Below are 1153433 nucleotides of genomic sequence, written 5' to 3' on the forward strand. Positions count from 1 at the left end.
TCTCCCCCTTCAGTTGCCTTTGTTGGCTTTTCCGCACCTCTACACCTTTTACATGTTAGCACCTTAGTCCTGGGATCTCTTTTCTGTCCATCCTACCTCCCTTGGTGTTTTCATCATTGTAAATTCCTAGATATTCACAACTCCTCAATATGTATCTCCAGCCATCTGCCTTCCGCTGCAGTCTATATTCGGCTGCCTACGTGACACCTCTACTTAGATGTCTAATGGGCATCTCAAACTTAACATATTCAAAACTGAATTTCTGATCTTCTCCAAACCCTGTTCCTGCTATCTTCCTCCATCTCACTTCACAGAATTTCATCTTTTCAGTAGCTCAGGCCAGAAACCGTAAGGTCATCCTTGATGCCTTTTTCACTCCACATCCAAGCTGACCAGCAAATCTTATAGGATCTGCCTTCAAAATATATCCAGAACCAAAATAGTTCTCACTACTTCCACTACTGCCACCCTGATCCAAACCACCGTCATCTTTCACCTCGATCATTTGGTTCTCAGAATGTGATCAGCAGACCCCTGGTCACTCCAAAAAAAATCTTGCAGGAAGTCCAGGAGATCAAAACTACTTTGCCGTAGTACTAAGACATAGTTTGCTTTTTTCACTGTATTGACATTTACACTGATGGTGCAAAAGCAATTGTGGGTAAAATTGCTGGTCCCTTAGCACAAATCAAGGCACCAAACCATACTAGTAGTCGCTGTATTCTTCACTACCACATACTCTTTAAAATGTCCTGGATGAAGCTGTTAAAAAAACAGTAATTTCATTAAATCTGGACCCTTTATAGTGCATGTCCTTTTAATATTCTGTATGATACTAATAAGGCACTTTTACTGCATGCTGAAATATAACATTTGTCTCCAGCAAGAGCACTTATACGATTGAGTTGTGAGCTGAACTAGCCGCTTTTTTCATGGAACATCATTTTTACATGAAAGAATGGCTGACAAACTATGGCAGACATTGTCCTGCAGAAGAAAAAAGTGAGCTTATCACTTAAAACAACTGATAGAATTTGTTGCTAATGATAAAATTCACGTTTTCAAGCTGAAATTAGCATTTTGGAAAACGTGTCTACCACCATGAGCTCAGGGGCTTCCCAGTTCTCAAAGATTTTGAGATAGTGGTGTAGGGGAGGAAAAACAGCTTTTTCCTCTCTCCTTTTATGTTCTCGACTGGGACCCCTGTAATGAAAGACAGATTAACAAGAGAAAAGCATACAAATTTATTTACTATAAGTTTTAAGTGACACAGAAGCCTGCATAAGGAAATAAATGACGACTTGAAGAAGCAGTTAAACCTGAGCGTTTTTATGCTAGGTGTGATGAAGAGTGGACAGTCGTGGGAAGATGCGACAGGACAGGGGTGAGCTAAGTGTGTAAACTAGGGGAGCTTAGCAAGGCCTCTTGGGTCAGATTCCTGTCTGTGTGCCTTCATCTCCCGAGATGCTCCTCCCCTCCCGGTACGGGGAGGGCACCTCTCATGTGAGGGTGTTAGGACCTGCTTCAGGGGAAGGTCAGCAAGTCCTTCCTGAAGGGGGAAGAAGTCAGAAGACAAGATCAAATATAAGTTTGTTCTCATGGTCAGTGTTGAACACTGCGGGTTCACCTGTTTACTAAGGAGCAACAGGTCACCAGCAGAGCTAACAAAATAGGAAAAAAGAAGAAGAAAGTCCTTCCTTCACATGCCATTTCTCAAATTCCTTGAGCGTGAAATATTCAGTGTGCCAAGGTGCTGTATTTTGGGGTAACGTGTCCTGAACCTGGTCAGTGGTGATAATAACAACTGATTTTTGATACTGTGTGATGAAACGTGCCAGCATCTGGAAGACCTGCATAACTCAGTGAACTAATGTTCCCCCCCGCCCCCACTGCATCGTGTTACACGTATCCATTCAAAGGGCAAGATAAACCACTGGACTTGAATGAAACAATATAAAAGTTTATTGATCGAGTTTTGAGTTTTAGATTCCACGTTGCAACTAACCTTTAAGAAACTACTGCTTGTCAAGTTTGTGTTTAGTGTTGAAGAAGATTATATGAGGCCATGTTTTCTTCATATACCTCAACCAAAACAAGATATCGGAACAGACTGAATGCAGAGCAGCCGTGAGAATCCAGCTGTGTTCTATTAAACCAGATAATAAAGTGATTTGTAAAAACGCTAAACACCACCACTCTTCTCACTAAATAATTTTTGTTTTGAAAAATATAGTTATTTTCATTAAAAAATATGTTATTTCTATTAACATGTGGATTTATTATTATTTAGTGAATAAATAAATATTATAAAAGTTTCTCAGTTTGAATTTCTAATATGGTAAATATCAATGGATGTAACCCATGTAAACAATAGCTCTCTGGGATCCTTAATAATTTTTAATAATGTAAAGAGGTCTTGAAACCAAAAGAGATTGAGAACCACTGACCTAGATTATTATAAGACCCTCCTAACTGGTCTTTCTGCTTCGACCCACCCCACCTTCCTCCATCCATTCTCAGTACATCATCCAAAGTAATCCTCTTAAGATATAAATCAGATTGTTATCCCTTACTTAAACAATCCCAGAGCTTCTCGACTCACTCAGAATAAAAGCTGAAGTCCTTACATTCACCTACAAGCACCACATGATCTCACGCCCCCTTACTCACTTCTCTGAGACCATTTCCCCCTGCTCTCCACGGACGCATCTGCAGCCAGGCTGGCCTTCCTCTCTTCTGTCTGAGGCTGTTCCTTCTGCCTCTAAAGCTCTTCCCCCAAGTGGTCACCTAACTCATTCCCTCCTCTCCTTCAGGTCTGGGCTCAAAAGTCAGTTTCTCAACACGATTTCTCTGATGGGCCAACTTAAAGATGGAAAACCCACACTCGCACCCCCAATGCTCTTCCCTCCTTTATTGTCCTCGTAGCACATTGCCCTCTGATACGCTGCGTATTTTACCAACTCATCTCTTATTCTCTCTCTCCCCCCACTATATGTGAGCTCCGGGAGGACAGGGACTGTTGTCCCTTTTATTGACTGCTGTATTGTGCGCTGGCACATAGTAGGCACTCAATAATTACCTGTTGGATGAAATAATGAATGCAGCGTGTATTCTAGACTGGGGCTTTGCTATAACTAACCAATGATAAATACTAGGGCAGTTTCTCCTGTTTAATAACATTTTATTATCCATTAATTACTTTATTTTGCCTTTCTTAAGTAGGAAACCTCTTGCTACCATTAGTCCATGTTTAAATGTTTCTTTTTTTCCTCAACCACTGTGATGTTTTCAAATTTCAGAGCCTAGGACCATCAGATGGTCCTGAGCCCACAGAAAAATCCTGGGTTTGCATATGGATGGGGCATTTAATCAACATATACACATTTAAATAGTTTTTAATTGACTTGCATATTGATCCTTTTCAAAAAGTAGATAATCTAGTATGTTTTAGAATTGGCGAAGGCTAATTCTGCTGTTTTGGTAGGTGTGTGAAAACGGCTTGCACAGATATAGTTTAAACTTCCTTAAAAAGATCAAATAAATTATTTCTCAAACATTTTAATAGTTTTTTTAATTTATGAATTAATAGGAAAGGAAACAAGGACAAGATTATGAGTGACTCCAAAAGTCTCTTCAACACACAGATACATAAACTAATATTAATAATTAGAATGTTTTAGCTAATGAGAAATTTTGATCAGATAACTTTAAAATTTTATAAATATAGTTTTGTAATACTAGTGGCAGCACAGATTTTTTTTTTTTTTTTGTATTTTTGTGTGTCTGTGAGGAAGCTTAGCCCTGAGCTGACACCTGTTGCCAATCCTCCTCTTTTCTGCTGAGGAAGACTGGCCCTGGGCTAACACCGTGCCCATCTTCCTCCACTTTATGTGGGACGCCGCCACAGCACGGCTTGACAAGCAGTGTGTGGGTCCGCGCCCGGGATCCGAACCGGCGGACCCCGGGCCGCCAGAAGCAGAGCGCACGAACTTACCCGCTATGGCATGGGGCCGGCCCCAGCAGATTTTTTTTTTTAAGTGGTGTTTTTATCCCCATCTCTATCCTAAAGGGTTTTGAAAGAACAAACCTTTTGTGTGGTTTAAGGAGTGCCTTTGAAACGTTCTCTGAAAGCAAACGGCGCGTTTTCCCCTCTTGGGAACTGGAGCTGAGACCATGTGAACACGCCTGGAGCCCCGGTGAGCCCTGCATTAATGTGCGTGTCTCCAATGACCCCTGCTGGCAACCCCAAGAGATCTCTTCCCCGCACACCTCCGTCTGCCCTGCCGCCTCCTGCTGTTTCACGGTGTTTAGTTTAATGACAACAGCTGTGACCCAGGAGGAACAGAAAGAAGAGCCTATCTTTTCCTTCAATAGACAAAAGGGCAGCTGAGGGAATTCAAAATTATGCTCTCTGTTTCCTGCCACCTTACGTGACCAAGATTTGATGCCAATCCTGAGTATGCTGAGCCAGGAAGATCACAGTGGCCACTTAATCTCAGAATCGCAGCCGTGGCAGGGCAGACTGCGTCTCCTGGAAGTCCATTTAGTCTTAATGTGGAGAGCAGGAGGCGCTAGCTGGGAGGGGACAGGGATGGGTGCAGAAAAGCGGAGCAGAGTTGGAGCTTTAAAATTTTCCTATGAAGTGAGCACTTGAAACGCAATCTAGTGCCGATGGAATAAGCAATAAAAGTATACATATAAGATGCTTAAAGTAACCGGTTAAGGAAATAAAAAGAGTTCCAGACACTGGGAAGGTCAGGGTGGTAGAAGTAAGCAACACTCTCTTCTATCATAGAGAAACGTAAGAATAGATAGTGTCTACAATGGACGCATCAAGAAATAGAGATGTGAACATATGATTTAGGGATGTGAAAGTGACCACAAGGAACACTTAAAACAGAAATTGTTTAGCAAATTAAAAGAGGTTGGTTCTCTAGAGGAGGAGGGAGGTTGAAGAGGACGAGGGCAGGAAATCCTGTTTTATGATGATGATGATCTCTCCTCTTGTACCCTCTGATTTTATAGCCAAGTACATATATATTGCCTAGGTAATAAAAATAAAACATTTTAAAGTGAGCCAAAACTAGTGCCCGTTTGACTGTTCTGATAGTCGAGTTGGGGCTGGTTAGAGAGTTGGAGCGGCGTCTGGGGTGTCCAGCCCGGAGGTCTGATTGGCTTTTTCAGCTTTTGCTGTTGGTCTTGTCCAGGTACGAATGATGAGCAAGAGGATAAGAGTGGCCTGCAGTGGGCCTGGTGTCTTGGCCTAGCTGTCAAGATTTGGATGAAGACAGGGAAAAGCCGTGATAGTCAAGAGCGTTACGGAGTGCGATTTCATAACTGAGTGATTTGCACATCTTTCGGAAGGCCTAGAGAAATGGTCCTCACCTGGTCGAGGTACCTGTAGAGATTTACAGACATAAAATAGCTCTGGAGACAGGGGGCCTCTTTCTCTGCGTCAGCTCTGTATCAAGTCACACTTCAGAAAGAGAAATCTTGGTTTTGTGCTTGCTGCTTATGCTGCAGTTGGAAGAGAAATATATCTCTTCATAGTTTGTTAGTCCAGAAGTTTCCTTATTGTCTTCTGCTGGTGGCTTTAACCACTTGTTCCCAAATGCAGGTTTGCATGTCCTGAGGAGCTTTGTTCATAAAGTGCAGATCCCTGGGCGCCATCCCAAGACGTGCTGTACGTCTTGAGTAGCATTCAGGAATCTGTAGTGATTCTGATGTGCAGCCAGGTGTGGGAACCTCTGCTTTAATCTTGTTTGGTTTATGTAACCCTCACAACAATCTGAAGAAATAGAAAAGCAAAGTCTTAAGAAATAGAAGACCAAAACATTGAGTCATTTTCCCAAAATCACCCTTACAGTGAAGTCAGTATTTTAAGCATATGTGTCTGCAGTGGAGCGCTGGTAAGTGTTTAACATCTGGTTCTCTAAAAACAGACCTCCTCCCCTCCAGTGGGCCCTGATTTCGATCCTCTGCCAATTGTGGTAGTGTGAATATTCTTACCATGACTGATTTCCAGCTATCAACATGACATCACTGGACATGGAGTTGGGAAGAGGTGCCAATGCCCAGGAGCACACAAATATTTCCACCCTATGGACACAGTGACGTAAACAGACATAAATTAACCTGAAGAGCATAGATTACAGTAAAGTGTAATAACATAATTAGGAAGTGGTAAGTTTTGAGTATCCATTACCTTTGTAATATAATTTATTTAATTGTAAGTTTATATAATTTAATGTTTAATAATGACTGAGTTTAACAACTGGCTTTCAAAATCTCTGAAAATGTGACAGTTGGCTCTCACGAGCTGATGCAAGCCAGCCCCAGTGGGCCCAGGAGTCTGACTCAAAGCCTGCTATACTAGTGTTTAACAACATGTGGTCTGTGGAATACAAGTTCTTTAAGATGTTTTCTGCAACAAGATTTTAAAGGGTCAAATATGTCTGGGAAGTGCTGTATCGTTAATTTGCTTCTTTAAAATCTACCACGTAGATTGGTGTATTGTAGGCCCTAAGAAGTACTGAGCTAGAGGCCTGTTCACCTCAACCCAAAGTTTCCTTTCCTTAGAATCCACTTTGGGACATGCCATGCAGGAGAAAATCCCAGCAAAGTGATCAGATACCGACTCTGGAGCCAGACCACCTGAGTTTGAATCCTGGCTCCGCCATTTACTAGTTGGGTTTCCTGGAGCAAATGTAACCTTCCTCTCGCTGTTTCCTCAGCTATGAAATAGGAGTAATAATAATGCCTATTTCATATGGTTGTTGCAAGGATTAAATGTGTTGACATATTTAAAGTGCACCTAAGCGCACTCTGTGAGTGTAAGCTATTATCATCATTATTGTTATTCTCACACCACTCGGCCTCCAGCCCAATCAGTCCAGCCTCCCTGACTCACAGGTTTCCTATCAAGCAATATGGAAGAAGACAAAGGGATGGGAAGGAAGGGGCTGGACAGTCTTTCCTCAGTGTAAAGCATTTCTAGCTACACTAGAAGATTTAGGATTTGCCATTTCCTTCCCAAAACCTGCCAACTGGGACTGTGATTTTAGATGTGCATACATTTAAGTAAAAATACTCTTAACTAGAAACCATTTCGATATCCCATGGTGTTGATCATAGAGGCATTTTCTCTTGCCGTCAAAAAAATAGTGGTGGTTTTGCAGTAGGCCTCTTCCTTCTGAGTCAGCATCGTCAGGAGCGGGAATCCTCACCCTTTGCAGAAGACTGCCTCCAGGTTCTGACCTTCCCCGGCTCTCTCAGACGCCTGGCTCTTCCCCAGTCAGGTGAAGGGCATGAATCCCTCCAATGCTTTGCCTTCTTGCCAGCTTAGCTAATTGCATTCTGCATCAGTGAAGGGGGTGAGGGTGAGGTGACAGCACACGGAATTCCAGAAGAGTTGAGTTAAGAGAAGCTGGCTGTGACTTCATCCTAGTTTTGTGAAAACCTGATTTTATTTGAGAAAGAATGAGTTTAGGCAAAGGGCAGGAAGAGGTCGTTCAAAATAACATATAAAAGGCCAACAAACATAAAAATATATATATATTTTTGTGTGTGAGGAAGACCAGCCCTGAGCTAACATCTATTGCCAATCCTCCTCCTTTCTTTTTTTTCCGCCTTTTTCTCCCCAAAGCCCCAGTAGATAGTTGTATGTCATAGCTGCACATCCTTCTAGTTGCTGTATGTGGGACGCGGCCTCAGCATGGCCGGAGAAGCAGTGCGTTTGTGCGCGCCCGGGATCCGAACCCGGGCCTCCAGTAGCAGAGCGCGCGTGCTTAACCACTAAGCCACGGGGCCGGCCCCCAAAAATATTTCTAACTTGACTAATAACCAAAGAAATGTAATAAAATTAAGATATGTTTCTTTTATCAGGGCAAAAAAAATTTTTTTTAATTGACCAAACCTAGTAGTGGCAAAAGTGTGAGGAAAGCAGCACTCTCTTGCACTACTATTAGAAGTAAACAATCTTTTTGGAATACTATTAGGCAATATGCATCAATATTTGAAATGCATGTGCCCTTTGACACAGCAAGTAAACACAAGTATATGTTCAATGAGGTTCAAAATGGCCGGTAATAATAAAAAACTGGAAAAAATACTATCTATGTGGTAGATTGAATTGTTGGTCTCAATTCTTCACCCCACTTCACATGCACTCACATGTCTTCACCATAAGTGAAGTCTGTTTTCCCATGCCTTGACTTTGGACTTGGCCATCTGGTATGCTTTGGTCAACGGTATGTGGGCAGAAGTGACATTAAGCCTAAGCTTTAAGGGACCTCAAATGTTTCTGCTTTCCATCTTGTGTCTCTGTATTTTCCGTAGTATATCGCAGTTGGCCCCATGGCCCCCAAAAAGGATGAAAGACACATGGAAGAGAGCCACCTTTGCCAGCCTATAGACAGAGCAGCTATAAACGGAAGCAGAACTGCCCAGCTGAGGCCAGCCTAGGTCAGCCCAACTCCAGCCAACCTGCAGATACGTGATATATATAATATGCACAATTTATACAGAATGTATATATTATGTATACAGTCACGTGCTGCATAACGATGTTTTGGGCAATGATGGACTTGCGTATGTGACAGTGGTCCATAAGATTATAATGGTGTGTAGTAGGCTGCATCATCTAGGTTTGTGTGAGTACCTGCTATGCTGTTTGCACAATGATGAAATCACCTAATGATACAATTCTCAGAACTTATCCTCGTCATTAAGCGATGCATAACTGTATGATATTTCTAAAAATTGTTTTAAGCCACTGAGTTTTGGGGTTATTTGTTATGCAGCAGTAGATAACCAATACAGTCCATCAATAGAACATATTATATGTAATACATACTACACAGCTGTTATAAATGATGATATGATCTCTATTTACTGACATGGAAAGGTGTCTATCCAATATTGTTACGTAACAGGAATCAGACTTCAGAACACAACCTAGCTAGGTCCAATTACATGCAAACATACACACAGATATAAGAAAGAATGTTTTGCAGTGATTATTTCTGGGGGGTGAGAAACAGGAAAAATTTTTTTTCTTTTCTCTGTAGTTTTGGGTATTGTTTGATTTTATTTTTCAAAGAGCATCCATCTTTTTTATAATTGAAAATATGGCAATAACTATGATATGTACTGAGAGAACAAAAAGACGAGTCTTTTTAGAATAAAGAGAAATGCAGTTAAAGAGGAAAAGAGTAGTCCAGATTACATGCAGCCTTGAAAGGTGGACAGAGTTCAGATTTGATGTATAAACAACTAGAAGTAAACATAATAATAGTTAACATTGATTAATCCTTACTCGCAGTACGCTGGCAAGTGAACCATCTCACTTAGTCCTCATAGCAACAGTATGAGGTCATCATTTTAACTTCCCTTATTTTACAGAAAAAGAAACTGAGGTTCAGAGAGGATAAGTAATTTGCTGTGGATCACACAGCTTGGATTTGAATGCAGGTCTGTCTCCAGAGCCCGCCTTCTTTCCAGTGTCCATGCTCATCCTCATTGCGTGGCTTTGAGCAGGAGTGACACGGAGGAGCAACAAGGAGGCCCCAGGTGTGGAATCCAAATGCCTGCTCTTACAGCTTGAGGAACTGTGGGTAAAGGATAGGTGGAGTGCATTGTAGCACAGAGGACAGTCACAGAATCAGCCAGAGTCAGAGGTCAAATCCTGCCTCTGCACTCAGGAGCTGAGTAATCGTGCATCGGTTACTTAGGCCCCTCTAATTCTGGCTTTATCCTTCCATGAAAACATAGAACAGATAATAAATATCTTCTTCACAGTCATGGGAATCACTTCATTGCCTGGCACAAAAGCCACTAATAAATGGTTGCTAATATTTTAATAGCCACCCCTGGTGGTTGTCTAGTGGTTAAGATTCGGCACTCTCACTGCCGCAGCCCATGTACATGTCCTGGTCAGGGAACCACACCACCCATACCACCCGTGTGTCGGTTGTCACACTGTGGAGGCTGCGTGTGGCTGCGATGCTGAAAGCTATGCCACCGATATTTCAAGTACTAGCAGGGTCACCTATGATGGACAGGTTTCAGTGGAACTTCCAGACTAAGACAGACTAGAAGAAGGACATAGTCGCTCAATTCCGAAAAAATTGGCCATGAAAACCCTATGGCTAGCAGTGGAGCATTGTCTGAGATGGTGCCAGAAGGTGAGAGGATGGCACAAAAGGCGGGTCAGGGTTCCGCTGTACACACTTTGCTAGGAGTCAGAATCCACCCGTCAACATCAACAACAAAATATTTTAATATAAATAAAAGCACTTGGCAACTGAAAAACGCTAATCAGATACTAGTAGTTGCAATCTACAATTTTAGTGAACAGAACATTTAAATGAAATTGATCGAGTGGGCTGAGGAGAGAAGAGTGGAGTGAGAGCCTGCTCGCCTTACCTGAGCACTGAGCACGCCCTGATGGGAGCCTGCGGGGGCTGCAGTGGGAATGCCCGGATGCCCGGTCCAGGGGCAGACATTCTAATGGAAGAATCCACAGGACTTGGCAACTGGCTGGTACCTGCAGATGAATGAATGTGACAAGTTCAAAAGGTCACCAAGGTTTCAAATCTGGACAAATAGTGACGATCTTGATGAAAAAAGCTTCATTATCGATTTGTGGGAAATGTGTTGAAAAGTCAGGAAAAGCTCTCTATGAAGGATTTGTTCATTCATTCATTCACTCATTCATTCATTCACAAAAATTTATTGACTGCTGCTCTGTGCCTGGCACTGCAGGATACTCCTGCAGATTACAGTGTGTGGTAGGGGGGATAAATCTTAATCAAACGATCACCCAGATAAATGTGAAATACACCCGTCATAAATGCAAATAGAAGAGGAACATGGGGTTCTGGAAGCATAGAACCGGAAAATGTTTCCTGAGAAAGTGATGATCAGCTGAGGTCTGAAAGAGGAATAGGAATGTAAAAACTTGAGTTCAGGTTGTTACCTTCTAGATGGATGTGTAGATCAGCTTTCTGGGAGGCAATTTATATTTAGCCACGTAAATCAGAGCTTCTTAAACTTGAGCATGCACCCGAATCACGTGGAAGGCTTGTTCAAACACCCACTGTGGGCCTTACTCGAAAGTTTCTGATTCAGCAGGTCTGGGGTGGGGCCCGAGAATCTGCATTTCTATCAACTTCCCAGGCGGTGCCGATGCTGCTGCCCTGGGGGCCGCACTTTGAGAACCACTAAGTTAACACCCATGCCACCTCTTCCCAACGAATAGAACTAAACGTGAGCAACTTCGAACAAATGTTTTCCCAGTTGCTCACCACAAAAATCAATTTCCAAAGTCTTTTGGTTGAAATGTTTTTACACCAGGTTGAATGTTAACATGTTCAACCTTTCTCTTTATTGAAAAGTAATAAAAAAACAACAAACACCAGCGTAATCGCAGAATCGCCCTGCAGTTAGCGCTGGGCGAACAAATGTCAAGGTCTATAAACAACTCTAATGGAGTCTTGGAAGGGAGAAGATAAGAGCCCGGCCTCCGAGGACTGTTTCAGTGCAGAACCAGAGGAGGGACGCGCTTGGGCGGGAGAGGGTTGGTTTGGGATGATCCTGTAATTCATGGCATAGGAATTCTCTTCCTTCGAGGCTGGGAAAAGGGGAACCTGCCAACCAGCAACTGCTAATATGTTTTAATACTTACCATCTTTAAGATTACACAAGTAACGCATAAATATATTGTCCTTCTAAACAAACCAAACAGTATAGATAAGGCCTCCCCAACACTGATTCTTCTCTTCCTTCCCCAGAACTAATTCATGTTGTCAACGTGGCGTTAATGCTTCCAAACCCTCTTCTATGCAGTTTCTATGGGAATAATTATTGTTTCCTGTGATGGTATCATACTCGGTGCTGTTCCACGACTTACTGTTGTCCCACATGGATATGTCCTATGGATTTTTCCAGCTCAGTACATAACTCCACCACACAATTCTTAATTTTTTGCATATTATTGCATAACATAGAATTAATGAGATGTGTTTATAGATAGACATTTAAGCTGCTTCCTCTCCTCCTGGCTTTGTTGTTGTTTTGTTTTGGTTTGTTGTTTAGTGATGACAAACCATGCTGGAGTAAACATTCTTGTGTGAGCTTCCCGTAGGCAGGCGTGGGTGCTTCTCTCAGGGACATATTGAGACAGAAAACCGCTGAATGTTCTACATTCTGACAGATACTGCTCAATTGTCTCCTACTCCCACTAACAGGGTCACTGTTCCTTGTACATGTGCCAATAATGGATTATACGTGTTAGCGTTCCAGTGGGTGGAACAACAGTGTCTCACTCATGTTTGAATCTTCATCTCCTTCATTACTAGTAAATCTGAGCATGTGTTCATATTTCTATCATCCACTTAATTTTCTTTGCTGTAAATTGTCTAGTCGTGAGCTGCTCACCTTTCCTTTGGGTTGACTTTGTCTTACCGATTTGAGGAGTTCTTTGTGTAGTCCAAACAGGAATCTTTTGTCTCCATGTGTTTTGCAAATACTTCCCCTCTGGTGTTTGTATTTTAACTTTGTTCGTGGTGTCGTTTAGGACGGAGAAGTTTTTAATTTGGAAACAATTCATCCACTTTTTCCTTCTAAGGGTTTTGCTTTCTGTATCTTGTTTAAGAGGGCCTCTATCTCCATATTCAACTATCTGGGACCCACTTATGTATTGGACCCACTTATTATATATTTTTTTTATAATTTTATTTATTTATTTATTCCCCCAAAGCCCCAGTAGATAGTTGTATGTCATAGCTGCACATCCTTCTAGTTGCTGTATGTGGGACGCGGCCTCAGCATGGCCAGAGAAGCGGTGTGTCGGTGCACGCCCGGGATCTGAACCCAGGCAGCCAGTAGCAGAGCGCGTGCACTTAACCGCTAAGACACGGCGCCGGCCCTCACTTATTATATTTAATGTCAGTAAGTTGCAGAGCCAGAAGCGATCTTACAGATGCTGGAGTCTAATCATTTCACTTTACAGGTGAGGAAACTGAGGCACAAATAGGGAATGTGATGTGTAATGTGATGTGTAATATAACACAACGTCCCCACCCTGTTGCTGAGTGACAGAGCCGGGCCCGGAGCCCAGGTTTTCAGATTCCAAGGAAGACGACTCTAAATCTTTCCCTACTGTGTCCACCATGACTATTAACAAGCTAATACAGAGAGGCCTCTGACTGGGAGAAAGGTCAGTTACAGTTGGCAGTGGGGGCCAGAGGGTCAAAGGGCTTAGGGGAGATGCACGCCCCTCCCCAGAGCCCGCTGCCTGTGTACTCCCTTATGAGGAGGCAGCGTGACTCCACAAGGTACTGGCTGTACGACCTTGAGGATGTGGGAAGGAAGCATGTCCCCCCCACCCTCTCTTGTCACCTGGTCCCTTCAGCAGGTGGCTCGTGTCCCTGGTCTCAAACAGTCCTTCATGAAAACAGCTCCTCCAGCCTCTGTCTGTCCTCGATAGGACCAGGCTGGGGACCAAGAGCCGAGCAGACACCCCACTCTCCTCCCCAAGCCTGTCTTTCCCTCTCAACTCCAGCCACTTCTCAGGATTAGGAAGCCTAACTCACCTGTTTATCACACAGAGCTCTGAATCCCATTGTAGGCTTCAGCTCAGACCTCTGGTGCACTTGGAAGATAAAGGGCCCCCGTGAATTTTGCTGCTGCTGATGTCTGCACTTCAGAAAGAATCGTTTCCACTGAGCCTGAGACATAACCCAGCAATTTTCATTTGCCCTTCAGGTGACTTAGCTCAGCTGTTATGGCCCCAAAGCCTTCCCTGCACCCCTCCTCCAGGCAAGGCTGGGAGCTCCTTGAGATGTGCAGACAGGACCCTGTGTGGGATCTGACTCCTGTCTGACTATGTCACAACCATTTATAGTGCTGGCACTCCCATCAGACTGTCCAAATCAAGACTGTCTTGCTTGCCTTTAAATCCCAGTCTACAGCCTGGCACTTCTAGGCACTCAGAAAATGTTTGTCAAGTGAACGAATGAGGCCGTGAGACCTTGAGACCTTCTGGGAAGTGGAACCATCGCTAACAGATGGGTTCAGCAAGGCAGGGTCTCACGGAGGCCTCTACACGCACGCTTGGTGATTGTTTGTCCTTCCTGCAGGCTGGACGCTTCACGACAACAAAGACTCCTTCCTGTTTCCTGCTGTATCCCCATACCTAGAAGAGGACTTGTAACATATGGGTGCTCCTTCAATATTTACTGAATAAATGAATGAACTACAGGTATATTGCCATCTGTCTTCTCTCTGGAGACACTAACTGGCTTGATTTTCTGGTTTTTTCCCCTCCTGGGGAGGAGGATGGCACAGAGCTAATCTTCCTTCCCCCTCTCCACACAACAGTGTACTGCCAATGTATTTTTGCAGATGTAAGCTTGAGCCTCAAGGTCAGGCAAGCCAGAAGCTCACCCCAGAGAGCAGTCATCCAGAGTCACATGCTGTGGATGGGCTGAGGGCAGGTGAGAATTTGGCCACTGAAACAAAACCATAGAGCAAAAGGTAGAGGGTGTTATGATATATTTTTCTTTTGATTTATTGCTTTTGTAAGAAGCGGCACATACACCCAGAGAATTATGAAGATAACGTAAAAATCACTACAAATCCTGCAGTCCTGAGGCAACCACTGTTAACATTATGATGACCGTCTTTGCAGGAATTTCTCTGTGCGTGTGCTCACCCACATGTGTGCAGGTGTAAGGTTACGTTCAGTTACAAGTGACAGACAACCAAAATAGCAATGACGCAAGCATGACAGCAGCTCATTTCTCACGTGGATGTCTGGGTAGGTGGTTCAGGACTGGCAGGGTTCTCCGTGCTGTCAGTCACCAAGGCTCATTCCGCCTTGTCTCTCTATTGTATATGGCTTCTGCATCATGATCCAAGGACGGCATCTGTATTCTAAAAGCAGAGAGAGGAAGGAACAGGAAAGAGAGAGAGTCTGAGAGAGAGAGGCCAAAGGAACACATAATATTTCTGCTTATATTCCATTGGCCTTAACTAAGTTACATGGCCATACTCAGCTGCAAGGGACATTGGGAAATGTAGTCCTGGTTCTGGCAGCCATGTGCCCAGCTGAAAATCCTGTCACCATGAAAGAAGGGAGCAATGGATATCCAGTCTCTGTCATAGTGCTCATGCAATATTATGTGACAGGATGACAGAGACAGTATGATATAGATGACAAGCTCTGGAGATCACTATGGACTGAAATATGACTTAGCCACTTACTCTTCAGTTTACTTGTCTGTAAATTGGGGTTATAACAGAACAAGCCTATTCCACAAGACTGTTGTGAGGACTGAATGAGCTAGTGTATGTAAAAGGGCTTAGCGTGGTCCTGACAGTAAGCTCTCAGGAAAGTGAGCTATTATTATCCTTTTTAATAGCTGCGTAGGATTCCATTATGTGGAGAGAACATAGTTTATTTAACTAGTCCTCCATTGGTCACTATCTTAGTTTGTTCTTAATTTTTTGCCATTATAAACAAGCCTCGCATCAACATCATTTTGTGCTTACATGACTATCTCCTTAGGGTAAATTCCTAGGTCAAACTTATGCATATTTTACATGTAACAATACATTGCCAAGCGTGGGTATTATTAACAACTAGCTTCTGGGGACACTGGAACCTTCCATTATAACCAAGTTTTTGAGCACTTACCGTATGCTGAACCTTGCGCTAGTTGCTGCACAGGGTCCAGAGATAAATAAGACGTGCTCCACAATCGGGGAGGAAATAAGCAATCAGGATACAAACTTCAGGATGCTGTGAGTGTTGATGACCCAGGGCTTGAGCTATGGTGGCGGTCTGAGAAGGTCTCCCTGAGGAAGTGCTATTTCACCTGGAACCTGAGCCCCCAAACGTCTGTGGGTGTGGTGGCAGGGGAGGATTGGAGACGGACAGTGTATCCTAGGGGAGAAGGAATGTGTGTTGAAAAGTATAAGAGAGAGGCTATGAGCATGCATTCTGGAGCCAGGTCATGGCTCTGCACTTTTTACCTGAGAATGACTTCTTTGTGCCTCAGTTTCCTTGTCTTTACAATGGGGATGATGGTAGCAACAGAGTTATTATGCAGATTGACTAAATTAACGCACAGAAGAGCTCAGAAGAGCTCCTGGCAGGTAGAAAGCCCACAGGGTCAATTCATATTAATACTTCCATTTTCCTACCTTTGCTTAAGTTTTAACCCCAGAGTGTGAGAATTCAGTGGTTTCCTCTGTCATTCATTCAGCAAGTGTTAGTGAACACCTCCTAGGAAGATAGTGTGACCCAGGCTTCAAGAAAATAACTGTCCAGTGGTGGGAGATATTTTAAATTAAAAATCCCACACAAACAAAGCCCATTTAGCCACAAACCAGTCTGTGCCGTGTGGAGCAGCGCAGGGTGGTCTGGAGAGCCTATCAGGGCATGTCCAGCGAGGACTTGATGAAGAAGCCAAGACCTGGGGGTTAGGAGGCTTCGGCCAGTGAAGGGGGTAGGAGAGGGCAGACCGGGCAGAGGGGGCAGCCTGTGAAAGCCCCGGAGGGGGGAGTGTCTAGCACATCAGATGAAATGAAGGAAGACAGTGAGAGCGACGGGAGAGGCACAGGTGAAGTGCAGAGGTGGGCAGGGTGGGATCACACGGTCTCTAGCTCTCAAATGAACATGTTCCCAAAGTCTCAGGTGAGCGTGGAGACCGTCCCATCAGAACACCTCTGTAGCCCCCCCAAGGTCTTCATTCTTGCCAACCAAAAGACACCTCCCTTCCGGTCAGTAGTTCCTCAAAACTTTCCTTGCACTAAGCTCCCAAATAATCCTGAGACTCAGCAGAAAAGTCCTCCCCACCAGCACTTTTTCAGGAAAGAAAGAGCACTTATTGAACACCTATTATGAGCCAAGGAATGCCCGGAGCCTTTTACCCATCTTATCTCATTTACTGCCCAACAATCTATGAAACCCATAGTATTACCTTCTTTTGAATAAATAAGACAATAGAGACTGAGAGAGGGTAAGTAACTTGCCTAACGTCACACAGCTATCAAATAGAAGAGTCAGGTCTCTGGATGCAAAGTCTTGATCATTTGCTCCGTATTGCTGAGACCATGGGCCAGGCATAATCTGTTTCACGTGGGCTTGCTAGAATCTTGGGAAGCCATTTCTCTGCGCAGTGTGATACAGTTTCAGGCAGCAGCAAGCTGAAAATTACAGAAACCTCTCTGCAACCGAGTGTAGAGTGCACTAAGCTGCAGGGAGCTCTTAATATCTTCAGCATCTCAAAGCAGCTCTATGCTCCATGAATAAAGGAAAGAACTAATACGCGTCCCTAAAAAGGTGAATGAAAGCCTTTGCTAGCTAAATCCTGCAGATAAGCGTCCTCCCCATTTGGCTGCAATTACCTTGGTCCCAAGTTACATCATTGCGAGTGAAATGATTAACAAAATAATGGTAATGATACCGAGGGTAAATTAAATGGAAATAAAGGGAGTTCAGTGTACTGTTCAATTTCCCACTTGGGGACCACTCCTAAGTTGTGTTCTTCAGCCTCCCACCGGGAATTTCCACATGTGAATAAACATGCCTGATTGGCACTGCAAACCTAGACCTCTGTGTGCGGCTAACACTGAAATCGAAGCTTGGGATTGCTTCTCTCCCATCCCAGGGAGCTCCCAAGGCTAATGTCAGCGAAGATGGATTCCCCCCTACGAAATGTTCCAATAAATTATGTAGATAGAGACAAACACCTTATGGGACTGACCTCCGCCACAGAATCTGACATCCTCCTGCCCTAGCCAAACCAAGTGGAAAATTGGATTTAAAGAAAAAGAATCAGGACTTCATTGCAACCCAGATACTTCGTGGTGTCTGGGTCCTCACCACCACAAATCAACACAACCCCAGCAGGGGAAATTACCGACAGATGTGACAAGGAGTGGGCATGACGGCTGGGGTCCAGTTCATGTCATCAGCAGGTTCCTATCTTGTCAGAAGCCCTTTATTAGAGTTTCAGCCATAATCATTAGTTTTTCTAATAGAATACCCTACAGGAAGAGTGAGAGCCTTGGGTTTAAAATCCAGCTCTGCCTCTCATCAACTGTGTGATTTTGGACATGTTACTTGGAAAGATTTCTGAGCACCAATTTTCTCATCTTTAAAATAAGGATAATAATGGTACCTGTTTATGATGTGGCTTTGAGAATTAGAAAGAGAATGCACATTACACAGTGCCTGACTCAGACTAATTGCTCAGGAAATGGGATCTGTTCTTAGCATTACTAGCCTCAAAGGTTCTTTCCATTTCAGGATGGATAGAAACTGGGTTTTAGACTCTGATTTTTTAACACAACTTGAGACCCTCTTTGGTCTTGAAGTTATATTGATTTCAGGTTGTACAAAATTAAGGTGTTATTTAAAAAAATTACTTATCTGACACTTACCAGCAATGTTATTGGGAGCAAATCCTACATTCACTGGGTCTTAGTCTCCTTGTTGATTTAAGCTAAATAGTGGGAGCTAAAGCTGTAAGACTCTTAGAAGAAAACATAGGAGTAAATTTTCATGACCTTGGATTAGGCAATGATTTCTTAGATTTGACAGAACATGTACAAGTGATAAAAGAGAAGATTTAGGGGCCGGCCCTGTGGCTTAGCAGTTCAGTGCTCACGCTCCACTACTGGTGGCCCGGATTCGGATCCTGGGCACGCACCGACGCACCGCTTGTCTGGCCATGCTGAGGCGGCGTCCCACATACAGCAACTAGAAGGTTGTGCAACTATGACATACAACTATCTACTGGGGCTTTGGAGAGAAAAAGGGAAAAAAAAAGGAGGAGGATTGGCACTAGACGTTAGCTCAGGGCCAGTCTTCCTCAGCAAAAAGAGGAGGATTGGCATGGATGTTAGCTCAGGGCTGATCTTCCTCACAAAAAAAAAAAAAAAGAGAGAGAGAGAAGATTTACAATTTGGGCTATATCAGAATTTAAAACTTTGTGTTTGAAAGGACATCATCAAGAAAGTGAAAAGACAACCCACAGAATGGTAGACAATATTTGCAAATCATATATATCAGATAAGAGACTTGAATCCAGAATACATAAAGAGCACTTACAACTCAACAACAAAAAGACAAACAACCCAATTTAAAAAATGGGTAAAAGATTTGAGTAGACATTTCTCCAAAGAGGTAAATATGACCAATAAGCACAGGAAAAGATGCTTAACATCATCAGCCATCAGGGAAATGTGAATCAAAACCATAATGAGATAGCACTTTATACTCACCGGAATGTCTGTAATAAAAAAGACAGACAATAACAAGTGTTGGTGAAGATGTAGAGAAATTGGAAACCTCATACATTGCTAGTGTAAATGTAAAATGGTGCAGCCACTTTTGAAAACGGTCCGGCAGTTCCTCAAAGGATAAACGTAGAGTTACCATATGACCCAGCAGTTCCACTCCTGGTACCCAAGAGAAATGAAAACATATGTCCATGCAAAAACTTATACGTGAATATTCACAGCAGTGTTATTCATAATAGCCAAAAACTGGAAACAGCCCAAATGTCCACTGACTGATGATGAACCTTGAAAACATTAGGCTAAGTGAAAGAAACCAGTCACAAGAGACCACATATTGTATGATTCCATTTTTATAAAATGTTCAGAATAGGCAAATCCATAGAGACAGAAGGTAGATTAGTAGTTGCCTAAGGCTGGGAGGGGGAGGGTTGGGGAGAAATGGGAAATGACTGCTCTTGGGTAGAGATTTTTTGGGAGGGTGTGATGAAAATGAGTTAAGATTAGATTACCGTGATGGTTGGTCAACTCTGCAAGTATACTAAAAACCATTGAATTGTATCCTTAAAAGATTAAATGGTCTGGACAAGATGATTTATTTGGATCCTGCCCAATTTAACATTTCTTGTTGTGGAATAGAAGCACATCTCGAAATGGAGCCGGGACCCCCGGGAAAGAATGGCCCTCTTCATGTGAGTGCACAATGAAGGGCAGGAGGTGGCAACAGCCGGTGTAGGGTGACAAATCCTGCCACTCTGCTATACAAATCAGCTAATTCACAAGCTAGCTGCCGCATATGCAAATTGGTGGTCAAGCCCTTAATAACTGCTCATGTTTGATGGGATATGTATCACGCTTGGTCCTGTTCTAAGCACTTTCCATGGATCTCATTTAATCCTCACATCTTCGTAATCCTGTGAGGCTTTGGATGAGAGACTGAGGCTCTCGGAGAGTTACAGAGATAGGAAGCTGTGGGGTCAGACACAAGTGCAGACAGCTTGACCCCAAGGCCTGTGGTCGTCACCTCTCTCCGTCCTGCCTTAGCTTTCTCTAGGGCTCCATTACCTTCTCTAGACGTCTACCTGGGTGCAAGGAAGGTGTGCTGAATCAGCAGTGAGCAAATAACCGAGTTAAAAACAGCCTTATCATTTCTCGCTCTCGTTCTTAAAAGCAGGGGGTATGATCATTTCATTTTTTCAAAGCCCTGAATTCAGCTTTTCCGGATGCTCAGGCAGTTCTGCAATTTGCTTGCAAGGCACACACCGCTGGCTTCCCAGGGCCGACGTGCCTCTTATCTAAGCCAGGCTGGCTGTTCTTTTTCCTTTTCCTTTGTAACTGCCTGTAACCCAGCAGCTTCCCAGCGGGCGCCTGGAGCTCCAGCTCGCTCTACACCTGGGAAGTTTGCTACAGAAGCCCTAAAGAAGCCAGATTTCAAAGTGCCTGCCCTTCATTTTCCTCTCACCTCCAGCCATAATGTGTCGTTTGTTCCACAGCCAGTGACTCCGCCATCCCCAACACGGGGAAGCGACTCGGGGAGTGTAGCGAGCAGGAGGAGAGGACAGATTGTGCAGCCGGCCTTGACCGCAGGCTGTGCTGACGTCAGGGCCGGGCTGCACTGGCGCTTGGCCCTCCACAGCCCTCCTCTTCTGCCCACCCGGAGGCCCAGCCCTCATGTTACTACCAAGAGGGGGCCCACGCTGAAGCCCCAACCCAACGGAGGCTGCACAGAAGACCCCAGTGTCTGCAGAGGTGTGCTTATAATTGAGAATCCCCAGTCCAGCTGTGCAGCTCGCTGTGGATCTAAGAAACGTTGGTGCCCAGCCCTGAGCAAGAACTGCCGGGCTCCAAACGGGCACCTGGGCCTCCACCATGTGCTCTGCCTGACAGGTGAGACGGGGCCACATCCTGCCTGTGTCCCTGCACAGGGCACATGGTGCTACGGCCCTGGGGAGGCCACGCAGCCCATGTCCTAGGAGCGCTTCCCTGTCGCCGTGGCTCAGTGGCCCACCACGGGCACCAGAGGCTCCTTTGGAAGGATGCTTCCTTTGCAAATAACTAGCACTTGCACAAATGAATTGCCAAGGTCTGTGTTTAAAAAAAAAAATCCAAAACCTAAAAACCAGAGTAGTATGATGACCTCACCTGGAGTGAGGTTAGCCCCAAACACCAGATCCCGCTCCTTCCGTATGTTGGCGGTGCTGAGCTCAACCTCGGGATCCCCTGTCTACTACGGATTTACAGGGGTCGAGAGAGGGTCCCGGGGCCACACTTGCCCCACCTTCCTGCATGGCCTGAGCTCCCAGAGTCAGATTTACTGATCTGATGAATGTCCTCTCTTCTTTAACTGGCGAGGCGCCCGGAGAGTGGGAAGAGCCTGACGGGTGCAGAGCCAGATCAAGGGGCAAGTAACTGTCTCCAGGCCCTGCAAGGAGGGGCAAGAAAGCTCCGATAAGGTAACCAGGTGGAGACCATTTTATTTTCCAAGACCGCATGGAGGTAAAGTCACACGGGCACACTTTCATAAACCACTGGAAGTGCGTGGAGGTGGTGAGACCTCCCAAACACGTCTGTCTAAGAACAGGGAAGTGCTGCCTTCTTCCCTGGGAAGGCCGATCAGGTTAAGCCGCATGGGCCAGGAAGGGGAGAGGCTGAGCCCTGCTCTCTGTGTTCTCCATCTCAGCCTTTCCCCGCGCAGGCTCCGGCTCTTCTCCGAGTGACTCAAGAATGTCCAACTGAAGAGACATCTAGTTATCAGGCTCCCGGGGCCCCCCAGCCCTGGTCTGCCCACGTGGCTCGTCAGGCCCTCCCTCTCACTCTCCGTTGTCCAGGCCTCCCTCTCTGCACTGGGAGAACGTGGGGCTGGACTCCGCCGGTATCTCAGGGCCGGGCCTGCCGGGGCAGCCCGCGAGTCTGTGCTGTGATTCACTCTGAATCCCGGGCTGAGTAATAGAATCGGAAGCTCTTCCTGTACGTTTTCAGGATGGTTCTCTTGGGTTTGTGTATCCCTCTCAGTCTCTCTAATTCTGGCCTGAAAGAACTGGGCCGCAGTCTGATGATCAAAGCAACTGGGTCAAGACAATTGCTCTGACTTGCTGTTTGCTTCAGATCTGGATTTCCAGCTGCTTTCCTAATGACGCCTCTCTGAGGGTTTAAAAACTCACAGGGCTGAGGGCCCTTAAAGTCACCAGTCCTTCCCAACCTGTCCCAAGACCACCTTTCTCTAAAAAATATTTTATAATAGCCTCTTTACTATCCTGAAATGAAAATCATAAATAATATTAGCCACCTGTATACATGATTTTTAAAAATAATTTTAATAACCTTATTATATTATATAGGAGAAGGTAAAAGAAAGTAATTTATTAGAAATAATATATGCTTCAATACGGAAATGTTTGGGTACAACCCAACTAGAGACACAATGAAGAAGTTGGAAGCCTACACCTACACACAAAATCATGGGTGTGATTCGATGTGTGTGACTATGAAAGCTCCAAATGCACATGGATGCGGGAGTGTTGTGCTGGTGACTCAGATACCATGAGCAGCGTTGATTTCCCACTATGAGTTCCAAAATAATTTGAACAACGCTTGATTAAAAAATAATAATAATAAAGTAACTGAGCAAATTTCACTCCTAAATGTATGCCCAAGAGAAACAGAAACATATGTCCACATAAAGACTTGTACAGAATGTTCACAGCAGCATTATTTGTAATAGCCAAAATATGAAAACAATCCAAATGTCCATCAACTGGTGAATGATTAAAAAAAAAATGTGATACACTGTGATGGAATCCTAGTCAGCAACAAAAAGAAACAAACTAACGATCCATGGCACAATGTGGATGAACCTCAAAAAACATTATGCTAAGTAAAAGAAGAGAAACACCAAAGATTATATATTTTACGATTCTATTTATATGAAATTTCTAGAAAAGACAACTCTATAGAAACAGTGAGCAGATCCGCGGTTGCCTGGGGCTGGGGGTGGGATGGGAGTTGACTGCACACAGACACGAGGGAACGTCTGAGCATGGTGGAAATGTTCTGAAACTGCTTTGTGGTGATGGTCGCCCAACTTATCAAATTTACCAAAATCATTGAATTGATTAAACTCTTAACTGAATTGATAACGCTTAAAAAATAAGTGAATTTCATAGTATGTAAATCCCAAGTCGATACAACTATTTTTAAAAGATGTACTTTACTCCTGATTTACCTGGTAATTCCATTTTCTAGAAATCCAGTGTACACTGGTTGTGGCAAAGCGAATGTGTTCATATTTAAAGCAGAGCTAGAGTCCAGAGTCAGATAATTATGAACAAGCTTTTTGTCTACGTGAGGGTCCAGTGGGACATGTGGCAGTTGTGCAGTGTGTGGGATAATTCTCACTGTGAGGGTCTGTCTTGTATATTGTAGGATCTCTAACCTTCCTGTCCCCTGCCCGCTAAATCCCAGAAGAAGCTCTAATCACTGTGACACTGAAAAATGCCCCTAGGGAAGTCCAAATCCCCCCTAGGAAGTGGTTTCACCCCCACGGAGCGTCCCCCATGTAGTCCAACATCACGTGGGGAAACCAAGGCTAAGCGAGGGGCAGAGGATTGCCCAGGGTCACAGAGTGAGCTAGGGGTTAGCTGAATTCATCCCAGACATCCTGGCTCACACTTCAGAGCTCTTTAGCCCAAACCAGGCCTTTCACTCTTGCTGTGCTTTCTCTCCAGACTTCTCCATCCTTCTGGTTCCTAACATGTAAACAGCCCAATCTCATCCAGAGCTATGGAAAAGGCAGGCAGGGGGCCAGAGCTTGTCGGTATTATGCTAGCACACGAAATTCACCCTCAGGCAATCCAAGCAATGGGGGCAGCTGGTTCTATGAATCCCAAACTCGAAACTTCGGTGAGTGTATGGGCCCAGGAATGTCAAATGTCCACCGTACAGGCTGCAGCTCCCACCTCTCCTCCCACGGCAGACATTGCTAATCGATCATGGCGCACTTGCCCCCTGAGATGGGGTGCAGACTCTGCCTCTTTCTCAAGGCAGCCACTGTCAATTAACTGAAATTTGCAGAAGAGACAAAGTTACTATCCTAGGAGAGCTGGGTCCAAAGAAAGGAAACAGGCTGGGTGCAGATCTGAGACAAAGAGCCAACAGTCCAGGAAGTTCCACATGGGGAGGAGGAGAAGGCTTCCGGGCATGATGAACAAAGGAACAGACCAAAATGAAAGACCAGACAGGATGCTGGAGACAGCATTTGGGGCTTTGGTTGAGACAGACGTGTCCTCAGAGAGCAGATGCTCAGTAGCTGCTTGATGAAGGACCGCTGGGAAGAACAGGACTGTCTGTCCTGGTTTTAGAGCACCCTCTTGGGCAGCGCCCCGTGGGTGTCTGCTGCTCCCCAAAGTGAGGCTGGAATCTGAAGGCCTCTGAAGCTGACCTCACAGCCTGGGCTCCTGCAGAGTCCTCACCCCTTATTAGAGGAGGTTCATCCTGGGCCCCAGGAGCTCCCCAGCACAGCTGATCACAAGAACAGGTTCCTCTTAGAGGCAACCAGAGAGACTCACGCAGTGTCTACAATTTGGGGAGTAGAGTCTAGTGGCCGAGAGCGTGGGCTCTGGAGTCAGACAGACCTGGGTTTGGATCCCAAGGTTGCCAATTACTAGCCTTGTGACCTTGAGCAAGTTGCTCAACTTCTCGGAGGTCGTTTTTCTCATCTGTCTGTGGGATCTCATTCACAGGGTGTCGTGAGGATTAAATGAATCGACTTCTATCTGGCTCTTCCATATCCATTCATCTCTCTCCCCGTTTGAAAGTAGCCATGCAATTGAGTGAGGATGGCCTGCATCCCAAGCTCCAGGGATAGATCATGACTGATCTGATCACTCAGGTTAATCACTGTTGCTACACTGATTGGTTCAGGCATGAGTTACCTAGGCTATGCCAATCAACATATGATTTTCTCCTGGTTAGTTCAGGTCAGTTCCATCAGAGTAAAGTTCAGAAATATTGTCTGATGGTAGGAGGAGGACTCTCTCTTTCTCTCTGTCTCTCTCTCTTTCTATTTCTCTGTTTCTCTTTCTCCTCCTGGATATGAAGGAGGGATTGTGTGGGCTTAGCTTCTGCCAGAACCCATTTTGCACCCATGAGTAAAATCCAACCTGAGGAAAGCCAACACATGGAATACGGCCGAGCCAAATTACAGGGAAACCTAGCCAGACCCTTGATCAAACCTTACCTGACTCAGTCTAATCTGTCCCTGGACTTTTTAAGCAAAATTTGGGTTGGGCTTCCTGTTACTTAAAACATAAAGTGTTAGCACATTTAAGTGCTCAATAAATGCTAGCAATCAAAACTATTAGTATTACAATCAAGAGGATTACTAATTGCAGCCCAAAAAAGGGTTTGACATTTTTGGCAGATGATATGGCAACAGCTTTCCCAATAGTATTCATTTACTTCTCAAACTCATCAAACAAATTAATTCAACAAATAATGATTGAGTTCCTACTATGTGGCCAACCTGGCGCTAGGTGCAGGGTGATGGTGGTAAGTGAGACAGATGTGGTGCTGCCAAGGGCACAGACCACTCCCTCCCCAGCCCCAAGAAGGCTCCTCTGGCTAAGCCGAAAGGGAGGCCTGCGTGCTCACACACGTGTGTGTGTAAAAGGAAAACCCTGTAAATGCTAACACATGTGGAAGCCCTACAGCAAAGTCCCCATTTGGTTTTCAGCGTGGAGATGGCAGGGTTTACTCTCGTTTCTTTCTGCCTCTACACACTCCACTCCAGCCAAGCATAGCTCCTCGCCTTCGTCTGCCTTCCAGGCCCCACCAGAAGCTGCAGGAGGCTCCCTGGCTGACGTGGATGCTACTTTCCTCCTCCTGGACCTCCTGTCCGTTTTCCTTTACACCTCACTCCACTCTGTTAGTCACTCCGGGTCTGCCGCCCACTCTTCGAGCCAACTGTCACCTTGCTTCACCCCGCAGCCTCTGAGCTCTTGGAAGTGCACTTATCTCTATGGTTTCCAACCCGCTGCTGTCTCCCAGGGGCTCACTTAAACCTGCCTGTAGTCCCACTTGCCCACAGGTGGCTTATAGCGGTTCTGAAGATGACTCAATTCCTCTGTCCTTGTGACTAGACTCCCGACTTCCGTCCTGGTTCCTGGCCCCTGGCCTGGGCTGCCTGATGCCTAAATAAATTCCTGCCGTTAACATAATGTGGATGGTGCCTTGTCCCGACTCAAAAGCCACACTGCAAAAAAGAAAAGACGTGCTACATTGCTCTCTCAATGAAAAACTCAAACAGAATAGCATTTGGTAAAGCAGAAAGTGAAAGCCTTCCATCGCACCTCGGGTCCCTCTCCCCGGGGCAGCCATGCAGCCACGTGGCTGTGTAGCCCCCACCCGAGGCAGTCATGGGCTCTACAGGCAGGTCACCCGGATTCAAACCCTGGCACTACCACTTATTAGTCGAAGACGTTGAACAAGCCAGCTAACCTCCCTGTGCCTTGGTATACTTATAATAATAACAACTTACTCTTGAGGTTACTGGCAGGAAAAAAACAAAAAATGTCAGTAAAGCACTTAGAATAGTGGTTAGCACATGGTTCAATGCTTAATAAAAGTAAACTATTATCTACCTTGCTTTTAGTAACAGCCATATAGGGTTCCATAGTGCAGATGTCTTTTATCGTAAACCCATGTGGTATATAGGTTCACTGACCAGTTACTCCAAACGCATGATCCAGTGCCAGGAAGGAGCATTTGAAGTTGGGGCCACTTGGAAAATGCAGAACTCGTGGTTTGGGTTGTCTTGTTTGGAACCCAGTGACCTTGTTCGTGAAAGCCTCCAGCTGGCTAGAAGGACCTGTAAGAGGTCATTTTTTAGCAAGGGTCACTTCTTCATTCTTCTAGACATAATATTTTCAAACCAGACACCCTTTCTTCCCTCCCAAGTTCTGTGTTTGGGAGTCATCGCCAAGTTCTGTGATGAGCTCTGCTCTGAGCTGAGATTACTGCCAATTAGAATGAGGGCGGTTTTTCTCTCCGCTCATCAGCCAGCTTGGCTGGCAACACCCCCGCATCCTAGCAGGTTAAATAAGTGATCACAAAGTATCTCTGAATAGTTCTCTTTCCTGGAGAAAAAGAAGGGAAAGAAGCAACACAGACCAGATGGATCTAAATTGAACACACTTTTCTCGGCACTTAATTTCCCTGCATGGTGCGCAAAAGGCATTTGACGGCCTCCTGGGAATCCTTCCCGAGCAATGCCTGGAATTTCAACCATTCGACAGCCCTTAACCCTGTTGAGCCTCACAGGGCTTCGCTCCCCACCCACCACCGAGGAACACGATCAGAAACCGCCATTTACCCTGGGAAAATGTCCTGTAAATAGCACCAACCAATCTTCCCCAATAAAAGCGGACCCCAAACAATGCTGACAACCGTGCTTGGTAGTCTCCATCTGAAGATGTGGAGGAGAAAGAGAAAGATCCAAGATAGCCCCTCGGAAGCTAATTTTCCATCTCCCCCAGCTAAGATGTCCATGCCTCTGTTGTCCCTTTTGGTCAGGGGTGTATCCAATAGCGATCATGGGGTCAGAGGCAGATCAATGGGAGGTAGAATTCTCAGACATTGTTTCTTTTTCATCTCATATCCAATCAGCTGTGTGGTCAAGTCTACTCAGTGATGGGTTTTACAACCATCCCAACTTTTTTTTTTTTTTCGTGAGGAAGATCAGCCCTGATCTAACATCCGATGCCAATCCTCCTCTTTTTTGCTGGGGAAGATCGGCCCTGAGCTAACATCTGTGCCCATCGTCCTCTACTTTATATGGGACGCTGCCACAGCATGGCTTGACAAGTGGTGCATCAATGTGTGCCCGGGATCCGAACCCGAGAACCCTGGGCCGAGCTGCCGAAGCGGAGCACGCGCACCTAACCACTGCACCACTGGGCCGGTCCCCATCCATCCCAACTTTTGCATCTCTATTTTCCAGTTCAACAAAGTGTATTGGAACTACTGGGGGCTTTTTTGACACTCAGCTGAGGGCACAAACCCTAACAATGCTCATTACCAATTGTGTGACCTCCAGCGAGTCGCTGAACCTCGCCGAGTCTTGGTTGTCTCATCTGTTAAACCAATGCCCAATGTCTACTGCAGTGTCATTGCAAAGATGACATTGAGAGCCGCATCACAAGTGCCCGGTGCTGCTGTAATCTGCTAGGTGCTCAACGACTGTCTGCTGGACTGATGAAGAAGTGAATGGAGACTTCCAGTTAAACGTGATGGAACTGACACGCATGTTTACTTTTACTCCCTCCCAAAACCATACTAAAATGGTAATAAAGGGATAAAATACATGCAAACTTACAAGGACTCATAGAACAGAAACAGCATAGCCTTGATCTGTGTGACCTGTAAATGCAAAGGAAACAAAAGGGAAAGCTTCAGTGTAACACCTCTGTATCAGGTATCACTTGCATTACAAACACCCCAAAGCTTAATGGCTTAAAACAAAAATCATTCTATTTACTCACAGTTGTGTGAGTCAGTGAATTGGGCTGGGCTCAGGAGGGTGGATCTCCTGCTGGTATTAACTGAGCTCACTCATTTGCAGTCAGCTGGTAGCTGGTGTGACTGAGCTGCTTCCTCCCTGTTGTCTCTCATCCAGGAGGCTAACCTTTGCTTCTTCGCCTGGTGGTCTCGGGGTTTCTAGCAGCCAGAGAATAAAACCCAATGCACGAGCCTCTTCTTGCCTCCCACTTGCCAGTATCCCATTGGCAAGTCACAGATTGATAGGCCAGGCCCAGATTCAATGTGGGAGGGAACTGCACACGGTCACAGATCCCTTGAGTCATTGGGGAACATTGCTGCAACAATCCGCCACAACCTCTGAAGCACACTGACCATCTTTCCCAATTAAGATGGTCATGTGTCTGTTGCCTCTTATGGATAGAGATGCTATCCAGTGTTGCTGCAGGGTCAAAGGTAGATCAAAAGAGACAAAAGCGGATGGGAAGTGAGACCGACTTAGCAGACCAGAGAAAAGGGAAACCAAAGCCTGAAGGAGGGGCACCAAGAAGGAGACTGGTCCATGTCATAGATCCCTAGAGATTCTGAAACGGGGGCACCAAGTCCATCTGAAGTTCAGAGAGCAGGTGGGGTGGAAAACAGAAGCCAAGGCTGACAGTTGTGTCAGAGGCACCACCTTGACCCTCTGCAGCTTTGCTCCTGCCCCGCACAATCAAGTGAACACTCTTCCACATCCAAAGTTGAGGTGTCGCCTGCGGAGAGGCAAAACGGGAAGGATTCTTCTCCTGGGATACCAGGCATTGCTGAAGGTGGGGCACCGTACCCCAAAACAGGGGCAGTACCCAACCGACAGTAAAAGAACAATAATGAGAAAACCAGATGATTCCACAATCGACCAATAGGGATTCCAAAGAGAGAGAGAGGACTGAGAAAAAAAGTGAAGAAGTTATCAAAGACGTCAATAAAATTTCTCAGAACTGAAGGAAACAAGTCTCCCAATTGAAAAGACCCACTGAGTACTTTACAGAATAAATTTAAAGAGAAAAAACACAACTAAGGCAAATCATTGTGAAAGTTCAGGATACCACGGATAAAGGGAAAATCCTAAAAGATCAAACAATAAACCACAAAAACAAAAACAGGTGACACACAGAGGTGCAGAAATCCACATGGCATCAGACTTAGTGGCCACAGTAAATGCTAGAAGATAATGGAGCAATGCCTTCAAAATAATGAGTCAGCCAAACTACGATGGTGATGGTAGGCTAAGGATATTTTAGACACTAAAGATCCGAAGAAATTTACCTTACATGCATCTTTCCTTAGGAAGTTACAGGAAATAAGGGAGACATAGAAACCAGAAAACACACTGTGCTAGTTATTAGCTTATTGTCTCACAGCTACAAACCTACACTTCTATACTGTGCTGTGTGCTGCTGGGGCTGAGACTCTGAAAATCCCTTTCACCTTGGCCAGCTGGCTCCCTGTTAAGCTCTGCTAATGGGGAGGGGGTTTCCTAGAGGGAGACTGGGGGGCTGGAGAAGGAAGAAGGGACTTGCTCCTTCCTGTCTGCTTCCTGAGAGCATCACATTGCCTCTTCGCCACGGCAGAAACAGTGCCTTCCCGGAGCAACAGCTGAAGGCAGTTTGCATTTTCCCGACACTTGCAGAATCAACTTTGCTGTGCCCCTCAGAGATACCAGCGCCAGCTAAGCCACGGCCTTCACCTTCCCACACACACAGTTAGAATAGCTGGTTTGGTTTCTGAAACCTGACTGATATGCAGGGGATCCAGCAAAGGATAAAAAACAGCAATTCCAAGGATGATAGTGAAAGGAGATCCCAGGACACTGGCTATGTATCAGATGACGGTGGGGTGGGGGTGGGGTGGGGGTGGAGTGGGGTGTGGGTGTGGGTGTGGGTGGGGGTGGGGGTGTGGGTGGGGTGCTTGAATTGACAGCCCCAGTTGGGGACCTTCTTGAATCCACGTTCTTTGTGGAGTGACTCTTCAGACTCTTTCATCAAAACATGGAATCTATTTCTGTACCCCTTGATTCTGGGCTGGGTTTGTGACTTGTTTGGCCAATAAAATGTGATGGAAGTTACGTGAGCCAGTTCCAATCCTAGGATCCAATCCTTGACTCTTCAAGACGTCTTGGGGATTTCCTTTCTCTCTCCTGGATCCTTGTCTCCACCGTGCAGTCTGGGCTAACCTGCTGGAAGATAAGCGACGTCATCCGATAGCCAGCTACCCACCCCCACAAGCAGAGCTGCGGTTAACTGCAGATGCCTGAGGGAGTCCAGCTGAGACCGGGAGGACCATCAGCAGAACACTGGCCCATATTGCCAGCCTGCAGAATTGTGAGCTAAATAAATGATTGTTGTTTTTAACCACTAAATTTTAGAGCCATTTGTTATGCAGAAATAGCTACCTGATACACAGGCTGAGGGAGCAACCAGTCCACATTGGAGCAGAAGGACTGAGTATAATCACTGATGATTATATTCAAGAAAAAAGTGATATCATTAGATAAGCTAATGTGTTTGAATATATGGAAAGAATATTTACATTTCTAGTGGAGAGTTAAGTAATGATTTACTTTTACAGCCACAGAAAGCTAGGCAATCTATTATCAAAAAGTTGTACGAGAAAGAAAATGTAATCATAATGTTCTGCGTCTCATTATGAATAATATTCACATGGCCATAATAAAGCAAACACTGAATATTGTTTTCACCCAAAATTATGATATAATGATATGGGGAGGCTCGGAGGAGGGAACTCGTGTGCACTAGTGTGATGGAAGGTGAAGAGATGAAACGGGGGAGAAATCAAAGTCCCATCTTCCATAGGCAGAAGTCAAGAAATAGCAGAGTAATCATGTTAGTTAGAAGCATGGAGATAAATATCAGAAGAAACAACTAAAAGGTTAAGTGGAGGCCTCTATGCAGTAGCAATGTAGTGAGGTGAGTTGGGGCAAAGGATTTTGGTTTCTTGTTTGAGGAATTATTTGATGTGACATACATATAACAGATGGAAATAAAATTCAAATTTACAAAAATGAATGGACTTTATGGATTTTCTTCTGTAGTAGTTGCCAACTCACTGTTGTAAACTTGAATCCCAAGGCTTAGTTTCAGCAGTCCTGTCTTTTCATGATGCTGTTTTAACTAGTGGAAGCATAGAAAATATTCATCAGTAGTTCTTATCGTCTTTGATTCTACCTCCTAAATATGAGGCCTACCTCTCCATCTTGACGCCTCTGCAAGAGTTCAGGACACCACCTCTCACCTGGACCACTGCAGCATCTTCCCAGCTAGTTTCCCAGCCTCTCATCTGTCTTGTTCACCTCAAATATTCTTCACTGAGTGCCAGAATGGTCTTTCTAAACGAGTCGTCTCAGGTCATGGCCCCGTCTAAAATCCTTTCTTGATTCTCCTTTGTCTATCGGACCAAGTATAAACTCCTTAGAGGGCATATGTGACCCTTCATGCTCTGGCCATCACCTTTCCAGCCTCACCTCTGGCCATCTGTCAAGCTTGTTTCCAGCCATACTGAATCTCTTCCCATCCTTCATTTTTGTCCTGTTCTGGTTTTCTGCTAAGTTTTTGCACATGGAATTCCCTCTGGCAGACCCTGTTGATTGCCTACTCAAAACTCAGTCTTTCTTTTGCTTTTGCCTACAGAATCCTGACGATCCCTTGGTCTCAGGGAAGGTGGGCCCTGGTTTAGAGGTGGGCATATAACCCAGTTCTGTCTAATTATTTGTAGGAGGACGTCACTGTGGAACATCTGGAAAGATTTCCCCTCCTGATAAGAGGATGGTATGCAAGCCAAAACTCTCTACCCCATGCTCCCCTAGCTTTCTTTTCCAGAAACTGGCTGTGAGACCTGGACCTGCTATAGACCAGAGGGAGAAAGGAAAGGGATGCTGATGGGAACCCAGACTTCCTAGAGCCTCTGCACCAGTGCTAGAAACCACTTACCACCAGACATTCTGTTCTGTGGGAAAATAAGCCCCTCTTTGTTTATGCCATTGCTGACTGGGCACACCTTGAAGCTGAAAGCATTTATGCCAGATATACCCACCCTTCCCAGGCTAAATCCTACTAGTCCTTAAGGACTCAGCAAGGTCACTACCTATACCACCTGGGCCAGGTTAAAGAACTCTGTCCCCCAGCCCTATGCACCTAGAGCTTCTTTAATTTTAGCATAATGGCTAAAAGCACAGCTCTGAAGCCAGACTGCCTAGGTTCATAGCCCAGCTCTACTATCTACTAGTTGGTAACCTTGGGCAAGTTATTTATGCTCCTTGTGTCTCAGTTTCCTCATCTATTAAATGGGGATAAGAATATTAGTAACCTTATCTAACTCTCATAGGGATTAAATGTGTTCATGTATGTCATGTGCTTTGTACCTGGCCCTGATAATCATTCAATTAATGCCTGCTGTTATTAACACATGCTTCATCCTACTCTATCACAAGAGCCTCATAGTCCTCCTCCCTGATAGAGTGTAAAGTGAATGGAGGCAGAGGTGCATCTATCCAGTTTACAGCGTTCTCAGGGATTCCCGGCCTGGAGATACTGCCAGTAAATGTTCACTGAATAAATAAACACATGTCACACAATGTGAACAGTATACAAAAAGTAAACCAAGTCAAACGTTAACCCAACCGGACAGGCTTTTTCATGTGAAGTCAGCGAAGGGCGTTACCGATCAGCATTTAGTGAGTTCTAGAAGGTACTGCAGGAAAAATCCCCATCGTTGGCTCAGGGGACAAAATACTCATGTGCTCATAAGGCCCCCGGCTCATGAGCGTCTCTCAGTCAAGAAAAAATTACAAGATTAGCGAAAAGATATTCAACAGTCAGTGTTGGGCCAATTGTCCTTAAGCATTTTGCCTTGGCCTTGTCCAAATCCGGCCTCCTGAAGATGGAGTCTGTAATCAAAGACAGGAGGGGGAAGTAACAACGAATCACGGTGTGCCAACTCCAGATAACCAGCGCTCCAGTCTCTTCCTTCTTTCTTCTTGATTTACTATGCTTTTTCTTGCTAGCAGGGCAACTCCCACTCTCTGAGCTTTCAACTCATTCTTATCCCTCACTTGGGCTGGAACCTCGTGACAAAGTTATTCTTCATAATGTATGAATGTGTGTGTGTAAAAGCAGGGAAGGAAAATCCAGCACAAGAATGACTGCACACAAGTATCTTCCAGTGAGTGTGCAGTTTTATTTCCTCACGTCTGCTGACAGGTAAGACGGGGAAAATACTGCCTGGGTCTTCAGAAAGCTTCTACATTGATCCTCTCAATGATTTACTTTCTTATCTCTTTCTTTTCCATTCCCCTTGAGCAATTATGACATCTTTCTTTGCAGAAGCTCAGTAATTGGAAAACTGGTTTACGAATCTGGTAACTTTTTCTTCCCTAAAGGACTTTTCTCATCACAAATAAAGCCAAGGGAAAGAGAAGAGAAAGGGGGGAAAGTGTGCATTTTAGGGAGATCTAGGGGATGAAAATTGAATTTATTTAATATTCCCACTTATTACTTTTCAGGAGGAACTGGAAGAAGGCACAGGAATTTGATACTTTGGGTAACACAAGGCTGAAGCCACATGAGGGATTTTCCTTTAAAAATGTATTTTAAAAAGATTTGTAGCCTCTAGATCAATCTGACTCTAAACCACCCTTGTGGGAGGACGTCAGCTCCAGAGATCACTCCATAAAAGAGAAATGACAACAACAACAATAATAGTATTAGCAGCGGCTCTCATCTATCAGGGCTCGTGCTAAGTACTTTATATTACTTCATTCACTCCCAACAAATCCAACAGAACCAGGTAGGTTTTATTATTATCTCATTTTCAAAAAAGGGAACTAAAGCTTAGAGAGGATAGAAATAACTTGCCTGAGGTTATGGAGTAGAACTAGTAAGTAGACCAGCTAAGACCCCACACTAGGTCTGACTGCAAAGCCCACGCTCTCAACCAACGTGGGAGCTCCCACAACAGTAGGGGAAGGTTATCTGGACCCATCACAAAACTGCCTCCAGTGTTCTCCAGGCTTCTCCCATCCCCGTGCTCCCCGTGTAAGTAGCCTGGTTTTGACCCAAGAGGTAATCACACACAAAGAGTGGAAGCACGGCTGCAAAGGACAGCTGGCACGTGTGCTTTGCTTGCTCCAGACGTATTTGTCAAGACCAGGCAATTAGGCAGGTATTTTTAATTTACAACAGCAACTAAAGTCCCCCTGCCCTTCCGGGCCCCTCCGTGAAGCTAGAGAGCCTGTGAGGAGGTGAGCCCTGCAGTCAGGCTGCGGTCCCATCGCCCTCACGCGCCTCTCAAGAGCTGTAAGGCCTTGTGCAGGCTGCTTCCCGTCTGTGCGCCTCCTCCTTCTCATCCGTGAAGTGAGCATAATCATAACACCTGCCTCGCGTCATGGGCCCAGAGGGCAGAGCCCGGAGCCTGAGAAAATTATCTCCAAGCCTTGAAACCTAATGGAATTTTGCCCTGCTGGGTTTTGAAATTTTTCAAGGGTGACCTCTTTCTTCTTTCTATTTCCCCCTTTTGGAATGGGACTGTCTGGAGTTGCCTGTCCCACCATTGTATTTTGGAAGCAGATAACTTGTCTTCTAATTGCACAGGTTCCCAGATGGAGAGGAATTTTGCCCTAGGATGGCTCATACGTAGTCTCACCCATACTTCATTTAGATGATTCAAATGATGAAATCTGGGACTTTAGAAGTGAAAATATGTAGATGAGATTTTGGACTTGAGTTGGCACTTTAATGGGTTGAAATTCTGGATAATGTTGGGATGGGGTGAATGTATTTTGCCTGTGGGACAGACATGAGTTTTTGGGGGCCAGAGGGCAGATAATAGGAGGCTGAAAAGTGCTCCCCTCCCCCCAAAATGTTACCCATGTCCAAATCCCTGGTACCTATGAATGTTATATGGCAAAAAAGTGTTTGCAGATGTGATTAAGTTAAGAATTTTGAGATGGTGAGATTATCCTGGATTATGCAGGGGGACCCTAAACGCAATCGCGTGTATTCTTACAAGAGAGTGAAAGCGTGAGATTTTTCACTCACAGAGAAGGCGATGTGAAGATGGAAGCAGATTGGAGTGATGTGGCCCCAAGCCAAGGAATGCTGGCAGCCGCCAGAAGCTGGAAGAGGCAGGAGTCGATTCTTCCCGAGAGCCTCTGGAGGGAGCACAGTCCTATGAACACCCTGATTTTAGCACACTGATACTGATTTTGGTGTCCTAGCATCCAGAACTATGACAGAATTCATCTTTGTTGTTTTAAACCACCAAGTTTATTGGTAGTTGGTTACAGCAGCACCCCCCTTCTAGGTACCAAACTCTGTACTGGTTTCTTGTGGCTGCTGGGGCTATTGGGAGAATTAACTGAGTCAATACATGTAAAGCCCCTAGAACAATGCTTTAAAACAGTGGTTGTTTTTGTTTTTGTTAGTATTATTACTGTGGGCACTGGAATGTTTTCGGGAAATAGAACTTTGCGGGTCCTTCAGCAGGAGTCCATGGATCTTCTGGGGTGAACTATGAATTCCCAGAATTTGTGTATAAAATTTGGTGTGTATGTGCATATATGTAGTTGTGTATTAGTTTGCCAGAATGGTATAACAAAGTTCCACAAACTGGGTGGCTTAAACAACAGAAATTATTATCTCATGGTTCTGGAGGCTGGAAGTTTGAGACCAAGGTACTGGCAGGGTTGGTTTCTTCTGAGGGCAGGGAGGGAAGAGTCTGTTCTAAGCCTCCCTCTTTGGCTCATAGGTGGCTGTCTTCTCTACGACTGCTCACAGTTTTCCCTCTGTGTGTGTCTGTTTCTGTGTCCAGATTTCCCCTTTTTATAAGGACACCAGGCATATTAGATTAGGGCCCATCCTAATGACCTCCTTTTAACTTGATTACCTCTGCAAAGACCTATCTCCCAATAAGGGCACATTCTGAGTTACCGGGGCTTAAGACGTCAACAGATTTTTTCTTTTGAGGAGTGGACACAATTCAACCCATAACAATGTGGATGTTTCCATAGCTTTCATCAGATCTCAAAAGTATCCACTACACGTGCTCGTGCCTGCATAGGCATGCTCGCTCACAAAGATTAAAAGTCTTCTTAAAGCATGAAAGCCTAGAATGTGGGCAGCAGTTGGTGAGTAGCTCTAGGGAGAGGCTTTCAGGCCCTTGGATTCTCATCTCAATAGGCAGATGCCAGCTTGGCTTAAACCAGGTTTTGAAGTAGGCAGCTTACTTGAAGGCAGTGCATGTAGTGGAAGACGCACAGGCTGTGGGATGACACCTTGACATCACCTAGGCTCTGTGTTGCCTCAGGTAACTCATTCAACCTCTCTGAGACTGTTTCTTGGTCTGAAAAATACCACCTACCTTAAGGCTGTGGATATAAAGTACAGACTCGGGGTCCGGGTCCTAACAGGCACGTGAAGACTATTCTCATTACGGGTGGGGTACGACTAATGAAGGCACACTCTGCTCTGCCTCTGGGCCTAGCTCAGCAGCAGCACAGAATAATGGAGAAGTGATGGTGACTCACACTCTGCCCTCAATCTGAGACAGATGCTGCTCGCCTCAGGTAAGTGACCTTGGCAGAGCAGGTTGACAGAAAAGGGCTTTCAAGAAAAATGGCTCATTGGTCTTCCAGTCAATCGGGGGGCACGGGATCCTTTAGTTGGTTGCGTGGGCACTGCCTAGATTTGACAGAAGACTTCTAGCTCCCCCCAGGGCAGGCTCAGGCTGGTGTTGTATGGAGTGTCCCGTGTGTTAGTTAGGGTAAAGTCTACGGCTGTGACAGAGACCCCAAAGGACAGAAGCTTAAACTAGATAAGAATTGATTTCTATTTTATATCATATCTGTTATATTATGTCATAACATCATACGAGATGAGAGGTGCCGGGCCGGTAGGCAGCCCTGCCATTCTTGACATGTGGCTCTTCCTGGTAGGTCCAAGTGGTGGCTTCTGCCCTCATCGTCTCTCAGCCGCAGGAAGGGAGAGCACAGGCTCAAGCTTTTTAGGGCAGGACCCTAATGGCACACAGCACTTGCTCATATCCCATTGGCCAGAACTGAGTGACAAGGGCTCACCGAGCTGTAAGGAAGGCTTGGATATGTCATCTTGAACTGGATTGCCATGTGCCCAGCTCAGCTCAATTACTGTAGAAGAAGAAGAGAACAAATAGTGGGGAATACAGCCAGCAGATTGCCACCCCCAGCTCATGGGCTCTTTTTCTCATTCTGGGCCTCTCAGTGGCCCTACCCTTGGATAAGTGACCTTCTTGATTATGCTCCTCTTCAAGAATCACCCTTCTCTACCACCCACACACATACATGGACTCCTGCATGATTCAGAATAGATCTGTAGGCCTCAGGTCCGTGAACAGTGGAATGGTAGAGATCAAGTTCTCTGCATGGTACTTTACCATTTACCTAGCTCTCTCCACTCCATTATCTTATCTGATCTTCACCTCCGCTTTGAAAGCTAGGCATAGCAACATTTATTATCTCCACTTTACAGCTGCTGAAACTGAGTCTCAGGGAAGCTTGTAATTTGTCCAAGGTCACACACCCCTGTAGGTGTTAGACCCAGGGCATCTGGGCTATTTCCATCTCGAGCCAGGGAAAAAGACTGGAAATTGAAACTCAATTCCATTGGAACAAATTCATTCATTCTTATTAACAATTCTAGGGAAATGGTGATTGAAAGTAGTTGAAAAACAGGAGAGAAAGATTACCTTTCTCAGGCTTCTTCCCACCTCCTGGTACCTCTCTTCCGACCGCTCCAAGGTCCAGAAACATCTTGTTCTCTTGTGGCAGTGCAAGTCTCTCTACTGATGGGGACTTCCACCAAAATAGCCTATGGCACAAAACTGTCTTCATGTCTCTCTTCACTAACTAGGGTTTTCATTCATGGATGCTGCGAGGGTCAGCTAGGCATAAGGAGGAAAGCGATATAATAAAGCTTACACCAGGATGTAAATGTGTAATTAGTTATTCTAGGAGTATGTTAAATTAAAAAAAAAAAACTTGGTCATGATACTAAATGAATTTTGAATTGCTGTGGAATTTCAGAGGGGTGGGCGGCCAAATAAAACTCTCTGTGTTTGAGAGGTTCTTTTGGCATAAGGCATACCTTTGATCACTGTGGAGCCCAACATCTTTGACTGGCAGGAAAGTCTGCCTTAAAATAAAGTTAGGGGATTGTAGTAGCTAACTATCCTTAATTGAGCACCTACTATGTCTCCGGCTCTCACTTGGGCATATCACCTGCATGCCCTAATTCAAATCCCATAACCATGCTGTCGGTAAGGGGTAACGGTCCTCATTTTACCGAGGATAATAATAAGAGCTGCCATTTTGTTTAGCATTTACTACGCGTAAGTTAAGATATGAGGTTTTGTAGATTAAACGAAGTGACCAAGGTCACATAGCTACTAATAAGAATTGGAATTCAAACTCTGAGCCCTATCACTCCAAAGCTGACGTTCTTTTTAACGTTGCCTCCTCTGAGGCCTGGAATTCTACCGCTAAAACTCTCTTTCTGGGAGAGGCACTACTGGGGATTTCATATATTCATCCTCCCAGTACACTTTTCCTCAAGAGTCATTTTGTACAAATAAAAAATATATAGACTGATATATTTTATATATTTCTATTATATACTCATATGTAGAAAAGCATTCACTAGATATTGAGGTGTTTATTAAATATTGTTAAGAAAAAAATGAAGGAATAAAATATATAGATAGCATGATCCCAGTTTGGAAGGAAAAATGCATAAATAGATATAATCTGGAAGGATATTTATCAAAATACTTTTTATATTTATCATCCCTCCCGCACTTACTCTGGTCACTGTAATTTACTACCCACCCTTTCTTTGGGAAATTTCTTCCCTGCTCCATGTGGTTTTGATGGGCTTCCATGCACAGCATGCTGCCCCATCATCCCTCAGAGATGGTCATGTGACCAAGTCTGGGCTAATCAATGTACTGTGTGATTGGCCTGGGTGGGGAACAAACTAAAGCAGAGCATAGCAGCAGCTGCTGATGCCCCACCCCACACTGCTCTGTCCCCTCTCTGAGTTTACCTGCAGTAGTCTTGGACAATTTCTGACACGCTGACAGCTTCCCACCTCAGGCATCCACGTCTCTCTGTTTCTTGACCTGAGACTTTTTCCAGTGCTGTAGAAACTTGCTCAGCCCAAATGCAGAGCGCCCACAAGAGCTGGGCATTAACACCCTCAGGGACAATCCTCAGCCAATAAGGGATGGGAGTCTGTGGACACATCGCCTCCTGGCTTCCCTATTACCTGGTGGGAGAATTCTGACACGTGTTCCATGCGGTGCCTCAGAGTGACCCAGTGGGCCTGAACTCCAATGCCCATGGTGGTAACTCACTCACTAACACTCTCTTTATTGACTCTTCTCCCGTCTGTCACAGGTACTTTCCTTCCTTCCTCACCTGCGCTTCCTGGGACCCCCTCCCAAATAATCTACCTGCATCAAAGGCTTTGTCTCAGGGTCTGGCCTATTAGAGTCCTTTCCCAAAACTTCCCAAACTGAAGTAGAGAGTGGCTGTCTCCTTCCCCTTGGATGATAGTCTATGAGCACGGGAGCCCAGAACTCTGGGTGGCATGACTTCTACAACATGAGAGTCTGAAAACACATGACAGATGGACCAACAGAGTCCAAGACCCAGAGAGAGGATCCTCATACTGTGGGAAGCCTGCGACCCAGCCCACCTTGAGGTCAGCTCCATTTTGACCTTGACCTAGCCATAGCCTGGCGCCTTGAGCTTCAGTTAGTTTTGACTTAGGTTTCTGTCCCTTGCAATCGAAAGAGTCCTGGAGGGATGATGTTTATTTTCTTCTTTTTGTTTATATTATTCTATAATATAATACAAAAAAAATTTAATATCAAAAATGACAGAATAAAGTTCTAAAGGAGAAAAAACACCCATTGGAAATGTCTTTGACAGTGTCACCTGGAACAGCTCATGTGGGGGCACAGTCCACCTTTTTCTCTTAGTATCAGTGAAACCAGACCTTCATGAAACAATGGGACCATTGAACCGTGAACCGTCACAGGCAATCACACTCCCCAAATGCTCCCACAGTGGAGAATGGCAGAGGGTCTCTCCTTTGTCAGCGCCACCAATCACCCCGACTCTTAGAACGGTTTGGATGTAGCTTCTCATTTGGCCCGAAAGCTGCGCCCAAGTTAATGACTTGGAAAAACATGTCATCATGCATGTAATCTGCAGAAACCAGAGAGAGCCCTGCATCAGACACTTCCACTGCAGAGGAAGCGTTCACAAATCCTGCACATTTTGACAATGTTTGCATTATTTCTCACAACTGTTTAATTAAGCCCCGTGTAAACAGATGGGCTTATTTGTTTGGTCCTAATAGTTGTAAAATTTGGATATTGTGCATATTGACAATTACAAATATTTGTATTTACTAAGTAATATTCTTTCCATTGAAAAATTCCTTTATGCAAAAGAGAAAGCTGGTTTAGTCTTTCTGGAAGCATACTATGGCTTTTTGTTCCCCTGGCTTTTTTATAGCCGGAGGTATTCACAGATTGCTGGGCGTCATTGGGAACAAACCACAGAGCACTACCACCTTCTGCTCAGAGCTGGGGTACCTCTTCATATACAGCTCCATGTCTGTGTGTCTTAAAAAACTGATCCAGATAAGATGGCTCCAATTCTCAAAAATGTGAGATTCCTTTAAACAGTAATTCCATGTTTAGGAACCTACACTAAGAATCCAAATTAGAGATGTGAGCAAAGATACGTATAGAAAGATACAGATATATAACGCAGTACTATTTATAGTAAATGTTGGAAACAATCCAAATGTATAATAATTGTTTATTAGTTACATTGTGGTGTATTCATACCTGTGAAAATCTGTGCAGCAATTAAAAATGATAATGTAGTTTTCATGGCAATGGGACAAAGCTATATCAACAATAAGTGAAAAAAGGCAGATTACAAAAGACTGTAAACAGCATGATCTCAATTCTGTAAAAACAAAAACTATATCTCTATACACAAGGAAGTCGAGAAAGCCTTACACCAAAATACTAATAAGGATATATTTTGGGTGGTGGAAATAGGGCATACATATTGTTATGTTTTTCCTTTGGCTTTTCCAAATTTTCTGTAATTAACATGTATTATCTTTATAATCAGAAAAACAAAACAAAAAATGAAAACTAATAAAAATACAAAATAGGATGGTTTAGACAAGGCAGTAAGATGACATAAGAAATCAAGAGGCTATTCTACAATTCTAAAGTCACTCATTCAAAAATACTAAGTGCCTTCTGTATGCCAGTGCAAGGAAATACAGAGGCTTTAGAATAGTCAAGCTCTTCTGCCTTTGAAGGGCCTACAATTTAGAACAGTGCAGCCCAATAGAATTTTCTGCAATGATGGAAATGTTCTCTGGACTGTTCAAGGCAAGCAGCTATTGGGCACTAAGAATGTAGTTAGTATGACTGAAGAATGGAATTTTACAGTTAATTTTAATTAATTTAAATGTAAGTAGCCACATGTGGCTAGTGGCTTCGGTAGAAGAAAAGACACACTTAGAAATAATTATGCAATGCACTAGGTACTAGAGAAGCCCAGAGAATGGAGATATTAGCTCTGTTCATAAAAAGCCTCTGAGAGGAGATACATTTTGGGCAATTAGTCTAAAGGTGTAGTTAGAAATTCACTCTGGAGGGAACAGCATCTCAGGCGAAGGATACTAGATACAAAGGCATAGTCATGACCTTCCTGGAATTTTTAAGAAAGACAAAAAAATAAAACAAAACAGGACACCAGGCTAAGCTCATGCCCTATCAAGAAGGATGAGGAGAATAAAACTTGGCCAACAAATTTAGTAATGTTAAGACCTAGAGAAAGGAGTCACTGTGTTCCGGAAGAGTGTCGCCCTCAGGTAGCAACTCTCAAACCCACAGAAACCACTATTTCCAGGGGGAGGAGCTCCTACTGGGTGCCAAGCACTGTGCTAGAAGCTTTCAGACACATTATCTCATTTAATCCCCACAGAACGTCATTTTACTGTAAAGGAAAGCCAGGGGAGGACAAGTAACTGCCCAAGAGCATGCAGCTAGTAAGTGGCTGAACTTGGATTCGAACTCTTGACTCATGTCTAATCCTAAAGCCCTATTTTCACTATATCATTACTCCTGCACAGGAAGATGTTTAGATTGAGCATAGAAACACTCTGAAATATAATGCAAACCCTAAGAGATGGTTTTAAAAGATTTCATGGATTATTTCTAAGCTCTAATGATGACATCCCAGGGGACAACTACCATCATGATTAACTAACTCTGGGTTGTGTGTCAAAGACAGTAGACTGAGATGGCCATTGTTTGATATGATCTCATCCCATACTGAATGTTGCAGATACTAGAACCAACAGTACCAAATTTGGTGCCCATGTCCATGGCCTCCTAGGCCCAATTTTACAAGGGTGCCACCAAGTGACAAAATCATAAGGTCCTGAAACTTATCTATGCTGCCTGGCAGCTCCTACTGGTGTAAAAGGTCTTGAATTTACAAAGTCCCACTTCCTGAACCACTGTCCTCACCATTGTGTCTTTCTGAACCTTGTTCTGATTTGACTCAATAGCCTTGGTTAACTGCATCAACTGCCTATACCGTGAAGCTTTCCAGCATCTGTTCTGCTCTACTTGTGGGAATTCCTGCTAGGTTTGCATGATGTTGAACTCAATTTTTTGGTCTCCCACTAACTAGGACAGCAACAGAAGGCCAGGGAAAAGGGGACATAGAAGAAAAAAAAAGAGAGAATCTTCTTTACTAACACTGTGGACATAAGATATCAATTCTCTTGTACTTCATGTATTAGAAATCTCCTATTTCCAGTAATGAATATATTTGAGACCTGACCTCTCTTACAAGGCTGGTTTCCCCCAATTTTGGATTTGGGAACTTTGAGCAGATGGGTAAACACAGAGGACTTAAACTTGGAAAGAGATTGCTAAGTAGTTACACCAAACATATGCAACCAGTAAAGCAGGGCTACCAAAAAAATGATATGAAAAAGGAGCAGAGGAAAAAAGTGAATATGTTGTTTACTAGAAAAGCATCAACGTTGTCATCATGGAAAAATTAGAAATCAGAAAATTTTAGTTTACTCTCATTTTAGTTTAAATTATTTTATGGTTTAATGTACATTACAAGGATGGGGATGGGGAACAGAGCATCATCATATTTTCCAAAACTGTGTCCTCTAATAAAGTCTTGATTAGGCGCAGTTCCACCCCAGCAGAGGTAGGAGACAGAAACACCACGACTTTTGGAAGGAAGATTAGCCAAATATTGGTAATCAGATTCTTAATTAACTGAATTCACTTTTCTGAGCTCTACGCCTCAGAGAAAAACAGTAAAAATAGATGTAGGCTTAATACTTCCTAATGAAAGTAGCCTGTTTGGCTCATTAATTAAAGTAGTAGGTTCTAGTACTGAATTTTTTTCTTTTAAAAATTGTTTACACACATTTTTTACATAAATTTATAAATGACAATTACAATCATTTTTTAAAAAGTACAGTCTTTTCCATTTTTTGCCTACCCCTTCCCTTCTCTCTCCTCTCCTCTCTACTCTTATCAACGTCCACCCTGCCCACCAGTAATCCTAAATGCTACCTAATGTGTGTACTTCCACATTTTACTGGAACACACACACACACACACACATACACACACACACACAATGGGATCATATCATACACACTTTCATGCATCTGGCTTTTCTCACTCACTACCTCATGAAAATCTGTTCAAGCTCTAAATCATTCTTTCTAACACCTACAAATCATTCCATACTTTAGATATAATATTGATCTAACGTGATTTTTTCCCCTAGGCTTTCATTTATCAACTATGCTGTAATAAACATCCTTGCACTGTGCCACATTGTTTCTTTGGGATAGATTCCTAAGAGTGGGATTGCTGGATCAAAGGATATCGTAGTTCTTCTTTTTTCCCCTCTCCTTTTTAAAGAAGAGATGTTTCTCCACTTTGTTTCTAATTTGCAAGTGACCTCGAGCACTCACTTTTCCTCCCTGGACCTCTGTTTCCTCACTGGTAAAGCAGGCATGTGAGACTACAGGTGACCTTGCACGTCCTTTGCAGCTTGCGCTAAACTTCTCTGCTTCTGCGCCTGCGCCCACTGCCCTGTGTTCTGCTGCAGTGAAGTGAGACTCATCACTCTTGCTGAGTCAGGAGCCAGCGTCCTGCGCGTCTGAGTCTCGGGATTTGGGACTCACGTTTTGCACATGGACTAGCTACCTAGCTGAACCACTGGTTTCCCGGTGCCGACTCTTCTGAACTGCTACGCCGAGGGAAGCTTGTCTTGATTATTTCTCGTCTCCCTGACACCGGGGTCCAGATGAGAACTGGACTGGGCAGCTGATTACTAAGCTCTAAGCTTCTGTCATTTATGTTGAGATTTACCTTGATCTTAACAAAAGCTGCCTCCTGACAGACTTATAGCAGCCTCTGTGTTTGAGCACTCTTTCAGGATTCTCCCAATTTCTTTTAATGAAGATAAATACTTGATTATTGCGTGACGAAACCACTGAATGAGGAGGGAAAATGTTGCACAATGATTATCTACTTTGCAAGGGTTTCTATTCTGTGCGTGTCTACCCATATTAAACCTTCTGGACCAGGCAGAAAGAACTGGTTTATTTGCTAAATCTGAGGGGCTTCCAGACTGAATAATAACAATCGCTTACTGAAAGCCCACTAGGCAGCTGGCCTTAGTCTAGGCACTGCACATGCACACTCATTTAATGCTCAAACAACACCTGAGGTAGGTTAATGTTCTTACCATCCTCATTGTACAGATGGAGAACTTCCCCCCAAGGTCACAGAGCTAGGCAGTGGTGTAGTCTGTCTGCAGAGCCCAGATTCTTAGCACAGAACAACACCGCAGTGGAGCTGGGCAGGAGTGGGCAAGTGGAAGAAACACACTGCATGGCATCTTGACCATCTTGGCAATATCACCTGAAATCCACACCGAGCCCTCGCGCCCACCATCTATAGAAGTTTTAGGTGTTTACGGCTTCCATATCAAAATCCCCTCAACACCGACACAGGTGCTCACGTTATACCCGGTGCAGTGGAGTGGACCCCAGTCAACAGAGACCTGGGCCCAAAGCCCGGCTCTACCCGCTGACCTTGGGCAAGTTTCTTCGCCTTTCTGTCAGACTGGCCGGGCAGCTGTTTCTCGCCTGCTGCCTTGAGGACAAGAGGCGGCTGGCACCGCAAGCGCCCGGCTAACCCCAGAGCAGGCGCTTGTAAAACGTCCCCTCTCCCTCCTGTCTCCTCGCCTAGTGCCCTAGTGCGCAGGAGGGCAGCATCTTGAACGCGCGAGGCCGCCCTCCTGGCCCTCTCCTGCCTGCGTTCCAGTTTGCCCCCGGTGTCTTGGCACAAACACTGGCGTCAGGGCTGCCACCGAATGGCCTCTCTTTCAGCAGACTACACCCCCCTCCATACGGCCGGGTGGACACGGGTTTTCAAAAATAGCTACTTATTTGCTTATCTGCGGGGGGCGGGAGGGGCAAAGCGATCGAGGGCAAAATCAATTACTATTTTTCATCTTTGACAAAGTAATTAAGGCCATAGTGACTGGCTAATTCCGACCGAATGGCTACGCGGTGATGGACGCGGATTTACGGCCTCCTCGGCGGCGGCGCGGGGCCGATTATCACTCCAAACAGGCGGCCGCGGAGGGCGGGGGCGGAGGCCCGCGTCCGGAGGACTTGCGCCTTTTCTTCTTTTTAATACTGCGGCTGCATCCTGGGGTACCCGAGCGCAGACATACACCCGATCGGCACGACGAGCTGCCCCAGGCCTCCTGCCCCCGCACGCTCTCTCCCGCCCACGCCCCCCTACCATGCCGCCCGGCTGGTTCCCGCCTCTCCGCCCCGCGTCGGCTTCACAGCGACCCCTCTAGGCCTCCCCGCTTCGCGCCCTCCCTCTACTCTCCGCGCGGCCCCTCCTTTCTAGAATCTTGCGGCTGAAAGTGGGGGGAGCTGGGGAGCCAAAGCAGCGCCTCCGCCAGCCCTCCCCCCACCGCCCGCAGCCTTCTCCGCGCGTCACCAGCCTCCGAAGGGCTTGACGCGCGTCCGGCCCCACGCGGGACCCCAGGTGCGCACTCTGCCGGGAGGGCCTGCAGGCTGAACGTCAGGCCTGGGGGCCGAGGGGGGCGCGGGGCGTCACTCGTGCCCAGGACCGCAGCTCCGGGCGGCGGGCACAACGGCGGTGGTCCCCGACCCCGCGCAGTCGTCCGGGCTCCCGCCCCGGCCGGACGTCAGTGCGCTCCGGCACGTCGGCTGGCTGGGTGCGCGCTCCACTCGCACCTCTGCGGGGGTGGCTCCAATGCAGGTTCCGGAAACTGCCCAGAGACTATCGGAGTCGTGACTGTCTCTTGTGGAAGTGGCCCAGGGCCCGCAGAGCGAGGCCTACCTTACCGGGGGCGCGCCTCGTGGCGCGGACGTCGGGGGCTGCCGGGCCTGCCCGTTACAGTTCTCGCCTCCTGGTTTGGCTTCTTGGAAATTGGGGTCTGTTTCGGAAGAAGCGCCCGGCAGGCCCCTCGGCTTTCCCCTTGGCTCCCAGAGCGCCCACCAGGCCGAGCACGCTCCCCTGCTGGACTCCCGGCCCTGCCTGCTCTCCCGACCCTCCTGCAGCCGGAGCCCACCACAGTCTCCTTTCCTGCCCCCTGCCCGACCTCGTCCGATTTCCCTCCGAGCGGGCATCCCGGGAGGGCGCTGCCGGCCCCCTCGCGACCGCCCTGTGGGAAGGGTTGAGAGTCTCCAGGGTTCCAAAGCGACTTTCTGAGCCTCAGTTTCCCCAGCTTCAAAATCGGGACTTTCTCAAGGTTGTCGTCAAGGCTAAGTGGGATAATTCATGGAAAGCCCTTGCACCGTGGTTCAATATTGAGAGCTTAATAAATGTTAACTCAAAAGTACAATAAAAAGCGGCCTGAAACCCGCAGGGCGGCTCGTAAGGAAAGTCTCTTCGGGGAACCTATCCTCCTTCGACAACAGTGCAGACCGTGGGTCCCCAGCCGGTTGCCTTCGGAGGGCCAGGCGGGCGAGCAGCGAGCAGAGGCGGCAGAGCGCGCTCGGGCAGCTCGGGGGGCGGCGGGAGGGGCCTGCACGGTGCCCCAGGCGCCCACCGCAATCTGCCGCCGCAGCCTCGGCCGCGGCATTGTCCTCCCGCCGCGTGGGCACGGCCCAGCCGAGGGCGACGGCGCCGACCCCGAAGCGGTGGGCCGGGCTGCGGGCAGCAGGGAAGGGACGAAGTGCTTTGTGAAGCTCCTCGTACCCGGGGCCAGGGATTCCCCGAAACAGCCAGCCAGGAAAGGGAGAGGGGAAGCGTTCTGCTACTTCTAGTCACCAAACTACGCCTTCTTTGTAAAGATGTTTTCTTATGATTACAGCCATTGCTTTGTAACCACAGGAAAGTCCATCTTTTTATCCCCACGGCCATCCCCCACGCCGCTGCAGTGTGGTAGAACGACCCTCTGTGGCTTCCCGGGTGGCCTGCCCTGCCGCATGGCTGCGGGGATGGTGATTTGGAGGCTCTGTAAGACCTCGCGCTTCCAAATCAGGCCTGGCAGTGGTGGATTTTTATTGAGACGGCTGTGAGGGAAAAAATGGGTTTCCTTTGACTTTGAAAGTGACCTAAGAACTAAGTCAGTGTTGGAAATAATTTCTTTTAATTTCTCTAAAATATTTTCAGAGGAGCTTTAAAAATACAAGGAGAACAGTCAATTTTACTCAGGAACTTCTCTTAATTGTATTAATCGAGATAAAATAGGAATGCAAATGCTAGACCTTAATTTTTAAGCGAGAACCCAGGAGCCCTCTAACAGTGGTTGTCTGCAGGGTAGGGCTGTGAGAATCTGAAGTCCGCCTACACGCAGGTGGGTACACCCTTTAAATGCAGGACCCGTGTGCATCAGCCATTGCAGAGCTGTGGCGCTCCGTGCAGACCCTCAATTGTTTTTGGGGTAGTATTGCAGAATCTGCTGCCTGCAGATTTGGAGAGGCAGCTACGGGATCTAGTGAAGAGAAAGACGGAAACATGACAGTAATTTAACTCCTTCCCCTGAGCCCACCTCGGCAGCCCAATCCGCTCTGTTGGCGGCTGCGCCTTGCCTTGGGTGCAGTGGGACGTGTCCCTCCCATGTTTCCGTTAATTAGGAGGAGGCAAACTTCTGTCATCCCCTCCCTCCGGCTTCGGTTTAGTAATCAGATCCACATGAGTCACGCCAAACACGCAGCCCCCTCCTGCCCGAGTGACAACTGGCCAGCGTACTCTCGGCTGTTGTCCCTTTAAAACTCGAATCCAAGGGGGTGATGATTTATCAAACTTGTATTATCAAGAAAATGTCAAACGAAGGGCACCTTGCTTTGCACTGACGCAAACCGGCCTTTCCCAAGGAGATATAGAAAGCGCCTCTCTTGCTGGAGGAAACCCAGTCTTGTCAATAGCTGGTGTCACTCTCTACCTGTTCAATCTGTTGCCGGTGTCAGACATGGTGAGTCTTTGCTTTTGTTCTTTTGAGAGGAGAGGGGATTAAGTGGGTAGGAAGGGCAGATTCGTTTTGGATATCTCTTTTTGAAATGTTCTTTGCATTTTGGAAGGGGAGGAAATTTTTCGCAGCCATAGGTATTTGTACCCGTGAGCATCACCTGAGGTCGGACAGAGGTTTCCGAGGCTGTCCAGCTGAGAGGGTGCCATGCGATTCCGGGCACTGTCCTCGGTGCTGAAAAGCCAGATGCCGGTACTGAGGCGAGTCGCGGCGGATCCTAGAGGCTTTTGAGAGAGAAAGGCTGGCTGGAGCCTAAGTACTTAGATTTGGTGCAAATTAAGGAGTTCTGATCTGTGCATTTGTGAAACAGGGTTAGATGAGAGGTATGCGGTTGAGGTGAAAGTAATATGATTATTCTTAGAGTATAATAGTAATTATTGATGCTAATATAATAGGAAGCTTTCCTGTAGGAAGCCCTGACAGGAAAACCACCGAGGACAGTCCTTCTTGTTTGAACCTCCATTGGGAGAAAGCAAATGAAAATTAGTCTTGGGTTTTGGTCCCCAAGCAAGAGTAGGGGCATGAAGGATATCAGATTCCTGTGACTAGTTGGGGCGGGGGGCAGCAAAAAACTTTGCACGTCTTTTGCATATCTGAGAATCTGGAAGTGAATGTAGGTTGTGTATGATAACAAACTTGGTTTCTATCTTGTGTTTTAAGTCTGATGTATTACTGTTGTTTGGAGTTGTTGTCGTTATTTTGGTCGTTGTCTTTGTCCCTGCCTTTGCTACCTGGCCGGCAGGGCTAAGTTTTGAAGCTCTGGGATTCGCACAACCGATTTGGCCTCAAATGCTCGCTGGTGCCAGGGCATCAGCTCTGTGGCCACAGCTTGTCTATGGCTTATTTAAAAAAAAAAAAAAAAAAGGCAATGTGCATTGTTGAATGACAAAGGAAATGGGGCGGAAAATTAAAGAATCTTTCTACAATGGTGATGGGGACGTGAGCACCCTACAGCCGTGATGTGAAATCTAAAGAGAGCGGAGAGCTCATGGCTGTAGGGCTAGTTCCATCCTCCCCTTGCCCCCGCCAAAAAACATTCCTGCCTCTTCTTAGTTTACCCTCCATCAGGGAGGAGAATATTAGCTTCTTTAAGTCATCTGGTTATTGAAGAGACGGACAAATTGAGAAATACTGATTGCAGTTTTTCTTGGAGAAGGAAAAAAACTTCGCATTCCAATTTGTTCCGTAGGTATTGTGTCTGGACTTGAGTTGTGAACGTCTTTATGTATAGATACAGGTATTTTTTAAAGCTGCTGTGATTTTTTTTTTTTTGCACGAACTTCACGTTGTGTTTGCAGGATTGCGGGGCTCCCAAGGAAATGAATAAACAACCAGACAACACCCTGGAGGCGGCGGTGGCGCCCGGCCACCACGACGGCCGGTGCGCGCCCAGGACGAGCCCGGAGCAGGAGCTCCCGGCGGCCGCCGCCGCGCCGCCCCCGCGTGTGCCCAGGTCGGCTTCCACCGGCGCCCAAACTTTCCAGTCCCCCGACGCGCGAGCCTGCGAGGCTGAGAAGCTGGGAGTGGGGGCTTGCAAACTCAGTGGCCCGAGGGCGCCCGCGGCTTCCGCGGTTCTGCGGGACTTGACCGAGGCGCTTGGCGCGCAGGTCGCCCCTCCCGGGGGCTCCGGGCCTGGCAACGCGCTGCATTGTAAGATTCCGGCCCTGCGCGGCCCGGAGGGGGATGCGATCGTGAGTGCGGGCAAGGGCACCCTGGAGCGGAACAATGCCCCGGCCGTGGGCTGGGTGAATATGAGCCAGAGCACCGTGGTGCTGGGCACAGATGGAATCACGTCCGTGCTCCCGGGCAGCGTAGCCGCCGCTGCCGCCCAGGTAAGCAGGTCGCGCTCGGCCCGCGCCGCCTCCTGCTCCCCAGCCGTGCTAGAGGCGAGCCGGGCCGTGCCGGGTGCACGTGTGCTAATGGGGAGACCGGTTGGCAGTGCCAGGCGACCGATGCGGGAGGCAGCTTTGGGGCTTCGGAAGCTCGCACTGCGCTGGGGTCGCCAGTTCAGGGCGCGAGGGCTGCAGTGACCCTGCCAGAGGGACCGTGACCTCAGGAGCTGCGGCTACCTGCCCCTTCCCAGCCTCACTGGTGGCAGAAATCCGGGTGCAACTCATTACACAGTTGAGGCAGGTAGATTCCTACGCCTTTATGCAGATACGACTCCCTTGCCAATGGATGGGTCTTTTCTTTTATTTCCAAAAAAATTTTTTTAATTAAAAAAAGAAAATACAGAAAAAAACCTGGGGGAAATAATTTTAAGTCCTGTAGCCTTTGCACTGCGAGTTACCACTTATCACTTGCGAACTCATTTGATGAGAGGTGGTTTACATGAGGCCGCTACTGAAGCTTAAGCTTCTGGGCAATCTTTTTTTGCCCCGCCGGTACCTAATTCTGTCATCATAATTTTGTACTTTTCTTTTTTTCCTTAAAGAGCACCTCTCTCAATTGTGTAAGCTTCAGGCCTCACAAACCTGGATCCACCCCTGCATTTGATCCTTTACCCTCACCCAAAGGCATGAAAAACCCACAGAGCAGACCCAGGTCGTGAGTTAGGGATAAGGTGGCTATTACTGGCGGCTCTCTCCCACGTAGGCTTTTGTCTTCTTCCATTTCCCTCCTGTCTCCCTCCCTCCATCGCTCTCTTCTTTCCTCTGTCCTATCCACCGACTTCAGCTCTTTCTTTCCCACTGCCTGCCTTTCTGCTCTGTCCTCTCCTCCCCTGGGCTCAAGGCCAGGCAATATCCAGTAGTGGGCGCTTGAACCAGAACATCAACCCATGTGAGATCTGGGGTTTATATGGCGCTTCTGTTCTTACTCACTCTAGTGCTTCTCACACACACTCACACACACACTTATCCACAGGCACACACGGCAGGAGCTCGGCTTTTAAAATAACTAGAAATGAACATAAATTTAGGCTTTCCCACTCGCCCCTGCTTTTGGGGTCCATTTCTGGAGCATCTGGCTGTGTGTATTAACTGCCTGTGACAGCGTGTGCCCCATTGTGACTCCAGGTGGAGGAAGAAAATGTGTTTCAGTGCCTCGCTTAACCTCCGCACTGCGGCAGAAGGAGCAGGAACTCCCACCCTCTCTAGCCCTGGAAGAATTGGATGGTGGGGGTGGGGCTGGAGGTGGTATGTGTAGGGGAGGTGCAGGGGAATGTCAAAGATGCTCAGTGTAGATCAAACCCTGCATTTGCCTATTTTCGGCTCTGCCCATCTATCTTATTGTTGCCTTTCTGACACCTACCTCGGCCCTCCTCTCCCCCACGAGACTTCCTCCCCATCCTGAGAGCAGCTTCTTTATCTTCCACGGCCTGTGGGACAGTGTGGGCCATGGAAGGTTGCTGAAATAGGGGGTGGAGGGTGACTGAGGAGGTGGAAGCTGTGCGGTGGCTTGGGTCCCTGGAAGCTTTGTGTGGTGTCCAGGTGTCCTGAACATTTTCCAGATTTATTTGAGGTGGCTTCATCCTCACCTTCTTCTTCAGTAAGGCATTCCAGAACCAGGTACTGCCCCAAGAAAGCATCTTAGTGTGAGCTTGAAGAGGTGAGCCCCAAAGATCCATAGACTGCTGGAGCTGGAGGGTGCCTCAGGGGACAGTTATTCTAAGCCCCTCATTTTGCAGATGGGGATACAGAGGCTCAGAGAGAGCAAGTGGCTTGCCTGGGGATATCCAGCTGGTTAGTAGTCAAGTTTAGAGCGGAACTCAAGGTTTTAGAAGTCCTGTCTCTTACTACATCTACTTTCTCCCTTCTCCCTCTTGTTTCACCCCCCCATCTCCCCCCTGCCCATATCCCTTGCCCCAGTGCTGAAAGGTGCCCCCGTTAAATTAGCCACCAGGCGGGTCCTACCTGAAGGCTTTGGCAGAGAAAGTGAGGGAGGGGCTCTGGCTGGCTTCAGGCATTGCAGCTCTCTTTCTGGCCTTAGCACAGACTCCAGAGGGAGGAGAGGCTGAGGAAGGAGGCATCGAGGGTTTGGGGGAGGGAGAGTCGGTTAGGAACCTGCTTGCTGGGGACTCTAGGCATGATATTGGGGGCCTGCTTGCCAAATGAACTCTTGGTCGGGGGTTGGGGATGGAGGGACCTGCTTGCAATCAACCGACAGGTTCAAGGTTTGCGGAAAGCTGCTTGCTGGTGTGCCCTGACTGCAGGATTTGGGAAAGAGGGGTTCAGGGGTCTGTTTAAGATGGATCTTCGGATCAGAATTGGGAGCCCGCTTGCTGAACGACTCTCAGGGCAGGGTTGAGGGGGTGAGGGCCCTGCTTGTAGATGCATCTTCTCTTCAGAATTGGGGTCCTGCTTGCCGATGCATCCTCAGTTGAAAAGTGGGGTCCTGCTTGCTGGGAAGGACCCTCAGCTGGGGGGAGAGGTGGAATGGGGCCTGCTTGCGACAGACTGGGGCTGTTATCCAACAATGTGCTTTTCCGCCCCCAGGAGGACAAGCAAGGGGATGAGAATAAGGCCCGAGGGAACTGGTCCAGCAAACTGGACTTCATCCTGTCCATGGTGGGGTACGCAGTGGGGCTGGGCAATGTCTGGAGGTTTCCCTACCTGGCCTTCCAGAACGGGGGAGGTATGGCTTTTCCGCTCTTTCAGCCTGCGGCTCGGTGGGGCGGGCACTGGCGGTTTGGGGGGGACTCAGAGCCCCAGGACCGGGCCAGCAGGAGAGGCTCAGGGCAGGTTGCTCACACTCCAGCCCCATCCTCTGTGGGCATCAGTGCGGAGCCAGAGGGCAGGAGCGACTGGGACCTTTTGACACTAGATCCAGGGGACTTTTATAGTGAGATGGAGCTCAGGGGAGGGGCGAGCCCTCATGATTCCCACTCCCTCCACCCTGGCCCAGCTTGGGGGCTGGGTTCTGAGCCAAGTGAGCATTGACCTAGGAAAGGTCAGACTCTAATTTAGCCAACAAGTATTCAGGTACTGGCTGCACTCTGCGCACCTAAACGACTTGAGAGCCAGTAGCTGTGTGGTCGTGGACACCGAATTAAGGACGTTTTAAGATTATAACCTGGAAACCTGAATCCGCACAGGAGACCTTGGGAATGGGCTCTGGGTGGTGCAGAATGCAAAATGCAGGGGAACCAGGGGCCTCGAGTGGAGAGGGGCTGGGGGTTGTGCTCTGAAAACCTCTCAGATGTACCCACACACATACATCCTCTTGGGCACAAGCAGGGCATATTGTGACGTTAGCAAAATCGTTTAGCAAAAACAGTTTTCATTTCATTTGTCCTAACTGGGTAGAAGAAGCTGCTCTTTGAAGGAACCCCGTTTTTGAAATGGGGAGGACGCCAGTTAGGCGTGCACCAGCTGCCAGGCCTCTCGGATGCAATGTGCCTCTTCTGTACCCACCATGGGGGGACATGACGCATTTAAGGTCCCCTTTGCTTGCCCTCCTGACGTTCAGGCGCAGAGGGACCAGCCGCTGGCCCCACCGTGGCTAACTGAGAGGCGTCCTCTGGAATGGGAATTTCACTTAGGGCTCCCTCTCACAGTTTCTCAACTGGACCAAAGAGACCAAATGCACCCCTTCTTCCGTCAGGTTAGACAGCTTAAGGTTGTGTGTGTGTGTGTGTGTGTGTGTGTGTGTGTGTGTGTCTTGGGTCCGCTCCTCGCGGAGTTTGGTGCACAGGGACTGACAGGTGCTGCACCACAGGACAATTAAAACGGAAAAAATGTGACACCCCTCCGCTCAATTCAAACTTAGGACACGTTGACAAGTACTTATGAGGATCGCAGAGCGTTTGCAATCAGGGTGCCCTGGAAACAGAAGAACGTGTGCTGGCTACACAAATATAGGCACCCCAGCTGAGTTTCCGCTCGGTTTCCCGCCGGGAGTCTCTAGAGCAGGGTGCGGGAAGCGGGCAGAGGTGCTATAATAAGGTTTCCAGTGACAGGAAGGGGGTGGGTACACAAGATCGGAGCGGGGAGGGAGTTCCAGCCAAGGGAGTCTGGCGGGAGAAAGCGCCAGGCCTTTGCACGCCCAGGATCTGCGAGGCGCGGGGCCGCGTGCGCGCGCGGCGGTTCCCGGCGGCGCGGAGCCGGGCGCGGGGAGGGGGAGGCAGCCTTTTCCGCACTGCGGCTCCGGCCCCGCAGCCTTCAGCCCTCAGCCCTCAGCGCGGGGCGGGGAGCTCTCCGCCTCCTTCCCCGGAGCGGGAGCGGAAGAGAAGGATCGCACGAACTGCGTCTTTCTCGAAAACGGTGTCAGGAGGCGACAAAGCAGGACCCCCACTATTCTCGTCAGCAGCCCAGGGCTGCTGCTGGCCTTCCTCGCCTGGAGAGCGCCCCCTCCTCCCCTCTGGGGCAGGAAAGGCTCTTCCTCCCGACAGGAAGTTGGAAGAAGGGCCAGCGGAAAGAGTAGGCTAGAGAAAGGTCAGCATTCCTTCTGGTGAGCAGTGTTCTGGGCTCTGGCATCTCTACTAGGCTACCTGAATTGGCTCTGACCCATGCAACAGGGCTTCCTGGTCCAAACCTTGTCAAAAACCATGGCTATTCTCCAAGGCCCTCCCAAACGACCTCCAAGAATCCTTGAAGGGAAAGCACCCCAGAGAACCCTCGGCAAGTCTGTAGAGACCTACCAGCTACTATTGCCCTAGGCCGGGCATCCTGGGGAATAAAGAGGTGAAGGGTCAACAGACTCAGGGCCTCACAGTCTGGATAAGACATCCATGTAAATGTTGTCAAGTGCTCAGTGCCTGGGAAAGGTACTGTGGGAGGACAGAGACGGGAGGCTTCTCAGAGGAGGAAGCATTTGAGTTGAGAAGGATGGAAGGGGCTTCACACTTGAGAAGTGTGTGATGGCCAAGGTGGTGGGGAGAGGGATGTCCTGGCCACCTGTTGGGCAGAGCAGGGTTGGCAGGTGTGCAGGTGATTCGGTTATTGCAAGGGAGGGCTCCTGTCGAGCTGAACCTCTGTCCTTGGAGGGTGGAGGTGCCGATGAGATTTCACCAAATCTGCCTGCTGTAGGGAGTCAAAGGAGAGGATTTGTCGAACACTGGGAGGGCTTACTTTTGGGACATTAATGTACCATAGTGAGAAAAAGAAAAGAATAAAACCCAACCAGCACACAGCCCCTACCAACCCACCTAGTGGGGAATGGAAAAAAGGAGGGTATTTGCAGGGTGTCCCTGCACTGTTTAGAGGAGGCCTCTGAAATGTCCCGGGTGCCTGTGGTTGAGCTGGAATGTCAAAAGCTTCCTGGAAAGGAGAGGGAGCCAGCTCCCACCCAGAGGGTGAAGGTGGGCCTGAGCCGGCCTTGGCCCCCCCGGGCTCTCACTTCCCACTCTCTCTTTCCAAGGCGCCTTCCTCATCCCCTACCTGATGATGCTGGCTCTGGCTGGGCTGCCCATCTTCTTCCTAGAGGTGTCACTGGGCCAGTTTGCCAGCCAAGGGCCGGTGTCTGTGTGGAAGGCCATCCCAGCCCTACAAGGTGAGTCCACCCTGCCTCCCAGCCCTCCCAGCCCTCCCTGCCCTCTCACCACGCGGCCCCAGGAGGGAGACCTGCTCTTGTGATCAGGAGAATTCACTCCTTCCTTCTTTATTTGATCAATTTCACCTCTGGGGCCCCAGATCACCTCTGGCATTGTTCCTGTCCTGGCAGAATGCCTCAATGCCCCTGGAAGACAGAGTCCACTCCACTCTTAGTGTATCCATGTGTAAAAGAGAGCCAAGACCCAGGTCCCTGCCCTGTGCCCAACTGTGAGAATTCCATAGGACTTGGGAGGGACCGAATCCCTGGACATTTGCTTCCACAGGCTGTGGCATCGCGATGCTGATCATCTCCGTCCTAATAGCCATATACTACAACGTAATTATTTGCTACACCCTGTTCTACCTGTTTGCCTCCTTTGTGTCTGTACTGCCCTGGGGCTCCTGCAACAACCCTTGGAACACGCCAGAATGCAAAGATAAAACCAAACTCTTATTAGGTAAGTTTGGATATACCTACACTAGGTGTACTATCCATTCATTCATTCATTCATTCATTCAATAAAGATTAATGAAGCACAGATTGTGTTTGCCAGGCCCTGTGCTAAGTGCTGGGGTCACAGAGATGAAAACAAACACCAAATGTACTTAATTCTAACATTTAAGGAGCTCATGGCCCAGAGGAGGGGTAATCAAATTTTTGTTTGCTCATGAATAGCTGTAGTGTTTGTTAAAATGCAGGTTTATAGGCCCACCAGATACTCTGATTTATTAGATTTGGGTGGGGTTTAGAAATTTGCATTTTAGCAAGGTCCCCAGGTGGCTTGTGTGCACAGTACAATTTGAAAAGCAGTGAGGTCCTAGAGTCTAAGAGAGGGATACCTGTGATCCTGGGTCCACGCTTCACAAAATACTGCTCGGTGCACGAGGTAAATATGAGCAGAGACCCTTTAACCGAAGCCCTCTGATGGAAACGTGCATTGTGTTGTACCTAGAGGAGGGGACATCGGCCTGGGAGTCAGGCAGTGTTCCTGGAGGAAGACCCGTTTCAGACCTGAAGTCCATGGGGACTTGAGGACTTGGAGGAAGCTGTCAGCTTGTTGTGCAGGAGAGTGAATGTGAGGAGGAGCAGGGCAGATTTGTGAGCAAGGCTTTCTGGTCTGTAAGACATCTCTGCCCTGAAGGTATGTGTGTCTGCGGCAGGCAACTTCTCTCTGGATCTCAGGTTTCCTCACTTGAAAATTAGGAATAATGACAATATTCTTCATCCTTCCTACTGTAAGGATTGCTGTAGGAAGGACAGAAATGAGGATGTGACAGCAGTTGGGAGAGCATAAAACTCTCCCAATAGAAGGTGCTGGTATCAGTCACCCTTGAAGGTGCTGGTCATTTTAATGGGCACCAATAAGCAGGTAGTTCCTTTTTCCCCTGGCCGATCTGTTATTCCCCTTAGGCTGGATCTGTGCTGAGGTCAGAATCCTGTGATCTCTGGATGACTGGCTCTTGTGTAGGTCCCCCACATCAGCTCTTTTGCCCTCACAGCCTGCACATTGCAGAACTGGGACCCTTTGAGTGTGTTAAGAGAGAAAGATGAATTCTTCGCTCCCACACCCCCAGAGAGATGCATGTGCCTAAAGGCAGTAATTCACACTGGAGAATTTTTTACAAACACGTGTGTTACACACCATGACAAACCTCCACCTAGAGAGGCTTTGAATAATACTGAAGAAGAGCTAAAACCAGAGACACGTGCCCATCAAATTCAAGCCCTGTGCACCTGGAGGTGCTGAGGAATGGAGGTGGGGGTTTGTGGAGGTTCCCGGGGGTGTGGCTCACTAATGGTATGACCAAGAACAGGTGTCCCTTAGCCTCTCTGGGCCCCAGTGTCCTCATCTTCACAATCTCCATGTTGATGGATTCTTGGGTTAGAGCAGTGGTTCTCAGCCTGAGCTGCTCCTCGTTAGAATCAGCCAGGGAACTAACAAATCAAAACATCACTTAGGGTTAACCCTGGACCAATTAAATTGGATGATCTGGGGATGGAGCCTAGGAATCTGTATTTTTAGAGATCCCCAGGTGCCCTCAAGGGTAGGAACCCCTAGGTTGGAGTTGGCCCACATCCCTTTGTTAGGCTGCCCTTAACCATTTTTGGAATGGATTGCCCACCTTCTTTGCCCTGCAGTGCCTACCAGCCCTGTGCTCCCCTCTGCAGAGCTGCTGTCTGAGGGACGCCCAAGTGGGAGGTTCACAGACTCGCAGCCAACAGTCAGCTGGCAGGATGGCTTCCCAGTGGTCGCCCTGTTAGGCCAAGTGCATCTTCCAGGATGTGGGGTCTGGAATGGAGGTACTTCAAGGTCATCCCAGAGCCTTGCTTGTTCTTTCCAGATGGGGCCTGGGAGGGGAGTCACTTTTCAAGGGCGTGCCTGCTGCAGGAGGGTTGGTGCCTTGATTCCGGCTCCGTGGGAAGCTTCCCTGGGGACCTCCCTCAGGGACCACCGGGTCACTGTGATCAGTGTCCTGCAGCTGTCCTCCAGGAGGGGTAGTCGTCAGAAGCACCATTCTCCTCTTGAGCAATATCCACTAGTATTCGTGCAGCACCTCAACACTTAATAATAACGGCGAGCATCACTTACTCCACACCGAGCACCGGGTTAAACCCTGTTACTCAAATTACCGGTGTTAGGATGGACAAGCCGACAGATGGCTCCTGTTATGATTTCCGTTTTACAGATGAAGAACCTGGAGCTCAAGGTCGTAGAGCTAGCTCTGTGGTGGACCCAGGATCTGAACCCGATTTTGCCTGACTCCCCAGGCCACGGTCCTGACCATCATGCTAAATGCTCCCCGATCTACAAAGCAGCTTCATAAATGCTGTTTATGTTCCTAATAAGAGCCTGTGAGTTCCAAGGGGCCGGAGACATGATCAGTATTTTGCAGGTGAGAAAGTGGACTCCGAGAGAGGAAGTGTCAGACTGTAAGTCACAGGGCAGAACCAGCGCTGGGATTTGGGTCTTGTGATCCCTAATTCTCTGCTCATCCAGGGTTCCTGAAGAATCCTTGGTCCAGCAGGTTCTACTCCATCAGTCTGGGCAGAGTGACATTGTCAAGGTGGTCCCTAACTGTTGGTAGCTGAGATCCGGTGCAGTAAAAAGAAAGCTTGTCTGACCCGTAGTTTGACTTGGTAATTCCAGTTCTGGGGATGGATATTAAGGGGGAAATCAGAGCTGCAGGTGAGGACTCAACATGATTGTTTATAGCAGCCACAATTACAGTCTTGGAAAACACTAGACACACTTAAACGTGTCACAGAAATTCAAGTAATTGTTGAATAATTCCATGGTTCAAATAAATTATAGTGCATCCATAGGATGAAGTATTCTATAGTCATTAAAAATGAATATTCATAAAACATGGGGAAATCCTCACCATATCATGTTAAATGTAAAAGCAGGATATGGATTTATAGTATACTTTTATTTTTACTAACCATATGTGCATGGATAGAAAACATATAGAAAGGTGATACACAAAATGTTAACTGGCAGATTTGGGGCCATTCTTTCTTTCCTACACTTTTTATCATGGACATGTGTTTATTTTATAGTCGAGTATATACATATGAATATGTATACACATATATATGTGTGTATGTGTATTTTTTTTTTTTTGAAGCAAGCTGAGCCTGTTGATCAGGCCAGGCATGTGGGTGGGGTGCCCCTGGCTTTGTGGAGTTTCCAGTGTGGCTCACAGTAACTCGGGAAACACTAAAGGCAGAGCAAAGACGTTACACTGCTAAGCTCCGAGTCGCCTGGTACAAGCCATAAAAACTATGCAAGCTCTGAGCAGAGAGAGACAATGGACGTTTTTCACTCTGATTACTCCCTGGGAGCATATAGATGGGCTGGGAAGATCTTATCTGACTCTCAGCGAGTGCTTTACATTTGTTCGTTTGTTAACAAGCGAGGTGTCGGTCCCCACTCTGTCTTTGTGCAGCCCTTCCGTCTGTTCTTCTCTGTGTTATCTGCATGTGAGCGGTTCCTTTTCTGGGGCCAGCCTAGCCCTGGTGGAAGTATTGGTCCTTTGGGGTCCTGGGGTGACTTAGAAAAGGTGATGGTGGTCTGAGTTGCAGAGACATAGGAGACTTTATAGCCCCACTGCTCTGATGGACAAGTCTGGAGACCAGACAGTGGATGTCCCAGGCTCTCTCCCTGTTGGCCATGCAGAGAGAGGCTTATTTAGGAAACAGAAAAAGTCCTCCTAGTGCAGTGTTCCACAAGTAACCTTCCAGGCTCACCCTCTCCCTCACAACCCCATAACCACCTGCCTCTGTGATAGCAGGCAACTGGACCCGAGAGAGAGGGGAGAGATGGCCCGCCATTCTGACCTACTGTCACAGCAGGGAGGTGTTCAGCCCCCGGCCCTCTCCGCATTGCTGGGGACATACTGCCTGGGACCTCTACCTCATCACGCAGGTGCCAGGGCCGGGTACCTGCCCCAGCCCGCCACCAGCGCTGGCTCTGTCCACGGTGGAGGCTGTTTGCAGCAGGTTTTTAAGGCGTAGGTTGTAAGGGAGACTGCCTTCTTAGGGGGACTCCACCCTCCCGGTGTCTGTAATGGAGAACGGCTAATCCATGCCCCGCCAAGTGAGACCAGCGACTGTTCTGTGAGATTGGGAGCTAGCTGGGTCATTTAAATTGGGAACAACGTAAATACCATTTCTATTTCTGGAACGGCTTAATTTTCATTAGAACTTTAATTAAATGATCCCGCTTCTCCCTAGTCTTTCGTGTGCTTTCATTTATTAATAATTGCCCGAGTAAAGAGAATCCCGTTAGAACAGCTTCCAGTCGAGCGCGATGGCTGTGGCTGTTCGTTGTTCGGGGTGGCGGCGCCCCCTCTGCGCGCGGCGCATCACCCCTCCGCGGGCCCCTGACGGCGCTGACCGCTGCGAAGCACGCCTCTGCCGCCCAGTGGTGGGACGGGATATTGCAGGAGGCCGGAGGCCGCGGGGCCGCGGGAACGGGTGACCTGGTACCGCCGCGGCGAGCAGTGATGCAGAGACCGCCGGAGACGCCCCCTAGGGACGCGGCCCGCCTGCTTCCCAGGGGCAGTTCCGGAAGCGAGCGATGTGGCATTTGCCCGCGTGTTAGCGATCTCTTGTCTGAGAGGATGGACGGACGTTTTGGCAGGGGCGCCAGAAATCGCTTCTGTGCTTGCTTACAGAAAAGGGACGTGGATGGTGCTTTAACTGTCTTCATTCAGGCCTCTGCTGGGGGAAGCAAGTGCTCCCTCGGTAAATATTTGATAGTTATCAGGTCGGAATCCCCCTGAAACTCTCTGATATTTGATTAGACTGAAGAAGGTAACATTGAATAAGAAGGTCTTTTGAGGACTCTAAAAGCAGTGGTTCTCAGCCCCAGAAGATTTTGCGAGAGACCCCTGGCCACGTTTATGGACATTTTTGATGGTTACAACTAGAGGATGGATGCTCCTGGCATCTGGTAGGCAGAGGCCAGGGATGCTGCTAAACACCTGCAATGCACAGGACAGCCCCCCAACAGAGAATTATCTGGTCCAAAATGCCAGTAGTACCGCTGTTGGAAAACCCTGATCTAAAGAACTAATCAGAGGGGAGAGATTCTTATAACTTTGTTTTAATTTTTCTCTAATATTATGAGGTGTTCTAGGGGATGTGTGGGAGGCAGTGGGAAATTTATGGCTGGCTGATGGGTTGTGGGAGATGATGCTGAGGACTAGAGATGCTCACCCCATAAAAAGGTATAACAATAACGACTGAGTTATGGCTAAAATTTACTGAGTCCAGTGTGCTAGGTGTTGTAGGATATTTTTTCATTCGTGATCTCAATTTGGTTCTCGCAATAACCTTGTGAACTAGACACAACTATTATCAGAAAACGGAGGCTTGAATGGATAAAGGAACTCATCTAAACTCCCAGGGCTAGGGGACCTCCTGAACCCCTAGTCTTACCCACTTTGCTGTTCCGCAGAGGGCATAAATCAGGAGTCCTTGCACCAGATCTAGGCTGTGTATGCTTTTTTTGGTCCACAATATTTAAAAACAATTCGACCTTATTTCCAACATTTTAAAATGGAGAGATTTTGTGTAAATATCCAGATTTTCTTCCTCTATTGCCAGAACACCTGGAAAAGCATGGCACTGATTGGCTGGAGCACTTCTGGTTTGTCACAGTCTCCACCACTCTTTATTACCCTCCATTTTGTGCCCTTCTCATTTGTTTCACCAGCCTGGCTTCTGAAGGTGTTGGAGTTTATGACCCCTGCTCTCTACTTCACAGTAGAGTGGTGCAGAGCATGGCCTCCAGAGAGAAAGTGCCTGTTTGCCCCCTGGTTCTGCTGTGTGACCTTGGCAAGCAACTGTGCCTCTCTGTGCCCGTTTCTTTATCTGTAACATGGAGATAATAGCAATATCTACCTCACAGGGGTGATGTGAGGTTTAAATCAGTTAATGCATATAAAGCACTTAAAGTGCTTTAAAGTACATATAAAGTACATGGTAAGTGCCATATCAGTGTTAGTTGTTGTTACTACCTTTCACTCCTTTATAAAATAGTATTGTTTGGTATTAGTCCTGGTGGACTCTAAAATCACTGTCAGGTGGTCAGTATCAGAGAGGCGTTGTAATATATGGTTCGTATTCAAGAAAGCCTTCAGCTTCTAATTTAAAGTGAGGATAATAACATGCACCTCCCAGGTTTTGTGAGGACTTCACAAGATCATAAAGTGTCCAGCACAGTGCCTGACCTACTAAGACTCACACTGCTGCTTCCCTTGCCCCGTCCCAGCCTGGGTCAGGCTTTCTCAGCTCAGCACTACTGACATTTATTATCTGTTGGGGGCTGTCCTGTGTGTTGTAGGATGTTTAGCAGCATCCTGGCCTCTGCCCCCCAGATGCCAGGAGCACCCTGTTCCCCAGATATGACAGTAAAATATCTCCAGACGTTGCCCAGTGTCCCCAGGGGCAACGTTCACCCCCCCCCCCACCTTGGGAACCTCTGTGTGAGGTCCGGCTGCAGGCTCTCCAGCACATGGCGTGCCCGCTGCCTCCACTGACCCACCTGAGTGTGCGGACAGCACAGGTGCACGTATCTTAGAGTACTTAGGGTATGTCGCTGTGGTGTGGGCAGTGGGTTCACAGTGAGCTTACTAGGGACCCTTCAGGAGGTCTGCTTATGTCTGATTAAACTCATTTCTACAAGCCATTTATTTTCTGTGGAGTCACAAGGATCTGGGTTTGAATCCTAATTCTCTTCCTCATTAGCTGTGTGATTTGGAGAGAGTTACGTAACCTCTTTGAGCCTTTTCCCTCATTTTAAATATGGAGGTTACAGTAGCCACTGCATAGGCTGTAGTGAGCATTAACTGAGAGGGTGCGTTGCAGGTGGTTGTAGCTCCCGGCGCACAGGAAGTGCACCATAACGAGCCACTGACAGCAGCGCCACTGATGTCACTGCTGTGGGCCCATGGCTCCGGGGTGGGGACCCGCCATTCTGTGGGTCACCTCCCCCCAGCTTTGCTCAGTGAACACTTTCCCAAAGTTCCTCTCCAAGATCTGGCAAATATTTTTGGCTTTTGTTTTTAAATTGCTAGAGAGGAGATGTGTGTATATTTTCTGTACAGATTTCACAGTGTTTCCATTCCGTCCTCTCTGAAACAGATTCCTGTGTCATCAGTGACCATCCCAAAATACAGATCAAGAACTCGACCTTCTGCATGGCCGCCTACCCCAACCTGACGCTGGTGAACTTCACCAGCCCAATCAACAGGACTTTCGTCAGCGGGAGCGAGGAGTATTTCAAGTGAGATATTTGTAATTTCTAAGAGAAACCCAGGGAGTTAATGAACATTCAACTTGCAGACTGGGGGTGTGGGTGGCCCGAGGGGTGGGTTGCCTCTCTCTGAGTGATCAGGGAGGAAGACTTGTCCCGTAGTTTGGTTTCTGAGAGCAGATTAGTGTGCCTCGTGGGTCTGGAGAGGAGAGTCGCCTGAATGCGGGTAGGAATAGAAGTGGTGCTGCTGTCGGTGACAAAAACATTGCAAACCTTCATCCCATGTGATCTAAGCAGACCTTCGGTTAACTGGTTTTTGTTTTGATTTTATTTTATTTTTCCCTTCTGCACTTGAGAAGGAGAGAGAGGCAAAATTAAGAAAACAAGTCATGGTCAATGACTTAGTTTAAAGAAAAACTAATTTTTCTTCTTCTTCTTCTTCTTTTTTTTTTTTTTTAACAGTTTTGCCTTGCTTTTGTACTTTCTACATCCATTTTGCCACACATTCAGGATTGAGGTTTAGGGATATAAGAAATCCTCAGCCATCGTAGGAAGATTTAATAAAGTTTATGGAAGTATTTCTTAAGGGAGGTAAATGTAGATGGAGTTCAACAGAGGATAAATAATGTTCTCTAATTAAGCCTTAGCTGGGGGTTGTGAACTCAAATGTGCTCAGGGGCTTGGCAGGGAGGTTTGCCTGCCTGCCAGCAAATGAGTGAAATACGAACGAGTGAGACGATAGAGAATGGTGGTGACTGTGGCAAACTGAGAGGCTGTGTGCTGTGTGTAAGGGAGGCTGCTGCTGCTCAGCTGCAACTGATCCCTGCCTTGTGGGGGTGGAGCCCGTACTGCCAGAGCTTCCATCTTACAAGAGAAGTGGGATATAAAATCCGAATTTTTATGTGTCTCTCCTATTTTAAATGTTAGCAAACTAATTCAAATAAAACACTGGGGCCAAATAAAATGCATATGTCAGTGGGCCTCTGGTTTGGGGCTTTCACTTAGATAACAAGAAGCGCTTGCTAAGACCCCCACTGGTTCTCCCCGTTACTATTAGTTCCTATTGCAGGCTTTCTCTCCTGTACAGACTCAGAGGGCGCATGGTTGTCCCTGCAGAACAGAAGGAGAATCAGGCTGAATGATGAAATAACCCCTCTTGAAGAGAACGTAGGAGCAGTGGCAGGGGGCTTGATTTCCCCTGAGCACTGGGGAGCTGAGTCTGGCCTGTGCACAGAGGAAATCTGGTCACATAATCCTGTAGTTAGGTACACGGTGAAATGATTTGTGAACCTGCTTTTGAGAGTCTTTGCTCGTCCTCTGGGACAGTCTTAATTTCCAAGAGGAAGTGTTATTAGGAGCTTCTTGGGACCTGTCCAAGATCCCTTTTAAAGCCTGGAGTCGTGGAGATGGCCAGTGTGGTGGTATTGTGGACTCAGTGCTCTATCCATTTACGGGGGTGGGGATACAGAGAAAGTCCTTTCCATCGTTGGGGAATACGGTCCCTAAGGATTGGGAGCCCAGGTCAGTCCCATCCTTGGTCACTTTGACTCTGCTCTTGGGCCCAGGTGGGCCCAGGGGTTGGGACTGAAGGAGGCTCTGTCACACAGAGCGTGGCCAGCCCTGTTTGACAAGCTTGACCGCGCCGCAAACGGCCTCTCACGCGGTCACCCGCTAGCTGGGGAGGGGGCAGCGTTGCCGGCTGGCCCAGGAGTGGGCATGCCACCTTCACTTTCCTCAGCAGGTCAGAACGTCTGGGCTGTCACTTCTCCCGTCCTGTAGAGTCTGCATTCTGGTTGGCCCTTTGTTCAGGTCACAGAAAACCACCAACCTACACACACAGCACTCTCCTCCGGGACGTGTGACTGGACTGTTGCAGAGTTGAAGGGACTGTCTGAGTCTCTGGAGACTTGCTGTCCCTGTCCCTGCCTCCTGTCCCAGGGTGAGGCTGCCCCTGGGATGCGGGTCGCCGGGCCGGCCGTGACTTCTTGAGCGCATGCACGGGTTGTCGGCAGCCGCTGCAGATGCCCAGCGGCCCCCTCTGCTTCCGCCTGGGTGTCTGTCCTGAAGGCAGCTCTGCTGTACATTTCAGCCGGCCTCAGCTCGGGACATGCCCCACGCAACTTGAGCTAAAATGCAGAGCAGCGTTTTTGCTCATTCAGTATAATGACTCTGTACTGATTTTTTAAATTTGAAATTATAGAAACGTACTGGAATACATTCTCATAGAGGAGTGGAACAAGACAGAAACGCACAAAAACCATCCTTGACAGTTTAGAGTTTCTGTTGGTGATGTGAGCTTGTGTAAAGACATCAACCTCGTGGTGCCGGGTGGCGGCTGTGCCGGGGCCTCCAAGGCTGCTGGATTTGTAGCACTTCTCCTGGGGCTGCCCCGGACGACGGCGGAGCTGGCGGGGTCTTGTACAAAGCCTGCCCAGGGCCGAGAGTGGTCTCCCGGCACACAACTAAGAACAAAGGAAATCCGGTTGGCCTCTCCGCGGACAGCTGTGGGCGGGAGCCCAGATCAGCGAATGAATCCCTCACGACCTGCTCTGATCACATCTCTCACGGGGAGGGTGGGGGTGCCAGGGTTGTTCAAGGCTCCTGGCTCTGCAGACAGTCACTCTGTCCCCCTCCTTTTCCTCCCTCCTCTCTCTTTTCAACTCTTAGGTACTTCGTGCTGAAGATTTCTGCTGGGATTGAACATCCTGGGGAGATCCGGTGGCCACTAGCCTTCTGCCTCTTCCTGGCTTGGGTGATTGTGTATGCGTCCCTGGCGAAAGGCATCAAGACTTCAGGAAAAGTAAGAACTTGTGTTTATCGAAGAGAAGGCTCTGGGACACCCAGGGATGGGTGTGTCGTGGCTCTGGGACGAGGGTCAGGAGCCATGGGCGTAATTCTGATCTGGCCTGAGTGGCTGGAGGGCCTCGGGCGAGCGACTTCGCTCCTGTCTGTAAGGGGGTCCTGGCATCCTTCTCTCAGGGCCGTGTTAGGACTGGATGAGAGAAACGTACCCCGGGCTCGTGAGCGTGGTGGGGCTACTGTGACTTGCTTCCTTCCTTCACTATCGGGCCGCCCCTCCGTTCAGCAGCTGGGACCTCCCTGATGCCCTTCGGTCACTCTCCCGACACTCTAGACTCAGTGCTGCTGGTGCTCTGCTTCTTGGCCTGGCTGCCAGGTCACTATTGCTCCCGTCAGGAAGCTGGGAAAAGATCATAATTGTGAAGAGGGTTCCTTCCCCTCACTCCCAACCACCACGTTCTTGGCGTTTGATGCCCGTCTTGCAAGCCCTAGCCTCACACTCTCCATCCCACGTGCCTCGGCACTAAAGGGCGACAGTCCTGACGGGGGTCTTGCTGAGCAATCGCTTGGCTGGCCCTTCGGAGATGATGGAGCTCCCACCCCACGTTCAGTCCCGAGCCATGGAAGGCAAGGAGTCCAGGAAACCCCAGGCCACACTGGACCTTGCTGTGAGGGTCACAGTGTTTTCCCTCGTCTTTCTGCTGCTTTAGAAAAACCCCCTTACATGGCTAACCAATCACTTTGATGACAACCAATAATATTTAATCATCCTAAGAGTTTAAGGAGGAAAACCAAAATATCTTTAAGGCCCAAGGGCTGAGATGTGATGGTGGACTCTGAGACCACAGGTTGTGGAGTTGGATTTGGTCCAGTTGTCCAGGCCAGGGCTTACTGTGATTACACACACACAACCGGCTCCGGAAGGATCAGGCCTCAAGGCTGTGCAGGTCTGTGCCACCTCTACCTCCCAGGCATGCTTCACACCCCCCACCAGGCACCCAGTCCCGGCACCATTAGCCACAGAGACAATCTGTCTTCTCCCTGGGCACGTGGACATGCTCACGGTGCCTTCTGATAACAGCTCTTTCTGGTGCCCTCCACGCCATCTGGAACCCCAGGGACTTGAGCGGTGACTCCAGCAGGTGTGTCAGGGTTATCTGAGGCTGCTGGTCTCCTTAAATCACACAAGGTGGGGAGAGAACCAGACTTGGGGCCAGGAGACCTGGGTTCTAGTCTCCAGGCCTTCTCATGGCGTTTGCTGTAGAGGGACATCTCCGCTTGGGCCATGAAGCCTGACTGCGCTTCTGATTTGCTCTTAGTTTTTGTTTTTCTGCCAACAAGTGAAAATTAAATTTTCTTTATCGTAGCTCTTTCAGAAGTCCTCAGTTTCCTCGTTTCTAAAGTGAAGGCAGTTGAACTGGGTGATGTCCAAGACCCTGTGGCTCTAACATTATTCTGTCTGAACGCTTGCAGGGTGCGGGGTGGGGGGTATTTTCATCTCTCACCTCAGTTTTCCCGTCTATAAAATGAAGGCTGGGATCAGGTGACCCTGGGGAGCCTGCTAGCTCTGAATGAGCATTATAAACCTGGATTGATTGTTTTCCCAAGGCCACAGGAGGGTGGGGAAATGTGGACATGACCCTTACAGCAATGCCCTGTGGGTCCCAAGGTCCCCTGGACTCCTTGCCTTCTGTGGCTTGGAACCCAGCCAAGTGGTCGCTTAGCAGGAGTGGCCAAATATTTGCTCAAACAAACAAAATCATGCTGGCAGGACCGTCACTTATAGCTAGAGATGGAGACAGGGAAGCCTCAGCCATGATCCAGATGGGCAGACAGGTCTCCAGCAGGATGGGCCAGAAGGTGTGACTGCAGGAGAGGAGATGACAGGTGAGGAGGGTGAGAAAGGGCCTCGTTGGTGACATGAGGAAGGATGGCCTGGTGGCTCTAGAGTCAGACCAATCTGAGTTCAAATCTGCCTTCATCTCTTTCTTGTTGTGTAACTCTGGACAAGCTACTTAACCTTTGGAGCCTCAGTTTCCTCCTCTGTAAATTGAGGATAATAGTACCTTCCACTTGGGTTGATATCAGGATTAAGTGAGATGATGCACAGTCAGCTCTTAATTAGCGTGAGCTCTTTTCACTTTGTGATCATGAATGCCTGATGTATGGAGCGGCCGTTGTGCCACTCCCACATCTCGAGAAAGCAGTGGCTCTGGTGGGAAATGGGAGGAGAAAGGGAGCTTTGTTGAGCCCTCTGTGTCCAGCGTGCTGACTGCTTCACATGCATCAGCTCACTCAGTCTACACAGCACTCTGCTAGGTGAGGGTGTTCACTCCCATTTTAGAGACAGAGAAATGAGGCTCATCAAGGCCAAGTAAATTGCCTGAGGTCATGCACCTTTCGAGTGGCAGTGGTGGGATCTGAACCCGGGTCTGTCTCCCTTTAAAGCCTAGACTCTTTCCACTACCGGACATCCTTTCCCCCGGAGAGGCTGTTACGGATGGACGGAAATGCAGAATTGTGGAGTCCTCATTTGCGCTAGTGGGGATAAAAGACCCCAAGGTGGATCAGGACCCTGGCTCGCCTACCAGTCTCTGCTGTCATTAGCTGTCATTGCCAGCTGGGCAAGTCACAGGACGCATCTGGGCCTCATTTCCCACACCTGCAAATTCAAGGCTTAAAATAAACATTCTTTAAGATCTTTTCTAGCTTTCTTAGTCTGGGATTGTTTAGGATGGTGTTACCGCCAGTTCTGTGCATTGATTTAGAAGTTAATCCTTGGTGCTAGACTATATGGGCTTTCTGGAATGGAGATTTTTGAGCAGCCTTGCGCAAGCAAGCTTCTCTTTTAGATCCGCTAACTTATCTTTCTGCTTCACTGAGAAAGGTTTCCAACTAGGGATCAATGATCAATTTTTTAAAAATGAGGAGCACCACCAGAAATAATGAATCACGATTTATTCTCTTGCCCTGGAGTGTGCAGATGTGAATTGCGGAGCATTGTTTGGGAGCCAAGGTGAATGCCCGGCTGAAGCTCTTCGTTATGACAGGCTCCTTTGTGACTGACATTCCGTGAACACTGTCATTTCTAAGCCACAGAGACATCCTTCTCCTCCTCCTGCAGCACGATGAGCACAGTCCCTCTTGTTCAGAGCCCTAGGAGACAAGAATGGCCCATTGCTTCCTATGAACCTGTCTCCCTTCGAGCAGCTAGAATTCCAGAGGAAGGGGCGATCGGCAGGCAGCCTGAAGGTCAAATGCAGCCCATCCGACCTCAGGGGCCGCTCTGCCGGAGGGTTACGGCAACAACACACAGTGAACCTAATTAGCTGGCACAGGCTGGTGGGGCCTTACCTTCCCACCTGCTCGGGGCTCCTGCTGTGGGGAGGATGCTACCAGGTGTCAGGCCAGCAGGCTCAGATCAGCTAGTCATTGTCACTCCTGCCAAGTGTAATTCATTACTGTTCAGGTTTAATTCCTCTGACAGTATGTCCCGACACAGGTGCATCCTGAAGCCCCCTCACACAAGGAAGCTGGCTGTGCGTAAAGCCGCCATGGACACCTAGTCACATCTGAGGCACCCCCATTATTTATACACCAAACTGTGGGCCCTTTCAGTTCAGCACAATCCCCATCTACACAGCGAGTGCGTCATCCCACACACCAGGGCCAGACCTGGGGGACGCAAGCATGTGCCTGGGGTGTGAAATTTAGGGTGGCACCCACCCTCAGGTTCCTGCAACACAGGTCGGCCCCCGAGAGTGAAGCCTCCTTAACTCGGGCACTCTGGGTGCTCACTTGCCCCCCTAGTCCCGGGCCCGCCTCCCACATTTCTGATCTTGTGGCCCATAAAGGGGTGTGGAAGGAAAGAATGGAAGCTTTGGAGTTAGAGAGCTTCACGTTTGGATCTTGACTGCAGCTGGGAGACCTCAAGTGAGATATTTAACTCTTTCAGAGATGCTTAACCCGAGCCTCACTTTCCTCCTCTACAAAGTGGGACTACGAATAGCTGATCCACGGAGGGGGCTCCAGAAACGGTCGTGTCCGAACAGCCTCCAGCAGTGGAATGGGAGCAGTGGACCCAGCCTGCTAGACTGGTGCCAGTGTAGGGGCTTCCTCCTGCTGGCTCTGCTTCTAGGTCATCTCCTCTCCCTTGCCTCCCTCCGTCCTCCCTTCCCACCAGCCCCAGGTGAAAAGGATATTCCTTAGTTGTCATCCTGCCTCTCCTGTCTTGGAGGCAGGGGGAGGTCAGACTGGTCTGGGCCCTGCACTGGTAGCATCTCCTCTCCCCAGCCCCGTCACACAGCTGGGAGGACAGCCCGGGCCATCCTGGACTGGGCGATTTTCTCCTGAGATGTCAAACGCCTTTGGGTTTCATAATGTCTGTGTGTGGAAGGGGAGGCTTCCCCACGCTTGGGGGAAGGAGAGAAGCAGGCTTGGCAGGGGTCCCTCCCCCACAGTCCCTGGCAATCCAGGTTCTTCAGGGCAGGGAGGGACGGGAGACTGCTGTCCAGGGGGCAGGGAGGGAGGGGAGACTGCTGTCCAGGGGGCAGGGAAGAGGCCCCGGTCAGGGGAGGCGGCGGTGCAGAGAAAAGGAGGCCCGCCCGCCCCTGGGCTGTCACCAGGGTTTGACCTTGAGGAGTAACTGGGTTTAGAGGAAGAAATAACGCTGAGGGCAACCCCACCCTTCTTCCAGTTGTCGAGGCCAGAAACCTAGGGGTCCCCGTTGACTCCTCTCTCTCTCACACACTCCACGTTAAATCGGCCAGGAGATTCTGTTGGCTCTTTATATGCAGTATATCCCATATCTGACCGTTTCTCCAGCTCCACGGGAACACCCGGGTTGGAGCCACCCCTTGCGTGGGTTGCAGCCGTGGCCTCCTACCTGCTGCCCTGCTTCTGCCCTCGCGCCCCTGCGGGACACTCTCGACACACAATGGGGTGAGCCTGTTACAGTGTTGGATCGTCGCGCCCCTCTGCCCAAGTCCCTGCAGTCGCGCCCCGTTTCCCACAGAGTAAAGGCCCCCAAGGCTCCACGTGATCTGCCCCCACCACCCCCCGACACCCTCTCGTACCTGTGCCCCACTCCCGCCACCCCCCAGCCACAGTGACCCCCTGGCTGTTTCTAGAAGTCGGCACACTCCCTTATTAGAGCCTTTACTGCGGTTGTTCCCTCTGTGGGGCATGTCCCCCAGATGTCCAGTTGGCTCTCTCCCTTCCTCCAAGTCCCGGCCAACTTCCCCACGAGGCCTCCCCGCCCACCCATCTGAACGCAGCATCTTCCCAGCCTTTCTTCCCAGCCTTTCTCCCCAGCGCGCATGGTCCCCCACCCTGCTCTACTTTTGATCTTCTCTGGTGCACTTGTCACCTTCTGAGGTGCTGCAAAGCGTATCGTTATGATTACTGCTGGTCGTCCGTCTCCCTGGCCTGAATGTCAGCTATTCGAGGGCAGGGTCTTTGTCTTATTTACTGACAAACCCCAAATGCTTCCAACTGTGCCTGGCACACATTCAGTGCTCTAAAAATATGTACACATATGTGTGTATATGTGTGTATTTATTTGAATAGATGAAGTGACCCCAAGAGTTATATCTTAATCTTGACCCTAACCTTCCCCCAACCCATCCCCACAAGTCCCCAAATGGGTCCTCATCCCCTGAAATCCCAGTCCTGCCAGTCGCTGCCAGGCTGGACCCCCTGCCAGGCCCTGGAGTCTGTGCAGCCCGTGTGTGGCGGGGTCTCTGTCTCCCTCCTGGGGGCAGGTGTTCCAGGTGCCCAGGAGGGGAGACTGCAGGTGGGAATGGAAGGGATCCTGGCCGTACATCCCTCCCCAGATCAGAGAGGGTTTGGCAGGCTGGAATGGGAGCTTAACCTCATCCTTCCAAGTGCCTTCTAAGGCACTTTTGGGATGCAACCAGCTTGTGAGCTGCAGGTTGTCAGTATTATTAAATTTGGGACTGGTGAGTCCTAGGAAGACTGAAGTGGTGCCCGCAGGCCTGTGCCCCTTTGAGTGGGTGTCCCGCTGTAGTCTGCCGACAGCCCTGTGAGGAATATGTTGTTGCTATGGCCACTTTGCAGGTGTGGACACTGAGACTCAGAGAGGTCAATTCACTTCCCCAGGTGGCCCCCAGCGTGTCAATGATGGAGCTGGGATTTGAACTTGGGCTTGTGGGACTGTAGAGCCTGAGCTCTCGTGGTCTGCTCTTTTCCCCATCTACCACATCCTGATCCCAAGCCATTCCTTCTCCCTCCACCCCGAGGTTTGATTGGCAGATAAGGAAGGAAAGTGCCTCCCACCCGTCCCCATCCAACCACAGTCCTGGCGTTCTGCTGATGTTACTTCCCAAATGTTTCTCGACTCTAGTCCCTCCCTCTCGTCCAGAATCCGGGAGCATCCTCCGGCTGGCATTCCAGACCCCCCATGATGTGCTCTTCTCCTATGTCTCTAGCACCCCGCCCCCATCACTCTTAGCCTCAACTTCACGCTCCCCTAATAGTGAGTGATTAGAGCTTTGCCCTCACACCCCAGCCTGGCCCGCTTCCCTCCTTCACCTTCCCACTCGCCTCACCTCCTGTAAGTTGCACTTGGCTTCTAAGACCCAGCTCGTGTGTCATCTCCATGAGTCTTTCAGTAAACTCCCAGGTTGGGCACAGTTCCCTCCCCTGGACTTCATGGTGTCCTGTATGTAATTGCTTAGCCCATTATTCCGACATTGTCACTGGGTCTGCAAGGTCGTGGGTCCCTTCATCCTTATGCATCTAATGCCTGGCACAGTGCCCAGCTCATAGTAGGTCCTCAGTAAGTGTTTGTTGAACTTAACTGCACTTCGTGACCATCTGTTATAAATCAGGCACCATGCTAGGGGCTATACGTGCATGGCTCATTTAATCCTCAGGATTATTTTTTCAGAAAGGTGCTATTATCCTCAGTTTACAGACGCGGAAACTGGGATTCAGAGAGCTGGAGAGCTTGTGCAAGGTCTCATAGCTTCTCAGTGCCAGAGGTGCAACTTCGTTTCAACCTAAATGTGTCTAATTCTAGGATCATGGTCTTTCTACCTCACCGGACACTAGGGTGTCTGTATAGACAAGGATGGAAGCATTAATCTCTAATAGTGGAATTGGGGGCCTCCAGCAGAGGGTGGGCAGGAGTTAGGGAGGAGGGAGGCAGCAGCCATCCTCCCTCCGTGGTTCCTCAGGGAGTTGTCCCCTCAGCAGCTGGCCGGGTGGGATCTCCCAGCCTTCCACATGGCAGGCTGACTTGCCCCCAGCCTTGGGTGTCCCCTCACAGACCTTATGTCTGGCTCTCCCTGACTCACCTCTGGTCCCTGCAACCGCCCCGTGTCCCCAGCCCTCACTACCCCGGGGTCCTCACCGTGAGGCGCTGTGTCCTGGCGGCAGGCCACGCTGCCCCTGCCAGTACCCCTTCAGCACGGCACATCCGGCAGGGCTGCTCACCCCAGGCTTCTGGGGGGTTTCCAGGTGGTGTACTTCACGGCCACGTTCCCGTACGTCGTGCTAGTCATCCTCCTCATCCGAGGGGTCACCCTGCCCGGAGCCGGCGCCGGGATCTGGTACTTCATCACGCCGAAGTGGGAGAAGCTCACGGACGCCACGGTGAGCTGGGGATCCAGTTCTGACTCGCCCTCGGGCGACGGCACGTGAGGATGGGGCCCGTTTGGCAGGTGGGGTCAGACCTCGTCCCTGAGGGAGCTCACTGTTTCCTTTACAAGGTCACAATGCTCGTGGACCCTCGCGCACCCGGAAAATCTTGAATGAGAAGCGGGCAGCTGGGGGTTTTCAGGGTCCTGGAATAGTCATCCCACATCTGTGCTGCAGTGGAGGCAGAGGTGAAGAACGAGGTCCCCTTCGTGGCTCTGGGCCACCTCTCACCACTTATCTGCTACTAACTGTAGTGTGTTGGAAATGGAATGCTGCTGGCTGGAAAATAACAGCACTCAGGCAAACCACAAGCAATTGCAATTTGAAGGGCTCAGACACATTTGAATCCCGCTGGCGCACCGACACCGGGCCAGCGCACTTGCACTTTTTCTTGCGTATTCTCTACAGGCACATTGTACTCTGAAGTTCCCAACCCCAAAACCTCCAAATGAGGGGGTGCTTCTTTAATAAGTTTTCTCATCTTAGAGAAATGTCTGCTTTTCCAGAGTGTGTTAAGAACACGTAGCTAGGCTTGAGTTTGACTGCACATAGTGGAAAACCTTCAGATAATGGCAGCTTAAACAAGGTCAAGTTTACTTCACTCGCATGCTCTAAAGCAGCCCAATGCTAGAGAGTCAAACACTGGTTGGTGGTTCCATAATGTCCCAGGCTCCTGTCTTTCTGCCCTATCATCCTCAGTGAATAGCTTCCAATAGCTGCCAGAGCTCCAGCCATCATATCAGCATTCCAGGTAGCACAAAGGGGTGATGGAAGGGGTAGAGAAAGGTACTCTGCTTCTCTTTAAAAGAGGAGAAACCCCAGAAGTTCCACATAATATTTGATTTTCACATTATTGGCCAGAAACTAAGTCATCTGATTATCCTCTCCTGGCTGTACCTCTCCTTAATGCTAGGAAGTGTCATTTGGCTGGACAAATGGCTGCCTTTACATAAAACCACAGCTTTGTTACAAAGGAGTGTGGGAGAGTGGATGCTGAGGGAGACACAGACTTTGCCAGCACACACTTGAACTTTCTCTTTGCATATTTTAAGTACAATTTACAAACTGGATTTAATTTATAAAAATAATGGGAGGTCCATCATACAAATCATATAAATCTCTAGTTCAAACTCTTGAGTGACCTTCTGGAGATTTATGAGGACAATTAAGAGAAATCACCAAGAGAACCGGGAGGGGTTGTCAGCCGAGTTCTGGACGGATGTGGCACTGTAATCCACCATGCTGTGGCTCAGAGGTCCCTTCACGAAGACGAGGGCTCGGAATTTCAGATTTTTAATAGGGTTGCTGTAATCTGTAGGAATGTCAGTTTAAAAAGGTTTTTATTTTGTATCACTGAATATTTTCGCTGTTGAAAATTGTTTTTTGAGAGCATATTCCCCTAATCAAAGGGCCCCTCCCCCTTCTGCTTCGTTCTTCGTGGTGGGACTTGTGAACGTGAAATGTGTATGTGGTGTACTGGGTTCCTCTCCTTGATTAGAATGGGGTTCAAGTCTCCCAGGTAATTTACTGCCTTTTTGGCTTCCAATGCAAATGACATATGTTTCTCGTTTATGTTGGTGGCAAAGTCACCTTGTCCTGCCTGCTTGTCCCCTGGGGACATGATGTGGCACCGGGCCTGGGAGACCCACCTCCCCCCGTCTAGCCTCCCTCAATGACCTTGAGTCTTCTCTCTTGCCTCCCAGGTGTGGAAAGACGCTGCCACTCAGATTTTCTTCTCTTTATCTGCCGCATGGGGAGGCCTGATCACTCTCTCTTCCTACAACAAATTCCACAACAACTGCTACAGGTATGTGGAGGCACTTCCAGCCCCAGAGGTGGCTGGTGAGCGGGAAGAGGACCTGGGGACAGAACAAGGGACTGAGTTACCAAACGCCTGAGGCCTCATTCTTGAACTCCGCCTGGCTTAGGTGAAGTCCTCTGCTAGGGCCTAGCTGCTGGCTGCTGGGGCCTCCACCCCAACTTGCACTGCTGCCCCTGACACACAGGATGGGACAGCCTCCTGGGAGGTGCTGTGCAGCAGCTGTGTCCTGGGATAGTCATTTGTGAGCCGCCTAGTCTGTGGATACAGCCGTACAGGAGTCATTGATGGAGGAGGTCATTCAGTCACTCGAAAAATATTTTTCTAGAGACCCCCATAAGAAAGGCAGCAGGGTGCAGTGGAAGGAGGGCCTTGGTGATGGAGGTGTGAATTAACTCGGTGGTAGGGATCCTGTCACAATGTGTACATAGAGCAAATCAGCACGTTGTACACTTCAAATATCTTACGATTTTGTCAGTTATACCTCAAAAAAGCTGGAAAAAAATGAAAACTTTGAGTCCCTTCCCAGATCTATGAATCAGAATGTCTGGAGGTGGGACAGGCCCAGGAATCTACACATCTAGATGGGATCCTCAGGGGATATTTGGATAGTGTGATGTTTGGGGGGCTCTGGAGCCCCAAAGACCTGAGAGAGCCTGGACAGCTCCCAGAGGAGGTGACATCTGAAAGTTAAATACGTCTATGATGAGCAATAAGAAAATAGGGCCCCTCTCTTTGGGGGCTGATTACAAAAAGAAAGAAATAACCTTGGAGTCAGAGTTACATTTGAATTATGACTTCACCATCTACCTAAACTCTAAGACTTGGGCAAGATCCTTCACTTCTCTGAGCCTCTATTTTCTCATCTGTAAAATGCAGGTTATAATATTTTGTTGAGTGGTAAGAGATGATATATGCAAATTTCTCAGAGCCATATTTTGCACAGAGTAAGTGTTCAGTAAACAGCAGTTGCCATTATTATTATTAATATTATTATTTTTAACAATGTTGAGATATTTTGTGAACCGAGAGGAAGAGCTTACAGTTAGGCTGTGGCCCTGGATGGCTGGGGTGGCCTCACAGAGGTGACATCTATACTGGTGCAGCGGGGAAGGGAGCGTTGACAGGGTTGGTTTCTCCTGAGGCCTCTCTCCTCGGCTTGTAGACGGCCATCTTCTCCCTCTGTCCTCAACAGGTCTTCCCTCTATGTGTGTCTGTGTCCTGATCTCCTCTTTGTGTAAGGCACCAGTTACGTTGGATCAGGGCCCACCCTAACACCTTCCTTTTAACTTAAATACCTGGTTAAAGACCCTATCTCCCAATACAGCCCCGTTCAGAGGAACTAGGGGTTAGGACTTCAGCATGCAATTTTGGGGGCACGCAACTCAGCCCGTAACGGCTAGAATGCAGATGAAGGTGTTTGAACATCTTTGGTCACAGCTGCTCGTTAACTGTGACCCGAGGACTGGGCTGAACACCGTCAAAGGGGGAGGATTGATTGCTCTGTGCTCATTAGAAATGAGGCTGTGTGGTGCGGCAGAGAGAACACAGGGCTGAGAGGGGAAGTCTGGATTAAAATCCTGACCTACCGTTAATTAGCCCCGTACCTTCCTGTGGGCCCCGGTTTCCCCATCAGTAAACTGAGGGGTAGGACAAGGCGGGTGCCAGGCCCTGCCCTGTGTGGGCATCATCTGCTTCTGTCCTCGCAACAGCCTGTGAGGGAGGTGGGGTCATTGCCACCATTTAAAATCAGAGTAGAAAGAAAGTGACTCGCTCAAGGTCATGCCGCCAACAGGTAGGAGAATCAGGACGTGGATTGGCCTTGAGGCTCCATCTGGCTGTGACCTCTCTTGAGTCTAGGATGGTGGACAGGCGGGCTGGAGAACCGCAGCCACGTTGCCAGCAGAGGGCGCTGGGATGAAGGTGCTGGCTGCTCTCTCCCCTCCTCTCGCCCTTCCCCCTTCTGGCCTGGGTGCCCCAACCCCAGGGGGCCCTCACACCTGGTGGCATTCCTGGTCCCACCGCCTTCTCTTCTCTCATACGTGCTTCCTGTCCTGGAGTCCCGCAAGGCCCCGTCCCTCAACTCCTGCTCTCATGGACAGACTTGCTTCTTTCGCTGAGAAGGGGGGACACCCGGTTCTACAGCCTGTGAGCCAGCACTTTGACCAGAGGCCCTGGAACGGGCAGTAGGGGAGATCTTTTTGAGCCGTTGGGGCTTATAAAATCGGCCCGAGGGAGTCTGTGGTCAGGACTGGTTCTTCTTTTCCTTGTGAATAAGAGGAAGCAAGGCCCGCCTGCAGTGAACACACGTTCAGGAATGGGCATGCACACACGTCCACATGCGCACACAAACACACGGGCACACATTTGTGTGTCCTTCCCCCGGCCCTCCTCCTCACAGAGCACATCTGATGGCAAGTCTTGTCTCTCCCTGCCAGGGACACTCTGATCGTAACCTGCACCAACAGCGCCACGAGCATCTTTGCCGGCTTCGTCATCTTCTCGGTTATCGGCTTCATGGCCAATGAGCGCAAGGTCAACATTGAGAACGTGGCGGACCAAGGTACAATGCAGCTATCCCTCCGCTTTTGCAGGGTGGGTTCCAGGCTTGCCTCATGAGCTCCTAGTTTATGCTGTGCTGGGAGGTTGGCCTTCTGGGACAGGATGGAGGGTGGCAGCCAGGCCCCCTTTGTGGAGGGACCGAGACAAGCTTGAGTGGGAAGCTCCTGCAGTGCTAGAGCCGGTGGGTCCCTAGCCAGAGGGGTTGCTATAAAAGCCCGTGTCCTGCTCACCTCTCCTGTCCTTCCCTTTCCTCCCTTAATTCAGCTCCAGCCTGGGTAAGTAAGGCCTATCCCTGTTCGGTATGGGCGGAGGATTCTTTAGACAAACCAGGGCCCCTGCAGCTGATGCGGGCACAGCCTGTGCAGGACAGCTCTCCTTGCCGAGACTCTGTAGAACCCGAATGCTGATGCTTCATGAGAGCACTGACTTCAGAGCAGCACTTTCCTGATTGTCATGTCCCATGTGCCCTCTGCTTAGTTGTTGAGGCGGACCTGCAGGTTTTCTCGCAGTGGGTGGAAAGGTTGGATGGTGGTGATGGGAGGGAGCTAGAATAAATGTTTACTCTCTACCCAGTGATCCCTGTATCAATGGCTGACATTTGTGTGGTACTTCCTAGTTTACAGAGAGCTTTCATTGTTATCTCATTTAATCAGTATTTCTAGCACAGCGTTTTGTAGAGAGTAATATTTTTATTTAACTCTGTATTTCCACCCGGCTTTATTCTACAAAGGATTTGGTGATTACTAGGCTTCGGGGATTGAGGGATTTCGGTGTGGCTGTTGCATTACAATCATTCTCTAATCTGACGTTTATGGGATGCCTTGGTGTCTGGGCCGTGCTAGGGGCTGTGGGGACGTGACGGTGGGCCCTGGACAGTCCACAGTGTGTACGTGTGAGCAGCCTCTCTGGGCAGCATCTTTCTTCAAGGAGCTCGCTGCCATTCTCAGATAATGTCTCAGATGCCAGCACGTGAGGGAACTGGGCCCTAGATATGTCACCTGCCCGGTGGGCTGCCGGCTCTCTTCTGGCCCCCTGAGGATGATTAATCGCTGCTTCAGAGGCGCTCATGGTGCACTGCGGGCCTCAAAGAGTTAAAGAGCCAGCCTGTTCCAGGGGGGTAGTTATCTCTCCTTGGAGAGAGTGTTAACCCCCAGGGATGTTTGGGTCTGCAGCCAAGCACTAAGTTAGAGGATCCTGGGAGCTGAGCGGATGCCCCTCCCTGGTTGGGAATTCTCAGCTCCCTGAGGAGCAGGGAGGGAAGGGAGAGGGGAGAGAAGCCTTTGTCTTCGGGGTGCCTGGGCCAGCCCGAGCTGCCCTCATTCCCGCCCAGCAGAGGAGCTGGAGCAGGTGGGTCCTGCCGCACTTTCTGGCAGATCTGAGGTGTTCTGTTACTTTTGTGACATTACCGAGCTCCTCGTGAACCAGTGGCCGAGTTGCCAGAGACAGTGATTCCTGAGATGAGGGCCACGTTAGTTACCTCCTCGGAGCTCTATCCTGCCCCAGGAAAGGGATTTGGGGGCACATGTCTTTAAAACCCAAAGAGATTTTTGGGTTTACCCAAAATTTGTTTTACCTTTACATAAAAAGCATCAGACAATTGCCCACATTTCCCTCTGGAACTTCCCCTTTCCAGACTTTTTTCACTTCCTTTGATTTTAACAGGGAGGAGCACTTCTGACAGGTTCTAACATGTTAATACTTGGTAATTTCCCATTGTCATTGGCCTGGGGACAGTGGGCCTCTTTCGCCACAGGGAGGGGGCAGCGGCCAGTGAGGCCTGCTCCCGGACCCCGTGGGCAGCTCTCCCTGCTCACCTCAATTTGCGAACGTTCTTACATGTGATTTGCCGGCTGGTCTGACTTCCCCTGGTATAGGGGAGGCTCTGCAGAATACAGAATGGAGATTTGGCATTTGCTGGTCCCAGCGCTGCCTAACGCCAGCCCCACTCCCTCCTAACTGGGTAACACGGGCAGACACACACTCAGTACTTTTTTGCTGACCCAACGTTAGTAACTGCATTTTGGTCTCTAGTCCAAAACAAGTTCTCTTTAATGACCTAACACTATTCTATTTCTTTTACCACTCCCTTGTAAGGGAGGCTTTTTCGTCAGTCATTATCCCAAATCTCGGCCATATCAGAGTTTTGGGGGCTGAGGGTGGGATTGGTGGTGAGACCAAGCTGTCTCTGCTTTTACGATGGGCATAGGCGAGGGGCCTTGTTCTTCTCAGACGTCTACTCCAGAAACACAGCTGCCCAGGAAGTTGACCTTTCTGAGTCATCTTCACTGCTGCCTGTGGAGCAGTGATTCGTGGTCAGAATCCAGCCTGAAGCCCTGCCAACATGCTCATCCCTCAGCAGAAAGCCTGGGTTAGACCAGAATAGACGAACACAAATGTGCGTGTTGTATTTGGAGTTCCCAAGTCTAGTGGGGACTCGCAGGTAACCAGACCACTAGGAAGGGCTGCCCTCATTCCCTCGCCCCCAGTAGTGCAGAGACCCTGCTGATCGAAATGAACACTGTCATGCAGGACTGACCATCCAACCATCTGTCACCTGGATGCCAACACTTCTGCCCAAAGGACAGGTGTTCAGCGGTGTCTCCTCTGAGAGCTCATCCACCTGTCAGAGGTTTCACAGCAGAGTGGCCACTCCAGGAGTGCTGTGGGTCTGGACGTGTTGCACTGACCCTGGCTGTGTCTTCACTGGCTCTCTAGGAAAAGGAGGCTGTCACTGTCAGTCTCGGGGGCCCTGTGCAAGTTGCTGGCGTGCAGAACCCCTTGGATCCCCTCTCCTGGGAAGAGTAATAATGGTCTCTGCTTCCTGCGTTCTCACTGTGCCCAGGCGTTGTTCTGAGCCCTTTGTTTGTATCAACACATGTACCTCTCACGGAAACTCTCTGAAGGCAGGTGCTATCATCCCCACTGTGAGGTTTGTCCAGAGAGCACGTTTCACCTCTGGTCCCACAGCTAGCGAGGGACAGAGCCGGTTTTCTGTCCGTGGTGAGTGGAGCCTGCACTACAGCCTCGGGCTGTGTGCCTCCTGGTGGGAGAGGAGAGAGACAGGACTAGGGCTCATCTGGGGAAATCTCCGCTGTGGCTCAGATAATCTATCTTTCCAGGAAAAAACTGAACTGTACAAAATGATGTAAAAATGTATCTTTGAAATCCACTCCCCAGCCATCTGGGATAAACTGAGTTTGCTGGAAATGATGCCTTCAGCTGCGTACTTTAGGGAGGCAGCTGAAATTGAAGCAGGCCGAATATTTTGAAGTCATTTCCCCCCTGAGAAAGCAGTAAGGCCAAGGGGTGGAATCTTGGTGAAGCAATCAGTGAGGCGTCTGGTGGTGCCACTTCAAGACCTTCCTGTCCGCTTTATGCGCCTACTGTCAACGGAACGCTGAACTGGCTTCCTCGGGGTTCTGCAGTGGAGACCTATTTTGAACTGTAGTTTAATACAAACTACTCGTTTATGGTTCATGTAGGGAGCCTTCCGAGGCTGGCTCCACCGTCTGTTCAATAAATGCATAAAGTGGGGGTATCTTAGGCATTCGACGCTTTATATTTTAAATACTCCAAGGCCCTCAGCAACATTAGGAACTAAGAACCTGATAAATTCCAGTTTAAAAAAGTGCTGTTATGCTTGGGTTATAAAAACTCCAGGTGCTGCCGTATCTGGTTTCTGGACGTGCGCAGGCTGTGGATTACCCCAGCATTCGCCCTCTCAGCTGTTATGGTTCAGTTTTCTACTTACAAGGAAATTCACAACTGCAGGGCTTCAGCCGTCGTGGGGTACGGCAGTCTCCCCAGCGAGGCCGTGAGGCAGATAGACAGCAGAGAAACTGCTGCTCAGACCTGCTCACCAAGACCACAGGCGGTGTTCTTGGGAAAACCTGAGTCAGAAGCGCTCATTTCCAAGTTCATTGCTACTCGTAATAAAAGCTAAGTTTCTGTGAGTGCTGATGATCTGCGAGGCACTGGTCTCAGTGCTGTACTCTGCGTTTTCCTCGTTCGTTCCTCCTAACCACCCTGAGAGGGACTAGTGTTAGCCCCCTTTTACAGGTGAGCAAAGTTGAGGCTTCTGAAATTAAATACCTTGTCCCAGGTTGCACAGCTGGTAAGTCATGGCGTCTGAATTTGGACCCAGATCTGTCTGATCATCGGAGCCCAGACTCTCTTCACCCTTACACTATGCTTCACCACCCCTCTCCCCCAACTAATTACCGTGGACAGAGGTGGCCCCATCTTTACCAAGCCTTTGTAGGGCAAGATCCTAAAAGCATTCCATTGATTCATGCTCCTGGAGGAGTGACCAGGAGGAAGGGTAGTGAAAGGGAGGCAGGATGTCATTCTGGGCGTGTTCAACCTTTAGAGCAGGTTTCTTGACCTCAACACTATTGACATTTGGGTTGGATAATTCCTTGTTATGGGCACTGATCCGTGCATTCAGGGATATTTAGCAGAATCCCTGGCCTCTAGCTATCAGTAATCATCCCCTACCCTAGTTGTGAGAACCAGAAATGTCTCTAGACATTGCCAAATGTCCCCTGGGGGCCAAAGTCACCCCTGGTTGAGAACCATTGACCTAGAGGGTAATTATGATCTTCTCCCCAGCTCATCAATGCAAAGATGGGGGTTTGTGTGTTATCGGCATAGACACAGCCTGGCTGTGGAGTCTGAGTGCCTGCTCTGGCACTGTTTTTGAGCCTCTCCTCAGAGTTCCCCTAGGTGTGGACCTAATTAATTCCCTGGTCTTTCCCTTCAGGGAGCTTGAGGTCTAATTGGGGGAATGGACGGAGATGAGTGAAAAAATAACAAGCAGAGGAGGCAGCATATAATAAGTAACAGCTCAGGATCTCCGTGGAGAGAGGGTCTCCTGTGGGCTTCCAGGAAGAGGGGGCCTGGAGCTGGGCCTGTCTGCAATCCGTCTTGTTCCTTCCAGGCCCAGGCATTGCATTTGTGGTTTACCCAGAAGCCTTGACCAGGCTGCCCCTCTCTCCGTTCTGGGCCATCATCTTTTTCCTGATGCTCCTCACCCTTGGACTCGACACTATGGTGAGCCCCTTTCCCCCATCCCTGCCCCCGGGGTTCTTTTGATGACCTCTTCTCCCTGGTCCTGCATCCAGCCTGGGGCAGGGGGGTGGGCTTAGCGGTACTTGACCGTTTCCCTGAGTGATGTAGGGATGGTGAGGCACCTGTGCAGGGTCAGGATCCCCTTGTATTTGCGGGAGACTCATGTGGTGGTGCAGAGGAGCCATCCTCTCTCCCTGTATCCCTCTCTCGGTTCTCCGTCAAGTTGTAGCCTGTGTACTTCCTGTGTTGGTGTCCTTTTGCCAAAGCAAATTCTGTGGGGCCAGGTAAGGGAGAATAATGTGAAGTCAATTTTAGGGAAATTGCTGCAGGCTGAGACTACTACAGATCATGCTGACAGGCACTCGGAGTTTAGTAGTCGGGTGCAAAGAGGGCTTTTTCTCAAGTAAAAGATCAGGTGCTGGTAAACCGGAGGAGAGGAATTTACATCTCATGAATGCAAAGTGCAGCTTCCACTGTCTGATGGATGAGCAGGAGTGCGGTCTCTGGGGGCTGGAACACAGTTTCCAGGGCTCACATCCTCCCTGGAGACCCCTGGTTGGCCTCGTGGGTTGGACCCCAGCAAGGCCTGTTAGATCCATTAAGGGAATGCAATCCTAAACCAGTCCTCATGCAAATAGCACTTTCCTGGGTGGGTGGGCAGCACAAAGGGCTTTTTGGAGCCTTCTGGGCTGGGCAGTTTGTCTCAGACGTCCCTTTCCTGGCACCATCCAGTTTGCCACCATTGAGACCATAGTGACCTCCATCTCGGATGAGTTCCCCAAGTACCTGCGTACACACAAGCCGGTCTTTACCCTGGGCTGCTGCGTTTGCTTCTTCATCATGGGCTTCCCAATGATCACTCAGGTAAGCTGCCTGATGGGCACAGGCTTGGGTGTGGGCAGGTGGGAGGCCTGGTGGCTGTCTATCCTTTCACCCTTAGCTCACAGACCTCATGACAGCAGCCAAATGGCTACCATTTCCACGTGGATGGCACCAGTTCATTAGAGATTCCAACCACAGAGGGAAATATGTCACCTTGGCTCTGAGTGATACTTCTAGCATCTTCGTAATTGAGATGTAACCTCCTTGAGCCAATGAGGCAGGTGTGTCCTACTTTAAGAAAATGGAATACATGAAAATCCAAATTTAATGACCAGAGAAATTCCCAGTTGACTACACGTCACACATGAGAGTCTACAGCCACTCGAGTTCCTCCTGGTCCTGAGTGTCTTGGTAAATTGCGTGTCAGCTCACTCAGTATATACATTGCTTTTGCTCTCTCTGTGACCTGAGCAAGGCACCACTTTGGGCCTTAGTTTCTTCATCTGTAAAATGATGGATTGGAATAAGAAGGTCTCTAAGCCTCATCTATTGTGGAGAGACCTAAAGAGCGAGGTGAAGATGCAGGGGGAGGCATGAGGGATGCCCAGCAACACCTAAAGGTCATAAGAAGGCCAGTCAAATGCAGATCTGTGGGTAGAAATGATTATCTGTTGCTTAAAGCAAAAAGGAAGCAATCTGGCTGCGTTCACGTGCCATCTTCAGTTGCAGATCTTTCCCTTTTAAGAGTAAGACGTTAGATTACTTTTCTGTGTGTGTTCTATTGATTGGCTCAGAGTCTCTGGAGGGACTGCTTTGCTAAGACGGCAAGGCCTCCAGCTCACACGCTGGACCAGGTTGAGGTTACTGCTGTGGAGGGGAGGGGAGGTCCTTTGACTCTTGTTTGCCCCAACTGTCCCCGGGATGGAAGGATTGGCTCTTAGGAGTGGGGGGGATCCTAGGTCCAGGCCCACTCATGTTGGTTGTTTCTGTTTCCTCCCAGGGTGGAATTTACATGTTTCAGCTTGTGGACACGTACGCCGCCTCCTACGCCCTCGTCATCATCGCCATATTTGAGCTCGTGGGGATCTCCTATGTGTACGGTAAGGGAACCACCGTGCTGAGGGAGGACTTAGGGTCAGGAAGGCATCCACAACAAGCAGGTTTCCCATATATCATAAGACAAGGAGAGGGTTTAATTGAGCTGTTCAGGAAACATAAGACAGCTGCACCTTTATTTCCAAACTTGCCTCAGGACCACTGTGGTCCAGATTTAATAGAGAAACAAAAGGTGACTGATGGTGAAACTCAGAACTCTCTGTACCAGAAACTCCTAAGACCCTGCCTTTGGGTATGGTCTGTGTGAGAGCAGTTAATGTCTGGGGACAGTGGCCAGGTTAAGGAGGAGGAAGGCCACTCTGCAGGTGTGAAATTACTCCCTGGTCTTGGTAGCTACAGTCCCCATGTAGCTTGAGGGGAGGTGTTGCTCCACAGCTGGTCCCCGAAACTATAGGGAGAAAAGAGACCACCAGGCTCGCAGACCCTTAGGAAACTTTATTGGCATCATGGGAGCCTGTGATGCAAGATCTCAATCCCAGCTTTTCCCAGGAATAAATTTTCATTTCCTCACAGTTTAGTCCTTGCTACCATCACCATAGCAACCTGCATCCCATAATCAGTGGGGCCATTATCAAGAGCAATGGGAATGGTAAGTCAGCAGATGCCGTCTTTGCCCTTGGCGTGGAGGTGTTTGTGCCTGGGGGTCTCACCGGCTGGTCTCCTGGCCCCTTGTCCGCACCGCCAGGCAGCACAGGTGAGCCCTGTCGGATTCAAGGCACTACTGACTTCTTTGTGCCTGGAAGTCTGCTCAGAGCCATCCCTAGACTAAAGCCCCCCTAATATAGATAAGGCCTCCATGGCAAGTACCAGGAAGGTGAAAAATACCAGTTGGGACTGTCTAACTGTTTCAAAACCAAAAAGAGAGAGCAGCCTGCTCTAAGTCAGAAGGAAAGGCAGGACGTCACTGGCAATGCAGGTGTGAGTGAAGGACAAAGGGGAAGAGGGGCAGGTCAGAAGGCTCTGCAGAGCACTGCCTTCCAAGCCGGGGGCCCAGCAGCCTCGCCCTGCCCGCCAGGTATCCTTTGACATGACTTCTTGCTTTTAATGTAATTGTTAAACTCATTAAAATGGAGGGGGTAGGGTGGGAATCAAGATGTAAAAAGGAAACCTCTTGTGCAAAACGTGGGTGCCCCAGATACAGGAAGACACCGCAGTCATCGTTGGGTGTTGGTGGAGGGGAATTTGTCTCAGACTGGAGATCACACCCGCCCTGCAGGGAGAGTTTAGTATCTGGCCAGAGAAGTGGGCAGGCTTGCCATTGTCCTGATGGGATCAGAGGCCAAACTGCCAGCTTCGGGCTGACAAGACAGCCGGCTGCCTGCAGGGATGCTGCGACTGAGACCTGCTGCCCAGGTAGGGTGAGGCTTCAGAGAGCTTTCTCCCTGAGCAGAGGGTGGCAGGAGCCCAGTCAATCTGGTGCTGTGAATCCTCACTTTCGGCGCAGATACCAAGGGCTTTGCCATGGAGAGGCCAGGCGAGGCCTCCGAGGCCCTCCTTCGGAAACTCAGCCCTCGTGGGTCCAGATGTAAGCTGACGTTGCCAGATGGTGTGCGGGTAAAGTCAGGAGAGCACTTCACATGCAGCCCTGCTCAGGTGCAGGGAGTATCTCATGGACTCCTCCGCTATCTGTGTCCTCGCTGCTGACTGTCACAAATGGCACAGTCGCACAGTTCTTGCCTATAAGATAAGGCTGTTCATTGTGGCATCACTAAAAAATAAGCCTTTTACAGTTTCTGTTTCTAAAAGTTAAATAGCTCCCTCCCATATAAATCTGGTGGTAGATTTCTTGGTTCTGAAGGAAAAGATAAATCCTGAGTGCTTCAGCCCCTGGGCTCTGCTAGTTTTCCTGGGGACCACCCAGGAGATCGCCTGGCCTCTGAGAGGGCTGCTGCTGGGCCGGCCTCCAGAACGCGGTGGACTGCGCTCAGCTCAGGCTGAACTTGATTTCCGCAGCGTCAGATGTGGGTGTGAACCTCTGATTTGGACCTGGATGGAATTTTAAGAAGTGAGTCTTAGAAGAAGTATTTGAAGTAAGCTAACGTAACTGTTAGAGAAGAAAGGAGAAGCCTGCACAAATATGTAATTTACACTCCAGAGGACAGCGCCTTCTTTATTGAGATGATGAGGCCCAAAATTAACGCAAGGTTGGTTTTAGGCAGTAGAACAGGAACCCGTGAAGAATGAAAATGAACCTGCCTGATTGAATGTGCTCCTGTTCTGGCCGCAGAATTTAAAAAATAAGGAAGTGAACCGCAGAGGTTTGTTTTCTCCTTGGTTCCAACAATCTCTAGACTCTAGATTCTAGAGTTGTCATTCAAACATTTAAAATACGGTAGGGATAGTTTTCAAGTTTTATCTTTAGACTGAAATAGCTGATTCAAGTTCTCAAGTCAACGTTCCTCAGAGGCCAGTATCTGAGGGATCCGGGTTGAAAATGGGACTCCCTGAGCTTGGTGTAGGAGCAATCCCGCCAGCAGACTTTTACCTACACCGTCCCTTTGCAAAAGGGGTTTGCGTTTTCCTGGGAGCCCACACGGGTGTCTTCCGGCTGGGGGGACCAAGTCGTGGAACTGCCGCCATAAAGACCTCCTGCCTGCTGGCTGCTGGGCTCCACGCTGTGTGTTTCCCCCAATCGCAGTATATTCCATTGTCCTGCTCTCTTTCCCACTTTAATCAGTTACTTGTTTCGCATCCCACCCCTACACTGTCTTGCTCCACGTCCTTGTGAGAGATGTTACAGTCACACCAGGCAGTGGTTTTTACATGATGGAATATGTCATTCTTCCATTCTTGTTGCCCATCCTGCGGGCTGAACTTGTCAAAGTTTAGGACGAAAGAAAACAAACAAAAAACAAAAAAATCTTCCCAGAACTCTATAAATTCAAGCTTAATTTTGTTCATGATCACCCTCCCTGACCTCCATTCCCATGTTCTTGGCTGAACTGTCGCTGTCCCCCTCTCCTTCGGGGTGCGAGGTCCCCCAGCTCCTTTTGCTGGGGCTCAGTAGACGTTAGGAATGAGAGGCGTGCGCCCGTCACTTAACTCACACAGGTAAATGTGAGTAATGAACAGATATTTAGTAAATGCTTACTGTATACCTGTGTGCTGCTAGGAAAGTGGGGAGGGTATGGGTGATTTCCTACATTCATACAACTTGCCACCTAGCTACCAGGAAGAGCGAACGCACTTAACACATGGAGAAGGTCGGTACTAAGCCTTGCTTCCCTGGCCGGGGCACTTGTGCTGCCCAGAGATCAAGGAAGGTCAGAGTAGCCAGGAAAAGCTCAAGAAGGTGACATCTCAGAGATAAAAGACTTAGTCGGTGGTAAGCTGAGTTAATTGCTAACCAAGGTGGGGAAAATCTCAGCCAGCACATAAGGTTTTGGCTCTGAGGGATGGGGCCTTTACATGAAATGTAAGAGAATAATCTGAGGTAGACACAGGACTGGAGACATAATTTGTAGGACCTAGTACAGAATGAAAACGTGGAGCCCCTTGTTAAAAAATTGCTGCGAATTCCAAGATGGTGACAGGAGAACATTAATGCAGGTGCTGTGCCCTTCTGAGTGTGGGGCCCTGCGAGTGCACAGCTTGAGTGCCGGGAGGCCAGCCCTGGCCACACGGGAGAGAGAGCAGCCCCTGGAAGACCATATCGAGACCGAGGGCAGGGGTGTGGTTTACAAGGACAAGAGCCACAAAGCAGTGTAGATGAAAGGGCTTGGTTGATTGAAGCAAGTCCTTGACTTTTGGTTCAGGATTGGTTGGTTATACGGAGCTTGTTGCAGGCAGATTTCTGAGCCCCAGATCTGTTTGTTGAGTCTAGAAAAATAGCCACGAGTTCACCCGTTTTTTTTTCCCTACTGTTTTTCTGCTAATTCGGTGAGAAGCAGTTGCTCAGATTCCTTTTGGAGCCTGACTCTCTTACCCTCCAGGCTCAAGGCCCTGTGGCAGGCAGGTCTCCGTGCACATGCTCCAGGCTCCGTGAACAATTCCCTCATCAAGAGTTAGGCCTTGAAGACGGGAGGGATTTGGGTCAGTGAAAAGGACAGGGTAGGCAGAGGAAGCCATGTAAACGGAGGCCTGAGAGGAAGGAGGCCATTGACTCAGGAAGGGGTGTGGGTGGAGGCTAGGGGGTGAGTCAGGGCGTGGGAGGGCTGTGGCTGGACAGGAGTTGGAGTGGGCAGAGGATGGAGGGACTGGAGAGCCTGGCTCAGGAATGAGCAGGAGGCAGAGGGGTGTCCAGCTGGTGCCCCTGGGCTGCGTCTGCAGGGCCAGCCTGCGAGTTGGCAGAACTGGCAGAGCAATCACAGGATCTGGAGCCTTGTCGGAGGCAGAGGCCAGGTGTCCAGAGAGGCCGAGGAAAGGAGATGACTTTCCAGGGGCCGAGCTGGCTCTCGAACCCAAGTCTTCTCCCTCTCAGTCCTGGGACTGCTCCTCTGCCTCAGACTGCCTCTCACTGAAACCCAGCACCCATCATCTGCCCCTTCCTCCAGCTCTGGGTCCAGCTCTTTGTCCCCTCTGGGGAAGCTTGAACACTTCCACCACCATCCCCCTCCTCCCCTAGGAGGCCATCTGTATGCCTTCCTCGAGTCTAACCTTGAACCCTGGTCAGTTTCACCAGTCAAGCTGCACAGCATCATTTCTTGGGGCTCGTTTAGTGGAGAGGAATAATCTGGCAAGAGGATTGATGCTGATAACAGAAGCTTCTAGAATCTTTTTCTAAGAACTGAGGACAGCTTTCAGTGTCATGTGTGTGTTTGAGGGCCTCCCTGCCTTGACTTCTATTCCTCTAGTTCTCTCCCCTCACTTATGCCAGGAGTGTCTAGTGTCCAGGGGCCGCTCATTTGAAGCTGTTTGATGACACTAAAGGATACACACAAACAAATCCAGAGATGGTCGGGTCACCTGCTTGAGACATGCGGTTCTTGCCTGTGGGCACAGGGAAGCAACCTGGAGCCTCCTTGCATCATGGATTGACCTCTCTGGAAAGACCCTAAGAGCTCATTTGGCCCAGTCCCTCCAGTGAACCAGCAAAGGCTCAGAAAGAGGAATGTCCTCCCTAAGGTCGCGCAGTGAGTTAGAGACAGAATAAGGTTCAACTCCTGAGTCCTAACTCCTGGTCCAGCCCTCTCTCCACTGCACCACATTTGTGGTCGACTCTGAGCAGGGTTACCTTAGAGTAGAGCAGGAGGCTCAGCTGCAACCTGAGCAATTGAGAGTGAGTTGAGAGAAGCTGCCTTTGGCAAATCCCTGACACTGTTCCCAGCATAGGATGCTCTATAGCAAACCCGAGGCTTGGCTGTCCTCCGAGATGGCTGTTGTCAGCGGGGCCCTCCTGAGGGCTGGCTGACGTTCTGGGGCTGGGCTTGGCCTGGAGTGGAAGCAAATGCCGAGAGCTGAGGGCCACAAAAGGTCTCGGGATCCACTGTTTTGGCGGTGGTGGCTAGAGTGGACTTTTTGGGGGTAAACTTTAAAATTGCAGTATAACATCCATACCAGAAAGAGCCCATGTCTTGAGTGTACAGCTCAGATTTTCACCCCGTGTAACCAGCACCCAGGTCAAGACACAGCATTATCGGGGCCATTTTTTTAAGGGGCTGAGATGAGCTCTTCTGTGCCCTGAAGGAGTGCCATGGTCTCTGCTTTCTACCCCAGCAGGAGATCGTCTTCTTGTGTCACATCATCCTCCCCACTCCCACGTAGGGGAGAGCAGGCGTTGAGGAAACAGGACCAGGAAGGAGAGGTCTGGGCCAAGGCGGGGGCAGGGGAGGGGGCGCTGGTCAGGTGAAGGCAGCTGGGACAGGCGATGGCAAAGGGTCAGAGATGGAAGTGAAGGCTGGAAGGGGAGCCCCGAGAGACTCAATTCCCCTGCTTCCCATGCGGCTAGGGGCAGAGGACCCGGAAGTCCAACGGGGCCGTGAGAGCCTGGACGGGAGGAGCAAGAGGCCGCGGTCTCAGGGAAGAAGCCTGAGGACACACGGTCGACTCTTCTCCATGGGAGGAGGCGGAGGGGAAGTGAGAGCTTTCCCTGAAGAGCGCCTCTGCCCGCTTGGCCTGCAGGGGACCGCTTTTCCCATCGATGACCCAGAGGGTGGAGCCATGAGGAGAGTTAAACCGAGACTGCTGGGCCACCCGTCAGAACAGCTGACTGTGAAGGAGCTGGACTGTGGGGACCTCAGGGCCCTTCGGCAGAGCGATCCCCCAGTTCTGAGAAAGCCGTGCCTCTGATGAGCTCAGGGAACAATGCAAGAAACTGCCCATTCTAACACACTCCCCAGTGGCTTTTCCCTTCTGGGAGTGGTTTAAAAACCTCCCCAAACCAAGAGTGTAGGGGATGCTGGTTAAGTGGGCCAGGAGAATAACTGTCTCCTCTGCTTCTCACTCCAGTTAAGTTGACCACAGACCAAGAAGACAGCAATCCTTTGAATTCCAGCAACGTGGGCGAAGGCCACTGGGAATTTACATTGGTTTTCGCCTCCGTTATCATCTCACACAGAGCAAAGATAATTGACTCATGAAAGAGCGTCCTTGGGAGGGCAAGGGACAGAAAACCAACGTAGAGTGACTCTTGCCCTAAATCCCAAGGCTTTCATAATACACTGTGCTCATTGACCGCAGTCTTAATTGGTTTTGCCAGACTTGTTGCTAAGCACATAAGGCCACCTCTGAAAACCGCCACACAGGTGACGAGGCCAGGCTGTCGAGTGCTGAGACCCCGGGCTGGGCTGGATGTCACTGTGGGATGACATTTTTGAACCTCACTGCAGAGAGCATTTAGTATCTATTTAAATGTTCAACTTGCCCTAACCTTCCCGGCAGTGAGTCATTTGTCTGCTGGTTTCCTGCACGATAAGGTCGAGTTGATCCCAGGCTGGCCCATCCCTAGCCTGTGGCGCTTGAGGGAGGGGCTGTAGCCCTGTCCCCTGCCCCCACCCCACCCCTGTCACTGCCCCTCACGCTCCATCTCCCTTTGTGTGTTTGCAGGCTTGCAAAGATTCTGTGAAGATATAGAGATGATGATTGGATTCCAGCCAAACATTTTCTGGAAAGTCTGCTGGGCGTTCGTAACCCCCACCATTTTAACTGTAAGGACTGCATGCTTTATCGTGCGGATGGCACCTTGTGCATATGTGTGGTGCTTTTCGTTTGAACAGGGTGTGTGCCTATATATAAGCCTGGGAAGCTGGTGGGATGGGTGTTAATCTTGTCTTTCAGAAGAGGAAACTGAGGTTCAGAGAGGTGACGTGCCTTGCCTAAAGGTGCTTGGCTGGGACTCAGGCACAGGTGCTTGAATCACCCACATGGAACATTTCCCTGATGTCAGTCCCCTCGTGTACCCGAGAGCAGATAACGGTCACATTTCCCACGTACTAAACACGGTGCAGGCTCTGTTTGAAGTGCTTTCTATGCATCACCTCATCCCTGCCTTGCAGCAGCTCTGTGGGGTGGCAGTAGAATCCTCTCCATTGATGGATGAGGAGACTGCTGCCCAGAGGTCGTGGGACTCCGGCATTTCACACCTAATAATGAGCAGGAGCTGGGGTCCAATAGGCGGTGTGGCTCCAGATCTCCTCTCTTAACTGCTGCTCAATGCGACCTCTCCACAGCCGATGGAGCAGAAGTTAGATGTTCATCGCTTGTTTTTATTGCTTTTGAGGACTATCTTGTCATCCTCTAGTGTGGTGATGACATTTTGAGATCATCGGACATTAACTTCCTTAAAGATCAGGGCCCTTCGTGTGTCAGTAGATCTGCATAGGGGCTTACAGGCACACCCTGTCGCCTTTATTGTGCCTTAGGGTGTGTCTTTGCCTCGATCCGCTCTCTGGGCACAGTGCTTGATGGAGACCTTGCCCTCCCGGCTCCTCCTCCCTGCCTGGGTGGCATCTCCCAAGGCTGCAGGTGGCAGCTGTAGTTCCTGCTCCGCCCAGCAGGTGGCACTAGAAACCAGATTACGACCCTTGTTTCACTACACTCGACCAGCTTCTTCAAAGGAAAACAAGCAGGATGGGAGTTACATTGCACAAATATATACATTTTCCTTTTTTTAAATAATACTGTCACATAGTGAGTTTTAATTAAAACATCGCATTTCTTTCTGAAAGGACAGAAGTTTAGACAGAAAAACCAGACAGAGTTTATCTCCCTCTGCGTTGACACGACATTGTCCTGAGGCCCACGTCTGACTCACATTTTAGACGCTGTAATGTGTTTGCAAAGTCCCACCAGATTTGGGGCACGAGAATTGAAAAGGATTAAGACATATTTTTCAGTCTCTTGGATTCAGGACTGAAATGTGTATGAAGAACTCAGTTTTACCTAATTGGTGGGAAGAAAACGAAACTCTCCTGCCTCTGCTGTTCCCCATCTCTGCTGTTCCGCATCTCTGCTGTTCCCTGCCTCTGCTGTTCCCCGCTGTTCCCCGCCTCTGCTGTTCTCCGTCTCTGCTCTTCCCCGTCTCTTTGTTCCCCGTCTCTGCTGTTCCCCGCCTCTGCTGTTCCCCGCCTCTGCTGTTCCCCACTGTTCCCCGCCTCTGCTGTTCCCCGTCTCTGCTGTTCCCTGTCTCTGCTGTTCCCTGCCTCTGCTGTTCCCCGCCTCTGATCTTCCCCACCTCTGCTGTTCCCCGTCTCTGTTGTTCCCCATCTCTTTGTTCCCCGCCTCTGCTGTTCCCCATCTCTGTTGCTCCCCGTCTCTTTGTTCCCCATCTCTGCTGTTCCCCGCCTCTGCTGTTTCCTGTCTCTGCTGAGCTTCGCCAGGTCCCCGGTTACTACCACTAGGGTGAAATCAAAGTTGGTATCCTTTCAGATTCTACCTGCCTTTCCCTCCTGTCTTGGAAGAGATTAAGCTTCAGGGAATTTTCTTATATTCTGCAGGAATGTCACCTAATAGCAACCAGCACTTCTATTTGTGGAGGTCTGTCACTAGGCAGGCACTACATGAGCTTGTCTCCAAAGCTTCCGGCCACTCTGCTTGGTGGGGATTCTTTCCCCGTTTCACAGTCGCGTGCACTGAGGCCTGGGACGCCACGGAGCTTGCCCGAGGCCGCGGAGCTTGCAGGTGGCAGAGCTAAGAACTGAATGCAGGGCTGTCTAGGCTTTAAGCTCACATTCTAATAAATTTCTAAAAACCCAGTGCTTTCATCTCCAAGTGGAGCTTGGCCAATTTTGGGTTAAAATAATCCTAATCTTTTGTATGAGCAAAATGTCAGGGAAAAGGAATTCTAGGGACTTGCTGTGTTTTTTGAGAAAGTTCCTCAACTGTGCTGTGCTTTACTTGATTTCCATTATAAAACTTAGATCAGAAACTTGCAGAATGGTCCCCCAAAATATCCTCAACCCAATTCCCCTTCTGTGTTTGGGAGCTAGGCCAAGTAGAGGCGGTCCGTTGCATCATCATCGTCACCTGTGAGTCTCTCTGCAGGGCCTTCCTCAGCTGCCATCAGCAAATAGTCAGGGTGGGCCTGACTCAGTGGCTCGATTATCATGTCTCAGGGCCAGGCTCATCTGAGGGCAGAGTTTCATCAAAGCTGACTCGGCAGAAGGAAATTTATGGGAAGAGCAAGTTTGCACAGATAAGTCTGGTATGATGTTTGTGCAGCTTTGTAAAATGGGTAACCAAGGACCGAGCCTAACACTGCCTTTCTGCCGTTTGCCCTTCTGTAAAATGGCTATCTGTAGTATGCGGGAATGAGCTAAGATTATGGGTTTAAATTACTTTGAAATTCCTGAAATAAAATTGATCATTTTTATATGTGCCTTCATGGATTTATAGAGCTATAAATATTCTCCGTGCAATTATTGTGTACGTAGTCAGATCACGTTACTGAATTATGCGCACACATAAGCAGATGTATTGCTATTTATATAGTAAATGAAATGGAGCAACTTACCATAATTACATTAGGCCATACTTCCAATAGACTGGTTCATAAAGCTTATAACTCTAGGGGCAAATGTTTAAAAAGGGGCCTCGAGTAGGTGACTCTTTCCATAGGAGCCTTTTTTCAACAGTTGTCTTCAGGCTCATGTTGCTTCGAATCCATATATTGAATTATTGTTGCAGTGAAATAATCACTTGTCCCCGCAGCCTGGGCTCTGCAGCGATAATGTAGATGCCTTACATTTGTACAGTGCTTCACACTTCTCCAGAACACTTTCATATGTTATCTTTCCTGGCAAAACTCCCTCTAGTCGTTTTGGGGCACTTATTTTAGTGCTTCATATAGAACGAGAGAGGTGGGGAGAGGGGAATGAGTTAACGCGGGTGCATTATTCTAGGCTGATGCTGCCGTAGGCAGAATGAATACCGGCAATAAACCGATTTTCTCAGGGCTGTGACCCCAAAGCCTTGGCTCGGGAAGTTAGACCCCCTGCTCTGTCTTTTTCGGGGCCTCTCTTTTTGGCACCCATGTTCCCTTCCTCCTCTTCACCTGCATTAACCACGTCTTCAAAGTGTTCTCCCGCTGTTGCCAGCCAAAGTGTGCAGCGATAGGAGATAACGGGCAGAAAATAAATCATGAGCTCTCTTAAAATTGGGGGGGATCTCTTGAGTAAACACCAGACTATTGTTCCCGGAAAACTCGTGTTGTATACATGGTGTGAAATAGATCCGTTTTATAGCAGAGAAGCCTGAGCCAGAAAGGTCCCTCGGCTTATTAGCAGCAGAGCGGAGATGAGCCTGCTAGTCTCGGGGTCCCGGCCCGCTGTGGGGTGACGAGGCCCGTTCACCTTGAGTCCGCTGAGCAGGGTCCGTGCCTCCGTTCTCTTGTCCCACAGCTCATTACAGGACCAAGCTTCCGGCTCAGGCCCTGCGTGGGAACCACTCGGGTCTCACTCAGTCAGCTTTAGAGGCAGCTCTTGGATGGGGGCCATTCCCCGTTCAAGGAGAAAGCAAAGTAAATCCAACTCATTTTTTAAAAATTAAAATGAATAAACTTAATGGATTTTTTTCCTTATAACAAAAGCTTGATTATCCATCATACAAAGTACAGATGACACCTTAAAAACACCCACCGTCCCCCTGACCCCCCGTCAGTCACCTTGGTGTGCATCCTTTCGACTTGTCGTCCGAGCCTGTCTGTGTGCGTACGCACGCGTACGCATCGCTCAGTTCCTGTGGGGTGGCAGATGCAGGGTCAGCAGCTAAGTGTGTGTCATCCTCACCTCTTTGAAATTCAGTTTCTTCATTTGGAAAATGGATTAATAATACTTTCTTTTCAGGGTCGTCATGGGTGTCAAATGAGATAATAGATGTGAAAGCATCAAACTCATGGCAGAGGTTCAATACGTGGCTGCAGAATGAATGAATGCTTCCCGTCACCACCCTAACTCGTGTGTTTCTCTTTTCTTCCCAGTTCATCCTCTGCTTCAGCTTTTACCAGTGGGAACCCATGACCTACGGCTCTTACCGCTACCCGAACTGGTCCATGGTGCTTGGATGGCTGATGCTGGCCTGTTCCGTTATCTGGATCCCGATTATGTTTGTGATAAAAATGCATCTAGCCCCTGGCAGATTTATTGAGGTAATTCTATCAGCTCCTTTCATCTGCCATCCTCTCCCAAGAGAGAAGCTCTGAGAGCTGTGTGCACTAAAAAACAAAAGATTTGGTAAAGTTATTCTAGAGGGAGACTCAGAGATTAAGTGATTACAGTTCCTACCGTTTCTACTAACCCCATTTTTATTATGTCTCATTCCTCTAATGGAGGAGCTCAGCCAATCTGCAGGCTGAGCTATTATTATGCTATAGCTCAGTGCAGTGACAGCTCCAGGGAATAAATGATCCGAGTGTCCCCTCTTTCCTGGAGTTTCTTCCCCCTCTCCCCTCAGCCACAGTTTAAATCCCCATGTTTGGTTTTTAAGCACACATCAGATTCCCCCTTTCCTGATGTTCTTTTCTGCCCAAGCCTTCTCCCTCCAAACATCTATTACCATTAAGTTTAAAATCACCACCCCTTCCTGTTTTGCCTGTTAGGGATGGCTTAAGGGTCCAAGCTGATTAAAATATCGCCATCCCTGTAGAACGTAGTGAAAGGTTCAGAGCATGGCCAGCGTGAGGTGATACTTGTCTTTCCTTGTCAGTTAATTCCTTGTTGGACCCATTTCCCATTTCTAATGCAAAAAAATCCCCACCCTCACTCCAGAGTGGATGGGAAGGGGACTGCCACTTGTTGAGCCACCAGTGATGTTAGTCAGACTCAGATGTGCTGGGAATAGATCAGCACTGCCTGTCTTCAAGATCCAGAAGGCTGGCATTTTGGCCCAGACTGGTGCTCCTCAGGGTTTGGCCCAGGGACCAGCAGCACCAGCACCGCCTGGGAGCGCGTTGGAAATGCAAATGATCAGGCTCCAGCTTGACTCTGCTGAACCAGAATCTTGGGGAAGGGGGACCCTGGCGTCTGTAGTTGAGGAAGCTCCCAGGTGGTTCTGATGCGCACTCAAGTCTGAGAGTCATTCGAATAGACGGAGGTGAAGGAACACCTGACAATGGAGGGTGGGGAAGAACAGCTGTGTGGGCTTTCTGGGCCAGTCAGATTGGGAAAAGGAGGAGAGGCCTCCGCGGAGGCTCTGGAGTGGAGAAGCAGGATGGGAACAAAGCAGGTGAGTAAATGTCTACACAAGGGTCCACGGATACTTGTCTTCACCGGACTAGAGATGGAGACAGAGTTGGCAAAGGGAGATGTAGGAGTCTTCTTCCTGAAGCTATACTCTGGTTTCCATCCTCAGGAAATTCCGTCTGTTACCCCCGTGAGGTCAGTTACTGTGCCTCTTGACCCCAGGGACCACTCACTCGTGCCCCAGAGGAACCTCCCACCGACTGACCCTGAGACCTCTTTCCCCCTGCATAGAAGCTGGTGTAGCCTCTGCTGCTTTTGTCTTAGGCCGGAATTCTCTAAACTGATGAGTCGGCTATATAAATATATTATGGTTGATTTGGGACACAAAGGTTGCAAGCTGATGATTAAGGGGAGATTAAACTAACAGCTGTAAGAAACGGCTTCACTTTACTAGGTAATAAACACATAATTGTTCCCCCTTATGTAGTCAGAAATATGTGTTCTTTCCTTTTTCTAGAAAATGTTCCAGTCCAATTATGTTTCCTGTAAAAAGTTCAGTGGAAGGATTAGAGACACTCCCATTATTTTTAGCTTGCCTGCAAGAACCCACTCTTCTGAACCAAGTCAGAAGCATATATTTTTGTTGACAGATAATTAAAATCTTTGCTCACTCTTGGCATTGTATCTTTGGGGTTGGGTTTTTTCCCCCATCCATTTATATACTTTTGGGAAATATGCTAAACAAAATCCAATTATTTTGATGTAACAAACCACTGTTGAGTTTACAGAACAAAAGTAATCGAGCACGTGTCCTTTGCAGACTACGTTTGCCAGTGGAGAGAAGCTTCAGATTCTCTTCATTTGGAGGGGAAAAAAATGTATAATTAAAATCTGGGCCTTTATCCTCTATTAATCTTGTGCAAGGCAAACTCCGAGCAATTGGAATATTGCTCACAGGGTGACATAAATAATTTCAAGTGAACCAAACTAAGTCTCCTCTTTACTGCATCCCTGGCCTAGTCAATTAATGGGGCTGATCTTCCTTAAATGCTTCTCCTGCTGGGGCACCTCTTGGCTCCAGGGGGAGTTGTGGCAAATGTGGTTGCGCACAGTTTGGGTACGGGTGGGTGGCGCCCAGGGGAGGAAGGTGCATGAATTCTGTGACCCTGTGTGTCTTTGGCTTCTTTGCAGAGGCTGAAGTTGGTGTGCTCGCCGCAGCCAGACTGGGGCCCGTTCTTAGCTCAGCACCGTGGGGAGCGTTACAAGAACATGATCGACCCCTTGGGAACCTCTTCCCTGGGACTCAAACTGCCAGTGAAGGATCTGGAGCTGGGCACCCAGTGTTAGTCCGACGGCGTGGGATGGCCCAGACTTGACCCTGTTTTTCCTCTCTGTCTCCCCCTGCTGTTCTCCCCAGTTTCTTCTTTCTCTCCACGTCTCGGTTCACATCCGTGCATGAGGGTGGTTACATAGAAAAGTAGGACTAGTGTCGCATGCTGTAGTGAAGAGCTAGGCAGACCACTTGAAGCACTGTTTGCCTCTGTCCATGGCGTCACTTTCCATAGGGTTGGTCCCCTGAGCACCCACTTGACCCCGAGGAGCGGATTGGCGGGGCGAGTGTTTTCTAGTGAAGTCACCAGGAGGTATGTGTGATTTGGTCAACAGAGGATTGTCCACTGTGTGTTGTCATTGGTGGTGCCAGTGGGGCAGATACAGAATGGCAGAGTTAAAAGACTGGTCGTTTGGATTTATCAGTGTCATAGAGCTGAGCTGAGCGGTGTAGAGACTTCATTCAGGCACAGAAAGTCCAGGACAGGGTACGTTTGGAGGGTCAGCCGTGGTCAGAAATGTTTTAGAGTAAGACGAGGCCGGTGGATTTGGACAGCACCGAGGTGGTTAAGTTCACATTTCCATTCACAACTGGGGGTCTGTTTCCTTCATCTGGACCAACTGTCTCACGTGCACTGGGGACTCGGACACTTTACTCTGCACACTGCGAATCTCAGTGAAGAGGCGGTTCTCTTCCCTGGGTCATCTGTTTTTTTTAATAACCATATTTTTGAGTTCTTTCGGTCGTTCATCCACCTCTGCATGAGAAGCCATCATATAATTTGTGCCTGATTTCCTACGTTTGTAGTAGAGCTCCATTCTCCTTTCTCCGTGACATTTTGCACCATGCTTCAATGTCATGATCCGAGTTTCTTCTCTTCTAAGTGTCTTTCTAGAAGCTGGAGATACCTTGTCTTTCAACCTCTGGGAAAACAAGACTTACCCTGGTTCTGTCTATATATTATATATATAAGACACATGATCTTCAAAGACAGATAACTTCTCAGTTTTTACTCTTAACTTTTCCATTCACAGTAAATGCCAATTGTGGTCACAGAGAAATCAAGGAAATAGAGAATTTAATAGAAAGCAACCATAATAGTCACTGTGCTGGTAGTACATTTTAGGTCACCGTATTTACAGAAATTTCTGGTGAATACAGCTTAGGTAAGTAGCAAGTGAGCCAATTAAGACTATAGCTCATAAGACTACATTTAGCCAATTCAATTTCAAGAGTCCCCAGTTCGCAACACTCATAACCACACTCTAATGAGAGCGACTCGTATGTCTGCAGAGATTGGGGAAGCTGTAACCTTTATTATCTTCTTGTATCCCGAACACGCATATACGAAATTTTTAAAATGTACTCTGTGTTCATGTCATGTAGTGTGTAGTCGTAGTGGTGTTTTCTGTCCTTATAAATATCTTATGAATTGCTGTAGAGATGGTGAGTTTAGACTAGTGTAGTATGGTTTTTTTTCCTTACAGTAATAATATCTAAACCTAAAATTGTTTCCTTTAGGGGAGACCATTTCAATCATTTTCTTATTTGTTTGTCTTCATATTACAGGGTCTCAGGCAAAGTTTTCAGTTCAAATCTTGTATATTGATGTGACATTTTCATCCTGTTCATCAGCAATGAAACTCAACAACAGACCTTGATGTAAAATTTTTTTAAAAAATGACTTCATTTGTTAAAAGAAAAAAAAAATTTCAATTCATTTTACTGAGCTCTCCCTTTTCTAGGGCGATTATCATGATCATTTGCCAACACTGACGTGAACTTCCAGTTTTCCAGACTAGCCTGTGGGAACTTCTAGAAAAGGAAACAAAGATGGGTTTGAACTTTAGGTTTTCATCTCTTGTCTGCCATGCCTGTTTATTCTTCTTCCTCCTTTTCTGCCTATCTCCCAAAGCTAGAACTTACTAGAATCCTGAGCTTCCCCTAGACTTAGCTTTAGGAAGCTGAGCTGTGGCCTCACATGTCCCCGTGTTTCCCATAGTGACCTGTCTGCCATTAACACTGGTTTCCCCAAGAAAGCCATATTGATGAGAAGCCCCCGTTCCTGTAGCAGATTTCATGTACCGGGACCAAAAATTAGCCTCTCTAGTCGATAACTGGTGGAGTGGGAGAGGCAGGGAGAAATAACTTAGGATCGGAAATTATCTGTAGCCTTTCCAACTTGAAGGCTGAAGAAAAGAGCTTAAATCACTTAGCATTCTCTCGTGAGACCGGTATGTTTGTGTCAGGGCCAATGGTTTTGGCGTTCCTTTCTCATCTCTTGGCTAAAACTCGAGTCTGACGCTGGATGCCAACCCAGTTTCTGCTAATTATTGCTGTTGTGATTAAAAGAAGAGGGAAGAAAACCCACGATGCTGCCTGGCTTGTTTTGTACAAACTGAAAGTTAACTTAATTGTGAGAATGGGGACCTCCTCACTAGCTAGTGTGTTTTGCAGTTGGGGGCAGCTACATTTGTATTAATTAGGGTTTGTCCAAGTTAAGACCCAGTAGCTGTCCCCTGAGCAGCTGAGGTGTTTTTCCTTTTCCCTACAATTTCCAAGTTTTATGTAAAATTTGCTTAAAGGTGAAAGGTTCTGAGCTTACCTGGAAACGGTGACCTTGTGAATTTAGTTTTCCCCATTTCTATAGCCACGTTCAACTCTGAGGCTTCCCCGGCAGAGATGTTTAGTGTCTGAGATGGTTTGCACCTTCCCTGCACCTCCCGTAGACTTGGTGGGGATGCGAAGAGCTGAGATGCATGTGACCAAATGGATGTTTCCATGCTATTAAAATGCACAGTCAGTTGGAAGAAAAAAAATGAATGAATAAAAATAAAATGCACAGCATTGTCATAAACTGCTGCTTGAGTGTTCCCCTTCAAACTGAGGAAAAACCGAGCTGCAGAGAAAAGGCTTCCATTGGTTCTCCGTGCAGAAGGTTGGGGTATTTTCTAGTCATGAGATTATTTCCTAACACCAACAAATGCCAGAAACCATTCAGAGAAAAAAAAAGCCATATGTTAAAAATAGTAACCCTTGTAATATCCTTAAAAGAGAAAAAAAAAGTATATTTCTTAACTATTGGTGTTGTGGCTTCTTATGCAAATGTTTGTCTTGCGTATTAGTGACTTTTAGTCTCTTTAGGGCTGTGTGTATGTCATGTACAAATGTGTCCAATGTGGTCTTTTTTTCTTTATATTTATTTATTGCATGAAATCTGTGGTCGATGCAAAATCTCGATGACCTCAACGTCTTTGAAACTTCCAATATGTTTTTAATATGTGAGAAATGTAATCAACTTGTATTTCAGTGAGCGGCACTTTAAAAAGACGTTTAACACGATGACCTTTAAATGGATAAGACTTGGGTTGTCTTTGTGCTGGTGTTGCTTTGGAGTTGAGTTTTCCTTTAATTAAATTCTTATTGTGTTATCTACATGTGCCTCAGTGCTTCCTGACAACCCTCACCTGGCAGCGTAGTTTTCCCATGCCTAAAATTAAGATTTTTCTTTCCTTTTCGTTCCCTTGGCTGTCGGTCATCGTCCTCTTCCCAGAGACTTGCACAGTAACTATTGCTTAGCGTACGCCTGATGGCAAGGTCATGCCCCTGCTGTCGCACCTTGACTTGAGTTTGTGACACGCTTCTTTGAGGCAGATGACTCCAGTGAGGGCATGCTCTGGGGCAGGCTGGCTGGCAGGGAAAAGAGGCCAAGGCCAACGGATGAGCACTTCCTCTGTTTCACACTGCGTGTCATGGAGAAAAGACTGCCAGGCTGGGAGCAAAGGTGTGGCTGATTTAGTCTTGATACTAATTTCTCCACAAAGTGACTCTAAGGTTTGTAAAAGTGAAGCTTCCTATCTTTCCCAGGTTTAGCTTCAACTGTACAGAAAGAAAGTAATATGAACTGTAGTCTCTGCTTGGGTCACCTCCGAGCAGCCTGCAGCCAAAGAGAAAGTGTTTTGCGAGTGGGCATGCATCACCTCTGAGCAGCAAGCAGTGGTTTGATTTGCCTGCCATGCATTAAATACATCTTCAGGTAACCATTTGCCTTATAGGTGTATTTTATTGGTAGGATGATACTTAGTAATTGACTAGAAACTGTTTTGTTTCTCATTTTTTGGCATTTTATTGCACTTTATTATGGACCTATCACGGAATAGGTTTATTCTTAAATTGCGTACTTGGCTAATGTCCTCCATGCAGGCATCTTATGTGGTACTGTTGCCTATGAATAAAGATATGTTCCCTAATCAGGTCCTTATATTTTTTCATTAACTGTACATGACGAAAATATATTGTGTTACAAATGATACATCATATATATCTTATAGAGTGCATATTATATACTGTGCATTATTCATTTAAGAAGTCATTATTCTTGAGGCCCTACCTCAAATTTTGTATTTATGTGTACAAATGCAATTTATTGTATTATATATTTGCCTATTATATACTGATATAAATTAGAATTTATCCTAATAATGTATGAATTCACAAAACCCTAAATAAATGTCAGTGTTTAACACATGATGAGTACAGTACTATGTCTATTACAAACTCATTACCCACGTTCTTTCTTTCTTAACAAATGACCTTCAGTTATTCCTAGGATTGATCTGTTTTACTGGGAGAAACCTGGAACAGCAATGGATAACTGCCCTCCTGGGAAAATGAGAGATTGCGTGGCTGCAGAAATAAATATCAATTAAATTGTTATATTCTTAACCATCAGAATACACTATTGTTTGCTGAATTATTAATTACCCCTTGCAGGGAAGGAGAGGGAGAATCTCAGTGAATCTGAACAGAGGGACTGGGCAAGTTAAATCCTTGGGTATGTTTTAAAGATCTTTTTGTCAGTCTTCAATTGAACTTTATTTCAATCCAGCAACCATTTACACAGCTCCTGTACTGAGTTAGACCCCAGGCAAAACTGAATAAAAAATAAAACAGTCCCAGATTGTAAGGAACTCAGAGCCTAGTAGTAAGACTACCCATATTAAACAAATGTACAAGCAAATCAGTAAGTGCCATTCCTCCCCTTTTAAGTGGGTGGACCCCCGAGGTCTCCTGCCCAGAGATGGGCCTGAGCTCTGGTGTCACGTGTAGAGACTGGCAGCTGGGCTGTCCTGTGTGATCACGTCAATCCAAAAGTTTGACTCTGGCCTCCTCAAATGAACGTAGCACACTCACGCTCAGCCTTCCTCTTCAGCTCGCGTGTTGGCAGGCCACGGGGATGAGCCAGATTAGCTTTAGTGGGAAAAGAGATGCCTTCACAAGCTGATGCTGAAAACCACAGGCCAAGAGCATACTGTCCGTGCTGTGGTAATGAGATTTACACACGCACTTGGGGTTGGCATAACACCGCGTGGCGGCGGGCAGACCGAGCCGCAGACACCAACCTCAGTGCGAGACTTTATCCGGAAAGAGGAGGAGGAGCGTGCCGCGGGATCAGGGCTGGGTGCCGGCTCGTCATCCTTGACCTCCTTCTTGATGTCCCTTGGCTCGGTCGTGTTTGCTTTTAACTTTTTAGTTTGAAAATTCTCAAGCATCCATAAAAGGAAAGAGAATAGAATAATGAACTCCCATGTCCACATCACTCCGGTTCAACGATTAACTCATGTCCAAGTTTATTTCGTTTATCCCTCCCCCCACCCTGAACTGAAACTTTGTTTCTTTGGAGTATTTCAAAGCAGATCCCAGTTCCCACGGAATTTCACTTGAAAACGCTCCCTTGTGTTTTTGTAACCATTTTAAATAGCCTTTCCCTAAATGGGGCGATGACAAGATGTAGGAAGCTTAGAGCTTGCACATCCATAGCAGGACCACTCTTCTCTGGGCTGTCAGAGGAGGGGTACGGGGGTCATCTGGAAGGAGCTTATGTGCTCTCCGCTTTGATAATTCTCCTGGCTTCCTCTGTCCAATCTCTCAGCTCGTTTTAGTCAGCGTGGCGACTGTTCCTCCCCCTGGACTTTGGGCTATTTTCTTAGCAAGCTTCCTACTGCTGATGCGATTATCCTCTGCTCTTGTTCGTGCTTCCTTCTTTCTTCTCCCCAGATGTCTCTCCCAGAGCCAGAGATTCAGAATCTCACAGTTGCCCAGAAGTCCAAGGTCATCTATTCCAGCATCTCTGAGACACAAATTCTTCTACAACAGTCTGTTTTGTGGGAACTGGATTTACAAAGAGATGCATGTGGGCTGAGTAGTTGCTATCTGAACGATTCACCCTAGGAGCCCTTTACAAAAGGAAACTCCTCCAGTGCCTTTAAAATAGCTCAGCTTTACAAAAATTGGATTTACTTCTCTGATTTACACATTCCACTGTGTAAAACAGAGACCACGTGTGGTTTGGGCCACCCCTTCCTTGCCCTGTAGTATAATCTAATTTTATGAGAATTTTGATATTGCAAGTCGTTTAACCCAGAACCATTCCTTTTTCCAGGAAACTGCTCCAGACACTTGTAGGATTAGAAGAAAATAATGACTGGAATATAGTGTGGATCCACATGGAAAGAGAATCGCATTTTCACCATTCATTGATCCATTCACTCATTTATTTATTTTTATGCTATGCTGAGAGTCTTAATTATTTATGTGCATCCAGTACCTAATAGTTTGTGACATAGTAGATCCTCAAATAAATGCATTTTTTAATTGAATGAGCAAATATTGAGTGTTGGCTGTGTACCAGCAACAGAGGTCAGTGTTATAATATGCAAGAAAAACATGAGCAAGACTAGGTCTCTCTCTCCAGGTTACACAGAGTGAGTGGAGCTTCAAGACAGGTGCACACATTGCCATAACGCACAGTGGAAAGTACCAAGTGCCACAAAACGATTTAGGACAAGAACATTTTGACGGGATGCAGAGGAAGAGATTCCTTCTGGCTGAGAGCATTAAGCAGGACTTCAAGAGATAGGGACATGGGGAGGATTTTGACCATGAAGAGGGTATTGGGATGAGCTTTCCAGGTGGATGAATACAAGTAAGTGATGGCATGGGGGTAAGACAGACAGACCATTTCAAGAAAGAGTATGGAAGAAATTGGACAGTATATTATATGCTTGTGGGAAGTGAGAACTAAGGCTGAAAATGTAGTTTAGGACTTGACAGTCAAGTGCCTTCAATGACAAGATAAAGAGTTCAGATGTGATCTGATGGTACAAGGGGAACCAGGGAAGGTTATTGAATAGTGGAGAGAGACTTCCTGGCAGAGGCAGCTATGATGCTGGAGACAAAGCACTGTCTTGGGTTTGAGTGCTAGTTCTTTTCCTTATTAATGCAGTCTCCGTTTTGTCATTTGTAAAACTGGAACAATTATACCTATCTCACATGGTTGCTATGAGGATTCAATTAAAATTCACACATGAAAATTTAATACTGCAGATAGATGTTGGGTATTTACTGTTAGAGTCAGATCTGTGCATTTGGAATATTGACCTGGTCGCAGCACCAAGGATGCATTGGAGAGGGGAGAGACTTGAGGCAAAAACACTGGCTTGATTGTGCAATAAACCAGCCTTTTCAAAACGTTAGATGTGAACTCCAAGACACCAGGTCAGAAATCTAGAAATATAGGTCCTGTAGCAGGTAATCTCTTTCCTGACACATGTGACTGGGGCCACCAGGGGTCATATATAAAAATTTGAGCAGTCAGCATGGAGATGACACCAGCTAATAGGAGCAGACCCAGCAGTGAGGCTGGAACATGGTCCTGGAGACTCTGGCCCTGCCAGGGGCTGCTGTGTTAGTTTCTGGCTCTTGGTATGGTGTCGGAGTCCAGGGGAAGTGCTAGGGCAGGTGGGGCCTTGGGGTGGGGCTCAGGGGTCTCAGGACAGCCTGGATATTTTTATCCCATTACTTGGTTTCTCCTGCCTTCTCCTCTCACTCTGGAAGCTGAGGCTGAGGGATTCTGTGGTTATTTGTGAGGGATGCTCATTTGTAGGATTTGCCTCCAGACTGTTTGCCATCTCCATCCTGTGCTGGTGTTGGGGAGAGATGCACAGAGAGAGCTTTGGGCTCCACCTTCTAAGGTTTCATGAATCTGATGTTTCTTGGCTAAGGGCTTTGATATAGACCATATTAAAAAAAAATCACTCTGCCCCACCTGCTCAAAAGTGGAGAGCATTGCCTAGCGCAGGCCCATGACAATCTAGACGTGCAGTCCCTCTCTTTTCTTGCCTTCTTGCAAGTGCTTCATAAGTCTACACCAATAACATCCTTCGAATGTGTCTTAAAGTGACAGTAAGAATTATGATGAACTTGCATTAGGCCAGTAATGATATTTTGCAACATTGGTACAATGTGAGGGGGTGTGGTAGATATTGAATTTCTCTTCTTCTCTTCCTTAGTAACATCTCTGACTTTAGCTAGGCTTGTTGTCACCCAGTCCAAAGGTGACATTTCCAGTTCCCTTGCAGCCAGGTATGCTAGATTGACTCCTGGCTCCACTACTTTACCCCACCCCAAATCACACCCCGGCTATGTCCTCATCCTGGGCGGATTGTACTTGTTGTCCCTCGACTGTAACAGCGTGTGAGCAGAAGAGACAGTGTGCCAGTTTTGAGTCCAGACCTTAGGACACCTGGCCTGTTTCCACTTGCTCGTTTGTGCCTCTTTGTGCCATGAAAAAAACATGTCCTGTCTAGCCCACTGGTCCAGAGAAGATGAGAGACATGTGGGACAGAGTGACTGAGCTGACACACAGACCTGCTGTGAGAAGTGGAATCAGCCCAGCCACTGCAGCCTGAAGCAGAAGTGCCTAGCTGAGGCCAGCCTGGATGAGCTGAATCCCAGCCAACCTGCAGAAATGTGAGAATAAACGCTTAGAATTGTATGCCACTGAAATCTGGTGGTGGTTTGTTATGCAACAATAGCTAACAAATACATAGGGAGTAGCCAAGTGGAAGCGATATGTGGGACTCCTAGTCATGCTCTTCTCCTTCTCTTCAGTCTCTTCCACATTTGCTGTCTGGAATGTGGATATAATAGCTGGAGTACCAGCAGCCATATTGAACCATGAGGACAAGAACTACATTCTAGGGAGGGTGGAGCAGAGATCTGGAAGGAGCCTGGCTCCCTGAGGACTAGATAAAGCCACCAAATTAAACCTGGACCACCCAACTTTAGAATTCTTTTACTTGGAGGAGTATTAAATATGTCTTATTTAAGTTATTATTTAGGAGTTTTCCTGTTATATGAAGCCAGATAGAATCCTTACTGATACAGGTAATAAAATGAACTGAGATGAAGAGAAGGAGACCCAGGAAAGCACTGGGAAATGTGGGAGAGTTTAGTCTTACTTTGTTGGTGAGGAGAATTTCTGTGGCCTCTGACTCTGGAAAATATTCTAAAAGCGTTGGAAATGACCATTCCTGTTTTATGTAGATGGGCAGAGCCAATCTCAGGAATTGATGTGATATGTTGTTGCCTAAAGTAACTGGATCAGGTTCTCCCTGTTCAAAACCTCTCTCCCACCATACCATCCCATGGCCTGAAATTGCCCCAGTAGATATTCATTGCTTTGGGTCAACTGGCCTGCTCATGCAAGCTGTACTTTAATGAGGAATGCTTCATCTTTCCTGCCTCGGGGTGAGTGAGGGTGAAAGGATGCCTTCCTCCCGATTTTCCTGCAGAGTGATGGTGACAGTGTTGAGCACATGGGACTTCTACTAGGAATAAAGGATTGTTTTAAGGCCTGGGAAAGAAGACCGAGTGAGTGTTTTGTGAATAGCCCAGGGATGCTGGACAATAGAAGGAGCCTTTATGGAGGAAAGTTTGAAAGTTGATCAAGGGGATCATCTCTTCCCATACTTTTGGTTTCCTTGGTGAGGGACTTTCCTTAAGCACCCTGGCCTTTTACCCCAGTCCCTACTCTCTCCACTCCTTCTAGAGGAGAGGACAGCCATTGGTGTTTGTTTCTCAATGAGTTTTTTTTCACTTTCTTGCTTCTTTCAGATCAGTGGGAGCAGATGGCTATGCCAAGGTCCAGCCTGGAGGGACGGCAGATGGCCAGTCCATTTTGGCTTTCACATTAGGCTAGGCTCTTCCGACGTTGTCTCTACATTCATAAAGGCGATGTTTGGCCTCCTGCTAACTCTTTTATTTCTCGACTAGTAAGAACTCATTCAGGGAGAAGGGCTGCTCTTTATTGGCCTCCCACAAGACCTCAGCAAGGAGACTGAGTTCACAGGCTTCACCCTAGGAGAAGCAGTGTACTTAACAGTTAAGTGCACAGATTCTGCAGTCATAGTGCCTGGGTTTGAAGCTTGCCTCAGCCACTCATTTGGCAAATGGCTCAGTTTCCATATCTGTAAATTAGGTATAATAATCCCACCTACCTAATTGAGTTGTTTTGAGGAATAAACCCATGGAAAGCACTTAGAGCAGTAACCACTTAGAGCAGTAACCCACATGTAGTTACACGTGATAAGTGGAGCCATTATCATTCTGGTCAGGGTTGGGGCGAGGCTGCTTCGAGGGCCTGTTTAAGGGTAGTGTGTCTGCTCTTCCCTGGTCTATAGGAATGGACAACACGTGCTTACCTAACACAACATAACCCGGATATGTGCACACCTTGGTTCTCATCATCAGAAACTTGAAACTCATCCAAGATTATTGATGTTATGGATCAGGAGGGCTTCATCCAAAGAATTATGAGATGCCCTTATCTGTACATCTACCTATAGATTTTTCTGTCTGTCTTCCTACAGATTTACACCTAGCTATGTTCTAAAATGTATTTGAAGCTGCAAGACAGAAGGACGATAGTTAATTTATCAAAATATGGGTTCGTCTCATTTGGATGTCATTGAAGTTGATTGTAGTAATTGGATCAGAGAACACATTTTTCATACAGAATTCATATATTCATATAGAAAGAGAGATACATGCATGAATATATTCATTCAATCCCTCTTTATGGTTGCATGTGCATTTCAGGAAATGAAAACAACCAACCGCATCAGGCTTGCATAGTTCCAGACGACATTGGGGCTGCCAGGTTTGTGAAGGGAACCTGGGAGTTTTTGCACTCTCCTAGGCTCTGCAGCAAATTGGCACTGGTATTACTGTCCTAGGGCTGCCATAACACAGCACTGCAACCTGGAAGGCGTCAAACAACAGAAATGCAGCATCTCACAGTTCTGGAGGTTAGAATTCTGAAATCCAGGTGTTGGGAGGGCCACACTCCCTCCAAAGCCTCGGGGAGGATCCTCCCTTGAGTCTTCCAGCTTCTGGTGGCCTCGGCATTCCTTGGCTGGCAGCTGCAGCACTCCAATGTCTGCCTTCACTGTCACATGGCGTTCTCCCTGTTCTGTCTCTGTCTTCACATGGCATTCTCCTCTTCTCATAAGGACACCAGTCATTTTGAATTAGGGCTCACTAATGTCCTCATCTTAATTTGATTACATCTGCAAAAACTCAGTTTCCAAATAAGGTCACATTCATGGGTACTGGGGTTAGGCCTTCAACACACCTTTTTGGGGGACACAATCCAATCCATAACAGCACAATCCTCTCATTTTTGTGCAGTTTTACAAGGAAACTTGTTACATGTCCATAAATGTGAAGACAGTTGAAAGGCTGTTTGGACAAAGGAGAGTGGCTTAGTGGGGGGTCTGGAAGGCGGTAAGTGAGGTGGAGAGTTTCTCAGCCTTGGATCTGCCTCTAGCTTGTGGATTTAGTTTGGATACTCAAAAGAAGTCCTTCTTGCTCTTCTATGGGATCCGTGGCCCCACAGAGTCAGCAATGGAGCAGCTCTGGGGACCAGTGCGACAAGGCAGTCTGACTGTTGCCTTGGTGACTGCCAATGAGAAGTGCCAGTTCTCCCTGCTGCTTCCTAGGAGGGCATCCATCAGTTCATCCAGCAAAGATTTTCTGAGCTCCTAAAATGTGCACTGTTCTAGGTGGAGAGAGAGAGTGGTGAACAAGAAAGACAAAAATCCTACTCTTACGGGGCTTGCATTATGTTGAGGGAGACAGAATGAATGTCAACAACTAAATCATTATTTCAGATAGTAGTAAGCACTATAAAAAGTAAAGCGGAGTAAGGAGACAGCGACGGGGTGAAGCGAAGAGCTTCTGTAGGCGGGGTCTTCCTGAGGAGCTGCCAGCTGAGTGGAGATTGGAGTCATGTAAAAAGTGAACCATACAGAAATTTATGGAAAGAGGGTTCCAGGTAGAGGGAGCAGCAAGTGCAAACACCACGAGGAGAGCACGAACTTGGAGTGTTTGAGGAACAGCAGGAAGGTCAATCTGGAGGGAGTGGCGGGGAGAGCGGGGGGAGAGGAAGCTGGGGAGGCTGGCAGAGGCCTGTAAGATGTTTGGATTTTTTCAAAATATGATAGAAAAGTGCAAGGGGACTTTTGAGCAAGGGAACGTGATCTGATACATGTTTTAAACAGCAGACTATGATTGCTGGGGGTGGTGGTGACTAAACCGTGAGGAGCAAGGGTGGAGGCAGAGAGAACGACTGGTCCAGGGTAGCACCCAGGGAAGAGACGGTGATGGACTGGAGGAGGGTGCAAGTAGTGAGGGTGGTGAGAGGGGTTGATCTGGGATTTTTCTTTAAGGTGTACTGACAGGGCTTGGTGGCATAGACATGGGGGTACAGAGAAAGCAAGTCAAGGATGACCCTGGGTTATGTGGCTGGAGCACCTGGTGAAGGCTGGGGACGCCTCTTTAAAAGGAAGCAGGAAGTGAGTTTGGGGGGGGGGGAAAGCAAAAGTCCTCATCTGGCCATGTTACATTTTTTTTTCATCATCATTAAAGAAGTTTTTAAAAACCAGCTTCGTTAAGATAATTCATATACTGTACAAGTCGCCCATTCAAAGCGTGCAGTTCAATGGCTTTTAGTATGTTGTGAATATCTGTGCGAGTTTTGCATTCATCACCACAGTCAATCTTAGAACATTTTCATTTCCCCCAAAATAAACCCTGCCCTCATTAATGGTCATCTGCTAATCCTTTCTTCCCCTTCTCCCCAGCCCTAGGCAACCACTAATCTACTTTCTGTCTCTACAGATTTGCCTATATTCTGGACATTTCATCTAAATGAATCATACGATATGTGGTCCTTTGTGTCTGGCTTCTTTCACTCAGCATAATGTTTTCAAGGTTCATCCACGTTGTAGCACGTATCAGTACTTCATATCTCTTTATTGCTGAAAAACATTCCACTGTATAAATACACCACGTTTTATTTATCCATTCATCAGTTGATGGACATTTGGGCTGTTTCTGCTTTTTGGCTATTATGAACAATGCTGCTATGAATGTTTGTGTACAACTTAGTGTGTGGACATATGTCTTCATTTCTCTTGTGTATGTACCTAGGAGTAGAATTGCTGGATCATATGGTAACTTTATGTTTAACTCTTTGAAGAACCATTCTACATTCCCACTAGCAGTATAAGAGGGTTCTAATTTCTCCACTTCTTTGTCAACATTTATTATCTGTCTTTTTGATTTTAGCCATCCTAGTGGCTGTGAAGTGATATCTCATAGTTTTGATCTGCATTTCCCAGGTGGCTAATGATGTCGAGCATATTTTCATGTGTTGATTGGCTGTTTGTATATCTTCTTGGGGAAATGTCTATTGAGATCCTTTGCCCATTTTTAAATTGGCTTGTCTTTTACTATTGAGTGATAATAGTTTTAATAGATACAAGTCTCAATCAGATATACGACTTGCAAATTGTTTTCCTGTTCTGTGGGTTGTCTTTTCACTTCCTATGGTATCCTTTGAAGCACAAATGTTTTTATTTTGATGATGTGACCGTATTACATTTAAGACACCTAATAGGTAGTTGGGTATGTAAGCCTGGGGTTCAAAGGAGAGGCTGGAGCTGTACATGCATATTTGAGAATCATCCATGTATAGACAGTAGTTACAGCCATGAGGCTGGATGGAAACACATAGGAGCGAGTGTGGCTGGAAGAGAAGAGGGCTGCGAGCTGAGCTCTGAGGCTCTCCGGCATTTATGAGTCAGGAAGAAGAGGCAGAGGGATGACCGAAGGAAGCTCCTGGCTTCTGGAGAACATGGAAGGAGGCTGTTTAGAAGAGCAAGGTGGATTTGGGATATGGCATCGGGTAAACCAGTGTCATTGCTGCTTCCTCTGAGCTCAGGTCACATTGCGTATCCCAGCATCACACAGCCATGTGGTCCCTTCGGTGCCGCTACAGAAATCTGCTTGACCGATTCCACGAAGGTTACCTTAGCCTAACAGGTTGACACACTCAAAATCCCCACTTAGGAAATGCACCTACAGGAGGAGATGGAAGTACTTCGTTATCTAGGAAGATTTATGACCTTCTTGAGATTAACTCTTGTTACCGTTAATGGATGTGACGCTGCGAAGCTTTGACAGAACATGTGTCTTGCTTTATTTTTTAATGGAACACACTAAAAGCCCCATCCCACAGGACCAACTAATTACACAGAGACTTTAAGATAGAGACGTCAGAGGGTCTTACCCAGACCACCTTTCCTCTTGTTGGGGTCACTGCAGCTGCTAGGGATTCCGGGATTTCTGAGATCAATAAAAGGGCCTTTGAAACAATCATTCAAAGCCACTGAAGGCTGCTCCTGCCGAGGTGTATTTAAAAACTGCAGAGGAGAGATGGGGCGTGGCTCTCACAACACAACATGGTTTATGAGTGTCCTCGTTCACATGGCCCAACTAAACTTGGGGAATCCTATTTTCTGCAAGATGTGTGATTTTATGTTAGCTTTAAATGTAACATGTTCCAGTGGAAGGGAAAAGTCCTGCCTCTGTAATGAAAACACTGAGTCAAGGCAGACAGACCCCCTCTGGGCTCAAGCTGAATCCTAGGAGAGTTGGAGAGTCAGGTGAGCCTTGACATCAGTTTACCTCTTCATCTTTCAGCTCAACCTCTGGAGCACACAATGCGCTTCTTTGTTGGCTTCCTTTCTTCTGCCTCAGCTGTCAGGAGCTGGAATTTACCTGCTTGTTCACTTTCTTTTTCAGATGCCAAGGGCCCACACATATGTAGAGGGCAAGCGGGACAGTGGCTTGCATACAGAAATATCCAGAAAAATAGGGCAGAGACCAGAAGAGCATGCAGATAAAACCGTCTCTCCCAATAAGCTGCACTGCTAGTTTGGTGACCTTCAATGGGGGCTCCTGGGGTCAGAGTCATGTAGGGGTTAGGAATATGGGACTTGAGAGGGGGTGCAAGCAGTGAGAAGGGCAGATCCTTATTCCGGAAAAGGATTCTGGAACGTTGGAGTTGGTTCCCAGGAAATGAGGGAGGGCTGTTGGGAGAAGTTTCGCTTTCCTCCTCCGCCATCACTGTTGAGGGTATGGAAGGGGTGCGGTGGGCTCTGAGAGAGGGGCCCCCAGTGAGCGAGCTGGAGAGCTTTAAATCATGGGGGGCTCATTTGATATAAATCACAGGTTCTGTCATCTCTGATTTCAAGACTGCATCCTACATAGATGGAAGTGCGACAAACCTGGGAGATCTTTATAGGGAATGCCCGGGGTCCCCAAGGGGGTCACACAGAGGGCGGAGGAGTTCTCTTTTTGTCCACAGCCCAAAACATAGCCCAGCTTTTCTCTTCAGGGAATGGTGTTGGGGTGGAGAGAGGGTCCCAGAGGAACTGCGGGAGAGGCCAATATATGACTGTGAAAAGGGAGTAGGGCTTTTGACAAAACCATCAAGAAAGTCACCTAAGAAAAAAAAATAGTTAGGAATTTCCCCTATGTGGCAGCATTTGCCCTGCAGAACCGGAAGGTTTGCAAATAGACTACCCCAACCCCCGCCCGTATCTCGCTCTGGCTCGGGGGACTCTTCTTCCGCATCCCCTGCCTCAGTGCCCTCTCCCTGCACCCCCAAAGCGTGTACCCAGTCAGAGGGGTCCCCCAGAGAGAGGAGACAGAAGGTACAGGTGGCGAACCGGCACTCAGCCCTCATCCCCCTCACGTCCCCACTCACCCCTCCCCACCCAGTTGCCTGAGCAAATCTCGAGTAATTGTTTTCCGGGGAGGGGCTGGGCGCGCTCCGTGGCGCCGCCTCGGTCAGGGTTCCCCCAGGAGAAAAACCCATCCGCGAGGGCTCGGCGGTTCTTCGTCTCTGCCGGGATGAACTGTGGCAACTTCGGCAGCCCCCACCGCGGCGCCGAGGCAGAGACGGCGACGGTGGCGAGGCCAGCTCGGCTGGGCTGGAGCGCGTGAAGCCGAGGGGTGGCCTTGCGCCTCCCGCTCCTCCCTTTTCGCCGCGGGTCCCAGGACTCCAGCTCCGGTGCTCCGGGTAGGAGCGGCTGCTGCACCTGCCGCCCGGATCCTAGCAGCTCCGCGGGCGAAGAAGGAGAAGCGGATCCCAGCGCCGAGCGCAACCTGCCGGAGTGGCCGAGCCCCGCGCTCCGGCCCCAGCTCCGAGGCGAGCGCAGCCGCAGCGGGGGCCCGGGCCGGAGCCGGGCGCCGCCGCCCGCGGTGGGGGGCGGGCTGGGGGCGGGGCGGCCGGGGCCGCCTTCCCGGGCGCGATCCCCGAGCGCAGCACCCGGCGCTGCCGAGCCATCTCCCCCGCCGCCCTCTAGCAAGTTTGGCCGCTGCGAGCCCGGCGCGTCTCGAGATCCAGGCGCATTGGTTTCCCCCTGGCTTCCGCGCGCCCCGTTTGGAGGGGCTCCTCGGGAGCGATGCCGATGGATGTGATTTTAGTTGTGTGGTTCTGTGTGTGCACCGCCAGGACAGGTAAGCACGTCTGGGGCGGTCGGAGGGATCCAGGAGAAGGGGGAGCCCCGCGGCTGTGCCCAGCGCCTACATAGGCGTCGGGAGACCTGGAGCCGAGCTCCGCGCTGGTCCGGGGAAGGGCGGTGCAGCGCGGATGGGTCCCTCGGATCTCTCAGCCCTGCTCCAGGTGAAAGGGTGAGAAGTGGGACCCGCAGGCTGGAAGATGCCCCCGATGAGTGTGCCCCCTTCCCGGCGGACACGGCCTGCCAGATGCAGGAGTGAGGGGCGCGGCCGAGCGGGCGCACCCTCCTGCTGCTGGTAACCGGCTTCCGGGTCGAAACGCGCAGCAGGGCTGGCCCGCGAGCCCCACACCCCCGAACTTGAACGGTGCGGTGGAAACCGCTCTCCCGGCGCCCGGCCGGGCCGGGAAGGGGCAGCCGCAAGAGTGGCACCCGCAGAGAGAGCGCTTCCGGCCGGGGGGCGCTGCCGGGGCCCGGGAGGGCGCGGCGCAGGGCGTGGGCTGCGGGCGAACCCCGGGATTCCGCGATCTCTTCTCGTCCCCTCCTGACTATCCCCAGGGGAACTCCAGGAGTATTCTCTACCCCACTCCCCGCCCCCAAGGGCTAGACGAACAGTTATTCGGGGGGATTGGAGCCGTGGAGACAATCTGGGAAGATTTTCTCAAGGTCCAAACCAGTTTCCCCTGGCTGTAATTGCAGGTAGGGCGTGTGGAGGAGAGCAAGGATCACTGGCGTCATTTTCTGAAGTCCTCACTTGGTTCTCCCTCCAGAGACGCAGTTGTGGGGACTCTAAGCGTACCACCTTCCTTCAGCTTCCACTCGCCCCCAGCACCCATGTCTCAGCCTCCCTCTCCAAGGGGCTATTAGTAGACGTGGGAGGGTGAGGGTGGGTGGGGTGGAATAGGAAACTGGCTCTCTGAGACTCAGTGAGGGAGCGTCGCGAGTTTTTATTCGTACGCTAGCTAGCCAGCCTCAGTACGCACTCCCGACTCTGCCCCCCAGAATCGGTGTGTAGTCATTTCCTCTCCTCTTCCTTTATCTTTTCCTCGTTTACTGGTCTCATTTCCCTTCTCTAGAGGCATAGCCGCCTTCGCAGGCTAGGCAGCAAGTTTATCCGGAGAGGCTGGGAGCGTGCGGGGCCTGGGTTGGCTCAAAAGTTCCCGCTTGCGCCCCAGGCGCCCGGCTTTGCAGGTTAGCCCGCCCCAGGATACAAGACTTGGCGTCCAGGAGCTTCCTGCTGGCCCTCCCCGTTTCCCAAGACTGAGCAGGCAGCAGCTTTCCTTTTGCTTAATGGAAGAGCTTGGGTGTGGACCTCTCCAGGGACAAAAGGAATCCCCATCCCTTTCTTATCTCCATCCGAGCTTCCCAAGCTGGGGAGACACCAAAGCTCAGTCTAGCCTAGAATAGTTGCCTCTTGAGTTCAGGCCCATCGGGATGGGTTGGTCTTTTAAAATCAAGAACACGTTGGGAGAAACGCGCCCCGGAAGACAGGACAGGCGAGGCTAGAGCAAAAAGTGGACTACCAGCCCCGCGCACGGAGAATCTGCTCCTGGTGAGCATCTTGCAGAGGAACCAAAGAGAGAGAAACCGGATGCGGGAGAGGGCAGCCTATCGGTCATTTCATGTCCTGAAGTGCACATCATGCCTGAATATGCCTAAATCCTTTGTTCTCATTACCCCTTTGAAAAGTCGGCAGAAAGTGCCTTCATCCAGGAGTGGGCTGTGTCTCCAGGGTGCCTTGCTTCTGGAGATCTTTAAGAACAGGATCTTTTCCCCTTCCCCACACCAAGCGCCTTTAAATCTTGTAAAAATTCTGTTGTAGGGAAGATTCATTCATGTATTTATTCATTCATTCAACAAACAGTTGAGTGTCTTGCTGGGTGCCAGGATTGCTTATGCAAAGAGGAAGGGCCTTGGTCCTTGACTTCCAGAATTTACAACTTAGCTGAGGATCTAGAGAGAAACTGGGAAGCATTTTTAGTCTACAGCTTGATGGGGAGTGCCAGGGGGGTGGGGTGGGGGGGAGAGGAGGGAGTATAAGAAGTTTGTGTTAAGGAAACACAGAGGAGGCACAGTAGGGGTGGATTCTGGGGGTGGGGGAGTGTTGGTGGTCAGGGAAGGCTTTAATCAGGAGGTGACCTCTTGAGAGTTGTGACCTGAAGGCTTTGTAGGGAGTTTTCCAGGTGGACAAGGTGGAGAAAGCGTTCCCGGCAGAGGGCGCAGCTTGTGCAAAGGCAGGGAAGCAGGGAAGGATCTGCCCCATTGGCTGTGGCAGCTGCTCAGGGAGCTTGGGTTTTCCATCACCTGGCACCACTTGAACGCCAGAGGCCAAATATTTCTTCTACAGAAATTATCAGAAGAATCAGAGAGACGGAGGAGTTATATCTCAGTTCTCTCACTTACGGTTTCTTGAAGCTTGAAGGGGTATGATCAGCAGCTTTCTGGGGACAGCCTCTTTGATTTCACCCAGGAACCGTCATCCCTACCTCACACGTCCCTCCTCTTAGGTAGCAGAGGCGGCTCGTGATTAGTTTATCAGGATCCAAACAGCCGCTTGGAAAGTGTATTTGTCAGGTGGGACAATTGTTGTCTGGGCTGTTAACAGTCCAAGATGAAAAAAACATGTGGTTCACTTAGTGAGCTGCTCAGATATCACCGCCTTGTAATGGAAATGAATAGATGATATCAGGCACATTTTAATTAAAGCAGCACTGCACTGCAGTAGCAGTTACATAGGAAGAGATCTAATGATAGGTGTCACAGGAAGCTGCTTAAATCGCTCATTGTTCAGAGAACTTGTTTTAGAGAGTAAAGTGGAGACAAGATAGGAGGTGCTATTCTCTGGTTCTTGTTATTTCTGGGTGAAAAATAGTATCTGGGATTTCCAGGTGTATTACTAGTAAGGAAAATTTAGAAGGCTACAATAACACATTATGCCCGTGAGTTTTCTCCAATGACTTGGAAACGTGAATAATATAAAACTCACTGATTTCTCCTCTATCGCTTTCCAGTTTGTTTTGGTCACCAGGGCAGGGGCGGAGGGAGCCCCTGGGACCAAGTGAGTGCCTTTTGCTGCCGCCTGCTGGGGTGGAGAGCTTTTCTTTTTGAAGCACCTCCCAGGCTCTTCATTAACTGTGGATTGAATAATAGAGCTGTGAACACAGCCCCTAGCCTCCAGTGATCATGTGAAATATTGGCTGACTTGGAACAGGCATAGAGCATATTCTTCAAGGATATTGCTTTTGGGGTATTAAGAACCTGTGTAGGAGTCTAGGGGCCCAAATCTGATCAAGCGGTTGTGAAATCCTGCTTTTACATGAGGTCTTAGAGCATCTCTCCAGTGTCATATTCCCCTGTGTGGACCAGGGGACACCAGCCGCCATCATGGACAATGAGCTGGATTCGATTTGAAGTGAGCCAGACCCAGGGGGATGTTCCTGGGAGCTTAGGCCTGGGACCCTGAAGGTAACTGAGTGGGCTTTGGGCTTGAGCACTCCCTGGGCAGGGCTGAGGAGGGGACAGCAGCAGGCGTCCTGGGAGATGAGGGTGGAGGTTCTGAATCCCAGAGCCAGGCCTCAAGTGCCTTGACACGCTGCCTTCCAGGGTTTAAAAAATGTTTCTTCCCCAGAAGCTTTTTATCCTGTTTCATTCCAATTCCCAGCTGCAGCCATTTGTAGAGCAGTTATGGCCCAAGTAGAAAACTTGAATAGAGTTTCCTTGGAAAGGGCAGGAGCTCCACGCTTGGACAAGAAGCAGAAACATTAAAATAAAAAAAACTATTTTTATGGAACCAAGACTCTCATACTGCATAAGGTTCAGGAGAGGCCATGTAAATGCTATCTTATTAATAGATTTTATGATTCCTTAGGCAGTGTGCAAAGTGCTGTCTTTTACACATCTTGCTGTTGGCACAAGGCATTTTCATCCCGAAGGGGACCAGTTAAAGGGAGATGAGAAAACTGTATCTGGAAGCCTAATTGACTTCTCTTGTTCTGTTTTTATGGGATGTTTTCATAACAAGAGCAGTACAGTTATCTTAAAGCCAGGGGAGCCCCTTCACCTGTGAGTTGTAGGGGGAAGAGAGAATAGTGATTTAATATATTGATTTCACAAAGCACAGTCAGAGTGAGGTGCCTTTCTAGGTCAGTTGGACGTGTGGAGGGGTTGGGAGCAGTGGGGCCATCTGTACCTTTTGTACGATTCTAGTGGAGTTGAAGACCAGAGGGCTGGAATGGTGTGGAGAGCTGGTCTGAAGAAAGACAGATACAGCAAACCCCAGCTGGGAACCAGTTAGATGCTAGGAGCTTTCACGTAGTTATCACTGAAACCTCATGAGGCTGGGAGGCAGCTATTATCATCCCCATTTTATGGATGGGAGAACTGAGGCTTGGAGAAGTGAAGTGATTTTTCCAAGGGCACAGAGTTAGTAGGCGGAAGAGACAGGACTGAAACTGGCTCTTCGTTTAGTGTTGTTTCCACAACACTCTCTGGATTGGGGGTGCTGTGTTCTCATTTGAGGATGAGGATCCAAGGGCACCACTGGGTGTTCTGCTGGTTCTACAGAATCTGTTTGGGTGCCTCTTAGGCTTGTCCGGTTGCAGAGCTCCTAGTCGGGGAGATTCGGGCATTTTAAGGATGACCATCATAGTGGGTCTTTAGTCCCTGCATTGGCAGCTACTGCCACAGTAGTATTGCATAACAAACCACCTAAAACTCAGTGGCTTAAAACAACATTAATTTTGGTTCACGTGTCTGTAGATTGGCTTGGTGTTGGCTCATCTTGGCCAGGTTTGGCTGGGCGTGGTCCCAAACTCAGGTACGGTGTCAGCTCCATGTGTCTCAGTCTCCCTGGACCCATGGACCAGCAACCAGCAGGCCGTGTTCTTCTCATCGTGATGCAGAGGTACAGGAGACCAAGCCCCCCACACAAGCACATTCAAGCCTCTGCTTGTGTAACGTTGCTAACATCTCAATGACTGAAAAAGTTACCTGGCCAGGCTCAAAGTCCAGGGCTGGGGATGTTTACTCCCACTCTAGTGGAAGGAACTGCAAAGCTACACAACAAAGGGTGTGGATATGGGAGAGGTAACGATTTGAAGCCAATAATTCAGTCAACCACAGTCCTTTTAGAAAATTTCCTTTGCCCAAATGCTATCCTGTCCTCTTGGGTATCCTTGGAAATGCATATTGCTCTGAGGTCACTGCACATCATGATCGGGCAATGATCAAACCAATGATCGGGCATCCACTCATCAGTTAATTAATTGGCTCCCAAGTTCAGGGCCTGCCATATGTCAGGCCCTGTGCAAGGCACTGGGGCTGTAACGATGCCTCCTGCCTCTTGCGTCCAGCTAAGGGCACTTTCCCCACACCACTTTCCAAATTCCTGGCCAGAGGAAGACCAGCGTGGAGGTCCTCTGGGATCACTCTTGATTTAATTTCTGCCATACAGGTGTAGAACACTATAGATCAAACTGAAATATTAGTTCCTTTCCTGCCTTTTCAAGGTGATCACAGAACTGCTGGTTTCTGAGCTCACTTGGAGAAAAACATCACCAGTCTCATCAAGAGGCTCGTGGTGCTATGACTTGGGCTGACAGGTGCCCATTAGCTCAGTACTGCTTTGCACAGACTTCGATCAGTCTTTGTGAGTTGAGTCTGTGTGAGGGATGAGCAGTGTCAGGCAGGTAGGATGGAAACTTACGTGAGATCACGCTGTAAATCAGAGCATGTCCCACTCCTCCTCTCCTTAAACACGCACAGTAAAGCCCTCCGATGATATCCTCTTGCAGTTAGAGTAGTGTCCAGCTCCTTGCTGCGGCTCGCAAGGCAGGGCCTACTCTTTGCCTCATTTTCTACCCCCCCGGGCCCCGCCCACTCTGCTCCAGCCACGCAAGCCTTTTCTCCGTTCCTCGAACACAACAATTTTGTTCCTGCTCTGCATTTTCTGTTCTCTAAACCTGGAAAGCTTTCCCTCCAGGTCTTCCCACCACCGGCTCCTTCCAGTCATTCAGGTTTCAGCTCAGAAGAACCTTTCCAGACCATCCTTTCTAAAGCCTCCACCCAGATTGCTTTCTATCCTATTACTCTGTTTTATTTTCTTCACAGCATTCATTGCCATCTCGAATTACCTTATTTATCTGTTTATTGTTGGCCTTCCTCTAACGTGCTCGTTCCTCATCTGAGTGCGTGCTCAGGGAGGACGTCTCCAGTGCCCAGCACTGTGTGTGCTGCGTAGTAAGCACCCAGCAATACCTGCTGAAAAAGTACTGAACGAATGAATGAATGAATGGAAGGAAAGACGGGCTGTCTTTGGGTAAACTGGCCTCATAACTGGCTGCATTTGCAAGGCGAAAACTTAAACCTTCAGTTTAGAGAACGAGGGGAAGCCTGATAAACACTGAGAAGGCAGATATGTGCACTGTGTCTTTAATTTTACCTCCTGTTGGTCTTGGCGATGACAGGCTTCAGCTCCTAAGAGCCTTCCCTGAGCAACCTTCTGTCCTCAGAAGCCCAGATTGCTAGAGCAGTCCCTGTTCTGTAACAGGAAAAGAGTAAGAAGAGGGTAGATTTCCTTCCCCAAATCTGTGGGGTCGGGGTGCAGGTGGGAGGACGGATGAGGTTGTAATAGCTCATGATGCTCTGATGAATGTTGGCTCAGTCTCCCTGGGACAAATGGGGTGCAAGCTCTCCAGATCTTGCCTCAGCGCCTGCGTTACCATCAGACCCAAGTTGACAGCTGTTGCTGATTAAAGCATTTCCAACTGTGCAGTCAGAATTGCACTATTGAGATGCTAAGTGTAGAGAGACACAGCCTTTATGAGAGGCTTAAACGCAGTCCCTTAGAGTGATCATCAGCCTTATTAATACATATGTAATTGGAAGTCACTTTGCCATCATGAGTGAATCGTGCTGCAGAACGCCCCCTGGGCGAGAGGCAGCCTCAGGGGTTGCCTTTCTCAGACAAGGCAACGGAGGGCCCAGGGCCATGTTGCTCTGCATGGAGGTTCTCCAACAGAATTGTCAGGGTATCTTGCTTTCCATTCAGGAATCCCCTGGGGTGGAAACATACATCTGTTGTTCCAGGGATTCTCTTTTTTGGCTGACCCCTCCGCCACCCTTCTCCACCAGGAACAGTCCCTCTCCATCGCTTCCTCTTTATCACAGGCGGTTGTGCCGGATTGATAGAGAGCGCTCTGCAGAGGTGTTCACTGCTGATGGTGGTGTCAGATTTTGCTACTGCATCCATCTCTGGAGCAGGTAGATCAGGGCCACAATCCTGTATCCACGGTCCTCAGGTAGCAAAAAGCTGGGAAACCCAAAGTTTCTTCATAACTCACCTGACAGCAAAACCTACCCTGAGTTGAACTCATTTGGTGGCAAAACTTGACCTCAACAGATATGAGGCTATTTATAGTCTTTGTTTAGCCAATTAGAGGAAAATACCACACTTTTTGCTCCAGAAATATTGTCTTTGATTATGGGGTGCTGATTCAGACTTTGCTGAGGGTGTTACATAAAAAGTAGTGTATAGGCCACCTTATCTTTATAATGTGTGATACATTCTGAAGCTGAAATACGTTTGGCCCTGAGGGTTTTGGATAAGAGATTGTCAATCTGCAATGAATGGGGAGTGGGGGTGGAGGAAGGGACAAAGAAACCACAGTCTCCGTGGGGTGATGGAGCCAAGACTTACTTCCTTTTCCTACCAGGGGGAGAGCATCTCTGAGCTCTCTACCACTCCTGGCTTCTGCAAATTCTGTTCCTGTGGCTGCCAGCAGTCTGCCTTTTAAGCCAAGACAGCTCTTTGTTCCTTTTCAGTGATGGGCTTTGGGATGGACCCCGACCTTCAGATGGACATTATCACCGAGCTCGACCTCGTGAACACCACCCTTGGAGTCACTCAGGTGTCCGGACTGCACAATGCCAGCAAAGCGTTTTTGTTTCAAGGTAAAGGCGCTTCCTCCTTTGTGTGGGGGCAGAGCTTGAGGAGGAGGGTCTGTCTGGAGAGTGTTCATCTGGCCTGTGTTTGTCAGGGGATCATCTCTGCTACTTCTCTTCTCTTATTGTCATGAGGAATGTTCAGAAATGCTGAAGGTGTCCAGAAATTTGGGGGATGTTCTGAGGGTGTGAAGGGGGCACTAAAAGGCATGGTGGTGAAATATTTGGTTTTTCAGTGACATATTTCCCTGGGAATTTTGGAGGAAATCTAAAGTGGAATGAATTTTTAAAGTCATTGAAAGCCATTGGCCAGCCATATTATTTTGACAGGATAATTTTTCAACTACTATCTATATCTTTACCTATACCTGCACCTATTCACACCTATTCCTGTTCCTATATCTATATCTCTCATTTAATGTGTAGACCATGAGCACAGAGGATATTTTATGGCTGCATTCTCTTAGGGGTGCAGCTTAGTTGGTTCTGCCCACTATAAACTTGACTACAGTCCCTTAAATCATTCAACAAGCATTCATAAAGGCAGTATAGTGTGCTTCTTAAAAGCATGGGCTCTGGAGCCCTACTGCCTGGGATCAAATTCCAACCCTGCCACTTATTGGCTTTGAGACTTTGGGCAATTATTTAGCCTGGCTCTGCCTGTGTTCTCATATGAAATAATAGTACCTACCTCATGGGGCTGTTATAGGATTAGAGGAGCTAATCCATTAAAGTGGTTAAAACAGTGCCTGATACGTAGTAAATCCTCAGTAAGTACTAGCTGTTATTGGAGAACTCCTACTATGTACAAGGCAACATGCTAATAGTAGGGTTACCAGTAAGAGTAAATAAAATATAGTAAGGGAAACAGTAATTACACAGGAATTATTGATTACAATTGCTATACTCACAATTAAGGGGAGGGAGGGTGCCAAATAAGAATATACAGGGAGATCTGATTTAATGGGGGTGGGGAGATATGGTGGTCAGGGAAAGGCTACCCTGAAAAAGTGATGTGTCAGTAGAGACTTGAAAAATAGTGTAAAGCCTTATGTAGGAAGGGAAGGGTGCTCCGAGCTTTCTGGGCAGAGGAAATAGCATGTATGAAGGTCTTAAGGCAGAAACAAACAGGAAGACGACTAGCCTGGCTGAAAGTAGTGAGTGGCTGGAGAGGTAGGCAGGGGTGAGGTCACATTGGACCCTGTAGGCAGAACTGATATTTAGCTGGTATCCATGGGTTTGGGTGTACTGATGATTTATGGCCAGTGTCCGTTCTGGTAGGCAGGTGGCCCTGCACCCGTTGTTAACTATTGTAAATATTACCCTGCCTGTAGGCCACATAAGTAGCTTTGTACTTTACTCTCAGAGCAGTGGGGGCCTTGTGGAGGCTGAAGCAGGGGAGTGGCCTGATCAGATGTGGTGGTCTGGCAACCTGGATATTCCTCTATGAAAATGCCTGGCAGGGTTCTTTTAGCTCAGTCTTTTATGGAGATAACAAAAGGATTATTTTAGAATGACTGAACCAACATTCTGGGATGAGATTTACATATTTACTGTGCAGATAACTTAAGCCTTGTAAATTATATATAGTAAATCTGCAGATATTATATGATGATATATAACAAGACTATGGGTATGTTAATTTCCACTTACTCTTACTAACGAATTGGTGAAGTATGTAAGCTGGGAATGGTAAGAGAATACAGATTGGATTACTTTTCTCTTTGCATTGTGCAAGGTGTGCTCAGTTACTGGTGAGAGGCCATGCCATTCTTGATCTGAGCAACGCTGACACTTTGTCAACAGAGTTGCTATGGAAGCCTGGCTCATCTACAGATGAAAGAAAACCATGAATCATGCCTATCTAGATACCCCTACATTTCTAGGGCCAAGTATTGTGCATGGCCCATAATAGGTGATAAATAAACATTTTGAATTGAATTAAAATTTCCTCTGTCCAATGTGCGCTATAAAAGGCTTGTTGCCTGCTTTGCACACTATTCATTCACTCATTTATTTATTCCAAAGTGTGGGCGTCCTGGGCTAGAACTCTGCTGTCTGATTTGTGTGTTCTCTGCTTTGGCAACTGCCTCTGGGATGTCTCCTAGGCTCCAACAACAGGGAGGGATTTCAGCTTCTTTGGTGGGAAGAGTAACTTCATTATGGGAGTTTAACTGAGGAGGGCTTTCCCATATAAGGACCCTTGTGATTACATTGGGCCCACCCAGATAATCCAGGATAATCTCTCCATCTCAGGATCTATAATTTTGTCACATCTGCAAAGTCCTTTTTGCCATGTAAGGTAACATATTCACAAATTCTGGCAAGTAGAGCATGGATGTCTTTGGAGTGCTATTATTCTGCTTACCACAAAGTCTGCCCTCTGGCCCCAAAGACTCATGTCTGTCCCACATACAGTATACATTCACCCCATCCCAATATCTCCAAAAGTCTCAACCCATTATAGCATCAGCTGAAAGTCCAAAATCTTGTCTAATCTCATCTGCTGAAAAATTCCAAATCTCATTACCTGAAGAGTGTAAATCAGATATGAGTGGGACTCTGGATATTATCCATTTTGGGGCAAAATTCCTCTCCATCTGTGGATCTGTGAAACTAGAAAACAAGCAATCTGCTTCCAAAATGCAATAGTGGGACAGGTATAGAATGCCAGTTACAGAGATTCCTGTACAAAAGGAAGGGAATGGAAAGAAGAAAGGGGTCACCAGTCCCAAGAAATTTTGAAATCCAGCAAGGTAAACTCCATTGGGTTTTAGGGCCTGGGAATAACCCTCTGTGTTCCTTGGCTCTGCTCTCTGGGCTTGTGACTTATTCCTCTGAGTATTCTTTTTCATGAAGAGTAGCATGTGTTTGTGGTTGAGTAGTTTTATCAGCCTGTTTCCTGCCTATAGAATTTTGGGAGTCTGTCAGCCTTCTTTCATTTCATCCTCTCTCTGTCCCCTTCAGTCCAAGTTGGCAGTGTTTCTGCTGGTATAACATTCTCGAGAACCTGGAAGCCCGGAGGATCTCATGTCCATTAGACAAGAGGCTCCTCCACAGATCTTTCCTAGCTAATCCTATCTCTCTTCCTGACTCCTGCTGAGATGGCTGAGGGAATCCATGAATCTCAATCAAAGAGCCCTCTGTGTTATTGAATATTCCGACCCTTTGATCCTTCAGATGCAGTAGCAAAAGGTGGTTCAACCACATCTTTGGCTTTCTCTCCAGAGTAGAGTTTCCTGACAGTGAATCTCCTAATCTTATTGTTTTTTGCAATCTGGATAGGCTGAGAATTCTCCAAATCATCAAGTTCTGGTTCCTTTTTGCCTAACAGCTCTTCCCTCAATCTCTCTCTTTCCTCTCACATTTTACTGTAAGCAGCAAGGAGAAACCAGGCTGCACCTTCAACATTTTTCTTGGAAATCTCCTCAGCTAAATGTCCAAGTTCATCTTTTACAAATTTTGCTTTCCCCATAACTACAGGACACAATTCAGCAAAGCTTTATGCCACTGTGTAACAAGGATCTTCTGTCTTCTGGTTTCTAATAATATGTTTCTCATTTCCTTCTTAGCCCTCACTGGCAGTATTTTTAATGTCCATATTTCTACTATCAGTCTGTTCACAATGACTTAAGTATTCTCCAAGACAATATAGGTTTTCTCTACCATGCTCTTTACTTCATTCTGAGTCCTCACTAACAGAGTCCTTAACATCTATATTTCTACTAACAGTCCGTTTAAGGCAGTCCAGGCTTTTTCTACCATACTTCTCAAAATTTTTCCAGCCTCTGCTCATTACTCAATATTAAAGTCACTTCCACATTTTTAGCTATTTGTTACAGCAGTACTCTACTTCCAGGTACCAAAATCTGTATTAGTTTCCTATTGCTGCTGTAACAAATTACCATAAATTTAGTGGCTTAAAACAAAACAAATTTATTTATTATCTTACAGTTCTGGCAATCAGAAGTCCAAAATGAGCTTTATGAGGCTAAAATCGTTGGCAGAGCTATGTTCCTTTGGAGCATCTATAGGATAATCAATCTGTTGCCTTTTCTAGCTTCCAGAGGCTGCTACATTCCTTGGCTCGTGGCTGCATCACTTCAAGCTCTGCTTCTGTTGTCGAATTTCCCTTTCTCTCTCTGCTTCTGTAGTCATATTGTCTTCTCTGACATTGACTCTCCTGCCCTCTTTTCTCACTTAAAAGGACCCTCGTGGTTACACTGGGCCCATCTGGATAATCCAGGATAATCTCATCTCAAGATCCATAACTTAGTCTCATCTGCAAATCTCTTTTGCCACATAAGGTAACATATTTATAGGTTTTGGGATTAAGATGCAGACATCTTTTGCGGGGAGGGGATATAACATTGTCTACCATAGAGTGGTCACCCACTCTTGGGTAGAAATATGAACAATGTGGTGTTTTCAGTGTACTCCAAATAAGTTCTCCTTCCTAGTGCAGCACTGTCGAATAGAAATATAAGTGAGCCATATCTGTAATTTCAATTTTCATAGTAGCCATATTAAACAAGTAAAAAGAAACATGAAATTAATTTTAATTATGTATTTTATTTAACCCAATATATAAAAAGTATATTTCAACATTTGGTCAATACAAGAAATTATTAATATTTTACATTTTTTTTACAAAGTCTTCAAAATCTAGTTTATATTTTATACTTACAGCACATCTTAATTTGGACACTAAATTTTCATCTGAAATAATTGATCTGTATTTAGATTTCATAAAATTTAAAGTTGAGAAAGTAGATTCACCAAGATATTCCATACATAGTTAATTATCAGATTAAAAAAATTAAATAGCTTTATTGAGGTATAATTGACTTATAATAAACTGTGCATATTCAAAGTGTACAGTTTGATAATTTTGACATATAAATACACTAGCAAAACCATCACCACAATCAAGATAATGAATATACCTATCATCCCAAAAGTTTTCTTGTTTTTCTTTTTATAATCCTTCTTTCCTGTACTTCCTAGCCCCCGTCCCCAGGCAACTACTGATCTGCTTTCTGTAACTATATAATAGTTTGCATTTTTTAGAACTTTATATATACAGAATTATACAGTATCTACTCTGTTTTTTGGATCTAGATTCTTTCACCCATCATAGTTATTTTGAGATTTATCATGTTATAGCATGTAAAGTGCTTTTCTTATATGCAATATGTAGTTGGGTCTTACTTTTTTTTTTTTTTAAACCAGTATGACAATCTCTGTACTTTTTTTAAGGAATTTGGACGATTTACATTTAATGTGATTATTGGCATGGTCATATTTAAATCTATAGTTTTGCTATTTGTTTTCTACCTGTTCATCTATTCTTTCCTTTTTTCCTCTTGCTAGCTTCTTTTAGATTAATTGAAAATTTTTTATGATTCTATTTTATCTCCTTTGTTGGCTTATTAGCTATAACTCTTAGTTTCATTTTTTTAGTGGTTGCTTTAGGGTTCATAGTATACATCTTTAAATTATGACAATTTACCTTCAGGTGATGTTATACAACTTTATGTATATTATAAGAATATTTCAATAGCATACTTCTCTGCTCCTGACATTGTATTATTGTTGTCATACATTTTACTTTTACTTATGTTGTAAACACCATACTACATTGTTGTTATTTTTATTTAATCAGCCAATTATCTTTTGAACAGATTTAGATAATAAGAAAATCAATCACATATTACTCATGTGTTCTTCAGTCCCTTGTGTGGATTCATATTTTCATCTGGTATCATTTTCATCCTGCCTAGAGGACTTGCTTTAACATTTCTTATAGTGCAGGTCTGCTGTTGACGAATTCTTTCACATTTTGAATGTCTGAAAAAGTCTTCATTTTTGAAAGATATTTTTGCTTGGTATAGAATTCTTGATTGACGGTTTTATTTCTTTCAGTACTTTAAAAGATAGTGATCCAATGTCTTTTCACTTGCATTGTTTCTGACAAGAAATCTGTTGTCGTCCTACCTTTGTTCCTCTGTAGGTAATGTAACATTTTCCCCTGCCTTTAAGACTTTCTCTTTATCACTGGCTTTAAGCAATTTGATTATGATGTACTTTGATCTGGTTTTCTTCATGTTTCTTATATGTGGGATCTATTGAAATTCATCAAATTTGGAAAAAATTTGGCCATTGTATCTTCAAATATTTTTTCTGTCCCTTTTTCTTTCTCTTCTTTAGGGACTCCAATTATGTGTATATTAGGCTGCTTAAAGTTCTCCCACAGCTCACTGATACTCTGTTTATTTCAAAAATTATTCTTCTCTTTCCTTTCTGTGTGTCATTTTTGATAGTTTCTATTGCTACCTTCAAGGTCACTAAACTCTTCTTCTGTATTGTCTCCTATTAGTATCATTAAGTGATTTTTTATCTCATATATTGTAGTTTCATCTCTGTAAGTTCAATTTGACTCTTAAAAATCTTTTGTGTTATAACTGTTTTAATGTCCTTGACAGGTAATTCTAGTATTTGTATCAGAGCTGGGTTGATTCTAATTAATTTTTCTCCTCATTACTACTTCCTTGCATGCCTGGTAATTTTTGATTGAATTCCAGACATTGTGAATTTTACCTTGTTCAGTACTGGATATTTTATATTCTTATAAATATTCTTGAGTTTTGTTCTGGGACACAGTTAAGTTACTTGGAAACAATTTGATCTTTTTGGATCCTACTTTTAAGATTTGTCAGATGGCTCAGAGCAGGGCTAGTGCTAACATCTAGAGTAGAGTTAACTATTTCCCATCACTGAGGCAAGACCTTCTGTGTTCTCTACCCAATGCCCCATGAATCATGAGATTTTCCAGTTTTCCTGGGGGGAATAGGTACTATTCTTGACCCTGTGTGTATGCTGGGCACTGTTGCCTTTTGGGTAGCTCTTCTCTGTCCTTGGGTAGTTTTCTCATGTGCATGCACTGATCAGTACTCAGCTGAGAGAGAACCATATTTTTCTCTCTGTGCTGTTGTTTCGTCTCTTGTATCCTGTGAAATCTAGGTGCCTTGGTCTCCCCAGCCTCTCAGCCTTCTTCATCTCAACTCAGGGAGACTGCTGGGCTCTGCCTTCATTTCTCCTCCCTATGCCACAGCCTGGAAACTCTCTTAGAGCAGTAAGCTTGGGTAATTGTAGGGCTCATCTCTTTTGTTTTCCATCTCTCAAGGATCATTGCCCTCTATTGACTGATGTCCAATGTCTTGAAAACTTCTGTTTCATTGAATATTCATTTGGAATTTAAATTCAAATTAAAAAATTTAAAAATTCATTTCCTCTGCCAGACAGCCATATTTCAAGTGCTCAATTGCCCTGTGTGGCTTGGGGTTATCATAGTGGACAGTGCAGGTCTAGAGAGGCTCAGAGATTTTACTGTTTCACACAGTTCAGTTAATATGGGCAAGCTACAAAATCCTATCTTTAAAAGTTAATACATGATAGTACCTAGCAAACTACTTACGCTCTCTACCTCAAAGTACCCCCACTTACTCATTGATTAAAGGGAGTAATAATACTAAATATGATTGTAGTAAGGATGAAATAAATTAATACACATAAAATGTTAGAACTGTACTTGGTACATGGTGAGCTCTCATTAAATGTGTGTCCATATATTTTTAAGTAATAGGGTATAACTTTGGCTTCTTCTCCTATGTGTATTATCTGTCTTGTGTGTTATTAATGTCAGATTTTAACCTGCAGAGGTAGGTTGGGTTAGTGGGAAAAGCAGAGGATTGGGGAGGGGACAGAAGATTAGGACTTGGCACTTTATATGTATTAATTTATTTCCTCCTCACTACAACCATATAGGGTAAGTACTATTATTGCTCCATTTTATCAATAAGTAAATGGAAGTACCTCAAGGCAGTACTTAGGGGTGCCAGTGGATATGTCTCACTGTTTTCAAGCCTCAGTTTTCTCATCTGGAAATGGGTCTGATTATAAGCCTTAAATGACAGTGTATGAGAAAGCACTTTGAAAAGTGTAAAGTATAAAAAAACAAATTTGTTATTCTTTCCTTCCTTTATTTTTATTTCTTCTCATATGTCACCATCCTGAGTCCAGCTCTAAGTTGATGCGTATTAAGGGAGTGAAAACCTTCGTTTCAATGCTAGCTTATTAACAATATTGATAATTTAAGTAGAAAGTTCATTTAACTGGAAACACTCCTATAATACCAACTTCGAAGGCTGAGAGGATTTATCTTGTGGCTACTCAGCTTTTTAAGGTTATCTTTGCCACTGCTGTCCTTGAATAGTGCAAAGATTTGAAGAAGTAAGGTTTTTATTTTCTTCTTGCCTGAAACAAATTGTATTTTATCAGAGATTGGAGATGGGGGTAAGGAGATTGAATGGCTATGTGTAGGACTGGCATAGATCTTCTCAAAGATGAAAAATATCCTAAATGCCAGCATGAGAGTTTCAACAATCATTTTGGAATACCTCTGTTTTGCTTTGAGTGGGACTCAGAGAAGATCTGAGCGTTTGGAACTGTACTTCTCCCTGACTGACGGTGGCTTAGTGTTAAGTAGTTGGGAGGGTGTGTCTGTCCACTGGTGTTTCATTTATGGAAGTGAATTAGAATATGCATGAGTGCAAATTCTCTAATATGTTGCTTTTTTTTTTTTTCTGCCAGGAAAGTGCTACCTTTCGGGAGTTCTATTTTAGAAGAGTTTCTAAAGAAAAAAATAGATGGTATCTTTCAAGTAGCTTGTTTTACGTGACAAGATAGAACAAAGGTGAATGTGGGATACTTTGAGAAGACTGAGGCTTTTAGTACCTGTTTTCATTCTAGGCTTTGAGCTAGATGTTGTGGAAGACACAGATGAATAAGGCAAATATGCTGGCCTCAAGGGGGTTACGGTCTAGAAGGGCAAACACAGCGTGCCCTCAGACACTCTAACGTAGAGGAGAAGAGAACTGGCTTGCAGTGGGGTGTGGGTAAAGTCCCCACTGTGTTGAAGGGAGAAATTTCTTCTCACTGGATCACCTGGGGAAGGCTCCTTGGGGGAGGTGGCACCTGAACCAGACCTTGAAAGATGGACAGGAATTAAATATGTGGTTTCTATTTTATAGGAGCACTGCCCATGTGTAATGATTTTCACAAAACGGTGCTTGATGCTTGAGCTATAGCTCTTAATGCTTGGAAAATATGAGTAAGATGGAGTTACCCAAAGGGTTTGTTTAATGCTGATCTTCCAGATTTCCTGCCACCCACTATTGCCCAAGTCTGAATTGTTTTTTCTGTTGATTGGATGCGCCTAGTTGCTAATTACCTCTGGGAGCATTTACAAGTCAACCTCACTTTGAGTGGAGTGATTTAGTATAACTTTGCATTTAATCAATTAGCGGAGTGATTCAATTCACATCCAGCATCTCAAATATATGTATTTTTGCTCTTGCCAAAATAAAACTTAAGCAAACTGCGGGAGTAGATTAGGTTTTCAAGTCCCTCTCTGGGGCAAATTAACACCTGCACTAGCATATTCTGGAAAATCATTAAACACCTATGTGACTAAATGGATATCATAGAGCAAATAAACTCTATTTATTTCCCAAATGTGCACACTTCTAACATCTGCATTAATATCTATTTTTTCAGTCATGCTCCTTCTCCCATCAAAAAGTACATTAAGGAAAGTAGATGTGGAGAGAGACAGAGGAGAATGTGAAAAGATAAGAATTCTTTTAGAAACTCTTAGGTAAATGAGCCAATTTCATACTAACACATTGTCCTTGAGCAAATCACTTTACCTCCTGGAATTTGTTTCCTCTTTGGACGTTGGGTATTAACGGCAATGTCTGTGATACAAGATGTTTTTAAGGGTTAATTTAGATAATATAAATTCATTGGAGGCAGTTAAAAGAAATTTAAATGTTAATATTATTATTATTTATTCAGAAAATACACATTTTTCATTAAATAAATATTTAGTGGATACCTACTATGTGCTAGGCGCTCTTTAAAGCACAAGGAGCATAGCAGAGAGCAAATCAGACAAAGTTCAGCTCTTAACGGGAAACAGACAATAAGCAAGTAACTAACTAAGTATAAAGTAAGTTTACTCAACTTTAAAAAATTCATGTATTTAAATTTAGGAAAATATTTCTGTTTCGTTTTCTCTCGAGGAGTATGTACTGTATTTGTAATTACCTACTGTGCTCAATTCCTAATGAGGATGGATAACTGTTGTCTGCATTATTTTTAAAGAATGATTATCTCAACTCCTAAAATTTATTTGCCTTTTAATCCTTCCACACTCTCCTAGATATGTACTATTTTCATATCTATTATACAAATCAGGAAACTGAGACACAGAGAGTTCCAGTAACTCACATTAGCTGTAGTTAGTGATAGACATAGGATATGTTTTGTTTTTTTTTTTTTTGGTGAGGAAGATTGGCCATGAGCTAGCATCTGTTGCCAACCTTCCTCTTTTTACTGAGGAATATTGGCCCTGAGCTGACATGTGTGCCCATCTTCTTCTATTTTGTACGTGGGATGCCGCCACAGCACGGCTTGATGAGTGGTATGTATGTCTGTGCCCAGGATCCGAACCTGCGAACCCTGGGCCACCAAAGTGGAGCACACAAACTTAACCACTACGCCACGGGGCTGGCCCCCAAGACATGGATTTGTACTCAGGAGTCTATACCTGCAGAGTCTGTGTCTTGGCGCCAATCCACCTTCTGGTTGTTTTTCCCTACTTCATGAGGGTGGGAAAGAATAAATAAGTGCAATATGATAGAGATACAGCTTCTCTTAAGAGAAACCAAAGGACATCCACCAAAATATCTTTTGGCAGGTATTTTAAATCAACCAGGACATATGGTTGTCTTGTCAGTTGGTGAATTCTATTTAATAGAATTTTATGATTCCTTCACTTGGAGGGGCCTGCTGAATACCTGGAGATGAATACCTGGGAATCTGTTTGACTGCTTAAAGAGGCCATGCAAGAAAATCAGAATTAACCGTGGGGCTACTCTTTGATATGTACCCATTTAAAATGTGGTCTCTGTGGCCATTTGACCAGAGTTTTCTTGAGAGAGCATTGTGAGAGAATTAGGTCTGCGTTGACTGCAATGCTCTTTGATGAATGCTGTGATTTTTAATTGGGATTTATTTTATCATATTGGGACTAAATTCTTTTCTGTGGGAACACATCTCCAAAATTAGAATGTAAATCAGTGGAAAAACTATGATTTGATATGCAAATATTTTATTTAAATACAACTTTTCATGGATGTAGCCAGTGCATGAAGTGGAGCCAAGTTGTACAAGCGAGGCTGGCTCAGTCCTCCTGCTTAGAGGCTGTTACAAAATAAGGCACACAAACCGCCTGACGGCACGGGGTTGCAGAGTAGGCATGTGCCCATGGCCCGGGGGCCAGATGCTCGCTTGGCTCTTTCACTGTCGACTCCTGGGTACACCACTTAACTTCTCCAGGCCTCAGGTCTTTAAAGTCATAGAATTTTTGGCTTGATAAGGAATTATTTTGCAAAAGAAAAGAAAAACAGGGACAAGCATAAAGGATGATACAAGCAACAATGCTGTAGCCGTCCCCTAGAATCAACAAATGTTAACGTTTTATCATATTTGCTTAGAGCCTTAAAGAAAATCACAGAATAAGTTGAAGTCCGTGTGTTCCCCTGCCAGTTCCTTTTCTCTCGCAACTTCCCTGAAGGCCATCACTAACACGGCTGATGAGTATTCAGTCCATGTGCTTGTATACAGGTACGTGTGTGTGCGCGCACGTGCTCATGTATCACCACATTTATGTATTTATACGTGTCCATATACAAGTTCCATATCAGAGAGGGCATATGGTATATGCCCATATAGGGTGGAGTGGCTAAACCTACAGCCTTTGGAGCCACGCTGCCTAGATTCACATCCCACCTCTGACTCTTCCTAGCTGTGTGGACTTGGGGAAGTTCTTCAGCCTCTCTTTGCTTCATTTTCCCCATGTTTAGTATGGGGATAATAAGGCATCTATCTTGTCCGATTTTCTGTGGATTGAGTGAGTTGGTTCACATAATGTGTTAGAACATTATTGGGCTTATAGTAAACATTAACTGTTTACTATAGTAACTTTTTACTATAGTAAAACTGTTTACTATGGTAAACATTAGCTGTTAGCTGTTGCTTTATGTGGTTTATTTACTTATTTTTTTTCCCCCCAAAGCCCCAGTAGATAGTTGTATGTTATAGCTGCACATCCTTCTAGTTGCTGTACGTGGGACGCGGCCTCAGCGTGGCCGGAGAAGCGGTGCGTCGGTGCTCGCCCGGGATCCGAACCCGGGCCGCCAGCAGCGGAGCGCACACACTTAACCGCTAAGCCACAGGGCCAGCCCATGCTTTATATGGTTTAAAAAATTATATAAATGGCATAATACAGTATGGATCTTTCTGAAACTTACCATTTCACTCACCACTATTCTTTTGAGGACATATAGATCTAGTTCATTAGTTTGAACCGCTGCATAACACCACAGTGAATACATCCTTTTGCCTGTTGGTGGAAACTTGGCATGGTTCAGATTTCTGACAAACAAGACTTCAAAGTACATCTTTGTGCATATCTCCTTGCCCATGGTTCTTCAATTCTTAAAATACGTACCTCACCGAAGAGGGCATTCTTAAGCGCATGCTTAATTGTCCAGCGATCCATTAGTCCAGTCCAGTGCTTGGTCACCCCCAGTGATGGAGATAACACTGCATCTGAGTCAGCTCGTATTATTTTTGGACTACTCTGTCAGAAATAATTTAAAGGAAGACAAACTGGTTTAATGCAGTGCCCTTCCACTGGTCCCATTTGAATCACTCCAGGCGCGTAGGCCACCTTTCGGCTCCTTGAATACCCCAGCATTTCCCCTGACCCACGCCATCATTCCTGCTTGCCTTTGCCTAGAAGACCTCCTGGTCCCTGCACTTTCTATATCTGGTTCTTACTTAACTGTCACTTCCTCAAGGAAGCCTTCTCTGGTCATCTTTCCTTTGAGGGTTCCCCGGTTTGTTGTCAATCACCACTTCCTGGTGTTTACTCCTTCTTGTTCTTGTCACCAATCGAAATTATGTATTTCTTTTTGTTTCCTTTAATCTTTTTGTCTCTTAGTAGATCACAGATAACTCCATGACTCCACTTGTTTTTTTTTCCATCATAAATCAGTACCCAGCACAATGCCTGGCACTTATAGTTGGCACTCAAGAAAGATTCGTTCAGGTAATGCATAAAGAAATCATTTAATGAGGCACTTGTGACCACAGAAGAAAAGTGTAAATCTCTTTCCCATATGATATCCTCTCAGATATTTGAAGACAGCTTTCAAGGTCTTCCTCCCTCCTTTCTCCAAGTAAACATTTCTGGTTACTTCAGCCGTTCCTGATGAGATATCATTTTCAATTCCCCCATCATTTTCTCTCATTTGGATACATGGGCATTTGTCTATGTTCCTAATGATGTTTGATTCATGAACTGAACATGCGGCTTCCAGTCTGGTCTGACCAGGACACAGCAGAGCATCCCCTCCTTGTTCAAGTTCATATGTTCCCATTACTGTAGCCCTGTTACAGGATTAATTCATAACAAACTTATTGTGGACTAAGACCCCGCAGAGGCTGGTTTGTTTGTTGTTTCACTTACTGCTGCTAAGTTCTGACTTCTCCCTTCTTGATCTTATACAGTTGGTTTTTTGGACCCATGTTTATGTCCTTATGTTCATTACCATTAAATTTCATTACTATCTATAAAGGGAGAGGGTTGGATAAAATCACCAAGGTCACTTGCAGCTCTGAGAAATGGAAGTGGTTATTCCAGAGCAGCGCTGTTGAACAGTACTTTCTTTGATGATGGAAATGCTCTATATCGACACTGTCCAATACTGTAGCCACAAGCCACATGTGGCTATTGAGCACTTGAATTGTGGCTAGTGTAACTGAGAAACTGAATTTTAAATTTTATTTAATTTTAAGCATTTTAAATTTAAATTTAAGCAGCCACATGGAGCAGTGGCTACTCTACTGGACAGCGCAGGTCTAGAGAAAAAGTTTCAGAATTTTAAAAGATGAAATGGTATGTATAACATATAGGGAGAAACCAACAACGGGATAGAGTGGCTACTTCAGGGTTTGGATTTGTTTACTCCGTATTCTTTTATTTATTTAATAGATTTTTTCTTTTTTCACTGAGCATCAGCAATGTGCTAAGCACAATACTAGGTGCTGGAGATACAGCTTTGGAGAAGACAGTCATGACCCCTGCTCTCAAGGGATTTCCTGTCTGGTGCATTGGTCCCGGCCCTAGTTTCATATTAGAATCATTTGGGGAACTTTAAAAAATTCTGATGCTGAGGACCTACCTTTAAGAGATTGTTGTTTATTTCATCTGATGTGGGGCTCTCATTAGACTTTGACAGTCTTGTAAAAACTTTACTGGTAACTCTAATGGGCAGTCAGGGTTAAGAATCTCTGGTATAGGGGTAAGTATGTGCCCTTCTTGATAAATAGATGGAGAGAGTGCTGCCTAAATTTCCACTTTGGTGGAAAGGTTTCCTGCGTATTCTAACGTCTTCCACTTGATACCCTGATGTGACCCAATCCTCCCTCCCCGAGTAGGAAAGACTGCCTGAAAAACGGTGGTCCATGAAATCAATTACATGCTCTTCTTTGTTGTATAATGGTGTCAAACCTGCAAACGTATCCTCAAGATGTGCCTCTATCTCCTGGCAAAATGTGTTATTAGTCTTCAAACTGGGTTACTCTGTCCAGTGCTTTTTTCATCTGTAGTCTTGGACAGTTCTCCAGATTCTAGATACTCCAAAACTCAGCCCAGGGGCCAACCTGGTGGCGCAAGTTGTTAAGTGCACGTGCTCCACTGCGGCGGCCCGGGTTCACAGGTTCGGATCCCAGGCCTGCACCGATGCACTGCTTGGCAAGCCATGCTGTGGCAGCATCCCGTATAAAGAGGAGGAAGATGGACACAGATGTTAGCCCAGGGCCAGTCTTCCTCAGCAAAAAAAGAGGAGGATTGGCAGATGTTAGCACAGGGCTGATCTCCTCACCAAAAATAAATAAATAAATAAATAAAACTCAGCCCAGGTGGAATGAGAAGTATAAGGAGCCAAATATCTATGAGGCGGAAGGAATATTGGTTTGGACCGTTCAAGGAGGAGGAAATTTATGATTGTATCACTCAATATAGGCTGGGTTTACTGTGGCTAGAAGGGCTGATTTCTCTCTACATGTTCATCATTGGACATCTGGGGCTTCTGGAACAAGCTGACAGAGCATCCTTTATGTAGAACATTATTGGTTGTTGTGACAGAGAGAAAAGAGGGCATGGAAAAGCATGGGCTGGCCTTTAAAGCTTCTGCCTGGAAGTATACCACTTTTGTTCAAAGCAAGTTCCATGACCAAGCAAAGAAGTGGCCTTCCCCCGAGAAAGGCAGCCAATATTTGTGAATGGTGACACAGTTTATTATAGTCTTCCCTTCTTATCACGCATATTTGGTTCAATCTCCCTTTGACTCACAAAACACACTCTCCCCCTGCCTCTCCCTAGGGAGACCATACAGAAGTCTTATCCAGTCGTGGCAATGGACGCAAAGCCCAGGATCCTGTGATGGGTCTTTACACCAGATTTTCATTTGTCTCCTCTTGCTTCATGAACTAAAAAGGCAAATTATCTGCTCCCCATATATCCAACATACAATGTTAGAACAGGGCTAGAATAACTTAAATAAACACTTTGGTTTTTTGGAAAGGGGAAGAATGGAAGATATAAAATTGCAGCAATTTTGGGATTTAATGGGAGAGCTGTTACAGGGCCCCTCACCTTAGGGATTGGGCATGTTCTTTTGCTCCCAGGAACTAGATCTCCAGTCCGTTGCTTTCCATGCCTCTTGGTTGCACTTTCTTGGGAGTCCCTCCTCTTCCATTATTCTCTTTGGCAGTTGAAAAACTCTGTCAATCCACTTCCTCCCCATAGAAGGTTGGGGGCCCAAGTGTTGTTTAGTTTCCTAAACAGTCTCAGTCTCTTAGTCTGAGGTAGTGTGGGTCTTTGGCTGTAAGACAAGAATAAAACTTAGTCATTTTTCTCATTGATTTAATTTCAGTCAGTTTTATGTACTAAGAAGTCACACTCACAATTAATTTTGATTTCCTTGAATCTATCAGGTTTTCATGGAAGGGCCAGATCCTTAGCCACTTTGTCCCACTGAAAGGCTTCACTGGCACTACCTTAGTTGTTCAGATGTTCTAACAATGAGAGGCGTGTCCAAACCCTTGATTTGATCCTTGCCCCCAAGCTGAGTTTTGATTGGCCTACTCAAAGTATTTCTCACCTTTATCTTTTTTATAGTTTGGAGATGAGAAAGAGTTGTCTCTTTCAACCCTACATGTTCTGGAATTTCTAGACTCTCTTTTCCCTTTCATTTCCATCTATAAGGTGGTGAATTCTTTTCTCTCTCATTGTATTTTAGTTTGCTAGGGTTGTGGTAACAAAGTACAGCAGACGAGTGGCTTAAACAGCAGAAATGTACTGTCTCATAGTTATGGGGCGAGAAGTCCAAAATCAAGGTGTTGGCAGGGTGATTTCCTTCTGAGGGCTGCAAGGGAAGGATCTGTTCCAGGCCCACTCCTTGGCTTGTAAATGGTTGTTTTCTCTCTATGCCTCTTCACATTGTTTTCCCTCTGTGTGCATCTCTGTGTCCAAATTTCCCCTTTTTACAAGGACAGCAGTCATATTGGATTAGTGCCCCTGCTGAATACCTCATATTAACTTATTACCTCTGTAAAGACCCTATCTCCAAGGCCGACCCAGTGGCGCAAGCGGTTAAATGCGTGTGCTCCGCTGCAGCGGCCGGGGGTTTGCTGGTTCGGATCCCAGGTGTGCACTGACACACCGCTTGTCAAGCCGTGCTGTGGCGGCATCCCATAGAAAGTAGAGAAAGATTGGCGTGGATGTTAGCCCAGGGCCAATCTTCCTCAGCAAAATAAAAAAAAAATAAAAGAGGAGGATTGGCAGATTTTAGCTCAGGGCCGATCTTCCTCACCAAAAAACAAAAAAAGACCCTATCTCCAAATATGGTCACATTTTGAGGTACTGGGAGTTAGAACTTCAACATATGAATTTTAAGGGGAACACAATTCAATGCATAATGCATCTCTATCCTCTAGTCCTTGTCAAATGCAGCCAAGAGTAATCAAACACATACTAACTTTCCGTTTTTCAAGCTCATCAGGTACATTTTTCTCTTCCAATTTATTTCAGATGACAGTTTTACCAAATGTTTCATCACTGTATAATATGAATAAACGTCTTTCCAGCCTCCAATAATACATTCTGCCCACTGCCAGAAGCTAGTGCCGCATATTTTTAGTTTCTTTGTTATTGTTGTATTGTTGTAGTAGCACCCTAATTCTTGTACCAATTTGTGTATTGACAGGAAGGCTAGGTGGTGTTTCAATAAGCAACCTTCAAATCGTAATGATTTGCAATATCAAGAGTTTATTTCTTGTTCATGCCACATGTCCATCATGAATTGGCTACTTCTCTCCTTCACATTTCCCTCTCTCTGAGACCCAGTGCAACTTCTGTCAGTAGCCTGGCCGTTGCTATGGCAAAGGGAAAACAAGAAATGTGAAGCATCCACTGGCTCTTCAACCTGCTGGTCGGAAGTGATGTGTGTCACTTCTGCTCCAATTTCATTGGCCAAAGCAAGTCATATGGCCAAGCTTTAAGTTAAGGAGATGGAGAGTACAATTCTCCTCCAGGGAGGGAAGCAAATATTTCTGAGTGTGGTTATAGTCTAGCACAATAGGCTGTTTTGATATTTTTAGAAAAGTTCAGAGAGATAGTGGGCAGAGTTTGACACCTTAGGACTAGGCAGGTGGGAAGACTAGAGCAGGGGGTGAGAAGAGCTTTGGCCTTGGTGCTGAGATCTAACTGGAGTTGGCACCAGAAGAATCTATCTTTCATCAGAGACCTAACAGATTAACATGTCAGGGTTGAAAGAATCCTTGGAGGGGGCATCATAGGCTTTGTATTCCAGAACTTCAAGTTGCAGTTCTACCACTCATAACTGCGTAACTTTTGTCAAGTTACTTGACCTCTCTGAGTCTCTATTTTTCATCTGTCAAAGGGGATAGCAGTATCATCCACCCCACAGAAGTGTTTTGAGTATTTCATCTCCCCCATATGGTAAATATATAACCTTGGACAAGATACTTATATGTCCTTCAGTTTCCTCATCTGAATAATAGTATGTGTTCATAGCATTCTTAAAAGGATTTAATGATGTAAAACATTTAAGCCAATGCCTGGCTGTAGTAAATGGTCAGTCAGTGCTAATTGTTGTTGATGCCATTGTAGTTAGCTGAGGGGAGACACAGGGCCAGACACACAGTGAGCAGACAAGAAAGATGAGTGAATCCTTTTCTGCACTAACATTTATTGAGAAGTGCAAGACTAAGAAGCCAGAATCAAGGAAATGGGGACTGAAGCAGAGACGGAGGGAGAACAAAGATGAGAGAGTTCATTGCTGATCAGGCCGTGGCTTCCTGACAAGTTGACTGCTCAGATTCTCAGGATGAGTTCACAGAGGTCATATGTAGTCACTGCATCTCCAAACAGTCCATGCAGTAGGCGGAGAGGGAGGAGAATTCATCTCTTGACTCCCAGTCCCATGGGTCCAGGTTCCCTCCATGAGGCATCTACGTCCCAGACTTCTGGGTGGCATGTGCACAGATGCCATGGGAGTCCTGAGATATCTCCTGCCTCCATGGCACCTGGGAGGCTCCAGAGCATGAGATGAATGTAGGTGGCATGACAGGAGGTGAGGAACTGTTGGAGTATGCGTGTGAGCAACCAGAGTAACCAGGCGAGGTCTCCAAGGCAGCTATGAGGCTGCAGCGGTGCTGGTGGCGCAGCTGCACTCTGGCTGCATCGCCATGGGTGTAGTGGAAGTGGCTGCTGGGCCTCTCTGGCCTGAAAATGAAGCACGTGCACAAATCTGGGGGGTCCTATAAACACCATCACCTTTTTAGCCCAGTTTTCTCACTTTACATGTGAGGAAACTGATTTCCAGACTCGGGTGATTCGGCTTGTTAGTTGCACAATAAACATTAGAATCCTGGTCTTATGAAGAGTTAGTTCTGAGATTTCCTGATGTCTAGATCCCTGGTTCAGTTCTAGCTCATCTTCATCCATCCATCTATCCTTCCATCCATCTATCCTTCCATCCATCCATCCATCTATCCATCCTTCCATCCATCCTTCTAGCCATCCATCTGTCTATCCATCCATCCATCATCTCTGTGTTTGGCATTTACTGAAGACCTGCCTTATATCTGGTGCTGTGTTGGGCTGGGCACTTCTCACAAAAAGTGGGGTACCAGGAGAGGTGAAGAACTGCGAGTCACCTCTTTCTCTGACTTTATGCCCTATTCTGCTGTGGTGGTTGGGAAGGCAAGCTGTCTGTGGAGCCGAGCCAACAGAGAGGAAATTGGATGTACTGGGACTCTTGATAGATGGAATAACTGAGGTTGTCCGGGCCAAGGGAAAAGGAAAGCAGCTGTTCCATCTCTGGCCTGAGCTCCTGTGTATTGGCAGCAGCTCTGAAACGTAGGGAGAAGATGGATTTCCAAGGAGGGTACCCAGCTTTTCTGAATCCCCTAGGACCTTAGTTAGACATAGTCTCCCTAGGGAACAAAATCATTCCAGGGGCCTGGTGGCTCACTGACTGCAGGGCACCATGTAGGAATTGTGACTTACAGGCGGGTCCACATTATGATTCCTATCCTTTAGCAAATGAAAGTGTAGTTGGAAGATAAGCAAATATGTAAAAGATTAATAATGCTATACTATTAATGTTAATAGCTGATGGTGCTTGGCTAGGACGGCCCTGTGGTATTTCAGCGATCTCAACTTGGAGTCCATGGACAAGCTTCAGTGAGTCTGTGGACCCCTTGAAACTGCAGGTATATCTTGTGTGTATTTGCATTTTTCTGGGGAAAGGGTCTATTGCTTGCATTGTATGTCCAAAAACATGTGCAGTCCCTCCCAAATTTAAGCATCTGTTGCACTTCATCCTCCTAGCAGCCTTGTTTTTCAGATGAGAAAACCAAGACCCAAAGAGGTTAAGGGGCAGAATTAGTGCTTGAACCCAGACCTCTTTGGCCTCAGACCCTGTGGTTGACCCATTTTGCCGTGGTGCCCTCCTGCAACCTTAGGAAGGGGAAACCAGGCCCGCAGTGGTTGGTCCTTTCCCTTAGCTCTGATTTGTGCCCAGGAATGGCTTGTGACTTCCGCTTTTCACAGAAAGTCAGTGCTTCGGGGGGAAAAACCTGAGCCTTGGGATCATTCAGGCTGGAGAACAGCAGGCTGAGGGCAGCATGGCTCCTGCTGGGTATCCGGACGTGCAGATGAGGACGGGCGTGGACAGCTGTCCGTGTCTCCACAGAGGCAAGGCCCAGTGCGTGGCCACACGCGGAGCGCAGTTTATACCTAAGGGGGAGCTTCCTGATTTCAAAGTGGGCAACTGAAGGCAAGCTGAAATCTCCTGAGCTGTCAGAGTTGGGTCTGTCTTGAATAGTTTTGTCTAAAATCAGAGGAAGGATACATAAATGTCTGAAGGTCCTTTGGCTACAGTGTTTCTCTCTGGTTCTAAACGCACTTTGTTCTCCTGATGGCCGAAGGCTGGGGGTGAGTTAATTGGTGTGTCCAGGTCTGGGGTCTCTGGTATCCTCAGCTGCAGCCCAGCAGGGGCATTTGACACCCACACTACTGAACTTTGCTGTTCCCCATGAGAACTGTGGTTCTGCAGACGCCCGAGGAGGTCCACACCTCCGTGAGGCACTCGGGGCTTCAGATACCTCGTGAGTCCCATTACACCTCAGCAAGCTGCAAGGCTTTAATGGGCTTAAGGCACTTCGGAGGTGATCTGGCGAGGTTCTGTTGCATGAATGGAGACCACGGGGAAGTCATTCTGTTGGGTTACTGGGCTTATGGTTGTGGCTGAATGAAAGAGGAACTCACGGCCAACACCAGCTTCCAGCACTAGAGAGCTGCAGTTCAGCTCCATGAGCAGGGGGCTTGCTGTGAGGGTGTGCATAAGAGGCGCGGAGTGGTTGTGTGAAGCACATGTGTGAGTGCATGCCTGTGGCTTTGGGAGTGTGAATGTGGGCATGGTGGTGAGTGTGGTATGTGTCCGGGTACAGGGCTGTGTGTGTGTGGCAATTAAGACCCGGGTTTGAATTCCAGACCCACCCTTTGCAGGCTGGGCGGGTTAGTTAATTTATCTCTCAGTTTTCTTGTCTGTCAAATAAGAAGAATAATAACCTCCTCACAGGGTTACTGTAAGGATCGAAGTAAAAACCATGTAGGAAAAATGCTAAGTGCTTGCATGGCACGAGTGAGTGTTGAGTCAATGGCAGCGGTGAGTGTTGTTTGCAATGGGAGTGGGTGTGTGCATACAGATGTGGTAAGGGTGTGTATGTGTCGTGCACACATGCTGGTTTTGTCTTCAGCTGTGCCAGCAGACTTCCTCTGACGAAGGGGCTTCCCTCATGCAAATCACTGGTGTGACCTCCAAACCTTTTCCAGAGCACTCCTCAGTGAGTCCCATTGGGACCCATCCTATCTAGGACTTGCCTGATTTCCTGCTGGGATTGTTCACAGTTTCTGTACTGCTTTTTTGAATCTTTTTCTCGCCAGACATCATTTTCCAAGTTCTTTGCCTGTGTTGTTGGTGGAGGGAGGGGGTGACCGGGAGAGATGGGTGATGGAATTTACATGGGGCCCACCTGCTACCACCTGAGACCCAGGTACAAGTACCTGCCTGTTCCCTCTGGGTCCTTGTGCTTTGTGGATCTGAGTGAGTGGAGAGTTCCTCCTGTGTGAAGTTCCACCTTTAATCCTCAGCAGTTTTCATGGTAGGTCTTACCACATTTTCTCTATTTGAGACTCACCTCTTAGCTTTTAATGTGATGTATCTTATAGTCAATGTATTACTATGGCTTTTGTCTGCATTAAAAGTTTGGGGTCTTATTATAGTTTTGCTCCCCAGGTCACTACCAGAAGAGCCTAGCTGAGGAGGCAGTACAGGGATGTGTGGAAAGATCGTGGGCCCTAGGGGGCATTACTGGTGCTCCTGAACGACTCCCAGGTGGGGAGTGCTGCCAGAGCTCTGAGGATTCAAAGATGATTTGGCGCTGGCGGGATCTGGGGGGGGACTTGTAGCAGCAAGAGTTGAAGAATGAGTAGGTTGGGTTAGGCTGAGCAGTGAGGAAGGTAATGATGCAGGAGACACAGCATGAGCAGAGGTGCAGAGAGGGGCATAACCAGGGGACGGTGTGGAGGACGATTTGGCTTGAGTTAGAGTTCATGTGAGAGGACGTGGGAGAGAGGGCTGAAAAAGGCAGGTTAGGGCTTGGCTGTGAAAAACTTTGAATGCCAGGCTTAGGAGCTTATGGTGGGAAAGGGTGGGTGTTGGTATCATTAAGACCTGAGTTCATTCATTCATTCTTCAAGAAGACATTGGTTGAAATGCCAGGAGCTGTTCTGAGTGCTGGGAGCACAGTGGGAACATGAAGACCGGCCCCTACCCCTGCAGAACTTACATTCTAGACGATTCAAGGCCTAGTTTTGTTATTTACTACTTGGGTAAACATAAACAAGTTATTTAAACTTTCTAGGTCTCAGTTCTTCCTCTGTAAAGTAGGGATAGCCTTCACTCAATGAAAAAATGTAGATCAAATTGCCTGATGCACAGTTGGTGTCCAAGTAGTGGTAGCTCCCCCTTCCTCTTCCTCCTTGCCATCGCCCTTCTCTCACCTTCTTTCCCTAGGTTGTGGGAGGCCATTGGCTCTGCTCTGTGCCTGTTACTCAGAGAGAAGAGCACTGCACCTCATTAACTGCCCCTGGGACTACCAGGTATGGTTTAGCAAGCTCCACAGGCACGTGGCCTCATGCATTTGCCTCCTGGAGGTGACTGTAAATTGGCATAGATCCAGGTGGTTCATCAGCAGTAGAAATTAACCTACAAGTGTCTTGGGAGTTTCTCCAGGATGACTGCAAATTCGGAGCATGGTCTGAGCTCAAGCTAGACTGTGCCTAGAGAGAACCAGATTAGAAGCGCAGGCCGGGAGGGGCAGGAACAGATGGAGATGGGAAGCAGAGACAGAGGAGGGGAGAATGGGAGGTGAGAAGAGATAAAGGGCCCCAGGGATAGAGGAAACTCTGATGGGTGTAGGACCCCAGGCAGAGGTTTATTTTTAACTCCTGTAGGTATTTGTTGAGTGCCAATCACATTCTTGCTGCTGTCCAGCTGCTGAGGCTACAGCAGTGAACAAGAGAGCAAATTCCCTGCCCTCATGGAGCTTGTATAGAATCAGAAGAGACAGATAAGAAACATGTGAACAAAGAAAGTACAGGATAATTTTGAATAGAGATGAGGATCGTTCATTCATTCATTTATTCATTCAGCACAATTTCGAGTGTCTACTGTGGGCTGGTTATTATTCTAGGTGCCAGGAATACAGCAAGGACTTCTGGACTTGGCACTCTAGTGGAGACACAGCCAATTAACCAGTAGACAAATAAATATGTAATAAGGCTCAGTTAGTGATAAGGCTATGAAAAAACGTAAAGGAAGATAGAGTACGGGTGACAAGGGCGTGGTTTTGGGATCAAGTGGAACAGGCCTTAAGAAGGAGGTGATATTAGAGCAGAGGCCTCCCTGAAGTGATGGAAGAAGCCGAGTCATAACCTGAGGGAAGAGCATTCTGGGTGGATGGAACTGCAAGGCAAAGGCTCCAAGCTTGGTGAGTTGGAGGAAAATCTAGAAGGTCAGGGTGACTAAAGTAGGGAGGGTGAGCATGAGAGTGTTGGGAGTTAAGGCCAGAGAGGTGAGCAAAAGCCAGATCATATTGGGCCTTGGAGGGTATGAACAGGAGTTGGGATTTTATTTTCCTTGGATGGGAAGCAGTTGGAGGACTTTGAGCAGGTCAGTGATATATGATTTGCATTTTAGAAATATGACTGGCTGCTCTGTGGACATAGAATGCAGAGGGCCAAGAGTGTACTAGAGAGACCAGACGAGAGGCTGTCTGCAGGGATCCAGGGGAGGTGATGGCTTCAACTAGGATCATGGCGGAGGAGGTGGTCAGAAGTATTCAGGTTTGGGATATATTTTGCAGGTGGAGACAATGTGATTTGTGAGTTTGTGATGGAATGAATACGGGGTGTGAGGGATCTAGGGGAATCAAGGCTGCCTCCCTAGGGTTGCTGTTGGGAAGACTAGTGGGGGCACTGCTGTCGTTCAGTCCTGGTAGGTCCCATTATGTTTGAGGAGCCCATTTGATGTCTACAGGGAGATGTGAGGAATGCAAGTCTGAAGTTAAGGGGAGAGGCAGGGCTGGAGTTGTATTTCTGGGTGTCATCAGCATGAATGTGGGATTTGCAGCCAAGGGAGTGATGAGATCATTTGGGCAGCGGCTCTCAGTGTGGTCCCTGGACCAGCAGCAGCATAGCAGTAGCAGCTGGGGACTTGTTAGAAATCCTACTTTTCAAGCTCTTCCCTAGACTGATTGAATCAGAAACTCTGGGTGTGGGTCCAGTGATGTGTGTTTTACCAAGCCCTGCAGATAATTCTGGTGCAAACTCAAATTGAGTGTTGGGGAGTGAGCATAGACAGAACAGGTCCAAAGATGGTTCCTTGGGTCCCTCCGCAATTAAAATCAGGGGGAAAAGAAGGAGCCAGCAAAGGGAACTGAGAAGAACCAACCTGGAATTTAAGAGGAAAACTCAGAGTGTTTTGCAATGGGCACCAAATGTTTAAGGAAGAAGGTGGTGGATGGTGGGGTCCAATGCTGCTGAGGATTGAAGGAGATGAGGATCAACAGTTGCCCAGTGTGTTCGGCAAGATAAGCATGTTTTCTTAGTCTTGACTAGAGCAGCTTCAATGGGATGAAAGCTTATTTGGAGTTAACCTTAAGAGAGAGAGGAAGATAAAGAAGCAGAGACAGCAAGTATAGGCAAGTGTTTTGCAGGGTTTTGTTATAAAGAGGAGCAGTGAAAACCAGCAGAAGCTGGGAGGTGACTTGGGGTCCAGGGAGGGTTTTTTGTTTTTGTTTTAAGGTAGCAGATATTATAACATATTTGAAAAGGGGTAGGAATAATGTAGTAGACACAATTAAGAATGATGCAGGAGAATGGGGGCTAGTAGCAGGAGGGGGGTCCTAGAGTAGGTGAGAGGGGCTGGAATCCCACATGTGAGTGGAGGGACTGATGTTAGGAGGGGGCGAGCTGCTGCTTGGCAGCAGGAGGGAAGGCAGAGGGGAATAGAGACAGAGCACAGTGAATACAGAGGACAATGAATACAGGGCCATCAGGTTGGTAGACTTTAACGGTGCAAAGATGGGGTAGTTTTCTCTATTTTCTCAGTGAAATAAGAAGTGACGTCATCAACTGAGGGCAAGGGGAGGTAGTGGAGATTTGAGGCGAGAGAAGGTGTGAAACAGAAGAAAATAAGATGGGGTGATGTGATGTGATAGAGCATGCTCCTCATGTGCTCTCTGTGCCCTCACGGTGGGCAGATGAGAGGCAGGGAGGGGTCAGAGCTCCTCTCACAGGAGGCACTGGTGTTGTCCAGGAACCCCAGGAACCGACTGGCTGAGGAGGGCCATCTGTCAGTACACATTTGTGGCACAAACATAGATCCCAAGCTGCCCCCAGTCAGGAAGAAAGTTGGCACTTAGCCCAAGGTTAAAGCTGAGCCCCCTCACTGTGGTTTGGGACCGTCTTTAAGTTCTAGAACCATCTTGGCTTTTCTTCTTATCCAGAGAGGATCCGTGGGGTTTCTCAGGCCTACACTCCATCGACCATTGCTCAAAATGTGGCATTAGTTTATTTACTTTATAGAACATTCTGTATTTATTTTTAAAATTGCGTAGTACTTTATTTTCACCATACCAAAGGAAACAATCCTAAAATGTATAAAGCAAAAGTTAATAATTTCTGGACCTTTTCTCCCTCCCCCACACCTGCATCCCCCAGCTGTGCCTAGCTTTCTCTCCTACTATTAGTTTTTATTTTCTTACTCTTATTTTGATTATTTCTCTCTGTTCCAGAGCTCACGCAGGCTCTGGAGTCTGATAGCCTGGTGTGAGTCCCGGGCCTCCAGGGTGCTTTTTACCTTTAGTGTTCTTTTCCATTGCAAGGAACCAGGGCTCCCTGCATGTAGCTAATTCCACACTTTGGGGCAGGGAACCCTCAAGACGGCCTTGGGGTATCTGCTTTTGGATATATCTGGGTTAGTGGGAAAAATGGCCAAGAGGAAAACGGAGAGGGCTTGCACTGGCCAAGGGAGGCAATTTATTTTTATAAAAAAGCAACGGTTATTGCCATCAATTGAAATAAGTTGTGACTAGAAATCTATGAATACATGCTAATGCTCAAAAGGAATATGACCCTGAGCAAGTTTTTTAACTTCTTTGTGCCTCAATTTTCCCATCTGTAAAACAGGGAGACAATAGTATCTACCTCTTTGTTGTAAAGATTAAGGAATACAATTCCTGCAGGGAGATTAGCAAGTAATTGGCACATAATGTTCAATAAGTGTCAGCCATAATTCACATTATTATCCATATTATTTCCATGGAATACTCTACAAGATTCTAGGATATATATTTCAAGTGCAAAAATTCAGAGTGGGGAAAAAATCAAACATTTACTGAGAGCTACTATTACCTAGGCACTGTACAGGGCTCTGAGTTGGAACCATCAGGAATTATAGCTTATATTTTCATGTGAATTTGTTTGATGTTCTTTGGCACTAGACATAAGCTCCTTGAGTTTAGGTTCTTTGTGGTGGTCCATGCTGTATTCTAGCATTTAGAATAGTTTTTGTTTAATAAATGAAGTAATGTAAAGCACTCAGTTGAGTATCAGAGTATAATTCGTATTTATACAAACTATAAGCAGTGTGAGAAAATGTAATGTAGAGGATTGTGAGACTATAGCAAATATATCTGCTGCTGATTGGAGGTGTGTGCGTGTGAGGGCACACACACGTGCACGTGTATGTTTTCTAGGAAAGCCTTCCAGAAGAGGATGCTCTGAGCCTTGGCAGGTGGGGGGCCTTTCATCTGATTGAGAAGCAGGCAAGAGACATTCTGGGCAGAGATGCTGGTGCCTGGCAGAGAGCTGGCACACAGATGTGCTCAGTGCTGACAGACCGAATGAATGAATGGGGAAGGCGCTGAAGTGCTGTCAGGTCGCTGGCTTTGCTGGGCTGAGAGGAATCACGGATGGTTTTAAGCAGGAGCGCTGCAGCTTAGACACAAGGTCCCGGGAGAGAATGGTCTGAGCTGCTGTGGAACCAAAATGTGGGTCACTTTGCTGCTTGCATTCTTCTAAGAAAATTTGATGTTTTCAAAGAGGCTGATTCTTTGTTTCTTTCCTTCTTCTCTGCTGAAATTGAATAATAGCCTGGGCTCTGGACTTAGACCTGGACTCGGGTCCCAGCCTGGCCATGAGTAGCCTCATGACCTTGGACCATGCGCCCTACTTGTAAAGCAGGGGAAGTAATACCTATTTCTTGGGGTATTATGAATTGCCACCGAGGTAATGTCCGGGGAAGAACTTTGTAAATTAGTTAAGAGCTGTGGAGACGCCAGGGGTGGGGCTTGCTTATTTATTCCTTGGAGGTGGCGGTACACTTGGTCTCTAACCCCAGGAAGTGCAGCCAGACTTGGCTTAGATTACTGTATTCCTTGAAAGTGTGGTTTCCAGTGGAGGAGCGACTCATCGAGGTGTCAGAACTGGGGTGGAGGTGCGACAAGGGCTCTTTATCACTTAGAACTGTGCTGTCCAGGAGAGTAGCCACAAGCCATATGCGACTATCTAAATTTAAAGTAATGAATATTAAATAAAATAAGAAATTCAGCTGCTCAGTTGCACTAGCCACATTTCAAGTGCTCAGGAGTCACACTGTAGTGGCCACTGCATTGGACAGCACAGCTGTCATTGTAGAAAGCTCTGTGGATGCACTGCCTGTGAAGGGGCAGGGAGGGAGGCCACAGGGATCAGCAGAGGGCACAGAGATCACGGTGGTTTGGCAGTGCCTTCCAGGGCCTGCCGATGTTGCCCAGTGAGGCCTGCAGAGGAGCGAGCCCATGGGTAAGAGTGAACTCATGCAGTGTCAATGTCACTCTGTTCTCCATGCTGTATTTGGGGATGGGCAGGACACACACCATGTTGTCAGGTTGCTTCTTGGGAGCCAAATGTTCGCCATAAACGAATGCCGTCTCTTAGCTTCCTGCCGTGCTTTGCAGCTCTGTGAACGGTACCAGCAGACCATACCCCAGCCGCCTGTCTGCCTGTATTTACATTTCTGCTGAGGTTGAGGAGTAGGACAGCACTTTCCCATTTCTGTCATTCTCTTGACGTGCCTTCTCGGAAACCTTGGAAAGTGGAAGTGACAGGGGGCCCCTTGCTCAACTGATGTGCAAGTTGATTTGGGTGGGATTCAGCTGGGTAATTGCCAGTCATCTTAATGGATGTTCCCCCAACCATTCCCTGGGCACAGAGAGAGGAAGTGATCTTCCCTCACCATCGTCAGGGCTCCCAGGATGGAGTGCCTGATGTATAGTGGGCGATGGAACGAGAAAGGAAGGTGTGGTATGGTCCAGAAGACTCAAGTGGTCTGGAGGGGCAGTTTTTAAAGGACTCACCCAGAGACTGACAACGAGACAAAGAAATGGTCCCCTTGATACTCTTCACCCTGAACACCCCCCTTACAATAGGAGGCAGATTCAGACAGTGAATGAACTGTTGATTCACCCAAAAATATTTATTGAGCTGCAACCATTTGCCATGCCCCAGTCCAGGTGCCTCAGCTACAGCAGCCACAGACAGTAATCCCTGTCCTCAGGGAATCTACGTTGCAGTGAGGGAGGAAGAGCCAACACTTACTGAGTGCTAACTCCGTGCCGGACGTTTTTCTAGTCCACTCACTGCTCGTAGCAACCCTACAAAATGCACACTATACTACCTCCATGTTTCAGAAGTTAGGTCACTTGTCCGAGGTCACTCAAAGTGTGAGTGACAGGGCTGGTCCTGGCAGTCTGGCCTCCCAGTGCATACTGCCCATCTCACCCTGAGCTTTCCTGCCGCTCCACAAACTGAGGAGGCAGAAGGTGTTTCTGGAGGAAGAAAGACTGAGTGGTCCCTGCCATCCTGGGGGCAGGAACCCCATGTTGATGACAGGTCACTGTCTATAGCCCTGAATTTCCCCGGTCCCGGGCTCTTTCTCCTCTTCTTTGTGTCATTTTCCAAACCTGAAGAATCCTGAAGCTTTCTTAGCCTTGTGATGGCATTTTGGGCCCAGCAGCTTCCCTGGCTGCCCCTGGCCCTGGAATTCCTTAGATTTAGGGCTCCTGCTTTCCTTGGGCCCCAGTGGAGAAGCCCCTTAACTGCCCCGCTGCTCCCTGCCCCAGGTGGCAGCATAGACCAGTTCTGTCTTCCTTGGCATTTGACTTCTGCAGGCTTAAGTAACTTTTCTGTTTCAGAGATGTCAGGAATAGTCTTTTCCTGGCACCTCTCTGCCTGCAGAAAAGGAACCCGAATCTACCTTTTCTAATATTTTCTTTCCAGTTCCCTGTGGTGCTCCCTCCCCCTTTTCTCCAGGTTTAACTTTTTTAAACAGCCTCAACCTGCTGCTTCATTTCCTTCTCTGCCACTTTCAGGCCTAATACTGTTCACTGGTTCTGAGTTTTCCCCTCTCTTTTTCTTCTATCTCTTTCCCACTCTTCCTGTTTGACTTCAAGACCAAAACCAATATTTAAGCCATTCCAGTTCTTCCTGGGTCTCTGATGTTCTCGTTTCAAAGTCCAAATAGTAGCCTTCTGTGCACACAGAAGTCCCTGAAGCCTTCACGCCCCCTGAGGGTGCTTTTCCCTCTGCCTGGACACAAGTCCCGTTCTCAGAGTCAGCATTCCAGATACAGACCTTTTCCTCCTGGAACCCGGCCTTGTGCTCCCACCAGTAGGCTTTTCTTCTATCTCAACTCGAGAACATGTCCCATTGTGTCACCTGGCAGAGGGGCTTCCATTCATCTTTGTTCACAGATGATGCCACCTTCCCCTTGTGATTGAATTCACCCCCCAGGTCTCTGAAGTCTCTGAGCATAATCAGGACTTATTTGATACCCTTGGTTAGCAAAGAAATGGCAGTGGCATCTTAGAATCCTCCCTGTCAAGCCACCAAGATCATCAGGCTCTTTTTTTCTTTTCATCTCTGTTAATATCCCTAAGAACTTTCCAGAGTTTGGGGCTTCCTTAGAGAGTGATGGGGGTGGTGGGTGCTTCAGGGAAAATACAGACAAGCCACCAAAACCCACCAAGGTTAATTCTGCCATGGGACACTCCACGTCTTGTAGAAACCTGTCTCCACTGCTGGGATTCTGGTATCTTGTGCTTATGGAGATTGGATGGGTATTTGGCCAGGGAACTGATGAATGCATATTTCTTTGCTCAACACACCATCCCTTCCTACAAAGTCCCAAGGGACATATATACTGGAGTCAAGCTTTCTAAACTTTAATGTGCATGTGATATTTCTGGGGATCTTGGTAACATGAGGATTCTAATTCAGTAGATCGGGGTGGGGCTTGAGACTGCGTTTCTAACAAGTTCTCAGGAGGTGTTGATGCCGCTAGTCTGTAGACCACACTTTGAGGAGCAAAAGGCTAGAGGAAAAAGAGCAAGCACGGGAGTATTTTTATTATTAGCTGGGGCTTTGGTCCCAAACTCCAGTGAATTCCTCTAAGGAAGTGGACTTTGCAGTAGGAAGGACTTCTTTTCTCAAGAGGAGACTGTTGTTTCCACCGAGGCATCAGCCTGATTCTTTTTTGGCTCTCTTGGGGGTGAAGAGCTGTGAAGGACATGTCTCCCCAAGCTGGGGAAGTTCTGGATCATATCTTAGTGGCTACAGTCAAGGAAAGGAGTTCAAAGAGGTAGTGAAGGGAAACCAGGAGGGCAATGACTGGAAACCCTTCCAAGCAGGAGCAAACTCAATGCCTTTCCTCTGGACTCGAGGATCCTGGCCTCTGTAGGCCTAGCCTTTCCCTCTCCTCATGGCACATTGAAAACCCCACTCTCTGCCCCTTGACATCACCAGCCCCTAGCAATGCTTCTTTTTGGAGGTGAAAGAGGAGTGGGGGGGAAAGAACTCACCCTTACTTTGTATTCTGTTCTTTCCACCTAGAATAGCGCTGTGTTCACCTCTCCAATAGATGTACACATCAGGTCATCTACACTGAGCTAATGTAGTTTCCTAACCAGTCTCTAGTCAAAGACTCTACAGAGCTCGAACGGCTTGTAGAAATCATTAAGTCCAGTAACTCTGAAACTTTCTGACTGTCTACACAGTCACAAGACCCATGGCTTATCTGCCAAACCTACCTCTACTTTCTAGAAGTGAGGTGTCATAACAATGATATATTGCTGTTCAAAGTTTTTCCTGGCCTTTCTTTTCTTTTGTAAATAGATGTGCATTTTCTTTAACAACCACCCAGAGCCATGTATGAGTCAGATTTGAGCCATGATTCTTCTCTAGGTTTCCCATTACCGTCCTTGCCTGCTCTCCCTCTTGCCCGTATTTCCCTGTGTCCTTTGCTGACTTGTCCTTGGCTCCTGCACCTCCAAATGTTAGACTGAGCTCTGTTTTCGTGTGTCTTGTCTTCTCTACCTCTTTAGGTGATCTCCTCTGGTCTCAGGGCTACAAATACCATCTATACACTGATGACACTCAAATTAATATTTCTAGCCTGTACCACTTTCCTGAAAGGCAGAGTTGAATATCTAACCACCTAGTTAGCATCTCAAACATAAGATGCCAAAATCACCCACATCCCACCACCAACTCTGGATATCTTACCCCAAGCCTTCTCTATCTCAGTGAACAGCTCCATCATCTACTCTGTTGTTCAGGCCCGAGACTTAGGGACCATCCTTGAGCACTCTTATCTTTATGTCACTAAGCTAGTCCATTTATTAGTACCATTTCCTCTACCTCCAACAGATATCTTGACTCAGATCACTTCTCATCATTTTCATAGTCACATCTCTACTCCAAGCTACTATAGTTTCTTACTCAGTGTATCATGATAGACACCTAACTTTATCCCATCTTCCACTTTTGCACCTCTGCAGTCCATCCTACATACAGCAGCCAGATAGTGTTACTCTTATGCTCAAAACTCCCCAATGACTTACCAATACACTTAGAACAAAATCTAAACGAAAAACTTTTCTTGCCAAGCTTTACCTTAGCTGGCTCCTTCCTGTTTCATCCACATCAGTGCCCATCTTCCTTGCTTGCTACAATCAGACCAACCTTCTCTCTGTCTGAACATGCTATATCAGTCAGCAATTGCTGTGTAATAAACTAGCCAAAAACTCAGGAGCATGAAATGATAAGCATTTATTCTCACTTTTATAGGACTACAAGTTGACTGAATCAGCTGATCTAGTCTGTGCTTGACTAGGAGGTTCTGCTTCAAGCTGAAAATAAAGTTGGGCTTGGCTCTTCACGGTAGCTTGAGCTCAGTCTGCACCATGTATGATCATTCTTAAGCCCAAGATGAAGGACCAGCAATAACTCATGGCCTGCTCTTCTCACAGCAAGGCAGAAGCCCAAGAGGGCAGGCATATTTTAAGCCTTTGCTCATATCACATCTACTTATACTCTATTGGCCAAAGCAACATCATCTGGCCAATCTCAACATCAGGGGACATGGTAGAATATTCTGCCCACAGTGGGAGGAAGACAGGAATATATCTGCTGAATGACAATCAGAAACTTGATACATTCCAAGCTTGTTCCTGCCTCGGAGCCTCTTTACTTGCTCTTACCTTTGCCTGGAATGCAGTTCACCTAGATCTTCACAAGCCTGCCTCACATTGTTAAGTTCTTAACTTACATGTTACCTCCTCAGAGAGGCCTTTGAAGGTTCTTGGTCTTGGCGAAAGTAACCCTCAATTCACTGTCTTCCACGTTACCCTCTTTTATCTTTTCCATCTCACTTTATTTACACCTGACATTACCTCACTTGTTTTGTTTGTGTGTTTATTGTCTGTAATCCTCCAATGCCATGTACAGTTTTGAAGGACAGGACCTTGTTTTGTTCACAGAAGTATTCTAGTGCCTGGGACAGAACTTGTCACATAATAGGTGCTTAGTAAATATTTGCGGTTTGACCAGCCATCTAATTCTTATATACCTTAAAGCCTAACTATTGAAAATTATAGGCCTTAAACACTGTGGATCCAAATCTGTGTCCCCACTGTGGTAGGGTTAATCAAATGACCCACTATAATCTAAATTGATAATTATGGAGCTTAATTAACATTAACTTATAAGCAGTAATAATAGCAATGGAGAGCCACGATCAACTGAAGATAGCACTAATGATATTGATACCAATGTATTCTTCCTGAAAATTGTGGGCTTTCCAACCATGTGCACATGTTCACACCCAGTAGAAGCTTTGAATGTTGCCAAGTATTTGAGTCCTTAATAAACTAGAAACACATTAATTTTAGTTGGCTGCTAATAAATTACCCTTATTGGTAAGGGTTATTGGTAAGTAACTCTTAGCTGTCCATAAAAATAACTCTTTGAAAATGGATTTCACTATTCATGAAATTAAGAAAATGACCTTTATTTTTCAGTCAAGTTTGAAAACCATCAGGAGAATGCATATGGCCCACCACTGGGCAGCAGGCCATATTTGAAGAATTATTGATCTGGTGCAATGGCACGTCTTCTGGATGAGGACATTGAGGCTCAAAGTAGGCAAATGACTTGCCAAGAACACGTGGATAGTAACGGCTGAATGATGAACTCTTATTCTGGTCATCTGTCCCTGATCTCAGTGTTCCTTCTGCTCTTCCGTTCTGGATCTCCGTGCAAAGTCAAAACGCCTTCACAAGCCAGAAGAATTTCTTATCTGTCTAGAGACTGTTCCCTCTAATTATTTAACTTGCAATGAGCCTGGGAAGCAGGCAAGGGCAGGTGTTACCTTACTTAATAGGTGAGGAAACTGAGACATGAGGGGCCACTAGAATGCATGTCTCCTGAGTTAGGGAAGACTTCTCTGGTCATGTGGACTGTGGCCACAGGTAGAGGGTACCTTTTGGCAGGATCAGTTGACAGAGGGTGAAGCACAGGTTCGGTAGGACCTTTGACCTTACTCCTTATAGTCATCCATATACTGAAGTTCTTTGGGAATCAAACAAAGATCTCCAAGCTTTTCGAGAATTTTTTTGTAGCATGGAGTAGTGGAAAGATGCGATTTGGAGTCAGGCAGTTCGGGGTTCAAATCCTGCTGTCTACTTACTAGGTCAGTGGTGTTGGCTAAGGAACCACTCTGACCTCAAAGTCTCCATTTGTAAAGCGGGGATATTAATATCGTCCCCCCCTTAGGTGTGTTGTAAGGAATTTGGCACATAGTAGGCACTCAATAGTGATTATTTTTATTTAGTTTTGAGTATTGCCCTTTTCTGATTCTATCATGTTTGCCAAGTGAGACTTTCAGAATAAAGGACATTGAATGTGAAATTTTATTTATATGCTGTATCCTAGATCATTTTTAGACCTGTTTCTTAATCCACTCACCTATTTTTATGTTATTTACTTCTCTGTCATGATTTTGGTAAGTGGAAATCCAGGATGTGTAAGACACACAGCTTCCAGGGTGGCTTGTTCCTGGTTGTACACTATGTACTCTGAAGGCTGGAAAGAACCTTGAAAGGGCTTTGGCCCATCGCCATGACTGAAGTCAACACCATTCCAGGCTGATAAAAACTTCTCCTTTTCTTTGCCCTCTGAGAGAGAAGTCTCCAGTGGTGATTCTTGGGTTACCTGATTGTTGCTCTGCTCCCATTAGGCTCAGAGATGTGTCTTGTTGACAATTATGTGCCTGACTTCCTTCTTATAAAATACCTGACACAAATAATAATAATTTTGTGGAACAGTTGAGTGATGGGTAGTGCTGACCAGGAGGGCAATTTAATGTGTGTAAATAGTGAGAAAATGTTAAGTAGTTGGTGTGGGAAATGTACCTGCTTTGAGCTACTGTATATAAAAAGCTGTAATTATGTGGTTATGCGTGTTTGGGAATATTCTGTATGATATGGTTTATTAGTAGAAGTAAAGTGTGTTGAATCTTTTGAAATAAGCATATAAACATTGATTGATTGATTTAGCAAGAGGAACATGTCTTGGTCAGCAAGATATTAGGAAATCTAGGCATGATGAAAAGGAAGAGCTGTTTAGTTTGGCATCTTTGTTTTTTTGCGGGGGAAAGATTAGCCTTGAGCTAACATCTGTTGCCAATCCTCCTCTTTTAACTGAGGAAGATTGGCCCTGAGCTAACATCCATGCCTATCTTCCTCTACTTTAGATGTGGGATGCCTGCCACAGCGTGGTTTGGTAAGCGGTGCACGTGTCCATGCCCTGGATCTGAACCTGTGAACCCCAGGCTGCCGAAGCGGGGTGCGCGAACTTAACCACTACGCCACCAGGCCGGCCCCATAGTTTGACTTTTCATTTAAAAGAGAGAGAGGATTTGAGATGGAATTTGGAAGTTGTCTATGCAGAGGACAATGCCTGAGATCCTATGATCATATGCAGATAAGAGTGATCTGGATATTAGAGGAAAACTCGAGTTTGTGAGCTTCAGACCTTCTTGATCCTGGAGGCTATGTGTGGTTTCCCTTGCTTGTGTAGTTGGGACCTGCATGTCAGTAACCCATATGCCTTCACCTGGCCTAGCTCTTGGCATCACTGCGTGAAGGAAACGCTGGTCTGGAAGATGGTGGAGTTTATACTCTTAGCGACTTTCCTGATTGGTTAGATTGCTAAGCATCATTTGCTCTCCTTACCTTTGCCGTAGCCAAAGAGGGTTGAGCTTGTATCAAGGGTTATGGCTACAACATGTTCGTCCACATGCAAAACTTTCATTCCATGGCCAAAGTTTTCTTCCTCTTGCCTATCCATGGTGGAGTTAGAAAACCCAGTATTCCTTCAATGATTTCCCATCGCCCTTGGGATAAAAGCATAGTTGTTAGATGGTCTGTGTGGTATGGTCCCCACCTACATGCCCAACAGTGTCTTTGCACCCCCTCTTTGCTCTCAGTACTCCAGCCACATTGCTGCTTCAGTGCCTTGAATGCCTCATATTTCTCATGCCTCTTGTGTAAGGTTTAGATATTTTGCCTGCAAGTAACTGATAGTTCACACTCAACTAGCTTAAATAATAGGGAAGATTTACTTGTTATCTCATATAACAAGAGGTCCTAAAGGAGGTAAGGTCCAGGTTGGTTAGTTCAGTAGCTCAGTGACATCAACAGAAATCAAAACTTTTCCTCCCGTCTTTTTGTTCTACCGTTCTCAGCATGTTGGTTTTGCTTTCCTCATGCATACAAGATAGTTGCCACATTTCCAGGCATCACATGTAAACAACACAATATACAGCAGCAGAAGAGAACACGTCTCTGGTGTGTTTCTTGTAATCAGCTGGGAGATCTGTATATGAGCTCGGCCACTGGCTGTGTGACCTTGATCAAATTACTAAATTTCTCTGGGTCTCTCGCCTTTATGTACTCATGGAGAAGATTGGACCAGATAAATCTTTGAGTGTATTCTAATTTTATCATCCATCCATCCATCCATCCATCCACCCATCCATCCATCCATCCATCCTTCCATCCATCCATCCATCCATCCATCCATCCATCCATCCATCCATCCATCCATCCTTTACTTGACGTTTATTTACTGAGGGCCTGTTATGCCTCAAGGAATTGTCATAGGCAATAGAGCTAGAATGGGGAAGAAAAAAACAAGGTCCCTACTCTCATGGAATGTATAATCTCATGGGAGAGACAGATATTAAATAATTACAAATAATCCAAGATTGCATGTGACTCAGCTATTACAGGGATGTCTGACCTTGGTTGAGTGATAATTCTTGGTTTAGTTAGCTTTGGGTGCGGGGATGGGAGAAGGTGGATAGTGAACATGAGGAACTATGGTGGGCAAGAAATTATTAACACCTTGTGGAAAAGAGCAAAGAAAATCCAATTTTCCTATGTGAATTTTTCTCTCTTTTTTGTAAATTGAGATGTAATTAACATACAGTAAAATGAACAGATCTTAATTTAGTTTGAATTTTTACAATTGTATACACCCATAAAACCATCACCCACAAACAAGATGTAGAAATTTCCATTAACACTCCCCCCCTCAGATGCTTAGCTTTGCCTGTCTCTGGACTTCATTCAAATAGAATCATACTATATGTACTTTTTACGTCTAGTTTTATTTTGTTCAATATAATATTTTTGAGATTTTGCCATGTTGTTGCATATATCAGTGGTTCACTTTTATTGCCAATTATTCTTCCATTGTACCAATATATTTTCATTTCTTTTGGGTAAATATCTAGGAGTGGAATTTCTGGGTCAGAGGGTAAGTGTAACTTTATGAAAAACCACCAACGAGTTCTTCAAAGTCATTGTTCATTTTACCATCCCATCAGCAAAGTATGAAAGTTGCAGTTGCTCTGCATCCTCGCCAATATTTAGTATTGTTGGTCCTTTTGATTTTAGCCATTCTAATGTATGTGGTAGTATCTCTTTGTGGTTTTAGTTTGCATTGCCCTGACGACTAATGATGTTGAGTATCTTTTTGTGTGTGTGTGTGTTTTCTCTTTCCTATATCTTTGTGAAGGGTCTGTTAAAGTCTTTTACCTATTATTATTGTTTTTTAAAATTATTGACTTGTAGGAGTTCTTTATATATTCTGGCTACAAGCTCTTTGTCAGACACAGGCATTGCAAATATTTTGTTCCTAGTCTCTGGTTTATTGCTGGTGTTTTCATGAGCAGAAGTTTTAAATTTTAATGAAGTCCAATATATAATTTTTTTCTTTCATGTTTAGCTTTTTGTGTCTTGTCTAAGAAATCTTTGTTTACTCTAAAGCTATGAAGAAATTTTATCTTCCAGAAACTTTATGGTTCCAGCTTTTATGTTTATTATGCATGGTCTATGATGCATCTTGAATTAATTTTTGTGCATACTGGGAAATAAAAGTTGAAGTTCATTTTTTTATATAGACATCCAGATGTTCTGGCACCATTTGTTAAAAAGACTTTCCTTTTCCTATTTCATTGACTTGATGACTTTGTAAAAATCATTTGACTCTACATTTCTGGGTCTATTTCTGTACTCTCCATTCTGTATCTTTCAGCATTATTCTGTAGTTTTTAGTGTAGAGGTGTAACACATTTTTCATTGGATATATTCTTTGATAGATTTTTCATTGCTATTTCAAATGTAATACCATTTAACTTTCATTTTTAATTGTTTGTTGCTATTTTATAGGATTGCAATTAACTTTTATATGTTGATCATTTATCTTGAGACCTTGGTAGATCCCCTTATTTGTTTTGGTAGTTTGTTCTCTTTCACATATTCTATAAGATTTTCTTTATTTACAGTAATATCATCTGTTAATAATGGGAGTTTTACTTCTTTCTTTCCAATCTTTTGTCTTTGATTTCTTTTCTTGCCTTATTGCACTGATTAGGACTTCTAGTACAATGCCGAATGGAAGTGATGCCAAACATTTTTGCCCCAGTCTTAGAGGGAATGAATTCAACATTTTACCATTAAATATGATGTTACCTCTAGGGTTTTTTTTTTTTTTTTTTGTAGATGCCCTCTATCAGAATGAGGAGGTTGTCATCTATTTCTAATTTGCTAAGAGTTTTTTTTAATTGAGGTATAATTGACATACAACATTATATTAGTTTCAGGTGTACAACATAATGTTTTGATATTTGTATACATTGTGAAATGATCACTACAAGTCTAGTTAACATCCATCACCATACAGTTACAAAATTTTTTTTCTTGTGATGAGAACTTTTAAGATCTACTCACTGAGGTTTTTTTTTCCCCCCATCAGCATGAATAGTTGTTGCATTTTGTCAAGTGCTTTTTCTGCATCTATTGAGATGATCTGGTGCCAACTGTTGCTTTAGTCAGCTTTGGGATCAGCCATTTCAACAGAAGGAATTATGGGAGGGCAAAAATTTATAAACATCTCTTGTACAAATGGCAAAGAAAAACGGACTCTTCTTTGAGAATTTTCTGTATTAAAATTATGACTGGTGAGACCACAAAATTATTCTTTACCCAAATTATTTAAACAGAAATTTTCCGAGATATGTCTCATGTGCCAGAAATTACCATGGTTTTAAGATCTTAGCACTAACTATGTCTTGGAGAAGTAGAAGGTAGGAATGGGCACCATGCTGGGAATAGAAGGCATAGGATTAGTGATGACACAGAGACACTTGCTGTCATTTGGTTCAGTTTTTCCCTCTAGAAGAATGATCTTAATATGGGACAGTGTGGAGAAAACAGCAATAAGGGAAAATTAAAACCCAATTTAGTTATAAAATGAAAAGAGAGGCTTAAAGTGCTTTAAACAAGTTCCAGCCCTGAGGCTCAGATGAATCTCATCCAGAGAAATAGGATGGATTTAGTTTTGATCATCCAACCTGTGTCCTGTAATCTGAGGGAAATCACAGAGAATGAGGGAGGTGCAGGGGGCGGGATAAATATCCTTGTTATTATTATTTTTATGGAGAAAGTGTGGATTCCAGAAAGCATAGCCTAGTGATCTTAATATCTCTTTTTGGCAAAATTCTAGATTTCTTTTTTAATTAAACAGATGGGAACATTAGAAGAGAAATTGTTGACTCCCCTGGAGCTGGTTCAAGAATCCACTCAAATGTCACCTTTCTCTGATGGCTCCTTGGACCCTGAAAGGCAGAATCAGTTAAGTTTGGTCTGTGTGCTCCGACATTAGTTATGTTTGACTCTAGCCCTGACCACATATTTTCTTATAATTTGTGTACTTAGCTGTCTGTCCCCTTCACTAAACCACCTCTTTAAAGGCCAGAGCCAAGTTTATTCTCTGTTGTATCCCTGAGCTTAGCACAGTGCCTGGAACTGTGAAGGTGCACAATAAATATTTATGTGATAAACGAAATGACAGGACTTGCCAAACTCACATTTTTAAAAGAATCTTATGTACCAGCCAATTCTTTTACTTGTGATATATCCATAGCCAACTCAAAATGGTTTAAGTAAAAAGAAGAAATTTAATTGGATCGTGGAACCAAAGTTAGGGATAGAAGTGGCTTGAGTCCTCTTGGATTAAGGTGCTCTAATGATGTCATCATGACAATCTCATCTTCTCTCCATTTCTAGCTCTGATTTGTTTTGGGCTGGCTATATTTATGCAGGCTACATCCCTGGGGAACAAGGTGGTCCCTAGGACCCCAGGCTTATGTATTCTCTCTGGAACCTTAGTGGAAAGATATTTATTTTTTTCAGTAACTAAAACAAAAGTTTTGGAATTATATCTCATTGGGCTGTCATGGGTCATATTCCAATCCCTGAGCCAAACGCTGTGGTCAGGAGGATGGATGATGCCAATTGGCCAGGCCTGGGTCATAGTTCTACCCCTGGACTAGGAGATGGAGTCGACACCTGAACCGTATAGATGGAAAGTGGGTGAGTGGTGGTTCTCCAAAGGAAAACCATGATGTAATTACTCAAAAAGGAGTGGTGCATGATGAGCAGGAAAAAAATTCCAAGTACCTCTGGGTTCTTGACCAGTTCATCCACTGTTAGCTTGCAGACAAGTATACTTGGATTTCAGTGGGGCCTTTCACACACAGTCTCTCAGGATGTTCTTTGGGCAAAATGGTTAAATGTGAGCTTGTTGATAATCTAGTTAGGTGGATTTATAGTTGGCTAAACAAACATATCCTGAAAGTGTTGATTCGTGAATTGATATTCACCTGAAGGGTGGTCCCCAGGGCCCTGCTGTCTGATTTTGTACATAATCCTCTCTGGACTGGCATTTTTCATCAGCAGCTTGGATGAAGACATCATAGGTGTACTTAACAAGACTTTAGATTGACAGGTCCTGGAATTTTGGGTTTCACAATCTGGTAAAGTTGCAGAAAAAATTAGGAAATGATTCAGGGTCTCCAGCTTTTTATTTTTGCTAAGTAAAGATGCAAATATATTAACTATCATCTATTCATTTCCCCAATATTTTACTAAGAGAAGACATTTTAATATCAAAAAAGGAGGAAAGACGTGATCTCATAAAAAAAGCAGGCCTTCCCAAGAAAGGATAATTGGCTGCCTTATACCGGCATTAAAAGAAAATAATGTAATGGATATTGCACAAATAATTGCAACATAAAAATTCAATTTTCAAAATTACAGTGAATATAATTTCTGTAATTTTCTCTCTATAGGTTTATCATTTTGGAGATTTATATTTGACAGTGCATCATAGCATGGAGCTTTAATGTCAGCCTGTGGACTTGTTTTCTTAGACTTTGTGGGAAGTTCAAATTCACATAGCTCTGCTGACAAAAATAGAACGACACTCTTATACTATTTCACTCAATTCACATATTTTGCATTATACCCAGAAAGGGTGGGGACCCCCCCTAAGCCACAGATGTGCTCATCTCTGGCCTGACACACCTCAGCCATTTCTGCTGCCTTCTTTTCCCCACAGGGCAGGGAAGAAGCTCTGTGGTATCTGGCGGTGAGGTGTGCATGAAGGATGATGGAGCTTTCAGGAAAGATGATGGGGGGGCTCTCACCTCGATGGCTGCTCCTACCTGGGGTGCTCAGGCAAAGGCCTTGATCATCCTGAGTGAAGCAGGCAGGAATGCAGCTGAGACGGATGCTGCAAACTGGCAAAAATCAAATCGAACCCTCTTTCCCCCGTCCCCAGCCAGCTCAGAACCTGTGTGAAGTCCCCTATCCCGGAGCTACTGCTGAGAGAAATAGCTCCTTCCCTGGACGTCAGAATCAAGGCTTTCAGCATCTCCATAGGCTGTAACCCGGAACCGAAACTGACAGAATGGAGTTTCATGGGGGTTACTATAAAGTTCTTGCCAGGGGTTCAGAGCCTCAGCTACCCAAGAACAAGCTTATCTTGAGAGCAGTTCCTGTGAAGAAGGCTGGGGTTTTTAATTGACTCGAGTTCAGTGTGAGCCAGAAGAACCTGTGGCGTCAGTCTTAGGCCACCCTAACAGGAACGTGGTGTCCAGTCATGGGAGATAACAGCTGTGCCAGAGCAGGGTTATTTTGGACTAAATAATCATTTTCAGGGGGAGAGGCTTCTTGTATTTTGTGCATTAGCAGCATCCCTGGCCTCCACCACTCAGTGCCAGTAGCACGCTCCCCATTGTGACAACCGAAGATATCTCCAGACATTGCCGAATATCCCTGGAGGAGGGGAGCAAAAACGTCCCAGTTCAGAACCACTGAACTGGATTCTATTCTGCTGCATATGCCATGTGTGGAGCTGTATTCAGCTCTAGGCTCTCCAGGAAGGTTCACAAACTTGATTAAGTCTGGAGGAGAGGGATGCACCGGGGTGAGGTGTGTAAAGGTCATGACATTAGAATATGGCAGGGTATGTGGACTGGAGTGTTTAGGCTGGAAAAGAAAGGAGCCAGGTGGTGGTGGTGAGAGAGCTGTGTGTGGGGGAAGGATAGCCCAGCTCCACATTCTTCCTACTCTTTCTCCTTCTTGTTTGTTTTCTCCTCCAACATTTTTTTTTTCTCTGTAACTCTTTTCTATCATCCTTTTTTCCCTTTCTCTCTTCACTGGCTTCATTTTCCTTTCCATCAACTTTTTTTATACTATTTTTTATTTTGATAAAATACATATACTATAAAATTGCCATTTTAACCATTTTTAAGTGTACGATTCAGTGGCATTAATTATATTCACAATGTTGGGAAACTATCACCACTATTTCCAAAATTTTGCATCACCCCAAACAGAATCCCCCAGTTTTATCTCCCTGCCGCTCGCTGGGCACAGAGGGACCTCGCCTAGCTGCCTTGCTCTAATCCCAACCTTGGATAAACCCCCATCCATGCTCAGCAGAGATGGTGAGACTCGGCTGCTTATAGCCCTTCAAATCCCTATCAGCCGCTCTCAGTTGGGCTTTGGTTGTTTTCCCTCAGTTCTTGTATAGCCCAATGCCTTCCTACTCTTTACTCCCCAGCAGCTGTTCCAGATCATTCCATTTGTCTTATTTGGCCCCACCCCTTATCCTCCTATCATGCCAACTTTAGCCTTATCTTTATTTCAGTACAAATTGAGTTTATCTAAAAATGAATTTTTTAAGCACTTTTCCCTCCGGAATTTCACCTCAGCATCACCTGTCTTTTCATCCTTTAGGCTTGGTCTCTGAGGGCCATGTGGTCTTTCTGTCTCAAGCTAACTATGCCACCTGAGCCTTTGGTCATCTCTCCTGCCTCCATAACCTGGTGTGAGAGCCATGTCCTCTCTTTCTTGAAATTTAGTATGCTCCTTCTGCTTCCTCTTAACTTGCTGTATTGGTTCGGGCTGCCATAACAAAATCCCATAGACTGGGATAGCTTAAACAACAGAAATTTATTTCTCACAGTTCTGGAGACTGGGAAGTCCAAGATCAGGGTGCCAACATGGGTAGGTTCTGTCTTAGCTTGCAGATGGCTTCCCTCTTGCTGTATTTTCACCATGGCAGAGAGAGAGAGAGGGAGAGAGAGAGAAATTGAGATTGAGATTGCAAGAGCCAGCTCTCTGGTCTCTTCTATAAAGGCACTAATCCCATCATGAGGACCCCCACCCTCATGACTTCATTTAAACCTAATCAGCTTTCAAAGGCCTCATCTCTAATTACCATCACATTGGGGGTTAGGGCTTTAACATATGAATTTTGGAGTGATACAATTCAGTCCATAACACATGCCTATCCCTTTCCTTCCTAAAACCCCAAACAACCCCTCATCCTGATTTCTCCTCATATTACTGTTACTCTCCCTCTTCTCTGGTCCATACTCCAAGCTGTGGCCAGATTTGTTCTCCCACAGGACCCATCATGGCGTTACTCTATTCAGAATGTGGCCTGGAGAATCCCAGCTCCTTAGAATGACATTTGTGATCTTCATGAATCTGGCTCCAACCCATCTTTCTGTTCTCGTCTCCCACAACAGCACTTTCCTGATTCTGAGCTCTGTCCATCTTACTGCTGATCTTTGAGTGTGTTGCACTTTCAAAATGCCAGTTTGCTCTTGGTGTCTTCTTAGCTAGAGATGTCCTTGTCTCCCTTTCAGCCTCTTCAACTTCCTACGTACGTACTACATCTGTTCTTGACCCGTCCCAGGTGACCCCAGTTAGAATTAAATAGTCCTTTCTTCTAGATAATGCAGCATATTCTTCTAGATAATGCAGCATATTCCTTAAAGCTTTCCTTACCCCACATTTTATTCTGCCTTATTTTGCAGTCTGTTCATCTCTCCATCTTCTCGGTTAGGGTGTGGGCTTCCCAAGGGCAGGGACTCTAACTATTCATGTTTGGGCTCCCCCAGGGCTTTGCAAACTTAAGAACCTACAATGCACCAACTACTTGACAAACTCAAGAGGTTTTAAATTATTCTGTGGAGAAGGACAGGGCAAAATAGGACCAACCAGCTGAAAGTTCTTTATTTTGGTTAATCTAAGGAGAGACATTTTGAATTGGAGCTGACCAGCAATGGAGTGGGTTTATCAGGAGGTGGTGAGTGCCTGTCCCTGAGAGTGTTCAAACAAAAGCCGAGAAGACCATCTCTCAGAGACATTGTAGAGAGAATCCCTGAATTAGCAGGAGGTTGGGTTAGAGATCCTCTAAGGCAGTGTTTTTCTATCTCAGCACTATTGATATCTGGGCTGGATAATTCTATTTTGTGGGGGGCTGTCCTGTGCATTGAAGGATGTTGAGGAGCATCCTTGGTCTCTACTCACTGGATGCCAGTAGCACCTCTCAATTGTGACAAGCAAAAGTGTCTCCAGACATTGCTAAATGTCCTCTGGGGGCAAAATCACCTCAACTGAGGGTCACTGTTTTAGGGTTCATTCTATCAGTGAGAATCTGTGAATATACTATTTTATCTTTCTATTTTGTAAGTAACAAATATCTCAAAGTTGGTGGACATTCTGTAGGTTGGAAGAATGAAAGGGAAGGATGGGATGGGAAAGGAACTGATCTTTACTGAGCCTCCCATATGTCATGACAATCTGTGAGGTGGGGAGTTTGACCCCCATTTTACAGATGAGGAACCTGAGGCTCAGAAAAGTCATGCAGCTGGTAAGTAGCAGAGCTGGGTCTCAAACGTGGACTCGCCTGAAACACTGTCTTCTTCCACCTTCTTCCCCCTTGCTCTTCCCTAAGCGTGTGTCTCATGGCATTTAAACTCAGCTCTTACATTAACCCACCTCCTTTTGTGAGCCTCGCATTCGAATTTTGAGGGTGTTTCAGTGTGCTTCTTGTAACTTTCCACTTCAGCTCAGCACTCCCCTGTAGGGCTGATCTAGAGCCTTAGATATTCAGAGCATCCATAGTCCTCATGGAAGAAGACCACATTGAAATGCCTTGGCACCTGGATGCTCCTGCTTACTGCTGCTAATGGCGCCCCTTCAACTTTATTGGGATATAATTGACATATAACATTGTGTGAGTTTAAGGTGTACAATATGATGATTTGATATATATATATATAGTGAAATAATTATCACAATAAGGTTACTTAATGCTCTTCACCTCATATAATTAGCATTTCTTTTTGTGGTGAGAACATTTAAGATCTACTCTTTTAGCAATTTTCAAGTATATAATACAGTATTGTTAACTATCACCACCATGCTGTACATTAGATCCTCAGAACTTATTCATCCTGTATCTGAAAGTTTGTATCTTTTGACCAACATCTCCCCATTTCCCTCACCCCTCAGCCCCTGGTAACCACCATTCTAGTCTCTGTTTCTATGAGTATGGCTTTTTTAGATTCCACATATAAGTGAGATCAAACAGTATTTTTCTTTCTCTGTCTGATTTACTTCACTTAGCATAATGCCCTCGAGGTCCGTCCATGTTGTCGCAAATGGCAGGATTTCTTTCCTTTTACGGCTGAATCATATTCCATTGTGTATATACACCACATCTTCTTTATCTATTCATCTGTCAATGGACGCTTAGGTAATTTCCATGTCTCGGCTATTGTGAATAACGCTGCAATGAATGTGGGGGTGCAAATATCTCTTTGCTAGAGATTTCATTTCCTTTGGATATATACCCAGAAGAGGGATTGCTGGATCATATGGTAGTTCTATTTTTAATTTTTTGAGGAGCCTCCGTACGGTTTTCCATAGTGTTTGTATCAATTTACATTCCCACCAACAGTGCACAAGGGCTCTCTTTTCTCCACATCCTTGCCAACACTTGTCTTTTTGAGACTAACCCTAATGGCTTGTTTTGCGGGAGATCCAAATGTCATGAGGATTCAAGAACCTGTGGATACTAATGGAACCACAGTATTGCTAATAACCACGAAACATCTCTTCTTGTTCCATTCTGCCCAAGAAGAACTCCTAGCTTTTTGCGCAAAATCTCAGGACTCCCACATCTTCCTTGGGTCCCTTATAGGGCGCCTCACCACTCATTCTGATAGCTTCATCCACCATTGGGCCGTTGTTTTTTTTCTCTACTCTGGCCACTTCAGGAATGCGCAGGGAGAAGGCTTGTCATTGCCAGGCCTGATAGAACCCCTTATGAATCTCCACTGCTGTCCAGGTTGCTGTACCCAGAGACGCCAGTCTTCAGGGATCCAGTAGACGCTTGCTCTGGTTGAAGACAGGGCTGTCCTCACTGCTTTAGCCTGGGACCCAGCCCCTTGCAGGACCAGTGTTCCCAGGTTAAAGTAGGAAAAGGACTCTTACTCCAATTACTTCACACTTTGTTTCATGGCCTCTGATTATCCTCACTTTGCCCAGAATTCACAAAATCTCTCAAGAAATACCCCAAGTCCTGTGAAATCTTATCCCTATAAACATAGAAGCTCAAACCCTGCCAGGGCCTGGGGAGGAGGGAGCAGACATCATTCTCTACCTTCAGGCTGCCATCATGACAAAAAAAAGAAGCCCTTCTTTTTGCCCCCCCCCTAGTTGCCAAACCGAAGTCCCAGAAGATATAGTGGCTATGTAGTGTAGGATGGGGAGGGAGCTTGCCTGTACCTGTAGCATCTGGGCCTCTGCTCAGCCAACTCCCATGCCCTCTTACATAAATGAAAGAGGAGATTTAACACTTGAGTTGAGAAATGCCAACATATTCTGTACCATCAGTGAAAGGTTTAGGCTGGAGCACATGTAATGTAATATTCTCAAGCGTGTTTGACTCATCCTTTTGGTTGACTTGACTAGTGCAGCTGGTTCACTTCTCTGTTACTCAAGCTGTGTCTAGGATGCCACTGATCAGCCGTGTTTAGAGTTGTGATGGGAGAGGCCCAGAAACATTTGGGTACACACTGGTGTTGGCGCAAATGCAGATTAGTCTCATGTCCCAGACCAAGAGTCCCTAGACCTTATCTGGGAAAAGGCCTAGGTGGGAGAAGAATGCAAATAGAGTGTGGAAAGTAATGCCCAGCCAATGGGGGAGAGAGGGAGTGACCCATCGGGGCTCATAATGATAGAAGTCAGCTCCCACATCTGTCAGGCAAGACCTTAATATTTTCCATTCGAGATCCTTTGACTTAAAAACAAGATTTCTCAGGATTCCAAGCACCGTTCATGTTGGTATACATGAGGCTGGTCTGGGAATCATTTTATCTTTCTTCTGTGTTTCTTTTTACCACTAAACCTCGAGTTTGGTGTCTAATCCCATTTGACAGTGTCTGTTAAAGATTTAAATGCCACTGCCAAATTCCTTGGCCTCACTTGGCCTCTTTGAAATATTGGGTCTGAAGGAAGAAAGGCTCAGCCCAGCACCTCCAAGTGGGCAGCTCCTCCGACTGCCAAATGCTGCTATTGTGTATTGTCCTATAGGAATAAAAATTAGCTATTTTTCCTGAGTGTTCAAGCTGCTGCCTTATTTATCTGCCAAAGATTCACACTCGTCTTGCCGCCTAGACTGCAAGCACGTCTGGCATATGAGTGTGTGTGGGGGCATGGAGTGGTGGTGGAAGAAGAATTTTATTTCTCAGCTGCACCTAACCACCTTTGGGCTGCCTGATGTCATGAAGTGCCAGTCGGTGGTGAGGTGCGGTTTCATGTGACATGACATTAGATAACACAGTGTGCCTGAACTCACCCCCTCAGAACCTACAGCCTGTGTGTAGTGGCCATTCCCCTGGGCTTCGGACTGGTTCTAGTGGTCACAGTTCAAGACCACCTGGTGTCTTGGAGAACCTGGGGTATCTGGGTGAAGTTTAAAAATGCAGGCCTGCAATTTCCCAAAATAGTTATCACTACGCATCTGCATAGTAAACACAAGAAAACAACAACATTTGCTTAAGTTTTTGCGATCCGGGTTTCCTGACGATACCAGAGTTCATTTTCTTGAAGAGTGTCAGGAATGTTTTGGAGTCTCAACTTAAACTTAGATTTGTTTGTCAGGATCCATAGACAAACCCACAACTTTGGAAGCTTGGCAAACCGCGCATCTAGGAGGTCCAGATCTCAGTCTCCCAGGTTTTAGGCAAGCAACCGACTTGAAAGTGTCTTTTTGCTCTTACATGTTTTGAAACAAACTCTGGGAAAAAGAAATTGTCTTTGGAAGGAGACTTGCAAGCCAGCTGGTTTCATATGTGTGATAGAATAAGATGCTTATGGATTCGTTTTAAAAAATGACACCTCGAAACTTGACGTCTGACATCCCTGGGGCCGTAAGATAAATGCTGATGGTTTTGCAGAGCCACACATTGCTTTTCTCTCCTTTTCACGTTTATTTCTTTGAAAGGCATACCAGAGCCTGAACTTTGAAGAGACCTGGCAGCCTTTGCTGGGGAGAGGAAACTTCTCGAAAGAGAACCTTGTAGGTGCATCAGGTATCTTGCCAGGTGGGGTTGAAAATGCAAATGATTTTTAAGATGTAAAGTTGCATATTTTGTGCACTAGTTTGTGGTTCCGATTGTGTCTCTTTGAGTCAATTGTTTGATGTGTTGTTTTGAGCCAGTTTCATAGTGAGCAGAGCGCCCTTTGGTTTTTTGATTTGTTTCCTAATTGTTTAGAAATGTGCTCATTAAAAGACAAAGTAAACGTGGTTTGAGGTGTTGTGCTGAAGGCAGGCATTGTGGGGCGGTGGGAGGGGGGCAGGAGATGTGAACGCATGTGGTTCTTCTTTGAGATAAAAGCGCATCCCGGAAACAAAGCCTGTCGGAATACAAAAGCTCTCTGTACACTGAGCACGTCGGCGGTTACGGATGAACCCTCTCCAATGGCTGCTATCAAACTTGTCATATTTTATTCATGAGTTGTGGTGTGCCTGGATGAAATAAGAAAAGCAGAGCTCCAAATCATAATTATGGCATAAAAAAGATAAAATAGTTATTATTGTGACATTTTTGAAGAATTCTTAAATCTCTCCAATAATTCAGTAGAAAAAGTTGCTCGGCACGACTGGGTGTGTGGCACGCGTTTGTGCTGGTTGGACCCCCGGCCCCCCCGACAGGCTCCATGCTGGTAGTGACTATGAGCCTAATTGAGGAGGGGGCTGCAGCAGTGCTTACACAGAAACAGAAACGCTGACGGGCGTCTTTGGCTTTATCACGCTCACATTATTACGCTGTGGTTGATCAAAATACTGCATTCTTGTTTTTTAATTTTTATCTTTTTTTTCATAGAACGTGGGAGCTGGATCATTTGGTATACCTGGTAGGGGAGATTTTGGGAATAGTGGTGAGAAAGCCCAGTCAGAGGGATACCTACACCCTCTAGATGTCGTAGGACTGCAACACAGAGTTTAAGACAGAAGCTGCTGCCTTATGTCATGGATTTGAAAAAGTAAGCTGAGGCACATTGGAAAAAAGATATATCAGCCTCACTGGAAATAAAAAGGGCCAACTGTTCTTCCTTCAGCTGCTTCTGCTGACCCAGGGCTTAGCTGCTCATTTGTTAACTAATTTATCCGGAGACGCCTATCAACCCACACCATCCTTATGCTCATGGCCTCCCTCATCTCTGGTCCAAATTATTTGTGGATTCAGCATAAGATATTTATTCACTCAGGACTTGTTTTCCTCATACTGGGCTCTATCCACCCGTTCACACAGCTAGATTGTAAGCTCTTTGAGGAAGCTCGTGAGAGGAAGCCTTCCCAATGTAGTCTCTGCGTGTGCCCCACCCACATGGTGTCATCTGACCCCGGCACTCAGACAAGGAGGGAATTGACAGTGACAAACATTTTCAAAACTGCTCATGTAGGTGATTGCATGTATTTGTCGCATAGATTCTGTGATATAAGTATCATCATTATATTTGTCACCATTTAATGGAGGAGAAACTGAGTTTCAGAGGGATTAAATGACCTGTCCCTCAGATACTATGTCAGGACTGATGGTGGATCCCAGATCTTCTGATCCCAAGCTCCGCTTCAACACAGGCAGTGTTTCCAACCTTTTTCATATCGTGGCACACAAGGAGAATGGCTATATTTGTACATTACACTGGGGAAAGGAAAAGGGGCTGTTTTTTGCCAGAAGTGCTCTGCCTGGTCATAGCAAGAGCCAAGAGGCTCCCAACCTCAGTGATACCTGTTAGCAGGGCCCCAGCATCTGCTGGGACGCCCCCCGGGTGAGCTGGGAAGGACGGGAGGGCAGGGAATGGACGGCTTTGTGTGAGGCCTGGGTATAGAGGGTGTGCCGTATTAGCACAAGCTGGAGATGTGCGGGGGAGGGGCACAGTCCCAGATGCCTAGAGGGTCTGTCAGGTCACAGCTGAGCGGGATGCACTGGCAGGGACATGCAGCCAGCTGGTGACGTTGTGCAGTGTGCCGCATTTCCTTAGTGCCAGCCTCACTGCGTTGTTGCCTGTGGGCATATGGCCCTGCCCTGCCAGGCCATCTTAACTTCTTACTGGAGATCTGGATTTTCATATGAATCTCCTGATTCTTATACTGTATTTCATTGATTCTAAAACACACACACTTACATTTTCATAAATATGTAGTAAATGGTCTTACAATCAATAATTGATAGCTTTCTGTTTTCTTTTTTAGAGTATGTAAAATAACGGTGTATCTTATACTGTGTGGCACCTCGGACTTGATGAATGTGCCGTGCTGGTTGGGATGCTGGTGGGTAACGCTGGGGGCTGAACCAGCAGGCTGAGCTCCATCTGGCCTGAGGCTGGTCACTTTACCACCTGGAGCCGGGACACCAAGCAGGACCCAGTTCTCAGCTGTGGCTGCTGGTCACAATCATTGGGGACACTTAAACAAGTAAATTCAGATGCCGGTTCTACCCCGGACTATTTTCCCGAGTCTCTGCGGATGAGGCACCTTAAAAGAGATGCCCCGCCCTTCCCCACCACTCTGCCTAGACATTCGTGAGCTGTGGGTTTCATTGGAAAGGAGAGAGCAGGGCGGTTGGTATTCATGACTTGGCAGGGCTTTCCCAGCAATTGAGTTTTAGCTGCATATTTTGTGGATAAGCCAGCCACAGCATCCTTTCTGATATTTCATTTAAACAGAATATCTCCCCATCATTAGAAACCTGCCCAGCCCACTAGTGTGTGCTTCAGCGTGTGTGGTGGGGACAGGGCAAGGTTGGGAGAGCCACTTCCTGGATTCCTGCTTTGAGTCTCTCTTTTTTCAACATGTGGCTTTGGAATCCCTTCTCTGTCAATGTTTGAATGACTGGCTGGAGAAAAATCATTTTTTTTGAGGCTTTATCTTTAAAGGTGCCTCTACAGCTCATTTACATATTGATCAGTCAGCGGGCATTAACTGAGAGTCTGCATTGCTGCCAAGTGCCAGCCACCGTGCTGGGTCCTGATTGTAGGAGAAGAATTGGATAGATGCCCTGCCCTTGAGGGCCCCTGGGACTAGTTGCAGGGAGGAGAGAACCAGAAATAGATCACATTCATTCATTCAACGAATATTTATTGTACACCCATGTGATGGGCACAGTCTGGGTGTTAGAGATGTAGCAGAGAAAAGACGGTCTGCCTTCATGAAGCCTATGTTCCAGCAGATGTGGGCCACCACCGTAAACAAGTATACTAACGGGTTAGTAACTTCAGGTGGTGATATATACTATGGAGGAAATGAAATGGTAGGGAGGAAGAGAGGGGAGGATTGCCTTTAGGTAGGATTATTGGGGACGGTTTCCGTGCAGAGGTGATGTTGGTGCTGATGCCGGGATGAAGAAGGAGTCAGCCATTCAAAGATAGTAATATCATTCATGATCACTTACATTATTAATGATGAACACTTATCATGTGCGAGGCACTGTTCTAAATTCTTTATCTTCATTAACTCATTGAATCTCTATCATACTCCTACAAGAGAGATGGGTATTAGGAACCCCATTTTACGGAAAGGAAAACAGAGCTACAGGCAGGTTCAATCAGTTGGCCAAGGTTATAGGTCCAGTAAGTGGCAGAAAGAGAGAGAGAGAGGTTATAAACTGCTTCGCTGCTGACTTCGAAGCTGTAGGCGGGGGACGTGAACCAAGGAAAGCCTGAAAAGGCAAGGACATGCATTCTCCCCTGGAGCTTCCGGAGGGAGAGCGGCCCTGCTCATACCTTGGTTTTGGTCTAGTGAAACCCATTTTGGACTGCTGACCTCCAGACCTGTAAGTTAAGAAATTTGTGTTTTAAGCTGCCAAGTTTGCGGTAATTTGTTATAGCAGCAACAGGAACTAACACAGGCAGCTATTTGAAGGTTTGAAGTAAGAGGTTGAGGTGATTGATATGATGTGATTTAAGTTTGAAAAAGAGTTCCTTGATTCTCCAACTGATTGATGGGAGAGAGAGAGACAGAGAGAGAGGAAAGGGGGAGAGGGGGGAGGGGAGAGGAAGAGAGACCCGAGTGGAAGCCAGTGGACACTTGGCAATGGCTGCAATATTCTAGTCAAGAGGGTTGAGGGTCCTGGTGGTGACGGAGGTGGAGCTCGGGGCCTGCTGGTGGGCGGCTGCACCCTGAGGCACCCTGACGATTAGAGGACAGGCAGAGGAGAGTGTGAGGAGCCTCAAGGCCCGAGAGGTAGCAGGAAAACCAGAAGAAAGCAGTGCTAAAAAGACAGAGTGCCTCGAAAGGGAGGGAGAGGACAGCTGTTGGGAGGTTGCCGGAGATCCCTTAGGCTTTGGATAGAGACCTGGCTGTTGGCTTTGGTGAGATGCGGAATGTAAGGTGTGTGAGAATGGGTGGGACTAAATACTGGCTGGATGTCTCTGCAGCCCGAGTCTGTCTTATTCACCATGGTACAGAGCCTGCCGTGGAGAATGGAGAATGTGCTCCACAAATACGTGTTTGAATGGGTGAATAATTGAACTTTGGAGTGGAGAGGGAAAGTCGTCCTTCGCTGGGGCTTCAGAGCTTCATGGAGTTAGAGGAATTGGGTTGGGCCTTGAGAAACGGGCAGGATTTGTATAGGTGTGGAGAAGGTGGCTGGAACCCCAGGGGGCAGAAGAGTTGCGATTACATGCCCATGGAGCCCCTCACCTGTGCTGGGCGCTGCTCCAGGCACCTCCCTGCCCTGCCTCAGAGAGCTCGCCTGTGGCCCGAGAGCACTTGCAAAGGATGAAGTAACAACCACTCTCGGCGGGGGGAGTTTAGGGAGCCAAAAAGAACATCTGCTGGCTAAGTCATATCATACCCAAGTAGAAAAGACTCCTGGGGAACCTACCAGGCGTGCTTTGGGATGAATTATCATAAGGCACCATTTAATACACTGAAGGAGTAATTTACTGAAAACCGACTCAGTGTTGTTAGCGTAGGACGTGCAAGAGCTAAATTATTTGCAGCAACGATCAAAGACCAACCTTCCCTCAAATCGACATTTTCATTTCTTTAAAAAAGCTTCAGTGAATGGGGATTGTAATTTTAGCCCTCGGTTGTAGATCTAGTTTGGGAGGGAGGTAGTGGGAAATTGGTGGGGGGGATCCAATCGCCACATAGCAGTTGGCTTTGAGTTCAGGAGCAAGCAGCATTTCCAATGATTTATTTAAGGCTGACGTTAATGTTTCATATGATCGGAGGAAAATCTCTAAAGAGGAGGTCGATTTTCAAAGCACAGCAAGTCTGCAAGAAACCGCACCCATTAGCCCCCTCTCTGGACAGACGCACACATTTATCGGAGCTTCTACTCAAAGCCTGGAGTTTCTGGTGTCCGGAAAGCTTTGCTGTCTTTCCTCAGCACAGAGTTGAAAGGCCAATAATTGCACAGTTTCCCCAGGAACCTGAAAGCACAGACACCTGGTGGCCAACGCAGATAGAGAAATAGCAAGGGAGACATCCCCAGCAGTGACTCTGGAACTAGTTAGCTAACAAGGTGTGTAATTAGATTAACGCATGTGATCTAAGAGCTGATGATGTGCTTTTTAGGACAGCAGAAATGAAAGAGCTGAAAAGAAAGCATTCCACTGAGGAGTTCAAAATTTTTATCCTGTCAGAATTATTCAGGACACTTGCAATAATAGAGAAAAGAACCTCCTCCAGCGGCCATGGCCGGCAAGCACGGGCCCTGACAGGTGGGCAGGATCAGGCTGGTGGTGGCGGCACATTCTTCATCACTTGGTTCCTGCTGTTTACCTGGGACTAATGCTGCTTTATGATTTCTCTCTGTTGTGGAAAAGATTTGTTTTCTCCTCTTTCCCATAGCATAGTGAGAGGCTCCCACATTACTTTCTTGGCATACGTAGTGACCAGGCCTGCCCTAACCTAGTGGGCTAGAAGGACCCTCTCTAGCTGCCCCCTTTCTCCTTCAGCTCATTAGAGAGAAAGAAATTGCACATTTGAAGCTTGCCAAGTGCCCTCCATCTCCCCAGGTGCAGATTTCTGCAATGCAGAACCCCCAACCCCTCCTGCTATCTAGTTATGCCCCTCACCTCTGACCCCTGGGACTCCAATAAAGCAGATTTTACCTCTCCGCCTGCCCTCATTCCCTACTTCTCATTCATTCCCTCTCCTCTGTCTGAGGTAATGCTGCCCTGTGGGTCCCCGAGTGCCAAATTTGTGCAGTTTCTAGGGTGAAATATCGCTGAGGTCAACAAAGTCATTCCTCATCCAGCCTCTGACAGTTCGCTAATTAATAAGATTCTGGTCATTGCAGCCTGTGTTGAAGTTGGACCAATTTCCCAGGGGTGGAAAGTCAGGTATTAATTCACTAAACCAACTTAATTACTTGCATGTGAGAGAGAAGACAATTTCATCAGGAATATTTTCCTGTGGTTTGACATCTAGCTTTGCAGGTTGTGGACTTTTAAGAGCGTTTTCTAGTCTGATGGCAAGGGAGCCTGGATTCCTGATGGAAAAGTTACATGATTAAGATACCCCAAGTTAAACACACACTCAGAGCTGTTTGCAGTTCACTGTGAGGGGGTTCCAGCTTTATTTTGAAACTGGGAAAAGAAATAGCCAGTGCTGTTTTCTATCAGGCTGTGAGCTTATCCAGAATAGTGTCGCTTTCTGCTTCTGTACCACAACTGTCTTTGCCCACAGAGCCACGGGAGCTTATCTTTGAAACATTAGCTGTTCACCCTAGTAATTGCTCCATCCCCTAATTTAATGAAAACCCATTAAACCGAAACAATAATTAAAATGAGACATCATCTCTGTAGGAGGTTTGCATATTAAAATCACTGTGCATTTCAATGCAGGCAGATTTTTATTCTTGAAAAACAGCGTTTGAAGCAACATGTAAAAACGATTTATAATGAATAATCATAAATTAGAGAGCTTGGCGGTTGAACATGATGGCCTACTGTTTACTGTTGAGTTTGAGTAGATGTGGCAAGGTCAAGGCCCACACAGCATTTACATTCTCTTTCAGGCCTGAGAATTAGGACCGTGCACAAAAGGGAACTAATGATAATTAGGTCAGCCCACTGCTCCAAAATTTTAAAGCAGGCTAGAGGTTGCGCTTAATATATGGAGAAGTTTAGGGTCCTGGAGGAGGGGTGTCCCTTAGGTGGGCGAGACCTGGCATTGGAGCAGAGTAGAAAAGAAAAGTTTAATGATTCTCTCTTGTCTGGGGATTAGGGAAGCAACGCAGAAATATATAAAAAGGGCTGCAAAATGGAGTCAGAAGACACGTCTCTGCCACTTGCTGGAGGTGGGATCTTGGTCAACTCACCTATCTTCCACAAACCAGACATTCCTTATCTTTAAATGAAGCTATTCAAGTCTACCCAGTGGGTTATTATGAATATGAAATGTCATCATGTGCGTGGACACGTTGGCAAATGTTGACGCTCAGACTTTAGTGTGTAGGTTTCTGAGCTGCCTTTGTCTAAGAGAAATGCCTTAAAGAGAGGCCGAGGGAAGGGAAACACTTTATGAGCTCAAGCTGTGTACTTAGGCAAGTTCCATGTATTCTTTCACTACTCCTTGCTGAACCTTACAAGGTGAGTGTATTACCACTGTGTTACAGATGAGGCAACTCAAGGATGAAGCAAGGAAGCCGAGTTATCCAAGGTCCCACAGAGGCTACGTGGCGGAGCTGGCATTCAGACACTTTCTGGGCTGAGATAGATGGGTGGGGCTGAGAGGCAGTGGTGCATCGTGGTTGGCGCTAGACAGATCTGAGTTTGAATTCCAGCTATAACACTTAGTAGGAAGCTTATTCACTCTTTGTACCTCATCTATAAAATGGAGATAGCAATACTGACATCACTAGGCTGCTGACTGCTGTGAGGACTAAATTAGGTAGTATATTTCAAGTCCTTAGCTTGACATCTAGCATACAGCAAAAATTAAAAAATGTTTGGATATTGGCTGGATGGACCTAGATTGGAGTGGCTGGGAGCCCTATAGACTCTGCCCAATTTTTAAGAAAAGAAAGTTAGAACTGACCACTAACCGTGCCACCAAACGTGGCTCGCAACCCCTGCTCACCTGCCCTTTGCCCTCCTGCTGGACCACAGCCATATCCAGCTGTGGCACCAACGCCCTCATGGCGTGGTGGTTACTGGCATAGCTTGGTAGTCCCCCATCCTCCAGGCCCCAGCTATGTTCCAAATAAACTAACAATTGTCATGTGGCGTGTTCTGTTTTAATAGCTTAACATGTGTCAGTTGATTTAATCTTCATGCTATCCCCATGGGGTAGATGCAGTCTTAATCTCATTTTACAGATGAGGAAGCTGATGTACAGAGAGGTTAACTTGTCCAAGGTCACACATCAGGGAGGTGGTGAAGCTGGAATCTGAACCAAACAGGTTGCAGGGCCTGAGCTCTTAACCGCTACCCTACACTCTCCCCTCCTGGGAAGATCAAGTCCCTGAGGAGGAACTCTCTGTCCTGCTCCAGGTTGTTCCAACCCTGTGATGTCTCCTGAGAGCGCCCACTTTTCTTAGTTCTCTGAACTGAACAACTGACTGGTTCCCATTCATTTATGATTGTGTTTTTATTACTTGACTCTTAGTCCCATTGTGGGTAGAAGATGTGTCTTAGTTTTGTGTTCATAGTGTCTGGTTCAGAGGCATGCTCAATTAAGGGTTTTAAAGGTAAAGAATGAATGAGTAAATGAATGAGTGGATGGACTGGTGGTTCGCAGAGGGCAGGGGCAAGGACCTCTCTCGTGTCTTTTATAAGAACCTGGAGAGCAGGGCTGGCCCCGTGGCTTAGCGGTTAAGTGCGTGAGCTCCACTGCTGGCGGCCCGGGTTCGGATCCCGGGCGCATACTGACGCACCGCTTCTCCAGCCATGCTGAGGCCACGTCCCACATACAGCAACTAGAAGGATGTGCAGCTATGACATACAACTATCTACTGGGGCTTTGGGGAAAAAAAAAAGGAGGAGGATTGGCAATAGATGTTTGCTCAGAGCCGGTCTTCCTCAGCAAAAAGAGGAAGATTAGCATGGATGTTAGCTCAGGGCTGATCTTCCTCACAAAAAAAAAAAAAAAGAACCTGGAGAGCATCCCGTGCTGGGAACAATGTCCTCGCCTGTATGCAACAACCCATTGTGTACACACAACGTCATGCACTGTGTGGTGGGCATGCCCTTGGAGTTCTCAGACTCTTGACAGTCAATGTGGATTAAGATGACACCTGAGGAGCCTTGACTGTCAGTTTTTCTTGAAACACACCTCAACTCCATCAGCCCGAGCTGTCTTGGGCAGGGGGTTCAGGTCAAAATGCCCCAGCAGACTGTTCTGGGACCTGCCTAGTCCCCTCCACTAAGGAAGGGAGTGGAATTCCATGGGAAGCCAGGCCTGGTTGAGGCTGGCTGGACAGATAGTCTGTTGTCCTCACCGATTTTAAGAGAGACAAATATGTGATTAAAAGCAAGGTGATTGGTGCTTATTTTCGTCTTTTGTGAGATGGCCTTTTCTTGTTTCTCCCCTGTTTCTATAAAGTGCTCTTATATTTTAGCATACAATTTGTTGTCTTTTCCATATTTTCTCATTCTCAGAGAAGATTTGGAAAATTGAGATCTGGGGAAAGAAGAAAAATTTCACATCTCCCAATTGCTGACATTTCGATTGAAGGCCATAGCTATCTTTCTGCTATGCATCACTAAATAAATCTTATATATACCTGATGTGATGCTGTACATACAACTGTGTGCCCGTTTGACCGTAGTGCCTAGGCATATCCTGTGGTATTCTAATGCCTTGGATATCATTATGTTATCCTCCATAACTTCCATTGGCTGTATAGTCTAGTTTACTTAACCATTCCCTACTGTTGGATAGCTTTTTTGCTATACAATGCAGTCTTCTTTTTTTTATTGAGTTGTGTTGACATATAACATTATATTAGTGTCAATACCTCCTTTACACCTTTTGACCTCCTTCACCCATTTCTCCCATCTGCCCTACCTCTGGCAACCAGCAATCTGTTCTCTTTACCTGAGTTTTTTTAAAGTATCAAACTTTTTTTGGTGTCCATGTATAAGTGAGACCAAATGATATTTGTCTTTCTCTGAGTTATTTCACTTAGCATAATGCCCTCAAGTTATAATTTCTCCCCCCAGTTTCATTGAGATATAATCATGTGTAACAGTGCGTTAGTTTATGGTGTACGACATAATGATCTGATATATGCATATGTTGCAAAATGATCACCACAATATGTCTAGTTAATGTCCATCACCATACAAATTTTGTTTTCTTGTGGTGAGAACTTTTAAGATCTACTCTCTTGGGGCCGGCCTGGTGGCATAGCGGTTAAGTTCACGTGCTACACTTCGGCAGCCCGGGGTTCAGGGGTTCAGATCCTGGGCGTGGACCCATGCACTGCTTATCAAGCCCTGCTGTGGCAGGCGTCTCACGTATAAAGTAGAGGAGGATGGGCACAGATGTGAGCTCAGGGCCAATCTTCCTCACCAAAAAAAAAAAAATCTACTCTCTTAGCAGCTTTCAAATATACAATATAGCATTGTTAACTATAGTCATCATGCTGTACATTACATCCCCAGGACTTATTTATTTTATAACTGGAAGTTTGTAACTTTTGATCCTCCCTGGCCTGTTTCACCCACTCCCTGCCTCAGGTAGCCACAGTCTGTTCTCTGAATCTATGAGTATTTTTTATTTTTATTTTGTTTATTTTTTTTTGTGAGGAAGATCAGCCCTGTGCTAACATCTGCCAATCCTCCTCTTTTTTTTTGCTGAGGAAGACTGACCATGGGCTAACATCCATGCCCATCTTCCTCCACTTTAAATGGGACGCCACCACAGCATGGCTTGCCAAGCAGTGCGTTGGTGTGCGCCCGGGATCTGAACCGGCGAACCCTGGGCCACCACAGTGGAGTGCATGCACTTAACCGCTTGCGCCACTGGGCCGGCCCCTATGAGTTTTTATTTTAATTAAAAAAACTTTTTTTAGATTCCACATATAAGTGAGATCGTATGGTATTTGTCTTTGTCTGAGTTATTTTACTTAGCATAATGCCCTCAAGGTCATTTTCCCCCTGAGTTTTATTGAGATGTGATTGACATATATTAGTTTAAGATGTATAACATAATTATTCAATATATATATACACTGTGAAATGATCAACACAAGATGTCTAGTTAACATCCATCACCACACCTAGTTACAAAAATTTCTTTTCCTGTGTTGAGAACTTTTGAGATCTACTCTTAGCAACTTTCAAACTGTTAACTATAGTCACCATGTTGTACATTATATCCCCAAAACTTATTTATCTTACAAGATAGTTTTAACTATCTTATAACTTATACAGTGCAGTCTTAAACATATTAAAAAAATTTTCACCAGTCTTTTCCTTTCTGTTTTCCTGTCCTGTGATTCAGATAGAGCTGACATCCATACTTTACCTCTGTCTTTATCCTAAGGTGTCCACTGAGACGGGGTGGAGGGATGAGGTAGAGACTTGATCACTGGTGGGTTGCAGTGTGAGTGTGGGGAGACAGCCTGAGAGGAGGAGTGGTCACAGTTTGCTAACTTCTTAGTGACAAGGGATACATGGATTTTCCTTATGTATTTTAAACGTTTATAAGAAGAGCTCAGCTGTCTCACCAACAGTGCCTGTCTAATTAGTAAAATTATGTGGGCACTGGAATCTCTTTTGAGTGTGTCACATAGTAATTACAAAAAATTGATTAATACCATGTGTCGTAGAATTCCCTAGGTTTCGTCCCCTAGTGGAGGAGTTGGGGATGCTCAGCTGGCTTTATTGTTCCTTAGGCAGCTCATCATTTTAATGTACTTCTCAACAGGTTGGGGTTACAGTTGAGTGTCTTTGGTAAGCCTCCTTTGTTATATTGTGTTCCAGACTTAGTGAAGATACGTTAATTAATTATTAATGCAAGAAACATTTGTTGAGGTTCTGCCACGTGCCAGGCACCGTGCAGATGTGGGGTATGTGTTGGTAAACAATTCCTCATGGAACTTACAGTCTAGTGGGCATGATAGCCGTTAATGAAATGATTACATACATAAAGCTTTCATTATGAAAAATACAATGAAAGCAAAATGCAGGGAACCCGAGCTGGCTTGGAATGGCCAGAGAAAGCTGGCCTGAAGGAGTGACAATTAAGCTGGTGCCCAAAGGAGAGGGAAAGAAGAGAGAGGTCGCTGCAGATGGGAATGCACCAAGGTGGGGAGGGACACAGCCCTGGAAAGAAGGGGAAGGAGGCTTGTGTGGCTGGAGTGCAGTGGCAGGCGGGTGGGAGAGGGGAAAGAGAGGAGGATGAAGGAGTAAGCAGGGGAGCCAGGTGAACGCCACGGAGTGTCGTGATCGACTCTGCTGGGGCAAGAGTCAATGTTCTCTCCACTCACTTGCTGTGTGACCTTGGGCAAGCCATAAAACTTCTCTGTGCCTCAGTTTCTTCACCTGTAAAATGGGGGGGGGGGGAGATGTTGATATTTAGTTCATAGGGCTTGTACAAATAGATTCTTGATAAATATTTCCTGAGTGAATACAGCATCAGGCACTGGGTACGTGATGTGACTTGTCCCTTTTCCTCGTGCACCAAGCTCTGAGATCGTGTGAACACATTGGTGACCAGCAGACGTGGCTGAGTGAAGAGTGTAGCCTGTGGAAGCAGCCTGCCAGGTTGGAATCTCAGCACCATGGCTTGCCAGCCCAGCGTCTTTTAGAAAATGATGGAAATTCTGTAAGCCTTAGTTTTCTCATCTGTAAATTTGGAAAAATAATAAAGGCTACTCCTAAGGTTATTGTGAGATGATGTGTCTGTGGCAGTTAGCCCTGCGCTCAGTGCCGTAATAAGCCGTCCACGTTTGCTTTTTATCATTCTGGCTTCTGGAGCTCATGGAGGTTTAATGGGATGTTATCGTGAACCTGTTAGTGGAGAGAGCATCCCTTACACAAGAAGTGGGAGTCTCCTGGTGTCTCCACTACTTTCTCCTTGTGATTTCTGCTTCTTTGAATGCTGCTTGGATCAATAACATCTGATAGTCTCAAAGAAGAGCCGCAGGATCTAACAGTGGGACACATGTCCCCTCCCTCCCTACGGCGGGAATTGCCCTCTGGACAGTTGGCAGTTCTGAATTGGCAAATTTCCTCTGTACTCAGAAATGACAAGCCAACTGCCATTTCAAATGAGCAAGTGTTGCTTTACCTTCTGGGGCCAATCTTACCACGAGCTTACATAGGACTCGGGCTACAAGAGTGTGCCATGTCTTGAGTTTCTTGGTGTAAACATGCTGTAATTGCTAAGATGTCAAGTAAATTCTCTATCAGTCAAGGCTGAGGCTGGCTGGTGTGTTTGTTTTGTCATGTTTCCGGCTGCTGCTGTTTTTGCTCCCTTGATTCACTGATCGGTGGAGAGTTCCCTCTGATATTAGGTTGACTAGATGCTTTACTGCTGGACTTGTAGTGAGAGAGATGCTTGCAGAGAAAGAAAAATGCCAGGATAATGGAAAACACGTGGGTGCTCACATCCGCACAGCGATCCTGAAATGAATGCCTCCTTCTTCTCTCTCCTGCCTGGTAAATGCTTACTCATCTTTTTCGACTCAGGCTCAAAGATACATCATCCACGATGTCATTCTCGCCCCCGTGGGCCCCCTCCTTCTTCCGTGCGTTGCCCTATTCTACCTGTTGTCACCAGGTTCCTGTCTTGCTTATGCAGCTATCCTCAAAGGGAAAAACTCTATTTTTACTGTCATTTCCTGCATGCCCAGCACAGTGCCTGGCACAGAGGAAACACAAGTGTACGTTTGTTGGCAATGTGAGTCACCAGCCTCCTCACCCTGTAAGGCAGAGAAAATGGAAGTGAAGTGGCTTCTATATTAGGCAGAGAAGAGTGTGAATATCATCACTTAATTTCTTGACATCTCCAATCTCCTCCCTCCACCTAACACTTTTTTATGATGCTTAATCATCACATTAGCATTTTTAGTCTTTCTTTGAAACTGACTGAGCCACTTCATCCCAGGAAAGAAAAAGCACTTAACCCTTGCTGCTGAGTTAGCACTTCTCAACCAGATCATGCAAAACCTCAGAGTATCTGGAACAACATCCCTTTTTGGTCTTTTTTAAAATATAAAATGTTCACCATAAGTGGTTCTTGTGTGGGAAATGACCTTGATGCAATGGTAGCCTGCCAGAACACTCCCAGAGGTCACAAAACAAAAGCCTCCCAAACAGACCAAATTCAGATGCTTGAATCACGTGGCTTATTAAATCAATCTCAAATATCCGGGAGGAAGCAAGGAAAAGAGATGAGGTAGGCTAACTCACTTAGGATAGGGTGTAAGTGGGGCTGGGGGAGGATGGGTGACCTCATTGGATTATTCAGTCTTTCTCTTTCTGCCCCATCAGCTTTCTCACTGATGCTGTGGTTACGTGGTCGGGAGCTGAAGTTATAAAAATGGGGTTCAGCAGATGGGGGTACCTGGAGCCAGTGTGCTTCGTCTATTGGAGAAACTCGGGGGCAAGGACCCCTGGCCACAGCTGTAGGTCACCAGTTACTTTGGGGAGCAGTGAAGAGTTTTATTAGCACTTCTCGGGGTTCCTGTGGGCCCAAATGGAGGGGAATGGGTGTCGGATTTAGGGATGACATAGCTGTCATTCTGAAGGGGGCAGGATTTGGTACTCCCACCCCATTCTATTTATAACTAACAGTCTTGTTCACTCCTTTTTGTCTGTGTGCAACACACTTACGTTCCATTTATTCCATCTATGTGTCACAGGTTTCTAATTTGCTCTCTATATTTAACACTTCCTGTGAGCTTTATCCATTCCACTTGCTTTTCTTGTTCTCTCTAGCAGAATTGAATATTCTCAAATAATACAGCAAACACACATTAAGGTGGTTGAATATGGAAGTTCAGTAAATACAGGTTCTCATGAATTGGTTTCCATTGGTTACTCTTTTAACTCCAGGAAAAAAGCAGGCTCCTGCAAAGTAGGCGACATATCGCTATTTTCAGTAATTGACAACTTTATGTTATGTTGATTTGGAAAATCAGCAGAGGAGAAAAATCGTAGAATCTGGGTGTTTTATAGATGGAAAATACCTCAGTACTCTCTTTTGCTCTGTGGCTAGGGGCAGGGTAAAGTGATTAACAGAAACAATATGTTGATGCTAGGAAAGAACTTGGAGATCATGGACTTCAATCCTCTCAATTTTCAGATGTGATGTGTGAGGCTCAGAGAGGTAAAGTGTCTTATCCAAGGTCACACAGCTACCTAGCTGCAAAACTCAGAGTTGTCTTCAGTTCCTTAACACCTAGTCCAGTGTTCTTGCCTCTATATTGTAAGAAGTGGGATTACTTTCCCATGTTCTTTTAGCAGCTGAATTATGGTAAACATTTACTTGAAAGAGCTTTTCTGAAAATGAGAACGCACGTAAAGTCTCAATGTATCAAAATAGATGGTTTTTTGCGTTTCACGCTGGTGAGTTCTTTACTTCAATGTGCCAATCATTTACAAAGAGAAATAAGAAAAGCTGGCAAAAGCAATGTTCAGTTTTCTAGGAGGGTTGGGTGAGCAGAAGCATGGTCGGATTGGATTAGACTGTTAGGTGGGGTGTCCTATAAATAGGAGGGGCTCAGTTGGCACTAGACATCATTTTCTTTAATTTGATAGCCATTGACACTTGAAATACTCATTTATCTCCTACTTTTCCAAAAGGTATTGTATTGTTTTCTGACGGTAATATTTGTGGTTACTTAAAGTAACAAGATAAATGACAAAAATAAATGGGAAACGAATTAACTAATTCAATACCTCTTTATTGGCTGCCTGCTTTATGCCACGCACTGAGAACTGTGAGTACAACAATGAATGAATACGTATGCCTGCCCTCATGTGGCTTATAGTCAGGTGGGGAAAGAAAGGAAAGAAGGTAAGAAACGTTGAACAGGATTATGATAAGTGATATAAGGAAATAATAAACTGATTATAATAATATATTAAGTTGTATGGAGACAGAGTGGTGTGTTAGACGTTAATGGAGAGCCTGCTTTGGAGGGCGTGACCAGGAAGTTACATTTGCAGTGAGAGCTGAAGGAGAAGGACGACCCAGGACCAGGCATGTGAAGAGGGGGCAGAGGGAAGAGTGCAAAGGCCCTGAGGCAGGAGTGAGCTTGGGACGCTCCTGTAGAAACCAAGAAGAGTATGAAGTTGGGTGGGAGAGGTGGGCAAGAGTCAGTCTGTGTGGTGATCTTGCAGGCCATGCCAAAGAGCCTGGCTTTTATCCTGGGAGCACTGGAAAGCCACTGGAGGGTTTTAAGCAAGAGAATGAAATGATTCTGACTTAGGCTTTAGCAAGAGCACTTTGGCTGCTGTGTGGAGAATGCAAAAGAGAAGGCAAGATGGAAGCAGGGAAACCAGTTAGGAAGCTATTGGAGGGCCCTAGGGAGAGATGATGGCAGCCTGGACAGGAGTTTTAAGAGTGGAGTTGGGAAGAAGTGGACAGATTCCAGACATGGGAGCCCTCATGATTGGCCCTTGGATTGGATATGGAGGGTGGAAGAAAGGGAAGAATCGAGGACAATTTCCAGTTTTTTGGCTTGAGGAACTGGGTGGTTCCATTTACTGAGTCTGGGAACCCTAGGGGGAAATAGAGGGCTGGGGAGAGAAGGAGAGCTCTGCTGTGGACGTATACAATTTGAAATGCTTAATACAGTCATATGGAGATGTTAAGAAGGATATTGCGTACGAGTCTGCTTGAGGGAGAGGTTGGGCTTGCAGACTAAATTTGGGGGTCATTGGCCATGGGACTGGCTGATATCACCCAAGGAGTATATTGAGTGAGAGGTGAGGACACCCATAACCAATATGATATTCATACTCTTTCCCCCAATGGGCTCTGCTGATCAGTCATGGCCCTCTTTTCGCTGGGCATGAGCTTCAGAATCCTCTGAGCCTTCTCGGCAGCCATTACCCATCAGTGGATTCCTGGTTGATGAATAAAGAAGGAAATAGCAAAAAGGTAAAAAGTAAACATATAACTTAATCTTGAGAGCCAAATGCTTTTTCTGGCACTAAATTCTAGGCAGAATTTATTATGAGGCTCTTTGCCTAGCAGTAATGATAATAAAAATAATTTTAAACGTTTGCTAGTGATCTGTAGTTTACAAAGTGGTTTGTTCGTACATTTAATAGGTTTTGAATATCATCCTGGAAAGTCTTTGGCTGGGATTTAGTAGAAGGTGTAGAAGCATTCCCTAAGTGGCTATCTCTTATCTCAGCCCCTGACAAAAGCTGACAGCATACCACTTAGCAGTAAAATGGTGAAGGCCTTTCTTTGGGCAGAAAAGCAAATGTCGTCCGGGTAGGTTTTATCCTGGTCGCGGTCCAGGTAGAGTGCTCTGCCTGGGTTGGGCCTCCATGGTAGAGGACCGACCTTGTGTCCTACCATTCATAGCCTAGACTTTTGCCGCTGGAAGACTGTAGTGTTCTTTTCTGTGCGGTAACCTCGAAACAGCAAATTATAGAAGGCTGAGCTGGGGAGGCCCTGAGAAATCACCTAGGCCACCTCCTCATTTTGCAGACGAGAAGGCTGAGGCCCAGGTTAGGAATTCAGGATTTCTTTTTGTTAGAAGCCATTCTTTAGGATGAGGTTCTTCAAGGCCCATATTCAAGTCTGTGATGTTGCTTGGGCAATGCAGCCTTTGAAGTTTTATATTTTTCCAAAGACTCCTCATGCAGTCCTGGAGAAAAACCCAAGTCGTTATCATACAGTCAGAGGATGTGGTTGGGGTATGAGAGAAGGCCATCAAACATGCCTTTGGTGTTTTTGTCATTTTCTGAATAGTTTTCTCGAAGTCTGCTCCCTTGATGCCCACTTTCTGATTCCAGGAAGTGTAGCGTAAAATAATGAGATAACGTCCAGTTTCTCATGACGAGTGGAAGTCTGAGTATGAAATGATGGATGTCTCTCATTATACGGGTGTTGCAGAAACAAAGATTCTTGTCCAGGAGCAGGACTAGCTGGACTCTCACACCTCTAGGCCTGCTGAATTGGCTTCAACTTTAATAAATATTTCATGAGGAAAGTCACCCACTGCATGTCTACAGAGAAATTCCAGACACACTTGTGGATCACGAGCATGCCTTGTATTTTTTCTTTAAGCAAAAGCAGAGTTGTCTGGTGTTATTAGCGCTAGTAAATCTCTGCTGGCGAGGACAAGTTTCCCTGGATGCGTTGTAGGGAGGAAGAAACTCAGTCCATGGGAAAAGTGAAAATGGAGCCTGCAGAGTGGCATTGGGATCCTTCTAGACTCAGGGTTCTCCAAATTTAGGACCCCATTTATCTGACTGCTCGCTCACCTTATTTAGAGGAATGTAATCTGTTTGCAGCAGGCCAGATTGCTCAGTGTCCCGTCAAAATTCCTGTCAGACAAAGCACTGGCTGGCCAGTTGTGAACTTGTCAAAGTGACAAGTGGACACAGTGACAGGTGACAGTTCTGGGTTTTGCGTTGAGTGGATGCAGCTGTGTGGTGGGTGGCCCCTGAAACTGAAAACTGTTGACAAGAGGGGGAAGATGAAAAATGTAACCTGGATCCTTTGGACCTCACATTTATAACTCTGCATCTTTTCTCCTCTTCTCTCTCCTTTTTCCTTCTGTATTTCTTCTCTTTCCTTCTTTGTCCTTGCTCTTCTCTACTCTCTCCTCCTGTTTCTTCTGCTCTTTCTTCCTGACTCCTAGATGTAGAGAGAGAGATCCATGCAGCCCCGCATGTGAGTGAGAAATTAATCCAGCTGTTCCGGAATAAGAGTGAATTCACCTTTTTGGCGGCTGTACAGCAGAAGCCATCAACTTCAGGAGTGATACTGTCCATTCGAGAACTGGAACACAGGTAAGAAAGCTCTTTCTGCTTCTGAAAATCTACTCAGAATGAATGGGCTACACAAAATTCCTTGGAATTTAGAGGCAGTAGCTCCAAGAAAACATTCAGCTAGCTGAGGCCTGGATCCTGTTGAACACATTAGTGAATTTACTTTGTGTTAGGAATTTACTTTGGGCAAAGTGGCTCTCTTGTTTGCTCTCCAAGGACCACTCGTGTCTTTCTCACCTATCTGGTATCTTCTGGTAGACTTGGCTCGTATGCAGTCATGAGCCACTAACGACATTTTGGTCAACAATGGACCACATACAATGGTGGTCCCATAAGGTTAGTACCATGTAGCCTAGGTGTGTAGTAGGCTACACCATCCAGGTTTGTGTAAGTACACTCTGTGATGTTCACACAACAACGAAGTTGCCCAAGGACACATTTCTCAGAACACGTCCTTGTCATTATGTGAAGCAAGACTGTAAAACTACATTTTATCCATCACATTTAGGTCATAAAGCAAGGTAACTAGTTATATTTAACAACAACCTTCAACAAACGTTTATTTTGTGTTTATTTTATGCAGGCACTGTGCTTGACGCTGGGAATATTAAGGTGAATAATACAGAATTTTTATTCTAAGGATCACATCAGCTAGTAGGGAAGATGGACAGATATCATGAAGTATTGTAGACGCAATGCTAGAAATTTGTGTTTAGGGAGTAAAGGTGATAATGGTCAATTCCACTAAGGGTTGTGATAAGCCAAGAAAGGCTTCAGAAGGGATGATGGTTGTATAAGGAATAACAGTACTATATACAAAAATATATGTATGTGATCATCATGTAAAGGAAATTTAGTTTTATCCTGATTTCTTGAAAGACCAAAAAATCATGAATAGATGTTAAGTTTTATTAAATACCTCTCCAGAGTACCTTTTGAGATAACTGTTTTTTTCCCCTTTCATCTATTAACATAATTAATTACATTAATAGAGTCCATAATGTTGAACTATTTTGAAATACTTAAACTTACATTTACTAATGTTTTATTTAGGGTTTTTGCATCAATATTAATAACAATAATAATAAAAATAGTAGTAACTATCTTAAGCACTGATAAATGCTGGGCATTGTTCTAAACACTTTACACTAAATTCATTAAACACTGCGATGTTTTCACTCATTAATAAGTGAGATACAGTAGGTTTTTCTGTGTTCATGGTTAATTCAAGTCTTTTTGAATTTTTTTTTGTGCTCTAGACTGGTTTAAATATATAGGCAATACCTCCTTTATAAATGTTTCTGATAGAATTAGCCTGAAAAGAATATGGGCTGATAATTTGTTTTTAGGGAGGCTGGGAAGCCCCTTATTACCGAAAATGTTCATTTTCCATCTGTTTTATGGTATAGTTCTATTAATTTTAAACTCTTCTTTGGATCAAATTATGTTTTGTCGAAATCATATTTCATTGAGATCTTTTTTTGGGAAAATAGTTGAACATTATATTCTCTCAATAAAATTTTATATTTGTGGTTACATCTTCTTTAATTTATAATGTGAAATATATGTATTTCCTTTTTCTTTTCTTGGCCAGGCTCATCCTGGGATTGTGTAATTTATTGGCCTTTTTAATGAAACAATTCTTACTTTTATCGATCAAGTCTACTATTTTTCATTTTAAATTCATTGATTTCTGCTTCTTTCTTCCTTTTTGATTACTTTGGTATTTTTACTAGCTTTTTGGATGTTTATTTCATTCGTTTTTAGTATTTTCTGTTTACTATTAAAATCACTAAGGGCTTTATATTTTCTTGTGATTATTGCTTTGAATACAGACCATTGGTATTGCTATTTAGTGTTTTCATTTTCTGTACTTGTCTGTAGTTCTTTATTTCTTTTTTTTTAAGAGATTATTTCTTATTTATTTATTTATTTATTTTCCCCCAAAGCCCCAGTAGATAGTTGTATGTCATAGCTGCACATCCTTCTAGTCGCTGTATGTGGGACGCGGCCTCAGCATGGCTGGAGAAGCGGTGCGTCAGTGCGCGCCCGGGATCCGAACCCGGGCCGCCAGCAGCAGAGCGCATGCACTTAACCGCTAAGCCACGGGGCCAGCCCCGTAGTTCTTTATTTCAGTTTGACTTCTTCTTTGACCCAAATTAGAAGAGTGTTTAAAAATCTCAAAGTGATTAAATTAAAAAATACTTGATGGGTACCTTCTGGTTTTGTTGTTAATTGAAGACATAAAATATACACTGTAAGATTTATAGATTTTTGAAATTGCTGAAATTTTTCCTGGTGACTTTGTACATGCTCAATATTTTTCTTTTTGGATGGCACATTTTAAAAAGATGGGTAGTTTTTGCATGTGTGTAGATATATACAGATACAACTTTACATGTAACACTTTTCTATTGTGTTATTCAACTTCTATGTGTTTTTGTTTATTTTCTAATTCAACTATGGTATTCTGAGATGGGTAGATTCTACTATGATTAGACTTCTGTCCTGTTCTCCTTAAATAGGTTTAAGGGCCAGGCCTGGAAATGTCATGTATTACCTGTACCACATTTCATTGACCAGTACTGGGAAATTCTGTCCAGCTGTGTGCCAAGAATGAGAGAATATGAATGGTGGAATAACTAGGCAGTCTCTGTCTTGATTGTTTGGAATGTTTCCAATTTAGTCTGTGCCCAAATATACGAAAGTAGCATAGGGAAGAGATTACATCACGTAGGGTTTTTTTTTTTTTTTTCCAAGTAGTACTCTTGGGCATATAGTATACATTCAATATTTATTGAACAGATATAAATAGATGATTATTTTTCTCCATCTGTTGTTAGGGCTGCTCAGAAATTTCATGGCTCGTTTCAAAGGTTCACATGGAATATATTGTCCCAGGCATAGATACTGCCCTGGCTGTACTACCTATGGAGGCTGCACAGGAGAGTGAAAAGGGCAAAGGTGTTGGTAGCTGGAGACTGAGATGAATAATACCTTGGGATTTGTGAGGATTAGAGGTATCTGTAAAACACCTAGCATAGTTCTTGGCATATAATAGGAACCCAATAAAAAAAAGCCATTGTAGTTTAAATAAATTGAATTAAAAAAATGCCATGATGATGATGATGATGATGATGATGATGATGTTTAGGTGGAAATTTGATGCTAAGGGAAAACGGGATGCTGAGTGACCAGAGAAGCAAATAGTCACTTTTCTCAAGTTCAACGTCTGAGGAAAAACACTGTATATAACCTGAACCTTCTGGTAGCGTTCAATTTCCAGTCCGAAGTCACCTTTGCTGATGAAGCACGATGGGGGAATAGCATTCTGGATCTGAACACTCTCCCTAGCCATCGTGTGCACCACGGAAAGTAATCATCCAACTGCCTTTTCCAAAGCTGTCAGCCAGAAAAACTGCATTTACTGTTTTGGAAACCACTGTTTCTAATTTCTGCAAGGCTTCCGGCTACTCTTAGGCAAGGCTGTTATTGAATTAATGGCAGAAGAGTTCATTCAGTGGCTGAGTTTCCTTCTAGCCACAGGCAGGCATCACTCTCACCCGGTGGGGATACAGCAGCCAGAGGTGATCATTTGGGAGGCTGTGATTCCTTAAACCAGGAGTGAACTTCTTGGCACAGCAATATCTGGAAAATCCCTAGGTGGCTGAGCCAATTGAGTTCCCATGAATGTCTTAAGTGAGTAGATAAAATGAAATGAAAAACTTAAATATAAAGACGACTGAAATGTACCTAGAGATAGCAATTGAAATAGACTCTTTTATATAATGGAATGGGCACTCCATTATTAATTCTAATCTATATTTCTAATTCGATGGATTCCTATTTTTTTACAATACACTACATTGGAAGAGCAACAAAGATGAATCTGTCTTGCTGAACTATCTTAATGGGCATTGCAGATTTAATGTTTATTTTTCCTGATTCAAGTGTGGTAATATAGGGCTTTGTTAAAATAGAAAGCTTAATTAATGTAGATTAAATCTAATTGAACATTCTGCCAGTATATGCAACTCTATAAGATATAATGGTAAATCTTCTGTTTTTCAATTTTATTCCTAAATTATAGATAAAATTGAATCTAAGCATAATTAGATAGGGAGCTGAAAGCTAGAGGTCTAAGAAACATCTTCCTGTGGAGCACTTTGATGAGGCGATGAAGAGGACATTTTTGGGTTCATAAGAAAGCATCTCCTTTTTTTAAACAAAAATTTTGTATTTCGAAAGATACTCTTCAGTTTTCTAGTTCTTGCGGTGGGAAGAACTTTCCACTTCCGATGCCCGATAGATGTGGGTTCAATGCCTTATTCTGTCAATTACCAGACATGTAAACTTCTGCAATTGCTTTTAATTGACTTCGCTTCTGTGTCCTTCCATGTCAAGTGAGGGCATTGTGTCTACATCCTGGGTTGTTGGGAGGATTCAGCAGGAGCGTTCAGGCGAATGGCTCCTCACACATCTCGTACATCATGGCGCTCAACAGACGTCGTTTCCCTTCCTCTCCTCACAGCTTCTTTTGATATTTCCTAATTCCTCCCCCAATTCTTCAGAAGAGAAAAAGGCTGATATTGGGATCTTCTCACCGTTTGAAATAGTAATTGGGTTTTCACATCAAGAGATTGTTATAAATAATCCAAAATAATGGGTTGTCCTAATGGAATGCATTCTGTAATTTCTCAGCAGCAAATTTACCTTTCTAATTATGGATGATTTAAGCTAATATTTAAATTATTTTGTCCTTTGAGATAATTTATTGAAGAACATCAGATTGGAGGGTAGGAGGTGAGGGGGAGAAATTCCAGAAGAGTGTTACATGATTTGGTGAAGCTAGCCCAAGAAAAAACTTTTTCTTTGGGTGATTAACAGTACATTTCCAGAAATTGAATCTCTTATATAAACTTAAAGTTTCTTTCCTCGAAGAGACATAGTATAAGGCTTATACTATTTAAAAAGTAGACTTTCAATTGTTAAATTGCTTACATTTGTGAAGGAAGGAGCAAAGTTCAAGCTGGAATCTTGCCCTAATGCAGATCTGTTCATGCTGCTTTTGCAGTAGACAGATGGGTCTCCACATTCCAAACCAGAGGAGAGGCTTCGGATTCAGAACTGTGCTCCAGGAGCCTGCAAGCTTCCTTATCAACAGCAGTCAGGACACGTTCATGAAAACCTACCCTATACCACATGTGGTACTGGATGCTGGGCTATAATTGTGAAGCTACAGTGGTAGAGATAGTCCATTAAAGAAACACCACAACATATGGTTAGTGCTCTGGTAGGAGGAATACAGGGAGCATAGAGCAGGGTACCTTGCCTTGCCCAAAAGGAGGTGGAAAGTCTTCCCACCAAGAGTTATGCTTAATAGGCAAAATGGAATAAGTAGAAATCAGCCAGGAGAAGATGAATGGAAGAGGGTTCTGGATGCAGCATGAGTGAAGGGGTGAGAGATGAGAGATCATGGTGCATTAAAGGAACTGAAGAAAAATTCAATGTTATTGGAGAGTGGGGAGAGCATAGGTAGGGAAGAAGGGACAAGGTGGGCCAAGAACTGAACCTGGAGAGCCAGGCAAGAGGCCTGATTGGGAATGGCTTAATAAGCAACACACAGGGGTTTAGCCTTTATTCCAAGGGCAATTGGGAGCCATAGAAGGGATTTAAGTGCACGTGTGGCATGATTAGATTTATGTGTTAGAAAGATCACACTGGCTGCTTAGTGGAGAATGGGATGGAAGGGGCAGAAATGGAGATGGAAGGCCGGTTAGGAGGTTGCTGCAGCTATCTAGAATCTAGGCTCTAGCTAAGAGGACGAGTCCTGGACTCGGTCAGATGATGGTGGTGCAGATGGAGAGAAGTTGATTAACAGAGAATTAGGAGGTAGAGTGAACTGGTTGTAGTTCTAGGTGGGCTGTTGGGGTTGGAGAGGAAGGAGTCAGGTGTGGTGCCCAGGATTCTAGCTCCAGTTCTGGGAGCACTGTCCATGAGCAGGCAGGGCGGGGTGGTGGATTTTTTTATCCTTGTGTTATGCGTGTCACATAGTGTAGTTCCTTGAATTTACTTTGTTCAAGTTTTTAGTTGAATAAACTAACAAAAATATAGAAAATCCGGAAAGGGTAATAATTGATGGGAGGTATTCTCTGGTAAATGGGCTCACTTGCTTCTGGATGGAGGCTTGCTCTTGAAGAAGGAAACAGCTAAAAGTGAAAACGTGCATCATCTAGAGTTGCTTCCAAATGCTAGGAGAAAGACACCTGGAATCTGGGTTTCTATCATTTTTATCTTTACACCTAGCAGTGTGTAGACACAGCTTCAAGGGAATGTTTAAAGGCTGCACTGTGCATTAGAAAGTAGTAATTTTCAGATAGAAATGAAAATGAATGGAATGATCTCATGTCAAGAGAATGAGGAGGTTTTTCAGGAACACACTAATTAAATAAAATTTAAATCTTTGTCAGAAGAAATGAAGCTGTGCAGATGACTTTTGACCTTAATTGAAGACAAGAAGTATCATCACAATAGAGTATAATGTTTTGGGCAAATTGCTCATGCTTGTAGATGTGCATATTAGATTTTGGATTGCTTAGTGTTTGAGAAATGGCAAGACGGCAAATGTAGCCATTAACCTTTACTTTTTTAGTAAAAAAGTCACAATTTCATTAATATTTATGCATAAAATCATTTAAGTTCAATGGAATTCTCCTAGAGAATTTAAAACACTAACTTCTTTGACTTCCTTTGGAATTAGTAATTATGAAACACTTGCATACCTGCGTAATATGTATTGACTCAATTGGTTCTGTGGAGAGAAATGTGGACAGATGAGTCCTGTCACTTATGAAAGATAGTTTTAATCCCCTGACTTGCTGAGTTCTGGGCGGAAGGCACCCCAGAGAGTCAATCTATTGAGGGTGGTGCAATGGCAAGGATGCTGGGCCCGGAGTCCGAAGAAATGGGCTCAAGTCTCTGCTCTGTCGATGAGTATTCAGGAGATCCTAGGCAGGCCCCTCCCTGTACCTCAGTTTACTTCTCTGTCACATTGGAATTCTTTCATTATTCATCAGATACTAATCTGTGGGCAGAAGCATTGGCAGATTCTTCAGTGGTGAAGATGGCATGCGAGTGGCATGTCTTCAGAGAGCTTGCATTCTGATGGGGCAAGTAAGATGATAAATATGGTTAAAATTAAACCTAATGATAAATGTCATGGAGGCAAATAAAACAGAAAGACAAGTGATATATCAGTGGAAAAGAGGGTCCAGAGAAGGTTCTATGAGGATGGGACACTTGAATGAATCAAAGAGCCAGCTATGAGAAAATCAGAAAGATGATGCCCCAGGCAGAGGAGACAGTAAGTACAATGGTCCTGTAGCAGGATCCAGCCTAGTGTGCTCAGGGGATAGATTGAGGGCTGGTGTATATGGAGCTTTGTAAATTGTGGGTGAGGAGAGGGAGTGGTCCTAGATGAGGAGATGCTAACAGTAATAGCTGCCTTGACAATTTCACAGTGTGAGAGAGAGTGCTTCATAACTGACAAAGTGTGATATTTACACAGGTCCTACCATTTCAGGTCCAAAATCACTTATTGAGCACCAGCTATATGCAAAGAAAGTTTACTCATCCATGAGAACTGTTCCTTGGAAATAAAAATAATTTCATAATTTGTGTAACTACAACAATTACATAATATTTTTCTAAAGCAAATGAATAAACTCAGTATTTGTTGTTGTTGTTGTTTAGATTCTCCCCCTTACACACACTTTTAATTGATGGAGTTAGTTGCCAATAATCATGGCCTGGTAGGAGTGAGTTGTCAGTTCACCATCTGAAGAATTGACAGTTCATCTGGAGACCGCCAGACGAGGTTCTTCTCACCAGTAAAGCCTTTTCTGAGAGGTGGAAGGTCTCATTCCCAAGAAGATGGACATGACACAGAGGTGGAGAAGTATGTGGCGTGTGGGAGTGAGGGACTTGGAAGAGGACATACCTTGTGGCTGGAAGGCAGCTTGCAGGGAGAGCTGGGGCGGTGACATTGGTAGGCCACCAACAAAAGGCAGCCTCGTGGGATCTGCTGAGGAGCGCGGACTTTGTATTACAGGGTAAAGGTAGAAACCACAGGCTTGTCGTTGGCTTGCAGAGCTGCTTTACTTGGCTCACATCCTAACAGCCCCCACAGTATTTTCCCATGAAAATTATTTTTAAAAAAATCATGAATTAGCTGCCCACGTTTAAAAATTGAGTGTTTTGGCTTAAAAATCCAGCTTTCTAGCTTCTCATGAAAAACAGTACATGCCTTCTTCAGATTGCCCCAGTCCTTAGCTCTCTCGATTGTCTTCCTACCACTGTGAGGCCACGTGTTGGTTGCTGTTGTTGTTTATATTAATGTGCAGTTAGGAGAAAGGTGAAATTCTTGTACCCATGTTTTCATTAAAAGAAGAAAACTAAAGAAACTTAAAGGGCTGCTTTCTTCAAACTCTTAGTGCACTTAGTCATGTGAGATGCCTGGCTGGCGCCTGTGGCCACTGGAGTTTGGGAGTCCCCTCTGCCGGGATTGGGGTGCTGGTGAAACAGAGTTACATGCTGAGAGAGCTGCTGTAGGGACAGTTCTTAGGTGGCTGTGCAGAGGATGCATTTGCCATGCTGGCAGTTTTGTTGCTAATTAGAGGAGCAGGCCAGTTCAGGAATCATGGTTTGGAATAGGTGCTCTTCAAATTGACAAAGGGTGAAAAAAAGCAAGGGCAGAGATGGAAGTAGCTAAAAGCTCCCTGGATTCAACACAGCATACCTTTCAAGCAGGATTTATTTCTGAAGCTGCATTAGATTGTTTTCCACAAATCACTCCAAGGACATTTCATTTTCCTACGGCCATGGTGGCCACGCTTTCTGAAGTCAGAGTTTGGAAATAGATAGTCTGCTAGGGAATTCTAGGGTGACTTCAGGGGTAATTCTTAGTTTGGAAGTTCCTGAAATCATGGAATGTGTTAATGACAAAGTGGGAATAGGGCAATGAATTACCCTAGAATAATTGTCTTTGGAAATCTGAACTGTGTAGTTGTTGGTTTAGCAAAACTGGCTCTGTAGAAACAGTTAGAAGGTATGCATGATGAGGTTAAATGGGACAGTGGAAATCACCATCGCTGGCCCGTTTATATTCTTTCGTTCTGCCCTGATTTGATTTTGAGTCCTCAGCTCTCGGCTGGGAATATGGAATAATTTATCTCTTTCTGGATATTTTCTATTTAGTGTTTTGACTTTATCTTGATTCAAACCAACAAGAAGTGGGAATGCTCCATAGCCATTTCCAGCATTCAAAACATGATCATGTACTTTTTAAAAGAGCGTATAAATTCATTGGGTGCTTTTTGACTTCAGCATTCTTCACAGAAGAATCTTAGGCTAGAAACTGGGGCTGTTGGTCTGGCTACCCTTACGTGGTGACAACTTTGCACTTCAGACTGAATTTGCACTTCACTTGAGACAGTGAAAGGGGAGCAAAATGGATCGATACCTAGAAAGTGCCAGATTTTGACCTTTATTATCTCATTTTGTCATCACAACCAAGATAAAATAGGTATTATTTTTCCATCTTTGAGATCAGGAAACTGCTCTTTGGAGAGGTTGAGTAATTCATCCAAGGTCATGCAGATAGAAAGTGGCAGAGCCAGAAAGCAAAGCCAAGTGTAAAGAATTTGAAATAGACCCAGAGGGACCCAGTGTGTTATCTTTAAATATCATTGTTCATCTCTTACCTCTGGTATTCCTTCATATGACTAAGTACAGTTTTGCTGATTGGACGTGTAGAGGTGGATGTAATTCTGGTCTGACTCAGGGCATACATCACTGATTAGCATGGGAGTTCCCCAAATAGGTTCCAAGGACTACTGGGCCTGCGAGATAGACTTGGTAAAACAAGAGTTATGGGGTTAAATAAACTTGAGAAAGATGGCACACTCTCTCTCTTTCTTGGAGAGTCACAATAAATGCTAGCATATTAAAGGCTCTTTAAATTCATGTAATAAAGCACTAGGCACTATATTAAGCACTTCCAATGCATCCTTGCATTGAATCCTTACAAAACAGTGACGTGGGTTCTATTGTTATCCCCACTTCTTGGATGAGGAAAGTGTAGATTGTCGGTTGCTTTGTCGCAGGTCGCCCAGCTGGTAAAATGATGGGGCTGGGAGTCAAACCCAGGCGTCTAGCTCCTCAGCACATTTTCTTTCTACCAGTGTATTGTGTTGGTTCCTTAAACTTGCGTACTGTAGCATTTCCCGAACTTGTTTTTATAAAGCAGTGCTTTGGGGAGTATTATTTAACACCATTTAGTTGAACTAGCATTCTAACAAACACTGGGACCTGCGCATGTACATTGATTCAGGGCCGCGCAGGGTTCTGGGTGCAGAAAGCAGCGATTGGGCAGCCTGGGAGAGTCGTGGGACCCGGGGGAGTGGAATAGGTGAGGGTGTCAGGGAACTAGCAGGAAGAGGCCACATGAGGCTTGATGGAGTTGAACAGTTAAAGTGTCTCATTAGTCATTGGCGCTTGCACTTTGCCTTCCGTGGTTGGCAATGAGATGCCCGCTGGGAAAGTCTGTTGTTCAGATGCTCTGAAGGTGTCCAGCCCAGCCAGGCTTTGGTGGCACACTGAGGGCAACGCCTGGGGCTCTCTCCACCTGTCAAGGTTCGGAGGCAGGAAGAGGGGCTGGAAAAGCGCAATATCTGCTTATAAATTGTCAATGATACTTTTTAAATTGTTAGTTTCAGATGAGGGTGAGATAAATCACTCCTGAGGTGTCTAGTCAATGAAAAATACAACTCATGGGCTTTTTTGATGTCAAATTTCTTTCCTTTAAGCCAGTGTGGATCCCAGAAATGGGTGGATTGGCTGGTAAAACTCAGACACTTTAAACTTGAGGAAAGTCACGAGAATTTATAAGCATCTTTTCCCACTTCTTTTTGCAGAGGCTATGAAATGTGGTAAGTACAGCAACTCCAGGGGTTCAAAGTAACTTCACTTTTCATTTTTCAGAGTGCCTTGGAGACTCTAAGAGTTGTTTACTGTAGCTGTATGGTACCTCAGGGACGAAGAGATAATCCACCTGATCCCTTGAGCTCCTTCCCAGCAAACTGTTTAGGAAGATCTGTAGTGGGTGTTATTGGAGGGGGAGAGGGTGAGATGAGGTTCTCAATTCAGACTGTAGTAGCAATGGAACTTGAACCCTCTCACAGTATTGAATGCTGTTTTGATGGCCCAGGAGTTCTGGCTACAGGAGTTTTGAACAACCTTTTTCAGTGGTGACTCTCGGTACTCTGTAGTTTTTAGAAGCCTAGAATAATTGCTGATTCCTGTGCTTGGAGAACAGTGATGTTTCTGAATAAGGCCTGATGTAAGGTAGCCACAGGTGTATACAGAACTTAGGGGGACAATCCTTTCCTGAGAAAGATTAGTGGAAGACAGCCAGTGCTGCGTGCCCGTGTGTGCCCGTGGCCAGGTCGGGGTCTGCTCTCTGTTCTTCTCTTCTTAGAAAAGTTATTAAGCACCTTTTTAAACCAGATGCTGTGTTAGTTGGTGGGAAGGTTGAGATGTGCCTTTGGGGAGACGGACCCATCAACAATTACAGCACACTGGATAAGTGTTATAAAGGGGTGAGTCATGTCATGTTGTTCTTTTGCCCAGCATCCTTCGATTGCTTCCTCACTGATTCAGGACACAATCCACAGGGTTTACTGTGGCTACAAGTCTCTCTGATCTGGCTGCTGCCTGCCCCTCTGATCTCGTCTCCTGCCCCTCCTACATTGTTACTCAGCTCAGCCACAATGGCCTCTCTGCTGTTTCATAAAAGTGTCCAGCTCCCTCTTGCCTCTGTCCCAAGGCTGCGTGTATTTCCCTTGTCTAAGAGCACCCTTCCCCTGCAGGACTCACTCTCACTTCATTCAGAAGTCCTTCCCCATGCTCACACCTTATTAGAGAAGCTTTCTCTGACAGCCCTATCTAAACTAGCCCCTCCTTGCCCCTGCCAGGCTGCATCCCCATCACCCTGTGCTTTATCATCATCTTACAAGGTATATATTTACTTATCCCCACCCCCCCCCTTCCATTAGACAAGCAACTCAAGTGCAGAAACTTCAGTTGTGTTGTTTGCTGCTATATCCTGAGCACCTTGAACAGTGCCTGGCACCTCGCAGGTGCCCAGTCAATACTTATTAAATGAATAAATGAGGAGAAAGTCCTGTTGAAAGACAACATGCCTCTAGCATACAGATTACTAGCTAGATCATTTCTGGGAGAGTTTACCATTGAGCATCTTGTTCTCAGGCTCCCATACTACAGTGAGATGTGTCAAGTGCCTGGCTGAGCTTAAGTGTGATTATGATGAGGTTGGGGAAGGGGTGGATATATTCATCTTCTGCAATGAGTGTTATCAGCTTATAACTAGCTCCTTCTAGGAAGTACACAGGGGTTTCACATGCTGGCAGAGGGATTGTAAAACATCTTGAATTGATTGTAGGGTAATAATGTCCGTCTCCAAAAGGACTTGTTATGATTGTAGAATGTCCAACTGTTTTCATACATTTAAAACTCAGGATGAAGTTAGATCTCCACTTGGGGCTTCTTCTCAGTCTGACACTTGGAATTTTAATTGAGCCTCAGTAGCTAGATCTTTAAAATGAGATAATGTTCAAACATTGTAATTAAATTTTTAAAAAGGGCAGCAATAACTTACATACCAACAGGCTCAGCCTGCATTCTGCAGTGATTCATGTATTGTTTAGTCGGAATATCAGGGCTGCTCTCTTGTTCATTTGCATGTTGCTGGGGAACACTTGCTTAACAAATGAGGATGAGCCATCAGAAAGCTCTTAAATACCTGCAGAGGTGAGCAGAGGGCCTCTCTCTAGATCCCCCTAGGTAGGCAGTCATAGTCGGTCCAGTTCTTTTCTGTTTTCCTTTTTTCTTTTTTTAAAAACCACTTTATTGAGATATGGTTGAAATACAGAAAGCTGTGCATATTTAACAGGTACAACTTGATGAGTTTTGGGACGAGTATTCGCCTGTGAAACCATCATTACATCAATGCCATAAACATATCCATCACCTCCAAAAGTTTCCTCCTGCCATCTTTATTTATTATTATTATTATTTTGTGTTTGTATGATATGAACGCTTAACATAAGATCTACACTCTTAGCAAGTTAAGTATACAGTACAGTACTGTTAACTCTAGGCTCTGTGCTGTACTGATCTTTTCTTCTAAGAGGCTTATGCCAAAGGTATTGAAGTGTTTAATCAGACGACTGTGTTGAGTCAGGTTCATGGTGGGCCCATGGGTGGCCCCAAGTCAGAACTGCGAGAACCAAAACAAGCTGGGAATGGCTGGGAGCAGACGATGAGTCGGCAGTTGAGGCTAGACAAGGGATCAGGGAACATAGACAAGTTGGATTATGAGGCAGAGTAGTGGGTTAGAAGCCGAGTAGAAAGACTCCAGGGGACATGCAGAAGTTGAAGAGGTCAAGGTCAAGAGAATGGCTTGGTAAACTGGCATAGTAAGGACTCGGAGCACTTGGGTAATGGACACCAAGCCCTCACAGAAAGAAATCAAATAGACAATATAGCAGACGTAAGCCATTAGCAACAGGGTAATTTCGTCTTCTATCCTCAGGCCCTAGCAGGGCATAACATGGTGTAAATGTTAATTGAATTAATGAGAAACTTTTTCCTCTGAGATAGGAAGCCTTTTTGCTAGGTCAAGAGTCACCCTTAGGGCAGGTCTGCCCAGGGTCCGCAGCTGTGGATGGTGAAGCACCTCAGAGGGGTGTAAATGGATTCATCTGTTTAAAATGGGAATTGTGAAGCTGGGTTTTCATGTGACAGTTCACTGGTGTCAGGAGTCCTGGCCGTCTTCGCAGTCCTTCACGTGGATGCTGGAGCTGAGTCTTCAAGGGTGGGTTTGAGTTACTAGGTATCTAGGAGGGGAAGAATATTCCAGGTAGAAGGAATAGTGGTGACAAACACAGGGTGGGAAGGTAATGGTTGGAGATGAAGCCGGAAGGGTGGCAGTAGTCAGATAGGAATCCTGTGTGCTTGGCTTTGTTTGAAGAGCTTGGACTTGAATGATATATGCTGAGTGAATGAATGAGCTTTGCATGTAGGCAATGGAGAGTAAAGGGTCCAGTTTGCAGTGTGCAGAATGGTCCCTGGAGGTGTGTCTAAGGTCCTTGGCCTGGAAAGCTGAGGAGAAGCTCTGCCCAGCGCCGTGAGCTGTAACAGAACTGAAGGAAGAACAGAAGGAACACAATGCACTATTGGGAGAAAACACTTGATCTGGGAGGGGAAGCAGCAGCAGGGATGCTGGAAGGGCCCCAAGGAAGTACTGAGGTCTTTTCTGCTCACACCCCCACATCCACATGGACTTCAGGCCACAGAAGACATGGGTGAATATTTTAGTTACACTAGGAGCTTTTAAAATACAGATTTTAGGAATTGTTATGAATCCGAATTTTGGGATTTTTGTCCAGGAATCACAGTTTTAATGAAATTTCCAGGCGATTCTAATGCAAGCATTCTGTGGACAAGTGTGTGGGAAGCATGTGTGCAAGGCATTTCCAACTATGCCTTATGCTGTCTCTCGACAAGGCCAGAGAGAGGAAACAGCCATCCTACCAGGGCTGGAAGGCAAGCCAAAGCTCATGGAAATCCCCCAGAAATTTCCCTGCACCTGCCATGAGGAATCTGTACTGATCAGAATACAGGTTTGGCTGCTGAAACAAAGACCAACGTAACGGTGGTTTAAATAAGACGAGTTTAATTCTCTCTCGTGCGGCACTTTGAATGTAGGTAGTCCACAGTGTGTGTGTGACATCACAGGGTTGGGAACTGGGCTCTTCTGTATTGTGGCCCTGCAATCTCTAGGGCATTGCCCTCTGCCTCGTGGTTCAGGATGATTCACTAAACCAGTATGAAGGAGATCAGAAGTGGAGAGCATGCTCCTCGCATCTTAATGTAACTTTCACTCGCATCCTAATGGCCAGAACTTGATTACATGACCAAACTAGCTGCAAGGAAGGTGGGCAATGTGGCCTTTATCCTGGGCAGCCATGTGCCCCACTAAGATTCTATTACTAAAGGAAGGAGTGGAGAGTGCACACTGGGGGACAGCCAGCATTCTCTGCCTCCAGCAGTCTTCCAGATCTTTTCTGAGAGAGTCCTCGACTCCTCTCTGGGCACGTGAGTGTGAATCCCTGAAGAATTAATTTTTATTGCACAATTCTGGGTGAGGAGCTGGTCAGGAGATTGATACCTTTCCAGGAAAATCATCCACTGGCTGGCTGTGGAAGCTGGCTTCCCTGGAAGTTCTCATCATAAAACCCCTCCAAGCAAGAAAGAGTTTTGGCTGGAGCTCATTTAGCTATTTGACTGATACAGTTTAAATTTGCTTGTGCTTTGTGAGTGTGACCTTTGCATAGAAAAGAAGGACAGAGCGAGGGTCTCTAAAGAGATTATTTGCGGCTTAGTGGAGGTGTGGAGGTGCCTCAACTGGAAGTTGCTGAGGGTATGCTTTTTGTGTTAAATGCTTTCCATATGGGATAGTATGTTATCTATCCAGAAGATCTGAATTTCAGACCTGGATCTATTGCTTACTGGCAGTTGGCTTAACTATTCTAACTCTAAGAGACTGATGCTGGAATTGCCAAGAACAGGCTTGGTTTTGGGATGAGAGCACAGAGAGAAGGAACTGTGGCTTGGGTTATCTGAATCTCAATGTTTTCATCTGAAAGATGGAGATTCTAATGGTGCCTGTCAAAATATGAGCGTTAATGTATAATTTATAATTCCATGGAACCCCTTATATTGTCCTATGATCTGAAGAGCTTGGGTGACCAATGTCGAAATAAAATTATGTTTTCATTCTTATGAGACATCTGTATGAGACATTTATGTCAAATGAGACTTCTATAAAACTTTATAGTCACTGTCAGTGCTCATTATTATGTTATCAAATGAAGCAGCAGGAAGCTTTCTCTATGGCTTTGAGGGATTCTTGAGGTTTATCTTAGGGGACTGTTTTCTTGTTGGCAGTTCTAGCTGGGGATGTACCATCTTTATTTGTTCACAGAATGGACCAATGCAGGTATTTCTGGCTAGGCACAGCTCCTGGGCAGCTCTTCTTTTAGTGGAGATTTAGAGACCCAAGCTCCATCCACTTTGTCCTGCTGCCCTCTTCAACAGGTGGCGCTCAAGGTTTCTCTGAGGATTACCTTCATTCCGGTAACCAGAAAGAGAAGGATTGCCTGTGGGAGGTTTAGGGCCAGTGCTGGAAGCAGCATATATCAATTACTTCTGTTTACATAGCATTGGCTGGAATTCAAGCACATGGGCATTCCGAAAAGCAAGAGAGGTTAGGAAATGAGTCTAGCTCTGTGCCAAGAAGAAAAGTGTATGGGTTTGGTGATCAGCTAGCAGTCTGTTGCATGCTGAGTTTCTGTGTACCATACTTCTTCCTTTTGAAGACACAGTCTTCTCTGTGGGGAGAGTGGTGAGGTTGTGAAAGAGAAACTCTGCTTAAGTGACTTCCACCTGTGGTGATGGGCGCGGTACATTAAGAACATGTAGGTCCCTAAGGAGGCTCTGCCAACAGCTATTGCCTTCATGCCGCACTGCCAGCAGTCTGGGTGTTTCTTTGCTGGTGCCAGCAGCTTCGCATCCTTTACAACATCCTAGATACGGTGTCATGGAGTAGAAAAAACATCATTAGTGTCATGTAAACCTGGGTTCAAGTCTTGGATCCACGACTTACTGGCTGTGTTATCTTGGTCAGATCCCTTAATTTCTTCAAACTTGAGCTTACCTGTAAACTAGGTATAATATCTTCCCTCTGAGCTTATTCTGAGCATGTGAGACGATGTCTGGCACACAGTAGGCACACAATAATTGTTGCTTGTTGTTGTTGTTAATAATTGCTGTGCTTTCTGTTCTCAGTCCAAAGGGCATGATTTAAATTTTTCTTCATGTCCTGCTTTATCGTCTATGTTCTACTCTTAGAATATCTGTTACAATCAGTCAGGTTTGAAATCTGGTCTCTACATCTAACTTGCAACCTCTAGAGACCCAGAAAAGAAATAATAATAATTAATAAACACGTTTGTCATTATCTTAATGACTGAGCCATTTACCGAGCTCTTTTTCAAGGTTGAGAATAGAGGCCTGTGCCTACACATTTCTTGCTCAGGATGGCTGGAGAGAGGGCTTATGGAACTATTTTGGGGTTCCTCTTTCCCAGGAATTGATTATTGTCCTCTACATGCCCTCAGGCCTTCCCTGCTCTCAGATACCCACCCCCCCAATCTCCTGTATAATGGGAGAAGCCTTAATATATTTCTCTTGCTGTCTTTATCTCTTTCTCAATTTTTTCCCCCAGAAAGTCTCTTCCAGTCAGTTTTAGTGTCTCATTTTCTAGCTGTTCTTAAGGTTTCACTTTTCTACAATTATGTGACAAGTGGAAGGTGGATTCACAATTGGTACCAGGGTGAGATGATAACTTCCCTTGGTTTATTGTAAGAATGGCCCAATGCCTGGGGAGATATGGAGAAGCCCTGAGCCAAGGTCTTGCTGAGAAAAAGCAGATTCAAGAGTGTCCATAGGATCCAGTCTTTGATTTTTCCCAAGTATGAAAAAATGTCATAGACATTTCCATTGAGATGTCAACCGCTGGTATATCTTCCTTGGCTCTGCCTCTTGGGGGAGCAAATAGTAATTTATTTTCTAACTTTTTCTTTTGAACTAATTTTAGACCTAGAGTGAAGTTGCAGAAATGGTACAGAGAGTTCTTCTACGTCCCTCACCTAGTTTCCTCTAATGTTCATATCTTACATGACCATGGAAAAAGGACAAAACCAGGAGATTAACATTGCGGCAGGGCTATGAACCAAATTACACTCCTTATTTGAATTTTACCAGTTTTTCCACTAATATCCCCCCTCTTTTTTTTTTTTTTTACCTCTTCCAGGATCCTGTCCAGGATCTCACATTGTATTTAGTTACTATTTCTCCTTAATCTCCAAAATGTGCCAATTCCTCAGACTTTCTTTGTCTTCCGTGACTTTGACACTTTTGAAGAACACTGGCCAGTTATTTTGTAGAATGCCCCTTAATTTGAGATTCTGACATTTTCTCATGATTATGTTATGCATTTAGGGGCAAGAATACTATAGAAATGATATGTTTTCTCCATGCATCAGGTCAAGGGGTTCCCAACATCGATAAATCTTATTACTGGTCACGTTAACCTTGATCACTTTGTTGAAGTGGAACCTGACAGATTTTTTCACTGTAAAGTTTCTATTTGTAATTAAAGGATGCAGTAATTTATAAAGGTCTTTTCCAGGCCCCAGATGGGAACCTGCTGTTGAGTCACTAGCGTGAGGAGGTGTGTTCCTGTTGGGCTGTTTGTGGAAGAAGGAAATAGGTTGGGGAGTAATGCCTAGTCTTATCTTGATCCCACTGCTCTCCCCAACTTCTTTTTTCACCTTGTGTTCTAACTTCTTTGTGGTTTAACTAGGGCAGCAGAATTTCTTTTTATATTTCATTGTAGGGTTTTCTGTTAAAGGACATTCTTAGCATAGAAAAATAGTTTAGAACTTAGAAAACTTAGAAAAACTTAGAAAAAATAGTTTTTCTCGGCCTCTTTGCGTCATGGAAAGGGAAGAACTCTTAAGAATACATTTCCAAGGTAGGCAGGGATATATTTTATGTGACTGTGAAACTCCTGTTATGGAAAGCATTTACTGCATCTTCTTTTTAGGAGACTCGACTTTTGACACTTTCTTGCTGTTTGGAAGCAATTGCCCAGCAAACTCTCTCTGGTTGCCAACAAAGTTTTAGCTACAGTTTCAGACTTAGAATATGTGAGTAAGTCTCTGATCTCCTCCTTCTTGCATCCTAATGTCCAAGACCAGAGAAGAGTACCTCCTAAAGACCTCCTCATATCTAGTCAATTTCACCTCCAATCCAACCTGCACATCTTAACAGCCATGCTTACCTTATAAGACCTTGTGACAGAGAGTGTGGCCTGCAGACCAGCACAGCAGCATCACCTGGGGCTTATTAGAAATGCGGTGTCGGGGTGGCCCGGTGGCTCAAGCAGTTAAGTGTGCATGCTCCGCTTCGGCGGCCCGGGGTTCGCATGTTCTGATCCCGGGTGCGCACCGAGGCACTGCTTCGTAAGCCATGCTGTGGCGGCATCCCATATAAAGTAGAGGAGGATGGGCACGGATGTTAGCTCAGGGCCACTCTTCCTCAAGAAAAAAGGGGAGGATTGGCATCAGATGTTAGCTCCGAGCTAGTCTTCTTCACAAACAAAAAAAAAAAAAGAAAAAAAGAAATGCAGTCTCTTAGACCCCAGGCAGACCCACTGAATCAGACCTGCATTTTTACAGGATGACACACATACACCTTAAAGTCTGTGGAGCACTTAAAAAAAATACATTGCTTTCACAGCTCTACCTGTCAGATGCCTGGGTGGTCTGAGCAGATCAGGGGTTAAGACAAAGGCAGCTTCAGGATGGTGGTGGGCAGGAAGTCTCTTCAGCCCTTAGCAGGCATGATGGAGATGGGGAAAGTAACAGGAATTCTGGCAGCACAGTAAAAATTGATTAATTTTGAAGCCCATTAGTTTTTTGTTGGAAGGTGGAGGGAGTCTGGTTTACTGGCTTCCTAAAGTTCTATTGAACGTGAGAGGCAGCCCTACAGCCTGGAGCCACCTCATCTGCCTTCTGAACTGCTGGAGATTGGGCTGAGGTGCTCCAAGCTTGCCCAAAATGAATTATTCTGAAATCAATTTACCTAATAGCCAGTTTACTTAGTGATGATTTCCCCTAATAGTGCTACTGACATAAAATTCATGTTTGTGAAGTTCAGAACAATTCTCATGTGATAGGAAGGTAAATTGGTTTTAGTCAAATTTGGTTTCAGACAAAGCTGCTTTAGGCAAATTTTCACTTACATATATTAGCCCTAGGCAAATTTATTTTAGATGAATTCACCTGATCCAAGTGTCCTTTTTTGAGGAGGGGACAGGCTATTCAGGATAGGTGGTGGCAGTAATCTCACCCATGGAAATGTTGAGTCATTTATTCCACTGGTAGGGATACTGGCCACAAAGGAGGCTTTGTAATGGCAAGTGGGCTGGGTAGGAACTTGCTACACTTGCCTTCTTAATGGCACCTTCAGAGATTTACCATATGACCTGTCACCTGTTGGGTGTCTTACTGTGAACAAATGTTACCTCTTAGGCCCAGCTGGGCCCCATCTTCTAAGCTCATTCCTCATGCACAGTTCTTCTTAGTAACTGTACACGTTCATGAGAGATCCTTTATAATGCTCATGTTTAGCCTGTGCTCATCAGTCTGGGTGGCCTTATCCCAGTGTGACTTAAACTGATCAGGCTTTGTCATAGAACCATGTTTCTTTCCTTCACAGTGCTTATTTCTGTTTCCAACTTTACATTTATTAGTATGATTATTTTGTTAATGCTTGTCTCTCCCACTGGATTGTAAACTCTATGAACACATGGACCGTGTCTGTTTTTGCTCATCATTGTAACTTCAGAGCTTAGCATAGGGCCTCGCGTATTAGGCCCTATGGTAGTGATGTAATAATTATTTTTGGAGTAAATGAATATATTAAAAAACCTCTGGTTTTTATTAACAGTAATAAAATTAAATATAGCACATCTCACAGCTTATTGTGGTACATCAAACTGCTTTGACATTCAAGTTGAGAATAATTCTGTAGAAAATAAGTTTCTTATCAATGAGGTGATTCAGTAAAGCAACATTTACGTAACGATAATAATAGCTGACATTTTTTGAGTTCTTACAGCAATCCAGTGATGATAAGTAGTTTTGTACAGTATACCTCACTATATATTTTGTTGAGAGCTCATGTCTTCCTAACAGAAGTCAGGGATCACTAGCCCATGTTCCCTGAGGCATTCACTCTCAGCTTCCAGTATTGTGGAGCCATCAGCACCATGGACAGAGGAGGTTCTACCTGGGGTCTGCTCAGAGTTAGTTTGTTTCCACCTCAGACTGGCTGGCCTTTCACAATGCAACTCTCCGTCCATGACGTCAGCCTTCCCAGTGACTCTTAAGTGTGGGTGGTAGTTTCACTTGTGGGATGGGTGATTCTGTGTTGATTCTCATGGTTCTTTCATCTGAGAGAGTCTGGCTTAGGCATCACTGTCCTAGCTTTGTCTTTGGTCAAGTCATTTAACTTCTCTGTGACTTGGCTTCTTCACTTGTTTAATGAAGATAATGATAGCTCCCCATTCACAGGATTGTTTCAAGAACTCACTGCAATATTGTATGTAAAGTACTTACCAAGCTGGCATATGGTAAGAACTTGATAAATGTTAGCAATTATTATGAATATTATCATTATTTAAATGGTAGTTTTACTGAATTACCTTCTTGACAAGGAACTTTTATTTTCTACAAGAGTGATTTTCAACTTCATTGTCAAAGCAGTTTGATATGTCACAATCAGCTGTGAGATGCACCATAAATAATTTATTACTGTTAATAAAAACCAGAGGTTTATTAATATATTCATTCATTTTATTACAAAAATAACTATCAAGTCTACTGTATTCTAGGCCCTGTGCTAGGCTCTGAGGATGCAATGATGAGCAAAAACATACATGATCTGTATATTCAATCCAGTGGGAGAGACAGATCTTAACAAAATAGTGAGGAAAATATGTAAGTAGAAACAGAGATAAGTTCTGTGATGGAAAGGAACATAGTCCCATAAAAAAGCCTGGTGGTAGTGGGGAATGCGTATTGGTGAAGTCTTCCTGGGGAGGTGACATTTAAGGTGAGAGCAAAGGATGAGCAGAAGTTAACTAGGTAAAGAAGGAGAGTAAGAGTGTTCCAGATAGTGGGGACGGGATGTATAAGTATGTTGTAGCGGGAGGGAGCATAGAATGTTTGAAGACTTGAAAGAACGTTGGTATGCACAGAGCAAAGCAGAGAGTGCACAAGCTGAAGCTGGAAAGATGGGCAGGGGCCGGAGCACGTGGATTCTTGAAGGCTGTGTGTAAGAATTGGAGTCTTATGCTCAACAGCAGTGAGAAGTCATTGATGGATTTTAAGCTTAGGGAGTGGGGGATGGTTGGAAGGAATTAATGACATGATTGGATTTTTGTTTTAAAAAGATGGCTTTGACCATAGAATGGATTGGAAGGGATCAGAGTGGATTCAAGGAGACAAGTTGGGAGGCTATGCAGTTGCTAGTAAGAGATGATGGTGGCTTAGCTGACCCTGGTGGCAGTGGAAGAGGTGAGTGGATGGATACAGTAGATACCTAGGAATAGGAGCAATAAGACTTGCTGATGGGTTGCACATCAGGCACAGGGAGAGAAGTGTCAAGGAAAATGCTTAGGTTTTTAGCTTTCATCTTGATATAGGATATAATGGCTAAGGACCAGGTTTGGGGGGAAAGATCAGAATTTATATCTTGAGCTTAATGAATTTGGAGGGTCCAAGTGGAGTTGTTGAGTAGATAGTTGGCTATACAAGTATACAGCTCAGAAGACAGGTCTAGACTGGAGATATAAATTAGTGATTAACTTATGTTAAAAAGTACCCTAACATGTTAGAGTGGAGTTGGGATATGTTAGAGCCACTGATTTGACGTACTTTCTGAGAGCAGGGAGAAAGGACTGGCGTTGGAGGTAATGTACCAGAAATTCTGACACCTATGGGAGTGTTTCATGCCTGTGAACATCACCTGTCTATTTGTAATAGCAGAAAATGGTTTCAGAACCACTAGGGTGTAGGTTAAGGACCACATGTCAGAGACTGGTTCTATGAATCTTGCCTCAGTTTACCCTTTTGGCTGCTTTCCAACTCCTCTGTGCTCCTCTTGTACACATCCTGAATGCTATCCACACCTGTTCTTTCTCTGTTGCCTGAGACTGCCAGATACATTTCTTCCTCCATGGCCTTACTTGTACTTCCCCCTCCTGAAGCTCCTTTCTCACCCTTCTCCTTCCAATCTAAATAGTTCTTCTACATCAGCCTCCTTTTTGAAACTTTCCTGGATCACCATTCAAGAATGGATTTTTTTCTCTTTCTTTAAAGGTCAGGCTTATATTGTTGTCTATTTTTCTATAAGATTTTTTTTTTTTACCTCATCAAGTGGCATGTAAATTCCTTGAAGGGAGGTATGTATCAAAGATCTTTATACTACTCAGTGATTGCTACTTACTTAACATTTAGTGCCATCCCTTGCATCTGATTTTCTATCTTGCTTTCACAGTATGTAAGCCTGGATTAGCCTTGAGAAAATGGGCCTTTAACTACTTGTAGGCTGGATTTGTGCTACAAAGAGGTCAGTGATTTTAATTTTGAGTGAGAGAATATGTATCAAATAAAATTGAAAACTGTAAGGATAAAGAAGAAGCTCTATATAAAAAAGATCTCTTGTTACATTAAGTGGAAATAAAAAAGCATAGAACAGTGAGGATAGTGTACTGCCATTTATGTTAGAAAGTTGGGAAAAAAACAATATTCATATTTGCTTTTATAGCATAAAAGCCTCTGGAAGAAAGGATAATCATTTTATCAAATGATGCTGAAACAATTTGATGTACTTATGCACAAAAATGAACTTTGACAAAGACCTTACACCTTTCACAAAAATTAGCCAAAAATGAATCATAAACCTTAATGTGAAATGCAAACCAATAAAACTTCTAGAAGAAAACAAAGGAGAAAATCTACATGACCTTGGGTTTGATGATAAGTGCAACATCATCAAATGTAACATCAAGTGTATGAACCATGAAAGAAAAAATTGGTAAGTTGCATTTTACTAAAACAAAAATCTTGTGCTCTGGAAAAGACACTATTAAGAGAATGAAAAAAACAAGTCAGAGACTAGGAGAAATATTTGTAAAACACATCTGTTAAAGGATTTGCTTAAAATATGCCAAGAACTCTTAAAACTCAACAATGAGTAAACAAACAACCCAGTAAAAAATGGGCAAAAGATCTGAACAGACACCTCGTCAAAGAAGATATATAAATGACAAATCAACATGTAAAAAGATGCTCAATATCATTTGTCATTAGGGAAATGCAAATTAAATATGAGATACCCTTACATACTGATTAGAATGGCTAAAATCCAAAAAAACTGACAACAGCAATTGCTGGTGAGGATGTATAGCAACAGGAACTCTCATTCATTGCTGGCGGGAATGTAATATAGTGCAGCCACTTTGGAAGGCAGCTAGATAATATCTTACAAAGCCAAACATAGTCTTAGTATACAATCCAGCAATCACACTCCTGGATGCTTATCCAGTTGATTTGAAAACTTATTTTCACATAAAAACCTGCACATAAATGTTACTAATCTGTTTTACTTATAATCACCTAAAACAGGAAGCAACCAAAATATCCTTCAATAGGTGAGTGGATAAACTGTGATACGTCTATAACACAGGCTACTATTCTGTGATTAAAAAAAAAAAGAATGAACTGTCAAGCCATGCGAAGACATGAATGAATCTTAAATGCATATTACTAGGTCAAGGAACCCAGTCTGAAAAGGCTACATTCTGTATGATTCCATTTATATGACATTCTGGAAAAGGCAAAACTATGCAGATTTAGATAAACAGAGCAGTGATTTCTAGGGGCTTTGAGGGATGGGGGAGGGTTAAGTAGGTGAAGAACAGGATTTTTTCAGGCAGTGAAACTATTGTGTGTGATGCTCTAGTGGTGGATACATGATACTATGCATTTATCAAAACCCATAAAAATTTACAGCACAAAGAGTGAACCTTAATGTATGCATATTTAAAAAAAAATCATTCAGGCGGTCGGGGATCCCAGGATGGAATGAGGAATGTGACTAAACAGTCTAACTGTATTACAAATGTGTGAAACAACCTCAATAAAAAGTGAATTTAGAGAGAAAGCTGCTGACCTGAGTGACTTGGAAAACAAGTGGAGTCTGTAAGACTAAAGGCAAAAGGAACTGTGCATAGACATTTCACTCTGTTGATAAAGGTGTTTACATGAGGGTGTGGGTTAACAATTCTAAAATTATGGTGTGTGTACACTGGAAGTGAACAATTAAGTAAATGGATGGTGGATTGTGGGAGGTTACAGATAGGTATGGGGAAAAGACTAGAATGACCCATGTGGTACTGGATTAGAGTTTAAGGCATCAGTATGAACTCATGTTTAGCTTAATTTAGATACAGACAGACACATAGAAATATTTATATGTATGTCTGCACTGGTTTTTTTTTTTTTTACCACATATATCTCTTTACTCTATCAGCAGAGAGGGCCTAGAAGCAACAATACCCCAGTAGCAATGAATACACCTATCATCCAGATCTTGGTTTCTAATACCATTCTCCAATAAAAACAACTAGGTCTCTTTGGAGAAATGATTGATTCTAGGACTGGGTCAGGAAATATATAAGAAAGCCTTGAGCATCTTGTAGTACCAGAAACTAAGGAAGTGCTCAAAACAAAACCAGTAACCCACAAGTGATGGGACTATGTCAAAGGGGGACATGGGAGCCAACTAAAAAACTTCCAATGGTCAAAGCTGGAACAATTTGAGCAACAAAATAACAAACCAGTATTGGATGGTAACCCAAAGTATGAAAAATAACCTGTGAGTACACACTTTTAAATAAATGATTGAATCAATAAATCAGTGGCGAGAATAGGCAAATCCCCTTGCAGTAGAATTCCAAATAACATATGTAGCTACTGTGTCCTTGAGGAGGCGGGGCATGACTCCCCACTCCTTAAGTGTGGATGGCACGTAGGGACTTCCTTCCAAAGAGGATGGTGTGGAAAGGGAGGAGGGGAGGAGCAACTTGACAGTGCAGAAACCTGACAGACACTACCTCAGCCAGGCCGGTTGACACCAAGGTTAACATCACACGTGATAAGTCATGTTGACACTATGTATCCTGGATATGATGTTATGAGAATTATACTTTACCTCTGTGGTCTTCCTTCTAAAAATCTACAACCCAAGTCTAAGCATGAGAAAAACATTAGACAAATTCCAACTGGGGGAAATTCAACAATTACCCGTCAGTAACTCTCAAAATTCCCAAGGTCATAAAAAACAAAGCAAGTCTGAACTGTCACAGCTAAAAGGAGCCTAATGAGACGTGACGATTGAATGCGGTGTCCTGGATGGGATCATGGAACAGAAAAGTGTTATTAGGTAAAAACTAAAGACATCCGACTAAAGTATAGACTTTACTTAATAATGTATCCATATTGGTTCACTAGTTGTGATAAATGTGGCATATGAATGTAAGATGTTAATAATAGGAGAAATTGGCTGTGGGATATATGACAATTCTCTGTACCATCTTTGCAATTTTTCTGAAAATCTAAACTGTTCTAAAACAGTTTATTAATAAAACTTCAAAAAGATACACAGGAAACTGATAACTGTTGTTGCCTATGAGGGACTTGGGTACTGGGAATATGGAGGAAAGGGATGAGAGGAAAATTTTTCACTGAATACCTTAAAGATATATTAATTTATTTTTGAATGTTAGAAGTAAAAAAAAATTCGAGTTAAGAAAAACTTAAACTTAGAACTTAAAAATTTAAAACTGAAGGCTTTATGCTTCTTTTTTTTGTGTGCAAGGAAGATCAGCCCTGAGCTAACATCCATGCCAATCCTCCTCTTTTTGCTGAGGAAGACTAGCCCTGAGCTAACACCCATGCTGATCTTCCTCCACTCTATGTGGGACGCCGCCACAACATGGCCTGACAAGCAGTGCGTTGGTCCGCACTTGGGATCCGAACCTGGGCCACCAGCAGCAGAGCACGCGCACTTAACTGCTACGCAACAGGGCCAGCCCCTTTATGCTTCTTATTTGGCAATAATATTTCTTCTCTTTAAGTCTTTAGTAAAACTTAGACGGAAGTGTAGAAAGTGCTATATATGTGTCGGCCAGGGCTACAACTACTGTTATTTTGGTTCCTCTTTCTTAAATCTTGTTTCAGAAACATCTTAATTTTGAGGTCCTGGAGCTCTGGAGCTCTACCTTAGGCTTAAGATAAGATGCAATTGTGTGATTCTAAGCTCCAGCCTTGGGCTTGTTTGCTTAATCAATATTAATATTTGACTGTATTTGGAGGCCTTGGCAGTGAAAAACTAATGACCTGTTTTCCCCTTTGTTCTAGTAAACCAGCTCATTGGTTGCTTTTATTTTAAATTTCTTCTCCCAATTAAGGTTTTTTTTCTGTTTTAACTTTCCAAAGTATCATGTCTTTTCTCCTGGCTCTCAGTATCTGGGAAGGTTGGAAGCCAGCCTTTACTTCAGTAAGAACAGCATGGTTACTCCTATGCTTTTAAAGACTGTAATGGAACTGTTTTGAATAGGTATAAAGAACTTTATTTTTACATTTCACTTAACAGTGAATGGTTTATTTTCAGTAACAGAGGCAGTTTCTAATTGCCGTCACTGTTAATCTCTTGCTAGATGTTTGCTAAGAGGATTGAGTACAGAACTAGTATGTAAGTTTAGAAATGCAAAGAAATCACCAGGTCAAGTCTAAACAAGGGAAAGCAGAAGGCAGAGAAGCACTTCTTTCTGAGAAAAGGCGGGATGTCTACCTTTCAGCAGCATCACACCTCTAGGAGGCTGTTCCTTTCCAGGTATGCCGAAGGAATAAGGATGGGAAATCATAATCACTAGTGGACATTAGGGACTTCGTAAGGTGATTTGCAAATGTGTTGTCATTTTTTTTTCCTCGAAAGAAACCTGTGAAGTAGATGTTGTTATTTTCTACTAGATAAAGAAAAGGAGGCTTGAGGAAGCGATGTGTCTTGTCCACATTCACAGGGATTAAATAGCTGAGGCAGGGTTTGAACGCAAGTTGGCTGGGCTCTGAAGCCCCTTGTATACCAGGCACATTTTTTTCTGGTGTGTATATGCTCTTTCTACTACACCATATTGCCCTGAATAAAGGAAGTAGAAGTTGAGAGTAATGGAAGTTTGTCCAGGTAAATTATGACTCTCCTTTAACTTAGTCAAATAGCTGTGTAGACTGGGAGAGAACGTGGGGCTAGAACCCACAGAAGAAATCTGATTTATAAAAGGACCACCGAGGTGGCCACTTCCATTTCAGTAGACATGGTATTTGAGGCCAAAATGTTGGGATTTGGTACAAGAAAAATAATGGATTAGTGAGAAAGATTCCAATGTATTCTTTTGGTATTTATTTCTTTAAGTAGCTACTAAAATTATGCATTTTTAAAAGATACAATAACGTATTGATAAGTTTAAGTTGCATTTTTGGTGGCAGAATTCCATTTTTGATGTTAGAAGAAAATGCCTAGTTCTAAGTCTATGGGGCTGTAAGCAGAAAATCGGCGCTTTAGGATTTGATCATCTGGCCAATGACCCCAGGCATTTAGTAGGGGCATACTTAAATGATAGTTTCCATTTTTAAAGGTAAAAACCTGTATCCCTGAAGTTAGAGTGTTCCAATTTCTACTGATGTGTGACAAACCATCCCCAAACTTATTATGCTCACAGATTCTGTGGGTCAGGAGTTTGAACAGAGTCCAGAGGGACGGCTTGTCTCTGTTCCACGATGGATGTGACTTCAGCTGGGAAGAGTGGACAGCTGGGGAAACCATCTGGAGGTTTTCACTCACGTGTCTGGTGTTTATCCTGGAGGTTGGCTGGGATCTCAGTTGGGGCTGTTGACCAGAGCACCTATGTGCAGCCTCCCCAGTATGGTCTGGGCTTCCCTACAGCGTAGTGGCCTTAGGGTAGTCAGACTTCTTACACGGTAACTCAGGGCTTCAAGTGCTCTGGCAAACAAGAAACTGCCTCATTTTATGACCCAGCCTTGGAAGTCACCAAGCATTATTTTTGCCCTCAAAGCACTGACAGCCCCACCCAGATTCAAGGGGAGGGGACATAGATCTCGCCTTTGTGTTGGAAGAATGTCAAGATTCCATTGTAGAAGAGCATGTGAGATGGGAGATACTGTGGGTATTTTTGGAAAATACCATTTGCCAAACAGAATATCAGGCCATGCAATACAGTTTATCTCTCACATACAGGACAGACGATGACTGTATTTATGCCTCCTGCCATATCTTTCTATTTATAGTCTAGTAATGCTTCGTGTCCATGGTTACTTCTCAACTTTTTTGCCTTTCCTCCGTTTCACGTTCCTGTACCTCTCTTTAACGAGTCAAGGTGGTCTGATAACCTCTAAATCTCTGTGGATTGTTATCGGTAGAGATTTACTTTGGTTCCCAGTTCAGTGTTAGTCTGTGTGAGGAATGGCTCCATGCAGTCATTAAAGGACCCAGGCTTATTCCATCTAATGACACTACCACCCACTAAGGCCTCAGAATCCTCTATGGGACCCTCTGCAACCGGCATGGATAAGGCACACGCTTTCTTAACTGCCTAGCCTGGTCATACACATCACCTCTGCCCGTGTTTTGTTGGTGACGACAAGTCGTATGGTCCCTCCTAGATTCAGGGTGACTGGTGTGTGCTCAGGGAGAAGGGTGGGGGCGTGAACGTTTGCCACATTTGCCATCTCCTAGCCTTTCTTCTCTAGGCTGCTAAGGAGCCTGCAGCCTAAGCTTTGCCAGAAAAGTCAAGGGTAGGATGAAACTAACTCACTAACCAATTATTCAGTTTCTTTTCAAGTTTATCAGTTTGCAAAGTAGCATATGAATTACAGAAATTTAGACCTCAGCTGGACCTTAAAGACTATTTAGTTCAGTGGTTTCAGACTGTCTTTAGAAGCGGTCTCTTTCTCCAAATGAAATCTTATGGGAAACTCCAATTTATGTAACAGATGAGAGTGAAGCTTCTCTGGTGCCCCTTCCTTTCCCTCTGCCACAGACCCTAAGTCCCTTCCAAGGAATCCTTGGGCATTGTGGATCGGAGCTAATCACTTTATTTAACAGACAGGAGAAACCAAGGTACAGAGAGGCAGGGACATATTTGCCAAAGATTATGTGGTTTTTCTGCAGCAGGTTTGATGTTGAAATCCGGGCTCAGTATCCTTGGGCCAGTGTTCTTTGCAGTACTATTTACTTAAAAATCGTGCCATTGCCTCTCAGTATACACAGTCCTTGAGACCCCTGGCCTGAGGTAGGACACTGTATACCTTCCTGCAGCATCCCAAGTCCATATGTTTAACCACTACCTCATTTTACTACCTCATTTGGCTTCTTCTCTTCATTATCCCAGCAGTGAACAAAAAGGCCCAGGAGAAGGAAAAGAACTTCTACACGAACAGCTGTGGAATTTCTCTCTGTGATGGTGTTTTTCTCATGGCATGAGGAATGGGGGATTACCCTTGAGTCTGCAGAGGGATGCCGTCATAGCATGGAGCATCACGGGGACCGAGGATGGGGGCTAGCTGAGTTCACCTGAACTCTCTTGCCCTCTCACCCTGATCTGATCATGCCACTGTACCTGGAGAGAAATACAGTGTCATGTAAAGAACATGGGTCCTGGAATCAAGCAGACCTGGATTTGAATCATAGGAGTTATGTGACTTTGGGCAAGGCACTTTATCAATTTGAACCTCATTTTTCATACTTATAATGTGCATTTAATAACTGACATTTAAGATCGTTGGCAGAATTAGAGTTAGTATATTTAAAACATCTTACACAGCAGAAAGTAATGGGATGTTGCCATTGGGAGCACCCACTTTGGTGTCTACCAGACCCAGCTCCCAGTCCTAGTTCTGCTACCTTTAGCTGTGTGAGCTTCAAACCTTGCATTTCTTTTCTGTAAAATGAGGTAGTGGTTAAACATATGGACTTGGGATGCTGCACAAATCGTGAACCCTGGAGCCAGACCACGCTTGCTTGAATCCTAGTTCTGCTCTTCCCTAGCTGTGAGGCCTTGGGAAGGTTATTTAATCTCTCTTTGCCTTGATATCATCCTCTATAAAATAAAGATGGTAAAAGCTGGTAATTTTTAAGCTTACTCTGAGGATTAAATGAGTAAATGTTTGTAGAATAGTGCCTGGCCCATAGTCAGTCTTGTGGAAGTGTTTGTTAAAGCAAATAACAAACAGATAAATAGCTCATAGAGTTGTGGTAGGGATTACAGTCATGCGCTGCATAATGTTTCAGTCAACAATGGACTGCATATACAAAGGTGGTCCCATAAGATTAGTACCATAGAGCCTAGGTGTGTAGTAGGCTACACCAGCTAGGTTTTCGTGAGTACACTCTATGATGTTCACACAACAATGAAATTGCCTAGTGACACGTTTCTCAGAACGTGTCCCTGTCAAGTGATGCATGACTAAATTTTGATATGAAATGTAAAAACCTAAAGGCATTCCCTGGCAATGATAAACCCCAATAAGTATTAACTATTATTAAATGAACGTTAGTTATATTTGGTTTTGTTATTATCATTATCATCATAAAGGTAGAGTTAACCTTCCTGAGGTCCCATAAAATTCTAGGCACTATGCTAGGGAAACTGATTTTTTTTTTCACCGTCTTTGGTGCTTTTCAGTATTTGGGGGAATGGTCCGCCCAGGTGGTTTCTATATGAATATGATGATTTGTTTCCCTTTAGAGAAAGTAGCGAGAGGCCTGCCTGTCTTTCTCCCTGTCCCGATAATCCTGCCAGGGATACACGTAGGAGTGGCCTTGTTTCCCGAATCCATTTTGCCTTGACCTCCCCACCCCCAGACTCCTAGGAAGTGGTTGTTTGCTCAGAGGCACAGAGAGGCCACTGCTGAGTGTAAACAGGCACTGCACTAGCTCTGGAGCTCTTTGGGGTGTGAGGCATTTCTCCAAAGAGCCAATATATATCCTTGTGGAATTGCTGGGAAAGAGATTTTTTCTAAGAAACTTTTTGCCTTTATTAATGAATTAGTACTGGATACCATTTAAAATTAGCTTTTTCTGTTTTCATCCAAAGCGACACATTCATCCAGCAATAACCATGTTAACATTTTGAGCATGTATAGCCATCCAGTCTATTATTTATATATAAAAAATATAATATTTAATATACACATTTATATAATAATTATAATTATTGTAGTATAATTTACTAATATTAAATATTAATTATTAAATATTGAAGATGTTATATTTAAATATGTTAAATATTTATATATATTTGTACATATATAAAATCTCAGTGGATCCTTTCGTATAAGTTTTAGGGAAAATGACAAATATTTAAATAAAAATAACTTGATCTTGATCTACCTATGTTACTTGCAATTGTTGTTCCTGAATCTTATTTCCCAGTATAGCATGGAATTCGGATAGTCTTGTGAAATTTGACTTCAGTTCATGGTAACTCCGATTGTTCCTAATGCTCAAGGGTGGGCTTTGGAGAACTATTCATGCTGATTGTGGATAGAGTCTGCTTAGCATTTAAGTAAGGGCTTAGGTTTAAATAATTTAGCTATGTAAAAGGAGTGGGAAAGATTCACCTTCATAGTATTTCGTGTGAAAGCGCTTGTGGTGTTAGACGATGGGAAGGTCAGTGTAAGCGTTAGGATGCACTCGTAGTCGTGCACAGCCCAGAGGAAGTGTCTTTATTCATGGATGCTGTATTTGAGGGGGAAATGGATCCATTTTACCATACCTAGAGCATGATGACCAACATGGGGAAGGATCTGGGAAGAGGAGGAAGGCAGAATTCTTGTCCAGGAGGGTCTCATAGTCTAGGTGGGGGACAGGAGTATAAAGGAAGGAGCCGGGGATGCTTGGTCTGAAAAAACAGAAAACTTCATAGTGAATATGATTGCTGTTTTCAGATATTTGAAGGATGAACAGGCTTTTCTGGGAGCCAAGACAGGTCATTGGAACAGCACACTTCTCTGAGGTCCAAGGCTAAGGGACAGAATGCTGCTCTCAAAATCTAGATGGTGATTTTATCACTTACAGAGCTACCTGCACCCCAAAATCCCGAGAAGAGCCTGAAGCACTAGAGGCCTGAAGAGAGTGGCTGGCCAGAGCTCCCTAGACACTTGCTTGTGGTCACTTACAGTCACTTCCAGCGCCCCTCCTCTCCCTGCCAGCACCACAGGCTCTTACTCACTGCTCATAGCAACAAACTTCTACTTCCCTCACCCTGACCTTCTGGCCAGAAGGGAAAGCAACAGCTGGTGTACTCTGCTACAGTGCTTCTTAACCCTTGATGTGCACATGAATCATCTGGGGGTCTTATTAAGATGCAGATTCTGGGGGCCGGCCCCGTGGCCTAGCGGTTAAGTGCGCGGGCTCCGCTGCTGGCGGCCCGGGTTTGGATCCTGGGTGTGCACCGACGCACCGCTTGTCAGGCCATGCTGTGGTGGCGTTCCATACAAAGTGGAGGAAGATGGGCATGAATGTTAGCCCACAGCCAGTCTTGTCTCAGCAAAAACAAAAAGAGGAGGGTTGGCATGGATGTTAGCTCAGGGTTGAGCTTCCTCACACACACACACACAAAAGATGCAGAGTCTGATTCAAGTATGTCTTGGTTGGGGCCCCATAATCTGAATTTGCACAGGCGATGCTGCTGCTGGTCTGTGGACCGTACTTTGAAGAACAGGGCTCTACTACAAATCGTGAGTCTTCCTGCCAGGCTACAGCCAAATGCCTTCAGGCCAAACGACCACCTCCTCCAGGTTGCTCTCAGGACTGAGCCTCCCATCTCTGTTAGCAGAAGGTTACTGCCTCAAAATACTGCCTCATTCCCCTCTCGGCACTTGTGAAACAGTTGTATCCAGATATCACTTAGCCGTCCAGCGTCTTTGTCATCCCTAGGGCCACTTCAGCACTTATCTAACGTTTAAAAAAAAATACATCATCTTGACTTTTACCCCAGTGGTTTGAGATACAGGACTTTTAAATATGTGCATGATGCTGTCAGAGACTTTACCCTAAGACACAAGTATCTACTCTGCCCTATTGAGAACGACAGGGCAGATTTCTTTTCTCGTAGCTGCATATTTGTGATTACCCCAAGGTAACCACTTACTCCAATGCCTTGTGAAGTGTTCTTTAAAAGAGCTGCCTATAATACATTGAGCACTTGCTCAATGGGGCCATAACCCCAGGAATAATGACTAAATCTGGTCAAATATATCTGCCTCCCTTTTTTTTAATGATTCCATCAAGTGATCTCTATGAGCATTTCTAATTGTCATTGATTGAAGTCCTTTCAAGGTCATTCCCCTTTCTCCAGCAGTAGTATATTGTTAAAATAAAGTAATTGAGAGATTTTCCCAATGTGTTAATCTTGGTAAGGTCTCAAATATCAGATCATGCTGCTTTTCTATACAGGAGCTGTATGGTCTTGGGCAAGGTATTTAATGTCTTGGATCATATGTGAACTCATCTATAAAAATAGATATGATAATGTCTCCTTTGAAGAAATTAGATGAGATGATGTTTGTGAAAGCACTTGGCCCATTCCCGGCACATGGCAGTCACTCAGGAGATGACAGTTTCCCTTGCCTCTCATTTGTTTCTCTTAGGCCAGTTTTTAGCTTTTTAGGGGGGAGGGGGACATATTTTATTTCCTTTTTCCACTAGTCTCAAAGCATCTTGAGAACAGGATCTACATTTTAAATTTTAGCCCTTCACTATATGTTCAGTAATGACACATTGAGTGAATGAATGAATAGATAATCTCTAAGGTGGTCTTGACCTTTCAAGTTCCTTGATTGTTTGATTCTTCCAATGTTCTAGCTGCTTAGAAGAAATTTGGAGAGTTCTCTTAAAATGAATGTATTCTATGTTAAGGGATTTCCTCCTTTGCAGTCTTATATGTATTATATTTATTATTACTAATGAGCATGTACCTGGGCCCAGGAGCCCGCCGCGATAGTATAAGTACCCTCTTCAGTTTATGCCCGATTCTTTGTCTAGTGCAAATGAGGTGGGTTGAGGCTGGTCCTGACTCTGCTTCCCCTGCCCGGCTCTCTTGGGAAGATCCTGTGAAAGATGAGCAAGAAATACGCATTTGTTCTCTGACTTGAGATTTGGGAGTCAGGCATAATAGAGGCTGTTTCTTGATATATTCATTTCAGTCCTCCTGGAAGATGCTTTTTGTGTTTTAGATTAAAGACGATCTGGCTAGTGGGGTCAGGAGAGCAGATTAGAGGAGAAGCAGTAGGTCTTTCTACATCTGGGGACTGAATCTGGTTTCCTGTTTAAGCGAGTTGTTCTAGAGTTGTCTGTATGAATGAGTTGCTGGGAGATAGTGCCAGCCGAGGCCATCTTTATGACTTTGTCATCGTGTCTCTGAGATAAGCAGCAAACTGGTGGAAAGTGCAGAGGCTGTCAAATGTAGACCTGAGTTTAAGTCCTGGCTTGGGTATGTTAAATTCCAGAATCTTTGCCTTTTAACTTTTAAAAAGGTATAATAATATCAGTCTTGTAGGTTTTTGTGAGTGATAAATTAGATAGTATGTGTTAAATGCCTAGTGCAATGGCTGGCAGTGAGATTAGGCCCGATTTTGACAATGACAATGATGACACATTTCAGAAGAGAGGCATAGAGGACTAACTAGGTCATCCACCCATGAAAGTATCAGCCCTGAGCTGTCTGAGGAATGCGTGTCTGAGGAATGTCCCAGAGCTGCCTGCTATGTTTTATGACTAAAGTGCACACTGCAGTTGTGGTGCTAAGAGTTTTTCATGGATCTGGAAAACGTGATAACAATCTGGGGAAAGGAAAAACTCAATTGCATGTTTCATCCCATGATAATTTGGAATACTGGTCCATATGTGAGTAGCTTCAACCTTTCCTCCTCTGGGCGTTATCTAGGAATTGTTGTCTGCTTATAGCTTTTTGTCCAGGAGGAAGAAAAAAAAAAAGTCTTACTAATCTCTTCACTCTGACAATTATTTCAATGCCTGATATCCAACATGGCCTCTATTTTCCTTTAATTCTTGAAAAAGTAAAAATGACAGTAATAAAAATAAACATCAATAAGTTCATTCCACATGAATGGCCTTTTTTAGACAGTCGAAAGAGGGTTCTGAACTGGACTTTTAAGTATTTAAGAGACGCTGTAGCAAGCTTTGCTAATTGGCTGTGGCCTGTCACCTCACAGTGGATCAGTCAGTCTCCATGTCAGAGGCTTCAGGTGTCTCCATGAGGGTTCACAGACAATAGGTGAGTTGGATTCCAGATGGTACAATTGATTTTGGGTTGTAGCTCTTTGTGTCATGTTTAGCTAATTTTAGATTCTGAATCTGGTAGTAAGGTAGTAAGTAGTGAGGACTGATTTCTATAAAATTCAGAAGTAAAATAAAACACATTTTTGTTACTTTACATACAGCTATTTTGAACTGGAGAGCAGTGGTCTGAGGGATGAGATTCGATATCACTATATACATAACGGGAAGCCCAGGACAGAGGCGCTTCCCTACCGGATGGCAGACGGACGGTGGCACAAGGTCGCGCTGTCAGTTAGTGCCTCTCATCTCCTGCTCCACATCGACTGCAACAGGTATGTCTTTGCCTTTGCTCTTTCCTGATTCTGCCCTTGAAATCAAGCAATGGGAAGGGGGTAAAATCAACCCCCTCTAAGCCTTGCTTGGAAACAAAAACCAAGGGACCCTAATTATAATTGAATCTACCAAGTGGGCCATTAGGCGTGCTGAAATGACCCACTGTAATTCACTAAGAAAACAGCGCATTAAGATGAAACAGTATCCTGTGATTAGTAACAAATGTACAAAAGGTTGATTACAGATTGGGGAATATTAAGTGCCCCTTGGTGTATTCCAGGTGCCAGCTGAAATTCCGTGGAGCTGTGATCACGGTTAACTGTGATATATTGCTGTTGAGTTCATTCCACTTGGAGGCAACTAAGCCGGTCTACCTTGGAATGAATCTGAGAAGTCTGTGCTACTGAAGCGGCTAATTCTATTTCACTTCATCAAGCACAGCTTTGCTTAAATATCTTTTCCAAATGGAGGCTTCTTAAAGAGGCTGTTCATTGAATCTTTTGGAATAGATGCCATCCATTCTCTGCAGAGGAATGAGACTTCCAGCTTGTCAGAGGATGGTGGGACAATTTGTGAGATCTGGGGAGTTTTACAGGAGGTTGTGGGTTGGGGTGGGAAGGCTTTGTCTGTCCCCTACATCTGTCACAGGAGTCAGATTTACTGCCAGCTGGAAAAAGGAGGCTATTGGTCTCTATTGGATCATTTGTGGCTGGACAGCTGGATAATGATGGTCAAGGGGAGTGTTTTGATCCCCCCAGAACCCACTGAAAATCCTTATGGATAGTGATCTGAGTCTTATTATAGAGAATTTTTTTGCGGTGCAAGCAATGCCCGTGAATTGTTGGTTCTCATTAATGATACCATCTAAGTTAAAATGGGTGTTCAGCCACAGGACTTGCTCCCCGGGGCCCAGGATAAAGAACAGGCATGTTGGGGACAGCCTCCTTTCCAGAACCCAACAGGAAGAGGGATAATCCAAGGTCAGTCAGCTCCAGACTGCAGGTCTGAGGAGGAGACACTTGCATGTGCTTGCCACTCCAGCTCTGCAGTCTCTTTCGGAAGGGCAGAGAACAGAAACTAGCGTCAGGCTTAAGGGAAGTTCCGCCATCCTGAAGCGAGTCTTGGTCCGTTTTGATGGTATCTATTTAAGGTGCTTTCTGGACTTCTGAAGAATTGTGGCTTCAGTCAGATATAATTTGTGTTCCTGGACAAAGTTTCCATAGAAACCACTGGCTCCTGTTTATCCTGTAGTCCTGGGCTGGGCAGCCTGGATAAAGCTAGCCCTCAGCCACTCTCTCCTTTTCCACCATCAGGAGCTCATTGGCCCGTTTAATTATCTAGAATTAAAGTGGTCTGTCAGGTAACACTCTTGGTGCCCCCTACCCACTGCTCCGTGTAGTTCTTATACTGCCCAAATAGGAGAGCAGGGGAAGGGCCCTGCATGTCCTCCTCTGCCCCAGGCCAGAAAGAGGCCTCAAAACCCTGGGTTAGGAATTCCCAACTGAAAAGTCCTGGAGACACGGCGGTTTTCTTACTATGCAATTGTTTGCTTCCTCCTTCCAAATCTTTTATCTTCTATTTTCAATATTCTTCTCTCTGGAGAAGAGGAAAAAGAGGATATGTTTCTGCTAATCTAAGGTTTCATGCCTTCACAAATTCTCTGGTGCCTATGAAATAGTCTCTTCTGCCATCCTTGGCCACTTGTTAGCTGTGTGAATTTGGGCAAGTTCACTTCTTTGCATCTCAGTTTTTTAATTTGTAAACTGGGAATAAAAATACTAACACGTACTCAGAGATGGGAATGTTAAATGAGACAATCCACGTAAGGTGCTCAGAGTAGTACTTGGCTTTGGCACTCAATACGTGTTTGTTGTTATTGTTAATATTATTATTTATTCTGCACATCTAATTTGTCTCTTTGACTCAGTCTCCAAACTTTCACCCACTGTATGTCCTTGGCTACCACGGCCTCTCTACCAGGAAAGTGGGGAGAGGATGGGAGAGCTGGAGCCCCCAATATTCTTCAGAGTCAGACCCGTTTATAAAGAATGGACTGAGGGGATTCTAAATACTTCTTCCCTTCTCCTGAAATTTTTCATACTTAGGATCATGGTATAACATGTCCTTTATGTGAGATCTTGGAGGGAAAACAAAGTTGTTGTCAGTTAATGATTCATGGACCCAAACACAAATGAGCTGTTTAGGTAGGTCAGGGGAGAGAAAGGCCTGGGCCATGAGAGAGAAATTTTGATTTTGGTGTAGGAAGAGTCTAGAAAGATAGTTCCCAAACCTGACTACACGTAAGAATTACTAGGGATCTTATAAAAAAAAAATATGAATGACTAGGTCCCATCTCTGACCAACTGGATCAGAATCCCTGAGGGTGCGACTTGAGAAGCTGTATTAACGAGCTCTCCATGTAGTTCTTATGCCGGCTGTCTAGCCTTGGTGTGTGGACTGTCATTTCAAAACCACCCATTTAGACAGAGGGGGAGGAAGCTGGAGGAGAGGCTGGGAGGCAACAAATAAATGAGAGACTCTGGAAAACTAGTGCCTGAAGCAGAGCCCCAGTGAGGAGGAGGGAAAGATTAGGAAGAGGGTAGTGTCTGGTGCATCTTCTTCATAAGCGTCTTCCTAGCCAGCACTAGCTGATTCTAGAGTGGCGGAAGGACTGCCCCTTTATCAAGGTGCTGGGCTACCGCTTATCTAGGCCACCTTCCCAGTGGGTGAATTTCACAGGCTGATTTGTACTCTCTAAGCCATGTATTTCAAACCGCCATGAGAGTCTTACTTTTTGGTTCCTTTTATTCTCAGAATTATACTATCTTATTTCTCTCAGCCTGTCACTCACTAGAGTTCTGCTGGTTGGAAATAAGTGGTGATGTGATAACTTGCATTGAGTGGTGACTGTGCAGGCACAGTGCTAAGCCGTTTACGTAGATTAGCTCATCCCACACTGATGTGGTTATCTTTCTTGTTTTAAAATGATGGAACAGAGGTTACATTGTCTGCAATCCTGCTGCTAATAAGTGACAGTGCTAGGATTTGGACTTGAGTCTGACTCATGAGTGTCTGCTCTGACTGCCAGGCTATGCAAGCCAACAGTGGGGACCATTGGCACTGAACCTGGAACATGAGGGAAGGTAAGAGCCTGATTCAATGAGAGCAGTTTGCTCCTTTCTATTACTTTCCTCCCACATATCTTATTTTGCTAATCTTTGGAGTTGTTTGGTAAGATATGGAATCTTATTAACAAAACCCATTGCATTGGCATGGGAGAAAGGACCTACCTTTATTGAGCATCTACTACAGACCAGGTAATGTGCTAGGCATAGTATTCCTTAGCATAGCCAAATGGGGACAATTTTTAGACCCATTTTACAGATTTGGAATTAGAAGGGCTCAGAGAAGATAAGCGACTCGGTCTCAGTCACATAATGTAAGAAGCATAGAGTCCAAACTTTGAACCAGATCTAACTCCCAAACCTTTGCCCCCACCACTGCCACAGCGCCTCTGTAATTCGTGGACTTCCCAGGACAAAGTCACCAGCACAGCAGGGAGTCATCCAGGGGAGAGACGCTGCAGAAGTTTCAGGGCCCATAAAAACAAGAAATCAGAAAGGGAGGATGTCCCAGGCAAGTCCACTGCTCTGAGGCTGTAGTGTGGCAGGCTCTTCCGCCTTTTTTAGGTTAGAATTGGGAAACGGAGCCTTTTCAGACCGAATTACACAAATTGTCACAAGAACAGCGACTGCTCTTTTGGTCGGTGGTTAACACCTTCTGCTTGCTGCCGAGACTTGCACTTTTCTCTCCGCTTCAACTGTTCAGCGGGGCCTAGTTAGAAGCTCCCAAACTGTGGGCAGATGACCTCAAGCTAGAAACATAAAAGGAGCCATTCCGTTGAGCAGCCAGCCTGATTCTCTCCACTGCCTTGGGTTTTCCTCTAGCTGCCTTTATATCAACAGTTTCTAACGAAACCTAACAGGGGGCCTGAGCTAACCCTCCTCAGATTCTCCAGCTCCGTTCTCAGCTCACTCTGTGGCCTGTCCCCATTACTCAAAGCCCAGGATCCACTGACATCTGGGACTCAGTGCGTACGTGTTCTTTCTCATTCACCACGACAAGGGTTTTCTTTCCTTCTTTTTGTCTGGTAACTTTTAATTTTCCATCAACCCCTCAAATTAATGTATTGGACACACTGTCTATGCCAGGCTGTGGAGGACACAAAGAAATAAGGGAGTCTTTGCATCAGGAAGTTCATGGCTTATTCATTTGGTCATTTTTAATTCTGAATCCACCAGGCCCCCCACAGTGGTTGGCCCTGGTCCTTGGGTATCAGAGAAAGCGTGGACTCGGATGGAAGCCCTGTGAGCAGACTGATTTGACAAGTCATAATAGCAGCTGAGCAGTGGAGAGAGCTGAAGATAGTCACTCCCAGCATCTTGGTCTTGAAGTGGCAGTGAAGCTGAGCTTCCGACAGCTAAAGGATGGACTCAAAGTGTTTTCCATTCAAATGGTACCTGCATCCAGCCTTCGGCTGCACTTTTTGCAATATGCGGGTGTCCCCGCTCTACGCCAACGTCCTCTTGCTTCACTTCTGGAAAAATGTCTCTCTTACAAAATCATGTTGCTACAGGGCTCTGAACTCTCACCTCATTTGTTCAGATCTGTACAAGTGTGCACAGCACACACACACACCTGTGGCCCAGTTGTCACTCTGACAGGGAGCTAACTCAGTGATTATAGTCTAGACAGTAAACATATTTAGATTTTACTTCTAACACATACTATTTATTCACTGTAGAGCTCATTCAATTTTTGCATATAACTGATCTTGAAAAGCATGCAGAATCAGAAAAGTAAACTTACTATAAATCACTGAACAAGTCAGTAATTTCAAAGTTTTGGTCTAATATTTCAGAGTAACTCCAGGATATAAGCATCTGTTTATATCTCTAGGTTTTTCATAATGAAATATGGTGATATGGCATCTTCCTTCCAGAGAGCTGCTCAAGTATTTACAAACGTCATCTTATTTTTTTTTTCTTTCCTTTTTTTTGAGGAAGATCAGCCCTAAGCTAACATCCACGCCAAGCCTCCTCTTTTTGCTGAGGAAGACCGGCTCTGAGCTAACATCTATTGCCAATCCTCCTCCTTTTTTTCCCCCAAAGCCCCAGTAGATAGTTGTATGTCATAGCTGCACATCCTTCTAGTTGCTGTGTGTGGGACACGGCCTCAGCATGGCCGGAGAAGCTGTGCGTCAGTGTGCGCCTGGGATTCGAACCCGGGCCGCCAGTAGTGGAGCGTGCGCACTTAACTGCTAAGCCATGGAGCCGGCCCCAAACATCGTCTTATTAAACCTCACATTCCTCCAGGAATAAGCTGCGTGTATAATGTACTACATTGATTTTAGACAAACATTTTTGCTATAGTAAAGCGGAAAATTACGAGATGACTGTCAAAGGACACAGCTTCCAAGAGCTAGGCCAAGACTCTCAATCTCCTGGTTCCCAGATTAATATTACTCACCTCACAAACACATGCAGACATGTGTTTGCAGAACACATGCAGACAACTAACTCATCATCAAAATTAACTAAATAAAATTGAGAAGCCAGCATATGCTTCATGTCCAACTAACCCAGCAGCTCCACATCCTCTGTCCAGGAAGTGATGACAAGTGAGCTAGGAAGATAGGACATACCCATATGTAAATTGAAGAAACAGTGCAAGAGATGTCGTAAGGCAGTGCATGATGGACTGCTGGATTCCTGGTAGAAACACTCGGGTGTGGGAGATCACAGGAGGGACAGCTCCTGGGGACATGGAGTAGCCTCTCTATTTCTTACCATCCCAGGTGAAACTGCACGAGAATTTCTGCAGCTTTACAGTTTTGCTACTGTGTGATTTGATTCTGTACCGGTCACCTGAGAATTGGGCTTGGAATGAGGTTTATCTTGTAAGCGTTAGAAAGCTAGTCGTGGTGCTGGTGAGAGAAGAGTGTGTTTGGGGGAGTAGTATCAAGCTGGCAGTGAGGGAAAGCTCCAGGGAGCCACAGAGAAGGTAGTATGAGAAGGGGAAGGAACCGGAAGGAGGAGCTGGTTTCTTTACCTTTGACCAGGTATGTGAGCGCCATGGTTTAACCTAGACTGAAATGAATGCTGGACATTTGTCTTGGTTTTGCTGTTTATAAAATGTGATTTACATGCAATGATGCAAGAGTGTGAAATCAGGCAATCCATACCTTAGATTCCTTGAAGATTCTTAGTTTCTTTGTTCGTTCATATGCCAGGAACTGTGCTTGCATCTGTAAAATGGGAATAACGGTAACTCTTCTGTCATAGGGTTGTTGTAGGAATGCAGCAAGGCAGTGTGTGCAAAGTCCTCAGAAAATTTCAAGCTATTATGTGAACATACAGCATCACGAAGTACTATAGACATATACCGTCATACAGAAAAGATGTTAAGGTATCGTATTGGAAATGAGTACCATTTAGTTAAATTTTCACCTGTAGAAAAACAGTAGCTCCTGTCCCGTGGATTAGGACCTAGTTGTAATGTGGATCCATGCCGCAGTGTAGGATTTGAGGTCAACCAGGTCCCTGAAGTTATTCTGACTGTGAAATCCTGGGCAAGGGTCCCCACTAGTTTATCTTTTAGTTTCTGGTTGGTAATGCAGCACAGTGGTGCATGTATTTACGCCAACAGAGTCCCTTTGAAAATATGTAATTGCAGAGTCTCTATAAAAATATGGAACTGAGACAGAGTGGGGAAGGAGACACCCCCTCCAATGTGATAAGATCTTTGGTTGATCATGAGGGCCTTGAGAATGTGGCGTGGCCTCTTTCCCTTTTTATTCGTGTGAGAGAGGAGGTTTAGAAATTTAATTCCCCGTCCCCAACTCAGGAGCCAAAATTATCACAGCTTTTATGAGAGGATGTAAAGCCAGGTGAAGTTTCACAGAGTGAGGAAACTCATTTGTCATAATTTACTGGATCTCTTAAGCAAAATATACAACTTGCCTCTCTACTTTGAAAATCTGACTTTTTAGGACAAAAATGTTCTGGACTGAAAACTTGAGCTGAACGAAATTGTTAAATTTGACCCTGGGAAAGTCCTTTACTGTCTCTGGGCCTTAGCTCCCTAGGTTTACAGTGAGGGGCTCGGACTAGACGATTTCTGTCTCTTTCCAACTCTGACCTTCTGGGCATCTTCTTTTTATTCGGTCTCATCACAATGCTTAGGTAGGGCATGGCTTTTTTTGCCTTCAGACCCTGGAGAGCAACTCAGCTTGCCATCTTCCCAGGGCCACTTCTGCGGTAGACCAGCAGAGGTTGGCAATCATCTAAATTGATATGTGGGTTGATAGTGCAGTGTGCTGCTGGTGAGCAAAGATTACTTACCCTAGTGCCCAGTCTCTTTTTTTTCCTTAATTGCCTCCCTCCTTGCTGGAGTAGAGGCTGAATCTGCTTTTGTGGATGCCAAGGGATGTTGGCCTCTCGTTATCTGCCTCTCGTGTTCGCATGTTGGCCTCTTGTTATCTGCCTCTCGTGTTCTTTCCTTCAGAGTGCTCTGCTGCAGACATAGGACAGTGGATAGCCTTTGGGGGTGCAGGCTCCCCACTGGCCACAGAGGCCTCAAGGCCTTGATTGCAAGGTCATCAAGCTGCCTTGATGGCTCTCTCAATGGCAGAGAGAGCTAGGAGGTGAAAGGATTAATTGAAGTGGATGATAGAGTAGCCTGCATTTCCCCCCATCAACCTGCATTCCTGGGCTTTGAAAATTGCAAATGGAAAGGACTAAAAAGAAGTACAATGGAATCTTCCCTTTATCTGGTGATTTGTTGACTACCTGAGGCCATAAGTAGATTAACAGGAAGGCACTTTATTGCATACATGGGACCAAGATGTATTAGAATAGAGAGGAAAATAAGATTTCGTTTCCAACTCATAGTGATTCATCTACATGCCTTCAGACACATCTTGAGTTGTCATTGTATTGCATGGACATAGCTCTATACATGACGAATGGAAGGGGAAATCGGCTGCAGGAGAAATAAATGTTTTCTTGTCGGAAAAAATATCGATGCTTGCATATTTATTGTTATAATTTTACTCTGTCGTTTTGATGGATATGCATGGTTATTGTTTAAAAAGGAAAGCGAGGAGAGAAAACAGAGAGTCAAGCCAGAACAATACATGTGAAGGAACCCTATTTTTTAAAAAAATATACATTTATGTATTAGTTGTCTCTGTTCCTTTTATGCTTCACTCGGTGGAAAACAGCATTGGAGAATAAAAAATGCCTGAGCCATGAGGATTTTTTAATTGAAAGAAAAAAAGTATTCCAAATACTGCATTAGTTTTCTAGTTAGACCAGGGGTACTGAAGTTGTCATTGGAAAAAAAACTGATTTTCTACACTACTGTAAAGAAATTCATCTATCTCTCTGGAAACTTTAATTAAATTAACGTTATAAATAATAGCAGCCAGAGTGGTTGGATGCAAGGAAACAGATTTATAGCTGTACCTGCTCTTCTGTTAGGGGGTACAGTGGGGGTGGGGGGTGAGGATGAGGGGGCTTGGAAGGAAAAAGTTTCTTCTGTGCATTCTTTTCCCTGCACTTACCCCCAATTCAGTGGACTTTTGTCCCTCAGCTCATTCTTCTTAACTTCTTGTGAGTGCTTCTCCCAGCAGGAGTTCCGGAGCCATCAAGCCAGCTGGTTAATGTGCTTGGGCCCTCACCTGGGGCTTTTCCTGGGCAATTAGAGTGGAAATCATTTCCCTTCTCCTTACAGGGCCTGTGTGAGGCCATCTCTAACTCTTCCTCAGGAATGTCATGCTGCATCTCTGCTCCTTAGAGACTATTAGTCTGAGGGTGTCACTTTCCTGACAGCAGATTCCACATATAGGAACTTACTGGCTTGGAGGTGGGGCCATCGGCTGGCTTCTCTGGGACCCTGGGGAGGCCTGTATTGCCCAGAGTGGGATATGATTCCTCTGGAGGTGAACAGCCCCAGGCTGGGGGTCATCCTGGTGTGTCCCAGCACGGCTCTCCTCATTCGCTCAGTGCTCTTTTGCTGCTACCTGCTGTCCAGGTCTGATGCTGTCTTTGAAACACAAGCACGAAGGAGCTGGGGAATGTATGGTTCGATTTGCTTGAATTCTTGGACATCTTGTCCTCAGAGGTCCAGCACCATCCTGGGGGAAACTCAGACCTTTTACTCAGTCATTACTGAGTTGAGGTTAGTGTTTTGTGTTTCTTTAGAGATGATTCATATATTCACTTGGTCTTGACTCCAGCCCTCTGAGGTGCATGTTCTTGCATCTTATAGATGGCGACTTTTGAGGTGCGAGAAGAGAAGTGACTTGCCTAGGGGTACACAGTAAGTCGGGGGCGGACTGGAGCCATGGTCCAGAGGTCTTTCCTTACTCCTTTTCCAGAAAACTTCTCTGCCAATCATTCCACCTTCTGCTTTCCTCCTCCTCCATCTTTTTAACACCCACCACGTGACAAGATAACACTTCTAACGTCTCATGGAAGAAGTGTTACTTTCTGAGACAGGGAAGGCTGGTCACCTTGCAGGGCTACTTCTCTGTTGAACCAAAATCTACCTTGTGACAAATTCCAACCACTGTTGGTCTTTAGACTCTAGAAGGCTTCTGTGGTATTGTTTTTAGATTTAAAGACATTCTTTTTTTCCTGGAGTCTGGAGTGTTGATAGGTTTGTGTCTTCAGTACCACAGAGATAATGTCGGGTCAGGCCTTCGAATGGCCCATCCTCCTGTATGATTTGTATGCCTTGCATGCGCCTCTGTGCTGATGGGTAATGGCCAAGGACCTAATCTTAAATCAGGACTGACTGCAAATGAGCCATTCGGACATTTCTTCAAATGTGAAATAGATGCGTTACACTAGTCTCCAGTGTTACACAGGTGGTTTTACACCATTCCAATATAAATTTTGATATTCACGATTTCAAGGTGATAAACTCTCTGTGTCCTTTAAGGTGACTTTGCAATTACAAGATCTCATTAAAAACTACTGGTGGTGAAATAAAGGGCTGGGTGGTGGGGGACCCCCATTTAGGAGGGCATTTGTCGTTATTGCTTCTTTTATTGGTATCTAATTAGATACGTATTAGGGCCTGCAGGAGCTAATAAGAGAGCAGGGCATAGGAAGTAGGGGAGCACATTGAATTCTGAGTAATTTTCATGGATGGCAGTTTCTCATGGACATTAGGATGATTCACACTGCAAACCTGATCGCTGTATTCCCTTCCCACCCCAACACACATGTAGCACATTTAATGGCCTCCTATATGTTTTAGTAAAGGTCATGATCCTTCAGATAGCTTACAAAAATTTTGCATAGTCTGGCCCAGGTTTCCTTCCTCAGTTTCCTCTTGCACAGTCTTCCTGTTCCTCTGACCTCACATTCTTTCAGTTCTTTAAGTGTACTATATTCATGAAAGCTGTGGGATCTCTGTCCATGCCATTTCTAAAATATCAGGTTCACTCCTACTGTTCCTTGGTTTTCAGGACAAGAGGAAGAAGTCTCTTGTGATTTCTACTTTCACATAAAATAGTGTTTGTTTCTCTGTGGAGTAGTTTTTGATCATTTGATTGACGGCTGCCTTTCCCACAGCTCTAAGCACCCTGAGAGCCCACCATTGTATGACCAATGCATTTTATAGAGCTGTTGCATAACGGGTAGTCAACAAATACTTGAGAATACCTGAATGAGTGAATAAATGGAAGACTTCTGATCTAGAGGTCTGTGTTTTTGGCTTCTGGCCTGCTAGATGTTTCCATCAGGAAATCGCCTTGTTCTTGGCCTCAATGTGCTCATCTGTACAGAAGGGGCGTCATGTCTACCCAGTCTACTTGTACAGGGTTATTGTGAGGATCAGATGAGACCTTGCATGGGAAAGTGTATTGTCAATTTCAATGTGCTTTGTAAATATCGGACACAAGGAAAGGGGAAGATGAAGTAATCTTAGCATTTCTGCTTTGAACTTTTGAGGATTCTTCTTTTCTTGAGGAAGCCTGTAAATGTATAAAAGGCTTTTTGCGATTTCCTGGGTTGATTCACGGCACACGGTGAACCGTGCCTTACTCTCAGGTTGAATTTACGTGTCCTGCGTCCACGATAGCTCTGGAAGGCAGGAAGGAGTGGAGGTAATTTACAGATAGAAGATGAACATAAACCCGTCACAGGGAAGATTAAGGGGCATGTGGCCCCTCTGCTGGAGAGCAAACACAGTTGGGCACATGTGTCTTGCCTGTCCAGGGGACATATCACCGTCATAAAATTCTGTGGGTCTGCTTCTTAACACTGCATTTGAGGCCCACAGTAAGGGCCTCCCATCAAGCCCATTAAATTAAATCCTTTGGGCAAGTTTTCAGGACTGTCCCATGCTTTTTTGGTATAGCCTGATTGTGAAGCTCAATGGATGCTTTTTTCTTTAACTTTTTTTAAATTATGAAAGGTGCTTGCTTGATTCACAAGATTAAAAAAAAAAATATGTACAAGAAGCTATGAGGACAGAAATTCTAAGGAACAATATGAAGCTTGGGGTAAAAGTTTTTGCGGTATAAGATTTTCCTAGCTTTATATGATGGAATATCTACCATTTATTATAATGCATTCCCCACATAAATTACATATGTAATAGAAGTACTGAATGACATATATAGGAGAGGTGCCAGCTGTTTAAAACCGTACGATACTGGTCACCCTGCCCTTAATTACATTGGACAGAAGTGATCATTATTAACAGTCTTATTTTTATTCTCTAGATTTTTTTCTTTTCGCATACAAACACATTCTTTTCCATAATGACACAGCACTACATGTATTGTTCTTCAATTTGCTTTTTCATTTAAAAGAATAAAGCCTGGTACACTGTTGGTGTGTAACAGGCACATATTCAGGAGGAATGAGGGCGGCTTTGTTTCTTGTAAGATCGTCTGGGGAGCTCAGTGCCTTGGCCGTCTGTGGAGTATTTACTTGCAGGCCTCTGGCCTCCTGCTTTGGGCTGTATCCATGCCTCTGGTCTGTCACAGCAGTGTCTATTGAAACAGGGCAGGGAGCCAAGAGCCCCTGCCCTTGGATCAGCAGGTCCTGTCTCAGCTGTGTAGCTAGGTGATACCGTGGCAATTAGCTTATGCTGAGATGGGAGTTAGAAGATTGAAGTGGGTATGCGATGAGGGTGAAATGCACTGAGCCTGGGCATAATGCTAAATCTTATTTTGTGTGGCTGAAGTGGAGCTGGTGCTGTCCGGGCTCAGGCATCAGGTGACACAGTGAGAGAAAGTGTAGTGTAGCGGTTAAGAGCCCAGGCTTTTGGAGTTGGACAGTCCTGGGTTTCCACTCTGGCTCTGCCACTAGCTATGTGACTCTTGGCAGACACTTAACTTTTCTAAGCCTCAATCATAAGATCAGGATAATGGTAATACCTCCCTCATGGGATTACTCGAATTAAATGTGACAAAGCACATACATTACATAGGACACTGCTGGTTGCAAATAACAGTAACTTAAACAGTAAGGATATGCAGATAACATTCACTTAAACAAAAAGTTTAGATGAGGCAGTGCCTGAGATGAGTTGATGATCAGATGTCATCTGGGACGATGCATCCGTTATATCTCTCTACTCTGTCATCCTTGGCATTGTCTCTAGGTGGCAAAGGGGACATGGGTCACCATGATTGTCATAAATCAACAACCTTTCCTTATACGGTCCTGGCACATTGTTCCCTCAGCAAAACTGAGATACTTTAAGCAAAGAAGGAGAGGAAATGGCTCTGGAGGTAGGCTGTCAAGTGTCGCCACAGCATATCTATAGTTTAGCATTGTGCCTCGTAAGTGTTCAATATACATCGCCATGATGCTGAATTTGATAATGATGATTCTTCTTCCACATCTGAGTAGAGAAGAAGTGATCAGGAGGACAAATCCAAGGAGATGATACCAGTGTCTGATTCATCAGGAGTCATTTATATACATGGATGTTCCTGCCCGAGGGAATCTTCAAGTACTTGATCCAACAGAGGAAAGAACATGAGTGGGTCTGAGAGGCCAACCCAGCTCTTAACTCCAGAGTCCATCAACCCTGTGGGCAGGGGCAGCTCTTGTTAGGCCTTCACTTTGGGAAACCTGGCCTCTGCCCTCTCACAGGTCCTTTAAACACAGCTGCCCCTTCCCTATAAAGCTGATTGCAGCTTTTCCCAGGCCTGCCTTCCCACTCCCTCTCACCTCTTTGTACTCCCAGCTCTTGCCTTCTTGGCGTATATGATCCCTGGCTTTTGATGCCTGCTTCTTTATCTGATTAGTTTGGCAACTCGTTGGGATTCCTTCTCTGTTTACTGACCTGGGAGCTTCATGGCTCCACTGCCTGCCTCACTCTGTGGTGTCCCTGCTGGCAGGACAGCCCTTTCCTGCCATCAGGGCAGATCCACTCCTTGGCTTTGCTGATTCCCTGGTGTTGACACCTTGCCATACCTTTATCTTTTATTTTCCGGCTATACTTAAACTGCAAGTTGGGTCTCCAGCTTGTGGGGATGCTGCTTACCCCCTTGAGGGTAGAGCCGGGCAGTAATGGGATCGACATCTGCAGATGGGTTTCAGGCTTCACTTGGAGGAACTCTGAATCCAGGAATCCAGATTTCAGCGGAAAAGAAAATGGACACAATCTTTATAGTATCCATGAATCTTTTCAATGTACAAACTAGGTGACTGAGCCTTACCCTAAAGCTCATCCTTGCTAAGTGCCCCATGAATAGGGTTACACAACATCTGTCAGATGAGCAATCACTGGGATTAAGCAAAATGTCACCTCCTTCGAAAGGGACTGTGCTTAGGTGTTGACTCCAGTCTTCCCTCAAGGGGGAGCTGGAGTGGGATGGTGGGAAAAGCCTCGGAGTCTGGGCTGGGTATCTTCCATTGGCTTCTCCAGAAACATTCTCTCCCCTCGCTACTCTGCTCTGTGTCCTAGTAAGCTGACCTGCATGGACTGCATCTGGGTTCCTTTGCCATCCACACTCCTCTTGAAGTTCATCAGGAAGAACAGGCAGGTCGGAGGGAGGGAGGAGAGGGTACCTATTCCCCTAGCTCCTTCTCTGTGGGGTCACTTTGGGCTGGCTGTGCCCCTCCACTGAAAGCACAGGCCCTCTCAGGCAGCCCTTTCTGGGTTCTCTGCCCTTTTATGCCCACGGAGGAAAGAGCTCCCTGATTCCCTTTTCACAAACTCCGTGGTGATACACCATCCCTTGTGCTTTATCTACTCCCTGCCCACACTTCTGTAAATAATACCCTTAATTTATTATTCTCTTTTCACATTACCAAATCTCAGTATACTCTTTCCCACCAGGACCCTGACTAGCACAGGTTCAAAGTCAGAAATCCCAGATCACTCTCTGGCTTCACCACTTCCTAGCTGTGTGTCCTTGGGCAAGTTCCTTAACCTCTCTGAATCCTGGGCTTCTCATCAGTAAAAGGGGGGTGGCACTAATCCTTGCTTCTGTCTACCTCCCCAGGAAAAAACAAAGAGTGTGACAGTGTTATGTAAACTGTAATGCGCTGGGCACAGGGAGGGGTTCTTAGCACCCTGATATGCCAGGGGCTTGAAGCGGGACGTGGGGAAAGCAGAAGGCTTTGAGGATGGAGCGTGTAGGTCTCCAGAGAGGGCTCTGCATCCTCATGTGCTTCTCCAGCACAGTTAATGAGAAGCGTATCTGACAGGAGGACGGGACCCAACAGATTATTCTTCAAAGCCAAGCCCACAGGATCTCCTTCCCCATTCACCTCAGCCCACAGGTCCAACTCATGTGGAATACAGATGAGATCCCCTCCAATTATAGTCAAATTATTTAGTGATGGCATTAGCTTCTGCAAAGATGGATTCTCTGATAAGGCCTTTGGAAAATATAATTATGTGCTCAAAAAAGAGGAAACTGTCAAAATGGTGCTAAGAGACATAGATGAAAAGGCCAATCCCTTGGCTTTTGTTTTCTGTTATTCAGAGAGCCCGTATTGGCAAGAGGAAATGCTGTTGTTTGTGTCCGTGATAATCTGACACTGGTCACTAAAGAGAAATGGCAGCGGTGTTTACATTGGAAACTGCTCTGGAAGGCATTGTGCCTGAGCTCCGAGGGGGGATGCAGTGCGGGCTCCAGCTGATCACTCTCTGTCGTGTCAATCAGCTCATCCTCTTTTGTTGTCTCTGAAGGACTTTTGCTGTGTGACATTATCTTGGTTGCTTACCTGGTCACAATTCTATGTTGTCTCATTCTCCCTGGCCCGTACCCCTTACCTCCAGTGAAGAGCGTCAGCAACTTGGACCTGTTTTACTGCTGTGTCCCCAGCACCTGGCCAAATGTCTGGCACAGTGTGGATACTTGTTTGAGTACTTGTTGAATTAAAGAATGAGTTAATTAACAAACGAAGGAAGGAATGCTATGCTTAAGTGGTTGTGTTAGGCATGAGAGAGAATTCTGGGCCTTTAAGGAGCTGACATCTATTATTCTTTCCACAACGTTGAAGAGATGGGCATAAACCCAGAATTGCAAGACGTAAAATGTTCAGGGCCCTAACAGAAGCAAAGACACAGGTCCACTGTTGCAGGGTTCGAATATGCGATAAGTGACTTCCAGTGGAAATGAGGAAGGGAGAATGAATGGCAGTTTGAGAGCAGGGCTTTAGATTAGAGCCAGACTGCTGTGTTCATATCCAGATCCTCCGTTTCCCAATGGTTTCCTGTTACCTAAGTTAATTGGGCCACAGTTTTCTCATTTGTTTAAAAAAAAATAGATTAGCCCTACATCATGGGTTTAATTGAAGTAATATGTGGGAAACGTATAGGTTTATGTCTGGCACATAGTAAGCACTTGGTAAATATTAATTCTTATTATTATTACCAATAGTAATAGCGGTAATAGTAGTAGCAGTAGGAGGAAAACATTACAGAATAAAGTTTAGTGAATCCTAGCCAGTAGATGAAAAGACTTGGCTTCAGGCTCTCACTCTACTCCTCAACTTTGTGCCCTTCGGCAAGAACTTTTCTCTGGGCATCATGCAAAATGAGGAGCTTGAACTTGATGGGCACTGGGTGCCCTTAAACTATGATTATGTGCTTAGAGCTGGGCTTGACAGATACACAGTATTTGTGTATTAGAGAGTATTGTGTGAGTGTGGGGGGATAACTTTCCTTCTGATTTTCGTTTTTTTCTGCTCACACCATAAGGTTATTTAAGAGGAAAGAATATCCTGTCTCTTGTGCCTTGCACCCCAGTATGCACACAGCTTTACAGAGGACGTTCTCAAATACCCATTAGTTGCTTCTTGGCTGACTGATTTGGTTGGGTGGTAGGGTTAGAGCCCAAAGGGATCCAGAAGAGAGAGAAAGGAAAAGGTAAAGGAGCATTTGATTCTTTAATATCTACATTGTCAATGAGATTTGCTTCATTCTCATTCATATATACTTTAGGTAAAAAGAGAAATAGAGAGAGAGTGGACGATAAGAAAGAATAAGTAGGAAAGGAATGAATAATATTTATCAGGCACCCACTGTGTATTGGGAGTCCACATACAGCATCTCATTGAACCTTCAGAACAACCCTGTGAGGTGTGGGAGCAGATGTTTTTAAGGCATCTTCATTTCCATTTTGACCATGAAGAGGTAGGATCAGGGAGGGTTAACCTGCCTAGGTCTTAGACATTGGAGACAGGTTAGAGGTGGGAAACCCAGGACAAATATTATGTGAATCTACTTATATGAAATGTCTAGAATAGTCAAATTCATAGAGACAGAAAGTAGATTAGAGGTTAACAGGAGCTGAGGGGTGGAAGAATGAGGAGTTATTGCTTAAGGATACAGATTTCATTTGGGGTGATGAAAAAGTCATGGATATAGATACTGGTGATGGTTCCACAACATTGTGACTGTAACTGATGCCACCAAATTGTATACTTAAAAGTGGTTAAAGTGGCAAATTTTATGTGTATTTTACCATAATTAAAAAAAATTAATAATGTAATATACCAAAAACCATTAAAGTATATACTTTAAATGGATAAATTGTATGTGAATTGTATCTCAATAAAACTGTTAAAAAATTACAATGCAAGAAAATAAAAAAGTCCTAATCTACATATTGAGTGGGCCCATCATTAATCTGGGAAAATTGACCTATAAAGTCAACTTTCAGATATATCCTAGTAAGACTACTAAATTTTAAATAAAAGAAAACTATTTTCGTGACTTCAAGGCAAAAAGATTATATCACTTACAAAGGAAAGAAATTCAGGTTGGCATCAGACATTTTGACAGGAACATACAAAGCAAGACAAAAGTAGCATTTTCAATAAAACTTGAGGAAAGATAATATGAGAAAAGCTTCCCAGTTGGACAGCTGTGTTGAGAGTTGGTGTATTATACAGCCCGGTAAGTGCTAGGAAGGTGTCTTGTACTAAGTGACCAGAATGTAGAAAGGATGGAGGCAAGAGAGTGCATGGAACTCCCAGGACTTGCAAATAGTTCAGCATGGCTGGACTCTCTGTAAAGTGAAGTAGAGAGACTCCTAAGGCCTTAGATTTCATCAAGTAATACATTTATTCATTCACTTAATTGATATTTCTTGAGTATTAGTATTAAGTGCCCAACAGTGCCCAGTTATGTGTTGACTGAGAGTTGTTTATGAGATCTGTATATGAGATCTATATAAAAAGATGAGGGGGAGGTTAAAGAGACTGGGGAACAGGCATACAAATATTCATTTATGCATGGAAATGTTTACTTGAGTAATTCTTTAGTTATTCCAAACATCCTCTTTCAATTGAAAATTTGCATTTCGATCTTTCCATCAACCTAGTATTGGCAGTGTAGGTGGACAACTAATCCATTTAAGAAGCAGAGGAAGGCAAGCCAGTTTACCCATTGGATAATCATTATACAATCAGAGAGACATGGCTGCATCCAGGAACTGATCAGACTGACACAAGTGCAAAAATAAATGAGATGAAAACCACTATTCTTCAGCGCATATTCTGTGCCTGGCACTGGTCTAGGTATTGGGGATGCCATGGCTAATAGGGGCTGGTTTCTGCTTTCAAGTTGCCCACCAATTCATAAACTGCTGATTACATCACAGGATGTAGGTGAGGTAGGCATCAAGATGTGGTGAGATCAGATTTTTTTTATCTTCATATGCACTGGCAAGTGGGCATCCCAAGACTTAATGCAGTTCTTTATTTAGGTGTATAATAATTTAGCTTTCAGTGTATCTTCCTATATACTTTTGTGTTGGTTAAGACACTTAGGTTCTAAGTAACAGAAATCAACTTGAATAACTTGATCAAAAAAGGCAAGATTATAAAAAGGTTATTAAATTGTCTCATGGGCTGAATATAAGAAAAGGGATGTAGCTGGGTCACTGAGAGGATCGGGAAAACCAACAAGCATTCAGGTAGCTCAACACCACTTGTGCCGTTTCACATCAGTATTAGGCAACAGTTGTCAAAGTAATTACAGTATCTCATTGAAATAGGTAAATAGAGCAGGCATCATTTTCTTTATGTAAAAGGTGAGAAAATGACTCCAGGAAGATGGAGTGATTTGTCCAAGGCCATGTCCCAAGTCTAGTGGTGAAGCCCAGAATGTGGAAAAGAGCCTTCTGCCTCTTGGGTCTATTCTTTTCCCATTAGTCTTTGTCAAAATCACCTTTTCTTACTAGTATGTAAAATTTCTGTCCTCTTATAATTTCCTCACCTTCTTAATTTTTCTTTTCTCATTCATTTTGGTTTGGAATTAGAGTCACCTGTGTGTCCTTAATAATAGTCTTATTTGAGACATCTCTGGAAACTGTCTTTAATTCATACCCTATAATCTGAACATGAAAGGGTCACCAGGAAAGGGGGATAATTACAGAGCCGAGTATGAGATATCAGTCGTCTCAGTGATTTTCTTATTATCGTCCATGAAATGCCTTATCAGAAATGGGCCATTATAGTTTAAATGATCTGACGGAGTTTGAAGAGGATTTGAAGCTTCATCAGACACTTTCTGAGCTTGGAGTTGTAGCCTCATTGTTTTCCAAATTCTAATTTTTCCTCCATAATGAACAATAACTTTTTGATTAAACAGCTGGCAGTTACTATTGAATGCCTCACATTTAATAACAAAAGTCTTCCTTGAGAACAGGAAATTTTATCTAAATTGCTTTGCTCTTCTTCCGTGATCAGGAATTTCTAAAGTCTGACAGGACTGAGAGCATGAAAAAATAAAAATTTCTTCTCTCAAGAAGGTGATGATTAGTTTTTAAAAGAAAGAGCCCCAAACTAAATGAATAATTCAGTGTACTTGCTACAAAGCAGAAGTCAAGGCACACAAGTTGTCCTCCTTGTAAACGTTATTAAAAAACAATCAAGTCTGTATTGACACGTTTATATTGGGAAGACTATAGACAGCAGCTGAGGGAGAGAAAAACAAATGGGAAAGCACCACTTAGTAGTCAAGGACCTTCTTCACTATTTTTGTTCTTAATAGGAGCAGCCACCATTGTTCAGTGAATGCCCTGTGCCAAGCACGGGACTGAGAGCTTCACATATTAATTAATTAGTCCCCTAACCGCAGTCCCTTGCTGCCCTCCTGCTGGCACTTCCCATTGGCTGAAAACTGACTGGATCCAACAGGAGAGGGAACCTGTCAGTCTCCTTTGGCACAAAGCAAGGCAGAGAGGGGCCAACAGTTTATCTGGAGGGGACAAATGGAGGTATCCAGCTACCCTTAATTTATATGTCTTTGTAGCATTTGCTGCTATTTGAAATTAAATTATAAAATCATTTAGTTTTTTATTGTTGTTCATCTACACTATAGTGCAGGCTCCAAGAGGCCAAGGACGCAGTAATATTCTTGTCAAAATAAATTTACAAATGCTTGCCTGTATATTATCTGTCCATCCGTCCATCCATTGATCTCTGCATCATCTACACAACTATGAAGGGGGTGTGGACTAGAGAACTCTTTTGTTTCTTTATATGCACCATAAAAAGGTAGGATGCTGAGGGAGTTTTTCTCTTCTCTGCTCTGTTTTCTTTTTTCTTAATTCAAATAGAAAAACCTCTAGAAACAGCCCTCTAGAGGAGGTCCCTCTGTGCCTTGGAGATGCCCTAAGCAGAGTCCTAACTGCTCTCATCGTAAGGTCAAGACTAGCTTGGCTGCAGTGAGCTGGGGCAGGAGCTCCCAGTCAAGCCTGACTTTGCTGCTTGAGGGCAGACGATCCAAATAAGGCTTCCATCAGAGATTCTGTTCTACAGTGGGGCCACGCTGGAACCTGTAAGTCTGGTTTTATGAGAGGCCTAGACATCTGTGTTTTTGAAAGGCTTGCTAGGTTATCCTAATATCTAGACAGGTTTGGGAACTGCCAAGGGACCTTATTGGTGCTTTCCAAGGTTCTGAAAAAGCAAAAAGGTCAAAGAATACGGAACCCTGCCTGAATCGTGGGGCTGTCAGTGTTTTGGGTGGGGGTGGTCTCGGGCTGTATCAGGATTCACAGAGAGAAAAATATTCTCCTGTCCCTCATCATGGCTGCTAGACCCTGATATATTTTACATGAGTTGTTTGGAAATGGTCAATCATCAGGCCTTTGGGGATGTCCATTTGATCTGGGAAGCTTTAAAATGTTACATGAGGGTGTCACATAGGCTCTGTGCATGACAGATGGCTTTTGGATGTTTGTATATTAACATAACAAGTAGCAGATGGAGGTTGGATCAGAAGACCTTCAATGTCCTTTCCGACCCTGAGAGTCCTGGTTGCCAATGTGTGCTTTATATGAGCAGTAGGCTTTTGATTTATCATAACATTTAAATTTTCATCCAGATGAATAATGAAATGGTATTACACTAAATTATCACCCACTCACGAGTATCAGCAAATGTTTTGGAGGCAGCTAGCCTGGGGTGTAATTAAACACTATGAGCAGCACGTTTTGTCTGAGCTCCTGGAAACAATGGGACCGATGACTACAGCTTCAGTGTGCCATCAGTGGCAACACCTAGTGATTTAGGTGGCTCACACTCTCCTTCTTTTCCTATCGGATTGCTGCCCCTAAGCTCCTCTTTCATAGAAAGCTGACACTGGGTACTATTCTCTAACCAATTGAGCCAAGTGTCTTAGATGAAGTTTCTAGTATTTTTTTCTAAAAATATTTCAAATTAAAGTATCTTTTAGATTGTTCTATAAAGATAAATGCAATAACATTAATAATGTTCCACTTTAAAAAGACATTTTAGAATTTACAACATGCTTTTATGTAGATTATCTCTTTTATGTTCATCAAAAGCCTGTGCAGTAGATATTGTCATTAGAAGTTTATGTGTGAAGAAACTGAGGGCCCAGAGAGGCTCGTTAACTTGCCCCAAGTCACAAAGTGTGAACAGTAAAGGTTAGACACACATGGAAGTTTTCTGACTCTAGTCCAATAATCTTTCTGTATCTCACACTCTTTATATAACCCTGGGTGAATATTTGCCTTTTTTGAGAGCAGAATCAATAGAAGATTATAAGGCAATATGGCATGGCAGAAATTTACATCTGGATTTGAATTTAGGCTTCACCATTTACTGAATGGTCTTAGGCAAGCCATTTAACCTCTGAACATCTGTCAATTGAGTATAGCAATGCCTGCTTTTAGGGTTATTTTAAGGTTTATAAAGTATGTAAAGTTCTGGCACGTAGTAGGTACTCACTCAAAGGCAACTGGTATAGTTTTGAGGCAGTGTCTGTTTGAGTTAGAGCTTTATTGTCCTTGCCAAGTGGTCTTCCATCATCTTCTGGGACACCCTTTGGAGACTGGAAGTTCAATGCATCTCAAGCTGCCCCTTTCCTCTGTTTTCGACTGCTAGAAAATTCTTCCTATTTTGAGCTGAAATGCCTTCTTGTAGGTTACCCCTGTTGGCATACCTTTTACCTCTTTTAGCTACATGGAACAAGCCCAGTCCCTCTTCCACAAGACAGTTCTCCAAGTATTTGAAGACTTTATCATGCCACCTCTTAATCTTCACTTCTTCAGACTGACCATCTTCTGTTTCTTCAATCATTTATCATTTGATTTGGCTCACAAGGCCTTCACAATCTTGTTTGATTCTTTCTGAAGTGTGTCTGTTTATCATCTGAAAGTTCCTACAACTAAATGTGATTGTTTCTGGGCAGATTGATTCAGATTAGAATGAGATAATTATCTTCTTCTCATGGTACAGTTTAAGATGACAACATCCTTTTTGACAGCCTTATGTCAGCTCACTGTTGACCAAAACAGCTACGTATTTCTTTTAATATGTATTTCTGTTAAGCCTTAGATCTTGCATTCAGTCTTTGAGAAGCAAAGTTCCTATGGGACCTTTCATGTTTCCATGTTAAATTTCATCTTGTTTGATTTGGCCCTAATTCCTGACTATTAATGTCTCTCTTAATCCTGATGGTATTATCCTAAATCTGTTGTGATTGAAACAATCACACCAACTTCATGTTTTCCTGCAGATTCAATAAGCATATCTACTATTATACTGCCAAATCATAGGTAAAAATGCTAAATAGGAGAGACTTACATGAGCCAGTTATTTGACCCAGATCCACAATTAGCATCATCTTGGGATAATATCTGAATCGTGAACTTTAGGCAGAGAGTAAGGGTTGGTAAGAAGTAGTGGGAGAGAGAGATTAGGGGCATAAAATATGGTTAAGAAGGGAAAGTACCCTTGGTGTAGAGATCCAGATGAGGAGAGAAAAATAAGGTAGTAAAATTTAATTGCTAGGCAAGAAAAAGCCTGAGTTTGACAGGTGTTTTCTAAGTGGATGAAGCAGGTCCCATGAGGTCTTCTGGGAAGACCCCTCCTCTCTTTGGAAGGTGTCCACACCCTGCTCTGGCAAATTCTTTCTAGCAGTATTTGCTAATCTCCTTTGACCGCTGCTGCCTTCTCACTTACCATCACAAAGGCATCTCCTTCCGGATTGATTTCAGTGTTGCCTCCTCTTTTTTTGTGTGCATTTGTATTAACTCTGCAGCCAGCTGCTAAGGAATAGTTTGGAAATCTGCTGAGCCCTGCTGCCACCCTCCCTCCAGAGCTCTGTGTGGATTTAGCTTAGAATTCAGTTATTACATGTTGGGGGCATACTGTATTCATCCCTACGATCCATCTCCCCGATTATAGCCTTTTTCTCCTGTACAACGCCAGAGGTGCATTTTTTAATCTTGTCATTTGTAGAGTGTTATCTGGTTTTGTTCCACAGATTGGTAGGAGGAGATAGTAGAGTTCCTCTTTGGGGCATTGCTTTTATGTCCTTCTGGTACAAGCCCTGTGTGATGCGCATTCCATGATAGCAAATAATTAACAACAGCCAGGCAGCCTGACATGGAAATTCAACAGGTAGTTCTTCAGTGTACACGGTTGGCAAACATTCCTATCAAGCTTTGAGGAGCTATTTTGTAGATTGCCTTGACCCATGGAATGAATGCCCAACAACTGTCAGGACCAAGAAGAATGCCATTGACACCAAAGATGTCCTTTCTTCTAGGAGAGCTTAAGAACTTGATTATTCTTACACTTGCCCTATGAGGCCTAGAGAGGGAGGATAGCATTATGCCTCTTTTAGCGTAAGGCCAAAGGAGGGGCTTGGCCTCTTGTGCAAGGTCACCCACCCCCATGTTAGTGAGGGGAAATAGGATGGGAATTGCCTTTTATTCTGTGTAGGGAAGTTTCTCCAAGGAGCACCTCGATATTCACTAGTGCCAGCTAAAAGGCAGTGAGAGTGAGGCTCTGTCTCTCAGAGGAAGGTCATTGCAACTTTCCTCTTCAGGGAGAGTATGAACGCTTTTCTTCAATTCTAGGCAAAGCCCAAGATAAACCTCTTCATTTAGCATCTCATTTGGGCTTCATATTGTCTTCTTGAACAGCAGCATAATACATGTCGATTCACATGGTTTACATTGGAAATTCATTCTTCTGTGTAATTGGGAAAGGTACTGTGGAGTCACTTCAGGGGCCTTTCCTCATCCAGGTAAATAAAAATCCAATATTCCTTCATGAGTAGTGTTGTTGAACCACTGCATTGCCTTGTGTTGAGCTCTGAGGGCTTTGTCTGTTAACAGAAAATCGAGTTCTTCATAGAATATTGACTGGTCTTTTAAGCAAACAGACACTTGCCAGGGAGGGCATTCTTAACCAAAGTCATGAATAAAGAGAAGTTTTACCTTGTAAAGAAAATTCCTAATGTGAGCCCTTGATTTGGTGACTGACTTTTACAGGGAGCCTGTCAGTTACTCTTTGCATTGTTCATTCCTCTCAAGCAGTTTTTATGTTTGATCAGCTGTTTAATTTTGCATGGTATTGTATTAGAAATGAGATACTTTCACTTTAAAATACTCAAAGATACTAATGGCATGCAAAATTCCCATAATTCTCCCAATACAGCTTAATAGGCAGCACCTCATTGGAGTGCCGGGCCTAGAAACGTGACTAAGTGGGAACTGGGTTTTCTTCAGGCAAGAACAAGGGTAGATTTTAGATGGTGGTAGAGTAAATGCATTATCTGTGTCAGATAGCCTATGGGAATGTGATAAGTTTGGGCTGATTATAATGCCATCAACTTAAGCAGTAAATTGTGCACTTATCAAAAGGGACTGTGCTTGATCTCATTAATTTTCAAGTTGCTGACTATTTCTCTTGCTCTTGCTGAAATACGTCCATCTGGCTTTCCTGTCAGTGTGTTGTCTGCTCAACAGATTCAAACTTGCTGTCCCTGTCTTCCGGGTGAAAAGCAGTTAGAGGGGTTCATCTTGCTCTTTCTTTCGGGCTTCTAGTATAAATCTCATGAGCGGGGGATGGTGGAGGAAGACACTTGCAAAGGATTATCTCCTTTCACTCGTTTTCCTTGAATGCATTTTCCTCAGGATTGTCTGCATCAAGTGTTGAGTTTGACTACCTGACTTCTCAATCTGTGTTATTCAGTTTTGTGAATTGCTCATCATAATGTCTTTGCTGTAGTACTTTAGGGCTTGTGTAACTGTAGCCCTCCCATTCTGAAGGTAGTATCAAGGAGCATTCAGTAATTCATTCAATAAGTGTATGGAGTAGGCACCTACTTTGACAAGACACTCTTCCAGACACTAGAGATACTGACATGAAAAACGTAGACAAGGTCTCTGCATTAAACATGCTAACTTTTGATCAAAGGAGACAATCTAGATAATTTTGGAGCGTCACTTGCTTTGATAAACGTAAAAAGAGCTAAGTGATGAGTGGTTAGGAGCTGCTTTATCGAGGACTGTCAGGGAAGGTCTGAGTGCAGGTGCAGGGATGCTGCTGGGAGGGTTTCGCTTCCTCCACACTCAGCAGATAATCGGGGGTAGTAGCAGTCAGGAAGTACGGGCACAACATGGAGGTGAAAGTGCTGGGCCCGGAGGTCCCAGGAAACACTGATTCCTCCTTCTTTGGCAGGGAGGTCTGGGAAAGCAGCCAGGACCAGAATCTTAGAGACTCCAGTGGGTGGTGCTAGGGTGGCGGTCATATGCTGAAGTGCTAGAGAGAATGTCCAAATGGGTCAGCCAAGTGGGGGGGGTCTCAGCGATCAGAAAAGAACCAACATATAGGGCAGCATATATAAAACATAATATGAAAAAAAGGATGTGTAAAGGCAGTCGGAAATAAAAACTGAGAGTGGGGGCCTTCGCTCACTGCTGACATTTTTATTTACTCAGAAACCTTTTCTTTGGATTGGCGAAATCCAGTTAAGGTACCAAATGGACTAGGAAAGGGCCTAGTACTAGACTGGGAAAAAGTGTGAGGAATAGTGTCCTGTCATCTTTTACTAATTTAAAAGCAATGTTCTTTTTTTTTTTTGGGTTAATGATTATGTCCAAACATACAATCTACTAAATTATAAGATATTTCTTTCACCTCTTCCTTTTCTGAGCCCTTCTCCAGTCTTAGGTGAGTTTATGATGAACTTTCAACAAAAATCCAAGTTTTGTAAATGTCAAAGAATTATATATTTTGGAAGGATGTAAAAGGTATTAAATAAGATGTTTGCTTAGTATTTTGACTAATTTACACAGAAAAATTTGTGACTTATGGCTTGAAAGAATTAAAAGAAGCTAATGAATGATATTTTAAAACTACTGGAATTTTAGGATGTCATAGAAAGTAAACTTTGTCCAAATGTTGTTTTTAACAAAGTTTATTATGTAAATAGATCATCAGCTTGCTCTGTAACATCGGGTTAAGTGGCATGATAAGGTATGTGCATGCCTTTGTCTGTCTCAGGCATTTAACTAGAGGGCAAGGGCTTGGGTGTATTAATTTCGCCCCAGTATGTGTATCCCCATAGCCAACACAGTGTCACACGCATTGTAGACAGTCAGATATTTGTTGATGGGAAGGAAACCTCATTAACCAGAGTGCTGGAATATCAGAAGGTTCCATTTCCTTACCACACTGGAAAGCAAGAGGTTCTCTGTGTTAGCTTTGACTTTTTACTTCACTTGAGACTAGATTTAGTGAGAGATCACCGTGTCCTGCCTATCTATTTCCACGAGCCAATCCACCCAAGCTGTCCCCCAGGGATTAGCAGCCATTTTGCCAAGATTCTGATTATATTTGTCTGGTGTGTTGGTGATGTAACTCCCCCTGTACAGGGTACAAGTAGGGATGTGATAATTCTATTTCTTAGTTTATGGTGTGTTATCAGCATTAGTCTGTGAAATACTCCTTTCTTGTTTCCTTCATTTATTCATTCATTCATTCACTCATTCACTGTTTTTCCTCTTCATCATTCCCATTCCCTTAGGAAAACACTATCATATACTTTATGTGAGTTTAAATTTGTGTGCATCCTTGGCCAATGGTATAAAATTGTTTTGAATGTGTGTATTTTTTAGTTTACATACATTATAGACTTTGTTGCTTTTTTACTCTATTTTTAAAACTTTTTGTTTTAAAATAATTTTAATCTTACAGAAAAGTTTTAAGAATGGTGCAAACAGCAATCATATACCCTTTGCCCAGACTCTGCTTTCTCTCTCTCTAAATAACAATGTGTGTGTTTACATATGTATGTTGTACTCGGATACACACGTTGTTATTTTGAGCCCTTTGAGAGCATGTTGTAAACATCATGACCTTCTACCCTTAAATACTTCAGTGCGTATTTCCTAGGAACAAGACATTCACTTAAATACACACCACCCAGTTCTCACAATCAGGAAGTTGAACGTCAACGCAATACTATTATGTAACCGACAGTTCCTATTCAAATTTCACCAATCTTCCCACTAATGTCCTTTATGGAATTTTTTTTCCTGCCCCAAGATCCAATCCAAGATCCTGTCTTGCATTTAGCTTTTATGTCCCTTTGGTCTCTTTTAATCTGCACCTGTTCCTCAGTCTGTCTGTATTTTTCATGACATTGACATTGAAAGAGCACAGGCAGTTATTTTCTAGAATGTCCCTTAAATTGTCGCATATTTTCTCATGATAAGATTTCCTCTGTGTGGGTTTTTATCTTTTAGTACTGTGTTTTTAAGCTCTCTTCATTTTGCTATGTCTGTTTCCAGTTTGTTGATTCTGCCTGCTGCATGGAATTCTCGAGCAAGGGCTGCCTCGTGGCATGAATTGGCAGGGCTGCCAGGAAGGCAGCAGCCAGCAGACTTTCTTTGGCCCCGAGAGGGGATCCTGACAGGGAGTATGTGACCCTGGAAATCAGCACACCCCTTTCACCCGGGCGCTGTGGGCGCTGCTTTAGCTGATAGTGGCCTCAGATGTTTGCTTCCTCAACTATTTCTAAGGCACAACGTGTTGCTGTGCTTGTGAAAGATAAGGCCGGATAGGAAGTTGATCTTTTAGATTATTCCTTCCTTCTGTCCTTCCTTTATGCACTTAATAAACCTCGATTAGGAGCCTATTCTGCTCATTGAAGCTCACTTTCTAGCATATTGAAAATCAAAAAGAAAATGTTTGAATTGAAAGCTCTTCTCACCCTGATAGATGCAAATGTTTTAAGATGAGGGTTAAGATAAATAGTTTGACGCTTTCAATTTATTAGTAAAACAACCTCATAGAAAATTATGCTTCTTCCTCTTCACCTAAATACAGTGATTTCTGTTTCTCTCTGCCCTCCTCTGAAATTCACCAACATCGAACAAAAGTTTTGTATTGTTATCTCCATAGTTCATAAATAATTTTGTATTCCACTTTCCTCCAGTGAAAGTTATTTTGTATATACTTTCCCATATTTTATAACCTGCATATTTATCACTCCTAATCACTGTAGTAAAGTCTGTCAAGTTGATCTACTATAACGTATGTATTTCTCTTTTGTTGTAAATTTGGCTTGTTTCTAGGTTTTCGCTATTAGAAAAAAACCTGTTTTTAAGGAAGTATATAGCATGTTCTTGTGTTAAAGTGGTTTTGAGAAGTTGTTTCATCTAAAATGGTTCATTCTAACATACAAAAAGGGTTGAATTCCTGTGGAGAAAACACAGCCTGTCTTTTTTAGGGAAACTTATTTTTCCTTGCTTACGTTTTGAGCCTCCATTTATAATGGAAAGATAATTAGTAGAGAAGGAACTGATGTATTTAAAGCTTTGTCAGTTGAATGCCTTGCATGTATTGTTAGGAAAGAACGTGTTTCCAGCGGAGAATAGGGGAGTAATGGACGATGTGGCTAAGATCTAAGGCTGCAGCCTGACAGATCCCAACTGCAGCAGCCCCGCAGTCATTCACTCGCCTTGACACAACTGAACAATCTTTCAGTTCATCCACGCCTTCCCTCTGAGAGCCGCTGGAGGAATACATCACCGTCGGGCAGGAGGCGATCAGCTGCAGCCCAGCGGGGAGACTGATTAGCTGTTAGACCTCTGGACCGGCCTGGGGCTGACTCGTCCCGCAGCCTCTCTGGCTGAGGACTGCGGAGGGCAAGCCTTGGACAGGCCCATCATGAGGAACTGAAATTCACAGACGGTCCCTATATCTCATCCCTCTCCGAACCTTCTCAGCATCTTAGGACAAGTTCAAATCTCAGGCAAGCTCTTCCTTCTGCTTCTCAGCACTCAAATGCTGGGAGGTACTTGCCAAGAGTGAGAGGGGGGCTTGTGATCAGCTGGGGTTGCATGGACTGTTTATAAAGACAGCACAGCAAGATTTGTGACTGACTAACTGGGGCTTGGTAGGGCAGAACAATTGAGACAATTCAGTTGTTCAGTGGGTTCTGTAGGTACCTTCAAAGATCCTGGGGCTGTTGCCTCCTCTGTATTAGTTTATGTCCTTATGTGTCATATGAAGATTCTCTTCATGTACAGAATTTTGTCTTACTTCTGCTCCGTGAGGGCAGACTGTGTGTATCTGGTTTATCGCTCTATCTCCTATTGCCTTGTGTGGAGCTTGGGGCATAGAAAGTGCTCTGTGCATATGTCTCAATTGGATGATGACTTCAGTAACTTGATATTATAGTCGAAGCACATTGTTATCTGGGCAGCTGCTACTCACTTGTTTAAAGGGTGCTAGCAGGTTACTGTAGAAATGAGTAGCAGCTAATTAAACCAAAGCCAGGGAGTGGTAGAAGGCAAAGAGAAGTGCATGGGCTTTGGAGCCAGGCAGATGGGAGTTCTCACCCCCACGCTGTGACTCTGACTGTCTTCACCTGGTTGACCCATTTATGTCCTCTGAACCTCAGCTTCTCACCCGTAATGTGGATAAAACCACTGTACTCACAGAGGTTGTGTCAAGTTCATTGCTTAGAGTAGACACTCAAAAATGTTACCCTCTTTCTCTTTCCCCTCCCAAAACCACTGTACTCACAGAGTTTGTGTCAAGTTTGTTGCTTAGAGTAGACACTCAAAAATGTTACCCTCTTCCTCTTTCCCCTGGGCCAGGAAGGGCCCAGATAATGTGTCCAAGTATTGTCAAGAAACAGATCTTCACAATCATGTTACCTGTCATTTAAACTGTGCCACATTAAACTGGCTCCATCTCTCCAAACCAGTAGCTAATGCCATGAGTACTTCAAACAGCATGTGTAACTTTGGGTCCTGCCTTGAGCCTCCCCATTGATAACTGTGTTCTTTGCCCCTACAGGATTTATGAACGTGTGATAGACCCTCCTGAGACCAACCTTCCCCCAGGAAGCAATTTATGGCTGGGTCAGCGCAACCAAAATCATGGCTTATTCAAAGTAAGCAATATTTTCTGCTTTCACCACATGCTCTTCTATGTGTTTGATATGAATTAAATCATTTAATTGTCATAGTAATTCTATGAAGTAGGTGCTTTGAAACTAGGCAGAGAGTTAAGTGACTTGGTCACACGGTTCACTCTACTGCCAGGTATGGATGATGCAGAATATAAATGATCCTCAAAATGTTTCTCATTAACCTAATTCTGGGAGACTAAAGATAATCTTCACATTCGTTTCCATTCTCAGAATATATGTTAAATCAGTTTGGGGTGAATATCTACATATGCAATGGGAAACAAATCTCAACTTGAATGAGCTTTGGTTTTCTTGTCTATAAAGAGGGTACTACAATAACTGCATTATTATACTTCATAGAAACATGAGGAGACAGTGATAAAACGAGTTGAACATGATAAACACATCATGAAATTTTAAGATAGTCTTGTTCTTCAATACAATGGTAGACTTTTGCTTCTGGCAATACGGTAGACTAAATATTTAAAAAATCCTCCTGCTTCAAAATGCCTATAAATGCTGGATAAAACAGAATAAAAATCTTTTAAGAGTCGCCATTGCACTTACAAGAAGGGAGATCCCTGGAGGCGAAATATATGGAGGGAAGTGAAAACCAGTGGGGTGTCCGCCAGTACCAGGAATTTAGGGACTTAAGTTTATTCCTTTTCTATTTATTTATTGCAACTCTATTGAGATATAATTAACATAAAACATTGTGTCGGTTTAAGCTGTACAGTGCGTTGACTGAATACACTTACATATTGCAAAATGATGACCACCATAGCGTTAGCTAACACCTCCGTCACGTCACATAATTACCATTTCTTTTCTGTGGTGAGAACATTTAAGATCTACTCTCTTAGCAATTTTCAAGTATACAATACAGTATTATTAGTTATAATCACCATGCTGTACATTAGATCCCTAGGACTTATTTGTATTATAACTGCAAGTTTGTACCCTTTGATCAACATCTCCCCTTTTCCCCTACCCTCCCATCCCCTGGTAACCACCATTCTAGTCTCGGTCTCTATGAGTTTGGCTTTTTTAGATTCCAGATGTAAGTGATACCATACAATATTTGTCTTTCTCTGTCTGACTTATTTCACTTCACATAATGCCCTCAAGTTCCATTCATGTTGTCTCAAATGGCAGGATTTTCTTCCTGGCATGGCTGAATAATAATCTGAATGGCTTATGGCTGAATAATAATCTGTTGTATATATATATATACGACATCTTCTTTATCCATTCATCTGTTGACAGACACTTAGGTTCTTTTTATATGTTGACTATCAGGAATAATGCTGCAATGAATGTGGGGGTGCAGGTATCTTTTTGAGGTAACGATTTCATTTCCTTTGGATGTCTACCCAGCATAATATGAAGCCACCCAGAAGTGGGATTGCTAGATCATCTGATAGTTCAATTTTTAATTTTTTGAGGAACATTGATACTGCTTTCCATAGTGACTGTACCAATTGACATTTTTATCAACAGTGCACAAGGGTGCCCTTTTCTCCACATACTCGCCCACACTTGTTATTTCTTGTCTTTTTCATGAAAGCCATTTTAACAGGTGTGAGGTGATATCTCATTGTGATATTTTTTTTCTTGCTGAGGAAGATTCGCTCTGAGCTAACATCTGTTGCTAATCCTCCTCCTTTTGCTGAGGAAGATTCACCCTGAGCTAACATCTATTGCCAGTATTCCTCTATTTTGTATGTGAGCTGCCATCACAGCATGACCACTGATAGATGAGTGGTGTAAGTCTGCACCCGGGTACCGAACTTGGGCCGCAGAAGCAGAGTGTGCCGAACTTAACCAGTAGGCTACCAGGGCTGGCCCTCTCATTGTGATTTTGATTTGCATTTCCTTGATGATTAGTGATGTTGAGCACCTTTTCATGTATCTGTTGGTCATGTGCGTGTCTTTTTTGGAAAAATATCTATTCAATTTCTCTGCCCATTTTTTTTAAATCAGGTTGTTTGGTTTTTGGCTACTGAGTTATATGAATTCTTTACATATTTTGGATATTAACCCTGTATCAGATATATGATTTGCAAGTATTTTCTTCCATTCAGTAGGTTGCCTTTTTATTTTGTTGATTGTTTCTTTTGCTGTATGTAAGCGTTCTAGTTTGATGTAATCCCACTTATTAATTTTTGCTTTTGTTGCTTGTGCTTTTGGTATCATATCCAAAAAATTATTGCCAAGGCCAATGTCAAGGAGCTTTTTCCATATGTTTTTTTCTAGAATTTTTATGGTTTCAAGTCTTGTGTTTAAGTCTTTAATTCATTTCAAATTAATTTTTATGAATGTGTAAAATAGAGGTCTGGTTTCATTCTTTTACATGTGAATATCCAATTTTCCCTACACTATTTGTTGAAGAGACTGTCCTTTCCCCATTGAATATTTTGTCAAATATCAGTTGACCATATATATAAGGGTTCACTTTTTTGGGCTCTTGATTCTGTTCCATTGGTCTATGTGTCTATTTTAATGCCAATATCATACTGTTTTGATTAGTACAGCTTCGTAATATAGTTTGAAATCAAACTTTGGCTTTGTTCTTCTTTCTTAAGATTGCTTTGTCTATTTGGGGTCTTTTGCGGTTCCATACAAATTCTAGGATTGTTGTTTTCTATTTCTGTGAAAAATGCCATTCGAATTTTGGTAGGGGGTGCATTGAATCTATAGATGGCTTTGGGTAGTATGGACATTTTAACAATATTCTTCTGATCCATGAACATGGGATATCTTTCCCTTTGTTTGTGCCTTCTTCAATTTTTTTCATCCAAGTCCTGTAGTTTTCAGTGTACAGATCTTTTACATCCTTGTTTAAATTTATTCCTATTTCATTGTTTTTGATGATATTGTGAATGGGATTGTTTTATTTCTTTTTCTGATATTTCATTGTTAGTGTATAGAAACAAAACTGATTTTTGTATGTTGGTTTTGTATCCTACAACTTTGCTGAATTCATTGATTAGTTTTAAAAGTTTTTCATTGGAATATTTAGGATTTTCTATTTATAGGATCATATCATCTGCAAACAACAATTTTACTTCTTCCTTTCTAATTTGGATGCCTTTTATTTCTTTTTCTTGCCCGATTGTTCTGGGCTAGGACTTTCAGTACTGTGTTGAATAAAAGTGGTGAAAATGGTCACCCTTGTCTTTTTCCTGATCTTAAAGAAAAAGCTTTCAGATTTTCACCATTGAGTATGATGTTAGTTGTGGGCTTGTCATATATGGCCTTTATTATGTTAAAGTATGTTCCTTCTGTGCCCACTTTGTTGAACGTTTTTAACATGAAAGGATGTTATATTTTGTCACATGCTTTCTCTGCATCTGTTGATCATATGATTTTTCTTTTTCATTCTATTAATGTGGAAAATCTACACAGTCATGTAACCATCATCATAATTAAGATAAAGGATCATTCCAAAACCTCCAAAAATTCCCCTGTGCCGCTTTTTATTCAACTCTTCTCATCCTGAACCTCTACCAACCACTGATCTGTTGTCTGGTCCTATAGTTTTGCCTTTCCCAGAATGTTATATAAATCCAATTATATATGTTGAGATTCACCCATGTTGTTGTGTGTATCAGTATTTTATCCTTTTGTTGTTGAGTAGTATTCCAATTCTGTTGTATGGGTGTACCACAATTTATCTATTCCTCATTCATGGACACTTAAACACTGTTTTGAGTTTTGTGCATTTATGAATAAAGCCACTAAAAACATTTGCATACAAGTTTTTGTATGAACAAAAGTTGTCATTTCATTTGGGTAAATGTGTAGGAGTGGGATTGCTGGGCCTTACATTAAGTGTATGTTTAACTTTATAAGAAAATGCCAACATAATTTCCAAAGTGGCTGTACTATTTAGCATTCCCACTAACAGTATACAAAAATCCCAGTTAGAGCCTTACATTTCAACAGTTTGTGTAGGGATGAGAGGAGTGGGTTAGATGCCATGCAAGATTGGATGTTGGGGCAGAACCTTCTGAAATAAAGTCACAACCCAAAAGACTACACTTCCAGTGGAACGGTAGGCAGAAATAGCTTACTATTTAGCAAAGGGAAGCAATCCAATAACTAGTCTTTCTCTACTTCATCTCCACACAGGAAAAAAATTATAGTTCCCTGATGAGAATTTGAAACCACAGCCCTGACATTGTTCAGGCTTGAAAGTTGGATTTACTTTACCCATGAAATTCAATTAGCTGTCTTAAAGTGGTCTTCGGTTGGGCACCTTGGGATTCCTGATGAAGGAATTACACATTATCTTTGAGGAAAGTCAACTGCAGTGTAGACCTCACAGGATTCCCACAGATTAAGTTCGTGCAAATATGATTTTTTAAGCCATCATTAGTGAGAATGGAAAGAAACGATGAACTTCCCAGTTAGCCCTCAAAGGGCTGCAAACATTGGAATTACAAAATAATGAATTTTAAAAATCCCTATGTTTGAAATGTTTAAAGAAACAAAATAACAAATCAAAAAAATGTGTGATGACTATAGAGGATAAATATGACCAGGGAGATTTGAACCAAAAAACTTCCAGAAATGAAAAACATTGTCATTGAATTGGAAAAAACTCAGAGAACCCACTAAAGGGTAGATTAAACACAGGTGGAGAGAGCATTTGTGAAATGGAAAATATTGTCAAAGTGGTTACCCTAATAGTAGTGCAGAGATAAAGAGGAAAATAGGAGAGATTAAAATATATAGAAGATACATGTATATGCAAAAAATATATTTTATTATGCTGTTTATATATGTGGTTAATGTGTGTGTCTGTATATACACACATATATATTTGAAAATTCCAGAAGATAATGGAAGAAAGGTTATGGGCATCATTAGAAATATGATGGCTAAGAATTTTCTAAAATTGATAAGAGACATCAATTCTCACTACAGCAAACACAAAGAAATCCAAGTGTATGTTAGATATTGCTGTCTAACAAATCACTTAGGAAACTTAGAAGCTTAAACAATAGGTATTTTATTTAGCTCCTAATTCTTTGGGTTGATTGGATGATTTTTGTGGTCTGGCCTGGCTATGCTGATATCGACTGTGCTCTCTTACATGACTGTGGTCAATTGGCAGGTCAGCAGGTGGCAGGATGATCTAAGGTGGCCTCTTCACGTCTCTGGTAATAGGCTGGCTGTTGACTGGTGTAGCTCAGTTCTCTTCCATATGGTCCCATTCTCTAGCAGCCTGGCTCAGGCTCTCCACATGGCAGTCTTGAGATTCCAGGAGTAAGAAGAGAGCAAGCCCTAGTGTATTAGTGCTTTTCAAGGGTCTGTTTGCTTGATGACATTTGCTAATAATTTACTACCCAAAGCAAGTCATAGGGCCTAATCCAGAGTCAAGGGGTAAAGAGATAGTTTCTGTGTCTTGAAGGACTATTCTGCAACATCGCATTGCAAGGATATGGATGCAAAGAGGGGAAGAATTTTTGACCATTTTAATAATCTATTATACAAATCAAGATAAATAGACAGTCACACCTAGACATACTAGTGGAAGAGCAGAACTACAAAGACACAGAGAAGATCTTAAAAGTAACCAGTGAGAAAAGGCAAATTTGCCACAAAAGAATAACATAGATTGAACAGCTGGCTTTTAAACAGTAAAAGCAGAAACCAAAAGGTAATAGAAAAAATGTTTTCGAAGTTTTGGGAGAAAATACATCCCGAGTGTAGTTGCACATATCCAGCTTAATTATCATTTAAGAGTGAGTGTGAGATGAAGAATTTGTAGACAAACAAAACTCTCCGTTTATGACCAATAGATATTCATTAAAGAAAGTTCCCAGAAGAAAGACATAAAGTGCAAGGACAGTTGAACAAATAAATTGTTTGAGAGCTTGCATGAAACTGACTAATCATTGTTTGATTAAATAGTAATAATGGTGCCTAATTTTGGAAAAGTAAAGTTAAAAATATTAGACAACAATAAAATAGGGGATGATCTGATTTATAGTGTTCTAAGACCTTGTATTGGTCAGAAAATGAATAGAGAAATTGATTGATTTTAGACTTTGTTCGCGTGTTAAAAATTTAAACCAGCACCAAAATAATAGTGTTTAATTTCTAAATTTAAGTATGAGAGAGAGAGGGTATTTCTTAAAAAGTTCTATCAACACAAAAGAAGGCAAGAAGAGAAAAAATGTTTAATATACGATAGCAGATATAATTCCAGTTCACAATATTCTCTATCAAATTAAGTGACTTACACTCAGTGGTTAAGTCAGTATTATATTGGATTCATAAAACTCAAATCCTGATGTATATTGTTTATATTGAAACAATTAAAAGGTAAGGATTTATGGGGTCGGCCCGGTGGCGCAAGCGGTTAGGTGCGCGCGCTCCGCTGCGGCGGCCCGGGGTTCGCTGGTTCGGATCCCGGGCGCGCACCGACGCACTGCTTGGTAAGCCATGCTGTGGCGGCGTCCCATGTAAAGTGGAGGAAGATAGGCACAGATGTTAGCCCAGGGCCGTCTTCCTCAGCAAAAAAAGAGGAGGATTGGCGGATGTTAGCTCAGGGCTGATCTCCTCACAAAAAAAAAAAAAAAAAAAAAAAAAAAAAAAAGGTAAGGATTTATAAATGTTGATAGTGAAGTGGTTAAAAAAAAAAAAAAGAAAAAGAACAGAAATAGGCCAAACTAAAGGTGAGAAAGCTGTTGTAGGAGCTCTGGTAATATCCAACTTCAAGGCCCAAAAGTTTCCCACGTAATGACAAAGAATTGTAAAGATGCCGACACCTAAACATAACCTGAAAATGTACACTGCAGCCTTACAGAATAACGGGGAGGGATGGTCTCACTACAGGGTGCTGGGTCCACTGAATATCCCTGTGGGAGGAAACTAATCTTGCCCTCTGTTTCACACCAAATGCAAAATCAATTCCATGGGATTCTAGACCTAAATCTGAAAGGTAAACCAGTATAAACCTTAAAAAGATAACATAGAAAAACATCTTTATGACCTTAATGTAGGAAAAATAATTCTTAAATAAGACATAAGTAATAACCCTAAAAAAAGGTTGATATATTGGAATATATTACAATTTGGAACTTTTTTCAAAATACATGACTAAGAGTACAAGGGCATGCCATAGAACAGGAGAAGCTATTCAAAGTAGTTCTATCCTACGAAGGCACAAAAAGCAGAAGTTTAATAAGTACCCAACTTAAGAAGATAGAAAAAGAAAATCAGAATAAATCCAAAAAAAGTAAAAGGCATGAAAAAATAAGCATATAAGAATAGAAATTAATAAAATAATGAGTAGGATACAACAGATAAGATCAAGAAAGCCAGGATTTGGTCATTTGAGAAGACAAATCTGGAAGTCTGAGCAGGAAAAAATGAGAGAAGGCATAAAACACAGTAGGAATATAAAAAAGCACATAAAAATACTGTAAAAATTAAAACAATGGTAATTAATCATTTATTAACAATTTTATGCTAATAAAATGGAAAATTAGAAAGAAATGGACAGTTTTCTAAAAATATCTAAAGTATCAAAATGGCCTTAAGAAATTAAAAACCCAGGTAGTCTTAGAATCATTAAAGTATCATAAAGAATTCATGATTCAAAATCTATTGTATCAGTTAGCTTTTGATGTGTAGCAAATCAACTCCAAGTTTAATGGCTTGAAGCAGCAACCGCTTACTTAGCTCACGGTTTTGTGATTTGGCAATGTGGGCTGGGCTTGGCTGAATGATTCTTGTATTCTCAGTGGGTTCACCCGTGCATCTTTGGCCAGCTGGTTTCCTGGGGGCTGCTCTAGAAGGGCCGTCGCTGAGATGGTTCATCTCTGCTTCGTGTGATCTCTTATGTTCTAGCAGGCCAGCCGGAGCTTGCTGACATGGTGGCTGTTCAGGGTTTCCAGAGGTGGAGCAGAAATGTGCATTGCCTTTTGACACCTAGGCTTAAAACTTGCATATTGTTATTTTTGCTGCATTGTATCCACCAAAGCAAGTTACAGGGCCAGATTCAAGGGTAGGAGAAATAAACTCCACCTTTTGATGGTCTATGCTACAAATTCTCAATCCCCAGGGCATGGACCCAGCAAGGAGCAAAGGATTGTGACCATTTTTGCAATCTACCATTCTCTCTGCCAAATAACCACTGGGCTCAGACAGTTTTACGAGGGAATTATATCACATCCAAGGAAATCATTCCAATCTTATATAAAGTCTTCCTGAGAAGAGAAAAAATGAGAACACTATCCATCTCATTTATGAAGATAGTGTGACCTTGATTCCCAAACTAGACAAGGACTGTGTAAGAACGGAATTACACAGGCCAATTTACTTTTGAACACAGATTAGATTAAAAATTCTAAACAAGATACTAGCGAATTGAATCCAGCAGTGCTCGTGTGTGTCTGGGTGTGTGACCCAAAGAATGACCACTTTGGTTATTCCAGCAATCCAAATCTGTTTTTATCACCAAAAAATTTATTAGTATAATTTACCACGTTAGACAAACACAGGGAGAAAAAAATCCAATAGTCATCACAGAAAAAGCACTAGATAAAATTCAATACTGACTCATGATAAGAAATTCTTAGCAAAATAGGAGAAGGAAACTTCATTAAACTGATAGAGTGTATGAAGTAAACATACATAAAAACACAATACTTATGGTTTAAATATTAAGAGAATTTCTGTTAAAATTGGGGATCATACAGGAATTCTTATCACAATTGTTTCGTTTCAATATTATACTGTAGGTCCTTACCAGCAAAATAAATAAAAGCCTTAAGGATTGTTAAAAAGGAAAATGTAATTATTCACAAATTATATAATTGTCTACATAGAAAATAGGATCCACAAATTATTAGAATTGCCAAGATTGTTCAGAAAGAGTGCTGGATATAAAAACCAAGAACAAAATCAATTGCATTGCTGAACAAAAGCAGCAGCAGCAACAACAATAAAAAAAATGCAGATAAATAGAATCTTATGGTTATAATACCAAAAAATGTATAAAGCACTTAAGAACAAATCATACAAAATATTTACATGAGACTTATGGAGAAAATTATAAAATTTTATTAAAAATCATTAAAGAAGAACTGAATGGGGAGAGGTAGACCATGTTCTTGGAGAAGAAGGCTTAAAATGTCACTTTTTCCCAAATTGATGTCTAGATTCAGTGAACTTGTAATAAATTCCCACTAGGATTTTTTTTTTTTGGCGGAATCTGCAATCTGATTCTAAAATTAATATGGAAGACTGAAGACAAAGAATAATGAAGACATTTCTGAAGAAGTAAAGGGAAGGGCTTTCTCTTTCAGATATGAAGGCTTATTATGAAGTTATAGCAATAAACAGAGAGAGTGTGATATCAGTGCAAGGACTGGCACATGAGAGATTGATCAGTGCAAGGACTGGCACAGGAGAGAAAGGAGAGGCCAGAAAGAGGCCTTTCATCATATGTGAAAACTTAGAAACTTGGTACATAACTGAAGTGACCTTCTGATCAATGGGGAAAGGATGTATTCATCAATAAATGGTTACAAAAATCAACTATTTAAATATTTAATATATATATTAATTGATGTAATTGATTTTCATGTATGGTGTCAAGAAAAGATTCAAATATGTGTTTGAACACCACACAAAAAAATCAATGATAATTATGATTGAATTAAATACCTAAGTGTGAAAGCAAAACTTTGAAAGTTTCAGAAAAACAACAAAGGAGCATATCTTCATGATCTCAGGGTAGAGAAGAATTTATTAAGCAACATTAAAAACTGTAAAAGCATTTAAGAAAATGTTAATATATAAAATAATCTCTTCATCAGAGAAGATCTTGGTAATGAGATCAATTAGCAAAGAAGTAGTATCCATTAAAGAAATGCTATAAATCAATAAGGAAATTTTCATAACTCAGTAAGAAATCAGGCAAAAGATATTAAAAGGCAGTTCCTTAAAGTGGAAACGTGGATTAGTGGCTCTCTAACTTTAGAGCGTGTCCAAATCTCCTAAAGGGCTTGTGAAAACACAGGTAGCTGGATGTCAGCAAAATGGTGGAGCAGGCAGCTCCAAGCTCCTGTCCCTCCACAGAAATATCAAAAAACAAGCAGACAGTGTCAAAATTTTGGTAAAAATTCAAAGATTTATAGCAACCAAGTGAATTCTAAATCAAGAAAAGGACAACATCAAAATAGTAGGAAAGCTTTGTGGCATTTTTACTTGCCCTTGCCCCACACCACTCACAGCTCAGTGGCAGTTTTGCAGATGTCAGGTCATGTTCCCAGTGTGGGACAGTAGTCCCTGGTTCTGGAGGAAGCAGAGCAAACCTCATTTACAAATTATTTTCTATGTCTGTTCTGTCTGGGACAACCTGCTTCACCTAACTCAGAACTCTTCTAGACCAGAAAAGTGAAAATATTGCAAAGCTAACAACCCACATCTACCTGGGGCAGTAGATTACAACTGACACACACAGTAGCCTACCCAAAGCAAGGAGCAAAAGCTGGGGAGAGAGATTCCTTGGGCAATTAGGGAATTCAAAATCACCCACGTATAGAAAGCCACATGCATGTCCAGAGCAAAGACCTGAGAGAGACTTAAGGTTTCACTTTGGGCTGATCCTCTTAGCAAGCATGGTCAAGTGTTGAAGGAGGGCTCCACCATCTGTCTATTTTTCTGTCCCTCTCTCAGCTCCTGGCATTTAAGGAAATCTCTATCTAAACTTGATCTGAATACAGGCTCAAGAACAGAGATTTCAGTGACAAGACACAACAAGGAATACAGTCTACGCAAAAAATAATTGGGAAAGTCATTAAACAAATGGACTACTACAGCATTCAACAATAAAACAAAAATAAAAATGAAAACAAAAACAATTCCAGGAAACCCTGGGGAAGGGAGAGCATCTGACCTTCAGAGTCACTACAACAGTCAAATGGCCATGTTCAAATACAATCCAAGGCAAACAAACAGGAAGGTATTGCCATTCAAAGGAACAAAATAAATGGACAGAAACCATCTCTGAGGAAGCCCAGACATTGAACTTACTAGACTAAGACTTTAAAATGATCATCTTAAATGTGCTCAAAGAGCTAAAGGAAAGTATGGACAAAGAACTAAAGGGAGTCAGGAAAACTATGTATGAACAACTGAGAATATCAATAAAAAGATAAATTATAAAAAGGAAGCCAACATATTCTTCAGCTGAGAAGTACGACTGAAATGAAAAATTCACTAGAAGAATTTACCAGCATTTCGTTTTTTTTTTTTTTTTGTGAGGAGGACCAGCCCTGAGCTAACATCCAATGCCAATCCTCCTCTTTTTTGCTGAGGAAGACTGGCCCTGGGCTAACATCCATGCCCATCTTCCTCTACTTTATATGGGACGCCGCCACAGCATGGCTTGACAAGCAGTGCGTCGGTGTGCGCCCGGGATCCGAACCGGCGAACCCCAGGCCGCCGCAGCGGAGAGCGCGCACTTAACCGCTTGCGCCACCGGGCTGGCCCTACCAGCATTTCTTGAGTGGGCTGAAGAAAGAATCATTAACTTGAAGATAAGACAATTGAAAGTAACCAGTCTGAGGCCCAGAAAGAAAAATAAATGAAGTCACAGTTGAAGGCATGTGGATACAGGAAGGGGGATCAGTTTGCATTCTTTCTACCACCTACTTTCTTACTGAAACTTTTCCATTTCCTTCATCCCTCTTATTATGCTTTGAAAGTATAGGCAGAGCTGGCTTCATGGGTGGTCAATCTGTGCAGTTCTACAGGGCGCTGCACTTAGAAAGGCCCCAAGATTGTTTAAAGCTCTGCTGTTGCCATTTTCAAATTTTCAATAATTTTTGAACAAGGGATTCTGCAAGTTATGTAGCTGGTCCTGGGTATAATTTATAATGGTGTTTACTTGTTTATTATTGGTCACTCTTTCTAGATTGTAAGCCTTACCAGGATCAGCACTGTGTCTATTTTATTCAGCAAGTGCTTAGAATTGCGCTAGGTACATAGTTGGTGGCCAGCCCTGGTGGGGTCTAGTGGTTAAGATTCAGCACTCTCACTGCCACAGCTGGGGTTTGTTACCACTCAGGGAACCACACCACCCATCTGTCAGCTGTCATACTGTGGTGGCTGTGTGTTGCTATGATGCTGAAAGCTATGCCACCAGTATTTCACATACTAGCAGGGTCACTCAGGGTGGACAGGTTTCAGCAGAGCTTCCAGACTAAGACAGACTAGGATGAAGGACCTGGCCACCCACTCCTGAAAAAATTGACCGTGTAAACCTTATGAATAGCAATGGAACATTGTCTGGTAGAGTGCCAGAAGGTGAGGAGATGGTGCAAAAAGACTGGGTAGGGTTCTGCTCTGCTGTACACAGGGTCACTAGGAGTTAGAATTGACTCGACTGCACTAACAATAACAACAAACATAGTTGGCAGACAGTATACTCTTAAAATGAATGAGTGCACAAGCTATGAATCTGCCTTCTCATTTGTAAAGTGGCAAAGATATCATAAAGCTAATGCAGATTGTAAAAGAATATATATTAAAAGCCCCTGGCACATAGTAGGTTTGCAACGTGCATTCTATCCCTTTTTTTCTTATGTATTTAATGCTCCCTGTGTGCTTAACACTATACTGTAGAAATGATAGGCACTTTTCCTGCCTTTTAGGAACTTCTGTTTCAGTTTGGGATCTTGTGATTAAGAGAGGGAGAACAGTTAGTCCTATTATCTATCTATTCCAGCTTGACGAGTGTATGATTCTCTGTAGATGAAAAGAGCCTTGTGCTTAAGAGCGCAAATATGTGATACAGACAGAAAACACAAAGGGTGTTCATAGACTTGGACCATCATTTTGCTGCAGAGGTCGGTTGTAAGGATGTGTAAGAGAGTACCAATGATTACTGAATGCTTTTTATGTTTTAGTCCTTGTGTGGCCCTACACATATCGTCTCATTTAATTACATTTCATCTTCAGAGAATCCTAATGAGGTAGCTATTATTAACCCTATTGTATAGATCAGGCATTGGAGCTGGGAGAGATTAAGCAATTTGCCAGTCTCACATAGTTTATAAGTGATGGAAATGGGATTTAAGGTTAAGCTTTTATTTATTTCAAAGTCTTTGCTCATTCATTCAAACATTCATTCATCAAATATTTTTAGCGTCTTGCTTACCATGTACTAGTCACTGTGATAGATGGAGACATTTCACTTAACTACTCCATGTCCCATAGAGGAGACAGACCCTATTGTCTTTTTCTGGGGCTCCAGCCCAAAGGAACAAGTGGTCCCAGTGAGAAGCGCCAGAAAGGGATGGCCATTCAAACTCTGTCTCCCTAGGGAGCAATGTGATTCTCTTTCCTCCTCTGTAAGAGTAGTCTCATCGAATGGCTCTTTAGAGGGAATCTTTCAGAACTCTCCTCCTCCTCAGAATCCTGTATATGGACCAGTATTCCTGGCCATCCTTTGGTGAGGTGAGATGGCTGGGGTAGGGGAAATATGTCAGTGTCTCATTACAGAAATTATTTCCATCAGTTCAATGCTGCAAAAATCTCCCTGTAAAAGAGGCAGCCACTTCTCAGGTGAGAGTCAGCACATCTTCAGGCTTTTAATATTTATCTTGTAGAAGCTGCCTCCTGGTTCCAAGAACCACACCTGCTTTATTGCTCCAAAACTAAAAATGCTTATGATGTGTTTTCAGGTTAAAATAGCATTATTCTCTATTTTAAATATTAATACATCGCCTCATAGGCAGTGTAAAAGCAAAAGCTCCTCGCTTGTCTAACCTAATTTCTGGGCTCTTGTGGGTCTTTATGGAGAGTGCAATAACAGGGCTGCTGATTAAAGAGCAGAGGGTGACATCATCTGCTTGATGCCTGGCACATGAGCCTCTAGCATTAGGTAATGCATATCAGAGACACAGAACACAAGGTGGAGATTTCTTCAACACAGCATCCATTTGAGAAGATAGCTAGCTAATAGTAATAGGCTTATCTGAATCTTCTGATTGTCATAGATTTTCATTATCAAGATGGTCGACTACCACTCAATTTCCTTTTGATGCATTCTTAGCTGATTATGCTGTTACTATTTCAGAGGGTAAAGACATAAAGAGCGAGCCTAGGTGAATCACAGTGACTTACAGGATGCTTCAGCATGTTGGGTGTTCTGACAGTTTCTAAATAGTTGAGATCTCAGGGATTCCCATCCAAAGCCTTTCCAGAGGTCAAGGCTCTGTCTGTCTGTCTCGGTCTATCTGGTGAATTTGGGTCTGAAATCTTTCCCTTACCTGGACATCACTGTCTCCTCAACAGCTGAGCTGTCACGGGGAAGGGAAATTGATTACAATTTTTTTTTTATACCACAGCTGTTGTTTTTTACCTCAGCTGGTTCCCATAATTCCACAGATGGTAAACATATGTTTATAGGCACATAGGAAAAGCAGATCTATTGGATTCCTCCCATCTCTAATTCTTATTTTTCCTTTCCTGCAGAAAGTCCAAGTCTCAGAGCTGAGAAACCTTATACATTTGTAGATTAATATTTCTGTGCATTAAGATTTTGGAAACAGCAGGACAGCTAATGATATGCTAATGAACTGACAGATTTTATTGATCATAATGAAAGTCGACAAGTGTCTTTCTTGGCTTTTATGCAAGCTGGAATATTTTATTAACTGACTTCAGGGCAGAAATACATAATTCCTTGCATTTTGAAAATTCTTCTTGTGAGATTCCCGAGTCTTACTTTTTGTTAGCCTGTTGGTAAAGCTTGAGTCCTTGCCAGTTTATAAACCGAACACATCTTCATCCATATATTTACATGCCCTGTGGGAACTCTCCCCACCCCCTTTCCCTTTCAAAGCAATTTGTTTCAGTGTTTTAGCATACAAAAAAATAGAACCATTTTCTTCAGTGTAAACAGAGATCTGAAGGAAAATAAGAGCGTTAAAAAAGAATTAGCATTTGTTTGGCGGCAAAGCTGCTTCCATTTGTATCAGAAAGCTCAGAGTATTGGAAGAGCTTGCCTAATCTTAGTTATTCCTTACATCAGAGGGGCCTAATGGCATTATTTTTCTAATCTTTTTTTTTTATCGCGTCTTCCTATATTTCTTACTGTGAAATGAGAAATGTTCTTGGAATAATGGAAATAACAGGCATTAGTTCCCCAAACGAAAACCCATAATGCACAACCTACCTGGTGCAAATTTATTTTTCAGTGCCTGGTGAGCTGAGTGCAGGAGCTAGAGTGTGGCAACAGGTGGATTTAACAAAGGGAAGAAAATATCCATTTTTCTCCCTTCCATCAGTACTAATAGTAAAAGCTTATTAGTTTGAGCTCTGCACCATAGGGATCTAATTAGATCCTCAGATCAGCTAAGGTTTAACATTGCAGTAACAATGAGGAAATGGATTGTTTAGCAAATTAATAGTGTAAATAATATTGCAAGGAGGGGAATATTAGGTTCCCTTAAGAGACTTCTGTTTTCAGCACTGAAAAACTGGTTTAGCAACCTGTTTGCACCTAATGCAAATAATTCATTGTGTATAGTTGGTTGGTATCTAGCCACTACGGCAATTAAGATAGAGCCTCATTTTGATAACAGGACCTCCTTGTAACAACATCTTGTTAGCTGATGTACCTGTGGGGCTCTCTCAAATGAAATACTTTTGCTCGCACCATGTCGCACTGGTTTTAGAGTTCGTAGACCTGTAGTTTATGGCCTAAGATTAAGGTGTCCTTTAGGAAAGCTACTTACATATCAAAGCCTTGGGTTTTTCTTAGGTCAAATGACAGGTGATCTGGCCTCAGATCAGGAGTCCTCATTGGGTGTATCAAAATCATCTCAGAAGCTTTTTCAAAATATGTATGACTGTCCTCCCTCAATCTCTAAAATTCTGATATGTCCCCCTAGTTTAAAAACTAATATCTTACATGATCTTCACAGGCTCTTACAGCTCTGAAAATTATATTGTTCAATATAGTATAATTCATAGTTTTCAGGAATTTGATGCTTTTAAAGTATGTATTACGCCTACTGTGTAAAATATACTATGATAGGAACTGCAGGGGACACCGAGATGAAAATATCTGATTTTTGCCTTCATGATGTTTAGAATCTAGAAATTCTGTTGGTTGCCTTTCAGTTCCAAATCAGTGAGGTCTTACTCTATTCATATATTGGATTTGGGTGCTTTTTACACCACTGTGAACTTTTTTTTTTTTTTTTTGTCAGGAGGACTAGCCCTGAGCTAACATCCGATGCCAATCCTCCCCCCCACTTTTTTTTTTCTTGAGGAAGATTGGCCCTGAGCTAACATCCATGCCCACCTTCCTCTACTTCATATGGGATGCCGCCACAGCATGGCTTAACAAGCGGTGCATTGGTGACCCAAACATGAGAACCCCGGGCCGCCAAAGCAGAGCGAGTGCACTTAACCACTTGCGCCACCAGGCCGGCCCCACCACTGTGAACTTTTAAGGAGTAAACCCTTTTGTTTCAAAAGAAACAAATGATTTACAATAGAGCAGAGTTTTTCAAAGTGGGGCCATTTGACCTTTCATCAGAATCATCTGGGACAGCTTTTAAAAATGAAGTGTCAGGGGAAGAGGGAGAATCTCCCTCCGCCCTCTTCCTTAAGGTTCTTATGGCTGGCCAAATAATTAACAAGACAGGTTAGCAGGAGAAAATAATACCAAGTTTAATAACATGTATACATGGGAGAAACTCAGAAATGAGCAACTCGTCCCTCTGTCTAAGCTGCTTGCTTAAGTATTGCAGCTAAAGGCGAGGAGTGTGTTGGGGGCGGGTAGTGGCCTGGGACTTCAGAGGGCAGGAAGACAATTCTTTTCAGGGTCATCTATAGATAATGTGGTCAGGGAGAGATAGTTTTTTGATAAAAGGGGCTTGGTGCCCCTCCCATTGTAACATCTATTTTACATTATCATTACAGCCATCATGATAGAAGATCTGTTCCAGGAAGGAGCCACCATGTCAAATTCTTTAGGCAGTTAGTGGGGGAGGTCAAATGTCCTTCAGAGAAAACAATCAAGGTAAAGAGATATATTTCAGGGTGGCCAAATCTTGATCTCCCACAGTCCCGCCTTTGAAACTAAAAGTTTCACAGTCCTTTTGAAACTTAAAGAAGTTTCATAGTCCAGAAGCTGATTTGGTAGATTGTTTCATCTCACTGAACACATTTCTTAGTCCTGATAATAGATCAGTTCAATTAAGTTCCTTTTGGAAGGTGGTGATGCAGGTGGGCTCTCAAGGTTACGCCTATATTATGGAAGCAAGCAATCAAGTATTTAATAAGAAGCATTTCTATGGAAACAAAAGAAAAACAAGGTTAATGAATGGTTGGAGCAAATTGGAAACGTGTTTCTGAGATAAGAGGACAGCCAGTTAAGAAGATTTTTAGATGTCAGCGTCAAAGTATCTTTTGCAGTTTAAATGTCTCTGATGATGTCATTGGGTAATCTCTTAAGTTTGTATGAAGTCCATCAGCTTCAGTTTGTACAGCTTCAGGCAAAAGGGCAGGTTCAGTTCTCAGTGATTTCAAATGAAAATGATGGAAAAAAAAATAAAAAATGTTAGTTTGGATATCTGTAGCCAGATATTTCAGGAGACTGGAAGAAATCAGGATCCAGTCTAGTCAACAGATATAAAACAAAAACCTCAAAAGACAATTAACAAAACTAGGATCTAATATCCGCAAATTTATACTGAAATAGTTTTTACTGAAATATAATTTTTCTCTCTAAAATCACCCTCATTTTCATTAAGATAGCCAAATTAAAACTAACTAGTTTGCAAAATAAGTCTAGTTCCAATAGAGTTGGCACAATTATTTACATAAGTACAGCAAGAATAGCAGTTGATCACATAGGCTCTTTTAAATCTGCTTTGCTGGAACTTTTTATAAGGAATCTCAGATTGAACTTCAAAGGCCTCTCCAGGCCAGGAAAGCCAAGCCAAGGATTTTGTCATCAGACTTTGCCTGCAATACCTACAGATTTGGGTGAATTCCTCTCCTCCGAGGTTCCCCCAAAATATTTCGAGGTTCCTTGTACCTGCCAGATAAGTGACATTCTTTACTTATCCTGGTAAGTGCTGCTTGGAACATAAGGTACCAGGCCAATATTTCCACGTGGCTTTATTCCATAAAGTCCATTCTTCATTCCTCAAAAGCTGTATGGTTATATCGCAAATATGATGTTCCAGTCACAACCTTGGTAATATAACCAGTGTTTCCAATTGTGTCCTGTTATAAGGAGAACAGATTCTTATTGAACTTATGCAGATAACTATATTGCCATGAAAACAACAATACTCACTTACTAAGAGTTTCCAAATCCTGGAGGGATCAGGTAGAGAGAAAAAGATAAATATTTCAATTTTACTTGCAAAAATATCATTTACCAAATTATTATGTCAAAGCTAGCTCAGGAGAAAAGAGAAAAAGTTTTCCTTAAATCTGAAAAAACAAAACATTAAAAATTCAGCAATACTTCAAATGAAAAATCATAAAAACTATAATCATCCTGATCAGTTGATTCAGTCCTGTGTAATCCATTCTCGATCCCAGTCTTTTTGTTAGCAGCTTCATGAAGTCGGTTTCTCCATCAGATTTCTGTAATTTCTTACCAAGTTCAGTTTTATGATCAGAAAGTTTGTCAGAAACCTGTATTCCAGTGTAAATATCAGAGTCCTTTCCATGAATTTTTCTGAAGTTGAAACATATTTTGCAAAAGCATTAGAGCAAAGAAATAAGTCTGTAAACAACAAGACCTCAAAATGGCAATTGACAGAGAAATTTGGTTAATTTTGTGACATACAACACTTTAAAATAATAACCAGAATTATGACTGATAACCAGGACAGATCAGAATTTCACTAATGTTATACAATTTTAAAACACCTATATCAATAACATTTACCCACAAAATATCACCTAAGCAGGCTTATCATCACTTGTCTGACAATGCTTTCCATGTAATTTAACATACTGAATAAGCCTAATAAGTTTAGTATCTTTCCCCTTATAGGAAGAGAGTAAATTTCTTTGAGAAGTTCCACGGCCCTTTGAAAATTCTCAAAGAAAAAAGTAAAAAAAAAGACTTTATTTAAGATATGAATTTTGCGGAGCTTGTCAAAAATGTAAAAAGTCAAAGCAAACAGAGCATTAACAGTCCAAAAAGCCTTAATAGAGAGACCTCAGTCTTTTGAACACAGGAAATTATTTTAACAGTTTTTTTCTTTTTAGGTAGACTTACTCAAAGGTAAAGAAAAATCCTTTATAACCTCTTTATCAAGTTCAAGAAATTATCCCTTTAAGAGAAATAAGACCAAATTATAATTTTGTACCAGCTTACTTCTGATATTAAAACTCATTTACTTAATTAAATTCATTTTAATCTTAGCCAACTTGACCATGCATAAACTCCTTTTCCAGAATTCCTCTTCCACAAACCTATAACTTTCTTTTTACATTCAGAATTTGTCCCATGTCTTTCTTTTCCCTCCTGGTACTTGAGGACAAATTTATCTTTCTTAATCAACCAAACAAAACATTTCCATTTTTTGTACCTTTATACATCTTACTTTCCTTGTACACAGACATATTTTTCTTAATATTTAGTAGCTTCAATCACATATACTAATTAGAAATTTTAACCCTTAGAAACCTTAATTTGTAAGTAAAAACTAAGTAAACAATTATAAACTTTCTTTTACATTAGTATCTTGTGGCTTGGAAAATTTATGAACACTTACTTCATCATTTCTGGAAACATGTTACTTTATAGTACAATCTTTTAATAAAACACATGTTTACCAATAGACCCAAAACACCTTTTAGTTTTCCTGTGATGAAAAGCCAAAAGTAGACAAACGTAAGTTTAGCAATCAATGTCTAATATCTTATGTTATTTGGAAATGATGATAGTGAATTTTTATCATAAAATTTAGCCAAACTCTAAAGTTTTAAGTCACCAAAAAGAGTTTGGAAGCTGTAACCACCATAACACATAATTATTGTTTAAAGTTCATCCAACATTCATCTTTTTCACAGCTATTTAGTTACTTATTCCCAATAATTATTTAGATTGCCTACAAGACTTCATAAGACATTAGATAAAATTAGCCATCATTTAAATTACTATTTTTGTTAACCAGTTCTGTAATAGAAATAACATCAGTTTTTTTCTACAAAATTTCATGTAAATTTCATCACCTCTTATACCTTTAAACATAGTTATCATTAAGATTTTTATCAATAGGTCTTGGTCTTCTAATTTTGGACAAGGGAAGCATTCCCAGTCAGACATTTTAAAACATACTCAGGCAAAGTTGATGTAACCTCTTTATATAAAATTAGCTCAAACATTCCAACCTTTATAATCTTATCAACACTTACACTTTTACATGTTCTCAATTCAATTGTAACCTGAGTCAAGGTCTTAAGACTAGTCAAATTTTTCCCTTCCTTTTTCTGGCCTTAATTCTTAGGTACCAATTAAGCAATTATGTGAGAGCTCTCAAAACATTTTTTTCCCCCAATTTAGAAGTTTTCCCATTCAAAGGATCCGTCGTCTGGCCATTGATGAGTAGGATCTTCATTTGTATATTTATTCCAATAGTGACTCGAACCAATAAGCCTTTTTAAGGAAAGACCCGGAGGTAACTTTCCACGCTTAGAATAAATCTTTACCATGGACGCAAGAGGTGTCCCTGGTGAAGGCGCAGATGATGTAGCCCCCATGATCCACAGAATTCACTCCCAAAGATATTCAGAGAAAGTAAAGAACTTTGTTGCACAGGTGGTAAGGATCAACGGTGTCTCCGGTCTCCCACAATAGTGTGGGACGCCTCCAGTCACAGACCCGCTAATCTGTGACACCGGGCAGGTGATACTGGAATGGGATTTTTCCAGGACTAACAAGCAACAAAGGTTAAGATGACAAAAGCTCTTATGGACTGGGCCCTTTATGACAAACTCCCCTGAGAGCTTGGCATAGCCGGACAAAGAGAGTTTGGAACCCCAGTCTACTCGACTGGCCACCAAGGGGCGCTCCGGTAAATGCACCTTCCGTATGGTGGAGACCAAGGAGAATATTCTCACTGGTCACAAAGCCAAGTTTTCTCAGGACACAGAACAAGACAGAAGGAAAAACCTCATCCGGTTCTTTTTTTTCTTATGTGCACAATGACAGCTTTAGCCACGCCTTAGGTCTCTTGGAGCCAGAATAATACCTAGGGGGGGAGGTGCCGCGGGGTTGGGGACTGTGTGCTTTACAGAGTACCTCGTCATTGCATGGGCATTTTCTTGCAGTTGGCGGGGGACATGTGTCATCTACCCCGTTCCATGACCCAACTTATCCTGTCACGGGAGTCTTCTGAAAGTGGCAAGCGCCCTAATGGCTCTTAACTGCTCGACCCGTGCCCACCAAATTTGCGGCCTTTTTGGCTTCCAAAATGCCCTTGGCAATGACCTTCACTTCATGTGCATATTAACCCACAGCAAAGTTTGGAGACGCCGGTCTGGTGAGACCCGCAAACTCACCAGTCTGTGGGGCTGGCCCGGACAGCAGGCTTATAGGGCCTATGCCTGTGTCCTACCCTATGGTATTTCCTTCTTATGACAAAATACACAGACAAAAGAGAAAAACAGAGACTACCTCTGGGAGGAAAAGGGATCAAGATCAAAACCAAGAGTACTCTGCCAAATTTAAACCAAGAGTCACTAAAAGCACAAGAAACTAGTTTCCCAAATATTTTCTCCTGCCAATCTAAATTTAGAAAGAGAAAAAATCCTCACCATTTCCTTCCGCCGGACTCTGCAGATAGAGATTCCAGGAGGCCGACATGGTAAGAAGTCTTACCTTTTTGCCGGCTTTTGTCAGGCGTTCCCGTATCTCATCATCTGCAGTAGTCCAGGGAGAAGGCAGGTCTTCCAGCCAGAGAAGGCAACTTGCCAGCCAGTGTGGATCCTGCCGACTATGCCAAAACTGTCGGGGGGAAGAGGGAGAATCTCCCTCCGCCCTCTTCCTTAAGGTTCTTATGGCTGGCCAAATAATTAACAAGACAGGTTAGCAGGAGAAAATAATACCAAGTTTAATAACATGTATACATGGGAGAAACTCAGAAATGAGCAACTCGTCCCTCTGTCTAAGCTGCTTGCTTAAGTATTGCAGCTAAAGGCGAGGAGTGTGTTGGGGGCGGGTAGTGGCCTGGGACTTCAGAGGGCAGGAAGACAATTCTTTTCAGGGTCATCTATAGATAATGTGGTCAGGGAGAGATAGAGTTTTTTGATAAAAGGGGCTTGGTGCCCCTCCCATTGTAACATCTATTTTACATTATCATTACAGCCATCATGATAGAAGATCTGTTCCAGGAAGGAGCCACCATGTCAAATTCTTTAGGCAGTTAGTGGGGGAGGTCAAATGTCCTTCAGAGAAAACAATCAAGGTAAAGAGATATATTTCAGAGTGGCCAAATCTTGATCTCCCACAGAAGATTCCTGGGCCCACTCCAACTCGACTGAAACAGAATCTGGGGTTGACCCAGGAATCTGAATGTTAAACAAATACTCAAGAGGATTCTTAAGAAACTTGAAAATAGAGCAAATTGTTCTGAAAAAATGAGATCAAATGAGGTCGGCTAGCAGAGACCCAGCTAGAGTCGCATTTTTCAGTTAAGTGTAGATTCATTTAAAATTAAATGAGGAGAAATAATAGTAATTCTATCTTTTTATCCCTTATTTCATCTCCTTTGGGAGAAGTTGCGGTTCTCAAAGGCATGTTTTCATCTGTAGAAATCTTCATAGACGATTTTTCTGGGAGAAATAAGGCTAATTGAGCTGCTTTGTAGTTTGTAGTTATAAAACTTTCTAAAGAAAACTACATGCTTAGCAAGTGCTTCTTTTAATGACAAGTGTCCAGGCACTAAATATTCCATATGGCAATTCAATGCAAGGCCCTCTGGTTCTCGCTCTGGGGAAGGTGCTGGGATATATACACGTGTGTATTTACATGTGCACTCACATACGCTCAGACTTCTTTGGGTGACAGTTGGCTTTGGTATAGTATATTGCCACCCTTCTTTTAATCAAGCATGGAATTACATCCACTCAAGTAAATTAACGTTCCCGTCTTGATTCATTTGGCAAGAACAAGTATTCATGCCAGTATATGGGCTGACCCTCGTGACTTTTCCTTAGAAAAAATACCGAGTGTTTTGAGTTTTTGTGTTAATGGCCATTGAGGAGCTGTCAGATCTTATTTCTGTTTTTGTTCCAGTCAACATGATTGACCTTCATCTAATGATCTGTGTAACACACGTGTGTGTGCGCCAGAGATTAAAAATGGAAAGAGAAGTGTGGAAGGGGGCAGGTAGAAGAAAGGTATGGGAGAGGCAATTTGTAATTTATAATATAACAAAATTGATAGTCACTTAAAAAAACAAAAAAGGAAAACTGCTATGTACTATGTTATGGTGCTACGGGATGAGTGGATGATATATCCTTTTCAAATGGATTTTCCATTTGTTTTTGGAAACGTAATTAATTCTATGACAAATGTACTGCAGGTTTCTGAGTGCCCTTTTCATGGCTGATAAAAAATAAGAATGATTCAGGGTCTTTTGACGTACAGGTTATAGATCCACCCGATCCTTTCCTGGTACATGTGCTTTCACCCTATCTGCATCACCCAGAGTCCTTGTTTGCCTGCGGTCTCTGTTTTTGCACTGAAATCCCTAAGTCCTGGGCAAACGTGGATAGTTGATCACTCTCAATTCATCCATATTCACCTGATTAGATGTTTTCTAATGTGATATTCAGTTCTCCATGATGGTCTGTTCCTTGGTGGAAATCTATAGCTTTTTCTGTCTTTGATTGATTTTTTTCTTTTAACTTGAAAGGTAGCAAAAGCGCAGAGATCAAAATTGTGACAATTTCAGTTTGGACACCTGTTTCATTGACCCAGCACTCGGGTGCTGGGAAGATCTTTAGCTTTTGCATACAGCACTTCTTTTTCCATATGAAGCAACTAAAGCTCAGAGAAGGTGGTTGACTTATTGTCTAAGTTCTGGCTAGAAATGGATCCAGAACTTGAACCCAGGTCCCCTGACTTCCAATCTGTCTTTTCTCAAACTTCCCAAGTGTGCTTGAAAGGTGCCCTGGCCTATCAAAGGAGTTAATTTGCTTTGAAAAACTGAACAGCTTCATACCGGGAAGAAGCTGATTCACTTAGATTGTGCTCCATTAATTGCTCCCCAGAATTCCCTGCAGGAGACCATGAATTCATATTAAGGAGCAGTGGCAGGGCCTTCCTCCCCATGGTGAGGCTGTCTCCTGTCGTAATCACAAACACTGCATCATCCTCGAAGAGGAAGAGGTTAATAAATGTTTCTAATTCTGAGGAAGAGGTCCTGTGATCCTGTTATTTCTGTTAATATTTCCAATTAATATTTTATCTTGAAATAATAAGCAGAAACAGCAAATGCTGATTACCTTCTGCTGTTTAGAAAATGCGCACATAAATGTTAAATGCTACTCCCTCTAAAAGACTTGCAGCACTATCTTAAGCCTATATTTTATTTATGAACTAAGCTCAGTATTCTGAACCAGCTTCCACATCTTCCATCTGTTCTGTAATATCTCTTCCATCAAATCAAGGGGAAAAAACCTCCTAAAAACAGAATCTTGAAATTTAACTTGAAAAATCCAAAAGCCAAGTCAATATTTTCATTGAGAGATGGCAGCCCCAATGACATTCTTAAATTCAGGCTGTTCTTCCAGGCTGTTACAGAATTAAAAGCCCACCTTTTACTCACAGTGAAATTTTGAGCTAGTCTTAAGACTCACCAGCAAAGACTCATGTTACTCAATTAGCTGAGAGCAAAGATTGTTATGAAATTTTTCCCATGTCTAATTTTATTTCCTTAACTAAATGAATCAATAAAACATTTTAGTCTAATATGTTTCTATTGTCTCTTTCTCCTGCTTACAAAACATCCTGTAAATCAGCAATATTTAATATTCTAGGATGACTAGGACATGGAGGAAAATTTTTACTGCCTTTTTCGTTCGAAAGTTTAAGAACATTTACTGATGGATTCTTAGTGCCATGATGTCCTTAGTATCAACCAGTGGTAACTGATTATAGCTTTCTCAAGATGAATGTACATTTCAGGGTTTCTAGAAGAGCATGGTTTGGAGTAGTTCAGTGTGGACTAAAGCCAACTCAACTTTTGAATGAGGATATCAGTCTTGTTAAAAAATAATCTGCCCTGTAGAGAGCATGTGACTGCACAAGAGCCATTTGAACTGGTAACTATAATCTTGATCGCCACCTCTCTCTTCTGTTATCAAGGGAATCATCCAAGATGGAAAAATCATCTTTATGCCGAATGGATTCATAACACAGTGTCCAAACCTGAATCGCAGTAAGTAGCAACTTAAAGCATTTGTGAATTTTTAAAATTATATGACGTTGATAATATCAGAGAAATACATCAGGAAGGATACACACAAACTTCTGTGTGTTGACTTCTGAGGTGGTAGGGAATAATGAGAGAACATATTATCTATATTATAATATTATAACTATACTCTTCTGTGTCTTTGAATTTTTAAAAAGCTTATGTATTATTTATAGAATTTTGAAGGTAAAAAGATTACATTAACAGTTTTAGTTCTGTAAATTGATACAGAAGATATGTTTAATGTAACTATATACACATACACACACACATGTACGTACACACACACTATTCTTTAAACTTCTTAACTGGGATGTGAATTTACTTTTTCCTCTTCTATAATGATTCACATTTTTTTAGTCACCTCTCAATAAAAATAAAGGTTTAATTTTAATTTAAAAATGTCATATTGCCTTTCTTTTCAGTTAACAATTCTTTTTTTCTGTTCCTTTCTTTTTTGCTTTATAATAAAAGGAAAAGATCTAGCCCTGAAATCCTCTGTGATTTCACTCCAATTTCAAAGTAACCTTTAACCAGAAAAGCAAAAACCCTTCTACATAGCCAAACAACTATTGTTTTAGAAATGTCCGTCTTATATTAGCACTATATCAACATTTATTTTATGTTTTCTTTGTTGAGCTTGCCCAACTTGCAGTGATTTTTTAAGCCTGGTGCAAGGAATAATGGATTTACAAGAACTTTTGGCCAAGATGACTGCAAAAGTAGGTACCTAAATTTCACTTGTGATGTTTCATTTCTTTTTCCGTCCTATCTGGAATTTAGAGTGATATGCTATAATGGAAACATTTTTAGCCTTGACATCTGCAATATGTTACTATAAAATGGTTTATTCTTACTTGAAATAGGACTACCTATATTAAACATAATTATTTATGTCTTTGATACTATTAGGCTGTATCAAAATGTTTACTTGAAAAATGTGTGGAAGAAGCAATATGTATCTCTGTACATTCCCTGGGAGTAGAAAAGGACTTTGCCCATTGGCTATGAAACTAGTAACACTGTGAGATGATGTATGGTCAGAGCCACTGCAGCTTACAAGCTAATGCATTTTGGATGTAAGAATAATTGCCAATAATCAAAAGGGGTAAAATAGCTGTTGTTAGGAACAGATTACTGTCACAGGAAGGCATTATACCATATTTCTAATATAAGATTCATTTCAGGACTGGTCCTGAGTTGAGTAGTGAAGGAGGCAAAGTTTGCCTTTCAACACCTTCAGTTTTATAATTCCGCATCATTTTCTCCTCTCCATCATCCTCTTAACAAGAATCTTTTGAGGATCTGCTATTTGCCAGGCACTGTGTCAGGCACAAGGGAGGCAATGATGAACAAGACATGATGCTCCACCCCAGAGATGTTCATATCAAGTGGCAGAGCCAAAAATGTAAACGGTTAGGCTTTAATTAAAGTTATAGCTTTAATATATATTCATAAAGTTTAGATTCATAATGGAAAGCCCTGAGCCTTGTAGAGAAAGATACTGAATAAATAGAAAGTGTGGCTAACGCTGTTGTTGTGATACCAATCAGTCGTGGACATGAGTTCCAGCCTAGGGCGAAGCAAGAATCAGGTTGGGCCTAAGAGACACTATACTCTGTGAAAGGAAGAATTTTAATAACAGTGAAAATGATATATTAATCCTATTCCACCTGTGGCTATGACTGCTCCCTGTCATCAGCCTTGGCGTGTGGGAAAAAATGGGTGGGTAGGTAAGTGTTTGGGAGGTAGAGCTCTATTTTGTATCTGTAGATTGTGCCACTGAAGATAATATTTCTATCTCAAACTAGGTTTTTTGGCCAAGTTCCCTTTGTTCTGGAAAGCAGAGATGGAACACTTTAGTAAGAAAGAAACTGAGACTCGAGAGGTGAAGCACTAGCTTTCCACTTCAGAGTGAGTGGAAATGTGAAACGCAGGCAATTATTTGCCTTCCCAGCTTGTGGCACATAGCGGCTTTTATTTCATATTGTCTGGAGCAGCTTGATCTCAATACTGTTAATTATATTTCAGCTTACTACCGAATTTTTGGAACAAGAAACATGCCACTCAGTCTCAGGTGACTGCAGTTCTCCATTCCCTGGCTTCGAGTATGCCCTTTTCTTTCTCTTTCTTGCCTATTGCAGGAAATGACATTTTTCTCTGTTTAGTTGTACATTATCTAGGAGCCACATTGAGCTCTGTCATCAAAACATTTTATGTAAAATGGGCATTTGTGAGGCAGAAGATATTTAATTGTGGGCAACCGCAAGCAGAAAATGGTTTAATCTACCTTCAACCCCCCACCCCGCCCGGGCCTTTGGAAGATTTATGTCTGTTTCTTCCAAACCGTGAATGCAATTATAATTAGAAAACTGAGTAGTTCCATTTTCATTGCACAGTTTGGAATCTGTGATGATCTAGAAGAGGAGTTGGCAAACTTTTCCTGTAAAGGGCCAGCTAGTAAATTTTAGTCTTTGTAGGCCAAGAAGCTAAATTTAGAGTATTATGTATATACTTATTTTATTTAAATATAATCATTTAAAACATAACCACTAAAAATGTAGAAATCATTCTCAGCTCACAGGCCATATGAAAATAAGTAGTGGGGCCAGATTTGGTCCGTGGGCCGTAGTTTGTCAACCCCTCGTCTAGAAGAAGCTGGAAAGTCACTCATACCAGGTAGTACTTATTGAGCATTTACTGGTTGTAGTGCTTAAACTCTTTATATTCACCATCACTTTTTAATCCTCACAACAATCCTGTGAGCTTGTTGTTATTACCCCACTTTCCAGATGAGCAGACTGAATTCCAAGAAGGTTGTGTAACTTTTCCCGAGATAGTAGATGGCAGAGCTGGGACTCAAACTCGGATTCTGAAAGTGGAATCATGACTGAGAAAGACTGTAGTTGGAGAAGAGAGAATTAGAAAGAGAAAAGCTATAGAGGAAGGGCTGCTGGGGAGAGGGAGGTGGATGCTACAGCAGGAGGATGGAGATATCAGCAAGAAGAAGGATGAACAAATCAAGGAGAGAAAAAGAGGAGTGGCCGTCCAGATGGTACCTGGTGGAGGGAGACATGAGCACAGAGCTTGTAGCCGCTTTTGCAGGGGGAAGGTCAGAGCAAGAACAAGGCCTCTTAACCATCCTTTTGGTTATAGCTGCTGTTTTCTTTGGAATGTGGGAATCTTCTGCGTCCTGGTTCACATCGTGTGTGCTTCTGCCAGGAGCATGCAGGGCCATCTTATATGACATTACCTCCCTAGGGTTTTCAGACCACAGAGACTGCTCAGAATCAGACTGCAAACCTAGGAGAGGCCAGGCCAATTCTCAGCAAAGAATTCTGTAAGGGATCTCATGGAAGAGATTTCCCTCTGGCCAGTGCCCAAGTCTGAACAGGAAGATCTTTCTGTGCCTTGTGCAAGCCTTGTATCCTTTTGGTTCACTCTTAAACTGAGAGTACAGCCCTCTGGGACCCCACCTTTATGTAGGAGTTCCCTTTAAGACACTTGATCTTGGCCAGACTCTGTTCTCTAACTCCTCCGCACTGCACCCTGTGCAGCCATCCAGGTGGGAGCTCGAGGGCTCCATGTTTCTGCAGAAACATTCAGCATGGAGGTCTGCTTTGGTGCTCACTTGCCTCCCCAGATCCCTGGCTGTCACTGTTTTGGCCACTGTGGCTTTCTTCCTTTCGTGTCAGCTCTGTGATTTTGAAAAGGTTTTACTTATATATTTTATCCAACATTTTGGTTGGTTGGATTGTTGAAGTCTTTCAGGATGTCTATTCTGCCATCTTCCCAGAAGCAGAGTGTGAGTTACCCTTTTGGCAGAGTCTGGAGAGAGCAGCCAAATGGGAGGGCAAGTATGGTTCCTAAGTGTAGAGAGAATTCTATGACACCAAATCCATCTGGACTCAGGCTTGCCTTTAGTTAAATAAGCCTATTGTGGCAAGATTGAGCTGATGGGTTTGGAGGTCTGTTTTGAATTGCCCAGCAGCTATGATTCAAATAGGCATTACTCATAGAGATCATGGTAGAGAAAGAGAGTTGGTTTTGGAATCAGAATGATCTGATTCTAAATCTCATTTTTATCACTTCCTTGAATGTTTGTAGCCTGGAACAAGTCACTGGACTTGTTCCAGCTACAGTTTCCCCATATGTAGAATGATGACAGTTATTCTTGGTTTTATTCCGTGACAGATTCCTTGAGAGTTGCTGTCAGGGACCTGGGCTAGAGCTAGGTGCTGGAGGTCTTGGAAAGCAGCAGAAAGTCCTCATACTTCGGGCATAGTGAAAGCCATGGAATCCAACCAGAGAGCAAGCCTGGTGCACAAGCTAGGCAGGAGTTGGTAGCAAAAATCAGATCAAACCCAGGAGTCTGCCTAGGAGGGCTTGGTGGTCATGTTCTCCTTTCAGTGTGGCGGGTGTTGGGGAATGACTATGCCCTTGTTTGGTACAGGACAGATCATGGAAGCAGCTTGCATGCACCTTCAGGCAACAGAGGTCAGGGTACCTAAGAGCCCTCTTGAAGCACCCTGGCAAAACCATGCTTTTCCAAGGCAGAGAAGGTGCCGGGAAGCTGTCCCCTGCTGCCTCTCCTAAATGATGCACTAGAGACCACCAGTCTCCTGGCTTACTCTGGAAGCTTTCTCAGGTAGTCTTGACACTGTGGGACCCACCCACCTGCTGAGCCAGGGACATAGTGATCGAATGAGTCTCTGTCCTGCTCTCACATCCCACCTGTGCTGTAATCACATTCTGCCTTCAAGCTCAGGAAGAAGAGACGCTGGAGACTGGGAATTTCTTGATTTTTTCTGTATAAATCTTTGACAAATCTATTTATGCAAATCGAGCAGCGCTTGAAATGGCATTTCAGCTTGTAACATATTTAATTTTGAGACTTTCATTATTTTGAGGAGCTCAATAGTGATTTTTCAATTAAGTTTAAAGGTTTAACACAATAGAAAATTTCTTTTTCCCTTCCATATAGCAAATGCCAAATAAATAGTATTTCAAAGAACAAAGAAGCAATCCACCACACGACTAATGTACTCAGATCCGTTCATTGACCTCTTACCGTGCCAAAGGCCTCTGCTGTCTATCTTGGACAGTGGAGAGTTAAAAATAAATGATTTGGTCCATGATTAGATAAATAAATGCATGAACAAAGGTAAGATAGAATAGAGATGTAGATTTAATACCGTATTTATTTTGGATCTGCAGGCATTCTTGGAGAAAATGGCAGATAGTGTAGAAATAGCTTTTGAAAAAGAATTTGTGTAAATTCAGCATGCTAATACCACTGACAGAAAATGTAATTCATTTTTTGATTCAGAGTTGTTTTTCTCCTTTATTGTTGCTACAGGATTTGGCAGGGGGAAAGGAAGGCAAGATATTAAGTGCCTTTGAAAAATTAGCTTTTTGCCTTAATATCCCTTTGCCTTCGTGTCTGTCTGAAGCACTGCTGTTTTTACAGAGATTAGGGCTTTTCAATGTTGTCAGAAAAGGCTAAATATGTTAAAAAAATAAAAACAAAGTTCAGAAGAGAAACAAAATCAGCCCTGAGAATAGCTTCCATTATATTAAAACTGAAGACTTTCCTTGGAATTGAGTTTTGTAGGTAAGCATAGCTCAGCTTTGTTGGACAGTACTGGAAATTGCCAATATTACCCTTAGGCAAGCTCCTGAATTTTCAAGAAACTTGGATGGAGACAATTGCCTTTTGGGTCATTTAGTCCCTAAGAAGTTCCCTTCTTGGAGTGATACAGACACTAAGATTGTCCCAGATTGTCAGAGTGAGACAGACACATTTCCTCTCACAAGCAGATACCCCGTTCTGAGCCACTTTTAGGAGGGGTGCGGATCAAGTTCAACTCTTTCTTGTTCAATCCAAGGTCATACATCAATCACTACGTTACATGGGAACTAATGGGGCTATAGAAATGAAGTCAAGATAATAGGTGCTAAATTGTCACTTCCTTTTATCTCACCTATATATAGTTTTGGTCACTTGACCTCACCAAACTCTTGGAAGTGTATTTTATCTGTGTTTCTTAAAGAATTCCCAAAGAACTTAATTCTCATAGATCCTAGGAACTCTTTGATCAGGCTGGAGATTAAATATAACCTGAATTTTTGGACGATCAGGCATACTGGAGGAGTCATAGAAAGTAATATTTCAGGCGTAGTCAACTCTCAGTTTCTTCGGGGCTTCTTATGGTGTATGTGGCTTGTCTGCAATCATATTTGTTCTTTTCCCTGCCCATTGGTACCATCCACAAAAAGAACAAGTTTTCTTGAGAAATTCCAAAAGTTTAGAGGAAGAGGATGGAATAAGTGACAAAACCAAAGTTGGAATTACATATGTATTCCATTTCTAGAGAGTAGCACTGTTATGAGTAATTGAGAGGCGCATATATGAAATGGAACCATAGTTAATGTAGAAAGATGGTGGGAGTCATCATTATCCAGGTTCAATCATTGTATCTAAACTATTGGCTTGAAATGGTCTTAGCTGGATCGAAGATTGACTTGATCTTCTATATGGGGAAAATACTCAACACATGGAGGTATAAGTATGATTGAGAAGGAGAAGAGAAACTATTTGATGATTTTTTAGGAAGTGGTGTTGGTTTTTCAATCACGGCAGTCTCTGTGTAAGGAAAAGGGAAGAAACGTAATATCACTACTGGGTTGATTTACTCCTTAGTATGGATGAAACAATTGAGAGATCATACCAAAGTTCAGTTTTTTTGCACCGTATTTTTGAAGGTGAGCTGGATTAGGCGTGTAAAGTGATCAGGAGAGAGGATTGGAACAATATCGTGAGGCGCTATGGGGGAACCTGGTGGTGCTGCATGTGCTCGGGAGCGGGCATGAGGACTGGGTAACCTCAGATGTTTGAAGAGAGATTGGACTTGCTCAGGATGGGTTACAAGGCAAAACGAGATCTATAGGAAAAAGGGAGTGAGATTTCACAGCTCAAGCCAAGAAAGACGTTTCAAACATCCAGAGCTAACCAAAAAAGTGGCTTTCCCTGGAAGGTGAGTGTCCGCTACTGCAGATGTGTGAACAGAGGCTGGATAATCACTAGAAGGGGTTACTTGTGAGGACATTCCAACTTTGTAACCCCTTTCAAATCTGAGATTCTAAGATCCTGTGATCAATGAAAACAGTCGGGTCACCTAGAAAAGTGAAAAAGCTTCTTTTATAAAATCCTGGTCTCACTGGGGCTTTGGCTCCTCTTCTGGCCGTTGTCTGAACACCAAAGTGGATTCCTGGGGTGTTGTGTTTGGGGGATCTTGAGCTGAGGAAAAACTAGATCCTCCTATGACTTTCCCTTCCTCTGACTCCATTTCCCCAGAATTTTTCATAAGAGAGGAAGCGGTGACTTCCCAGCTTGTAAACCATGACACTCAGGTTAGTGTGTGAAGAACACGGAGAGGATGGTGGGAGATAAATGTAAGCGAGTTGGAGTTATGGATTAGATCTCCTGTAAACATTGTAATGAGTCCTTGAGAACACATTCATTACGAGTGTTTCCCTGGCTGGAGCTGAAAGCATGCACGTCTATGAACACCCGTGAGGTCCTGAGATACAGTTTAATGTCTCATTTGGTGCTCATTAGGCCATGGGAGCCGATATGTCTTCAATTTAGAATGATTCCACTTCATGTTTCAAAAAAAAAAAAAAAAAAACAGAAAAACACAAAACTCAAAAACCAGATCTGGCTAAGAATCAGTGAGCTGCTCTAGCTTTTTTTTCCTCCTCCTACTTGGATTTTTTTTTTTCTTGTTGCTATTAGCTTTGTTAGGACAATGCAATCGAATTACAGAAATTACATCTAGTAACTCTTGTTCGCAGCTAAATTATGCAGAGACAAGACTTAGTCAATTGGAAAACTGCCACTGCGAGAAGACCTGTCAAGTGAGTGGACTGCTCTACAGAGACCAAGACTCCTGGGTTGATGGCGATCACTGCAGGAACTGCACATGCAGAGTAAGGCTCTTTGTGAATAAATACAACAAAACCAGATCTAGGGGGACCGTTTCACTAGTTATCGTGTCATCTAGCTCTTTAATATATAATGCCAACTCCAAGAAGGATTACCTTTTTACTAAGTGCCTACTTAGTACTCTGAGCAATTGTGAAGGAAACTGGAAAAGCTTCATTATATATATAAACACATGGAAATTAAAATCTGCTTTCCCTGGATAACACGCTCTAATATGATCTAATATTATTATGAAGAAGCTTCTTGTGTGGAGGTTGGAGGTTGGAGTTTGGAGTGTCAGAGCGAGGGAGGGACTCCTTTGGTTTCTGTAAAACCTAATGGTTAGCTTCATTCACAACTTTTCTCTGCTAAAGTAAATTTTAAAAAGGGGTTTAATCAGTGTCTGGGTGTTTTCATAGTATTTTACAAGGTATCCATCATCAGTTTCAGAGAACTGCATGACACCTCCCCTCCCCACGTAAGGGTATCCGTCATTTGTATACTCCGTCTTTTTTAGAGAATTACAAGAGCATGCCCAAAATTAGTATGTAGACCCTGCCCAGTTGAAATTATTTGATAAACATCTGAAGAATGCCATTGTTTGTCTGGGAAAATACAAAATAGATTGTTAGAGCCTCAGCAATGATTGACAGTGTCTGCAAAAGGTGTTATTTATGTTCTTGTGAAAATAGGCTTTTTGTTTTCTGCCTAATCTGCTTAGCCCTCATGGGCAGGTGGAGTGAAGCCAGTGATGTATATCAGAAAAGTAATTGAGGTGGCCCGGGTTCATTCGGGCTGGAGAAAATACTTCATTTGTGGTCCTGGCATGGACTGGGAATTCCTCACACTGCTTCTGTCTCCCTGATGAGCTTTCTGGGATGAAATGGGAGCTTTTTCCGCAACGGGAACTTTCAAAGGGCACTTGTGAGATTCCTTTCCCTGTCTTTCCTTCCTCAGAGTGGTGCTGTGGAATGCCGAAGGATGTCCTGTCCCCCTCTCAATTGCTCCCCAGACTCGCTCCCTGTGCACATTACCGGCCAGTGCTGTAAGGTCTGCCGACGTAAGTACTGACTGAGGGTCAGAGTGGCCCTTTGTGCTTTGAGATTTATATTTTCCCTCTATTTTTCAAGCCCCAACTGATTAACATGGATGAAATAAAGCACCAGCATTTGATGTACTATTATAATTTTATTTATTTAATTACTTATTTTTTCCCCCAAAGCCCCAGTAGATTGTTGTATGTCATAGCTGCACATCCTTCTAGTTGCTGTATGTGGAACGCAGCCTCAGCATGGCCAGAGAAGCGGTGTGTCGGTGCGCGCCCAGGATCCGAACCCAGGCCGCCAGCAGCGGAGCGCGCGCACTCAACTGCTAAGCCACGGGGCCGGCCCTGATGTACTAATAAATGTGTGATAAGAGCTGCTATATTTTAATCATCTCTGATGTGGCAGACACTTTACATAGGCTATTTCTTAAAATAAAATTCTCACATCAACCATAATTACAATTCTTCCCATTCTGTGTAGAAGGAACTGGTGTTCACAGGGATTAAGTCACTTGTCCACGGTCCAACAGCTGGTAATGGGGGATTGATCTGTAGAGTCATGACTCCAGAGCTCCATGTGCTGTGGTCCCCTCATTCTCGGTGATCTAGGTAAGGGCCAAATTCTGTGTTTTGGTTTTCTGAGGTCTTGGTCAGATTTCCTGTCATTAAAAGGCCTTGTTAGGAATTTCAGGATGAACTTCAGCTAAAATACTGAAACAATTTCTTTCAAAGTTGGCTTGTCCAAGTTCTACAATGATTTAAAAATCCTTTTTCCTCCGTATTGCAAAGGGCACTATTTCAAGTGAAATAGTGAAATGAACCTTGAGACAAGCAGTAAGAGTCAAAACTGTCATTTAGAATGCTTGGTAGGTGTCAGTTACTATGCTAGGTGCTTTAATTCTGTTAGCTTATTGAATCCGCACCACAGCCCTCTAGGGGGCGTTATTATCATCCCTGTTTTACAGGGAGCTTAGGCTTAGAGAAGTTAACTTACCAAGACTGGTGAGTGGCAAAGGTGAGAGATAAAACTAGTTCTGACTACAAGGCCTGTAGTCTTTGTCAAACCATATATCTTCTGTAGAAAAAGAGAGTTTAGGTTAGAAATGTGGCATCCTATGGATAATTTTCCAGATCATTTCTCCTCCCAAAACTACCAACATCATTAGGTTTTCAAAACACAGTGGTCTAGCTTTTTACTAAGAACAGCATGTCACCTAATATGGCAGTGGAAATGGGGATAGTTGGCCTGGTCACACCTGCTCAGATCTTTGAACTCTTTCAAAAGGAACTTTGGAATATTCCTTCTTTTCGAGGTTGGCACAGTACACCCATTTCTCAGGAGAATGTACTTGGAGTTGATCTAAAAAGAAAATTTTCTTGTTTCTGTTCCAAACACTTTTGGAAGTCATGTCTGGCAATATGGATAGCTTAAGTGCCCCGATGTTGACATTATAGTTTGATTCCATGATGGAAAGATAGTTGCAAGTAGGTACAGATTAATTTTTCTAATCTTGATATTCTATATAATAGCAGAGGAAAAAAGTTGAAAAACTATTAGGAATTTGTTTAAAAAATATGAGATTTTTAATCCATTATTTTGAGTGCCCTGGCCAGATCTGTGAATGCTGTCTCTCAGAAATTGTTGTTTGGACATGGCGGTAGATGAATCCTTCAGCTGCTTCGTGTTTTAACCTTTAGATTTTTTTTCTAATTATAAAAGCATTGTGCTTATTTTGTGTGACATTTGAAAACACAGAGAAGGGCACCATCCTTGGAAATACTACCACTTGGAAACAATCAGTCTTGAAATTTTAGTTAATTTCATTTTTTTAATTTATATTTTGTATACAGTTGAGATTTTATTGTACAAATAATTTTTACCCTGCTTTGTAGACTTACCATGATCGCTTAAGTGTATTACTGTGTTTTTGAAAACTGTGTAAACCTTGTTTTAATAAGCTTCATAGTGTTCTGTTGTTTGGCTGTTGCATAACTTATTTGATCATTCCCCAGTTGTTGGATATCTAGGTTGTTTCTCACATTTCATTAGTATAAATTACTCTTCAATAACATGTTTTATAGAGAAAATACATTTTTGTATTTTATATTTTCTTACGATAGAATTCTCCAGAGTAGAATTATTGGGCCAGTAAACGGACATTTTCAACACCCTGATACATATCATCAAACGGTGTTCTCACTAGAAGTCTGTGCGATAGTCATTTTTCTTTATTATAATTCATTTGAGAGTTTTAAATTTTAAAAGTGTTTCAGAAAGGTACCCAATTTTACCAAGATACTGATACACAAGCTAACTAAAACATCGGTTTGTTTTTTGCATTTGTTTGGAATTCTTAGCAATTTAGCTAGGTAGCACTAATTTTCCCAGCAGTTCTGACTGGTAGTTTGATATATTTATAGTTTAATAAAATGGTGATACAAATAAATTGTTAAGACCACTAATCAAAAAAAAAAAACTTAAAAAGAAACGATACGAGGCACCAGTGGTAATTAAAAGGTTGAGTACCTCTGGCCTAGAGGGTTTTCATTTCTTACTATTTTTTGTTTTGTTTTGTTTTGTTTATTTGTGAGGAAGATTAGCCCTGAGCTAACATCCCTTGCCAATCCTTCTATTTTTGCTGAGGAAGATTGGTCCTGGACTAACATCCGTGCCCATCTTCCTCTACTTTATATGGGATGCCTCCACAGCATGGCTTGATGAGTGGTGTGTAGGTCCGCACCAAGGATCCGAGCCCATGAACCCTGGGCACTGAAGCGGAGGGCATGAACTTAACCACTACGACACTGGGCCAGCCCCTCTTACTAGTTTTTAATAGAAATATGCAGTAGGCAGTTACTGAGTGCTGGAGCCTGGAATAGTGGTAAAGAGCTCTCTGCTTCAGAGGGCTCGCTTTCAAGTTAGAGACATGATTTCCAGTCCGGAATTGTGAGTGTGGTCACACTGGGCGTGTGGATGGGGCACTGTTAGAGCAGAAGAACAGCCATGGGACGGGGGGAGGACATTGGTACTAGGCCTGGATGCTCCCTGGAGCAAGGGGAGCCAAGCTACATATTTCTAGCCTTCTGGAAGGTGACTGTGGCAGGTTGAGCAGTGGGGCAGAGGAGAAGGGAATGAGGTTTGCTAAAGCAGAGTTCTAATATTAGTTGGTATAATTTCTAGAGCTCTTCAGATATCTTCACATCAGAGAAAGGATGGAGACTATTCATTTTGATTGTCCCTTTCAGAAAAAATCTCCTAAACTACCCTCTGGATTTGGGTGGGGCAGTATTTTAGGGACTCGGAGGAAAGGTATTGACCTCACTCAGGCAAAAGGAACCAGAACATAAAAGCAGATTGGGTTGTCTGCTGACTTCTTGAGTGTGCGTGGACTTGTCATGGCCTCGGGAGCTGCAGCACTTGTGGATGAGGCATCTGTCTAGAAACAGCAAAGAACCTTGTCTAAGTGTCCACGTCTCAGTTCATTGCCTAAGGAAAGTACTTGGTCCTATTCTGATCAAAAGGCCCAGACACTCAGGTCATCTCCAGGAGGAAGGGGTTTTCACGGTGGAGGTATCAGGGCCTGATACTAGGATGTTCTTCTCTCTGTTTGGGAAGCAGCAGGGAAAGCTGAGGAGAACCTTCTAGATTCCTTAGCTGTGGGCATGGCAGTCCAGGAAGTTGTGTGGGAGTTTCATTCCTCAAACATTTGCTGGGTGTCTGCTCTATTCAAGGCACTGGACATACCTAGCTTTTATTTAAGAGTGAACTTCTTAAACTAGAGATTCCCAGGGCCCCTCTCCGACCTCCTAAATCAGAATCTCCAGGCAGCGGTGTCCTGGACTCTGTATTCTTTCAGTGGACAGATTGGAGAGCTGTCAGAGATGGGCTAGAAGGAGGAGGATGGAGAGGGAATCTTCAGCTATGCACAACAGCATTCACAAAGGAAGAGAGGTGCAGAGGGAAAGGGAGATAGTCTATTTGATGGTAACAGAGGGTTTTTGTGGGTTAGGAGTAGAAATAAAGGCATAGGTGGCTTGGGGATGAATGATGATGATGATGTTCCATTGAATTCATTCAGTCATCCTTACTGAGGCTCCTCTCCCAAACACTGTCCTTGCCTCTGTGTACAACAGCGGGCACATATAAATCATTCATTCTATGTCAGGCACTGTGTTAAGTCCTTTTATATGTATTAATTCATTTAATTCTTCCAACAACTCAAAGTCATAGGCTCCACTGCTATCCCCATTTTATAGATGAGGAACTGAAGCACAGAGGGGAGAAGTAACTTGTCCAAGGTCTCTCAGCCTTGGTGGAGCCAAAATAAAACCCAAGAAATCTGGCTCCAGAGCCGATACTCTTAACCTGTCTCCTCTACCTGTGCTGTCCAGGGAGATGCGTGTGCCATCTCGTTACAGCAGAGAGGATCATGTAACACGCACACCATGTAACATGCAGAGGTAGCCCAGAGAAGGGAGTGATTGGCTCCATCAGAAACTTGTGCATGTGTGTGTGCTGGGAAAACTTCATAGGGGAAGTAACAGTTGAGTAGGGTGTTGACAAATGAGTAGGAGTTTGCCATGTGGACAAGGTGGGTAAGAACACACCTGCCAAAGGGAATTGTACATGCAAAATCATGGAAGTCAACACAGCATTAGTTTGGGTATAGAAAAGCAAGATTTTAAAGCAGGGTGGTGGCATAATTGAAGAAGCACTTTTACAAAGGCCGCTGGATTGCAGGAGCTGGAGGCAGGGTCCGGGTATAGGATTCAGGCATATTCCAGGTGGAGGCGATGAGACTGGCAGGCAGGCACTGCCCGGGGAGATGAAAAGGAAGGGATGGACGTGAGGGATAGCCAAAAGACCTGGCGCATGGTGGGTGCTCCATAGGCATATTTTTGCTTGAGACAGATGAATCGGGAACAGAGTGTCTGTAAGGGAGAAGTTGCCAGGTTTTGAACAAGGGCCTGGGGAGACTCATAGCATGATTAACAGAAGTACGGCAGGTTGAAGAAGTAGTTCGGGGAGCTACACGTTCTGTTTGGCGTACGTGAGTTGGAGATGCCTGAGGGACAACCAGTCTGATGTGGGCGTCTTGCTCAGAGAGGTGGTGTCTGAAGCCAGATCTGTGAATGAGCTCACTGAGGGAGGAAGGATCCTTGGGCGTTCAGTCTTCCCGATCTGCCACTTCCCTTTAAAGTGTAATACGGAGTGCTGATTTTGATATTCTAAGCCACTGAGTGCCAAGGGATGGCTGGAGTGTGTGCAGGGCACAAATACCTAAATAAAGACAGAGCAATCCCATGTCCACATCTGACAGGGGGCCAACTCATACCTCTCAGTTGTTTATTCAGTGTGCACCCAAATGGCAAAGTGTCCAGTCATTACAATAGAGAAATCAGGTCCAAATTTGAAGGGCCAGATGTCTGTGGGTGCAAAAAGCTAGAACTGCATAACTATTTCTCTGGATCCCAGGACACTTGTTTCTGACATCATGGAGAAGTGTGTGTTGGTGCTGGGTTTCAATTTCATGGTCGGACACTGTGAAATATTCTACTTTGCATGTCCCCGGTGTGATATGAAGGGCTTCAGGTATCCATTTACATTTCTACTCATACTGAAAGCTGTTGGAGTGGAGTCCCAAATGCCCCAGCCAGAGGCACTGGAGCCTGACTCACCTTATGCTTGAATTTCCTCAGACATCAAAAATAAGCCTTTTGGCTGTAGATCAAGAGGTTGGATAATGAGGAGTGATGTTAGGCATATGGAGGGCAGTGGCAGGGAATGAGGGGCACTGTCAGAGAAGCAGGGTAGATATGAGAAAGCAGGGTGAATTCTTGTGACCTCCAGTGGCGATCCTGAAAGCTGTCCTAAGATGATTTCATAGATACTTGATACTGTGATCATATACATGTCTTGCACCAGTGCCGAGGCTGTGAACGGCTGAGGCCTGCAACATGGTATCATGTTTATATCATTCACAGCCCCTCAAAACACCCTGCTATGGGGGGGAATAAAGTTCAGTGGACATTTAATTTTTATACCAGACAGGTGGGTTTGAGGGATATCTGTGTGTCTGTGTGTGGTGTGAATGTAAACAAGCAGACGTTCCTTTCTCCAGATAGGAGTTCTGGGGAGTCTGGGAGAGGAAGAGAGGAATCAGATGAACATTTTAGGACAGGGTAGCAAGTGTGCTCATTCCATTGTGGGGGTGGCAAGAGGCAAAATGAGGGAGAAAGTCTATTTCTTTGCTTCCCAGCCTGCGTCAAGAAGCAGATGGCAGATTGGACAGCAGTGCATTTAGCAGAACTGTCACTCTGGAGCGAGCCGTCTTTGCAAGTTGGCGGCAGCTGCATTTGGGAGTATGGGAGTTTATTAGACAGAAATTCCAGGCCCTTGGAGGTGTAGTCTACCCATGCAAGTGAACTGGGAAGTCTACACCATCATTAGGTCCAATGAGTCATGGTCAACTGATTTGTCTAGAAAATTCAGGCATAAAAGATGATCAGGGATAATTATTATTTTTTTAAATGAAGGGAGGAAGAGGCCTATCTAGAAAATTGTATTGATTCTCTAGTCTTTTGTTATTGTTTTTGGTGTTTTTATTCAGAAACCGTTGGTATCTGCTTTTAATGTTTGAAATCGTACTGAAGGGCAGAAAGAACTCTTATCTGGGAATCAAGAAGTTTGACTGGTTTTTGCTACCAACCAGAGGCTCATTAATTCTAAAGTAATTTGTTGTTCCTAACAATAAGCCCAGAGAGGCACTGAGCTTGGGACTGGAGGTAAAATTATGAGTAGACGTAGTCCCTACCCTCATGGAGGTTCCAGTTTGCAGGAGAGATTTGTAATGAAATGGGCAACTGAGATAAAGCGTGATTTGTATTCTGTTAGGGCTAGGTCCAGAGTACAGCAGACACTCAAAGTGGGGGCAGTTCACCAGTGTTAGAGGTCAAGAACAACTTTTTTGGAGGAAGTCAGGCCTAAGTTGAAGCTGGTGGGTATATAGGATGGGAGGTTGCCAGGGAAAGGTGGATGAGGCTGAGCGTTCCTGGAAAAGAGAGCAGTGTATGCAAATCCCGGAACAAGAGAACAAGCATGGCTAGAGTACATGTGGAAGTGTGAATGTTCGGGAGGGGGAGTGAATGCACAGGAATTGGTGAGCCAGTGAGCCTGAAGCTTGAGAGAGAAGGAGAGGCCACATGAATGGCCTTGTGTGCTGAATTAAGGAATTTGCACAATATTCTGAGGGCATTAGTGAGCCACAATGATTATAAAGCAGGGCCTCACGTTTGCACTTAACAAAATATGTCTGACTGTTGTATGGGGAAGGACTGGATAAGATTGAGGCCAGAACATGGGAGACAAGTTAGGAAGTTCTGGTAGACTAAAGAGGAGGGCTGGTGATGGCCTGAACAAACGTAGTATCTGGGGCAGGTGGTAGGGAGTGGAGAAAAGTAGGTTGATTTGAGAAACTTAAGGAGGGAGCATTGCTAGCATTTGGATACTGATCGGAATGGGGTTGAGAAGAGTCAGAGGTTAGAGGGACCCCGGGTGGTGGGGTGTGGGTGGTAGGGTGGATACTGATGCCGTTGACTGAGAGTAGATAGTAGAGTGGAACAGATTTGAGTTAGGTGTGGGTTGTTGCAGGTTCTGAGAGGAAACAGAGTCAGTAATGGAGATTTGCTGGTGCCTTATTAGGAGGTTCTGTCTGGATCAATTCTAGGGTGGGAGTGAGATAGCAAAGGAAGCAGAAATGGGCAGAAGGAGAGGTTGAACTGCAATGCAGTTACAACAAATACCTCACTCATTTCTCCAGGGAGTTCTGGAGCTGGAAAGACCTTTCAGAGTTATCCTGAGTTGGGGCAAAGGGCCAGGACTTTGTACTAACTTTATCAGCCACTCATTGGATGGGGCTGCTCCAAGAAGGGGACTTGACCTTGGGCAAGGTGGCTGAAGAGAGCCTGAATAGAAGGACAAGTCCTAGATCACTGTTCAGCTGAGAGCTATTGGGCATCAACTGTCCCAGCAGCTGTAGGAATGTGTCCTTTGGCCATGGAGGGGGATCTGGGTGGCACACCACAGCATCCACTTTGGGGTCATGATGTTAAATAAACCAGTGTCTGTGGGCTTTCCTCTTCCTGTGGCTAACAAGAGGGAGTTGATAAGTTGATTGCTAAGGTCCTGACATACTTGAACATTGCATGAGAGTCAGAAGATTGCAGAAGTAGGAGACTACCAAATTTAATTAACCTCTTTTTAACAGATGCAGAAATGGAGACTCTGAGAGGTGAGGTGGTTTTATCTCTTAGAGTGCATGTCTTCACTTCTGCTTCTCCTGAGGACTAGGGCTAGAAGGATCCTCATCATGCAGGAGAGCGAGCCATCAGGCCTTTGCTTCTGTGTTCCTGTTGATGTGGCTGGAGAATTTGGTGGAGATGCATTAGAGTCATATCAAATTAACATATTCTGCACTTGCTTGAAAGTGGGTCAGAAAGTTGGAATCTAAATTGAGTGAGGACTGAGTCCCAGTGGAATCTAAATTGAGTGGTGGGAGTTCTATTTATGCTTCTCTTTGAACTTTTCTACAAGGCTTGTCTCTACTCCACGCCCTCCCTATCAGCCTGTTAAGCTCACCTTTCCAAAGGCCATCTCTCTACTGCATTGATACAGCATTTTACTGGCTTGGCTTGTATTTCTGAGTTGTCTCTGAGCTTCTAGGGAACAGATAGGCTAAGGACACGCACTTCCCATGATTACAAGGAAAAAAGGCATCTTTCTGCATTGTGACTGAGGTTCTGATGAATGGAATGTCTATGAGTCCCTTTTCACCCAGTCATTCACTTTATGTCTGGGTGTCTGAATCAGAGCTACTGTTACTGTACTCCATGGAGATGACAGCCGCTTCTTCCTTGGTTTAAGTTCTCACCACATCGATTCATACTCTAGTTCCTTTGGCAAGTGCAATATTGAAATAATTGTGTATCCTTGATGTGAAGGACTCATGGCAAACATAATCAAGATGGTGGTATGACCGAGGATTCTACAGTGGTCTCCTCACTATTCCCATGTCTTACTCTAGACAAAGAGATTTGTTTTGCTTAAAATCAGAGAATCTATGTTCGGTGGAATCTGTGGGAGTTGGATGGCAGCTCTGAGGTCATTTTGTTGCATAGCATAACTATCTGACCCATTTTTCTGTTTTATTACAGCAAAATGTATCTATGGAGGAAAAGTCCTTGCAGAAGGCCAGCGGATTTTAACCAAGAGCTGTCGGGAATGCCGAGTAAGTTTCAGTCTTGTGGGGAATTAACAGATAGATTTGTGTGCTTTATATAGGGTTCTGGAGTGGAGCATATTGGTCTGAGTGGATCCCTGAGGGGAAGGACTCTCTGTGGTGGGCTGGAGTCCAGAATGGGGAGGTCTCAGCCACTGTCATTGTGTGGTTAGCTTGTGGTCAGCTAAGGACCAGGTGACCTTGTGGAAAGCTATTAAAGGAAGGATCTGAGAAGGGAAAGACAGCTAGCAGCCACTGTGAGTCAGGGAGGTTGGCAGGTGGCCCTGAGAAAGGGTTTTGAGTTGGCATTGGGAGAATCAGTATGTAACCCCAGCTGTGACAGTGCCATCTCTACTCCCAAGTTTCTGGTATAAAGTTAGACTGCCTCTGTCTCCTGCCTGCCCCCTCCCATGTATTTCTTGAAATAACATGTGTAGAACCATAGATCTCAATCAGCAATCACTCAACAAACACGCATTGAGCACCTGCTACATACCAGCATTGTACTAGATTCTGAGTGGACAACAGTGACCAAGACAAGGCCCCTGTATTTATAAAACTTGCAGTCTGGGGGGAGACAATACAAGAAGAAAATAAACAAATAAATATACGATATGATGCTGATGTCTATAAAAAAATACAAAGCAGGCTGAAGGGATAGAGAGCTTTGGGATGGGGGTAGGTGGTCTGGGAAGGCCTTGCTGAGGAGGTAATATTTGAACCAAGTGCTGGATAAAGTGTGGGAGGTAGCCACGCAGTTGGTTGGGTGAGGTGCTGTACCAGGAATGCAAAAGCGAGAGACAGGGAAGGAAGGAGAGGAGGGAGAGCAAATACAAGGTGGAGCATCACAGAGCACAGCTGGCTTTGTGGGGCATCTCCAGAAAGAAGACTGTAACCACTGTGTCTCAGAATAGATCGTTTTTGCAAGAGCTTGTACCTACATTATTTCATTTGCTTTGCATCATACCCCTAGGGAAAATAAAGAAATGTAGTCTAAAGATTGAGGAGAATGAGGCATTTAGAGACCTGCAGAAGCTCTCAAGGAGCTTGAATCCAGTTCTTTATGGGGTTCTGGGGGGAGAGAAGGTTCTTTCCTGTCTCCCGTCTCTCTTTGGCCAGAATGTACCCCAGGGGTTGACTCTGTTGAACTTCAGTATTGTATTTCCCATTCCCTCTTTCTTGGCTGCCCCTAGGAATGCCAGAGATTCCATGGGTCCAGACAGTCTGGTGGGTATGCAGATGTGGTGGTCTTTCTGCGTTAGTGGGTGCTGTGCGTAGGGGCTCCTTAGTCTGTGGCAGAGGCAGGGATGATGTGACAGCAAGGGCTCTATGATCTCTTGATCGACAAGGCAAGCGACCAGACATGGGAGTGGGGGAGCTGGTGGGGTGGTCTCCAACCTGGGGCTGGGACATTACCACATGAGGATGTTGGGTGGATTAAATGAGATGGAGCGTGGGAAGAACTTGGTAGAGTGCTTGGCACAAAGGAAGCCCTCGCTAAATGTGAGCTATTTTTCTTATTCTACATGACCACTCATGTCCTCCCTGAATATAAGATGGCTGTCATGTTCTCTGTAAATTGTTTTACTTTTAGGGGAGGGAAAATGTTTTGGATTCTAAAACTCTTACTTTTTTCTTCCACTTCAGAGGAAGCTGGGATGGCTAAAGCAGTTTTGTCAACTCTGCTGATGATGCCAGTATCTGTCATGTATCTGTCACTTACGACTAGCAACCCCTTTTACATTTGAGCAGAAACAGTGGGTGACTCTGGCAAGGGTCATGGTTATGACTCGATCTCTGGTGTCACCAGAGAGGATAAGGCAGATGCCATTAGAGACCTCTAGAAGACGTGGGCATGGGTTTAAATGCCGGCTTATTGGAGTAGCACTTACGACTGTTCTTAGCACACTGTAGGTGCTCTACTTTGCTTCATCTTTTACTGTTTTTTTTTTTTTATTGATATTTTAATGGTTTCTAACATTGTGAAATTTTGGGTTGTACATTTTTGTTTGTCCATCACCCCATATATGACTCCCTTCACCCCTTGTGCCCACCCCCCACCCCCACTTCCCGGGTAACCACAGTCCAGTTTTCTCTGTCCATGTGTTGGTTTATATTCCACACATGAGTGAGATCATACAGTGTTTGTCTTTCTCTTTCTGGCTTATTTCACTTAACATAATACGCTCCAGGCCCATCCATGTTGTTGCAAATGGGACGATTTTGTCTTTTTTTATGGCTGAGTAGTATTCCATTGTATATATATACCACATTTTCTTAATCCAATCGTCAGTCGAGGGACACTTAGGTTGCTTCCACTTCTTGGCTATGGTGAATAATGCTGCAATGAACATAGGGGTACATAAGCCTCTTTGGATTGTTGATTTCAGGTGCGTTGGATAGATTCCCAGTAGTGGGATGGCTGGATCATAGGGCATCTCTATTTTTAATTCTTTGAGGAATCTCCATACCGTTTTCCATAGAGGCTGCACCAATTTGCATTCCCACCAGCTGTGTATGAGGGTTCCTGTTTCTCCACATCCTCTCCAACATTTGTTGTTTTTTGTCTTGGTGATTATAGCCATTCTAACGGGCGTGAGGTGGTATCTTAGTGTTGTTTTGATTTGCATTTCCCTGATGATTAGTGATGTTGAGCATCTTTTCATGTGCCTATTGGCCATCTGTATATCTTCCTTGGAGAAGTGTCTGTTCATTTCCTCTGCCCATTTTTTGATCGGGTTGTTTGTTTTTTTGTTGTTCAATTGTGTGAGTTCTTTATATATTATGGAGATCAACCCCTTGTCAGATGTATGTTTTGCAAATATTCTCTCCCAGCTGGTTGGTTGTTTGTTCATCTTGATTCTGGTTTCATTTGTCTTATAAAAGCTCTTTAGTCTGATAAAGTCCCACTTGTTTATTTTTTCTTTAGTGTCCCTAGTCTGGGTAGGCATGTCATCCGAAAAGATTCCTTTAAAACCAATGTTAAATAGTGTGTTGCCTATATTTTCTTCTATGAGTTTTATAGTTTCAGGTCTCACCTTCAGGTCTTTGATCCATTTTGAGTTAATTTTTGTGAATGGCGATAGCACATGGTCCACTTTCATTCTTTTGCATGTGGCTGTCCAGTTTTCCCAACACCATTTATTGAAGAGACTTTCCTTTCTCCATTGCATGTCCTTAGCACCTTTGTCGAAAATTAGCTGTCCGTATATGTGTGGTTTTATTTCTGGGCTTTCAATTCTGTTCCATTGATCTGTGTGTCTGTTTTTGTACCAGTACCATGCTGTTTTGATTACTATTGCTTTGTAGTATGTTTTGAAGTCAGGAATTGTGATGCCTCCTGCTTTGTTCTTTTTCTTTAGGATTTCTTTAGCTATTCGGGGTCTTTTGTTGCCCCATATAAATTTTAGTATTCTTTTTTCTATTTCTGTGAAGAATGTCATTGGGATTCTGATTGGGATTGCATTGAATCTGTAGATTGCTTTAGGTAATATAGACATTTTAACTATGTTTATTCTTCCAATCCACGTGCATGGGATATCTTTCCATTTCTTTATGTCATCGTAGATTTCCCTCAATAATGTCTTGTAGTTCTCATTGTATAGGTCCTTCACCTCCTTGGTAAGATTTATTCCTAGGTATTTTATTCTTTTTGATGCAATTGTAAATGGTATTATCTTTTTGAGCTCTCTTTCTGTTAGTTCATTATTAGCATATAGAAATGCAACTGATTTTTGTAGATTGATTTTGTACCCTGCAACTTTGCTGTAGTTGTTGATTGTTTCTAACAGTTTTCCAACAGATTCTTTAGGGTTTTCTATATATACAATCATGTCATCTGCAAATAGTGAGAGTTTCACTTCTTCGTTACCTATTTGGATTCCTTTTATTCCTTTTTCTTGCCTAATTGCTCTGGCCAAAACCTCCAGTACTATGTTGAACAGGAGTGGTGAGAGTGGGCAGCCCTGCCTCATTCCTGTTCTCAGAGGAATGGCTTTCAGTCTTTCCCCGTTGAGTATGATGTTAGCTGTGGGTTTGTCATATATGGCCTTTATTATGTTGAGGTACTTTCCTTCTATTCCCATTTTATTGAGAGTTTTTATCATAAATGGATGTTGTATCTTGTCAAATGCCTTCTCTGCGTCTATTGAGACAATCATGTGGTTTTTATTCTTTGTTTTGTTGATGTGATGTATCACGTTGATTGATTTGCGGATGTTGAACCATCCCTGCGTCTCTGGTATAAATCCCACTTGATCATGGTGTATGATCTTTTTAATATATTGTTGTATTCGGTTTGCCAATATTTTGTTGAGGATTTTTGCATCAATGTTCATCAGCGATATTGGCCTGTAATTTTCTTTCTTTGTATTGTCTTTGTCTGGTTTTGGTATCAGGGTGATGTTGGCCTCATAGAATGATTCAGGAAGTGTTCCATCTTCCTCTATTTTTTGGAATAGTTTGAGGAGGATGGGTATTAAATCTTCCTTGAATGTTTGGTAAAATTCACAGGAGAAGCCATCTGGTCCTGGACTTTTATTTTTTGGGAGGTTTTTGATTACTATTTCAATCTCTTTACTTGTGATTGGTCTATTCAGATTCTCCATTTCTTCTTGGTTCAATTTTGGGAGGTTGTATAAGTCTAAGAATTTATCCATTTCTTCTAGATTGTCCAATTTGTTGGCATATAATTTCTCATAGTATTCTCTTATAATCCTCTGTATTTCCATGGTATCCGTTGTAATTTCTCCTCTTTCATTTCTAATTTTATTTACTTGAGCCTTTTCTCTTTTTTTCTTAGTTAGCCTGGCTAAGGGTTTGTCTATTTTGTTTATCTTCTCGAAGAACCAACTCTTTGTTTCATTAATCCTTTCTACTGTTTTTTTGGTCTCAATATCATTTATTTCTGCTCTGATTTTTATTATTTCTCTCCTTCTGCTGGCTTTGGGCTTTGTTTGTTCTTCTTTTTCTAGTTCTGTTAGGTGTAATTTAAGGTTGCCTATTAGGGCTTTTTCTTGTTTGTTAAGGTGGGCTTGTATCGCTATGAGTTTCCCTCTCAGGACCGCTTTTGCTGCGTCCCATATGGTTTGATATGGCATGTTATCATTTTCGTTTGTTTCCAGATAGTTTTTGATTTCTCCTTTAATTTCATCAATGATCCATTGGTTGTTCAGTAGCATGTTGTTTAATCTCCACATTTTTGTCACTTTCCCAGTTTTTTTTTCCTGGTTCATTTCCAGTTTCATAGCCTTATGGTCTGAAAAGATGCTTGTTATGATTTCAATCTTCTTAAATTTATTGAGGCTTGCTTTGTTTCCCAACATATGGTCTATCCTAGAGAATGTTCCATGCGCGCTTGAGAAGAATGTGTAGTCAGCTGTTTTTGGGTGGAGTGCTCTGTATATGTCTACTAGGTCCATCTCGTCCAGTTTTTCATTTAAATCTAATATTTCTTTATTAACTTTTTGTCTGGATGATCTATCCATTGCTGTAAGTGGGGTGTTAAGATCCCCTACTATTATTGTGTTGTTGTTGATTTCTCCTTTTAGGTTTGTTAATAGTTGTTTGATGTACATTGGTGCTCCTATGTTGGGTGCATATATATTTATAAGTGATGTGTCTTCTTGATGGAGTGTCCCTTTTATCATTATATATTTCCCTTCTTTGTCTTTCTTAACCTGTTTTATCTTGAAGTCTACTTTGTCTGATATGAGTATGGCAACACCTGCTTTCTTTTGTTTGCCATTAGCTTGGAGTATTGTCTTCCATCCTTTCACTCTGAGCCTGTGCTTGTCTTTAGTGCTAAGATGTGTTTCCTGAAGGCAGCATATTGTTGGGTCTTGCTTTTTAATCCATCCTGCCACTCTGTATCTTTTGATTGGAGAGTTCAATCCATTTACATTTAGGGTAATTATTGAAATATGAGGGTTGAATGTTGCTGTTTTGTCACTTATTTTCTGGTTCTTTTGCATTTCCTTTGTTTCTTGTCCCATTTGTTTTGGACTGCCAATTCAGTTTGGTTGTTCTGTCTTATGATTCTTCTAGTTTTCTCTTTGTTTATCATATGTGGTTTTAATTTGATTATTTGTTTAGTGGTTACCTTGAGGTTTGGGCGAAAAATCTTCTGTATGAGATAGTCCATTATCTGATAGCCTCCTATTTCCTTATACTAAGTCAATTCAGTCACTTTCCTCTTCCCCTTCTAAGTTGCTCTTGTTATACCTTATTCTATCTTGTGTTGTGGCTGTGTGTTTACAGTGATGAGGTTAAATTTATTTTTGGTGAATTTCTTCCTTTGATCTTTGAGTTTAGTATTTAAGTGGTTGCTAACCTATTCCGGTAAAGATCTACTATTTCTCTGATTTTGTCTACCTACTTTTCTCCTTACTCCAAGCTTTGTGTTCCCTTTCTCTTCTTGTTTTCAGGCCTGAGGGCCTTCTTGAGTATTTCTTGTAGTGGCGGTCTCGTGGCCATGAACTCCCTTAGCTTTTGTTTATCTGGGAGAGTTACTATTTCTCCATCATATTTGAAGGATATTTTTGCTGAATAGAGTATTCTTGGCTGAAAGTTTTTGTCTTTTAGTATTTTGAATATATCATTCCAGTCTCTTCTAGCCTGAAAAGTTTCTGTTGAGAAATCCGCTGAGAGCCTGATGGGAGTTCCTTTGTACGTTATTTTTTGTTTTTGTCTAGCTGCCCTTAATATTGTTTCTTTGTCGTTGACCCTGGCTAGCCTTACCACTAGGTGTCGTGGTGAAGGCCTTTGTCTGTTAATATATATAGGAGTCCTGTTGGCTTCGCTTACTGGTATTTCCTGCTCCTTCCCCAGATTTGGGAAATTTTCAGCTATTATTTCCTTGAATAGGCTCTCTGTTCCTCTTTCCCTCTCCTCTCCCTCAGGAATACCTATAATTCTTATGTTACATTTTCTAATAGAGTCCGATATTTCTCGGAGTCTTTCTTCATTTCTTTTTAGTCTTAGTTCTCTCTCTTCTTCCATCTGGAGTATATCTGTATTCCTATCCTCTAAAGTACTAATTCTTTCCTCCATATTGTCAGCTCTGTTCTTTAAAGATTCCAGATTCTCCTTTATCTCCTCCATTGTGTTCTTCATCTCCATCAGCACTGATAGGTTTTTCTTTATGATTTCAATCTCTTTTGTGAAGAAACTCCTAATCTCATTTAATTGTTTGTCTGTGTTGTCTCGTATTTCGTTGAGTGTTTTTATGATAGCTATTTTGAAATCTCTGTCATTTAGTTTATGGATTTCTGTGTCTTCGGGGTTGATTTCTGGGTGCTTGTCATTTTGTTTCTGGTCTGGTGATTTCATATATTTTTGCATTGTGGTTCCTGTGTTAGTTTTGATTTTCCTCATCCTGGAAGTCTCTGGTTGCAATTTCCACCTGCCGCCACTGTCTGGTGGTAAAGGGCTGTGTAGTCTAAGCCCCCTGCGCTCTGCCCCAGTTTTTCTGCTGCGATCCGCAGTTTTGTTTTGTTTTGTTTTGTTTTGTTTTTTTTCCCCACTGCGATCCACGGGTCCAGTCCAGTTTATTCAGGTCTGCCTCGGACCGCTAGATCTGGTCGAGCTGCAGACTCCGGGTTGCGGGGAGGGGGGAGCTCTCTCTTTTGCCCTCTGGGTCCCTGACGTGGGAGGCTTCTCGTTTGCCCCTCTTTATCCGCTCTCTGGGTTGCTCAGATGTTGATGGTAGCCCTGTGGCTCCTCTGAGCCCTCTGTGCGGGAGTTTCCCACTGGCTGAGAGAGCCCGAAGAGCTACAGTTTCCCGCCGAGGGCCGCCCCTCCCCCCTCTCTGGGAGCCGCGCGGACCGGGATCGCTGATCTGATGGGGAGGGAGCGGAGTTCTCCTTACCTCTCCCCACTTCCTCCGGGGGCCCAGCACGTTCCGCTCTCAGATGTGCGGCAGTGTGGATCCCTCCGCTCTAGCTTTTCACTGTCTGGGATTCCGTTGTTGGTCTGTGGCTGTTACTTTTGTTGTATCTTGTGGGGGAAGAATTCACGGGAAAGCTCACTCCGCCATGATGCTGACGTCACTCCCAATTCTCCTACAATAAATTTTTGAGGCTCTCCACTTTCCTGTCACCCCGCTGCCTCCGGCTTCTTACCGCCACCGCCTCCCGCAGCAGCCTACCACCTGTTTTTGTTTTTGTTGTTATGTTTTTACAATTTAGAAAGCAGTTGGGGCAGACAGGTTATTCTCTTTGCACAACTCGTGTGTGTGTGTATGCATGCATGCGTGCCTGCATGCATATGGGTGCATTTGAATAATTTTGTCCTCTTAAAAAGTCATTAATTTTTTCATTTTTTGTCTCTATATAATATTTACTAAGTGATTACTTTGTATTCAGAGAAGCGTCATTGACAATAAAATTTAACATTTCTTGAGCACTTAGTATTTTCTAGACACCATTTAAGTCATTTTAAACATATTATCTCATATTAACCTCATAATAACCCTATGAGGTAGGTACTATTATTATCCTCATTTTATAGATGAGGAAATTGAAGCACAGAAGATCACAGTCACGTGGCTAGTAAATGGGCTAGCTGGGATCTGAACTTGTGTGGTCTGTCTCCACCGGCTCCTCTCTTAGCCTCCTGATGGCGTTAGACATACTTGGAAATAATTCTCATTTCTGATTTTTAGAAGGGTAGATTCAGGATGATCGAATGATCACTTTTCAGTCTATCTGAGAATACCAGATTGGTCAGGCCATGGCTCATTGATTCCCTTGATAAAGTGTAGCATTTCTAAAAGGCCATAGAAGAGCCTTGGGACACATTGAATGGATGTTGTCAGCAGGGATAGAGGGTGACGGGTGTAGGATGGGGGACTCGGGGCTCTCTTGGGCAGCCTTTCTCAAGATTGAAGCCCTAATGCCCTGTGGTACCTGTTGTATGTAATGAATTAACTTCTCCCCTAGGCATCTGAATTGGTACTACCTAGGTACTATCCTTGGGTGGATTGAGCAAATAATTACTCGGATAATTTTCTGTGTTCTGTGATTCGCAGATTCCCAGTTGACAAATGCTGCCTGGAGATCTATCTATTTCCATTTTCCTGGGATCATTTTAAAGCTTCAGCAACACCAATTAGACAAGAAACAAACTCTTGGTTTAAAATATTGTCACCAAGCATTTCTAGAAGTTAACATATTGTTTGTGAAAAATCAAGATGAATAAATTCTCCTAGCAGTCTTGTTCAACTTTGTCCAATTATTGCTGCCCTGCAACATTTCTCTAGGCCAGCAACAATTTTTTGACTTAAGGATGTGAATTTTATATGTTATTAGAAATTCAGGTTGAGGCACAGTGATTAGTAAAGAACTTGAAAGTGTTTATATTTGACCAGTGACATGGAGACAGTTGCTCTAAATGAGAAAGAATGGAAGAAACTGTATTTTTCCACCAACACAGAGCTCCAGGGGTCACAAAATAACACACCATAATCAGGAGGATTTAAAAATGTTAATCATCAGATACTTCATACTGGAGATAGTTTGAAAATAAAGTTAAAAGAGGTTTGTGCCTAATTATGTGTCTGGACTAAATGTATTTGGTGGCACTTATGTTACTGTAATCACAGTTCATATTATTTTCAAATTCATGCCAAGGGGTTTGTCTCTATTTAAACATTTGGAATTATGATCTTACTCATTAAATACGTTAAAGGTTGATTGGAATTGTCGACTGATTTAATCAGCAGTCAAAGCAAACCCTTTTTATAAAAAGGAACCCTTCATGAGTGATTATTTAAAAAAAAAGTCTTCTGCAGCATTTTTAATATGTATTTTTTTTTTAAAAGCATATACATACCCAAGATACAAAATTTGGAAAATAAGGGAAAAGTTTAAGAAGAAAATAGAAATCATTCCAGAATCTTACCACCTAAACATAATCGTTTTTAACAGTTTGATTTTTGACCGTAAGGGTGAAATTTATCTTATCGTCATAGTTTGGGTTCTCCCAGAAGCAGACCTGAGTTAAAGATTTCTGTGCAAGTGATTTTATTAAAGTGATGCTCCCAGGAGAGACCAGTAAGGGTGTGGGGGCTGCAAGATAGGAAGGGCAAGGAGCTGGGCAAGGGTGCGATTTTAGGTGAAAGGCTAGCCATACCCTTAGCCCACGAGGGGTTCTGGAGTGGAAATTACCTCACCTGTTTTCTCCCTCCAAGCTAAAGAGCTTTCCATGCCTGTCTATCACTGGCTCAGGCTATGGGGGTGGGGTACGTAGAACTCACAGGTAACTTCTGGCTCTCTTCACTGGCCAAGTGGCTCCAGTGCCCAAGGGCAACGATCTGAGGGTGGCAGGGATGAACCTTTAACAGCAAAGCCTTCAGAAGCTGGGGGATGGGCACACAGAACTGATAAAAGAGGTCCAACAGTGTCTGCCACTCTCATTTGTGCGAGGAGGCAGTAGATAATGAACAAATATATTAACGTTGAAGGATAGAAGTAGAGGCCATAATGGTAAATAATAAGCATTGTTTTCCTTTGCATTTAGCTTATGCTGCTGATAATAAGGTTATTAACATCTATTGGTTTGTAATAAGTGGTGTGATTCCCTGAGCAGAAACTAAGGTCCAACTGATAGGCACGCTAGCCTTAGGATTGCTGCTAACTCTTGAGGCTAGGTGCCCCCCAGGGAGACCTGGATTGAAGGGTTAGAATGGAATGTAGCTGAATAGAGGGACAGAGGGTAAGGAGCAGAATCAGTTCTCAGACTTTGGGGCCAGAGTCAGGAGAAAAGCAAGAGAGCTAGATACCTTGGGATAGGTCGGGAAATAAAAAGCCCAGGACAAGAAAAAAAGACAAGATGGTGTTAGAGGCTGGACTGTCTGGGCAGAATCTTACGAGAAAGGAGAAGAAGCCATGGTATAAATAATCCAAAAGATGAGTAGTTGGAAATTGTTTGACATTTAAAGTTATGTTTATGTTCAAATTAAGAATGGATGTGCCTGATATAGTGGGAGTTCCTGCCAAACCAGAGGACTGTGATAGTCTCTTGAAGATGGAAAACAGTATCTTGCCCAACCCTCTTGGCTGCCCAGCTCCATCCTTTTCTCCCATCTATGCTGAGAATTACCTTTCGGCCTTAAATGAGACTCCCCTTCACAAGCGTGCTTCTTGGTTGACTTAACCATCCTCTTAGGAATGGGAGAGAAAAACTTAACACTGTAGGTAAAATAGAAAAGTTTTAAACTCTTTTTTTTTATAGTAGTTAATGGGCTAATTTTTAAAATTCAGAGTAAAACTAAATACAGATGCTAGTTATGTCAACAAAGAGGACTTTTGGTGAAGTGAGGTCATAAAGATTCACCTGCTGAATTTTTAAAATTTTATTGTAAGTGATCTTATTGATGTCAAGGGAAAATCTAGTGCTCATCTAACTATCCTTAGTTCATTCACACCTAGACACCTTGGTTCTTGTCTGTTTCCATTGCCAGGAAAATCTCTTCTTCCTTATCTTATTCCGTTATTCAAGTCCCTTCAAATATGGCATCTTCTTCATAATTTCTCCCCACCTGGGTGGAATTATTCCCCCATGATACATCATACCTTAAGTAGAGCACATTTGTTAGGACTTAACTGTACTGTATTATGGTTTCTAGTTACAGCGATTTTTTTCCCCTCCATCCAAACTTTGAGCTCATCAAGGGCAAGGAAGATGTCTTATTTATCTTTGGGTTCACAGTGCTTGTGGTCCAAGGGAGTGTCAATATTGGCTCATAAAAGCTCACGAGAGCTCATTGTACATAACTCCCCAGCTCTGTGGTCAATGATATCATGTTGGTAGTTCAAAATCAGTCATTGTCGGGGTATTTACACCATAGAAATCAGCAAATGCTACAAATTACAGCTCCCCCATCCAACAGTCAACTGTTAAAAATTTACCAGCACACCACCGTTAGCGACGTTCTGTTACGTAGAAGATACTCAAAAACCATTTGCTGAAATTGAGGCTCTTTTGATATAGAAAGGGAAATGTGCCTTCTCTTCCAGAGTCTCAACAATTTAATTTGTGGCTTCGTCATTATTATGGAATTCCCAGGAGCACTGTGAACTATTGTAGGTTGTTATCACTGCAGGCTGTTAACAATGAGCATTATTCATTTGTATCATTGACTAAAAATATGAACATTTTTTCTTTCCCTCTTATTTGGCTTCCAGGGTGGAGTTTTAGTAAAAATTACAGAAGCATGCCCTTCTTTGAACTGCACAGAAAAGGATCACATTCTCCCAGAGAATCAGTGCTGCAGCGTTTGTAGAGGTGAGTGGGCTTAGTGTGGGGCCATGTTTCCCCTGGGGATGGGAGTGGCCTTTGGGAGAGGGTGGCATGAGGGTTTAATGAATAGTGTGATGATAATAACACGGATCCAGAACTCTGCTCCTTAGAAACTTGCATTTGCTAAAAAAAAGAAATCCTAAAAAAAAAAAGTAATATCCTATTTATTTTTCTCTGTCCTAGTCTCATCAGTTGTAAAATGAGGATAATAGTAGCATCACAGCATTGTAGGACTGCTGTGAAGATTCTGTGGGATAATGCATAAGCTCCTAGCATCCTGCCTCTGCTGACCCATGGCAGAGGGGAGCCCAAAACATCCATCCTGCTCGTCCCCATGCTGGTGCTTGCCATCAGAAAGGCACATTTGTCTGGGCAGTAGGGTGTTCTCTTTTTCATGAAAACATAAAATTTATATGATGATTAAGGAAAAATCAATCCAGATCAGCTCAAAGGTCTATTGTCTCAAACTGCGCTCTCCATGGATTTTACTCCACGTTTCTTAATTCCCATTTATTTCCCAAGAGCATCTTCAGAAGTAACATAATGGTCTCTCACAATATTGTGGAAAATATTTTTTTTCTTTTTTTTTTTTGGTGAGGAAGATTGGCCCTGAGCTAACATCTGTGCCCATCTTCCTCTATTTTGTATGTGGGGCGCCGCCACAGCATGGCTTGATGAGTAGTGCCTTGGTCCATGCCTGGAATTCAAACCTGTGAACCCTGGGCCACGGAAGTGGAGCATGTGAACTTAACCACTACGCAACCGGGCCAGCCCCCTGTGGAAAATATTTTTCCCCTTTGACTTCTATTTGTCTTTTACATTATATCTTCTACCTTATCCTCTGGGTTCCTGTTTTCTGAGTGGAGTCTTGCAAGAGGAGGGAGTTGGACAATTACTATTCTGACAAGACTGGGAAAGCCCAGTGGGCCTCTTTTGAGGCAAATTATTCAGTTCTTTCCGCCCTCCTCCTTTCCCCTTTCTAAAACAGAAAGTAATGAAAAGGTAAGAAACACTCAATTTCTGTGTCAAGTAATTTTTATCTGGACAAAGGATGACTTGTAGTGAATCCTTAACTCATAGATTGATATGCAACTTTTTTACTTCCTGCAAGGAAAAAACTTCAAGTAAGGAAGACCTAATCCCTAGTTAATTCTCGGGCAGAAATTGTTTTGCTCCTTCTTCCTGGAATTCTCTTGTTTCCCAAATTTATTCTTATTTCTTCAAACCAGAGCTCTAACTCGTTTCCTCTCTGAGACTTCTCACCCAGGCAGAATTAGATGGATTAGGAGAACCTAAAATTTATTCGAAATCTTAAAAAACAAATCCAGTTAAACTCATAGCCATTATTTTCAAAGTAGACCCACCACAAATCCTTCTCCACATTCTCAAATACGCAGAGAGTTAGGTCCCTTATGGCTTACCTTTGAGGCTTCTAGAGTGAAGCAGAACCCAGCAGCATAGCTCAGCTCAGGTAACTTCATAGTTTACTTTTTCTGTCTTTTCTCTAGCACAGGGGCTGGCAAATTTTTCTCTAAAGGGCCACAAAGCAAATATTCTAGGCTTTGAGGGGCTGGAAGGTTTCTGTTGCAACTACTCAACTCTGCTATTGTACTGCAAAAACAGCATAGAGGCGAACGAATGAATGGATGTGGCTGTGTTCCAATACAATTCCATTTACAAGAAGAGGTGGCAGCCTGTCATTTGCTAGCCCTCCTCTAGCACCCATCCTCTAGCACCTTCTGATATATAAAAATGTATATTTTATCATGGAGTGTTTTCAGCTTAGGCTGAGATTTCCTTCTGTGGTTAGTCATGAAAGAACTATATGTTGGTAAAATTCCTAGGAAGACTTTGTGTGTTGATAGCAAAGAGTGGCTCTTAGAGTCAGAGTCACGATTTGCCTGCTTCCCTGGCTACAAGCATATCTGCAGCGGAGATGCTTTAGAAAGACCTAAAGATTGATTGGAATTTTCAGTGGGATGTATTTATTGGTAAGTGATAAGGTTGTTCGGTAGGTCTTATAATTTAATGCAAAATCTATCACTTGCTGTTTGTTGAGGTGCCAAGTGTGGGACTCATTTTATGTAAATCCCTTCTGATTTATGGTTTCATTAGAGCAGAGTCATTGATCACCCCACAGAAATTCAAGAGGAATTTCATTGCTCTGGCCGAAGTTACAATAAACCAGGTGCCAGTGCTTCTGCCAGCGCTTCTCTGGGATGCATGCACTTCTTTACCAGTGAAGATGCTGAGAGTTGTGACATCTCATTGGAAAGTAGACTCATTCAGGGCCTCCTCTGCCTGCAACCGGGTTGCTTTTCCCAAAACTGACTCGGCTTTGAGGAAAAAGTGAGAGGCAGGAATGAGACTGTAGATTAGATCGTAGCCAGGGCCAATCTGTGAAATTGAGGATTTTCTTCCTCTTCTTCCTTATACTGCCTTCCTTCTCAGCCGGGAAACTATTAATTCTTTTATTTGGCAGCTGGTGGTTTTTGTTGGGGGTGCATGCGTGAGAATTATTTATGCTCTTTGACAGCTCTACGCTTTGACAAGAACCAGAGCTTGTCTTCAGAGAAGACATGATGGGGAGGGACTGCTCGTGGGGAGTGGGTTGAATTAGACTATTTGGGTATATTGGTTCTCATGGCTTTCTCCTGTTACCCTCATCTCATAATTCAGAGACTGGAATGAAAGCATTGTTTTTGACTAAGGCCCTTTTCAGTACCACTTACTGTTGTCATCTCCTCTGTTGCCCGTAGCAGAGCGGAGTCCAGAACATCCATCCGGCTTGTCCATGTGCTGGGGCTTGCTCTGCACATCAGACAATCAGAAAATGAAAGGCACGTTCGTCTGGGCAGTCGGGTATTCTCTTTTTCATGAAAACATAAAATTTATGTGACAATTAACAAAAAATCAATCCAGATGAGCTCAAAGGTCTATTGTCTCAAACTGTACTCTCTGTGAATTTTACTCTGTGTCTCTTAATTCCCATTTATTTCCCAAGAGCATCTTTAGAAGTAAGATAATAGTCTCTCACAATATTGTGGGAAATATTTTTCCCCGTTGACTTCTATTTGTCTTTTACATTGTATCTTCTACCTTATCCTCTGGATTCCTGTTGTCTGAGTGGAGTTTTGCAAGAGGAGGAAAGAATTGACAATTACTATTCTGACAAGACTGGGAAAGCCCAGTGGGTCTTTTCTAAGGCAAATTATTCAGTTCTTCTCCCCCCTCCTCCTTTCCCCTTTCTAAAACAGAAAGTAATGAAAAGGTGAGAAACACTCAATTTCTATGTAAAGTAATTTGTATCCAGCATATGGAAAGGCTGTACCATTTGCTTTGTGGATTGAGATTGTCTACTGACTGGCAGGCTGCACATGAGCAGAGAGGTGGGGCTTCAGTGACCTGAAATGCATAGTTCAGGGATGAACACAGTGGGATGATTTTTGTCACCTTGATATTATTGATCACAGAAACGGAAGTGCCTGTAGCCCCTTTCAATACCTGCACCAAAGACCCTTCAATTAGCATATTTATCATCTCTCTCTGTCTTCCTGTGAATGTCAGGTCATTAGTCTGAGGGCAGTCACCCCACCAGAGTATCATTCCTCAGAAGTCTATGTCAAAACCGTCAAAAGTGTTCTCCTGCCTGCTAGGGGAATTGAAGTTTTCCAAGGTTCATTTTCTTCAGGACTTGAATGAGCTGCCCTACCTGAGGAGGCTTAGACTGGGAATTGGAGAAAGCACAGAGAGTGTTTTTTTTGCTTTCTGATCCTAATTGGCTGGTTATATAATATCCATAAAGCTCTCCAACTTTTTTTTTATGTTTCTTTTAATGATCACATTTTATGAATTGATACTATAAATGTAGGAGACAAGGTAGATAAAGATATGTTCCTACCATACAGAATGTTTCTGTCCTTTTCGTGTCAGTGACTTAGAATGAAATTATTTTCAGTACCAACTGATAGGCTTTATGTATTTCATATGTGAAATAATGTTAACCCATTTTGCTGAGTTATAACTTGTTTCCTCAAGTTGCAACTTGTGGACTTGATTCTGAAGCTACTTTTTTTGAGTCATGCCCATTTTCCTAACGGTTACACACTTTGCCACCCTCCCCCCTAGTGACTAATCAAGGAGAGAGGTGCAGACTACAGCTTTACCCTGACTTTTTCTCTTTGTGGGAATTACACCCAAGACCTTAGAGTTAAGAACATCAGTCTCGGACTGGCCCAGTGGTGCAGCAGTTAAGTGTGCACACTCTGCTTCGGCAGCCCAGGGTTCGCAGGTTCGGAACCTGGGTGCACACCACTTGTCAAGCCATGCAGTGGCGGCGTCTCATATAAAGTAGAGGGAGATGGGCATGGATGTTAGCGCAGGGCCATTCTTCCACAGCAAAAAAAAAAGAGGAGGATCAACATCCGATTTTAGCTCAGGGCTGATCTTCCTCACAAAAAAAAAGTTAAAAAAAAAAAACTGGTTAAGACAGTAAATTAAAAAAAGAAAAAGAACAACAGTCTCTGACGGACTCGTGGTGTTCATGGTATCAAGAGAACTGATATCCAGACTAGGGGCTCAGATACCTTGCCTCTTCAAGTCTTGGGTCATGCCAAATGCTGTGCCTAATTTCCCTGCCCTTTGGAGAAAAATGGAGGTAATCAGCTGAGTAGGTGGGTAAATCCACAGGGCTCTTGGTGCAGCCAAGATGCCTCTAAGGAAAGAACTAGAGGACAGTTAGGGAAGATGCATGCAGAAAGAATCAAGTTGATGGACATTGACAGGGAAAGGCCACCTCGCAATTGCTGGGGTCCAAGTTCTCAGCCACCAGCAGCACCACCCAGAACAGCCCTAATCACTGCTCCACTTTCTCTCTGACGCCTCAGGACAGTTGGTGCGCGGCGTGAAATTTGTTTACCCTCGTCATTACCTTAAGGTGAGGGCTAAAGCAGGAGCTTGTCCACTGGAATTGTGAGGCTGTGAGGTGGAGAAGGGAGGCAGGGCACCAGAGTGACACCTACATTCCTGCCTGGGAAGACATAATAAAAGCATGAATGTAGGCCTTGCAGGAAAAGACTGCTCATGACTTGTCAGTGCTCTCAGTTAAAGGGGAAAAAAAGCCTACAATCTTGACCGTGCATTCTCAGGATCGCTCCAGGAAAACACACCAATCATCTGGCCCACTCCGGAATTCTTGACACACTCTTCAGGGTTTTATTCTCCTCATAATTGACTTTAATTGTATCTTCGATGTTGCCAATGACTTTGGAGAGTTTTGCTGCATGTTTAAGACTTTCGGTGTTGGGAAAAAAGTTCGTTTCGACATCTGTTCCCAATGTGTTTGTCTGTAATTTTAATTCATGCTCACTTGCCTTGTCATCTGGCCTGGGCTGAAATGAGTTGAGATTATTTGTACTATTTAGGATTTTATGTCCTTCAATTAAATCCTCCCAAAGACTCTTGGCATCACATGATTGTTTTTTCTAGTCTTCCTCATCATTTTAGGTGAGTTTGTAATTGAAATGATTTTAGAGAGAGGATTTCAGGGTATTTATTTGAGGTGAAAAGAGGCCTGGAAAAGAGGCACTTAATGAGAATGTAAGCTAGTGCCTACATAGAGGGACTGGCATTTGCAGATGGGTCAGATCCTCTACATATTGGTAGGTGGAATCTGATCGAAATCCCTACAGCCATGGGCTAAAGTGGCCTGGGAAGACAGGGCTATACGTTCAATGGTTGAGGCTGGGAACAGAGGGCATTTGAAGGAGAGTACAGTCTCAGGGAGGCCCTGAAAATGCCACAGTGGATCACATTGCCCCAGAGAGAAGACCTGGAACTAAGGCCAGGCTGCCTTGGTCAGGAAGACCTTTACCTGTTGACTGTTGTAGAAGAAACCAATTGCCTTCTAAGATAGAACCTGTGAGATTCCAGAGCTCAGTCTCTAACAGGCCCATCCTGATGGCCCAACCCATGACAACAAGGAGCTAAAGGAGTGTCCTCATCCCTCACGGGCCTGGGCTTCTGTGGTATATATGTTGGTTGTGGAGTACATGAGGGTGTCTAGGTCTCATAATGGATTTTTGGGCCATATCCCTCTTAGCTGCTCCAGGGATATAGCTGTCTCCATACCAACGAGGCACACGGAATATACTGTACTTAGTATACCTTTGCTTCTTATATGACTTTCAAGGTTGGGCAAGCAGCAGTGATGTGAGAGGTATTGACTTTCTAGGATTTGATTTAGGGTAGAGGAATTTGGAGTGCATTTTTGGATTGTCCAGGTACATTGTTTCAAAGGTAACCTGCCTGACCTGCTGGGAGCTACATTAGGGGTAGGAGATTGAGGGCAAACAGTGGTGCTCTATGTGGAATCAAACTTTAGCTGTCTGAGAGAAGTCAAGTCCTGCCCAAGGTTAGTGGCCTATTCATTCCTTGTTGTGGAAGAAGTCACAGTAGTAAATCATAAAGATGCTTGTTCATCATTGACTGTAGAAGTTAGAGATGAAGCCGGATGAGTGGATATTTGGGCTCTAATTATAAAGGGTACAGAGTGAGATCTGGAGAGTGGCAGTGTGGGGGGCCTTATAATGGGCAAAGTTTATTATATGCAGATTAGGACAATGGATTTAAAGACAGCAAATACTTTTACAGGTGTTATTGGTCTCTCACTGGCAACAGAGCTCTACATACAGGGCCACTGGGGGAGTCCAAATTTTAGAATGCTCCCAAATAGAGGAGAAAGAGTGTGACCCCAGCATTTATGTTTCTTCATGAATTTCCTTGAACATGTCACGGGCACATGCTGCTCCTTGTGTTTGCAATTCCTACCCTTGGTCCAGCCAACCTCTCTATCCTTCAAATCTCCTCTTTGATACCTGTGTTAGGACCCTTCTCCATGACACATTCCTGGAGCACCTTGCCCCTCCCCATCATAGTAGCTCCTTATAAACTGATACTCAACATCAGTCTTCCCTGGTACAGTGTGAGATAAATGGGGGCATGTTTATGCTGTTTACAGCATTTTTTTATATCCCTATTGCCTAGCACAGTGCCTGAGCACATGAGAGGTGCTTAATAAATATTTGACAAATAAATGAATACTATTTCTGCTAGGAACTAAAATTAAGGAGGTGGTTTGAATAAAACCTGGAATATCATTTCAGCAGACTATGTGTCTTCCTCTGAGCATCTGCTCATTTTAACCACTCAAGTGTGAGCTCCCAGTGGGTCTAACTCATCTTGGTATCTCATCCAAGGGTGGTATTCTGTTGTGTGATAAGTTATTTTTCTTCAGACTTTGAGTCCCCAAGCAGCTAGTAATCATGGAATGTGTCCTGGAGAGAGAAACAAAGTTCGTTGCTTTGGAAAGATTCAAGGCATGATGTGGACTAGAAAATGCTAATGGCCGATGGAGTCCTGGTCTCCTCAGGCCAGGGGCAGCATTCCTTGAATGTCCTGTGTTGTTTAAAATCATGGCTGGGAAGTCATGTCAGGTGGTGTACAGAGACTGGATATTAGAATCATATTTAGGTTTATAGCTCTATTTCACCCATCACCTACTAGCTGTGTAACCATAGGGAAGGCAGTCAACAGCTTTGAGCTTTGGTTTATTCACCTTTAAAACACTCTTTAATTCTTGTTTTGGAGGACTGTGAGGATTTAGTCATTAACTCAACAAATATTTATTGAGTGCCTATAATGTGTTGGATATCGCCTTAGGTGCAAGATGACCAAACTTGCGTGGTCCTTTCTCTTGAAGAGGTCAGCCTCTAATGGGGAGATAGACATTCAGTAAAGAAACACAGAAACAAACACGTAATCATTAATTGTGGTAACTGCTATGAACAAGAAGAATAGGGAGTTATGGGAGAGACTAATGGGGCTTTATTTAGACTTGGGAGAAAAGGAAGCTGTCTCTGAATAGATAACATTTAAGCTGGGACTTGAAGACTGAGTAGAAATTATTCTGGCAGGGATGGGTAATAGTCTTCTGAGTTGGTGGAATAAGCTTGCAAAGACTCTGAATCAGGAGAGATTAGAATACCAGAGGAGTTACAGGAAAGCTGCTGTGGTTGGAGGGGAATGATGGAGGGGGTGGGGAGTCTTGTTTGTTGCCTCAAGTCAAAGTTAAGGATTTTGTGTTTTTCTTAAGTAAAATGGAAGCCCTTGGAAGATTTTTAAGGAGGAGAGTGACATGATCCAGTCTATGTTTCAAAAGTATCCCTTTGTGTGGAACATGGATTAGAGACAAGGCAGGAAGGGACACAGGAAGGCAAATGAGGCGATGTCCATTTGAGAGATGATAATAGTTTGGAGTAAGATGGATTTTCATTATTGCTGTGGAGTGGAGAAGAAAGAGATATTTATGAAATAAAATTGACAAACCAATCCAGTTTTAGGACACTGAGTCTCTGCCCTCTTATTTACAGATGTAGGAAATTGTAACCTGACCTGAGCGAGCGACTTCTATTCCTTCTCTCCACCCTGCCCCCACTTCTTCCCCCCTCACCCCCACCACCTCCACCCCCCCCCCCCACTGAGAAGTGTCAGGTTCTCATTGGCATGTTGTTTTTAAAATTTTCCACAAGTATTTATATTTGCTAAATGTGGAACCATTGGAAAGCTCTTCAAAAATTCCATTCCAGGATGATTTTGTTGATTTTTCTTTCATCTTTATTATTTTAATGTAAGGAAATTGAGATGACTTTGGTCATCAGCAACTTAGGTCTAGGCTAGTAGGTTTCTGGTTTAAAAATAAAAGATGGAGCTCTTAAAAAGTATAAAACTTACAAAAGGAAATATTTTCAGTTGGTTTTTTCTAGATGGACATATTATATGACTTTTCATATAAAAGATGTTTGTGTATAATTGACACGGTATTTTCAACTTTTGTATTCCATATTAATTAAACACATGAAGAACTAAATGTAATATTACCATATTTTTATTAATAATTGAATGACTGTGTGTGTCTAATGATAGAGGTTGAATTGTGTTAGAGGAATTGGCTATATATTTGCCTCTAGAGAAACATAGTGTAGTTCTCCATGTATTTATGGGTTCCTTTATACCATGCCACATTTACTTTGGTCTGATATGTATTTAAATGTTTGAAGTGTCTTAGACTCTTGCCGTATTAGGAACTTGGAAAGGGCCAGTATTTGAAGAGTCAAGGCAAAGATGACTCCTAGTTTTCTAGTTTAGGTGGCTAAAGGTGCTGCAGATGGATATGGAGAGTGTGGATTTAGGAAGTAAGATCAATAGTTGTTTTGGCTGGGTGAGCTGTGAGATGCCTATGAGGACATCCAGAGGGAGTGTCAAGTGGCTATTGGGTGTAATGACATATGTAAAGTGGGATGCTAGACAGTCAGTGTTATTTCCTGTGCTCTTAGACGGAACTTTGAGCCTTTATTTATTACTTTTACATAATATTTATTATTACTTGTAGAGAGAGGTGGGTGTCCTCCACCAGAGACCTGAAATGACTGGGCGCAAGCATTGTCCTAGACTCAACTTCTGCTAAGAACAGAGTGGCGGAACCTGTAGCTGGGTCTTAAATGGACCTATTTTAAAAATTTTACAGGGCACGGAAGGGTTGAGGGCCACAAACATCATCAGAGAGTAAGCGTTAGTAGTCATCTTTGCCCCCAAGTATTTACATCACAGAAGAATTATTTTCTTAGTGGTCTTAAGAACTTTAGAGTGAAATCATGACTCTGTCACTTCCTGGCTATGTTACCTTAGATAAGTTACTGAAAACCTGAGCCACATTTTCCTAATACGTAAAGTGAGGATAATAATAGTCTTTAGGGTTTTGTGAGGCTTTCATGAGATAAGGCATGTAACGTGCTGTTAGCACTCTGCCTGGTGTGTTGGGAGAAGTGATTAAGCAGCGGCTTTTATGATTAAGGTGTTCTCTGCATTTGGGTGCTAGTTAAAAGATGTCAGTGTGTGCTCCTAATTATAGGAAAATAACTCCAGAGACTCTAGAGTCACTTGTTAAAAATAGTCAAGTAAAAGAACTTGAGTATGGGGCAGTGTGTGTATATGTGTGTGTGTATTCTACTCTGGTCACAGCTTCTAATTCTGATTCTGAAAAAAAAAACAATAAATTGATTTAAGAAAGAGGGTGACTTTGAGGAGTCTTATGCATCAGACTGTGTTGATAGCCGGCTGAAGAAAAAATTGTGGCAAGGGCTAGCTTGAGGACTTGAGAAAGAGACTGTAGGTAGCAACCGAAGACAAATATCCAGGAAGAGAAGGATCTGTGTCTTAAATGTCAGACACATCGGATAAGAAGGACAAAGCCTTTAAAGGGTTCTGAAATGTAGAGAATTAATTGAAGATTTATGACTTGGCAGCCAACTCAGATGCTGAGGTGGGGTTTAAAAATAAAGATGACCATGGGCCGGCCCGGTGGCGTAGCGGTTAAGTGCGCGCACTCCGCTGCTGGCGGCCCGGGTTCGGATCCCGGGCGCGCACCGACGCACCTCTTCTCTGGCCATCCTGAGGCCGCGTCCCACATACAGCACCTGGAAGATGTGCAACTATGACATACAACTATCTACCGGGGCTTTGGGGAAGAATAAAAAAGGAGGAGGATTGGCAACAGATGTTATCTGAGAGCCGGTCTTCCTCAGCAAAAAGAGGAGGATTAGCACGGATGTTAGCTCAGGGCTGATCTCCCTCACAAAAAAAAAAAAAAAAAAAAGTAAAGATGACCAGCTGGGGTGATGAAAGTGTCCTAAAACTGGATTGTGGTGATGGCTGCACAACTGTATAAATTTACTAAAAATCATCAATGTATATCTTGACAATAGGTGAAGTTTTGGGTATGTAAATTATACCTCAGTAAAAATGTTTAAAGGAAGAAAAATGGTTGACTAGCAAACTAGTCACATATGCCTTCCAGTTGGTTGAGAGGGGGCATTAAATGCCACTATAGATTCATTCATCTATTCATTTACTCATTAATTTGACCTCCCATATTTCTGTCTGTTCATTTGTGCATCCATCTATAAGCCATCCTTCCAACCGTCCTTGTGTGGGAAGCTCTTGGTTAGAGAAATGGATTAGACGTAGACCCTGACTTAAAGAAGTTGGAGTGATTAAAGTTAGGATTCTTTCTTAAAAATGTTTGGAATTACCTAGCAAAATATATATATTTTGAGAATGAGAAGAAGCCTAAATTATAGTCTTTCTGAATCTACACATACAAAAAGATACCTTCTTTATCCTTTGCACTGTAGAATGCTTAGGAATTTGTTGATCTTGGGAAGACAGTGGAATAATATAGTGATTAAGAACCCTGGCCTCAGACAGACCTGGGTTCTGGCTCTGTGTACTTTTCACAAGTGCACTAACTTGTCTGAGCTTCAATTGCCACATCTGTAAAGTAGGGATAATCCAGTTTCATGGGGTTGTCAGTAGAATTAAAAGGGATAATGCATGTAAACACTTAGCCAAGTGCCTAGCATATAGCACATTCTCAATGAATGTTATTGTTTTCATTACATCTGTGCCAGATTATTTGAGGTTCTCCAAACTTACCCTTCTTCCTCAAGGGTTGGGGTCTCATTCCTCCCACTAGGATTTGTGTCTCACCCTTTCTCACATTTCTACCTATGATGAACCCAAGGTTGAGTTTTGCATCATCTAGAAGTGATTTCTCCTTCTCTGAAAGACTGTGATAATTTCTGCTGCTCACAACTCATTTAACATAGGTTATCTTTTATTTATGCTGCCCTTGTATTTGGCTTATCTACCATTAGAGTTTGTGATTTCCTCATGGGCAGAGAATATGTCTCAGACATCTTTGCCCCCAGAAGCTTGCATGGTCCTCCAGTCCACAGAGTAGGTACCCCATAAATATTGAGTGAATGGTTATTCAGTCATGCAGAAAGGCAAGTGGACACTGAATAAATATTGCTTGAATGAAGGCCTGGATTAATTAAAAAACATGCATTTTTGGCACAATGGTCAGGCCTAACCAAAGTGGATTTGTGGTTAAGTTTTTCCATGGGCCCGTCACTGTCCTTGAAATACCATTTACCCAACTCTCTGCATTGTGAATTGACGTGGCACGTGCTCGATAGAGAGAGACGCATTGGGAAATCAACGGTGTTTGAGGGGCTTTGTTCTAGCCTCTCAAATGCTTGTGGAAAGAAGAGGACAGTTGCAGTCTCCTGGAAAGAACGACGAAAGAAGATTAGACAAAGAATACATGTAATAATGGATGCACATGTGACATTGAGTCAAGCTTCATAATGAAAGGAAGTGTGACAACTTAATTATTGATCAGTTCTGACACTGGGAGGGAAGTCGGGCACTTTCTCTGCAAAAAGAGCTGTGATGCCTAAAAATTGTCCCTTTGGTAGCAAATCATCAAGTACTTTTAGTTGTAATGGTTATTTGATAAGTCTTTCAAGCCCGTGTAGAAATGTTTTTGACTGAGAGAGGCTTCAGATTTCCAACAAGTTAAGTTCTTGCTCTGATTTTGATTGGGGCGATCACCAGTTAACAGGTCACAGGTAGTGAGGCTGGGTGTGATACTGTGCTCACTGAGGCCTATGGATCCACTCTCTAACGTTCCGAGGAGCAACTGCTTCTTTCACTTTTTACCCCTAGGTTTTGCTATCTGAGAGGATATCTGATGGAGAGAAAAGTACGTGGACCTTGGTGTTCACCAGACCTAATTTAGACCCCTGGCATCTCCACTTATTAGCTAGGTGTTAGTGAGTTTCAGCTTATCTTTTCTTATCTTGAAGTTGAGGATAACAGCGCTATCAAGTTATTCTGAACTTTAGTCATTATTGTCAACATTGTCATTATCGTAATCATTATCATTCTTATCATGGTGGCTAACATTTATTGACCTCTTAGTATGTATTTGGAATTGTTCTAAGTGCTTTACATGGATTAGCCCATTTCACTCTTTCCACACACGTTAACAAAGTATGTAATATTATTATCCCCATTTAAAACATCTAGCATAATGCCAGGCATATTATAAGTACATGAATTTTATTATTATTTAATAATAATCGTCTTTTAGACTAAGTACAGCCTAAATACTATTGGTTTTAAAATTCTATTTCAGAGAAAAATTCTAGAATGTCATTACTGAAAGGAATTTAACTTAGACTTTATATAGTTCAGTGATGTCTGTATTTTTTAAAGCCAGAAACTGTTGTTCACAGGATCAATATGTCAAAAATATAAAAGCAGAGTTGTTCAATTTGAATCAGGGGTAGGGACTTGAGCCCTACCTGACAACTCCTCTGTGTCCAGGACTCGGAAGAATAGTTTGAAAATCACCGATGTTGTCCATTCCCAGTACACATACCTAGATAGGCAAAGTGATTTATTGTGCTTATTAGCTGCAGACTCTGAATTAGAAATTAGATCTCCTGACTCCAAGATTCATTGTTTTTTATGAGACCACAATATGTGATATAGCAGTACAATTATTATTCATATACCTTATCATATTTGAACTTAACAACTTTTGTGCTAGGTATAAACTATTCCTCCTAGTTCACCTAAAAATGCTGTGTAATATGTATTTTTTTTGTTGAAAATTTGGTGAAGCTGGTAATAGAGTAAGAGGAAAAAGAATTAGACACCAGAAATATTGAAAAAGAATGATTTCATTGAGATAAACAAGGATACTGGAGTTGGCATTTCCCCTGAGGGCAATTTCTACTCCCTAGTGGTAGAATCTGGCTTCTAATGAACACTGTGTAAGTAGACAGGAGACAAAGCCTGGGGCTGGTGTGAGATGCATAAATCAAGAAGCTTGAAGGGTGAATCCTCAGTGGGTGACTAGGAAAAAATCCCCTCTGTGAAAGGAGACTTGCCTGTCAGTCTTAACTCTAGGTAGGAGGCATGGTGGAGAAAAGTTTGCATTCCTGAAAGCTTAGGGCCTGAATTTATTCTACCTGTGTGGCTCAACCCTCATGCCCCAAGGCTAAATGTAGTTTCAAGTGATCTTGTGTTGATAGTTCCCTCAGGCACCTAACAGAAGCAAACACAAATCTTCTCTGAAGAAATGCAATTTTAAAACCCAAACCTCAAATAATTACCACAGATTAAATTCCAAAAAATATGAGCTCACGAAAGAATCACTCAAAACACAAGAAAATAAGTCATCACCCATGATTCTCAGCAAAACAACAGAAAAAAAATAAGTGAAATTAAAAATGATGTGGATGACTGAAACAGAATATGACACAGCTCAAGAGAGAATAAGCCAAAAGATACATCTGGAAGTGACACAGAGTTCAGCATAGACATGGAAATATGAAAGCAAGTCTAAGTAACATGGAGGAGAGCTTGAGAAGGACTAACATTGATCTAAGCAAAATTTCAGAGAGAATAGAGAAAATGGTAAAGAGAGAATGTTTGAAGTGATAATACTTGAGAATTTTCCAAAGTGATGAAAAGTTTAATCAGTCTTCAGATTCAGGAATCTCAAAGAATCCTGGGAAGAATAAATAAAAATAGACACCTAGACACCTCAGAGTAAAACTAAAAATACAAAACAAAACAAAACCCATTAATTAACCAACCAACCAAACAAACAAAAAGATCTCAAAAGCAGCCGTAGAGAAAGGGTTTGTCACATACAAAGGAAGGATTGTTAGGTTAACAACTGACTTCTCAACAGAAATAATAAAAGCCAGAAAACAATGGAATAATATTTTCACGATGTTGAGAGAAAATAACTGTGAACCCAGTAAAGCTATTTTTCGAGTATGAGGGTGGTCTAAGTTCGAAGAATTTAGACACATTAAAATTGAGCACCATTAACATCAACATATCTTCAGTAAAGGAACGTCTGAAGGATACTTTAGGAAGAAAAGTAATTAGCCTAGAAGGAACATCTGAGATTCATGTCGGAATGTTGGACAAAGAAATGTTAGACGTGGTTAAAAAAGTGTGCACCATAAAACATGTTCAAGAATGTTTCTTGCAGCATTGTTTGTTATTCAAGATCTGCAAATAACTCAAATGTCCATCCCTAGTATAATGGATAAAATGAATTGTGGAATATTCATTCTATGGAATATTATACAGCATTGACATATACTGAATTAGAGCTACAGGTATTAACATGGATGAATAGAAAAAGTACACCATAGAGGAGATGTACAGTATGATTTTATTCATGTGAAGCTCAAAATGGACAAAATGAAATGATCTATTATTTAGAAATAAGTACCTATAGATAGTAAAACTATAAATATATACAAGGGAATGATTAACACAAAATTCAGGATAGTTATCTCTGATGGCTAGGAGGGAGGTTCATTGGGGAAGTGTCATCGAGGGATACTGATACTATTCTGGCTGTATTCATTTTATTTTATAGATTCATATATATTCATTTTATATGTTATTTCCTATGTATCATAAATTTTGCATTAAAACAATTATAAAAAGACTAGTCATTTAAGAAGGTGGAATAAAGAGGATTCAGGATCAGCATGGATTAAAAGCCTTTAGGAAGGAATAACTTGAGCAAATTTGAGTATTAAGGAAAAAAATCTCAAGCATAGGGTGGTCCAAAGTTTCTTATTGCTACTCTCCCACCACCTTCCTAGCTTACCCTTGCATATTGCCAAGGTATGTTTTCATGCATAGTGACATACAATAAAAATGTTTCATGCTTTATTATTTGGAAGTCTTTTATTCCCTTCTTTCTAGATGTAAAATTTTATTGGCTTCTTCTAGGTCATAACTTTTGTGCAGAAGGACCTAAATGTGGTGAAAACTCAGAGTGCAAAAACTGGAATACAAAAGCTACTTGTGAGTGCAAGAATGGTTACATCTCTGTCCAGGGGGATTCTGCCTACTGTGAAGGTAAGTAAGCTATTTAACGAAGTCGCTTGTGAGAAATGTATTCCTGGTAGACGTGGTTGAAGACTGAAAGCCATCGCTTGGCTCTGGTCCTATGGGACCCTACAAGAAATTATCTCAACTGCCTAGGGTACTGTATTCTCTTGGTTTATCCAGGCTGCTTAGTAGTGTGTGAAAGCGAGATCTTTGAAGGTAGTTATGAAACACAGCAAAGCAACAAAAGCCATAGGGCCATATTAGATCCCATGTTCTGCTGTTACTGTATTCGTCAATCACCAGCAAAACCGTAAACACATCATTTTCTGTTGCCTTACTTGAGTAGATTGTCATCTCTAAGTTCAATGAAATGTTATGTGGTGGATCCTCTTTTTGAGCGATGCTTTGATGCTAGCTTCTAGCAAACTGCTCTCTTCTTTACCTGCCAAGAATTTTTTTTCAGTTGGGTTTCTTACTGACTGATTCATGGGTTGCTAATTCCCAAACTCTACTAAAAGTCACAGTGACAGATGGACTCATAGCTTTGGGACATGGACTGATGCCATTATAGTGGGTTGGTCACCTTAAGCATCAGTGACCCCCTTTTCCACTCTAGAGAGCAGAACAATTCCTCTGTTTTGTGTGAACACCTCTTTCCAAGCTCAGCACTCTACCTTGCTGGTGGCAAGCATTGCACCCTCCTGCTCCTCTAATATACGGGAGGAGCAGGGATTAGCTCTGACTCTGGTCTACATATATAGTGCCTTACTATCTGAGGCCATCCCTTTCTCAGGTGCTCACTGGCTCCCTCCCATTAGTTTAGAGAAGTTCTACTAGGCAAAGTGATGGCTAGCCTGTTTCTCTGTCCCGATTGGACCCAATCATTCCTGCCGTCTTCACTAACAATATATTGAACCTTAGTGATCTGTTAATCAAGAAGGCAGATGTCTTGAATGGAATAAATGCTGCAAAATCTCAGTCACTCTCCTCCAATTGGTTTGGTTCTCAAATGCGTCAGGTATTTTCAAGTGTGTCGGGTGTTCTCAAGTGTGTCAGATATTCTCAAGGTAAAGAGAATTGATGACAATAATGGTCAATTCCTTTCCATTCTGCTGTTTTGTCTCGTTGACCCCTGCTTAACTATTTGGCTTTGAGTAAAGACCGCGTCAGTTGTTCAGGAAAGGTGTCTAATCACTTAGTGCCCAGTACCTGTAGGCAACCTCTGCTTTTCACTTCTGCTGGATGACTTTCTTCACTACTGCTTTGGTTCTTATTAGCAATATGGTCTAACTAATGGGTTTTTTTCCTCTCTCCTTTTCACCTTTTTTTTTTTCTTTGCTTACCTTTGTGGATTTGAATTTGATTAGGGAGACACGCCACTTGGAAGGATGAAGTTGCCCCTTTGGTTATGAACCCTCTCATCTATGATTTAATATCATGGTGCTTGTTATCAGTTTTGGAGAAAACAGCTATTAATTTCAATACTTTACATTAATATTTTTTTTTATATCTTATGCTGTTTTTTATTTTTTGTCAGAAAATTCATGTAACTTTAAAAATTAAAAGTGTGAACATTCTCTTCATTTACCATGGAAAAATCCTATAAGCCAGATAGTGGTCTAAAAAATTTACTTTCTTACTTTCTACTCTCTGTGGGGATAGACTATGAGCAATCATAAAAATGATAAAATCAACCTCAAAATAATTTGAGTCCTGATGCTGCCACTGGCAGAACTTTTAGTTGTCCATTGGAACTAGTACAGCCACCATTCCCTCCTCCCCTTAGCTATTGAGACCTGGTGGAATCTGGGAGAAAATTGCTGGTGTGAACGCTATTTGGGACTCTTTGATTCTCTCCTCATTGATACCATTTTTTATTACATAGAATCAACTCCATGAGGAACTATTTGTGATATTAAACCTGCCGTTTGTGTGTGAGGCCTTATTTTATTGGTTATGTGGAACGATTTCAGGTCTGAATCCCTGTTTTCTTGGACGTACTTTTCAGCTCAGTGCTGATGCCTGGCCCTGGGCAAGTGTGCGCTGTGGCGCCACCTCGAGTAATGGTGATGTACTCACGCTCCAGTCGTTTCTCTGTTATTGTGGAGACTTTCCACAAGTTCCAGAGGGCTCGTTCACGGAAAGGAGGATAGCACTTAAGAAGAAATGGCTAAACATTAGAGCCTATTTAGGGTATAAGAATAGAGCTCAGCGAGTAAAGCAGGGGTGAAATACTGGCATCTGGAGGGAGGCACCAAGAACCAAGTAGAGTGGATATCAGCAGTTAGAGCAAATGCTCTTTTGTTTTTCCATTCTTCAGCATGTTGGACTTTGAGCTCATTTTCCTATGGGTGCATGATGGCTGCCATGGCCCCAAGCATGGTGTCCTCACACCAGCATCCCAAGCAAGGAAGAAAGGATGAGACAGGGGTTAAAAACCTTCTCTGTGTGAGGTTCTGTCCTTTTATGTTTAAAGAAAGTCCTTCCTAGAAGGTCCTCCCTAAGCATTCTGCCCCTTTTCCCATGTAGAAGATTTCCACTATCTTATTTTTCAGATCTGGGTTACATCCTCCCCACCACTAGATCAGTGTTTGGGGAAGGGAAATGAGGTGGCTGTCACTGGTTTGGGCTAATTGTGTCCATCCTCTGGAGCAGGGGCAGAGATTCGCCTTCCCTGAGACCAGATGATCTTCCCCTTTACCTGAATTAATTAGAGTTGTGGCAACAGGAAGAGGGTAGGAGTGGTTTTGGGTGGGCAAAAGGCCATGTCTACTCCATTCTTTTGTGGTTAAACTTAGTTCATGGCCATTTCCCAAGATCTTTCCTAAGAATTGTCCTCTGGGGTGGTCTGATAGACAAAAGCAGAGGTCGCCAAGCACCCGCCTGGGTCCCAGAGACTCTCAGAGGCTGAGTTCGTTGTCTCTCCATAGCCCAGAGAGAACTAGATACTTAGGAACTGCTTCAGGCAAGTTATTTTTTTACTCTGAGTAAATGGAGTGAAAATGACCCATATTGTACAAACCACAATGAACAAGACTGGCTTGCAAATTAAAACAAAATATTATACACATCGTCCAGGCTATCTTGAAAAGCCTATTCAGGCTCTCAGTGGAAAAAGAAGCACAAAGGCTTTCAATTTTCTTAACTTCCTAGGGTAGCAGCAGAGGTACAGTGTATTAGGGACTCCTGCTCTGCAGAGATTGCCGTGGAAACTGCCGTAGAGAAGGTATCGGAACTCCTAGCCAATCAATAGAAGATAATAAGACCCTTTGTCAGCTGTGATACAATTCACAGGAGGTCGTTTCATTTTGCTTCGTCTGACTCAAGCAGGAACATTCCCCACTTGAAAACTGCTGTAGTTGGATTTTGGTGTTTTATGAATCTGGTCTGCTGAGGCTTTTTAGCTTTGTGATGACATTTTCAATGGGTTGGTCTTAAATAGTTTCTGATACATTAGTTTAAATTAGAGATAGTGTCTGAGGAAAGTATAGCAGTTGGGGTTCTACTTATGATCCTCCAGAATTTGGAGTCTACGTAGAGTCTCAAACTTTTTCTTTGTGCAGTAAAAACTTATTTAGAAGAATAAAGAATAATGAATAAAGAAGAATCTGCCAGGCATGGAAAGTACTACAATTAGCATTAAATAATAATACATTCTACTTACAGAGTGCTCCGAAGTTTTCAAACTGTTTGTATATATATTTTACTCTTTGAACCTTAAATCTGTGAAGAAAGTGGCAGCATTGGCAGCACTTGTAACTCCATTTAACAAGTGCAGACACTAAGACTCAGAGAAATGAAGTAACTACTTCATTTCTACTCCAGGGTTTCATGCCTTGACTTGTGCTGCTCCCTACGACCCCACCCCCACCCTGTTCCAGTGTTGTATTGTTGTTCAAAATATTTCCTACCTTTTTGATCCAATGAAATATGAGTGGACGTGACAGGTACCCTTTTAGAGTAGAAGCTCTGAGAGCTGTTGCAGAGTTCTACCTCATTCTCTTTCTGTTTAACAGAAAACTGGCAATGTTCCAGAGCAGTTTCTCCTTTAGCTAGGGTCCCAGATTGAAGATGACATGGAGTAGTGTGACAACTGACAGGTGATAGACATATGGCAGGAGTGAGAAATAATCGTGTAAATCACTGAAATTTTGGAGGGTGCAATTATCTGTTACCTTTGCATAAATTAGCCTAAGCCTACTGGTATACTTGCCTGAATTAGTTGATCCAAATCTTGTGGGTTCAAAAGGATGCCCTCAGCTCAGTGCTCATGACTGAATGCAATTTTTTATAGCAAGCATTGAGAGTTACTGGAAAAGGTACAAATTGTGTGGATCATTAATAGTCTGCTCTGGATCTGCTGCCAAGCACTAGATTTTTTTTGCAGACCACAAGTTGTAAATTAGTGCTTTTGTTATGGCCAAATCCAACACGGGAAATTGGATTTTCCAATTAAGATGATAATGAGGCACTGTATGTCAAATTTTAATAAATTGTCTGGTATTCACTAAAAATTTAATGATCACAACAGTTATCATCATCATCATCATCATCATCATCATCAGCTTATATCATTAATGTTTATGAGGATCTTTTTGGCATTGAAAGTGTGTGTACTTATTGAGGCCAGTACTTTGAGAAAGTGGGCTTCACGCATCCACACATTTTGGGAGAATTGGCAGGTAGCAGGGGAGAGTGTTCTGAGATGGAAGGACCAGATTTGATCAGTTCTTCCAGGAGCATGTTGTTGGCAGTGGGGCACCAAGCCTGATAATTTATAATGATGAACTCCTTCCTTCTTCAGAAAAACATGACTGGAACTGTATTTAAGGAAATGCGGAACAAAATGACCTGTATTGGTATGAATTTAATAATTTCATCTAACAAAACTACTGAAATGTCTGAAACATAGCAACTGATTAACAAGGTGATTTATAACTTCTTTTGCATGACTGGAGGAGACGATGAAGGGTCAGACTTTTGATTGTGAAGAGGCTGGGAAAGTGGCAGAGAGGGCAGAGTTCAAACAGAAAACAGCCTCAGAGTAGCAAAGGGGGTAGCTATTTATTGGCTGCAGAGGCTAGCATGGTTACACCTCCATAGAAACAAGACCCTGTCCTTTCTGGATTAAGAGAATGCATGGGAAAATAACTAGTATACTTAATTACTAAGATTGATCATGTAACTCTTATTGTTTTGAATTTTTACAAAATGCATGAGCATCCACGTAGCCCAGTTTATGCTCACATCTGGGCTTCGGTCTCCTGAAGTTCTGCTTTGGACAGCACAGGGATCAAAAATCTTTTCTGATTATTCATGTCCGCAAAACCTTAACTCTACGCTCCCACTCCCCTTTATTTCCAGGAATTCAGAATGCTTGAGATAAGAACACCTTGGGGTATCCTTTTTTTTTTTTTTCTTTTTCCCTTCTATTTAGCCTCCTTGGCTAATGGAAAGATCTTCCGGTACCCAGGTATCTGTCAACCCACATCCGCACCTTTCCAAGACTCAGGGATCTCTAGTCTTTGCTTTGTTCATAATAAGCCACATGTCTCCTTCCTCCCAGCGGCAGATGCAGATGAGCCTTCTTCCAAGGCCTGGCTTTTCTCTGCCTCTGCTTCTTTATTCTCAAGGCTCCTTTGCAAAAGCATCTTCTCCTGCTCTCCCACCCACTTAAATTCTTGCCTCATATTAACTACCCCTCCCCATTAACTTTCTTCTTGGAATTATAACAACAAAAAAATAATAATAATGCTCAAATCCAAAGGGTATTGGTTTTTGGTTATTGCACTTGGGTCAAACCGAGGGGTTAATTGTTAAGCTCTGTGCTCAGGGAGGAGCCCTGGTGAACCCTGCTGGGGCACTGGTCAGGACTGGGTGTTAAAGTAGCAATGATATTTTTACCATGTTTCGAAAGAGCATTTGTAAGACATTGTTTGGAATTTTTAGTTATTTCTTTGTGATAAAAATTTTACAAGTATTGATTAGGTTTCCAGGCTAGCACATGGCAGTCTAGTTAACCTCATCACGTAGCTGAGCTATTGTATTACAAAGCTCTCCTGAGTTCCAGGGTCCTGAGAACGGAGGACGATGTACTTGTCTTCCAATTGCAGTTAATGATACTTCTGTCCATCCTGTTGCTCAGGTCACAAGATGTAGACGTCATCATCAATTCCCTGCTTTGCCTCACCCCCAATACCTGCTACATCAGGAAGTCCTGTTGGCATTACCTCCAAATGAATCACAAATTCACCCACGTCTTGCTTTGACTCTAGTCCAAGCCTCCTTTATCTCTTGGCTAAGTGATTGCAGTGGTGTCAGCTCTTGCCTTGGATAATCCATTCCCCAAACATTGATCAGAGTGAGCTTTTTAAAATGTAAATCATGTTGTGCTACTCTTCGGCTTAAAATCATCTGATGGCTCCCATGCCTCTTAGAATAATATCCAAGCTAGGTCCTGGTCACATAGGGCCCTATGTGAACTGGAAGCTACCTACTTCTCTGTATTCATTTCGTACCACTCTTTCCTGTGTTCACTCCTCTCCCACCACAGCGTAATCCTTTGTGTTCCTCGAATAGGCCTGAGATAGTTCCTTCCTTAGCTTGGGATGCCCTTCACTCAGATCTTTGCAAATCTGCTTTTAGTCATCATTTAAATTGCAGCTCAGGGCTGGCCCCGTGGCTTAGCGGTTAAGTGCGCGCGCTCCACTGCTGGTGGCCCGGGTTCGGATCCCGGGCGCGCACCAACGCACCGCTTGTCCAGCCATGCTGAGGCTGCGTCCCACATACAGCAACTAGAAGGATGTGCAACTATGACATACAACTATCTACTGGGGCTTTGGGGGAAAAAAAAAATAAATAAAATTATAAATTGCAGCTCAAATGTCGCCTCTTTAGAAAGATCTCTCCTAACCATGCTTACGAAATTAGCTCTGCTAGTACCCTCAGCTAATCTCTATAACATTTTACTTAATTTATTTTATTTTCTTTGTGGCATTTATTATCCAAAATTGTGTTGTTTTCTTGTTTGGATTTTCCTGTTTGAAGGTTTATGATCTGACTTTTCCCTTTAGAATACATACTGCATGAGGGCAGCAATCTTATCTTATTCACTGTATCTCTAGCACCTAGAAAAGTGCGTAGTATGTTATAGACACATGAAAATACTTAAAGAATGAATAAATGAAAGTCCCAAGCTGATTCATGCCTTTCTCTATCTGGCATTGCTTTCTGTGTCTGATTTGTCTTGTTAATGTTGTTCAAGGGCCTCTTTTTAAGTGCAGAGTCTGTATTTCAGGGGTGGATTCTGCTCATTTTTGCTGATACCCAGTCCATGTAATGCTGAAATGCTGCCTGCTCACTTTGCTGCTTGGAAACTGCGATGCCATTATTTGCTCCAGAATGCCTTTTCTTCACCACGTGGCAGGAGAGAAAATGTGACTCTCCCTTAATTTTGAGAAGAAGAGAATCACTTTTTAAAATTGTTTTGGTCATCTGCTTGTAGAAAAAAACGCCAAAATCTCTGGGGCTTAACACAGTAGACGCTTGTGTTTCCATTCATAGAAGACTTTCAAATGGACGCTCTTGGTTGGCAGGTGGCTTTCTTTAAGGCTGTGATTCAAACACCCAGGCTCCTTCCGTCTTTGGCTCTGCCATGTGCAGTATGTGGCTTCCAGGGTCGCCAAGGAAGAAGAAACGGAATGGAAGATGATGAGTGGAAGGTTTTTATGGGCCAAGGCTGACATTCCACTGGCCACACTTAGTCACGGGCCATACCTAACTGCAAGAGAGGCTGGTAAATCCTGTCTAGCTCTGTGACCAGGAGGAAAAAGAATCTGTTTTGGTGAATAGTTTTCCAGTCTTGCCACAGTTACTGAATGAAAAAAATCTCTCTCATTAATTTTATGCCTTTTATGTTTCATTTCCTGTGTTCCACCAAATGGGCCTCTGGCTTCAGTTGATTGCATTAAAACTTGCTCACTTGGAAACTAGATAGGATTTAACTAAACTTTCTTGCTCCCACTTTCTTGTTGGCAATATCTCCAGGCTTCCCTGTGGCCCCCACTGTATCACCTTGTCTGGATTTTTCCTATCCCAATATACCCATGTCCCAAAGCGACCCATCTCTTCTTCCTTCCAAACAAAAGTCACAGGCTCTCATATGCTGCTGTTCTGAGTTTTGTGCTAGGAAGAGAGCCATTCATGGAACAAGCTCACACACATTTGTAAATGACTGATATCCACATAACGTTCCCAGAGGTAAAGGTATTCTTAAAAGGGGATGCTTGTTAATTAAGAAAATCCCCAAACTGTTAAATTTCAAGTAGCACAGCAAAAGAAAGTGAAAAATTAAAGCAATGTGAGTGTAAGAGAGGGAGCTCCTAGTCACGGGACTAAGCAGTTTGTCCCTACCTGGGAGTTAGTGGGAGTTCCGGGGTCAGCGATCCCCAAATATTCCTTTGTAGCATTTTCTCTGCCTCTTTTTTCTTTTTCTTGACAACTCCCAGGGCAGCCATGTAGTGAAGAAACATTGAACTAGGGATAAGAAGATCTTGATTAATCCTGGCTCCACCACTTACCAGCTGGGTGACCTTGGAAAGTCACCCAATTCTTCTGTGTCTTGATTTTCTCATGGTCCAAAGAGGCCTTTTAAACAAGGGCTAAATAGTAGCAGTTGGTCATGAAGGTTAAATAAGGTATTGAATATGAAAGCATTTTGTAAAGGCTAAAGCAGCCTAGCTCTGTACTGTAACATTATTTATGATTATGTATATAATTATACATTATATAATGGTCCATCATTATAATAATAATAAATATTATTCTCATCATTGGTGGTGCTTGGACTAGAACTTGGTCTTCAGATATTCAGGGTATCTATCTGCCTATCTATCTGCCTATCTATCTATCTATCTATCTATCTATCTATCTATCTACATCTCCAGAGTGTATATGTGTGTGTGTGTGTGTGTGTGTGTGTGTGTGTGTGTATACATGTATACATACACACTCTGGATATATATCTACTGTGATGGTTAATTTTATGTGTCATCTTGGCTGGGATAAGGGATGCTCAGGTAGCTGGTAAAACATTATTTCTGGGTGTGTCTGTGAGGGTGTTCTGGAAGAGATTAGCATTTGATTCAGTAGACTGAGTAAAGAGATCTGCCCTCTCCAATGTGGGCAGGCGTCATCCAATCCATTGAGGATCCAAATAGAACAAAAAGCAAAGGAAGGGTGAATTCCTTCTTTCTGTTCTTGAGCTGGGATGCTCCGGGACATTGGAGCTGCTGTTTCTCAGGCCCTCGGGCTCTGGGACTTACTTACAACAGTTCTTCGTGGTTCTCAGGTCTTTGGACTTGGACTGAATTATACCACCAGCTTTCCTGCTTCTCCAGCTTGCAGATGGCGGATTGTGGGACTTCTCAGCTTCCGTAATAGTGTGAGCCAATTCCTAATAAGTCTCTTCTTATATATATAGATCTATATATATCCTATTGGTCTGTTTCTCTGGAGAACCCAGAGTGATATATCTATCAACATAGATATTGAGCCATTGTTTTGTGTTGAGCACTCTGCTGGTCATTCTGGAATTTACAGAGGCAAAAGCTTCATGGGAATGGCACTTGCTGGAATTATGTAATATAAAGTCTGCAAGGTTGTACATAGTGGCCCTACCAAGGGCATTAAGAAAAGAGTCAGATCTAGAGTCTTGTCTCCTTCTTTCAGCAAACATTAACTGAGCACCTACTGTTGCTAGGGTCTGTGTTGGCTTCCGGGAATCCAAAGATAATTAAACCATAGATAGTACTCTTAAGGAGCTTATAGTCTAAAGGAGAAGAGAGCCTTGTAATCAGATAATGAAAATGCAGTAAGATTTGTTCTGTCCTAGCATTTGAATAGTGTCTTAGGAGTACACTGGTGGGAGCAATGCGTTCTCCCACGGGAGTCTGCACAGGCTGCCTGGAGGACGTGACGTTTGAGCCGAGCCCTTAGGAATGAGGCAGTCTTCAGGAGGAGGTGTGAGGGAAGTCCATCCTCAGCAGAGGGATCAGGATAGATTGAATTACAAAATGAGAAGTTTAGCATGGATGGAACATAAGGAGTCAGGTGGAGATGAGAATGTAGATATGGCTGGTGGTCAGATCGTGAAGAGCACTGTAAGCATGCTAAGGAGTTTCATTTTATTCTGTAGGCCAATGTGTAGCCATATAGGATGCAGCCATCACAGCAGGTGAAAAATTGGATCCATTTTTCCGAAATTGGAAAAAACATTAGAACTTTCATTTATGTTTATTTCCGTCTCATCCTTTTAATTTCCATTTTACTGTAAGTTTTATAGTGTATGTGATATATTAGTATAATAGTCCATGTGTATATTTTATTAAGTAGATAAATATTTTCATATAGGAAGAACATGCCCCCAAACTGTTATCAATAAGGATGTATGAGCAAAAACAGAGGTCACTGCTGTAGGCTGCAGAGTATCTAGTGGAGGATCTGAGGTGAGGAGGACATTATTGGATGGATTGGTATGTTAAGAAAGTCATGCTCCTGACCACATGGAGGCAACATAGGCTGGGGAGATGCTGGAGGCAGGGAGCCAAGGTAGGCAACACTGCTTAAATATTTAGTGTCTTCATGGGTTCTCAGGCTTGGCCAAGGTGGGTGCTGAGGAGATAAACATCACTGAAATCAAGGTAAGCTTGTCTGGCCTTCCTTGGTGCCGCTCCCCAAATCCTTGCAGTCATGTTATATCTAATTCTTGACCATGACTTCCCTCTGACAGCTGGGTGCTCTGGTGCCTGGCATCTTCCCAGGTAATCTTTCTTGCTCTGCTCTTTGGTGAATCTGTCAGAGGGACCAGATGGTACCAGAGGCCAGGCCTGTGATGATGGCCTTACATTATTTTCCAATGATGTACTTTTACCTTAAGAAATCACACTGAGACATCTTTTGGTTTACTCTACAGTATTTTAGGACTTTAAAGTATCTCCTTGAAAGACATTATGCATATATTATATTGTGTACAGTACTTAGCATTTTTATGTAGCCAAAAGAAGGAAGAAAAAAAAGAAAAGAAGGGAAAAATGTCCCTACTCGCTTTTCAGGGACAAGTCCAAGCTTTAAATGGAAATGGGAATTTAGTAGATTTAAACTTTTTCTCATTATTTAAAAAATAAATACCTCTTGCCTAGCTCTAAGATGCCAAATATCTAGAAAGGATTGAGAATAATTCAACTCAGTGAGTTTTTAGTGTTCCCTTGCCATTGTTGGTGGTATGGTGCCTGCTGTGGCTTCCGCTTCTTGGTGAAGCTTGTCTGGGCAAACAAGAATTGTACACTCCGAATATTAGGGAAAAATAGCAGAGGTAGAGTGGAAAGATTTGGGGGTCTCTGGGTTAGAATTCCTGGCTCTACTATCATTTTGTGAACTTAAGTAGGAAATGTCATCACTCTGCATTTCACTTTGTAAAATTAGTATGCTAAGATTTATTTTAGTAGTCTCTCTGAAGAATTGCTTTAAGAACTTAAGTGAGCAAAAAGGTCTAAGGCAAGATCTAGTACAAAATAGGATTTGATAAATGTTATTTAGGTTTGAATATGATAAATCCTCAATTAGACATAATTGAGTGCCACTATATATGGTTCAGGATGTGTGTCAGTGAGTAGTAAGGAAGGGGAGGGCTAATTCTTGGAATTAGCAGGAAAGACTCCATAAGAGAGAGATCTTGAAAGATTGGGATGACAGTGACTATGAAGGATGAAGAGTATTTGTTGGGGAAGTATGGGATGCTATGGGAGAGTCAAGCCGAGACCATAGGATGAGATGGAGTTAGCGAAACTAGAGGGAGAGTGAGAAGGAGAACAATGCAAGAGTTGAGAGCAGCATCTCTGAAGACCTGGAGGTACAAGAGAGCAAAGGAATATTTAGTTTGTTTGGAACCCAGGGTGGGAGATGGAGAGTGGTGAGTGCAGAGGGAGGCAGAATTAGAGGACTTGGAGACTTTATGAAGTTTGGAGTCTCCTCTAAAGGCAATGGGAAGTTGTTGAAGGGTTTAGAAAAGATGTGATAAAGTCCAATTTGTATTTCTGTCTGCAGTGAAGGAAAGAATACAAAGCAAGGTGGGAACTTTAATTGTCAGTCTACTGCAGTAACCTAGGCAAGACGTTGTGGTGGACGTGGATGGAGGTCGAAAAAAGAGCAGGAGGAGAAATCCACAGGATTGGTTGATTGACTGGATGTGGGGGTAGATTGGATGTTACATGAAAAGTCAGTTAGAATCAATTCTCTGGCTGTTTCATCTATACCACATCAAACTCTAATGGCCGACTTTGTGGCTTCCTCCTCTGGGCTCTGATAATACTTTGTTCAAACCTTTATTAGAGTGCCCATCACACAGGATCTTAATTACTTTTATTTTTTTTTAACATATTTTCTAGGTTAGGAGCTATTTAAAGACCGGGGCTGTGTCTGACTCATCTTTGTATCCCCAAGACCCAGCCTGGAGCATGGAACATAGTAGATACACAGGGAATACTTTCTGAATGAACCAATAAATAAATGAAGGCATAATTCCTTGAATAAACTCTAGTGCTCTATGGTTTCTTTCCACTAAGACATTTAGTATCTTGTAGAGCGATCCCGTTAATTTCTTTTCCAATTTTAAAGTGGAAAAAGCCACCTTGAAATGTGTTCCAATTATGGCTTGCACATCTTTACAGGAACCTTCCTCTCCTCCTTCGTATTGAAAGGATTTGAAAAAAACCCTGTGCTAGCTAACAGTTTCTAAGGAGCTGCTGTAGAGACTCAGGTCTTCTTCCCGTTCATTTCCGGATATTTATCACTTTTCTTGCTGTTGCTGAATGCTGAATTTTGTCTTTTGATGCAGACACCTGGCTACTCAAAACTCTAATGGGAACTTTTTGGAGCCCAGCTAAAAAAATGTGATGTATCAAATAGATTATAGTTCACCTGTCAATGATTCCAGCACCCTGCTAACAAGTTTTGTGTTTGACTGACAAAGTCGTAAATTTATTGATTTAGAGTTGGGAGGAAAGAATGGAAATGAGCATTCTCTTTACAAGCACCAGAATGTAAGCTTCTTGAGGGCTGGGGTTGTTGCTTTTGTTCATTGATGTATCCCTGGCATCCTGTGCAGTGCCTGGAACAGAGTTGCTGCTCAGTTAAGTATTTATTGAATAAATGAGTGATTGGTGGTAGGATGTGGGACACTCTCAGGTGTTTGATAAGTTTTTCTGGACAAAGGAAAACTAACATTTGTGCCGGGCAGTGTGCTAAGTGGGTTTTTATACTTGTTATCTTATTTAATCCTAACTGTCTCTACTTGGTCATAAAGAAACCCAACATCACACGGTAGTAAATGACAGAGCCAGGATTTAATCTCAGGTCCTCCTCACACAAAAAGTAATTCATAGTCCTATAGAATGATTCAGAGGAAAAACAACTTCAGTTGATTCCTGTTATACTTTTTTTATTTGCCAGGATACATCTGATGAGGTGTCTATTTTCTCCACTTGTAGTCTATGGCAAATTTCCTAGGTAGAAGTAATATTTTCTCTGAATGGGTATTTGTCTTTCTGACACCAGCTCAGCATTTTATAGGGGGCAGAGTAAACAGAGCATCCTTTCTCAATTGCATACAAGCTGATAAATAGCAATTTTCAGGGTCCTCGAGAATCTTTAGTTAGCTCTCCTTTCCTGGGAATCCACAGGAGACTGGGTGATTTCTCTCACATTGAGCCTTCAATATCTCATATTGGTCTGGGGTGTAAGCAGTCAAAGGGAATCTGTTGTAAAGTTTGAAATGCTTAAATTTAAAAAAGATAAATGGTTTTAGTACTTTCTATGTACCTGGTATCTCAATCTACTTCCAAAAAGTGAATTTTTTCCAAATCCTCTTGGATGAATTGCAACTCATTTGTAGTGAATGATTATTCACTACTGTTCACTAACGCTATTCCCGTGGGTGATTAGGGGCCTCCTTTTAGCGTTCTTGTATATACCTAGGTGCGTTACCGTCCTTCTTCCTCAATCCAGTGGTGAGATCTCGGCCTCCCCTCAGGATGCAATTGAAATCCACTGCTTATTGTGTGATTAGTTCTGGTATAGCTCCAAAAAGAGACTTTTCTTGCCGTTAACGGATATGTGTATATATACATATATATATTCAGGTTGGGTTTTTCACTTTCGAACATAATTTGTAATACATTTTAGTACAGGCAATGACTGTTCACGACGTGTAATCATTGACCAAAGCACACTGGAATTTAACTGGCTACTGAGTGACAGGCAGATACCATTTGGTATCTACGTCCCCACTCAGCTTTGTGGTTATCCACTGGTCACTGAGTGTTGAACCCTTCTTGTTGAAAATCTAGAGGGATCACTTAAATGTTTCAGTTGTGTTTATTGTAGCATTCTTAAAGTTTATTCCACTTGTCCTAAGAAGGGAGGGGAGGATGATTCCTTGTTTATATATATGTTTAGTATATGTTGTATAGCAGATATCAAAATTGCGTATAATGGTTTTGAAAAGCCCTTAGAGAGCTGTGTTTAACCTAGCATATGTTTAACTTATTTGTACATGGAATCATCTTAATTAACATGTGAAACCTATTATCATTCCGTGAAACTGGTGGTCTGTGTAACACATTTTTGAAAATGGTCCTTAATGTGTTTTACTATATAATTATAGGCTCTGGTAATATTTACAAAACTGGGGGTCCTAGAAATCTCTGGCTATTTATATTACAAACGTCAGGATTTTCTATCATGACTATAATGAGTTGTAAAAGTTTAAGAAACTTTCTTTAATGCAAGCTCCTATAAAATTTATTGTTTCTCTTTCATAATTTGCCTGACTTATGCATTTACCAATTAAATTTGTTTGAATAATAATTAAGAGAAAGGTTCATCTTATTGTTTTCCCTCATTTGGTAAAGTTTGGGTGTGATATTGCTGAATATGTGACCATTAAGCATGTGTATGATAGAGTAAATAAGATAACATATTATTTGTAATAATGCATTGTAGTTTGTAAAGTGCTTTAAAATGTGTTATTTCCATAATCTCCTATGAATTCCCATAAGGTATAGATTCTTGTTCTCAGAATATTTGGTGGATGAGGAAACTAAGGTCCAGGGAGGTGAAATGACCTGCCCAAGATCCAGAGCCAGGTATTGAGCCCAGTTAAATTAAATCTTAATCCATGTTTAGGGGTTTTTTTCATGTTGTCCTGTCTTAAAACATACTCAAGTTGTTTATCAAGTACTTACAGTACACAAGGCACTCTTACTAGCTTGGAGTGTAGGCTCCAAGGGGTCGGGGACTTCTGTCTGCTTCCTTCACTGCTGAATATCTAACATCAAGTCTCACCTGGCACTTAGCAGCTAATTTGTCTTAATTGTTGAGTGCATAAATGAGTGAATGAAGCTTAGTAGTTGTTGCTGCTAATATTTATAGATACATTTCATATATCTATATGTTAAATACTTTACATGCTTTTTCATCTTTTTCATATTATCCTCTAATAAAAATACTGATATTCTCATTTTATAGATGAAGGACGAGGCTGGGAAAAGTCAAGTGGTTTGCCTGAGGTTACCCAGCTAGTTAAGCAGTGGAGTCAGATCTCTGATTCTACAATCCTCATTCTCATCTCTGCTAGAGGGAATTGAGGCTCAGATGTTAAACTTTAATCTGTATCTTTTAATACCTAATCCAGCTGTTTCTCAAACACTTCAACCAAGTGTTTGAGAAACCACTTCATTTCTGGAGATCTAATTCAGCTCCAAGGTGAACAAATGATGATACTACCCCCGTTCAATAATAGAACAAGGCACATGGCCTTGTTCATGTTGAATTTCTGCTTGGTGACTAAAGATACTCACGGGGCCACCAGGCTAACCATATCTATTCCATAATAGAGTGCTTAACATTTTACAGGTGTTGTTTCATGTAATTCTCACAGCTATACAAGCTAGTACTACTATTATTCCCATAAAACCAAGCCTTGGAGAAGACAAATGACTTACCCAAGGTTACACTGTTAGTAAATGGTAGGACCGCAACCCTAATCCCAGACTGTATTTGTCTCCATGAAAACACAGAGCAGAACAAAAATGAAGAGCGGGTGTCAAAGAAACTTAATGAGTTTAATGAGTTTTGTTTTAATGTTTTGTCTGTTTTCCTTTCTCTTCTTGTACTGGGTCCTGGGAGCATAATTTGGATACCTTAGATGGGAAACAGTTTGGGCAACTCTTATTTCACAGTCTTAGGCCACACAGCTAAGGAATGTCCTCCTAGACTCAGGCGTGTTTCCTCCATCCCTTTCCCAGTTCCTCCTCTGTGGAGAACTTCATGAAAGAACCCAACCGAATGCCCAGCTGGGACCTGTCTACCTTCCCACTCTCATCCCCTTCCTCCTTCCTCCTCCTTCAAGACCCAGGAGGCCTCCATCTCAGCTTCTTTCCGTTCTCCCTAGCTCACCCTGCAAAATCAGCTCCTCCCTTGGCTGTCTGCTCCATTTCCCCTCTCTTTGTAATCCCAAGTCCCTCATTTTCTAATTATTATCAACATTATTGATGCTTAGTGCTTAGTGTGATAGGACATGCTGTTTGTAATGGCCACAGGGAGTTACACTTCAAAAGGGATGAGTGGGTTTCAGCAGGCCCCCCAGCATATTTACTGGAGAAAGACAATGGATTTAAATTAAAGGATTAATTGGGAGCCTCTTAGGTGCACTTAGTTTCTGGTCGACTGAACCAAGTTCTTCTCTTGAAAGGTCAATGAGCTTTTCCATAATTTTTGGTTGCTCTGAGAAAGGAACTGTAAATCTTTCTGTTTATTTGCTTTATAAATCTCCCTTCAGCTCATTTAATATGAGGCCGAACATCATAAATCCATGGCTTTCTTTTAGAAAAAGAGAAACAAACCACATTACCATAAAAGGAAACCTGGTCTACTAAAACTATAAGAAACTCTAAGGGCCAACTTTACCTGATTGGAAGATATATGTATGTGTGTGTGTACACGACATATATAAACATATATACATGTTTTGTGTTAGAAAAAGTCATACCACTGGTCTTGCTTTTGTTATCTTCTATGTAAATAGCATATTTTACCATGTTTCCCAAGGGAATGAAATAATCTTTGCTTTGAAATAATATCTGCTTTAAGCTAGGCACTTTAAAGTTGGAAAAAGCAAAAAAACACAGTCAAACTGATTAATGATGTGCTCTGAGAACGGCTTATTCTGGTTAATTGGAACTTTTGCTTATCTGAGGAGAAAGTCTTAGAACCCTTGTGCGCCCCTTTGTTGTTGAAAAATCTTCTTTAAATTCCTGAATCCATTTTCTGGCCTTAGAGTGTACATGGCCTTGTTCATTGGTGAATTTCTGCTTGGTGACTGAGGATACTTACGGGGCTATTCAGGATCCTAGGTGATTCATGATACCAGGTGTCTGTGGCCAGGTTAAGGCTCATTGCCTCTAGTTGTGTGTACTTGACAACACAGATTTGGAGGTTATTTTTGTAACCAACTTATCATTTGGGTTTTTCTCCCCTGAGTGGCACACAGCAAAGGAAGAATGGGATTTTTTTAAAGTCAGAGAGGATGTCTTATTCATTGTTGCATCTCTAACACCCAGTACTGTTCATGGCACATTGGTTAGAAAGTGTTTTTCTAAATATCTGATGATATAAAACAGACATATTTGAATCACTGAGGGTTTAAATATTTTGAGTAGTTGACCTCTCTTCCTCCCTTGCTTTCTGTCTCTGAGTTTATGGAGAACTTCGTGTTCTAGGTATTCTGGTAGGTGCTGACATTACGAAGAAAGGAAGAGATTAACATTTCCTGACTCCCTCTCACATCAGAGATTGTGTTGGGTGATTTTACATATATCATTTTATCTGATGGTCACAATACACTATACAGTAGGTTTTGCAATCTTCATTTTTAAAGATGAGGATGTAAATCCCAGAAGGGTTAGGGCTGGGATTGACACGTTGGTCAGCCCATGTACGTCTATTCTTTTATCCCTGTGGTTCCTGAATGTGGCTGAAAGCAGGGCCTCCTGGGAAGTTCTGTGAAGATTCAGTTTCCTAGGACTCTTCCAGACCCAGAGTCAGAGTAAAATCATTAAAGATCCAAACCACTGAGAAGTTAGTGATGGATTTCTCCCATACATAGTTCAACATTTTTGAAAATAAAATTATAAAAAAAGCATAAAGAAGTCTTAACTTAGAAGTTCTTAACTTTTTTCAGGATAACTACCTCAGAACTTTAAAAATATTACATATCAATGTCTCTTCAAATTTCTCTCCCTCTCTTCTTTCTCCCTCCCTGCCCCATCTTTTCCTTCTTTCTTTCTCTTTCTCCCCTTTGCTTTCCTGATGTTCTACCCCCCAATCTGACTTTTGGATATCTCAGCCATTCCCAGGCCTTGGGATTCTGAAGCACAGCCATTGAGCAGTTTCCCAAATATTTCTGGTTCTGCTCCCATCTAGACAATAAATGTTTGACCCATGGGATGTGTAGTTCCAGCCAAGGAGTTATAAGCAGAAGTGATGTGTGTTGCTTCCAAGCCAGAGTATTTAACTTCTGGGTAAGGGTCTCCAAAACTCCTTCCCTTTGGCAACAGCAACAAGAAATCCTAGATCAGGGCTGTTTTCTCAGCCTAGGTCCCTGAAGATTGATCTGGGCCCTCCTGCTGACCTGCAGTGGACGTGTAATATGAATTAAATTAATTGTTGTCATTTTAAGCTACTGAGATGTTGGGATTGTTTGTTATTCGAGCAAAACCTGTGATAACTCTATGTGGACACCACCATTCTGTGTCATACTGGGCACTTGAAACTGAGTTTTAAAGGCTGACTAGTATTTTGCCAGGCAGATAGGAGGGAAAAGGATGTCAGACAGAAGGAAAGCCATATGTATTTTGACACCTTTATTTATCAATTCTTACTTTTTTTCAATTTAGAATTGATTTTAGAGGAGTGTTAGAAGTTCAGAAAAGAATTTTAGTAGGGTCCATGAATTCCTTATCTATGGGTATCTCAGAGCCCATCAAAGGCATACGGGTGTGACAGAAAATAGGCTAGAGAGCTGGGCGCACTGTGATGGTAAAATACAGTTGAGTAGTTTATTGTACCTAGAATGTGAATTATATGTGGGGTCTATACGAGATGAAACAATTTAAGTTCTTAATGATGGTTATTAGCAGTGCTTGGTAGGCACCCCTCATCTGAGCCGAGGAGGGCCACATTAGGCTGATTGTCTTAATTTTGTGAAGAGTTTGCAAAGTCATTAGACCTTTAGCAAACTCAGTTAAGCCTAAAACATTTGCCTTGGCCCTATTCCTATTTCTCACCTCTGGTTTCCCTTATATCAATAAGCTAAGAAAATGTAAATATGTGGTAGATTCAGAGTTGCCGGCCAGAACAGTGTTCCCCGAAACACCAGTGAAATAAGGAAAACCAGGAGTGCTGTATAAGTGCGCTGATTGTACTGATTAGGTTTCTTTGATATGCAAATGACGGAACTCCAAACCCAAAATGGCTTAAGCAGAGAAAATTTGTGGACTCAAATAACTGAAAATTCAGGCAAGGCTGGATCCAAGGCTCAAACAATGTCACTAGGACTCTGTCTATGTCTTTATCTCGGGCTTTTGTTGGTCTTATTCACAGGCAGATCTATTCCACTGCTACTACCAGCTTCAAGCTCGTTTTCCTAACTAAGTAATCCCAGTTGTTTTAGCAAGAGTCAGAGAATTAAGTCTCATTAGTCTGGTTTGGGTCCAGTACTTGGTCCTGAACCACTCATGATATCCAGAAAGCTATGATATACTGATTAGCCAGTCCTGGGACACAGTCCTGTGCCTGGAAAGTGACAGCGAGGGTCACCTCTGCTGAATCCAGGTGGCCTGAGAGTAGAGGAGAGATGGTTCCTCATAGGACACTCAAAGTGTTGTGTCAGAAGAAGTGAGGGATAGACTCTGGGGAGGAAAAGATAACAGCTATCTTCTCCTGGGATGTCTTTCTATTTTATAGATGAGGGAACTGTGAAAATGATGATATGGTTGATAACGATTCCATGGAGAAAGCACTGAACTGAGATTTAGGAGATTTAAATCCCCATTTGCCAGCACCTGCCTGTGTGACCCACTCCCCAGGTGCCTTAGCCGCCCTACCTGTTGAATGGGTGGAACGATTCTCCCTCTGTGCAAGATGCTCTGCAGGCAGTGAGATAACAGGATATTACCCGTGTGGGATCTCAGAGATTATCCAGCCCCTTCATTTTGCAGATGAGGAGAGTTAAGTGACTTGAAAAAGGTTATGTGGACACTAAGAGCAGAACCAGTGGTGGAGTCTCTGTCTCCAGCATGAAAGCCGGAATTCTAATAGACGTCGTGAAAGTGCTCTGGAAGATTTTAAGAATTATGCCAATGCAATTTGCTATTTCTAAAAAGCTGTGTGTATGTGGTATTTTTGTTAATCAAATAATTTAAAAGGGCACGGCTTACTACTTGAAAGATTTGTATGGTCAATCGTTTAGAATCTCTTCGTCAATTAAAAAAACTCCAACCAATTTATCTTTGTTTTGGTAAATATTGTTCAGATGCCACCTTTGCTTACCGTGGGGTTAGATCTGCCTATTACGTTACGTTAATATGAAGTCTTGACTTTCATTGGTTTTGGTGTAGTGTAGCGGGAAGAGGACCACTTGAGGATCGGGAGGATTTGAGCTTCCGTTCTGGTTTGGCTGCTGCTGACCTTTGTGGCTGTGGGCCGGTTATCGAGCCCCTGGGGGCCTGCAGGTCTTCATCCTCCCTAGGCTTCTGTCACTGCCCTCAGCAGCATTCTAAGCCACTCAGCTCTCACCCCACATGCACCTTCTTAAAACACGCTCCACTGCGGCATGACACTGGAATCCTTGCTCCCTCTTGGCTCGCGTTCCTTTCTCCAGCCATTAAATGCTGAAGCTCCTCAGGGCTTGATCCTAGAGATCATCTCTGCTCACTCTGTATTCCCTCATCACCACCCCATCGACAGCAGTCTTTGCTTTTTTCTGATAGGTACAAGGCTAACACTTTTATAGTGGGCCCCCGGCCCAGACCTCTGGTCTCAACTCCATGCCTGTGTGTCTAATTGAGTATTTGATAGCTCTACTTGGATGTCTCAGAGGCACCTTAAATGCCGTGTGGCCAGAACAGATGTATTTTCTTCTGCCGGACACCTGCTCTCCTTTCAGCTTTCCTCTCTCTGTGAGTGACAGCACCAAGAGTCCTGTGACACGAGCCGCAGATTTATGAGACATCCTTAATGCTCTCCTCTCCTTCACCTCAATGTCCAATCCATCACCAAGTTCTCTTGATTTTATCTGCTGAGTGTCTTTTCAGTCCATCCACCTCTGTCCACATTCCCTGACTCCCTTTAGTCTCAGCTTTCCTCGTCTCTTGTCTTGACTGTGGCAGGGGCCTCTTCAGTTCCTTCTTTCTGGCTTTCTCTAATTGGTTTTGCATGCTACACATGGAGTAACCTTTTCAAAATGCAAAACTGATCATGCCATCCCCCTAGCCTTAGTGCATGACTTCCCATTGCTCTGAGGAAAAAAGATGCATCCTTATCACAGGTCACAAGGACCTTTAGGGTCTCTCCTCTGGTCTCACTTTGGATCATGCTCCCTCTTTCTTTCGATTGACACTTCCTGTGTCGTTATTAATCTGCTAGTCCCTCTTCATGCAGCATCCTTTGTCCATTCCTTATAACTTTCATTTAATTATCGTCTACCCTTTCTTGAGATCCCAGATCACTTACCACCTTCTCGGTTGACTTCACCACCTGGCTCAGATTTTCAATGTACACTCTCCTAGGACCATATATCTCTCCTTTGTTGTACCCTCATAATGCTAATTTTATATTTGTTTGCATGATTTCTTGATTATTCTAGTTATTTTCCCCTTGAACATTGTATCCCTAGCACCTAATAAAGTGTTTGATATATTAGGTGAGTAACAAATATTTGAATCTCTTATTGTGTGAAAATACATGATCCCTGAAGCCAGACGGATCTGGAGTTTTATCCTGGCTTTGCTTCATGTTATCTGACTTGAGTGAATTACTTGAATTCTCTGGGTTCTCAGTTCTCTCACCTGCAAAATGTGCTAGTAATTCTACTGCATAGGTTGGAATCAAATGAGATAATGTAGTAAACCACCTAGTATGGGGCCTGATGCATGGTAGAAATTTTAAAAATTCACTACCTTCCTTCTCCCCTCCAGCTCTCCTTAGAATATGATAGGTTATGTTTCACAATGTTGGGAAGCTTGTCTCTTTACATTTTTTTGGTCTTTGCAGGCGTCTCCTTTTGTAACCTGTGCTGGGCATCTGCCTGACTCCTACTGGATGCTGTTCAGTTCATTAGTGATGAGTCATCACCATCCTGTGTCCTCTCGGTGGTCCGTGCAGAATCACATGACACCTTAATGGCCAACATTTATGGTGATGGGCCATTTGCAGGGAGATGGGAGTAATTTGCTTAGTTTTGAAGGTACATTAACTCGCTTTGGTCACTAAGACTCATGATTAAATTTCTTCTCAGAGTCCCCAAATAACATCTCTGCTAGGACCCTGTTTTATTTCAATAAATTAAAAAAATCTATGTTGTATTGACCAAGTTAGTGGTTTCCTCCCAGTTATCCAGATTCCTTCAAGGTTCTGGATTGATTAGGTCAGCTCCGTTTCTGAAAAATATTAGTAAAATAACTTTTTTCGTCTGATATACCTGGTCAACTCACCACAGTGATTAAACTAGTAGCTTGTGAATGAGAAGAATGGATGTGCCATTAGGAGGATGAGGTCAAGTAAAGTTACTTTTCATGAGATATATCCTGCTTTATTCCATAAAGAGTTTGAGGTGGCTTACAAGAGTATAAAAGTACAGTTAAATAATAGAAATGAATTTTAAACTAAAATCCCGCTAGGCAGTGAAATCATAGCTAGACTAGAAAAATAAGACAGGAAATTTTATACCTGAATGTGTTGGCCATAAGCCTTATATAATTAGTAAAATTGGGCTGCACATGTTTTAATGAGAAAAAGAGGAACCCTGACTCGTTGCAAAATTCACATCGTCCATGCACAAAAATAGTGGTATTTCCTCTGTAGGAGGAGCCTTTTGGATTCAGGGCCAGGCTACTTGCTGCCACTGTGTTGTGAGGCTTTACTGAGTGAGGAACTTCACTTCTTGGACCTCTCTTTGCTTCTTTCTCATGAGGAAGTTAGAATCGGAATCAGAAGTCCAAGTTGGCATCCTTTGGGCTGTATTTGGTCTGCAGACATTTCTCTCTGGCTTACAGGGCACTTTGGAGAAACTTTAACTTTTGCCCCTTGGCACGGTTTGCAGAGCTCCATTTCGCCACATGCCCCTCTGCTCCCTCTTCTGATACACCTGGTCCTCTTATCTGGAAGCCAGGGAGCCCCTGGGAAAGCAGACCGGGTGGTACCTCAACTGGTCTCAAAGGAGTAGATGCTTGATCAGGACTCTCAGGGTCCCAGGACTGTCCTTTCACATTCTACTGTTTTACCATCCGGTCCCAGGTCCAGTTCTCTCCCACCACATTGGGACTGTCCACATTCCAGTTGGGGATGACAGGGAGATGATCAGGGAAAATGGCACTTGTCGGCCGGCCCCTGTCACCCCTAATTTAGAGATGCTTATCCTGCAACTGTAATCTTCAGCACCTCCTCAAGGACCCTGAAGGATCAGGTTTCACCAGGTGCTAATGGCTCACAACTTCGTCCTGCATCAGAATCACTTGGAGCCAGGCAGCTGGGCCCCACCTCCAGAGTTCTGATTCATTAGGTCTGGGGTGGGGCTTGATAATTTGGCATTTTAACATGTTCCCAGATGATGGGGCATCCTCCCGCATTCCTGATGGCATGAACGTGCTTTGAGAACCACCGTTCTAGACGTTTGGACACGTTTTCACCCTTCTTAAGCCCACATCAATAAAACAAATGACTGTGGACATCATACATGCCTTACACTATGATGAGGGGGAAGTCTAACACTCCCTAAGAGAATCAGAGAATGCAGGGTTGGGCAGGTGGCTTTTCTTTTTTCCCGCTGATTTTGTAACCTTCACTTACGTAACATTATATAAAAAAAGCATTTTTGTATATAAATAAACTTCAAAAATAACAAAAATATGTCTTATTATTTAACCAGATTGAAGAGTTAAGTATTTTAAAGAATTAATCCAGAAAAAAACTGCAGGACATATAATGCAATATTTGCCTCGTACAATCTCTGGCATATGGCATGCAGTAATCAAAATGGCTTTTTTTAATAGATCAGAAAGAAACCCCATAGGGCTGAAACATGGCCTAATTCTAATGAAAAAGACTGAAGCCATTTTAGCTAGGGTAGATTTTACTCTAGATACATCCTACTTAATTTATTAGTCTCCCTTTGTGACTCTCCTCAGCTAATTTGACCTCAGGTATACTTCTTTTTATCTAATAAAAATCTATGTGGCATGTGCTCTGCAGAAAGACTGCCCAGGGTTAAATCCCTCCTCTGCCAGTTACTAGCTGTGGATGTTGGGCAAGTTACTTCACTTTGTTGGATTCCCAAGGGGAAGGGGAGGGAAATCCCAACTCACCAGGTCTCGGGATGACGCGGGCCCACAGACACAGAAGACCGAACTTGATGCAAACGCAAGAGGTTTATTGAACGGAGCTCCGGGTCGACTCGTGTCCCTCGCAGGAGACAGAGGGGTCGACCCCGAGCCTTAGGGGGCAAGTTCTTTTATAGGATTTGGGAGCATAAAGCGGGAAAAGGTTGGCGCGGTTTTACATGATTGGTTAATTCAAAACATTCAGACAGTTACATTTTATGGCGCGAATTGCTACGGCGCGAAACAGCTATCAAGGTGCACACACATGTCCCCATCTGGCCCCCCTCCACCCCGACCCTCCCAAACTTATCCCTCTGTAGCACTCCCTTGTTCTCAATTTTCTCTGAACAGTTTAGGGTGAGTCTTCCGCGAACAGAGTCAGTTGGGATCGATAGACTCTATTCATAGAAGACTCGCCCCAACTGCCCCTTAAGGTGTTAACATTTTAAATTTTTAACATAATTTACATTCTTCATTCCCCACTTCTTCTTTTGTCCCTAGTTCTAATCTTAGAACTTAGTTTTCGGTGTCTACTATTAGTGGCTCATGGCGTGGGAGAGCTTGGTAATGGCGTTGGAGCATCATAGCATGCACTGCATTGACTCTTTTTCTTATGAAAGCAGTAATTCTATTGAAAACACACGGTCCAAAAACCAAAAGTAGATAAAGAATTAACAAAGGCCCTGCTAGGGAGGATAGTAAGGACGTCACCCAGGGGGACTTAGTGAACCAGGATTCAAACCAGCTTTGTTGGGCCTCCCTGCTTCGCTGCCTCATGTCCAATCTCTTCTTTAATTTTTGCATTGAATCTCGGACTACTCCTGTGTGATCTGCATAGAAACAGCAGTCTTCTTTAAGAGCTGCACAGAGCCCTCCCTCCCTTAAAAACAACAGATCTAATCCCCTTCTATTCTGGAGCACTACTTCAGACAGGGAGGTGAGGGACTCTTCTAGCTTAGAGATGGACTGCTCTAAAGTCCTGAGGTCTTCATCTATAGCATTGCTCAGGGCAGTTAATCCTCTCTCCCCTGCAACTAAGGCTGCAGTGCTGGTTCCTACGCCCGCGGCAACTCCCAGTCCCAGGAGCACAGCTAGGGTGAGGGATATTGGTTCTCTTTTCCTTAGTATAGATTTCTGATCAAACTCATCTTCGAAACTATTGGCAGTATGATAGTAAATTCTAGGCACTAACTGCACAAGCACGCAAAAATAGGGGTATGCCTTTAGTTTACCCTTGCGATGGGGGGAGTGGCATCCTCCGGCTTGTTTTGCCCCCCCCCTCGTCGACCCATGAAATCCCAGTCGGGGGTTCCTATAGCCAGTTTACAAAGGTCAGGGTGTAAGTCCGGCCACCATGTCCAAGGGGAAGCAGTTTTTTGGATTGACCAGGTTATATCTCCTACCTGGGAGACGACTTGCCACGTGAGCAGTTGAGGAGCGTGGGGATTAGGATTGGACAACCTGCTTGCCGTTCCCATGACGCAAACGCAGCTTAAGAGGGTTATCAGTCTTTTCCACCTTCCAGAGATCTGCTGCATTCTGGGGTGCCTTCTTCACGTGTGTGGCGTGAACCCAAGAAGTTATACCGTCCACTTTAACTGCTGTGGGCGTAGTGAGGAGCACCACGTAGGGCCCCTTCCAACGTGGCTCTAATGACCCCGTCCGATGTCGTCTCACAAGGACAGAGTCCCCAACCTGGAATTGGTGCGGGATGAGCAGATCACCAGGCTGGTAAGCCTCTTTTAGCTGGTGCCAGATGTCGCGCCTGACGGCCTCGAGTGCTTTCAAGCGGGCTGACAAAGGTATAGAAGGTATAATGTCAGGGTCATGTATCCCTATTTGTGCCAAAGGGGGAGGGGTTCCATAGAGGATTTCAAAGGGTGTAAGTTTTAAGGGTCCCTGTGGGGTGTTCCGGATGCGGAACAGGGCAAAGGGCAGGAGGGCTGTCCAGTCACTATCGCCGGTCTCTATGGACAATTTAGTTAGGGTCTCTTTAATTGTTCTATTCATCCTTTCTACCTGGCCTGAGCTCTGGGGTCTATAAGCACAATGTAATTTCCAATTGATCCCCAGTTGACTGGCCAGTCCCTGACTTACCTGGGCAACGAATGCAGGACCGTTGTCAGATCCAATTACCTTTGGGATCCCGAATCTCGGGAGGATTTCTTCCAATATCTTCTTGGCTACTACAGAGGCAGTCTCTTTTCGGGTGGGGAAAGCCTCTACCCATCCCGAGAAGGTATCTACAAATACTAGAAGATATTTATTTCCATACCGGGCCGGTCTGATTTCAGTAAAGTCTATCTCCCAAAAGGCTCCTGGCCTATTTCCCCGGAGTCTGTGTCCCGTGCTGCATTTGGAAACTGCAGCGTTTGTGAGAGCGCAGGCTCTACAATTTTTATAAACTTCTTCAGCCGTTTTCTTCAAATCTGGTACCTGGTACGGAGAGGCCTGGATAATTTCAATTAGTTTCTGAGGGCTCAAGTGGGTTAGCCGATGTAAATGTGATAGGTATTCTCGCCCTTCTACAACAGAAAGGACCTTTTCTTCTTTAGTCAATTCCTCCCTAGAGGCGGTTTTGTTGGTTTTAGTTCCCTGGAGGGTCAGAACCATGGGTCCTAGTGCCGCCCGCTTGGCTTCTAGATCCGCCAAGCGGTTCCCTCGAGCTATGGGGTCGGTGCCTTTCTGATGTCCCGGGCAATGGATGATTGCCACCTTTTTGGGCAAGTGTATAGCCTCTAGGAGGCCCAAAATCTCCTCTTTATTTTTGATATCTTTTCCAGCTGAAGTAAGCAGCCCTCTTTGTTTATAAATAGCCCCATGAACATGGGCAGTAGCAAAGGCATACCTGCTGTCCGTGTATATATTCACAGTCTTATTTTCAGCTAACCTTAACGCCTGTGTCAGGGCGATAAGCTCAGCCTTTTGTGCAGAAGTTCCTTCCGGCAAGCGGCTTGCCCACAGAGTCTTTTTCCCGTCTACCACAGCCGCCCCAGCCATCCTCTTACCTTCTGCCATGAAGCTGCTGCCGTCGGTGTACCAATTAGGGGCTCCAGCCCATGGCTCATCTGGCAGATCGGGTCGGGTCCCCGTTTCTGATGCTAAGATGTCGCCGCATTGGTGAATCGGCACTCTGTCGTCGGCTTCGGGCAGCAGCGTGGCTGGGTTTAGGATAGCCGGTGGGGCGAAGGTAATTCTTTCAGTTAGGAGCAGGCTTTGGTAGTGAGTCATCCGGGCGTTAGTCATCCATCGGTCTGGCGGTTGTCTGATAATGCTCGCTAAAGCATGGGGGGCTACTATGGTTATCTGTTGGCCCAGGGTCAACTTGTCTGCATCCTTTACCAGCTGGGCAGTGGCGGCAATTGCCCTCAAGCAGGAGGGCCACCCTCTGGCTACCGGATCCAATTTCTTTGTAGAAGTCTTCTTTGCCCCCGCACCAGGAGTCAATTGAACGAGGTCTGTGGTGACCGGGGCACACGTAAAAGGGGTATGCCTTTAGTTTACCCTTTCTTTCATCTACATACAAGGTGAAGGGCTTGGTCAAATCTGGTAGGGCCAACGCGGGTGCCTCTAATAATGCCCGTTTTAGAGTCTCAAAAGCCTTCTGGTGCTCTAGAGTCCAGACAAAGTTCCCACTTTCCTTAGTCAATGGGTACAGTGGAGCAGCCAGGGTAGCAAACCCTGGGATCCACAATCGGCAGAAGCCGGCTGTCCCCAGGAATTCCCTTACCTGGCGAGCGGAGGTTGGGGCCGGGATCTGAGTCACAGTCTTTTTCCGGGCGTCGGTTACTACTTTCGCCTGGCACAATTGTGCCTTCTTCTTTGACGCCCGGTACCCCAACTCACCCAACTCGGCCAGGAGGCGCTTGGTTCCTTCCTCACAGTCTCCCGGGGTTTCCGCCGCCAACAGTAGATCATCTACATACTGTAAAAGAGTCACTTGAGGGTTTTTAACCCTATTGTCAGTCAAATCCCTGTGGAGGGCCTCATCGAACAGGGTGGGGGAGTTTTTAAACCCTTGAGGCAGTCTTGTCCAGCGATCCCCATATCAGGGTCGCCCACTCGAAAGCAAAAAGTAATTGGCTCTTTGGGTGCAGCCGCAGACAGAAGAATGCATCTTTCAGGTCCAGGACAGTATACCATTTCCGTGATGGGGGGAGGGAGCTGAGTAGGCTATATGGGTTTGGCACAGTAGGGTGTAAGTCCTGCACTCTCTTGTTCACTTCCCTCAAATCCTGGACCGGCCTATAATCAGCAGTTCCAGGCTTTTTTTACAGGCGGGAGAGGGGTGTTCCAAGGAGACCGGCAAGGAACCAGGCATTCCCTTGCCCAGTGTCCTCTCTCCTTACAATAGGCACATTGGTCCTTGTCTTAGGGCTGTCGTCTGCGCGAGCCTGGTCGTGGGGCGTTGCCCAGGTTCCCTGACTGCCTATGATCTGGCCCTGTCGCCTTTATCACTGCGGCCAGTATTTTGGTCAGTTTCTTCTCTTGTCTCCTATCTCTCTTATCTTCCCTCTCTTCAGCCTCCCTTCTCTCTCTCTCTCGCTTTTCCTCCTCACTCTCTCTTTTATGATACACCTTTTCAGCCTCCTTTACCACATCCCGCAAGTCGTAGTCCTGCAGCCCTTCTAGCCTTTGTAATCTCCTTTTTATATCTGGGGCAGACTGTCCAATAAAGGCCATAATGACAGAGGCCTTTTGCCCTTCCGAGGATGGGTCGAAGGGCGTATACCTGCGGTAAGCCTCCATCAATCGTTCTAGGAAAACGGAGGGAGGTTCAGTGGGCCCCTGCTGGATCTCTCTTACCTTAGCCAAATTGGTGGGCCGCCTTGCGGCCCCTCGGAGACCCGCCACTAGAGCCCGGCGATAAACGGACAGCGCCTCCCTACCTTCAGCCGTGTTATAGTCCCAATTGGGCCGGTTGTGCGGAAACCCTTCTTCCGCCTCAGCTATCGTTGCCGGCTGCCCGTTGGTGCCTCGGATATTCTTTCTTGCTTCCTGTGTGATTCTTTCTCTCTCCTCCGTGGTAAAGAGTGCCTGTAAGAGCTGTTGACAATCATCCCAAGTGGGCTGATGGGAAAACATTAGGGACTCTATCAGGGCGGTTAATCCGGCGGGGTTTTCTGAAAAGGGGGGATGGTTATTTTTCCAGTTATACAGGTCTGAGGAAGAGAAAGGCCAGTACTGGAGGGGTGACAGCTGGTTGGGCCCCGCAGGAGCTCCATACTCTCTTAGCGGGAGCGCCACCGTGGTATCAGGCCCGTCCGGAGTGGCTCCGCGGCGGCTTCGGGTTCCAGCGGAGGGACCCGAGCCAGTCGCCCTCCGTCCTGATTGCGATCCTGGAGCGGGGGAGGGGTAAGGAGGAGGCGAGAAAGGGGGCCATTCGGGAGGAGGGTCAACCTCAGGGTAGACCCCCGGGGGGGGGGGCCGAAGGGGTCTCCGACTCCGCTGTTCGAGTTGATTTCGATTTTTGCCGTGTCTCCGCATCCTGCAGCGCCAGGACTCGGGGGCTTAGTTTTTCTGCTTTTACCCATGGCTTAACCCACGGGAGTGGGTTCTGCACCAGATCCTGCCACACTGTAATATATGGTCGTTGGTCAGGATGGGACCCCGGTCTCTCCTGGAAAACAATAGCCCTCACCGCGAGGATAACAGTTAGATTAAACGTCCCCTCAGGGGGCCAACCCACATTGAGGGAGGGCCACTCAGAGGTGCAAAAAGTCTGCCAACGCCCTTTCTTTATTTCTACCAATAAGTCGTGCGCTCTCGCTCGCACTTCAGTCCAGTGGTCTAGGGTCAAGGAAAGGGGGGTCGTCACAGTCTGTCCCATCCCGTCAAAGGAAGTCCACGTAACGAACAAAAACAGAACAATAAACACTAAAGACACACTAAAACACAGACAACCCTGCCCGGAAGGCGTCTCTACAAGCCAGCCGAAGGCGGCTTCAGACGGGAGGGGTTTCCGAGTCCTCCCCGGGAAAAGGTATCGCTCCTTTTCCCACCTGGAAGGGGGGTTGGTCAGGCTTTCCTGACTCCCCTTATCCCTTGGGGCGTCCCCCAGGGTTGCAGCCTGCAGTCCCTAGCACGTCTGCCACTGCAGCCGTTCGGTCCTCACGGCCCGAAGCGGCGGCTGCCCGATACTGAAACCAAAACAATAAAACAATACTTTGCGGCGCCGCACACACTCACACACTCAGTCACTCAGGCCTACCTCCAAGGGGTCTTCGGAGTCTGGGGTTACCGCGTGGATCCCGGGCGAGCCCCCAAATGTTGGATTCCCAAGGGGAAGGGGAGGGAAATCCCAACTCACCAGGTCTCGGGATGACGCGGGCCCACAGACACAGAAGACCGAACTTGATGCAAACGCAAGAGGTTTATTGAACGGAGCTCCGGGTCGACTCGTGTCCCTCGCAGGAGACAGAGGGGTCGACCCCGAGCCTTAGGGGGCAAGTTCTTTTATAGGATTTGGGAGCATAAAGCGGGAAAAGGTTGGCGCGGTTTTACATGATTGGTTAATTCAAAACATTCAGACAGTTACATTTTATGGCGCGAATTGCTACGGCGCGAAACAGCTATCAAGGTGCACACACATGTCCCCATCTGGCCCCCCTCCACCCCGACCCTCCCAAACTTATCCCTCTGTAGCACTCCCTTGTTCTCAATTTTCTCTGAACAGTTTAGGGTGAGTCTTCCGCGAACAGAGTCAGTTGGGATCGATAGACTCTATTCATAGAAGACTCGCCCCAACTGCCCCTTAAGGTGTTAACATTTTAAATTTTTAACATAATTTACATTCTTCAACTTCTCCGTGCCTCATTCTTCCTCATCTGAATAATGGGGATAATAACAGTACTTAACTCATACCATTGCTCTAAGGATAAATGAGTTAATAGAGGTAAAATTTGGAGCAAAGCTTAATGCCTAATTTAATATAATAATGGAATTTTTGCCTTCTCCAGGACCCAGAGTAGTTTGTGGAAATGACTTCTTGATTCTGAAAACCATGATATATTGTTTCCCACTTAAACAAAGAGAAAGCTAAGGCACAAAAGAGATTGGGGTTTGTGTGCACTTGCAGAGATGAGTAACTATGCCCCGCTCAGCCGTATGGGTTGGGCTGCACTTGCAGCCTCCATCAGAGAACAGAAATGTGATGTGGAGTCTTCCGTCTGCTATGTGGTAGTTGGAATCCCCTGTTGTTTAAAGAAATAATGTTTTGTTAACTTAATAAATTCCCCTTGCTTTTCCTGCTGTTGTACTGCATAGGGATGGACTGCACTTCAGCCTTAAGATCCCTTCTTCTGAGCACACGTTAGTCATCTGAGTCAGAACTGAACGACCTATCACGGTAAATAATAGCTATGAATTCCATCCCACAAGCCCTATTATCATCTGCTTGTAGATAATAATGGCAGTGTCTTATGCTCATAATACTTATATATTTTTCTAAAGATTTTTCTTAGTGGGTTGTCAGAACTCCTCTGGGAGGATTCTTATTTTCTCATCTCGCCACCACAGAAAGCTTTGGAATCAGAGGGACCTGAGTTCTCCAGTTGAATCCCGCCCCAGGTAACTATTTAGCCTCAGGTGAAGTGTGTGACCTTTGAGCCTCAGTTTCTCCATCTGTGACAGCAGTGCCCCTGCAGGTGTGGGTGAAGGATAACAGGGTTGAGCCGCTTACCTACACTCATATAGCCAAGTCTCTGGGCTGGGCACCAATCCAGGTCTGGGGGACCTGGAATCCTCTCTCTCATTTATCGTTTTCTTCGGTTTCTGAAGAGGAAGATGGTTTGTAGTCTCTGGTCCTGAACATCCGTGAGATGGGTGAGGCCTGGGGCTCTCTGAGCAGGAGCTTCCATCCAGCAGTTTGGTTGTTAGCAGAGAGGCTGGGTGGGTCCCCTGCCTGGGAGGGCATGTGTGCCCCTCTGAGCTGGAGGATCCAGCCTGCCCCCTCGCTCATTGCATACGGGGTGCTCAGTAGAAACGAGGCCTGTGCATTGACCCTTTTTCATTGTTTTGGTTCCCCCACTTTGCTCTTACTATTCTCTGTGTTCCACTGCCCTCTGTATCTGCTCGACCTTGACCTTCTTTCTAGGGCCTGAACTCATCCAGTATTGCACGGCAGAATTCGATGTAACCGGTCAGTTGAACGGTCTGAAGTCAGTTGGGATATAAAGCAAGAAGCAGTTTTATTCTTCTCCAGTCACTGCCCTCAGTTGTTTCCTTAACAACATCCTGGGCATATTCCATAGCTTTCTAGTGACTTCTGTGTATAAAAAGCCCAGTCTAGTGTGGGACTTCGATCTTATATACAATGTAATGATCTTCTGTTCTCTTCCGTCTTAGCACTGCCCGAGGTTTGCCCTGAGGCCTTGCAGTGGGGAGGGAGTACAGTCTGGTTTTTCAATGCTGCCTCCCACTGGGCGTCTAAATGAGGGTCCTTTTGTGAGTCAGTGTGTGAGGTCTGTGGCAGGTCCTGTGGGACCTCCCCCTGCACATGTCCTACCTAGCATGGAGATGCATTCTTGCCTGGCCCCCATGTCTAACCATCCCCCCCTTTTCTCTCCCTCTTTCGCAGTATGCTCCAATATCCTCTCCTTACCTAACTGGCAACTCTTTTGGATGTGGCCCAGGCTCAGTGGCTTAAGTCTGGTTACCTTTCACAGCGTTTCTTGACCCACAGGGAACGTGCATTCTTGACATGCCAATACCAGGAGTGCAGGCCACTCCTCTGCTAACCTCTCTCTCTGCCATGCCATTTCTCTCTAATACTCTTCTCCCTCTGTTCAGACACAGAGAAGATCAATAGGTTCGTTGCACAAGCAGATATCCAGCTGAATAGCATCCCATTCTCCTTTTTGCTAGCACCCCCAATTTCTTGGAACCATCCTTCAGTGACCTAGGCATTCCTCTCAAGCTAATGACTCATGACACATCCAGTGTCCCTGCTCCATAATCCGTTGCTTCTGTAGACAGGGGAGGGGAATGGCGTTGCAGTCATTCAGATAGCAGAACCTGCAGGGGGTGTCTGACACCCAATTCTTCGTAACTTTCTTTAGAATTTGGTACTTGACTCCTTCCTGTGCTCAGCTTTGAGACAGATGCTGGCTATGAGGGGAAGTCCTGGTCATCATCCTATGGCACTCGCTTCTCTGCTGCGTCCTTGGCCATGCCCTGTGGCGCTCTTCTTGTGTCTTCCACTCCTGAGTTGCTCAGCTCACTGTTCCCCTGACCCAGCTCCAAATCCTGAAAACCAGCTCTGGCATTTGCCCAACAGGTCCAGCTTGTTCAGGTGTGTTCCATCTCCTAGGAGAGGGGATTATCCTAAGGAACTATCCAGAGAGGGTCAGAGTGGCCATCCTGGCCTGGTGAGAAAGCCTGGAGCCACATGCCATCACCAGGGAAGGGAAGTCTTGTCTGCTGAGGGATCGCATGCCCTAGAATGTCTTCCCCTTCTCTTTATTTCTGTCTCTGATACCAACGTTTCTGGCAACTAATGGTTTTGTTGTAATACATTGTCTTTGTTCCTGTAGATCAGTGGGCTGGGCTGACTGCATAAATCCGCTGTTTAACTGCTCTGAGATTTCTAAGCTGTGTTTTCAACAAGGGAAAGGCAATGTAAATTAACCCTTGTTGCGTGCCTTCTGAACTTCATACACATGCTGTCATTTCATTTTCCCAGCAACTTTGTGTGGTAGGTGATCTTGTTCCCATTTTAAGGAGATGTAAATTGAGGCCCTGAGAAATTTAAGTCACATGCCCAATCTGGCAAGAGCTTGGGCTAAAGTTAAAATCCAGATTGGTCTGATTCCAAAATCCTTAGTTCTTTGCCCTACATAACAATGAAAAGAAAGAGGGGGAGGCATTCCAGGCCAGGGCAGCACATTGGCGCCTGCCTTGCGGTGGTTGCTTGTTTGCATAAACTGGCATGGATTTCAGTAAACACCTGCCTTTTGGGAGGATGTGAATGGCCAGTTCCTGGCCCGAGGAGTGGCTGCTCTTGAACTGGAACCCGCTCTGGGGAATGATGCTTGCTAATCCACACCAGTTTCCCATTCTCCAGGCTTATCATTATGCACATTACTCGCAGCAGCAGAGGAAGTTAATTTGGCAGAAGGAAATTAAACTTGTCTCTTATTCTTCATTCCCCCAGAAGTGTTGTATTTGAGGAGAATCACATTCCCAAGGTGACAGGTATTGTGTGGAAAGGGCACAGCAACCCCTCTCCTTGCTTTGTTCCTTCAATGCCTGGGTGTAGAAAAAAATGCTGAAAATATTTTTATTTAACCCAATAACATTTTATGAAGACAAAGATATTTACATGTGTGGGAGATCAAGATTGGCCATCCTAAAATATATCTCTTTACCTTGATTGTTTTCTCTGAGGGACATTTGACCTCCCCCGCTAACTGCCTAAAGAATTTGACATGGTGGCTCCTTCCTGGAACAGATCTAGCATGATGGCTGTAAAGATAATGTAGGATAGAGGTTACAATAGAAAAGGCACCAACAAGCCCATCTTATCAGAAGTTATGTCTCTCTGGCCACATTCTCTGGATGGCCCTGTGAGGAGCTGCCAGACAATCATTTACTTTTATAAGGGAAATCTCCATTTGTAAAGGTATCTCCCTCTCTGTTTTGGGAAGGGGGGGGATGGCCTCATTTCTAGAGGCTTATCAATGTGGAAGGTGAGGCTTTACATCTGCATAATAACCTTACTCTTGTTTACTATGCTTTAGTGGTAATCTCCTGTAACTGACTCCCCTCACCCCCTACATCCTCCTTTGTCATTGGCTGAACATGGTATTTAAGAGGAGAATTTCTGCTATTGTGTTGAGAAACGCGCAGTGTCCCTGCTTTCTCCCATGTATACATGTTATTAAACTTGGTATTATTTTCTCCTGCTAACCTGTCTTGTTAATTATTTGGCCAACCATAAGAACCTTAAGGGAAAGGGCAGAGGGAGATTCTCCCTCTTTCCCCGACACATGCGAGGTCATTAATTCAGAGTTAGAAGCTGCTGAATATGTAAGTAAGAACAGTTCCTGGGGCAGCTCTGTCATTTGGATGGAAGGACAGAAGAAGAGAAGGCTTAGATGGGAAGGCTGGGCAGGAGACTGTTGCTTCTGAAATGCGATCTCCCTTACTGCCGCATACCTAACAAATAAGACTACGTGTGTTTCTGGATTTCTTGCTCACTCTGTGATTGGAGTTTCTGGCCTTTCCTTTAAATTGGATTCTTTACATAATTCGTTGCTGTTCAGGGTGCTGGAGGCTAGGGTCTGCAGTCTGCCAGAGGATTGAATGCTTTCTGGAAATTTAGATCTATGGAAATTATTTGGCTCAACCTGCACGTCTTATAGATTAGGAAAGGAGATCTGAAGAAGTTGAGAACCTGGGTCCTCGCTGTAGTTTCTGTCCCTCACAAGTCGGTGGCCTCTCTGGCCTGCTGTGGGTCAAGGTCAGGTGAATAGGTACAACCCGGAGCAGATCCTCTGTCTTCTGACCCACATCTGGAGCTCTTGCCACTGGATCAGAATGACTGCTACTCCCCCAGCCTGAAGTGTCATTTTTGACCACTTTCTAGAAGCTTCTGGTTAGAGGCAGGGTGCTCATCACTGCCTTGCCATGTCTTCAGCTCTTAGAGAAGCGGGTTTCTGTCTGCCTAGAATGCCCTCCTCTTGCTTATGTGCCTGGAAAACTCTTACATGATATTCCTGGCTACTTTTAGATGCAACCTCCAAGAAACCTTGCTTGACTACCTCAGGCAGACATTGATATTCTCTTAAGTTTCCATTTTATATGTGCTACTCATTATAATTCCACTTATAGTATTCATGATGTCATGACTCGTTATTCCCTGCAGTGGACTGTGAGTTCTTTGAGAGCTGGCACTAGCCTAGGGTTGTTGCTTCATACCTGTTTATTGACTGACTAAATGAATATGCAGCAGTACTGGGCTGTGGCAAGTATATTGGTGAGACTTCTGCTGCAGCAAGCAGGGGAGCATGCCATCACTTCTTACTTAGACGTGGCTGTGGTGGACTGCTTTTGGCTAGTGTCCATCAGGTTGGCCAGCAAACAGAGTTTTAATGAATATATTTAAATGTATTTTCTTGTTGCAAAAAAAAAATCTGTATGGGCCAGTTTGACCTAATAAGAAATGTATATATTTGGTCTCTGCCCCCAATCCCATTTCCTGGCACACTTGGCATATAGCTCCTAAAACCCTTGGAATCTTCTGTAGTGATGAGTGTCTTTTGTATGCTAATGAGATGACTGGTGCCTGGGGGCTCCTGAATGGTCTCTAGATGGGGGCTGGTTGCCAAGGGAACCAATCATGTGATTAAAGAGTTAGCCCTACCCTGAGAGGAAATGGAGGTTGAAGCCTCCATAAAAACCCTAACTGAAGGGGTTCGGGGAACATGTTTGGTGAGCAAGAACACATCCATGTGCCAGGAGAGTGACACACCCCAAATTCCATGGGGACAGAAGCTCTTGTGCTCCAGGCCCTTCCAGACCTCGCCCTATGTATCTCTTCATCTGGCTGTTTATCTGTATCCTTTAACATATCCTTTGTAATAAACTGATAGTAGTAAAGAAAGTGCTTTCCTGAGTTCTGTGAGCTGTTCTAGCAAATAATGTAAATTGAGAAAGGGGTCATGGGAACCCTCGATTTATAGCCAGTCAGAAATACGGGTGGCCTGGACTTGGATTGGCGTCTGAAGCCAGGGGCAGTCTTGTGGGACTGAGTCCTTAACTTGTGGGATCTGACACTAACTCCAGGTAGATAGTGTTAGTATTGAACTGGTGTCTAGAGAATTGGTCTGTGTGGGAAAAAATCCGCACATATGGTATCAGAAGTATTTTGTGAGTAGAGGAAACAAGAGGGGTTTTCCTTTAGTTAGAGTTTTTCTTTTAGCCAGGCTTCACCATTTTCTGCATCCTCAATGAAATTTGATAACAAAATAAATCTGATTCCTGTGTTATTTCATATCTTCAAAGACCATAATGTAAAGATAAACTGTGATCATCGTATAATCCCTATCTATCTTACAGATAATGTCCTGCTTAATTAAAACAACTTTTAAGGAGTTGAATTTACTTTTGATTATTTTTGCAGCATGTACATGTTTGGGGCCTCATATTTCATAGCTGTGAAGTCATTGTTGTTTAGGATTTGGATGCTGTGTTTGGAGACGCACACCATTTCCCCCACATACAGCACACTATCAAAAATAGTCGTGATGCAAACTCAGCAGGCCAAATTTGAAAATAAGCACTGAGCTTTGTTGTGGAAAAACATGAAGCTTCCCCGAGCAGCCAAATGCTGCAATGACAGAAATTTGATGAAACCTATGTGAGATCTGACAGTTAGAAATATCTATGGTGCATCAGCACCTGCACAGGCTCACAATAGCACGCCTATTTTTATGATCCGATGTATTGTTCACCGTGGTTGAAAGAGCAGAAAGCCACTCAGCTAAGAACTATGCTTTCTAAACATCCACAATTAAGAGAAGGGATAGCAAATGCATTGCTGGTGAGCAGAAAGTTACATTGAAAAATGTATAACCAAGCGGTGGAAATTTGTGTGGAGTATGTAAATTATACACATTCCCAAAATGGTAAAAAAATAATTTTTATGCCCGTGCTTGTAGTAGATTGTCCACATTTTCCAGATCTGTCGTTGTACAGTCATGTGCTGCATAATGACATTTTGGTCAATGACGGACTACGTATATGATGGAGATCCCATAAGATCAGTACCATAAAGCCTAGGTGTGTAGTATGCTATACCGTCTAGGTTTGTGTAAGAACACTCTATGATGTTCGCACAATGACGAAATTGCCTAACAATACATTTCTCAGAACGTTATCTCTGTCGTTAAGTGATGCATGACAGTACTTACAAGTGAATTAGTTTAAATTTTATATTACAAGTGCTAGGCCCTAGAAGAGCTAAACAAGAATTGTTTGTTGTCCCCTGGAGTTACTCTAGTTATTTTGGTATAATATCCTGCTGAGATGTATATGAAAATGAATTTTAATTTTTAATAAGGTAACCATATGCTTTGGAAGGTGTTGCATAAAGTGTTATAAATGATTATTGTTTCTAACAAATTCAACCTTGTGACAATCAGATCTTATTTTAACAACCTGTGTTAGACATGGATTTTAGCCATTTCCATATTTCTGTCACAATTTCCTCGGAATCTTGAAATAACAACAGGAGAGTTGCCCTGGTGGAAGCTTTCTTCTTTCTTCTTTCTCTGCGCTTACATAATGTTATTTTATTTTAGAACAGCAAGTTCCACAAAGGAGGCAGGTATGCCACAGACTTCGTGTTATTTTTTTCACTCCTAATTGCTGCAAAGAAAATTGATTGCATTAGGTACATTGTGTGTGAATTGTCCAGAGGAATTAGCTTGGCTCATCCTTTTTCTGTGATTAATAGTTATTAATTTCAGTAACTGTGAATAACTAAGAGTCAGGGGAGGAAAAAAAACCCATCAGTTTCCATGAATAGTTTCCCTTTCCACGTCCCAGAAGAGTAGAGTGGCTCCATTTCTTATCCGATTCTTCCTTTGTCACCCCTTTGCCCAGCTTTCTTTGCCTTACTGCATCAATCAATAAGTCAATTAGCACGTATTCATGTGCTGCCCTGTTTCATGCTGGGCAGTGTGGGACATCAAAAGAGTAAGACATGGTCTCTGTCTTCTGCAAATTCATCTCCTTAGAGCTAATTGGGCTCACTGGAATGCTGGGGAATTTAAGTGGAGGAGGAAGTCAGAGAAATGTTAGGTCACTGGAGGCTGAGCTAGATGAAGATTTCATGAAGAAGGTGCGAATTGAAGAGTGAACAGGATTTGGATGGGGGGACAGAAGAAGAGAGACGTTTTATGCTCATTCTACAAAGGTTTATTTTTACTTACTATCTTAATCTTCAGGTATCAGGGTTGAAGTCAATACCCTACAATTTAGGGTATTAGAATTTATTTTCTTCAGTCTCATCTAATTCCCATGCCCTATTCTTCATAAAAGAAGGGGGGAAATGTCCAATTAGAGGTCCTTGGGTTTCTTGTAGTTTAATCTGTTATTTGGATGGACGCAGTCTCATTTAGGTAAGCCGAAGTGTTCAGTCTATTCAAAGATTAAAGCTTCCTCACAACTTGGAGACTTCCCCTTTCTCTTCTTCTTCTCCACATGATGCTCATGTGCCCTTCTGGCAGAGTTGCTGGGGTGCTGGTTTAAGAGTTATTCTTCCCTGCTCCTTTACCCTGACCTACCCTTGGGTGAGATGTCATTCATCCCACCCAGTCTTTGTGTGGTGTTCTCTGTTCTTGCTGTATCTTAGTGGGGGTTTCCATGCATGATGAGTGCTCCCAGGGAGCCTTTCCGTCTTGATGACTGTTGCTCCCACCTCTGCTGTCTTAGGGCTGCTGAGTCTCTGAGACCTAATTGCAGCTCCCGTTTGCTCACCTGCCTGGACAGTCACCTTGGGATCATTTTGCACTCCATTCCTGTGGCCTCTCTCTGGTGACCTCACCAACTAGCATGCTCAGTAACTTTCTCCTGGTGGGGACCCAGGAAACTCTGGGTCCCTTCCTTCCCATACTCAGGATCTGAGGAACCACTGATCTTCTTTCTGCAGGAATATCCCACACCACCATTTCTGTTCTGTTGCAACTTCTCCCCATCAACGTGAGAGCACACTGGAGGAGTGCTCTCCTCCTCCAGACTCCTCCTCCAGTTTGGAACTCTTCCAGACTTCCAAACGGCAAAATGAGCAGCACATACTTTGTTCTTTCGTCTTTCTCTGCCCTCTCTAGGGTTTTTATCTTCTTGATGTCTCCACCCCCATAAAGCTGAAGAGCTGGGGTCCTTAACACCTTCCTGCTTTATATCCTCTCTGAATTTCCCCCACCTCCACGCTGCCCTCACTGAAAATCACTCAACTTTCTCTTTCAATCTAGCGAGAACTTTCCCTGCATCATATTCTCCTTTTTCTCTGCCCCATGTGCATATCTCCTATTTTGCTTTGGGAAAAAACCCTCATCCTTAATGAAGAGAAAGCTATAGGGGAAGACAAACTACCACCAGGACGATTAGATTTTCAAGAGGAAAGATGCATGAAGAAGACTTTCACAAAATTTATCTGCTAATAAATACAATGTATGACCAAATGGGCACAACAATATTTTTCGAGCTTATGACTCAGTGAAATAGTGTGAAACGTGGTGGCTGCTTGGGTTTAAGATTTCAAGTTCCCTGACTCTAGGTTAGTCATGGGACATGGGTGGGATGTGACAAGACTAGATATTGAGCATCATCAGAAAGCTAAAGGATGAGACCCGAGGGCTCAAGGGTTCCTCTGTACTCTACAACCCAACTCTAGAACTGGGATCAAATTCAGAGTCCATCTCCCGAAACTAGCCTGAAAAAGAGAATAACGATAAATGCTACATTACCCTTGATGGAACCCTGGAACTGAAAAAGAGAATTAGTGGAAAAACCAGTGAAATATGAATAAAGTCTGGAGTTTAGTTAATAGTAATATACTGTTGGTTTCTTAGTTTTGACCAACGCCCCATGGTAATATAAGATGTTAACATTAGGAGAAACTGGATTAGGGGTATTCAGGAACTCTCTGTACTATCTCTGCAACTTTTTTGTGAATTTAAAATTATTCCACAACAGAAAGTTTATTTGAAATAAATTACTTGTTCCTTTGGACAAAGCCAGAAAGCAAGAAGTAAAATGCAAACTGTTGTATTCATTTTTACTGTGTTTTTAACATTTTCTGTCCTTTAATATTTTTAGAATATTTTAAAAAATTATAAGAATATTAAGCAATTAAAAATTCCTACTTACTTCTTCGGATATATATATTTCTTTTGTTGGATATATATATTATATATATTCATTGTTTTATTACATGTGCTGTTTTCAATAAATAACCATTTAGAAATATAAAAAAAGAGAAAGATGTCTCTCCTGCAACACTTTTGATAGACTGATCCTCCATGAGAACACAAGCCATCCTTCATTTAAGTTGTTTAGATTATGTAAGTTTTTTTCCGTTTTCTTTTAGCCAGAGCTTTTTTTTTTTAATACTTTTAAAGTTTCTTTCGTAAGGATATATTTTTGCCCTCTCAGTTTACAACTTTTTTTCACAATGATGATGGTGACAATTTTCATTAAGCACCTCACACATTGCCTTTCACCATTTTTTGTATCTTCAGTACTGTGATTACCAAAATTAATCTTTTTTCTTAGGTGTGTAAGCACCTCAGCACAAAATGCGTCTTGCAAGCTATTGAGTGGAATTGGCTTGGTCAATAATGTTGACCAGTAGGAAAACGTCGACTGTCTTCTATCCTCCTGCTGGTCAGCATTATTAACTCAGTAGTCTAATGAATGTGCTTGAAAATTGCCATCCGTGTGTGCCTCTGTGTAAGAGGAGACTGGATTAAATTCAATCTATATAATGCCAAGCATGATGAAAATTGCATGTTTTCTTACCTTCTTGTAAAGACTACTTTTATAGAACTCTTCTTTCTTTCTGTAAACTCTGCTTTTCTTAAAATGAAATATCCATTTTCAATAGGAACCAGACAAAGGATGACACCTACCATCACTTGATGAGCAACAAATGTAACTTGACAGATCAAATTAAATGAGATTCCTATTGTATATTAGGCTAGAATCAGGTTTGCAAAAACACTCATGGCATCCAAGTTTGGAAAGTGTGGTGGTTGTTATACTTAACATTATATGCCGTGTCTCTACTCTAAGTCAATGATGGACGTCAAATGCCAGGGTTAGGGTGCCATGTCTGCAAGACTGGTAGAAACTCTGTCATGGTAGAATACTGTACATAAAAAATGTACTGCAACCTGCTGCGTAGTTCTTTGTTTCTATGCTTTGCTTCCTTGTCCATCATTGTTGGCTCTTTTATAAGAGTTGGGGCTCCATCAGGCTTTAATGTGATGCTACTGTCTCGTCCTGACGGTAGTCTATCCACAGCTACATGCTAGTTGTTGGGATCCTGGCAACTCTCTATCTGGTGTATGACATTTTCAGTGGTGACAACACGTGACCCAAAATGGTCAACTGATTCCTTAGAATTTCCATCCTAAAAATTCATGCCCCAGTTTGAATTTCCTTTCGTTTCATGCTATTTTAAATTCCAAGGCAACAGTATGAAGCCTTTAAGGGACGCTAAGGAGAATCCACTGAATTCACCTTCCAAAATTAGTACCCCCTACCCTGGTGGCTAAATTGGTGCTAATACTACAAGTCCAACAATAATGGTGGCATTGGAAACAGGTGATTTTTTAAAGCATCACACACTAATATTCTTCCTCTGGCCCTCTTTTCTAAAAGAACCCATTGATAAAAACTTTGAAAACCCTGCAAAAAGCCCCAACTTTGCTTACTTGAGTTTTTCCCTTAACTTTATGGGCACGGGCTTTTCTTAATTTGAGTTTTAAGCTGTTTTAATTGGAAATGTGTCTCAGCTTCAAAAAGGTGGCTTCTATTGTTCTTTTGTTCATTTTGGTATCTAAGTTTTAACTTCTAATCTGCCACCTGCTCTGTAAAGAACATCGATACTCCAGGGTGCGCTTGCTCATTATATTTGATTACTTGAAAGGTCATATGAAGGCTTTGATTGTGTGTGTTTGGGTGGGGTGTTTAAATCAGAGTGTTGGTGGATGATGTACTTTAGATCCCCAAAGGGCAAATAGATGGGGCTGGACACAAGGCGTTGGCAGTGACTTACTGAATCACAGTGAGAGATGTGGATCTGGCCTTGGGAAACTTTTCTAATCAGCTGACATTCATAGTTTTTTGACCTTAAATAAGAACCTTAATCCAGTTTCCTGTGTCACTGAGGGGTGGTGATATTCAAGATCATTGTAAGTGTTTGGGTATGACCTACTTAAGAGCACCTTCTTGAACAATCTGGTCATCCCACTCATGCATTTGGGGCCCAGAGTTAGAACCTCAGAGTTGTCGTTGGCCGTTGATCTTTAGCGAGAATCTTCTGAAACTGTTAGATTCTTAATATCCTTCTCCTAGCAGTTATGGACATATGTACCTAAAAAGAAAAAAAAAAAAAAAGCTAAAGAAAACCTGGGAAAGACAAAGCCAGCTCTTAGTAACTTTCAAAATCTTATATTCTTTTTTTTTTGTTGTTGTTGAGGGAAATCAACCCTGAGCTAACAACCGTGCTAATCCTCCTCTTTTTGCTGAGGAAGACCGGCTCTGAGCTAACATCTATTGCCAATCCTCCTCCTTTTTTTGTCCCCCAAAGCCCCAGTAGATAGTTGTATGTCATAGTTGCACATCCTTCTAGTTGCTGGATGTGGGACACGGCCACAGCATGGCCGGAGAAGCGGTGCGTCGGTGCACGCCCCAGATCCGAACCCTGGCCGCCAGTAGCAGAGTGCGTGCACTTAACCGCTAAGCCACTGGGCCGGCCCCAAAATCTTATATTCTTGAAGTCAAGAGACTCCCATAGGAGAAAGCAGTGTAATGCCGCCAACTCACCCCAGGTGTGTATGGTTGACAGGGGTTTATATAAATCAGATAAATTGTTTTCTTACAAGCTACAGCAGAAAGTGAAGCTTTTGATATTATTTCTGGACTTAAATATTCTTTATGTAGCAGGGTGCATGGGTGGAAGCTCTCAGGCATCCACAGGCAACCAACAGGCGGCAACAACTCCCTCATTCTAAAGTGAGGTGCTGGGCCAATTAAGCAGGACTTACCAAGAGGTGCCTGAGAACTCTCGACCACCTGGTTCATCCTATTAAAAAGGTTGGGGAGCTAAGAGAGGAATTGAAGATCAGAGAGAGCATTTCTTGGGACAGAGTTGTTAAATTCTTCCCACCATTGCGAAAGGGAGAGGAGAATTCCCCCCGCTCCCTCACTCTGCTGAGAAGAGTTTCAAGGATACCTTTGGAGAATTTGTGTGTTTCCAGAAGCTCAGAGAAGAGAGTGGACTGGTGTCTAACTTACACCTTGCAAATTTGAAGAGTGAGAGCTGGCCAAAGCAGCCCTGGGCATCAGGGTAAGGGGCTCCAATTGAAGAGACCTACAGTCCCACTGGAGTTACATTTCAAATGTCCCTGGTGTGTTATTTGGATTCTCTGGGAGGCAGATGCTGAAATAGAGTTAGAAGGGTCAATGCTTTATTGGGGAAGAGGGGAATGCCTGTGAAAAATGAAATGGGAAGAAGCAGCACTGGGCAGGGAAAGCCCCAGACCACATGCAGACCTGACAATGTCTTGCCTAATCAATGGGGAGCTCCCAAACAAAGAGTGCCTTCGGAGGAGTCCCATGTTGGGCGCAAACGGCCTGGCCTTAGTACTTCTGCAGTACTCACTCACAGCCTGGGCTGCCCCAGAAGAGCGTGGCCTCAGCTCTAATGCAGAGTGATGCAGATAGGGGCCAGCTAACTGTGCTTCTCACAACTGACCAGCAAGTTCTCTCTGGAGGAGAGAACCGAGCAGCACATCTCTGTGGCCACTAGCAATGGCAAACTGCTTCTCCATACATTTCCCGATGTTTCCAGCATCTCCACAGGTAACATTTCTGAGGAGAATCTAGGCACCTATTAGGGCCATAAAAGGCTTTAGACTAGAAAACCACGGAGGCTGGGCAGGAATATTCTTTAACAATTACCTACATTAATTAATAAACAAAAGAGTCTGTGCAGACCTTCGGGAATTCTGACCATTCTGTCTTTGATAAATGTTGTATCCATAGCAGTTGTGGGAGATGCTGAGGGTGGAGAGTAGGTGGAGTGGAATGTCTTCCCGCTTGTCTGGACAGTTTATTCCATCCTATTTTATTAGGAAGCTTTACTCTTAAGAAGTAAAAAGAGTAACAGGATGCTGCAGAGCATATCTACACTTTGTCTGGAACTTTTTCATCTAGAAAGGTCTTTGTGGACCTGCACCAAACCTGCCCCCCACCTTCCCCCCATAGCCCTGTCTCCTGCACCATCCAAAAAGCATTGCATTCAGCATGGCGGAAGAAGGTGCCATTGCCCAGCGGCTGCCTGACTGGGAGAGCTGCCCAATCTGCTGGCTGTCAGCCAGTGGAAAACTTGCCTCCTCTGCTGTCACCTTGTGGAGGCACATTGTCCTTAAACTTGCTCTTCTACAATCCTGTTTCCTCCTGCAGCGGTCACATGCTGTCTCCTGCCATTTCCACTTGCAGTGGGTTCTCTTCTGCAACCTTTGCCTGTACTGCGAGTAATCCTGAATGCCAAGAATTTTTCCTAATCTCGCAAGCTCCTCTGCCCCCAAGGTGTTGCACTGAATCCTTCAAAGCATGATTGTAATTTTTAACCACTAATACAACGAATATTAAATTAATATTTTATCTACTAATGGAATTGTTAATGTTTGTATTTTTAAATGTACTGTCTATTCTCATTAATTAACTAATTGATAATTAATTGAATGAGCATTTGCTGAGCATCCCCTATCTTCTGGGCTCTGTGCTGGAATAAATTTGGGAATAAAGTAATTTATTCAGGACTTCAGGAAGCTCACAGTCTTTACATTTTTCTATAAATCATGCCCATAAACATGTACCTGTCGTTTTCAGAAAAGTGTAGGGTTTTTTCTTCCTTTTCTTCCTTCCTTAGCTTTATAATCCCTCGTTCTTTGACAGAGTGGGGATGTATTGGTGAGCCACTTACCCTACATCAAGATATGATATGCAAAGAATAAGCCCACAGAGCATCAACAATGCAATGGTTACTAAGATGCCATTTTTCTGTTAAGTCACATTAATCTCGTGCATTGGACAGCCTCGAAAGTTGAGGCTGGCAGGAACACTTGAGGTCGTATAGCCTTTATGTTATGGCTTGGAGACCAAAACGTGGAGAGGGCAGGTGACTTTCCCAAGGCCATGGATCCCACAAATGAGAGATCCAGGGCTCTGGTCCCTTCTCTATACTCTTTGTTTTGTTCTGACTTGTGTTGATGCAGAGACCAATGGACCTTGTGCCTCGGAAGCTGAAAGAGAAATGCTGCTGTGCTAAAGCCAAATTATTTTTTGCATTTTACGTAAATTATTAAATTAACTGCCTCTAAACTTTGTAGGTCTAAATTCTTAAGGTAGAGGAGTGTTTAAATATAAAATGAAAATGAATATTTCTCCTGGATATTTGTGGAGTGATGGATATGAGAAAAATAGAAGGACTCACGCATATTTCCTTTGCTTTGGAATCCCTCCCTCAGCTTCTCTGCCTAGAAACCTTCTATTCCTCCATTTGTTACCCATGCCCTATGATCCCATCTGTAGAACTGATTGTCTTCTGGTCTGTGTCCCCACTGCACTTTGTGATGCCCATTATAGCACTTGTGACACTGAAGGTTACTTATCCCTTTCTCTGTCCTTCCCCGCTGGCCGGGCTGTGAGTCTGAGTGGCAGGGAACAGCCATATTCGTGTCTATATCTTTAAAGCCTATCACAGATACTGGCACATAACAGGTGATCAATATATATTAATTGAAATAATGGGTAACAAATTTAATAAATTAGAATCACAGGCTAGTTTTACATAATATATATAGTAATAAAGGTTGAATCAGACCTTTTTTGATTACAAAATCTTATGTTTATTGCCTTACTTGATTCTAATATCAACCCCATGACAGAGGTATTATTATCTCCATTGTTATAGGAAGGCACAGAATCAGAGGAGCCAGTGTTATTTAGTGTTATTCAATGGGAAAATTGAGATTCCAACCCAGGAATCCTGACTCCAAACCGCAGTGCTCTAACCTATCCACGGAGGTTTTCAAATACCAGGCATGGACTGGTACCAGTTTGATATTCTTCACATGTCCATGATCAAGTAAGAAAAATGAGTAATAAGTGAGTAATTTATAATGCTGAATTCAAAATAAAGGATCATCCTTTATGTTTCTGTTTTAAAATGTCCTTTCTAAAATAATAAAATGATAGTTGTAGCATATGGTATATTAAAAAATCTTTACTGTCCCAAAGAATATTGTCTATAATTTGTAAGACATACATTATTAAAAAAAATATTTTTTTTGAAGTGTTACCAGTCTGCTAAACCACAAAGTCTGGGAACTGCAGCTACCTTGGTGGAATACCTTAACTAGTTAATTTTTTTCACAACTGCCTTTTGGAAGCAAATGATGAGTAAACAAGCTCATACCAGAAATTTAATTAAGACGTCATCCATCTGAAAACTATCTAGGGCATGTCCTGGCATCAGAATATACCAAATCTAATTTCTCATATTTCCTTTAGCTCCAGCCCTGGAAAGTGAGGGCTCATATTGAGAATAATAACTGTAGTCACGTTATTCTTATGAGCTTGCATTTTATTATTACAGTATTTACTGACACTTAGGGGTGGTTTAAAACATCTGTATGATGATTTTCCACAATAAGATTTAAAACAAGGGTTGTTGCTAGTTCTTGGTTAAGCCTCATCTTAATTTAATATTCTGTTATTTCCAGAGCATTCTGGGCAATTACGTTTTTTCTGTGTTTACAAATTAGAGAACACCACAGATTTCCCCCCTTTTTGACTCAGAAGCTGATACCGGGAGCAGATCTGCTCCCATAGGGTGTGTGTTTTGTCCCAGGCTGCATTCTCGCTGTGTGACTATTGACCTGGACTCTGGCAGAGCCTCTGCTGGAGGATGAACATTGATGGGTCATCAGCCTGGTGACATTTGGAGCCCACCCCACGAGCACAGGGGTGCGGCTGCCTGATCACTGGCATTTTGCTGCCTCTCAGCCCTTGTCTTTACGAATGAGCAGCGTGTATTTCCAATCTCTTCTCTTCTTGATAAAGATGGTGTTTATGAGCGTCAGCATTAACGGCACAGTTTTGCAGCCCTGAGGTTAAAAGCTTTCCGATGTCTCATTAACTCACAATGGCATTTCATTTTTAATATTGTCTATGCACCCTTGCTTGAATCATCACAGTTCAAATGACTTTAATTTGCAGAGGCAAACTTAGTGGTGCTGGATGCTTTAGAGATACAAACCACAGAGGCGGGTGCCACCTTGGTGGGCTTATTCTTGACTAACGATTTTCCGTAATGTTAGGAACATATCATGTGACACTAGTATAACAAACTGGCGATAAAGCAAGGATTCAAACCTGGGTTTGAATCCCATGTGTGTCAGTTGCCAGTGGCCATGGGCATCTCACTTAACCTTGAGTCACAGCCTCTTTATCTATAAAATAGATGTAGTTGTACTAATTTCATAGATTTCAGGGGAAGATTAAATAAGAAAAAATATATACCTAGTATCTAGCAAAGTACTACGATGGAGTCTGTCCTGTGTGTTATCTTCCTGGTGGCACTCAACTCCTTTTAGTCAAATGCTTTGCCTGGGATTGCTAAGACTCACAATGGCAGCAAGTGTAGATGATCAGAAGCCTTCCTGCTCCCTCAGTATGGGCTCTCAAGGCAGAGTCTCTCCTCTTTGTGGGGGATGCAGGATATGGAGGTCTTAACCCTTCTCTCCAAATCCCTTCTTGCTCTTTCTCGAAGAGTGAGACCATTAATATGACTGGGTCATATTGAGCTTTAGTGACTGAGGTGAATCCTCTAGTGGGCAGGCTCATGGTGCATAACCTTTGCTCTTGTTCATCTTCCTTCCATGTGGTGAGTGGTTCAGGCCTCACCCCGAACAGACCTAGATGTCTCTGGTCCTCAGTCCTCTCTTTCCTCTCCTCTCATCAGTGTTTATAGGTTCTCAGTGACATTGTCTCTTATGCAGCCAGCCACAGAAGCATAAGATCCCAAGACTTCTCTTAGAGTTGAAGCCACTGACGACATCCCATTCATCTCAGAGCTTTGCACTGGGGTTTTGGCCACTGTGGTACATTACTTCCCATTTGTTATTACTCCTTACATGGCTGTTTCTCTCTGACAACTTCAAAGGGAGGTGGGCAGGCTGGGGCAAAGTAAATTCCTTGGTCTTTGGGTGAAATAAACATCTCTAGCAGCCTCTAACACTATGAATTACTGGGAAAGCAAAACACAAAATTAAGACCAGCATTAACTTTTTATGGATATCTGCCTGTCGACAGGGTAGCAGGTGATACATTTATGTAAAACAATGCTTGGTGAAGGTAGGCTGACCCTGCTTTATTCTTGGGACAAGGACAGAAGTTCACAGATCTCTTCTCTTAAACAAGGCAGCATTCTATTCCAGGTCTAATCCTCCATCCTGTCCCATCACTAGGGAAAAGGAGAAAGCAGTCAACTCACCTAGCATCTTTCACTTAATTCTCTTATTGTCTGGTTACGTTTCGTTTTCCAAAGTTAGGGTGGGGACAGGCATTTTTTAAATTACTAGAGCCTTTAAACTTGTTGCAAATGTCAGTTATTTGTGACATATTCTGCCCAGAAACATAATAACAAGTGACATATTGATGGGATTGGGGCATTCACAACCAGTGTATATATATCAGGCATGGGGTAAGAAAGTGCAGAAATGATTGGGATGAAAGTTATTGCTGGCCTGGGGCTGCTCTCTGCTGGAACTGCTACAACTCTTGTTTGGAGGCTTTTGCGTGAGAATTTTACACCCCTGCCAGCCTTCCTCATTGGCATTCTCTTCCCTCTCTTTGAGATTTCTCTGTTTTGTTAGAAAAAAGGCAGCCGGATTCCATCCTCTTGGCGTCTCAGCACTGGTTTGTGTGGGAGGGATGCACGCACATTCACACTCATTGGCAATTGTAGGAGCTGTGCAATTATGATTGAACAGTGAGTAATTTTATCACAGCATCCAAATCTCAAATTAAAGAACAATGATAATAGGATCTAGATGCCTCTTTAAAACAAGCAATTTTTAAAATTAAAGCGTGTCCTACTGTCTAAGATGATTCCTGTAACACTTTGTATATATAGCGAAAGATGTAAATATAAATAGAAATATCCACATTTGTTTATTGGCAAAGACTCAGATGAAGTTCATGCCCCAACCTGAAGCATCTGGGACTTGTACTAGAGACATGTCAAGGAGGTCAGAGCTGGAAGTGGCTTTATAAATCCTTGAAGCCAACTCTCTCATTTTGTGGTAGGGGAAATAGATGCCCAGAGAGGTGCATAACTTACCTCAAGATCTACAGTGTAAGAGGCTAACCTCACCAGCTCCCACACCTCTTCTCTCAACTCCTACAGTGACTATGGCTCTGAATCTCCAAGTAATTAGAGACTGGATCACACAATTTGGAACTTCTTATGTTGCTTCTTGTTGTTTTGTATGTGCAGACCTGACTAACCCACTACGCTAAGAATTGTTGAGGGTGAAAGTTGCATCTTAAAGCTTTTCCATCGTGAAGGCTAGATTGACACTAATCATTTAGTGGAGAGATTCAGTAAATATTCGTTCATTGATTGAAATATCCAGGTGTTTCTTCTACATGATTCTAAATAAAAGGATACTAGGAACTTTTTCAAAAATATCTGAACATTTTTTTTTTTTAATTTTTTGTTTATTGCAGTAACATTGGTTTATGACATTGTAAAAATTTCAGGTGTACATCATTGTACTTATATTTCTGCATAGATTACATCATGTTCACCACCAAAATACTAATTACAACCCATCACCACACACATGTACCGAATTATCCCTTTCACCCTCCTCCCTCCCCCCTTCCCCTCTGGTAACCACCAATCCAATCTCTGTCCCTATGTGTTTGTTTATTGTTGTTATTATCTACTACTTAATGAAGGAAATCATACGGTATTTGACCTTCTCCCTTTGACTTATTTCACTTTGCATTATACCCTCAATGTCCATCCATGTTGTCACAAATGGCTGGATTTCATCGTTTCGTACGGCTAAGTAGTATTCCATTGTGTATATATACCACAGCTTCTTTATCCATTCGTCCCTTGATGGGCACTTAGGTTGCTTCCAAGTCTTGGCTATTGTGAATAACGCTGCAATGAACACAGGGGTGCCTGTATCTTTATGCAGTGGTGTTTTCAAGTTCTTTGGATAAATACCCAGCAGTGGAATAGCTGGATCATATGGTAGTTCTATCCTTGATTTTTTGAGGAATCTCTATACTGTTTTCCATAGTGGCTGCACCAGTTTGCACTCCCACCAGCGGTGTATGAGAGTTCCCTTCTCTCCACATCCTCTCCAACACATGTTGTTTCCTGTCTTGTTAATTATAGCCATTCTGACGGGCGTGAGGTGATATCTCATTGTAGTTTTGATTTGCATTTCCCTGATAGTTAGTGATTTTGAACATCTTTTCATGTGTCTGCTGGCCATCTGTATATCTTCTTTGGAGAAATGTCTGTTCAGGTCTTTTGCCCATTTTTTAATTGGGTTGGTAGTTTTTTTGTTGTTGAGATGCATGAGTTCTTTATATATTTTGGAGACTAAGCCCTTATCAGAAGTATGGTTTGCAAATATCTTCTCCCAATTGTTAGGTTGTCTTTTCGTTTTGTTGATGGTTTCCTTTGCTGTGAAGAAGCTTTTTAGTTTGATGTAGTCCCATTTGTTTATTTTTTCTATTGTTTCTCTTGCCCGGTCAGACGTGGTGTTTGAAAAGATGTTGCTAAGACCGATGTCAAAGAGCGTACTGCCTATGTTTTCTTCTAGAAGTTTCACAGTTTCAGGTCTTACATTCAAGTCTTTAATCCATTTGGAGTTAATTTTTGTGTATGGTGTAAGGTAAGGGTCTACTTTCATTTTTTTGCATATGGCTATCCAGTTTTCCCAACACCATTTGTTGAAGAGACTTTCTTTTCCCCATTGTATGTTCTTGGCTCCTTTGTCAAAGATTAGCTGTCCATAGATGTGTGGGTTTATTTCTGGGCCTTCGATTCTATTCCATTGATCTGTGTGTCTGTTTTTGTGCCAGTACCATGCTGTTTTGGTTACTATAGCTTTGTAGTATATTTTGAAATCAGGGAGTGTGATACCTCCAGCTTTGTTCTTTTTTCTCAGGATTCCTTTAGCTATTCGGGGTCTTTTGTTGTTCCATATAAATTTTAGGATTCTTTGTTCTATTTCTGTGAAAAATGTTGTTGGAACTTTGATAGGGATTGCATTGAATCTATAGATGGCTTTAGGAAGTATGGAGATCTTAACTATGTTAATTCTTCCAATCCAAGAGCACGGAATAACTTTCCATTTCTTTGTGTCTTCTTCAATTTCTTTCAGAAAGGTTTTATAGTTTTCAGTGTACAGATCTTTCACCTCTTTGGTTAAGTTTATTCCTAGGTATTTTATTCTTTTTGTTGCCATTGTAAATGGGATGGTATTCTTAATTTCTCTTTCTGCTACTTCGTTGTTAGTGTACAGAAATGCAACTGATTTTTGTATGTTGATTTTGTATCCTGCAACTTTACCATATTCGTTTATTACTTCTAAAAGTTTTCTGGTGGATTCTTTAGGGTTTTCTATATATGAAATCATGTCATCTGCAAATAGTGACAGTTTCACTTCTTCCTTTCCAATTTGGATCCCTTTTATTTCTTTCTCTTGCCTGATTGCTCTGGCTAGGACTTCCAGTACTATGTTAAATAGGAGTGGTGACAGTGGGCATCCTTGTCTGGTTCCTGTACTTAGAGGGATGGTTTTCAGTTTTTCACCATTGACGATGATATTAGCTGTGGGTTTGTCATATGTGGTCTTTATTATGTTGAGGTACTTTCCTTCTATACCCATTTTATTCAGAGTTTTTATCATAAATGGATGCTGTATCTTGTCAAATGCTTTCTCTGCATCTATTGAGATGATCATGTGATTTTTATTCTTCATTTTATTAATGTGGTGTATTACGTTGATTGATTTGCGAATGTTAAACCATCCCTGCATCCCTGAAATAAATCCCACTTGATCATGGTGTATAATCTTTTTATCATATTGTTGTATGCGATTTGCTAGTATTTTGTTGAGGATTTTTGCATCGATGTTCATCAGTGATATTGGCCTGTAATTTTTTTTTTTTGTGTTGTCCTTGTCTGGTTTTGGTTATCAGGGTAATGTGAGCTTCGTAGAATGAGTTAGGGAGCTTCCCCCCCTCCTCAATTTTTTGGAAGAGTTTGAGAAGGATAGGTATTAAGTCTTCTTTGAACGTTTGGTAGAATTCACCAGGGAAGCCGTCTGGTCCTGGACTTTTATTTTTGGGGAGTTTTGTGATTACTGTTTCGATCTCCTTACTGGTGATTGGTCTATTCAAATTCTCTACTTCTTCTTGATCCAGTTTTGGAAGGTTGTATGATTCTAAGAATTTATCCATTTCTTCCAGACTGTCAAATTGGTTGGCATATAGCTTTTCATAGTATTCTCTTATAATCTTTTGTATTTCTGAGGTGTCTGTTGTAACCTCTCCTCTTTCATTTCTGATTTTACTTATTTGTGCCTTCTCTCTTTTTTTTTTGGTGAGTCTAGCTAAAGATTTGTCAATTTTGTTCACCTTTTCAAAGAACCAGCTCTTGGTTTTATTAATTTTTTCTATTGTTTTTTTGGTCTCTATTTCATTTACTTCTGCTCTGATTTTTATTATTTCCCTTCTTCTACTGATTTTGGGCTTGGTTTGTTCTTCTTTTTCCAGTTCCTTTAGGTGCATTGTTAGATTGTGTATTTGAGATTTTTCTTGTTTGTTGAGATAGGCCTGTATCGCTATAAACTTCCCTCTTAGAACCGCTTTTGCTGTATCCCATAAATTCTGGCATGTCATATTTTCATTTTCATTTGTCTCCAGGTATTTTTTGATTTCTTCTTTGATTTCTTCATTAACCCAGTCGTTCTTCAGTAGCATTTTGTTTACTCTCCACGTATTTGTGGCTTTTCTGATTTTCTTCCTATAGTTGATTTCTAGTTTCATACCGTTGTGGTCAGAAAAGATGCTTGGTATTATTTCAATCTTCTTAAATTTATGGAGACTTGTTTTGTGGCCTAATATGTGATCAATCCTGGAGAATGTTCCATGTGCATTTGAAAAGAACGTATATTCTTCGGTTTTTGGATGGAATGCTCTGTATATATCTACTAGGTCCATCTGTTGTAGTGTGTCGTTTAAGGCCAATGTTTCCTTATTGATCTTCTGTTTGGATGATCTATCCGTTGGTGTAAGTGGAGTGTTAAAATCCCCTACTATTATTGTGTTACTGTCTATTTCTGTTTTTATGTCTGTTAATAATTGCTTTATATATTTAGGTGCACCTACATTGGGTGCATAGATATTTACAAGTGTTATATCCTCTTGTTGGATTGTTCCCTTGATCATTATGTAATGCCCTTGTCTCTTTTTACAGTTTTTGTTTTAAAGTCTATTTTGTCTGATATGAGTACTGCTACCCCAGCTTTCTTTTCATTGCTATTTGCATAGAGTATCTTTTTCCATCCCTTCACTTTCAGTTTGTGAGTGTCTTTAGGTCTGAAGTGTGTCTCTTGTATGCAGCATATATATGGGTCTTGTTTTTTTATCCAGTCAGCCACCCTATGCCTTTTAATTGGAGCATTTAGTCCATTGACGTTTAAAGTAGCTATTGATAAGTATGTACTTACTGCCATTTTTTAACTTTTTTTTTTTTCCTCAGTGTTTTAGTAGTCCTTCTCTGTTCCTTTCATCTTCTATACAGAATTGATGGTCACTTTAGTTTGACCTCTGTCTGAAAGCTGTACTCTTAACTCCCCTCCTCCCTCCTTTTATGTTTTTGATATCATATCTAACCTCTTTTTTGTGCATTTGTATCCATTACGTTCTAATCATGGAAAGAGATAATTTTTCCTATTTGTGGTCTTCTCTTTTCCCCTTAAATCAGTCCCTTTAACATTTCTTGTAGCACTGGTTTCTTGGTGACAAACTCCTTTAATTTTTGCTTATCTGGGAAAATTTTGATCTCTCCTTCCATTTTGAATGATAACCTTGCTGGGTAGAGTATTCTTGGCTGTAAGTTTTTTCCTTTTAGCACTTTAAATATATCATGCCATTCTCTTCTAGCCTGTAAGGTTTCTGCTGAGAAGTCAGCTGATAGCCTTATGGGGTTTCCTTTGTATGTAACTTGACATTCTCTTGCAGCTTTTAGGATTCTCTCTTTATCTTTAATTCTGGACATTTTGATTATGATGTGTCTTGGTGTGGGCCTCTTTGGGTTTATCTTGTTTGGGGCTCTCTGTGCTTCCTGTACCTGGATGTCTGTTTCCTTCCTTAGGTTAGGGAAGTTTTCATCTATTATTTCTTGAAATAGATTCTCTGCCCCCTTGTCTCGCTCTTCTCCTTCCGGGACACCTATAACACGGATGTTAGTGCGCTTGATGTTGTCCCAGCGGTCCCTTAGACTGTCCTCACTCTTTTTAATTCTTTTCTCTTTTACTTGTTCAGCTTGGGTAATTTCTTCTAGTCTTTCGTCCAGCTCACAGATCCGTTCTTCTGTATCCTCTACTCTGCTTTTGAGTCCCTCTAGTGAATTTTTCATTTCCAGTATTGTATTCTTCATTTCTGATTGGTTCTTTTTTATATCTTCCATTTCTTTGTTGACATTCTCACTGAGTTCATCTATTCTTCTCCCCAGGTCAGTGAGCATCCTTAACACTCTTAGTTTCAACTCTCTGTTGGGTAGGTTGCTCATTTCTGTTTCACTTAGTTCCTTTTCTGGGGTTTTGTCCTGTTCCCTTACTTGGAATGTATTCTTTTGCCTCCTCATTTTGCCTCTTTCCCTGTGCTTGTGTCTACGTATTAGGTAGGTCAGCTACGTCTCCTCCTCTTGGATAGGTGACCTTATGTAAGTGATGGCTTAGGAGGCTTCCAGTGTGCTTCCCTCAGTTCTCAATGTTCCAGGGGTGACCCCTATGTGGGCTATGTGTGTCCTTCTGTTGTGGCCTGTTTGCTCTCCCTGTAGGCGCCCAGGGAGGCTGAGTTATGCTCCTGGCCAGCTGTTGTAATGCTCAGCTGCTTATAGTTGTTGTGGGCCCTTCAGTCTCTTTATCAGGTGTGGGGAGCCCCAGCACAGTTGGCTGCAAGTTCTAATACCACATTTGTGTTGCAGTATTTCTTTTAAGTGAGTAGGCCCCCAGCGTGGCAGGTTGTTAGGCTCAGGGCCTTACAATTGCTGTAAGCCTCTAGCCTATCAGGTCTCTTGTCAGCTCTCTGAGGATTGCAGCTGGGTGGGGCTGGCCTCAGGCACAGGAGCACCCAATCGTTTCAGGCTTTGGAAGGTGGGGCAAACCTCCTATGTGGGTCTTTGAGAAGCACAAGTCTTCTGCAGCTGACAAACCCTGCCGCCCACAGGTCCACACACACAGTCAACACAGTCCTGCCCCGTGTGAGCGCCCCGACCTCCCCAAGCAGACCCAGTCTCTCCATGGCGGGAGCCCCACACACTCCACCACGGCCCCACACTCTTCACCCGCTCCTTGTGCACACCCTGCCCCACTCAAGTCGGCTCAGTTGCCAGGCTGCAGAGAATCCAGTCACCAATCTATGCAGGCCCACAAGTTGCCTGAGGGCTTGTTGTTGGGTTGGGCCAGTCTCTAGGGTGGGCTGTCTGCCCTGGCTGAGCTGGATTAAATCGGTGCTCTGGCGGGTGGGGCAGACCCTGGGCTAGCAGGCCTCAGGGAGAACTCCAATGGCGTCTGTGTCAGCACGCCCACACCGGGCCACAACAACGGCCGCCGCCAATGTCCCAGTCCCTGGAGAGGTCTCACCCCTCACCGAGATGCACTCAGGGCCTATTAGGTGAGTCTCTTTTCACCACAGCACTGTGCACCTTTCTTTCTGGTGATTTTAGGTTGCTTTCTGAAATGGGTGAGTTTGCGCGCGGGCCCTTTAAGAGCCAGTTTTAATTTCTTTGTGAACCGGGTTTTCTGGGGGTGCTCCGCAGTGCTTTAGTAGCAGGCACAGTCAGATATTATGCCGCTGGTCTCGATTGTGCTGGGTCCACAAAATCCCCACAGCGGGGGCGCTCCCGGCTCAGGACCCCGCGCCTCCAGGGAGGGCTGCGTACCTGTGCGCTGCTCCCGGCGGCCGTGAAGCTGGTGGCTTGTGAAGGTGGCGTTTTTCCTCTCCGGAAGGGAGTCTCTGCCTCTTCTACCACAGTTAGGATTGTCCGTTGTTGCAGGAGTTCCTCTCACCCAGTTTTCAGTTCTGTCTCAGGGGTAATTTTTCCACGAGTAGTTGTAAATTGGCTGTGTCCACGGGAGGAGGTGAGTTCCGAGTCTGCCTACGCCGCCATCTTGACTCCGCCTCCTGAACCTTTTAGATTCTTTCTGATATATGGGATCTAGACTGTGTCTTGGGGCAAAGGCTGCATTATAGTAATTTTTAGGTTCACAGAGCCTGGTACATGGTAGGTGCTGAAAAAAATGTTTGCTGAATAAATAAATGAGTAAATAAATGAAAAATGTGGGTAAAGAACTAATAAGGAAAAAAGCTGTGGGCAGAAGTGTGGGGAGAGGAGCAAATTTATCAGGAAAGGCTGGCGTGTCAGGATACGCTTGTTCGTCTCCACATGTACCCTGGGCCAGAATGTGAGACAGGCCGACTCCAGAGGTCTCCCTTGGGGGCCTGGGCCCACAATAACTTCTGTTGTATTGTAGTGCCAGCTCTTCTACTAACTCACTAACCTTGGACACTTGAGAGGGAAGGTAGAATTTAACATGCAGGGGGAGATGAAGTTCCTAAAATATTGTCACTCTCAAGGTCCCATCAACTGAGGCAGTTCAAGATGCCAAGGAAGGTGGCCTCAATAGGTCCAAACAGATTTATCAGATAGAGGGTACGTGCGGCAATTGGGTAGGTGGTGCTGAATGTTTATAAGCACTGTGATGTCCTTGGGCCTGTGTCTATTTGATATGTTCCCAAACCATTGCACTTCATGTTACTGTTGGAATCATTACAGGCATTTATGATGCATCCCAATAATGGTCACAGCTACCACCAGCTGAATTCCTGGAACCCCAATGCACCTGATTCAGCATTCTCCTTGGCATTGATCCCCACGGTTGTCTCATGTCAACTTCTAAGTAGCCTCATGGCATTTAGCATCACTCATCGTTCATTTGTTCATTTTCATTAATTCCTTCAACTAACATTTATTGAAGGTCTTCTATTTATTAGCTGGTGTGCAAAGAGCTGAGGATATGAAGATGAGGATACATTGCCTATGTTCATGGTGCTCACTGTGTTTTGAGAAGAGTAAAATAAGACCCCAAGCCGTAATTAGACCTCATAGTATCTCATATGACAAGCCTGTGGCTCACAGTGAAGCAGATGGTTTCATGAGCAGAAGGATGCAGGGTAGGTTACCCAGAGATCACATGCAAAGGTGGCACTTCCTCTGATGCAGACCACTACCTCTCAGGGTCTGCATCTTGCTGCCTGAGAAATCTGATGTTTCCAGTTTGCTGAGAAGACTTCCATCCCTTAGGGACAGGCTTATATTTGACATGCTCGTAGGACTTGATTACATATGATATCTCAGAATGTCAATTCAATAATTTACAATAACTGTCAAGCAGGTCAGATGTTTATCTCAGACAGACCAGGATAGTCTCACCCTGAAGAGAAAGAAAAATGATCAGAGGTTTCCCTAATGAGCACGTGCTCAGAGGAAGATTTTATTAGAAGCGGGCTCTGGTAGGCTGGTCAGTCCATTTGGACAATACATGTACCCTGTCAGGGAGTGGTTGTTCTTGAGTGGCCACCAGAGCTCTCTCTCCCCGGGATGGGCCCTGCCAACCTCCCAGTTCCCTCTTTGTGCTCTAGGGATGTGAATATTGCTGTTCTGGCTTCATCCAGGAGTGGAGGGTAAAGTATTTAGAGGAATCCATTGACTGCCTATCTTTCAGTGTGCTACACAGAATTTTTTCTCTTAGTAGAGCATAATATTTCAAAATAATTTTATTCTTATCAAAATAAAAGCATTTGTACATTTTAAAGTGACATAATGTTACATGCTTACGATGAAAAACAGCAGTCTGCTGTTCACCCCTTCCCACTCTTTCCCTAAGGAAGTTTCTCTCGAAGTTTCTTCCACTATTTATTTCCATTTTTTCTTAATGATGTGCTTTATGTTATCTTTTATACAATCTTGTTCATTACCTATTGCCTTTCTCTGATAGTAAATGAGGATTCAGCTTGCTAGCTACTCCCCATCCCACCTTGCCTGCCTCTTCTCTTCTTCCCACCCTTCCTGTACAGTTAGGATTAACAGGAAACCCCCGGTGAGGTTGGAAAGGGCTGAACTATGCAGATTGTGCAGTTGTAATCCCCAAAGCCCAGGGCACAACAGATCAGGGTTCACATCCCTTGCTCTGACCTAATGGATAAGACTGCAGACAAGTCATTTAAGATTTAAGACCCTGGATTTCACACTCTTCGAAATCAAAGTGGTAATACTTGCCATCTAGAAAGTGACAGTGAATAATATAATATAATGTATATGAAGTGCCTAGACCTGCATGCCTTCAAAATAGGCTGAACCGAGGGTAGACCTCAGGGGCTCTTTTGAAGAGTGAGGAGCCATAAAATTTGATGAGAAACATTTTTTACTGTAGAATTTTTAAAGCAGGTAAAACCAACCCCCTCCTCTCCTGCCCTAGGGCATTTTTCAGACAATCTCAGCAAACTGTCCTTGGCTTGCCCAGCTCTGAGCCGGTAACCTCTGGAGGACTTCTCCACCTTCGGCTGCCCGGCCCCGTTCTGTTCAGTCTTTCTCTGAACAAGGTACAATGCCATTGATTAGGCTTCCTTGTGCTTGGTAAATTACAGTCACACTGCCGTTCTCATTCACTGAAATTACTCCCAAATCACCTTGATTGGGGTTTTCAGTGCTCCTGAATTCCTCAGGCACACATTGACAGACATTCTCTAGCTGGATTTCCACAGACGGCTAATCTCACCCATTGTATGTGGTTTTACGAGTTTAATTCTCATGTGGCAACCTTATTTCCCTTCTCTTTGCTTCCTTAAGATCTAATCATCCTGCAGAAATCAACTTAAGAATTTCCTTTTAGGTGAAGCCTATTTGGACCTCCCAGTCAAGTCAACGGTTTTGCTCTTCATTGTATGGACCAGTCCCCGCTCTTCCTGTTCAAGTTGGGTTCTCTGGAAGCAGATGCTGCTGAGACGGAGTTTGGGGTGCAAAATGTTTATTAATGATCAACATTTATGAAAGGAAAGAGGAGGAAGCAGGGTTGGGCAGAGCGAGAAGTTATAATGCTAACACGACAAAGATCTAGAGCAAATACTGTGTGTCAGAGTTGTGCCATGTTAGACCAAAATGGCCGCGCCTTTATATCTCCACTTGCTCCGGCCGCAATGTGGCCTGCCCAGGGAAGGGCATGTCCTCAGACCAGGCATCTCTCTGCAGCTGGGGTGGACCTGAAGGAGCTGGAGGCTGTCTCCTGACCGCACTCTCTGCAGCTGGTCAGCAAGTCCTTCCTTCAGGGGAGATCTGAGGTGCCCATCTTCGTGTCTGTCACATATGCAGAATACTCACGTCCATTTCTTAGTGAACACCCTCAAGTGTGTAATTCATTCATCATTGTCCACCTTTCCTCCCAGGACCGTGAGCTCCCTCAGCTCAGGAGCTATGTCTGTTTTTGCTCATCATCCCCAGCACCTAGCACATAATGGAGATGCAATAAATAATCATAAAACCAGGGTTTATCTTCAAGTTCAACGTTTAGAGTTATTTTTACCACCATAGTCATCACTGTAAGCTGAAGGGCAGAAAACTAATACATTTCCTGAGCCCTTCTTGCACATCAACCACTGTGCTCAGAGCTTTGCATTTGCAAACTAATTTCATCTCCACAAGCACTTCGTGAAGTACAGGTTATTGCTCCCACTTTACAGCCGAAGAGGTGCAGCTCAGAGAATGTGGTGATGCTCTGACTCGAGGGCAGGTTTCCAGGGCACCACGCACCTCTGCTGGCGAGGCTGGGCTTCCGGGCACCATGCTGAGAGCACCTCTGGGTAAGGATCTGTCATCTCTGGCTTCCATATTGAGTTTTGAACCCAGAGGACATAGGCCACCCCCAAGTGGGGCTCTGTTTCTTACAGCAAGCATCCTGGGCCTACGTGTCTTCACACGCTTAGCTATTTCTGTCTGTTCCAACCCTGAGAACATATCCCAGATACTGCCTGTGTGCTATTCAGAGCTGTTCTCCCTGCCAGCCTTCCATTCAAGGCCACAAAGATTGCCCTAGGGTGTCCTTCCTTTCTCCCCCATCCAGGCATTGTTTTGGAGGCAGGGGCATCGGAACCAGTCACCCCCTCATCCTGCGTGGGTACCTTGGCTGGCATCTCTTAGGACCAACCCATGACTCTTGGTCTTTCCTGTGAGCCTATTTGTGCCCTCGTACAGGCAGAACCCTGGTTACCCCCTGGGGCTGCTGGCTTATGCCCCATGTCAGAGGGGATATTTATTTGATTAAGGCCCTCCCTCTGGGCCCAGGATATATAGAAAGCAGTGCTGAGGATATTAGCGCCGGAAGGATTAGCGAAATCTGGAGTCAGGTTCACTGGTCAGGAAGGCCTAGGAAGGGGCCAGTCGGGTTTCTAATCTTGAGGCAAGTGGTGAAAGTAGATGGCTGGAGGACTGGGCTGTGGAAGTGGCATCAAAGGAGGCAACTTGTTGAGAGGAAGTCTCAGAGCCAGTCCCAGGATACCTCGGCAGCGGTGGTCTGGGTGGGAGAGAGAGCCTATCCCTGGAAGGGGAGAGTGTGAACACAGCCAGTGCCATGAGAAAGCACTTTTCATGTAGTATATGGGGCAGTGCAGCATGGTCTCTGAAGTCAGACTGTTTGGGTCTGAATCCACTCGCCACCAGCCGTGTGACCTTGAGCAAGTTACTTAGCTGCACTCTGCCTTAGTTTTCTGCTTTGTAAAATGGGGATAATTGTGGCAGCTGCCTCAGTGGGTTGCTGTGAGGATTACATGGATCCTGCGTTATCTGCCAAGGATGTTTTCCTCTTTCACTCTTTGAATGAACTTTTTATTTTAGAGCAGTTCTAGATTGACAGAAAAATTACAGAGAGAGTGCACAGAGTTCTCAGTTTCTCTTATCATTAGCATCTTATGTTGACACGGTGCATCTGTTACAATTAATGAACCAATGTTGATAGGTTGTGATTAATGCAAGTCCATACCTTTATTCAGATTTCCTTAGTTTTCACCTGATGTTCACGGCATCCCATCCGGGATACCACTCATATTTCGTCGTCGTCTGTCCTTAGGCTCCCCTCCACGTGGCAGTTTCCTTGTGTTTGATGACCTTGACCTTTTTTCTTTTTTAAAAAAAGAGGTCTTTTTTTTTTTTTGAGGAGGATTGGCCCTGAGCTAACATCTGTTGCCAATCTTCCTCCTTTTTTCCTTTTTTTCTCCTCAAAGCCCCAGTGGATAGTTGTATGTCATAGCTGTACATCCTTGTAGTTGCTGTACGTGGGACCCCGCCACAGCACGGCTTGATAAGTGGTGTGTAGGTCCGCACCCAGGATCCGAACCCTCGAACCCCGGGCTGCCGAAGCAGAGCGCATGAGCTTAACCACTACGTCACTGGGAGGCCTCGACCTTGACCTTTTTGAGGAGTACTGGTCAGGTACTTTGTAGAATATCCCTCAATTGGGATTTGTCTGATGTTTTTCTCTGTGAGACTGGGGTTCTGTGTTTTGGGAAGGAAGACTCCTGGATATTTTCTTTATACTTTGGGTTATAATCCAGTACTTTGTTCTGTTGCTCTAATTGTTCCAGCGGCGTCAAATGGGAGCTCTTCCGGGTGGCTGCTGTGACAGGGGTTTGAAGTTTGATTCAACTTCATCAACTCAGTGACTTCACTGGATCTGATACAATAGGCGGCTGGGGTTCCGAGCAGGGGTCGCCTGTGCCCTCCCTGCCTTTGATGGTGATTAGATGCCTCCCGTTGCCAGAATCTGTCAAGCCATGTCTCCTGCAGGTCTCCTAGCCTCTAAAATGGCGATTCTTGGAGCGGAGTCAAGCTTGTCCATTCTGTTTCCTTATCTTCTCTCCCTGTTCACACTGTAAATTCTGTTTGAACCACTGGGAAAGATCCTCCCTAGGACAGATGAATGAAGAAGTGTAGGTTAATGTACCATTTCTTCAGCTCCACAATGCTGGCATTCCTCAGAGTCTGAACTTTTTCTAACCAAGCCCTAGACAGGCTTATTTCCCAGGTAAGTTTTACATTCACGGGCTGATGAACCCGTAATTCAATGTATGCATAACTCCTGGTTTGAGCATTTGTATTTCTGTAATTATTTGCTTGCAGATTGCTCTACTCTCAGGACATTGAGAACTCCTGGAAGGCAGACTATATTTTATACATATTTGTGACTCCATTGTCTAGCATACTGCTATATTAGTGGCTTAAAGAGGTTGATTAAATAAATGAAGAACACAGGACTTGAAAAGTAATTAATTTGTTTACCAAACTTGGTGAACTTAAAATCTTACAATCAACTTACGTAAATAAAATTCATATTTAAGGAAAGTCATAGATTTTCCCTCTGCCCCACTCCCCCACCATTGTGGCTGTTTTATTGTCAACCTTAGTCTTTGAAAAAATAGCCTTGATTTTGGCTCTTGGTTTCCTTAGCTGAACTTTCCCATTGTATTTATCAGATCTTTTTCCTCTTGGCTCTCACTTACTTGAACATACTTGTTCACTGACTTGTTCACTGACTTGAACTTTGTCCATTTTTTCAGCTTTCTGTACCTTTTCTTGTTGTGTCAACTGTTTTTCTTAAGGTACCACCTTTTGGCAAATTTCCTTTCTGTTTACCAGTTTCATTTCTTTTTCCTTTTTTTTCTTACTCTGAGAGTGTGCTGCTCAATTTCCTTCAAGCTTTAACATCGAAGCCTTTGATGAAGATATTAGCTCTATTTATTCCTCGATGCCTACATAAAGAAGGAACAAGCCTCTTGAGACTCATGTGTGAATGAAGCAGGGTTGTCAGTGAAGGGCCCAGAAGAGGGAGGAAGGGGAGAGACTCATTCTTGCTGTTGAAGTGACTGCTGTGGTTACTTGACACGAGCAGATCGTGGGTTCAGGACTTGCACTGCAAATCAGCACCTGCTTCCCTGTGGTGAAGGCGGTTCCTACTTGAGGGTGACCTTGGTGATAAACGCCTGTCCAGGTTGTGTTTGCCTTGACAATGTATTAGCCTTTGAAGCTCTTTCTTCCTGTCACAATTTGCTTTAACCTGTTACCCTGAGGTGACTTTATTTGCTTCACAGCTTTTTTGTCCCGTGGCCAAATCAATGCAGTTGTGGAAATGTCAGCAGCTTCTCAAACACCTTTGGTTTGTAATAGAATGTAAGGCCCATTTTCAAGATTTCCCCCCAACTCTGGCTCTTTCTCCTTCCCCTCCCACCAAAAATCGATTCCAGAGTCCCATCTGTGTTTTCCTCTGAATGGTTCTTCTTGACAGGTGTTAACATTGCATTTAAGTAAAACACAACATTGCCCCCTTTTAAAGCAGGCGCATCCTGTTGGAAACACAGTATGTTCTCCATTCCCACAAACCTCCTGGGTGACTGTTTTGCTACATTAACGACCATTTAGGCCTGGTTTATGTGGATACAATGTACGGAGCTTTTGTGTCTGAACGCTGAGCTGCAGGATCCTGTAGCATTTGCCTTTTGTGCTTCCAGTATTGGCAGCAAGTAACTGTGCCCCGCAGATCCTGCGGGGGAAAGAGGCTCTTCCATTGTGGTGCTTATTGGTGTTAGCGGACACTAATAGATGGATACCAGATAATAACTAGATCAGAAGCCCAACCTTTCTACTCCCATTGTGTGTTAGGATAGATGGGACCATTCAGGGCAAGGTGAGTGTAATTACATGCTTTGTTTTTAATGACGAGTCATCCACTTTCTCCCTTCCAATAGCTAAAAATAAACAAATTACCTAGAGAAGCCTTTGGATAAATCAGATAAGTAAACATATGGCTTACTCTTTCTTAGGCCTTGGAAGCGTTTGGTTGGGTAATCTTTGTAAACACAAACCAGTTGTACTTTGAACAGCCAGCAGGTCCCCAGACGCCTAAGAAGGCACACAAGTGCGCCATGATTTACAGATCCGCTGTCTTTCCAACTTCCTTTCTCCATTCTCAGCCACATGCACTCTTCGGTTCTAGCCACAGTGAAGAAATCTCAGTTCCTAAAACAAACCACGCCCTTCACCATTGGTGACTCTGCATATGCTATGCTCCCGCCAGAAGTTACCTGCCTTACAGGTGACTCCCACCCGCACCACCAGCAGTGGTGCATAAACTCCTATGCTGCTTTCAAGATACTGACTGTGACCCATGTTTGTTAAACCTTTGGTGACCCCCTTCCCCACCTGTAGAATGGACCATTCCTAACTTCATGCCACAGTTGTACTTGGTACATTGTTGTACCTAGCATGATACCTGTAATTTTTGGTCTATGTGTCTGTCTAGACCACTGCTGTGCAATAGAACTTTCTGCAGTAAACAGAATATATCCGATATGGTTGCTAGCAGCCACATGTGGCTACTGAACACTTAACATGTGGCTAGAGCAAATGAGGAACTAAAACTTTTAAATTAAATTAAATTCATATAGTTGGTTGTTGCTACCATATTGGATGGACAGCGAGGGTCTAGACCAGTGGTTTTCAAACTTTCGTGTGTATTGGTATCACCTGGAGGGCTTATTAAGACACAGACTCAAGGGCCCAGCCCCAGAGCTTATGATTCGGTGGGTCTAGAGCCTGAGAATTTGCATTTCTAACAAGTTCCTGGGTGTCACTGATGTTTCTGATTTAGGCTTCATACTTTGAGAATGAGTGGTCTAATTGGCGAATTATAGCCTCCAGGCCAAATTTAACCAGCTATCTGTCTTTGAATATGTTTTCCTGGGAACAGCCTGTCCGTTCATTTACATCGACTATGGCTGCTTTCACACCACAATGACTGAGTTGAGTGGTTGCGACAGAGATCATGTGACTTGTAAAGTCAAAAATATTTGCTCTCTGACCCTTGACAGAAAAGCTTTGCTGACCTTTGGTCTCTATGAATGTGACTGTCGTCTTTGTTATTTTGGCCCCTGCAACAGTGTGTAGTGCAGAGCAGTCCCTGAATGAATGAATGAGTGAATGAATGAAGCATTATACAAGATCCCAGTTGAGTATAAATATTGGCTTTATTTATGATAGATTGTTGTAGGCTTTTTACAAGTTTTGAAACAATCTATTTGAGTCATTTTTACTTGAACCTTGAGGCATTTAAAATTCATGTCCCTTAGCGATTTGATCAAGGTGAACGCTTTGAGTAAAGGACTATGAAATGGAAAAGCCACATTATTCTGAAAGGTAGGAATATTGCCTGTTCAATTTATTATTAGTGGTAGTAGTAATATTTTACAGAAATCTTATTGGAAAGCCGTTTTATCCTGGAACTAACAGGGCGACCTTCTCTTGAGATTGGGAAGAGCAGCTTGGAGGACCTGATCCCTCACCTCCGCTGTCCCTTCTAGGGCAGAAATCAGGGGCACTCTCCCATTGGTTTGAATTGGCACTCCCTCTGGGCCACTGAAGTCACAGGCCTGCTGAGCAATTTCGTGGTCCAGATACCATTAACTAAGAGCTTTTTGGAGTCCCATTAAAGTGAAGATAGTAGCCTCTAAGCACTTTTTTGTTCTTCTTTCCTGTTTCGCGTGGCTTATTTGGGCAAAAGAACAGGTTAGAATAGTTTCAATTTAGTAGCATCTAAAGTTGTTGTCCAATCTGAAGCCTGCAAATTATTCCTGACCTTTTCTTTTTCCTAGTTTCTCATGTCAGCAGAGTGGTTAAATGGGTAAACCTTGTAATCTGACTGCCTGAGTCCTGGCTCTACTTGCTATGAGCTATGTGACCCTGGGCAAAATACTTAACCTCTCTGGTCTCGACTCCTATATGTTTTGGGGAAAGTCACCTACACTTTCTGTGCCTCAGTTTCTATGCTGGATTCTGTGGTGTCGACCTAGGACCACTGCCACCATCTCCTTCTAAAGGTGCTGTGTGCATCATGTTACAGATAATCAGGAAAACTTTTCCAGGACTCTCCTTCCCTGTATAACTTCAGGTTCAAGGCAGCCGATGACAGATACTTGGACAAGTGTTGGGAGGCAGCAGAGGAGAAGCCACTGCTCTCTAGAAGCCCTTGCAGCAGACACCTGGGCAGACGTGAGAGCCACAGCAGCTTCTCAGTGAGCTCTTGAGAATGACCTGTTTGCTTCTGCAGCTCCAAGCAGTGGTGGAAGCTTCTCAGAGATTCTTTAGACTTTCAGTGGCTTCCTGGTGAGCTCTTGAAATGACTGACTTCATTGCTGCAGTCTGAGATCATTGGTGGTTGCTTCCCAGGTTTTACTCTCCTAGTCTTTCCAAACGTTACGAACACCTCTAATTAATTCTTCCTTTTCCATACCTAGAATCCCTAGAGTGGCTTCTGTTTTACTAACTAAACCCTGACTGATATAGTATTCTCATGAGTTAAGTGTGGATAATAATAGTTCCTGCCTCATAGGATTAAATGAAAAAATATGTATGTATACCTGAAGCTCTTTGAACATATTATATTTTTGTTTATTAATTTTTTTATGTGTCTGCCCCATCCCCCACTAGAATATGAGCTCTGCTCTATTCTAGACACCCTTGTTGGAAGCCTTCTCTGCTTTCTGTCTTGTTTGCATAATGTAACTGTTCCTTACATTTCTATCCATTTCCTTAGATTGATAATTCTAAATGCAAATTTGATGGTTAGGAGAATTTGATCTCCTACCCATCAATAGCTCCCCATTATCCCTGAGGTGAAGTGGAAACTAGTTCCATGGATTGGAAGATAAAGTTGGCCATGATTGTTCACTTATCCACTCATTGCCTGTGCTGTCGCCCTACTGAACTTCTTGAGGATCCCAGAATTTTCTCTGGTGCTTCATACATCTATGCCTTTTCCCATTCTGTTCCATCTGCTGGGGAAATCCTTCCCTCTTTTGTCCAACTGGTTAACTCCTCTATCTTTAGTACTTTGCTTAAACATCATCTCTTCTGAGATCCTAGGCACACCAGTTACAGTTGGTAATTTATTTTTCCTTAGTCCTGTTAACATTTTGAACTTAGTTATCAGGCTTACCTCAAAGTATTCAACTTAAATATTTGCATGTTTGTCTTCTCCTTAATTCTGTAGGCTATTTGGGTCAAGAACCTTTTCTTATTCCTCTTGGTATCTGTAGCCCAGGGACCAGAATTGAATAGGTTTCAGTAATACGTATTCAACAAGCGAACGATCTAGCACTTTCATACTTACGTGGGCCTTACAACTAAAGGAGTACACTTGGCCACGGGGGTTAGAGACCATGGTATTACAGATTCTGTCATTCCCTGAAAGCTATGTCTGGGAATATGCAACAACAGGAAATATTTTGGCCAGTGGGCACAAAGACTGATCTGTTAAACTGATAGTGACTGGCAACAAACTGTTACTGCTGTTGTGTCTCCAGTGCTGTCAGATGTTTGGGTTTGATCTTGCTGATTAGGGGAATATCTCATTCTTCAGGGGATGCCCTTTTCCTCTCTGTGAGCCTGGCTGTTGTCACTTGCGGTTTCACTGTGGCAGGCACATCAGATCGTGACTGCCTGGTAGCAAAAGTGGTCCTTGGCTGCTGATGTAAAGATGAAGCCAACAAGTAATATGCTATTGTTTCCCCACAGGCTGGTGCAAGAGAAGATGGATATTTTCCATGACTCTTCAGCAATACTTGGAAATTTTTAGCTAGCGGGTGTATCACAGGAATGCATAGATCCATTATTTACCAAATGGTATGAGTTAGAGATGGAAACAATGTGGCGGAATCCTTATTCATTTCTCATCTGCACAGGTTGCTTCCCATTTAGCTCTTGTATTCTACTTCATTTTAAGTATTCCTAATGTTTGGACATCTCTCACTCTCTACTTAAGATGACTTAGTCATCAGAGCCCAGTTGGGAAGTTTTCCCCTATCTTTCTTCTTTATTTGGTGTTTTGAAAGCTTTACTCCCTGGTGGGTGGCAAGAAGCTACCTTCCAGAACATTTGGTCCTGTCCAAAATGTCCATAAGACAGTCGGTCCATTCCAAATGGTTTTGGACAGGACCAAATATCAAAGACCCTTTGACATGGACCAAATGTCTCCATGGACCTTTTGGACAAGACCAAATATGACTAGATATCAAGGACCTTTTGGCATGGACCAAATGTCTGATGGACATTTTCGATAGGACTAAATGACTGCTGATTGGGAGCTATAATAAAGTTTGACATAAAAGATCTGGGCTCGAGTCCTAGCTCTAACACAAACTAGCTTTGTGACTTCGGACAAATCACTAACCATTTCTGAGTCTTATGTTCCTGATCTTTTAAATAGAGATGATTAGAATTGCTCTTCTTATCTCCTAAGGTATATTAGTCTGATTAAGGGCATTCTAGTTCTGGGGCAAAACTATAACTAGTACTTCTTTTCCTCTAAACAAGTAAGCCATTACACAGGGAATGTAGACTCCCAAGCAGTGAACTTTAACACCACTTCCTCTCCTGCCAGCATCCAGTAGGGGGAGGAAGGGAGAGTATATGTGGCCCAAAAGGAAGTTTGATGTTTAGGGTTTCTCACCATTCCAGGCAGAGTATAGTTTACTCTGATGGCAGAGAGGAGAGTCGAGTCATTGTACACTCTGCGAGACCTTCGTGTCTGATTAGGGGATACATGTATCTTAGTGGTTCTCAACTGGGGGCAATTTTGCCTCCCAGGGGATGTTTGGCAATGTCTGAATACGTTTTTGGTTGTTACAGCCATAGGAGAAGGAGGGAGTGCTACTGGCATCTAGTGGGTTGAGGCCGGCGATGCTGCTAAATATCCTACAATACACAGGACAGGCTCCTACAACAGAGAATTATTTGGTCCCAAATGCCAATAGTGCCGTGGTTGAGAAACACTGATGTATCCTATTTAATTCTGTCCCAGAGTTCCAGGACTAATCAGGATGAGCTGCATCAGGATGCAGAGAGCCCAGAGGAGTGGCTTGCCTGAGGACCATTTCTTGGTTTAGTTGTGGACCCAACACCTGATTGCCACTCCAGGTTTTCAACCTAATGAGCCCTGCACTTGCTTATGACATGAACTTGCATTAGACTCTTCTCTGCCTTCTGCTCACCCTGAAATAGTCTCTTGCATCAATATAACCTGATGGTTAAGAGTATGGACTTTACAGAGAGAATGACTGCTTTGAATCCTGGCCTGTCATTTACTAGCCATGTGACCACAGATGACTCTCTGTGCCTTCACGTACTTGGCTATAGAATGGAGATATTAGTACTCATCTTGTATTGTTGGAAATTAATATGTGGAAATATTATTATATGCCAATTAATAAGCACTTAGAATGGTGCTTGGCACTTAGCAAGTGCTTACTAGATGATTACCATTATGTGCCTGACTGTACTCCAGAGCCAGTATGCACCAATATAACAACACTGTATGGTCCCCATATTATTTCAGTTCAACTGGTCAGAACTTTATTTCGTGCCTTACTTTGTGCCAGACACAGTGCTGAGCAGTGGGAAATAAAAATTGCCCTAAATAAACTCGCAGGCGTGTAAGTTAATTTATTATTGTATAGTCCAGTGAGTATAATAGAACTATATTTGCTCCGCTATGGCAGCTCCAAATTGGGAGTGGTTAATTCTATCTGAGACAATCTGGAAAGAAAGTTAGTTTTTTTTCTTTTTGGAAGGTTAATTTTTAAAAAATGACAAAGTTGTTTGGAGAAGGGCTTTTCAGATAGAAAGCAGAAACTTCTTATTGTCTAAACCCAGGATGGTTTCTCTCTTGAACCTTCTCCACATCTAAGCTGCTTGGTCTCCCTAACTGGTATCACTTTGAATTCATCTCCCTGATCTGCGGTAGCAGGAAGTCATCACTCCTTCTTGTCTGTCTCCACTTTTTCTGCCTTGATAAATAGACTTGTGTTAGAAAAGATATCTCTGTGTGGGAGGGCCTCTGAACACCCTCCTTTCATTTCTTTCCTGCTTGGAAGAGATACCACTGTAGGAAGCCCAAAAACGATCACTAATTTGGGGAGCCCATGCAGTAGACCAGCTGGATGTGGTACCAGAACGGCAGTGATCTGTGGAGTTGTTTGAACTGGTTCACCCTTGTGATGATCAGGAGAAAAATCCTTCCTGGTAGGGATCGGCTGGCTGATGGTGCAGAGAGAAACTCAGGACTTAAAAAAAAAAAGAAATCTCTTTCTTGGAGTTTTTAGACCTTGGGAAGTGTACCTAAACTACAAAGTGCCATTTTGACGGAGAAATGGGGATTATGTTTTGCTTGTAACTGTATTTAATGAGCTACGTTTGTTTTAAGAGTTGAGATAAATGTATTTACATACCCAGTATTACAGCCAGTCTCTTGAGCCAGGCTGTAATACTCTGAATGCAACGGTGAATATTGAAGCTTGGCTTGATGTGGCTGGGGGAGGGCGAGGGGTGTGAATCTGAAGAGAGCTTTTAAAACTTGAATATTTCTTTCATGTTTATCTGAGAGTGAAAATGTGAGTGAATGATCAATTAATTATGGCCCATACAGTTGTGGATAATTGCTCATTCTCTTTCAGAGAACTTTGCTTCCCCAAATACTTGCTGCATTTTAGACAAGGGGCTTAAAATTTAAACTTATTTTTATCATCAGAGCATGTCCTAGGGAAGGCAAGTCAGATGAAGGCTTTATTACTGCTAATTATAATTTCATACCTTTAGAGAAGCACCTGTGTTGATTGCATGCGAACTGCTGTTCTTTGAATGTATGCAGATTACATTATGTACCTGGTACTCGGCCTCTTGTTTTCTTGCACAGCAAGTTGCCTCTGAGACGTGAGATGGTACTTTCAGAGTGGTGATAGACCCATCTGCAAATTTGTTTATAGTAATTAAGCTATCAAAAGAATGTGGAATTCACTTGAATTCCAAAGGGCCTGATTTCATTAGCACCATGTTTGGGCTGACCCAGGATAAAACCGTGAGAAGCAAAGTGAACTCCCATCCTTGACATCAGACCTTCTCTATCCTCTCTTCTACTGCCTTAATGAAAAGTGCAGTTTCAGGATTTGCCTTGGCATGATTGCTGTTTTTTTGTAGGGGCTGTCCTGTGCATAGTAGGGTGTTTGACATCATACCTGACTTCTACCCACTAGATGCCAGTCACATCCCCTTCCCCAGCTGTGACAACCAAAAATGTCTCCAGACATTGCCACATGATTCCTGGGAGGAAAAATTGCCCCTGGCTGAAAACCGCTGTGCTACTTGATGCTTCATTTATACAGAAAAGAAAGGAATCCATTAGAGCGTGACTCTCAATTTTATGCTGGGCAAATGCACTAGGTTCTTTGACGTGGTTATCTGTAGAAAACCATATGTACTGATTTGCCCAGGCATGTCCTGTATTAGAGAATTAGGTCTAACATAAAAGTTAGATTTTTAAGCAGGGCAAGAGAAATGGGTTAGGGTCCACATCTGGTGACAATTTGCCAAAGGTCAGGATACACAGCCACTAAATTTGGTTGCTAAACTTTGAAATCAGGACTATTTAAGTCCAAAATCCTATTGGTTGTTTTGATTTTTCTGTCTGATTTCCCCACAGTGATGTACAGTAACTCTTCACAGTAAAGGGTTTCAAGAACAGCCATAGTGGCAAGATGCTGAAAGCGTTCATCCTTCTCAGTATCCAGAAGGGAAGAGAGCAAGTTTAGAGTTGTACGGCCCTAAATTCAAGTCTGAGCTTCAGCATTTATTTTTCCGTGGCCTTGGGAATATGCCCCCTCTATTTATGCCTCTATAAAATTGAGATGATAGCCTGAACACAAGGCTATCATAAGGATTAAATTAGATAACGTATGTATAGTGTGGCGCCTGGCATATGTTAAGTACTCCATAAATTATTGATAATTAGATTTCAAGATAGAAAGGAAAGCAGGCAGAATCCTAGGGCTGTGACAGGCAAGAAGGGTCCTGAGTTGAGGGGTATCGTGAAGGGTTACTTGTCAGGACCCTCTGGCTTCCTGAGGTGCCTGCATCTGGAAAGAATACTTCTTGAGATCCCGTACCCTGAAGCTTAAGCTCTTCATCCCTTCCTAGGATATTTCACATTTATAGGGAACTATTGAAAAGCAAAACACCATCAACACCCAATGTCCTGACTGTATAATGGTGGGATTTCACCTGGGACAGTTTAGTACAGACAGGCTAAACCTGAGTTAGAAGAAACCCAGCCTCCAGTTCCCTTCACAGACAAGCAGCTGTGTGGGCTTGAGCAAGTCTGTCCCCTCCTTTGAGTCTTAGTTTTCTCACTGTAAAAAGAATTGGAACTAAGCCTTAATAGCTTCCTTCTCATAAAAAAAAGACTCTCAAAACGACTTTATAGCAATGTTAAAAGAATACTAAACGAAATTATATAGTCACCCACAACGCCATCATCCCTCCAGATCACTTGTGTGAGTGTCCTTTGTACTTTCCTTTTCAAATTCTGTGAATCTAGAGGGTTCCTCCCAGGTAATGACAATATGGGTGACTTTTATTTTATCTTTGTGTATTCGTTTGTATTTTCTAAGTGATCTATCATGCATGTGTATCACTTTTCAAATCAGAAAACAGTTAATGCTGCTAATTTCTTTTTAAGTCTATGAACCTACAAATTGAATAGGCCAGTGGGGAAAAATACTCCCTACTTACAAGAAAACTTCCTATGAATCTTAAGACTTGAAATGTAGGCCGTGTGCGACCCTGCGGGGCCTGTGGACTGTTCCCTGAGAGATAATGTACCATGCAATGTGCTAATGAAGACAATGCATGATGTTTGCCCACTTTAAGCCCCGACTCCCAGCTGCATGTGCACAGGTGGCTGGCGTGGCGTCTTTGTTCTGGCCCATCACTCTGGGCAAAACAGACATGTATAGCTTTTTGCTCAGTTGCTTCGATGGGTTTCAGTGCACCACATTTATTTTTTTTCATTTAGTACGTATATTAATAATCACTGAGCATTGCTCTAAGGCAACGCAGCATTGCGTAGAAGCTGTTCTACCAAAACAGGTGCAAATGTTTTTCTAAATCCTTCTTACAAATAAGGATGGCTATTTAGTTCTCAAAAGTAATAACAATTCCCATCCTTTATAGAGAAGAAGAAAGTCCTAGAGATGTTTTGATATTCCAGAGTGTGGGAACAGACACATTCAGCTTCACTCAGAGAATCAGAAACTTCAGGGATGTGTTTGTATATTTCATTCATTCTCAAATATCTGAACTATGACATCAACTTTGAAAAATGGGTTTACTTAAACTCAAGTCAGGGGAATGATACTGATTATCATCTTTATCATTAATTTGACTAAATTCTCTGTTTTCTGGCTTTCTTTACCTAACAAGTTCTTTGGAAGTTGTCAGTATTTTGACCTGTGGACTCGTATGGTCTCTACAGGACATGCTGCAGTAGTTAAGGGCTCAGTTCTGGAGTAGAGGCTCAAGACCTAGCTCTACCACTTAACAGTGTGAGTTAAAATGGTACTGTCCCAACTTCTTCATCCATCAAGTGGAAATAATAGTACCTATCTTGTAGGATTGTTTTGAGGAGTCACTGCATATAGATTGCCTACAGAGGCGCCTGGTGCAGGTTCAATCTCAGTGACTGTTCACTTTTATTTTTATTGTCTTGCATGAAGGAGACTGCATTCTGTGGGTGACAAACCTGAAACAAACTTCCCTAAAACAAGACTTAACAAGGCAACAGGATCCTCACTTTGTGTCTATTCCAAGGCTTATTCAATAATCCAAACTGCCATGGTTTTAATAATCCAGACTATTTTTCCCTTTCTTCTTGCCTGTTGATGTAAATTGTGGTTCATTCAATGGGAAAAATTCACCTAAAACTTTTCTTCCCATCTCATTAATGAAGTGTTCTCTGTCCATTTCAACTCCCCAGTGATCTCTCTCTACCACAAACTCCAAGTGTTTCTTCATGTCAGTGTCTCATTAATTCATTCATGAAACGAGTGACATGCTTGTCCCACTTGCTAAGGAGACTGTATAAATCAGACAGAAATGGTCACTGCCCTCAAAGAGCTTGTCTTGAGGACCATGGTCTATATAATGTTTTTGAAATTTCCGTGTATTATCTTTTATTCTCTGCTACATGTTTTCCTCTTCCCAGTGCCTGATGTGGTGCTTTGCATCCATTGTAGGTGCTCAAAAAGTACTTGATGAGTAATAACTATAGAAACTGTAGTCATTCTTTACTGACAATTGGTGTACCCAGCTCTGTGCTTATTATATACAAAGTCTCGTTTAATCCTTGCAAACCTATGACGTATCAGTGTTATTCTCCCCATTTTATAGTCAAGAAAGCAAAGACTTAGCAAGGTTAAATAACTTTCCAGGGTCCCAGACCTGGTTAATGGAAAAATCTGTATTTGAATTCAGATTTATCTCATTCTGAAGTCCGTGTTCTGAACTGTTTTCCTATGCTAGAAGGATAGATGCGTGGGTACATGCATAATCAGGTGAATGACTTGAATCTGAAGGAAGTTTATATTACATTATGTGTCCCCTGGTTTTCCTTTGGCTTTCATTTTGGCTACTTCTCCTCAGTCTCCTTGGCTGGTCCCTCCTCACCTTCGTGAGTCCTAAACATTGGAGCTCCAGGGCTCTCTTCATGGACTTCTCTTTCAGTTTTTACTCACTCCCTTGGTGATCTCACCTAGTCACATGGTTTTAAACAGCATCTGTGTAGTGATACCCACGTTTACGTCTGAGTCCAGACATGACCCCTCCATCCTACTCCTTACTTTCTCTCTCCACTTGATGTGCGGAAGGCATGTGAAACTTATATATTCAAGATGGAGCTCCTTATATTCCCCACAACCTGGCCTCCCCAACCTGCTTCTCCTCCAGTCTTCCCCATCAATTAAAGGCAGTCATTCCAGTTGCTCAGGCTCCAAGGATGGAGTCATCCTTGATTCCTATTTCTCACACTGCACATTTAATTCATCAGCAAATCCTGTCAATTCAACCTTCAAAATATATTCAGAATCTATCTGACCACATCTCATCATCTTTATTGCCATTATTCTGGTTTAAGCCACCATGAACTCTCACCTCTATTATCTCAAGTCTCTTAACTCCTCTCTATTCTGCTCTTGTATACCCCTCCCCACCTCTTCTGCACACACTGCTAATGTGATCCTGTTAAAGTGCACATCAGATCATGTCACTTATCTGCCCAGACCTCTTCAACAGCTTCCTAATTCACTCAATCTTCAAAGCCCTACCTCGTCCGCTATGCCCTTACCTCCCAGACCTCGTCTCCTCCTGCTTTGCCCTGTGCCTCGCCTCTTCCTGCCACACTGACCTTCTTGCTGATCTGCAGGCACGCCAGGCACGCTTCTCCCTCTGGGCCTTTGCAATGACTTTTTCCTCTGCATGGCTCATTCCCTCACCTCTTCGGTTTCTTGCTCACATGTCACCAAATCAGTAAGGTCTATTTAAAATTGCATATCATCCCCACTTCCTGTCCCCCTTCTCTGCTTTTATCTTCTCCATAAGCAATTATCACCATCTAAAACACTCTATAATTTACTTAGTAGATGGTAAGCAGTATGGAGGCAGGGATTTTTGTCTCTTTCGTTATTGTCCCAGCCCCTAGAACACTACCTGGCACATTCTATACGCTCATTAAATATTTGTTGAGGGGCCAGCCTGGTGGCTTAGCGGTTAAGTTCACACATTCTGCTTTGGTGGCCCGGGGTTCGCCAGTTCGGATCCTGTGCGCAGACCTACTCACTGCTCATTGAGCCATGCTAAGGCGGCGTCCCACATAGAAGAGCTACAACTCTACAATTATGATACACAACTATGTACTGGGGCTTTGGGGAGAAAAAAGAAAAGAAAAGGAAGATTGGCAACAGATGTTAGCACAGGGCCAATCTTCCTCAAAAAACATATTTGTTGAATGAATGAATAAATTGTGCATTTGCTTTGTGCGAGGCACTATAGTGAGCATTTTGCATTCATTATTAAATTGTAAAATATTCACCATGATCCTTTGGATTAAGTAATCTTATTGTATATAAAATTTTTTGTATTTATTGTATTTACAGATGAGAAACCTGCACTTGGAGATAGTAAATCTTGTGCAGGGTCACACAGCTAAGTGTAGACATGGGTTGGATTAATCTCAAAAACTCCTGCTCCAAACAGTTACTTTCTGCTGATTTTTGTATGCCAGCCCAGATCGCTGTCCCTCCCTTTCTTAGAAACACATGCAGTTTTAGCCCTCTTGGGACATTTCCGTCTGGTGGGCTGCAACATGGCATTTCTCAGTGTCCTGTGAAGGGTTAACAAGCATTCTTTGGGGGAAGAAAGGAAAATCAATGCTAGTGATTACTTTTCTTTCACTGAGCATAAGGGAGTGGGTGGGGGGAAGGTTTAGGATCAAAATTTATTTTAAATGACATTTGTAGGAAAAATGTTAAGCACATTGTTTTAGTTCTTGCAGGGCGATAATCTACCATATCTGAGAGTGCCAAGCAGTCTCACAGGACACCTCGGAGCTCAAAAGACGGCTCCCATGGTTCCTTTGGGGAAAGCCTGACTTAGCTGTTTCATCTGTATTTTTTATTTTTCTACCTAGTTTTCAAGCTCTTGCAGGGCAGGCGACCACGTCTTCCACTAGCAGCCAGTGAAGCGCTAGTGACTGTTAACATAAGATAAACCAAATACTAAGTTCCAAACTGGCGGAATAAAGGAATACACGACTGCATGGAGTTCACTCCTCACCCTCTCTTTCAGAGTCTCCACACCAGGCCTGGAGTTGGCACTGATCTTCATGCCTGTTTATTCCTCCAGTTTGTTGTTAACGCTCAAGATGTCGATGGAATTATGCGCAAATAATGCATTGGTGCTCTCAGAATTGGGTTGTTTCAGCCATAATCACCTCTCAGATTCTAGGATTCTTCCAGTGGGACTTGAAGGTAGAGGGTCAGTTTTAAAGAGAATCTTCATACGGCTTACAGCTCCTAAAAGCTTTTTTCTCTGTTTTGTTTTGATTTTTAGCAAGAAGCAGTTTAGTTTCCCTGAAACCTAAGTACTCTCTCTGGAGCAGTTCATTTGTTGGACAAAGAGGAGCAGTTAAAAGGCATTAGGAGGAGTTGCCCTGCTGGGGTAGGCCTGGGTGCAGGAGAGAGAAGCTGAGCTGTCTGTCAGATGCCGTTTCATGCGGAATTCCTGCTGCAGCTCACCTTCTCGACGTCTCTCTCCTCTTGCACGTTACAAAAAGTCCAGTGGATTCAAGTCCTTGGGAGAACGTCTCCGAACTTGCTTCTTTGAAACTCATTTGTTCCTTGCAGAACCTAGCTGAAAATAGAGAAAAAACAAAATATAATTGTATAAAAGTCATATGTATCTACACTCTAGAAGCCAGTCTACATTTTTGAAGGGATGTAAGAATGGTTTTCACCCTGCACCTAAGATTTCCTTGTTTGGGGCTATTCCTCCGAGATTCTGATTTAATTAGTCCAGGGTAGATAGGGCATCCGTATTTTATTTAGGACACCACTATTTTCCTTTAAAGCTTCCCTTGTGATTCTAACATGCAGCCAGGATTGAAAACTGCTGCTTTAAGCAATCTCTGGTCTTGGTGCTGAGAGAATCAGCACCTCCTGCGGACTTAATGTAGTGCTTTGGCCCGAGAAAATATGACCCAGTCGGAGCTGGAAGAATATTTAGGAAACACAGGGGCTTTAAATTAATGACTCCATGCTGAAGACCTAATCAGCGTTTCAAAGGGCAGTGATAGCAAGTAATGCCCATTGATGAAATGAGAAGCTGGGATTGACAAAACCAGTTGAATTAATTAATATATTTACCCGACGATGTACTGAGTCTCTCTCATAGACTGATTTTATTCTAGTCATCTTTTTCCCTCTCTGTACTTCTCTCCCCTTCTCCCTCATTTGTATCCACACTTTCTCTACTTCTTTATTGCTTCTTTAGCTTTCTTCTTTGATTTATATTTCTCCACTTTTCCCTTCCGTTTTTCTTATTTTTCTATTTGGCCAGAGTATGAGATGAGGTTATTTTGTGTTGTCTATGATGTTTATTGAAGAATTGTATATGTCTCCAGTGATTTATTTTAAAGGCAAATTAGTTGGACAATTTATATGTCTCTTAATTTACAAAGCCGTCATGTTATTATTTTTTATTTATATGTTATCCTGAAAAATTTGCATCCCAAACTCCACTCTCCCCATCTTGTAAGTTGTGGGAACATAATAGAAATAGATTTCCTCCCTGAGTTAGCGCCACGCAAGTTAAATTAGAATCTTCTTAGCTGGCTAATGCTCCTTTCTCCTCCTCTGTATTGTGGATTTATAAGTGTTAACTTTAATGTTTCAGAAACCAAGCACAGAATAGCACAGATTTTCTGCTTATCTTTGGAAATAAAGGGATTAAGTGAATCACAGAAGTATTTGCTTTCCTGTAAACATCTCGTTTGGATGTCAGGGATGTGTGTGTTCTGCTGTTACCTTACTGACATTCATTGAAGGTGGTGGAGACAGGGGTTTGTCTTCAATAAATGGCAAAGTTAAGCTTAATTTAAACTTCACACCGTAATTAGTCTGTACTGTCTTGCTTTGCCATGTTTTTTGTCAGTTTGGTGTCTGTGTAACAAACTTGTTTTGTTTTGTTTCTTAGGTTTATATGTGCTGAATTTCCCAGCTTCCATCACTTCTTCTTCGATATCTTCCTCCTCCCCATCACCATCCTAACCGTCATCATCATCACACCATCATCACCACCATCACCATCACTGTCACCACCCAAAGGCCCTAGGAAAACCTAATTGAGATCTGAATCCCTGTGCAAGAACCTGACCTACCAGGGTTGTTTCTGAAAACTCCATTTTAATGACCTCACATAGATTAATTTGATTTTCGGAGTTCCAAACTTATTTTTTCCTGTACTGCTCGCTGCCATGAGTCTTGGATTCAGGCTCACGGTCCCCAGGGGAAGCATGAGAGGAAGAAGAGAATAGGAGAGGGGTTACATAAAGGGCATGGAAGAATCGCCTAACGTGTTGGCTTCCAGCTTTCAATCCCCTCTCCATTCATCCATTTCTCTAAAAAGGAGAAGAAATGGAAAAACCATTAACCACTTTTATTTTGATGGCAGGTACATTATACCTGAAAACAAGATTGAAGATCTTAAAATTTCTCCAACCTCAGCAAGACCTCTAGTGACCTGCGGAGTAGGTACTTGAGAGATTGCCAGCGCAGAACTCAATGAAGTGACTGGAGGCAGATCACAATATATTAGATGATAGGCACACACAAGTTTGGGAAAGTGACAGCCTGTAATATTGGTTATTGCCTTGTGAATTGAACTTTAAAATTACATTAGATATTTCTTTAGGGGTCAACAGAAGAGGCTCAGTGGAATGGATATCTTCCATAAGAAAATTGTTACTGCCCTTGTATGTCTGGGTTTAGGAACTCTGGATGGGTCCCATATTCATCCTGGTCCAGGTTAAAGCTTTCTCACGACTAGAAGACATGATGTAGCTCTGTAGTTGGGTGGTCTGCACTTTTTGAGACACCATTGGACCTTACATTTGCACAGACAACTGTTATAGATGAAACGTTGTGGCTGGAATGCCTTTTTGATGTTCAGCGAATGCTGTTGTTAAACCAGAATCTTGGGAGGTTAGAGTCCACCTGTATTTGGTTGTCAGTTATATATCTGAGGCCAGTTAGCTTACTTGATTAGGACCCAGTGATAATGAGAACCAGTCTATGACATCATACAAGTCAATTTCAGAGATGTTTTATCTTCATCTTGGATTCTTTATTTTCTTTTGATTCTATTTTCTTCTAGCATGTTAACTTTTACCTGTTTAACTCAATGGGGGAGTAAGATATCTAAAGTTGCTGGTGCTTTTGTAAAAAAGAAGTTCTAAAACTTATTTGTTAATTTACTTTGTTCAGATTAGAGCAGAAATATATGTTCATATTAGAGAATGAAGATAAGAATCACCAATGATTTCAAAGCCTCCACCCCAGATATAATTAATATTCATGTGCTGGCACGTTTACTTTCAGGCTTTCAATATGCATATATCTATCACCATTGTCAGTTTTTACATCAACATCAATGGTTGAATAAAATAAGTATCATACTTTTAATACCATATTTCCCTTGACTGTTGTATCATTAGCATTTTCCTAGGCTATAAATATTCTTTTAGAAAATGATTTATGACTGTGTATCATTGCATTGCATAGACACACCATTCTCTGCACTTCCCTATTATTAGAAATTTAGGTCATTTTCAATTTTCACTTTTATAAATAATGCTTCAGTGAACATCCTTGTATATAAATCTTGTTTAAATCTCTGACTATTCCCTTTGAGTATATTCTTATGTTAATACTCAGAATTATTTTCAGGTAAAATACTATTTCTGTGGGGCTTGCTAAATCTGTAATGTATTCTTTAAACTTGTTGGCGGTTGCAAGGTGACACTGTGTTCTGGGAAGAAACTGAATTAGAGTGTAGAAGACTTAGATTGAGGACGAGTGCTGCGACTTCTTAGTTGTGTGACTTGGGGCAGGCAGTTCACCACCCTGGTCATTTTTCCTGCCTTGTTTGCACATTGGGGAGTACGAAACGTGTGTTACTTGCTTTTTCCGGTTGTTGTGAGGGTCAAATGAGGCAGTGAAAAGAACAGCACTTTGTAAACTTTAAAGTACTTTACTCTCATGAGATTTCTCTTAATATTTCTTTGTACAGCAGGTCTTTTTCAAGTGGGCTGTATCTTTTTCTTTGTTTTAATTTATTATTAAGAATTTTAGACAAATGGAATGATACTAAAAATAAACTAATACAAAAAATGCAAAGATACAAAAAAAAATCCATGCGGCTACCATCTATTTTAAGAAATAAAACATTTCTTATGTATTCATTGCTAATCTAATTGAGGCGTTGTACCCCCACTCCAATTACATTGCCTCTGCACCCCCCAAATACTCTTCAGAATTAGGTCTCTATCATTTCCAGTATGTCTTTATAACTTCGCTGGCTTTGAAGTTATACAGTTTATTTCTCTATTTCTGATTGTTACGCTTAAAATTTTAACATCCAGACTTAGCATAACAAAATCTAAAGTTAATATTTCGTCCTTCTGAAAAGACTTTTCTTAGAATGCTTTAAGTGCGAACCCCTCTTTCTGTCTTTCGTGTTACTTTTTTCAGAATTTTAGTTCTATTTTCTTTCGTTACTATCCGAATTAGTGGCTATTTATATTATTATCTTGCATGGTCATTGTTGGTGTGATTTCTGCACGCGCCCTGTGCTCTCCATCCCTTCCTGCCTCTCAGTCTTTGTTCTGGCTTATGTTCTTTTGGTCAAAGTGTATCTCTGAAAAGTTTCTTCACTGAGAACTATCAGTGGTAAACACTTTAGTTTTTGTGTGAAAATGACTATTTCACTTTTATTCTTAAATAATCATTTATCACAATATTTAATTGTAGGTTGTCAGTTATTTGCTGTCAGCATTTTAAGCACCATCTGTGGTCTTCTGGCTTCCCCTGTGGGTGTGGAGAAGTCGGCTGCTTTGGTCGTCAATATTCTTTTTCAAGTGATGCTTCACTCTGACTCTTTTTCTTTGATCATCTGCAGTTTTATTATGATTTATCCAGGTGTGGATTTCTTTATATTTATCCTGTTTGGTATTAATTTCCTGAATTTGAGGATTGGTGACTGTCATAAATTCTGGGAAATTTTTAGCTGTTCTCTTCAGGTTTTGTCCCTTCCACATCCTCTCTATTCTCTGTCCCTTAGAACACAAATTAGGTTTTCTCACTCTGCCTTCCTTGTCTCTTTACCCATGTTTCCATACGTTCCATGGAAAGTTCTATGCTGCATTCTTTTTAATTTATTTAGATATATCTGTCAGTTAATGAATTCTTTCTTTAGTCACTGAATTTGTAATTTCAGTCATTACACACACATGCACTCATACACACATCACATATATGTATACACACACAGAGATATTTCTAGAAGTTCTGTTCTTTTTCAAATCTATCTGATCCCATTTGATAGTCTCTTTTTCCTTAGTTGTATTTTTGAGTCCATCTTCAGTTTTAAAAAACATTTAAAACATATATGTTTTATAGTATGTATTGTAAAATTCTATTATCTAAAGTTATTATTAGTCTTATTCCACTGTTTGTTCTTTGTCTGCTTACTCTCATTCATGGTGCCTTGTTTCCTTGTTTAGTAATTGTGGATTGTGAACTCATTTTCAGCAGCACTTAGCTATGAGAATCCTGTGAAGCCTCGATTAAGAATGTGTCTCTGTAGACCAATACTGTTCAATAGCATTATTTCTGTGATGATGGAAAGGTTTTATTTCTCTGCTGTCCAGGATGGTAGCCACTAGTCACATGTGACTTCTGAGCACTTGAATGTGGTTCTTAGGAACTGAATTTTAATTTTAATCAATTAAAAATTTAATTTAGTCATATATGGCTTGTGGCCAACTTATTGGACAGCACAGGCCTAGAGAGTATTTGATTTTTGCTTCTTCCAGGTGCACTCAAGAACTACTAATTTAGGGCTACTTTATGTTAATTTTTTGGCCTGAGGTATTCCAGACAACACAGATAAATCGATTTGATCCTGAAACTGTCAGTATAGGCCTGTGGTTATAGAAATTCGGGGGGATATTGTTATATACACAAGAGAGGCACATTCCTTACCCATCTCCCTTTTCTGGTGGCCCCATAAATTATTAGCCCACTCTTTCCCCAGTGCATGAGTAGTTCTTTAGGAGTCCCAGCTTTATTTATGAATTTCATTTACAATCCTGGGAAAATTGAAATCCTTCTCTCCTTTCCTGAACCTTGAAACCTGACGGTCATTTGGTGAGCGATCACTTGTATCTCTGGTTTTCAGCTCCCTCTTCCTTTGTAGACCCTGCAAATTCCACCTACATTCTTGCAAGCTCAGAGAGTCATTTAAAAGAGTATTTTTTCCAACATTATTAACTGTTATAAAATAGGTAATTATAAGGACATTTATTCTGCCTTATTGCTGGAAATTTGTCTCCAATTCTTTTTGACTGACTCATTTCTTTGTAGTGGACGGGTCTGGAAGCTTTTCTTGCTGGGCATGGAGAGAGGTATTTGTTGGCAGTTAAATGACAGAACAAGAATGTAAATAGGTCTTTTTCATGGGCCATCAACTTCATGAATAAAATAGATGAAACATAATACTTTGTATTGGGGATACTGTTTACTTATTTATAGTTAGGGTTTAACATAGCTGGTTTATGAGCAAACTGAAAGCATCCTATTCTCCCAGCTGCCACAAGGCACATGGGATTATTGATAAGTGAGCCACGAGTCCATGTTGGGAAGGTCAAATTACCTTATTGCAACTGTACAAGAAATCCGGAAGGTAATTGTGAGGTTCAATCTGCGACACAATGGGTTGTAAATACTTTTGTTTTTTTTCCTTTTGTATTTGGTTGGTTTTGCAAAGATAATCTTGGTTTAATGAGTCTATTGGTGATAAGTAGTCAATATATTTTCTATCCCTCTCCACTTTAAAATGGATATATAAATTAGATGCTAACACAGGAAAAACAAATAATACAAAATGAGAAGGCCAAGGGTAATTTGTACTACAAAGAGAAGTGTAGGAGTATACCTTAGCTCATAAAAACAAGAAGAGGCTAGCAGTGATGGCTCATTTTCTGAATCTTCTAATTTTATTCTATCAACACTATCATCGTAATTGCCAATATTCACTGAACACTTACCATATTCCAGGTACTGTTTTAAAAGCTTATTAGCTTTTTTGAAAATGCTTCAACTACTATAATGTAGTTTCCATTATAATTCCCATTTTCAATTGAGGACATAAGCACAGAGAGATTGACAAACTTGCTCAAGTTCATACAACTGATAAACAATAAGCCTGGGATTTGAACCCAGACTCCAGTGCCTGACTCTTAACCACTGTGCATTGTTTTAGAAATACACTCTAATGTTGCACATATTGATTTCTGTAATTACAGAATCAATGGTATAAGTGAATATTTTAGGTGTGCCTTCTCCCATACCAAGGTTTTTTTTTTTTTTTCCTGTGGTTTTTTTTTTTTTTCCTGTCACACGGATGTTGGTTCAATGATGCTGTCAAGGATCCGGGCTCTTTTAGTTTTCTTCCTTCCATTCTTAGCATGTTCGTTTTCATCCTCAGGCTTGCCTCATGGTTGCAAGATGGCTTTTGTACTCTAGACACCACATGCTTGTTCAAGGTAGGAGGAAGGGAAAAGTAGTGGCAGTTATGTCTGTCTCTTTAATAAGGAGAGAAAAGACTTTCCCTAAAGCTCCCACAGAGACAACCTCTTCTGTCTCATTGGATGATATTGTGTCACATGGCCACCCTGGCTGCAAAGGATGTTGGGAAGTTGTGTGTCTCACTTTTTTAAGATTCTATAGTAGAAGGAAGGCAAGGAAGGTTTTGGGAATGGGCAGTGAGATAGTTAAATAAGTGTCTGCTACAGTGGTGTGCTGGAAACTTAGATTGGATGGAATCTATTGGTTAGATGAATTTTCTGGGACTCATTTGGATAAGAAAGTCACAATATGGGGCCAGGAAGGGCCACTTTCATTAGCTCTGCCTTCTCCTTGCTTATACTGGTGTAGGCACTGAGGATGTATATCTGCAGACCCAGCCCCATTCAATCCCAGAGCCAAGCATATGTGCACCAGCTGATGGCTGGGATCTGGAATTAATCTTGTCTTGACACCAGGCTTCTGGAATGCCTGGCTGAGACCCTAGCTTCCACCTGTTGGCTGAGTGTTCTAGTATTCCCTAAGTGCCAAAGGGTTTCTGCAGTTCCTATGGTTGGTGTTCAGCCTTGATTTCTTGACTGTACTTCAGACCCTCCTTGGCATCCCCACATGCTGGCCTGAGGTTAGGACACCTGGATTAGTTTTATGCAGGCCCATTCCCTTGATACATGCAGGCCTATGTTCATTGAATCATGACACCATTACTGCCAAGAAGCTCCTGCCGCCTGGTTGGCTGTCACAGCTCCTACCTATGGAGTAAATCAAGCTACCAACAGGGCAGTCTCAGGTTCAACATGACTTGAGAATACTGCTTGTTTTATTTGCCCTCTTCTCAGGCTTACCCTTTTCTGACTTTCACATGCTACCCTTCCTCCTGTTACATGCTTCACTGCCAAGGCTGCCCAAGCCGTGTCCATGTTTAGGACCAAAGCTGTCCTATGTCCACACCTTCCCAGGCCTGAGACAGAGACGCCCAGTAGTCTCTTCCATAGTAGACAATTTTAACATGGCCTGAGACTTCCTCAATTATCCAACTAACTTTCTATTCTACTTTCTAGTATCTAAAATCCCACAACAACAAGTAGTTCCTCATTTTAGCCAACTTAACAAGGAGTTATTGGCACCTTCTAGGTTCTGGGCTCTGAAGTGGGGATACAGTTATGTAATATATTACCATCCACATTATAGCCTAGCAGAGAGGACCAGAATCAACACAGTTATCACAGGGTGAAGGTTTTATGAAAGGAGTAATACACAGGGGAATGTGAGGGGGTCTAATCTATCCAGGGAGCTTAGAAATGCCTTCCTGAGGGACAGGTTGGGACCTGTAGGTAAGGGAGGATGGGAAGGTGGGTCAAGCAGCATATGGGGCTAGGGCAAGTGTGCTAGGTTCAGGCCTGTACTGAGAAAGGCCTTACCCTTGGTTTAATGCTCTGCTGTTGCCATCTTGAAATTCTTAATAATTTTTGAACAAATAATTTTTAACTCTTAATAATTTTTGACCCTGCATTTTCATTTTGCACCGGGCCCCACAAATTGAATCCAGTCCTAACTGAGAGGAATCCAATACAGTCATGAGTCTCATGATGATGTTTCAGTCAAGGATGGACCACATATACGATAGTAGTCCCAGAAGATTAGCACCACACAGCCTAGGTGTGTAGTAGGTGATACCACCTAGGTTTGTGTAAGTCACTCTATGATATTCACACAATGATGAAATCGCCTAAGGATGCATTACTCAGAACACATCACCGTCATTAAGCGATGCGTGACTGCTGAAGGGTCGCTATCGGAGTAGATGAAGAAGAAGTAGGTAGTTTGCGAAAAGAGAAATACCTGTGGGAAAGTGACAGTAATTATCTTTTATTCAATCATTTATATTTAACAAATATTGAATAACTACTACACATGTCAGACACTGTACCAGGTACTGGGAAACTGTAGTGAACAAAACCAACAAACAAAGCAAATCCCTGCTCTCATGGAGTCCGCTTTCTAGTGGGGAGACAGACACTAACCAATACTACGTCAAGTGGTGATAGAGCATTCTGAAAGAGCAATGCAGTAGGGTAGGAAGAAACGATGATGATGGGGAAATGTGGGGGGTGTGTGCCATTTTACATAGATTAGTCAGGGAAGGTGTGGCCATGTAGATAGGGTGTGATGAAAGAGGAGATAGGGGTAGGAGATGAGCATGGAGAGGTGATTGTGTTGGTCCTTATAGGCTATGGCAACAAGGACTTTGGTTTCACCCTGAGTAAGAAAGGAAGCCATTGGAGAGTTTGCAGCAGATGAATGACATGTCTTATTTGTACCTTAGAAGTATCATTCTGACTGTGTGTTAAGAATAGACTGATGCGAGGCAAAGGCAGAAGCAGGAAAATCCATTATTATGCTATTGCAATAGTGTAGCACATGAGGATAGTTGCTTATAGAGTTCTAGCGGAAAAAGTGGTGAGAAGTGTTTGGCTTCTGGATAGATATATCATGAGGCCGATAGGATTTGTTGATGAGATTGGATATAGAGTGTGAGAAAGAGTAAATGGAGGTCAATTCCTTATTAATCATTTACATGTTAGTGCCAATAAGCATATTTAATCCCCTGCTGAGAGCAAATCTGATAAAGGAAGATAGAGAATTCAAGGAAATGAAAAGGAAACAAAGGAAGGACTGGGAGCATTTCAGGGAAACATTATATGCTTATGGTTTTGCCTTACTCACTTTTATGAGAAAGCTAGTGAAATTATATCTCATTCATATTTTATGCAGGACTGAAACAAAGCATTCCAGTAAAGATTGATACAGGTAAGATTGAAAAGCACCCCCAGCGGCTGGCCCCGTGGCTTAGCGGTTAAGTGTGCGTGCTCCGCTACTGGCGGCCCGGGTTTGGATCCCAGGCGCGCACTGACGCACCGCTTCTCCCGCCATGCTGAGGCGGCGTCCCACATACAGCAACTAGAAGGATGTGCAACTATAACATACAACTATCTACTGGGGCTTTGGGGAAAATAAAAAAAAAAAGGAGGAGGATTGGCAATAGATGTTAGCTCAGAGCCGGTCTTCCTCAGCAAAAAGAGGAGGATTGGCATGGATGTTAGCTCAGGGCTGATCTTCCTCACAAAAAAAAAAAAAAAAAAGAAAAGCACCCCTAGAAAGGTAGATGAAGGAATAAGAAATATTGGGCTTGCTGACTGGCTTGTTCTTTAGAGTAATTTTATCATTTATGCTGATAGTTCTCAAATATTTATCTGACAACAGATGCTGGCCTAGTTACATTGGAATCACCATCAGCACTTGCTAAAAATAGAGATCCCTGGGCCCCATCCCTCCCAATTCCAATAACCTACTAAGTTTGTGTGGTGTATAGTTTAAGAAAGCTTCCGCTGTGGATTCCCATGCATAGATGTTTGGGAAACTACTGGTTTATGATATTTCTTTGATGATGCTTTATCAAAGCCTTGCCAAGAAAATTCTGGACAGGCAAGAAAGCAAATAGTAAACCAGCATGGGAATCATGCATTTAATGATTCAGCCAGCTGTGTATAGGCTGAGGGATAAAAATATATTAGTCTTCATGCCTTTTAAAACCTGGGGAAATAAAGAAATGGGTTGCCACAGAAGCTGGAGTTTGGTTGCGTTGCTTTTTATATTAGGAACGTGTGTACTAACAGTGTTGTCTTGGCAACTTGCTGAAGGAGAAAGAATGAACACTAGATTGAAAAAATATGGGTTCTAGTACCAGTTCTGACACTGACTTATGACAGTGGTGCGCTGGAACTGGCTTGTGAGAGCCAATTATGAAATTTTCAGGAATCTTGAGAGCAAATTAACACCATATTAAAAGTTAAATTATATAAATGTACAATTAAATAAATTGTATTAAAAACAAAGGTAATAAATACTAAAAACTCATCACTTCCTAATTATTTTTCTATGTTTTAGTGTTACTATTTGTCATCTTGTATTGTATCTGTGTGGTAGAAATGCTGTATAATGGTTCTTTGGACTGAATTGGGTTCTCCTGAAATTCATATGTCGAAGCCCTAACCCCCCATGTCACTATATTTGGAGATAGGTAAGGGGGTAATTAAGGCTAAATGAGGTCATCAGGATGGAGTCCTAATATGAGAGGATTACTGTCCTTAGAAGAAGAGACACCGGAGATGCGGCCCTCTCTCTCTTTCCCCCTTTCTTCTCTCTCAGGTCACAGAGAGAAGGTGGCTGTCTGCAAGCCGGGAAGAGAGCTCTCACCACAAACCAAATCAGCCGGCACTTTGGTCTTAGACGTCTCAGACTCCAGAACTGTTAAGAATAAATTTCTGTTGTGTAAGCTCCCCAATCTGTTGTATCTTGTTATGGCAACCTGGGCAGACTAAGACAAATGGTATGCTACTCTGCATTTCTTCTCAACCCCACATTTAGTGATATCATGTCAGTAGCTTGAAATTGGCCATGGTAGGAGTATTTACATCACAGAAATTGGCAAATGCTACAAACCGGAGTTTATTTGATTTATTGTTTTGTTGATTGTCTAGACCGAGGTTTGACAAATTATGTTCCATGGAACAAACCCAGCCCAGGATTGTTTTTATATAGCTAGAGAGCTAGGCGTGCATTTTACATTTTTCAAAAGTTATAACAAGAAACAAGTAAAAAAAAAATGCACAAAGAAGAATATATGACACAGACATATGTGGCCTGCAAAGCCTAAAATATTTACTATCTGGCTCTTTACAGAAAAAGTTTATTGACTCTTGGCCTAGACTAAAGAAAGTGATGGAGAAAGTGTTAATAATAGAGTAAACTTTAAAGCTTTTCATGTCTGTAGTAGTTACCTTGTGATAGTACAAAAAAAAATGGAGGAAATAGTCTTCTGGGACTCAAAAACTATTTTCTAATTCAGCAAAGAAGTCTCTCAGCACTGGCAAGTCAATGAAGTTCTGAAATATGTCTTTGTTGCTTCACTTTTGTCTTATTAGTGTAAATAAAAATATCAACCAACATTCATGTTGGAACTTCACTCGTTCATCAGTTGCGAGCATAAATTGGCTGTGGCTACAAGAATTCAGCAAAAATACACAAAAGTATTTTGTGAGAATCAACTGGCTATATGGAATTTACAATAAAGGCTATTGCATATTTTATTATTATTTGTAGTACTCTGCATCCTTTATAGCAGTAAAACTGTAATAAAGGTATGTGCATATATATGTGTATTCTAGGTATAGATTGCTACACAATTAATTACTATAGACTGATTGGCTCAAACAGCATACATTTATTATCTCACAGTTTCTGTGGGTAAGGGATCCAGCACAGATTAGCTGAGTTCTCTGCTCAGGGTCTCCCAGGGTTGTAATCAAGACATCAGCTAGGCTGTGTTCGTATCTGGAGGCTCAACAGGGAAAGAATCTGCTTTCAGGCTCCGTCAGATAGTTGGCAGAATTCATTTCCTTGAGGTGTAAGACTAAAGGCCCTGGCCCTCAGTTGCTAGAGGCCAGTCTCAGCTCCCTGCCATGGGGGCCTCCCACATGGTCACTTACTTCTCAAAAGCCAGGTAGGGAGAAAGACCCTCTCTAGTGGGAGTCTACTGGCAAGATGGAATCTTATATAATGTAAGTTAATCACAGAAGTGACATCCCACTGCTTTTGCGTGTCACAGATTCTACCCACATTCCAGGGGAAGAGCATACACAAAAGTGTGAACACCAAAAGATGGGAAGTACGAGGGCCACCTTAGCGTGTGCCCATCACAGGGTGTATGGGTTTTGGAGACAGGGGTTGAGGGAGGAGAAGTGGTTGTTAAACATTTACCAGCACACCGCTGGGTGCTGGTCAAATCACCAGATGTCTTTGAACTTTAGTATCCTCATTTGTAAAATTAAGGTATTGGACAGCATATCTCAACTTGGGCTCCAAGGAACACTTGGAGATTCACAATGTGCATTAGAAGCTGAGGTTTGTTTTTTTTTTTTTTGACATTTTAAACTTAATTCAACTTTTCCTAAACATGTTTGACCAGGGAACATTTTTAAAATGAAATACGACTTACCATCCTGTGGAGCTTGTGTTCTGTGGCACTCTCTTTGGGAAGCTGTAGCCTAGGTGATTTCCAAAATCCATTTAGCACTTAATAATTCTGTCATATTTTTACTTAACTTTTATATTCCACCGCAGGATCTTTGCACCAGCTGTTTCCTATACATGGAAATTCTTTCTTCAGCTCTTTGCTTGGCTAGCTTTTTCTTACCAACTCATATGTCACTTTCTAACACATTTCTTTCCTGACCATCCTTGTTCCTCACTACTCTCTCTGGTCTGTTGCCATATGTCATTTTATCCAATGCATTTATCACTCTCTGAACACACTGAGCTAAAGTTTTGGAGAGACTGGGCAGGGGTAGAGTAGTGCACCTGAAACTGTGGTATGTGGACTAATGCTGCTCTGCAGATGTTTGTTACTAGACTATGACAAGAAGAGGAGCTTACCCCAGAATGTAAATCAACGAAGTCACCAAGTGTGCTGCTCATCTCAGATGACATTTTTGTCCCTTTCTTTATTTGTATTGTGTTTTTTGTCTATGAAGGAAGTAGTGTGCTGATTTACATTCTGGTACAAAATCTTTAACTTATGGACGGGAACAAAACGTACTCAGAAGAACCACTTTGAGTAACACTGAGTTAGAGGATGAGGAAGGGTTGAAGAATCAAGGAGGTAAGAAGGAATTGGAATAAGACTAGATGGGCAATAGATAGTGGGTCGGAGATGAATGGAAGGTGCTATGTTTAAGAGAAAGGGGGAGAGTTCTAGATGAGAGAAACCCCAGGGATTTTTCTTTTTTAAAGCACATATTTACTCTGCTTTTAGAGAATTTCTATATAAAGAAAAAATTACCACTGCTGTATAATTTTCTGGGTGGGGAAAAATTCAGTATTCTGGGGGAGATCTCTGTTAAAAATCTCCAGCATCGTCATTGCCAACTGGTTCAGTTTTCATTGTGTAAAACAAAAGGATGCAGTCATATAGCAGGTTTGGCTTTATGAGTCCTCATGCAGGGGCCAACAGAGAGGAAAATCCTTCTCTAAAATGCATGAAGCTGGAAGGTGAAAATTCCCCAAGGCAGTCTGGGATCGTTTCTGAGCTAACATAGTTCTCCAATGTACTTTTTCTGTTGACACACACCTTTCTTTGGCTTTTAGTGCTGCAAAGTCTTCTTTTGAGGGGAGCTCAGCCCTGTTGCAATGGATTCAAGAAATGTTAATAGTTTTGTAGAAATTGTGTTGTTTAATATTTTTACTGATACTAAAATAACACAATTACTTCAAACATAGTAGAAAATACAGATAACATAAAAATAAAAATATTTCCTCCTAATCTCATTAGCCTAAAATTATCACTAATATTTTCATGTATGTCCTTCCAGCTTTTTTCTTTCTTTTTTCCACCCATATACTTTTTTTTACATAGTAGAGATCACACTGTGAATACTCATACCTTTTTTTTGAATACTAGGCATCATGTCAAAAGCACTTCCCTATGCCCTTAGAATTTTTTGTAAACATCAATTTAGTGGCTGAACAATATCCTATCATAAGGATAGAGTAAATTATGTGATCAATGCACTATTTTTGGACACTTAGTTTCCTTTAGTTGTTTTCCCTAGTATATGTATGAGTTGGTAAACATCTTTTGACTCATCTTTGTATACATTTTGAAATAATTAAATTATATTAAATAAGTAGGTGTTTGCAAATGTGACGTCAAGTGGCAAAACCTTGTAGCCCTCTAATCTCTGCACTGCTCTGTGTTCCTGTTCTGTCACCTTTGAGCTCGGGAAACCATGGATGTGTTGGTAGTGCTGGCTTGGACCCTTTCTGACATGAGCACGGAGAAGGATCTAGTGTTCTCTTAATAGGGAATTTTTATGTCTGCTCGGACACTGGGATTTCTCTGTCAATAGCGTTAGTCAGTCTTTAACTTCTTTGGCCTTCCTAGCCAATCTCGGATAAAAAGACAAGAGTGAGTAGTTCCCCTAATTTCAGTGGAAATTCAACTGTACCTGTATTTTCATGGCGAAAGCTTAAACCACTTATCATTCATATTATCTTGGGTCATTAGGGAAAAAAACCTGTTCTCTGACCTAATATAATTTCTGAAGCCATTATACAACCCCTTTGCAGCATGAATTGGTAATAGACTTTAAAATCTAAAAGTATGCGGTTGTGAGCAGAATGATTAACGGAGAGAAGGAAAAATGGAATTGTCAAGGTCAGTAATCAGCGTCCTTGCTTTAAGACCAGTGTTCCCTGCCATGACTGTCCTGCTCTCTTTTTCAACTTTCTGTTGTTTTGTATCTTATGTACATTGTTCTGAAATAGCCAGACCACCTCTTGTACCCATCAGCAAACCACAATGTAATACGACATTGAAGGAATTTAGAGAAGGGCTCCTTTGATTATAATTGGACATAGTCTAGTGCAGGTAACAGCAGCCCTTGAGGAAAAGGAGGAGCTGGGTCCAAACTAGACCACTGATTATGTATCGATGCATCTCTCCAGTAAGTCTCTTAACTGCTTTAAAATTCATTTTCCACATCAAGGAGATTGGGCTAATAATGCCTTAATTGCTTACCTTTCATAGTTGTTATGAGTTAACATTTAACACAGTTTAAGTGTTTTAAAAATATAAAGCGTTAATACTATTATAATATCATGGCATTAATGGGTGAGCACTCTGAATATTGAGTTAGGTTTTTAAGTAAGCAGCAAGTCAGGGAGTCAAGTAAAGGGAAAAATTGTGCTTTATTTCTCCAGCTGTAGCTGGGTGGTTGCACATATTGACTTTCATAACGCTTACAACCACTCTGGGGAAACTGGTTCTAAGAGAATGTGTAAATTGCTCCATAGACCATAGCAGTAGTTTCTGGTAGAGCTGGGATTTGAGCTTCGATTGGTCTGAATCTAAATATTATACTTTTTATACTGGATAAGTTTTCACAAACTTTTAATAGAGAGAAAACAAACAAAAACATAGATTTTGATTTAAATACATTTATTCTAATAGTTCTTAAATATGTAAGCATAAAATTAGGTATATATTCCTAATAATTATAGCTCTTACACGACTACAAAGGCAAACCAATTTACTAGTTAAGTATAAACTAAACCACAGACCAATAACATTCAAATTAATTACGTTGATTCAACATGACCAAGGATGGTGTTTTGCTGAATTAAATCAACACTGGCGACATGTACGCAGCATGGGTTCTAAGCTACAGGGTCTTCAGATTTGGCATGTGTACATCCTGGCTGTGGCATGATGACTCATTTTTCTCCACTTTGTATATTTGAACCATTATTAAGTCTTCTTTTGAAAAGCATGCTGTAAATATCATTTGGCTTTTATTTGGCTTGACCACATTTTCTATCAATCATGTCTACCTCTTTTCTCATTTGCTAACGGTACTTAAAATATAACGTCTTCGCACAATCCATTGTAAATAAAAACAAAAAAAATGGGCACAAAAATTGCATGGCGGTACTCAGTTATAAAGGGTTCGTCCAAATAATCCCAAATATACTTACATGAAAATGTTAGAATTGTTGTCAAAATATGCTGTGGAGGACTCATAGACCCCTGAAAACATCCATGTATTCCTATGTCCCATGAATCCCTTTTCAGGACATGGCCATGCTGCTCTGCTCTTGAGCTCACAGGGAAGACAGGGTCTGGGAGGTATCAGGGGCTAGGAATAAAATATTCACAGGTGTTACTGAGCTTCGTGATGCTGTGGAGCAATACCCACCGAGAGAGTCAACAATGGTGCTAGGGCAAGTAGCATATAACCTACACCAAAAGTCTAGCCCAGATGTAGAGCAGTCAGAAGTCTCAGCACCAGGAGCCGGAAATGGAAACCCGCTCTGGAGGCAGCGGCTTCCTCACAGCAGCTGCCTTTTCATCTTGTTGGTGGAGTCAGCCCCTGCCATGCTGGCCTGGGGACTTGCAGGTGAGGATGCTTGAAAACATCTGAGGAGAGGGGAATGGGAGGTCAGGGAACTGTTCCTGACACAAATTCCAAGCCGTGGGTTCTAGCACCATCGGAAATTGAATTTTACAGTGTTTGGTTTACCACTGTGGCAGGAGTGGCATGATACAGAACATGCTTTGCAAGATTTCATTTCATTGAAATGCCCTTTTTTTCATTTTTAGTGAATCAATGTGTCTTTTGATAAACTGAGGACCCAGAAGGAATAGTGTTTATGGACCAGTGCATTGAAGCAGCTTTTGAAATTGTCATGAGCACAATGAGAGTGGCTTATGGTGCTATTAGTAACTCACAGAGGTGGAAATGGGACCTGACTATGAAAAAATTTATTTTTTCAAAGCAACTAAAGATGGTTGCAAGAGAATTCGGCAGCCCTATTCAGGTGAGAGGGGCGTATTGATGAGGAGAGTACTTCTGTTCCTTCACTAATTTAAGAAATATCTATTGTGAACCTGCAATGGCCAAGCACCTATGCTCATTACAGGGGATACAGCACTAGAGAGATTGACAAGGCCTGGCTCTGAACTTGTGCAAGTTATATTCTGGTGTGGAAGATAGATATTAAATGAGAAAATAAGTAAAATGGCTATAGATTTTAATAAGTTCCAGAAGTCAACGCTTTACCTTTGGAAAGAGCATGGTGTGTTTTAGGGAGTGTGGCTTTTGCTTAGAGAAATAGGGGAAAAGAGGCACATCGTGAAGTTGAGGAGGCTGACAGAGTCCATGTTTTGAAGGGTCTGGGGGCTATATTAAAGAATTTTTAATTTTTTATAAGTGTTAGGATTTGTTGCTAAAAGATTCTAAGCAGAGGCAGAACATGTGGTTTAGATTTTTATACAATCCAGTGACTGCTGTATGAAGAATGCCTTGGGGAAGCCACAGTGGGAGCAAGAGAGGATGGTGATTGGATGGTGGCAGTGAAGATGGAGGAAAGTGGATGGATTTGAGAGGCATTTATTGAGATATATTTAAATAGATAATACTCAGAGATGGATTTAGTATAGTGGAGTAAAAGAAAAGGAGGAGTCAAGGATGACCACAAAGTTTCTGGCTTTAGTAATTGTGTAGATGATGGTGTCACTTTGAGAGGGGGACATGTTCTGTTTGAGATATCTGTGAACTATTCAAGTGGAGATGAGTAGTAGGAAGTTGGACATATAAGTCTCGAGTTCGAAGGAGAAGTCTGCACTGGAGATATAAATTTGGGAGTTATCAGGATATCAGCGACATCTAAAATGTAAAAATGGTTGAGATCATCAAGAGAATGATATGGGCTCAGACCAAATCCTGAGGAGTCTTAAAGTTTAGACTTTGGGTGGAATTGGAGAAGCCAGCAAAGAGGACTGATAAATTGTGCCCAGTGAGATAGAAGGTGCCTTCAATGAGAAGGCAGAAGCCTAAGAAAGGATTTTAAAGAGGAGGAGTTAATTCTGTCAAATGATGATGAAAAACATTAGGAGATCAGAAAGATATCTATTTGATTTGGCAAGAGTTTGGCTACTGGTGATTTTGACAAGGAGCAGTTTCCATGGGAGTAGTGGGGGCAGAAGGCTGCCAGATAGGAGTAGATTGAGGAGTGAATTAAAAGTAAGAATGTGGAGAAGCACGTGTAGGCAACTCTTGAGAAGTTTTGAAGGGTAACAGAAAAATGAGTCGGTAGCAGATGACAGGTCAGGAAACAAGTTGAAATTTATTTTGGTTGTTGTTTGGTTGTTGTGTGTACGTATGTTCATTTTGTAAGATGAGAGATATCAGAGCATGTACAAATGTGGATGGGAAGGACCCAAATAGAGGAGAGATTTGTGATGTCAGAGAGATGGGGTCATTTAGGAGGCAAGTGGTGTGGTATCTTGAGGACAAGTGGAGAAACTGCCCATTGATGGGGGATAGACATTCTTTTTTTCTTAACAAGAAGTGAAAGATGGCTGTGAAGTAGGAGTGTTGATTTGGTGGTGGAAAGATGAGAGTGTTTCTATAGCAGGCAGTTTGTTTTCCCTATGGAGTGTGAAGTGGAGTCATCAGGTAAGAGCTGGGAGCACACAGAGATGGGAGTGTGGAGGTAAGAGGAGGTTTGACTCATCTGCTCAGAGACAGGGAACAGAGGTTAAAAGGGAATGTGTAGGAGTGTCCATTAGACACTCCATAAAGCTGGTTGTGTGAATTTGTTTTCTTTGAAACTCAATTGTGTGAAGGCAGAGAAAAGTAGAGAGATGAGTTCAACAAGGTTTAGGGTTTTGCCTTGATAAGTATATAGGAAAACAGATGGCCAAGGGGGTTGAGGTTAAAGGAATGATTAAAAAGAAAGACATGGAATCTAAGCTATACAGGGCGAGTGAAGACAGGGGAGGAGGCTGATCTACACGGAGAAAATAAATAGTAGATTAATGGATTGGCAGCCTCCATGAGGTAGAAGAATCGTCGCCGAGACGAAGCAATGCAAGTGAGCCGAAAGCATAAGAGATAGTGGTTTGAATGTTGCTGTTATGGGTGACCCTGCTGGTATTTGAAATACTGACAGCATAGCTTTTAGCATCACAGCAACATGCAGCCTCCACAGTATGACACCAACAGACTGGTGGTGTGGTTCCCCAACCAGGAAGAGTACCTGGACCAAGGCAGTGAGAGCGATGAATATTAACCGCTAGACCGCTCGGGCTGGCTTTGAATGCAAGAGGTTTGAAATGAGACTGTTGGAGGTAGTACAGTTCTTGATGATGATGAATTCTGGGGTGTGAGTAATGGTGTGAATGGCTGCAGTGGATTGAGGGAAAAGAGTGTGGAAGGTGAGGAGGTCAAGAAACTGAGAGTCCAGGAGACTCTTTCACGTGTAGTGTTTTGAGCATTTCTCAAACTGTGTTCCGTGGGGTACAGGAGATATGTATATGGACTGTTTTATAAAGAAGAGAGTCCTGTTCACATACACGTGGTAAATACCACATACCTTTCTATGAATCCTCTTCCTCAGACACAGATCATATTTGCATATAGAAGGCTCCAAGAAGTTCTAGTAGAAAGATACTTGTTAAATTCCTTAATTAACTTTAATTTTATAACTTTTTTTTACATCTTTATATAACTTTTTTTAACATCTTCATTTCTTACTTTTTGCTAAACTTTCTTGACTATCTACACCATTTATTGTTCCAGACCAACATGGTCACATTTCAGTAATAATCCTGTGTGGACTTTAATTGAAATTGAATTAAACATATAATTAAATTTCAGAATAATCACCTTTTAAACATTATTTAGTTTTATCACAAATGTTTTTCCATTTATTCAAATACTCTTGGGTCTCTAGGTAAAGTTTTATGGTTTCTTTCTCCTAACATATGTCCTTGCTGGATATTTCTTGTTCATTTCTGGTTATCTTTTATTGTGCTAATATGGTGATTATCTTTTATACCTTTTTATTGCAGGTGTTTAAGGATGCTATTGATTTTCCTATATTTACTTTTTATCTGTCTTTATTACTGAACTCTTTTATTAGTGTTAATGGCATTTTAATTGATTCTCTAAGGCAGTGTTTCTTATGTCTCTGTATGGTGTAGAATAGTTTTTAAAGGAAAAATATTTTTAACAACTTGTGATGACTTAAATTATTTTTGAAGATAATTAGAATAACGTTCCTAAAATATAAAAACTTATAACTAAGAATATGCTTTTTATTCTGGTAGCTCTTAATTGTAAACCTCAAATCAACAACATTCACTCTGTGTGGTTAATAACATTATTTTGCTGAATTCAAACCAATGTTTGTGATGTGGCTGAGTGCTGATTGTTCCAGCCCAGGGTCATTGGGTTCTGCATGCCTCAGATATCATGTACTTTGAGAAGAATCAATTCTCTCCCTGATTTTCATTTTTCCCCATCACTGGAAAGCCTGCATTCATGTCATCACTTGATGAAAATGCAAAATTTGTATGTTATTTCCTACTTTGTTCTCTTCTTATCAGCACTCAACAATCATAGCAGTAATACGTGGGGACAGTTGTGACCAAATCAGGTGGCTGTTCACAGTTCTGATCATTATTGAGCTGCAGACCAAATCCAGTTTTGCCCACTCATTTACTCTAGATTTTTAAAAAGCTTATATTTATGGTTTAGAGGATCAGAGAAATAAGAATATAAATATAAAACCACTATGGCGAAGTGGAGAATCCCTGAAAATGTACCCATGAACCTTTAGGGTTCCATGAACCCAAGTATGAAATGTTGCTTTTGGGAAATTTAGGTAAAACAAAACAAAACAATCCATATATTTTGTGCAAAAAGTCACCAATTATATTTCCTTTTCAGTTGCTCTCTAGGTTAGTTTACCACAGGACTTTCTAATGGTAGCTAATGTTTAAAAAAATGATAATATGCATCCTGTTTTTGTTTGTTTATGATTTTAATGGGAATTTCTCTAGTGTTTTATAACAATCTGTGTCAAATTTTATCACATTCGTTTTAGGCATTTATTAGTTGATCCTATTGGTTATTAGTAGATGAATTCATGATGTCATATAGTATGTTAATAGATTTTCTAATATTAAGCCATTCTTGCATTACTAAATGGATACTTATTTAGTAGTGGTATGTAATTTAATATTTCAAGTTTAAAATTTCTAGAATTTCTAAATTTTTAAAATACTATTTCCTGATATTTTACAGCTCTATACTTTAGTAAAATTGGCTTTTATTTTGGAGCTGTTTTTCTGTTTGGTGTTGTTATATTAGGTTTTGCTGTCAAGATTTGCTAACATAACAAAATGGATTAGGAAGAGAGTTTAGCCAGACTGCTGGGGCTGGTTTAGGTTCAAGAATGATAACTCACACTTGGTTCAAGGTTGCTTTTACTTGTCTACTGAAACCAGCTAACGTGTAGTCTAAAGGTTATACAGCAGCTGAGGATGCAGGTGAATGGATACAGCCTCCCAGTACATCCCCAGTTCTCTAGGGAAGCATGCCAAAGATTGAGTGATCAACACAACCCATGAAGAAGGTGAATCTTCCAAGTCAGAGAAGCTCAGAGCTGAGGGATGACTTTATTCCCTTAGGCTGAGGGAGAACTCACAGCTGTATTGAAGGTCCACCTCTTACCATACAAGGCTTGCTCAACCACACTTGGGTACTTCTGTGTTCTGTTTCTTACTATTTCATCAGCCCTAGTATAGTCCTGGCTATGGCTCAACAAAGAACATCTATTTTTTTTCTTTAACTTGGGAGACTATATAGCATATGGGTTATTGGTGACTTTGAAGTTTGAAATAGCATTCTGGTGAAAGTAGGTCTGGAAGCTTTTTTGAAAATAATTATTGGATGACTTGTCATTTCTTATATACTTTTTGATCTAGTCAAGTTTTATGTTTCTTCTGAATCAATCTGTGGACACGTGTTTCCTAGAAAGCAGTCTATTTCTTCAAAATTTTCATATTCCTTAACAAAAAAGTCAAACTATTTCTATAAATCTTGTACCTTCAGGTCTTCTGTTAGATTCTCATTTGTATTCCTAACTATGAAGATCTGTGTCTGCCTTGTTCCTCCTGTCTTCCTGCCTCTTACACTTCTCTCTTGGATGACGTGACCGTGTCATACTGCTTCTTGTCCTGTCTCTTCCAGGAGAGGAGTTTTTCACCTACTTCGTTCCTTTTAATTTTTTGGCTCCTGTGCCTTAGGATTGGCCTTTTTGATGTTGTGAACAAATGTGATTCTTGCTTTCTCAGGGCTCTACAAACCACACGGACACAGTCACAAGATGTCTAGCGCTGTTTACCAATTACTTCTTCCCTTGGGATACTTCCCTCTCTTCCTTTTTATGAACCTACAGAATGTTCATGCTTCTGATGGCTTCTTGTCATTTTCCTCCGTTGCTATTATCCTGTTACATGGTGGCTTCCTTCTGTAACCACAGCCCTTTATTATTCCCATCTGGCAAGGCAGTGTTTTGGGGGAAGTGTCTTAGATCTAGTTCCCCAGAAAGCATACTCTGACTTGGAGAGCAGCATGCAGGAATTTCATTGGAGAATGCTCTCAGGATCAATACCTGGGAAGAAATGAAGGAAATGGGACTGGGGAAAGGAAGAAGTTGAACTGCCATGCAGTCACAATAAAGGCCTTGGCCAATCCCATGGGAAGCTCTGGAGCTAGGATGGCTTGGCAGGGTTGTCCTGTGTTGAAATCAAAGGATTGCATCAACCCAACAGGAACCGTCATTGGATGTGACCTTGGGGAAAAGAAGGAAGGGGACATGACCTTGGGCAAGGCAAGGGAGGGGACATGACTTTGGGCAAGGCAGACCTCCTCAGGTGAGGGAAATTCTTAGAGAGAGACTCACTCCCAGACTCTGAGGGCACAAGTGCTTCAGTCCTGAAAAGAGAGTCGGCAGCATGGCCCCTACAGCCATTCCGAGAAGCCTCACTGTTACCCTTTCCAGCATTTGCTTTTGATGGTGAAACATCTCCTGATCAGCCATCCCTGCTGCAAGTGTTTTCAAATTTATTACCCCCCTGACCTCGCCAAATTACATCAATTTCAACTAACTTTAGTTGATTTGGCTTCTAGATGATACCAGAAACTATAGTGACTTGAAATGTTCATGATTCAAGGAACGTAAAGCAAATTTTTACCAAGGTCTGAGCTAGATAGATAGCATTTGACCTCAATGTCTAGGGTGGCACATAAACATGTTCTTTGCTCAGCAGGGCCACTGTCATAGGGTGTGTCTTTGGAGTTTCTACTGCCTTAGAGTGAGGAGCTGACCCAATGACTTTTGCTGAAGAGCAAACACCCTAAAACTTACTGTCATAACAAAAATGTGCATAATTTTCTTACATTTCTTTAGGTCAGCCAGAGCCGGATGGTCTAGGAAGACCCCACTCACATGACTGGAAGTTGGCGTACTGGGGTGAATTAGCCACATATCTGCCATTCTCCAGTACACTAGCTTGGCCTTGGTCACATAGTGGTGCTTTCAGAGTTCCCAAGAACAGCAAGAGAGGGCAAGCCGCAGTGCACAAGCACGTTTTATGTCTCTATTTTTGTGAAAGTTCTATTGTCCTATTAGCTAAAGTAAGTCATGTGGCCAAGACCAGAGTTCGTGTGGTAGGGGATTACTCAGAGGCCTGGATATGGGGAGGGGAATTATTACGGGCATTTTTGCCAAAGTCTACCACAGGTACCATCATCAGAGGGTGGGACAAACTTCTTCCATCTTTGTTCAAGAATCTGGAATTACAGTGTCCTGGAGTCTACTTATGAGGCCCTGAGTCCCCTTCGTTATTTTTTCCTTATGCCAACAGGAAACCCGGTAGGGTCCATCCTCATACTCCATGGTGTCTGAGGTGGTTCTGCACCTTACATATGGTTTCTTTGTCCTTATATAGAACTCTGACTCAACTCAGTTTTATTGTCTGATTCTCCAAAGCCTAGCAAAATGTAAGCTGTCAGTCAATGTGGAACGGATGAGTAGATGAAGGAAATGAGTGGATGAAAGGAATTACTGATTGATGGCAGTACCTGTTTTTTATAGTAAAGGGCAAAGTCCTTGGGCGTGATCCCATTGGTTTAAAAATGTCAGTATCTTGGTACTGGGAATAGGTAGAAAATAGGGAAGGAGGGAGGGGTCATTGCTTAACTCTAGGGAGCTCTATTCACATGGAGCATCGTGTGAATGGCGCCCTCTGCAGTGGTGCAGTGTGGGTGGCCCCGGACCACATACATTATAGATCCATGTCTGATGTCCTCTTCTCCCCTAGTTCCTTCACATTGCCTCCTTCCACACTGAAGTGAACTGTGTTGAAGCTTTCTGAGCTGCATTTTTAGGACATGGTATCCATACAACACTTCCTGAGTATTTTCCTGCTAAGCCATGAGGGAAGAGGGAAAGCTGATTAAGACTGGATACCTACTCACAGACATCGCCGTAAGGCCTGCCCTGCAGCATGGTGGGTCTCAGAACATGCAGATCCATCCCCAGCAATCATCCCAGCTTTATGTGGCTGCATTCAAGCTAAATCTTTTGAGCACCCTCCCAGCTCAGTAATTCAGGGCAGCTCCCTACTGCAGACCTGAATTCAATGCTTTAAAATTTAAATTGAAAAAAAAGATATTAATGAAGTGTTCGTTGGACAACTGATGCTGCGAGCAAACACAGGTGTAGCTGTCAGTCACTGGCGATGGCTCTGCTGCATTTTAAACACTTTCAGAGCCAATGAAGAAAAATAAGAGAGAATTGTCTGCTTTTGTCACAGTATTGTTCACTCAGCTTGCGCCCCCCCCCCCCTCCCCGATCACATGAGATGATATGTATGGTTTCGTGTAGCGTTGCAATGTCAGGGGTAGCTGAGGCAACCAGAAGAAAATCCTGCAAGGGTTTCTTTCTTCTTGTAAAGCTTGCTCCAGTCTTTCTTCTGTAAACTAATAATTTTAATCAGATTCTTGGAAGTGATGATCTGAATAGAGATTACTTACAACTCATCAATTACATAAACTTAATTTTTGAGACAGTCTATTTTAAATTGCGTTTTTTTTTTAGGAAGTTGATTTAATAAGGTGTCACATGCATGTTAGATAGCACGGGCTGGAAACGACTGGCAGAATTAAAATATGCAGTGTTATCTGACTCAGACGAGAGGAATTATTTCCAAATCTGCTGTGACACATAAATATGCAGACCTACATCCAGGATCAGCCCACAAGGCTCGGGCGAGGGTCAGCAAAAGCCTCTTTCTAAGATAAATGCTTCGTAAAAAGTTTTCTGCTTTGATGTTTGTCCTCTTCCCTAACTGGGATTAGGGGGTACCAGGGTGACCTCAGAGTCACTTAACCTCTCTGGGACTTCGTTTTCTCATCTGTAAAGTGAAGGGGTTGGACTCTGAGACCACAAAGATTCCATCTGATTTTTGACATTTTGTGATGCTAAGACCTGTTCCAGACAGCCAAGTGGCTGTGCCTCTGTAGATTTAGGGTTCAGGGGACTACTCCTAACAATTCTCCATCACCCTGATGGTTCACCAAGGTTGTCACAGCTGCTGAGGCCTAAGTCCTGTTAATGGAGAGGGATCCCGGTGACAAGAGCCTCATAGATGAGCACCTCTCACATCTGGACTCTGCACCCAGTAACATGTAGTGGTGGTTGCATTGTATTGGCATCAGTTTAACTATGGGTTTCCTTCTATGGGACATGATACTTCATTTGTAGATGCTGGGGCTGGAGTGACAGGGGGGTGAGGAAGTAATCCTCACCACATGTGCCAGTTCTATTGTCTCTTCTCGTGGCTCATTCTTTCGTTCACTCAACAAATATTTATTAAGAGCCTATGGTGCCCCAGGCATTGTGCTAGGGGCTGGGGGTGGGGAGTATAACAGTGGACAAAACTGACCAAAATCCCTGCTTCTGTAGGGCTTACATCCTGGCAAGAGGAAATAGAAAATAAAGATAATAAATTAGAATATGGTGAGTGTTAGAGAGAAAAATACAGCAGAGTCAGGTGGGTGTGCAATGCTGGTCGTGGGAAGCATGCAGTTTTCAGTGGGGTGGTCAGCGTGGTCCTCCCTGAGAAAATAGGAATTGAACACACTTGAAGAGAGTGAATGAGCCATGTGCGTATCTGAGGAGAAGAGGAAACAGCCAGTGCAAATGCCCCAAGGCAGGAATGTTCTCGGCTTTGGCAAGGAGTAGCCAGGAGGCCGGTGTGGCTGGAGTGCAGTGAGAGGAGGAGGAGTAGGAGGGGAAGGAGACAGGTCAGGGTGGGTGGGATCTCCAAGGCCTTGTGCATCATTGTGAGAACTTGTGCTTTTGCTCTGGATGAAACTGGGACCATAGAGGAGTCTGAGCCAAAGAGTCACATGATCTGACTTTGTTTGAACAGGATCACTGTGGCTGCTACGCTGAGAATAGACTTTCGGGGATGGGGGAGAACGGTGACAAGGGTGGAGGCAGGCAGATTACCTAGGAGGCCATTTGAAAAATCGAAAGAGATGGTGGTGTCTTGGACCACAATGGTCACAGTGGAGATGCTGAGAGTGGTAACATTCTGCACTTATTTGGGGGGTGGGGCCAGCAATTTGTTAATTTGGTGAATCAATCCACAAATATTTTTTGAGTCGTCTTCGCTAAGCCAGTTACAGTTCCAGGCATGGAGATATAGGGAGCGAGGGAATCTCCAGTAGTACACTGTGAGGAAAACAGAAGTGGGTTGTAGCTTGTGCTCTAGAGAGCGAGTGGGTGAGAGCACTGGTCCACTCACTCAGGTCACTGAAGGGGTAGCTGAGAGCTGGATGAGCAGAAGCCACCGTGTAAAACTTTGCTGTAGAGCGTTCCACTGCCGAGGGGACAGCAGACGCAAAGGCTGTAAGGCAGGCACAAGCGTGGCCTGTTTGAAGAAACGCGGAGTCCAGTGTGGGTGGTTGAGTTGGAGAGTGGGAGGTAGAGATAGAAGGTGAAATTGGTGAGGTAGTCTGGGCCGGATCAGGTGGGGGATTGTAGATCAGTGAGGGAGGGAGTTTGGATCGCCGAGGCTTGGTAGTGCAGAGACACCAGGCAGTTTAAAGGGAGAAAACAGGCATTCTGTATATGGAATTAGAACCACATCACTGAGGCTGAATGCTAGCTGTCTCGCGAGGGCTCCCATCGCAACTGGCCAGTGAGGTGAAGCTGGAACTGTGGATCAGTTACAGCTGGATGGTCTGTGTCAGCATGACCCGTTCTGAACTTAAGTGCACACTCCCTGCTGAGACCTTCTTCGAGAACCTTGCAGAGTTCACGGCAGGAGCTCTGCCCAGGGAGCTCAGGCGGGTACGCTCAGCACTGTATACTCAATGTCAGCTTATAAGTAGCAGAAGGTGTGGGATGAACTACCTCGAGTCCTGCACAGTTAAGGGAAAAAAATCCATCAGCCTTTCTTTCAGGCGTTTCTATCACTTTCAAGAGCCTCCCGCCACAGTCTCCGTCAGTCAAAGACAGAGGCAGTTGGAGAAACTGTCAGGCCTGGGAAGCTTTCTCTAAAACATAATTGTTTGGCAAAATCGCTTTTCTTTGTATATGTGTCCGTGTTTACACTAGGTCTCCGTTAGGCTTCAGGGGGCCTTACTTGTGCGAATGTGTCTCTCTGATAAACCGGATTCTTGGTCAAAATCAATTCCTGTTTATATGAAATCTAAACAATAGGAATAACAACAGCAACAAAAAAACTTGATGTGTTTTTTTCCCCATTACCTAGTTTGTAGATTCTTCCTATGTATCTTACAAACTATGATTGCTTTTCCTGATTTCAAAAGTAGTGTGTTTTCATTGCAGAAAAGTTAGAATGTAGGAAAATCTCAAAAGACAAAATAAAACTGTCCATAATCCTACTACCTAGAGGTAAACCACAATTAACATTTTGATACAGACTCTTCGAGTTTCTGCCTGTCTTTTTCTCTTTTTCTGTGTCTATCTTTCCCTCCCTCTCTAATGTGAACATTTTCTTTTTATAAAGTTGGTATCATATTGTACTTATTATGTGGTACAATGCTTTTCCATTTAAAAATATATATTCAACCATAAATATTCCAGACCATAATTTTAAATGGCTTCTGGCATTATAGCTTCTGTGTACTGTAATTCTGTAAAGTTTAGCATTTTTTAAACAAGTGTTATGGTGACTTTGTATACATGTTTTTGTGAATATCTCTATTTTTTTCCTGAAACATATACAATGGCTAAAAAAATAGATTCCACTGTTTTAAGGTTCTTGTGAGATATTGCTAAATTGTCCTCAAAAAAGTGTGTGACTGTTCATACCTCATATCATGCTTTTACCCCAACCAGGTCATCTTTACTGAAGTCAAAAACAAGTAATTTGACAGGTAATTTTGAAACCTAATTTGATAGGTAAACCAGTGACAGCTCACTGTTGTTTTAATTGACATTATTCTGATTACTAATGTGTAACATTTTTTCATGGGCATATTGTGCATGTGCATTTCTTTTCTGAATTGCATATTTATGCCCTTTGCCCTTGTTTTTTTGGTGTATTCATCTTCATCTCTTTTGGTTTTATGGCTTAAGAATATATTCAGTTATTTTCCAAGTTTGTCATTTGCGTTTTAATTTTGTTCATAGTGTTCCTGGTTTGATAGAAGTTTCTGATTTACATCAAATCTTTAAAATCTTCATCATCATTGCTTTTTTCTTTGCTTTTATGATTGGAAAGGTATTCCTCACTGGTGGACTATTTTAATTTCTGTTATTTTACAGTTTAATTTTAAACAATTAACGATGTATTTGTGCTTTACCTTTCCTTGTATTGTGAGGTAGGGATCTGGAATTACTATTTTTTTTCCTCAAATAGTTGATCAAATGCACCAGAACTATTTACTAAACAATCCTCATTTTGTTGCTAATTTAAAATATCTTTCATCTTTGAAAAAATTACCTATATAGTACCTAAGTCAGTATTTCAGTTTTTATAGTTTTACACTATGTTTTTAAGATGCGTTTTCATTGGAATTGCGTTACATTTATAAGTAAGTAATTTTGAGAGCATTGACATCTTTACAGGAATATAATCTCTCTCTTTTGCAAGTTAACTTTCTTAACCCTTAATAAAAGTTTCTAAGTTTATTTTCTTCTTGTAGGTCTTGCCTATTTCTTTGTAAATCTATTGCTATGTATTTAAGCATTTGGTTCACCATTATGAATAAAAATTTCTGTTACCCTTCTGACTGATTGTTGGTCCTATTTAGGAGGGATATTGATCTATGGTTTTATTTTTTGACTGGTTTCCTACTGAGTGGAGGAAATACGGAGGAGGAGTTGTTTAAACGTGGCCCAGATGGGAGCAGTGGGTCAGGGATGCCTCCCTGGACGTGGATTGTTTCCCTTTCATCTGTTCCTCATACAGCTCGGCATCATTCTGTACACATGACAGAAACTTAATAAAAATCTTTTGTAAAAAATACTTACCGGTTATTCAAGCAATCCTTCTTGACTTCTGCTAATAATGAGATTGGGAAAGGAGGGATAGGAAAAATACTGAGTTGCGCCCTATACACTTTGGAATATTGTAATATCTAAGTCAATATATCACTAACCCCTAACATTTACTAAGCAGTGTCACCTGCCTGGGCATCGGGCCCAGCACTAAGCGTGCGTGAATGCATTTCATCTTCACAAGATGCTTCTGAGGTAGGTACTTTGTTCTCTCCATTTTGAGGACAGAAAGGCTGAAGTGAGGGAGGTCCAGTAATTGCCCCAGGTCACATCGGCAGTAGGTGTAGAGCCGGACTTTGAAGCCGGCCAGAGCAGCTCCACAGCCCTTGTCCCTGAACCCTGAGCTGAGTTACATTGATTCCTGGGTTCTCCTCATGAACGTCCCTCCCAGTGAGTAATATGCCATCATATTGGCCATGGCAGTATGACGTGATATTGGCAAATAATTTGACCTTATTTGCTAATTTCCTAAAGTTGAACTTGTTACACTCGGGTTTCAGTGCTAAAGAGGTCCTGTCGCGGAAGAAATCCCCCTCGGAGGTGAGGAGATTTGGATCCCTGTTCAACTCTTCGTCTGACTCCTTGTGTGACTTATTAATCACTTTCCCTTTCTGCCTCAGTGTTGTCATCTGAAGAATGAGGGTGGATTCTGTAAACGTCAGGGAACATTTCAGTAACTCTAACAACACTTGGTTATACTACAACCTTTTGGGAGAGGGGGCATTCGTCTGAGACCGACGATATTTTCATGCTGAGCAGAAAGCTTATTCTTTTAATAAATCAATTGCTTAAGCAGGCTCTTCTCTCCATTAAATTCCCTTTCATTTTTAATTAAAGTTTAAAATAAATGCTCCTCTAAAATATAAATGTACACCAAATGAAGACTTCAATATTTGCCAGGTCGCAGAATCACCAAATTTTAGAACCAGAAAGGAGATTAGAAATCGTCTAGCATAGATAAGGACACTGAAGCTCAGAGAGGCTGAATTGTTTCCTGAGATCACACAGTGACTAGTTGGCAGAAATGTGAATCAAAACCACGTTTGGCTTCTAGCTACAGCCTACGTTATGTCAGTGATTTCCATGGTAAAAGTAATTCGACAACAAAGGCCTGAAAAATTGAAGAAATTTCTAGGAAAAAAGATAAGAAAGGGCATTAGTGGGTTTCAAGGTTTGAAGGCTTTAAAAGTAAAGGACAAATAAATTTGCAATATATATGACTGTGTGTATCCTTAGTATATTAAGAACTTCACCAAATCAATAAGAAAAAAATAAATGTAAATTTTTTAAATGGGCAAAACAAAACACATAAGAAGGCATTTCATAAAAGAAGAAATGTAAACCACCCATTAAAAACCGTTAAACTTGTCTGGTAATTAAATACATGCAAATTAAAACAATTAGATGCCATTTTTCACTCTATCGAATAAATCAAGATTAAGGTAAAGATAGCCTGAACAGGGAAATGGACACCCTCACACTTTCCTTTTGGAAAATGAACGGAAACTACTTTTTCAACATAGCAACTTGGCAGTGTGCATCAAAAGTCTTAAAATTCTGCATATCCCCTGAGCCAGCAGTTTTACTCCTGGGCATTGATCTTTAGGATGCGATTATGGTTGGGCATAAATATGTCAGTATATGGACGTTTATCCACCTGTTGTTCAAAATAGAGGAAGATTAAAACAAAACATGTCCAGTAACAAGAAACTGGTTACATTTCATTAGTGTATATCCACATAATAAGAAAAATGTAGACTTTGAAATAATATTGTAGAAAATGTGCAATAAAAGAGATAAATACTTGGTATATTATTCTATGTACAAAAAGCAAGCTGCTAACTGGGTGTTAAATGAAATCCTTCTTTTGAAAAATAATATCAATATTTGGAAATTTAATCTCCAAATTTAAAACTGACTGTAGATTATAAATGATTTTAAAATTTTTACCTATCTATATTTATTTTTCTATAATGACCATAAACTATTTTAATAACCAGGAAAAAATTAAGTGCTTGAATTATTTCTAAAACATTTAAGTAGTTTAAAGAAACTACAGTTATTTTTCCGTATACTTTCTCTTATATGCAGAGTTTGTTGATTAAAACTTCCTATGTCAATTGTTTGTCATCTTCCAAACAAAAGAGATTGAGTTTGAGCTCAAAGTGTAGGCTGTAGAAGATCCCAGAGTATAAGCCGTGCCATTGTATCCAAGGCTAAGTTCTCTCTCTAAGGAGAGTGTAACACTCACTGGTGGGCGTAGCTCCCAAAAGATGTAATTGATGGACTGTGGGTAGAGGGGCAACTGTGTGGATATGTGTCCACAGATGTCATATGAAGCAAATTTGTACAAGGTTCTCTCTGGTTTAGAGAGTCATAAGTTTATTATAAAAATTTTATAAAAACGAACTCAAATAGATCTTTATTTACTTAATCTAAAAATGTATTATCTTTACATGTTCCTGTCTTCTATTAAATAAAATAGTTTGGGTCTGACAGCCATCTTCCGAAATGAAAACATGATTTAATGAAATGGCATTGTCCAAGCTTTAAGTGAAGCAGATGTTTGGATTAGCTTGTTTAAATTAAATTGTTGTTTTCTTGTGCTTTTATTAATAAGCACACACCGCACTGTGCATTGAGATTTGCTTTGGAAGCCGGATGGGAGACTTCTCAGCCTTTCACCCTGCTTTCATGGTGACACTTAGGCCTCTAACTGCTGAAACCCTAATGGTGATATTTGTGTTTATCCTGCACTGATAAAGCAAGGTGATCTCTCAGATCGAATATGAACTTTACCTTTTCTTTATCCACAGTGCCAAGTGCATTTTCTGTTGGTTTTGGGGGAGATGTAATTAACTGAGTGAGATGTAGCAATGGATTATTGTATAAGCTGGGCTTTAAAGCTCTAAAACATCTTATGGAAATGTGACAGCTAGTTTTGACGAAGGTGCTTGGTCTTACATTGAAGCATGAGAGGGATTGTGAGCTATGGGGATTCCAACAGACTTGTAGGATCAAATTCCTTTTCTCCCACCCTTTCATTGTTGTGGCATCTCTTTGTTTTTGTGGCAAATTCCAGAATGAGATTCATGATTTCTCTGCAACGAGAAAATTAAATTCCATTGAATCTGGATCCCGAACCACCTTTGGTGGGCAATGGCAGACAATCACCATTTTACCTGGTCTCCTCTGGCTGAGTCTTGTTGGCCTTTGCATCCTCAGCACCTAATGTGATGTTAGGCACAGGATGAATTGTGAAATCCTGTTTATCCTTCAAGGCTCAGACAAATGTTACCCTTCTCTGTGGTAGAACAGAGATTTCGCTTATCTTTGTTCTGGTAATATTCTCAACATACCTCTTTTTACATACTTTTCACCTTGCATGGCAGTTACTTTTTATTAACTTCCCATCTCCACATCTATACTGTGAGTTTCTGAGCTTCTTGAGGGCACAGACCAAGTTTTATTCAAATTTTTATCTGCAGTGCTTAACCCGTAGTCAATACTCAATGACTATTTGCTACATCCATTGAATGCACCTTGGGGATTTCTCAGTCTGCTTTTGGTACTGCTTTCTGAACCAATGCAAGAGAATCTTTCTCAGATGCACCCCTCACCTACACGCCCCAAGAGGACTCTTGCCTGTTCTCCTGGCTTTTAGTCCTGATGATACCAGAGGGCATCCCAACAAGAAATTCTTAATTACTCTGACGTAATTTATTTCACCAAGTAAAAGAAAAATTGATATATTACCAACTCAGAGAAATTGAGAGCTTCTTGCTTTCTGATATACACCAGGGTCTGAAAGTGATTAACATGATACGGCTGGCTTCCCATACTCTTGAGAACAGTTGCCACCTGTGCTCTGCCTCATGAGACCCAGGGAATGATGGGGCATGAGGATGAAAATAGGTCTGCTTTCCACCAGTGCTTCTACCATTGCTACCACTGGAATTAAGTGGAGTAGGCTGTTGCTTGATCAGAGGTTGGATCTATATTCTTCAACTATAAAAATTGGTTCCTCTTGTGACATCTTCAGGAGTCCATCTGCAGGGGCCCAGCAGGCCAGCCATAGTGAAGAATGTTTGATGCTAATGAACCACATGGTGTCAGGCACATTAACTGGGTGAATAGGACCTTAGTGTCACTCTCTGCTTCTGCTTCTCTTGTGAAGGCCGTGCTGTCACTATTCATTTCCTCTAGCCATTTCCGTGTCTCCAGCCTCACCTAGCCTAGCTGTGGCTCTGGACTCACGTGGCCCTGGATTTGAATCTCCACTCTGCTTCTTACTAGCTTTGGGACCTGGAGCAAGCCACTTAACCATGCTGAGACTCAATTTCCCCTTCTGTGGTGGTTAACTTATGTGTCAACTTGACTTGGCTAAGGGATGCCAAGATAGCTGCTAAACATTATTTCTGGGTGTCTGTGGGGGTATTTGAATCAGTAGACTGAGTAAAGAAGATCGGCCTCACCAATGTGGGTGGGCATGATCTAATGTGTTGATGGCTGGAACAGAAAAAAAAAAGGTAGAGGAAGGGTCAATTCTCTGTCTCTTCTTAAGCTGGGATGTCTGTCTTCTCCTGCCTGGGATATTAGACCTTCTGGTTTTGAGGCCTTCAGACTCCGGGACATAAACCTGACCCCCCAGGTTTTAAGGCTTTAAGTTTTGGACTGAAAATTACACTATTGTCTCCCCACATTGGTTCTCAGGCCTTTAGGACTCAGAATGAGTTATACCACTGGCTTTCCTGTTTCTCCACCTTGCAAATGGCAGATTGTGGGACTTCATGGCCTCTATAGTGATGTGAGCCAATTCCTATAATAAATCTCCTCTTATGTCTATGTGTCTGTCAGTCAATCTATCTATCATCTATCTATCTATCTATCTATCTATCTATCTATCTATCTATCTACCTACCTACCTATCTAGCTAATCTTATTGATTCTGTTTATCTGGAGAACCCTAATACATCTTCTGTATAATAGAAATGATAATATTATTTACTACTTAAGAATTTTATGAGGATTAAATTAAATTGTGTAATACATGTTAAAACCTTGGGAATTATAAGCACTTAAAAATATTAGCTGTTATTCATAACTAAGAAGTTATGTCATTTGGTTTCCTGTGACTCTGAGGTTTAGCTATGCCATCATTATTATGAGGGATGGGCTTTCCACGCATATGTGTTTTTATATAACGTTTCAACATAGTTCTCATTATACTTGCTGACATCTGGTAAAATATTATATTATTGATTTCGGAATCTTATTATGTACCAAATAATGAACCAGAGCGTAGGGAAGAATAAAATACAAAAGAAGAAAATTCTTGAATCTTCTGGGACCGCCTCCATTATCTCTATTGCAAGTAGTTGGGTTTGTGGACCTCCTCTCTTTTTTATGCCTAAAGAGACTTTGACATCTCAAAATCTAATAAACAGCGTGACACTGCCTAGTAGATGTTAGTTCTTCCTATTATGGGCACGAATCACTGATTCAAACCCTGGAGATACAACAGTTAACAAGAAAGAGAAGGTCTTTGTTCTCACGGAACGTGTATTCTAGTGGTGACAGGCAGTGAACAAACAAGTATGTGAAGGGTGTGTGTGTAAAAATTTTGAGTCATGATAAGACACTAACAAAATCAACCAGAGTAATGAGAGAGAAATGACTGGGGTGGGGTGGAAATAGGATCTACTTTAGCAAGGAGATCAGAGAAGGCTTCATGGAGGAATTGATATTTGCCGAGCTTTGAAGGGTGCACGGGAGTTGGCCAGGTGAAAAGAAAAGGGAAAGCTGTTACGTTGTAGAGTTTTAGTTAGGAAGTTAGACTTTGGGGTCAAAGATTTGGTTTCCAAACCCACTTCTTACCAGCTGGCCTTGGACAAGGTATTTAACCTCACTATACCTTAGTCTACTTACCTGAAAAAGAGGTTTGCTATAAAGATGAAACAAAATACAGTTCTTAAATTGCTTGATATGGTGCCTTACTCAAGAAACATTAACTGTCATTAACATTTGCAAAGGCTTTACCATGAGAGAAAGGGAGACAGTCTGCTCTGCTCTTGATTTTGCTGTGGACGATAGAGAAACAAAGTTCCCTTTACCTTCCCTCTGGAGAAAGGGAGGTCCTAGGACTTCTGGTGCTTACGCACTTACCCCTCCAATTTGACTGGTCAGAATTCAAGGTGTTCCTTGGACCGTGCTTCACTAGGAGAGAGTGAATCTGTTGTCTGTTCTACAAGATGGGCTCTGCTCTTTTGAATTGCACCCCTACCCCCAAACTCCTAGCCTCAGGATCTCCTGTGAAGGAAGTCAGTTAGGCAGGACTTGAGGCCATCCATTCTACAGTTATTCTAGTTGTAACTGGTCGGTCTGTTCTTTTCAAGGCAGTTTCTAATATCTAGAACTAAGCTGTCCAGTGTGATAGCTATTAGCCACATGTGGCTATTGAGATAGCACTTGAAATAGGATGAGTCCACTTTCAGATGTGCTGTGAGTGCGAACTACACAGCAGATTTTGATGAATTAGTGTGAAAAAAAGTAAAATATCTCAGTAATTTTTTATATTGATTACATATTGGGATGACACGGGGCAGAATGAGTTAAATAAAATATATAATTAAAATGAATTTTACCCTTTCTTTTTGCTTTTTAAAAAGTGGTTACTAAAAAAATTAAAATTACGTAGGCATCTCAGATTTGAGGCTCACATTATATTTCCTTTGGATGATGCTGGTCTACAAGTATGAGAAGACTAGGAGCCTCCTTTCAACCTTAGATTTAAGCTATAGTCTTTAATCCAGTTCTTAATAAATCTATTAATTTGATACCTTTTGGCCAATACTTCTTCTCTGTTTTATAAGCCAGTTAAAAACTAAGAGATAGAAAGAGTGATCTCTAGGCTACTTGTCTCCGGTATGTTTGAGGGACTATATTCCTACATCAACAAGTGAACTGAAATTCAATTCTAGCTCTAACCACCTGCAGTTAGCAGACCCTACAAGTTAAAGGGCACAGTTCACAACAGAATGCCCTCACTTCACACCGACTGGCTATAAATCTGGGGGTTCTCACGGCCTTCCTCAGGTTCAGTAATTCACTAGAACAAATCACAGAGCTCAGGAAAGTTCTATCATTATGGTATAACTTTATTATAAAGGATACAAATCAGGACCAACCAAATGAAGAGACACAGAGAGTGAGGTCTGGGAGGGTCCCAAACACGGAGCTTCCATGCCCTCTCCCCATGGAGTCAGGGTGTGTCACGCTCCTGGCACATCAATGTGTTCACCAACCGGGAAGGTCCACTGAGCTTTGGTGTCAAGCGTTTTTACTGGGATTTCATTATGTAGGCATGATTGACTGAATCACTGGCTATGTGATTGAATTCAATCTCCAGCCCCTCTCCTGTCCCTGGTGGCCAGGATGGCTCAAAGTTCCAACCCTCTAATCAGGAGATTGGTCTTTCTAGTCATCAGCCCCCATCCTGAAGTTGTCTAGGGGCCCACCAAGAGTCACCTGGTTAGCATAAACTCAGGTGTGATCCTGGAGGCTCAGGAATAACAAAGACACTTCTCTTACTTGGGAAACTCCAATTGTTTTAGAAACTCTGTGCCAGGAACCTAGGACAAAGACCAGATAAATTCTTTATTATGCAACAGACTGAAAAGTCCAGTGTGGGAAGAGCAAAGAAATTGATTCATCATTCAACTAATGTTTATTGAGTTGCCGGGCACTGTTCTAGAAACTTGAAATATATCGTGCCGTCTTGGAACTTATATTCTAGCAGGGGAAGACAGACAGTAAACAGCCAAAAAACCCTAATAAATAAATCAATTATAGAGCATATTAGAAGGTGGTACAATGGGAGAAAGCAAAAGTGGAACAGAGATTGCTGTGGTGGGAATGACAATGATGGGTTGTAATTTATAATATGGTGATCTTGAACATTAGGTCTTTCAAGAGAGTGATATTGAATAAAAGATTTGGAAGAGGCGAGGGAGTTAACCCTGCAGAAGTCTTGAGGAAGAATGCTCCAGACCAAGGAAACAGCCAGCGCAAAGGACTGAAGGCAGAAATGTTCCTGGTATGGTCAGGAAACAGCCAGAAGGCCAGTGTGAACAGAGTGAACAGAGCAGCAAGAGCAAGGGAAGATAAGAATCGACAAGAAAGGTGGAGGTAGCGGGAGCCAGATTGTGTAGGGCCTCCGAGACCATTGTGCGGACTTTGGATTTTATTCTGAGTGAACTCTTCCCCTGGAGAATTTTGAGCAGAGGAGTAACATGAAGAGAGTTCTTTTTAAACAGTTTCTCTCAGGCTGTTGTGGTAAGAATTGAGAAATAATAGAAAAAGACAGACTTGCTTTGAGGCAATTGTCATTATCCAGGCAGGAGCTGGTGGTAGCTCAGTTAGGGTGACAGCAGAAGAGGCAGTGAGAATGGTCACATTCTGGTTAGATTTTGAAGGTAGCGTTAATAGAATTTCCTCAAAATTCGGAGAGTGAGGGATCGAGTGGTCTAAGGTGAGACTGGGCACTGGGTGTCTTGGCCATGGTAAGGAGTTTGGATTTTATCCTAAGTGCAATGGGAAGCCACTCAAGAGTGTAAGCAGAGGAGTTCCCAGATTACATTAGCATTTTATAAACATCCCTCTGGAAGGTCTGTGAAAGAAGGATGGGAAAGGAGAAGAGAGTGTAGGATGCTGGGGAGAGGGGTGGCATTTAAACTCCTTGTAGGTGTTATACCTTAGAGGGCTCCACCCACATCCTCTATTAAAGAGCAGTTTTTGCTGTAAAAAAATTAAAGGAGTTTAATAATTTTGCTTTTGAAATTATTTGGCCTGGGTCACACATTTAATTCATGAATGGCTTTGATTTCTCAGCACTCATTTTGCATACTCAAGGTAAGTGTGAAAATCTAACCTACAAATTGTTTTTGGATGTAAAGATGGTTTGCAAATGCAGAATTTAACAATTTGTGAAATTGATAGAATGGTACATTTTGTAGACAAATCAACACATATTAATATTGATTGTGTGGTTTTCTTTTTGAGCACATACTTTTTTTTTTTTTTTGTAGGTCTCAAAGATTTTTATAGGCTCCTAAAAAGTTTATAGGCTCATAAGCCTAATGGATTAAGTAACCCTAGATAACAGGAGAACAGTTAGGAAGCCGTTTCATCTGAGAGGGACCTTTTAGAAAGATGTGGTTCCCACTGGCTTCATGAAGGCAGGACTTTAGGGAAGTCCAAGTGTGTACAGTGTCCTAGCCTTTGTTATGTCATTTCTGCATTTCTTTTTCAGAATTCACCTTGTGTCCCTTGGACAGGCAGATCTTGGATTTGCTAGAATGAGTTGATGATTCTGCTCCTTGACTCAATTTGCTGTAATATGGTCTGTTCCTGTCACTGCGGCAGTATTTTCCACTGTGATTTAGTGAGGATATCTAGAGAATTATTAAGAGGCTTCAAAAAAATACAAAACGTTGATTTTGTTTTTATCACCCTTGATAATGGATTTCCTTTTTTTTCCTGGTCACCTGGCTTTGGATTGCATGTATGGAATTCAAAGAGCTGTCTAGTCCTAGCTATATTATAGAGGGCTAGACGTAACTATGGAGTACATAATTCTAAGGGGACGCTGCTCATTTTAACGTTGAATTCACTTCCAGTTATTATAAAACAGGGCAAAAGGTTTTGCAATGAATCTGGGAAGAAATGTCTTTTCCCCATTGAACTGAATAAGTGCTTGTGTGATTAAATGTTCTGATATTATATGTGCTACAGAAGCAAGAGAAAATATCAGTTGAAAAAATCGAACTAGCAGTCTTTAAAGATCAAGTATTTTTTCCTTATTGTCAAAATGCTCTGGCTAGGACCATTTATAAACACTTTATTCCTTTGTAAGGGAATACATCCATGTCTGCCCTAGGTGTCCTTAATTCATTTCTAATTTTGAATATTACAATTCATCTGATTTGTAGCCTTTTCCTAAGTGGGATTCCTTGTTCCACTTTTAAATGAATCGAGTTCATCAACTTTGATGGTTCTCTTGTGCTCAGAGTCCTTGCTGGTAATGAAACAAGAGGCTTTCAGGCTGGATATCTGAGTAACAAATGATGGCAGCTTTTCCCCTTTACCTTACTTGGAGATGCTAGTCTCTTCATAAAGACATTATGTCTCCCAATTCTTGGTGCACCCTTTTGTCACTATAATAGAGAACTTCACAGGCAGCCCTGGAATCACGTTCATTGTCATCATCTCCATATTTTTTATTGACAGTTGTCCATGAAAAATAATTTACTTTCTTCTCTGACTGTATTAGTGGAGTTGGTGACAGGATGTTTTTTGCTTTTGCTTTTGTTTTTAATATACCATGAAAATGTACAACAAGAAATAGTGGGGAAAATATGCGCTCTGGATTTAGAATTTGCCATCTGTAGCTTTTCCCTCCTCTGGGTACAGTGGGCAAATTAATTGACTTCTCTTTGTGTTCATCAGCTTACTGATCTGTAAAATGACATTTGCTGTCATTCACTCATTTGGTGTGTATTTATTGAGAACCCCGATGTACCGGGCGGTGTTCTAGGCACTGGGTGTATAATCCTGATTAAAAGAGTTGAATGAGACAGGGTGTGGGACTGTCTGACACACAACAGTCCCCAATGTAATGCTACTTCCTTGACCTTCCCTCCTTTCACAGTAGGGGATTAGCTTAGTCAAGTGTATTTTTAAGTTTTTCATTGTTTCATTTCTGTTGGTCTGCTTTGAAACCTGAAAGGGCAATTTGTGATGAAGTCATAGTTTTTGAACATGAGAGTCCCTAACAAGGACAAGGAAAGCAAATGACCAAGGGAGATTCTGGACGGCACATTAAGTCAGATGTCCTAGATTCTGACTGCTTGCGAGAGTTGAAACCTTCTGAATTTGCAGACATGATATTTTCTGAAAGTCTTGCATTTTAAAGCAGTGTTCAGTCCTCCCAGCCCAGCCTGGGATAAAACACTCTGTCTCTAATTGGAGTAAGGCTTGCTCTGCTGACACCTTCCATGTACTGGAGGAAAACAGTTCACAATGCTCAGAGGAACCTCCTCAGGAATGTCTTTGACCAAGGGAAAAAGCGACAAAGAAGTTTTACAGAGAAAGGGTTCTCTTTCCATTGAGGAAAAATGCATTAACATAGGAGTCTGGAAATGAACCCGAGGCAAACGCACAATACTAGGGGGAGCATTGGTTTGGTATATAATGGAAATAAGATATATTTCTGAAACTCTATAATCTGTATTCTTTTCCTCCCAAATTTGTCACTCGCCTTGTTTTAAGTAAGCACTTCTCATAGAGGCTGATGTGTTCCTTCTAGTGTCTGGTGGACTTTGGGTGTATCCTAGACCCTTCATCAGGATGAATGCAAGTCTCTATGTAGGAAGGGCCCTGCTGCTTGATGTGAACAATGGCTAATGTTTCTGGCGTGCTTACCATGTGGTATATTCTGTTTTATACCTTTTACAGGTATTGCCTCATTTAATCCTCACAATAAATATTCTCCCCATTTTAGACATAGACATAGAGAGGTTAACTAATTTGCCCAAGGTCATTGACTTAATAAAGAGAATCAAGATTTAAAGCAGAGCCATCTGAGTCCGGAGTCTACTCTTTTCCACTTCATTAGATAAGCAATGGATAATTCTATAAGGATTAGAATCTACTGATTGGCCTCGAATAAATATAGAAATTGAGCCATAACTCTCTATATGGGGCTTACTCTCATTCTCTTTGCCTTTCAACACACACACACGCACATGTGCACACACACACACATAGAAACACATGTACATTCAAACACACACATTTTCCAGAGTTTGGATTACTCATCAGCTGAAGATAAATGGGTGCAGCCAGCAGGTTGGGGCTGCTTGAGAATGCAGTGTCTCAACTTCGAAGAGTCTAAAGGAGGGAAAAAGAAAAGGCTAGGAGGGAAAAAGAAAAGGCTAGTCTGCTGGTAATAGAGACTCTGCTTTGACCAACAGATTCAGGAGTCCAGGGGCCTACAATAGCTGTGCAGTTGGGCTGAAGGTGAACGAGTAAATCGATCTTGGGGCTGGATTGATCGTGCAGGACTTAGAATACCTTAAGTTTGCCTGCAAGAAAATCTCCAGGATCTCATAAAGTGCTTAATGTTTATTAAATAAACAAGGCTTTGGGGTCCTGGTGAGCTCCTGGACTGAGGCAGTGGCAGAGGGGATGGATTAGCTCTAAATGCATGTAGGTACAGGAGTCTACACATTCCTTTGAGTCCTAAGGGACCTAATCCTACAGAACAGAGCCAGACACGGCCTTTCATTCAGAATTTCCTTTCTTGTGGAAACACTTCATTTGGCTCTTATAGTCTGGAGTTGAAAGCAGTGAATATCTCTGTCCACTTGGCAAGAACTGAAGGCCTTGGATGCGGAAACAGACGTGTTTGTTTTTCAAGCCCTTTGGTTCATTGCATGAAAAATGATTACACATTGTACCTTCTGTTTGTGGTGAGGGCTTCTGGAAGTTGTCAACAGTACTTAAAGATCTCAAGAAGTGGAGCCTTTGGAGCATTCTTGCTGGCATCTTGCTTAGTGATGTTACTTTGGGAGGACGGGGCCAGGAGGTGAGGCAGCATGGAGAGTAAAATCTGTACATTTAGTCCTGTAAGTCCCAACCTTTGGTGAAGTTGTGTAACCTGATGTTATTTCACGAGGCCCATTCTTCCACACAAAGCCTTGTGTGGCGTACATTTATTAATAAAGGTTTTGAGACTAGATAGAATTTTGGTTTGCGGTATTATTTGGAGAATTTTAGAATCTTTCTTGAAATGATTGTAATACTGTAGGCTGGGAATCACCAATTAAGGGCCAGAGAAATACATTGGAAACATATGGACTGTGGAGGCAGACAGTCAGGCTTTCATCTCACCTTCACTGCTTGCTGTGTGTGTGACTCTGTTTGGGAAGTTTATTTAACCTCTCTGAGCTTCTTTCAGGTCATTACAAGCTTTAAAAAAGATGAAGCTCGTGGGCACAATGCCTAACACACAGTGGGTGCTCTCCATACGTCTCCTTTCTTTATGTCTTCCCTTCTGTCGCATATACGGCTACTCACAGACAGTTATGGCGCTGTTAGGGACCACATGGCCAGTTAAACTGAAGGGACAAAATAGTTTTCCTGTCCAAAATGCCATGTTTATTCATCTCACACCCCAAGCAGCTGACTCACCTGGTCACTCCAAGGCTGTTTTATTGAAGTAGCCTGATGCCAAAGGTATACCGATTGTGATTCCGACGTGCAGCATTGTGCGAAATTAAATGAGAGGAAAACTCAAAGGAAGCTGGCTATATGGTGATATCTATACATATCCTTTCTCCTCTGGGGCTTTCTTATTTAATAGAGATAGAACATTTCAGGAGTTAAGAAGCCCTTGTAAACAGAGGAAGGTTCGGGAACTGGTAGACTTAGTGTTTGGGGATCCTGGCTGAACTTGAAATTAGAGTTCTTCACTCTCTCCAAGTGGTGATGTGAGGCTGGGTTCTCAGAAGCTGCAGTTAGAGGAAAAAGCATTAGAAAACCAGACAGTGGGCTGATCTAAGAGCAGTGAGTCTATTATTGCTGCTCCAGGGGCTTCATGAGGGTTCTGCTACTAAAATTGAACAATATCGATCTTTTTCTAATTTACATAAAAGTACATTAATACGCAGAATGTGCTTATTTGAGTGATTTGCTTCCATGCTTTTTCTTAACTTTGGCACCTCCTATTTCTTATCTCATATAGAGCCTGGTATGTGCTGAACATACACAGTTCAGCACAGTATGATTTGTGTCTAATATCTCAGTAGTCCGTGAGGAGTTGCAAAGAGTCCCATGGCATCAATATTTGCATCTGAAGAAATTTGAGAATCATTGTCCAAGATCTGAGCCTGAAGATGCCTTGAACAGCATCTTTAAGTAGGAGAGATTTTTTAGCCAAGTCAACTATCCCACTTGCCAGATGGATAATATCAGGCAATTTTTTCCCCCTCTCTCATTCTGACAACTGGAAACCCTAGTTATCCTGCATGCTTAAAAACTGACAAATATGTCTCCATTATAAAGGCACCACATAGTCTAAGAGTTAACCTTGTTTTCAGCCCTCCCACATTTTATAGTCTAGGTTTACCTCAGAATCTCAGAACATCAGTGTAGTTAAGAGCCTGGCTTTGGAATCAGGGTGCCTTGGTTTTAAATCCAGCCCCATCACTTATTCACTATGTAATCCTGGACAAGTTTTGAGCCTCAGTTTCATCATTTGCAAAATATAAATAATAGTACCTATCTAGTAAGTTTGTTGTGAAGATTAAGTAAATAAATTAATAAATCAGAAGGTGTGCTCTCTCTGAGGAAGGGATGGAGTCTGATTTGAACATTGCTATAACCCCAGTGCCCATAGCGGATACTCAATAAATATTACTTGAGGGGGGGCCCAGCCCCGTGGCTTGGCGGTTGGGTGTGCGCACTCCACTGCTGGTGGCCCGGGTTTGGTTCCTGGGCGCACGCCGGCCCACCGCTTGTTGGGCTATGCTGAGGCGGCATCCCACATACAGCAACTAGCAGGATGTGCAACTATAACATACAACTATCTACTGGGGCTTAGGGGAGAAAAAGGGAAAAAAAAAGGAGGAGGATTGGCAATAGATGTTGGCTCAGGGCTGGTCTTCCTCAGCAAAAAGAGGAGGATTGGCATGAATGTTAGCTCAGGGCTGATCTTCCTCACACACACACAAAAAATTACTTAAGGGATTTAATACTTTAACATAATGTATGTTAAGCATTTAGCAATATATCTGGCGTGTATTGGTCTCTCAATAAATGGTAAGGATGGTAGTAATAATAGTAGTTGCTACATCATTAGCATTAAGTTATTGCATCTGCTGAAATAAAAAACTACATAGAACATTTTGTAGCAGGAAGGAGGACTGGATACCTTTAAAATGACATCTTACACAGCAGCCTCCTATCATATCATTCCTTTCACATCATCAGTGTGGCTTTGGACAGGTCTCTGGCCAACTGTTATTTCATCAGACTGAAGCTTGAGTATGACCTGACTTCTAATCTCTGTCTCTTTAGCATTTTTCCAGACTGTTGAGGGAGGGCTCTTGGAAGCAGCAGGTGGCTCATGGACTCAGACATCCGGACTCAAAGCTTGACTGTAAGAGGCGAGAAGATGGAAAGGTCTTGGAGTCCTTTAGCTCAATAGATAACTTAATGAGATGATCGCTCCGGAAAGCTTTCCATTTCCTTCCTTAAAGAATCAGTATCTTTGAAAGAAAGTATTTAGCTCTCTTTCAGGCCTGGCATCTTTGATGTCTCTGTAGGGTTTCTTTTATCTCAGATGGCTCAGTTTTTCTCACCACAATGATCAGGTCTTCGTTATGCTGCCCAATTGGATAGCTAGCAGAAGCCCATGAGAAGCAAAGAAAATTGGAAGCCACAATTTTTTCATTATCAGAGGAACAGGATTGCCTTGTCACCAATATATGCAGAAGAGAATGAATTTAAACTAGCAACTATGGTATCATTATCAAGGCTTGGTCTATTAACTTGTTTAGCTTCGTACTGGAAGCCATTAGGGCCTCTGACTTGGCAGGTGAACTTCTGAATAGCTGATGCGGCTAATAGCCAAATGGCATATGATAATCAAATCAATAAATGTGAGAATTTTTCAACACAAGTGTAATGGTCTGGAATAGAAACGCTGAGTGCTTGTAAATTACTCCATTGTTATTTGAAAGAAAGAAAAATACATGTTGAAATATTGAAACTTCATACATCCTAGTTCTCTCACTATTATTGTCCCGTATAGGGTGATCTCTGGATTTTATTTATAATTCTCAGCTAGGTTGTTTGTTTCCCCCCAGCTGTAGAACTCTGACTTGAATTCTATTTTCATTTTAAACATCAAGAGTTCATCACGTAAGAGCATTCTTCGGCCTGAAACTTCCTGGCGTTTTCTATGAGGAATATAGCACAGTAACAATTCTTTATACGGATGGGAGATATAAAAAATGACAGACTAAAGATAGGTGGTTAAGTTGTAACAAAACCCAGCACATCAAACTTGGCAGAGATTTATACAGAGAAACAGAACTGCTGCTCATGCCAGAGAAGTCAGTGAAAGGAACCAAAGGAGGAGTGAAGAAGGGATGCTTCTAAGCTGTAATGAGACGTGGCCGCCTCAGGCGACATCAGTAAGGAATAACATGCCCTAATTTTCTTGTCTTAGAAGCAAAACATTTCTTTTTCTGTTGATTATTCAGAATATGTGCCATTAGCCATATGTGTACCTCTTTAGTCAGCAGTACGGCTGTAGCCGCATTTCATTAACATGTGTTCTACTTCCTGCTCAAATACACAACACCCAGAAATGTGCCCCTGACCTTTCAATCCAGCGTGCTCTTTCTTCCTTCATTTCTCCATCGTTTACAACACCAAAGCTCCCTGGACCCTCTCTTCCTAGGCGATCTCCCTCCCTTTTTCTCTCTACCATTGACATTGTAGGCTGCCTATTGCCAGTTTGGTAGATGACTTGCAGCAGAGCCTCCCAAGACCTGGTAGTTATGTTGAATGTCTGTCTGGTCTCATCATCTTGGAGGCAGATAACAAACCTTATTCAGCTCCAGCATTTTGCGAATAATCTTTGGTAGTCATCGTGGGCCACCTTTGAATAGATTACTAAGAAGTGATCTGGAGTCTCAATGCCTAGAGATTTTAAAGAATCAGAGGGTGCAATTTCCAGGATGGCTTGTGTCTGTTTACTGAACGAAAGTGAGAAAAGTACAGATATAAACCAATTTTCGATCCATTGCAGTCTGACAATTTCAAGAATCTGTGGTTGGATATACATGGATGTGAGTCAGTACAATCTATCTTATGAATGAGTTGATGATTTTCAAATTGAGTCCTTGTGTAATTGTTCAATGTTGAGCTAAAGGAGATGCCAGCCCCTCAGCTCTGCAAGTCTTAGTCAATAGGGTAAGACTTTGATGCATAAAGCCAGTGCATGGCGCCATAGTCGTATATTACCAAGAGCTACCTGTTGGGGTCTGAAGGTAACACACCAGCTCACAGAAGCAAAGGTTATTATGAGCAAGGGAGGAAGTAGCATTTTATCTGAGATTTGAAGGAAGTAAAGTGAAAACAGTAAAAATAGTTGTTGTTTTATTACTTCGCATTTTAATAATATATTTCTAAAGATTGTTTCTGTAGTTAGGTTCAACCAATTAACTCAAGTGCTGTAAATAAGGAATAAGTAATCTTTTCCATTATCTCTTGAGAAATATAAAAAGAGAGTCGAGGTAATTTTAAAGAGGCGTCTTTTAGGCAAAACACGATCAAGTTTAAGCTTGAGAGAAATGAGGAACTACTTCCTTCCAATAGCTGTTGGATATGAATTAGTTAGGGATTAAAAAAAACAAACCTTTAGAATCATATAGAAGAGAACTAGAACAAGGCTGGGAAAGCCAATCTTTGATCCTTAGTAGCTGAGGATGAGTTTTTGAGGTAAATTGCATTTCTAGGAGATCGAGGATCTTGCTACTCTAAGTGTGGTCTAGGGCTAGTAGCATCAGCATCATCTGGGAGTTTATTAGAAATGCAGAATCTTAGGACCTTCCAAGACCTACTGAATCAGCTTCTGCATGTTAACAAGACTCCCAGGTCATATGTAGGCACTTCAATGTTTGAAAAGCATTGCTGTAGGAGGGAGTAGTTTTCTTGGGAGGGCAGCCTGTAGTAATGCAGTGATACTCAACCGACAATCGTCAGAGTCAGAGTCACCTGTGTAGCATTTTTTTTCTTAAAGCAGTAACTCAGATCTAATGAATTAGAAGTTGGGGGCAGAGGTGCGGGGAGGTTGTAAGATTGTGTACAGGTCTCTGCATTTCAGAAAGCTCCCCCAGACATTTTGATAATCCAGATTGGGAAGCTACTGATGTGTGAGTCCACAGCAGTAATTCTTTTTTTTTTTTTTTAATTTTTATTTATTTATTTTTTCCCCCAAAGCCCCAGTAGATAGTTGCATGTCATAGTTGCACATCCTTCTAGTTGCTGTATGTGGGACACGGCCTCAGCATGGCCGTAGAAGCGGTGTGTCGGTGCGCGCCCAGGATCCGAACCCGGGCCGCCAGTAGCAGAGTGCGCGCACTTAACTGCTAAGCCATGGGGCCGGCCCTATGTGATTCTTAACCCTGACTGCTCACTAGAATCACTTATATGTTTTAAAAACATCCCAATGCTAGGACCAGACCTCCAGAGCTACTGATTTAATTGGTGTGGGATGGAGTTCATATATGAATGTTTTTGTAACAGCCTTATTGAGATATAATTTACATACCACAAAGTTCATCCATACATGAGTATTTTTTTTTAAAGCTTGCAGATGATTCTAATGTGCAGACAAGCTTGAGAACGCCTGGAAGAAGACTAGCAGAAGGTTATTTTACTTTCTAGTTAGAAGACACAAGAAGATTTGAATTTGGGTAGTGTCAATGAATGAAGGTGTGTGTGGATGTATGAGGCAGTGATGTAGGAAGGAATTCAGAGAATTCTCTGAGGTTGAATTAACAGGATTTAATGATTAATTTTGCATGGGGTAGAGAAGTAATTCAGGAGTCTAGCACTATGTCAGTTTCATTTGACAGCCTTGGCGGATAGTGACAGCTGTGGACTCCTCTACCTTTTTCCTATGTGGAGTTTCTTTTCATACAGAAATTAGGAAGACAACATAATGTAGGAAATATTGAGACCTTCATGTTATCTACAGTATGACCAAATTCCACAGGAGCCACAACAGTTATACCATACCCAAGAAATTCCTGAACATATAAGCTTATAACTTTAAAATCTGCAATTAAAGATAATCTGCTTTTCTATCTTTCCATTGTCTGTCGCACAAAACCTTCCAAGTACCTCCCTGTAACTTCCTTAAAGGTGAGTTAAGATAACTAGGATGTGTGTTGCTCCACTTCAAATACTCTTCATTTGCACATACCTGTTTTCATTATTATGTCATAAGCAAGAAGAGGGTGCTTCATGCTTGTAGGAACCACAATGGTACATGCTCAGAACAGTCTTTGCCAAGATCTCAGCTCTGCAGTGTTTTTGGGTCACTTCATTCTTAAATTCTAAGAATGTAAATTTCCTGCAGTGTTCTCCTTATCTTTCCCTGTTTCTGTAATGGGTCATGTGACACAGAGTTCAGAAGGCATATGGTTATTGAGAACAATAAGGAGAGAAGCCTGGTCCTAGAACAAGTTGAAATCTATTAGAATCTCTGATTTTGTCTCTCTTTGGTTCTTATTGATTCTGGACAAATTTTTTTGAATATATAAACAACTAAAGTTGACTGAAAATGACTAAACAGTTTTCCAGAGTCTGGAGAAAATTTTACTGACTCGAATGCCTATGAGTTGGATTGAGAAACACAGCTGTGGAAATGGTCTTTTACTCTCTGTATATGATCAGCAAAGCTAATAGGAAAAAGTTGGGAAGCCGTCTCAACCCATCTCCACCATCAGTGTCTAGCGTGGATGTAGAGTCTGCTTCAATCAGATATGGAGCTGACCCTGTATGACATAGATATCATGTTCTGAGCTGGACAGAGTTGAGTTTTTTCCTTAGCTGCCCTTCGTTGGCTCCTCAGTTTCCTCCACTAGAATCTATAACTCTACACGTAAACAAGGTTTGGGACGTTGCTGGCATCTGTGGTTATTTCACATACCCTGCTGTAGGCAGGGGCTGATGCAGATAATGACCTGGAAATAGTATATTTGCTGGGAATTATGGTTTTTCATGGGCTGAATTATGTTAACAAAAGCCTACAAACCATCTCAGCTTCCTAGGACAAATATCTTTTTCAGAATCACAGAGGCAGGCAGGAAAGGTAAAAGAAAACACTGCCTCAGGCCAGCAAAGCTTTGTTTGTGAGTGTTCGCAGAAGCTGGACTAGCTTTTGTCCATGTCAACCCACCTCCTAGTTTTAAATATGGAAGGATAAATAACAAATACCCAAGAGAGTAAAAGTGGTGATGGAAAGGGTCATTAGCACGCAATAATCACTAGTTCTAAGTTGCTCTCTCTTCATTTGAAGATGTATAAAAAGGAAAGTAAATGAGCATATTTGAAAATTCACCAGAATAACCTAAGATAGCATTATTCTAAAGATTTAGAAGAAATCCACACCCTTGTAAATGACGCTTCACAGGAAACAAAAGGCAATTTTGGATGATGTTTCATTAAGATAGGAAATAAAGGTATGGAACCAAAAGGAGATATCAGAATACTATAAAAAGCCAATAAGCTGATATGCAATCCATGATAGATAGACATATTGGCTGAGAGGGAAAACCACTGCAAGAATATTGAAAATTTAAGAGCAAAATTAAAATTCCCATACTGTAAAATGAATAACATGGCAGAACATAGAATCAATGACAGATATTTCAGATTTGAGAAGTTGACTTAGAAAGCAAAGGTAAAGAACAAAGAATAAGATGTGTCAGAAGGCAGTAGATAGGCTGCAACTATAGTAGGGCTTCTTAAATGAAAAATTGAAAATAGTATCGATTAGTAAATTATATAATAAAAATTTTAAAAACCAAAATGTATATTCATCTATAGAACAAAAGACTCCAGGAGACAATAACAGAGAGTCCTACATCTAAATATATTCTGATGATTTTTTTCAAAGATAGAAAATTTAAAAATTTTGCAAAATCCCATAGAAGAGGACACAAAAATGAAAATAAAAGTATAGCCTCAAAGAAACAAAAATCAGGAGGGTCCCAGACTTTTCCTCTGTAAAACAACGTATCAAAAGATAAAAGAAAAATTGTGTTAAGTTTGATGGAGAAAATTATGTGATCCAAGAAATACCTATCCAGCCAAATTGTTCCCTATATATGATGACACCGGGAAGTCTAAGAAATCAAAATTCATACACTGGAAGAAGCACTTTGATAACCCGGAAGTGATTTAAAGTAAAGAGCTCAAGAATGGAGTAATCATTTTATAAAAGAATGCAGAAATGAATATCAAAGACAACTGCTCTTACAATGAAACTTAGATCATTTTTAATGTAAATTAATTTCTAGGAAAAAAACATATTGAAAAGAAAATATAAACTTAGAAAAATGTTCCATAGAAAATGGAATTGAAAGCATGCTAAATTTCATATTGCACACGTGACTCAAGAGATACATTGTTCCATCTCTCTCTCTCTCTCTCCACGCACACATAGACACACACAAACACACACAGACACATATATGTTAGAGAAGATGAGAGGTTGAGAGGGATATGACTCTGGTTATGAAAATCTCAAAGGTAGTAGAATTAAAGATGGAGGGTCATTCTTCCAAATCACCACAGAAGGTACAAACAAACTAATCACAGTCCTTTTAATAAAATGAATAAATTTAGGCCAGGAAGCCTAAAATATAGAAAGTCAAATATAAGATAACAAAAGATTAAGCATATGGTATAAATTAAACAAAAATGGTTAAGGCAAAAATCTTCACTTGTGTTTAAAAAATCAACTATATTCAGGTTGTAAGAGCTATAACTAAAAAATAAAATTCCAGATTTGGGCCAAGGATTAACAAGCAAATCTGAACAGAAAGAATGCCGGGGAGGCGATGTTAATATCTATCAGAGTAAAATTCAAGGCAAAAGTGTTAAGAGAAATGAGAATAGTCACTTAATATTGATGCATGGTAAATTCTATAATAAAAACATCATAGATATGAATCTGTTTACTAATAAAACATCAAAACACATAAAGCAAAATATGTTAGACAAGCAATGAGGAATTGACATTACATGATTACAGTGGTAGATTTTCACATACTGCTCTCAGTCTGTGACAAATAAAACAGAAAATGAGCATAACGATTAAACAATTAATAAAAATTAATTAAAAGATGTAATTAGTTGTATCAAAATTTGTACCCCATAGAGAATACACCTATTTTACAGATGTTCACAGAACATTACCAACGATGATAATAGAAAAACACCGGTAAAGTCCCTAAACCAGAAATTAGTCAGGCTGTACTTTTTTTTTTTTTAATTTTTTGTTTATTGCAGTAACATTGGTTTATAACATTGTAAAAATTTCAGGTGTACATCATTATACTTCTATTTCTGCATAGATTACATCATGTTCACCAGCAAAATACTAATTACAACCCATCACCACACACATGTACTGAATTATCCCTTTCACCCTCCTCCCTCCTCCCTTCCCCTCTGGTAACCACCAATCCAATCTCTGTCCCTATGTGTTTGTTTATTGTTGTTATTATCTACTACTTAATGAAGGAAATCATACAGTGTTTGACCTTCTCCCTCTGACTTATTTCACTTTGCATTATACCCTCAATGTCCATCCATGTTGTCACAAATGGCTGGATTTCATCATTTCTTATGGCTGAGTAGTATTCCATTGTGTATATATACCACAGCTTCTTTATCCATTCGTCCCTTGATGGGCACTTAGGTTGCTTCCAAGTCTTGGCTATTGTGAATAACGCTGCAATGAACACAAGGGTGCATGTACCTTTACAAATTGGTGTTTTCGAGTTCTTTGGATAAATACCCAACAGTGGAATAGCTGGATCATATGGTAGTTCTATCCTTGATTTTTTGAGGAATCTCCATACTGTTTTCCATAGTGGCTGCACCAGTTTGCACTCCCACCAGCGGTGTATGAGTGTTCCCTTCTCTCCACATCCTCTCCAACACATGTTGTTTCCTGTCTTGTTAATTATAGCCATTCTGACGGGCGTGAGGTGATATCTCATTGTAGTTTTGATTTGCATTTCCCTGATAGTTAGTGATTTTGAACATCTTTTCATGTGTCTGTTGGCCATCTGTATATCTTCTTTGGAGAAATGTCTGTTCAGGTCTTTTGCCCATTTTTTAATTGGGTTGGTAGTTTTTTTGTTGTTGAGATGCATGAGTTCTTTATATATTTTGGAGATTAAGCCCTTATCAGAAGTATGGTTTGCAAATATCTTCTCCCAATTATTAGGTTGTCTTTTCATTTTGTTGATGGTTTCCTTTGCTGTGCAGAAGCTTTTTAGTTTGATGCAGTCCCATTTGTTTATTTTTTCTATTGTTTCTCTTGCCCGGTCAGACATGGTGTTTGAAAAGATGTTGCTAAGACCAATGTCGAAGAGCGTACTGCCTATGTTTTGTTCTAGAAGTTTCACAGTTTCAGGTCTTACATTCAAGTCTTTAATCCATTTGGAGTTAATTTTTGTGTATGGTGTAAGGTAAGGGTCTACTATCATTGTTTTGCATGTGGCTGTCCAGTTTTCCCAACACCATTTGTTGAAGAGACTTCCTTTTCCCCATTGTATGTTCTTGGCTCCTTTGTCAAAGATTAGCTGTCCATAGATGTGTGGGTTTATTTCTGGGCTTTCAATTCTATTCCATTGATCTGTGTGTCTGTTTTTGTGGCAGTACCACGCTGTTTTGGTTACTATAGCTTTGTAGTATATTTTGAAATCAGGGAGTGTGATACCTCCAGCTTTGTTCTTTTTTCTCAGGATTCCTTTATCTATTCGGGGTCTTTTGTTGTTCCATATAAATTTTAGGATTCTTTGTTCTGTTTCTGTGAAAAATGTTTTTGGAACTTTGATAGGGATTGCATTGAATCTATAGATGCCTTTAGGAAGTATGGAGATCTTAACTATGTTAATTCTTCCAATCCAAGAGCACGGAATATCTTTCCATTTCTTTGTGTCTTCTTCAATTTCTTTCAGAAACGTTTTATTGTTTTCGGTGTACAGATCTTTCACCTCTTTGGTTAAGTTTATTCCTAGGTATTTTATTCTTTTTGTTGCAATTGTAAATGGGATGGTATTCTTAATTTCTCTTTCTGCTACTTCGTTGTTAGTGTACAGAAATGCAACTGATTTTTGTATGTTGATTTTGTAACCTGCAACTTTACCATATTCGTTTATTACTTCTAAAAGTTTTCTGGTGGATTCTTTAGGGTTTTCTATATATAAAATCATGTCATCTGCAAATAGTGACAGTTTCACTTCTTCCTTTCCCATTTGGATCCCTTTTATTTCTTTCTCTTGCCTGATTGCTCTGGCTAGGACTTCCAGTACTATGTTAAATAGGAGTGGTGACAGTGGGCATCCTTGGCTGGTTCCTGTTCTTAGAGGGATAGCTTTCAGTTTTTCACCATTGAGGATGATATTAGCTGTGGGTTTGCCATATATGGTCTTTATTATGTTGAGATACTTTCCTTCTATACTCATTTTATTCAGAGATTTTATCATAAATGGATGCTGTATCTTGTAAAATGCTTTCTCTGCATCTATTGAGATGATCATGTGATTTTTATTCTTCATTTTATTAATGTGGTGTATTACGTTGATTGATCAGGCTGTACTTTTTGATATTTGGCACAGTAAAACTAAAAGAATAATAATTTCATAACACTTAAAAACCTCAACTGTTCAGAAATGTGTATTAAAAATAATCTAAATAACTTTGTGTTCAAAGAGGAATGAAAACATAGCAACAAATTGTTTAGAATTGTTAAAATATGTAGAATAAACACAACACTGCATGCCAGATTTATGCTATGTGGCTGAACCTGTATTTTGAAGTAAATTTACGCTTCACATACTACGTTATTCTAGGAAAGGTATCCTATGGCACTGATTAGAGCAGAACGTACGCTATGGGCAATAAAAATAAGGAAAATTGAATGGGAGGATTGTCAATTGCTAAAAAGCTATGAATGCAGGTTAAAGAAGGCGGGTATTAAAGGCTCTTGAATAGTGGGGTTGGCACCTTTTGAAAGTGATTTCTGGATGAAGAGAGGTAAAGAGGATTGGTGGAGAAAATGATGACCTTGGTTTTGGACATGTTGGCTTCTAATTTATCACTACTAAGTAAAAGGAAATAATAATAACAACAATAATAGCAGTAAATATTTTTATTGCAAGCTCGGAATGTGCTAGGAACTGTACTAAATGATTTACAAATATTACCTCTATCAATCCTCATCATATTCCTATAACTAAAAAGTGAGTAATTGTCTTGATCTTATTTTTTCCTTTTAATGTAATGATTTTATTTTAAAAAAGCAATACCTCACTAAAAATTCAACCTTTATAACAAATTTGTGAGTGAAATGTACATCTCCCTCTTGCCTCTCTTAGACCCCCAACAGCCCTCCTTAGAAATAACCACTTTTCCTATTTCTCAGGTGTTCTTTTAGTGATATGATATGTACATTTAGGAAAATATGTACATATACGTTTGTGCATATATCCCTTTTTATTTATACAAATAGAAGCATATTATACATATTATGTGCCTCTTTTTCCACTTTATTATATATGTTGGATATAGTCCCATGTTAGCAACATACAGAATCATTTTATTCTTCTATATGACTGCATTGTCTTCCTTTGTGCAGCTCTGGCATGATTTATTTAACCAGACCACTATTGGTGAATATTTCAGTTGTTTCCAGATTTGCTGCTACAAAAAATGTTTCACTGAATATCCTTGAACTTATTTCTTTGTGCAAATGGTACATAGTTATGTTCATCTGTAGAAACAAATATAAGTGGATTACTATATCAAAGGTATGTGCATTTCAAATTTTGGTGGATATTGCCAACTTGCCTTCCAAAGTGTTTGTAGGAAAAATCTCTCTCATTGTTGGAATCCACACCATCTGATTATACCAACCTCTCCCTGCTCTTACTGCTATCCTCTGATATCATTTCCCTTTGTCATGAGCTTCTGATTCACTGTCTTTCTCTTCATGACAATTGCTGTCACTATTCTTGGTTACTTCAACATCTATGTGGATGAACCTATCCGGCATGCTGATATCTCAGTTTCATGAACTTCTTATCTCCACTTGACCATAGGCATCCATCCCCTCCTTTTCATGGTTTAAATGATATTTTTATGCTCTTGACATCCACAGTCATGCCCAAGGATTTGTCATTATCAGAAATGGCAACACTTCTGAAATCTAATCAAACACTCCATTCTTTAGGCAGAAAATTCCCTCCCTCCACCATACTTGCTCAGCTACTCCCATTACCGAAAATTATTTTACCTCATTGAAGTGTTTAATCCATTGCTTCCAACCCTTTTTCAGGATTCTTAGGTCCTCTCTTGTTTTTCCTTTCCTTCTTGGTACAGGTTAAATTCCATGGCCCATCATTATAATCACTTCTTGAAAATATGTCTCAATGCCCATGCCCTTCTCTTCAACATTGTACTTACCTTAACCTTGGATGAACCCAATTATCCAGCTTCTCCACATTGTTCACAAGTAGCTAACATTACCAGAGGTAGTAATGCAACCAGGTGACCTGATTGCATTTTACACTTAGACTCACAAAATTTTACCAAGAAATTCAGCGTTACCCAGCAATCATCTAATGTTTTACTAGTGAGCTTGCTCTTACTAGTGTTTTGTCTTACTGCTCAAACTCTCAAGCTGCCCTCCTTCTGCTGTCACTCCCACCCTTAGTTTGTGACCTTATGTCATGTGTCACCGAGAAAAATAGAAATCTCCAGAAGAGAAGTACCGCATCATCCAACCCCCACATCCACCCATGTCAGCACCCAAATACCCCTCTTTCCTGCTTCAACGAGTGTCTCTTAGCTGATCAAAGGCTAGTCCTTTCCTATGCTCTGTATCGCCTGCACTCTCAGCTTTCCAGGACCTTGCTCCTTTGGTTGTCACCTCTTTCTTCTGCATCATCAATTTATTGAATTGATTTCCTCTCTCCTGAATTATCTCCATCAGTGTACTATCATTATCTTTTACCCTACAAAAAATTCCTTCTTTGTCCACATCATCTAACAGCCCCTGCTCCTATGCATATGTCCTCTCAAGGCCATTTCCCAGAATTGTCTCTATAAGTTGTTTCCAATTCTTTACTCAGATCCACTCTAAAACCCATTCCAATCCCGTTTCCAGCCCTGCCATTCTGCTCTGAGTGTTGCCAGATCCAGGGGACGGCTCCCTGTCATCACCTTATTTGATCTCTCAGCAGCATTTGACCTTGGCTAATCCCCACTCCTCTTCTTAGGACACTTTCTTCTCTGTTCCTCTGTGATAACGCGTTCTCCTTCTATCTGGTCACTCTTTTTTAGTCAACTTTGCAGGCTCTTCTTCTCAACAAACTCAAATTTTGATATTTTCCAAGAGACCTGGTATCTTTTTTTTTCCTTCTTTTTCCCCTATAAATTCACATTAGGTGATTCAAATTAATATCTTCAGCCCAAATCTTTTCTGAGCTCCGAGTTTGTACCCAACTGCTCAATTACTGTTTCGACTCATAATATAGTGTATCCTAAGCTAAACTCCTGACTTTCTACTCCAAACGTGTCCCTGACAGTCTTTTCTATATTAATATATTATACTTCTTCCCATCCAATTCTAATTCTAGAAGCATGAGTCATTCTTGACTTCATCAAGCAAGTCTCCATCAGCAAGTTCTATCCAGTTTACCCAGAAAATGTATCTCAGATCCATCTACTTCTCCCCATGTTCGGGCTGCCATGATCTCTTTTGCGGACTAGTGAAATACTTTCTTTCTGCTCTCTACATTTCCCCTCTCTCCCCATCCAATCTAGTCTACACCCAGCAGAGTGATCTTTGTAAAAAATAGAAATGAAGTCATATGGGCACCAACTATGTGTTAAGTGATTTACGTGTATTATCTCATTTATTCTTCAAATGATCATGTGAGGTAGGTACTATCATTGCCCTTAGAGAGGTTAAGTAATTTACTAAAGGTCACGGATAGCAGGTGAGGGGACTGAGATGTAAACCCAGGTTGCTTGACTCTTTAGCCCACCATCTGAACCACCAGGCAATGAATACTCTTTCACAGAAATGTGCCGTTTTTCTGCTAACAGCAACTTGAACTCTTGGAGCTTAATACTTCACCTGTACTGCCTCTGGGGACCTTGAAAATTACAGCTGAATTCTTTACAATGGTGATCATTTGTTTTTCTGGCACTCAACGTCAAAGGGAGCCTTGTGTTAGGCAGCTGAATTAGGACAAACTTATTGGGGCTTCATCCTGAACTAGACTACTCCTTTTAGGTAAACAGGGTTTTTTACACTCTGTATTATGAGGCTATTGATGTGGACTCAGTATGGCAAAAAAGTTTTTTCTCTGAAAGTACAGATTAATTTAGAAAAACTCCAAGGTGACTGTATAGAAATAACATATTTACATACTCTTTCTCTGCAACTGCAGAGTACCCACTGGTCTCTTATCAGTTAATCATAGTAGTCAAAGATGCAGAGCCAGACAGCTGTCATTATAGGACAGTTTCCCCATGTAGGTCTGCATAAAAACAAGCACCTTTAGTTCTTTCCCTCCAACCCATCCTCCCTGTGCTGCCAAATTCATCTTTCTAAAATACAGCCCAGATTCAGCAAGTTCATGGTTTAAACTTCAACGGTTTCCCAGTGCCTGTTGGACAAAGGCCAGGCTGTCTTACTTTGGCCTTCAAGACCCTCTGGGATCTGGTTCCAGTGCTGTTTTTCCCCAGACTTATCTCTGCCTATTCCCTTAACGTATATTATGCTCTCAACCATAAGCTAATTGCTTTTCCCTACACAAACTCCTATTTTCTCACTTTGTTTCTCTGTTCTCTTAGTTTCTGCAACCTAAAATGCTTAGAACTCCCTGTTGTCTGCATTTAAAAATCCTTATTTAAGGTGTGAAAGCATATGGCATAGTGTTAGGTAGATATTAGATTATTGTCACTATTTGACACACTTTGTTTTTCTTACAGCATGACTTTTACTGGAAGAGAAGCTCAGAAAAGTGCAGAGCAAGGCACAGAGGGAGAATTTAGGAGTCCTTGGTTCAGTCTGGGTAGCGGGGATGTAGAGAGCAGGGCTGGGCTGTGTTGGGCAGCTAGAGCCTCAGGCTTGGAGAATGGAGTTCAGGTGGGGGTCGTTGAATCAGCAGACTGGCCAACTAGAGTGGGCAGGTGAGGGAGAGAGAAAAGAGCAAGTTTGTAGATGAGAATTAAGTCAGTACATTTTTTTATGGGGCCAGTGGGAAGGTCAAAAATCTCAGAGGTGAGGACCATGGGCGTGTTAGAAGAAGATGGTTAAGAGCGTGGTGGACAAATGGTAGCAGACAGCAGCTTGCTGGGAGAGTGTTACTGTGTGAGGCAGCAGATGGCTTGAGGTCAGAAGCTATAGGACTAGTTTTGCCCAGGCAAGGTTCACTCTCCCCAAGCTTTGCTACTAAATTTCCTTTTATAAGAGCCTTCTGGAAGAAAAAGTGGCTTAGAGACAATAATAACTTGCTCAGGTCACACTGCTAGTTGTATCTCTTATGGTGCCAGTGTTACCAAGGCATACGCTACTCCTCAGAACACCTCTTATTGGCAGTTATGTTAGGAATTGTGATAGGAGTCAGGGCCTATCACAAGCAGAGTGGAAGGCCCATCCATGCAGGGGCTCCAATTTAGACTGTAGACATCTCCCTGTAAGGTTGTACCTGCAGGGACAGAGACATTCTGACCGTGTTGGAATTATGCACTTATCATTCAACCTTAAACCTGACTCTTACTACCAGCCCTCACTGCTATGTAGTATACTATACATTAATATACATTAAAAATTTTAAAATAATGATCTTGCCAATGACACAATGAAAACGCACTATTACATTAAAAGCATTATTTTGTATAAGGTAATCATTATTATGGCTTTTATAATCTTATTTTGGAGTTTTATTTTTAAAAAATATACAAAGAACCTTAAAAAACAGAAATGGCGTGGCAGGAGCATTGCTCGGGATAGTGTGGCTGCACTTTGCACAACTCCAGGGAATGCTGTTCTTGTCATATTTGCTGTAGATGTGTATTGTTATTATGACAATTTTTAGGCAGGTGGCATTGAAGTGTCTGAGCAAGGGGTACCGTTGTCTCCTTTTTTTGTACAGGATTGTGGCTGTAGCTAACAAGGAGGCTGTGTCCTGAACTTCTCTTGAGCTCTAGGGTCCTGGGCATATGTGTGCCAAGGTTAGAGTCAAGGATAATTATTTATCCATCACCTCTATTTCCTAGTCCTTCTGGCTGTTTCATTGGTGTTAAATGGATCAGTGTGCCATTCAACCAACAGTTTCCTCATCTAATGATGAAGTGATTAGAATAGTCCCTATTGCATATAAATGTTGGGAGGATAAAACAAGATGATGAATACATTCTGAACATGGTATTTGGTTCAACATATGTTGGCTGTTGTATTGACTGATTGATTGATTAACAAGATTGGCTCTGGGCTGAGTAGTCCAGAGATGAGAATCTGGCTCTCCATATTAGGATCAAGGACTTCTCCGGCCCAAGATGGAATGGTAGTTTGCTGGGATATCAAGTGGCCACAGACACTATGGTCATTTCAAGATGGATACCGTTTGTTAGCAAGTGATTTATAAGTACAAGAGACTGCCCATCATCTTGCTGTGTTTGGTTCCCTTTGTCCTGATGGCGCAAGCACAGTGCCTTTGTGTCTCATGTCTCTAATCCTGCTCATAATACTATGGTTGGGAGGGCTTGATGGCAGTACATGCATAGACCCAGGGAGGCTAGACAACACACCATCCAGGATTTTTTTCTCAGTGTGGTGATGATTAAGAGCACATGCTCCAAAGTTAGACTATCTGGTATTGAATCCTAGCTTTGCCCTTTGTTGGTTGTGTGATCTTGGACTAGAACTTGAGTTTCCTCACCTATACAATGGGTATAAGAAGTACTTACCTTTTATGGTGTGGAGATTAAAGGAGATCATTCACATAATATGCTTATAACAGTGGCCCATAAAATTAAATAAATGTCAGCAATTATTCTTACATGTATATATACATTCATTTGTTAATTAAAATATTTTAGTGCCTATTATGTTAGATATTATTCTAAGTATTGGAAGTGCAGTGGTGAACAGGACAGACAAGATCCCAACTCTCGTAACCTACGTGCTGTAGGAGAGAGAGGCAGCAAACAGGAAAACAAATAAATGAACCTGCATTGCAGGATGATGGAAAGGATGGCGAGTGACTGGGAGAGGTGCTAGTTTATCCACGTCTTCAGAGAGGCCAAGTTTCAGGAGGTGACCTTTGAGTCTAGACCTGAAGGATGAGAAGGGACCAGCTTTGGGCAAGGATTATTCTAGATAAATTATTTTATTCAGAGAGAACAAGAAATGCCCCAAGGCAGGAATGAGCTTGATATGTTCCAAGAAGAGGTAGAGATTTGATGTTGTTAGAGTGGAGTTGGGGACAGGGAGGCTGGTAGAAAGACAGATAGAAGTCAGGTTGTGCAAGGCCCAGAGGAAAACACTTGGATTTGATTCTAAATATAAAGGGAAAGTGAAGGAGAGTTTTAAGCAAGAGAGGGATCTGATCTGATCTATGTTTTTTAAAAATAGCTTCGGCTGCTTTGGGAGGAGTGGACTTTGAAGGATCAAAGTTGGCGTGAGAACATCATGAGGCTGTTGTGGTTTCTGTTTTCATACCTGTGAGCTCCTGAAAGGCAGCTGCTGCATCAGCCTGTTCTATGTTTTAAATGCGATAGTCACTCAGTAAATGCTGGTTGGAAGAGGGAATAAATGGAACGAACCAGGAACCTCTGTAAATTCTATGTATGGGAAGCACCTTGTCCGCCATTCCTTACAGGCAGGGTCTGTCATTTATCCTAGCACCTGACTCAACCTAGTTGTTTTGTTCTCAGTAATGTGAGCTGAGTGAATATCTTCAAGGTGGCAAAAAAGGCAAAGAATTTAGAAAGAAGGAAGAGAGTGCTCTGTACCTTTTTTTTTTCAGCCTCAACTGAAAACGTAGATTTTCAAGCGTTGAACTTTGTGACAGACAGTTGTGCTTGCTATCTGGGTACTTGGACTATTTTAGAATAAGAAGATTTTGCTTTTGTAGTCCACCAAAAGCACTAGTGTTTTCAGTTCACTAAATGTTGTCTTAACTATGGAGCAGGTAGGGAATTGAGAGGCTTCTTGAGTCATCATTGCTCAGCTAATCGATGAGATTTGAGCTGAGTCTGAGACTGCAGTCTACACCCACAGCGGACAGCTACCACCCATTGACTTCTGTCGTTTGGATAACCTTAAACTGATGTTCCCAAGTGCATCTGGGAAATTCTTACTTCATCATTGTCAATCCTAGAAGCTTTCACTCACTTTCATAATAATCCATTAATCCTTTATCAGCCTTTAATAGGTTCTAAATCCAGATAAAACTCAGCATGACTTTAAGATGAAAAGCTCCAACTTTAAAGGTAGGTAGAAAAAAACTCTTGAATATGAAAGAAAAAGGAATGAGTAACCAAGGGACTATTGAGCTTTAATGGAATGATTTTTAACTAAAGATAAATCTTGGCTTTGACACTGGAGGCAGCAGAATGAAAATACTAGTTTTATGTCATAGCCAGGAGCAGAACAATTGGAATCAAAAGTTTCACTAAGCTTTAAGTATGGAGCAAGGAGGGTGAGAAAATTTTATGTTCATATCCTGGAACTTTTTTTAAAAAATCTTTTTCTGTTTGAGTCACCTTAGATTATGCCCAGGGAATTTAGTGCCTATGTGATCTGGAAAGGAAAAGAAAGAATGAAAATAATTCCTTAGTTATTAGCATTTTATATTATAGCAGATTGCCAAAACTCATTGAAAGAGATATCTATTCTCTATTTTTCATTATCACACTGACAAATTTTATCATTGTGTGTGAGTGAGAAATGATTCTTTTAAGACCAATAAGAGGTCTCTGTCTTGCCCTAATATTAATTATAAGTGTTCCAAGCCTGATGTCCTGTTAAATTGTTTGGACATGAACAGGGTTAGCTGGAACACAGCAGGAAGGAAGGTGTACAAAGATGCTGACTCCAGGTATAGTGCTTGCTTTTAGATCAGGAGTCAGCAAATTATGATCCTTTTGCCAAATCTGGCCCACTGCTTGTTTTTGTAAATAAAGTTTTACTGAAACACAGGCACACTCATTTGTTTATGTATTGTGTGTAACTGTTTTCATGCTACAGCAGCAGGATCGGGCAGTTGTGAGAGAGATGTGACCCACAAAGGCTATTTACCATCTGGCCCTTTATAGAAAAAGTTTGCCAACCCCTGCTTTTTCACAGGGGTAAAAAAGGTTTTACAATTTACTGTATTTAATTCCAAAACCAAATTGGCACTCCTTGGTATTTACCCGAAGAAGCTGAAAATTTATATCTGCACAAAAACCTGCACGTGGATGTTTATAACAGCTTTATTCATAATTGCTAAAAGTTGCAAGCAACCAAGGTATCCTTCAGTAGGTAAATGGATAAGTAACCTGTGGTACATCCAGACAGTGGAATATTCAGTACTAGGAAGAAATGAAGTATCAAGCCGTGAAAGGACATGGAGGACCTGAAATGCATATTACTGAATGAAAGAATCCAGTCTGCATGATTCCAACTCTGTGACATTCTGGAAAAGGCAAAACTATAGAGACAGTAAACAGATCAGTGATTATCAGGGATTGGGGGTGGTGAATAGATGGAGCACAGAGGATTTTTAGGGTAGTGAAAGTACTCTGTATGACACCATAATGATGGACACATGTCATCATACATTTGTCCAAAACCATAGAATATGCAGCACCAGGACTGAACCCTAATGTGAACTATGGACTTCGGGTGATTATGATGTATCAATGTAGGTTCATCAATTGTAACAAAGGTACCACTCTGGTGAGGGATGTTGATAATGGGGGAGGCTATGTATGTTTGGAGGTAGGGAGTATACGAGAAATCTCTGTACCTGCCCCTAAATTTTGCTGTGAACCTAAAACTTCTCTAAAAAAATAGTCTTAATAAAAAAAATTGAAAGCAAATTTTCCATCAGTCTTCTAGGCTGACCATGTTTTTCTGGGAGTCACAGTGACTGTATGTGTGTGTGTTGGTGTGTGTTGCTGAGTAGTTTTTATAGCTCCAATAAAGTCTACTGTTCTAGATTTTATATACCTGGCTGTAGGAGTTTATAGATGACCATGGCCATGCCCCAAGGGACATGGGGCAAGAGTAAGCGCTTCAAAAACTACATAGCAGTAGTCTGGGTGAAATAATAACCTTGATGGAAGTAAATTAAGGTTAAGAGAGTGTTTGTGTGTGTCTGGATCTATTTTGTACATTTTTTTTCTCATTAACTATCACAATTACCCTGCAATGTAGCGTTCGAGTTTCACATAAGGAAACTGAGGCCAGAGAAGCTATTTGCTTAAATCAACAAATCTGCTGAGTAAGCCCAGACTCAAACTGAATTTGATCCCAAAGCCCATATATGTCCTTTTTACCACCTCATTGCCTCTTCCTGAGTGAGCTGTATTCATGAGCCAGACAAATTCAACAGATTTGTACTGATAGCAGCGAGTCATTTTTCCTTAACTTCACACTGTCTTATGCTGCATGTACAGGTCAAGTAAATACAATTTTTTTCTAGCTGCAGAGTGAGAGAGTATTAGTTTCTTACCACAGACTGCTATTCATAACTCATGTCTAATTTTTTAAAAGTATATCTTCAAAATGATTATAGAGGTCAATGTTCACACTTCCTAGGAAATTTGCAACATTTTTTAGATAGAGACATCCTCCCTTCAGAATTCTCATCCCCATTTAATTTTTCAAGGAGGTGCAAAGTCCTTCAGAATGCCACAGCTAAAGGTTGTTGGGGGCACGGGGAATTTGAGATCAATTATATGAGTAGCCTGCTGCGATTTATCATTTGAAGATAGCATCTATGTGAATTTAAAGAGAGACTAGTCAATATCACAGCACGGAGAGAGGACACAGCCAGTGTAAGAGTATCAGAGATAAAGAAGAGGGAAGTGAAGCCCTCCCAAATGGATGGGAGATGGGAGATAGAAAGGCTGCTATTTTAACATAATTGTTCAGAGTAAAGCAGTGCTAAGGTAAGAATTATTCATTTTTGAGTATAATAATCTAGTGTTCATCCTGGACCAATAGCAGAATCAGGTCTAATGGATTACAAAGTAAAATATGTATTAAACATGGAAATTGGTTTAATTATATTAATATGTCTCACCTTTTATTCTCACCTTGAAGGTGAGTGAAAGGTATGCATAAAAATAACTAAAGTGAAAATCCCTTGAAATTCATCTAAAAATTTGATCAGTATTAAATAAAATTATGGCTTAGATTAGAATGAAAAATAATTGTGAATGAATCTCTTTCAACCTCTGGATCATGTCATCCCTCTTTTAATGGCTTCTTCTCATGGACAGAGGGAGTGAGTTATAAATAATGCATCAAACTCCTCATTTAGGATGCATTATTGGTAGGGCTAACTATACAAATTCTGTCAGAAATGAAACCAAGTCCAAGACAAAATTAACAAAGCTCTTTATTCATTAACTTGTGGCAAGGGAATCCATCTGTCATTACTTTTAGTTCTGCAGGGTTTGAGGGTGTTACAAAGGAGAGTCAGTTTTATAGAGCAAAAAGAGAAAAGGCTGAGATAGTCTCTGTCAAGCATTCTATTAAGGTAGGATTTTTGGAAGTGGGAGAGTGTTTCTAATTGCTGTTCAGGAACATTGGCAGTCCCTGGTTGGCTGCAAGGGAGCAGGAGAGCAGTTTAGGGGTATTTCAAAAAAGGAAGGATTATTCAATATTAAGGATGGAAGGCATTCTATGATTGGCCATTTCCTGGAACAAATGTGGGCTGAAGAGGTGCTTTTTTGCACATTGTCATAATGGTTCTTACTTGAGAGGAAGGGGGCTTCCATGGCAGGAAGTTTCTCAATGCTCATTTTTCTCTGGCTGCGGTAGAGGAAAGAGGCAGGGCTTCTCATAGAACAAGGTGTATTTGTAAGCCGACTATCTTCATCTCTTATTTTGGCTTAACTTCCATTCTGCTCTTCCTATAGTTTGAGATGTACAATGATACAGAAAATAAAGAGAGTCCACAAAGAAGAGAAATGGCCCAAGAATGGGTATTAAATGGCCCAGAAATATTTGGTCTCAGCTGGGTTAATAAAGGCTGGTTCATCTTCCCAGTATTCAATAGCATCGTTTGTCGTGGTTGATGGTGTGGCTGTTAGCCACACAATTATGGTTAACACCCCTCTCTAGAAGGGTAAGCAAAGTGTAGCCACGATGTGGATCATAAATAGTGGAAAAGGGTCCTTCCTATTTGCTTGTTCAGTGCTTCTCTGTCCTGGTCTAACAAGTATTTTGACTGATGGTGTGATGGCATGTTTCTGATGAGCAGCAGTGAACCTCAGGGTCAGAGTGTCTGAGTTTTTGGCTCAGCTCGGTCAGTTTTCAGCTGTGTGACCCTGAGCTCATGGAGAGGCCTAGTGTCTTGAGGAGGAGAAATTAGGAGGGATGACATCAGTGCCATAAGTGCAGAGAGATCTGCTTAAGCCTTGGCTTTCTTGTTCTGCTTACTTGCAAAAGAAAGGAATTTATTTTCATATGGACCTTAGTAAACATCTTTATGAGTGTGTCTGATGGGGGACCCTTTCTGTCACATGGGATTGGGTATGAGGCCAAACCTCCAGCTCCTTGGGAGACAAATGACTGAGTTTCACCCAGATGTAGGATATCTTGGTTCTGGTGGGAAGAACACTGGTATATGTTCTCTCCCAACCAACTGTCCTCTATTATGAGGTACAATCTCTTATAAAATAGATTTGGATTTCAACCCTGGTTCTGCCACTATCATATAATCTTAGAAAACTTAATCAACTTTTCCAAACCTTAGTTTCCTTTTCTATAAAATGGAAAAACAATACCTTGCAGAATCACGTAGACTAAAGCTAATGAATGTATATTTCCTGGCATAATAGGTGGCTTATAATAGGTGTTTGATAAACTGTAGCTATTTTTATATGACATATATTTTACCTCAGCCAATGTCACACAGTTTGTTTATAGCTGAATATCTTCTCACGGATAAATACCTTCTTCTCTTCTGGAAATATATCACATTACTCAATAGATTTTACCCCACTATTTTAAAAGCTTAGATAAAGACCTCAGAACATTTTTGTAGCATTATAAAATATACCTAGAGGAATTTTCAGCTAGTTGAAAACTGACCTTCATATAACTCTGGTTTAAATAACCCAGTTATGTGAGAAAGGAGACTTAGTGAATAAATGAGGTTATTTGTAAAGCTGATAGCAAATGCACAGGATCATAGATAATAGTTGGTGATAATCTAGGGAGGTTCATTTTCAATTTTAGAAGGCAAATATTTTTAAAAAAATTCTTATTAGTTCCCAACTAATGAATGAGGCAGTAGAAAAAGTGATCTTTCAGCTCCAACTCTCATCTGACCATGCTTCTAGCTCTGAATTTTATTTTAATATCTAAGATTTCATCATAGGTCTTATCTGTTGCTGAGTTCATCATTCATCCATCCAACTTTCCATCCGTCCAATGATTCTTCCTCAGTCACTTGTTTTCAAATGTTATTTAGCCCATATTTGATGTTTGGTGCTGTGTGTAATGGGTGTTAAGGACACAGAAATGTAAGACAGCCCCTGCATTTCAAAAAATCAGGCCAGTGGGAAAGTAGACAAATGCACAGTGACGATGTAATTTAGCTTTACGGGAGTTAACTTTACAGAAGTCCAGAAGTTCTTCTATCAGGGTAGGTCCTAAGTCAGGAGTATGTATAGGGCGCCACCGGGGGCCCAGTGGAAGGACACAGGGTGAGAAGGCAGGGTTTTTTTGTGGAATGAAACTTAGGATCGGCTCTGAGTAATTAGCATGTATTTGCTAAAAGAACAGGTGAGTAGAGCACCCCAGGGGGACGGGACAGCATGAGAAGTGGCATTGAGTCCTCCAAGGGGACGTGGCATGTCTGTGTTTTCATTTGTTTAAGCATAATGTTTACTGAATAGCTTTACTATTCTCTTCATTCAAACCTGTTACTAGCACTCACTAGTTCAGTATTTTGGTCAGTGGTGACTTGGGTTGCATTGGCAAGTTAGGCAGACTAGAAATATCCATGGAGAGTAGGAGGGAAGAGAGTAGGGAGTAGGGACGACTGGGTAGAGAGCTCAGCAGTCAAGAGGAGCACTATGAAGCTGACTGCCTGGCTCTGGATCCCGGCTCCAGTGGGAATTAGCTGTTCAGTCTCAGGCAAGGTGCTTAACTGTTCTCTCCCTTAGTTTTCCCCATCTAGAAAATGGGATGAATAGTGGTACTACTGCATAAGGTTCTAGTGAGAATTAAATGAGTTCACATATGTAAACAGCTTAGAATAGCATCTGGCACACAGAAGTGCTGTGTACTTCCGATGGTGATGATGATGGTGATGATGATAACAATAATAATAATAATATCTGTCTCCTAGAGAGAATGAGAAAAATCAAGGCTCTTCTGCATTTCAGGCACAAGTACTTTATGTACTTGATCAATTAATTCTAAAAAAACAATCCAGTGAGGGTATTTCTACAAAACAGCCATTTTGTAGAAAAAGAAATAGACAAAACGAATATGCCTAAGGTCATCTACATAGCAAGGTACGGAAGGAGAGTCTGCATCCATGTCTACTCATCTACTGTTAATACTTATCGTGCAGAGACCTGATTGCTGGATAACATGGTAGTGGGCAGTCAGTGGGAGGGTTGGGTCCTGGGAAGCCCAGGATAGTCTAGAGTGAGAGTATCTAAAAGTGAAGGGGGATCTCAGAGCAGAGCCAGTGCAGAAGGCAGAGCCAGTGTAGGCAGGAAGGCAATTCTCTTCAGGCTGGCCGAGTAGAGAAGAGGCAGCCTGGAGTCGGAGGCATAAGTCTTGTTTCCCGTGAGGTACGGGAACAAGGGCAAGGTAGGCAGTGGTGTGCTAGTAAATGTTTAACATTGGTTCAGGGATTAGGGGAGCAGGAGGCCTGATTTGTAGAGTTGGTCGATTTCCGTGGTTTAATACGCCCACCAGGCAGCCAATGTGAAGTCAGAGGCATTTGGGAAGCTATGTGCACAGTCAGCTCTCATGAGCCCATTCAAGCCAGCTACAGCACACCGCTGAAGGTAGGGCCCCAGCTTGAGACTCCAGATGACGAACTATAGTAGTTATCCTTGTAACCCATAAATTCCATCTTTTACCACATGGGCAGAGTCCTCTTGGGGATTGATTTAGATATGATCCAGACACCACTAGCTCTGCCTCTTCTTTGGCCAAAAAGAACTCTCTAGTCCCCCAGCAAAGGCTGTACTTGTCAACTGAACAGCTTCATCAGGCTTTGACCTTGCCTAGGATGATCCCCTGGGCCTGCTGGAGCCACACTGCCTCCCATCTTCACCCACTGCCCAAACTGCCAACCTTCTTAGCACTTGTCTTCTTCTAGACCCTTCTTCCAATCCTATTTTGTGCGTCCTTTGAGCTTATTCTTCTTTCTGACTGTTCTTTTTCCTCCCACTGCACTTTCTCCGGAACCCCTGTTGCCTTGTAAACAAATGCCCCCTACATCCTCTAAACCCTTTGCAGAATGTTTCTCCATCTCTTAGCCTCCTTGAATTCCTCTGGGGATACAGCTCTCCTCCAGCTCTCTGAGTGGAGGCTGAATTTTCCTGAACGCCTAATGTACCTTGGAGCCCAGAGATAGCGTCTGCTTCTCCAAAGACAGCTTTGCTGCATCTAGAGTAATTTCTTCCTTCCTCATACAAAAACTTTTCTCTTTTGAAGTTCCAGCCATCTGCTCATAACACCTGTTATCCTTCTAGTACCTGTCAGTGACAAATCTCCTGGACACTCCCCCTCACTCTTTGAGGTCTTTGGTACCTAGCTGCTCAGGCTTCATCTCCGTGCTAAGCTGTGCCATCATTCTGGGCAAAAGTCCAGCCTTGAAGATTTTTATCCTTGGACCACAATCATCTTCACTCCCATACCACTTCATTATGCTCTTGACTTTGCCATCCCTTAACTGCTCAACCCTTAAAATCCATCTCTAGCTGGAATCTTTCAGCCTCAAGCTCGCACACACTCCCATTCTGCTGATCAACTCACTGCAGCCAGACTTCTACCCGCATTCTACTAGTGCTGTTCTTAACATGGCCACCGATGCTCTCATGTCACATCTACCCTCCAGATGCTTCCAGAAGGATCTTTCAGAGATGCATCCGTGATCATGTCACTGTCGAGCTTAAAACACTTTAATAATTCTATATTAATTTATTCATTCATTTACAGATACACAACAATGAACTAGGCAGTCAATAATCTCTCAACAGATGCACACATCTCATTAGGGTCTTCAAGAAAGAAATAAAAATATTTTTAAATTCCCCCTCCTCCAAAATTGCTACCCTCAAGCAGTTTGTATTTTCATGTAGAGCATATATCCCCATTGACCTCAGAAACGAAGTGCATGTCCTTAGCGTGGCATCCAGTGCTGCCTCCACCTGACCCGTGCTCACCTTCCTCATGCTTTCCTGAGTTCTCTCTGGTTCCTTCACTGCTTTACAATTCCGTGAAGTCACATTCACATTCCTTACCTTCTCCCTTATCGATCTTGTGAACATTTCCTCAGCTTTTATGACAGCTCCCGTCATGCCCTTTGCTAATAGAATTGTTCATTCCTTCCTTGTGACTGTTCCAGGCGTATTTCCTCCAAAGTGCCCTCAACTTCAGTGTGCTTCTTTGTTTGTGCCTCTGTCTCCCCTTATTCACTGTGGAAGTCATGGCCAAGCTGGCCTCATCTCTGTGACCCCATCACCCAGCATGGTCCTGGCCCGCTGAGCTCCTGAGAGCAGAGCGAGCATCCAGGAGTTGGGCTTGGGCCCAGGTAAGCTCTCTCGCCCTCAGGACGCATGGTGAAAACACCCACCCAGCCTCATCCCGCCCCACCCAAAATAGTGCAGCAATCCGTGGAAAGACCAGGGGTAAATTCTAGTGGTCTTTTTAGAGAGCCCTGATGGTACCACTTGGTCAAAGAATCTTTGCCTTGAAGCAAGGGCTCCAGGGTCATAGATGTGTAAGACTCTGAGGAAGAGGTCGCTGCCGTTGGTTGACCTCTGGCCTCATTTTCTTCTTGCAGCTTTTTTCCCCAGTAAATTGTTTTAGATAAGCATTTGATAGTCAGTATCTCCCAATCCCATCTCCACCCCTCTTTTCTTGTCTCTCTCTCTTTCTTTGTTCTATGGAGTTAGTTGTATTTTAAAATCCTAAAATGTGTTTGCAACTCTCAGGCTTATCTCTGAATTAGACCTCAGTGTCTGTCTGAAAGGAGGGATCTCAGCATTTTTTTTAACCTCGAGGGAATGCTGCTATTATTATTATTATTATTATATCATGGGTGTTATTAACCTAAGGTAGGAAGACCAATTCATCTTTCTTATCAGCCTTTTATTTATTCTATACTCTTCTCTTTTATGTTGCCACTCCTAAAGAAGGTTTCCATTCAAAAGGCGTAAATTCTGAATTTTTACAACTTAGGCATTTTAATTTCCTTCACAATTCATTACACAAAGACGTCACAGAACATAGACACACACACCCTAACAGATCAACTGTTGTGCCACCATGGAGTCTAAGGAATCACAGCGGGTCTCCGGGGAAAAGAAAAGAAAGAAAAGCCCGTTTGCTGCAGCAGGAGGTGGGGATGCAGAGTGAGGAGGAAGAGAGTGACTTCGTCTTCCCATCTTGTGAAGGAACCAGTCAAGGGGCACTGGCTGGCCCAGTGGGTGAGTCAGTGACAGGCAGAGGACATTAACTTGAGGAGACACTCGCTTTTGCTTGGGTCCACTGCCGGCTAGAGAGGTGAGCGAGGCCTGGCGACATGTCCAGAATGGCTGCCTTTGAACCCAAACTGAGAAGATGCGGCTAAAGACATTTATTGCGGCCCGAGACACTGTGCGAGGTGCACGTGGGTGGACACACGCTGTCCCCTTGAATCTTCACAGCTACCCTGGTTCCTCGATGTAGAAACGCACGCTCAGAAACATTAGGTCCCTTTCCCAGAGTGACGTTAATAGTAGCAAAGGTGGGATTTGACTGAGCTCTGTCATATTTTGTCCTTCTAGCTGTGTGATGTTCAGCTACTCTGGGGCACACCTGTTTTCTTCTCGCGAGAAAGGAGAAATACAGGCCGGGGATTGTTCCCCCTCCTTTTTTATAACCAGCTTTATTGAGATATAATTCACATACCAGACAATTCACTGATTTAAAGTGTCTAAATAAATGATTTTGATATATCACATTATTTTACACATTGTGGTAAAATATGTATTTAACATAAAATGTGCTATTTTAGCCATTTTATGTGTACAGTTCAGTGGCATTAATTAAATTCACGATGTTGTGTAACCATCACCATTCTCTATTTTCAAAACTTTTTTATCACCTCACAGAAATGCTGTAATTATTAAGTGTTAACTGCCCATTCCTCCCTTCTGCCTCTTCCCAGCCCCTGGAAACCTGTAATCTACGGTACAGCCGCAATGGAAAACAGTTTGGTGGTTCCTCAAAACCCTAAGCATAGAATTACCATATGGCCCCACAATTCCATCCCTAGATATGTACCCAGAAGAACTGAGAGCAGGGACTTGAAGAGATACTTGCGTGCCATCGTTCATTGCAGGATTATTCACAACAGCTATAAGGGGGATTATTCTTTTTCCTCTTCATCCCAACCACATGACTGAGCTGGTTCTTTACCACAGTAGCTCTGGTTAATTTTTTTTTGCAATACAATATTGTTAACTGCAGTCACCATGCTGTACATTACATCTTCAGGACTTATTAGTCTTATAACTGGAAGTTTGTACCTTTTGACCACATTTACCCATTTTGCCCACCCTCTGCTTCTGGCAACCACCAATCTGCTCTATCTATAAGTTCAGTCTTGTTTTTTAGATTTCACATATAAGTGAGATCATACAGTGTTTGTTTTTCTCTGACTTATTTCACTTAGCAGAATTCCTTCAAAGTTCATCCATGTGGTTGCAAATGACAGGATTTCCTTCCTTTTATGGCTGAATAATATTCCACTGGGTATATGTACACCCCATTTTCTTTATCCGTTCATTTGTCAGGGACTCTTAGGTTGTTTCTATGTCTTGACTATTGTAAATAATCCTACAATGAACATGGGGGTGCATATACCTTTTTGAGTTAGTGTTTTCATTTTCTTCAGATAAGTACGCAGAAGTGGAATTGCTGGATCATATGGTAGTTCTATTTTTAACTTTTTGAGGAAACTTCACACTGTTTTCCATAGTGGGTGCACCAATTTACATTCCCACCAACACTGCACACGGGTTCTCTTTTCTCCACATCCACACCAACACTTCTTATATTTTTGATAATAGCCATTCTAACCGATGTGAGATGGTATCTTATTGTGGCTTTGATTTGCATGCCCCTGATGATTAATGATGTTGGGAATCTTTTCATGTACCTATTGGCCATTTGTATGTCTTCTCTGAAAAATATCTATTCAGATCCTCTGCCCATTTTTTAATGGGATTGTTTATTTTTTTTTCTATTGAGTTGTGGAGTTCCTTATATATTTTGAATATTAACCCCTTATCAGATGTATGATTTGCAAGTATTTTATTCATTTTGTACATTACCTTTTCATTTTGTTGATGGTTTCCTTTGCTGTACAAAAGCTTTTGAGTTAGATGTAGCACTTAATTCTATTTTAGATATTGGGCTTCCCAGTTAGATGTTATTCCAAATGGAGGCAGTTCAGTATAGAGCAATGTTTCTTAGCCTTTTTTTCATTATTACCACCCTAAGGTGTCTTTTAAACATTTTTTTCCTTATCACTCTCCCATGAAATTTTAATGCCACAAATATACTATATATATCTGTTCATGTATTGTGGCCCTTGGGAGCATCACAAACTTTTATAATATCTAAGATATTTCTCTCCCCTGAGATCCAGTTTTTCACCCCCTTGCAGGTGGTATCACTCTGGTTGAGAGTGTGTGGCATGGAGATTAAAGCTCCACCAGTACCCGGGTCTGCCTGGACTTGAGTTCTAGCGCTGCCCCTTGATTGTGTTACCTTGGGCAAGTTTCTTAGTCTCCCCTCTCTGCCTCGATTTCCTTATCTGTAGACTTGAGATGCTAAAAAATAGTACCTACTTCAAAGGGATATTGGGATTAAATGGGTCAATATATGTTGGACAGTATCTGACACTTAGTTGAGTACTATATAAATGCTAGCTATTAATTATATCTAAAATGGTCCTTCCATTTAAAAAATAATTTAAAATAATACAACAGACAGTGTAGAAACCAGAATTTCTTCCATTTCCCGCCTTTTGAATGATGTTTTCCATTCCTCCTTCGGACTGTATTTTCAGAGAAAAGTGGGTTATTAGTCATTATTCTGTATTTATTTATTTTTTTCTCTTTTCTCCCCATTCATTAATTTTTGTATTTTCTCAACAGTCACATTGCCTGGGAGTCTGAACTTGGTGATTTTTAAAGACCAGCTTAAATACTTTATGGTTTTGGTTTTCATATTAGAAGACATGGATTTAGTCAGATGTGTAAGAATTTGGATTGGGAATAAAGTTGATTTCAGTTCAAGAAGATTATTTCATCTAAGGATTCTCTCCACATGGGGAAACACCCAATTAAGTAGCTCCCTTCCAGAGCACGGTCAGCTGATCATCATTCACTGTACAGGTGGTGGCAGACAGAGACTGGTTTTATGGAACCCAGGTTGTGTTCATTAACTACCTGCTCATAGGTCCACAAGCCCCTGTTTGGGTAATTTGGAGTTTGGTATTTAATCACTGGTAATTTTGATGCTGTAGTGAATCAGATATAAACCTCTGGCACCAAATCATTTATTTTAAAAAGACTAAAGCCTGTGCACTTTATTTTGACTGCATGGGAAAAGTGGTGAATGAGTAATTTGACCAAGTGACTACAGGAAATTGCTATTTAATTAACCAAGGAAGGTGGATATTCTTATCGAGAAGCGGGAAGCTAAGGTAGCCTTGTAGAGAAGCAGAAGAGAGTAGATGCCAGGGGTTCAAATTCCCTGAGGTCATCTTCCATGTGGTGTTAACCTCTTGTGCCTACATAAAATACAAATATTAATGTATATATACCTATATGGTATTTATGAAGATGAAATGAATTAATACATCCAAAGTGCTTGAAACTATACCTGGTACAAAGTAGTGACCAATAAGTGCTACCTATTCTTCTAAAGATTAGTTTCAGTCAGAGATAAAGAGGATACAGATGGTTTCGCTGGTGGTATTGTACTCTCCATCTCGTTCACTCTCGGCTGACTTTCCTTGATCTTTGTAAGGCAGAAGAATAACTGCTCAGCATCTCCCCATTTCTCTCACCCCTCAGCCCTTGGTAACCACCATTTGAGTCTCTGTTTCTATGAGTTGGTTTTTTTTAGATTCCACATGTAATTGAGAGCAAATGGTACTGTCTTTCTCTGTCTGACTTATCTCACTTAGCATGATGCCCTCAGTGTCCATTCATATTGTCACAAATGGTAGGATTTCTTTCTCATGGCTGAATGATATTCCATTGTGTGTGCATGTGTGTGTATATATATATGTCACATATATATATTACATTTTTATCCATTAATTTGCTGATGGTCAAAGAGTACAGCTTTCTGTTATAAGATGAATAATTTCTGGGGATCTAATATGCAGCATGGTGATTATAGTTAATAATACTGTATTATATGTTTGAAAGTTGCTAAAAGAGTAGATCTTAAATTTCCTCACCACAAAAAGAGAGATGGTAGTTATGTGATGTGATGGAGGTGCTAGCTAAGACTATGGTGGTAATCATTTTGCAATATACAAGTGTATCAAATTTACACGTTGCACACCTTAAATTTACACAATGATGTATGTCAATTATGTCTCAGTAAAGCTGGGCGCAAAAAGATGCTGCTCAATTCAATCACAGTGATAAGGGAAGGCCGCCAACGTGTTATAAAGGCATCTACTTGCCTTCTCAAGACTCAAAACAAGTATCTTCTGGGTGAATCCTTCCCCAATCCCCTTGGATGGAGTTAGCCACTTTGTTTTCTAGTGGAGCTTGGATTGCCCTAACAAGGTTCACGTTCATGGGACTGCTCTGCTGGATTAGGACAGGTTCCGTATGGTCTGGCTTTTCCCACTTAGCATAAAAGCCAGAAGACAGGGACCACATCCCGTTGACCTTTGGAATCTTTACTGCCTGTGGAATCCAGCAGTCTTTCAATACCTCTTGAATTTGCTTTCCTAATTATAGGTTAGACAAGAGACCATTGTAGCATCTACATTTCCAGTGTGTTCTTTGATTAGTCCAGCTGACTCATAACTCATGAGGAACTCTTGGAGTTTTCTGGAAGCATTCATTGGTTTTGTTGGTACATTGGCTGAAGTCGAGTTCAAACGCCGATAAATTCAGATAGGCTGGGGCCAGCCTGAGGCCACAACTGAATTAATCACCTGTTGCTCAGTGTGCTTCTTTTCTTGCAGACACTCAGGATCAGTTTATGGACCCTCTCAAAAATCAGAAATGCCAGGCTGGGAAAAAAGTCATAGGGTGGTATCTTACAGTGCTTTTCCAATGCTAACTAAAAATTAGTAAGCTGTGATTCCCAATGGCACAAAGAGATGTGTTACTTTGTGACAGTGTCTGATTCTGAAATTGAACCAGCAGGGACAGAAACGTCTTAGCATGAATTTCCAAATATCTGACATAGCTATAGGAAAGTACTTTTAAAATGCCATAAATCCAACAATCTAACTTCTACCTTATGTTGTATTTAACCCTGTCTAAGAAGACATCTTTACTATGCATAGAATGACCAAAAGGTTATTTGAATTTTTAATCTGCAAATATTTGATCTGGCAGGCAACATGTTTGTTTGACACTTATCTTAGAAGCTGATGTAAAAATCCGTTTCACCAGGCAATGGAGAAATTTAAAGGGTTATTGTATTAATCAGCTGGGGCTGCCGTAACAAAATACCATAGACAGAATGGCTTAAGCAGCAGAAATTTATTTACTCACAGTGCTGGAGGCTGGAAGTCTGAGATCAGGGTGCCAGCATGGTTGGGTTCTGGCGAAGGCTCTCTTCCTGGCTTGCAGATGACTGCCTTCGCCCTGTGTCCTCATGTGGCAGAGAGAGAAAGCAAGCTCTTTCGTGTCTTTTTTAATAAGGGCACTAATCTCATCATGAGGGCACCACTCTCATGACCTTATCTTAATTATCCCCCAAAGGCTCCATCTCTAAACAGGGTCACATTGGGGAGTTAGGGCATCAACATGTGAATTTGGGGGGGGGACACAATTCAGTCCATAGAGGTTATCTAGGCACCTTCTTAGGTTGTCTTTAATTTATCTCTTTTCTTTTCTCTTCTTCCTTTCTCTTTTCTTTGCCTTCCATTCTCTTCCATTCCTGTCCTGTCCCTTCCCTTTATTTCTCTCCCTTCCTTTCTTCCTTCCTTCTCCATCTCCCTCCCTCCCTCCCTCCTTCCTTCTTCCCCTCTTTCCCTTCCTTGCTCCCTTCCATCCTTTCGTCTCTCTCTCTGCCCACTAAAGCTTCTTGTGATAACATGCTTTAAGGCACAGACATCCGTGGATTGAATCTGATAGGCAGATATGTTTTGCTTGGTTCAAAATGTTTGGAAGAAAATGGAGCCAATACTTTAAAAAGTTAAATTAATGCTAGGATTTTCAACTTCTCTAGAAAGATCAGAGATCTAGCCCACAGTCCCTGAGAGTACTGCAGAGTGAAGGGTGCAGACCCTGGAGCCAGGCTGCCTGAATTCGTGTCCTGGCAGTGCAGGTCCACCTCCAGGCTGTGTGACCTTAGACAATTCACTGTACATTTCTGTGCCTCTAATTTCTCATCTGCAAAGTGAGGAAGATTATAGTATATACCTCATAAAGCCCTTGTGAGTATTAAATGAGTTAATACATGTACAGCACTTAAAATGTACCCAGCATACAGGGGGTGCTATATAAGTGATTTCTCTCAGTACTCCCTCATGGCATTATTTGACTAGAATTCTAGTTTTCCACGGCTCAAACTCTTCCTATCGTCTTTCCACCACTGAGGTTCAGTGTTACTCTCCAGGTATTGTTGGCTTTGCACTGTGGTTTTTCCCTTATCAGAGAAAACCATTTCTTGTTCTTGGAAGTAGGAAAATGAAAGAGAGAGATAGAAAGGGAGAGAGAGATGTTTATATTTTAAGAAAAATAAGAGGCACCTCATTTCTTTGTGGATGGAACATATTTTGCATGTATATCTTCTACCTGGCTTCTATAGGCATTTAGTTTATATTCCTAGATTCTATAGGCATTTAATTTTTCTCCTCTTGCTTTAGGAAGAGAACTATAATTACAGAGAAGCACAGAACATTGGATGAAGCACTAATTCTAGAGCTAGAAGACTGTGATTCTGTTACCAGCTCAGTGATTATCCGTGTGCCTTTGGGCAAATCAGAATTCTTTTCTGGGCCTTTATTTTCTCATGTGAAAAAGAGCATAATGATTCACATCGTGTCAGCCTCAGTGGATTTTTATAAGTTCAAATCAGAGATCATATAGGCCTTCACTTTAAAAAATATCCAGTACGACACAGATGGCGAGTATCGATAGCTCTAATATAACAACTGACTGGCCAGTGCCACAATGTTTTTGTAAATCATGATTTCTGCAAAGTCAGGAGTAAAGTCTGGTAGAACTGCTCTGCAAGTTATCTTTCTAGTCCATGGAGAACATGCCCAGAGCTGTGCTTTTGTGTGACTATCTGTTTGCTAGTCCTAGTTACTCTTCGTTTTCAGGGGAGATGCCAACACAGTTGACACGAGTAACAAGGAACGGTGTGAAGGCTCAGGTCATCTTAATAGTATTTTCCAGGACTTGTGTCTGCAAGCTCCTCAAAATATGAGGAGAGGGGGTGGCCCAAGAGAAACTGCATCTGGGGCAGGCTTTTATGATGATTGGAAAGACACACTTGAATATGTCAAGAATTTTAGAACCAAGGGGGTCTTTAGGTGCTTTCTGGTCCAACACTCACATTTTATAGATGGGAAAACTGAGGTCTAGAGAAGAAAAGTGACTTGTCCAGTACTACAGTTGGCTAATTGAAAAAGCAGGAATAGAGCTTGACTCATGACTGTCAATCCAGTGCTCTTGGTCCAGCAGAGTGGCATACGTATGCTCCTTGGAGTCACAGAGACCTGGGTTGAAATTCTAGGTACCTGACGTGTAGTTTCTGATGCCAGTCCATGGGATGGTTGGGAATGATGAGATGAGCTGTCCGCAGTGCTTGGCACAGAGCACGGTCTCAGTAAATATTGGCTTTCTTTCCCTACTCTGTTTCCTTTTTAAATGTGCACAGGGAGTGGGACATAATTTCTGTCTCCACCCCTGGGTCCAATCTTTCCTGGGTTGCTTTTTTCTAGGATATTCTTATGAAGAAGTCTGAGTAGGTCACACCATTTTATTAAGCGAATTCTTTGCATTTACTTTTATCTTTGCTCCCCAGACCCTGCACTCTACTTAAATGACGAAGACGCCAAATTCGGCTCTGTGTTTGCTCTGAGCTCTCTTATGCAGATGGAGGCTGGTGATTTGTGAAGAATCATTACTCCACATCAAGTTCCATTTTAAAGTCTACAAGTATACCTTTTTAAAACAAAAACAAACTGCTTCAGCATCCTGGGGAGGGACATAAATCATGTATTTTCGTTACCTCAAAAGACCGCCAGAAGACAAGCTCTAATATTTCAAATGTGACAAGCAATCTATACGAATGAATCGCAATTGGGGCCCCATTATACTGGAGCTGATAGATACTGCAGTGGGGTTGATAGATGTTTCTCGAACAATATTTAATAAAAAATCCAGACCTTTTTGTCTCTAGTTTCTAATCCTATAGGAGGCAGTCAATAGTCTTAAGCAACTGAAGTAGACATTGTATCAAGCTGGGAGTTCCAGCTGGGACCAGAATGCTGCTACCTGTTTGGGGGTCCATGGTCACTGGCACCTAAAGTGTGAAGGTATTAGGACTGATTTAAAAGAGCCATAGTGGCAGTGATGCACGGTGTAGCATTGCTGTTTTAACAGAGAATGTGATACCAGACCAAATGTCATGAACAGCATTGCACACAGACATGGAATGTGGAGCTCTGTTTCCATGCACTTTGTGGCAGCATCAGGTGTATCTAACCTAGTCATAGGAGCAAAACATTATTGATCTGGCACAGTGAAAACAACTCCAACCCTGAAGTCAGACGGTGTGGATTCAAACCCAGGCTCTTATGCTTACTGACTTTATGCCTGGGGCAAGTGACCTAATAATCTCTAAGCCTCAGTTTCCTCATCATGACATGGGGATACCTACCTCCTCCAGTAGTCAAGAGGAATAAATGGAGTGATGAGATGCTACCTGTAGAGGACCTAGCATCATGTCTGATATGTAGAAATGACAGATACTTACTGAGTATTAGCCAGCTGCCAGGGGCTATTCCTAGTTTTACCCTATGAGCTTATCTATTGTTAGCTTCTTATGCATCTTGGTATCACCCTGCGCCTAATGGTGTGTTCTTTTATCCATTTATCCTTCCAGTAGTCAGGTTAACTGTGGAAAAGTCTTAGGAAAGCTTCCTAGACTCATTCAGACCGTTAGCTTGAGCCTGGACTCCTGAGTGTGTTCAACTTCCACCTTGAGGTTCAGCCTCAGGCGTAGCCTCTTCTTGCCTCCTGGCTTTTGGGTGAATATCACCCTGGAAGAGACCTTGCTTGAGAGAGTCATGTGCTTCAGGCAGAGCACCCTGACCACCTGGGCAAAGGTCAGATGGCTTTTCAGGGCTGTGGTTAGAATCCTCATTGCTTTGGGCCCACTCAATTTCTCTCTGAGCATCAGTTCATTCTTTCATTAGGGAGTTCTGTTTTTGTTTTTGTTTTTTTTTGTAATTATCTGTTACCTTTCAGAATCTTTTGTATGTGAACAAAAAGCAGCCTTTGTCCTAGGCTCATTTTAAAAATCTTAGTTGTTGACTATTTCTCAAGATTGTTTTCTCAGGAAATCCCAGTTCTCTGAAAATGTTAATTCTGTTTTGATCCTCTCTATAATCAGATTTGCTTTTGAAGCACTCTTGAGGCCTGTTGAAACTATCTGCAGTGTTGTGCCTTTCCCCGAGGATGGAGATGCAATCTTTCTTTGGCAAATGTGTTGCCACTCCATCCCCCATTCTCCATCCCCATCCTGAAACTGGGGAATTTGTCAGTTTCTTCCTTTCTACCATCCTCTTATCTCAAGGGACCCAGCTGGATGACTCCAAACACCCTACTTTCTTTCTCCCCTCCTCATCATTTACACCAGGAAGTAGTTTTTATATCTGGAGGTTGCATGATGATAAACAACAAAGATAAGATTGTGATAGTTTAATTTTCTGGTATATTTGTCAACTTTTCTGCCTTATTTTGGTACTTTTTCTGGACTGGTACCAGGAAATTATTAGATATACGAGAGCTGAAATTACCAATGGTGTGAACTGAAAACAAAACCTACTCAAAGACACATCAGCAGAGCAGCAGGGATTCTGGCTACGGGGTCCAGGGTGACTTGTAGCATTGGATAAATCTATGTATAGAGAAATTCTCACTGGGGTTTTCTAACCATCCCACTGTCTGGTTTTTGAAAATATTTTTATTCAGGTCCTTGGAATCCTAGAACCAAGGAGATGGTTTGGCTATTTGAATGAAAATAAGCTTGTTGTAGCCAAGTAACTCCTTCAAATCTAGGTGAGGCAGACACCTCTCAGCAGTTATCTGGTGGCCAAAGGGAAATAAGCTAGGAGTTTCTCTCTGGGAGGAGCTGATGAGGGTGCATGACAGGGAAACATTCATTGCGGTCAGCAGCCTGGATGGCAGCTGTGGCCCACAGGCTGAAGATTGAATTGCCTCTAAAGCAAGTCCTGACTAGTTTCTCATCTTAGAGAATGGCCAAGCATCCTAGCAGAATGAAATGGAGTCAGTGTGGCTGTATCTCTGTGAGCAAAATACCAACGAGATTTCGCCTTCAGCTTGCCCTGCTCCAGTCCATTCTTTCACTGTGATATTTTAAAAACAGAAATTGGATTTCTGGTCATTACCCTGATTAAAGTCCAGACTCCTTCATATGGCCTACAAGGCCCAGCAGGATCTGACTTGAGCTTATCTCCTTCCTCTAACTAATTCTTCCCAAACATTCATCTCTGTCTGGGATGTTATTCCTCTCCCCTTTTCCTGTTTCACTTCTATTTCATGTCTCGGATGAAACATCACTTCCATAGGGAATCCTTCTCTGGCCTTCTCAGACTAGGTCTGATCCCCTTGTTAAAAGGTCTCACATTCTTGATAGAACTTACAAGTTTCGCTCAATGTCTTGGCTGGCTGTGAGGTCCAGGATGGCATTTGTTCATCAGTCTGCCTCAGCACTTAGTGGAGGGCTAATTAATGTTCTTCGAATGTCCACGATTAAATGATTCTCTCCCTTCCTAACTCTGCAGAGACAAAAATGTTTAGCCTCTATAATTTTCCTTCTGTTGTCCCACCTCCATTCTCTACCTGGTGAATTCCTGTTCATCTTTCCGGATCAAGCTTAATAATCTCCTTCTTTGAGATGCCTTCATAGTCGTCCTCTGTACTAGTTGGGTAGGCTCAATGGCGTCAATTAATAAAAGCGTATCTCCAGCTCCTGCAACATGTTCGTCATGTTTATCTGGTTGCTTGCTCCTCACTCAGAGACTCAGGCTGAAAGAGTGACTGTCTCTGTGCTCCATGATTTCCAAGGCAGGAAGAACAAAATGTGGTTAGCCAGATGCTGGCTCTTAATCTTTCCACCTAGAGGTGTATGCTTCCGCTCAGAGTCCGTGCTCAGTCATATAACCATGCCTAACGTTGAAGAGGATGGGGAAGTACAATTGTATTATGGGCCCAGAAGGAGGAAAACTGGTAATATTTGATGAACAACACTAATGCCAACTAGCCCCCTCAATATCCGACCTCTCCTGGTGTTCCCAATCTCTCACTTATAATGATCTGTTCTTCCACTCTCCCGTAGTCACATGAAAGACCTTGTAATCAACAATAACTAAATCATCTCCAAAATCTTAATGTCAAGCCCACCACTCTATAACTCCATCTCCGAGCTTTCTGGCTCATGCACTCTAGTACCCTCCCTATAATAATTCCTTGTCTCCATTAGGATTCCTGCTGCAGTTTAGGTTCCCAAGGAAGCAAACTCTGAGTTGGAGACCGCATGCAGGAAGATTGTTAGGGCGTGCTATAGGGATGAACGCCTGTCGGGGAAGGAAAGCATACAGGATTGGGCAGAGGGAGAAATTAGGTCAATCCCACTGAGTGCTCTGAACCTAGGTTAAGGGAGAACCAGTCTTCACTGTAGGTTGCCCTCAGAATGGGAGTGTGACTGTGGGTGAGACATCTCTCTTCAGCTAAGGACAATGTCCCTAAAAGGCTAACAGCTGAAGATTGTTAGCAGGCAGTACTTCCATTAGCTGGGGTATTAAGTACTTTAGTTCTGAAGAGAGATCTGGGCAGCGCAGCACAGTGCCCAACATAATATCCAGTCCATTTCAACTGTCTGCCTCCCCCTTCATGTCCTCCCTTCTGTCCTTAAGGGCTGAGGTTCCTTGGCACTTCATTATCATTACCTTTTTCCTTACCCCTCAATTCCCTGTGTCTTTTTTTCCCATCATATTTGCCTAAAAACTCATCTCTGGTTACACCTAACTTTCCAATTACCCTGCACTTGCCCTGAGACTTGAGAAACACACAAGGCCATGCTGACTGCTCTCAGAAGTGGCTCCTCAGCCACCCTCCTATACAACCTAGTGAATTCTCTTTCCCTCTCTCCAAAATGACTATTTTAATACCTTCTCCCTCTCCTTAAACATCCAATACCACCTCCCTCTCCTAATTTGCAGGTGTTACCCTCTATTCTCATTTCACCGAGAAGATAAAATCAAGTAAAGGAGAGCTACTTTATCTTCGCACCACTAAATGTGCCAACCTATCCCCACCTCTTCGTTTATCTCTTGGCTTCCTTCTTTTGAAGATGACTTGCTCTATTTGTGTACTGGAGCTCAGCTCCTCTTGCCTTTTCCAGGACTCTTCTCCTGCAATGATCTCCTCTCTCTTCTATACCATCGGTTTTCATCACTCGGATTGATCATTCCCAACAGCGTACAAATATGCTGTGACCTTTTCCATCTTTAAGCAAGACTCTCTCTCCACACAAGTCTTGCTGGAGCTACTAACCCGTTTTTGTTTACGAGAAAATATCTCCGAAGGTTTTCCCTGTTTTTCTGTCTCTGCTCCCTCATCTTCCGTTCTCTCTTTAATTGGCTCCAGTCAGGCTTTGCTCCACTGCTTTCCCAAAACTACTCTCATGAGCTCAAGGTCAGCAGTGAACATTTTGCCAAATCCAGTGGGTAGTTCTGTCTTTGTCTTATTCAACTTCTTAACTGCCGGTGATGAAAGTGATCATGACTCCTTTCCTGAATCTTTTCCTCTTGACTTTCATGATATCTACTCTTCTGTGAAGCAAAATGCTAAAATGATTCTGAGACCCAACTAGTTAGAGAATTCTGATGCCCTGACTTCCAGAAAGATCTGAACTACACCTCATGCTCACGTGCAGTTGCTGTTCTATCTCAAATTCCTGGGAGAGTTCCCTTTATATCCTAGCTTGATGTAATCTTATTATATAGTTTTTATATTCATGTTGTTCATTTATTTTTATTATGCATTGTCTTGGATCATTTTTGAATGCACACGGTATTGTGCAGGTAGAGCATTTTGTTGATTGCCTGAATGATTTCACTAATTTTTGGTGTTTTGTTCTCATATCATAGTTATGGAAGTCTTGCTGTGAGTCTCCTTCTAGGACCTCAATTACTGCACAATAACTTTTATTTGTAGGCTGACAGATCTTTAGCACTAAAAAGAATCTGATGTTATTTCAGGGTGTTTTATTAGGAAATAAATCAATCTACTTTTACTTTTCAAATAAATAGATAAATGAGGTTTCTAGTGAGTCAATATTGCTGTTTTTATTCTCAATTTCTGTACATGAAGGCTATTAGGACTTTAATGATTATCCTAATAGTAATACTATATTTGACTAATCATCATTTTCAGGGTGCTTTCGTGAAGTAAGTCATGGTAAATAAGAGATTGACTTCTGAGTTCAAATCCTAGGTATAGCCTGTCTTAACAGGATGACTTGTGCCAGATGTTTAACTTCTCTAAGCCTAATTTCTAGACTTTACAATGAGGGCAGTGCTGTCCTTCACTCATGGAATTGTATATGGATTAAATTAGATAATCATTTAAAGATACAGAGCAGTAGGTTCAGAACTGACTTCATGATAAACTGATGAGGATTCTGGGACTGAGAGTAGTTAATGGCAAGTCGTAGGCTAGTGACTAGCAGAATCAGAACCAGAACTCTCACTTTCTCTCCTGGATTCCCATGCTGTGCTTGTGTCCCTCCCTCTCCCTGGCCGTCGCTCATAAGCAGTCTGAGTAAATGAACATAAAACCATTTTTGAGAACATAACCTCCAGAAAAGACTAAACTCTGTACTTAAGTTTGTAGGTTATTTTAATTCTTATCATGAACTTTTATGAGAAAGCATGTAATTCTCTGACTTCCATTCCAAAGAGAATAAGATCTTTATGTCGAATCAGCCCCTATTTCTGTCACATAGGATGGATCTCCAGGTCAAGGGATAAAAGACATTAATTTGCATTAGACAACAGCTCCTGTCTGTATTCACAGCACAACATGGGAGAAACTGGCTACACCATCATTTTGTGACAGATGGATTAAAGCATGTCTTAGTAAGACACACAAGCAGAGGGGGGCTGGCTTCCCCTGATCTCTCTGATAAAAGATACACCATGTACAGTGGACACCTAATAAATATTAATTGGTATCAACTCACTGGGCACAGAACTCCTTAATTTTTGAACATTTAAGTCAAGCATCCTCCTTGGCGAGAGGCTAATAATAGTAGATTCCGTCTTCATTCTTCTTGGGTTCTTAACTGTTATGTCTCACAGTGCATCTTTCTAGAAATACTTTCAGCTCAAGATGGGATCTAATGCACCAGCTGAACTTGCACTTAAGCTTTTGTGTTGAACGCATCTTGCTTTTTCTCTTGGCTTCAATGGGCATTCGCCTTTTCTAATTTCATTATAAGGTGGTTACACTCTGGTTCAATCATTCAACTAACCGTGATATTGCTTTTTTTTCCTCCTTCAGATATTGATGAGTGTGCAGCTAAGATGCATTACTGTCGTGCCAATACTGTGTGTGTCAACCTGCCTGGGTTATATCGCTGTGACTGTGTCCCAGGATACATTCGCGTGGATGACTTCTCGTGTACAGGTGAGCATTAAGAAGCAATGTTGTTTTTCTGATTCAACTCTTCTCTGCACCATATCTGTGCTGTTACATTTAGCCCCAAGTGCACAAAGTACTGTTTTTACCTACCTAGTTTTTTCTTGCATTATTTTATCCTCACCTTTTGAGAAGAAAGTAGTCATAAAAGAAATTTTGTCTGCATAATTTATTTCCACTCCCAGTATTTTTGCCTGTGTGTGTGCATGCATGCATGGGTGTATGATTTGAAATTGAAGTCCCAGTTGCCTATGGTAACACTGAGGGACTTAGAGACATCAGTTTCAAAAACAGAAAAGTATCGAACTATTTTCCTTCCATCATGATGAAATGTTTTTGTATATAAGAAAATGTACTTTGTCCCCAGTGGAAAAGACAAGGATTAAATTTGAAGGGGGTGCAGGGGTACCTGGTGGGCAGGGATCGGGCCTGTGGAGCCAGTCAAGACTTGTGGTTGATGTATGCTCATTGTCAGTTCCCCGCTCTTCTCCTATATTACTGGGCTATCAGCACTAAACTGGAACTCCAGGGACTGTGATTGGGGCCTTCGTGCATGCAGTGCTGTCTCTGTGGGGGGTTTGGTTTGGGGTTCCAATATACTTCCAGTCAAGTCTATGGAGACATAAAGAGTGAACTGGTTAAGGATGGTAGAAGATTTTGAATCTTTCTCCTCTTGGTCAAATGTGTTTCAATGACAAACCTGAAACCTGTAAGAAAAGAGCTCCTTGAACATAAGATTCAGTCATGTTGCACCTTTCCCTGACTCCTGCGTCTTTCTCTTTGTCTTAATAACATCGGCATATAAACACTGAATTCTTCACTCAGAATGGATTGCCACTCTTTTTAAAATGTATTTTTTTCTGAATAACCTTTTCAGAGGTGCAAAAAGTTGGAAAAGTTAGGGAAGCATGTATGTCCAAATACCTTTGCCATTGATTATTTTATAAGTTACTGTTCTTCAACTAAGGGGCTAGTGATCTCAGACTGATGCAGGTTTCTGGCGACCACAGAAGGCCAAATCTCATTTATCTGTCTTTTACGTATTATAAGTAAAATTCCTAGAGAAAAAAGAAAGAGATTGAATAAATGTAGCATGCTGAGATATAAACATTTTAAGGGGGCAAAACTGTTTTGGACCTATAAGCAAACATGATCCGAAAATCTGTGATATTATAAATGACTACTTCTCTGTCCTTAATAGTAAATCCAGGTCGTGACTTATTTTGACCCTAAGATTAGAAGAAACCAGTGAATATCCTCCCAACACAACAGCGCCATATCATGCCACTCAATAAACCTTAATTAAGCCCCTGCTGTGTTGAAATTAAATCAGAATACCGCCTCTGCTCTTATGCTGTCACTGAAGGGGGAAGGCCAGAGCTGGCGCCTGCTGAAAGCATGTTAAGGGGGGTGCTTGGCCTGGTGTTTTATGTGGAACAAGATGGAAAATGTATTACTTTCAGAACTGGCTCCAGAATTACTTTTAGAAAGACCACTGTGTTGTTTGGAGCAAAAGGCAAGGGTCTGGGTATCAGTGGGCCCCCCAGCACTCCTCTCTCCCCACACAGAGGACTGTGTAGCTCCACAGGAAACAATCTTCACAAACACACGCACACACACACTTTTTGTTTTGTTTTGTGTGTGTGGGTATTTTGTCTGAGAGGGAACAGAAAAGCTAGAAAGAACAAAAGAGAAAAAAACAAGAGGAAGGAGAGAGAAACCAGTCAGAGAGCAGAAGGCTGGGTGCTGTGGAAGGACAGAGGGCCAGTGAAAACCATCCAGTGGGAGGATAACTGAGAGGACTTTCAAGGGTAGGAGTATTTAATGTAGGTGTTTTCGTTGTTTTGCTGTACAGCAGGCAGTGCAAGTCTTCCTTCTGATCCTCAAACCTTCAACAAAGTCCACCCACCTTGAATGCTGGGTGAGACCCTCCCCTGTCCCCACCCCAGTGGAATGTTAGCATGGTGGGCGACAGAAATGGTGCACATGTGTATGGGATGTTGAGACCTCGGAGGCGGAGGTAACCGTTATAAAGTAACCGTTCCTATCCCTTTCCCTGCCCCCAACATACCCCTGTACACATCTGCATCACCATCACCACAGCCTCCTCCCAGGGATGGTGGAAATCTCGATGAGGGCTTTGGACTTCCATAGGGCATAGAATTGGGAGTAAGATTTGCTTCTTTAAAAAATCTTCCATTGGTCCCAGATTCCTTCCCACCTACCGCCTCATCTTTCTGCTTCTATTCACAGCAAAGCTTCTTAATTTAATTGTGGTTATTGTCCTCCTTTATACTTACTCACCTCACAGACCCTCCTCAAGCCCCTCCGGTAAGGCTTCCACACTCACCATTCCACAGAGATGACATTTATAGAGGTCAGCCATGAGCAGCGTTTTGCTAAATCTAGTGTTCTTATCTTCTGTGACCTCTCGGCAGCATTTAGCAGAGCTGACCCCACCTTCGCTCTTTTAAACATGTTTTCTTGACTTTTGAGACATCGTATTTCCTGATTTTCCTTCTGTCTCACTGGGCACTCCTGCCCCACGTCCGTAGGTGTTTTTCTTCCTCTGCTGACATTGTAAAAACTAGAGTGCCACCGAGCTCTGCCCCGGCCCCCTTTCTCCATTCACATATGTTCTTTTCAGGTGGCTTCATTCAGTCTTATGACTTTAACAGCAGCTCTGTGTCAATAACTCCTAAATTTCTGTCCAGTTCCAGTCTTTCTCCTGAGCTTCTGAATCATATGTTCAACTTGGCATCTACACACAGATGTTTACTAGGCATTTCATGTTAACGTGTATAAGACAAAACTCGATTTCCTTCCACCTCTGCAAACCGCCTCCTCTTCCAATTTTCTCCATCTCAGCAAATGAAAGCACCATCTGCCCAGTTTTTCAAGCCTAAAAGCTAGGGTTGTACTTGATTCCTTTCCTTCCGTTGCCCTCCACTTCAGTCCTACACCAGTCTCGTCGACCCCACCCTCCACATCTGTCCTAGTGTGTCCACTTCTGTCCGTATCCTCTACTACCAGACACCCAGACTTCTGCAGGGGCCCCCACACTGGACTTTCTGCTCCAGCCTTTCTCCACTATCACTCATTCTTCACGTAGCAGCTAAAACAGGCTTTCTAAAACAGCAGTCATACACATCTGCTTAAAACGCGCGTGTAGTTTTCGATCACACAGAAAATCAAACCCATTCTCCTTCTTTTGTGATAAAACCCTCTATGGCTTTTCTCCTTTCTGCCTCTCTGACTTCATCTTGTACCATTTCCATTCTTGTCCATTATGAGGTGGCAACCCTGACCTCTGACCTTTTTTCAGTCAAGCTTGTTCTGCCTTAGGACCTTTGCATGAGCTGTTGCTCCTTCTTAGAAGCCTTTTCCTCTTATAACTGTCTCTTTCTCGTCATTCAGATCTCAGCCTAAAAATGATCAGCTCAGAGAGACTTTGTCTGATTCATATAATTAGCGACCCATTTTTCTGTCATATCATCTGATTTTAATTCTCTGAATATCACTTATCACCATCTGGAGTTTTTATTATTTATATGTGATTTATAAAAATTTGTCTCTTTCTATTAGAATGTGAGCTCTGAGGACAGGGCCCTCTTCACTGTTGTTCACAACTCTGTCCTGACTACTTAGAACCTAGCCTGGTGCAGGGCAGTGCTCAATAGTTACTGAGTGAAGGAATGAATAAAACTACTTGACCTTGGCCTAATTACTTACTGCTCTAAGTGTCATTTATAAAATATTGCTGACATCTGCTATAAATGTAGGTTATTGTGAACATCAAATTATATATATGGAAGTATTTATCCTGGCACTTGCCTCAGTTAGGATAGGATGCTCTGCAGTAACAAATAACCCCAAATATGAGCGACTTAAAATGACAAGGTTCTATTTCTTGCTCATGCAGTGTGTCTATCACTGGGGTGCTCTGCTCATCATAATTACTTTGAGATACAAGCTGATGGAATAGTCACTATTGTGAACATTGCTAGTCATCAAAATGGGGAAGAGAGAGCCTGAAGGTTCTTGCATCAGCCATTAAATGTTCATATCAGGGAGTGACACATACCGCTTCCATCCACAACTCGTTGACTAGAACTTGTCACCAGTCCCCAGCCAACTACAAGGGAACGAGGAATTCAGTCCTACCTCACACCAAGGAGGGTAGAGAACCAGAAATATTTGGTGACTGGTGCTATGGAATACCATGGTCACTGACACTTCACAGATTCGCAACGAATATTTTTCCTTTGACAGGAGGAGCTGTTGATTAAAATAACCTTTTTTCAATAGCAGTTCACAATGTGGTGGGGAAGGTAGTGTCAAGAAATAATTATGGTATTAAACACATTGTGCTAAGTGTTTGGGTGGAAGTACAAGCAGGATGCAATAAGAAAAACGTGCTTGACTGCCAGGATGGGAGCGTTTGGAATGTTTCTAAAGCCAAGAGGAGCTATTGGAGTTGCCTGAGGCATGTTAGTGTACGATGACTCGGTCACGTTAGCATCTTACAGTGGGGAACATGGATGGGAAGGAGGAGAGCTGAGAGACAGGCATTCTCCCTGAGGGTCGTGTCTCCTCTAGACCAGACTCCAGGGCCTCCAGTAGACACTTGCATAGTCATCTGGAACCCTTACATTTCCCTTGGTGTCCTGGAAATAAGTCTGTTAGGCCAAATGTGCTCTTTACTCTCCAAGATAGAGCAGGTCCCCACCTCTAATCTCTGTCATTTCTTTATTGGCAAAGAAGACTTCTGCCTGAAGTGGTTATTTGCCTATGTGATAAATGAGGTGTGTAATAGATGGCTGCCACTCTAAGGTGTCTTTTCAGATGATTCATTTCCCGAGGACCGTTTGCTAGGGGAGATTGACAGGCCTGAAGACATCCTTTGTTTGTCCTACGTTCCTGACACAGCATTTCTCATTATTGACATTCCTTATTTCCAAAGCTCATTTTAGTCTCTGTCCCAAATCAATTAGTGTCTGCTGCTGGTTTTCCAAGTATGTCAATGTCATTTTGTTTCCTTTCTTTTAGTACGTCATTTAGCCTGACACTAATTTTTTAGAAGTCAGTAGTAGTATTGAAAATTTCATTCGATCAAAATTAGTGAACCTAGAGTTAAAGAAGGCCAAATCTCATTTATCTTTCTTTTGCATATTATAACTAAAATTCCTAGAAAAAGAGTGAGAGATTGCATAAACATAGCATGCTGAGATATAAACAATTTCATGCACAAAACTCTTTTGGATCTATAAACAAATATGATCTACACTTGATCTTAGCCAAAAGGCTATGTATCAAACAGAGGAGAAACTTTAGCTCTTTACTACTTTTTTCTTGTTAAGTGCAAAAATTGTATCTCATGGGATAATAAAGTTCTGAGGGTTCAAAATTGAGAATAATGATCTAGAACTTAAAAAATCCCCGGGGGCTGGGCATTCCCTGACACGACCATGTATTATGTATGAGGCTCTGTACTCTTCTCTAGGAAAGTCTTCCTTGGCCTTTGAAAGGGTGAAATCTAAAACATTTGACCTTGGACATGGGGAGTTTTTGACCTTGGAGTTTGTGTGTGAGTCTAAATCACTTTTTTTCCAATAAAGACCCCTGAGTTCCCCTTGTTCTTTTATGAATTTTGAAACTGGAGTCATCCCTGGAATTGAGGTTGGAGGGGGTGCTTTGCTCTTCTCTGCAGCCTTTGATTTTTGGAATAGTCAGCCTGCTTGCTTTGTTGGTCTCTGACTTTCTTTTATCCCAGTTAAACTCCCCGTGTTTAGGTGGTTTGATAAGACGTGATCATGAGATACTCAGGCAGCTTTACTGGAGGATACTTGTGATTTACGACACAAGCACGCAGCAATGAGATAGGTACTTGACAGTAATGGGTAAGCATTCATTTTTATGCCAAAAACTTCCCATGAAGGTAAGAAATAAAGGGAACAAGTGAAATAACAAATATCCCATGTGGTTTCCATTACCTGGCTGAACGGGTTTTTATTTTCTTGATATTGGCATGGAAGAAAGCTTGAAGGAAGTATATGTTTGAAATACTTAAAGTAAGCTTAGTTAAAGTTAGATATAATCATCTGATAATAAAGGTTTAAATTAAGTATCCTATAATGAAGAGTTTAGGCAACAGTTTAATAGACTTAGGGTAAAAGATAACTGTTAGAAATTTTAGACTAGTTCTCATGCTTTCCTCCTAAGGTTGATGAAATACAGCACACTTTCAAATATGAGATGTTTTCTCATTGAGCAGAGCCACATGAAATGGAGCTAAACCAGAACACTCTTCAACTTGATAGAGCACGGTAGTAAACTGTCCACTGATTATCCTTATCTTTCAAGCACATGGCGGGTGCTTGTTTTGGACATCCTTGCTCTTGTTTACTTCTGACTATCTGGCAGCATTAAAGGGACAAGTTACTAATTACTTGGCTCTCAGTCTCAAAAGAGGTGATACAGCTGTAAGAATGACATTCTGGTCATGGGCCTGTAGACTACTTTTACTTGAGTGAAAAATGCTATATCCAATGTTTTAGAATGCAAAACTACGTTTTAGTAAATATACCAGAAAACATTTAATGATGTATTGAATAAGAAAAGTCAAAATAAGACGTGCCTTTGGATATTTCAAAACTCAGCTAAAAGCATTGATGATCATTATGAGACATTTGCCTTCTGTTTTGATCTGTTTGGTGGTATACCCTTGGTTTTCTTCTCTTCCTTTAAATGGAGAGTTGGCTCTGTTCTCCTTGTTCCCATCCAGAGGGGGGATGTAACAGTACCAAAAGCAGGATTCCAAAATCCTAATCTTTTAGGGCAGAGGTTCTCAGCCCTCACCTCAGGTTAGAATCACTGAGGACATGTAAAAAAAGTCAATGTCTGGGATCTATTCCTAGAGATTTTGATTTTCGTTTGGTCTAGGATTGTGACCTGGCTTCAGTGTTTTTGTTTAAATGTCCAGGGGATTCTAGTGTGCAGTCAAGGTTAAGCACCCCTGCTTTTGAGGAACAGAGAGGGATGGAGTCAGAGAGAATGTCAGAGGGAGTCAGAAGGGAGAAGAAGTGGCTTCTGTATTGTAGACTAGAAGCGGGTTCCCTTGAGCTGGTGGTGGGTGATGTTGGCTCATGAGGTAATGAAAGGAGAGACTTGGACAGTTTTTGGAGGAACGGCCCTGCTTCCAAGGCTGCATTCTGGGATGTGTAAGACTCTGGAGAGAGATAAGCTGTGAGATGTGTCTATAGGTGGGGCCTCATGGGGAGATGCTGAATCTTCAACTGTGACATGACTGCTGTGATGCCTCAGAGAGCCCTACCGATAAATGGGACATCTCTATGGTGACCTGTGTGTTCCATGGGCCAAGGACCATACTGCTCCCTCTCTGCCAGTGTCTTGGTCATAAGGAATCCTCTAGAGCCATGACAGATCTTGATGGAAACAAGGAATCCTCAAAATGAGTGAGATAATGTTTCCATTACCCCACTAGCCCAGAGGAATAGGAGCTCAGAACCATTCATTAAGTTGAACTGAAGAAATTATAGAAAGCTACATTACTTGCACGTTTGTGACTGGGCTTCACTACCCAGTACCTGCGAAAGAAATGAAGTCAACAAAAGAAGAAAACAGGAAAAAATTAAGAGGCCCCTCTACGCAGGGATTGTGGGGTGAAAATTCATGGAACATTTGGTTTTCCAGGGCAATTTTGGTTTTCTGTATGTAGTCCTGGAAAAGCCAAAGACCAAATATTTTTTCCTTTTAGCGATAGTAGTGTTAAAATAATGCTAAGGTTTATTAGAGCCAGCAAATGTATCTTAGGGAGGATATCGAAGGGCATTTCCCTTGAGATTTCAAGATGAAAATAAGTCTGAAGGTTTTGTCCAGTGTTTGGCTTGTTTGTTGGATTTAAGTGGGAGTTCTTTCTATACCACCACGTATTATAAAGGATCTGAACCACATTGGCTGTGGCAGAACAACTAGGATAAATGATGGAGCTTGCCCCCAGAGTCTTTGTGCACAAACCTATTAAGTACTGTGTTGCCCTTGACCCAAATTCATCATAAAAGACTTGTTAATATTTCTGTACACTCTGTCACTGGAGCTGTGCATTCAGAATCACAATTAAGCTTTCACACAAAGGAGTCTGATTAAGGATGCTTTAGCACTTATAACATTGGTGAGGCAAGTCTTGCAGCCCTGCTTATATCCACATTTGGGTTGACACAATGACTGGACATTTCTCTTTAATAACACAGTGAGCTCTCTTATATTCTTTATTTCTATCTCAAAGACTTGGTAAATGCATATGTATAGCTATTTCCATACATTTTAAAGATATAGTGAGGCACCTTTGGATTATATTTCCTTTATCCAAGATGATTGAGAATGTATATAACTATTCCTGGGCCAGAATGAAAGCTCTAAATTCTCATGGTTAAAATCTAGTGTATAAATTCTACTGGTTGCAGGCCTTGGCTATGCCACTATTTACTTTATGAATTGGAAAACCATGTAAGTTCTCCGCTTCTTCATCAGCACCCTCTATACCTCCTCACAGAGTTGTGAAGGATAAAATGAGAGAGTGTAGGTATATCAGTTCAGATGATTTTAGCTGAAAGAATAAAAAAAAAATAACCCAGTCCACTGGCTTAAATGATAAATTTATTCTCTTATAACAAGAAGTCTAGAGGGCCATTGTTTCCAGAATTAGTTAACTCAGCTACTCCATGACATTATCAGTGACACAGATTGTTTCCAACTTGTTACTTTGTTATTTGCAGCATGATAGTTTGAAACTTGATGTAACTCCCTTCAAAGTCTCATAATGGCCGAAGTATCAGATCCTGACTTACCTGTGTTCCCAAGTCAGAAGGGAAAAGAGGATTCCCTTCTTAGACTCATTTTCTAAGACTAAGGATAATTATCAGAAGTCCATCCCCAGATTTGTTTTCCTGTCTCATCTCAATGGCCAAAATTGTTTAAACCTATTAATAAAATATGTCTTTGAAAGGCACATAGAATTACCTTGAATCAAGATTTATCCCCCAGGCTGGGGTAGGTTGCAGCTTCCTTTATAGTACTTGGCTAACTTTACATCCAAACAAAATCTGGGTTCTGTTTTCAGTAAAGGAGAAGACGTTATGTGTGTGCATGTGTTTGCATGTGCACACGTGTAGATCCATAATTGTATAGGCAGCCAACAGCATCTATTAGCGTATATTCAAAGATTTGAAGATATTATTTCAAGCTTAGGAGTAATTAAAGGAAATGCCATTACATACTAATTATTCTAAATGTGTGTATGTGACTATATGTGGATATACAGATAGATATTATATATTTACATATATGTCAATCATCCATTTCTGGAGGTGGTTCAGGAAATAGGCGCCTTCATAAGTTGCTAACAGGAATGTAAATTGCTACAAACTTTCTTGAGGGTAATTTGACAGTATATATCAAAAGGCCTAGAAATATTTATTTATAGCAAGTTATTCCAAGGAAACAATCAGTCACAATTACTTATGTGAGATTTTCATTGTGGCCATTTATTCTGTTTGTTATTTACAAGAAAAGAAGCTGAAAGCAGCCTAAATATGAACTAATGGAAGTTTGATTAAATGAGTTACAGTATATCCATATATTGGAATACAGTGAATATTAAAATGTTTAGAACACTCTTCAGTGTCAATGGAAAATTCTCACTATACAGTATGATGAAATTCAAACCAGTATGTATACTATTTTCCAATTAAAATAATAAATAAAAATTATGTATGGCCACCCACATGTGTGTACACAGACAACATAGAAACACTGGCAAGGAGTATTTCTCCAAATAAATAAGTAACTGAGAGTATCTGTGAGTGTATGGTTATACATATTATTTTTTCTTTACACTTTATGTATTTTCCATGGAATGAAATACAGTGCTATGAATCTGCATTATGTTTTAATATCAGAAAAGTGTTATTAAAATATTAGATAACAGAAAATGGTAGATAAGGTGACATTGAGTTTATTCCTCCAAAATCTCCCTGTGTCATCCTACTAAATTAAAATTTTAAAAAATATTTATGACTTGATAATGCTAATGCCTTTCATCCTTAGTGATATAGATTATGGGTCTGAATTAGAGAGATTAAAAGCAGTGCCTTTGCTTCATCATATTCCTGGAGAATTTGATTGGCCAGCATGACAAATGCAGGACACTTGCAGTTATGATGCTCTTTTCCTGCTTTGAGGATCCTAGAAGGTGATCTGATAGCCAAGTCCTACCTGCCCTATTTTTTATGAGCCCTCTGGTAGGGCTTCCAGATTCAAGGCAGTTGGTCCAATTTTTTCTGGACTATGGTCAAGACAAAGAGAGATACTGAAGGTAGGCAGAAAAGACCCAGGATTTCCATAGCAAAGCAACTCCTGGATGACAATCAGTCAACATAGACCTGGTCCTGCCCCTGCCGCCAGCTCACTGAAAGAATGTCACCAACTCAGCATTTTCCTTTGGACCTTGAAAGATTAAGGTTAACTAGCTCAATAGTTTTCAGTCATAGGAGCTGGAATCCCAATTAAATTTTCTTTTGAAAAGAGTTCACCTTCTTTAAAAAGCATAACTTTGGAACCTACTACTTTTCCAATTCCGTGATTCTGTAAGGTATGGTTCCTGACCTCTAGGAGGTTATGGTCTCTTTGGGCGACATAAAATTTACATTTAAGGAGAATGATTTTATAGGGCGAATAACTGAGTGCTAAATTGTGAAGTATGGGCCATAAATGAGGAAGAGCGTTGGTGCTGGGAGAAAGAAAGGCATTAATTACTACTACATGGCAGAGAGAATGTGTTTTCTTCAGGAGGATGTCTGAAGGAGTTTGATTTTGTCGTTGAGTGGGTGATGGCGAAAGAATTGAGACATAATAGGGTGCCCGGTGCTTTAGAAATAGATCTGTCTTCATGTTTGTTGATCTACAACGTGACCTGCAGGTGACCTGTGTAGAGGTGGGAAAAACAGAAGGCTCTGAGTCAGGCCTGGGTTCCTGCCCCAACTCTGGGCATTTATTAGCATCATCAACTTGAATCAGCTTCCAGAAAATGGGCATGCCTTTCTCCCAGAATCTTCCAAGGAGTAAATGAGATTTATTTATAAAGTGCTTGGAAAAGGGCTGAGCAAAGAGCAAATGGTTAACGAATGTTAGCCATTACTATCTCTATTTCACAGGTGAGGAATCTGACCTGAGATGCAGGGAGATTAAGGAATCGTCCATAGCCACAGGCTAGAAAGTAGTAGAACAGAGATAGGAATGTAGGCCTTCTAACTCTAGAGACACAAATGCAACCTCCATCAGAGCTCTTTTGAAAATGTCTTTAAAATGCTAATGCAGTACAGTCTGCAGATGCTCAGTGAACAACAGCCATTATTAGAACGACAGAGCCTGGGACTTGGGGCCTGGAGAATCCTATTTAACTTATAGCTCTCTCTGCCACTTACAAGCTTTGGGATCTTGGGGAGATTCCTGAAGTACTCCATGCCTGGTTTATAGCACCCAGAGAGAGTTGAGTTTTAAGCTTTAAACACAGGAAAGAGCCCAACCCAATGATGGACTCTTAGACGTTGCTTCATAAGATTAAAGCCCTAAGACTTGTTCACCAAATTTCTTTCCTCTTTTCTCACCAAGTGGGTCTTGAAGCACTTCAGAGGACGCCAAGGCATGTTGAAATACATTTGGAAAGCCGCTTGCCTTGAGAAATTCAGTCTCTGTAGACAGTGTCCAGATTCTCTGGGAACACGAGCCTTCAGTCAGATACTTTAGGCTGATGGGTTAAGAAGGAGACCAGCAAGAAGTAGATTTTACAATGGTTTGTAACTAGCAAGGAATACGTTCCTTTAGATAAAGAAAATATTGCCTTCTGGAGTCATTAGTTTGTGAGTTGGTGTAGACCAGAGCTTTGGAATATGTTCCATAAGCTCCCTTTAAAAATTTAAGTTTGTTCCCCGAGAAAGGAAACCCCTTAAATTGAGAATACTTTTGCATTTATCAGCTCTGCCAGCTGGCATCTAGTTAGTCCTTATGCGAGGCCATAGGACAAATTGCTGTCAGGAGAAGGATGGAGGGTCAGAAGCTTGGTCTGGGTAGGACTCCAGGATGGAGTCTTTGGCAGATGGAAAATGTCCTCAGAGGGAATTTGCAGCGCACTGAGAGACATGTAAAGAAAACAGCAAGTTTAATAAAATTATGGAGACTCTTTCTAATTATAAAAGTAATATATACGTATTGTAGTAACATTGAGAAATTCAGAATAGGAGGAAAATAAAAACTATCCGTAATTTAGCCCTGTTTGGAGTATTTCTTCCTAGTCAGTTTTCTGTGCCTACATCTGTATTCTATATTGTGGAAATCACATTGCAACTACCACTCAATATTTTAATTTTTTCCACTTATTTCATGAGCATTGCCCAAATTAGTAAAGTTACTTTAAAAATACAACTGTTCATGGTTGCAAAATATTCTCTCCTATGGACGCCTTATTACAACTTTTACTCCACTGGAGAAGTGTTACCATCCAGGTGTCTCTCTGTCTCCATTTGGCTTTATCTCGTGCATGTGTTGATTCTTCCTCTGTTTCGATGGGTGGGTGGTGATCATTGTTTTGCCTCAGTTGGATGAAGAGTGAATCACAGAGCAAAGCTCAGACCAGCCCCAAGCAGGAAGCACACGTGCTTAGGGAATTCACCAAGGAGGAGGACTCAGAGTTTCTCAGGTGTTATTCATTAAGGGACATTTCAAGGAAAAGTAGGGCCCTGAAGAACCATGTAATGTTAACATATATCTTGGGGGTGTAAGGGCCCTGAATGATTAATTTACATAAGGACACTGTGAAACTAGATGGAGGTTCTCCAGTGAGCCCCTGCCTCCTTCATGAGATGTGTTTCCCATATTTATATTTCCTTATTGAGTTCCTTGTCCTTTAGAATTCAAAGAGTATTTCCTAGATCAGTTTGCAATTTTTCCCCCGTTTTGGCACTGATTTTCCCATTCTAGTTTTTGAGTTGAATGTAGGGAAAGCATTCGAGTATCAGGAGTTTGAAATCGCTGGATGTTAGAGACATAGAAGGCGTCAGTAAACACCTTCAAATTACAGTCAGTTGATTCTGAAGTGGGATGATCTATTGAAGAAATATGCCCTGAGAGCTCTTGCCTGTGGATTATCGGATTATCCAAAACCTTAGGGCATTTTCTCATTAAGAAACCTGTTTTGTTTTTTTCCCAAGCAGGTGGTCCATTTGACTTGGTTATATTAAAAATGGGGCATTGATCAGAGGCAGCAGATAGCATCCTTGCCTGTCAATGTGAGAGGGGGTGAGGGGACAATTCCTGCTTCAGCCAGAGTGTGTGGTACTGAATGACAAGTGACTGTTAGTGTTCTAGAGCCCTAAGGGACCTTTTGCGGGTCCTTTTGGCCGGAGCCGCTTGCACCAATAGAATGAGACCCAATTCTGAATAGCAGAGTGGAAACTTTATTCTTTGATCAATGAATGGAGGAGGGAGACCTCGTGTTCTAAAACACCTTCTCCCCAAAGGGAAGGCGAGCAAGGTTCTTATGGGATGTGAGGGGAAGGGGTCTCCATGTCATTGCTCGGGGGTGGTGTGGCATTTGGGGCATGCACAGATCTTCCCTTCTTGCACACGGCACCTTTTGCACACGTTTCCTTTTGTACATGGCATCCCATCACCATCTTGGACCTTTCTGGTTTGGCCTGGTTTTGCGGTTTGGCCATCTTGCAATGTTCTGCCTTGGTTCCTATAAGCAAGCACAACTTAAAAACAAAGCATTAGACATGGAAAATGTTTTACGGACTCTCTGGATGGCATTAGGTCACAGCCACATGCAGGGAAGGGAATCCAGTGATGTGCCCTGTGATGCTTTTCTTGGCCTCAAGCAAACCATTTATTTTTTTCAACAGGTTGGAGCAGCTCACAGCTTTGGAGCCAAGCCCATGAGGGAGGCCAGCGAGCTGTGCTTTCTACCTATTTTTAGGATTTAGAAAACTGACATGTCACAAAATAGTGCTTGCATGTTATCATGTTCACCTCTCAAAGCTGCTGGAGTTTTGAATTTCCCCCACTGCTGTTTGGACATGATTTATTTTATTTCATCTCTTTTTCTATCTCTTTTTTCCTCCTGACTCTGTACTCTTGGGTGTGTTGTTATAACTTTTCTCCTTGAATCTTATTTTCTTTACATTTCAAATTTCCTTCGTTAGTATGAACCTGACAAGTGATGGTTTAAATGAGACAGTAAGGGTCAAAAATGCCATAAAACAGAAAATTACAAGTGTTGGCAAGGATGTGGCGAAATTTGGAAGCCTTGTGCACTGTTCGTGGGAATGCAAAATGGTACAGCTGTTGTGCAAAACAGTTTGGCAGTTCCTCAAAAAATTAAAAATAGATTAAAAATCATATGATCTAGCAATTCTACTTCTGGAAATATACCCAAAATAATTGAAAGCAGAGTTTTGAAGAGATATCTGTACACCCATGTTGATAGCAGCATTATTTTACAATAGCTAAAATGTGGAAGCAACCTAAGTGTCCCTCGAAAGATAAGTGGATAAACAAAATGTGGTATATACGTACAATGGAATATTATTCATTCCTTAAATAAATATTATTCATTCCTTGAAAAGGAAGGAAATATTGAAACATGCTATCACATGGAAATAGAGAACATTATGCTAAGTGAAATAAGTCAGTCACAAAAAGATAAATACTATATGATTCCACTTATATGTGATAACTAGAGTAGTCAAGTTCATAGAGACAGAAAGTAGAATGGTAGTTGCCACCGGCTGGGGGGGAGAGGAGTTATTGTTTATTGGGTATATAGCTTCAGTTTTACAAGATGAAAAGAGTTCTGGAGGTGGATGGTGGTGATAGTTTCATAACAATATGAAGGTGCTTAATACTCCTGAACTATACACTTAAACCTGGTTAAGATGGTAAATTTTATGTTGTGTGTATTTTACCACAATAAAAAAAAAAATAAAGGGGAAAAAATGCCATCAGGTAAAGATTTCTTCCTGTTACTAGGTCAACTCTAGAAATAACATTTGCCATATTTTTCCTTGCTTCCCTAACATTTACTGGGCATCAGCTTCTATTATAGCTCATAGTGTTTTATTCATTTCTTATTTAATTTATTTATTCATTAAACAAATATCGATCGAGAAATCTAAGCATCAGGTATTATTCTAGATGTCAGGAATGCATCAGTGAATAAAATAGACAAAGCTTTGCTGTCAGTGGAGCTGATACGTTTCATGGAGCTTATGTTTTAGTTGAGGGGAGTCAATGGTAAGCAGGTAAATATAGAGTATGCCAGAAGGTGATAGAAACTATGGAGAGAAATAAAGCCAGGGAAGGGAGATGGGTGTGCTGGGTGGGCATTGATGCACTTTTATATGGAGTAGTCTGGAAAGGTCTCACTGGTAAGGGGCATATAAACAAGTAGAGAAGCAAGGAGCAAGCCATGCTGATATCTGGAATAACTGTGTTCTAGGTGTGGGGACAGCAAATGGACAGAATAGTCATCTACTGACTGACTCAGGATTGGATCAGGAGGCTTGCCAAATCAGTAAACTCCAGTCATCCCTTCTCTGGCTTAGGAGTGTGTCTGGTGTTCTCTGGTGGAATAAAGTACAGGGGTTTCTCATGCCTTTATATGCCTCAGAGACTCCTCTCCCAGCATCCTGGGTCATGGCTGTCTTCCTAAGAGTTGAAGATGACAGAAGTCAGCCATTGGATAAATGAGACATTCCTATAATTTTTCTTTAAATGGAAAGCAAAGCTTTAATGGCTCAGCCATTACTAGGACAATACCCCATTTAGAAGAACCGAGTTCAGGAAGGGGCACTTTGAACACAGCATGTAGGGAATTCAGTGCCCATGTCCCATTACTGTTAACAAGGCCTCCACATTTAATTCCACAGGGTAAATGTGAGAACTCTAGAGTCAGGGCCAGAAAATATTTCTAAGCAACCAGGGAGCTGAAAGAACCTTGCTTTTTTCTTTATTGTTACATCTGTGGTTTTCCATTTTCCCTGCTGTTGATAAATAATTCAGAAAAGAAAAGAATGTTACAGCCCTGACTTTTTAATGCAGAGGACAAATACATTATACGATTCGTCCCCAAACACCCACAGGCTTTTTTTTTTGCAAGAAGGTCAGTATTTTGTATTTGTCGTTTGGCAGTGTGTTCTTTGGGGCTTTGTAATCAATTGGCTCTGTTCTTGTAGCTAGAAGAAAGGTGAGGACCGCATGTGTGAAATGCACAGAACTAATCCTGTCATGTTGTCGTGGTTCCTAAGTGGGCAGTTCAGCAACAGGTAATAGACTTGTAGGCATTGGTGGGCTGTGCAGCTTGGCTCACAAGGAAAGATGATCTGAGGACATCTGATGACATCAGATAATTATCTTGAAACCCGAGTGGACATGGGCTATGGTACCACACTGAGCGTCTGGGAACTAGTGCACACTGGCAGGGAAGAGGGATGTCAGGATACCTCATGTTGGAGCTTTTCCCTCTTACAACTAGGATGTGCATGCTCACACAACTATGGGGCCCGTTTATTCACTTTTGCAAATTATTTCTAATATAGGGATAATCATAATGATATAAAATACATAATACATATGTAATATAATAATAATAAAGTCAGAAGCTGGCTTCTGTGGATATAACTGTTTGGATGATTTATGTTTACAAACAACATTGCTGTCTATATATTAAGCAAATAATTTGGGTTAACATTCACGATGAATGCTGATGATTAGTTTGCCAAAGGGAATGGGGTAGAGAGGAAAGAATTGGGTATTCGTTAGTAGAGAGACTTATTTTAATCCAGATTAACACACTACATGCCCTTGGGCAAGTCCTTTCACCTCTTTGGGCCTCAGCTTCGTCATCTGTAACAGGAGAATATTAGATTATAAATCGACTGTCAGAGGACCCATTAAGCTCTTCCCTCTTTGAAGCCCAGAATCGTAGCCTTTCGTCTCTTTATCCACAGTGCCTGCCATAATGATAGGCACTTTTTCTTCCTATTTTTTTTTTTTGCCTAAATGCACGCCTACAATCATTTGGAGCATTGCAATTGCAATTTTGTTTGATCTGTAGAACTTTGTTTTTAAAGGTGCCTTTTAGTTTTATATTTAAAACTTTTTTTTTTTTTTTTTTTTTTTTTTTTTTTTTTTTTTGTGAGGAGATCAGCCCTGTGCTAACATCCGCCAATCCTCCTCCTTTTTTTGCTGAGGAAGACGGCCCTGGGCTAACATCTGTGCCCATCTTCCTCCACTTTATATGGGACACCGCCACAGCATGGCTTGCCAAGCAGTGCGTCGGTGCGCGCCCGGGATCCGAACCAGCGAACCCCGGGCCGCCACAGCGGACGCGCGCGCACTTAACCGCTTGAGCCACCGGGCCGGCCCTATATTTAAAACTTTTTAACAGGTGTTTTAAAAGAATGTGTGAACATCATCATGACTCATTCTTTCTTTGATGGTGTTTGTTTCACTGAATATTTCATGTAACTTTTGCATATTGACTCAGGCTATAATGATGTTTTATTAACCGCTGTTGACTTGTGACTTGGGATTATTATACAAGTGATCAGAGAACCTTCCTTTGCACATCAGGAGATTTCTTTGAATGAGAACTGGAGACACAGGTTCAGGATGGACGGCTGGTCTACCCTTGAACGTTCTTTTCATGCTGAGTTTTTAGATGCTTTTGAACACTTGTTGGCAAATGTCAGCCCTCTGGCGTTCAGCCTGCTTCTTTGTTCAAACTGGTGCCCACAGAGCCAAAGCTCAACACCACTGCTTGCGATGTCATGATAATGGGGCCAGTTGTGCTTTCCTCCAGGATTGGCTTATATGGAGGCACGGGGAGAAGAGGTGATGGAGGATCACAAAAAGAGTAGGAACCCAGTATCAGAAGACCTACATTCACATCGGAGCTTTGGCTTTTACTAGTTTTATGACTTTGGACAAGAAGCTTTGCATAGCTGTCTTCTTTCTTCTTTTGTGAAATGAGAGTGGAGACCTCTGTTTTAAGGTCTCTGAAAATCTGTGATTCTAAGTGCTATGAGTGATCAAGAAGGTCAGAGGGAAGGCAGCGCTTCAGGCTGGGATGACCGAAGAACACTTCTTTGAGTTAGTGGCTTTGGAGCTGTGGAACAGGATTTTGTTGTTGTTGCAACTGTGAGGACAGACTTGCCCACTGGAAGCCCCGGCAGGAGTCAAAGCACGGCTGGAGGCAGGCCCAGGGCCTGTTCAGGCAGTGGGGAGGAGTCTGACTTCCCCGGCAGTGAGAGCTCTTACCCAAAGGCTTCTGTGCGCCTCTGGCTTCTTTGCTTTCAAACCACTGATTTTGACAATTCTGAAAATCATTCATTCAACAGCAAATATTTGTTGAGTGTCAACTGTGTTCCAGATCCTCTTTTATGTGCTGAGGATAAAGTGGCAGAGGAGACAGTCCCTGCTCTTATGCAAGAAACTTTGTGGAGATGTCAGCTACCTTTGTGCTTAGTTAGGACCTCTGCTCTATGGAATTGGCATGGGCAGAAGAAGCATTTTAATTTTAAGTATCAATTGAGAGATGTGTATTTACAGGCTACAATAACCTATTTAAGAGAGCATACTTTGGAATGCAAAGTTCAAATACATGAGTATTGGAGTTATGACTATGTAGTGCTTAGAGCTAGCAGAACGAGGTTTACCAACGAAATGAGCTTGCGTATATTTCTTAACTTCCCTAAAGTTTGATCTCTCATCTATATTATGTGCATAATCTTAATATTTATGTCATAGGGTGGTTTTGAGGATTAAATAAAATGTCAATGTAAAACACTACCGTATGCCTAGTATAGGATATGTGCTAAATACATTTTAGGTGTTACTGTTATTATAAATTTTGTTACTTTTGTTTTCCACTTAATAGTTAACAGGTAATCACAGTACCTTTTAAAAGAGGGGAAAAAGCACACTATCACCTTTATTGCTTTCTATTAAGCCCAGAGAGCTCCTTGGCTTTTGGGAGAATGTGGATCAAATGAGCAGTCTATTTGTAGTTTTTTAAAAAAGCATCTCTTTGTAGATTCCTTGAGTGGTAAGAAGGAAAAGAAATTACTTATCTCTTCTTAGGTGTGATGGTGACTGTATTCCTTAGGAATGGATAGACAGGTCCTGTGAGTGTTAACCTGTGAAGGACCAAATCAGAGAAGTGTGTCTGTGAAGTCCACATATTCAAAGAGCAGATGAAGATGCTTCAGGAAGCATTTGTTCATGTGACCAGATTTACCAACTGGATGGAGGATGCCTGGTGCAGAGTTGAGCCCAGGCTTTGGAGCCAGAAAGACCTGAATTTGCATCTTAGCTCCACAACTCATGTGACCTGCAGCAAGTCTCTTTAACCTGTCAGAGCTTGTATCTTTATTTGCAAAATAGGCATTTTAACAATAGCAGGACTTTTCATCATGTCATATATGAAAGTTAAATAAGCTAATAAATGTAAAACCTTTAGTGGAAGTGTAGCACATAGAATCAGCAAATACAATATATTCCTAGGTATCCCACAATACCTGCAACATAGTAGTTGCTCAATAAATATTAGACTTCTCATTTCCCTCAATTTTTTTATGTACTTTAATTTGGTTATGCAGATTTGATATAAAATATAGGAAGCATTGGCTTTTACTTTTTGAGACTATTTCTCAGTTTTTGGTCCTTAAACTTGGTATTTCACTCTCCTTCCTGAATCCTTGCAAACTGCTTTCAGATTCTTACAGCTGAACCCCTCTCCCCTACTGTGGCTAGACTGTAGGTTGTCCTTTATGCACGTGACCTGCAACAAGGACATTTAGTGCCTCATTATCAGCCAGGCGAATGTAAGGAGTTGCAGGACAGATTTTAATATCAATATTTATTCAGCAAATATTTGAGTATCCGCTGTGTGCTGGACTTTGTTCTTGGTGTTGGATATCTGGTGGGGTATGGGACAGACCAAATCCCTGCCAACACCAAGCTTATATTCCAGACAGGGAAAGAAGTGATTGAAAAAAAAAAAACAATGAAACTACTTGCTATTTCAGTTATAAGTGCTGTGAAGAAAAACAAATCAGGGTAAAGGATTAGGAAACAACTGGTGTGACCAAGAGGGCTATTTCATAATGGACAGTAGGCGAAGGCCTATTGAGGCACTGGCCTATTGGAGCCAAAATCTGAATAAGGGGCAGTACAGGCCATGAAAAGTTCTGTGAGAACATTCCAGCAAGAGGGAATGTGGAGTGCTAACTTACCATAAAAGGATTGAGCTTGGTGTATTTGAGGAACAGAGAGCAGGCTGTCCTGCCTGGCGTGAGAGAGGTCGGTGGTGGGGTTAGATCAATAAGGAGAAATCAGGTCATGTAGGTCCATGTGGACCCTGATAAGGAGTTTAGATTTAATTTTAAATGTTATGAGAAGCCATTGAAAGTTTACTCAACTATAGTAATGATGGGATAGTCACTATTGACCACAGCAGAAGTTACACTCTATTGGCCAATCAATATGCACTTATGTAGCATTTTCTAAATTTTCAGCAGTGTATTGGAGGTGGGTAGGGCTCGTGGGGTGTTGGTGAGTTCAGAGAGGTAGTACAGGAAATGCCTCTGTCCATAAGGAACTTAATATAGAACTGGGGAGACAATTCTATTATGCATGAAATGATTTGAAAGCAATGTTCCTAACTGTAGTACTATCTCCAAGTACAAAATAAGGTAAAAGAAAGAAGAGGCCCTATGGTTTGGAGTAATCTATAAAGAATGTCTTGAAGGTTTTGAGAACCAATTGTAGAGGGCATATAAGGCTCCCAGAATAGATTAGACATGAATAAGTAACCAGGGGCCATTATAAACTCCCGAACTGTGTATGTAGCTGATTTATCTGGCAGTCATATGCTTTGGGAGAAGAGAGATTAAATGCTCAGCAACTAGTTTGTGGATTACACAACAAACTTGTTCATCAAAACCTGCATGGAGCTGGTGGCCTTGTGGCAGGTTGGGTAGAGGAGATTAAAGAAAGGGAAATATTAAAAAAAATAATTCTAATGTTTGTACTTTGTGAGACCAGAAAGATGCTATTTCCATGAACGGAAATGGCATGATTGGGAAAAATGAGTCATTTTGGAGTAGAACAGTATAGGTCACATTTGTAGTGATAATGCAATATTTATTCAGGCATAATCAGTGAGGTTTAATAAAGCGAAGTGGTATTAGATGATATTTAACCAGAGGATTCAGGAGTGGCAAATGAAAACTCAAATAAGATGACAATGACAATGACGACTACTACTGCTTATTATCATCACCATCACCATCATCATTATCAGCATTTGGGTTAGTGTCTATTTTCTCCAGTACAAGGCTGTTGTGCAATATGGTCACGATAGGCAACTTAATCACAAGTTTAAGTAGAGACATCTTCTTCACTAGTCAAGTCCATTGTACCACCAACTCTTATTTATGGGCCAAAATGCCCAGTGCTCACCAGTAAAGAAGCAAAGAGAAGAAAGCAAGTTGGCTGGACCTATCTTTAGATGCAGTAATTCTACCTGCAATTAACATGGCCCAATTAATGCCTTGCAATATGACTTAGTCTGATTGCTACACCCTACTCTTGGAGAGGAGAGAGAGTAAAGACAGCGGTGGAGATCTCCTCCTTCCTTATAAGGTGAATTCACCTTATAAATGGATAGAAATACCGAACTGGATTACATGCGAGAGTTAGGTATTTGAGATAGAGATGTGGATCATCCTGATACAGGTATGTGAATAAGGATAAGAAAGTGGTTAGAGAAAAGTACACAAGGCCAGTGTGCTGGAGGAGAACCCCATGTGGAGGCCTTGGGTGTGGGAGGAGATGCAGCATTAAAGTGGCAATAAAATTAAGAGATTATAAAAATAATAAGAGGAAAGAGTTGGTGGTCGGCAGTAATACTGCTAGAGGATCATACAGAGGCTCAGGAGGGTGAAGACAGAAAATTCCATTGTATTTGACAAAAAGAGTCATTGACCATATTCCAAAGAGCGGAATCATTGCTGTCTCGAATAACAGGATTTAAAAAGAGATATTTTGATAGAAAGTTGGACAGTGGTTAGAATTTGGAGAATTTTGACAGTCAAGTGGTTAGAAAGAATTGTAGATAAACTAGGAAGGGACAGCAAGGTCAAGTGAAAGATATTTTCTCCACCTCAAGCCGACTTTTAAGATGAAGAATATTCGAAGGTTATATGGGAGAAGTGGCTTGAAGATGCTTAAGAGGAAGGCATCACTGTGGGAAGTCAGGGTACAGATTGAGGATCTGGCTTTGTGGAAGAGGATGAGAACCTTTTATTCTTAGGCCAGAAGGAAGGGTTAGAGGATGGAGGCAGGGAGAGGGATCTGTTATAAAAGCCATGTATACTTGTGCAGATCCATGCCTGGCAATGCACTAACTCCATCTTTTCATTCAGTACATTTTCTGCAACATATATTCCTTTCTCTATCTTTCACAAACCATGCAAACCAGTTCTACTTTATGTAAATAGACATGTAAGGTTTTCCCCCTGGAGACCTTTGAAATATAATATACACTTTACTGCTCTGTCACATTCTGAGCACTTGGTTTTGTGAAGATGTTTTGCTGTCTGAGGATGGGTTGAACTTGATGGCATGGTTAAGCAACTAAATCTAGGGTTGAAAGCTCTGCATGAATGGCATTTAATTCTTATTCCCTCAATGCTCTTGGGGATATCTCATAATTACTCTCTCAGTCTTCCCATCTGCAAAACTGGTATAAAAGTGCCCGTCTCCTCCCTAGGGCATTAGGGGCATTGCTAAGTTAATGTTTTATAAATCACTGAGACGATGCTAAATGTGAAGTGCTATCATTACCCACCTACTAGATATGATGGTGCTCCTAATGATATATTTATGACCTCATGTTCATTTCCATGGCAATAGCCTGTGCACTTGTAAAGCGATTCCACCTTCTCTGCGAGGGCCAAAACAGAGACAGAGCATCTATCACCTGGAGACACATTGGCAAGAAAACAAAAACTGAATATATGGTTTGTTTTGACCTAAATGTTGTTTTGGGTGTAGAGCCTGTTGTGGAATTTTCTCTTGAAAACAAAAATCTGCTCCCTACCTTCCTACAAAAATATTTAAAACATAACGTGATGCGAATGCTTCTTGGGACATGCTGGGTTTGAGATGTCAACATATGAAATTTGAAATCCAACTGTGAGTAGACATGATTTATCAATGAGTGCTTAGAAACTTTTAAAATCACATTCAAACAGCAATAAAGTCAAGAAAGTTATGAGTTGTAATTAGGAAGGTATGATAGTGTCTGTTTGAAAGTGTGGCTGATGGGGAGGGGTCCTTTCCTCTTTGCAGTACATCAGTTCAAGGAGTTCTCTTTGTGTGGTCTTGGTTCAAGGTTCTTGGGTTACTAGGGATCTCAGCATGCAGCTCATCATGTTCTAGGAAACATAGGACTCTGTTTCAATTAAGTCAACTGATGACGAGGCAGTTTGTCATGTAATGTCCTCACTGGAGTACTTTTGTAAGAATATTAGAAGTGGGATGTATGGAGGGCTTGTGCTTCTAATGGAGGTTGGTGAGTGATATCCTTCAGGTAATGCAGAGATGGCATGGGTAGAATCAGAACAAAACAAGTCCATCCTACCTCCACCCCCTAAAATACTATCTTAAAGTAGGGGAGAGGGCCTTCCTCATAAAGCAATAGTTTGGTTCTTTTTCATACATTCTCTCAGTTGCTATTTTCTAAACGTGCATATGGTTCCATTGATTCAGTCCCCTCCTGACTCAGGGCCATTGTACTTGCTTTGTCCTCTGCCTGGCTCACTCCCTCACTTCCATCAGGCCTCTAACAAAAGTCTCCATCCCATTGAGGCTTCCCTGGCCACCTTCCTAAAGGTTCAGTATCTGCCAACACTTCCTTTCTCTCTTCTTTGTTGTATATTTCCCCCTTGGAATGTATCCCTCCCCACCATGCTGTATATTTCATTCAGTTACCTTATTTCTGGTCTGGTTCTCCCACTAGAATTTAAGCTTCGTGAGTCAGGGATTTTTGTTAGTTTTCTTCAATGCCATATCCTAGCACATAGATTAATGCCTGGTACATAGTAGGTACTTAATAAATATTTGTTCCCATTGTAGGTGATCAATAAATATGAACAATAAATATTCTATGAACTTGGCACTGTGATAGATGCTAAAGACACATTCAGTTGCAAGTAACAGAAAATCCCACTCAAACTAAGCACTAAGGAGGAGTTATTGGCTTAGGTACACGTAAGTCCAGAGGTCAAGCAGTTTAGAGCACTGGTTTGATACAGCAACACAGGGATGTCATCAAGAACATGGTTCTTTTCCTTTCTTTCTATCTCTTTGCTCAAACTTCTATGGTTTCAGGTTCATGCTAAGCCTCCTGGGATCTCATTGTGATTCCAAGTTGGGCGCCAACAGCAACACTATCTTTCACATCTGGGGAGAAAAATAGAGGATTGTCTCTGAGAAGCTGTATCAGAAGTGCTAGAAAGCTTCTTTCCCCGAATCCCCCAGCTCCCATTTCCACTTCTGAACCAAACCCTGTGGCCTGCAATTATGGTGATTAGCTTAGCTTTAGTCACATGCTCCATCTCAAGAGCCTGGATTGGAGCTGGTGTCTCCCAAAGCATCTGGGCTATCTGTGTGTGTGGGGGGGGTGTGGGTACCCTAATGCAAATCAGAATTCTGATAAAAAGGAAAGCAAATGGATAATAGAGGGAGAACTACAAGTCCCTCTAAAACAGACAAGATGACTTGTTTTCCAGGGCTTAAGGTCTCTTGAAGGAATTAGTGTGTAATTAGACTCACGTGCTGTGTGCTATGAGGCGGGAACGAACATGGATATGAGGGTTTAATGAGATCACAAATGTAAAGCACTTGGAACTGTTGGACACATTGGAGTTTAATAACTTCTGTTAAAATTGCTTTATTATTATTATTTCAAGACACAGAAGGCTTGGAAGGATATTTTGATGATCATCACCCTCGACCATCACCAGCTTTGAACCACAGGGCTGAAAGTCTGCAGTTAATTAACCCTAAGGCATTCGCTTTAGCTCATAAAGCTCTAATATGATGACATTTATCCAATGATTTATTTCCTATTTAGGTCATTATTGTAAAAAAGAGCAATGAGAATTTAAATTGTTTAGATTCAGATTTATAATATATTGCCAGCTCTTTGGTGAACACCTTTCCTGCACAGTTAGGTAAGTGTCGAATTGGAGACTTTTAAGTTAAAAGGGAGATTGGTGGTCGTAGAGCTATCATCTTTATTTTATGAATGAAAAACTGAGGCCCAAAGAAATTAATTTGCTCCAGGGTTATATAGGGAGTTACTGACAAAACTGGTATTTAAACCCAGATCATCAGACTCTGAGTTTTTTCCAGATTATGTGTCAGAATATTCTCTGTTATTGGCACTGGGGAAAGGACATGAATGACTATTTTTATAGACCCTGCAAGGTAGTCTACCTGTGTCCTAAGAGAGGAAGAAACTAAGTGCTTTAGAAGATTTAGTTTCTACAGGTGAAAAATGGTTGATTTTATTGTTTTAAGAAATTGGAGACTCAATTTCATTCCATCTTGTGCCAACACACACATCCATTGCACACACAATGCATTTGCAGAGAAAAATCTTGCTTGATGAAAATAACTGATCTCGAAAATCAAACTGGAGATCTCAAAGCTCAAAAGAAATAAAACAACAGAAAAGCATCTCACCAGAAAACTTTTACTCCTTGAAATGCAGTTAATTGTCCCTTCAGGACACAGCATGAAGCGAGCTGCTCCCCTCAGCTCTCGAGGTTTTCTCTAAGCATTTAGAGATGGAGGGTTTCTTTGGGAATCACGTAGGATTGGGTTGGCATTTCCTGGTGGTGCTTTATCCTTCTGCGTAGTCGTGTGACCTTGAGTGAGCCAGTTAACCTCTCTGTGCCTCAGATAATAAAAAGCAGTCTCTCTCTGCTGCGTAGAGATGTGGTAAAGATAAATTATGCTTCAGTGAATTTTGAATAAGAAATCTGTGAAGACAAATGGATGGTAGTGCTTGAGCCTTATAAATCCAAGGAGGAATGATAAGGGAGGTGATTCAGGAAACAGAACAGTACCTTAGAGCAGGAGGCAAACTTCAAGCGTCTAGCAATGCAGAAAGCAGTGGTGGGAACACCATTTTGTGCCCTCTTCTCTCTCCTCTTTCTGTAGCTCTCCCATTGCTCGAATAGAGCCATGACTCAAAGCTGAAGTGTTCTTCTGAAACCAGATTTAAGTCCTGTTTCTCTTTTCCATTACTATCAAATACTGCCAGCTGAGGCTATCTGCGGGTCAGCAGATCTCCGGTTAGAATGAGTCTTTCCATTCCTCTCTAAAAAATGCATTGGGTGGTAATGGAAAATAGATGGTAGATAGTGGATTGCCTCACCGCACACCTGTTCAGACCCTCGCAGACACGCCTTCCTATTCTATATTGGCTGAATGCTAGAATGGACCTTTCCCAAATTCCCTTGTTATCAGAGTCCCAAGCATGACCAAGTATGACAGGGTTGGCCAAAGAGATTAATTCTGGGAGGCTTTGATCAGGAACTGAGTTATATGGGAAGAAAGGAGGTGAGAGAGGTTTCCATTGTGCTGGCTTAAACCATGGCAGAGGCATGATGTTAGCTTCCTGCTTTTTCTGGAGCCTTTCTGATTTGACAACTTCTTGATCCTGGCAGAGTGGGGGTGGTTCTGGAGGGCGGCAGCATTTTGATTCTGCAGCCTCCTGATTGTGGCAGAGGCAGCGTCTTCCTCGGTGTCGCAGTTCCATGGTGTGGTTTGGAGAATCGTTCCTGGAAGTTCAGCCTGGAGTCTGTTTCTTTTGCCTTTTCTTCTTGCCTCTTTCTTCTCACCTGCAATAGGATACAGTGAAGGAGCTTGGATCCTGCTGACCGTGGAGCCAGCATATCATTCTTGAACTGCCTGCCTTCAGAATTGTTTTATAGGAGAGAAAAATAAACTTCAATATTTAAGCCCTCGTAGTCAATCCACCGTTTCTTGTTGCTGAACCTGATCATAACTGATACTTATGGAAAAAGAGCACAGTATGGCGCAAATAAAACTGTTCCCGGGCTGAATCTGGGAGCTGAGTGTGGTTCCTTCTGGGTCCAGAGTTATATGTAAGTAAAATGAGGTTGAAATATACACCAGTGAACAAATATTCTCCGAAGGGCAGCCTGCGTGGGCTGCGGGGAGATGAGGAGGACCTGGGTAAGGATTTAGGGAATGACTGGAGGCCTGTGTCTCCAGGTCATGCTCTCTCCTTAGGTCTTGAGCACTTGCCTTCTTGAGCCTGTCTTCAGCCGTCAAGCACGAGAGTTGGAGGTTACTTTTCCTTAATTCACTGGCGCTTGAGGACAGTTTTGGATAAACTCTGTGTAGCAGGGCAACATTTTTATTATCTTAATAGCTGGCAAGAGACTTCCTCTTAGAGAGAGATTTTTGCATAGCAAAATAATTTGATAAGCTCAGTGGCTGGAATGGAGATAGTGGAAGGGATATTTAGAGTACTCTGCCATAGAAAAAAGCAGAAATTTGAAGTTGATGGAGCATGAGAAAGGAGAGGAGAAGGGAGGGATTAGCCATTGACAGGGTGTGAAGCTGGGACACGATATGGGTGCAGCAGCTAGCAAAACGTCCTCAGTGTGAGAGTGGCCTAAGGTCGCAAAGGAACAAGGATATCTCACGTTCAGTGTGTTAAGTTTGCGTAGCTGGGATGTAAGGCCCTCCTCTTAAAAAGTAAATATATCTACTCATACAAATGCTTATTATGAGGGTGCTTTTTCTTTTTTTTCCTTTTCTTTATTTCATTCTTTCAGAAATTAAGGGAGGGGTTGAGTTTCACATCTAAATTTGTTTCTGGAAAGCAAAAATAGCACACCTCAACCAGTAAAACTATCCATAGGCTTAATGAATTCATTCGTTTTATAGCCCTCAGCCCCAGCCTGTTGAAATTTACATAAATCTAACACAGGCCTTTGATTTCTACAGTTATGCAACAGAGGTGTAGACCAGTCAGAAAGGTCAGAGAATCCCAAGCTGATGATTAGGTTATGTTTCTTTCCAAGGAGCTCTCTTTTTGTAGACAGGTTTTCTGTTATAAAGTCTCAAGGAAACTGAAATATCCATCAGTGTTTCAACATGGAGCAGAAGGTGAGACTTGGAAAGGTAAAAGAGATGCTACGTTGACCAGGTAAAAGAAGTCTGTGAAAGACCAATGTAAGGACAGAGAACGAAGAGATGGACCATGGGGCCACCAGTAACAGAAAGTGGGGGAAAAGCAGATAAAATAAGGAATAGACCCAGGAAAGCATTAGGCATAGTCTGGTTTGAAAGAGAGAATATGTGTCACATCTCAAAACAAGCGAGAAAGGGAAGGACAGCAGAGCGTTGGGGCACACTGGGGAAGGATGTGTGAGTTTAAGGAGTGGGGCATCTGTACGGGAAACAGCACAACCTGTGCAGAGCAGTATAACTGTTTTGTAGGAAGCTTAGGTGGGCCATGTGGTCCGCCGAGGGAGTGATGCTATGGAAGATGAAGGGAACACCTTGGGACAAGCTCCCACCAGATGGAAATTAGAAGTAAACCACTGTTTTGCGTACATATTTGTATCTAAGGAGAGTTACATTATGATTGAGTTAAATAATTTGAGTATGTGAAATATGCATTCATGCTCACATCCCCACATCTGTTTTTGTATTGGAGACTACAACTGGGAAGATAAGCTCTTATAAAACAACCCGTGTGAAGCTTTAGGTTTTCAGATTTGTCAACAATATAAAGAGAGAGGGAAGGAATACAAGTTTCATTTGTTAGTGGGAGCGTCCTCTCTCTCATGCTGTGGTTTTCCTCCTTCTCTTTCATTGGGGCCTTATTCCCGGAGGAAGGCTTCTGAGTACAAGGAGGAGTGGATATTTGCATCCCAGAAGTCTGCTGCTTTTGGTGTGGCTGACTCTGGAGCAGGAGGGCCAGTGAAGGGAGCAGTCACAGTGGGTGGAAGGCCCTAAGTTCTATTTCAAGAACTAAACTTTATCCAAAGGCTGAGAGACGGTCACTGGATAAGTGGCCTGAATAGAATGCTAAGTGTGAACAGCAGCTGTGGGAGCAGAACATGCTATATTGACGACCAAGGGAGAGAAGGGCCAACAGGCTCTGAGACCCAGAGGGAGACTTTCCCGTGACAACGTCCCTAAACTGCTGTTCAGTAGTGTTCTTCATCTCAGCCTCTGGAATCAGACAGACCTGACAGGAATGCCTGCTTCATCATATATTGACATGCACCTTTGGACAAATCATTTCAATCTCTTTGAGCCTAGGTTTCCTCAGTTGCAAAATTTAAATAAACAATGAAAACAACAATACTTACTCTATGGAATTTTTATGATGATTAAATGAATTAGGACATGTGAAGCACTTGGAAAAATGCCAGGTACGTAGTAAGTGCTGTATGTTATATATATGTGTTTGTTATTATTGTTGTCATCATTTTCCATGTGCCAGGCACAGAGGTTAATATGGAATATCTAATTTAATTGATGTAACAATTCAACAAATAGGTATTACTATTATCCCCATTTTACAAATGAAGAAACTGAGACTTACAGAGGTTAAATAATTTGTTCAAGTAGTAAGTGGTGGAATTGGGTTTTAAATTTAGACAAGCCACATCTGGAGCCCCAGTGCTTAACTCCATGAGATGGTTAGGTGCCTCACACACACTGATGCCTTGGCAAATAATAGCTACTACTATAATCAGTTGAAATGGAGTTGGTGTGGAGTAGAGGGAGAGAGTTAATCCAAGAAATTGAGATAGAAAGATGTGGGTTGGTAATATATAATACCAATCAGAGGTCAGATACAGAAGAGAAATGTCAAAATTAATATTTGAGATTCATGATACACAGACTGATGGTGCTGCTGTTATCTCTTAATTATCCAATTACATAAGAGATCCAATTCAAGAGCCAAATGAATTTGGTCTTGGCCAGGTGTTTTAGATGTTTGAGTATGACAGATCCAGGAAAAAGATGCTATGGGGGTCCCTCCCTGAGCTTGGTGGTGGACGTTGTCCTCTACAATATGCTCCTTGGGAGCAGTGTCAGCATCAGGGTTTGGGCCAGATGTACCAGGAGTCTGTTGTGAGTCAATACTCATTTTTCCACGTTGAATTTCAAGGGTGAAGGAATTTCCTTTACAACATCAGGGGTCTGTATATGCTTCTTCTTTTCTTTTTTATGTCTCTTCCCCCACTCTATCTTGAGTTTAGCCCAGGGCCTAGAACAGAGTAGGTTCACAGCAAATATTTATTGACAGACTGAAAGCCTTCTTACTGAATCTGCTCCTGCCACTCGTGGGCTGTAGAAGCTAAGGCATGCTATTTCATGCATCTCTCTCTCATTCTACTCCTTTGTAAAGTGGGGATAATAATGCTTATCGTCAATGGTGTAAGGATTAAATTTCATAATATGTATAAAATTCTCTTGTGTAGTGTCTGGTACACAGAGGTATTAATAGATATCAGTGCCCTTCCCTGCCTGCTCTGTCAATCAGGGTCTGACAAAAGAAAAAAGAAGAATTCATCCCCAAATGGTTCAAATAGAGATGAATGATGGTGCTACTCACAGAGGCATGGGTGGGGTTAAGGGGATAACAAAGCAAAGGGAAACAGTCAGTGCTCACATCAGCGGGAAGACTTTGCCATCCTTAGGTCTGAGGGATGAGCGGAGGGAACAGTGAGGTCAGAGGCAAGGGAGAGCCGGAATTGTGGGGCTGTGGCTACCCAGTGGGAGCTGTCCTTATGGAGACACGAAGCTGCTGCCAGAGGAAGTGGCACCAAACCAGAGAAGGAGCTGGGAAGAATTTCTCCTACCTCTGTCTCCTCCTGCCCCCCAACTGACAGCCAGCCAGCAGGGAGCATCCAGCGAGACAAGTACCGAGAAGAGAAGGATGAGAATAGATGTGGGAGTGAGATGGGGAGTGGAAAATTGGGACTCACCAGTACCCATACCAAATAGTAAAGAAAGATAAGGAAAAAAGAATACAACTCACTTTTATTCATCTAGAAGAGCATCATTTCCTGCTTCGTGGCTCTGAGAGATCCTGATGCACTGGGCTTCTAAAAGTGGTAGTGGAGAAATTTACTTAGAACACCTTTTAGTTAGAGCAACAGAGGTTCTGTGACTTTAATAGCTGTTATTTCAGAAAATAGTTTCCGTGCTTAAATGAATATGGGAAATGCTGAGTTGAACAAAATTAAATAGATTGATTTATTGAAAGGTTTCTCAGGGCCTTTGCTAACGGAGGAGCATTTTGAATCTCTCTGTGGGAGGTATAATGCATAGCATTCTCCAAATGTGTTTTTTTGGAGCATTTCATGGATAAATAGCCCTTGGAAAATACTGAAGGAAATTCTGGTCTAGGAATTACAGCATAAGCGAAGTTCGTGCCCATGTTACCTTGGCTTCTCAGATGCAAGCTGGGGCCCAGATTTCCTGAGTCAGACCCTCAGGTGCCATAAGTGGATTAGCATTTGGTGGTAAACACCTTTGTATAAGATTTCCTTTCCACTTCTCTGATCCCGGAGAAAGGTAGTGGCCTTGGATTAGTTTGGCATTAGGGGGGTATCCTAGTGGGGAGTTAAGCTGTACAAATAGTGGTCTTCAAGCCTCCGCCTCTACTGACAAGGGCCTCCTCAGGGCAAGCCAACTATGTTCACACTCCTGCTATCATTTGACAAGTGTCTTAAGTGTGTATGACACTGAGGAGTACAGAAAGGCCTTGACACCGTCTCTGTCGCCAAGGAACTCAAAATGTTGTTGTAAGGGGATATAAACACATAAACCACCCAGAAAAGAATTCCAGATTGCCCTTGATCAAATGCCAAAACCCACTGTAGAACCAAGGATATTCAGTAATTGGTTGTGGTTGTGGTTTCTCAGAGGTTGCATAGCCTCACCTGGGCCTCACAGATTGTGGGATTTTAATACACATTGAGAGAGAGTGTGGCGTTTTGGACAGGAGAAGCTGCAAGTATGGGAGTAACAGGGTTTTAGGACGAAGAGCGTGTCTTCCTTCAGCCGCTAGACTCATAGAAGGAAAGGACCAGGCTCTGTCTATTTTACTTCCAAAGCCGGACGGAGTCTGCTCTTGGTGGATTTCCCATAAGAGGGGTTTATGCGCCTGCCTTCAATCAGTGCCTTGAGTGGCTGGCGAACAGTGCAGCTCAACCTCTCCCCGTGGGCTATTAGTGCACTTGACACCCTTGGAAAGTCAATTAGAGGAAACAACCCCTGCACACCTTTCACACCGATGCCTCTGTAAGGAGCTAGTAAATTGGATTGGGGACCAGGGCAAATTTCACTTGAGGTATTTTCCTTCTGTAGAGAAATTGCCAAAATAGAAACCTTATGAGTTTCTGAATTTGAACAGAAAGTTTTCCTTTTTAAAATTTGTGTGGATGATAGAACCCTATGATTGTATTACATTAGTGTAGGGGCCACATTGTAGTCCTGGAACATAAAGCCTGCATATGGAGAAATAAAAGCTCATTGATACTTGGTCTGTCTATCTGGTGTTGCTAGTCCTCTCTTTCTAACACCAACCACAGCGTACAGGAAAGAGCACCAGGGAAAATCAGGAGACTGTGTGAAAGTTTCCCTCTGTGACTTAGGTTCTACTTATGAAGGGACACTGTATGGTATAGTGGTTATGAGCACTGGCTTTGTCACCCCACGGACCTGAGTGTGACTCTGCTCTGTTGGTGGCCTGGCTGCTAAGGAATTGTAAGTGTACAGCTTAGTATTAGACACATCCCTTCCTACTGTAGCATGCAGGCTTATATTTCCTGTCTTGGATTTCCTAAAACCTAAAGGAGCAGTCCTGCCCTTCATTTACTCATTTGTTTTTCGTTTAGTCAAATATTATTGAGCATCTACTACCTGCCAGGTGCCATCACTAGGGATGTAGACGTGGACAAGAAGCACAGAATTCCTGTTCTTGTGAGTTTATGTTCTAGGTGATAAGAGACTACAGGTAAGCAGGTTTACTTATTTACTGCATAGGTGACAATTTCCTGTAGGGTTAATGACAATGATAAGTTTAAAAATACCAGCTAGTGATAAGTGCTATGAAGAAATCAAAGCAGGGTAAAGCTAGCAAGTGACTAGGGTTGCAGGGGACATGTTAGATCAGGTGGTCAGGGAAGGCTTCTCTGAGGATGTGGCTTTTGAGCTGAAGAATTGGAAAGAACCAGCCATGCAGAGACCTGGGAGGAGGAGAGTATTTCAGGCGGAGGGGTGTGGCAGTGGGAATGAGGCTCACTGGAGCATGATGAGGCCCACCAGTGGGTGCTCAGGCTGGAGAGATGCTATAAGAGCCCCTTTGAACTAAAAGCAGGAAAGCTGTGGTCAGCAGAGATGGGTCTGCACACTGTCAGGGCCTGACTTTGTCTTGCTCTCATCTAGCCGAGGCTGCACAGTTGTCAAGCATCCAGCATCTCCTACCCAAAATGCAGCCAAGAAGGGGGCTTCCCAGGCTGGCATGGGGGCAGAGGGACCTCAGGCTCTGACCTGGTGGCTGCAACAGCTTCCTGGTTTGGTTCAGTTTTCTGGCTTTAGGCAAGCTGGAAGGCTGCCACTCCGAGTGTCCCCTGGCCATTATCTCAGTGCTCTCCTCTAGCTGCTGAGGAGCCAGGAGAGGGGCGTGGGGGACTGGTGGCATGGAGGCAGCGAGGGCGGGTCAGCCCTGGCTGTTGCCTTTGCCACACCGGTTGGCGATGGGCCCCACTTGTGGCCTGGGAAGTAGGACACTGCAGTCCAAGTATACCTGGAGGAGCAGAAGAGGCCACTCTCCACCACGGCTGCACATTTGCATCGTCTGGAGTGGGTGCTTTTTAAAATGCTGAGGCCCAGGGCCCCACCCTCCAACCCAAGGATTTCCGATTTAATTGGTCTAGAATGAGACCTGGACTTAGGTACTCTTTTCCAAGCACCAGGTGGAATACCACGTGGCCGGCCATGCAGCCAGGCGGGGTACTGGTCTAGAAGGACGTACATGGCTTCTGTGTTTGTCGTTTGTTTCTTTATTTTTCCTAAGACATTCCTCCATGTCTTTGACTTGAGAACGAGGGTCTTTTACCAAGTTACAAAGACCTTCTCCTCAGAAAGGAACATGGAGGTGGCATCTCAGGGGCTTCTGATAGCAACCTGCCAACAGGTGTGCATATGTGTACATTTGGTATGTGTGTGTGGTGTAGTGTGCGCATGCACATACATGCATATGGTGTGTGTATATGTAGTGCGAAGATGTGCATGCAGTACGTGTATAAGGTGTGTGTTGTATGTGTATATGGTATGTAGTATGTGTGTATGCATGGTGTGTTTGTATGCTCTATGTGGGACGTGTAGGAGGAGTGTGTGGTGTGGAGAGTGTGTGTGTGGTACGTGTAGATGGAGTGTTTGCACGGTGCATGTGGTATGTGTGGTGCATGTGGTATGTGTCTCTGGTGGGTGTTTGTGTGTGTGACGTGTGTGGTGTGAGTGAAATGTGCTTGTGTGCATGCTGTGTGTTGGAGTGTGTGGTGTGTGTGTGCAAGATGTGTATGGTGTGGTGATGTATGTATGTGTGTGGTGTGTATAGGTGGAGTGTGTATGTGTGTCTGTGGTGCCTGTGGTGTGTGTCCTTGGAGTGTGAGTGGTGTGAGTGCTGTGTGTTGAAGGTACATATGGTGTGTGAATTTCAAGTGGATCTTACGGACAACTTCAGCCATTCATCACGTGTAATGACCTTGGTTAAATTACTTTACTGCTCTCGGTCCTGATTTCCACATCTGAAATTTGAAATGTTAATTGTACCTCTGCCACGTATGCTTGCTTTAAGGATTAAATGGAATAATGCACATAAAATTCCTTAGCAGGGTGCCTAGCACAGAGTAAGCCCTCAATAAAAGTTATATGATGGATTGAATCTGTAGATTGCTTTGGGTAGTACGGACATTTTAACAATATTGAGTCTTCTAATGCATGAGCACAGTATATCTTTCCATTTATTTGTGTCATCTTCAATTTCTTTCATCAATGTCTTATAGTTTTCAGTATACAGGTCTTTCACCTCCTTGGCTAAATTTATTCCTAGGTATTTTATTCTTTTTGGTGCAATTGTAAATAGGTTTGTTTTCTTAATTTCTCTTATTTCATTATTAATGTGTAGAAACTCAACGGATTTCTATATATTAATTTTGTATCCTGCAACTTTACTGCATTCATTTATTAGTGAAATGAATCAGAGAGAAAATGACAAATACCATATGATTTCACTTATATGTGGAATCTAAAAAACAAAACACATAAACAAACAAAACAAACCAGGAACAGACTCATAGATACAGAGAACAAACTGGAGGTTACCAATGGGGAGGGGGCGGAGGGATGGGCAAAATAGGTGAAGGGAATTAAGAAGTACAAACTTCCAGTTATAAAATGAGTAAGTCATGGGGATGTAATATACAGCATAAGGAATATAGTCAAAAATAATATTGTAATAACTTTGTATGGTGACAGAAGGTAACTAGACTTTCGTGGCGAGCGTTTTGTAATGTATATAAATATTGAGTCACCATGTTGTACACCTGAAACTAATAAAATACTGTATGTCAATTATACTTCAATAAAAAATGTTGTATGATGGAGATGAAATCTTGATGAATTTGCTGAACCTTTCTGAGTCCTACTTTCTGTATCAATTAAATGGGAATAACCATTACTAACAAACAGCATTTTGGCAAAAATCAAGTAAGTTGGTATCCTCAAACATCCATTCCAAGTTAAAGGGCTACACAAAAGGAGATATGTCTGTGAGTCTCACATCATTAAAACATCTTCCTCCATCCATTAGGCCTGATTGGTTTCTTTGTTCCAAGTAGACAGAGCTCTGTTGCCTCTTCCTGATCTTGACTGTAACGTTGGCTGACAACGTAGAAGCAGCCATGGACACCAATGCTCCCTGAAAGTGAAATTGACGTAATGTGCTTGGAATATCACAGTGTTTAGAACACTCCTGAAGGACGTGGGCAAATCCGTTTCTAACGCTCTGCTGTACCTTGTCACAGTTCTGTATGTTTTCCAGCAAAGGAAGGTGGGAGGAGGTGTTCATAGCTCTTTGTTTGCACAAAGCATTTGTTGTCCAGCAATGGTAGCATCAGTGTGATTGAGAGAATTTATATTTTTAATCTATTTCCTGATCCCAGTTCTCCCCTCGCCACCTCTCATCTCTGTCTACTTTTCCCAGTGTAGCCATTTGACGGGTGGTATGTTTTTGCTTGACATTGATTAAAGTTCCAACTCCATTGCTCAAAACCAAGTGCATACTAAACGTTGAACCAGCCAAGAGGACTGCAGTTTTGGCTGAGAGACATCGTTTCAAATATGTTCTTGAAAAATTTAGTCTGCATTTGTTTTCTTGTCGGAAAGGTTCTGGTCATGTTGGGGGTTGGAGGAAGGAAAGGACAAAGCTGGGGCTTGTAGTAATATTGACCTTGATGAGCTGTGATAATACTGCAGGCTCTTAGATGTAAAGTTACTAACATTTTCATTCTATGAAGTCTCAAACTCTCCTTTTGTTTGTGCAATTGACAATTGTGAAGAAGGTCCTTAAAATTAGAATTCCCTCAAATGAGTTTCTTTTTAATTAAAAAAAAATATGCAAATAAGAAATTATAGGGATTTCTTTTTCCCTTCCAAGAATGAGCATGAGAATGAAATATTTCAGGCACAAGGTACTTCATATCTTTGTGTTCTTTTTTAAAGCTGTCTATTCCCACAGGCTGTTACCTAATTACATCCTGAGCGATTCCAGTGATTCAGCTCAACAGCATCACTGTGTTTCTGTATTTACATAGACTTTCTCACAGAAAAGTCCGATCTCAGTTCAGATTTGCTTTCTGTAATTTTCATTTATGTCACCTCTTAGCACCTTAGAATGACCTTTCTAAATTATTTTTCTGAAATTCATGAGATGCCTTTTTCCTGTTGATGCGGATGGCACGTAGATGGTCGGGACTTTTTATGTTCCCCTTAACCTTCTTAGAGAAGATGGATTTTAGTCCAGGCATAGAAAATACAATTGTGTTTTTATCAGGTATTTTCTAAATCGTAAAACTTCTAGTGTGTTAAATAGACATTTCTGATTTATCCAAATGGACCGTTCATTAAGCCCATCTGAGGTCAACAGACAGGCTCGCAAAAATGTGAAGCTTCATTTGGGGTTTTGTGTATGAATTAATAGTGTGTGTGTGTGAGGGAGAAAGAGGGAGAAAGAGTGCGTCAATGTGGCTGGAGATAACCTAAGATCTGTTTTGCTAGGGCTGGGTAGAACAGACTTGTAAGAAAATTCATTTCATTAAATAAATAGGAATTGAGCACATACTATGTACCAGGCACTCTACTGGGCACTGGGGATATAGCGGTGAACACGACAGACACAGAGTCAGCCCTCATGTAGTTCTCAATAGGGCTTTTGGGAGATGGAACTAAAGGAAAAGAAAGGAAATATTACTTACTCAATGCCTAGAATGTGCCTGCTACTGTGCTAGGCAGTTTAATACATTATATCACCGTATTTCTCATAGTTATAAATAATAAATCAGTGAGCTAGATCTATAGATCTTACTCTCATTGTTTACCAGTGGGGCAAATTGAGGCTCGGAGATGAATGGCAACTGCTCGAGGTTATACCGCTAATAAGAGGTGGATCTAGGATTGTCTGACTCCAAAGTCTATGCCTTTTCTCCCACACTGTGCTATTTCTCTTTAGAAGGTGAGAAAGGGCTTTTACCCTGTAGACATCCTACTTCCAGCCCCCGGAGGCAGCCACTGATTCATCAAGTCTTTTTACTAGAATTGAGAACCAGGCTATGGGTGACATTAAAGAGCTCATGTGTGACAAAACTCATGGCTCTTTCTAGCTTCCCATTTAGTGGACAAGATGAAAAGAGCTGTGAAAATGGGATTAGATTGCCCGAGTAATAAGCCATATGGCTCTGCGGCTTGTGTGGAAGGTTTGATTGAGCTGAGGCCTGTGGTGGGTAAAATGCTAGTCTTTTTTAAAGGCTGTTTAGTGAGCTGCTACCTCTCCTTCCCGGGGGTGGCGGGGGATGTTTATTTTCAAGACTCCATTTCTAGATCTGCTGAAATCTTTGATGATCAAGAACAAATGCATGCATCTCAGAGGATATTTTCTTATCCTGGGGGATGGTGACGTTGAATCTGGGTTGAAAGATGTTTGGTCCAGGACTTGACATGGCAAGGGAAATCTATCTTTGTAGCCATCTCTGAAAAGAAAAACTGAGCTGTGAAATCGGATTCAATTCAATCCATCAAACATTTGTTGAGTGATTATTATTTACCACACTTTATGCTAAATTCTGAGGATACAGAGATGAATAAGTCACAATTTCTTCCCTTAGGGAGCACATGTCCAATGGGTGAGGCATATATAGATTCTCTTTCAAGGTGATCAGGGCAAAAATATAAAAATATACAAGTTTCTTAAGTAGTCAAGAGGAGGGAGAGATGAATGTAGGGAGAGAGAAGGAACTGAAGAAAGACTTCCTGGAGGGAGGAGAATATGTAACCTTTCTGGAGGGAGGGTTTTCTAGAATGACAGGAAATCATGGGATGGGTGAGAAAGTACTTCAAGCAGTGCAGATAGATTTGAAATGGAGGCCTTTAAGAAATAAGTTTGGGGACTGTGTGGACTTCTACTTTGTTAGTGCATAAAATGTGAAAGAGGCAAGTGATGAGGGTAGGCAATAAAAGTTAATGCAGGCGTGTCATCAAGAACCTTGTATTGTATGGTGTAGCATTTATACGACCGGATTGTAAGCAATTGGTCTGTAGGTGTCTTTTGGGTGAGGTTGGGGGCAGAAAACTCGCATGAAAGGCCATTGCATTATTTTAGGTAAGAGATAGTGGCCTGAATTAAGCAAATTAGGAAAGACAACCCAGATTTGGCCTAAAGTAAAAGTTGCAGTTCCTTGAGATTGTTGGGATTCGGGAGTATGTGAGTAAAAAGTCAGCAGAGAATGACGTTCAGGTTGTGACTCAGGGGACTGCATGGATGATGGTGCTACTAACCAAGAAAGGTATCTAGGAAAAGGAGAGTTTGATACTGGGAGTGGTGGGGATCATTTGTTCAATTTAGACAGGTTGAGTGAAAGGAATTTTAGAAACCCTTATGGACATAACTAGGGGTTGGGTAAATGGATATGTCTGTAACTCTAAATCACTAGAAATAGAGAGTTTTTTGGAGTGTTGTCAAGACAAGAGTGGCATTTTAAAATGTGGAAATATGTGAACTTAACCTTTGGAGAAAACACAGATCAGAACTCTAGGAACTACAGCATTTAAGGAATTTAAGGAGGAGGAGAATATAGCGAAGAAAACTGAGGAGTAGTTAAGAGGTAGGCAAAACACCAGGGAAGTGTTGTCCTTGGAATAAAGGAGGCAAGAGTTTCAAGGAGGAGAGAATAGGGCACTGAGAGGTCAAGTAAAATTGTTGTTGAGTTAGCATTTAGGAGTGCATTGTGACCCTTGCAGGGAATTGCTGGGGACAGGGGGCAGAAGCCAGAGGGCTATATATTACAGGGTGAATGGGTGATTAAGAAGTGAAGACAGCAAGTGTAAACCAATTGTTCGTACAGCTTGAGTGGAAGGATGAGAGAATGGATGGTAGCAAGAGAGGGATATTGGGGGATAGGGAAGAGAGGTTGAGGTTGATTAGATAGGGAGATACTTGAGCGTACTTTTAGATGAAGGCAAGGTTTTGGTAACAATCCAAAGATTGAAGACAGAGGACAGACTTGAATAGCACCTGGATGAATGATCCCACAAGCAGAGCGCAGTGTTGAGTAGAACAGGACTTCTTTACCCTGGGAGTGAGGAGGGAAGGAGGAAATTGCGGGTATCACAAAACCATGGAAGTTGATAGTTGGGACAGAGGGCAGGAGACTGAGGAAGTTTACTGCTACTGCCACTTATTAGTGGGGCAGACTGGAGCTGAGGGCATCTGCTGAGTTTAAAGGAGGGTGAATTTGAGGAGACAATGTGACTGAAGATACGGGAAAGGGAGCTTCCTAGAAGGAAATTAAAAAAAAGAGAAGATTAATTTGATGTGTTGAAGGTCCAGGTGGAATTGGAAAGAATACATTTTAAGCACAGCCAGTCTGCCTGAGGATGTGACCTTTCCCCAGCAGTGCTCAGTTGCCTTTGCCGACTGTAGGACTGAGCCTTGACTGGGGGCAAGGGGTGGTGTCATTGGGACAGACGGGAGTTGAAGTAATGGACCATGGAGCTTATCTAGGCTAAATGATCAGAAAACAAGGGAAAAAAGAGATGGGACCAGGGTCTATAGTTTGAAGAACGGGTATAGAAGGAGAGTGGGAGACCTGGAAGGAGAGAAAGTTGTGGTCAGGGGCCAGGGTATTGGATTTTAAGATTCCTGTTAGGGATTACTTCAAGGTCATGGCGGTACCCAAGAGGTGATTATGAAAAGACACTGAAGTGGAAAGGAGGTAAATATGACTAGATTTGAAGAGATCAAAAACTTTGAAAATCCAGTGGTCAGTGGATCATCCATAGGTATCTTGAAATCATTTAGGATAATGCTGAGAGTTGGGGTAAAATCACTGGGACAGCTACTAATACACAGCAAATTTAAAAAGTGAAAAACCCCAACGTCTTTTAAATATTTTCCTTTGACTGATATTATGCTTGTCCTTGCTGACTCATTCAATCTAAAAATCTCTACAGTATTTCATTTTCCTCCTCACAAAAATAGAACATGCAGTGTTAGGTATATTTATTGGTAATGGAAAATTATACAAGCAAATTACAACCAGAATTGTGTATGAAAGCAAGTGTTTTATATTTGTTGAATGAATTAAAATGTTTATCATCAACTTCTGAGCATTTTTGAGACTTACACACTGAAGATTGGCACAATACATGCCTTTATCTTTATGCTTTTTGGTATAACAGTTCTTGCTGAGACATGACAAAGCAAATTGTCTCTGCCTCAAATGACAACTGCAATCTTAAATCGATTATATGTGTTGGCAGTTCAATTTTGAGTTCATGTTTCTGACGTCCTTGATCTTCAATAACATTTTTTCTTCTTTGAGAAGCAAGGTGATGTAGTAGTTTAGAACATCAACTCTGGAGCCAGGCTGCTGGGGTACAAATCCTACTGCAACCCCTCACTAGTTGTGTGGCCTTGGACGATTAGGTTAACCTCTCTGTGTCTCAGTTTCTTATCTTAAAAATGAGTATAACAGTAGTCCCACCACATGGTATAGTTGTAAGGATCAAATAAGGATTAAATGAGTTGGGAGGATTAAATTAGTACTTAAAACAGTACCTGGTCATCCTATATGAGGGTTACCTATTATTATTTTCCAATTATACTTTATATAAATGCATAATCACTTGATACTAGATGTGATTCTGCCACCTTGACCTTCCATATTTTTACCTTGGTTCTTAGTCTCATCATGTGGTGTCTTAGAGTCTCCATAGTAGATGAACACATCTCCATAGTAAGTGAACACATCTCACTATGGCATAGTTTTTGGCAAATATTTTTTCAGTCTTCATATCATACCTATATTTCATTCAAACTTCCTATAAGTATGATGGGACTGAGTGGGCAAGCAATTTTTGGTTTAGATGCCTCTATCAAATTCATATTTACTTATTAAATAGTAATAAAATCTTACCTTTCTATCAAGGTGTGTTTTTTCTTCCAGAAAGCTTCATGTTTTTATTTTTATGATCTCCTTTGTTTTCTGAATTTGGATATACGGTGGTAACATTATTGGTAGATTAAGAAATGGAAGAATTGAGAGATTGCTTGACTTGTCCAAGGTCACATAATGATCAGTATGTTTTATGTATTCAACATAGCATGCAGAATGCTGCTGGTCTGGCTTTGATCTCATGCTTCTGTTCTAATGCCTTTCTTATTGTTGAGACCAAGATCCTGGCTCTCTCACAGCTGTGTTGAAGCTGAGTCCTGGTTTCTCTGCCAGAGTCTCTGTCTCAATAGCTTATCTGTTGCCCTTTGTCCTTTAGAACTGAATTCCTGCCTTATTCTTACCAGTCATTCTAAGTCCTTAGACTTTGACCTGGGGTTTGAATCTCTTTTCCCATTGACCAACTTCCCTGAAGCTGCCTACTTTCATCTCCACATCATACATCTTTCTCGGTTCTCCAATGGGGTTAACTTAATAACCCTGACAGTGATTAATTTAAACAGAAAAACAAAATGTATTGGAAGGATATGGGAGTAGGTAGATGGAAGATGTGAACCAAAGGAATACAGACACATCCAAGGTCTTGCTTTTGGAATGGTCTGATTAGGATGCCATGGATGGTGCTATTGCACTTGAATACTTGTGACTGTGTATCTGGTTTTTCCAACCCTGGACACTCAGCATTATGTCACTCAAGTCTCAAATCTAAATTTCTTCTGCAGTGGATCCTCAAGTCTAATTGGCCAATGCATCACTTCCCAAGAGACAAAGGCCCAGAGAGAGGGCATCTAATTGTTTCTGCTGAAGTCACATGTCCATGCTCTGGCTATCTGGGTATGGGGAGAGGAAATATCTCTTCCCTTTGGCATCTATAGTGCTAGGTGGGGCTCTGCATATAACCAGTCTTGAGATAATTGTCAAAAGGTAAGGATGCTTAGTTGCTGGACAATTAGACACAAAAGTTAAGCATACCACCAACTATTCATTCTCCTATTGATTGTTATAGCAGCCATATCCCTCCTATGTGAGCCGCCTACTGTATTCAGTTTTAGGACTCAGACCCTCTTCACCTGCTCTGTTCAGCTGTGGTCAACTCTCAGGACTGGATGACGTCCCAAGACCTAACAACAAGGACCCAATTATTCTAATGCTTTTAGCAATTTCCCCAGGTACCTCTTGTCCTGCTAGCTAATCTGCATGTAACCCCAAAAACAACACATTCTTTTTTTTTTCCCCAAAGAAAACTGCATTTGGATTTTATTAAGTATAAGGACATTTCTCTCTTCAAAGAATTCAAAGCTTGTGTATGTGTCTGGCCCCCCCCCCCCCTTAAATTGAGGGCAGGTGAAAGCTTCAGGGGTTAATTTAAAGTATCAAAAGCTGCAGTATTGTACCATGTGGGAAGCACTGAGTGTCCTCAGCTGGGGACTTTTTTTTTTGTGGCGTGAGGACATTTTTCTTAGCTAATATTTCTTTAGACCCTGTCACAAATGCTTGGGTATTGTTTGAAATGTTTGCTATTTGTAAATATTTTCTGACATGGTGTTCTCTAGGTTAATTTTTCAGGATGGAAAGGAGTTTTTATTTCACATCTCTTTTCAGTGTGTGGTGTGTTTTAGTTTTATCCTGTGCTTTTTTGTTCCTAAGTAAGGGACAAGATTTTCCCAGCTACACTAGAATCCATTAGCAACTTGTATTTTTCTGATATTCCAAAACTGGCGCTTATATCTTCGTGTGTGTAATCATAACATTTGCAATCTCCTTTTGTTTAAAGGAAACAAATGGAGCGTTCAGGGAAGTAATTTATTTATGAATATTTTAGTGAGTTTTGAGCAACGGTATTTATTTCAAGGCAAAAGATACTGGACTAACAGTGTATTTTCATGGAAACAAAGGAAATTTATGCGTTACTATTTCTGTAGTATGTATTACCCCATTCATGTTCTGTTTTAGCTCTGCTACAAATGGAAATGTCATCTTCCTTTCCCTGCACGTGTTACTGCAACGCCTGTGGGACAGAAGGTCCTTTTATCCTAATTTGCTGATTTTAAATAACTTACTCAATTTAAACATGTATAATTTTTATGGATTTGCTATTTTAACTATAATTTTTGCCTCTTGCTACCCTTCATACAATACACACACACACACACACACATTGGTGTTAGTAGCATTTTTTATTTTAAAAATTATTTAGAAATATTTAAGATAAACTAAAAGGTATCAGGAATAAGAGTATGAACAGCTCATCTCAGAGACCCTTCTGCTCTGCTCCCTGCCCCTCTATAATGGAAGGACCACTTCCCTTCCCTCTCGGTTATTGTTTATTTCTCCTGATCATCCTCCCTCTCTTCTTTAGAACTGCCACCATTTTCTCTCTCCTCTCTCCCAGGTTCCATAGGACAACACTGTCCAAATATAATGAGAGTCATATATATAATTTAAAATTTTTATTATCTAAATTAAAAAAATTATAAAAAACAGATGCAATCAATTTTAATAATACATTTTATTTAATCTACTATATCCAAAATATTATAATTTCAACAAGTAATTAATATGGAAATATTAACAAAATATTTTATAGGTTTTTTCTTGCACTAGGTCTTTGAAATTGGTGTGTATTTTACACGTGCAGTACATCTCAATTTGGAATGGTCACATTGGCTGCATATTGGACAGTGCAGCTGTAAGAAAAATTTCCCTCTCCAAGCTTGCCTCTGGGAAGAGAACCTTTATCTCACACTTAGGTCAGAGTTTTGTTTAGTCTTGTTTTTCTGCTTTGGTGTGAGGTGGGTGGAGAGGAGGTGGGGCTGGGTGGAGCATGGATGGAGGTGAGATGCCTCTCAGTATAAGTGAGAGAAATGAGGGGCAAGGGAATCTACTGGGGATGGCTGGATTAATATAATTAAAAATATAACCCTTCCAGATAGATCTTACTGGTTGGTTGGTTTGTCTTAGAGTAATATAATGTGTTTGTACATTTATCTTTTTCTAGACATAGCCAAGTTTTACAATTCTGGATAATTCCTATGTCATGGGAGAAAGCATGAAGCTATGCCCCCAAGAATGCACTGGGCTGGGATTGGTTTCTAAATGAAGCTGGTGGATTCTGACATTCAGGATCTTGAGCCTGGTAGACATTACAGAATCATTGGTGGGGCTGGGGGTGGGCTCACACAGAGACTGAGCAGAACCAAAGACTGTTGATGTATTTGCCACCTTTTAGTACTGTGGACAACAGCCACTAGTTTAGAAATTTGTGCAATGTGTGCTTTTTGTATGTATAATTGTATGTTTTAAATAATTCAGTTTAACAATTTAATTGAGACATGAAGATGCAGAAAGACAAATCACAGCCACTATTTAACCCAAGATGTTTATAATCCAGGAACGGAGACATGTCATACTGCGAAAGTACAATATTGCAAATTGGTATAATTTAAAGAGATTGTACTGAGAAAGGAGAGATTAAACCTGTCTAGGGGACAGTGAGACTTTACAGAGTTAATGATACTGGCGCCTCATTTTGCAAAAGGACTAGGCATTTGAGAGATAGGGAAAGGTCTTAGCAGAGGAGTCAGGTTGGGAATGTGAGGGCAATTTCACGTAAGTTGGTGTCAGAGGAGTATACAGGGTCAAAAAGGAGTGACAGGAAATGAAGATGGGAAGACAGGAAAACTCGGGTCAGTAAGGTCCTTACCCATTGGGCTAGGAGCTTAAACCTCATCCTGTAGAACTGAGTTTAAAATGCAGTGCTTTGGCAGTCTTGTTGAGGATGAATGGGGGGAAGGCTATCTAAAGACAGATTGTATTAAGAGCTTTTGGGATATTCTGGATGAAGGACAATGATGGCCAGAAATAAATCAACGATAGTGAAGATGGGTTTGGAGCTACTATTTAGAAGAGAGAAATTTAGGACTTGGTGACTGTTGTGGACTGAATTGTGTCACCCCCAAAATTTATAGGATGAAGCCCTGACCCCTGGTGTGACTGTATTTGGAGATAGTGCCTTTAAGGAGGTAACTAAGTTTAATGAGGTTGTAAGGGTGGGGCCCTAATAGAATAGGACTGATGTCCTTATCAGGAATGGAGGAGACAACAGGAGTGTGTGCTCACAGACAACAAGGCTGTCTGAGGACACTGAGAGATGGCAGCTGTCTGCAAGCCAAGGACAGAGGCCTCAGGAGAAACCAACCCCGGGAGCAACTTGACCTTGGACCTCCAGCCTCCAGAACTGTGAGAAAATAAATTTCTGTTATTTAAGCCCCCCAGTCTGTGGTATTTTGTTATGGCAGCCCTAGCATACTAATGCAGTGGCTGATTTCAAGTAGATATGAATTACAAATAGTTTTCATTTATGAGTTTTTTCATTGTTTTCTCTGTACTCTACTTCATAAGAAGCCTGAGAAACAAAGTTGCTTCAGTACCTTGTGGAATTTGAGAATATAAAATCGCTAAGGGAGAAGAGTTAATTGAATACTAGGACAACTGTATGAGTCTCAGAATTCTGCACACATTTTTACTCAGCCTCCACAGCAAATCTGAGACTTTGAATGCCCACCTCAGGTACCTAGATAACTGTGGGCATGATTGTTTCTTCATCAACCTGGTTAGCCCAATTCACCTGCATTGGCCAAGTCCTGTTTTCTTATAACTGTTATGCTGTATACACTAGGTACCACCCTTCTTATCTCTTATCCAAAGTGCCCCACTGGCTCCATTTCTGAAAGAAATCATGGTACTATAAAAGTGTGTTAGTCGTTTTGGCTTTTAAAAATAGAGTAAGGTCAAAAAAGTGCAATTCCTCAGAGCATTCAGAATCTTCTACTGTGATGCATTCTTGTCAAGAGGATGGAAAGAGAACTAAAATGCTCATTTTAAAGAGTTTTACTCATTTCCATTATGAAGCTGCTTCATAGGATAAAAATGGAATTACACCTACGACTTACCACTTGGTGCTTTTCTAGATGATTTTGTTTTTAACAAACATTCCTCACTGGAAGCTTTTTATTTTCTTCTTATTGCCACTCAACTCAAGTATTTTTTCACTGACTTCTCATAGAGCCTTGATTATTTATTTCAAATAACTTACCATCAAATTTCTTCTGATTTGTAGCATCCCATAGGTAAAGCAAGTCTAACTACTTGTGTTGAGTTGTTGATGCAATTTTCACAGGTTGACTTCAGAATACTGACATCAGTATTTTCCAATTAATGGCCTCTTGGTACCATTATCAGAGGCAGACCCTTCCCCTATAGTACTCTGCTCCCTGGCTGCCTATGGTGGGTCCTGTGGTTTTCTGTTCTTCATTCCAAACTGCTGAGGTCTATGGCCTAGGATAGATCCATTCCTTAGCGTAATGGTAGGAACTTCCTTGCCCTGGTGATCTCACGTAGTCTAACATTTTAAAATACTTTTTATATCCTGATGACTTCAAAATTTTTTATCCAGTCTTGAATTCTCCCTTAGGATCTAATCTTCTAAATCTCAGAGCCAAATTGACAGTTCTGCCTGAATATCAAACAAGCATTTCAGACTTATCTTGGCCATAAATGAACTCTGAATTCTCCCCAAACCTGTTTCTTCTGCAATCTTTCCTATTTTTATGAAGAGCACCATTATCCATCTAGGAGCTTAAGCCAAAACTTTTGATCAAATGAAGGAAAAAGATAGGAAAAAGAATGTGTCAATCTAAAACAAATAATACGTGTACAGATGAGGACATAAGTAAAATATATCAATTGGCCACTGAATGTAAAAAAGATGAAATTCTCTTATTAAAAGACAAGGACTTTTAAAGTAGTTTAAAAAACAAAAATGTTAATAAAATCATTTCTGTCCCAAGCTTCAAAGTCTTCAATAGCTTCCCTTATTCGTAGGATAAAGTTGAAACACCTTACTTTGTATATTAATTAGGAATCTTTGTATATTTAGTAGGAGAAAACAGCTTAAACTGGCTTAAACAACAAAGGAAATATATTGACTTAAGCAACTGAAAAGTCCACACAAAGGCTGATTTCGAGAGAGGGTTGACCTAGTGAATCGATGATATTATCATGACAGTTTTCTCCTTCATTTTTTGGCTTCAATTATATAGTATTGCTCCAATCTGAGGCACAACCTCCCTTTGTGGTCTGAGAAGGTCTGTGAGCAGCCACATGTTTTTCAGTTTTAAATCCTAAGATGAAAGAGTCTCTACTCCTGGAACAATTCAAACGAAAGTGGTAGAATTAAGTGTCGTTGGCCTGAATTGACCTGACATGGGTCCTGTTCTTTTCCACAGTAACTGTAGTCAATGGGATGGAGCATTGTGGTTGGTTTAAGCCAGTCAAGGCCCATGCCTGGAATGGGTATTGGGTCAATTCTTCCTAAACAACAAGAATGCAAAATTTAGGATATTGTTAGAAAAGAGAGAATGGCTTGGTTGTGAGGCTTGGCAATTGACAAATACTCATTACATATATTCTCAAAGATATGTGTCCCCCCTTCCTGCCTCTGACCTTCTTGGGTACCAGTCTTCTCCCCAGCTCAGTATTCCCCAGTTACGTTGGTCTTCTTTTTATTTCTTGGACATGCTGAGCTCTTTCTTGCTTCAGGGCATTTGTACTAGCTGTTCCCTCTGCCTGGAAGTCTTTTCCCGGCATTTCACGTGGCTGGCTCCTTCTCATCCTTTAGATCCCAGCTTAAAATCGCCCTCTTAAAATACCCTTCTTTTGACCATTTTCCTAGAATAGACCAAATGGTGCCTTCTACTCACTCTCTCACCTCACTGTAGTTTCTCTACATTAACCTATTTATTTCCGTCACAGTATTCATCAAAATCTGTAGTAGTCTAGCTCACTTACTTGCTAACTTAATATTTATTGTCTATTTCATTATAATATTTTAAACTGTATGGAGAGAAAGATCATATCAGTCTTATTCCATGCCACATCTTAACATGTAGAAAAATGTCTAAGAACACAATTTGTGTTTAATAAGTATTTATGTATTTATAAAGTAATAAATGAATGGGTTCCTAAAGCCATAAAAATCTCTGTGTTGGAAGGAAATTAAAAGCTCATCTCTGACCATCCAGTCTCTGCTTTAACAATCCTGGTGACATGGAATTTACTATTTCCCCAGGCAATTCATTCTACCTTTGGATATCTCTGATGAAGAACGCTTTAGAAACAACTCTCTTCCTTTCGATACTGAGTTAAAAAATAGCATCTCATCTGACCCAGATGTGCTGATGCTGGTTCTATTCCTTGGAGTCCAATTTGTATGTGATGTTCTTTTAAGTTATTGAAGACATCTGTCGCATCCTCCTCCCTTCCTCTGTCCTGTTTTCCTTAAATTTAGATTTCCCTAATTTTTTCATCCATTTCTTATCTAACAAGGTGTTAACTGTCCTCACCATCCTGATGACTCATTCATTAACATGCTCCAGTTTGTCTATTTTCAACTGTGCTCACTGGTACTCACGTGTTATTCATTGTCCATTGAGAGGGACCTTTCCCTGCTTTGTTTCGGATACTGTAATTCTCTTAAATCCTCCTAAAATCTCTGAGCAGCTGACTCAGATTGAATCTATAGTCAGTTAAAGCTCCTAAGTATTTTTCCTGAAGTGCTGCCGTCAAGCCTCATGGCCATCAACTTCTAAAATTATGCATATTATTCAGTGACTCATCTTTCTTTCTGTTGAAACACGCAGAGAATTGTTTTCTGAGGAGGGATTTGTGGGGAGGTCAGGTGGCCCTTCAGGCATTTGCATTGGTTAAACTCTGTGAGTCCTGCCAGAGGACTTTATTGCTGCCATCTTCTTGGGTATTTGCCAGAGCATATGATTCAATTCTCTATTGGTGATGCAGTATATCCGCTCTCTGAATTCTGATGCGAGATAAAACCTTGACACTACTATTATATAATTCTTATCAAAAACTTGGGATTGCCTGAAGGATATTCAGTCCATCCATCATTCCAAATGCTCTAAATTATACCTTTTAATCTTGCCAGATCATTGGAGCAATGTCTATTGCGACCTTGGTGCTTATTTTTTCCCTTATAAAGCAGCTATTGTCAAGTGGTATTTGGGCTTATACCAGTAACCAACACTGAGGGATGTGATGGGAACGACCAAGTGAAATTTGTTGTTTCTGTGATGGGGATGTTGTTAAGGATGATGTTTAGAGTACCACACAGAGTACTCTCCTTTTTTGTTATGAAGATCTAAGAGAAATTTTTCTTATGTTTCAATATCAAAATGAAGAAAAGCTGAAGCTCTCTTGAAAGAATGGCTTGTTCTTGTTTTATGATGTTTTATATCTGGTACCTGTCTGTTTCCCCCTTTCGTTTGACTGTTAGGAAGCTTAGAGCTGCATTTTGGCTCATACATAATAGCTATGCAGGACCGGAAGGTGTGCGTTTCTATTGCTGGTATTACTGTCAACTTGAATATTCTCATACCCATATGTCTGTTAACATTAAAATATAGGATTTGGTTTATAATTTTCTATTGTGTGATGAGTTATGCTTGTCCTTTTGGTTCATAACTGTAAGGGTATGGGCTTAGAACCACCGGTGGCCATATTCCTTCCACATGGCTGTCTCCCACATCATTTGTCTATGGTGCTGTGGTAAGAGAATTAAGCTGATATGCAAGTAGAAACAGAGGTAAACAAAGATGAGCGAGACAGAGACAGAGATACAGAAGGAGACAGATACAGAGAGAGAGAACACCTTGAAGACATAATTTGAAATCCCACTAGGTGTAAAGGCAGGTTTATCCTTACATGTCACAGTTCTATGCAACAATATATTCCTGTTTTTCCTCCAAACAAATTGGATCTGGTTTCTGTCATATTCACCTAATCTATAATATTGGTTTTTTTAAATTTACTATGTGCATTTTTGTAACTTTCCTTAAATGCTTTGTTGAATGAGTGTGAGTGTGTGTGGCCATATATATACACACACAAAGTGTATATATATGTATGTATAGTATATATATATGTATAGTATATGTGCATTTGCTTTTTAAAGACAGAAATGGAAAAATTTACATTTTTCTCTATATAACTGCGTTTTGTGGCACTCATCCCCACTTCTTAGGCTTTTATGATCCTTTTGGATTAAATTCTATTATCCAGTACTTTTTCTCCTTACTAACTTGTTATCTGGCATCTGTATATCTGACCAATATATATGTCCACGTAAATCATTGACCAAAATGATAAACACAGCAGATGTGGGCACATGCATGCTTTTTAGAGACTACTCTGCAGGTAGGTCCAGCCTATTATCAGGATTTGGGTTAGGTTATTTTTCATCAGTGAATCCAAACATATCCAGCCTTGACCTTATGGCTGTCCTCTGAAAGGTTTTCCTGATATCCTGAAACCTCATGTGTTCCCCATTTCCTCATTCTACTAATAGAATGATCTTACTAAACTTTGATATCAGTTCTTGTAGAACTCCTAAACAGTGGTACACCTTTTAGGCCCACTGTTTTAGGTTTATTTTTCTGACCACAAAAGAAATACATGCTTACTGTGGAACTTGTGTGTAATATATGTAAAGAAGAAAACAAAATTTATCTCTAACCCCACCCAGAGATAGCTTTTAAATTTTTCGTACTTATACTTTTACATATACAGTGCCTTTACGTATTCAGTGCCTTTTATGTATAGAGTACTTACATATACAGTAACTTTTTGGTCCAGATACTCCTATGTATACAGAGAAAATTATTAACTTATCTCAGAGATAAATATTAACTTTCTGATATGTATACTTTTATCCCTTTCTATACACAAAATAAACATATCTTTGTATTTTTTTAACACATGATAGACCCTATTATAAATAGCTTTTTTCACTTAACAAAATGTGAGCACTTCATGCATTGTTAGTGTTTTTAATGCCATATGGATTTTTTTCTAGTTTTGGATATTTATATAAGCTGCTTACAACTCTCTTTTAACTTTTGCTTACAGTCTAAAGCCCCTGAGGGCTGGGCTCCTTTGGGTTTCTGAATCAGGATATATATGCTGCTGTAACTTTTTCGTCAAGAAACCTACCTCATTACTGTAAGGTATTTCTTGGGGTCCACCATGGAAGTTCCCTGGATCGAGTTCGACACCACAGTACTCTTCTGAGGCTGGACGGCGTGCATTTGGATTTCTGATGCTTCTTCCTTGGTCTCCTCTCCCAACTTTTCTCTCAATTAGATCACTCTCTCTTAATGCTTTGTTATTGCATTTGCACTGATCTTTTTTTAGTAAGATATTTTTATTACAATGAAAATAAAGTATTGTTTCTTATGACTTTGGCAATTGAAATTACATTTGCATGTTTCTGAACTTCCTTTGAACCTGGTGAAATGTACTTTATGATGATCTGGTTTTCAAAGGCCCAAGCAGTTGTATTTTAAATTTGTTTCCAACCATCATGACTGTGAAAGTAGCTGTGAAAATCCAAGAAGGGCGTTTTAAAATTATACCCCAAAGGCTGGTTTTTAGACCTCCCTATTGAACACCATAGGGTCATTAATGTCTAATCTAACCCATATGTCTCCGCAGCTCCTTACAAATCTAAACTTCTGGACTCCTTGTTATTAGATTTTAACTAGTAGCGATTCCGTAGGACAGTACCAGATGAGTAGACCATGAGATAGCTAAATTTTAGCCCAAGCTTGTTAGCTCACAGTAGATTTCTTCATGGTTTCTGGTTTCCTGTATCATATGTGGACTGGTGGGGACAAAGCCACATCTCAACCAGCCAGGTCCAAGGTACAATGACAGATGGTTTTGCAGTTGATAACTTGTTCCTTCTCCGTGATCATATACTTGATCCCAACTCTAAACCTAGCTCTCTTCTCCTTTCCTGGCTTTGAGAATATAGCTCTTATTTCAGGTATTATCCCCAGATAGTTTTGTTTACATATCTTGTCCTGGATGTGAACTGCTACCTTTCCTGAGGGATTAGTCTCAGGGTCTATTTGTTAATCCCTTTCTTCTATTCTCTTTATTTAATACTGATATTACTACAAAGAAGAACATTTTTGGAATATTTAATATATGCCACACACTGTGCCAAATACTTTATGTACATGTTTAAGGTTGAGGCTATTTCTGCACATTTTCAGAAATGGAACTCTTATATAATTCATTTGTAAGGCAGCTTGCAGCTGAACCTAGATATTTCTGGGTAAAGAGGGTGGGGAAACTGGGCATTGTTTAATGTTGGCAGTTCATGGGGCTTATAAGACTTGACTCATTGATAGGTGTGCGTGTGTTTGTGTGTGTGTGTGTGTGTGTGTGTGATGCTACTTTGCCTTGATTTATGGAACACTCTCTCTGAAAACAAGTTCAGGTTTAGAAATAATAGGGATTAAAGAGTGTAATTTTCTCTATTAATATATTAAATTCTCTTTACAATAGAACTCGCTATGGGATATCCCTAAATAGCTAGCTACCCCCATGCATTTCAAATTTGATTAGACTTGCAAAAATTTGATTTACCTGCAATTTCTCAGAAAGATGTGAGCTGAACAAGTCTGTGGTATGAAACGCATGCTGTTCCAGGCGTCCTCATTTAGGTGAGTTATTTAACAGTAGGAGGCAAATGGGGTAAATTTTAAGCTTCACTGTGGAGGCCAGTGAGGGAAAAGGTAAATTATAGGCGCTTTGGCAGATTTTCTGAAGTATCAATCTAACTCCCCAGTTCTCTGTTTTGCTTATAATTAGGTATGTTCAATGCTCTCAGATTTACAAGACACTTTCACATTATTTTTCTAGTTTAACAGCTATGTACTTTGTCACATGGAGAATGACACTTTCTCTGTCTTGCCTGTCAAAACCATCCCACGCTTTAATACTTGACATAAGTTCCACTTTCTTCATGAAAACTTTCCTTATTATTCCAGGAGAAGGCAATGACATCCCTCTTCTTTCTTCCCTTCAATTCAGTTCAACAGATATTTGAGAGCAAAGTATGTAGTAGGCAAGATGGATAATAAGATGAATAAGGCACATTGTCTTCAAGAAGAGGCAAGCCCATAAATAGTGCTTGGTACTGTGCCTGATATATGATGGGTGGCATTCAATAAATATTTATTGATTTGATGATTGCCTCGACATCTAGAGAAGGTTGTGTGTGTGTGTGTGTGTCTTGCTATAGGTATGCAGTGAAAGGGAACCTGACCCAGTCTGGAGGCATGCGTTTGGCTTGGGAGCAGATTCAAGCAAGATTCTTAGAGTAGGTGAGACGTGATCTGTGTCTTAAATGATAGTAATAATTATGGCTAGAGCTACATGCCAGGTACTCTTCTAACTGCTTTACATATGTTTATCTATTTAATCCTCACAATGATTCCAGTGAAGTAAGTGCTTTTGTTCTCCCTGCCTTACAGAAAAGGAAACGGGGGATCTGAGTGGTTGAGAAACATGTCCAGGGTCATCTGGCCAAAGGGGTCTGGAGCCAAGATTTGAATCCAAGAGACACCACTCTCATTACTGCAGAGGGTATATTTTTCATCCGAACTGAGTCACTCCTGCGAGTGGAGGAGGGTGCTATTAAATCACTAAGCCGTGATGACAGGCAGAAACTGATGCTGTCCCAGGCAAAATGGAATGTATCCCCCCTACCAAACAGTCTCTGCTTATTTCATTCTACATTTCCCACACAGTATTTATGGTAGCTTGCCAAAACGACGTCTTACAGCATTCGAAGTTATTCTTTCCCACCTTCCGTAGCATCCAGTACCACTGTGAGTAGTGAGGTAGCAGATAACCACAATTTAGCTACTGACCTTGATGCCCGATTGAAGTAATCAGGTGGTCTAGACGACTGTTTGTCTTCTCAAATTATAAGATAGTTGGCTCAATGTCTTCTCTATCTTAAACAATGGAAATGAAGGACAGACAGTGGGGTGGAAGGAAGGAGAAAAATTGCTGCAGTTGTGGCAAAATGTTGATAAATAAATGACAAGCAATAGGATATATTGGACCTGCTGCAATCAACTTGTGACCACCCACTGTGTGACCCAACAATTCGGTGCTGTGTTCACCGAATTGCTCTGCCAGCAATGCAATCTCGTGACTATTGTAAAAGGGACATTCCTGTCATATGCGTTGTATGCTCTTTGTTCCAAGATGGTGTGCACACCACTTCTTTGGTGATCTTCCTTCCTTGGAGGAGGAAGGTCTCTGGCCAATCTTCAGATCTGGCTCATAATAAACTCACCCCAATTTTGATTTATAGATTGATTATGGATTATTTGTGTTGACAGCAGGTGAGAACATGGGGGAGTTTGGAGAAGGGAAGGAGAAAGAGGCAGTGGTCATTCATCCTAGCCTTTCAAGTTGAGAGACTGTTTTAGACCTGTTGTTCTTAGTCTATTTTTGTACTACAGTTCACATGATGAATAAATTTCCTGGATGTGCTCAGATTAGCTATTAGCTATAAGCCCACATCTTTTATGATTTCTCACTATGAGCTGCAGAATAGATAAGAAAGGCAGCAGGTTGTGTGTAATTAATGCCTGTACTCTAACTCCACTTCTTTCACTCCCTCTCTGGAAGTGAATGGGAGGGAACTTATAATTAGGATAAACTTGAATCCATTCTTGTTGACATTCAAGAAGTAAATCATTCTAAAGTTCTGTACCTTAATTATGAGTAGTTGAAAATCACCTGTTACTCATCTCCTACACAAACAGGCCATGCCAGGACAAGTATGTTCTGCGACCATGTTTGAAAATCCCGATCCAGGCTACAAATAGGATATCTTGCAAAATATTCAAGTTTACTGAGTTGCTGTCTAAAATTGGAAGCAGTGTTAGCCTTGCCTTCTTTCATTTCCGAAAGAAATATCCTATTTACTTAGCTCTTTCCTATTAATTCTGCATTCTGGGTGTCTTTGTGAGCTGGTAGCCCCATTAGCACCTGTAGATGACATCGTCTTATTTGTTTGGTCTCTGGGCCTTTCTGCATGGCTGGATTTTCATTTCTAACCAGTCTTCAATTTCACGTTTGCTCTCTCTCTCTCTTTTTCTCTAACTCGAGAGTCAGTGTTAGAGCTCGATTTATTGTGAATGCACATGTGTTACAGCCTGATACAAAGAGATAAGAGAAGGGATTTTAGGCAAAGCACATTTAATCACTGTAAATATTTCCTGTTGTTATTTGAATTCGTGACGAATTCATGGTCCTTAATTGGTCCAATTTAGAATCAAAAATAATCCCCTGAGATAATGTGTGACAGTGTTGGTTTTAAATTTATGCATTTCTCATCTTTAAGGTGAAAAATGGGTTGCTAGATGGATATTAATCTTTCTCTATTTAGCTTCTCCACAAACAGAATGATTAAATGATTGTGGCCACTCGGATGTTACAATGGAGAAATTTCAGTTCATCTTGACAATGGGATTGTCACTTATTTCTTTAAACAATGATCTTTTGTCTTTGAACACATATAAATATTGGAACTTAGTTTTAAAATAGCTCCTCCTTGGGATGATTGCTGTTGTAGCCAATGGAAAAATCCAGGCTTTGTGTACTCTAATTCTGGCTTACACAGTTGGCATTCAAGATCTTCAGTCAATTGATCCTTTGTGCTGATCCAACCTGAATTCCTGTGTTTTCCTACACAGCTTCCATTCCTTTCCCTAATCTTTACCTGATCCATCATGTTGACTCTAGCTTTGAGGTCTTTGCTGCTAATGTCCCTGCTTCTCCCATTAGAATACGCTGCTATTTCCTTCTTGCTTCCTTCCTCCTTCCCTTTGCACTCAAAGGGAATAGATGGTAGTGATTAAAGTTTCTTTATCTCATGCATGGGTTGCAGTGAGGATTAAATAAGTTAATGCATCTAAAACAGTTTAGTACAGTGCCTGGCACCTAGTAAGTGCTACCTAAGTAGAGATGTCATGAAGATTTTCTGTCTTCGTGAACTTTGTGCACCATCCAGTTCAGAATTCCAATACCTTTAATATGTTTTGAATTCTCCCTTAGTTGTTTAAGTCAAGTAAAATGTGTTTCTCCCGTGAGGAGAAGTGAAATCATTCCCAAGGTTGTGGGATTGTGGTGATTGGGGAGATGCTTGTCTCAGGAGTCTCTTTGTTTTCCTCATGTGGGATGCTGGAAAGGTGATAACAGTTACATCTGTACATCACATGAGGGACTCTAAAGAGCTGCCTGTGAGGCAAACCTGGCGCACCTGAGGTTTGGAGCGTGTGCCGTTATTGTGTGACACCTTCCTACCAGGTGTCGTACTGGTCAACTTGAATCAGTTAGTAATTACTGTTGAATTGGAATAGTCATTATAGCATTTTTAGGCCTTTGAATTTGATTCCACTGAAATTACCTCAGGAAATTGAGGAACAACGAAGGATTCTTTACTCAAGAGAAAGACATGAGCCTAGCATCCTTATGCACTTTGCCTACATCGGTGTCACATCCAATAGATATAGAGCAAGCATGGGCCCTCTCTACTCTCTGTTGTCATCAGTCAAAGTTTACTTGGTAGCACAAATGTGAATTTCTGATAATGTGGATCCTGACTGAGACTTAGACTCTGGTGTTTCTGTCTGTGCTTACAAACTCCAGTGAGGATTGACAGTAGGAACCAGGAATTCCTAGGATTGAGAAGTCTAATAGTAAATCCAGGCATAATGAGCTCCTAGGTGGGAATAAAATATAATTTGCCTGAAGTTGTACTCCTATACTACTAGTGACAGTAGCACCAAGACTCGGTTTTCCCCATCCTAATTATCTAAATGTGTTTTTTCCCCTAGTGGCAGGGTTATTGACTTCAGATGCAATAAGAGACCCCTTGTAGGTGACAGACTTGCCTGACATTGTCTTTTCCCCAAAGCTAAGAGGCATTGCCTATAGTCCGCGTGCTTTGGCAAAGACAAAGAGAGTTATATTAACAGGTCACTTTGTCAGTGATGTACAGACTTCAAGTTGCATAATTGTACCTGGAGAATTTGTTGCAAATGCTGATTCTGGAGCGTCCACCTCAGAGATTTACATTTAGTAGACTGCAGGTGAGACCCAGGAATCTGCATTTTAAAGATCCCCTAGTGTTTTGATGTAAGTTCTTTACACTTTGAAAATGACTGCAGCAGGGACTGTGTAGCAGTTTTGGCCTTGCAGTGTGGGATACACAAAGGTGTATGCTTCTCTTATTTGATTCCCTTTAATCAAATTCTTCCCTGACTCTTATTAACAGCATAAGCTCTGGTGCCTCAATCTTGTCTGAGAACTTCTGACCATAGGGCCTCTAGAATCCCTTCATGCTTTGCTCTTTTAAAAATGGAGGTGGAGGGGGCTATGGATCTTTACTGAACTTGTAGTATGGATCTGAGTCTGTACTATGATTTTAATATGCTCTTTATTTAATTCATTTAATGCTCACTACAGTACTATGAAATAAGTCCTGCCATTTCTGTTTTTCAGATCTGAAAACAAATTCATAGAGGTCATGGATTTTTCCAATGTCACCCAAATAATGAATCATAAAATTGGGATTCAGATCTAAATCCTCTCTTCTCTAAAGCCCATGCCCTTTCAATGGCAAAGAATGTATAACATATCAGAGTATTTACCTTCGTCTTCCTCCACCCTGACCCTGTTCACCCAGAGCCATGTTAATGGACTCCATGGACATCAATGGACTTCAGGTTTAAGGAGTCAAAGCATGTTATGTGGTCAAGTTGAGTTCTTTCTTAGACAATAATAATAAGAGTGACCTAAAATTGGTTAGTGAACTAGAAGGCAAGTACTATTAGTTTTTTTTTTGGTCCTACTTCTTGAATAAGGATTTCCTTTTTTCACAATCTTTCTCTATTTTGTTGGTCTTGTCTGAGGCTGCCAATTGCCAAGTATTTAATGAGACTTGATCCTCATCCTTGAGGAGTTTACAATCTAGTTGAACAGATGGAAATAACTATGGAATCACCCAGAGCACTCCCTCTCCCCTCCCCACTGTGAAGAGAAGTGCAAGTGGTGCACCAGATTATTTTACAGCACTTCGCTAGGGCATTAATTAATACTATTACCATGAATAGAATAATGAGAAATTCACTTCTTTTTCAATTCTAAAGTTTCCTTATTGGTACATTTAGTTAAGGCAAAGAAAAATTCAATTTAAAGGAAAATATTAAGTAAATAATAGTAGAGGCTTTTATGATTATAAGGCAAACATTGGAAAGTAGCCTGTGGTAGCTCTCAGAGATGGGAAAGAATGACTGTGGTGTTACAAAGGATTGAGATTTGTGAAATGCTGAGGGGTTGTGTTCTAACTGGACAAAGAATAGGAAAAGGACATAATGTCACAGGCACCTGAGCAAGTTTTTCAAACTACCCACCATCTTCCAAACTGAGAAGTGCTGATTTATAGAACATTTAATTCTTGCCTGGGTTCTAGCCTTCAAGTGGCGTAAGAGTTCAGTGATAGTCTTGCTCATTACCAGATTGATAGCTGAAGACATCTCGTTTGAAAAGTTGGGCTGGAGCTAGGTCCTGAAAGTATACAGTATTTTAAATGTGAACGTGGTAAAGATAGGCTATTTCAGGCAGGAGACTAGCAGAAATATAGGCATAGAGGAAATCATGTATTCGGAGGGTTTTCAAGTACAATGAGGGAGAGTGGTTTGATTATGTTCTAGTTAGCTGTTGCCACTGTAATGATACATCACAAACCACCACAAAACTCAAAACTCAGTGTCTTAAAAAAATCATTTCTTCTCAAGGACCTATGGGTGGGCTGGGGCCGCTCTGCTTCATGATGTGTCTCTGCTTCATTCCATGGGTCTCTCTTCCTCCTTGTGGCAGCAGGTGAGCAGAGGCATGTTATTTTCACAGCAAAGGAAAGTGCAAGACAAGCCCAAACATACATGCACATACATTTTAAGCCTCTGCTTACATGGTATCTGTTAACACCCACTGGCCAAAGCAATTCATGTGGCTGACAACAAAAGAGAAGGCAAGGGAATGCGCTCTTCTTTTAGCAAGAAGAACTAAAAGGTTACCTGGCAATGGGGTGGATACAGAGAGGCATGAAGAATTGCGACCTGTAATGCACTCCGTGATGGATTTAAACATGTGGAAGTAATGGGATATAAAATTAGAATGGTGATGAATATCTATTATAGCCAATGTTTAGTAAATAATCACAGGTGCTCTACAAGTAACAATAGGTGTTTAGTAAGTGAGTGGTACATGAATGTGTAGAGATGGAATTGGAAGTCAATGATCTTAGATTTAACATGATTAACAGTGGTTTCCAATGTAGCTTCTTGACCATAACAGTTATGTGAAGAAAAGAGTATTTTTGAAAAGTGAATTTCATACCCATCCATCTCATGAATGGCTCAATTCTATTGCAGTAACCCAGCTGCTCTTTCTTGCCTATCACACGCTTGGAGCTCCCTCCTCCACAGCGAATTCTGCTGGTGTTCTACCATTGATCCTTTTGCTCCTTTAGTTCTTGCCCTTATTGATTAGTTTTTGATGTTTCTGCATTCACATGTTTGCAAACATGCTGTTACTGAGTGCAGAATATATCTTCTATCAATGCGTGTTTTTATAATACGCTACAGCTCTCTTTTTGGCATTCATGTTTTGTAATTTTGCTTTTTTTCTGGCTTGCTGTTTCCATTTTCAGCTCAGTTGTTGAGGAAGACTTCTTGAATTCTCACCCTCCTTGCCTACACGCAGGCACCTGCTGTTCATTCTTTGTTGCTCTGCCAACATTTAGAAGTAAAGGTAGAGCCAGGATGGATCTCTTGGGGCTTGTGTCCCAAATCTAGCTGATTTTAAGATTTTCTTGAAATTGCTAGCTTTATATTTTGACTTTTTGGTAAATAAGATTATACTCTTTAGCTTCATCAAAGTCTCATGTATATTTTGGTGAAAGTTGAATTTTTGGTGCATTTAATAAGTATTTGCATTTCTCTAATTAAACATACTGTATGGCTATTTCATAGATTCATTTCCTTTTATTATCTGTCTCTATTTCATGGAGTAGAATATAATCTTTTTTGAAAGGTTGTTCAGTTTTGATCATTGTATTATTATTTACTAGCTTTTTTGTTTTTTGGGGGAGGGATGGAAGAAGACAATTTGGGAAATTGTTTAAATGTCAAAATTCAAGATAAACAACTATTAAGGATTCCTTAGATCTAAGTAACACCATTTGACCAATATCTCCTAAAAAAGTAATCCAAATTTAAAGACTAAGCTATTTCTTACCATCTCCAGCTTTTCTATTCTTCCAGGATTTTTTTTTTTTTTTTTTTTTGCTGAGGAAGATTAGCCCTGAGCTCACATCTGTGCCAATCTTCCTCTATTTTGCATGTGGGTCACTGCCACAGCATGGCTGCTGACGAGCAGTGCAGGTCTGTGCCCTGGAACCAAACCTGGGCCACCGAAGCAGATCACACCAAATTTAACCACTAGACCATGGGGCCAGCCCCCATTTTCAGGATATTTTTGAAAAATAAACAATAAAAAAGAAGAATAAAAGAAAGAATCTCATCATCCTACCTTAAAATACTGAGAAATTACTTAAGTAGCTGAATTTGTGAATATTTGGATATTGGATATTATGAAGGTAGAGATCTTTCCAGGAGTTTCTATAGAACAAATCACAAGTTTCCATGGAGAATAATATAGACTGTGCTTAGAGGAGACAGAAATACCACACTTTTGTGTGTGAATTCAGTGTCTATTTGCAATACATTGAATGATGACAGTTATACAGAAAGTTTTGATTATATTTTTCCATTACTAGTTTTAGATAAATGAAGAATAATCTTTATTTATGTATTTAGGACAAAATTGGTTTTTGGGCTTCTGTAATGTATATTTATCTAGTAGCCATAGTTACTATCCCCCCAAATTCCTAGACACAGTGTGACTGCACTAGAATTTAAAGAGAAGACTCAATGAGTAGCTTTTTATTTGCTTCCAGGAGCCACATTTTGTGTGTAGTTTGAGTTAGGAGTGACCTATTCCATCTCTCTTTGCAGCTGAATTGTAGGAAAGTTTTTGTGCAGCAGTTTAGGGCAGGAGTGAGCAAACTTTTTCTGAAAAGGGTGAGATAGTAAATAATTTAGGCTTTATAGGTCACATGTGGTCTGGGTAGTGACTACTCCAGTCTGGCATTGTAGTAGGAAAGCAGGCATAGAGTGTATGTAAACAAGTGGGTGTGGCTGTGTTCCAATAAAACTTTATTCACAAAAAGAGGTAGCCAACCTGGGGGCTGGAGTTAGCCCAAGGGCCAGATTCTGCCCCCAGGTGGTGGTTTGCAGACAAGTGATTAGGAGACAATGCTGTGTACATATGCATGGGGCAATATCATTTTGCTTTCTTTGTAGGATTAAATTAACCTGTATTGCATAATCTCTGATTTATACGCTATCATCTGGAAGAAAAACACAATCTGTGGTTGTCCCTGAAGCTGAGTTTATAGTAGATGCTTTTTGTTGTGTGAATTAGCGAGTGTTAATTGGAAAATAAATTTTTAGATAACTGAAACGTGTTCTGATCTGGAATTACTGATTTATGCCTGATTCTGTTAGCCATGCTGCTGCTCCTGATTCTTATCAGAGCCTTTACATAGAGATTTTCTTTTCCCTTCTGACATGATTTCTGAGCAATCAGAAAATCTTCAAGATCAAGAGTAGGTAATTTTCCTTTCTGTGGAAGAGAAATGAGTTGGCAAATAGTGTAGAAATAAATCATCCATTTCTATTTATTTACAGCTGGGAGCTCTTTAGGGTTCAATTTAGAAGGGAGATTTTTGTTCCTCTTCTAGCTGAGCAGCAAACACATTGGCCTAGTCCTTTCTCTGAAGGACTCAGAAGTTTTGTCTCCGAAGCTCTTTGGCTGTGATTTCTGCACTCGCTTCTACTTGTCTCTAGTGTGTTTTCTGTCCCTTTTCTGGGCCAAGGTTTAGGCATCACTGTCTTGGTCAGGTCATCTGGAAGCCCCATGGCAATCTTTTGTCTAAGTTTCCAACTCTTTTAAAGAAACCATCCTCCATAGATTCCCCTAATAATTGAAAATCTTATTTCAAAAAATGTTCTCTGCTTAGAACACTGCACTCTCTAGGTGAATCCTGAATCTCAGCCCCTTTCTTCTCACCTCATCCTTTATGTAGTAGGTCAAGTAAGCAGCACGTCAAAGAAGCTTCTTCGAAAGTGAGGATCTCCCTAAGTGCCTGCACTTCCAAATTTAAGTCCACAGGTCTTTGGTGAGCCGAACACTCTCTCTCTCCAAGGTAATGTTGTAGAAGCTGGACCAATTTTAGACCTTTTTTATCTAATTTATTAGTCATCGAGATTCTGCTGGCTTTCATTTGACTGATATGAGGGAATAAGCGGTAATTTTATATTGTATTTTTGGAGAAAAGCAGAAGAAATGGTACACGGTGAAACTAGGCAAGTGAATTTATTCAAGGGATATTTATTTTTTTTTTATTTATTTTTTTTTGTGAGGAAGATCAGCCCTGAGCTAACATCCATGCTAATCCTCCTCTTTTTGTTGAGGAAGACTGGCTCTGAGCTAACATCCACTGCCAATCCTCCTCCTTTTTTTCCCCAAAGCCCCAGCAGATAGTTGTAGGTCATAGCTGCACATCCTTCTAGTTGCTGTATGTGGGATGTGGTCTCAGCATGGCCGGAGAAGCGGTGCGTCGGTGCGCGCCCGGGATCCGAACCCGGGCCGCCAGTAGCAGAGCGTGCGCACTTAACCGCTAAGCCACGGGGCCGGCCCCCAAGGGATATTTATTAAAAGGAGAAAAGTAGTTGCTATTCATTGAATGCTTACTAAGTGCCAGGACTATGTGGCTCTGAGGAATCTGAGGCTGAGGAGTTAGTCACTTGTCAGTCTCAGAGGTGGGAAAAGGCAGAGCTGGAGTTGGAGCTCCATTCTGACTCCAGAGCTCATTCTCTTTCCCTACATCATACTGTCACACTGGAAGTAAATATTGATTTAAGAAAACAACTAGGAAATTACACCTCTTTTACCCTCTCTGAACTACATATTCAGTAAGAAGTTTGAATCTTTATAATATTAGAGATAGAAAATGTTCCCACTTAATTTTGTTGACATTTACTCCTTTGGTTTTTCTCAATCGTAGCGAGCTAGGTGTTCTCACTTTCTTGACTGGACCACAGCAAAATTGCAGAAACCTCAGATCTTCATTTAAATAGTAGAACATGCAACACCTTAAATTATCATCATTATTTCTTTCCTTCTAGTGTACCAAAGGGGAGATGCTGGTTTCTGAGTGTATGTGGTTCATTCTGTAAGAATAGTAGCCAGATTTTCACTAGTGCTTCTATGGGTTAGACATTATTCTAATACTTTCATCTATTCACTCAATTTCCACAACAACCTTACAAAGTAGGTATTACCATTATCCCAAGGTGACAGATGAGAATACAGAGAGGTCAACTAACTCCCCAACTAACTTCATACATCTCTTAAATGATGGAGCTGAGGTTGAAACCCTGGCAGTCAGACTCCAGGATCTGTGATCTTAAGGGAATAGGCTCCACTGAACTTGGTAACCAGTCAGGGTCCACCCAGGAGGCAGAAACTATACCAGTTATTTTAAAAGACAGAGGTAATATAATGAATTGTAACTGTATATTAAAGAACTAAAAAGGCAAAAAGAAAACATGAAGGTATCACAGATGAAGCATCCTCAGGAAGCAGCTACCACCTTGGGCTGGGGGAACAAAAGGGTGAGGTTGCAATTACTAACATTTAGAAGTTTGGAGAAGGGATTCACAGAGCTGAAACGCAGATATCTGAGGAGAGGGTATTGCTTAGCTGGTTTTAGTGTCTCTGAGAGTAGAAAAGTGGTATCATGGGGCTGGTCGTGGATGTCTAAAGAGGAAGTGCTGGCCAGCTGGTGTTGATATCTGGGGTGCCATAATGATGGTTCTTCAAATGTTGGGAAAACTGCAAACTGGAACCAAATGCTGCTACTGGCAGAGAATCGCTGCTGTTGGATTGAAGAACCGTTGCTAGGATGACACTGACGTGAAGGAGCCCCAAAGAAAACAAGCAAGAAAGGCGACGTCCCTTCTTCATTCTGAAGTCTTGCACTCCTCCTCCTGTACCCTGGGGCAAAGCCTATCCGGGAGCAGTGGGCAAGGTAGACATGTGGCTTTCAGTACCTTTTAAAAATCATTACAGATTTTGGGACATCTGTTTATAGGGTCAGCTGAACAAATAAAGCTTGAGAATCAGTGCATTATTCAGGATAAGAGCTCCAGTGTTTGCAGAAACAATATCCACTCTCTCTCCCCTGGTGAGATGATCATTAATTAAGGAAATGGAGGCATCGATCTGTCTGATGGCATTCCATCAGCAGAGCCATGGCCTGTGAAAAGGCGAGTTGAGATTTTCATTCGTATTTCAGGGATGTTTCCTGGTTGGATGGCAGAGTTCTGGTCCCCCATGTAACTTGTCAAAGGGTAATGGATGTCCCTAGTGGGAACAACACTGACCCAATTGCTATTGTTTCATTTTAATAATGTGATTGGAACCAGGTTTGCGGTGCCAAGTTGAACAGGATTAGGAAATCAGTCATGTCTTTGAACAACAACAACAAAATAGGTGTGAGAGAAGGTAAAAAGAAATAACTGTTAGTCTGAAACAGAAGAAAAACAGCTATATTTCTGTTACTATGATTCTTTTTTTTAGAATCACAGATGGAAAGAATAATTTTCTGTTTTCTTACATGTTGGCCCACAGTATGTTTTCTGAATTTAGTGAGGGCAATGTGGGATAGAGGCAGTAGCACCATCGTGAACCAGGATGCTGGAACTTGAGCCCCAAGTTGGCCAGGAACTGCTGTGTGAGCTTGGATAAGTCACCTGGCTTTACTGACCTTCAGTTTTCTCTTTTGTAAAATGAAGAGATTGGTCATAATAACACCCCACATTTCCCCTCTCATTCCTACAGCCTCTTCTTTGTCTTGGTTTCCTTGGCATGCTCATGTGTATTGTTTCCAAACAGTCAGTTGAGCTGATACCCTCTCTTTTTCAAGATGTATGTCAATGTCTCTGAGAAAAAGCATATGCCTTCCTCAAAAGAGCTCCAGTTTTTCTACAGAATGATTTACTTTATCATTCCCAGTCCCCAGTCCTACCAATGAGTAGGTTTTGATTGAAGTGAAATCATGTGTTTTTTAAGTGATGTAGATTTTTGCCTTAGGTTCTAATTGTTGAGATGGAAAGTTGGAAGCCGTTTAGTAGTGTAGTGACTTGTGAAAATCTTCACTCTTCTAACTATAGTGTTCAGAAACTCTGTGTGCAACATGAAGTAAATATGTGTTACATCTTCAAATGGAAACCTCAGATATAATATTTTGTTCTATTTTGTTATTAGCACCGATTGTTACTTGTGATTTAACAGCTAATCACGTAAGAATTGTCTTCTCTTGAGCCACACCAATGGTCTATCATCTTTTAGTCCAACAATCCATCTGTCCATCTATCCATCCAGTTATCCAGAGGACTTGTATCCGAGGTGTTGTAAAAAAGTGTTTTCTCTCTTGATGTCCACTCCCTAATATTATAAACAAATAGTCCAAGTATCACTTGTTTCAATTTACAATTCTTTGTAATTGACGAGTGCCATAGTTTTATTTCATTCCAGGCTCTTTCACTTCTTACGACTTACCCTGGGAAAACTACTCAACCTTCATGGACCTCAGTTTTAGTCTGTGAAATTGAAGTCCTATTTTCCACTTCACAGGGTTGTTGTGAGACATAAAAGTGATGGTAGGTAGAAAAGTCTTAGTGCAGTGTCTGGCATGCATCAATTCCTTCCCTCTGGTTTTTAACCTGCTTCTTGCTTACTATTGTTCATGAAAGAGAGGTTGCCTTGTAGCACCATATCTGGGCTTCGATAAGTATATTGTTTCTTAAAAGTGTTTGAAACTAACTCTGACTAGCTTAAACAAAAGGGACTTATGGCAAGGCTATCAGGAGCTCATAGACTTGCTTGGTAGGATGGGGAAACTCATGTAGAACGAGACTGGAATCAAGGAGTTTCCAAATGGCCAGGGTACAGGAAGGAAGGAGTAGTCTCACAGTAGGAATGGTTGAATGGATAAACCTAACCCCCACTTCTTCTGCCCTCTTATCTCTCAAGATTCAAGGTCGAAGGAGAGGAAGAGTGTGATGGGCTAAACTTAGGTCACATTGGCTCCTCATGGCTCTATTGGGCGTGTTGAAAGGAAGGCCCCGTTCCCTCAGATCCTGCAGTGGGAGGGAAGTTCCTGGAATTTCTCTTCCACCGCAATACACACACTAGTGCTGAAGGACATGCAGCTCTCCATAAGGAACTCCAGATGCCAATGGGAAGGGGAAATGGATGCTGCATGTCCAAAAAATGACAAATGTCAATGAGAGCGAGCATATGCATGCTCACGCTATCTATCCGGACATGCTTTTACAGACTCTGAATCTGTCAGTTCTCAGTGTTTATCTTGGTAAACTTAAAGGTCTTGATTGATTTTAGTTAGTTCTCCTAGGACAGCCTTTTCCATCTCTTAGGATGTTTTAATTGCTTGTCCCTGGACCTTCTCCAAGTCCTGTTAAGTCTTTATTAAGCTGGGGCAGCCAGAGCTGCACGGCATTTTGCGTGCTGATGTAGTATGATTGGTTTCAAGGAGAGGATAATGCGTTTGGTGTTATGTCCAATATCCTTGGTCAACATTAATGTTATCTATTGGAGGATAATAAGTTTCATTTTTATATCACTTGGGCATCCAGCAATGCAAGACTTGTTTGCACTGGGGAGACCTAGCACTTTAGAAACAGAAGAATATGAATAAACAGTGGAGTTATTTGACACTACTTGGGAGAAGGGGAAAAAATAAACGAAGGTCCATGTTTCTCCACACCCCTAATCTCTTCTTTGAGTGCAGAGACGCTTTGGTTTGGGGTTTAGATCCACGTTGATTTGGTTGTCAGTTCTGGTTTTCCAAGTGTGTGATCTTAAACAAGTCACTTGAATGTTGCCAAGTTTCAGTTTTGTCGTCAGTGAAATGGGGACAATAATACTGAGCTTCACAGGATTAGGTGTGATTTCATGTGATTACATTTGTGAAGGCTTTAGCAGAATATCTGGCACGTGGCAGAAATAGAATTTAAAAGCCCCAATCTCTCTTCGCCTTGCATCAAAGAGACAAGAGAATCTGAAATAATTGAAATCACTGGATCCTACTGGCATTAGTCAACGGAAGACTACAGAAGAGGTGAGCCTGGAGCTGGTCTTTGAGGGAGAGAAGCAACATGACCTCAAGGAAAGAGGAACTGAGAGTTTGAGCAGAACAGAGTAAACAGATCTGAAAGCTGGAAGGCAGGAAGATTAACCAGTTTTCCTTCTGGTTCTCAGGGTAGCTGGTTAGGAAAGGATGAAAGGTTGTGGTGAGATCCCTGCTGAGGAGATGAAGTTTGCTTTGGGAGGTTTCTGTGCCCAGGAGGCATAAAACCAAAGTAACACTTAGGATGATAAATTCATTCTTAATGGCCTGGCCTATCTCAAAGAGTAGATTGATGGTCTGTTAAGCAATGAATGCTTTCAAATTTTTGACTATTTATTTTTAAATTTCATACAATATCTCTGATAAAGGGTGCTAACTCTATTACTTGTCACAGGCTCTATTCTAACCTCTCCTCTCCAAGTTGTCTGTGTGAATTGTAACTCTGTGTCGGCCCAGGGTCACTTAATTCAGAGTCATAGAATATTCAAGATAGGTTCCTACAGTCCACCCAGTTTTCAGATGAAAAAACTGAAGATCTGAGAGAGGACATGAAGTGCCAAAGATTATGGACTTTGGAAGCATTGTGTAGTAGAAAAACCATGGATTTTAGGTAGAGTTCTTATAGCTTAATAAATGCATGAATTCGAATATGTTATCTGACCTTTGGAACCCCAATTTCCTCTCTGTATAATAGGGTCACCAGTACCTGCCTCAAAAGATGATTGTGAGACTCAAATAAGGGAACACCTGGCAGAAAAGCTCAATAAATGTTGGTCCCCTTCCCCTTCCTTTTGGAAGTGATTCATGTTCTGGACTTTAAGGAAATGGTTGTGCCATCCCTTAGGGGAAGAACTCCAAGAAAAAAGGTAAAATCGCAGAGGGAATCTAGGGTAAATGACTGTGTCTTTTGATTCTGTTCTTTTTCCACAGTCAGCATCATTTTGGGGAAGATGAACAGCATTTCCTCCTTGGTCACTAAGCCTGGGGCTGGGGCACTTCTCATGACTGGTAGAAATTCAGGCTGCCATGTGAGGGGTGAGACAGATGGCTGTCATCTCCATTAAGAGGAACAGCACCCCAGCCCTTTATCCACAACTCTGCAGATGTGTTTGGCTCCCTTAGAAAGTTTATGTGTTGGCAATTTCAGCAAAATGATTCCTGCCAGCTCACACACGTGAAGACTTTCAGATGGCCCTGTGGCTTTTTTCTCTCACCTTTACTTATTCTCGCAGTCCGGAAATTTATAGCCCTTAAGGCTACAAAGGCTATTATCCAGAACGGAAGGAGCTATTGAACTGGGATTTTTTTTTCTCTAATTAAAAATTTAAATAAAAATTCATTTAACCAAAAAGAACCAGCAACAAAAGCAAAGTGTAATATACTGTAAGGCACAGTGGATAGAGAACAGATGTGCAAATTAGAGCAATTGGATTTAAGTTTCAGAGTTTCCACTTACCTGCTCTGATTCCTCTGGCTGTGTGACCCTGGCCATCTAATCTTGAATATTTCTAGGGTCCATTCCAGCATAAACTTTTTGTGATACCATAAGCATATTTTTTAATAATATTTTCACAAACTATTACAAACATCTAGAAAAATGTAGAGTGTAATGTAATGAACAATCTTATACCCACCATTGAATCCTATCAAATTTTAACATGTTGCTAGCTTGCCATACATATACCTTCTTTAAGAAGAGTTAAAGCTAGCATTCAAGTTCCTGTCTACCTCTCTTGGATCTCATTCTTTTTCTTCTTTCTCTTAAATTTGATACTTATCATTTTCATGCATGATTTTGTACTATTGCTGTCTATCCATGTATCTCTACACAATATGTAGTATCGTTTGGCATGTTTTTAATTTTATAAAAATGGTGTCATACTGCATATATTCAATTGCCATTTGCTTTTGTAACTCAACATAATGTTTTTGAGATTTATCCTTGGTCACATATGTAGCTCTAGTTCTTCATTTTAATTGCTACATAGTAATCCATTGTATGAATAGTCCACAGCTGACTTATCCTTTTTCCTGTTGACTAGTTTTTACAATGACAAACAATGCTGGAATTCATACAGTGGTATAAGTCTCCTTCTACTCTGTGCATCTTTAACTTGCCTTGACACTGTCAAATTGCTTCTAAAGATTAGAACACCATTGTTCCAATTGCTTATTTCCAGGTTTATTTATTTTATAATTACTCGGTAGCTCTAGCAACTGTTAAGAATGCTAAGTGTACTATCTGTGTTCATTTAACACACATTGTACATTCTATTGGCAATGTACTGCACTAATATAAAAATCAGAAAGACATGATAATGCAGTGGCAACAAAACCTATACTGTAGATAAGCCATAAACACATATAATTATTATCATATATAATAGGAAGAGTGTCTACTCAGTGCTTTGGGCTTTAATAATTTACTAGTACCACCTTCCCTAAGTTTAATGGAAGCAAATTACCTTAAAAACCTTTTGGTCTTCTGTTGTTTTTCACTTTTTTACTTGGAGTGCTTCTGGCATTATAGAAAATACATATTGCTTGGGATACAGATATATTTTAGTCTTTAATAACTTTGCTTTGGTTACAGTCAGGGTCTTTTGGTTATATTGGTTAGCTGTTTAGCTGTGAATGTTGTAACTATTACAAGAAAAAAAAGACTTTCTGTTGTTTGAGTTGAATATAGATGTTTGCTTGTCACATTTCACAGTACTGAAACTGGAGGCCAAAGAATGGCTCTTGTGTGGATTGTGGAAGGATGCTCAGTCACTGGCTGAACAAGACAACAGGTCTTGTTTTCAGATTGTGTTGTCAGTCAAATTCACAAGACATAATAGTTTTACCCAGCAGCAAGTTTACTTAGCTTTAAGAAAGGATATAGAACAGGGAATACTGCTGCATGCACAACCAACACCAGCATAGAGGCCTCAGACATAGCTTCTGGTGTCCAGTAATAGTATGGGATTTGTTTTGCTTCCAAGGGATGGGAACTGACCCTAGTCCAGGTCATATGGGCACAGGGAAGCTGCAGGGCTTGTGGTCCCTCACTTTAAAAATCTTAAGAGTCCCTTAGTACATAGAGGGGAACATGCCTAGTTTCCACTCTGAAGTGCAACTGTGGGCATAAATAACTACATGTTCTGACAACTCAATACAGTATGCCCAGGGACAGCCTTGGTCAGTAATCAGTACATGGAAAACCTAGTAAGACCCTCGTTTATCTCTAAAGATTTTGTTTCCTCACTTGACATTGCAAAATGTGCAGCCAGTTTCAGATATTCCCCAAGCTTGCCCAGAGGCTGGAGGAAAAGATTACAGCCCAGTTGTTAACTATTCTCTGGTACGTTACCTTGGTTTACTAAGCCTCAGCAATTCAGGTAGACAATGGGAGAGATAACATAGTAGAGATGGTGCTTTCTGCCTCCCTGGCAGGAAGACTTTGCATATCATATCGGGCTATATATGTGGTAGCAATACAATAGAGTGGTTTGAGAGCATGGGTGGGCCTTGGGGTCAAACAAGCCCATTTTCAAGTCCTGGCTGTATCACTTTCTCGCTATGTGTTACTGTGGCAGGCAGATAATGGATCCTGTGAAGGTATCCAGATTTTAATCCCTGGAACCTGTTAATATATTAGGTTAAAATGCAAAGGAGAATTAGGGTTGCAGATGGAATTAAGGTTGCTAATCAACTGACTTTGAGATATCTACATTATCCTGGATTATCTGGGTGGACCCAAAGTAATCACAAGGGTCCTTATAAGTAGAAAAGGGAGGCAAAAAGAGAGAACCAGACAGATGCAGCATGGGATGGACTTGGCTGGGCATGGCTGCTTTGAGGATGCATGAATGGGGCCGTGCACCAAAGAATGCAGGCAGCCTCTAGAGGCTGGAAAAGGCAAGGAACAAATTCTCCTTTAGAGCCCCCCAAGAGGAACGCAGCCCTGCCAACACCTTGACTTGAGCCCAGTAAGACCCATTTTGGACTTCTGACCTCCAGAACCAAAAGATAATAAATTTGTGTTGTTTTAAGACAGTAAGTTTTCAGTAATTTGTAATAGCAATAAGAAAAGAAAACAGTGCCTCTCTGTACATCAGTTTCTCATTTTATAAAATGATAGTTAAAACAGTACATTCCTCCAATGGTGGTTGTGCGATGTAAGTGCCTGTGCAGGGTGGCGCTCTGCTTACTCTTGGTAAGACTCAGTCCTTCGACTAGAAGTTGAGACTTGGGTTATGGTCTCAGGCAAAATGAGGACACTAGTAATTTCCTGCCTTTCTTATAGAATTGATGTGAGAAGCAAATGAAATTATGTCTTAACTTTTATTTTTTGACTAAAGTACTATTCACATGTAACTTCTTGTTATAATTTAACTTACACATTTCAAATGGACTTATTAGATGGTATGTCAAAGATATATGAAAAGACAAAATTTTACACACAAACTACCATTTTATTACAGGAAATAGTGTTGGAGTAATAGGTGATATTAATTCCAATGGTTGGTACTGAGTAATATGTTTTTTCTTTTAGGTATTTATATTTGTAACATTTTCCGTTTCCTATTTATGTGGTAATAATTATGGTTCTTTCTTCCAAATCCCAGAGATATGTGCTATCTTTTAATTGCAACCTTTGCTTTTAATGTCTGCGTGTAAGCACAATGATGTTTATCTAATTCGATGAGGATGAAGTGGCCACATGTTTGGCCAGGATATAATTACCATGCCTCCTCTAACACACATTTTGAGTGTTTTAAAACGTGTATTAATTTTCAGTGAGTGGAATGGCAAAGTTCTCCTTGTACAGTTTGCTACTGATTAAACATTTCACAAATATTTATGGTGAATTTTGATTGAATATAGAGTTAAATAGGTAAATTCAGGCAGATAAAATTAACTTATTTGTCTTGTTTGCTTTTTAAAGTATTCCTTTATTGAGGGCAGAAGTACATTAGGCATGTGTGTGTATGGACTGGAGAGTGAACATAAGGCTATTACTATAATTAGTTATCACTATTTTCATTTTTAAAAACACAATATGGCAATAAGTACTGTTATAGATATACTGTTTTCATGTTCTTTATAGTTGACTCAGGGACACAGTTACAGGGCACATTTTGTAGTGACAGATTTTAAAAAAGGGTGTTTTCTGTGGAGATTTTATGAAATAGATGCTTGTTTAGATTCTATACGAGAATATCAGAACCTTAAACAGAATGCCAAAAGAAGGGATAATTAAATAGTCTAGTCAACAGAGGTTACATCAGGCCTAGCATTAGAGCTGTTTCAGCTCCCTCTTAGGGCAAACTTATCACAAAATATACTCACCCTTTTTTCAGTCCAAAGAGAAAGAGCCAGGCAGACATCTGGGAATCTTTAATGACTGGGGTTCAATCATTGTTTTTAAACCATTTATCTCCGAGAAGTGATAGCCTTTTGTAATATTTAAGCAATTAAAATGAATATGATTCCAATACATACCCTGACAGTTTATTTCTTGTCATTTCTTCTCCTAAATATGGAGTACAGGGAAAAAATCTGGTTACTTGACTACTAATATGTGGAAATCCAAAAGTTGGATAGGTAAATGGAGTAACTTTTAACATTGCAAGTAGTTGATTTACGTTATACAAGAATAGGTTTCCTTTTCAAAGAGGTTGAAGGACAGAAAAACTTCAATTTGAAATGTTTTTCAGTTTAAAACTCAAATTTGAAAAGTGTAAATTTGAAATTTGATAACCTCAAGTCAGTCAGAAATAAGGGGTGAAAGTACTTCCTGATATTAGATGGCAAATGGGTGGTGGTTGGGTCATTTTCCAAGAACTGCATTAGGATTGGGTCTGAAAACAGACCCTTCAGAGGGAACAGCATTAAATAAAAGGCGTTTAGTTATAGAAGTCTTGAAAAATCAAATCGATAAATATTTGAAAATGTGTTTGCATTTTAGAGCTAGTCAGCATCTTTGACATAGCCACAAGGCAATAAAGAAACATTTAAAAAGAGGGAAAAACATCTTTCTGTAAGTAAATCTAAAATGGCAGCGTTTCAGGAACTTTGTGTCCAGCAGATGCTGGGTAGTTTTGAGTAGCACTTCTGCAAAGTTACCAGAAAATTTCACAGATAAGAAGTCATTTCATTTAATGTTCCTGATTTTTTTTTATTTTTGGTGACAGGGATAAAGGGAAGGGTTTTAGAGACTTTCTGCTGATTGCACTTTTAGCACTGCAAAGAGAGAAGTCAATATCAGATTTTTAGATTCCTGGGATTTGTCCTACTTTGATGAAAAAAAATCTATGATGTTTATACTTGAAATTCTTAGCTTTGTAGATTTTGCAGGATTAGATGCTAGCTGCGCTGGGTCTCCTCTTTGGGGAGCCTCACAGATGTGGATCATTTCCATTCCATCAAATTTCATTCCCGTTGAGCCAAATGATAGTTATAATGTCAGTGTCCTTCACACTGGAAGATTCTCCAGCCACGAAGCAAAGGACAGAGACCGAACACATACTGACTTTTAATCGCTATTAGAATATCTCTATAGGACAGATTAATGTTAGTTACTGGATGGCATTTCTAGGGACTCTGTCTCCTGCTGCTGTACCTATCCTGTGGCGTCCAGACCCCCAAGCCCCCACCCTGCCTCTCATCCTCAACCCCCAGGCTGGAGCTCAGCCCTGAAGTTGCATCTATCCACAGTGAATCAGTTAAGGCTTGGCCCCTTGACTGGAGTGGGCTTGGCTATTTTTTCCTAATTTTATCTAACAGAAAGAGCAGATAGCTCAGTCATTCTCAACCTTCATGTATATCCTCAGGAGATTTAAAAAATGCTTGTGTTGGAGCCACTTGGAGCTTGCAGGTCCTACGCTCTCTGACCTCAGGGCTTGCTTGGAGTGGGGGTCCAACTCAGTGCGGCTGAGGACTGTTTCTGCATCCTGCCTGTCATTAACCCACGGTAATGTGACAACCCAGCCACTTACTGAGCTTGTGCTATAATATGCCAGGCACCGTGCTGAGCAATTCATGTAGAGGGTGATGGGGAGCCCACCACACTTAGAACGCATCCTGATGGATTGAAAGGGCCTACTGATGTGACACATGACCACTTGAAAGACCTGATTGCCTGCTGTCACCGCACTTCCTCACTCCTCTCCTGTCACCCAGGCCTCTTGGCTCTTCTTTTTCCCACCTCAAGCCTTTTTCTTGGCATTCTCTCTGCCTAGAATGCTGTTCCCAGGATAATTGTATGGTCCACGCCTTGATTTCTTCCAGGTCTTTGCTGAAATGTTGTCAGAGAAGCCTTTCCAGTCCTTTGCAACTAATTTAGCACCCTCATCACTCCCCATCCCCTCACTCTGCTTTATTTTTCCTCATATTAATTATCACCACCCCAAATTATATTATGTATTTCTTTGTTGGTTGTCTCTCCCACTAGAGTGTCATCTCCATCAATGGCAGGGAAATTATCCTTGCTCACCATTTTGTTGTCTGAACTTAGAATGGTGCAAGCATCAAAATGATAAATATTCGAATAGCATCACATACATATTATCTCATTTAATCCATATCCAGCCTTTTTCACTTTAAGAGAAACAGTGCGAGAGATCACATGTCACGTGTATAGGTTCACCCTGTCATTAGGTAGCAGAGCTGAGACTATATCCTAAGATTGTGTGTGTCCAGAGTTCAGATTTCTCATCCCTGCACTTTCCCACCTCTACGGAGGACAAAACGTTGTCTCTGATTTTTGTCTGTGCTTCTTGCCTCCAGCAAATTCTCCAGAAAAACCTTTGGCTTTGTTGGTATGATTTTCTTTCCTCCTCTATTAACACATTGTTAACATCAGCCAGAGGAACTGACTGTAGAATTTGATGACAGGTTTCTACAGTGCTATCAACATATGCATTGAAGTTCCCAGGGCATTCATTTAGTTGATGTTGATGAAAATATATTTTGATTGCTGCAAAATTGCCCTTCTTTGGGTTCATTTTAGGGTCTATCTATGTTGGGTGATAACTGAAGACTTTGCAGAGTAAAGACAATGTGAAACTGACAGATAGTGAGTCATCTTTTGATATACCTCACTTTGAAGATGGAAGTCTGTCTCAGAGGAACAGACACAGTCTTTCCAGGTGCTTTGATTTCATTTCAGCCCAGTTCCGCAAAACCTCATTGAGCTCCTGTTTCACACGATGCCCTGGGCGCAGAGCCATGGATGCTGTCCTTGTTATCTATTTCTGTACAATGGCCACCTCACACTTAGTGGTGTGAAACAACCACCATTTTACTATGCTCATAAATTCTGTGGGTGAATCATCCAGACAGGGCCCAGCAGGGGTGGCTTGTATCTCCTTGATATCTGGGCCTCAGCTGGGAAGACTTCAAGGGCTGGGGAGACTCAAACAACCGGGAAGTGGAATCTTCTAAAGGCTTCATTCTTCACATGTCTGGTGCCTGGGTTGATATTCCTTGAAGCCTGGGCTCAGCTGGGACCATCGCTTGGAGCCTGTACACATGCCTGGCCGTGTGTCTTCAGCTTTTCACAGCACAGCAACTGGGTTCTAAGAGGCAACATCCTGAGATGCGGCATCTGGAGAACGAGCATTCCAGAAGCTGGCAGACTTCTTCTGACCTGGCCTCGAAAGTCATGCGACATACTTTCTACCACATTCCCTTGGTTACAAATGCAGTTTTAAGGCTGGCCCAGACTCAAAGGGAGGATAATTAGACTGGACCTCTTGATGGGGAAGGGCCAGGTTACAATGCAGAATAGTATGTGAAATGGGAGATACTGTTTTGGCCATTCTTGGAAAATCTGCCACAGACACAGAAAAGAAAATGATATTTGTTCCTGCCTGTGAACACTAGGAGTTAACCACTGGTGGAGGGACAGGCACGTCAGATTTATATCAGGCTGCTTTGTTTCCTTTGGAAAGCCACGCTAACCCAAAGCGTGCATGTCATGTGTATGAACGAGGTTATTTTCTCTGCCTTGTGTTTCCATCTCCAGGTTCATTGGGGCAATTTTTATAGATCTATCACCTTGCTGTAAATGACTCACTGTGTGAGTTCTGGTGTTGCTTTGGAGCTTGGACTCACTGTGTTTGTTTGTTTATTTATTTACATTTATTTTTAAAGCTGACCCCCTGCCTCATTTTGCTTGGCTAACTCCCATTCAGTCCTTTCATTATGTCACTTCCGCCAGGAAGTCTTCCCTGACCACTTCTCTGGATTATGTTCTGCTGCTGTGTATTGTTCTGTGTAGCACTTATCATCTGGTATCAGAAGGACTTGCTTTGTCTCTAGATTGTAGGCTCTATGAAGGCAGAACCACTGTCTATCTTTGCTCTTGTATCCCCTGTGCCCAGCAGGTTGTTAGCAATTAATACGTGTTGGATGATTACCATTGTTGAAGAAAGCTGCTTTTTACATCTATCTTGCACATGTCTGTCTTGGAGCGAAAAAAGACAACTGAGGGGAGGGAGAGGGCCACAAAGTCCTCATGATAAATTTCTCTTCCTCCTTCTCCTTCCTCTTCACTCATGGAGGAAGTCAATCACAGAAACCTCTCGGCATACTTCCCTGTATTCACTGGGCCTCTGGTCAGCTGTGTAGCGAGGGTGGCAGGCAAGTGTCTGGCACTATACCTTGTATGCTGGGTGGACTCTGCCAGGAACAAAGAAGAAAAAGGGCAACAACTTATGGGAGGTCAACCAAGAAAGTGTGACCTCCAGGCCATGAGGATGAGAAACTCAGTGTCTTCCTGTGCTCCAGGGATTTTCTTGTTAAATCAGATTCTCAGGGACACCCATCAGAGAGCCGAGGCAGCAGAGACAGATTCTAAGCCTCTTTCAATCTCAATAAATATAGCCTTTAATATTTCCAGGGTGATGTTTCCTTTGGTATTTGGCCTGGCATATAGTTTTAAATATTCTAATTTTCATAGTCCCAGCCTAGCTAATCAGAAAAAAAAAAAAAAAAGCTAAAAATTCTTGAGCATCTACTATATGTTGGGCAGTGTGCAAACCTTTCTAATTATATTTTTCTTAATATAATTCCACTGCAAGGTGTAGGAAGTATTCTCTCTGCTTTAAAGATGGGAAAGTTGAGTGTCAGAAGGGTTGAGAGACTTATTGATATCTTAGAGCTGCTTCACGTGGGGCTGGGGTTCAAACTCTGTGTCTGTCTCAAAAACCCTGTCTTTGGCTTCTACAAGACAAACGAAACCAGAATCAAGATGAACAGACAACCCACCAGCTAGAAGAGAATATTTGCAAAACGTATATCTGACAAGGGGTTGATCTCCATAATATATAAAGAACTCACACGACTGAACAACAACAAAAAAAACAACCCGATCAAAAAGTGGGCAGAGGAAATGAACAGACACTTCTCCAAAGAAGATATACAGATGGCCAATAGGCATATGAAAAGATGTTCAACATCACTAATCATCAGGGAAATGCAAATCAAAACAACATTAAGATATCACCTCACGCCCGTTAGAATGTCTATAATCACCGAGACAAAAAACAACAAATGTTGGAGAGGATGTGGAGAAGCAGGAACCCTCATACACAGCTGGTCGGAATGAAAACTGGTGCAGCCTCTATGGAAAATGGTATGGAGGTTCCTCCAAGAATTAAAAATAGAGATACCCTATGATCCAGCTATCCCACTGCGAGTCTATCCAACGAACCTGAAATCAACAATCCAAAGAGGCTTATGCACCGCTATGTTCATTGCAACATTATTCACTATAGCCAAGAAGTGGAAGCAACCTAAGTGTCCCTCGACTGATGATTGGATCAAGAAGATGTGGTATATATATTCAATGGAATACTACTCAGCCATAAAAAAAGACAAAATCGTCCCATTTGCAACAACATGGATGGGCCTGGAGGGTATTATGTTAAGTGAAGTAAGCCAGAAAGAGAAAGATAAACACTGTATGATCTCACTCATATGTGGAATATAAACCAACACATGGACAGAGAAAACTGTATTGTGGTTACCAGGGCAATGGGAGTGGAGGGTGGGCACAAGGGGTGAAGGGAGACATATGTATGGTGATGGACAGACAAAAATGTACAACCCCAAATTTCACGATGTTATAAACTATTAAAGCGTCAATAAAAAACAAAAACAAAAACCCTGTTTTTGTCTCCTCTCAAACACAGTCAGATGATTACATAATGGACTTGGGTCTCCAGACCCCTTTTCCTGGATCTTCTGGAGTCTCTTTTCTAGGAAACATTGAAAGGCATCAGGACTTGGCCCCTCACTGTCCTCGGCACCTTATGGTGTGAAAAATTATATATAAGGTTGATATATCAGTTTTCTAGCACTGTTGTAACAAATTGCCACACACTGTGTGGCTTAAAACAATGGAAATTTTTTCTCTTAGGCTTTTGGAGGTCAGCATCCAAAATCCAGAAGTCAACAGGGTCACACTCTCTCCAAAGGCCCTAGAGAGGAACCCTTCCTTGCCTCTTGCAGCTTCTGGTGGCGCCTGGTGTGCCTTGACTTGTGCTATCGATCTCCAGTCTCTGCCTGCATCTTCACACAGCCTTCTTCCCCTTGTGTCTCTGTGTGTCTTCTCCTCTTCCTGTAAGGACACCAGTCGTTGGATTTAGACCCCACCTTCGTCCAGTATGGCCTCCTCTTAACTAATTACATCTGCAAAGACCCTATTTCCAAATAAGTCACATTCTGAGGTTCTGGTGGACGTGAATTTTGGGGGGGCACTATTCATCTCACTGCAATTGGGTATGGTGGAAGAATTCAATAGGAATGAAGGGATGTGTTGGAAATCAGGGTGATAGGACTAGCACGTTTTTAGGGTTCTGTTTCCTTTGATTGTATGCTCTTTTTCTTTTGGAACTCGTACGTCAGCTGAGCCCCAGAGCACCTGGGCAATGAGTCACATTCACTGATAGAAGGGGAGGAAAAGAGGCTTTCCCCTTTGCTGCTGTTTCTCCCAGGTTCTTTTTGTTTCTCTGCACCATCACCTCGCTTCAGAAAGAGCAAGAATAACACATTCATACCAAGAATCCCTGAAGGAGAAGGCAAACTAGTGTAATAAATAAAAACTTCAACGCAACGTTATTTTTCTTACCATGTTTGATATTTGGACAGTTTGCTTCAGAGTTCCTTTGGGTAGTTGTGGAACCAGAAGAATCACAAGCCGATCTCTTCACATGAGAGAGATAAAGGGCCTCCAAGAAAGGGTCACTTTGGGGATGTTGATGTGACTATTAGATAAAACCAAAGTCAAACAACAGTTTCTCTATTTTATTCTCATTTTGGATGGTCGTTATGGACTAGGTGTTTTAAAAGAAACTGAGAAACATTGGATTACAGCTCAGCTCTTCATTAATTTAGTAGTTTAATGTTGCATTTCTAAATTATCCCTGTGGAACAAAACTAACATTTACTGAATCTGTATGACTTGGCTGGTATGCTGCCAGACACTTTTTTCCCTGCTCTCTCAGTTGGTCTTCCCAACAGCTCTGTGTAATGGACTTATTGCTTCCATATTCTGGTGACTGAGGCTCAGAGATGTTAAGTATACTTGCTTAGATCACAGAGTGAGAAAATGACTCAGATCCTTGGGGACATAAAGGAGAGTAACAAAGCTCCCAGTAAAATCTTCCTGGAATTATTGAGGGAGTGTTCACGGAAAATGCAGGCCAACGCCACACTGTGATGATGGTGGTGGTGGTGGTGGTGATGGCCTCTGCCATTTTTGGAGCACCTACTATGTGCCCCAAATGATGCCAGATGCTTTATGTCTTTGTTCCCATGGACATTTATTATATAGATGTTTCTTGCACATCTCCTCTGTAGCAGAATCTGTTTGAATCTGAGGAAACAGAGATTCAACCAAGTTTTCTACTCTTTAGTGATCATCTCATTGTCTGCATTTTACACACACAGAACTGGAGCACAGAGACTTTGTCAGATCGCTCTGGGATTTGTATCCAGTGCTGGGATTTACATCCAGCTCTATCAGCCTCCAAAGGTTTGTCTTTTCCACACAAACTTGGATACATCTGGAAAACAGTTTCTATCTTCTTTAAAAAAACTCTATTGTTTAGTAATAAATGATACATGTTGGTTGTAAAAAATTTAAAAGTACAAAGTAAATAAAATAAATAGTATAAGTGGCTCCCATTTATCCTCGTTCCAAGCCCCCAGTGTAACTCACTGTTAATAGTTAAACATAACATTTTTATAGACTTTCTATGTATGTACAAATATCACATATAATGATTAGTATATATTATATATAACCTGCTATATTTAACATGTAATACCGTATAGCCAAGTAGAAAAGCACTTGATTGAGTTACTACTTTGCATTTTGTTTCTCAGTGCTGTGGAGGAATTAGAAAGGATGTATATTCAAAAAATAATAAAAATAAAAGACTATTTTGTGCATATCACACACAAAAAAGAAAGCATGGGAACTAATTCCCTTCCACTCCTTATCCCCACCTTCTTCTCTGCAGCCCTATTGCCATATCCATTCTGCCCATAACCCTACTCAGGGCTTTGAGTCAATGACAGCTTCCGTCCCAGAGACCCGTTGCCTCTTTGCCAATGGAAAGAGTTAGTACACGTTTTCAAAGGGACTGCATCGTCCACAGGCAGCTGGGATTATGGGGTTTGGAGTTTGGGAAGGTAAAAGTGGTCTAAGCTAAAGTAGTTGAGACCCAGGAGAGGGAAGATGGAGACCTGTAGCTTCTGAAAGTGCTATCCCATAGAGTGGGGGAGAAGGGACTTGTGGTATGCCCAAAAACTCAGGTCCCCAAGACTAGGGTACCTGCACTTGGCAGAGATCTCAGCACGTGAGTTTAGCAGAGAATTAGCAGGGCGTCACGCCTCCTTTTTACAGGTGGTGGTAATAACCAGTGTTAAAATCAGACAGCCCTTTCACAAGCTTTTTTCTAAGCACCCCCCCCCCCCCGCCGCCATGACCATAGTGGGATCCTACTGAGGGCAAAGTGGGGTGGAAAGGACCCCAATAATGAATGAGAATTAGTTGTCCATTCTGAACTATAGGGGCCTTTGAGTTGTATTAATTTTGACTTAGAACATTGTTTCTTGAATTCAAGCACTGTATTAGGTTATAAATAATATGTCCTAGAGCCTAAAGCATAGATTTTCAGATTTCATATTTAGGAAACTGGGGATCATCTTGTAAGTGATGCATACATTTTATACATAATTACTTCTGTTCCCCCTCAAACATTCCTATTAAATAAATGGTGTTTTAGAATTAAGGAAATATGGAATCTTTCTAAGATATTAGCAAAATAACTAACATTCCTAATCTTCATTTGTGGAAGAACTATTTCATCCAAGAATGACTTCTGATGAGTCTTTACATCCTCGTCTTAAAACATGGACACAGATAAATGTGTTAACTTATTTTAGAACTTTCTCCTTCATAATTTTTAATAGCTTTATTGAGATATAATTTACATAACGTAAAGTTCACCTCCTTAAAGTGTACCATTCAAAGATTTTAAGTATATTTTCAGAGTTGTATAATCCTTATAATAATCTAATTTTAGAACATTTTCATCACCCCAAGAAGAAAACTGGTAACCATTAACAGTCATTCCCTATTCCCTCAAGCTTAGCCCCAGGTAACCACTAATCTACTTTCTGTCTCTATAGCTTTGCCTATTCAGGACATTTTATGTAACTGGGATCATACAACATGTGGTCTTTTGTGACTGACTTCTTTCACTTAGAAAAATGTTTTTGAGGTTCATCCGTGATACATATTGTAGTACATAGTAGTGCTTCATTCTGTTTTATTACTGAATCATGTTACATTATATGGATATACCATATTTTCTTTATGCATTCATCAGTTGATGAATATTTAGGTTCTTTCTGCCTTTGGCTATTATGAATAATGCTGATGTGAGCATTGAGTACAAGTCTTTGTGTAGACATGTGTTTTCATTTCTCTTGGGTATATACCTAGGAGTGGAATTACTAGAACGTGTGGTAACCTTATGTTTTAATAGTTTAAAGTGATTTCAAATGTTTTACATTCCCACTAGCAATGTACAAGGGATCCAATTTCTCCACATTCTTGTAAACACTTGTTATTGTTGGTCTTTCTGATTACAGCCATTCTAGTGGATGTGAAGTGGTACCTCGCTGTGGTTTTGCTTTGGATTTCCCTGATTAATAACAATGCTGAGCATCTTTTCATGTGCTTATTAGCCATTTATATATCTTCTTGGATCAACGTCTATTTAAATACGTTTCACATTTTCTAATTGGGTTATCTTCTTGTTACTGAGTTGTAAAGGTTTTTTTATATATTCTGGATTCAAATCACTTATAAGATATGTGATTTGCAAATGTTTTCTCATGGTGCAGGGGTTGTGTCTTTGGCAATTTTTCATGAAAGAAATGGCCTGCCTCAAAGAGACCTCCTGAAACCACATCTCGTTCTCCTCTTCCCACAAAGTCACTGTGACAAATAAGTATATCAACACACTATTACCTGGTTGTATTTCATTTATAAGCTCTTCCCTTCTAAGTTTCCCCCAGCTGCCTGGTTCAATTACCCTTTCCTTGTCTTAATTCTCCTTGACCTCTCTGCAACTTTTGATGCCAAAAGCAATAACACTCTCTTTTTCTCTCTGTCATTTCTTCTTTCCTTCCTCTCTACTTCCTTCCCTCCCTCCTTCTTTCCAACTTTCCTTCCTCTCTGCTTCCTTCCCTCCCTCCTTCTTTCCGTCTTTCCTTCCTTCCTTCTTCCCCTCCGTAAATGGGTATTTGTATTAGGCACTTACTAGGTTTCAGAAGCTCTGCTAGGGGCTGGAGATGAAGAAAAAAAGGCATATTTTCTGTCCTTGTTTGTGCTCTAGTAAAGAAGACAGATATTAGTAAAACACGAATACACTAATAGACTATATAGTAAAATTATCACTGTGATGAGCTCTATGATGGAGAGATGCTGGGTTTTACGTGAGTATGTTACAGGGGAAACTTTCACATCAAGGAAATCAGGAGTTCCTTCTCTGAGGAGGTGAGGACCAAGTTGAAATACCAAAGATAAGCAAGAGTTAACTTGGCCAAGAGTGAAGAGCATGTGAAAGTGCCTGTGACCCAAGGGAATAAGGCCTTTTTGAGGAAGGAGATAAAGGTAGTGTGGTTGGAGCAGAGCAGGCAAAAATGAAAATGAACTGAGGCAGAGTTAGATGGCAGCAAGACTGCAATGGACCTAGGAGGATGTGTTAAAAATGTTTGTCCATTGTGTATGAGTACTGCATCTTCTTTACCCAATGGAATGCTACTCAACCATAAAAAAGAGGAAATCTTGCCATTCGTGACAACATGGATGGACCTTGAGGGTAATGTGCTACGCAAATAAGTCAGATGGAGAAAGACAAATACCGTATGATTTCACTCCTGTGGAAGATAAACAAGCACATAGATACAGAGAACAGATTGGTGGTTACCAGAGGGGGAGGGATGTGGGGGAGAAATGCATAAAGGGACATTTGTATGGGGATGGATGGAAACTAGACTTTTGGTGGTGAACACAATGCAGTCTATACAGAAGTCTAAATATAATGAAGTACAACCTGAAGTTTATATGCTGTTATAAACCAGTGTGACCTCAATAAAAATAAATAAATAAAAAATGTCCATATTTTAAGACCAACAGAAAATAATTGAAGTATGGCAAGGTGATCACATTTGAATTCCTAAAAGATTATTCTAAGTGCAAAATGAAGAATAAATCAAAGATGGGCGATAGTGAACGTGAGGGGATTCATTGAGAAGCTATAGCAGTACCCCAAGTGATGGTAGGTTAGATGTTGGTGAGATGTTGGTAGCTTGGATGTTGATTGCAGCTTGGATGAGGGTGGTGGAAATGGAAATAGAGAAAAGGAAAGAATTTGAAAGACAGAAAGAAAAATCAACAAGACTTGGTGATGAATTGATTATAAGGGATTAAGGGAGAAACACATTTCAAGAATGACTAATAACTACGTGGCTCTAATGCTTTTGCCATGGTTTGAACCTACCATTCTACAACCTTGGGCCGCTTACATCCTCTCTGTTCCCATTTCTTCATTTAAAAAATCAGCATGATAATAACCCTTAACTCGTATAAATGCTATAACACAGAGCAGCATCTGGCTCATAGTGTGAGTATATGCTCAAGAAAAGTGCTAAATAAATAAATGTGCTCATAGTATGTTTATGAAAATCCCAATTATTAGTGCTGTTTAGAAAATCAGAGAAGGAAAGTCACTAGTTTCTTAAAAACTAAATATAATAAAGACTTTTGGTTCTGGACAGGATGGACTAGCCCCTTTCCTCCCAGATCCTTCCTCTTACAACTGAAAAACCCTTGGGCCTAACACAACAAATACCAGGAAGACTCTAAAAGGTGAAAAGAAGAAGATGGGCTACCTGGGAACTTTGGGACTTGAGGAAGAACAAGATGTGAGTTCCCCCTTTTCCTTTTGCCTCCCATATATCCTGGATGGGGAGCTGAAGAAGCCTGCGCCCTAAAACCACCAACAGGCACAGATAACAGAAACTCCAAGAAAAGCTGACTCTACTCCTCCTAGGGAAAGAACTAGGAAAAGGGGGGCATCACAGAACAGAAAACTTTTTGGAAAATACCCACCCTACTTTAGCCGTATGTCAATGGAAAACCTGCTTGGCAGAAGAAGGCAGTGCTCTGATTCCCTGTCTGTAGCAATGTCCGTGGGGCCCAGCATGGAGCTCCACCTCTACTCCCATCCAGCAGCATGGAGACTGAACAAGGCAATGAAAGACAAGGCTAGTTGGTCCTCCACTATCTCCCAACTTCATTGTCAGTGGGGCCCAGCAGGGAGCTGAACCTCTACCACCACCCAGCATTGACAAGGCTGTATGAAGTGGAGCTAACATTATACTTAATGGTGAAAGACTGAATGCTTTCTCCCTAAGATTGGTAATAAACCAACGATGTCCTCTGTCACCACTCGTGTGCAACATAGCAATGGAAGTTTTAGCTAGCACAATAAGGCGGCAAAAGGAAAGAAAAAGCAGGAAAGTTGGAAAGGAATAAATGAAGCTATTCCTATTTACAGATGACATGATTATGTAGAGAATCCTGAGGAAGCTACAAAAAATATCATAGAACTAATAAGTGAGTTCAAGGTCACAAGCTACAAGATCAACACACAAAACTCATTGTATTCCAATATACTAGCAATGGATATGTAGAACCGAAATAAAAAACACAATATCATGTACAATTGCCCCAGAGTAAAATGGAATACCTAGTTATAAATCTAATAAAATATGTACAGGATCTTTATGCTAAAAACTGTAAAATATTGATGAAAGAAATCAAAGAACAAGTAAGTAGGGAGACTGTGCTCATGGATTGGAAGACTCAATATAGTAAAGATGTTAATTCTCCACAAAAGGATCTACAAGTTTACAATTCTTTTTAAAATCCCAATAAGACTTTTTGTAGAAATGGACAAGCTTAATCTACAATTTATGTAGAAAGGCAGAGGAACTAGAATAACTAAAACACTTTTGAAAAAGAAGAGTGAAGTTGGAATAATCACTCCATCTGATGTTAAGGCTCTCTGTATACCTGTGGTGATCAAGGCAGTGTGGTATTGGCAGAAGAATAGATTCACAGATCAGTGGAACAGATTAGAGAATCCAGAAATAGACCAATACAGATATAACCAATTGGTTTTTTACAAAAGAACAAAAGCAATTCAATGGAGGAAAAGTAGCCTTTTCAGTAAATGACACTGGAACAACTGGACGTGTATCGGCAAAAAGATTAACCTCAACCTAAACTTCACACCATATACAAAATTACCACAAAATGGATCATGGATTTAAAATGTAAAACTATAAAATGTTAGAAAAAATAGGAGGAAATCTTTGGGACCAAGGGTTAGACAAAGAATTCTTAGGTCTAACATTAAAAGCACTATCTATAAAATAAAAAAAAATAGATAAATTGAATTTCATCGAAAGCAAGACATTTTGCATTGTGAAAGACTGCTAAGAGAATGAATATACGAGCTATAGACTACGAGAAAATATTTGCAAACCACATATCCAACAAAGGTCTTATGTCTAGACTGTATGAAGAATTATCAAAACTCAACAGTAAAAAAAAATCCAATTATAAAATTAGCAAAAGACATGAGCAGATATTTCACTGAAGAAAAGATATACATGGCAAATGAGCACGTGGAAAGATGTTCAACATCATTAGCTGCTATCAAAATGCAAATTAAGAGCACAATGCAGTATCACAACACACATACATGAAAAACTAAAATTTAAAAAGTGACAATACCAAATGCTGGCAATGATGTGGAGAAACTTGATCACTCATACATTGCTCGTGGGAATGTAAAATGGTACTGCCCTTCTGGAAAATTATTTGGCAGATTCTTATACAATGAAACATGCACTCACCAGATGACCTTGTAATTACACTCTTGGACATACATCCAGAGTAATGAAAATATATGTTCACACAAAAATCTGTACACAGATGTTCACAGCAACTTTATTCATAATAGCAAGATTTAGGAAACAATCCAAGTATCCTTCAGTGCGTGAATGGTTGAACAAACTGGTACATCTATACAGTGGAATACTACTCAGCAATAAAAAGGAATGAACTATTGGCACAGACAACAACCGGGACGGAACTCAAGGGCATTATGCTTACTGAAAAAAAGCCAATCTCAAAATTTACTTACTGTATAATTCCACTTATATAACATTCTCTAAATGACAAAACTATAGAGATGGAGACTAATCTTTTCTGATTAGTAGTTGACAGAGACAGGGATTGGGGGTGATGGGTGAAGGGGAGTGTGGAGTAGGTACAAACACAGAGATATAGCATGATTGTGGTGGTAGTGGTTATACACATTTATACATGGGATAATATAGCTTAGAATGCTACACACACACACACACACACACACACACAATGAATGCAGTTTTAAAAAATGGTGGAAACTGGATTAGGTCTATAGACTAGTTAACAGTAATCTATCAATGTCAGTTTTCTGGTGTGCATATTGTACTACAGCTATATGAGATGGTGCTATTGAGGGAAGCTGGGTGAAAGATACAAGGGACTCTTTGTACTACTTTTGCAACTTCCTGTATAAGTCTGTAATTATTCTTTTTTTTTTTTTTAGGTAAGAGTCTTGTTTTTTTTTTTTTTTAATTTTATTTGTTTATTTCCCCCCAAAGCCCCAGCGGATAGTTGTAGGTCATAGCTGCACGTCCTTCTAGTTGCTGTATGTGGGACACGGCCTCAGCATGGCCGGAGAAGCAGTGCATCGGTGTGCGCCCAGGATCTGAACCCGGGCTGCCAGAAGCGGAGCGCACACACTTAACCGCTAAGCCACCGGGCCGGCCCTAATTATTCTTTTAAGAAAGTAAAAAAATTACCTACACTGTCGCCAACACTGTAGAAATTCCTTTGGATCACACAATAAAGATGAGTTTTGGAAAGAATTCAAGAGAAGGAATGAGGAGATGGGAGTTTGTGTTCTAGATGTACAACTTAATATCTGTGTGCTTATAGGAAAAGCCTCTCACGTGCTCCAAATTCCTGTTTCTTCGTCTGAAAACATGGCTGAGAAGACCTGCTTGGCACATCTCAGTGAGGCCATTGTAACAATATTGTAAAATGCAAAAGAGGTTACTTTGAGCAAAGTAAAGCCACAAACCAGCCAGACCACAAACGTGGGGCATTTGCAGCCACAGCTGAAGTGACTGTTTCAGGAGATTGTGTGAGTCCTGACTAGTTCACTAAGGAAAACAATGTGTTAATTGATAATGGCTATTGATTACAATATTATGGAGGTGGATTAGAGTCCTTATGAGCCATCCCATAGAAGAGAAAAGAAGAGGAATGAGAAAGGAGTGATGTGATAATGACAGTGCTTAATAAGTGCTCAATAAATATTAGCCAGCATAATAATAATTACTATCATCAGTAGGAAAACAGCTTGCTGCCATAAGCATTATTCTTTGTCCTGAGAGGTTTCATACCCTAAAGATACTATAATCAAACTCTGGTCATATATCAACAATCCTAAATGTACTTCCATCCCCTTCCCCATTCATGGTCTTGTTTCTTAGGTACCATAATTGAATCTAAGCAAATATTTTGTTGGCTCTTCAAAGAGCCAACTAAAGAGGTATTCTAATTTAATTGTCTTCAAATGTCTATCTGTTCATGGCCTTTCTGCCTGAACTACCAGCCTTTAAAAGAAAGAGAAAGTTTTCTTAACCAATTTTCACCACCATCCAGCCATTAAGTCTGCTCACAAGTAATCACAGTAGTAGTGGTAATCATAGTGGTGGTTCTTCTAATGGTAATAGTAGCAGCAACAAAGATAATACAATAGCTTACACTTATGAGCACTTACTGGTTGCAATGTGCTATAATAAGCACTTTACCTATATTAACTAGTTTAATGCTCCTGACAACCCCAGGAGATAGGTTCTATGATTACCCACATTTTACATGTTAGGAAACTAAGACACAGATTGGCTGAGTAACTTACTCCAGTTCACACAGCTAGTACATGGCAAACCCAGGGCCATCTAATGCCGGCTGTGTGGCTCTGGAGTCTGTGCTCCTAACCTTTATGCCATGCCATCTCTCACAAGTGCTTGTCTGAGACCTTTTGCAGCATCTCCAGCAGCTGGAAGGGGATTTGATATTTTTAGAAGGAGGCCATTTCTTCTATGGCTGTCTCTATCAAACATAGTTTTGAAGGTACTGTTTACTTTGAAGACTTGGGCATGACTAAAGCTCATGAAGTATGGAAGCTTTGTAGTCTTCGTCCTTTGGGGGTAGGTCAGATCATCAGTGGGAATTTGGGGCCAGTATAGAAAAAGTGCCTTCATTTATGGCAATGTGGAATCACTTCCATATGTCTTGGGTTAGCTCAGTGATATGGTGGTCACCTCCAGTGTCACAATCAGAGCCCTCCCACTTACTAGTTTCATGATCTTAAGCAGGTTATTTAATGTCTTTTTGTCTCAGTTCCTTCGTTGTAAAATGAGCAAACTTATTTTATATAATTGTTGGGAGAATTAAAGATACAACATATGTACAATATTTAGCTCAATGCTTGGGACTGTCTAGCTCAGTACCATTACGTGAAGTAGAACTAGGTAAAGTGGAAGTTGTAGAAAATATACTACATTTCCTCTCTTCAAAGTTAACTAGTTAACAAGGCATTAATGATTAAAAATCACTTTTATTATTAATAATATGATTATATCAAGTTGCAAGTATCATCACCATATATTCTGATATGATTTCATCCAAAGAGATAAAGATATTACATTTAATAAAAGTTCCAAGATGGTGAAGTTGATGTGGTGTAGAGAGCAAGTGTGAAAGTCTTCATGACAAGAGTATGGGTATGAAGTGGTGTTTGAAGCCAGGCAGGGACATAGATATTCCAACTATATTTGGAGTGAGTATTTTGAGTCAGGGAAACATGACAAAGTAGAGAGGTAAGAATGAACTTCTCAATTGGAGGGACAGTTATGGGGCCACCTCATCAGAGGAGAGGGTTTGCTTCAAGAATATTGAGAGATGAGACCAGGTAGGTTGGATGTGTTAATTAACTCAATGCAGACAATCCTTTCACAGTCATCACACTGTACACTTTAAATATCTTAGATTTTTTTTGTTGTTGTTGTCAATTATACCTTAATAAAGCTGGGAGAGAAAAGACCAGGTAGGTAAGAATGGGCCAAACTTCTGGAATGTTGCATAAAACCATTCCTTTCTCTACACTGTCCTTTTGCCTGGAGTGCCCTTTGTGGGCAATTCTGGCTGAGAAAATCATGACCATTTTTAAAAGACTAGTTCAAATGCTACCTCTTGCAAGAAGACTTTTCTCCCTATTGGAAGGAACTTCTTTCCTCCAATGAACTTTCATTCCAGTTTATCTTTATTCATCTTATCCAGCGTGACTACACGTGCCGGTTTGCCTGCGTCGTTCTGAGTTATGCCTGTTATCCCAGTGTAATTATTCGCAGAACCCCCTTTCAGTCTAAAATATGTTCTGTTTATAGGATAAGATGTAAAGTCATATGCTTGTAACTCTTATCCCTTCTTCCTTGTGTTCCAGTTAGTTACAAATTTATGTCTGGTCGCCCCTCTTACAGGGTTCATGCGAGCAGAGACCATATCTACTCATGTTTGTATTCCCAGTACAGATCCTAGTGATTGTTTATGAAATGAATTAAAATGAGGAGACTGAAAACTCTTGAAGTCTGTTATTTTGTGTGTGAGTGTGTCTAACATCACCTGTATTGCACCTGCACGTACTAGGTGCTTGATATGTCTGTGAATTTGATCAGACGTCCGTGGGGTTATACTGTTTCTGGAGTGTGCTGGAGATGACTTTAGCACAGACTAGAAGTGTGTCCCCGTAAATCTTCTCTTCCCTTCTCACTGCTTGCTAACCTCTAACCTATGCACATTTCTCATTGACGGTTTGAGTTTATCTTAAGGCCTAAAGAAAAACTTTCCTTGGAAACATCCAAGGTGTTAAATCAAGAGTCCTATGCGTGTGTGTGCTTTACTTTAATTGCATGTTGGTGATTAAAACAGCTCTACTTTGTAGAATTTAACCTTTCTTATTACTGATCCCTGTTAGGAAATTAAGAATAAAAATTAATGGAGAGGTGATATTTCAACTGATTGATACATTGATCTAACAGCTCACTTAACAAACTATATTGAAGTTTTAGCTTTGTTCAATTAGTGTTATTTATTTGGGGTTTCTAGCTGGAATTTCAACTCTTGTTTTATAACCTTTTATGACTTAAATAATCCTACTTGGTTTTTCTTTTTAAAATTTCTAAGAAGTTATGCTAGCAGATGTTGAAGGGAATAAAGGGTGTGAACTTTCCTATATTGTTTATTTACAGAGTGGTCATTTTGACGACTATTTAAACTTCCTGATTATGAGAGCAAAGTATAGTTATCTGTGAAATCTTGGTCTCAAACTTGGAATAATTCAGTCTGTTTTGTAGTGTTAGGTGTATTTCTCCCCAAACCTTGTGGATTAAGGATGCACAGCTATTTGAATATATATAACCGTATTACTACACATCAGGCATCAACCCAGAGGTTAAATTCTGAGCCCTATGAAAATTACCTATATGGAAAATTTGAGCCAAACTGCTGAAGGCCCTTAAACACAGTCCTGATAGTAAATCCCTTTGCTACTCAAAGCACAACCCTGTGCTCATCAGCATTCTCTATGACCGGTGGAACTCCTCTGACAGTACTTGTGGGTAGGTGCTCCTTTGCCAGGCTATATTAGCTGGGCCTTCCTCTTCAGTTTTACGCTCTTTGTTCTAAAGAGGCCATGGAATCTCTCATGTGGGTTTGTTTCTTTTTCTTTTTTTAAACATTTATTTATTTATGTTTTTGTGAGGAAGATCAGCCCTGAGCTAACATCCATGCCCAGCTTCCTCCACTTTATGTGGGATGCTGCCACAGCATGGCTTGACAAGCGGTGCCTCAGTGTGCTCCTGGGATCTGAACCCAGGCCGCCAGCAGCGGAACGTGCGCACTTAACTGCTACGCCACGGGGCCAGCCCCTTCTTTTTCTTTTTTTAACCTTAGAGGAAAGTTTCCCAACCTTGGCACTATTGACATTTTGCACTGGTTAATTCTTTGTGGTGATGGGCTTTCTTGGGCATTGTAAGATGCTTAGCAGCATCCCTGACCTCTATCTGCTAGGTTCTGGTAGCATCCTCTATCCCAAATCATGATAACCAAAAATATCATTAGACATTGTCAAACGTTTCCAGGGGAGGGGATGTAAAATTGCCCCTTGTTGAGAACCACTGCCTTGGAACCTCTGCAGAAACCTTTGCAGAACATGAAAGAAGCAATGACCTTAGAGCAGCACTCACCAGTCATGTGAGTTGCCTAAGTCGCTGGTCTTCTCTGACACTCAGTTTCTTTACTTGCAAAGTGGAGATAATAACATCCATCTTTTAGAGTTGTTGAGATTTCCACCACATCAGGCAGAGACACTGCCAGGCGCATAGGAAGGTCCAGTACACGGTAGTCACTTCTCTTATTTGGTGAGTTCCAGCTAATTTTTCCAACACCAGTGATTCCAACCTAAGAAAAGGTGTCTCTCTTTCTCACCCTGCAAACAGAGCATGACGAATGTGGCAGCGAGCAGCACAGCTGTGATGAGAATGCCATCTGCACCAACACTGTCCAGGGACACAGCTGCACCTGCAAACCGGGCTACGTGGGGAACGGGACCAGCTGCAGAGGTAGGCTTGCTGCCTTAGCGGCGGGCTATGAGCTGCCACCCTGCCTGGGCGCTTGGTGCCCCTGTGGCAGACCCTTTGCACATGACCAGGGTTCCTGTTCCTGTTCTATCAGCTAGCGGGGACACTGGGCATCAGAAAGAAGAAAAATGCTTTGAGTCTACCTTTTGGGTTGAATGAAAAAGGTGGGAGTGGGTCAAAGGCACGGTTCCACCGTGTGATGGCTCTGTTCAGCTTTGCCTCTTGGCCTGCGTGTGAAGGATGCCCTGATTGCTGATGTGGGCCTTTATTCCCAGTGAGCTCTGCTCAGAGGGCAGGTGGGCAGTGCTCATGGCCACACTCAAGATAGCTGCTTGGGTAGGAAGCTTAAAATTTCAGCCTCTCGCTGTGTTTGGAGCAGTTCAGCAATTCAGAGGCCAATTCCCTGCCTTTCATCTGCATTAGAATAAAATTCGAATTCCTCCTTTTGGTTTATGAGGCATTCAGAATCCGGTCCCTGGCTCCTCTCCGCTGGCATCTCTCGTTTCTCCCTCTCTCGCTCCCTCTGCACCAACACATTGTTCCTCGCTATCCCTCGAACCTGTCAACCGCATCCCCGTTTCAGGGCTTTGTGCTTATTGTACCCTCAGCCTCGTTGCTCATTTCCTTCAGGTATCTACTCAAGTGTCCCCTCATTACAGAAACTGTCTTTTACCGCTCCTTCTAAAATAGCACCCCTATTACCTGTTAGCCCATTCCCTTGCTGTATTGTTTCTTCCCTAGCACAACCTGAGAGAACATTATACATTTCTGTGTTTGTTTCTGTGTTGTCTGCCTCCCCATTGGGATGTAACCCTGCTGTGTCCCCAGCAATGAGAATGGTGCCTGACGCATTGTAGACACTCATTCAATATGTGTGAACTGACTGAATCAGCCAAAGAGGAAAGAGACACATCACATTGAAAAAGAGGCAAAAGGTACAAAAACACTAGGTAATAACACTTTTGGCTAGGTATTATTATCATCCCCATTTTAGAGGTGACAAATCTGAGACACAGAAACTTAAGCAACTTGCCCAAGGACACACAGCACATTATCAGTACCCCCTGCAGAGACGACCTGCTGCTGACGAGAGAGAAATAATGTACAATAGCTGAGTCACCATAGTTGTGCATTAGATTAGGGGAGAATTTTAAAGGATTGCTTTTATTCTGTGTTGGTGAGGTCGGGGTGAACAGATAGCCTCGTACATGCCTGAGAGTGTACAATGGTGAAAGTTTTTAACGGCAATTGACAAAATCTGTCAACATTTAAAGTAAATGTGAAGCATAATACAGAGATTGGAATCTCTTGATTCCATTAGTTTTACCTCTTGAAATGTGTTCTAGAAAAGCACATGCTCTTGAGGGGGAAAAATGCACATATAGTGACTTTTTTGCTGCATTTGCTGCATTTCGATGTTCATCAAAAACCAGAAACAACCAAAATATCCATCAGTAATGAAATGATTTAATTTATTTGGTGCATCATTTCATGGACTAGAATGCAGTGATTTGAAGCTCTGAGGGTACGTATGCACACACACGTGCACATGCATGCGCACACATGCACCCTGAACCATCTCCAAGATATATTTTTGAGGAAAAAAAGAAAGAAAAATAAATAAAATCAAGTTACAAGACAGTACGTACAGCATCATCACATATCTAATTTATTATTTACAAATGTCTGTACACATATTTATGTAAATACATAGATTGGAAACATGCAAGCCGTTCACCGTATTACCCATGGGGGTGTGTGTGAAAAAGAACATTTACCTGTTGCTATGGATTTAATATTGTTTGCATCTCTTACCATGGGAATTTATACACATTATATTTGTGTAGTTTTTTTTTAAAGTTTCACGAGGCAAATAAAGAAACTAGTGCTCAGCTTTCAAAAGAAGGCTGAAAATATTGCCAAACCAAAACAAAACACCGTAACTATTAACACAATTCCATGGATTATCAAGTCCACTGCTGGCACCTGCATGCTAATACTGTAAATCTGAGGAGCAACGTAGGGATTTGATTTTAATGCGTTTTTTCAGAATTATGTTACCTCATAAAATAATATTGATTGCACTAGTTCAGTGAGCATGTTTGCCAAGCCCTCTCAGGCCATTGTGATAAGTGGAGGCTTCACCTTTGTGGAATTTGAAAGTCCAACTGTGAAAAATATGACTTCAAATAATTTTCCTTGTGTCCACAGACTCTGAAAATACATCTTCCCTTGAAAGTTATGAATTAGGGAAAATAATTTTCTTAAAGCGATTCTCGTGGTCAATCGTGTTGACCTCAGTAAGACAGGGAGAATCCTGTGTTTTATAAAGGTTACATGGGAGGCAGTGCAGTGTAGTTGAAGAATTGGACAAAGTTTGGAGAGTTGGGGTTTAGACCTGATTGCATCGCTGGTGAGTTGTAACTTCTATGTTTTTACATATTAAAATTGGGTTAATATCACCATCTGTGTTTACCCAACGTTATTGCAAAGTATTATTAAAGGAATGTATATTGATATGTTTTAAACTATCAAATGCTATAAAAAGTGAAGAGAGTGTAATTAGTGGTACAATGATGAAGGAGAAGGTGGCAGTTCACGAACTGGCTTGAACCTCAGCCCTCTGACTGAAGGACACAAATCCGTATCTCAGCGTCAGGGCGTACACTTTATAGTTGGCTTTTCCACCTGTAATCGAACATTTACAGAGGTAGTTTGACAAGGATAACCAGACAATCTGAACTAATTCTGTTTTTGTTTTTAATGTATAAAAGCTTTTCTAGACATGGTATTGTTCATGGAATTGACTACATCTCAGTAGGAATAAACACTGTTAACACTCCTGTTAACAAGCAAAACACAAGGCAGCCGTTTCTCAAACAATACTAATTGGTGTGAATTCTCTCAGATGGGCTTTCCTGCTGGCTGATGCCCATGTAAGGAGGTTTTTCTTCTCACGTGGTTGGAAAATACCCATTCTGCTTCAACAGCAGTCACTGAGTATATGCAAGACACCTTGCTGGTATGTTCACATATGTTATCTCATTTAGTTTCCAGAATAACCCCGGGAAGTCGATAGCATTATTCTATTTCACAGGTAAATCTTGAATCAGACGTCGTTGGTTCTGGTTTAACCCAGTTACTGTGACTGCTTTTCGTTTCTTTCCTCCCTCCACTTCCTTTTTTTCCTTTCTTCCTTTTTCTTCTCTTTCTCTTTCCTTTTCCTCTTCCTCTCTGTTCATCATTTAACTATTTATTTTATATATGTATATAAAATAGATATGTTCTATATATATAGAACATATCTATATTCTAACTAGAGACTGTAGAGAAAACAGAAAGGGGAGAGACAGTGCAATGACAATCTATAATTTTAAAAAATTTGCTTGTATTTTTAATAACCAGGTTAATGTACTTATGAAACTATGTAACATCTGTTGCTAAATATTTTGGCATTTGGGATTAAGTGGAGAAAGCACTAGTAAGCTGTTTCAAATCAGATTTGCACAGCCTGACCTGAGGGCTGGGGTTATCTCAGAAGTGTTCCTGTCTGCTTTCCCAGTCTCCGTTAACCTGGAGCCGAAGGTGGGCTTTCCCTAGGCAGCTGTCCATAAATAGCTGATAGACTAAGCCTCCTCTCTAGTCTGTCGTTGGCTGGGTAAGATGTGATGCTCCTTGAAACTATTCTTATTTTAATGACTAATAATATTGACGTTGATTTCATAAACATACAGTGAGTGTGAATTCTGTGTCTGGAGCACAGTTCCAGGCACCAAAAGAGCAAAAGGCAAGACGAGGCTTTTGGAGTTTTCACCATTTAGTGTGGGAGAAAGATTTGAAAAAATGCTTCTAACCCAATGGAATAATTTACAGACAGGTGTTATCTCATGTCAAAGAGGCTTATAAGGAATTACTTAAAATATAGAGCCGTGGAAAGGCATGTTATGTGTTAGGTGGGACTCCTTTGGTTGCAAGTAGGAGAAATCTACCGGCAAGACTGGCTATGTAATTTGCAGAGCCCAGAGTAAAATGAAAGTGTGGGATCCTGTTCAGAAAGTAGGAAAAATTGGGGGCCAAGTTGGTGGCATAGTGGTTAAGTTCAGTGTATTCCGCTTCAGCAGCCAAGATTCATGGGTTCAGGTCCCTGGTACGGACCTATGCCACTTGTCAACCATGCTGTGGCAGTGACCCACATACAAAAAAGAGGAAGATTGGCACAGATGTTAGCTCGGGGCTAATCTTCCTCAGGAAAAAAAAAAAGTAGGAAAAATCTGTTGTTTAAAGGCACTAAAATATAAAGCTTTTGCCTTTCTTCTGTAGTCTCTCTCTTAACCTGTCATGGTATTTTTCATTTGCTGTTTAATGTTGCTCTCTTTGCCTTGGGGTTACTCTTGGGGTGAGTGCAGACTCCTCAGAAAAGCTTCAAGCCTATCATGCCTATGACCCACTGACCTGAGGTCTCCCCTCTGCCCTGACTGATGTACTGTCACCTGGCCTGGGGCAGGGAAGTTGAGCCAGGTACATCCCCTTCCCTTGGGACCTCCCCCATCCTCTACAGCAGATGGGCCATCCAAGGGGCCTGTAGTCTCCCCACCAGTTCCTTGGATCACTGATGGAATGCACTCACATGCTACTAGCTTGGAGAGGGGATGGTGCTGCTATGCTCCACCTAGAAACACCCAGAGCTTGTGTGCCCAACCCTGACCCTTGCTGTGTCTGTGCCAGGACCCTGCTGGGGACGGAAGGAGGCAGTTGTCACTGGGTGGAGAAGGAGAGGCTGTAAGGGACCCAGGGCTACAGGGGACAGGGAAATGGAGAGCTGAGAACCCATCCTGGGGACGTGGGGAGGCGGTGGGAGATGTGATGGCTAAGGCTCCAGACCCCCACTGCATGCTTCATTGTCCCATTGGACCTCACTTACAAAACACAAATCCAAAGATGAAATTATTAAGAGCTTCCAGATGGTGACCACAGAGCATTAAACCACAAGTGTGGGGCCCTTCTGAGTGCGGGGCCCTGTGCAACTGCACTGGTTGCATGCTCATGAGGTTGGATGTGCTACTGGCATTAGTGAGCTTTCCAGGTGTGTCATAGAATGTTAGGGCAAAAAGGTGGCGGGGGCATAGGAACAGATTGCTCCAGGGGCTAGAGTGCTGATGGCGCTCTCTCCTTCCGTCTCCTTCTGCTTCTCTGCAGATTGACTTCATCTTTCTTTCTCATTACAGGCTGGATTTTTGTTTGTCCATGTGGTTGAGGACCAGATCCTCTGTTTTGTAGGTTCAGAAACTTGGCCTTATCAGGGTACCTGAGATGATCAATATTTTGAGGACCAGTGTATTAATTTATTATGATACCTATTGTGGTTTAAGGAGAGCCTAAAAATGGTACTCTTGTTTTCCCCATCTGCATTCGGAACCAGTTGAGAGACAGATAAAGAAATCAAGCAAGTGGAGACCAAAATGTCAATATGAATACTGATAAAGGTTATACCAGAGAACATGGCTTATGTATGTGATGATAGTATTCGTAATATCGAACTCCCAAATTAGACAAGCTTATGCAGCCAGTCACAGGTGGAGCAGGGCAACTGGTAGAGCTTTGCCACGTAGGGCTGCTCCTGCACACTTCAGGGCAAGAGGAACAGTCCAGAAGGGGTTTTTCCTGTGGGCCTCCTGATCCCTAGAGCATAAGAAAGGGAAGAGCTGGCCTATGCATGTCCAATTTCCTCCCTGCCCCTCACCAACAACCAGGGAAGAATGAGGGGGTCGGCCAAGAGGCCAAGGGGAAATGCTCTGAGGGAAACCAGAAAAATGGAAAAGAAGCTCCAACACCCACCCCCAACTCCACCAACAACTTCTATTTAGCAGTGGCAAATGTTTGTGTCTGTAGTTTCACCTTCTTTCTTAAAAGATATTCAGGGACCCATTTTTTAAAATTCAGAATTAATTAAGTGAGAAATCAGAGCCAAGGAGTCAGCTGGGGGTTTTATTGGCTCATCATCTCAGGATCTGTTCCCCTGCTGCAACCATCTCCACTGTAGGAATAGTCATTCTAGACTATTCTAAAGCTAGAGTGCCCTTGCTCAAAATCCTCCAGCATTTCAGGAGGCAATGGGTGGTGTCACAGTCCTAGTGTCTCCTCAATGTCCTTCTGTTGTCTAGAGATTAGTTAATCTTCCCTTGCCCAGTGTTTCTTTTCAAACCATGCAAGGGGGCTCCTTAATGACTTTATGGTTCATGCCAATGTAGTTTCGTTTTTCCTTGCCTTTCAAGTCCAAGAAGCCCTTCCTGATCTCAGGCTAGGTGAACACCCCTCTCTGTGCTCCAGAGGCACCCTCCAAACACTACTCAGTCCCTGTGACCTCACGCTGCAAGTGACGTTTAATTGTCTGTTTCCTGCAGGCCGTGGCTATGTGTCTCTGTTTACCCAACATTTAGCACGGAGCTAAGCATGTTATAGTGCTCAAAATTTTCCTGATGGGTGAACACATGAAGACTCCTTTCTAATAGAACATGCACTTGTGTGTCTAGAAGATTTTACAAGAAAGCAAAAGTCTGCCTGGGACACAGAGATACTTAGGCCTTTCAAGTGTTACCCCCAGCCTGAGCAAACCACTGCTCCCAAGGGTAGAGATGCAAACTGACTTTAATGTGGAGTCTACATTGCTAATGGATGACCGATTTTCAAAGAAAATCATTACAATAAAATGCAATTCACTGTAGAAGTTCCTGAAACATACGTGAATCTTTATTCTAAGGCACTTCAGAATCCTGTAGTGCTTGAAAGTCACTCATTAATGAGTGTGTTTGCCTTGAGGTGCATATGCAGAAGTACTGTTCCTAGAAATTTCTGTTTGATGGGATGCTGGATAAATTGTGCAAGAAAGACACAGAAAGTCAGGAACAGAAGGCCAGAGAGTGTTTGATACAGACAGAAAGATTAACGTGACAGCTCATGCTAAAGATGTAAATGAAATCCTGAATTAAATAAGTAATATGGGTATCTCACATGCATGAAGATGCTTTCAGAGAGTCACAGGCAGTATGGGAGGAAGAGAGAGGGAGAAAAGACAGGTAATTTGTTTTAATAAGATATCACTGAAGATAATAAAATTGATAGTAAACAGCTGGGCTGTGAATCAGAGAAGATGATATTTGGAGATTTTGAAGCAAATAGGAAGAGGAATAGCAAAGCCTTTGGCAAAAGTACTTACAGCACTCTAGACATGGTTCTCAAATGGGGGTAACGTAATGAGGAAGAATTCAGGAAGGTCCCAATCTAAAATCCTGCCTTTAGCTGTCCAGACAAAATTTTGGAGAGAGTGGCGAGAGGCAAGAGGGATGGATGTTATAGGATGGTTTGACCCCTTTAGAGCCAGGCCCATTTGTAAAAACAAATTCATATTGATAAATAGATAAAGGATTGGAAGTATATTTTTAAGAGAGCACCTCTGGTTATAAAACAATTTCATAACGTTTCAAGGAAGGATTTGAAACTCCACCCTACAAGTGATACATTTATAAACTCAGAAAGCAGGTAGATTACAGGTAGCTCAGGATCAGACTTGGTCAATAGGAAGAATCTTCCTAGCAATTGTGGACTGCACTTTCAGCAATTAGAGCCACTTAAAATTCTCTACCTACAGAAGATGATGTGGGAGGGTATCCCTTTGGTACTGTTTAAGATTTTTTTTAAGATCCTACTGAAATAATTGGACCAGGTCAGATTACTATAAGAGATGTGACTTTCAAATTTTTCTAGGACTATTGGATGATTTGATCATAAATCATAAACATAAAGACAAGAGTGATGTGGGTCAAAATCTCTTTCAGTTAAGTTCAACGAGTTATCGAAAGTGTTCTTAACACAGGGATACAAATTTTAACATACAGTAGTAAGAAAATGTTTGTCAGGAATACGCAGAATCATAATGCCATGCTTAAATTATGTATAGACCTGAGGAGTAGGCTACAGAATGATGACACAATTTTCTTCTAAAAAAGCTATTTCTTATTGAATAAAGTTTAAACTCTTTAGCAAGGCACTGAAGACCCTGTGACAGCGTGGCCCCATCTGGATATTTTGAGCCTCATCTCTTACAATATCATCTCTGTCCATTACCTTACTAGTCACACTTGAGAGTTAACTAACCATTCTCCTAACAGGCGAGGCCAGATGATCGCATGCCCCCTTCCCTCTCCTTGGGATCATTTATTATACGGGAGGGACTCTTTCCATCCTTCTCCTCTTCCAATTGAAATCCTGTTCATCCTTCTTAAGTGATGATCCAGCTCAAATCCCATTTTACCTTGATCCTCTCAGTCAGAATAAATAGTTTCTCCTCTCAATTCTGCTTGTAGTATTCAATGTATTACACCTTGTTACACTTAGCTGTTTACATATCAGCCTTTCCCACTGACATAAGACCTTGTGCTTCCTGGGTGCTCAGTAAATATATAGAGATGCAAAATGAGAACTGGCTAGTTCATCTGACACAAATCAACTCTGCTCTCGTAGCTTGATGTATTAATTACTACTGAATTTAGACCACCATTCAGAAAATCAAAGAAAAATTAAAACTGTAAAATAAATGCTTTTGTAATATCGATTTTAATGTTTTAGAAAATCATCAATGGGCCTGCTATTTAGATTCAAAGACATCATTTATTGTACATAGAAAATTCATTGATTCTATTTTATGTTTCATTTGTATAGGTACTGAATGCCCCATAGATACTGAATGTCCTATGGATACCAGATATAATTATACCAGAAATGATCAAATCCTTTAGCCTAATTTGAGAGACAATAAGCAGCCCAAGTGTGGCTTCTTTTTTGCATCTATTTTTTTGCATCTATTTCAGATTCTTCTTTATTTGGCCCCTTCTTGGACTCATACACTTATTTACTCAGTAATCCTAATATGGGCTAGGTTTAGAGCTGGAAGGTGCTTAACATGCTGCGCAGTCAAGGCAACAAGGGAAACATAACAACTTACTAAACACACAACTCTTCCTTTCATGTTCCAAGAGACTTCCACAGACACCCACCCATCCCAGTGTGGCGTGTGCCGTTGAGTGGGATATTGTCTTTTCATACTGTATCCTGGCTCCACAGTGACCAATGGGAAACATTCATGAGACTCAGGCCAGTATTCCACTATATGGCCCCAAACAGCGTGGAATCAATTTGTCTATTGGTCATTTAACTTTCAACCATAGATCATTTTGATCCATAAAAAATGGAATATTACTCTACCACTGCCTGTTGGAGATTTGGAGTGTCACCATTTTCCTTCCCATTCCTACAGGTCCAAATCAGTAGAAAATAGATGTGCATCAGTGTGGGAATCATAGTGTTGCATAGTTTGTCTTGGGCTTTCTGGGATAATCAGGCCTCACTTCAGGGCCTGCTTCTTATCCTCTCTCAATTGTAGGGGGAGAAGCTGGAAGAGAGAATACTGAGACCTGGTCAGATCTTGGCTCTGCTGATGGCACAGAGATGGGAAGTTCTGGGGATCTCCCTCTGCCCAAGTGCAGGGAGTCTGAGAGAAGACATGGCTTGTCTCATGCTGGAGCCATGGTCTCTGGCACACATGAACCAATCTTCATCAGACTTGACAAATAGACTCTCCTCCTCATAAGGGGAAAAGCTATTTCTTGGGTACAGAAACAAGGAAACTTAAAATAATCATTCCATTGCCATTCCCTCTTGAGGGCTGGAGAAGACAGTATGGTAAAGACTCTCCCACCGTCAATGCTCCACTGCCAGAAATGCTCACCTATTTTAGATGCACTATTATTATTGTTAGTAAAGGTAGATTGGTAGTGATGTTAACAAGAGTATTTGAGTATTAACTGCAGTATTAAGTAGTACTAAAATAACTTCAAACCTTTTTGCAAACTCACTGTCATACAAATGCTTACCACCAAGCACTGGTACTAAATTTAGACGTGGGTATATTTGTTATAGAGGGGATGGCATTTTATAATACTGATTTAATTCTAGGAGAAGAGTCTCTAGGCCCAGGGAAGATTATTATGCTTAAAATTTCAATAATGCTTCCTTTGAAAAATGTTACTGAAACTAGAAAATGAAACTGAGTGTATCATCTAAGTTGTCAAGAGACATTTATGTTGATCAGACAGAAGTTATCAAGAGACATTTATGTTGATCAGACAGAAGCTGTCACAAGACAGAAGCTGTACTGTAGTCTTGAAACCAGCAATGGTGCATTAATAAGACTGGGGCAAGGGAAGAGGGCTTGTGTGGCACAAGATACAATATCGGTTGTGTTATTTTGCTTTAACTTGATATAGTCTTGTCCTGGCCTTTAATATTCCTTTCCTCTTCAAATGCATTTCTACTGGGCAAAGAAGAGTCTCTTGGATGTACTTAAAGCACTTTCCATCACTTACCAAAGTCAGTGCTTACCTTTTAAAGTTTGCAGCCCAATAGACAGTAACAATATCCCTAGGGGCTTAAGGGAAACACGTTAAACCAGCTGGTGTCTCAGAGCGAGTGGAAATCTGACACTTAGACAAGTGCTGATTCTTTTGAGTGCATTTTGAGGTTGCACTTTGGTAAGTTACATAGTTGTTTGTTATCTGTAATTGTCACATCTGAAATGACTCATGAGATTAGCAGAGCCATATAAATATATATCAGTCAATTTTATTTTAAAACAGGGTACTGAACATTGACTTTCTCTTGAACAATCAAGATAAGACTGTCTTACTCTCCTAAGTAACAATTCTCAATGGACCAGGAGACTTTCTTTAGGTGACATTATTGAAACATGTCATAGTCAATCTCCAGGCTACGTGCTGGGATGTGATCTGTTTGGGGGAGCAATTATTTGCAAAATATTACAAGTATTTAACAACCGGTACTATTACAGAATGGCACCAGCTATTCTTGACATGCCAATATCAGCTCAGAATATGTGCAAAGAGTATTTACTTCATGTAGAACTGAAAAACTATAGTACCTGGTTGCATGCCATTTCTTAAGGCAAGGTTAGCTTAAATGTATCTAGTCCCTCTTTGTGACCTTTGCACTATGAGAGCTAAGTGGTCAGGAGCCTAGGCCATGTACTGTTGCTGGGTCTTAGCCCAGATATTTCTTAATATTACCTTAGAGGCTTCTCTTGACTCAGATCTTTATTAAAGAAACAAAGGATAAATCGAAAAACATTTACAAATAATGTGCAAATATCAACATAATTTGAGGGCAGTGCTAATTGCAATCAATTGCTAATTGATAGAATGCTCAACTAGTACTGACCAGTAGAATGTGTTGTGGTTCACACTTGCCTGCTTTCACATGGCTGCCTCATCCTATCCCTGACACGTGGTGTGTTTCTTCATTTCAGCCTTGCGCATACCGCTATGTTTGTTTTCTAGAGTAAAGTTAGACATGCCTAGGGCAGAGTCCCTCAGCTCTGTTGAAATTGCTCAAAGCTTAGTCCTTAAAATACAGCATCTTCCAACTCAGCCACACTGAATTCAGTGTCTGTTTTTTTTGCCTTTGCCTAATCTTCTCATATATACCTAGATGTTTATTTGCCAGGGCATCTGGGTTACACCTTGTCCTGTGATAATCAACCAGAGTGACTTCTTGTTACTCATTTCCTCTTTTGTTAATAGATGTAATGACATTTTCAAATTTCTTCTCCCCTTCAGTTCCTAAATTGGAAAACCGTAGGGTAAAATGGCTAACGCATGTGAAACTGCTTGCGTAAGGTAAGGAAACAGTGGTAGCTGCTGTAACAGAGAAGCTCCAAATTTCAGTAGGTCCAACATAAATTCTTATTTATTACTCGTGTCATCGTTCACTGAGAGTTGGTGGTGAGTGAGGGTTGTGATCCACACAGTGATTCAGGAACCCACTCACCTTCCATCTTGTGGCTGTGACCTCTTCTTGGTTCTCAGAATTCTCACCACTCTGTCAGCAGATGGGGAAAGAGCGTGAGGTCGCACATGGGAGGTTTTATTGGCCAGACCTGAAAGTGGCACATATTGCAGTGGCTCTCATGGCGTTGGGAAGAACTCAGTCCGTAGCCACACTTAACAACAGAGCAGAATATCTGTGTGCTTGGGAAGAAGGCAAAGGATACAGCTATGGGTGAGCACCAGCAGTCTCTGCTATCTTGCTGTTGCAAATAAAGTTCTAAGTGAATAAAAGCGGCTGCATTATTATTTGTAGCAAATAAACCTCTGTGTGCGCTTCTGAAATGGATTCTGGCTGATGCACCGTGAAGATCATTTGTAAACCTTCAAGTAAGAAAGACGAGGAGAATCCAGGGTTTAAAAATGTCTCCAGTTGAGTGAACTCATTCCTTCCAACCATGTCATCACCGCTTCTCTCTGACTTCAATCAAATTAAAGACAGTTCGCTTTTTATCTAAGCTTCTGATCCTGTCAGTTTTAAGAAAAATTGAGAAACTGCTTTATGGGTCACTAGAAAGTAATGCAGAAAACTCAGAATCATTAAATATCTCTTGAGCAGAACTGCCAGTGCCATAGTAAAGTAACTCTTCGCTAAGCCCGGGACCTCTCATAATTCTGTTACTTAGAGAACTGATTCCTGCGTGTTAGTTTGACAGTTCTCTTCCTGTGCTTAGTGATGGTTTCTTCCAAAATGAGTGAATCTTCCATTTTAAACTTACAACAGAGAAATCATGTGTTGGTTCTCCTCCACTGTGTTCTTGTATTACTTCACTCATCTGGGGATAATACCATTTTTTAATGTGGCATATTCTGAAAGATAGTGGGCAGGAATAAGGCTAAAATTCAAGTATTTAATCAAATCTAGTTTATACTTTAAAGTTTATTTTAGGACTAATGAACTAATTTAACATATGCTTTCTTGTAGGTAGAATATTAAAATTTTATGAAATGGATATTTATTTTGTTTGTATGAGTGGCTGTATAGATGAGGGAGGAATTCTGGATAGCCCTCTAAAACACAGCCTGTTTTTGGAGATGTGACTCGATGAGAGTGGAAAGTGGTTTGGATTCAGCCTCCAAGAATGTTAAAAGTGAAGAAATGATCTTTGGGGTCTAGACAGCAAACTCTTTGTTTAGTAGAGTTTTACACAGATAAAAATATTCAGGGTTGGTATATTCACTTACAATATCTCTTTGAAAACTATACGAAGTAGAAGAAAAGCAGGTTGTAATAAATTTCTTAGAAGAGGACTTGCTTTATGTTTAACAAAACAAAGAAAAACACATACACATGCACATACAAAAGTGTATGCTCTGTAGTAGAAGATGTATAGGCTCTAGAATTAGCATTGTCCAGTTGAAACATAATATAAAGCACACATTATTTCAAATTTTCTAGAAGTTTCTTTAACAAAGGTAAGAGGAAATAGGTTTGACACATCTCAATTCAGATACTTCATGTGCTCAATAGCCACTTGTGCCTCAAGGCTACCCCAGCAGCTCTAAAACCTTCAGGGTAGGTTTCAATTAATAAGAAATTAACAGGGCACACTCTTTAATTTGCACCCCTAAGCAAACCGGGGAGATTTCTGGAGACACAGCATGGCGCCCTTAAATAGGAAATGGCGCTTTCTGTGGTTTCTTTGTTATACTGAGCAGCCCAGGTCTGGCTTTCAGTTGAATGCAAAACTGTAGTGTTTATTAAGCAGACAGATGGCTGGAATCCATATACCAGGGACTGGGAATATCTAATTCCTTCTACAGTCTAACATTTCCTTTCTCAGGTTGGAATTTCACCACAAAGTCAGGTATTGAATACAAATGAGTAGCATTCATCAAAGCTCAAATTATACTAAGATAAGAGAGAGTAGAAGGAAAAAGAAAACAAGTCTATAGCATTTACTTTTGTTGCATTTCAAAATCAATTTCATATTAAAAACAATTCATAAGAGAGCAGACATAATGCTTTTCATAATGACCTGCTCGCCATGATGGCGTTTATCAACTTTAAATAGTGACATGCTCTGCAGTCTCTCGTTACAGCATTAGCCAGAGGAGAGCAATGCGTTCTCGAGGATAGGGAAACATGGCAATTTGTGGATAATTTCCTGACATGCTTAAGTGTGCCACTTAGTGGGATCATACTTGAATGCTGAATTTACAGAGAATAAAACCTCATTATTTTAGACCCAGATAATTTGGAATTTGTAATAATTTTATTGAAATTGAATTAGCAAGAGGCAGCCCCAAACATTGTAAATACAAGCGCTTTTTAATTGGATGCTTTTGAGATCAAATCTCAACTCCAACACATACTGTGTGATCTAGGGCCAGGTCTCTTATCTTCTCTGTGTTTGCTTGCTTGCTTAAGGAATATGGAGGAAATGACACTAACTTCCTGGTAGATATTACCACCCCTGTCTTTTCCAATTTGGCTGCTTTCCAATCCAACCAGCTCACATCCAGAGTGATTCTCTATGGCTTGCCTGCAGGGAGGATGACAGGGTGGTGAAGGGCCTGGCTTCTGGAGCTAGACTGCTTGGTTGGAAGCCTGGCTCATCTACTTAGCTAGCTGTGCCATCTTGGACTAGTCACTTAACCAATCTGTGCCTCAATTTTACAACTGGGGATAATAATTGAATCTACCTCCATGGGTTGTTTCCTGGGTTAAATGGGGTGTAATTGCTTAGGCACTACCTGGCATATAGTGGGTACTATTGAATTTCTATCTATCCACCCTGTGACTCTATGCTGAAGATTCTCCCATCCATCCCCATGACTTTCAGGATGGGATTTGCACTTCTTAGCATGCTACACCCGTCTTTCCAGATCTAATTCCCACCTACCTCTCTAGCCTCATTTCCTGCTACTCCCCACTCCCCACAAAAAACCCTTTACTTCAGTCAAACTACTTATAGTGTTCCAAGTCTTCCTTGCTGTGAAACAGCTCAATGGTTAAGTGCATGGATTTTTGGAGTCAATCTACTGGGTTCAAAACTGGTCTCTAGCACTTGGTAGTTCCACGACCGTGGAAGTTACTTAAACTTCTCTGATTTGAGGGTTAAGTAAAGTGTTTGTACATAGTATGTTCTTAGTTGTTCTGTCCTCACTTTGAATGAAATCTTTCCCTTCATTTTTATTTCGCTTTTGCTTGTCCTTCAAAATGCAGTTCAAGTTTTATCTCTTGCAGGCAACCTACCTTCACCCCTGCCCTGTGTTCCTGCGTCTCACCGTCTTGGCATTTATCACACTGTGCTGTAATTGCTAATTTGCTTAATCTGTCTCCCTCAGTGGCCTGGGAAGGCAGACAGCATGTCCTTGTCATCTTTGTGTCCTTAAAGCTTAACACATAGGGGTTATTTAATAAATGTTTGTTGGGGAAAATAAGCAATAAAATAGTTGTGAGGATTAAGTGAAATAATCTATGTTGGTTATTTGGTGCATAGCAGGAACCCAGTAAATACTAATTTCCTTTCCCTTAAAATTCACTCTTGGGTATCTATGTCCTGTGGGAAAAGGGTTTTACACTTCACTGAGAAGATGAAGAAAGTCAATAAATGAGAATCCTGCACGAAGCACAGTATTCTACATTTGGTCTCTATTTGAATGTGTCTTTGGTCACCAGAATAGTGACTGCAATGGTTTGGTCCACCAGATTCAAGTTTCTCCATTTAATATGAAGTGTGTTTTCTTTTTACTCAAAGAATGTTGAAGCAATATTCAACTCTGAAGAAAACTACCACCATTCACCCACAAGCCCACCCCTATTATGATAATAACAGCTAGCATTTATTGAACGCCTGTAAGCCAGATACTGTACTGAGAGCTTTACATGAAATATTTCATTTAAGCCATACCAGTTCTCTGTGAAGAAGGCAGAATTATTGTCCCCATTGTGTAGATGAGGCTGCTAAGGCTTAGAAAGAATGGTTGAGGCAATTAGCTATGTATCTAGGCCAGGGATGAGGTTAGGTAAGGAGAAAGGGTTTTACGTAACACTGGAGTTGTCCTATGTGTGGATGCAAACACTGGCAAGCTTGGAGAATGCCAAGACTTTCCACGGAACATGGGTCAAATGGGAATAGTACACTTCTCTTGAGAGAGTATAAAGGAAGCCGACTTTTTGGGTATGAACAAGGGCCTAATTATTGCTGATTGGTGAAGAAAGCATTCTCTGAGGAGAGTTAGGGAAATTTTTTTCCCAACATCTGGAGTTCTACAAGTCATAGCCAAAATCTTTGGGACAAAAAGGAGCAGGAGGAGGGAGAAAGAGAGCCCCAGATCTGACTTGGAGTTTGAACTGAGAAGAATGCAGGAAAGGATTGCATTGTGGGTGACAGCCAGAGATCGGAGGAGTGTGGAGCTTGACTAGACTCCTCTCAACCTTCCAATGGTGGTTCCTGAGGTAGAGTCAGGAATGGCAGCTGCAGAAACTGGTCTACAGGCAACTGAGGAGAGAAAATGAGAACAGCTGGAGTAGAGAGGAGGACATCGGTCGTTTTTGCCACCCAGCACTCTTTTACCCTGTTGGTAACCATCCCTTGGGTTCCTTTGGGGAGCCACCCCTCGCTTTCAGTCCCCATGGCCCTAGTGTTGGAATCCGTAACCCTTCTTGAAGACGATTAGAGAAACCAATTTTTCTGGCCACATGGATTTGTTCAGGGTTTGACGTGTTACCTAATCAGATCCAATTAGTTGGCTTTTTTTTTTTCCTGGTAATGTTGGACAGGGAGTCTCACTTTTCTGCTTTGGAAGGGAATCTGGAAGGATATGAGTAGGAGCAGTTGTGGCCGTTTCTTGACCATAAGGGAGAAGCTGTCTGAGAATGTAGCCAGCACAGAGAACTACGTGGAGAGACGACATTGAACCAGATCCTGATAACATCGCTGGAGCGTCTGTATCCAGCCATGCCTGAAGTAGGTAGCACCACCCTTGTTTTGCTTAATCCCATTTAATTGGTTTCTCTGTCATTTTCTAACAAAGTGCTAACTGCTGGTGTGGTAACTCAGTGTCTTTGTGAAGAAAAACAGTGAGAATCCTTAACTTTCTGATGGGATAGTCTTTGTGTTTTTGTGAGGACAAAATATATTGGGAGTAAAGATTATATGAATCAAGGTGGTCAATGTTCTTATTTATTAAGCCTAAGGGAAGGCAGTGTTTTAGATGGAAGAATAATTAGCAGATTTGACTAAAACTTATACATTTTTCCCTCAAGCATGGCCAAATTATTATCAATCTTAACATTCTTGAATGAGGTTTTTTTTCTTATTCACTAAAATAGTTGCTTATTGTATTTGTAGGGGCTTTGTAGACACTTTTCTCCTCTCCACTGTATTCCAGAACCTTTCAGTTCAAGGCTATAAACCAGTCACCACTTTGCATCATTCATACTATCCTCAAAACATGCAGAGTTCTTCCTTGCTCCTGGCTGTTGGAATTAAAATATCATTTCCCTCTTCTTTAGAATGGTGCTATTTGATTCCTCATCAGCTGCCAGCTGATTTGAAGGACCTCAACCTAATCACCCAGATAGGTAGGGGAAAGTCATGGTATTTTGTCTCTGGCTGATAGAAATTAGAACACAAATAAACTCAGAAGAGTTACCCTTCGGGTAAGATTAAAGCAATGACTAATTCAGATCTTTCCATGAGTCGTATTATCTTGAGCAAAACACTCTATCCCTTGACGTTGCAGATTGTAAGTATTGGGAATAAGGAGTAAAAACAGTAATTCTCAATCTCTTTTACATCATGATACACATGGAAATGATACTATTTGATTGGCACATGGGGTAATAGATGAGGCTGCTCACTGCTGAAGGCTGGGCTGAGGGACCAGTGGCTCAGCACACCTTACCCTATTCTTGACACTCTGAGAAGCTCCTGGATCGGCAAACTATTTGGGCTGGATTTTGGTCCTAGCTCAGCCACTAAACCCCACTGTATTCTTATGGTATTCTCTTTTCCTTTTTGGATTTAAGGATTCCTCAGTTCTGAATCAGTAAATGGGGGATCTGAGGTCTAGACCAAATGTAAATGTCTATATATCTGAAGCATTATGGGACCTAATAAACAGAGGTTTATGAGGTGCACTGAAGCATTGAGCATGAAAGCATCAACAAGAAGCTCATTACTTATATCTGTTTAATTACTGGTAAGCATACTCTTTTTTAAAAAGAAAAAAATCACACCTACATTATTTAAGATACCTGTATGACAGTATATGATGGAGAGTGTCAGGGTCTGGGTTAAGTACTCAGAGATTATTTGTAGAATATCTGAACTAAAAGGAAGAGTTGAGATAATTTATTCCCAAATACAAAAGAAGATTCTCCTAATATCATCAGAATATAGTTACATAGGGCATCATGCAAATACACAATTGAGGCTGCTTAGAGCGGACTCCTAGTTGTTCTTTAGTAGCATAAAAAGAAAAGCATATAAATACATAAGCCATACGTTATTAACCAACCTACTCCTTTTTAGGCAAGTCTTTAGCCCATAGAATTAGAGACATTTCAGAAGCAATAACCTGTTAGCACCCAGCAAGAGCAGGGGCTGGCCACTTTGATGGGACAGAGCAGCACTAGATCTCAGGTAGGAGTATATAGAGGCAAAAGATCAGGCAGTAAGGAAGTTGAAGAGACTACAGTTGCCACCAGGGAATGTTCAGTCTGCTGGGTAAACCCGGGGTGTAGTTAATGATCATAGTCTAGGCAAATTTTGGCAATGGTGTGAGGGAGTGCTATGGTCTGAATATTTGTGTCCCCCTCAAATTCGTAGGTTGAAATCCTAACCTCCAAAGGTGCTGGTATTAACAGGTGGGGACTTTAGAGGGTGCTTAATTCATGAACATAGAACCCTCATGAATGGGATTAGTGCCTTATAAAAGGGACTCCAGAGAAATCACTAGCACCTTCCACCATGTGAGGACACAGTGAGGAGACGCTGGCTTTGAATTCAGAAGAATATGACCATGCTGGTGCCTTGATCTGGTACTTCCCAGCCTTCAGAACTATAAGAATAAATTTATGTTGTTTATAAGCTACCCAGTCTGGTATTTTGTTATATCAGCCTGAACAGACTAAGACAGGGAGCTTCAAGGTGATGGAATGAATCACAATGAGAGGACTTTGAAGTGGGAAAAGTGAACTAAACAGATTGTTAGTGTATCTATCTGTGGGTTGCTAGGTTCCACACTCTGGTTCAGGAACAGGTTCAAGGATAAAGCTTCAGTCCATCAGAGGAGCAAGGACAAGGATAGTATTTGTGAACAAGGCTGTATTTACTGAATGTGCACAGACACACACAGAAATTAATGAACATGTATGGCGAATTTAAGTGTAAGACTCTGGACCAGACATTTACACACACTATTCCATTTACTCCTTGGCAAATCCCCAAGACACATTCTTTATCCTTTTTACAGATGAGATAACAGAGGCTTAGTTAGCACCTGTAATCACATTGTTAGAAAATGGCAAAACCAAGATTTGAACCCAGGTATCTGACATCAAAATCCATTCTCTTTTCATTGGTATGTAAGAGACGTCAGGTAACTAGAACCTTGGGAACAGGGACCAAGGAAGAAACACTGAATAAGAACTGTGGAATCCAATCAATTTTACTTTCCTAATACTGGTCTGAGGGACATGTATGCCTTCTGCCTTAGGTCAGGGTTGATCCATGGAATAAACAGTAGAGCTAAATTTGGGATCCAGGGGCCCAGCTCACAGGCTTGTAACCAAGTTGGCCCTGAGGCATCCTGTAGCCATGCACCAAATTTCCTTCAAATCTGATGCAACTGAAGGAAGGTGCTTCCATCTGAAAACTTTATAGTGTGTTATATTTTTTAGGGCAGCAGATTGAACCTCAAAATGAGCCCAGGTATATGCTGATATCCTTTACTAAAGTTATTCAGAAGCAGCCAACTCCTTCTTCTGTGGTAAGTTGACAATTGGGAATTAATCAGAAATTGAGCTAAAACAGAAGCATCTCATGCCTTGAGCAAACATGTACAGTTCGAGATTTTGCTTTGTTTTATGTGTTCAGTCTTTCAGTAGAGATAGCAAAAGAAGGGAAACGTTTCAATTAAGTCAGAGGGCAGGAAGATGATACAAAAGGCTTGAATCTTAGATTCTTATCTCTTTGAAGCCAGCCATTAATCACTTCAAAATGGTTTTACATTCTAAGTCCCCTCAGCATCTACCTCTTGATCAATAATTTCACCAACTGAGTAATTTCTGAACTTGGAGTGTACAACTGGGAACAGGTGAAATATCCTAGTCTGTATTCTACTTAAAAGTACTTACATTTGAGTAAATTTACAAAAATTACATCATTTTAAGTAAATCAGATGTCTCTGTGAATAAGGGTTAATCTAGAAATGGTATGAGACACCTCATTGATGGACAACCAAAGCATATTAGAGCTAGAACACCCTTAGGGATCATTTCTCCTCACCCCCACTCCCCACCTCCGTGAGGAAGATAGTCCCTGAGCTAATGTCTGTTGCCAATCTTCCTCTTTTTGCTTGAGGAAGATTGTCCCTGAGCTAATACCTGTGCCAATCTTCCTCTATTTTGTATATGGGATACTGCCACAGGATGGTTTGGTGAGCCATGTGTAGGTCCATGCCTGGAATCCAAACCCGTGAATGCTGGGCCACCATAGCAGAGCATGCAAACTTAACCACTATGCCACTGGGCCGGCCCCTACTTCTCATATTTATAGATTAGGATGCCTTGGGGAAAGGATGTGCCTATAACATTTTAATGACAGAATGAGTCTTAGAATCCAAGTTTCTAATTCTTAGAAATCTTTTCATTATTCCATGATACCTTCCTAGACTTTTTTGTTTCGCAGCTATTTCTATACTATACTTCTATATATACCACAACTATAGTGATAGAGTGGTAACTATGATTTACATAGCAACTTGCCTGTTATCAAAGTAATTTTCACTCTATTTCCCAATGTTCCTCAGATAATCCTTGAGGGAGATATTGTCTTCAACTCTGTTTTATAGATGATGAAACTGAGTTTATTTTTTTAATTTTTTTGTTTATTATGGTAACATTGGTTTATAACATTGTATAAATTTCAGGTGCACATCATTAGACTTCTATTTCTGCATGGATTACATCATGTTCTCATGTTCGCCACCCAAGTACTAATTACAATCCATCACCACACACATGTACCTAATTATCCCTTTTGCCCATCTCCCTCCCCCCTTCCCCTCTGGTAACCACCAATCCAATCTCTGTCTCTATGTGTTTGTTTGTTGTTGTTATTATTTACTACTTAATGAGTGAGATCATATGGTATTTGACCTTCTCCCTCTGACTTATTTCACTTTGCGTAATACCCTCAATGTCCATCCATTTTGTCACAAATGGCTGGATTTCATCGTTTTTTATGGCTGAGTAGTATTCCATTGTGTATATATACCACATCTTTATCCATTTGTCACTTGATGGGCACTTAGGTTGCTTCCAAATCTTGGCTATTGTGAATAACGCTGCAATGAACACAGGGGTGCATGTACCTTTACGCTTCGGTGTTTTCACATTCTTTGGATAAATACTCAGCAGTGGAATAGCTGGGTCGTATGGTAGTTCTATCCTTAAGTTTTTGAGGAATCTCCATACTGTTTTCCATAGTGACTGCACCAGTTTGCACTCCCACCAGCAGTGTATGAGAGTTCCCTTCTCTCCACATCCTCTCCAACACTTCTGAAACTGAGTTTAAAGGGGGAAAGTAATTTGCCCAAGGTCACGCAACAAAGACAAACTAGAACTCAGAGTCAAATGCAGTCAAATACAGAATATACTCTTCTTCCAATGTATTGATCATAAAGGCAACCATGTACTATATCATCCAACTTGTGACACTTTTGAAAGTGAAAGAGGGAACTATTCATGATTTCACTGATAAAATAAGCACAAAACAGTGCCATATTAGACAAACTAGGATGGAACCATGTGGTTATCTTATAATTGACTCTATACTTCTTGGTCAACCAAGAATATGTCAGATATTTAAAAACAGGGATGCGATGGTCAAAACAAAACCTCAGTCTTAGTTTGGGCATAGAGGTCCGGGAAGGTTTGAACAAGTTATTTTTAAACTGACAAATGTGAGTAGACATTAGTGAGATAAACAGGGTCAGAGGTTTGTAGAGAGAGTGGTGTGGGGAAAAAGAGAAAGACGTCCATGTAAAAGGAGCAACGTGGACAAGTTGCAAGGAAGACCATAGCATGAGTATGGAATTACTCCCTCTCCATATGCCTGCTCATTGAACTACCAAAATTGCCTAAGAATCGTAGGCCACTGATCTGTGCTGAGAATTTCTTTTCATAGCATTAGGCAATGAAAATAATAAATGCGTCTCTGTGAAGTCAGCATATGTTAAACATAAGACTAATTGCAAGACGAAGTAGAATGTTCATAATGGTACCTGGAGAAAATGTAACGATGGCAAAAAGCCATTTCCTTGCTACCCGAGAAATTACATTATGGAAATTGCGCCATCAGAATGAATTAATAGATGGCTTAAAAATATTCAGTGCCCAGCAAACAAATGTGTAAATTAAGTATCTTGAGTAAGGCTAATGTAAAAGTAGCGTTTGCTCTGTTAAGAGAAAAAGGACTTTGCGTGGAGGGGAACAGGTGGGTGAAAGGGAAGTTTGAAATTGAACAGCAGGAGAGCATGCACATGCCCAAGGGAGCTGAAGTCTGTTGAACTGCCTGGATATTCATCTTTGCCCACCAGCCGTTTTCAATAATCCTGGGCCAGGCTTGTCTTTGTTGCTAGCTCCTTGTCTGTAAGGGTGACAGACACGCTGGTGATCATTGATGAAAAGACCAACAAGCTGAACTGTGCTTTCTGGTTGGTGAGCTTCCCCTTTGTCAGTAAGTGGAGTTTCACTGTCCCTTCTTTTCACAGTACATTTCACAGCCACTTGTGAAAGAGCCCAACTGTGCTGAGATGGCCACTAGGGGGGAGGCGGTGAACTGACTCTCAGCTCAGGGACATCTGAGAGCAGCTGAGCAAGCCCCACAGCCTTCACTCACTCATTGAATTGCTTTCCAGAAGCACATTCTTTCTCCTGTCTCTGCCGTGGAAAAGGAGCAGAGGGAATGGTGGTGATCTGAAATGACAGACACGCTGGATGGGATGAGCTAAATTACAGGGGAGATGCAGTCTACAAATTAAGAACAAAGAAACTAAGAGCCCCTAGACTGTCTGGAGGCCTTTAATGGAGCCTGGTGAGATTATCCTCAGCAGTGCATAGACTGGTCTTGGAAGAATGGTTTGGGGTGCCAGCATTTTCCCACACGTGATTAGCAGGGTTTTTACCTTGGCTGTCCACAGAAGCTGAACTTCTAAATCTGACACTTCAGCTTTCTGAAGTTTGTTGATAACCTGTGCTCTTCAGACTTTCTGTTTTCCAGGGAAGAAATTGCCTTGTTCTTTTACTGGTTGAAAAACAAAGCAGCTCTCCTTTGGAAACCCCCAGGATATATTAAAAAGCAAATAGGCTGTTCTGCTTGGATCATCTACTACAGAGCTAGCAACTAAACTCAAAGTTTTGTAGCAAAATACTTTCTGAACTAGATTTGGAGGGAGAATTGGAATCCAATTTGACAGGATTACATCCAGGCAAACATCTGGGAGAGAGCGGGGAGGAAAGTAGCTGGGAGACTGGGAATGAAGATATGTTGTTAAAGAAGTTGCTTCTCATGCATCTGTGTAGTAATTAATCTGTGTCTCCTCTCCCCTCCCATTTCCTGAAACAATCTGATTATTGTGTTTCCTGATTGCAGATTATGTTCTTTCTATTTTTATATTTGTTTACAAATAATGCTAGCAAAATAAAATTTAAAACATACCCAATTCCTTCTCAAAAGGTCTCATTTGCTTTTGCCTACCTGTCCAGATTCATTTTTGACCCTTCTCACCTCCACCTCTAAGGGGGAACACCTTATTGTCTCTCTATTTTCATGCTATTGTACTTGCTAGTATTTCTGCTTGGAATTTTCTCTAGGTTTTAACTGTTGAGGACAATTGCCCTCCCCATTAAAGAATCATTTCAAACTTTACCTTCTCACTGAGGACTCTACCAATTCCCTTAGCATTCAAACATACTCCTTCTTCTCAGCCTCCATTGCAAGCAGTTCTTACCTCCATACCAACATGTAGCATATTTATCACATTTTCTCTTTATGTAGCTGTCTCCCCTACCAGGATGTGATTCCCTTAAAGGCAGAACTAATATCTTTCTTATCTTCATTGCCTAGCACAGTGTCTGGTACATAAAGAGCACTCAGTGAATGCTACCCGTTCATGTATGTGGCATTTATTTTTCCAAAGTTCCTTCACTTTGTATGCATATGATATGTAATTTTTCCTCTAATAAATAATCTTTATATCATTATATATTTGTTTTTGCTGAGAACCAAAGATAGATATGCAGATTGATGTGACTTGAGCACATAAATGCTCATGGAGTGGATTTACTTCTGTACGATGTAGTTAACAGTCAGGATTGAAAAGCTGCTGAGCTGAGTCGGAAGCTAGGTAGAAAACATATCCCACTGGGTTGTCCTTAGTGGTGACAATTAAGATCCGGAAGGCAGATCCGCTCTTGGATCTACTAACATTGGCATTTTTTTTGAAAGACAATGTAAGTCTTCACTTTGGCCTCAGGTCGCAAGTAGCTTAAAGCCATCACCATGCTTTGACTTCTTGGCCAGCCTGAAATATGTTGCAGGTCTCAGCGTGACTCCCTGGGATCAGGTGTATTCATGCTATCAAACTGCCAGTGACTTAAAAGTGCTCACTGTGTTGGGCTGTGGATCCTGGAACCATCATAGTGGGTATTTGACTGTTCTCATCAGCGACTACCTTTCCTAAAGGCTCTTGCTCTAGGCTGTGATGCAGATTTGGAGGAAAGGACCTGCTATGTCAAAAGAACACTAATGTAGCAGAATGAATAAGAGTTCTGAGTTTAGGTTCCCCCAGAAACAGACTATGAGAAAAGGATGTGAGTTCTGATAGATCTTATTTGGGAGGCAAGCACAGGAAACACTGGCAGGGGGATGGGGGAGTTGGAGAGGAAAGGAAGATGCCAATGTTGGATGCTCCACCTGAGAGAAGTGAGTTACAGTTGTGGGCAAAAGGAGCTCAATCCTGGTGGGAAACTTTGGAAAACTGTGCCCCAGGGTTATCTCACTCAGCAAGGTGAGTATTGGTGGATAGCTGCTCCCAAGAAAATTAATTTCCCAGCACTTGTCTTCTGCCAGCTTCCCCTAAGGCTCAGAGATACCGGTGCTGGCAATAGGAAATTGTGCAGGTGTGTGAAAACAGTAAGACCCAAGGGAATGTGGAGGAGGGACCAACAGTGTTCATTACAAGAAGATGTTAGAAAAGGACTCTTCATGTCCCAGTGTGGCCCCAAGATACAATCAATGTACAGTTTCAAAGTGAGATATCAGACCACTAATTGGACACGTCTACGTATATATTTTAGAGACAGTTTCATGACTCTTGAACTCCTCACCCACTTCAAGGATTCAAGGAAAGTTCAAAGGAGTGGAGTTAAGATTTTTTGAGGAGAATTTTTCTGGAGAAATCTGTCCTGTGAACCTCTTTGTCTCCAAATGTGCTTGCATATTCTCTCTTATCAAGAGGTTACAATATCAAGAGGGCACAGCTAGTGTGAAATCTCTGTGGCTGGAGATGCTGAAGGAACTGCACGTAGACCCGGGTGGCTGGAGCAAGTGTTTGAGCAGAATAGCAGCAGACACGTTCAGAGGGTCCAGGGCCAGATCACCAGGGACTTGCAAGTCTTGGTGAGGTATGTGCTTTTGATTTTATTCTATGTATAAAGGGAAGTCTTTTGAGTTTTTCTGAGAAGGAAAGTAACATGACTGGATTTGTCTTTTTGAAAGAATTACTCTGGCTACTATGAGGAATTTAAACCTTGAGGAGGCAAAAGCAGAAGCAGGGAGACCAGATAGGAGGATATTGCAATAGTTCATGTGAGAGATGATGGTGGACTACAGTTGTACCACTGGAGATCTTGAGTGGTTAGATTTGCGCAATATTTTGAACTTGGAACCAAAAGGATTTGTTGATGGGTTGGGTGTGAGTATGAGAGACAATAAGGTGTCGAGAGTGATGATTCTAGGCTTTTGGTGTGAGCCAAAAGGAAAGAGCTATTTATTGAGATGGATGAGATGGCAAGAAAAGCAGCTGTTGAACCCAGTGAGTCCGACACAACTAATGTTTCTGCAGAGTTGGAAGAGACTGAGTTCTCTTTAGTCAAGCACCAGATGAAGGTATTTTTGTGTTTTGGAGCCACACTGAAGACAACCAAAAATAAATACGGTGTCTTTAAATATTAAAACTACATTCAGTAAAATACTAATGCTACTAAAGGCATGAAGGAATAATGGAGAATGATTTAGGCAATAACAGATTCCCATCTTCCATCTCAAACGCGCTCGTTTCATGGCAAACACTCACTGTAAGTGGAGTGGAATGGCAAAAGAATCACCCACGGTCTACAGTATTTCTCCCAGTGTTTCCTTCCTTCCTTTCTTCTTACCCCCTCCCTCCCTTTCTTCCTTCCTGGCTTTCTTCCTCCTTCCTGGTTTGCTCCCCAGCTGCTATGCCCACAACAGTAAATGCAACAAATATTATTCTACTGTGAGCTGAACTTTTTTTCTTGATACACTACTAACTGCCACAGTTGAGTTAGATGTTGCAAATGAGGAACTAGTAATTCCCCAGATGAGATGAATGAAAGTAAAATGCTCTTCTTAATTTTCAGATGCACCAACTGGCACTTCATTTATCTCCATGCATTTTATGCAGATTCAAAGCTAACGTACAACCTCCCAAAATATTTTCATCAAGCAGTACCCAAGTAGTCCACAGGTGTTAGAAAACATTAACACCATTACCTGTGACTGAATTTAATTTCAGAAAACCTGGCACATTATCTATTCATCTGAAAATAGTCACTTAGTTTTATCACATAATATTCTTTCTGACGCCCAGACTTGGATGAGCACCACGGACAGTATCTCCCAGGTTTTGTCCAGTGGACTACACTATTACTGCATTCGTTTCATATTGACTCGTTGGGGACATGTTAACGAGGTACTAGACAAGTGATAGGTTTCTGTTCTTCTGCTGGTAATTAGATCTGACAAGCAGTGTTGCAGGCTGCCTCAAGACACAGAAAGATTACTGACCATGAGGCTACTACTGATCGTGAGAACGTCTTCATTAAGCGTCCCTTTGTGCAGCCCGAGGAACCCGGGATGCTGTGGCTGGCGTAGTGGATATTCAAACACAGCTCATTAGTAGCTTAGAGCGTCCCAGCGTATTTCATTTTCCACATAGTCTCTGGCAGTTTGGGACAAAAACCATATAGAACATTCATCTTTGGGTGACCACTTATGTATGCACATTCTCATCCTTTGACGTCCCATACCAAACTGTAGCTCAGGGAAGAGAAGTGTTTTAAGTTGCCGGAGAATTGTCCGTCTTCTAGCTGGTAACTCAGAAGACTAATAAATATGCAGCAGATAGAGTCCTCATCTACATGAGCGAAAATGATACTCTGTCTTGAGGGTTATTGAGGGGCCTCTCCCTTTTTCTTGGCATACTTTAGATGAATGAATTTTAACTCATACTCATATTGGCCCTAAACATATTAAAAAATTAGTCAGTGCTCACAAAATATGAAGACAGATTTTAAAATAATTTCTTTTTGGTAAAGGAAGAATTATAAATGGAAGTTAATTCATTTTCCCCTAGAAGACATATTAATACTTTCCATCAATTTCTCAAATTGTTAAGTGGAGGAAGGTTAGAATATTAAGAGCTGTAAATATTCTTTAAGTGGATGTAATATTAAAGAATTTCTATACCTTATTAAATAGATATTTAATAAGTGACCATACTAAGCAACCATATTCAGTTATCCAAGGATTGCAAAGAGTTGCTTAATAAATCATTACTATTTAGAATGTTAGTTTGTTCTTAGAATTTTTTAAGTTATAATTTTGGGCCAATACATGTAATTTGGAATTGAAATAAAACAAAATAACATACTGTTTTAGTTTTATTTCTTTTATTATTTAGACATATAAAATACCTTCAACTATTGCATTTACAGTAATAATAATGATCATAAACATGCACTGAACTAGACACCGTTCAAATTGCATTTATTTAATCCTCACAAACCTCTTTGAGGAAGATGTTATTACCCTCATTTACACAAGAGGAAACCAAGACAGAGAAAGATTTTTTTTTTTAAACAATTTTCCCAAGGTCAAATACTTACAAGTGAAAGAACCAGGATTAGATCCCAAGCAGTTCACTGACTTTTAACCCTTATGCTATGTTGTCTCCAAGGAAAAATCTATTTATGATGTTGAAAAATTAATTTCTATTGCTATCAAATTTATACATACATGTAAAGAGCTAAATGGTTCTAGAAGGCTTTATAAAAAATATTAATCCCCTGGAAAACTTTCTCCATTTCCTGTCCCTAGAGGCAGCCACTTTCAATGCTTTCAATGATTCTTTTGATGTTTTTGTCCATATCTCTAAACAGCATGTTTCTCGGCTAGTTTTCTATATTTCAAATTTTGGCATTTTTTTATTGACTTCCCATCATCTAAGATGGAGATTTGGCTGTCTTTCACACACTTCACCACACATCTTTTCGTTAGATCAATGTTCTGTGTTTATGTTGTCATGACTATGTGCATGCTGTTGATAAAGGAATTATCAAATGTACTTATAGGTTTCCTTTCTTACGCAACTCTTTGTTCCCTGTCATTGATAACCATCTAGTTTATTCATCTTATTTCTTAGTTTACTATCAATTTATCATAATTTATCCCCAAACTCTCACCAGTTGTATAAATACCTGCAAAGACATTAACCCTTTCACGTTCTTGAATAAATCTCTCCCAAGGATTGGTTGATTTCTAGGCTCATTGCATAGCTTATGTCCTGGGACTCTCTCTTCACCATGATTCTGGGGCTCCCCTTTGCCTCTCCCTGGGGTGGTATCCCCTATTTCTGTATACTGTGCATACTCTTGCTTGGTTTACTGCTTTGGCTTGATGGAGCACATTCTCCATTAAGTATATGAGAAACGGTACGTGGGAGAAAAAATTCTGAGAACTTGCTTCTTGGAAAACTGTCTTTTATTAAGTGAATTAATACTTTAAAAATTGCTTAGAAAACTATCTGGCACATAGTAAGAAGAGGATACATGTCTAGTAAATAATTTTACCTTTATCCTCAACTGATAATTTGAAAAGCCATTGTATTTTAGATTGTAAATAATTTTTTCCTCAGAATTTTGGAGGCATGATTCCATTGTCTTCTAGGCACCAGTGTGGAATTTGAGAAGTGTAACGGCTTTTTGACTTTTTATCCTTTGTTTTGAAATCCACAGTTTTAAATTTCTTGATGCTATGGGTACACTTTTCCTTCATTCTGCTGAGCACTCAGCAGAACTTTTCAATCTAGATATTCATAACGTTTAAGTCTGTAGATGTTCTTGTATTAGGTCTTTAGGTCTTTGGTGACTTGTCCCATACTCTCTCACTCCCGCTTTTGCTTTTTTTGTTTCCTTTTTCTCTTTCTGGCTCTCCTGTTATTTTTGTGTGTGTGTGTGATGAAGATCAGCCCTGAGCCAACATCCATGCCAATCCTCCTCTTTTTCGCTGAGGAAGACCGCCCTGAGCTAACATCTATTGCCAATCCTCCTCCTGTTTTTCTCTTTTTCCCCGCAAAGCCCCAGTAGATAGTTGTATGTCATAGATGCACATCCTTCTAGTTGCTGTATGTGGGATGCGGCCTCAGCATGGTCAGACAAGGGGTGCGTTGGTGCACGCCCGGGATCCGAACCTGGGCCGCCAGCAGCGGAGCACGCACTTAACCGCTAAGCCACGGGGCTGGCCCCTCTCCTGTTATTTTGATGCTGAACTTTTTGGTTCTCTAATTTTCTTACTTATTTTCTTTCTTATTTGCATGTATTTGTCATTTTCATCTAGTATCTGGGAGTTTCTTCTACTTGATCTTCCAACACTTTACACTGAGCTTTTCGTTTCTGCTGTGCTTTTAGTACTTCAAGACCACCTTTTCTCTTTCTATGTTTTTCCATAGCATGTTGTTTTTGTTTCATGAATGCAGTGTCGTTTTTCTCTTAGGACATTAATGATAGTTTATTTGAAGTGTTCTCCTCTTAATGGAGTCCCTGTATCCTCTTCATCATTTCGTCCACTAATTTGCTTTAGCTTCTTTTAGATTAGAAGCTTCCCCCACATGTTTGAAGCTGGCTTTTCACTCATACTTAAGAGCTGGGTAATAAACCACTAATCGAAAGTTCTGTGCAAAATGGGATGTGCTGGTTGACAGCGGAGTTCAATATAGGTGATCTGCGCCATTCTCCTGGGAGACTCTTGATTGTCAATATCTTTAAATATTTCATTTTTAGTTTGTTGGTTTCCTTAGAAAACACTCTTCAAAACCCCTGCCCAGGGAATCTAGGCCCATCTTTCAGCATTCTGTTTGCTATATAAACTTGCGCTTATTTCCCCTGAATTCAGTACGGAATATGCACCCATTGTACATGGTGTTCCCAGTGTAGCGCACTAATGTCCCATCTTCTCCTCGGAGGGTGGAGGGGCGGTCACGTAACTGAGTAGAACAGGGAAGATGGTCTGGGTGTCTACCTACCTCTTAAAGAGACCTTCAACCCACCTTTACCAGCCAGTCTCAGGGGTATCTGGTGTTGCCAGTTCCTGAGCCTTTTGTATTCTGTGGTGCACATAAATTGTTTCTTGGCTTTTCTCATTGAGCATTTGGGATTCAGCTTTTTCAGATCTGAAAAGTCAGTCGTCACTCTTTCATCTGCTTTCCAATTTCCAAACTTTTGTTGTCTCCTCTGTGATCCTCATTGCCCTTGCTGGTATACAATTTTTTTAAAAACCAAAAACTTAAATATAATTTTAATGGGATTTCGAGAAGGGGCAGATGCAAGTGCATGCATTTAACCAACTATCTTTACTTGGAAATTTGTTTGTGGATATTTTTAGCTTTGTATAATTATCAGTTTATCATTAGATGCCTTAAAGTCTACGACGGTGCTTCGGTTTTTGTATGGGATTCTTCCTTCCCTTCTCAGGGTTAGGAGTGGGAGGGGGAAGACAGCACATGGAGACATAGAAAAGCACAGAAGATGTAAAGCAGCATGGTGTGGGGGAAAGACACAAGCTTTGGAGAAAGAGACCTGAGTTTATGTCTTATGCTGACTTAACTGGAGTTATGAATCCTCTTGGCATGTCGCTTTCCTTATTTATAAAGTGATAAGAATAACACCTACCTCATAGTTGCATTTTTCAGATTGAGGTAAAGTGTTACTAACACGCAACCTTGGATATGGTACCCAGTAGAGGCCATTTTCCATCTTGAATGAAGGGAGGGCATTTGCAGGCAGAGGATAGGGAGGCTGGAAGGAATCCATTTGAGGATGTTCTTAGATTTGTGTAATTACACTCACTGTGTACTATTGACCAGGGATCACCCAGTTGGCTAAAATAGCTGGCTTCAGAAAGCCCCCTCTAACTTCCAGATTCTTTACAATAACCTTATTGTAAAAATTGGGTCACACTGGTTTAACAGGTGTAGAGTGTGCTTTATCGGGACTATGATTTGGGGCTAATTGAAATTGGGACTTTTCGAGAAAACCCAGTGTGTGGCTGCCTAAGCCAGTGTTAACAGTTGTGAAATGTGTGTGTGTGTGTGTGTTTTGAACTAAAAACTGAAATAGGTGTAGCAGACACTTGTGCATCCAATCATTATTAGCACAAAGAGATTCTCTTGCCATATCCTGGTAAAAAGGAAAACCTCTAAAATGCCGAGCAGCTGAAGAAAAATATAATAATTACACAGTGACTAGTTCTTGGAAGATCACAATCCTCCTAGATAGGGAGAGAATTTAGAGGGGCATAGTCAAGGCCCTAAGTAATAGAAAAGTATTTAATAGAGTTGTTCACGTGGCTGTCAAGTTTAGTTAGAAGGGAAGATAAAGATAAGCTGTTTCCAATTTACCTGTAATCTTGAGTCTTCACCTGTCTTCTTTTCAGGAAAGGCTAATGTCGCTGCTTAAGCAACAATTTCATGCCTAGACTATAAACTTCACTGTTTCAGACAAAAAAACAAAGAACTAATCCCATGCATGAATAACATGAATAATGGGAACTCTGCACCGCCACCTCAATACCCTTTTTGCAGAGTGTGGGGAGTTTTTCCTTTACTAAATGAAAACTGTATCCAAAAAGCACTTTCTAGTGTAAAAATAAGTGTAGCTCTTCCTCAGACAAGGGCTTCTACGGTGGAACTTCTATTGTACAATGTGTGTTCTTTGTGGGAAACTGAGGACGTTTCTGGATTACTTTAAATCTGGCTCTCCACAGTTCTCTGTGAGCACTGTGCATCTGTCAGCTCTTCTGTGGTTATTAAATAGTGACAGAATGACAGGTGAGAAATGGCATTAATTGTACAATAGAGAAAATGGAACAAATTAAGTCTCTGTGCATTGATCTTTTTAGAAAAATTATTGATAATACAATGTTCATAATCAGTTGGTTCTGTAGGACAACATGAAATGGACTTCAAGGGTTTTCTTAAAGAGTATGCGTGTGTGTTTTAAAATTTCTGCTTTCATTAAGGCATAGCTTTGGTGTAACGTGGTCTCGGACATTGAAAATTTACTGTCTCTTTTTTTTTTAAGAGCATGTTTTCCTTTTTAAAGTGGTATCTCTCAAACCTTTTTATTTCTATTTCAAAAACCTTAAATGTTTCTTTTCTGCCTTCAGGGTATCATAAATTTCCTTAGTTTGCCATTCAAGGTTCTCTACCCTCTGACCCCAATTTACTTTCCCCATTTGTCTGCCACTGTTTTCCTACATAAACCCTTCCTTTCAGCTGAATGGGAATGCTTAGTGTACCCTACAGGCCTTTCAATTTTGGCCCCATCTCAGAAATCCTTTTCTTTCCTCTGTACTTCTCTGCTGCTGGCCCTTCTTTAAGATATGACTGAAGCCCTTTCCCTAACCATCCAAGCTCTGGTACACAGTCAATGCGTCCTCTGCCCTTCCACATCCCAGTTGGGTCACTCAGGAACCATTTAGCATCAACTGCCAGTCCACATTCTACCTGGATACGTTTCATTTGACGCTACCTAGAATGTAAGCTCCTAAAAGGTAGCAGGTTTTGTATTTGTTTCATTGCATTTCTTCTTTCTGACATCTCTTCTACTTATATGTTTGTTGCTTGCTTATTTATCTATCAATCGTGTATTTTCTGCTGTCTACTACCACTAGAATATAAGTTCCAAAAGACGTCATGAAAATCGCCAAGGTTACAGGGGTCAGACATGGCAGACAGTTGGTCTCTGGAGTCCATGCTCTCAATCACCAATCTACACAGCCTCATGGCAGTTGTCAATGACCCCATCATTGCAACTTCTAATTTTACTTAACTTCTCAACACTGTTGACCACTCATTCCTTGAGTGTTTCAATTCTCTTGGCTTCTATGACATCCTTTTCTCTCCATTTTCCTCCTACCTTCCAGATCACTTTCCTCTAGTCCTCTAACAGTTCAAATATTGATGGTCCCCAGTTTTGTTCTCATCATTTTTCTGTAATTTCTGTACAATCATCTTTCTAGCCTAGTACTTCTTGACCTTAGTGGCATGACACATTACAGTGTCACAATCAGCCATGACACTTGTGTCAAAAACACTCACTATTCGTAAGCATTAAGTTACAAGCACTTGTGAATGATTTCCTTTTTTAAATAATTAGACTCATCTCAAAGTTACCATTATAAGGATATCACACTTATTTGCATTTCGATAGTGTGTACTTGCTTGTGTAGGGAAAGGTAGAATTAGAGTTGGCTGGAAGTGAATTACTCATAATTCATAGCCTATTTTATATTTGCTGAAAATATCCATGAACTGTGGTTATTGATATGTCATTGATAGTTGTATTAATTTTGAAATATTATAATTTGTAAACTGTGGTTTTATAGATGTGTTTGTTTCCTTGATTTTACCCATGGATACGTTTTTAACAAGGAAGAGAGATGAAGAAAGCATGTGTATGCACCTACCTCTGCATAGCACAGAAATGAGAATGAGGATCTAGTTGCAATTTCCAAATCAAAGGCAATATGATCGTCCAAATGACATGTACAATAATATTATCTATATTAGCATCATGAATAAATATAAATATTATGTGCTACTCTTTTTAACCATAAAATATGAATTATTTTTCTTTATCTTTATTAGTACATACTTACTTTTCTTATATTACCTGTAGAGATATGAATTTGATCTTTAAAATATAGTTTTATATAGTTTCTATATTAGATTAATCATTTATATATTTTCCCTCAAAAAATGACATGTTTTGAGATCATTAAATATATAATTTTACTAATCATTTGCTAGTAAAATGCTTTTGTGGATATGACCTATAAAAACAGTATAGGAACTCTTTGCTTTATTTGACCAACTACTTTTGTTCGTGTGTGTGTGTGGTTTTCACTACCATCTGAGTGTACTCCCGGGAGTGTGTCTCATATGAATGCCATTCATCATCTGTTATAGCAGAAGAAAAGTTGAAAATCTCTGCTCAAGGCTATGCCATGTACTCCTGTGTGGTTTTCTCCCACATATTGATGACCCTGAATTGCTGCCATCACCTGCTATCCTTTCTCTGGACCTGCAGACTCATTTATTCAGCCCCCACTGGGCATCTTTGTGTGGATGTCCTACAGGCCCCCATATTTCAGGCCCTCAGTTTCATGTCTGAAACTGAACTCAGCTTCTATCCTATCCCCCAACCCAACTGCTCCTTTTTCAGTGTTGTACATTTTCACCAATCATATCATCATTTACCCATCCCCTTAAAAACATTAAGAATAATATTCAATGTCTCCCAGGTCAGTGACCTAGACCTATATATCCCCTAAATGTCTCTGAAAGTATTTCTCTCCTTCCTCACTGCCTTTGCCTTAGTACGACTGCTCATCATTTCCTATTGGGACCATTTCATAGCCCAGTGGTTCTCAAATTTCAGCATGCATCAGAATTGTTCAAACACAGATTGTGGGGTCCCAACTCCAGACTTCCTGATTCAGTAAGTCTGGGGATAGTACCAAGAAATTGACTTTTTAACCAGTTCGTGGTATTCCTGATGCTGCTAGTCTGGGGATCACATTTTGAGCCACAGTTATAGTCTATTAATTGGCCTCCCTGACACCAGCCTGTCTACTTTATTGTTTATCCTCCAAATTGTTTCCCAAAGGATCATTTTTAAAATGCAGGTCTTGTTATGTCTCTGTCTTACTTAAACCCTTTTACTCTCTCAGCATCACACTTACAATAGACTTGATTGAACTCTGTCTACTCAAATACATGAAACATGGCACTCTTGTTATTCATACAGCTGCATACCACGTATCTTATTTTTGTTCCACTGAGGCTAAGGACTTTTTCCCTTGTCCAGGGATGTTTGTAGGTCAATCTGGCTATGAAAATCTCAACCATCACCCAGTTTATAATCCCAGTCTCAGAGCTTCCTTTCTTCTTCCTCGTGCTTTTAAGAGATTTATGTCCTTCCAGTTTCAGGAAGAAGATTGGGGTGTACACTTATGTAAGGTGGCCCATTGATAGAAACACAATTGTATGATTGGGTCTGGGTAATTTTTCTGCAGACTTTACCTGCTGGTATTATCCTCTGCTCTGGCCTCCTACACTGGGATGGGCAGCTATTAGCTTTCTTATGTGACATATTAAATGACAAACAGGTACCCAACTGGCTCCTTTATAACAGTATTACTGCTTCTTTTCTTTACTCCCAGCAAGCTGCCTCCAACCACACCAAATGCTGGCCCCCACCTGACTGGACCTCTCCAGGAGGTAAAGACAGGCCCTTGCCACTCAAAGTGTTAGAGGGGCCAGTAGAATCTGTATCACAAGGGAGCTCCTTAGAAATGCAAAATATGCACCCTTCCTCCAACAGAACTACTGAATTAGAATCTGCATTTCAATAAGATCCTAGGGTGATCCAGTTTGAGAAGCACTGGCCTAGGCTTTTAGGACCCCTAGAAATACCTGACTTGTTGCCATTCTCTGTTCATTCACAGTAATATGAATTTGTAGGATCTGCAATAGCCATTTTCTTCATCTGTAAAATGGGACTGTAATGCCTACCTTGACAGATTGTGATGAGGTATGTAAAATATCCGGCACAGCACCTTAGATGTGGCAGGTGTTCTCTAATCATAAACATTATTAAGTCTGTATCTTCATTTTCTTGGATTTTAACAGCCCTTTGGAAATCTTCATAAACAAGTCACCTACCTCCCCCAACAACCACTAACTTGCGTCAGAGGAGTTGGGGCCAGAGAGTTTAATAACAGGATTGTGGCAGGTTTATACTTAAAGATATGCTTAATTTTCAATTAAATGGCATAACTGGAATGGCTTTGGGAAGCATAGAGGTTGCCTACTTTTTGAGGTTGACTGGTGTATTTCTGGAAGTATCACATAATAATGCTTGTAGCTCTGAGCTGGGAGAATACATTAAAAGATGCTCCACATCATAGTGAGAAGGGAAATTCAAGTGAAAAACACAGTGAGATACCACCACAACCCATTAGACAGGCTAAAATTAGAAATACAACAATACCGAATGTTGGTGAGGATGTGAAGAAGCTGTAATTCTTTTACATCGCTGGTGGGGATGTAAAATGGCACAACCATTTTGGAAAAGTGTTTGGCAGTTTCTTAAAAATTTAAAAACAATAAAAAGGAATAAATTCCAGCAGGCAGAAATTCAGTAAGTACATAGTTGAACTTAACAACACCATCATCAACTGGATATAAATGACATCTATAGACTACCTCACTCAACAAAAGCAGCATATGTATTCTTTTAGAGTTCACATGGAATATTCACTAAGATAGACCACATTCTGGACCATAAGATGCATCTTAACGAATTTAAAAGAATAGAAATCATACAATATCTGTTCTCAGACCACAATGGAATTAAACTAGAAATCAATAACAGAAAGATAGCTGGAAAATCCCAAAATAAATGTGGAGATTAAACAACACACTTCTAAATAATACATGGATCAAAGAGGAAATCTCAAGAGACATTTAAAAAATATTTTTAGCAAAATTAAAATGAAAACACAGCTTATCAAAATTTGTGGGATGCAGTGAAAGCAGTGCTTAGAGGGAAATATATAGTAATGAATGCATATAGTGGATAGAGAGAAAGATCTAAAATCAGTAATCTAAACTTCCACCTTAGGAAATTAAACAAAGAAGAGCAAATTAAATCCAAAGTAAGTAGAAGAAAAGAAAGATTAAGAATTTGAGCAGAAGTCAATGGAATTGAAAAGAGAAAATCAACAAAACCAAAAGCTGGTTCTTTGAAAAGATCGATAAAATTGATAAGCCTCTAGTCTGGCTAACTAAGAAAAAAAGAAAAAGGACACAAATTACTAATAGCAGAAATGAAAGAGGCAACATCACTACAGATCCTGTGCACATTAAAAGAATAATAAAGGAATACTATGAACAGCTTTATGCTCACAAATTTGATAATCTAGATTGAAATGAACCAGTTCCTTGAAAGATACAATTTGCCAAAACTCACACAAGAAGAAACAAACAATCTGAATAGGCCTATATATATTTTAAAGATTGAGTCAATAATTGATAACCTCCCAAAACAGAAATCACCAGGCCCAGATGGGTTCACTGGCGAATTTTACCAAACATTTAAGGAAGAAGTTATACAAATTCTCTGCAATACCTTTCAGAGGATAAAAGCAGAAGGAATATTTCCTAATTCATTCTATGAGACCAGCATTATCCTAGTAACAAAATCAGACAAGGACATTACAAGAAAAGAAAACTGCAGACAATATCTCTCATGAGCATACATGCAAAAATCCTCAACAAAATATTAGCAAATGGAATCTAACAATGCATAAAAAGAATTGTGCACTACAGTCAAGTGAGATTTATCCCAGATATGCAGGGCTGGTTCAACATTTGAAAATCAATTCATATAATCCATCACTTCAACAGGCTAAAAAAGGAAAATCACATGATCATATAAATAGATGCAGAAAAGCATTTGACAGAATTCAATACTTATTCATGATAAAAGCTCTCAGTAAACTAGAAATAGAGGGGAACTTCCTCAACTTGATAAAGAACATCTACAAGTAACCTCCAGCTAACACACTCCATGATGAGAAACACAAAGCTTTCTGTCTCAGATCAGATATGAGGCAAGGATGTCCCCTTTTGCCACTCCTTTTCACTGTTGTACTAGAATTTATAGCTAATGCAATAAGACAAGAAAAGGAAATAAAAGGTATACAGATTGGGAAGGAAGAAACAAAACTGTATTTGCAGATGACCAAATCGTCTGTGTAGAAAATCTGAAAGAATAAAAAAAAAACTCTTGGAACTAATAAATGATTATATCATAATTGAAAGATGAAAGGTTAATATATAAAAGTCAATAGCTTTCCTATATACCCACAATTAATAAGTGGAATTTGACATTAAAAAAACAATGTAATTTACATTAGCTTACCCCAAAATGAAATGCTTAGTTATAAATCTAACAAAATTTGTACAAGATCTATATAGGAAAAATACAAAACTCTGATAAATGAAATCAAAGACGAACTAACTAAATTGAGAGACATTTCATATTTATAGGTAGAAAGACTTAATATTGTCAAGACATCAGTTCTTCCCAACTTGATGTATAGATTCAATGGAAACTTAATAAAAATCCCAGCAAGTTTTTTTGTAGATTTTGACAAACTGATTCCAAAGTTCATACGGAGAGGCAAAAGACCCAGAACAGCCAGCAAAATATTGAAGGAGAAAAACAATGCTGGAGGACTGACACTTCTCCACTTCAAGACTCACTATAAAGCTGCAATAATCAAGACGGTATGGATTGGCAGAAAAGCAGATTAATAAATCATTGGAAGAGAATAGAGAGCCCAGAAATAGACCCATATAAATAGTCAACTGATCTTTGGCAAAGGAGCAAAGGCAACACAGTGGAGCAAAGATAGTCTTTTCAACAAATGCTGCTGGAACTGAACATCCACATGCAAAAAAAATAATCTAGACACAGACTTTAAACCATTCACAAAAATTAACTCAAAGTGGATCATAGACTTATATGTAAGATGCAAACCTATAAAACTCCTAGAAGATAACATTGGAGAAAATCTAGATGACCTTGGGTAAGGTGGTGACTTTTGAAATACAACACGAAAGGCAGGATCCATGAAACAAATGATTAATAAGCTAGACTTCATTAAAATTAATAATTTCTGCTCTTCAAAAGACAATGTCAAGAGAATGAGAAGACAAGCCACAGATTGGGAGAAAATATTTGTAAAAGGCACATCTGGTAAAATGACTGTTATCTAAAATATACAAAGAGCTCTTAAATCTCAACAGTAAGAAAACAAACAACTAGGTTAAAAAATAGGCCCAAAACGTTAACATATACCTCATGAAAGAAGATATACAGATGGCAAATAAACATATGAAAAGATGCTCTACGTCATGTGTCATCGGGGAAATACAAATTAAAACAACAGTGAGATATCACTGCATGCCTTTTAGAATGGCCAAAATCCAGAACACTGACAACACTGAATGCTGACAAGGATGTGGCAGAGAAGGAACTCTCATTCACTGCTGGTGAGAATGCAAAATGGTACAGCCACTTTGGAAGAGAGGTTAGCAGTTTCTGACAAAACTAATCATACTTTTACCATAGCAGCTGGCAGTCATGCTCCTTGTTATTTACCCACATAAGTTGAAAACTATGTCCACACAAAACCTGCATATGGATGTTTATAGCAGCTTTATTCATAGTTGCTAAAACTTGGAAACAACCAAGATATTCTTCAGTAGGTGAATGGATAAGTAAACTGGTACATCCAGACAATGGAATATTATTCAGCACTAAACGGAAAGGAGCTATCAAGCCATGAAAAGACACGGAGGAAACTTAAATGCATATGGCTAAGTGAAAGAAGCAAATCTGAAAAAGTTCCATACTGTATGATTCCAACTATATGACATTCTGGGAAATGCAGAACTATGGAGACGCTAAAAAGATTAGTGGTTACCAACGGTTATTGGAGAGGGAGGGATGAATAAGCAAAGCAGTGAGGATTTTTAAGGTTGTGAAACTACTCTGTATGATACTATAATGATGGATATATGTCATTATACATTTATCCAGACTCATGGAATGTACAACAACAAGAGTGAACCCTAATTTAAACTATGAGCTTAGGGTCATAATGATGTGTCAATGAAGGCTCATCAGTTATAACAAATGTACTCCTTCGATGGGGGATCTTGAGAGTGGTGGAGGCCTTGCCTATCTGGGGGCATGGGGTGTATGGGAAATCTCCCTACTTTCCATCCATTCAGTTTTGCTGTGAACCTAACACTTCTCTGAAATATGGAGTCTAGTTTTTTTAAAAAGTATATCATACAGAGCTTAGCACATTAAATGTGCCTAATGAATTATTATCCAATTCCAAAATGTATCTTCCACTATGTAACACATCACATCTCCTCCTGATTAGCCATCTCGCTCACTGCGGTAGAACGTGTGTCCAAAATAGAATACACGAAAGGAGACAGAATTGTGACCTCAGCAAGAATTGCAGATCTAGAATTCCACCAAAAGAATCTAGTTCAAAGCCAATGGAAGAACACATATTTTTACATGAATTAAATAAAATCTCCACGTAATGATCATGGCACTGAAGATGCTGACAGCTACTGGTTGCTCTGTGAAGGCCACGTTCCGACTTTCTATTCTTCGCCATTCTTGGGAGCTCTTACTTGGCCATGAGACCTCCTGGAGGAGCTTCTCTTTTAAACACAATATTCCTCCGTCTGCCAAGTATGGTGGGCGGCACACTGTGACTATGATTCCTGGGGATGGCATCGGGCCTGAACTTATGCTGCATGTCAAGACTGTGTTCAGACACGCGTGTGTGCCCGTGGACTTTGAGGAGGTGCTGGTTAACTCCACTTCTTGTGAAGAGGACGTTCACGATGCCATCATGGCAGTCCGTCGAAACTGCGTGGCCTTGAAGGGCAACATTGAAACTGACCACAGCCTGCCACCATCTCACAAATCCCGCAACAGCATGTTTCGCACTGCTCTAGATCTCTATGCCAGCGTCATCCATTTTACGAGTCTGCCAGGTGTGGAGACCCGGCACAAGAACGTAGACATCGTAGTTGTTCGGGAAAACACGGAGGGTGAATACAGCAACCTGGAGCATGAGAGTGTGAAAGGCGTGATAGAGAGCCTAAAGATCATCACTAAGGCCAAGTCTTTGCGCATTGCTGAATATGCCTTCCAGCTGGCCCAGGAGATGGGGCGCAAGAAAGTGACGGCTGTGCACAAGGCCAACATCATGAAACTGGGAGATGGTCTCTTCCTCCAGTGCTGTAGGGAGGTGGCGTCCCGCTATCCTCAGCTCACCTTTGAAAGCATGATTGTGGATAACACCACCATGCAGCTGGTATCCCGGCCCCAGCAGTTTGATGTCATGGTGATGCCCAATCTTTATGGCAACATTGTCAACAATGTCTGCACAGGGTTGGTGGGGGGAGCAGGCCTTGTGCCTGGTGCCAACTATGGCCACATCTACGCAGTGTTTGAAACAGCTTCAAGGCAATCAGGCAAGAATATAGCCAATAAAAATATGGCCAACCCTACTGCCATGCTGCTGGCGAGTTGTATTATGCTGGATTACCTCAAGCTCCACTCCCATGCCACCTCCATTCGTTCTGCGGTCTTGGCATCCACAGAGAACAAAAATGCCCATACTCCAGACATTGGAGGCCAGAGTACCACCCTGGATGTCATTCAAAATATCATCAACCACATCAGTCCTGTCAATTAAATGGCCGGTGCCTTGAGACTAAGCTATCTCTCAAAGTCCTTCTTTGTCCCACTCTTGACCTCACCCTACCCACTCAGAACCCGTGTCCAGTTTGGCTAGTGTGGAATCACGAATAAAGTTGCTTCTGCTCCAATTCAGAAGAGGTGGGGGGAGTGAATCTGAACTCTGATTTTTTTTCTATTAAATGAGAATGCCCTAAATGCCATAAACATTACTTGTTTAAATTAGCCAAACCTATTGTGTTGTAAATGTATTGAGGAATTCTTCTCGATTTTAATCCACAATTCACGCTTCTCTCTGATATGATACACTGAATAAATCAGAGCTGTTTGTAGAGTCCTGAGGCTTTCCTAGAACCTGGCACACTGACTTTCTTTTTATCTGGGTCATTAAAATTCAGCGAACCAGCCTGCAGAGAAGTCTGGCTTCTCTCTAGAGGTTGCTAATGAGTTAATTAGTGCAATAAAATTTGCCTACAAAATATACATTGTAACCTTAGTAATAAATAAAGTACCAGAAAGCTGAGCTAGTACAGAATGCTTCCACTGCCTCCTAGATGGCCCAGCTTTTCCCGTGGTCTTGTTTATGTTTGGAAGGAATTTTCACTGGTGTAATTTTTCACACGTGGACATCCTGAGGCATTGCAGCTCTCCTGGAAAGGGGTTTCTTGAATTCCTTCCAGTTGGGTTCAAGGGTTTAGAGGTCAAGTCCCCAGTTAACAGACAGTGGGCCTACGATTGTTTGTTATACATATAGAACCATGGACTGTAAGCTCCTTGCTCAGTGCTTCATAGTCTTTCATGGTTTACTTTCTTTTAATCTCTTTTTCAAAGAAAGAATGTACATATGAACATGAAAAGCACTGAACTAATTTAAATATTTGCTTTCATTTTATTATGATATATTTTATTTACAGTATTTTTTAATCTCATGGAGGGGAGACGCAAAAAAATGATAATTTTATTAGTGCTCGGAAATTGTTATTACTCAAATAGGAAATAAAAATAATGATGATAAACACTTACAGTATTTTTATTGGTAGGAATGGCTGCAGATAGAAGTGAGATGGAGAATAACAGTGAATTCTTAATAATATTTTGGAAACCTCTGTGTCTCAGCTGTAACCTTTGGTTCCTGCTGTGGTTCACTGACCACAAGTTAAAGACGTTGGACTTAGACCCGAAAAGTTCCTTATGGTTTCCAAAAGGCTTTGACTTATCATGTTACTTTGATCTCATCTACCCTCATTATGTGTAAAGTCCAGGCCAGGATTTGGAAAACCAAAAGCTAGTTTGAGGGCATTTAGTTTGAGGAGGAAGTGACTACCTTCAACCCCATGTAGAAGCCTTTCTTAAAGAACAAGGCAAGCGGAGATAAGTCGATTACAAAATACTCATGGTATTCCCTTTATTGGACGTGAGACATGTCGTGGGCCAGGGTTGCCACTGGCCTATTTGGTGCCTTCCTCGGACAGATCTAGACCGGCACTAGACGCATGGTTTGTTGAGGCGAGCAAGGGGTGGATTTTGTCTTGTAGTCCCTCTACCTCCAATGCCATAATAACCCACTCCGTACCCCTTTCTCTCATGGCTAGGGGAGTTTATTCATGGTACAACCAGCCCAACTGCAGACAGTAGCCCAGCTATTGGCTTCTATTTGACAATGGGAGTTTATTCCAATAGGTACATTTGAGCTGGTTTCTGTCTCTGTTAAAGGTAGTCATCTCCAGAATCTTCCCATAGTTCTTGGACCAGACTGCTGTGATGGCACCCAGTACACTAGAGTGGAATTTTCCATTTATCAATGTTAGATTTTCCTGCTTAGCTATGAGCATCTCTAGGGAAAATACCATGTATTTTTCTTCCTTGTTTTCTGTAGCCCCTAACGTAATGACTGATACATACAAAACAAGTAGTATGTATTTATTGAATCAACCAAAAAATGAATGACATGACTGATACTGCCTCACATCTCTTATATGTAAAGTGAGATAATGACTGTACCCACCTCACAGGGTTGTTGGGAAGATTGAGTGAGAGAATGTACATAAAGCTGGTAGCACTGTGCCCCTCACATGGTAAGTGCTTGGTGTATTTTAGAAATTATTATATCCATTATTGTACACTATATACCATGCTAAAAGCCAATTCTGAGGAGAGCTGGATGAATTGTATTAATTCATAACTGTCATTAGAACTTACTGGATAAGTTGCTCAACTTATTATATTATAGATTTGTAACTGACTTTCAACTAGGAGAACAAGTCATATCTGCTTATTCATCAAGTCCTCTTATCTCCTTTTTATTTCTTGGATCTAGCCACCTCTCTTCTTCCTCACTGACACCTCCTTTCTCATTAGCCTTTCTCATCATCGATAACTTCTCAATTTCTGTTACTTCTAGCTTGTGTCATACTCTTAGTTCTTTAAAATCTATTTTCTACAGTGTGCTCAGGATGCTCTTTCTTAAAGGAAAATAGGATCATGTCAGTTTCCTACTTAACACCCCTCATTCAATGGCTTCCCTTTGGTCTTAAGAGAAAGTCAACCGAATGTAGCATGAAAGACCTCACATGTTCTAATCTCTGCTTCTCCAGGCTCACCATTTCCATCTCTTCTCCCTACCCCGATAACAACACAACTGTGGCACTCCAAAGAGAGTGCAAACAGAGTTCATGTTAAAGAGCCATCTACTCTTGCTAGTTCAGGTCTTTGCACATGGTCTTTGTTCCTCTCCCCTTCAGGAGATGATCTCCTTCTCATCCTACATGACTAAACTTAATCGCCACCACCTTTGAGAAGGCTTCCTTGAGTAACTCCCCTCCCATTCCCTGCTGAACTCTCGAAGCTCCCCCAGAGGTCTCTCTATATCTTACCTAGTGTTTGTCTCTCTGCTTGTCATTACGTGCTTTCCTTCCCGTTAACTTACCGTACAGTGCATTCCTCGGTAACAGGAGTGGTAGAGTCATTCATCACCATGGCATCAGGACCTAGCACAGGGACAAGCTCTTAGTTTCTGCTCACTCGAAATATTTATGGAAGGAAGGTAGGAAGGAAGAAAAGAATGCCTTCACAGGTAGGAGTGGAGGATTGGAAGAACTAATCTATTGTAAAATACTCCTGTCTGGTTTCAGTCTATGAAACTTTGTTTACAAGATTGCTCCTGTCTAAAGAACACTAGAGCCTAGAGGCAGTAAGACAGGTGCTTGGCAGGCTGCCTCTGTTTCCTGAGAAGATTTCTGCACTACATTTACTGGATAATTTTATCTTAGGCTTTATCAGCTTACTCTGCTTTGTTTTAAATCCTGATATTATAAAGAATAGCAGCTACAAATTGTCTGATTTTTCTCTAAATTAATCCCTTCTTCTTATGGCTCTATGTTAGCTAATGACCTTACAGATCACTCAGTCACTCAGGTTGCTTTAGCTGACATTCATCCCAGCTCTTCTACATAGGAGCTGTGTGACATTGGATGAGTTGCTTAACCTGTTGGATCTCCAGTTTGCTCATCTGTAAAATAAAGTAAAATACTTACCTTTATAGGATTGTTGTAAGAATTAGACAAGTTTTCTTTGATTGTCTATAGCTACAAAACAAAGCACTTCAAAACTTAGTGACTTAAAACATGTGATTACTTGTCATGAGTCTGTAGATTAATCAGGTGGTATTGCTGCTCATCAATGGGAGTGTTGGGATGACTGGAAGGTTTAATATAGCCTCACTCACATGGCTGGTAGTTGATGCTGGTGCCTGTCAGTCAGGAGCCTTAATTCTCCTCCACAGGGCTGTCCCATGTGGAGATAGCATGGCACCTAGTTCCAAAAAGGATTACTCTAAGGAGCAAAGGCCATGGCCTTAGGTCTCTTAAGACCCAGCCTTGGAAGTTACTCACTACCATCTCTATTAATTTCTATTGGTCAAAATTGGCAGTGGGGGCAGACCAGATTCAAGGTTAGAGGAAATAAACTCTTGAGGGAGGGTGGCAAGGTCATACTGCAAAGGGCACATGGGGTGGGAAATATTGTGGCCATTTTGGGAAACATGATCTACCACGGTGATGAAAATTGTAAAACTCTTACCACAGTAACTACCACACAGGCATTGCTTAATCCACGGTGACTGTTATTATCCTCGACACTTTCCCCTCTAGGTCTTATCTAGCTTCACTATCTGCCAATTCCGCCTCTATAATGCACCCTGTGTTGATTCTCTTCATTCCATCTCATTTCGTCTACACTTATACTTTCTCAAGGACTATTAAAAATGTTGTCTAACTAATCTCAAGTTCCAATATCAATAAAGATCATTACGAAGTTGGACAACTAGACAATATCACTCTGTAAATCTCTCTCCTCACCACCATTTCCATAGACTTGCTTTTATAAAAGGATATTTTAACACTCTTACTTCAGCTTTCCTCAAGGTCCAATATGTAAAATTTTGTTAGGGGACATCTCTGCATTTTTGAGGAAACAATCTTTTTCAAAGGCCAACAGGGAAGATTTCTCTCAGAACTGAGGACCAGGAAAACATGTTTTTCACTATGAGTGTGTGTCCTTCTTTTTCTAGATAATGTGAGCTATATAACCCATTGAGAGATTCCCTCATTGCCTTGGCCACTGGGAAACTCAGAAAAAAATCCTTGAGCATTTTTTCTTCTTCATGAAATTATCACTTTTCATTCTATTTTATTACTTGATTTTAATTTATTTTACTTTATTTCATTTTCCTATATTTTGTTTTACTATAAGCCACTTAAATCACAAGTTAAGAAACACAAAAGGAAAAACTGGGTTCTTCACCTTCACATTCTTTTCTCTTCGTTCTTTTCAACATTGACCTCAGACAAATCTCCTTAAAGTAATGTTTATATTGCTATTACTCTGTTCAGTCCCCTTCAATAGTTCCCTCAATTGGGAAAGTATCAAGCCCTCCAAAATTTTAGTCCACACTGTCTTGCCACTCTTAGAGGTTCTGACTTTCCTAGATATGCTGTATGTTCCAGCCAGTGTAGATACTTTCATTTACCTAAATATGACCTGTTCTTTTCCTCACATGTGATGCAATTCCTCTCATTAGGGTCATTCCCCATTTAGTCTCTATTACATGTATACCCGTTATTCAAGGCATAGTTCAAATAGCACCTCCTTTATGGAGACATCTCTGATTACCCCAACCCAGATACACTTCCTTTATTCTCTCTGAACACACATAACCCTGTTACTGGACTTTTGAACTCCTTCATCTCACATTTTGTCTTGTATTAATTGTTCATCTACTCGACTTGAGCCTTAATAAATCTTATGCTTGACAGTGGGGAACATATTTTAGCCCAGGTTCTGGATTTGTGTTACCCAGCATAGTGCCTTGCATATAGTAGGTACTAATTAAACACATACCAAATTGGATTGAAGATAATAATGATTACAGTTATAATTTTTTTTGTGTTTATCATGTGCCATGCATTGTTCTACATGCTTTGCATTTATTTATTTAATTCTCATATCAACCCTATTAGATGATTATTATCATAATCATCATTTTATAGATAAGAAAAGTGAGGCACAGAGAGGTTAAGAAATTCCCCTGAGGTCACACAACTAACAGGAGGTAAGGTCAGAGTTCAACTTCGAGCAGTCTGGCTCTAGAACCCAAGTGTTTAAATGGTCATGAGGATTTGTACATTGTGAATTTCTCATTCTTTTACGCGAAAGTGGACTAGGTTTCACCATAGATCAATGTTCCCTCGTGAAAATAATCCCATAGATTCGTAGGATTAAAGAGACGTGGAGGGAGCTCCCTCATTTTGCAGAAGCCGTAGTCCAGGAAGGCAGAGCACGGTGCATCAGTTTCACAGCTGCTACACAGCAGAGCCAGGACGAGCGTCCACGTCGTCTGATTCCAGAGAGAGTTCTCTTTTCGTTATACTACAGCTCTCTCTTGATGTAATTTATAGGAAAAGTAACTACTAACATTTTTGAACACTTACTGTGTGGGAGGTGCTGTTCTTATGGTTTACGTGTATTAACTCTTTTAATCCTCACATGAACCAACTATATTGACGAAAAAACTGAAGTACAGAAAAGTCAACTGACTGCTTGAGGTCAATCAGATTGTAAGTGGTGGGGCCAGGATTAGAATCCAGCCAGTGGCACCAGTATCTAACCACTGCTGCTATAACTGCTTCTCATAATTTCAGGTGACCTGTATATCCTAGGATGAGAAAGGCAGAATATACAATAAATGAGACTATTTGGTGCCTGAACCACGCATCAAATATTGAAGAGAGATGACATTTCAAAAATAGTAAGTGAAGTAATCAAATTACTCCTTTGAAGTAATGGTAGACAAGAGGAGATAAAACTTAGAAGCGATGTGCTACTGAAACAAAACAACTAAAATAGTGATATGACATGGAAACAAAGAAATGCTAAATTTTGCAAATAGGTGCAGAATTTTGAAGAAATTCATCCAGTTCTGGATCATTACAGAGGTTGCAGAATACCAACAGTGTTGTTAAAGGCTCATTTGGAAATATGCATAATTTCTGCAGGAAGCTGATTACAAAGCTAGACCGTTTTTGAAAGGAGGCACTTGGTCCTTGGAATTTCCCCGACAACTTGCATAACGTGGGAACTCAATGTGGTAGAGTGTTCTCCACATCCAAATGAGCTTGCTTACGCTGATATGGGAAGGTACATGCATTGCATTTGTGAGTGTTCCAAGAAACACAAGGAAAAGAGAAAGGAGACATATTTAAAATGGAAACAAAAAGGGCTCAACTTCACAAAAGCAATTAAAAAAAATTGGAATGTCTTGTTACAAATTTTGCAAATGCTAAAACACCAACCCAGCCTGAGTAGAAACAGTGTCGGCTGAGGAAGACTCTAGTCTGGGCTTTGATTAGCTTGAGCATCTGGTTTACTAAAGCTAATGCCAAATTTAGTTCATGCAAAACAGGTGCAAATGGATGAATGTTGCCGCAAAAGAGAGAAAATATCACATATGTCCAGATACAAGGTGGTCGTATTTTTCCCCTTTCCATCCCTCAGAAAAAAGAAATTGCCTTAAATTCAAATCCTTATAAATATTCTCATATTACCAGGCGTTCTTTCAATTCTTTTATTTTGAACAACAAGAAACTATTTGGATGAGGAAAAAATGACATTAGCCACTTTGGGATTTTTATAGAAATTACCTAGAGAATAAATTTTAAAAAGAGGCAAAAAAATTCCTCAACAAAGAATTAGTGTGTTTTCACAATTGCAAGTATTAGATGTCACTATGTATGTATGCCTTTGGCAAATCACTTAATAACACAGTTCAGTGTTGGGTCATATTGTAGAGATACAAATATATTCTTGTTAGACAAATGGAGAGACAAGAAGTCTTAATATTATGCAATTGGATTCTTGTGACTTCACTTGAAATTTCCTATGAAAGCATCAAACACAGACTCAAAAAGTGCTTTATCTCAAACAGATTAGACAGGTGGGTTTGGAAAACTTTAGAAAACTTCACAGTGGCTCTGGGTTGGGGAAGACCTTGAGGTCAAGATTCCTGGGAAGAGATTAAGTGAAATTACTTATGATAATTTACCATGATATCATGGTAAATTAATCAAATTATTAAACAATGCATTACATTATTAATTAATTAAATTAATTAAATTTAATTATTAAATCCTTTAATATATTTAATAATTAAATATTAAATCATGCATTTATTAAATTATTTAATTTAATAATTAAATACTTAATTTAATAATATTAAATAAATTTAATTAATTAAATTTAATTAAGTTAATTAATAATTAAATTAATAATTAGTAAATAATGTTAACTATTAAATAATATATTTAGTACAACCATGTGTAATAACTCAATCCATAAATCAAACATTATACAGATAGTTATTTAATACATTCCTCAAAGGTATTCAACTTTGCCTGGAATATTTTTCTTTCTTCCCTGTTTCTTTTTTTAGATCTTGTCATTGATAAAAAGGGCATCATTCTCCTTATATTTGGGGTTGCTTCCTATTTAGGCATTTCCATTATCTCTTAAATGGAACATTTTGTGGGAAAAGGAAAAAAACGAGCTTTTGAAATTATTGTGCAGAAATCTGTAGTAGTAAGGGAAGGAGTCGAGGTTTCTGGATGTATAAATAATATTGTGGAAACAAATCCAAAGGAATTTCAAGCGAAATTATATTTAACTATTTAAGGCTGTGGCTAGAGCACACTCAGGGTACTTCATCTAGTTTTGATCTTTCAAATTGATGTAGGATGTCATTTCTGTGAAAAGGTATGGTGTCAAATATCAACATTATACTAGGCGTCAGAACCATATGGTGAAAGTCCTGATTTATAAAGAACTTGTTTTCTCCGGGGTAAGAAAAGTCTCCAGAATTGATCCTTTTCAAAGTGTTCATGTTGTGATGGAATTAGGTTATTCTGATCCCAATTTTATTCTTGCCGGCAGTGAGATACTTGTTTACACAGGAACTTCATCCATTCATTCTTTCCCTTACTCAGCTGTTCCTACGCGTAGTTTGTCCTCCATTGAGTGCTTACTTTGAGCTGGGTGCTGTGCAAGCCACTGAGGATGCAGCTTTGAGAATCAGTGTCCTTTCTCTCAAGAATCCCACTGGATTGAGAGAATCCACTTTCACTGAGCAATTATAATGGAGAGTGATTATTATTATTATAATAGAGGTATAATCAGGGACTGTGAGAACACACAAGAGGTAAAAGAAATCAGAGAAAGCACCCCAGAGTAAGCTGTGCTTCTAGGGATCAGAGAGGGAGAGAGAGGGAGGATAAAAGGAGAAAGGAGAAGGAGGAGAGAGAGAAGGAGAAGACATTCTGAGTGTCTCCCAAGGCCCTGACAGCCGTGAGAACTGTCATCACAAGCCACCATCTACCCATTACCTGATATTGAAAGCTTTTCCTTTTTCCCCCAGCATTTTTTATATTTTGCATGTAATTCTTGTTGAACTCATTTTACCTATGAAAATCATGCCCTGATTATGTTTATCTATAAGGTGAGATTTTCAAATTTAAGGTGAACATCTGATTTTTCCATGAAGTGATTGTTTTTGGGAATGATGAACCCCTTACATTGATTAATTAACCTGATTAGACACCTCATCAAAGTTTCCTCTAATTCTTGTGATTAGGAGGATTTATTATTTTTCTTTAGCTACTGCTCAGCCCATTCGCTGCCTCTTCAAAGCTTTTCTATTCTTTTTCGTGTTTCTCTCTGTCAGTCTGTTTGCAAGCACATTTCATCATTTTGTTCTTTCCAGCACATTTCGTGTTTCCTTCATCTCTTCTCAGATGCCTCCTTTTTTTTTCCTCTCTACCTTTTGATTGGAATTTTAAGTCCCTTTACATTCATTTATTTATTTATTTTTGCTGAGGAAGAATCACCCTGAGCTAACGTCTGTTGCCAATCTTCCTCTGTTTTGTACGTGAGCCACTGCCACAGCATGGCCACTGACAGACGAGTGGTGTAGGTCTGCACCCAGCAACTGAACCCAGACGTCTGAAGCTTAGTGGCCGAACTTAACCACTAGGCCACCAGGGCTGGCTCTATTTATTTATTTTTATTTTTTTGAATCACTTTTTTATTTTGTTGAGGTCATATAGGTTTATAACATTGTGTAATTTCAGGTGTACATTATTATATATCAGTTTCTGTATAGACTGCATTGTGCTCACCACCAATAGTCTATTTTTTATCTGTCACCATACATATGTGCCCCTTTACCCCTTTTGTCCACCCCCCTCCACCCCCTTTCCCTCTGGTAACCACTAATCTGTTCTCTTTATTCCTGTGTTTGTTTATCTTCCACATATGAGTGAAATCATATGGTCTTTGTCTTTCTCTGTCTGGCTTATTTCACTTAACATCATACCTACAAGGTCCATCTATGTTGTTGCAAATGGGCTTATTTTGTCTTTTTTTATGGCTGAATAGTATTCTGTTGTATATATATACCACATCTTCTTTATCTGTTCTTCCATAGAAGAGCACTTGGGTTGCTTCCACATCTTGGCTATTGTGAATAATGTTGCAGTGAACGTAGGGGTGCATAGATCTCTTTGTATTGTTGATTTCATATTCTTTGGATAAATACCCAATAGTGGGATAGCTGGATCATATGGTATTTCTATTTTTAATTTTTGGAGGAATCAGATGCCTCCCCGATGGTGGAATAGATCACTAGAAACAGATCATCTTCCCTTCCTTGGTGCTGACCTCCAGAGTGAACTCCCAGCTCTGATACCATTTTGACCTATCACTCCTTCTAGAAATAGCCTTGGAGTTTCATTTGAAATCTAATCCATCGCCCTCCTCAATCATCCCTCCTTCTACTGCCAGTGGCATAATCTAGTCCCCCCATTGTCTAGAGAAGCTGCCGATAGGCCATTTTCTGCTGAGATCCCATCATAGTTCCAGTTATCACTTCCCTTTGGTGGTAACAGGACACGGCCATCTAGACTTCCCCACGGCCAAAGCTTTCACCACACTCAGGTAAATCGACAAATTGCACAACAACAACATTTCTAACGAGAACGACCCTGTTGTTCTTACACCTGATACTTTCATCTTCTTTTTCCAAGAAGCTACCTTGCTACAAAAAGGATTGTCACAATCTTAGCCTTCTCCTGGGAGGCTACTTGGTGTCTGTTGAGAGCACTCCAGAAATGGCAGCTGAGGGTGTTAACATCACTTGACTATGGCTATTGTTTATATCCAGATTGACAGATGCTTTTTAAAGTCTCCAGCTGAATATCATCAGAAAAGAGCTTAAAATGCACAGGAGGAGGAAAGTGCTTCTCTCCCAGGATCCCCGCTGAGCTGATAACAGTCGATGGGAAGTCATCTATTTAAACAGAAATAAACATGCCTTGGAATGCCAAGAGCCTATTTTCAGCTTTATTAAGCTATTTTCAGCTTTATTAAGAAATCTGTGTTTAATTTTTCCAAGCATCTCCAGTCCTGTTCGTTTAGCTTTTCTCTGTGTGTGGATCAATTAGAACACTTGATGAGAATGTAGATGTTGCATTCCGCTCCTTACACGAACACAGTGCCTTTGGAGGAGGGTAAAGAAGCTGGAAGACTTCCAGGGGCCTAGTCAGAAACTTGTACTTAACTGGCTTTTCATGGGGAAAAGTATTCCTGGTCAGATGTTGCCTGTGCCTGGATCCTGGGAAATTTCACTGTTGGATATTTTTTCTTTTTAAAAAATTCGTTGGACCCATATAGATTGGTCACCTGTAGTAAGACACTGCTCTGGGCCAGGGTCAGCAGTGTGTGTGTGTGCGTGTGCACATCCATGCGTGTATGTGTGGAGGGTCAGATAAAACTATTTTAGGCTTTGCACAGGACTTATGGTCTGTTTCAAGTACTTAACTCTGTCATTTTAAAGCAATGGGAGCCACAGAGAATAAACTTGTCTGTGTTCTAATAAGATTTTATTTATGGACACTGTCATTTAAATTTCACATAATATTCACATGTCATATGATATTGCTTTTCTTTTGATTTTTTCAAGTATTAAAAAATGTGAAAGCCATTCTTTGTTCATGTGCTACACCAAACCAAGCCTGTGGGCTGGAATTTGTGAACCACTACTCTAGGCAAAGGGGCTAAAGTAATGAACAAGACAGAAGCCTTGATCTCATGTGGCTTTTGTTTTCCAGGAAGGAAAACAGACAATGAGCGTATGAACACACAAATAATGTCTCTTGTGTCGAGTTCTAAGGGTGAGGAAGAAAGAAAAAACCAAACCAAACAAAACATGGGTATTGTGACTAAGAGCGCTCGGTGATAGAAGGGCTGAGGGTGTGGGTTGCTTTGGCTGATCAGGGAAGGCTTCTCCAAGGTGGCATCTGAGTTGATCTCTGAATGATGCCAGCAAGACATGTGAACGTCTGGTCCAAGCAGAAGGAACAGCAAAGGCAAAGCCCTGAGTCAGGGATGAATGAGCTGAGGGTGTTTGAAAATGTGAGACGTCTGGTCTGGCTGGACAGGATGTTGCAGAGGGGACAGAGGAGGGTCGTGCAATCAGAAAGGAATGCAGCTACAGGTCAGGTGGGACTCTGGGTCAGAGGAAGGGCTTTGGGATTTATTCAGATTTCAGTGCTGGGTCATAAATGGGTTTAAAGCTGCAGAGTGATGGGAAATGGTTTATGTCTTCGGACAGGTCACTTGGCTGCTCTGTGGATGAGGGACTGTGGTAGAGGAACAAGAGCAGAGGCCAGGGGGGTAGTCAGGAGGCTAATCTAAAATAGAACTTTTCCATTTCCTCTTCTAACACTTACTGAGTGAATCTGGTAGAGGCAAAGGAGAGAAGGTAAGAGAGTGATATAACACACAGCTCAGGATGGACTACCGAATGAGATCTGCATCAATAATACTACCAAGAAGTCAACTCCATATTATTTACATTACTTTAGTAATGCTCACAATGACAGCTAACTATTTTGGAGGTACTTGCTAAGTGTGGCATTATTTCATTTAATCCTCACAGCAGTTCTGTGAGGTAGGTGTCTTTATCCACTCTGTAGATGAAGAAACCAAGATACTAGTAGGCTCTGCAATGGGCCAAAAGCTCTCAAAACTGGTAGGTGGCAGAGGGAGTCTAGGTCTGTAGCTTGTCTGGCTCTTAAGCATGTGATCTTTTCACTTTAGCTCTCTTCTTCCCTTACATTTTGGTTATCTATTACTGCACATCAAACCAACACAAAGTGTTATGGCTTAAAACAGCAATGATTCTTTCTCATGATTTGGGGGTTGGCTGGGCTCTTGGTTCTTTTCCATGTGTTGTTGGCTGGGATCATGCATGAGGCTATGGTCAGATGGGAGCTCATCAGGGCCTGGAACATCCAAGGTGACCTCACCCCCATGGCTGGAATTTGGTGCTAGTTGGCTGGGGTGTCTCTGCTCTCTTCCATGTGACATCTCAGCCATCATTAGGCTGGACAGGCTTTCTTACTGCATGGTGGATGGGCTCCAAGAGGGAGCATTCCAGAAAGTCAAGCCCCAATGTACAAGTGCTTATCAAGCTCTGCTTGCATTACACTTGATGATGTCATTGCCTCAGAGCAAGTCATATAGCCAAGCCCAAAATTAAAGTGTAAAGAGCCTACAGGGGAAGTGCGTTCATTAGGAGCCACCAATATCTATGACATTGGTATCCTAGCTTTTGCCTTTAGACAGAAATGTATGGGAAAGATTTTCTCTTTTATGATATATCATGACTCTCTTCTCAGCAACTAAAGAGAAGCTATTCACCAGATATGTATTAATTCATGTGTTGCCTAGACATTTATTGGCGTCCTACTATGAGTAAAGCACGTGCTAGAAACTGTGGGAAAAGAAGAAAAACTGCATAGAACTTGGGTACTACCCCCAAGGTGCTCAGAGTCTAGAAGAAAATATGCTATCAGATGAGTACTTAAAAAAATACAGATGCATGTTTGTGGATAGAATCTATAACTTAAGATATATTTCAAATTGCTCTTATTGGAGTGCTGGATAAAATTCAGAAAGATGTTCTTCTCATAATATATATGTCTTTCTCCTGGTTGCTATGGTTTTCTGTATCATTAAAGAAATTTATTCTTCCAGAAAATTAGAGGGCGTTGTGAAAAGTCAATTTTTCTCAACAATGAACTAATGTCCAGGTCACTTCAGTGTTTGAAGGAGAATTTCATCTGCTACCATGACCTCCAGCTTTCTTTGATCTCTGACTGGTTTAGGTCACTAAGCAGTATTGATTTTTTTTCATTGAAACCTTCCAGGAGTCAGCTTTTTATAAAACAAAACAAACAAACAAAAAAACCCACAACAATAACTACCAAAAAAGCCATTGGCATAAAAAAGTTCCAATCTATTCATCATATGAATGACAGATCTCTGAGCAGTATAAAATTTTGCATATTATAGGTGCTCATTTAATGTTAATGTCAAGCTAGGACCTACTGTTCATTGTTATAGGTGTTTGGTATTCTAGTGAGATTAAAAACAAACAAAAAGTGGCCATACCATTTGACATGTGCTTACAAACTTCAGACGCTGTCTAAATGCCTTCTATGTATCATTTCCTTTTACCTCTGTACATGTTTGTGATGCGGGTACTGTAAATATCTTAATTTTCTAGATAAGAAAGTTTTAGGTAAAAGAGTTAAATAACTTTGCCAGGAGACAGAGCTGGGGCTTGAACCCCGGTCCCTTTGACTCACCAGCCCATTCCCCTTACCTCTATGTAACACAGAAGTAGCAATGGAGGAGCATGGGGATGGCCTTCAGGAGACTTGAGTTCTAGTCGTTAGGGCTGAACTAACTAGCTGTGTGATCTTGGACAAATCAACCTCTTTTGTCTGAAAAAAACTGAACTCTCTTCTCTAAAGCACAGACATTTGCAGCCCATATTTCTGTGCTAATTTAGAGCTGAAATTTTCTTCACGGCTTAAACTGTATCTCGTGCACTCTTACTTTACCTTACCCTGTTCTGCTGTTTCCTTTTTTTTTAAATTACCATTTGTCACCTTCTAATATTCTATATCATGTACTCAGTTATTCTTTATTGTTATTATCTGTCTCCCCTGCTCTAGGATGCAAACTCAAGTGAGGGCAGGGATCTTTGTCTGCTTTGCTTCAAGATGTGTCCCAAGTGCCTCCAGAACTTCCTGGCACATAGGAGGCCCCCAATAAATATACGGTGTTTTTTTTTTTTTTTTAAGAAATATGACGGTGGAAGGTAGGAAGAGGCATTCCAGGATGAAGTATATGGTGTAAGAAGGGACAATAAGACGTTGGGATCTTGGTCTTTTAAGGAGTTTCATTTATGTGGGGAAGCATTGCAGGAAGAAGACGGGACTATGGGTAGGATGCACAATGAAGAGGATCTTCAATGTCACACAGAAGAGTCCAGATTTTATCTGCTAGGTTACAGAAATCCAGTTTGACCGCCAAGACTTTTTAGGACCCCAGAATTCCAGGGGTGCAATGGTTGGTTCTAAGAGACAACACTTGAGGCTTAATTTGTATTTGGAAGTGACATTTAATTTTCTGCTCAAATGTATGGTCAGTCTTTCTTGGGAAATGACAAGAACCATCAAGGAAATAAGGAGTGATGTTATGCTCTGAGCTCAGTGAGAAAAATGTGCAGATACAGATGTGTTATTCCTTATTTGTGGTAATTGAATTTTAAATTTAATTTAGCAATAAAAATGTGCTATTCAAAGGATTGTTACACTGTAAAAGACTTGAGAGGCACATAGATTCCAGGGGTACTTAGAGCCTCATTTGATACCTGATGGGTGACAAGCAAAAACGCATCCAAATTAATCATAATGGCCATTCTAGTAAGTAAAACACGGCAATGTGTTTATCAAAAGGATGCTTCCAAAAGATAGGAAAATAATATGATAAATAGCAGGGCAAGATTCATGCTGCAACACCACGTGGTCCACAGAGGCTAGCAAACTGTGTACATGGCATGGTCTCGACAGTATAGATTTTATGTATATGTTACATTTATTATTTACAGTTCATAAGCATCATTTAAAGAAAATAGCTACATATTATTCTACTTTGAGCATTTGCAATAATCTTCTTAGCCTTTTACACACTTTTGGACATTTTAGTTTCCAAATTTTCATAATCATAACTAACCCTGCAGTGAGTATCTTAGTGAACTTTTTTTCCATTTTAAGTATTGTTCTCCAAAGAGACTATACTCACAGTGGAATTAATGGGTCAAAGGATATGAATTACTTTTCCATCGATTCTGTCTGCTAATTTGGCTAGTGAAAATTGGTACTTGTTAATGTTTCTTTTTTCTTTTAATTACTAATGAGGTTGAGATTATGTTTATTAGCCAGTTGTTTCCTCTTCTTTGAAATGCCTACTCAGGCCCTTGGATCTCTCATCTTTTGGAGCCTAGTGTTTCTCGTTTGGATTTCACACTCAGAATTCTGCATATGCAAAGGCCAAGTGTGTCAGTCAAGCCAAATTGTCAATACACTGAAACAATTAATCAATTTATTGGAACAGTTGGTCAGTCTTCTGACATGATGGGTCATTTCATCTATACGAGTGGATCAATTTGTGAAACATCTGGTGGAATAAGGTGCACCCAATAAATCACGTTAGGAAGTAGAGCTGAAAATCCAAGCATAAACTAGTTCATGATTCGTTCAGGAGTTCACAAGCACCTCCTTTCTGATTCTTTCCAAAGTATAATAATAACGCTGATGGAAAGTTCCAGAGACATCTGTTTCTCCATGTATACCAGGAGCCTCTGCACCAATTGCAGGATGTTGATGTTTTTATCTTCTTTCTCGTTGGTTGTTCTAAGAGCCATCTTCCCCTTGAAATTAACAGCCTCGATTCTCTCCTTTCAGTGACCCTTCTCCAGATGAAACTCTCATCGACTTCATTTAATAAATGAGGAAGCCCGTTCCCTCGTTTATCATAGGCTGTACTCTGCAATTGGATTCATGCCAGATCCAGATATAAGGAGGTTATAGGAAACTCACTGAAATTATGAGCACAAGGTTACTACACTTGAGGTGAAAGAAGGGAATATTTTTTCCACCTGATTCTGTGGAAGTTTTTTATTAGCAGTGATATCCCCCAACTTTGACCCTGAGACATAATACCATTTAGGGGCAATAGGATCCCAGGTCAGCAGGCATAAAAGGGGCCTGAGTTCCTTTCATCTTATCCTGTGCTATGAAGGAGAATTAGATTCTTTAACTATAGGTTTATTCTGTAAAGAACTAGGATGTTAACAGTGCACCTTTTTCCATGATTTCCTACTCAACTATGCAATTTATTTATGTGTTTCTTTGGGTTTCTTTGGGTATTTGCCCTAAGGACAGACACTCTGCATTATTGCTGCATTATTTTTCTGCTGGAATGAGACTTCGTGACCTTGCGTCAGCAGACACCATTTTCTCCTGGCAGGTGTCATGGTTGTCAACAGCGACAGCTCTTTGGCTAATTGAAGTTTAAAAGGTGCTAGTATCCATGTAGCGTTAATAGGATTATATCTGATCTGTTATGGATGAAAATATTCCAATTATTTAACCCATTTTCAGCTAGCCCCCAATATGTACGTATATTTAACTCATTTTCATCTAGCCCCAAATATGTACATATATGCATACATATATGTGTGTGTATGTCGTTTTCATAAAACAAAAGAAAAATTCAGATAACAGGAAAAGAGGGACAATTCCTTTCTCTTGTTAAAAAATTATTTTATACTCATTCCCAAACACACACACATACACATTTACATATATGCACACACAAAAAAAAACACCTCCCTCGAAAGGGCAATGGCTCACAGTAAAAGTATAATTGATTTGAACTCAGCCAGGCATGGTTCCTTTCTAGGCTCTCTGTTCTGAACATCCAGCTACAGCATGGGGCAGAGATCTAATCACATCCCTCAAAGACCAGCCCAGGACAGAAACATTGGTTCTTTATTGTGTACCACGATAAAGTGGAGTGATACGTCTCCTAGCTTTAATTCTAAGCTAAAAGCGAAAAGCTTTTTATATTCTTTCAAAAGAGGGGTCCATCTGAACCCCTGTTTTAAACAAGCAGACTGAACCACAGTTCAGCATCCTCAGAGACTCAAACAGTCAAGTTGAACTCAAGACCAAATTTTATTTGGTGAGTGATAGAAACAAGGAAACCTTGTATTCAGAATTAATTTTTTAAAAATTATTAAGTGAGAATGATTCTCTATTCTTATTTCACCTAGGAAGAATTCAAGCCTATTTGTCACGGGTAGGAGCCAAAATAAACAAAAACTTTGTACGAAAGCAAATTCCCAGCATCATTAAGCACATGCAGAAAACAGCATGGGCCGTGTCGAATCAGACAGCTCCAGGTTGGAACCTTGACTTTGTCACTGAACACTGAGGGAGATGGAGCAAGTTACTCAATTGCTCAGAGTCTCAATATCTTCATCCATAAAATAGGGGTAAAACAGTAAACACCTCGTGAGGTGGTTGTAAAGCTTAAAGGAGATAATGCATGTAAAGCAGGCTATAGTGCATCATGGTGGGGAGTTGTTAAAGATAACAATGTTGAGGAATATAGCACCTGTGTTAAAGGAAGCAAACCAAATTTGAAAATTTAGTTTCTGAGCTAAGACACGAAGAAAGCAAGATGCTGAGAATGAGAGCAAATTAAGCCTCCCAGAACTGTCCCTCTGAGAGGGCTGATAGCAGGTCATCAGGGGACTGTGGCCTGTAAGATCCTGCATTTCTTTGTTAGATTTTGGAGAAATATGTCTAAAGAATATATACGTGTGGAAATATGATATAGCAGCATAAACTGTCTAAGGAATAATCAATAAGTGTCTTATTCTCTAACCGTAGAGCTTATGGTGCCATTTCCAAGATTACTGTGTCTTCTAGGAAGAAAGCTGTTTTCAGAGGAAACATCAAGATCTTATCTTTTCTTTTATCCCTCCAAAATTCTGTTTTCATTTTCTCCCCCTTCTCCCCAACTCACTACCAGTTCTCCAACTTTACATTGAAGTTTATGTAGCAGTGGGAAACCACTTTCTTATGACATTATCCTGCGTTAGCATCATAAGCCACTGACACTATCTCTAATTATACACAGTAAATGTTTAATTTCCTCCTTGGACCGTGTATGTACTGTATCTCAAACATATTCCTTTTGATCATCCCATGGGGTTGATATAACATTATAGGAATTTCATCAAAAGGAAAAGAGTTTTAGAGCAAGCAGGCTGTAAAATGCCCTGAAAGAAAGCAAAGTTTCTAGGTGGAGTTGACTTTTAGGTAGGCTCAAGTGGTTACCATTTTCTAGAATATTAACTTTGCACCATGCACCATTTTAGACACTTACGGTGTACTTTTATTTCAGTTTACCTCAATTCTGTGCAGCAAGAGTATTACCCCCATTTTGCTGAAGAATCAACTGACCCAGAAACTTAAGGCAATGTTCTCAAGGTCATATAACAAAGCAACTGGTGCTATGACTTCTCTTTGATTCCAGGTCAAACTCCAGAGCTCTCTTCCTTACCTTATACTGCCCCTCAAAGCCTAAAGAACACTCTAAATGTATATTTCCTGAATGAGAATGACAATTTCTATCATTTCTTATAGTGACTTTTAAAATGTTTGACCTTCCTGCTCTTCATTACTCAAATTCTACCTCAGTGATGAGACAAGAACTAATGTAAAAACAAATATTTCTTCAAGAAGAATTGATCTTTAGCCTTTCCTAATTGGACTAGTAGATGGGAATTTTTAGAAAATGTAAGTTATTTTTAATCTTTCAAGATAAAGGGCCAACTTCCTCTTCATTCCAATCATTATTCTAGTGTTGTTTATGATCCTAATGATGTCATTTGTAATAGACAGCATAGGGACAGGAGCTATGATTTCTTACTCTTAATATAAAGGCATTTCTACTTAATGTTTGTCATATGTAGGAGGTTGTGATAGTGTGTTATATGCATTTTTTTTTTAATTTCACAAGAACTGTGTGGGAAAAATGGCATGATATCTAATTTAATATATTAGGAAAGTGAGGTTCAGAGGAACCATTTACTTGTTCATGTATATAGAACTATGAAGTAACAGAGCTGAGGTTTCAAACCAGATCTACCTGGGTTCTAAGTGCGTACACTTTCTTTTATATCATAATAAATAATATTAGTGTTCACTCTCACTGCGAGTGAGTGTCCAGGCAGGCTGATGATTACAATGTTACCTTGACATTTAGTGTTGTCTGTCAGGAATAACATAAACGTCACCCAGCAAATGTTCATTGAGTGCCTACTATGTGTCAGGCATTATCATAGGCAATGGATCCAAAGCAAAGAGAAAACTAACATGGTGCCTGTCCTCCTGGTCTTTATAATCCAGTGGGAAGACATATATCAAGTCAAATAATCAAGTTAATGACATTTGTCATACATACTGTGAAGTAGTACAGGGTATTATGAGAGCATGTGACTGTAAACTTGACCTAGTTCCTGGGTCAACAAAGGCTTATCATGGGGAAATAATCTTAGGTTGAACTAAGAAGGTGTCGGAATTAGCTGGTATTCCTTTTGATCATCCTGGGAGCATAACCTAGCGTTGTGGTTTGGAAGAGTGGTGGCCAAGCTGAGAACGGGGTCACAGCCTGTGTGCAGGTTCAGAGGCAGGAAGGGCTTTGCATGTTGTAGTGGAAGGAGAGGAGGCTGATGAGGTAACAGCGTTGGATCTTGCAGAGCCCCGAGTGCGTAGTAGAGGTTTTCATCTGTATCTGATGGGCGCTGGGATCCATGGAAAGGTCTGCTTTGTGTACAATGTCATTCAATTTGACTGAGCTTTCTCTCCAAACTGCAGTACATGAGCTCCGGACAAGGGGCAAGTAACCCCTGTAGTGGCTTTATGAGCTGAAAATTAATCTGTGTATTTCAGTAACAAAATCTGTAACTTGACTGGTTTCACATAGTGTTTAATGACTCCGAAGCAGCCTATTGATGCTATCAGGAAACTGATACATTTGTAAAAAGAAATGCATTATCCATGCTATAAAATTAAATGTTGCATTGCAAAGCAATATACTAAATATCTCTTTAGTCAATTTTTGTAAAATAAATGTTATAAAATTATATTGGAGCAAAGAGGCGGCATAAATCCATGGGGAATATATTACTTCAAGAAGTTTATTTTGTTAGCTTGTATCGATGGGCAGGTTTTAATTACCTTTTTTCAAAAGCACGTATTTTCCGTGCCTGGGAAAAGATGTACGTTCTTTTGCACATGTTGTCCTTTAAGTTTGGATGTGTGAATTTGGGGCTTTCAGGGCATATGCATTTTAGGAACTACTTTTTTTTGTATATTGGCATAAAATCAAATGCAAGTTCTTTATCTTTTTTTACACGAATATTAATAACATGACCCTGTGTTGCCGGGATCCTGTTTTAAGAACCTCTAAAACAGATCCTGGCTATAAATGCCTCAATTAACTTTTAGTGCAAAAAGTGGAGCTATCTCCTAAGTATTCGGAGCAAATTCTGCATAATGTATTATTTGAATATTTTGCATAAGAAGAGGTTGAATGACCTCTTCTGATAACCCCCAAAAGAGCAGCTATCATTTACTGAGCACCAACTATGTGCTAGGCACTCTACATAATGTCTCATTTAGTCCTCACAAACTAAGAGGTAAGTACTATTATTACCCCATTTTATACATGAATAAACTAAGGTGGAGAAAGTTTAAGTAACTTGTTCTGTCCACACAGCTATGAGTTAGAGCTTGGATATGAGATCAGGCAGTCCAACTGGAGAGTTCCTACTCTTAGCTTCTGCCCTGTCATTCACTATTCCAATGTGGGATGGCTCTTTCAGGAAGGATGTTTCTTTTGTATAATAGTTTTTTTCTGTCTCTCTTTATTTTTGCCATGACTGCTTTGTGCTGCTTGATATTAACACATATCCCCTCAAACAAGCTAACTACCCCAGAGAAATAATTGAATGATGGCACTGATGATGAAAATAATAGCAGCTATCATTAATCAAACCCTGATTAAATGCCAGCCACTGGGCTCAATAATTTACATTTCCTCATTTCCTTCTCAATTCTATGAGGAAGGAATAGGCCTTCCCTTTTCACAATTAGGACACAGAAGTTTAGAGGATTGAAGCAAACTGTCCTTGGAGTAGCAAAGTTGAGAACATAGGTTATGTCTGAGCAATGTGCCAGTCCATGCTCTTAAGCCACTACACAAAATCATCTCAACTATACATACTTTTGCATCTGGTACAAATATGGATGGATATTAAAGCCAGGGATGGATAAGGGCAACATTTTACAGTTTATTAAAATATGAGGTCTGGCACTGCAATTTTTTTAAAACCTAAATATTACTAGTTTAAAACACAAATATTTAATCAAGCCATCTCCTCTTACTCACCTCCCAGGGGATATGGAGATCAGAGGATGTCCTTCTTCCTTATAAGGTGCCCTCTATGTTAAGGGTCTCCCTCCACAGCCTCCACTTCTTCATGATGAATGAACCTGAAACCATTCATGCCCCACACGCATTTTATCCTTTTCCCTTAGGTTGTTTGTCAGTCAATTCTCAAGAACTTGCTAGTTTCTTCAGTTTCCCTTTTAAAATCTGGATACATAAATTCTGCCTGGTGCTGGAGCTTGACAATCTGATTGCCTGTACATGAGCACGTACCCTGGGACAGGCCCAGTGTCACTGTCATTCAGGATTCACACATCAATGAGGCATGATCACTTCTTCTAGGAAGAATCAAATTTAGTGAAAGAGAAAGAAAAACCCAGAGTAAATGTGACCTGTTGAATCTTCCATTAGGAAGATGACCTTATATCCGCTGTAATAAGAATCTTATTTTCATGGCTTTAACCTTTTCGACTTTGACTATTTTCAAGCAACTCCAAAGGCCATTAACGTTAGATAATTCCTTTTTGCTGATACACTCATTTGGATCTTCTACAGTTAAGAATCAAGTCATTAGGCACTCTAGAAACAGACAGCTATTCAATTAATCATTCAATGAACATTTATAGAGCATCTCTTGAAGAGGCTGACAGCACACATTCCAGAGTCCTCTATCCTAGGTTCAGAACCCCACTGTCACTTACTAACTCTGCAACCTTGAGCCAGTTTCTTGGCCTTGGCAGCCTTAGTTCCCCATCTGTAAAGTGTGGATAGTCATAGAATTGATGCCATAGAGTTGTGGTGAGATACTATAAATAAAGCACTTTAGCATAATATCTGAGGCACAGGAAGGGCTCAATAAACGTTAGCTGTTATTATCAGTAGCAGCATTTTCCAGGTACTCTAGAGGGTGCTGGGATAAAATGATGAGTGAACCCAGGTGTGGTCCTTGATCTCATGAAGTCATTGTTGAGGAGCTGAAAGAAGACACAATGACTGGAGCACAGAAAGCAGGGGAAGTGATGGTAGACGAAACTGGAGAAGGAGAGAGGAACCTTGTAAATGTAAAATTTAGCCTTAATCCTTAAAACAGTGGAAAGCCATTATAGTGATTAAGAAAGGCAGGTAGCATTTGAGATTTATATTTGGAAAGATAACTGGCTGGTGGATGGATGGCTCAGAAGAGGGGTACAGTAGACACAGCATGAGAGCTCTTAAGCGGTAGATGAAATTACCTTGATTGCATGCAGTGCAAATAAGGACAGGTGTAAAAATCAGGAATATAAGAGAAACATTTTACGGTTTATTAAAATATGACTTGCCCAATGTCACACAATTAGTAAGTGGTGAAGCTGAGATTGGAATCCACACACTTGGACACATGATCTTTCTTAGTTCAGTGTTCAGGCAAGACTCAACTGTGGCCTGCCTAGTGTAGAGACAATGATGATGAAGAGCAGTGCACAGACTCTAAGAAGTGTTTAGGTCAAAGAATGGACAGAACTTGGTGAAGGATTGGATGTAAGAGACAAACCAGGATCTGTCTCCCCATGTGACTCTACTAAATTTAATTTTTATAAAGGGTCTGATGAAATTTTTTAGATGTCACTGCAGTAGGTGAGCTCAATTATGTTGTTAAAAAAGTATTCGTAAGTCTTAGAGATTTTCAAAGGTCTTGGGACATTATAAATAGTTGCTACATTTTGGGAGAATATTTAAATGGTTGTGATTGTTTCTCTACGGAGTTAGTCACTCTCGAAGTTGGATATAATAAACAGCATTTTCCCCCACTATATTTGGTGGTGGTTTTTTTTTTCCCCTCTAAATATATTGCAGAGCTTTCAAACTTTTGCTCAGTGGGCCAATTAAAGGAATTGCTTTATTATTATTTTGTTGTTTAGTTTGTTGTCATTGTTGCCTATAGAGAGGTTTAAAGGGCAATGTTTAGTTATAAATACAATGACTTTTCAACTATCATCTTATAGTCTTACCGTATGGATGTATTGTTTGCTTCTCATTCTAAAGGGTCTAGTCTGTCTCATATTTGGGACATTTTCTGAACATGAGTTTGTCAAAAATATGTTGGCTTTTAGTAATATCCTCAATATGCCAGCCTTCTCTTCACTTTGTGTCATCCACAGCTCTAATCCTCTCTGTTCCCACAGCGAAATCCCTGATTTTTAAATCTGCTGATACCCAGGAGACTTCTTTTGGAAAATCTCTAACGTGAAAAAAAATGTCAAGTTGTGACTTTTATTTGACATCACGCCATCTAAACTTCTTTCAAACACGTGAGGAAGACCTGTTTTTTTCAGATTTTAAAAGTTTTTTTTTTCCCCATTATGAGGATTAAAATGTGGCCAGTTACATAATCTTTGAAAACATGGAAGAATAAAAGGAAGGAGAAAAAAAATCGCTCATTGTGTGGTATCACTATTTAGAGATGGCCACTGCTTACACGTTGATATGTTTCCTTCCATCTTTTTTCAGTGTTTAGTGTCACAGTTATGGTGGAGGTCCACTCACAGGGGTGGCATAATCTACTTTTGCCCTGTCTTGGTGAGAAATCTCAAGCTGAGTTCGTCTAGTCTCACCATGGTCAGGTGTCCCTACCCCTATTGCACCCCTAAGTAGTCCAGAGCTCCCCTCTCTAATCCTGGGTACTAAAGAGTATCCTAGGTACTGAATGGAGAGTTATTCCCATAACAGGTGGGTTAGATGTGAGCTGGGGAAAATCTCAGGATACTGGTGAGTGACATTCCTGCTGGATCATTTTCCAGAAAAGTACTGGTAGCTGGTCCTCCATGGACAGCAAAGAAAAACATGCCTGGGTGTCCACTTCTACTGCTCGGAGTCTCTGGTTAGAGGATGGCTTCCTCCTGCAGCTACAGCTGGGGCAGGAGCAGGGAAAGGAGTGGGCCCTTAGGCTATAATGAAAGCATTTCCTAAGCGCAGAGGCTGGGGTGGGGACGCATAAATTATTATCTTGATATAAAGGGCCCTTATTTGATGGAGTTATGGTTGTGATCATAATAAAAATATCATTACTTGCCTATATAGTGCTTTATTCCTGTGAATATGTTTCATCCAGTACAAACATTTCATTTTCCTAGGTTAGCATAAATAATGATATTGATGATAATGATAATAATTTACACGTATACACTGTTTATGGAAACTTGCCCAATATCACACAGCTAGTAACAGGTAAAGCCGACGTTGGAACCAGTATTCATGCTCTTAGCCAGTAAATACTACTGTCAAAACTTTTTGTAAGCATAGTTGTAATTGCTGTGTAATATTCCACTGATTGTATAAGTTACAGTTTACTTAACCATTCTCATACTGAAAGAAAGAACTGTTATTAGAGTTTATTTTTTCTTCCGATTATAAATAATGCAATTGTGATCATCTTGATACGTAAAGCTTGTTGTTATTTCATTGCTTTAGATTTTTTTCCTTAGGATATATTCATCAAAGTGGGATTACTGACTCAAAGTTTATAAACAAGTCTGTGGCTTTTGATATATATGCCAAAATGCTTCTCCTTGTCAGAGTGGTTTAATTCACACTGCCATCAAAGATTTGTGGAGTTTCTGCTGTAGATATTTTCTCTCTCTCTGTCGCAGCCATGCTAAGCCTACAGGGTGGAAGGCACTCTGCTGGCTGTAAGGAAGATATTTCATATTTCCCTCAGGGGATTAGACATTTCCTTGGGACATTTGACAACATACAGATAAATTTTTCCATGGGAAGTGAGGGTTGAAAGGGAAGTAATGGATTTCAGGTAGAGGAAACATTAGCAAAAACAGATGTTGAAAAGTAAGGTCCTTGATTTTTTGAGCACAATGTTAATTAGACTAAATGTTTGTGGGTTGGGTGACTTGAACAAGGGGGTCTGACCCTGAACAAGTCACTATAGCTCTCTGGGCATCCACTTAATAGGATAAAGCCAAGAGATTAGATTATTTGATTATAAGCTTCCTTAGAATTCTAATATTATTTATTCTCTAACCATGTAAATTAAATAAAATAAAAATTCCCCATATCTCAAAATAAATTCTGTGTGTTGCTTAAATTCTAAAAATAGGTATTTCTTAGGTGGTAGGAGGTAGAGGGTCTATATGCTTTCCAATGAAAGCTTTTATTTCCAGAAGATAACTAGTAATCCTGGAAGATTCTTGGGGGTATGTGTCAATTGTGAGCAATTTAAAGCTCTGACGTTCTTGTTCCTCTCCACAGCCTATAAGGATACCCATTTGTTTCCCTGACCTTGACTGAATTCTATAGCACAGGATGTTCTTTCTCTTGGACTGTAGAGAGAGTTTCTTATAAAATTAGAGAAACATAAATCAAGTCAGACCTGGCATGGGCACACAGAGATAGGGCAGTGTGAAATCCAAGTTCTTAATCCAGCTGGCACCAGCTGCTCTTTGGGGTCAGGGAGGCAATGCTTTAGGATGGCGGCCACGGTCAGCTCTCCCAGAAGGTATGTGTTTCAAGGACACAAAATAGCTTCCTTCTTCCTAGAAAATAATTTCCTGGGGCTTATCCATCTTTCTGAAGTTACTACCTTTGTAATTTATTTGAGACAAGGCCATGACGGCCCTAGCACACCATAAATGTCTTATCCATCCTTCAAAGCCCCACTGAAGTGCTCCCTCTTCCAGGAAGGAAGTTATCCCCACGGTATTTCTCTTTTTACTATCTTGTTTGTTTATTCATCTCCCTCACTAGTGTCTAAACTCCAAAACAGAATGTGTCCGATTCATCTTTGCGTTCTCAACATCCAACACATAGTAGCTATTCAATAAATGTTTGTTGAATGGATTCTGGAATAAATGATAGATCAGTTTTCCCAGTAAGAATTATTCTTCCCTTTGTGTTCCTACTATACTCTATTTCTGCTAGAAGTAAAACCATAATAGTTAAGAGTACCTGCCCTAGAGTCAGACCGTGTGGGTTCGAATTCCGGCTCTAGCTCTTAGGGACAGTGGCCAGTCACTAATTTTGTCCCTCAGTTTATTCACCTGTAAAGTGCGATTACTCTATAAGGCTGTTCTTTTGATTAAATGAGATAATACTTGTAATGACCTTAGAATATTGTGTTCTTTGATTTTTCATGATTATTTCTATGCACGTTAATATGATTTATTAAATTAGAAACTTCCTCAAAGTAGAGCCTCACTCAACTTTGAATCTCAGTTCTCTGCTAATAGTGAGGTCTCAGCAATATCTACTAAACATAATTGAGGTAGTAATTTGGAAGGTTCAGCTTGTCAAAACACTAATAACTGTTCAATTTGTCAACCTTCCAAACTGCTATAGACTGCAAACCCCATGAGAGCTTGGATTGTGTCTTTTTCTTTTTCTTTTTTCCTTCTATTGTCTACCCAGCAGCTAACACATGCCTGGCATTTGCTGGTCATTTAATAAACACTTGTTGACTGATGGGCATATGCCAAACAGGATGCTAAAGGCCTACAGATACATAAGACCCAGTCCTTACCTCTCATGCTCTTTAGAATAATTCTTATTTGAGCTAGTTTATGAGATTCAGCAGGAAGCAGAGAGAATAGAACCCAGGAGTATGAAGTCTGGTGGGAGGGAGGGGCTGAAGAGTCTCAGGATGTACCTCAAAAGCCCCCAGAGATGCTGTCCAATAAATCACTGGCCTCACGTCTCCTAAATCCCTGCAGATGCCTCTACTCCTGCCAGAGGCCCACCGCCAAGCCTTGGTGGATGGCATCCTCTTCCCTCTCCTCCTGCTGACAGCAGTCATGTTTTCACTCACAACACTGGCTCCGGGTCCTGTTTAAAGCAAATACATTTGAATATAAGCCTATGTCATTGGCATTATTTGTCATAATTATAATGATTATTTTTATTATCCTCTGGAAATCTAATGCTAAACTGCTCAGCAAACTGCTCCAGAGCATGGGAAGAGTTGGAAGCCCTCATCCTTCCTTAAAACACTTACAACCTACCATTGTGCGCTTCCGTCACCTGATGGTCTGAGAGGATTCACAGCTTCACGGAGATAATGATGAAGTATCAGAATAAACACTGAAAATACTCGATGTGAACACAATGCCGTGCTGGCAAGGAACTGGTGTGCTTTCTCCTACATTATCTGTCCTCACAATGTCCCTGAAAAGTGGACGGCATGATTCCCATGTGACAGATGGAGAAGCTGTGCTGAAGGGGATGGCTCAAGCTGCGGTTCACCCCAGCAGGGCACGGCCTCTTCCTGGCTCTCTCCGTGTCTCTCACTCTTCCTAGTAGGGTGGGAAGCTCCCATATCTGTTTCCATTTGGTCCCGTTGTAGCTAGAGAGCAGCATTAAATACGTTCCTTTACCAAGCAGGGAATTCTGACTTTCCTTTCTACTTGCTGTTCTCCTGGACAAGCGCCCCGAAATATGCTTTCCATGCACACTTAAATATTTTATGTTAATAGTGATTGAAGTCAGATTTCAAGTAATCCTTCCTGCAGTTTATTGGCCCAGTTAATTTAACGTTAAGAAAGAAACGAGAATGAATAAAAAGCATTGCACATTTCCATATGCAAATGTGTGCCTGGAGGAAGCTGTTAGATGTAGGGCAATCAATAAATTCCAGAAATTTAGTAGAATTGCACGTGACTCTGACATTAGTTTCTGCAGTTCTAGAGTTTGTTTTAGAGCTCTTCCTTCCTCCATTGTCGTCCTTTACAGGACGTGGTGTTTTCTGTAACTCTGAAATTCCCTGGCTCTGAGCAGCATCGTCGGTGCTGCACGTGAGCAATGAGATGCTGTCTCCTGGGAGATTTGTGATTACATGGCTCTGACAGGTGCTCATCGCAGGGCTTCGTTTCCTACCAGGCCGCAGCAATCCATTTCAGCTTCAGCAGTAATCCTCCCAGAGAGAGGGAAGGGTCATGGCCCAGGGGAGTAATTTTCATGCAGAATTCTGATCAACACTGGGATTCCTCAAAGGTGAATCAGGGGCCATTGCTGGGGGCGGGAGGAAGGCCAACCAGCAGCGCTCCAGATGAGTTTTGCTTTTTATCTCTTATATATATGTTATTTTCTACTGAGTTAAAAGTCAAAAACCACTGATGAAGAATAGGAGAGAGCTAGTAACAGCAGCAGACACTCATTGATGTTTGATATATGCTGGGCACTGTGCTAAGCTCTGGATCTGTATTTGCTCACTTGATCCTCTAAATAACACTTTGAGTGATTCCATTTTATAGATGAGAAAGCTGAGGCTCAGTGATGTGAAGTCATTGTCTGGGTCACATTGCTAATAAGTGGCAGACCTATGACTCATTTTCTTTCCATGGTTCCTTTCCACAAATCTGCACTGGCACAGTCCCACACATACTGTAAAGTATTGAGGATACAGCAGTACACAAGAAGGATGTGTCTTCCCCTTCATGGGGTTTATAGTCGAGCAGGATTTGAACCCACGTCTGTGTGACTGTGGCATCTGAGCTCTTATCTCTTATACCATATTGTTTCTAAACACCAAACTGTGGGGCCTCATCTTGAGGTAGTCTCTGGGGAAGATGCAAGATTGAAAGAAACAGATGTGTGACAAATGAGTCAGACTATGCTCACTTTCTGGGGGATGTGTGGGCAGGGAAGATCCCATAGAAGGATGGATTCTGTGCTCCTAGAGTCTAAGACAACTCCTGTCTTTTGCAGTGACAGGAAAATTCATGGACAACTCTGATTCTCAGAACAATTCCTTTCCAATGTTAAACTATGACTTTAACTATAGTGTAGTATAAAGATCATTAGACTGTGAGTCAAGGAGAACTTGTTCATGTCTTGAACTCCTTGTTATCTTGGGAAAGTATTGTACTACTTTAGCTCCTTTCCCCTTTCGTAAAATACCATGATTAGACAGTATCTTTGGTTACTTATGCCTCAGATGCTCTGATTCTGAGTTTGTGAGTCAGTAGGGATATGCCCTGGGATTAGAGGGCATATACCCATTTGTCTCCTTCAAGATGGAAGATTGTAGGAGATATTTGTTGACTGTTACCAACAATAAGAAATACATTTTACATTGTGAATCAGTACACAAGCAACAGACATATCAGAAAAATTTTCATAAAAATACCATTACTTATGTGATATACTCTTAAATAATCTATTGTATTCTATTATATTCTAGTGTATTCATTCTATTTCATTCTTGTAGAAGTGTTGATCATCATCCAATAAACTGATTTCATAACCCACTAACTGTGCCTGGTTCTGTGAAACGAGACTACCAAGAAAAGTTTCTCAAGGTTGAGCCATATCCGCCTCCTGCCTGCTTCGGAAGATTAAAATATATGTGTGTTGTATATATATATATATATATATATATATATATATATTTATTCCTCAGACTGCTGAGCAAATGCCTCATTGCCCTCTGGGATGGTTGTGCCTCTTTGACTAGGCAGGCAATCTCTCCCAATTTCCTGCTTTGCCTCCATGATGCGTTAGACCCTCTGCTATCCTTTAAGTGAATCGAAAGTGCCCCCTTAGGATAGAAGCACAAGCCATTGTTGTATGAAGAAGTGGTCGAGCAATTCAGCCTGGAATAAAACTGCTTCACTCAGTCATCAAAGAGCCCTTTAAAATTCTCTAACGCATGGAGCTTAACTGGAGAGAAAAAAATAATCATCCATATTTTGTCAGTTCACAACAACGCAATAAAGCACTTGTAGCTTGTAAAGTGGCTTTATTACTATCAAATTAGCCTTCTTTTTGCTTGATGGAGAAATTATTGTGGTAACTTAACAGATTTGTAAACTGAGCCTGAGAGGCCTAAAGCCTAGGGGATCTCAGTGACTACCCCATACAGTGCACAGAACAGCATGTTTAAAGCTCACTGGCTGTTCTCCCTAAAGTCCTTTCTCACAGGACCTCTATTTTGTTGCTTGTGAAGCTAGTAACCAGGTCAGGGAAGAAGGACATGGTCATTTAGCCAAAACTATCAGAATACTTAGTTTCCCCTGTTTCTGTTCATCATGGGCGCCATTTTATTTTTACCCCAATTCTTAGTGACCCAGGAAACACCTTTAAATTCAGTGAGACATTTAGCTCTGCTGGGTTTTCTGCTCCAACCAGGGTAATTTACTTCTGATGGCACCTCTCATCTTACCTCTGACATGGCTCAAGATGACTCTTCTCTTCATTTAGGTCTCAGCTAAAATGTCACCTCAAAACAGCTTTTTCTGACCACCTCACTGGACTAGCTTCCAGTCTCTCTGCCGTATTACCCTCTTTTATTTTCCAGCCCTATTTTACCATGTGAAATTTTCTTAATTTTTATATACATGTTCATTATCTGACACCTTCCCATAGCGTGTAGGTTCCATTGATGGTAAGGACTGTATCTGTTCCCTGCTGTATCCAAGAACCAGGACATTGCCTGATAGAGTCAGGGCTCAGTAAAAATAGGTGGAATCATATTAGATGTTTACTGTCCACCCCCTAAAATAATCTCTCCTGTTTCCAGTTCTCAAAGAACTTGCTCTTGCACTGCTTCCTGCTTGGCTGGTCATTTTTCTGGTGTAAATGTTCACATCTGCTAGATCCTAAGTTCCTAAAGGGAAAATCAACATTTTCTTTAGGAAATTAACATTTATTACTTACCTATGTGGCCAGTCATGGTGCTGGAAATTGCTAGCATTATTTGATTTAATCCTCACCACACCCTATAAGATAGTCATTATTACCCCGTTTTACAGATGAAGATCCCAGGCTTAAAAGCTTAAGAGGTTTGTCTAATACACTTAGCTCATAAATGGCAGAGTTGGAATTCAGACAAAAGTGCATTTGGTTCTACTTTATTTCCTCTCATTTGTGTAGCCCTTTGGGCCCTGTGTGGAGAATTATCTTAAGTGTTTCAAAAGTGAATGAATGAAATTTTAAAATAAAGTAGGTTCAATCTTGATTCTCAAAAGTAGTACTATTGCTTTCCTCCAAGGGATCTTATGTTTTCTTCTACATTTCATCAGATACAATGGTTCTGGCATAGATTTCTCTGCTTCCCAGACAAATCCTAGCGGCAACTTCCTTGAAACAGATTCAAGTTTTTCAGTTAACACTGATGTTTAGTAAGTGCCTGTAGGTTCCAGACAGTGTGGTATGAATCTTATGACAAAAGACTAGGCAAATACAGAGTCCACTTTCAAGCAACTTACAGTCCAGAGAAGGCATTTTGTTAACTGGATGTTCTGAGAAATCCAGGTGATCTGTCAATTGGCACCACCTTGCCAAGGTGTGAGAGAAGAGAGATCACTCAAAATAAAATGGTTATTCTGTCTAAATTCCACAAGCAACAAAAGGAGTAACATTTGTAGGCAAGTGAGAGGGGAAAGAAAATGAGTGAGACTGAGAAGGAAGAGGAGGAGCCAGATGTTGTAGAGGTAGGTCTTGGAAACATTTAATCTTCACAGAAATGCATTTTCTTTCTCCTTTTGGCTGAAGAGAGTAATGTATCATCTTTTCCTATCTGCTAAGAATTTCCAAATCATATTTGCTTTTCCTTTTTTTCAGCATATTTGCATTCTATTTTTGTAAATTGCCTCTGACTTTCTCTTTATTCTTTCTGTGTCTTTTAAAATAGGAGTTTCTTTTCCTTCTCAGAGGAATAAGAATCTTTGCTAAAACTTGAAAATTACAAAAAAGTACAAATACAACTCTAATTCATCATTCAGAGAGAATTCTGTTGTTAATTCCTTTCCAGTCTGACTTTTTCTTTTTGTATGTCATGTTTTGTCACAATGAATATATAATTCTGTTTTCTGACTTCTTCCTCTTAGAATTTATTAAGCATTTAGGTTGTTTCTAATGTTACCTGATTATAAATAATGTTTCACAGGATACTGTTTTACATTAATCTTTGTCTACCTCTCTGATTTATTTCCTCCGAATAGATACTTGGAAGTAGAATAATTAGATCAAGGCTTTCCACAAAGGCTAAACCAATTTTCTTTCTCACCAGTATTGCATTAGAATGCTTGTCTTGCCACTACTTGCCAGCATTGAATATTATCTACTAAATTTGTTGCCAATTTGGGGTTAAAAAAATTAATATTTCATTGTTTCAAAGTGAACCTTTTCATTGCCAATATGGTTGATATTTATTCCCATTTGTGTATTGGTCTTTTGCATGTTTTCTTATGTTAAACTTTTTTCCCTATTTTAAAAACATTTTTAAATTGAGGTATTACTTGTGTGTAGTTAAATATACAGATCATAAGTGTACTTTTCAACAACCTATGAAAAATGCCTACAGTTGTTGAATCTCTTCATTCTCAAGCTGTAAATCATTGCCTTCATCACAGAAAGCCCACTGTGCCACTTTCAGTCACTGACTCCACACAGAAGCAACCACTCTCCTGATTTTTTTCACAATAGTTTTTTCGTCCGAGAACTTCATAAAAATGGAACCATGCAGTGTATGACTCTTTTGTAACAAGCTTCTTTATCTCAGGGTAATGGTTTTGAGATTCATCCACGTGGTTGGATGTATCAATAGTTTATCCCATTTTATTGCTGAATAGTATTTAATTGCATGGATATGTCAAAATTTATTTATCCAGTCTTTTATTGATGGACCTTTGGGCTGTTTTCAGTTTTTTTGGCTATTATGAGTAAAACTGAAATGAACACTCTCACTAAGTCTCCTTTTGGGTTTAAATCTACCATCTTGCTGTTTGTTTTCTATCTGTTCACCTGTTCTTTGCTCCTCTTTTACTCATTTTCTGCCTTCTTTTTAGATGAATACAATATGTTTTACTATTCCTTTTTTTTCATTGCTGAGGAAGATTCACCCTGAGCTAACATCTGTGCCAGTCTTTTCCTCTATTTGTATGTGAGTTGCCACCACAGCATGGTTGCCGATGAGTGGTGTAGGTCTGCACTTGGGAACCAAACCCAGGCCACTGAAGCAGAGCACGCTGAACTTAACCACTAGGCCCTGGAGTTGGCCCCTTTACTATTCCATTTTATCTCTACGATTAGCTTATTAGCTCTATCTCTCTGTTCTCTTTTTTCCTATGGTTGCACTATGGTTTGCAATATGCCTCTTTAACTTATCACAGACAAACTTCATGTACTATTATTCTAGTTCATGATTAAATTAAAATCTTCAGAAGAGTGTACTTCAATTTCCCCTTCCATCTGTGTTCTTATTGTTTAAACATTTTACATCAACACGTTATAAACCCTGAAATACATTATTATTATTTTCGTTTTAAATTGTAAATTAATTTTAAAAAATTAAAAATGAGTAAAAATATCTTCTATATTTGCCCACATATTTACCATCCCTGGCATCTTTATTCCTTTTTTTAAGAATCAATTTTCCATCTGGTATTATTTTCCTTCTACCTGATGAACTTCTATTAACAGAGTACAGATTTTCTGGTGAAGTCTCAGCTTTTGTCTGCCTGAAAAATTCTTTATTTTGCCTACATTTTTGAAGGATATTTCCCTGGCTATAAAATTGTAGACATTTTTTTCCTTCGTACTTAAAAGATGTAATTCATTTGTCATCTGCCTTGTTTTTGGTTTGCTTTTTTTTTTTAATCCAAACTGAAAATCTTTGTCTTATGACTGGATGTTTAATATATTCACATTTAATGTTATTTTTATATTTACATTCATGTCTGCCACTTTACTTTTTGTTTACTGTGTCTTGTGTCTTTTTATTTTTTTTATTTATTTATTTTTTTTTTATTTTATTTATTTTTTTTTAAATTTTTATTGATATTTTAATGGTTTCTAACATTGTGAAATTTTGGGTTGTACATTTTTGTTTGTCCATCACCCCATATATGACTCCCTTCACCCCTTGTGCCCACCCCCCACCCCCACTTCCCGGGTAACCACAGTCCAGTTTTCTCTGTCCATGTGTTGGTTTATATTCCACACATGAGTGAGATCATACAGTGTTTGTCTTTCTCTTTCTGGCTTATTTCACTTAACATAATACGCTCCAGGCCCATCCATGTTGTTGCAAATGGGACGATTTTGTCTTTTTTTATGGCTGAGTAGTATTCCATTGTATATATATACCACATTTTCTTAATCCAATCGTCAGTCGAGGGACACTTAGGTTGCTTCCACTTCTTGGCTATGGTGAATAATGCTGCAATGAACATAGGGGTGCATAAGCCTCTTTGGATTGTTGATTTCAGGTGCGTTGGATAGATTCCCAGTAGTGGGATGGCTGGATCATAGGGCATCTCTATTTTTAATTCTTTGAGGAATCTCCATACCGTTTTCCATAGAGGCTGCACCAATTTGCATTCCCACCAGCTGTGTATGAGGGTTCCTGTTTCTCCACATCCTCTCCAACATTTGTTGTTTTTTGTCTTGGTGATTATAGCCATTCTAACGGGCGTGAGGTGGTATCTTAGTGTTGTTTTGATTTGCATTTCCCTGATGATTAGTGATGTTGAGCATCTTTTCATGTGCCTATTGGCCATCTGTATATCTTCCTTGGAAAAGTGTCTGTTCATTTCCTCTGCCCATTTTTTGATCGGGTTGTTTGTTTTTTTGTTGTTCAATTGTGTGAGTTCTTTATATATTATGGAGATCAACCCCTTGTCAGATGTATGTTTTGCAAATATTCTCTCCCAGCTGGTTGGTTGTTTGTTCATCTTGATTCTGATTTCATTTGTCTTATAAAAGCTCTTTAGTCTGATAAAGTCCCACTTGTTTATTTTTTCTTTAGTTTCCCTAGTCTGGGTAGGCATGTCATCCGAAAAGATTCCTTTAAACCCAATGTCAAATAGTGTGTTGCCTATATTTTCTTCTATGAGTTTTATAGTTTCAGGTCTCACCTTCAGGTCTTTGATCCATTTTGAGTTAATTTTTGTGAATGGCGATAGCACATGGTCCACTTTCATTCTTTTGCATGTGGATGTCCAGTTTTCCCAACACCATTTATTGAAGAGACTTTCCTTTCTCCATTGCATGTCCTTAGCACCTTTGTCGAAAATTAGCTGTCCGTATATGTGTGGTTTTATTTCTGGGCTTTCAATTCTGTTCCATTGATCTGTGTGTCTGTTTTTGTACCAGTACCATGCTGTTTTGATTACTATTGCTTTGTAGTATGTTTTGAAGTCAGGAATTGTGATGCCTCCTGCTTTCTTCTTTTTCTTTAGGATTTCTTTAGCTATTCGGGGTCTTTTGTTGCCCCATATAAATTTTAGTATTCTTTTTTCTATTTCTGTGAAGAATGTCATTGGGATTCTGATTGGGATTGCATTGAATCTGTAGATTGCTTTAGGTAATATAGACATTTTAACTATGTTTATTCTTCCAATCCACGTGCATGGGATATCTTTCCATTTCTTTATGTCATCGTGGATTTCCCTCAATAATGTCTTGTAGTTCTCATTGTATAGGTCCTTCACCTCCTTGGTAAGATTTATTCCTAGGTATTTTATTCTTTTTGATGCAATTGTAAATGGTATTATCTTTTTGAGCTCTCTTTCTGTTAGTTCATTATTAGCATATAGAAATGCAACTGATTTTTGTAGATTGATTTTGTACCCTGCAACTTTGCTGTAGTTGTTGATTGTTTCTAACAGTTTTCCAACAGATTCTTTAGGGTTTTCTATATATACAATCATGTCATCTGCAAATAGTGAGAGTTTCACTTCTTCGTTACCTATTTGGATTCCTTTTATTCCTTTTTCTTGCCTAATTGCTCTGGCCAAAACCTCCAGTACTATGTTGAACAGGAGTGGTGAGAGTGGGCAGCCCTGCCTCGTTCCTGTTCTCAGAGGAATGGCTTTCAGTCTTTCCCCGTTGAGTATGATGTTAGCTGTGGGTTTGTCATATATGGCCTTTATTATGTTGAGGTACTTTCCTTCTATTCCCATTTTATTGAGAGTTTTTATCATAAATGGATGTTGTATCTTGTCAAATGCCTTCTCTGCGTCTATTGAGACGATCATGTGGTTTTTATTCTTTGTTTTGTTGATGTGATGTATCACGTTGATTGATTTGCGGATGTTGAACCATCCCTGCGTCTCTGGTATAAATCCCACTTGATCATGGTGAATGATCTTTTTAATATATTGTTGTATTCGGTTTGCCAATATTTTGTTGAGGATTTTTGCATCAATGTTCATCAGCGATATTGGCCTGTAATTTTCTTTCTTTGTATTGTCTTTGTCTGGTTTCGGTATCAGGGTGATGTTGGCCTCATAGAATGATTCAGGAAGTGTTCCATCTTCCTCTATTTTTTGGAATAGTTTGAGGAGGATGGGTATTAAATCTTCTTTGAATGTTTGGTAAAATTCACTGGAGAAGCCATCTGGTCCTGGACTTTTATTTTTTGGGAGGTTTTTGATTACTATTTCAATCTCTTTACTTGTGATTGGTCTATTCAGATTCTCCATTTCTTCTTGGTTCAATTTTGGGAGGTTGTATAAGTCTAAGAATTTATCCATTTCTTCTAGATTGTCCAATTTGTTGGCATATAATTTCTCATAGTATTCTCTTATAATCCTCTGTATTTCCATGGTATCCGTTGTAATTTCTCCTCTTTCATTTCTAATTTTATTTACTTGAGCCTTTTCTCTTTTTTTCTTCGTTAGCCTGGCTAAGGGTTTGTCTATTTTGTTTATCTTCTCGAAGAACCAACTCTTTGTTTCATTAATCCTTTCTACTGTTTTTTTGGTCTCAATATCATTTATTTCTGCTCTGATTTTTATTATTTCTCTCCTTCTGCTGGCTTTGGGCTTTGTTTGTTCTTCTTTTTCTAGTTCTGTTAGGTGTAATTTAAGGTTGCCTATTAGGGCTTTTTCTTGTTTGTTAAGGTGGGCTTGTATCGCTATGAGTTTCCCTCTCAGGACCGCTTTTGCTGCGTCCCATATGGTTTGATATGGCATGTTATCATTTTCGTTTGTTTCCAGATAGTTTTTGATTTCTCCTTTAATTTCATCTATGATCCATTGGTTGTTCAGTAGCATGTTGTTTAATCTCCACATTTTTGTCACTTTCCCAGTTTTTTTTTCCTGGTTCATTTCCAGTTTCATAGCCTTATGGTCTGAAAAGATGCTTGTTATGATTTCAATCTTCTTAAATTTATTGAGGCTTGCTTTGTTTCCCAACATATGGTCTATCCTAGAGAATGTTCCATGCGCGCTTGAGAAGAATGTGTAGTCAGCTGTTTTTGGGTGGAGTGCTCTGTATATGTCTACTAGGTCCATCTCGTCCAGTTTTTCATTTAAGTCTAATATTTCTTTATTAACTTTTTGTCTGGATGATCTATCCATTGCTGTAAGTGGGGTGTTAAGATCCCCTACTATTATTGTGTTGTTGTTGATTTCTCCTTTTAGGTTTGTTAATAGTTGTTTTATGTACATTGGTGCTCCTATGTTGGGTGCATATATATTTATAAGTGATATGTCTTCTTGATGGAGTGTCCCTTTTATCATTATATATTTCCCTTCTTTGTCTTTCTTAACCTGTTTTATCTTGAAGTCTACTTTGTCTGATATGAGTATGGCAACACCTGCTTTCTTTTGTTTGCCATTAGCTTGGAGTATTGTCTTCCATCCTTTCACTCTGAGCCTGTGCTTGTCTTTAGTGCTAAGATGTGTTTCCTGAAGGCAGCATATTGTTGGGTCTTGCTTTTTAATCCATCCTGCCACTCTGTATCTTTTGATTGGAGAGTTCAATCCATTTACATTTAGGGTAATTATTGAAATATGAGGGTTGAATGTTGCTGTTTTGTCACTTATTTTCTGGTTCTTTTGCATTTCCTTTGTTTCTTGTCCCATTTGTTTTGGGCTGCCAATTCAGTTTGGTTGTTCTGTCTTATGATTCTTCCAGTTTTCTCTTTGTTTATCATATGTGGTTTTAATTTGATTATTTGTTTAGTGGTTACCTTGAGGTTTGGGCGAAAAATCTTCTGTATGAGATAGTCCATTATCTGATAGCCTCCTATTTCCTTATACTAAGTCAATTCAGTCACTTTCCTCTTCCCCTTCTAAGTTGCTCTTGTTATACCTTATTCTATCTTGTGTTGTGGCTGTGTGTTTACAGTGATGAGGTTAAATTTATTTTTGGTGAATTTCTTCCTTTGATCTTTGAGTTTAGTATTTAAGTGGTTGCTAACCTATTCCGGTAAAGATCTACTATTTCTCTGATTTTGTCTACCTACTTTTCTCCTTACTCCAAGCTTTGTGTTCCCTTTCTCTTCTTGTTTTCAGGCCTGAGGGCCTTCTTGAGTATTTCTTGTAGTGGCGGTCTCGTGGCCATGAACTCCCTTAGCTTTTGTTTATCTGGGAGAGTTACTATTTCTCCATCATATTTGAAGGATATTTTTGCTGGATAGAGTATTCTTGGCTGAAAGTTTTTGTCTTTTAGTATTTTGAATATATCATTCCAGTCTCTTCTAGCCTGAAAAGTTTCTGTTGAGAAATCCGCTGAGAGCCTGATGGGAGTTCCTTTGTACGTTATTTTTTGTTTTTGTCTAGCTGCCCTTAATATTGTTTCTTTGTCGTTGACCCTGGCTAGCCTTACCACTAGGTGTCGTGGTGAAGGCCTTTGTCTGTTAATATATATAGGCGTCCTGTTGGCTTCGCTTACTGGTATTTCCTGCTCCTTCCCCAGATTTGGGAAATTTTCAGCTATTATTTCCTTGAATAGGCTCTCTGTTCCTCTTTCCCTCTCCTCTCCCTCAGGAATACCTATAATTCTTATGTTACATTTTCTAATAGAGTCCGATATTTCTCGGAGTCTTTCTTCATTTCTTTTTAGTCTTAGTTCTCTCTCTTCTTCCATCTGGAGTATATCTGTATTCCTATCCTCTAAAGTACTAATTCTTTCCTCCATATTGTCAGCTCTGTTCTTTAAAGATTCCAGATTCTCCTTTATCTCCTCCATTGTGTTCTTCATCTCCATCAGCACTGATAGGTTTTTCTTTATGGTTTCAATCTCTTTTGTGAAGAAACTCCTAATCTCATTTAATTGTTTGTCTGTGTTGTCTCGTATTTCGTTGAGTGTTTTTATGATAGCTATTTTGAAATCTCTGTCATTTAGTTTATGGATTTCTGTGTCTTCGGGGTTGATTTCTGGGTGCTTGTCATTTTGTTTCTGGTCTGGTGATTTCATATATTTTTGCATTGTGATTCCTGTGTTGGTTTTGATTTTCCTCATCCTGGAAGTCTCTGGTTGCAATTTCCACCTGCCGCCACTGTCTGGTGGTAAAGGGCTGTGTAGTCTAAGCCCCCTGCGCTCTGCCCCAGTTTTTCTGCTGCGATCCGCAGTTTTGTTTTGTTTTGTTTTGTTTTCTTTCCCCACTGCGATCCACGGGTCCAGTCCAGTTTATTCAGGTCTGCCTCGGACCGCTAGATCTGGTCGAGCTGCAGACTCCGGGTTGCGGGGAGGGGGGAGCTCTCTCTTTTGCCCTCTGGGTCCCTGACGTGGGAGGCTTCTCGTTTGCCCCTCTTTATCCGCTCTCTGGGTTGCTCAGATGTTGATGGTAGCCCTGTGGCTCCTCTGAGCCCTCTGTGCGGGAGTTTCCCACTGGCTGAGAGAGCCCGAAGAGCTACAGTTTCCCGCTGAGGGCCGCCCCTCCCCCCTCTCTGGGAGCCGCGCGGACCGGATCGCTGATCTGATGGGGAGGGAGCGGAGTTCTCCTTACCTCTCCCCACTTCCTTCGGGGGCCCAGCACGTTCCGCTCTCAGATGTGCGGCAGTGTGGATCCCTCCGCTCCAGCTTTTGACTGTCTGGAATTCCGTTGTTGGTCTGTGGCTGTTACTTTTGTTGTATTTTGTGGGGGAAGAATTCACGGGAAAGCTCACACCGCCATGATGCTGACGTCACTCCTCGTGTCTTTTTATTTTTTAAACTCTATTTCTTGTTAATGTTTTCTTTTGAATTAAGTGAATATTTTCTAGTGTAGCATTTTAATTAATGATTTTCTCACTAGAAGTTTTGAGTTATTTTTTACTGGTTACATAATATGGTAAGGCTTACCATATTATGCCTCTTCACTTGTGAGAGTCTATGTCAGATTTACATTCATTTAATTCCAGTGAAATATAGAAATGTCACCCCTACATAGACCCTCTTCCTTTTTGTGCCATTATTGTTATACACATGACATATATATGTTAAAAACTTAACAATGCATTGTTGTAATTATTTATTTATATAATTTTATATTTTTTAAAATAGAAGAGAGAAGAAAGTAAAGCAATTATATGTTTATAAATTTTGTTATAGTAACCTTCTTATTCACCATTTTTGATTCTCTTCCTTTAATTCCTGTAGATTTGGGTTGCTATCTAATGTAATTTCCCTTCTCCAATATAGCTTTGTTCCCACTCACATTCTGTGTGGTTATTGTCAAATATATTATAGTTACATATACTATAAGCCTGACAATACAACTGCATATACCTTGTTTTATACAATTGCATTTTAAATAAGTCAAGAGAAAAAAAGAGAAGAAATATGTATTTATACCATGTTATAATTGCATGAGTACTTTTACTCGTCATTTATTTTATGTGGTTAAGAATTCCATTTGGAGTCCCTTGCTTTTAAACTGAAGAAATTTCTTTAATAGTTCTTGTAAATGAGTTAGTTAGCAACACATTTTCTCATTTTTGTTTATCTGGGAATGTCTTTATTTTTCCTTCATTGCTGAAAGCTTTTTTTTTTTCTCACCTATTTATTTTATTTTTATTTTTTTCAGTTTTATTGAGAAATAATTGACATATATCGCTCTATAAGTTTAAGGTGTACAGCATGATGGCTTGATTTACATGTATTGTGAAATGATTACCACAATAGGTTTGATAACATCCACCATCTCATATAAATACAATAAAAAGAAGAGGAAAAAAAAATTTCTCCTTATGATAAGAACTCTTTCTTAGGATCTACTCTCTTAACAAACTTACCTGTATATCATACAGCAGTATTAACTATAGTAATCATATGGTACATTACAACCCTAGTACTTATTTATCTTATAACTGAAAGTTGTACCTTTTGACAACTTTCCTCTCAATTCTCCCTGCCCCTACTCCTTGACACTGGTAACCCAAGTCTGATCTCTTTTTTCTCTGAGTTTAGTGGGGTTTTTTTAGATTCTGCATATAAGTGAGATCATACAGTATTTTTCTTTCTCTGTCTGATTTATTTCACTTAGCATAATGCCTTCAAGTTCCATCCATGTTGTTGGAAATGATAGGATTTCCCCATTTTTTTATGGCTAACTAATATTCCATTGTTTATGTATACCACAACTTCTTTCTCCATTCATCCGTCGATGGACACTTAGGTTGTTTCTATGTCTTGGCTATTATAAATGATGCTGTTGTGAACATGGGGATGCAGATATCTTTTCAAGTTAGTGTTTTTATTTCCTTCAGATATATTCTCAGATGTGGAATTACTGGATCATATGGTAGTTCTATTTTTAATGTTTTGAGGAACTTCCATACTATTTTCCACAGTGGCTGTGTCAATTTACAATCCCCCCCACGGTGCACAAGGGTTCTCTTTTCTCCACATCCTTGCCAACATTTGTTATCTCTTGTCTTTTTGGTAATGGCCATTATAACAGGCATGAAGTAATATCTTGTTGTGGTTTTGATTTCCATTTCCCTAATGACTAGTGATGTTGAGCATCTTTTCATGCACCTGTTGGTAATTTGTGTATCTCCTTTGGAAAAATGTCTGTTCAGGAGGCATTTTTGCTGGACATAAGATTTTTATTTGGTAGCTTTATTCTTTCAACACTTTAAATGTCATCTCATCAGCTTCTGACCTCCATTGTTTCTGATGTGATGTCAGCTGTTAGTCTTATTGAGATTCTCATATACATGATGGGTCATTTTTCCTTTGCTGCTTTCCAGATTTTTCTTGTCTTCTACTTTCAACATTTTTACTATGATTTGTCTGGGTATGAATTTCTTTGTGTTTATCCTACCTGGGATTTGTTGTGCTTTTTGGATGTGTAGATTAATGTTTTTCATCATATTGGGAAGTTTTAACCATTATTTCTTTGAATATTTTTCTTCTTCTTTCCTCTTTCCCTCTCCTTCTGGTACTCCAGTTATGCATATGTTGTACACTTAATGGTATCCCTCAATTCTTAGACTCTGTTCATTTTTTTTTTTTCATTTTTCTCTCTGTTTTCCAGACTGCATCTCTTTTGTTCTGTCTTCAGGTTTGTTGATTCTTCTACCAGCTCAAATCAATTTTGGAAAACATCTGGTGAATCTTTCATTTCAGTTATTGCACTTTTCCACTCCAGAATTTTCATTTGATTCTTTTAAAATATTTTTTATCTCTTGATTGGTAGTCTCTATTTGATGAGCCATTGTCATTATCCCTTCCTTTACTTCTCTAAGCATGGCTTCCTTTAGTTCTTTGAACATATTTATTATAGCTGCTTTGGAGTCTTTCTTAAGTTCAATACCTGAGCCTTCTCACAGGCAGCCTTCTGTTGTCTGTTTTTAAATATTTTTTCTGTGTATGGGTCATACTTTACTATTTCCTTGAGCATTTCATAATTTTTTGTGTGTGAAAAAGTGGGCGTTTTAGATAATATATGTAGTAACCCTGTATATTGATCCCCACCTCCAAGGCTTCTTATTTTTTTTTTGTTTGTTATTTGTTTGGACAATTTTAGTGAAGCCAGTTTCCCCTAAAGTGTGAAATCTCTGATGTTGCCCCTCAGAGGTGCAGCCTTGGGTACACTCACAATCACCCTGGAAGACAATGGTTTCATCAGTGCTCTCTTTGGCTCTCTTTCTCTGATCTCTCTTGTAAGCTGCCTACCTCTGTTGGTAACACACACAGCTATTAGGATCCACTAATTTGTGGTTGATTGCTCTGTTGTTTTTGACAATGCTGTGGAAAATAGCTGGCTCCACAATATGATTCAATTAAATTCAGACCACTTTGCAGGGGAATATTTGAGGCCAGTCTTTGAACTATATTCTGACCACAGGAGGTCTGTTTTTCACTGTGTGTTCTCTTGATTCTTTCTGGTAAACTTGCCGACCTGTGGATTAGCTTGTTGCTCATATGGAGGTATCAGCTTCCTCTTAATTGCTTACCATCAAAATCTCCATTTTTTTTTTTTTGAGAGTACCCTAAAGATTGAACTTTTCCACACTCTTTTCTAAATAAAATCAGTTTCTTTGGGCATCACTTTGGTGTTTTCTCTTTTTATGGCCTGTTGAAGCTTGTTTTTAAGTTTAATTTGAGTGAATCTAATATAGACTTTCCCCCAGGGGTCAATTAATCCTATTTCTAAAGTTGGTCTTTCTGGGGTCTCTACTTAATGCTCTGATTAATTATTGTTATTAAAAGATTAATGGTTGGAACTTGAATGTCTCCCAACCCTATTTGGCTCCAATAAGTTCTTTAGGCCACAGTGCCCCATTAGTCCCTCTTTGCTTGGCTACTTGGAGTGTTATTCCAAGGATGCACAGCTTTGTGTTCAAAGATTCAAGGGGGCCCCGAAGCAGATTTCCAAAACTTTCTCTGTTCAGTTTCCTCCTCTTGAGCACTCTGCCCTCTAACTCCAGTCACCTCTGCTTCCTCAAACTCTAATCTTTGTCCCCTAACCTCAGCAAGGGTACTGTCTCTGCTTAAGATTCCTCATCCTATGCCCTTGTCTAGAAAGTGCCTCCAGGCAGAAAGTTGAGGCAATCTTTGGGATTATCTTGGTTGTTTTCCTTCTATGAGGTGTCGTCTCCTGTGCTTCCCATGGTTTGATGTCTGAAAACAGTTGTTTAATATATTTTATATGGATATAGTTGTTTATAGTAGAAGGAATAGTCTTATATCATCTAAATTGTCATCACGGGAAGTGGAAGTCCTGCCCATTTTTTTTTACTTGATGTTTTTCTTATTTATTTGAGTGAGCACCTCAAAAATGTAAAAGTACGACCTCTGTCTATTATATTAGCTGCCATTTTCTTTTTATGTTATTTACCTTTAAATTATTTTGTGCTGTTTTATAATTCCCTTATTTTAATTTTTACATAACTGAATGTATGAGTGTTTTCTTTGTAATTTCTTCCAACTAGACAACAAGCATTTGCCTAGAGATTTTCATGGATTTTTGGGGGCTTCATTTTTTCTATTTAATTATCATTCTACTGTGATTAGTTTGGTTATTATTATAAGATGGTTTTATATGTCTTTTATTCTCATTTTCTTCAAATCATTTGTATAAAAAGGTGTTGTATAAATAAATAAGCTAAATATATATCACTGGAAAGTGGTTATATGTTATTATAAATTATTTTAGAATTCATGCATATCAATCCTTTGTCATGGATTTAAGGTCATTCTTGGGTAATATGAGATTAATACAGATACTTCTGCATGCTTCTTTTTAAAAGATAAAATATGTATAAAAATCAATAAAACTGGAAATGAGGACATAAAGACTAGGACAAGCACTAAGGGACAAAGCAGCAGCAAAGTGGGTAGTTCTAATTTAAGACAATGTTTACAATGACCAGGCTTACAGTCAGAAAGACCTACATTGGAGTTCTGGTTCTATCTCTTACTACCTTTGTGAACTTTAACTATATTCTTTCTAGGTTATGGTTAAGGTGAAATCAGACCTTGTAGGTAAACCAGTATCTGACACATCATCATTAAGGCCAATATCACTGTGTGATTATATTGATGAAAATTAGAAAGACAAAAGATGGAGATGTAGTCTCAGTGATGTAAGAGGGCAAGGTGAAGGGGTATGGTCTGGCTTTTGCTCTCTTTATAGTAAAATAAGTAGCTTCGTTAGGTAGTTCTCCTACATCCATCTCTTTCTACTTACTGTTAACATGAGTTGCCATATAATTCAGTTCCTGATCCTTGTATAAAGATTCACTAAACACTGAGGCATTGGGTGGGGAAAGAGGGTGGAGGGTGGGGAGAAAACGCATAGCTGACAGTGTTTGCCTGACTTTCCCTAGCCCAGTGAGAAGTGCTCTGCCTGGTTGTCTATTCTCCATAGACATGTGTCTAAACCAGATCAGAGAAAATTGACTCCTCCTTTGCTCAAAGGACACTTGTAGTGAAAATACACTGGAATAGGTTAAGGATCACTGAATTGAAATTCCTTTTTCTCCACTGTTGTGTTGTGTGATTTTGGGCAGGTCCCTTCTCCTCTCTGGTTTCCACTTTGCTGTTAGGACATATAATCATTAAAGCCAGAGAACGTCCTGCATGTGCCTCAGAGTTCATTCATTTGTTAACTTTTTTTTTTTTTTTTTTTTTTTTGTGAGGAGATCAGCCCTGAGCTAACATCCGCCAATCCTCCTCTTTTTTTTTTTTTGCTGAGGAAGACGGCCCTGGGCTAACATCTGTGCCTATCTTCCACCACTTTATATGGGACGCCGCCACAGCATGGCTTACCAAGCAGTGCGTCTGTGCGCGCCCGGGATCCGAACCAGCGAACCCCGGGCCGCCGCAGCGGAGCGCGCGCACTTAACCGCTTGCTCCACCGGGCCGGCCCCCATTTATTAACTTTTTAATCGAATCCTTATTGAATGATTTCTATGTGTTAGGTGCTGTGTTTGGTGCTAGGGACACAACTGTGTAAAAATCACAGGGCTTGTCCTTGTCCCTACCCTCAAGGAACTTGTTGTGTAGAGGGACAGACAGACATTAATAAGTGAGCCTGTGCAGAGTGAAGGCTACAAAGGAGAAGTGCAGGGTGTCATGGGCGTAAGTAATGTAGGCCAGGGGTTGGCCAACATTCTCTGGAAAGGGACACATAGTCAATATTTTAGGCTTTGTAGGCCAGTAGGCAAAGTGGAGTAATTGTTCTTACCAAAAAGCCAACTGCTTCTTTTATATTATACATTTAAAAATGAAAAAGCTTTCTTAGGTCTTATGGGCCTTACAAAAACAGGCAGCAGGCTGTTGTCTGCTGACCCCTGATTAGGCCACGTAATATGGTCTGCTGGGTATTTGTTATACTTCTATCCAGGCAAATGTCAGTGGTCAGTATCCTCTTAAAGGATTGTGTGAGAGAGATCTCCCTATCTCTGTTTCCACCTATTTCTAACTCTATCTCTGTCTCTTTCTATCTTTATATTTTGTCCTCGGAGAGTTCAAAAATGTGAGTGGAATACGTGCAGGCGTGTTTACCAATTCTTTCTTTGACATTTTAATTTGGCTACCTATGTATCTCCTCTGAGAGAGGATTTAACCATTTAATTGGTTTTCATCCAATGTTCTGGTGACTGTAGTGGTAATTACTGTAATTGTGTAGATTCTATGACAGTGACTTGGTTAATCCATCAATATGTTGCATTGTATCTGCTGAGGTAGCCGGAGAGGGAGATTGAGAGCAAGTACTGAGGGAGCAGACAGAAGAAGAGAAAAGAACAGCTAAAATACCTGGCTGTCCCAGAGCAGGATTAGCGAAAATGTTAGTTTTGACTACCCATAATTTCACAGATTGGAAAAAAAATCTATTTGTGCTTAATAGAATCAGAGGCATGATAACCCCTATGAACATACTAAGCTATTTGGAGAGGCCCCAAAAGAGGAATCAAATTCAATTAGAAAAAAAGAGTACATTTATTACTTTGTAAAGCTCATAGTATTAATGATTTTGCAGAATACAAAAGCTGAGATTTTTATAAAAATGGCATAATGCCTGAAACACTTAAAAATATTCTGAATTTTATTCATTCTATTATAAGCCTATCTTAAGGTTTCAGTTCAAACATTTCTGTAGACACCTCTGAATATTTTTTTGCAGTTATACAAAAACTTGAGAAAAGGACAAAGAAATCCAAATGCATTCAATTTGACTTTATCAAATATTTTTTTATTTTTCTTTCTCTCTCCCTTGCTCTCTGTCTTTTTTTTCCTCACTTTCCCCTTAATTGTCTCAGTGTCTGACTTTTTCTGATTGTATTTTATTTAAACTGAGAAAATAGCTATGACTAGGGAAAATGCCAAAGATCTAATCAAGGAATTGTCGATAATACCCATGTGACTCAAGTCATAAATCACTTTGGATTAAGCGTCACCCTTCATCTGGGTATGAAATTTCCAATGCCATTTATTTGTTATCTGCCAATGGAGATTAAAATGCCCCTTCCCAGGAGATGTTTCAGAAACGAATGGATCCTCACTGTCAGGGCAGCTGGGAAGCTGCCTTCCTGAAGACCGTCAAATAAAGCTGATGACACTGCTGGGCCCTTTTCTTCCCTAAAAACTTTAACCCATTTGCACACAACATCCAGTCAGGGAGTGAAAGTTTGGTCAAGCCACAATGTTTTATATATGATGCCAAATGCATCTTAACAGATTAGAGGATCAATTGACGGATCTCAATGTCATGTATGTATGATATGTGTGTGTATGTGTGAGTGTGTATTTGCCATCTGGATGTATTTGTTTAACAACGTCAACAAAGAGCCTTTCCATGACGCTCCTTCGATTAAAATAATAACTGGAGTCCTTGCTATGTCTAGGTGCTAATTCCTTTACTTTTATGTGTTATCTCATTTGATTTTCTCAGTAACCCTATGAAGTAAGTAATTCATTATCTCCATTTACACAAGAGTTCCTAAGCCATAGAGAGGTTATCAGCCCAAAGTCACCTCCTTTATAAGTGGGAGGGCCAGGATTTGAACCCAATCTCTTAAATGCTATACCATTAGGCACTATCTTCTTCCTTCATAGAGTTTTCATAATTTGCAGTTCTATATTTCTTTGTGTGAGTATCTTTTTATAATGTCTATCTCCTCCTTAGACTGTAAGTTCCATGAGTGCAAGATTGTGGTATTTTTGTTCACTACTGCATTCCCAGAGTCTAGGAGGGTTTTATTGTCTGGCACGTGGTGGGAAGGCAATAAATAAATATCTGTTGGAAAAATGTCCTACAGGCATGATGTTGTATAGCAATAGTACCGAAGATAACATTTGTATCCTGCTTTGTAGACGACAAAGCATTTTTATCGCAGTTACCAAGAACTGCTCCCTTTGGGACGTGGCTGACGGAACTTTTGAGCGTTTCTTATACCTAATGATGCCAGCTGCCACCATGAGTACCAGCTCTACCCCATCCATAGTCTAACTCTCAGAATGAGACATCCTCAGAGGTTTTCCAGATGATCCTCTTACCTCTCCCTCCCAATTCAAGTCCTTCCTATTTCCATGGAACTCTTCTTCATTCCCTTCCAATAAGGGAAGCAGAAGTGAAAGCATTTGTTTATTTTTTCCTGTTGAGGGGTATCATCTCAAGATCTCTTCTGCTTTCTTTTTTCAAGTAATTTTTAATCTGTCCTAATAATCATAATATTCCACCAATTGCTTACTGACTATATCTCAGATACTGTCCTCAACATTTTACATGTAGTAGCTCATTTAATTCTCACATGAACCTTATGAAGCTGATACCATTATTAACCCCAATTTTTAGATAAAGACACAGGTACAAAGAAAGTTTAAGCAATATGTCAGTATTGAGCACCTAATAAGCCTGGTCTTATTGTGCAGTCTTAACGCCCACACTACTACAATGACAACTTCTATGACTCCTGGCCAATATATATTGTGTTGAGTCTACCCTCTGCTAAGTGCTTTACATTTTTTCTTTAAGGTGTTCCCCATACAATGTCAGCAAAGGAGATACTGTTATTTTCCAAGTGAAGAAACTAAGAATGACAGAGATTAAAACAGTATGTCCAAGTTCACGTAGCTAATCAGATTGGTTCATGTGTCTAATCGGAATCAAGTCCAAAGGCAGAGATGATAGGCTCAAAAGGCTTCTACTCTTGAGCAAAGTCTGCTTCAGTTCTGTTTGAATATTGCCTTACCACAATTTATTTATCCCATGTCTGTTTTAGTGTTAGTCCCATGCAAAATCAACAACTGACATTTACGTAACATTAGTTAATGAACATTATTCAATACATTAAAAAAACTTCAACATTCTTTAGGTATGACCTTAACCTATTATCAAAACTGTAATTGGGACATCGAATCCTCAGATTCTTATAAACTTCCTCAGGTTATGACATAAACTTGCCCTTGAATATTAACAGACCTTTGTACATATATATGAGTAATAATAACCCTTCATATCTGTGTAGCACTTACAGAAACACATTTCTTTACTGTTTACTATCAGCCAGGCTCTGTCACAAGCCTTTTTACTTGTATGACTCACTGAATCTCACAGGAACTGTATGGAGTAAGTGTATCCCCATTTGTACAATGGAGCCACTTGAGGTTTGTAGAGGCCAGGGACTCGCCCAAGTCAGAGTCAATTAATGGGTAAGCTGGGTTTCATACCAGGACTGTTCTATTCAGAATTTAGGATCTTTCCACCTTGCTTTCCAGTCTTGCTTGGTTCTTTCAAAATTCTTCAAAAAAAAAAGTAACCAAGTAGTTTAAACGATTTGCTCAAGATCACAAAGTTAGTAATGGGCAGAGGAAGCACTGGGATTCAGATCTTTTTTCTTCTAATCTATTGATTTTGACACTACACTTACTGTGTCTCATACGTGGATACATCATATGTACACACATTAAACATATGAAAATAAAATGTATTTAAGTATTTAAATAAAGTATTTAAGCTTTTTTTGGTTAGTTTTATTGTCTGTTTTTCGTTGCTGTACTCAGGTGGCCCTTTAAAACTTATAATTGCTGAAGTTATTACATTCAAGGATTACAGCAAGAATAAGTTGAATTCCAAAAATCACAGGAAATAAAAAGTATTCCCTTTGAAGGTCTTATTGAGATGCTGAGAGGGTAATGCTTAAAGAAAGAGATAACTGGGTTGAAATTTGAGACCAATTTTGCATGTGAAAACTCAGCATGTGTTATGCTCAGTTAAACAATATGTGATCATTAGAACAGACGATGTTTTGAGAAGGAACTCTCCTGTAGGTTGTTTCAACGCTGAGAACTCTTCATGCAAGCTGAAAATAGGCAGGTGGTTAGCGTCTCCTTGGTGAAGTGGCAGCTTTCGAGGTGTACTTGGCTTGGGAGCACTGGGTCCAATATTTCCTAAAAATGGACCTAAAATAGAGGAGACCAGGCAGTACTAGTCAGTCTCTATAATTTATATCAAAATAAAGTAATGGCTATTCTCTTGATCCTTTTAATTTTTCTCCTATGATCAAAACTAACGTTAAAAAATCCATTTAACTCCATCCATCACGTTTGATGTGTTGTTATATTAATCAAAATAGAAAAAGTATTCATTCTAATGGTTAAACCACACAATCTCAGTAGCTTATACTATAAAAGTTTATTTCTGACTCACAAAAGCCTGGTGTGTGTTGGGTCGTCCTTCTCCATCTTATAGTTGTGCCATGTTACAGGACAAGGCTTCCAAGGTCACTGCGACAGCAGAAGGAAGGGGTAGACAAGACATACCGACTCTTACAGGACACATGTTGCTCCACTCACAGCCCATTGGTTAGAACTAGTCACATGACCCCAGCCAACTGCAAGGGAGACTGAGAAATGCGGAAGAGCAAATGGTTATTTAGTGAACAGTGTCTCTGACCCATTAACTGTGATTTCTTCCCTCCCTCCTTCCTGCTACCGCGCCTTTTCCCTCCACTTTTCATTCTTCTCATCCTGTCTGTGGATGAGAAATGCTGGTCATTCTTCATCTTCCCTTGTTTCCCCTTCATTTAGCCACTGTTTAGCAAATTACTTATGTATTGTTCAGCGCACTTGCATGACCCTAAGAGTGAGTGCCTTCTACGTTGCATGCCCTAGATGTTTCTCTGGCCTCACCCTTGTCCCTACCCCCCTACTCTGTGGCACGTGGTTTCTAAGTTGAGGAATATACAAGGATGAAACGTGATTCCTAGCCTCCGGGTGCTTACAGTCTTGTGAGAAAGATGTGATGTGCAGACAATGCAGTGTTAAAAAAATGCGTGTCATACAATTTCTACAAGTAATGTGCTGTGGGAGTTGATTCAATATTGTTCTACACTCAGCTGCATTTGCTAAATGCTAATCAGAGAACTTTGCTAGACCATGTGTTAAGGAAGTGAAGTAAAGGTAATCCTCCTGCTTTAAAGGATGGTTGCAATTGGAGAAAACATAAAATATATGTGGTCGCCTATTATGCACACTTTAAATAGGTATACACAGGGTATCAGAGGTTCTCAAACTTTACTGGCTGGGTATGGGGTTCTGGGGATAGCTTAAAATGTGTGAGATTATCTGGTCCAGGGAAGGCCCAAGTCCAGATCTATCAAAGATGCTGAAAAAGTTACCTACCCTAGAGCTTCTGGGGTGGGTGTGGTTGCTATTTTTTTGTTTCATGAAGCTTTACTCCAGACTTATAAGAATAAGGTAGTCTGACTCTTCAGAAAATATCCAACATCATTCATCCCTTGAACTTTCTGGCATAGGTAGTCTTGCAAGGAGGAAAGAAGCATTTCCTTTCTTTTTTTAATGTCTGAAGAGAGCTCTCTCTGCCACAGGACTTGGAAAAGCTCATAAAACTTGAGCAAACTGTTAATAAAGCATGGAAATAAGTAATAAAACTGTAAACTGGCAAAGTTGGAAGAGATCTTGATCAACTGGGACAGAGATTAGTCTCAGGGATCCAGGCATGGGCTTCAGGAGGCCTGTGAACCCCCTGAAACATTTGTATGTATTTGGTTATATGTGTTTTATGGAGAATGATCCATCTATAAATGATTGAGAGCTGCTAACCTCATTTTAGAAAGCTGGAATCCCCAGTCTGAAGAGATTTAATGACATACCTAAGATCAAGCAAGTTATCAGGAGTAAATCTACTTCTAGAACCCTCTTCCTCTCACCCTCACTGTTATGGCTTGAATTGTATTCCTCCCAAAAATATTGCTGAATTCCTGATCCCCAGTACGTGGGAAATGACCTTACTTGGAAATAGAGTCTTTATAGATGTAATCAAGTTAAGATGAGGTCATTAGGGTGGCCGTAATCCGATATGACTGGTGTCCTTATAAGAAGAGGAAAACTCCATGTGAAGACAGGGATACACAAAATGGTCATGTGAAGACAGAGGCAGAGACTGGAGTTATGCAACCACAAGCCAAGGATTGGAATTCCACAAGCCATGGAATGCCAAGGATTTCTGGCCGCCACCACCAGATGCCAGGAAGAGGCAAGGAAGGATCTTCCCTGGAGCCATTGCAAAGAGTATGGCCCTGTCAACACCTTGATTTCAGACTTCTAGCCTACAGAAATGTGAGAGAATACATTTCTATTGTTTTAAGCCACCAAGTTTGTGGTAATTTGCTACGGCAGCCCTAGGACTGATACACTCATCACTAATTTTCCATATCGGTACATTTGTTTTCATCATATTGGTGCCAATGCTGATAATTATGTTTTACTGTGTTTTTAAATTCATGTTTACCAGACCTAGTTTATGTACCTCCCCTGGCACTCTGGGCCCATCTGTCTTCTGGACCTTTGCTGCTTACCCTGCTTCCTGGCTGGAATAGCTGAGCAATGGCTCCTGTCATTCTTGCAATCATAAAATTCCAGCCACCAATCAGAATTTACTGATTCTCTCACCTGTCATGGGGTCATGTGCCAGGCTTCGGGACCCTCTCCATCATGCTGGCTCTGGGAGGACCTGCAGAAGCTCCTGTGTCCAAGTCCAACCTGACCAGACTCACGGAAGCTTTAGATTTCCCAGCACCTCCACTGGGGCAGGGTACACAATGAGAACTACAGGACAGTTAATGCTACTTGGAGCAAACTTTGGCGAAGAGAAGACAGAAGTCATAAAAAGACAACTCATGAATTGTTTTCTCTTCTCCCCATCAAACAGACTGTTCTGAGACCCAGAGGTTCTATAAGGGCTTTTCTGAGATATCCCATGTCATCAAGAAACCATTGGTATTTTCTTGGGAAGATATGGCCAAATCATCATGCACAATGTTATTTTTGCTTTACCTACTATAAAGGAAAAAGACTCCTGTGTTTCTCCTTTACTCTCACACTATACTCCTGACACTTCTGGTCACCAAATGTGTGTGTGTTGGGGGTGGATGGGGAGTTTCCACACCAGGCAATTCTGCAACACAAGCTGGGTGTCTGACAATTCAGTTCTGACACTATCTACCTGGAGATAGTGTCAGATCCCACCAGTTAAGGATTCAGTCCCACAAGAATGCCCTCCCACCCTTCAGATGCCAATTGCAAGTCCAGGTTGTCATCTGTGCTTCTGACCTACTGGCTATAGATCAGAGGTTCCCGCAACCTTCTCCTCAGGTTTGATTAATTTGCTAGAGTGGCACACAGAACTTAGGAAAATGGTTTACTTACTAGATTACCGGTTCATTTTAATAAGATACAACTCAAGAACAGCCAGATGGAAGAGATGCAAAGGGAAGGTAGCTGGGAAGGGGCATGGAGCTTCCATGACCTCTCCAAATGCTCCACTCTCTCAGACCTTCCACATGTTCACCAACCTGGAAGTTCTCCAAACCCTGTCCTTTTGGGTTTTTATGGAGGCTTCTTTATATAGGCATGGTTGATTAAATCATTAGTCAATGGTGCTTGAACTCAATTTCCAGTCTCTCTCTCCTCCCTGGAGGTGGGGGGTGGGGGTAGGACTGAAAGTTCCAGTCAGCTAACCACGTGGTTTGTTCCCCTGGCAACCAGCCCCATCCTTAGGGCTTTCCAAAAGTCACCTCATTAACATAAACTCAGGTATGTTCTAAAGAAATTTGTTATGAATAACGAAGGCACTCATTTCACCTTTATGCTCTGGAGCATTTTTTTAAAAAAGATGCTCCTATCGCTCTTGTACAGGAAACTACAACAGTTTTAGGAGCTATGTGCCAGGAGCTGTGGATGAAGGCCAAAATATGTATTTTTTATTATATTGCATCACACCAACTGTTATGGGTTGAATTGTGTTCCCCAAAAATTCATATGATGAAGTCCTAACCCCCAGTATCTCAGAATGTGACCTCATTTGGAAATATAGCCATTGCAGATATAGTTAGTTAAGATAAGGTCATAGTGGAGTAGGGTGGGCCCCTACTCCAATATGACTGATATCCTTATAAAAAGGGGAAATTTGAACACACACACAGAGAGAACATCATATGAAGATGAAGGCTGACTTTTAGGTGATATTTATACAAGGCAAGGAAAGCCAAAGATTGTCAGCAAACCACTGGAAACTAGGAGAGAGGAGCATGGAACAGGTTCTCCTTCACAGCCCTTGGAAAGAACCAACCTTGCCAACACCTTGCTTTTGGACTTCTGGCCTTCAGAACTGTGAGACAATAAAGTTTTGTTGTTTAAGCCACCCAGTTTGTGGTACTTTGTTATGGCAGCACTAGCAAACAAACATTCCTACTTCTCTGCCTCCCTTCTAGTTTTCTCATTCTCTCTTGCTACTGGATTGCACCAGCTGACTTCCATACACATTCAAACTTGTCTCAGGCTGTGTTTTTCCATAAACTTAAGCTACTATAACTTTTACTCCTATTTTGATTTCAATATGTGCGTGGTTATCACTGGGTTGGGTACTTACTGATAGAGAAGAGATATGATATGTCATTTTCTTGGAAAAGGTCAAGATTTTTAGCAAGACCAGTCTGATTTGTAAAACACTAGGTATCAGCTAAGGCGGAATGTTACGTGTTCTAAATCTACACTGTGACAGTTCAGGAAAGGGAGAGTCACACCGTAAGCTTCCAGAACTGCAAAATAAGCTATCGACTACGGGGCTCCCTATTTTATCTCTGTGGTTTCCTAGGATCGCCAAAAAGCGCAAATTCATATTTAGTGTATCCTGTACATGTTTTTGAATTCTCACAAGTGGGTTTGTGACAGGCAAAGGGGAGTCTTATTCCAAATGGGATACTCAGGCATTTGTAAACAACGCCCCATGTTGGCAATTCAGACAAAGTAATTAGAGTTTATGGCTGTGGGAGTCTGGAGTGTATGTGATGAATGGTATTAATTGAGAGGGAATTGATACTGGAGGGGAAGGAAAGATAATTTCTCCAGCTAAGTACACGTGGCCAGTAGCTGAAACCATTCCCCAGACCAAGCCATTATCCCCATCAAAAGGCATTTATTAAGTGGTGATTTGCACATCACATTATGCTAAATGCAGAATGAACTATCTTCTTTGTGTTAATAGATAAACTGAGGCACATTAAAATTTACAAAAGTTTATTTGAGCAAACATCTATTCGAATCTAGCAGCAGTCCTCCAGCAGGAGCTCAGGAAAAGACTTTTATAGAGCAGACAAGGAAGCAAAGCAAGGAAATGATTTGACTGGCTACAGCTTAAGCACTTGCCTTATTTGGCTGTTTGTGATTGGTTGTTCCTAGGTTTCAATTTCTTAACCTTGAGGCATTTACAGAAATTGACTCTGACTGAGGTTTTTGTTGCCGATGCTTAGAGTCACCTCAGTCTGATGACTTCCTTGCTTAATTAATTAACACTAGACACATGTAATGTATGGCAGGCTTGAAGGAAAGAGCAGCAAACTTCAGGTGGAGTTGAGAGCTTCAGATAAAGAAACTGGCATACTTAATAATACCTTATTTTGAGAAGAAACCATTTGAGATCTCATTTTCTCTGTTCAGAGTTTCCAAATATCTCCGTACTTAGGGAGATAGACCTTTTCTATGTCCCTATTTAGATCTGGTGCATAAAAAGCTTATCAGAGATGTTGGCTACATTTTTGGTTAGCATCATTTTTAAGGAAATTCCTCAGTGCGTCCCATCTTCCTCTTCATTGGTCTCATTCTTTAAGTTGGTTTCATTCTTTTAATGTTATTGAATGGGAATTTCACCACAACCATAGCCTAGAGCCCTAATATCTGTCATTTGACTATTAAATTGCCTCCCAAGTCTAACAGCTTTTAATTTTGTCTCTTGCAATTCATACCCCTCTTTGCTCCAAGAAAGATCTATGTAGAATGCAAATTTGACTCTTTATTCCCTTGTTGAATCTCTTCAATAGCCTGGGATTTCCTACGGAGAAAGCCCAGACCCCGCAGCATGACATACAAGACTCCATGACCAGACCCCTGCCTTCCTCCTGAGACTGATGTAGTTCAGCTGCTCCCACAAAGGTTGCATTTCCATGCAGGTGCATGATCTGTTATTCTACAGCCCTGCACTTTTGCTGGTACAAGTGCTTCTGCTTTGCGGCCTCCCTCTTTCCTTATATTTCTTCACCTAGCCAACTCTGCTCGTTCTTTCAGAAACTGCTTATGCGTCACTCCTGCTGGGCAGCCTAAGGAAAGCTTAGATACCTGTCCTTAGTGATTTCTTATCTCCTTGTGTTCTGATTGTGAGGAATTTAGGATATTACATTCAAATCATCCATTAGTACCCGTTGCTCCTGTGGCAGACTAGCTCACAGGTCAGCAGACTTTTTCTGTAAAGAGCCAGGTAGTAAATATTTTGCTTCGTGGGGCATGTGGTCTCTGTCACAACTACTCAACTCTGCCATTGTAGCACAAAAGCAGCGAAAGACAATATGTAAATTAATGAGCTTGACTATGTTCCAATAAAACTTAATTCACAAAAGTAGATGGCAGGCCAGATTTGGCCTGCGGGTTGTAGTTTGTCAACTCTTGATAATAAGACTCATGTCTTACGTTTCTTAGGCTATCTAGCACCTCACCTGGTGCCTGGGATAGAAGGCTTGCTCAGTAAATGTTAATTGAACTGGGAGCGTGTTAGCCCCTCCAAACCAGCACATGCCAGGTGCTTATTCTTGTTTTTATTTGAAGTACAATCAGGTTGCTGTTAAACATTTTCAATTTTATCTCCAGCAGGTGTGCCTCATTTGGGGACCAAAAGCAAATCAGTACTTACCCAGTTACCAGGTCACACTCCAATAAGGAGATCCGTGCATTCTGCCTGAGCATCTAAGGCTTCTTGCTAATTTTCTCAGGTATCCCATTGCCCTCAGGTCTCTCAGCTCTCCTTGAAGCCAGCCATGGTGCCATCTGTCACCTGTTTATTGGAAGCTGTGTAACTAAGTACAGTAATAGAATTTTTCAATCAATACCCAATTGTAGCAGGAGCCGGTGGAGAGATTTCAGGGCAGCTGTAACATGCTGAGATAACTTGATGTCACTAAGAAATCAGGCAGCAGAGAGCAGTATTAATTGAGTTCCATCAATCACACATGTGGGCACTGGGCCTGAAATTTGGTGAAGTAATAGTGTTGCGTGATGTGTTTTTGGTTGTGTAAACCCAGACAGCAAACTCATCTGCACTCTGCTGAATGACGCTTGGCTGGTCTAGGTCTCTCCTGACAGCTTTTTTTCTCCCCCCTTCAAAACTCAACAGTCTCCACTATGTGTATAACATCAAAAGAAGAGCAGTGGCTCCTGATGGTAACCGTGGGCTAGTTGGTACAGAGAGGGAATATAGCCTATAGAGACTTGGAAATCAAAAGACCCAAAATTCAAATTCTACCTTTTACTGTGTGTTTTGAATATGAGTAGAGTTGTACCCAGAGCATCAGTTTTTCCGTCTTCACAGTGGGAATAATGCCTGATTGCCTCATCACAGTGTTTTAGTGAATTTCAAAGCAGTTTTAGGCTGTGAAATGCTATGCAATGATAGTTGTCGTATTATGAACACCTCAATTATTCTGCTTCTCCAGGGAATGATGTGTCAAACCTAAATGAATTTTCCCTGTAATTTAATCTAAGTGCCAGAAGTTTAATATTAACAATTTTTATGGAAGTATTTCTCAAAGAATGCACGATGAACTAACTGCTTTATGAAACCAAATGGTCAATGCAAATTTATCCCACTTGTGGCTCAGAGTAAACACTGGAAATTCCACTTCTGTTATTGATGTTGTAGCTGTCGGTGCTGTTGGCTATGGGACTTACCTGTGATTGGGCTCTGGCTTCAAAAGTAGCTTGGCTTTTGCCTTCTGGAAAATCTCAATTAGCCAATTTGTTAATTTGTGCAACTTGCCTCTTTTCCACAGAGGGAAAGTGCAGACTTGGAGAATTGCTGAACTAATGATATAGTTGGAAGGAATATTCTACACCATTGAGTTCAATCTCTTCTTAGAAAGAAGTGAAATGAGATCCCAAGAGTTTAATGACTTGCCTCATGACCACACAGAAAATGAGTGTCAAAGCTTACACCCAATCCCTGATCTCCTGATGACACTAACGATAATGGAAATTTGCATAGAGATTTACAGTTTCCAAAGCATTTGCATGTCTATTTCTTATTGGGACCTCTCTGAAACCCTGTGAAGTTGACAGAGTAGGGGTCATTCCCTCCATTTCAACAGTGTTAAGTGATTTTTCTAAGGTCTTCCGGTCGGTGTATGGTTGGGAAGAGATGCTGGGGAAATGAACACATATCTTCTGACCACAGGTCCCAGTTTCATTCCAAGCCATCATTTTGCATGCTCCTGAACTGTGCCTTGTCTACTATAGTCTGCAGTATTAATGCTGCAGAACATCTGGGCCAGCGTGGCTTTGCTGACTGCTCTAAATTATCTTCCTAAAAAAGAAGATGTCTTCCCCCAATGAGCTCTTCATATTTCAGAGCAGTTTCTTCAGTGTGGCTGTTGCCTTGCTCTGAATTGTTCACAGCACCTAAAACCTCCTCTGTGAGGTCTGTACCACGAGCAATAGCAATCACCTTCAGGCACCTTCATATCATGTCAGTTTTCACCTACTTGTACTCACAGTCAACTTCTGTCTCCAGCTTTATCTCCTGCCTTTTTTTTTCTTAGCACTTTAGGTTCCACCAATACTGAATTAGTTGAAGTTCCCAATACACAGAAGCTTGTTTTTTTTGCCATATTAGTAAAATATATTTCAGTTAGAAATGATGATAACCCAACTCAAATTGCCTTAAGCTCACCAGGGAATTTATTGGCTCCTGAAACTAACAAGGCAGGGATGAATCAGGCATTACTGGACTCAAGATTTCGAAATTAGTATAAAGAAAACATCTTTATCCCCATTCCTTCAGTCTGAATTTTTCTGTGTTAGATTTTTTTCTCAGGCAGCTTCCCTTGAGTGGAAGGAAAGATGACCACAGGTAGTCCCAGGCTTTTATTACCTAAGCAATTCCATTGGAATGAGAGTACTTCCTACCACCCCCAACCCCATTATAGCATCAAGAAGATGTTCTCTTTGAATTGGCTTAGTTATATATGTCCATTCTTAGAACTGGGACATCAGTGAACTCAACCCAAGCCACATGAACTGAGAGTAGAGATAAGAGGGATTCTTGAAATTAAAAAAAATACATTGTATTACGGTTGATGGGGAATGAATGCTGAACAGGCAGAAAAAAAAATATTCACTACACACACTAGAATGCCTATACCCATGTTCGCTCTGCTAAAATGCCTTGTTCCATCTTATTCACCTGGAAAACTCCTATTTTCCTTCTAAACCCTACTCATAAGACATTTACTATGTGGGCGATTTGGCGGTAAGTTACTTAACCTCTATATATATGTTTCAGTTTCCTTGTCTGCAACATGGTATATAATAGAAATAATCAACTGGTAAGATAGGTGTAGGGATTATATATCCAATTCTTGCAAAGTGCCTAGCACAGCCTTTGGTAAAACTTAAGTGCTCTATAGCTGTTAACTACGCTGCTGTTACTACTGATGCTGCTGATGCTACGGTGTCATAGAGAGACAAGTGCTGTGAAGAAACAAAGCAGGGGAAAGCATAGAGAGTGACAGTGGTGCCATTTGGAAGTTATGAGCTGTGGAAGGGATTTCTGAAGAGATAGCATTTGAGTGGAGATCTGAATGAAATGAGGCTGTGAGCCAGGTGAACAACTTGAGGAAGAATATTCTAGGCGAAGGAACAACAAATGAAAGGGCTTTCAAGTGGGAAAGAACACGGCTTGTTTAAGGAATAGAATCATAAGGAGATATTTACCATATGTGCCATTTTCCCGAAGATATTAAATTTTAACTTGTAACAGAATTATAGACACATATAACGTTGTACACTCAGTCATTATTGTTAACAAGAAATTTCTATTCATTTAATCTCCCTTCTTAAAAGTTTAGAGCTGAGCCAAGCTCAAGTTTTTCCAGGCAGAGTCCTGGGAGCCAGAGTGTAAAGTACCTACCAAGTGCTTTCTACTGGCAGTGGTGATATTTGGAACCCACGGGCCATACGTGTCTAGAAGTAGTGCCCAGGTTTGACTGGAGGTAACCGGTTCAAAAGAAGGTTAAGCTCTTAAGAGCTGGAAAGAGAGTGGAAGATAAAGCTTATTACCTGAACAGGTGGAGCCAACAGGGATGTAGCTGAGCAAGGAGTATCAAAATGACCCCATATTGCTGGGAACTCCGAGGCAGGGTGAGGTATTGCTTTGCAACTTGGGTTGAAATGCCTTCTGGAATTTTTTTTTTTCTTCTGTTTAGAATAAGGTCCTTTTTCCTTAATGGAATTATTAAGGTAACATTGGGAGGTAGAAACATGATCAAGCTATTTCCCAAACCTTAGTTCTGTTTCTTCAATACCACGAAGACTTTGGACATAAGATAAAATGCAAAAATAGGGTAGGAGACGTTAGAGCAAATAGTGTTCCTTGTATCTGTCTTCCTTTCCTTCAGTCACTGAACACATGCTGTGTGTCTGCCTAACGTGTACCCAGCCCTGTCCTGGGCACTGGGGGAGACACAGAAATGAGGATTTCGGGGCCCTTGCTCTTTGGTAAGCTTGGATAGTAATAGATTACATGGAAACCAATAATTTCAATAAAATGTGGCAGGCATTCCGCCACCCATGCCATGTAAATTTGAGAGGGTAGTTGTCCTCTTTAAGCCCCTCTTTCCTTATTTATAAAGTTGACGTAATACTGGCACCTACTGCATTTTGGCGTGGGATTAAAAGAGATGAACTGTGTTAAATGCTTAATGCACTATCTGGATATAGTAAATGCTCAATGCCTTTTTTAAGGGTTGTGATAACAGCAAAGGTTTGAGGTATCAAAAGAGAAGAAATATTTTATCTTGCCTGAGAAAATCCCTATACAAGGGATGCCATTTGAACTAGATCCTGAAGGATGAATAAATAAGTGGGGAAGGACATTATATGTGAAATACTGTGAAATGTTCTGGGGGAGAATTTTGTATATGTAAAACATATTGAGGTAAAATATATTAGGTAAAATATATTGATAAATATTGAGAGAAACTTTAGGAAAGTTGGACTGGGGTCATATTATGAATGGCTTTACATAGCATGCCAAGGGGGACTTCTTTAGATGGCAATGATAAGCCTTTACAGGTCTTTAGGCAGAAGAGTGAGGTCCTTGGAGATGATATGTGTCTGAACAAGCAGCAATGTCATGGGGAGGAGAGGACAGAAGGACGTTGATGACCATGTGAGTGTAGAATGGTGGAAGGTGATTCTGTATTAGACCCAAAGCTCTTAGACGTAGGTAAGAGAACACAGTGAGAGGAAACAAATTTTTTGCTTTGAAAGTGGGAGGTATATGTGTGATGCCTTAGATGACTGTAGGAGATGAAATTTACGACTCATCAGTGATGTTGCTTTACGGCAGTTGGCAGCATTAACATGTCTGAGAAGAGTCAGCCTGTCCATCATGTGTATGATTGCAGGGAGATGTATTCACTAGCGCCTGCCTGAGTCTATTTGGCATGTATTGGTAGCATTGACCTTAGTTTTATCAGCATGAAAAACTGCTCAGGGAATGCATTGCATTCAGAAAAGAGTTTACTGAAAACCCCAGAAAATCGTTTTAAAGTTTCAGTGTTCTGGTTATTGTTCTTGTTTTATCTACAGTGCTTTGGCTTACTCTGAAATGCCTTTCTTTTGTGGGGTGTGGAAAAACACAGAACTTAGTTGATTGTATTTGCCTAGTAAAACATTGCCCTTTTTATTTAGCAGTGAACCAAATGTACAGACTGAATTTGATCATTTGGGTTTTGGAATGTATATGTTAGATTATCTTTGATGACAGACATACCTTTTTGTGTTTCTGCTTGCATAATTATACAGTGTAGGTTTCTGGATATTGTTGTATTACAGCGTAGCTTGTAATACCATGTATTACAGCATAGTTTGTAATACCATGTATTACAGCATAGTTTGTAATACAATGTATTCCAGGCTCCACTGTAGTGAGCATCAGTCTGAGGTCCCAGATTGGTCACTGTGTCCTCAGTACGGCTCCATCTGCTTACAGTAATGCCCTATGAAACTAATAAAATGACCATAAATTGATTTGGCCTTTCGTTAAATGTTTCACAATCTGCTAGATTATAATCATTACCACTTACGATGCAGCTCTTGAAATAATTAAAAACTTAGTCCTTTCACCAGCTGCCTCAGCATAGCCAGCAGATTTTATAAATCTGATGCACAGTGGGACGTCTCTGCAGTCATGCCCGGAGCTTGCTACTCTGAGCTCAGGGACCCCTGCTCTGAGACCGCATCCCCCTCTGTGCTCTCTCCCTGTGCTCTTCTTGTCTTTGCGTTGAGAAACATCATCGGTTCTCAGCTCCCTGCCTCTAATCTTTGGCATGGCTGGAGGCCGATCTCTACTGCTCTTCTCTGCCTTTCTTTCCTGTCTGCTACTCCTCAAATTCCCAGCTTTTATATCTAGTTATCATCAATTCCTTTTTTCTTCATTTGAGACACAATCAAAACACACTTTTGAATGAAAATTTCATTTACTTTTTCTGGTTGCCTAGAAGTTTTCTCTTGTGCTCACTGCTTTGACACACTCCAGTAATTTCTCAGGTACCACTACTGGATGTGGTATCATTTGGATGTTGGAGGTTTCTGATTCCACTCTTGAAAAATAGCAAATGAAAGTGACAGCGCCATAAATGGCTAAGGAAAGAAGGAAATCATTTAACTATTGAGATACATTTTTTTAAAAAATGATTGAAAGGAGCCGGCCTAGTGGCGTAGTGGTTAAGTTCACACACTCCACTTCGGCGGCCCGGGGTTCGCAGGTTTGGATCCCGGGTGCAGACCTACACAATGCTTATCAAGCCATGCTGTGGCAGGCGTCCCACATATAAAGTAGAGGAAGATGGGCACAGATGTTAGCCCAGGGCCAATCTTCTTTAGCAAAAAAACCCCAAAAATATCATTGAAAAACACTTGCCTTTGTTCTTATAGTTAAGAATTCTTTTTATCCATTGCCCAACGCATAGGTGTATAATTTCATTTATACTGTATATTCTTTTTTTTAATTTTATTTATTTGTTTTTACCCCCCAAAGCCCCAGTAGATAGTTGTATGTCATAGTTGCACATCCTTCCAGTTGCTGTATGTGGGACGCGGCCTCAGCATGGCTGGAGAAGCGGTGTGTCGCTGTGCACCCGGGATCCAAACCCGGGCCGCCAGCAGTGGAGTGCAAGCACTTAACCGCTAAGCCATGGAGCAAGCCCCTATACTGTATATTCTATTATGTTAAAAATTCAAATAGAAGCCAATGCATTTGTGGAAGGCCAGCATTAGATGCAAACACCTGAGTGTCTTCTCTGATGATGACAAGAAGTTTAAACTCCTGGTGAGACTCAGTTAAATATTTTGCTGGCTTTATAAGTCTACTGTATGATCTGTAATTAATTTATTCAATTAATAAATTGAGTGATTGATTATACGTTATGTCCCAGGAAGTGTGTTTTGAATGGGAGACAGAGATGAAAGACGTGGTCTGTCTGCATGAGAAGCTCAGATCTATTAGGTCAAACAGATAATAATAAGGCAATTAGAGGACAGTATAGTCAGTGCTATTTTGAAGTGTGCCAAAGGTTCTCTGGAGGAGTCAAGGAGGGGATGTGTAGTGAGTTGAATAGTAGCCTCAAAAAAGATACGTCCAATGGGGCCGGCCCAGTGGCACAAGCGGTTAAGTGCACGTGCTCCACTGGGGCAGCCCGGGGTTCGCCAGTTCGGATCCTGGGCGCACACCGACGCACCGCTTGGCAAGCCATGCTGTGGCAGCATCCCGTATAAAGTGGAGGAAGATGGGCATGGATCTTAGCCCAGCTCCAGTCTTCCTCAGCAAAAAGAGGAGGGTTGGCAGATATTAGCTCAGGGCCGATCTTCCTCATCAAAAAAAAAAAAAAAAAGATATGTCCAAGTCCTATCCCCCAGTACCTGTGAAGGTGAGCTTGTTTGGAAATAGGGTCTTTGAAGATGTAATTAAGTGAAGGATCTTGAGGTGATATCATTTTGGATCTAGCATGAGCCCTAAATCCAATGACTGACATTGTTATAAGAGAAATGAGAGGGAGAGTCAACACAGAGACACATAGAGAAGATCATGTGAAGATGAAGGTAGAGACTGGACTTAGGAAGCTACAAGCCAAGAAATGTGAAGAATTGCTGGCAGCCACTAGAATCTCGGAGAGAAGCATGGAACAGATTCTCCCTCAGAGCCCCAGAAGGAACCAACCCTGCCAATACTTGGATTTCAGACTGTGAGACGATATTTTTGTTTAAGTCTCCAAGTCTGTGGTCATTTGCTATGGCAGCCCTAGGAAACTAATACAGGCTTTCAGTCTAGACTGAAGGCCCGGGTTGGGGAGGGTCATCCATCATAAAATCTTTCCCAATTCAGGAGACACTTCAGCTGAGACTTGGAGGCTCAGCAGGAGTTAACCAATTTGCTAATGGGGAAAATAATTCCAGGCAGGGAAAGTATATGTAGATATAGTCCATATTATTGCCAGAAAAAAGCCTCCCTAATTCCTGATTCTGTAGAAGGGCAAGAGCCATGCTGCTCACCAAGCTTTTCCTCCTCTGGACAAGGGTCTTGCCTCTGCCGTGCAGAGTCTACCTGGTCCATAGACTATTGGAGGAGTTGTTGACTTCTCTCATCTCCTCTTCTATCGCACTGGTCGAGAGGACCATTGGTTTCTCATCTGAATTATTGTAAGGGCTTTCTAACTGGTCTGTCTGCGTTCACCGTTGACTGTCCCACCCATGGGCTATTTACAGCCGCCAGAAAGATCCTGTTAAAACGTAAGTGACGTTATAGCACTCTTTAGCACAAGATGTTCCAATGGCTCTTCATTCAGATCAAAAAATCAAAGTCCTTAAGTGTCCTAAAGACCCTAGGAGAACTGAGCTTCCATGGTTTTCTGTTGCCATCTGCTGTGACTCAGCCCCTGATTATCTAGCCTCCTTTCAATCCTGGGCACGCTAGGTACAGTCCTATGTCAGGGCCTTTGCACTAAGCTGTTCCCTTTGCCCAGAACATTGATCACCCCAATATCTGCCTGGCCTGCTCTCTCTCTTGCTTTACACATCTGTTCAAATGCCAATTTATCAGGCCTTCATTCCTACCCTAGATAAATGGTGACCCCTCCCCCAGCACTTCTTGTCTCCCTTGCTCTGCTTTTAGTTTTCCCCATAGCACTTACTATTATCTGAATTTTGGTACTTTTATTTGTTTATTGTTTGTTTTCCCTTCAATGAAAGATAAGCTTCAAAAGATCAGGGACATTATCTGCTGGGATTATTGTTATGGGTTAACTGCCAGCAGAGTACTTGGTGCATACTAGGATTTCAATTGATAGTTTTTGAGTGAATGGATGAAGAACTTTATAAAAGAAATGAAAATGTTTGGTGAGAATTTCAGAAAGCATGCTTTATTAAAACACTAAATAAATTTTAAGTGTGATATTATAGAAAACAGATAACTAAGGCCTATAGTGAGTTCCGATGTTAATTCCACATTACTTCTCACTAGAAAAATAAACAAAGGAGCAAACGAAAAGTTGGGGATGGTCCTTAATCAAAGTGGCTTTGGTAATAGATTTGATCCATTCTGGATCTTGTCCAGTGGTCTTCTGACCCCCCGAGGCTAGTTTCTATTGCAGAGTACTTTTTTTTTTTTTTACCTGAGCCTCCTTCCTACTTCTCCCTCTTACACAAGGAAAGAATAAAGAATATAGTCCTTGGGGCCCAAATGTTATCAAATGACTTCCTTGGGAGGCTTTGCTTCTCTCCTGTGTACTCTCAAATGCTGGCTGCGACTGTAAGATGTCACCTCCTTCTGTCCCTCTAACGTGGGTACTCTGTCATTGTCATTTCTTCGCTGGGATCACAGTACACTGAGCAGATTCAGCCTTCTCTGCGCACTGTGGATAGGGGGGAGATATTATAAAATCACTCCATGAGAGGATTCCCTTGCAGCTGAGAGTCTGAGCTCCCCAGCTGGGCAGAAAGATGGACATCATGAGAACTCCTTTGTAGCACCCCAGGAAATAGTCAGCCATGGCGTCTTGCTTAATCCCTTCATGGCCAGTGTCGTATGGGCTAACCAGACGCGTACAAAGCAAGCTTAGCATGCCTGGGAACTGATTTGGTGGGATAAGGCTGCTGGGGAGAAGTGGAAAGGGACAAATCTGGAGAAGAGGTGATATACCAGGCTCTGTGCCACTTGCATTCATATTTGTCCTGTCATTTAACCTTCACCCCAACTTGAAGAAGAGGAACTCATGTCTTCATTTCACAGGCGGGCAAACTGAGGCTCAGAGAAGGTGAGCACCTTGCTGAAGGTCGCACAGCTGGTGATTTAATCCAGGTTTCTCTGATTCCAGGGCCTGTGCTCTTTTGCCTCCACCATGCTGCCTATAAATTAGAAATATATTTTCAGTAACTTGAGCCTAGATATTTCAAAATAACATTAGCTCAAGCGTGAGGGCAGCTCGTGTGGTAGATGAGCTATAGCTCAACATCTAGAAAGACAGATAACCGAGTGGTGGTGAAGGCTCAGGGCCCGCAGGTGTGTGCAGCATGAAAGCAGGCATTAATCAGACATGCTCACTTAAGAGGACCCTGGGTTTTGACTTTGAAGGCAGCCAAAGAAAGGTCAAATATATGTTTCTGAATCCTCCAGCAAGCAGAGCTCTCTGGAATTCTTTGTGCTCTACAACATGATAATTAATAATTCTAACTCTGAATTCCTTGGTTGGGGCCTTCAAGCCTGGAGTTGAAAAATAGTACATCTTCAACAAAATACAAACGACGGCCTGATAACCCTGGGAGTTAGGATTTCATTTGCCTTTGGTTCCCCACGTCAGTTTATTTTTCCCCAGGCAGGTTTCCCCACCCTGTATGTAAGCAGATAACTAATGGTAATAATAATATCAATAATAATTAATATCTTTTGAGCACCTGGAACTAAGCACTCGACCTGCAGTCACCTTTATTCCTCATAACAAGCATATAAAGAAGGTGCTGTTTTACTTCCCATTTTGTCATGAGGAAAATAAGGTTTACAGATGTTTCTGGATTAGCCTCAGGTTATGGAACTAGAAAATGGCAGACCTGAGATTGGCACCCAGGCTGCCCATGTCCAGGAGCCTGTGTTAGGCATTTGAAAGGATGGCGACGGGGAGAGCAGTGTCTGCTGCAGTGTCCGATTGCTAAGGTAATTCTTTTTCTTTTTTCTATTCTTTTTCTCCTTTTATCTTTCCCTCCTCCCTTATTTCTACCCTCTCCTCTTCCCTCCCCACTTTTTAAAGACTCCAAATCAGTTTTCTCCCCTCGGCTGAAGTTAGCATCGCCTCTCAGGCACGTGATGCTGTGTCAGAATCCCGGATCCTGAGTTCTTAGTCTCTGCTTCATGACTAACTTTTTCTTGGGCAAGTCATCTAACTTCTCTCCTCTCGGTTTCCCCATTTACGGAATGAAGATACCATTACAAATTACCTTTACAGATTCTTGTGAATCATTTTGTAAACAAAAGCACAAAATGCTTTACAAATCTGAAAAATTGCTCAGGTTTCTAGATGGAGGTGGGAATTAGAAAAGCCCTCTCCTGAACTCTGGTCCACCCAAATCACCCAGCTACTATCACTACAGCATGGCTGCATATCTCACTCAAGATTTAACATCTAATTCCATGTGCTTATATAAAATCGCAGAATGCTTCTCTCTGGGAGACCTTGCTGGAATTTATGTCATAAAGTCTCTAGACTGTGACCTCCAGGCATGATATGTGTGTTGGCTCCAGTATGGCAGTGCAGCAGGAAACCTTCTGACCTTCTCACCCGGCGTTCTTCTCAACCGCTTTCCACAGATCACACTTTCAGGCTCCCATTTCTAAGTGCTCCTGAAAACACTGAACAACAAAATTTGAATTGCTTTCAGAGTTTTTATTGCAAAGGTATAATTTGACCGTTGCCTTAGTTTTTTACATCCTGAGCTAACTTCTTGAATTGTGTTTTTTGAAATTCGAACACCGTCTCTCATTCTATTCCTCTTCTTAGGCTTTTGTCTTAATTCCTTATCATTTTCTTTGCTATTGATTTCAGTGCTCAACAAACTCAAACTCTGGCATCAATTTGTGTACCAGTTAAGGAAGGCAGGCTGCAAAGAGTTTTGATGTTTGAGAAGGAAATGCTGCACTATATTAATCAACCTAGAGAGAAAGAGACTGACGGATTCAACAAGAACTAGTATTTATTGAGCACTTAGTATGTGTGGTCACTATGCCAAGTACTTTACACGCACTATCTTATTTCATCTCGGTAATACCAGTATGGTGTAGGTTCTCTTTTTGACCTAGTTATATGGGTAAGGAACTTGATGCTCAAGGAACTGAAGCAACTTTCCAAAATCTGTCACGATGGTAATCATTTTGTGGCATATAAATGTATCAAATCAACATGTTGTACACTTTAAACTTATACAATGTTATATGTCAATTATATCTCAATTAAACTGAAAAAAATCAATCAGCTGGGCCAGCCCCATGGCCTAGTGGTTAAGTTCGGCACGCTCTGCTTTGGTGGCCAGGGTTTGGTTCCCCAGCACGGACCTACACCACTCGTCAGCGGCCATGCTGTGGCGCCGTCCCACATACGAAACAGAGGAAGATTCGCACAGATGTTAGCTCAGGGCCAATCTTCCTCCACAAAAAACAACACCAACCAGCTAATAAGGGCTGGAACCATGACTGGAACCTAGATCTGTGTCCAGAGTCCTGCTCCTAAGAGCTCACTACGCCATAGGCTGTACTGAAGAGTTACCAAGGCATCCGCTCGTTTGGGTCCTGTGTCTGTGATTGACACCCTAGGTGTACAAGGTGAGGGCTGAATATTCCTCATTCCCAAGTTTTTAGTAATTTCCTGTTGAATTGCTCTTTCTTTTACATGATTCTTCCATTTCTACATTTCAGAGATTTTAAACTCATAAAAACTTATTCATATTCAACATTTTGACTCTGCCTTCCTAGAAAAATGCCACCACTGTTATTCTGAATGAAAGTGAATTGTGGAAAAGTAAGACAATATTAGCAGTCCTAAATCCTTCATAAGACCGGTGGTCACCTGGTGAGAAAGGCAGAGCAGAAGTGGCCCTTCTGTGAAATAGCCCAAAGGCTGGGTTTGTAAAATACCAGCTACAGTCACTGTTCCTCCTTCCTCATAGCTTATCTGCCAGCACGCAGAAGCCCCACCTCGAGTGCAAAAGGATGCATTATCCCTCTCTTCAACCTCTGTCACTCCCATCTAGTTCATCTTCTGTAACAGAGTTTCTGTAAAGGCCTAGATAGTAAATATTTCAACTTTGCAGGCCATGGTGTCTGCAACTGCATCCATAGAAAATAACACTTGTGGACATTGTCTTATCATGTCAGTCTTTCTAGAGCTGAGACCAACATCTCAATTTAAAGATCTCAAGATTAATCTAAAACTGACTCTATGCCCCCATCCTATCAGAAAATGCTATGGAGGAGAAGATGGCAATTTCCAAGAATATATGAAACAGGTGCCCAGTAAACTGCAGGTTTAGTGGGTTGAGCAAGCAAGTCATTGAATCAGAACTGCATTTATAAATGATAGAGACTAGAATACAATACAGTATAATAGAAGGCAATACAATAGAACATATCAGAATGCATTACACATACTAAGAGTAAATTTTATACTTCTGATTGTCTATGTGTGTATGTGAGGCTTTCTGATATAAAATTTATTTCTTATTATTTAGTATAGTAAAAAAGATTAGCAAAGCACTGTCTGAAACCAACTAACTAGAATAATAGATGGAACAAAAGAAACATAAGTATGTAGATATCCAGACAGTACATTATTGTGCCTGAAGATAACTAAAAAATTTAGGAAGTGGATGGGAGATGGGACAATGGAGAGGATGGTTCACGGATTCTAAAATGCTCCTGCATCCCTGCCATGGGTTACTTCATTCTCTTCTAATGTTCAGTCTCTAACCTTGAGGTGAGTTATAAACACCTGTTCATTTTCTTCTTCTCTTCGGTACCTTTCCACGGGACAAAACCTTGACCTGAACTGTCCCTTTTCCTGTACTTCTCTACCTGGCAAAAATCCCAGTCATTCTTCCAGGCCCAGCTCAAATGCCAGCTCCATTGCAAAGCTTGGCCCCAGTCCACCAGGCATAATTAATCATATTCTCCTCCATATTCTCTCAGCACTTTATTCATACCACCACAGAAGCATTGATCACATTTTATTATGCTTGGTTTTATATGTGCCACTCTCTGCAACTCAATTGTGAGCTTCTTGGGGATGGGGACAATTTTCATGTCTAGTTTTAGACATCGTAGCACCCAGCACATTATCTGCACGTGGTAGGTGGCTACGCCCTAAATGGAGACTGCTTAGTGATGTGGTTAGGACTCTGGGCTCGAAACACAGGATGCCACTTAGGAGCGGTGTGACCTTTGATGACTTACTTTACTTCTCTAAGCCAGCTTTCTCATCTGAAAATGGAATAACATGACTAATATATAGCATTGTTGTAAAGATGAAACGGAATATTCTGTCTATAAGGCACTTAATAGGTCTTCAAGGAAAGGAATTTATCATTACTATTGTTGTCATTATAACTATTACTGTTGGAAGAAAGAGTGGAAAAGGCTAGTAGAGCTGCAGATACAAGCACATAGTAAGTGACAGGGTTGAAGGTGATTTGGGTCCAATAATTGAATATTAAATTATACAATATACTGTGTGCTTGAGATCAGAATGATGATATGACAATTGAGAATTGCAGACATCTGGATGTTTGGTTTTATACGTCAGAATAGCCATCTGGATGAATTTCATTCTTACCTTTTCTCTATATTTTTAAACTGTTTTTTAGGGGAGAGGTTGAGAGGGAAGGAAATGGAAAAAGGGATCAAAATAACATAATTTTGCTTCTGGGGAGACCCAATAGACTGAATCATGTGAAGTTGGAGCAGAGTTTCTCAGCCTCAACACTACTGACATTTGTGGCCAGATAATTCTTTGTTCTGCAGGCTGTCCCATGCACTGTATGATGTTTAGCAACATCTGTCCTCTACCCACTGCGTGCCAGTAGCATACTGACCCCACCTGCCATCTTGTGACAACCAAAATGTTTGAGGCAGTCTTTGATAAATATCATGCTCTAAACAAGGTGAGGAATAAACCAAAAAGCAAACATGGAGGTGACACTGTCACCTTTATTACTGATAGAGCTGGACTGGAGAATATGAGTTTCAGTCTGTAAGCCAAGCTGGTGTGCTAACAATAAATACAGAACAAGGCCGGCTTACCCACCAAGTCCCAGGGAGGAAGGGGTCGTCAGGGAGGTAAGGACAATTGATACTGTCTGAAGGCAGCTCACTCCCAAGAGAGAAGTGGGGTAGGCGTGGAGTTTTGCTGAGTGTAACCAGATTTTATATATTTGGTCCCTGCTTTGGATTTTAGGTGCACATAATCAAATTCATTATAATCTTTGGTTCATGACACCCTGTATTTTTTATTTATTTAGATATGTTTATTTAGATATCTCAGTAGTTATTTTTAATAATGTAACTCACACCTAGTAATTCACTATCCAAAATAAAGCTAGAAATGTAACAATTACATACTTTTAATCATACGGTGCTTCCCAGCCCATCTTCTCCCACCTGAGAAACATCTTCCTGATATATATTTTTCCCAAATTTACTAATAGAATAAATCTTTCTACCCCCCCAGACGTGGTATGGGCAAAGCTGGCAAAGAGAGGTCAGGAATGAGCTTAAGGAAAACGCTTCCTCAAGGAAACCAGGAGGGAGGAAACAGATTTCCATCTAATGGGTGGTGTGAAACTTGTATGTTTCCTTATTTTGTCAGAACACAGGGTGTCCCTAGGAACTATGTATATGCCAGTAAAACTCTAAGAGGATCATGTGGAGTGTGTAGAACTTGGAGGGCTATTGCTGTTTATTCATGTAAAACTAGTTTTGTCAAATTGAGTGAGCGGTGATGATACTGGGCATCCACAAACCTGGCATCTGCAGCCCAACTTCTCGGTCTGTCCCCCTAAAATCTAAGTTTCGTTTCACATGCTGAGTATTTTTTCATAGCAAAAAAGCAGTCTTTCTGTGGATTAGCTCTCCCTCAATTTTGAGTTTTATGATTTTATTTTCTTCATAGTAGAAGGAGTCCTTTCAAAAACAGAATCGTACCATTTAAGAGTTGACCCAATGCAACATCTCCGCCAGGGCGGTAGGTTAATAACAAATGGCACTGTAATGACAGATTCAGGTTTGTAATATCATTGTGTATCTACAATCTATTTAAGGCATACTTCAGCGTCTAGAAAGTGGTTGACAAAGGAGCAACATACCCATGATGCCTGAGTTTTTCTGAGTTTGCAAAGCAGCTATGATTCCAAGTTGCATTGCAGACCATATGATCCTACTAATGTCACCAAGTCAAGGAAGGAGTGACGATGAGCCGTCACTAACAAGTAAGCACCATGGTACAAGGATCATTTCTGTCTATTTCACTGCTGCATCTCCAGAATCCTCGAACAGAAACTCGTGCACTGTAGTACTGTAATTTGGAAAAGCAGAGCCCTGGTGATGAATAACAACAGTCACATCCGGTTCTTGAGCACATTCCGCTTGCAGTGCCCCGTGCTGGGTGGTTTGCACTGGTAGTTTAATTTAACTTGTGCTGCATGGGATTATCATTATTATCATTATTGCTTTGCTCTTGAGAAAACTGAGGTCCAGAGGGGTGAAATTATTTGCTGTAGGTCACACAGCTGCTACATGTAGAGCAAGGATTTGGCCCATGTCTTTTCTACCATCCCATCTTCTCATAAGCCAGAAAGAGATGTAGCAGGTGACTTGGTTTTTGGTTGTGATTATGCCATCAACTAAGTAATGCTGTGTAAATTACAGGTCCTCTGAGTATCAGAGTCCTTTTCTTTCAAAGGCTAGGCTCATAGTTGATCAAGAAGAGCCTATCCAGATATAAATAATCTATGCACAACCTTTAGACTAGGATAAAACAATTTTGATGTTTTATGAAGTCTTTGAAGAAAACTTGAACTGATCTTGATTTCCCCAAAGTAGCTTAAGTTTTGGATGACATGCTCCTTCTTTATTTGCTTTTCTGTTTTTTGAAATTACTTTGTTGTATTATTTAAGGTTTGCGTAGGCAATGAATTTCTTTATTTTCGATAAACTCTATTAAATATAGTATGGGCTAGCTTGAGTGAAATGTGATTAGGCTCAGAGAGAAATGGAGATTAGATAACAGGTACATGGACTTGAACAGCTCCCTCCCCCCGTTCTTTAATGCAACATGTGCAATTTAGACGTATTTTTTTTCTTTCGATACGCAGTCAGTTCTCTTAGCTCTTATGGAACTATTCAGAAAAGGAATAAACTTGCCTATGTGAATGCCAGATTGCAGGTAAGTCTGCACTGTGGCATATAAAGAGGAGGGAGGACTTGGAAGCCAAAGAAGTCTTTGCTTGAATCTCTGCCGCTTACTACCTGTGCAGTCTTGGAAAGGGCACTTGATTTCTGAGCCCCAGTTTTACAATTTTCATAATGGAAACAATAACATATATCTGATATTTCCATTATAATGGATATTAATACTCTTATTAGACACTAACTCCAGCATAAATTTAACAAGGGTGCCTTAAACCCCTCTTGGCGAAGCTGAACATTCTGTAGGCTGGCTTATATTGCCCAGGGCTTAGACATTGTGTTCCTGGTCCATGCTGCACAGTTGTAATGATGTTGCTATCAGTTAATTTAATAAAATACTTATGTATACTATGTGTCAAACACTATTTTAAGTGCTTTATAAACATTAATTCATTTCATCCTCACAGCACCCTGTTTATTATGACATGTACCTTCTGAGATCATCACAAACATCTTCTGCTTTCTTCACAAAACCTCCTGTTATCATTTCTGTGTAAGGGTTGAGTGAATCAGGAGCACACATGTATTATGAAGCAACACTGAGCCTCCTAACCAGGTCTGTAGATCCGTTGTGTGTGCGTGTTTGTGCATGCACATGTGTGTGCACAGATCTGGATCAAGTGCTATTTTGACTGTGCCATTAAAGAAACCCAAGCTGAGCCTCCTGCTTCCAAGCCCCTGCCTTCTTATGGCACCTCTTGAAACTTTTCCTTACCAGCTTACCATCTGTCGTTTTTACCTTGAAAAACACTTTACTGTTCTGTTATTAACTTTGATGCAGAACTACACATTAAATATCCTACTTGACTTAGACACTAGAACCCATAGGTGTGATTTTTGGGACAAGAGATTTTGTATGCATTTGTATAAATATATTTTTGTATATTTTGGTTTTCGTGATAAACATATCAAGGCAGATCTTTTCTAAATGTTTTTTTGTGTAGCCCCTGGGTACTGAGATGCTGGAAATAGGAAATGGTATTCAAATACCAAGGTAAACACTGTCCTCTGGCAGAAGCAAAGGAGCTCACAATTAATTGCTAAGCTACAAAACGTTAAATCATCCAGGGGATATTAAATGATGCAGAAAATGACAATATTGTGAGAAGTTCTATGTACTTGAACTAGTGTTCAACAATCTAAAGGCATTATCTGGCTTTTTAAAGTTAGACCCATATAATTTCTGTGATGATGGCAAAATATAACTATGTCATTTTTCCAGGGTGACATTTTCTAACTGTAATTAAAAATAAAAACATTTGCTCACCTAGCTCTCATGTGAATAAAAGAAACTCTGGGTTAACAAGTTGCAATCATTTTCAATAATGAGAACTTTTGCAGGTTTAGTACACTAAATTATTGGTTATCCAGCAAGGTCTGATAATAAGTTATTCTGGAATTCTTGCAGAATTGTTAGAGCAAGACTTTTTCTATTAGAAAAACCTGCAGAATATAGGTTAATTCATTTAGAAAATATTTTTTGAGCATCTATTATGGGCTGAGATACTGAGGCTACAGTATAATGGGGAGCAAAAACAATCATAATACTTGTCTTTATGGGTCTTACAGTGCAATGGAGAAGACAGGAGATGGTCATCAATTATATGTAAATGAACAATTATGTTTAATACTGCACAGGAGAGGGTCATGGAGCTATGCTATGCGAGCATGTAATAACGAGAGCTTACCTGGTCTGGGGAGGCTAGCAGGGTAGCACTGGGATGGGGTCAGGATAACTATGCAATGCTTATCCAAACACTTAAAAAAGTCCACACCCTTTGAAACAAACAGCATTTTCACATTGAGGCATTTTCACTAAAGGAATAATTTGAGGTGTGCTAAGCATTTTGGCTCTAGGGACAAGGCATTGTTTTTGTTATAGAAATGTTGGAAACATCTTAAATATTCAAAAGTAGGCAGTTAGTTAAATTTATTGTGTTATCAAAAATTATGTCGACTACCCAAATCTTTTAAAAATAATGCAAACATGTTTTTATTATAATAAAAGATGTTTCATGAAAAAGAGTAGTTACAAAATAGTGAATATTTAAAATGCCTTTGCCTTTATCCCAACTCTATCTTTTCTAGTTACTCAATTTATCCAATTTGATTTCAAATATATCAATAATAATAATAGCAGCAACAGTAACAGCTACTCATACTAGTTGCATTTAGCACACGGCAACCCTGTGCTAAATATTTTATGTCCATTATTTCAATTGATCTCATGTAAGCCAGTGAAACAGCTATTATTACATTTATTTATGTTTGTGTACTGAAACTCTTAAATATGTCAACACAGGTATGTATTCTCTGTGCAGCAAAGAGAGAATTGTTTCAATGCTCATGCTGTTTACCATGAATTTCCTTATTGCCATTTTATCTAAGAAAAAATCCCTCATTCTTTTACCACAGCATTCTGCGAAGAGGGCTGCAGATATGGTGGAACATGTGTGGCTCCTAACAAATGTGTCTGTCCTTCTGGATTCACAGGAAGCCACTGCGAGAAAGGTAACCTAGCCTGTTTTTATTTTGGGGGTGGCAGGGGGGAAGAAAGTTTCAGAGAGAATGGAAGCTCTTTCTCTAGGAGTATAGTGCTGTGGGCTGACTTGATACCTTATGTTTTGATGATCGATGTGGCTCTCCCAAAGTGAAGGCATTTTCATTACTGCATAATAATTGTCCTTCCTCTGAAAATAAGCTTCATTTGCCCTCCCTTCAATGTGTCTAGTTTAGCAAGGTCGAGTCTTTTCTCTGCTATAGTTTGCAGTGTGCATTTTTAGTGCTAATTAGAGACAAGGCCTGACGAACTGACCTGCCCCTCTTATCATCTATTGGGTAGCATCACACACAACTATTGGAGCTATAACAATCTGCTACATCAATGGAATCGAAACTAGAACCACATGCTCCTTGCGTAAAAGCACATGAAATAACTCCAGGAGCAGCTTTGTTGGTGTGCCTGGGATTTTATTCTAATATTGGTTTATTAGGGACATGATCATTCATGGGCCTGATAACATAAGCCAAGTAGTATTGGTAGGATTCCGTTGTGTGCACCTTTCTGTTTGCAACAAGCGTAGTGTTTGCGTTTGGCACTATTTGGTGAAATCCAGCTCTCTTATTAATTGGAGAAGTCCTCTTACCTGTATGCAAATGAAATTTGACATTCAATGCTATTGTGCCAATGTATATATCAATGCAAGCAAGGAATTTATGCCATGTAAAATTGAATACTTCAGTGTATGTGCCTAGGAGTTTTATTAGGCTAAAATCACTGTATTGTGTTCTTCTGAGTCTGGAATATTGTACTTGACACTTCTCATAGTACAGCATAGAAAAATGGAAATGTGATGCTGTAGTCATTATCCCTATTATTAGATGTGGGGGAGGGTGTCTTCATCTAATGCCAAAGGTCTAACAAAGCTTTTGTTTTCTTTCCTTCATGTTTAAGTGTTTCTGAATTTAGATAATGAATTTTTTAAATGAACCTATTTATTATACCCCATCTTGTCTAACATATTACGTTGCACTGCCTGTATATTTATAAGGCAGCCTGATCCTTTCAAAAACATATCAAAATTTAACTACATAAATTATTCAGCAAGAAAATCAATAAACAATATGTGCATCATTGTTTCCATATTTTGTGATATTATCAACAAATCAAGTCACATTTATTAAATAATAATTACTTGGTTTGTCCTAAAACAAGACATGTAAAAGAGCCAAGTTCTGCCTCTGAGCAGCATGAGAGAATTACCACATGCAGCTGAAGACCTCTTGCCAAAAGCAAAGAAACTTAATGGTTACTTAGCACACATGTCCCTATGGCAGCATATTTGATTTTAATTAGGTTTTCTAAATGAAAAAAAAAAACTGAATGTTTCTCACTAGTTCTTCTAGAACTACTGTTTCCCTAAAATGAATATACAGGAATTGACGGGGACCAAATGGTGATGATGATAATGTTGATGATGATGAATCCTTACTACTATTAACGATTTACCATTTATTATGTGCTGTTTATGCATCAGGCCTTTTAAATGAATATTTTAAAATTAAGAATAAATAAGAGATTACTCCTATTTTATAGATGGCAAACTAAAGCTTAGTTAAGTAACTTCCCCAGTGCTACAGAGCCAGTGTTAGAACTGAGAATAAAACTAAGCCCTCATTATAAAGTCTTGCCAGTATTTCTCAAGGATGATACATAGACTTCCTGTTAAAATCCAGATTCCAGGGCCACCACCCCAGACTCCATGAATCAGAATATCTGGGAGCGGGTCCATGAATGTGCACTTCGACCAAGCACCTCAGGTTGCTTGTTATAAATCAATTACTGTTGTATTGTATTGTGATGTTTAACCAGAGTCTCTACTGTCAAGTTCTTAGTCTTTTTACATTGTAAAGAGTTGGGAGAGAACATTGATCTTAGATCAGAGCCTGAGTCAGTGATAGCTCAGGAAAAATTAATTGTGGTTTCTGATGGCTTGCTGATTTGACCTCTGTCATATTCTCTGCTCAATAAGTGGTTGGTTGAATCAGTGCTTACATTCTGGTCCATAATGTGAAGCAGGAAAAATAGAGCTAAAGGAGAAAATCAACACCAGAGGCCAAAGTAAAACAGAGATAGGCAGGACAAGAGTTCCTATAGAAATGTTAAGGTTGAGATTGAGAATTGCATGTTCTTGAATTCTTGCACTGTTATTATAGGGTAAAAAATAAAATAAAATAAGGTTTCTCTGCGTGTGATACTATCCTCTATCTGTAGCTAAGCCATTCTATTTAATATTGGTGAATATTCTAATTCTAAGAGATATTTTGTGGCTAGGATAAAGTACATATTTTCCAATCACTTGTGTGCAAGGGATCAAGACGAATTATAGAACAAACACTGAAACCCTGGATCTAGACGAGTTATAGAACAAACACTGAAAACCTCTGCCATATCTTGTCTGAATTATTTTATTGTGGTGATTATTAGCAATAAACGTTAAGTAAATCTGTTTACCAATGAATAGTGATGCTAGATGCCTTCAGACTCAGGGCGCAAAGGAAAATGCAAGTGAATTGTGAATTTCTTAGATTACACTACCTCTTTTATTTGGTTTGTTTTAATTTCAGGGCTAACTAAATGGTCTCATTTGAGCTATATAGAATCCACTTATATTTAGTCTTAAAAATCTTTCCCTTGGCCCCCGTAGTTATTGGTTTTATTCATTGCTTGTGATAGTCAGACTTTCAGAATTCAAGTACACTTAGTTAAATCACTGAAATCATTTGTTAAGGAAAGTGCCCATCTGGAATATAATGAAGTTAAAAATCCCACTTGTGTTTGGTGTGCAACGCAAAGATGAACAACTCTGCATTTATTTTATAGTAACGAGATTTTAGTAAACTTAAACTTTTCATAACCCTCTTGAAGATAAGCAAACATTTTACCTACCTTGGTTTCTCGACAACACGTTGTGTTGGTTCTTCTCTTGTCCTTTCCTCCTCTGTGCCCTCAGCTTCAATTTGATTTGACATTTAACATGGAGATGTGTAAAGGGAGAGATGAGTGAAGAATCAGTAAGAGTAGTTTTGTTACTCTTAGGACAGGGAAGTGCTGCTGGTGAAAGCTCTCTTCTTAACCTTTCTATGAGAGCTGAAAAGATATAATGCCATGCTGACATAACATGGCCATCATATAGCCGACCACAAAAGAAATGAAACAACACAAAGTCTTCCTAGAGACTTTTCAAATGTAAAATAAAAGAAATACACCAACTCCAGAAAAATATTACTACTGTAAAACAGCAGAGCATCATCCTCTAAGAAGTGAATGCGACTAAGTTTTCTACTTGGCATTAAGCAAATTTGCAAGCAACAACAAGCAAAGATTAAATAAAAGGAATCAAGCTTGTCTAGTTAAGAGTTTCTTAACCTTGACACTATTGACATTTTGGACTAGATAATTCTTTGCTGTGGAGGACTGTCCTGTGCATTGTAGGATGTTTAGCAGCATCCCTGGCCTCTACCCACTACATAACATCAGCACGCCTACCCCCAGTCGTGACAATCAAAAATGTTTCCTGACATTGCCAAATATCTGCTGGGAGGCAGAGTCATCCTTCTTGACAACTCCTGGTCTAGCTGTAGTGTTTTAAGAAATCTTTAAAATATATAGTATGTCAGTGTTATTTGAGATAATATAAAAATTATAAACATTTTTTTAGGAGACAAAAAAGCATTTTTAAAGCATCTCAGGCATTATTAGAAGTGCTTAGGGTTTATTGTAATTAGAAGATTGTTGACCGTTCAAGAGCCAGAGACTGGCTGCTATCCCTCATCTGATATGTGGGACGCACCTTCTCGTAGTCTTAGAGACCTGAGCAGTGTGGAAGCCGGGCCTGCTGTCCGCCCACCCTCTCCCACCGATGGAGTAGACATGTGGATGCTCCAAACTCACTGAAGGAACATGTGACTGACTCTAACCTTTTTGTTCTCCTGAAGGAAGATAGAATCCTTGATCCATTTTGTTTTCAGAATAAAGTTTTCAATGTATGTAACAGGAAGATAATTTCTCTTATAGTATAAAACTTAGACATACACGTGATTATCTGTGGTGGTACAGATAAGCCAGCCAATTTCACTGCATTTTCCTGTTTGTGTATTGTAAGAATTGTAAATTGTATAAATGCAATTGTATAGACATCAGGTATCCATAACCAGTGTCTTGTGAATCAGACTGTGCGAGTTGGACAAGATTAGTCAAGCTATAGGCTAGACCACAGTCTAGTGTAAAGGAATTGGAAAAAACATGCTGATATTATAAAAATAGCAGACCTTGACTTTTCCCCATAGTTGCTACAGAAATGGGCTCATTTGTTGTAAATATTATTCAGTAAACTCAAATAACCATTGAACCTCTCACAGTCTCCAAGCCTTTTCAAAGCATAATAAGTACCTGATCAAGAATATTCAGGAAAATCAATAAATAGTAAAAAAAGTTTAACAGCTTTATCCATTCACAATATAATTTCCAGTAGTTAATATTTTCCTATTTTGCTTATTTGAATTTTCTAATTTTTCTCCAATAAATATAAATTATGATTGTAAAAAGAAAAGATTTTTTAAAAGCTTAAAATACAGAGAACGTAAAAGTCATGAACGGGACTTCATTTTTCTGTTACTGGGGGTCTTTTAAACCTTCCCTAAAGGTAAATGACTTTTTGCAGGATAATTTATTCTGTTCTTTTCCCTATGCTTCAGGGACTTGCAGATATGTAGACAGAGGGTAATAGTTTGCCCTGAGTATATTTTCCATCCACCAGGTAAAAAGAATGGTCAGAAACAAAGACTTCTATATTCTTCTGAATTTTAGATCTTGCCCCAATTTTGAGAGAGCTTTATTTGCGATTCTCTGTACACCCCCGTTTTGGGGAAAATTTTTCAGAATCTTTAAGAGGGTAGGTATTAGCTGCGTTCTCTTAACAGAGAAGAGAATAGTTCTGTTTCCTCTCAGGTATTACAGGACTGTGGCGAGGCATCTGGGAAGATGAGCAAACGTGGCTCTCGGAATTCACAGCAGTTAGGAGAGTTGCTTAACTTTTCTCACTGTGAGCTTTCGCAGGTTGTCTGGCACCTGGTACGTGCTTGGAAAATGGCAGCTTCTATTATTAATGTTGCTTCTATTATTAATGTTGTTGTGCAGCTAAAAGGTGCTCAGAAAAGAGTAAGCAGGGCTTTTGCAGCATCATTTTAAAAAAGGGTAATACCAGGATTTGAGCTTTCTCTGAGTTGCCCATCCAGTAAAACCCACTAAAAAAGGATGGATGCAGATGCTCTTTTAAAATTTCATTAAAGTCAGATGAGTGTGAGTTTGGTTGAGAAACTATCCCTTGCACTATTTCCAGAAAGAGGGAATGGCAGAGAAGAGGCATTGCACTGGAGGATGAGAGGAGCCTAAACCACCAACATCGAGAGCGTTCGTCATTAGAGCAGCCGAGAAGTCTTGCCCTTGCTCGGTGCCCTCTTCCTCTCGTCAATTCCCTGCACTCAACTTTCTTCTCTCAGCTGTGACGGAGAAATTGGGCTAAAGATCCAGCATACTTCCCCACGGCTCCAAAATGGAGTTGCCACTTAGCTTTCAGAGCTTCTTAGAGCCACTTCAAAACCTTGTCCTTGATCCTGGCAGGATCACCATTTTGCCAGGTTTAACACACGTGGGAAAATACTTCAAGCGATTTTTCATTCTTGTTTCCTTACCACAGAGCAACTTTTCAAGTCATTTCAATATGACTGTAGGGAACGATGCCTTTTGTTCACAAACAGAGATTTGGGTGTATCAATTAAAGATGCAGCCTGTGATAACAAGTCCTAGACTGAGGGACAGAGGCCTGAGTTCTGATACTAGATCTGCCACCACGAGTGGTTTAGCCTCTGTAGAGTGAAACATACATTAGCCTCCTACCCACCTATTATGAGTCCCAAACTTGTGCATTTGTTGTTTCTTGTGAGGCAGTGAGTTTCACCCTATTGAACACATATGAGGACGTGTGTAAGTGTAATTCAGCCAGTCAATAATGGAGTTGGGATTCTAACCCATGTGTGACTGAATCCAGATTTCACACACTTTCCAATCATCTGTTTCCTCTAGATCACATTACCTGTGTCCGAGGGCAATTAAACCTAACAGATTATTCGAGATGCTAAACAAATGATGTTCTCCTGTGAGTAATGAGCCATGATCTCTTACTTGATTATGTGCATTGTTTCATGCATTCCTTTCAACATCTCTGTTGTGCCTAAGGCAGGAAGAGAGTGAACGAACTAGGGGTTCAGAGTAGTCTCAGAAGCCACAGAAGCTCAGTTCAAGTTGGGGTCCTGCTGTTTACCAGGATCTATGACACTGGGTCAGATACAGGTAATGTTTCTAAGCTTCCATATCAAAAAAAGAGGATGGCAATATCACTTATCTCATAATATTATGAGATTAAATGAGATAGTCTATGCCAGACAGCTTTCTCAACAAAGTCCTCACTTGGGGCCCTGATAACTTTCTTGCTGAATTTCTAGGCCCTTGTTTACAGAGCTGGAAGGTGGTTAATGGTTAGTATCGGCACAAGTGATTTTTGCAAGTGTTGTAAAGGTGGTCTAGCACCCAGCTTCGGGATATGGAAGTCCTTAACACCTATTACATTATTATCTACTGAAACTTGACATGAGAAAAATTCACTTTTAATATCCTATTACATTTGAGCTCGATACATATATTTGATAAATGAATAAATGAATGAATACAGACAAGGACCCTAAATCTCAAATGGTCCAGTCTTTTCCTTTCATAAATCACAAGTTGTAATGACTCCAATTCAAATCTCATTTAAAAGACACCTAAGTTAAAGTGTCTCAAATTGAGGATGGAGGAGAAAAATGCCATTAAGAAGAATGTCATTAATAAGAATAGTATAGAAATTTTGTGTATTTTCAGTAGTTTTGTCAGCATCCATTTCCAGAAAGCAAAGTGAAAGGAAGCAAATTTTTTAATAGATTGACATTCCCCAACAAATAAATGAAAGTATTAGGGATCACCTTGTCTAATTAACAATGCAGAAAATAATTCCTGACTATTTAGGTGACAAGCAGTTCTTGCTCTCCACCAGGCAAGCTCATGCTATTGAACTGTGAAAATCAGGAGTTTGGTTCATACACTCATTGTTAATCCTGTGCTCTGGGAAATACAAGCACCACTGTAACTTGAAGCACAATGGCTAAACAGAGAGGAAATCCAGGTTTCTGTGGATATATGACCAACTGGAACCCAGAAATTATAAACTTTCCCTAATAAGCATCCAAGTATCCAAGCATTCTTTGTATCCAAGAATATGTACCGCACTGTAGATCATGTGGAAAAAGGCTAATTGAAGCCAAGATCCTGACTGAAAAGGAATATAACTCTTGTGATTTGCATCACTCTCTCCTAATAGGATCCACTGATTAGAAAAGGTAGTTGCCTGAAAATGTTCATTTGGGTCCAAAATATGATGAATCAAATAGCAAGATCTATGCATTCATTTTGGTAGTGGTTGAAAAGATAAGCAGTTTCTGGCTTGGTGGGCTAATATGGTTTTAAAGCATTCTCCAGTTTGACAGAGACTTTGAAGTTATCTATAGGTGGCAGCAATTTTAGCTAAGGAGATTGAGTCCATGAGGGGAGCTTCTGGAAGATTATTTTATTAGTAAATATCTTGCAAAGAAAACCTTTCAGTACCTCCTCAGTGCTTACAAGATAAAGTCCAATCTCCATAGCGTGATGTGTAAAGACCTCCCTGATTGGTCTCTGCCTACCTCTCCAGCTTTATCTCCTACTTCTCCTTCACATATATCTTAAAATTCCAGCCCATTCTAAACTACTTCCTGGTCACTGAAATGCACCTTATTTCTTCAAATCTCTGAGCTTCTGTTTGTAATGTTCTCTCTGCCTGTGACACACATACAGGCTTACATGTTGATCACAAATATGTGATATTAATTTAAAATAATAGAAAATATTGATTATTGAGGGTCTCTAATAATCTAGAATACTCCTGATCTCCCTCTCAAATTGCTCCTGCTATGGTCTTCCTCATTCCAGTTGATGGCAAAATCTATTCTTTCACATTCTTTGGATTGAGACTTCGAAATCGTCTTTGACTTCTTTCTTTTACACTGCACATCCAAATCCTTGCTCCACCTTCAAAATATATCTAGAACCCAAACATCATGTGATCTTCCCCACTACCGCTCTTGCACATGACATCATCATCTGTAATCTAGATTATGGTAAAAACCTCCTAAATCATCTTCCTTCCACTGTCGTGCAACTATAGTCTCTTTAACATAGCAGTCAAGGGGACATTGTTAAAAAAGTGTGTTAGATTCAGTCCCTCCTCTGCTCCAAATCCTCTGTGGCTCCCCATTTTCACTCAGGAAAAGTCAAAGTCATTACAATGACCTACAAGACTCTACATGCTCTGGGCCCCTCTCCCTGTTACTTCTCTGCCCTCATCATTCAATGTGCTCTCCTCATATGTATACCTTCCTTTCCAGTCTTAATGGTGACCTTGATTTTCCTAGAACATGCTAGTCATGTTTCCCTTACAGTTTGGTTTGCTTGCAATGTTCTTCCCACAGATATTTTTAGTCAGCTCCCTCATATTGTTTGGGTTTCTGCTCAAGTGTTACCTCCTCAGAGAAACCCTCACCCCTAACTAAAATAACACATCTCCTCCTCTTGGTCACTGTTTTTTTGTCTTCAGAGCCTTTATCACTCTCTGACATGATCATGCTTTTCTTTGTGTGGTCTGACTGCCTAGCCAGAATATCAGCTCCATGAGGGGAGGGTTTTGTGTCTTATCACCACTGTATCTCCAGGGCCCAGGACAGTGCCTAGCACATAGCAGTTGCCCAAAACACTTATTGAATAAATAGATAATTTAGGAACAATCTCTTTTACTTTCTGTGTTAGTCTTCAAAGCCACAATACTGTCATTGTGATATATCTTGGGAAAAATGAGAAAATTGTTGTTGTCAATCATGCACCTTTCATCCCTGATATTTTTAGATCGTATGTAGTCAGAGTTATCCTTGATTTTTCCTTCTCCCTCACTTGCCCATTCAATTAATTACCGCAATCTTTTTTCTGCATCCTACAGCATGGTCTAAACCACTGTCATTTGTTTTTTGCCCGAAGTGATATCGGAAGGCAAGTCTCCAGACCACCAGTCCCGTTCCTCCCTCACAAAAAATGTTCTTCCTGTGTTGCCGCCAATACAATCAAATTCTCTCCCTGCTGCAAAACCTTAAATAGTTTCCAGTGCCCTCAGCATAAACTCTGCCCTCCTTCCAGCAACATCGATGACTCTCTCTGAACCCCTCCCTCATTCCCAGTTATAATCCATGAACTTCCGGCACTGGCCTCTCAGATTCTCTCACAGCAACGTTAATCTTCCTGCTTCAGGCCTCCGACCATGGTATTTGCTCTCTCTGGAACTCTGTGGCTTCTCTTTCTCCACCTTCCTTCTTCCCCCCACAGTCTTCCCTTGTTCTCTCACATAGATCTTAAGGTAAGCTGCTCTCCAGAAAGATTTTCCAGACTCTCTAGTCAAGGTTAAGCTCCCTCCAGACTTAGCATAGCACAGCACCATATCAACCTGGGTTTTCTTTCATAAAATGTATCACACATAGTTGCCTGTTGATTTATTTTCTCTCCTCTTTCTTCCTACTACCCATCCCTGTAGCATCACCAACATATATGTTTAACTTCTCTCCTCCCTCCAAAAACCCCTACGAAGTATTAACTTGATATAGCAATTATTATCCCAGTGTCTCCAAACCAAATTGGGACATGTCCTAACCATTTTTTTCCCATCTCTTTCCTGCTGGTCCTTTTCTTCCCACTCCAAGGTGTTCATGATGAGAAATATAAATGAGATCATATGGGATTTGTGTACCATGTTTCTGAATGACAGAGGCATTAACATCCATGAAGAAAACATTGATATACGTAAACTTGATGGTTCATTTCAGCAGGTGAAGCAAGCTCTCCCTTCCTCCCACAGACAAGCCCTGGCCTGTCAGAGCATATCCTGGACCTGGGTAAGCCTGCCTAAATATGCATTTCCTGGTTCTTAAATTGCCAAGCAGTCCCTTTTTGATCACACCACTTCACTGGAACTGTTAAAGAACCGTGAACTGCATTTTTAAGCACTTTTGATTTACTGTCAGCAAATTATTACAGCACTCTTTAGTAAAATGATGTCAAGCATCCAATGGCAAGCTTTAATTTTTTCAGATGCTTGGTCCCCAGATGTGTGGAAATACCACAGTCACTTGTGCATTCCCCATAAACTCCATGCATTAGCATTTTGGAGATGTTACATTCCTTTTTCTACATATTTTTCGAAGTGTCACTGGCAGCAGCAATGCTTCCCCAATCTCTGAAGATTCTAGTCAGAATAGTGCAGGCACTATTTAAATTACATAGCTATTATTTAATGCTTGGGCTAGACCTTAATTTGGGCAAGACCTTGTGCTAAATGCTTGATATATATTATCTCATTTAAACCTCATAACCCAGAAACTAGGCATTGATCAGCATCCTCCAACCCCATATTGCCTGTCTAATTTCATCATATAATTCTGTACCGCTCCCACTTGCCATTTTCCAAGCATGTAAGTGTATAGACATATAAGTGCACTTCAGGTCCTTTGCACCTGGTGTTCTCTCTTTCTGGAATGTTCTTTCTCCATGTATCTTCATGACTCATTTCTTTACCTCTTTCAGGTCTCTACTCAAATGTCACTTCTCAGTGAGGCCTTTCCTATCACTCTATTAGAATTGTAACCCCAAATCTTTCCCCAAACAATAGGACCTCTATTCCCCGATTCATTTTTTTCTCATTGCACTTCTCACCATCTAAGGCACTGAATATATCACTCATCTATCTTGTTTATTGTCTTTTCCCCCGGGGGAAGGTTGACCACCATGGTGGCAGAGATTTTTGTCAGTGTTTGCTGCTGTAGCCCCAGCTCTCAGAATAGTGCGTCACAGTTAGTATGTGTTCAAGAAATATTTGTTGAATGAATGAGTGAATGATTGTCCTCATTTATTGAATAAATTAAGAACTTTGAAGTAATATGCCTAAGATTATAGGTTTAGGAAGTGTCAGAGCTGTGATTTGAACAGATCTTTGTGCCTCAAACCTCAGACTTTTAAACGCTGTCCTTTGCTGCCTTCTCAAAAAGGCAAGGCTGATTAAAAGGTTTGGACAATTATCGGAGCTCGTCTCGTGTGTTGTTTTTCTCAGTTGAACTCTGAATTCTAAGTGTATTACTATGATTCCTCTGTATATCATCTACACTGCATTCATGTTCTGAGAGACTGACTTCCCTCATTATGCTTTACTTAATACTCTCTTCCTTAGAATGGGACTGGTATAATAGTAATATTTCGTGTAATATTGTATATATATATAATATAACTATATATCGGTCATATAATGTAACAGATCTTTACAGTCCCCAGTGCATGTTTCCAGGCATTATATCATCTCTCTTCTAATCTCACAGCAACTCCAAGAGGGATATATTATCATCATCTGAGTTTTACAGATGAGGAAACTGAGGCTAAGAGATTAAAGAAATTGCTCAAGTTTTCAAAGCTAATAAGAGGGACAGCTGGGACTTGAATTCTTCTCTGGTGGTTTAAAATTCCATGCTTTAAAAATTTTTTTTTGTCATTATTATGCCATGCCACCACCCACAGCCTTCGTCTTCTGGGAGTGTTCATTTATCTTGGCCCCAGCTCATTAACATGGAGGTTTAATTTTGAAAGTGCCAGAAGGATGCCTTTGTAATATCCTTTAGTAGGGCACAGTATAAGCTTTCAAACTGGACAACCTCGGCCACTCACCATGTGGCACTGACCAAGTTACATAACTTCTCAATATGCAAGTATCTCTCAATGATGCTGTAGGAACTAGAGAAAGTCTAATTGGTAAATAGTAGGTGATAATAAATTAGTAGATTGTGAACAATCACAGTGTAAAGACCGTCATCTACAGCTTCTGTATCGGAGAGCAATGCTATCAACTGTAGCTGATGTTTATATAACTCTTTATAGTTACATGTCTTTCAAAGGTATTTTCTTTCTGGAGCACCTCAAGAAAGCATTGTGAAGTAACCTTCATTTCCATCTTACAGACAAAGTAACGTATTCATAAAGGCTAAGGTGACTTGTCCAGGTTCACAGAGTTAGTGAGCATTGACCTGGTGTTCTAATAGGAGTCTTTCAATTTCACCACCAAGATCTGAAATTGAAGTGGAAGTGCGGGAAAAGCAGAAGTTCTGAAAAACTCCCACAAACTTAATAAACTTTTATTGAAATATAATATGTTTCTAGAGAAGCACACAAAAACATAAGTATACGACTCAATGAATTTTTGTAAATGAAAAACGTCTTTGAAACCAGAACCAAGATTAAAAACTAGAAGGTTATCTGCATCCCAGAAGCCCCATCTCCTTTCCTCTTCAAGACCCCACCAAGAGGAACCACTGTCCTGACTTCTGACCGATCAGTTTTGCCTGTTTTCAAACATCGTACAAATGGAATCAAACTATATGGCCTCTTTTGTGTCTGACTTCTTTTGTTTGACGTTAGATTTGTGACGTTTATCCATACTGTTGCTTGTAGTTGTAGTTTTCAAATTCTCACTGTGGAATAGTATTCCATTCTGTGAGTGTGCCAAAATGTATTTATCCATTCTTTTGTTGGACACTTGGGTTCTTTCCAATTTTGGTTAATTTGCTACAATAAATGTTCTTGTACTTGTATTTAGATGACCATATGTAAGTATTTTCATATATCTATATATCTAGGAATGGAATTGCTGGGAAGGCTTAGGTTCAGTTTTAATAGATACTGCCAAATAGTTTCCCAAAGTGGTTGTGCCTATTTTTATTCCCAGTAGCAATAAATGAGAATTCCAATTGCATTGTAGCTTTCTCAATACTTATTTACTGTCTCTCTTTCATTTTAGCCATATGGCTGTTGTGGTATTACATTATGGTTTTAATTTGCACTTCTCTGATGACTAACGTAGTTGAACATATGTTATACGCTTACTGTGCATTTGATTTGACCATTTTATGAAGTACCTAGTCAAGTCTTTTGCCCTTTTATCTATTGCACTGTCTGTTCTTTTCTAATGCACATAGTTTAAAAAGTCAAATAGTTATACTTGGTTAGTTATGAAAAAACAGCAATTCCTCGTTCCTATTCTATTTCATTCCTCCTCTTCAGAGTCAGTCATTTTCTTCCCCATATCTCTAACAATAATGCATTTATATTTTTATTTCTTGATTTCTCAGTTTTAGGCATTATCTATTGACCACCCCCAAAGGTGAAGATTTATCTCTTTTCAGCCACTCACCCACAGTGTGCGCATGTGCGTGCACACACACACACACACACACACACACTCTTCCTATTTCCCTCTTCTTCAGTTTTGGTTAGATCAATATTCATTATTTGTCTTATTATGTCTATGTAAATAATATTTACACATGAGCTACAGAGTTAGCTTTCATTAGATGTCCTATATTACACAAATGCTTCCTTTATCTGGATTTAATTATTATCTCATGTTGTTATTGTTGTTTATTTGCTCAGTTTTTCATTCACTCAACATTGATTCAATCCCAGATTTTCCTCAAATAATAATATTCTGTCAACACATTCAAATGTGTTTTATATTTTTTAACTTTAACTCGACGAAGAAAGTTTTCCCAAGGCCTTCTGACCTCCTCCATTCTATACGGGAAGCTCTCTAGGTCTGCAACAGTGTTTTCTATGAATCTGCTTTCAACACCCTCTCTTTTTTGTTTGATCTCCTGCGTCCTGAATCCTGTGAACTTCTCTTTTATTGATTACATTCTCATTTTTATAGAGGATATATTTAATAGCTTCCTGAGAAAAAGTACATGGAAGATAAATTGTTCAAATGTTGCATGTCTGAAAATGGTTTTGCTCTACCTTTGTACTTAGTTGACAGTTTGTATGGGTACAGAATTTTAGGTTAAAAAACATTTTTGTTTATACCATTGTAGGAATAACTCTATTGTCATATTTTCCCGTGTAAATTTTAGAAGTGCAGTGCCATTATATTCTTGATCATTTGTATGACATCTACTCCTTTTTCTGGAAAATTCTGAAATTTTTTTAATCCTCATTATAAAATTTGATGATGACGTATCTTTGTGAGGGTCTATTATTAAACCAACATACTGGGAACTTTGAAGAGTCTTTAAGTTTGGAAATTTTCCTGGTTTTGTTTCTGAGATTAAAAAAAGTTCTTTGATAATTTACTCCCCTGAATTATCTTTATTCTTTATTTCTGGAATTCTTATTATTTGGGTGTCAGACCTTAAGATTGGTCTAATTGTTTGATTACTTCTGCCTCAGTTTTCATCTTTTTCTCCTTTTTATTTCACTTTTTGCTGTTTTTTGGGAGGTGGAGATATTTCATCAACTCTAGCTTCCAAATTTATTGTTATTCATTTCTACTATCCTGTTTTATTACTATTTTCTGAATGTTCCTTTTATATTTTTTTTAGTTCTTGTAGGTAATATCTTCTTTGATATTTTTTAAAATAACAGCAATAATTTTTTTAAAGATTTTTTTATTATTTAATATAGTCTGTTTTCTCTAAGTTGATTTTTTCCTGCTAATTTGTTCTTGTCTTTGTGTTTTCTCAAACATCCAGTAGCCTTGCCTATCTGCTCACTTTTATGAGTGAGACATTAAAAAGTTGGTTGAAAACTCAGTTTACCTATGTGGAGTATTGATGTAAATGATTTTAGGTTCATTTTTTTTGAGCTGTTCAGATCTTACAGAGAAGATTATTTTTATCTAATGGCAGGAATTAATTAAATTTCTTGAAGAATTAAACTCAGTTGCTAGCATTCTGAGAACCCGGTGGGGAAAATAAGGCAAAGGGTTTCAAAATTCAGTATGTAAATTTTCACTTAATCCCCTTGTTTTTAGTATGGTGTCTCTGCTCTCAGCTCTCTTCCAGGTTTTGTGGTACCCTCTGCTGAGAATAAAACTCCAGTCTTTGCTGGGACAGGAGAAAGGCAGAAATCTGGCTGGGGTGAGAGGGCAGCTCTGAGGAATCTAACTGCTTCTTTGTCTAATTTTCAATTAACTTTCTTCTTTTAGCCTCATCATTCCCCCCAGTTCCAGAGATAGCTGATGCCACCAATTCTTGTGTTCTGTGGTGTAGATCAAGCTGCTTTTTGGCTTTCTCCACTGCAGGCTATGCGTCATTTTTCTCATGTCTTCTGAGTGAGTTAACACTCATCTGCCTCCTTTCTAGCTTCCAAAATTATATTGCCCTTTTCTCTTCTCCGATATGCTTTGCCTTTGAGGGTTTATAACCTTCATAACTTGTCTTTAATATTATTTTATTAGTGTTTGTTGGAGAAAGTAGAGGCAAATGTGAGTATTCAATTCAGCATCTTTTATTGGAAGCTAGCCCCTCGGTTCTAAAATTGTTTCTGATCCATAGATGAAAAGTCACAAGGAACCCTGGTCAACATGAAAATGTATATACAATAGTAGTAATATAACTAACTGTGAAATTAGTCAGATGATATAAAGTATATTTCTCTTTCAGAAGAAAGAAGATTGGGGGAAAGGATACCATTTAATTTTTAAGTATCCCATGATAATTACTCTCTCTAAAAAAGAAGTTATTAGAAGAGGCTTCCTGAAAAGATAGACATTTCCCTTTTGGAAATTGAGTATCTATCCAATTTGAAAGACCAATAGAGCATTATGTAAGGCGTTAAATGTTTGAATTATTCCTTTAAATTTGCAAGATGTTATGGGAAATTGGGACTATAAATTGTCATTCCACTAAGGATAGTTAAGTTTAAAAAAAAAATCAAGAGCTATTTCATATGAAATTTCATTTGAAATATAATTTCAAATGATTTGGAAGTGAGCCTTTCAATGGCTTGGGAAATGACCAAGGGAATGTAAATAAGATGAAATGGTAAAGGGAAATGTAGTACGTAATTGGGGTTGAAGGATCATCAAGATACCACAGAGATGAGCACTGGGCTCAGACTTATTTAACAACTTCATTAATGATCTGAAGAAGGAGGATTCAACAAGTTAATTAAATCTACAGATGGTCCTTAGAGGAAGTTACAAATACCAAGAACTGAGAAATAATATAGAAAGACCTGGGGGTCAAAAGCTTAGATAGCTTTGGGCATAAAAGAGCAAAATTAAATTTGGGAAGAATAATTACAACTGAATACACTTTGTTCACTGAAAAAATAGGAGTTAAACTGCCAACAATTAATGCTGAGTAGAAAATAGTAAAGCTAAAAGAAATTCTGTGGCTGATGAGCAAGTTATTTAGACAAGAGCAGAGTCTAGCGACTGTAGAAATAATTTCATTTTAAAAAGAAAATGTACTTTTTAATATATTTGTTGTATGCCTAATAGTCACAAAACATTTAATGACCAGGAGATGGCTTGCATTACAAACACAAGAGTTGCTCTAATCCTGATGTACTTACATTCTAGTAAGGTGGATGGATTAGAATCTCGCAAAAATACTATAATGGATTCATGAGGTTAAGATCAAGAAATGATGAGAAGGATGGTGTGACATGTGTGGAACTATTGAGAGGAGACTGACTATGAAGTAGTTGACTTCAACTTTTAAATATGGACTGTTTATGTTAATGTGGTAGGAGATTGTGCAGATTGGCGGGTAATTTTTTACCCTGTCCCAATAGCACCATTCATGGCGGGGAGCCCTCTCAGGTCTAGATGTTGGAAGAGTCTGTCTGATTTCAATGGTATGGTCAATAGAATAGAATCCAGCCAAGGCCTAGGGACAGTAGAGCAGCCTGGATGAAGTTACAGTTTAACCATTAGAATGGAAATCATCTCTATGCAAAGACACATGTGAGCAAGAGGTCAACCACTTACTTAGTACCTTGCCTGTGTCAGATTGTTCCATGTACTTTATAGAAGTTTACTCCTTTAATTTTCACAGTCATCTTACAGGATTAGACATTATTCTCATCCCTAATTTTCAATCAAGAAAATGGAAGCCTAGAAAATGTAAGAAAATCATCTAAGTTTAAGTACTCATAAGCACAGAGAAACTGGAATTCAAACCGAAGGCTGCCTGCTTCTAAGATCTATACTATGTGTTTTTTTTACAACTGTGTTACACCGTCTCTCATAGAATATTAGCATAAATAATATATGCAAAACTCATGAGTGTACATATTTTGTCTGTTCTTTAGAGTTTTAGGTACTTGTCCTAGGCAGAGAAACATTTTTCTTCTGGGACTTTCATTGACAGAGCTGTTCTTGTATATAAAGTTCGTGAGCAGAATTCCTTCTGTGCAATTTCCAAAACAAAATCTTTAAAGGAGGGTGTTTTGTACCTGGGTTAATTGATTATGCTTCTTGGGAGGGGAGACACATTAACTAATTAACGTGTAGCAGAAATTACATAACCTGATAATGCCATTCTTTACTATTGTCACCCAGAGTAGACCCCCAAGAGTCATCCATGTTTTAAAATTTAAATATTAATTATATCTTTAGAAGGCAATGATTATATATTTTAGAATATTCAGATACTCTACAAGCTTAAAGAGATACATTGAAAGTCTTTCTATCTGTTCTCCAGCTACAAGTTCCTCTACTCAGAAGGCACAAGTATTACCAGTTTTTTGCATGTGGGCTACTAGCCAACAGTTTTAATAGGACCCAGATAGTGTGGGTTTGCTTAGAGCTGATGAGGATACTTTGTGGAGATATATACCAGGCAAATTAAATGGGTTGGAAAGAATTAAGATACACTTCATAGTTTTATTTGAAAGCAGCTAGAATGGGAAAATTCCCCATGAAAAATGTGCTTAGAAGAAGAAATGGAAAAATGGAAAGATAAAATGTGGTCCACTTTACTGGAAAGTGAGCAAGATATGAGTGGGGAGATCCCAAAGATTAACAGTGAGAGGAATGTTTATGGTAAATGATGGCTTTAATATTCCCATATCTGCCCTATCTTGAAACTAATCAGAATTCCTTAAGCTTCTAGAGAAGGAGATCTGGGGGTGAGAAGAATTCTGTCTTTGCAATAAAAGTGAGGTGGTTTGAGTTGAAAGTTAATCACAGTTAGGACAGTCAAGTATCCGTTCTGGGAGAGATCAAGCAGATTATGAAATGGTTTTAGCAAACTGGTAACAAAACCATTCCTTCTAACTTTTGAATCTGTATTTGGCCAAATAAAATACATAGAAAGAAAATCCTGTTTTGGTCCCCCGGGGCAAGAGACCTAAGAAATATTTCTTTCTACCTTCTGTTTAAATGACTCATTCAGTTTCATCCACTAAAATGGCATTGGTGATTGTGGAGAGATTTCCACATGATAGAGTGGAATCCCTTCTATTATTCTAATAATAGTAATTCCTCCATTATTTAACACTCTGTGGAAAATATCACAGGTCATGTTGCAATGTAGAACCTTGAAAAGCATGAAATATTAAGAGCATAATTCTACTTTTTGACGTCAGTAGAAATTACATTGGCCTCTCTGAAAAGAACACCTGACTCAAAGTCTCAAAGACGAAGGAGCCTTAAAAAAATAATAGAAAAGAAACATCAATCCTCAAAACCAACCAACTATGAGAATTTATTGATCTAGGGGGAAAAAAAACTAGCTGAGATGACATCTAACCTAGGGAGACCAGGTCAATTCATGCCGACTTTCAATGTTTTCTCGGTACCTTGTTCAATTCCAGGAGCAGGCGGTTTCAAGTTTTGGCAGAAGCAGTTTTCACTTGTGCATACCTGATGACGAAACTTCCTTCTTCACATAAATGAGTTTTTGCCCCAATGCTTGCCATCAAAGCATCAGTAATTGAGTAAGCCATACCCTGTGAACTTGCTCATCACCAGCAGTGTTACCTTTTTCCTAGGGAGAAAAATCCATAAGGAACTAAGCTTGTAGGAAAGTAGTGTTGGATGCAAATATTTTCTGAAGCAATTTTCCAATACCAGCAACTGAAATCACCACATTTACAGAATTACTTAACTCATTCACATATAAAAAATTATAAAATAACTGTGGCTTATTTAGTAAATAAAAATTGGTTTCAGAATGCTAAATACAAGAAAAGAAACTGATTTCAACGGAGTGAAACAAAGGATTTCTAAAGAAAGGACTAAAGAAATATGAAGACCTGGCAACTAGGGCCACTTGTGAATTGCAGAATTCATGTATATTCATTTAGCCTGTAAATAATTACCAACTATTTGCTATGTACAAAAATAATTTGAAATAAATCCAGATCATGAGCTACCAGGGGAGGTAAGAGAGGCACATAAATGATTATTAATACATGACTTTAAAGTGATAAATTCTGTACAAGAGCCATAAAGAGCTTTGGTAGGATTTTAGAGAAAGAATATTACTTCCATTTGGGGGGAATGGAGGACGGATCAAAAAAATTGTCATGAATGACAGACATTTGGATAGAACCTTCAGGAATGATTCAGACACATCCAACTCAAAGTAGGGAAGTGGCATTCCAGACAGAAAAACATGAACACAATTTTGCAGTGAAATGACGGGAACATCTTGGGAGAGCTGAGTGATCTAGTTTGAAAGGTAGATTGGGATTATACTTACTTGTATGAAGCTCAAATGCAGAAGGATGAGTTAATCATCTCTCTCAGTTGCTGCACACCATCATGCTATTATTGTAAGTTGTCTCTCTTGTGTGTTTAATCTCTTCTCTCTCTCTGCTCCCTCCTCTCCTTCCTCTCTCCACCACACAGACAGCTATTGCATGTATCTATGTTCCTTTACTTATATGTGTTCCCTTAAACGTGAATTTCTGCGTTTTACATTTTGATTTTCAATTTATTTAAATGGTGTAACACTATATATTTTACCATGCTTCTTCCCTTTTGAAAACTCAGCATCTTTGTTTAGATGTAAGATTTAGATCGATTGCCCTGTTTATTAAAGTCCACTTACTCTGGCTGGTCATGCTGCGTGGTGTAGTATTTTAAGTGTGCTTACATCACTTTTTTCTCATACATTTCCCTCCCAAATAAAACCCAGACAGCTACAATTCCCCTCTACCACAACCAACGTGACTATGAACAGCCTCTTCATTGTCCCCTTCATGGACCTGTGTGAGAATTCCCTGGTACATAGACCAAACAATGGTTAAAATGCACATATAAACTTTATTTGACTAACTACTACCAGACTGTTTCCAGAACAGCTGCATCAGACTGCACTTCTACCAGCAGTGCACGATCCTGCCAATACGTAGTATTGTCCAGCTTTCCAGGTTTGCCAATCTGATATATGTAAATGACAGATCAGTGTTTAATTTCCCTAAGTACTAGTGAGTTTGAGTATCTCTTGCTGTGCTTCTTAGCCTGTCAGATTTCCTCTTCTTTAAATTGCCTATTGATTTATTTTGCCCATTTTTCTACTGAGGTTTCTATCTTTCTCTTGTTGATTTTAAAGAGTATATGTTAGAATGAGGTTAAATAGTAGCAGAGATGGGACATTCTCATCTTGTTCTCCATCATAAAATAATGGGTCAAAAGTTTCTTCAACATACGGCAACTAGAATGATGTGCAGCTATGACGTACAACTATCTACTGGGGCTTTGGGGGAAAAAAAAAAAGGAGGAAGATTGGCAATAGATGTTAGCTCAGAGCCGGTCTTCCTCAGCAAAAGTTTCTTCATTAACTATGTTTGCAGTGCGTTTTTGATATATCCCTATCAGTACGAAAAGTTCTTTTCTATTCCAGGGCCATAAAATAAAGTCTATGTCTATATCTCTATCTCTATCTCTATCTCTATCTCTATCTCTATCTCTATCTCTATCTCTATCATCTATTTATAAACTGAATATTGGACTCTTATTTTTGTGCAAAATACATAAATGATTTACAATTCTTTTTAAAATTAACATATCAGTGTGAAACAAGTTAAGACTGAGTCTTGGCATCAGGCATGAATGAATTCACCATTTTTTCCTATGCATGAAAGTTCCATTGATTTTTGTCATTATAAAAAAATTGGGTTAAAAAAGTGATAAATTTTCATTGTAAAATAATGGGAAAATATAAAAAAGTAAAAAGAAGAAAATTAAAATTACCCATAGTCTTTATACCAAGGGAGGAAATACTTACGTTGCTCTATTTCCTTTCACCTGGCATACTTATGTATGTGCACTTTTAAAAAAATTTAATTAAAAAAATATACGTATCGTATAATTTTGTCATGTAAAACATACATAAATTATCATTAAATATACATCTACACTGAATCTTATATAATTATAGAAGTAGGTTTCACAGCCACATGTGCTCTAGAGTCATATTTTGGATTATTTAAAATTATGCCTATTAAACATTAATATTATATTTGTATAATAAATATAAAATTCTATATAAATTTTAAAAATATACTTGTAATTAAGACGAGTTAGTCCATACTATAGATGTTAGGGTATATTTTGTTTTTATTTTAATAATGAATCATATATAATTTTATTTTTATGCAAGAGGTTTATAATAATAATAAAGGGCTTAGTACTCACCTAAGACCTGTGTCTTCCATTGGAGTGCCCATTGGCAGACTTTATGGCTGTACACTGTAGTTCCAAGCATCAGTCTCTGAACATGGATACAAACTATGTGCCCTCAAGCTGTTTCTTTAAATGTTCATTAAAAAATATGCCATGTATGGTTCCTCCTGTTTTAGCAATCTGAAAGCCTTGTGTGATTCACTCCCTGTCTCTCCTCTCATGTTGGGCAATTCATAAATGTGTATGAGTTCAGCTTTATGGAAAGTTTCTGGGGCCATAGGACACATTGGCCTTGGTGAGACAGAGGATCTAAGAGGTACCAATTGGTGTTGGAGAGAATTGGAATCAGGAGGAGGATCAAAGGAGACTGGCTTCAGGCAAAGGCAAGGATCCTCGTAGAGCCTGAGAGAGGTCCAGTGTGAGGAGGGCAGGTGGAAAGAGCACTAGATGTTATGAGACAGAGACAGTCTGTTTTACCAATGATCGCCTGACCCTCATGGTGTCAGGTACACAATAGATGCTCAATAAATGGCATCTGAACTGAATTCTAAGTCTTTTATATAGTGCTTACAAATCTACTTTTGTTTTTTATTTTGTATTAACATTTGCCTGCTTAAAAAGGTTAGTTATTTCTCTTCCATTCCTGCCTCATGTGCTCATTTCTCCATTTCTCTTTTCTTCCAATTCCTTACACTTTAAGTGGAGAACTTATAGTCAGTGATTTTCACAGCACTAATTGGAACTAACAACTCCCCAGTGAACCAGTCATTCAGTAGCAGTTAGAAACACTAGTCAGGGTGGTCATTACAGCAGTCTGATTTGTCTGTTGCTGGCAGTAACAGTCATCTCTCTTTGAAAAAACAAAACAAAAGAAAATAAAACTTAGATGACTTCAGCTGGCGTAATCAGCTGTATTTCCAAAGGTTTCTCTTGAAATTAGCTGTGAAGGCCCAAGGAAAATAAAGCATTAGAGAGATGGCCTTGGAATATGAAACCTATCAATTTCAGGTCAGTTGTATGTCTACAAGTGGAAGACACTTCATGATTCATAGGTGGCTAAGAAACAATGAATTTGGTGTTTGGTTTCATTATTAGTAACTAGGCATTTTGCTGAGTTGTACTTGTGGTTGACAATCTCATTTTGATGGTATTTCACGTAATGCCATTTGGTGGAACTTGAGGTGAATATCTAAGAAAAGCATGGGTGTTAGGATGAGGCTAGACACGCCTTTGAATTTCGGTTTCAACACTCACTGCTGTGTATCACTGGGCAAGTCTCATGACTTCTTTGGGTTTCAGTTCCTCACCTGTCAAGTTAGGATAATGATGGCTAACTGGATTCTTTTAGGATAAGTAAAAATAATAATAACTAACATTTATTAGGTCTGCTTTATTAACTCTGTACCAGACGAAAATTTAAGTGTTTTTACATGTATTTGCTGATTTAAGCATTAAAATGCATACGACCAATTTCTCCATTTTACAGATGAGGGAACTGAGGCAGAGACTGATTAAGTAACCCAAGGTTATGTAGGTGGACTTTGGTAGAATTTGGATTTGAATTAGCCAATCTAGCTACAGAGCCTGCACTTTATAACCTGCACTCTACTGTCTGTTACTGTGCAATCATGTCTCTCATCTGCTAAAGCCGTGATTCTCATGATGGGAAATGATGGTGATGCTGCTGGTGTAAAGATAACGGTGAGGCTAATAACGGAAGTTGATATCTGAGATGGTGATGTTAACTCAAGGAAAGAACATTACCAACACCCTTACCCTGGGCAGGTCAAGTTCTTTCTCATAACTACTTCAAGGTAGCATTGCCAACTGGTTTAGAATTTCGCAGATGGAATATCTAAGCACATATAAAAGATTATTCCTGTACACATTACTGGTGAACTACTCTCTGATTGGATACTACTTTAAAATAACTTCTAGTTTTGTATATCTTTTTTCTCTTCACACTTCTTTAAGAAAGTCAACTTTAATAAAACTCTAGTTTGGGTTACAGAATCCTTAGAATTTCAGGATTGGAGATGAGCATCAGATCTTACTTGATACCTATCCCATCCTACTCTCCACCCAAGCTTGTTTTCTTATGAATTCATCCTAGTCTGTTTGTTGTGGTGGTAGTGGTTGTTTGTTTCCTGTGAAAGGAGCTCACTCCCATGGAGGCAACACATTTCATCAAATATTTATAGTCATTCCTTATTTTCAGGTAAAATCTGCCTCCTTGTAATTCAGCTACTGGTCCTAGTTCTCCATCTTGGAAGCAGTTAAAGAACTAGCCCCTTCCATGTGATAGCTTCCCAGTAGTTAAGTGGCAAATTTTAAATTTATTTCCATTTAAATTCCTGTTTTGGATTTGGCCCACAACTTCAAGCTGCCAAGTTCAGTTTGGGTCATAATTCTGCGATCCTGTGTATTCACAGTTCTCCTACCAGTTTCCTGTTATCTCTGAAGTTGATAAATATGTGATGCCCTCTGTGTCTTGCTCTATTTCTTGAGTTGAGGGAAACTTTCATTTCTGATCTGCCAAAATGAGATCACCCTAGAAAATTAAATCGGCATGTACTTTTGACTTGTCTGTGCCACAAATAAAGGAAAAAATTAGACTTTCAGTTTCGTTAATACATCACCCTTTAGCATCTATGCTCCTGTATGGTTTTAGAGATTTCAGCTCTTCTCTCGCCATATGTCCACGTGCTTCATAGTTACTGATCCCTGTCCTCAGCTCACTGCCAGAGTAAAGCACTAGGCAGAGAACTCATAGGAAGACAGAGAATATAAGAGGAGAGACAGAGAGACAGAGAGAGACTTTGAGAGGTCCTTTGTCAGTCAAACAGAAAATAACACATTTCAGACACCAGTGATGACTGCAATGACAGATTTCACAGGTGTCTTTGAATGTCACAGAGCTATAGAAAGAATAAGGCAAAGAAAAGCACCGCATTTAGTCTCTATTCCTTTCTTTCTACTTTAAACTGTACCAGCCTTTCTGTAACATTGCCTGTTAAAGCTGAAATACCGCTTGCTATAAAACAATCTTAATAGAACATACAAAGTGTCTTTTCAGGGAAAATGTAAAATATTTTTATCGGATCAGTGATATAAGAACTTCAACTAAGACTCCTTGGGAAGAAAAATATATATATTTTAGGCAATGTAGGTCACCTGCAAACTGTAAAACTGTCCAGGTGCAGTGTAAGAAACAGATAATTGAAAGGGGCAATTGGGAAGACTTTGTTACTTTCACAAATATAAAATGACATTTTTTTTTTCCAAATTCTTAAATGCAAATGTTTACCTGGCAAACCAGAGCCCAAGTGAGGGCTGTGAAGGGCTGTCACACTCCGGCATTAGGTATTTGTCCTGCATCCTGCTAACATCAGCAATTTAGGAAAGTTATACTATGTTCCCTGTGGTGACACTACCCATAAAGTGCAAATTGTCCTAAAGTATCCTGAGTTCCTGCTGGAGGCAGGCCTAGTTCATAACCTCAGAATCATACCAAGGATCTGCTAGACTGTAGCTGGCAGGTGGAAACATGTGTCACGGAAACTTCAAGAAAGGAGTTGTAGCATGTTTAAATGGTCAGAGAAAGCAAAGCAGACTCCTGAGCATTTCTGGTTTAAGCCATTCATAGAACATGAAGCATGTTTGACCTTACAACAGGCAATGTGCTGGAGCAGGAGCGTGAGTTTCAAGTCAGGCATCCTGAGTGTGCATCCTGTCTCCACCTGTCAATCACTGTGTGATGTTTGCAAACTCATATGATCTCTCCTAACCCAAAGTATCAAATGGGATAATAACCTCTACATTACAAATCTGTAGTGAGGAATAAACGCAACAATGTAGGTGGAGAACTGTGCCTTGAACACAGCATATTTTTAAATACAGTGTTCATCCCTCTCCTTTGATTTTTTTAAACAGGGAAAGAGTTAGCATGCCACTTAAATCTTAGAAGAGATGCTCATATCTGATATCAGTTTTAATTATTGATACTCAGAGTCTTAAAGAACAGATGCAGGCCTAGATAATTCCACTTGCCTCTGGTTACGCCTTCCAGTTGCCAAGAAGTGGCCATTGCAATGCTTGGTTTCCCATCTAACTTCCCTGGTGTCAACCCATACTAAAATTTTTATACAAGTGAGTTGGACAAATGCACTCTAAAATAATTCTTTTTTGGTCTCTTTCCACACTTTCAGCACCCTCTCCTCATTCCTCTTCCTACTTGGGGAGGAAAGTAACCTTATATTATCATCTGCAGGGAAGTATTGAAGTATTGAAGACTGGGAAAGAGATCCACCCAATATATTTGCATTTGACTAGACATTGCAATTTTGGCATGAAGTACCAGTTTTCTAATGGTGAAATCTCAGCAATGTTATGAATTCATGCTGTGTCACTCATGGCCTGGGTTATATTCCTATAATGTAGCCACACTCCACTATCAGGTTGCCAAGTGTGCTCATTGGGGAGAAAGGCAGAATGAAGAAGGATGATTGCAACTACGGAGTACTCTGATGCTTGGTGGAAACCTCCGTTTGTTTGTTTTTGTTTTTACTAATTCACCTTTTATTTTTTTTTATAATTATTTATTTATTTATTTTTTCCCCCCAAAGCGCCAGTAGATAGTTGTATGTCATAGCTGCACATCCTTCCAGTTGCTGTATGTGGGACGCGGCCTCAGCATGGCCGGAGAAGCGGTGCATCGGTGGATCCGAACCCGGGCCGCCAGCAGCGGAGCACGCGCACCTAACTGCCAAGCCACGGGGCCGGCCCACTAGTTCACCTTTTAATTGAGAAGATGTCTTTGGTACATCTACTGCTCGACTGAAGAGTAAACAGGCTTTATCTCCTATGATGTGAGCAGTAGTTGAGCTACAATGCTTTCACGTACAAGGGCATCCGAAAGAAACGTCTTCCTTCGTTTTCCATCAGCAGCATGTGAAGCCTATTGAAGTTTCTGAACCCCTCCCTTTCACTTCTAAAGTCACCTTGAGATAGAGCTGAGCTTTGCAATTCTTTCTTTTAGTTGGATAATGATGCAAAGGTGAGAGCAGCTAAGAGCTAGCTGGCCCTATTGATATTGGCCGATGCCTGAAGGATTGAGCAGTGACTTAGTTATCAATATTTGCAGGGAGGGCACCGACAGAGGTAGCTGACCTCCTGTGGAAGACACTCTTTGCTGCTGAAGTGGGTGTTAAATTGTTCTACGTGATACAGGTGTGCAGGAAAAGCCACATACTCTATTTTTATTATCTTAAATTATAACCCTATTCTAAGCCCCCATTTCATAGACTGGTGGGAATTCACTCTTTACCATATTGAAGAGGGTTCCTTCTCAGAGTCCTATGAAGATCTTGGGATCTCATGGGGCACAAAATATTTGAGCATGTCATATGGTCTACACTGGTCAGTGGTCAGTGCTGAGATGCTCAGAGACCAAACCTGAGTGGACTTTTACATTTGGAGTCTTTACACGTGACACAAATCCAACCCACCCTACCTTATCCAAAAATGGGAAATGATTTTTACATTATTGAAATGTCCAGAGGAGGAACCTGGTCTCAGGCCACAAGTAGATAAAGGTACTCAAATAATGTTCTGAATCTATCTTTCCCTCATATCTGTTTTCATCTGGGCTAGTTACATTATCAGCAGGCTCTGGCCCCATGGTGAAATGTTGTCTGCCTGGCACCCCAGGCATGCATCCTCACATCCTGGTTACCCTAGTGGATATAAAACGGCTCCTTAGCTCTTCCAAACGATGTGTCCTTAATTGGCTCTCGTTACACTGTTTGGATTAAGTGGTACTGGTAGATCATTCTGCATGAATCACAGAGACTGAGGGAAGGAGAAATGCCTAATGAAAAGTCAAGAATGTTATCAAAAGAATGGGGAATAGATGTTGGACATGCAAAAACAACCTGTGTCTACCTGGACACAGAAAGTGGGAATCTTTCCAAAGCTGGGAGCCCAGTTTTTAGAGTCCTGCCTCCCTAGGCACACCATTCAGCAGTCTCTATCAGTTATAGCTCTGTCTTTTTTGTGAGGTGCTGTAAAGGAGTGGACATAGGCTTCCTCTACCTGTAGAATGCATCCTCTCCCATCCCTTTATCAGTGTTGCAGAGAAGATCTCTCTCATTTCTGCTCCCAACTCTACGATCAAAAGCACTGGTCTTCTCCCCTCACAGATGCATTAGTGCAATCTCGTAGTTTATAATCATATGTTCTTTTACTTGACCCACACTAGGACACACACTCAGAGTGGATGACTGACTGACAATTCTTTCTGTTCTTCCATCAGTTGCTTTTATGCAGAATTTAGGGGGCAGAATAGTACAGTTCAAAGGCTTTACCAGGAACTTTTGTGTGTGTGGCCCATATGAAAGCAATTAAAGTAAGATCGGATTTTCTGATTTACCTTCTTCAGTTCTGCTTCACAGACTCCTAGAAATTCTGATTTAGGTTCATCTAGTCCTAATTTCTCGTCTTACAGGTAAATTGAGGACCAAAGACATTGTGACTTGTCCAAGAAGCGAGAAGATATATCACTACCTTTCCTGAGGGCTTGCTGTGATGCCTGGCACTGCAGAATCATACTTTTTACTACTGAATTATCACAATAACCTCATGTAAAATAGAAATAATAATGATGAGGATTAGAAATCTTAGGCACTCAACATGTTAGCTGATATGGCCTAGAGGTGGGATTAAAATTTGATTTTTTTTTTTACTCCAAAGTTCATTATCATTAGCATTACTGCTAGGATCTGTACTCTGTACCTGGGTCTCCTGAATCTCAGTCCAAGGGACTTTCAGCCATGGCCCGGAGGTCAGTCTCTGTCATTGCTGTTCAAATTCTGCTTCTGGGAGGACCTTTGGGGTTTCAGTACAGTCTCCTTACTATTCACTTGGGATGGGATGGGAGCAGAACATCCTTCTCTAAGTCCTCCACTCCCACTTGACACAGAGCTTCTCTGCCTTTTCAGCTCTTAGGGAAAGGGATGGCAAGCAAGCCCGCATCTGAAGAAAGGTTTTGCAGTAAATATCTGTGCAGATCCCGAGCCTCCTGGAAGTGCACGTTCAGTGTGGCTTCTGATGGCTGTGTGTCCACCCATAGATGCCCTGGGCCCACCCAGCTCTTCTTTAATCACGCAAACCGCTCTGCTGCACCAGGCCTTGCTGCTTCTTTGCCTCACCATCCCTCCTGGCATTGCCATCACACATTTTAGTGGGGGCCTGTTTAGCATCCCAGCAGTGACAAAAATGGATGGCCCCATCTGAAGTTGTAAAGAATATAGGAGCATCTTGGCTTTGGTTAGTCTATTTTGCAGTGTTGCTTTTACCATTGTAAAAAGAAACAGGATTCTAATTTTTGTGTTGTATTTATTATTTCAGACTTGTCATGGTGTTCTGTGGCCTGAGGTAATTGAGGTCAATGGAACTGTTTTCAGTGAAGATAATACAAGAAATCAGATTCTGAGCAATAACAAAGTTGGCCGAAACAAACCGTTCTCTTAATGTACTGTTTCCTTCCTTGGAATTTTCATTAGCTCCTCTGTAGCATAGCATCAATTATCACCTCCTAAGCAGAGGACTCACCAGTCTGTGTTCCTGGACCTAATCCTTTTCAAACTGTAGATCCACATGCTACTCTGAAATTGATTTCTCAATGTGTTGAAAGACCCTTGACCTGGTCAAAAATGGACACATCATCTTTCTTTGTCCTGAATTAATTCCTTCTGCTAAAAATTACCATCATTTTCCTTGTCACCAACTTTCCTTGTTTTTTGCAAGTCTGCCTTTAGCCACAGCCAGGAATGGTGGACCTATAACCAAATTAAGTCCTGACACCTAGGGAGATGCTTACTGGGTCAGGATGGACACTGACCATATGTTTAGCCAACTGGCTTATGTCTTCTAGGAATTTCAAACCAGGGAGCAGAGAATGAGTCAGTAAGGCTGTACTAACCACTGGAATTTTAAGATCATACACAGTTAGGAGCAGAATTGATGCTAGGAAAACTAAATTCATAGAGAAGCAGAAATGAGAGCTTTGTAAAGGAAATCAATCTTCAGTAGGAGAAGAGAGAAGACAATGAGAGGGATATGGACAGAGTAAATTTCTTGATGATTGCCTAGTTCCTGGGAAGATCAGCAATTTTTGCTGTCGTTGGTTCGTTGAAAGTTCTCTACATGTTTTTTAATCATACTTTCCCTTGAATTTATTTAAGTGAGATTTTGTCCCTTGCACCCAAATTATTTCCAATTGAGGCATTCATTTCCCTGAATTTTCTAGTAATAATAATTACCACAAGAAGTAGATTATTGAGTGACTACTCTCTCCGAGCTACGGTACTGAGTAGTGCTTTACTTTAATTAACATCTCAGTCTCAACACAGCCTTATGTGATAAGAATTATACTCTTTGTACAGATGAGGGACTGAGGCTTAGAGAAATCAAGCATCTTGCTCAAGGTCATTTAAAACTATGTCTGACTCCAGAATTAGGCAATTAGCCATCTCGCTACAGTCTCTCCTTGTTTCTGTTAATGCTACTGTTTGTCACTCAGCCTCAGAAGCTGAATCTTTTAAAAATTACTTATTTTGCATAATTGATGTCCAGTAAACTCTCTGAATTCTCTCTTGAAATATTCTATTTCTAGCTAAGGATGCCAATACCCTTAGTTTACAGTGTTGCAGTGGCAGGTCTCTCTATTTTCTGTAAAGATCTCCATCAAATTTATTCTATGAGTTGTTTGCCATCATTCCAAAGCCCAACTCTGAGTATATGACTCTACTCTTTAGAATTCTTCAGTGGATCCCCATCACCTGCCAAGACTGGTAATACGCTTTTATACCAATAGTCATGCTTTATCCAGTGTCTTCCTAAACTACCTTCCCTACTTCATCTTTTCTCCGCCTCATGCGTTTACCTTGCTTTCCTCCGAAAGCCACTCATCATGTCTCCGAATAGTCCTTGAACGTTGTTGCTTTTATGCTTTTTTTTCCACAGTTTCCTCTACCCCAAAAGACCTTTCTTATTCACAAGTTGAGATCCTATTAACTTTCTATGGTCCATTTCCAATGCCCTCTCCTGCATAAAGTATTTCCTGATTCTTCCAGGTGGATGTGATCTCTCTCTCCTTGGAACCCTAGAATATGCTTCTTATAGACTTCTAATGGAATTTCTCTTCGTTTTTTTTGTGATACAGAGAGGTGTTAATTGCTCATCGAAGGGTGGCAAGTACTTGGTATGTTTATGATTAGTGGGCCCATGGCAGGTAGCGTCAGTTCACCACAGCTTTCTTTCCTGGGATCCAGGTATGACCTCAGAATCCTTCCTAACAAAACACTCAAGGAAGCCACCACTAACTGCTTGGAGTCATCATACAAGGTGAAACTTGACTGGCATCCTCATTATAGTAGCTCCTGCTACTCTTTGTACATGGTACTTGGCATTGGACATAGCACAGCTCTAGAGAGAGATCCAGAGCCTTCGCTGAGACCTGCCTGTCTCCTGATTCTCTGTTTTCTTAGGTCAGGACACTGCTATAGGCTGAACAGGAAAGGAGGCCAAATGCTCCAGTGTGCTGAGTCCTTTCGCTGCAGTTTTCCAGTAGCTCTACCTAGAGAGAGAGAGATCATTCTCTCTCTAGATCATTAAAAAAGGCAACTAGCCTTTTAAAGAACCTAAAAATCAAAACACATGTTTAAATGTGAGCATTGATTTCCAATCTGTGGATTATAAGGTTGTTACTTCGACATGACATTTATTCCCAATACACCTGCTCAGATTTTACCTCAGGTGAGCAGACACTGGCTTAGTTGCAATCTGTCACCTTCGCACAGGTCATCACTTGACATTTGAAGGAACATGGTGTATGCCACTGTCTCATACACACACAAGAAGAAAGCAAGAAAGAATGCATGAAAATTAGGAAGACACAACACTATTTAAACGAGTTTTTTTTTTAATGTAGGACATAAAATCATTCCATTAATATTTCATTTATGTTGAAAGTAATTTTTATAATAATTACACATTTCAGATGAATATTTTAAAAAAACAAACGAGCTTACTTTATGACTGTTCTTACCCACTTTCTGCATTGTAATGTTTCCCCCCTTCTTTTTTATGTGGGACTTGTTTTGTCTTCTGATACAATGGAAATGTACATTGATGATGAGTCACTTACAGGTAAAGAAACTGAAGCCCAGAGAAATTGAGTGAGCCCAAGACCACTCAGTCTACTGGTGACAGAGGCCGGGTTTGAGCCCAGGTCTTTCTAATTCTGATGTCCGTGCTTAGTACAGTAAGGCGAGGGTTGAGGCTCGAACATCTTTGATTTTTGTCTGGAGGGAAATGAGGTCACAGAAAATGAAGTATTAGGAAGAAAATTTATATCAACCTCAGAAATGTTTACCTCCTTTGACCAACTTCCAGAGACAGAAAAACCAAAAATAAGCTTCTAGAAACACAGCGGCTAGAATATGACGCCCTCCAGGATGACTCCTGATGAGGGTGGAGAGTGTGACATGGTGAGTGAAAGGCGAGATAGGGCCAAATCAGAGGCCTGAAGGAGAGCTGTCCAGGTCTTGTTCTGCTTCTGGACCTCTCCCGAGTCTTACCTGCCCCACCTGCACAAGCCTGGCTGTTGCTCCTGCTTCACTCGGCGACCATTAGCCAACAGGAAGGATCACAGGCTGTTGGAAGTGATCCTCAAGTTCTGCAGGCATCCTGCCAGTGATCCTGGCCCCTGATCCTGGGACATTCTCTTCTCACCTGGATTATGGATTGTAGTTTCTGGGTAATCCAGTACTTTGTCTAATAAAGTATGCAGTAAGAAAACACATGAGGAACTTTATTAAATCCAATAAAACTCTTGATTACCAATTCGGAGGGCCTCTCAGACCCTTGCAGGGGCTCACTGTCACTGTTGGAAGTATCATTACCACTATGTGACAGTTGTTCAGGACTGCTGAGTCATCCGGAATTCTCAGAGATGGGATGGGAGATGAACCATAACCCAGGATGTCAAGTCTGGATGAACCACCTATTATAGTGGTTTTGAACCTGTATTATGGAAAAATGACCCTTGGGTTTGCTGGGGGTGGGGGTGGGATGTAATAAATGGGCTTTCAGCTCCTATCCCAATGTAAATCTTAGAAGTTTCCCTTTTATGATTCTGCATAGTAGGTTTCTATATAAGATTAGATTTGAAGGAAAAGGTTGACTGCTTAGAAAAATGAGCTTAAATGAATCTTTAATCAAATCCTATATCCTCCTCTTACTTTTATGAAATCTGAGTCCCAGAGAGGTTAGATGTCTTTCCTGAGGCTTCATGCTGGGTTGGTAAGGAGACAAAAGTAGGAATCTGGATCTTTTGACATCTGGCTTCAGGTTCTTCCCCTAATTTGCCCTGTTTTTATCTGCATATCTGTTCCAAGGCATCTCAACGGCCTTGTTACCCGTCCTTCTCAAATCTTAGTTGGTTGTCGTCTGTGTGGAATGGCAAAGCAATTGCTCTGATGTAGAAAAATATTTTTTGAGGCCGTGGCAAGATATCAACATTTATTTCCTCCCGTGACCTGCCCCAATTTGAATCAATCTCTCCAGAGGTAAATTGCAGGACGTATTTCGTCAGCTGTCAGGAGGTAGGGGGCCTCACTGGGGGCACATAAACGGCATTTTGGTTTGTATTCCTCCTATAGAGGCAATAATAGTATGTTCAGGCTTTTGTTGCTGGCAATGGTAGTAAAATCTTTACAGCCCTCCGTTTAATGACAGGCTGGTCTTTCTGAAGCCTTACAACACAAACCTATCCGGAATTACAGATTAGGGAGAAAGAAATTCATGAACTTGAGCAACCGTGATTATCGTCCAGAGAGACTAATTATGTGTTTAATGAGCTTGAAGCAGGTGGAAGATGTGTGAGAGTTCTGTGCCACTGGGTCTGGTAAAGCGTCTCTGAAAAACAAGTTAATTTGAATATTTTTATGAAGGAGGGGTGGGGAGAGGGTGGGTCAAGGAAGAAAGAGCTGGTGGGAATCGTCTATGCAGGGTATTTGGAGTTTTTTTACCCTTTTTAGTTCACGCATACACACACACACACACACACACACACACACACACACCACTTTGGGAAGTTATGAATAATCTCCCCAGAAATATATGCATATATACCCTGCACATGTTTGAGAAGGAGAAAAGGATTTTAGTGACTAAAGTCTATCCGTTGACCCACAGATATTCATGGATTTCAGTTTAAGAATCACTAATATATCAGAATACAAACCCAGGTGGGACTTGGTTTATATTATGCCTGATAAACCTTTCCTTTCTCCTAAGCTCTTTTTGTTTTAATGAGAAATCCCCAGAGCTTTCATAAATATGCTACTCTTTTCTTCCTGTGTTATTACCATTTTCACTGCCTCCTTTGGATTTGAATGGGCACTTTAAGGAGCAGGAATGGGGCAATTTGAAAATGGGCCTTTGGCTATCAAGTCTCTTAATATGGGTTATTAAGAGATAATTCTGGAATAGCGTCAACCCATTTCAGTGGGGGGATCCTCTGCTCCCTGAACTTCTAACAGTCAACCACATTTACTAGGGCAATTTCCATCTCCTCCTTCGTTTTGTTCAACCTCGGAATGAGGTATTAAAGAATAAAGAAATGCCCAAAAGAAAGGCATCAGCAGGAAGTGAAGAAAACCAGAAGGCCAAGATAATCTGCACAGCACCTCCTGAATTACTCAGTTAGCCATGCCAAATAAATGCTATTGCTCCTTCAAGGCTGTTGTAACTATCTGAAACTAGAGTGAGTTGGAGCTCTGATGGAGGAAGCTGAACTTGTCTGAGAAGCTCTGATCCCTGAAAGCACAAATGGAGCATCATTTCCTCCACCTTACCTTGCCCTTGCTCTCAGCAACTTTATGGAAGGGAAGTCCAGAGCCATTAGAGAAAGATGGGTCAACGTACCGTGGCTTGCCAGCCGTGTTCAGAGGCGCACGGTCTGTGGCTGCCTTGAAGCCAGTTGCCCTGGGGAAACCAGTTGCCGTGGAGAGAAATAAGTGATTAGGCAAGCTGGGGTAAGTGCCTCTTTCCTAGACTTAAAAAAGATTGAATTCCTCAATATGAGGTTGATAACACCAGGCCATCTTGTTTTTCAGCAGTTTGATTGACAAGCTTCTCCTTGTTGAATCTGTGTGCATCCCGATTAAAAATGTCATGATGATGCTGTGTTTATTGATCTCTGTTTTTTGTGTTTGTTCACTTGGCATCTCATTTCTTTTCTTTTCTTTTCTCCCTATCTTTTCTATTTTCATGGGAGTGGCCTAGGGTAGTAACTGTGTCACTATGATGTCTCTCCTTTTGATGACAGCTGAGTGCCCAGGCTGGGGCTTTTAATCACTTACTTTCCAAAAACGGTTGCCTAACATTTGCCTTCTGTTTGCCTTCCTAAAGGAAGGTTAAGCACAAGGAGAAGCATTGGAGTTTTTCTGTTCTCTGGCACTAACACTTGAAGATAGAAGTAGGAGCCGTGTGTTTGGAACTCAGAGACCCATGCCAGGTGACATTTTAGTTGTTGCTAGTTAGGTTCCATTCTCCAGGAACTGGTGTTTCCACAGTCCTTAAAATTTAGTGTGTTCCTCATCCTCAGGGCGAGGTGGGAAGGATGAGAGAAGCCTCTTGGTAAACCAACTTCTGTTGCTGTGTGCCTGCAAAGAAATTATGCCTCTTGCAAAACTGAGCTATGCAATGTTTTGGGCTCCTGGAGCTCCTGCTGCTACAACACACCAGGAAGCAAATATCTTTCTTCAGGGAGAAAATAAAACTCTACAGAAGGTGTCTCCAAGTGCATGCTTATTCTCCACTGAGAACAAAGATTATTGTCTATTTTTCTGCCCACCCCTTGACTGTAGAGAGTCTACCTTGTTCAGGCTTGGGAGTAAGTTAAGAAAACACAGAGCTTAAAAATTGGTACTCATATCTGTGTGATGTGCTAAAATGAGTATTACCTTGGATGGGACCATTTTATGCTTCTAACCTTGGGGTGAGGCTGCCTCCCTAGTAATTAGTGAGGTGACTGGCTTCATAAAGGGTGGCCTGTGTGGGCATTCATTTCCCCTTCAAAAGTCATTCAGCCTCTCTGCCTGTACTCCCTGCATTGATTAGCCATTTACAAAGGAAAATGAGGAGAAAAATAGGGGATGAAATTGACCCTTGATTGCAAATATCTTTTTCAAATTTCATCTAATAAGGCCAGAATTCTTTGAAGAAAGAGGACGTGATAGAAAGATAAATAGATTTTCTATCTTTTCCACTTTCCTTTATTCTTAAACTGGCAGATGTTAATGTGTTGATTTTTACATACAGGATCTCTCGCCACTGCTCAAACACAAAAACTGTGTAATGGGAATTGGATCTTCAGAATCATACATCTAAACCCGGGGGCTGATGACAAGAGGCCCTAACAGGGAATGGCCCTGCAGGCAACTTGTGGGCAGCTTGACTGATCTTCATTTGCTGGGACACACGTGAAGTAAATTCTAGGCCCTTGGTTTTCCTTCAATATTTAGTTGAGTCAGGACAACTGTTGTGTAAAGTGCATTTTAATTAATTTATATTTGGTCTTATATTTCATATGGATGATTTATGTAACCCATCTAATCTTCACAAAAATTATGAGTTTTTCCTTTTTCATGGATGAGGAAAATAAGGCAGTAAGAAGTTATATAATTTTCCCAAGGTCCATAGCTGGTAAGTGTCTTGGAGCCCAGACAGCATGGCTCCAAGTTCACGCACCTAATCAGTATGATATGCTCCTCTTACTAGTAAGCGAGTTAATATGTGTAATGGAGTTAGAACAGAGCCTAGACTATAGTATGTGTTATGTGAGCATTTGCCGGTTCTGCTCCTTGTTCTCGTTCTTCTTCCTCTTCTCCCTTCTTCTTTTTCCTCTTCCTCCTCCTCCTGCTCCTTCACTTTATAATAATAATAATTATTATTACTATATTTATTTTAACAATGTGGTATACCAGATGCTAGTGGCCATTGACGAGTTGCTGCCTTTAAAACCTTTTTTGTGACGTTACTCAGAAATTACTAAGAGATGTTTCCATTCATTATTCAAAGGTTTGTGTATTTCTCATGTATTTGGTGATTTTTGCATCAGACACATTTATGATTGTTTAAAAATTCAGAATCCTTGTTTAAGGAGCTTCTGAAACCAAGAGAGGATAATTTGCTTGTCTCCCAAACATGACTCTACAGGTTATTTTCCTTTTTTTATTAGTAAATCATCAATGATGTACCTAATAGAGTTTTTATGAATCTGACTGGTTTTACCGCGTGAAATTCGTATGTTCAGCATTGAAAGTGGATCAAAGGGGTTGATGGATTGGGAAAGCTTGGTTGGTTATCTCCAGGATTAAATGATTGTCAAGGGCGACTCCCTTCTCCTCGCCCCTGTCGCCTGACCCCACGCTACCTCTCCTGTCTGATTTCTTACCAGAGTCAGGCTGGATTCCTAAATGCCCTTCCACTCCCTGTCTGTCCCACCTCACATCCAATACCCCTGTTATTCTCTCTGAAACAATAAAACAAAACATCTACCCTCTCCAGCTCCCACGAGTTCAACTACACCTGCTCCTAGGGAGTTTTCTTCTTTCTAGTCACCATTAACTTGGTGGCCAACTATCTCTTTAGCACAATGCTGATTCTTTCCATACATGACTCAGTTAATCCTTACAATAGTCCCAAGAGCTAGGCATTAGTATTTTCACACTGATGAGGAATTGACGTCTTTATTAGCTCTAATTACTTGGTTAGTCTTTTCGTTTATTCAACAGACATTTATGGAGCACCTACTAATGTTAGACTCTGTTGGGGAGGGCGGTTGCTAGAAATACAACAGTGAACAAAATAGTCAGGGTTTCTGCTTCTGGGAAAGGTGGTGAAAGACATGAAGCTATCATGCAAATGAATATGTTGTTACCACTTTGGTAAGTGAAGTGGTAGAAACTACGGGGAGCTAGGGAATAATGGCCAAGTAGCCAGTTTCAGATCCTAGTGGCTAACTGTGTGATTTTGGCCCAGTTATCTACTCCTTTGAGCTAGTGTTACACTGTGGTCTCTACAACAATTGAGGAACTAGTAGAAATGAATAAATCAGAGTAGAACATGTAGATAAGAATGGAATTTGGGAGGCAGAGTTTCATTCATTCAAGTGCACACATGTATTGAGCACAATTAACACGGTGCTAATCACTGGTGACACATATATGAAGAAAACGCAGTCCCTACCCTTAAGCAACTTATAGTCTGGTAGGAGAAAATAAATATGCAAACGACTAGCTGTTTTTTGATACTTTATTAGAAAAAGGCACTTTGATAAGTGTTTTTGTGTTTAATTCAGACTTAATGATTGAAATTTACCTGCCAGCCTTCATCTTTTTCTATAAGATTTTAAATATATTTTATTGAGGTGTAATTGACATAGAACATTATATTAATTTCAATTATATAACATAGTGATTTGATATTTGTAAATACAGTGAAATGATCACCACAGTAAGTCTAGTTACTATCTATCACCATACAAAGTTAAACATTTTTTTTCTTATGATGAGAACTTTTAAGATTTACTGTCTTGGCAGCTTTCAAATATGCACTACAATATTAGTGACTATGGTCACCATGCTGTACCTTATATCCTCATGACATATTTATTTTATAACTAGAAGTTTGTGCCTCTTAAGCTCCTTCACCCATTTCGCTTGCCCCCCAAGCCCCCTCCCCAGGCAACCACTATTCTGCTCTTTGTATCTATGAGTTTTGTTTTGTGTTTTCATTTGTTTTGTTTTTCAGATCTGCATGTAAGTGAACTCACACAGTATTTGTCTTTCTCTGTCTCACTTATTTCACTGAGCATAATCCCCTCCAGGTCCATCCATGTGGTTGCAAGTGGCACGATTCCGGTCGTTTTTATGGCTGAGTAGCATCCCACATCCTCTTTATCCATTCCTCTGTCGATGGACATTTGGATCGTTTCCATATCTTGGCTATTGTAAATAATGCTGCAATAAGCATAGGGGTTCATATGTCTTTTCAAATTAGCATTTTTGTTTTCTTCAGATAAATACCCAAAAGTGGAATTGCTGGAGCATATGGTAGTTCTATTTTTAATTTTTTGCGGAACCGTCATACTGTTTTCCGTAGTGACTGCACCAATTTACCTTCCCACCAACAATGCATAGGGGTGCCCTTTTCTCCACATCCTCACCAACACTTGTTATTTCTTGTCTTTTTGATAATAGCCATTCTGACAGGTATGAGAGGTGGTGAGATGATATCGCAGTGTGGCTTTGATTTACATTTCCCTGATGATTAGTGATGTTGAGCATCTTTTCATGTGCCCGTTGTCCATCTGTATGTCTTCTTTGGAAAAATGTCTATTCAGATCCTCTGTCCGTTTTTTGATCGGATTGTTTGTTTTTTTGCTATTGAGTAGTATGAGTTCTTTATATATATATTTTTTTCCTTATATATTTTAGATATTAACCCCTAATTGGATATATGATTTGCAAATATTTTCTCCCATTCAATATGTTGACTTTTCATTTTGTTGATGGTTTCCTTCGCTCTGTAGAGGCTTTATAGTTTGATGTAGTACGGCTTGTTTATTTTTTATTTTGTTGCCTTTGCTTTTGGAGACAGATCCAAAAAAAATCATTGCCAAGATTGATGTCAAGGAGCTTACTTACTATGTTTTCTTCTAGGTGTTTTATGATTTGAGGTCTTACATTCAAGTCTTTAACTCATTTTGAGTTACTTTTTGTGTATGGTGTAAGATAGCAGTCCAGTTTTCCCAACAACATTTATTGAAGAGACTGTCATTTCCTCATTGTATATTGTTGGATCCTTTGTCATAAATTAATTGACTATATATGCATGGATTTATTTCTGGGATCTCTATTCTGTTCCATTGATCTATGTGTCTGTTTTTATGCCAATACCATACTATTTTGATTACTGTAGTTTTGTAATATAGTTTGAAATCAGGGAGTGTGATGCCTCCAGCATTGTTCTTCTTTCTCAAAATTGCTTTGGCTGTTTTCTGGTTCCATGTAAATTTTAGGATTGTTTGCTCTATTTCTGTGGGAAATGCCATTGGAATTTTGATAGGGATTACATTGAATCTGTAGATTGCTTTGGGTAGTATGAACATTTTAACAATATTAATTTCTCTAATCCATGAGCATGGGATATCTTTCCATTTAATTGTGTCTTCTTCAATTTCTTTCCTGAATATAATTTTCAGGGTACAGGTCTTTCACCTCCTTGGTTAAATTTATTCCTAAGTATTTTATTCTTTTTGAAGCAATTGTAAATGGAATTGTTTTCTTAATTTCTCTTTCTGATAGTCCATTGATAGTGTATAGAAACACAACACATTTTTGTATATTGATTTTGTACCCTGAAACTTTACTGAATTCACTTATCTACCAGTTTTTGGTAGGGTCTTTAGGGTTTTCTATATAGAAAATCATGTCATCTGCAAATAGTGACAGTTTTACTTCTTCCTTTCCAATTTGGATGCCTTTTATTTCTTTTTCGTGCCTAATTGCTCTGATTAGGATTTCCAATACTCTGTTGAATAAAAGTGGTAAGAGTGACCATCTTTGTCTTGTTCCTGATCTTAGAAGTAAAGCTTTCAGCTTTTAACCAGTGAGTATGATGGTAGCTGTGGACATGTCATATATGATTTTTATTATGTTGAGGTATGTTCCCTCTATACCCACTTTGTTGAGAGTTTTTACCATAAATAAATGTTAAAATTTGTTGAGTGCTTTTTCTGCATCTACTGAGATGATCAAATGATTTTCGTGCTTCATTTTGTTAATGTGGTGTATCACATTGATTGATTTGTGGATGTTGAACCATCCTTACATCCCTGGAATAAATCACGTTTGATCATGGTTTATGATCCTTTTAATGTATTTAATTTGGTTTGCTAACATTTTGTTGAGAATTTTTGCATCTATGTTCATCAGGGATATGGGCCTGAAATTTTTTTTGTGTGTGGTGTCCTTGTCTGGTTTTGGTATTAGGGTAATGTTGATCTTATAAAATGAGTTTGCAATTGTTCCCTCCTCTTCAGTTTTTGAAAGAGTTTGAGAATTATAGGTATTATATTTTCTTTAAATGTTTGGTGAAATTCACCAGTGAAGCTGTCTCGTCCTGGACTTTTGTTTGTTGGGAAGTTTTTGGCTACTGATTCAATCTCCTTACTAATAATTGGTCTCTTCAGATTTTCTATTTCTTCATGATTCTATCTAGGAAGGTTGTCTGTTTCTAGGAATTTATCCATTTCTTCTAGGTTGTCCAATTTGTTGGTGTATACTTATTCACAGTATCTCTTATGATCCTCTGTATTTATGTGCTGTCAGTTGTACCTTCTCCTCTTTCATTTCTGATTTTATTTATTTGAGTCCTTTCTCTCTCTCTCTCTTTTTTTTTTTTTTTGGTGAGTATAGCTAACAGTTTGTCAATTTTACGTGTCTTTTCAAAAACCTAGCTCTTAGTTTTATTGATCTTTTCTATTGTATTTTTAGTCTCTGTTTTATATATTTCCACACTGCCAGGCCTCATCTTAAGGCCACCCTTCCATGATAAATGTGAGCAGTATATCTGCTCACAAGAACCATAAAATTTTTTGAGATATTTTAGAGGAAAAAGAATAAATTTTATTACCTTAGTCTATGTGCTCCATAAAGGCAGATGCTGTGTCTTTTATTTCTGCATAGTAGGTGTTTAGTGGCTTTTAAATAAATGAGGTTTGCATAAATGAATAAAAATGTACTAGAATTTCTGTCTTCTCTAGTAGTGCCATTCAGTTCAGTTCAATTCAGTTCAGTCCAGTAAATATTATTTGCAGCATGTACTGAGTTTGATACCGTGGATAAAGGGTGAGTAAGAAACCATCAGTTTCTTTCAAAGTGTTTAGTCTGGGATGGGGACATCAATTGTAAGTAGGCAGCTTTGAGACTCAGTGTTAGTTAAGTTCTACAGTTGAGATCAGACCCAAGTCTTTTTGTCTTATTTAAAGAAAAGCTGAGTCTTTGGATCAGGATAAGGGCTCTTCTTAGTCAGAAAATCAGTGAGGACTCATGGCCGCAAAGTGAAAGAGAGTATCTTTTTCACTGTAGTAGATTATATTATTTGTTGAAAGTTTTTGCCTTCTCTTTTTTCTGGCCCCTTTCCTTCCAGGTTTCTAAGCCATTCCTTATTGGGTTCCTCCCCATGGAACAATTATACTTCCCACCCCAATGACATCAAGCATGGCCATACGACTTGCTTTAGCAATGAAATGTGAGCGGAAGCAACTTGTGTCACCTCTGATCAGAAGCTTTAAAAGTCGTTCCATGGTTCAGCTATTTTTTTTCTTTCTGCCGTAAGCGTGGATGGCGTGTCCAAAATACAGCTTGTTTATTCTGTCTGGATTCCAAAGTGAGGAGAGTTAGATGAGAGCTGCAGCCAACCTGCACAAACATGTACATGAATGAGAATTAAACCATTATTGTTGTAAAAACAGAGATATTAAAGTTGTCTATTACTACAGCATGCCTATACTAAGATAACTGATTTATTTCCTAAGAGTAAGAGGGAATATCCCCACCCACTCTTTCCCTTAATGACCCATGCTCACATTTGCCTTTTCCAGGAAGTCTGGATGAGTGAAGAAGAGGATTGGGGTACAAGTGGACACTATGTTCATTTGGTTACACTGCCCTGTAATATAATAACTTTGCCCAAGTCCCTTGTAATTGAGAGCTGGTCATACTATCCAAAAGTATGAAATAGAGGCAGCAAATCCTGGTAAATGTAAAAGCCAGTGAGAGAAAGGAGTATCTATGATGACAAAGCCCAAAATGATCTTTTATAATCCTGCTAAGGCAATTTTGAGAATTCTGAAACTGTCACATAAAATTGAAAAAAAAAAAAACTCATATCAGCTAAGTTTCCCATCAGTTGTCATGGAAACCATCACTTTTTTTGTATAATACTGAGATAATTAAATGTTAACTTGGGTATTAGTAGAGACAAAGTGCTAAATTGCAGCTAGAAGAGCCTTTGATGGGTCACAAAGATTGAGTCCCAATCAGTCATGAATTCAAGCTTTCTCATAAATCTTTGCAGCTACCACTGTCATTGAAGTCATGTACTGAAATTCTCTGAGGTACCTGATGCTCTTCTCTGAATATTCTCTATTGCTGGCCCCAAGGAAGAGCAGTTTTCACTGACGCTATTAGTTTGATGTGCATATTTATAATATGACTCCAGAATATAATCTTACCCAATCCCTTGGGGGAAAAAGCACCTAGGTTGTCATTTTGGTGAAGGAAAAGGTGAAATACATAAGTAAGACTACATATAGGGGATAGCAAATACATAGTTTTGGAAGATGACAAAGAGATTAATTCATTCAGTCTACGAGAAATTCAGCTTTCATCACATACACATCACATGACAGTAAAAAATCCATCTCTTCTTCCTGATGCTTGCATCAAGCTCTTTCTCATTGCCATGACTTTGCACATGCTGTTCCTATTAATAGTAATTTCTGGCCACTTCTTGACAATTTGTTATACTGTTACGTTTCTATCTCTTGTTGAGTTAATCATATCTGCTTCAATGTTCCCATATTAGATTGGCCATATTATTACAATATTTGAGGCAGAACTTTAGCTCTGTGTGTGTGTGTATGTGTGTGTGATGCCTACAATAACATAGTGCAAACCTGGTACCTTGAGGCGCATGTTGAATAAATGAATAACGAATGAATGAAAGGCATGTAACTGAGATTGTTAGGCTTATCTCAGCTTTATAATATTGAACAACAAGTCTTTGAGTCTCATTCTTTTATGTAAAATGAAGGTATGCCTGCAATATTGACCTACCCATTTAATATTAAATATCAAGCATGGTAGATGAAACATATATATTTATATCTGCTCCCTCCTCATATCCCCAGGAAAGGAACAAAAATTATATAAATGATAATAAAGGGATAAGAAAATGGTATAAATACACAAGTATGAAAAGGAAAGGAGAGGGGATAGTGGTGGCTGAGAATAGAAGATGCAAAGCATATAGACAAATGGAAATGGATGGCCGAGCAGAGAAAAATGAAACTCGAGTATCTAAATAGTCACCTGCGAAGAAACTTGGAAAGGCTTAGGAATTGGCACCACAAGTTACCTCTGAAGAGGAAGCTCAAATGTGGGGATGTACAGAGAAGGGTTGGATGAAAATTTGTCTAAGGAGCAATTAGACCCACAGGTTCTCCCCTCCCGTTTGCAAACAGAGGCTACATTTTCCTTCCCATCAGGAGACTGAAGTTTGCTCTTATGAGAAATTGTACTGGAAAAGCTCCGAGGATGCCAAGGGCATCAGCAACAGCAAAAGGTAGGGTGAGAATGTACACAGAAAATCAAAGGAAGTTAGTGTAAGGAAATCTCCAAAACTGTAGCATCCCCAATTCCCTCCCTCTACTTGACAGTCTGGCATTTACTTCTCAGGAGGATGACGGGAGGATTCCTCTCAGAACACTGACCACCTCAAACTAAAAGTCCTTTAGGTATACTAGAGTTGCAATATCTTACAACAAAGTGGCCAGGAAAACTTAAAAGATGAAAGAGAGAAAACAATCAAAATGGATAAAAAGAAACCTACAGAGAATGAGCGACAATGTGAACAGAAGAAATTGCGAAGGGAAAGTCTGTAATATGTTCAGAAATATGAAAAGACATTGCACTTATGAAACAATAACTTTTGATACTATAAAATGAAACTTTAAAGAAGTTTCAGAAATTAAAAAAATATGATCAAAATACAAAAGTTCATTAGACTAGTTAAAAGGTCAAGTTGAATATATCTCAAGAAAAGAGAAAAAAAGCCAAAAATAAGGGAAAGCAAATAAAGGAGAACTAGTAAGAGAATTAGAGGACATGTTCAGAAGGTTAATTCTGTGTAATAGAGGTTCCAGAAAGAGAAAGCAGAAAACATTAGAGGAAGAACATTATCACAGATTCAATGAATAAAATTTCCCAGAAAGTGAAATGGAAAGATATTCCATGCTCATAGATTGGAAGAATAAACATAGTTAAAAAAAAAAAATGTCCATATTACCTAAAGCAATCTATAGATTCAGTGCAAACCCAATCAGAATCCCGATAGCATTCTTCACAGAAATAGAACAAAGAATCCTCAAATTTATGTGGAACAACAAAAGACCCTGAATAGCCAAAACAATCCTGAGAAAAAAGGACAAAGTTGGAGGAATCACAATCCCGGAATTCAAATTATACTACAAAGCTATAGTAATCAAAACAGGATGTTACTAGCACAAAAACAGACACACAGATCAATGGAACAGAACTGAGAGCCCAGAAATAAAGCCACACATCTATGGACAGCTAATCTTTGACAAAGGAGCCAAGAACATACAATAGAGAAAAGAAAGTCTCTTCAATAAGTGGTGTTGGGAACACTGGACAGCCACATGCAAAAGAACAAAAGTAGACCATAATCTTACACCATACACAAAAATTAACTCAAAATGGATTAAGGACTTCAATGTAAGACCTGAAACCATAAAACTCCTAAGAAGAAAATAGGAGAAGTACACTCTTTGACATTGGCCTTAGCAGTATCTTTTTGAATATCCTGTGTACTCAGGCAAGGAAAACAAAATAAAAAATAAACAAATGGGACTACATCAGATTAAAAAGCTTCTGCACAGCAAGGGAAACCATGAACAAAATGAAAGACAACCCACCAACTGGGAGAAAATATTTGCAAATCATATATCTGGCAAGGGGTTAATTTCCATAATATATAAAGAACTCATACAACTCAACAACAATAAAACAACCTGATCAAAAAATGGACAGAGGATATGAACAGACATTTTTCCAAAGAAGATATACAGATAGCCAACAGACACATGAAAAGATGTTCAACATCACTAATTATTAGGGAAATTCAAATCAAAACTATAATGAAATATCATCTGACACCCATCAGAATGGCTATATTAACGAGACAAGAAATAACAAATGTTGAAGAGGATATGGATAAAAGGGAACCCTTATACACTCCCGGTGGGAATGCAAACTGGTGCAACCACTATGGAAAACAGTCTGGAGATTTCTCAAAAAATTAAAAATAGAAATACTGTATGATGCAGCTATCCCACTACAGGATATTTATCCAAAGAACATGAAATCAACAATTCAAAGAGATTTTTACATCCCTGTGTTCATCGAAGCATTATTCACAATAGCCAAGACTTGGAAGCAACCCAAGTGCCCATCAATGGATGAATGGATAAAGAAGATGTGGTATATATTATGTGTGTGTGTGTGTGCGCGCGCGCATGTGTGTGTGTGTATGGAATGCTACTCAGCCATTAAAAAAGACAAAATCATGCCATTTGCAGCAACATGGATGGACCTTGTGAGTATTATGCTAATTGAAATAAGTCAGACAGAGAAAGACAAATACTGTATGATTTCACTTATATGTGGAAGATAAACACATAGATAAGGAGAACAGATTAGTAGTTACCAGAGGAGAACGCAGTGGGAAGAGGGCTAATGGGATAAAGGGGAACATATATATGGTGATGGATAAAAACTAAACTATTGGTGGTGAACATGCAGTCTATACAGAAACTGAAATATAGTAATATACACCTATTATAAGCCGGTATGACCTCAATAAAAAAAATTAATTTTTACACAATGTTATAAGCCAATATGACCTCAATAAAACAATTTTTTTTTAATTTCCCAGAACGCAAGGACACGAGTTCCCATATATGAAGAACTCACTAAATATCTAGATGCAATTTTTTTAAAAATCTTGTCGTTATAAAACTTCTAAACAGTAGGAAAAAAGAAAGATTCTAAATGGTTCTAGAAGACAAAGGAAAACAGGTCATATATCAAGGATATAGAATCTTAATAGCATTGACTTCCCACCACAAGTATTGGAAACTAGAAGACAATAGAAGGTGTTGAAAATTTTGAGGGAAGTTAGAGTACACAGTTATATACCCAGCTAAATATCAATCAGTAATGAAAATTGTTGTAGACAGACTACTGTTCCCCCAAAGTTGTCCATGTCCTAACTCCCCAAACCTGTGAATATGTTACCTTTTGTAGCAAAAGGGATTTTGCAGATGTTGTTAAATCAAGGACCTTGAGGTAGGGAGATTACCCTGGGGTATCAAGGTGGGCCTAATGTAATCAGAAGATTCTTATAAGAGGGAAGCAGGAGGATCAGAGTCAGATAAGGAGATTTTAATGCAGGAGCAAGGTTTGAGTGATGTCATTGCTGGAAGTGGGCAGTGAGCCATGGAATGCAGGCAGCCCTTAGACGCTGGAAAAGGCAAGGAAATGGACTCTGCCCTAGAGCCTCCGGAAGGAACACAGTCCCTCTCCTATTTTGGATTTCTGATCTACAGAACTGTAAGATGATAATTTTGTATTGTTTTAAGTTTGTAGTAATTGGCTATGGAAGCAATAGAAAACTAATACAGTCATGCATCACTTAAGGAAAGGAATGTATTCAGAGAAATGCATGGTTAAGCAATTTCATTGTTGTGCGAACATCATAGAGTGTACTTACACAAACCTGGATGGTATAGCCTACTACACACCTAGGCTATATGTTACTAATCTTATGGGACTACTGTCATTTATGTAGTCCATCGTTGACTGGAACATCATTATGTGGTGCATGACTGTACAAAGATAAAGACACTTTTAAGGGAAGTTATTTAAGGTCTACAGTTCTGCAGCTACCTAAATATTCATCAATTTTTGAAGGTAAAGACAATGCTAGATATTGAAGCCAATTTTCAAAAGCACTTCCATGCTTTATTTCTTAGGAATCTACTGGAAATATGCTTCTCTAAAATGAGGATGTAAACTGTGGAATACGTGGAATTTGGCAAAGTGAGCATCCATGAAGGAGAGAAATTTTAAAGGATGGCATGTATAATTATAAAATCAACTTGGGCCAACCATAAACAATATTTACATAGTCATAATAATGTAAGCAGTAAATATCGGCAGACAAAATTTGTGATAAACTCTGTTGGAGCACACAAGTAGCAGAGAACAAAAAGGTATCTTCATCTTCCAAACAAGGAAGCAATAAAAATGTCAAGAATTAGAAAAATCGAGAAATGAGCACTAACAGCAAGCTATTGATAAATGTGGAGGTAAATACCAGAAGACATAGCTAAAAGAGTGGGATGTGTTTGTCTTTAGGGGCTGCAAGTCAGAAGCAGGAAGTATCTGACACTTTTAAACTGTTTATATATTATGTAGGATTAGAAATATACAGAAGGAAATACAATGAGGTTGTGGAGGAGAAACCCTTTCGTTCACTGGTGGAGTCCATTCTTCCTTTTTTCATAATTCTACTCTTCCTTAAAATTAAGTTTTCCGTTGGGCTTCTCACGTCATAATGTTAAATGTGTGTTTATAAGACTGTTTCCTGCACTAGTCCCTGAGCTCTGCATTCACAGCCCCAGTATAGTGGCATGCCATTGGCATATAATCTACTTGGGCTGAGTTCTGTGTCTCATTCATCATTTATCCCAGAATCTAGTAAAATCCCTGGCATACAATATATACTAGTTGAATAAATGAAATTCTGGCTGAACAATGAATGAATGCATAATCATTATTATGATTTTATGAGCATCATAAATCACAGATTAATATGAGAAAGAAGATACCTTTAAAGATTTTCATGTAAAGTAGGTGTTTGAAATGATCTTGAGGAGATATGCTAGCACCATTGCATATCTCTTATATAGGCACACACGTTGTTCCACCTTCAAAGCTTCAAAGTTCATTATATAATTACGCACACTTTTAACAAGGACCCTGCATACTGTATTAAGTTGATTCCACAGCTGCATCACGGTGTCAATCTCAGTCACTGAACACAATTTTCACCACACTGCCAGCTCTCTGGAGTTGACTTCTCTGTGTCCAATTGTTATATACTCCTCACAATTGCCAAGTGTTGGTAGTGACATGGAACCATCTATGATGATTACAATGACTTCAGTCTTTTAGAGCAATAAAAAAATACTTTTTAATAATTTCTATTTCTCTTATGCCCCAAAGATTAGACGTACCACATCAATGTATGCCAAGACAGAGTAAAAGGCATCCTGGACTTGGATTTGAAGACCTGGATGCAAATCTGATCTTTATAAAACTTAATTAACCTCTGTGAGTATGTTTGTCAATTATTGTTGCAATAATTCTATGTAATAAATGATTCCAAAACACAATGGCTTATAGCAGCAAACATTTTTTTTATACTCACAGGTCTAGAGGTTGGCTAGGCTCTAATGGGTTCAGCAAAAATTGGCTGGACTTCAGGTAGTGGTTGGGTTTTAGGTCTATTCCAGGTGTCTATTCATTCTCTTTGGACTTTCAGCTACTGGACAGTTCCTCCCATGGTGATGGCTGAAGCACAAGAGCTAAGCTAACTCATGCAAGAATATTTAAGTCCTCTGCTTGTGTTTCAGTCTCTATTCTTTCATTGGTCAAAGCATATGGTCAAGTCCAATATCAATGGGGTAGACATTTGTCAGAGTTCAGTTAGAAATAATGAGTTATTGTAAGTACTATGGCAGTAGGGTTTATTATAGTAAATTGATCTTACACCTATGTGGGAAGAGCTGGTCAATTACTCATTGGTAAAGGGGTGAAGGAGAATTAGAAGCTGCGATGGGGTGGGGGAGTTACACTCATGAATCTGATCTGGTTTGTGCTCTCAAGCAGCTGGTGCTGAAGCTAGGTAGAAAAGTCTGGTGTACATGTTCCCATAATCAAAGGTAGAAAGTGTTGTCCTGAAGGGGTATGAATTTTCAGCAAACAGAATATTTCAAGCAATTGGCTTCAGAAAATCTTTCTAGTTTAAATTTATTTAGAAAGAAAGAAGAAAGAGTTAGTAGAGGGCTATTATTATCTTCTGAAGTGGAAGTAGAACATGCTAGGCCAGTATCTGATGGACTTCATTTTCCTGGAGTCCTTAATAAAGCCAGGGTTATGGTTGTTTCTGGAGAATAATCATGACTACAAATAATTTTCTGGCAAAAGAGTGAAACAAAGTGTTTTCTGGTGGCATTCTAGCTAATCATAAGTACTTTAAAGTTATGAATTCGTTTGGGGTAGTTCTGATGAAGTTATAATTTTTTAATCCAGACAAAGGATTTGGATTCAGTTACTGATCGATAAACATTCCAGGGATACTCATTTCTTTCACTTCCTTCCAACTTCACCATTAACTTTTTCTGATAGAATGTTTCAGATTGAAAAGCAATAATTATCCAGCTTTACTTGAGAAAAACCTCAACAATGCATTCAGTTTTACAGGATTTATGACTTAGAAGCCTTTTGCTTTCTTAAAGCAACCATAATGACCACCCTTTGTAGGTGACCTGTCAGTGTTGAGGAGGGAATGACTTATCTCCATGGGATAAGTGCTGAGGAAGGAAGGAAGAAAGAAAGGAAAAATGTGTCTAATTCACAAGTGATAAAATATGGCCTAAACGTTGTTAAAGCACACACACTGTGATCTAGGACTTCTGGAAGGTGTGAAAGGTAGCCACATCAAGTGACTTTCTCAGCTGTGATGATCTATGAATAATCTATGGATGATCACATTGAGTGTCTAGATCTGCTTAGCATTGTTGCTGACATTTTGTGGATAGTAATAGCCTCGTGGTCACTTCATTATAAGCCTCCATATTGCAGTGTCTGGTTCATAGACAACACTTGAGGCTTTAGATTCCAGACCAGTTCTTTCTGATTCTTGGGTCCTGTAATTCCTAACAATGGGGTTTTTAAAACACTAATGTGAGTTCCACTCTTACATTCACAGGAAGGGTTTTTAATTTGCTAGTGCAAAAAGAAAGAAATTGATTTAATAGTTTGATTGCCTTGTTCACTGAAATCGTGATTTTAAAACACTTAATATTAAATTGAAAAGTCAAAAATGTTTTAAAACATCTTTGAGACAATTATATAAAGCTCATGGGCTTAAATATTAAAGTAACATTGACAAATTGGGAGGAATGAAAGACGATTCAAATGTTTTAACTGATTTTCAATCAAGGGCTTGAATCTGAGTTTCCTAGTTTAACTTTTACACTGATAAAGTTTGGGACCGGCCCCGTGGCTTAATGGTTAAGCGCGTGCACTCCGCTACTGATGGCCCGGGTTCAGATCCCAGGCGCGTACCGATGCACCGCTTCTCCGGCCATGCTGAGGCCACGTCCCACATACAGCAACTAGAAGGATGTGCAGTTATGACATACAACTCTCTACTGGGGCTTTGGGGAAAAAAAGGAGGAGGATTGGCAATAGATGTTAGCTCAGGGCCGGTCTTCCTCAACAAAAAGAGGAGGATTAGCACGGGTGTTAGCTCAGGGCTGATCTTCCTCACAAAAATAAATAAATAAATAAATAAACTGGTAAAGTTTGACTCTATTAAAACCAAAATATAAATGCAGAAGCTAGTCTATTATAGGCATGGAGGCCATGTCAGGCAAAGGGACATCAATCATGTCTTGGCCAGAAACACCTGGGCTTCAATGCAGTGCCCAGCAAAAGTAGGACTTGCTCTTCCAAGCAAGTTTACTATTCCAAACTCAAATGTTCTGAGCTGCATCACATTTGAAATTCAAATGCCAGATAGTTTGCAAACCATTTTTGAGGAGGAAAATATATTATGATGCATTTTCCCTGTCAGACTGGATTGATGACAAAGCCTTTGCATATCTACTGGTTAGCAGAGGCAGTGAGCAGGATTGTCCCTCTCATGTCTGTAAGAAAAATTGACCAGCTTGGTCAGCTTGGGATGTGGGGTCACAAAATTTCAGAGTGCGTCTTTGCCAGGAACCCTAAAACCTCAGAGGGGCACCATCTCTTTAGAGGCAAGAGAGGATCCCAGTACTTATCTACCTTAATCCTCTGATTTGTTGATCTGCAAAATGATACGAGTAACATCTATCTATCTCAGAGAGATGTGGTGAAGATTAAGTAAAATAGGCAGCACTTCTATACAGTGCTTGGAATATCCTAGATGCTTGTTACACGCTCATTTCTTCCATCCACTTACACAGGTATTGGGCTTCCTTTGTGGGTACTGGCAGACAACATGAATCTATGAAGCAAGTATGTGGAAGACAAAAGATATTAAGTTATCGGTATCACAACTAAATATCACACCTGCCTGGTTACGCTGCCTATTAAAATAGTCTGTTGACTATACTTGACCTACCTTTCCAACTAAAAGCTTAGTAGAAATCTAACTTTTTTCATCATTCTTGCATCCCTTTGGTTATTCCATTATATTTTGACATTTTGGGTGCATTTAAGGTTGTATTTATTTTGGCTAAAGACCCTTCCGGCATGATTCCTATACTTCCTAGACATTCCTACACTGCATAAGGACATTTCAGTCAACGATGGATCCTATATACGACAGTTGTCCCGTAAGATTAGTGCCCTATAGCCTAGGTGGTAGGCTAGACCATCTAGGTTTGTGTAAGTACATTGTATGATGTTCACACAACAGCAAAATCACCTAACCATGCATTTCTCAGATCGTATCCTTGTCGTTGATGCATGACCATATATAAAATTTGTAGCAATTTATGAATAATGAGAATGTTTTGAATTCTTATAAGCATCTTTTCCTACTTGATGCAAATTGGAAAAATGAAGACTTTTAGCCATTTTGTCTAAAAATGTCTACAACTAAACTTAAATTTAATTTTTAAAGACAATTTGAGCATTAAGCAAAATTGGTTTTAGGGGAACATTTTGTGAGTAAGTGCTCTGTTACCACCCCAGATATGCGTTCAATCCCCTTAAGAAGAACCTGGGTCTTCTGAGACACAGTGCAATGCTCCTTAGATTGTGTAACATGATTTTTGGGGTGAGACAGGGCCAACACTCAGGCTTCATGAACTTCAGATAAGAAGAAGTGGTAAAATAGAAAACACCTCAACCTTTAGCATAAGCCGACAGGAATCCTGCCTGACGTCAGGAGGACTGTGTTTGTCCCACCATTCCTCAGTCCCCTGCAGTGTTTGGATCATATTTGTGTTTTCTTGCTTGTGCTTTTATGATTACCCCTCCCCCACCAGACTGAGCAACTTGAAGGTAGTTATCAAGTCGTGTTCATCTCTACATCCTTTACAACTATGGTCTGGAGTACACAAGGGCCTCGATAAATTTTGAAAAAAGAAGCAAATGATTAGGGAGGAAACTATATGTATATTTTAAAAAATCTTTGGGTGACTTCCCTGTTCAAAACACATCCCATCTAATTCAACTTATGAAGCAAACTACATGATAATTTCATGATTTGATTATTGTACCATTATTATTATTATTGTATCATTATCATTTGATTCAGAAGGATGTTGGAGATACTTGCTTTCTTGCTGCCTATATCTGTTTGGCTGATTTGCTACCAATTTATGCTCATATCTTACCTTCTCAAAGAGGCCTGTCCTGACTCCCTATTTAATATTGCAGCATGTTCCCCTGCCTCACTCCTGGCACTCCCAATGCCCTTTACCTGTTCTCTATTTTCATTTTATGAAATCTTTTTACTTGTCAAAATCCCACATCATCTAACTATTTATTTTAATTATTTACTGTCCGTCTCCTGCTGGGAGTATGTAAGTTCTGCTAGAGCAAATCTGTTCATTTGTTTGTTCACTGATATATCCTGAGTGCCTTGAATGATGTCTAGCACATAGTAGGAATTCAGTAGATAATTTGTTGAAGATGTGAATACAATATGCTTAAACAACAAAGAGAATGTCAACTCTGATCCCTGTAATTTGTTTCTAAGGCAGGAGTTAGAATTTAGACATTTTATATAGATCTGTCGTAATAAGATTGGAAAAGTAAGAGGTCTAACTATCAGAAAATAAATTTATCAACTTATCAAAATTCTGATCTGCTGAAGTTTTGCTGTAGTTGAGAGGGGTTTTGTTCTGTGTTAGCACTGACGGGGCATCCTGTGCTTTGAGCAGCCATCATCGCTGTCCTATCCCTTCTCCCTTTGTCATTTGGTTCAACCTGCTGCTTCTACAACTTTTTCGTGCTTAACCATGTTGTGTCTTGTGCTGTTAGCTGTCTCTCAACAGGAGTCAAGTTAAGGTTTATGGATGTGGGCTCTCAATTCAAACTGCTTGTGTCTTTACCTTGAACCCACCTTTACTAATTGGATGTGTGACTCTGGGATATTTCCTTTACTGCTCTGTACCTCCATGTTTTCATCTACAAAACTGGGATTCAACTTGCATCTTCTTTGTAGGGCTGTTCTGTAGATGAATAAGATCTTATGTGAAGCACTTATAATGGTGTCTAGCATATAGTAAACTCCTAAGACTAAAACTCTCAAGAATAAAATGAAAGCCACTTTAGTTTTGGCTTAAATGGACCATAAATTTATTGAGTGTAAGGGCCATCCAGGCTTCATATTTTTTCTGTATGCCCCTATAGAACATAATGGCAAACATTATATCTATTTACTGAATGATTCTTTGGCCTTTTGGTGTCCTGTTTGGTTGGTTTTAACTACTGTGAAGGCAAATGCTCTCATGATATCCCTAAAGATAGCTACAAAAATATAAAACAAAATGAATTTTATATGCTGAAGATATTAGTTCTTATTATACTAGCATTTCTTTGAGGAACCTGGAGTGAAAATACTTGTATTTTTGGTTCTTAGGGATGTTAGCTTCCTGATTCTCTGCTCTAAACCTTACTTCAGTCAGCTAAAATCCCAACAATTGTCAATACACAATTGTCAATACACTGTATTACCTGTAATCAAGTAAAGTTGAGTTTATTACTTTCTGCAACAACGGATAATATTGGACATTTTGGGGGATAGTAGTTATCTCAACAAGAAAGTGTTGGAAGATGGCTTTGGTGTGATTTATCCTTGTAGTAAGTTATTTGGGGAGGTTTCAACGAAGTGGGGGTCTATCCTGGATTGAGTACTTTAATAAGGAAGGAGAAAATGCATGATTGCGGTATCTTAATAATTTTTACCTAGGCATCGGTAGAAATTGAGCCAAGCCAAAGTCATAATTGGTAAAGAAGTAACAGTCAGTGTTGCCTGGGAATGGGGAGTGATTGGGTTTTTTTTTGCTTGTCTGTTTGCACTGTAGTCTTATTTCTATCTATGCTCATACATGACTTAAAAGATATATAACTTTGGTCTCACTCTATCATGATCGCTGGACAATTTCATGTGAAATTGTTCATGTTCAGCAGGAGAACACCATGGCCTAAATGTTAGAGCCAAGCCGGATCTCAGGTGGAAGTTGTCAGGGCTGCTTTTTTCTTTCTAGAACCTTCGATGGCTCTTGCCAACTTTTTACTTCAGTCCTCAAACTCCCAGGAATTAATTTGGCTCTTGTTCTGATATTCCAGTCATCCACAACCAAAGGCATGTAATCTTGCTTCATCAATCTGCTTTCTAGAGTTCCTCCTGTTTTCTGTGCCTCACCGACCAAGTGTCCTTTCCCTTCGGTATTAGCTCAATCTCAAATCAAGGTAAAAGTTGTCACCTCTCTTTGGCCTTCTGGACCATGTTAGTGACTTCCCCAGTTCAGAGTAAGCCTGGAGCCTCATCAGACTTCCACCTTTTGTCCATTATCAGCTCCTCTCTCTTTCCCACCATATGGTACTGCCAAGACTTTAGTAACCTTGTAGGAGCACCTGTCCAACCCGTGAGATCATATGTACTTTCATGTAATTTTTGGTCATTTAAGACATATCCATGTTATCAACCAAACTAGATGCTGTTTCTCACAGGCAGGAACCAAGTCTGTTTTTAGCCCTCATAACATGCAGTACAGTAATGAGCCTGCCCAGACAGTCAGGAAATGCTTGACAGCGTGATTGGCTAGAATGCCAGAAAATGCAAAAGTTTATTGTCAGAGAATAAGCCACCCTCCACATGGTACTTTTTCCTAGATAATAACTAGTATATTCTGGTTACATGTGGAAAGGCCAAAAAACAAACAAACAAAAAGTAGCTTAACTAATTCTGATTCTATTACTTTTTTTTCTTGTAATTGGCAAGACTTGTCACCTCTTGGTTTAAATTTTATGTTCTTATTTTCCATTTCCTGTAGCCCTGTACTTTCTGTAACCTTCTCTATTCTCCATTAGTTTGTCATAAATCATTGCAGGGAATCTATGTATTTGCCAACACTGTGTACTCTTTTGGGATTAGAAGGCTCCGAAAGCCATTCCCAAAGGCTTGTTTTAAACACTCCTACGGACACTCCTCAATCATACCCTCTCCTCACATCTTAGTTTGGCAGAATATTCAATTTTTCCTTCTTTAAAAGACTTAAGTAATGGTACTAAGTAAAAAATGTGTTTTGTTTTATTTGAAAACTTTGCACTTGTGGTCAACAATCACAGCTTTGAGAGCATATATATTTGTATTTATAGTCTGATTGGTTAATTTCGCCCTATTCTTGGTATTTTGTATTTGTTTACAATGAAAAGAGATGAAAGGAAAATAATTAAATGAAAGCCTTCTGAAAGGAGAAAAGACCCTATCATCCCTACTGTTTGCACATAAAAAGAACATCTCTTGCCCACTATTGGAAAAAGAAAACTATTTTTATTTGAGCTCAAAATGTGTAACTTCACATAATTCACTGGATTCACTAAATGCTTGACATTAAAAATGGAGACTACTTCAGCAACATATAATTATTGTTATTTGGTGAAAAACATAATTTCTTTTTCTTATCTCTTTTACTTGCTTCTCACCTAATTAAACATAATAAGGAATATATCTTTTATAATTAATCAATGCATCTCTTTAAAACAAACAGTTTTAAAACAAGCAAACAGTGCAAGCTCCTTCTGTGTCTCAGTAAGGTTATATGAGTTGGTTATGAATTGTTAATGCTCCTTTTTACTTTTTCCACTCAATTTTATGTTGGTAACGTCAATGATAATGGCTGGAATCCAAAGAAAGTCAAACAAGCATTTCCTGTCTTACCATATCATGGACTTATGAGGTTGGTTCATGGGAGGCAGGCCATCATGGAAGAGTCTGAAACTTAGAGGCAATCCTATGAGCTAAAGTTTAGGGTTTAGGAGGGACACAGACTGAACTGGATGTAATGGAAGGAGGTGTGGCTCAAATGGTGAAGGTGGGTGTTTGAGGGAGTGGGGACAATTCACAAATGGGAATCTAGGCTACAGACAAGTTTTCTAAGACATAACTAGACCTCAGAGGTAGTAAAACACCATGACAGAGAAGAAGAAAGTCAGTGGATATTCAGATAGGTAGGAAGACACTAACCAAACTTCTAGTCTTCAGCTCTAGAGACAGAATTCCAACTCTGGATGTTATAAAGTACAAGGGAATAAATAGGCCACAAGAACAAGACAGATTTTAATCTAGGCTACACCTTAAGGACAAGGGAAAAATATAGCCAAGAGCTGGGTGAGTTGGTTTTACACATGTAAAGTATTTAATATACCCTGATTATGGAGAAGCAGATTGATCTCTGATCACTGGTTGGAATATTCTCTACAGATGGGAATCAGATGGCACCAGCAGAGGCAGGCAGAACTGATGCAGAGGGGAAGGGATAAGAGGCCATGTTGTTACTGTGGCCATTTGATCAGTGTTAACTGAGGTAAAGCATAATAAATGAATTGATGACTCTGGAGCCTAGGCTGCTGCTTTGGGGACCATTTCTTGCTAATATAGTACCTTCCTGGATTTAGCCAAGGAAAGGAGCATTCCAACTTCATGCCATGTTTCAACTTCAATGTTTTAGGTGTTGTGTGTCTTCCATAAGTTCTCATCCATTCCATTCTTCAAGAAAGTAAGTACTTTACTAGATCTTTCTCCTCTCCTCCTCCTCGAATTTCCTAAGACCATTCATTCATGATCATTTCTAGCAATAAAGCAACAAGTTTTGTCAGTCTCTTAATATATCACATTGGTTAGCTGCCTCGCAATCTGGAGACTAACACAATATTTAGGGCACAAAGCTGAACATTCTTGGGGAAGAAAAAAATGAGATATATTATTTGCCTTTAAGGAGCTTTCATTTTTCCAAGAGGAGGTATGGTTAGACTAATGGAGAATAGGGAGCATGGAAAGAACATTGTTACTACCTGGAACACAGAAGGTGGGGAAATGTTCATTAATTCACTGGTGAAAAGTCTTGGAAGCTGAAGAATTGGGCTGGCAAGAGGGAGGCAGTGATGGGCAGCATCCAGTGCTGCACAGTCAAGGAGAATGAGGAGGAAGGCCCTGGGAGCTGAGAACGAAGACACTGACATCCTTTGAGAGAGTAATTTCTGCAGAGTATTGGAGTCCCAAGACTACTCGTCTTCCTGGGAAGAGTCTGCAACTCTCGTTTATTGTTTATAGACCAGAATTATGTTAAAGGCTTTTACCTCTGACAGCCACATTATCTGAGTGAGTTGTTGAAGACCTGTAAAATTTATCGAAAGTAGGAATTATAGGTGTGTTCTATACTTAGTTCACAGTTTTACAGAGCCTGCTGTGTCTTTGCAAATGTTTGAAACTCCTTTGTTGTTAAATCTCTTTCATCTTACCTCCCACATCTTACCTACTAGGATCATTTTTAACACCAACATGGCGCCGGTTCTATTCTCTAGACCACTTGCACTTTTCCAAACCAAACTTTAGCTCCCCTCGTTTCTTTTGTCTCACATGTCCCCACTGTTCCCCCTTTCAGAAAATTTCCTATCTTTGAAATCCCTCCTATTTATAATGTTCTTCAGGACAACCCTGGACCACCATATTTTCTCTCATCCTTGGCCGTGTGTGTGTGTGTGTGTGTGTGTGTGTTTGCCTCTCGTTTGTCACTTGACATACTTTATTATGTTCTGAATTGTCGTTTGATGTGTTTTATCCTCCCAGCTGTATTACATAGTTCTCTGGAGTTAGGATTACACCTTGTACTTCTTTGAATTTTCATAATATTCTGTGCTTATATGCACAATCATTAAAGGCTGTGTGATGTTGTAGCTTTTGAGTTAGACAGATTAGAATTCAAATCATAACTCTCAAGCCACGGTTTGCTAACTCTAAAATGTGGATAAAAATACCTGCTTCTCAGGGCAGCTATGAAAATTGAAATAATGTATGTTAAGAGTTTGACACATTAGCTTCTTTATAAATATTGGTTCTTTTTCCTTGTCAGTTGTTTGATAAGATCTGGCATCAGGAGGCAGTGCATCTTCAACAAGGTGTTTCATTAGCCTTGGCTAAACAGACAGTCCTGCAGTAAATTTATTTTGACCTTGCTTCTTCATTGATACACAGTGAAAACTTGATTAACAAGAGCCTGACTTCACAGAATATATATTTAATCAGAAATGTTGCTACATTACTTTTATCATCCTCTAAATAGATATTTTAAAAATGCATAGAAATGATTTAATTAAAATAACTAACAAAAATAAGAATATCCACAGGCCCCTATAATGTAAGTTCATCTCCAAGTTCTTTACTCTGATCCTTAGGAAAGACTTGTTTTTGTTTCACTTACAAAATTTAAAAGGAACTAGACTGATTCTTTAAATGATTTACAGCATTCGCCCAGTCCTCCTGTTCACTTGGTTAATGCCTATTCATCCTTCAGGTGTCATTTTAGATAAATCTACTGTAAGAAGTCTTTTCCGATTGCCTAAGGTTGTGATTTGGAACCCTGCTTCTGGAATTCTATGAATCAACCTTGTATATTAACTTTAGCCAAATACTTCCTGCGTTGTCTGAATCCAACAATAGAGAATAAGCTTCATGATTGCATGGTTCCTGTTAATCTCCATCACCGAGGATTCTCCACCAACTGGCACTTTAACCCCCTTAGAGGAGGCTGTCAAGAAGCACTTGTTGGGGGCCGCCTGGTGGCATAGTGGCCCAGCAATTGAGTTCACACCTTCTGCCTCAGCTGCCCAGGGTTCACCGGTTCAAATCCTGAGCGCGGACCTACTCACCACTCATCAAGCCATGCTGAGGCCTCATCCCACATAGAGAAACTAGCAGGACCTACAACTAGGATACACAACTATGTACTGAGGCTTTGGAGAGAAAAAGAAGAAAAAGAGGAAGATTGGCAACAAATGTTAGCTCAGGGCCAATCTTCGAAAAAACAAAAAAAAAGTACTTGTTGAAAGCAGTGAATGATGGGTCAACAGGAAGGAAGCTGGACTAAATTAATTTTAGTTAAACAAGAAGGTCAATTATTCTGGATAGTCCACTTCTATCAAGCGCTCTAAGTAAATTTAGGGGACATTTAGATAGTGTCCCTCAAATATGAAGCATATTGAGTTATTTCACATACACTAATTGAGTACCTATTACATGCATGGAACTCTGGTAGGCTCAGTAGAGGCTTCTCTTTCTCAGATATATAATACAAGTCTGCTCAGCACAAGATTGAAAGAAGCCAGTCTCTAATGGAGCATTGGAACTGAGGCACTACTAAGCAATAACACCTCAGCACCAATGTTGGAGCGTTTACCTGAGCGAGAGATGAGGCCAACAGTGTAAACACAGTTAACATGGATGAGGTCACTCATAATTAAAGACCCTGAAGTGGAAATTGGCCATAATTAGCTTTACTATTCCCGGTAAGTAAAAATGTTTGTTGTCTTTTGCTTTTTTTTTGGTTTGTTTTCATTCCACACTTCCTTTTTGTGCACTGATTATGCACTACTAGGATGACTAATGCTTAATTAATGATTTTCAATGTTCGTATAATTGAGTGAGTGCTGTTGTTTAGATAAAGAGCTCTTGGTGAAAGGCAAAATATGATATTCATGAAATTGAAGGATCTTTTATCTTTGTTTTTATTTTCTTCAAAATGGAAATTGAAGGGTTTTTTGGTTTTTATTTCACTTAAAATGGAAATCGTTTATTTTTTTCTGATTATAAAATGTGCTGCAGTTTCACTGTAGAACACTAAGATAATATCAAGGAATAAAAGGGAAAATAATAATTGCTCTTTGTTCCTCCAACCCGAGATAACCCAAGATAATACTTTGTATGTACAATTACAGACATTTTCTCTCTGTATGTACACATACACACTCCTCCCAACAGCATCCTCCCAATGCATATAAATTGACACATTTTAAAATTAAAAATGAGTTCATGCTATAAAGAGTTTTTAACTTTTTCCCCTTAGCAGAGTATAATGATACTCCCACCAGCTGGGTAAGATAATGCCCATTTCAAAACCCTACCAACGTTGGATACTAAGATTATTTTAAGTCTTTATTAATATTACAATTGAAATTAGATTAAAAACAATTTTTCCTGATCATAAAATAATCCATCTTATTGATCTTAGAAAATTTGATGCTACTGTTGATTACGTTTCCCATATTTTCTTTTTGTTTTGTTCATATTTTATTCTACCTGGTAAGTCTGTATAATGTTTTCAATTTTTAACCTGGTAATCTTTCTCAAAATAATATCTTAAGAATTTCTCCATGTTATTATAATTTACTTATAGTTATTTTAAGTGTTGTGTAATATTGACCAAATAGATGCACAAAGTTCACCAAAATAGATACATATACACAAACGTGTGTATATATTATTTTATTGAAGTCTAACTGACATGGAGAAAACAGGAGGTATTTCAAGTGTATGATTTGATGAGTTTATATATAGGTATGCACTTGTAAAATCATCACCATAGTCAGGATAGTGAAAATATAAATCAATCCTAAAGTTTGCTCATCTGTCTTGGTGATTTACTCTCCCATTCTTCTCTGCCTCCCCTCCAAACAAAAAAAAAACCACTGACCTGCTCTCTCTCACAATATCTATTTGTTTGCATTTTCCAGAGTTTTATATCAATGGGATCATACAATGTGTACTCTTTTTTTGTCTGATGTTTTTCACTCAGAATAATTATTGGAAGTGTCTAGTGGTATCTCATTTTCTGTGTGTGGCTGTAGTCTGCATTTCCCCAATGATTAAGAATGTTTGACATCCTTCTATGTGCTTATTTGTCATCCGTGTATCCCTTCTTGTGAAATTTCTGTTCAAATTTTCTAACCATTTTAAAAATTGGGCTGCTTGTTCTCTTTTTATTGTTTTGAGAGTTCCTTGTATATTTGGATAAAATTGCTTTGTCTGATATATGCTTTGCAAGTATCGTCTCCCAGTGTGTGGATTGTCTTTTCATTCTGTTGACAGTTTCTTTGAAAAGGAGAAGTTTTCAATTTTGATGAAGTCCAATTTGTTCTTTCATGGATTGTGCTTTTGGTATTGCATCTAAGAAGTGTTTGGCTAATCTATCGTCACAAACATTTTCTCCAATGTTTTCCCCCTAGAAATTTTAATGTTTTATATTTTACATATAGGTCTATGATACATTTTGAGTTAATTTTTTAAATGAGGAGAAATATGGATCAAAGTTCTTTTTTCTTTCACATATAGGTATCCATTGTTCCATCATCATTTGTTGAAAAGACTAACCTTTCTCTACTGAATTGCTTTGTACCCCTGTCAAAAATCCGTTGTCCAGATATGAGTGAGTCTATTTCTGGTCTCTCTGTTCTTTTCCATTGATCTGTTTGTCTATCTTTAAACCAACACCACATGAATTTATCATTGTAGCTTGATAATAAGTCTTGGAATAAGGTAGAATTAATCTGCCATCGTTTTTCTTCTTTTTCAAAATTATTTCATCTTTTTTAAAAGCTATCAAAGCATATTTTTTATTTGCTTTGTTGGTGACCTGTTAACACTAACGAAAATGAATAGTTATGATGCATCTGTAGCTTACTTTGGGAAGGTCAGAAAACCTAGAAATTTATTGTCATTTTATTATTGTTCACTTAATTTTTAAAAAATAAAGTATGCATCCAAAAATTATAAAGACTCTTTTGATCTAATAGTATGGCTCAAAAAGAAGTGAACCATCTGTGTCCTTTTCTTTTTCATTATAATTTCACTGTAATCACCACGAGGAATAAATCTGGGGGATATCCATTGAATATTCTGAAAAGCCTTTAAGAAGAAAACGAGCAACAAAAAAAAGTTAATTTAAAAGGAAAAAACTTCCAGGCTCAGTCTGCTGTAGTGTATTTTGAAAATGCATCACAATTTCATTGATATTTGATGCATTGATATTTATAGCTATAGATAGAAATATGATTTATGCTATTGAGGGATAAGCTGGTATAATTGATATATCATCTGATGATACTAATGATACTACAATACGGATAAAAATTAGAAATGATGGACTCATGTCTTAGAAATCCTAAAAAATCTGAAAGTACAATTAAAAAAGAGAAAATGTTACTGTTGTACAGTCACTAGAGACACAAATTCCATCCTGAAACACCATCATGTTCAGTTCAAGTCTACGTGATGGGTTTGGAAGAAAGCTATATGTTTTGACTCACTTACCTGGAAGAAAGCAAAATTTGTCCACCAAGAAAGGAAGGTGGAGCTGCACACAATGTGGGTCACTTCTATGTCTGTCATCACTGATACAGTATTTTCAATAGTCCCTTTCTTAGCATTCATGTTACAATGATCTTCCCTGAACTTTTATTTAGAATAGATTGCTTATTGAAATGCATGCATTTTATTAAATAAATGCACACAGTATATATTTTTACAAACAAATGGTAGGAAATGAACATAAGAGAGGTTTTGTGCCACGTGCTGTGCTAAACATTCGTTTGTATCTTCTGATTTAATTCTTTGAACAACATAACAAGGCTGATATGTCGTTTTACTGATTATGAAATTAAGGTTGAGTCTGGTTCAGGAGCTCAGAAAACTAGTAAGTGTTAGAACTGGAATTTAGTCTCAGGATTTTATGATTCCAAAACCTATATTTTTCCTGAAGACAATTATCCAAATATATTGATTATTATAAAATAACTGTGAACCGGATTATGAGGAGGCTGTTCTTCACTGGCTGCATTCAGACTACAGACTGGGTAATTACTGATGTGGTAATTCCATTTATATTCAGTCTCCAGAAAGAAATGTAAAAGATTCTGAGAAAATAGGATCAAGAATTCACATTAAATGATATTTGCTGGACTAGAAGAGAATGACATGCATTTTAATTCAGCCAGACAGGTGCTAAAATGTTTGGAACCAACAAAAACTTAAGGGAGACAGCTTTTTCTCCCATAAGAAATAAAATCCTTTTAAGAAGTTCCTTAATTCCTTTGTGGTGCATGTGGGTGTCCGTGTGTTTGTGTTTGAGATAGGGCAGCGTCATCTAAAAGAGGTATTTAGTTTCATTCAGAACTAGTTTTGGACCTGAAGTATTCTGGAGAAAGCTTTCATAGTAACACGCGTAATATCCTTTAAATTATTTTGGCATGTAGAAGTTAGTTATTGCCAGGAAGGAAAAGGGGAGAGAGGAAAGAAAGACACATTTATTGACATTTCCATTGTTATGCTAGAGATTTTCACATATAGAACCTCATTTACTCCTTACGATATGTCTGAGGTAAGAAGTTCCTTTAAAGATGAAAAAATCAAGCACGGGATATTCATTGTCACTCATTGCCTAAAGTCTAATGTCTTGAAAACAGTTATTTCGTGTGTTTTGCCTGAGTACTTTGGTTCCATCAGGTGGGTAACACTAGTCCTTATTACTCTATTTTGGCCAGAAGTGGAAGTCATCTGTTTTTTTTTTCTTGAATGATCTTGGTAGTTGATGTCTTTCAAGGAATTTGTTCATTTGACCTAAGTTGTTTAATTTATAGTTGTTTATAATATTCCATGATTAGCCATTTGACATTTCTAAAATTTGTAGTTGGAATTTGTGTGTACTTTCTTTTTTCTTAATAATTCTGCCTAGAGGTTTGTTAATTTTATTCACCTTTTCAAAAGAATCAGATTTTGAATTTATTATTTTTTTTCTGTTGGTTATCTATTTCTCATATTATGGATTGCTACTCTTATCTTTATTATTTCCTTACTTCTCTTTACTCTTAGTACAGTATGATCCTTTTTAAGCTTCTTAAGGTGGAAACTTAGATCATTGATTTAAAATCTTTCTTCTTTTCATATATAGGCATTCAGTGCTATAAATTTCCCTTCAATCACTGCTTTAACAGTATCCCACAAATTTTCATATTTTGTGTTTTCATTTTCATTTAATTCAAACTATGTTATAGTTTTATTTGTGACTTTCTCTTTGATCCATAGATATATATGTGTGTGTGTATGTATGTGTTTAATTTCTAAATATTTGAGAATATTGCAAATATATTTCTATTACTTCCATTTTAATTCTGATTTTGTAATAGAAATTCTCTATATTATTTAAATCTTTTAAAATTTATTGAGAATTATTTAATACTCCAGAATGTAGTCTAACTTATTAAATGTTCCATGTTCACATCAAAGGAATTTTGAGTGGAGGGTTTTATAAATGTCCATTGGAGCATGTTGGTTGATAATGTCATTACTAATTTATTGTCTACCTGTTGCATCAATTATTGAGAGCCTAGTCTTGAAATATCCAACTATAATTGTAGATTTGTCTGTTTCTTCTCTAAGTTCTATCAGTTATTGTTTCCTTTACTTTGCATCTCTGTTAGTATGTACATACACATTTACAATCATTATGTCTTATGGATAAATTGACCTTTTTGATCCTTATCTAACATCCCTCCTTATTACTTGTTCTCAAGTCTGCTTTGTGTGATATTACTATAGTTACTCCAGCTTTCTTTTCATTACTATATGCATGGCATATCTTTCCATATCTGTGTCTTTATGTTTCAATAACTTACTTTGATAACATATAATTGGGTCATGCCTTTTTGTCCAGTCTCACAATCTCTGCCTTTTAATTGGAATAGTTAGGCTATTTCCATTTAATGCAATTATTTTTATGGTTGGGTTTTAATCTACCATTTTGCTATTTGTATTTTATTTATACCATCTGTCTTTATTCCCTTCCCCCCCTCTTTTCCCACCATCTTCAGCAGTGTTTTTTATGATTCCGTTTTATCTTCACTGTTAGTTTGTTAGCTATAACTCTATTTTTTTCAGATGTTGCTCCAGGGTCTACAATGTACATCTGTAAGTTATCATAGTCTACCTTCAAATAATATTAAATTGCTTCACATATAATGTGAGAACTTTATCATGGCTTCTTTATACTTTATACAACAGTAAACTTCAGTTTTCCCCTTTCTAGCCTCTATGCTATTTTGTTAATACATTTTATTTCTACGTATGTTATAAACTCCAAAATATATAAACATTAGGGTTTTAAGGCCAACTTATTTTTTCAAAATTAAAAATGAGAGAAAATGTCTTTAATATTTATTCACATGTTTACTATTTCCAGAGCTCTTTAATCTTTTTTTTTTAAGAACCAAATTCCTTCTGTGTGAAGAATTTCCTTAAATTTTCAGTGTACTGTAAGTTGGTGGGTGATTGATTCTCTCAGCTTTTGTTTGCCTGATAAAGGCCTTCTACACTTTTATTATTGAAAGATATTTTCACTGAATGTAGAATTATACGTTGACAGTTTTCCCTTTCAATACTTTGTAAATTTCTCTTGTCTTTCTGGTTTGAATGTTCTTTGAAGAGAAATCTGTGATCATTCTTGTTATCACTCCCTTTTATATAATATGTAATGTTACAGTTTTCATCACCTATGGAAAGATTATGGCCACAATTTAGCCATTATTTCTTCAGGTAAGTTATTTCTGAACCCCTGTCGCTCCTTTCTCCTGGGACCCCAGTTATCTGTGTGTCAGACTGCTTGGTATTGCCCTACAGATTATTCAGACTGTTCACTTTTTGCTGTCTTTGCTTCAGTGTGGATAGATTCTATTGCTATGTCTTCAGTTTTACTGATTTATCATCTGCAATGTCAGGTCTGCTGTTTGGGGTTCTCTCTCTCTTTCGGCACTGTGGCCCAGACACTGGCAGTGTGCTAGGGGAAGTTACATGACCATCTTCCTCTTTTCTCTTCTTTTAAGGATCACTGCCCTGCACTGCCTGTTTTCTGTAGTCTGAAAGTGTTACTTTGTAAATTTCTTTTTAGTCTTCTAGTTGTTTAATGTAGGAATGCATTTCTTTTTGGGGTAGAGTGGAAGTATTTCTTCAGTAGATTTTGATAATATTTTCTTCATTTTGATCTTGTGTTGTCATTTCTGACATTTACAGTTTTAAACAAATACTTTTTTGGGAATCTGTTAAACTAGGCTTTATAGAAACAAAAAAGATGCACGAGAACCTGGATCTGTCCTCAAGGAGCAAGACAACTATGTAAACCAAAAAATGCTATAAAACAAGACAGAGTTTGTGGAGGAAACATTGAAAGGGTACAGTCAAGGACACCAAAGAAGCATGGCAGGAATTTCATCAGAAATATGTATGTGGTGCAGAGGGAGATATACACCTGTTTTCCATGAGATTGTGAGACCAGAAAAAGTTTTCAAAGCACATGATTTTTTTTAAAGATACAATTTCTTTTAACCTGGTATATTAACTTCAGAAGGCTGAGGTAAATTCTGTAATTCCTTGCTAAATTCCCTGCGCTAGGGTTACAAAGACAAACAGAAATGGTGCTTCCCTTAAGAGGCTGGCAATTTAGCAGAGGAAAAATGTGTAAATAAATAAATTTAGGAACATATTCTAGGACTGAATAGGAAGAGATATGTAAAAGTTGAATTTCAAGCATGAAGAGGAAAATGCCAAGTCTAGCTGAGCAAGCAGGAAATCTTGATTAAGGAATTTCCCATGGTGCTGTTTCTGAAAATTGAAGAGTTTCTTTGCTGGGTAGGTTGGTGTAATGTGTGTTATGTGGGTGGAATATTGTGGGGAAAAAATGGAAAAGTCATAGAGTCAGATTGTTGTGCTCTGAAACCTAGGAGAATTTTGAAATGGAAAGAACCTACAGTGTGATGGAGATGAGTGTAGTCAGAGATAAGACTGAAGGGTAGGCGAGAGTCAGTTGTGTAGGGTTGGACATTTTGTGAGATTTTATTGACTATTGGTTGACAACAGTGAGATAAATTCATTCCTTCCAGATTTCTTTCTCACACACAGGCATCGATAGTGGTGTCCTTCACTAAAATAGTCAATACAAGAGTGGGAAGCTGGAGGGAAATGAATTTAATTTCAGACTTTTAGGCTTTAAGTTCTCAAAGATATCCGCTTGAAGAAATCCGGTAGACATTTAAACATAATGTTCTTGCTCTAGTTTACGGAAAAAGTTGGACTAAAGGTAAGGTTGGGGATTTATCATCTATAAGTTGTTGTCAAAGCCATTAGTGTAGATTGAACAGAGAGAAATGTGAGGAGGAATAGAAGATGACCTGTAAAGTATCTCCGGAATTGAATGGTTAAGGAAGAATGAAGTAAAACAGAAGCAAATTGTGTCTCGGAGCCAAAGGTAGTGAGAGTTTCTAGAAAAGAGTTAACAGTGTTACATGCTTAAATTTAATGTATGGTAAATGACAAGAAGAATCTGCTGGACTGAGTAGGTTGAAGGTCAGTGGTAACATCTGCTAAGAGGGGAGATGAGGGCCCAATTAAGAGGACAGTAGGAAGATTGGGAGATAGAGACCAAGGCTGAAGACTGATCATTCCTCAGGAAACCTAGCTCTGAAGTGAAGAAGAATAAGATGGTATCCAAAGAGAGACACTGGGTAGAAAGCTGTCACTTTTAGGAGGTAAAACACTTAAATATATTTTTAGCTTCTGTTGTAAGAACTAGTAGAGAGGGAAAAGTTGAAAATTTATCAGGAAATATTCTTAATGACAGCGTGGGTATGGTGAGACCATCTCTTTCATACGTGGCTGGTGAGTGTGTAAATTGGTATAATCTTTCTGAAAAGCATTTGATAATGTGTGTAAAGACCCTTAAAAATATAGTTTTTGACCTTGTAAGTCCACTTATAGAATTCCTCCCTGTGGATAGAATCAGAGATGCAGATAAAGATTTATGTACAAGGGTAATAATCACAGCATCATTTATAATAATTAAAAATGGAAACAATCTTTATGCCAAACAAAGAAGGCATAGTTATATAAATTATAGCATATTCATAGAGTATTACACAACCACTGAAAATCCTATTTTCAATGACTTTCAAATTATTAGGGGAAATGTTTTTTGCAATTCACTGTTGAGTGAAAAATGAGAAACAGAAAATGCTAAATATAGAGACGAATCCAAATGTTTAAAATAGAAACGTAAAACTTAAAAGAGAAAATATTGAAATGAGTAGGAAAAACTAGAAAATTGAGCAATGTTTCAGCGTAGACTTATGTTGACTAGATCACAACAGTGACCTAAGGGTCAATTTTAAGTAGAAAGATGCTTCTACCTAAATGGGAGAAATAGAAGGCAATTTGTAGATGTGGGATGGAAAGGATGGGGAAGGAAATTAAAAGATTTTTTTCCATTAAATGCGAGGCAAATCCTTCTTCATCATCGTCATCACAACCACATAATATGAATTACTTATGTTGAGTGCTAATTTTGTATCATTTTGTGTTAAATGTTTTTAATATTCACAGAAGATGTTAGTAAAGATTAGCAAACCAAGGCATGGAGAAGATAAGTTACTCTAGGAAATGATAGACTCAGTTCTTCTTGTCTCCACAGTCCAGTTCAGAGCCTTCTGCTGAGAGAGGACTGGGGCAACCTTGATAAGGAGAGATTTAAAGATAGTCACTGTGGGGAAATTGAAGGGAGCTGACCGGAGACAACAAGAAAAAGAAATGGCTGAGTGGTACCGAGGGTCTTCTTAAGATCACGTATTTGGAGTGCCACCAGTTCACAAAATTATGTTTTATTTTCTCCAAAGGCTGTTACATACCTTGACGTGGGAGAGGAAAGGAGAGAAGGTTGGATTAATTGAAAGTTATGGTTTACTAGGGAGATTCAATAAAAAGAGTAGGATTTGAAAATTTTGAGAGTGTTGGCTACAAATGAAGTTGAATGGGAGCTAAGCTTAATGTGGAATACAGGGTTTTTATAAGGGGGTGAGGGAACAGGATAAAAGATAAGGGTGGAGGGAGAGACCTTAGTACTTGAGCGGGGTCAGGGGTAGAGTGAAAAGGGCTGAAGAGGAAAGTTGATACAATTTGTTGGCAGCAAGAAGCTTGAGCACTTTGAAATTATATGGTTATATAGATCAGCTGTCCAAAATTCTGTGAAAAAAATGAAAGATTACACCATCTCTCTGAAGGTAGAAATCAGGAGTGGAGATAAAGGCCATGAGGCATGTTTCACAGTGCTTAGTGGATGAAATGGAGTGACTAGACGATCTGTAGGTGATAGAAATGTGAAGGAGAGCAGAGGTGGTGAAGTGAGGTGACATGAACCTCAGAGGATGAAAGGGGTTTGCATAAGGATCAATGAAATAAAGATCTAGGATGAGCACAGGGCACTAGGAGAAGGACTCTGGACTTTATGACAGTGGGGCATAGGGAGAAGCATTTTCTTAAAGAAGCAGCAGGTTATAGTCCCATGCTTAGAACGTTGCCTGATGCACAACTAATGCTGAACACCAACTCATTCTGACTTTATAGACAAATGAATAGATATAAAATTAATGGGTCCACACCAGGAGGTAGAGGGATTCTGGGAGGAGCTGAGGATATGGTAGGATGGGGGCTGTTTACCTTGGAACAGGGGTTTCAGAGATCATAATGGAAAGTATTTGTGAAGAACACCAGAAATGGGTGAAAGAACATGATGGGAAAATGCACAGAATAATAGATGGATGTGAGTCATACAGAAGTTTGCTCAATGGAAGGGCTGGTGTTCTGGCCAGTGACTGAGGATGGCAGGCATGAAGGATGTGTCTCACATCACTATGCTGAAGTCCTTAAGACTGGGCTGGCCGAGGCCTAAACAGTCTGAGAAGCCAATAATGTTAGAAGCTTGCAGTTCTTGCTATTCTCAAATGGCAAGATATGGAGAAGCTTTTATAATGCTTTTTAAAGATAATTCTGCCTTGATTATTGGAAATGATTAGCTGGCCTTTAAACTACTCCACTCCCAGAGGAATCGTTGGCTTGAGGTAGCTATGGAACAAGGTTTTTTACTGACAAGAATTTTATGTATGACAGAGCAGCTTGAACAAAACTACTGTTAAGTAGAGCTCTTTTTACATGACTGGAGATGAATTTGGCTATTTTCTCCAATGCCTTAGCCTCAGGGGTGTAGAGGGAGACTTCCCGTTGCTAAAAGCCTAAAGCCTCAAGTTCTGTCAGCAGCCTGGTTCTGTTTTCTGCTCCGACAATTTGGTGAGAGCCTCTGAGGTGGTGTAATCTCTCTTCTGTAGCTTACATGTCAGTAGGATGCATATAAAAATATGATAATATATATTTGTCCTGAAGCAAATGGGTGAACTATATGAATCACTCGGGGAGAGAAACACCCACTGCTCCCTCACATTGTCATCAAGGTAATAAAATTTTCTAAAGGAAGAATTATTGACATGTAGTGCAATGTGAAATCAATATCTGTATTATCTACTGAGCACATGCTGGGCATTTTTACCAGAATCATTGGTAAACATCTTCAGTCATAAATTTCCCAAATTCTTGGATAGATTTGTGTTTTAATTAACATTCTTAGCTGGAAACTCGAGGCAGATGGGAAACGTTGTTAATAATTCCATAATTGATAACAATCATTTCCGAAACACAGAAACAACTCATAGCTCACTAATTATTTTAGAGAACAAAACACTACAAATTGTTAGGAGAAGCATTTGGTGACATAGGAGGTTGAGCAGTTCAGGGAGCAAAGACTGGTCAGAGGTAGAAGCCCAGGGTTTGAATTCAGACACACCACTTAGCATGGAGATGACATCTATCTTCTCTAATCCTTAGTTTCCCCATCTATAAAATGAAAATAATTCTTATCTTCGTAGGGTTGATATGAAAAATAAATGAGGAAAAGTATTTGAATGAACAACGCAGCGTGTCCAGCACCAGTCAAGTCTTCAGTGACTCACCTGAGGTCAATATATGTAATAAGAAACTGCCTAGAGGTTATCCGTGCCCAACACCCACACACCCACTCACTGCTCAGCCCTCGTGACAACTCAACTTTTTTTTTTTTAAAAGCGTTTTTAATTTTATTTATTTATTTTTTTCCCCCAAAGCCCCAGTAGATAGCTGTATGTCATAGTTGCACATCCCTCCAGCTGCTGTATGTGGGACGCGGCCTCAGCATAGCCGGAGAAGCGGTGCGTCCGTGCACGCCCGGGATCCGAACCCAGGCCGCCAGCAGCGGAGCGCACGCACTTAACCGCCAAGCCACGGGGCCAGCCCACAACTCAACTTTTTTTAATTCTTAAATTTCTACCTGGAGGATCAAGGATGACCTATTTTTTTTTTTTTAAAGATTTTATTTATTTATTTTTTTTCCCCCAAAGCCCCAGTAGATAGTTGTATGTCATAGCTGCACATCCTTCTAGTTGCTGTATGTGGGACACGGCCTCAGCATGGCCGGAGGAGTGGTGCGTCGGTGCGCGCCCGGGATCCGATCCCGGGACGCCAGCAGCGGAGCGCGCTCACTTAACGGCTAAGCCACCGGGCCGGCCCAACGACCTATTTTTTAATAAAGGTTCTGTGTAGTCCTGAATTGAAGAAATCAATTTAACTTTATTTAACCTGGCATTTTCCAATATGTTTAATGCCAGATGTGTCTCCCCCAAAAAACCTATTAATGTCTTGAGGAATCAAAGTTCCTCAGAACACTTTAGGAAACACTGATATAAGGGTTCAATACCCCTCCCATTGTGGAGTCAACAGCAGCAGCAGATTAATGCTCATTAAATGATCACTGTGAACTAGGTTCTGTCTTATGGACTTTTAACCATAAAGTCTCTCTTAATTCTCACAATATTCTTCAGAGGTCAGTACTATTACCAGCACCATCCTGAAGTTGAGGAGACAGAGGCTCGGAGAGTTTAAGCATCTTACCTAAGGTAACAAAACTAAGAAGCAGTGGAAGACGATTTGAAGACAGTCAGCTTCTATAATCACAATGCTAATCTGGGGTTTAATCAGCTAGTGTGGTTCAGTGGATGCCGAGCGCAAAGAGAAGACCAAGAAACTAAAAAGGGAGCCCCCTGGATTGACATATTCCTAAGGGCCTGAGAAAGTACTACAGCCAGGGAAAAGAGTTAGGAAACCAGAGAAGCAGAGCCAAAAGCAAGAGCAGTGAGCTGAGAGTAAACTGGGAGAAGGGAGGGGCGTTGTTCTAGACTGCTAGATGCTGTCTGTGTCTTGGCTTTATCGCTCAGTCATGGTCTTGTGTGTGGGTAAGCCTGCTGAGTTTAAAAGACCAAGAATAGAATGGACATCTTGGTTCAAATGGGAGAATTTCATTAAATCAGGCCATGGAACTCTATTCAATGTGTAGATTCATACAATTAGAATGAAATAACAGAGGAGCATACTGGGTCAAATGAATACAGCTAGGAAGGCAGCAGACATTACTACATTCCATTTGGAATTTTAAAATTCTCTCAAGCAAACGAATCTATTACTACATCATGATGGATACCAATAAGCATGACTTGCTTCTGCACTTAGCCCAAACAGCTGTTAAGTGCAATGCCCTATTTTAGTAGGGTTTATGGTTTTGTGAATTTAAGGGAGAATGATTAAAATGGATAGCTTTTTTTCCTAAGACCTGGCATTCTGTCTGGGGTTAAGAAGGCAGGCTCTTTTACTGAAATATGGGAACCATATGAGGGTTAAACAATGGGATTATATTTGACTCGCCATATAGAGGGAGTCATATGGTTTGGAGCAGGAATTTTGGAAGTAAGGGTGAGCTTCTGTGGAATCCATCACTGTCTCTTACCCCAGGGCTGATTCACCTGCCCTGTATAGGTTTCTTCTTCCTCCTTTGTTCATCGTGCACATATAGTCAGGAGCTGAGTTCTCAGTCAAAGGTAGTGACTTCTTAGGGTTAATGGGTTCCCCTTTTCTCACGTGTATCCAAGACGCTGTCCTCATCTACCAACACAGGCAAGTGTGCATATTCCCCGAGACCCAAACTCGACGAAATTTGAGAGTTGGATGCTTCTCTTCCTTTCCCAGCCCCATAGAAAAACTCTCCAAAGTTGCCAAAGATAAAAACTCTCCAAAGTTGCAATGAATCACCTGTCTCTGGGTGGAGTAGCAGTTTGGATACCATTTAAGCCGGACGAATGAGGCAAAGGGACCACTGCAGAAAAAGTGTAGCTGGGAATGCATCATAGATTCAAAATGGGTTCCTTAAAATATTCACTAAGAATAAATTTTCTGATATTAATTAATATTAATTCTCTAAAACCTATCCAAAATTACCTTAATTGCACTACAGAGTCCAGATCTAGGAACCTGTATTCTGTGTGCCTTTCTGGGGTATGGGGGGTGGGTTCTGTCCAGCAGTGAAAATGGATTAACAACATGCCAAGAGGAAAACCTAGTCTATCATTTGGGTGATGGTTTGCTCCCACTTTCTGCTCTGTAGCAAAATGAGAGTGGTAAGCTGTCCAAGACCTAGTATAAGGTATTTGATGGTTTTTGGAGAATTGGCCACTTGGTGGTTTAATTTTTAATGAAGTGATTTGTAGCAAATTAATTTTGGCTATATTGAACTAGAGCCTCACATCAGCCTCCCTCATTAGTGAGGGTCACAGAACAGTATGGGTGAATGCGGGACCTCCTCCTCTGTGTTCGACAGTTCTGGACTCCGTGTTTAAATCTGAAGCTGTGCTTTCCAGTCCTCAGGGGCTGAGGACAATTTAGCAAAGTCTCCTTGTTTCCCGGTCATATCTGTCCTGTCTCTTTTGTTTGTAGAGTCTACCTGGAAAGATTCCTCTTCTACATTCCTAAGCTAAGGGATAAGAACTACATCTGCCACTGAGAGGATACCTAATTCAGACCTCATCTGTTATTATCTATTGCTGCATAACAAATCACTCCACCACTTTGTGGCATAAAACAATGAAACTTGACTTATGCTCATGGCTCCTTGTGTCAAGGATGTGTGTCCACGTCAGTGGAACCAAGATGTCCATTCTATTATCGGTCTTTTAAACTCAGCAGACAAAGCCAAGCAGGATGGCTTGTCGCTATTCCAGATGCCTGGGACCTCAACTGAAAAGACCCTAGAGACAGGATGTGACTTAGATGACGGGGTCTGGAATCATTACTTACGTGTCTGAAGGCTGGGCTGGGACAACTTAAAGGCTGAGCTCAGCTGAGGCTTTCTACCAGAGCAACTGCACACAGCATCTTCATATGACTTGGGCTTCCTCACAGCATGGAGACCTCGGAGTAGCTGGATCCCTTCCATAGTGTACAGGGATCCGAATTCATGTGTTTCGGTAAGCAAAGTAGAAGCTCGTGGTCTTTATGCCCTAGATTTCGATATCATATTCACTTCTGCTCCTACTCCAAAAATTGAAGTAGTCACAGCCTGCCCAGAATCAAGACTAGACACAATACACTCCCACCTTTTGCTAGAAGAAGTCCTGGCTATGTTTTAAAACTGCCGCATTTGGTAACTATCAACACAGGGTAATGAGATTGCTTCTTCAACAGATCTCAGTATATCTCAAAATAGATATTGCTCTTTTAGTGCAATCTGCTTTGGACCTAGACACATATCTAGGGATATTTCCATGGCTCAAAAAAATCTCGGGGTAACAGCACAGGGCCAGTTTGGGATGTTCAGAAGAACAGCAGTCTTATTAATTTGTAGTCATTCTTGCTTTTGGATGCCAAAAGGCATTCCCTAGTTTCATCCTCTGTCTTGATTGCCAGACTTTATGGGATGCATTTTAGTGTCTCCAAATTAGTCAGGGGCTTTGCTGCCTCTAACATGGTTCACCACAAAATGTTGGAACCAATGGGCCACATTATAAAAGAGGATTATTGAACATGGGTGTTGAGTCTGGTGCTACGGGACCTTGCAAAGGTCCTTACCGTAGTGGATTCACCATGATCTGAATTCTGTCGTCTCCACAGACTCAGGCAATCTGAAATTCAGTATTGGTTAGTACATGCTTTTGGTGATGAGATCACATGAAACAAGAGACTCGCATATAGACAAGATACCAGTCTAATGATTTATATGGGGAACTGTCGCTACTTAGGGATACTTCCATTCACTGGCGTTCCCAGTCTTTTCCAGGAGGCACCCTGTATGACAAAGCAAGTCATAATTAAAAGCCTATTTGGTAAGTATCTGGAAGGCAGGTATGACATCATGATGATCTTGTATACTCAATGCCTGGCGATGTCTGGTATAGATTAGGCTCACAATAAATGTTTGCTGAATACATGAAAGAGTAATTTAGAATGGAAGAGATCTTAGGGGGGGATGTGACCTGACAGTTTTCAAACATCACTAAAGTTCTTGAAGAGGTGATCTAGGAGTCACCTTGGGGATTAGTGGACAGGAAGTAGAGGGGCCTAGAGCAGCTCCCCTTTTATTTATTTCAGATATTAGGTCTCTTACTAAGATTTAAATTTTGAAAAGAATTCTACTGATACAAAATGTCAGTAGCTAATAATAGAAAATATTGCCATTAATAATGTTTGCCAATGAGGAAACTGACACCTAAAATAATTGTGTCATTTGCCCAAAGTCACCCAATCAGTAAGAGACTATGCTGGCACTCAAATTGGAAGCTTCCCACTCCAAGCCCTGGCCTGTTACTAACATGCAATATGCTAATAACTCACTGAAAACTTGGCCCCTAATTTGCTGTGAAGGTCTCCCCTCCGTCTCCTGACAGTGGCATTTGGCATCTGTCCAGAACTTGTTACAGCATCTTCATTTTCTTTCTGAGAAGCAATGCTTGACATTTCAATCATCACCTTACAAAATTCGCTCCTGCCTCAGTTTGTTCCTCTTCCACCCTAAGCCTCATCCATTCACTTTTTTCTTATTTCCTTGGACGGTGTCATAGACAAGCTATTTTCTGGTACAAAGAGGAAAGGAGCAGGACGATGCATTGGACAAGTAGACAATAAAATCCAGGCAAAAGCTCATTCTAAAACACATTTTCTTTAAAGTATTGTTATCACTGCTATTGTTCACACCATTCCATGTGTTCCCTTGAGCTGCCATCTCCTGCTGATGCTTTAAAGAGGTCAAAATAACCCTGGTGGCTTACTTGCAGGTAAAAAATGCAAGCAATAGCCCCAGAAAAGTATTTCTTGCTCCTCTTCAGCTGGCTGTGCAACTGACCTGCCTTGGAGCTCTACACACTCACTGTCTTTCTTCCCGCAGCTGACTGTGAGGATCAGAGAAGTGGAGAGGGTCAGAGATGAGAAGGGGCCTGGGAATCTTGAAATCCAGTCTTATTTTACACGTGAAGAGACTGAAACCCAGAGAGGGGGAATAATTTGCTCAAGGCCACACAGCTAATTAGTGGCAGAGAACTGTGTCTCCTGGTCCCTAGTCCAGGACTGTCTTAGCAATGGCAGGCTTATTTTTCCTTCTGGCCTAATGCAGTGCCTTCTGGCTGCAACCCTGGCGGCAGAACAGGCTCCCAGCATCACAGAGGACCACTGATGTCCTGTGGACCAGGTACGACACCCAACTAGCTGAAGTCAAGAGGGACACAGCCTGTAGAGTCATGCAGACCAAGTGTTCATCAGTCAGCACAGAGACACAGCCAGCAGCATCAGGGGCCGAGTTGTCTAGCTGCACCAGCGTCTGTCACTTGAACTCTGTTGTGACAGGTGATTGGGGCATTAGCAGTGTGCTCACCAGAGAGAAAGAAGATGGGGGAGACAGTAGGGACCACAGACAAGTGTTTCTATTATGCCCAGAAGAAAGAGATGAGCAATGAGTTCTAGTCTGGAGCAAAAGTTTGCAAACTTTTTTTTTTTTTTTTTGTGAGGAAGATCAGCCCTGAGCTAACATCTGTGCTAATCCTCCTCTTTTTTGCTGAGGAAGACCAGCTCTGAGCAAACATCTATTGCCAATCCTCCTCCTTTTTTATTCCCCCAAACCCCAGTAGATAGTTGTATGTCATAGCTGCACATCCTTCTAGTTGCTGTATGTGGGACGCGGCCTCAGCATGGCCGGAGAAGCGGTGCGTCGGTGTGCGCCCGGGATCCGAACCTGGGCCGCCAGTAGCGGAGCACGCGCACTTAACTGCTAAGCCACGGGGCCAGCCCGCAAACTTTTTTTTTTTTTTTTTTTTTTTTATTTCTTTTTTTTTGTGAGGAGATCAGCCCTGTGCTAACATCCGCCAATCCTCCTCTTTTTTTGCTGAGGAAGACGGCCCTGGGCTAACATCTGTGCCCATCTTCCTCCAGTTTTATATGGGATGCCGCCATAGCATGGCTTGCCAAGCAGTGCGTCGGTGCGCGCCCGGGATCCGAACCAGCGAACCCCAGGCCGCCGCAGCGGAGCGCGCGCACCTAACCGCTTGCGCCACCGGGCCGGCCCCCGCAAACGTTTTTTTTAAGTAGCAAAAAGTTTTTATTTTTCTAGAAAAATCTTTCCTGGACTCCAGCACATAAGATAGATAAAGGCAGAGCTGCTTTGGTTGAATTTGGGGAGAGAATAAGACATCCTCTGAGGCTCCAGGCAACTGAGTTTGGATATTAATGGTCAGCAGGAGGAATTTGGCCACTAGGAGGAGTTTTGGAAACCTGTGGTGGTATTTCTGGTTTTCATAGTTAGTAGAGGGGGAAGTATTGTTATTTAGTGCACAGGAGTGAGGATATCGATGTCCTGCAATGTGGAGGACAGTTCTAGACATGGAAGACTTGTCCCATACCCTACCTGATTGATAGGAATGTCTCCCCAGACACTCATGTAGATGAAAAAGCAGTTTGTAAGTATCTGAGCCTTGAATCCAACTCTATTGTATATATGGCAAGTAGTGTTTATTACACAGTTTTAATATCCACTGCATTTTTCCAGAAATGCAACAAGTGGGGTAGTGAACTAAATAGTGCACTTTGCTCTTTTCTTAGGAGCATCACCAGGAGTTGCTCACCAAGAGACAGAACAGAGAGTTAAAATCAAGGATTCTGGAGCTGGCCTACCCGGCTTTGAATCCTAGATCCTACACTTCCTGACTGTGCGTGACTATAGCCGAGGTGCTTAACCCCTCTGTGTCTCAGTTTTGTTAGCTGTAAATTGGAGATAGTAACAGTGCCTATCTCAAAATGTTATGAGAATGAAATGAGTCAGTAATGTAATGTGTTTAGAGCAGCACCTGGCACAAAATAAGTGCTCTAACTTTATCTTAAAAAATCCTATCACTGACGGCAAAGCTACTTATGTGTGGCTCTAATACAGTTATATACTTGCATGGTTCTGTAGTTACCATTGTCGCATTCCTGGTGGTTATGATAGATTGGTTGATAGACAGATAAACAGATAGATAGATGCATATTTATGTATTCTTTAAAAAAAGCAACTATAAACAAGTGTTGAAAATAAATCAATTAAATGTTGTCCTATTTCACTTAAATACGAACTTCTCGGGTAAGCGTCTAACTGCTTTATTATGTTTTCTAGGGTAGCCATGCCCAGCCTTTTGTGTATTGATTATGTACTATTTCATTATAGATTATTTTATTTTTGTATCTTAAATTTAGAGTTTATGTTGGTTTTTTTCAAGATTATGTGTGTAGGTAGTTTATATTATTTTTAAACTTCATTTCAGGATTGTAAAGAAAGAATTACAAAATGCTTGTTAACAAGTTCAGGGCACATTGGGTGTGATTAGATGAAGAACCAGTGCAGGAGATGAATGAGAAGCCCCTGGAACTCTTGAGTTTATATCTAATGAAAGCAGAGTTGCTCTGAGTAAAGCTGAAAAGAAATGATAGGTTTCTCCAGCCCACTCTGTTTTTCACTAAGCCCTCTTGCAACCTTTAAGACTCCAGTAAACACAGTTTGAAAATAGTTCTAGGACAGAGATTCTCAAAATACATCTGAAAATAGATCTTAAGTCCCAGTGTTGAGCTTCCTAGTAGACTAAGATTGAAACCACCAGCAATGGAATTGTCCTCAATTGCGTTGACTAAAGGCTATTGGCAATTAACACACTAAAAGATTTATTAAGGATTGCTAGTATCTGCCATTTCTATTATAAAATTAGACATTTCTCAAGTTTATTTTAGAGTCAATTCGTTGTCCTACTGAGCGATCTTGCCGTCACCAAAGTCCTGGCCACACTGAAAAACTCCTCAACTCACCCAGAGAGAATTTTTAGAATTTGAGAGAAGGATGCTTTGTTAACTGAACACTGCAAGTGTTTCAAGTTGGTTATGGCTTTTAATTACTATGATTCTTGATTCTTAATTATAAATCACTATTAGTTTAGTTATATTAATATCAATTTTGTTTCTTGTGAATTTTTTTTTGCCTAACCTTATGTAGTAATGCTAATTTTAGCAGTATTATTTTTGGCCAATTATTTTTCAGTTAGAAGACTTTTAGGTAATTACATTTCAATTACAATATGAATTGTCTATACCTAATCCCCAATTTGCTTTTACAGTGAGGAGTTTCTATTTGTCAAATGAATAACAAATTACTACCTGGCTGGAAAGTGACGAAAAGATGAAGTGGGTTGGGTAGAATCCATAGCCCACCTAAAAGAACCAAGGTTGATAAAACCGAGCAGCCGTCTCTAGACCAGACAGGTAAACCTAGGGTGAGGGTTGGGTGAGAAGACCAAGGAGCTGTGATGCCCTGCAGGAAAGGTAGAGAAAGTGTAGGCCCACCTAGAGACAGATTCTGTTAATGGAGGTGATTATTTTTTATCTGAAAGCATGTTTGCAGAACACATCAGGCAGGCTAAACTTACAGATGAACCAAGGTTCTCCTGAGGAACTCTTCCTGGAAAGACAGCAAACAGACAAGTCAGATTAGAAGTTATCATTTCTCTGCTTTCAGACACTTAAGTTATTTTTTGTCTGTTGGGAATTCTGGGCTTTTTAAAGCTAGAGTCCATTCATCCGTGGGCAAAAAGAACAGACATTTCCAGGACTTACCAAGAATGCCAAGGATCTCCATCCTCATACAAGTGAGAGCACATATCAATCAAATTATAGATAAAGCTATCTATGAAATTTTCAGGGGCCGGCTTACTTTCCATCAAAACACATCCACATTTTTCTGGACTAACAGAACATGTAAGTAGGATGGCTAGAAGACCAAATCTTATGCAATTATAGGACTATTTTGTTTTTTTCAGTAGATTTTGCATGAGTCCTAGAAGTGAAAATGACTGGGTTGAACTCCATTTGCTAGGCAGGGTTTTGCACAAGTATCTCGTACCTTCCCTCCACCTAAATAGAAAGTCCTGCATCCTCAGTTGGAAAATGGCCCTTGGGTTTTCTCCCAGCCCTAGTATTCCATAATTTCAGAAGAAATCAGTGAGATTCCTCCTAACCCCGTTGTGCTCACTGTAATCTTCTTCACTGTAGCTCTTTGTAGTTTGAGGCGGAACCTAGAAGAATGGACTTCCTTTCCCATTGAATTGAATATGAATTATCTATACTCATTCCACTAACAGGAATTGAAGACTGTCTGTATACTACACATGTTTCTAGGCTTAGGGATGCAAAGATAGGGAACCTGATTTCAAGCTGCTCGAAGTCCAGGCTTTACTGGTATAGACAAATGAAACAATGATGATAATGCAGCAGAGTAAGCATCGAGTTTCAGATAAGTAAGGTGTGCTATGGGAGTGGAGGGTGTTGGGTTGTAGCATCTTGAGTCCAAAGTCATTGTAAAAATGTAAGTACCACTAGACTGTTTAGAAAGAGAGCAGGTATATCTTTGTGCACTTCCAGATGGCCAGATTTCTCCCTTTTGAGTTAGATTGAGACACACAGTTGGCCTCTCTGAATGCAAATGTTACCACTGATGACACTTATCACCCTTACTTGGGTTCTTTATCTGAAGAGTATAATGAACAGTAGAACTTGATTAATGCTTTCCAACCTTCATCCATAAGAAGCAAATAATAGGGGGCCAGCTCGGTGGTACAGTTGTTAAGTTTGTGCGTTCTGCTCCGGCGGCCCAGGGTCCAGCAGTTTGGGTCCTGGGTGCAGATCTACACACTGCTCATCAAGCCATGCTGAGGTGGTGTACCACATAGAAGAACTAGAAGGACCTACAACTAGGATATATACAACTATGTACTGGGTGCTTTGGGGAGAAAAAAAGAGGAAGATTGGCAACAGCTGTTAGCTCGGGGACACTCTTCCAAAACAAAAGCAAATAATACATCTAACACTCACTGAGGGCTTACTCTACACCAGACACTTGCAAATGTGGTTTTCTACATGAATTCACTTAACTCTCACCATTGCCTTATGAGATAGGGACTCTTCTTAGTCCCACTGAGAATTAGAGAATTGAGGTAAAGAAATGTGCAGAACGTGACCAAGGTTGTAAAGCTTAGTAATCTTACTAAGTTTACTGCCTCCAGAATAATGTATCTAAAATTCAATATAATCACATCACTCTCCTGATTAAAAGCCTCAGTGGCTCCCTTTGCCTAGACTCAAGAGGGAAAATTCCAGTGTCTTAGTGTGAGATCTTAGGTTCTCTGTGATTTGGCCCCTTCTCCGGTTACATCTCTTGCCTCTAACTGTATATTTCAGCCATACATATAGGTCTCTCGATATACTTCTTTTTGATATTTTTGTCTTCATCATTTTAAATTACCTGATATGTGCTTCTTATTCCCCTGCTCTTTGCAGACTTAGCTCCTCTGTCACCCCTGCTAGGACATTTCCCTGCTATCTCCAGGTCAGTGGTGCTTCCTCTACTGTATATTCACCTGGCTGTCTGTGTGTCTTCTTGACTAGAGCTTACCATATTGCATTGATATTCATTCAAGTGTTTCTCCCCTGTACTGGTCTGTGAACTCATCAAGGACAGAAGCCATGTCTTACTCATCCTGAGATTGCCAGCCTCTGGCACAATAGAGCAGAGTGGATGCTCAGGACTGTTGTCTAAACAGTCCTGATGCAGAGGTTGTGCTGTGCAGCAGCTGAGAGCTGTAACTCTGGAGCTCAGATCCTGCACTCCCACTTACCACTGTGTCACTTGGACAGATGCTCTAAACTCTCTGAGCCTCAACTTTCTCATTTGTAAAATGATAAAAATAGTATCTTCACCATGGTTGTTGTGAAAATTAAATACAACAATGAATATAAAATACGTAGCAGATCATTTTGTACATGATAGTCACGTATAAATGTTGCCATTAATCCTCATCATTATATTTAGAAACCCAAGACAAGAGAACATCTGTTTAAGGCTCCAGGAACCTTCCAAGAAATTCTTCCCAGACTTACTTTCTTGCCATTTACTAGGGTTTGTCAATCCTTGCAGTTAGAAAACTGTGAGGAAAAATGGCTCAATACATGGATCACATTGTGTATCACTCATTTTTTTCTCTCTTTTCAATGGTCTCTTTCTGTATTTGAGAAAAGATTATAGGCTTGGAAATGAATTCAGAAGGTTAACGGAAGGTAGCCTGGGGAATATGAATAAAATTGAGGCCAAGATAAAATTGTCAGTCTTGCCATTTTTTCAGTCTTGCCGACTGGAACACACTTTAATAAAACTATTTAGGTCTGTGTTCCTTTCTGATGTGTTCTCGGGTGTTTCTGATCCACAGAGCCATGTTTGCTAGCTGGTGAGCTAAAATGTTGGTAAATAAATGGCATAGGCATGATATTTCCCTTAAATGATATAGACTTTAAAGAACTGAAAATAATTTCAAACTTTAAGTGTATGTGATGTAATAATATCATTATAATGGCTACCATTTATTGTTTGCTTACTGTGATAAGCACTTTCCATTTCTAATCACATTCAATAATCACAACAATTCAGTGAGGAAGGTACCATCGTTATTCTCATTTTAGAGATAAAGAAACTGAGGTTTGGAGAGCTTAGGTCTTGTCCAAGGTCCATAGCTATAAATTGGCAAATCTGAGACACTAAACCAGTTCCACATGACTCTCAAGTTCACGCTCTTCATCACTTCACTGAACAAACACAACCATACACACACGTTCATACACATGCAAGCATGCACACACATGTGAAAAGCCGGTAGATTTAGGCTCCTAAAAGCGTATATAAAGCTGCAATTGAGGTATGAAAAATTAAACTTTTTTGCTTCGTATTAAAAGTCCTTGTTGGCTCTTGTTTAAACATGGAAAAGAAACGAGGTTTAAGACATTTATTTTGGCCTGTTCCTGGAGATCGTGGAGTTCAATTGAGTTCAATTTCAGGAGTGACTGTAGCATTAGAGTCAATGAGGAGCAAGACTGATATTTTTTTCCTGATGGTCTTTGAACTGCCTAAGCTCCCAGAGGCAAGAAACAACATTCACTATCTGTTTTTTTAAAAACTTCTTTGTCCAGCTGTGGCTCACTGTTCAGCCAGCACCTCCAGTCTCCAGAAACATTCAATTCACTCTTTTCCCTCATTGGCAAACTCCCTTCTTGCCTCCAGCTCAGTTCATCATTAGTTTGATTGTACTTGCAGATACCTGTGACACTGCTTATCAAGTACAACTTGCTTTCCCTTAACGTAAATTGTTGAACTTTAAAGATTTGGAGCATTACAATGTTATTTGAACTCATGCCAGTAAGCACATTACTCTTTCGATTGTAATTGAGTCATAAATCACTCCTTGGCCTTTACCCACTGCCACGCTTGCAGTTAACTATTGAGAGCGTATTCTGAGATGCCTCTTGGAAAATAAAATCTTCTTATACTTGTTACATGTCTTATTATCTCATTATACTGAGAGAAGGAGAAGGGCCAATGTAATATTTGAGTCAAAGCAGGTGGGTTGGTGTGAAAAATTAGGGAGAAGTTCTTAGAAAAAAAATGACAGAGCTTTCCTTTTCTTGGACAATCTAGACAATCTGTGTTGTTGATGTCTGCTGAGATGACAAGGGTGTCCAAGAAGAAACAATCAATAGGAAATGTTGCTAACAATTCCTCCCTTTTTCCCTCCTTCCTTCTCTCCCTTCCTTCAATTTAAGCCATCCTTGTTATTATCAGTTACTGGATGCCTACTCTGGATAAAGCACTGTGCAAAGATCCCAGATTTAGAGAATGGAGACACAAAGATTGATCAACCTCAGTCTCAGCCTCAAGTTGTTTTTATAATACTAGAGGAGGCAAAACATGCCGAGCTAGAAAGAAACTAAAATCCAAGGTGTGGGAAGAGCTTAGTGCCATAGAGAGGCACAGGTGAACCTGTGGAATTCAGATGAGACATTCTTCCTGATGGGAACTCAGAGATCTTCATGACTGTGGCAGTATTTGAACTGGACTCTTACAAAAGACAGGAGTGTTGGGGCTGGGGGCAACATTCCAGGTGGAAGAATGTAGAGGCATAGAGAGACGAGAAATCTTATGTTTCCATCAGTTCGCTCATTCCTGCTCCATGCCTCTGGACCTCTAGGCCAGTAATCCTTGATCCTAACCTCTTCAAACTCTTTTCTATCCATTTTCCCTGATCAAACTCATGGATTTTGTGTTGGGTGGATATTCAGGGCTTTCTAGGTGACCACCTGGCTAAACTATTGATTTGTTCACATGAAACTATCATTGGTCTATTATTCATTTAAGGTTACTTGTTCATATTTTAACAAGGAATTTCTGAGATGTGACCTCAACTCTACACATATAGTATTAGATTATCAGGGTGCCTATTGTTGTTTTAGGGAAAGAAGGAGTACTTTCAGCATTCTCAGATTAGAGAGATAACTGTCCTCATAGCTAACTTGGCATTCCCTTTGTCAAACATTATTGGGCAGAAAAAAACCTGAGCAGAATCTGGGTTTTGTGGGCAAGATAATTTGCATGTAACCAGTTCACTTTTTTGGCAGACAAATCAGTTGGGGAAAATTATGAGGTTTATATGGGGGCACTCTGGAGTATATTAAAGTTAAACCAGGCTTAGATGTCAAATAACTCTTTCTAATAACTCTTTATTAAGGAGAACAAAATATCCCTTAAAATTTGCACAAATCTCTGTTCCAAGAGCCTCATGCTTCAAAGTTGTCTGTTCAGATATTCTAAAGGGATGTTCTACTTTACCTTGAGGACAAGGGAAGGAAAATGGAATATTTCTTAAATAACATTATATACCATGTACTATTTCTAAGATATTTCTCCTCTTACAAAATTTCCTCCCGGCTTATCATCCCACTTACACTAAAACGTAATCTTCACCTGGGCCTATGAGATCCTCTGGCCTCTGCTCACCTCTGTCTTCTCGTTTCCTGTCACTGTCACCACTACTTAAATGGATTTAATCATATTGACTTGCTTCACTGACTATAATGACTTCATTCCTTCCTTGAGGTTTTTGTACTTCCTGTACCTTCTGTCTGGAGTGTCCATCCCCCAGAGAGCCTGTTGTTGTTACTCTCCTCACATTCTGGTCTCTGCTCAGAGAGGCCTTCCCTAACCACCTGGTCTAACGTAGGCCCTCTCCCACCACTGATCTTGGCTGCTTTCTATCCAGTTTAGTTTTCTCCATCCTACTTAATACCACCTGACATTATGGTACATATTAATATATTAGTTTATTGTCTAGGTTCCTCCTTAGAATGGAAACGTCAAGAGAACAGAGACTTTCATCTTGCTCACTGCTGAATTCCCAAAGCCTAAAACAGTGCCAGCACAAAGTAGACATTTAATCAAAATGTATTAAGTTAGAAAAAGTATTGCTGTCTCTGTTATAAAGAGGAGCTTATTGTGGTCAATATAGATTGGAAATTTACTCAAGATTGCCAGCCTAGTAACTGAAGCAGCTGGGAATGAAAACTTCGAGCTCCGTCCCCTTTTGCTACACCAAAACAACTTTAAACAGCATGCTGTAGTAAATTCCTCCCTTGTGTTATAGTTTGACATAAGCAATATCTTTCTTCTATAATACCTCTGTTATAATTAGGTGTTTATTTTTCTCACTTTCCATTTCAATAAAACCTAATCTTGGTTGTCATCTTCTGTAGAATAATTGCAGAGAATCTACTACACACAGTAATCATTAATTAATGCATAAAGTATATTAACTTTAGCTGATACAAATAATACTAACAACGATTCATATTCTCTGTCTCTCTCTCTCTCTCATTATTTGACAAAGCTTTTTTCACATCTCTTATCTCAATTCAATGCATATCAGAGCTGGAAGGCATCTTAGAGCGAGGCCCTGAGTGGAAAGGGACTGTTTGAATATCACATGTATCCGTGTAGTGGATTTCTGTACTCTTTCTGATATGGCCAGCAGCTTACAGCCTACATATGAGGAAAACAAAAGGAAAAAAAAAAGCTAAAAGCAAAATCTATCTTAATGCCCTAAATCTTTCCTTCGCCTCATGTTAACATTTGTCATAACCCAACTTCCTTGAAAGCTCTTCTATTTATTTTATCTATGCTTTTTTAATTATGTGGTGACTTGACAGAGCCATATCTCAGTGCCGTTTTAATTGGAAGTATTGATGTCTGAAGTTGCACCCTGCTAGGAAAATTTTAATTATGATCCACATGTCCCCAGCCTGAATGGTTCTGTGGTAAATTATAATGTTGTTCATAGCTATCCGTTTCCTTCCCACGCCTATAGGAGGAATATACATCCGCATCCTTTGTCACACCACTTGCCGTGCCTCCTGCAGGCACCATTGGCAATACTGGCTGCGTGACCTGCTTTGGCCATTAGTATGTCAGTGAATAGGATGTAGGTGGCCTCCAAGCAGAAACTCCTTGCCACAAGAAGAAGCACATTGTACAAAGGGGCTGATCTCTCATCTTGACCTCCAAATGTGAAGACATGTGGAGCAGATTCATAGGAGCTTGAACTGACTTGAACTTAGACTTTCATGTAATAGGTGCAAGAAACAAAAATTTTCTTGTTGTTGTTGCAGTCCATTGAGAAATGTCGAGTTTGTTTGTTATCATAGCAAAAGCTGAGTAATAGAGGTTCAAAGAAAGTAAAGCAAAGAATTATAAAATCTCAAGGTTGAGGATATATCGGAGGTCATTGAGTCTATCCAGTAGAGGAGTTACTCCAGAATATCATAGCAAGCAGCTATCAAATCACTGCTTGAAAATCTCCACTCACAAGAAGCTATCTTGTCAACTACTCAACATTTTTGGAACGTATCTTATTCAAGTGATCCCTAAAAATGTTGCTACATCCATGACATCATCTGAGTTGTACCTGTACCGTTAATTACTTATAATTTCTCTTTAACTAAACTCTTTTTACTTAAATAAACTTACTTGACAAAGATACTTGTTATCACTACAAAAAATGGGAAACCATTATCTCTTGCCTTAAACAGTAGGTCATTTGGTAAAAATACGTATTATAGAAATGAAACAATATCATTCATTCTAGTTGTGCTCTATTGATTCCTATAGCTGTGGGCCTTTCTCTCTCTTTATTAACAAGAATTATCAGGAAATGTTAGAGAATTGAGCCCTACTTCTTGTTACCAGAAAGATGGAAAGAGAAATCAATACAGTGTAACTTACTCACTGTGTGATTTAGGGCTGTTCAGTCTATATGTGTCCTTATGTGGAGCAGCAGGAAGAAACACTAGAAAATAGACCAGATGGAGCGAAGGAAGCATCACTTCTCCCAAGGACTGTTATCAAGAATTAAGCCTTTCAACAACTTATTTTATGATAATATATTGGTATCATAGGTATTGACTCTGATGAAAAGATGATAAAATGCTAATCTTCCTTCCACTTTTATACCAGCACGTCTCCCCACAGTCTTAAGTCTTCTTTTCTCCAGAATAAACATCTCCAAGTCATTCAGCTTTTCCTTGTTGGCTGTGATTTCTATGGCTCTCCCCCAATCTCCCTCCCCTGGCTAGTCTTCTCCTTGTCAAGTTCCCTCGCTCTTGTGCAAAAGTGAGCACAACTCACACGTGAACAATTTAATTGGTCTGAAAAGTTCCTGTGTACAGTCCTCTATCATTTTTTTTTTTTTTTGTATCTCCCAAATGTAATTAGGACATTATGGGAAACTTTGGAAAACAATAACTGACAAATGATTGACTTTCTCTGCTGCTACTGCAAAAAGCCTTCCCTTTCTGGAATATAATGAAAAGTTTTCCTGAAGCTTTTACTATTAGTTCTGGAATCAGCAAAACTTTAAGCTGTTCTAAGCCCAGGGGCTCGTTTTGTTTTAACCATTCTATTGCCAAGAAGGGATCAGGGCTATTGTTCCTACAAATTGTCTTCTGGTTCCTGTTCAAGAAGAAATGCATATCAGTCAACAGAGATTAGAGCAGCAGGACCTAGTCAAACAGGATAAGGAAGAAGGACAATTTCAGTGTCTGGGAAGAACCTGACTGCCACCCAGCCTGGCGGACTCTCTTGTAAGTGAAGCTATGAGACTGTCCATTTGACTTGACAATGTCAGCCTCAGATGTGCTAAATTGTCACACTCTTCTGACAAAAAAATCCTGGGCAGTAATTCCCTCCTCAAGTTAAAATAGCTTTCAGACCTCTCTGGCTACTTGGAAACTCCCCGGACTGCTCTGCAATGCGTGCCTGATTAAAGCGCCTCTGTGTGCCAATGGGAAAGAGATTGCTCTCCCACCTCCCCAAATCGCTCATTAGTATATGCGTGCACTTAACCAGTAGCGCTGGGAGAGGGAACAGAGCAGTTCAGCCAGTTATGTTATGACATTCTGTTCCCCTCAGAAGGCTTTGTTTTAATTTTTTCCTTAATATTTCCTTCCTAGACCAAGTATGGTGGTCTGAATGGGTGGGGAAATACACCATCAAACTGATTTTTACTATTGGGGCATGCTGCCTTTTACCCCTTCTTCAGAGCTTCTTTGCTGGCTCCTGGCTATATGGCCTTGGACGGATCACCAGTCACTTAACCTCTCTGAGCCTCAGTTTATTCCTCAATAAAATGAGAATTTACAATGCCTTCCCCTAAAGGCCATTGTAAATATTCAGTGAGTGACGTGTGCAAGTCCTGCAGGATACAGCCTGGAACATAGTAAGCACTCAATAAGTGGTATTTAAATCAGAATCGGACTGTATGAAATACTAAATCACGTTCCTCTAATGTGAATGCCCCACAGGTAAAGTCTGTCCAGGGTCAAAGGGCCTGTGGGGCAAGCCTGCAAAGACAGATTCATTGTGGGCTTTTGCATATTGTTCATCATTTCTATCCATACGAGACTTAAGGACTGTTGAAGAGAGCTCAGAAAAGAGCTGTGAAAGTGAGGGAAGGTCCCTGAGGCCATTTCTCTCAGGAAAAGGTTGGAGGAGGCAGGTTCTCTAATCTGGCAGGTGAAGATTGCAGCATGACCTAATAATGGTCTTCAGGCATGATTGTTGTTAGTAACTGAAAGAGTAATGGAAGGGTTATATTAAAGTGGGCATACATCCTTATCATTCTCCCAAGACCTGCTCGATATTTCCTAAGAGCATGAGTAGATGAAACAGATGCCTATTGCTGTAACAATAATAGATATTGAAGCTGGAGTCAAGGAGAAAACTGCCCTGCCCGTGTACTTGTCAGAAGAAGAATCTGGTGGCTGGTGGCTAGTACCTGGACATTTTTGAGGATACTCTGCCTCATGGACTTTAGGTAATTTCACGACATATGTGTACAGACTGTGAACTTGCCTCTTAATCTGGACGAGGCCCCTAGTGCCCAAAACGGTGCCTGACTTACAGTGAATGGGTGACAGGTATCTGCTAAAGAGCTTTTAATCTTATCTTTTGAAAAATGGAGATAATATTCTACCCCTAGGGTTAATGTACATGACATAGACTAACATGATAAATGCTAGCTTTCTTTATAAAAATTACTATAAATGGTGGTGGTAGTAGGAGAAATTGCACAGGAACTGAATACCTGTGTCTTTCACTAGGCTGTGAACTTCTTGAGGGCAGATTGCTTACTGTCCAATGTTCGAGCTCAGTGGCTTTCAATCATGGCTGTATGTTAGAATTTTCTGGAGAGCTTTAAAAAAACACTGAAGCCAGGGACTCAAACCAGACTATCTGAATCCGAATCTCTGGGTATGTCACATGGGCATTGCCATTTTTATGTAAGGTGCAGGCAGATTTGTGAGTCATTATTCTAGCTGAATGCTAGAATAGAACTGGAAGAATAGAAGATAGCTTGTATGCATTATGATCCTTAACCCAACAATCATAAACTCTTGAAGGTTCCAGAACTATTATGAAAAGAAAACAAGTATAGTTTATTTAGAACACATTGGAACTTTTCCTTATCTCATAACTGTCCCTCCATGGAAAAGAGACACAAGAAGATTCAAGCTGGTCTCTAATTTTTTTTACAGTGTCTCGTATTTTTGACTCAGCTCTCATATAGATGATAGAAACTGCTTCTTTCAAATCTGTACAAGGAAGGAAGGCATTTGATATCCATCTTTTGCAGAATTTTATATGCTTCTTGACTTTTATGCCAACCATCCCCAACAAAAAATTTGTGAACATCTCATACGTTCTAAAGCCAGGACCAGCATCTCATGTCGAAGGTTTCACATTATCTAAATTTACACGCTAGAGAGGTATCTGAATTTCTACGAGGGCCATAAAAGGCTATAAGCCATAGTGATATGTATAAGTGATCAACATTTGGAGAATCTTAATGGCAGAGTGAGCATTTGACAAACAGGTGAAGGATCCCATATTGGATGTTCAAAATAATTAGCTAGAATAATATAAAGAGGGAAAATGAAGTCTACATTGCAGCTGTGGCATTCAGATCATCCTGTCTTAAAGTGATTATCAAAATCCTGGCGGTGAAGGGAAAATGGAAAAGTGTTCTTTGCATTCCTTCTTGTTCTCATGATTTCCTTAGAATATTGCCAACCTCTCCCCAAGGGTCTAAGTTACTAGCTTAAGAAGAGTTACTTAAGAATCAAACACTTCTTCCATGAAAAATATTGCTCTGTTGCAGCTTACCATTGCAAGACAGTGTAGCATCTTTTATGTGAGGAACATGGTATTTTACATCTGGAACATTTCATTTTAAGTTTCATTCAAATGAGAATAAAGCAAAATTGTCATAGAACTTGTAAACATTAGAAAATTCCTATCAGGATCCTCCTGGATTTAGAGACTCCATTTGATAAATGGTGATGGACTTTATTCTGATTACCATTAGGATCTACCATCTTAACAGATAGTGAAAGAACATCTGGCATGCCTTTCCAACAGTAAGTGTGTTGGCAATTCCAACAGGCACCTGTGGTACAGCTGTTCTGTATTGATGGTCCAAGTGAAAGCCAGATTCAAGTGCCTGAAAATAAGATCAAATTATTCTTTTGGTAATATTTAAGAACTCCACTTGTTTAATTACCTAGAGGCCAAATCACTTTAGTACAAGTGTGGTCAGGAGGGCTGCTTCCAGGTAAAGCCACTGTTTTCTGCACATACCCCATACTCTCAAAAAAGGAAGCAAAATTTTCTTATTTGAAATACATACCAGTATGTGCTTCCTGCAAAGTACACCTTCAACAAGCTAACTGAATGGATTGTTAGAGCTATTGATGGTTACCCACTTGAATGTAGGTCTGGGTCTCCAGGTACGATGATTTAAACATCGTCAGATCTGAGGCAGAATGCTGCTCTGGGCAGTAACTAGCCTACTGGTTTAGCTACTGTGCAAAACTGCTAGTGAAGCAATTCTGCGATAAGCGACAAGATTTTTAAAAATCTTCACACCTTCGGAGTTAGAATTCTATTTTTAAGAGGATTTCCTAGGGAAACAGAATAAAATGTAACCTAATATTTATATGTAAAGTGTGTCTTGTGCTACTAGTCATTAATCAAATGAATGTACAAATGGAAGTAACCAAGTGTTTAGCATGGGGTATAATTAAGTGAATTAGGATGCCCAAATAATTGAATATTGTATGGTTTTCATATTTTGATGTAATGTTAAGTAATAAAAGGAAAACATGAAATTGTATGTATATCATATATCCTTATTGTAAAAAAGGTGCATACAAATATTAATAGTGGTTGTCTTGGGTAGTGGAATTTAACAGTAATTTTTCCCCTGCTTTATTTTTTGTGTAAATTTCTGAGCTTTCCGTAGTTTTTCTTCTTCCACGATGAAAATAGCCCTATTGCTTTTTACCCCAAAACAAACAAACAATAAAAACGCTTGCTGTTACAAGAAATTCAAACATAAGCTCCTAAGGAGGAAAATAAAATTCCTCTCCCCACACCCTGAGAAACCACCATGGTTTTGGTGACCATTCCCACACACGTCACTTTTTTTTGCGTATAGACACGTGCTGTACACTTTTTTTAAATGGCATTTATAATACTGCTTTGTGGTAGGCATTTTTGTCAATTAGGATTTTTTCCTTCTCTCTCTTTGTTCCCTATCTTCTACTTCTTCCTGTAGTTTGACCTGCTGCCCATGTTACCAATTTGTAATTATATAAATTTACAAATATACACTCCAAGAATATGTATGTGTAGGTTTGTGTTTGTATATATGCATATTATATTATATAAAATAATATATAATAAATATTAAATATATAAAATATATAAGTATATTATATAAGTATAATATATTTAAGTATGTATGTATTTATATTATGTATATACGTATGTATATACGTGTGTAGCAGATGATATATATATGTCCATGTATACATATGTAACTATGAATATATACATATAAATATGTATGAAGTCATGATAACCATATGAAATTGCCAATATTCAACTGCTTTTGACTTACAAAAATGTCGGTTTCATATGATATATTCTTCAAGTCAACAGACTCATTCAATAATAATCATTGTACATATATTCTAAATAACCAATGCTTTTATATCTAGGGGAGATATTTTTGTGTGTGACAGATTTTTACCAAGACCATTTACTTATGCTATTAACTAAAGCATAATTTTAATACTCTTTTCTTATATTTGCAAAACTTTTAATTTTGTCTCTTTTTGGCTAAAATGTAAAAAATATCCTGCTGAATAATAATAATGATAGTGGTCATGTCTGCCTTTGTCTTGATTTTTCAACAAATAACTTTAGTGTTTATCCATTGAGATTGCTGCTGTTGTTTTTTTCTTAGTAGATAGACTTGAGCATGGCTAAGTAATTTTCTAATATTCCTATTTTATACAGAGTTTTTGTTTGGAATAGTTACTAAATTTTACAAATATCTTTTAAGCATCTATTGTTTTAGAATATTAATCTTACAAGACAGCATTTGTAATGCATAAACATGTTAGGGGGCATATGAAGTTAACACTCATGAATAAACCATCCAACTTAAAAATAAGAAACATTCCCCACAATTTGAAGTTATCTTACTGTTACTCACTGTTCTGTCTTTTTTATCCCTTACTTTCTGGTGAAAACTCATTCCAGAATTGCATACTTATTATTCCCTTGCATTTTAAAATATATAATTTCACCCACACACACATATATTTAAACAATATGTTAGATATTTTTACTGGTTTTTGAGCTGTATAAAAATGGCATCATACTGGACATTTTGGGAAATAAATATGTGCACGTCCTACCACCTAGTAATCTTACTCTCATATATATATATGTGTGCCTGTATATATATCTACAGATATATATACACTAGATGTATATGTACACTAAAGAGATATTTAAGAATATGTGTACAGAGACACGTGTAAGAAATATATCATCAGTGTTATATATAATGGCAATAATCTGGAAACAATCTAAATGTTCATTAACAGAATACATGAATAAATTATGGCATATTCTCACGATGTAATATTAATCATTATTACAAATAAATGAACAGATATTTCCAACAACATAAATCTTATAAACATAATTTTCACTGGAAAAAAGCAAGTCATAAAAGGCTGCATCTATTAATTTTTCTCCCATAATATATTGATATTGAGAATCACATTGATTGTTGTCTTAATTAGTGATGTTGAACCATATTTTTCATTCTTTGAGTAAATTCTACCTGTTGGTAGTATATTATTCTCTTGATCTTCTTTTTAAAAAGTCTTAAAAGCATCTTTATTGAGGTATAATTCAAATACTATAAAATTCCCCAGTATAAATTGTACAAGTCAATGAGTTCTCATATAGTCACAGCGTTGTGCAACCATTGCCAATAGTTAATTTTAGAACATTTCATCACCCTCAGAAGAAATCCCGTACCCATTAATCTGTCACTCCCCATAATCCCTCCCCCTCAACCTCTGGCAAACACTAAGCTACTTTCTGTCTCTATGGATTTTCCTGTTCCAGATATTTCATATTAATGAAATCACACAATATGTGGCCGCTTGTGTCTGGCTTCTTTCAGTAAGCATAACATTTTCCAGGTTCATCCATGCTTTAGTATGTATCAGTACCTCATTCCTTTCTATAGCCATAATATTCCATTGTGTGTATATAGATAGATAGATACATACATACATAGATACATAGATAGATAGATACCGCATTTGTTTATCAGTTCATCAGTTAATGGAATTTGGGTTGTTTCCACTTTTTGACTATTATGAATAATGCCACAATGAATATTCTTGTAAAAGTTTTAGTTTGAATATGCATTTTTAATTCTCTTGGATGTATACCTACGAGTGGAATTGATGAGTCATATGATAATTCTATTTTTAACTATTTGAGTAACTACCAAACTGTTTTACACAGTTGACTGTGCCATTTTACATTCACCAGCAGTGTACCAGTACTCTGATTTCTCCACACCCTTAGCAACACTTGCTGTTATCTGACTTTTTGATTCTAGTTGCCCTAGTGGGTATGAAGTGGTGTTGCACTGTGGTTTTGGTTTGGAGTTCCCTGATGGCTAATGATGTAGGGCATCGTTTAGTGTGCTTATTGGCCATTTACATATCTTCTTTGGAGAAACGTCTATTCAGATCCTCTGCCCACTTTTAGAATTGGGTTGTCTTTTTTCTTGATATGTTTCTCATACTATATTAATACTTTATTTAGAATTTTCATATATTCTCATATATGAGCTGGTCTATGATTTTGTTATTTTTCTGTTATCTGGAGAGGCTACTTTATAAAATGCCTTTGGGAGCTGTCATATTTTACTCTAATGTGGAAACATATAAAATACATTCAGATTAATTGTTTTTTAAAATTTAGATAGACTTGTCTATAAGATCATGTGAACTTGAAGCCTTTGAAAATGATAGATTTTTTTTCACTTTTTTCCCAATATCTTCTATGTATGGATTATTTTCAATATTTTATGTTTATGCACAATTATAATAATTAATATTTTTTGAAAAATTTTCCATTTCCTAAGGATTTATGAGTCCATTATCTAGTTTCTTATAAATATTATGTTAATTTTTTAATATCTTTGCTTATGTCTCTTTTTTCACTCCTAGTTTTATTGATTTTTACTCCCTCTTTGTATTCCTTAATTAGGCTTCTGAGAATTTCTTTCTCCTAATAGATCCAGATTTTGATGTGTTTTTATTTTTTTAATTTCTATTTCACAGATTTTAGTTTTTAAATTGATTCTCTCTTCCTGCTGTCTTGTTTCATTTGAGAATTATTTTTCATTTCTTAAGAAGGCCAAATTTCTTCATTTAAATGCAGACCTTTTCCTCTGATCGTATCCCACAATTTTTGTAATAAAGTTTTCAACGTTTTACTGTTTCCTGGATAGCTCACAATGTCAGTTTTGATTGATCCAAAGCTTGCTAAAGAAAGTCTTTCTTAATTTCAGGTAGCTAATCAGTATTAAATACTTTTAAAATCAGTTATTTCTCATTAAATTTTATTATGTTAGAGAATGTGAACTATAAAACATCTGTTTTAAAAATATTTTAATATTTTATTCAATACCAAAGACATACTCAACTTTACATCTCTCACAGATAAAATATATTCTTGATTTGTAAGCTATAAGTTTATATCAAATGTATTATATGCTGATAAACATATAAACTAAATTTTTTATAGTAATTAATATTTCTCTCTTCTTATATATTTAGATCTATCTAGTTCTTAAGGGACTATTGTAACATTTTCAACAATAATTTTATTACATTAAATTCTACTACTATTTCCTCTTTACAATTAATTGCTTTGTTGTATGCCATACCCGGGTTTATATCTCTAATATATGCTTAGCAGGTTTTGCCTTAATTTTTTCATTACTATATCCTAGGTCTTATTCTTAAATTACAACTTATCTGGTGTAAATATTACTACTCCTACCTTGTTTGTTTGTTTGCATTGCTTCATAAATCTTGGTTCATTATTTATTTTCCATCTTTCTTATTTCACATTTTAATGAAATAATACAACCACTCCAAAAAGTACAGAGAAAAATATAACAGATACCTGAGTACCAAGATTCTTTTAGTAAATATTTAATATTTTGTTACATTTACACCAAATTTCTTTTTACCAAGAATTAAAGTATTGAAAATTTGGATAAAATTGAAGTTTTCTTTATATTCCTTCTTGATTCCATTTCCTCTATGCTTTCTCCCTAGAGATAATTACCATCTAAAAGTTAGCATGCATCCAAAAAATAAGAACAAATAAATAAAAGTTAACATGCATCCTTCTTACCCACATTTTTATTCTTTTACTGCACAAGCATATGTATGTTAGCACAAAATATATATATACAATTTTGTTTTGGTTGTATTTAAATTTTATATGTAAAGAATCATGCATACTTATCAATAATTCATTTTTCACTCTTATTTTTTCTGCTATATATATCGATACATATAATTCTAATAATGTGTTTTAATTGCTGTGTATGTTCTATTTGAAGAAGACAGGCATAATTTAATTACCATTCTTCTAGTAATCAACATTTAGGATTTTTCCATTTTTAATATCATAAAAATTATTGCAATTAACATCCTTATAGCAGTCTCATTTAAGCCTTTGCAGGAGTCACTTGCGGGAAGATATCTAGAGATGGAATTATTGCATCACAAGATAGGATTATCTTCAATTTTATTAGATATTGACAAGTTATTCTCCAAAGAGTTTTACCAATTTATACCATTGTATAAGAGTTGATTTTTTCACACATTTTCGCTAATTCTTGGTTTGGGAAGATTTCACTTTTTTCTAATCTGACGTAGATGAATTGGTTTCTTGTTGTTGTGTTAATTTGTATTTCCTTGATTAATAGAAAGATTAAACATCTTTTCATCAATTTATTAGTCATTCTGTTTACTTCCAGTGCATATTTTCTACCCATATTTCTATTTTGTCATTGACATTTTCCTGTAGATTTATAGGATTTTTAATTACATACTGGATACTAATTCTTTATTTTATATCATCCTTGCAAGTATCTTCTCTTAGTTTGTGACATATCTTGTCATGTTACTAATGCTGTTTTGTGTTTTTCTTTTGGTTAATTTTTGTGTCTGCATTGTATTTCAGAAATCCTCTCTTACATGGCACCATGAAGACATTATCTCACTTTTATTCTGAGTATTATGCAATTTTGCATGTGTTTTTAAGGTCTTTAATGCATTAAAATTTATTTTTATTTATGGTGTGAAATAGGAATCTATTTTTTGTTGGTGTTCTGTAAGAAGAGTCAATTGTCCCATCTATTTGACTAGGCCACCTGTAACACGAATACCACCTCGTTATAATCACATTCATATATATGACTAAGTCTATTTCCAGATTTCCATATTGCTTCATTGGTCTAATTGTTATTCATACACCAATAACACATTGTTTTATTTATTACACTTTTGAAAAAATTAAGGGCATCGGGTAGCATAAATTTCCCACTTTGTATTTCTTTGAAAATTTGTTCTTGGCTTTTTCATAGAATTCAAATCCAGCTATTGGCGTGGTCAGCTGTCTCTGCCCCTGCGGCCACAGATGTGAGTTGCGGCAAGTTGTAAGTCTTTTATTGAGGACTGGGAGGTAGACTCTCTGCATTAGTCAACTCCATTATGAGAGTAAGCATTCTCCTATCCTCGGGGTGAGAGGATTCAATCCTCCAGCTCAGCTCTCTCATGATTCTCAGGGACAGAGAACAGCAGGTGCTGCCAAGGCCATTTGCATAAGTCTAATAGAGTCCTTCCTGTGTGTCCAAGGATCCCTGAACACCAAGTTTTCCAGAAACTATTGTGTTCCCAGTCTTACCCCAGGGCTATCCAACATCAGTCTAATTACACTTCAAACCCAGGATGGGAGAGGATATGTCACCAATTTAAATTGGGACTCGAGATCCTGGCATAGCTCGCTGACATCTTCTAGGACCTGTCTGGTTGCCATAACCAACCTAGGATTCCTCAGGAGAAGACACAGGTAGTTGGATTGCAGTTGAGAGAGGAGAGCAAGAGGATATGTTTAGGCATCTATCTTTCTAGAATCTTCTATTCCAAATGTTCTATAATGATAATTTATTACTTTTATCATCTGAAAAATGCAGGTAAAGTAAATCAATGAAAAACACATACTGTCACCATGCCATAAAAGGATTATCTTCATTTTTTTTTTTTTTTGTCAGAAAGATCAGACCTGAGCTAACAACCATGCTAATCCTCCTCTTTTTGCTGAGGAAGACAGGCTCTGAGCTAACATCTATTGCCAATTCTCCTCCTTTTTTTCTCCAAACCCCCAGTAGATAGTTGTATGTCATAGTTGCACATCCTTCTAGTTGCTGTATGTGGGACGCCGCCTGAGCATGGCCGGACAAGCGGTGCGTCCATGAGCGCCCAGGATCTGAACCCGGGCCGCCAGTAGCGGAGCGTGCGCGCTTAACCGCTAAGCCACTGGGCCGGCCCAGATTATCTTCGTTTTTATAGCATCTACTTCACCAAATAACCACACTAGCCTGAAAGACAGTAACTACTTAGTAAGAACGTAGCACTTTCAATACAATATAGAATTGAGATTTCATCTGTCATGAGAGTTCTTACCTATACTACTTAGTGTAAGTCCTTAGTTATACTACTACAGATTACACTGTTTGGCCCCAAAATGCTTCCTATAATGATGAGTTTTGTCTTCCTTCTCTTCCAGTGCTAAGCCAGTGTGTGGTACCTAAACATTATGTACCTTCAACCTGTGTGCTCTTCATGCAAGATATTAGCCCATATTTAGGAACGCCTGCTTTATGATTTGCTCTTTATGGCTTTAGTATTTTATTTCCCCCACAATATTTATAATCAGTCGGAACTGCAATTCCCAACAATTCAATTTGCATTGTCTTTGAAACATATATATGTATGGATGGCACTTATTTGTACTTTCCCTTTATTTCATGTACCCAGAACCACTGCCCTATTCCTAACATGGGGCTTGTCCAAGTTATCTCTCTGATAATTTATCCTTATTGTTGTAACAGCGACAAAATACTGTGCTTCTCACAGTATGGATGGAAGATTTAGTTGAGATATTATGTTTACAAACTTTTTGTAAAGTTAGTTTACAAGGTGTTTTCAGATATGTTATCTCATTTGAACTTTATTCCTACTCTGCAAAAAAGCCATTATTTGCCAGTGAGTGTCCTGATGGTGGTAGAGGTTGTGTTTTATACTGTTTGCTATCTATGAATATTGTCATGGAATACTATCCTAATGTAATTAAATTACTAGTATTATTTTGCCAACATGCATAATCTGTAGGTCTTCAAGTGTGTGTGTGTGTGTGTGTGTGTGTGTTATCTCAGTGAGTATTTTACTGCTAAAGATATGTCAAAAACTTTTCTTCTTGATAGAAATCTTTTGTCTGTTCTGAGTTTGACAATTTAGTAGAGACTTGTTCTATTTCCCTATCATTTTTATTCTTATTCAATCTGAAAAGCAACTGAAGATGTGTAATTTTGTTCTGGCAAATTGCTGTGGCGGTTGTCTCACATGTGACCAAGTGTTATCCAGAGTTTGGCTCACACTTCTTGGATACTGTGTTTAAACTCTCCCATTGGCATGTCACATCACAGGGCTTGCTTTGCTTGGTATTTATTAACATAGGGAACATTGTGACAACTATTATTTCATCTCATCTGCATATCTTATCTGATTTTGCTGTGAGACGAAGTAGCAGGAAATCTCATTATTTGAGTCAATAACAGTGAACTTGACGAAGGAATGTGTAATCAACTATGGGTGATAATATGTGTATTATTGGGATTTATACTGGTTTATCCTGCCTGCTCTAATTACTACAAATCCGTCGTAAATGACAAAAAAAGAAAAGATTTACAGCTGATTGTCTGCCAGGTGATGATGTTATGGAGTAGGTCAGGGTTCTTCTCCTCCCTGTGGCCTTTGCTCACCATTCGCATGAGTGATGATCTCCCTGTGATGGGGTAAACCGAGTAACTAGAGTGAGCCTTATATACAAAGAGTGTCTGGGAGTCAATGTGTCTACGTTTTCATCTCCTCTTACTGCATTTCCCCCTTCTCTGATACTTTGTACTTTTCTCCCAAGTCCCAAAATTTTAATCTGTTCCAACACCAACCCTGGACAAGGCTCATCAACACTCTGCCCCTTGTCTTTGGCAATCAGTGACCATAGCTTTGAAATCTTCTGTCCTTACTCATGTGTGATGAACTTTCTCCCAGAATCAGAACTTGCTGAAGGCTTAGAAGGCAGATACTGGTGGCTTCTGATGATTTGCAGTTGACTGATTTCCTGCAGGTAACACTACATTGATTTGTTATTGATAACATAATCAATAATGGAGGTAGGATGTGGTATGGTCAAAGTTCACAAGGAATGGAGAAGTGATTAAGAATTACCAGTATAGGGTAGGAGGATGCTACCCTGGATAAGTAACTAACTAGTCTTGATGGAAGGACTTCTGTTGATTGTCTAGCACTGGCTTAGACAGCAAGATTGAGGAACAGAGAGGCCACACGGCAAGGAAGTGACAGGATTCAAGTAAGATCTTGTGGCTCCAAAACCCATAATCTCTTCATTGCAAAAAATTTCAGAAAGTGCAAGTTTGCTTTAAAAAATGTTTATTGCATTTATTCTTACTCTGATTGATTGAGACTTTCTCTGCCTAACTCGGGCAACTCAGTTATCATCAACATTAACCACATAGCTCTAGGGAAGTGAAGCACTCCTGGTGTTTCTGCAGCCTGATTCATCAGGATCTTGTTCAGTTTGATTTTGAGGGAAGTTATGTCAAAAATATATCTGTTGCCTTTTAGCATCTTGTTCTTCATGGTCTTCATTATGCCTTTCAGACGACTTTGAACTTTAGGATTCTTTTGGCAAGCAGATACATCACAGTGGCCCTGTCTGGTTGTACGTCCACAGTGTGACTTTGCAAGGAAAGAACAAAACCGATATAGCAAATGTGCATGACTTTCCTCCCCAATCAGATCCTTGGAAAGCTGGCTGCTATTTATAGTGTACATAGAATAATTTTTTCTGTGCTTTGTTCCCAAAGAGAGGACACACACAGCGTATCTTGAGTGATAATTAAGGAATTGAAGGAAACAGGAATGAGTATGAAGACAGGCTCAGGTTCATGCCATCCTCTCAAAGAGTAAGTTGAAACTGTCCATATCAACCACATATCAGTTGAGATGTAGGATCTAAGACAGATGGATATACTAGTGTTAGTAGAAAAATCAAATAAGGATGTATGTTTCTCAGTAACAGAAAGAAGCAGGAATTCTGGGTTTGAGTTCTGTTCTATCATACTTTTGCTGTGTGTCTTGGGCAAGCCCTCCTCTCTGTATGAGCCTAAATTTCCTCATCTGTGAAATGGGAATAATAATCCTCCTTAGGGTTGTTTATTTATTTATTTATTGTGAGGAGACCAGCCCTGTGCTAACATCTGCCAATCCTCCTCTTTTCTGCTGAGGAAGACTGGCCCTGGGCTAACATCCGTGCCCATATTCCTCCACTTTATATGGGATGCCGCCACAGCATGGCCCAACAAGCAGTGTGTTGGGGCATGCCCGGGATCCAAACTGGCGAACCCCGGGCTGCCGCAATGAAGTGCACACACTTAACCGCTTGCGCCACCAGGCCGGCCCCCTCCTTAGGGTTATTTTAAAGTACAAAGATATAACATGTGCCAATACAGAACATAATACTTGGTACAGTTTCCTTCTTCTCTCATCATAAGCATATGTAAACTAGAGAGACTGAATTTGATGATCTTGAAGTTTACTTTAAGTTCTAATACTCCTTCGAAACTCTAGACCTGGGCTGTCCAAAATGGTAGCCACTAGCCACATGTGGTTATTGAGCATTTGAAATATAGCTAGTGCAGCTAAGCAACTTAATCTTGAATTTTAACCAATTTTAATTTAATTAAAAATTTAAAACTGACGCAGCATAAGATATTTTTCCTTTAACAGAACTTGACTCTTTTGGCAAGACTACATTTCACTGTAACTGTTGCATCATGTTAAGATGTGATTGTGATTGTAGTGGGACTGTTGGCTTCTTATGATGTCTCTAGTATCTCCTTAATGTGGAGATACTAGAAACATTTTTTCTACTTTTTTTAATGTGCCCTCTAGAAAATTGGAAATGTCACATGTGGTTCATATTATATTTCTATTGGATAGCACTGCTCTAGACAGCAAAGAAGGGTGTCTCAATACCAGTGTTGACATCTGCAGCCCAGAGGACAGCTCTCCATCTGTCTGGAGAGTTAGAGGAAAGGTCTGGCCAGGCAAACTATGATGTATTTATTATAAGGCTAGGGTTAGTCCATTACTGTGCCCAGCTCCTTTCTAAGGGGCTCTCAGGTAATAGGTAATATTTATATCACTTCTTGATGTGAATAGTTGAGTATAAATCCAATCATTTAAAAGCTATTCTTGGGGCTGGCCTGGTGGCGTAGTGGTTAAGTTCTCGCGCTCCGCTTCTGCTGCCTGGGGTTTGCAGGTTCGGATCCCGGGCTTGGACTGACACACCGCATGGCTTGTCAAGCCATGCTCTGGCAGTATCTCATATAAAGTAGAGGAAGAGGAGCAGGGATGTTCCCAGGGCCAGTCTTCCTCAGCAAGCAAAAAAAGAGGAGGATTGGCATCGGATGTTAGCTCAGGGCTAATCTTCCTCACACACACACACACACACACAACAAAAAACTCTTCTCCATCAGTTGGACGCTGAAAATAATGTCTAATTCAGACCGTGCCTCGGTTCCTTTGAGTCTCCATATGCCACTACTTCACTTACCCCATCTAGTCTTTAATTTTGGATTCTATTTCATGGCTGTTTCACTTGACTATTTTTTCTGTTTTTTGACATCCAATAACTGATCCTGGAACCCTCTTCACCTCCACATTTTTCCTTGATTCCAACTTTGATATAATGAACACTGTGACATCACTAGAAGACATGTATTGCATCCCCTGCCTAGTGCTGGATCCAGGAACTACCTAGCTGAATTCTTAACAGGGATTTTCCTTTTGCCAAATCCACACTGACTTAGTGAATAACTTGTGACTTCTTTTCCCTCTCGTTGTGAGGATTTGGCTCCCTGAATGCTTTGTCACAGCAGGGACCTTGTTCGTCCTCCAGGGCTCAGAGCAGCAGACTGACGCATAAGTGTCCAATAAATATTTTGACAGAATAATTGGAAGCTAGAATGCCTTTTCCCCAATACATTTAACTTTGATTGTGATAATACCATCATAATAATATCTCATATTTATCAAGGGCTTTGTGGTTTACAAGTGCATTCACATCCATTATCTCATTCGATCCCATGTCAGCACCATGCAGGGGTTATTATTTCACGTTCTCGGAGGTAGAGGCAGAAGCTAGGAGACATGAGTAAACGTGAGCAGGAGTTGGAACTCACATCTTTTGATCACAAGGTCTGTTTACTTTCCTCTACTTTACACAGCTTCCTACCATCTTACTCCAATTTTTGTGCATAATTGAATAAACTTGCAGGGTGCCTTTGTAATTCTTGTCTTGATTAACTTGATGCTTATCACGATGTTCCTATAAAGGCTTTGGGAAACTTGGTTTTCAAAATTGCTAAATCTCTCTATTCCTATCTTTCTCTAGGTCATGTGGGTTTGGTTATTTTCCTGCTTTTCTTCTGGCTTTTAGAGAGGATGCATGCTACTCTAATTTTAATTTCAATGAGTTTTTATTTATTTTAAACTCATCCACTCACTATCTTGAAGCAGAGATACCAAAGTCATGCTCAGCTTCTGCCTCTTGTCTCATCCCCAGACTGTCACCAGATCCTGTTGATTCCACCCTTAGATCTCTCTTCTCTGCAGACTCTATGGCTGTCACCCTCGCCATCTCTTGCTTTGAGTATTTCAATATGGTGGGATTCAGAGTTAAGAAAATTTTCTATAATAAAGAGTTTTTTTTAAATTATCAGTACGTGTCTTTATAAATGAGATAAAACCTCGTTATCATACTGGCCTTGGGACATCACCTTGTAGGAGGACTGCCTCTATTCTAAGGCCTCCTGAATGATCTCCCTGTTTCCGACCAATCCTCCGATCTTTGCTCACTCATGTCTCCAGAGTGATCTTTTCACAATAGAAGTGTGATTATGGCATGCTCCTGCTGAAAAGCCTTCAGATGATTTCCCACTATCTATGCAATGGTGACTAAACTCAAGCAGGACTTAAATCAAGGTCTTTCACAGAGGAACACTGTCATACCTTATAAACTCATCTCTTCCTTACTTCACTCCTCCATAAGTCCTGTGCTCCAGCCACACTGAACGCCTCAATGTTCCTGAACATTCTACACTTTATTCTGCATCCCAGTTTTTCACATATGGATTTCCTGGGCCAGTAATGCAGTCTTATCTCCAGCAGATGAAATTCTACATGCCTTTCAAGGCTCCCCTTAATATCTCGCCTGTGCAAGTCCTTGTATTCTCATCTCTGTTCGACAGTAGCTCCTCTTCTTCTCTTCTAAAAGGCCTCAAACCATCCCCTCTTCGTTAACATTTAGAAAATGGTTGGGGCAGGCCCCGTAGCTTAGCGATTAAGTGCTCGTGCTCCGCTACTGGCGGCCCGCGTTCGGATCCCTGGAGCGCACCGATGCACCACTTGTTGGGCCATGCTGAGGCGGCGTCCCACATGACAGCAAGTAGAAGGATGTGCAACTATGATATACAACTATCTACTGGGGCTTTGGGGAGAAAAAGGGGAAGAAAAAGGAGGAAGATTGGCAATAGATGTTAGCTCAGGGCCGGTCTTCCTCAGCAAAAAGAGGAGGATTGGCATGGATGTTAGCTCAGGGCTGATCTTCCTCACAAAAAAAAAAAAAAAAAAAAAAAACAGAAAGTTCTTTAAACAAAAAAGAAAAAGAAAAGAAAATGGTTGTAATTATTTGTCTATTTCTCCTCCACTGGACTATGGAATCTCAGGTGCTAGGTCCATGTCTTTTCTCTGTTTATCTTCTGTTTCTCGTTCTTACTCATCTTAGCCTTTCAGTAAATGCTTGATGACTAATGGAGGTTGGAATTCTGAGTTTTCCCCTAGGCACGTACACCAAAATCCCAGAACCATCTGGTTAGTTCAGGGCCACCAGCATGTCAGAGTCTCATGATATGGATATCCTAATATGATAAGACACATTGAAAGATAATTTAAAAAATCACGCTGGTACATGTGTTAAATGTAAATTGGGTGTGCTATCTTAAAAATAATGATTTTTGGAAAAAGTCAGCATCCAATGTGGGTTAGATCATTATCATTTAAAGAATTGTCAACTTGAATTTATTGAATCTTTGAGTTTATTCTGACATTCTCAGAACACTTAAAGCAGGCTGATAATGGTGACCCAGAACTGCAGAGTCATGCCACAGTTGCTGGGCAGCACAGTACCACCCCCAGTTCACCCACCAATTCACAGGTCTACCCTTGCCCCAAGTCATGGTGCTCAATCCTGGTTGGAATGACTTTCTAGCCTAATAGGTCCCAAGGCACTTAAGGAAATAATACAGTACAATGATTTTGTCCTCTTATTAGGAGCCACCTTTTAGGGCTTTTGAAGTAGGGTCTGGAGTAAAATTGCCTGGGCTTTAATCCACCTTTGAAGTATACTCACTACGTGATTTGGCACTTTGGTTTCCTCATCTGGAAAATGGGGCAAACACTTCATGTGGTTGATGGAGGGATTAAAGAAGGTAATATATGCAAAGGACATAGAATAGTGATTGTTATTATCTCAAAACACCTACCAACATGAGTCCATTGAGGTCCCAACCCCTAGAGATGGATGTTAGACCCACTCTAGTGTTTCCTTCACTGACCAGCATGGAGGAGATAGTAAGTGTGTGTCAAATGCCAGCACTAGTGGTCTAGTGGTTAAGATCTGGTGCTCTTACCTCCTCGACCCAGGGTTCATTTCTCTGTCCAGGAACCTCACCACCCATCTGTTAGTTGTCATATGTTGCAGCTGCATGTTGCTGTGATGCTGAAAGCTATGCCACCAGTATTTCAAATATCAGCAGGGGCACCCATGGTGGCTAGGTTTCAATGTGGCTTTCAGACTAAGACAGACTAGGAAGAAGGACCTGGCCACCCACTTCCGAAAAAATTGGCCATGAACACTATGAATAGCAGTGGAACATTGTCTGATATAGCTGGAAGGTGAGAGGATGGCACAAAAAGACCAGGCAGGGTTCGGTTCTGCTGTCCACAGGGGTGCTAGGAGTGAGAATCCACCGGATAGCACTAACAACATTTGTTGAATAAGTGCCATGGTTTTAGGATCGTGGCCAGAGAGAAAATAGACTAGGGGTCCTTTCATTGGCTGGGCCATCATTCTATCTTACCCAAGGAAAAAATGGAAGAAGAAAAGACAGGGCTTATCACATCATATATGGAACATACATTATTTTCTAGTCACTCCGTTAGGTGGGTTCATACTGTATGTTTAATCTTCACTCTATCCATGTAACATATTCTCCATACTTTTAGACACAAAGAATCAGGGTCACACTCTAACAAGTATAAGAAACTTGTTTAAGGTCACACTTTGGAAGAAGCAAATTCAGGATTCAAACTCAGGACTGCTGAATTCTTCCCATCAAGTCACAATGCCTGAGACATCCTGAACAAAATGCATCTTCAGTTTTTTAAAAATATTTTTTTTCTTCTTCTTCATTTAATATCTTCCCTTCCTATGAAAAAACAAAGTCCATAAAAAAAAGTTTGGATTTATATTACTTTTGTGAGCTGGGAGAACCCAATTTTGAAAAATTCAAGCTTTTTAAAAAAAGATTTATCCTCCTGGGACATCTTGCAGAAACAAAAGCTCATTCTTCCTGGAGGAACTCACCACCAACTCATGTCTCACCAGGTTCCTGCAAATGGAGCTCCATTGAACACAATCTTCCATTCAAAATCTCTAAAGAATATGAATGGAAGTCAGAAAAACAATAAACAACAGAATAATATGTCCAAGGGTTTTAGAAAATAGAATTGTTGGATCCCAACAGATATTTCAGGAATTAAGATATGGAATTAAATTTGTTGAATACAGCTTAAATGGCTTTTTGAGGTACCTCAGATCTTTTGTGAGAATAGAAGAAAGCCTAAAATTAATGATAAAAGCATACAACTTATGGAGTCAGCAAGAAGCAGCACAGAATAAAACAAAGAGAGTGAATCAAAGGGAAAAAAATAAAGATGATAGCAAAAATAAGTAAAATGAGAAATGAAAATTGAGAATCATCAAAAGCTAAAGTTATTTCTTTGAATGATCCATTATTTAAAAAAAACATACTCATCAAGGAGAAAGAAACAAGGCACAAATAATCCCCTTTTTAAATTCTACTAATGACTTAAGTACAAATGCAACAAATATTTCTTAAAATAAAAAAATAATTTTTATGTTAAAATTTTAAAACTTTGATGAAATACATACATTAAAAAATATAATTTACCAAAACTGAGTCAAAAAATTTTAAAAATTGAATATCTATATAGCAATTAACATTTTCAGTTAGTTACAAATCTATACTCACCTAGCCATACACATAGATACTCAAAACCCAAGCACAGGTATTATACAGCAAGGTCAATTGAATATCCAGGAAATATAGTACTGATCTTTACAAAATATTCCAAAGAATAAAAAAGAGGAAATACTTCTTAAGTTTACTTTAGTATGGATAGTACAAATTTATTAGCAAACTAGTCAGAATCATGTTAATAAAGGAAAATCACAGTTCAATATCACTTATATAAAAATTATTTTCAGAACAAATATAAGTAAAATAACCTAAAAATGATTTATTAAAAAAATATTATGAACAGGTTTTTATTCCAAAAATTCAATAATGGTTTTACAGTACCTAATGCATCAATATAATTCATTACATTAAATGATACAAGGAGATAAATACATAGAATCATCTCAAATAGAAAAAGCTTTCAATAAAATTCATTCATTGTGTTAAAGAAAAAGAAATCTTACCAACTGAGATACAGGATCTGTACTAAAAACCTATAGCAAGCATCATATTTAATGGTGAATCAGTAGAAACAACCCCTCAGAAAAACACAACAAAGGAAAAGACTGAAAATCATTCGACATTAGCATAAATTAACTGCTGTTCATCAAAGAAGCCATCCCCTTAAAAAATGTGAAAATACAAGCTACATGACTTGAGACCAGATATTTGCAACAGATATAAACCAACAAAGGCAATACGTAGAATATATAAATAACTTTTAAAAATCTATATGAAAAAGGAAACAAAAAGTGGACAAAAATGATAAACGGATAATTTACAGAAACAAGAAAAATAAGCATATGGAAAGATGTTAAGTTTCACTAGCAGTCAGGGAAATCTAAATAAAACCACAATGAGATACTATTTCACATCCGCTGTGGTAACAAAACTTGGACCATACCAAGTGTTGACAAAGACGTGAAGCAACAGGAAAAACTGCACACTTAGCTGGAGCGTGCATTTACATAAACTTAGAAGCACTTTGGAGAATTGTTTTGTGCTTTGGTGAAGGTGACTCTGCGCATGTTCTCTGACCCAACAGTTCTGCCTTTAGGAATATACTTGAGAGAGTCTTGCGCATGTGCACAAGAGCACATCAACGGGAACGGTCATAGCTTCAGTGACGGTGATTGCAAAAGTCTGAGAACTCAATTTCCATCAAGGAGAGGATAAAATAATAGCACAGAAAATGAACAAATGAGGCTTATTCCTCTCAATGTGAGTTACTATCAAAACAACGTCAAGTGGAAAAAGGAAATTACAAAAATGTGTGCAGCGTGATGCCATTTATATCATTTAAATTAAGAAGCACGTGGGAATGATAAAATTACAGTCAGAATGCTGGTTAATTCTAGGAAGACGTGATCAGATAGGCATACGGGGGTCTTCACCTGTATTAGTGACAAATGATCTTTTTAACTGAGTGGTTGGATAGTGGTGCTTTTATTGTATTATCTTTTACACTTTTTTGGATTTCATAAAAATGACAGATATCTGTATAGGTGAGCAATAAAGATTATTAGTATTCTCATTGCCTCCATGATGACTAAAATTAATTCCCAAAGTGCTGAGCCTTACTACTACAGATTATATCATTAATCCTCATGTTTGTGGTATTAGGAGAGGCAGTGAGTGCATGTACACAGTGATAACCCATGAACTGAAAGTCTCATTGAAAAGTCCAGGGACTGAGGCCTAATTAACATCTTGGGCACTTGTGTTGAATGACAAGACCTCTGCAGCCCTCGAGGAGTGGGCCAGGATGACTTTACATGATTCTGTAATGTCAGAGAATGCACGATTGGTCATGTCTTGTTTCCAATTATAGATCGCAAGCCATAATGGATGCCTTTTGGAAACTGTATTTATAAATGTTCAGAGAGGCAGAGAATAGTGGCTGTATTCAATAAACACTATAAATAACCATGCAGTAGAGGGGGCACAGAATCCAAATGCAATTTAGATGTACTCTATGGAATTTGTAAAGCATTTTCTTACAGAAGAACTGGGCAAATTACTGCTTCTGCCTTTACTTGAATTGTGTAGGATCCTGTAGGAAAGATCATTCTCATCATTTTTCCTTGGTGTCGATCTTTCCCTTCTCACACGTTCTCTAGTTGGGCTAAGAATGAGCATTTGTTGAGGGCTAAACCTAGATACAGTGTGAGGGGACAAATTGCAATGCATTTGTTCTTGCCCAAATCTTCCAAAATGTCATGACCCAGCCGGGCAGAACGTGTCTAAAGTGTGATAGGAATTCTTGGAGCATGTAAAGACATGCCTGTGTCTGTAAGCACTCTTTTCCCCACATTGAGCCTTTGTACCCTCTCCGGAGTTCCTGATTCACCTCCACCCCTCTTGCTTCATATTTTTTCCTTTGACTTCTCTGCGTGTGATCTTCCTCTTCATTATGGGACTGCCCTCTTCTTGACTAGTCACTTGTACCCATCTTTCCTAGCTAAGACCTCCTTGTCTATTCTTTCTCTTTCTTTTAAGAGTAACTTTTATGAGTGTTTGCTATTTTCATGACTTGATTTGAAATAGTAGTTTTAGTTAAGAGAATGGAAACAGACTATAATGGTTTATATTACAGGGGAGGAAAACTTTTCTCTTCTTCCCTTCTAGGTTCTTTGTCTGGCCTAATAATTAAGTTGATGTAAGACAGAGTAACAGGGAAAAAAACCTAAATTTAGTTTCATACATACAAGAGCTCATAGAAATACGAGACTCAAAGAAGTGACCAAAGCAGGCATCTTTTATATTTTTTAAATAAAGAAACAATTATTTGTGAAGACTTGACAAAGGGTTTAGGCTTGGAGTAGCAAATTAATGAAGATGTAACAAAGTTTCTTTATATAGTCTTCTTGTCCCTGAATTCCCTATCTCCAGTGTTAAGGATGCCTTCTACCCTCCAGGCACAGGCAGGGTACCCTTCACATGGGGAATTTAATTCTTGCTTTCAGGGGACAAAGAAGGGTCAGTGTATCCTTTTTGCACTGGCTGTTTCTTAAGTAACTTTAATTCAAAATAATCAATATACCAAAATGACATATTTTGGGGCCGTCTGCCTTGAATAACATCAATATCTCACTCCATTTTCTAGATGTGTGATCTTGGACAAGTTACATAACTTCTCTGAGCCTCTGTCTCCTCATCTGTAAAATAGGGATAATAATAGTTATATCACCAGGTTGTTGAGAGGATTAAATAAGCTAATACCTGCAAAGTGCTTAAAAGAGTGCTTGGCAAAGTAAGAACTCAATGTGTGCTTGTTGTTGTTGTTTCACTATTATTATCAAGATGTTATCTCCAATATGTTCACGCAAATGTGTTCACTGGAATAATCTTACTTACTCCCTCCAACCCACACTAGTTTACTACAACTTTCTTATTTTTACTTTTCCTCTAGAGTTACTATTTGGCTTATTCTCCTTGCCCCAGCAGAGACAGACAGTGACCCAAAGAAGCTCCACTGAGCTTTCCATCCTCACCAGCAAGTATCTAGAATGCTGAGGGATGTGGTGGTAAGCAAAACAGAAAAGTCTCTGCTCTCAGGAGCTTATATTCTAGTGCAGGAAGAGAGACAATACACAAACTTATATATCAGATCATGTCAGATACTGACGAATGCTGTGAAGAAAAGAGAGGAGGGTGATGCAGGAGGGAGAGACTGGAGGATGAAGCTACTTCAAAAATGGTGGTGAGGAAGGATTCTCTGAGATGGTGGCATTTCAGCTAGGACCTAAATAATGAAGGAGCTGGTTGTGTATATTAAGAACATTCTAGGAAGAAGAAACACAAGGTCTCCAAGACAGATGATGGATTTAAGAAGGCTGGCGTGTCTGGAATGAGCTAAGGGGAAAGTGGTATGGAATGAGAAAAAGGGTAAGGAGGGTTCAGATCTTGTAGGGAATTGTAACATAGTTCATAGCTTCTACTAAAATTAAAAAAAAATAAAACCCATGCGTTGGATAAAGTGGGCCTAATGTATTAAATTGTGTGAAATGCAAGGTTATTTTATAGCAAGTTGAGGAAATGACTGGGATGAGCCTGCCCAGGTGAGCCAGCTCCAGGATTTCAATCCATCCAGGCCTTGCTGCCATTTGGTGCCACCTGGTGGCGATTGTCTTCAGGCCTCAATATCACATTGAGGTTCCTTGTCTTGGCTGGAATGTGGCAGCTGTTCCAGAAATGTCCCAGTGAGTTGGTGCTCATTGATGATTGTTGATGGTCCCAGAAGACGGAGCTCAGAGATATCTGGGCACATGGAACCCGTTCTCATTTGTGAGGCAGGGCCAGCTCCTGTTTACTGCTGGCTTTACATTCTTTTCTCTTTCCATTTCCCCAAAAGATAAGCACTTTATTCCACGTCTAGCTGAGAATAAGGGGTAGACAGAGAAGGAGAGCTAAGAGTCACTCAGGAATCATATTATGTTTGAATTCATGTTATCAGAGAGTGTGTCATCCCAGGATTTTACTATCAGAGAGGATGACATTAGAGCTTTGATTTTGTACTCACTGCGTTTGATTTATAACCATATTATAATGTTGTCTAATATTTTCATGATATACGTACTTGTCTCCTTCAAGGAATATGAACTCCTAAAAGGCAGAAACAGGTCTTATTCAACTCTGTATTCCTGGTAAGAAAGGGGTGAAAGGAAACCAACCTTTTTCTTCACCTTCTACAAGTCTCATGTAATAGTCACAAAAAGTCTACAAGGCAAGAGTTATCTCTATTTTAAAGATGAGGAAGATGAGGATGAAGAATCCAAAACCACACTGCAAGGAAAGGACAGATCTGTGAATTTAACCCCAAACCATCTGAAAATATAAGCTACATGAAAAAAATATTTGCAACATATATAAACCAGCAACGCCCATTTACACTCCACCTCACCAGATCCGCTGCCTTGAACTCCCGAGCAGTTTGCTGGTATGTAGCTAATGCTCACTAGATGATTGGTGGATTATATATGAAAAACATATTTGGTCATTTGGAGTAAGAAACTAGGGTTAATGGCACTTATTTGCCTAATCAAAGCAGGTATTCAAGGTGATTGAACATCAAATTTGTTCTCAAGCATTAAGGTCACAGTTAGCTAAGGTCCGGGACCCCAGGCAGCCCTGCTGAAGCTGCCACTGAAGAGCTGCTTGCCCACCCCAATCAGCCCATCCCTGCTGTTCAATTAGGTTCTGACTTGTAATTCCCTTCCCTCCATCATCATTTTACTCAGTGCCTTGTAGTCAACACCACAGGAAAAATTAATGCCTGTGAAATAATACTTGAGCAGCGGGAAGAGAAGCCGAATGCAGACTGTTCACATTTATTGATTAGTAAAGGTTTTATCATTTTTCCAAAAATAATATGAAGTTGGTCTTTTGCTTTTGCAGAGAAGTCATTTCTTGGTGAGCATGTATGTATGTGTGTGTGTCGGGGCATTGGTGGCTAGGTCTCTGGAAAAAAAAGTACTTTTGCCGAGTCATGATGATTCAGTTCTTTACTATTCCATTGACAGAAACGCATCTTTTTCAGTTTTTGAAAAACGTATGTTATAAACGGATTGTGGAGGCTGTGAAAAGGAGGAAGTAGAAAGAAAAAAGTGTCAAGCTTTGGCAAAGAGATGCCCAACATTCTGAATCCATCAGAGATAATCATGTTGCTAAGTTAAAATAGAGTGGAAATAATAAGATTTTAAAAAATAAAAACTCCCTGCTATTGAGCATGGGCTCTGAAATCTGAGATCAGCAATCAATTTGTAAGCATTATCTCATTGAAATATCACAATGATATAGCAATCATTTTCCCCATTTCACTCCCATGGACTGAAACAGATAATACTTGGCTCCATAACCAGTAAGAAGCAGAGCCAAAGTTCATACTTGGTCCTGGTTGACTCTAGAACATGTGTTTTAGAGTCTGAGCTGCCGTGATTTCATTGTCCCTGGTGAGCGTGTAAGAGGGGTGATGGGACAGCCACCCTTGCCGGCGGCGCCAGGCATGTGCCCCGGGACTGGCCACGCCAACCCATTGGTATTGAAACATTAGAATTTTATTTATATTATTTATTATCTTATAAAAATAAAGATATAAAACTTTACTAATCTTTAATTGTAAATGATTTAATTGCAAACAATTGACCTGGCAACATCATTTAATTAGTATATAAAATGGTACAAGAGTAAAAGCAACATTTTCAGAATCAACTAAACATCTTCCATCATTTTGCAAGTATGAAAAATAATATATTCGAGAGAGCAAACATTTTTATGAAATTAATAAATAACAATGTAATCAACATTGCTAGTTTACATTGTTAAAGTATTTGCCTTATGATTTTTAACTTTTGTGTATGTTTGGTATATAAAAATGTTTATATAGGGGGGCCGGCCCGGTGGCGCAAGCGGTTAAGTGCGCGCGCTCCGCTGCGGCGGCCCGGGGTTCGCTGGTTCGGATCCCGGGCGCGCACCGACGCACTGCTTGGCAAGCCATGCTGTGGCGGCGTCCTATATAAAGTGGAGGAAGATGGGCACGGATGTTAGCCCAGGGCCAGTCTTCCTCGGCAGAAAAAGAGGAGGATTGGCGGATGTTAGCACAGGGCTGATCTCCTCACAAAAAAAAAAAAAAAAAAATGTTTATATAGGGAGTGCATGCCAAAATATTTATAATATCAGAGGTGCACCATCCAAAAAGTTTAAAGATTTTGTTGCCCTTGTCAGCATGAGGACAGCCTCTTCTGGCAGGTGTCACAAACTCAGATGTCTACACCTGTTGAGTATGAGCAAAGTGATCCAGGTATGGACTGCTCTGCAGTGGAGAGTCCGTGCACCATTTAAAGGCAACAGCCATTGGTCACCTCCTACAAATTGTCTCCATGTGACAGCATGGGTCCAGGGTTGTGAGATTAATTTTTCTATTTTTTTTTTGGAGATGCCAGGAATCCAAAATTTGTATGTGAAATCCCCAGATTCTTAATGTTGCCATCTGGTTCAATTGTTAAATATAACTCTTTGTGTGTCAAGCAAAACCGTACAGTGTATTGGGCTGTTTCTGGTCCCAGGGCTGACTGAGTCATCTAGTCTAAGGCCACAGGAATAGATCTGACACAGGGGCTTGTACAGTTTCCTTTGTGACAGGAAAGCCTGCCTTAGGATCTGGAAAACTATTTCTTTTACAGTGTTCATTCCTGTCTCATTTTGTTGAGGGCTGATTTTCAACTTATTTGTGTTTTTGCCAATGTCCTTATCAAGAAACCAGGAGTTAGATAATGAAGGTGATACTAACGGTCGTGGTGACGGCAGTGGATGATAGAATCCTTCCTAGAAGAAAGGTTTTCTATAGCTTGAAGGTGGGGTAGGACTGAGGGTGAAGCTACAAAAACGTGGTGAAATGCTCTGAAGGATGACTTTACTTTTCCTTGCAATCTTGTGTGGACACTTAAATTATTTAATAATTCCTCTTTCCCGTTTGTTGTTGAAGTGTTCTTTAGACATTTGCATTGTTGTTGCAGTGTGGACCTTCATGTGGGCCTCAATATAAACAATCCGTGGCCTTCCGTGACTGCTGTACTTCCACTTCTTTCCGAAAATCTCAGTCTTTGGTGCAAGCCAGAGGACAGGGTGGGAGGGGACAAATGGGAGTAGCTTATCAAAAACCACCGAAACAGAAAAGACACAAGAGAAGCTAAAGCTCAGCAGATGAAGAGGGAACTTATAGAAATATCACCAACAGGAATCACATCCCATTGCCACGTGGTAACTAATTCTCTTTGGGGGAAACTTCCTTTTGTTTCCTGCCACTAACCTCCTTTCCTTTTTATCCCCAAATCTGTGAATAGTTGGCATATTAGGCTACAAAGAACGTAGAGGTAGGAGGCAGGTCTTCTCCGCCTTAAGCAGTTTCTCTCTGAGCCTCAGTTTCATCGTGTTTGAAGGGAGAATCTGAGCTCTAAAGTGCCCAATCACTGTGGGGTGTGGGGATCAATAAGATACTGTATGTGATAGTACTTTGGATACGGTTCCAGGCTGCAATCCTAAAGGATCGTTATTGCCAAGTCTGCAAGGTATAACATTTCACATGGAAAGGACCAAAGCATTCTCAAGAGACTGCAGGGAGCAGGTTGGCACCTCCACTTTGGCTTACTGCAGGTTGGGGAGAGAGAGCAGGTAAAGCTCTGCTGAGCTGAGTGAATAGCTTCCTGCAGACCCGGCTCTGGCTGTGTCCCCAGAAATGTTGTAGTTTCTCAATGTAGTTGGCACTGAGTTCGTTTCTATGTCTGTCCTCCCCAACAGACTGTGAGGTCCTCAAGGAAAGAGGCCATGTGTGGTTACTTATGATTTCACAGAAGAAGGTGGAAGAAAGAGGCAACCTTGCAAAGTAGGAGGAGCAGGGTGTTTGGCGTTAGAAAGACTGCACTTGAATTCCAGTTCTACTGTGTACTGTCCTGTGGCCTTGGGAAAGTGACCTGTACTCTTGGTTTCTTATCTGTAAAATAGGGAGAGGAAGTCGTGCTTCGCAGGGCTGCCATGGAGACTAAAACATAGTGCCTGGGCACTTAGGAGCCATAGAAGAAACGTTCATTCTCTTCCTTCTTTATATTTCAGCATCTAGCAAAGTCTCTGGGCACATGTTGGGTGATGAATGTCTATATGTATGTATATGTCCAGAACGTCTAGCAATTTGGCATGACTACTCTTGAAAAAGCTGTTGAACTGATTTGTGCTGTTAGGTATTTCTACAACCAGCTAGGAGATCTTAGATAAATCACTTCTCTCATCAGGACTCAATTTTCCTATGTGTAAAAGGATGATCATTGGACTCAGAGTTTGCAAACTGAGATCTCAAGTTCAGTGAAAACATGTTTCATGTGTCCTGCCCATTGTTGGCCTAACTGGGGTTTTAGAAAAATAATAATAAAACCCACCTTACAGCCAGATTTAACCAGTGAACCTTGAACTGGGTGAAAGAGTGGCCATTGCTGGGATTCCAACGTGGCATGGCAGGGTGACATTTCCTGGAGCTAAGTACGGTCACGTGTTGCTTAACAACGGGGATACGTTCTGAGAAATGAGTTGTTAGGTGATTTCATCATTGTGTGAACATCACAGACTGCACTTACACAAACCTAGACAGCATAGCCTAGCGCACACCTAGGCTGTATGGTACTAATCTTATGGAACCGCTGTCGTACCTGTGGTCCATTGTTGACTGAAACATTGTTATGCAGCACATGACTGTAATAGCTGCTCCCCATGGGCAGGGCATGTACTCTTTCCAGTTTCCTAATGCTGGAGCTGCATCTTTCACTTAGACTGCCTGCTTGGATCTCTAATCTTTGGAGTGTATGACCTTGCATATGGTAGCATATAAAAATCCCATTCTTCTGTTCCTCTGTGATTCAATGATTTCTAAGCACGTGGAATTTAGACATTCTTCGTTATCAACAATATTACAAATGGCTAACCGACACAAATGAAAGGAGCTATTGTTTCTCTATAGGCACTGAAAAGGGACAAATGACAAATGACCAAAGGCAATGATGTTATCTTTTAACTCATTTCTGAGTGATCCTCACCCCATGTAATCTACTCTCTAAGTGGTCTGTCTTCTCTAGATGTCTAAGTTGTTTCTCAAGTTTAGTGGTTGTTTATTCAAAGAGAAATGATCCATTCTCTTCGTTTCCTACTGTGGTTCCTTGGTCCTGGCTCTGAGCTTTCCTCACAGATTCTCAGCTTGACCCATGGGGCCAGCTCTGGCTCTGGATCCCTTGTGAGCAGCATCAGTCTTGCAAAGACATTTTCAAACCAAATGCATCTGAGGTGCTGTAGAGCTACGACCAGACAAAGCAGCATAAATGCTATTTAGGAATCTTAAACTCGGGTCCTTCTAACTCTAAATGAGTGTGCTTGAGTTTTCTTTCTGAACTTCTCCAACTCACAGTAGAGGAAAAAAAAAGATATATTTCTCCCTTTCAAAAACACAAATTACAAAACTTTGTGAATTTGACAAATAAAGGCTTTTGGTTTTTTTTTCAAAAATAACTTTTTCACCATGATGGTTGCTTGTCTCCCATTACACAACATAAAAGAATTTTTCTCTGAGTGTAATCAGGTGGTGACAGAAATATGGTGAAGTTTTCTAAAGGACTGACTGACTTAAATTCTTCATTTTTCAGTGGAGGCTGAAGCCTCTCTGTTTTATTTGGAGGTAAATTATCTTATTTATCATGTCTGCATAAATACCTCCACTATGAATAATGCAGGCTATTGTAATGCTCAAAGTAAAAAATGTGGACTTGTCCTTAAAGAAATAGGTTTAACATCTTGCAAGAATAAATTAAAAACCAACTTGTGTTTCTCCTTTTAAGCAGGAAAATAAAATATTGTTCAAGATGGCTTCGCTACTGTCTTAACCAAGGATTCTTAAGTCTATAAAGATCCCAGGATTAGAAACAACGGAATAAAGGGAAAAGGTAAAACATAGCCATTTTGGTTGCCCAGTCACAGTTTGGTGAGAGTGACAATGTGACCTATTGAAAGGTAGAATAGCTTACTGAACTTTTGGAATCAGAGAAAAACAATTTTGATTCTTACCATACCATGTACTAGATATACTGCCTTATGGAAACTTCAGTTTTGGGCTTGGTTTTCTTACCTGCAAAATAAGGGTAAGAATATCCTATTAGTTAGAATTGCTTTTGTCTGCAAGTAACAGAAAACTCAATTAATTATGACTTGATAATAAATGGTTAATTATATCTCATGATAAGAAATCTGGCAATATGTAGCTCCAGGGTTGGTTCAATGATATCAGATGGTTAGTTTGACGTGTCTGTGATTTCACTGGAATTTCTCCCATGGTACTAAGATGGCTGCACCTCCAGACATCAGGTCCTCCATCCAGTTTGCTAAATAGAATGGACATGTCAGGAATTCTGTCATGCCACATGAAAGGAAACCCCACTCCCACTCTCATCCCCAGCAGACTTCCTCTTACTTTTCATTGGCCAGAACTTGGTCACATGCCACATCTAGGCAAATCACTGGGAATGGGGACAGAGATGACATTATTATTATAGGCCTGTGGTTCACAAAATATGGTCCTTGGGATGATTCTGGCAAACTTGTTAAAATAGTCATTGCTGGGCTCTACCCCCAGAATTTCTGATTCAGTATGTTGGGCTAGGACCTGATCATTTTCATTTCTAACATGTTCCCTGCTGAGGTTAATGCTGTTAGTCTGAGGACCACTCTTTAAGAACCACTGATTTACACCAAGAGTGATTCAACCCCTGGGGCTGGGATATGGGCCCTACTTTTTACTTTGATTAAGGAGTCACTACTCTATGTAAACAAGTCAAGGTTCTTCTACCAGAAAGGAATGGAAGGTACTGTTTCAGTCACCGTCCAGTAGGAAAACAAAAACCTCAGCAGGTAACTCAGTGGGGATTTAACAGAGTGAATTATTTACAAAGGTGTTAGAAGAGCTTAACGAGCAATTGGGGGAAGTAGGAGTAACCTGGAGATCAGCATTGCAGGGAGCCACTACCACTGCTTGGGCTGGAGAGGCATAGCCAGTGTCAGAGATGCCACCACAGGTAGCGAATATGGGAACAAATGGCCTGCTTCTCTCTTCCTCCCTCCTAAGTGTGACCGTGCCTCCAATCAGCCACACCTAGCTGAAAGCCAGTTGGCAAAAGAGTCTGAGAAATACAACTGTCAGGGGTCAACAGAGGAAAGGCAGGTACTAAATCTACAGCAAACAGGTGAATGACTGGCATGGGGGCTGCGAGAATGGCTGGCAATGAGTCAGTCACAATTGCTTGCTATATGTAAGACTGACAGAAGAATTTAAAAACATATTTAGAGTAGTTAACACCATGCTTGTTACAAAACAAGGTTTCAATAAATGGTGATGATGACAGCAACAACAATGGTGATAATGATGGAATGAAATGATGTTTTTCCCAAAGAATTGGTAGAACACAGTATGTGACCCTTAAGAGTATGAAGTGTACTCTGCCATCTTCCCAGTATCCTCAAAGAGGTATCTTTTATACTTATTTCATGGAGTGACATTGATGTCTTTATTTACCTACTTGACAACAATGGGTGCATATTTCAAGAACTTTTACCTGATATTAAGAGAAGAATAGAGATATGAGGGTACCCTTTAGATTGAGAAGCATTCCAAAGGGAAAGTTGCAGACTGTCCAAAGTAGCACAGTTTCATGAGCCGGTCTATCCATCTCACAATATGTGGTAGTTTACATAAAAAGGGGCCTAATGAGAATCTGTTGTTTTTACCTCCTGAATACATTCCCCATTCTAGTAATGGCATTCCAATATTTCATGGGAAAGCACCTCGTCTCAGTTCTGAGTTCAAGGCACCTCAGGTGGAGCTGGTTTTGCTTCTTGCTCCAGGGATGGGCTGGTAATCCAATCATGGCCACAGTAATTACTTCAGGACTCAGAAAGTGATGAAATGGAGACCAATGAAGCTCAAATCCTAGATTTTTGTCAATACTATTAAGAATCTCTCTTTTCAAAGGATTTAGAATGATGTTAGCCCAGAACAGCTGGGGCCACTACATGGAGAGGCTCCAGCATAAAATGAAGCTAATATGATGAAGAGCAGAGTAGAGAGATAGACAGAGTCTAAATCCTGATTATACTGTTTGATTACCTGGATCCCATAGAGTCTAGAGCCCTTGTACTTTTCAAGTGTGTGAGCCAATATGTTTATTTTTGGAGGGAGAGTTGCTGAGCAAGGTTACAGTGTAACTTGTAACTGATGGTCTGAAGCCAAAAGGTGTTTCAGCACCTACTTACCTCTCAGGTCCTCATTCCTGGGCCCCTCTCCATGCGCCTGCTCCTTACACCACATGCTTACCTGCTTTCCATTCTTCTAGATCTATGTTTCACAATTAGTCCTCCAACATTAGTCCCTGCTTCTTCCTTTGGTTTTGATGTACAGAATCATGTTTTTGTGTTTCCTCTGATTCTTAGTATCGAAAATTTGCGTTTCGGTATTATGCCTCAGATTATGTTAAGAAGCATCCCTTCCAGGTTAATAGAGTCTTTAAGATGTTCTCTGTTGTCACTAACCCTACCTCACATACTCCAGCCCTGTGGGCAGGACTGGATATAGTGTAGACATCTATTTGCCTGTCTTTCGCTAGTTTCTTACAGTGGAAAGTTAGATCATTGGTTTTAAACTTTTCTCTTTTTTCAATATAAGCATTATAGCCATACATTTGACTCCAGACACTGTTTTAGCTGATTCCCACAGATTTTAATGTGTTGTATTTTTACTATCATTCAATGGGAAGTGGTGTTATTTCCAAATATTTGTACCTTTTCTAAATATCTTATTGTTATTTGATTTCTAATTAATTCTGTGTGGTCAGAGAACACATGCTGTAAGATTTCAGTCTTCTGAATTTTTTTGAGATTGTTTTATAAACCAGCATTTGTTATATCTTGGTTAACATTCCATGTGCACTTGAAAAAAAATATGTATGCTCCAATGATTTGGTGTAATGGTCAATCAATGTCAATTAGTGTCGTTCAGGTTTTCTATATTCTTACTGATTTTTTTCTGTCTAGTTATTCTATCAATTACTGAAATAGAGATGTTAAAATCTCTGTATTTGTGTATTTTCTCCTCTGGCTCTTTCAGTTTTGTTTCATATATTTTTAAGGTGTGCTATTAAGAATTTTCAATATTTATAACTTCCTGATGAATTGACTCTTTTGTGAAATGCCTTTTTTATCTTTGCTAATTTTCCTTATCTTGAAGCCTATTTTTTTCTGATATAAATATAGCTATTCCATCCTTTCATGAAGTATATGTATATTAAATGATCATGTTGTACCCTTTAAATATATTTCAATTTTATTTGTCAATAATACTGCAATAAAGGTGCAAAAAAGTAAATATAGCTATTCCAGCTGTCTTATCATTCAAGTCTGCGTGGCATATCTTTTTCCATACTTCTATTTTAAATTATTTGTGCTTTTGTATTTATAGTGCACCCCTTGAAGACACTATATAATTGGGTCTTGCTTTTTTATCTAGTCTGATAGCCTTTACCTTTAGCTGAGTGTTTAATATATATGTATACATTTAATATAAATATTGACGTGGTTGGATTTGTGTCTACCATTTTGTGCTTTCTTTTCTATTTCTCATTTGCTTTTTATTCCTCTGTTCCTTTTATTTATATCTTCTTTGGGGTTAATCAAGTACTTTTATTCTAGTAGGCTTTTTGCTCTTCCTTTATTCATTAGTTTTAGTGGTTGCTCTGCGGATTACAATATACACCTTTAATGTATCAATCAAACAATGAGTTGTTATTGCACTAGATCAGTATAGTTCCATTTTTCACAGACTGCTTAGAATTAATACTGTAATACTTTAGTGTGGTTCCATTTACCACCTACCTGTTCTTTTTGTCATTTGTTACATCTACATACATTATGGATCCTACAATAGTGTTATAATTTTTTATTTAAAGTCATTTGTATTTTAAAGAAGTTAACGGAAGAAAAAAAGAAAATCCATATAGCTTTTATATTTTCACATATATTTATCATTGGTAATGTGCTTCATTTCTTCCAGTGGATCTGAGAAACCATCTGGTTTCTTTCCCCTTCATCCTTAAGAACGTCCTTCAGTATTTCTTGTAGTGCCAGTCAGCTTGCTATGATTCTCTGTTTTAGTTTATCAGAAAATATCTTCATGTCACCTTCACTTCTGAAAAATATAGACTTTCGGATGTATACACCATTTACCCTTAGTGTGAGTGTTAATGTGGTTGGTTTAAGTCTGTCATCTTTTTTGTTGTTGTTGTTGAGGAAGATTCTCCCTGAGCTAACATCTGTTGCCAATCTTCCTCTTTTTGCTTGAGGAAGATTTGCCCTGAGCTAACATCTATGCCAGTCTTCCTCTATTTTGTATGTGAGTTGCCGCCACAGCATGTCTGACGAGTGGTGTAGGTCCACGCCCAGGATGGGAACCTGTACCACCAAAGAGGAGGGTGCCAAACTTAACCACTACACCATTGGGCCAGCCCCAAGTCTGTCATCTCCTATGTGTTTTCTATTTGTGCCATCTGTTCCTTGTTCCTTTTCTACTTTTTTATGTCTTTTTTTGCAATGACTAAGTTTTAGGATTCTATTTTATCTCCATCATTTCCTTATTAGTTATAAATCTGTGTTTTGTGATTTTACTGGTTCCGTTTGTGTTTGTAGCATGCATCTTTAACTTATCGTAGTCTTCCTTCTGGTGATTATACTACCTCCTACATAAGAACCTTACAGCAGTATACTCCCAGTTCTTCCCTGTCAGACTTGACGCTACTGTTGTCATACATCTTATTTCACATATATTTTAAATACAAAAATGCATTGTTTTTGTATAAAGAGACAAAAATCCTTTAAAGAGATTTAAATAATTAGAAAATAATAAAAATACATTTTGAATATAAATAAATATTAAACTCATATATGAATAAGAAAATAATTTTCTGTGTTTACCATGCAGACATCTTTTCCAGTGTTCTTCATTCTTCTCTGTACATCCATATTTTCATCTGTTACCATTTTCCTTCTGCCTGAAGGCCTCCCTTTAACATTTCATGCTGTGCAGAGAGGCTGGTCATGATTTCTTTCAGCTTTTATATATCTGAAAGGTCTTTATTTCACTTCATTTTTGAAATTTATTTTTGCTAGGTACAGAATCCTAAGTTGACAGTTTTTTTTCTTTTAAAGCTTTAAAGCTGTTCCTTCACTGTCTTTTCCTTTGCATGTTTCACAAAAGAAATCTGTCGACATTCTTATCTTTGTCCTCTGCATGTAACGTATCTTTTTTCCTCTGGCTGCTTTTAAGATGTTTTACTTTATCACTGTTTTGGGGGAGTTTGATTATGATGTGCCTTCATGTTCTTTTCTTTGTGAGCTTTTTTGGGTCTATTAGCTTATAGTTTTCCACACATTTGGAATATTTTCGGCCAATATTTCTTCAGGCTTTCTCCTGTCTCTTTGCTCCTTATTCAGGGACTCCAATTACATATATTTTAGGCCATTTGATTTGCTCCTATAGTTCATTGAATCTGTTTTAATTTTTTAAAAGTTGTTTTTCTTTGTATTTCATTTTGGATAGTTTCTATGTATATGTCTTAAAGTTCACTAATCTTTTCTTCTATAATATCAATCTGCCAATAGCCCCATCCAGTGTATTTCTCATCTCATATATTGTAGCTTTTATTTCTATTAGCTTGATTTGGAGATATATATTACATGATATATTATAGTCTATCTATCTATAATATATAGTATATATATATATATATAAGCTCTTTTCATGTTTCTAGTTAACTTTTTATACATATGAATACAGTTATAGTAACTGTTTTAATGTTCTATCTTCTAATTCTAATATCTGTGTCAATTTTGTGTTGGTGTCAAATGCTTTCTTTTCCTCTTCATTTTGAGTTAGATTTTCCTGTTTCTTTTTATCCTAATCATCTTTGATTGGATGCCACTCAATGTGGATTTTACCTTGTTGGATGCTGGATAATTTTGTATTCCTATAAATATTCTTAAACGTTTTTCTGGGACACAATTAAGATTCTTAAATACAATCAGATCCTTTTGGGTCTTGCTTTTAAGATTTTTAGTTGGGGCCAGAGCAGTGTTTAATAAGGGCTAATTATTCTGCACTACTGAGGCAAGACCTTTTAGTGTACTCTATCCAGTATTATCCAATGCATTATGAGACTTCCCAGTCTAGCCTGTGGATGCAGGCACTATTCCCCTCCCTGTGTGAGCACCAGGCACTATTACCTCTGATCCATTCTGTGGTCTTTCTCCAGCTGTGGGTAGTTTCATCACCCTCATTTTCTGATCAGTACTCTGCTGAATACGTGAATGTCACACCCTGCAAGGCTCCAGAGCTGTCTCTGTGCAGCTCTCTCCTCTCTGACACTGTGCCCTGCCAACTCGAGCTGCCTTGTTCTCTCCATCCTCTCGGCTCCATAACCTTAAACCAGGTAGTTGCCAGGCTCCCCTGTGTCCCTCCTATTTGCGCCATGGCTTGACCCTCTCTCAAGGTAGCAAACGGGGCAACTGCAGGACTCTTCTCGAGTGCTTCATGTGTCTCAGGGACCACTCTTCTTAATTGCCTAATTTCCAATATTTTGTAAACCATTTTTTTGATATATATTGTTTGGTTTGTTCTTGTTTATTTTGGGTGGGAAGGTAAGTCTAGTCTCCATCACTCGATCTTGGTTAAAAGTAGCAGTCTGTTCAACTTTTTCAACTCAGTGTGTTTTTGTTTCAGTCCTTGAACGTATTTTTAATGGTTTCTTTAAAGTTCTGCCTACTAAATCCAGCATCTGGGTAAGAGTCGGGTTGGTTTCTATTATCTGCTTTTTCTCTTTAGCATGGGTCACATTTTCTTATTTTTTTAGATGTCTAAATTTTTTTTATTGCACCTTGGATATTATGTTCCTACTCTTCCTCTGAAGAATGTTTATTTTCCTTATAGCAGGAAGTTAAATTGGCTAGATTCAAACTTGAAATTCTGCCTTCTCTGTGGTAGCGTTGGCTGAAATCTCCACTCAACCCTTTCATCTAGGAAATCTATTGCTAACAATGAGTTAAGTCAGCTTTAGGCCTGGAGTGGTGCTTGGCTGTGGTGATGATCAAAGAGGAGCTCCTCTTCCTCAAAACATACAGGAGGCTGTGTGCTATAGTGTTTGATAGGATATATGTTGGAGTCAAATAGACCTGGGTTTAAATGCTCACTCTGCCACTTCCTAGATGCCTTCCATGGGCATATTATTTAAACATCTAAGCCTCCCTTTTTTGTAAAATTAAGGTAGTTCAAATTATGTCAGAGGCATTCTGAGGATCAAATGAAGTAGTGACTATAAAGCACTTTTCAGAGGGCCTGACACATAGTAAATAATAAAGAGGTAGCAGTTCAAAAATTCTGTTTGGTAGAGAGAGAAACTATAGCAATAACCAAAGAATATCCTAAAGTAGAATGGATGCAAGAGTTAAATAGGGTGGGAGAAATGTTAAAGACCATAGAAATTCAGAGAAAAGAGAGAGGACTTTTTTTTGGAATTAAAATCTGTGCTTGGATTTTAATTTAAAAAGCAACCACTTGCAGGGTGGGAAGCATGAAGTCAAATTTGCATAGACTCTGTGGATACTGAGGCCACCAGACCAGAGTGTGCAGAGGTTTTGTGCTAAAGAATTTTGAGAAATAAAAGTGAATTGGTTGGCAAAGTGAGGTGAGATTATTTATGCTTTGAATGCCTGGTGGGAGGCTTTTATGATAATGATCATTTGTAAGTACTAGAGGAGCAGGATAGCATAAAATCACAGAATCACAGGAATTTCTATCTGGGAGTGAAGATGATCTAGTTCAATGTTTTTTAAATCATCAGTGTTCATAGCAGTGGAACTTGAATAGATCTGTGCCACAGAACTGTAGAGCTGCTCAATGGTCACTCAAGGTTATTCCATCTGGACATTCGCCTGGTCCTGCTGAGAGAACCTCCAAGGAAACCTGGTGCTCTGTGGAGTTCTGGTTGAAAGACACTGATCTAGTCTAATCTCTGCTTATTATAAAAATAAAAGAATTAATGTATTGAGTTGGAAAATGACTTACCCAAGCTGAATTAGCTATCAAGTGCCAGAATAGCTAGTGTTATCTTCATTAAATTTTTCTGAGTAATTAGGTTGGGGAACATTAACTTAGTATTTCTGTGGATTGGAGAGGACAATGAATGCAAGACCAACCAGGAGATATTGCCTTATTGAGGTCTGAGAGAAAAAGGAACTGGAGCATGGTATTGGCAACAGATCTAGAGAATGGATCCAAAGCAGATTTTTAAACCATGTCAAAGGAAGAATTTCCAATGCAACTTCCTTCCCTTCCTCTATCTTTCCTTCATCCAGCAAATCTTCATTTTGTGCCCACTAAGTTTCAAGTCCTGTTCTGTCCTGTGTCACCTCATAGGGCTTACATTCTAGTGAATGGAAGAAGACAGAAAACAAACAAGATATGTGCATAAAATATAAAGCACATTAGATGGCAACAAGTGCAAAGGAGAAAAATATAACAAGAGAGAGGATAAGGAATATTTGAGCTGGTGTGAGTAGGTATGGTTGTAATTTTAGATATGGTGGCCAGGGAAGGGCTTGCTGAGAAGATGGATATTTGAGTAAAGACTTGGAGGTCAAGAGGTTAAGCCATGGAAGTATCTGAGAGAACATTCCAGGCAGAAGGAACAGCATATGCACACAACAAATGCAAAGACTAGAGCATGTCTGGTGTGCCCAAGGAGTAGCTAGGAATTTAATGTAGCTGTGCAGGGTAAGCAAAAAGAACAGTGTTTGATGCATTCAAAGAGGTAAGAGAAGGCAGATCACATAAGGCTTTGTAAGGCATTATAAGAACTTTAACCTTTCATTCATTGATTGTGAGGAATGAGAGCTGGGAAGGAGTGCTGGGGAAGGAAATGAGTTTGATACTTAGAAAGATAGATGGTATGAAACGCTTTGGGCAGAATTAGTTTGAAATGAAGAGACCCCTGAGATTAGCTAATCCATAGACAATAGTAAATATGTCCATGAACTTGTGTTACAGGTCAGTTTAGATGCAGATCAGAGAGCCTCCAGACAGCAGAGGAGAGTTGAAGTGCGAATAAATTGGTTCTTTATGGGACAATTTGGGAATGATTTGTTTTGAGAATAGATAGAAAAATAGACAGACTTTGGAGATAAAATTAGAAGAGTGCAACCAGAAAGAGAGTGATTCTCTAGTGCCAAGTCAGTAAAGAAAGAGATTTACAAAAGGCAGAGTGTCATATGACCAACGCCATTGACACATTATTAATAGCAGGCACCTTTCAGTTTAATGGACCAGAACTAGTTGCTAATCAGGGTTTACACAGAAGAAACAGTAATAATTATGTCATTATATATTTTGTGTAGCGTTAATTGACTTTGCAGAGCTTCTTTATACCTTATTGGAGCTTTGTTTGTGAGACGGACAAAACATGCATTTTTTTTTTTATTGCAACTTGGCAAATGAAGAAACTGAGGTTCAAAGAGGCCACTTAAACCTTATAGAAACCATTCAGCTAGTTAGTAGCAGATGAAGGCATAAGCCCAAGGCCCAGATCTCCCATCTTCCAGCGCAGTAGAGCTGGAAGGGGACTGAGTGTGCGACAGCACAATCCTTTCATTTTCCAGGGAAGGAACTGAAGCCTGGAGACTTGAACTGTCTTGGCATGGACACATAGCTCTTTTGTGACCAAGTGGGGATTAGACATTAGAGAACGTTAATTATTGCAGCCCTAATGAATGTCTGCCTAGCCTTGTAGAATAGCCTTACATTGATCTCATTAAATCCTTAAAGGAATATTATAAACTAGGTCATCCTCATTTAAGAACCAAGGAAGCTGAAGCTGAGGAAGGATAATAACTTGCTGAGTCACACAGCTGGGAAGTAAGAGCCAAGATTCAAACTCCAGCGTATGTGACTGCAAAGCTTTGCACATTATTGTGAATCTTGACTTTCAGCACAAAACTTCTCCCCCTCCTTTAACTGCCTAGGTAATTGGTGATTGGTGCTGAGGTTTTTTCCTTGTTTTCTTGTTTTTGATTTTAGAGATCATGCCTGCATGACTTCTGTCCTGAGCACAGTCTTTCCGCTTAATATGGAAAGGGTCTTTCAAAACAGGAAATGCCGGCAGAAGCAGTGAAGCCCCAAGCTGTGGAATGGCTCAGTAAGACAGAAACGTACTTCTGCTCATGTGAAGAATCTATGACAGGGCCGGCTCCGTGGCTTAGCGGTTAAGTGCGCACGCTCCGCTACTGGCGGCCCGGGTTCAGATCCCGGGCGCGCACCGAGGCACCACTTCTCCGGCCATGCTGAGGGGGCGTCTCACATACAGCAACTGGAAGGATGTGCGGCTATGACATACAACTCTCTACTGGGGCTTTGGGGGGAAAAAAAAAGGAGGAGGATTGGCAATAGATGTTAGCTCAGAGCCGGTCTTCCTCAGCAAAAAGAGGAGGATTAGCATGGATGTTAGCTCAGGGCTGATCTTCCTCACACACACACACAAAAAAGAATCTATGACAGTTTCAGGTCTGTGGAAGGGCTCTGCTCCACGTGGTCATGCAGGGAGCCGGGCAGACAAAGGCTCTGCCATTTTGAACATATGGCTTTCAAGGTTTCCCTGAACATTAGCCTCCAGCAGGAGAGAAGGTGAAAATAACATGGAGGCTCATATGAGACATTTTTGTGCACCATATTGGAATTACATTAGTTCTAGCTCTATAAATATGGCCTCACCTAGCTGCCAAGGAGGTGTTCTCAGAACACTCCTCTGGGAGACCAAGAAGAAGAGCATATGGAAGAACTAGGCTGTTTCTGTCACAGAGTCTGTTTCATTTATTTCTTTTTATTTTCTCTCAAACATTCTGATGCATGTCATGTTCAGTACAATCCTGGCATTCCGCAAATATTAAATAACAATAAGGCTTGTGTTCACTATACTAGTGGTACTTTATGTTACTGGTTCCACTTCTTTAAATTCATGTGACTTTTTGGGGGAGAGAGAATCCTTATTTTTATGGTGTATATATTACAAATTCATAAATTGTATTCCTGAATGTTTTCCAATGTTACAATTGTCTCAAAATCCAAATATTTTTAGTGATCCAGAAATCATCTCTCAATCCTAACCAGTTTTCTGATTGCCAATTAATCATTACTTTTTCTGTCTTCTGGTTTTTATCAGTAATGTAGAGTCTAAGGTTAATATCCTAGACAATAGGAGAAATAGAACAGATTTTGTTTAGAGTCTTTCTTGTTCATCAATCCTATGAAGTTTGATTTTATTATCCCCAGTCTACAGAAGAGAAAACAGAGATTTGGAAAAATCTAAACAATGTATTAGTGTGTTGGTGAGCAGGAATTTGAAGTCTAGTTTGTATCCAAAGCCCACGTTCTTAACCTTGGTTGTTTTCTTACATTGCAGTTTGCCCTGATCCACTGTGTCTGGAGCACAGGGCCCTTGTCTTTTCATCTCTGTATCACAGGGTATAATACAGTGCTTCGTACGTCCGTGCTCGATACACTTTTATTGAATGAATAAAAGTATCAAAAGTTTTTCTCATGACTCAACCTCCTGTCTCTACAAATCCTTGGAAAAGATGTAATCTAACTATAACTTGAGCCACTACTTCACTGCAAACTTTAACCAATTAACGTGAAATACAAAAGAATCTCCTTGAAAATTAACTTTGGGAAACAGTTTACTGATTTTGTAAATTTTCAAATAGCAAATCTGAGAGGGAGGAAACCAGAGGAAGAAAGAAATTCGTCCAGCTCAAGAGACTAGAATTTTGCCAGAATCCAAGGATTTGTTTGCAAATGGCTTTTGATAGCAAATTCACTGCATTCCAGATAGAATCAGACACATCCTACAAGAAATTCTTGGGTAGTCATCTGTTGTTCATTGTGAATAAAAAACTCAAGGTACAGGTAGGATTCTTCATTGCAGACAATTATAACTGTGTGTCTTTTTGTTACCTATTGTGCCAATTAAAATATCTCTAAAGATTAGACATAGAAGCAAAGTATTAAATAGAAACTACATGGTGTTTTTTAGAAGTAAATAACATATAAGGATTAAACTAACCCCATTATATTTAGCTTTTTGAATTGACATTGTATCTTTGTAACTTACAGACAGCAGGCAATCTTGTGGTACTTTGAATCTATTACAGCACTTTTTCACTGTTTGGTCATTCAACCCCTTGTCATTTATGTTTTCATTTATTCATTCTCACAAACTTTTATTGGGCACCTTCATATTTCTTAATACTCACTATCAATGTAAACCTAAGATGTCTCTAATCTTGGGAAATTTGCATTTGAGTATGGACACAAAATTGAAATAACTGTGATAGAGCAAGATATGTGCTTAAATAGGTGTACGTATACTGAGTCACTGGGGAGGGGGGCCTGTGTGTAGGAGGAGTTGGAGAAAGTAATATGTGGTGGGGTTTGAAGGATGAGTGTGCATGTCTCCTCTCCTTGATCGTGAGCTCCAGGATTTCAGGAATCGTGTCTTCTTCACCTTTGCGTCCATCACAACACAAAAATCATCCTTGACAACATATTTTCAGCTGAACGAATACTTAGAGAATTGAATAAACGCATTATCTTTGTGCAAATCTTCCTTTCTTGATTAGTCAACAAGATGATATGATAGAGTAGTGACAAATAGAGCTTCTAGCTAGCTCGGGACCTGCTTTCACCATTTGTTAGCTGCGTGACCTGGGCTATCATGTACTCACAGACACTTGGCACTGTTTAGCAGACACTTGGCACTGAGGATACAGAAATGAACACCACAGGTTCCACTCTCAAGAACCTCCAGCATCTCTTAGTTCCTTTGCCACATTTTCACGTCTGTGCTGGATTAAACTGAGATTTAAACACAATCTTAGGACTAGCTCTAGGAAGGAAAGATGATTCTTGTTTGTTTGTCCATTTCCTTTGGGATGGCTGGCACACTGTGTGCTGCAGCCAGGCTCAACACTGATTTTTCAGAATTCCTTGAAAGAGAGTCAGATTCCATAGTGAGCTCACGGAGACCGGTTCCCAGAGCATCTGTCCTGTCTGTTTGCCTGTAGCAAGTCCTGACTGCGAAAAACAAATCTTTGAGGACAAAGGCAGCCACGACCTCTCTATAATTCTTAAAGTCCCTAAAATGTCGCTGAAAAGCCTCCAAGTGTTGTCTGTGTTTGGGTTTGTGGTGGTTGCTTTTAATATGACTGTGATTACGCAGAAGAAACAGCCAGTTCAATGAACATGTTGAAAATGTGAGCTGCTCTCAAGTGCAGTCTGGTTGCTTATAAAATGAAATTTTGGGCTTCAATTATTGACCTTGCACGCAGAACAGAAACATGCCGCCTTGGTAACAAGTGCCAGTGGGTGATGGGCCCTGGTCATTCCCAGCAAGTCCCCAGAATCTGCTGTGAGCAGTGCAGCTTCCAGAGAAGGGACATCTCCACTACTTTTCTCATTTTCGATGCAAGCCAGGGATTCCCTAGTGTCTCAGAGGAAGTCGTAGATGTATAACTGTCTGGTTGTCTTCACTCCCTACAAGAGTCCCCCATGCAACACAAATAACTTCCATCCTGCTGGTCACAGAAGCTCTTACTGAGTGCTCTCATCGTTTCATTTCGGAAATAGAAATATCTGTGAGTTGAAAAAATATTTGCACATCATTCATCACTCCTGCTCCTCCTAGAAGTTTCCTGTTGAATCAAGGGATGGAGGAATTATTTGGAAGGTGTTCAGATAATTTATTCTCCAAACTGGGATGGTTTTGAGAGTGAAAGGGCCAGCAGGTACAAACTAGGCTTGTCCCAAGCCAACCGGAACACAAGATTGCTTTCGCTACTCGAGAAGCTTTTGCTTTTGTATTTCCTGGTTTCCTGAAACACTCACTGTGGCTAAATGGTTGCTACCTGAACATTGTCAATAGTCTAGAAGTGACAGGGTCTGTGGGGATCATAACCGCCTTTTTAGGAGCTTGGAAATAAATATCTGAGGTAGAATTTGTTGCTGCTTCATTATAGAGAGTTATCTTTCAGCCTAACGTGGAGAAGCTCTCTCTGAAATCAGTCTTCCGGTTATGTTTGTGTCTCTTGGTGATCTGTACTCAAAAAATTCTGAACTGAGAGCCGTGACCTAGTGCCAGCCCTTCCTCTCTGGGAGATATAGCCCCCAGTCACTTCTGTATCTCAATTTCTGAAATTTTTAGTGACCCAAGGTGTGTCCCACAGAACCACACACCTGTAAAGTTTCAGAAATGACAATCCAGGTAGTTGTTGATAATTCATTTTCTGGGGGTTTATAATAAATGCACACACAACCTGACTACAGGAGCTGAAGGTGCCAAAGAAGTGCTGGGCCCTGAGGCCTGAATGTATTTGGAAGCCCAATGGCTGCCGTACATCAGAGGACTGTGTGGACTGAAAGATACCAGCCATAAACCAGGAGGAAGACGGTAGTGGACAGGAGAAGGCAAAGCTGGAGTTGCCCCGTGTAAAGAGCATCACGTTCTCTCTCTGTACTTGGCTTGAATGTCATGAGATGAGTGACAGGTTTCAAACTACAGTCACAGCCCTGTGCACGACTTAGGACTTGTTAAGGAAATTAATCAGAAAGTAGCTGATGGGCCCTGAGCTGATGCCTACATCAGGGCAGTGCTGAAAAAGACTCCAAAGTACATTTTATTCATTAGGTATTATATCCCAATCTCAATTAGATTTCTATTCCTATAAGACTGCTGTAGTTTAGATAGTTCCAGGAGAACTAGGGGAAGATTCCCAGCCAACAATGGCTAGATTCCAAGACCTAATTACATGGAGAGATTTTGTAAGAGTGAGCTGAGTCTGGCATAACAATTGACAGCTTGTCTTTCTGCAATAGTGTCAACTCCTTCAGCTCAGAGGTAAGCCTTTGGACCAGACAATCTATACATGAGCCAGCATTTGCTGAATCTAAAAAGCCAGGTCCTGGAGCAAACAAACCTAGAAGACTTCCTTTCACCAGGAATGGCTGAGGAATGAAGAGCTCGGATTGACTCTCATAAATCAAGTCCTGAAGTGAATTCACAGTTTTGAAAGAATTAGGGCAATAGTCCCCAAACTGTGCTCCCCAGAACATTAGTTTCACAAGGTATTAAAAGTATCCTGAAAAAAGGCATTCCTCAGCCAAATAAATTTGGGTAGCAGTGCGTGTTATTATCCTCCTCTCTAAGCTTTGCGGGACATATAAAGATTTAAGTCTCTGAGACTGCAATATAAACACATCAGTTTAATACTCTTTAACCCAGAGTTTCCTGAACTTAGTTGTTCATAGATATTTTGAAAGAACACCAAATAATATCTGTAATTACGCTCAATACCAAAACTGTGCCAAACAGCCTCAGTTTAGTTTTTGGTGATTGAGAAGCTAACACAGCATTTGTAGTGAGAAATGTCTTCATGACCATCAGGTCTCATTCATTGTTCAGTATATGAGAAAGCATTCCAAAATGAAGCTTTCAATTTGTTTGGATTCTGGAAGAAGTGAGATTTGGTTCCTCCTATAAGTTTCATCATAGGTGACTAACCAGTTTTAATTGATATGTTGACATGAGCATGTTGTAGGTGTTTACTGAAAGGTTAGTGTCAAAAGAAATTAATGTCCTGGTGGGCTTGTGTTTTTCTCTGAGGCAGATATTGATGAATGTACAGAGGGACTCATTGAGTGCCACAACCATTCCCGCTGCGTTAACCTGCCCGGGTGGTACCACTGTGAGTGCAGAAGCGGTTTCCATGACGATGGGACCTATTCACTGTCCGGGGACTCCTGTGTTGGTAAGCAGCTTTCAGCCATGCCCTTCATCCATATGGACCTTGCAGGAGGGGCAGCCTGCTTTGGTAGTCTCTTCAGCTCCCAGTGCTAAAATATGACCACCTACTGGTTCAATTCATCAGTCTTCACATTTCTTCCCTCTGCAATTCAGAGATAATACAGTGTGGGGTTTTAGTATTTTTATACAGAAACTGGGACAGTCAGAAGAACAAAGCCTGGGTCTGTATGCTATGGCATTTCATTCTTTCTAAGGGAAACCATGATGGCTTGCTGGAAGTTTTAACGGTTTCAGAGGCAGCCATGGGAGATGAGGAAATGTGACTGGACCCTAGTTTCATTTAAATTCCAGCTCTTGTGCTGCAAAAGTCACTGCATCCCTCTGAGCCTTCATCTGTGAATATGTACAAATGGGGATAATATTACACACACGTTGTTAGGACTAAATGGGATACCATCTATTTAAAGACTGTAAGCTTTGAATCGATGCACAAATCTGATACAGTTGCATTGAACTTATTATCATTGCTATTACCACCGCCTTTAGTCACTGTTCTGCTTGTGGTTCTGTTAACTGCTGAACAGAGGAAGTTAACAGATGGAGTTCTTCACCTTCAAGACCTTACAACTTTCATGAAATCCAAACAGCTGATCAAAGATGTAATTGTTTCCACAACAACCTTGGCCAATCCAGTTATTTTATATCATGTGGACTCTGCTGAATTCTTAATGCTGATTTGGACACACCTAGAGGGCAAGCATTCTGACCACAGGTTCCCAAAGTTCAGACTGCTGAATTAGAAAATAGGAATTTGATTTTGAAAATGTGTTTTCTCTGTTCATTGCATATCTGTTTTTTCTAAAGGTTGCTACTGAGATCCACTTTGTGTTTTTCCAACCTCTCCCCTGAGGTTGCCCTAAAGCAGAGATAGATTAGGGAACAGTGGGCACACAGCATGAACTGCCCACCATAGTCCTGACATGAATGTTGAGAGGCACGCAGTGTAGTTGGTAAAAGTGTGGACCCTTGAGCCAAACTTCCTGCAGTCAGATTCGAGCTCTGCCACTTCTAAGTAGGTTACCTGGGCCAGGCCTTACCTAGTCTCTACCTCAGCTGTCTCATCTGTAAAATGGAAATGTTCATATCTAGTTCTTACGAGTGTTGTGAGAATTAATTGAATTAATATCTGTTGAATGTTCTGTAAATGTTAGTTACTATTATCTTAAACTTCCTGCTTATTCAACACTTTGCACCATACTCCATCCGTGTTTCTATTATTGTTAAAATAATGATGTATGACCTTAGGGAGAGGTTTACCTTTATCCTGGGTCTGCGTGTCCTTCCTTTACATATGGCCTTCGGTAAGGAAGGGACTTCTGTATGTGTGCAACTCCGTGTAAATAGGTGTTACGTGAACAGGAATAGATCAGACGGCTATTGTTGAGGAATGGAGATAGAAAGAGAGAATATTGACGTATGTGATTTTAAATTTGGGAGCTAAAAATAAAAATTTCATTTTTAAAAAACTGTGTGTGGCATCATTAAAAGGGGAGACTTTGAGCTTTTTAGCACATAAAGGACCTTAGAGTCACCTTCTTGATTTGATTTTGTAACTGCCTGGACCTGCCATGGTGTTGCACACCTCTGTGCCTTTGCACATGCTGTGCCCTCTGGCTGGAATGGAACAGAACTCAGAATCAGAGATGACCCCCTCCTTTCCTTGATCACACTGATTCACATATGAATTTCTGTTCATTTTCCTAACTTCAGCTCCTGTTTCACTAGCCCCCGGGAGGGAAGCACTCTCCAGTCATTTGGTGGGAGTCATCACTCTTCTCCTCTGCTAACCCTAGACCTTCCCTCTACTCTGTGTTTCTATAGCTTCACCTGTTCCACCACCGTGCATTTGCTTTCCGACTAGATGGTGAACAGGAAATGGCATTATTCCTCTGTCTTGCCAGTGGGGCTCTTTGGTAGCTGGTGTTCCATAAACCAGAAAATGCAACCCCTCATGTTCCTGATAAAGAAACACAGTCCCAGAAAGGGTGGCACCTTGTTCCCAGCCACCCGGCTGGTTTGATGCAAGTTGAGACTCGAGCCTAGGTCAAGGTGACTCTACATCCCAGATGCTAGGGACAGTGTCACTTTGTGCCTGCTGTTCTGATGTAATTATCAATAAGGCCCTGCTACTCCCATAAATGTCCCCATTAGAATGACAGATGTCACAGCCACCTCACCTGCTGATTTCTCCTGACCACACTGAGTGGCGTGCCTGGGGCGACTGAAGCTTCTGCACTCTCTGGGGAAGTACTTTCTTCATCCATGAATTGATCCCTGGTCTACACAGGAAAGCTTCAGCACACTGGACTCCTTGGCAAGAGACTAGAGTTGTTTGCATTAGTGGCATTTTTAATTTTGGTAATTGTTAATCTGAATTCTCTTCCATTTCCACGCTTTTGGAAATATCTTTGTAAATGAGTCTTAATAATAACAGAAATATAGCCATCATTTCGTTTTTCTTTGGTAGTTGAGGACACTCCATTGGTTCAGAATATTTCTTGGTGAATCAGTCGTATAAATCAGATCGTGTCTTTTTCTTGTTACAACCTTCTAATGCCTTCCTGTTGAATGTAAAACAAGTTTCTAACTTCTTTGCATGGACTTCAAGGCTTAGGATGATATTGTCCCTGCCTACTTCTTGGACTTATGTCCTACATATGTCAACCTTTTAGATCTTTTCATGCCTTGAACATGACCACGAATTCACCCAGTTTCAGGGCCTTTGTCTTTGTTCTGTGCTTTGTCTAGAACACTCAACCCCTGTCTTGTTGCATGGCTGTCTTCTTTTTCATTTAATTCTCAGCTCAAATGCCACTTTTTTGAGGAGACCCTCCCTGACCATTTTATTTGAAGTAGTCCTTCTCTGGTCACTTCATTATATCACTCTTTTATATCTTTTATAGCATCTTTTATTCTCAGATTCACTGTGCATACACATGTGTGTCCCTGTCTCTTGCCACAAGTGTGCAAACTCTTTGAAAGCAGAGACCTTGTCTGTGTTTCTGCACTGTACCTCCAGCCCCGAGAACAGTGTAGGCACAGAGTAGGCATTCAATGCATCTATGTCAAATAATTGGAGGAATAGACAATCAAAACCATATCAGGTCAGATTTATTTTCTATTTGGTTTGACATAACTAGTTGTATAGAGCACAACCAGTGTGGTGCATAACATAAGATGTTAAATATCACAAAATCATGTGAGTCTTTTATTTTAGACAAAAAGAAATATTTATTGAGAACAACTATCATACCAGCTCTGTGTTAAGCCTTCTGGGAAGATGGGTATAAACCAGATAAGATCTCTGTTCTTGAGGGATTTATGGCCTGAAATGTTCAGAATCATAATAACATATCTTAACGGCACTGAAAATTAGCATATCAGAATGAGCCCTAAATAACGTCAGCTACTAATGCTTACCTTTAAAAGAAATAGCAGCATCTAAAGAAATTTAAACAAAATTTTTTTAAAGAGTAGTTTTGCAACATGTACTCAGCTATGCTTTTTATCCCAGACAATGTCAGGAATGGCATGTGTTATATTCTAAAGTGTGGCAGGTGTAGGCTTTTAGGAGAAGTCTTATGTCACTCCGCACCATTTTTTGTTAGATGGGGATAATAACACCGGCTCTGTCGACTTCATCAGTTACTGTGAGCATCGGATGTCATTGGCATCATAAAGAACAGCACCCATGTGCAGTTTACTATTTCACGAGCAAAAAGGTTTAAGAATTGCCTCTTTCTAAAGTAGATCATATGCTTGAAGAAATGACTAGTCCTAGGTATTATTATTATAGAGGCAGACAGAATCAAGGTTCTTGAGTTTATCAGAGCCTCTCTCGCCCTCTCATTTGCTCGTGTATCTTTATAATGCCAGGCGAGATGGATGCACAAAAATTAGCCAAGTCGTATTTGCAGAAGATGAAGGCGGTGACCCGTCGTTACCATAGGTGCAGCACACCCTGGGTCTGGATGCAGTGGTGGGAGTCAATGATTCTCAGTTTTAACAGAGAAGTTGTGAGCAGTTGCTTTTTTTATCTCGGCATAGTTATCTGGGTCATTTAGAAATGAGAACGATATATAGTAAACAATGGCGTGCATAAGGAGCAGGATTTTACATGTTTTGAAAATAAGATTCAAACTCCCTCGGATGTTAACCTGTCTCCATGGTCTTGCCCCTGCATATCCATCCTTTTCCTCTGCCCCCTCTCATGCTCCGTGTGGATCCTCAAACCTGCTCAGACCCTTCTTCCGCTGTTCGCAAACGCTGCACTCTCTTTGCCCTCCTCCTTTGCTTGCATGCTTTTCCCTGACCTTCCCTATCTCCCCATTTCCTCTCATCAAAGTTCTGATGAAGTCCTGCTCCCGAAACCAGTGATTCTCAAACCTGTTTCACAGTACAGTCACTTGAGTAACTTTTTAAAAATATCTATGATTGGACATCACTGCCTGGAAATTCTGAGTCAGTTGATCTGTTGAGGGACTTAGATGAGGTCATTTTTTTAAAAAAAAAGTCTCCAAGTGATTAGAAAGAATATTCAGCTAACATAGAGAGCCACTATAGATTTTCTCTAATTAAAAAAAAAATGCCTCCCTCTTATGTGTCCCCACAGCCATTTATTTGCACCTATTATGGAACCTCTTTTATTTACCAGATCAGGCTTATCTTCTTCATCAGTTCTTTATAGCTTCCGGTACGGTTGAGGTCTTTTACAGATTTATGTTGAATTAAATTGTATTGATCATGCATTATTTTTTCTTATCAAACAAAATGTTCAAGTCCCAATAAAACCCATTTTGTTGATCAAGGCACATCCAAAGATGGCATCTGTCTGTTCTTAGGGGACGTGGCACCTCTCGGCCCCATTATTGCCTCCTCCATGGGACCTGGTTGGGTAAAGCATGTTCCCAGGCTCTGGAGCCTGCTCCCTGGTCACTGTAAATGGCCCAGTGAGGATTTTCTTGTCAGAGCAGCTGCAGCAACTGTCATCAGCACACAGAGCAACATAAAACCACCAGGAAAGGTTCCTCTGGAATCTCTCAGAAGGAGATTTCAGTTTTAACTGGTTGCTGTGTCAGCGCTGATTGAAATGGCCTAAGAATGATTTGGGTTCTGCTGTTCTGCTGTCACTGCCCTGTGCCACGGAGCTACCCAGTTCTCACAGGAGTGGAGACAGAAAGAGCTAGAACCTGGAGATGCTCCCTACGACAAACCTCACTGAGGTCTGGGGAGTTATGAAGCCTTAGTGGGTGACAGTGTGATAGAGTGGAGAGGCAAGTTTTAAGTACATAGAGGCCTGGATTCAAATCCTTAACCCCTCTAAGCTTCAGTTTCCTTAGCATACAATGATTAAAATAAGACTTGCTGGTGGAATTTTTTGTAATATAAGTGTTCTTATATGCAAATATCCTGGCAAGTAATAGTCAACATTTAACCTCCCTTCACCTCAAATCCCTCACCTGTCAAATGCCGACCCCAGCAGCCGTACTAATAAGAGCTAACACTTCCTGAGAGCTTACTTTGTGCCAGGCGCTGCTCTGACCGGTTTACAAGAGTGCCAGCCTCATAAGTTGCTGTGGAGTAATTGTGAGGATTAAATGACATAGGAAAAGAGCATTCAGCACTTGTGTTTTAACTGCTCAGTAAGTGTTAGCCATTATCATGAAGTGAACACCCACACCATGTGCCGGTCACTGGGCCGGGGAGCTTCATGCTGCATCTAGTTTAGTTCTCACAACTCTCATAAGAGGGAAGGGAAATAAGTTCCCAACGATTAAGATAGCTTGTCTCAAATTCCACATCTGGTAATTTCCACACAGAGGCCTTAATCCAAGTGTGTTTGATTCCAAAGCTTCTGCTTTTAGTATGTTAACACTGTAGTGCTTTCTGGAAGGGAGGAGACCAGTGATGAGCCCACAGTAGAGGAGACATTTAGCAGATGACCTGGAGGTCAATGAGACAAGGCAAAGAGAGAGTGAGAGAAAATGAGTGAGACCCACATGGAAAGTGCACTCTTCTGTCTGAACCAAAAGCATTGGGAATTATTTCAGCTGCTGGACTCAGGGCTGTGTTTTTGAGGCCATCCTGCTAGACCAGGGGCAGGATGTCAAGGTGGCAGATTCTTGACAGTTAATCTGATAGCCCCTTAGCCTTGACAAGGATATCACCTGGCTATCCACTGGGGTCATTACTTTCTCTGTGCTGTTGGCGATGTGAATCCAGTGTCGAAAAAGGAAAGGAAGTGTGCCAGGGAATAAAGAGTATGGAAATGGTGGTAGATTTTTAACTAATTATATTTATTTTTTCATTCATTTATTTATCCCCTGTCTATTAAGAGCAATTAGTTTAGTATATACAAAGAACACACATTCAATAGTGTTTTTAAAATAAAAATTTTTAAAAAATAAGGAAAATATCTTAACCATGAGAGTTAACAAAGATACTTATGAATATCCTGGTAACCAGAGCAAAGAGGGAAACAGGAGTTATACAAATTGTTCTAAGCTGAAAGGAAGTTGCATAAAAAAAAACAAAGGCTTGAATGTGCTTTTCCTCTATTCCAGAGAAAAGACATGCCAGGGTGTGAAGGCATCTTTGTGGACCAGGGTATTTCAAACTAAGAAAGTCTAGGAGACAGAGGCATACGCACCAATCTTGGGACAGTCAGATTTTCTTTCTTTGCCAAGCAATAAGACCCACCCATACATAAAATATTTTCAGTTAAGCAGCACCCCCAATCTTCCTTGATAATATTTAGTGAAGTCTCGTTGACTTAAAATTGATGTTTATTGCCAAAGAACTTTAGATTTGGTTTTCAGCCAAGTAATAAATTCTCTATTATTGAAGAACTTTCGCAAAGGCAGATACCATCTGGCCATGGAGCTGTTTGAATAGCTTTATGCTCTAACTAGAATCGGTGTGGAGTATGTGGGAATTTGGTTTGGGCACTCAGAAGGCCTCAGTTGCAGAGCCCAAAACTGCCACATGTCATTAATATGTTCAAGTGGACAGAGAGACCAGGGACAGACACCACCTGAGTGTGGAATGGATATGGAAACTGTATGTCTCATAGTCAGGACACAGGTTAAGAACATTTTCCAACATCTAATAGAGGTGATATTCTGGGTCCCTCACTCAGAAAGGGCCTTACAGTGGACATTAACACACAGTTGCAGATGTTAAATCAGGTGAGAGATGGATCCCATCAGACCATCTGGAAGCTTCCTGCTCCCTTTCAAGTCCAGCCATTCATACATAAGCCTGGAGATGTTCAGCATATAGGATAAATTGGATATATTCTATGACTTCTCAGGAAAGGCAAATTGTACCTTTTCAGTGATAAACACTTCACAAAATGAGGTCAGAATTGAGTTCACTGCACTAAACTCAGGCATGAAGTCCAGGTTTGTTGGTCACCCTCAGCCAGTCTGGGCTGACACAATGGCCTATGTGCTATTCTCCACTTGAACTTTGGAACTCAAACCAGACATTTGGGGGAATTATTCTAACAAGACCTCAAACTAACTATAGGGTCTATTCTGTAAGCCACCGCTGGCCCTGGTTAGTGTCTTTTCAGTGACAATTTCTCTATTGTTTCAAAGCCTCCCTGTTGGAAGCTGTGATAAGCTATGGAGCAGGCCCCATGCTTTGAAGCAGTGCATAGACAGGGAAGACAGGAGACCCCAGTCCCAGTCTAGGTGAATATCACGTGGGCAAAAATGAAGAGGAGGAAAATTAGAAAGCTGTTAAAAAAAGAAAAAAACATTCATAAGCATGATGATGTTGTTATATGTATTATGTCCACAAAAGTAAGGCTGCTGTGGCCTTAACACTAAGCTAGGTAATATGGAGGATGCAGAGAATTCATCCCTTAGGAACTTTAAAAAAGCAAGTTGGAGACAAAAATCAACATAAGTGAAAAAACCAATAGCATCTGATACAGGTTATAATTAACTGTAAAACTATGTGGTCAACAGTATAAAATATGTAGGTAATTATGGAGGAGAGCGATCAGACAGAATCAAAGAAGAGCCATTGCAGCCTGCATGGGGATGATTAGACTTGAAGGATGGGAGGGTTTAGGTATAGGATAGGATAAGAATAAATATTAATGATAGCTAAGATTAATTGATTACTTCATGTTCTGGGCATTCTTCTAAAAGCTTTACATTTCCTAGCTCATTTATCCCCAAAATAACTCCATCAGGTAGGAATTGTTATAATCTATGCTTAATGGACAGAGAAACTGAGGCACAAAGATGTTCAATATATTGTTCATGGTCATGTAGCTATTCACTGGTAGATTTCTTCTTTCAGAAGTGTTAACCAACATCCTAGGAACTGTGTACATGTTTAGTATTTTTGAAATAGTAAGCAACAAGGATATTGGTTTCTTTATTGCCTGCTAAAGTTTTGCTGTACAAATGATAATATAATAGCCAAATTTGTATTTATTAAATGTCCACTATGTGCCCTTTAACCTTCAAAAACCCCTTGTGAGATAGGGAGCAAATGAGGGGAAAGAAACCAAGTAGCGTGGCGTGTGTGAAAGAGCCCATGTTCATTCTACTCCCCCAGTTCCTTCAGTCAGTTTATTAATTGGAGATAACTTATGAAAGGATTAAATTAAGGTATGAATAGTGATGATTATTCGATAATTGCCCATTTTTCACTTCATTGTGTGCTTGTAGACACACCCCTGGTATAAAGTCCATGATTTCTTAATTTAGTTTATTTTAAAAGTGTGTGCAGAAGGAATTAAGGTTTTATTCCATGCCAGTATATGCTGGGGGTCATCATATATCTGAACAAGAGAGATATCTAGGACGGTGTCCATCTAAGAGGTTGCCTGAGTACATCGTGTTCCCCTGCTCAGAGGTGACCTCAAGGCTGTGGGAACTTCTAATATTGCCACATGATGTCCAGTCGCAGCCGTGGAGATCAAAAGCTCACGAGTCAGAAAGACAGGCCACCTGAAGAGCTACAGCAGTGCAGGTGAGCAAGCCGGCTCGCACTCTGTTCAGCACCGAGGCCTGAGCAGTTTGCTGGCTCCTCTTCCCGCCTCTCTCAACTAAGAAGCACAGCTCTGCTTTATAGGCCCTATATTTTTGACTGGCGTCTGGTTTTTGCCCTGCATAAAGAGAGCGACAACAAAGTGATTTTGACTAATTGAAGCTTTTTCTTTTCCCTGCAGTTGGCATCAGTAGTTAAAACCCCATGAGGGCAATGACTCTGACAGAGATTTATCAAAATCTGGATCTAGGACATTAATGCTGGGGTATTTTTCAACAAAGGTCCTATTAGCAAATATAGGTGGGAAATTCAAAATTAACAGAATTAAACTGGCTTATTAACTGCAGGACTTTTCAAGGCCTGTACAATGCATTGTTAGTATCCTGAATTTGTGTAGCTTTAAAACCCTTTTTCCTCCCAGGCATCTTGTGGATTTGGCAGTCTGCAGAATACAGTAACTGAACACTCAAGAATGCATATACCTCATTCTGGGAATTTCTAGAAAACTTTATTTATTCAGTGTCATTGAATAATGAGCTGCTCAGAAGTGGGTTTTTTCCAGTGCTGCAACAAAAATTTATTGAGTACACTACTTATCCTTTAAACACCAGCAATTTTTCATACTATTGTTTAATTTTGTTGTAAGGAATATGACTTTTGTCTATTACTTTTTTAGTGTGATCATTAAAAATGTTAATCACTCTACTGTCCTATATTGAATGATCTTCTAAAGGCTTATTGGGGTACAGCTGGTTTGTCCCTAAGTTAAGTGGTTCCAGTCCTTAGGTTTTCAACAAATGTATTTCTCCTTTGAATGGACATTTTGTCTCCTTTTCACATTGCTAGCCTAACCTTTAATGTTTTAATGATATCTGGGAGGTTGCTCTCCTTTCCGAGGTGATAAATGAAGACTTCGTAATGTGATGTCTCACATTAGGGGCCACAGCAACTCAAAAGCAGTAATTAGAAGCCAGTTACTTACCTAGACTCTGGGATATAAAGAGGAGTGAGGCAGGTTTCCAGAGGCACTCGATGACTGTCTTGTACTGTGTGAATAGGCCCAGTGGGAGTTCTGAGAAGAGGAGGCAAGTAGGGACGGGAGCTGTGAGGAGGGCTTTATTGGAAGCATGGAACGGGCACTCGCTGGGGTGGAAAGAGTAACAGTTGGGTGATGCACCAGAAGAGACTGATATTTTCCCTAAAGGGTGCTTTTCAGGGCAGTTATGGTTTTCTTTAAGTTCTCCTTCTCACTGTGAACTTGGCATTTTTGGAAAGATCAAGTAACAATAGGGGCACTTTGATTTTCTCCTGCATGGGATTTTGAAGTTTACACCATGCAAAATCTTCTTTATGAGTTTTAGATGACTTTTTTTTTGGCTTTCTTCCTGAATAGTTGGCAGTCCCAACTGGGTGACAACAGAATGAGTGGGGTATTCCTGAAAACTCATTTCCTAACATTACTTCTTGTGAACTCAGTTCCATGTGGCTTAGGGCAGCGGTTCTAGAGGTATGCTCCTCAGACAAGCTGTCTAAGCATCACCTGTGAGGTTGTTGGAGATGAAAATTCTCTACTCCACCCAGATCTCCTGAATCAGCAAATCTGGGATCTATTGGCCCAGTGATTTGTTTTTTAATGGGCACCTTTAGTTGACGTCCACTCATATTTGAAAACCACTTCCTTGGGGGTTTCATTGAAAGCCTTCAGAGGGGTCCATGAGTTTATGTGTGTGTGTGCGCATCTTTTGGAGGAAGTAGAACTATAGTTTTCACTGGGATCTCAGAATGATGCTGACTCCAACTACGTAAAAACCACTGTTGAAATACCAGGATCCAGCCTCGGTGTTTCCAGTCACCACTCTGATCTAACTTCTCAGTGTTTTCCATCCGGGGATCTACAATTTGGTCTCAGGGGAGATTCACTGGCATTCCTTTTCTCAGGTTCTGAGCACTTCTTAGTATTGAATTCCATGTAGTTGTCAGCTTCCTGCCTTTTTAAGCACAATGTGAGCAATTGTTTCATTACAGAAACTTCTGGCTTGAATGTCTTAAAGCCAAAGGTCGTGTCTATGCAGCAACTCAGAGATCGGCATGTACAACTTCTTTGAAATGAATACTGACTTGTTTTAGTCTGAGGTTACTCATGCTGCTGTGAAACATTTACCTCTGGGTTGATGAGCAGGGAATTTTAAACTGTTGTACTCAGACCAAATAAAGCACTGTCAGCATAAAGTCACCATTCAGTTGTTCAGCACGCATTTATGGAGGGGCTCTGGTCTATGCTAGTCCAGGTGCTAATAAGTCTTAGGCACACAGAGAGAAATGTCCATCTAGTCTGGAATGGGGAGAGAAGAGGTGGGCAGGGCTTGAGGGAGGTTGAGTTGTGGAACAGCTAGATACATAAATAAATAAAATTGATAGACTCTAAGGAAAAAGTGACCAACTCCTCTTGGGGTTGGTGCATGTGGGGATGGTATATCAGAACCTTTCACAGAAAATATGACATTTTCAGTGGGTCTCTAGGATGAGAAGGATTTTTTCCAGGCAAAATAGATGTTAAGGTAAGTATTCCAGGCAGGAATAGCAGTCTGATTGGAGACAGAGTCATGAAAGAGATCTAATTGAGTCCAAGAGTGGGTGCAATTTCCGTTGTGAAGTCCCTGACATATGTGAGTGTGTGGGGGTGAGCAATACAAGAAAGGAGCCCTGCAAATAGGTAAAGGTGGAGACCAGATTATAAAGGGTCTTGTGTTCTAAGCTAAGGAGTTGAAAGTTGTGAATCCTATTTCCTAATATGAGTGTCTCTGAATGTTTTTGAAATATTTATTTTGTTGTGGAAACACTTTGATACTTTTTAAGCAGCAGATATTTTAAGATAAAATATAGGTATGGAAATATAGTGGCATTTCTGACAAAATTTCAAACCCTCTATCAGACATGTCAGTGTGATTTCCTGCAACTTTGCTCCTCTTCTTTCTCTTGCTTGGAATGCCTTTCTTTTTAAAAAAGTGAGGCCGTTAGCTGGATTTTGAAAACTCTGAAGAGTACAGTATATAAGAGTATTGTAAATTATTGTTATTATACATAATAACAAGACGAATATCTATTTCATGAGGATCTGTTAATCATGACTCAATAAGAGTCTTGGGGATGGCCAGGGCACCAAAGCATCTGCAGGTTCCTGAGGAAGATACGTGGATGGAATTACAGTCATGTGCCGCATAACGTTTCGGGCAATGACGGACCACGTATGTGACAGTGGTCCATATATTAGTATCCATATAGCCTAGGTATGTGGTAGGCTGTACCATCTAGATTTGTACCCTCTGTGATGTTCACACAATGACAAAATCACCTAACAACGCATTTCTCAGAACATATCCCTGCCGTTAAGCGATGCATGACTGTATCTGTTATTTGCCTCTGCCTATTAAAATTTAATCTTCCCAGGAGCAGGAATTTGGTCTATTTTATTTGCTGTAGTATTCCCAATGCCTAGACGAGTGCCTGGCATATCATACCTGTTCAGTAAATATTAAATGAATTAATAAATGGACTCAGAGCAATTATTTCTATTACTAATGAGAACATTGGCCCCTAATTGCTACTTACCCTGAGAAGCTGAGCTGGACTACCGATGAAGTGCAAAAATTTCTTTTGTCTATACTCTAGCAGCATGAGTGGTGTCAAATATAAACAAAGCCTGACACTAGTTCAAGTGGTAAGGACAGATTTTAATCAGTAATAAACTATTGCAATAGGGAAGAGGGTCCAGCGTGAATTGAACTCAACTTTGATTTGTGCAGAGGTGACAGGGCTTTTTAAAAGGAGAATGAAGGAGGAGGGGAGAGGAGGAACAGTGAGGGCTTGAGTAGAGTCAGAGAAGTGGACATTTACAAGCAGCAAGAGTGGGGCATTGGTGCATGTGAATCCTGTCTGGGTTTGTTAATAACTGGCTCTTATTGAAATTGGGCTCCTATTCGCCCACAGAGACTGGGAGACAGAGGTCCTATCTTCAGGTGTTGCCTGGAACAAACAGAAAATTCTTTTGGCAGCCTTGAGCTTTCCTAGGCAGGAACTTAAGGGGCTGGAGTCATTATCTTAGGGATGTGGCCTTGAGCTGCTAGAAACTATGCTAGTGTTTGTTCAAATTTCTTAATGTGGAGGGGTAGGGTGGACAAAATGATTTGTTCTGAGAGTCTGCAGTGTTTATAGGCCAAGGTTGAGGTCTAGTCGAGAGGAGGGCTCAGAGGAACCTGACTAGAGTTTGCTCAAGGAGAGAATCTTTGTCAGTGGCCCCCTTTGCTTTTCCTTGGAAACCAATTTAGTTTTGGCCCTTATGGTTTTATCTCCTTAGGGTAAAAAACACAGAAAGACAAATTCAAAATACATAGAACTTGTGTCCCAAAGTCTAAAGGAGAGTGGGCCCATGTCTCCTACTCTCTGCTTCAATTTCCCATGATTCCACCAAAAATCTTCTAGATCTTTCTAGAGAGTATCCCTTCAAATTAGGAGGCAGCTCCAAATCTATTTTTACCAAATCAGGTGACTAGGAAAAGAAATATGATGAGAGGAAGAAGAAACGGAGAGATGAAATTGTCCAAGAAAAGACACCATGAGATCACATTAAGATTTAATTTATGGCCTGTTAGTTCTCTCCGTAGACACTGCCCTTCTTGGTGTGGTCATCCAAATTGTTGTCCTGGATCAATGTCCTAACTGCTTCTAGGGGACAGCTTCTGGAAGAGCTTTGACCACTTCTAGAAGTTAGGGACCACAATAAACAGAGTGGTGCAAGGAAACAATCAATAATAGGCATGGAAAGTCTTCAAATTCTTGGCTCCTGTATCTGACCATCTTGTTATTTATCTTGAGACCTGGTTTCAGAGTTGTACCACTGACAATGTTTTTTTTGACCTCTGATTTCTATGTAAGTTGCCAGATGTTTCTGGTAGTAAATGAAATTACTTTGTAACCTCTCTATGCCTAAGACCTTTCCATGGCATAGAAGATGGGATAAATTATTTCTCATCTGGCAACTTGCCTAAGAGAATGATTTGTCAAAATAGAGAGTTAGTTTTGGTTTGCACCCTGGCTGGATTCTCCATGCGTATTTGTCAGCAAGGATTACATTGCTAAGACTTCAGTGCAGACAGGAAAACCATGCTTCTTCCTCCATTACTTTCTCTCTTTGGCACCTGCTTGCAAATCTCGTTAAGAGGGACTAGAGATATTTCAATAAATATTGAATGTCCAAGAAAACTGTTTAATTCTAAAAAATCCTTGTTATTCTTGGGCTGGCCCTGTGGCTTAGCGGTTAAGTGTGTGCGCTTCGCTGTTGGCAACCCGTGTTCTGATCCCGGGCGTGCACCGATGCACTACTTCTCCGGCCATGCTGAGGCCAAGTCCCACATACAGCAACTAGAAGGATGTGCAACTGTGACATACAACTACCCACTGGGGCTTTGAGGGGAAAAATAAATAAAGTTTAAAAAAATAAAATAAAATAAAAAATCCCTGTTATTCTGAAGCTGTGTTCTTCCATTCACCTCTATCCTGTTCTCCAACTGTCACTACTCGTGTTTTAACACTGGAATTACCAGCTCAGTCCTACAAAGGTGAAAAGTAATCATATAAAGTTGGAAATGGACAAGATCTTAGAAAACATTTGATACAACTCTTACACTTTACCAAAGCGAAAACTGATGCCCCCAAATGACAAGGGTCCTTTTTTTAATCACAGCTCAACTGGATTCAAATTTAACACATTTATGCATATCTTAGTAGGTGAAAGACACTGTAAAAGGTGCTGTGGGAGATACAAAGACAAATAAGACCAGAATATTACTTATGAATGAATAAGGAAGAGAGAGAAGTATGTTCACAACCAAGCATCCAAGGTAACATAAGGAGACGCAGGTAACAAAATCAAAGGGCGGGAGGGTAATGCTTTTCAGTTGTGGGTGAAATTTTGCTAAAGAGAGTAAACAGTACAATGACTACACAATAGAGTGTGTGTGGCCTAGTGTTGGGCATTTATGATTAGTAAAAACGTATCTGTTTTACTTCTCTGTGAAGCAGATGCAGCTTATACCTGTAAGCAGGTAAATAAAAACATAAATCTACGGTCATTGGCATCAATATTACAGCCTCTCTGTGCAGGAAAATCTCTTTGGATTGCAAATATTTCAATATTTATTGATTTTTTGTTTATTCTCTCTACTGGTCAGAATTGTATTGATTTTAAACGGATTGAATCACTAGTTAAAGAAGCATGATTTGTCCCTGGCAGAAAGTAAACCAACATGGTTGATTGCTTTCATTCTACTCTTGTTTTCCTACCTAGAAGGATCTGTTTTCTCCATCAGCAGTAAAACACCTAAATTCGTACAGCCTATACATAAAATGTAGTCATTGTCCCAGGCAAGTTCACGGAGTGTCAGAAAACTGTGTATTCTTTCAACATTAGTCACTTAATATCAATACCAGAATTACTGATTAGGGCTCAGAGAGAGCTTGGAGTGTTAGCATTTCTGAGTTTGGCTGGCCAAAGTACTGATCAAAGCCGTGAGAACTTGTGTGAGAATTCCGAATTTGAGTGGAAATCCTCAGTAAAGAGACGGAGGTGTGGGCTGGCCACATAATAAGAGCTCAGGGCTGGTCGTACGGATTTGAGTATATGCTGAAGGGACAGGACGGTGGAACTCATGAGATGGGATGAACTCTGTGAAAGAAAAATTGTAGAGACAATATGAACAAGAACCACAGTAACAGCAGCCAATCATTTCTGAGCAATTACTACATGATCAGCACTGTATTGTGTGCTTACTCACATTACTAGATTATCCCAGGGGGTATTTTTTATCCACATTTTTTGAATGATGGGATCAATGCTCAGAGATGTCAGGTAAATTTTCCAGAGTCTTAGAAACAATAAGGTGCAGGGATGTAACTGACATGCAGTTGATTCATTTGTCCCCAATTGCCTGGAACTTTCCTGGTTTAAGCACTGAAAGTCCCCCATCTCACGGACCCCCTCGGTCTCAGGCAAACTGGGACAGCAGGTCTCATTAACTGGCACCCGCAGCTGCTGGATTCCAGAGCTTAAGGTTTTCAATGTTATGTTATACTGCTTCCACTGAGGAGAAAGAGAACCAAAGACTAGAGATGGAACTGTAGGTAATGTTACCAACTTAAAAAGTGAGAGGAATCTGTAAGATCTATAGTTATAGGACCATGTCTGTATTCTTCGCCCATTTTATTCCCAGCCCCAGAACTATGTCTAGGACAGAGTAGATGCTCAATCAATATATGTGTAATTAGTTAATTGATTGATGATTATTAGTGACTGGATAAATGAAGAGGTAAGAGGATGAACAGGGCAATATTACATCCCACAACTTCAAGAAGAGAGTTCTTAGACTGAAATAATCAAGAACAATTTTATTACACTATTTGTTAAGTAAAGGGTGAGGATTTTGCAAACTAATGGTCATGTGAACCTTCAGGATTTAGGCTTTGAAGAGAGGGTCACATGGAAGCTTACAAACATTTAGGAGAGGATGAAGTTGGGTAAAAAACTTGGAGGTAGCTGCCAGTTGTAGACACCGGGAAATAAGACCTAGATCTAGAGAGTAGATAAGGAAAGAGTGAGCCCAAACAAGGGCTTGTTTTCTTTTTCCTTTGTTTCAAGACAGTCTCTTCAGTTAAAGAAAAAGAAGACTCATTGAAGAGTAACAAAAGTACACAGTGAGCAATAAAAGAAACACAATAGCAAAGAGTTTCTTCCTGTCTAGAGAAAGGTTGGAAGCTGGAACAAAGACTGAAGAGGTGACATTGGAGGGACATTGGAACTTCTTCATCAGAGACACATAATAGCATCTTAGACAGAGCTATGGCTCACTCATCTCTTCTTTCAGATTTTACATTTTCAGGCTGAACCCCTCATGTTTCATTCAAGTACGGTGAATTTGAGCCCCTCACTACATTTGTGGATTTCTTCTGATGTGTGAGAGATGTGATCGCCTCTCGTTCTGGACCTGAAACTTATTATGCAGCTTAATATTTCATTAGCCTTGCATTTGGCAAGCCACATCAGACCTCAGATTTCTCTACTTGTTTCTTTCACTTATTTTTCTGATGTACTGTGTGTATGTTTTTCCCTGCAATTTTCTCTCTGCCACTGTGAAAGAAGCAATACTGTCCTAGCTATGGGGGAGTCATCTGTGCTGTATCTTGTCTATCATTAATAAACCCCCAAGCTCTGTTCTCATTTCCAAGCTACTAATGTCTGGTAATGATTTCCAAGTCAGAACACACGCAGCAGGATATTCAAACCCCAGGTTAAATTTGGTTTTCTGACACATCATCTGTTTTGATTTTGAAAGTAAGACTAGATGTGTTGTGCAAGTTACTCAAGAAAGAGGAATATGGGGTAATGAAGTTCACTCCTTTGACCTAACTGCTACCAGCCCACTGGGACAAAAAATATTTCCCTTGATCTCTCAAATCAACTTGTAGAAGTTTCAGCTCCTAAGGCAGGTACCATTACAGTTGCTATGCTATTAAAACTTCTGCAGAGCCTTTTTTTTGAAGGGGAGGAAAATTGTTTCAGGCTAGGTTTGGATTGGTTTGATTGAAGCTGATATAAACGTCTCTGAATTGTATTTTCTTACATGCCCAAGTGACCTAAGAACCTCAAATTAAAGAACAAAGCAGACTGACTAGGCACAACCAGACAATTTTTTAAAGTAAAATTGAGTGCAATAATAACAGCTTTCAGAAATTGTGAAAATGTCAATGCAAGAAAATTAGTTCTAATGTAAGCTTAGCCATGGAATTTTATTGAAAAAATTCTCATCTGAGCATGGAGCATTTAAGTAATGAATTTACAAGGAGAAACACAAGGAAATCAGAGAACCATTACTCACAATAAGAAAAAACAAGTACACTTCAATGATTATAGATTTGAGTATGGAATATTTTGCCTGATTTTCATTTCACTGTCTCTTGGTCGTGGGAGGCCTATCTGATGATTTGGGTAAGTATCATGGGTGAATGTCTTTGTGTTTGCTCAGCAGAGAACAACAGTTGCAATATGTAAATAGGGTGCCTCTTCCCTTTGGATGCCTTGGGATATGTATAATAGATTAAGTTGGCTTTGTGCAGAGCAAACAGGTCTGTATTACCAAGAATATGAATAATGTCGGTTTCCATAATTGCTAACATCTGGCTTTCCATAAATCTGTTAAATTGCATGGAAGCAGAATTAGATTTCTGTGTCATAAGTAAGGCAATTACATGGAACTCTGTAGGCAATATGGTCCTATATTCAACTGTGAAATCCTTTCATTCTGGCAAAAGCAAATCCAGGTTTTGCACCCTGTTTTTATTGTGCACACTAGGTATGCTCATCTTTATGCTCAGGTTTCTTAATTTATGAAACGAAAACACTGCCAGGATGTTTGTAACTTTGTAAATGCAAGATAACCAAATGTTAAAAAAGCTTATTGTAGTTGGGCATTAATTGCCAATTCAGAGATTATCTTAGAGGAGATCATAAATTAAAGATCTTTTTTTTAGCTACTGGTTATGGATCTGTTGAAATTACTCTTCCAGACACCTTCTGAGTGATTTCTTAATGAGTCTTCCTCTGCCGGTGACCTCAAGCATTTGATAGGAAACTAAGGTGGAGAGGGAGGAGGGAAGATTGCCTTCCTATTTCAGTGTGGTTACTATTTTGCTGTATTTATTATACTTTGAACCAGACCAAGGGCTTTCCCATATTAAAACTCAACAATAAAATGTGTTCCCTGAAGGGGATAAGTAAGCTAAATTAAGTAAATACATTGAACATCCACGGTGTATTCTGTTGTACTTGGTACTGAGAAGAGAAAAGGAAAACATTTAGTCTCTGCCCTCAGTGAGCTTGCTATCTGTCTATAGAGGTGGGTATATGAAACTTGGAACTTCTGCAAGATGAATGCAAGGATAGCATGTGTATAAGGTAGAGAGACAGCGAAACGTCAACAGTGACTGTCTTACAGAATGAAGCATGGGAGTGAAGATAGCACAGGAAGGGAAGTGCTTAGTTTATCAATTAATTAATTTATACTCCATCTCATTCCAAAGGCTAAGAAAAAGTAGAGATGGAGAAGGGGAGAGTACTCCCATGATAATAAAAGGCATGTTCCAAGGCACAGAGAGAGGAAACAGCATGGTCTGTTTGTGTATCACTCATTGCTTTTGAATGGAAAGGGGAAGAGACAGAAGGTAAGAATTGAAGTGTTAGGCTGAGGTTTACCTGATATGCTAGGAGTTTGAACTTTTTATTACAAGCATCAGAGAACCCTTGAGAGGTGGTAAGCAGAGGAGTGACATGGATAGATTCGTTTTACAGAAGACCACTCCCCTGTGGAAGGTGTTTAGAGCAGTGTTTCTCATCTGGCTGAACAGAGCCCAGATGTCTGGACCCTACTTTAATCTCTGGTGATGGTAAGCCTGGGCACCAGTACTTTTTAAAGGCTCCCCGAATGTTTCTATTGTGCCCACAATTGAAAATCACTGGATTAAAGTGAGAAGTGCCTGCAGTCAGGAGACCAAATAGGAGGCTAATGCAATAGTCCTGGTGATAAGTATGAAAATCTAAACTACCACAGCTTGACAAAATCTGATTTTTACTTTTTATGATTACATATGTGATCAGCATCTGTCTCTCTATCAATTTACTATCTATATCTCCTAGACATACAAACTAGATTATAAACGTGATGAGAGAAGAGTAAGACTGAATATTTTAATTGTTACTTTCAGCCAAAACTGGGGAGTGAGAATAATACAAATGTATCCCTTTAGTATTGTTCCAAGGTAGTATCTGCCTGAATACTAAGCCACCTACGACCAACTGGCATTGCAGTGGGAGTGCAGGGGATGTGAATGATTACTATGAATTGGCGTTATATTGGGAGACGCTTAACTGAGGAGGTAGGGCTTGAACTTTGTCTTAAATATTTGCATTCATTAAATCAAGAAACATATTTATTGAGTCATTATGTTACTTACATTTTTATTTTCAAAAGACGTAGATTAGGTGGGTATGGTTTTATACACGAGATAAATGAGGGTCAGAGAGACTAAATAATGTGACCAAGAACATACAGTGTGATGTATAAATGACTGGTACGTAGTAAGCACTCAATTAAATGGAAGAGCTTGGTTTCAAACACGGGTCACCTGACTCCCACATTCAGTGCTGCTTTTAGTCGGGAAGATTTAGAGTAGAGGAAGAGGACTGGGGAAATGAGAGAGGTTTCTAGGCAAGAGCACCATATGTCAGATGCATTGAGAATGATATGAGCATGACCAGGAACGGTGAGGAGCTATAGTGAAGTCCGATTGTAGTTGACTTGGAATCTAGGCTTCATATTTTGGGATCATTTCCACAGTTTTCACAGGAGGAATCATTATTCATTAACTAAATATCTTGATTGAGGCTACAACAGGTGGGGCAAAGACAAAAAGTAAATCTTGGAATGAATTAGTTTCTAGAAATGTTGTTGGAATTCCTTAACATCTTCTACTTTGTACTGCTGCTGTGAACCCAAGTTTTATACCAATACAGTGCATGCAGTGAGTAAGGGAAAACATTATTTTTAAGTGACAGTAGTTTCAAAATTCTAGCCCACTTTAAGTAATTGTATCAATCTCAGAATTTCAACTAAAAATACTAAAGAGGATCTATATAATATCTTATTCTTGACAATAAGTTGCAGTGTCTAGAGGGTAAATAGTTGAAAGCTGATAAGACCACAGAACAATCTGGTATGCTGAAAGATGACTTTAGGCTTGAATTGGCACAGTTTGGTGGAAAAAAGTCTAGTGCATCTGTCAGAAGGCCCAGGACACCATCTGTCATCTAACGTGTACTAGTTTCTTGATCGCTTAACATCTCCGTACCTTAGTTTCTTCTTTAGGAAAATGAGAATAACTATTTCTGTCTTCAATTATATAGCATAACTTATCAAAAAGAGCTTTGAACAACTTTGAAACAATATATATAAATAAGTAGTAGCAGTAAAATTGATATTATGCCTTTGGGCACTTTAGGGGAAAATGCCACTAACAATTATGTTGTTTTTTTTTGTTGTTGTTGTTTGTTTTTTTTGTGAGGAAGATCAGCCCTGAGCTAACATCCATGCCAATCCTCCTCTTTTCTTGCTGAGAAAGACTGGCCCTGAGCTAACATCTATCACCAATCCTCCTCCCCTTCTTTTTTCCCCAAAGCCCCAGTAGACAGTTGTATGACATAGTTGCACATCCTTCTAGTTGCTGTATGTGGGACGCCTCCTCAGCATGGCCAGACAAGCAGTGCACCAGGGCGCGTCCAGGATCTGAACCCCTGGCCGCCAGTAGCAGAGCATGCGCACTCAACCGCTAAGCCATGAGGCCAGCCCCTTTTTTTAATTTAGTTTCACAGTCCTTAACCAAATGCCTATAACCTTATACATATTTAACAAGAAATTTAGAATGTAGAATAAGTTAATTTACACTATCTTATTCTAACTTACTATAGGAGTCAAGCCTACCAATAGTTTATATACTCCTGTGTTCTTCCTTATCACCTTTATGAGGACGGTGTCTTACATGTCATTGTCAACATTTATAGCACCAGTGTGCAAAGAACCTTGTGCATAGCAGACTTTTGGTAAAAATTTATTAGAATCAATGTTGTCACCTGAAGGATATTTGAAGGGTATGGCAATACGTTAATCGCTGGAGTAGAAGACTCTGATAGACAAATGACCAGTGTCTTCAACTAGCCTAAAGATTGTCATAAATAAGAAAAATCAAGTAGACTTTTCTTGAGTGGTCTGAGAACTACTAGCAAAAAGTAGATGTTACTGGATACTACATTTCATTTCAATTTAAGGAAGACATTTCTAAAAGGGTTATTCAATGATGGAATTGGTTGCCTTGTGAGGTAACAGATTGCCCACTGGGAAAGGGCTCAAACCAGGCCCAGACAGCTATGTGTTTGAGATGTTTTTAAGGTCACTCAAGCTTTGAATGTCAGAGAGGGCTGACTGGATTTATGTTTTCCTTCCATACTTGGCTGTCAATGAAAAACAGCAAAATATATGTGTGTCTTTCATCATCATCCATGCCATACCCATACTGTAGCTCTGAGGTGTTTTCTTGTGTGGGCAAAAATGCTGCTGCCCATTAGGGTGGTGAAGCTTTGATTAGGCAAGGCACCTACCGAGAATTATTCCCTCTTCTTTCACCCTTGGCCCCAGGATCTGGGGACAGTCTAATTGGCTCGGGGTTGCCCTGATTACTCATTTGTTCCTACTCAGTGGCTAGTCTACTCACACCTTTCTAAAAGTCCCAGATCTCCACAGGGTGTATCCACAGTGTTAATGAGTTACCAGTGTTTATGGCTTCTGGATGGTATAGTCTTGAGAATATCCTAAAACCACTTCAGACCTGCTCCTGGATAATTTAATAAGTGGAGTCTGACAGCTGTGGATTTGAGTCTCAGACCTGCCACTTGTTAGCTATATGACAGAGGGCTTGTTACTTAACTTCTATGAGCCTCTGCTCCATTATTTGCAAAACAGAGATAAGAACAGATCCTCCTCCCCAGAACTGCCTTGCAGAGTGAATGAGATCATGCATGCGAACAGCTTGGCACAGTACCTGGCACAAGATAAATGTTCAGTAATGTTAATTAGTGCTATTGTAAATGATTATTATTTTCTAATAATAATCTTGGCTAGATTCTAAAGCTTTGTGCTTTTTTATCGCAGACATTGATGAATGTGCCTTAAGAACTCATACCTGTTGGAATGATTCTGCCTGCATCAACCTGGCAGGGGGCTTCGACTGCCTGTGTCCCTCGGGGCCCTCCTGCTCTGGTGACTGCCCCCATGAAGGAGAACTGAAGCACAATGGGCAGGTGTGGACCCTGAAAGAAGACAGGTGTTCTGTCTGCTCCTGCAAGGTGAGGCTGATGTGGTGCAGCAGAAATTCTAATGATGCTGCTGGGTGGCAGACAAACCTGCCTTTAGTGAAAAGCAAGGTATGGGGTTGAGAAGAGACTGCAGAGCACAGGGCGGACAGGGCAGAGAAGCCAGTGTTAGTCCTCCCACTGGGAGACTGCAGTGCCTTTAAGATGAGTTGGGTGAGAGCTTTAATGAGCCCTCATCCCGCACTTTTACAAACTTGCTGATTAAACCTACGCTTTGCCTGAAATGATCACCTACATGAACTTGCTTACTTTTGTGGAGACATCCAGAAAAACCAGGCTCAGAGACTTGCTTCCAGTGGTCAGAGACAGGTGGACTTCCATTCTGAACAAATGATAATAATAGTTCGAGACTTTCTGGTAAATAATGTCTTCTTTGTCGTTCTCAGTGCTGGGCTATTCCTTACATTAAGCGTTTGGAAGTGAGTTTAATGCTTTATGAAAATAAACTTCTGTCATCGACTGGTTTTGCTTTATGCTTTGCAAAATGGGCCTATTAAAGTGTTTGATTTCCTTGTGCTCTATTTCTTCTTTTGTTGACCTTGCCTATTCATTTTCCTTTGGTATTGCTTTACTGTAGCTCTTGCATTGTATTTTTATGTCCATTGGATTGGAGCTGTTTAATCTTGGGCTTTATGGGCAGGGGAACCACAAGAAATTATTTGCTCAGTAGCGTCTGAGAGAGCTAGTCTCCTGACAAATGGAGTGATCCCTAGAAAAAGAGTTGAAATGAACTTTGAAAAGTCGTCCAATTCATCTACCTGCCTTCAATTCTGCCACACCTCCAGCAGACCTGGGGCACCTCTTGGGAGAGTTACATCACCAAGTGTTTAGATCATGACCCCTTAATGCCCGTGTTTTCCCTTATACATAAACTAGTTCCACACATCCAAACTTAGGTCCATTGCCCCCATTTATTGAGCACCTCTTGTGTTCTAAGCACCCTGTAATTTAAAAACAGCATCACGTTTAATATAGCACAACTTTGAAAGATGAAGACATGGAGTTTCTAAGTTTTAGGGCAAGTGATGTACTCTAAATATCACAAGATATGAATGTCTCAGCTGGGTCTTGAATTGCACTTGCTTCCACAAATTTCATGGTCTCTCATCTTGACATATGTCCTGTAACACTCTACAGATGCTATCTGTTGATATATGTAAATGCAATGAAGCAATCAGTCCATTCAGCTTGACTGAGCTCAAACTCTCAACTCAGTACTATGTTACTGACTGTGTAGGACATTCCCCAAAGAAGTTTTCAGGTTAAGTACAACATTTAACCATGTGGCATTCACTCAAAGGGCAAAAGTTTTTTTTTTGTTTGTTTTTTATTGAGGTAAATTTGGTATATAACATGTTTCAGGTATACAATATTATAATTCTTCATCTGTATACACTACAAAGTGATCACCACCACAAGTCTAGTTACCATCCATCACCATTCAATTGATCTCCTTACCCATTTCGCCCACCCCCCAACCTCCTTCTGCTCTGGTAATCACCAATCTGTTCTGTATCTATGAGTTGATTTTGTTTGTTCATTTGTTTTGCTTTTCTGAGATCCACATAAGAGTGAAATCACACAGTATTTGTCTTTTTCCTTCTGACTTATTTCACTTAGCGTAATCCCCTCAAGGTTCATCCAGGTTGTTGCAAATGGCAAGATTGCATTCTTTTTTATGGCCGAGTAGTATTCCATTATACACACACACACACACACACACACACACACACACACCCCTTCTTTATCCATCCATCCATCGATTCATCCATCGACACTTAGGCTGCTTCCATACCTCGGCTGTTGTAAATAATGCTGCAATGAACATAGAGGTGCATATACCTTTCCAAATTAGTGTTTTTGTATTCAAATAAATACCCAGAAGTGGAATAAGTGGACCATATGGTAGTTCTAACTTTTTGAGGAATGTCCATACTGTTTTTCACAGTGGCTGCACCAATTTACATTCCCGCCAACAGTGTATGAGGGTTCTCTTTTCTCCATATCCTCTTCAACACTTATGTGTTATCTTTTTGGTATAGCCATTCTGACAGGCATGCAGTGATATCTTATTCTGCTCTTGATTTGCATTTCACTAATAATTCATGATGTTGAACATCTTTTCACATGCCTTTTGGCCATCTGTATGTCTTCTTTTGAAAAATGTCTATTCAGGTCCTTTGCCCATTTTTTAATCAGGTTATTTATTTTTTTGTTGTTGAGTGGTATGAGTTCTTAATATATATTGGATATTAACTTCTCATTGGATATATGTTTTGCAAATAACTTCTCTCATTTAGAAGGTTGCATTTTCATTTTGATGATGGTTTCCTTCACTGTCAGAAGCTTTTTAATTTGATATAGTCCCATCTGTTAATTTTTTATTTTGTTTCCCTTGCCTTTAGAATCAGAGCCCACAAAGATATTGCTAAGATAAATGTCAAAGAGCTTACCACTTAGGTTTTCTCCTAGGAATTTTATTGTTTCAGGTCTTATATTCGAGTCCTTACTCCATTTTGAGTTAAGTTTTGTGTATGGTATAAGATGGTGGTCTAGTTTCATTCTTTTGCATGTGGCTGTGCAGTTTTCCCAACACCGTTTATTGAAGAGACTTTTATTTTTATTTAAGTTCTTGGCTCCTTTGTAGTACATTAATTGTCCATATATGTGTGTGTTTAATTCTCGGCTCTCAATTCTGTTCCATTGATCTGCATGTGTGTCTTTTTTTTTTTTTTATGCCAGTACCATACTGTTTTGATTACTATAGCTTTGTAGTACAGTTTGAAATCAGGCGGCACGATACCTTAAGCTTTGTTCTTTTTTCTCAAGATCACTTTGGCTATTCGGGATATTTCATGGCTCCATATAAATTTGAGAATTATTTGTTCTAGTTCTGTGAAAAATGCCATTGTAATTTTGATAGGGATTGCATTGAATCTGTAGAATGCTTTGAGTAATATGGACATTTTAACTATATTAATTCTTCCAATCCATGAGCACGGAATATCTTTCCATTTATCGTTCTTCAATTTCTTTCTGCAGTGTCTTATAGTTTTCAGAGTACAGGTCTTTCACTTCCTTGGTTAAATTTATTCCTAGGTATTTTATTCTTTTTGACACAATTGTAAGTAGAATTCTTTTCTTTGTTTCTCTTTCTGATAATTCATTATTAGTGTATAGAAATGCCACAGATTTCTGTATATTGATTTTGTATCCTGCTACATTACTGAATTCATTTATTCTAAGAATTTTTTGGTGGAGTTTTTTGGGTTTTCTATATATAGTATCATGTCATCTGCAAATAGTAACAGTTTCACTTCTTCCCTTCTGATTTGGATGCTTTTTATTTCTTTTTCTTGCCTAATCACTGTGGCTAGGACTTACACTACTATGTCGAATAAAAGTGGTGAGAGTGGGCATCTTGGTCTTGTTTCTGATCTTAGAGGAAAAGCATTCAGCTTTTCACCACTGAGTATGATGTCAGCTGTGGGTCTGTCATACGTGGCTTTTAGTATGTTTACGTATGTTTCTTCTATACCCACTTTGTGAAAGTTTTTATCATAAAAGGATATTGAATTTTCTCAAATACTTTTTATGCATCTATTGAGATGATTATATGACCTTTATTATTCATTTTGTTAATGTGGTGTATTATGTTGATTGATTTATGGATGTTGAACCAATCTTGCATCCCTGGAATAAATACTACTTAGTCATGGTGTATGATCCTTTTAATGTATTGTTGAATTTGGTTTGCTAATATTTTGTTGATGGTTTTTGTATCTATGTTCATCGATGATATTGGCCTGTAATTTTCCTTTTTTGTGGTGTCCTTATCTGGTTTTGGTATCAGGGTAATACTAGCCTCATAAAATGAGTTTCAAAGTTTTCCCTCCTCTTCAAATTCTGGAAGAGTTTGAGAAGAATAGTTATTTTTTTTTATTTATTTATGTGTTTTTTTGTGAGAAAGATCCATGCTAACATGGATCCTGAGCTAACATCCATGCTAATCCTCCTCTTTTTGCTGAGGAAGACCAGCTCTGAGCTAACATCTATTGCCAGTCCTCCTCTTTTTTTCTCCCCAAAGCCCCAGTAGATAGTTGTATGTCATAGTTGCACATCCTTCTAGTTGCCGTATGTGGGACGTGGCCTCAGCATGGCCGGAGAAGCGGTGCGTCGGTGCGCGCCCGGGATCTGAACCCTGGGCCGCCAGTAGTGGAGTGTGCACATTTAACCGCTAAGCCACAGGGCCGGCCCCAAGAAGAATAGTTATTAAATCTTCTTTGAATGTTTCGGTGAATTCACCAGTGTAGCCAGCTACTCCTTGACTTATGTTTCTTGGAAGTTTTTTTTTTTTTTTTGAGATCATATTGGCTTATAACATTGTGTAAATTTCAGGTGTACATTATCATATTTCAGCTTCTGTATAGACTGCATTGTGTTCACCACCAATAATATGGTTTTCATGTGTCACCATATATATGTGTCCCTTTACCCCTTTTGCCTTCTCCCTACCCCTTCCCCTCGGGTAATAACTAATCTGTTCTCCTTATCCATGTGCTTATCTTCCACATGTAAGTGAAGTCATATGGTGTTTGTCTTCCTCTGTCTGGCTTATTTCACTTAGGATACTACCCTCAACATCCATCCATGTTGTTACAAATGGCAAAATTTTGTCATTTTTATGGCTGAATAGTATTCCGTCGTATATATATACCACACTGTCTTTATCCATTCATCCGTTGATGGGCATTTGGGTTGCTTCCACATCTTGGCTATTGTGAATAATGCTGCAATGAACATAGGGGTGCCGTGTTCTTTGTTACAATCTCTTTGTATTGTTGATTTCATGTTCTTTGTTTCAATATCCAATAGTGGGATAGCTGGATCATGTGTTATTCCTATTTTAAATTTTTTCAGAAATCTCCAGATTGTTTTACATATTGGCTGCACCAGTTTGCATTACCACCAGCAGTGTACGAGGGTTCCCTTTTCTCCACATCCGCTCCAAGATTTGTTATTTCTTGTCTTGTTAATTATAGCCATTCTGATGGGTGTCACATGATATCTCATTGTAGTTTTGATTTGCATTTCCCTAATAGTGATGTTGAACATCTTTTCATGTGCCTGTTACACATCTGTAGCTCTTCTTTGGAAAACTATCTGTTGATGTCTTCTGCCCACTTTTGATTAGGTTGTTTGTTTTTTCTTATTGAGTTGTATGAGTACTTTATATATTTTGGAAATTGAGCCCTTGTCAGACATATGGTTTGCAAATATTTTCTCCCATGGTGGGTTGTCTTTTCATTTTGTTCCTTTGCCTTGCAGAAGCTTTTTAGTCTGATATAGTCCCATTTACTTATTTTTTCTTTTGTTTCCTTTGCCTGAGTAGACATGGTATTCAAAAATATCCTTCTAAGACCAATGTCAGAGAGTGTACTGCCTATATTTTCTTCTAGGAGTTTTATGGTTTCAGGTCTTACATTCAAAACTTTAATCCAGGGCCGGCCCCGTGGCTTAGTGGTTAAGTGCGCACACTCCGCTACTGGCAGCCCGGGTTCGGATCCCGGGCACACACCGATGCACCGCTTCTCTGGCCATGCTGAGGCTGCATCCCACGTACAGCAACTAGAACGATGTGCAACTATGACATACAACTATATACTGGGGCTTTGGGAAAAAAAAAAAAAGGAGGAGGATTGGCAATAGATGTTAGCTCAGAGCGGGTCTTCCTCAGCAAAAAGAGGAGGATTTTCAGGGATTAGCTCAGGGCTGATCTTCCTCACACACAAAAAAAATTTAATCCATTTTGAGTTAATTTTTGTGTATGGTGTAAGATAATGGTCTACTGTCATTCTTCTGCATGTGGCTGTCCAGTTTTCCCAACACCATTTATCGAAGAGACTTTCCTTTCTCCATTGTATGTTCTTGGCTCCTTTGTTGAAGATTAGCTGTCCATAGATGTGTGGTTTTATTTCTGGGCTTTCAATTCTGTTCCATTGATCTGTGTGTTTTTTTTCCTGCCAGTACCATGGTGTTTTGATTACTGTAGCTTTGTAGTGTATTTTGAAGTCAGGGATTGTGATGCCTCCAGCTATGTTCTTTTTTCTCATGATTGCTTTGGATATTTGGGGTCTTTTGTTGTTCCATATAAATTTTAGGATTCTTTGTTCTATTTCTATGAAGAATGTCATTGGGATTCTGATTGGGATTGCACTGAATCTGTAGATTGCTTTAGGTAATGTGGACATTTTAATTATGTTTATTCTTCTAATCAATGAGCATGGTATGTATTTCCATTTCTTTATGTCTTCCTTGATTTCTTTCAATAATGTCTTATAGCTTTCAGTGTATAGGTCTTTGACCTATTTGGTTAAATTTATTCTTAGGTATTTTATTCTTTTTGTAGCAATTGTAAATGGGACTGTATTCTTGATTACTTCTAATAGTTTTTGGTGGATTCTTTAAGGTTTTATATATATATATAAATCATGTCATTCACAAACAATGAGAGTTTTACTTCATCCTTTCCAATTTGGATCTCTTTTATTTATTTTTCTTGCCTAATTGCTCTGGCTAAAACTTCCAGTACTGTGTTAAATAAAAGTGGGGAGAGTGGGCACCCTTATCTTGTTCCTATTCTCAGAGGAATGGCTTTCAGTTTTTCACCATTAAGTATGATGCTGGTTTGTCATATATGGCCTTTATTATGTTGAGGTACTTTCCTTCTATACCCATTTTATTGAGAGTTTTTATCATAAATGGATGTTGGATCTTGTCAAATGCTTTCTCTGCATCTATTGAAATGATTATATGATTTTTATTCCTCATTTTGTATAATATAGTGTATCACATTGATTGATCTGTTGATGCTGAACCATCCCTGTGTCCCTGGAATAAATCCCACTTGATTGTGGTGTGTGATCCTTTTAATATATTGTTGCATTTGATTTGCTAATATTTTGTTGAGTATTTTTGCATCTATGTTCATCAGCGATATTGGCCTGTACTTTTCCTTTTTTCTATTTTCCTTGTCTGCTTTTGGTATCAGGGTAATTTTGGCCTCACAAAATGAGTTAGGAAGTGTCCCATCCTCTTAAAGTTTTTGGAATAATTTGAGAAGGATAGGAATTAAATCTTTGAATGTTTGGTAGAATTCACCCAAGAAGCCATCTGGTCCTGGACTTTTATTTTTTGGGAGGTTTTTGATTTCTATTTCAATCTCTTTACTTGTCAGATTCTCTGCTTCTTCTTGATTCAGTTTTGAGATGTTGTATGATTCTGAGAATTTATCCATTTCTTGTATATTAGCAAGTTTATTGGTGTATAGCTTTTCATAGTATTCTTTTATAATCTTTTGTATTTCTCTGGTGTCCATTGTAATTTCTCCTCTTTCATTTCTGATTTTGAGTGTTCTCTCTTTTTTTCTTAGTGAGTCTGGCTAAGGGTTTGTCAAGTTTGTTTATCTTTTCAGAGAACAAGTGCTTAGTTTGATCAATCCTTTCTTTTGTTTTCTTAGTCTATATTCCATTTATTTCTGCTCTGATTTTTATTATTTACTTCCTGCTACTAACTTTGGGCTTCGTTTGTTCTTCTTTCACTAGTTGTTTTAGGTATAGTGTAAGCTTGTTTATTTGAGATTTTTCTTGTTTTTTGAGGTAGACCTGTGTTGCTATAAATTTCCCTCTTAGCACCGCTTTTGCTGCATCTCATAGGTTTTGGTATGTTGTGTTTTCATTTTCATTTGTATCCAGGTATTTTTTTATTTCTCCTTTTATTTCTTCATTGATCCAACAGTTGTTCAATATTGTTTTGTCTCCACATATTTGTGAGTTTCCCAGCTTTTTTCTTGTACTTGATGCCTAGTTTCATGCCATTGTGGTCAGAAAAGATGCTTGATATGATTTCTTCTTAAATTTGAGGCTTGCTTTGTTTGCCAACATATGCTCTATCTTTGAGAATGTTCCACGTGCACTGTAGAGGAAAATGTATTCTGCTTTTTTTGGATGGAATGTTCTAAATATATTAAGTCCATCTTGTCTAGTGTTTCATTTAAGGTCACTATTTCCTTATTGACTTTCTGTCTGGATGATCTACCCATTGATGTATGTGGGGTGTTAAGGTCCCCTACTATTATGGTGTTGCTGTCAATTTCTCCCTTTAGTTCTGTTAATAGTTGCTTTATGTACTTTGGTGCTCCTGTGTTAGTTGCATATATATTAATAAGTGTTATGTCTTCTTAGTAGAATGTCCCTTTTATCATTATATTGTACCCATCTTTGTCTCTCATTATCTTTATCTTGAAGTCTGATTCATCTGCTATAAGTATGGCTACACTAACTTTTGCTTGCCATTTGCTTGGGGTATCATCTTCCATCCCTTCACTCTGAGCTAATGTTTGTCTTTAAAGTTGAGATGTGTTTCTTGGACGCAGCATATTATTTTCTTTTTTTAAAAATCCATTCTGTGTATTTTGATTGGTGAATTCAATCCATTTACATTTAGAGTGACTATTGATATATGAGGGCTTAGTACTGCCATTTTACCTCTTGTTTTCTGGTTGTTCTATATTTCCCTTATTTCTCTAGTTGTATTTCTGTCTGCCATTTCCATTTGATGGTTTTCTATTTTGGATTTCTCAGTTTTCTCTTTATTTATGATTTGTGGCTCTGCTCTGATTTTTCACTTTGTGGTTATCATTAGGTTTGTATAAAAGATCTCATAGATGAGATAGTCCATTTTCTGATATCCTCTTATCTCCATTAGGCTATGCAAGTTCCATGCCTTTCCTCTTCCCCTTCTATGTTTTTATTGTCACAAATTATTCTTATTTATATTGTGAGTTTGTGACCAATTTTAAATGTTTATAGTTATTTTTGATGCTTTCTTTCTCTTTCTATGTTATAATTAAGTGTTTGCTAACCTATTCTGATATAGAGCTGCAATTTTCTGATTTTATCTATTTTTCTCCTTCCTCAAAGCTTTGTAAAACTTTGCCTTTTCATTTCAGGTAGGAGGGATCCCTTCAAAATTTCTTGTAGGGCAGGTCTGGTGACAATGAATTGCCTCAGCTTTTGTTTGTCTGGGAAAGCTTTATTTCTCTGTCATATCTAAAGAATAATTTCTCTGGATAGAGTATTCTTGACTGATAGTTTTTGTCTTTCAGTATTTTGAATATATCATCCCACTCTCTCCTAGCCTTTCTGCTGAGAAATTCACTGAAAGGCTGATGGGGGTTCCTCTGTAAGTGATTTTCTTCTCTCTTGCTGCCCTGAATATTTTTCTTTGTCATTGATTTTTGAGAGTTTTAATATTATATGCCTTGGAGAAGGTCTTCTTGGGTTGATGCAATTAGGAGTTCTATTAGCTTCATGTACTTGCATGTCCTTTTCCTTCCCCAGGTTTGGGAAGTTCTCAGCTATTATTTCTTTGAATAAGCTGTCTGATCCTTTATCCCTCTGGGATACCTATAATCTTTATGTTACTTTTCCTAATTGAATTGGATATTTCTCACAGAATTTCTTCACTTTTTAAAAATCTTAGTTCTCTCTCCTCCTCCACCTGAATCATTTCTGTATTTCTATCTTTGAGCTCGCTAATTCTCTCCTCCATAAGATGTACTCTATTTTTAATGCTTTCTACATTATTTTTTATCTCATTAATTGTGTTCTTCATATCCAGAATTTCTGTTTGGTTTTTTTTTTTTAGAGCTTCAATCTCTTTGTGAAATATTCCTTCTATTCATTAATTTTATTCCTGAGCTCATTGAACTGTCTTTCTGAGATTTCTTGTAACTCATTGAGTTTCTTTTTGATAGCTATTTTATATTCTCTATCAGTTAGATTGTAATCTACCATGACTTCAGATTTAGTTTTTGGAGAGTTGTCATTTTCTTTCTGTTCTGCTGTGTTACTGTAGTTCTTCATGGTCTTTGACGAATTGATCCTCTGCCAGAACTTTTGTGGTAGTAATCACTTTGTATTATTTGGCATGACTTTGGTTACTTTGGTTTTGGCCAGCTCAGTCTCACATTCCTCCACTGGCTCTCTGTGGGTTTTGAATCTGTTGTCCCATGCACCACTTGCATTGCTATTCCCCAGTTGTCTGGGGGTGCTGGTTGCACTGTTGCCAGGTATGCTGGGTTCACAGATGTTGCTGTCACTGGTAGGTGCCTGGGGACCTAGGGACTCCCCGCTACTGATGGAGTTGGTGTTGGGCATGCCACTATGGGACGCTGGGTTTTCTCACTCTGTCTGCTTGCAGTTGTGTGGGTCAGGCCGCCACCACTGCTACCACTCCACAAACTGTCATGAGGTGGGGCTGCCACCACACCACTGCCTCCACCTCAGGGATGTTCATGCACACACGAGGCCACTGCCACCCTGTGGATGTTCAGATGCACAGGGCTGGGCCGCTCTCACCTCCAATCTGTTGCATCGGCTGCTGTGTGAGGATCTGCGCCCTGGATCACTGCCACCAGGGATGAAGATAGGAGTTTCTCTCCAGTTCCGCTGCTTCCCACGGGTCCAGTGCATCCACCTTCAGATGTATAGCTGCCTGCATTTCTTAGGCATCTTATTTTGCTGTGTAAGAAATCCTCTACTGGTCAATGGATGTCTGTTTGGTTGTAATTTAGAGGGGAGAGACAAAGGGAACCTCTCATTCTGCCATGATGCTGACATTACTCCTGTTGGAAGGTTTTTGATCACTGATTCAATCTCCTTACTAGTAATCAGTCTGTTCAGATTTTCTATTGCTTCATGGTTCAGTTTTGGAAGATTGTATGTTTCTAGAAATTTATCCATTTCTTTTAGGTTGTCCAATCTGTTGGCGTATAATGTGTTTGTAGTACTCTTATGAGCCTTTATATTTCTGTGGTATCAGTTGTAACTTCTCTTTCTTTCAGATTTTGCTTATTAGAGCCTTCTCTTTTTCTTGGTTAGTGTAGCTAAAGGTTTGTCAATTTTGTTTATCTTTTCAAAGAACCAGCTCTTAGTTTCACTGATCTTTTCTGCTGTCTTTTGAGTCTTTATTTCACTTATTTTCACTCTGATATTTATTATTTCCTTCCTTCTACTGACTTTGGCTTCATTCTTCTTTTTCTAGCTCCATTAGGTGTAAAGTTAGATTGTGTATTTGAGACTTTTTTTTGGTTCCTTAAGGTCGGCCTGTATTGCTATGAATTTCCCTCTTAGTACTGCTTTCACTGCATCTGACAGATTTTGGTATGTTGTCTTCCTGTTTTCATTTTTCTAAGTATTTTTTCATTTCTTCAATGACTCATTGGTTGTTCAATCCATGTTGCTTAATCTCCACATTTTTGTGGTTTTTCCAGTTTTCTTCTTGTTATTGACTTCAAGTTTTATACCAGTGTGGTCAGAGAAGATGCTTGATATGATTTCAGTCTTCTTGAATTTACTGAGATTTGTTTTGTGGCCTAACATGTGATCTATCCTGGCGAATGTTCCATGTGCACTTGAGAAGAATGTGTATTCTGTTGCTTTTGGATGGAATGTTCTGTATATATCTGTTAAGTCTATCTGGTCTTATGTGTCATTTAAGGTCACTATTTCCTTATTAATTTTCTGTCTGGATGATCTATCCATTAATGTATCTGGGGTGTTAAAGTCATCAACTATTATTCTGTTGCTTTCAATTTCTCCCTTTAGTTACATTCATATTTGCTTTATATATCTTGGTGCTTCTATGTTGTGTGCATATATATTTACAAATCTTATGTCTTTTTGCTCAATTGACCCTTTTATCTTTGTCTTTTATTACAGTCTAAACTCTTAATTTCTCCTTCAATTATGAATGATAACTTTACCAAGTAGAGAATTCTTGATTGGGAGTTTTTTCCTTTCAGCACTTTGAATATGTTGTGCCACTCTCTTCTGGCCTGCAGTTTCTGCTGAAAAATCTACTGATAGCCTTATACGGCTTTGCTTGTACATAAAAGTTGTTTTTCTCTTGCTGATTTTAAGATTCTCTCTTTAACTTTTACCAGTTTAATTATATGTCTTGGTATGGATCTATTTGGGTTCATCTTATTTGGACTCTATGGACTTCCCGGACCTGTGTGTCTCTTTCCTTATTCAAATTGGGGAAGTTTTTAGCCATTATTTTTTCAAATAAGCTTTTTGGCCTTTTCTCTCTCTCTTTTTCTGGGACTCCTCTAAATGTGACTATTATTCTGCTTGAGATTAAAGGTCTGAAGTTATCTTCGGGGTTTTTTTTAATTCTTTTTTCTGTTTGCTGCTTTGTTTGGGTGAGTTCTATTGCTTTGTCTTCCAGCTCACTGATCTGATCTTCAGTTTCATCCAGTGTGCTGTTGAACCACTCTAGTTTATTTTTCAGTCTAGTTATTTTATTCCTCAGCTCTCTAATTTCCATTTGAAACTTTCTTATATTTTCTGTCTCTTTGTTGAAGATTTCACTGTGTTCAGCCACTCTTATCCCAAGTTCAGTGACCATCTTTATGACCATTACTTTGAACTCTTTATTGGGTAAATTGATTATCTCCATTTCATTAACGTCTTTTTCTGATGTTTTGTCTTGGTCTTTTATTTAGAACATATTCCTTTGTCTCCTCATTTCACCTGACTCTGTGTGTTTGTTTCTCTGTATTAGGCAAATGAACTCCATTTGCCTCTTCCACTCTTTAAGGAGTGGCCTTGTGTAGGACATGTCACTTGGGGCCCAGAAGCACAATCCCTCCTGACCACCAGAGCTAGGCACTCCAGGAGAGTTTCCTGTGTAGGCTGCACATGCCCACTGGTTCTGGTGGGGTTGCATGAGTGACGTGTCAGGTGGGGCTGCTCACCCTCTGCATCTGTTGGTGCCTTGTGTGAGTGGTGTGGGATCCAGGGCTGCTCACCTTCCACATCTGTTGTTACCACATGCAAGCAGCATGGGGGTGGTGCTGCAGACTCACCACTGTTAGCAGGTTTGAGTGAGTGTGCAAAAATGGTGCCTTCTAGCAAAGTAGAGGAAGCCCATAAAAATGGTGCCCACCAGTATTCTGTCTCTGGAGAGCATTCTGCCTCTCTGGCAAGTGCCTTAAAATTAGCTAGTGAATCTCCTTTACATATGGTCTAGGCTCTTTTCAAGCTGCTGCTTTTTGCACTAAGTCCTGGGATGAGTGGGTCTGCGCACAAGCCCTTTAAGAGTGGGATCTTTGTTCCCACTCTTAAAGTGGGGGCTCATCTCTCTGGTGCAGAACCCAAAGGTTGTGGTCCTGGTGTGGAGTACAAACCCCTTGCCCCTCAGGAAGAAGCTCTATTTATTTATATAGTTAGAGATCCCTCTTGATTGTGAGTCTCCATGCCAAGACCCGTCTTAATGTGGCCCTTTTATCCTTTGTCATGGAGCAGGTGTTTGGCTAGTTCTCAGTTTTTTTTCCAGTGGGATTTGTTCCATATGTAGCTGTATATTTGTTGTGTCCATGGGAGGAAATGAGTTCAGGATCTCCCTATGCTTCTATGTTGAAACCCCACCCCCAAGTCAGGGCAAAAGTTTTTAATAGAAGGAAAAGCTGTTCCTGGGTTAGAATAGTTGAAAAGGGCTTACAGAAGAAGTTGGCAATTAGTTCTCCATTCAGCCAGGAAAAGAAGGGTGAATTGCTTTACTAGTTCTTTTCTAGAAAATATTGTTTTTCCAAACTTTTGAGGATGATCACAACCTGACGGCAAATCCTTTTTAAGGTTTCTAGATCCCCAGTCCCTGGAATAGGCAAGGGACTTTGGTTGAGTCTTGATTAGTGAGAAAACAAAATTTCTTTTTCAGTTTTTGTTTTATTTAAGGCCATGATAAGGCAGGGAACTTACCAATCATTAAAAATTTCCCAAGGCTTCATTAATTAACTGTGCTAATAGTCCAAGCAGCCTAAGTTGATTTATTCTACTTTGACTCCTAAAGTATCTCCAAAGTCTTATGAGAATTAGACTGAAATTACCACAGGAGATGAACAACTCTTGTAATCTTATTTTGTTAATAATAGTGCACCTCCACCACCACTGCTCCCCTTTATTCATAAATATTTATTTACATAAACCTTTTTTTGTTTTCCAGTTGTATTTATTACTTGTTAATAGCATAGCTTCCAAGAGGTTGTGGAAGGCCTGGTTTTAGGAGCTGAATTAAGAACCCTGAATCAAATTCTGTAGATCATCCTCAAAAAGTGACCTTATTTATGACCCTTCTTGTTTGCACTATTTGCAGTTGCAAGTATTCTATTCTGATTTGATAAGAAAAATCCCCAGTACTCAAGCATCCAAATGGATTACAGTCATGTGCTACATAACAACATTTCAGTCAACAACAGACCACATATAGATGGCAGTCCCATAAGTTTAATACCACATAGCCTAGGTGGGTAGTAGTCTATACCATCTAGGTTTATGTGAGTACACTCTATGATGTTCACACAACAAAATTGCCTAATGATGCATTTCTCAGAAGATATCCTCATTGTTAAGCGACACATGATTGCATTGTAATGGCATCATCTTGGAGGTTACAAGTAAAATCAAGGTTGGGATATAAAGTACTGGCTTTTCAATCATATCCTTGATGTTTCCAATTCAAATAAAACCAAATCACACAATAGCAGAATCACAGAAGCAAACAAAGTGACAAGGCTTACTGTTGAAAGAAGCAGAGTCAAAGTTCTTTTAAAAAGCCCTTGAGAGTCAGTACACCAGGTTAGCTACTAGTGTTTCACACCAATAGAAAAAGCAGCCTTGAAATATGTCCACAGCTGAATGGAGTTCAGTGATAAAGCTAGGCTAACACAAATGGATTTGGGCTTTTGTCTAGATGCCGTGTGCTTCCTTGACAGTGACAATGATTTTGTGCACTCCTAGACCACTTAGTTGATTAGGCACAGAATGATTGCTGAATATTTTGGAACTCTTGTTCCTCCAGCATTATCCAGACCACAAAAACCTAGAGTGAGAAATGGTTGTCTCTCTAGGCTTGATCCCTAAATCTTAGTTACAGCCCAGCTTCTTTTTAGAGATACCCATCTGTGGCTCTTCCATTCATAAATTTGTCCAGGGCCGTAGGAAGACATCTTTATTTTCTACCTGTGCTACATGGGAAGATAGAGAGGTCTCAGGTTTATTAGTTTCTAGGAAATGCAGCATTTTAGTATGAGTTATATTTATATTGGAGATCATAGAGATGAATAGGCAAATGGATACACAAACAATTAACCACCTGTCATGCCATAGTAGAGTTACGAACAATTTGTTGTGGGAACATAGAGACAGGAAGTATGCTCTATTGTGGGAGGATGCAGAGAGGAATAGGGAACAACTTCACAGAGTAGGTGACCTTTGAGGAAAACCTTAAAGGATGAGAAATTTAGCCAAGTAGAGATGTGGGGAAAGTGAATCCCCAACAGGGGGAACAGTAAGAACAAAGATGCAGAAGACCAACAATATATGTTGTGTTCAAGAAAACATGCAGTGACTGATGAGATTAGACTGTCGGGAGCAAGGAGAATCTGGGAGGGGTATAGCTGCTGATGAGCTTGGAGACAAAGGCTGCGGACAGAGTCAGTACATGGAATTTAGACTATCTGATGGGCAGCAGAAGATCATGAGAGATTTTTCGTTTAGGATTGGCATGGCCCAATCTAGCTCTGACTGGCAGCATGAAGAAGGACTGAGGAGATCAAAGCTAAGTGGGGAGATACCACTTCAGCTGAAGTCAAGGTTCAGGAGAGTAAAGATGAGAACCTGAAAGGGTGAGAGAGGTAAGGCCATATGGAAGATGACGGAAATGAAATGATGGGGCCTGATGAATGAGAATCTCAGCCCCTCAGCCCCTGTGACAGTGTGTGCCCTCATTCTGTGGGCGAAAAAGAAGCTCCCGAGTGGCATGTTTGAGGCTTAGCTCCCCATTTTCCTGGGTGAAAGAGTTCAGGTGCCACTGACAAGAGAAAGAGCCAGGGTTTGCACATTAGGCTTGTACACAATAAATGTTCGGCACCTGCATTTACTCCTCCATCTGCGCCTTTACCTACCACTACTGTTCTCATTAGTAACCGAAAAATCCCGGGGGAGAAAGAGAACAAGCTGTGAAGGCCGGATTTCATTTCTGTGCTTCATGCAGTGTTTTGTTTTGTTTTCTTTTAATTAAAAAGAAAAGCAAATAGCATTCATCCTGACACTAAATGCGATACTGAAGACTTGAGCAACACTAGGTCTTGAGTTCTGCTGGGAATTACAGAGATGGGTAGGGAAATGGATACCATAAATAACCTCCCCCACCGTGTTATAATAAAGTCAGGGTTAAATTGCTGTGGCAACACAAAAGAAGCATCAAGTGGAAAAGACCTTTGCCCTGAGATTGTCTGGAATGCTGGCCATTTGACCTGGCCTCGTGTAAGCCTTTGCCCAGAAACTGAGGAAGACGGCCATGGTAGGGAAACCTAAAGGGTTTATGTGTCTCCTACAGACAAAGAGGGAAAAACCCGATCTGCAAGGAGCTGACAGTAAAACAGCCTCACCATTCTCAGCATGGCACTCACTCAGAGGGTGAAGAACAAGGATGAGTCAGCTTGTATCCGCAGCCAGGGTAGAAGTTAGGTTTCTGGATCCCTGCAATCTACTCAGAAAAATGCTTTGCTCTCTGAACCTAACCAGCAGTACTATCAATACCTTCCTGTCTAGGGTGTTTGTGATGGCAGGAGTTGGCTGTGCAAGTCCTAAGATTCTGGGAAGATGAACATATTGGCAGGTTTAATTCTGCCCTCAAAACTTTAGGGGTCTTGTCAAGGAACAGGGTCTCCGTTTCCATTCCCCTGATTTCATACTCCTCCTGTTCCAAACCCTGCCTTCTCATTGCAGGAGCTTGAGGGTTATGTCATGCTAATTCCTCAATGGGTGGGGTCCTTTGTTTCTCCACCAGTGGTTCTCAAATTTTCCCTTGCACCAGAATCACCTGGAGGGCTTGTGAAACTTGGATCACTGACTCTGCCTCCAGACTCTGCGATTCTGGGTTGAGGCACAATTGGCATTTCTAACTAGTTCCCAGGAGCTTCTAACCAGTCCCTGCTGTCAGAGGACTACACTTTGAGAACCATTGCCCCCCAAATCCTTCTGATCTCAGTTTGTCTGAAATGTTTCTCTTACCCTCCAGCCTTTTCATGATACAAGGAAGCAGCATGGTGGAAAGTCATCGTTATAAAAGTCCAGATTGGGGTGTATTTCCTGTTTTCTTATTAATTTACTACAGGGAAAAGTCATTTCCTCTCTCTGGGCCTGGTTTCCTCTTCATTAAAATAAGACAGCTAGGGGGCCAGCCCAGTGGCACAAGCGGTTAAGTGTGCGTGCTCTGCTGCGGCGGCCTGGGGTTCGCCGGTTCGGATCCCAGGCACGCACTGACGCACCGCTTGGCAAGCCATGCTGTGGCAGCGTCCCATATAAAGTAGAGGAAGATGGGCATGGATGTTGACCCAGGGCCGATCTTCCTCACACAAAAAAATAAAAAAAATAAAAAAATTTTTTTTAAATTAAATTAGAAGATTAAATGACTGCTGAAATTTTTCTACCCCACGTGCTTATTAGAGAGGGCTAAAGGACGAACTTGTGGGGTGCAACCTGAAGGCAAAATTCATATTTTGTAAAACTATTGGATATCACAGCCCATTAAATTTGTATGTGAGAAGGTAGAACAGAAGGGTCTAGAGTACCACTCCTAGTTTTAAACGTTATATCAGGGATCCAAAACCTTTTCCTGTAAAGGGCCAGCTAGACTTTGCATTCTGTAAGGTCTCTGTCTCAAATCCTCTACTCTGCCACTGTAGAGTGAAAGCAGCCATTGACCATATGTAAATGATGAGGGAAGCTATCTTCTAATGAAACTTTATTTACAGAAACAGGCAACAAGTCGAATTTGGACTGTGGGTGTCAGATTGCCAAATAGTGCTTTGTATTATCAATTTACATAAATAATCTTACCTTCTTGATTTAAAAGTTTCAAAACTATAGAAGAAAGAAAAATAGTGATATTATGAAATCTGGAGTAAATGTATCAATGTGTTTACTATTCAGTAATAAAATATGTAATTTACAGAATAAAACCTATAATTTTCCATGGCATAATCAGAATAAATTAATTCTTTATTTCCTAGGAAAGGTGTATGTCCTTGTTTTTAAAATTCAGAAGCAATTTAAATATTACAATACTTATTAATTGTTTATAGCTTTATGCATTATAAAACTGCAGATAAAGCATTTAGTTTCTATGGCAGAAGGGTTGGAAAATACATCTTTGGTATTTAAGTGGGGATTGTTCTGACCATCCCAGCTGGGACAGAGGTCAAGCCCCGGGAATGATCCCCGAGATCTATGGCAAGAAGGATGACTCACCATCAGTGGGCTCAATTCTCTTGCCAAATTTGGATTCTAGTGTGGTTCCACTCTGGGAGCTGAGGTTTTATAATGGCATTCTCATTGAATTAATGAAGCCACCTGTGACATTTCATTATTAAAAATGATTTTCTTGACAGTTACCCTGTAATTCAAAAGCCAAAGTGAACACAGCCATTGTTCTGAAACATGTTAGAGACTAACAGGGGCCTATTTGGCATTTTCACATAATTGATGAGATGTGAAATTGCTTTGTTTTGTGCTAACCCTGGAGGCTATTCACTTATTCTTTCTTTTTTTCTTTTCTTTTCTTTTTTTTGTTTGAGGAAGATTCGCCTGAGCTAACATCTGTGCCAATATTCCTCTACTTTTTATATGTGGGTTGCTGCCACGGCATGGCTGATGAGTGGTGTAGGTCCTAGGTCTGTGCCCGGGATCCGAACCCAAGAACCTAGGCTGTCAAAGCAGAAGTCATCGAACTTAACCACTAGGCCACAGGGCTGGCTCCCAACACTTATTCTTATCCATTCTTTTAATCAGCAAATGGGGAGCAACCTGACATTCTGATTGGATCTCATTGGCTGATGTATAGTAGCCTCTTCTAAAAGAGTCTCTCTCTGTGTTTCATGTTGTTCATGGACACAGGCATGTGGGTTCCTGATGCCTGGTCCTTTTATACTCAGGGAGAGTAGTATTATGTCCTCTGTAGCTGAGCTGACCAAGTGGTTTCATGTCATATCTATCAGTACTTTTCTTAGCTTCTGTTGGTTAAAATAAATCCCTAGGGAGTCATCTTGGGCAATGGTTACACGAGCAAAATATATTAGTGAACTAAAATATTGGAATGTAAGCTATGAGCCAAAGGCCTATTGCTGGAAGATTCTTAGAATCTGGATACTTCTTTGTCCAGACAGACTGAATGTCCTTACTCAATTCACCTGCTTAACTAGAGTCTATTGCTCACTCTCTACAAACACATGCAGACATACATGTATGTCTGCACGTGTGTGTACATATATATGCATATGTGTATATATGCATGTGTGTGTGTGTATGTATTATCTTTCATCCCTTGATATTTTGGAACATTATGATTTCTTGTCATTTCTTATAGTAATAGAACCAATGCACACAATTTGAGGGAAAGTGTTTTTCATCTTGTTATTATATATGTAGCCAGCATGTGTCTTCCTTTCCATTCTACATAAAGGATGTAAAGCATCTAAAGATTTCCACTTTAGCTGACAATAAACTTATCTCAGCAAGCCCTGTCCTATTCAACATTGTTATCCATGAAATAGATGAAGACCCTGAGGGCAGGTCAAGTTAGCAAGATGTCCCTGCAAGACATCAAGTTTGCAGATGTCACTAAGCTGGGAAGGAGGACAAACTATGGTGGATGACAGAAACAGCATTTAGAAAACATTGTGACAGGCAAGAGAGATGAAATGGATCTAACAAGCTGAAATATAAGAGGGATAAACATCAAGTTTTACACTTGCTGCCCCCAAACAACTAACTGCACAAGATGGGATAGGGCTTAATGAGGTTTTAGTCTTCATTAAGCTCAATATAAGTCAACACTATGACATAACCAAAGTAGGTAAGAAAGTAAATATTGAAATCAGGCTGCATTCAAGAAGGTACGGTACTTAAAACAAGGTGACCATGAGTCCCAATTCACTCTGTGTTGGTCAGACCATTACTGAAGAATTATATTTAGTTCTCTAACTCAGCTACCTCAATTAAGAAATGGTGATGTAAATTTCTACTCCACAGAGTATCAGGATTAAATGTGATAGTGCAGATAAAAGATTTAGCACAATGTATAGTGCAAAATGAGTGTTAAAATCATGGTGGATTATTATTATTGGAAATATTCAAAACTATTGAAGAAAAAGTCAACTCTAACAGTGAAAGGATTCAAAATAATGGAGACTGGTCAAAAAGCTAGAGATGTTTAATCCAGAGATGAGACAATTCAGTGGAGACATAAATGCCGTCTTCTAAGAGCAGAAGAGTTGAAAATGTGACAGAAGGTGTTGAGAGTTCTATGATTACCAAGGGTGTGAACAAGGATCAATGGACAGAGGCAACAACACGTCCAGTTTTTAACATTCAGACACGTACAGAGATGTACACTTTGAAGGCCTCCTCTAGTGAGTTGCTCAAGACTGGAGCGCTTCAAGCACAGGATTGATGGCTTTCAAATACCGTTGTTCTACACAGGATTCAAGCATAGGTCAAGAGGTTTGGTTTTGTGTCCTTTAAGGTACCTCCTGCTCTGAGATTCTTTGGTTTTGTAAATATTCGGCAAAGCAGTTATTACCATAAATGGTGGCCACAGGGCTCACCTCACATTTTCAGCTTCTTCATTGTCTGAGGTGAGAAGCTACTGTAAGCAACAGACATACAAATGAGACCTGCTGCAAAATGTTCAGTCTTAATGTTTGAGTGCCGTTGACCTTCAATTCTTGATAAGTATGAGTGTTCACGGCCATTATTCCAGAAACTGTACTGTGCCTATAATTTGGGGAACTGCCTCAAGGTGGAAGGTGGCAAATGATTACAGCCCCTTGTAATAAACAACCTAAAGGCTGTCTTGTAGAAGAAAAATTGTTTTCAAACCAGAAGACCCGGTGATGTCACTTAGAGAATTGCTACCTCTGTGAGACTGGGTAGGTCATTTAGCCTCTCTGGGCCTATGTTAATGCATCTGTAAACAGGTTATAGTCAGACTTTCTCCCAGAGTTGAGACAGAGACCAAATTAGATGAATGCATGTTAGTGTGTTAGGTGGTATGATGAACTGGGAAAAGTATAGTAGCATGATTTCCCACTCAAATGAGTTCTTGATCATATGCATTTTTAGAAATATGATTTTTAAGAAATATTTCTTAAAAAGTTTCAAAGAACATATTAACTTTTTTTTTTTTTGAATTTAGAAATGTCTCCATTTTTGCTCAGGCTGCTCTGCAGGCAAGGTCAGGGAAAGACAGAGCATGTGCACATGAGCACACACACATGCATCTGGTTTGAACAAAATGGGAGGGGCCAGGGGGTACTTTGACTCTAGGAAATCTTTCCCATGTGCTCTGGAAAGTGTTTATAAGGTTTGGTTTTCATAGTGCCGCTATCTTATTGTTTCCCTAATGATGAAACCTCCTTAACCTCATCTCTAACCAGGATGGGAAGATATTCTGCCGACGGACAGCTTGTGATTGCCAGAATCCAAGCGTTGACCTTTTCTGTTGCCCAGAGTGTGACACCAGGGTCACAAGTCAATGTTTAGATCAAAATGGACACAAGCGCTATCGAAGTGGAGACAACTGGACTCACAGCTGCCAGCAGTGCCGGTGTCTGGTACGTTGGCTTCCTTTAGCCGCGTGGTCCCTTTACTCTGGAGGGACAGACTCAGTTGCCTGTGGGCTTTAGTCCCCACTGCTTGGGATCCTAGGCAGGGCGTTGTGGGTCCTGCGGCTAACTAAGAGGCATGCTTTGCCTGAAGACATTCAGATTCTACTATTTAAAAACTGTGCAAGATAAAAAGAACATACTTATGGGACAGATTTGGCCCAAGCTATATTAGTTTACAACCGCTATTTTTTAGCAAATTCAGATCAAGAAAAATCCCTGCAAGACTGAAAGCTTTCAGAGCCTTGCCTGGGACTTGTAGTCCTTCTAGAGCCAAATCTTTGATTTCTTGAGACATAACCAGTAAAGGCTTCAATATGAGAGAGAACAGAACATCGAAGAAATATCAGGATTGAGTCATAGAGACCTAGAATTCAATCCTGGTTCTCCTGTGTGCTAGGTCTTTGTGATCAGGCAAGTTCTAGCATCTCACCAATCATTCTTTCCTCCAGTGTACACAGGTGGATGAGTATGTATTTCGTAGGGCTGTTATGATGATTAGAGAATGTATGTGAAGGACAGTATAGTACTGGGTACATAGACAGTACTTAGTGCACATTAGCTGCTATTGTTAATATTTCCCAGATTGAAAAATCTGTTTCAGATGCTAAGCCTTCCTATAGAAACAAATGAAGGTTATTTTGGATCTTAATATAGGGATACTAATGGCATAATCAGATTTGAGAATGTCCAGAGAAAAAGCTTAATTTCTGGACCTGCTTCTTTCTGTTTCAAATTATACCACAAACAAAGATTCCTAAGGATGTGAACACCATCAGGACACATTATCATGGTGAATATCATGTTCTTTTTGTGAGGAAGTCATAACTTGGAGCTAAGGCACAACTAAGTCAACTTGTAATGGAAACTATTAGCAGCATTCCATAGTTTAACATTTGCTGAAATTAATGATTCAGTCTGTGGATACTGTATGAAAACAAGCATTCAGAGAAATTGTGCTCTAGATTTCTAACAATTTTCTAAAATCTCCTGGTGAATGTATAGATAATCTTAATAGAATACTTCCTTCTTAATCACTCCTAATACTGAGGAGTATAACTCAGATAAATTCAAATCATTGCCATTTTTTCAAACTCCCACCCAAGGACAAGCAAACCCAACACAACTATAGAATTAGCTTCCATATCATTCTGGAAAATGGTGTTTCTTTTTCAAGAAACCAATCATCGGGCATTCAGAAGAATCGGTACTAATTTTAGACATGAAATTTTCAAAGAATTTCAATAGTATATCCTCTCCCATCCCCAGTTCCTAAGGTTAATATTTCCTGAGAAAACTGAACTTGCTAAACACATTACTTAATAATTACATGAGAATAATATGTGTCATATTTATTTATTTTTATTTTTTTGTGTGTGAGGAAGACTAGCCCTGAACTAACATCCATTGCCAATCCTCCCCTTTCTACTGAGGAAGATTGGCCCTGGGCTAACATCTGTGCCTATCTTCCTCTACTTTATATGGGACGCCACCACAGCGTGGTTTGACAAGCGGTGCATGGGTCCACACCCAGGATCCGGACCTGCGAACCCGGGCCGCCGAAGCAGAGCATGCAAACTCAACCTCTATGCTACCAGGCTGGCCCCCTGTGTCATATTTAATAAATGTTTATCAAGAGTTGCATATGCCAGACTCTGGGTGATATACTGGTGAGCATGATAGACCTGGTCTATCATGAAGCTGATCGAGTAATTGGACATTGTGTAAATTATAAATAAGTGTCATGATAACAGAAGGGGCTACATAGGGAAACACTTCTACTACAGACAGCTCAATGGAGCCCCAGGTGCCAGATTCTGAGCCACGGGGAGGCTCCATTCAGACTGTAACATAGAAAGTCCACTAGCTACACATCACATTCAAAACCATTCTGAAATGGTTCTCCTGATATTGCCCGACCTCAACATCAAATTCAATACAAACAACTCAGTTTATGATGTTGCTGCAATAGTACAGTGCTTCGAGTTCTTTTGACTGTAAGAGAAATGAAGTTCTCTTTATACGCTAGCCAATGCGTCACCATCTATTCATTGATGTATTCATTTGATTAGCATTTTTTTCAAAACTGTGCTAAGTGTCAGGGAGAGAAAGAAACAAGCCCAAAGCCTGGAAGGTCAAAACCTAATGTGGAATTGTACTGATAATTATGAGAAGGATCATAAGTATCATGATAAAAAATAATTACAGGCTGCCATTGACACACAGGGATGGGACCTAACTCTTTCTGGGGCTGCAGGACAGACGGTCAGCAAAAGCACGCCGGAGGAGGTGGTATCTGCAGTAACTCCTCAAGGAGGAAGCGCATTGTACCCACAATGGTGCTAAAGTAGGGACACTCAGTGAGGACAGTGATGAGAATTACTGTGCCCTTCTCCCCTCTGGGATGTTGGGAATAGAATTGTGCATAAGAACAACGAGTCATTTTTGGTTTTTTCTCCACAGGAAGGAGAGGTAGATTGCTGGCCACTCACTTGCCCCAATTTGAGCTGTGAGTACACAGCCCTCTTGGAAGGGGAGTGTTGTCCCCGCTGTGTCAGTGACCCCTGCCTGGCTGATCACATCGCCTATGACATCAGAAAAACTTGCCTGGACAGCTATGGCATTTCGAGGCTTAGCGGCTCAGTGTGGACAATGGCTGGATCTCCCTGCACAACATGCAAATGCAAGGTAATTGGATGTCCTGAGGGTAATCAGGCCTTGAACAGTCGCCAGAGAACACCTGCAGGGCGTCCACTCCTGATGTTCCTGAATGTCCATGTCCAAGGGGCACCGTGGGAACACAGGCAGGCGTGTACTTCTCACAGGCAGGCGTTCTACCTGAGTGAATCATAGCTGTACCATGTATAAAGGCAAATTCCAAATGAACACGGAATAAAATAGTCCTCTCTCTTGCCTTTAAACTGCAGGATTTAACACACCCAATTATGGCTGATTTAAGCTATTTTGACCTGCATACTAAAAAGAATAAAAGAAAGAAAAAAGATCTCTCATCCTGGAAAATTTTATAAGCTCTTTCATGAAACTGTCAATGTTAGAAAAAAGTGCTCTCTGAAGTTGTTTGCTTTGTTTAATTATCATGGTGCCTAATGTGGGGACCTGAAGCTCTTGCTGCAGAATTTAATTAATTGTGACTATTTCTCTGTCTTTTTAGAGAAGTTTCCTTCTCTAAAAGACATCCTCACATGTCTTTAAAAACTGACCCTTTCCTCTCTTCAAAGCTTGTGAAGACCTGTGACTATAGCCAACTTGCAGCAAGGGTTAGGCAGTGTCAAATCTCTGCAAAACATCTCTTTAAGATTCCCAAAGGGGCCAGCCTGGTGGCGCAAGCAGTTAAGTGCGCGGGCTCCGCTGTGGCCGCCCAGGGTTTGCCAGTCGGGATCCTGGGCGTACACGGACACACTGCTTGGCAAGCCATTCTGTGGCGGCGTCCCATATAAAGTGGAGGAAGATGGGCATGGATGTTAGCCCAGGGCCAGTCTTCCTCAGCAAAAAGAGGAGGATTGGCAGATGTTAGCTCAGGGCCGATTCTCCTCACACACACACACACACAAAAAATTCCCGTGATTGAGCACGTGCAAAACACTGGTCTACTGGGATCTATCAAATTCCGGCTCAGCTTCAGGCATCAGTGGAAGATTCCCACCTTGTCTTTTTATGCTGTTATAAATGGGGATTCTTTTCTCTTTTCTGGAAAGTACCATTTTAAGATGCAGCCGCGATAGAAAAAGGATAATATCAAATATCGTATAGCAAAAGAGCCATGGTCCCACGTATACCTTCAGCCCCAGCAAACAAAATGACCAGGAAATGTGGAGACCTGTGTGAGTTAGTATGGCCTTGAGGTCAAGTTTGAAATTCATTTAGGAGAATTATAAAGGCATATTTACATTAATACATGTAATTGGTTTCTAGTGAATTTCTAATAATGTATACATCTAAATATGTACTGTCCCCTTCATAGTAACCATGAGAGACTATAAATTTATCCCTAATATGCCAACCTTTCTGGAACCCATTTTGGCGTTGCCTTTAGGTTCTTGTGGTACTTCTGATTACCTTTATTAATAGCAAATTATCTTTCAGGAGTTTATTTTTGGAAAGACTCTCATTTGGAATAAGTCCAATGAGTAGGTTGTGTGAACAACTTGGAAATGCAGGAAGGAGTCCCAAACATGGTTTGAACTCAGACAGGGGTCTGAGGTCACACTGCCAGCAGAACCTAGCCAGAAGGACTCTGCAGGGTCTCATACGCCCTTCCTTTCTACTCCTTCTCTAGCATTTTTCTATAGTATTCATGGAGTTTGTCTCAAAATGTAGATGGTCATTTTGAATATAAAAGTGCACTGCTAATTGATTCATATTCTCTGTCTCAATTGGCTAACGGTTGTGTCTTGATGTACAGAATGGGAGTGTCTGCTGTTCTGTGGATTTGGAGTGTCTTCATAATAATTGAAGGATTTAAAATGGACTCATCATGGGAGAAAAATGGACAAAATGACCACCCAACATGATGAAGAACAGAAGTCGGTGTTTTTTTACCACAGACAATTACCAAAGTCTCCATCTGAGGAAGGTGTTTGGGGTTGCCTTTTGGACCGACCACTCTGCTCATTCTTGCTAACCTAGTCTAGGTGACTTGCAGTGCATTTCAGTCTATGGTTGTTAACAGAAGTTTCCCGTGTTGTAAATCACATGTTTCCCTTACCAGATCATTTGCAAATACATTTAAAAGTTCTCATGGTAAATGTTGATGTATTTTTTTGGTTTATTTTGTGTACTAACATAATAGAGATTCAGCTCCTTTTGTTTATTTTTTCTTGATTTTTGGATCAAATTCTACAAATAAAGTTGCCTGTTGTGATTTTGTCCCATCCACTGCATACTTAGTATTGAGATCCCTGTGAAATGTATTGATAAATATATGTACGTAGAGTCTAATTACATCATACGTATATTTCAAACTGATGAACACAGATCAGTCATTCAGCTTAAACAAGGTGAAAGCAATTATAATATGTTCAAGAGGGGAAAGATGACAAACATAATTAATTATTTTAAAAAGAACTTTCTCCTCTCTCTTGCAAACGAAGTGAAACAAAATCTTAAGCCGCAATTTAGAAACAGCAATGCTTACAGCTTTCCTGGCATTGAAAGAAAAAGTATCTTTGCATCAGTTTTATATATTATTTGAAAACTTATGAGGGACTTTTATAGGTATTAATACAAGTTATCATCATAGCACAGGTGGATAGTATTATTCCTACATTACAAAAGAGTAAATTAATGTGTCCCAGTCAACCAATTTGTTCAGATCTAGTTGATTTCTAGCAAGTTGGGACTGGTAACCAGGTGTCTTAATGCCTGCTCAGTGCTATTTTCTGCCAAACCATGCAACCTCTCATATGGTAGAGGATATACTTTTAAGAAAAGCTATTTGTATGCTTAGCAGTTATTTTAGAACAGTGAATGTTTTCATTGGAGCCATTACCATATTTTTAAGAGTTGGCAGTTATTGAGTTATGCAAAATGAATAAAATGTGCAAATGATGTTTTATCTGAACTGAGCATTCTGACTTAGATTGTAGTTCCAGGTAAATCACATCTTAGTGGTTTGTAATATCTAAGGCTCCTAAATTCATCATTATTCTGAATCAAGTTGGTTCATGAATTTTTGCTCGCTCTCCCAACATCAAAAAAAAACCTAACTTGTTAAGTCAGTCATGCTTAAAATAATATTTTAAATCCCAAATATTAATAGAACTATTAATTAAAAATTACAAGCTCAGACCACTATTATTCATTGGTATTTGTCCAATGGAGAGGATACTCAATATTTTTTTGTGAAGATGGAGTTGACTACATGAGATCAATTATATGTGCTAAATTATGAAAATAGAAGTTTAAATACTGCATTAGACAACTACTGCTAATAGACGGTAAACTATAACACATCTCCCCTTTATTTTAATTCTTTAAATGCAATCTTGGAATGGAGAATTTGAAAATGATTCTTTTGAAAATATTTGACACCTCCATAAAAAAATACCTTTCCATTTTTGTTGGAAAAACAAAGAATCATTCATGACTGTATAGGTCAGGGGTTGGCCAACTGTGGTCCTTGTGTCAAATCCGTCCCTCTGCCTATTTCTTTGGAACACAGCCATGCCCATTCATTTACATATTCTCTACTGCTAAGAGGTAGATGGCAGAATTGAGTAGTTCTGACAGAGACCATGTGGCTTACAAAACCAAAAACATTACCATCTTGCCATCTAAAGAAAAAATTTGCTAACCTCTGGTATAGATGAGGACTAACAGTGGTATGTACTTTAGAATCTGTCTTGCCATTTTTTCCAAGGAATTTTCAAAATTTAAGTTTTCTTTGAATTTGTATATGTTCGTTCATACTTTATTGTTGAGCCATTAGCATTTATGGCTCATCCTAAAATACTGGTGTTTTACAAGTACAATCATAACACTCAGTATTTTCTTCTTTTCCTTTTAGACCTGGTAGGGTAAATTTAATCTGTGCTAACTTGATGACAAAATGTTATTGATATTTATTAGCACAATTTAAACGATTTCCAGCTCCTTTTACTAAGGGGTTTATTGTCTATAAATTAATTGGTGACATGTTCTTATTAAAAAATTGAGTACTTTATATATAAGGTACTCTGCTAAGCTCTGCTGGAGAAATAAAAGGGTGAACAAAATAGTCTTTACTTTAAAGATCACCATTATGTGGGCCTTTAGAAGGTGCTGACAATCATTGAGCTCATTATGGGGTCCTATTGAAGTAAATTACTGCCGGAAATACCTTCTTGATCTAGAAATTTAAAAAAAAGTTTTTAGAAAATGGATTAAGTCTCCTAATGGGTCTGCTTAAGTCTCGTGCTATGCTTTGCAGTGTAAAACGGGTGTCCGCTTAAGGAGCTAAATCCGTGCTTGCCAAATCTGTCTCCTCGCAGACATTACTATCGCCTGTACCATCACAAGCGTAAAGACGCTAAAATGCACATTGGTAAGAAACAATGATGCATAGATAAGCAATTATGTAGCTACTCTCCAATTATCAATAGTGTGAAAGCATAGGAGGAGAGATGAAAGTTCTATGTATTAACTAGAAACATCTATTAAACACAAATTTTGCCTCATTCTTTCCTTCTAGGTTGCATAAGAAATCTATGTATATATATTATGTATAGGTAGCATATAAATGTATAATATATATCATATGCAACCTATAAACACATATGTATAGTGTATGTTAATATAGATATTCATATGCTGTGTATGCATGTGTGTGTGTGTATGTGTGTGTGTGTGTGTATTCCCAGAGCTTCCCTTCCTCTGAGCTTTATAGTTCTGTGCTTATGGCACTGTTATGGACTTTTAATATACATTTTCCTTGTATTATGGTTACAATAGGCTGTAGTCTAGTCTATGTACACTCTTCATCTTCTAGCATCGAACATAGTGCCTTGCATAGAGTAAGTTTTCAATTAATTCTTTAAAAAATTGAATTTATAATCATTTATAGTATCAAAAAGTTATCGTGGGATAGTGCAAACAATCTAGTCCAGTGGCTTTCAAATGTTCTTAAGAAATAAGGCCTGTTTAAAAAAACCCTAAATTTATTCAGTACTCCAATATAAAAATCAGATAAAAGCAAAATTTCTCCACTTGGAGCAGGGATGGGAAAACGGGAACCCCTTCACACACCCCACCACAACTCACAGACTTCAACAGAGCACAGCTTGAACTCCTCTGATGTAATCCCCTGACCTTCACTTCTACAAATTAAACCAACACTGAGAGAGGTTGACTTGCCCAGAGTTCATAATTAATTAGTCACAGACCTGGCACTACCACACAATCCACACTGGTTTTCCTGGTGCCGTTCTGCTAATGATCCAAATGTTTTTCCATATTTTAATTTAAGTGAGCTTTTCTTACTCCTAAATGGATGACATTCAAAGATAATCATGAAGGAGGTTCAAGATGATGATGTAGGAAGATCCTGAACTCCCCTCCTCCCACAGACACAACAAATATACAGCTACGTATGGAACAAATCCCACAGAAAAGAACCTGAGAAGTAGTTGAACACCTGATCCACAACAAAGGATAAATGGGCCACATCGAGATGGGTAAGAGAGGTAGAGACATACTCTTGCCAAAAACCCCACCCTTGGTGTAGTGACCCACAATTGGGATGGATATAGATTGATTGATAGCTCTTCTCCATTAAGAGCAAGGGGCTTGTACCTCACACCAAACTACTCCCCTGGGTCCTGCACCAGAGAGACAAGCCCCCAAAATGTCTGGCTTTAAAAACCATCGGGGCTTACACCCAGGAGAAATACAGTGCTTAGGGAACGAAGATCCCACTCTTAAAGGGCTTATGTGCAGACCTGCTTGCCCTGAGACCTGGCACAAAAAGCAGCAGTTTGAAAAGAGCTTAGACCATATGTGAAGGAGATTCACCAGCCAATCTTAAGGCATCTGGCAGAGGGACAGAAGTCTGCTGGGACTCTCTGGAGACAGAATGCTGGAAGATGCCATTTTTACGGGTCCCTCTACCTTGCTGGTGCCAGCACTGGCAGCCACCATCTTTGCACTCTCTCTCAAACCTGCTAACAGCAGCAGGTGAGCAGCCTCATGTGCAACACTGTCTGACATGGCGGGCAAGCAACCCAGCCCCCGGCCCAGTGCACAGCACCACCAGACACACCAGGTGAGCAGTCCCACCCCCATATAGCGTTCAATCCTGCCAGAGCCAACATGTATGCACAGCCCATACAAGGGATGCCCCTGGAGCGCCTAGCTCTGCTAGTCAGGGGGCACTGTTCTTCTGGGCTCCAGTGACATCTCCTACACAAGGCCACTCCTTCAAGACTGAGAGACGTAGTTGAATTGCCTAATACTTAGAAACAAACACAGAGAGCCAGGCAAAATAAAGAGATAGAGGAATATATTCCAAATGAAAGAAAAAGATAAAACATCAGAAAAAGACGTTAATGAAATGAGACAAGCAATCTACCTAACAACGAGTACAGAGTAGTGGTCATTAAGGTGCTCACCAAACTTGGGAAAAGAATGAACCAACACAGTCAGATCTTCAACAAAGAGAGAGAAAATAGAAGAAAGTTCCAAACAGAAGTTACAGAGTTGAAAAATACAATAACTGAACTGAAAAATACAGCAGAGATTTTTCCACAGCAGACTGGGTGAAGATGAAGATCGGATCAGTGAGCTGGAAGACAAGGCAAATAGAACTCACCCAGAAAGAGTAGCACAAAGGAAAAAGAATTTTAAAAAATGAAGATAATTTAAGGGACCTTCAGGACAACATCAAGCAGAGTAACCTTTGCAATATAGGGATCCTAGAAGGAGAAGAGAGAGTGAAAGGGCAAGAAAACTTATGTAGAGTAACTAAGAAAAAAAGAGAGAGAGCCAAAATAAATACATTCAAAAATTAAAGAGGAAAATCTACAACTGATACCACAGAAATATAAAGGATCGTAAGACACTGCAAAAATACGTCACAGATATTGCGGGTTTGGTTCTAGACCACCGCAATAAAGTAAACATCAAAATAATTGAGTCACATGAACCTTTTGATTTCCCAATGCATATAAAAGTTATGTTTACAGTATACTGTAGTCTGTTAAGTGTGCAATTCCATTATGCCTAAAAAAGCAATGTACATACCTTAATCAAAAAATACTTTATTGCTAAAAAGTGCTAACCATAATCTGAGCCTTCCGCGAGTAGCAATCTTTTTGCTGGTGGAGGGTCTTGTAAAAAATGCAGTATCTGTGAAACACAAAAAAGCAAAGCACAATAAAACCAAGTATGCCTGTACTACAAACAATTGTTTGCCAACAACTTAGACAACTTAGAAGAAATGGATAAATTCCTAGAAACATACAATCTTCCAAGATTGAATGGTGAAGAAATAGAAAATCTGAACAGACTTATTACTGATTCAGTATCCTTACTAGTAAACAAAAACCTCCATACAAACAAAAGTCCAGGACCAGATGGTTTCCCCAGTGAATTCTACGAAACATTCAAAGAAGATTTAATATCTAGCCTTCTCAAACTTTTTCAAAAGTTGATGAGGAGGAAACATTTCCAAACTCATTTATAAGGCCAGCATTACCCTGATACCAAAACCAGACAAGGACGCCTCAGAAAAAGAAAATTATACGCCAATATCATTGATGAACATAGATGCAAAAATCCTCAACAAAATACTAGCAAATTGAATTCAATAATACATTAAACGGATCAGACACCATGATCAAGTAGGATTTATTCCAGGGATGCAAGGATGGATCAACATTTGAAAATCAATCAATGTGATACACCGCAATAACAAAATAATGGGTAAAAATCATTTGAGAAAATTCAACATCCATTTATGATAAAAACTCTCAACAAATTGGGTATAGAGGGAACATACCTAAACATAATAAAGTCCATATATGAAAACACCGACAGCTAACATCATACTCAATGGTGAAAAGTTGAAAACTTTTCCTCTAAGATCAGGAACAAGACAAGGATGCCCACTTATTCAACATAGTACGAGAAGTCCTAGCCAGCAATTAAGCAAGAAAACAAATAAAAAACATCCAAATTGGAAAGGAAGAAGTAAAACTGTTATTATTTGCAGATGACATGATACTACATATAGAAAACCTCAAAGACTCCACCAAAAATAACTGTTAGAACTGACAAACTAATTCAGTACCCTGGCAGGATACAAAATCAATATACAGAAATCTGTGGTGTAGGATTCTACACACTAATAACAAACTATCAGAGAAATTAAGAAAACAATCTCATTTATAGTTGCATCAAAAAGAATAAAATACCTAAGAATAAATTTAACAAAGGAGGTGAAAGACCTCTACACTGAAAACTATAAGACACTGCAGAAAGACATCGAAGACAACAAAAATAAATGGAAAGATATTCTGTGCCCATGGCTTGGAAGAATTGAGTTAAAATGTCCATACCACCCAAAGCCATCTATATATTCAACATAATCCCTATCAAAATTACAATGGCATTTTTCACAGAACTAGAAAAGATAATTCTGAAATTTGTATAGAACCACAAAAGATCCCAAATAGCCAAAGAGATCTTGAGAAAGAAAAACAAAGCTGAGAGTATCATGCTCCTTGATTTCAAACTATACTACAAAGCTATGTAATCAAAACAGTATGGCATTGGCATAAAAACAGATACGCAGATCAATGGAACAGAATTAAAAGCCCAGAATTAAACCCATACATATATGGACAATTAATTCACAACAAAGAAGCCAAGAACATACAATGGAGAAAGGACAGTCTCTTCAGTAAATTGTGTTGGAAAAACAGGACAGCCACATGCAAAAGAATGAAACTAGACCACTATCTTACACCATACACAAAAATTAACTCAAAATAGATTAAAGTCTTGAATTTAAGCCCTGAAACCATAAAATTCCTACAAGAAAACATAGGTGGTAATCTCCTTGACATTGATCTTAGCAATGTCTCTGTGGATCTCACTTTAAAAGCAAAAGAAACAAAAGCAAAAATAAACAAATGGGACACATCAAACTAAAAAGCTTCTGACAGCTAAGGAAATCATCATCAAAACAAAAAGGCAACCTACTAAATGAGTGAAAATATTTGCAAATCATATATCCAACAAGGAGTAAATATCCAAAATATATAAAGAACTCATAGAACAAAAAACAAACAATCTGATTAAAAAATGGGCAAGCGACCTGAATAAACATTTTTCCAAAGAAGACATACAGATAACCAACAGGCATGTGAGAAGATGTTCAACATCACAAATTATTAGGGAAACACAAATCAAAACCACAATGAGATATCACCCCACATCTGTCAATATGATTATTATCAAAAAGATAAAAATGACAAGTGTTGGAGAGGATTTGGAGAAAAGGGGACCTTCATACACTGTTGGTGGGAATGAAAGTTGGTACAACCACTATGGAAAACATTATGGACATTCCTCAAAAAATTAAGACTAGAACTACCATGTGATCCAGCTATTCCACTTCTGGGTATTTATTTGAAGAAAACGAAAACACTAATTCAAAAAGATATATTCACCCCTATGTACATTGTTGCATTATTTACAGTAGCCAACCTATTAGTATGGAAACAACCTAAATGTCCATCAGTGGATGAATGGATAAAGAAATTGTGGTATATATACACAATGGAATAGTACTCAGCCAGAAAAAAAAGAATGAAATCTTTCCATTTGCAACAACATGGATGGACTTTGAGGGTATTATGCTAAGCGAAGTAAGTCAGACCGAGAAAGAAAAATATGGTATGATTTCACTTATATGTGGAATCTAAAAAAAACAAATAAACAAACAAACACAAAAACAATCTCAGAGATACAGAGAACAGATTGGTGGTAACCAGAGGGGAACGAGGTTGAGGAGTGGGTGAAATGGATGAAGGCCGTTAATTTTATGGTGATGGATGGTAACTAGACTTGTGGTGGTGATCACTTTGTAGTGTATACAGATGTCGAATTATAAATATTGTACCCATGGAACTTAAGTAATGTTTTATACTACTTTTACCTCAGTAATAAAAAAAAGACAATCATGGATAAGCTGCAATATCTATTATTGTCTCTGTGTTCCATATCCCTATTGATTGTAATATTGTTTTACGAAATTCTGATAATAGTAACTGAGAAATATTCAGATTAAAAGCCCACACAGCATATCTAAACGCACAATAACAACAAGCTATTTAAACAATCACCCAGTTTCATGCTTTCTAAGAAAATAATGGAGGGAAAAAAAAATACAATTACTCCCATTCTTACGATTAAAACACACACACACCACAGAGTGCAATGAAATCTGGCATTGAAAGGCAATCCTGCGTATAGTCTGTTTTCTGATATTATTATTCATTCACCCACTTATTCTTTCATTAATTCAGTGGCAATGCGGCAGGCTTTGAAATAGAGAAGTGAATAGATAAAATTGGTCTCTATATTCACAGCATTTTTGGCCTCATGTGAAAAAGACTGGTAATAAACTAGAAAATAGTTAAGGGAGCAATATAACTACAGACCATATTAGTCCCAGGAAGTAAAAAATGCAAAGTGATTGACTGGAGGAGAACTGGAGAAGCCCACTTCAGATCGAGTGAGGTAATCAGGGAAGACCTCTCTAAGGGGGTGATAGGCAAGCTGAGATCTGGAGCATGAGAACGAGCCACACGTGCGACGTGCTGTGAGAGTATCTTTCCAGAAATAAGTGCAAAGGACTGCAAGGTGGAAAGAGGCTTGGGGTGTTGAATGTCATGAGCGGAGCCAGAAGCCATAAGTGCAGGGGAAAATGATGTGAGATGAGGTTGGACAGGTAGGCTGGAGCCAGACGTCGTAGACCATAGTCAAGCGAAGGCCATAGTCTCATTTTCATTCTGAGACCAATGGCAAGTTATGAAAGGATTAAATATTGGTTTACTCACCTTTTCATCCACTCACATATTTATGCAATCAGTTATTTTTAGTTATAAATTAATCCATATTTAATTACTATTCAACAAACACTATGAAACCCCTGTTATATACCCAGGAACAATAAAAGAGACGACAATATTATCTCTTCTACTAGAAGTTTAAGATCTAGACTGGGTTATCACAAAGCAATAAAAAGGAGATGCATGGCATGTCCAGAAAAAAATTCAAGGAACATTTATCAAAAATTGGATCTTTAAGTCAATTTGTTGCCTCTGCTCTACCCACATTTGATATCTTGGTTCTTGTACATTGGAATTATATCTAGTTCTATGGTTTGTAACTGTGATGTCACCTTGTGTTATAGCTTCAAACAGGGGTCATGGAACACTGAGGGGGAAGAGAATCTGATTAATCGGAAAACATCACCACCACCACCATCATTACTACAAAAACACTGGAATGTAGTAGTCAACTCTCCAACATGGCGCCCACCATGTAATGTAAAGATTTTGGGGAGAAATGATGTAGGTTACCAGAAAAATTATGTTTATCTAATTTGCAGCAACTTTTCAATACCTGAAGTTATTAAAATAAAAAATAAAAAGAATTTATTATTGAGGGAAATCAATATTTTAGGAACTGAGAAGCCAAATAGAAATATTTAAATGCATAGAAATGCAAATTTACCTAGTTATTGGCAGTTGGTATGCCAATCTCACATGATAAAAATCAACTTTAAAAAGTTTTTTTTAAACTTTTGTAGTATTTTCGCACTACTGTTTTAAGAAAGTAAAGAATCAAATAAATGTAAGAGTGGGAAGTGGGATTGATTCTTTTAAATGCAAAATAAAAATATATTCTTTTGATCAAAACATCAAATACTAGCTTGAGAAACTTGGGAAACTGGAAGACGTTTTAAGGAAATTACAATAAAAATCTGGGGTACTGAATGCCCTGATGTTCACAAATGGTGAAGTACTGCCTGCGATCATGTTTGTGAACAGAGCTGAGATGATTCTCTTGTGGACCAGGCACTCTCAGAGAAGGATCGTTCTTAGATAATTTCACACATAAAATCTGAAAACGACTTATTAAAGGAATGAATCACTAAACTATAAATCAGTGTTACAGAGGCTTTAAACAGATTTTAAAATATTGCAAGGGACAATGTAATTTAAGTACCCAGAGTGAGCTGGGGGGTGTCACAAGAACTGTGGTGACATAAATGGTGCATATTTCACAGGTCTCAATAGATTGTCAGCAGATTGTTGCCAGTTGAGAATGTGGGCCCAGTGCTCCCAGACTGCTTCAATTTTTCAAGAGAAGCCATAAATTTGGATTTTAATATGTGATATTATGAGTCTTAAATTCTGTACCCAAGTTTAAATGAGTAAATTCAGGCCATACAAAACATGTCTGTGGCCTGATGTGACTCCTGGATTCAATTTGTCACAGCCCTCTGGTTTAAAGCCACAGGAAACCCTAGAAGTTAACTAATACTCTTTTAGAGTTTATAGGACAGTAAATCAGTTGCTTTCTCCTTATCCTAACCTCACCCTCGCATTTATCATTCACTTTAATCATAGGGCATTTATTGATATCTAAACCTCAGAATTGCCTCAGTATGTTCTGTATCTGCTTTGGTAAAGTGTGTATGTTGATATTTCTATTGATTAGTTCAATTCTACCGGAACTAGAGCACTGCTTCTTAAATGAGTGATATACCAGCATTCTACCTAACTTTTGGAAGGCATCATCAGTAACCATCAATACTTCCATTTTTGAAACAAACTGTGAGTTTGTAGAAAGTACTCGTTCAGAAGCCTTCAGATCAAAATGTCTTATTCTTTATAAAATCTGTCCATCCCCAAGCAATAGATATGAATTAATTCACACAAGTGTACTGATGATGATTAAATGATGGGGAAGCTTGATGGATGAAGGAGACAGCTGGACCCACAATCTTTCCTGTTCCAACCTCACTCTGTTTCACAACCAGACAAAATGTAGCAGACCAGGGAAGCCCAGGTAGGAGAAGATCACAGAAAACATGACCTGCTGGCAGGCTGTTGGAGTGTCATCTGCAGAGATGAAGAAAGGGAAACACAGACTACCTTTTCATTAAAAATGGCGGAGCACCTTGGCAGCTGCAGTACATCTGAGAAAGGAATGTTTGTCATTCGTATCTATTATTCAGCAGATAAGAAAAAAACGCAGAAAATATAAACAAAGAAGACTTGAAAATTTTTGTAATTGAAGAGAGTGAAAAGGGACCCCATATTATATTGGAGGGTATCAGAATTAAAACTGGCTTTGTGTATTAGTCTCCTGTGGCTGCTGTAACAGATTATCACAAACCTTGGGCCTTAAAACAACAGAAATTAATTTTCTTACAGTTCTGGAGGCCTAAAGTCCAAAATCAGTGTCAGCGGGGCCATTCTCCCTCCAGAGGCTTTAGGGGAGAATCTTTCCTTCCCTTTTCCAGCTTCAGATGGCTCTACTTGGTCCTGAGTTTGTGGCTGCAACACTCCAATCTCAGCCACTGTGATCACACGGCCCCCGCCTCTTCTCTGTGTGTCTCTACTCTATGTGTCTATAGGGACACTTGTCATTGGATTTAGGGTCCACCCAATAATCCAAGATGATCTCGTTTTGAGAACCTTAACTTAATTAGAATCGGAAAGACTTTTTTCCAAACAAGGTTCTGGAGTTTAGAGTGTGGACATAACTTTTGGAGGCCACATTCAGTTTACTACACCTTGATTGATGAGGAAGGCTAAAAAAATCTTAATTTAACCCCTAATATGTTGAAGAGTTGTGATTCCTCCTTTCTTATGCACTAGGGGAGATACGTGCCTGTGTAATTCTCACTCCCCATATAGAAGATGCCCTTCCATCCAAAGTGTGCAGAAGACCCACAGACTAGAACATCAATATTCCAGAAATTATTTTCTAGAGAAGCTTAAATGTAAGGTCTTAAAGAGTTAAAACTCTGAGTAGAGTTAAGGAGGCAATTATAAAACTTGGGAAGGGAGTGATGAGGTCACTGCTGCTTCATCTTCATCCGAGACACTTTAGTCACTGGCACTTGGATAGCACTTGCTGTCCATTCACAGCCCATCACCAACATTGCAAAAATTCCTAAGTAGAAAGTTGAACTAAATGCTCCTTTCTCTTCTTAAAAAAGACCTCTGACCATATAACAACAAAATAGTTCATCAGATGTTTATCTGGAATTTCAAGTAGACCTTAAAAGCTTCATGAATTCTGTGAAAGTCAATTGCAGGTTTTCCCCTTCATACTTGACAATGTTCCAGATAATCTTGAAATTAATGCTCTTTAAGCCTTGTATATGTGTTGCAAATATCTCCCTTTGCCCGCTAAGAAGAACAAATCTCCCTGGTATACCTGATGGCACTATATCATATCAATTTCATGTCTTGATTTTGCAATGGAGTTTATTAATGTATAATTGCTATAGTTTTCATAACTTCCTCCCTTTATTTTATTCAAAGGTTGCTTGAAAGAATCCATCTCTTGGCATTTTGAAGAAATGTGGGCATTTGGTGCTCAGGAAGTAGACCATGAGCTAGCAAACCCTCTTCAATTAATTATCAAATCAATGTTTAATGGGCAAGTCACGCAGGCTCTGTATATTTGGAGCTGAAAGAAGAGGACTGATATAGAACTAATCTGCCACCTGACAAAGACTATACTAAGCATTACACAAATGCTGTCTTATTTCATACCTAAACCACTCCTAAAAGTTGGGGATAATGATCCACATTTACTGCTGAGGAAGTGAAGACATGGCCTTGCCTTGTAACACACAGCCATGAGTAGAGGTTCTCTGATTCAAAAGCTACAGCTACATGGAGTAGCCAGGAAAGATTTAGAGAGGAAGACTTGAAGTTGTCTTGAAGGATTACAAATAGGAAGGCTTTCTCAGCATAAGGACAGAGAGATGAAAGAGCGAGGCTAGAAGAGAGTGGGCACTGAGAGTAAGGTAGCACAAGTGAGGATTAGAGCAGATCTTTTATGTCAGGCTGAGTAGTTTGGACTGGGTCACACGGAACCTGGGATCCATTCTGGTTCTTTTAGAATCACAATTTTTACTGTAATTCTCAATACACTTTGCTATACTGCATCCAATGAAATAGGATTTGCCTGGCACAAGCATGGCTAGAAGGGCCCTCTCGCCCCATGATTCAACAGCTGTTAATTTTCACTTTCGCACTTGGGTAAGGTGGGTAATTACATTCAGCTGTCTGCAACCCGCAGCCCCCGTCACTCTTCCTTCATTCTTTTTTTCAATAATTTTTATTTATTTATTTTTTTCCCCCAAAGCCCCAGTAGATAGTTGTATGTCATAGCTGCACATCCTTCTAGTTGCTGTATGTGGGACGCGGCCTCAGCATGGCCGGAGAAGCGGTGCGTCAGTGCACGCCCGGAATGGAACCCGGGCTGCCAGCAGCGGAGCGCACGCACGTAACCGCTAAGCCACGGGGCCTCTTCCTTCATTCTTATGAGTAGGGTTGCGTTATGAGCAGTGAAATGCATCCAGCTGTCCAGTCCCTGGCAGAAGCCTGTTCATCATCTGCCTCCCTACTCTGAATCTAGATGGTTCAATCACCATCTTTTTAGTGGGGAGATTGATCTTTCCAGTCACTTTACACAGCAATCTTAGAAAATAGGAGAACTCATTCTCACTCTACAATGGGCAAAACTACTAAGAAAACTCACTGTTTGGAGCATTAAAAGGGTGACATATTGTGAAAAAGACAAAATTTAAAAGTGAAGTTGAGGAACTCAGACCAATAAAAAAGGTTTGACTGGCCTTTGTGAACAGCCCACATGATGCACAAGAGCAAAAGTGAGAAGCAGACGGTATGTAGTGGCTTGAAAGCCAAGATAATGAGTCAGTGTATTTGGCTCAAGCTTTGGAGCCCAAAACAAGACAGTGGGAATTACAGTGGATGTCCTAAGAACGTCCCCCCCTAAGCATGTGCATACGTCTTGGTTCAAAGAACTCTCTTCAGTGTAAAGAAATCAACTGCCTACAGTTCATGTTTATTCCTTCAAACGTTTATGAACTTACATTTATGCTAGGCATTGTATAGTTATTTTATTGAACATCTATTTTGGACAGTAGTTTTTGGGAAAATAGGAATGAATATAGCAAGGTACAGAAAAAAATGTTACAGGCATTCAGAGGAAAGAACGTCACTTTCAGATAAAAGGGATACAATACACAGCATTACACCAGTAGAGAAAACATTGCTGGATAAATCAGATCCTAAGGCTGGGCATTCATTTTGCTAATGTTTAGGACAAAGACTGTGTGAGTTATAGGAGCTCTAAGAAGCAGAGTGTGAGCAGTGACTGGCTGTGGTGTCAGAGTGCAGTTGGAACCAGCATTCTTGAAGTCCAGCATTCCTGAAGAGCTGGCAGCATAATCGGGGGCAGTTAGCAGTTTGTAGGATGGCGCCGGTCAGCAATGACAGAAAATGCAGAAAGAAATAAATGACATCAGTTGAGATTTGACTATTTGCTGATGCTTGGCCAGATGTCTTACACAGTTTTAATGTAAGAGGTGTCTAACGGGAGAGTTTGGAGCATGGGGATAAGGCCACAGAACATGATTTTGATGCCATAGCGAGACATCTAAATGAAGCCACCTGCACCATAGCGATTGGAGACAAAGTGGCAAGCAGAAGAATGAGAACAAACTGCAACTGGAGGACACAAGATAAAGTGAAAAGAGCACGTGCCTTGGAGCCAGACTGCCCTAGGTTTGAATCCCAGTTCCATTGCTTCTTAGTTCAGTTGACTATGAATAAGTTACTAACCTGCCTAAATAGCGGCATCCATGTTTATAAAAAAAGAGAAAAGATTAATACCACACAGCCTGAGGGGTTTTTATAAGATTGAGATACTTTTTGAAGTCCATAAAGTTTATAGATGCTCAATGAATACCAGTTATTATTAGGAGAATCTTCTTTGATGCTTTCTCTCACATTGATGCCTTCTGATGCCCTGCTCCCTCTTGCTCCTCCTCCTAGACAACTACATAAGCAGTTGGCCAGGGATTGGGTCATGCTCTTCAGATTCAAACCGTCTTAGCCATATTGATAAGCCATCAAGAAAATACACAGCTTATCCAGTTTGTTTTTTTTCCTCCAAGGATAGCAATGAATAATTTCAACATCTAAAAGTGCTGTGGGTGAGGACGGGAGGAATAAATCCCGAGAGGATGATGAAAGGTTAACAAGCCAGGTAAATTCTATAATTGCTCAGCACTTGAATTCTGCTGTCAGGCTGTGTGGGGAAGTGGAACGATGATAAAGGGGTGTATTATGGATACGCATTTGTAAGCAAGTAGATAATGATTGGAAATGATTACCTACTGGCCAAAGGACCAAAAATCCAAATGTAAAGAGCAGTCAGGTAATTTGAAGTCATTTGATCTGATATTTGTTAGGCTGCTGAAAAGGCTGGGTATTATTTCCCTTGGAAGAGCTGAGAGAAGAAACATTTTACCTTGAAAGTTACATACAGAGTACCCTGTTCCTCTTCAGAACTAAGAAATGGAGAGCATTTCTGAAGAAATAATACTCTTGGTGGCACTTTTCAAATAATAAAGGACAAAAAGAACTTTTCAAATCAGAGAGAGTAGGTTGACCAAATTTCCCCTACTTGGGTGGTTTCAACAAACCTTTCCCCAGTTCCCACCATGTGTTCATTTCATGAGGGCTATTAAGTGGTCTCTATTGAAGTTATCCAATCAAGCCAGATCAGCTAGTATTTACTGAGCCCTGAAGACTGAACTGTATTCCATAGGGATATTGAAAAAGCAAAACCCAGGTGTTCAGAAGGAAGCTTTGCTAAAAGAGGTCCCATTGAGTGACTGAAACAAGTCAGTCATTTCCTATCCTACCCAGATTCTAATATTCATGGTCTTATGGAAAGAATCAGCAGATGACTATTCTTTCCCAGGGATAGAATTAGATAAAAGTGTAGACATAATCATATTGTTTTTAGGGAAAGAAAGCAACACACATGGTATTAAAACAGCAGGCATGAGATGCTGCAATTTTCCTTTCCTCGTACAATTATCTAGATAATATAAGGAAACGACAACAAAAACAATTGCTTAAATTATTTAGGTTATAAGGGAAAAATTGTGGATTTAAATTCTGGGGCTAAGATTTTGAAACACATGTTTTGATCTGGTTTTCAGCCCAAAGTATTTATTATGCACCAACTGAGTGTTGATAAGGGAAGGAAAAGAATAAAATAATACTGGCCCTTGTCCTGAAAGAGTTTAAAATTTATATGGGGTTATAGACAATGAATTTATAGGCAATGTGCTAAGGGTTGTGATAGACGTCACCATAAGATGCTAAAGCAGTAGAAAGAAGAAGCACCTAACACATCCTTTTGGAGGAAAAAGTCATCAGGCAAGACCTCAAGAGGCCTAAATTGAAATGGAAATATCCAAGGGAAGACTGCAGTCAACAGCGTTCTAGGAGATGAGAACAACGTAAGAAAATTCATGGAGGCGTGAAATGGCGGCATCTGTAGGTAGTTCCATACAGCTGGGATATAATTGTGAAATAGAAGGTAGGGGGTAAAGATAAGAAGGATGTTTGAAGACAGAAGCAAGGCCAAGTTTTGGAGGGTTTTATATGTCAATATATGGGACAATTAGATAATAAGCAGGGAAAATAATTTGATAACCTGATTTTGAAGTTAAAAGTGGGAAAAAATATTTTAGTATTAACTTTTCAATTAAGGTCCTGGTGCCCATGACAACTTCCTGGCCCATTAGCACTTGTCACAGAGGTATTAAGTATTGTAGAATTTTTGCTTTAGGTCTTTTGGAAGAAAGGATCCAAGAAGATGAAAGAACGGTAAGTCAAGCACACTTGGAGAAAAAGCGACATTATTGGGGAGCAGAGAATAGGTGATCCCAGAAAAAACTGGGAATAACCAGAAAGGCTATAGACCTTTGCAATACAGTCTTCTTACCTTGGCCTCTGTCCTTATGTCCTTGCCTCTTTGGGTTTCTATGGCTGTAAAGGCTCTAATAGAATGTTGTTAGTGAGATTAGGAAGTGTCTCTGAGTAAATGGAAGAACTAGAGAAAAAGTGGAGCAAAAGTTTAAATAGCCAAGGAAGGTGTGAGTGAACTGGGCACCTATCATCTCCTCTCCAGTCTTCACTCTGAGGATAAAGAAAAGAGAGTGAACTTGAAGAATCATATTACCATAGTGCAGAAGCCAGAACCACGGCCAATCAGCAGAAGCTAGAAACAAGGTGGAGGCCGCCCTATTGGAATAGGGACCACAAAGAGCAAGCCTGCCTAATGAGAGCTGGAGTCACAGAGAAAACACAGCCGCTATTGAGGACACTACTCAAGACGGAGACACAAGAGAAATACCCTGGCTCCTCCCCTCTTCCTGCCTTCTATAAAGCCTTCTTCTGGCTCCTCCCTTTAATCCAATCTACCTACAAGTCAGAGGGAAAAGGAAGTTGGGAAAATGTAATAGAATGGGAAAGGACTGGAGAGGAATGTGAGAACAAATCAGCCAATGGCTGGTTCCCCGAATTACTGGTTGACCCGTTTGTCCCAGGAGCCCATTTTCTCATCAAACCATAGATATTGCCTGCCCATAAATGGTAAAAATCATAATTTCACCATAAATGGTGAAATCTATTTTCAAAGACATGATTGGCAACACAGAATATAGATAGGTACGCTCTTGAAAAAAAACAGGATCACCTTTCTCTTGGATGGTAGCCAGTACCATATGGCATTGGTATAAGTCAGAAAGAGATATAAAAATGGTACATTTGCTGAAACTTAATGACTTAAGGAAGTTAGGTCTCACTTTCAATGTCACAGTTAGATATATTGTGTCATTAACTTCTTTATGTATTTTCCCCCCAATAACTTCTAAAGTAGGCTCCCAAAGGGCATCACTACTCATTGTAGAATTGATTTATATTTTGTCGTGTCGAAACAAAAGAGCAACTCCAGCAACATTTCATATGGGCATATATTTGATAAAAAAAATATGATGTATGTGTAAGAGTTAGAAGCCCATGCTACTGGAGGATTGACAGTATACTGAAGCATTTAGACAAGGTTAGCTACTTTCTTGAACAGTTTCTGCAGCACTTTAGAGACCCCACGGATGTCTGAGATAAGACTCTTTCCTCCTCCCGAAAAATTTAGTATTTGGCTACCTTCATACTTTCAATTGTCACTGGTAGTGTTGCGGTCACTAAAAGTCCTGATTCAAAAAATCTGCAAGAAGTAGCCCTCCTACCAAACTTCCTCATCAGCATTTCTTTACCCTGGACCATGCCCTGATGCTAGTCTTTCTCGTTTTACTTTCAGGACCTTTCATTTCTAGTTGTGTTCATCCAACTGTTATAGATCAGCATGTCTTGAATGGATCTGAGTTCACTGGAGTCTTCTCTAATGCAGCTGGTCAGAAGCCTCTATGAAGGATACCACACTTAAAAATAGACAGATGGTAGGGCCCGGCCTGGTGGCATAGTACTCAAGTTCGTGTGCTCTGCTCTGGCTGGCTGGGGTTCCCAGGTTCGGATCCCGGGTGCAGACCTACGGGATCTTACCCGTACCACTTACCAAGTCATGCTGTGGCAGGCATCCCACATATAAGATAGAGGAAGATGGGCACAGATGTTAGCCCAGGGCCAATCTTCCTCAGCAAAAAGAGGAAGATTGGCAACAGATGTTAGCTCAGGGCTAATTTTTCTCATCAAAAAAAAAAAAAGATTATAGACTGATGGTAACTAGACTTATCATACAGATCATTTTGTAATTCACAGAATTAAGTAGATTTACCCATTTAGCATTGGACAACAAATGATCTCCCACACATGTAGAGCTTGCCCTTGTGAAATCTAATGCACCGATGAGCAGGGTAGAATGTGTATTGTCGGCAGGGAGACCAATGCCAAAATGCAAGGAGGAAAGAACGGGCTGAGCTTCGCAAACACTCAGGTTTTTCCCTTAACTGACTAATCATATTAGTAATTCCTTTTCTTTGGGGAGGTAGCAGGTAAATGGGCAGAAGACGCCAGGTGCTTCCGCAAAAAAGAAACACCAAGAGTAGAGATTGTCTGTCAGTGTCATCCTTTGTTCAATTTGTAACTCGATCCCTCCTTTTCTCCTTCCTGTCTTTCCTCTCTCTTTTCATTCTTTATTTTCAATTTTAATTCATACAGCAAATATTGATGGAGCATCTGCATTTGGCAGGTTCTATGACAGAGATCATCATCTTCTCCACTTCCTCCTCCATGCTTACTTGTGCTTTAAGCCTACTTGTTGCCTACCTGGGCACTACCAAATCTATTTAAGGTAAACAGTGGGATAAAGCTCTTACACATATTTGCTGAGTTCTCTGTTGAGTGTTATTTTTAATTCATTCACTTAATCATTCAAAACATTTATTGAGCACTTAGTGTGTGATACTCTTCAAGTGCTGGGGATAGCACAGGAAACAAGACAGGAAAATTCTTTGCCTCAGGGTGTTGATAATACAGTTAGGGAGATTGATAATAAGCAAACAGATATGTAACGTAATGTCAGGCAGAGATAAATGCTTTCAGATAAATAACACAGGGTAAAGGAGATGAGAGGAAGCCTGTTTTGGGATAGGGGAGTGAGGGAAGGTCTCTCTGAGGAGATGGTCTGTAAGCACAGGCCTGAATGGAGTGAGGTAGCCGGCCATGCAAATGTACAGGGGAAGGAGGCTTCAAGGCAGATGCAACAAGTATAAAAAGCTTGGGGTAGAAACAAATTGACCTAAAGGAAGTATACCAAACACTGTATCCCCAAAACCTCAGAACACAAATTCTTTTCAAACACACACGAAATAGTTATAAAAATCGACCATATGCTGGTCCATAATTCGTCTCAATAAATTTTTAAAAGGTTGCATTTATATATTACCTGAGCACCATGTAATTAGGCTAAAAATCAATTTAAAAACATTACTTGTTTGTTTGTTTGTAAGTTAAAAACTATTTCTAAATAGCACATGGATCGCAATAAGAATATCTTGTTTATTATAATGAATATCAGAATGGATATCATAACGCATATTAGAATGTACTGTGAACTGAATATAAAGACTGCATGTTAATATTTGTGGGATGTAACAGTTAAGTAGAGGGGAAATTATAACCACATATGTGTACATTGGAAAGAAGAAATTTAACAAGATAAGAACCCATCTCATGAAGTTACAAAAAGGATATCAAAGTAAGACTGTGAAAATTAAAAGGAAGGAAATTTTTAAAAACTGAAAATAAACAAATAAAAATAAAGCAAATATGTAATAGAAAGGGTCAACACAGCCAATAGTTCTTTGAAAAAGCAAATAAAACTGCCAAACCTCTGATGAGATTTACCAAGGTGTGAGGGAGGACAGAAGGCACACATAATTCTCATCAGCAAAGAAAAAAGTAGCATCACAAGAGATGCCGCAGTTCAAAAAAAAAAAAGGATATTACAAATACTCATAAACTAATAAATATTACGTATCAAAACTGACAAAAGTAGGTAACGTACATACTTTATATCCTTTTAAAAATGTAAATTCATGCTCAAATATTTCTCAAAAATTTATTCTAGACCTACTTAGTTTCAATAGGAAATTCTCCCAAGCATTCAAGGAAGAAATAATTTTAATCATATACAAACTCTTCAAAAAAAAGAAAATGTGTGAGACTAACATAATATTGATGCCTAAAACCCACCAAAAACACTATTGAAAAAATAAGAGGACAAGGTCATTGTGAGATAATAGGAAATATATACTGGTCTCTGCTCCCAGTTCCCCGCACAGAGCTCCTGAAACCCTTGTAATTACTAAGTGATAAGAGCACTGGGAGCACCTCTTGTTCTAACATTTGGTCTTTGACCCCATCTGTGACTGTTGGAGACGGTCATTGAGAGGACACGACTGCCAATTGACCTGCAAGCGGAACCAGGGCAATTGGAAGTTCCTCATCCCCTCCCCTGTCCTTCGAATGTACTTTCCGCCCACCATTCCCACACTAGGCGCTTTTTCAGGGGTGCAGCCTTGAGAGTGTAAGGCGTTGTTGACACCCTCTGGACTGTGTATGTGACTCAACCCAGTTAAGGCCTCTGTATAAACTTTTAAGGTTCCAGCAGGCAGGTGTGAAGATCTACTCATTTTGAGGCTGCTCAAGACAAGCCTTGTATGTAAGTTCATTTGCTAATTAAACCTGCCCCTGCCAATCTGGAGTGATCTGCCTCTTTCTCCTTGCCCTCCATGTACTGGGGCCAGTTTCAGATTTCATCTGGAGAACTCCCAAGTTTGCGAAACAACACTAACACAGGACTCCTAAAATCCTGGTCAATTCCTAAGTGATAAGAACACTAGGAGCAACTTTTTTTCTAATGAGATGACTCTAATGGGCTCCTGGACGACTTCTGGATGGGGGCTGGTCATCAGAAAGACCAAGCCATGATTAGAATCTTAGAATCTTCAGCCCTACGCCCCCATCCTCCAGAGAGGGGAGAGAGGCTCGAAATGGAGTTAACAATTGATCATGCCAAGTGAGGAAGCCTCCATAAAATCCCAATAGTACGGGACAGAGAGCTTCCAGGCTGGTGAACACATCCACATTGGGAGGGTGATTCCCCCAACTCCACAGGGACAGAAGCTCCTGCGCTCAGGACCCTCCCAGACCTCACCCTATGTATCTCTTCACCTGGCTGTTTACCATATCCTTTAAATAGTGGGTAAATGTAAGTTAGTGTTTCCCTGAGTTTTGTAAGCCTCTTTAGCAAATTAATCAAACCAAGGAGGGGGTCGTGGGAACCCCCAATTCATAGCCAAATTGGACAGAAGTTGTGGGTAACCTGGGGACCTACTACTTGCGATTGGCATCTGAAATGGAGTGGAAGCAGTCTTGTGGGACTGAGCCCTTAACCTGTGGGATCTGACACTGTCTCCTGACACAGGAAGACAGTGTCAGAATTGACAAATTGTAGGACACCCAGCTGATGTTGTGGAGAATTGCTTGCTGTGTGGAAAAATCTCCACACATTTGGTGACCAGAAGTGTCAGAATAGAGTGTCCTGTGTGAGAGACTCACAGAAGAAGGACTCACAGGAGGGAAAACTGAGTTTTTACTTTATAGTCATTCATAACCAATCCTAAACATAATATCAGAAAACTGGATCCAGAAATATATGAAAATAGTACATCTTATCCAAGATTAATCTCTCTAGAATGAAAACTGATTTAACTATAGCAAATAAATTGATATAATTCATCTTATTTATAGATTAAAGGAAAAAAACCATATCTCAATATCTCAATAGAGGCAGAAAAATCGCTTAATAGTATTCAAAATCCATTCACATCAAAAGAAAGTACCAAACTAACCATAAAAGGAAATTTCATTGATTTGACAAAGCATATCTACAAATGAAGAACAAACATAATATTAAATGGTGAACATTAAAAATTTTCCCTTTGGGACCAGGAACATACATGGCAATGATGTTTACCATTACCACTTCTATTAAGCGTTATATTTGAAGCCTTAGCCTTAAATAGGAAGAAAATTATACTAAAAATATAAAAATTAGAAAAGAAAATATATCAAATTACTGTAATTTTAATTGATATGATTATATTCTTGGAAAATCCAAAAGAATCTATAGATGAATTATTAGAAGAGGCAAATTATTAAAGAAATTGTGATAATACTATAGATAAATTATTAGAATATAGTTTAAATTATGAAGAGTTATGTAAAGTTGTTGTTTATGAAATCAAGATAAAAAATAAATTTTAATACTACATTTTATCCACAAACAGGTTAAAAAAAATACAAATGACAGCAACATCAAAATCTACAAAATATCTAGTACTAAGTCCAACAAAAGTTGTGAAATTCCTCTAGGGGAGAATAATAAAATTTTACTAAAAAAAAAAGAAACACAAAGTGAGAGATATACTATGTTCAGGAATATGAAGAATCAATATTTTAAAGTTATCATTTTTGCCCAAATTAATATAAAGAGTCAACGGTATCCCAATGAAAGCTCCAACAAATGTTGTAGTATATTGGCAAGATAATTCTGAAATTTTTATGAATATACTGGTCATGACATAATCAAGAGATACCTGAAGAAAATAATAAGGTAAAAGAATCTATCAGATGTCATTATTTATTATAAAGCAATAGTAATTAAGATAGTGTGATACTCACAGATAACCCAATAGAAGAAAATAGCAAGCCCAAAAGTAGACCCACGCATGTATGGATTCGAATTTTCACAATGGGGGCATTGCAGAGCAAAGGGAAAGAGACGGACTTTTCAACAAATAGTGCTGAAATATTTGGGTATTTATAGGAAAAAATAAAGTTGACTCACTACTTTACATCATACACAAAAACATATTCCAAATAGATCAAAACGCAAATCTGAGCATATGAGAATATCTTCATAATCTTGGGAGACAAGCTATAAAAAGCACTAAGGATAGAGAAGAAAAGTAATATACTTGGCCATATTAAAATTAAAATTTTCCTTCATCCTAAGACACTATAACCACGTGAAAAGGCAAGTAAGAAAGACAGAAGTTATCGGCAACATGAACAATCAACAAAAGGGTCTGTATTCAAAATTTAGAAAAACATTTTCTAATCCATTAAGAAAAAGACAGAAACCAAAAAGAAAAATTAACGATAAACTTGAATAGAGATTTTGCCAAAGATTAGAGTCAAGGCAAATAGCACGTAAAAGGGTGCCCAGCCTCACTAGCTGTCAGAAAATCACAAATTGAAGTCACAATGAGTGATAATCACACCCCTACAAGACTTACAAAAATTCAAAATCTGGCAGATACCAAGAGAGGATTAGGGTTATGTAAGCAATCATACACTACTGTTGGAAGTCTAAATTTTTTACAACTTTGTAAAAGTTTATTTGACATTATCTTCTAGTGTTAACAGTCTGTATATCTGCGAGCCAGGAACTTCAGTGTTAGATACTTACCCTAGAGACACTTGTGCTTATGTGCACCAAGATATGTGCATAAGAATGTTCACAGCAGCGTTGCTCAGAATGCCCTCAAACTGGAAACGCACCAAAGGTCTATCAACACTAGTTTGGATGAAAAAAACGTGGTATGTTTGTCTCAAGTGAAATTCTACACATCAGCATAAATGAAAGATTGCAGCTACACACAGCAACATGGGTCACCTTAAAAGCAGAAATTTGAACAAAAGAAAGAAGATACAAGATAGAACAGATTGATTCCACCTACATCAAGTTCAAAGTATGCAAAACTAAAATTTCTGTGTATAAACACACACATATTTAATTAAGTGAAATTGTTTTAGAAACCAAGATAATATACCTATAGAGTGAGGAAGGTGTTTGTATTCAGGAAGGGGACACAGGGGAACATCAGGGCCTCTGGTGTGCTTGCATCATTCTAACCTTGACTGATAGTGGCTTTATAGGTGTTGATTCTATAAATCATTCACTAAACTATACATTTATATATTATGATCTTTTCAGCATTTTTTATTTTAAATAAAAATTGTTTCTTATCCCTCCAAAAAATAAATAAAGGGAAAGATGAACCCTTGCCCTTGAAATAGTTACAATCTGATGAGTGACACGGTTGAAAGAACAATTGCTTGGTTCTGGTTGAGTGTGACAAAGATGATAAGTTAGGACTACCCCTTGCACATGCAACATAGAAGTGACCAAGTAAAACTTAGTTCTGTCAGAGGCAGGTGAACAAGTATTAAATAGCTTGTTCTTTCTCAAGCTCCCTGTTTGCCAGGTGCCTCTCTTATTCTTTCCTGTAACTAGATAGAAGAGCACCTATTGTGTAAGGATTGTTAGTGTGGGCAACAGAAGAAATAGTCCAAATTATTGACTTCCACAATTAAAGGCCTTGAGCAGTTGTAAATCAGGAAATATAGAAAGGATACATGATCCAAAAGTCTTAGTTTTTCTCTCCTTTTCTGCTCCATACTACCTAACCAGAGAGAGATTCCACGATCGGGGAGTAGAGAAGCAATTGGATGAGAAGCAAGAGCTAGATGTTGGTCTGTCTCTGTATTCCAAAGAAAACCTGTGAAAATCAGTGCAAAGAGGACCTGTGCCTTCCTGGCCCTGTCCGGAACTCTGTCAGTCAGAAGCTTTACCAATGTCCCTTGTGGCACACTAATGGGAAAACAATAGAGCAGAGATGCCTGCAATGGATGGTAGGGGCAGTGTGAATGTTTGCTCTGCTCTGGATCCACCTGCAGTCCCAAAGTGACACAAAATAGCAATGGATTCTTCTCTTGCCTGTGGAAAGGGGCACAGAGGTTAGCTGAAAGAGGGAGCCTGCAGACAAGAAGGAAAACCTGAAACAGAACGTGGAACTTGACAGGAAGTCACACAGGTTGGCGCAACTCTGTGCCCCCGTATCTCCGTCTTTGCTTATTGAAGGGGACACACTTGTGTCAAGATAGGGCAAGGAACATCTCAAAAGATGCTAGCATAAAACAGAATAACAAGATTAGGATAGATGTCCTTCTCCAACATTTGCATTAGCCTCTTCAGAACTTAGTTGTGAATTCCAGCAAGAGGAAGGCTAAGATTGGGCTTGGGGAGAGGGAGTGACAGAATTTGAAATGTGGATTGACTAAAAATTTTAGTGAATCTACTTGGAAGTTTCTAGTTGACATTTTCTGTCTCAGGCAGAATGGAGACTTGGAATCACCAATTAAACTGAGTTACATAAAACAAAGAAATTCGGCTTGGCGGTCATTAAATTTTTTACTTGCAATGTACCCAACAATTTCCATCTCAATTTCAGGATTGTGTATTTGATCTCAATGGCTGCTCCAGAAGCGATGTCCTACAGGCTGTGACAAAAAGTCTACCTGAGGCTTCCTGTGCAGAGCCAGTGTTTACCGAGCAATTTTAATTCAGAAAAAGCTGTGCAAGATGGACTCTGCAATTTGACAATTTAGACTAAGTCCTTCTCTTTGCTGAGACATTCACAATGTCTTGTAATTTTGGTTTCTTCTATTGCAAAGAAATTCCCTAGCACTTAACCATTTAAATTTTGGAGAAAGGTAATTAAGGAATAATTTTCCTGTGGTGATGTTCGTGGTCTCATCAAATGAATCAGCTTCTAGCACAGCAGTAAAGTTTGCGTCCAAACTGAGCATGGTTTATAATAATGGAAGCAGATGGTTTACCCAGTTAGGGAATGAGAACTGATTATTGATTTGCTATCCTTGTAAGAACATCAGTGGAGAGTGATAATGGACTGTACTACTTGTAACAGAGTAAATAGCCATTTTTATATTACTTGCTTTCTCGCAAATTGGCTACTAGCAGTGAGAGTAAAATACATGGCTGTCTCATATCTCGAAGCACTAAACAAATTGCACCAGAGGAACGCAACGAAGCGCAGTAGAACATTCGCTGATATTTATAACTTGAGCTCAGGCTGAAAACTCCACATTAAAAAGTTCACAATTCTCCCTGTTTATTTTCCACAGTCATTTAGGTATTACTTACACAATTCTTAGCTGCCGCATTTATTTTGAAATAATGCGTAATTGTTTTTTACCTCATAATGCTAAAGAAGTACTCTGGGGCTCTTCTCAATTTGGCATTTCCATAACAAAATATAAGCTATTTTCTGGGCTTGTATTTTCTGGAAAACTATCGACAGCAAAATAATATAAATGAGTATCAAGATACAGGAATGCAGCTTTAAAATAGTTCTTGAATGAAAACTTTGTGCTGATTTGGAGCAGACTTGGATTTTCACTCTTTTTTCTTTAGTTGTGGCTTTCCTCCCACTCCTTCCTCTCATGCAATTGGCATTCCATCAGGGGAAGCTACCTAGCTGCACTCCTGTCTGAGTCACTTCTCCAACCACATTTCCTCTCTTCCCGTCGGAGGTGCTCGGAATCTGCATACATTCTGCTCTTGATTCTATCTGTAAGCTGATGATCTTGCATGATACCAGACTACACAATCTATTTGTGCCCAGACAAACAAGTGTTTCCACAACTGACATCCACGACTCACATAGCTAGGAGGGTTATTTTTGAATTGGGGGACATATTTTAGCCTCTAATTGGATGAGTGGATTTGTATTCAGAAATCAGTTTATTCTCCAGCTGCAACAACTGTATCACTGCTCAGAACTGGGTTCCCAAGCCCCATCATATCAACCCGGTGGCCATGCTGTATCCTCAAACAGAGAGTCCAGGTTGTTTTAAAGAGTACATGGATACCCTTTCCACTTTATTCTTCTCCAAGATCATTGAATAAATGAGTGGAAGTGGAATATGAAGAGAAAACTCTAAAGGCCATATGCAGGGATGCAGAGATGACAGAGTTTTCTCAATCTGATTATTGGTGGTGACTTCCTGGATTCTTCTGTTGAAAAGCATTCTGAGGACACTTGTAGGCTCAGTGGGAAAGCACTCTCACACTGAATTGTGATATCTGCCCAGGCATATACATTAGCATGTATCACATGTCCCCCCACATGACACACATGAATCCCTTGCATTTGCTTGACGTTTCACAGCTGTTGGAGCATGTTCTTATGTTGCATATCATCTAATTGTCACTTTGAATAGAAATCATATGATCTCTTTTCTAATGTAGGACCTCAAAAAGGAGGGTTTAGGACATATTACCAAGATGATAATATTGGTATATTAGATACATATTGCTTAGTAATTAATAAATTGCTATATTCATTATAACTAAACATGCTGGTACAATCAAGTTTTTAATTTGTTCATAAACTCACTATGAATGTCTTATTTAGAGAGGACTGAATCCTTCAAGTGAACCTGAAGCAGAGAAATTCACTGCAGGTTCAGGTTTTTAATGAGTGGTTTCCATGAAGCCCTCCTCTCTCTTTCTCTGGGGCTTTATTTTATGGCATTTATTTTCAGTTGGGCTAGTCCTCTTAAATTTTTACATTATCTCGAATTCTAGAGCTTTATTTGTGACAGAAAAAGTGTTTTTATTTAAAATTCATTTCAACTTGTTTATTACTTTGCCCTGTTATGCAAGTATGACTGTACATGTCTTCAGCCAGAAATAGTAACTATTGTTGGGCATGCAGCCACTCTCTTACTTTAATAAAACTCAGATTATTTTACAATAAAAATATATCTACCTACTTAGGTACCTGGTTTTATAAAAGCATATTTCTTTGTATAGCTCAGTGGCTCTCAAATGGAGGTGATTTTGCCCCTCAGGGGACATCTGGCAATGTCTGGAGATACTTCCGGTTGTCACATTGGGGACCAGACGGCTGCTACTAGCACCTAATGGTCAGAGGCCAAGGATACTGCTAAATGCATAGGACAGCCACCCACAGCACAGAACTACTTGAGATTAAGAGACATGCTCCAGCTCATAGTATAAACACTCATCTTGTGAGTCACAGTTGTAAACATTTTAATGGATCTTAATAACTAAATTTACATAATTAATAACTATTAATTAGAAATATTAAGTCATTAATGTTAATAACTTAATAACATAATTGAAAAGCACAATATTCTGAAATCAGCCATAAATGACTATTGAAATTTATCATTATAAACTTAAGGAATCAATAATCTTTATCACTAATATTTTCCAAAATAGACTAAATACTGTGACATAAATGAAGGGTCAAGAAATTTTAAGGATGAAGTCATATAATATATTCTCTGACCACAGTGGAATTAAACTAGATATCAATAATAGAAAGATAAAAATAAAATCTCCAAATGTTTAAAATTAAAGCAAAATACTTCTAAATTACCAAGGGATAAAAGAAGAAAAAAAAGAAAATTATAAAATATTTTGAAATGATTATAAGATAATAAAAATCTGATGTATTAGTATAAAGCAGTACTTAGTGGGAAATTTACAGTTTTAAATGCATATGTTAGAAAAGAAGAACAAATGAAAAAATCAATAAAAATCAATTCCTCTCAAGAAGTTAAAACATAGACACAAAAATCCTAAAACATTACATATGAAATCCCAGGATATATAAAAAGGCAAATACATTCTGACTAAGTGGGGTTTATTCCAAGAATGCAAGATTAGTTTAACATTTGAAAACCACTCAGTGTATTTCACTACTTTAGGAGAAAAAATGAGGAAAAAAGCATATGGCCATCTCAATATATGCAGAAGCGCTTTGAAAATAAAATTCAACACCTGTTCTTGATTTAAAAAAAAATCTCAGTAAATTTGAATCAGATGGGAAGTTCTTTAATCTGATAAAGAATGTCTATGAAAAAAACCTACAGCTAATATCACACTTATTGAAAAAAAATAGTGCATACTTTCCATTTGAATTTGGGAACAAGTCAACGATGTTCATTGTTACAACATCTAATCAGTCTTGTACTGGAATTCTTGGGGCCATGCTAGCTCTTTTGTTTCTTTGTTTTTTTGGAGTGATACTCTCTTGCTCTTTCTCTGTTTTAAATTCTTTTTAGCTGTTATTCAAACAGGCTCTGTGGAGTAAGTAAAATAATGACTTACTCCACATAAGATAATGTACACTGAAAATTATAAGACATTGATGAAAGAAATTGAAGAAGACACAAATAAATGGAAAGATATCCCATGTTCATGAATTGGAAGATTTAATATGGTTAAAATCTCCGTACTACCCAAAGCCGTCTATAGATTCAATGTAATCCCTATCAAAATTCCAATGGCATTTTTCACAGAAATAAAAAAAATGCTAAAATTTGTATAGAACCACAAAAGACCCCAAATAGCTGAAGCAATCCAATGAAAGAAGAACAAAGCTGGAGGCCTCACACTTTCTGATTTCAAACTATTTTACAAAGGTATAGTAATCAAAACAGTATGGCACTGGCATAAAAATAGACACATAGACCCATGGAGCAGAATTGAGAGCCCAGAAATAAGTTCTCAGATATACAACCGACTAATATTTGACAAGGGACCCAAGACTACTCAATGGGGAAAGGATAGTCTCTTCAACAAATGGTGTTGGGAAAACTGGATAATCGCATGCAGAATAATGAAACTGGACCCTTGTCTTATACCACTCACAAAAATTAACTCAAAATGGATTACAGACTTAACATAACACTGAAACCATAAAACTCCTAGAAGAAAACATAGGGACAAAACTCCTTGACATTGGTCTTGACAAAAAATTTTTTTCATAGGACACCCAAAGCATAAGCAATGAAAGCAAAAATACAGTAGTGGAACTACATCAAGCTAAAAAGCTTCTCCACAGCAAACAACAACAACAACAACACATTAAACTATCAGCAAAATTAACAGGCAACCTATGGAATCAGAAAAAATGCTTGCAAACCATATATCTGAGAAGGGGTTAATATCCAAAATATATCAGGACCTCATACGACTCAATAGCAAAAAAAAAAAAAAAAAAAAAAAAATCTGATTGAAACATGGGCAGAGGACTGAATAGATATTTTTCCAAGAAGACATACAAAAGGCCAACAGGTACGTGAAAAGATGCTCAAAGTCATTAATCATCTGGGAATTGCAAATCAAAACCACAATAAAATATCACCTCGTGCCTGTTAGAATGGCTATCATCAAAAAGACAAGAGATACGTGTAGCAAGGATGTGGAGAAAAGGGAACCCTTGTGCACTGTTTGTGGGCACGTAAATTGGTGCAGCCATTATGGAAAACAGTACGGAGGTTTATCAAAAAATTCAAAATAGGGGCCGCCCGGTGGCGCAAGCGGTTAAGTGCGCCCGCTCCCCTGCAGCGGCCTGGGATTCGCCGGTTCGGATCCTTGCACTGCTTGTCAAGCCACGCTGTGGCGGCGTCCCATATAAAGTGGAGGAAGATGGGCACGGATGTTAGCCCAGGGCCAGTCTTCCTGAGCAAAAAAAGAGGAGGAGGATTGGCAGATGTTAGCACAGGGCCCCTCACAAAAAAAAAAAAAAAAAAAAAAAAAAAAAAAATTCAAAATAGAACTACATTATGATCCAGCAATTCGACTTCTGGGTGTATCCAAAGGAAATGAAATCAGGATCTTGCAGAGATATATGCACTCCCATGTTTATTGCAGTTTATTCACAATAACAAAGATAAAAAACAACCTCAGTGTCTGTCTACAGATACATGGATAAAGAAGATACACATACACACACACACACACACACACTCACACACTCACAATGCGATATTATTCAGCCATGAGAAAGGAGGAAATCCTTCCATTTGTGACAACACAGATGAGTGTTATACTAAATGAACTAAGTCAGGCAGAGAAAGATGAATACTGTACGATATCACTTACATGTGGAATCTAAAAAAGCCAAACTCATAGCAACAGAGAGTAGAATGGTGGTTACTGAGGGCTGGAAGGTAGGAGAAATGGGGGAAGTACAAACTTCAAGTTATAAGATGAATAGTGCTATGGATCTAATGTACAGATTATAGTTAACAACGCTGTATTAAATACTTGAAAGCTGCTAAGAGAGTAGATCTTAAATGTTCTCACTATGAAAAATAAATGGAAACCAAGTGAGGTGATGGAAGTGTTAACACATCCTACTGTGGTAAGCATTTCTCAACATATAAGTGTATCAAATCAACCCATTGTACACCTTATACTTACACAATGTTACATCAATTATATCTCAATAAAACTGGAAAAAAAATACTTACTTCAGACTCCTAATGCCACATGAATAAACTCCTGAGAAGGCCCTTCATTTGAAAGAACTCAAGATTTCTTGGTGCTATGTGCCTGCTTAGAAAACAGAGAGACATTGAAGAAATAATTTGGAAATGACTTTAGAACAAGTAGAAAAAGACCTTGGCAGTGATCACACAGCAGCTTGTCCCATGTGTTCCCATCATTCCAGACATTGACTCAGAAATGCACAAACTGAAAAGAAAAAAAAAGGAATCCCTTTGTTGAGAACCATTGAAAAATTCATACCCTCTATTAAGGTCTTTACCTTATTTCATCTAATTTCTGTGAGATCTGTAAGATGCTTGATAACAATATTGCCTCACAGGAGTGGAAACTAAAAGATAAAACTAAAACCCTGAAAGATTAAGGAATCGGTTGGAATCTCATTGGCAGCTGGGGCTTGAGAAATGCCATACAGGCCAGGCTTTAGGAATACAGACTTCGGGAACTATCGACATCTAGGCTTAAATTATATTTTCAATACTTTGTTTGACTGATGATGAGTCATCGTTAACCTATCAGAGCCAATTTCCTTTTCCTCACCAGAAAGCTGTGTATTGATCCTGATCATTTTTGGCTTAGTTACAGTTCTTTTTAAAGACTCAGAAACAGTCCCTCTGTCCTAAATATATGTATTAGTGTTGTGTGATCATGGTCATAGCTGAGATAACTGTATGAGAATCATTTCCAAAAACACATGTCTAAAAAAGACACTAGTGGTGCCAACAGCAGTGGCAAACCAAGGGAGGGAGAATTGGCGACAAGAGGATGCTGTGTCTGCACATCTTTTGCAAACGATAATCAAGCTGACTAAAAGTACTCTTTATCATCGCAATGTACCAACCCTCGTAAAGAAAGTCAAAGTCAGTGAGGAAATACTCCTTTCAGTTGGGGCAAACTGTTCCCACCAAATCCCGACATCTACCTTTGGTACGCCACTGCCCAACAGTCAGATACATATTTAAATCTCTTGTAGGCATGCTTTGGATTGTATGAATTAACACCACATTACACATGTTAAAATGGAGATGATCTTCACTGCCATGCCACTACCCTTGCTCTCTGCTTCTCAAAATTCACTGGAGAAGAGGACTCTCAGCTCACGAGGGGTAAGTCCTGGGATGTGGTGATGAGACACACGGAGAAACTGAGGTAGATGTTTCATCTGAAGAATCCAGAATTCTTAAGGAGAGATGAAATATTACTACTATGGGAGAAGATGGCAGTGGGATTAAACTCTCATCAGTGGGAAAAAAGACTCATTATATACATGGGTAAAACAATAAGAATCATTGCTGACTACTCATCAAAAAAATGAAAAATAGAAAAAACTATGAAATGACATCCTTAAACTGCCAACAAACCTTAAACTGCTAACAAACAAAAACCTGTAAACCTGGAATTCTACAATGAGCAACTTACACTGGAAATTATTGAGGGAAATAAAAGTCTTTTGCACAACATTTGCAACCATTTTGTTGGTTGGGATTGTATGAATGTGTATGTGTGAGTGTATTCTTTAGGTTAAAGGTGAATGAAACTAGATGGAAACTCATATCTATGCATAGGCATGTATATAAAGGTAAATATAAAATGCATATAATGTAACAATTTATATAAATGTATAAATTCATATAAAATATATACAAAGGTAAACATAAAATGTATATAACGTAAAAATGTATATAAAGTATAAATTTATATAAAATGTGTATAAAGGTAAATATAAAAGTTTTTCACATCACTAACAATAATTGACCATTTAAGTAAACATAGTGACAATATATTGCAGGGTTTATAGCTTATATAGAAGTAAATGTGAGGCAACAACTGCACAGAGGACTAGAGGGACAAAATACAAGGACACTGCTGGAAGTATCTCATCCTACATGTAAAGCAGTAACATGTTATTTGAAAGTAGATTGTGGTTAATTAAAGTTGTGTATTTTAAGTTCTAGAGCAACTTAGAAAAAAGGATATAGCTGATAATCCAAGAAAGAAGATAACAGAGAATAGCAAAATGTGCTTTAATGAAAAAAAAGTCATAAATGAAAAAAAGTCAAAGAAGAGATGAATCAAATAGTAAAGAAATAACTGGGGCCGGCCTGGTGGCACAAGCGGTTAAGTGCGCGTGCTCCACTTTGGCGGCCTGGGGTTTGCGGGTTCGGATCCCAGGTGCGCAGTGACGCACCGCTTGTCACCCCATGCTGTGACGGTGTCCCATATAAAATAGAAGAAGATGGGCACAGGTATTAGCCCAGGGCCAATCTTCTTCAGCAAAAACAAAGAGGAGGGTCAGCATTGGATGTTAGCCCAGGGCTGATCTTCCTCACAAAAAAAAAAAAAAGAAATAACAATATGACAGACATAAACCCAACAATATGAACAATTACATTAAATATAAATGGGCAATTGAAAGGCAGAGATTGTCAGACTGGATAAAACAGCAAGATCAAACCATGTGCTTTATAAAATTTTTTTAAAAATAAGAAATGCACTTCAAATTTCAAGATACAGGGTAAAAGAAAAGGGTAGAAAAAGATAAATCAAGAAAATTAATTAATCATAAGAAACTGGAGCATAAGAAAACTAGAGCAATTTTATTAATACTGGACAAATTAGAATGCAGGAAAAATGTATTCCTAAACCCAGAAAGGGGTATTTTATAATGATAAAAGAGCCTAGTCATCAAAAAAGACACGAAAATCTAAAATATGTAAGGATGAAACAACAGAGCTTCAAAATACATGAAACAAAAGCTGACAGAACTAAAAGGAGTAACAGACAAATCTGTAATTTTGTTGGTATTTCAAACTTCCCTCCTGATCATTGATAGAGTAAGTAGACAAAAATCGTTAAGATTATAGAAGACTTGGAAAGGCTTTTCAACTAATTTTTCCTCAATTAATATTTATGAAACACTCCACCTTCCAATGGAAAAATACACATTCTTTTCAAGTGTACCTAGAACACGGTCAGATAGAATATATGCTAGGATATAAAACAAGTCTCAATAAACTTAAAAGGATTGAAATAATTAAATTATAAATCAATATCAGAAGGATATATGGAAATTTACCCAAATATTAGGAAATTAAGTAACACTTCTAAATAACACACAGTTCCAAGAAGAAGTTACCAAAGAAATTAGAACATATTTTGACCTGAGTTTTAATGAAAACATAACATGTAAAAAATTGTAAGGTGAAGGTAAAGTAACATTAAAGAGAAATCCACAGGTCTAAAGACGCTTAAAACAGAAAAGAAGAGAGATTTAAAATGAATCATTTCACTCTCATTCCACATTGAGGAGTTAGCAAGAGAAGAGCAATGCAAACCCAGAGCAAAGTGACGTAATAAAGATAGGAGCAGAAATCACTGAAATATAAAGAGGAAAAACTGTTTAAAAATAAAACACAGCGTTTTCTTTGAAAAGATTAATAAAAGTGGCAAGGTCTGTAACTTTATGTACTAAGAAAAAAGAGAACACAAGTTAGCAATACAAACAAGAAATGAAGAAGAGACACATTGACAAATCCAAAAGATGTTAAACAAGAAAATATTATGAATAATTTATGTCAATTATTTTGACAACTTAAATAAAATGAAGAAATTTCTTTGAAGAAAAAAATTGCCAAAACTAACAAAAGAGAAATAAAAATAAATTGAGTTCATAATTGCAAATATTCTTAAAAACAACAAGTCCAGTCTCAGGTGTCTTTATTGTGAATTCTATCACACATTTAAGAAGCAAATTAAATAATATTAATCTTTACAAACTTTTTCAGGAAATAAAGGTTGAAGGATCATTTCTCAACTTATTTATTTGGCCAGCATAAGCTAATTTGACAAAACTTGTTACTCATTCGTGATAACAAAATCTCAGCAAGATCCTCAAACCGATAAGGAGCATCTGTGAAATATCTGTAGGTAACATTGTACTCAACAGCGAAAGCCTTAATGTACTCCAAGCATAGGAACAAGGCAAACGGTCCACGCTCACTGCTTCTAATCAACGTTAGACTGAAGAGAAGTTAACTGGAGGTTCTAGCCAGCACAATAAGGCAAGGAAAAGAAATAAAGTAATGCAGATTGGAAAGGAAGATATAAAGCTATATTTTTTTTTCCCAAGCAACATATCATTTACATAGAAAAGCCTAAATTATCTACAAAAAAAAACTCTACTTCAGCTTGTGAATGAATTTAGCAATATTGTAGGCGATGGAGTAGGCTTCATGGCCGTGCCCCCTGTGCGGTTGCACAGGGCCCCGTGTTCAGAAATGCCCTGCACTTGGTTTAATGCTCTGCTGTCACTATCTTGAAATTTGAACAAAGGGCCCCACAATTTTATTTTGCGCTGCACCCTGCAAATTACGTAGCAGGTGCTGGCAGGAGACAGGTCAATATATGCCATCTATTGTATTCCTATGTACCAAAGAAACTGGAAAATAAATTTTAAAAACTGCAATAGATTCAAAATAAATGACAGGAATAAATTTTACAAAATACGTGTGAGACACTGAAAGATATAAAACATTGCAAATTAAATAGGACTTAAACAAATGGAGTGATACAATTTTTATGGATTGCAAGTCTCAGTATTTTTAAGATGTCAGTTTTTCCCAAAATGATCTATAGAGTCAGCATAATCCCAGTCAAAATCCCTGCAGATTTTGTTTATTGTAAAAGTTTGCGAGATTATTATGAAATTTATGTGGAAATGCAAAGATCCTAGTGTAACCAGACGGAAGAGTCCGATGGCCCAGGTTCTTGGTCAGCGTTGAGAGGAATTCAGACACCGACACAATGGCAACAGCAAGCAAGCAAAGATTTATTAGAGGAAGCGTCAGATATACACTCCAAGTGAGGAGCTGACAGTGCCAGAGAACGCATCTGCCCTGTGTCTTGGGTTAGTTTTATTTTTATCTGGACTGTTTAGAAGGGAATTAGCATTATCTGGTTATCCTCCAATAATGGTCTTTCCTCCACCCACACGTCGGGAGGGGGAGCTCTTGAACTTCTAGGGGAATCTCGGGAACTGTCATGGCAGTCATCCCCCTGTGGAAGGGGGGCTAATGCATATGGAATTTGTATGTAAATTAAAGAAAGGTCAATGTCCTCGAGGGGTGTATAGCAGAAGGCTTTCTATGTACTGTTTGTGCACCCGTTATTTTTATCGTCGCTGTTGATGGCCTCAGACTTCGGTGGTGGTGGCAGGTGGGTCTCAGTTCCCGTTTATCTGCATCTTATAGGATGCCAACAAGACGCTTCACTGATGCAGCAAGGTCTCCAGCCATGATGCCCCGCTCATGTCTGGATGTCAGTGAGATGTTCCACTGGATGCAGCAAGGTCTCCAACTATGATCCCCTGCTCATGTCTACCTAGCTACCTATCTCACCAGTATAGCCAAAATAATCTTAAACAAAATAATTAAAGTTGAAAGACTTATACCATCTTATTTCTAGATAAGATTTGTATACATATATGGTAATTAAGACAGTGCAGTAGTTGCATAAAGATTGACAAATAGAGCAATGGAACAGAATAGATAGCCCAGAAATAGACCAACACTCACATGGTCAATTGGTTTTTGACCAAGGCTGCAAAGCATATCAACGGAGAAAGGAAAATCTTCATAAAATGGTGCTGGAGTGATTGGCTATGGTTTTGCAAAGGGAAATCTGACTTATAACTCACAGCATATACAAAAATTAATTGAAAAAGAGTGTAGACATGAACATAAAAGTTAAAAATATTAAGCTTCAAGAAGAAAACATAGGAGAAAATCACTGTGACTTTAGGGATAGGCAAAGATTTTATAAACAGGACCCAGACATATTAACAGGACTTTTCATTAAAGAAAAAGTTGATAAAATTTATCTTATCAAAATCAAAAATGTATGCTCCTTAAAATACATTAAGAAAATGAATAAGTGAGCCACAAACTGGGAGAAAATATTCACAATACGTCTGACAAATTACATGCATTCAGAATGTACAAACTCCTGTAATTCGATAATAAAAAGACAAACCACCCAATAAAAATGGGCAGAATACTTAAACAATTACTCTACAAGGAAGATATATGAATGGCCATTGAGAAAATGAAAAAGTGCTCAGCACCATCAATTATCAGGGAAATGAAACTTAAAACCTCAAACAAGTACCATTACATGCCAAGCAGAATGGTAATCAGTCTGGCAGTTTTTCATAAAGATAAGCATATTCCTGTCCTACAAGCCAGTGGTTCATCTTCTAGACAGGTTCCCAAAAGAAATAAAAATATATGTCCACAAAACCAGTTGTACAAGAATGTTAACAGCAGTTTTACTCATATCAGGCAAAAACTGGTAGAAGCCCAAGTGTCTAACAAGATATGGATAAAACGAATTGGGGGTGTATTTATAAAAAATTGAATGGTACATAGCAATAAAAAGAAATGTACTGCTGTTGCATGGAACAGCATAGATGAACCTCAAAAACCTTATATTGAACAAAATAAGCCAGACACATAAAGGTACTTACTGTATTATTCCATTTATGTGATGTTCTAGAAAAGGTAAAACTAATGTAAGGGAAGAAAATCAGTACATTAGGTGAATCAGGGGGGTTGGAATAGAGAGGGAAGGGGCAAAGGGATATTTCTGGTATGAAGGTATTGTTTGATCTCTTGATACGATCTAGATTTCACAGTAGTTTGCTGACAAACTGACTCTCAGCAACAAAAAGCCGTGATTTGCAGCATTTGTAGATTTTTCTTCTGGTATACATACTCCCACTATGGCTGCTTTTACATCACAAATGGTTTAATTTTTGCAAAAAATTAAAATTGCAAAATTTTTGAACATTTAATAATCAGTCCTGATAAGCTGGTTCCAGCGTACCGTTGAATACTGGTGTGTACAATTGTCCAAGGTCAAATATACTCTATATTTCACTGTGCACAAATTATACTTTAATAAATAAGAGAAAATAAGAACTTATCAGTTCTGCAAGATAGTCTAGCTAAGCACAATGTTCTCGACAAGCCACGCTTTCTGTTTAGCTTTTCTTTTTGCACTGTTTTGCACAGAATCTGCTGGAGGGTAGTTACTTGACATTGCTTGTCTGCTCTCTAGGAAAATAGAATGTTGTTATACACTAGACTTTGTATCCAAGTGGATTGTGTCCAAATACCAGGACGTGTCTACTTTCATGCTAGTTCAGAGGACCATCCATAATCCGTGGTTCTTGCTGATGGAGTCTAGTCACAGGATCGATCAGATGGCTCTCTTAGGAGTTTAGAATTGGCTACGCTCAGAGACCAAAACACCATTTGCTTGCTGGAGCTGAATTTTTCCTGAAGTAGATTTTGGTCCAGGCATCCGCTAAAGACCGCGTGCAGGCTAAAGTTGCAAAGAAGACAGTTGACAGAACGCAACAGAGAAGAAGCACAAAGAGAAAGAGAGACACCATGAGTTAAAGTCGATACAACATTCAGATGATAATAATTATAGGTATCATCGATTGTGCTATTTATGCCAAGTTTTTTTTTTATATATAACCTCATTCAATCATCACAAGATTACAAGCAGAGAGAGATTTCAGTTAGTCAAGGCTAAAACAGGAAAACAATCATTGTAAGTATTCAGGAATTAAGGCATTTGTAATATGAATTAGACCTTCCCCAAATCTGGGAGGAGGTAGGAAAATTGAAAGTCTGGAAGCGGAGGTCAGAGGGGATGAGAGAAACTATCACTAATGAGTCAGCCTGAAGCACTGGTGCAGATGGACAAACCAGAGCTTGCAGATAAACACAAGAAGCCAAGCACATGTGCCCACTGAGGCAGGGCTGCAAAGAGGTAGCTCAGTGGGGAACCGTTGCCTCTGTGGAGCTATTGCTTTTGTGAGTCCATAGCCAAGCACCTGGTTGTAGGCCTGGTGCCTCTGTTGGCCATCAGGGCCAGCAGCTAGTACACTGAGTTCCATGTGGAATGGAGGACAGAGAGGGCAAGCTGCAACAGCCCGGCATTGCCACTCATCCATCATCATGTCTGATCACGGCGATCTTCCGAAGGTAACGACTTCTGCTTCACTTCGTCTTTCTAATTCCAAGCAAGTTCCTCTTTTGGCGAGACTCTAACCTGGAACCTTACAGTGAAGAGAATCTCGGGAAACACAGATCTTAGCTTTAGCCAAGTATATATGAAACAAAGCAACACAATGTAATTTCCCCATTTTACAGATGAGGAAAGGAAAGCTCTAGCTGGTGAAACAATTTGTCCCGGGTTGTTATACTTGCTAAACGCCTGAGATGTGACCCAAACCCAGGTGCATTTGATGCTAATCTCTGTTCCCTTCCACCATTCTGTGGTTTTCGACTTCAAGGATAAGGTTATCTACCTCAAGGGCTTTCTGGTTCCATTCAACCATTTTTCTTGAGGGGTTTAGGTACCTTTGTAACCAAGCCACCTTCTGTATGGCTCTAATGAAGATTAAAGGAGGCTGTATAAGAAGGGTGTTTAATGACACTTTGCCTGGGAGCTCTTGGTCCCTTATAGCTATTGATGTAAAGATGTCTTTGCTGACAACGAATGGTCTTCACCTTCAGGCAGCTTAATAAACAGAAAAGCATGGGCAAGGGGTTCTGGACAAAGGTTTAGCTTTGCCACTTAATCTCTGCTCTAGTTATAACCTGTGAATTTCATATTTTTTAATCTCTAAATGAGATGATATTCTCTTCTCTGACTACTTCGCAGGATTTTTGTGAGGATCAAATGAAATTTTATATATATATATTATACGTATATAAAGATTTTGTTTTTAAAACAAAGATAAAATAAAAAGATACTCATAAAACGCAGGAAACGATGTCTCCTGGCCCCTGGGCTTAGCTCTCCCAGTTACCCCACCTGCCTTTGAGAGTGAGCGGTGTGGGCTCTTCTTTTCTAGAGTTAAGCCTCTAACTGTACTGATCTCTATTATCCAGGGAGGTTTTGAAGATGACACAGGGAAAATGTGTGCAAAATATAATCTAAAAACCAAAATGAAGCCTTATTATTATTGAGTCACCTCATTTTTGGTGTTTTCCTTTTGAAAACATTGAAAAGGTAAGCTTGTTTTCATGCCCACCTAGCCCCAGTCTGTCTCCCCCCACCTCCACCTTGATGCAAGCTCTGGGCTGGGCTCCCCCGGCAAATCCTCTGAGAGCATGCCACTGTCGATGTTATGCCTCAGCACCCTGTGCAGAGGCAGATTTCAAGGCGGTTATCTCTCAAGTTCCTCGTTCCTTTAAGGAAGCTGTATTTCTAATCCGTGGTGTGAAGACCTTTTGCTTACCCTGTTAGATTAAATCACAGGCTCCCTTATCAGTGCAGAGCTGAGAGAAGTCTTGCAAATCGAATCTAGACTTTATCTGTGAGCAGCATGAAAAATCAACTGAAACTAATGCATCCTTGCAAGTTTCTCTCCTTGCCGATCTGGGTGTTTCTCTAGCCACAGCTCACACCAGCATTCAGAATGCAATGAAGCCTCCTCCAAATTAAAAAATTAGCAACATTGCAGCTTTAAAGAACTCATAGAGGAAAGTCATTTACACTGCAATCTTTATTGTGGTTGAAAAAATAAAGAAAGGAAAACGTGTGGGATATTGGGTCATCATATATAGCCGAGGACTTTGATCCGGGCTGGTTTTTCCACTATAGAGTTGATGAGATCTGAAGAAAAATAATACCCAAGACAAGTAACCACAGTATGTGTGCTGTTTCTTAACTTGTGCGCTCTTAACACCGTGCAGGTGGGTGGCATGATGTGGTGAAACACCAGAGTGTGGGCTTTTGTGCCAGTTAGACTTGAACTCCTGGCTCCACACTTCTTCTCTGGATAATTTTAAGAATAACCTAATTTATGTTTTTCTTTTGGAAAATATTGCCTACCTCAGAATTTCATTTTTAATTTCATTTTTTTTTATATTCTGTTAAAAAATAAAGGATCTCTTTGCTTCCTCCTTTTCCTACATTCCTCCTAGAAAGCTTTCCTTGGAGAGACCATCTTTGTGAACTGGTAATTGGCTTGTGCTTTGCAACACCCCAGGAACCTCTGAAAAGTTTCTGAAGGACGCTTTTGTGCCTGAGCCTCTGGAGCCCTCAAGACAAAGTCAATCTCAGCCCAGAATAGCAAGGACTCCTGCAGCCATATCCGCATGTGACGATACTGAATGCAGACCACAGACAGAGCAGGTTGTGCTAATCATAATGCACCTGTAAGCATGAAAATTAGCTTTGGTCATAACTGAAATTCCCAGTAGCCCCCAGGCCTCCTGCAAGGAGAAGTGGATTATCACATTTTTTCCCAAGATAGAGGAGTCAGGTGTTAGTTACCTGAGCTAATTACCGAAAAAGACTGCCTGAGGCTAAATCAAGTGTTTTCTGATTAGCAGTCACAGCAACAGCCCTAATCTCATAAACTGATGATCAGGGAGAACAGAGCTGTGAGAGGGAGGAAGGTCCTTTCTTGATCCTAGGTGTTCTGAGGGCCGCCACCACCAGGCTGTCTTGGTCTGGATGGCCTGGGTTCCACAGCACTGGGAGGAAGCTCAGCCTAAGGACGTATGAGCAACACGAGAATTGTAGGGAGTGGTCAATCTGGAATTCTGAAGCCTATTGGAGGAGATTTAAAAGAGGGGTAATCAACTAATTTTGGGATGAGATGTTAAGTGCTGGCTCAGCTTAAAGGGTGATGGATCACAGTGAATCTCATCTGCTGCACTGATTCATCTGCGTTACATTCCTGGGCAACTCATGAGTCTGTCGTTCAGCACCTTCTGCGCTCTGCTTCTCGGTGGCGAGACTTCGAGTGCACCACCACGTTTTGCAAGAGAGAGAAGAGTAGACTTGCTCCCTCCTGTTTCCTGTTCTTGAGATCATCCCCCATGGACGCTCCCTCACCCTCCCTGCAGCCGTTGCTTCCTGTAGGAGCAACTGAATCCTGTTTGCAGTCTTTCCAACACTCACAGAAACAGCCACATCCAGTGCTCTCAAAGGCATCCACAGCAGCTATCTGGCCTTCCACCCTCAGCGTTCCAGACTCCAGACCCACAGCCCCTCCTGGTATCCAGAGCTACAGCACATGCCAAGCAACTGCCCTCAGAGGTCTGAGTTTCAGCTCCAAATAGCCCCTCCTTCAGGCTTCAGTAAGTCTAACCTCCTCCCTTTGTTCCCCAGTCAAATCAGGGCAGCTGCTTCCTGCGCTTACTACCTTAGTTCTCTTTTTCACCCTTTCACTCACCTAGTTAACTGAACATCTAGTTAACCACCCCTTATAGTAAATTCTTTCCATTAAAATGGCTGGTGTGATTTCTATCTTATCTCACAGCTATGGGAATTGGTACCAAAGAAGAGACCATCAAGACAAGATCGTGGGTTGGTTTAGAAATGTCCTTGAGTTTGAATGCAGAGTTGAGCACTGTGCCAGTGGGAAACGGGATGCTAGTAGTGCATGACATGCAGTGGCATCACAGTTAATCAAATTGTCACCTGCACTAAATGGTGACAATATGCCTAGTGAATATGTCTGCCTTCTGATGGGACTTTAAATGACAGAGTTTATTTTGGGGGTCTCTTGGATAGAAAATTTTACCTGCCTGTTGCTTTCCTTGTCTCTTAGAATAAAATCCAAATTTCGTTTCATGGCTTTTAATTCTCCACAGTATCTGGTCTCCTTCTAACATTATCTCCTACCCATCTCCCCTTTGTTTGAAGACAAACCTCCACTCTTCCTTCTGACCCTCACAAGAGGAAACTCTGCCCCATCTAATGGCCTATGCCAGAGGGGTTCCCTCCAGCTGGAAAGCCCTTCACCCAGATCTTTGTGTGGTCAGCTTCTCGTTATTCAGGACGTAGCTCTGACGCCACTTGATTAGAGAGTCCTTCCCTGACCAGAAAATTACTGTGTCTATCTGGGAAAAGTGGCCAGCACCCTGATACTTGAATATCACTCAAATTAACTGAGAAAAAATATAAAAATATTCATCATATTTCAAATAGATTACAGTCAAGGGAACATACAATTGTATGTCATTGTTTAATAACTGAAACTCAGCTACTTAGTTTCAGATAAGTGTTCTTTTACTTTATGTATTTCTTTTTCACAAATAGAAGCACACTTTTTTTGGCAGGGGACCAATAAATAGCATCACAAAATCAACAATGCTTGTCATATCTTTATCAACTTAACATGTCTACCATTTTTTGCCCTGGTCATTCTTCCAAAACACAATTGAGCCCATCAGAAACACTTGTTGCACATATAAATGTGTAGAATTAGCATTAGTTAGAATTCTATAAGAATTGTGCAATTTCAAAAGTAAACCGAAAAGTTAGAAGTAAGAAATAACACATAATAAAGTATGGAAAAATTAGGTTTTTGGACAGGCAAAGTTGAAAAGGGCCTTTAAAATGGTAGATGGTTAACAAAAAACACTTGGATTTAACTAACTCTCTTCATAATAGAACAGATATGAAAATAAAGATGAAATTGTGGACGCTTTTTTAATATCAATATGAGAAGAAATTTGGCCGCCTACTGGATTAGTATTAACAAGAGAGGATGAAACTTCTTTAAGTTAGAGTATCTCCTTGCCTCTTGGTCCTGGCAGCTCCAGACACCATCGAGAAGCCCCCAGAAGTCCCCGCAAGCTCTTGTAGATATTCATCACATACCGGATATCACAGTGGTAGAGAACACTCAGAATCCTGCAATTGACACAGCTGGAAAAAGCTGGGAGCAACAAAAACAGAGAGAAACAAGGAAATGTTGGCAATTAGAAAAGGAAAACCCAGCTTTCTTGGCAAGTACTAGTTAGATGATCCCTGGTTTAGAGATTCCCTGTTCATTCACTGAGCCCACTGCTCAGCCAGGCAGCCTGCTATTCTGCCAAAAAGCCAGAATGGAACTCAGGGCAAGAAATTTTTTTTTTAATTCTGGAAGATTTCTAGGGCATAAGGTTGTGATTTGCTTTTCCTACAGTCTCCTAAGATTCAAGTCAGCATACCTCAGAGACATGTTATATAAACACAGACGTTAAAACATCCTGGATTACAGTGTCATTTTGTTTACATTGGGAGTGTAGGTCATTTTAGCGATGCCAATTAAAATGCTGATAGGATATTGAAATTGCTAGCTTAACCCTCCACCAGCCGCTCCCCACCACCCCACACATGCACACTTGCTATGCTTTGTAATTATATTGCCTAAAAGCAAACCAGTGTTTCTCCATATTGGCTACATTTCGTGGAAGGAAACCTGGTGATGAGCCAGTTATTTCTTCACATTAATATGGACCAGATTTAACCCAAGGTCTTCCTTCCAGATAGTCTGAACTGGATTACGATCAGATGTAAAAATTCACTTCTAAGAGAAAACTCCCCTGAGCAAAAAGAAATAGCAGATAATTTAAGTGTTCATAAAATAGGAGAGATTTATATCTCTATTAGGCTTACTTCTTGCTTACAATATTCAGTCCTATTCAACATGTAAAACACATTTTCAAAAGAGAAATCTTCCATGGGAAAGGCACAGAGGAAAGAAAGACCAGAGTAAGAAAGAGTTTGATGGTCTCTCTAGAGATCTCTCTGAGTCACACATTTTCTCTGTGTTCCACAAAGCCAGTATTCTTGTGTTTTCAAAATGACTAGAGATGAGAATTTAGAAACACTGAAGCCATCCAAATTTCTTTCTGAAATTGGAGGATGGATCCTCTTATTTATATGGAAAGAAGAGTGTCAAATCAGATATTTTAGCTCATAACCCAAACAATAGAATCTTCTGTTCAGATTATTTTTAGTTTGTTTATCAGTTGGTTTGAACATGGCTTACCTTGTTCTCAAACAGATTTAAGATAGTTAAAATAATGCATACATCTTAGTAGACACAGGAACTTTATACATATAAAGAAAATTGAAGCAGAAGGAAATGGAGGGTGGACAATTAAAGTGGGATCAAAACTCAGTTTAATACAGTAATGGTTTGCTTCTTAACCTGCATTAGGTGGATAGTGAAGTTAGCTTTAGGCTTTCTAGCAACGAGCAAGCATAGAGAAACATTACTGCCTACGTGGTTCAGAGGGGCCAAAAGATGGAAAATGAACCAGTGACTTCAGAAATGAAATTTTTACCTGATATCAAAAAGAACACATTTCCTCCCACACTTTTTTTTTTCAAGAAAGGCTACCCTGTAACATGAATGAGCAAAGTCTTTATTCTAAATATAGAATAAATTTCAAAGAATCGTTTCACAAATGCCCCTCAATGTAGGCTAGCTGCCATCATTCCAATTATAAACACATTAAAGCACTCATAATATACCAGAGAGAATTTGAGGTTGAGTGATACGATGGAGCAAAACAATGAGATCCTGAAGATCCAGCTCAGAACAGAGGTAGCTACTGCATAATTTAGACCAGTAGCTCTTGCCCTGACTGCATATTAGAAACGTGTGAAGTGCTTTAAAAAAAATACTGATGAGCACACGTCATCCCAGATAAATTAAATCATAATCTCTGCAGGTGAATGCCACAGAAAGTTGTTGTTTCAAAAGTTTCTCAGATGAGTCTAATGTGTTTCCAGCAGTGATTGAGAAGAATGAAGGAACCACAGCTCTGGTCAGTGCCCCATAAATAGTGCTTTTTAGCCACATTTTGGAAATTAAACCACGGTGGGTCTGAAATTTAACTCTATGAAAGGTACCAGAAGCACATCTAGTTATATTGCAAGATGAATAAAGAGCCGTGTGCTACAACTGTTTTCATCTAAAACAGGATGACCAAGATCCAGCTCTTCTGTGCAGAGGGGGCACCTACGGCCAAAGCCAAGTTTCTCTCAGTGAAATGACGACTGGTAAAAATTAATGCATGAACAGCTGCTGGTTCCCTCACATCAGGAGGCTCTTTCGTGTTTATAAAGCACTTTCATGTACATAAAATCAATTAAGCTGTATAGGAGCATTTGAAATAGGTACATTGTCATTTGCATTTTATTAATTATTTAACTGAGTTCCAAGAAGTGAAGTAATTTGCCTAAGGTTACTTAGCTAGTGACAGACCAAGAACTAGAACCCACTTCTGCTGACAACCAATCCAGTACTCTCTGAAACATGTATTTCATCCCTCTAACTTCAAACCTCCAAAACTTGCTCTACTTCAAACCTCCAAAATCTCACTGAGAATGAGAAGGAAAGCAGTATACAAAATAAGTCTCTTTGGATTCCATATCTTCCTTCAGTATTGCCCCATGATTCTGCTCCCCTCTTCTGTAGAATCTCATAAGAGATTTATCCACATTATTTGTCTCTACTTCCTCATCTCTCATTCTCTATTCATCATGACCAAACACTGCACTGAACAGGTCTGGAAAAGTCACTGTGGTAGCCAGACTCTAAAATGTTCCCCCACAATCCCCACATCCTGCTCTGTGTCATCTTCGTGTCCCCTTCTGCACTGTACAAGGCTGGTCTGTGTGACTGATAACACCTAGTGGAAGTTACGGCGTGTCACTTCTGAGACTGGGTTACAAAGACTGTGGCTTTCATGTCAGGCACGTGTGTTCTTTCTTTCTTTCTTGGATCACTCGCTCTGGGAGAAGCCAGCTGTCACACTGTGAGGACACTCAAGTAGCCTATATGGAAAGCTCCCCACATGGGGAGGAACTGAGGTTTCAGGCCAACAGAGAGCAGAGAACTAAGACCTGCCAATAGCCGCTGAGTGGGCATGACATCAAATCCTTCTCAGAGAACCTTCAGAGGACACAGCGCCAGCCAATAGCCAGACTGCAACCTTATGATGAGAGACCCTGCGCCTGAACCACCCAGCTGAACTGCTCCCAGATTCCTCACACACAGCTGCGTGAAAATAATGCTTGTTTTAAGCTACTAGGTTTTAGGGTACTTTGTTATGCAACAACAGATAACTAATGCAATCACCAATCTTCAATCCTGCCAAATGCGGTGATTATCTGTCTTCAGCACTATTTGAGACAGTTGATCACTCCTTACTTGAAATGCTTTAATCTCTTAGATTTCAGGACACCTCAATACCTATTTTTCCTATTACTGCATTTATCTGTTCTTGTGCTTTGTTGCTGAACCCCTCCTCCACTCCTCACCTTATAAAATTTTCAAACCTTAATTTTCAAGCCTCTTCTTGATCTACACTCTGCTCCTATACAATATCAATTAGCCCCATGGTTTAATATCATCTCAATGCCATTGACTCTTGAATTTATACCTCCAGTCCTGATCTCACTGAGATATATATCTAACCTGCACCACAAAGTCTCCCTTGAGTATCTGATGCTCAAACTCAATATGTTTAAAGTAAAAATCTATTCCTCTCCTCACATGGGTTCCTTAACAGAGATTTTCCATCTCAGTGGATGGCACCAACATTAGCCCAATTGGTCAGGTCAAAAACCTGGGATAGATCCTTGGTTCTCCTCTTTCCATTCCCTTAGACTATTCAGAGGTCTAAGGGAATAACAGCATTAGCATCCTTGGGGGGCTTGCTAGACATTCAGAATCTGAGGTCTCTGGCCGGACCTACTTAAGGAGAATCTGCATTTTAACAAAACCTTTAGTTGATTCATACACACAACTACACATGGGAAGCACTAATCTAGAGGGCCACACTCCATCAATTAAGCAGTTGTGTTCTGTAGATCATTATCCCCCTAATCTGCTCTTTAAAATAAGGGTTTTCTTGGTTTAATAAGTTTGGAAAACACTAGTATATAGTGCATAACTTAGGTTTTGAAAATTTCTTACAATAAAATACATTGAACTCTGTTTAAGCCAGCTTTTCTCCCTCAAAACCAGGTAATATTCTTTCTCTCTGTTTCTTTCTCAGCCAGTAGGTATTAACATTCATTGGGACTACTATGCCATCCACTGAGAAACACTGTGCCCGACAGTCTCTCAGTTATTATCGTTTGGTCTCAGACTTTTCACTCATTTGTCCACTCATTCATTGTTTAACAAATGTTTACTGCTCTGCATAGAACCTACTCTGTGCAAGACATTCTTCTATGTGTTGGGGCGAAAGCAGTGTAAGTCAAAGCTGCACAGTGTCCAGCGTGAGCACGACTTGGTAGAGTCACCCTCAGGCATGTGAACAGGATTATAATTACACATCAACAGCTGGTGATTGTGCAGATCCCAGGAAACCGTGGGTAGGGATGACTCGGGTGGCATCAGCAACTAACCCCTTGTCGCACATCTATCTGGGGAAGTCTGGCTCTGAGGTGACAACACCCCATCTTCCTACCCACATAGCCCATTTGGGCACCTTGTGGCTGTCTGTAACATCTTTTCCTCCTGGGCTTCTGTGGCTGATCCTGATACCTCACATTCAATTGGAATAAAACACTAACGGGTCAAGAGTCGCACCAAATTTAGTTTGTTTTTTTCCTGAATCATGCCCCTGTCTTGGGAGGGTTGTACATGTCTAATAACATACTTTGAATGCCTCTTTGTTGTAAAATGTTTTCCCTTGGTTATTTATGATTGCTCAAGATTAAACCCCAGCATCTTCTCCTCCAGGAAGTCCATTTTGAATTCCTACCCTGGGCCTCCGCTGTGTTTGCATAGAATAGCATCTCATGTAACCTGATTACCTTCACTTATCACATTAAATGGAAATTCTCTGTACGTCTTAATCTCTCTCATTAGTTCTCAGTCTCTCAGAGGCAGAGGTCCTCATTTATTCACCATTGCAGCAACATCCTCCAGTTCACCTCCTAGATCATAGTAGGCATTCACCGAGTGTGTTATGATCTGAGCCAAACAATGTTTATGTAAGTGAGAATAATAAGTACCTTTTGCATGCCTGAAGATGAGTACTGCAGGATTCGAGTAGCACGATTTCAGATTTCTTAGATCTTAGGGTAGTTATCGAGGGCCAGTAGGGGTCAGGACCTATATGTGCCAGACAAGTAAGGTAAAGGAGGGACACATGGTTGGTTTAAGGCAGGAAAGTGTGATACAGAATGTGGAAAAGTGGATCCAAGATTGCCATACCCTATGCCTTAAAAAAAAAAAAAGTTCATAAAGATGTTTTATAATGTGAAGCTAACCCGTGTTTTAATGCTTTCTAAAATATCGTATAGGCCAACCAAACTGGCAAGACTATTGGTGGGCTCGTGAGTTTGTTGTAGGCACATTTTTAAAAATGCAATTTTTCTTTTTATCAAATGTAAACATTTATTGTAGAAAACATGAAAATCTGAAGAGTCCAAGAAAGAAGCTGTAATTCTACCACCTAGACATATACATGCCCATATACTATATTATATATAAATTAAGTGATATATATAATATGTAATATAATAAATTCCAATTTTAGATAATTCTGCATTTTCCTTCAAAAATTCAGACATGAGGAGTAACTTTTCTATATATTTACATATTGATATATTTATTCAATATGTACTGATCATCTTGAATGTGCCAGGAATAGAACAGCACATCCTCTTATTTAATTAACCCCTTATTGTTGGACACATAAATTATTCCAGTGTTTTGTTCTGCAAATGCTAATGTGGTGAACATTGTTTTGCATAAAATTCTGAAAGGTTTAAACTATTATTTTTTTTTTGGTGAGGAAGATCAGCCCTGTGCTAACATCTGCCAATCCTCCTCTTTTTTTTTTTGCTGAGGAAGACTGGCCCTGCGCTAACATCCGTGACCGTCTTCCTCCACTTTATATGGGACGCCGCCACAGCATGGCTTGCCAAGCCGTGCATTGGTGCGTGCCCAGGATCCGAACCTGCAAACCCCGGGCTGCCACAGCGGAGCACGTGCACTTAACCACTTCTGCCACCGGGCTGGCCCCATTAAAGGTTTAAATTTCACAAGCTCCATCACTCTTTGTTAAGAGAGATACAGTTGTTAAAAAGGGAAAAGATAATCTTGAGTATCATTTTCTTAAGTTATGAAATTTTGCCATCTACCTCAATAAAACAATTCTGACAGATGCTTTAGGAAAATGCTGCAGGATTATTTTATGTAAAGTTCACGTTGAACCACAATCCCCCTTTGCTTTTTTGCTAAGAGGAATGATTACTCAAGAAAAGCCTTCTCCAGTTGGAGGACCCAGGCACTTTCTGATATAAATGCTGCTCGGAGCACGAGGCTGGGACAACTGCCATCTGATTTACCACCCGCCACACAGGGCCTCTGGACCGCAGGATGCCTAAAGACCTCACATCTCTGCTGCAATTGAGAGGGTTGTGGCAGAGAAGGGAAAAAGAATAAACTTTATTAAGTAACTACTATTTGGCAGGCATTATGCTAGATCCTTTAAAAACACAGTGCCTAATACATAACAGGTCTTCAATAAATATTTCCAAAAATAAAGCACTGTGGTCTGACAAGCTCTCTATTCTTGGATAATTAATTAACCTTTCACCATCTCTGTTTCTTTGTCTGTAATAATTATTATCTCTAAATTCCCACTAAAGCCCTGTAGAGATTAGACATTTCTTACAGATGAGAAAAATGAGTCTGTGATTTGGACTTGCCCCAGCTCAACCAACTAAACAGTGGCTGAGCACTCGGATCACAAGATCAAGTCTAAGAATAGCTCACATCTCAGCATGTCTCATGAGTCTAGTTCATTCATCTGCCAGTGGAGCTAGCCGACATTCAGCGGGGCAAGACGTCTCAGGGTACTGTAGGGTTTGCGTGGAGTCTCACTAATGGCTGAGGATGCTGGTGATACTGGGCTAGTTACAACGCCTCACTGACCCACTGCTACCTTCAGAGTCTCTAGTCCAAATCCAACCTCATCTAATGCTTGAATTCCCAATAAAACAGCCTGACCACGTGGCTACAATCTGTGCTTCAAAACCAGAGATGTAGGGTGGGGGAAGGGGAAATAGGAGGAAGGTTGTCAAAAGGTACAAACTTCCAGTTATAAGACAAATAAGTACTAAGGATGTAATGTACCACATGATGACTATAGTTAACACTGCTGTATGATATGTGGGAAAATTGTTAAGAGAGTAGATCCTAAGAATTCTCATCACAGGGGAAATTTGCCTTTCTATGGACTCGGGGGTTGGGAGAAGGGAGAGGGGGAAGGGACAAGAGTGGAAAAGCACTGAGTCTGAGGGTGAAAGTGTGTCAGCCTCAGCCTCTAATAAGGAGTCTTTGAATGGAGGTACCTGGGCTATGGATGCAGCCATGCACAGGAGCAGAGCGGGCATGGGGAGCCTGAGCCCTTGACTACGGATCCCTCCAGAAAGCCGCATTGCACAGGGCTATGCACCAGGCCTGGCATGGGAAGGCAGCTTCTTCTCCTGAGGACTTCCAGGCAAAGACTTGCATTGTCTGAGGTCAGGCCTGAAGGACCACACACAGGATTTTGGCCTCAAGCTGGACCCTCAGCTCCACACCTCGACACTTTAGGGAGGGCCCAAGTGAGAAGCCTGGGCTGCCTCATCATAGACTCAGATGAGCTGGACTTTGAGGGTATTGGCCTGGTGGCTCAAAGGATCTGTCCCTGGGCAGGATTTTTAGCCTAGGCCAGGGTCTGGCAGGTAGGTCAGCTTTTCCATGCTGTTTTGGCATCTTCTGATGACCTAGTAGTCCGCACATGTAGGCCCAGTCTAGGATGGTGTCTGAATTTCCATGGGCCATCCTCTCGTGGATCCAGGGGGCAATTGGCTGCATATCTGCTTGCTCTAGGGTGGAAAATAATTCTGTCTCTGTGTTTAGTTGACACAAGTGATCTGCTCAGTCAGCGTCGGAGCTTTTCTGAGAAGCATCCACAGGAGTAACAAAAATCCTATAAGGAGTAGAGCTGATTTTTATCCCAACGTCTCGTCCCACAGGGGACTTATTTTATATGCTGAGAGCCTTTCAAATGAGTAGTCCCTTAGCCACAGAGCTGGAGTCAGGGTGGGACCACGGTCTTCCACATGCTCCACTAAGATGACCCGAACTGGAGCATTTTTCATCAGTCCCCAGGACAAAGGTGAGCAAGAAGGCACATAGACAATATACCTACAGCAATAGAGGATTCAGTAGTGGGAGCCATAACAATGGAGGCGGTAGGGGCCTGAGGGAACCCACTCACAGCGGGCCCTGGGCAGGAGTCCTGGTGTTGGTGGCCTCAGATCCAAAACTGGAAAGCATTACCTTTATCCTCTTTGTTGTGTGCCACAGGACGCCGGGATTACAGCCACCTGTGCACCAGTATGCCAAAGACCTAAGATGTTCACCTGTACTCTATCTCCCCACTGAACTCTGACCTTGGTGTAGGGCCTCTGGTCTCCTCTGGGGACAGATGGTCCTCAGCCTACCCCCTAGTCTTGTTTACTTGTGAAGGCTGAGAGGTCAGAGTAAAGGCTGGCGGGGCTCTGTCACTCATCTCCAGGCTCATTGAGTGGGGCAGAGGGCTTCTGTCCATCACAGAGGCCTTCAGGCGCAGACCGTAGGGTGGCTGCCCATTGGGCCCCAGTGGCCTGGTTTCTGCCCACGAATTACCTGGGGGAGGGTGGGAATGGAGAATAGAGTGGGCCGGCAGGCTTGGGGCAGGCACCAGGCAGCTGTTGCCTGGCTGGGACTCCTGGAGGTGGTGCAGGGTGGGCCAGTTTGGGCACAGCCCTGGCTTCCACAGCGGGGGTGGGGACGTGACACCCAGAAGCCTATGGCTGGATGGCACACATTCCCTATCTATAACTGGTGCTATGTGGCTTTGGGTGGGGGGAGCCCAGGACCCACCCTTACATCTCCTTCTCTCTGCTGATTAAACTCCGAGGTGAGAGGCTGTGGGAGCCTTGTGAGGAGCCTCCTCTCTGTGGTGTCATGGAGCCTGAGTGAGCGCCGTGGGCCTGAGCAGCTGCTGGGCGCGGGGAGACGGTGCTGCCCTGGCCTCCTGCTGCTGCAGCTGTGGAAGGAGTTCGCTCTCTTGGTGGGGTGTCTGCTCTCCGGGGGACACTCTGAAGGACAGTATCACCGCCCACAAAGCGCCACAGTCTCTCACTAGATTTAACAAGATTACCTCCTTTAGCATGTAGGCAAACTAACCAAACCTCTAAGGTTCCTTCGGGCCCCTGAGTGAGGGGCTCCTGAGGCACCAATTCTTTCTCACTGCAGTGCCCACAGGCCGTTGTCAGCACCGGGGACCTGCTGAACGTGAACAATAGTTCCTGGGCACAACTCCCCTTGGCCTCCACCGGGCTCTGGTCTCAGGGTCAGAGGATCGTGAGCAGGGGTGAGAGAGCTGCTCCCTGGTCTGCTCAGCACCCCTCTGTTGGATTTATAATGTGACCCACTGGGGGAGCTCAGCCAGGTGTCGGGGGCTAAAGAGAAGGAGCAGAGGTCCCCTGTGCACTAAGGGTGTTTGTGAGCAATCTGCTAGAACCCCCCGAGACCCCCGGAGAAGGGCTCTGGGGAACCTCAGGCTCTTTGCTCTGCCAAGGTGGAGCGGTGCTCAGCTGGCCATCCTGCTCACTGCGCCCATTTGTCAGGCTGTGGAGGTCGACGTCAGGACAATGAGCCAAGCGATAGCGACAATCAAGCCTTTATTCCCTTCGTGTGACAATGCAGGCAAGACACAAAGAAAAAGGCACTGGCTCCTCAGTGTTCCGTTCTTCCCCGGAGACAGGCCCTGAGCACAGGTCAGATGACAGGAGTGTGGATGGGGGGTTATCTCACTGCCCACTGCCAGGAGCACCAAATCAAAGGCCTCTGCCTTCTTAGGAATCCAGGGGCAGGAGGAGGACAGAGAAAGGGGCTTAGAGGGGAAAGTGCTGAGTCGGAGGGGAGACAAGTGCCTTGTCCAGGCCCTGACAAGGAGGTCTTGGTGGAAGTGTCTGGGGAGAGCCTCAGCCAAGGCCCCCGGGAAAGAGTCTCTTAAATGGAGACATCTGAGTCAGGAAGGCAGATGTTCTATTCATAGGAGCACAGCTGGTCTGGGGGGCTGGGGAGCTGAGTCCTGACTGCAGCTCCCTCCAGAATGCCGCAGTGCACTGGCTGGGCACCGCCTGGTGTGGAGAGGGCAGCTTCCCCCCTTGAGGTTGGCCAGATAAAGCCTTGTCATTGTCTGTGGTCAGGCCTGAAGGCTCGCAGATAGGATATCAGCCTGGAGTTGGACGCCTCACAAATGATACAAGTAGGTGCAGATGAAGCGACAAGAGTGGAAGTAGGAGGGGGAATTCGTTGTTGCAAACAGATCTGAAGCCAGAGACAAATGAGGCCCCGCCCCCTCTCCGTAACTCATTTCCCTCGTTCGAAACCAATTTCAATGTATAATTTCAATAAATCTAATTTTTCTCTTCTGTTCCTGCTTCACTGTAAGTTGGACAGGAGAGGTGGATAGCCAAGCAGGGCTAATATCCAAGAGTGAGAACCAGGAAGCCCCAAGGAGGCTGAGAGCAGCTCCAATGCCAAGTGGGACAAACACCTGTCCTGGGAAGCCCAGACGGGGATACTGAAGTTGTCTTTTACGTACCTCTCAGGTTATTCCTATCACTGGCTCCTAGGGAGCATAGCTCCTGAATTCTAACCCACTTCAGTCTTCCGTCAGAAATAGGATGGTATGCATTTGAAGGATGTCGTGCCCAGTAGCACTGAGAGACTGGCAATTGCTCTTTTTCTTCTCAGAGCAATGCCTGGAGCCTAGACCAGACATGCTGGACAAAGGACACGTGCCAGTGGTCAACAGAGAAGGGAGGATGGCCCAGGAAGAGAGGAAGAGAGAAAGAGCTGTCTCACAATTCACTGAGCTGTGAGCCCTGGCACCTCGGTTTTTAATTTTTTTTTAATTAATTTTATTTTTTTCCCCCAAAGCCCCAGTAGATAGTTGTATGTCATAGCTGCACATCCTTCTAGTTGCTGTATGTGGGATGTGGCCCCAGCATGGCCAGACAAGCGATGGGTCGGTGCGCGCCGGGATCGGAACCCAGGCCGCCAGCAGCAGAGCGCCCGCACTTAACCGCTAAGCCATGGGGCCGGCCCCCCTCGGTTTTTAATTTTAAAAGCACTGTATAATGTGCTATATAGATGTAAGTTGTTTTTCCTTCTTGAATTTCTCCTAACTCATTTGCCACCGGTCTCAGCACCCCAGGAGGATAGAAATAACTTTGTTTCTGCTGCCTCAGGTTTTCTTCCTAAAAATAGTTGGAGAAAAGTGGGGAAAATAATCTTTTATTTTCTTTATGATGCTATCACAGGATTTGTAGCCATATAACCAAAGAACTAAGTGACAAGAAGTCAGGGAATATAAGACATCTGCAACCAAATGAAAGTTCTCAGGGGGATTTGAAAACGAGTGCAGCTGAGAAGATAAGAGTTGACAAGAAGAAGACCAGCTCCTGCTTCAGTACTGCTCTGATCATCGTTCTCATCAATTATTTACAGAAGGAAGATCTACATTAAAATTAATCATGAAATTCTGAATTGCTTCTTTACATTGATAATGAAACAACTGCATCAAATGCAAACAGACACTGATAATAGAATATGAAATAATGCTTAACACGCATGGGGAAAGGGCCTATTTAAGTGATATACCAAGAGGCTAATTATTGTACTGTCTTGAGGGTTATGGTCCGTGACCCAGATTGACAGCCTTTACCTGCAAAAAAATGTTGATATCTGTTTCATCTACAGTTACCATATTTAGAGCTCTGATTAGAGCTGCCCCAACTCTTGAGTATTAGGGAGTCTGAGGGTAATGTGAACCACAGTGAACAGTCCAATAGAATTTTGGGAGGATACACAGACAAGACATCTCAGCCTGGATGTCTGGCATGGCAACCACAAGCTCTTGGATGGAATGCTTCTCCTTTCCACCTCTTCTCATCACCCAGTATGAGCTTTGCATACCATTCTATATCTCCTTTATGAACTCATCCTTGGTCATCTCTGCTCACAAGGACCTTCTCTTTTTAAAATTTCTACAGCATGCTATTTTCCCTGTCATATTCCAGCATTTGGTGGTATGGTATCTTGGAGTCCTAGCTACCGCTGGCTCTAATTTTCCCGTTTCATCCTAGGATGTATTGACGTGGTCTCTACCCTCAAGATTTTTCTCCAGCTTCAGGCAGGTTTCCAATCATCTTTCTTGGTTGTGCTTTAAAGAATTTCCGTGGTTTTGGAAAAGGGCCTGAGTGTATCAGGTCCATGGTAACACTGAACCTCAATTTGACAAGAGTTTAAGAACTTGGAAGATTCGGGAAAAAAACAAGGCAGAGTGACATGCCAGGAAGTGAATGGAATTTCACACAGGAAGACCAGAGTTTGAGTTGGGCTTTAATCACTTACAACTTAGGCAATTTGGGGCTAGTTAATTACATGAGCCTTGGTTCCTCCTATGTGAAATGGGGAGAAAAGTACCCTTGCCCAACCTCACAGATTGTCTGAACTGCTGAACATTAAGTGTTTTGTATGTTGTAAAAAGCTACTCTCAGCTACCTAAGAGCCTGTTTGGCATAGTGGGTAAGGACATAGACTCCGGGTCACACCATCTGGATTTGAATCCTAGTTCTGCAACTTCCTAGTGCGACATTAACCTCTCACTGGCTTAATTTCCTATTCTGCAAAATAGGGATCATTATGGCATCTCATAAGACTATCCTGGGAATTAAATGAGCTTCCCTGTGTATAGGACTCAGGACAGTGTCAGTAAGCAAGCATCAGATAAATGTTGATTATTATTGCTCTAGAAAATAAATAGAAACACGCTTGTATAGCCTTTAAGTTGTTGCCTGGCATGGAGTAAGTTCTCAGCAGATGTTGTTATTAGATGTTGTTACTATTCTAACAATGTTAAGAGATAGGCTAAGTGTACAGGATGATACCCACAGATTTGTTTCTGGTGAGGAGAACTTCAGAAGGTTTCTGTTTTTCTCAATTGATGCCTTATTTATTTATTTGAAAATATTCTGTGGTGGAACCTGCTATAATATTCTTTCTGTACTATGCTACCAATCATGCACATTTCATCATGCTGTGCTCAGAAGACTTAAAAAGTGCTTAAAAACCATTCATGGTTTAACATATATGCCTGATGGAGAACTGAGAAAGAAAATTTAATGTTTTATCCAAATCCAGAGGTTAATTAAATTAAATATCACTGCCAATCAGCAACCAAATGTTTAGTGATGGAATCCCATAAAGGTGAGAAAAAGTGGTTGTGGTGGAATAATTCAGAAATGCTTTCCCAAAGATGAGTGATTATTCTACAAGTTATGGCCCTTGTAGGGCCACTGATGGTCACTAGGCTAATCCACAGTCTAGTAGAAACAGGTTTCCTATGTTCTTTGTGGCTGATGCTCCCCTGTGTTCACGTTTCTGTATTGCAGGTGGGAGCTGTAGATTGTCAACCAGGGTAGGCAGCAATGTGAAAAATGATCCACAGGGATGTTACACAGAAAAAGGTCAAAAGTGTCATAAACCCTTCTTTTGAAGCTCCCATGAACACCACATCCTTCCTCATCCATCTGTTCACAGCAGTTGGAGTAAAAGTGCAGAATTCTTTCAATAAACAGGCAGAATCCTTGTTATTACCCAGAAATTTTACAACTACTCCTTGAATAATGCCCATAAACAGAGCAACTATCTGTCAGAAGCATGTAAATCGGTCTAAAAATTCATCCTCCCAGGTAATGTTGCCTCACAACATTTTGCTTCAGTAGAGACCTTTTCAAGACTCATAACCAACCGTGGCTAAGGCTGGACCATACTTCTCTTGCCCACCCCTCATTCTCCTGCAGATCTGCTGTTGAGCAGACCAGAACAGGGGGAGTTAAAGTTAAGGACCTGGGAGTGTGGTGGAGGCTCCCAGCTGCTCCTCTCACATGTCTTCTTGGAGAATAATTTAAAGCACAATTTTCCAAAGTCTGTGCTCCAGGATGATATTAGACATTAGATGTTGTGTGACAGAGAATACTTTCCACAGTCCAGTGATCCTGTAGCTTGGAAACTTCTGGGTTATGTGAGGTTAAGTAGATTTTGTAACGGCAGGGTTCCTTAGAACCTGTAATGTATTGACACATGTTATATTTTAGTATTCTAAGGAAATCAGCTGGTCTCTTGGCCAGTGCATCCACCAGGTTACTTGGAATCATTTCTGGCATGTTGTGCTGAGAAACCTCAAAACAGACCATCAGAGGGAGGAAGAGATAGACAATGTATCTCCCTGGCTTCCTCCCATCTCCTGTCTCCCACTGGTGAAAAGTCTCCTTTCAGGGAGTTATTTGCCCGCATTTCAGGGTTCCATCATCCAGCTAGATGGTAAGTGGTCCCCGGGTCCCACGCTGTGGTGTGGCATCACGGGGGCAATCGGAGACTCTGATCTGCAGCTTGTTGGCCATGGGTGACTGAACAGCATGGCTAGTGTGCTGCCCTCAAGAGGGACAGAGGCAGCCAAGAAACAGCCAAAGCCTGGGAGGGAGAAGCATGAGGCTGGGCAAGAAGAGCTGAGAAAGTTGTGTCTTCTTTGACTCTTTTCATTTGTAACACATGCCAGAAGCCCAGTATAAAGCAAAACCAGTGACAAGAAGACTGCAGGGGGCCCCCAAGAAGGTAGAAAAGATATAGAGCTGGTCCACACTCTTGCTCTCAAGGAGTCTTAGGTCAAATGTAGTGTAGGGTACAAGAAGCCCTAGACAAGAGTCTAAGGAAACAAATACTGGCAAAGAAGATTCAAACCGAATTCTGGATTGTGTGTTCTCAGGGTGCAAAGTGAAGGGTGGTTCTGCAGGAATTCAGAAAAAGAGAAGACATAGGATGGCTTTTTGCAAAAGACCTTCAATGAAATACGGAAGTCAGATTGGCTAGGAGGTGAGGTAGTAAAAAGAAAAAGGTGTTTGATGGAATCTAAAACTAAGAGTGAGTGTTGTTTAGGATGACATTCATGAAGACAACTATCCAGCTTACGTCTGCTTTTTCTGACCCAGAAATAAGTATTTTTGCTTTGCACCCTCAAACATCCTCTACACACCACTGTCATGTTTTTTAACATTAATTAGTTAACATGTCCAAAGCTGAACTTCTGAGAGCCTCTCCCTTTCTTTTCTTCTTTTATTTTTTTGGTGAGGAAGATTAGCACTGAGCTAACCTCCATTGTCAATCCTCTTCTTTTTCCTGGGGAAGATTGGCCCTGAGCTAACATCTGTGCCCACCTGCCTCTACCTTATATGCGGGATGCCTGCTACAGCATGGCTTGATAAGCAGTGTGTCGGTCTGCACCCAGGATCTGAACCTGCGAACCCCAGGCAACTGAAGAGGAGCATGCTCACTTAACCACTACGCTGCCGGGCTGGCCCCCAGAGCCCCTCCTTTTCTTATATCCACTTTTCCTGCATTGTCCCCCACTTAAGTTAATGACAACCCCACGTTAAAAGTTGCTTAGACCAAAACATTCTGATTTTTCCTTGACTACTTTCTCACTCCCCACATTCATTCCATCTGGAAGCCGTCTTGGCTTGACTTGTAACAAGTATCCAGAATCTGACAACGCCTCTCAATCTCAATGTAGCGGCTCTCAGCCATTGCCAGTGTTAGTGCACAGCCTCCCAACTGGTCTCCCTGCTTGTATTCTGGGTTATTGACAGTCCGTTGGCCGCCCAATGGCCAGAATGAGCTGGTAAAATCCATGTCAGTCATTTTTCTGCTGAGAATTCTTCAACGTTCCCTGTTCCACTTAGAGTCGGAGCCAGATTCCCAGCAATGGTCTTCAGCTGTACGGGAGCAGGCTCTTGTTGCCTCTTGGTGTCTCCTATTATTCCTCTCTTCCACCCCTGTTTATTCTGCTCCAGCCACACTGGACTCCTGCTATTCCTAAGGCACTTCGGCACGTTTCTACTCAAGGTGCTTGCATAGGCCGATCCCTCTGCCTGAAATGCTTTTCCCCAGATTTCTACATGGTATGTCCCCTCGCCTCCAACAAGCCTTCTTCAAATTGCAGTTCTGGCACCCCTACTCTCCTTGCCTGCTTTGTCCCTCTCCCCAGCATTTCTCACCTTCAGTATATGGTATATATTGCCTCCTTGCCAGAATGTAGACTCCATGAAGGCAGGGTTTGGGGGCTGCTTGCTCACTGCTCTATTTTTTTTTTTTTCCCCTCTGTGAGCAAGATCAGCCCTGAGCTAACATCTGATGCCAATCCTTCTTTTGCTGAGAAAGACTGGCCCTGGGCTAACATCCGTGCCCATCTTCCTCTACTTTATATGGGACGCCACCACAGCATGGCTTGACAAGCGGTGCATGAGTGAGTGCCTGAGATCCGAACCCGCGAACCCCGGGCCACCGAAGCGAAGCGCACACCCAACCACTTGTGCCACATGGCCGGCCCTTCACTGCTCTATTTTTAATGCTTAGAAGAGTGGCTGATCCAGAACAGGTACTCTATAAATACTTACTAAATGAATGATGACAAATAAAATTTGGACTTGTGTACTACTATTACATGTCTGTCTACTATCATGTGAGCTTCTAAAAACTTGGAATATTCTATTTTAATTATTAGCACTAAGTACATGACTTGGCTCTTAGTAAACCCTTAATAATCTTTTGGGGATGAATAAAGGGGGGAATGCTGAATTAACTTTAAGAATGTGTTATAAAGAAACATGTCGTTTGGGGAAGACTGGTTCCAAAGGAGGAGGGTGAGAGAAGAGAGAGGAAACAAACATTTGTTGAAGACTTCTTATCAAACTTGTACATATTTTCAAAATAACCACTTGAGATGGAAAGCAGTTTATACCCAGGTAACAGAGGAGACAACTTAGTATGAGAGGGTTCAAGCACCTTGTCTATAGTCACATAGCTAGAGAGGCAAAGCCCCTAGACTTTCTAGCATGTCACACGATGCCAGTGTGAACTGATGCTTACTCCAAACGAATATTCTCTTTGAACAAAATATCCCCAAGGAAAAAATATCTTCAACTCTGCCTTAATATTTGGACTGATCATTTCTTCCCCTTTGTGGATTTTTTCTCTCTAGTGAAGGAAATCAATTATGTACTCAGCCAAATTCTAAATTTCACTAAAGGTTCAATTCTCTTCAAACACTCACTTATTACTCAGTCTTTCCTGCTTCTCCGGTGATTTTACCTCCATCACAATCAAGGATCCTTCCTCAATTATTTGCATATTTAGTTATTTATGATTAAACTAAACCATCATCTTTATTTAATTTGCAGAGGCTTGTGGGATCCGGTAGCAAGCCAGATGTGTGCAATTAAGTTGGATACCACAAGGAACACCCCAATCAACAGCATGTGGGCTTCAGGCTTGCTCATTAATGTTTCTCTTTGCTTTTTACAAGTTTATGTCTAGCAGTTACTTTGTGGGAGACCTGACCTGGCAACGGAGGTCTTTATTTCTTTTTCTAATCCCAATTGATCTTTGAAGTTTTCTGTATCAGGAAAGGAACAGTCATTGGTTCTGAACTAGAGGTTGCTTTCCTTGGGTTTGCTTTTGAATGAGATGTAAAGATTAAGCTCCTTCCCCAGCACACCCTCCCCAGCTCCAATAATCACAGCTAAAAAAGGAAGCCCTGAGCAATCAAGTCTATTTGCCTGAAAATTATATCCCATCACCACTTGATGCAACGCAGGTAGAGATGCATTTAGACAGAGTGACTCTCGATCATGATCAAGGCAGTTATTCGGAATAGAGGCATAAAAAAGGGAAAGGTGCTTTTAATTACCCAGAAAAGAGCTGAGATCTAACCAGAGCGTCCCCTTGGAAAAAAATATAATTTGAATTAAATAGACCATCTGCACTATCACTGGTTAGAGAAAAGGAGTAAAATTCACTTTAATTTTACAAGATGACCACGGAAGCAAAAGCAGTGTGAAGAAGCACCTCGTTGATAACATGAGTGGAGAATACCCAACTTTACAATTATTTCTGTTTTCATAGACTTAGTGAAGAAAGAAAAGTGCCTGATTGTGTGAGTGGTGGCTTATTTTCTCCATGACACTGTCACTTTTCTACGAGTGGCTGGGAGTGCTTAGTCTAAGCACTGGTCCGCAGATCATCTCAGGGAGAGGACTGTCTCAGAGAGGTTGGAAGATGAGCGGGAGTGAAGACAGCAGAAGAACTGCTCCAAAGCTTGTAAGGAAAGTTGACAGGAGACAACACTATCAAGCTCAGAGCCTAAAAGTCAGGTTGGGATTGTAAAAGGAGGACCATGAAACAAACTAAAACACCAGACACATGTAGGGCTAGATTAAAAACAGCAAAAGCAACAAAAACAAAACACAATGATTTCATGCCAGTCATTATGTTACATGTATCAGCATATGTTAATCCTCTAAGGAAATTGATGAGCCACATATATGTTAGGATTGACCAAGGTATGGATGAGGAAACCGGGAATCAGAGAAGCTAAATAACTTGCCTAAAGGTCATGTAGCACTTAAGTAGCAAAAGTGCAATTCCTGTCTAGATTTATTTCATACAAAAGCACATGCTCTCCTTCAGTACTTAAAACTATCTGTCATGCCAGGACAGTCCTGAGTAGTTTCTGTGCACACTATTTAGGTGATCATGACATGTCACACTTTGTGAAGGAGTATATCAAGATTGTGTAGGTTAGTTTGACTAAAGATACATGGTTAGAGTCCACAGATACAAAGATGTTAATAAAAAGGGCATCACAAAGTCAGAAATTATGAATTTTTATCCCAGCTCTAGGACCAATTTGTGTGAATTGTGGGAATGTCATTTCCTTTTTCCAAGCCTCAGTTTCCACATGTTTATTATGATGAGATTGAATTTGTTTGCCTAAAAGGACCTTTTATGAATAAATACTCTATGATTCTGCCATGTGTACTTCTATGGTGTATGTCTTCCAGATTACTGGGGCTTAAAATGGTTGTGAGTGGTCCAAGTGATTTGGCTTATGTCATAACATGCACTAACATTTATTAAGTTCTTAGTATATATATATAATATATATAGTATATATATATGTCACATATACATATACATGACACTGTTTTAAACACTTTATTTAATCCTTTCAAGAAAACTATGAGTTGAGTTCTATTATTATTCTCATATTACAAGTGAGGAAACTGAACGCTCAAAGATTGAGTAAATTTCCTAATGTCATATAACTAATGGTTGTAAATTCCAGGATTCAAACCTAGACGTTTTGGCTGAGAGTTTGTGCTCTTAATTATTATCCTTCTCTGCCTCTGCCATCACCAGATGAGTGTAGCTCATATTCTCTGTGGGTAATTACACATTCTAATGAAACCTAAAACACAGGCAATGGGACTGGGGTGCTATTTAGATTATCACCTTAGAAAAAGCCCCTCCTGAAACATTTTTCAGCATTGACTTTAAGTAGTCATTTAAACTGCATTTGTATAATCTGAATCAGCTTAAACCATAGGACAAAAATATTAACACGGTGATTTCCTACCTAGAATTTTCTTCATTAGCAAAATGTTTAATTGTAAGTTTACTCTTATGAATATAGATGCAAAATCCTCAACAAAATACTAGAGAATTGAACCAAGCAATATATAAAAGGGGTTATATACCATGACAATTTGGGATCTATCTTAGTAATGCAAGGTTGGTTTAATATCTGAAAATAAATTAATGTCACATACCATATCAATAGAATAGAGGACAAAAACCACATGATCATCTCAATAGATACAGAAAAAGTATTTGACAATATTCAGCACACATTCATGATAAAAACACTCAACAAACTAGGAACAAAAGCGAATTTCCTCAACCTAATAAAAAGGCATCTAAAATAAAACCAGAGCTAACAGTATGTTTAATGGTGAAAGACTGAATGCTTTCTCCCTAACATCAAAAACAAGACAAGGACGTCTGTCGGCTCTCGCCATTTCTAGTCAACACTGTACTGGAAGTTCTAGCCAGGGCAATTAAGGAAGAAAATGGAATAAAAGGCATCCATATTCGAAAGAAATTAGTAAAACTATCTGCTATGGTATTAGGAGGTGGGACCTTTGGAGAGTGATCAGGTCATGAGGGCTCCACCCTAATGAGTGAGATTAATGCCTTTACAAAAGATACCTGAGAGAGCTCCCTTGCCCATTCTGCCATGTGAGAATATAATGAGAAGTCTGCCACCCAGGAGAGGGCCCTCACCCAACCGTGCTGGAACCCTGATTTGGGACTTCCAGCCTCCAGAACTGTGAGAAATAAATATTTGTTGTTTATAGGCTACCCATTCTATGATATTTTGTTATAGCAGTGAACCGAATAAGACACTAAATGTGTTTTTAGATGACATGATCTGGTATATAGAAAATCCTAAGGAATCTGATAACAATGATTAGAGCTAATAAATGAGTTCTAAGATCACAGCATGCCTGAATCAAGATTGCAGGATACCGGATAAATTATACAAAAAATCAACTCCGTTTCTATATGTTAGTAATGGGCAAACAACAAATGAGATTAAGAAAAAAAATTCCATTTTTTAGAGTATCAAAAAGAATAAAACACTTAGGAATAAGATTAATAAAAGAAGTGTAAAACTCTACTCTGAAAACTACAAAACTTTGTTGAAAGAAGTGAAAGAAGACCTAAAGAAATGGAAAATCCTCCATATGTTCATGGATAATAAGACCACATTGTTAATATGGCAATACTCCCCAAATTGGTTTAGAGATTCATTACAATCCCTATCAAAATCCCAGATGACTTCTTACAGGAATTGGGAAGCTGATCCTAAAATTCATGTGCAAATTCAAGAGACCCAGAATAGCCAAATCAATCTTGAAAAAGAATAACAAGGTTGCAGGACTTACACTTCCTGTTTTCAAAACTTATTACAAAGCAACGGTAATGAAGACAGTGTGGCATTGGCATAAGGACAGAGAATTGAGAGCGTAAATAAACCCTCACATTTACAGTCAATTGATTTTCAACAAGAATACCAAGACAATTCAATGGGAAAGAACATGTTTTCAACAAATAATGCTGGGAACAACTGGATGTCTATATGCAAAAGAACGAACTTTCACCTGCAGCCCACAGACCACACACAAAAATTAACTCAAAATTAGTCAAAGACCTAAATATAATACGTAAAACTATAAAACTCTTAGGAAAGAGAATAGGTTTAAATCTTCGTAACTCTGGATTCGACAACGGTCTCTTAGATATGACCAAAAGCAAAGGCGACAAAAGATTTAAATAAACTGGACATTGTTAAAATTAAAGACTTTTATCCCTCAAAGGACATCATTAATAAATGAAAAAGACAACCCATAGAATGATCAGTGTTTATTTCAAATCTTATATCCTATAAGGGACTTATATCTAGAATTTATAAAGAACCATTATAACTCAATAATAAAAAGACAAATAATTAAAATATGAGCAAAGGATTTGAATAGACACTTTTTTGAAAGAAGATATACAAGTGGCTAACACACACATAAAAATATCCTCAACATCACTAGTCATCAGGGAAATGCAAATCCAAACCACAAAGAGATGCTACTTCACACTCACTAGGATGGCTATCACCAAAAAGAGAGATAATAACAAGTGTTTATGAAGATATGAAGAAATTGGAACCCTCATACATTGTTGGCAGGAGGTAAAATGGAGTGGCTGCTTTGGAAAAGATTCTGGAACTTCCTCAAGTGGCTTAACACAGAGTTACCATATGATCCAGCAATTACATTCTTAGAAATATACACAAGATAAATGAAAGTACATGTTCACACAAAAACATGGGCACAAATGTTTACGGCAGCATTATTCATAATAGCCAAAAAGTGGAAATAACCCAAACGTCTGTCAACTGATGAATGGATAAATAAAATGTGGTATTTCTATATATGGAATGTAATTTTGCAATAAAAAAGAAATGAGGTGCTGATACATGCTACAACATGGATAAACCTTGAAAACATTACACTAAGTGAAAGAAAATAGTCACAAAGGACCACATATTCTATGATTCTATTACTATGAAGTGTCCAAAATAGGCAAATCTTTAGAGACAGAGGTAGACTAATAGTTGCCTGGGACTTGCAGGGGCAAAGCGATTAGTGGGTGATGGCTAAGGGCTACAAGGTTTCTGAAGTAGTGAAAATATTGTAAAATTGGTTGTGATGATAGATGTACAATTCTGTGAACATACTAAAAGACATTGAATTTTACTCTTTAAATGGGTGAATTGTATGGTTTGTGAATTATATCTCAATAAAGCTATTTAAAAAATAGTAAGTCTAACCAATTTGACACAAATAGTAATACTCTACAGATTTCATCATTGTTGGTTGGGTTGGTTTTACCTTTTGAGACCAGTTTGTCCCTCAGAAATAATACTACTCCTTCAGTCCTCAATTTTTTTTATGTTCAGACCCATAACCTGGAACTAGACCTCAATCTCCATTTCTTAAAGATGATTTCTGTTTTTGCTCAAAGAATTCAGAAAGAAAACAGAGGCTATTACATGTGGAAGGAGTTAGCAAATGTTTCATGGAAAAAGTAGCCCTTTTTAGAAATAAAATCTCTTGATTAGGAAATATTTCAAAATTTATATCGTTTGTCCCATTTATTCTCTCCTGAATCAACGTCAGAAGATGTCAATTTATATCCCCATAATCAGTTGACCGCTTAATGGTTTATGCTTACCTCCCAAAGTGTCCTACTCTATTTTTGACTATTCTGTAGAATAATTCTTCCTTTAGCAGAAATCTCTTTCTCAATAAGTTGAAACTAAAATGCTTCTGTTTTTATCCCTTAAGGACAATAGATCACTCAAATTTCTCCCTTCATCATGACTACCCTTCATTGATTTGCAAGTATCTATCATGCCCCAAAGCAAAGAGGTGAAATGGAATAAGCACAAGAATTTGATCTAGATAGACAGATTATAGGCCCTGGGCAAATTACTTAACATCTGAGTTCCACTTTCCACTGTAAAATGAGAACAAGAAAACCTACCTTACAGACTTCTTAGTGAAATTTGTTGAATAGCTTTTTTTAAGTGCCTAGCAGAACGTAGGTTTTCTAGAACATTAGTTTCCTTCTCTTCACCATTGCCTGCTTCTACTTTTTTCCAGCTATTCCGATCATCTGTAATGTAAAACAACTATAAGTAAAATGTGGAGACTGTTCTTGGCCTGGAAGCACAGGTTAAAATGGAGAGTGAGCAGAGGGGCTTCCTCTGACCTAGTAGGGACTTAGGCAGCCTACGTTGTAGGGAAGTCACAATATTTCATCTGCCGTATAGACTGGCCATGGACCTTCCTTCTTCTGACCATCCATAAGAAACTCTTGTTTTGTAAACAAACCCCAACTCGCTCGTTTGGTTGAGAAACAGAGACTTTTTCTTCTCTCTAAATCCCTTCCCACCCTACAGAGAGTTTATGTTTTGAATGTATGTTACTCAGAGTTTTTGCTTTCCTGCTGGTTCTTCCCTCTATTCGTTCATAGGCAAGAATTGATTTTAGAAACAAAATCGGATGTTCAGGTATGAGAGTATGAAATTTTTAGGGATAGGAAGAAACTAACCTTTCTCAGGCATGTTCAGTGAATGTGACCATTGTGCTCAGTACTTTCCTTGTGACAATCTTAAGCATTTACTAATATTATCTGCATCTTACATGTGAGAAAACTGAGACTCAGAGAAGTGGAGAAACTTGCTGAAGGTCCCATAAACAATGACTTCTATCTCCATTACACGTAGCAGACTTGGGTAGCAGTTGTCCTGATTTTTTAAAAGAGTTAGGGTTGGCTCCAGCAACTCCTGGATTTGATTGTTGTGGCTGGAGTCCCTTTACAGGGAAGTAGAAATGAAATACATGAATGAGCACCTGGTTAGTGAATCAGGAAATCAAGGTCCTCATTCTGGCTATGCCACTCAACGACTGTGGGATCCTGGGAAAATCACTACTTTTGAAGAATAATATTAATAATTATATGGAGATTAATAATTATATACAATTTTAAATGAATAATTTTTTTAAAACCCTTACATCTTCTACATCCTCTCTGTCTAATCTCTACCTATATTCTCCGGGTATGTTTGACATCAAAAATCTATATATCTGCATAACAGCCATCTTTTTTTTTTTTTTTTTCAGGATTAACTTATCCAAGACCAATTCCAGGTAGGCTTCCTGCCAGAACAGAAGTTAACCTCCTGCAGAGCTCCTTGGAATACTGCCACAGTCCCAAATTGTGGTCTTGAATGCCTGGGTGCCCCATGACTCTCTTAGACAATCTGCAGCATCAATATTATTTTCATAATAATATCCAGATGTTATTTGCCTTTTTGACTCTCATCCTCTCATAAGTGCACAGTGGAGTTCTCCAGAGACTGCCTGACCTGTGACATAACAACAGATTGAATGCAGAAGCAGATATGGCAATCCAGGTGTCTTCCAATAAACCAGACATTAAAGGCATCTGAAAAAATGTAAAACAATGTCACTAATTTCTCTTCTTGCTAATCTTTTTGTTTTGGAAAATGTAATTCTTAATTAAAAATGTTATTGTTCATGTCAACATGGGAAGAGTTTTTTTTTTTTAATGAATTAGTACATATTTTTGAAAATTTATCAACTTTATTTCTAGTGTAGTAAATATCAACATGTAGAACCCACAGAAACATATATTTTTAGAGTTTTCATTAATTTTTAAGAGTTTAAAAGGGTCCAGAGACCAAAAAGTTTGAGAACCACGGGCCTAAGGCAATCACTCCTGATAGAGTGCTAAGACTGGCTTGGGCTGCAGCCTTGCTCATGCCAGAGAAGGGGCTGACATTTCTTCAAGTCTTGCTGCATTCACATACGCTGCCCTCGAATGCAATGGACAGCAGAAAAATTCTTTATCTGCTACTGCCCCTATCTCAATGAGTTTCCACCAATAAACCTATTCTGGGCAGGGTGTGTTTACTTCATGGTCATTCACATATACTCACTCAGCATCACTGATTTAAAATTTCTGTTCAACAAACATAAGTCCAAACATAAAACCCAATTAGAGTTTCTGAGAAATAAGTGAGTTGAAAATTACGAAGAAGATATGTCTCCCCTATTTAGATTCTGGAATTTTAGATTTTTCTGGTTTTATATATGAAGCCTGGGAGAAGAATCGTTGGCTATATGATTGCAAGCCCCTTTGATAATGTTCTCACTACTTTAAGTTGCAGGGAGGGTTATTATGCTATATTCTTGGAACAAGGAAGGTAGAAGGGGGAAGAATGGGAAGATTGCTTGGAAAATATGACACTGTTGCAGTAGCAGCCTCTAACTTGTTTATTCCTGATAGTATCAATGCCCACAAATACACTAGCTCTAGTTTGGCCATGTGACCTACTTAGGTCAATGGGACAACAGAAAATCTGATGCAAGCAGAGACATGAAGTTTTCACGTTTAAGCATGTCCTCTCTTGCTGCTCTTGGAGCCCTAAGCCACCATGTAAACAAGCATGAGCTGGCCAGCCAGACAATGAGAGACATGTGACATGTGACCCCATTACACCCATCACCCTACCTGAGAGCAAGTCAACTGTCAGAGGTGTGAGTGAGGATATTTGGGACCAGCTAACAACCAGCCGTGCCACGTGTGACCACAGGTGCCTGAGTAAGGCCACACGAAAGCCTCAGGCACACCGGAGCTGCCTGGTGGCTTTGGAAGCCAAATAAATGGTGGCTAAGTTTCTAAGTTCTGGGTTGGCTGATTATACAGCTGTTGATATTTGATATCAAAATATACTGTCATTTTAATGCTTGTAAAAACCCTTACGAAAACCTTGATGGAGGTTTAGTCTGTCCCATTACCTGACTTCTACAAAGGAGCCAATAAAATCTGTCAAGGTTTCTCAATTTGTGGTGCCCCAGAGTCTTAGAAGCTTTTCGTGTGAATGTGTTGACCGGGAAGGTGGGAGAAGGCTGGGCGGGTAATGACAGAGAGTTTGGAGGAGGTGCACTTGTTTGGTTAACTGTGACAACTGTATCATTCTGAGCTTTGGTTTTCTCCCATGAATATGTTTGAAGGACTGACTTTTTCATTTTGTTTTACTTCAAGAAATTTTGAAAGAAATTCTCTGCTATAGTACAATAGATAATAATGAATTGATTGAATAAAGGTTACTTGGTAATAGAGAGATAAATGACTTAATAGGGAAATCTAGCTGGTAGCAGAAATCAAAGCTTTCAAAGGCAAAATGCAGCTGTTAGAAGCCAACTGGTAGCAGAGATTCAGGCTGGAGATATAGCGGGAGGAACACAAAAGCCACTTACGTGTCTTCCTTAGGAAGATCTGAGCAGGGTCAGGCACAGCTGTACGTGGATGTCCAGACGCAGAGTGATGCGTGTAAGGAGTGTCAGTTACCTTACTCCAGGGCTGCCAGAAGCCTCTTTAGATGAGGAACAGGACCATTCTCTCTAAGCTCATGTGCTTGGACTTTAGAGTGGGTGGGAATCAGAACCAAATAGCTTCACCACTTCCTGATGTGTGACTCTCTCCAAGACATGATCTATAATATAGGGTAATAAAAATACCTAAAAAAATGAAAAAGAAAGAAAAAGGAAAAAAACAAAAAACGCTACATTTAAGAACTGTGAGAATGACATGTCCTGTTTTTTTTCTCTTTTTGTTTTTTTCCAGTGACTCTATAATCTATTTATGCAAAGAAAACGTAACTTCTTTCAAGGCCACATTCTGACTTTTGGGGGCCTGTAGGCAGCTTTGACTTTGTGGGTCTCTTCTTCCATAAAAACATGTTAAAAAGTCTATTTTATGACTCTATTAGTAAAAGACAAATGTAATCTTTAACCTTAAAGGTTAATTTTTTTTCTTCTGATTTTAAAAGGAATTGAAACATTTTTGTGGCACAAAAGCCCAGGGGATCTTAAGCATTCTCACTAAAAAAAAAAAGAAAGGAGTTAACTGTGTGAGGTGAGATTATGGATGTGTTAATTATCTTGATCTTAGTAATCATCCTATAATGTATATCAAATCATCATGCTGTACACTTCAAATATATGCAATTATATTTGTCAATTATTCCTCAATAAAGCTGGAAAAAGAAAAAAATACAGAATTTCTAAGAACTTCTTTGAAGATGTTAGGAAGGAGAAAAGATGGAGAAGAGTCACTTGAGATGGTGAATGTTTTCATTGACGGAGTACATATGAATAAAGAATTCACCTGTAGAGAAGAAGATACTTGGTAAATCTACAGTCGAAGGGTTTTCAGTGCTTCTCAGCCATGTGTTCCTGCTTGTGTGCGGGGAGCAGGGAGGCTGATCCTAAGGAAGATCAGATCGCTCAGCGAAAACAAGGAAACCAGGGCTGACGTGTCCACTGGGCACCGTAGACACAGTCCCTAGGAGCCGGAATACTTCCCTTCACAAATACTGGTTCAGCACAAGTCTCCTTGGGCCTGTCATCCCCATAGTCTCGGTCTGGACTGCCAACATCCATGAGGAAGGGAAAAATAAAGACCAAGTGGAAAAAAATAATCAAAGAAGCAGACCACAAAAATATCTCAACTGTTAAATATATTCAATACATAGATCTTTGGAAAAAAATTACTAAAATATATACGCTCTGGCAAATTTAAAAAGTAGAAAAAAGAAAGCACAAATAAACAAAAAGAGAAATTGCTGGGGGGGATAAATCATGCAAAAAAGATGTAAAATTGTATACCACATGCACTTACAAATGTGAAAATCCTAACAGAGGTTTTTTTCTGCTAATCTATTAATATAAATTAACAAAATAGGATAAACTGAATATATGAACACATGAAAATATTTTAAAGGTTATCTAAGAATTATTTCTAAATGTCTTTTGAGGTCAGATGTTTTTATAGTGGAGTCTTTCAAACTTGTGATGGCCAATTCCTATGCTATACAAATCCATTTTTCCAGAATAGGCAAGATGTAAAGCCATTCAATTCACTTCATGAGGCAAGTACAACTGATTTCAAAACATTACAAAGATGGTACATAAAAGGAAGCTGGATCAAAGAGACTTATGAGTATTCAAAATAAAATGCTAGTGGATCAAATCCAATAGTGCATCAAGAGAATAACATACTAAAAAAAGTAGAATTCACCACTGAATTGCAAATATGATCTATTATTTTGGAATCTAAGTCATGTAGATAGGTCAAAAAATAAGCATCCCAACTGATTGTTAAAATCATTTGAGAGCCAGCTCCAGTGGCCTGGTGGTTAAGTTTGGCGTGCTCCACTTCCGCAGCCTGGGTTCAGTTCCCAGGTGTGGACCTACACCACCCGTCTGTCAGCGGCCATGCTGTGGTGGCAGCTCACATACAAAAAGAGGAAGATTGGCAGCAGATGCCAGCTCACGGCAAATCTTCCTTCAGCAAAAAAAAAAATTCAAAAAACAATCATTTGACAGGTTTCAACTCTTACTCTAATAAAAAGACTAGAAATATAAAAATTACCCTAAAATATTTTAATTATAACATCTATCTGAAAATAATCACATGAAAATAAAGGAGCTAATCTCAAGGCCTAAGCACTAAAAAACAAGAATAAAACATGCATTACTATTTTCTGATGAAATATTTTAGACACACAAATGTACACATAAGGTACCCTGTACACACAATATGGCAAAAGAAAAAGAAACTAACCATTTATATTAAGAAATTCCTCTCTGATTTGATTTCCCTTTTTGATCATCCTCTTCTCACCAGGGATAGATGGTATCCTGAATTTTGTATTTATTATTCCCTTGATATATGACTAAATAATGTGCTGGCTAGTTTTGCATTGGTTCTGGCTCTATATAAATTCCATCATGCTGTATATACTATTTACAATGTACTCTTAAACTTAATATCATCATGAGAGTCTCTCACGCTGATCGTTGTAGCTGATCATCTTTCATTTTCACTATCGTTTACTATTATTTTGTTTGGATCAGCCACAATGTATGTTCCTGTCTTCTGTAGATGGACATTCAAGTTGTGTGTATGTTTGTTTATTGCTTTGCTATGAACATTCTTGCGTTAACTTCTTGGTACACAGCGTCAAGTAGGTCTGATTAGACAGAGTGCTGTCCAATAGAATTTATGATGATGAAATATTCTACCAATCTGCACTGTATAAGAAAAGTTAGGGCAATTATGTTTACTATTATTACACACATATCTGGATTTTTTTTTCTTTCTTAACTACAAATAGATTTGTATTAAGCCTTCTCATTCAAGCCTCCCCATGTCTTAATCTTTAATTTACAGTTTTCATTTTGACCTTTTCTGCCTTGCCTTTTCAATAGTTATCTTTGCCCCTCTTATTGCCTTCTCTTGGATTAATGGTACTTTTGTTTTCCTCAGTTCTTCTTTTCCTCTCTCTTCCAACCCTCTACCTCTGTTTTTTAAGCAGTTATCCTTGAAATTTTATCATCTATACCTAATTTTACAGTCTAAAATTTATCAATGTCTTTTCTACACTTCTAACCAATAAAAGGATTTAAGAATGCTTTAACTCTGATTACACTATCCCACCTTTATGCTGTTTTTCACAGGTACTCAATTTAGTACTCAATTTAGTATTTTAGTGTAATTTCTCATATAGGCATTAATTTTGCAGAATTGAATTAAACTAATAAAAAAAATCTAATTGTATTATCATTTTTGCATATTGTTGGTATTATTATGAGGTTCTATTTTTTGATGGGTATTAGGAAAAACCTATTTTCATTCATCTTCACTTTTCTTTAAACCTCAATAGATCTGGATATACTTGTGCAAACTAAAAGGAAATTCCTTGAAAGTTATTTCAACTGATCTCTCAGAATTTAGGAAAAATATCCTATTAGAAACTTTCATGTATATTCTAAACTAATGAGTCATCAGGAGAACAGCAGGATGATTATTCTGTAGAAAATAAAGGCACATTTTTATTGGCCTTGTTTGCAAAACTATCCAGGCCTTTACTAAATCCTTTAACTTTACATGATAATGTAGTTATTTATAAAGGTTTAAAAAGAAACTGTCTCCATTTCCACCAATATCTAATTGGGTAAACCACATTTATAACCATGACCATGTCAGAAATGTCCCATCTGAGGGTGAGCTGTATTTAATTAGATCGGACACGGCTGTTATTCAGAAATAAGGACTTCACTTCTTATGTGGAAAGGAGGCTTGCAAAGTCCATCCAGGAAGTTGGTCCAATACCTGTTCTATGCTTTGGTGTTATATTTAGCAAAGAAAGTCATTTCTTAGTAGACCACAAATTTTGATAAACTTGGAGAATCTCAAAAAAAGAATATATCCATTCAGTTATAGATTCTGTGGATAAAAGCTGGTAGAGGCAAATGGGATGGTTCTTGCTTTTTAGCCTTGAAGTAGATAAACAGACAACAGCAGTAAAAAATATGTCTAGCCAGATAAAAGTGATAAAACACATGACCCTAAGGGCTTTTCCAAGCCTCCAGACAGAAGTTAACTCTCTTCTTTAGTTCTGTTAAACACGCAACAAGGAATCCTTTATGTATTCATCATCACCTCTTGTTGCGCCACTGTGTAAACAAACTGCACCAAATAGAAGAGAACCTGGAATTAATGATAATCGGAATTTTTGTGGAGTAACATTATTTGTCAAATATACGCCTTAGGTGTGGAGGTTAACCATGGTGGGTGGGAGTGAGGTGGGAAATGAGGGGAGAAAGTGGGATGAAACTAAAAGATGAACAAACATTCTCCCGAGCTATGTCTAGGTATGTCAGAGGGAGGCACAACACTCTCCCCGCCTTCCCCCAAACACCATAGCCACAGTGGGAAAAGGGGGTACCTTCAGCAATGGTACTTGCCCCGGGGGGGTTCTTGATCTATTCTTATGTCCTGGGCATAACTAGGCATTTCAGCACTCCATGACAATCTGAAATATATAACACAGGTAGGGAAAAATAAACCTATTTCCTCTTTTCTACTTAAAAGATTGCTTAAGTATGAAGGATGGAGAGCCTAGAGGTATCTTCCCAGAACTGAAATAGAAATAATAGCAAACGCTAAGTGATCACTGCGCCAGGCTCTGCTCACAACGTTTTACGTATTTGATCCCCTAAACTGTCTAAGATTTCAGAGGCAAATTTACCCTGGAATTACTAAAGCCTAAATTTCAGAATCAGGTACCTAATTTTATATTTGTAACTTTGTATTCATTTTCACAAAGGACACTTTCAAAATTGTGCAAGCCTGAGGCCCCCATGACCTAGATGCACCCTTGAGAGTAAGGAGACCCACAGTGTTCAACCACCTGGCCCAGATTCGTACAGCCAGGGACGGTGGCAGAGCCCGATTCAGTCCCCAGCTGTCCAGAGGACACGCTTCACTTCTACCCCACATGGGCTGGGAAAGCTAAAGAGGAAAGCCCACGTCCGTGCCCAGGCCTTCCAAGTCATTCTGCTTTAAGTCATTTATCTCATTTATGAATGAGATAATCGTTAAATGTTTAAAATTCCTACTAGAATTTAACAAATTCCATTTTAATACTAAATATCTATGGGATTGTTATTATGGTAACTCAACAAATACTATTATAATCCCATTTTTCAGAGTCTTTCTGATGTTAAATAATTTTCTGAAAATTATATAAATTACCTATCTAGGAAATGGAGAATCTGGAATTTGAAATCAGGTGAATCTGACTCTAAAGCTCGCGTACATAACCGCTATTCAATATTGCCTAAATTCAAGATCTCAGAATTAGATTTACTACTACTGTTTTTAATTTACTTTATTTGCCATTTATTGAACACTGTCATGTGTTAGAAGCCATGCATGTTTCATAAATTGTCTTAACAACCTTCAAGATGGTCCACATTACCTGCATTTCAGGGCAGTTAGCTGAGACCTGAAGAGTTCAGTAACTCGTCAGTTGCTCCAGAGGTAGTAAGCGAGAGAGGCAGGATGCCCACTGAGACCCGAGTCTGAAGTCTAGACTTTCTGCTACGCCTACCCTGTCAGAGGGAATTGGCATCAGTGACACTTTATGAAACATCCACAGACACAAGACTCATTTCTCACAAAGCTGTCTATTGTGTACGAGCCAAATCAGAATTCACTGCCTGTGAAAACTCCCTTTATTCTCCCAACTTTGCTTCTAAAAGACTTCTGGCATTTTATAAAAACCAAAGAAATCCACCCCTAACCTGTAAGAACATATTCAAGGCTTTGAGGACCTTTTCCCCAGTAGTTGTTCCAAGAACATTTTGAGCACTCCCAGCGTCACTGGAGCAAGCGTAGAGGCTCACAGTGTGACAATACTGTTACGACACGTGTGCTAACAATCACATTGCTGTCAAAATTTACCTTGTACAAGTCTCTGCATCTCCATGGGACTATTCTACTGAGTAAGACATGTCACCAGAAAGAACACAAGGATCTTTCTTTGTCCTTAAGTGTGGCTTGAATTGATTTTTCTAAACAACTCCGAAGTGTGTGCTTTCATTCTATAATCCATCCTAAGTGTTGTAAAATAAAAGAACTATCAAATCACTTGGCAGAACGAGGCCTATTGATGCCCAGAAAGGCCAATTTATATTCAGTTGGCGCCCTGGCAAGCAGCATGATTGATATCATTCAGATCTGGGACCTGGAGTGATAAATAGTTACACACGGCGAAGCGCCACACTGCAGGGTTCACGGGCCCCTGGTGAGTTATTGTTTTGTTTTGCCCCTGGTTATCGTAGGCTGAAAACTTCGTTTTCATAAATTAATCAGTGATGGCATTTTGCATTTCTGATTTGTTGCCCTTCTCAGAAGGCCTTTCCTTGCAGTTTATAATGCTGAGTGGCATGGTTTCAAGCTGCCCAAAGAGATGCGAAGCAATTGGATAATCAAGAAGCTTTCTGTTTGTTATCACGGCAAATAAATACAGGATTCTCTAAAAGCTTCTTTTTCCAATGCAAGGACATTTAAATGCAAAGACATCTTAAATTGTTTTTATTATATGTTGAGCGGATATGAAAGAATATTTATAAAAATATATGTATTTCTCCATCTGATTTACTGTGTGAAGAGAGTATGTGGGAACTCTTTGTCCTCTCCACCCCGTTTTGCTGTGAACTTAAAACTGCTCTAAAAATAAAGTTCATTCATTTAAAAAATATACATGTAAATTAAAAGAAATAACAACAAAGGAAAATCTATATTCTAATCACGCATTTTAAGGAAAAAAACAATTTCCTTTGAAATTTCCTGTCTGCTCCTCCCAGATTCCATTCTCCTTCCTCCCTCATCAGAAGTAACCGGTAACTACTGTACTCAACTTTAGGTTTAAACAAATTATTGTTCACTTTAAATATTTTTGAATTATGTACAAATAGAATCACATCGTGTGGATTTTTTTTGTGATTTATTTATTTTCCTCTGTAGCATATTTGCAATATGTATCCAAGTTGATCCTTATAGCTACAGTTTCTTTATTTTCATTACCATATATGATTCCATTATATGAACAGGCCACAATTTATTTCTCATTTTCCAGTCTGTGGACATCAGGATTGTTCCTTTTCTTTTGTAGTTCTGTTATGAATATTCTTATATATGAACCTTCCCACATTATCAGTGTATCTAAGTAAGAGTTTATATATATCCATGATGTAGTCATGTATTTATGCACATATTCATGCATTTTCCAGAATATACATGGATTTGTGGGGTCATAGGGTATTTACATCTTCAACTTTACTAGATATCGCCAAATCGTTCTTTAAAGTGTTTGGACACTATTTCCAGTCTTCCACACTGTCACCAATGCCTGATATTGTCAGACATTGACATCTTTGTGCATCGGGAGGATGTAAAATGGAATAATACTGCAGTTTAACTGGCATTTGTCTGATTACTTATGAAAAGGAGCACATGTTTGCATGTTTGTTGACCATTTGTATTTCTCCTTTAGTGAAATGCCTGCAATTCACTACTTTTCTACTGAATTATTTCTCTTGTTCTTATTAATTTGTCATTAGACATATTCTTTCCTATTTTTCACTTATCTTTTTATTCTATGATATTCAATGAACAAAAATTCTTAATTTTGTGGTATGTAAACTTTTCAGTAATTTCTTTATGCTCTGTCATTTTGTTTGTTATTTATGAAATCTTTCCCTGGCTCATACAATGCCTTTTATATAGACTTCTAAAACTGAATACTCTTGCCCTTCAAATTTAATCTTTTATCTGTTTGGAACTGTTTTTGTGTGTGGTATGAAGCTTCGGTCCAGTTTCATTTTTTATTTAATATATACCATCACTTGTCCTAGCATCGTCTATTATAAGCCCGTATCTTTCTCCTTATCTCCAATGCCACCTCTGCATTCATTAGTCCAGCTCATGTTTACTGAGTGGTTAATATGTTCTTGGCCCCATCATAGGGGTTAGGGACCCAGAGGAAACAAAGTACATTAAAATTCCTACTCTAATGGAGCTTTCATTTCAGTTGAGGGAGAGAGATAATAGCTAATAACAAATATACGACCAAAGTAAAATTTACTTTTTTGATGGTGATCAGTGTTATAAAGAAGACACAAAGAGAAGTAGAAAATGCTGGGCTGGGTTGTTTTTCTTTAAATGGGATTATCAGGAAATGCTTTGCTCAGAAGCTAGCATTAGAGCAAAGACTTGGAGAAAGTGAACGAACAAGTCATATGACTACGGGGGGAGGGGGACATTTCAGAAAGAGGGAAGAGCCAGTGCAAAACTCCTGAGGCAGAAGTGTGCCTGGTCCGTTCAGAAGATCATTCTGTCTGGAAGGTGTCAGCAACAGAAGACAGAAGATGAGTTCAGAGACGGAACCTGGGTCCTGTTTACAGGACAGGAAGCCTTTGAAGAATGACATGGTCTGAATTACATTTTTTACAGGTTCACTGTATCAATCAGTGATCAAAAGATCACTGTATCAGTATCAATCAGGTATGTTGTATTTTAGTAATAAGTTAGTGCATAGTCTCAGTGGCCTCAAACCATGATTCTTGCCTGTGTTACACTCATTGCAAGTCACTGGGTACCATGGTCCACGTTCTCCTCACTTCGAGACTCAGACTGGCAGAGTAGCTACCACTGGGAGTTCTACTGGTTCCCATGACAGCGAGAAAAAGAAAGACCAGTCAAACACGTGCCAGCCACTAGAGCTTCCCTTCGTAGAGAAGTGACCACATCATTTCCATTCTCATTTCATCGGCTTTTGTAAACGACATGACCATTTAGGTTTCAAGAGGATGGAGAAGTACAATCCTACTACATGCTGGAGAGAGGATAGAAGGATCCAGTGGATAGCACTGATGTCTACAGTCTCCAGCTGCTGTGTTGAGAACAGCCCATCAGTAGGCAGGGACAGCAGCAGGGAGCACAGCCTGTTGGAAGACAAAGGCTTAAACCAGGGAGGTAGCAGACGATGTGGTGAGAATTAGTTGGATTCTGGATAAATTTTGAAGGTAGAGCCAACAGGTTTTTGTCAATGGATTTGATGTGAGGTTTGAAAGAAAGAGAGGAGGCAAGGATGACTCAGGATGTTAGCCTGAGTAGCTGGGTAATTAGGTACCATTTACTGTGATGGACAATGATTCAGGACGAGCAAGTTTTTTTTGTTTTGGGGTGTGTGTGTGTGTGTGTGTGTGTGTGTTTGTGTAATCACAACTTCAGAACAGGACTCTTCCAATCCTTCTAACATCTTTGTAAACATTTACCTATAGTAAATTTCTCCTCTCTTTAAACTTCTAGGACACTTTCTGTTTTACTCACTGGTGCCTGACTGATACTGCGGGTCTGAGTATTGGGCAGCAGTGTTGGAAGTGTCTTTCCAGGAGCACACAAAATTCCTTGGCGCCAACTTTGGTCCAGACAGTGAAGATGTGTAGGCTTGAGAATGACTGCTGCATTCAGAGCGCCAAGATCCCTTAAGGCCAAAGCACTCAGAGCTGCCTGTTCGTTCCTGCCGATTACAAATGGAGTTTCCATGTGTGGCTGATTGGCTATTGCCTCCATTGGTAGTGGTTGTGCCTATCTTTGTGCCAATATCACATTTCCATAAGTACTAAAGGTTTATAAGCTGTGATACTTTGGAAGAGTTAGCTTTCTGAACCAGAAACTTTTCCTTCTTTTTCAGGAAACCTTTGATTTTTCCTGGCCCTTTGATCTTTAATTTAAATTTTAGGATCAGCTGGGAAGTTAAAAATACAAACAAATAAGAACAAATCTCTTGGGATTTTTATTGGAAATACACTGAATTTGTAAATCAAGTTGGGAGAATTGTACCTTTACAATATTGAGACTTCCATTTTAAGAACATGATAAAGCTCTCCAATTATTTAGATCTTTTTAAAGTCTTCAACTTAAAATTTATAGTGTTCCCTTGTAAATATTTTGCACATTTTATATTAGGTTTATTCCTAAAAACTTTATATATTTATTGTTAATGCAAATTGTCTCATTTTTGTAAATTATATTTTCTAGGTGTATGTTGCCATTACAGGGAAATTAAATTATTTGTATATATATAACTATTTTTATGATTAAGTTTTAGTTGTGTTTCTTATAAACAATGTGTAGTTAGATTTTTTTAAGTAACAATTAGTCCATGCACATTTATTACAATTACTGGAATAGTTAGATTTGGTTTTCCCTCTTACTTTCTGCTTCCTATTTGTCCCATCTCTGCCATTTTCTGCTTTTCTCCCTTTCTTTTGCATTAGTTATATTTCTTCTCAATCTTTTTTTCTTCTACTGATTGAGAGCTATACAAACTATTTCTAGTATTTTAGTAGTTATTCTGAAGTTTTTAACATACACACCTTACTTATGAAACCCTACAGTTAATCAATATCTTTTTCTTTCTTTTAATAATACAAAGACCTCCAGAATACTGTAATTCTTTTCATCATCCCCCTACTTATATATTCTTTTTGTTGTATATTTTAGTTTTCTCTCTTCTTTCTTTTTACATACATGACATCACTATTATTATTTCATATTGTGTGTATTTATTTAGATTTACCCAGATATTATCAGTTTCTTTGTTCATCATTCCTTTTTGTAGCTCCGAATTTCCATCCGGAATCAAGTTGTTTCTGCCTGAAGTCTGTGCTGGAGTCAAGATGGCTGCAAATCCTTTCATACTCCTCCTAGTGGAGAAGTGGAGTGAATTTTCCTCACTTGGATCTGGGCTGGCCTGTCACAGCTCTGTTCAGTAGAGTGTAGTAGAAGCAATACCATGCCAGTTCTGGGCATTTACAAGAACTGGAACCTTCTGTCATGGTCTCTGAGAGCTCTAAGCTGACATGAAGGAAGCATGCCTACCCTGCTCCAGAGACCACATGGAGAGGACCAAGGACTACACAGAGAGAGGTGTCCAGAGACCACATGGAGAGGACCAAGGACTGCACAGCGAGGGGTGTGGTTTGGCTAAGCTCAGTTTTCCAACCCCACTCCCACCCCAAAAGCACCAGAAATGTGAGAGAAGTCATCTGGATCCTTCAGACCTGCCCAGTCACAAAGTAAATACCACCAAGTGGCCCCATTTGAATCATGAAGAGCAGAAGACTCACTCTAGCCTCGTCCTATTCCTGACCCACAGACGGTGTGATAGATACACGCTTGTTGTTTGAAGTCATCATGTTTTGGGATAATTTATTATCCAGGAACAGTTAACCAGAACACATGCCTTCAGGTTTTTCTTACCTGGAAAGTACTTTATTTCGCTTTTACTCTTGAAATACATTTCGGCTGAGGAGAAAAAAATTGTGTTAGGAGCTATTTTCTCTCAAAACCTTGAAAATATTATCTGGCATCCACTCTTAGCAGTGAGAAATCAGCTCTCAGCCTACGTGCATCCTTTGAAGGTGATCTGTTTTTTTGTTTTGTTCAAGTTTTTGTTTTTTTAAATCTCTGGCTGGTTTTTAAGACCTACTTTTTTTCTTTGGTTTGCCAAAGCTTCACTAAGATGTGATGGTTTTTGTTTTCTTTTATTCTTTGTTTAATCCTACTAGGGATTCAATGGTCTTCTTCCTACTTAGGATGGAATCTGGATTGGTTTCCATCATCAGTTCTAGAAAATGCTCATCCATAATCTCCTCAAATATTGCGTGTTCCCAATTCTGTCTTCTTCCAGAATTCCAATTAGATGTATATTAGACTTACTCTATCCTCCAAGTCTATTAATCTATGTTTCATAATATTTATCCCCTCAGGTGTGTTTACTTTCTTATTTAAACTTTTTTCTTACTCATTACAACCTTATTTAAACTTTTAAACTAACTCCTTATTTAAACTATCCTTTGATTTTTTCCAACATTTAATCATAAAAATTCTCAGACTTATAAATAACTTACCTTATCGTAACATCGTTTTCCCTACGTGTAAAATGTATCTTTTAAGTACTTTACATATAAAAACTTATTTTACATTGCAATATAATTGACATATAACATTGTGTAAGTTGAAGGTGTACAACATGTTGATTTGATACATTTCTATATTGCAATATGATTACTTATTTCTGCCGTACAATAACTTTATACAAAAGACACATTTATAGCCCCATTTTATGGATGGATAAATTGAGGTGCAGAGAAGCAAGGTAAATTCTGTGAAGCTGCACATCTAGTAAGCATCAGAGCTTGAATTTGAACCCAGACAATTCAGTTCTGCAGCTCTACACAACCTACTAGAGCCAGAAAAATACTGAGAGTAGGGTTCAAGCAGAGAACTCCATCCCCTACAGATCAGATCCACTCTCCTAAAGACAGGAAGACATCACAAGATCCTCATGGTTTAATTCTCAGAAATTTACACTGCCAAAATGTCACCCCTGCAGAACAATCCAGTTTATTATTATTTTACATTGGAAACTCTTATTCATCATCTATGTTTTAAAATTTTTTAATTTTGAATAATTATAGATTCCCAGGAAATTGTAAAGAATATACAGGAAGTTCCTGTGTACTCTTCACCCAGTTTCCCCCAGTGGTCCCACCTTATGTAATAATACAGTACAATATTAAACCAGAAAAGGTACATTGGTATAATCCACAGACCTTATTCAGATTCTACCAGTTTTACACACACTTATTCGTATGTGTGTGTATGTGTGTGTGTGCAATTTCATCACAATGTAGATTCATCTAACCATACCACAATCAAGATATAGAACTGTTCCATCCCACAAGGTTCCCTCATCTACCCCTTTCTACTCATACCTGCCTTCCTCCTCATCATCTATATTTAACAATTCAAGATTTAGACAAAGCCTATGCATGTGTACTTAGTGGTTGCCCAAATAAAGGCTTACAAAAGAAAAATAAGGAAAGTGCAAAAATGGCAGTTAAATTCAGGCAAAAGCACTAGCTGACCCTGAAGTTTCTTGATTTGGGCACATGTTTTTCGTTGCATTTAGATGTGGACTACCCCAAGTCTTTGCTTGGAAAGACTTCATTCTAAGCCCAGAAGAGAGCACAGTCAGAGAAAAAATTTCTGTTCATCAATAGAATGGAGTGGGATGGGCAATTGATCATTCTTCTCTCAGTTGATTAGCTACCAGAAAACATGGATAAGTGTCCTGACTCTACCATTGCTAATCTTATGACTGTGCATTTAGTCTCTGAGGCCTCAGTTTCTTCCTGTATTGAATGGAGATAATGGATATGAGATCACCCTATAAGCGTTAAAATCTAAGGCTAGCATGATAGCGGATTGTTCAAAGGGCCGTCTCTTCCTCTTCTACATACTCCGCTTAGCAGGAACTCCCCATCCTCCCTTTAGGTAACGTCACATTACTGCTAACTTGAACACAAAGTGCCCTGCTGGGGGATGCTGAGGGATGACAGGAGTTTGGATTTCTGAGACACGAGGCTGTGAAACGCTTGACAGAGAAGAAGACTTAGCGTCAGAGATGCTCGATTTGTCAGAGAAAACTGAAGGACGCTTTCCCTGGCTCAGACATTCATCAGTGAATGGAGGTCACCCAGACTGTGTAGGACTTCAGTTTCTTCCAACTGGTCACACAGAGCAGAGCTCCAAAACCCTGGCATTGTCTTGGGTTTTACGTTCAGAATTCTGAGGAAAAACAATAGACAATATGGAGTACAGTGGACCACAGTGTAAGAATGTCTCATTTATTCTCTTACAGTGCTATAAATACAGAGATATGTCCAGTGGAATATAAAGAACTCAGAACTAAGAAAGCTGAAGGCACCCATTCCAGACGAAGCCCTGTCACAGCAATGATAGGAAGCCTGTGCAAATCACTCGACTTTTTTGAGTCTCAGTTTGTTTATCTGCTCACCTGTCTAGTATGTTGTTAACATGAGTAAAATGAAAAAACTGTGTGAACTGCCAAGTGGTATGTAAAAGAAACATGTGTGTCTAGTATATATATGATATATATGCTGTATATACATGGTGTGTGTGTGTATATACACATACACATCTGAATTGTGATGTGGTGTATATATGGCATATATGTATAGTGATATATACATATGGTGTGTGCATATATGAGATACATATATACTTATACACACACACATATATACACATATATTAGATGTTATCACAATTACTATTGTTATTTTCAGGAAAAGGAATATGTATATGTGGAATTGTTCTGCTCCTGACAACTCAGAAACCAAACAGCAATTATCAGCTGAAAACTGGTGTGTTGCGACACTCAAGATACATAGAATGACAGAACTGTTTTTCCTAGGAGAGTGTGTAGGATACAAGAACTCATAGCAACTTAGAGCCAGAAGAGAGCTGAGTCTCACAAGTTCAAGTCCCAAACTCCTCATTTAACAGACGATTAAATCACAGCCCAAAGAAGGTGACCTATCCAAATTAGTGATGGATACCAGACTGTGATAAATGAGGGACAAGAGAAAGATGAATGGGTGGACTAACTATGGTAAGATCCATTCTGATAGGGAAAGAAGATATCAAATAGGAGGTACTATCTGTACAAGGCTTTAAAAGATGGATGTCAACAGGTAGAGATTGTAAGAAGGATATTTCATTCAGAGGGACCAATGGGAATCAAGGCCCAAAGGCAGGAACCCACAGAGTCTGCCCACATTTCAGTGATAGACAAGGATATGCTATGCGTATGCTGTGCTTCTAGGGAGAAGAGGAAGACCGGCTCCTATTTGAGAACCATGAATATGTTGAAGTGTTGACCTTTCCAGGGGAAAACAGACACAAATCAATAATTGCTCTCTGGTGTTAGAAACTTCCTTTTATTTAGGTTAAGGGAGTGGTTCTCAAACTGCAGTACACTAAGATTGCCTGGGGATTCAAAAAAATGCTGATACCTGGCTACCACCTTCAGACACTCTTACCAATTACCTTAATTGGTAAGGGGTACAACCTGGGCATCAAGATATTTAAATTTCCCCAGGTGTTTCTACTTGTAGCAAAGTTGGAAACTAGTGAGTAAAGAAGCAAATTAAGGCACAGCTATTTTAATATGCAACCTAGTTACCTAAGAGAGATAACATTAATCTTCTATTAACACCTTGGAATGGATTAATTAATTTATTTAGCAAATCAGGAAAGGAATGGGACACTACATAGTCAAGTTTCAGTTTTGAACAGGCTAAAATAAACCTTTGAAAATCATAGAAAGAAATTTTCTACTGTGTGATTTTACATGAAGCCTTATACCAAGAGTCAAACTGGCATTTGTATAAGATATTTTAAGTAAAGCGCAATGAATGTATTTATTGTCAAGTTGGTGAAGAGATGAGTAAAGAAATTACCACCGGCCCAGACAGAGAATTTACCAAGGCATTAAATAATATATAATTGAAAACTTATAGAATCTAAAATCTATTAATTTTATTAATTAAATCCAGCCATTTATACAATAATGCTTACTAAGCACCCACTATGTGCCAGTGTTGTTTGAGCTACTGGGGATACGGTAAGGAACACAATTTAAAAACTGCATGCTTAGTGGAGCTTAGTGTCTAATGGGGGAAATAGAAACTAAACAAATAACATATAACACAATGTCTGGTGGTGATAAATGTGTGAAGATAAAATAAAACAGACAAGGTAAATAGAGAGTGATGGGGCTGTACTACCCTAGATGCCATTGTCAGAGAAGGTGTCTATGCAGAGACAATATTTGAGCAGACACCTAAATTAGGTAGAAGATTATAGAGAGAAAAATCCCTGCAGGGAGATGGAATGGCAGGTACATCACTTGGAGACCGGGATCATGCTCAATCTGTTCAAAACAGCAAATAGTCCAGGGTGCTGGACCCCAGTGATGAGTGTTAGCCAATGAGGAATGTGGGGTTCTTCCTTCCTTCCTTTTTTCCTCTCTCCCTTCCTCCCTTCTTTCCTTCCTCCTTTTCTCTCTCTCTCTCTCCCCCTCTCAAGATACGGTGGAGCAGGAATAACTGTAAATGGAGAGAAGAAAAATGCAAGACCATGTGAAAGTACTTTCCCTTGAAAAGCACAATCCCTTGGTCCGTCTTCACAGTGAGACTAGTCTTATCCTGCCCATTTATCAGATGAGGAAACCTCTTCTCAGGGACTTTAAGCAACTCATTCAAAGTCACATAAGTGGCATACTTATGAACTTGATTAAGTCTTCTGAAGTAAGTCCTATTCTTTTTTTCTTTCTAGACATCATTCACAGCATAAAATAGAGAAAATGGAAAGATTATCCCCAAACTGAAAGACCTGCTCTATCCTTCATGATGGCTAAGATCTTTTCTACATTCTACTTTATCTAATGGGGAGCTAATATGGAGTTAACTGATGCCAAACTCTCTGCCGAAAAGCAAGTTTTTTTTTTGTTTTTTTTTTAAGGAAAATCATGTTCTTTAATGTATGAATCTTACCCAACACCCACGTGAGGAGTTTCTGAGTAAAGATTTTTGAGTAGATTTCTTGTCCTCTCAATATAGAGAATAGAAATATTCTCTAGGTAAGAGAAATGCTTGGAATACCAACACCAGCATTAAAGGAAAATGGAGTCCTGAGTAATTGGATCCTTGTTCTAGATCTGGACACAGACTAATTACTAGAAAAAAATACCAAAGTTTATTTTTGCAACACTGGAGTTAAAACTGGGGGAAAATTCAGAAATATTAGTCATCTAGCAAGATGATTCTTGATTACAGTATACCATTATTATGAACTATGTCAGTCCAATTATGTGTCTAAGAAATAAATATTACTTTCTCCACTACAGAAATAAAATATTTTCAACCCTTGAGAGTGAAGATAAATGAAATGGCCCTAATTGAGCACCAATTTAGACTTGAAAGTCTGTACATCTAGGATCTATTGCGTTGTCAGGGCTCTTACTTTTGGGATGCAATTAATTAACTTGCTTTAATTAAGAAATCAACTTCAAAAAAATAACCAGTAGATGAAAACCTAAAAGAAATGTCATTGTTTAACTAAGACCAGAATGAGAGGTTCAGGATCCTCTCACAGGATTGGGTCCTGGTGGACTGTTTCAGTCATCCGGGGACTGGAAGACAACAGAAAAAGGACATACACTTGTGTGATAAGCAGACCTGAGTTCAAATCTTGTTCCATCTGTTTCTAGCTGTGTACCCTTGGGCATATTACTTAATTTCTCACAGCCACCGTGTATCTTTAGGAAAATGAAAATGAAAATAGAGTCTTGCAAGCATGAAATGAGATGATGTGTTTGTAGTAGACAACTGTCTTCCCAAAGACTTTTGAACACACTCTCTCGATTTTAGTCCTTTGCCACATTATACATCCTCACATCTTAAGGTTAAATTAAAAGAAAAACAAAGCTCTATTTCCCAGGCTACCTCAGAGCTAAGATGCAAACATGTGACTTAGTTTCTGCAAATAAGGTCCTCCAATCCCAGATTTTTATTCAAAGGTGAACTACAGGAGGAAACAGGCTGAGTCTGGTCAGTGTGAAGGGCAGTAGAGGAAGCGTGGTTCTGGATTGGTTTGAAGAAGGCAGCAGCATCCCCTTCCAGGTATGTGGTTTTTGAAAGGTTAGACTTGAGTTTGTTTCCCCACCTTTCCAATAATTTTATGAACCACTAATGCCCCTTAATAAATTTATTTCTCCTTCACCTGGTATGGCTTCTATTATTTGTTTCTAAGAACCATAACAATTTCAGTGCTAAAATATTAATTAGAGTAGTTATGGATACCCAAAATTCTCCATCAATGTTACTACTTTGCTCTAACGTTGGAGGAAAGTCGCGTTGGCAAAAAATTTCCTTCTGCTCTCCACCTGCATTCAGTCAAACTCTTTACTGCTGTCTTTCAGTCACCCTGTGTACTGTGCTCATTTTGAACCTGTATTAAAAACTAGACTGAGGTAAGTCTATTGAAGTGTTCATATTAATTTTTTTATTGTAGGTTCCTGAAAATAGCTAAAGCTTTGTAAAAGGAAAATAAGTCACATGTAAGACAGTGGAGATGTCCTTGGAAAAATGATTGGAGGGTCCATAAGGGTCCAGGAGAAAGGCCATGCAGATGGGAGGCCACCTTGTAGACCTTGTGATGGGAGTGGGAAGAGATTCCTCAGAATCAGAGCAGATCCATGAGTAGACCAACAAGGCCAAACAGGAGTACGCTGCCTTCTTCTCTCTCTGCAAGTCCCAATAGAGTATTCTAAGTAGGAATTGGCAGATGTGAAACACAACTTTCATAATAATTTGTGACCTAGCTTTAGTAATTGCATAGGATCAAACCTAGGGCATGTCTATCTGAATTCTATTTTTTTTCCAGTGTTAGCTTTCTGGTCTTATAAATCTATTTTACTTTTACTGGTGCTGATTTTTAAGTTTTATTTTTATCCGTTATTGTTTATTTTTCAATTTTTAAATGGAAGTGACATTTATAAACAGTGAAATGGACTTCTGTTAAGTGCACATTTCAATGAATTTTGACAGATGTATACACACCCATAACCTACATCCCGAGCAAGATATGTAATATTTCCATCACTCCAGAAAGTTCTTTGGTGTCACTTTCCAGTCAATCTATCCTCCCCTACCCAAAGAGGTAGCCACTGTTCTGATTTCCAGCACCAAAAAACAGATCTGCCTATTCTAAAACTTTATATGGATGGAATTATATGACATGTATTCTTATGTGTTTTGCTTCTTTTGCTCAACATAGTGTTTTTGAGATGTATTAGTGAGGTAATATGTATCATAATTTGTTCCTTGTAGTACTAGTAGTGTTCTATTGTAAGAACAGATCACAATTTTTTTATTTATCCTTCTGTTTACGAACATTTGGGTTTCCAATTTCTATTTACTGTCATTCTTTTGATTATAGGTCAAATTTCCCTGCTTGCATGTTTCATAATTTTTATTGTATTCCGGACATTGTTTATTAAAGAATGGTGTAGAGTGAAGTATAACATTTTGTTTTGTTTTGTTTATTTCAAAGAGACTACAAGTCTTTGTTCTCTGGCAGTTAGGGTGAAAGGCTGTTCATTCTGATTTCTCCTAGAGTTGAGTTAATCTGGGCTGGGCCACAGTTTTAATAATGTTGAGTCCACCTGTGACTAGCTCAACCTCCACCTCCTATGTGGCCAGAAATTCCCTTTTCACCTTGTTAACACCGAAGATTGGGCTTCAGTTTCAGATAATTTTGGTTTCCTTTGATTTCAGTTCTGGCAGGGAGTCCGAATCTGAACACTAGAAGATTGGCTGAAGTACCTGATTTCTTTCCAGTTTCCACTTGCTTTTGCATTGCCATTTTCTCAATAAAATTTGGCAGGAGGTTTAATAGAGGGGAGAATTATTGGGCTGAATGATTAATATTTGTGTTTGGGCTTCTTCCAGGCCATCCCACTAGCCCACACCATAATCTGGTGCTCAGTCTCTCTATGGCATACCCACTCATCTGCCAAACTGTACCAGCCCAAGCGTTCACTGCCACCAGTATGGGTGCTGAATGATGTCCCGCACACCTACGAAAGGCTTATTTCTCATGGGAATTTAGTTCAGAAAGCTTCTTTGCATCTACTACTCTTAACTAGCTCCGTAGAAAAATAGGATTTTTATTTTGCTGTGCTTTTCTTGTTGTTGCCACAGGAGTGAAGGTCTTGTGTGTCCTTCTGTACCCTAACTGAAAGAGACTTTCCTGTCCATATTCCTATTTAATTGTATCTATTTTAATTGTATTTATTTTAATAATTGCATTGTTTTTTAATAAAGAAGACAAGAAAAATTACAAAGGAACAGAAGGAAGGAAGGAAAGAAGGAAGGGAGGTGGGAGGGAGGGAGGAAGGGAGAAAGGAGGAAAGAAAAAACACGTAAGGTCCATGAAGGCAGGGATTTTTGTCAATTTTTTTCATGGCTTTATCCCAATCCCTACAACTCACCAGGCCTATAGTAATTACTCAATAAGCAGTTGCTTAATAAATATATAAATAAGAATATGAATGAATAATGAATTAGGCTTGAATATTAGATACTTTCACTACCAAGTATTGGAAAGTATCAAACATTGATGGGAACACAACTGATAGGAAATGAAACAACTGATGGGAATACATTACGGAGCATTTCTTAATTTGTGCATCAATAACTGAAACTGTTTTCCTCCCACTTAATAAAAGTGAGTAAAAGAAGAGGCTTGGTTGTACGCACCATCTCAGCATAGGCAGAACTGTTCTAATTCTGGTTGCGCTCTCTAGCTGAATTATAATTGGCACCATATACAGTGTAGGATAAGAGCAGAAACCAGCTTGTCCCTGGGTTGGCCGCTCTTCATGACTGAACGTAGCTGCAACTCACAGCTGAACACCAGCAACATCTGAAGGCAGGATGAGAGCGCCTGCTTTGGAACGAGGTGCTGGGTGCTCTGCCTGAAGTCTTCCCACCTCTGATGTGATACATACAAAAGTTGCAAGCCCACTATCATCATGTCATTTTCCTACTCAACAACCTCTGAGCCTCCTTGATACTTGTAGTTCACATCCATTAGATTGGATGACGTTCTAGTCTTCTATGTCAGCCTCTCTCACAAAATGCAATGTTTCCTCTCAATTGTCTTCAACAACTTCTCAGGGCTGTTGTGCTAAACAACTCGCTGTACACTGTATAGCTCACATGGCTGTATATGGTGCCCTGTTCAAGGAGGCAATTCCAATCAAGTGTTTATACTTCCTACACCAAAGTACTCATTTCCATATTTGTTCTCTGATTCTGTATTGTTTGTTTATCTTAGATTTCTACTCTTGCACTCATATTTTAAAGATAAAAATAGGAATGATGGAATGATCATAAACATTATCATTCATTAGGACCTAGAATGGAAGCTCCATAAGGAATTTTTGGGTTTTTTCCAGCTTTATTGAGATATAATGGACAAATAATTTTGTAATATATTTAAAATGTACAATGTGATGATTTGATATACGTATACATTATGAAAGGATTCCCCCCATCGACTTAATTAGCACATCCATCACCTCAAAAAATTTTCTCTGTTTTGTTCACTACCATATTTCCAACAGATAAAAACAACATATGACATATTGTAGGCATTCAATACAAGTGTTGAATTTATCAATGAAACTACTATTAACCAGTTACTTAACTATGTTTTCTCTTTCTTACTACAACTCTATGAGCTAAATGTTTTTATTTGAACTTTATGGACGAAATAATTGGATAGATTAAATAACTTGATAGCTTAGTCCTTTTGGGCTGCTATAACAAAAATATTAAAAAAAAAGACAGTGTGGCCTAAACAACAAATATTTATTCCTCACAGTTCTGGAGGTTGGGAAGTCCAAGATCAAGGCATCAGCGGATTCAGCGTCTGAACCACTTCCTGGTTCACAGACATCTTCTCCCTGTGTCCTCACATGGTACAAGGGTCCACAGAGCTCTCCAAGGTCTGTTTTACAAGGCCACTAATACCATACATGACGGCTCCACCTTCATGACCTAATTACCTCCCAAAGGTCCCACCTCCAAATACCATCCTATTGGAGGTTAGGATTTCAACATACGAATTTTGGAAGGACACAAACATTCTGTCCATAACACTTGCCCAACGTCATAGAGCTGACAAGTGAAAGAGCAAGGATTTAATCTATGCCTCTCTGACTCTCACACACAATCTCTTTATACTATGTTGTCTCCCTAATTGAAACAACCCTTTTTGAGACTCAGCTACTCCATCTCATCAATAAATAAATGATAATGGGTCGATATTTCAGATAACTCCTACAACATCTAGAATCAGCACACCTTAATAGTCACTATGATTTTTTTTATTGTGCCATATTAATTCATTTTATTTCATTTCTAACAAATACAAACTCTATCATTACAGAGACATTGTCTTACTCTGTGGAAATTCTCAAAGTCCCCAGCATGATAACTGGGTGCCTATAAAGGAATCAGAATTTACACCTGATCTGGCCTGCTGCCTGTTTGTGTAAAGTTTAACGGGAACATGCCTTGCTCATTCATCTACACATTGTCTGCCACTGCTTTCCTGCTCCAACGGCAGAGGTGAGTAATTGTAACAGAGATCTTCTGGGTCACAATGTCTAAAATGTTTACTGTCTTGATCTTTACAGAAAAAGTTTGCTGATCCTTAGTGTAATGGAAAAAAGACATGATTGATGTCAAAAAAGCACGATTTCAAATTATTTCCACTTACCAATCATATCTATGATCATAACAACTAACCCAATCCAAAGTCTTATAGGATTCTCTGAAAACTGATGAGCTGATGTATCTAAAGCACTTGTTATGTGATAGAAACTCAGGAGTCACACTAGGTCCCAGGAAGGGACTACTGATGCCTCCAGGTTGTTTAATACTCACCAGGACCGGCCCAAGTGCTATAGATGCATGATCTCATTTAATTCAAAGGCCCCATGTGGTAGACATTTTTGTTTTTTCCACTTGGGTTAGAAAAGTAAAGTAACTTGTGTGTGGTCACAAAACAAGTAAAAGAGCAAATTCAAAAAGTGCGTAGATTCAAAAGTAGGTAGTCTAGCACAACACAAGATGGAAGTCGTGGCAGGAGCATTGTTTTATGTTTTTTTGTCTTAATACACTTTTTTAGAGCAGATTTAGGTTTACAGCCATATAGAGTGGAAAGTACACAGATTTCCCATATGACCCCTGCCCACGCACATGCACAGTCTCCCCCACTATCTAAATCCCACACCAGAGCGTGGCCTCTCATTCTAACCACCAGCTCTACTGGGTCTACCACACCAAGAGCTTACCCTTACCCCAAGGGGTCTAAGCCCCGGGATTCCATGCCCTTCTCAGGCTGGGATCCTGTGCCAGTGAGTTTATAATCAAAATTGGGCAAAGGAAATCAAGAGGCAACCAAATGGACCACCTGAGTTCCTCGCATATTCACACTTGCCTCCACTGTGTAATAGCATGCCTACATTTTCTGATGATCAGAGCTAATTATCTCTGCCAAAATAGTGACTCTTCTTGCCTGCTGGTCCCTGGACACAAGGAGCCCAAAGTACCTAGGCAGAAGCCATAGCTTACAATTCAATGAGACTCTGTCCTATGACCCATTTGGACATCAAGACTCTAACCCTACAGAGCCTAGAGTTTCAGGAATGAATTCATAATAATAATAAAAAACAAAGCAAAAAACAACCTCACGGTCACCTTTTGAGAAGTTTACTATCATATGTAGTCTTATCACTATAATGTCTTTCCTGCACCTAGACATCCTGTTTCTGTTTAATTTGTGAAGAATTTTAAAATAGAATGTTGGTGTGTTAGTTATCTACTGCTGAGTACATAGAAAGAAACTGTTTAAAAACATAGAAATGATAGTTATAAAGAAATTTTAATAACATGGGAAAGGTATAAGTTTTCATACAAAAAGACAAATATGAAGAAGCTCTGGACAATCTGGCATTTTTCTACCACCCCCTTCCTAACCCTGTTTCCAATTAATTAAATCACAATACATAAACTTGGAAGAAAGATTGCTCTAAGACTGCTGGGAGTCAGAGATGAGTTCATTCTGTACACCAGAAAATGCTAAATGTTGCATCAATAGAAATATTAAAGAAATCAGCTGGGGGCTGACCCATGACTCCTCCTCCCAGGTAGGGATGCGTCTAAGGCGTAGGCGGTAGAGGCTTTAAGAGCTCTCTAATGACATCTGCTAACAGAGAGGCGTGGACTCAGGTTGAAAGCAGTCTTTGGTGCTGCTCTAAGTTCGTCCATCTCTTGGATTTTATCTTGTTTGAGTTGACCAGCAGCACTGGGGTGTTTCTAGCTGTGTGCGAGAACTGAGTTTTGCTTCTAGTACAAATGTCCACACTGAGTGAAGAGTAGGGACCAGTGTTAGCACTCTTTTTGAGAATTGTTTATACTATTCTACCCCTGTACCTGCTGGTTCTCCATATTAATAATTGACTAAATATCCCCTTTTGATCTGATTATAGCAGATGGAAGATTTTAGCAGACTCCTATACCAGAAATGAATTCAGCTTCTAGTTCACTATAACCACTGAGGCCAATAGAGATCTGTAATATGTGTAAACAGGGAAAAATTCCAGAAATACGAAGAGTCTGCAGTTCAAAGAATCTTCTCTGAAGTTTCAAAGACATAACGTTACACTGAAATAGACTTATTTCATAAAATTAAAAAGTTAAGAAAAATTTAAAAACAAGATATCCAGTGCATTTTAGAAGGCATTGCTAACTGCATGAACAGCCACCTAGCTAGGTATAGAACTGGGGAGTCACACACATTTACATTCAGAGCTTTGTAAATGGAGCTCCCTTGTCTTCAGACTGTGTTTGCATAGGAAAAATTGGGGGTCCACTTAACATTAAGCTAACTAATTTTTTTTAGATATTTAGGGGATTCTTTATCATCAAAATATAAAGATTCAATCAGGCTGTATCTAGAAACATACTCTCTTTTCATTTTTATTTTATTTTTTTATTTATTTATTTTTTTGTAAGGAAGATCAGCCCTGAGCTAACATCCGTGCCAATCCTCCTCTTTTTGCTGAGGAAGACTGGCCCTGAGCTAACATCTATTGCCAATCCTCCTCCTTTTTTTTTTCCCTTTTTCTCCCCAAAGCCCTAGTAGATAGTTGTATGTCATAGTTGCACATCCTTCTAGTTGCTGTATGTGGGTCGCGGCCTCAGCGTGCCCGGAGAAGCAGTGCGTCAGTGTGCGCCCAGGATCCAAACCTGGGCTACCATAGCGGAGCACGCGCACTTAACCGCTAAGCCACGGGGCCGGCCCCCCTTTTTATTTTTTTTAAAACAGTGTACAGCTCCATTTTTACACTGAAGATATTTCCACGGTGAAACAAAGATTTTTTTTCTCTCAAACTATCACTCTCTTGGTTAATGATATCACATTAGAGGTACTGCTAGTAAAATCACAAATAATAACCATTTTACTTAACATTGTTAGGTTTTAAAAAGCAAAATAAGGTATAATAAGACAAGTAAAAAGCAATAAAATTATCTTTTTTTCCTCTAACTTTTCTAAAACAACAGAGAATTATCATTACTTTCAGGAGATTTAATTTTCTTATAAAACTCTATAAAACCAACAGGGAGAAAATTATAAGATTGTTTAATGCCATGACTGAAATAAATCTATGCCTAAAAACAAAAACAAAAGACTTTACACTAGCAGCAGAGAGGTAAAAGAAATAGTAAAAATAATAATCCTAACAATAGCACAGAGGAAGACAAATGATTACAGTAATATGAAACATATAGGAATTCGATGTCAAAAACTATAAATACTTATTAAGAGGGATGAAGATAGACTTACATAAAGGAAAAGCAATCATCCCAGGAAAGAAAAAAGTGTTAAACAATTTTAAATTCTTTTCAAGTTAATTTTTAAATTTATTTACACTTAATCAATTAATAAAAACTACGCTTCTGACAAAATGTGTGGGTTAAATATTTCCTTACACAAAGATCAATTTCACTCAACTATAATTAGAATTATTTTGTTTTGTTTTATGGGCATGAAAAACTTTTTTATTTTTCTTGGGTAATTAAGCATGCAAAACTACTTTTGACATTTTTAAAAAGAAGAATTATAATTGGATTCTGGCTCTCACTGGATTTTAAAACATATTAGAAGGTAAGTAATTAAAACTGTAATACTGGCAGAAGAAGAGTGAACAAATCAATTTATAGCCCAGAAAGGACTCTCTCTCTCTATATATATATATACACACACACACACTATTTTTTTATTTAATGACCTAAATTTATACAAATCATTTGCGAAAACTAGAAAAATTGGTTAAGTGTTCAGAAAAAAATGCAGTCTTCTTGTAAAATAACACAACAAAAATTCCAAACAGTTTAAAGTAGCAGCTCTCAAATTGTGGTCCTTTGAAACCAGGAGGTTTCTGAGACTCTTTCAGGGACCGATGAGATTAGAAAAGAAAATTTATAATGACGAAGGTGGTTATTAACTTTTCTCTACTGTATTGACGTTAGCACTGATGCCGTGAAAGCCATGGCAGGTAACACGCCCGAGCTTTTGCATCAATCAGGGCAGTGGCCCCACTGCACCAGTGTCATTGTATTCTGCATCGCCAGCACTAGCAGGAAATAAAAGCTGGTTTCATCCAAGAATGTCCTTGATGAAGCCGTGAACATTATTAACCTTATTTCATCTTGGCCTTCTAATGAGACTTTTTAATATCCTGCGTGACAAATGGAAAATATGCACAAAACATTCTGCTCCATATGGAAGGACCATGGTGGCTTTGAAGAAAATTGTATCCATGACTGTTTGAGTTGAGAACTGAACTAGTTGCTTTGTTCATGAAACACCATTTTTACTTTGAAAGAACAACCGACAGACAAGCTGTGGTTAATGAGCGAATGAGCCTGTCACAGTAAGGAAAACAACTGGCCACGTACTTTGTCAATTATGAAATTTGAGCTCTTAAGCAAAAATTAGAATTTTGGAAAACTTGTATTCATCACCATGAGCTTGACAATATTTGTGTCCAGATATATTTTTTTAATTTTTTGTTTATTGCAATAACATTGGTTTATAACATTGCATAAATTTCAGGTGTACATCATTATACTTCTATTTGATTACATCATGTTCACCACCCAAATACTAATTACAACCCATCACCACATACATGTGCCAAATTATCCCTTTCACCCTCCTCCCTCCCCCCTTCCCCTCTGGTAACCACCAATCCAATCTCTGTCTCTATGTGTTTATTTGTTGTTGTTATTATCTACTACTTAATGAGTGAGATCATATGGTTACCAGAGGGGAAGGGTGGGGAGGAGGAGAGCAAAAGGGACAATTGGGCACATGTGTGTGGTGATGGATTGTAATTAGTATTTGGGTGGTGAACATGAGAACATGATGTAATCCATGCAGAAATAGAAGTATAATGATGTACAACCTGAAATTTATAGTGTTATAAACCAAAAAAAAAAAAAAGACATTTGCATTTTTCTCACTAGTATAGGCATAAATTATGGGACCAAGAGTCAAGAAAAAGCATGCTGAAGTCAGCAAAAAATACACTTGCCTCCTCCACATTCAAGCCTCTGCCTTCTTGAGAACAACATGACAGTGGAAAGACCATGAAGTTCTCTGCACATGATGGTCAAGGCTGTGATTTACAGCTTCACGTTCATACAAGTATCCTCGACTTCGGAATTTTATCTCATCGTTTCCCACTTTACAAAATTTGGTAACTCTAACAATTTTTCTATCCATCAGAATGAATTAGCAACTATCTATTCTTTAAAGACTCTGAATAGTTACTGTTTAAATGTTATTAGCCTAAGAATCTTTTACTGACTGCTCTTAATTACTGTAGACAGATGAGGCTATACCCCTATTAGAACAAAGTCAATTAGAACATACCTTACAACCTAGAAGAAATTAATACTCATTAGCATATTGAATTTGATTCCATTTCCTTCAAACACATTGTTAAGAATCATCTTTATGACCATAAGCAAAGACACTTTCACATTTCTGTACCAGGAGATTAAGACAAACTAATGAGAAGTAGTGTGAAAACTTTAAAATAAGAATAGACTCATCAATTCACTCAATAGGCAATCATAATAGCAATAGATTTAAATTGGAATAGAAATAATTGCTAGTATTCACTGAGGTACTCCGCACCTAACAATTCAGGCAGCATGCAAGTTGAACAAGCATAGGTTTTGAATATCAGACAATGGTTCAAACCCCTATTGCATCGCTAAAAAACTGCTAAATCATAGACTTATTCCTTAATGTATCTTTTTTCTTTAATTTATTTCCTATTATTTGCATTTTATGACAGCTTCATTGAAGTATAAATGACATAAAATAAACTGCACCTATTTAAAGTGTACAATTTCAGAAGTTTTGACATATACAGCTATATACAGCTATAAAATCACCAACAAAGCCAAGTTAACAAATATATCTATCACTCCCCAAAGTTTCCTCATGACTTTTTTAACGCACCTCTGATCCTTCTTCCTTCTCCATTCCCCAAACACTGATCTTTTTGTCAGTATAGATTATTTTGTATTTTCTAGAGTTATATATGTATATAAATTAAATAACAATTTCCAGTTTTTTATATAAATGAAATAACACAGAATGTATTATTTTTTGTTGAGCTTTTTTCACTAAGCATAATTATTTTGAGATGTATCTAAAAATAGATATTGTTGTATGTATCAATAGTTCATTCATTTTTATCACTGAGTAATAGTCCATTATATGAATTTATCACAATTTGTTTACTTATTCACCTGTTAGTACACATTTGAATTGTTTTCTGGTTTTGGCTCTTACCAATAAAGCTTCTATGGATATTTACGTACACTTCCATTTTATATAGGTAAATACCTACAAGTGGAACGGCTGTGTCATATGGTAGGTGTATGTTTAACCTTTTAAGAAATTACCAGTTTTTCATAGGTTTTATGAAAGGCCACATTCCACCAGTACTATGAGAATTCTAATTGCTCTACATCTCAGTTAATACTTGGTATGGTCAGTTTTTTAAAATTTTAGACAATCTATTAGGTGGGTAGTGGTATCTCATTGCGGGTTTTCCCCTGTTTTTTTTTATTGTGGTAAAATACATAAATATAAAATTTACCATCTTAACCATTTTCAAGTGTACAGTTCAGTGGTATTAAATACAATCGTAATGTGCTACCATCACCACTATCCATACCCAAAATTCTTTTCATCTTGTAAAACTGCAATTCTGGATACATTAAACAATAACTCTCCATCCCTTCTTTCCTCCCAGTCCCTGGCAACCACCATTTGACTTCCTGTCTCTATGATTTTGATTACTCTGAGTAACTTATGTAAGAGGAATCATATACTATTTGGCCTTTTGTGACTAGCTTATTTCACTTAGCATAATGTCCTCAAGATTAATCCATTTTGTAGCATGCGTCAGAATTTCCTTCCTTTTGAAGGCTGAATAATGTTCCATTGTACATACATACCACATTTTGTTTATCCATTTATCCATCTACGGACACTTGAGCTGCCTCCATGTTTTAGCTGTTTTGAATAATGCTGCTGTGAACATGACTGTACAAATATCTCTTCAAGATCCTGCTTTCAATTCTTTTGGGTACATACCCAGAAATGGAATTGCTGGATCATATGGTCCTCTTTAAAAAAAATTTGTGTAACCTCCATCCTGTTTTCCAGAGCAGCTGTACCATTTTACATTCCCAACAACAGTGCACAAAGCTTCCAATTTCTCCACATCCCTGTCAACACTTGTTATTGTCTACTTTTTTTTCAATAGTAGCTATCCTAATGGGTGTGAGGTGGTATATCTTTGTAGTTTTGATTTGTATTTCCCTAATGATTAGTGATGTTGAGAATCTTTTCTTGTGCTCATTGCCCATTTGCATATCTTCATTGGAGAGATGTCTTTTCTAGTCCTTTGCCCATTTTTGAATCGGGTTGTTTTTTTGTTGTATTTCCATAATGACTAAATGAGTATCTTTTTACGTGCTTATTTGCTATCCATATATCTTCCCTGAAATATCTGTTCAAATGTTTGACCAGTTTTAATTGGGTCATTTATTTTTTTCTTACTGAGTTTTGGGGGTTCTTTATATATTCTGAATACCAATCCTTTATCAGTTAAGTGATTTTCAAATATCTTCTCCCAGACTTGGCTGATTTTATCATTTTCTTAAGAGAACATTTTGAATAGCAGAAATTCTTAATTAGTGAATTTTATTGTGTATAACTAATGCCTTAATAAACAAAAGAGAAGGGGGAAGTAACTTGATTCAAAGTATGTGAAGAAAGAAAATACTGTAAAAATAAAAAAGTTATCCTTTACTCTTGTCTGATTCTGAATTCTGCTCCCACATCCTTATTAAAATACTTGGCCTTCCATCTTATCCCTGATGTCAACCACATGGGCATTGTTTCACTCATCCTCTCTTCCTTTTTCAGGGTTGAATTTCTCTCTTTCATTATCCTTAACAAGCCCTGGAAAGATTCTTCCTTCATTTCAGTCAATGGCCACGTCTCTGCAGCCAAATCACCACGCTGTTGGCTACCTTTCTATCTACCTCTACGTGCAACTACTCATCTTGCCTCTTGAAGACTCACTGAGTTCTGGACCTTTCAAATGCTGTGTCCAGACCTAAATACATTCTGGATTCTTCCCTCCCTCTCTCCCTCCTTTCCCTCCTTCCCTCCTTTCTCCCTTCCTTCCTTCCTCCCTTCCTCCCTTCTGTCCTTCTGCTTTTCCTTTCTTCAATAATTATCTGAGTATCTATTACAGGCAAGAAATTGTGATAAGCACTAGGAATACAAGAAAAGAGTATATGTTCTCTTTGCTTTCAAAAGAGGGAGATGAGAGAAAATTAAAAAAAAAAATCACCTGAGTTATAGTAGAATTACAGTTTGCTAAGGTGGGACATAGCAAGCGCGCATTACTTAACCCAGGATGGGCAGCAAAATTGTCCTGGAGGTAATGACCCTAATCTGTCACCTGCAGCAAGAATTAGGCTTATTGACACTATTTTCATCACTATGTGAAGCTGCATGTGTCCTCAAGGCCCCTCCTCACTCTGGGGATGGACGGCTTTATCTTTCTAGACCATAATATCTACTAGCCCAACCTGCGCCATAGCTTGCTGAAGCCTGAACTGCCTAGGTGTCCCCCCCACCCCACCCGTATGACAAGAAGGACTTTCGGGGTCGGCATTTCTTATCAGCATTTGACTTTATACAACACACAGTTCCCTGAATATGGGATCTACATTAATTCCACTGTTTTTGCTGTCCTACCGCAGTTTTAATTTAGTACAAAAAACAGCTAGAGGTGAGAGAACACATTTAATGAAATACTGTATGCAGCTGATGAACATATATAACAGCACCACGAGAGGGGTATAGATTTCTATAATGGGCTTCTTTCTTTGACTCCCAACCCTATCTGAACTTCCGCTGTGCAAGGCCAGATTGCTCTTCTCTTGTGCTTTCAATTTTACACGAGGCTTTCTTGGAAGAGCTGAGTTGGCCCCACTTGCTGTTAGCACAGCAGGGTCCATCCTCATGATGCTTCAAATCTCATGGTTATCCTGAGCTGCCAGAACAATTCTTGACTATCTTAATGAGACTCAGCACCCCAGCCCTGATGTCAAAGTGAAGCTTTTTCTAAAGAGTTCAAGCAGTGTCTAGTGAAGATTTTATTCTGTGCCATATTGTCAGTAAAAAGATAAATATTTCCCATAACCCAAGCAATGACCTTGAATTTACGAAGGGAATTAACTAAAATGCAGTAAACGTGACTGGACCTTCATTGACTACCAGGAACAAATTACGGATTGTGTGAAAGATGGTTTCGTGATGCCATTTACTGGTTTTGGGGGCAAATATTCTCTCTTCACCCCTTCCTCCATGAATGCATTTTAATGTATCTACTCTGTGATTGGAGGTACTAAAACTTCTTCACAGACACACTAGTGTCCTAGAATATAGGTGATTTAAGTTTAGGAAAACTGGGGCCGGCCCTGTGGCTTAGCGGTTAAGTGCGCGCGCTCCGCTACTGGCGGCCCGGGTTCGGATCCTGGGTGCTCACTGACATGCCGCTTGTCCGGCCATGGTGAGGCCACGTCCCACATACAGCAACTAGAAGGATGTGCAACTATGATATATAACTATCTACTGGGTCTTTGGGGAAAAAAAGGAGGAGGATTGGCAACAGAACAGATGTTAGCTCAGAACCGGTCTTCCTCAGCACAAAGAGAAAGATTGGCATGGATGTTAGATCAGGGCTGATCTTCCTCACAAAAAAAAAAAAAACAGTTTAGGAAAACTAAACATATTTCCCTCATCACCGTTTTCTTCTGCCTACACCATCACGCCTCACATGGGCATTTGTGGCTTATCAAAGAGCTGTATGTGGAGGCTCTACTGTGTTGTTTGACAGGTTATCCCGTCCCTGACTTGCTACAGGAAGGTAGGTCTGGCTGTAATCTTTACTGAGATGCTTCAGAGAATTCTTCAGAGACTTAACAGAGACTTCAGAGACTTCACTGCTGTGCTGAAACAGCAGGGGCTCAAATCTGTTTCAAAGTATAAGGGGCCATATATTCAACATGGAGAAACTTTGGTGGGACTATCTGCGCTGTCCTGCAGGAGGAAGCTTCTTGGAACTTGTCAAGGAGATTGGTGGAGAGCCATTTTAACTGTCTCTTTTTCCTGGTGGGATTTTGGACACAGTTTCCTGAAACTCCCCATGTATACAAGTTCTCAATGGGAAGACAGTTGCTGATGGAATATTTGCTATATACTAATGCTTTGTGAATGGTGACAGAAGGAATTAGACCAGAAATCTTAATGGGATATCTGGTAAGTGAGATGTTACCCCATCTTGGCCCAATTCCACAGTCTGAGCTTTTTCCATTAGGCCACTAGCTCTTTGTGGTTCACTCTTTTCCTTTTCAATCCTCGGACTGACTGGGATCAGCAAGAATTTACTGAGAGCCACCCATATGCTACAACTAATGCTAGATGTTGGGGATAAAAGCAATGAGCAAAATAGAATCCCAGCACTTTAGGGTCCCTGAAGTCTAGAGCCAGATAAAACGACACATGATTTCAGTACAGAGCTGTTGAGGAGAGAATCTCTTAAGCTCCATCAAAGTAACCCTCCTATCTCCCAGTGCCAGCTGCCCACCAGGCCTGCCACCTAGAGGAGGCAGTGTGGCTTATCTGATTGGCAGGTCTGTGAAAAGGAAGAGTCTCTGGGCCTCTCCTGTTCGACTTCCTGTCCTCAGAGAGCATGCGTTCTCTGCAGCCCGCACGGTGAGGTGAGTGCAGTTGAGCAGCACAGAGTCTGTCCCTAGGGGCAGGCGAGTGGGCAGCTGCTACGGTTTTCCAGCTCTATCTGCAGGGAGATGGGGAAAGTTCAATGCTGTGCTGGATGGAGACATAAAGCCAGATTCGTCACTTAGCTTTAGCCACGATCAAGTTGACATTTTGATTTCTGTCTGCCTGACTCCAGTGACTCTCTCTCAATTGGTTTCAAACTTTGTAGGAGAATAAAGAGAAGTTAAAACATGACTTACTCAGTGTAAAGTCCAATAAGAGTGACAGGAGTCAGGAGGCTATGTGAGTCTCCCTCTCTCTTTCCCTTCCCCCTTGTCTTCCCTCCAGTCTCTCTCTCTAAATCTTTCTCCCCTTCCCCCTCTTCTCTACCCCATCTCTGTTCCTCTCTCTGTCACCCTTCTCCCCCTCTTGCCCTAATCGCTTTCCTCCCAGTCCAGTCTTTCCCCTATTTCCCCTTCTCTCTCACCCCCTTCACTCTCACCCCAACTCTCTCCCTGTCTCTTATACCACAAACGTTGGCTCAGTGTTTCAGTAGATTTCCTTCTGCGTGCTGGATCTGTGTCTAACTGTGGGCAATGACCACCAGGGGAATTACACAGGAGGAAAGACACATGGAGTGAGTGCAGAAACCACAAAACCCACAAAGTGCTGGTTGGAGGGAGGGCTGTGTCTCTTAGTGCAGGCTCTGGCCTGGAAATCGTTGGTCAAGGTGATCATCTAGAGGCCAGAGGGGTACTGCCCTGAGGCGGGGATTTTAAGACATGGGAGCTAGTCTGGAAATTCAACTCCCCCCTTTTCCCACACCTGGCAGGAGTCTGGTCCCTCATTCGGTCCAACACTTACGCTGTCTGATGGGAATTTCAGAAATAAAAAAAACCTTTTGTTTATTACCATTAATACTGATTGTGTATTTTTATTCAGGTCTTGACTTGTCTAGTGTAGTAACTAAAAGTTTACTTTGTGTCAACATTGGTTGTTTATGTTACCTCTCAAGACAAGACATTAATCTTTTAGTTTGAAATAATCTTGGACTAGATCTTTACCCTCCCTTCCGATCATTTCATTTCAATTTCAGCATCTCACCTTAATCTCATCAAATAAATTCACTATTTCAGCTCTGGACGTTCATGTTATTATAGCCCCAATTGTTAACTGTACATACTTTGTCCCAGATGCAGCCTTCTTATCTTTAGAATTGAAAACTTCAGAGATGAACACAGTATTTGCTTATTATAAAGGAATATTTGGAATGCCATCCTAAACTCATTTATATTAAACAAAACTAATATTTCCTAATGTTGGAGGGAAATATGGGGAAGAAAGGAACAAGGAGAGGAGAGGTGAGAAATTCTTCTGCTCCAGGGAGCTGAGACAGAAACCATTCAGGTGGACTGTGCTTGCCATCAATTCTTTGAAAATGTGAACTATGCTTTCAAATTATTTAAGGGCTGTCATGTGGAAGATGCAATTTGGTAGGTCTAACTGACCCCAGAGAGCTGGACCATGGCCAATAAGAGAATGTGACAGAGAGTTATTTTAATTCAAGATAAAACAGAGATTTTTAGAGTCAAAGCTCCCCAAATATGGAAGAGACTGCATTAGGAACTGGGAATAATATTTATAGAGCACTTACTATGCACCATACACATGCTAAGAACTTTAATACGCGTCTTAGCTCATTGGGTACCATAGTGGGTGGAATGATGGACTTCCAAAAGATATGTCCATGCCAATCCCCAGAACCTGTGACTGGTTCCTTACTTAAAAAGTCTCTTTTAGTTAAGGATCTTGAGATGAAGAGATCATCCTGATTTTCAGGGTGGGCCCTAAATCCAATGACAAGTGTCCTTCTAGGAGACACTGAATGGAGAAGGCTATCTAAAGATAGACGCAGAGACTGGAGTGATGTGACCACAAGACAAGGAGGAAGAGGAAGGTTGACAGCCACCAGAAGCTGGAGGAGGCAAGAAAGGAGACTCTTTTAGAGTGCAGCCCTGTGCCTCCTTGCTTCCAGACTTCTGGCCTCTAGAACTGTAAGAGATTACATGTCTGTTATTTTAAGCCATTAAGTTTGTGGTCAATTGTTACAGCAGCCACAGGAGACTAATGCTGGCACTAAAACATGCATTAGCCCCATTTTGCAGCTAAGGCACCAAGGGACACAGAGATTAGTAACGTGTTCAGGGTTACGGAGCTACTGCGGCAAAGCCAGGATCTGGAACCGGGCAGTCTGACTCAGAACCCACAGTCATAAACACAGCACCATATTACTCTCAATATGAGTTCCCTCCCTCTGAGATCATGCACGTGGAGATTGGAAAACTTTGTGGTGGGGCTGAAGCATTAAATAAGCAGGAATAACTAGATTAGGACTTCCAAATATCAGTCCATTTTATCAGGGCTTTAAAACATAATTCAGATTCTGAAGTTCCCATTTAATAGTCTATGATTCAGTAGATTTGGAGTGTTGCCCAAGAATCCGTATTTTTAAAATAGAGCTCTTTCCAATTAATTCTCATAGTATGTTCATGTTTGGGAACAATAGAACTAGATGCTTTCTGTAGTTTTTTGCAACCCTCAGTATATATTCCTATACATACCTCTCCTCGCCCTCTACTCACCGTGTGTCTCCTCTCCCCAAATCAGGAGACTGAGGCAGGTCAGGGCTAAAAGGGAAAATTAGTGTAATTATCTTCCCTTTTTCTTGTATCATCCATGTGGCCCAGGATTGCAGAGTTGTTCTCTGTCTTTAGGCTTCTTTATGAGTCAGTATAAGGATCTAAATTACCAGCTGAATAAGTTCACTGCTTTACGACTTGGGTGTTTGCAACAAAATAAAAGCAAAGAAAAGAAGACATGTCCTAAAGGTAAGAATAGACAAGGTGGCAAGTGCTTCATGGGTCCACTGATAAGAAGCCTAATAATCATAGATGGAAATTCACTATAAACAAGAGTCTGGAATGAGACAAACCAAGGCATTAGGACTTAACTGCTTTGGAGTCTTATGAGCTTTCCAGGAGACAGCAGAGAGTAAAGTGGTTTTTTTGAGATGTTCTTTTCACGTATGCGTAGACTGCAGTGGCATTGGACTCCTAGAGTGCAACAGTTGAACATTTTAATTGGCAGGATTATTATCCTAGAAGTAAGGGAATAACAGGCAGAAAGATTGTGACTTTTCTCATAGAAACAGAAAGAAGGGGCCAAATTGAAAGGGGCAAGTCCTATTTAGTCTTCCTAACCACTCTGGGCTTCAGAGACCTCACCCAGCTGGACCAAGGTTGCATAGCAACAGTGTTATGGACCTGAGATTTGAATCTCTTTTAAAGACCATGCTTTTTCTACTATGCCAGAGGTTCAGTGGTTGAGTATGAATTAGAATCTCTTGGAGGGCTTCTTAAAACACAGATTACTGGGCTCCACCTCCAGAGTTTCTGATTCAGTAGGTCTGGAAAGGGACCCAGGAAATTGTATTTCTAACAAGTTTTCAGGTAATGCTGATGCTGCTGGTCCTGGGGCCACATTTGGAGAACCACTGTGTAACTACACCACTTGGGGAGGATTTGAGAACTGCAGCCAAGTGTTCCTCCAGCTAAAAGGGTCTCCAAAACAATTTAGACCTAAAGTTGCAAATTGATGACACCAGACATGTTTGTTTAGCATGATTAACTTAGAATTATTTATTTATTGTTCAATAATATAAATTCAAAGATTTCAGATAAAAATCTTTTTCTGGAAAAGATCAGAAGATCTAGCATGGCAAAAATCAACTGAAGCTTCCACTTTTAGACAGAATGTGAACTCTCTTGCTATTTCAAATTTTTACACTTAATAATAACATAATAAGTGGCGCTAATTGGGTTTTTAAGGTCAATTATTTGACATTATTTTAAATACTTTACCTGTATTAACTATTTAACCCACACAACCCCCTATGAGGAGTGTTCCACTCAGAGTAAGTTAAGGCTAAGGGAACAAACAGAACAAAGAAACTGCCATGGCTTAGACCCAATAGAAGTTTATTTCCATAGCTGATGCTTAAAAGCTATACTACCAGGGCAGGCCCGGTGGCATAGCAGTTAAGTGCGCGTGCTCTGCTTCGGTGCCCCGGGGTTCACAGGTTCGGATCCCTGGCGTGCACTGATGCACCACTTGTCAAGTCATGCTATGGCAGTGTCCCATATAAAGTAGAGGAAGATGGGCACAGATGTTAGCCCAGAGCCAATCTTCCTCGGCAAAAAAAGAGGAGGATTGGCATTGGATGTTAGTTCAGGACTGATCTTCCTCACACGCACACACACAAAAAGCTATATTACCTTGCAAATGATAACAACACTAACTGGGCACTGTTGGTGAGCACTTTACATGTATTAACTCATTTAACCTCCCCAACAGCACTATGAGGCCGTATAACTATTTCCACTCTATAGAAATGGAAACTAATGCAGAGAGAAATTAAGCAACTTGGCCAAGTTCATATAGTTGGTATCTGTAGAACAGGTACTTGAATCCAGGCCACCTGACCCCAAAGTCCATACTCTTAACTTTTATGTTCTGCTGCAGGCATTTATGTTTGTGACTCTGGTCTAGACCCAGGCCTCCTTTTTACAGATGAGAAAAATCAGTATCTCAGAGGTAAAATGACTTCCTCAAAATTGCAGAATGAGTTAGCAATAAAGGTCATGTTCCTACACATCAGTACCAACAAGTACTCCAGCAATGACCCCCAGTTCACTACCATTGTAATTCAAATGGCAAAGAGGTTAAATAAATGTTAATGAGATTCTACTCACTGTTTTTATCCAAAGATGATCTCAAATGGATACCCTAGTTATTTGCAACCCTGGCTGCACACTGGAAGGTCATACTGAGATATATATATATATTAGTATCTACTGTGCAGCCAGAATTGAGAAATGCTGGATTACACTGTCAGGAAATGCTGATTGGATGGAATGGCTGGTAATTACACATTGATGTTATCTTCTTCTGGAGGTTGTAAAGGTTCCTGTAAAGACATCTGGTTCCATGCTCAATGCCAATTGCATCCCTATAACTAAATGCAATAATTGCTTGTTACTGATGTGTGTCCATGAATAATTGAAGAGTCTTACTTTGCTCCCACTCCCGATTAACTTCAGTGACTGAAGGGACCTGGGCTCCTCCTGTAAGAAATAAACAGACAATTTGTTGACTGGCGCTGGCTCTTCTTGGTTAATTTCCGTGTTTATTACTCTTGCCCCTTGTCCCCACCTAACCTGATGTTCTTTCTGCTTCTTACATGTGATTGACTTGTGCAGAGACACTGCAGAAAGTGTCATTTGAAAAGCTTTCGAGTCCCCACACCACTTCTGCTCCTCATGACAACAAATATGTGATCCGTCATTGTCAGTTCAATAGGGGAAAAAATTTAGGAAATTTTGCACACACAAATTCAGCTAGACTAGTAATTTCAAGTTCTAGTCAACCTTACAGAGGTAAAATAATGAGAACTATCTAAGCAATGTTTGGCAGCAAAACAATATTAATTTGAATATGCATTTATAGAGCACTTTCTTTCTCTTCTGTAATATTTACCACACTTTATCACAGTTATCTTTCTAAGGACTGCCTTTTCTGTGAGAATTTAAGCTCTGTAAGTACAGGAACCATGTCTGTCTTCTTCATTATCATGTCCACAAGTCCTAGCATATTACAGGCATTAAATAAACATTTTTTGAACTTATAAATAATTAGATGAATGAATATCTGGACAAGGCATTGAGGACAGAAAGAAAAATAAGACAAGATTTCTGTCATTGAGGAGCTTATAAGATTAAGAAAGAAATAGAAATGTTCAAGAATTACAATTCAATGTGGTAAGGGCTATAATAAGGTAGACATAAATGAGGAAAGGACTCTTGTATGCTACCAATCGATAGATCAAATCTGCCCCCAGGGAAGGAACAGCCATTAAATTTAAAACTCCTTGAATGTACTTTGTTTTATAGATTTGAATCTGGGACAATGTAAATAATTTACATAATTCTAAAACAAAATTAAATGTTAAAAAATCCACCCCTAAAATCTCTTTTGATTTTATTTTGACTTTTCTTTTAAAAATGAAACAAATGAAGCTGTGGGTCATGTTGAGGCATAGCAACACAGAAAAACTATTGAAAATGGTTTTAAAACCCAGTAATTTTTATGTATATACTTAGTTGACTATACTAGGAGTGGTCTCCTGTTGCTTTACCTCTTCACTGCCTATGGTATACAATTGCAGGATCGGTCCCCAATATTCTCCTGCTTCCCGGAGTACGCGAGCTTAGGTAGTCTATTCCCATACTGACTCGACTTGGTGTCGGACTTACTGTCCTAGTTTGCTAGGGCTGTTGTAATAGAGTACCACAAACTGGGTGGCTTAAACAACAAGCCCTTTATCTTATCACAGTTCTGGGGTTAGATGTCCAAGATCAAGATGTCGCAGGGCCATGCTCCTTTTTAATGTGCTAGGAACGGATGTTTTCCAGGCCTCTCTTCCAGTAGTTCCTTGGCTTCACATCTCCATCTTCCAAATTTCCTCTTTTTATAAGAACATATTGGATTAGGTCATATTTATAAGGTCATATTGGATTAGGGGTCCATTCTACTCCAGTATGACCTCATATTAATTGATTACATCTGCAACAACCTTAACTCGAAACAAGTTCACATTCTGAGGTACTGGGGGTTAGAACCTCAACTTATGACTTTGGGAAGGATACAATTAAACCCATAACACGCATTGATCAATGAGATAATAGCAACTACATTGAAGCGGAGGTTTGAAAAGGGCTTGTACTTGGGGCTTGCTCTCTCTTACTACCTTCAGAAACCTGCCAGCACCACGTGAACAAGCTTGGACTAGCCTGCTGGATAACGAGGGAATCATGGCCCATTATCCCCATGACAAGCTCACAGCTAACCTCCACAGCAGAGACACTTAGCTAACTGGTAGCTGACCTCAGCGAGAAAGTCTAATGGAGACTAGCAGAAGAATCACCTAGCTAAACCCAATTCACAGTGCACTGTGACTTAAAGAAAAGTCTGCGTTTTAAGCCATGAAGTTTTGCAGTGTTTTGTTACACATCAACGAATAACTTATTGTGTGATAGGATTGTGGGGAGAGATGGGTCAGTTTCCAACTCTCGAATTTTCAAGCTTTTGTATAAATACCTTGTTGTCACCAACAAGAAAACTTGGTAAATTTAGCCACTACTCAGTCTTGTCTCCTTCCTTTTCAGTTTACTGTTTCCAAGGGTGCTTCCTGAAATAAACACAGATTTTTTTTTTTTTTAAAAAGAGAGTTCTTCAATAAATTGCCTTGCTGTATTGTTTAGAAAAAGGAAGAATATTCCACGTATGAGTGAGATCATACAGTGTTTGTCTTTCTCTTTCTGGCTTATTTCACTTAACATAATACCCTCCAGGCCATGTGTTGGAATATAAACCAACACATGGACAGAGAAAACTGTACTGTGGTTACCAGGGGCGGTGGGGGTGGGGGTGGGGGGTAGGGGGTGGGCACAAGGGGTGAAGGGAGTCGTATATATGGTGATGGACAAACAAAAATGCACAACCCAAAATTTCACAATGTTAAAAACCATTAAAACATCAATTGAAAAGAAAAAGGAAGAATAAAGAAAGGCTTCTTTCTCAACACTGTTATTTCCTTCTATATTCTAGATAGCTCTCATAATTCACAATTAATGAATCATCAATTGTTCATTTATTTATTAATCAGCAAATCCTTAATTCAGCAAGTCTATTAGGCAGCAAAGTGTTTATATACAAGATCGTGGGTAGGCTAGCCATATGTTAGATATAGACATCTTTTTATTATATATATTTTACAACATAGACTCATAATCTCAGAGTTAGAAAGTGCCCTAAGTGTCATTTGTTCTCATTTCTTCCTAGTGTAGGAATATTCTCTGTATCATTCCCAGTAGGCAATCTTTCCTCCTCTGCTTACATGCTTCTCATGATGAAAGTCTCATTACCTCATAAAGAATCGAATTTTATTGTAGAATAGCACTGCCTGACAGAAAGTATTTCCTTCTCTTGACCTCAAACCTGTCTCCTCATAACACGCTCTGACTGCCCAGTTTCCCTCAAGGCTCTGTCCTTCCTCCCGTTTTGCTGCTAGTCCTAAGAACAGCATACCTATTTCCTCTTCATCTGACAGATCTTCAAATATTGGAAGGCAGCACCACACCCCTCTTCTGTCTTTGCTTAATTGTAATAATAAACATCCTAACCTGCATAGACATAATAATGTTATGATATATCTTCTCTAAGAAGAAAAGTTCTGATAAATGCAGAGCTCACTACCATTGTTAACAATTTCTAGAACAACGGGAGAGAGTATTAAAAAGAATGAATTGGGAAAAAGCAGAATTAACTACAGACGGAAATACAATGAAATAATGTGGAACATTACTGCTGTTTGTGCCCTCTCTGGGAAAATATAAGTGAGGTGTTCAAGAGAAGGCCTTGTACTTCTTATAATGATTATTATTTATTATCAGTTATTAAACTATAAAACAAAAATATTCAATATTGAAAGTAAAGATGCCTCCTTAGGACATCAGAATAGTTATTCTTAACCAAAGCAATGGAGCTGTGTCAGAGGGGTGTAGAAAGAGGGAGGCAGGAGAGTCAGAGAGAGATTCAAAGATGCTAGGCAGCTGGCTATGAAAATGGAGTAGGGGACCATGTGCCAAGGAGTGCAAGTGGCCTCTGGAAGCTGAGAAAGGAAAGAAGATGGATTCCTCCCTAGACCCTGGAAGGAAAACAGCCTTTCTTGACACGTTGAACCCAGTTCAGATTTCTAACTTCCAGAACTGTAGGAGAATAAATTTGTTTTGTTTTAGGTCACTAAGTTGGTGGCTTGTGGAAATTTGTTCCAGCTGCAATAGGAAGCTAATATTCCAGGTACAGTGGCCTCTGATAGCATATGTAGTGTCAGCCTTGAAGGAGTTTGGTTTGATGGACTGCTGCTGCTTGGGCAAGTAGAGAGTGTGTGGTCTTGCCCTGTGAGAATGGAAAATAGATACAAATTTTGATGGGAGAAGGGGAAAATAATTACTCTTAGTTTCTCCCTGGATGGGGTTTGGGACAGACTATATTGAGTGTTTCTATGTCACTGAGCCCTTGTGTTGGTTTGGGGAGGTTCATTTGGAAAGTATGCTGTCACTTCAGAGGCAAATACTATTGAAAATTGAGGGAGGATAGCTGGAAATAGATATGGCATGGCTGAGATTAGGGAACTGACCCAAGGGAGTTGGGTAGTCAACAATTCCACTATGCAGGGCCCAAGGGAAAGTGATACACTCTGATATGATTCACTGAGGCGGCACTGAGCAGGGCTGACTCAGCACAGAGCACTCTGACACGAGTCTCAGCCCTGGTCCTATCTGAACTTAAGGCAGTAATCCTTCATGTTGGGGCAAACCTCACTGTTAAAGGAACAGTAGTAAATTATCTTCATGAAGTATATGTGTGCCTGCACACACACACCTATGTGTGTGTATGTGTGTTTTGCGGAAGCATTCCTAGTTAGTGACAAAGGAAAAGATTATTCAGTAACTGGCATCAGGACTGCTGATTAACACTTGGGGAAGAATTAATGCATTTCAGTTTCCACAGCTCATAGAGAATGTAAACACATTCTTAAATGAGTTAAATACATTTAAAAAATCCATATAATCTTTTTTCAACTGTCGAGCTTCCGAATATTGGTGTCAGTGAGGACTTTCTATGCTTAAAAGCCACAGAATAAGTGCAAAAGAAAATACTAACATTTATCTACGTGTAAATTAAAAACTTTTCCTTGAAGAAATAACCAAAATTAAAAAGAAGGCAACAAGTTAGGAAACAAAATATATCAAGATTGACAGAGCATTTCTACTACAGAGAACAATGAGGCAAGGGGGAGAACGGAAAGCCTCCAGTAGATAAATATGCAAAAGACATGGACAATTGATAAAAGAGGAAATAAAATTAGATTAAAAACAAATGGAAAATACTCAGCCTCACTAGTAATCAAATAAATGCAAATTAAAATGAGATACCATTTTTGCTTATCGAATTAGTAAACATTTAAAAAAACCTTGTAATATCCATAATAGCTTTCATAAACTGCTAATGGGATGTAAAATGGCACCACTTTTAGAGATAGAGTCTAAATTTGAAATTTTTTCTAAATAAATAATTGTAATATAAAAAGATTTTATACAGAAAATTCTCCATCACAGTATTATTCATAATATCAAAACATTTAGAAACAACTTGAATGTTCAAAATGTTTTAAAAATAGTTGATAATATCTAACCAATAGAATATTAGTCAACAATTAAATTTTTTAAATTTTACTAATTAATTACAAAATAAAGCATAAGGATTGTATCTCTATAATGATTTAAAAATATTTTTGAAAACATACATATAGAAAAAAACTGGAAAAATACATCAAAATGTTAACATGGACAGACTTCTACAAATTCTTGCTTTTCTGTTTTCTTTTTCTCCATGGCCTCATTTTATTTAATAAGCATGAACAATTTTTATAATTAAAAAATAAATAAATGGGGCCAGCCCAGTGCCCTAGTGGTTAAGTTCGGCATGCTCCACTTTGGCAGCCTGCGTTTGGTTCCCAGGCTGGGACCTACACCACTCGTCAGCGGCCATGCTGTGGCGGCAACCCACATACAAAATAGAGGAAGACTGGCACAGACGTTAGCTCGGGGAGAATCTTCCTCAGCAATAAATAAATAAATAAATAAATAAATAAATAAATAAATAAATAAATCTCTGCCTGGTTCTATTTAAGAAGGGACTTCAGATAAGCTCGGGTATATAATGGAAATAAAAAGATGTGATTCTATTATGAAAAGAGGGGAGGAAAAGCTGCTGAGAATCACAGCTTACATTTCATGGGAACATGTGAGCAACACAAATAAGTTTCAAGCAGATGTTTAATGGGGAGCAGAGAAGGGTTTTGTTTTGTTTTCAGAATAGAGTACCGTTTCCTTAGGTAGGGGAAAAGACGGTGTTTCTTTCAAACACATTAGCAGAGCCTGCTGCCCCCTCTCTTCTCTTTCTGCTTATTCCAGTTATGTGCAAAACACCCAGAGGGAAATAACCAGCCTCTTGATTGCTTGCCTCGCAAATTCAAACCTATAAATTGATAGCAAATGTCACAATACCAAGTAGAAAACAAGAATGCTTAATTAAGTCTCTATAAGACTTCCAACAAACCGGAAAATGTACAGATGCATAGCATTTACAAGCACCCGGATTTCCATTCACCTGTGGCATTTTATGAATTATACCAATTTCATTTTAAGTTATTGCATCTGCTGTAATAATTGGAGAGAATTTTTGCAATAATAGAGGATGTGGAAAGCTGAGTTATTTCACCAACTACCTGTTGCCTGATCCTGAAAGCAATCCAATTAGTCAGAACAAAGCCGCTTCCATTTATGTTTTGTGCAGATGCCGCCTGGGGTTGAACTTGCTCCTTATGGACTTTCAAAATATGAGGCATACATAGAGTTTGGAGTTGGTTTCCTTTGTCCTCAGGCAGGGCCAGAAATAGTGGGCTGTGTGAGGAGATGCTAGCCTCACTGGGGAACGGTCTGGGAGCTTTTCTAAGCTGGAGTTGTGGTGCTAATAGTCAGTCAAATCAGCTGCCCACTTTTATGTCTCCATTTTCCTCCTCTGTGGATTGCAACAGGTGTCACAAGTTTCACAAAGCAGCTGCAACTAAGGGGCATAAACCGCCCACTTTACGCCCTGTGTAATCGTCCATCCCACAGAGCTCATCATCGGTTTTTGAAAGCCACAGTCCCTTCTAATGCATCCTTCACTTGTGAAGAATTGCTTGGCAGAATGGGCTATTATAAGAGGCACACCATATTCAATGAGAGTGTCACCATCTGTTCCACCTCCCAATTAACCAAAGCAAATGGAAATCAAAAGGCAAAGGCATCGGAAATCCCAGATAATATTTTCTGTTCATTATGTCTTTTGCCTGATGTGGGTTTTAAAAATTTCATTTGGGAGACGTTGCAGGATGAAGCCTCTTTCTATTACCAAGACACAATTAGAATATTGGGTTCTAGCACTCTGTGCAAGATGCACATGGGCACATTCGGCATCCTAACCTCTACTATGTAGTGGAGATTTCCGCTCAGGCTTGCAAAACTCACATCACATTAGGCATGAAGTGATTAAGCAGTAACTCCCAGAGCTACTATTGCCTGGGGAACAGTAAACGGAATTGTTCAAGTAGGTATTGTGGTGTTGATGTTTCCATGTTTCATGCCCAATAGGCAATGGATTTTCAGCAAGACTTGAAGCAAGAAGTGAATATTCCCACTGCAGTGATGTGTGTGTGTATGTGTGCAGGGGAGTGTTGAAGGAGATTGAGGTAACAGGTCAGGGGATGTGAAATTAATGCTGATCGTAAAAGAGAATTAAGATGCCAAAGACAGCATGAGTTTAAAATACTCAAGTTGAAGAAACAGTGTCTTAGCAGTACACAACCATACTGGGGATTAACGGGAAACACTAGGAATGAATAACCAGACTAGAGGTCCTAATGCAGGAAGCAGACATTGGAAGAGGGAATAGGCCCCAGGGCATCCACATGAGGGGGATACGGAATGTTTTCAAATGGGTCAGATCTATATCCTTAGCTAAGTGTGTTAAGAACCCACTTTTCTAGGTCAAGAGGAACTGGAGATTTGGGTAGGAACACAGCGAGTACAGCTTACAGCTGGTTGCCATGGACTCTGTGCCATCAACAGCATGATTCTCAGTACACTGTCTTCGCCCTCAATAAATGATTTTGTGTTCTTTCCAAAGTCCTGTGCTAAGGAAATCCTCTAGTTACCTGTAAATCTTCATACTTGACTATCATATTCAGGATTCCATTGCTTAGAATGGACAAAACAGGAAAATTTTAGCCCATGTTTAGTGTTAATTTGCTTTATTGAGCACTTTCCTATCTTCACGCACATAAATGGATGGTTCATTTCCATCCTGTTCAGTCTGTCCACCAAGAATTGGCATTAACAAAATTGTCAATATTCACCCCTTAATTAGCCAGATTTGTGGTATGTTTAGCGGTCCAAGAGTAATATAACAATAGGACTGTTTCCAGCTAGGGTATGACTGCTAGCTTTGACATGCTTATGATATTAAGATAGACTCATTTGTCCTGTCATTTTTTTTTTTTTTACATCCTCATGGAGGAATGGAATGCATGCATATTTTTGATAGGTTATGGTTGAAAATTGAGGGCCTAATCATAGGCTCCTACTCTTACCAGATGACTCTATCAGCGGATGGTATAGACACGATGGTGTAGCACAGCCAATAGTATGGGACCTGGTGCCTATTATGGGATTAAACATACAAAATACTAGCCACCCTGCCTCTATTTTTTTGCTAATAGTGATAATTTGTTTTATGTTTTCTCTGGATGAAAGGTCATTTGCAGCCATGAATTTGGGACCTGCGTTTACTTATCTATGTATTCATTTTTTAGTTATTCATGTATTTTTGAACAGCTTTATTGAGGTCTAATTGAGATATGATAAACTGCACAAATTTAAAAGGTACAATTTTATAAATTTTGACATGTGTACACTCTGGTGAAACTATCACTACAATCAAGAGAATAAACATAATCACCATTTCCAAAAGGTTTCTTGTTCCCCTTTGTAACTCCTCTCTCCTGCCTCTTCCTCCTCCCCGCACCAAACACTTGCTGATCTGCTCTCTGTCACCATAGATCAGTTTGCATTTTCTAGAGTTTTATCTAAATGGAATCATACAGTATGAACTTCTTTTTATCAGACTTCTTTCTCTCCACATAATTGTTTTAAGATCCATCCATGCTGTTGCATGTCTCAACAGCCTGATCCTTTTTATTGTTGGGCAGTGTATTACATGGATACACCACAACTTGTTCATTCATTCACCATTGACAGGCGTGTGAGTTGTTTCCAGTTTGGGGCTATTACGAATAATGCTGCTTTGAACATCCATGTACAACAGGAAGAACATGTTAATTTTATATTTTATATTTCACAGCAGGGACTCCCCAACTAAATCAGAACTTTTCTGGCATCTGAAATGGACATATAAAGCCTTCCTAGAATTTATGAAACCCTATAACAGGTAACAAGCAGAAATCTGGCTCATTTACTTGCCAGCTCTTTTTCCCCAATGATTTTCTTTTACATGAAAACAAAGATACAGCTGTTTAACCAATAAAATGAAAACTTACTAGAAGAACTACTAAATTCCACATTTGATTCAATCCTGTAAAATAACACACAGAGAGACACAGCTCAAATAGATTGTTTTTCAGTAAATAATCCCACTTCTTCAATTTGAAGATGCACATTTTGCCATATTTTAACCTTTTGAAGATGTAGATATAACTTTCAGTTGATACATACATTTAATGTACAGTTTCTGTGTTTCCCCCTCTTAAATGTCTATCAACTGATGAGTGGGTAAACATAAATGGAATAGCTATACAATAGAATATTATTCACCAACAAAAAGGAATGAAGTGCTGATACATGCTACAATATAGAAGAAACTTGAAAATATTCTACTAAGTGAAAGAAGTCAGTCACAAAAGGTCACATATTGTATGATTCTATTTATATGAAATATGCAGAATAGGAAAATCGAGAGAGATAGAAAGTAGATTAAGGGTTTTTAGGGGCTGTGGGAAGGAACAAATGGAGAGGGACTACTTAATGGGTATGGGGTTTCCTTTTGAGGCAATGAAAAAGTTCTGGAACTAGATAGTGGTGCTGGTTGCACAACATTGTACATGTATTTAATGCTACTGAATTGTACACTTTTAGTGGGTTAAAATCATAAATTTTGTTCTATGTGTATTTTATCACAAGAAAAAAGGAAGTAAATAAATGATTTAAAAGGTATATTACATGAGTGGTATGGCATTTATTTTATGAGAATTTATACCAAGGAAATGGTGTGACTTCCTGCGTGAGTTGCAGGCTGGGGCCACTGGATCCCTCAAACCATGCGTAGGCATGCACACGTGTATTGTATAGTCTGCCAAACTCACGAACACGTTATAGTTAAATTCATGTCTTTCACAAACTTAGAATAAGTGGACTCTGTTGCAGTTGTTCTAATATTTTGATTAAAAAATAAAAAGACATACATAAATCGAAGAATACCAGATTTATCCTGGTGTAATGCACGGAGGAGAGTTTTTGGGAGCTGGTCAAACTAGTTTAAAACCCAGGATAACAAATTCTAGCTCTGTGAAATGGTTAACCTAATTTGACCTTTAACCTTGCAAATATGACATTAGGCTAGTATTACTTCACAAGATTGAATGAGTTGCACATATAAAGTGCCCAGCATAATGCCTGGGACACAGTGCCTGGTTAACAAGTGTAATGTTTCGCCTCCTCCCCAAGCCACCCACCCTCCCGCAATGCATAACCTTTACACACGACAACATAAAATATAAATCTCTCTCTTGCATTGAGGAACTACACACATGACTTTTCGTAGGAATATCCTGCTTGATTTCCAGAGTCACTGTTTATCAGATACATCACATGTTAGCTGTTCTTGGCCATTCTACAATAATCGTGTCCTGTAGTGAAGAAACTCTGAAGACCCATTACAAATAAATGAAGAGAGAAAGGTCCTTGGATTCCACTATCTACGGTAAAATAGAGACTCCTAAGAAATCTAATTAAAATCTAAATCAAAACGGAAACTCGCCGGGGAATAGGATCTGCGTGTCCCACCTTACAACAAATATTCACTTTCAGTTGGGAGTTAACTACTACGTAGCTTAGGTAATAAAGAAGACAAGTGCAGAGTCATTGGAAGACCTGCTCTCCTCTATCCCGACTAGAGTACTCAAACCAATCTAATTCCACTTATTGATAGCCCTAGGTGAATGAGGGACTTCTCTTTAGAGAATTTTTAATAGAAAATCCATTAGTGCCCAATCTCTCCACACAGTGAGTGCACAGAGCATATATTTCAGATTTCACATGAACAAAATTCATTTATTCTGTTTTTCTCTATAGAAATTAGGTTGTACTTTTTCAAAAGGAAAATTTAGAGCACATTCGTTTCTCTCAGGTTAGTGGAAGATGGTGGCCATGATAAAATGAACCCCCTATAGAGTGGGTTTTTACTTTAAAACAAAGCCTAACCTCAGGAATGCAAATATGTGTGCAAAGGATAGGCCAATGAATAGCTTATAAGAAGGGCTCAGTTCACTGCTTCCAAGTCTTAGGTTCATGTGGTGAAGTGTCAGACTTTTGGATCTGTGGTGGTGGTCACACTATCCTCTTTCTGCAAGAGAATTAGCCTGGCTTCCAATCTCTGACCTTTTGCCCACAAGTTAAAACTAGATCATTCCTTTTCATCCATGTGTAAAGGCAAATAACATCATCATTCACAAGACAGCGGGAATTTAAATATTGAACCCTAGATTCCTGGAGGGAATGCCCCATTTTGAGCCTCCTGCACGGGGCCATGGCTGTCATTAACTGTGGTCTGTCACAGGGCATTTAATAAGCACTGAGAAAATCATTTTACAAAAATTATCTTCTTTAATCCTCTTAGCAACCCTGCATTGCAGACGTTATCATCTCCCCTTATGGATGAAAGAACTGAGGTTCAGAGACTTGCCCAAGGCCACACACTAGTTAAATTCTGGAACTAAACAAATTCAGATTTGTTTAATTCCCAACTACTGTAACAAGCAGACAGATCTCCTCACTTCTTCAACGTTTAGCTAAGCTTAACAGTCACCGATTGGGGCATTTGCTATCTGCCTCGCGGAAGTGTGAGTGAAAAAAGTATCATTTTTTTTCTTACTTATCTGAACCACACTATTTCAAGTTTCTCCCTGATTCAATCCAATCATGATTATTGCTTACTGCCTGCCTTCACCAGCACCTCCACAAGGGCAAGGACCTTTGTCTCTTTGTTGGCTGATATACTCCAAGAGCCTAGCACACAGTAGGTGCTCACAGGTATTTGTTGAGTAGATAGTCAGTGAATAGCATAAGGCAAAAAAACGTAAATTCTTAATTACATTTGGAGGAGTACTCTTGGATCATTACGGACTTAGTTCTTTGGAATTAGATCAGGAGTCATCACCACTTTCTGTGTGATCACTGGCTAAGTTCAGCATAATAATATCAATAGCTAATACTCATACAATGCTTATTTGAGCCAGGCACTGTTCTAAGAGCTCAATAACTCTGTGAGGTAGGTAGCATTGTCCACATTTTCCAGAGGAGGAAATTGAGACACAATGAGGTTAGTTAATGTGCTCATAGTCATGGCACTAGTAAGTACTGGGGATAGGATTCAAGCCTAAGCAATTTGTCTCCAGTGACCATGCTCTTGATCTCTGACTTCACAGCATTCCTGTGAGCAATGAACATGATATATAAAGAATCTAGCAAATTTTTATTTTGCACAAGATAGGCATTCCACGTTAGTTCTTTCCTTATCCCTCTCTGCTTCTAGGCTGTATCTACTCTAGTCTTACGATTCCTTATTAGTTAATTCTCTATCTATCTATCTATCTATCTATCTATCTATCTATCTATCTACTATCTTTCACATTAAGGCAGATATACCATGTCACACACACACGATGCTGATGCAGGAAAGGTTTTTATGTTGAGAGACCAAATCTCTAGCAGTTGACTGTTCCTTAGGGTTCATCAGGTCAGCTTCCAAGCCAGTTCTGGTGGCCATCAGGGGATGAAATGAGAGGCAGGAGCTCATTTGAGTGTTTATAGAAGACTCTACCTAACCAGAGCTCATAATCTGATGACTCAATCATCTTGTCCCTATGAATAGCAGGATTTGAGTTGTGTTCCTTGGGCTGGAGACCAGAATGAAGTGTGTGGAAATTCCAAACAGTAGAAAGGTTTCCGGGTTAGTAAGGAAATTTCTCTGAACTAGACTGGTGAAAGCATTAAAAGGTTCACGAAGCTACTCCTTCAAGACAGATGGTAGAGAATTAAATGGCACCAACCATAAGCAGAAAATCAGGAATTAGTAGTGATTTTGTCAGTCTCGAGGTTCAAAGAAGAGATAGTGACATGCATTATGGGAAGAGCCACTCTTCCAGCTCCTTCTCCTACCACACCCACTGACCGTGCCCATGGCACGCCACACAGAGATCTTTCCCAGTGATGCCAGAGGAGGCCACAGAATCCTTCTCTGTATAACGCTCCTTATAACCGCTGTCATTCTATGGAAGTTCGTGTGTAAGGTGTATCCATCCCTAAGCTAGAAAGAAGCTACGACCGTGCTTGCTGTATGCTGATGAGAATCACGTAATTTAGGAACAAGATGATATATTATAGAGTCTTCATATTTCTTTTCTTTTCTTTATATATTTACTTATTTATTTTATTTATTTTTTTAACAGTTTTATTTATTTATTTATTTATTTATTTTGTGAGGAAGATCAGCCCTGAGCTGACATCAGTGCTAATCCTCCTCTTTTTGCTGAGGAAGACCGGCTCTGAGCTAACATCTATTGCCAATCCTCCTCCTTTTTTTGTTTTTTTTCCCCAAAGCCCCAGTAGATAGTTGTATGTCATAGTTGCACATCCTTCTAGTTGCTGTATGTGGGACGCGGCCTCAGCATGGCCAGAGAAGCAGTGTGTTGGTGCGCGCCCGGGATCCGAACCTGGGCTGCCAGTAGCAGAGCGTATGCACTTAACTGCTAAGCCACGGGGCCAGCCCTACTTATTTATTTTAATTGAGATACAACTGGCATAACATTATATTAATTTCAGGTGTACAACATAATGATTCTACATTTGTATATATTGCAAAATGATCTAGTTAACATCCATCACCATACACAGGTGCAAAAAAATTTTTTTGAATGAGAATAATGTATGTTAGGAACATGATGACATATTGTAGAGTCTTTGTATTTCTTTTAAATTCTGTATTCTATTCTTCATAAGTCCCTTGAATGTGAGGGCTCCTTTCTGTAGTGCTTCATGCCTGGGTCTCCTGGACACTCCTGTGTGGAGGCAGCTAAGACCTGCCTAAGGGATATTCTTCTTCATCTGCAATGGGATCTGAGCTATGCATCACTAAGATCCCCTCTTTTATGAGTTTTTCACTCCATTGAATCTTAAATCTAATGTGCTTGGCATTTAACCTACTATGTATCTACAACTATGACCGTGGAAAAAGATGGCCTGAACACGAATCTTGCCTCCTCAACTTACTACCTGTGGGAACTTGAAAAGGAATTTTTTTTTCCTGTGCCTCTATTTTCTTATCCGTAAAATGAGAATACTATTAGATTTATCTTATCATGTTTTGGTGAAGAATTAATAAGTTAATATAGGTAAAACGCTAAGAACAGTGTCTGGAACATAGTAACAGCCCAATACATGTTAGATTGCTAGACTTCAGTGGTAGGCCCTCGACTGCAGTAAAACCCTCTGGTGTCATATTCAAGCTTTGGCTCTTACTGATATTTAAATTTGGGCATGTTATCTGATCTCTCCAAGCCTCAGTTTGTTTAGCTATTAAATGGGAACAATAAGACATGCATTTAAATTACTGGAGAGGATTAAATTACATATTTGATGTAAAATGTTCAGAACAACTTCAGGCACAAGGTAATCTCCTGATAAATGACATTTTTGAGAAGATGGAGTTTGTGATGATGATGTGATGGTAATAATATAAGGGCACGGAATAAACAGAACCTGAAATCTCATCCCCTTTTTTATTGACAGGGTTAGAATTGGCCGAGGATTTGGGAAATCAATAAAACATTATGGCTTACACATCTCTGGGAAAATCTTGGATGCATATGCTAACAAATTCTCATTTAATACCAAACATACACAGCTTCGAAAACCTCCTGAGAGTCTTCTCTACTCTTTGAAGTTACTCGAGGTTGCTGATAGAGCCAAGGTAACTCAGTAAAAGAGGATGGGTCCTTTAAGCTAAATCCTCTGTGTCTAGAACTGTGGGAAAATAGAAGAAAAACCTCGGCTACCAAAGAATTTATAGCAAGAAAAGAAAGAAGCTATGCTTAATACCATAGACAGTGCCTGAGATGACCCTAAAGAGTACTCGTGTTGCTTGACGAGACTCTGACCTAAGAACTTTTCACTTTTCTCCTGCGCTATTCTGAATATAACCTTTCCAGATTCCAACAACACAATTATATATTGAAAATTACATTTGATTATGTGCACTCAATCTTGCTAGACCTGTAGTCTTTTCAGATATTAAATTTCTTATCTATAACCTCATTTTGAAATTATTTATTCCCTTATACTTTGGGAAGGTAAAATTTTTAAAAATGAACAACATTTTTAACCTTGACAAGAAGGTTATCCAATGGACACTACCATTGCTGCAAATAAGCTAGTTCCCTTATCTTTTCAGGTAAAGTATCTAGCTGGGTTAATGTTCTTATTTTCTCATTACTGAAAGTGACTTATGAGACTCTCATAAAGATAGCACAGATGTGTAATAAAGAGATAATATTTTTCTGTTTCACTTTTATAACACAATTTTCTCCTTTTCAACACACATGGACACACACACACTTAATAGGACCGTTAAGGAATATCTATGAAGCAACAGCCATGCCATGATTGTTGGAATAATAAACGTAAAGAAAGAAATCACTTTTCCAAAGAGTAGTCATCTTGGAAAATAAAAAAAAAAAAGAAATCTAAGTAATACCATCCATTGTAAACTTTGATAAAAGATTCAACAGAACTGAAATCTGTCCTATTACATGACCTTGAATGATGCATTTGACCTCTGTGTGACTCTGGATGTAGGAAGGTGCTAAAAACCTTGGCTCCCTTATGTGAAGGTATGCTACAGATTTAAGGAGTTAATATGTATAATATAATTGAACTAGTCAAAAGAATCTAGATGAATAGAAGTGTTACTACTATATTCTCATATCTATATAATAATTTGCTGAAGAAAAATTTAATGATGCTAGTTTAAAATTTTAGCAAGATCTATAAATATATATGTAGATTAAAATGCCTGAAAACAAAGAATATTTAATCCAATGACAAGAAGACTGTTAAACTGCCAAGAGGAAAGGCATCACTTTCTCTGAGATAATGGACTAACAATATATTGCACTCGTATCAAGGCTTCACTGTTTTCCACTCACCTTCTGCAGCTCTATTTTTCCTTTTAGCTGAAGCCATATTTTGCTTAACTATAAACTTAGTCTCAGTTGAGTTAGCCTCTGCCAGCAACAGCAGTACAGTCTGTGGATTCATTATCATGCTTGGGTTGGACCAATCTTGACAAGCTATGCCGCTGTGCTGCTTCGACTTCTGAATTCTTCTTTTCTGAAACTCATAAAAAAGGCCTTAATTCAAATGACTGTATTTTCTTCGTCCTTAGACCATCCTCTGAGGTTCTCCTCTAGTGGCCTTATTTGAACCTCATATTTTATACTGAACATTATGTAGCTCTGGAGAAATCACCTGAGATTCTTCTGTTTCTTTGAAATTACCTCAGGATGCTGATAGAGCCAAGGTCACTCAGAAAAGGAAGATGGGTCCTTTAAAGTAAATTCTTTGTACCCAGACCTGTGAGAAAGAAAGAAAATAGAAGAAAGGCCTCTGTTTCCAAAAAGTATAAGGTCCTGCCTTGCTTTTCCTCCACCACACAGGGGTTGCAGTGATGCCCCTAAACTATAATCCCATAGACGAGACCTTATGGCACATTAGAGCAAGCTGTCCCTATGACCTTTCAAATAACTTTTATACCAGATTCCTTAGTACTATTCTCTGTCCACTTTCTAAACCCCCGTATCATCTCAGATTCCATATTTTTGACTGGTATGCAAGTTAAGATTGCTATAACCCTTGGGCACTATAATTTCCCAGTGAGCCTTTCGTTAGTGTTAACACTTGATTGAGTTTTGCCAGTTCCTGGCCTGTCCTAGTGAGCAGGAAGCCAGGCCCAACACAATCCTGAATTAGGTCAAAGATGACTTTCTTTTTTTGGAAGATGACAGTCCTAATTTATTAGAATTAATTAATCTCCAGCCACCTATAATCTGAGAATAAAGTAAAATTATTTTAGTTTTATATCTATATATGTCAATATCTAATAGCAAATGTTTGGTTTTATTTAAAAAGCATGTACGATTTATATTCAGCAAACACTGTGCTGTGAACTAATGGAGGCACAAGGAAAATTATGAGACGGTCTTCACTTTTCAAGTGCTTTCAATCTAGTGACTGGGATAGTCACATGCACATGTCATTCAAATGCAAGTCTGTACAGAGGAGGTATGAATAGGACATTAATTGAGCATTTACTTTTTGCTAGGCTGTATACTAAGCATTTAAACATATTATTTAATTTAAATCATACAGCAATCTTAAGACATAGATATAATTATCTCACTTTCACAGATGGGGAAACTGAATCTTAAAAATTTAATAACTTGCCTAAGGCCATAAATTTCTGGAAATTTAGGGAAGATAGATATAAATTCTTCTGACTCTCGGACTTGTTTCTTCAAAGGTTTTTCTGCTCGAACCAATTGACTTCTTAGAGTCCCATTTTGTTTGTTTGGTGCCTAACAAGATTCAAAACATGAATTTATGAGGCCCTTATCTGCTCTGCCTCGCAGATAAAGGTGATCTGTTTTGGAGGGTGGAACAATAATAAATGGAGAGAGAAGGACCCCAGTGGAAGACAGATACCTCTCTACTATCTTGAAGGGTGAATATGGAGAACAAAGCTCACCTCCGAAATCATTTAGCACTTTTATTTTTTAAATCCCTATTTCCACATATTATCAAAGCAAGTAGTAGTCTTCGAGGTCACGCTGTCATCAAATGTTCTCCAGGACCGTGAAGTAGATAGAGGTGACATCTAGATGCTCATTAGCCAGGATTGAAGAGCGACAGGCATGACTAAGGGTCAGGGTAGAACTGGGAAAACTTGAGAGACAGTAATTTTTGTTCCTCCCATCTCCCATCACCTTCCCAGGTACTACCTTATTAAAACTCTGGCGTATTTCTGGAAGCCTCCTCCAACAAGCCACTTCTTAGGCCAAGTATTATCCTTTGCATATATTTTATGCTTATCAAATCTTAATGAGGTAGATACTATACTATGCCCCTTTAATTGATGAGGAAACTAGAGTGCATGTTCGTTAAGAAATAACGCTCAGGGGCCGGCTCCGTGGCGTGGTGGTTCAGTGTGCGCGCTCCGCTGCCGGCGGCCGGGGTTCGGATCCCGGGCGCGCACTGATGCACCGCTTGTCAGGCCATGCTGTAGCGGCGTCCCATGTAAAGTGGAGGAAGATGGGCACAGATGTTAGCCCAGGGCCAGTCTTCCTCAGCAAAAAGAGGAGGATTGGCATGGATGTTAGCTCAGGGCTGATCTTCCTCACAAAAAGAAATAATGCTCAAAGTTTCAGAGTTATAACACGGGCTAACATCAGAGATGTGTATCAAGCAGCCTGATTCCAGAAAACAGAAGGCAACCAAATCTCAAAAGAGAGAAGAGAATGGGCTTCATGGACGAGGCCGGTACTCTGCCCTTGTGCTCACGTGGAAGGTTCTTGGCATCTTCCGTTTAGGTAACTAAGATATCTCACTTGAAAGCAAAGAAGCAGGCTGTTTTTTTATTTTTATTTTTACCCATTTTCTTAGAGTTCACTCTTTGGTTTAACCTATTTAGACAAGAGAGTATTCAAACACAATTTAGACTAGGCTCTCCTGGATCTTGAGCTTGGACAGTGCAGGATTTACGCCACTGCCTCCATCTGCTCCTTTTTGATATTAGAACTATGAATCTGACCTTCTTTCTCTAAAATCAATAGTTTTTTTTTTTTATCATAATGACCATCTTTTGCACTCAAATTAAAAAAATAAAAGGAAGAATCTTTATCTTAAAGATTGGGTCTGCAGACATTCCAGCTTAAGGATAGTTATAGCCCATTTTGATTAGTGGTGTAGATAAGAGAAAGTCAAATAATGCATGTGTCCTTCCACCAGCATTTTAATGTTTGATTGTTGGACTGGGAGCATACACAGGAGGGCACAATTATTCTTGTGAGGGGTACTGGGAATTCTGAAATTTTTGGAGTCACAAAACTCCAGAAGTCTCCAGATCCTCTGAGGGACAAATTGCCAAACCCTTTACTGTCGCTTTCACTGCAGGATGTGCTTGGTCAATTCTCTGCCCTCGTCTTCCTGGCCCTATTATCTGTGACACAGTTGATCACTCCTTCCTTCTTGAGGCAAGTTCCTCATCTGGATTCAAGGCAAAACACTCACCTATTTATCCTCCTATAACACTGGCAACCGGTCCTCAGTCTTGTTCTTCCTCATCCCCCTAATTGCAAGACACTGAATGATGTAGTTCTCAGACTTAGGGCCTCTTCTGTTTACACTCCCCGCCTTGGTGATCTCACTGAGTTGCAAAGCTGATGGTTCAAGTTCTTATCTCCAAGGTAGGCTTCTCCTCTGAACTCCAGAGTCATATATCCAATTGCCAATTCAAAATCACCGCTCTGATATCTAATAGACAAAACAGACTTAATAAGCCCCAAATCAAACTCCAGCTCGTCCCTCTAGAACCTGTTCTTCCATTGGCTTCCCCGTTCCTGTAGGGCAACTCCATTTTTCTAGTTGTTCAGGCCAAAGATCTTGTGCCCATTTTTCTTTATCTCATCTCCCATATCTAATCTATCAGCAAATCCTTCTGGTTCTGCCTACAAAATATATTCGAAATCTGACCCTTCTTGTCCCTTCCACTGCTCTCAATCTGATTCAAGCACCATTTTCTCTTACCTGGATTATGTCAATCACCTTGTAACTAATTGCCCTTCTTCCACTCTTTGCTTACTTCCGTCTCTCCTCTAGCCAGCAGACAGAATAATTGTTATAACATTAAATTCCAATCTTGACATTTCCCTTCTACTAAAAAATCTGCTATGACTTTCCATATAAATTATAAAATCTAAAGCCTGGAGAATGGTCTATAAGACCCTGCACAATCTGGTGCCCACCAATCATTACCTCTCTGTCCTCATCTTCTATATCCCATGTCTCATTCGCTCTGCTCCTGTTACACTGGCCTCTTAGATGTTCCCTTAACATTGTCCCAGACCAGAGCCTTTCCACATGCTGTTTCTTCTCACTACACACACTCCCCCCACCCAAGATATCCCGCTCCCAATCTTTGCTTAAATAACATCTTTTCAGTGATGCTTTGTCTTACAGCATATTTCCTCTCTGGCAATCCTCTTTTTTTTTCATAGCACTCACCATAATCTGACAGATTTATAATCTGAAATTTAACCCTATTTTCTTTGTTTATTGTCTCCTTACTCTCATGAAGAGGAAAGCTCCCTGAAGGAAGAGGTTTTGGTCTTTTATTTACTGATGAATTCTTATCACTTAGAAAATTGTTTGTGCATATAATAGATTCTCAACATATATTTGCTGAACAAATAAATGAATTAAAGAACGAATAAATGATGGTGATGGCAGCATAGATCTAATGATAAAGCTATTGTGATATTGGAGTCTTCTCTGAAAAAAAACGTGAGGATATTTGGCCAGATATCAGGTTAATAAAAGAGTTGGTGAATTATAATGATCTTTATTTTCTTTATATTATCAGAGTCCAAAGAGGCCCTAACAATGGGAGAAGAATTTTGACATGGGTAATGTCTTCATCTATATGTTACCGTCCTACCCCTTACCGGGGCATATACAGAAGAGTTGGAGCTATCCCCTTGAACAGCAAAGTTATACATGCCAATCTGCTCCTCCCATCACAACCATTTTGGACTTTGTAAATCTGATTGTATCCGCAGCAAGTTAAGCCTTTGGTGGTTTCTTGTTGCCTTTACGATAAAGACCAAATACTTAAGAAGAGTCAAAAGATGTTATACTCTGGCTTCCTGCAGACTCTTACTTTCTTAGTTTCTTTCCATATCATTCTGACCTTTGCTTTCTTGCTCTAGTCATGATTTCCTATTTCTGGAGTACACAGTGTTCCCTCCTACTGTGTGCTTCTCTTGGATCAGAGTGCCCAACTCAGCACCTCCCTTCATCTAAACAATTCCTACTCATTCCCCAGAATTTGGAGACTCAGTCATCACTTCCCATGGGACAATTTCCTCACTTGTTGGCCAAATCCGCCTTGCTCTTGCAAACATACATTCCCTGGATCCCACTTGCAATTTGGGGTTAATAATTTGGCTATTAAATTTCTTCTTTGCTAGACTTTCAGCTTCATGGAATCAGAGACTGTGTCTGTTCTCGCTATGTCCCCACTCCCAGCACAGTGTCTGGACACAGTAGTGCCCAGGAATTTGTTGAAGGAGAGAAGGAATAACACTCACATGTCTACATCCCGTGACTACACGCAGAATTCTGGTCCACCATAGACCAAGGTTGATGAGCCCAGATGATTTTGCGTTTTAATAACTGTTGGGGTCATGTTGTTTCTAAACTAACATTTTCCTATTTTCTTCTTCTATTTTACTGTTTTGGGGGGAAGCTGTATGATCTTGAACAAGTAACTTATTCTCTATGAGTCTAATTCTTAATATATGCTAAAAATTCACCTCATGGTTTGAGTGAATTTAATGAATGTAAATGAGATAATGAGCATGGTTTAAAAGAACAGAACAATAATAATCTAGTAATATTAGCTCTCATATTTGTGAGATTTCTATGTACTCAACATTGTACTAGGTAATTTATATAAATTATCTTATTTCATCCTTCTAAATATCTATCAACCAATATAATAATAGCTATAATTTATCGAGTACTTCCTATGTTCCAGGGCTTGCCTAAATTATTTCCTTTGGCCCTTTCAACTTTGAGAAGTAGATATTAATACTCTGACTTTGCTAGTGAGGGACCTGAGACTTGGATATATTAGGAAAGTTTCTAAGGTCACACTAGCTTCTCAGTTGCAAGATGGTTGGTGAAAGTAACTTGTGCATCTTTATGTTCCTTTGTAAACAAGAAAAGAGAGAAACTAAGCAATAAGCAATGTTCAAGATTATGCAATTTGAATACTGGTAATATAAAGCTCAAAGTAACCCAGGGGATCATTAAATCTAACGTCAAACCCCCATTTTACAAATCTTGGAAATGTGATTAATTTATTTGACCCACTACATCATGAATACTTTGAAGGTAGAAGGCATTTCTTTTTTTATTGTTAGTGCCACACATATTGCTCTACATAATGTAGGTGCTTAATAATATTTATGGCATTAAATTGTTCAAGTCATCAATCAAGACAGAGCCGAATTAAACAAAATCTCCTACCTCTAATACAGGGCTAATATTCTGTTAAATATGATGTTGATTAGTGACTAAGCTCAGTTTGGTGCTTGCCTTATTAAGCAGCATCCTTATTAACAATAACAGTAGGGTTAGAACATTTCACAGGTGATATCACCACCACTACCATTATTGTAAGAGAATCTGCCGATCCCCTTTTGAACTTTACTGCCAGTCACCTCTTTTTGTCATTGGTTTCCTGACAGATGCATCCTAGCACCAGGGATCCAACTTTCCTCTTTAGGTCTCAAAAGTAGCAAAAAGGAGACATAGTTATAAATCAGTGCAGAGGATGGCTCGGTATCCTTGGTGACAGCAGGTGCTGCCATTCATGGAATCTCAAAAGTTAAATGCCCGAGCAGGTAGCAAAATTAATGGATATGGGTAGGTGGGTGGTGATGGTGGTGGTTAATCCCCGCCATGTAATTAGTTGCAAAGAGATTGAAATGTTTTCAGAGAGAGAAACATGCAAATAAGATTCCTGTGGAAAAGCTAAATGGATGAGTTTGTTCAAACATGGAAAGGTAAGGGTAGCAAGCAGGCTAATTAATAATCTTCAAGGGATGGCTTTGCTTTATGACCCAGATGGCAACATCCAATGCTTCTCAATTCTACCAATGAGAGAAGAATATGAAATATTAAGTACAGCAGAAGAGACTAAGGTATGAAAGAAGGAATTCCTATTGTTGAAAAAGTTTCCTCCCTGAACTTAAAGAAGAACAGTTGTTAAATATCTTCCTTTGGACACCTTAAAAGAAAGATACCCTCATATGTCCAGGATGATCAAAGTGCTGTCCTATTCAAAGGAAGGTCTCAACTCACTTCACCTCAATAACCTGACAACATCCTTCCTAGATCTAAGATTATGCAATTCTAAGCCCTTTATTTGTTTAAATCCTTAGAGTATATCAGTTAAATCAAAGCAATAATCTACCAATTAAAAGACCACTTTACTCAAGAAATCCCAGAAAGATCATCAGAACTATTGAGTTTGGATTCATATAAATCCAGATCTGGTTTTATGTTTAAAAAAAAAGTGGATGACTTGAATATCATATGACAATGGCATTAGGATATCTGGATTTGGGGCCCATATTATGCATCAATGACCAGGTGGTCCTCGAAATTTTCAAGTTACTGAGAAATTCGACCAGCCTAAAATATTTACCCACCACTCTGCTATGGTCCCTGACATTTCTACCATTAGTCATCCATTTATTTCAATTAAGAAATTACTATTCTCATGCATGTGTTAAGGCTATAAATTATTTTGGATAGCTAATCTATTAAATAATTTTCAAACATAGCTATCACTCCAGGCAATGAAATAGTGGGACACTGTAGAGACCAATTTTGATGGGAGACAATGCAGACAGACAGGCCAACAGTATGCAGCACTGACTGGAACAGACTGAGAAAAAATGAGCCCAGAGAAGCCAAGAGTAGAATGAAGGCCCCAGAGTCGGGGCTGGAGCTGTCTCATGCCAGCTCCTAAGAGCAAACTGTTCAATTTTCAGAAATTTTGAAAGCCATGCAAATAAATCACATTAAAAAGTTAACAAATACTCATAACTCATCACCTCCTAATTATTTTACTGCATTTTACTATTACCTATGCACCTTTGATTATCTACAAGGACATACTATACAATCATGAGCTAAGGAGAATCTCTTCCCCACTCCATGTTTAGTGATGTCACGTTGATAGCTTGAAATTAGCTGTGGCGGGAGTATTTACACCCTGGAAACGGGTAAATGCTACAAATCAAGGAGCTCTTTTTAATTTTTTTCCCATAGAGTCCATTGTTAAGCATTTACCAGCACACCATGACTATAAAGGTTCATGAAAGTTATTAGCTTCCCACAGGAGTAAAAAAGTTTAGCTGGTGGACACAGAGAAAGACAAAACTCCAGGGCTGAAGCAGTTAATTCTAAAATATTTTAAATCCTCTAACACTAAACTTATTTGTGGATGACAAATAACACACAGTTCACAATTTTTTCTGTCCACCAAGTCTTTGCTCCATTGTTAACAACTTGTCTTCCACAAAAATGCTGTCTCATTAGCATCTGTCTTTTTGCATGTTTTCCTCATATTTTCAGTAATTCTCTCAAATGGGTTTGCTATAGCTCTCACAGATACACTTGCTTGAGAATATGTTTTCCTTAGGTAGAATATTTCATCAACTGTTCACCACAGAAACATGGGGAGTCAGAATGTTTCAGAGGCACTCCCAGCTGGGTTTGAATTTAGGGTCTGTCATTAACAAGATGTGTGACCTCAGATGAGTCACTTCAACGCTAACACTTAGCTTCCTCCATTTTAAACTAGAGTGAGTACAGCCCACCTGGCAGTGTTAGCATAAAGATTTCATGAGATGACGTATGTCAAAGGAAAAGCATGAGAGTGCCTGGCCTGGGAAGGGGTTCACGAAACGTCAATCCTTTTCACTATCAGTTTCTTTCCTTATCTTTTCCACTAAGATACAGAAGTTTTTCAGGGCTGTGACTATCCCAAGGGGAGGAAAACCACGAATTTCCCCAAACCAAACCACTGGAAAAGAGCATATGAATTTCAAAGTCCTGTTTGCACACCACAAGCTAAAAGTTATCTTTGATTTCACAAAGCCCCAGAGACAGCCTGAAGAAACATTTTGAGAAGAGCAGAAACTCTGAGGGAACTCTTTTTATAGTTGAAAGAGACTTCTGAATGTAATCTGGTCTTTCTACAATAGCTTGGGACCTTGGACAGGGAGAAAGGAAAGAAAATTGAGTTCAAGTTTCTATGATTTACTCATCCAGAATCAGCAGCTTTTAAATATTTTGAACATTTACCTTAAAAGGTTATATCATGTCAGCAGGGCACAGTGATTTCCTTGATTGCTCTCATGATCTAGGTTCAGGCTTCCAATTAGCAGGGTGGAGTCTCCCAAGAGATACTGGTAAAAACAGAAGACTCATCTTCATTAAGCTCAGAACTTGGATGTGTCTCTCCTCTCTTCTTTCCTCAGCCCTACACTGACAAATATGCTGCTTTCTTACCATGAGAAATGAGAGGAAAGGAGGTCACATTGAAGAGTTTTCCATGAGGTTCCCATAAGCCTTTGAGGTTTACAAGCTCAAGTGTTATTCTTTCTCCCAAATCATTAAAATCAGCTTTTTTTTGAACAGTGGGTGACTTAAGTGCTCTGTAATTAATGGTGCCTATAGGAGGAAAAAGGGTAAAAGAAAGAAAGTGTGTGTGTGGGGACACACCGAAAAGGAAAAAAGAAAAACAAAGAGAAGAAGACATACAGGGAGGGAGGAGAGAGGAAGGCTGTGGTAAATAACCAGTCCTTGATACTTTTTCATTGATAAGTTGACTATGCACTTTCTAAAATGTACTTATACTCCAAAGTTCTATCTATTTTTTATTACTGCTATAACTCAAATTTATATATAGTTATCTCACTACAAAACGATTTGTGGTGGCAGCCAGAATATGCTAGTGATGACCAATCTTCATCTCTACATATAGTCCTCTCTCCTCAGCTCCAGCCACCTGTTCTCAAATAAGTGTGCTGGACATCTCTCCCTAGATATCCCAAAGTACCTCAAATTAGCCCATCTAACAATGAATTTACCATTTCTTTTCAACCTTCTTTGCCTCTGCTCAAACTAGTTTACCTTTCTAGGCTGGGGGGGGGTGTGAGTGTGTGTATGAGAGAGAGACAGACTGATAGAGAGAAACAAACAGAGAGATAAAGAGACAGAGACAAAAAGACAGAGAGACAGAAAGAGACAGAGAAGTGCCCTAACATCTGCTCAGTCATCCAAGTCGGAACTCCAGAAGTCATGGCAGACTACACATACTCTCTTTTCCTCTACTAGTAAGAAGTCACTAAGATCTGTCCATTCTACTCCCTAAATACCCAAATTTACCCTCCAGGCACATACAACTGCTAACTCCCTCCATTGTTTTAGTCTAGGCATCATGTTTGCCTGTTTTACTGAAATAATCAGGTTCCCTGCAACAAGTTTCTTCTTCCTTAGAAGCTCTCCCCTTCTCTACCTGAGGATCCGGTCAGAATACAGTTCTGATTAGGCCTCTCTCCCGCTTAAGATCTTTCCCCATAAAATTAGATTCAGAACTTTTTATCAGGATGTACAAAGCTATTTCTGATCTGGCCTTCCGCTTCACTGTTTCCCAAAATATGTTGCGGAATGAATAAAGCAATGAATATTTTAGTTCTGATATATCAAACTATTTTTAGTTTCCAAACTCTTCTATGTTCTCTCAGGCCTCTAAGAGTGTGGAAGCGCTACTCTGTCTGCCTGGAAGATGCTCTCCTTCACCTTCTCTGTCTGCTTTACTCTCTTCATTGCTATAGGTGGCTGAAGCATTACCTTTTCCATCATTCCTTTTTTAGCCAAATCTAAATTATGCGGTCATTTGCGTGTCTCTGCCATTAGACTGTCAGTTATTTCAACATAGAAATAATTTCTTATGTTTGCCTTTTAATTTTTAACCAAAAAGTAGACGCCTGGCAAACAATGGATAATCAAAGATGTTTGTATATAAAGTGAATACGTGAAAACAATATTGTCACTGATATTTCAATTTATTTTTCTATACCATCTTTCATTGCTATTCATCTATCTGCACTTAACCAATGTTTTTATTTGCATTCAAAATAAAAAAATACATTAAATATCAACAGAATTTTCTATCCCATGAATACTCTTGATTTTGATATAGCCACTAGTAATCTCAATTTCTTACAGTAGAGAAACAACCAGAGCAAAATGCAGCACAAGCTTGCAAGGGAAAAGAAACAGAAGGACATGGAGGTTAATTGTTCTTTAAACTATTCACAGCTAAAGTTTTCAGATGCTACCATCATTCTCTAGAAAGACTCAACAGAAGGCAGAACAGCAATCACAAAGATCTGAAGTGGGAAAGAGCTAGAAACAGAACTGAACCGAAAAGCTAGCGTGACAAGGAACTCAAAGGCTAGCTTGGCTGAAATCTGCTGAATTTCTCACTAATATTTAAATACATTTATCTGATGACAGAACTCAAAAGAAATCATACCCTGAGGTTGAAATGCTTGTTAAAGAAAATCAGATTTCAGCTTCTCCTCAAGTAAGGTCGTTTTTTTTCCCTTTTGTCTCAAACTCTAAAATATTTCAAAACGTTCTTAATTTGAATGTTAGACTTTACTCCTTCTCAATAATTATAATTTTCACAGTCTGTTTGCTATACACGGGCAAGTGCACGAGCCTTCAGGTTGGCAATCTTTCATGCCAAGTCATAAACAGTTCCTAATTCTGGCTCTTCTGAACCACGCTGGAAGTGGTGAGGTAGGGTGTAGTTGGTGAATAAAAACTGATCCTTTCATGACAGGAATATTTCCTGCAAGACCCAAAACCTCATTCAAACTAGCTTAAGCAAAAAAGGACATTTATTGGATACAGGGGCATTTCATGGAATGTAATAGCAGAAAGTGTATAGTCTAGATTCAGAATGAAGTGAACAAAATGGAGTAACCCCATCTCTCTGTGGCCATGTGGTCCCTCATCTCCGCACTTCTGAAATCTTTGTCATTCTTCCTTTTGTCTCTATACACCAGCTTTCTTTATTTCTAATTGTGCAAAGGCTATCTATAGGATCTACCAGTCCCAAGATGCACTGTGGACTAACTAGACTTTTATATCTCTATTCCAAATCTCTAGGGGAGAAAATCTGATTGGCTCATTTTGTGTCAGGTTAATCTTTCCAGATTTAGCCAATAAGTGTGTGCCATGCAATACACAGGACATACTTATACTAAAAAATTATACATTATCTGAAATTCAAACTTAACTGAGTGTCCTGTATTTTATCTGGCAATCCTAGGTCGGGTATTCTCTATTGGTCCAATCAGCTGTTGCAGGCATGGGGACAGGGCAAAGGGAGCACAGGATGGACTTGCCCTTCAGCTAGTTAATTTGGTGACAGAAAATCCTCAGTAAGGGAGATATGAGCTCAATATATACATGAAGTCATCTGCTGCATCCAGGAAAGAGTAAATGAGAGAGAGGACTTTGGTTCATAGAGGGGGCAGGAGCCAGAAATCATTACCATTCAGATAAGAGGTAAAAGATTTGCCAGATGACTAAGAGAGAACAAAATAGTTTCAACCAAGCAAACTTTTTAAATGATATATGTTTTTAATTATTTATACGATGGATTGAAAGGAAATATCATCAATATGGTTGATTTTGATTTCATTCCATAAACATTACTTGAGTGCCTATGTACCAGGCATTTTAAAACGCTATGTATTTTTTCTTCTAATTTAGATAAACATCCTGAGAGGTGACATTATCATTACAGTTTTGCAGTTCGGGATATTGAAGCTCAAAGAGGCTGATTATCTACCTAAGGTAACCTGGCTAGAAAGCAACAGAGGCAGAATTTGAAGTCAGAGATGCCTGAAGCCACAGCCTTTCACTGCACAGTGTTGCTTCTGAATATTGTTGCTTTATACCTCCAACATCAGCATTATTGCAAGCTGCCACTGAAGATTGCTATCGCTCCTCTGTTGGGATCTTAAATCAGCAGCTACATTTTATATGATGAAAAGCCTAGGGACCACTTCCACATGGAGCACAAGCAAGACTGCTTGGCTTCTGCCCAATATTTTCCCCAGAATTGCTTTCCCATATCCCCGTCTGTCTTCTAATCCTAAATGACTATAGCACTGGTTGGGGTACCTTTTACGCTGCTGAGAATAACAACTGATGCATAACCTATGCATATTCATGAGTGGAATTATGGCAATGCATGAATGCTCTACATTAGTGCCTCATAATCAACATCTACTTCCTCTCTTGTTGTGGTTGTATAAAATAAAGGAATGGGGGTTAGTAAACTCAGTCACTAATCAAAGATAATTACACCATTGTCATTCCAAACATTCATCTGCGCCTCTGTGAAGCAAGCAGAAGTGAACATTCAATGTACTGTTTTAAGACAGGCCCTGTGAAAAGTGTAACAAGGGGATGGTGAAATCTCTTTGTAAAAGCAAAGAATCAGAGATACTCTACCTGGAAAGCATAGGCAAATTTAATTCAGTGGTTGGCAAAGTGTTTTGCAGTTATTAAGTGCTAAATAAATAATATGTAAACAAATAAATGAATGACTGCATGTTCTGAAAAAAGCAAGATCACAATAAAATTGAAACATTTGAATGAGATGACGGCTGATCCTTCCCATGAAGGTTTTCCATGAAACCTACACTGTATACCGGTAGGCCAGTTCTTTTCAGGACACACTGAGCACTCAAACAACATTGTCAATACACAAAGGATAAACCAAATCATGGCTCTTAATTGTGGTATGAAATGGCGTTACTGTTGATCCTAAGACTGGACATAACTTTTCAAGAACAACAATTTTTAACACCTTTCTATATGTTAGGCACTATTGTAGGCACTGATGATACAATGGTGAGCAAATGCAACCACAGTTCTTATCCACACAAAGCTTAGGTTTAGTGTGGGGAGACAATAACAGAAAAATCAAAACAGACACATGTATAATAGGAACAATGAAGGAAAGTTACATGAGGCAATGAGAGCACAAATTAGGAGGAGACTGATGAACCTCAGCTCATCAGGAGTTTGGGGGACAGCCTCCCTGGGAATTAACAATTGGATCAGATACCATTTTAAGTTGGTTGAGAAATATGATGTTGGTGAAAATTTTGGAGATACCAAGCACAACTACCTTTTCAGACACTTGGTTCTTAAGAGGAGGAGAGAGAGAAAATGTGAGTAAAGGGAAACAGGGTTAGGCAGGTTTGGTTTTGTTTAGTTTTGATAGAATTGACTTGAGCATTTTTAAATACCAACAGGAAAGATCACATTAAGAGAGATAAGCTAAAATTAGGGGAAATTGATACTGCAAATATCCAGAAATTTCCAGAGGACAGCCTCCCATAAGGGCAGAAAGGAGGAGGAAGAAGATAGACTTATTTTAATAGGAGAAACTAAGGAAATAATGGGTTTGGAAGTAGTTACATTTAAGGTTGTGATAGCAAGGAAGTGAGGGATCTCTTAGCTGATGACTTTGACTTTCCCTGTGGAGTAGGTAAGGAAATCTGCTGAGGATGAGTGACAAGTTAGGAAGGCTAGAGATTTGAGAAGGGAGAATTTGACAAAGTCATGGCAATAAGAAAAATCTAGCGGACCAGCAAAATGCAGTGGTATTGCCAGGGAGTGCTGAAGGCGGGGGCATCTGCTGCTGCTGCTCGGGAAAATGCAGCGGTAATAAGGCGCAACGTTAAGCAACTTTCTCCAGCATCACTTTGATACTTTAGTTCAGACAGAGAAAAAGTGGACAGTTGGCTTCATGGAGAGACATGCACAGATACAAGAGAGGTTTTAAGTTACTGGCAAGCATCTCACTAAAAAGCTGAGCTCTGGACTCTAATGTGGTTTAAATAACTGCTATTTTATCGCTGTGAAAAACTGTAAGATAGTCAATAACAAATTCATTTTATGCTGTGCAAAATTGTGATAGAAAATCTTCATGTTGCTTTTGTTAGGCGTAAGTTTTATTGATAGATGACTCAAAGACTCAAATAAAATTTCTAGTTTGTTCTTTTACAAGGCTATTTCCATGATCTTATATTCCAACCTTGTTGCTATTGGTCCCTCGGATCGACATTTCCCTGTCCTCTGGCTCCTGTTTCTAAGTGAATAGTCTCTGATTTTGCCCCATGCCAACCTGAAACAATAGCTTACCACCTCCTCCTATTTTGCAGAAAGATTCTTCTATCTTCCAATACATTAACATCAGCATAGACTTCACGGAGATTCCTTTAGGGACATGAGGCAGGAAGATCACACAGCACACATCCCGCAGGAAACAACTTCAAAATCTCCTCGGTCATTTCTGTCTCCCTCCAAGTCTCTTTCAGTAGCCCCCTCCACCACCACCTCCGTGGCATCTTTTCTCCTCTCATCATTTCTCCATGCGGATCCAAGCTCTTCCTTCCCACCTGCTCCTCTCTCTTAAGTGCAAGGGAAACCCCTCTGCCAGTCTCAAACAGAGAGCCTTCTGACGTCTTTAAACCTAAGCACCAACAGGCGCACATTCAGACCTTGGAGGTTCAGCTCCTACGTGGAAGCAAGTGTATCAAAACATCTTAACAAAGATGAGTCTCTCTCTGCAAGGAGTTTTCATACCTGTTGACTAAAGGAGTGGAATTTTCTCCCAATTGAGACTTCAGAGGGAGTGCAGCCTACCAAAACCTGATTTCAGACTTCTGGCCTTCAGAATTGTGAGAGAACAAATTTCTGTTGTTGTAAGCCACCAAGTTTGCAACCATTTGTTGCAGCAGCCCTGGGAAACTGATTCACATGTGGAAGAACGTCATTTAATGTTAATATCCAGGCTTTTCTCTGCCTCCTCATTTCCTCCTTTCTTGGGGAAGAGGGTAAAGTCGGACTGTTTATGTAGGGGTAGTGTCTCGGCACGCATGGCACCACTTCTTCCTCTCCCCTTTGTCTTCGGGAGCTAGCTGCCACCAGGAACCCTGTCTTTTGACATGCTCCTCCACGTTCTGTCATAGAGTAGACATGTGTGTGGGCGCATCATTTTTCCAGCAGAGCCTATGAATGGGCACGTAAATATGTTTAATTACTAAGTCTAGTATGAGGAAGCCAGTCGTTGCCACACACACCTAAGCCAGCATCTCCTATTTCAGCATTCTCAGTAATAAAGATAACATATTTTTTCTACATCTGTTGTTCACTTCAGATTTTATTTCTACTTTAGTCAATTCTAAAATCTTTCAGAATTTATTCTCTACTTGACTAACTCAAACTTTTCTACAGCTCTTGCATGAGCTCCACCCAACCAGAGATGATTGAGAAGAAAAGAGGATACAGATTTGTACTATCAGAAGTATATTTTATAGACTCACATGACCTCAAAGGAATAAGAATGATTTCTGACTTCTCAACAGAAATTGAGTTAATAATGGAAATCTAAAGACAAAAAGGCCACATATTAAAAATTTGGACAAAAAATTGTTTTTCACCTAGAATCCAAAAAAACAGCCAAAATATCTATCAAGTGTGAGGGTAGAATATCATCTGTCTATCAGGAGGATGGAGTAGTTGAGGACTTTATTCCTGGGTGAGCGACTATCTTAGATATCTGACAGATTTGATTCCATGAAATGTTGCAATGAAAGTTTTTTATTGAATTATTATTTTTATTAGAATTATTGGAAGGTGTAAAGATATTTGGCGAGAGGTATAAGAAAATTAAAAAATTATTAACTCCAGGAAATAAAATATATTCAAGAAAGGAAAATTGGTTCATCAGTAAAAAATAGTTATAGTTATAATAATTAAAACACTGAATATTGACTTTAATAATTATGCTACAATTATACTGAATGGATGAGGAAGAGGAGTGAAAGGTATAAGAAAGGTAAAATATTTTTACCTTTTTATATCATAATACTGTGCTCATCAATACATTTGATAATTTAAGAGATGGATGTGTGTGGGTGTATATTCACAATTTAAAAAGTAAATAAGAGAAGAGGCCGTCCAAAAAAATTATTTGGAGGAGCATTTCCAAAGGCAGGAGTAGGGGAGTGATGGAACAGCTATATTTGTTATAAGCTTTGGTGTATTATTTAACTTTTTAAACCATCTGCATGTATTACTTTAAGAATAATAAAAGTTGATTTAAAATGGATAAAAACAAAAAACCATAAAATTCACCTTATAAACTTGATTTATTAATATAGATTCATGAAATAAATCTACTAACTATACAGTGAAAACAAAAAAAACCTCACCCTGCAGTGATCCGTTGGTAGCATTTGTGTACAATCTGGTGATGAGAAACAAATAGGCATGAAATAAAAAGTGGAGCCTTGGGCTTCAATATAGGAGTGAAAATTAAATATACATATAAATAAAAATATAAGAGAGAATAAAATTGAACTAAAAGTCTAGGCAACCATAAAATGAAAGATGGAAGATTGGAAGGAAAGCCTTGGGTGCCTATATTTTCTGAGCAGGAGGGAAAAATATCAATGAACTTTACACTCTTTAAATATAACATGGCAAGTGGAAAATTCATTAGACTTATGTGTATTTTCAGGGCCTTCTGTAGTATGTGAATCTCTGCTATAGTTGTTGGGAACAGAACAAAGATCCCTTCCCTCATAGACATTGTCATATATACAAATACTTTTCAAGTACACATGGAACGTTTGCAAAATTTACCACACATTAAGGTCTAATGGTTAGTTTAAAAAGAAGTCTCAAGAAATACCAAAAAATCAGTACTATATTAACCAGGTGCCATGACGAAACTGCTATTTAAGTAAAATTAATTTAAAAAGAGAGACACAAAAGTTGTCATCATGTTTGAAAATGAAAAAGAAAAAAGTCACATACACTTCTAAATAATTCATAATCCTCAAAACATAATGGAAATTATACAAAATTTAGATAATTAAAACAATGAATGCATGATATACAAAAACTTTGGGGTGTAACCAAAGCAATATTTATAACAAAAATATATAATCCTAAATTCATATATTAGGAAACAATAAAGTTTCTAAGCTTTAAAATTAAAAAAGAACATTAAATTCAAAGAAATAGAAGGAAGGAAATAATAAATGCAAAAGTAGAATTTAACAAAACAGGAAACAAAGCAACATTTTAGAAGATGATACAATCAAATATATTAGTACATTGGAAAAATACTAATGAGATTGGCAAAACTGATCAAAATATAATGAGTGGATGCATAAATTAACAATATTAGAAATGAAAAAAGGAATGTAATTTCATGTGCAGTCGAGGTTTGCTGTTAATCTTTCAAAGAATAATAAGTACAACTTTGATGTAAAAAAATTAAAATTGTGATACAGTGGTTATTTCTTAGAAAAATATAAATTACCAAAACTGACTTAAGACGAGTGAAAAGCTAAATGCATCAATAGTAACACCAGACTGGTTACCCTTTAGCTGGCTCTACATTAAAAGAGTACAATATATTTTTATTTGGTCTTCATTTGAATCCAACTTCATACTTAGGAAAGTTGCTATTTATATTTCAAAACCTGGATCAAATACCTTCCTTCCGGGGAGACTTCCATAATAGTAGGAGAGAGAGTTATTTTTATAATGAATGCTGGTTCCAACAAATACAAGCAGTTTGACTTTAAGCAAATTACTCAACCTTGCTAAATTTACTTACTTTCAGTAGCTAATTTCGTGAGATTGTTGTACAGATTATCTGAGGTTAATTCAAGTAGAGCATTTAGCCCTGATTTATAGTAAAAGTACACCAATTCATAAGTATTATTATTGCATCTAATAGGAGATTAATCAGTAACTATTAACATTCCCTCCTCTGTGCTCCCGTTGCACGTTGTCCATTTTGCATTTAACACAGCTAATTACATTTTATCTCTTTCCATGTCTACCTTTCCCACTATATTGGAAGTTCCTCAAAGGCAAGGCAGAGACTTACTCATGTTTAATCTCTCTGAGTCTAGGAATGGACATTCAGTATTGTTAAACTAATTACTAAATGAATAAAACAAGCAATCAGTCAATCACTCCATCCATCTATCCATTTGTTTATCTATCCACCAGGTGGAAAATCCTGCACCATTCAGCCTTGTTTTGCGGATTAATAAAAACATGGGTACGTTAATATTTTTGAAGTTTTAAGTGAAAAATTATTTGACGAAAACTTCTAATTCTTGCAAAGAACAGTCTTAGGGTAAAGCTTTAAACATTCTTCTATATTTAAGCCAAATTCTATTAATCTGAATGATCTATTTTAGAGAATAGATATACAGTCATGCATCGCTTAATAACGGGGTATGTTCTGAGAAATGTGTCATTAGGCAATTTCGTCATTGTGTGAACATCATAGAGTGTACTTACACAAACCTAGATGGTACACAGCCTACTACACACCTAGGATCTATGGTACCAGTCTTATGGGACCACTGTCATACGTGCAGTGTATTATTGACCAAAAAGTTGTTATGCTGCGCATGTACACACACACACACACACAAACATATATTTGCGTAGTTTAACATTTATATATGTAAGTACATATATTAACTTTATAAATAATTATACTTAGAAATAAATGTTTCGTATAAAAGAATACAAATATAAAAATATACAATATATAAATATAAAACCACAAAGTTTTGTATACACAAATATACATGAGTATATTTATCTAATGTATATATAAAACTATGTAACTTACATATAAACATATATGTATTTAGAGAATATATACACACACAATTTTTTTTGTATTCATGTCCCACCTACATCAGAAGATTTGAAGTGATTAACAATAAAATGCAGATATTGATTGGTACCATTAAAAAGAATTATGTAGGGCCGGCCCCGTGCTGTAGCAGTTAAGTGCGAGCTCTACTGCTGGTGGCCCAGGTTTGGATCCCGGGCGGGCACTGATGCACTGCTTGTCAGGCCATGCTGTGGTGGTGTCCCACATAAAGTGGAGGAAGATAGGCATGGATGTTAACTCAGGGCCAGTCTTCCTCAGCAAAAAAAAAAAAGAGGAGGATTGGCATGGATGTTGGCTCAGGGCTGATCTTCATCACACACACAAAAAAAAGGACTATGTAGTGATGAGATCAGAATTCTAGTTGTATCAAAAATGTAGACTAAGTTGAGTTTTACTAAAAATTTATCTTTGAGCTTCCTGGCAACCAAGGCAAAAGGATAATATGCTTCTCTATGTCTGACAGTGAGAAGCCCCTCTGTTAGTCTGTCAGTAAACACAGTGGTAGCATTAAAATCAGAGTGTCTCTATGCATCTTAGGCTAAGATAATATTGAATACTAAGGTAAAAATCTGTCTTCAGTAGCAAAGATACAAAAAGAGACCAGAGAATAATTTTTAAGGAATTTTTTGCTTTAAGTTATATAAGCTATCCCACTGAAAACATGACTAGTCAAGAAGTCCTGCTTTAGTGACTAGACTAGAAAGGTGCACAATTTAGCACATCAATTTGTAATAAATCGGCCTCTAAAATGTTTGAAATCTTTGTAGAAAGACTTGATAATCTTCTGCACTGCTGTTTAATAATCGTAACCCAGGTTTTCTAGGTCACTACCCTAGGCTCTGACACAGAATCTCCCTATAAATGACACCATCATTGAAATCCCAGTTTCTCTAACTTTTCGGATTTAAGCAGATCCCAGAAGAAGCTCAGCGCATCCTTGTCTCCCATCTTGATGCGATTCAGAGTTTACTGTGTGACCCTGTCGCCTTTGGCTCCTGTGAATGATGCTAACACTGTGGGCAACTTTCACAGCTTCCCTAGACAACCCATACGAGGGAGGCTCCGAGGAGTGAGTGACCAAGACTGTTTAATTTTGACACTGTCTCATGCTTGCTGGGATTGTACTTCCCAGAAGCCAACACAATGGAAGCAGACAGAGTAGTACGAGAATTCCAAGGTGCTCTGAGTCATAATCAGAAAGCCTGTTCCGTATCTATAAGAGCAGGTGCTGCTGGTGCCCACCTGGCTCTGCTTTCCTGCTCCAGGGCACCCTACTCCAGCTGTTAATGACTCACAGCTGCACTAAGGCCAACAGGAACTGCCTCACTCAGAAATAGCCCCGAGATTAAGCTGTCCCACGAGAGCGGCATTTAGTCAATGAACGATTGGTAGGAGGGAGGAAAACTCAACCCCCTTACCTCAGTTGAGACCTCTGCACACTGTTCATGCTCCAGTTTTCTCTGAAGGGGACCGACTGAAGCTAAATTTCAGCTCAATCCCCATTTTGCTCATCTTCTTTCCCCTTGACTTCCCCAAAGTTTTCTCCTGAAAGCACTCTCTTGTACAACAATCATTTACAACAGAATTCCCGTCTCAGGCTCTATTCTGGGAAACCTAACCTAAGACATCTATCTTATCTGAACTAGCTCGTGGGCAATCTGATTTGACCGAGTCTGGTCTCTGGCCACCAAAGAGTTTTCTTAGAATTCGTGTTTTAATGCCTCCCCTTTCTGACCTAGATATCTCTAATGGTTATCATTAAGTTCATTTTGTATTTCCTTTTTTCTATAATGTATCAGTAGGGCAACATTAGTAGTATATAGGTATACGTATAGCCATCTGGGGCCAGGGTGGGGTTGCTTTAAGCATCTCAATTTCTCTGGCCTCACCAAAGGACCCCTGGGCCCCTTAGCCTGGCACTACTCTAGTGTGTTTAAGAGACTACAGACTGAGGAGTAGGAAGTTGCTGCTCTTGATTTTTTTTTATATATGCATAGGGCTTACGGTTAAAAGAGGGAAGTTACATCTAAAACTGTACTTGCACAGATAGAATGATGCTTTTTGCTTAGATTAGTTGTGTACTTGGAGTGACCGGCATGCCACATAATTTCTATGAACTAGTCCCTCCTCTCTCCATTCATCCTTTGGTGTATCAAAAGACTTAATTCTCTTTGTATTAAAACTCAAATATTCCCTATTCTTTATTATTTTATTCAAATAACCTAACTCCAACTGCTTCCTATTCTAGTAACTCATCTCTCATTTATCCAGAGTTGAGTCAGGTAACACCCTCTGGAGAGGACAACCAGTGTCCGAGACCAAGCTGGGCATCTTTTCTTCCCTGGGGGGGAGTTTCTTCCCCATTCTAAATGCTGTAAGTAGTTAATAACAGCTCTCATCCCTTGCTCATTCAACCCCCAGTCATGGAAGCCAGTCATCTGCCCAGTCCTTTGTAGTCACTCTTTCACACAGAAGGCACAGTGAGCTTCTAAGGCTACAGAATAACTGTGCCCTCAATTCTCCTGAAACCCATTCTAATGGCCCTACATTGTCATGGCGGGCATGCACAAAAGGCTCTCACTGAGCACTTTCTACATAAAACAGCATTCCCTTCCATTCCCAGCCCGAATCTGGCATATGTCTCCTCTGCCCTCAAATCCCTTATGGCTCTTGTCATTTTGGTCCTGAGTGATTTGGGCACATAATTATTTCCTCTTAATTGAGAGCACCTTATGACAGGATGTATATCTTAGCCATATTTATATTCTCAACACTCAGCAGACTTGGTTCTCAGCAGATGCTACATGTATAAATGACGGACATATGAATGAATGAATGAATGAATGAATTGACTTCTTGACCTTTTCTCCACAAATAGTTAAAAAAATAATTGATCGTTGCCTCTTCCAAATCATAACGTATTTAAAAATGAGAATTTCCAAATGAGTTGTTACTTTTCTTTCCCTAGCATGAAACCCTCAGCTATTTATGTGAAGTGTAAACCCCAATAGAATTGGCAACTTATTCTCTTTAAATGCACCCACTTATGCAGGCTTGTTAGCCTTCTCACTGTGTTCACCCTGGTAAGGGAGGGTAGGAGGAGCAAGCACTATGTTAAGGCTGGGGAAGCATCACTAAATTTTCAAGTAATAATCATAAATTACTGCAACTCTGGGATTTGGAAATTAATGGTGGTGGGGGGGTGGTTAAACACGGATTGCATCCGTTAGTGCAGTGTAGGCTTTTTACTGCCATTTTCCACCCTTCTTCTGAGAATGCCTATCATTTAGGGGCATCATAATTAGATTCCACTGAAAATGAGGAGAATAAAAAAGAGTTTCAGAAATCAGAGCAGCATCCTCTGCGGACGACTGTTTATAATATTTTTCTACAGGCAGTGCTTTTTCAGTATTATTTACATGATTTTTTCCTATGACATCAGATTCTGTCGCATTTGGGTTCTTGATGTAAGCCAAAAAGGGTTGGTGAAGCAATCTATTTCCCTTGACATTTCAGACCAATAATAAATTTACTGGATAAAATCCAAAAAATTGGATCAAAGATGTGCTTTGTTGCTCACAAATTGAAATGTGGTGTAAGTGGTTCCTGCTGAAGTCAAAGTAAGCCCAAAAGAGGAGCCTCTAATAGGCGCAACGTCTCTGGAGTTAGATTTTCAAGTCTCTCTCCTATACTGTGAGCTGGTATCTCAGCAGGGAGCTGGGGAAATGGAACCCTCCATCCTTATCACACACTCAGCAGCCTTTTTGTCCCACTTTTATTGTTCACTTCTTGTATTTTTTAATTTATAACATGTCTATCCCACCCACTAACTTGTTAGCTCCTTGGAGGGCAGAAGTCAAACCTATTTTACACGTACGCACATTTTTGAGGCCTTGGTTTGTTAGCTGTATGAGAGATTCATGATGTTCTAATTTAAAATATACACAGTGCATACAAATGGTCAGTTATGCTACAGTGGCCCCTACTCAGGTCCTGAAACACAGAGTGCAAGACAGCACATCTCCTCTTCTTTGTGGCGAGCTCTGTATTAATTTTCTTTTGCTGCATAACTCATTACCACCAACGTAGTGGCTTACAACAACACAAAATTATTACCCCACAGTTTCCGTGGCTCAGGAGTCTGGCACAGCGCCACTTTCCTGGGATATTTCATGAAGGCATGCTCTTTAGGAACTAACCCAGTTTTCTGTGCCTATCTATCACTGGCCTGAGCTCTGGAACATTTTAGACCCAGGCATTTCTTTTGACTGATGCTTCATGGTCAGAAATGCAAACAAAATTTCAACTTATACAAATTACTGAATTTAAAAAATAGCTAAAAGAACAATAATTTCCATTTTTTGAGCAAGTACTCTCTTCCAGGTTCTGTGCTAAGCATTTTATATACATTGTATCTTTATGCAAGATGAGAAAACTGAGGAAGAAAGAGGTTTCATTTTTTGCCTAAGTCACATAGCTAGAAATGATTAGAGTGCGAATTCAAGTCTGAGGCTCTCTAGAACCAAATTCTGCTCTAGTGCAATTCTTTATCTCTTCTGATGACTTTTCCATCTTGCTGAATATCAAGAGACCTATTCCATCCTTTTCCACAGTCATTCCTTAGATTCTTAGATATACAATCAGATTAGCTCCTGATAACTTGGCAAATCAAAGTTGGATGCATTGATTTATATCCTTTTCATTCATGAATAGTGTTTTTGGCAAGTTAAAAATATTTAAGTTTTTCATTAATTTTTTGTGTGTGTGTGAGGAAGATTAACCCTGAGCTAACATCCATTGCCAATCCTCCTCTTTTTACTGAGGAAGATTGGCCCTGGGCTAACATCTGTGCCCATTTTCCTCTACTTTATATGGGACGCCACCACAGCATGGCTTGACAAGCGGTGCATAGGTCCGGGCCCAGGATCCGAACCCGTGAACCCCGGGCCTGCAAAGTGGACCATGCGAACTTAATCACTATGCCACGGGGCTGGGCCCGCTTTTCATTATTTTTATGCATAAGCATATTTAAATACTCAGAACTTGAAATTAGCTTTTAATTTGACATTGCCATTGAAAATGTATAGTATTCATTTTCTTATATATATATAAAGTAATGAAGATGATTTATTGCATATATATGTATACACTCACCACCATCATCATCACTAGCATGTGGAAGTTCTACTCTGTGTCTGATACAGTGCTAGCTTTTACATAAATTATCTCATTTAAGATTCCAATTTTCAAAATAAAAATAAATTTTCAAAATAAATATTAATGAGGCTCATTTTATTGATGAAGAAACTGAGACTCAGAAAGATTAAATAACTTGCTGAAAGTCCTATCACTAGTAAGTATTAGGGCTGGAATTTGAACTTTTTCTACTTCTTTCAAATACATCATGCTGTCTTCCCAAAAAACACACATTAGTGATCTGCAGAGCAGGGACCATGTTTTATACTTCAGTATTTTTTCCAGTGCTTAGCATGGTGTTCTGTAAAGCTTAGGTGACCAAGCAATACTTGTTGATTGAAGCTTAGAGGCTGAAACTTAGTAGCAATTAATCTTGACGAGAAAGAAAACTAGAGACTACAGAATGTTCATATTTTATATTTCCACAAAGGGTGTCTTGAAAAAAGTTGGGGAATTCATCCCAGCAAAGATCATAAGCATTATGTTGGCAACACCAACTACCAGTGTTGTCTTTGAGGAATGATAATAAAAACTTGCATTTGTAAAACTCTTTAAAATTTCTGACATGTTTTCACAACTGTCTTCAATCAGGGAATGGTTCTCATCAATAAAATCATAACTTCGCCTCCCTACAATATCATGCTAATGAACAAGAAGAAACAATTACCTTAAACTGGAAAATATTAACATAAATACACTAGTTTAGAAAAATTCAACCAGCAACAGAATATAGTTCACCTAGTTGCTGTAACGTTTTGAAAGAATCAACTTGGAAGTCCTCCCGCTTAGCTATGCAGGCATATTTGGGTGCAGTGAGCTGTTTCTAGCAAGCAATTTCAATAATGCAAGAGTATAAACTACTTCAGAATTACATTAAAAACAGCATTTTCAATCTTGTATTGCAATTATACATTGAATGCAGAATCAAATAAGAATGTAGAAATCCCAAAGATTGCTGGCAGGAATAAAAAAGGGACCCGATTCTCTAAACAAGGGCACAATTTCCCAGCAGCTGGCTTGGCTGCCCCAGCAGCCACTGAGTGAAGTTCTTGCCACAAAGGCAAGTTCCACAGACATCAGCTGTGAGCAACCCCTTCATGGAAAGACTCTGGCGCTGAATATGTCCATTAGTTCTGCCCTTTTTTTCTTACTCTTAGAATTAACTCACAATGCAGTGTAGTGGAGCATGGGCGGCAACAGTGATGATGTGGCCAAAACCATGGGTATTAAAAGCGATCAGTCTGGGTTCAACTCAGAGATGTGGCACCTAAGGAGCTCAGGGAAATGACTTAACATCTGTGGGGTTGGCCTCCTCCTCTATACAAGAGGGAGAGTAAACCAGCTACCTCTTAGGATTATTGTGAGGACAAAAAGACATAATGGGTGGAAAGATCTTATATCAGTGCTTGGAAGCATAATTTCTCAGCAAATATTAATTGCTCTTAGAGCTGACTTCCAGAATGATGGTGTGAGGAGTTTCATAGAGCTCCCCAGAGAAACAATAATAACTGGTGAAAACTATTTTTAAAAAATTAAAATCTCTGGAAATAGTCCTAAAGGCATACAGAACGTGAAGAAACACTTGTTCATGTAAATCTACTAAATCAGAGTAAAAACAGCAAGAGTATGTCATTTGACCCACTACCAGCTTCTTCCTCCCCCACCCCTCCCCAGTTCAACATGATGAAAGCTCCACTCTGGACAGGTCGAGCCAAGAACTCGAGGTTCTCTCTCACCCCAGTTCAGAATCCAGGGCTGTGGATTCTTCAGCCACCCTTCAGGGGAAAAGACCTCATTAAAAGAGTTCGGCCAAGTCAATAAAAAAAAAAAAATCAACCAAACAAGTAAACAACAGCAACATACTTTGGAGGAAGATCAGTATCTAGAGTTGTAACAATGTATTATCTAGCATTTTTAGTTTCCAGCAAAAATTTCTAAGATATGCAAAGAAACAGGAAAGTGTTCTTCATCCAAAGGAAAAAGAAGCAGGCAACATAAAATAGTTTTGAAAGGGCCCAGATGTCAGACATAGAACACAAGGACTTCAAAGACACCATACTAAATATGTTCAAAGGACTAAAGGAAACCAGACTTAAGAAAGTAAAGGACGAGCTCTCAAAAAACAGAGAATATCAATAAAGAGATAGATATTATAAAAAAGACCCAAATGGGAATTTTGGAGCTGAAAAGTACAATAATAAAATAAAGTAACAAGAGAGGATCCACAGTACATTTGACAAGGCACAAAAAAAGGATCATTTATACGTCCGCCCAACAATAGGAACACGGTCCTCCCAAGTGCACATGGAATACTTTATGGGGTGGATCAGAACGTTAAGCCATAAAGCAAGCCCCAATAATACATCTATACTTGAAGAAAGTTTGATAGAGATTACGAAATCTGAAGAGCAGAGAAAAAAAATAAAGGAAAATTAACATAGATTCAAAAATATAGGACACCATTAAGCAGAACAACACACATGTAATGGAAGTACCATAAAGACAAGAGAGGGGAAAAAAAGGAGCAGACATAATATCTTATGAAATAATGGCTGAATACTTCCTAAATTTGATGAAAAATATTAACCAACATATCCAAGTAGTTAATGAACTTCATGTAGTCTAAATCCAAAGAGATTACTACCTGGACACACCACAGTAAAAAATGTTGAAAATCAAGACAAAACAAATAACCTTGAAAGCAGTAAGAGAAAACTGGTGCATCACACACAAGGAAACCCCCATCAGAAAAGCTTCTGCCTTTCATTAGAAATAATGGAGGCCAGAAGGTAGTGAAATAGCATATTTAATATTCTAAGAGGAAAAAAACAAGAAAACAAAACCCTGTAACCAACCCTTATCCCCATCAAAACTATTCTCCAACAATAAAGGTCATACGAAAATATTCCCAAATAAATAAAAACTGATAGAATTTTTGCTACCAGGCCCACCTTAGATAAACCTCTCAGAATCCATCCTTTCTAGTTGTGAATAGATAACACCTCCACCACTTATCACTCTTTATAAATAACTTATAAAAGTTATTTAATATCTCCAAGTCTCGGTTTCCTCCTCTGCAAAGTGAGGGCAAAGAATGATAACAATCTTCAAGGTCATTCAAAGAATTAAAAGAGGAAGTACATGTGAAATCTTTAGCACAGTACTTTGCACACAGTAAGCCCTCAGAAATGGATCTATATCTCTAGACTGAAACATGCATTGGTTGTTCTAGTTAATGTAGAATATCTGAATAAATGAAAAGGCCATTTTCCTCTCTTCTTCCCTCTACTTTTTTCTATCTAACTATGAAAGAGCTAGAAAGGCTGGTGCTTAGAACAAAAAGGAGCTATGGCTTAATCTTGGAGGTCAGCTCTTGTAAGTGGTAATCTAAGAAAAAAAAAAAAATCTGGAAAGTAAGTGGAGATTGAAGGCCCACTCCATCATTTCTAATGGGGTGCTGACCATCTGTGGATCTCTGTGGAAGACTGGACATTAAAGGCTACAACCTTAGCAGCAGCATGAGGTCATACCACGTCTGAGCTTGTGATCAGAAGAGGACCAAGGTGAAGGATTTATGTGAGCACCTGTCCAAAGAAACAGGGCCCAACAGACAGTGGACAACCAGCAATTCACAGGAGTATTGTGTAGCAGGGAGAGCACAGTAACTATAGTGACTGCTAGGGACTAAAAACTGGCTCCTCTTCTATTTTTCCAGGATAGTATTCCCCAGAGGTTTTATGTAAACACATGGTTCAGGAAAACCTAAAATTGTCTCTACTGAATGAAGAAATATGATGTTTCCGTGTCTGGATTTCACCAAGCAAATTCCTACCTAATAATTAAGTGGTCTTCACTAGTGTCTTCCCTCTCTGTCCCATTGTCTGCATTGAAGATCTATCATGTCTGGTCCTGACCAGGGAATGTGTCAATTCCCCTCTCTTTGAAGAATGGATGTATATAGTTGTCTGCTAACATGAAACACCATCCCAATGAGAACAAGAGGTTTCAACATTCAGATCATCCTCTCCCTTTCTCACAATCATCCCTGTCCTCCCTCCCCATTTCCTACCCTCTAAAGCATCTACCTTTTTTCCTAGAATTACAGTATTTTTCTTAGTAATTATAAGCACACCTAAAAATTTCAGGACTTGTAGTGTGGGTCAAAACTCATAGACATTCTCTCCCCTGTTTCAGAACAGGAAAGAGAAGGCAGCACACTGGTAGATTTCCACATTAGGTGGCAGTTAGTTTAGTAAACATTTCCTTAAGTCGACTGAGAAAAGACTCTCCTTCTTACCTTGAATTATTTTATAACATCCATTCTTTTAACTTTACCTTGACTTATGTCTTGCTAAATAGATTTTTCTCAATTCCTGAGACCTCAGCTGCAGCATTTAAGAGGAAAAACAGCCAATAAGCAATCTTTTACCTTACCAACATTTTTCTTCTCATTATTCCCCTAACATGCCACACATATTTTATTCTTCATACTTCTGCTTATGTGATTTTTCTTGTTGGAAAGGCCCTCTCTTCCTTAGGCTTACACAAATCTTACCCAAAATAAAAAAAAAAATCTCAGAAACCCTCCTTATACGACCACCCTAGAAGTCATGGGTTTCATGCTCTCTAAACACCTACTACTAGTGTAATATATTCTGTATTGTCTTTTACTAAAAGAACATAAACTGTGTCTAGTATATAGTACAAGAAGATGGATTTTTTTCAAACTGAGGAGATTACTGTGAAATAAAGACAAAATTAAGAAAATTTGGTTTCCAAGTAGGATGGAATAGTTTGTGGGAGATCAATACTATCACCAAAACCAACTAGTAAAGTTGAATAAAATATAAAAATCATATGGTTAAAGGCATCCAGAAATTGCTTAAGAAACTAAAGAGAGAAGCCAAGATTCTGATAAAGAGAGAACCATGGGAAGGTGACCAGAACTTGATGCTGCTTTTTCCCAGGACATGTATCAATTCTGGGTTCGTGGCAAGAGGATGAAAATCTGAGCCTTGCCCAGAAAGAGCTTTGAGAATCTCAAGTGACTGGAGAGACAAAATTGGAGACTAGAGGGAACCTAACCAGGTTTCTTTTCAAAATATTTTCCAAGTTTGAAGCTATGTGGTATGAAGTCTAAAAACCTTTGAAAAACAAAGTTGAAAATTGCACCATTGAGGAGAAAAGAAAGAATTCGGGACGTGCCACCAGAAAAGGCAGTGTGGACACACAAGGCTCAGCTGAAAGCCGTGGACGGCTCGCTCCAGGAGGGGGTTAGACCAGGAACAGATGGATCACATCACAACCTGAGTGAACTGTGGTCATTACCTCTCACTCTCTGCGTCTAGCAGAGAAGAGGGTGAATGTCTTCTGGAAGAAAGTAACATCACCTGTCACATCTTCAAAATTTATGCACAGTATTGAGCATTCAGTCAAAACATACTAAACACAGAGATTTAGAAAAGGGAAACTACTTGAAAATAGCATGAGAGACACTTGGGGCACAGTTAAAACATCTAACCTGTGAGTGTTGGACGTCCAGAGACATAGGAGAGAGAGAAGGGGGCAGAAGTAATATTAGAAGAGTTAATGGTGAAGAATTTCCAAAATTATTAAGGACAGCAAATCACAGATCTAGGAAGCTCTTTGAGCCCTAAAAATCAACAAAAAAAAATATCTAAGCACGTGTTTAAAAATATTGCTGAAATTTAAAAAAAATACACAAACAAATGCATACAGGAGAGAGAGAATCATAAAGGCACTCAGATAAAATAAACATATTACCTTCAAAGAAGTTATGTTAAAACTGACAGCAACAGAAACAATGGAAACTAGGGTATAATATTTTTAAAGAAATAATCCTGTTCAGTTGCTGTGAAAAAGCCCAGTATCACAGCTTAACACTATCATTTCACAGAACCTTCCAAGTTTCCTTGTGATTAAGGGTTCATGTTCCAAACCAGGTGTGAAAGCAAGGTAATAAAGGAAAAAATAGGTCTAAAAGTATGGTTTTTATTTGGCTGTTTCTTAAAATGAGTGATTCTATATATTTTTCCTGTTGCCATTCTTCCCACCCCCGCCTTATCTTAAATTACACAGAAAATTGAATTAAAATGCCATTTACTTTAATAAATGAGAACATAACATCGGTGTAATTAGTCAATTGCATGTACAAAAATGCCATTTTTCTCCGTTTTCTATTTCTGATTATGCCTAGCTCTGGAATTCTCTTTCTAGTTGATGAAAGGAGGTGTGGGACAACAAATTTGTCAATTTCTTCCACTTTTAAAACTATGACTTTCCAACGAGCTTAATCTCTTCAGAAAATTCAAACTTCAAATGCGTTATTAGTGCTACTTCCTTTCTCTCAGGTTTTCTCTCCTCATCTGCATCTTTTCGGGGGTGGTATCTGTGTAAAAGTTACCTCTCTGGTATGTGCTCACGACTGCGGTGGGGAGGCATGCCTGGTTTCTGCTAACGTGGAGAGGTCTGGTCTTGTCCATGGATGCCTTTGTTGGTATTTGCCAAAGCATGGCTAGTCCCCTTATCTTTTGGAGCTGACAAGCACTGCCAAAATTCCTACCAAGAACCCTACTCTGTGGCCAACTCACGCTGCTCTTCTTCCTCTGGTGAGCCCCACCCCCAGTCCTCTCAGCACCTCTGTACCCTCCTAGCAGGGCACATGGGACTCCTGAGGCTCCTGCTTGATGGCCATAGCCAAGCAGGGAGCGCCCCCAGCCTTTCTGTGTAGACCCCTCCCTCCGCCCTTGCTTCTCCACTGCTCCTGAGCTCTGCTGGATGTGTCGGGAGCAGCTGGATGTGTATCCAGCAGCAGTTGGATGTGTCAGGATATTCTTAGACTTTCTCTTCCCTTAGAACGAGTTTTATCACCTCATTGTCCACTTTATTTATTTATTTATTTTTTTGTGAAGAGATCAGCCCAGTGCTAACATCTGCCAATCCTCCTCTTTTTTTTTTTTTTTTTTTTGCTGAGGAAGACTGGCCCTGGGCTAACATCTGTGCCCATTTTCCTCCACTTTATATGGGACGCCGCCACAGCATGGCTTACCAAGCGGTGTGTCAGTGCACGCCCGGGATCTGAACCTGCGAACCCCGGGCAGCCGCAGCGGAGCGCAGGCACTTAACCGCTTGTGCCACTGGGCCGGCCCTCATTCTCCACTTTAGCTAAGACCCAGAGCATTGGAAATCATGGGTTCCTTTTACTATCTCATGTAGTATCCTCTCCAGGGCTTCCTCCCTTGTGAGTCATCTTTCTTCATCAGCTGTGGAAAGATTTATACTTGTTCTTTCTATCTGGTGGGAGCCTCCTTTAGTTAATATGCTCTGCTCTCACTACACAATGGTTCAGTGTAAAAATATATGATTCCAATTTTCCAGAAGCAGATTTATATTTCTGTAAAGAGATGATTTGGAAATTAATGAAATCCTTATCACTAAAGAGAAAAAAGTTGACTTTTAGTATGACGGCCTCACCACAAACTCCTCTGATCATCGACAGCCTCCACGTTTACCCCTATTTTAGCATTTATCACATCATTTTATAATTGTGTATCTACCCCTCTCCCCCTCTAAACTATCTGCTCTGAAAGGCATGGACAGAGTCACGTATAAATGAACAAAAGAACTCTAGCAGAAGAAAAGGGACAGGTCTGAACCCCTCAGTCCTACAATTATAAAAGCAACAAAATATTTATGAGTAAGTAAAACATATATGAAGCAATAAGATCGTTTCCATTTTGTTCCTAGAAATGTTGGCTATGCTTGTACCCACAGAAGCCTAAGAAAACCCTGGATTTTAGAAATAAGTTTCTATGACTCTCTGTAACACTATTTTTCATGTCTCTCAGGAGCCAAAGAAGGAAACTGATATACTTAAGAAATATTTGTATCAGTAAAATATTACTAGTTTTACACATCATTAGAAAAAATAGCATGGTGTGATGAAGCAGATTCTTGACTAGGAGGCAGATGTTCCGAGTTCTGCTAGTGCCTTTAGTTTCTCAATATGTGCCTGATACTGGGCAAGTCATGAAAAGCTAGATCCTCAGTTCTACAGCCCGCACACATCAAAACATTCATAGCGAGCTGTTACTACATTTAAATTCTTTGAGCCTCACTTTCAAAATCATTTAAGTAGGATGAAAAAAATGCTGCTTTGTAAAATTAGTGTAAGAATTAAATGAGAATATACTTAGGAAAATGTGTCATACAGTGTAAAAAAAAGATAATAAAAGCTCACATTTATTAGGCACTTACTACGAGCCAGGCACTGTTCTAAGAATTTCACATGTGTTACCTTAATTCTCACGACAACCCTCACAGCAATCCAAATATGATTAGTCCTTATTATAGTAACTCGTCCCTCTATTGGAAGTATTGCATATAGCTTTTCAGGTCCTCTCAGCCTCTCAACCGTGTCTTGGACCACTGGCTGTTTGCCCCATCTCAGCTGTTACCATGCCTAGTTCCACCCATGCTCACGTGCTTCTGCTCCCTGCAGCTGATCAGCCACGTGCCCCGCCAGACTCTGGATTCAGATGAAGGGCCAGACCACAAGGTATGTGATCTGGCTGCCTAAGTGGTCAATTGCTCCCATCCCAGAGGAAACCACTCTTTGGTTTTCTATCATGATATATTAATTTTGCCAGCTCTTTAATTTTATGTAGTGCTTTTTTGTCTGGCTTCTTTTTCTCAGAATAATATTTTGAAGATTTCCCTATACTATTTTGTGTTTTAGTAGTCTATTCCTTTTTAATGCTTAGTGCTATTTCATTGTACAAATGTACTACAATTAGTTTACCTCATCTGTTGTTTACTTTGAATAGCATTACTTATTCACTTCATTTTTATTAACAGTCTACTGATTGGTTGGGCACTAGGCCAACTTGTCTCTCTATTAATTGGATCAAAAGTGGTGGTTAACAGTGTACTCTAGAAAATAAACTTACAATGGAAGTTACCAGCATGTGTTCTGCAGAAAACAAAGTTCTATGAACTGATTTTTTACAAAGAAGTTTTCATTATCAAATAAAGTTTGAAAACTGCAACTCTCTCTCTCTCACAAGCACACCAGCTTATTACAAGCATTGAGATATCCTGTAGTCAAAGAACCTTGTTTATCTGTCTGAACCCAGATTTCCAAAGTTTATTAAACTTAGAATTCCCTCTTTTTTCAGGCTACATTAAAATTTTGGAAATGTGGGTCTACATATAATTCTGTATCTGTGTATATTCATACACACACCAACACACAATACTATACTAATACCAACACACAACTTCCACAGGTACACACTGAGTGGATTACGGGGGAAATTATCAGATTAATTTAATGGAACAATATTCTGCCTCAAGTCTAATGCTTCATGGGAAAGAGCTCTCCTGGACATGTGGAAAGGAAACTCACAGGAAATACGCATTGCGAAGTCACCTAATAATCTCACCTTTTAGTATGAGGCACAGAGAGGGCAGAGATTTTTCCCAAAGCTACATAAAAATTAATGGCAGAAAGTTAGAATTTTTTCCAATGATCCACTCTATCTTATCTATTTATATGTAATTCTAAACCTTTTGGTAATAAATATACATGTGGATATAGGGGGATCATCTTAAGTAGGACAGGCTGCACATCCCTCAGAGGTACTGGTAGTACGTGTATAGCATTTCAATAAGAAAGACACTAGCTTTCCCAGGTATGAGCATTTGTAATAATTTCAGTGTAATATTCTCCAGAAGCCCCCAGAAGCAAAGAGTTCAGATGTGGCAATAATTTAGTGTTGCCATTTACTGGAAATATGCAGCATAAACATAAAGGAGTCTGGAAACTGATAGCTTTGGTAAGAAAGTGATTTAGATGTTCCACTGTGAAGTCCAGGCCAGGTAAGGAGGAAAGTCTGACCAAGGAGGAGCTGGCAAGCTGAGAAAATATGGAATGATTAACTATTAGAGGAATGAAGGAAATAGAGGACTGCATCAAGTGGAAGAAAAAGTCTGTTGGAGAGACCTAGAAGGACAGGGGGTTTTGTTCAACTTTAAAGTATAAAATCTTGAAATTTCGTAGGTGGAAGATGGCCCAAAGATGATCAAGTTTAGGATTTTTCTGGTTGAAATGGGATGGAGTCAGCGGTCAGTGGAGTGAGTTAGAGAAGAAACTGTGAGCTGGGGTGTTAAACAGGTTATCCACATAGAGTTTTAAGAACATTCAAGAAGATGGAAATACTTGAGCAAGAAAAAATCACGTTAGGCAGCAAAGTATATCCATAGAAGAAGCAATACGGAGGAATAAAAATAGTAGAACATGGCAGCACTGGCCTCACACGAAGAGGGGAGGAGGAGTATTGTTCTGGAAGCCAGACTGAAGCAGAAGGCACGTGGACTGAGGGAGGATGAGTGGCTTCTCCTGAAATGTGTGCAAAGGGGAATATAGGATTTGCAGAGAGGGAGTCAGATTTTGGTTAGAGCAAAAAGGAAAGTAGACCTTCTATCACCAGACTAAAATAGGGGTGTTTGCCTCGTAGAGGGTTCCAGAGTAGAAACGGATGGGAAGGAGAGGAGGAGGGGGAGGTCCCTTAGACAAGAGGAAGTACAGAGAAGCACTGGGAGGGGCAGTTAGAGGAATACGGATGGTCAGTAGGAGGCAGTACTGTGGCTATAAGCAGAGGCTCTGGAGTTAATCCATCTTGGTTTAGATCCTAGTTCCACCGAGTCACTAAGTGTGTGTCCTTGGGAAAATTGCTAAACTCTCTAAGCCTGTTTCCTTATCTGTCAAATGGGAAAAATTGAATGAGATAATATATGTACAATTTTTCTACATATGCCTCAGACATAATAAGCACTCGATTAAGTTATGAATACATGTACTTTATAACTTCAGGAGACCAAGGTTGTCAGGCGGTGAAGCACAGCAGAATTAGCTACTCTAAAGGTTCAAGGTTTCAAAAAGACTTCTGTTGTAGAGTTGTATAGGTGCAAGCTAAGACCCACTGAAGAAGAGTAAGAAGCCGGATGGAATTTTGCTTGGTGATACAGGCACTTTGCTTATTACACTAACAATGTAATCACAATTTCAGTGTAGGGTGTTAGAGAGTGTGGTATAACAGAGACTGTAGACACATTAGCTGCGGTAGGTCTATTAGAGAGGAGATAGGGAAGTATAGGAGCAAAGAGAAGGAATGACTGATTCTACCTAGGTAAGAAGTCAGAGAAGGCTCTGCAGAGGGCACATTACTGAAGCTGAGTCAGTTATAAAGATGGAGTAGGCAGAGAGAGGGAAAAGCATGTGCAAAGGCATTCAGTCGTGAAAGGCATAGAGTATTCCATTGAGAACAGCAAGAAGGTCAATATGGTGAAACCCTGAGGCAGAGGAGCATGAAATGAAGCTGGGAAAGTGGGCTGATTCTAAAGAGCAAGTAACAAGAAACCAAACAAGTTGAATGAGTAGTTTCGGATCAGTAAGAGACATAAGCTGCGTAGGAAAGACATTACACACTAGGTTCTCCAGAGGAAGGATGTTCCTGAAGGAAGAAACAAGGAATTCTGAACAGACAAAAGCCATAGATATAATAGATGCAATCACTGTGTAATAGATACAATGTCCATAAGCATTCAAAGAAGGCTATCTCTAGAGAGGAACATAACTTGCAAATCACTCTCTCACTCAGATCAGGGCCTGAATTTCATGGACAATTCATTTCTCAGTCTGATTCTTCTTTAACTTTTAACAATTCACTAAATGAATTCACACTAAAGTGTCAATAACATATAAAAATTTACCAAGCCCAATCCTTCATTTAAAGATAAGAAGAATGAAGTTCAGAAAAGCTTAAGTGAGTGCCTGGAACAAGATTCAATACTGGTTAGTGGCAGAGTTAGAACTTGAATTCTGGCATTCTGAATGTTAGTGCAGGGAGCTTTCCACAAGACCACATTGACACTCAGTAAAGCCCTTCCTCCTGAGATCTGTGATGTGGTACGTATGTGTATAAGGGCCGGCATGCAGATAAGGCTGGGTGGAGAAAGGGGATAAAGGAGAGCAACTGAAGGGCCAGGAAGAGGAGGACAGACATGGCAGAGTAGGAGATGTATTGAAGGCCAGTGTCATATCCTGGAGTAGAGCGTACCTCTATGTGCTGTGACTATGGCTCCTGGTAAAGGTACCCTAGACTTTTCAGTTCAAACAATTATGACTGAGACTCTCACGAGAATTTTCCTTTCTTTTGTTTTCTTTTTAGATTTTTATATGAAAATATTTAACATAGGTCAATAGTAAGATTCTCCTACAAGGAGTTGTGAAAAGTTATGAACCTGAGAGTTAAAATGTAGAATCGATGTATAATGTCAGAGATCTGAGACAGGCAGAAACATCTTAAACAGATAGAAAGACTCAAAGGACTTGACCCAAGGGATTATTTCTCTATAGAAGAATGTGTCAATTAGGAAGCAGCTCACCCCCAAGGAAGGGCAGAAAAGAAGCGCTGGAGAGGCAAACCTTGGAGGAACCTGTCCTCTCCCATCCACCGTGAAGGAGTGTGTTGATACAAACCCTCAATATGCCAGTCCCTGTGGCAAACTGATCTCTGTTGTGGAGAGGGTTTCATGAAGACGCCGGAAGTTATGCCTGGTGCGACTGAACACAAAACAGTATAACTCGTTCACTGACCTGACCGTCTACCATGCTTAGCAGGCAAGCTAAGGTTGTAATTTGGCTTCCCATGAAGATTTGCTTAGTTGGAAACTGAACCGGCAGTACTGATGCAAATGTGCCCAGATTTTTGACAGTTATATTTCTCATGGTAAATCGATAAGATAGCCTTTGCGTTTTACATCACTCACCCTGAGCTTGATTTGTGGGAATTCATTCCAAAAAGACAGACATGTTCTCAATATGCTAACAAAATTGTGTCTCTGAGCTGCCAAGGCTGAAGGCCAGCCTGTGGACCATGGCGAATTCTCCAAGCCAAGGACATCTTGTGTGCCCCTTGGCAGCAGCCAACTTTTTCCTTGAGGCCCTTGACCCTTCTGTGTCCTTAGCTTCAAACCTTTACTATCTCCTATCCAGAAATATATGCTTAAAGCAATCAAAAAATTTCATACACCTTCTCAGGCAAAGGCAAAATTCCCTTAGTAGGGTTCTTTTTCCCCCCAAGCCCAGGAAAATGCTAAATAATGATCATTATCAATTTATTTAGTAAACACTGTATCTAAAAGTTTTCCTCTGTGTTTCAAAGCAGATAAAATAAGCTCATCTATGCTAATATCCACCTTCTTGACACTCAGTAAACTTTTCCTAATGCATTAATTATGACTCCAGATAGACCAATGATTATTTCACATATTCTAATTAGGAATCACTTTAGTCAGTCAGCCACACACATCAGTAAACAAGTGGAATGAAATCCCCAGGGAGGTGATAAAAAGACAATGATTTCCTTTCCGCTACAGCTTGGAGAATTCACCCCACAATGAAGGTAATTAGAGAAGAAAATGAAGAATTAGAAAACATAGTTGCAGGTGTGAACACTTGGCAAGGCATGTTTCTTTGCAAGGATGAAATGAAAATGGGCCTCTTCATTGCTAATCATATATGGGCAAATATATTAGCTAGCATGGTCTCCTTTCAGAAGTATGCAAAAATACAATCAAATTAGTTGCATTTGTAGGAGGACAAATTGGAATCTAATCATCTCGTTTCAATGCTAGATTCCCAGAAGGGAGAAAGATGAAAACTACTCAGCACGTTTCTAATTATTTATTCTTTTATTATAGAGATTTATCCCCTCAAGATCAAGCTAACCGATATTAATTTTTGATGCTACAATTTGCAATAGGAACCCTCATTCCAACTTTTGGTCCATGATCCAGTGATTAAAATAAGGAGCAGAGGTGGTAATGGGAAGAGGGAGAGTCATTAAGCTGGTTGATTTAACTACTGTCTATATTTGGACCTCTCATTTATCATCCTATTTTAGCTGTCAAAGACATCGTCCAAAATTATTGTGTAGAGGGAAGAGGTATGCCTTTAAAATACATGTATTTGTTATATATATATTTTTCTTATCAAGTCAGCGTCACAAATGCAAGCTACATTCTTCCAGTACAGCTTTTAGACTTGTTTTGAGTTAATTTGCTCACTTGCCAGCTATTGTTACACAGCACCAGTAAACACAATCTCATAACTAACAAGGATCCACATTGCTTAAGGTGAAATGCTCAGAGGTCCTTTAGTTCATATTAGGGGCTTGGACATAGAACATTTTAATTATCTGGAAAGTAGTCAAACAGCAAATCAAACATTAAAAAACCAAAAGCTTCTTTATAAAATCACAATTCAGCTTCTGGGCTTTCATAATAATTTGTTCTCTGACCATGGAAAGCCTTTAGAAAAAGTCAGCAAGTCATGCTATTAGCCTTGATGGAGGAATAAAGTCTTGTACTCATGAACAACTGGCTGAAATAAGGGAGAAAGTTCCCAGCTTATTCAAATTAGTGTCAATCAGTTTAGACAGCTAATCAATAACTGTCCACTTATGTTGTTCAGCCAGCCGTAGGACTTAGAAATAAGCCTTGTATCTATTTTAGTTTCACCGACACTTTACTAGGAATAAATTGTGGGTGGGGAAGTTGGGTCCTACTGGAAAACACCCTGGAAAAAAATTTGCCAGAAATTTTGTAAGCCTCATGCATTTAGCTGTGGTTCTCCTGTTATGCTAACCTGGACTGATCATGAGAAGTTATGAAAAAAGAATTCGGAAGAATAATGTTTAAGGACATAAACTTTGATAATATATTTTGAAGGCTGAAAGACTTTTTTGTTTAAATATGTTTGCTAATGGATTATGGGTTTATGATACCATAATAAAATATGTTTCAAAAGCAGAGAACATTTCAAAAAGATCATAATCTTATTTTTAAAAAAGGTGCATATTTAGACATAGGCCAATAATTTAATATTTAATTCAATAAAGTTATGAATATAAAAGTTATGGTAGCTCATGGATGATGTATTAAATGGTTATGACAAATGATAGTCTCCATATAGCAGTTAGACTGTTGTATGGTTCACTTCCTGCCCAATACTCAGTCCTGATTTTCAGATGTATGTTTCTCAAAAACCATTAGAGGAAACCATCTGGAAACTGAAATTCTTATTTACTCTTGAAAGGTCTATAGACATATGAGATTCCCAAAAAAAAGAAAGAGAGAGACAGCAACAAATATATTTACTGTACACTGAGCATCAGTGAAAAGGAAATGCTAGAATAGATGTTGGAAAGGACAGGGAGCATCTAACTCAAGAACTTTTCTTTTATAAAAGAGGACACAGATTTTTTCCCAAGAACATCAGCTACTTAAAGGCAAAGCACGAATTTGAAGGAATATTTGGAGCTTCCGATTGAGCATTCATTCCACTGAATCCAGAAACCACATAATTTTTTCTGGCCCTATAATAGATAATTTCATTTTCCCTTAAACATTTTTGATATGCGAATAAATTAATGAATAAGCACTGAAGCCAGGAATTAGGTTATCTCAAGCTTTGGGTCACTTGGAAACAACTGTTCACTTCGGGTGTGTAGATCTCTCTTCTCAGATTACTTACGTCATAATAACAGATATTGTAACATACCTTCATAGGACAAAATGCTGCCTGTATTCAACGAAATCCCATCACAACCACACTTAAGGAATTACCCCAGCAAGCTTTCAGCTTGAAACTTCCAACAATCCCCCTAGAAGGAATAATTAACCACCGCCTTCAAGGGTGAAAGTCACTATCAGAAACATAATCTCTGATTAATTCCTTTCTTATCTGGTTAGACAAGAGACAGCCTTATATTCATCCAGCACATGTAGAAATCTCCTTGGAAATAAAACAAAGCAGTCATAAAAATAAACTTTATTATATGCCCAAGGCCTTTTAAAAATAAAGACATGAGATGCTAAATAGGAAGAAATGGGTCCACTGCCACCTAGAAACAAGATGAAGGCCATTCGCATTTCAAAGCGGCAGTAGTGGATAGTGGCAAAGCATTCAGATCTGGGTGGAAAATGTGGCCACACTAATCTTACTACTTGAGCTTGTATCTTGGCTGCCCCCTTACCAGCTGTGAGACTTAGCACAGGTGACATAATCTCAACTTCAGTTTTCTAATCTGTATTATAGAACCAATAACGGCACCTCTCACTATTAGGGTTGCTGTGAGAGTTAAATGTGTTTAAAAAATAAATTACGGCGGCTGGCCCCATGGCCTAGTGGTTAAGTACAGCGCACCCCGCTTTGGTGGCCTGGGTTCGGTTCGGGTGAGGACCTACACCACTCGTTGGTGACCATGCTGTGGCGGCAACCACATGCAAAAGAGAGGAAGATTGGCACAAATGGTAGTTCAGGGGAAATCTTCTTCAGCAAAAAAAAAAAGAAAGCAAAAGAAAAGAAAAAAATAAAAAGAAATAATGTAAATTGCGCACAGTAAACATTCAATAAATATATGCTGCTGTGACAATTATTATTATTAACTTCCTTTCTTCTCTGTACTGTCCCATCTTTAATCACTTAGAGAGGTCTGATCTTAGCAACAGCAGACTGAGACGTTGGCCAAAATTAATCTTCATATTTCAAAAAGAATTTAGGGATTGCAAAGATGCTGGTAAAAAATAGCAAGGCACTGGATTCAACCGAAAGTACAGTTTTAGTTTTTCATTTTCAAATCACATTTGCACCCTTAAATTACATATTACAGTGAATCATGGAAAAGTTAAAAATATTATTGGTACAAGACACAATTGTAAACCCAAATATAAAATTCCTTGGCTAAAACATCAATTCCAGGGTTAAAACTATAGGTTTGCTTTGGGCTTAAATAGAAAAACAACAGTTTATGGGGCATCTTGCATTAAACAGAATCTGGTTTAAATCTTGCAACAATTTAATTCTAGTGCTACATTCATCTACAGACTCAAAAACCATTTGTGAACATGTACTATATCATTATCCTTGTTTTACGGACACTCCAAAGCATAGGCGGAGATTAATGTTTTCAGGCAACTAACCAAGCATTTCTTGGCCTGCTGCTGGGTACTGATTGAGTGTCCTAAGAGTGAAGGTATATCTTAAAATGTCTCATTTACTGCCATTTTCTAGAAAAATGCTGATTGAAGTAGAAAATGAGTGAGTCATACAAATTCAATTTAACAAACATTTGTAATACTATGCTAGTTGCACAGGGGGATACCAACATGATTGAAACGGGATGTCTTTCCTCAAAGAGAGTACAATTTTTCCAGAAAGATAATCATAATGATAAAGGGTAATGTATTTTGAGTGCTTACTAGGTGTCAAGCGTTATAGTAAGTTTTTTATATGTGTTGTCTCTATTTTTATAACCAGCTTATAGGTAGGTACAAATTTACCCCATTCATAGTAAGAAAACTGAGGATTAGGGAGGTTGAGAGGATTTCCCAAGGTGGTATTACGGAGCTTGGGGGGAGGCTATAACCCATCTGCCTCACCAAAGGTGGGCCTTCTTGGTTCTCTCTGTCGGTGGGGTTCTGAAATCCCCAATAGAATAGCCTTGACCCTCTGGGGACCAGACACAGGATTCCTTCAAGAGCTTAGCACTTACCCCCTCATATGCCCCTCTCCTTCCTTAGAGATCAGTATCTTGGTTCTCACCGGTCTCAATAACCTGCTCTCCTCCAGTGACCTCATCCTCCACTCTCTATTCAGCAACCACTGAACTTGAATCACTAACTGCTTGCTTTCCTAAGGGCTATTTCAAGCATCACATTCTCCAACCACCACCTCCTATCCTTCTCACCTACTGCCTCTACTCCAGACTCACAACAAATTTTCAACCCTATCTAAACACAATCCATTGACCCCCACCTTCTTCCTCCTTCCTTACCCAGCTTCAATTCCACTGTCCAGCCTAATCACCTTGTTCCCTCTCTCACTGATGTAGTTGCTTGGCAAAGCCTAAGCCTGGATATGTTCAGAGTTCCAGCTACATTGTGCCAGTGCCAAGGCATCTGAAATTGATGAAAGGAAAACATAAAAATGTTGACTGGATTTATTTTATTTTTCCCAGTTTTGAGATATAATTGACATATAACTTTGTATTAGTTTAAGGTGTACAACATAATGATTTGGTATATGTATATATTGCAAAATGATTACCACAATCAGTTTAGTTAACATCCATCACCTCACATAGTTATAATTATTTTTCTTGTGATGAGATCCTTTAAGATCTACTCTCTTAGCAACTTTGAAACATACAATACAGTATTGTCAACCACAGGCATCATGCTGTACATTACATCCCTAGAACTTATTTATCTTATAGCTGGAAGTTTGTGCCTTTTGATCACCTTCACCCATCTCACCCCTTCCCAACTCTGCCCTCCCCCTGCGTCTGGCAACCACCAATTTATTCTCTGTTTCTATGAGTTCAGTTTTTTTAGATTTCACATATAAGTGAAACCATACAGTATTTGTCTTTTTCTGTCTGACTTATTTCAGTATAATGCTCTCAAAGTTCATCCGTGTTACTGCAAGTGGCAGAACTTCCTTCTTTTTATGGCTGAATAATATTCCATAGCATATATATACCACATTTTCTTTATTCATTCATCCGTCGATAGACACTTAGGATATTTCCATGTCTTGGCTATGGTAAATAATGCTGCAATGAATATGGGGGTGCAGATATTTCTTCAAGATAGTGATTTCATCCCCTTCAGACATATAGCAAGTGAAGTGGAATTGCTGGATCACGTGGTAGTTCTGTTTTTAGTTTTTTGAGGAACCTCCATACTGTTTTCCATAGTGGCTGCACCAACTTACATTCCCACCAACAGTGTACAAGGGTTTCCTTTTCTCCACATTCTCTCTAACACTTTTTATCATTTTCTTTTTGATGATAGCAATTCTAACAGATGTGAGTTTATATCTCACTTCACCTTGTGTTTTTATTTGCATTTCCCTGATGATCAGTGATACTGAGCAAATTTTCAGGTACCTGTTGGCCATTCATGTATCTTCTTTGGAAAAATGCCTATTCAGTTCCTTTGCCCCTTTTTTAATTGAATTGTTTGGGTTTTTTGCTATTGAGTTCTTTATGTACTTTGGATATTAACCCCTTATCAGATATATGATTTGCAAATATTTTCTCTCATTCTGTAGGTTGCCTTTTCATTTTATTTTGTTTTTTTCCTGTGCAGAAGCTTTTTAGTTTCATGTAGTCACGCTTGTTTATTTTCTTTTTGTTGTCTTTGCTTTTGGTGTCAAATCCAAAAAATCATTGCCAAGATCAAAGTCAAGGAGTTTACCATCTATGTTTTCTTCTAGGAGTTTCATAGTTTCAGGTCTTATATTCAATTCTTTAATCCACTTTGAGTTAATTTTTGTGTATGGTATAAGATAGGGGTCCAGTTTCATTCTTTTTGCATATTTGCCCAGTTTTCCCAACACCATTTATTGAAGAGACTATCATTTTCCCCCATGGTATATTCTTGTTTTCTTTCTTGTAAATTAATTGACCATATATGTGCAGGTTATTTGTAGGTTCTCTATTTGCTTTTCTTTCTCAAGATTGTTTTGGCCATTTCAGTCTTTTGTGGTTCCATACAAATTTTAGGATTGTTTTTCTGGCTTTATTTTAAATGCATAATCACTAATCTTTAAATGCAGTACCCTTAGTGCTGTGCAGGAATCAAACTAGAATTCCCTGGTTCAACAGTTTTCAAAATTTTCTGTCTCAAGACTCTTTTCTAGTTCTAAAAATTATAGAATTAAGAATTTCTGTTTATGTGGGTTATATCCGTCAATATTTGTCAGATTAGAAATTAAAGCAGAGAAAGTTTAAAACATTTCTTAATATAGTTAAAAAATAAATTCATTATGCTAACATAAATATTTTATGAGTAATAACATTATTTTGCAAAAGCAAAAGAAATTGATGAGAAGAGTATCATTTTATATTTTTCAAATCTCTACAATGTCTGGCTTAATAGAAGACAGCTGGATTCCCATGTCTGCTTCTGCACTGAATCTGTTTCAATACTACATGTCATGTAGTCTTTGAAAAATTCCAATGTATGGTCATAAGAGAATGAGAGTGGAAAAAGTAAATAACATTTTAGCATTATGATGAAAATAGTTCTGACCTCTCAGATCCACTTAACAGCTCTTGGGGCCTCCAGGAGCCCCCTAATCACAATTTTAAAACTGCTTCTGTAATCTATTCATTTCTTTACTCAGCTAGATAAATAAATTCCACTGTATTCTTTTCTCCTCAAACCTTCAAAACCTACTTTCCTCTCTCTGCGCGTAATTGACATAACTGTAACATATTTCCTTGAAAAGTAGAAGCAATCAGAAGAGAATTTTTAGGCATTCCCACCACTTATCTACTAGTGTACCTTCATCTGTAGCTGTGTACTCTACCCAACCTCTATACCCTATCTTACCTCTGAAGGAGGTATTTCCCATGCTAATGCCAATTCCTCTCTTGTTCTCAATATTTCTCCCCTTTTACCTCCTCAACGATATTGCTTCAGCTTCTGCATCACTTTTTCCTTCTCTATTGCATCACTTCCAACAACATTCTAACTTGTTTCAGAAGATTCCAATATAAAAAAAATATTTTCCTTAATTCCACTGCCCCCTCCAGCTACAGCCCCATTTTTCTTTTCCCCTCGAAAGCAAAACTCCTGACATAGCTGTCTATACTCCCTATCTCAACTTCCTCTACTTCTAATCTCTCTTGAAGGCAATGTTTTCCAACTTTTCTTCCACTATTCTTAAAAGACTTTCTTTACTTAGCTTCCGGATCATCATTTTCCCTTGTATTTCCTTCTGCCTTACTGGAGGCCCTTCTTAGACTCCGATTCCTTGCTGAGTCCTTCTCATCTCCCGAACCACTCATTATGGAAATAATTCAGGACTCAGTCCTTGGATGTCTTCTCTCCCTATGCGCCCCCCTTATGTAATCTCACTCAGGCTCCTCATTTTTAACACCATCCAAATTTACATCCACTCTAAAATTTACTTCTCCACTTGGCCCTCTCTACTGAACTCCACACACTTATGGCCTACATAACATCGCCACTTAGACATCTAACATGCCTTTCAAACCTCAAGACTGAATTCCTCATTCCCTGTTCCTATCTACCCAAACTATTTTTCCACAATCTTCCCTGACTTTGCAAGTGGCAATTAATCCTTCAACTTAATCTGGCCAAATAAAATCTTGGAGGCTTCTAAATATAAGTTATATTTTGCCACTTCTCTCCCCAAATCGCTTCATTGGCTTATCTTACTCAGGAAGAGACGACATCCTTCCATTAGCTGACAAAGTCCTACACAACCTGGTCCTGTGCTGACTCTCTGGCCTTATCTTCTGCCACTCTTTCCCTCACTCACCCAGCCCCAGCCACCATGGACTTCTTTCTGGTCCTTGAATGCCATGCTACATGTTGAGGGGTCTGGATATATTTTATAGGCAATGGGAAGTTACTGCAAAATTTTTGCTTCATAACATTTCTTCAAAGAGGGTACTCCTCATTCTTTCGGAGTCTGATCAAACCTGGGAAACTGAGGCACCATCTAAAGATTGGCACAGTGGTTCCAATGATCTGAAACTTCTAATTCCCTTCAAAAAGCGTTTTTATCTTTCACTAGATTTCAATACTAATTAGAATCGCTGAGCTGAATTTTGGATGGTCAAAGTTACAGTGAGACAATTTGATTGCATACACTAAAAATACATATGTGTTTGATGAGTGGTACAAAAAATGAAGGCTGTAGAAATTCATAAGAAATGATAAATGAATATGTGGTCAGAAAAATTTTTATGGGTAAGATAATTTTTTAGCTGTATCTTGAAAAGTGAGTAGCATCTGGATAAGTGAAAATAGACATAGGGATAGTAACAGGAGGCAAGATTCTCGAACAGATCAAGGAGGCAAGATTTAAAAGCAGGATATCATGAAGAATCAAAATGACTGAAAAAATGAGCTGACATTAGAAGGTCAAGTGCTTGAGATGTTTACACTCGGCTCCTCTAAATTTAATGAGCTTAATTCTTCTGCATTCTATGGGGTCTGTAAATTCAAATCCAAATAGATTCCATGATAAGATTGTGGCAATCTGTGTGTATTTACGGCATCTTGGCCTGACTGTATTTTCTAGAGTGGAATATATTTATTCTCAAAATATGCAAACATCAAGTTTAATCATCATTTTTTTTCTTTTTAAGTGAAATAGCGTTGACAGTCATGTTGTTGAGCTTAAAAATCAAGCAAGTCTTCAGGCAGTACTTTTCCTACAATGTATCTGATTTGATTTTGAAACATAAATCAAATCATATCTAATTACCATTTGACTTGTGGGCAGCACCATTGTAGGATAAGGTGCCAGCAGAGAGATATGTACAAAGTCTCAGCCTCTTTTCTAATGCTCTCAAAAATTCACTTTCCAATTCATTGTCTGACTGAAAAATAAACAAGCATTCACACTCAGAAACCTTATGTGTATGCCTCAGTATCAGCCTCCTTCTCCACCATCCATCAATTCTTTGCTCTATGTCTGTTTCCAAAATCAATCTTTGGCTGTTTGTGTTTGGGACTAAGCACTTTTTGTGCTTCCAAGATCTTGCGAGTGAGTACAAACCAAGGAGAAAACAGATTATCCAAGCACAAGTTTTATTTATGCTCTAATACCAGTACCGTTGCCTCCATCTTTTTCCATGCACAGCCTGATTTCCCAATATCTACTCAAAAGATAAAATCTCACTATCTCACGTTTTCAACAGCACAGTGAAAATTGGTTTCAGGAAGCACATTTGGCCTATTCTTTGCTAAATTATTACATTTTAAGCCATATTTGCTAAAAAGAAAAGAAAAATTTCACTTCGGATCCCGTTTAGAACGTGTAGATTTGGTTTTCTACTTTTTTTTTTAAGCATTGAAGGAAAAGATCAACTTTAGAGACAACAGGTTTTTTTTTTAATTCTTTTGAAATAAAAATTTCACTCTCTGGACAAGAACAATATGAATTAACAGAGAAATTTTAGAAAATCATACCCAACAGATGATAATTACTTAACTACATAATTTCCAAGCTCCTATTACCAGTCATGATTGTGTTCCTTTTTAGCAGTATGAGGCACCTACAAATTGAACATTTGGAGATAACTGGTTACTTAGGATATATTTGAAAAATGATTCTGCATACTATCTGATTTTTTTTTAGTAATAAAATATATTTTCATATATTTAACCATTACTTGCTTTTAAAAACTATTATCCTTACTCTTGTCCCATATCCATTTCCCTCAGTTTTCATGAAGCCATTTTTCCAGTGTTAATGGAATTTTGAGCTTTCTTGCTTTCTTTCAGAATTTAAGTAACTCCTAACTTTAAAACTTTGGGTAAATAATTGTAAAGGAGGGAACTGGGATTGCAAAGGAGACCTGAAAAGCAGATTTAATGGATGTTTTTTATAATTCCATCTTGGGGCTGGCCCGGTGGCTTAGTGGTTAAGTGCGAGCACTCCGCTACTGGCGGCCCAGGTTCGGATCCCGGGCGCGCACCGACGCACCGCTTCTCCGGTCATGCTGAGGCCGCGTCCCACATACAGCAACTAGAAGGATGTGCAGCTATGACATACAACTATCTACTGGGGCTTTGGGGAAGGAAAAAAAAAAGGAGGAGGATGGGCATTAGATGTTAGCTCAGAGCCGGTCTTCCTCGGCAAAAAGAGGAGGATTAGCACGGATGTTAGCTCAGGGCTGATCTCCCTCACAGGAAAAAAAAAAAAATAATAAAATAAAATATAATTCAGTCTTGGAAGAAATACAGAAAACTGAAGAGAAGTATCCTTGAACTGGAACTCCATTCCTTCTGTGCGGAAAGAGAAGAATCTCAAACTTGTGGAAGAGAGTGGCTGAAAACAAGCTCATGGTGTTTTCCCATGTTCTCTGAGTTTCTGACAAAAAGTGAATTGAGGAAAATCTGAGTGAATATAACCCAGCATGTTGGGAAAGATCTTTGGGAAAGACTCCTTAGATTCACACTGACTGTCCCCTAGCTTTGCTAAACTGAGTTGGTCAGACAAAGATAACCAAAACCTGAGAACTTGTTGTTTCAGAGGAGGCAGGGGTCAGCAAAATCATTCACAAATTTGATAAATGCAAAATGCTTATGTTTATCATGTATGCTTGTTTATAACTGGTAAGGAGACACTGGGTTATATAAGCCTATGAGAAGCCATCCTTCCAAGCTAACACAAAACCAAAACAGTAGTCAATATCTTTTTGGAAGTGATCTTCAAGTTGGTTGTTGAAATATTTAATATTTGCAGGAACAACATAACGAAAAAACAGGAAGAAACTTAACCCTGAAAGTCAGGTAGTCTTGTAACAAAAAGATTTCTAACAGAGACAATGTGTAGGGGTACACAAATTCATTAACTCAGTAAATTGACCAGACATTTTATGCTTACATTTTGAAGAAACACGTTTGATTTTTTTGCTAGCTAATTTTTTCTCTTTTAACATCCGTGGCCACATGCTCAGTTACTTCCTACTGAAAGATACATGATAGGGAGGGTCGGGGGATGTGACTACTTGTCCCATCTGTGCTAATGCAGCCAGGGTGGAGTTGGCTGAGCACCAAGGAGGAAATGGGCTTTGGAGGTCTACTGCAACTCCCCTCCACCACCCAGGGCACAGTTACACTAATTAATTGCATAAGAATTTTGGGAGAAATTAGTGTTTGGAAGGTTTTCAGAAATGAGAACACTGGGCTCTTCATTATTGTTGCTATTATTTGGGCGTTAGAGAGATAAAGAGGTGATTTGGTGCACAGAGAGCTGGCAGAGATAAGAAACCAGTATGGCCCTGACACGTGCAAGACTGAAAAGAAACATTAGAGCATCTGACAGCTTTGTGGCAGGAAAGCAGTCATTTAAATAAAAGCACCAACAGAATTGGCAGCACTGACAAAGGGCGAAGGGATCTGAATAAAGGGTTTGTGGGACTACCCTTGATAAGATGGCCAGAGTAGAAAAGGATCTCTTGTTTTTGCTACCTCAGCACCCATCCACCCCTTCTTCTGGAAACAGCACTTTGAATTTCCTTCGTAAGCACCACACTGTCAGCTCATGTTGAGACTTCCCTTATCCCGCAGGAGTGGGAATTTAACCCAGGCTTGACCAAATAGAGCATAAAAATTGAGATATAACATACATAACATAAAATTCACTCTTTTAAATACGAAATCAACAATTTAAAATGATTTATGCACCTATATTTTCAATGAAGCACATTCACAATAGCCAAGAAGTGGAAGCAACCCAAGTGCCCATCAACAGATGAATGGATAAAGAAGATGTGGTACCTATGTACAATGGAATACTACTCAGCCATAAAAAAGACAGAACTGTGTCATTTATGACAACATGGATGGACCGTGAGGGTATATTATACTAAGTGAAATAAGTCAGACAGAGAAAGACCAATACAGTAAAATTGCACTCACATGTGGAAGATAAACAAACACATAGACAAGGAGAACAGATTAGCAGACACCAGAGAAATAGGGGTGGGGGGAGGGCAAAAGGGGTGAAGGGGCACATGTGTCTAGTGACGGATAAAAACTAGACTATTGGTGGTGAACATGATGCAGTCTATACAGAAAATGAAATATAATAACAAATACCTGAAATTTACACAATGTTAAAAGCCAATATGACCTCAATAAAATTAAAAAAAAAAAGAAAAACTCAAAAAAACATTTCACTCTTTTAAAGTGTGTAGTTCATTGATCTTCAGCATATTTACAGAATTGTGCAACCATCACCAATATCTACTTCCAGAACAATTTTATCATCCCCAAAAGAAACCCTGTACCCATTAACAGTCATAGCTGTCATTCCCATCAACCATCAGCCCTTTTCAACCACTAATCTACTTTCTGTCTCCATGGATCTTCTTGTGTGGACATTTCATACAAATGGAATCATACAACATGTAGCCTTTTATGTGTGTCTTCCTTTACTTAGTATATTGTTTTCAAGGTTTATCATGTTGCAGTATGGATCAGAATTTCATTCCTTTTTATGGCTGAATAATATTCCACTGTATGATTATACCACATTTTGTTCATCCATTCATCAGTTTTTGGACATTTGGGTTGTTTCCACTATTTGACTATTATGACTAATGGTGCTATGAACATTCATGTGTAAGTTTTCATGGTAACATATAATATCAATCGTCTTGGGTATATACTATGAGTGGAATCCCTGGGTCACACAGTAACCCCATGTTTAACTTTATGTGTAATAGGTAAAATAACAACAATTCTCTGGGATGGTCTTGAATGAGCTTCAGTCTCATTCTTTCCCCTCCAGTTGTTTCCAGACTGCAGGCTCTCCCAGTGATTGTGGAGGGTTAGTTTTCTAGGTTGCTGTTGAGCTCAGAAGAAGGGAAATAGCATAACTTAAAAACTATAAATCTCATTGTTCTTATTAATATGGAGATGTTTTTCTGAATAAACACTCCTCAGATGACTGAAAACTTTTAGTTAATATCCAAAGTTCTCAAAACGTTGCCAGTGACGATTTCTGCCAGTGTTCTCATTGCTTTTATGAAAGATAGGACTTTTCCAAGTACTTACTGTGCCATTTATAGCTGACATCACTATGCCCCTAGTTTTTGCAGTGATTGATTCTCTCAAGGCATGTGACTTAATCTGGTCCTAAGAAAAATAATTTTACTTTCGTACAAGGTTTGGGGTCAGAGTAGCAGTTATTTCAGGAGCACGGCCCATGTCCCCGGGGCCTCTGACTCACTGCGTGCCTGCCAACTCCTAGTGGTGGATGTTTGCATACGGTTGCTGCCTAGGGACATTCACTAAAGCCATGTAGGTCCGCTCTAACTTCAGGTACATCAGCCTGGACATGCTTCCCACAAACAATGACCAAGTAGTTGGTATGCAAGTGTCCAATCTTCCTGGCCCTTTAGGTGGTATAACTTTGAGACATATGTTTTATACTGTTGCCCAAAGTCTCCCTTCAGGGTCAAGCTTCAGTTGCCCACAGTGGCAGCTGATTTATAACACACTCCTTATTGGCTTCTTTACCTTCCCTCCCCTGCTTCCCCCACTTTCCTACTGACATATCTTGCATCTCTGATAAATTACTTGGATTTGAACCTTTTTCTCAAGTTCTGCTTCTGGGGGAACCCGACTTAGAGAGGAGGTAAGCCTGGAGCCAGTTGCAAACAACATGGTCTACAATTAGAAAGCTAACCTGGGAAGAAGCCACCTGGGGGTAAATCTGAGAGAGCAGAGCTGAATTCCAGCGACAATGTTTAAACCTCTCCATTAAGTTCTCACTTTTTCTGTGGACCTTCAGTTACCTGAGCCAAAATATTCCCTTTTTGGTTTTAAAGGAATTTGAGTTGAGTTTTCTACATTTTGCCTCTGAAAGAATTCTAATAATATGATATTGCTGACTGTGGATTTAAAAACACCACCACCACCATAATAACCTTAAATAAGCAAAGCTAAGTTTATGAAACAGACAGCACCTTGATGGAGCCTTAGTTGTCTCTCACAAGGAGAGATCAAAGATATTTATAAGGTTTAGGATCTAAGCTCCTGAAGTTTAGTGGTTTAAATGAGGTTTTTCAGAGTAGGTACCTGACTGGGATTGGGACAAAAAACATGACATAATTGCTGAAGATTGGTGGACACAGCATGGTGAGCACCGTGAAGCAAGTTTTGATAAGCAAACTGTTTGTTTGACAAGCAAGTTATTTGCCCAGTTGAGCAATCCATTGTCCTATGAGAACTCTTTGCCCAGATGAACAAACTATTTGTTCAAATAAATTGATATGCAGGAATATTCTGAAGCAAACAGTGAAGTTATTTATTGGTTTAAAAATCTTCCTGGAATAAATAGTTGTCTTTATTGACACAGATGTTCTCAGTTCTCAATCCTGATACTTAAGCAATGTGATAGGTGTGGTCTTAGTTCTCATAAAGAGGAGTAGGATTTGTTTTTATGGGGGGAAAGTCAGTGCCATGGAAGGAATTCCAGGCAAGAGAAAAAAACCAACATAAAGACGATAAAAGTGGATAAAATATTAAGAACAATGCTGGAGAAGAGTGAATAGAAAATTAATTAAGAAAAGGAATTTCAGTGAGATGATAGAGAACCAGGAACCAGAACCTTGTCTTCTCAGCAATGGGGAGCCTTTGAAGGTGACAAAATACCTCACTCTTGGGAAATGTTTGTGTTTAGATTTTTTTGTTTATTTTGTTTTGTTTTGCTAGGAAATTTTGGTTTTTAAGTGGTCACACAATATAATGTACCATAAACTGAGGAATTTGTTGCTTCAAACTTCATCTGAGTATTTAAATATTTTTCATAGTTTAATACCAAGCTCTATGCTTTGAAGCTTGATTGGAAAATGAGCGTTAAATTACTAGCTGCAAAGATTGATGGCAGGAGAGTGAGACTGTGAGCATCCTGGCTTCCATTTCTGCATACATTATGGAGGCCAGAGAAAGGACATTACTTGTTCATTATGGAGCTGAGCAAGGGACAGTCCAAGGTTTGACTTAATATTTGTCAAACAACACTGCTAAGATTTACAGCCAAGAGCTCTTATAGTGACCGATCTCTTTCGATTTCAGATTCTGAGAAAACCCAGCAAGAACACAATAGCAATCTAATATTCTTAGACTAGCAATGAAACTCACATTTAGACCAATCTAAATTCTATCCTGATTCAGATACTTAGTAGAAAGATCACTTTGGGCAAGTTATTTAACACTCTCGTCCCTCGGTTACTTATGCAAATTGTGGGAAAAGGTACTACTACCTCAGGAATGTGATGTGAAAATCAAATGGGGGGACAAAAGAGACACTAATAGAATTTGGCACAAAATTGGAAAACATTAAAGATTGGTTTTGTGGGTTTTTTTTTTTCTTTTTGCCTTTTTCCTGAAGTAGGCATCTATGAAAATAGCACGAGGAAAAGGAAATAAAAGTCTAGGCCAATTTGTGATGGAGACAACCGCTGACTTCCAAGCCTTCCGAGCTCTGCTGCCCATGCTCATGTATTTGTTACACCTGTAAATCTGCGCTCAGACTCTTCATATTAGCACCACAAGGAAAGCTCGGAATTTAGGATTACTTCTCCAGGGAGATCTGCCCTTTAACCAAGCTTTATCTGAAAGTGAATAACTGTAATTTGACATTTGAGCACTGGGCTGAGGAAGCCCACTAGGAAATCACTCCATGGACGTAACTCTTGCATTAGGGGTGAGTGTGAGGAGTCTGGGGGCTAAAATGAAGGGGAAAGGCAGCAAACTAGGAGTTATGAGATGCAGGCTCTGCTACTTTCCATAGACATTTAGCCGTATCACAACTTCTTGAAATCTGAATTTGTTCATCTATGAATGCAAGACTTTACAAGTCCATCATGAGGATTGCATGAAGCTGAATGAAGTACTTTAAAAAATTATAAAAAGATATACAAATGTAAACTTCAGTAATTTTTGATATTGCTTCCCTCTAGCTACTCGAAGAGATGTAAAACAAGAGCAATGAAGATATGAGGCAGCAGCAGCCAGGCTAGCGGCTGATCTCAGAGCAGGTTGTTGCAGAGTCCTTTCTACCATGCGCATTATGAAACTAACCCAAGGTCAGCAATGGTGTCACAGACAATCTTCCTGGAGGTTTGTAAGTGCTCAGTGCATGAGATTGCAGCAATGGGAACACCAAGCAAGCAGAAGTCCTCTAGATATTTTTTCATATATTCTGTACAATGTGAACAGACAAATTTGAAAATTTGCTGTCAGTCTTTGTTTCTCAGGAAAGATATTCTATTCTATCATTAAACAGGTCTTTATTGAGCACCTACTGTGTGTCGGGATGTTAGTTGTCCTTTATGGAGAGCCAGCTATATGCCAGGGATCATATAACACACTTAGCATCTTTAAATAATTATCTCAGTTAATCCTTATAACAATGTATAAGTTTGGCATTAATATACCCTTTTAAACATATCAGGAAACTGAGACTCAGAGAAATAAAGTAACTTACTTAAGATAGATACTAGCAGCTTTTGGCGGAAGTGAGCTTTAATCTAGGTCTGCACCATTCTAGAGGCTGTGCACTCAACCACAATGTTCTACTGACAATCAGTTAAGTCCTTAGAAGTCTTTATTATTCTTCAGATGATTTAATTAAATTCCGTAAATTTCTCTAAGACAAACACAGAATGAAATTTACTTCACTCCAATTTTTAAAATGAACTTGCTTATTCCAGCAATTTATGGACCAGGATGGAAATGAAAATGGGGTAAACAGACAATTGAAAATTCCCAACCAGAAAGTTTGTAAGCATTTTTGTTTTACATTAAACCTAAACAATAGGAATTTAAACAGTCTGCTTTATATCCAAAAATATTGGAGTCAGACATCAGGTATTCACAATGTTTTCTTTGTGCTTCAAGACAGAGAATCTTTATCAGGTAATATAGCTGTATTTCTTGCAGTCCAGACTATTCCACTGAAGTATAATAAAATATATCTACCATTTAGAGTTACAAAAAATGTCATTTCTGCTATTCCAAGTTTACACGGGAAGGAATGACTGAGAATACCAAAGAGTTGCTGGGAGTGTGCAAGTGACAGGGAAAGAAATAGAAACAAGTAAATGGGGGACAGAGAGTAGATCTCTCTGTTCAAAACTCTCTCCTCAGTAATACTGATGCACTCAGATGTTGAAATGAAAAACCCATAAACTAAAATATTTAAGTCCAGAAACTGCAACTTGCAATGTCATCAAAAGACTTTATTGTGAGTGCCATTACACATAGAAAGAAAGCCCACAAGTCACTTCAAAACGAATAACTATAGATCTTAAACTTGGTTCCTGAAAACTTTTCTTCAAAATGAGTAGTATGAGGGAAAAGATTTTGTATCTTGGACCAAAAGATAGTTTTGGAGGCCTACAAATATTTCCCATTGATATCAACATATCACACAGGCAGGCAGCCATACCCCAATCTGGCCTTCCATTTATCTGACAACATTTTTGTCACAGCGGAGGATCTGAGATGGTGCAGAACTGTTTGGATCCCAGCAGTAGGCAAAAGCCAGAGGTTGTCTGCCGAAGTTGTAAACGGATATATTCTGCAGTGTAGCTGAGAGACAGCTGCCTCAAGGAGTATGTCACAGGAAGTTCTAAGGATGATGAGGCCAGACTTCACTCTGCGTGGATCCACAGCAGGTAAGCACTGGAATAAATGTGGCTGGCTGCCATCAGTAAGAGAGCTTTTGCATTTGAAACTGAGCTTTTTAATAGTATTGCTGGTGAAGAAGTGAGATTGAAAGAGGTTATGCATCACATCCATAGCAGGAGAGGAACATAAGTCAATAAGTCTAATTGGGATGGCCGGTTTCCACTAGCATGTGACTACAAACACCAGAAACTATTTGTAATCTATCAAGCTAGCCAGATTGAAAGGATTTTCAGGCAACAAAGCTGATGCAATCATTTTATAGGATAATTTAGCAATACATATCAAAAGCCTTAAAATGTCCATATGCTTTCTCCAGACAATTTTAATGCTAGGAATTAAATTTAAGGAGGATATGTTCAAATATGGACCTAAAAAATAGTTGTTCATGACAACATTAGTCATAAGAGTAACAATTAGAACTAACCTAGTTCCTATATAAAGAACTGATTAAATAAATTACCATGTCAATAAAAGGAAATACCATTCAGTTATTTTAGTGATCCCTATACATTATGATTCTTAGATTTGAGGGTCATAGACAATTTTTAAAATCAGATGAACACCACGGAGACTCTCTCATTCTAAAATGTACATGAACTTACCTAAATTCATACCCAGAGTTTGGTACAAACAGCCAAAAATTTCATGATCTCCCAACATGCATTTAGGGATACTAAGTTAAAAATTCAACATTAATGACCACTAAATTATAAAATGTTCACAATGTATTAACTTTTAAAAGTTAGAATATATAGCATATATGTAGCATTATTCTTTTTTAATTTAAATATATATGTTTATACATGAATATTATATTTTTGTGTTCCCAAAAAATGTCTGTTCAACAGCATAGGCCTCCTGCTCACTATTAAAGAATAAAAATTACATCTTAATATGTGACATTTCCTCAGAAGTTCAATTTTTTCTTTTTATAAGTTTGCTAAAACAAATAACACTCAACTACCTACCAATTCAGAAAAAGAACTTTATTACTCTTAACCAAAGAGTATATATTTCAACAGAAACACCTTATACATAAAGTAATGATGAATCTCAGTTTGAGAATTTTCTGAGTTTCTATGTGTATGTGTGTGTGTGTATAATTTAAAGTTGTTAGCTGAGACCAACAGAAACCAACTCTAGCTAATTTAAGCAGAAGGGGCATTTATTATATGGAAACAAGCTGGATGACAGCTTCCAGAATGGCAGTGTGAAGAACTCTATGAAACCTCTCTGTAGCAAAAAAATTATAACTGATTAAAATTATAAAAACAATAGTAACAATAACCACTTAATCTTTGGAACTTTTCCTAAGGATATACAGAAAATGAATAAACTTTTATTCAAGAAAATCTACTAAGTTTCATAAAAATAGTAAGAGTCTATGGTTCTTGAGCCATGATTCACTCTTTCCACCCCAATTCAGTATGATGGAAGTTCCACTCAGATAGGTGAGGCCAAGAAAATAGGGCTCCCACTCCTTCCAGTTTTCATTCAAGGACTACAGTACCTCCCCAGGAGAGGCAAGTTGCCATTATTTCTCATCGCCCCAAGCTCCGTGTAGCAAAGGCTAAATTCAAGATTTGTGCAGCTGAGAAGTCAGGGACTCCCTTCTTCTACACAGCCCTCATTCATGGGGCAGAGGCTCTATGCCAGGTGCAACAGGCTGAGAATACTGGGTCTCCAATTGCACTTACCCCATCTCACTTGTAGGGTGGAGGTTTCAGGCAGGGAAAGGCAAAATGAGAAGACCAGAGTCTACCACCCTGCCCAGTCCCTGCTCACAAAGAAGGAGTGTCACTCTGAGAGAAGCAGTCAATTGGCCTCACTCAAACTCTAGAATAAAGGTTCTGAGATATTGCCTTAGGGAGAAAGGCAGGTCATAAGCACAGAGTGCTCCAAAGTTCTCCCAATGACTATAATTGAAACAGGCGGTGTGGAAGTTCAAACCTAAAGGCACATTTAGAAACAGAGGTTTTGGTGGTAAATAATTAAGAGGATTCTGGAAGCTCAAGGACAGCAACAAGCTAAACCACAGGCCAGTTAGTTTATCAGAAATAATTATGGAAAGAGATGGCTGAAAAGAACATTCCTTGGGTCAGAACAAACGTCAAACACACTGGCCTCAAAAACTACCCCTGCAAATTGGTCTGAAATTAATTAGACAGACTATGGAGAAATTTATGCCCCAGGGCACTGTTTAAAACAATAGAGCACTAAGCAATAAATTGAGCCTAACAGCTGGGTGTGATACCAATGGAAGCAGACAGCTTAACAGAGAGATCAGGAAAAGAAATAATCAAAGAGAACACTGGTAATGCAACTGTAATCCCAGGAAGATTGTGCATATGCCCCAAACTGCAGAAGCTACACACTGGGGATATAGACTTTAAAATAGCCCAACCAAAGCACTAACCAAGTAAATAAGCAAACAACAACGAGCCCCGAGTGAGGTCAATATCAAAAGTTACCACAATACGTTACCTAAAATTTCCATATTAAACAAAAAATTATGAGACATGAGTAGGCAGCAGAAACTATCTGTGAGAAGGTCCCAATGTGAGACTTAGCAGATAAACTCTTCAGAGGAGCCATTAAATATATTCAAAGAAATACAGATACAAAGGTAAACCATGGTTAGAACAAGAAAAGGAAAGTATGGTAAAAATTTATCAACAAATACAAAATATAAATAAAAAGATTAAAAAAAAAAACTAAATGGAAATTCTGTATGTGAAAAGTAAAAATCACTGAAATGACAGATTCAATAGAGGGCCCCAACAGTAGATCTGAAGTGTCAGAAGAAAGAATCAGCCTACTTGGAGATAGTTCAATAACAATTATGCAGTCCAAAGAAAAGAGATGGAAAAAAGATATAAGAAAAATAAACATAGCTTCAAAGAAATATGGGCCACAGGCCACATTAAGGACATAAACATATGCGTAATGGAAATACCAGAAGGAGAAAAGAGAGAAAGGAGCAGAAAAAAATATTCCATGAAATAATGTCTGAAAATGTCCCAAATTTGATGAAACCATGAAGCTAAACATCAAACATTAAAGAAATTCAAGTAAAATAAACCTAAAGAGATTCATACTTAGTCACTTCATAGTAACAATGTTAAAACACAAGACAAGGAAAATCTTAAGAGTATCAAGAGAACAAGATACAAAGGAACCCCAATAAGGATAAAACTGACTTCTCATCGGAAACAAAGGAGGCCAGAGGCACTGGGGCAACATATTCAAAGTATTGGGGAAAAAACACACTTTCAAGCAAGAATATTATACCCAGAAAAACAATCTTTCAGCAATTAAGGTGAAATAAGACATTCCCAGATAAACACTGAGAGAATTTGTTGCTCAAAGACCCACCTTACAAGAAACATTAAGGAAAGTTATTCAGACAGCAAATGATCCCAGAGTATTTTGAATCCATACACACACAAACATACACACAAAAGAGTGCTGGTAAAGGTAATTACGTAAACAATTATAAAAGACTGTATAATTACATTTCTTCTCCTCTCTTCTCTTAATTGATTTAAAAATCAATCATAGAAATATATATAACTGTATTGTTGAGCCAATAACATATAGAAATGCAATATATTTGGTAATAGAAGCAAAAGGAGGTGGATGAGAACAAAGCTGTACTGGAAAAAGAAATGACACCAGATGGTAACTAGCATTCACAGGAACAAATGAAGAAAACCAGAAACTGCAAACAAGAAAGTTATTGTTACAAACTCCATAAATATGTTTGCTCTCATTTCTTCTTTCAACTTATTTAAAATAATTAAAATTATATAAAATAATAATCATAATAATGTAATGTTGGTGTGTAGCATGTATAACTGTGATGTATGGCAGTAATAGCATGCAGAGGAGGTAGAGGAAATAGAACTAAATAGTAGCCACACTTCAATATCTCACTGGAATTAAATTAGTATAAATTTGAAGATGATTAGGATAATAAAAAAGGATGTATATGGTAAACCCTAAAGCAAACACTAAGAAAATAATTTTTTTAAGTAGTGAAAGAAATCATTAAAGGAATAAAAATATTACACTAAAAAATATTCACTTATCACAAAAGAAAGCAGTAAAGAAGGAATAGTGGGAGAAAAAAAGAACAACACAAAAACAAAGTTAAAAAGGTATAGTAAATCCTGATTTATCAGAAATTATGTTGAATGTGAATGGATTAAACAATACAAGCAAAAGGTACAAATCGGCAGAATGGATAAAAAAGTGTCCTAGCTATATACTGTCTATAAAAGACACACTTTATATTGAAAGACACAAATAGGTTGAAACTAAAAGACAGAAAAAGATACACCATGCATGCAGTAACAAAAGAGAGTTGGTGTGGCTATATTAATATCAGACAGATAGACTTTAGGACAAAAATTACTGCTAGTGACTGAGAAGGGCATTTTATAGAAATACAAAGAGTCAATCCATTAGGAAGATAGAGCAGTTATAAACATATATGCATCTAACAACAGAACCCCAAAATACGTGAAGCAAACTCTGACAGAATTGAAGGGAGAAATGGGCAATGCAACAATAATTGTTGGAGAATTCAATACTCTAACTTTAATTACGTATAGAACAAGTATGCAGAAGACCAACAAGAAAACAGATGACTTGAACAACATTATAAACCTACTGACCTAACAGACATGTATTAAACACTTCAATCAAGAACAGCAGAATACACATTCTTCTCAAGAACACGTGGAACATTCTCTAGGATATAACATTTTCTAGGCCATAAAATAAGCTTCAATAAAATTAAAAAGGTTGAAATCATACAAAGTATTTTCTCCAACAAAGATGGAATGAAATTAGAAATAATAGAAATATCTAAGAAGTTCACAAATATGTGGAAACTAAGCAACATACTCCTAAATAACCAATGAGTCAAATAAAAAATCACAAGATAAATTAGAAAATACTTCAAAATAAATGAAAATTAATACACAGCACAGAAAACTCACGGGATGCAGTGAAAGCAGCCATGCTTGGAAGAAAATATATAGCTACAATAGGCTATAATGAATAAAATATAAGATATCAAATAAAAAACTTAATCTTTCATATTAAGACACAGAAGAAAAGAGCAAATCAAAACTAGAGCAAGCAGATGGAAAGAAATAATAAAGATTGGAGCGACATTAATGAAATAGAGAATAGAAAACAGTAGAAAAAATCAACTACTGAAAGTTGGTTTTTTAAAAATGTCAAAACTTTAGCTACACTGACCAAGAAGAAAAGAAAGAAGACCCAAATTACTTAGTCAAGAATCAAAGCGGTGTACCACTGCTGAACTTTCAGAAATAAAAAGGATCATAAGCGAATTATAAACCATTGTATGCCAACAAACTAGATAACTTATATGAAATGGACAAATTCTTAAAAAGACAAAACAACTGAAATTTAGTCAACAATAAATGGAAAGTGTGAAAAGACCTATAGAAAATAAAGAGATTAAATTAGTACTTAAACACTTCCCAGAAAGAAAATGACAGGCTCAAATGGCTTACTTAGTGATTTTTACCAAATATTTAAAGAAAAATTAATAGCAACTCTCAAAAATTCTTCCAAAAATATAGAAGAGGAGAGAATACATTCCAAATCATTCTATGAGGCCAGTATTATTCTGATACCAAAACCAGATACAGACTACAAGAAAACTACATACCAATATTTCTTCTAAATATAGATGTAAAAATCCTCAAAGAAATAGCAAACTAGGGGCCGGCCTGGTGGCACAGTGGTTAAATGCATGCGCTCTGCTTCAGTGGCCCGGGGTTCTCAGTTTCGGATCCTGGGCACACGCCAACGCACCACTTGTCAAGCCATGCTGTGGCAGCGTCCCATATAAAGTAGAGGGAGATGGGCACGGATGTTAGTCCAGGGCCAATCTTCCTCAACAAAAAGAGGAGGATTGGCATCAGATGTTAGCTCAGGGCTTATCTTCCTCACCAAAAAAAGAAATAACAAACTAAATCTAACAACATATAAATAGAATTATACCCCATGACCATGTGGGATTTACCCCAGGACTGCAGGGTTGTTTTCACATCTGAAAATGAATTAATATAATACACCATATCATGGGACAAAAACCACGAGTGTCTCAATAGATTCAGAAAAAGCATATGACAAAATCCAATATACTTTCTTGATAAAAACACTCAACAACCTAGAAATTGAAAGAAATTTCCTCAACCTCATAAAGGGCATCTACAGAAAACCCAGGGCTAAAATCATAGTTAATGGTGAATTACCGAATGGTCATGAAAAAGACAAAGATGTCCACTTTTGCCACTTCTTTTCAACACTGGAATAGAAGTTCTAGGCAGGATAATTAAGCAAGAAAGAGAAATAAAAGGCTTTCAGATTAGAAGGAAAAAAGTAAAACTATCTCTGTTTTCATATGACATGCTCTTCAAAGGAATCTACTAAAAAAATACTATTAGAATAAATGAGTTAAACAAGGTTGCAGGATACAAGATTGATATACGAAAATCAATCTTATGTGTATATACTAGCAAAGAACAATCTGAAACAATTTCATGTATAATAGCATCCAAAAGAATGAAATATTTCAGAATAAATTTTAAAAAAATCAGTGAAAAATTATATGCTGAATCTACAAAACAAGGTTGAAAGATATTACAGCAGAACTATACAAATGAAACAACATTCATGTTCCTGGGTCAGAAAACATAATATAGCTAAAATATTCTTCAAATTGATCTACAAACTCAACACAATCACTACCAAAACACCAGGTGATATTTTTTGCAGGAAAAAAGCTGATCCTAAAATTCATACCGAAATGTAAGACTCAGAACAGTCAAAGCAATCTTGAAAAAGAAAAACAAAGTTGGAAGTCTCTTGCATCCTGATTTTAAAACTTTCTACAAAGCTAGAGTAATCAACGAGGTCCCAGCATAAGGACACACATATAGATCAATAGAATAGAATTGCATGTCCAAAAACGAACCCTCATATTTATGAACAGTTGATTTTTGACAAAGGTATCATATAATTCAAAGAGAAAAAAAAACAACAACACTCTTTTCAATAATGGTCCTGGAAGAATTGAATGGCCATATACAAAATAATGAATTTAGACCCCTACCTCACACCATACACAAAAATTAACTTGAAATGGACAGAAGACCTAAGTGTAAGACTAAAACTCAAAGAAGAAAACATAAGGGTAAATCTTCATGACCACGAATTTGGCAATGGATTCTTAGATATGACACCAAAAGCACAAGCAACAAAAGGAAAAATAGATAAATTGGATTTCAACAAAATTCAAAATTTTGTGCTTCAAAAGATACCTACAAAATGAGAAAGAATATTTGCACATCATATATCTGAGAAGGCCCTTGTCTCTAGAATATATGAAGAATTCTTATCATTCAATAAAAAACAAGATAGACAATCCAAGTAAAAATGAGCGAAGGATCTGAATAGACATTTCTCCAAAGAACGCATACAAATGATCAATACGCACATGAAATATGCTCAACATCATTAGTCATTAGGAAAATGAAAATCAATAGTACAATGAGAGAACACTTCACACTCACTAGGACGGCCAACAGCCGTTGCTGAAACAGTTCATCAACACTGGAAACTGTAGTTTGCATTGTCATGATAATCAGTGGAAAGTGGCACTGCTGCTTCCACTGTTGTTGCCAGAAAGATTGGTCTCTTTTGTCAGTGTCTCCAGATGAACTGTATGGAGTGGGTGCATCTGATTAGCCGAGGTTAGGTTACCTCCCTACATACTTGCTGCCAGAGAATCAGGGAAAGAGAGAAAGCGTCTCCAGCCTAATAATCAGAGGCAAGTTCAGCTTTTCACCAAGACTTGAAAGATACAGAATTCCTCAAATACAGAAAAAGTGTACTGATACTCAACAGTCAGAAAATGAAAAATGTCCACCCTGGTGTGGATTGTGGATGTGGGTACTTGCATGTAAAAGAAGCTATTCAGACCCCGACATATATTTTCATTAAAATGTTTAGAAGGTTTTAATACCAAAATCGTATCAACTGGAATTTTGGTTTTTTTCCCCTTCTTCTACTAACCAGTATTTTGTAAATATTTTAAACAATGAAATAGTACTTTTAATAGTAAAACAATTTTCATTATTTTTTAAATCATTACTAAAGTAATCTCGAATCATTGGTTTATTTTTTGTAACTTTTAAGTCTTCCACCTGGTTGGTAGAAATACCCTACTTGAATATTATAGACATTTCTCCAATAGCTTGTTTTCATTTTAATTAAATTTCTGATATCATTCATGGCACTTTGGAAATGATTGTCTTTTCACCTATGCATTTGTGAAAGCCTCACATCTTATCATATCTGTCACTCCTGGTTCAATCATATACTCATAAATCTTCCATGGACAGTGTGGTCTATTTCTAATGAAAGCCTTCAGCTTAGAATAAGAAGCATTTAACTGAGGCGCTTTTCAAGTCTACTTTCATTCAAATTGCCAAGGAAGCTTTAAGTACCGTGCTGTCCAAATGACTTAGTGAAATTAATGATCCAAAATAAAAGTTAAAACCTCTATAGTCCTTTCTGGAAACAAAATCAGGGCAGGGAAAGCTGAGGGACAGCGTGCCACGGAGGTCTCACTATTAAGTGAGAGGCACCAGCGCTTTTCTAAGGGGCCAGTAAATCAACATAATTTCAGATTCCCAGGGTTCATTGAAAAGAGCAATTATGTTAGTCAAAATAATAAGGTTGAGGCTGGGATCTGAATCATATGCCAAGTGTGATGAGAATGTATATATTGAGGATCCAAGGCAACAGAATACTTTTTTTTCAAATGCAATGTGATTTTGTGATAAGGTTAAAAGCACTGTTTAACAAACGTGGGTTCATAGCTAGACTCTGAATAGTTGTTCGACCTTGGAAATTGTTACAGACGGAAACCATTACATGAAAACAGGATGCATTAAAACAATTAGACTATTTTCTGCCCATACCAGAAAGATAAATGATTGTGTGTATCCATAACTTTACTCCACTGGCAAATGGAACAATGAATTCACAAAATTTAATAAATATAATTAACTTTCAAGAGGCTCCTTCCTCTGAGTTATTCATGTATTAACTAATTCAGGAAGTATTTATTGAGCACCTACCATGTGCCTGGCCCTCTAGAGACATTTGTATGAGTGTGGCAGCACAATGAGAAACAGTGCAGGGGAGAATGTATGTGAAGACACTTGTTTTCAAGTAGCTCATATTGGGGGGAGGGAAAGGGGAGAGCAGCTCAGAAGATGCACATGAAAATATCACACACACACACATACACCCACACACACACACAACTTACTCACTAAGGTATAAGGTGCTCCATCATTATAATTAAGGTTTTGGGGAGCCTAGAAGAGAGTGTGATTCAGCTCTGAATTGATTTCACAGATTAAAACTTCTAGTATTTTAGCCAATGATCATTAAGGTCTTTCCTAACCTGAAGATTTTAAAATAATATGACTTAATATATCAGTCATATCAATAAAAGTGAAAGGGCTTAAGTCATCTCTTAAAAGAAAAATTATGTTCAATTCAGCTAGGAAAGAAAGACCCAACTATAATCTGTATCCAAGAGAAACACCTAAAAAATACTTCAGAAAGGCTAAAACACAAAAGGATGGACAAATATATACTAGGGAAACGGAAACAATAAAACAGGCATTGCTCTGCTGATTTCAAAGTAGAATTTACATTAAAAAGTATCAAATTCACTAAAGGACACTTTATTAATGCTAAAAGCTACAATTCAGAATGACTTTATAAGCTATGAATATCTGTACAAAAAAATGACAGCAACCATCTTTATAAAGCAAAAACTGTAGGAGATACAAGAGTACATAGATAAAAATATACTAATAATGGAACAATTTTAGCCTCACTCTTTGTACAAGACAGATCAAGTGGCCAGAAGGTAAATAAGAATATAGAGAACCTGAATAACATAGTCAATAAGGACAATCGTATGGCTAGAGTATATTGAACTGTGTCCTGATGATAGAGAATGTACCTTCATCTCTAGAGCATAGTCACAAAAATTAGTCACATGTAGGGCACAAAAAGCATTAGAAAGTTATGTAAAGTAGAAATAACACATGTTGATCACAATGTAATGACGAATAAATGACAAGCAATAGGATACATTGGAGTATATGAGGAAGCCATTTGGTTTAAAACTAATTCGACCTGACCATGTTTTTCCAAAAAGGCCTGAAGTGGCCTGTTGAGCATGCACGGTACATCTTCTTTAAACATTTACTGTGTCCCAAAGACAAGAATGATGCCCTTAAAGATAGAGATGTATTTTCCCCCCTCTCTGGGCATTTCTTTACAGATAAGCACCTCCTCCTGGAAACTAAGGATTAATTACTGACCTGCTGCACTCACCTTGTGACCACGGACCTGCTGGGCTAGCTCAGCATCTCATGACAGTAGTAAAAGAGATATTCCTGCCATACCTGATGTATGCTCTTTGTTCCAAGATGGTATATAACCACTCTGTACACCCCACTTCTTTGGTGTGATTCCTTCCTTGGGGAAGGAAGGCCCCAGGCTATAGTCCTCAGACCTGGCTCATAATAAACTCACCCCAATTTTGATTTAATAGATTGATTATGCATTATTTGCATCGACAGCAATAGAATTAGAAACTAACAACAATATGAAAAACAAAGCCCTCAACCTGAAAATTAAAAATGCATGTAATAAACACTCATGGCTGAAAAAAGAGAAATATCAAAGTTATAGAATCTCCAAAAATTAATAATAATAAAACACCATATATCAGAATCAATGAGACATATTTAAAGAATGATCAGAGGAGTATTAAAATAAACATAAATATACAAAACCAATAACCATAAAAGAATGAATATAGTGGACTAAGTTCCCAACTAAAATGCTAGGAAAAGAAAAGAGAATAATGTAATTCAAAAAAAGCAAGTGATTAAATTAAAAGCAAAAATAATTAAGGTAGAGCATAGGAAAAACAATAGACATAATTTAACTAATCAAAATCCTGTCTTTTGATTAACAAAGTGAACAAATTACTAGTTAATCAAGAGAAAAAGAAAGCACAAATATACAACATAAGAAATGACAAAAGGAAAACAACCACTGAAACAAGAAATTTTTTAAAATCATGAGACTGCTTTATAAATCATTGAAACCACAGTAGGGACGGGAAGCTTAACTACACCAATTTCCATTGAAGAAACAGGGAACGTTACTGAGGAACCACTAATAAACACTGGCCTAAATAGTGTTGCAGAGGGGTTCCACCAATTCGCCAAACGCTGGATGGTCCCAATGATACGTAAATTGCTCCAGAGCCTAGAAAATGAACGACATTTTCAAATTCCTTTTTAATATTAAGACCTAAACCTGATAAAGATTGCAGAAAGAAAATTACATACCAATATCACTTATATGAAAATACAAAATAAAATATTTTTTTATAACGGAACCCAATATCACAAGAAGAAAATAATACCCCATGATCAAGTAAGATTTATTAGAAGAATGCAATATTTGTTCACTATTAGGAAATTTATTAATATGATATACCATATTGATAGATCTAAGCAGAAAAACTACATGATTATCTCCATAGATGCTGAAAAATGTTTTGACCATCACAACACCCATTTGTTTGTTTTGTTTTGTTTTTTTTGGTGAGGAAGAGTCACCCTAAGCTAACACCTATTGCCAATTTTTCTTTTCTTGCTTGAGGAATATTGTTGCTGAGCTAACATCTGTGCCAATCTTCCTCTATTTTTTGTATGTGGAATGCTGCCACAGCATAGCTTGATGAGCAGTGTGTAGATCCACACCCGGGATCTGAACCCATGAACTCCAGGCTGCTGAAATGAAGCAAGCAAACTTAACCACTACACCACCAGGCCAACCCCCCATTTGTAATTTTAGAAAACCCAGCCTATTGGAACTGGCTACTTTAAGGACGTTGGATGCTATTCTGAATACAATGGGAAGCCAATGGGGAATATTTAAGCACAGCAGTAACGTGATCAGATCATGTTTCAAAAATCTCGCTCTGGTTTTTGCGTAGAATACAGAAGGGGCAAGTTTAGAAGCAAGAAGGTCAGTAGCAGCTACTTCAGTAACTTCTTGAAGTCTTGACCTGAACCGTGAGGGAATCCCCATTCCAGGGAAGGAGAAGAAACAGGTGGCCCTTCAGGAAACAGCCTTAGAAAAGGTCTTAACCCGTTTTCAGGCCACCAGTTGCCAGGAGGAGCCACCTCAACTCCAAGGAGAGTCAGTTAAACATTATGAAATGTTTTATACACAGTTTCTTTTCTATGTAAGTAATTCTTGTATGAGTCTTCCATCGGACAGTTCAATTCGATGTTTAAATTAGTATAGCTCTTCTAGGAGAGAATCCTCACAGTCGTGTTAAATATCAACACACAAAAAAATGGCTCTTCTCATTCAATTGCTATGAAATTGTTTTTAAAAGTGTTAATGTAGCCAGCCACAACTGCATTTTATTGATTTACATTTTTAGTTACACATTGCATGGCTGAAAGTTAATCTGATGATGATTATCCATTGAGGAAATATTGGGGACTAATGAGAAGGTTAGAGATTCTCTTGAGTGGCGGCAGGCAGGGAAAGGGGATCATTCTCCATTATAAGCAGTATAATTTGCCGTATGAGACTAAATAGACTGTAGAATTTGTTAGCGAGCATACGGATCAGGCCTTGTCTGTCTTCCCATCATAAACCCTAACCTTAAGGCTGGGACTTGACATGCAAGTGAATCTGGGAGAGAAGATTTGACGAACTAGACGTGGGTACCAAGCTAAGTTAACCTAGAAAAATATGGCTCCTACTTGCCTTTATGTCAGAAGATCCTTTTAATTAGAGACATCATTTTCCTTACCCTTTTTACTGGTAATTATTATGCCATCTGAACTTATTGTTTCATTCATATTTTTAAGCTGACTGTATGTATGTTCATAAAAAAAAATAGTGCAAATAGCTCTAAACCCTGCTTCAAAAGGACATTTTCCCTTAATTGAAACTCTGTTCCTCTTCCCTCAGAAGAGACTGAGATCCATTCTCTTGTTCTCTCGGCTGCTATCCATGCAATTAAAAAAATTGTTTTAAGTCTTTTTTTTTTTTTGCTGAGGAATATTCACCCTGAGCTAACATCTGTGGAATCTTCCTCTGTTTCGTATGTGGGTTGCCACCACAGCATGGCTGCCGATGAGTGGTGTAGGTCTGTGCCCAGGAACCGAACCCAGGCTGCCAAAGCAGAGCAAGCCAAACTTAACCACTAGGCCAAGAGGTCTGCCATCCCCGCAAATTTTTTATCCAAAGATGCAATCATGTTGCTTCTTCACTTAAAATCCTTCAAAATTCCTCAGCCGTCAGAGAATAAAGTCCATGGTTTCTAGCATCGTTTCCAAATCCTAAACCTCATAGCTGCCTTACCTCCCCGAGACACTCCCTACAATCTGTCCTCACTCTGTATTTGAGACACGTTTTCCCCTTCACGTGGAATAGCATTCTCGTATTCCCCTGTTTGGTGACCTTCTATTCATCCATCAAAATGCGCAGCTCAAATGTTGTTGCCTTTGCCCAGGATTCTCTGGCATAGACACATTACTTCTCCTGTGTTTCCAACAGCAGCTGGGCCCGCATCCTCATTAGAGGATTTAAAATAATATTTAATTATTATTTATAAGTTTGTCTCTACCCAATATAGTGAGCTCTTGGTGATAGGAACTGAATCTTCATTTTTATTTATGTTCTTTTTTTTAATCAAGAAATATTTGTTGAGTGTCTAGTGTGTGGCAAGTCATGAAGTGATAGAGAGTGATGGAGATGGAAAGAAGAAACTTAGAAAGGGTGAGCACGGAAGGGCCCTTTAAGAAGATAACACTTGAAACAAGATCTGGCGGATGAAAAGAGCCAGCCAGTGAGGATCGGCAAGAAGAAAGAGCAAGTGGAGATAATCTGATACAGAAACAGCGTTGACATGTTTGAGAACAGAAAGTGGCCCTTGAGACTGGGGCAGAGTGTGGGACGGGAAAAGGTGGCATGAACCAAATCCATGTCTGTTTCATAGTCCTCATACTGAGCCTAACAAACAGAAGGATTTATCAAAAATTAATTTCCTGAATCAATATTGTGTTAAAAAGATAAATTTTAACTAGTTAACTAAACAAGTTGTTTAGAATAACATAATTTAAGAAATTATGGGGTGCTTAGAATCTATCAAATCATACCTTTCACCACGAATCAGAAAAATAAGGCCTAGCCAGACACTGAGACTTATTCTCTAAAAGAGATTATCCCATGAAACCTTTCCAAGAAAGTAAGCAAGAAAGTGGACAATATTTTCAATTGCAATTCTACTGAATAAAGAAATGCTTTTCATAGCTGCTTCTTATGGTGATCCTTGATTAAAACTTAAGGCATATTAAATTATTATTCAGTGATATACTAGGAACCAATTTAATAAAGTCCAAATATATAGCTTTCTGTTTATCTGATTTGATCTAACGAAAAATCTTAGAAAATCTAAAAGGGTAGTTTTCAAATCATACAAGCCCTAATATTTAGGGAAGTTGCCCAGGGGATCCAAAGGGCTGAGGGCATAGCTGGATAGCCGGGTGGCACCACCCTGAATTCTACCTTCACCTAAATCAGATCAATTTTCCTTTTATCTACTTATTTATTGGATTTCTGCACAAGAATCCTTTGAAAAGGAGGTTATGCTACTCAAAAAAAAAAAAAAAAGTTAGAAAACTATTGATCTAAAGAAAGAGGGAGTTACTGCCTGAACCACGTCTTTTCAAGCCACTTGAACGTCCACCGCATAAGTACTTCTCCAGGGCAAACTATAAAAGGCCAGTGCAGGCACACACTCACCTCAAAAGCCTCATTTCTGAACCTTGTTTCTTCACTTTTCATCACATGTGATTCCAACCTGTTACTGACGCTCTTGATGCATCCTTCATATTTAATGTCTCTTTTCGTCTTGTCTTGCCCTTTGGACTTTGTGTTCCTCACCATTTTTCTGCCTATCACCTTGGACTTGGACACCTCTCCAAGCTATCCTGCCTTTCTCCAATTATACTGCTTTGGCTTACCGCTTCTATTCACTCTATTCTTTCCATTTAGCAGTGCTACCCTCCTAACCCTGGCATGACTCTCAGAAATGGTGCTCCCACCACACCCAGCCCAAACCTTCACTGAGAATGGCCAGGAAGAGTCACTCTGCAGCAGCTAGAACGTTCTGCAATACCAATTTTCTACCCGACCCTCACTAGAGTCTACTCTCCACCTGACCCCTTCTTTATCTTTTTTTCTGCTCTTGTTTCTTTTTTTCTTCTCTCATCTCTTACTGTGAGACCAGGAGAGGCCACTCCACGGTAGAGGAAAGAGCACAGTCGTTTAGTTGTAGAAGGCAGGAGTTTCCATCTGTGAGATCTTGAACGATCACCAAATATATCACAGAAGCTCTCTAATCACCCCTATTTCATGTTTCTGGATGAACGACATGGCGTCATGTATGTGAAAACAACTTAGAAAGTACAAATTGACACATAAATGTTAGTTATGATTATGCTTTCAGCTATAGACAAATTTCAAATGATTCCCTTTAATAAGTGCATTTTAGAGCTCTTAACTCTTTTCCTCCTGAAGACACAGATCAAATTCTTAAGTCCATCTTCCTTTTGAAGGTTGGAGCAAATGGCCTGAGTATTTATCCCATTCTTCAGTCACCAACTTTAGCCATCCCACTGCAGAATCAGGCAGAAGGTTTACCAAGACAATTCTTGCATTTGTCTGAACAGGTCAAGCGTTTTAACACTGTTAATGAGATAAATTCAGTCAACATGCCTATACCCAGTGTGCATACAGCACTGTCTAAGAGGAAAGCCACTTGAGGAAAAAGTATTGGAGAGACTAATTTGTAATCCACGATTGGAGTCAAAGTATCTTTATCATTTTCTTTTATCTAGATGTCTGATATTCAGGAAATCACTCTAATTATGCCTTTGTGTGCTAGTTCATTTTTTGAATGAATGTTTACTTGACTAACCTACTTCAACCATAAGTGAAAATCCTTATTTAAAATGCTACCATTTAATAGAATAATAACTACGATAATAGCAACAGTGACAGAAACAATGAAAAGTTACCCTTATTTGGGACCTCCTATGTGATATATGCAATTGGATACCAATTTTACAAATAAAGGAATTGAGACTTAAAGAAGTTAAGCCACAGCAAAGTTTAGAGAGTTGGTTAGTGGTAACTGTATAGGCAAACAAATGAAAGCAAACATTCCATGTCAATATAAAATATATAATCATCATAAAATAGCACGGGATATTAGAGAGTTGTTTTGACCTTCTATAAAAGGTGTTCTTTGGGCTAACAAAGTGGAACAGCTTGGAGTAAATCAAGATTTTGAAAGGCCTAAAGCTTATCAGATTTGGAGGTTCTATTTAAGAAAAAGAATATAAAATTATGAATTCAAAAGTAAGTAGGAGGGCCGGCCCCGTGGCTTATCGGTTAAGTGCGTGCGCTCTGCTACTGGCGGTCCGGGTTCGGATCCTGGGAGTGCCCAACGCACGGCTTCTCCGGCCATGCTGAGGCCACATCCCATATACAGCAACTAGAAGGATGTGCAACTATGACATACAACTATCTACTAGGGCTTTGGGGGAAAAAAATAAATAAATAAAATTATAAAAAAAAAAAAGTAAGTAGGAAAGTAAATATTTATTTAGAATGAGTAAAGAAATTAATTTTTTAACAATCTGACAAAACAAAGATTATAGAAATAAAAATAACAGTATTTTGTATTTCTTAACAATATTCGTATCTAACATACTTCTATAATTTTTTTCATTCATTATTTGACTCTACATTCGATGATTGCCCCTTGATATAACAGTGGTTTTATAATATTATTTTCTACAGAGAGAACTAAACAGAGAATTGCTACAGATTAGCCTTTCCTTAACCATGGTTGATCACAAAATTTTTTAATAATAGCTTATGAATTTTTCTTTCAGCTTTATGACTTGTTTTTGGTAATGGTGTGTAAATGTTTGGAAATTTTGTCAAATTTGGGAATTATCAGTCACGTTTCTTTCATAAATGAGCTGACATATTTCGAAGCATATCAAGTTTTCTTTCACTGTGACAGATCTTAAACATTCTTTTAGTTGTTGACTGTCATTAACAAGTTTATTGACAAAGTCTTGATGTTATACTTCTAGGTGAGTTAGCAGACTGGGTGGTAAGAATATATCTGGAAGCTATTGTTACACTGGGGTGGTTTGTAATAACTATGCCCAGACGTTACAGTAAGCCACATAAATACATCACACTGAATCCCAAATAAATGGGTGCGGAATTCAACTTGCACTTCACTGTATCCAAAAATGCTCATAGCTCCTCCAATGCCACCTAACTCAAGGGTAAATATACCAGAGGGGAAGTTAGAGTGAAAAGAGACACTAGTCTTAACTTATTACATGAAAATATCTCATTTTAAAAATTTTATGCGGGCCGGCCTGGTGGCGCAGCAGTTAAGTGCACCCACTCCGCTTTAGTGGCCTGGAGTTCGCAGGTTCGGATCCTGGGCGTGCTCCGATGTACCACTTGTCAAGCCATGCTGTGGTGGCATCCTATATAAAGTAGAGGAAGATGGGCACGGATGTTAGCTCAGGCCAATCTTCCTCAGCAAAAAGAGGAGGATTGGCATCGGGTGTTAGCTCAGGGCTGATCTTCCTCACAAATAAATAAATAAATAAATAAATAAATAAATAAATAAATAGGAATTTTATGAAAATTGATGATGTGTGAACATATCACGAAGGCCTCTAGGACCTTGGAAGGGGCAAGTGAGAGGCCCTGATGTTTAAGCTCCCTTAGCTTCCTAGTAAATCCGCTTCTGGGGAGAAGAATGAAAGCCAGGGCAGATATGAAATAGCTGTGTACTGCTGACCTTTGAGCTTTGAGACAAGTGCAGCTCACCATATTCTAACTGAGTGTTGCTCTGTCCTCATCACAATTCAGCCTCTTTGTGTTTAAAAAAAATTCATGATGAACAATTGTGTTTTTCAACGGCAGCCAGATGAGAAGAGACCATATCATTTAGTAAATCCATCTGCCCACTTTCATAGTCTGAGCTGGTATAAAAATGTCAGTCTATGGTCTGTATCCCATTTTCTTATGATTATCTCTAGAGCTTGTAAAAATTTCTGTACTTTTTCCAGTTTAATCCTATCTAGGTTCCATTACACATTGATTTAGTTGAACAAAATCTATTACACAATAATGCTTGGTGATTACTGCTTTTATAAACCCAATTTTAACCTGCTCTATTCAGCTCAGTGCCTTCCTACGTGAACTGAACGAAATGAATTAAATGTTCTCCTCTTACTTTCACCTTGCCCCAAGTTAAAGTAAAGGATAAGATGGTGTTAGAAAAGTAATTGACTCTGTGTGATAGAAAAAATTCTAAACTGACCCCCAAGATTCCTGCCCCCTTGTGTACATGCAATATGTAATCCCCTCTCCTTGAATGTGGGCAGAACCTGTGAATATGATGGCATACCACTCCTCTGATAGGCTATGCTATGTGGCCATGGTGAACTGTTTTGGTAGATGCATTTAAGGCCCCTAATCTGTTAATATTAAATTAATCAAAAGAGAGATTATATCTAGTGGGCCTGACCTAATCAGGACAGTCCATTAAAGAATGTTGTAGAAGTCAGAGATAGAGAAAGTCAAAATGATTAGAACTATCAAAGTCTCTCTCCTGCCAGCCTTGAAAAGCTATTTTCCTTGTTGTAGAGACAGTCACATTTCAGGGAACAGTGGGCAGGTCTAGAAGCCAAAGACCTCAGTCCTATAACCACCAGGAACTAAATTCTGCCAACAAGCAGTGAATTTCCAAGAGAATCCTGGTGATATCACAGCCTCAAACAACACCTTCAGCCTGGTGAGACCATGAGCAGAGATTCAGTGCCAAGACTCCTGACCTGCAGAAACTGTGAGATAATAGGGTTTGTCATAGTTTGTCATGCAGCAATAGGAAACTGATACAATCTGGTCTAACCTAAAAGGTAACAAGGTAAGCCAATATACTAGGAAATTAAACTCCATAAAAATAATATCAATATGTATTACTCATAATTTATTAATAAAATATCTCTTTGGGTCGCAATATCTTCCCATGTGTGAAATGGTAACGTAAGGAAGAATATTATGCTTCATCAATAGCTTCTGGACTTTTGGCTTTTATGGCTCAGTAAAAATTTCAGAAAATTATTTTTAAAACCAATTTAGAATTTTCAGCTTTTTATTTTGCTAAGAAATTATGTAATTCTCTATTTTTATTGAACTAGCATGAAAAATAAAGAATGTTGTAACACAAATAGTGATGGCCAGTTTTATGTGTCAACTTTGCTAGGTGACACTCCTGTTATTCAATCAAGATATTGCTGTAACGGTACTGTGTAGATGTGACTCAGGTCCACAATCAGTTAACTTTAAGTAAGGGAGATTATCCTGGATAATCAGGGTGTTACTTATTTGATCAGTGGAAAGGCCTTGAGAGAAGATCTGAAGTTTCCCTAAGCAAGAAGAAATTCCACCTATGGCTAGCGACTTCAGCTCATCCCAGAGAGTCCAGCCTGCCCTTCATGACAGCCTGCCTGTAGATTTCAGACTTGCCTTGACAGTCTCGACAATTCTGTAAACCAATATCTTGCAATAAACCTTTTAATATATACCTCCTACTGATTGTGTATCTGGTGGAACCGAGACTGATATACAAATATAAATAGTAATAAATTTAAAGTTAGGATGACCTCCTACATCACGATTATTTTCATTCATTTCTTCATGAATTGACATTGAGATGGGGTTAGCCTCAGCATTCAATGATTTCATAACACTGCTTTGAACTTTATTCTTATCATTTCAAGCATCCATAAGCATCAGAATAAAAAACATTTAAAAAACTCCCACTGTTATTTACTTTGTCTAGCTGGCAAATAGGTAAACTGGGTAGGAAAAGTTATATGGATACTCAAGGTTCTATATCATAGAGAAAAGAAAGATGAAGGATAAAGAAGGGAAGAAAAGAAGAAAGAGAGGCATTATCCAGCTGCCTGATTCCACCATCTTCTGAATTAATCTTACCAACGCTTTAAAGACTGCGTCAAGTAGATATTTCATCTTATGAGTCACAGTCATATCAAACTCTACTCCTGGTTTAAACATAGAAGAGCAAGATTCACAATAATTGGGATAATCATTTTCTAAGGTGAAGCTTGGCAGAATAGCTATTAGAATTGCAATAAGCAATAACATTCTCTACTTTCGGGGAGTGTCTGTCCCGCTGATTGCTTACATTACACACATTACTCTCAGAAACTGGGGTTGACTTTTGCAGAATCCGCATCACAAAAATAGTGTTATTCAGAAGAAGTGTTGTGTTTTCTTAACGATTACATTAGTCATCTATAGTACTTTATAGAATACACGAGAGAGGAACATCTTGTTTAAAAGCATAACATTTTATTGACACCTCTGTATTCCTAGAACACTTTGTTGAAGACTTGGTAAGCTAGATTTCCTGGTCAGTACCTTGGCAATGGTTTAGAGCTACAAGGCAGTTCTTAAACTGCACTAAAATCCTTCAGGCCATGAAAGTTCCATTCTGCTCAAGTAATTTTTATCGGTCATCTTACAATCCAGAGAGGCAACTTGTAAACAAATAAATGCAAATAAGGGTGATGGGTGCAATAATATGGGGACCTAGATGTCGTGAACTCCTGAGAATCCTGGGAGAACAACAACAACAAAAATCCAAGTCCGTGTCCATTCATTGAAACTTGAAAATTGTTTTTATACATCTGAAGTCAAAAGAAATTACAGAAGGCTTTATCAAGCTCTTTTTGAAATTGTTCTTTTTGATGGAATTTAATACAGATCATAGGAATCCTATCTCATCAATGTCCAGCAAGAGGGAGGGGTTTTAATGTGTATACATTGCAGAATCATATTCTTTATTATATTTGTGGAAAATAGCAACCTCAGACATTTTATCACCATCTTGATCTTCTGGAGCTCAAACCTCACTTTTATAGATCTGAATTTGTTGGACTACTGTAATTTTTTTTTTTGAGAGGAAGATTGGCCCTGAGCTAACATCTGCCAATCCTCCTCTTTTTGCTGAGGAAGACTGGCCCTGGGCTAACATCCATGCCCATCTTCTTCCACTTTATATGGGATGCTGCCACAGCATGGCTTGCCAAGTGGTGCGTCGGTGCGCACCTGGGATCCGAACCTGTGAACCCCGGGCCTCCGCAGCAGAGGGCACGCACTTAACCGCTTGCGCCACCAGGCCGGCCCCAGGACTACTGCAATTTTAAAATGGGCTATTTAATGTTTTTTAATGGGATATAAATTCATATCCAGCCCATAAAAAACTACAGCCAAGAAGGATATACAAAATTAGCTGGAATTCCCTAAAACAATTAGCTAGACTAATGGGAGATGCAAAAGGAAGGTCTCTAAGCAGATACCCTCCCATCAAAAACAACCCAAAAAAGTGGAAAAAACTAGATGAAGTAACAGTTTCAAGGTGTTGGACAACAGCACAGGGATGCTTGAGAGAAGGAAACACACCAAATTAGATCTACTTTCCAAGTTAATGAAGAGGGCAGTGGAGCCCAGCCAGAGAGCATGGTAGCCTCATTTAATCGTGCAAACCGAGATCATAGTTTAGGGGTCCACACAGTCAGGCAGCCAGAATTTGCAAGACTAGATAAACAGAAGAGAATTTTGTGCATAAAATAAGTTCCATAAATCTATATGGCAGTGACTTTGAGGCACAGGCCAAATATTAAGCTGTGTATTCATAGAGTGAAACTCTGCATGGCTTGACAGAGAACAGCTACTGGGGGCTATGAACCGAATAAAGATTGTGGAATAGTGCTGGAATCAGCCAGAGTGGAGAGAGTGGAGAGACCTAATTTAACTCCCCAGGCATTATTCAGTTGAGACCCTAGCAAAACACACTTGAGTAGTCGTGCTATACTAGCATTAGAATAACGGCTGTTCTAGATCAATCCTAACAAAGATTTAGACCCGGCCTCAGCAGTATAAAGCTAAGCCTCTACTAAATTAACAGGTGGTCAGAGCAAAACTCAACATTCTCTAAAGGAAGAAAATAAAATCCCCTCTTTCAACAATGTAGTACTCATTATGTCCATTATAGAATTAAATATTTCCAGATACAATAAGAAAAAGGAAAATGTGGCCCATAACAAGAATAAACAGTCAACAGAAACAGATGTAGCAATAAGACAGCTGTTGGAATTAGCAGATAAGAATTTTAAAATATCGAATATATATATATATAAGTACTTAATATAAGTATACATATAAGTGTTTTAAGCACTTTATCCTCTAATCACAGCTTCTCCTGACCGTAACTGAACCTGTCAGTGTGATAGCTGGGGTGGGAGTTGGCCATGAGCTGGGTAGTCTCTGCGGCAGATGCTGGCTGTATGACAATTGGCATGCCTGTGGCCTCTCGTGTCCATATTCGCACCTGAGCAGTCCCAGCTGCGACCCCAAACACTCCCTACACTGTATGAGTACCCTCCCCTCTCATGAGACTGCAGTCAGCATGGTCAATGTCCAGATGTCTGTGGAGTGGTCATCGGAGTCTGAGTCACAGGCAAGGGCCAAAATGAGGTTTAGTAGAATCAAAGAACTGATAATAAATAGATCTGCAGGAAAAAAACCATCATGTCAAAAACCTTAATTGCAGGGCCAGCCCCGTGGCTCAGCGGTTAAGTGTGTGCGCTCTGCTACTGGCGGCCCGGGTTTGGATCCCGGGAGCGCACTGATGCACCGCTTCTCTGGCCATGCTGACGCCGCGTCCCACATACGGCAACTAGAAGGATGTGAAACTATGACATACAACTATCTACTGGGGCTTTGGGGAAAAAAAGGAGGAGGATTGGCAATAGATGTTAGCTCAGAGCCGGTCTTCCTCAGCAAAAAGAGGAGGATTAGCACGGATGTTAGCTCAGGATTGATCTTCATCACAAAAAAAAAAAAAAAATTAAAAAAAAAAAACCTTAATTGCAGCAGATGATGTCTTGGCCTAAAGGAGCCATTTTCAATACACTTTCATGTATTGGACAAGTTGGCCCCAGATCTGACTTGAACTTGTATGTACTGATCTTTGATACTGATAAGCCGAGAAAAGCTAAATGCAAAGCCAGGCCTTTGCCCCATGAGTGGAGTAGCTAAAAATCAAGCCAGAGGCTGCGGAAATTGAGAAAATAGACCCTATGTCACATGAAGTCCTGAGAAGAAAACCAGAGTTAAGAGTATATTTTCTGAGAATCACACACAAAATGATGGCAAATGAGATGCAGGGTCTGGGTAGGAAAGTTGCGGTGAGTTTTCTGAACTCAAAGTCAAGTACAAATTCCAGCTCAGGAGTCAGCCAAATAGTGACCAGAGACCCAGGCCATGGAGAGCTGAACAGCCTGAGTGCATGGACAAGGATCTAGGCTGAGGCTCTGTTTGGCTACGAGCAGGAATAAGGAATAGAGTTTGAAACAGAACAGTGACTTTTCAACATTCCTTTTTTGTAAGCAATAAAACCTTTTTATTCAAATGAAATCTCGGTGTAAGAGATGAAGGTTCTGGCTGAAGTAAGGGCCATGTTCCGGGAGACACAGAAGCTCTGCCCTCTTAGCTTCCGCTCTACCTTTTGTAGTAGAACTTCAATCATTCCCCCAGAAACCTAGTGCTTCAAGGAACAGTTTTGTAATCCACTGGACCAGGAGACTGAGGCACCATCTCAAAATCTGGAATTTGCATGGAGAGAAAGTCAACAACCTTAGTGTGGCAGAAAGGGCAAAGATTTTGGAGTCGGATAGACAGTTTTTAAATTTAATTCTCAAAGTCTGCGACCTTTGGAAAGAGGCTGCTCCCTGGGCTACAGGTCTCCGCACTTTAGCTTGTGGTAAAGAGCCCAGAGAAGTACTCTTAAGTGCTCTTCTAGATATAAAAGGAGGCCTTCATCAAATTTCTCCCAACTGCCTTTTCCAATTTTATTCCCTTCTGCTTCCTAATACTTGGAGCTGATATTCAGCCAGTACAACTTAGCAGAGCTGTCTCAGTTGTTTAAGGTTGGCACTTATATTGATTGGATGTGCCTGCGTCATACTGATTTTAAATATTTTGAATGTCATTCCAGCCAACAGTAGATTAATGACTGCCATATGCTGAGTACATATGCCATGTCAGGCTTTGTGCTAATACAATACGCACCTGAACTCCGATTATCCTCACACTCCTCCTCTGAAGGAAGTAGGGATATTATCACCATTCTATACATGAAGAAACTCTAGTTAGAGCCGTCCCCAAATTCTTATAGCTAAGAAGTGACAGTGCTAGAATTTAAACCCAAATCTTTCATATTCCAAATTCTTTGATCTTTTCATTAAACCATATTCTGTCTCTTAGCATAGTTATTCCATAATGAAGAAGCCCTGAAACAAATTAAAATAGAATAAGATGGCCTAATATATAGTATTCAGGAAAAATTGGCTGCCAAATGTGTCTGCTGATGCTGAATTTCAAGGGCTTTATAGGCTGGTACCCAAGAAAATTGGAAAAAGATAAGCAAAAACAGACTGTATAAGTATGGTAAGATTTGGGTTTTTTTGCATTAATTCAAATAGGCTTAAAATATAAACATGTCAAACCCTTAACCAGAGCAGTAAGAAAAGGGTCTGGGTAATTTGTTGATTTAACTAGCTTTTGCAGCATTAAGTCAAATGAAGGTACAGACCTTATCTAAAATGGCAAGGGAGTCTAAGAAACATCTATTAATAGTTTTAAATATTAGCTTAGTGAGTAGGATATAATTATTTTTTGTGTCTGGGGGTTAATAGAGCATTGGTTTTATGGTTAGTAGCTTATCTGCCTTTGAGCTAAAAAGACTTTTATTTTTAATTGTGTGTCCAAATGACATTTTATGGTGAAATGGATCTCCCATCAAAACGTCTACAAGCTATTTTCTTGCTCCTGATGGCTAAGGATAAGGATGAGCATGATCTGGAGCAAAGCAGAGCATTAACTATGATAGATTTCCTCCTTAGCAGAAGAGACAATCTTTAGTTTTTGTTTGTTTATTTGTTTTTATTGAAAGAAATGCAGCCATCCTTCTATAACTAGAGTTTTTAGAAGAAATCCAATTCCTGGCTACCTTTTCTGATTCCTTCAAGCTAACATGAACATCTTAAAGGACTAAAAATATTTGACTTGGAGATATGAGATAATCTACTCCCATTTAATTTAATCCCTGAAGTTTTTGGTACAGATAAGAGAAGGCTAGCACCACTTTATACAAGAAATAGGATCAGTGTATTCGGTCAAATGCACTGAGTTTGGTAAACTGGATTAAAGTTCTTTATAATTGACAAAGGTCTTGTTAAATCAGCACAATCACAGATATTGTTAGTTTTCTTTTTTTTTTTTTTTTTTTTGGTGAGGAGATCGGCTCTGTGCTAACATCTGCCAATCCTCCTCTTTTTTTGCTGAGGAAGACTGGCCCTGGGCTAACATCCATGCCCATCTTCCTTCACTCTATATGGGACGCTGCTACAGCATGGCTTGCCACGCAGTGCGTTGGTGTGCGCCCTGGATCCGAACCAGCGAGCCCCGGGCCGCCACAGTGGAACACGTGCACCTAACTGCTTGCGCCACCGGGCCTGCCCCAATTTTCTTTCTTCAATTAGTAACTACCCACCCCCAGACTTGCAGACATCTGTGTCGGCTTTCCTCTCAACTAAAATCTTAATTCCAAACCCACAAAATCTTCTCTGGATTTTGGAGGTCTCAAAGATGGCAGATGTAATCCTCTTAGCTCACACATGGGCCTAATTCCTCCTGCTTATCCAGTTTATTTTGGGCCCCACCTCCAGATTCTTTTTTGTGGTCTTGCAGCATTCAGAAAGAAAAAGAAATCCTCTTTGGAAAAATATATGAGTTCCTATATAATGGCAGAGATAAACACTTGTTAGGTTATCACACACAGTAGCAAGACATCCTAGGGAAGTAGAGATTAAAGAGCTCTCTCATCCCACCCATTGAGCTAGTCAAAGGAATCCTGCCATGTTATTTGCAATGGAAAGAACATCCTCATGACTTAGCATGTTTCAACATAGACTTGGGCAAAATCTGCAAGCCATGTGTCTTTGTTTATCTAAGATGACAAGAATGGCTTTCTTGTTTATTTCTAACTGTCTCTAGTCCTGAAATCCTTTGCTCAGCTCTTTTAGTTCAGGCAACTAACTAATACAGGGAAATGCTAACACACTTAGCTTCCAAAGAGTGTTCCAGTGATGACCTTTATTTTTTTATGCTGATTGATTTTTCATGTGTGTAATTTAAAAAATCTGGAATGTTCTTGATGAATCTACATTCCTAAACAAATTAAAATTGACATTCCCCTAATAAGAGGTCTCTATTAGTGAAATTCTTCTTGTCACAGAAATAGCTGATGTTCAACATGATGACTTAGAGGCTTTCAAAGATTCCCAAGTAGCATCTGAATCATTGAAAAATTAAATTATGCTCAAATGAGATTCACCTGTCCATTATTAAACTTTTAATCTGTTATCTCTTTATACTATGTGATTACACTTTATTAAATCTGATATTTAATTCACTAGGAAATTCCCTTCCAGTCATTTCGTACAACAGCAGAGTACTGAATTGAATGTAGGCTATATATGACATAGTCTATATAGTAAAGAGGAACTAACATTTCTTGAAAACCTACTATATTTGAAAACTCAGATTTTTAAAAAAATAAACATTGTAACTTAGAATAGCTTTAGATTTATAGAAAAGTTGTGAAGATAGTACAGAGAGTTCCCACATACCCCACACCCAGTTTCTTCTATTATTAACATCTTACTTTAGTATGGGACATTTGTCACAGTTAATGAATATTGATACATTATTATTAACTAGAGTCCATGGTTTACATTAGGGTTCGCCTGCTGTACAGTCCTATAGGTTTTGATAAACATATAATGTCATGCACCCATCATTACAGAATCATACACAATAGTTTCACTGTCCTAAAAATCCCTTATGCTCCACCTCTTCGTCCTTCTTTCCCTCCCTCTAAACCCCTGGTAACCATTGATCTTTTTACTGTCTTTATAGTTTTTTATTTTCCATAATTTCATATAAGGGGAATCAAGCAATATGTAGCCTTTTCAGACTGGCTTCTTTCACTTAGCAATACGCATTTAAGTTTCCTCTATGTCTTTTTGTGGGTTTATAGCTCATTTCTTTTTATCACTGAATAATATTCCATTGTATGTATGTACCACAGTTTATCCATTCACCAACTGAAGAACATCTTGGTTGCTCCCAAGTTTTGGAAATTATAAATAAAGCTGTTGTTTTTTTCTATTGAGGTCACATTGGTTTATAACATTATATAAACTTAAGATGCACATCATTATATTTCAACTTCTGCATAGACCGCGTCATGTTCACCGCCAAAAGTCTAGTTGCTACCCATCATTGTACACATGTGCCCCTTCAGCCCTTTCACCCTCCCACCTTCACCTCTGGTAACCACCAATCTATTCTCTATATTTATGTGTTTATTTTTTTGTTTATCTTCCACATATGAGTGAAGTCAAACAGTAATTGTCTTTCTCTGTCTGACTTATTTCGCTTAGCAAAATACTCTCAAGATCCATCCATATTGCTGCAAATGGCAAGATTTTGTGTTTTTACATGGCTGAGTAGTATTCCACTGTGTGTGTACATATATATACCACATCCTTTTCATCCACTCATCCATTGATGGGCTCTTAGGTTGCTTCCAAGTCTTGGCTATTGTAAAGAATACCGCAATGAACATAGGGATGCAGTGAATAAAGCTGCTTTAGAACATTTTGGTCCATATACACAAAATAACTTGCTGAGATTTTGATCGGGATTGTGCTGAATCTATAGAGCAAATTGGGAAGGACAGATGTGTTAACAATATTGAGTTTTCCTGTCCATGTACATGAAATATCTTTCCATTTATTTAGACCTTTGATTTTTTTATCAGAGTTTCACAGTTTTACTCATATACAACTTGATTATATTTTGTCAGATTTATACCTAAGTATTTCATTTTGGAGGGCTAATGTAAATGATGTGTTTTTAATATTAAATTCCAATTGCTCATTGCTGGTATATAGGAAAGCAACTGACTGTTATATATTAACCTTGTATCCTACTATGTTACTATAATAGCTTACTAGTTCCAGGAGTTTTTTGTTGATTCTTTAGGATTTTCTACATAAACAATCATGTCATGTGCAATAAAAGACAATTTTATTTCTTACTTCCCAATCAGTATATGTTTTATTTCCTTTTCTTGTCTTATTGCATTAGCTAAGACTTCCAGTATGATAGAAGTGGTGAGACAGGACACCTTTGTCTTTTTCCTGATTCCTGGGGGGAAGCTTCAAGTTTCTTATAACGAACTATGATGTTAGCTAGAGGTTTTATTGTAGATGTTCTTTATTAGGTTGAGAACGTTCCTATCTCTGGTTTGCTAAGATTTTTAAATCACAAATAGGTGTTAAAGTTTATCAAATTCTTTTTCTGCATCTGTTAATATGATCATATTATTTTTCTTCTTTAGCCTATTCATTTAATGGATTACATTAATTGACTTTCAAATGTTGCACCAGCATTACATACTTGGGATAAATCATACTAGGTGGTTGTGGTGTATAATTAACTTTATACATTGTTGGATTCAATTTGCTAATGTTTTGTTGAGGATTTTTGCATCTATGTTCATGAGAATTATTAATCAAGAACTTGTTTTAAATATCTTGCAAGGGAGGTCTGCTAGTGATGATTTCCCTCAGTTTTTGTCTGAGAAAGTCTTTATTTAACTTTTGAAAGATAATTTCACTGGATATGGAATGCTAGTTTAGATAGGATTTTTTTTCCTTCAATAATTTAAATATCTCACTCCACTCTATTTGCTCACATGGTTTCTGATGAGAAGTCCACTGAAATTCTTATCCTTGTTCCTTTATAGATAAGATGGTCTTTTTTTCCCATCTGATTGCTTTCTAAATTTTCCATTTTTCCTTAGTTTTCTGCAGTTTGAATGATATGCCTAGCAGTGTGTGTGTGTGTGTGTTGGTATTTATCTTGCCTGGTGTTCTCTGAACTTCCTGGATCTGTACTTTGGTGTCTGTCATTAGTTTTCTAAAGTCTCATCCATTACTTCTTCAAATATTTCTTCTGTTCACTTTCTCTTTCTTCTCCTTCTGGTATTCCAATTATGCATATGCTACACCCTTTCATATTGCACCACAGTTCTTGGATGTTCTATTGTGTTTTTTTATTTTTATGTTTTCTCTTTACATTTCAGTTTGGGAAGTTTCTATTGACCTATCTTCAAGCTCAATGATTCTTTCCTAGGCTGTGTTGAGTTTACTGAAGAACCCATCAAAGGATCGTTTATTTCTGGTATAATTTTTTGATTTTTAGCATTTCCCGTTGGTTCTTTCTCTGAATTTTCATCTCTCTGCTTACATTACTCATCTATTCTTACATGTTGCCTACTTTTCCATGAGAATTCTTACCATATTAATCATGGTTATTCAAAATTCCCTGCCTACTAATTCCAATATCTGTGTCATATCTGCATTTGGTTCTAATGATTGCTTTGTCTCTTCAGACTGTTTTTTTTTTTCTTCTTCTTCTTGCCTTTTGGCATGCCTTGTAGTTTTTAGGGAAAAGGCAGACATACTGTATTGGGTAATAAGAACTGAGGTAAACAGATTTTCAGTGTAAGAGTTTAGCTAATCTGGCAAGGTGTGAGGCTGAGCTCAATGCTTCCTGTAGCCATAGACGCCAGAGGCTTCAAAGTCCTCTAGTGTTTTGTTTTGTTTTGTCTTTCCTCCTGACTTTGGGCTTCCCTAAGTATTCCTCCTCAGAGACAATTTATGCCATGCAACTTTTCCACTGAAGTCAACTGCTACTTTATGGAGACCCTTGGCATGGTACTAAAATGTGGGGGAGAGGGAATTTTCTATAATCTTGCAATTAAATCTTGGTCTTTTAGTAGGCCTGTATCTTGGCACTGTGACCTTCACAGATGTTCTTCCAGTGACATAGTTTTTTTCCCTCTGCTGCCTACTCCCTTCCTTGGCTGCAGTATTACCATTTTATTTCAAGGAAGCCCTGATCCTTATTGAAAATGTATTTTCCCTCTCTTAGCTGAAACAGGAAGGCTAGAGAGGGCTAGAGTAAGAGGAATTCCCTTCCCTCACTGAGATAAGGCTCTGGCAAAGTCCTTTCTGCTAGAGAGTAAGTAGTTGCTATGCAAAAGGCTCTGGATGTATTTCACAATTACTCTTTCCTTCTCCCTGACAGAACCACTTGGGGATCTCCCTTGCTTTCTTAGATCTTCCCCATGGAAACCTAATGGGGTTCATGGAGGTAAAGGCCACCAAAGTGTGGGGACTTTTGTAAGGTTGCAGCCACCAGGAAATTCTCACTGTCATACTAGTTCACACTCAACCTCAAGAAATTCATCAGAATTACTATTGCAGTGTTCCTACCAGTTTACGGCCCCAGTGAGTTGTGCTCCAGTAACCAGATCTCAGCTGTGTCTCTCTGGATGTACATATCTCTCTAGATTTGGGGGTGAAGGTTTGTTCAGCAACCACAGTTCTTAGTCAAGTCCAAGAAAAGTCATTGATTTTCAGTTTGTACAAATTCTTTTTGTTGCAAAGACTTGGAGTGATGACTTCCGAGCTCTTTACAGGTTGGAACTGAAACTGAACAACAGTATTTTTTAAATATATCATTTCACATTAACCTTGACATTAGTACTATGATATAGGACAGTAATTTGACAGACACCATCCAATTAGTAAGCTAGAAAAGGAGCCAGAGTTTAAATGCAGATCATCTGAATCCAAAACCGTCTGTCACACCATTACTGCATGCTGCTTTTGCACGTTTCATGTGCTGCCCCTTGGGATTACCAATAATAGCAACAGGAGCATGAAGCATTGGTGTAAATTCAGAAAGCAATGGCTTCAATGGGCATCTGAGATCTGCAATTATTTTCAAGCTGAAACATAATTTGATCCAGTAACTACTGTTTAAGGAAAGGTCAAATTATTTCCCACTGTACTTAGTGATGGATATTACCATTCAATAGCCTTCACATGGGGAGTTTGTAATGTGGTCATTGACCTTGCACACTAGCACCTGCATTATAAAGGAGTAAATTTATTCTATAACTGAAAACTCACAAACATTGCAATAGGTGAACACCATATATTGAACATCCATTCAAAGGCCAATAAAAGCAAATGCTGTAGCATTTGAGTGCTAGAGAAACAGAGCAAAATAGCAATTAAAATAACATACTGATTCTCCAGGTAATTTTTTAAAACGTTAGTTCCCATATATATGAACATATACACTACACTTATTATTTATAATCACCAATTTTAGGAATTTTTAGCTATATTATTATAAATATCACAATACATGCAAAACAGATATTATCATCCACCCTTTGCAAATAAGGGAAGTAGAGATGTTAAATAACTTACCTGGGTCATAGATTTTAGGTATCTGAGCCCCAAGAATTGACTCTAGATTCATTATTAACAAAGCTCATCTTCCTTCTACCAAACTAAGCTATGGAGAAATTGACTTGCGTGTGTTTTATGTGGGAGAACTGCACAAGTGGAGTTTAGTGAAGAGGGAGGAAGGTGGCTAACGCTGATAAAATGATGATCTATATGCCTTACAACTCCTTTCCCTGGCACTCTTCAGCTAGATTTTCTCCGAGGATGTTGTGTAGGCAACGACAAAAGTCAGCTCCTGGCTTTGGTAGGAATAACTGCACAGATATCCTGCAACAAAGGCTAGCTCACCACCCACTGTTTTTCAGGAGTACCCTGGGGGTATACTTTTGTCATCTGTCTGAATGGATATTCTGTTTCCTCATGCATAAGTGATCTTGCAAAACAAAGTGTGGTCTTTAGCCAGTTTTGGAAATTCTTTTTATTCCCAAGATAAACCAGGATCTCTTTTGTGCACTCCTTTGTATGTTTAATGCTGAGTCAATGCTGATTTCAAAGGTCTGATTGCATACATTTTGGCTTATATTAAAAAGTTAATTCCATAAAAATCAATAAAATTGATCATGTAGGCCAATGATATAACCAGTTTTACTAGTTTTATGTCTAATATGTATGATTCCCTTACTTTAAATTCAACTTTAAATATACTTTATTATTATTATTTTATAATAATTATAATTATTACTATATAATTTCCATTAAGTCATGAGAATTCTATCCCATAGAACACACTTGCAAAGAGGATCCAAGGTAGGAAGATTTGTGAATAGATGGAACAGATAGCTTTCTGCACAACCTCACATTTAGTGTCATTGGGAAGTCACCTGCCTAAATGCATCTTACTAGCCTGTCTATGTGTTTTCTAACATTAGAAGTTCAATGCTTTGGTTCATAATGAATTTACAGTCTGAATATTTAAGAATACTTTTGTTTTCAGTGAAATCCTACTATATTAAAGCATTTCAATTAGCGCAAGGAAGTGGGGATTATGAAGAACATAGAGATGAGACATGAAAATGAATACGTTATAAGGTAGTGTGTGATTAAAATCCTTTAATCTGTTTTTTTAAAACCATTTCTATATCTCTATGAGAAATATTACTTTCAGTTGAAAGACTCATTGACAATGTAGTTTGTAAATTCACTTTCCATCTAAGAGGATTGCCTTGTGGTAATCAGAAAAAGATACTAAGATATATGTCATGATATAGATATGATCTAAGGTTATTTACACATAAGGAAAGGGAAGACTAGGCTTGAATGATTTCTGAAGGAAATGGGATTTCAGCTGGGCTTTGATGAGAAGATAGTGGAAATAGAGTAGAAACTGTGTTTAAATGAAGTAAGAATGCATGGGCTTTGGTTTAATCCTACCACACTTGGGCATATCACTTCACTTCTCTGAGGCTTAATTTCCTTATTTATATAAAGAGAGAATTAGGGTAAATTTGTAATAAAAATACGTACATCGTTGCCACCGCTGTCCCTTACGTTTCACTGACAGATATACTAATCAAGCAGTCCACTCTTTACAGAGAAGCCCAGATAAAGCCTCAAATCCTTTCAAAAGTAGTAAGTGGATATAGTTAATCTTATGGAATCTACAAAAAAATTGCTGGAAATAATAAGTAAGCTTAGCAAAGCTGTAGCATACAAATACAAAAATCAATTGTATTTCCATATTCTAGCAATGAAACGTTAGAATAGGAAATTAAAGATTCAATGTTTACCTCAGCATAAACCGACATGCTCTACGTCCTAGCTCTTGCTCAGTATAGTCAGTCTAATTTTGACCATTCTAACAGACGGACAGCAACATCTCATTGTGGTTTTAACTTGTATTTACTTAATGATGTTTACTATCTTTTTTTATGCATGTGAGAAAGACTGGCCCTGAGCTAACATCCATGCCAACCTTCCTCTGTTTTGTAGGAGGGTTTCTGCCACAGCATGGCTTGATGAGTGGTGTAGGTCCACGCCTGGGATCCAAATCCGTGATCATGGGCCATGGAAGCAGAGTCCGCAAACTCAACCACTATGCCACCGGGCCAGCCCCATGTTTACTATCTTTCTATGTGCTCATCCATATAACTTCTTTGATGAAGTGTCTGTTCAGACCTTTTGTCCATTTTTAATGAATTTTTGTATTATTGGGTTTTGAGAAATTTTTGTATATTCTGGATACAAGTTTTTTATCAGATACATGATTTGCAAATATTTTCTCCCAAAATGTGGCTTGCACTTTCATTTTCTTAAGTCTGCTTTTGGAAAAGCAGAAGGCATTAATTTTCGGAGTCAAATTTATCAATTTAATTTATATATTTTATATATCATGCTTTTGGTGTCATATCTAAGAAAATTTTGCCTAACCCAATATCACAAAGATTTTCTCCTATGTTTTCTTCTAGAAGTATTAGTTTTAGGTTCATTATTAGTCTTGCTAATTTTTGCATAGGGTGTGAGGTATGAAATGTCATATTTTTACATATGGGTATCCAGTTTTTTCAGTACCACTTGTTGAAAACACTCTCTTTTCCCAGAGAATGACCTTTGCAACTTTACCAAAACTCACTTGACCATATATGTATGAGTCTGTTTCTGGACTCTATTCTGTTTCATTGATCAAAGTATCTTAATATCAACATCACACTGCCTTGATTACTATAACTTTATAGAAAGTGTTTAAGTCTGGTAGTACAAGTTCTTTAACTTGGTTCTTCTCTTTCAAACTTGTTTTGTCTGTTCTATACCCTTTGCATTTCCATATGACTTTTCAAATTAGCCTGTCAATTTCTACAAAAGAACCTGCTCAGATTTTGATAGGGACTGCACTGAATCTATACATCAATGAGAGGAAAATTGGTATCTTAACAATATTGAGTCTCCCTATCTATGAACAATGTATATCTATCCTTTTATTTAAGTAATTTAATTTCTCTCTCCAAATTTTTACAGTGTTCAGTATACAGGTCCTACACATCTTTTGTTAGATTTATCCTAAGTATTTCACATTTTTGGTGCTATTCTAAATTATTAGCATCAAATTATTAGAAATATATAAATATATACCACATTTTAAAATTTCAACTTCCAAATGTCTTTTGCTAGCATATAAAAATATAATTTTTTTTTACATAATGAGCTTGTGTCCTGCAACCTTGCTAAAATGCACTTACTTTTCCTGGTAGCTTTTTTATAGATTAAGTCACATTTTCTCTGTAGATGATTATGTCATCTGTAAATAAAGACAGTTTTACTTCCTCCTTCCTACCCAGAAGTATGTTTTTTCTTTTTCTTACCTGACTGTGCTGGCTAGACCCTCCAGTACATGATAAATAGACATGCTGACAGCAGACTTCCTTCTCTTGTTCCTGATTTAAATAAGTTGTTCAACTGTCTCCTCACTTGCATTTTTCCAATTACAAATTCTGCCATGTTCCTTATCTTTTTCCTTTTATACATAATGTTTTTTTTTTCTGTAGCTGCTTTTAAAGATTTTATCTTTATCTTAGTTTTAAGAAATATAATTATGATATCCCTTAGTATAGTTATCCTCATGTTTCTTGTGTTTAGGGTTCATTGAGCTTCTTGGATCTACAAGTTTATAGCTTTCTTCAAATTTGGGAAATTTTCAGCCATTATGCTTTCATATATATATAAATGTTCCCTCCTCCTCTTATTCTTTGATTCCAATTAAAGGTATATTAGGCTGCTTTAAGTTGTCCCACAATTTATTGATGCTCTTTTTTTTCTCTCGTTCTTCTTTCTCTGTGTGTTTCCTTTTGGAAAGTCTCTATTGAATTTACTAATTCTTCAGTTGGTGAAGTCTTCAAATTCACTGATCTTTTCTTCTGCAGTGTCTAACCTGACATTAATCCAATCCAATATACATTTTTTTCTCAGATATTACGTTTTTCATCTCTAGAATTTGATTTTTTTCTTTATTATCTCTTCTATGTCTCTGAACATATCACGTCCAGTCTTTTCTCTTGCTTCAGCATATACGTGGTATAGTAGTGGTATAGTAGTCTGACTGTTGTTGTCTACTAAGTCTACCATCTGCATCATTTCTACATCCATTTACACTGATATTTCTTCTTCTTATGGGACATAATTTCCTTCTTCTTTGCATGACTATTAATTTTTTATTGGATGCAGAACATTGTGAGTTTTACCGGTTTGCGTGCTAAATATTTTGGTATTCCAAAAATATCCTTGAGCTTTCTTCTGGTATGTGGTTAAGTTACTGGGAAATGTTCTGATCCTTCTGAGTTTTGCTTTTAAGCTTTGTTAGGAGGAATCAGAGCAGCATTTAGTTCAGGGTTAATTTCTCCCACTACTAAGGCAAGACCCTTCTTAGCAGTGTAATGTCTTATGAGTTAGGAGGTTTTCTACTCTGATTGTTTGAAACATACTCTATCCCACCCTTGTTGTGAGATCCTGGCATTGTTTTCCCCTAATCTTTCTCTGACCTTGAGTAGTTTCTTTCCACATGTGCTGATCAGTACTTAGCTGAATAGCTGAGGAGGACCCTGTAGAGATCTCTTGAATTCTCTCTTCTCTGGCACTATGTCCTATAAAGTCTTGCCACCTTGGCTTCCACAGACTCCTAGCTCCATCTTCTTAGCTCACTGAGTACAATAGACTCTGCCTAAGCTTCTCCGCCCTGTGCTGCAACCTGTAAACTATCTCCAGGCATTGAGCTATGGAAGTCACTGGGTTTCCCTCATTTGTTTCCTATATCTCAGGGATCACTGTTCTTTGTTGCCTGATGTGCAGTAACTTGAGAACCAATTTTCACATATTTTGTCCAGTTTTTAGGTTGTTTCAAAAAGGATAAATCTAGTCCTTGCTACTTATCTTGGCCAGAAGTGGGAGTTTTCACATTTTTGATTATTGTTGTATTAAATGACTGCCTAACATGAAGCTTCTTATTAAGAGAAAGTAGAGATTTGAATAAATTAAAGGAAAAGGAGAATCTTCCAGACAGAGGGAAGACCCTAGGCTAGGAATGAGCTTCTACATTTAGGGAATACCAAGAAAGCTGGTGTTGCTGAAACAGAGTGAGTGAGGGGAGACAGCAGTGATGGATAATTTTATGGAGGTGAGAAACAGCTAGATGATGGAGGACACTCTAAGAACTTTGGATAGTTTTCTAATCATCCTGTCACATTATGGTTCTGATCAAGGGAATGATCTGATTGTACATACATTTTTAAAAGATCACCTTAAGTGTGGTTTGGGGAATTGGCTCTAGGAGGCAAGAGTAGAAATGAGGAAGAGATTTGGGAATTGTAATAATCCAGGTGAGAGATGATGGTAGATTCAATTAATGTGTTAGCAGTGGAAGTGGTGAGTAGCCCTCTTAAATTTCATTTAGGATAAAAATATCCTAAAATAGCAATGACTACTGCATATCACTTGATGCACTTAAACTGAGAAAAAAGGAAATGTTCACCCAAAGTCATGCAACTTTAAGAACCTGAGCTGAATTCAGATTAGAGATGATAATTCTAGGCTAGGTCTAAATAAGTTGTTAAGGAGTCAAAAATGCTTGTCATAAGATGAATTGGTTTGACAGGATATGGTGATGTGATGTGGGCATCCAGATGGCTCATGAAAATATTTTCTTTATTTATGTGGCCAGAATTACGCAGCACAGAGTTAGTTTGTTATCTGAAGTGTCATCCTTCCTTACTCGGACATTGTTTTCCTTGATTATATTTTTCTCCACATCTGTACCCACTAATCACCACCATTCTTAATCTCACGGTTTCCAATTCAATCTGTGCTTGAGTAGAGAGTACGGGTGGCTTCAGTTCTTTCTCCCATTGTGTGTTTGTAGTGGGTGGGTTTGGAAGACTAATTATTAAATTGCTCTGCCTATTGGTATCAAAAGGAGCTTATGTCTGTATTAGTCTGATTAAAGACCTTTCTTTCTTGTTCTACAGTTGAACTAAGGATACTTTGTTTCCTCTGAATGAGTAGGACTTTACACAAAAAAACACAGAGTTGATAAGATCAAAGAAAAGGAACTTTTAATACTGCTTCTCATTCTCCACAGATCCAGTGGTTTGAAAAGGGTGAATCCTTCACCCAAAAGAAAGCAAAGGATTAACAACTTCTCACCCTCTAGGATATTAAAATGGCCTAATATGCTGCCGCTACCAGAAGGACATTCTTCAGGAAGCCAGTGCCCACGGATCAGGTGGATTTACGTGTTTCACCTCCTTGGACTCTGCCTAGCTTTGGAAGCTACTACAACATCATTGTAGGTCTATCATGATTTTTGAAGGCCAAATCCTTAGTTAGCCTACTTTATCTACCTTCAGTTCTGGGTTAGGCTTGGTCCTTCTTTAATCTGCTTCATCTTGCCATGAATACAGAGTTGTGCTACTCTGGTTCAGAGAGAAACTATGAAATATGGCATCTGATGGACATTGTGGTTAACTCCCAACACCCATTACACCCTTGCCAATAATTGGCCTATGCAGCAGGATGTTCATGTGACACATTTTTAACCAATGAAACATGAAGGAAAGTCACTGGGGTGGAGTCTCCCCACTCCCAAGAGAGAGCCACAGAAAGAGACCATCCCACTCCTTCATCTGGATGTTGTCCTCTCTGAATGCAATTCAACAGGTGCTATGGCCATCTTGCTACACAGGCTGAGGAAGAAACCTTCCAAGATGGAAGAATAAAAATGTACAAAGAACTAGAGTCTTTAACGACCCTGTTGATCCACTAATAACACCATTTTGGAGCCCACACTATCTCTGCTATTCCAATTATAAGAGAGAATACATTTCTTTATTGTTTTTTTCCATTTTGAAAGAGGTTGTTTCTTGATGGGGACAAAAGAATCCTAACTGATACATGATATTAAGAGTTTCAATTAATGACCATGTCTACCAGGGAGCCTTTCATGATGAAGTCTAGGGTTTCTAATAGATGACTTAATAGGAAAACATTAGTAGGAAGAGTAGGTTTTCTTTCTCCCCATTTATGAAGCGTAATCAGTTTCTAAAATTAATTCCTTATGTGCCTGGGCCCCATGTAGCTTTTTCAACAATATCAATAGTTATATTCTTCTGAAAATGACAGTCTGAACCTTTAGATTTGAATTAAGGGAGTGCTATCAAATGAAACTTTTATTCCACACTCTAAAGAATTATACCTGATCTCACTTATTTCTAGTTTTGAAAGTATCAGTAAGAATCAATAAAATGAAGATGTGACATTTTATTAATAGATTAGGTCTCCAAAAGTATTAAATAAACTGTAGAACGGCTGTGAAAAAGAGAATTTAGATCAATTCCTTGGTGTCTAACACTTTCATAGATGCAGCTTTTCCTGTATCTGTCTGAGCTTGCTAGGCCTCAGGGGAACCCTGCTCAAAACCTACTTAGCAGAATAAAAATAGGACGTTCTAATCATCCTTAGGATCAAAATACAAAGGAGGCAATAGTTGGAGATCGGTATGCTCATAAGCCTGTCCTCTTATTTTATTTTCTAACTAACAGATTAGTTTTGTGTTTTCCTTTTAGCAGATATAATTATTGATAAAAAAATTATGCCTTCTTATGGGATAGCTTATTACATTGCTTAATAGACATTTAATGCTCTGTATATTGCATTTACTATGTGACTCCTGTGTTAATCTGAGGTAGAATATGGTAAACCATAAAATGTACATCTTGGGATGCTATATGGTACATCATGCGATGTTATATGGCACGTCGTATATCACATATGGTACATAGTTGGAGTGAGAAAGCTGAGTTCTCATCATTTTTCTGTGTGATATGGAGCAAGCCAGCTTCTGTGAATCTCATTTCTCTCATCTCTAAACAAAACATGATATTTGACCTACCTACTTCATATAGCTGTTGTAATGGTCATACACAATACTGTAGGAAGAAAAACACTTTGTAACTTCCATAAATGAAAAAGGAGTTGCATCTCTAGCACAACGCCAGGTTTGGCTGAGATACAAGAAGCTTATTATTTAATGCATAAAACAAATATGTTATCTATTTTATAAAATAGAGCATTTCATATGAAATAAGCAAAATACAGTAATCAGAAGTGATACACTGGAGGGAGTGATTAACTCAGTCTGAAGGGATGGTAGAGAATTCATCAAGAACTTAATGCCTGAGCAGGATGAGGAAGGCTACTTTCACCAAGTTAACCTTTCCTTATCGAGACAACAGGATGCTACATATAAAAGCATGGAGATAGCAGAGAGTATGTTATGTGCAAGGAACCACAAAACAGTCAGGGTAGCTAAAATCGAGCAGTCCCGGGGGTTAGGGTGGGGTGGGGGTCAGGTGTAGTGTAGATTGTGATGAAGTGTGAATTTGGATGGGGCCAAACCAGAGGGCCCGTGAGTGTGCTGCTAAAGAACTCAGCGCACTCTGTAGGCCTGGCTCATCACTGGAGTGACCAGGAAATTTTGGAAGTCATTACTATTGGCTCCATCTCAGACCTTCTGAATTGGAATCTTGGATGGGAGATGGAGTGGGTGGTGAGACTCGGAGCTACATTCATACAAACCTGATATCAGTCAGGTTTCAAAACCACTGGGCTGGATAAAAGGAAGTCATCAGATGATTTTGAGCAGGAAAATGACATGGTCAGATTTGTGTTTTAAAAAATCACTCAAGCTGCTGTGTTGGGCATGGCAGTCCAACCTAGGGGATGGAATCCAGGGCATGACAGATCCTGGGAGCCAGACAAGGTGATGGAGAGCAGCAGACAAGCTGGCTGGTAGGGCTGAGGGGGCTGAGGGAGGGAGAACAGTAGGAGATGAAGTTAGTGGTGCCACAACATGTAAGACAAGAAAAGCCTTGTGGCCAAGGAAAAGGATGTGACTTTCCCTGGAAAGGGATTGGAGCACAAGAGGATTTTAAGGAAGACAGTGACATTAAGTAAGACAAAAGATCCACTGCTTGAAAATTGATTTAGACCTGATACCAGGCAGTTTCATCAAAGAGAAGCACCTTAACAAAGGGTTCTTGGCTTGAGAGGAATGTTTCCTTGGCACAGGGTCCCTTGGGCAGAGAGCTGGAGTAGGCAGTTCCTGACATCTCTGCCAGCACTCCAGTTTCTAGAGCACGTTAATCCATTCAGATTAACAAAGACAGGGAAAGAGGAAATAGGATGGTCTGATTTACAGGAAAATATTAAAGAAAACTAAAGGGAAATATCTTGGTGTACGGAAAAGAAAGGAAGATCTCAAAGCTAAAAAGAAGCCAGTTTCCACTCAGGGAAAATAAATAATGTCCTATGATTATTGAATGCAGTCAAACACAAAAATCTCTGCCGTACGTGTCTAAAGTTGGTCGCAGTAACTACACACTTTGGATTTCTTATAAAAGTCCCAGTTTTAAGTATTCAGTATTGTGGCCATGTGCCTATCTCTGTGTCCTATGTTTTTGGGGGAAATGTAGTTACTGTAACTTTAATCCCAACTCTGTTTCTAGTTTCATTTGGCCTTGTGTAAATCATTTAAATCCTGAGTTTATTATAGTGAACATAATTGGGTTTGCAATTAGATAATCTGTATTTTTGCCCCAAGTTCTTCCACCTGACATTTAAACATGTTACTTAAACTCTCAGAACCCCAGTTTCCACATCTCATATCTATTTATAAGGTCATTATGAGGGTCAAAGAAGCTAAGTTAGATAGATAATATACCAGAACAGTACCGGACACATAGTAGGCCCTCTGGAAAAGCTAGCTGCCTTTTTCCTGCTGCCTTTCCTCATTTTGAAGATGGGAGAGATGAGGGAAAAGAGCAGAAGTGGCCAGCACGTACCCCCTGAGCTGCCATTTTCCCTTCCTGCCTTCATGGCAAACATTCTAATTGATCACAGCCTTCTTTGTTTTGACACCAGAGGGAGCCTCAAAATCCTTCCCAACACAGAACCTTGAGGTGCTTCTACCAGCTGCAGAGATATGACATTCTAGTTAAAACCTATTTGTTATCCCTGAACTGGATAATCTCTAAGGTTGCAACTGAGACGATCTGAACCCATAACAAATGGAGTCCAATTTCCAAAATAATGCAACTGAGCAGAAGGCAAATTTTTCAAAGCTAAGAGGATACAAGCAATAAGACACAGAACAGAATAGTGTGCTGATGGAGAATTTTGGGAAACCCTGAGAGGGGAAATGAGATTGGAATTGGTCTTTGTGGTAGGAAGAATTATGACCCCACAAAGTTGTCTATGTCTTTATCCCTGGAACCTGTGGATATATTATCTTATGTGGAAAAATGGATTTTTCAGTTGTGATTAAGGATTTTAAAATAGGAAGATTATCCTGGATTATCTGGGTGGGCTCAGTGTATTAACAAGGGTACTTATAAGAGGGAGGAGGAGGAAGGAGAGTGAGAGTCAGAGAAGAAGTGAAGATGGAAGTGGAGGTCAGAGATGTCTCAAGTCAAGGAATGCAGGCAGCTTCTAGAAACTGGGAAAGCAGGGAACTGATTCGACCCTAGAGCCTCCAGAAGGAATGCCGCCCTGCTGACACCTTTATTTTAGCCTTGTAAGGCCCATTTTCAGACTTCTGACTTCTAGAACTATAAAATAATAAATTTGTGTTGTTGTAAGCCGCTAAGTTTATGGTAATGTGTTACAGCAGCAGTAGGAAACGAATATAGGCTTCGAGAGGAGGGTTTGGAAAGACAATAAAGAGGGACAATTTGGGTGAGTGGTAAATGATAAGCAAGCGGAAATGTGAGAACAAGCAAAGTATATGTTGCGGAAGTATGTACGGGTCCTGACCAAATTGAAGACATGGGACAGGCTGATGACAAGAAGGAACACAGCTCAGCAGTTAAGCCCTTGCACTGGGCTGACAGCCTGAGTTTGAATCCTTCCTCTGATGCTTACTGAGTAACCTTGGTCCAGTCGCTAAACTTCTCAAGCACCGCAGTGTTATCTATAAAAGTAAGAAGAGCAATATTGCCTATTTCGTAGGGTTAAGTGAGACAGCAGACGTCGAGTGTCTAGTACTGAATAAGCGCTCCATAATGGAAGCTGCTATTTTTATGAATGGAAGACAAAGTTGAATTGCCAGTTTACTAAATTATAGAAAACTCTTAACAACAGAATGAGATTGGGAAACTTTACTTCCTAGACATCAGGTGACTGTTGGAAGATATTGAACAGGAAAGTAACTTAAAAACACAAAAAGACTCCTGTGGTAAATTAATGTGGCAAAGAGAAAAGACAGGAAAACCATCCACTTAAGGGAAAGTCTGAAGGATAGAGGCTGACCTTCACATTAACACAGGAGAAGTTAGGCACATATTGCCCAAGCATCCTGGATGACTCCAGTGGCTTATTCTAGGGACAGAATGTTGTAGTGGACACATCACTGGCCTAGGAGTTAGGGGATAAATGTTCTTAATCTGGATGTGTCAGCCACTCGTCACCACTTTGAGCAAGCCCCGAATGTGTGTGGTTTTGGGTGCTGACAGGTAAACTCATATCGCCCTCTTGGCTCAGCATTTGCTGAGGCCATGCTATTTCCGAGTCAAACTTCTTTCGGGATGATATTCTCTGTGAGCCTGAGGTCAAGTGATTTATCTTCAGAAAACTACGAGGAGGAAAGAGCCCTCCTGAAAAGCAAATTAGTCCTAATTGCTATGAATCTCCGTGACTATTTAACCCCTGCACTTACCAAATAATTAGATCTTTTACAAGGATGTGAAGACTAGCTACAGGACATTAAAAAGGTATAAATCAGCATGTAAGTATTGTGTTCTGTGTGCAATTAGATTGTTCTTATCTATGCTAAGTATCTTCTGTGTGGCATTTTTGGTCAGGGGCTTTTGCCTAAAACAAGCCAGAAAAAAAACACTTTAACCAGGATTTCACTGTAATGTATCTAAACCATAAATGTGTCTCTTGCTCATGCAAACGGCACAATTATTAGTGCAACAGAATTACCTTCATCAGGGAGAAAAATCTCCAATAAAAATTGCCCAAATAGCATGTGAAAATCAGCAAAAGATAAAAGACTGAATAGTTTTAGGTCAAAAACTTTTCCAATAACAAGTGGAAACAGAATGATTCCTGCCTTTAGCCAGTAACTCCAAGTCTGGCCTACGCTTTGGTACTTTGGTACAGAGGGAGCCGCTAGCGATAATCTGAAGAAAAGTGCTGTCATCAGTAGTCAAGAGTCAACAGTCAGGATGCTTTGGACACTAAAGGAAGCTATTTAAATCCCTTATTTTTAGAAGGGCGTATAAATAATACAGCAATGAACCGGGAAGTCTGTCGATGCTCATAGGTGTTATTTGCACTGCCCGAGCATCACCAAATCCTCCAGCGTTCTGAGATCACCTTGCTAGTATCTAAATAAACAAACTCCAGACCCCAATCTCATAAAATGTGAGAAGTCCAGTGCTTTGCTGGATATTTGAGAATTCCTGGGGTAGGGGAGGGTACAGTGTGTTTATCACCCTGCAGATTGTTCCAGCTTCCCGCTCAGGTCTTGATCTCTCGGACTGACCCTGCCACGACTTGGAGCTGCTCCAGCTCTCTCTCTGGTCTGCTTTGCTCCAAAACTTAAGCATATTCTCCCTCTTCCAGATTGTATTTTCTCAATATTAGTTACATAATTTGTCTAAGCAGAGTTTAATAGATCGAGGAAAACAAATCAGAATTACAGAACCAATCAGAAAACACTTTAAAACTGAACATCAGACTTCCGTGAGATGAAAGTTTGCCTATTATCACTCTCTGCTTCTCCCCACGTCACTGGGGCCTGCTCTTTTCCTCTCAGGAGACCTGTCTACCAATCCTCTCCCCTACGAATGCCCAGGAACATCACTTTTGTCTTCTTTGTTCATAAAAGGAAAACTTAAAATTCCTGGTACCTCATTATGCAGAGCTATTTCACTCCTCTAAACAAAGTGTCAGGAGCGGCTGTCACCCCAAAAACTGCTCAGGTGAGGACTTCTCTCAGCCTAACGTGTCATCTAACCCGAGGCTCCATCCCTCGCGCAGAAACAGCCAGCAGCATGGGGTTCGGTGTGTAGGTCCCGGCTTTAGGTTTGGTTGTGTGGGCACGAGTTTACCTGTATCTGTGTGTGTGAGGGTGTGGGGTCGCGGGGAGGGCTGCGAGTGGGGAGGACATGGAACTCTGTTCTCTCCCTCAGGACGGACCCCAGATGGGCTGGTGCTTTCCTTCTCCTCTGCCTCCCTCTCCCCTTCCTTTTCTTCATCCTCCTCTCCCGCCTTTCTTCCTCTTCTTCCGTTTCTTACTCTTATTCTTCTTCCTCGTCTTCCTTCTACTCCTCTTTTATACCTCCTCTTCTTCTTACAGTAATTTTGAGAAAATTATGGATTTCATGATTTACTTTACTAAACAAAGTACAGAATCTCTAATGTGTCTTCACAGCCCAGCCTGCCTCGCTTCCCAATTAACCCCTTTGCACAGCCTGTGTTTTAGCAAAATTGAATCATTTACAGATCCCCAATCTCTCCCCACAGTGGAGGCCCTGCTCATTCTGTTTATACCTGTGTTAGTCAGGATCCTCCAGAAAAATAGAATCAACAGGAAAAATCGCTCTTTCTCTCTCTCTCTCTCTCTCACTAAAGAGATTTATTATGAGAAATTGGCTCATGCGATTATGGAGGCTGAGAAGTCCCAGGATCTGCTGTCTGCAAGCTGGAGACGCAGGAAAGTTGGTGGTATATTCAAGTCCGAGGCCATCCAAAGGCCTGAGAACCACGGGAGCTTATGATGAAAATTCGAGTCAGAGGGCAGGAGAAGATGAAGTGAGATGTCCCAGCTCAATTGATGAGGCAGGAAAAACAAGGACGAATTCCTCCCTCCTCCTCCTTCTGTTCTATTCAGACCCTCAGTAGATTCAACAATGCCCAACCACATTGCGGAGGGCAATTTACTTTAGAGCCCACCAATTCAATGCTAATCTCATCTGGGAACACCCTCACAGACACACACAGAAACAATGCTGGATCTGGGCACCTGTGGCCACTCAAGCTGATACATAAAATTAACCATCACAATGCCAATTCAAACCCAGCCCACTCTTAAAAGTTCAGTGGAGCATCACATTACTCTTTACTCAAGTGTAGATAATATTCCCACCTTGACGACCCTTCCAGCTCCCAGGAAGCTCTGCCTCATAAATACTGATGGTGGATGCCTTCAGTCTGCTTCCCAATCCTGCTACTATGAGTCAGGTATAGAGTCAAAAAGACCTGTATTTAAATTCCAGCCCTGCTTTTTCCTAGTGTGTGTTTGTTTGTTTTTACCTTGGGCAGACTATTTCACCTCTCTGTGCCTCATTTTGCTCATCTGTAAATGGGGATTAAAATAATATCTCAAAAGTCGTTGAGAGGACAAAATAAAAGAATGTACGTGCCTTCCTTAGCACGGTGCCTGGCACGTGGAAAGAGCCCCATAAACACGAGCTATGGAGCGCTACTTCTTAATAGTTGCATAAGACCCCACGGTTTAAGAAGACTCTTCTGGGTTCATTAGCTCAAAACATCCCTGTGAACTAGGTAGAATAAGTTTTTATACATATTTTACAAACAAGGAAACAGGTCTTAGAGGAAATGAGCAACTTTACCTGGATTCTAGCAAAAATTAAAAGCCAAAGTTTGTTTTTGACCCTGCATTTAATTTCAGATAAATTACGTTCACCTGAGCAGGACCTCTGTTCTCTAAGGAGTCACTCTTACAGAAGTGTTCTAGAAATAGAAAGTGTGGGGTGCACGCACCCCATTACCACTGTTCAGGAGACTAAAATAGGGGTGGGAGGGAGAAAGAAAGGTTTCATCTCTGGTTGTAAATTCCCCAGGGGAAAAAAATAATTGAAGAACTGTTTATGATAGAAAACTATAATTAGGAGTAATGGGATGAAATTAAGGCAAGAGAAATAACAAGTTTATAATAAGGTTCTAGTATGAGGTATTCAAATTTAATTGTGTTTTTTAAGTAATGTCAGACTCCCATATGCTATAGCGATGAAGACTGTATACAAATGGGTGCATAAATAAATGACTTTATAATCCGCACAATCAAACTGGTGTGTCTTATAAGCCAAGATGCCATTTTGCAACTGCACATTTAGAACTGAAATGGCAATATGCAAAAAAAAAATATATCTCCTATTGGGCTGAAAATGTGATTGTGTCCTAGTTCTCATAACTTACTAAGCGGAATGGAAAAATCCCTCCTCCTCCACCAAAAATAAAAAATAAAAAAAATGCCCAGTCTCCTCAGCTTATTAAATTTGCATATGTTGTGACCATTTTTGAGTTGAAGCATCACACACTAGGAGGTTAATTTACCCAATAGAATGCTACAATCAACCATTTCAAATGCATTGTTCAGATCCTCAGAGACCTAAGGAGCGAAGGGGAAAATATTCATACTAATTTTTACGTCTCCCACACTGCTACAGAGACACAGCTAATAAAGTCACTCGGAACGAGGGTTGCAGGAAATATGGGGACTTGGAGACAATGCCCTGCCTTTTCGTTATTGGCTTCTCCATGGAATCAGATTATTTGGAGTTCTTTGTTTTAAAGCCACTATTTTTCATTAGACAACATGCTCCTTTTATCCAAAAGTTAATAGTGGGAATATGTCTGGCTGACACAACAAATACAGCCATAGTTCCAGTTATGAATGCTAGTAACAATTTGGGATACAATAAATGACTGCGCACTGTGGCATTTACCACTCACACAAAAGCAGGGAACTGTGCTGCTGATCTGTCTTCTGAAAAGAGAACATACACACATAGGCGCGCGCACACGTATACTGAACCCATAACAGTCTCTTGCTGATGGCTACCAAATACATCATGCCAACTAAATGGAATTTTATACATGTAGGGTATCAAAGTCTGATTCATGATATAAGAAGAGAAATTATGATACACAGCACTAGTCTGGGAATTTGGAGTGCTTAAGGCAACATTGACAATCATATTGTACTCCTCCAGATGGTAAGGACGTATGCCAAGAACTCAAGGAAATGCTTGCAGAATTCTTTCAGCCCTGATATTTCTAGTGGGAACTGTGCCACTGGTCACTGTTTCTAATGCTAACATGGGCCAACTCTAGGCTAGCCCTGGGCCCACGCATCGTAACAGGATGTTACCATCCTTAGAGATTCACAAGGTGTGTTGGCATAGTGAAGTCTCCAGGAAGCTCTGTAATACGTGGACAGGACATTTTTCAAAATTATATGTGCATTGAACCTTTCTGTTTGACTTACTAATTAACATTCTGCATAACAGCATTTAATGAATAGTAGTTTGGAAACAAGGTCTTAATCTGCCTCCCCCCCATACACACACACACACACACACACACACACACACACAGAATTTTCATGATTCAATAGAAATAAGGCTGCTCCCATATCCCTCCAAGTGATGAGACTAAGATGTTCAAACTGTTGGAGAACTATAGCCCCCTCAGAACCCCTATGCTGTGCATTCTCCCACCTAACCACCTGCCTGGAGAGTTTGCTGGATTCACCTGGGACTTTTAGGTTTCTCTTCTTGTTCTGTCCCAGTAAACTTCTGTTATGCAATGAATTTCCAAACTCCACCATTTTGGGGGCATTGTCTCTCCTTCCATAAGAGCCCTCATACATCATTACAACCAGGCAGCCGTTATGACAGATACAAACCTTCTTGAGAGTAATAGTCATTGCTGTATCACCAGAGCCTGGGCCAGTCACAGGATCTGTCACAAGATCAAGGCTTACAAATTGTGACTAAATTAAATGAAAACCACCAGGGCTTTTCACAAATCCATTAAGTTGGCTAGAATTGTGGCCAAAGATTTTCAGGCCAATGTTTTCAAGGCTTATCACTATTCTTCCAATTCCTAATTGCTTCATGCTCATCATCAATAAGCATTTATTCAGCAACCACATGAACAGATGAGCGCTTCACAGGGCAAGTTTAATTGACTTATTCCCTGCCCTTTCAGAGCAGACAGTCTCAATTTCTTTTCCTGATAAGAGTACATAACTTCATTCAGTTAATAGAATGTGACAAATTGCTATCATAACTCTTATACACCTTTTCATAGTCAGTAGTTTGTCTTCTTTCCTACCCTAGCAGCTTCCCAGGCGGATCAGAACTTATTCAACACAGACCAAAAACATCCATAAAGCAGACTGTTTCAAGCACGGCTTAGCTGCTTTCACTTTCTGGTTAACTAAATGTTGCCCTCCAATCTGCTGGCCCGCTGTCTTTGAGATTGGGTGGTTCACTGAGTCATCACCCTATGCACCAGTTCAGTGCTGTGTTACAGATGGAGAATCACAGACTCAGGATGTCAGGAGTGAGAGCATCTTAGGAATTGTCTAGTAGTAGTTGTAATATCAGTGGTCACACTTTCACTACCTCACCTATAAGCTTGTTAAATCAGGTAGTATCTTCCCATCATTTGATCCTTCTCATCATTTCAACCAGCCTATGAGATTGGCAGAAAATAGACTCAAGGAGACTCAGAGACTTACTTAAGGTCACATAACACCAGGACTTGGCACAGATCTTTTGCCTCTAAGTCTAGCATTCTCTCTCTATTGTCAGAAGAGGGCGGAGGAGGAGGAGAGAGAAAAGGAGGAAGCGAGGGGAAAGAGGAGGGCAGAGGAGGAGTTAAGAGAAAAAAGACAAAAGGAGAGAAGTACTTGACTCAAAGTATGTGTTTAACACATATTTTTGAATGGATAATAATAATTCTTATACGCATATATACTCTTCGTGCTTTAGTTTCCTCATATTTAAAATGGATAATGCTCTCTACCACATGTCGTTGTCAAGATTAAATGAATTAATATCCAAAATTAACATATATGTGTATTTGTGTATATGTGATATATACAAATATATATATATCTTAGAATAGTAATCGGTACATAGTAAGTACTCAAAGAATGTCAATCATTAAATGCACAGTACTTTACAAGTTACAAAAATTTTGCAAATATTACCATAATTGATCTTCAAAATAACTCTGAAATCAGTGATTATATCCTCATTTCACAGCAAATTGAAACAATAAGAGTTTAAGTGACAGTATCCAAGTGGCAGTACCTGGACCCCTGCCCACACCTCTTCCTACCCCCGGCCGATAGCTGCTTCCTTCAGATAGCCACAAATGAGAGTGAAGACTCCAGAGCATAAAGGGATGTGTCGGTGATCACACAGTTAACTTAGGTGCAGGATGACAGGCTACACGTGTGCCAACCCTGGGACACAACCTGGATACTGGACACAACCTGGATACTGGGAACCTCTTACTCTGCCTTTAGTATCTTGTCAACTTGTTATCTTGAGATTTGTCTCTTTCTCTTGACGAGAATAGTTCAGAAAGAAAAAAAATAATCAGCTAGACAAATTATCTAGTTAATCGAGCTCTACTCAACTAAGATTTTACTTTCTAATTATATCTTCATAATAGAACATTTTATAAACACTAACTGTAAGGCGGAGACACACTGGGAAGGAACAGGTAAACTAGCCTGAGTCTTCATAGCATTTGTAACTCAAACACTGGCTAAAACAGGCAGGTCCCTCCACCCCCACTCTGGAGCTTTGTTTCTTTATTTTTTCCTATTTCTTTCTCTATTTTGTATCTTAAAAAATACCAATATACCTTCTCAAACCAGTTGGATCATAACCCAAGATAATTCTCACCAAGAGAGAAAAAAGAGCTTTGGCTCCCAATGTCCCTGTTAGTGCAAGCTGAAATTAGGTCACAGCAGATGACATGCCTCTCGCACGTTCTGTCTTGGATGGATTGATCACGTGTGCTACGCTGAGCGTTGTCTCCTTTCCTCTAGTTAGGAAGCACTTCCCAAAGTATCAACTGGCAATTTGCTCACTGGTTAGGATCTTTGCTAAGTCAGATATAAGGTGATCCTGCTGTAAGAGGTAACTTGGAATTAGAAGGGCTGAGTTAAATTTTGACCCTACCGTTTACTTACTACATCTTCATCCCCTAAAAAGGTCACTTAAAGCTTTCAATTCTCAATTTCCCTATCCAAGATCTGGGATAATAATATTTATCTCCAGGATTGATTGGAGAACAAAACAAGTTCATGCATTAATGATACTCTGTCAGTCTAAAATCCTGTTATTTACAGCTATTAAGTGAGTAGACGTTAAATGTTGAATAGCTGTTTTGATGGTGAGGTGTTTGGCATAAGCTAATTCTAGTCCCTCACTTTCAAAATTCTCAAAGCCTGGACCACCCTAGCAAACCTTGCTGCTGAAGGCTAGCAACTTCAGTCTCAAGGTTTGAAAGGGGCTATGCTTTAAAAGACTTAGGGAAACTTCCTTTAACCTTCCAGTAAGATTAAGACCAAGCTCTCCCAAGTTGGTTCTCAGCCCTGTCAACATCTCTGCCTTTGTCTCTCTGTTAATTTTGTCCTGCTGGCCTGGACTAATACTACAAGGCATTTAGCTGTGTTAATTAAAAATACCAGCCAAGCAAGATGCTTAAGAATGTTGCTGCCAAAGACAGACTCCAGTTTTAAACAGCCAGATTGATTTAAGAGTTTTTAACCAACTGTTCTATAAATTTCCTGGCCAATGGGTTGGCCCTGTGGAACAGTAAGTGGGGGCGGAAAGCCCAGTGGTTTGCAGGCTCCGCGGCATGCGGAAGATCCACGGGGAGGGAAATGAGAATGAAACTGAACTTCCTCAGGGCAAAGAGAAGCCTGTTGGAGAACGAAGGGAAATCAAGAATATTACCTCTGAGCCAGGCGTCGACGGGTTAGCTGCTGTAACTTACGGTGTCAGAGGGAGCTTTGGAAGGTGCTGGAGCAGCACTAAGTAGACTGCAAAATTTCAGTAGACCAGGCTAGTTGTTGGAGACGTAGAAATGAGGGTACTGCCTGGCAGTGAGAATGTTTATTTATGGAAGTCAGTCTTGTGAGCTATTGGAAAAGGAATAAAAGATGGGACTCTGGGTTTTTGGATCTGGGGAAAATAACCCACTTCAGAGACCACTAGAGCAGCTGGCCAGTCCATCTAGTGCCCTGTGGTCCAGATGGCGGACCATGGTGAGAGTCCCAACCATGAGTAAGGCATATTCTGAGGCCGCAGGAAGCAGATGTTAACTTTGTGGTTCCAAACAATCTGTCCATAGCAAAACTAAAGGCAATGAGTGGATGACAAGGGAGCAGAGTCTAGTCCCTTTCTCCCCAACTGGTCAGTGGGGAAAGTTTAGGCAGAGTGTCAGGGCCTCAGTAGAGATGGGTTGGATTTAAAGATGCTTTTGAATGTTCTGAAACACGTGCGACTTTCTCCTTGTGTTTTGCAATTACAATCTAGACTCTGTTTACTTTTTCAACGCTTGAAATGAAGACGTGAAGTCTTATGCTAATATAATGCCTATCAGACTTTATTGGGCACCAAACATGCCTATGAAATTCAATTAAAATACAGATGCCTAGGGGTTGGCCCAGTGGTGCAGCAGTTAAGTGCGCGCACTCGCTTTGGCGGCCCTGACTTCACAGGTTCGGATCCCGGACACACACCGAAGCACTGCTTGTCAAGCCATGCTGTGGTGGCGTCCCATGTAAAGTAGAGGAAGACGGGCACGGATGTTAGCCCAGGGCCAATCTTCCTCAGCAAAATGAGGAGGATTGGCAGCAGACGTTAGTTCAGGGCTAATCTTCCTCAAAAAAAATACAGATGACTAGGCCTCAATACAGACCTATTGAATTAAAAGCCCCAGGAGTATTGCCCAGCGTCTGTATGTTTAAGAAGTATCACAGGTAATTTTGATATTTACCCAAGGTTGAGAAGCGTGGTGCTTAAAGGTGTCCACTCCTTCACAATAATGTAAAGATAATGCAGTGTGCTGGGTCCACACGTGAGCCTGGCAGTCCAACAGTCCTAGCTTTAACACTTATTCGTTATGGGACTGGAGCAAATTACTTAACTTTCTCAATCCTCAGATTCCTTAAATGAAAATGGGGATAATGAGAGTAACTCCACATAACAGTGATAGGAAGACTATTACATAAGTTCACACATGTTGAAAGCTTAGTCTAGTGTCTGGCACCTAGTAAGTACTAAATAAGTGGGGCTATTATTTGCTAATGCACAGTCATAATGCAAATACCCCAAGAGAAGTGAAATGTTAAAAAGAGGCAGAAAGTAATAGTGGAGAGAATAAAGGTAGACTCTGGATTCTCTACACTAGGTAAGGGACAGTTCCTACCCTACTGCTCTCTCTTCTTAGGCAAAAAATTTAAACTCCTGACTCTTAGTTTCTTCATTAGTAAATTGTCTCATAAACTATAGGGTGAGCCAAATCCAGCGATGGTCTGACTTTGAATGTCCCAACCTAAGACTAGCTTTTACATTTTTAAAGCATTGTTTAAAAAGAAAAAAAAAAAACGACAAAGAAAAAAATATGTGGCAGACTACATAGGGCTGCAAAGCTTAATATATTTACTGTGTTTTGTGTTTGTGCTTTTAAAGAAAACGTTCGCTGACCTTTGGCCCGAGAGCCACATTTCTCAAACTTGAACATGCACATAAATCATCTGGAGATCTCTTTAAGATGCAGGGTCTTAGTAGGTCTGGGGTTGGGCCTGGGAGTCTGCATTTCTAACAAGTTACTAGTGATGCTGATACTACTTACTCAGGGACCACATTTGAGGAGCAAGGGCCTGGCCATTTGGACCTATCTGGTATGTGGTAGGGCCTGGGCTTTTCTCATGACTGTAAAGCTCACCAGGAGATCATGTGTGCAGCCAGGGCCTAGAGCCTCTGACCTTCTTAGGAGCCTCTAAGCAGAATTAGTCTAATCAGTCCAATCTGAAAAAACAGTATCAAGTCCCTGGGAATGTGATTCAAGACACGTAAGTTCTTTTAGTAGCAATGAAGAGAATGGCAGATAAAAGGAAGAGGTTTGGCTGTTGTTAACCTGTGCATAAAATGCAGCTGTTTAGCTTTTGAATTTAGGTGTCCCAAAACTGTTGTCTGGTTCCTTATCTGCTCCTTATTTTCATAGTCTTGGTTCTTTACCTTTTTTTTGAGGACTTGTTGGATTTATCCCCTTGCTTTCCTGGACCTATAGTATCTGCATGTGTTCACTGCATTGTCTGCACACCTGAGTTTGACTTCTGGTTCACCTGAATTGAATAACTCTCAGCCTCTTCTGCTGAACTTAACTCATGGCCCAGACCCCAAATTGAAAATATGGAATGATGGGATCTTAAAAGTAAGAGCTGGAAAAGAATCCAAAAGATTATATCATGGTAGTAAGATGCAAAACAATCTCTACTTCCATTTCTCTCTTGCCCTCCCGTTCTCCCTTTCCTATAGCCATACAACATTATGCCATAAAACAAACTAATAAAATTAGTATGTAATTCTGTGAACCAAAGGGTCAATTACTATCCCTCCAGTATCATTCAGATGAATGACAATACTTACTGAAAATAAAAACCCACCTTCCGCTTTAGTACCCAAGAGAAAAGCCATTAAAAAGTTTTTCAGGTATAACTTGGCATTAGTAGGTGAAAACTATTTGGATAGGATCTTTGGGCCTGCTGGCAGTTTTATAGAAGTGGAACTATTCTGGAATTCTATGATTTTAGACGTTTACTTTTATGGTCCTTTGATTGACCAAGTTGAGGCTGACATGAAACGTAATGTCACCAGCCTGAAGAAGGTGGAAATATTGACAAAGATCAGGCAAACAGAGCCATAACATTTCACTGCAGTGGCTGGGAAGAAACACAGCATAATAGAGGTGAGCACTGGGCAGCGTAAGGGGAGATGGCAGAGTGTCAGCTATAAGTAAAAACAACTCGATTTGAGCTCCAAGCCTCAGAGCCGGGTCTGACCCAACCACGGTCAGCTGTGGCCGGTGACCACTGCGCAAATGGAGGCAGTGTGGCTGTGTAACAAACAGATCCGAGGCCCCGGCCTCCCAAAACCAGCTTTCAATTTATGGTCAGCAAACACTTCATTTTACTGCCTTGAGCTCCCCTCTGTTAATTTAGATACGTCCAGTTGAAACTCCACCAAAAGTTATCATTGGCCATGGATTGTCCTTTGTCATCATTAGACGAAGATGACAGTCTGTCCACTGAGTGAAAGGTTATTTTTTGTAAGTAGACCGATGATCCCAGCCCATGTATAGTTTACTCAAAGACCATTCCAAAGTAACCTTTAACTGTCAGCATGCTTTGGAATGGGTCTACTGTCAACACAAATGTAATGTGATATATGGTCAACATAGACGTGATGCATGCCTTCAAAGTGAAAAAAGAAAAAAGAAACAAAAACAGTAAATCTGCCAAAAGCTATATTTGAGATATTCAGGCTTAGAGAATTATGATTTAGAAAAGAAAAAAAAAATCAAGATGGATTTGGGAAAGATCTAGTGTTTTTGTTGTTTTGCTTTTTTGTTTTTAATCTTGATCATCTGGAATCACCAAAAATCTTTTGAGTAGTCCCTAAATATGGCTTTATATTTGGAGACGACTCACTGATCATTTTTCAGTTAAGTATGTTTATGTTTGTAAAAACTAGTGAGTATGTGTGTGTTTGCGCCGGGTCTAAAGTCAAGATTTGCCTTTAACGGATTATAAGAAATCAGAGAAGTCATATGTGCTTTCAAGGGCACTATAAGCAGAACTAAAACTTTAACTAAGAAAAAAAAGGTACTTATAAAAATTACAGAGTACTGAAAATGCACACTGTCCCTTCACATGAGATCTTTCATACTGGATCTTTGTGAATTTTAATATGGGAACATAATATGTACCTCATTGTACTATACTGAGGTTTTAAATGGAATTCTCCATTTCCTGACATGAAAAACATATCCTATTTTAAGCAATTTTCATTACATTCAGCATATACCCTTATTAGGCTCTGCCTGGCTCTGCCCAGAGTAGAATGTAGGGAAGACAGTGGGGCGTGGTCAGTATCTATGGAGGTCCCTCTTCTACATTCAGAAAGTCCTCTGGCGCAGGAGCCCAGCCACCCTGAGAGCAACTGTAATCAGCAGGAAGGGGCGGGAAGGAGACAATTTCAGCTGCCTAGAGGTGAAGCTGGATGAGGTGCAGGATGAGAGCACAGTGCTACACGGATCCAGGTAAGGAAGAAAAAAGAATGTCTCTCTTATGCCAACAAACACAACTTTTATCATTTAATCTCTCTGTGCCTCAATTTCCTTTTATATTATCTATAAAATATGGATAATGATAATGTCTTCCCCATAGGTGCATTATGACAATTAAATGAATTGATATACGCCAAGCAAGCAGAACAATGCCTGGGACACAGTTAAGTGCTACATAATATTAGTGATTAATATTAAAATACTTGACGATCCCAAAATGGGTTCTCAAATGATAATTATGACCTTTTCTTCTACAGTTACTTCTTTCTCTAGGATGAAATAAAGAAAACAAGTTGAATGAGCCAGACGCCAAGTCTTCCATTGCTGTGCTCTCAATTGTAATTTGTCCTAAGTCAAATCACAATTGTTAAGTGATTAGAACAAGAACTTGAATCTAGATCCATCAATCTCCAAAGCCCAAAGTTCTGTTCTTTCTAATTCTTGTCTCCCTGCCCTTTGGTATGTAGTTAGAGCTGTGAACTGGTAAGAAGTGATAGCTCCTTCGTCTGCAGCAAGGTTCAGCAGGCTTATAAACACTCACAGAGAGAGCCAGAACAGCTCCCAAGCCCAGTTCAGCAGACACCCCTACAGTTACCTGCAGCTTCTGTAGTCATGGTTAGAAGCTTGTCCCAACCATCCCAGTCAGTGAAATGCTTTGAGAGGGGCAGAGCTAAACCCACCGTAACACTGCACTCTCAGAAAGGGCGCCAAATAAAGCAGCTCAATAGAAATGGTTTAAAAACCTTAATCTTGTCTAAATTGAGATCAGTCTGTTCATTGTGGGCATCAAACCTAACGAGGCAGTCAGAGGTGACAAATCCAATGCAGAGGTTTTCCCTCGTGCCCCCCACTGTGGCAAAGCCAGCACCACTGTTCTATAACAGGCTGTTTCTGACAGCGGGTGTGACATTGCTGAGGCACCTGATGCACGCACCTGATGCACGCACGCACCAGCACAGCAGGGTTTCTGTATGATGTGTCTGTACAAAGATTGTAACACAGGGACAAACAGAGAGACCCTTGAATGAGCTGGTGACACTCTACCCAAGGGAGAAAATGTCAATGGGAAAAAAGAGGTAGTGTTACGATTGGAATTAAAGAGATTTCCCGATTCTGTCCATGCTTCAGGGACACTGCAAACGCTCTCCTAAGCCTTGAATGCTCCCTCAATAAAGAGAAGAACATTAGGTTTGTGGGTGAGATTAATAAATTTTTCAGAATAAATTTGCCCAGAAATTCTGTCTGGAAGCAATCAACTCACTTAACATTTAACATGGGTTACATGGGTTGTTAACATTAACATGGCTTGTTACATGGAGTCTCATGCAAATTAAGTATGTTAACATTGTTTGGTGGCAAGAATATCCTGCATTTCAGATATTCCCAAGAGTGATGAGAAAGAAAAATTTGCTGCTGCTTGGCAATATTCCAGAAAGCTAATTAGCCAAGAGAGGATTTATGAGAGACTGCACGGACTGTTGTTCTTCACAAGCTTTTGCAAAGGTGAAACTTTTGCTTGAGGTTTTTCTTAAACTTCTGTCCCTTCATACATGCTGTTCCCCGGGCTGAGGATATCACCTGCCCTTGTCTCTAGTTTTCCTTGAAAATGCCTACTTACTTTTAAGACTCAGCTCAATTGTCACTTTTGCTATGAAGCCTTTTATGACTATCCTCTGCAAAATGAGTCAATGCTTTGCTCTGCTAATGTACACAATCGTGGCATTGTTAACACTCCATTACATTTATTATTTAAATATCCAGTCCCCACTAGTAGATTAATAACTCCTTCCTGGTGCAGGACGATGTCTTATTTTCTTTATATCTATAATACCTAGAATAATTCCTGGAACTTAGATCTCATTAATTGTCTGTGGAAAGGAGGGAAGGAAGAAGAGGGGGCTGGAGGAAATACTGTTACCCAATAGGACAGGGAATTGCATAATCCTAGAAAATAAAAATATTATAGAGAGGAAGAAAGAGCAGGAGACATAGAGTCAGACAACCAGGCTTAAGTTCCAATTTCTCCACTCATTATCTGTGACCTTGGGCAAAAAGCTAAACCTCAGCTTTTTTAGTAAAATTACAAGGGTGTTAAGATTAAATTAAATAATATATACGAAAACACAGGACGCATAGTAGTTCTTTAAAGATTTAATTATTGAATATTGGTTGAATGAGAAAAGCAATGAGTAAATAGTAGAACATCTAAGTTAAAATCCAAATTATGTCATTTACTAGATTTGTAGCCTTGAAAAAATTATTTTTAACCTTTGTTTTCCAATTCTTTTTTTTTGTGTGTGTGTGTGTGAGGAAGGTTAGCCCTGAGCTAACACCTATTGCCAATCCTCCTCTTTTTGCTGAGGAAGATTGGCCCTGGGCTAACATCTGTGCCCATCTTCCTCTACTTTATATGGGACACTGCCACAGCATGGCTTGACAAGTGGTGCATCAGTCCGTACCCGGGATCCGAACCCGCAAACCCTGGGCCTCCAAAGCAGAGCGTGCAAACTTAACCACTATGCCACCAGGCTGGCCCCTGTTTTCCAATCTTAGATGAGATATAATACCTGCCAAGAAGCCATTTCTATCACTGTAAAATGAAGATAATAATAGTACCTACCTCATAAGTTTAATGGTGAGGATTTATTGAGAAAAATGGAATAAAATGAAAGATTTCGGAGTTGTCCTGTGTATATACTAGGTGTTCAATAACATTATTATCATGATTATTATGGCTAATAAGTGTGCAATATGTCTAAAGCACCAAATATACTGCTTGGCACATGACAGATCCCCAATAATGGCATTTCCCCATCTTCTTCTGCTTTCTTCGTTAGGTGTTTCCTTTCCTTGTAAATTTGGAGAATTATGGCAGGTTTTCACAATTAATGTTGTGAGTGAACTTACAGTGAATCTTTCCACATCATTTTCTCAGCAGGAAAATGGCTGATGCTTATTGACGTCTCCTAATAAGCTGAATACTACTACTGATGCTACAGTGCTGGGGAAAGATGGCATACCAAATAAGGTCCATCCATTTGTTCTATAATATCGATAGAATAACTACTCTACCCCAGACATCATTACAGCACTGAAACATAGCTGTGAATAAGACAAACAAGCATCTTATGCGTATCAAGTTTACATTTTCCTAGAAGAAAAAGACAGTAATCAATTAATCAGAAGAATAACAAGTTCAGATATTGACAAATATAACGAAGAAGAGAAACAGGCAATGTGTCCTAGTGTAACGGAGAGTGTGGGGTAAACCAGATATGGTGATCATGGAATCCTTTCTTGGGAAGGTGACATTTGAACTGAGACTTAAATGATGAGACGGATACATATTTATGATAATCTCAGGAAATAATGGTCCAGAAGGAGGGAAGAACAGTGCAAAAACCCCGAGGCAAGAAAAAGTGTTGAGCTCATATTATTGGTATAATGATAAATTGACAAGAATAAGCCAAAGATGATAATGATTGCACTCCAAGGATATATGAGTTTTGGGTATTTTTCTTCAAGCCTTAAGTTCTGGCTATGAACCTACTCCTGGCAAGGGAATATTATGTGTTAGTTCACATTGTGCACTTTGCAAGCTCACCATTCATGGCATGGCACCAAACGATTTCTATTAGAGAGAGGAATAGCAAGCTCTTCTTTTTATAGCCAATCTCTCTCCCTTAGGACAGAATGCCATAAGCCTACATCTCCTTATTCAGCAAGATTCCCCACCCAAGACCTTATTTTCAGAATTACATCAATAATCATTTTCCTGTGATGGCCCATCATATTTGGAATCTAATTCATTGGTGTTTTTCCAGCTGATTAAACTTTTTACTCTGCTGTATCTTAGCTATAATGTGTCAACAGTTTTGTCTACATTAATAACCTCCCAATGCAGAGGTGCCATAATTAAGCATCTTGTTTGACAGAATTGTTACGGTACTGGTACTTAGAAGGAGAAAAAAGTAAGGAGTAAAAAAGCAATTTATTTTCCTAATGTTTAATGTTTATGTGTGGAGTAGACGCTAAATACCTGTATATCTAACGCTCCACAAATAAGTGGATTAGAGTTGCCTGCCGTAACATTTTATGTTATCAATATAAAGCAGCACTTACAAAGTCGTGATATAATTAATTTTCCATCTGAAAAAAATATAGAGCCTTGTTCAAAGCCAAAGTCTAAAAGAATTAGTGAAAATTGGAGCTATTTAACATTCATTGATTTGTTAGTACATGGATGGAGAATTAAGTTAAAACAAAGTTATTGATACACTGAAGTTAAGGTGCTACGTCAGATACTTTAAGGGATTATGAGAAAGAATTAGCTATAGATCCATCCTGCTCTGGAGCCCACAGTACAGATGATGTAAGATATAAACCTGAAGGATTAGAAACCATTGACCAGAAAGTGATTTCTTATAAGAAAGGTTCAGATAAAATATTATGAGGGCCAGCCCAGTGGCGGAGTGGTTAAGTTCACGTGCTCCACTTCTGCGGCCCGGCTTTCACAGGTTCAGATCCTGGGCACAGACCTACTCGCTGCTTATCAAGCCATGCTGTGGCAGGTGTCCCAGATGTAAAGTAGAGGAAGATGGGCACAGATGTAAGCCCAGGGCCAATCTTCCTCAGCAAAAAGAAGAGGATTGGCAACAGGTGTTAGCTCAGAGCTAAACTTCCTCACCAAGAAAAAAAAAAAAAAATTAGGATAGAGTCAGGATTGATTAGGTTTCACAGAAAACATTGCATTTGAACAGAACATTTATTGAAAAAAATTATTTGGTTCATCACGAACAGAAGTATAGAGGCAGGAAAATAAAAAGATGAACAGAGTACTTGAAGTAATTTTGTAGGACTATACTAAAAAATTCATTAGTAAATAATATGAAATAAGGGTGGAATTTTTAAATGGGGACCTGTTAGGTAAACAAAGAGGGAGATATGCAACTAGGCAGCCCACAAACCTCCCTAGGTGGCAGCATTATTCTGCATTATTTCCTTCCTCCCAGCCACGCTTCCTCCCTTTCTTTTCATTCCTTTGCTATAAACATACTGTTCTAGCTAAGTGCTGGTGTTAAGTAATATATGAGACAAGCATCATCCCTGCCTTCATGGTGCTTATTATTATTTATATTCTAGTGAGAGATACAGAAAAAACTTAATCACAAAACGATTAAATCTACAGTATTATAAATTATGATAAGCTTTATTAAGGAAACAAAAAAGGAGAAAATTAATGTGTTACCTGCCTCAGAAAGGGTAGGAGAGAAAGGTTTTTCTGAATATGTGGAATTTAAGCTTAGACTTTTATTTATTTATTTATTTATTTTTTTGTTTTTTGTTTATTGCAGTAACATTGGTTTATAACATTGTATAAATTTCAGGTGTATATCATTATACTTCTGTTTCTGCATAGATTACATCATGTTCACCAACCAAATACTAATTACAACCCATTACCACACACATATGCGGAATTATCCCTTTAGCCCTCCTCCCTCCCCCCTTCCCCTCTGGTAACCACCAATCCAATCTCTGTCTCTATGTGTTTGTTTATTGTTGTTATTATCTACTACTTAATGAAGGAAATCATACGGTATTTGACCTTCTCCCTCTGACTTATTTCACTTTCCATAATACCCTCAATGTCCATCCATGTTGTCACAAATGGCTGGATTTCATCATTTCTTATGGCTGAGTAGTATTCCATTGTGTATATATACCACATCTTCTTTATCCATTCGTCCCTTGATGGGCACTTAGGTTGCTTCCAAGTCTTGGCTATTGTGAATAATGCTTTGGGCTGCTTCCGGGCGGCCGTGAGGCGCTGCGGCTTGTGCAGGCGGCATTTTTCCTCTCCAGAAGGGAGTTTCTGCCTCTTCTAACTCAGTTAGGATTGTCCGTTGTTGCAGGAGTTCCTCTTATCCAGTTTTCAGTTCTGTCTCAGGGGTAATTTTTCCACGAGTAGTTGTAAATTGGCTGTGTCCGCGGGAGGAGGTGAGTTCAGAGTCTGCCTACGCCGCCATCTTGACTTCCTCCCTCCTAAGCTTAGACTTTTTAAAAAATAAGATGACATTAGCCTTTTAAAGAGAGGCAAGGGAACATTCCAAGAAGGGAAAATAATATTTGCACAGTCCCTGAACAAGGTAAGAGTGTAGACTGTTCAAACTATTGGAAGAAAACAGGAATGTCTGGACAGAAGTCAATGGGGAAACAGGTAGGCAGGAGCCAGATTATGCAATATTTCAAACTGGGTTCTAAATGCAATAGGAAATCAGACACTGGTGAATTATAATACCACTGCTCTTGCTGCTGTGAGACAAATAGATCAGTGAGGGTGGGGTTAGAGGGAAATTAGGGAGACAATCTAAAAGGATGGAGTCCAAACAAGAGATGATAGTGCACTATAGTATCACTAGTGTATGATCTCCAGCAGTGGTGGCAAAAATGAGAGACTCAAGTGAATTGAAAAGCTATGTTCATGCAAAACCTATAAACAAATGTTTATAGTAGCTCTTTTTCAATCATCCAAAAACTGGAAATAATCCAAATGCCCTTCAACTGGGGAATGGGTAAACTGTTTATCCATACATTAAACACTATTCAGAAATAAAATACAATAAACCGCTGATGCATGCAATAACGTGGATGAATCTCCAACACCTCACGCTAAGTGAAAGAAGCCAGGCTCAAAAAACTACATACTGTATGATTACATGTATATGACATTCTGGAAAAGACAGACCCATAGGGATGTAGAACAGATCAACGGCTGCCAGGAGTTAAGAGTGAGGTAAAATTTTATCTACTACAAGACGGTTTTTTTTTGCATGGGAGGTGATGAAACTGTTCTGGTTCTTCATTGTGGTGATGATTACATGACTACATATTTGCCAAAACTCATAGAACTGTACATCAAAAAGAATGACTTTTACTGTAAATAAATTTTAAAATAAGTAAATAAGGTTCTACTAAAAACCAAACCGAAACACTGCTCATATATACTAAGGCGTATTGGGGAAGGAGGGGCTTACTGTACTGATGGAGATGCTCATGATCCCATTCACGGCACCTCCTCTCCTGATACCAAGGCAAAGAGAAGACAAATTTGATCAATGAGTCTAAGTCGACAGCAAAGGAGGGTAAGTCATCTTTAAGAAGATTGTATCTTAGTCAGGGTCAGACCTAACCAATGACTCCTCATTAGATTCTAAGCCTTTTGAGTGCAAGAACCCATCTTATTCTCTTTGTTTTGACCAACTTTACTTTATACAGTGCAAAATGTATTTCTCAGAATATTTCTCAAATTATATATAATGAGATCCATTTTTCATCTTAACTCAAAGCTATGTAATTTCAATTAATTAAACACTTTTGTCTGAATTATATGAGTAAGAACAAAAAGTAGAATATTATGAGATTTCTAGAAAATCTCATTATTTTCATTTTTGCATATAGTTGGCTAAAATCTCCTACTGTTTTAGACTTGTGATCACATATATAATGTGAAAAATGGTATTAATATATTTATTCTACTAATTATGGAAAAAGAATACACATAATGCTACAAAACAATTTTCAATGAAGTTACTTCAAGCTTAAATCTTAATTGAAGAGGGGCTGGTGCCAAATAACCTAAGTAGTTATATCAATTCTTAAAATGAATTTGTTATGGAGACGTAGCTCCTGTCATGATTTAGTCAAGAGAAGTTAGTATATTCAAGTGATTTCCATGCCTTTGTTAAAAATATCAGAATATCCAATGATAGCATGAGAGATATTTTAGACTGCACGGTGGACATAGCTGTCTTTATAGGCAAAATGGCTGGGCTGGGTAAACATAATAGAAACCAAATAGTGGGCTTATCCAAAGTCATTAAAAGCAGGGGATATGAGAAAATGAAGAGGAGACGAGCCTTGTGCTGGTTAAGAATTACAGTGTCTCCTGTAGCTATTAATAGAAACCCCGAGAGCAACTGTGAAAACAGAGATGCATCAGTACCATGCCTGTTGAGGATCACGCCCGGACTATAGTTGCAGCTGACAGAAGCTGGCCAATGCTGCAGACTTAGTATTGGTATCGGAACCGTGAAATCCACACATTCAGAAATTATTGTGGTGATCATTTCAAAAAATTCAAAGTTTGGAGTTTGAAAATCACAAATGATTTTAAACATCTGTGCCTCATAAATTTGTATATGTGCCTTAGATGTATGTATTTTTCATATCTATGGTCTTAAATAAAATATGTAACTCAAATGCCTATGAGAAGTCTAATAAAAGCGAAAAATAATTTCCTTAGATTCTTAAACGTGAAGACATAGTGCAGAAATCCTGGGCATTCCAAATTATATATTGTGGTATAAATTAGGGAATATTGATAAATATGATTCAACCACAAAACAACAATAACAAAATAAAAACTAATAAGTGGCTTTGAAGTATTAAGTTAAAAAATTATCTAATTTCTAACAAATTGTACACAGAATCATGTTTTGAGTTCTGGAACAAGTATTTTTAATCTCTGAGTGAAAAGTTCATCACAGAATAGTTTATCACAATTTTAGGAATTGATTTTGAGAAACTATGCTCCCATTATTTAGAATGAGAAAACCAATATTAAAAGAAATAGACCATGTTGCTCTGAATAATATCAAGCTAGATGGCTGAAATAAATATTAACCAATACTGGGGTAATCATCATTCAGAATACACTTGTAAAACCATATTAACCAAGCATTATATGTCCAAATTATCTGGATAAATATGGAACTTCTGATTTTAAAAGCATAGACTTCATAAGCGGTGAATCCAAGAAATTTATAAACAGCTCATTAAAATCCAAAGCTAGTTAATATTGAAGCTTGCCACAGTTTGAACTCTACTTGTAACATATTTTTTAAGATATATACTTTCCAAAGCTATGCTTTAAAAAAAAAAACTATAGCTATCATCTAAGTACAAGTAAAATCTGATCTGATCCCATATGACCTATTATTTTCAGATTCAGATATGCTCTGGACCAGCGTTCAGTGTTTAGTCATTCATCCACTGATGCATGTAGGGTCAGATTTTAAACTCTCTAATTATTGTTCTCTGCCCAGAAACCTCTAATAGAAGACATTTGCATCCCTCTCGATGGCCATCAGCAAACCAGCAACTTGTCAGGGGGCACCACACGGACCCCCTTGTCACCTTTCTACCATGTGCAGGTCCCTAAAGAGACACCACTTCTGAGTCTCTACTCTCTTATCTCCAGTCACACTTTTATGAGAGCTGTCCTGCGACACAGCACTTAGAGTGAAATCCTTATCAACACCATGAACAATGTAATATTAATAGAATAAAAGAGAGCAAGCACGGCACCAAGAGACAGACCACCTAACCTGGCCTCAGCCACGGTATGACTGAAGCCTCAGTTTCTGGGATAAAACCATGAGTTCTGGTCCAACTCCAACTTCCACTTCATACAGCAATCTGCACTCAATGCCTTCAGTCTCCTCTTAGCAAGTATCTCAGTGAGCATCTTTCCAAGAAGTGACTTTATCTCTAAACCTTCTCCTCACCAGCACTCTGTCCTCAATGTCAGAGCACTCAAGAGCTGAGGCTTCTACTTACTTTGCCTCTATAGGCAATTATCCTAGAAATTAGAAGGCTTTATATTTTCATCCAGGCTCAAAAAACTCCCTTCTCATCAGTCTCCAGATAATTTTAGTCATCATTTCTCAAAGTGTGAGATTATGCAAAACATAGTCTAAAACAATGGTCCTTAGAAAGGAAGCAAACAAACAAAAAAGGATTCTAGGATCAATAAGATTGAAAAATAATACACACTGTAGTTCCCATTTCTCACTCTGGAAATCCATAATGCATTTTAGTGTACTGGTGTTATGTGAAATCCTACAGTAGAAAAACCTTGAACTTTAAATACCCCAATATTTGCCAGATTCATTTGAGTAAGGGCTTTATTTATTCTAAGAATAACTACCAACATCCTTCTGGATCTAGAATTCTGGAAAATATGCTTTGGAAAATGCTGTTATATTATTATTTTTTTAATCTGTCTCTCAAATTAATTTTCAAGTCACCATGGTGTACATGAGTGCTGCTCACCAATACCGCTCATTCTCCTTTTAGGTCCACATGAGGATTTTACTTCCCCTTCCCCTTTAAGTTAGGCATGGCCATATGACTGCTAAAATTTGTGAAATATAATCAGAAGTGTGTCATTTTCAGGCAAGAGCATTTAATTCCAGGCGCCAGTCTATCCAAAGTGCTCCCAACCACGCTATGAAGTCATTATCATTCCTATATTGTGAATGACAAAACTAATTTTCAGAGACGGCTAGGACAGGATCCTAATTTGTGTATTGAAAACCCCATGCTTTTTCTACCACATCTTGCTGTCTGCAGTTGATATTCATATCACACTAGGATGCACCTATCACCTTCCAAAACGAAATGTTATTCCTTTAATGAATCTACTTTTGCATCCATTATTCATGTGAAGATCAGGATGCTGCTCCACCTACGGTTATGGTCTCCTTAGTGTAAGTGGCTTGAGTTAAAGCCAACGTTACTTATTTCCTAGCAAAAAATAAATATCTATGTCTTTCTTCCTTTGAGTTAATATAAATATGATGAAATCTAGCATTTCCAGATACTATTAAAGTAGCTCAAACCATGCTAACTAATAGGGTGGAGGACAGCAGGATGTCTCCTATCTTTCCCTTTTAGAGCATTAAACGAATAGTCAGGAGATTTGGATTCCTTCTGCTTTTTCCTCTAGTTTCCTTTCTATGTTTGGGAAAGTCATTAGACTCTTTAAGTTATAATATTCTCATTTGTAAGATAAGGATAGTAACATCTCCTCTGCAAGCCTCACAGGTTATTTTTACCTATACACATGAAAATTAAATGAGATTACATAAATTAAAAAAAGTCACTTCATACCAAAAAAGATACTATAAATTGTTCAGTATTGTTATTATCCTTTTCTAACTCACTTTTTCCTTTGTATTATTTTCATTCAAAACACTTAGCATAACCATTTAATTCTCTTCTATATAATGACCAAAATAAGTTAAAATTGCTCATCATTTCAATAACACTTTTACCAATATTCTAATCTGAACACTAGATAAACTACTTACCAATATTCTAATCTGAACACTAGATAAACTACTGGTTATGTCTCATGCCTGAATCCTAGTAACCAAGCACTGCTGGTGAAAGTCATGTAACAATATATTTGAGTCATAAAACACATAATCACCACTCTCAAATGGGTCTTTCTTTTTTTGTGTGTGTGAGGGAGATCAGCCCTGAGCTAACATCCATGCTAATCCTCCTCTTTTTTTGCTGAGGAAGACCGGCTCTGAGCTAACATCTATTGCCAGTCTTCCTCCTTTTTGTTTTTCCCCAAAGCCCCCGTAGATAGTTGTACATCTTTCTAGTTGCTGTATGTGAGACGCAGCCTCAGCATGGCCGGAGAAGCGGTGCGTCGGTGCACCCCCGGGATCTGAACCCGGGCTGCCAGTAGCAGAGCGCACACACATAACCTCTAAGCCACGGGGCCGGCCCTCAAGTGGGTCTTTAACACCACACCTAAATCTTACCATTTCTCTCACATTCTCCCCATTTTAAACATTACCAGTTCTCCTAAAACTCTGACATTCTCACTGAAAACATCCAGCCATACCAACATATATGCCTATGCCCAGCAGATAACCTCACCTTTCATGTCCCAGAGGAAATTTTTTCAGCATAAGCGCATAGAGTGCCTATTGAACACCAGGCACTGTTCTAGAGGCTGGGAATGCAGTGATTCAACAGACAAATAAGATCCCTGGTTTCCTAGTCGTAGATCTAAAGGGAAGACAGAAAATAAATATATGAACAGATTTCAAATAAAGATATAGTTAGGTTAAGTAATAGAAGGATAGACATAGATTGATCAGTGTGATAAATTCAGGTAGTGATGTATTATGAAGACAATAAAGCAAGGTAATAAGATAGTGACAAGGACATTTTACATACGGTGATCAATAAATGTCCTTCTGAGGAGGAGTTACTTGAGCAATGAGGCAGAGAGTACTGGTTACTGATCCCAATATCAGTACTCCCTTCTTAGTAATAGAGCTCCAATTGTTAGTGGGTACATGGACCCTAAGAAAAAAGTAACACATTTCCTGTACTCTCCCACAGCTAGGTGCCACTGTATGACCAAGTTGCAGCCAGGGAGATCCAATAAGTGCCTTGTGGTACATTCAGAAAGTCTTAAGAGGAAGAAGATGAGCCTTTCTTTTCTCCTTCCTACACCCTACTGCCTAGATCTTGTTGTAACTGCATTGGGAAGACTTTTGCAGGGGTAGGGGGAAAGTCTGTGGAATCTGCGGAGATTTGCATTTGAGAAAGAACACTGGCTGCTCTCTGGAGAATGGACTATAGGGAGCAGTTTGGAAGCAGGGTAACTGGTTGGGAGGCAACTGCAGTCATCCAAGGGCAACATGATGGTAGTGAGGGCCGCTGCAGAGGAGATGGTAAAAGTGGTCATATTTTGAACATATTTTGGAACAGAAGCCAACAGGACTTGCTATTAGCTAAATGTGAAGAGTAGCAAATGGGAAAGAGAGGCATCAAGAGTGACTCCTAAATTACTGGCCAGGCCTACTGTATGAGTTATTCTGGCGCCACTTACTGAAATGGTAACTGGGGAAGAAGCAGGTCTGAGGAAAAGTGAGAGGTGAAGGACCAAAGATCTGTTTTAGATGCGTGTTAAGCCTGGCACATCTATTAGACATCCAAGTAGAGATGTTGAGAGGACATTTGAACATACGAATCTGGAGCCCTGGAGGTAGAATGGGACCAGAAATATAAATCAGGGAGTTATCAATATACGGGTGGTATTTAAGCTACGAGGCTAGATGTATTCAAGAGAGAGTACAGATGGAGAAGGGCAGGGGATTACAGACCACGTGTCACTGCAACTTTTAGAGTCCAAACAGAGTGAGGAAAGCCAGCAAAGAAGCTTGAGAAGGAGAAATCTATCAGGTTGAGGATGGAAACCAAGAGGAAGCGGAATCACAGAGCCAGAGCAGCAAGTGCTACAAGAAAGGGTATCAGATGCTGCTAAGAGGCTGAATAGGAGGAAAAAAGAGAATTCATCACGGGTTTGGCAAGATGGAGATCACAACCTTGATAAAGCTGTTCCAGAGAAATGGTGGGAACAAAAACCCTCTTGGAGTGAAGAGGTGAGGGGCGGTAGGTCTTCTGGGAAGAGGAGCAAGGAAATTCAGCAGTAGAAAGAGAGATGCATCATAAAGGGAGAATTGTCCTTTGTTTTCTGTATTTTTTAAGACAAAGAGATATTAAAAAATGTCTGTAGGCCAACTGGGATAATCCAGTCCAATGATGCGGTGAAGACAGGCTAGAATATGTTAGAGAGGATGGGATCTAAAGTACAAATGGCAAGTTGGTCTCTACCAGATCCATGAGGACAGGCAGAGATCATGTCTGTTATTGCTAACCATTGAATCTTCAGTGCCTAGCATGGTGCTCAAGACATAGTGGGTGCTTATTAAGTATTTGTTAAATAAATGAATGAATGAATGAATATGTTTAATAGTCTTAGCATATTTTATCACAAAAACTTTTAAACAAGGTCATTGAACTCCCTGTTTAAAATATTTTGAGGGTCCCAAAGTCTGCTTAATAAAGTAAAAAAAGAATCCTGAAGTTGGCACAAGGGCACCTAATGGCTGGTCTCTGCCTGCCTCTCCAGTCTCAGTTGTCTACACACCTACTTGCATCCTACATCCACACTGCAGGGAGCAACTAGTTCTACAAGCGCATCATGTTTTCTGCCTTGGTGCCTTCACCACATGTGTGCTCTGTCCCCTCATCAACACCCTGTGTTTTGCTAACTCCTATTTATTCTTTATGACTCAGCTTAAGCACTGCTCCCTCTAGGAAGACTTCTCTGATCCTCCTTTCTGAACTGGAGCTCCTCAGCGCTCCCAAAGCAACTGTACAAACCTCTTACAAATAATTATCATATTATATTGAATTTGTTTATTAACTTATTTGCTTCCATCATTAAAATTAAGCCATAAAGCAAATATGCTTTTTATCTCTGAATACCCAGAACATAGCTCAAGACATTTAATTAGTGCCATTAAATGAATAAAAGATATCTATGGTATCCTGATGACAGCCATGTTTTCTAATCAATCAAAAATGTTTACTCTCTAAACATCTTCAGCAAATGGGAGTGTCTATATTGAAATCCTCCTTGATTTTCTTGTTGCTATATGATTAAAAATTCAAATACTTAACCGGCCCCAATCTTAAAAGAGCTTGCAATATAAGTGGGCAAGGTTATGTAAAATATCACAGCACCACCAAGAGTTAGTGTAGAGATTGCAAATACCAGAGTTTCCACCAGACATTCCTTCATCCTTTGGCAAATATCTTTAATTTATCACAGTAGTCCTACTGAGACTGGATGTGGTCTTAGAAGCTTTTGCAACATAGTTTTTTCAGGAAGTCAATTTCAGAGTTAGCATAAGAAGTGAAATTTTATTATCTATCTATAAATTAGTCCAATGGCTTAGATGAGAGTAGTGCCCTGGATAAATGGAACCAAGTTCAAGTCAACTTTGATGATGGGGAGACATTAACACGCAAACGAAGGTTGAGAGCACGGTGTGTGTTCCAGGGAAAGAGCAGGGAGCCTCTGGGCACTAGGTAGCTGCCAAAAGGAGGCAGCTCAGCTAGAGAATGGGAGAGAGACCAAGGCTAAATTTGGGATTTGTTTTTCAGACGGTGTAGTATGGTTCAGCAGTTTCTTATAAAGACAGCGAATTTTCTTCAGCCCCGACATCAATCCCCACATAAGTTAATGCAACTCTTACCCATACAGTGGCCTATAGGCTGGGTCAGGTGCAAAAACACAGATTGATCTTAAATGATCCGAAATCTGGTGTTCAGAAATATAGGTAAAAAGTTATCTGAACAAGGTAATGCCTTAGCAGAACTCTGAGATTTGTAGTACCAGACAGTTTGTTATATTAGAAAGGCTGTGAACTTCTCGAAGGCAAGAACCTCAGTTTAATTATCTCTGAATTGCTCATAGCCTTGACACATGAATGGCACCTAATGTGCACATATTCCAGAACTTCCTAGAACTTCCTAGAACTATTCCTTAAGAATAGTTTCTTAACCTCTGTAGAACTCCTCCTGGCCACTTAGGGAATACCGGGCCCATGAACCCTCCCTAAAGGAATACTCTAGAAATAAGCTTCAGGCACCCAAGACTGACTGGACAGGCTATGATGTCAAGTCCAGGAGTGAGATTTCAAATAAGAATAAATGGAGAAGATTAGGGAGGCAAAACAGTTTGTAAATATCATATGCGCTGACAATATAGCTATAATATATTTAACAAAAATGGGAAAAGATGAGAGAAAGTGAAAAGTGGAATATACTTGCCGATGGTCTCATTGGTATTAACTTACATGACAAATGAAGGAGCAAAAGTATAAGCAGTTGTAAGAGTGCAAAGATAAATTTGATGTAATATTTGTCACTAAAACTGAGTAATGGAAGAGACGGAGGGTAAGACAGGAGAAAATCTTCCTTATTGTAGGTAGCTAATAGATATTATCTAAAAGAGACAGCACTAAAGATAGTATATAAAGAAAGGCATTGATCTAATAGAAACCACTAGCACAAAAAGATAAACTATCCTAAAACCAAAATAAATACCAATGAAAAAGTTTTTGAAAATGACAATGTAGTGAAATGTTTAGTGTGTGTATGCATATTAATAAATATAATAAAAAATGAAATAAAATTTTTAAAAAACATATGGCAAAAATTAGAATTTCTAGTAGTTTATCAAAAAATATATGCATACTTAACTTTATTTAAAAAAAGAAGGGGCCGGCCCCGTGGCTTAGCGGTTAAGTGCGTGCCCTCCGCTACTGGCGGCCCGGGTTTGGAACCCCGGGCGCGCACCGACGCACGGCTTCTCCAGCCATGCTGAGGCCGCGTCCCACATACAGCAACTAGAAGGATGTGCAAGTATGAATACAACTATCTACTGGGGCTTTGGGGAGAAAAAAGGAAAAAAAAAAAAGAGAGAATTTAAAAAAAGAAAAAACCGTTTAGACTAGCTGACAAATCCATGTCCAACTATTTACTGAATACAAGAGACACACCTAATACAAAATGGTTCAGAAAAGTTAAAAATAAAAGGCTAGGCAAAGATACACCAGGCAAATGCAAATGAAGAAAGAAGTTGTAATTTTAATATCAGACAAGGTAGAATTTAACCCAATAATGGCACTTTATAAACTAAAGGCTACAATAAAAATAGAAGTAAAATAGTTAATTATGTGCTAAAAAAAACTCCACAGCAGCAAATTTGAATTAGACATATTAGAATAAATTTCTGTTTTGCCAAAATACATATTTCCTAGCTTCACAACAGGAAATGTTTAAAGGCAAAGAAAATTCAGAAACGATGAGCTCAGCTAATGCCCAGATTGCGGAGCCCAGAGCTCCAGAAGTAATGGCCGGTTCCAGATTTGGGGAAGCACAGATCCTTGATAAGTCTGGGATGTCTACTGTGCCAGAAAGCAGGGAAATGATCGAAGACTTCTGGGTCATGTCAAAAGGACAGTGTCCAACATGAAGGAATACTGGCCAAAGATGCACAGAGACACAATTTAAAAATCAAAAAGAATAACTGAAATTGATTCAAACTCATAGTGTAGTATGGAAAAGTCTGTAAATTCATGATGATATTTGAGAGAAAAAATAGATAGGAGTACCACACCTCTCCCAATTAACAGAAGTAACAGGGCCGGCCCTGTGGCTTAGCAGTTAAGTGCGTGCTCTCTGCTGCTGGCGGCCTGGATTCGGATCCCAGGCGCACACCGACGCACGGCTTCTCCAGCCATGCTGAGGCCACGTCCCACATACAGCAACTAGAAGGATGTGCAGCTATTACATACAACTATCTACTGGGGCTTTGGGGGAAAAAATAAATAAATAAAATTATTAAAAAAAAAAAAGAAGTAACAGACCCAAATCCTTTCACCAAAATTTTAACAATTAAATGCTTTTCCTACTGGAATTGTATCTCAGCTTACCCAAATCACCCTATTATATGAAAGAATGTTTTTCTTTATTAAAAAATGTTTTATGGGGGCCGGCCCGGTGGCATAGTGGTTAAGTTCTCATGCTTTGCTTCAACAACCTGGGATTTCTGGGTTTGGATCCCGGGCAGCAACCCATATACAAAATAGAGGAAGATGGGCACAGATAATAGCTCAGGGCTAATCTTCAGCAAAAAGAAGAAGATTGGCAGTGGATGCTAGCTCAGGGCCAATCTTCCTAACCAAAAAAAATATATATATGTTTTATGGCCTCTAACGCAATTATTGATTCTGGCAACAATTATTAGGGGCAGGAACCATCCCATGAAATGCTGATGGGAAAAAGAACAATAGAGGATCAGGCTGTCACAACCCAAACCCAGTGGTAAATCAGCATCACCAGAAGGCAGACGGTCAAGTATTCTCTGTCTCTAAAGTGATGACTATAGGTCGCACAGCACCATCTACGAAATCTTCTTACCAAAATGGTTAAGTTGATTCTAATAGAGTGTCAGTCTCCAGAGCTTACTTCTAGTTTACAGGAAATAATAACAATAGAAAAAGCAAGGAGACCCATCTATGATGTGGAACATTCTTCAGATTAACTGACATGGCTTTTGTTTGTCTTTTTAAACAAATCAAGGGCATGAAAAAATAAAATAAAAAGAAGACACATTACTCCAGCATTAAAGAAGCTCAGATTCATTACAACCGTATGTAGTGGTGGACCTGAGTTGCATCCTAATTTACAATCCACCAGTAAGAAGACAATGGAGGAATCTTGGTTATGGACTAGGTATTAGATGGCACCAAGGACCAGTGTTAATTTTGTTAGGTGTGATAACAGCACTATGGCTATGCAAGCCAATGCCCACAGGTTTTAGAGATTCATACTGAAGTCTGTATGTTGAAAAAAACGTGGTCTGGGATTTGTTTTAAAATGCTTCAAGATGAAAAAAAACAGAAAGAGACAGATGAAGCAAGTGTCACAAAACCTAGATAAATCGTTGGGTCTGAGATATGTGTTTGTGGGCTTCTCGTACTATTGACTTTATTTTGTGAATGTTTGAAAACTTTTAAAACTCCTTAGTAAATGAAAAGAAGGAAAAGGAAAAAGTATTTGTTTAATAAAATATAAGAATAAGAAAAGAAATAAGCCTTCTATGGAAACATAAAGCTCCAATTAGGAGCAGAAAATAGTGGCTAATTTGTTTTCAAAAAATAAAACAAGTGCGCAGCACATAAAACCATTCTGTATGAACCTTACTAAAATTGTAATGCAGCTGCTAACCTTGATAGATGGGATTTTTTTAATAAAAACATCCCCTGAGGCAATTTATATTTATTATTATGTTTATGGCTAAAACCAAGGAAACCAAATTCTAGTGAAAAAAAATTACATTTCCTTTCTTCCTGAGCCTAGCATAATGGAGATTGGTAGCTTTCCGTTTCTTTGCATTTTTCCTTTTCTAATACAGCATTTAAGTTTATTTGTTAACAAGGCCTTTCTGTGGTCTGGAAAGGTTTGGGGAGATTTGGGCATTTAAAGCCAGCAAATGGAATCATGGATGGTGAAGGTGATCTGGCATTTGGCTTATAAAAATGCTGAGCCAAATAATCCCACAGTGTTCCAGAGAGGTCTGGTGGTATAGCGTGTCTTTCTGTCTGTTCACTATAAAAATAAACCACAGAAGTAGCTTACCTAGCAACAAGCAACAGGGTGTTGGGTTTCAAAGAAACCGGAAAGACTTGATCTATGTAACTGAACGTCAGTCCTCTCCACAATTCTGTTCTAAGACACTAGTATGAGCATGAAGGGCTTGTCCCTAGGAGAAGGCGCAATGCCAGTGCAACTTGCCTTCTAGCAACCAGTAACCTCCTTGGTTCTCCTCCTTTCACTTTGATGTTGTCCTCCTCTCTGGCCAGACTTAGGCTTTCTTGGCCCTTTCGGTCTATAACAGTGATAAAGTGATGAATATATTCACTACAAGGAGCCCGTGACATCACAGACCTTCCCGGGACTATTGATTGACATTTTAAAAGCTCCGATACTTGATCCAAAAGGGATAGCAATGGATCAGAGGAATGTCTGATTTTTTATAAGTAGAAGCACATTTTATAAGTAGAAGAGGGGAAGACAGAAGCAACCACACCTAGTGATGATGATTGGTAATAGCGATCGTGCAAAGTCTTTACATGCACAATTCATCTGATCCTACATTTGTGATGTAGGTGCTTTATTATCACTGAATCACAAGAAATTGAGGCACAGAGTAAAGCAACCTGCACAGTTCACACAGCAAGTCAGTGACAGAGCAATGTTAGGACGCAGTTGATCTGACTCAAAACCAGTGGTTGATAAAAGCCAGGCAATGCATGAGGCACTTTGCATCTTACACAGATTCTCTTTGCCTCGGCAACATGTTGTTGTTTGTTTGTTCATTTGTTTATTAATTTAGTGACTTGACTGAATTAATTTTGTAAAGCTTATTTTCCCTGCAGTGTGAAGACTCTGATGTCCCTGCTCAGACCTGTTTTCCTTCGTGTGTCTTTCATAAGCCAAGTATTGGTCAGAGGTTGTGCTGAAACCCCACTGGCCAGTTAAATTTTTACTCCTTACCTTTGGATGTGTATGTGGCTTGGAGCTCACCTTCACAATTCAGAAAGTTTACAATTTTGCCTCACATTCAACCAGGGCCCAGTAACTCAGAAGTTTCCTCTCCAGTCCAGACACTGCTGAGAGGACTCAGCCTTGGGTATGCACGCAGTCTTCCAGACCACCAGGGATGACGGTGACTGTTTTTAAGCCTGGCTTCCTAGGCATTTCCCTTGGTTCGGAGTATCATATTGTTTAGCCAGTGTTTGGCCAGATGTTGTGTTTAAGCCCCTGGAGCCAGAAAGGCTTCCCCACTTTGCTGACGGATCTGTATGGCTTCGGGAATTCTTTCAAGTCTGCCCCCATCCACTCTGACTGTTCCTGAGAGGACGCAGCCTGGTGTACGCTCACACCCTTCAGACCCCCAAGGATGAGGGTGATCCCAGCAGGGCTCTTCTTGGTTGTCTCTTTCCCTCTGTTAAACTTACGTCTGGTCTTCCATTTTTACATGTTGTACTAGGATCACGGAACTACCAGCTGCTTCTTAATTGCTTGGCAACAAAATCTCCGTTGTTTTCAACCACATCTTTATGCTTTCAACCACGTCGGCCATGCTTTGTCCCAAAAGAAGTCAGTCTCCTCAGTCAGAGCTGTGGAAATTGAAAATGACGGTGGTTATACTATATTTTATAGAAAAGAAATTTAACATACACAGTTAACCCAGGCAGTGAAGATCTTGGTGGAAGCTCGAAGGTCAAGAATCATGCCAAATCTTGGTCTTAGGATATCTATGGATAAGGCCAAGACAAGTCACAGATCATCGGAGCTAGTCTTGAAGGATGACTCAGAGAATACCAGGTGAAGAAGAAGAAGAAGTGTATTCCCGGCAGAAAAAAAAAGGCATGAATTATTTTTTCTTCAAAGATAGGGATAATGTACTTTTATCAACGTATCCACAATATATAGCACACAGGCCAATACAAGAAGGTGCTTCAGAATATTTTCATGATGAATG

The 1153433-nt window shown here is 40.7% G+C and overlaps 3 protein-coding genes and 1 long non-coding RNA gene across 7 annotated transcripts; 3 read left to right on the top strand and 1 right to left on the bottom strand.

The window, feature by feature from the left end:
• Positions 1-49687: 49687 nt before the first annotated feature.
• Positions 49688-100843, top strand: SLC6A5 (solute carrier family 6 member 5). The gene is made up of 16 exons (XM_058546311.1): positions 49688-49732; positions 50839-51372; positions 53977-54115; positions 56840-56971; positions 57297-57470; positions 64667-64808; positions 67446-67578; positions 75060-75194; positions 76943-77046; positions 79497-79621; positions 84560-84672; positions 85423-85554; positions 86513-86612; positions 93613-93713; positions 97982-98149; positions 100374-100843. Exons 1-16 carry the CDS (start codon positions 49688-49690, stop codon positions 100527-100529), a joined length of 2433 nt encoding a protein of 810 aa, XP_058402294.1. The 3' UTR covers positions 100530-100843.
• A 15898-nt stretch (positions 100844-116741) lies between these two features.
• On the top strand, positions 116742-895549 carry NELL1 (neural EGFL like 1). 3 transcript variants are annotated; one of them, XM_058546145.1, is made up of 20 exons: positions 116742-117225; positions 125046-125174; positions 192917-193067; positions 229424-229594; positions 259727-259823; positions 285229-285301; positions 285977-286059; positions 293195-293329; positions 294282-294384; positions 303583-303656; positions 315833-315932; positions 331683-331811; positions 497351-497476; positions 591038-591160; positions 710364-710459; positions 845614-845754; positions 868628-868821; positions 890414-890590; positions 893105-893329; positions 895065-895549. In XM_058546145.1, the coding sequence occupies exons 1-20, from the start codon at positions 117171-117173 to the stop codon at positions 895113-895115; spliced, it is 2433 nt and encodes an 810-aa protein (XP_058402128.1). In that variant the 5' UTR covers positions 116742-117170; the 3' UTR covers positions 895116-895549. The 3 variants fall into 3 exon arrangements, with proteins under 3 accessions (XP_058402128.1, XP_058402130.1, XP_058402129.1); XM_058546147.1 differs by lacking the exon at positions 890414-890590; XM_058546146.1 differs by lacking the exon at positions 845614-845754.
• Positions 277361-281899, bottom strand: LOC131408944 (uncharacterized). Of its 2 annotated transcripts, none has more exons than XR_009220828.1 (3): positions 281737-281899; positions 277927-278117; positions 277361-277375 (listed from the first exon to the last, which is right to left on the bottom strand). It is a non-coding gene; the product is annotated as an uncharacterized LOC131408944 (long non-coding RNA). The 2 variants fall into 2 exon arrangements; XR_009220827.1 differs by lacking the exon at positions 277361-277375 and adding an exon at positions 277490-277504.
• On the top strand, positions 632053-633254 carry LOC131408155 (isocitrate dehydrogenase [NAD] subunit gamma, mitochondrial-like). The gene has a single exon (XM_058544711.1). It carries the CDS (start codon positions 632085-632087, stop codon positions 633252-633254), a length of 1170 nt encoding a protein of 389 aa, XP_058400694.1. The 5' UTR covers positions 632053-632084.
• Positions 895550-1153433: the final 257884 nt, after the last annotated feature.

This window comes from Diceros bicornis, chromosome 7 (genome assembly GCF_020826845.1).
Source record: "Diceros bicornis minor isolate mBicDic1 chromosome 7, mDicBic1.mat.cur, whole genome shotgun sequence".
Lineage (NCBI taxonomy): Eukaryota > Metazoa > Chordata > Mammalia > Perissodactyla > Rhinocerotidae > Diceros > Diceros bicornis.

Bases quoted from the DNA above. Each gene is read 5' to 3' on its own strand.
- SLC6A5 (XM_058546311.1), top strand. From the start codon at position 49,688: ATGCGATTCCGGGCACTGTCCTCGGTGCTGAAAAGCCAGATGCCG. The intron at 57,471-64,666 runs GTAAGTTTGGAT...TCTCTGAAACAG, and splicing joins TAAAACCAAACTCTTATTAG to ATTCCTGTGTCATCAGTGAC. The intron at 64,809-67,445 runs GTGAGATATTTG...TTCAACTCTTAG, and splicing joins GGGAGCGAGGAGTATTTCAA to GTACTTCGTGCTGAAGATTT.
- NELL1 (XM_058546145.1), top strand. From the start codon at position 117,171: ATGCCGATGGATGTGATTTTAGTTGTGTGGTTCTGTGTGTGCACCGCC. The intron at 286,060-293,194 runs GTAGGTACCTAA...TCTTGTTCGCAG, and splicing joins TGGCCAAGATGACTGCAAAA to CTAAATTATGCAGAGACAAG. The intron at 315,933-331,682 runs GTGAGTGGGCTT...GGCTTCTTCTAG, and splicing joins GTGCTGCAGCGTTTGTAGAG to GTCATAACTTTTGTGCAGAA.
- LOC131408155 (XM_058544711.1), top strand. From the start codon at position 632,085: ATGATCATGGCACTGAAGATGCTGACAGCTACTGGTTGCTCTGTGAAG.